Source organism: Gavia stellata, chromosome 3, assembly GCF_030936135.1.
Source record: "Gavia stellata isolate bGavSte3 chromosome 3, bGavSte3.hap2, whole genome shotgun sequence".
Taxonomy (NCBI): Eukaryota; Metazoa; Chordata; class Aves; order Gaviiformes; family Gaviidae; genus Gavia; species Gavia stellata.
The window spans coordinates 68,397,560-69,550,992 of record NC_082596.1 but is presented as its reverse complement, the minus strand read 5'-3'; the positions used below and the strand labels follow the sequence as shown (position 1 = coordinate 69,550,992).

The window sequence follows — 1,153,433 nt, the reverse complement described above, 5'->3', positions numbered from 1 at the left end:
ACAATAAAACACAGAATCTCTCTGAGTACATTTTCCAACTGATTTGCACTTATGCTGTAGTAATTTTCATTAAGTTCTGTTTCTCCTGATTTAGCTTATGAGCATGTCACAAAATACAGTGGGAAAACCCTCAGAAAGGTCCAAAACCACACCAAATTCCTGACCTACAAGTCTGTCAACCTTTCATGAAAAATATATATGTATAGGGTTAGAGTGCTTTCTTCTTTACAAGTCCATTTTGTCTGCTATTTGTCTCCTTATTGTCTTTCACATGGTTACAGATAGTTTGTTTATTTGTTTATGTGCTTTTTTTTTGCCACAAGAATTAGATGTAGGTAATTGATGTGTACCTCTTGTTCTCTGTTTTCTTTTTTTTAAAGAAATGAATCACTCTTGCATTTTCCAGTCTCAAAAATATCTGCTTATTTTTTTGTGATTTCATTTGAAGATTATCAGACTCAAATGAGTTGAAAACATCTGTATTATTTAAGTACTCTCATTTATTCCTCCTTTGTTCTAGATTGACAACTTCTTTTATATTTTTGCAACAATTTTGCTAATAGCAAAAGGTGGCTTATTATTTTAATATCTTATCAAGATCCATAAGCCATTAAAATATTTGACCTTCTGAGGATCATTTGTCAATACCTTTGCCTCTCCATGAAGAAGCTGACCAATGACGTTCTTAGTTTTCCTTTTGCTATACGTATACTTTTTCCTCATTACCGATGCCATTTCTTGTAAGCTGTATCTCATTTTGTGTCTTTACATTTGGGATTTTGTCCCTATGTGTTCACTCTGTGCTTTTAAACTTATTCTTAGTAAGCTAACCTAGTTTTTGCTTCCTGCGCACCTTCTCCGTACATCTGAGATCAATGAAAAACTCACAATTCAGAGAAGTTTCCCATCTGTCCATCTTTCCTTTGGTTAGTTTGTGTTTGTGCTCATAAGAAAAGGCCAGCTATACTTCACATCTTTTTTTACACTCACCTTCAATACTTGCCAACCCTCTGAGTTTATATGTCTTCCTGACAGCCTGATTTTTGTTTTGTTTTGTTTCTGGGTTTTTTTGTTGGTTTTTTTTTTTCCCATGTCATTTTACTTCTTTCCCCTATCAGGTCTTGAATACTGCTGGTTTATGGTTATTTACATTAAGATGGCCTTTCACCTTTACGTTCTTATCCAATGTCTCCATGTTGGCTGGAATCAGTTCTAACCTCTTGTATCGTTTCCCCAACTCTCCCATTCCTTTTGAAATCAAATTCTGTGCTCTGAATGATTTTGCCATCTCTTCACAGAAAGCCTTATCCACCTGAACTTTACATTTTGGAGTGTTGTAGATCCTAATCAGATAGCTCCATTGTTCTCTTCCAGTTCATCTCTACTCAGAGATTTTCAGCAAGCTTCTCTCCCTTTATTTTCTGTCTTGGCAAGCGCATGCATCCTTGATCTTCAAAGCAATACTCCTCCTTCTTTTCATTACCTACCTTTCTTGTACAAGTTATTCCTCTTTTATATTAACATTCCAGTCATAGGAATTATCCTACCATGTCTTTATTATACCAATTAAGTTGTAAACTTGACCATCCAGTAAGAATCTCAGCCCTTCTTTCTTCCCTATATTTCTTGCATTAATATACCTATAGCAGGATGCTTTACAGACTGCCATACTACTTCTGATGTCCTTATATTATCATAATAAGAAGAGTCCTGTGCCCTTTCCCCATTAATAGTGTTTTGTCTGCATTACTGTTTCTTATTGTCACCTGGCTATTGGCATTCTTCAGCTCCCCCTTCTAGTTCTGTTAATCCTCATTTAAAGCCCCTTTCATGACATGGTTTCAAAACTAGGTTTGGAAGACAATAGGTTTTTATGCAAAACAAATTATCAAAGTGATCCATTACTCCAGAAATCATAATTGGATTTTTTTGGGGGGATTATATATTTATTTTGCTGTGAGGTGAATACTCCCAGAGTTCTCTCATCCTGCTTTGTACCAGTTTTTAGAAAGAAATTCTACACTTTTTCTAAGTGTTCAACACTTCAATTTCTTACTGAAGTGCGTCCAGACTGCTTGGACTTTCAGTCTGTGGTTACCCCTCACTTCTTGCTTTTTAATTACGGAGTTAGAGTCTGTTTTGACACCTAACTCTCCACAAGTACCTCAGCATTATTACCAAAGAAGACTGTGTCAAACTGAGGAATTTTTCCTTTCAAAGCTATACAGAGAAACCAAGTTGTCAGTGACACAGCTGCATATGCATATTTAAAGAAAGAATTCTTATGGACGTGTTATACCAATTATATTTGAATTATTATATATTCATTAAATTATTTATCTAATGCATAATGTTGTGTCCATAAAAATATATGTTGAGATAGGCTGTTATATCACACATTTATGCTATAAATCAGTATTACAACTAGCAACTATTTTTAAAAATATTTTTTCATTGCTATTCCTTTGATACCACATTTCCTTTAAATAACCACATAAACAAAAAGCTATAGATTGTTTTGCAAAATAAATAATCATTTACTTGTTGTAAAAATGTCTCTCTACTGTACTAACTTGCCACTTACCTAAAATAATGTATCAGCAATGGTGTATCAAAAAGTACTGTGAAACATGAGTTTAAAAGTAAAGTGGATCACCTGGTTTTAGATTTTTAATAAACTTCTCTTTGTTTCCAGACATAAAATTAAACCAGCTTTCTAAATAGAAGTCTTTGCAGAGATCAACAAGGATAATATATGCTTTATACAGGCACTAGCCATGTGATCATCAATAAAAAAATGATGGAAGAGGAAAACATAGAGTGCAAATAGCAGTGTGTAACTCTGCAGCACCTGTTTTGATTTTGTTTATTCTTTTTGCCTTTGAGTCCAATCAAAGCACTTCTTTTGTCTTTTTGTGTTTAAGATATTAAAGAACCAAATTAAACTTATGGGAAGCTATCATAAACCTTCATGATGAAATATGCTACAGCTACAAAATGCTGTATTTCATAGGGCTTATAAAATTAGCGACCTTTTTGGTAAAGTTAGTGACAGACACAGCTCGAAAACCAAACTTCTGCAGGAAAACCAGAAGGGACATGACAAAGGGCTGGCATAATGCCCAAGATACTGTCTTTTATTGTATTTGATGTCTGTTCAGACATGTTTGACATGTCTGTTTTCACATCTCTTCTCCTTTAATAGCAGCTGTGCTCTGATGAGATATAACACCTTCAATTTCCAGACTTTTTTTTATTCTTCTTCTCACCAAAGTGAAAAAAATTGAGGCAATATAAAAGTAGCCCTCCCATCCACTTGAACTAAGAGTCCAGATTTCACAGTTTTGATGGAAACTTCTGACAAAGTAATTAATGCCAGAGTCAATGGTTATCAAGAATGCTCCCGATTGAAACTTTTATTTACTTTACACTCCTATCTACTTAACCTTCTTTAACCTATCCATCTATCAAGAAACTATACAGCTATGTATAGTGATGAGGCTTTCATCTAATAGAAATTTTGAAGCTCAGGAAAAATGAAATTTATGTAACTTGCATTATGCCGCCATAAAGTTTATAACTCTGTGAATGATGAGACAGGTTTAACTGATAAACTGATTTAAGAATCTGTTGTCACTTAGGAGTGTTAGTGTTTAAGTAAAATATCTGGTCATGCTGTCAAAACTTCCCAAATTGGTTACTTGAACCAATTCCATGTTTCTGTACATAACCCTGCTATACAAACTTCTTTGTATAAAGAAATTAAAAAGGACTTCCTAGTGTTGCTTTCCATGCAGGAAAAAAAGGCTGTAGTAAAGGGAAGAATTTATCAAATTCGAGGAAGTATTGAAAGTCTTGGGTATTTTCCTTCAAGGTGTATGATATTAGGAAAGTTTTGGTTGGCTGGTTGGTTGGTGTGAGAGACTGCCCGCTAAGGATTAAATACTATCAAAATGCAAAATAAAGCCAGTTTACTTCATTTTGCATGGAGCTTTTAAAGCTGTGGTCTAGGGAATGTGTTTTATTAGCTTATAACCACCTGTCACTTCAAACTATACAAACTATTTGCTGGAGAGCAATTAAACTGCAAATTCTCAGAGGATTATTTTAAGAAATAAATTATAAACCACAAGGGAAAGGAAGTTGGTAGAGACAAATATTATTTATATCACAAATCAAACCCACATTATTTACTAATCTTAACACTGAAATTCTCTCAGATTTTACAGTTGTGATCAGATGCAGATATTATTTTGATTCTGAAATTATTTTACTCGGTTCATGAGTTCATTTAAGGACATGCTTTTATGACTTGAAAGAAAGTGTTTATATATTATCAGTTGTTTTTCTTTTCCATTTCTGTTGGCCTTTTACTTTGAAATGAGACAGGTCAAACAGGAAAGCGATGAATAATTCAAAACACCAAAATCAGAAGACAGTGAAAAGCCTAGAAAGGTCTGTTTCAGACAATTCAGGGTATTAGCTGTTTCCTCTCATTTGGTAATTTGCAATTTTTTCCCTGGAAAAAGGCAGAAGCTTGTGTCCCTTCCCATTCTAGGATGACAGTTACGAAAGTGTGACTTGATGAAAAAAAATACTGTGGAGATGTTTGTGCTGACGTTTTCCCATCGAGATTAACAGACAAAGACGAAGAACATTTTACATTAATACAGTAATGTGTAACATTTCCCCTAATATCTCACACAGCTGTTTTACAGGTTTTATTGCTTTAAGCTTACAAAAACAATTTTATCCCTAGATGAATTTTTAGTGTGTTTGTTGATATGCTTAAGTCTTACAGCAAAGCAACCATTCCTAAGTAAATTTAAGACAATAATTTTATTTAAGTAGAAGAATTCCTTAGCTTCTTGGAATTTCATATAGCGTTTGTTGAATAGACATATGAAAAGAAGTAAGCCAAGGCTGAGCCCATCAGCTATGGTGGTAGCACCTCTGTGACAACATATTTAAGAAGGGGGAAAAACAACTGTGCAAACGGCAACCGGAGAAGAGAGGAGTGAGAATCTGTGAGAGAAACAGCCCTGCAGACACCAAGGTCGGTGAAGAAGGAGGGGGAGGAGGTGCTCCAGGCGCTGGAGCAGAGATTCCCCTGCCGCCCCTGGTGAAGCCCACGGTGAGGCAGGCTGTCCTCCTGCAGCCCAGGGAGGTCCATGGTGGAGCAGATATCCTCCTGCAGCCCGTGGAGGACCCCACGCTGGAGCAGGTGGATGCGCCCGAAGGAAGCTGTAACCCCATGGGAAGCCCGTGCTGGTGCAAGCTCCTGGCAGGACCTGTGACCCCATGAAGAGAGGAGTCCACGCTGGAGCAGGTTTGCTAGCAGGACTTGTGACCCCATGGGGGACCCACGCTGGAGCAGTCTGTTCCTGAAGGACTGCACCCCGTGGAAGGGACCCACGCTGGAGCAGCGGAAGAGTGTGAGGAGGAAGGAGCGGCAGAAACGTGTGATGAACTGACTGCAACCCCCATTCCCTGCCCCCCTGCTCTGCTTGTGGGGAGGAGGTAGAGGAAATTGGGAGTGAAGTCAAGCCTGGGAAGAAAGGAGGGGTGGGAGGAAGGTGTTTTTTTAAACTAAAATTTCCCCAAATTGAGTCTCTTTTGCCTGTGACAGTAATGGTGAGTGATCTCCCTGTCCTTATCTCCACCCACGAGCCTTTTGTTATATTTTCTCTCCCCTGTCCAGCTGAGGAAGGGGAGTAATATAGCAGCTTTGGTGGGCACCTGGTGTCCAGCCAGGGTCAACCCACCACAATATGTTTAGCAACTGTAGCCAAAAAAAAAAAGGTGTAACTATGAAAGATCACAAATAACTTGAGGTAATGTTTATAATTGTATTAAGCTTGTAACATTACTATCCAAACACTATGTCATGGTAACAAAACAGATGTTATAATCCCTGTTTAATCAGTTGATATTAGACACCCATTCTTCTAGACAATAATAATAAAATAAAGTGTTCAGGGTTCAATGACAATAAACTTTTATTTCTGACTGAATAAGAAAATGAGATACTAGATTTAAAACTTCCAGTGGTACGACATTCCCTTCAAGGCAGAAGGTAAATAAAAAAAAAAATAATGTCAGCTGCAAGACATTTTTATAGTTTTATAATTTTAAAAGACCTCTTAGGAAGTCAAGTGGACAGAAGAATGTAAGTTTTTCAAAGCTACATGATAATTGCGCTTGATAGCAATAGGCCACTTTGGTTGCATACTGGATAGTGAATAGCATGAAAAACATAGACCCTTTGATTTATATATAGTCAGTATTAATAAAGTCTGGGAATAAGATGATTCAAAAAACATGGGACTGAGCAATGACCAATACACCATCAGCAGTATCTCAGCTCAGGAAGAGCAATGTAATTTGTGTGAACTGCCTGGTAATGCAACTTTAACTATAATTTCAATAATTTCCATGTTACAATTACTCTATGTACATAGGAATTTAGCCAGTTATGTCTGACAGTAAAAACATAAAGTGACTTTTTAGGTTCTATCTGCTCTGGGTACAGGACACTATAAGAAATTTTGTAAACAGAATTTTCACAAAATATTTTGCAACTAGAATTTTCTAATCTGAATGCTGCTATAGCATATACCTTGATTCCTCCCTGTAACTGTAGAGACAGAAAAAAGATAAAAGAAAACCCAGCAGCATATAATTTTGCCATAGTTTTGTGGCTAAAAAATGCATATTTTTATATTCTTGTAACCAATTAAAATAATTAAAAGCGGGCTTGCTTCATGATGATTAGATCCTTAGAGTGCACACGTGTAGGGAGGTATGTTTGTATGTCTAAATGCATATGTACATATATACGTGTGTGTGTGTGAGAATATATTTGCAAAAGAGGAAAATTTCTTTTTCTAATTTCTTAATTATTTTTCTTAATTATATTTCTTAATTATTTTTCTTAATTATCATTTGGAACAGAAATGAAGGCATACGCCAGGATTTTTGAACTATACTGGATCAATCTGGAAATTCTTAGCGGTGTCTGTGTACAGGAAACCCCGTTTCACATGGTGAGCAAAATAAAAAAAAGATAACTGCTAGCTCTGATCAGCTCTGCCACATTTTCCAAAATCCCATGAACCAGAACAGTGGGTTAAAAGGAAGTTGACCTGACACATCCAGGTAGACTGATAAACTGAGCTGAAAACATTTCATCTTGTAGCTGATGTTATATGACATATTGTGAAGCATATATGACATATTGTGAAACATATATGACAAATTGTAATGGCTGCAGGGTAATGGATCACCTGCAAGGGCTCAGCATTTGCTCACTAACTTGCTCGCGGTCTCTCTCCTGCTTTCTGCCACACACGGCAAGTAACTTTCCCTTCACGAGTCTTAGGGCTGCAGGGGAAAATCACGACTTTCACAAGTCATTCAGCACCATCTACAAAGCAAAAGCACTGTGTCTTTATATGTATGCCTTTACAGCAGGACAGGCTGTGCACTCAGAGTCACAGCTGGTCTCCCATAAATTCTCATTTTGGGACAATGTGTGCCTGGCTGGCACTGCTGACCATGCCTCTGAAGAAAGCTGTACCTGCAGCATTGTTACGCCTGAGAAACCATTTCTACTGGTATACTGTCATCAGCTTTCACTCGTTATCATAGAAGAAGATGCATTCCCTAGAAATGAGGGAGTCCTAAAGAAAACTATGTATTCCTAAAATATTGAATTGTTTGATTAGCCTGTGCTACAAGAGCTATACTCAGCTGGGGTTCTAGCTCAAGGCTGAGCAGCTTATACAATTTAGCATGTAAACAGATAATCCAGACAGCAATACAAATAGCACACTCTCTTGTTTCTGGCTCACTGTATCTCAAACTGCCTGCCTTGCAACCTAGCTCCCTTTGGGTGCAAGCTGTTGAGTCTGCCAGAGGAAATGTCTGACACGGGGCACCAGCCACAGAAGAGAAGAACATCATATACATGCAACTCAGAAATACTGGACAGGGTTTACTTAGAGTCCCCTGAACTCTCTGTCATACCTGCTTTAAGTTTAGTGCTAACCTCCATCTCTTATTATACCTAAGAACGTAACTTAAGTGCTGCAGTTTGCTCCATTTCCCTAAAATGGAAAGTACGGGTTTTCTGCACCCAAACTTATAAAATTTAACCCACAATTTATAGCAGCTTAGTTAAAATGGGGTAGCTTAATATGTAAACATGCCAAATAAACTTATTTGGCTTGTCCTACACAGCCATTTTCATATGGTAATATTTTAGAATAACAGATGCATGTGAAATCAAGGCAAGCTAAGACTAAACTCAATAACAGTAACCACACATGAAAGTTTCCCCAGTTTTTCTGAGTTAAGACAGTAAAAATATGTAGAAAAAAATATAGTTTTAAGTTCCTTTAAATGGGCACTCTTCAACAACATCACTAACGTTTTCTGGTTTCCGTTCTTTTAACAACCTGGCTCCAGGTTTGCACGAAAGTTGTCCATGGAAACATTTCTCAGACAAAATGGGTTACAAACTAGGCATTTTCTTTTATCTGTAAAAGTAGTTCCCTAACATATAACCAAAAAATCTGTGAGTATCTCACATAGATGTTCAAACATTTTCCAGGAATATTCTCCATTTTTCCTCCTCCTCACTTACTTTCTAGAACTTGGTTCTAAATAGCTATTGTGTGGATTGTATTTTATCTCTTTATTGTATTTTATTTAATTGTATTATGGTATTTGGATAATTAAAACAAGCATAACTGAAATAAACCAAAAGAAATGGGTCAGGTTTTGGTAACCAGAAGATTAACACAAAAATCTGCAATTATTGGCTGTGGTTTAACATTATGTTGATGCTGATTCACTAGGGCTGGCACTAGAACAACTATTTTACTTTACATTAGTCCTTAGTAGCATGTAGACAGTCCATATCAACTTCTGCAGGATCTGAAATGACAGCGAAGAGGTGAAATGCTTATCTTGGCTAACTGCTAACCACTGACAGTGTCATCACTAGCATCTATGTGTAGCAATCTGACTCAAAGTATTGCATTGTGTTCCAAGGTTTTCCATCCTTTGATTTTGAGAAAGAAAATAGTCACCCTTACTTACACACTATGCTGTTCTCTGTTGCGCGTAAGGTATTAATACTCCTGTCAGACAATATGCAGGATCTGGGGACAGAAAGGGATTCTATTCTGTAGAGCAGTGCTCCAGACTGGCAGTACAGCTTTCTTTTATGGTAGGAAAGCTATTGCTGTGAAAAACAGTGTAAGGATACTCTAAGAAATTTCTATGTCAATTTATTATTGGTTGGTGGAAAGACACGGTTGTAGATGAGATATTTTGTTAAAATACTTACATGTTTTGTCTGCATACAGAATTTCTGATGTCTGCCCTTGGTGTTTCCTTCTTATTCTGTCTTCTTCATATCCTTTCTTTCTTGTTCTAACTTATTTTTCTTCTTCTCAAGTCATCTTCTCCATCACATTTCACTGAATCAGTTTCTCTTTCCTATTAACTGATCAATAATTTTTTTTAGATGGTGATGAAAGGTAATGTAATGGCTGGCTGCCAGGTGCCCATCAAGCAGCTCTCTCACTCTGCCTCCTCAGCAGGACAGGAGGAGAAAATATGATGAAAAACTCGTGCGTTGAGATGAGAACAGGGAGATCACTCACCAATTACCATCACAGGCAAAACAGACTCAACTTAGGGAAGAATAATTTCACTTACTGCCAGTTAGTAACAGAGTAGGATAGTGAGAAATAAGAACAAAACTAAAACCACCTTCACCCCATCCCTCCCATCTTCCCAGGCTCAGCTTCACTCCTCACTGTTCCGGTTCACCCCATCCCTGCCCCAGGTAGTGCAGAATGGATGGGTTACAGGGGTTGTGGTCAGTTCACAACACTTCGTCTCTACTGCTCCTTCCTCCTCACGCTGTTCCTCTGTTCCGATGTGGGGGCTCTCCCACGGGATACAGTCCTTCACAGACTTCTGCAAAGTGGGTCCTTCCCACAGGCTGCAGTTCTTCAAGAACTGCTCCAGCATGGGTCCTTTCCATGGAGTATAGTCCTTCAAGCACAGACTGCTCCTGCATGGGCTCCTCTCCATGGGCCACAGCTCCTGCTAGGAGCCTGCTCCTGCATGGACCCTCCATGGGCTGCAGCTTCCTTCAGGGCTTATTGACCTGCTCTGGTGTGGGGTCCTCCATGGGCTGCAGTGTCGATAACTGCTCTGTCATGGTCCTTTCCACACTGCAGGGGAATCTCTGCTCCGGTACCTGGAGCACCTCCTGTGCCTCCTTCTCTACTGATCTTGTTGTCTGCAGGGCTCTTTCTCTCACATTTTTCTCACTCCTCTCTCTCACAGGTGCTGTGTAGCTTTACCCTTTCTTAAATATGTTATCATCACAGAGGTGCCACCAGCCTTGCTAATTGGTTCAGCTTTGGCCAGTGATGGGTCTGTCTTTGAGCTGGCTGGAACGGACTCTGTCTGACATGGGGGCAGCTCCTGGTGTCTTCTGACAGAAGCCACCCCTGCAGTCCCCAGCTGCCAAAACCTTGCCCCATAAACCCAATACAGATATGCATGGCATACAGGTAAAACAGTACTGAAGGGAAATGGTATTGAGCAATTTTCATTATTTTGCCTACTGACTGTCTCTTTGGCATGTTACTTGCTCTCTGTTTTTGGAGTTTATGTGCTGGAGTGTTCCAGCCAAGGCACCTAAGTTCTTTGAAATCTGCATCTGTCATAATGATTTTGAGTCTGTATGCTCTGGCTAGGCAATGAGGTGCTCAGAATCATTCAAGTAGACTTAGGTCATGTCAACACTATATTAACACATCCTACAGAGCATCCCAGAGAGCTTCAGTACACATTACATGTGGATATCCTAAATATCAGAAAGCAAGACATGTTCCCAAATATAAAACTTCTAGAATAACAAAATCTGATGGTTGGACTTGATGATCTTACAGGTCTTTTCCAACCTTAATGATTCTGTGATTCTATGATTCTGTGAAGCTCTGGATGTGATCTCAGAAAAAATATCTAGATATATCCGGAAGTGGAACTGAACAATAAGAAGGACAATGGTTCATCTAGCTTGGAGATGTCACTGAGGTTAAGTCAGTCTATGCCTTGAGTCAAAACCACTTCCACAAAGAAAAAAAGATGGGTCATTGCCATAGGAGACTCTCTCCTGAGGGGAACAGAAAGCCCAATATGCAGACCAGGCCTACTTCTTAGGGAAGTCCGCTGCCTCCCTGGGGCCCGGATTAAAGATGTGAAGAGAAAGATTTGTACCCTGGTACGGCCCTCAGATTACTATCCATTACTGATTTTTCAGGTAGGCAGTGACGAAGGTGCAACTAGAAGTCCGAGGGCAATCAAGAGAGACTTCAGGGCATTGGGATGACTGGTTAAAGGATCAGGAGCACAAGTAGTGTTCTCCTCTATCCTTCCAGTTACAGGGAATGATGAGGGAAGAAACAAGAAGAGCCATAAGATCAATACCTGTCACCGAGTCTGGTGTCATTGGCAGAATTTTGGGGTTTTTGATCATGGGTCGATTTACATGACACCAGGCCTGGTGGCGACAGATGAGGGACACCTGTCTCGAGTAGGGAAAAGGACCTTTTCACTGGAGTTAGCAAGGCTCATTGAAAGAGCTTTAAACTAGATTTGAAGGGGGAAAGGGATAAAACCAGGCTTGCTAGAGATAAGTCTGGGGGCGGCATGCCAATGTTTGAGGGATGATATGCTAGTGAGGTCCTTCAGTCTGCCGTCCCAGTGGAGGTGAGGGATGGAGAGCCATGCGATGGCAAAGACGTAAGCGCTAGTGATGTGTTAGAAACCACAGAAGCACCTGAGAATGGTCACGTAGGAATTAGGACTTCTCTCCCCAAAAAGGTGGCGGGATCAATAGCCCAACTAAAGTGCATCTATACCAATGCACGCAGTATAGGCAACAAACAGGAGGAGCTGGAAGCCACTGTGCAGCAGGAAAACAATGATATAGTTGCCATCACAGAAACATGGTGGGATGACTCACACAACTGGAGTGCTGCAATGGATGGCTACAAACTCTTCAGAAGGGATAGGCAAGGAAGGAGAGGTGGTGGGGTAGCTCTGTATGTTAGGGAGTGTTTTGACTGTCTAGAGCTTGACAAAGATGATGACAGGGTTGAGTGTTTATGGGTAAGAATTAGAGGGAAGGACAACAAGGCAGATATCATAGTGGGAGTCTGTTATAGACCGCCCAACCAGGGTGAGGAGAGAGATAAAATATTCTATAAGCAGCTGGGAGAACTCTCACAATCCCTAGCCCTTGTTCTCATGAAGGACTTCAACTTACCAGATGTCTGCTGGAAATACGATACAGCAGAGAGGAAACAGTCTTGGAGGTTCCTGGAGTGTGTGAAAGATAACTTCCTGACACAGTTGGTGAGGGAGCCAACTAGGGACACCAAGTTGGGCAGGAGCGTTGATCTGCTTGAGGGTAGGAAGGCTCTACAGAGGGATCTGGACAGGCTGGATCGATGGGCCCAGGCCAACTGGATGAGGTTCAACAAGGCCAAGTGCCGTGTCCTGCACTTGGGTCACAACAACCCCATGCAACACTAGAGGCTTGGGGACGAGTGGCTAGAAAGCTGTCCGGCAGAAAAGGACCTGGGGGTGTTGGTCAACAGCTGGCTGAATATGAGCCAGCAGTGTGCCCAGGTGGCCAAGAAGGCCAACGGCATCCTGGCCTGTATCAGAAACAGTGTGGCCAGCAGGAGTAGGGAGGTGATCGTGGCCCTGTCCTGGGTGCTGGTGAGGCCGTGCCTCGAATACTGTGTTCAGTTTTGGGCCCCTCACTACAAGAAGGACATTGAGGTGCTGGAGTGTGTCCAGAGAAGGGCAACGAAGCTGGTGAGGGGTCTGGAGCACGAGTCTTATGAGGATCGGCTGAGGGAACTGGGTTTGTTCAGTCTGCAGAAAAGGAGGCTCAGGGGAGACCTTATAACTCTCTACAACTACCTGAAAGGAGGTTGTAGAGAGGTGGGTGCTGGTTTCTTCTCCCAAGCAGCAAGTGATAGGAGGAGAGGAAATGGCCTCAAGTTGTGCCAGGGGAGATTTAGATTGGATATTAGGGAAAAACTTCTTCACTGAAAGGGTTATCAAGCACTGGAACAGGCTGCCCATGGATGTGGTGGAGTCACCACTCCTGGAGGTATTTAAAAGGTATAGATATGGCACTTAGGGACATGGTTTAGTGGTGGACTTAGCAGTGTTAGGTTAATGGTTGAACTTGTTGATCTTAAAGGTCCTTTCCAACCTAAATGATTCTATGATTCTAGATAATTGAGATTTATATGAGTAGGGGTGGAAGGTCAAAGCTCATTGGCTTTAATAATAAAAATGCAGAAGAGATAAAAGGCGAATTATTGCAAATAAAAAAGAGAAATCTGCTCTTACACACATAAACTATTTTTAGTAGCCAAATCATGGTATTCAACATTTTACAAAGAAGGAAAGAAGAAGGCGTAAATACTAACAACCTCTGGAATTGATCTCAGGATGACAAGAATTTCTATACATTGAAATTAATAGCATTGCCCATTAGATATATGTTTGCAATCACAATATATATGCTGAAATCAAACGCAGGTAGAAGGCAGGGCCAGAACTCAAAATTCCCTTAATGACAAGTCTTAGCTTACTGTGTTAAATGAGCTGGCTAGATATAGTACTTGTTTGTTTCAATGAAATAGCAAAAGATAGTGACCCTGTGAGAACTCAAAGGAATTTTCCTGTTTTGCAACAGTATAGTTAGTAGTTTTTCCTGAATGGATGAGTTTTTGTCTCAAAACCCAGAGTGGTTTTCCAGAAAGAGGTGTAATTTTGTAAGGAAGACCATGCAATGAAATGAAACGTTTCCTTCTTGTCTTTACTAAGAATTCTGTGCTGACATTTGCAACAGAAATGCAATTGTATCAATGTCAAACACATTAGAAAACAAAGTAGTAGTTAATTTTCTGGAACTACCAGTCATTTTTGGCACCTTTGGCAACTAGAACTGCTGAGAGTTAGGCACATTGGTAACATGAGTAGAAAGAAGAAAGATTAAAAATATCCTTAAGTAGAAAAGAGCTCGATGAGCTGAAAATTCAGACCTCAGAGCCTAAACTTTTTCACATTAAAGACAACAGTAAAAATTCCTTTGTCTTTAACAGTAGCCAAGTGAGGCTTTTATTTTCTGGCCAATCAAAGGGCTTGTTTATCCAAGAAAGTGCTAAAGAAGTGGCAAAAGTACTCATTTCTCACTGAAGTATTACAGGGAGAAAGTTTCAAGGACCAGGGGTAAAATGAATAACCTTTATTGAAAAATTTCTGCCAGTTGGCTAGAGCCCTTCTTACTGCATTTTTCAAGTAAATAATTTAGAGAGAATCTAACGGGAAAATGTGATTTATTACACATAATTTATAGAAAGAAATACTAAAGCAGGAGCAAGAATTGTGCAGGAAAGTTGTAGTTGGTATGGTGAAAGCAGGAGCAATCAGCACACTTTTATCAGAGGGTTATTTGAAATCAGGATTAACACTCTACATATCGCAGTTACACCACATGCACATGACATTTAATATGTACTGTTGGCAGTTAGATAACCTCACAAGTGGTGGTTGAAGAGCCCATCTATGTTTAAGCTTTCTCTCATAGTATGAATTTAAATTGAGATTCCTGCTATATGTGGTTACTCAATCTCTCACTTTCTCAGGGAAAAACTGGATAGCCAGTGCTTTGTAACATGACTATTTTGTCAGATACACCTGATATACTTTCATTTCCCCCCAAAATGAAAACTAAAAATCAACAATAATGTCTCCAGCACCAGTAGGAAGCTGATTCAATAGTCCCCAAGTCCAGCTAAACATGTGTTCTTCATTAATGGAAAAAATCTATGGAGACCTATAAAAATGGTGTTGAAGACCTAGCTCTTCTCACATATCCAACATATGCTTCCTGTAGAAAGGTCAGGTGGCTAAAGATGGAAATTCTTGTTTATGTCATAGCATTTTCCGTGGCACCCATCCTAGAAAATCGCATCTTATTCAGGTTGATATTATTTTCTTCTTAAACAGAGGAAAAGCATATTCTGTAGCAGCTCTACAGCCTAGTCACTGTTTAAAAAACCTTGAAATGTTTTCAAAAGCATGATCAGCGAACACCAGTAGCTCAGCAATATTCTTCCTAAAATTTTAAAACTTTTTTTTTCCTGTAGTTAATAGAGAGTGACCTGTCCAGAAATGTTGATTATAAGCATCTTTGATTGTGACAAAAAAATTAATTAGAAAGACAAATCTGCAGGACAGAATTATTCTTGTTTCACAGTCTAACATAATGAGAGTTGTTTCATGCTGTTTTGTGTGGTTTTGTGGGCATTTTTATTCTTTTTTTTTTTTTTTTTTACTCATGGTCTTTGATTTTTTTTCAAATGCCTCTTTCATTTTTTCTGGCCATGAAGGAGGAGATGGCAAAATACCAGGACAAACATGTCATGTTATCATTAGGCCAAAAATGCTGGGAGGTGTGTGTATAGGTCCATATGAGAAAAGTAAACTGGATACCAAACAGTAGCTAATCTTGTGCCATAGCTAAAAACATTTTTCATTGAATTAAAAAAAAAAAAAAATCACCACAATAAAAATATTGCTATAGTTACAGACAGGGGTAAAAAGCCCAGTGAGCGTACTGCCAGTCTGACCACAGAGAACTAAAAAAAAAAACAAACCAGAAATACTTAAAACTGGTCTCTAGACCATAGGTAACCTAATTAACATTTTCTGTTGTTGTTTTAGATAGCTTAAATCTTTGAGCTTTGTCTTAATTTCATCATGAGATTGCTACCAATTTCCCAGTAGTTAACTTAAAATACATACATATGTGTGTGTATATATATGTGTGTGTGTATACTTTCAGCTTTTATTTATCAGGGAACACTTTAGTTGTTTTATTTACTGGTTAAACCGTGTCATTAACTGTTTTAGTAAAACCTTAATCTAAGGTTAGAATTTTCTCCTGACTTGTATTTCTTCTTATTTTGCTACCCTTATTTATTATTTCTTCTTATTGTAGGTTTAGGCACAAAAGTGTCAATTAGCTGATCGAGTCCCACTAAAATATATCGTGACTTTATGATTCAAAGTATCTAAGGAATTTGTCTGATTTTTCCCTCTACTGGGATTCCACTACACCTGTGAACAACCTTGCTGCTGTAGAACGATGACAAGCATTCCTGATGTGATTTGTTCAAAGCACCACTTTATATTTTAAATAGTAATATATTTTGCTATACTGATCATAGCTGTGAACAAAGCACTACTGTTTAAGATTCACAGAACTGTAGCTGCAATTTACCTTAACTGGCCAAGAAAATCCCCCTGGTTACCTGAATGAATCTTTTCCATTACGATGTGGAGTAAATTACCAACCCCACCCAGGCAAACGGATAGTCAAGTCAGGCTGTCCATACAAAATGCTATGAATATGCAATATTAAAGGAGCTAGGTATGCCACAGGTCAGGTTCTTCCACCTCAGTTAAATGCTGTCAATGAAAGAATAAATTTCAGTAACGGAATTCCTATTTTTTGCCATATACAATGAGTTCTAAATGATTTCTAAGATTGTGGAGGAAATAAAAAAAGAGGAAAATAAAAAAAAAGAGAGGATCTCTTTTTACTGGAAGAGCAGCAAAAAACAGTGTACAGGACTAACAGGGCGGATTTAAAATTATTACCTGCAGTATTAAATATCACTACATAATTACTGCTGGTAAAAAATTGTCTATGGGGGGATAGAAAATGAAATTATGAAAAGAATTAAGTCTCTGAACCCTACTGCTGTCAGAATGTCTTTTTTCAGTGCATATGTAATATGTATCTTCTGGTGGAATTCTTTAGTAGGCATACATGTGACAAGAAAAAGAAGTTTGGATGAAATGCACATACATGCATATGAACACAAGAGATAATATAAATGGTTCTTGAATGTTAAAAATCTGAAAGTTGAACAATACTGCAATTATGTTCAATCCAATAGAACTCCATGTGTCTATTTATTTATGCACAAGCCTGTTTGCAGATATTAGGCCTTACTCTGAAAAGTAATATAACATGTTCTCATTTTCCCTATTTGCCCTATTAAGTGGGAACTTGCATACATATATGCTAAGCTGCAGCATATATATTAGCAATTTTTTAAATTAAATTGTAATTGTTCAGCAATTTTAAATCATTGTGTAAATTTTGATAGACATAGAAAAAAGAGATTCTTAAAAAAAGATCTGAATCTAAAAAATTTAAACAATCTGTTTATTTTCTTCCCCATTAGCTGTGTGCTAGAAATAAATGGCTGCAACATTGACCTGGAAAAGAACCGTATGTTTAAAAAAAAGAAGAATATATCTTTCAGTTTTATTTCCACTCTCTGAGTAATTTGATGTTAAGTGTTTTGAAATGCTAAAACATATGTCCATTTGCAGACTTTCTGATCTGAAATACAGTACTTTCTATACTTCTTTGGGCAGAGGTGTAGAAAGTGATAAGTACAGAGTAATAATACAAGAGCAAAGAGGAAAAAAAAAGCAAGCTATAAACAACAGCCCCAGAGGGGAATACGAGCAAAAACTGTTGGATATTCTTGAGAGCTTTCCAAAAACATGGTGCAAGTTACATTGTGTGGTTTTTTCCAAAATTCTCTTATAATTGCAGTCACCTTTCTTATTTCCTGCTCACTTAAAAAGAAACTTTATAAGCTGGATTATTGCTATTTCGGTTTGTGTTTGGTTTTTAAATGTACAGCATTTTCAGGTTTACAGAGCAGGCATTTGACATATGAAAAGAGTACATGTTTTCTGTATGACATGTTAGAAATATCCACATACAGTAGCAATCTTGGGATTACTAAAGTTAGTTGAAATTTTATTTTGTTTCAGATGACAGCAACACTCATTCTTGTGTATAACATTAAAAAAAATACAAATTAAAACACTTCAAGGTTATTGGGCCATTCAGTAATGTATAGGGAGGTGCAATGAATTCCTTTTATGCCTTCTGCATAAACATGCACTCCAGAGTCATTAACAATGTGAGTGATAGGCTGAAGCTTGCCACAGTTGTTGTGCAGCCAGGATCTTCATTTACAAAAAGAATTTTCCTCCCATGGGTTATTTCAGTGTGGTTGAGTGCATCCGGATGTAAACCAAATACATTGTAATTAATGCACCTACATGATAGCAAGCAAATCTCAAAAGATGTGAATCAGAGATCCAGTTTGAATAGGTGTCTCGTTTCTGATAGTGTTGAAATAATCAGTGTGCAAAAGGAAGTTGCAAGGAGTAACAAGGAAGTTACATCCTTGACCTTCGTTTAAATGGCTGAACTTGGTATGCCCATATAAGCATCCCTGGCCAGATTACCAGCTGGTGTAAATCAAAGTGACTCAGTTGATTTCAAAGGCTTTACATTATCTGGCAGCATCATTGACATAATCCAAAATTGCAGAGTGAGTAAATCTGACACAAAATGTAGTATCAGAATTCAGAGGCTTAGCATGATGCTATGGTCCCTTTAAAAGCAGTGGCCAAACTCCCATTGAAATTAGTAAATATAGGCTTTCAACCTCAATCTTTTAATTAAATAGCTATCATAAGAACTGCCAAGGCCAAACCTGCAGACTCTTTCTATAGCGTTACAATTTAGACTTTCAAAAATATCTTTAGACCTGCTTACACACAGACACAGACACCTACATGAAAGTTTCAGATGCCCAAATAGAGATGTACTGAGCAACTTTTCCCTTGTTAAAAAAAAAAAAAAAAAAAAAAGCCTTGGGGAAAAAAAAAGTGACTTTGTGTTGCTGACAAAATGAAAATCAGTATTTTCTCCTCTGCTTTTTTTCCTGTTCTCCTCTGCAAGCCTGGCTTTGCAGATGAGCCTCATCTTGCCACCAGTTACTTTTCTTTCACTCTCTGAATCAGAGTGATTTAGATTCGTGTTAAAATAGCTTGAAATCTGTCCTGTATCCAAATAAAACTAGGCACACTAAAAACTGGATTTTAAGAAACGAAATAAATTAATTCAGTATGAACTGGACTCATTATCATCCATCTTGATCTGGTTCCCCATTAAGTTAGGCTGAAGGGTCATGAAATGTGTCTGCCATATTGACAAATCGGCATCGCACCATTTTAACTGAAGTCTGTTTTAAAACTCACTGAAACTGATGAAACTCTGAAAAGTCTGAACTGATTGATCCCAAAGAGTTGCATAAAAGCGCCCATGTCTAAGTAGTGTAAAATCTCCATGAGTGACATCTATCTGTTAACTTTAGACAACTACTGTGTAGACTTTCACATCTCAGCTAGTTATCTAGACTCTTTTTGCAGTCAGTAAGAGAGAGGCACTTTGAGGCCGTGACTCATTTGGCTTATTTTAGATGCCTGCCATAGGAGAGGAACTGTGCTTTAGAAGCCTTTCTTTCCCAGCATCAGTTACAAAGGCAATCCATGTAAACAGCTCAAATATAGATGCGTGCTTAGTAGATATCTAAATGTGAGCAGATGAAGATCACCCTCTGAGTATAAATTACGGTGTGATTTTGCTGGTTTTATTATTTTGAGCTATGCTTTAACAGTGTTTATTGCAAACATTCCTTTCTAGGAAATGCTTAGTTTGACAGACATTAACAAAATTAGGCCATATGAGTCCCGGTGGATATATCCAATGTTATCTCTGTCTAGGTGTACCTAAGTAATTTAGAGAACACAGAACATGCATTTATGTAAATGCAGCTGGATAAAAGACACTCTTTTCTTTGCTTTCTGAGATACTTATTTAAATTGAACTTTCTCCTTTACATAGAAATACTTGTACAAGTATTTTATGGTAGTGTCCACATAACTGTGGTTGACAACCACCTTAAAATATATTATAGGGAATGAACAGAAATGCAAAGTATTTTAGAACAATTACTAAATTATACCCTGGTCTTATATCTCAGCCGTGCAAAATGAAACAGGTAAAACCATCTCTAATACAGAGTCAACTGAAAAAAAAAAATGTGTGTAACCTTTGTTGTCCTTTCTCTTTTGTGATTCACATCACAAAACTGCTGCTATCAGGATTCTGAGAGAAAAAAAATCTTCAAAGTTATTCCTACAACTTTTAACCATTACTGTAAAGACAATAAAAGCAATTCAGAACCTGGAAATGTCATGCTTTATTTTTATTCTACAGTACCCTAGCAGCTCAATTAAGACTATATCACATCAGCCTCTTGCCTACTACTCTGTTCAGGTTTATGATCATCTCAGTGGTCAGATCTTAATCAAACAGTGCCAATATTTAAAGGTAGAAATTAAACAGTCCTGGTTTTTTTTTTTTTAATTTTCATTGTGTATTGCGGGTTTCATTATCTGATTCAAATACCATTTGGAAAACTTCCATTTGTTGCTGAAAAGCTCATAAGTGAGATCAAGAAAGAAAGAACTCAGGCAATTGTCCGCATGAATATGGAATTGAGAAGACAACATCATGGCACTAGATTCACTGTGACCCTGGATAATTATAGAAAAGACAGATGAAAGCATTAACCTATGTTCTTCTGAAGAGGTAGTTTTCTCTGTTCTCGAGTTTTCAAATGCTTTGCTTTCCTTTTTCAATGTTAACTATGGTTAAGTGATGGTGTAGGCCCTCTGGAACTGTCACATAATAAGGTAAAAGCTATATTTATTTATTATTTTTTGGTAATTTCTTCAGATCATGTGCAACACATGAATGTGTACAAACAATCGCTCCTTGGTAAAGAATGACACAAATTATAGAAGATTTTCTATAGAAAATAACAACAACAAAATCAGCAAATCATAGATCTAGCCGGATGACTTTACCTGCCTTATTCCAGAAAGATATCTGTACAACACACTACTATTCACACTAGAAGAAAAGGCAAGAAGCATTCTCTTTGTAAATATTACATTGAGAAGGCAGATTTAGTTTTAATTTTGAATGACAAGTCAAGAATGTTGTTTAATGCAAATCCTTTCCAAAAGAGAACATACAACAGGCGCCATTTATTATTCATCATTCACTTTCTGTACTTCATTATATATATCTGCTATAGGGATTTTATGCCATTGTTTGGTCTAAAAAGATGAGAAATATAAATGCACTTTCAAGGATGAACTCAATCTGTATTAAAGAAATGCTATTCATTTGCTTATGGTGGTTTATATTTCTAAAATCACTCCTCATTCTATAACTGTAGAACCTTCCATTTTACTACACTGGAATGCTTCGAATATTTTGTACAGCATTTATGAAAGCACAGCTTGAAACCAGTGATTTAACACCAGTAAGCTACTGAAAGAGGAAAAAATGGTTTTCCTCTTGTTTTCTGGGATTTCTTGTTTTGATTTTATGTTCAATGTTTGTGCAGCTCCTAGCATGATGTGGTCCCGATTTAGGACTGGCACCCTATAATTTTGCAATAATGCAAATAAATTGTCATTGCATCACCATTTGGCAGAGAGAAAATTATTTTTACTTCTCAGAAAAGTAATAAAGCTTGTTACTTTGTAGTAAAAGAAAAAGAAGAATCTCATTCTCAGCATTGCTTTGTGCCCTCAGAATATCTGTGTCTCAAGTATCAAGGCTTGTCATGCATATAAGATCACAGCAAGAGCTTGCACAGGATAAATTCTACTTTAAAAAAAACCAAAAAGCCATCTAGAGGTAATTCTAATTATAGCATTTTGTATTGGAAATGCCAATTTTACTACAATTCCCAGAATACTTCAGGGGCTGGAATGTGTCTGTGTTTGTCTAATAAGCAGAAAACATTAATTTTTTATGGACAAATACTAAGCCTACTTGTTTTTACATTAGAAATATTTGTGGTGCCATATACCAGACTCCATTTGACAGATTTGGAAAGAAAAGCAAAATATTATGAATACACAAAACAAAATAAAAGAAGACAAAGCACAGTCAAAACAGTCACCTATTCTACCTGAATCAGAGATTAGTACAGGAAAAATTGATTGCGGTAAATAAATCAGTTTTAATTCGTCACTCTTTAGTTATATGGGTAGTCTGAACAAGTGAATTAGCATTTCATATGATCCCTTGAAACATTTTTGCATCTAGAAGGCAATAGAAAATGTAGTTCTGAAACAGAGTACATTTATGTGCACCTAATTTTATTTTTGTTAGACAAACATTTGAATATTAATTTTAATATATGTACAGTCTAAGTGGCTGCAGCTCTTTGATAAAGAACTTTTTCCTTTTCTATGCAAGTATTTTTTTTTTCATTCAGTTATTATTAGATCAAAATTTTGAAGGGACTACAAAGCTCGGTTCTGTACAATAACATTGTTTCTACCAAAACCAACTGAAGATTCAAGCAAAAAAACTTAGTCTATGAAAGACAAATGTGAATCTCCAAAGAAAGAATCTTCTTTTTCCAACAAAATGCACTCATTAATAAAATGGAGGGTTGAACAAGGATTTTTTTATTATTATTATTTATCAACCTTTGTCAAGAAATGACAATGTATTCTTTACTGAGGAATTTTGTCAGTGCCAAAAAAAAATACTAGTTGATCTAAAAATCCCTCATATTTTTTTTTGAAACTACATAAATATTTATTTCAGATTATTTTCTTACTTTAAACAGCAGAAGAATGAAAACACTAAAACTTTCCTCTTTGCCCTTTTACCAAATCAAGTGCTTGTATCTGAAGCCAAAATTAACAAGCCCCAACTGGATTTTTTTAGTAATTTTATATTTCATTCATTTAATCCAATATGAGTAAATGTGGCAGAATCTTGTATGAATGATTTACTCTTCTCATTTTGACAGTTTCCATAACTAGTAGAAAACATTAAGGATTTACTAGGAGTTGACAACAAGACCAACAGACCATTTTCAAAATACAACTGGAAGTTCATTAAGAAAAATGTCTATGGGCAGTCAAAGATGATGGGCCAAATATTTAGCAATGATGCATAGCGTGACAAAACCACATCCTTACTTTCCTGGAAAAGCTTGGGGCTCCAGCTTCTCAGAGTATTTTAGACCAGTGCACTTGTTTTTCATCACACAACTTCTACCATGGGGCAAATTGTCCTTAAAAGAAGACTTAGCTGAGTGCCAAACAGATTTTCAGTCTTGACTCCATCTTACCTTCCTGTAATATAAAAAATAAAATTTAGCTCCACACAGTTATAATTTAATGTTCCAATTAATAATTTAACTAAGCTGGAAAGAAAAAAATGGAAATAAAGACGGTTTTCAGCAAATTCAAAGTTTATATGTTACACTGAATTTCAAGACTCACCAGATTTTTGTGGTAGCAATTGGTCTAGTTATAAGGTTATTGATATTCTATAACTTTATTTTATAGATTATTTATGTGTATTTTCAGCTTTTAGAACAAACCATATTTTATTTGTGCTGTAGATTTGGCCAGCTTGGAAAAGAGTTTCCATCTTTTCCACACACTGATTTATGTTTTCCATTTAATTTTTGTGTGTTTACACTAGCTACACCAAAATTCCATTTTTATACAAATTTTATCTAAACTATTCTATGTCTTCACCTACTGGATTGAAAAGCCTGCATAGACATGACAAAATCTCCTTTCACTATCGTACAACAAGGCAAATGTGTTTTTTAAAGAAATCTTTCTTCAACAGGTCTTGCTCACTGTTTTCTTTTAACTAGATGGAATACTAGTAACAACAAAAAGATCTCTTTTTCCTTAAAAAAAAATCAAAATCTAAAATTTTAACTTAATGACAAAATTGCTGAAGGAATGGAAAAGAAATTGTGCTCACAAACACATCCTCTACCACAATTCACTCTACTTAGGGAGGTTTAGATTGGATATTAGGAAAAATTTCTTCACTGAAAGCATTATCAAGCATTGGAACAGGCTGCCCAGGGAAGTGGTGGAGCCACCATCCCTGGAGGTATTCAAAAGATGTGTAGACGTGGTGCTTAAGGACATGGTTTAGTGGATTTGGCAGTGTTAGGTTTAAGGTTGGACTCAATGATATTAAGGGTCTTTTCCAACATAAATGATTCTATGATTCATCACAGTACATGTTGACTAAAGCCATGTATTTCTATAATGATGTATCCCACAAGCCCAATGTCAGAATGGTTTTGAATGCAATGTGTGCTCATGCTATGAAGTTGCTTGTGCTACACAGGAAGGACAGTGTAACAGTGATTGATGATTGACCTTCCATGCTGGACTGCTTAATATTTTTATGAAGTAAGACTTTTGAAGGCCAATGTTTCATTGCTGAAGTCCTGGCCTTTCAAATGTCTCATGGAGTAGCAGGGAAGCTTTATTGTGCCTTACCAACCAGGTATATTCAGCAGTCTGCAGCAACAAAGACGTTTACACTGTATTAATTAATCCAATATAAAATCACAATATAAAATCAGTACTCAAACCACATGCTCTATTGATTAACTTCTACTTTACTTTATTGTTTAATCAGTCACAAAGACTTTAGCCCATCAAGATACAGTCCTGATTCTAGGGGGGATGCAATGGTTTCAGAGAACATAGTGAAGAAATCTGCCCACAGCTTCCCTTTCTTTCTCTTTTTTCTTGTCCTTCCTTCGTATTCCTGTAAAATGTTAATGTGATAATTTCACCAGCACCATTTCCTAATCAGTAAAGAGTATCCTGAGACAGAGCTGCAGAGTTTGTCTGATCTAAACAGTTTGCATAGCCTGAACTCTGCAGTCACACTGGGACTTTGCAATGTTGGGTTTGTTAGTTTATTTTGGCTCTAAGTTGATAATCACTGAATTCTGCTTTCTTGTATTTTACAGGGGTGGGTTTCTGAATAGGACTCACTATGACCCCACTGGAATTTTATATCCTTGCAGTCAAAGAAAAACCTCTGGTTTAAATAGGTGAGCTGTGACTGGTAGAGAGATGCAGATAGAGTTTTAGATCCCTCAGTTCCTACAAATAGGAGCTTTTTTTTTTTTTAATCCGCTTTCCTGAGTAAGAGACCATGTCACGCTGCCTGTTTTGTTTCAGGAATAGATGGGACGCTTTGACCCTTCTATATGAATGGGGAACATGAGAAGAGGAAAAAGTGGCTGGATTAGATTTGGTCTGAATAAATGTTGATCTTTCCTCACCTGCTCTGCACAAGTCTTCACCTCACTGAAACATTTTTATTAAATTTTAATCAAAAGCACAGAAAAGATTGTTGATTGTAGAAATGTCTAACCCTGCTCTAAGCTTCTCTGCTAGGCCAGTTTATAGATGTTAACAGTGCCACACTGACATTGAGTTTAATGTTATTTTGTAGCCTAGGTGTCCTACGAATTGTCACAGAATCCAAAAGGATCAAAAAATTCTGTGGCTACATAAGTGTGACAGAGCAAAGAGCCCAAGCCTTTACGAGATGCTAAAGATTAACTTGTGTTTGGAAGGTTCCCTCTGCATTTGTTGTTCCTGATGCCAGTCTTCTGTGAGATCACAATTTGGTTACGGGAGGAGGGGGGGACTCGTGCTGAGACCCCAGTTTAAGAGTCTGTCAAGTATATATTTGGGGGAGTGTAAGCTTGCATCTCATCCATGAGATCTTTGATCACAAATAGATGGCCTGCCTCTTTTTTGGAAGTCATACACGATCAAAGAAATCTTTTATTTAGAGATGCAAATGCTGCTGTCAAGCCCATAAAATACATACAAATGACAATTTTTTACAGACTTGCATTGTACTTCAAAAGAGAGCTTTTTATTTAAAAGGTCATGACCATTTTGATATCAGTTACTGTTATTTGCGAGCGGAAGGTTCAGCAATCTTTTCTTCGTCTGACTTAAACATCATATGAATATGTGTATTAAAGCAAAGCTGAATCTCTCAGAATGAGGAAATGAATTTTTTAACAGATGTTAAAAAGCTAATAAGTTCACAACTCTTAGCACCCAGTCAGAATACCAGATTTTTATACTACAATAAAAATTTACCAGATTTCTGAAAGTATGTGATCTCTTGAAAAGAAAAATCATAAGAAACTTGGATCAGATGTCTATTATTTGAAAAACTTTACAGTCCACTAAAGAGTGCTTTTGGCAGGGAAGTAGGAAATGAGTTGGAAAGCATTAATAAACTTTCAGGATACTTGAAAACACTAGCTTATGGTACTTGATCTTTTAGTGAACTCTAGATTACTTCCATTTTTTTGAAACCATAAGTAGTGCTTAGAAAGAAAGATAGTTTATCTAAGTAAAAAAACAGAAGGAGGGGAAAGAAAGTTTAGCTTGGACAAAAGCTAGAAAAGACAGAAAAAGCAGTACTTGAAAATTAATATTTTTTGACACTGAGTTTGATTAATACTTCAAGTGTTCCACCGAAAGAAACATAAAATTTCACTAGGATTCCATTTTAATTTCACTTACATGTTACTGAAGTCCATTTTACAATGAATTCATAACAAAATGTCCTTAGTCTGGCACAGTAGCACAAGAAAGGTATGTCAACAAGTTGATAACAAGAAAAAGAGGGTACATAAACTTTGGGGATCAAAGAACTGATTCCAGAACAGCAGTTTGTTCCACTGGCTTGACAGGCATTGATTTGTTCAGGTATTAAGCCAGATCTACTTTGCTCCTCCATAAAAATGTTAAGTGGTTCAAATTCAGTACAAGGCTACATAGAGCCAGGAAACCCCAGTGAAAATACTAGCCTCTGAAAAGCACTGTTCCTGAAAAAGGTAGCAAACTTTGGAGATCAGCCAGAGACGTTTAAAAATTGGGCATTTCCAGAGTTCCTGTTTCTTTTTGCAAAAAGCCTGAAAGCTGTTTACATTTTTTTTTTTTTTTTAAAAAGGACCTAAATAAACTCCCAAAAGTCTCTCTCCTTTTCTTTAACATAAATTTGTCGAGACTCAACTGGTTTTCCCAAAAGCTTTTTCAGAGGATTGGAAAGCATGTTTTATGTGAACTCAAGCACCTTAATTGAAAGGTGTCTATGAGTGTAGCGAAGCCTTAATAATGCTGCGTTTTATCCAGAATGTTAATTAGGTGTTGTGCTAGATGGGTATTAACAAGAAATAAAAGCAAAACAGTTTTAAAGAGTACGTCTATAAATCTCCTACCTTTCAACTTTCCTTCTTGTGATCTTTTTATCTGTTCTTCAGTCACATTAGAATTTTATAGGATTGAGAAGACTTATGTTCATCTTTAAAAACAAAACAAAAATCATTTGCTTGAGAAAAATCTTTCTGGGTGACTATGTATGTCAATAATAAACAAGAATGAGATCAGGACACAGCTTTCTTTCCTTTCGCTAAGTATCCTTAACATAATGCAAATAAGACCATTCTCTGTGACTATATCAAAGCAGCAGCCAAAGCAGATTTGAATAGATAAACTCTGTGCAGTAGAAGTAGTTAGGTATAAATCTTTAAAACACTAAAACAAACCACTTTTGTGTGTATGCTGATGCAATAGATATCAGCCTGCCTAGATAATTAGATGCATATGACTACTTTCTGCACAGAGTAGAAGTTGCTTTAGGTGAACTCAGAAACAACGTTCTGAGTTAGTTCTGCATCAGCGTTTTAAGGGATTTGAAAAAGCGTTCAGAAAATACTGTATCAGAGCTCCTCTGTTTTAAATGAGATGGGAATCCATTCTACTAGAAAGAATGATATGCTGAACTAGTAATTTGCAATATTGGCAACATAGGAAAAGAAAGGAAAGCTGGGTGTAAAAAACTTTAGGAGATGAAGAAAAATGAAGAGATGGAGGTGGTCACCATTCAGTGACCACCTAGAATCTATTGCTTCTTGCTGTGAAGCTAAGGGGAGTCAGAGCAAATGTTGAACATTTTTTTCTACTACTCTTCAAATTCATCCTGATAAGAAGTTTACAGTGACCAGGGAGGTATTTTGGTTAGGGTGTTTTTTTTAAATGACAAGTTTCTTACAGAGGCTTTGAAATTCTGTTTTTGAACTGATATTGGGAAAAAAGGGAGAGTTTTAACCCAAACCCAAGATTGTTAAAATGTCATATATCTGAAAACACAACTGTGGAGTGCAGAACATGCAGTTTTGTGTTTGTTCTCCATGATTATTTATACTGTTATGGCAAACCACTATCACAAAATTCTCAAGAGCTAGCAGTGGTGTGGGATTGTAAACCTAATCATGACTGTCTTATTTTTGACAGAGCAGGGCCCTGCATGTTTAGTACCACTGAAGTCAATGGAGGAGCAGATTCCTAATGGACAAGTTGACGGTGACACATATTATTAGACAAAATGGTGCAAAAATCTTTGGGACAGACAGGCAGGCAGACAGACAATAGGGAGGGACAGAGAGACTGATTTGAGAGCCACTGTTATTGGAAAAAATACCAGTGGTTTAATTTGGATAATGATTATACCTAACATCTCTGCTTGCCATCTTAATAGCATTAGTATAATATTTTCTGTGCCACTATGTGAAAACCTAACTTTCCAAGGCCATGCATTCCTCGGGCATCACTTACCAGAAGGCCAAAAGCATATGAAATTTTAAAAAAAGCCTCCATTTTTTCTTCAGAATGATAACTGAGCCCAGAGGTGACCCTTAGACACAATTGCAGTTATTCAGGTCTAAAAAGCCAGCAAATTCACATGTAACTATATATTCCAGCTTCAACAGTAGGGCAGACTGTCATCTCCCTCATCTGTCAGCACTTGTTCAGGCTAGTAAATGAAGGCTGGTACATACTAGCAATATCTATTTGCTACAGGATATGCAGTCAAGAAAGTCACGAAAAGGAGTTTCAAGCAAGGGCCAAAACCAATCAGTCATTTTCTCCTGTCAGTGATAAGAAAAGCAACATAAAAGAGAGAGGTGCTTGTCCCAAAGGTGCTATCAGTAGCAAACTGTCACCAAATAAGAATAGTTGAAGTCCTAAGGACTGTACTAATTCAATACAAATAAGCCAGGTCCTACTTAGCTTAGCATTTGCTCTTTCTAGGCCTGAGGCAGGAAAACCAGATATCTTATTGTTCAGAGGACAAACTATGTGCAACTTGCTTTGTGTGAAAAAAGAAATGCCCAAATGGTCAGACACTCAGCACCATCTTATCTCCTTGGAGCTGGAGTCCTTGAAAAGCATGCTGTGTCTCATTAAATTAGCAGAAATCTTCCTGCCTTTTTCTTCTCCATGTTGTGGAAGACTCAGTCACAGCCACAGTTCTCCCCATGCTCAGTGTATATTTAATTTTTCACTGGTTTACCTTGAGGCAGTGGAGAGCTGTGCCATCACCCAGGGAGACTGAAGGAGGATGGCAAAGTAGAAGGGGTTCAATGCAGAGGAACTCTGCTCAATACTCAGTCTCTTCCAGCAGTGAAACTGGCTGCTTATTGAAAGCACACCTTTCTATTACCCAGCACCATTAAGTTGAATCCCTCCATAGGGAATTAAAAAGTAACAGTAAAAACCTACTACTCTGACCTGATAGGATTTTATAACAGACTTTTATGATTCAAAAAGACCACAGAAGGTCCAAGACAGTGGAAAATGACGTTAAAAGTCCTCAAAGCGGGAGTGGATCTATAGGGAATGACTGACTAAGGCTCCACTGATGCTGCTCCATCTGACACGTATGATCCCAATCCCATTATATGCTGCTGTACGACTCTTCACATCTAGACTGAAGCTGTATCTGGTTTGGTAAACTGACTGTGCTTTTCCAGCACCATATACAATGCCTGATTCAACTTAATCAGATATGCAAAAAGGAAGAATGCTTTGATAGTTCTTTCCAAGCCTTTATGCATACAGTGTTATCGTCTAATATTTTAGAAACATTTTACATACATAAAATATAAAAAGAAGTCTATTGATTCTATGAGTTTTATTTACAATCTAAATACTAAATCAACACACACTGTTTGTGCTGATGTAATTCTTTCCAGAATAGTCCATTGTTGTGCCACATGGACGATGCCTAAAGAACTATGAGTGAGCTAACAAGGTAATGAAAAAGCATGGAGCCAGATTAGTGCAGCCTACTGGCCATGTTAGTATATTTTGCGTCTCTCTTGGGCAATTCGTCCAAGTCACAGCACTGTGATACTGTGACTCCAGAGCTCTTGCCATGGGGGTAGGTCACACTGTCTTTTAATTGAGCACATTCAGAGCTCTTCCCACAAGACTTACTCATCAGCAGAAGATTAAAAATGAAACTTTTGTCTTTCTACATACAAATATCCACAACCATTTTTTAAAAAGTGTAGAAAATATACCACCCAGAAATTGAAACAATTTTAAATATTTGAGTATTCCCTCCCAGTTCCAAAAAAAATTATCGCTTTCTATGATGATTTTTAATTAGAAATCAGTGAGTGTTCTCATATTATAGTGTCTATCCTAAAGATGTTGCCTACATTGGTAATCTGTATCTGGAAACATGGTTTTATAAAATATATATGGGGGAAGGGTTCTGCAGCTGACCTTAAAAGAGAAGATAAAAACCCCCTTTCTATATATTCAAACTCCCCTTCTTCTAACACTTTTTCTTACACAGTCTTTAGAACATTAAAAAAAAAACCAGCACCAAAAATATTCAAGTGATGCTTTCAGTAGTGGGTGCTCAACTGAACTTCCTTTCTGCTATCACGTTTCCCTGTCAGCATCTTGCACTGATGTCAGTAATTCACCTTAGATTCGACTTGCTTCTCACCCCGCCTTTCTGAATGCTTACACAAAAGATGTTCAGAAAGAGACTGTGTTATAGTTATTTCATTCAACCTAGATGTTTGATTTCCACAGCTCCTTCAGATCCAGCTACCAAAACTTCCACTCTTCAGACAGCTCAGAGAAAGGATGCTTTTACTTGACAGCCTACTGCCACTGCCATCCTGAATATAGATGCTTCCTGTTGTGTTTCCCCTTTCAACCTACAGCACTCAGATGGCTTATAAACTATGGGCCTTTTTGTCTCCCCCAGGCTTTTCCTTCACAGGGAACTTTGTGGTTGACTTGTTGCCCCGCTCTGAGACGCTGGCCACCTGAGTACGGTAAGTCACCCTGAAGAGGGGATGAAGGTTACCGTATAACTGTATTTCTCAGAACCTAGATCCCCTGGTGACAGAAATAAGCATCATCATGAGCATGATGTGCCACAGGTATTGTGCCTCCACATTTTTCTGTGGTATCACTCTTCATTCAAGATAAGCTATAATATATCTAGGGCACTCCAGGTATAGTCTAGAGGAACCACATTAGAAAACAAGACCTGAGGCAGAGTTTTTAAAGACCTTTTTCCCCCTCACTTTCTTTCTGCCAGACAGAAAGAAGCAGGTGGTCAGCCATTTATGACACTGTCAAACCAGCAGACGTCTTCAAGATCTGCACTGCTCTCTGGTGAAGTCATGGAAGATAAAAGCATCCTTTCAAGGTGGTAAATTCTTCAAGGTATTAGACATTTACCAATCACTTCACAGAGTAGACAATTGCCCTTTTAGGGGCTTGTGAGCAAGTGAAGTGAAAGGCCAGACATTGTGATCAATTAGTCACCATTTGCATAGTACAGGCAGACAACCACCTTGAATGAATTTTTTAAGACCTTTAGAAAAACATACCCTTGAATCTATGGCAAAACTGATGTTACTCCAGTAGTAACAGTTCCTATCTAATTTCAAGTCTGATTCTGTCTTCTTTTACTACCAAGAAATAGATGTTATTCTTTTTCTGCTGGAATGAAGATCAATCTACTATTGTGTTTTCACACCTCATGTGGATGAGTCCAGGCTTAGCTCAGGTAATCTCTTAAATTTTCTCTTTGATAAGCTAAATAGACTGCTGGAGTCTTTCAGTAGGAAGAATATTTTCCAGTCTTTAAATTATTTTCATGGCATGACTCAACTCTCTCTCAAGGCTTTCCAGTTTATCAGTGTCCTTCTTCTGTTGTGGATGCAAGCAGTAGGTACAGGGTTGCAGTAGTCAAACTACCAAAATGAAATACTGAGCTAAACTCACCTGCCCACAATTATTTCAAATTCACTGTTTATACATCAAAGAATTGCATGGACTTGTTTTAGCCACTATGTCATGTAAATGATCAGCCTATTATTATCCACCATGACACCTAATTTCTTTTTTGAGATGTTACTCCAGGAACAGATCTTGCCATCCAGTATGAGCTTAGTTCTTTCTTCCTAGATATTTGAGTTTGTATTTCACCATAATAGAAAATATACTACAGACGGTTGTGATCAAGTTACCAACAAACCAGAGCGTTCTGCCTAAGTAAGCTATCCTCTTCATTATTATCAAACCCTCAGTTTTTGTATTTGCAGTCAATACTAGCCATAACATTTCCTTTTCTATGTACTTAATGTAACTCCTAAAGGGGATAGGGAAAGCACTAATCCCTGTAGTACTCCTCCAAAGACACAGGCAGTTAGCGATGAATGCTGGCCAAGTTTCTTAATGAAACTGCCCTGCAGATAAGTGCAAAGACCACATGCACATAACACAGATTGTATTACCTTTACAAATTAAAAAAAAATTGCTACCAAGATGTCATGAACAACTGTGAAAAAAGGTAGTGTGGCCCTGAAAGAAAATCATACAGAGATGAGAATCCACCAATCCAACAACAGCAGCAAATTGGTTCGTGAGTTGAGTGGCACTGTTAATAATGCATAAAATGTTCTTGACAAATATGACTAGAGAAATACTGGGTGCTATGAAGACCAGGGTAGGATATTAAGAAAAGCTGTACCTTCTGCAGTGGGGCAAAAACATGGAAGAAGTGTGTTCAATCACCTGTGAACCAACCAAGGAGAGCTCACACACCTTCACTCATCAATGTCCAGACCAGCACTCAGTATGTTGATTTTTACAAATAAAGTTTATAAACATCTTAGGAAAAAAAAAGTTAATTTTATAAATGTATTTGTGCCCTTTTTAAAATTATTTTTCTGCTAATAAAATCAGTCTAATAAATATTCATTGCTCTCACTTTTTTCTTTCTTTTCACAACTTATTCATTGTTTGGGGGGTTGCCACATTTTTATAGCTGCTTTCACTTATTGTCTAAGCTAGCTTGCTGTTTGCTTTGAGTTTTGACCAGGCTGAATTTTTGCTGATAGCATTTTAGACATCTAGTTAAAAATTATTAAATAGTCTGCAATAATCATTTAGACTTTTCCAACTGACTTCCCTCTCCCAGTTGATTTGTGTCATAATTGTTTTCAGCTTTGTTAAAATGTCCCTTTTAAGCACCGAATGTATATCTCATTGCTATATCTTTTATTCTGTTTGCATACAGCAGTGAAATCAAGTTGTAATCATTTGCACCTAAGAAACCACTAATTTTTACTTCTGTGATCAGGTCCTCTTTATCTGTCAAGATGACGTATAAGACAGAATTCTTCTGTGTAGGATGAGACACTCTCTAAGTTAAGAAATTGTCATCTATAATTTTTAGAAATCCCCAGGACATTTTGGTACTGGCAGCATGAGAAACTGCAGCATATGTCAGGCAGATTGAACTCCTCCCCACCCCTTTCCCTTTCCCTGATAAAACAGTTTTGCTTCTACACATTATAGCTAGGTGCTTGAGGGCAATCCATAGCGTGGAGGAGAAAGAATGTAAAAGGAAAAGAAGAAAGTAGGTAGGTAGATTAATTATGCTGATAAATACTGGACCAGAAAAGGGGATGCTAGAAATGGTGATCCACTCTGTTCCTAGATTTTTTGCCTTGGTGATCTTCCTCCTCTGCTTCCTACTGAACATCCATGGACGTAGCGCACCCTCATTTTGACAGGTGTAGCACACACATTTATTTTTTGCCTCCCAAAGGTGGAAGGAACAACAGACAGTATACCAACACAGAAGCTATTCCAAACCATCAAAGCATCTGTCTCTAAAATGCACATAAATAATACATTTGTTCTGAATGTATATATGTGATACTTTATTATATTGTCACATTGATTCATTATTCAAAATGATTTGCCTTAAGATGATATAATTTAAATTGGATCTGGATGTTTTTCCTCCCCAACAATGAAATTATCAGTAATAAGGAGAAGATGGAGTTTAACTGAATTTTGGAAACTTAAGGCTGAGACTTCATTCCAAACATGTCCATTTTTATTCACAACAGCCTTCCATTTCACTCTCTTTGTTGTCTGTATCATTGCTTTTACCTTTGCCTCTGATATCACTCTACCTTCAAAACTGGATTTCTGAGTATACCATCAAATTAGAGTTCTGGGGGTTTTGGTGGGTTTTGTTTGTTTGTTTGTTTTGCTCAGGTGGTTAAAGAATTATAAAAATAAAATAGGAAAAAATAGCCCAAAATAAAGACAACATGTTAAATACCTAAGGAATTTAAGTTGTCTGGATTGGATAAACTACATCTGTAGCTATTTAAAAATGTGTAGGTGAAGCAGTGGTAATCTCATTAATGAGATCCTGAAAATTTGTGAAGTATTAAAATGATGAAGTATTGAAAGACTGGAAAACTGAAAATAATACTTGGCATTGAATAAGGAGATGAAGAAAATTAAGCAGCCACAACTCCTTAACTTCCGTTCATGGAAATGGGATTCATGGGATATCTGCCAGCTTGAAAGCACCTAGGAAAAGGAATTGGCTAACATGGAGCCGTCAGGAGCAAATTCAGTCAAGCCAACTTAATCTCTTTCTGCAAAAGTGGAACAGACCTCTCAGTCAGAAGAGACAACAGACATCTCATATTTGGGCTTCAATGAGGTTCTTACATTGTGTCTCATGTTCTCATAAATGGCTTAGAAAAATGCAGCAACGGTATAGCTTCAACCTTACTAGGATAAGTAGGTTAATGGCTGGAAAACCAACCCAGCATTGTTATTGATAGTTCCCTATCAAAGTAAATGGTAATAGACCTACATAGTGGCCTATCCTGAGCCTATTAATACTGAATCCTTTCTCCAGAAATGCTGATGATGGAATAGACATCATCTGCTGATAATACCAAACTCAGAGGGACTAGGAATATGTTGGAGAAAAAAGTTGGTAAGTAAATAAACAATAACATATATTTCAGTAAGAACAATGCTGTATACCACTGAAACCAAAACCCACCAATTGACCTCTGGGAGATGGCACACATCTGCACTGCATGCAGTGACTGAAACAGTCCTTCCTTACCTTTACTTGCTACTTTTTTGTGGCTTGCGCTCATGTCATGACACCAACCCGTGTAGAGGAGTAAGAAGGAATTTGTTTCCTTGTATTTCTTCCTGATTTGTTCCTACTTCTACTTGTGTCATCAGGACTCATTTTGGTGATTTATATTCATCTCTAGAAGCAGGAGGGATTATTATCACAATTCTGTGTACATTCCCTGAGAATCACTAAAATAAAATCAAAAATACAAACACACATACAAAACTACGTTGGTCAAGTTTGCATAAAAAGCTTTATTTTTAGGTAAGCCACTTCCTTTTAAATGTTTGATAAGTGTTGCTGCAAGATGACACCTATTTGGTGGCACATACTAAATATACAAAATATATATTACGAGAGTAATATAGCTGTTGACAGTTTATCAAATCCGTTAATTATAAGTAGAAACAGAGAAATTGGGGGATAGGATTTTTTCTAATAATGAGAATCATCATTTGGGATTTATGAATGAACTGTAAGAGTAAAATGATGAAAATGATAGCTGCATTTCATAAATCAAACAGTTCTACAATAATATCTACATAATTTTTGAAATATCAGGAAACCTGTGCCCTGTTGACATATTCCAAGAAAAAATAATATTCATTTCCCTTTCTTTTTATTAAATTTTTAGTTCTTGAACTGTGGACACATATCATTTTACTGTTTATCAAAGGTCGCATGAAATTGTGTATGAAACTAAATGCATTGTACTGGCTCTAAATTTGCAATTAGAATGGTATGTTTAAATTGAAAAATAATATCTGAAGCATACGATTAAATGGAGAAATGATAAACAGGTGAAAACTTGCTAAGAAAATTATTGAATTAGTTTCAAATTGTATATTCCTTGACTATTGCAAAGCACTGTAAGTAAAGTAATTGGGAAGGGGTCAGTAAGTTCTCTATCATGTATACCAATTTGGCATATAGGGAGGGAAATTTCTAAGAAATGAGAAAAATCCAAAGAAAGCAGAAATTTAAAAATTCCATAAAAAGACAAGGTTGTACAACTTTTTCTTCAAGTGAAAGTGTGAAAAAGTATTTAAATAACTAATAAAAAAGTAATAAATCCACGTTACTACTATATTACCACTCCATCACTGTGTAGGAAAGGCCATTAAAGTACTGTTGTTCTGAAAATATAATTTAGAATAGAGAAAATCCTCTAACACTTCAGTTGCAAAAGTATTGCACCAGTAGCTCTTTCTGAGACTTGAGACGTATCTTGCACAGGATGCTTTCCATGTTATATCTGAGACATATGTCCTGACCTCCAAGTCCTTTTTTTGAGGAACTTCGTGACAACTGACAGCAGACCTCTGTTACATTCAACTGCAGGAAGTCTCACCACGAAGGTTTACTGGAAGCAGACTTGACTACAAAAGCAACAAATAATGCTACAGTTCAACATTTTGATTTCAGCTGATCCAAAACAGTTGAGCCTTTTCCACTCTTGATGGCATTTGGAGTAAAATGCATTGCTGAGGAAGGAATGATGTATAAACTTACAAAGAAAACTGGTGTCAGAACTTTGTAATATTATCAGTCTCCCACAGTAGCACTTCATGGTAATTTTGTTCTATATCTGCAGTAGCCTAACCTCTACATCATAACTGATTTTAGTAGCCTTATAATTCAAATGAAAAAAAAAGAAAAGGCAAGAGTTTTGTGCTGTGGTTGACAATGAAGTTACTGTGAAAAAGAAAGAGCTGGATCATGCTTGTTATGCTATTGCTACTTGCCTCAAATCCCTCAGATCTCAATGTTACCAATTTGTTTCTTCTCTAAACTGTGAGAGAGCGGTGTAACACCAGTGTGCATTTTCTAGCGAACTCTTTCAAGAACTTTTCAGACTGCCCATCTCTTCTCTTACACCTTTCCCTTGCATGTTCAATTCCAAATATTTTTCTTGACCTTTTGGCCTGCAGCTTCTTGCCACAAACTTTGCAGAGAAAACCTAGAGCTCTGGCTCCTGTTAACCATAGACATGATGTAATCCTGCCTACATTACTTCACTTTTTTTTTCAGTATATGCATGTATATACATATTCTTTTTAACAAGTCATCTGGGGAAGGATGTGAGACCATTTTGTAAGATTGGACTAGAACGGAATTTAAGGGTCGTTTTTATAAGTGAATGGGTGGCTGCAGTTAACTCCATGTGAGGAACCAGTCCCCAGACATTTGTCTGAATTTCAAATCTTTGGGATACAGTTTTAAATATCTACCTATATGCATATTTATAATATTTAAAAGGATAAAACAACAAAATAAAATGAAAGCTAAGATGGTACAGAAGTACTCAGTGATTGCAAGCACTTCTGGGCTTCCAAATGCATCCATCAAGTACATGGGCACTACAAATCTGCAGGGGTCAGAATGTTTGGAGATTATTAAAGTAACCATTCATTCCAGAAACTAGTCTTGGCTGTCATAAAATCAAGCAACAGGGTTAAAGTTTCAGAAGTCTTTTTAATTTGTGGATTTCAAAGAGAAGTTCCAAACTTTTAAATTACATTCATTTTAACTTTTCAAGCAGGTGATAAGACATAGTAGCAGCTTATTTAGCCAGTTTTTATAGCTATGGTCTTTATTCACTCCTGTTATGCACACAGTTGCGGTACCTGAAGAAGGCAATTGGTTTACCTTATTTCTCAAGCAGCGGAAAGCAAGGTTGAGCAGCCATCATGCAATACAGTTAATACGGCTCTTCTTTGCTTCTAATCCCAATGATGCAAGTGCTGAGAGCATTCATTTGTATAAGCACTCAAGGCATTTTTCTAATGCCTGCACAAGTAATGCTGTAAGAATCCAACTACTGTGCATGTGATATAGCTTACAGATATTCCTTTGTTGCAGAGACATTGACCTTGTACCTCTACATTTAGTCAATGCTCACCCAGACAACAATAATATAATTTCATTAAACACATACACAAATCTTCTGGGTTTTGTGTATCCAGTTGGATTTTTGTTAGTGATAAAAATACAGTAGTTCATTTTTCGTTCTTCAGTATCTCCTTTGTAGTCCAAGGGTCTATCAGGAAGACAATATTCCCTTCAGAGATTTTTTTTTGCCCTCTAGCAAGCCTTTCTGACATTTATAGTGGAGCTACGAGATGCTTTAAATAAGGAGCTCCAATAAGCTTATTACAAAACAATTTTGACTTAAACAAAAATTACTTATGAGAAAATAAATTAATTTTTAAACCTACTCATCTAATATATTTATATATTACAACTGTTGTTGAAATTTCCAGTTGTTGTTAGTAAAAATCTCTACAGTTGTGTATGGAATTAACTTTTTCAAACCTTCATATTAACTATATATTCTGTATAGGAAGTCCTAGCAGCCCTCATTCTATCTTTTATGTAAATTTCCTCACAGACATATTTTCTTTATGATAATTCTCAAGAATGTCTTAGTGAGGATATTACATTTTACAAAAGCTATTTTAACATGAGCCTAGGCAGAAATGATATACTTTATTCAAGCAAATTAAAAGAAGAAAGCAGAAATTTGCAAGTAGTCTTAATTTCACTGCACTTTTAAGTAGGAACCTCAGGAGTAAACAAGTTGTTTCAGTAGAGCTGGCCTAAATTAAAAAGGCTCCATATGCTAATTTTAGAGGTGCTTAAAGTAACCAAACATAATTTCAACAAGTCTGTCATTAGCCCTGATTTGTTTCTCTTGGTTTCAACTGCCGCTATTAATTTCTCAGCCTGTCAGGTTTATATAAAACAAGTTTTGTCATAAGAAAATATATTTTCACCCTCCTTTTTCTCCACATACATGGGCTTGCAGCTGTAAGGACACTTTTTTCCCTTAAATCTTCTGAAGTCTGTTCTAGTATTCATTCAGGGAAATGCCAGCTTCTCTTCTGGAAGCATGTGACAGTTACAGAGTCAAAGCCTATTATTTTTAGTATAAACACTTTGGTTCTAGACCTCTTAACCAACAGTGTTTTAAAAGAAAATAAACTTTTAACAGAGAAATTTATACAGCAATGCTGTCTCTATGTCCGTCCTTATAAGAGTGAAATAAACCTTTCATGCTTTTTTTAAACCCACTCCACTTTCTCTTATCCCCTCAGCTTTCCCTCATTTGTACATATTCCTCATACACATATGGACATATGTATAAATTATTAATATGCTGTAGATTTTCTCTCTCAGCAAGGGTCATGGAGCTGGAATTCTTTTTTATTGTTTAATCTATGGTCCTCATACTATGTTCTCTCAGTTCTAATTGTAATTTGCCTATATATTGAATAGGTAACATGCAACATTATTCCTGAGATTCCTCACAAGGATAAAAACGTTGTGCAAAAACCCCATCCAAAACACCAGGAAGTAACACGTGTCTGGAAGCATGCATAGAATGGACTGTGTTTTGAGAGCACAATTCAGGCTTAATAAGAAGTTCTTTTGCTACTACTCTTTTGAGCATTGTTTCCTGAAATTATCTGTGAAGAGGTTGCTGTGCTGTACTTTACTCCTGTTTAATCATCTACACAACATTTTTTCATATTTACTTTAAATTCTGCAAAATTCATCTTAACCTATCAACAGAAAAAAGAGCTATAAAGGAAGGTGAGAAATTCAGAACCCATATGCTTAATAAAGGAAATACAAAAATACAAGGTAAGATCGTTAAATATGTTCACCTGTTGTCTGAAAAACTCTACTCATCCAATGGAAAAAATATTGTAAAAGATATAATATTACTCAAAGAAATCTATGTTTACAAAATTTAAATAAATAATCAGCATAACACATTCACTTTACAACCTCTTCCATCTGTACCATCAATATATAAACTTGAGATTAAACTCCTTTGTAATACCTGTGTTCACTAAAAGATAAGCACTTCTTAATTTCAAAAGTAAATCCATGTACACATTTTAACATATCTGGATGTAACACAAAATGATTTTCAAGCAACAGCAGTTATAAGTATCATATAAAACTATGTAAACAAAGCTGATGTAAATTGTATAATATTTGACATTTGAAAAAGAGGAATTTTGAAAGACACATTCTAATGATGAATTCATCAAATTGAATAATCCCATCTTTAAGATGTGTCAGTTATTGACTTCATAGTCTTCAAATCATCTTGGTACAGTTCATTTCTATACAATAATCTTAAGAAAAAAATGAGTCAAATTAAAGAAATAATTTCTGTATCTTCAGCCTCCATATGGAATCAATGTTTATCTCTCATAATACATTTAAAAATTTATTTGAATTCTTTTTTAATTGAAGATTTGTTTGGCTCCTAGAAAGAGAAATATAAAGGATGAAAATTTGGTGGATCCCATGTGTGTAATTTGTAAGGCTTAAACCAATACATAAAACATTCAAAAAAATTTGACCTTCACTATATTGATTTCTATCATAACATTCTAAAACTTTTAAAGTATGACCTTTTCATATTCAAAGGTAGAAATATTTTTAAAACTGACAGTGTTAGACATTGCAAAATAAGGTGCTCACCATTGCATAAAAGTGGTACTGCAGAAGTGTATGAGGATAACATTAGCAACTTAATCTTATGTAAAGCATATGCTGGGAATGTGGAAGAAACATACATTTCTCATTGTTAGTTCCTGATACATGGAAATAGTATAGTTGGATACAAGTTCACATAATGATTTTCTGGCTTGTGCCCTGTAGGAGGAAGTATCTTCTACAAGATTCAGGAAAATGGTTAGAGTCATTCTTGAACGTTACCTGATGATCTAATCAAAGTGTAAATCTGTTCTGAAGTACAGAAGTACAAGGGAAACTGTCAAGGTGTGAATGTGTGCACGGGTGCTAAAGAAGGTGAGCTGGTGTATCTGTTTTCTGAAACTTTGCAACAATCTAACGATTACCTTTTCATCAAGAGACCTTTACACTTGGGGTTGAGGAAAGTAATACTCAGACCAGCTGTTAGGAAGCCCATGTTACATGGCTTTAGAATTTCACACTGTCTATGCAAATGGTTGTAAAATTAGGAATGTATTGAAAAGATTTTAATCTCTAGAAAAATCAGAGGACTATGAAATAAAGCATACCAGGCAACCTGGATGTTTACACAGACACTCTGACTATTCAGATTCAGGCCCATAGCCTTTGCTTTCTATCTTAGATAAGTGCTTCCAAGATGGTGTGAAAGAGGAGCTTCACCCAGGACCACAAGCAAAAGAGCGTAACATCCTTTTGCACTAGTTTGGAGTGGGCAGTATGCACACTGGAGAAGAAAGAAAGTCTTGGACAGAGAGGGGGCGTGTATGCATCTGAGTAGAGAGAGCAATGGGGATAAAAAAAGAATCAGTTTTTCTCTGACATGAAAAAATAATAAAAGTTTTAAACTCTGAGGTTCAGGCTGACAAAATACTGAAAGGGTCAGTTTGCCTTAGAGTGAGAGACAGTACTCCGAAGTTACTCCAAAAGGCAGTACTCCAAAGCGACAGTAGCAGGGGAGAGCCTATCATGAGAATGGAGAAGGTATCCTTCCAAAAAGGATCCATTGGTTGGACCCAATAGAGCATTTCTTACATACTTTGGTCTTTAAGAACAGATAAAAGTGATAGAAGGAAACACCCACCTTATAATTCTGATTGTAGTTGCTAAGGAAAGGGGTAGTAATCTTCCTTGAGGACTGAAGGACCAGACATTTTCTTTTTCTTTTCTGTGAGGAACAGCTTGAAAAATCTTCCTTGGCCATTACCTGGTCTTATATATGATACTCATTAGAGAAGAGGTAACAGAGCAATGCACATGAAAGAGTAACAGAGCTGAAGTGAGAACACAATAATCAAATGGGAGGCTAACTTGAAGAACAGGCTCCTTGATGACATATGTGTCTTTAAGAGTCATAATGGCCACAGTGGGGATTAAAGTCCGTGCTGTTAAAACCAAACCGTATACTGCAAAACTCCAGCTCCAAAAACATCAGTGGTAAGCAAGGCTAAGAGGTATTAAACAGCATGAGACACCAACCTGTACTGAACCTCTAAGGAGCAGCAGTTTGCAGGAACTGAGTTTGGTAAAGGAATAAGTCCATCCCCATACGCATGGCTGGAGGGCAAAATACAGTTGCTCTACTTCTGTAAACAATTAATTTAACAAAGAGATGGGTTAGTTTTATGAGTCATAGAATCCTCTCACCATTCATTCATTACTCTAACAAGTGTGTATTAAAACCCAGTTTCCACAAAACAGAACTTTGCATATATTTTGAAAGTCAAAACAACATTTCATTGCTAAGATTGGAATAATTTGATTTGTAGTGACAAAGATTTTATGTCACTTTAGATTTATAAGTGAAACCAGCTGAATTAAATGAAATAAATTTGCAAGCAGAGCAACTTGAAGTAATTACTTCAGTGTGGCTCGGTATGGCCACAGTAGTTCTCCTGAGTGTTGAGTCTTATCAGATCCACGGGGATGGACCCCTGTACATAGACCTTTCAAAGTAAAAGGGCCTCTGGAATCCTCCCAAGCTGCTGACTTCTGGCCTAAAAGCCAAATCTTACACATACCAAAAATGAGCTTAATGTGAGAAAAGATATCCTCATGTGTCTTAGAAGACAAAGGAGAGCATATTTACATTAGGAAACTGGTAGCAAGGGCTGATGAGCACAAATCAGAGGAGCAGATAGATAAACAGCACTTACAAATCCCAATAAATTATGGAAGAGGCAAAGAAGTTTTTTGACAACTCAGATAAGGCATTCAAGCTCTAGCTGGCTATAAATAAGAGCAAACTACAGTTATGATCAATATGGTTTCTCTAAGAAGTTTCAAATGGCAGTTTGACAGTCTGTTTATAAAAAAAAAAAGGGATTGATTACCACTATCACAGAAATCGTTTATATTATGCTCCTTTTTGCTCTTACAGTATTGCTTACATTTAGAAATACATTGAAATTCAGGTTTACTTTAGATATTTAAAGGACAAATCACATGTTAAGGTTTAACTATTATCAAACATTTCACAAATGGGATGCCGTACATACAAATATATTGTAGTCATTTCATGCAACTCTTAACCTCTCTGAAAAATATATGCCCTATGACTGAAAAACCACAAAATTTGGAAAATCAGGTTTCTAAAGCATATTTAGTTACATCAGTTGGAAATATCAAAAATAGGTTTTAAAACACATGCTGAAAACCCACTACCGTAAAGATTTGAGTCTACCTAACTGGTAAGTCTAGACTCATTAAATGTCAAAATACTAACTGTCTCTTATGTTCGGAACACAGAAATGTATATTTTTCATGTCACAGATGCCAGAGGTGAAAAGCAATTCAATTCCAAGCTGGCATGATATTAAAAAGAACTGCTGCAGAAATTTCAGGAACAACAAACCCACTTCAGGCCTAAGGGAAAGCCTGCAGAGAAGTGTCCTTACTAAAATTTAAAAAGAGAGGCTTTGAACTACAACATGGAAACAAATACGGACATTTTCTGTGAGCTCAAGAAAAAGAAAAGAAAGAGAATAGATTATTCCAAAACAGAAATGAGGTCCTGGCACCTCAGCAATAAAAAGCTCACAGGACCAAATATGTTTAGTCTCTTCCCTTCATGTTTAGCTTCAGTTTTGCCTAAGAAAATGTTATCCTTTCAGATCAATAAATCTTCGTAATGGCTTCTGCAGAAGTCAATTTCCACTTTATTCTATACAGTAGGGAACACAGTATGAGAGACTCAAAGATTTATAAAGCATATATTGGGGTTGGGAAGAACTGCAGGTTAAGTGCAGATCTTGCCTCTTGAAACTTCAAAAGGCAGGGAAAGAGGAATCAGGGAAAATGAGGGCCAAAAAGAGACGCTGATCGAAAAGACTAATTTAGGGTTTTCCTTCTTAAACTGAAGGTCAAAAAATCCTAACAGTGGTTCATTAGGAAAAGAGCCTGAAGTGGGTTTAAAGCTGTAATAGTAATCTTATTTTTTTTTCTCTTTTTTTTTTCTTTTTTTTTTTTTTTAATAGGAGTCTTTAAACACTGGCAGTTACAATAGGTTGAAGACCAACAACTAGCTATGTAATGACTTACCAACATGAAATAAGGGCTTCACAGTCTGGCTTCAACTTAAATGCACATGCCTACCTCCTCTGGTTTATCAGGCAGTAGCTAAGAAAATAAACAGCCTTACTAACACCAGCAGAGAAATTCACAATACGGCCAATACAACTGCCAAAATACAGTTTAAAACCAACCATCAAATTCACCAACAGCACAAGACTAGCTGGATGGTATGAGTTCTGACATATAAATCAAGCTCTAATATTATCCACCTCATCCTATACGATGCCTTTATGCAAGATGGAAAATGACACCACAGAACCAAAGGGAAGTATAGTCTTGGGTCACCCTACGTATCGGGAGAATGATGTTGTTGAGAGACGATTAGCTGAAAATAAAATGCTTTGTGGTTATTGAGCAACCATCCATACAATTTTACTGCAGTCTGCCTGACACAGTTCTGGCATAGTTGCACAGTCTGTACAAATGGCATCCTCTCAGACACATTTGGAGCTTACTTCTGGGGCAGACCAGGGACAGTAAGCCATATATATGAAGCTGCATGCTTTGGAGTGAGAAAAGAGTTTAGCTGTGTAAATGGGTGGTGTGCCACCCACACTCTGGATCAGAGACAAGGCGCTGGACATCTTATTTGCAAGTATAGGTGAGCTGTATGACCAAAGGAGTGAGGATAGCATCAGATGGGTCAGCCGGAGTCGCAGCCTGCAGGCTTTAAACTGTATGTACTCTGAAGGAGACCACCTCTCTCCAGAAGACCACATGGAGAGTACCCTCATAAAATTGGCACCTTGGGTATCTGAAGGTAGTTTTGTGGAGGTTTACTGAAAAGACAGTAAGGCAGAACTACACATCTGAAGGCAGAGGCTTAGGTTTGTAACTGGGCTGTTGCAGATTAAAACTAAAATAAATAATGCTAGATAAAATAAATGCTACCCCAGCCCACCTGAATTTAGCTCCTGCACTAAGTCTGAGGGTTAGTGAGGAGGAGGAGTGGTAGAGGTGGGGTCTTTATTTCTGTTTCCGTTGGCCATAATTTCCCACAAGCAGCAACAGAGCTTCTGAAAGGACTGTATAGTGATCTACACAGCCTGCTGGGGTCCTGCATCTCCCCTCTCCCAGCGGTACATCACGTGAACCAGCTCAGAGCTAACAATGCAGGTAGCCTATGGGTTACCTGCCCATAGGAATGGACAGGGAAGATTTTGTTGGTTTCCCAGATAGTATCTGCTTTTGATTGTCCTGATACATTGAAGAGAAAACATGAACTTCTTCCATTAAACATGCTCTAAGACTTTAGGACTCACTGAGCAAGTCTTGTTCATGTGAAGGAACAGTTTCGCACATGAATAGTCCTGGTAAATTACCGGTGAGTATGTTCACATCTGTGCAAGCTTTATTCGTATTATCAAGCTCTTTTAAGCTATATTTGCATAGAGTATTATGAAGAATGTCTTTGAAATTCCCCAAAGGGAATACTTGCACTTTCATTTTCGGTTTGCAGACATGTAAAAGGGAGTGAAAGAAACAGTTTGTTGTGGGAGAAATTATTATTTTACCTTTTTTTTTTACGTCTAAGACCACTTATGTTATTACTTCTTACTAATCCTAAATGCTTATTGCCAAGACAAAATTTTAATTGACATCAGAACTTATCACTGTAATAAGGTATGTATTACCGTAAAGGAACCATGAACCATTATTCCACAGAGCTGTTAACAGGGCTTCCTGATGGCTCTCCAGAATAGTTTTGTGGACCATGCTTTCTGCAAGCAGATTATTTAGGAAAAACTCCAAGTATCATGATGGGCTGTCCAAGGCAGAGGACAGCAAAGAACCTAGAAAAGAGAAAATGTCTTACTCTTAAGAAAGTAAACAGACACTTAGGTCTGGTTTCATTTCTTTCTGTCACAAGTAGCTTAATAACCGTGATCAACTGACTAAACACCACTGGTAAATTAAGGCAAGTATTTTCCTAATTCACAGTGTTTGTGATAGGACTGTGTAAAAAATGTTAGCTAGAAAGAGGAGAGGAGAAGGTGCTTCAAAAACAATACCTCAAGGATTGCTCAACCAATTTTACTCAAAAAGCAAAAGTTTTTCCACCTTTTCTACTAGAAGAGAAGCTTGGAAGACTGCTAGTACCTTTCAGAAAGTTATAAGCATTTGGAAATAACAAGACAAAATAAAATAAAGGTCTAGCGTGCAGTATGAATTCAACTCTTTTTTATTAAAAATGTAGTTACAACGATGATTTTCACCACTCATGAGATATAACAACTTAACACTGAGCAGAGATGCAAGACAGGATATAAGGAAAAACATAAAGTCAGTTTGTTTCAGAAATACTGTCTTACTGTTCTTGTGCCACCATTATAGAAAGTAGACAAAGCCAGAGAACGGATTCAATATAGAAGGACAAGGAAAAGAATAAAGAAAACAAAAGCTATAGAAATCAATAAAGAAGTAGTTGAGAGAGAGATATACAGACACTGAATGATGAAAACATGAATCAATCTTGTATTAGCTTACACATTTAGAAAACTAATAAAATTTTCTAAAGATGTAGATCATGTATGCTCACTTTTACATTCACAGTTGGAAGTGGGACTGCATGTCAATTTAATTGATGTTGTCAAGAAAGGAATATGTACATTTGTAATTTTGTTTAGGACTGTACTGAAGCACACATTTTTTTCTATACTGCGTATAAGCCAACAAGAGCTAAGACCCCTTCTGTGGTATGAATTGAACTGTGCATTATGTTCAGAGCTGAAGGCAGTCTCTTTTTTCAAAAGCTTGCAAGCTATACAAAGACAGATGGAGAAGGATGAAACGTACAAAGTAGAATGATCAATATGATGGTGACTCATGTCAGCTAGCTAGCATATTTTTGGTGGAAGGAAGAGGTATAATGAAAAGGGAATTAGTTAAATGGAACAGACTTAGGCAGACAGAAAATGTGAAAAAGGTAAAGAGGAAGATATGGAGGTGAGGTGAGGAAATTGTCAGACACTGAGTCTGAGTAAGGGAGTAGGCAAACAGGCAAACAATTCAAGCGAAGTTCTAGTCCAAACTGTGGTGTACATTTTGAGTACTTAGGAAATCGATAAAACTCTTACAGTTTCTGGGTGGCTTTTCCTTGATTTTTTTCCCCCGAATATTACAGGGGTGAGGAAGATAGGTCATATGGATGCAATCACCTCCAGTGATGATGTCTTCCTTGTAGAGTGTAACACAGGAGAAAGCATAACGAACAAGCCTCAGCTGGTCCTATTTTCTCCTTCTCTGTGTTCAGTGCTATACAGATAATTTTTAGGCCTTTTCACAATCTGTATAGAAGTAAAAGGATTAAGAACTCTGATCTTCCCTTTCATAGAACCATTTCTAGGAGGAATGCAGGGATGATCATGTGGCTTCCCTGTAGAGCATTAGATCAAAAACTCATAAAGGGCATTGTCATTAGAAAAATACCTTGTAACAGGAAAAGAATAGAGTTGGGGTAAGGAGCAGAAGTAGGTTTCTGGTTTACTTTTTTCTACTTAATACCCCAAAGAGTAAGCAGGAGTATGCTTCACCTTTAAAAGAACTGTAACAAATTACATTCCCCACTCTACCTGAAGGGTTCCCCCAAGGAGGCATCGTATTTGGTTGCAATTCCCCCAGAGGAGTAACACAGGACCCTGTTTGCCTTCTCCATCGTGAGGGTGGTCACAGCAGCACCAGCTCAACTTGTATTTTTCTGTTCTGCTATATTGTTCAATTATGCGAACTGTCTAACCTCATATGTGCTCCATCCTAATTCTGTACTACAAAAGAACACTGAAAATATAAATGAATTGTTCTGTAAATTGTTTTTCTAAAGAGCCTCTGAATTTTATTGAATGCAGAAATATTTAAACCATGCAGTACTTTATCTACCCTTTTCACTCACTTCTTCCACTTTTCCAGCAATGAGAGAAGTAAGCAGTTTTATTTGACTTTAAAAACCACTTAGTTTCTAGAAAGTTAAAACAATGGAAACAAAGTCCACAAGCAATGAAAAGTATACATAAAATGTGTTCCAAAAAGTATTTACTGCTCACTATCGTACTTCCAGAAATAGCATTTGAAATAGAAACCTGAACTATCCCATTTCCCCATAGTTTTAATTCATTAATCATGTAATTTTCCTTCAACTTTGAAAATTAACTTATTTCCTTTCCCACTTGTATTATGATGTCATACCACAAACTAGCTATGACAGAATATCAAAGAAATGAACAGGTCACCTAATTCTGTGATCTTGACAGCAGTGTAAAGAATATTTTCATGAATCCTCTGCTTCTACTTAATATGCAATGGGGATTGTCCGACATTTTGTAAATGCTATCGTCTTGATTTCCAGAGTTCTGTTCAGTGGTAGTAAATCTGTCCCCAAACAATCAACAATACAGCTGTTTTTCCATTTGCATGCATATTCAAATGAAAATGTTTCATCTGGATGGTTTTGTAATCACTTTGCAGAGGGGGTTGTTTTTGTTGGGTTTTTTTGGGTTTTTTTTTTCCCCAAAGATGTATGGCCAGAGAAAAATGAGGCAAGTAACTTAAATCTTTTGACAGTATTTGTGCAAAGCAACCGGTTTTCTTTTGTTGGGCTATTTGAACACCGTCTGCCACACTGAACATCACATGCTTATTCTTCCTTGCTCCACTTTGCAAACCACAATCTGCTTCAAACAGAAAAGTAATATTGAGAAGCCCTATATTTACTCTTCTTGTAATATGGTGTATCAGCAGGAGCAGTTCCATCACTCAGTTGGAGCTCTGCCATTTCCTTGGTTAACATTAGCTGGAGAATCTCTTTTCTCGAGAGGTATAGAATCTGAAAATGACTCTTCAGATATGACCCTGATGTTATAAGACTTCATTGGGGTGAAGTCACCACTGGTTAATTATAAAACATGGATTGAAAAACTTATTTACTTTACAGATGACATGCAGAAATATGCTCCAAGTTTGGAGCATATGCTTCATCATTTCCAAAGAGTTTCAGCAAAACTTTCATTTTATTTCTATTTTCAGCTTACTTAAACAATGATAAAGTCACACACATATTTTCTTTCTTCTTTGGAAAGAATTATTCCACTACCAGAAGCAGGATTTGGAACATCTACTCTCCCAGGAGAAGCATGTTTAGGAAAGTATGATTTTGCCTGGATTCACTGTCTATTGGTGATTGCCAGCACCTGCAATAAACACTGGACAATACGTTTATCTGCTGAATTTAATGAAACCAAATCAATAGAAAATCCAAATTTAGGTTCCATAGTGTCTTAAGTAGAAGTATCCTGCTACCCACACATGGCTTCCCATTCTGGCTGATGCTTTGGGAATGTGAGGCAGGCAAGCTCACAGGTCGATGCTGAAAGGTATGACCCTGCTGGCCCCATATTTTGAAACATGCCAGAAGCCTGTGTACAAATAGCGCTCTTTTCCTCACTTCACAAATTTCAGCAGTTTAACAAGTCCCTGAAGTGAGGCAGAATGCAAAGCCTCATCCAAAGCATCACAAGAAGAAGCTGGAAGCCCTCTGGAGATCTGCAGTCCGCCAGTGCCTCCACTCTGCTGATCTTGTCTAAGCTGTGCTGAGTGAAGGTCAACCTTTCAATTAATGCCTATTCCACCATAGCAAATTGTGCTTTTTTTTTCTGAATTGATATGATATAGGAGACTTTTTTATTATTAATAATTTGAAGGGTCCGTCTTTATTCCCTTATCCAATGGCCTGCTTTAAAGCATTAGTGGAGAATACTAATAGAGCCACTTTCGCATGGGAGAGGCTGGTGGAAGAAAGACTGCCTATAATAAGGTTCAGCATGAGGCATCGGTAATCCCTAGGTACTTTGTGATATTTGATTTGATTTGTGGTCCTTTGCAAAAGAGGCAAAACATGCCTGAACCTGATAAATGTCCCGTAAGAGAAACAAAAATGTCTATTGGCCAGAGAACAAAATTACTTCCAAAGGGATATGTCGCTTTAAGAAGGAATATTTTCCATATCTAACTTATTTCTAATAACAGGATGAGCTAGAGGAAGAGACAGAGAAAGGTCAGATTTAGATGACTCTTCAAACTTCTTCTAGTTAGTCTCTAATAATAGAGTATAATAAAGTTTTATAAAGAACAAAATCTTCCCAGTAAGTAACTTATTAACTATCAGCAGGTTTGGAGTGGTTTAGTTAAAACACTGCTACCTTTATGTTTATCAATCATTTTAATAGACTTCAGAACTTTTTTAAAATTTCTTTTTTTATTATAAATTTTCCTGGGGAGAGTCTATATTTTCATTTATAGGTTGATCGCACCTAAAATTTTGGGATCCTGAACTTGCTTGTTAAATTATTTTTATGAACACAATTGCAGCTAATGCAGCATGTCTTATCATTGCATACTTCAAGGCTCAGACCAATATTGGCAGGGGGTATCTTCAATAAAGACAATAGGTAAAGTTTTTCCCATTCTATTTGTTAAAAGAAAGGGATATTTCTCATCAGCACAAACTTCACTTAGTATCAAACTGTTGCAATGTGCTGATCTTGTTGAAGAAAAAGGGGGGCCAACAATTTGAAAATTCTTAGCATTGCTCCATGGGATTTTTTTGTTCTCCATCCCTTCCTGTTTGGCTTCAAGTACCTTGTAGTTTGCAGATATTAAAACACCACATTCCTGGAGAATAAATACTGATACATCTAGTAGTGTAAATAATTTTTTTTCTTTCCAAGGCAAGCCTTGTCCACAAGCACAAACAATTTGTTTGATTTTTTAATGTCCTTTGCTGATATGGTCTTCAGTGTACTCATCAGATAAGGATTCTAGCTTCTGCCTAAATCAGTTTCCCAATTATTCAGACTTCCATTTAGGAAGCCATTGGCTGTACCCTTCACATCCAAAGGACCTCCCCACTATTTGCAGAAGTTTAAATTTATTGAGCGAAGACGGAACTAGTTGAATAGCAGTGAGGTTGGTACAGTACGACAGAGACATTTCACATAGCATGTGAAGAGGGTCCTGAAAGTAAGAAAACTTTCTGGAGATGACAAATGAAGGAAAAGTCTTGAAAGGCATCTTTATGATTTGCATAACTGGGCTATTTCGACTACCTATTATTCAACCCCTTTTCCGCAAGGAAAATGCTTTAAAGTGGGGAAACATCTAGATGGTTTAAGTGCATGAATGTCATAACACAACTAGTGATGAGGCAGCATATCCTAAAAGAATATCGGACTGAAGAAGCCATGTGCTTCAGAAGTGAGATGTCTAGTGTCCAGTAGAATGCCTGTCTTGCCACCCCTAGGGTAAACCAGTATATTTTCCCCTTTTCATGTTCTAAATCAGTAACAATAGATACTATTAATTATTTTAACTAATGAATGTGTGTCTGTAGGAAAAAGCTAAAAAGGGAAGAAATGCTTGAAAAATGACAACATAAAGACATCTTTCATATCTTGGTGTTACGGCCTGAAGCCTTAAATCACTATGGGAAATGAAATGACACTGCTTGTCCTATGCTCCTGGTGAAAGTGGCTGACCAGAAGGACTTCATCACACACACACACCACACACACACTTATATAAATGCACAGAGAAGACTTGCGCTAATCTTTCTTGTTATCGCCAGCACTGAAAACGCTACTCTTCCTTTTATTCTCTTCAATATATACTGCAAGCAGCTCTGAGCTTTTCTCATTAACCTCTCTTTTCTACACTTATCAGCATCTTTTCCACATTGTTGGGGCCATTTTCCAAACAATTGTTTGAGAGGAGGGGAAAAGCCAAAGCAATAATGGGCTCAGGGTCACAATTGAAACTGCTCCGTATAATAAGCAAACCTGAAACAGTAAACTAAGAAAGAGAGAGGGAAGGAGAAGGAGAGAAAAGAAAATGCTGACTTGGGTCAGGGGTCAGTTCTCTGATCTCATTGTCAGTGCCTCTGCCTTTTGCGTTATGGAATTTGTCTTTCATTACCCTGTCTGCCACTCCTGTCAATACACCCTGAAAAGACTCCTCAATAGGAAATTGTAAAGTTCTGGTTGAGGTAACAGGGGAAACTGCCCGCCGAAGCCGTCTTGCAACTCACCGCCGTTTCCCGGGCCTCCGGTCTGGTGCCGATCTTTCCTCGGCATGGCCCAACAGAGCATCAACAGTGATCGCGAGGGAAGAGGGGTTACGCAGCCCCTCCTGGGCAAAACAACACAGGCAGGGCATCCCTGCTGCTTGAGGTAATGTGTAACTTTAATATGTGAGCCCCTTGGGTGCTACAAAGGTAAACAACGCGGGAACGCCTATTAATAAATAAAAATATAAAAAATTCATTTGTTTCACCAAGAGAAAGAACATAATGTTCCTCTGAACCAAGGGAAGGGTAAAATGAAAGCTCTGAGTGTGTTAACGGAAACTTTACGTGTCATATACCATGAAGATGTCTAAGACTGGTTTATTCCCTCTAACTTGCTTCCTTTAACTGACTGGGGATTTCCATCACAATTAAGAGAGTTATAATCTCCCTGACATTTGTACCTTATCAACCTATACTGAAGGTCTTTCCAATTGAGTAGTCAATTATCATTAGCACTGCTGAATGTCCCAAGGAGGACTTTTATTGGGTACAAATTCATGAATGATTCCAGTGTCCAAAACAAAATATTTGGCCATTAATATCCCATTTGAAATGCAGATTTTCTTTTGTTTTCAGTTTATCCTTCAATTTTAGCTACATTGGATTTAAATAATTCTTTTTTTAATTTAAAGTCTTTTTTTCCAAACTGGTGTAATCTACTCAAACTTGTGATGTAAAACATAAAATTAGTTATATGACTGGCGAACTTATAATATCCTTCACTGGAAACATTCTGTTGAAATAAGGATCACACATCCACTCTTTGTTTCTGAAGTTCTGGCAAACTGTAATTTAAGTTGGGTTTTTTTTTTCCCAAAAAAATGTTATTCAGAGACAATCTTTAGACAACAGTGAATTTCAAGATTTCAGTGTCCTTGCAGGCAGATTCAGATTTCTGAAGCCAAACTTTAGTCTCTGCACAGTTCTACTCATAAATGTACTAGGATATGTCTCTTCTAGCTGCAAATTGTTGCTTAGAAGCAACAATTGTCTAAGTTTACCAAAAGAGCTGTGGTGTGGCTCATTGAATCCAACCTAATGCAACTACCACTTCCTATACAAGTGAAAGCTCACTAAGGAGGATACTCTCACTTCCATAACTCTTTCTGCAAAAATCCCAAAGTCCAAAGCAGTCCAAAGGTTGTTTTCCTAAATGGTTTAGTCTTATCAGCTGAAGAAAGTATTCTGATAACATGCTAGGATTAGTTTCCCTACAGTTCCTGAGTCTAGAGGAGGAAAAGGCAACATTAATAGATTGGTCTACATCAAAATTTGACATGACTATGGGGTGGAGTTGGAATGAGGGAAGGGAAGGGAAGGGAAGGGAAGGGAAGGGAAGGGAAGGGAAGGGAAGGGAAGGGAAGGGAAGGGAAGGGAAGGGAAGGGAAGGGAAGGGAAGGGAAGGGAAGGGAAGGGAAGGGAAGGGAAGGGAAGGGAAGGGAAGGGAAGGGAAGGGAGGGAGGGAGGAAAGAAGGAAGGAAGGAAGGAAGGAAGGAAGGAAGGAAGGAAGGAAGGAAGGAAGGAAGGAAGGAAGGAAGGAAGGAAGGAAGGAAGGAAGGTGCTGATATTTCAGAGAGGACAGCATCCCATAAGAGTAAGAAAATAATTCGTTCTTACTGACCAGCTTAAGAAGATGACATGGTGCCAATTTGCTAACTTTTGAAACGAAGAAGAGGAGACAAAAGATGTTTTGGTGCTCAAACTTGTGATATTGGCATGAGTTATGCTGCCTATTGAAGCTCACAGAATAACACACAGAGATTTCATCACTCTCAGAAGGTCTATGAAGCAAATCGAATCAGTCTCATTCTTGGTGTGTTGTTGAGTTACCCTAAAACCTACCATGGTGGGTTGACCCTGGCTGGATGCCAGGTACCCACCAAAGCCACTCTATCACTCCTCTTCTTAGCTGGACAGGGGAGAGAAAATATAATGAAAGGCTCATCGGTCGAGGTAAGGACAGGGAGATGACTCAAAAATTACCGTCACAGGCAAAAGAGACTTGACTTGGGGAAATTAATTTAATTTATTACTAATCAAATCAGAGTAGGGTGATAAATAAAACCAAATCTTAAAACACTTTCCCCTCACCCCTCCATTCTTCTCGGGGTCAACTTCACTCCCAATTTCTCTATCTCCTCCCCAAAAGCGGAGCAGGGGGATGGGGAATGGGGGTTGCATTCAGTTCATCACACATTGTTTCTGCCACTCCTTCCTCCTCACACTCTTCCCCTGCTCCAGCGTGGGGTCCCTCCCAAAGGAGACAGTCTTCCACAAATAAACTCTTAATAAACTCTTCCAGCACGGGTTCCTTCCAAGGGGTGCAGTCCTTCAGGAGCAGACTGCTCTAGCGTGGGTCCCCCACGGGGTCACAAGTCCTGCCAGCAAACCTGTCCAATGTGGGCTCCTCTCTCCATGAGTCCACAGCTCCTTCCAGGAGCCTGCTCCAGCACTGTCTTCCCACACGATCACAGAATCCTTTGGGGCACATCCACCTGCTTTGGCGTGGTGTCCTCCACGGGGTGCAGTGGATATATGCTCCACTGTTAACCTCCCTGGGCTGCAGGAGGACAGCCTGCCTCACCATGGTCTTCACCACAGGCTGCAGGGGAATTTCTGCTCTGGCACCTGGAGCACCTCCTCCCCCTCCTTCTTCACTGACCTTGGTGTCTGCAGGGCTGTTTCTCTCACATATTCTCACTCCTCTCTCTGTCTGCTGTTGTGCAGCATTTCCTGCCCCCTCCCCCCCTTCTTTAATACGTTATCGCAGAGGTGCTACTACCATCATTGATTGGCTCAGCCTTGGCCAGCGTCCGGTCTGTCTTGGAGATGGTTGGCATTGGCTCTGTTGGACAGAGGGAAAGCTTCTAGCAGCTTCTCACAGAAGCCACCCCTGTAGTCCCCCCTGTTCCCAAAACCTTGCCACGCAAACCCAATACACCCATTTAGGTAGAGGAATTAACAGCTCTCATGGGTCATGGGAAGCTCTCCATGATGGGAAAATTGAGACTGGACTTTTTTCCCCTAAATTTATATGTTCCAGTTCAAAGTGAAATGAATTTTAGCCAGTGCTATAATCCTTGTTTTGCATGAAGTCAGGTTAGATAATCACAATGATTCTTTGTATCCTAACAAATCCCTAAGAGGAAAGGAGGACCTGATCCAATCTGGAATTTTTGAAGTTTGCCTTAGAAAGGAGAGCTCTCAATTCTTATTTGGATCCCTGAAGATCTTCTCTTTGCTCCCCATCTCACATGCATCCAATATGGACAACCAACCGTGTTTCAGAAATGAAGCCTCATAAAATTGTTGTGTACTGCTATCTACTGTACTTACTAAAGTGTAGTTACTGGATACTGCTCATCAGTAGGACAGACTGTCCCACTTTCATAGTCAGCTCAGTATCTGAGGAGGCTTACATAATAAAGCTCTTCAGGGGCACTGATGTAGAAAAAATGCTACCAAGTTTCTGGGTTTATTTGGAGAAAAAGTAAACAGTACAATGCACACACAAGTCCGTCCGTCCCCCGTCCCCCCCCCGTCCCCCGTCCCCCCTGACCAGAGCAAACTAGATTATCTATTATGAAGCAGTACCAAACTCTGATACAAAGGTGAGCTTTGGAATGTGGAGACTTGGCTTTTTCTTTTCCTGAGATCCTCTTATGTGCTTGTATCTATGTAGGAAAGTGTGGTATTGTACCTTAGAAAAAAGCACTTGAGCCATTTATTTGTATCTTAGTGGTAGGTAAAAAGTCTAACTCAACTCAAAAGTCTGTGTCATTTCAGTACACAAAAGTTAATTTCACCCACAGCAATCCCACTAGCCAATTTACCAACAGATGTTGTTTTACAGGGAGATCTATTAAATGAATTTGTCCTTCATTAAGAGACACTATGTTATAAAGTTTCCCCCAATAGCTTTCCAAAGCACACTTGCTCCCAATTTGGTTGAAGTCCAGTCTTTGCTATAAAGTGCAAAATACTTGGCTGCTAACTAAAAATATATAGCAAGAAAGAAACACTTTTTAATTAATATAAAAGAAGTGGTTGTATTATTAACAGTGGTACTGGGAAAAAGTCAGTTTTATTTTTCCTCCTAAATTATTATTATATGTCTCCCACTGCTGGCATTTTCTTTGAAATAATCGTCCTTTTTCCAAAAGGTAATGGATACTTTTACCTTCCATACTCTCCCTTTATGAGCATTTATAAGCCTCACTGCACATACTTTATCCAACAGGTAAGGTTCTACCTTATAAAAAAGCAATTTAGCTTTATAGATTTGGCAATACTGAACACTTGGTTAAATGAAGGGTGCCTCATTTAAGAAACGGCATATCTGAAAGGGCCTGTTATCACAGTTTTAAGTCAGTATAAAAACACCATCCAGTACATGACTTTGATATGGATGGAAACTATTGCTTCTGGCATAGTCTCATATTGGTGGGTGCCTGGAAATCTTTGACTATATGCTTCAATTTAGCTGGAGAAAAGTTGGTGTATATCTTCAGGATGAATTTTTTATTTGAAACTGTGTTCTTTTGTACAGGAAAACATTTGTACAGAAATTTGATACATTATTTGCTCAGGTTTTTAAGATACATTGCCTTCCAAAATAAGGGACTTCAAAGGAAGCATTTCTAGAACAAGATTGAATCATAATGAAATTTTACCATATTAAATGTTACGCTTTCTGTTTTCCAATTTTAATCAATTTAAAAATCAGACATCCCAAAATTGTTTTCATTTGAAAGAAAAACAAGTCAAAAATGGCAGAAATCGGTAATTAAATATTAGGGTTTATAATGTTAATGAGATTAACATATTATAATAACCCCAGGTTATTTTATATTATTTTTAAGTTGGCAGAAAATAAAATCTGCAAATACTAGGCCATTTGAGGGTCACTTTGTCAGCTATGCCCTTGGTCATTTTTTATTAGAACATTAACTGATTGACTTTAAAAGTTAATCTGTTAAACAGAGTAAGAGCATTTTTGCACAGCTTTAACCTTAAAATAAGACTCCTTTATTTTCATTCAGCACACAGCAGTTTGAGGTATCTTGTAAATCTGTATATTTTTTTTTCGGGCAGGGGGGTAATTTAAAAGTAATGTAACTTTATTTTATTTTTCGGGTTGGGTTTTTTTTCAGAATTAGGGTGTGTTTTTCTGGTGTGTTTGTTGCTTTGGTCTGGAACTTCGCCTCTGAGTGATAATTTAATTCGAAAAGGAACAGATGTTCTTAGATCTTCAAGGTAACAATCTCTCCCTGCTTTTGAAATGTTCCCCAGGATATCCAAATACCTTTCAGCTTATTTTTCCTGGTGATCCTTATGCAATAACAAAGTTGGGGAAGTTTCTTACAACTCTATTATTGTATTTTGTAAACAATTTATCTACCACTTCTTTAGAGCTGTTGTCACCCATAATCCTCTCTTGTGTACCATTGACAGAGTGACCTTCATACTCACTGGCTCATCCATCATACAATGAACTTTTCACTCTACACCATGCTCATCCCTTCCTAGTAAGGAAAACCTTTGTCCGCATCCCACTTTGCCATTCACTAGAGATTCTGTACTTGTGCAAATGTGTATCAGAAATGAAAAAGGAGGAAGTGGAAAAAGATCACTAGTTCAGCACCTTTGGAAGTTAGTACAGATGGTTACCTTTAAAGCACATCTATCATTCTCATTTGCAGTGCTTTAGCTGATAAGCCGCCCCCATTTGTGCTCCCCCATTTGACAGAACCTACTTAGTGAATCAGTAACAGTGAAAAACTAATTGCCATTTCAGAAATGCACTTCCCCTGTACTGCAGGATGCTCTGTGCATTTGCCTCACGTGCCTAAATTTAAGTATCCCAATGAAAAGAGTTTGCTTTTTAAATCATAAACAAACTATTTAAATGAACTGTATTAAAGAATGCAGATAAAATGATACTTCCTATCTTTTGTAATTGGCAGTTTGTTTTCAAAGTAGCTACACAAAACATTATTAAGGACAGTGGATTAACCCTGTTCACATATTTATGTACAAGGTCTTGTGTACTCTGGCACTATAATGTTTCTGGCTCCTCCAGAAAACAGGTTAAAACATTCAATATCTGTGCAGTTCTATTTGTATTTAATTCTTATTTTTCTCTGCTTTTATTGATATGACACAACTAAAACCTAATCTCAGGCTTTTAAAATCACCTCTCCAGCCGCTTATTCTATATGGATATAGAACCAGCACCATTTTGAGAGTATCAATGACTATGTGGTGCCCCTGGAATAAAAACCTAAGAAATGTTTAGTCGGCACAATGACACAATGACATAGAATAGGAAGTGGGCTATTGGATTCCTATGACTTGTTATTGTTTTACCATTAGGTTTTTTTATTTTATTTTTCTCAATATTTTCAGAAAAGGTTTAAAATAATATACACTTATTCATCCTTTTAAATTATATATGAGAGAATAAATCACGGAAAGGCCTCAAGCTTAGAAAAGGGGAAGAGAATAATTGAGCTGTATTTAACTATAGCAAGATATAGAGCAAGCTGTATAGCTGGTGTGGAAAACTAAGGATTGGCACTGGTGTGTCACTGACATTGACAGATAATGAGTGTAAGTAGACTTTGTTATGTTTAAAGTTTTTTTGCATTTGCTTCATGAAGATAGAGTTGGACTCCAAACATTTTCTATGTGCTATTCTTTATCACAATTATATGCCAGCAAGTTTGCACTAAAAGTCCTATTTACAAAATATTACAAATTAGCTACTTACCAAGAATTTATCTGCTTTTATAAACAAAAAAAGAAAACAAACAAAAAAACCCCCCCAAACCAAAACAACAAACTTTTTAGACTAAAATCCATGAGTGGAAATCTAATTAGGCTATAAATGCCCTGTGAACAACTTTTTTTTTTTTGCATTTCAATTGAAAGAGTCTTTCTACTTTGCACTCTAGAATTTTGTTGTTTTGCTAATCCCAGAATCATGGACTTGAAGTCTCTCTCAGAGATGTTGACATAACTCAAAAATACAGACTGATGTAACTTGGGTAATTTGCACCAGGAAAAGTGAGTCATTACAACACAGGAGAAAGAAGTATCTTACTCAAAAATCATTCACTTGCTGAGGTTCGGTCAGACCTTACACTCATTCACTGGTATTTTCTCCAGGTTTGTCTCATAGGTGCTAATCTGTGAAATATCCAAACCTTTATTTCTCAGTTGCATAAATTTCATTGCCAGAAAGCTTTTTAGTTTAAAATTTGTGCCTTTTAGTTGTGTCTAAATAGAGGAAATCTATAAGGAAGCAAAATATTTTTGATGTAAACCCTAAGCAACGAGAGTAGCACTAATAAAAATAAGTTGAAGTCAGAGACTGATTTTTAAATTATTTGTTTTTTAAAATGACACTCTGTCCTCTTTGGCTTGCTATATACGGACTTCTTTATATGATTTTGTGATATATGCTTGGGGAGAGCTCTTCTTCCCTCCTTTTATGAGTAAATTATATAACTCATTTTGCTACAAGTTCATAATAAACAATGGCAAAGATTTGCAGAGTGAGCTCCACTAGGTTAAGGAAATTACTTGAGGTAAGCACCTAAAAACTACAAATGCCTTTGAAACACCTCTTTAGACTGTACTTTTTTAGGGTGACCTTCCACTTCAGTGGGATGAAGCCTTTGCTGTCCACAGAACGGAAGTACCTCTTAGTGGCAATGGACCCCAATGCAGAAGATATTCCTCATTTCTACTGATTAGCAAAACAAGGTGCTGTCAAAGTGGGCATGATCTGCCACGCATCAGATAATGAAGAGGAAGCACACAATACCTGTAAGGGACGTAGACTTGTTGCTTCTCTTCAAGATGGCAACCACTTGTACTGGACTAAATGTTCTCTTGCCAAACTTTTGGGACCCTCCTGCCCAGCTCAGAGACTCAATACACACAAGAAATCAATTTGCGCCTCATCAATGTAGCTGTGAAGTTAAAGGTCGGGATTTCCTTCCCAATATGTTAATGCCACAATAAGAAATCACAGAAGTATTGTATATCACCTAAAGACAAAATCTCCTTTGCAGTGTCAACAAAACCATCAGCTACTGAGAACCTTAGCTTCACTGTTGAAATTAGTCTCTTTATAATTAATAGAAGTCAGAGAGGACTTCATCATTGGATTTCCATTCACTTACACAATCTGCATGCAGGGTGAGTAACAGACAAAAATAAAATATTGTAGTATTTCTGAAGGGAATGACTGCAACAGGAGACCAGCTTTAAGCATGAAGGAAAATCTTTTGCAAGTAGAAATCACGGTACCAAACAGGTTCAGCTAATACTGGTTTTGCTGGTTTTCTGCCTTGTCTCTCAATCTTAAATCAGCTGAGCAGCAGCTTTCTTAGTGGGAAAAAACAGGAGTAGGTCAGGCGGAATGACCTCCCTATTTTGTCTCCCAGTGGCCTGCCTCCCATTTACTACACCTTTTGACATCCTTAAGTAGATATCTCTTTAAGTGTTCAGTCAGTAAAACAAACTGAAATGCAGGCAAAGGAAAGGGGGGGATGGGGAAAGAAGTATAGACTGTAGGGCTCAGATTGAACATAAGGCACACGCAACCCATAAATGCTGTATCTTACTTCTTCAGCCACAGATCAAAAATAGTCTATTATTCCATGTACTCAAAAAATACTGATTTACAGTTTACTACTAAACTACCACAGTTTTCAGACTGTGTCTCTGAGTGTCACTTGGGAGAAATAGGCCATATTGTAAAATAAGCTTTGGAGTTGCATTTCACAGACTCTATTCAGATTTGCTAATTCAGCAGCAGTATTTTGAAAGTTATTAAAATTAACTTGACTAATGAACGAAGAGTGAGGAATGTTGGTGTGTACTGTGCTTAATGAATCTATGCAATGCATATATGAGAAATCAATTCATTGAGTAGTTGTGGTGGAACATATGTTAGATGTGTGATAGCAGGATCTATGGTTTGCAGAATATTATTTCAAGACTGTTGTGGAAAAGCTCCAGATGTTCTGCAAAACTTTTAAGAGCTTTTTCCAATTTGTAAATTATACATTTCCCATCTCTTGCCATTATCCATTAATTAACCAGTCTAAATATTATGCTATGAAAAGAAATTCTTAAATAAATATCAGCTGCAACCCATGCACTTTAAATAATCAGGACCATAAATTTCAACATCCTTTACTGGTTGGATGTACCTGTTTTCATCTGTAATCCCTAAAAGAGAAAGCTGAAAGATGTGGTAGGGATTTAATACTGCAAACATTAGTAAAGCACTTTACAAGAAAATTGATTTAAAAGATTCAAATAGGACTATGAGCCAAAAAGCTGGTGAGTTTTTAGTTTTTCAGAATTCTTATTAATTTCTTCTCTGATTGTCACAGTGTTAAATCTGATCTAAAGTTCTTATGTTAATTCATTTCAACATCCATAAAAACTGGAAGTTTCAAGTACACAAAAGTTTTCATGAAAGAGTAAGGATTTTAGGAAGATCAGACTTATATGACTGTAATTGGGTACATATCTTTCTTTCAAGTTTAATTCATTTGAATGACATTTCTTTTTTAAAATTTGAAAAATGAAATTGTCTTTCATTATCTTTTTCTTAATCTCACTGTGCAGCTCCCCACCCTCCATATTTTAAAGCAACTTCCCAAGTAGAAAAACTACTTTTTTCCAGTAATTTGTTATTTATTTAATACAAAACAATTCCTACTCAGAAAAAAATCTCTTGCAAAACAAATTATTAAGCTATTGTTTATATCAGTGAAATGTGTTATTTTCTATTGCTGCACATACTGCCTGGTTTGTGAAAGTCAAATGAGGTATTAGTACTGGGTCAGATGAAAGAAAAAGGAAAGTATTAAGGAATCAATTTTTGTCAGTAAGGTGAGCAAATATGAATGAAATACAGAGATACCTGGCTTCAGATGTGCTAATAGCAAAAGAATTCAGAAAAAGTCAACAAAGTCAATGACATATTTAAGGAAGTAACTAATTCACATCCCAGAGATCTGCTAAAACATGTGTTAGCACATGGCACTGGCCTGTACTGAGAGAAGGCAATGCATATTGTAGACCTGAAGACTCTGTTTCCTTTGAAATTAAATCTCTGGGTAACAATAAATGGGACAAAAGATCCTACCTGGATCTGGTCAAAACATTTTAACAAACTTTAATTTTTCAGAAATATGCTGCTTTGGCAAAGCCAAGCATTTCTGCAATGATATATATATATTTATAAAGCTTTTGATGGGAGGATTCCTGAGTTTCATGGATGTGTGGTTAATCTGGATGTTTTCAAACAATCTTCTTTAGGGAAAACATAGGATTTTTGTTTGCTCTGTGAAACCAAGCAGCTGCATCAGCGTAATGCTGCTCATCTATTAAACCCTTCCAAAAGAAAAGGTATTTCAGCTCAGAATTGACACTGTGATGACACGGCTTCCAAAGTGGGGTTATTCAGGATCCCACATGCAGGCAGAAGTAGTCCAGGACAGCCCCTCAATATGCAAATATTCCTCTAGAAGCTAAGGCATTGCATTCTCACGGTTAGGCAGCCTGACAGCAGTCTTTGACTATATTTTATTCACCAGAAGATTCTTTCTTTTAGATATATCCTTTCTGGAGAAAGGTGGAAGAATGGAGGATTCAGCCCCTGCGTCCCTAAAAACTGTGCATGAAATCCTGAAGTTCTAGAGCATGCTATAGAAACTATTATGACAGGATACATAGCCTAGACGTTGCAGATAAAACCAAAGTATTTAAAATCCTTTTTATTAGGAACCATCTTTCACTTTAGTTGTATTAAAAGACTGGATGTATGTTATGTTCACTTTTAAAACTTTTGATGATGATCTGATCAGAAAAATTTTGATTTTTTTGTCCACATTTGACAAATGAAATTTCTTTGCATATTTAGACAATTCTGTTGCACATTTTAAAAAATGCTCTATTTTCTTTTATGAGTCATTATTTTAAGATCAGTTTACATAAAGGAGACAGCAGTAACATTTTTCTCTTCAGTGGTTAACACATTTCTTAAACTGTGCTTCTGAACTTGGCATTTTCTCTTCAAAATGTGCCATTAATTCCTATTAGGGAGCTACTAGTAAAGAAAATTGCATGTTAACTTTTATCAATCTGTATGAATAAATGTTAACCATTCTCAGTTAAAAGCTCTCCTTTTAGCTCCACTCAAGTGAAAACACCTAAAGCAGTGCACACGTTGGCAAATCATTCAGAAGATTAATGCACTTAGGCCTGTACAAAGAGTCAGAGATGTGTATTAGCATTATAGATTTTAATTTGAAATGATGTCAGTCTTTTCTCAGCTGCATTGTACTGCAAGGACTGCCATCTGCTTATAATAATGAATCTGACAATCCACGTAAATGTGATTTGCTGCTCCTTTTGCCAACATAATGGCCTGGATATTGATCCTAATGGTGGAGCAGTTGCTGCCATTTCATTCAATAGGAGTGGGAGGACAGGGTGCAAGAGTGAAATTTCCAGGACTTCTGCTGGAATGACAGCTCAGAACAGAGCTGTGGGGTTTTCACTGTGAGAGGAGACATGGATATTCCTCATTCTCAGTTTTCTCCTGGGACAAAGCGTAGAACTCGCAACTCCAAAAATGAAACAAACAAAAGTAAAAGTGGGTATTTGTAAGGAAAAGGAGCTCACAACAAGAAAGAGAAAACATAAAAAACTCCCCCTGTACAGCTGTTCATTTTTGCTCCTGTTGTTGACGACAATCGAGATGGTAGTGGTGGGGGAGAAACTGTTGTAACAGTCTCCACATTGTAAGGCAAGTTTGGGGCCTGGCAGTGACTTTTCTCTGCGGTGTGAGAAATGAGATGTCTGAGGTGCAGCGTTCTGTATCTCTGCCTAATTTCTTCATGAGCACTTACAGCCTTGAAGAAAGGCATTCGATGGCAAGCTAAGTGCCATTCAGAAGTCACAGATCTCAGAGGGAAACTTCTCTCCAGCAAATAGTAAATGCAGGATTTCATGCCTGCCATTTTTATCACCGCAGTGCAGAATTGCGGGTGTCCCTCAGGATGGCTTTCCTCCAGGAAATGGAACCTGGTTTCCCGGCAAGTGCTCAGACGCAGAGCTGTCTAGAAGAGAGGCGAAGGGCTATTTCCCTAAGCTACAACAGTTATTATGTCTAAGTTGATTCTAACTCCACTGTTAATGTGATTTGTGCAGGGCCCGACAGTATTACAGTACCTTTATAAGAGGGTGCACGGCTGTTTCCATGACAGCCAGAAGAGGTAGGGATGGAAAATGCCATTTGAGATAGCTCAGAAGTGTTTGATTGGTACAAGACATAAGGTCAGCAGCTTTAAGGGGTAAACTCCCATAACACTCAGGCTGATTTGCTTTAAAAAGTGGAGTTCACAAGTATTGGCATGTTAATTATTAATAGATTTTAACCAAAGTAGTTAAAAGATAAAGATGCTGTTAATTTTACCTCAACCAGTTCCCGGACCAGGCAGTGTGATGTCAGTGACTGAAATACAAATCTCCATGGCTATTTGAAGTGGTTGCTCACACCTACACCCAAATTTTACAGCATACCAAAGAGTGATATATGAAGCAGCTTATATATAAATCCATTCCATAACTGTTCCTTTACTTTGAACATCTTTAACTACTGATTTTTCAAGTTTCATTTCTAACCTTGTAGATGTTTATATTTATAAATGGAACAGACACTGCTCATTTCAAGATAACCCCGACAATCCATCATCTTCATGTCATTTGATCTCCTAGGACTAGAATTTTGAAAAAATGTTCTCAAAAGTGTAAAACTACCTACGAGTAAGAGCTGCAGCGTTCATGTAAAATTTCTGTGTTATTCCATCAACGCTAACCACACAGCTTCCTGATTTAATATAGTACATCCTAGAATACCTTGCATCCTCTGCCTTACTTGAAGGAATAGGTATTTATTGTTTATTTCCCACAAAGCAGTGCAGCAGTGAGCAAAAGCCCAGTAAAAGGCAGAGTACCTACACAAAAAGGGAGGGTATGAAAGAAATAGAAAAAAAAAAAAAATAATCCCAAACACATATTCAAGAAGCTTACATAAACAGCATAAAAATTTACCAAATCAGCACAAAACTTATTCTCCTATGTTTTATCTGATGATTGGTGATAATGAAAAACACCAGTGATACTCAGCTGAGAGTCAGAAAAACCCACCTGCCCTGAAGCAAGTGGTAAAACAGAATTTGGCATAACCATATAAAGGCATTATTCTCAGATACGTATATAAAACTGAGGTGACTTAGTACTAATGACAGGCTCTTGCATGACTGACACAGTACATCTCAAACTGAAACACATCTCAAAATAGGGGAGAAAATTGTTCTCTCACCTTCCTTCCTATTATTCCCCTCCAGTGTTTCTGCAGGTAGCAGCAGACAAGCACCTCTAACACAGACCCTCAGGTCTGACGCCCAGTCCCCTCACATAGCAAACCTTCATTTTTTTATGCTGAAGACCTGCTTTCCCACAGGTGTTCCCCAGTGGGCTCTTCTCAGAGCTGCATTTCCACTGGTTTTCTTTTTCTGAGAGGAAAGGTCAGGTTAAAAAAAAAAGTTAAAATTCATATCACTCCAGAATTTCCCTGTGTGGAAATCATTAGGTAAAACTTGATTGCAATCAGAGTGGATGTCTTTAGAGGATATGGATTGGATCTGGATGCCTTCTACCCTCTTTGGGTAGTACCTGTTAGACATATTTCACTACTGTTGAAGCTACTATCAGCCATCCAGTACAGCTATACTGATGCATATCTTTTAGTTTGATTCAACCTTCTAAACTCCCTTGTCATAGGAAGAAGAGCAAGAATTTTGGTTAGATACAAACCAGTAGGAAGAAAACTTGCATTCCAGTCCCAGTTTATGAGGCTATAGGTGTGTAAGCTGCAGAATCTTATGACTAGCTTGTTTGTATCTCAATAAACCTGGTTTAGTAGGCACACTTTTCTGGGAAAGAGGAAGAACATCAAAACAGAAATAAATATCTTTAAATCTGATGAAATACATATATTACTTTGGACATCTATATAATTTCTTTCAGATTACAGCAAAAATGTTTATATATGCATGTGTATGTATATAAATAAATAAATACTCAATATACATAGCCTATCCATATAGCAGATGTTCATTTATAGCTTGGGCGTATACCTCAAAGTAGATAATCTAACTTCAGGAAAAAGCACTGTGAAAATGGTTAGCATGGTGACAAACATACAATACTTTTTCACATATTGCCAAATCTTCATTTCAGTCCAAAAGGAAATATTATTAGAGAAATAAAAAATGTTCAGCTGGGATTGGATCAAGTTCATCTGTGCAACTACAAAAAGTACAAGTGATGTGCAACTCTTAATACAAAGGTACCCTACCAAATCTCTCCCAGATGACAAGTGAATGCAGATCCACAGCAGCACATTATCCACACTGAGGCAATACCCATAAGCATCCACATTTCTCAAACTGACTGTTTTGGGCAGTATCAGCATCATGGCCTTTTGAATTTTTTTCTGAGAAGTGGAAGAACACCAAGAGACCTAGAATACTATCCTGCAAGTTAAAACAGAAACACAGATTTTCTACCTTACGTGGAGCAGAAGGGTGTCTGGACCTGTGTCAGCTCTGAACTCTGCCAGCAGTCCCCTAAGGGGCCACAACTGAATAGACTTCATTTGTGTGACAAGAAAGGACATTGTTTTGGAGAGAACTTTGAAGGCTTCTGTCCAGGAGAGTTATGGAAACAAATTAGTATATTTTTCAATTGTAACTGGCACTTTTTGTGATACGTCAGTAAATACGTGGTATAGGGTTGTACCTCCCAGAGCATCTCATTCAAACCTTGCCTCTTTTCTTCAGTTTAACAACAGCTCCTTTTTAGTAATCACAGTTAAAAACACTGAGTGGGAAGAGCCCATTTTTGAGTTTATGAGTATAAGCAGCCAAGAAAGTCTTTCTGCAGGAAGAAGAAGAAAAAAAATAATGTTTGTCAATGTTTCTTAATCAGCAGAAAGGGAGCAGATGTCAGCCTGCCGGAATTCAGAATTTAGATGAGCTGTGAGGCCACACTTCTGCTACCCTGCATCTGGTTTGGAAACAAAGAACAACCTGTCTTTGGTTGCTCTCATCTTGTAAGTACAACTACCGCATAGGTAATTAACACTCCGTGATAAGGGCTTAGATTTACATGTCTTCATTTCTACTGACTCTTCCACAGTGTAAGTCTTCTTCCCACTTGTAATTAAAACAAAGGCTATGCAGAGGAGAGGAAACCTGAACTTTTTTCATGTTGAGTTGAAGTGAGGTAAATTTACTTTTTAGGTTCATTTGCTGGAGAACACACCATGGTATATAATATTTTAAATGCATTTTTAAATTTTATTCTTAAGATAGGAAGACTGCTTCTTCCCTTCCTCTCTAAAATGTTTAGAGACTAACTTTCTTTGTGAAGTACATGATAACTAATAGCAGTATTTTTAAGACATTCTTCAAAAACAAGAGGTCTTGGAATGTATTGGTGCCATATAGTGAGAGCAGTATTATTCGTTCGACATTGCATATGAGTTCAGTTGTGCTGCCTATAAAAGGACGAATAGAGATTCACCTCCACAGGAGAATGAAACTTCTCTTGCTCTCTGCTCCCCATTCCATCTACAACAAAGTCCAGGCACAGAAGTCATTCAGCACTGCTGTCTACAGACCCTGCGTTGAATACTGGTCTTCATGGGCAGCAAACAGACGGAGGAGACAGACTCTTGTCCTCCTCCCTAGATTGAACATCACATACGGGCAAGACAACCTGATCCTCTATGATTTCAGCCCATGAACTCGTTCTATGGACCATGGATTTTGGAAAGCTTGTGAAATCCAAAGTTGCAGCAGGAAGGACATATTAAGGCAATATGTGTCCATAAGATAAAGAAAAAAAGATCATAAAACTGGGATTGTTCTTTATTTTAACACCCCTCATTGACTTATTTCCTCTGTGATTTTGGGAAGTGAGCCCAAGTACACAGACATCTTACAATCTTGTAAAGTGCTTCTTAACTCCTAGTAAGGAGACTTTGTTTATATATTTTCACATAAAAATGCTTAGAAAAAGGAAAAAAAATCCTAGTGAGTCAGCTAACCAAAGTTTCCCAGTTGTGTTTTTGTTTTATTTCAGTTTTAGTTTTTCACAGTCCTTTTCTGCTTAACTGTCAAGTGAAAGATAAGGGTGTCATACTGTCTGAATAACAAAAGAAATACAATTTTCCTACACTAAAGTGTACTGGCCTTGTGCCACTGTTAAAATTAATTTTGTCCAATACCAGTTAGCTGCAGCAAACATTTTTATGGCAATAGTTGGCAAAGAGAAGAGAGCTTTCTGAGTTTTTTTGTTGCTCCATTTCTCTGAAACAATGGCAAGAATTGACATTGTCTATTCACTGTAGAAGATAGGCTGTCAAGTAAAGCAAGACAAATGTGATGCCCTGACTGATTATTTCCTTAAATACTAAATCAATGAGCTTATTATCACAGCAATTACATTACTAATGTAAACAGCTGCTATGTGTAGACAACTGGTTAACAATAAGGTAGGCAGAGTGTACATTTTTTTTCTGTTACACAAAAAATTATTTGGCGCATGTTATATTACAAATAACATTTGATCTTCAGTTCATATGTATCAGTTAACTGAATATATGCTGTATCACACAATTTTACATATAGGAGAGATGCACTGTAAAGAAGTAGTCATTTTTCACATAATTAATGTTGAACTTGTGTAATCTTTATTATTACCAACATTAGTGTTCTTATCTATATCAATCTCTAATAAAATTAAGGGATTCTGAAATAAAAAAGCAACACTACCGTTCTGCCCACAAATTAACTCTGCCAATTTAGTCTCAATGCAACTTGTTATGTAGTTTATAATGAAATCAAAGGAAAAAAGCAATATCCTGTACAGTGGCTAAAATTATTTTCACATAGCTCAACTTGAACTTCCAGTCTATTCTCCTATTTCATAAACAGTTATCTCTAAATTTCTAAACCCATCTCAGTTCTGGTCACTGTATATGAGCTTTAGAGACATCTAGTATGCATAAAATAAATCATTACAAATATAGCAGCATTTATAATGCTATGTCTTTATAGTAGAAGGTAGTTCCTTCCTATAAAACAATTCAATCGTCAGCTCTTAGTCCTCCTAAATATAGCTGTGTATTCAGTATATGTATACTATCCAGCCAAAAAAGTAATGGGGAATCAGAGTGAGCTGGTATGTGAGTTCTGTAAGAAAGGACCATTAACCAGTATTTGACCTGATGGCAGGATACTTCTGCACTATACTGTGGTCTTTTAATTTGAAGGAGTCTAGCAGGTACTAATAATGAAGATACGGAGCTAGTTTAGATATAGCAGAGATCATGACAGAAAACAATTTGTCAGAAAACATTGTTTTATCAAGTGTTAAACTTTTCATGGGAATGCTAAACACTTCACAGAGCCCTCATCACAGAGAGTTTTGACTCCACTGAATGCAGACAGTGAGAAACTTCAGAAATATTTTGTTTCCCCAAATTGGATGAAAAACAAATGGCAGATAAAAAATTCCTGCAATTTCTCTTTTCATCACTGTTATTGAGTATATGACAGTGAAAGGAGCAGTCATATTTCTCCCTATTCTCCTATAGAAAGAATTTACACAGAAAGATTCCTGCTCATTATCAGATTAAATTAAAAAACCCAGTTATTTTCTAAGGCATTTTCAAAGCAGCAAGATCTTTTCTGAGCCATTTAGGAAGGGTCTTTAGGAAAACTGCACTGTTTTCATATTCTCTGTGTTCTATAAAAAACTGAGTACTAATTGCAAATAACCAAAAACGTAACATTTCCCCAAAGGTCTAGGTTAAGTAAACTATGAGTTTGAACAGAAAAGAATGAGCCAAAAGTTCCTACTCCCAGTTTTAGCCACAGGACATTTTTTTCTGTGAGCATTGCAAGAGTTTATTTTCATGAGATCTTGTAATGTTCTAACATGTTTGGAAGTAGCTCACTTAAGATATTTGCATTCCACAAATCCATTATATGTATGTACATGTGTACCAACAATCTCAAACTGCATTTTGCTGGTCTGGCGCCTGATTCTGTACCATTGAAGAGAGAAGTACTGTCACTACTGCATCACTGAAAAAAGTGGGTGCAGGATTAACCTCTTACCAACAACACACTTGAAAACCTGTTCACAGGCAGCATATGATTTTTAGTCTTGTCATCAAACTGCCAAAATATATTTTCCCTGGAAAACAGTCAAAACCATTTTTCCTTTGTGGAGCCTGATTTCCATGACAGGTATCAGTCCTAGCTGTCTATGCTCATAGGTATATTTTGTGCTAAGTGTATCATCTCGCATTTTTCATTCAGAAATAAAACTATTTTTGTTAAATTTTTTAAAATGTCTCTGTAAAAAAGCATAGCGATCCAGTGGAAAACATTGATGTGTGAAATTACTGTAAATTACAGACTTGTTATGGCATATGTAAGACAAATAGCCTTAAATTGAGAAATAAGTAAAATGGAAAATGTACTTATTTTTAGTTGTAAAAAAACATGAGGGAAGTTTCAAGTAAAAGACTGTATCAAAGGTTACCCAGAGATCACTCACAATTAAAGAAAAAATAATTTGCAGAAGGTCAAAATTCTTGAGACTTCTCTATGCAATAAATAAATCTTCTACAATATAATTTGCATTTATTGCATGCAGCAGATACATTGCAGTTATATCTATTTTAATATCTGTTAGTTTGGGTACACAGTATTCGTCTCTGCCTTCGGATAATTTCTCTCCCTTCCTCCTGCAAAATTTAATTCTGTCACTTTTGAAATACTAGAACAGAACAGCTCCTTTTTAAAGATAATTGTTGATGAAAAATAATATGTCTTTCTTTAAAACCACAAACTAGGCATATCATTAGTTATGGTTTCTGTTCTTTGTGACTGAATACCTCATTGGCTTTCTATATACTGGTTTCTAATGCTGGGACGCACTGCTGATCCAAAACACATATGAAGAATGTGATAGAGACTTCAGTTCCTCAGTTTGCTCAGAAAATAATAAGTTTGGCTCAGATTAATAGGGAAATATTGTTGCAATATTTAGCTGTCACCTTGTTTTAAAACTAAGTGCAATTTGAAGATAAAATCTTGGGGGGGGGGGTGTCAAACTCATGCTCTCTCTTTTCTGGCATTTTTGAAGTCTTGAGAAAAATGTTCTGGACATGAGTCTTCCATGTAAGGTAAAGAACCATTGTTTTCAAGAAGAAATGTTTGTAATCTCTGGCAGTCATTATTCCAATTTTCCCCATGCATATTTCAGGGTCCATTAATTTATGATATTATTATGGAGGATACTATATGCTGTAGCTTCATAACTTCAATGTTATTACAAGAGCGATATATTTTTCCATAAGAACAAACTGAGACCAAAGGGTTTTGCCATATTCTAGCACATGTGGAATCTCTGTTGCTGTGTTTTCTTAATATATATTCATTTTACTAATTGTATGCAGTAGCATCTTTATAGTAAAAACATTAAAACAAAAAAAACCCTAATCATTTTAAAAACCCATCTTTTTTACACCTCTCAAGAAAAGATGACATTTTACAGACACAGCTGACTGATGTTTTTAAAGAAATGGCAGTATTTATTTAATATGTCTATCAGTGGTTAATAAATAAGATAAAGGGTTTTAGTTTTGTGGTTTTAATTTCTTTTAAAATCATGTATTATTACATTGGATGTAATAAATCAAACGGTTTGCTATCTCATCCACTATCCAAGCGGTTCTATTGATCGGTGATGAATGAGTCCCCAAATTGCCTACTGTGTGCTCTATTCATGCACACTGGAATGCTTGTTTTAGCTACACTTATTGTGAGACTGAAAAAAAAAGAGCAAAGCTGCAGGTGTGGGAAAATTAAGAGGCTTTGCCAAGGAAGGTCAGACCCTTGGATATGCTGAACAGCTCTAAAATACTCTTGGAGATTGACTTAAGGTGTGAGACATCTGCCTTTCATTTTCTTACTGTATCTTAACCCAGACAATTGGAAATCAAAAACTAGAGGTCTTTTTAAAGTTGGATCACATACTGAAGAACAAAAGAAGATCTTAAAGTTGGCTCAGGCAACAGTGGTAAACATACAGAAAGGGGATATTCTTTCCCTCCTTTCATTGTACATATGCTACTCAACGGTGTCTATATAAAAATAAGTAGAAGTCCATTTCCTCATGGCTGGTTTTTTACTTAGTTCTTTCACACTCTTCCAAAGGCTTTCAGCTCATCACTGCTCCTGGCATTGTAACCTCAGTGCAGCACTGAATGCTCTTTGTGCTCAGAGATGACACACCAGGTCCTATAAATGACGCAGAGCTAGGCAGTGTTTAAATCACATTTGCTTAAGTGTGCGCAAAAGCAGACAAATGGCAGAGAAACCTATTTTGAAGCATGGCTTCAAGAGAGCTAAAATATGTCTCACTTTGCCCTAAAGATAAATTCCATTTCAGCTTTTTAAAAGGACAGCGTTTAGAAAATAAAACTGATTAAATAATATTTTCCCTTTGTTTTTCTGTGGTCAGCAAAAACAGGTTTCTACTTTATGCTCACAGTCAGGAAAAATAACAGTTGTTTCCATCAGTGCATATACAGGCAGCAAAAAAATAAAAGGTAGTGTGCTGTCTTTTTTCTAGGCTGTATTTCTTGCAGTTGTTGGAAAAGACAGGTATTCAGAGCCAAATGCTCTAACATGAATTTTAGAATCTGGCCATAAGAATCCTTGTTTTAAAGTGTTGAATCTAAAATAAAAATTCAAAATAAAAATATAGATTAGCTATCTTTTTTTCCAAAAGGGCTGATTTTAATAAAAAGCAGTGATGGCTCATCACTTCTGGAACCTTGGCTGCTAATAGATTCTTAATACAGATTTTAGGAACTGGATCCTATCTCTCACCAGTCTTTTGCTTTCCACTGTTATTTGTCCCTTTAGAATCCTAAGCAACTAGATTTAAACTTGCATTTGCTTTAAGGTAGAATTTCTACACATTATTCCTCTTACTCCAGTGTATTTTGGATATGGAAATGATCCATGCACATTTGTATAGCGCATGGCTGTAGAGAGAACGAGAAAATGGCAGGGAGAGCTTGAAGCACTTGAAAGGAAAAATATAAAAATATAACTATGAAAATTTTTTTTTAAAGAAAACTCATTAAAATAACTTAGAATTTTAGAATAACAATGGCAATAATGAAGCATGGAGGAGCTAAAATCAGGTCATAGTAGTCAAAGTTTTGGATTAATTACAGTTTATCACTATGGGATTTTCCAGACTGTTGTCCATTTGTTTAAACATTTTCTCATGGAGCTAACCATCCCAATAACTCATCCAGTACAATACGCATATACATTTGTTATAAAATAAGCTTAATTAACACTAAATTCCCCTGCACCATCCAGTAGTCCAATATTTTCTGGCAAAAACTACAGGAAAATAATTGAAAAATTTAGGAAAAGAGATTCTGGTTTTCATTTAGGTGGCATTTGCATTTCTAAATCTTTCAAAACACTGCAGTGCTTAGATACTACATTCGGTGATCCACATGTACCACAAATCAGTTTTTACATCACATGTATAGTAACAAAAATAATTCTAATATCATACATTATGTTTAGTGAAATACAGAATGGAAGTCAAAAAACCCTGAGTTTTACATCTGCCACTGCAGTTCTAGCTTTTACATTTGAACATCTCACCCACTGTCTTTGACAGCTTCAGGACAGATTTGACTTCTATGCCTGCCCTCCACCTTTGCTCCAGCAAATGACAAACACAGACAAATAATCAGTAGGTGCTCATGGAGCCAGAGTCACAAACAATGAAAGACACTTAAAAAGAGAGTCATGATACAGTATTTCCTACTGTATTTCAGAATGCAGGTAACACATGTAAGTCCTAGCTCAGGGAACAGTGTTGCCTGACTTTCAAAGTCCAAACTTTGATTTGTCCAAGCCTAGATTACCAGCAAAGCCTCCGCACACTTCCTACAGCTACCAAAAGATGTTCACAGTCAACCTCTTGACCCTCTGATGGCTATTACTCCTAAAGGCAGAACTGACAACATGGAATTTTTACCAGGTTGGCCAATATTATGTGATCCTTGCTTTGCACAACTTGCTTTGAGTCACTGGTTTGCCAAGGTGAAATAATTCTTGTAAATATCTAAGATTCTTAAAAACATAGGTCAGACTTTCTACAGATCAGGTATTTTGGATGACTGCTTTCTGAAGGAGACATTGAATCAGAACCAGCTAAAATTCTTATATTTTTATGTTGTTGAAAAAGTAATTCCACTATGTAACCTTTAACAGTTAAGTTTAACCATGCACAGATGCAGCTGCTACTAAAACAGGGAGCAGAATTCATTCCAGATAGCCATTATGCTAGCTCTTTGAAGGCTATGGAGGAAATGAGCGTAGAGCTTCTAATAAAGCGTTTACAAGCCAATTATGAATTTTGCGCATTTCTAGGCTGGAAAGACTGGCTACTATACTAAGACATTCAAAACAGCTAAACAGTATTACGCGTACATGAAAATAACATGAAATTGCAGCTTTCACCACAGTGTTGTACATTAGTATTTTACATTTAACATGGTAAAGTTGTACATGAAAAGGCATATTCTCCTGTGTTTACCAGGAAGGAATGGTTTTGCCACTCAGAGATGCATTATTTATTTATTGATCAGGAGAAGAGATACCTGAAACTGTGACTTTCTCAAATTATCCATCTTTGCTACCACTGAGTGAGCACCAGACAAATGATACTGTGCTCTCTGAAATCAGCACATAGGATAATTTACTGATAATTCTAAGAGATCTGTGGAAATGATCTTAAATTAACATCGTTGCTCAATGCTCAGAGCACTCTGCAGAGGATTAACTGAAACCTGAAGCAGTGAATGCCAGTCGCAATGTCATGTGCATTCTGTGTACTCATTTCTGTCCCAGACTGCTGAAACACAGAATATTAAGGGCAACAAAAAAAGTCATTACCAAAATGATTTTAGATTTCCATAGCCTTTTTCTCCAGTCAGAACCAGTGAACCTCTGAGCAAGTAACAGCAACACCAGTAAGCAGCCTTGCCTAAAATACGAATGATTCTGCTTTACAGTTTGAGATATCTACATTTTGATTCATATCCACACCGTTCCACACTTTTTACGGAGGTGATGTCCTAACCTGAGACCCAATTTCTGTCACTTAAACAAGACGCAATAGATCGCACATTTCAATTACTAAAAAATGCACAAGGATGGAGTTACGTGCTTTATAAACCTCAAAAACCCATAAACAACACATAAGTAATAAACAATTTCCTTGGTCTTAACACCCTCTATTGCCTTGATTATTTCTCCTTTATTTTTTAAAGACAAAATCAAAATGTTTTGTTGCGTTGATCTTATTTTCATTGTAATTTACTTTCAAGCTGATTTTGAAAGCTGTTTTAAAGTTCTAACTTTAGTGCAAAAGCAGCTACTGCACAATAAAATCCTTGGGAAGAAATGTGATTTATGCAGATGAGTTTGTTAACAAAATTTACACATAAATGAGAACATTTTTTTCCATTCCGGTTGCTATTACAAAGAAACACTGGGAAGTAAATTATCTGTAGAAGAGTACAAGATAAAAAATGTATTAAAAGCTGTAAGAACGAAATTGAAATGTCAAACATAGTTACTTATAAAAAACAGGTGATAGGCTCCTCATAAGCTACCTATTAAAAAGAGTAATCAAAGTGAACTAAAATGACTTTAGTTCTCCCACCAAACTTGTGGCTCAAATTTTCCACAGGTTTATTACCTGTTTGCAGAGTTTCATTCTCTTCTAGGCAGTACGGGCTTTCTGGAAGTTAAGGCTATATATGATAAGACTCTTTATTACCCACATACATAACATATGAATTCTGCTACAGGTTTTCACAAAACCCAGATAAATGCTTCTTGGCACTAAGATTTTATGCATGCCATAACCGTGATGCCCCGTAGCCTGCAGAAGAGGGAGATGTGCTGCAAATATGGGTTTTAAAGCCACAAAAGACCAGGAAGCCAAAACTGGCAGACAAGGTCATTGTGACCAAGGCTGCTCCTGGCTGCAGGACACTTTTTCCTCAGGACCCCCCCTCCCACACCCCCAGCCCATTTCCAGCCCCCAGTCCCACCACCCCTGGTTGCCTTCTGGTGGGGTGGTGACGCCTCCCGCCTGGGACCTGCAGCCCCGGGACAATGGGGCCGGGAGCGTAAAGCATAGCGCTGTGACCGAAGCCTCCTCGCCGGCAGGCCTTTTCAAGCCGATGGGAAGTAGGGCCACTTGAGCCGGACATGGCTGGTTTGTCAGTTCCTGACAACAAACTGTGTTTGGTACGCAGTGCATTCATGGGCAGTGTCATGCTTTTGTCCAGAGCTGTGGCGTCTTTCCCCAGGTCGGCTTCTGGCTTTTGCCGCTGGGCAACTGCGTTGGGAAATCCACCCAAGCAGAAAGGGCCCCCCTGGCTGGTGATTTCTCACATTTAATTACTTGATTTTCCTTTCCTGCAGTCAGGAAGAAAATGGAATTACATCACGCACCATGTAGCCTTGGAAAAGGACCGATTGTTTCTAATAGAGCTGCTGGCGACAGGCACAATACATGCGCTCCTTGTTTCACATCGGATATTAGATCCTCCAAACAAGTCTGAGTGCTCCTGCTCGGAGGATCCTCAATAGGGAACAAAGGGGACCAGGCTTCTCCTGTGTCACTCCCAGCACCCCACAAAAAGGAAATCTTCATTTAGGCACACTTCACCCTTTTTCACTCTTTCCAAGCATCTTCTGAGACTCAGTAAATGGTTCTGAGAGTACTGGTTTTCTACATGGAATTTGTGAGCTGTTATTTTAATCTGCCCGTCAATAATTAGCTAAATGCATACCTCTACCACTTCACTTAACTGCAGACATGCCTGGCTGTAAATTTACAGTCACTAAGAAGTATGCGATGGGCCTGTGATACTTGGCTCTGGGACTGTACAGTAATGACAGTTTATTAAATTAGGTACATTTCCCACAGGCAGACAGATTACGTTACAGATCTTGTGCAGATGCTCCAGTACTGTTAATATTTAAAAAACCCCAACCAATCAAACAAACAAACAAAAAACCCACAAGAATTACCATATTTGATCAGACCAGTGATGTATCTCACTCAGTATTGAGTCTCTAATGGCAGCGTATGGAGGATGGCCAGGGAGAAGTATGGGTACATAGAGTAATACCCCACCAGAATACAGCATATATGTCAAAAAATACATAGCAGTACTTCCCTAGAATACCCTCCCCACTTGCAGTGATTTGTGGCTTAATGATTGTGTGAGCCAAAGTATTTAATTGCCTTGGATGGACTTCTGTCCTATTGATCTTGGCATTACAGGCACGCTCAGGCCTTGTTGCACAAAACATCTAAAAACGCTTTCCCCACACATCTCCCAGTCTCAGGGAAGACGCGTGCCTGAGGATCACCTGGGTACACCTTTCTGCCCAGTACATGTTCGCTCTCATCACTGTCAAAATTGAAGTTCAGTGCCTGTGCTTCTAAACAAGTTTTCAAGGCCTGAGAAGAGGTTATTTCTTCCAGATGCTAAAAAATGAATACATAGTACTAAAACAAGGCTTTCCTCAGCAGTCAGTTTTAAACTAACCCACCTACGGGAAAAATGTAGGCCAAACCTATTTCTGTTAACTGCTGGAGAAGGAGGTCACTATTTTGAGTACCCATGTTAAAACATTTCTCCTCTTCTCCGATCAATATCCATCTCTGTGCGTGAACTGCATGAGATGAGAGTTGTTCTTTCATGCCATGTGTGGACAGGAGACCACAGTGTCACCCTGCATCAAAAAGCAGGACCAGAATGCAATCACAGTCAACAGCAGGGTATGGAGCAACACTTGTTGGCAAGCAGACTTCAAACAGGGAGCATCATCAGGATAGGATATAAGGAAGAGCAGATGGTATCAGCTGATGATACACCTGCAATAAAAATTACTGGACCATCATCACTTCCCAGATGATCCTACAGATGAATTTATCAGAGAACTTCTTATTACTGCCAATGACATTAACACATAAATGTTGTAACATCCCAGTTATTTATTCCAAACAACAACAGGCCTCTAGGATTGACAATGTCTAAAGTAGGTAACGCTGTGCTCCTGTACAAAGAGAGGCAGAAGTCTCTAAGCTTTCACTGAGAACTTTTGGATTCAATATTAATGAACAACGCAGTATGAGTCCATATGGCTGGTGAGGCCTGAGCTGGAATTCACAGGACATCAGTCAGTGTACTGCAGGAGCCACATCTTATATATATTTTAAAATAGAGTTTGTTTTAATGGTATATTAAGCCACTGACGTCAATAATGAAAGAGAAGGGACAGATGTGCCTGAGCAGATCAACTAAGCTTTTTTAATGTTTTTAAATTATTTGTTCTGTTGTAGACCTACATTACCTAACAAAAGAAAAATAGATTTGACTGGTATACTTTCTAATTACTTCTCTTATCTCTTCCCTAACACCTAAAAAGTACTAAAGTTAGTCAGAAGTAGGAGTTTCTCTTTCATAGATGTATTTTGATATGTTTTTTAATGTTTTCATTCTGAACTGGAATGAAACAAGTAATTTTGACATTTCCAAACCAGGGGCTGCTTTCATCACAACAATAAAATATCTAATTTACGAATAATATTTCAAATTTTCAAAATAATAATTCGCTAGAAGAACAGAAAGCAGTAGAAAAAGCACATTAAAAGAGGTTTTACAGGAATTTATGGTGATGTAGGCTTAACAGAAAAGGTACATTTGCCAAAACCAGCTCTTTTGCCTGAAAAAAACCCCAAGAAATTTATTTTCTGGTCAGCTTGTCAGTCAGGAATAGAAGTCCCAACATGTAAAACATACAAGGTTGAACACATAAGATCAAAATCACTGCACTTCAAATTGGACCTCCACTCTGGGCTACCCATAACGCAGTCTTTTTTAGATCCATTCACCAAAAACATACAAAAACCTGATCAGAGTGATTGATTAATGGAGCTGGATGACTGTGCTGTTAATACACAGTCACTCTTGGCAGATGAGGCAAAGTTGGACTGTAGGTATCTATGCTACAAAACTGCGCCACAGCCATGCTCTGTCTAAAACCATGACACAGATAAGGAACCTGGATGAATATAATGTACAAGCAGTAAGTCTAAATCATGTGTTTAACAGTATTAGTGGGCAACCGCCTCTCCTGGTGCAAGTGAACATTCAGTGGTGTGTGTAGTGGCCTGATAACCCATAGTTTTTAAACAGTTTAGGAGATCCACTTCACCGTATCTTAAAGAAGGTGAAGTCTGTTGAATACAGTGGGCAAATCCTGTAAAAAGGAATAATGACTGCCCAGCAAAAGTGATGAAACCACATTAACTGCCTAGGGGAATGGCTGAAGGTGAATAACTCCTGCACAGTGTGGCAGAGCAAAGACTGAAGATCATGTTCTTCCAGAAGGGAGATGATGGGTGCTGGATGAGCTGGAGAGTTCCTTGACATGAGAACTCATTAAAACTTGCCGTAGTTGCTCTCTCTACAAGCCTGTGCAACTCTAAGATACAACTAAGACACAGTTCTATTTATCCTGTGGATGGGCTGTCTGTATCTACTCATAATCCGTTACTGGTATCTCTAGAAAATCCATGATTTTGGCAACTCCTTCAGCTCAAACATTCCCAAACAACCTTCCAGTCATCATATCAGACACAGGGCTAAGTTCATTCCCTAATTACATTTACTTTGTATAATTTAAATTGATCTTTGCGACAGTAGTCTGTAGTGTAATGTGTTAAAATACCATTAATACCCAAAAGTTGTACTAAAGAATCCAGTAGTGAGATTGTCACATACCTGGCAGCATCACCTGAGCCTCAGAAATAAAAAACCAGTTGGTTTTACGTGTGAAAATCTCCCACTATGACCTTAAACACCCCTGAATTATTTTAATATCCATATTGCTAAGTCATGGTTTAGACAACTTTCTCTGCCCCCCTCAAGTAAGTGTTATTTTCACAGTAATGCATGACTTGGAAACAACATCAAAGGGCACAGTATTTTCCTGGGATTTACTGCAAAGGTGAAATTAATATGTTTGAAATCCCACAAGTAAACACAGATACTGGGCGCAACACGTAATGAAGCCCACACATCCCAAACTAACAAAGGTAGCATCAACTCAGTGCTCCAGCTAGATAGAAACTCAAACTATGTTTCCTGGCTACTTGCTTTAGGCAACACTGCTTTCCCATGACCACAGAACTCTGACTGTATTTTGATTCAGCATTCACATGTAAAGAACATTTGTTAATTGCCCATTTTAACACACAGTGAAATGTGTGAGCTCAACACAACTGAAGACTTAAAGCCAGGTTGACACATATCAAGTGGGTGCATTGAAAAGGCAACTTCAAAATTGAGGGATTGTTTTAAGTGGTTTAAACCTATCCTCTAAGCCAACTTTGTTGCTAAAAAGCTGCAGAGGTTTAAAATAAAAATAACACATTCTTAGCCAGTTTGCATTTCCTATTCAAAGAGCTTGTTCATCTTTAATCTTAACTCTTTATCTCCAGAACCTTGAATGGGGGAAAAGGACAGAGACTATACCAGAATCCTTTGCTCTATCAACAGATACATGGGAATTAGAAAATAACCCTCTGCTCACTTGCCAATAGCCTTTGCAAGTCACCTAATTAGATGATTAAGTCATTAAAGGGATATGCGCATCTGAAAAGCCTCTAGTCAGCCTCTGAAATCAGAGGAGATAAAGACAAGACTCTTATTTCTTTTTTCTCTTACACTGAAAAGGTAATTAATCCATTTAACTCTGCCTAGCAGTGCTTTTCTATAGTAAAAAGGAGAAACTGAAGTAGGATAGCTTTTCAGAAACACTCTTTGAAACACCAGAATGACAAATGCCTCTTTCTTTTGCATGCCACATGAAGAGGTTAGGCTTAGCCCCCAGTGGTCAAAATTATTTAGACAACAGATCAGCAGCAGTGTGTGTAATGCTGACTTTGGTATTTGGGATGTTACTACCTGCTAATTTGATTTTTTTGTAGCTCAGTACAAAGTCTCTTTCCAGAGCAGCATCCAAGGCTGGTAAATAAAATTCTGGAGAGAAAACTACTTAGCATCATTCACCACCTCCTATACAAGCTTCACAAAATCAGCCTTGGGTACGTGTCACCTGCAGGATAGAGGATGACTTCCCAACAGTAACAACGATGTGCTGTGATTTCCAGGCCTCTACTGTAAAACTGGAAGTAGCATGTTGGAAATGACAGACACAAACACATCTACTGCCCTAACAACTGAAGAAAGCTACACATTTCAAGCTCCCATGCTCAGAATTGGTACGATTGCCCTCTGTGTAAGGTTTGAGGTTTAATTTCTGTTAATACATTTTGATATTTGCAATGTAACACAACCATAAGAAATTAAGGCAAAATGGGACTGCTAGGTCAGCAGCAAGAAACAGAGCTGAAACAACCCCTTAATCCTTGATGCTGTTGTAGGGTCTCATCAGATCAGAGAGCGCAACCCGTGTTGCAATAGCTCAGTCTCGTCACTTCAATGGTGTGAGAGGATCTGAACCCAGGTGACAGAGGACAGAAGTCTTATGCTCTGCTTTGCAATTCACCTCTCTAGAATTACAATCGGTGAATGAAGTAAATAAAGAAAGAATATTCCTATGAGCTTAAAACAAGACACTTTTTCTCTCTGCTTCACTACTCTAGAATTTTTCCTGGGTCTGGTTACAGAAATCCCAACAACATTATACAGCAAAAGGCCACATCAAACATGGAAAGCATATTATTATAAGTAACTGCCATTATCATTCTAAAATCTGACATCTCTATATCAAAACAATTTCTGGTTTTAAGCCACATTTGGAGTAAAATCTTATGTTCTCACACAGTTTTGTACTTACAGTGCTGTAAGTTAAATTAGAACATTGTATGATTTCCACAACAATTTTTTGAGAGAGTTCAGCATTGATCTATTCCCTGTTATTCTACTGTGTGTAACCCTGGTAGTGATTCAATACTGTATCAAGCACAAGGAAAGACAGAGAAATCATTCTGAAAGGTTTAGTACACATTTTAGCATACATTTTAGTAGTACATCTTGATTGAAGTTTTCAGTGATGTGTAAGAGAGACAAAAGTCCTGTAAGATAGACAACACTTTCCAGGTTTTGTGACCAGGCTATTGCGATATGCCCGCATATATGCACACTTTCTGGGAGGGAGGGTGCAAAAAATGAATCAGAATGTTCATGAAATACTATAGATCCTTAAAAATCCATGAATTGTCAAAGAAGTCCAAATATTTTATTTAACAGTCAATTGGCACATTGATACCAAATAGATATGCTGCCAGAATGTGTTCTTTTAGGCAAAATGATTATCAGTTATCTTTAGTTGACAGCAATTTAATAATAATACCAACATGAATTATTAATTTCTAACAATACTACAAATGCATTGAAAATTTCTTGTCATCCCTTGCCTAGAAGGCAATAAATAAAACTTCCCCCAGATAAGCTGAAATATAGCTCTTAAGCCATTATTTTTCTCTGAAAAATGCAAATGGATGAAACAGCATTAATTTAGCAAATGTTCTTTATTTTATTCATACTTCAATAGTTTGTGGTCATTTAAATCCTTATAGTACCTTTGTTTTTTCCTTGTTTTTTATAGTCTCTATATTTGGTATGCAGCAAAGAAAATACCTACTTCTCACCTCTCATGATTAGACAATAGTTCTTTCTGTCCCACACTAATTAATGGGACTCACTGTTTTTTGGAATAATTTTAATTTCAAATATAAAAAAAGAAGTGGTCAAATGGCAAAGAAATATGTGTCTTGAGAATGTCCTGGCCTAGTAATTTTCCAGTTTCTTAAAAAACTTAACTTGCACAGGAATGGCCAGACTGTGAGTAGGTCAAAAGGCATTGCACGTTATTTTAATGGTAAGGCCCTTAACAGACAAACACTAATCTGTATGCAAGTTCATTGCAGTATAAGAAACTGGAAAAAATAGCAACAGAATCAGTTTTTTAAATACCTAAGCCATTCTTCTGAATTCTAATCTGACATATCAAAATTATTTTCCTTCATTATAGAAAAAGAAAACATATTGTTTCAGATCTCAGTATCTTCCAGCTTTGCAGGGAAGGGCAGCAAAGCTGAAAAACCTAAGGCTACAACCTCAGCCTTAAGCAAAAAAACCCTGCCAGTGTCTTGCTTGAGTGGCCCTTGAGAAATCTGTGAATAACCATTTTTTGCTCTTATTATACACAATATTTCCTTCCTTCCCTATTACAATTTGCATTACACACTTTTGACTGAAGACAATAACAATACCAGGAAAAGAAACACATTTCAAAGGACACCTAGATAGTAACCCCTCAGTGGCTGAAATCCTTCAACAAAGTGTAACTTGCAAAAATGTAACTCGTACCATACCGTAAGGCAAACTAACTCAAGCTATCAGCTGAAGTAAAGATATTTGGTATCCTGCTGAAGATTTCTAGTGGTTAGCATTCCATCTGTACTGAAGAATTATTTTTGTCAGGATACCATAGCATATTTAGTTATTCTAACCTACTGCTGAAACATTCTTAGTTGCAAACATTTCATGAAATGGTATTAGGTGCTAAATATGTACTTTTTCCATAAAGTAAATTAGTCATTAATTGCTAAACAAAATGTAAGGATATGTAATAGAATGAAAGAAAGGAATGTAATGTAAACACAGAAAAAGTTGTAACAACAGTTGTTGCAAAGTAGTTACATAGAAAATAGATGATACACTGTCAGTAATTAAAGGTAGGAATTAGGTCAAGATTAGAAAAACAAGATGACCAGCAGGACAGGAGAGTTCTGGATGGCAGCTAATTCACCAGTGAGGACTTCAGGAAGTAACTAACTTATCTGTGTAAAAGAGACAATTAAAATCCACTTTTAGGGCTGAGGTAAAGACTTAATAAAATACAGTGCATGTATACACATTCAGTGTAAGGCATAAGCATTACAGTGTTAGCATTGAAAAGCTCTGTCATCATAAATTCCCTTCTTTTTATATCTTAGGTCAGCCTACTGTTTCCAAAACCTTCTTAAAGCAATAGCAAGTTTCTATTTCCTTTTTTCTTTCTTCCTTTCTTTTTTTGGCAGCTGCTTCATTCATACCTCCTACACCCTAAGGGCTCCCCCTGTACACAAATTCCCATAATGCAGTCGGGTAGAGAAAAGACTCTATGCAGGAGCTGAAAGAGGATTTTTTTCAGTCAGTCCTATGTTAGGTCTTTAACGTTTGTTGTCTAAAGTTCTTTTGCCAGTGCAAAAACATCAAAATACTGTCAAAACTGTAATCTTCCTGGCTGGCATAGGTCGTGACAGCAAGTTTGATGTAAGTAAGCTTTAAGTATCACAGTCAGAGCTAAACAGCAAAGCTTAACAACACTTTCCAATACAAAAATTATTTACTGCATTTTGTTCCCACATGACCTTTTCCAGACTCAATACTAGACAAGCTCCAGGTCATGCTGTGCAGAAGCTTAAGATGTTAGTACCCCACCGGTCTGTTCTTCCCCAACAACAAAGTCAGCAAAAGGGCAAAGCTGACCGAGTAAGAAGTTTGGCTGCTTAGCATCAGCCCACCGCCACTGGTGATATAAGCCCTGAGATTTCCTGCTGATGCAGCTGAGGTGCAGACACATGTTCCCATTTTGTAGTGGGGGCAGTAACCTCCCAGTTGGAGAAGTCAGCTAGGGACTCAAAACTGCTGCCTATTAATGCATTACAGGGCGTCTTTCAATGCTGTAACAGAAATCCTCAAGTTAACAAAACGGTCTTGCGAAGAAATTTTCAGACTGCATGGCGTCCTACTAAAAAGCATGTCCATTGACTTTTAGTATTATATCATCACTTTGAAGTCAGTTGGATGATTCTCACAAAAGGTCAAATGCACAAACGCGAGACTTGCCCGGATTTATTTTAGGTATTTACGCACTATGAAACAGAGTTACCAAAACCTGCTTTCCAAGACATCATTTTGCTCTTTGGATTGCACAGGATATAATAGTGATAATGAATGGAAAAATACAGGTTGTTTCTAACCCAGGATTTATCCCTGCTCAATTCAACCTTGTTTTGCTCTTCAGACAAAGTGATAACTTGAAGAGAAATGACCAGAGCTTTTTGGAGCACAGTAATGCCATCTCAAACAATCCTCTATCAAACCTTGGCATGCCCCCTCTCCTGTATTCTCTCCTGAATTCAGCAGGAGGCTTCCAATGACAACTGATCTACTAGACTTCCTACTGAACAAGCCAGAGCTTTATATTGGATAAGCCACTTTAAAGGTAGCTGTGAGGAGCCTGCCAGCCATGAGCTGCATGCAGATGAAAGTGAATAATGCAACATGCAGCATGCAGCAATATTCTGCCAGTACTGATTCCATCTACACAACAAATACTCATCATGTGCACATAGACGGCAACCGAATCAATTATAATCTTTCAAGAAGGATAAAAACAAAGACCCATGTTTTCAAAGCAAATGTCACCAAAACAGCTAAAAAAGACAAAAGCCAGATAAAAATATGAATAAAAAAGATCTCTTGATTACTCTTCTCATTCTAAACTGCATGGTGAGGGTTTTTTTTCTCCTGTTTGAAGGGTCACAAAAAAGTCTCAAGTAAAAACCGTGTGTAAGTTTTCATCTTTGAAAGGATCTACTCTTGGTAAGAAAAGAGCTGATAATATTTTAACACATAGGGATCAAACTAGCAGTCCTACTCACTATCAGAAAGTAAAACACATTTGAAGCATGCTATTTTCAAACTTTCTTGCCCTAAAGAATAATGAGCTTTCTAGTGAAGCTAGGGAAAGTAAATACTTACTAATAAAAACACAGAAATGTCAGATGACTCCTTCCTGAGGAAAAATAAAGCACTAGCCCACATTTACTGCTTTTCCCTTATTTCTGAAAGATAAGTTCCTTCGATATATAGTGGCAGTACAGCTTCTACCACTTAAATACATTTGATAATTGAGACGCAGAATACACATACAAAGTATGCATTTAATCTACACTCTCAGGGGAAGAAAGCATCGATACAGAATGCACAATCAAACATCTAAGACCTGCCAAATTAAAACAATGAGATACACATTGAGTCTCACAATCTTTTTATTATGCAGAATATTAAATGGTGCTTCAAACTTCTTATACTGAAGAAAAAATATAAGTTTTATCTTCAAGCTTATATTCTCACTTACCTACATAGATTAAAACAAGCAAGCAGACATATATGCCAAAACGCAATTAAATAATTAACTCACTTCACACGTTCGTTCTACTCATTCCCGGTTCCCAAAGCAGTTTCTGCAGCAGCTGATAGCACCCCCTTTGGCTTGTGGAATGAATTAAGAAGGTGCTTCTTCAGAGGGAACCAAGTCCACATCCAGGTTAGTGGTTATTTGAAAGTCTTGTGCCCCACAGTGGTCATGTCCACCTTAGACCAAAAATTTGTCTTAGCTTTCAGGAAAATGTATTGTAGTCCTGTTTAAATATTGTTAGTTGCTAATTTTATTCAGTGTGGAACTGAACAGAAGTAGTCAAGCTGATGTTTGAATGTACTGTTTATAGGCTGTCAATCAACTCCTCTGCAATTCTAATCTAAATAAAAGACACCAAAAATATAAGTAATGTTATTATGCATTTTTATTAAGGAGACAGGGAAAGTATGAATGTCCTTTTCACAGTTTAAGAAAAAGCTGAACAAATTCTATTTTTACCACTACACCTAGTTATTGATGAAATATTGCATTGCTGTGAGAAAAAAAAAAGGTCAGACAAGTTTGAACTCTTTTCTACCAAACACCACCTCCCTTTACAAAGACAATTTCAAGATGTCCAGATATGTCTAAAATCTCATACCACAAATTGAAATAGTTGTTTTTCTCAGTTTCAGTGAGATTTCTGGAGTCCATCAGGCAGGATATGGCTGTGAATCATAGTCTTACAACGTGAAAAATAAAAAGTAAGTCACAAAGAAGACTAGAGCAGACATGCATTTTGAAAAATGCCTTTCATTATGCCGTTTTCCTCTGATCTTTATTATATTTGCCTACACCTTAACAAAAGCCACAGAAATATGTGAAGTAATATGAATTCATGATGAAGAAAGTGGAGGGAGATGAGTGAATTTAGCTGTTGCTGTTCACAGCTGCAAAGAACAGCAGCCTTTCCTCCCTATTCAGTGCCTCTCTGGAATGGAAAAATCTGTCTCTAATTTTCCATTTACCTTCAGTGGTAGATTAGAAAACATTCCCAAGTGGAATTGTAAATCTTTGACTGCGCTCCTTAAGAAAGCTAAAATTTTTGGTTTCTTTCAAAAATGAGTTATCCAAGTTTATAGTGCAGAGAATTGATTTTGTCACTTTCTAGTATGTGCCTAATCTGAGGTATTTACAGATTGTGTAGCAGGAATTAGCAAATTTCAAAATAATGATGAGCATGAGTTCCTAAATGAATCAAATGCTCAGCTTCATGAAATTACTTTGTAGGCTACAGCTTGCTAGCACTGCCAAAGGCTGCTTCTTTTCTCAAAGGCATCACACTCTCTCATGCACTCCTTTTCCAGCAGAAAATTATAAGATTTGCTTGCACATAAGGAAGGGTCACTGTGCAATTTCCTTTTACTATAATTTGAAATCCCGCAAATATAATTTCTCATCATACTCTAGGGAACATAACAGTTTTGGCAAAGTCCTAAGAAAAGGTAGAGCTGAAAAAGAAAAAAAAACCCAAAACCCACTAATTTCTGCAAAGCGGTTTTCTGTGTTTTCTCCTAAAAAGGCAGTAAGTACCACCAGGCTAGTTTGAGATATTTGATTTCTAATGAAAGAAACAAAGTTGCACAAATAAATACCCTGACAATATTTCGGGTCAGAATGGTTATTTGACATTCTTCACAAACCCACACATTTAATTTTGGAACCATACCTCCTATACATTAAATTTTCTTTGCTTGCCTACTGAAGCTTGAGAATTATATAGTCATTCTAAAGCTCAAGCTATTACTATGCATAGAATTTAATAATACTGATTCATAAGAAGCTTTAGCTTACATTCACAAACTTACAAGGAAGCCTGTTATCTATTTTTTGAATGTTGGTCCTGAAAGACCTAAATACTATGTTTCAACAACACTTTACAAACAATCAGAAGTTATTAATTCTAAATGATTTCCAGGTAATTACTCAACAGCCAGCTAGTTATTCTAGGATAGGATACTGTAGCTCACTATTTTTAGTGAATCACCTTAGTGACTACAACAATCAGGACTTCCCTGGGAGTGAGGGTTATGCTGATCTGGTTACCTACCAGAAACTGCATTTTCAGCAGGGTAAAACTAAGAGAGAAGGTACAACCCAGCAAACATGGCCAAGTATCAAACTGAAGGACAGGGTATCCTGTTTGCATTTCTTGGTTTTCTTAAAGGAATGAGGGAGATCATGTAACAAAGTCAAAGATATTTGTGGATGCATACATGCTGGACATCTTATGTCTTTTGAACACATAGGAAAGCATATGTTTTAGAAAATGCTGGTGCAGCTCACCCTGTTTAAGGCACGCATATGCTACTGTCCGCTATTTTGGCATCTGAAGGCAATGAATGCCTTTTCTCAGGAGCCATCTTAGAATAACTTGTCCAACAATCATGCTGTTGGGCAGCAAGGTCATTTCTGTGTGTTAGGGTTGCAGTACTGTTTCTGGAAAAATCATCTTGCATTTTTCCCCAACATATACTACATACAACACAGAAAAATGTGATCTGTGTCCAGTCGGTGGGGAGGGTGTGTTCTGTGGTATTCCTTCCTGTCCTGGTCTCTTCAGCAGTTAAAGTGGGAACACACTGCAACTCCATTAGTACCTATGTGTGGGTTTCCTCCTAAAAGAATCAGGACAACCAAGAGGATTGCTGTATTGATTGGTCTCAATGCAAAGAAATGCACCTAGAAACTAAATCTGAAAGTATGTCACAGAACAGACTTCTCTCAGATGATAAACACGAGTATCAGGTGAGCACATGGTGAGCTTGCTCACTTTAGGATCCTCTGAATCCATGCCTATTTTGCACACATCCCTAAAGTGGGAATGATGTTGGTTATACGTATGTTTTTGCTTTGCAATGGTGCCCGAGGCATGTGCAATAATTAAATCATCAGTTATACCTGCCAACAGTTGCTTAAGACAGGAGATGAAGCGGACTTCTGGCAAGTAGGTGAGGTAATAACCTTGCCTGTGCATTTGTGAGACCTTTCAGGCAGCACAAGTTTTTCTGTAGTTGCTTTGCATCATTGATTCTTACAGATTTTATGCAAGAAAAACAGTGAGATTTCTAACTATTCCATCCAGAACTATTCCGTTCAGAAACCTCCATCTTTGGAAGAAGACTGAATTGCTAATAACACAGATTAGTTTTATTTGTCCTTTAACTCATGCTTCCTCTAACTCTTCTGACTTTCTTTGTTTGTTGCATGTCCTGCAAGGAATACTAGTTCAGATTATGTCAGGGTTCTCCTTTCTCAATAATTTGTATAGCAGTTTGAGCTGTTTTGTAGACCTTTGGACCTTGTTTACAATATTCAGTCTTTCAAGTAGAACCCAAAACTTTGCAAAAACACGCTTCAGAGCTGTAGTTTAGGACAACATTAAACTACCATAAGCCCGTATGTGAGAACTGAGAGTGAAGCCAACAATAATGACAAAGAGCTTCACAGTAATATGATGCCAATATTTTTCTTGATGCAAACACATATAACCTCTGGATCCTAGAATTATGTTCCATTTCCGTTACTCCTGCTTTACATCTTTGTATGGGACAGTTAGTCAATGGCCTATAAACCATTAAAATGAGGGATAGTCAAACATTCAGGAAATGGATGGCATCTCATGCTATACAGTGAAGGCGACTGATCTTTCTGCAGGGTTTCAGGAGTTCCCAAGTCCTTTTGGACCTAATTTGGACTCTTTCATCGGTGGAGGTACTTTATTAAAATTTTAAACTTCTCCTTCCTTTCTGCAGCCCTTCCTTGTTTCAGATGAATGTGGGGCAGGAGGAGCACTGCCTACAATATTGAAGATGCATTTTCACCCCACCCCACCTCAGACAATGCATCAACACCCTCTGCTTTGTTCTGTTTCTTTCCTAAAAATTCCTGAGATTCTGTGTGCTTTTTTTGGCTGTGGCTGAGCTCTGAACTGACCTTTTTGCAGAAAATATTTTCTCCTGTTGTGTTTCAGGGTGCCAGAGCCCATTTCACCCTGCCCACGAGTGCATCATACAGAGCGCTGCAAAACAGGAGAGTGGGGAAGGGCAATATATACAGGATGGGCGGCTGTTTCATCTCCATGAAGAAGAAGAATAATCAGTATTTCAAAAGCCTTCCCTGAAGGAAGAAACCCTGTCTTTGTTCTCCTGGCTATAGGGAAGAAAACAGTGCTGGTGTACAAGCCATGCCTCACTCGGAGGCCATTCTTCCCCCAAAAGACTCCCTCTGCAATGTGATGTTTCTGACCATGATCAAAATCTCTCCTCACCCACTCCGGTGAAAATGTGGACCCACTCCACCATTTACTTATGGGATGTTGTGGTGTTATGTGACCAGTCGGTTTTAGAAATGCAGGATAAAATACTCAGAGCTTCCTGTGCAACATGTTTTCTTTAGCAGCAGGCAGAGTACAGAAGGATAAAAGATCAGACACAAGAGCCAGGTGATCCCCTGGCTGATGAGGGGGGTTGCGTTGTCACTGCAGGCACTGGCGAGTGACTGAATGCCTGGCATTTCAGAAAGAAGCCTGACTCTTATTCACTTCCTTTGCATTTGAAGGAACTTCACACTATTTGACAGGTCTTAAAACTGTGCGTATCTGCTGCCATGTAAGAAGCTTGCCTCTAATTTAGATAGCTACAGTAGATAAATATTACCTCGGTAGGGTTTACTAGAAGTCTTTCTTAAATCAACAACTATATGTAGTTAGAACTATATGCATGCAGAGCAATTTTAGGCTTTTTGACATCTTCACAAAGCCAGTGGTGGATACCCATTTTCAGACTCTGAGAATGATTACATGATATCTTGGCAGGCCAAGATGACAGTATGCAGCTGGTAAGCTGTTTCTAGCTGTCATAGTAGGTAGTGTTTGAAAAGGAAAAAACAAAGGCTTGCTTTAATGAGGCCTACAGCAGCAGCAAACTGAAGTTATAAACACATTTGCTGCTATTTTGAAATTTTCAGTGAACTTTTTTCTTACTTTACATTCCTTTTTTAAACACATTTTGCTGTCTGCCTTTGTAACTTCAGCCACTGCTGTGTGCCGTCTTGTGTAAAACTTGCTGGGAGACATTTAAGGGTTATTTTTTGTTTGTTTGTTTTTGGGGTGTTCTTTTTTATCTTTATCCCATGTCTCCTTTGAATTTTTCCTTGAAGAAAGAAACTGTTTCCTCTAAATACAACCATTTGGTGAGTGTAAAAGTGTTAATTGGGGCATTTATTTACTCTGCCGAATTAAATTCCACAGTGATTCTACACAGAGCTTCAGCAAATCCAGTATTTTTTCTTCTGAAAGCCTATGCAGGTGGCGTCAGTACTGGATATTCTGTTTACAAATCATTAATGAAGTGATTGTGGCTTTTTTCATTTGCTCACACTTTTGAACTGCTCAGAGCGACACATTCCTAAATAGGGAACACAAGAGTAGAGAGAAACACACAATAGCCTTATTATGGGGGCCACACAAACACTGGTAGTGCTGAGGGTTTATATTAACCCAATCAATTAAAGATGTACGGAAAGAGTTCAGCTAGTAGGGGACTGGGAAAAAACGGTACACAGCAATGAGTTGCTAGGCATGCTAATCTGGACTCCGAAATTTTCGCTTAGTGCTATATCTGAGCTTTCTTCCTGCACAATAAAAGGTCCCTTTCAAAGCTGAGAGTCCTTAGCAGTGCAACCATTGGAAGTCACTGCATTCTCTGAATGAAATAAATGCCTTGCTTTAATTTCTATAAGGCTTGTGTAAATTTCCTTCAGTACTAAACCATTAGAATTCCGAGGGAAAAATGCATATATTAGGCTATACTGTATCCCTATTGTGCACTAAACATCAACTCATGCTACTGATATGGAGTTTAAAAGCTTAAATAAAGTGCGGAGCTCCTGCTGGGCAAACAAGCTGAACTGGCCCAGTGAAGTAACCTTTTTGTTAAGAATTCTCATTTGAATAAACAGCATGGTAGAACTGTTGAATGCAGATGGCTTAAGTGTTTGGGTTCTTCTGGAAGAAAAAATTAGTTTTAGTAGTTTTACTCTTTCGTGAACTAAACCATATTTTATGAAGGACAAGTTCCACAATTTCTCACAGCTTGTATGGTAGGAATATAAAGAGTTAGTAGCTAACTGGCTCATTTTGAAGGCGGAATCAAGGTGAAACAAATACAAAGATTTTATTCTGTAATTCTCCTGTTATATGCTTCTCCATGCAAACACGCATACACACACACATGCATACAGAAAGACGTGGCTCCAAAAGCTATGGAAGATGTCCAAGGAGTAAATGAAAGCTCTGTGCTCAGGTTTTGCATTATTTTTGTGCTCTGCACTCATCTGTGATACTTTTTGAATTGAATGCAATATCACGGGCCTATCAAGAGCTATGAAAGACTTAGCACAGCACATAGTCTGTCTTTGAATAAATGCTTTGCTTCAACTTTTATTTGCATTCCCTATCACTTGCTAGGTAGGTATTTACCTTCCTGTCAGCAGAATGCTGGTCCTGTTTGCCTCCTTCATCTCTGAAAGTGAGCAGGTGGTGGGAAACTCTAATGATCATGCAAAGAGCTCATCGTGCCGTCTCGGATGGAATATAACAACTGAGAGATACAAACATTAATTTGGGAAACCATTTAATGGGATGCCATTGTGCAAATGAAATTGAGAGTTGACTGTGCTCAGCTGTCCAATAGATACCCCATTCTCTGCATCTTTTACAGGAGGTGAATGAGCTGTTGTGTGAAGCATCAACCAGCTATTTCTACAGGCTTTTTCCCCCTATACTGTAAGAGCTGCATTGGTTTTAATTGTTACTGTTGGATATCTATTTTTCTTGAAGAGCTATTTCTCTGATCTGAGATATTCTTGCTTGTGCAAGAAAGCGTTAAAGATGTTGAGATGATTCTTTAGCTCCACAAAGTGACTAATGGGCAAATATGAAAGACCGGGTAGGGGGAAACAATAAAAACATCTGTCAAAAACCTGTCTTTGAAAGGGTCTGCTGAATACAGACAATGTCTTGTATTGAAAAAAAAAAAAAGATGGGGAACAGTCAAAAGTTGCGGAGAAGGAAAATTGTCAAGAGTCAATCAGGTAATCTGATTACATTTATATCAGGAAAGGCTTTCTAATAATTAGCATCTGTAAAACGATGTGTCTGCATGTTGGAAAAGACGAATGGGCACTGTGCACCAAAACTCTTAAGACAGAACTTTCCTTAGCTGTTTTGAAGCCGTTTTGTCCCATAAAGGTGAGGTAAATTTCTACCATGTTGTAAATAGCACTAGTTTTTCTTTAATTGTTATTTTTCTGCTGATCTCATAGCACTTTAAATAGTTCTGTAGGTCTATGTATTTGAACTATATATGAAGTATTTTTTTTCTCTCACTTTTCTACAGAAAAAAAACCATAAGCACTAATTGCAGTTGTTGGACTGCATATACAGAGAAGGAGAAATAGTTACGCCCCTAGCCACATGGAATAGTCTGTAAGCAGGGAAAGATCGCTGAGGTCAGAAGAAAAATTCTGATGAAAAATCTATCTTGATTTTTCTCATGAGAATGTCTGTTCTCCTTCCCAAATATTTTTTATGGTGAATTCTTGGCAATACTTTTCAGCTGAAGGCCACTGTTGAAAGCCACCATGCATAGAGAGCAGAACAATGAATTCCTAACAGTCACCATTACAAGTATATTTTCTAGCAAGAGCAAAAAGGTTATGATATAAATATCCACATACTAATTAATTCCTATTGTAAACTTGGAAGAATAAGTGCATTCAATATGCAATTTTGTTGGACCTTTTCATACTTCTACTTAGAAATAGCAAACCTAACAGGTTATTTATGCAGTTTTATTTGTATTGAGAAGATGTTAATATACCTTGCTATGTAGCTTGTCTCAAGTTCCTAAGGTAAAAACCATCCAAAAACTAAAAAATGAGAAAAAAAAAAGAAAGAGGGATGAATAATTTAATCTACTAAGCTAGCTAGTGTTAGTTAGTTGGAACTCTTCTGCAACATGTCTAAGCAGAAACTTCATGATTATCACACGTAGAACTGTTATAGTTCAAATAAATACAAGTTTACCATCATCAAGCAGAAAAGTAGCTATTCAAGATATTAAAATGGATTGTATTACTGCATGCAAGTTACATTTTTTTGACGAAAACTACATGGGCATGGTGTATTTAAAAAAATGAGTTTCTGGAAAAACTCTTGGCTTTTTCTTTTAGTTTTCCTTTTTTTCCATCTTAGGGTTACAGTTTCCTAACTTTTAAGAGTTATTGTTCTAATATGAAAAATGAAAAAGCAAAACCCCCAAATTAATGGTCCAAACACTTTTTTAGCTAAGAAATTCTTCAAGTTCCGAGTGTGTCATATATGGTACTTTATTACATTCAGAGTTGCTCTGATTTACACCTAAATTTACCATCTCTTTTTTTTGTACAGGGACAAACACCGAACCAAGATTTGAAGATACCTTACAGTGATACTACTCGGTTTACTGCAAAAGCCTTTCTAGATGCTGTCCTGCCTGTCTGTCCTCTCCTGAACTGAAGGCAGCCCCAAGCTCTTTCAGCTCCCAATCTACCTTCATATTGGTATGGCATGCTGTAATTTTACTGGCATACTTCATCCATAAGTCTTTGTTCCCTGCCCCTTTGTATGATTATACATTCTAGTTAAACAGCACAAGACAGGTCTTTGACATCCTGTTTTTTCACCTGTGCCTAGCAGGGAAGCAGAAGTATGCAATTGTTCTCCTCCTCCTCCACATTCAGAACATACATTTTTCAAAATTTTGGCTCATTTTGCATTTGCTTTAAAGGCCATCAGTGACAAAGGTCTACAAAAGGACTGAGGTATTCAGACATTTAAGTGTTGTAGGGCAGAACGTAGACTGTTGAGAGGCACGCTCAGCTTCCTGCTAGCGCTGGAAGCATGTATACCTGCTACTACTTGAATTATGGGAACGTGCACTGGAGCAGGGTTCAAAGCTGAATTCTTTTCCCTCTCAGGTAAAAGTCCTAATCAGTGGGCAGCAGCCTTTCTCATGAATGTTCCCTTACCTGCTGGCCAAGGCACTTGCTTTGGAAGATGCAAATTGAAACTCTCTTAGAGAAAACTTAGATCTCCCAAACAGAAAATACTCTAGTCCCTGAGTTACTGTATGTAGGTTGGTATATGCCTACCTCCATTACAAAGACTAAATCCATTAGATTTGAGCATCCTCTTCAGCATTTTTCTGGGGGTGTGTTGGAGAGCCGGCTAACAAGGCTTAATGTCTGAATGCCATATTTAGACGTTTCATTGGCCTAACACTGGTGTCCAATTCGGAGGTGTTGACTCTATTATACATTAAAAGACATGTAAAAGCAAGGCACCATGATACCTAATAAAGTTTTTTGGATCTATTTTCCCCACCTCAAGTCTGAATCCATTCAAACTAAGAAGCATAATGACTTAAGTCTAATAACATGTTGAGACATTTCAATTCAAAGAAATCGGAGAAATGGCTTAACTAAGGTCAAAGTTTCTGATACTAAGCCTAATTGGGGGAAAAGGATTGGCTATTTAGTACAACACTCATTTTCATAGTCTTTGGTTAAAAACCTAGTGAAAAGGAAGCAGAGTTTGATTTTGAGGCTCAGGATGGGGGTGCTGGCATATTCCTTGTCCTACAAGATGTTTTGATTAGACTGAGCCATCCAGAAGGTCCTACATGAAATGTCCTGGAGCTTTAAAATGCTAGATATCTCCTTTCATGTGAAAATTATGATTCTGCTGTCATCTTTTCCCTTATGTATCTTTTTCCTACTCTTCTTCCTGACCTCTATTTTTTTCTTTCTGCTTTCTAAATATATCCCTCTCTTGTGATACTACCATGACCAAAAGGACACTGAAGTAAGTGGTCCGGCCATGCAAACAGAGAAGGAGGCTTTCAGACGTCAGTGTCTCAAGGAATGAGATACAAAATGCCACTCAGGAGACAAAGGCCATCTTTTGGAAGATTTCCCGTACTGATATATAGCCAGAGAACTGTGTGACAGCAGGACTCAGGCAGAGCAAGCATTGATTCTCTCTGGTAAGAATGATTCAGTTTGTTGCATGTGTCTAGAGGGTTATCAATTCCTTGTTGGTGTGCACAATTCTGTATTTCTAACCACTCAACAACACCAGACTTTTCTAATTCTCTCCCTGTTGCTCTCCTAAACATGGCTGCTACCCCTTTCCACCAGGCTCTTCACTGATACATAATGCTAGAACACGTGATCTAACAGGAACTATGTGCAAAATAGAATAAATTTGGACAACTTCTTCAATGATAATAGATTTTACATAGTCTCTTGGTATAAAAGTGAACTGTATTAATGTGCTACAGAACTTGGGAAAAGTCAAGTATTATTACAATATTTTTATCATTGAAAGAAAGGAAAAAGATTTAATCTTAAAAATATTAACACACAGAAAATGGAAAACTTTCTGAAAATGCTTTATCAGTTATTAATTACTACAAATCACAGCATGCTGCAGTAAAGGTTCACTTACAGATTTCCACGCCAGCTTAACCTGGAATACATTTTGGAAAGCGACACCAAAATAATTGTTAATCAAAGTCATCTGACAAGTGGCCAGAACTGTTACGAGGGGGGTCAGACGTCAAAGTGAAAAATGAAACACTTCACAAATCTGGCACTTTTGCAATTACATCTACAACAAGACTCTCCAGAATAACTGTCCTCTTCTTTCAATCCAGAAAGAGTTTTAACAGGAGAAGGAATGGAGTATCTGATCTTTCCCCAGTCATTACTGTGAAGAGACTTTGCTGTATCATTTGCATTGAGATGCAGCAAGGGCTCACTACAAATCTTTAAACAACGCAAAACTTGGGTTCTATTACAGACTGAAAACTCTAACTTGTTCTTGACACTGTGGACAATTTAGGGAGATCTGTATGATAAAGAAAGAGGATATCATCCTTTCACTTATGAATGAAATGAAACACCTCCTTCATTACTAATGTCAGTCTACCAGCAGGATAACAGAGAATTTGTTGACAAATTAAAGGCAGTTTAGATATAAGCGTGAAAATGTGCAGAGACAAAGAAGACTTATGCCTAATAAAAGTTTTGGTATTATGTGGAAATTCAGGTCAAAATGTAAGTTAAAACGTCCTTGTTTAGATTTCAAATTACCAAAGAAATATTCAAAGCACTGATTTATTGAAAAATAATTAATTACTTTGAGTTGTATTGAAATAATTATTAAAATGTGTTGCAGCACAAAAGCATGTATTTGTTTCCAGTGCAGCAGAGAAATTATGTCTGGGAAACTTCAAAAGTATCTTTCCTTTCTCTGTTTGGTTTCACAACGTGAGGCAGGAGGCTCATTGAACTTTCCCTCAGAAGGAAGAGACCAAAAAAATAAACATGTACAGCTGGAAGGAAGAAGTTCAGGAATGTGATAGAGACATGGAAAATGGCAATTTATATGGACACATGATTTTTTCTTGAATTCTAGCAAAAATTTGCATTAAAAATGGAATTATATCAAAGGATTCTAAGGGCAGATTAAATCAATTAATTAGGTAAATAACACAGACCAAATCCTAAATTAATTTTAATAAGAAACTACTTTTTCTTCTAACAGTCATGTTAATTCATGTGTTGTGATGAAGAGAAAATTCAAGAGGCCCTTGGAATTATTCATCCAAGGAGAAAATGGAAAAAGACACATGAAATTGGATGAAAATCAGTTCATGAAGTATTAAAACCTAAACCAGTCTCCCAACCAACCTGGCAGAAGCCCCATTACTTGACATAGGTGCAGCTCAGTTTCACCAAGTTCTCAGACCTGAGAAGCAAAGCTATCAGACTTTCTGATGTACCTCTCTGCCAGCACAGGGATTTACCTTTAAAAATTACTTCATACATTTGGCCTTGAAACTTCTCAGCCAAAAATGAGGTGGCCTTTAATATATAACTTGCTCTGGCTGACATGTGTTGCCTGGGATGAAATTAAGTTCACTTTCCACCACCTCTTTTCTATTTCTGAAAACTCTATCACTTGTTACCAAGCATCCCATAACTGTGTTTCTAACAAAGATTACACTGATATTTCTGTCCAGCTACATGTCCTGCAGGGCTGTTCTGTGGTCTTCCGATCAGTAAAAATGTAATAACATTTTCACATAGTCAATATTTAATTCTGTAAATGCAACTGGTAGTTGTAATCTAGGTTATTAACCACACAGTGATTTATGATGGAGGGCAGACAGTGGAGGAGTGCAAAGCACTAGGAAGGTCCTCTGGTGACAATAAAAAAGTTATAAATTTCATAGCTCTGCCTGAGAAATGTATTTATATCCTATATTAAGAATAGCTTTTTATAAATTTTAATGATCCATGTTATTAATGGTGCTGTCATCATTACTGCCTGTGCAAGACTGCAGTCTTTTTTTCCCTCGTATACTTTTCCATCAGCTGAAGGTCTTATATTTTTTAAAAAGCTCTTATTAGCAGTTTGCCAAAAAATCTTTAAGAGTTATAAGTCTATCTTTGTTTCATTGGACTGCAAAGACTGCAAGGAATAGTTTGCATAAAGTTTTACGGCCAAGGCAAAGGTTGGGCTAATTGGACAGAAAACAATTGCTTCTCTATCATGTTTACAAAGCCTAAGTCAATACATAGGAATAAAACTAGCACCATATCAAAAAGAGGAATTTATACATGAAAATTGTTCTTAAATAGTGTAGTATACAGTGTTGGGTAACTAGAAGATAGACAGTTATATATCAAAGATCCGGTATAAATATGTATGGTACCATGGACCCCATGTACAGTGAAAGAGACAGCAGTAGTATTTACAACTCCCCACATTTTTACTTGTTTTACATTATTTTAGAATGCTCTGTCACATTTGGCCAAGTTTGAGACGGGAAGGTAGTCTATGGCACTGCCTGGTATTTGAACAAGTTTCTCATTTATCTGATCATCGTACAAGAATATTGGAAATACAAAAAGAAGTTAGGAAATGGATCAAAAGACAAAAGGAAAAGAAAACAGAGCAGAAGTAGCAGCATTTCAGCTCTGAGCCTTTCTCATTAGTCACCTCTAAAAGCAGAAGCAGACTGCTACAGCAGCCACCTGCTTTACCCCTCTCAGGGATGGAGGCAGGTTTTTTAAGACCGTCAGAAGTCAGACAGTAGCCAGCATCCCTCCCACCGTAGGAAGCCAACAGAATAAAAATGGTTCACAAACATCTGATCTGCGCACAACGAAGGAAGGGGTGGAGCTCTGGCAGATGCATTCAGTAGCAAAGAAACACAGCTGTACGGGATTGTGCATGTAAGTCACAAGCATAGGTATTTTTAATCATAAAAATCATAAAAATAAACCATCGCCTTATAGGCTATCAGGCACTCTGATGCTTTGGTGATGGCAGCTGTACAGTTCAGGCAGACATATTAAAGAAGCTATGTGAGTTGGAGCAAGATCCTGTGGTATCATATGCCTGCTGTTTAATTTTAAATTATTCACCAAAAAAGGAACAACGAACACTATCCTTGCAATCTCCAGGCAAAAGTAAGTACCTGCTATTTTACAGGTATTAGTATCAATAAAGATTTTTTCAAGAATGAAAGCAAATTTGCAACACTGAGCCACTATTTTCCACAATTATTCTTCTTTGAAAAGAGCTTATTTATCTTTTTTTTCTCCTTTATTTTGATACCAACTCTGTTTCAAGTTGACACTGTAAAGTGATTTTTCCCCTTGTCTTTTGCTACTTACCTTATTTCTGTGATAGAAAACATGAATGTTGCTTGTTAGCAAAGCCAACATTCCACTGCAAATAGTGCATTTCACATTTCCAGCTCAACGTGAACTGTTTTCTCACCTCAGTACCTATGAGCTATAGCCTAAATACTATTCTTTTCCTATCGTATTTCTGTCTCATGTTGGTTTCAAGTGTTAGATGCTCAGCCTAATTCGAGGTAAGCTCTAAGCAGAAAACGTAAGTGCCAATCAATCCAAATTCAGAGGATGAGTGAGGAGTAAGACACTAGACAAAGTGATTTCAATGAAGACAGAAAGGAAACTTTAAAGACTGGAATGATAAAGCATCACTGGACTGATCTAAATGGCAACAAAGTCCCATTATCCAGAATCCTAGGAGAGTATTAGAGGCTCACACCAAATTTGCTTGTCTAAAAGAGGAATTTTCCATACCATTCCTAATCTGAGAAAAAACATCCTCTCTAATGCTAAAAGAAAACCTAGTCTTCCTGCAGCCTAGTTCTCTTCCTTTCTTAAGCAAACTCTGCTAACTATACCATACTATATTCCTCTAAACTCATAAGGAAATTATTTGAAATACAAATGCATTTGTGCTCACTAGAAATCCCTGTTATAAAATCAGCTATTAAGCCAGAAGAACAAAAGGTGCAATTCACTTTTAATACAAATTTTTCTAGGATTCTTTTTTTTTGACAAATAGTACGTGTGCAATACTTAATATATGCTAATGCTTATCTCAATTTCTGATGATTGTTTATAGTAATGTAATAGGGAAGTTGAATACTATTTTTGGGAGACTGAATAACACTGGTAGTTAATGACTACTATGTCACTTGCAGGATGCCTCAGCTCATAGTATTTGGCTCAGCAAGATTAAGTAGGAGGAAGACTATAAATTACTAAGGAATAAGTCTGTTGGAATGCTTTTCTCAACTAAACTTTTTACAAAAAAGTTTTCCTAAAACTCCAGAACTAGGAAATTCATTGATTCATAAGCAAAGTTAACAGAACTTGGCATCCATCAGTCTGGCTTAGAAAATAACCCCCTATTTTGTTCTTCATGATAAGTCGTTTTCAGAACATAACACTATGCAATGTAAGATTGCTAAATAGTGCTTTTCGGATTCATGAATGAAAAAAGCTTTTATTCAAGGTGATTACAGAGTACTCTGTTGATTTAAGTAGTGGGTATTCAACTTTCCCTTAAATGACTACAAAACAGGAGCTTTTCCCTCCAGCTAACAGCATGATCTCAAAATGTAGATGTACAGTTCCAGGACATCTGCACTTTACTCATAGAGGCTACTAGCTTATTTTATGGAGTAAGCAGGCAAAAGAACCAATATCACAGAGGAAAAGGTGATGTGCTACTGCCACTTATACTGAAGTCAAATAAAGCAAAGCAAGGCAGGAGCAATGATTCAGCAAAGGAAACAGGAACGCATCTTGTTGGGAACAGTTTGTTCCACCTGAGTTTTTGCATTTTAGCTAACTTAAAATATAACAGAAAATGTATTACTGATTGATACACATTTGAAAGCTGAGGGGGGGGAAGAAGCAAACAGAAAAGCACTTTCTCAGTTGTAACATCATATGAAGATATTCTAGAAAGAAAGCATCAGAGTGTGAAAAAAAAAATTGAAATGTCAGGGAACCTCATTGTAATTCTAGAAACCCTCTTTGAAAGCTTCCAGTAGGATTTTTAAAGGTAAGCCTAGACATACTCAGCATCTCAAGGAGAGGCAGGAGGATTCCTATTCAGTAGACCGAGAAAGTGAAGAAGCAAAAAATGTGATCAGCAAAAGCTGGCTTGCTTACTGGGAAGCTGCTGAAAGTGCACAGTGGGAAGCATCAAGGAGAGTGTGACTTGAGCCCATTTAAGAAGGAGTTTTCTGCGAAACAGGTGAGTCTCTGATGCCCAAAGCCATAACCTTTTTTACCCAGCCAGTCCTTTCTCACAAAGCATAGGTGTTGGAGGAGGCTGGTGACCCCCTCTCTTGTAACAGCCTCTTCGTTACAACAGTGGTTCCTAAACTTACTGGTCCACTGCAAACTGTTTCTTGGTGATCACTGCATCCCTTAGCAAACTTGACTTTCAAACACTTCTACAGCCCTGATGCAGAGCCATACTATGGCCTTGTAGCTGGTTAGTGACCAAAGCACCACATCTGGAGGGGCCTATGGCAGAAGACCCACCCAGGCTATAAAAGACTTCAACTGCATAAGAGAATTGAAATCTGCACCTTCCCTCTCCCTGGGCATTACTGTAACCACCAGGTTACACATACTGTGTTCCTGGACAGGGATACTCTGTGTTCCATCTCACACCAATTCCCCTTTTTCCAAAGAATATATGATTTTCTGTCTCTTCTACTGATTCCTCAAAATTACTGTTCATTTGCTTATTCATTTACTTTTGCCTTCTACTAATGGAGTCTGAAACAGTGAGGAATATGACTTTTTGTTGTCTACCCTTGCAGAGGAATGCTCTCTAGCAGCTGTTTTAGGGGGATTACAGCAAAATGATCTATTCAAATCCGGCTCTGGAAGTCTAACTGAATTCTTGCCTTAGCTCTCACCCGTGCAGCCTTCCATATCCTATCCTGTCCTGCCCTCCTGTACCTTTTATGCTCACTTCCCTTCAGTCTCCTTTTCTTTCTTTTTTTCCTTTTATTCCTCCTACTGTTTCCCTATACACTGTAACTATCCTAACAGAAATAGAAACAACAAGGCTCTTCACATTTGTCAAATGACTTGTCTGCTGTGGTTTTCTGTGTAATTCTCTTCCATTTTATCTGCTTTGTCATTCCAGATAAAAATCATTTTTCTGCAAGGAATATGTCTATATTTGTTAAGAAAGCAGTTATACTATTTTGGGTACTGCCACAACCTAAATCATTATCATCATCTTTTTTGAAAGACTTTTACAGATACATATATGTGTGTGTATATATATATACATACATTTTCAAGCCCCAAAGGCCCTTCCTTTATTTATGAGAATGAAAATCTGGGGTGACTTCCAGAAACTACACAAGAAATAGATGAAAAGTGCCAGATCCCACATTGGCAAGTGAAAAAGGATAGCCACAAATCCTCATCCTCCCATTAGAATGACAGAAGAGTTTAAAGACAAAGAAAGTACAACTGGACTGAACTACTTACTCATACACGCTGAGGGCTGGGGTGAACGAGTACTTTTTATTGTTAATGTAATGGTTTGGAGTTTTTGTTTTCTTTTAAATCAGTAACTGGAAAGAATAGTGAAAATGACAAATACAAGAACTAACTGACTGTATTAATGAAAGAAGAAAGATCTGGAAAAGAAAAAGGCAACCTGACCACAAAAACCTTGTGGTGGTCCAGAAGGACCCAGTAGAATCTCTGGTCAATCTCCCTTTGACTTTGGTCGGACCCTTGCAATATTCCAAGCAACAAGAAATGGAAAAGATTTTAAAACAACCAGTGGATAAACAAACACATCAGCTGTGTGCTCCACCTACTATCATCTACATCTTTCTCTGTACTTATTGCTGAAATCCATTTAAGTTCCCATTCTGCAGATATGTGCTTAACATTATGCAACTACTGAGATCCACTGGATTCTGAAATACTGTATTTTTCAATAAACTAAATTACACACAGTAAAAGCAAGATCAGGACTTGCAGCTATAAGCTCTTCACAGCAGAAATCTTAAATAGCGACCCAGCCCCTAAAAATCTGTATTGACTTAAGGAGCAGGACTAGGATAACTCCTTCAAATTTCATTCCTACCATTTGTAAGTCCTACTTCATCCTAAGATGCATTATATAAACAAAATAGCCATGATAAAAAATGGCTTTTGTGAGGTGTTTAGCATCTCTTCTCTAATACCACTCTGCTTGGCTTCCAAGTGCATTTAAGACTTACTGAGAATTTATCTACTGCTTCCACTTTTCTGGTCATATACATGTGACAGCCCTCTTACCGTCCGAGCAGTAGAGTTTGAAGATAGAATGACCACTGCAGAGGTATGACAGACAACCCTCCTTTCTACAGTCACAGACCCAGAAAAATAAGAAAGTAATAGAGCTCACTGACTACTGTCATTTCATTCATCTTGAATGTTCTGCCAGTATTAACCAGTTGCTGTATAGATCTGTGTAGAAATCGATCAACACACTGGCAGTCCTGCAGTCTATCATCCAGTTGATAATGTTATAGTTCAAGTGAAAGGTGTCCCAGGAATTCTTGAGTTTAAATTTAACAGGAGAGTGGGAAAATATTTACAATATATCTAATTGTCTGTTAAATTATATTTAAAAATTTGAAACTAGTCAATACATCAATCCCAGACGTGGCAGTGACTTCATTCAAATCAAGTCAGAGACTGAGAATACACCTGAATTACAGGGCAGATACGTCTGAATTATCTACTGCTTTTTCATGTGTTTTTCTAGTGAAGAGCCCTCATTTTGACTTATTTCAAATAAGAACGAACACTTAGCTTTGTTATAATCATAAAACAAGAACCTTTCATCTTTACGTAATCTGAATTTTCCAGGAAACATAACAGATGTGCAAAACCAGATCTTAACAATTGAGTTGTTTTTTTCTTGACTAATTTTTCTCTCTTTATGATATAAATACACTGTCTTATCATTGAAAAAGACATATGCTGACTTTTTAAAGTCTAATCAACATTTTTTTTATTATTAGTTAGGCAACCTAAAGCCTCATAGAACATGCTTGTTCTTTGGAGGCTTCAGTAGGAAAAGAACTGGGGCTTGATTCTGCAAATCTATAGCCAATGCTACTAGGGCAAGCGCACTCCACAGTTCGTACCACAGTTCTGCAACCTTAATCATCCAAAGGGAGGAAGCCACATTGGTTCAGCAAGGCAACAGTGCCTACCTGCTTCTCAGCTGACACACATTTGGACGCAGCCATGTTGTAAGCCATGGACAACCACAGTGAGAAAACACTGAGATAAGAAACAATTCTAAACAAGCTATTACAAGTCAACCTTGCACTGATCTTAAAGAAACTTTGCAGTAAATAAATGTGGAGTCTGATTCAGCTCTCACAGCAGAGTAAGGTGGGATATAATCTCTCAAATCAGGGGATTTATATGAGTGAAATCAAGTATAAAAGTAAAAAGAATCAGCAATGCAGTGTCTAAAAATAAATGTTTGAGAAATTTTTGAGAATGGGCTGAGAATATACATTCTTTTGCTACACTGAGTACATGAAAAGAACAAACACATACACATACTGTTACATCATTCATTAACACTTGACATCCTTAGAGTTTGTAGCAAACCATGGGATTTGGTGGGACTATTGAGGGTTTGCCTTCTGCTCTTCCTAGAAATGCTCACCCAAACATGATCTCTGGAAACTTCAGTTTGTGTAGGTGTAAAAAAGCTCATGCCCTCAACAACTTATTTCCTCTGAGAGTCCTTCAGCTCCTCATAATTCCTACATGGGAAGAAGCCTGAACACATATCGTGCTTACAGAGCAATTATTCACATTTCATTTCAGACGGTGGGAGTGGAATTTAGGAGGCATGCCTATCTGGAGAAAGGGAGAAAGGGAGTATCAGAAGCCTGGCATGTGAACAGAGCACAATAACCGGGAGAAGCATTGGTTTGGGACTCTTGGCACAGCGTTTCTTCACTGGGTACGGGCTCAGACCTCAGTACAAGGTCAGGCTGTAAGCTAGTATTTGTCAGTAGCCAGTGCCAAATAAAACTGCTTTTTGAAAGAGGTACCATTCTTCGCTTTTACCTTTTTGTTGCCATTGTTGTCGAAAACAGCCTTTTTTAAGCCTCATTTGTGGGCAAACCATCCCTAGTTATATAATTCATATTCACTGCAAAATGAGTCAAACATGGACACATTACTTTTGCCCGTATGATTCAGCTATTTTCAGATCTCAGAGGCAGGTCTACAGTCCCTGCAATGCCAGCAGAGCAATTTTGCAACTCTACTCATGAGCTGCGTTTACAAGTAGAGAGGCATACTCCATATAATGAGCAGAACTGTGGAGGATAATCACCTCTGCCATATGAAGAGATTCTGAACTTATCTTGAAGGCAGAATCCCTTTTTCTAGATTGGCATCTCATTTTTTTTCTGCAATGGGACTTCTGTAGAGTAACAACTCTTACTACCACAGGAGCATAACGGCTTTAGAAAGCCTTGTGCTGGATCAGCTACAACAGGAAAGCTACTAACTGCAAAAGCAGTTCCACTTCAGAGTAGAAGAATCTGAGTAAAATGTAGCTGTGATTTTTTTTCTTTGCACTGACTCTTTTAGACTTTGCTTGTTTCTGCAACTGTTCTATTACAGCAGTTGCAGAACAGAACTGCCTGAATGACACTAGAGTGTGAGCAGCAGGAAGACAACCTATTACAACTGGCAGAAGTAGAGCTCCCAGGTGACTATCCGAATGCTTTATAATATCCACAAAATGAATGAGGCATTTTTTATTACTATTATTTGCACCTAAATTCAAACCAATAGTAAATATGACTATCTCAAATCTACATAATGGGTCCTGCCTATTAATCAACAGATAATTAGAATACTCAATATACTTGTGAGAACATGCTGTGTTGATAATTATGATATTTTCTCCCTGGTATTAGATAACACAAGGAAACAAAAAGGTTTGGAAACCACTGCCTTCCATGTGGTTTATAAGTTCGCATAAAGCTGAGGAAATAATTTAACAGATCTCTGGTACTGCAAGTGTAATTCTTTATCTTTCTTTCCAGTACCGTAACAATGATTTAGTTCATCAACGTATATGAGTAAACAAAGGAGCTCTTACAACATCATTGGTAGGCTACATGTCAGAAATCATCTGATCATGCCTCTGTACTCGGTGCTGGTGAGGCTGCACCTCGAATACTGTGTTCAGTTTTGGGCCCCTCACTACAAGAAGGACATTGAGGTGCTGGAGTGTGTCCAGAGAAGGGCGATGAAGTTGGTGAGGGGTCTGGAGCACAAGTCTGATGAGGAGCGGTTGAGGGAGCTGGGGTTGTTCAGTCTGCAGAAGAGGAGGCTGAGGGGAGACCACATCGCTCTCTACAACTACCTGAAAGGGGATTGCAGAGAGGTGGGTGTTGGTCTCTTCTCCCAAGTGATGAGTGACAGAAAAAGAGGAAATGGCCTCAAGTTGCGCCAGGGGAGGTACAGAGTGGATATTAGGAAAAATTTCTTCACTGAAAGGGTTGTCAAGCACTGGAATAGACTGCCCAGGGAGGTGGTGGAGTCACCCTCCCTGGAGGTATTCAAGGAGCGTGTGGACGTGGCATTGTGGGACGTGGCTTGATGGGCAGGGTGGTGTGTGGTGGTTTGGTTTTTATTTTGGGGGGGTTTTTTTTGTTTGTTTGTTTGTTTGTTTTTGTTTTTGTTTTTTGTAATGGTTGGACTTGATGATCTTACAGGTCTTTTCCAACCTTAGTGATTCTGTGATTCTGTGATCTTTATTGATTAGAAACACTGGGCTAACAGGGAAACTCAGGAAAAAGTGTAATTTTAAAGGCATGTTTAAGCCTTGTAAACATCTCTGAAAAACACCAGTACCTGATTCTGATACTCATACCATATTCTTATTCCCATGTGAAGTCTCAGGCAATTCTCATAAGAATTTAACAAAAGAATATAAAAACTGGTGTACTTGGTCAGACCAGAGGCACAAATTATATCTGGTCTCTCATGGGAATGAGAAATGGATGCCTAAGCACAACAGAATAGTGACTCCACAGTGGTACTTCCCACAAATACCATTCCACCTTTGAACAATTTGCAACATGAGCCTTCTGAGCCAGAGGCAGTATCCTTGTACTTAACAATCTTACTCATTTTCATTCTCTTTTTCACTCTTTTTCATTCACTCATCTGTTCACCTCTTGAATTCTTGTAAATATTTTAGCACTAATAGCATCCTCAGGTTGAAGCTCCTCAAGCTAGATATATGTTGTGACAATAACAGGGACATTTGCACCATTTGTTTTGAAGAGGTCACAGGCCATTTTAAGCTGACAGCCCCTAGATCTTGTATTGGAAGAATAAGAAAATAACTAAACCTTATTCACCTTCTCCAGGGTTTCACAGACATCCATTATATCTTCTATCAAAGCCCCTCCTTTTCTCTGAGCTGAAGAGTCCCACCCAATTAAGCTGTTCCTTATGCAGAGCTATTCCATGTATTTGATCTTTTTTGAAATGAGGTGACAGAAAGAATCTGACAGTTCACAGTGTTCAAGATGTAGGGCATCTACATGTGTATTTACACAATGGTGTAATGTTCTGTGTTTGACATTCTGTTCTCTTTCTGGTAAGCCCTAACATTTGGTTAGGATTCATTGCACTACTGAGCACTGAGCAGACATTTCACAGAACTATGTCTTAAATCCAAAATCTCGTTCTAAAGTGGTAATGGTCATCCCAGAGCTGACGATCGCAGTGTCTGCAATATCAGAACTTCCCACACTGTAAATTTTCCCTGAGAAGTGAGCAAGAGTGATAACATTATCACAAGCCATTCTTTCTACATCACTTAGGCTATTCTGATGGCTTGTGGAAGGTAGATACCCACATTTTTAATTCATTTCTATTATAAGGCATAGCTCATCTTCAGAAATCTGCCCCTGTTACCCTTAATGCATTTTGGAACTGGCTTTGGTTTGTAGAGGTGGTGAGGTGAATAGCACATTATTTAGCATTCCAGTCAATGGTAAAAGAAGTGAATATGGGAGGATGAGATTTGGGCCTCATTCAGAGGAGAGAAGAGTGTGGTAGCGTGTGTGATGAGAAGAGAGTGTATTCTTCTGTGTATTCACTCAGCTGCTACCATCAGTTATGGAGCACTTAAGAACAAGATCTGCTTTTCAAGTAAATAAACCTAGAGAAGAACACATGAGAAAAGCATTATGGACAAATACAGACTGTATGTTGAATCTTAGCCTGAGTTTTCTTATGCTAAAAATTGGTAACTCCAAACAAATTCTACAGCGCTTGGAAATAATTTCTCTGCATTAGCCACTTTTAAAAGAGTAATACTTGTAGGAGAGCATCCAAATAGTAAATAAACTACATTAGTTCTTTGCCAACATTACTGTTTAAAAACTCTGAATTTGGTAGTCCTTATGTACCTCACATACATGGGATGATGTGTATGTGCTGTCTTGTTAAGACACAGGGCAGAAAGTATTTGCCTGTGTTAAATGCATCATTTAACTTTACCAACCTGCACTCAGGACTTTTTCCTGCTATTCTAGCCCTTTGAACAGTTTCAAACCTCTGTTATTTTCTGACAAATGTCTCAGGTGAAAAACGCAAACATCCTCAAAAGATCTCTGAAATAATTACAATAATGACGACAACAACAAGGTAAGATAAAATGGTAAGATTTATCTCAACAATGCTCAGCAGTGGGTTAATATCCCATTTTGCACAGGATGAGAAGAACTTCTGAACAATTCATTGTAAACATTCAAAAACATTTCCAAAACACATCACTGCAATAAAGGGCAGAGTACACAACTGGGTTCAGGTTCATTCATTGTTCAAGAACCAGAGAGGAATGCACTAAGGATATGACTGTATTTTTCTTGGTCCTAGAATAATTATTATAGCTGATAATAACTCTTTATTATAATTGCACCTGAGTAATTATCGAGGCCACAGACACATTGAGCGAGGCATTGTATGAGCACAGAAAAGCTGCCCCTGTTTTAAACAGCTTACAATTAAATTAAAAAAGATGTATGAAAATGACAGGAAGGAATAAAATTCACAAACTGAACAGCAAGATTGCAACAAATGTCAACCCATGACTGCTTTTCTGGGGGGGGGGGGGGGCGGGAGGCTATTAAGCACAGGCATGGCCTATGGAAAGGAAAGAAGAATGGAAACAGCAGAAAAGGTAGGACCAGTAGTGACTGAATGAAGCTGAGGTGAAGGACATAATATAGTCAGAAATAAATTCAGCGAAGGGCAGCGACACCCAGATGAGAACTGTAAAAGGTTTGCTGTGGCTGCGTCCACACACATTGGTCAGGACACCGTAAAGCTGCCCCCTGTGAAAATGTCCTAAGCTGAACTGCTCTCATACTTTCACATCACGGGCTGTTTGGGCATCCCCAGCCTGGCACAGGCACACTGCTCCAAACACAAAGGGCTCTACAGGCTCCTTGGGCTACCCTGTATATGAGAGCCCGTTATGCCTTCTAGCAGAAACAGAAATTAAGGGAAAATGTGAGCAAGGAACTGGGATCTTTGGATAGCAGCCTTGCATAACATCCTTAGTGTCTGTGCCTGCCATATCCTCTGTTCACTACATTGCAGGCTGCCTGCACCCACTCCCATACACATCTCCTTTCTCAAAGGCCAGGCATGCCCCAAAGAAAGGAGCAACAAGTGCTTGTGAGCAGAGGCTGGGGCAAGCGCTCTGTGGGTATTCCTTCAGTTATGTCCATGCAAGGTCAGAAAGGTACTGAGCAACCTGAGACACACTGTTTCAATAATGCCACCCTGCCAAGGCTGCCCTTGAGAAAGTCAGCAAAAAGGGCCCAGCTGGCCCAATCTTCAGCATGCGGTGATGTTTATGGCACAGACAGAGACATTTTTAGTTTGAGCCAAGTGCCAAGTTTGCTTCTGCCTCTTGGCCAGCTTCCTGAAAGACTATTTCTCAGACCAAACTTCTAACCTTGAGAAGCCAAGTCTACAGCAAAAGCATCAGCTTAAACCTAATCCTTCCAGGGCTGTGGGCTTTGCAATATCTGAGAGACACACAGGCTTCACATTGCAGGATTTTGAATCATGTACATCACAGGGATAGTTGTGGAGCCTAAAAAGCCCCACTGCTGTTCAGTTTTTATCTAGTTTGTGACCAGATCAGATACACAGATCCAGTCAGGCCGGTATCTACTGATAGTGGGACAGGAAAACTGTGTATCTGAGCAAGCACCTGAAAACACCCTGTAGGGTAGCTGGCAGCAGGCACCACCGGTTCAGGTGAGCATGCACTAGAAATGTGGATTGGGCCCCAAGCAGAAAGCATTAGATACCTTCATTGACTAAGCAAATTTGAATTGCCCTGGCACCATTAGTCACGATGACCAGCTGTCAGTGTTGGAACAGGAACTCCAGTGGTGCAAACACTTTGTATATGAAACGCAATGATCTTAGGTTGGGAGGAGTGGGGCAGTGGTAGCACTGTTCCTTCCAGAAGCTTTTTGCTTCTCGTGATGTGTGGCTGCAGTCCACTTCTGCTTCAACCAGGTGCATACATCTTTCCAAGAGAGATTGTCCTGGGACATCTTTGTGGTACATCTCCTTCGCTGCAGTTGAGGCCACCGAGTGATACCCACCGAGAGAACTGCCACAAAAAATGTAATCCCAGCTGAATCCAAATTAACTCTCTATTTCTGTGTCTCTCAGACCTCATCTTCAGAATGGGTAATAAAAGACTCAAAGTTATTCTGATCACGTCTCTGATCCATGAAAAAACACACATTGCCTTGCCTGAATATAAACAAGATGAGCTTTTCACACAACAGGTAAAACTACAGCCTCCTGAAAATCAACTGTTGTTTTAACAAGTGATCTTTTAGCAAGCGATTTCATCTTACGTCTCTGTAAGTGTTCTGTCAAGTGGAAAACAAACTCCACTGAAATTCAAGCTTTAGAAAAGGATTGGGGAGGTAGTAGTAGCTTACTGAGAGGATAGCATCATCTTCTCCATTGTCAAAGGCAAGCTTCTTGACCATTTCTGCGTAACTCCAGCCAATGCTTGGATCTTCTTGACGGAAAGCAATGAACTTCAGTTTGAGTGAAAATGAAATATCCTTTGAACTCATTTAGTGCGATAGAAACTTCTACAAATACATCAGACTTTCTCAAGTTATAAACGATGGAGCAGAGGCATTCAGCAGGAAACACCCCATGGTTTATGGAGAGGTGGTTCACCATCGATTGCTGCCTCTGCTTTATAACTGGTAAGGTGGATTTGAAGAAGATGAGAATTAATAGGATGTTTTTCTTAATATAAGAAAGAATTGTGAAAGAAATCCCTGAAAATGCTACAAAGGAGAAGTCTGTAAGACTAATTATTGAGCAGCTAAAGTGCTCTGTAAAAAGGCCTAGAAAATACTTGTAGGAAAAAAGATTTTCAAAACGTAATAGTTCTACATGGCTTATTTCATTACAATAACGTCAATGAGTCTTTTATATGTCTTGATTACCACACAGTCAAGCCTTAAGAAAAATAAAACCATAGACTGTGCTACAATGTAGGTATTATTCTTTTTATTTATTTATTTATTACTTAATTCATAAATTAAAACACAATATTTTTGGCTGTCTTTTTGCCCTATTAAATAAACAAACAGTGCATGGTTTTTTTCTCCAGACAAAAATCATTGCTCTGAATTGTAAAAATTACTTTTGTGCAATATTAGATAAAGTTTGAAATTAAATTTTTTTGACATATCCCTTAATTGTATGTAAAAGATATAATAACAACAACACCACCACCACTGTCTTCAAATGTCTTTTTCCAGTCTTAAAAAAATTCTGTTACTTTTTTAAGTCAAGCTGCAGACTAGGTTTTTGGGGGGGATTTGGGATTTTTTTTTTTCTTTAAGATGTTTAGTCTTAAATGACGCTGAAATTAGCATTACTTATTCAACAAACATGTGTTGTTTTTGTGAAAACTGCAATTCTTGGTATATTTTCTTCACTTATATCAATGATAAACACATGTTATGTGGGTGTGCAGTTTTTTGGTTCATTTGTAAACATGGGTAATAAAATATATCTATTGCAATACCTCTTTGTGTGTTATTCATGTTATTTCTTCTACTGGAGTTTGCTCATTAATCATGGTGACAGCTGATACTTTTTTCACTGACATGAGATATACAGTTGTTAAAAAATTTGTTATAGAGCTTAATATTGTCATTTATGATATGTGCAAAATAGAGAGAACCTTCATGGAAAAACTAATACGACAAATATTGATACCAATGGTAGATATATTTTTTCTCTCACAAAAAGTGGAGTCCTGTTTGAAAGGCACTAAGGTGTTAAATGCAAAGACCACAGACTTTTTAAAATGCATAATGCATGTGTACTCAATTTAAGAAATAATTCACTTATATAATCTCAAAATCATTTAAATGACACTAGATATCTTAAAGAGTATGAAGAAGCACAAGTTCTATTCTAAATAGGATAACATACGCATACAGAAGTGGAATAACTCATTTAACCAAATATGCTATGTCTTAGAAAAAAATAATTGCAACTGAAGTACCAGCTGATGTCTGAAGAAAGGGGTGTGACTGTAAACTGTGATCTGGTAAGGACATGCCATCCTTGTGGAACATGAGTAAAAACCATCTCTGAAGGCAGATAAACTTCAGAGCTCCCCAGCTGGACAGCAGGAAACAACCACAAAGGATAAACTCTCAGATTAACCCACTTTAGATTTCACTTTGACAGGATCCTCCATATTAAATGTATTTTATAACAGCGTTACAAGAAAAGAATGATAAAACATTTGGAGGCAGTGACCTCCTCCAGGGACCTGAGGCTAATGAAAACCAAGAAAAGTTTATGAAAAAACACTCAAGTTTAAAAGAGCAACAGTAAACTGTCAAAGGAAGCCTCAGGGTCAAATTGGGAAAAACCCTAGCTTCTGTATGGGAAAGGGGGAAAACAAAACAGAAGTAGCCTCTTTTCTATTTCAGTTAAGCTCTTGTCACAGGTATACTTGGCCACTCCAGAAAAAATTCAGCCTTCCCAGGCTCCTTCTATGCTAGTGCGACTATGCATTTTGGGTCAGAATCAATTTCCTTGGACACTCATAACTAAATTCAAATTGTCAACACCTCTCCAAATTGTATTTTCTTTATTTTACATACATCTTGAGGTCTTGCTTTATGAGGACTATTAGGAATGCCTGGGAAATTCAGTACCAGTTTATTTTGTACTTTCTGTCTTTGAAAGTGTCACCGTCAAGTTTCGCCTGTTGGAGAAAAGACTATTTTAATGCATCATGAGAGAAAGTGCCTGTCAAAGGAGCCAAGAACCCCACAATACGCAGAAAGCCTCAGAGAAATTATGTGAGTGTGAGCTTTAGTGGTCTGGCAAGTGTATTGTTTAATCATTATCAATTTCCTTTAGTTAAAACAATAGAAAGTTATTAGTCCTTTGTGGATATCACCTTTTGTTTTGGCAAAGAAGATTCATATGCGTAGAGATAGTCTTGACAAGAGGCTCAGGAGAGACATGTATTTCCTATATGTAAAATATATGTTACTGAAGTTGCTAAAAGACTCAGAATAGAATTTTGTCCTTGAATATATATGCCGCTGCTGTTTAATGGGAGGTATGTGCCATATTCCAGTGATCAACCTTGGCATTTGCAGAGAACTCCAGCTAGGAAACCAAATGCTTATTTCATAGATATGCTGCAGTTATTACTGTTGGAGAGATGTAGACAACAGCAGACCATACATGCTCTTTCCATTTTGTTTATTTTAGAAGCATAACTGGTTTATGACTTGCTTGAAGAAGCCCTCTTAATTCTTCCTAGCCTCATCTCCTGTACTAAACTCTCACAGCACCAACTCTTGCACCAAAACCTCTGTGAATATCCAGTCATCTTTTTTCATTCAGGATGATACACTGGCTTTCAGAACACACTCTTACGTTTCTAGGACAAAATTCAGATGTACCGTGTTCCTCAAACATGAAAAAACAGGGAGAAGAATCAAATGTAAAGCTTATGAAAGTCTCTGAAATGTAGTTCTGGATTAATCTTGGGTTTTTTTGTGAAAGTCCAAGGTATTTTTCTATTACTCTAGCCTATTTAATTTGCAATAAAAATTCTGACTGCATTCATCTCTCTTTCTTTCACATTGGTTTAAAACACCTAAAATGAAAGATTTTTTTTTTTTTTTTTTTACCAAATTCCACGGCCCATCAAGTTTAATATATTAATTTGTCATAGGACACAGAATATGAACAGTCATGTGGGAAGAGACTGTAGAGTAGGTACAAGCAATTCATTTTTGAAGGAGAAAGGTTTAATTCCCTGGAGATATTATAGGAAGTATTTTGCAAGTGGAGGCATACTATCACTTAAATCCTCAAGTACTTTTGTCTATTGTCTTCAAAAGTAGAACATGCATTAGCCCATATTAATTCAACCTCGTTGTGACCCACAGTGACATATCACTGTCCTTAATCTTTATAAATGGCTTTTGCACTCTGCACCATCAAAAACTTTCTTTTTGCTGATCAATACAAAGTGTATTTGAAAAGAGCATTATCTGCCTTTGAAAAGGCCTTCTGGACAATCAATGGTCTTCAGAAGCAGATGCTGATCAAGCAAGCATAGGCAACATTGTAGCAAGCTAGTAAATATTGATCTCAATTCAGAAACGGAAATCGCCTTGCAGTTGCAGTGTCTGACTTCATTCAGCCTGTAAGTTTACTAAACGTCTAATTGGCTGACCTGGGAAACACTACGGTGCATCATCGCTGATTAGTGAGCTGGTACGAACAACGTGCCTTAAAAGTTTTATGTGGTCACAGCATATTAGTTTTAAACTAGAGTTAAAACAAATTTGAAAAATGTTTATTTCTGGTGTAAAACCACACCAGTAATACTCACTGTCCACATGATTTCACAGTGAAATGAAGCAAGCAAAAAACAGAAGCTCTGACACTGGTATATTTTGTGAAACTGTACTCCTTAATTAAAAAAATAATAATATCCAAAATAATGTTTAATCATTTTTATGTATCAGGGAACCTCCTGAACTAGGTTGGTTTGACAAAGTTACAGATGCAATTCATTTCTTTGTTTCCCAGGATTTTATGGGTAGAACCTGGCATTTCTGATAGCTGAAACAGCATTTTCTGGTGGGCCTGGATCCAGCCAGTACAACGCCACTAGTGCGGAGAGGAGGAAAGACACAAAGGAACCTCAGCAGATGATCTAAACTTCCATGTAATGCATTACAATAAAACTTGAATTATTCTAGATTTATGATGTTGTTTATAACAGAAATCTTGTTTAGTACTTCCAAATTGTGAGAGTCACATAATTAGCTGTCAGAAAACTGCACTGATCGTCATTCTGTAAAAGATATTTTAGCTTACAGCACTATATAAATCACAGAAAGTGTATGGTCCTATCCTGTGTCACTGAACTCAATAGGACTTAATTAATATCCAGCGGCCTATCTGATCATTCCTTCAGACTATTGTAGGAAAGGTTGTTCCTCACAATCATAAGGCAGAAATAAACTAATTTCAGGTCTAAGATTCAGAAGTAACTACACTAGTAGAAGTGCCACAGATATGCAACCAGCCCTCCTCACTTGTCCAGTCAGCCTGCTCACTCTGGAATAAGAACTAATCCCAAAATCTCAGCAGTCACAGGATGGACCACTTATCTTTGAGCCAGCCACAATGCTAGGCAATAAGTAACAGGTCAATACCATGACACCATAAGCATTTAGTGCCAAAGAGCTATTCTTCATCACGGCTCCTCGCTGGAAGAATGGGATTGGACTGATGGGGTCTATGAACAACACAGATACATTACTCAGAAATTTACTCAGCTGAGTAAAGATGCGAAAGGCGATGGCCATTCCTTTAGCCCAGGGCTAGGAGAATTCAGTGGTCTTCAGCTCTATGCAAATCATCTTTATCAAAAAGGCCCAAACAGACTTTTCACAGAACATGTATCTTCTACTTAACAGGAAAAATAAATTTGAAATGTAAAGACTACCTCCTGTATCACAAAAGTTTATGATAAAATATTTTACTCTTTCTATTATTTTTTAACAGATTTACAGAGATTAGTTTCTAAATAACTGCAAAGACCATTTGGACTCCCAAACGAATAAAGATATATGTCACTACATGGATAAAACTAACTTTAAGATTTTAAATACTTTTTTAGAACATGAGAAAGATTGAAGTAAAATTCACTACATCAAGAATGACTTTGACTCCAGAGTTTAGACCCATCTGAGTTGAAAAATAATAATAATAATAAAATAAAAAGGAAAATCCATATTCTTGAAACCAAGTTCTGAAACAACTTGGAGCTAAATTTTCTAGGCTAAGACTCTAATTTTGCACACACAAATACAGTAATTAGTCATGAAACTGCTCATATACCATAAAGGTCTTACGGTGTGGCATTTGGTCTATATCATGAGGTAAATCAGGGAGCTGTTATATGGTTTTACAGCCACTATACACTTTGGAGGGTGGGGAGAGTAGCTTGGGCTGTCCGGATCGTGGCTGAACAATGGATCTGAAATAGGGTTGTTTCTAGAATGCATGCGGAGAATAAAATATGACAGAACAATATTTCTCACTGGCAGTTTGTGGGCAGTTAAGAAGAGTGCTTGGTTTGGGTTGACAAGCCATATGTGATAAATGGTGCATAGTTTTGTAGGACTGTATTTTCTCAGCAAGAGGTGAAGTCTTTGTCTTATTTTGGAAACGGAGTGGAATGACTTTGTTTTTGCAGAATGGTGGTCCGATGCCAAGGACTATGGGAAGAGTTGCTTGTGAAACTTCACATACACATCACCACCATAATAATGTCAACCACTTTCTAGCATTATTAGCATTATTTTGCAATAACACTCAGAACCCCCATTGGAATGTAGACCACACTGCGGTCTACATTTGTTCCTGTACTGAGCAAACACAGAATGAAATTGGTTTCTTTACCTAGTGGGAAAGGTTATTGTTGTATCTTTACTGCTGACTCAGTATATTAAAAATATATTACCAAAGAAAGGTCCATATAACTGCATTTGCCAACTACATGCTAACATACATGGCTTAATTTATGTCTCCTTTGGCGCTGGTACACGACTTACACAATACACGTGAAGGAACTGTTTCACAATACATGTGAAACAGCTTTTATGCTGTTTACAGTAGGCTACAAAGGCAGAAGCAAGCTGCAAGGGCAAACCTCAGCCAGGGCAATAGTCCTTAGTCCTACTGTTACCGGCACCCACCAAAGGCAATTCTAAGGGAATTACATGCTTGCTAATCATCAACTTTACGACTACACAAATAAAATAATTCAATATTAAATACTTAAATAATAGCCATTAATAAAAAATAGAAAAATTCCTATTGCACATCAACTACTGCTTCTCCCCAAGAGACCCTATCTTTCTAATTAAGCAGCACTATTTAGAAAACCCTTAGTGACCTCGGTGTCATGAACAGGGCTTGCGCTGCACAGATCACAGAACATCTCCACCACATCCCAGGCCTTGGCTGTGCTGGGGTGGAGGCACAGGGCCAGGCTGATAACTCCTTAGTCCTCTGAAATGGAAAGGAACAAGTAACAGCAAAGCGCATCACTGTATAAGAACAACTGAAAGGAAGACTGCATCAAATCCATGTATTGGGGTGGTGTTTAAACCATCAGTCACCAACAACATAACTAAAATAATAAGTAGCATGATAGCACAATGAAAAACTCCCAGACAAAAAAAGCAGTTTACAAAGAAAGGTCATTTTTGGTTTACGCAATGTAATATGCCCATTTTAAGGATAACATTATGTCTGCGAGCTCCTAATTAAGAGTTCTATTTCTTTGGTCCTGGAAAAGGTAAAAAGTGAAGTTCAGCACAGTAAATTTTTGCTTTAAACTGAGCAATGAGAGCTTGATCCCGACAGAACCGACAAAATCCTCTAGGCTTTCACAGCTTGGTGGAAATGGCCAAATCTGCATTCAACTTGTTTTTCACATTTCCATCGTTGTGCAGAATGAAGCCTTGCAGAGCCCAAGGGACATGTGTTTAGCTGCCATTCTGCAGTGCTTGTAGCATTTTAACTTCGACCCTCTGGGAAAAAGCCATATACCTATTACTATGGCTTTGGAGTTTAAATTGTTAGTTGATGTGTCCTGTTTATCAAATCCAAAAAGCAGTTTGTGCTTGAAAAATAGACTCGGCCCTGCAAGCAGAGAGGGGTTTTGGCTGGTGGTTTGTTTTTTTAAATAAAAGCCTAAAGAAGTGGCAGTCACAGGTAAATAATCAAGTATTTGTCCCTCTTGTCTGCCTCTGAGTTATTTTACACTTAAATTGACTCATTGCTGACATTAAGTTTTGCAAGGTATGGTACTCACCTATCTGACCTTCTGTATGAAATATGCTTATGAGAGTAAAAAGGAGACGGGCTGACCCATTCTTCATTCAGTGGGGATTTTGTTTGCATGTTTGGTCAATGTAAAAAAACCAAAACAACAAAACCAACAAAAACCCAATCCCAGAACCCCTTTCCACAGTCTCATATAAATCTCATTATACATAATCAAACAGGAGCAGTGTTTTGCAAGTAGCAAGTCATTTCACTTTCCTCTACATATATATTTAATTTGATATGTTTTTGCAGGCAAGTGCATTTCTGTAGGTTAGGGCAGGTGTGTTGTTGATTTCCATTTATATATATAATCTGCCATCCATTTATTGCGTATGATGTAGAAGAAATAGTACCTGACTTACAGTGCAAAGACAGTCAATATTACTTTTTAAATCTAAAGAAAGGCCTTCATAACTGAAAGGATTAACTTTTTTCAGTTTGTTTAAAACACCTCTTCTTAAAAAGAAGTCTACTGTTATGAATGAGTTTATGATGGCCAGCTAGACTATTATCCAGGGAACAAATGTTTCCTTGTGAGCATGAGACAGCTTGCACAACTTTTATTATGGTATTTCAAATAATGGAAAGTAATAGTAATGCTGCAATAAACTCAAAGAAAACCTTGAGAGGCAAGTCTGTTATGCAGTATCTATTCCCCTCGCTGTGCCTTCACTGGTGCCAAAAGCATGTCACTCAGGTAATTTGTTTTAGACCCTTAACAAGACTTAGAAGCAATTATTATGAAACACTGACACAACAGATCTCACCAACAATTGAAGTTTGACAGCTTGTGAGAAAAGTCTCATGTTTATGTCATTGGAGAGGCGATCCTTGTATGACCTCCTTTTTCACTGCTGTGAGTGATAAACTATCATTTTCCAGTGGTAGTTCACTACAGCTGAAGGCCCAAATGTACTGTACTTGTAAAGGAAATTTTCAGCTGGTTCTCTGAATCAAATAAAGCTGGAAACTCCTTTGGTTCCTTTGACTGATCTAGTTTAGGCTTTATGATAAGCTCTAACTGGGTAGGGAGCTAAAAGCCACAACGTGCACTTTGTAAAGGACTATAGAACAAACATAAACAGAGATATATGTGCAGAGCTAATGCACATGTACTTTCTGATAAAAAATAGCTTCACGTTTGCTTTTCTAAGCAAACTGAAATAACTTGCATGTGAGAGAGGGCAAGAAAGAACATGTTAATATCTATTGCAATATCTTTATTTGCCCTGTTTCAGAGTAGAGCTTGGAGGGATAATTTACTGCTTTACAATCATTCCAGCCTCTGCAAGCACCCAAATCAACTACTCTTAATCCACATTTCAGAGACAAGTGGAAGATGATGTGGTAGGCAGGACTACATACCCATGCTGCAAGAGTTCCTGAAAACCAGCCTGAATCGGTCAGAACTGCCATGGAGCAGTGGAATAGAAATAATCTTCAGGCAGTGAGTTTAAAGCTGCCTGCGCTCCTGCGCTTAGCTTGTACAGCACCAGATGAAGACTGTACTACTTTTTCTTCACTGTTAGGTAGCTTTCCCGCTGAACATTATTTTCTAAAAAAAAAACCCCAGCAAAACTGCAAATCAACACACACACCCCCAAAAGAACCAACCAACCCACAAACTTTGACAGTTTTATTTATATGTGTACTCACATCTTAGTTTCTTGATGGAGGTAGAAGCCATACAGAAGCTGTATCCCTTCCCTGCTGTACAGCTTGCTCCATCTTGTACTTCACGCTGCGCCCATTGTGAGCCTCATGAGAAGTTCTCTTCTACCTACTATTAAGTCACACATTGGCCAAACTACAAGTCTTCCTAAAAGAATACTTTATCTTAAGTTTTTGATCACTTGGTATCTTAAGCATATGCAAGTAGAAGAGTGTACTTTTTTGCTTAATGATTCTAAAAAGAGTAAGACCTACTACACATTTACACTAGGTTACAAAGCGACTTACAGGACTTTAGATTAAAATCTCTTTCTTTTCATTTGTGTTCTGACCCTTCATTTGCATTGCTTGCACAACAGTAGAAAAACTCTAGCCTAAAAAACTGTTCTGCTTCAATTAGTATATTATGCAGCTGATAATTTATCATGGGTGTGACTTCATTGGTGCTTTCACAACAATATTAATCTAACCCACGTTCAGCAGTTTTAAAAATGGCTTCCAATATCAAACAAAAGGATTTTTGTTTACATCCAGATTTTTCTCTGTATTACTGAAGGGGGAACATGGCAGGAAATTCCTTCTTCCTTTCTATTTCCAGAAAGGAGCAAAAGCGAGGTCATCATTAAGAGTAGGTGATATGTTTCTGAATCTTAGATGCTCCAAGCGGCACTTTAGTCTCTCATACCTGCATGCCCTTGTAGCTAACAACAACAATCACATTTAACTTTAACTACTACCACAAGATATCAAAATATGACCAGGGCCAGTTGACACCAGGGCAGCAGTTATAACATGATAGGATTGTCTAGGATTGCAGATTAGAAGATAGTTTAACTGCAATCTACAGAGAAAGCAGCTGTGGTCACATGTAGTACTTTTCAGTAGTACTATAAAAGCATAAATAAATAATAATAATGAATGGCCATATTTTTGTTCTAAATATTAGCTGCAGCTAGTTGCAGAAGGCAGAACCTTAACTTGGACATATATAATCAGAATAGATTATTATATACTAACTGTATAAAAGTTGCAGCTGGTAAATAAGTTTAAGAATCCTGTGATTACAGCATGCATTGACTGCATTTCACCACATCTTTAAAATGTGTTTAACATGAATAAGACTGTGTCTCAGCTGAGAGGCAACCTAACCAATACATCACTCTCGGGTCCTTCTTTGCCGGACCTGTGGCAGAGCCTGACCTGCAGGACAGCCAGCTAGAGCCTGGATTCTAGGAGATGGGATGGAGCAGGGAAGTGAAGGACTTTATGCTTGTTCCAGAAGTGTGTTGGTATCCTCTGATCTTGCTGTGACACCTGAACATTCAGCCATGGAGCTGTCTATAAATCAAATTGTAATTCTGTGAAGCTCATCTCTTGGAACAATATGGTTAGTGTGCTTAATGCAACCATCCTTGTTCACCCTGCAAAACTAAGCACACGGGATACCTATACACCCCACACTCCAGCACAAGTCTCACTAGACTTTGGGCCATCTGCTAACCAGAGAGGCCTGAACTTTTGGAGTTATCTTCTCTTTCTCCTTTTGTTTAAATTTATATGTATGCAAAGCCCTGCTAATTGTATCAGGCAACAACAAACTCAGCTTGAATGAAGATTATCTAATAATCTGGGAAGTAATGGTATGTGCCTCTTGCATCAGAAGTTTCTGAGATAGACATGAAAAAATATGTTTGACAGAACAGCAAGTTGGTGCAAAACACTGCAAAGTAATTTTCACACAAATACATATTGTGGTACTTCAGTGATAGCCTGGCACACTTCAGTGGCATGTTGAAAAAAATAAAACCAGTGTCAGGAATCCAAATACATGGCCCTGCGATTATTTTAGACATTTAAGATATTAACCCGATTTGACCAGCAAATTCCTTGTTTAGTATGTAGCCTTCTGCTAACTTGGGTCTTGGCTCTCTTACTACTATAGTTTATCATCTCAAAGATCTTTAACAGAGGTCCTTCTTCAGTCTCTGAAAAAAGGTGCAAAGCTTCAAACATAGCTGTTGGGATGCCCCCAACAATAATGGAATACAGATCCATAACTGTGTCGCTAAATATGACTGAACATAACGTTCTTTCGGTGCAATTAAGGTGCAACACACCAGTAACTAGGAAGGTAAAGCTCTACAAGTTCATACAGGCATGATTCCTCTACGTTATTGCTTACGTTCCATGACAAATCTTTGATCAGTGCCCCTCCATACATCTGCTCTCCCCTCTCCCATTATTCTTTATTTTATTTCTTGCCATTGAAACAGACTGTGTATCTCAAGGATATGAGGTGTTTAACATCTTCCTCGTTACTACAAAACAAATGCAGGTTTGTGTGAATCACCGTCATTAACAGAAATGAGAGCACTCCTAATCGCAAACAATTACTCAACAAGTGTTGCTCTTTCCTAAGAAACCTATGAAGTGCTCACAGCAGAGCACCAGGCAGCCTTCTGAGACTTCAGTTTCCCATACTAACGGGGACTTCACCATGGAATTTGGTGACTTTTATCCAGTTGTTTTAGATAGGTTGGTACGCACTCATTGAAGTCCCTAGTAAGAATGCCCACAAATGGCAGAACTTGTTAGACTTACCTGCATTCTTATCCCACTCATTGCAGGGTGCAAGTGTTTTGTCTTTTTAAAAAAAAAAAAAAACACAACAAAAAACCAAACTGCCTTCTGGCTCCAAAGATACCTCGCCAGAAGTGATACATATTGACACATCTTAGCCATGCTGCCCTATGGACTGGCAAAGAAAGCATCTTGGTCTTCCAGAGGCATTAGCAGTCACATCTTTTATCACTAATTGAACTTTAAACAGTTTAGGTTTCTGTGCCATTTGCAATTGCCTCCTTGATCCTGGAGGATCACATCTGGAAAACTGCATCATAGTATCACACCTGAAAAACAAAAGCATTGTGTTTTCTATTTTCCTTCCCCCTAAGTATACAAGTCAATACTGCAGACTTTCAACCTCAAGGTTAGAGCAAGAGTTGTGCTCTTCTTGTGCAGCACCTAAACCAGGTGCTGGACACAGCAAAACTTCTGACATTTAGGAGTTAATATAGCTACTGTATGTGTGTGTGCATGCACTAATTATGGATCACAGCATGCACTAGGATGCTAAGGAAGTTCAAAGAGAATATTACATCCCTGACTCCAGCAGATGCACAGCTCTGGGGTACAAGAAAAAAATGTGTGAGCAAATCACACAAGCTTCCTGAGCAGCTAGAAACAAAGCTGGAACCCTGCAGGCTATTGTTGGATTTGTAAAATTGACAATAGCCTCTGCAACTTGTAATTTAGTCTTGTTTTTCCTTACTGTTAAGATTATTGTTTCAGTTTACCAAGCTCATGAAAATGTAAGAAGTAGAGGAGAATGCAGGGATTCTCTGCTGGTATTTATGCTATAAAATATTAACCTGTTGACACCTTGCATTAAAATGGATTAATTTTTAGATAGAGCATAATAGTTCTATCATCTTTATGTAAGCATTATACACTATTCTAAATAAAGTGCCTTGAAAGTGCTCCTTCCATTCTACGTAACTAAACTCAGTTTATACAGTATTTAGAACACATTTAACACACACAACCCTTGTTTGAAGACAACCAGATCAGGCCATAGAGCTGGTGGCTGCGATGTTGCCTTACAGCTGTCTAGGCAGAGCAGGGCAGAATAGTTAAGGTTAGAAATATATAGTAAAGAGCTTTTTCACTCCTCTAATGCAAACCACAGATTTTGAGGCCAAAAGCAATTTGTTGTACCATCCAGTTCATTTTAAAAGAACTTCACAGTCAGTAACAGGGCAGAGAGCTTCATTCCCCGGTTGCAGTGGCATAGAGCTCATTTGTAGGGCATCCATTATCAGCTGAGCAAAACTGACCTCCTGACTAATAACAAGCCTGCCTTTCATCGTGTTTCCACTGTATGCAGCACAATAGCTTGGAGTAACACATCTTCCAGAAAGACATCCAGTCCTGAGCTGAAGACACCATGAAAAGGAAAGCCACCACTTTACCCCAGTAATGTTTCAAGGGCTTCTCAGACCTACTGTGAAGTTGTGCACTCGATTTCTCAGATGACTCTGCTTTGCCTCAGCCTCCAGCCATTGGTTCTAATTATGCCCCTCTCTACTAGATTAAAGAGCCTTTAGTATCCCGCACTATCTCTCCTGACACTACTTTTACAGTAAGATCAAATCACCTCTGACATTCTTAATACGTTAAGCAGAATGATCTTTATATTTGTTGCATTAAAATGCTTCCTTCTGGACCTCAAATAATTGCTGTGGGTCTTCTCTCCAATTTTTGGCATCCTTTAAAATGTGGATATTAAAATTGAGTGCATGGATATACCTACATATTTGTTCATTACTTCCCTGTTATCACATTCAAGAAGCATATTCTCCTTTTTTGCTTCAACTTTACTGTTCAAACTCTGCACTGTCAGGATCAGTTGCTTCTCAGGATGCAACTCTCCATACTATAGCTATACACAGTGCTCCTTGATATGTAATTTTATATGTCCCTCCCAGCTCCCATGAATGCATCTTTTTCACTAATGCATCAAGACTTGACCACCTAGCCCCAGCACTGTTAATCTTTCTGTTAACCCCACCCACATTTTTTCAACTGCAGTTCTATATGTACTTCCAAATCAAAGTCTTGATTATTACTAGATCTGGAGTCTTTCCTAGATACAGCCCACTCAACAATGATCTTCCACTGACATTTTTGGAATTTTGAAATCTGTGTTAAGCTATATCCCCATAACACAAATCAGGAAGGAGCGCTGCCAAAACATGACGTGTCCATACAGTACAGTGCAGCACCAAGCAGAAACCTGGTTATTGTCAATGTCCTGTTGTGGCTCCTGGTCATCACTACCATATACGATACTCTACTGAGTAGCACACATACACTCTTAGTTTGCCCATGTAGCACTTCATTGATGCTACCCCTCCAGTGGATGTTGCTGGCTATTCTCACAGACTTGCAGAACCATTATGATCAGAAAGGACCCCTGGACATCATCTAGCTCAACCCCACTGCACAAAACAGGGTCAACTACAAGAAGCTGCTCAGGATACTGACCAGCTGCATTTTTTAGTATGTCTAAGGACAGAGACTCCAGGGCCTCTCTGGGCAACCTGTTCCAGTGAACAATCATCCTTACAGTATTTTTTTTTCTTCTTTTTTTTAAGTAGAATTTCCTGCGTTTCACTTTGTGCCCAGTGCCTCTCAGCTTTTTAGTGGATAACACTGAGAAAAGTCTGGCTCCATTTTCTTTACTCCCTTCTAACACACATTGTAAGATTAGCCAGTAAGATTTGCCGGACTTCATGCCCATGACCCCAACCCTTCAAGTGCAACAGTTCAGACTGTTTTCCATCCACCTCACTGTCCTTTTATCTAACTGTGATTCATCATTTTGTCAATGAAGAAGTCACAGGTGACAGCATTGAAAGCCTTACTAGAGACAAGATAACAGCCACTACTGTCTGCTCACCCACAAGTTAGTCATCTAATCGTAGTAGACTATTGGGTTGGTCAAGCATGATTTCCCCTTCCTAAAGCCATCCTGACTACTCCCAAGCACCTCTTGTCCTTCATATGTCCAGAAATACTTTCCAGAATTATTTCTGCATCATGTTGCACACAATCAGTGAGGCTGACCGGTCTGTAGCTATCTGGATCCCCTTTCTTGCCATTCTTGAAGATAGGGACAGCATTGGCTTTCTTTCAGTCATCACGAAACTCCCCCAGTCACTATGACCTTTCAAAGATAAGAGTGGCCTCACGATGACATCAGACAGCTCTCTCAGCATTTGTGGGTGCATTCTACTGGGTCTCAGACTTGTTTATGTCCAGTTTATTTAAGTGTACCCTAAGATGAACCCCCACCAAGGGTAACGTTTTCTTTCTCCAGACTTTTCCCAATGGCCTCAGACCTGGGATTCCTGAAGGCTAATTTTACCAGTAAAGGAGTGAAGCAAAGAAGGTGTTAAGTACCTCAATCTTCTCCATGTCCTTTATTACAAAGATCACTGCAGTCTCCTTTTCCTCCTTGATTCACCAACCAATCAAATATAAGGCTTGACTTTAGTAAACCAGACTGTCTAATATGCTAGAAATTAGGGCATAATAAAGAAAAGAAATAATAATTTAAAATTACAAGTATTGTTTTAATTTTGCTGACAGTCTGGAACGTTCTTAAAATATGAGGAAAATTAAAATGGGGAATAACAGAAAAAATAGAGTGGCATTAGGTAAATGAATTGCAGTATTTGGAATGCAGCGTTCTGCATTAGAAATCATCACAAAGCCGTGAGGTGAACAGAGGGGGAGTAGCAGGATTGTTATGCAAACATAACCACTTTTAAAATTAAATATATAATATAAAATAGTGAACAATCTGTATTGCTAGTTTTCGTATTCCTTGTCTTAAACTATTAACACAATTAGACCCTCACAAGGAAGCATGACATATTTGAGTCTTAGAAATGGAAACACTTTTGAATAACCCATACTGAAACTACTGAAATCACAACAGGAATGTCAGAACCACCATATTGATCAGCCAGTTGGTAGAGATTTTTGTTTCCGATCAAGAGCAGTAGCGGGCACTTGGTGGAGAATTAAAAGAGAAAGGCATGAAAGGCTGGACAGTTTCTAGCGTAATTTGACTAATCTTCCTTGAATGTATTCACTCTTCTTTAAATTCTCTGGTTAGAGAGTCTGTAACATCCTTTTTTGTGTATGTGGTTTAAATCTGCTTTCTTATAACTTCTTTGGGTGCCCTCCAAACCTTGTACTGAAATACTGAAAGTTGCTTCTTATTCAACCTTCTCCAAATTACTCACAATTTTATCAATACCTACCATATTCCCTTTTAGTTCCCTCTTTTTGAAGCTGAGGGGAATAGTGTCTTTACTCACACGGAAGTTCATCCATTCCTCTGACCATCCTTGTTCCCCTTCTCTGCTACAGAGACCAAAAATATGGCAAAATTCAAAAGGAAGGAAGACATATGCATGGACAAGATGCACATCCTGATTTGTATTATGTAATCTAAGCAGAATAAAACAAAACATCACACTTTCAGCATGGGTTCAGGTGTATTCCACTTCTTCAATTTTGCCTTCTGTCTTTTTGTCTTTATTAATTTTGCAAATAAATGAGTCCATTTGACTGTATTCCCCAATATCCTGGCATGCGCATACAGTTGTTGGGAGAAGGGCATTGTTTTCTAAGTCCACCTAAAAGGTGCAGCGTCTTGCTCTAATTCACTATTCTCCCATGAAGGCCATGGGGAGGATTACATTTCTTTCTTCCCTATTCCCTCTTTCCTAGCTAATGTCTCCTGTTGTCACACACTGCTGATAGCAGCAGAGAGAGATGAGTAAACCAGATCAAAGAGAAATGTCAGCTCCAATTTTTGTCCATAGCATTATAAAGTACCAAGGAGTTAAACAGAGTCATGCCATTTTTCAGCATTTACATTTCATAGCTGGTACTTCTTTGCCATACATCTTGCATTAAACAGCTTCAGTATAAGTAAAACTCAAATTCCTTACCCTCCATAGCCTCATCGAGTTCAAAAAGGTCTGAAAAGAGGTAGCACAAGGCTGAATTTGTCTTTGTGCTTCAGAACTGACATCCTGGTGAAGCAGCCTGCAGCAGCAGCACACATAGGAAGAATTTCCCTTCCACTGTGGAATGCTATTGCAATTCTTGACTCAGCCTTTGCGTAGATTTGCAGCAGCGATTTCCAGGTTAGATAACTGAATATAATCAGAGAAGGGAGTTTTGTCGTTCCCTATAGCCAAATCTGCATTTAGTGACGGAAAGGCTGTCCTAGTTGCAAAATACTCTGTTAAAAGCAGTATCTATCACCACGGCATTAAAAAATGTTACTTGATATTCACACAGCGAATAACTTCAAAAGGAATAGTAAAGGAAAATGAAAACAACCTCAGCACCTACAGTATTTAATGGCAATGGTACTCAACCTATGGAATTCATTCTTCAGAGGCCTGTATAGAGCTTTTATCACAGGTCTGAGTGAGAAATCATATGACATGCTGGCTCAGTTCTGTTTCTTTTCAGCTACTCTGCAAACTTGTTGATGATATCTTTCACCATTTCCTTCCATTTACGTATGTTAAAAGCTTCTTTTTTCCTTCTTGTAAAAACATACAATCTACCCAATCAATTACTTTGCCCTAAGACACAAATTGCAGAGTGCCTTTGGATTTTCTTAACTGTTTTTGATGAATGCATTAATCTATATTTTTTATTAAAATTGTCACATGCATTTTTGTATTTTTGACTTGTGTGCCTCTCTGATTTTAAATGGCTCTTCGGTTGTTAAAAAGTCAAGTGCCATTGCTCTAAGGGGAATATTTTCATTTCGGTGCACGAAGAGTTATGCACGTCAATCTTTAATCAAGATGAAAAGTCCTCCTAATGCTTTCTGCTCACAAGCTCAATGCATAGTGAAAGAAACTTAAAACAGAATAAAAGTTGCAAATTTCAAAAAAATATATTTTGATATGTTTTCATGTAGCAAATCATTAATAAGTTAATGATTAATATTGAATTATTTTATTCTCTGAAACCAATGTCATTGCTAACATAAGTAGTTCCTAGAGAAAAGCCTCTGTCACCTTGTCAAAAAATAGTTTTATCGTAAGAGGCAACTGCTTTTAATAAGTAAGATTAGAATGTACTTTATGGCAGCTTCTGATGAAAAATTACAAATGAAATTATGCACACAGGAAACAATTCTAACTTCCAGGAAAAAATAACAACAGATGAAATTCTGGGATGTAATAAAAACCACACATTTGAAAGCAGCATTTCTCCCATGCAAAAACAATAAGGAAGCAGAATCTTGATCAAACCAAGACTACAGCTAAATATTCTAATGCAGAACGTTCCATATAACCATCATAGGTAACATGTACATGTAAAAGCCCTAATTCATACTGTAGCAGTCCCATGATTTAAACTGACCGACCTGAGAACGTCATTCTTTTTTTCCATGTTTTGCCTTATGCTCATATCTATAAATGGATCAAATTCCTTACTTACCTAGAAATGGAAGATATTTTCTGTAATGGATTCATAATCAAGAAAAAAAAAAGATTTCAAATTCCAGCGGTGTTGCTTAGTTTTGAAAACCCAAAGAGATTGAGTATGTAGCAATATTTTTTTCTTTCTTATTTGACTGATTTGCTATCTGTTCTCTATACGAATGACCACAGAAAACGCATTTAAAATTTGCTTTCTAGTGTACGAAAATATGCCAGATTAAAATGCATGGGGTTTTTTTGCAAGTACTTATAAGAAGAGAACACAGAAACTTTCTGAAAAAGAAAAATAAAAGAAAAACTGTTGAAGTACAGGGGAAATTTATTTGGACTATTCACCTAGGTTTTGGCCAGATCAGTTTTATGCAGTTCCATTTTCAGTGAGAAAAAAACAGAATAATTAATGCAAAAGTTTCTCGGACCTCTTATAATGTTACAGTAAGATCCCCCTTGTTTTGATAGCAAAAACTATTTTATTCTTTGGAATTCATTTTTCAACAGGAATCTTGGGAAAACCGAAGGCAATACAGATTTGCAGAGATGACTCTTCCAGTGTCATCTGGAAACTAATTTTTGGCAGGTTTTCCAAATTTGTAATTTTGTTCTGGAATAAAGTTACTAGTAACAGTGAGGAGAAATTGACTGGGTTTTTTTTCCTACCCAGGTAGAGTGGGTTGATAAACATTATGAAATTCGCTTACTTCAGAGAAGAAATTACACTTTATAGCATAGCAAACATTAAAGTTAGCACAGTGCAAACAATCTTTTTTAGACTGAAAATATTTAAGAAAATTACTATGATATTCCCTCATAAGAGTATCAGTTTTGTTAAACATGTTGAATCGGTAAAGTCTTCCTTATATAATGTTTCTTAACATTCTTCCTAAACATTTGATATCACATCGTCAAATACAAGTATTGAATTAATTTTCTCCCCTGATGCTTTTGCACTTCTGTGGGAACAAAATGATTTTTTTCAAGTGCCTCGCATTGCTTCCGTTGGCTTTAGTTCCCTCTAAATGTTGCCAACTCTGGCTGTGCAGATTTGGATCCTTCCTTTTGTACCTGTTATTTTCAGGCTTAACCCTAACTTCAGTGTTACAAAATTCAGAGCTATAAATAATCAGTTCATACTTTAACTGCAGAGGAGTTATCCTTGTTAATCCTTTGAGAGCTACATCTTTACGTGCCTGAACATTTCTTCAATACCTTATTTCCTGTTGTCAGGCTGTGATACCCAACACAGAAAACATGCGTGCAAGAACAAGCAATAAATACCAGTTTGCTAAAACTCTCCCCTTCTCTCTCTGGTGGGAAATGCATGTGTCCCGACTGGATGTACATGTGTTTTCCCATGTGAGACTCCCCTCTCTAACAACAAACAATGCATGTTTGTCACTGCCATTGAACTGGCTAATCCAGCCAGACTTATATATCACAAAACAATAGGACTAATTTGAGTGACAATCACTTAAGCAGAGTGGTCTCTTAAGTGGCATACGGAAACACCGCGTTCAAAAGTGAAATGTACTACTGCTTAAAAATAAGTGAATAGTAACGATACTACACACAGCAAAGAAAGAAAGAAAAAAATCCACAAAAGACACATAATTCATAGGCTCCCCCAGATAAAATACTAGCTGAAATTATAATTACAAATAAAATCCTCACCAACGGTGCTTTCTTACTCTAAATATATATATCTTTTCTTTTTTCTGTACGCCTAACACACTGCATTTGTCCTTTCATTACATCTTCTTGGGGAAGAAACTAGTTTGGCATTCCTGTCCAAGGCAGATACCCCTTTCTTACAATCGACCGAAGCAACGCAGCCGATTTGGCACGCCGTACTGCCGGGGGGTGGTGTGTGTGCGAGGCTCACGGGATGAATACAAGCTCGCTCCCTTTTCTGAGATCTCACTTACAGCTCCGGGTTTAAGACCGCAGCTTACACTGTCACAGCCCATGCTGATTTGATCCCCTCTTACAGGGCCGGATTCGGGGACACGCTGGGCTCCGCGCTGGCGGTAAAGGCCTGTTCAACCTGGGGTCTGACCTGCGGAGACAGGCGGACCTGCGGCCTTCAGTGGAGCTCTTGCACCCCCTACAGCCCAACTGCCCGCAGTTCACTGGGAAAGGGGGGAGGAAAAAAATAACATCCCAACAACAATACCAAGAGAAAAAACCAAAACAATACACCCTTTAATGTCATTTCCTCAAATGATTCCTCTCATCCGGATCAAGTATTACGAACTTACACTCTTGTTCTAAATTAATTGCCTGATCGAGCAGTATTCTCGATGAAGAGGAGGACAGGGAGGAAAAACTTCTCCGGCGCGTTGCCCCGAGGCCCGACCGCCGGGGCCGCGCTCCCCCGCCGCGGGGCTGAGGCGGCGGCGCTGCGGCCTGGGCCCGTCGGCCCCGCCAGAACCGCGCGGCCTCAACGGGCAGCGCCGCGGGGCTCCCGCCGCCGGGACGCCGTCCTGAGCGGCAGGGTAGCTCGCAGCTAACCCCGCGCTGACAGGAACCAGGCAATAAATAGGAGAAGGCCGTTTGTAGATTAATTATTTAATAAATAAATAAAAATACTCAGCTTCTAAGCCAATTAAAAAAACCCAAACAAAACAAAACGACTTGTCAGCCTAACGCAGGCCCCGTGTGGAAAAAATACAGGCTGGGAGAGACCTGATCCTTAAACAGGTATCTGAGCACAGCCATGGTCACACAAAGGACAGAGAGGCTGGTAAAAGCAACTGCCTTCTCCCGGTAAATCTAGAATAAAGGCGTGGGGTATGTTGTCTACAGACGTGATGTATTTGCAAAGAAACTGTGAGACCCAGCTCCAGCTCCAGCTCGGGGTAAACTTTCTGTAAACAGACAGTCCGTGAGGTAGCACACACGCACCCCCACACCCCGGGGTACTCCGGGCACTCAGGTCCCTCACCTCAGCCAGATAACCGTGAGAGGTTTGTAATCGGCACTAATGCTAACTAGGGAGCTGGTTTTAAGTCAACTCCAACGTAGCAGCCTCTTTGCAGGCATCCTAAAGCTGTTACATCTAGATAAAAACTTCTTTTGAACCATTTTGTAGTCTCAGTTGCACCGCATAAATCTTATTTAACTCAGTTAGCTGCAGCCAAGTTACTAGAGATTGACAGGGATTAAAATAGAGAGTATTGTACAGAGAAAACATTAAAGTGAAGGAGGCGAAGGGAAGGCCTCCAAATGGAAAGTTCAGTGTGAGGGCCAGCTGCCATTTTTCAGGCAAGTTAGATTACAGGTGTTCAGTATAGTCTTCCTGTTTGCTCTGGTCACCTCGCACCCCTCACCTGAACACTAAAGTCTTTCTACCATTTTCGTTACATGTATATCCATTTATTTATGGGGATACAATTTAGACCAGAATCCTAATTTTATACAGCCAATTAACAAAATTAGTGTCTCTTTTGCAAGCTCAGAACAAATCATTACTCTTGGCTTCTCAAATCTATAGGTTTTCTATCTGCCTGGAAGAAGTCAGGATTTACAGAACATGAAAGGAAACAGAGAAGTTGTCTCCCTTATACTCACTTGTCTCTTGCAGTGGAGTGGCTTTTTGCTTCATGATGATCTAGGAAGACTGAGACCTGGTGAGGCAGCTGTAGGTGAGATCCACCACACTCCCCAAATTGGGTCTGAGTGCTATTGAGCGATAGAAACCAAACAGTGAGCAGAAGCCATCAACATACTCCATCTTCTCCTTACATCACAAAGGCCGGACTTCACATAACAATAGGTGGAGGTTTTTCTGCAGCTAAATGCCTCTATATACTGGGGCTTTAGTTAAAACTAAATACCACCAATCTTCTCATTAAAAAATCCAGGAGTGAGAACATTTCCATCTTTTATCCTTGGCTTACTGGTACACAAAAATGTATGAAGGACTCCTTCCCTCAACAAGGCCACCTCAAGATAACATTTCTTAATTAACACCTTAATTAACACTGAGAGGGTATGGCCTGTAGTTTATTGGATCTATTTAGCTCTCCAAGCAGCTGCATTGCTTTTAATCAGCAGCGATGTTTCTCAGAAAGCAAAACCAACACTTCTGTTCTGAAGATGCTGCAATATGTGTAATCATTTATCTCCCTGTCCAGCAAGGGGAATCCTACGTAAAGGCCTGCTTTATACCTGGGCTTTTTCTCCTCTGTGAATACCTGGAGTTTATGTTTGTCATGACTTGACAGTAAGAAATTAATCTCAACAGCAAAGGCTTGGGAAAGTGAAAAAACTTTACTCAGTTTCACCACCTATCCAAAGATTATAGGGACTTAGGGTAATGTTCACATAGTGATAGGGTCTTTATGTGCCCAGGTGAAGACAAGGTCCCTTCTGTAACCTGATTAAAAAATGAGTGAAATGGCATGTAAATGAATAGCACAACACAGTTTGTGTTTTAACTTTTGGTTGTCTCCAGATTAAATGGAAGGCATAACAATAATGTTTTGATGTTGCCTATATGAGCAAGTTTGTATTACAATTCGGGCTGACCACCACATAGAACAGGGGGCTGCTGCTCAGCTAAGTGACTTCTGCTCTACCTTTGCAAAAGCAGGATTTGCCTCCTTGTTGCTAGCTATGCTAGTTCTTAAATTACAAGTAAAGTAGGATGCTGTTGGTGGGGTGGGCATTTTCAGTAGAACAAATTACAATCTAAGGCTGAAACATAGCTCTTCTGAAATCAACCAATTTCAATGGGAACAGAACTGAACTGTATGCCTGCTGATAATTTAGTGTAATGACAGTCCCTAATTTTCCCAACCACTAGAGCAGTAAGCATGTGCCCTGGTAATTGTCTACTTTTGCAGCCAAAAAATCCCACAAAGTCAGCACAAGATGTGCATATACAGTATGCAAGAGAGTAGCAAACAGGGGAACTTGAGAAGTGCTGAAAACAACAAGAGGCTAAAAACACTAAATGAATTTTAAAAACACTCAACATACTATCCTTTTCTGTGGCTTTCCCCGACAAAGTGGCCAGTACCTCACTGGTGATAAAGCTCTGACAAGTGTTAAAATCTATGCAGTCATTTATGAAAAAAGTTTAATTTATATTTTTATATTATATTCCAGTATCATTCTTCTTTCACTTTGGCTTTTGCCACTTTCGTTCAGTTAGCAACTGTCCTGACCAAATCAGGGTAAATGACAGAAACCAGGTAACGATTTATAAGGTTGGGTTACTAATCCCGTAGGAGTCTTACTTCAGCTGCCGTGCTGAGAAATTACCTCTCAATAGACCCACATCAGAAATACTGAAAATGTGACAGAAAACACCAAGTAAGAGGGCAGAAAAGAACATTTGAAAGGAACGTGTACTGCTAGGATTTCTGGAACTTTAATAGCTTTCCACCTCAATTTTGGCCATCGTGAACTCAAGCTAAGAGAAAAAAATATATCTTTTTAATGAGTTTTACAACATGCAAGTTGCTTTATAACATATTACATAATGATGTAAGTGCCATAAAGAAGGTTGTGTGCTGCTCTGTAAAACGTATTAGATCATCAATATTTCTGGTTTCGTACTGAGGAATTAGAAATAATGATGAAGATTAGGGTTACAAGAATTAAAAAAATCCTTTGAATTGAACCATTCAGCCGTCCCTAGGGAAATACTAAGGAATTTGTAGGCTGAGAAAATAGGTAAGTTTATAGGTTCTCCTTAGGTGAAAGAAGTCATGTTAACATCATAAGTTTTATACAAACTTTCCATATGCTGTCGTACCCTCTCTGCTTACCCCCAGCATTCTTTGCCTCTCACCCTTATTGTGTAGCCCAGTTGGAAACAGATTTATTAAAAATGATCCATCAACTTTTACACAGAAGGAGGTCAAACATCTTTCAGTAGCATGATTCAAAACAGGAACATCCATTTAATCCTCTTGCAAATGACAGGCCAGGAGAGTTTCCATCAGTAAGCACAGAGGCAAGGGAGGTTTGCAAAAGAGCAGTCCTTTCATTTAATGCCATGTTTCCTCAGAGTCATACACACTCTGTCCCACAGCCCACTTCTGCAGATGTTCTGTATTCCTGGAGAGGAATGCAGACACCTTGAGACTCCTTGCTTCCAAAATTTTTTTGTTTTTTTTTTTTCCTTGTACATATAGGTACTTTCAACTTTTGAAATACCTGTAGGACTGCTGTGTACATTAGGCAATCAACAAGCTAGAAAAGACTCTTTACTGAATGAGTCTAGGAAGGAGTCTTGTAGAGTTTTTTGTCTGTTTGATTAGAGGAGTACAGTATTTAGCTGCTTCTGAAAAGCCAACTTGGCACCTAACTGCCCAAATGCAGCTTCAATTCTGGCACTGAGCAAGCTGACATGCTAGCTGTCAATAAGACAAAGATTTCTATTTTTTTTTTTTTAAATGGGACTTAGGTTTTAATGATATTGTGCAAAACCAAGACTGAGTAATTCTAAAATGATTGAAGGTGAAAAGAGGGGTGAATTAGCTGGCTAAATGTAATGACTTCCATCATATAAAACTCAGTGTGTACTAACCACCAATTACCACTGTAGGTGCACAGAAGAAATGCTGTCTGTATCTATGGTCCAAGGTCAGGAACCATGGCAAAGCTATGTTAGAAACTATGCTTACTTTTATAGTTAGAAAGCAATTTCTACCACAAAGATATATGTTCGTTGTGATATAATGAACAGCAGTTTATGAAAGCATGTGAGGTATAACACAGGCTGATAAAATTATGTTTCAGTCTCCATTGTCTTCATTTAAAATAACTAGGATTTCCAAATTCCTAAGCTTTGTTTAGAGTGAGAAAGTAAAACAACATACAATTTTTGAATTACTGATTCATGTGGAAACATGGAAAAAGAGGTCTAAAGCTCTCAGTATCTATCAATGAACAAGTAACTTGATCAGGCCTGGTAAGTTTTCCTGTTTTGATAAGGGGCAAAAGTGGCTTTTTGCCATATTTGAAGCACTTTATGTTGCAAGTCTCTAATTTTGTGATGAAAGATGCAAAGAAACTGGAGTAGGTAGAGAAGTCTGACTGATGCTGTAGAAGCCTAGGCATCTAAAATCATCAAGTGAAAGAAGGCCTAAGAGGTACAGAGAAGAAATAAACATTAAGTTAGGAATCAGAGAAATAAATCTCTTTGCTTTCAGCAGGGAGTGCAGTCTCCAGGCTGGTGTTAAGCACAAGAAGATAAGGCTGCTATGGATGTATTCCTCATACATAAAAATTAAAGGAAGTAGGAGAGTATTGAAATGGCTCTTTAATGTGTAGTTTGATTATAAACTTTGCACCTGGTCTCACAAATTTTCCTTCCATAGGTATTTTGCCTAAATTAAATGCCATATAATAACTACATACTATACAAGCTTTAGTTGCCTCATTTGGGAAGAGTGAAAAATTATATCATTTACAGTTTATTAGAAGAGTGAAAACCAACTGGATCATTAGACACCTCAAGTGATTCTCCAAACAGGACCTGTTCCATACCTGTCTTGCTGCTCCTCAAGTCTCAACAAAATGAAAATATGAATAGGTTCTTAGATCGGAATGATGCTGACATTCAGATACTAAACCTGATGCTGACTTCATTAACATTATCTTAGACTTGTTCATTATTTTTTCTAATGAAAATTAAAATCAAGGTCCCCTAACACACTAATATTTTGTCTTGCTACCAAGTAACTGATAAGCAATGTAGGTCAAGAGCAATGCATTATTAAAGCTGGCTGACATGTCATTTCTCACCTCATGATTGTAACCACTTGTATGGATGTACTCTCAACCACTAAAATCCCAAGGGTATTTATTGATGGTATTGTGTTTGCCATAAAGCTACACTGAAACTTTTGTCAAATCAAGCGATAGGTTGAGCAAGTTTGTGAGTGAGTTGGGAATTTCTTGCTCCTGTGAGCTTATCCATAAGATAATATTAAAACAGTTGCAAGACTTCCTTGTCATTTTTAAGAGAGTTTCACAAATGCCTCATTATCTCCAGATATCTCAAGACTTGATTTTTTAATATACCCTACTAACTATTCAGTACTAGGAAGAGACAGAGATACTTTAGCGTGAGCTGAATTGCTTCCTTGGGTTCCACTGGCTGTGCTGGCTGGACATGGGTTCACTAGGGTAGGAGCTTCAGACACCTGCAGCATAACTAGACACTTTCTTGTGGATTTTCCTTCCTACATTTAGGAATCTTAACCCAGAGCCGAGTCTCACTAGAGGAGTCCCAGGGTAAAGTCAGCATGGCTAAAGCTACATACTGATCTTCTCAGTGTGGAAACTACAGAAAAGCCTCTGAGAACCCAGTCTGACAAATGATATTCATATAGTTCAGACATGATTCATGGAACGGTCCTAGTTAGGGATTCTTTCCTTAAAATACTGCATCGTGCATGGGACATGTTGCATGAAAATAGATTTGGTTCTGTCTTGGGAGAGCCAGGAGATGAAGTGTGACTCTGAGATCAGTGAATCCTTCAAGTTAAATGGCCACTATTCTAGACAAGACGCCTCCCAGTTTGCCAGCTCCTAATGGAACTGAAGCAAGTGCTGAAAGAGGAGACCATTTTTTTCAGAGAATATATCCTGTACCAAAAGAGAAAGGAAATGCAAAGCAGAAAATTCTGACAACAACAGATTTCCAGTAATAGCTTCAATAGCTAATCAATTAAGTAGTACACAGAAAAGGTTTTCTTTTTAGAAAATTGCTTCACCGTCTGTGATGAGATATCATGCTGCAGAGTTTGGATGGTTTCCATTTCAGTAGAAGGGGAACCAATGTTCTCGGAGGCAGGCTGGCTAGACTCATCAGGAGGGCATCCAAAATGCAATATACATACTTGATGCTTTTAAAGGGCCATTTCATGAAGCTGAAAATAATTACAAGACATATCAGGCCAGAGAAAGAAATCAAAGAGAAAAACGTAAATGGCAGTTTGGAACTGTTTAAGAATGTTTTACTAGATGTCCAAAAATCTGCAATTCCGTATCTGACAGAAAAGGCTGTGTGGATTTAAAAAACAGCCTCGTTTCGGGGGGAAGTGAGGGCAGCTATAAAGAAAGGGAATAAAAAATATAATATAGGAATAAGATGAAAGTAAAGGGGAGGAGAAGTAAAGAGCAATGAATATAAACTAGGAACTGTACAGAACTGATAGAGAAGCAAAGAATAAAAGGAAAAAAAAATCAATGACCAAAAGAGCTAAGTACAACACAGAAGAGCTTGTGTGAAAGTAGCTTAGGAATAAAGGGAATCCTAGTAAAGGAACAGAGACATTATCAGATGTTAATGGGAGGTGTGTAAATATTAATACAGCAATGGTCTGTATTGTTAGGAGAAACAGGATGAAGTATTAATCATATCATGATCATGATCACGATCATGATGCATTTTCCATCCCTGCAGTAATGCAAGAGAATACGAAAAGGCCTCTAAGTTGGGCATTTTGAGATCAGTAGCTCTAAATAATTTGCTTCCAGTAATTTGAAAGCATTAACTTTCTGGATTATTATTGTTGCTTTTCAGTAATTCTTAAAATATTGAGGTTTTCCTGAAGGCTAGAATAAAGCCGGTGAGGTACTGATATTTAAACAGGGAAAATGGGATGATGTCAGCAGCTGAAGGCCTGCTGTCATGATAATAACACTGGAAAAAGATGATGGGATGGCTGATAGGAGACTTGATGTATAAAGAATCAAAAGAGAGTAAAAAACCCTACTCTCAGTCAATACGAGTGTACCAGAAATAGATCTTATCAAGCTAACTTAATATATTTTTAATAAGATTACAAATTTGGTTGCTAAAGATAATCAAGTTGATATAGAGTACTGAAATTTCAGTGAGGCATTCCACTTATTACCACACAACACTTTGATTAAGAAATTAGAGCGATACAAAATCAACATGTAATATATTAAATGGATTAAAGACTGGCTAACCAGTAAGTCTAAAAAAGTACTTCTAAGCAGAAATTATCATCAAATTCTTGTACTTCTAAATGGGGTCTGAAAAAATAGTTTTACACTTTATTCTATTTATATCAGTGATCAAGAAGACAACTTTAAATAGTAACCGATAAAATTTGCAGATGGCACAAAAGCAGCAGGTACAGGAGATAATAAAGAAGACAAGTCACTGTTCCAGAACTATCTGGATTGCTTGGTAATATGGGGTCATTTTAATGTAGCCAGTTGTAAAAACCTACATGTACTCACAAAGAGTGAAGGACATATTTACGGGATGGGGGACTGTACTGTATAAAGTAGTGATGATGAAAAGGACTCCTGGGATGAAGGCAAAGTCAATGGGAGATAATCAATTGAACAAGAGGTCCCAGTATGATGCTGTACCAAGATGAACAGAAATTTGATGAGAGAGCGCTCTTTGATCTACCAGACAAAAGTATAATAAGATCAAATGGCTTAGTAAATTCAGAGTGAAAAATAAAACATATTTTCAGTAGTGAAAGTATATAATATCTATGGGCACGGCTTGCTAAGGACTGATTCGCTAACATATGAGGTTTTAAAATTTTGTTTGGTGACTTGCTTTTTATTTTATTAGAATTTTTTTTTTTTTCCTACGTAAGAGAAGAGCCAGATAGGGGTGATTCAGGGGCGGCTTATGTTGCACAAAAGACCATACAAAATCATCTCACTCCATTAGTATTATTTCTGAATTCTACATGCACTTGGCTAATGCCTTCATTATTTAGCAATGGTGAGGCTACTTCACACTTTTAGCAATGGTGAGGCTACTATCATTCAAGTCTGATTTACCTGCATGAGAAGGATTTTGTTCTTGTCAGGTAACTGCAGCTCTGAATAACCATCACGGTTAATCACAAATACTGTATTTTCAGACCTAGGTGGGGATTTGAAGTGTTGTCAGTAGTGCTTCAGGTGGCATTGTTCTAGCAATTAATTGCAGTATAAATTGAAAATAGACAAATACCAGAGTTCATCAAAAACATTATGGCCTCTTTTTTTCCATTTTAAAAGCTTAGCACTAGGACTGGGGGCTTAGTTGGCTTCTTTGATCTGTTTCTTGGGTTCAAGTCTCTCCCTAAGTGCTTGAAAAAATGTGGAGGTCCTAAGTACAAGCCTCACAGTAGACTTTGTCTATTTTAGAGTGCTTTGCTCAGCTTGCAATTCACAAGCCCGTGCTATTTAACAGCAGGAGACAACTCACTATCTTCCCTTCCAGCCAGGAAATCCTGGAGATGTTTGACTGTGATCAGTTTTTCCCAGAAATGGTAGGATCTTTCTACTCTCTCTCCAAGAGTGACTGAGGCCCTGCTTCTTCTTAGTTCCTGGGAAATCACAGTGCCAGCCCTGTATAAAAGACAGCAGCTCAAAATCTTTTAGCAGGGCTTCATCTAAAAATTTGAATCAAGATCCAAATTAAGCTTTTCAAATAAGGAATAAAGTTTTAATCAGCCACAAGTACTTTAAGTGTTATTAAAAATCATGACCTATTTCCCTTACTAAAAACAAGAGGCTGAAAGCATTTCAAAGTCATATTTAAGCCTCCTGCTGACATTGCTATACTGAAATATGATGGGGGCTTTATTATGTTACTTGGCTGTGTGTTAAGGGACATTACTGACATTCTCCACAGTATATAAAATTGAGGAAACAAGTAAAAAATGTTTTGGTTACCTCTCAGACTTGCAAAGAGAAAGTATCAAAAGTGAACAATTTAAAAAGTAAAGTATTTTCTTATTAGAAACAAAATTAAAGTTGTGTTCAATCTGCTGTTTCAGACTGCTATCTCAATATAGGGTGAGGGGAAATTAATTATATTTCTGATATCTGGAATCAATTTAAATAGAAAAAAAATCTAGAAGGAAAGAAGATAAACAATCCTGAAATGTTAGTTAGCAATCAGATGTGACATAAACGCCAAACAAGATTCTGGGGGACTAACCATACCATGCCTTCCTCTAATACAAATGAAAGGTAATCCACAATTATGGGCTCTAATTATTTAATAAAATGTTTATTTGTATTTCTAACTCTTTGGGTGAAATTCAATCCCCTGCAACCACATGAAGCCAGAGTAATTGGGGGGTCTATGCAATGGCTGTGTAAAGGGACTGGTGAGGTGAAATTCATCCTTCCCAAACTGAGGCTCATGACTACTCCGTGCCGCTCCAGTTCCCCAGCCAGCTGCTCTCGTCTGTGCCTTTGCAATGCTTGGTTGGGAAAGGCAGTTGCAATCTCTTCATGCAGTTTATAAGGTTTGGAACTGGTTTTGGTGTCCTGTGAGTGCCATTTATAACTTCTCTTGCCCTTCCTTGACTGAATATCTATCCAGAGAAAAAGGTGCTTCATACTGCACAAGGGAGTTAAAAAATAGTGAAAAAGGAGGACATTTTCCTGATTGCACCACAACAGATGACACTGGTGTGGTAATGGATTGGAACATTCCTGATTTCCAGTTGTCAGACATAGGAGCAGAGACCTTTTACCTTCACTCAAAAATGGAAAGGAAAAGAGACATCTAAACAGTGATATTTTGAACGTGAATTCCTTCTCTGTATGTGTGAAAGACACTGAGTCTTTATTTTAGTATATGTATGTGTAAGTCAGCATTTGTTTTTTATAAATATTTGTGAGAGAGGCAAAAGAGAGAACAAGTTTATATGGGACTCTCTTTTTGTGTGCATGTGTGTGCATGAAATTGCCAAAGTAAAGAAGAGCTGTGGAGATGGGCTGAATGATGAAACTGACAATTTCCATTCACACTCTCATGTAAGAGGAGATTTGAATGGAAATCACATGCTTTTACAAGTAAAGTTTTGGTCCATTTTTCTGTAAAATGTGAAAGAGTTAAGGCAACATTTTGGATGCTTTGGTAAAAGTACTGGCCTAAGAAGTCAACTTGCAAGAGTGAGACTTCCAGGTCAGGTATTATTTCCAGAGTCACTGAGCATTTTCTCTTTGTCTTCAAAAACCCCATACAACAGCATATGAATAATGCTGTAGGACTGAACAATACCTTATTTCAGCCCATGTGGAAGAGCTCTAAATACACACTATCAATGCTTTTGCAAATCTCTGGCAATGATCTATACATTTATATTCTGCAACAAATAAAACACTTCTTTCAGCCCACTAGAAGAAAACATTCAATTAGACAGTTTCTTTTAAAGGAGACTTAAATTTAAAGCTCTTAACATGGATTCCCAAATCTTCAAAAAATCCTTCTCCTTTCTCTATTAGAAGGAGTGAAGGGAAAAAAAAGTGACCGAGTACTTTGAATGAAGACTTTGAGCAGACCCGTCTTAGGGAAAGTTGTTTCTTACTGAAAGCCTTGGTGAGTGTCTAATTACTTCCTTTAGAGCCACTTTGAATTGAACCATAAGATTCCAATGTGTATTGAATTTAAATTCTACTTATGGGCTCTGCTTCCTTTGATACTGCATTTCTAGCAAGGGGAGCTCCTTACACCACATTAATCATAATATATGGAAGAGCTTCTATGTTTGCTTTTGCAGTGCACTAAGTTGTCCCTGAAGATAAAAAAAATCCCCCTTGGAAGAAAAATCTCATTCTAAATGAAGATTTAAATTGAAATTATTGGAGAAGTTAAGAGGAAAAGATATGCCCAGTAAAATTAGAACAAGCATTTAAATGGAAGAGGGTATCTTTAATTATTTTCTTCCTTGGCATGGCAGAAAATCCCATGATATGATAACTAAGGATACTTTGGGGGGTTAAGAGCCCAACAGCAGAAAAGCTAATGGGATTTTTTTTTTCAGATAGAGGTTAAAGTGATGGTACTGTAAGTAGGCTGTCAAACTATCTCAGCTCACCATCTGCTACATATTAATTTACAACAGAGAGATAGGTGAAGTGGGTGTTACTCTTCAGGAACTGTATAAATGTGTAACTTTCTCAATTAGTATTCACCTCAAATGAAGTATAAAATCCCAGGAATCTCAGACCACAAGCCAGGCAGTATTATGTTTAAATGGTAATAGTATATCTATAATATGCAGCTAGAGCTGCAGCGTATTGCCAAGAACAGAGTCCAAAAGGCTAGGCTAAGCCGTTTACCATTAACCTCCTGAGATTTCTTTGTTTTGGATAGGTGTGCAAAATGGAATAGAATAGATGTGTGTTTCCAAAATGTGCTTTTTTTTCCTTTCCTTTTTTTTAGTTCTTTTTTTTTTTCATTTTCTTTCCATGGAAATAAATGTTGCACTTTTAGTTTGTGGGAAACTGTATTTTCTTTAAAAGCATTAATTCCCAGTTTCACCAAAATCTGATCAAGAAAAGGAAACAGCTACTTAAGAAAAACAATCTCTACTTTCTCCCGTTCCTGTGTGAATCATATGCTAGTTAAAGAAAAATAGAGGAGAACTCTTTAATTTTTGTGTGTAGGGACCCAGCAGCTACTCAAAAAAGTGGGAACAGAGTTCTCTTTCTCACTGTAATGGCAACATGGTGCCCTATCCCATCTCCTGGATACGTGTGGGACTTACTTCCTTCGGGCTAATTCCCTGCCTCTCTGAATGAGACTGAAAATCCTTCTCTTGATCTTCAGCATTTGCTGTAGCATGCAAGAAATATCGGTTAATAATTAGCAGTGCTTTAGTGAAAATGCTTATCAGACTTAGGCTAATCATAGCAGACCTAGGCTTGTTTTATATAGAATTCTGAAAGAATGCTTTATCCTGAGTTAGAAGCACGTTTATTTTCCTCATTCATTCGTTGCCCAAAGAATATGGGATTTCCCACCGTACCGGTCTTTTTCATCCCACAACCAGAAGTTTCCCCAGACCTCCTTCTTCCCCTCCCCCCTTGAAGGAAAAATACTAAATTCAGGGAAAAGGAGAGCTGTGCTCTTGCTTTCCTTATGCTGTATCTCCTGTGCAAAGCCAAGGTGGTAATGGCATGTGAGCAGCAGAAGGCACGGGACATGGCTGTGACACTATCTGAAGCAGGGAGTGTGGGGGTACAGCTCTTCTGCAGACAGCAGCTGTAACAGTGCAGTCACCTCGGAGGCAAGTTTCTTTATAACACACAGCCATCTCCAGCTAAATGTCCAGAGCAAAGGTGGTATGCTTAGCCATAATTTAAAGGACCGTGACATGAAGAAAGGGTTATGATGTTTAACTTATAGGCCATCCAAATGTTATAGGCCCAAGCAAGTTCCTATTAGCAATAACTCAAGTCCACCGAGGAGATTTGACATTCAAAACTGATGAGCACTAATCCCTCGAGCCCGCTCCGACCCAGCCACGCTCAGGCCACTTGGTAACCCGAGTGACCCAGGAGTCAAACCATGATAACCCTCTTCAATTTAAAGAGAGGCTTCTCCCCATCTGTCTGAGTTCTGACTCTGCACAATAAATTTCCCAAAGAGCATAAAGAGCCATCTAGTGTATATCAAATCAATATCATTGTGGCTTGCAGCGATATCTGAGGCTACAGTTCACAAAATAAACTAGGCCAGGGGCTGGATTTCTGCCCTTGGCAATCAATCAGACTCACTGGGTCATAGATTTTAGTGTAAATTAACACAGCAGAAACAATCATGCTCCCCAGATGATGATATAATACAGTATTTGCTTTTCTTTTTCCCTCCATTTCATTGCTCATGCTCGGTGGCTAAGCTGTACTGAACAAGAATAATAAAAAGCAATGATTAGAAAGGTGGTGGTAATCATAAAGCAGAACATTAATATTCTCCTGACAAATATATATAAAATGCATGTAGAATATATACACAATATTAAAGGGAAAACGGAGAGGGGAAATAACATTAAGTTGCTGATGTTTCAAATACATTATTTTTGCTTAAGAATTTTAGAAGTTATCTTGTAAATCATTGCAAGTGGTTATCATTTTCTTTCATTACCGGATTTGAATCCAAAGATGCTAAATGCACCATTATTGTCTTCATATACCGTTTCCTGTACATGGTGTCGAGCACACTGACAACTCCTTTCTCCACTTGCGATTTAGGCTTTCCCAACGTTTACCTGAGCATTGCCAGCACTTTTCCCCAGAGGATTTTTAATTTTTTCTCTTTAGTATGTCATTGTTGTAGGAGAAGAGGCATCTATTATTTCATGACACCCACCTTTACGCAAATCTCATCTTTTGAAATTTTCTCTGAATGTGCGACATATGAAAGCCTTGAAGGAATTACTATAATCTCTAATTATTCAATTGTCGTAAGACAGTTTATTGTATTTTCTATCAGAACCTCAGAAAGAAATGTCAATATTTTCAGCATTAGCAGGACATTTTTTGAATTATAAACACCCATCTTGTAATGTTATTTTATCTCATGCATCTTCTCAAAGTATTTTATAGAAAGGAAATGCAATACACATAAAGGAGACTAAGTAGGGTTCTTTAATTTTTGCAAAGCCAGCTGGATGTTTAATTAATGCAACAGACATTTCTGGTAAGCGACCATTTTATTCTTTAAGTATTCAAAGCTTTACATTACTGTTCAGATAGTGTAACTCTGGTCACAATGTATTTATTTGCAAAATATCTAGTTAGATCATACAAACAATATTTAGTCTAGATATAATAAAATACTAATCTGTGTACAAAGGCTACATGGTATGGATTAGAACTGTGTGAGAATAATAACTACCGTGCAGGAGTGGTTTCTGTTGAATAGTCAGAATAATAAGATTTATCAAATAACAGTTATAAGCAGGAATTCATTTCTTAGATTAAATTTATCCCCTATTTTCTGCCAGGGGCATAAAGAAACAGAAGCTTCAAAGGTAGCTCTCTTCTGAGATGATTGAAGGCAAACTATACCTCCTTTAGTGACAAATCTACTCTTCTGTTCTCTGACTAAAGAAAGGAGCTGGATTAAGAGGCTGCGGAAGGGGAGCATCCCTTGTGTGCTCTGGTGTGTCCAACTCAGGAAAGGTCCTAAGTAGTTGCTACAAAGCCAAGATACAGGGCAGAACTGAGGTATCTGCCGCCACAACGATGCCACAGATATTCCCTTTCCTGTGTAGCAGGGAGGCCAGCTGGACTAGCAAAATATAGTCATTGCAGGGCTGCACAGTTTCCCTCCATGATAACTGTGAAGGAACCCCTGTTCTCACTGTCTCCGTTCTCATTTTATTTGGTGGGAAATTCCTATGTGGCTGAGGACTTGTCCATAGAGACAAGAAAGAATTAGTGAAATTTACAGTAATAGCGACCGGCAACTGAATAATTTGTGTAAGGTAAAACAACCTACTCCCCCCAAAAAACCCCTCAAAAGCAGAAAAAATCCAACCCAGGCTATAGACTGAAGAAGCAGATTTTCTTTCTTCATGATATTCCACCCATGAGTAGCTGAGTTACAAACTCTTGCAAATTATTATTTTGGTTTTTAAGTTTAGATTCCTCAGGAAAATTCTGGTTGTGTTCCACTATATCATCTTGTGTGTTCTGACAGCTACTAAATTGCCCATTTTTCTAAAAGCTGGTGTAGGGCAAGATTACCTTGTGATAGCAACCACCTTCTGTGTTTGTTCACAGTAATTCTATGTTTAGCTTAAGTAGTTAAAAATATTTTTTTTAATGTCCAAAATGTAGCAGTTAACTCTGTTGATGCTACACGGAAGTTACTATTACGTATAAACTGCTGATTTTTACCTCTTTTTTAAAAACTTAAGTACTCATATGTAGAGAAATTTAGCTTAAAAGATTCATAGGGATCCACAGTCCATCTCAGAAGGAAGAACATAGAAAATGTCTCAGCAAATTTTATTTGACCCTTTGTGAATCTGTATTATGCTACAGACCTTAATTGTGAAGTGGCAGGGTATTTTTTCATCAGATTGCTTCATTCAGAGCACAGGCTGGATGTGCACAGGAGCAGAATTAAGATCTCACAGAGTACCATAAATCCCACCTCGCCCAACTTGCTCTTTCTGGAGTTTGCCACCTAAGCATCGTTCCTCTGGCCTATTTTCAAGCAGTTTAAAATAATAATTTCTTTGCCTTCATATCTTTCCCTGTATTTTGTCAATATAAAGCAGGTCTTCATTTAATAACGTCTACATGAAACAGCTCTGCATCTTTGGAGTGCTACAATGATAGTAGTCCCTAAATAGGAAGCAAATGCTGTCAATGTGCTGTGCTGTGCAACACAGTAGGCCGTATGAGAGGTCTGCATTACATCATTTGTGGACTTTCCAGGCTTGTAATGTCCTTTCAGTGAACCTGAACTGAGTGTTGAGCTTATAACGAAAACTGAAACCCAGGGAGTTACTTGTGGTTTAGGATTTTTGCACAGCTTCAATATACACATACTGGGAATCATTGCAATAGGCCAAAGATGTGTTTCAGCCACTTGTGAGGTACTAATGTTAATAGGTAAAAAATTTGCTTCCTAACATAAAAATTCTTCATTCCTCCATTTTAGAGTTTTTGTGTGTTGGTTTGTTGTTTTTTTTTTTTTCAATGAACACAGTACACTTGTGCCAGGCATCTGTAATTTTTTTGCAATTCTCCAGTTGTAGAAAGTGGGCATGTATTGCTATGACTATAATTACAGATATTATTCTATGGATGTGTCAATGTATGATTCTCTGTGTGTTTCTCTGTACGCCTATGTATAAAAATAATGAAATATTCACTGGGCTAGAAGAAGAGGGGAAAATGACAAACAAATCCTACAGTCCAATGGTCAGGGTACTCCCCTGGGATGTGGGAGAATCCAGTCACAGTCCCTGCTGACATGAATGTTAATTACGTACTGGAAGTAGAGCATTTCCAGCGGGAGAGATTAAGAGGTACCTATTCACTAGCCTGTGGATTAAGTCACCTTTGTGGGAGATTTGTGTTCGGAGACAATTGGGATTTGATCCAATTCACTCAAAAGGTGAGTGTTCCTAGGCAGTAAAGAGCTCATCTCCATGGTGTGAGAGAGAAACTCTACTCCTGGCCACTGGGTAAGTTTTCACCTTGCACGTGAGATGGGCGGAAGCACACGTTGCTTTTTAAGGTTGTGAGGTCTTGAGCATGAGACTAGCATTACAGCTCAGCTCTACCAAGACAGTGACAGCCCTTTCTATGAAATTCTGGGGTCTTGGGAGTTTCTCTGGTAGAAACAGGCATGTAAGAAATGCAGATACCTCCAACATTAAGAAAGGTGGTGGTGGGATAGCATGCAGTCAGGAAGATAGGAGAATGGGAATGTGAATGTTGTTGAATCTCCTAAAGAAGTAGATGGTTTTTCTGTATTCCCCCACGAATCTGTGGCAACATAGTGTTATTTTTTCCGTTTCATTTCCAATGTACACTTCTGGCCCTGTCTTCTCTGTTTTCCCTGCCACAAGCATTCCATGCCTGACCTTGGAAGTCAGTTGCTTTCAGGGATATTTTCATGGGACTCCCTTTGTGATAATACTGCCTCGAAAGTCATCTTGGTATAAGGCTATTCTTAGCTTTCAGTAGGCCTAAGAGCCATTGCCTTTGCTTGCTCCAGGAAAATCAAATGTCCATCATGAGGGGGCCCAACATCATGAGTCAAATGACAAGTTGGGGGGAAGAGTGTGCCAGGAAGTGATTATTCTTTCTCCCACACAGATGATCAGCAGCTGACATGTATCAAAGTTCTTTCTTTTTACACTCAAGTCAGAAAACTTTCTCTCTTCTAAACTGCTTCTGTACTTTGTGCTTCGTGAGCAATTGTTGCGATCTCACTCGAAGTCCTTCCTACCTGACTTCCAAATACAGCTCTAGAGAAACTATAAATACATCTCATGAAACACCTTGATAAATATGTGCAAATGGCAATCTTTAAAAACAAAAAGGGCATTTATCTTTTTTCTTAAATTTGGCATGCGAAGGAAAACCTCATAAATGCAGACTGAAGAGCTGAATGGGAAACACAATGGAAGTCCTCATTTCTACCCAACTACCCAGATATCTTTCCTCTGTGGATTTATTTTTAAATTCACTTTAGCATTTAAAATATTCAAATGATTAATGGAAAATAGTTTATCCAAATTGTATCTTTTGTTTCCTTCTGATCCTTCTTAAATTGCAAGAGAAAACAGTTACCAGACTGGTTAAAGCCAGGTGGATCTTTAAATCTTGAGAGAAAACCTGGTGCTATCAGATTTTAATCCTATTTTCCAAAATTTAGTTATATTCATATAACTCAGATAATCCTTAGGAAGAAAAACAAATGCTATGTTTCTCACAAGACCCAAACTTCCAATAAATCATTTGGGACTGAGGCAATGAAAGCAATGCCAAACTGGGTCAATTTGAGGGTTGGCCCCCATAGCTAATTTGACAAACAGCACTGAAATTTAACTGGTATTTTTTTCTATGCATGCCATTTTTGTTTGGTGGCTGCAAGGGTTATTAGCATGGCTTGTTTCCTTCATGTTACTGCTTTTCATAAAGTTAACTACTAGAAATGGTGCCAAGAAAGAAAAAAACCCCAATTGGTTCATGATTTAAAGTCATAAAATGATACAGTATTAAAATGGCAACAATCCTGCCCTTACAAAATTGGCTTGTGCAAAACTAGACTAGTTGGTTACAAACTGTATGCAAAATATAAAGCAATAAAGAGCAAGGCATATTTGCCCATTGTTTTACTGAATGTCATAAACAACAACAACTAAAATTCTGGAAAGTAATGCTCTGCTTGTTTTTCTAAGTAACATTAAAAAGCAGCTTAACTTAAATGGTATACCATGAGAAAATCATTTCTAATTATTTTAAGTAATATTTAGATCAATTCATAGTAATCTTATTATCTTTCATGTTTATGTCAGTATTAGATTACTTTCATGTTTGTTTAAGCTCTTTTGCTTTTTAGAATGTCTGTTTCAAAGGCAAATCGAGCATAGTTAAAATAATCAATGTCCTTTGTGGTTTCAGCATATGCAAATAACAACAACAGTTGAAAGGAATCTAGTGCTTTCTTATACAAACTATTAAGCTTTTACTGAAGAAAACCAGAATTATCTAGCTAATTATATCATTCATTATTGCTACCTGCATACAGTCAGTAACTTACAGTCTATTAAAGAAAAGTATAGTGGAGGAGATATGCTGTGAGAAAGAATAGCAGCTGGGCAGACTCAATCCCTGTACAGCATTGCTCAAAAAATGTTCTTTATTTGCTCATGTGAATTACTAGGAGTAAATAAGAGTCTGGTGCTGAAATGACTGGATTTCACCTGGGAAGATCTGCATTCACTTCCTTGCTCTGCCACAGACTTTCTGTATGACCTTCAGCTGATTATGTCATTGTTTTTGAGCTCTGGCCCGGAGCTAAATGGAGCTGAGGTGCTTCCTTCCTCCTCTCCTTTGCCTACAGCTAGACTGTAAGAAACTTGCGGCAGGAATTATATCTGTGCTTTGCGATGTGCTGTTGTAGTGCGTAGCCTCGTAGGGTGCCTGTCTTGGCTGCAGCCACTCTCCCAGGTTGTACAGTGAGTAATGATACTAATCCAACAGGCCGTCTGTACAAGAAAGCACTCATTAGCTTCACTAAGATTTCCACTGGAGCCGTAATTGCAGCGGTGAAGTGCTGACAATTTCTCAGCATGGGTCACCTTCTGAAATGTTTAATGGGAGTGAAAAATACCTGAACTAATTGCTAGTGTCTTATTCTTTGTTGTTTTCTCTTCACTTCCTCCTCTTGTGCTTTGTTCCTGACTGTCATGAAAGGAAAATGAACATTTTGCTAGGACTCTAGAGGCTCAACTGCAACAGAAGAAGCAATGAGTGTAAAGGGGTGGTAACACTCAACAGGGCACTCTCTACTCTCAGTCTTCTCATTATTCGAAGTGGAGAGAGGTGCCAGGGGTACGCTGTGGTTCCTGCCAGTTTATGCATCTAGGATTTTTGCAGGCAGAAGAAACCAAAGCATGGCAGGAGAGGGATGAAATGCATGTCCAAGGCACAGCTGAGCTTTTCCCAGATGCAGGAATACAAAAACACTATTGGGACTGGTCTAAAATTTTTTAAAAGTCAGCCTACAGGTTTTTGCTGCTTCTCCATCTCAAATATAAGCGATGTATGTCCATTACAAGTTACCATACTGTCATAATACCGCATTGCTGTGCACAGAGAGCATCCATGAGATAATGCTTTGCTAGAAAAAATATTAATTGAGCTGCTTGATTTTGAAATGATTTTGTTAATTGGTTTTTGCAGGAAGAAGACACTTCAAATTACTTTCTCCCAAACAGTAGTAGATTGAGTTTTCTTTTCTTAGTAGCCATCATTTTAAACTGCCTTAAAGCGTCAGCTGTCTTTGCATAAATCAGTCTGAAAATTTTTCTACTCTGATAAAAGCGTAGAGCCTTCTTCACAATATCCACAGGTCAGATTTGCTAAAAAAATCAGATTCGCTAAAAAAATCAGATTCCTATTCTTATTACTGGAATACAAAAATAATGTTGGTATATGGCAAATTTTATCAGTTATGTTCAGTGGTGATACTGTTGTAGCATTGTGTTAGCAGACTAATGGATTTTATTTTAGCAAGTTTCTCTCTTGCAGTTTTACATTCTGGGCAGTAGCTCAGACCACAAGACCATTTGGTAGCTGGAGGTAAACACAAGGAGAATATTCAACTCAATGGTTTCTGTATGTTTCAAAGAAGAAGATAACTTTTGAGTTTGTATCCCATTTGCAACATTTTGATGAGCCCTGCTGTAAAATTATTTATAGAGTTCAGTGTTTTCAGAAGTACATTACATGTTGAAAGCTACTGATACGAGTAGGAGTCATTTAACAAATCTTTACAGTCTTCTGTTTCTGATTCTTTCTCTGTTCAAGGGGACTTCCGATTCTTTAGCTCCAGGTCAGCCAGGTGAGTGTGACACTTCCCATCACTATGTAAGGACAGTAGAAAACCTTCACTTCCTTTTAAAAAGGGGTGTTCATGTGTGAAGAAAAATGTTTAGTAGCTGTAGCTGTGTTTAGCTACAGATGTCCAGGTTTGCATCAAAATCACTCTCCTTCAGTATTCATCTGTATTCAGATCCAAGGTTTCAGATCACACACTACTAAAAAAAAGAGGGAGGTTCCTACATGTGCAGAAATTCCCCCTTCTTCTGCAAAGAGCTGTGCAGTAACAGTACAGATACTAGAATCTAACTATTCCAGATGAAGCTCCAGAAGGGTTTTCTCCTCATGAATTTGGAAATGAGTGAATCTGTTCCCTTAATTTCTCACCCACGTCAATATCCCGGCCAGTTTGCAGGAGCAATGGCTGTGGGACTTCAAATTCACAGGCCTCCAAAAATTCTCTTTGCTGAATAACAAGGGGATAAAGAGGCCCAAAGGAAAACATGATGACCTAGGTAGATATCAAAACAAATGAAAATTTGAAACACTTAGCAGAAATAAACTACATGTAAGAATCAACAGGTCCACTTAACTATGAAAATGCAAACTAGAAAATTAAAAAAAAGAGATTTTCAGAAATTGTAAGTTCATCCTTTTTGCTGTAATGGATTGTAGGAAAATTATAGATACCATGAACTACTCTTGAAAGATCATGAGGTGAGACAGAAGAGAAAAAAGTATGTGAAACAACCTGAATAGCAGATTTTTCAATAGCCAGTCAGGCTAGAAACAGGTGGATATTACTACAAATTTCAAAATATGTAAGTCAAAACTGTTTATCATAAAATATTTGTAATATGCCAACAAAGCAATCTGAAAAACAGAAAATACCAATTATTTTGTAACATCCTGCATGCAATTTGAACTTTTTTAGGAAAAAAATGCAATCATACTTAACTTGATATAGATGTTCTAAGGAAGAAAACCTAGAGGGGAAAATATAAACCTACAGGAATCAAAAGGAAACTACATTTATTCTAATAACAAATATTATTTAACTGCAGACTTCAAAGCATACCAAAAGGCAATTACGAAGCAGGGAACAAAGAAAATAAATATTCTGTGATCTGATTGTTCTGTATGATAAAAAGCTGTGTTCTTAAAAGAGGTGCAATGTTAGCAAGCCCAAATTCTCAGAAAACTTGAATCTCTCTTTAAAACTACAGACTGCAACAGTGCATTTGAGTGGCTGAGCTTCAGTGGAACCAAGAATTTATTTCTTGTCCCAAGGAACATCAACCAGCAGTGCCATTCCTTAAAGAAAATTATCAGCAAAAGAACAAAAGTTTTAAGTGTTGCCAATTCTCATAATTTTCTTGCAAATATTGAAGCGTTTATTGTCCCTTTCAAAGTTTATATTCCTGGTGTGAGACTTTTTCCCGAGAATCTCATCTGACAGTTAAAAAAAAAAAACCCAAAATATTTGACATGTCAAAAATTTTTTTCATTCTTTAGAATTTCTTTTTTTTTTACTTCAGTCTCATGAATTCTGAATGCTTGCATTTGGCAATGAGGGAAGACTAAGAATTCTATAAAAGGTTGTTTGAAAAACAGAAGACTGAGAAGCTAGTTAATGGTTAGCATATAATTTAATAATCAGCCTTCATTCCAGACAAGACTAACTAAATGTTATATAATAAAAGAATAAGGGAACACTTGATTTCTTTGAAACACAAATTTTAAACAAGTGCAAGGAAATAATTTTCTACTTTTAAAATTAACTTGTGGGATTCACGGTTGCAGTACATTTTGTCCTAAATAAATACCGTATTTATGTGTATAATTATTATGTATAGTAGTATAAACAGCCAGAAAATCACAATTTCATTAAGAATACTTTCTGGTGTTGCACTAACTACGGTAAAACTAGGAGTGTTAGTCATACTTATATTTAGGAAATAAAATACCTCATTAGTCTCAGAAAGAGTGAATTATTCTATTCTGATAGAATTTTGGAATTATAGGTATTTTTTGATGCATTAAATATTAAAAATTTATCCCAGCTGACTTCAAGTGCCCAGCTGTGTTATTCCTGTCTTCCTTCAATAGTAAAAAAAAAAGATTAGCAGTGTTTCAGGTCATAGCATGTGTTGACTTGTGCTGTGAAGGTGGTTATTCCTCTCCACTGCAGTGGGTCTAGGTTGCTAGCTTAGAAGGTTTAACTAGAGGACCTCTTGAGGTCCCTTCTAACCTAACTTACGCTATGAATTATTCTCTGTTGTTCCTTAGTCATCTTAATTAAGAACCCAAAGGCTTCGTCAACATTAATGGTATACTTCAGCTCCTGAAATTTATCTCCCAATTTCCTCCCCATTCCTGTGCTTTAGTTCACACTGGGACAGATGACCTGCATGAAGCAAAACTGGAAGATGCACCCTGGGAGTGCTGTTATAGAGTATTAGAGTTGGAACAGGGCATTCAGTCTGCGGGACCGCACCAGAGCTAGTCCAAATTAAAACATACGGGCAGTACGTACAATGAGGATATTGGTCCTCAGCACCAACTGCTGTGCTCTGCAGATCCACTCCTATTGGTCTGTGTTACTTGTTCATGTGGATGCAGCTAGGGCTGGCAGTAATGATCCAAGCCTGCAGAATCAGTGTATGAAAGAATCCACAAAATACAGACCCAACATTGTTAGAGTACCATCTGAAAGTGAAACGGATTTACTTCACTAACATTTTAGGACTTCCAGTCTGTTTGCACACAGAACAATGCAAGCAACAAAATAGTCATTTAACAGAGTTCATACAGGACCACAGAAATAATTTGGAACAATTTTGCTACAGAGTTGTACAGTTTTCAAAAGATTAATTTTCCTTTTTTATTTCTTTCTCTTGGAAATGTTACACAGACTCTGTACAGTTCTATATAAATAGTATAAATAGCAAGTATAAATTTGCTTAACCTTCTAAAACAGACTTTATTTATGCAGAGCATAGCTACAATTATTGTGAAAAAAACAAATATTGACAGCATTTGAAATAAAAATGCCTCATATTACCAGCAAGACTAATTGCTTTTCTGATGAATCTCCTATTTTTAAGATGTCCCAATCCACAGAAATAGATTACTAGAAATCATGCATAATGCCAGTAAACATTTGAGATTGCATGCATTCAAGCTTCATCTGAAAAAGTCCATGCTTAGTGTTGCTTTTCAAAAGAAGCACTAGTGCTGAACATCTTACTATTTCACCTCTAAAGTTACTGGACCATGTCACAGTAAGAGCAATCAATATTGGTTAATAGGCCAGATCTGTGTTATTAGTATTCTTTACAACCTTGACATACTTCATTTTATGTACAGATTGCCTATGAAAACTTGGGCTTATATCTTGTCTAGACAATGCCTTACATGGCCATTCAAATTAATAATGTGCCAGAATTATCCTATGCTTAATGCAGCTGTGCTCTGTATTGACTCTGAAAATTAAATTTACTCCATGGTGCCTATTGACAGCTGGGTCTCAAGCATATTTAATGGATTTGAAGGGAGTTTGGGCTATGGCTTATGCCTCCAAGCAAAATGTTGATAGCTAATAATTTTCATTAAAAGTGAGAGTGTTTATCTATAAACGTTGCATTTCTCAGTATATGAAGTCAGCATAAAAAGAAGTTTAAGATCACCTTTCAGTTCACTCAAAGCACCCAGAAGGAATCAAGAGAAAAGAAAAATAACCCGTTTGCTGTCTTTAAATGCAATTCGTTGGCTTATTAACAATGTATTTGCAAATATGTGGTAAGGGAATCCTATTCTAGTGGAGGAAAATAGCTTTAGTTCCAAGAAGGCAGAGACAATACCTCAAGTTGCATCTGAACATAATGAAAAACCTCATACATAATATATTTATTGACAGCCCTGGAAATTGAACTTCTTTATTTATTGACAGCCTACATACAGCATAGGCAGTGCAAGTTTCTTTCATTGCTGAGCCAACATACTTTTTACCTGGACAGAAGAAACTACTTTTTGTGAAGGAAGTAGAATTTATTCACTATATCAAATTGTTCTTGGGATTATCTATGAAATGCCCAAAAAAGGTGTAAGCCAGTACCAATTTTTCTGGTCACTTTTCTACTCCAGAATATGTTCCCAAGAGACACCTAACAGAAGCAAATTTTCCTCACTACTACTAATATGAGACTGATCTCTGCCACTAAGTCTACAAGTAGACAGTTACACATCTAATTACTGGGACGGCTGAAAGCCTCTTAGGTAAATAACCAAATAACTTCCTTTATACAATTAATATCAAAATTGATTCTTTTGGTTCTAGCAGCCATCAGGTAAGCAGGTAAAACTGACATTTTTTTTGCCCCCACCCACCCTCCGTGAGAATTTCTTGCCACATGTCCTTGGTAGAATTACAGTGCAAATGACAGTATCTGCTTCAGATAAGGCATAAAGGCTGCATGACATTTTTTTATTCCTGGTCTCCAATCCTTCTTAAGTCTGAAATGATAACTTTTAAAAAATCAAGTTTGAACATTTCTGCCATTTTTAAGCACAAGAAGAGTGAAAAACATGCCTTCTAACTTTCAAGTGATAATAAACTTTCTTGGACAATATGACAAGGAAAAAATATTAAAGCTGGAAAACTAAAAAATGAAAGGATAGACCTCCATAATGTCAGGCTGCAGGTCTGCAGTACATTTTGCACAAGATTTTTTCCTAAACTTAGGAAACAGGCAGTTTAGGAAGGACTGCATTGGGCTTTAGAAGAAATCAAAACTGGCCTGAAATTCAGATGCAAGTGCCACATGCTGTAGCAGGCTTTGTGAAGTCCATTAGTGTATACCCTGGCAGTTTACCTTGCATGTAGCAAAACTGTTTCTATTTAGGACCTTCCAAAATGTGTTGTGTGCAGTAAAAACCACTGAAAAAAAAATTTTCTTTTTTTGATTGTTTCCTCTCTTCTTCCTGGAGACTCTAACACATTCTATACAAAAGTCTGTGGTAAGATTAAGAAGAAAGTGTACATATTATAGATGCAATATCTATACAGATATATAACAGAGAAATATTATATGTACGCACACACATATATGCATACATAGAGATACCCGTGCACGTAAACATACAGTGTAATACATAACCCAGAGAAATAAAACAGAGAAATGCATTACAAATAGAAAACAAATATGACACCTGGCTCAGCTTCCTAGGAACTGTCAGAAACAACTACAGTCTCTGACTCACATCACAGGCAGCAATGATTAAAAAAAAAAAAGGCAGTAGTAGTTTGATGTGGAAGAATAATTAAAAGATTAATCAAAGTTGCAGGGTATGATGCATATAAAGATTAAGGATGGGCGGTGACATACAGGCCAACACGCTGCTGAACTGCAATTAAAAAGAAAGCAGGACAGCATGATGTTACCAGCTGGCACATCCTCCATAGGAGGGAAACATTGTGTGATATTGCATGGTCTCAGATGAGATATGTGCTGTGAAGCAAATATACAAAGGCTTCACAGATAACCTTAATTTTCACTTTTTCTTCTTTTGGATGGTTCAGGTTACAGTTCAAGCATTTTAGGGATTGATAATATCTTTAATTGGAAATGTTTTTTGTGACAATAAATTGCTAGAAGATTCTTCCTCTTGGACTTTCTACTGAATTCACTTCTGGTGAGAAGAAGGGGTTTGCCTCCTTACAGAAGAAAATTAGGTTGTACACCATAAATCTTTTATATACCCCAAGATTTGAGAGATCTGATTGAATTTAAGAGCTTTTTAAGCTGGAATCCCATGATTGCAGCCCCATTTTCTGATGACACAAGCTGACTACGATTGTCTTTTCTTCTATGGCATTTTTTTCTGCAAGAAACTGCAAGAATAGTGTGCCCGTCTCTGACAACAGTGCTTGGATATGGCTTTTATCGTCTCTGAGTTATTCTGATTGCTGGCGGTCCTGCTATGCATTTTGCCTTTCCAACAATCTGCACAGACCCCAGCTTTATGCAGAAGTCCAAACAGCACAATCCCATACCTCTTTTGTACTGAGAAGCATTATTTATAACCTGAAATGTATGGTTCTTCTTACATTAAACAAATGAAGAAACTATTGAGGTTGGTCTTATTGGAAAAGGAGTGACTTTTAACCCATAAAGACAAAAGTGATTGTCTTTCAATACTCAAGGTGAAACCCTGGTTGGACAATGTATTCCCATTTTGATAAAATGTTGATATTACTAATGGTGCTTCTTGATGCCAAAAGTTTCTTTTCCTGTGACTCTAAGCAAACAAAAGAACAAAGACTGTTTCAGTAACACTGTCAGAACTGTCCAAATTGTTCCATTACGGTTTTTCATTTTTAAGATGAAACCCAGGAAACTCAGCTAGTCTTCACAAATACAAAAGAAAGTCACCATTTTTTCCTTTTTATGCACTTACCTTGTGATGGAGCGATAAAGCAGGACTAGATTCTATAGAACCCACACATTTTAAATGACAGGAACTGGGAGTCATATTTTCGGCTCATGGAAGTAAGCCTGGTTTCTAAATTTTACACAATAGCCATACTATGACACTCTCTGACTTGAAATTTCCATGGCACATATACTTTTAAAGTAGAGACAACTAAGACATTCCTTTTATGCTATTTTGCACTTCCACAGCTACAGAAAACAATAGCTATGAACTTGTAATTAATTTCTATAACACAGATCCTGATAACCTCCACTCATGGGCCATTTTTAATTTTGAAATAAAAGAAACTAAATAAAATAATTTCCTAATAGCTATAATAGATTCTGGTTTGCTAGAATACATAATCTAATGAACTACTGACAGCACTGAAAACTTTACTAATTGTGAGCAGGTTTTTCTTCCCGCTCTCTACTCCCAGCGCACCAGCTTCCTGGACAAACCAGGGTCCCCACCATATAGGAGAAGGTGAAAGAACTGGCGCAGGCTATGGAGCATAAGATGGGTCGTAGAAAATGCATCCGTACCTCCTCTTTGGATGCTGTAATCACTTCTTTATCACCAGACCCCCACTGCACAGCTCCATTTTCTATTTCATTCTTGCCTGTAAAATACAAGTCAGTCACTAAACTGTGAAAAATAGGAAATACATAAATTATATGCATATTTGATATGCAACAGATTTCAATAGTTTGGGGAGGACCTCAAAGGAAGCTGATGCTGTATGTAGCAGCACTTCTGTAAAACAGTGACTAGGACATGTGTTGGTAGCTTGGATTTTCTAACGAAGTGTACTTTTATATCCCTTTAAATCCTCCTAAAAATTAAGTATATTGTTTATAATTTCACCTGCATTACTTCCAATCTCCAGATGGATTTTATTTGCCTAAGAGTTCCCAGGAGGGCTTTGCTATAAAGAAGCCTTGCTGTCAAATTACAGAACTAATCATTTCTTTAAACATACATTTGTAAATAAAATAAAAGATCTATACAATATGTCAGATGTGAAAGGTTAGCCACTGTGCACAATAACAGAATAATTTAAATTTAAATAAGTGACTTTTCCTTAATTAATTAGGAGGTGAACTGGGCCTCTGCTCCTGACAGAGTTAAGGGAGAATACTCACGCTTATGCCAAAAAGCAGATTGTAAAAAAACGTGAGGCTGAAAACTGCTTTCCCTTCACTAACTAAAATTTCTGCAAGCAGGTGAAGGTCTTAGAGTCAGCTCTCGAAGCTGCTTTGTATCACTACATGACAGGAAAGTGGCTATAAAGACTACAGAATAGACACTTACGTGCTTTATTTGACCCTTAGATATGGTTCCCCATCAGGAAGGAGACCCTTCAAAGGTAGCAAGGTGACAAAATCAACAGGATTAAATCTCTAACTACTGGCAAGCATCTAAAGCAAAGTTCAACAACACACTTGAGATCCTTTTTTTTTCAATAGTATCTGTAGTGGCCAGCGCAAGTATTAGATTTAAACCCTAACATTTAAATTGCTACATATAGGAATAAAAGAATTGACAAAAATTCCCATGTGGTATCTATCTTATTTATTTTCCACCCTTAAACTTTTTTGGGAATCGTTATCACGACTGTCGTTTGGAACTACAATCACAGTCCTGTAAATAGGTTCACATGTGACTGGTGATACCTCTACTGACTTCCAGTAAATCCTATAAACTCTTCAGAAAGGCAGAATTACTCATGTGCATAATTATCTGAGGGACAGATAATTATCTAATAGTAATTTCTTTTAGTCTGAAGTTTTAAAGCATTAATTTATAATAGTAACAGTGTATCCCTTTTAGTGGAATATTATTGCAATTGGCCTAATATGTGTTTTTTATCTTTTATCTCCTGAGGCCTGAGGGATGGAGGGAGGGAGGAAGGAGAGGGCAGAAAAACAGTAAACCGGTGACTGCTCTTATCTTTGACATGCTGTGAATAGACAGGATATTAGACTAATACCCACAAAATCACAGATAAATGATTATCTTGTCTTGATTACTACTGCCCTTTAACAGGCCTCTCTTTTTAGCCAAAGACATTAGTTCTAATTTATTTGACACAAATTTCAAGGCCTTCTGCCAAGAGGAGACCGAAAGCTTCATGAAAATGTTCTTAGCATAAATTTGGGACATCACTTGTAAAATAAGTCGATAAAAAGAAAGAAAGGTCTTTCTACTGAAACCGAAGGATCTCCCAAGTTAAAGCAGTTCTGGTTTCTATATTTTACCATGTATTTATAATAAAGACTTAACTCACCTTTGATGTGAACTTCCTAGCAAAAGCTGAGGCTTAGAGACTGTCTGTATTATAAGCACTTAATCATAAAGTACAGGAGAGCACACTTCATACCTTCATATGATTTATTTCCTTACAGAATAACCTTTAGGAACAAGAAGCCTTTCATTTTTTCAGTTGTGTTTCTGTGCTAATTAATTTTCAAGAAGAGTCAACACTTTATTTCAGCTGCCAGGGAAATTATTTGCCTTGCCGTAGGAAAACACATCACTGTATTATGAACCTCACTTGCTATTGGCGATGTTCCTAACAGCCTGGGTTGTCAGTGAATAATGTCAGCGTTTCTCTGTTACGTGTATTTTAGGAAGAATCTTTTTTAACTTTTTGGATCCATTTCTGCTGAGTGATATGTGCCACCACTTTCACAGTTACACAGGTTTAACTTGGAGCAGTTAATTTGGCTTGAGTTTTGTTCGGTTGGTTTTACCTTTTTGGTACTTGTAATGTCGAGTACATAAGAACCAAATGCATTAAAAAGTATGTTCTGCCCTTCTTAATACCACGAGTCCCTGGGTGAGGAGGAAGGTGTGTGCAGGGGGATTCTCCAGTCCAGTGGTGGATTTGCAGTTACTACAGTTATCGTTTTCATCTTCGTTTTGGCTCATTTCTGTTTTCTGTCATTCCTAAGCGTCTTTATGTGTAATGAGGCTATTGTTCAATAACAGGAAGCCATGTTTTCTCTCCTTCTGCCATAGCTTGTTTGGGCCCTAGTACCTGCAGTCCTTCTTATATTCAACCCACACTAAATTTCATCTTAGAATTATGGAATAATTTGTGTTGGAAGAGACCTCAGCTAGTCCAGCCTCCTGCTCCAGGCGGGGCTAACTTCAAGGTTAGATCATATTGATTGGGGTCTTGTCCAGCTGAATTTAACCATCTCCAGTCTCTAGTTTTAGAAAAACAAAAGTGGGAATTCTTCCAAAGACATAGCTTAAAGAGACATAGTGGCTACTTCAAAACAACTAATTCATTACAGTATGATTTCTGCATACATACAGTTCTGAGTAGGACCAAATCAATAATGATAAGCACTGTAATTAATATTATCCGAGTATTTCACAAATACGTGAAATTTACTAAGGGTCTAGAAGGAAAAGAGTGAACATTATTAGTTGAGTAAGAAGTTTCGAGTAGACTACTTGTCATTTGTTTTAGGCCTTCATTCTGAAGAAGCACTCATGAATATTCCCATCAAAGCAGTCTTTTCTCCAGAAATTATAAAATATATTTCTACTCTAACCTTGATTCTGAAAAGACTCAGATGCCTGATTAAATTCAGGGATTGGGAGTAGTTCCACTGAAATAATCCAGCCACTAAAAATCCCTATGAAATTAAATCAAGGAAATCGTTTTGAAAACCTTAAATATAATTTCTACTTTTATTCATGGAAGGTAAAAATGATCTGATTAGAAAATAGCAGAAAAGTAGAGAGAGATATTAATTCTTATTTTCTAAATTGTGTGCAATTTTCTTTACGTAGATTATGACATTTTCATCAGGCTTCTGAAACAAAGACCAAATTTAGGTAGCCGTAAACTTGGTATCATTTTTGCATGGACCCAAATCCTCACTTGCTTACCCATTGTAATTTCCGTTCACCTAATTGGAAGTGAAAACTAACTGAAGAGTTATTTTCAGGAAAAAATCTTTTTAATATTTAACTCAAGTATTTATGAGTAAGAAAGGCAATTTACTACAATTGCTAACAATAATATATTAACGTTGAGACTTGTCATAGTTAACGACTGGAGTTTTCGAAGACAATTGTTTAACAACCTTGTGCAATAGGAAGCAAGAGGGTTTGGAATAATATTATTTATTTGGATTAAATACCACATAAGTGAAATTTGCCTGAAGTAAAATTACACTGAATAGAGAATAGAAGCTGAACTGATTGACTTTAATAAATCTAAAGGTTGAACAATCAAACCTTAACTGAAGAATACAGAGGAAACATTCATCCGGTTCTTTGCTGGAGATTCTTTTTTAGAAATTTGCCAGAATAGTCATAATAAGAGGTGTAATTAAGCAATCAGCCTTTTCAGAGATACATCTGTAATAACCGCCAACAATGAAGTGTCTTATTGTGGATTATACTTCATGTAATTTAAGAAAAACAACTGTAATTGTAGGTAAAGCTTATGGCATCATACTCCATGTTTATACAGGTGTGATGTTATAACTTATCAGACTGAAAGCTTTCTTTAACACAAAAACAGTATAAAAATACCTTACAGGATTGCCAGAAGTAATTGGATGGTTAACAAACAAGTGTATTCACCTGTTCAGAAACAGCTCTGCATGCAATGTCTGTGCTCCATCACTTAAATCAAAGTGCTTTGAGCATGGAGGTGAAGTTAAACCTTTTTGGACTCTTCTGGCTGGTCAGTTTTGTATCATTGACAAATCTGCTGCCACTGAGTCACAAATACGTGCATGGCCCATGCAGCCTACGGTGGGAGCAGCCAGCCCACATTGTCTCCTTTTGTGTCAGTGTTTCTGGACAGGGAGAAGTGTTCCTGTTGAAGGAGCTGATGCTGATTGCACGCAGAGACCCAGCTAGCAGCTGGGAGCAGTAGCAGCCACTGGCATCGCTGGATACACTGAGAGGCTGCCACCAATATCCATTGTCTGGGAACTGCGTGGCTGGGCCAGGCAGAAGAAGGTGGCAGCAGCTCAGGAGGGCTTCCCAAACACTTATAGCTCTCCTCTGTGCTTGTTGGTGGGGCTGGAACTGGTAAGAAGCTGGTTTAGGGTGAAGAGCGCTTGGCCATCATGCAACCACTCAATCACATCCCATTTCCCACCAGCAGACAGCACCCACTTAGTCCATAAGTATTCTCTCCTTCCACATTCAGCTTTGCTGTTTAATGGTACACCTGATATAAAGAATACCTCACTGGCATCCTTCCGTCTTGCTTGTAATTGTGTATACCACTTCTCTCCTTTTTTCATCATGGAAATTCCCTGCTGCCTTTGGGCCATGCTGTGGAGCGGTTTTGAGCTTCCATTCTCACCTACAGTGGAAGAGCTTGGAGACATAAAAGGACATCTAGAAATACAATCTTTACCTATATATACTAGCAGTAAGGGAGCAGAGGACTGTACTTTTGGAGTCTATATTTAAGAGAATCTCATTCACTGGCCAGTGCTGAAGCAACATAGCTTGTTTTTTAGTCTATTGACACACCATCCTTTTTAAAGGTAAAGCAGAGTAATAGTGGCAATTACAGTAACTGCTCTTGCATTGGGAAATTTTAATTTTTGCAGGACCCTGGCCTTGAGATTGTTGGCAATCAGTCAACTGTCCTACAAAGGTAAAATAAGATATCCTAAGAAAAGGTACACTCCCCTTCTCATTTCCAGAAAGAAAATGTGGAGCTCAATACTTGTAATATTTCCAGAAAAAAAAAAAATAAAATACTAAATTAAGCACTCTGACGTTATGCATTCTTGACTTTCAGTGATTAAAAGGTTGGCCATACCTGATCTATGGCACTAAATCCAAATGTGTAAACCCATGAAGTAAACATAAAGATTTTTCTATTATCTTTATTTTATGTGCAAACTTTAGGCCAGATTCTCAGCTGCTGTACTTTAGCTCCTTCTCTCTCAATACAGATTTACTGTTGATACCACTGTAAGACTGTGTCCTTATTTAAAAATGTGTTTTCAGGGTTTTTTTCGTTGCTTTATTTTTTATTTCTAAATGCAGGAAAGAATGGACCAGACTTAGGGGGAGAAAGAGTTGAAGGTCATTCTGATATTTTGTTACTTGTGTCTGAAGCTCTTTTCTTCCATCTTTAAAAATATTTTTTTTAATTTTGTAAATTTCATATCTTAAATATGATATTATAATTAGAAAAAGATTGAGCAAGATAAATAATGCCTATATACTAATACACACAGAGACATAAGTATTTGCAGCCTTCTAGCCTATTGCCTCTTTGCTCTCTGACCACCACTGCACCCAGCTTAGATGATTAATTCTGAGAAGAGGTGCAAGTATGATGGGAAACAACGATACATCTGGTAGCAGTAGGGTTGTGTATTTAAGGGACTCATTTGTTTGTGGTACTGCAGAACTGAACTGGTCAGGGAAAATTGTGAAGGACTGGCTAGATTATTTAGCACTTTTCATTTTAAATTCGTTCTCTATTGATATTTTATCTGGGAGCCCAAATCACAGATTAAGAACCAAATGATCTACAAACACAAAACAAAGCAGCTATTTTTGCCACAAAAGATTTACAAGGCAAATTTAGGTACATTCCCATTGCCAATGCTGAACTGACAGTTAAAACCTCAGTATTAAAGACCAGTTCAATTTTGATCTTCCCAGAATTGTCTTTGTAAACAACATGTGGTACATGGTTAGAGCTGACCAAAAAAAAGGAGATTAAATACATGGCATTGCATCCTTTTTCATATGTTGATTGTTCACTTGCACTTAGTCGGGCAATTAAATCTGACAAAAATCTCTCGCCCCCTCCTGAAAACTCCTAGAGCACCAGCCTGTTGTCATGGATGATCTGAATCTATCCTGTGGTAAGGGTGGCATCAACTCCTAATGTTACAGTGAGACAAAATAGGGATCTAAGATTTCATTAGTTCAGCCTGTTTTTTCCATGTTCTCAACATACTTAAAGGAATTCAAGGAAACTTAGTGGGGCCCTGAATCTAACATGCAGTCTGTATTCCTAAGCTTGGAGAGTCTCTCTTGGTGGGAAAAGGAGGTGAGAAACTGGAAACTACCTACAAAAATGTTAATAAAATTGTGGAAAGAAATAATTTGTTGTGCATATGTTGTTGTATGTTCTTTTAAAATATTTTAATAACAACTAATTGGCCAGTTAAATTAATACGGGTATACGGAGCCAAAAAATTCCAGGCATGTGAAAATAAGCGGTTTAACTATATCGTGCTGAAGTGAAGAAAGAGCAACTTGCTGCACACCATGAACTATGCAAATGCCAACAGTAACAGAGAGTGTGCGTAAATGGAACATGAATAAAGGATCATAAACAGCAATTTAAAAAAAATGCATAGTCTACAGTGTTCTGTTTCAAGATTAGGTTAATTGAATGTGAAATGTTAGTTTAAGGGAAAAAAAGTGATAGATTAAGATTCACAAATCCTAAAGATAAGTGAGTTAAGGAATACTGGCATAACTGTAAAATAAATCTGACCCAAGAGCATGCAGATAATCATAAGCTCCTTTATCTTCTGGACCTTTGGGTTTAGTGCTTTATTTTTTCTTTTACTGTTTGAAAAATAGATTTTAAAGATTTACATGCTTGCCACAGAACAATATCTTAAACATGTCTGGATAAAATTATGACTTAGAGGAATTCAGCCATGATAGGCCTTGTATCGAAAAACCTGCTATAACAAATTTTAATTCATAATTGTTATTGAATAGCAAAGACAGATTTAATTATCTCCATTATTGACCTGTTCTAAGCAAGTACTTTATGTTATAAATCCACACATTATTGCCAAAGAGTAGGCTGAATGCATAAATTCTCTGCCAGTTCTCTCAGCAGGTTCTTTATGCCACAGGAAAACTTCTAAAGGAATAAAATATGTCCAGCTTACTCCATCTCACCTAGCTATAATGCAGACACAGATTTGTCAGGGTTGCAGGCCCACAACAAAATAAAATTACTGTTTGGGGATTCACAAGAGTTAAATAAGTCAAAAACTGAAATATTGTTTCAGCCTGATTAAAAATTCAATGGTGAAAAAGTGGTTTTGATTGGTTGTGGCACTGCATATCAATTACACAGAAATCCTTCAGCAGCTCTGCCATTCAAACCCATCTGTTCCACAATCATCTAAAGGAGTGATGACACTGTGTGAAAACAGGTAAAATGTGGGATTCTTTTTCTTTGCTGGAGAAAAGAAAAGGGGGATATAATAGCAACGATGACCTTGGTACAGGACATTTCCCGGGGAATTGATGACCGCCGTGGACCATCAACTCTCCCAGCTAGTCATTAATCCCCAGGAAATGCCCTGTGTCTGCCTTGTTATTGCTTAATTCAATTATTTGTGGTTGTGGCATTTATTCTGTGAATATTTTATTGCTCAATCTGCTCTCTGCCTTACCTCTGCTCCTCTTAAAAGTCCATCTCACTGGTGCAGACTGGCTCAGCTCAAGAGCACCTCACGTTTACCAGAACAGACTACGGTTTACACATTTCTGTGTGCCTGCTATTTCATTAAGATACGATAGCTAGAATGGAGTAATAAAAAGTGTACTTTTCTATCTATCTTAGGAATTTCATAAATTGCAGTTACCAAACAATGTAGGTGGAATCAGGTTTTACTGGCCATATACATTGCATGTATACAAGCACCATAACAAAAACAATTGATCCTGCTACTTGAAATGTCATCATTATACTGAGAGATTTTTAGGTATGCCAGAACGGTAGGATGATACAATAAAGGTAGGAAATAGGATGATGTGATTGCTTCCTGTTAGTTTGTTTTTTTCTCCTGCCTTGTATCACTCTTGTGCTTATTTCTGGTTCTGAGGATGCAGCATGACAAGCGTTTCACGATCAGCCTTGTTGTTTCCTCCTCAATACTGCACCTCGATGTTTATTCTTCCCCTTATTTCTGGCAGTGGGACTGTTTTGTGGGGAACTAGAAAGATCAGGGAGCTGGATTTTAGAAACCTACAGAAAAAACAAGCCTAGTTTTAACCCCTGCAAACCATTTCACCAACCAACCACACAAATAGTTGTACCAGCACAATGGAGGGACTTGTCTAGAGCCAGGAAGGAGTGGTGAGGAGTAAGGACGGCTTAGCCAGCCTGCCATGGAAAGAAACACTCCTCTAATTACAGTCTGAGAGTTGTATTCTCTTCTACACTAAAGGCCTTCACAGTGCTTTGACTGTTTGAAGGAGCCATTAAACAAGTCTAAATATAATCTATGTTTATGTTACTACTAACATGGAAGAAAGAGGACATTTCTGAAGCAGCTGAAAAACATAGGTATGCAGATGGAAATTACTGGACAACATCTGATCATTCAATCACAACATATGCACGGAGGCCCATGGGATCAGATGGGAGGCATGTGAGAATGTTGAAGGAGTCGGCCAATGTCATCATGAGAACACTGTGCCATCTTTTAAAGCTCATAGCATTCAAGCAAGGTTAATAAGAACTGGGATAAAGTTAACGGGAACCGGAAGAAAGCTGACAAGAACCCCATGAAGTTCAACCACAGCAAGGCCAAAGCCTTGCATCTGGTACAGAGTAACTGCTCACGCCAATACAGACTGGGGACCAACTGTCTGGTAAACAGCTCTGCATAAAAGGATCTGCAGGTCGTGGTGGACAGCAAGTTGAACATGAGTCAGCAGTGCAGCAGCAAGGAAGAAGCAAAGATCAGCTGCATCGTGGGCTGTATTACAAAGATTGCAGCCAGCAAATCTAGAGAATTTATCCTTCCGCACTGTTTGATGCTTGTGGAGACTGCATCTGGAGTGCTTTGTCCAGTTCTGGTCTCCCCAGTACGATAAAAATATTGTCTTTTTTGAGCCGGTCTAGTGGAGGCACGAAAATGGGTTAGATCTGGAGCATGTGACATATGAGGAGAGGGTGAGAAAACTGGGTTTATTCAGTCTGGAGAAGAGAAAGCTAAAGGGAGACCCTATTGCAGTTTGCAACTGCATTGATCAGAGGATGCAGATAAAGGAGCCAGAAGCTTCTCAGAGATGCACCATGACAGTCCAGAGGCCACAGATACAAGCCAAAACATAGGAAATTCTAATTAGATATACAGAAAATTCTATTATTGTGAGGGTGGTCAAATACTGGAGCATTCTGCCCAGAGAGGCTGTGGAGTCTCCGTCCTTGTAGGTGTTCAAGACTCGACAGGATAAGACACTGAGCAACCTTTATCAAATTAGACCAGCTCTGACCAGGGGGTTGGACTATATGACCTCAAGTCATTCCTCTTAACTTATATTATTCTATGAGTCTATGATTCCAAAGCCATATTTGAAACAACATGAGGACAATGTTTCAAGCACAGGTACCTAAATGGTATGGATATAACTATCTAACATCACTGGGGCTAGTGTATCTCTTTCCCTTTGTTCACTAAAAGGCCATCCCCCAGGACCAAATCTTGAATTATAACATTTCCATTAAGTTCTGTATTATCACCAGTTAAAAGTTCATGTTAACACAGTTTAATAGCTTAAAGACAGCTACCCTTGTATAGCTAGTAATTAATCATACTGCCTGTAGTGGATTGGCGTGTTGGCGTGCCACATTCTATAAGTTGGAAAAAGTAGTAACGTTTTATATTTGCATTTCTGCTATACTATTAGCCTTCAGAATCATAAGATTCAAAACAACATTTTTGGAAATGTGATGGGAATTGTTTTTGCTTTCTTCTTGATATCATTGTCACACACAAGAAAATACAGGAGTTATTTGCTAGGAAGTAACATTGCTTTGCATGAAGACTGAGTAGTGTTAGAGCACCTAATTTCCTCAAGATCCTTTGATATAGTGCCTCGCCTGCATTTTTTCCATATTCTATTGTTTTCTTGCTACAGGCAACCCAAGTGATGGTCTCTACCCCTCCCACGCAACCTTTTGCTTTCAGAGGGGTCAGTGAAGTAGCCACAAGTCCCATCAGAAATTTTGTAAACCCTGTGAGGTTTATAGATATAATCCTTATCTTTCTCATAACTTGATGAGGGTTAGGCCCAAGGATGATTGTCTGGCCCATTCCATTTGATGCAACTAGACATACAGACACCACAGGGATGTGTGACTGAGCTCATTCCCCAAAAATCTCGGTTCTGCCCATTAAATATTTTTAATATCTCCATTCTGCTCATTTAATTTCAGTTTTTCATTTCAGTTTTTCATTAATATCACTAAAGAGGCCATGAATCTGAAGTATAGGTTTGGAACTCAGATTTATACTCTGGTCCCAATCTGTAACTGATTTCAATGTGACTTTTTGCAACTCACTATGCATTACTCAGTTCCCTAACTTGAAAAAATAGAAAAAAAATCATTGCTTATCCATTTTTAAGCTATACGCACTCTACTGGTGATTTTTTTCCAGTTTGTGAAATGTTTTTATTCTTTATAGACAACAAGCAGGAAGGATACACGTATGAAGATGCTATTGTCAGAACCAGTTTGTGACTTTGCTTCTCAAAGTGTTCAAAAATAACTGTAAAAGGCATGTGTAAGTCAAGATGAAGTTTTAGACACAGACAGACACATGACTGCCTGTACACACACAAAGGAAATAGTTCCTAAATTCTTAAATGCTGCACTCCTTTGATAGCATAACCATAGTTAATGTTGTGTCAGGGTTTCCACTATAAACCCTCTCTTTTATAACTAGGCAATAAAATTTTACCCCAGGCATGAAGTACCAGGTCTCAGCACAGCAGCTGACATTTTTATATGTACACGTTTTCACACACACACATAAAAAAAAAAAAATCAGTTTAGCTACTTTAACACATGCAAGTATAATTAATATAAAAAAGTTTAAGATACTTTTCAGCTGAACATATATAATGCACATACACACACGCACATACACACACGCACATCCAAACAGCTTCTCCTTGTACTGAAAGGGTACTGGAGAAAGATAATACAGACTTTTCAACTAGAAAACATGCATTCATCACTTATATCTAAAGAAACAATTGTATATGACCAGATAATTGATTGAAAGTTACTTTGTTCAAGGAAATACGAGCCCTCCCACATGGCTCTACCTCCCATGCCACCAGCAGTCCCCTCACCCCCAACATGATACACTTCATTAAACACAGAAGTGCTTTGTTGCATTAGGGGGTTTAAAAGAAGTGGAAAGGTAGGCTCCTTGCACTTCCTATGAGAAATGAACATCGACTTCCTCTGAAGAAAATGTAAATGGATTTGCTTAATTGGACTTGGGGCACTGGAGCAATTAATAATAGATTGTGTCATAGTAAGGGCTTTGTTTATATTTAAAGCAATAAATTACAAGTATTAAGTTTATATTTATTCCAAGTTAAACTCATTTGTAATTGACATGTTACTTAGCCCAAGGCTTTTAAGATCTTTTAGTATAATTAAATTAATAGAGAGTTATAGATCACTGCGTGATAAACAAACAGCATGGACTTTAATATGACAGATATACAGAGAACAGGCCATGTAAGTAGATCATTATTATCGGCTTTACCTTCAGCAAAAATACAACTGAAATAGCAGCAAAAGATTCAGTGCAAACAATGGTAAGTGCAAGAATGGTTTGTAATAAATATTCTTTTCCTTTTCTAACTTGAGGGTTAAAAAACATATTTACCAGTGTGAGGGAATATTAGTCAGTAAAGTAAGCTTTCCTATCCCACCACTCCATCATCATGTTGTTTCTTCCACTCTCACACCAAATTGGATTACATCTTCAAAGAGGTCACACCATGCAAGGAGTTACTAAAACTTTGGACACTTTTGATTTCCAAGTGATCCTTCTAGTCCTTTGGCCCTCCACACGATAAGGTTAAGTGTACTATTCCCAACAGACCCTTGTTGAAACAGTTAATAAAGTCTCTAATAGCTGTCATAGAGACCAGTGATGAAGAACCCACACGTGCCTTGGCAACTTATTTCAACGTCTAATAATCCTGTTTTTTGATATCTAACCAAAAATACTTGGCAAATAGAGCCTGTTCTTACTGTTGACTGTGGCAATGGAGAAAAGACAATTCTGTTTCTCTTCCAGCAGCCTTTTAAGGCCATATGAGTCAAACACTCTCCCTGTTCTTTTCTGTGCTTTACACACATTAAAGAGCAGATTGCTCAGCCTGTCTGCACGGGAGCTGCTTTTGAGATCTCTGACTATTCTCTTTTCTCTCCTGCAGAGTCTCCCACACCTCTGTTGAAATGCTCCATGCAGTACTCCTCCTGAACTCTTACAAATGCTGAGCAGAGCAGAAAGATATACCGTATGTTTATTCATTTTGCTCCTTTTAATCTTCCCAGGACAGCGCTTATCTTTTTCTCAACAGCATGACATTATTAAGTTGTGTTCTACTTGTGATCTACTAATACCTTTAAATCCCTGTCTACTGGCCTGTTGCTCAGCCAGTTTTTCTAGATCCTGAATTTATGTGGCTGATTAGACCTGTCTATCTGCACTGTTTCACTTGTGCCTCTTGAACTGCATTTTGGTTTTCTTCAGACCGTGCTTTCAGTCTGTGAAGATCCTTTTGAACTGAAATCTCATCCATGAGTATATTGCAGTGTGTTCCATCTCAGCACCAACTACAGATTTAATCACAACTCCTTTCCCATCATTCAGGTCATTAATGAAAACACAGAATAGTGCCAGATCCCTGACTGTCATGTGCAGAATCAGACTCAGTGCTTCCTTTCATTTTAGGAGTAGCCCATTAATAAATACTACTTATCAATGATTTTCCTATTGGCTTTACTCTATCCTGAAGTACACTTAATAAGACACTGTTTCCTTATAAGAATACCATGAGATACAGTATCAGAATCAAGATTTTAGTAAGTTTAAGGTCGATATATATATATACATATGACACTTTCTTCTCCTCTGTCCATAATGCATCTTCATCATAGAATAAAATTTACATAGGCTTGACATGATTTGTACTTAAGTAACCCATGTTGACTGCTCCTCATCTCCTTGCTTTTTTGCAGCTGAACAGTTTCATTAGTTATTCCGGTAGGGGTTTTTAAGTTGAACAATCCATAACTCTCTAGGGTTTTTTCCCCCTATTTTTAAAGATATGTACCATGTCTCTTCATTTTCCTATTTTTCATACCACATATGCCCTTGTAAGTCCTCAGAAATAAATGCAACAACCCCAAAAATGGTATTTTGAGTTCTTTAAATATCCTGCGATGAGACGTTTCAGGACCAGTATATTTAAAAACAGTGGTGTTCTCTGACCTATTCCTTCTGTATGCCTTGGCCTTATGGGTTGGTCAAATAACTCTTTTCAGTCCTCTTTCCCCTCTGCTACCATGGACACTTCAGTATTCTCTCAAATTCCCTCTCAAACCCATTAGAAGACCAGAAACTAATGGTCTTCCAAACCTTTCTGCGCTAAGTGGAGCTTATGCTGACAGTTTATAGTGTTGGAATAGCTCTGTTCTTTTGAGATACTTTACCTTTGAAACTATTTATTACTGCCTTCTGGAGATCAAACGGAGACAAAAGAATAATTTGCTAACTTATAAGCTCAGTGTTTGCGTTAAACATTCTCACTGCTCCATGGTAAAGCAAAGAATTCGTGAAGTTTCCTGACGTTGTCTTCCTTCCCAAGAGTTAAAAATGTATGCTATTTGTTCCTCTTGTTCCTCATGGACCTTTCTCCTTTCGAGCTTGTCTTATTTTTTGTAAATGAAAGCTATCTTATTCCACAGTGAGCTAAAATCTATTGCTTGTTCATCAATTCTATTCTTACATACAGATTTGTGTATGTGTAATCATGTAGACATGGATAGATATATATGTGTGTATATTTGTAAATACATAGTTTTACATATACATACATATATTTCCTCACATATATATTTATATAAGTTCTTCTGTTGTCCTGTTTTTCTTTTCTACACTCTCCTTTGTACAGCTTGTCCCGTATTAATAATTCTTTATTGGATCTTTCTACTCTGGATGTCAGTTTAATTGTGCTGCAGTCTGTATTATTTGCTGTGTGATGTGAGTACATCATCATTTTCTGAACTAATCCCAGAGTTGAGAAAGTCCTTCTCTTTTCTGGTACTTGCTGTCCCAAGGAATGATCATTCAAGGAACAGAAAATGACCTTTCTGTGTTGTTGCTCTTTCTGATCATCTAACTGATTCCAAATAACAGAAATCATCTACTATTACTTTTTTATCAATCAGCCTCATTTGTCTGGATCTGTGCACTATGCCTTTTGTATGTTTGGGGTTTTTTTATTCAATAGGTGGCCAATGGTACATTTGTACTTACACAAATCTTTTGTGTGGTCTTCTCTGGTCATAATTTTTAACTCAGACACACTGAAATTTTATCAGTATTATTTATTTTATATATATGTATAATGTCATATATTATATCATAGAGATCTGTGTCTTAAAATGTTATTCCTATTTCATTTAGAACTAGGTATTATAGTACCTCGTTGATTTTTGTCATTGACATTTGTCATTGACTATGGTATATTAAGGTCTTCTGCTCTCAGATGTTATGGCACCCTGAATTTGAAATGTTCTGTATTATAAAACTGACCTTTTATTTGAGGACGTTTGATCAAGAGTTTATAGTGAAAGGCTGTGAATGTGGAGACTACTTTAAATACATAATCACTTTTTGTTTGAATTTCATTGGGGGGGAGAAAGAAAAGTCAAATATGAGTGACAATCTTCTTAATTTGCTGTGAGAAGATGCTAAACAAGCAGGTAAAATCCCTACATGCTCTACCACTAGAAATTAATGGAACAGATTTTTAATGTTTTTATTTAAAATGTAGTTGCAATCATAACATTCTCTTACAAGATTGAGAAAAAAAGACTGGGAAGTAAAGAGAGTTATCCTTGTAGATTTATCAGCTCCACTCATCATGTTGAACATCCATGTGCACTTTTAATTTTCTTATGCATGGTAGCTTTCCTGCACATGAGGGTCTCTAAATATTACCAGCCCAGACAATAAGCACCCCCTTTTGGGATACAGTTATGACATTCCAGCATAGATTGTTGTCACATGAAATAATTTCATATAATAAAATTCACAATGAAATTACAGATGAAATTAGTTACTTCATGTGTGCCATAGACACCAGTGTAAATTAAATAACTTCTGAATAAAAATAAATCTAGCTTTTTAAAAAGGAAAATTTAATAATAGCAAGTTGCCCTTGTCATGTGCTCAGAAACAGAGTGGTTTTTTCCCTTGCTCAATCCCAAAGTTTTTTAATTGCTTTACCTGCCATGTTTAAGTCACTTAGGTTACTGAAATATACTCCAGGCAATCCTTTGCTTTCAGATCAAGAGTTGATAACTGATATGAACATCAGTCTAGAGTTTATTTTCACATCATCACCTCTTTAAAAGACAGCTATTACTGCAAGTACTAATTCCCTAGTATTTAATTTTCCAAACATCTATACTATACCTTGGTTGTTTGGCAAGCTAACCATTCCCATCTCTTTTAGGCAGCTAAATCGTTAGCTTCAACTGGTATCTTTCACGGATACAGGCTTAAAAGCAACCCGTGGCTAATTTGGTACCTAAATATGCATTTAGTGCTTAGTTTTGGTCTCTCAAGTTTGAAAACTGTAATCTAAATTACTTTGCCAACCTCATCCTGTGATAACTGTTATCTTTCAGGCTTACAAGAATTAGACTAGGAAGGAAAAAACGTGTCTCAAATATTGCTGTGTGATAAGTACTGACCTATCTTGACTCTCTAATTGTGACTGGTAACTATGTGAAAATCAGTGTCATAACTGAAAGTAGTTTCTGGGGGAAATCTTGATCCCTTGAAAGATAATGAGAGTTTTGCCCTTTTTATTTGCCCTATTTATTATTTATTTATTATTGTGGATAACAACAGCTCATCCTAACTCTCTGAAATGGTGATATAGGCATAGTTACCTTCTTCAAAAAATGGCCAAGAGCACACACCGTGTCTTCATTCTTACAGTGATCTTGTGTGAAGCCAGGTTTTGACATCACCTGCTAACATGCAGAGCATGAACTAAATTTTTCAAAATGCCATCAAGAATGTCTTCTCTTACTATGTTGGACTAACCTGAGAAATGCCAGATAACTTGCTTTAGGGACCTGTGACTTAAAGAGTTGATCATCATCCTCAGTTCAGCTTGATTCTCACCAAATTATCTATAAAATTTTGATGCAAGCGAAGATGCTGAAATGTTTTGGCTGTGATGTTATACATCACTGTATTTGAACAAAAAGTTTTACATTCATGAAAAATCCCATGTAAAACATTACAGGATTGCAGTAGACCACAAAAGTCAAGTAATAAGCTCTCATTCTTACACTGAAATTGCTATATGCATTTTTCTATTAATATTTTCTCACTGATGTTTTTAATGAAAAGATATTTTTAAAAGCAAGCCGAGAATAAACGAGATGATTTTTCAAAGTGTTGCCAGTATGATTCTGACTCCATCTTGCAGTAATTTAGTTTTCTAAATAATTCCAGTTGATGTACTCTTTGGAGCAAATCCCTGCAGAGAACAATGGGATTGATTGTTTTGTTGACTGCAATTGTTTTATGTGTGGGTTGTTTCTCAAACCTCAGTGTTGGACAGGGAAAGGAGTGGTTCAGAGAAGCCCCTCTAATGAATGGGTAACAGATGACTGCAAACCACAGGTATTAGACCTTTTCAGCCCATGCTCCATAGCTTTAGTGACTCAAAATGTTAAAAAAGAGACAGAAGAAAAGCTGTGAACACATCCTAAAAGCTCAGTGAATTCATTGTCTCAAATTAGGTAATTTGTGGCCAACCTCAGTTTGGATTTTTAACATTTTTGGAAATGTGGTTGATTTTGCAATGCACAAATATCTATACAATCTGATATCATACGTACTTTGACATTTTGCAGAAGATATAACTGGCTATGGGGCTTATCAATAGCAGAGAGTCTCAGGATGTACAATGGTGGTTGCAATATTTACGGGTTTTTAACCATCATTAACCAAGTAGCAAAAATTACTTGATAAAACAATAAAAATCAATTAAAATAAGGAGGAACACATTGAAATAAGAGTCACCTTAAAGACATTTACTCCCATTCACAGCTGTGCTCAACCTACCCCTTTTGCTTGATTTTCATGCAGCATCTCCTGACTGCTGTAACAATTCCTCACATGCTAAAGTCTTTAATTAGATTCATGCAGTTCAGCATGCTTACAGAAGAGCTAATCCAAATATAGGTCTAAGAAATAAGGTATCTTCTCTAGCCAAGTCTTCCCCACACAAAATAAAACATAAAACGTTATAGTCACTGCTACTGGTTGACAATGTTAGTGGAAATAGAATTATATAGCAAAACATCCCTGGGATGCTACCCACATTTTGGTACTTTGTTTGCAACTTAAAATTAGCAAGTTTCCACTGTGAAATCTTAGTTCTTTGGCAAGCATGTATATTTCATTCTGCTAGAGTCAAAGGCAAATCTTAGATTAAAATCTGTGGGATATTTGTCCCATTCTGTGCCTCAGAGTGGAGGCAAGCTAACAGCTAGAAGATCCACACAGTACATTACACTTTACCTGTCTTTCAGACCTTGAAAACCTCATGAGACCAGCAATCCATAAAAATGCCATATCTTATTAGCACACCTGTATGCGCAAAATGACTGACTTTCTTTTTTATGCATTAAATTCAGACAATATTGAAATGAAGTGTCACTTCAAAAATCAAGGTAATTTATTTTGCAAATGTTGAAACAAAATCTGGGACTTTATGTTCTTTTTTTTCCTCTAAAGCTGCAATTTTCATCAAATAAACAATGAGCCCAAAGAAACCTTTCTCAGTATCTAACATCTAACATCTGTGTCAATCACAGAAAACCCTCTTATGGTTCTTTGCGTGGAAGCAAGCATACCCTATCTCCCTCTTAGCTCCAGTGATTAATGAAGTGACTAAAGCGTTCAAACATCTTAAGGAATTTGGACACCTAATCTCCAGTTATTTTAAGTCAACTGATATGTCCATGAGGGAGCTTTCAGTTCCCTACGTGGCCATAACTTACAAATGATCCTTTCCATGTTTTTCTTGATTTCTTTTCCCTGTGAAAACAGAAAGACTAATACTTGGAGAAAACAGCAGGGTTTATAGTGCAGTTTGAAAGACTGCAGCACTACAAGTGTTTCTTTTCTGTTACTGGCTAATAATTGATCATTGGCAGTTTCTGTCCCAGTCTCTATTTGCCCGGCTGCTATTCTCCTGCCCACTTCCCCGGACTCTGAAGTGCACTGTAAAATGTCTGCAGATGGGCTTTACTGTTCATCTAAAGAAGTACCCTAATTTTCTTTACTGCAGATCACACAGTGATTTATTTTTACAGGTCTAGGCTTTGTTTTTCATCTTCTGCATTCTGTTGTTTTTCCCAGTACATCAGTAGTGACCTGCACCTGGACTCATGGTGTTATGATTGCCATTCTCTCTAGTGGACTCGTTTCTCCCATTCCAGAAGGACTATGTCACTGATTAGCTCCATTGATTAGAAGCCCACATGGACTCATGAATTTGCTTCAGTAACACAGGCAGGTCTTTGCTGCATTTTTAAGGTCTATGTATACAAAATATACTAAGGTATCTCTTCACCTCTGTTGATGAGTACCTGTCAAGATGACCAAGCAACACTGAGAGCTTTGTATACCATTTTGCCTTTATGACATACAGGACTTACACATCAGCATTGTTCATGCTGCTCTTGAGTGGCTGTTGAACAGTATATACTAACAGTATATACTATTAGGACAGTAATCAATGTTAGATTCAAATTTCAGAGCAAATGAAGATGACCATCATAATATCCTGTTGGATGTCAATGTGTTGTTATTTCCCTGGGAGTTACAGAGGTTCACAATTATCAGAATAAGCTTGACTTGTGCAGTCACAAGCCAGGGGATGTCATAGAAAATTCACACTTTGCTGTGTATAGCCATATTTTCTTTACTGCATTGCAGCTGTTCTCTTCACTAGGTACCGATTAGAAGTACAATGCCCATGCCACGGACGGTGGGTCCACACCAGCACTTTGGGGAACAGAGCAGCATAAGGAGCAATTCTGCAGGTCTCTGACTGGCAGGAGGACACAGCAGTTGCCTCTTATTTCAGCCACAGTATCACCCCTGCTCAGCTGGTCACCACAGGGGTAAGGTGTTTGGATCCCTGTCTGTCTCTTGCTCCTTCTGAGCTGCCATATGCACTTATATATAGGGATAGCATCCTAATTCTTGACCTCCTTCCTTTTTCTTTCACTTTCCCCTTCCTTCTTTTCTCCTGTACCCTACATCTCCACACAGAGTCTTGCCTTACATGAATATTATGTCATTACCTTAAAATTATTTCCCTTTGGAATGATTATGCTGTTAATTCTTACATCCTATAATTTACAATAAAATAATGCTCTGACTCCTGAATCTTTAAACAAATGGGATATCAGTGCTCTGCTGAGAAGGGCTGTTGGAAGCAGAAATACAGACTCCCCATCCTAAATCTTAATTACAGATTTTATTTGTACAACGAAAAGTAAGATTTCAGTAGTCCTCTGTTTGTTCAGAATATCTTTATACAGGTTTTCACAGCAAATTAATTTGTATAACACAGGAGGATTTTGCTACAGTTGTGACTAGACTAATGTCATTTTGGATAATCTTCATAATGTCTAAAACTTCAATATCTCCCTGAACAGCAGAAGCAGCAGGAAAAAGAGAAACTTCTCTCCCCTGTGTCTTATGGAGTTATTTGCACTGGTCACATTAAGCACTGCAAATAATTTATTTGGTGAAATTAGCCCTTTCTGTTCAAGAGATCGGAAAACAAAACTTTCATGTCTATGGCCTCGTGTTTAGGACACTCTCCCAGAAGGGAAGAACGGGATAAAAAGGTGCAAAGAGAGGTAAAAATGAGAACTGCGCTGTTTGGCAAAGCATTTGACAAAGAATATACTGTAAACAGATGTTACAGTCTGGATCAGTTACATATCAAGTAGATCACAGAGTGAGCATTTGTACTAAGAACTCATTTGATGGCTTAAGGCACACATTCCATTCACTAATTAGATAACGTAACCTTTACCAATTAATTCCATTTTCAGCTGAATTAAATAATAGATGGCAAAAGGAACTTTACCAACATTTTAAAACCACTAGGCTATATTGCAACCGGGTTCTGTAGGAAGGTTTCAGCTGTTTTTTATTTTATTGCTTGCAGCTATCTAGTTGGAGGAACTATCAATGTCATGGTCTATCCTGCTCTGAGCACGAGGTTGGATTATCATCCTCCTGTAGTTGCTTCCAACCTGAATTATCCTATGATACTATGAGCCTGTAGTTGAATATGATTCTCCTGTAGTTATTGTAGAATATACTAATAATATATTTTTATATAAAGATAAATATATATTGTAACAGTTGCTATCCTATATTTATGGTTTTCTGTCTGCTGTTCACAGATTCTGCAGCATTCATTAAAAATAGCTAAGAAAAGTAAGCCTTTAATCACCAGACTTATTTGCCTGTATAAGGGTCCTTATCCATACTGAGAATTTGTTAGAGGCCTGCAACAAGGTTTAAAAATAATGAATTATATCAATCCCGTAGCTTTTAAAAGTAATCTCTGGTAATTACTTGAGGATTTAAATAGCTTGTTAGGATATCAAGATTTTTAGAGACTAGAAATAACCTTCTGCACCCAAACACTGCAGTATCATTTATTTTTAAATACATATAATTGAGGTCCTCATGAGAAGAGCTCTGCCTACTGGGAACTTCTCAGTCCCTCTGAGATTGGTGGCTGAGCAAGACATTTACTGAAAATTAAGTCTAAATCATCCAGCCTTTTTTAGAAATTGTTTTAACATTGGCCTTTCATGCCTATCTATTACTGATTATTTGGTTTAAGCAATTTTTGTCTTTGAGAGGGAACACTGATACTGCAATTTTAGTCAGAGAGTTCCGAGGCACTGCAGTTCTTTTCAAGCCCACAAAGCTAGCTTTTTTTTTTCTTCTTTCCAATCTAAAAAAGCTATTCATCTTTTCCTTTTCTCTTCTGGCCCATCACTTCTGCAGTAACTGCAGCGACTGGGCTGAAGTTAGAAGAATTTAGCTAACAGAGTTCAACAAGTTTATGGTGTTAACAACAGGAAACCACCGCACTAATCTGCAGATTGCCTGCCTTCACATACAGGGCTATTCATGAATTCGTGCTGCTGTTTTCCTGCATTTCAGAACTTCCATTGTTTTATATGGGAGCTTGGAGGCTGGTTTAATTAAAGTGATCTGAATAGAAGTACAGTATGCCAGATGTACATTATAAATATAGAGCAGGTTATGTAATGGTAAACCATCAGGAAATATATGGGAATGGTTTGTGATAACTCATTGTTAACTAAATATAAATCCTAATATATTTAACTGTTTTAAACTTACTACTTTTTTTTTTTTAACTAGCACAAATGAACTTTCTTTGTATTTTTACTTTTCCCTTTTTTTACTACAGCTTTCCCATGGGGAAAGTCTGCTTCAAATTAGTTCATTCTGGTGAACAGGTACTATTCAGTGTGAATAAGGACTGTAGCATTTGAGCTAGATCCACAGCTGGACTAAGGGTATGCTGCTGTAGTTGCTTCTGCCCACAACAGAGGTATCTCAAAGCCATGATTCAGGTGACATCTAATTGGAATAAAGAGAGTAAGTATTTTGTTTCAAAATTTAAAGTCCCAAGGTCTTCAAAGAATATAGGCTTGCTCCAAAATATCTACTTTTCATTATGTTGAGCTGCTCAACTGTATTGTCCCATGGTTCATCAGTGAAGTATTACCTCTCCTAATTTACTTACGTGGCCTGACCCATAAAGCATTTTCAGCATCCTCTTGACAGAAAAGGCAGGGATAGTGAAGTTCTCATTCTTACCTCATTTTATCCCATTCTTCCCTAAACACAACACTGTAGTTCCCTTTTCACTTCCCCTTACTGAAACTCACTGAAACAGGGTGCATGGAAGCCCCCGGTCCCCACATTCAGAGAAAGACTGCTTTTTCATCTCACAGGGGAAAAGCTCTTTGTGCAACCCTGGTTCAGGACATGCAGCACTGGCTTTCACTGGGTTAAAAGGTAGAATGAAGTGTATATTCTTCAACTGCTTGTATACTACCGTATAAACAAACCTCAGCCCAGAGAGTCAGTTACCCGCCTAGTGGATGAGGGGAAGGCTGTTGATGTTGTCTACCTGGACTTCAGCAAAGCCTTTGACACTGTTCCCCACAGTATTCTCCTGGAGAAGCTGGCGGCCCGTGGTTTAGACAGGTACACTCTTCGCTGGGTAAAAAACTGGCTGGATGGCCGAGCCCAGAGAGTTGTAGTGAATGGGGTGAAATCCAGCTGGCGGCCGGTCACAAGCGGAGTCCCCCAGGGCTCAGTTTTGGGACCGGTCTTGTTTAATGTCTTCATTGATGATCTGGATGAGGGGATAGAGTGCTCCCTCAGCAAGTTTGCAGACGACACCAAGTTGGGAGGGAGTGTTGATCTGCTTGAGGGTAGGAAGGCTCTGCAGAGGGATCTGGACAGGCTGGATCGATGGGCTGAGGCCAACCGGATGAAGTTCAATAAGGCCAAGTGCCGGGTTCTACACTTCGGCCACAACAACCCCAGGCAACGCTACAGGCTTGGGGATGAGTGGCTGGAAAGTTCCCCCGCAGAAAAGGACCTGGGGGTGTTGATCGACAGCCGGCTGAATATGAGCCAGCAGTGTGCCCAGGTGGCCAAGAAGGCCAACGGCATCCTGGCTTGTATCAGAAATGGTGTGGCCAGCAGGAGTAGGGAGGTGATCGTGCCCCTGTACTCGGCTCTGGTGAGGCTGCACCTCGAATACTGTGTTCAGTTTTGGGCCCCTCACTACAAGAAGGACATTGAGGTGCTGGAGCGTGTCCAGAGAAGGGCGACGAAGCTGGTGAGGGGTCTGGAACACAAGTCTTATGAGGAGCGGCTGAGGGAACTGGGGTTGTTCAGTCTGGAGAAGAGGAGGCTGAGGGGAGACCTTATCGCTCTCTACAACTACCTGAAAGGGGGTTGCAGAGAGGTGGGTGCTGGTCTCTTCTCCCAAGTGACTAGTGACAGGACTAGAGGAAATGGCCTCAAGTTGCGCCAGGGGAGGTTCAGGCTAGATATTAGGAAAAAGTTCTTTACTGAGAGAGTGGTGAAACACTGGAATAGGCTGCCCAGGGAGGTGGTAGAGTCACCCTCCCTGGAGGTATTCAAGGAGCGTGTGGATGTGGCATTGTGGGATGTAGCTTGATGGACATGGTGCTGTGTGGTGTTGGGTGGGTTGTGGCTTGTTGTTGTTGTTGTGTGGCGTGGGTTTTGTGTGGGTTTTTTTTTTGTGTTTTTTTTTTTTTTTTTTTTTTTTCTCCCTCAGGTTGGACTCGATGATCTTACAGGTCTTTTCCAACCGTACTGATTCTGTGATTCTGTGATACCACGTAAGTCGTGGGTGCAGATACATGTTTCACATATTTACTTTTTTCTTTCAAAGCCCGTGAGCAACTAATGTAATAGTCAACCATTTTCAGATTTTGGACTATGCTAATTCCTAAATTATGATACTTTTTGCATTTCCTCTTAGACTATTTGTTCCACTTGACTAGCAAAGAGGCTTTGAATGTTGAAATAACTTTTTATAAGCTACATTTCGTATCAAAATTGAAATATTTCTGACAAGAAGCATGTTCCTACATATTCATTCAGTGCTTTTCCTGTCTTTTGCCTAATTAACAGTTTCACCTGGTAGACATTTTCAAAGCTGACTGGGCAGGAGGTGTAGAGCACACAAATCCCACTGTTTGCTAATTAATTTCTCTCTTCTTAAGATCACTAATGGAAAGATCAATGGTCATCTAGCACATGTGTTCTATATAACCTGCCAGTGGTTTAACATAATTTGTTGAAAGATTACCCAAACACTATTTGCAAAGAGGTAAAGGTATCAAAAGGTCATTACAAGCAGAATAGTAAAGAACATTACTAATATTTCTCTAAATGTGGAATTTTCTTTCTGAAGAATTTACACTTCACAGCAAATACACATCCTAGACTCCTGCAGAAAGCTCCCTGATTTTAACCTGCCTTTCAAGGAGTTTCTGCATCAGACAGAACATCTGACTAGCCTGGGAGAGTGGAAATGAGACACAATTCTAGCTTCATCACCACAACTTACCCTATGATTCCACTTGTTGAAGTGGGTGAAACTGGAATAAACCGGAGTAATAAATCAGCCTGTCATGTCTGAATTGTCTCTTTAAATCCACAACAGGACTGGATGTGACTCAAAGTATGAACCAATGGGTATGTCTGGGCAGTGATTTTCAAGTTTCAGATGTCTGTGTACATCACCCACACATCTGGTGCTGCTTACTGCAAGAGATTTTGATGAATGATTTTAAATAATTTTCATGAGCTTTGGAAAACCAGCCAGGGCTTCTGAAATTAGGCATAAAATGTTGCATTTATTTACGTATGGTCTTCTAATACTACATATATTCAAATTGCTTAGAAACCTCAAAATATCTTTATGTCCTTTTTCTTTTCTCTGAATGATTTCAATTATAAGGAAAGGAATGTCCCCATCCCATTGACCTATTGTAATAGATACAACGTAAGTTATGTTAAATACTTCTATAAGGCATTGCTGTTCTTTTTGATTCCTCACAAGCACCCAGTAAAAGAGGAGCAAATGATGAATTTGGTATTCACAAAACTATAAATATGCTGTTTTGGATAAACACAGTTTCAGTCATGACTCAAGGCAGCTGGGAGGTGGGTTGGAATAGCTCTGCCAAAACAGGCTGCCACCAGCTGTAGCAGCCAAATTCTAAGGGGTCTTGACGAATGGGGGATGATGGCCAAGCCGGTCAGAGGACAGGCTATTTTAGCACATTTCTTCTGCAGCCTGAAGCCTCTGCCCATGCTGATATGAACCCCTCAGTTGTTATCTGCGCCAGTCTTTCCCAGCTGGATCTCTCTTGGAAAATCTGCAGGTGACACCACTTGCTGCCCACACTCCTGAACTGATTTAGATAACGTGAACAGGTTTAAGTACTGCCACCTCCAGAGGTTGCAGGGATGTACGTGTTGCAGTCACCAGCTGTGGGCTTGCAGTGATTTTTCAGAGCTTTCTGGGAATTCATTGATGCATGCAAACTCTTTGGCAGTTGCATGGTTTAGCCTTGTTTGCTCTTGTAGCTTTAGGTGCCTGGCTCTCAATGCATATGCAGGAAGTTGCAGAGTAGCAACCAGATCATATTTATGAGACAGGGAAAGAACATCACCATGTGGCTATGTATTTGCTATTATTTTGAATATGGTATTCATGTGTAGTAACATGCTGAAAACAAATCAGAGGCTATCACTGTTCTCTGCAACAGGACACATGGGTAGTTCTCAGTATGTGGCTTTTAGGTGCTTTATGGACCTGCAGCTGCCCGGGCAGTGTGTGAAGACAGCAGCTGACTCACACCTGCCAGACTCATTTAAATCTTGGCTTAAATATTCTGTCATTGCAGATTAATCCCTGATTTCCTTCTGGCTGGCCAGAAAGGAAAAAAAAGCAATATTTGGAAACTGGGAGTCATCTTCTAGGTCCTGGAAGTAGACTGTTGTGGTCATGTATGACATGTGAGATTCTGATATGGAAAGCCAGAACAAAGGCAGCTACATCTACAATGACTTTTTTTTAATTTTTTTTTTTAAAGTGGGAACTGTACTAAGCCCTCCTTCTGCAAACAGCAAGAGAAAGCACAGTCCCAGAGCTGCTGAAAACCCATGGTAAGAACAGTCATCAGAGATGGTGGAGACACTTACTCCAATGTGCATTCTCTCTGTTTTAGAGGACAAACGTGAATCTCCATCCTGGGGGAGTATTGTAGGTGGTATTCTCTGCCTCACTGGGACTCTGCCATGTTACATCAGTATTTCAACATTCACTGAGGACAACAGGAAAACTGTTGACTCCACAGCCTTGTAAGTTGGATCACTCAACTGGAATGAGAGAGACTTAGGCATTGAATCCTTGCTTTCCAGATACTCACTGGAGCAGTTCCTGCAGAAGACCCCAAATCTTGGCTACAGCATTTACCTGATAACACATAGGCAAGTCGTTTCTCCTATTATCCCAGTCTACCGGTGGCACAGGGGCCTCCTTTGGTACTTACATACAGTTAAAAAATGAAAAAGGGAGATACATAGCCAAAAGCATTATGTTTCTAGTACCATCAGAGTACTAGTATATCTTCTATTTTGTAATTGTAGATCTTGGTGTTCAAGATACCTCAAGTTTCTGGAGCAATTTACACTTACAGCATTGTTACTAACAGGAGCAAAAAGGAAGAAAAAGGAGGTGGTCATACTCCCAGCACTGTCCCCTATATCCTATGATAGCATCGTCTCATGTCTCACCTACAGCCCCAATATACATTCCTCACAGAGGGAGGGCAGCCTATGAGAGATACCTTGGGGGGATGATTAGCGTTAGGTGTATATATCTGGCATACACATTCTTTGGGGTCCTAAGAAAACTCAGTAAGATCACAGTCCTATCACACATGTCATCATTTGAAATTGGCAGGCACACCACTCCTCTTATAATTAGAAGCTTTGAATGTTAATTTCCCAAATTCCCACATCATCAGGAGGATGAAATTTAATCTCCGTATGTGTCACAGTGGACTGAGCCAGGGATTTGATGTGTTGGGAGAATCCTGGACCTTGTGTATGTTTAGGCAGAAGGAAATGGCAACATTTCAGTGCAACACTGTACTGTGCTTGCCCCTCAGGGGAGGGTTTATATAAAGAGTGTTTCAGTAGCGTAAGGTCATTTTTGAAACTGACAGGGCATTGCTTTCTTTAAGGTCACAGCATCTAGTAAGACCCCATAGATAGCAGCAAGACAGTCTCTAACACTCAGGAACAAAAGATCACTAGAACAAATCAAGTAGATGGTGGCTGGTGGATGCTGCAAAACCTGAGACAGGAAAACAATGAGCTAGTGGGGTATCAAACTGGGTAAAAACCTATAGTCTGAGACAAACTATTGAACTCCCAGTTGTCTGTGTGAAACTGAACATTGCAGGCTTAAGTAGAAGCAAAAATGAGGGAATGACTACAAATGGAGACATTTTTTGACTTCATAATAGGGAACTGCTGTCACATTGAAAAGAAAAAATCCTGAAAAATTTGAGCTCTAATTAACAACTTTTAACAAGCTCTAATAAGGTGAACTTTTTGTAATTTAGCAGGGGAAAAAAAAAGTAGTCATTTTCATGAACTTCCCAGGGGAAAGCCAGTATGGGTATTCAACCTGCACCTTGTCAACTCTCCCTACAGAAATTATCTTTCTTCTTTGGGGAGTGAGCACTCCACAGCAGTAAATGACCATGCTATCTTTTTCCACAGTCCCATATGTGAAATAGCTACATTTTTGCCTATGATTAATAAGTTCAAATAAAGGTTATGTATTTAACTAAACCTCAGCAGCAGAGTTATGAGACACACATTTAATATTTTTTTCATCAGAAGCTACATGCTGTTCTAATTTGCTGATTGCCAAATTATGTCATCCAGCTAAAGAGTTTTTTTGTTGATATTCAGGACTGCAGAGATGTCTTATTTAAATAGCAAGATAGAGAGAAACTATTAACATGAAGGAAAAACAATGATCTAAACTACAAAATATGGTTATCAGACATTGCCAATAAATCCCCCTGTTAAATGAATAAATATGATCTGAGACTACCCATAGCATTCTTATACGCAAGACCACAGCTAAATTAATAAATCTCCTACTGGTATAGATTTACTGCATAAACAGGCAGTAGGCTAGAGAGGTTATACAATCTTCACCTTTTTTCTCTATTTGGGAGAAAAGTGCATGGGAAGAAACTGTTTTTACTTTTTCTTCTCATTTACTCTCCTTTTATTTTCTCTCACACCAATAGATATAACCCAGTCACTTCAAGCTTTTGAAAGGCTTGTCAACTCATGTCATTTGTTCGTACATCTTGCTACCAGCTGTAGAATGGATACAATTAAAATACGAGGGAAGTGATAAAACTTTCCCTATAGAGACTAGAGTGCAGCACAAAGGAATCAACTGAGGGGTTTATGATAATATTTTTTGGCTTATGCTGGCTCTGCAGTCTGCAGGGCTGTGCAGAGCTACTAGAGCAAGATTTGTATGAAGTTATTGAGCCATGGCAGAACCAAGCCTGGTGGGGGTAAGGTGATTGCAGCTCGCCCAGCTGGGTCCTTTCTCACTCCATGCGTAATCTCTAACTACATAGGATATTTCTGGAGGGACTTCAAGTAGGCTTTTCAAGGTTTGTCTTTGTACCGGAAGACAGGAAAAATGTATTTGGGATTCTGATCAGAGCTTGGGAATGGGAAAGAAGGGTTGCTGAAGAGCACCCGGTTGTCACTCTGACAAAACTTAATGAGAGCTGAACTGGCTAGGGAGAATGGAAAATCTTGAAGCTAATATGAAATTTTCAACCTTGAGCCCTTTGGTTTTAACCAAAGAGTACTTTATCTTTCAGGAGTGAGAAAAAGATCTGTAAGAGTACAAACACGGCAACAACAGATTCAATTTTTCACATTTTGGAAAATCTTTGAATTTCTGTCATGTCTGTAAGAATATTTGTGATATGGCCATGATTTCTTTGCTCTAACTCAAAAGACGTAGGACAACAATGCAGGTCCAGAGGAGGGTCACAAAAATGGGGAGAGGGCTGGAAAACCTATGAAGAAAATCTGAGAGAGTTGGGGTTGTTTAGCCTGGAGAAGAGAAGGCTCCAGGAAGCATTTATTGTGGCCTTTGAATATATAAAGGGTGCTTAAAAGAAAGATGGAGAGAGACTTTTTACCAAGGCCTGATAGGACAAGGGGCAATGTTTTTCAACTGAAAGAGTGTAGACTTTGATTGGACATAAGGAAGAATTTTTCTACGATGAGGGTGGTGAGACACTGGAACAGGTTGCCCAGAGAAGTTACGGATAACCTGTTACTGGAAGAGTTCAAGGTCAGGCTGAACGGAGTTTTGAGCAACCTGATCTAATGAAAGATGTCCCTGCCCGTGGCAGGGAGGTTGGACTAGATGATTGAGGGAGGGGCATTTGGCACTTAACAATTCTGGCTATTCAGCATGAAGCCCTAGCTACAAAAATCAAAAAGATAAGCTTTTTGAAATACTATGCTCTGCACTTCCTTATAGCCTGCATGTAAAGTGCTAAGCAATTCAATGTACTGAATTTTTTTAATTACTATCTTTGCTAGGTGTGAAGTTAAGTTGCATTACAAACCATTTTTTTGTGACAGGTCAGTATATCTAAACCCAAATCTCAACTGGAGTTGGGCAACTGAAACTATTTGTAATATTGTCATAGAAACTTCATGGAATAACAACCTGAAAACAAAGTGTAATAGAATTTAAAAGGGTGTTGTCCAAGTATCCTATCATTCCTCAGAATATTTTCAAAAAACCATGCTTACTCCTCTGAACATACCAGGCAGCTTCATACAAAACATTCTGTAAACCTATAGACATTATAAGGAGTTGACCAGTGCTAGAAATATCCAGCTCAGCACCTTCACAAAAGCACGACAGTAAACAACTTAGGCAAAGGCAAAGAGTGAGAGGTATGATTGTTAACTCATATCTTGAATACAAAAACTTCAGCAGGTAGAAACATTAAGAACACAATTCCATATATATATAAAATCTTAAATACTGATTTCATTGTTCATTAAACAGTTTTAATTCTTAAATGCTTTGTCTAGCTTCCCTTGTCAGTCCCTAGGCTCTACTCATTGAATATGAAATCAGGAAAAAGCAGAAAAAATAGACAATACACAAAAGCTTAATTTGGCAATGCATAAAACTATTATAATTTCTATAAAACACTAGAATTATTATACAAACACAGGATTAATGGATTAACTCAGGGCATGTGTGAAAATAATCATGCACTGATCTGTCATTTTCAAAATAAGAGGAAGCTAAATTAGACTATTTTCTAGATAAAATCCTTTCTACATTAAAAAAAAAGATTTGAAAAATGTCATATTATCTAATGGAGTAATGAAATTCATAAAGTTTCAAAGAACTTCCCCATAAATTTAAATAATCCTTGTTCATACTGCTATTTATTTCAAGTGCATTTACACAGGAAGCATCATAAAGAACTAATCCCATGTGATTGCTGTAATAAACATGGCTGAAGCGCACCGTGGGTGAAGATTTTTAATTTTATACAGCAAAACGTTGAAATATTAAGTTCTTTATGTGATGAATGAAAGAGGAAAGCAGAAAAAAATCCAAGATTAATCTCACTTTGCCAACTCATGTTAGCATAAATAAAAATACGAGTGTTGCTAAGGGATTCTGTGCTTGGTGTTATAGAGCAGAAAGAACTTGCTATGACCCATACGTTAATTTACCCTTTTAAACTTCTCTATGTTTTTAATAAAAAATTGCAGATTTCTCTTTTTATACACAGGCACTTTTTAAGAGATAAATGTTGAAACAATTTCACTTGAAACTTGATTGAGACATTTTAAAGGAAAGGAGAGAGGTTTAAACCACTAGGATGGATTAATGTAAATTGATTTGTCCAAGGTTATTTGTTTAGATAATAGAGGTAATAGAAGGAAGGCCCTGGGTCTCACAGAAGTGATGCTCTGAGACGTCCCGTCCTGTCATCATGCTCAAAGCAGGATCACAACAGGGCATACTCTATTTAGGCAGGGAAAATTCAATTAGGATCATTCTGCGGACTCAGGGATCCCAGTGGGGATCAGGATAGGCAATATTCAGATTTCATTGTCTCACAACAATATATGCCAATGAAAGACATTTTTTGCCCTGCCTTGTACTCCCCCTTTTGTTTTCCCAAAGTCTATTAATAGGGCTTTGATATCAGAAAAAATTAGATGCTATTTTTTATGGTATATTTTATTAATTATACTTAAAATAATGAAAACTGGTGATAATTAACTACTATCAGCTGTGAAAAAAAAATTGCCAAACCTATCCAAAATTATAGTTTTGGCACTGCATAATGACTAGAATTAAAAACCATTACCATATGCAGAAATACAAAATAATTAAGGAAGACACATTAAAAAACCCTGCAACAATTAAATAGTTTCTGGGATCAGATATAGTTTTTCCTGTGCTGTACTGTCAACTAGGTATGTATGTCGCCACAGGTCTGAAAGTCATAGAAAAAACTTTGGAACGCTAGGAAATACTTCAAGAAGACTTCGTCATTTTAAATGCAAAATACCAGAGTTGCCAACCCTAAAATTTCAAAATCATGAACAAATGGTCTAAAGTCATGAGATTGACTAAAGCACTGGTTAAATGTGAGACTGTGTTTGATCTATCCTTTTGATTTTTAATGTCCTCTTACCCTCCACACTATGGATGTGTCACAGTTACAGATGTGTCAATTTTCCAAAACATAAATAAGATGGTTCTGGTCCACACAACAAGAGCTGTTATAGCCCGATGACCAACTTCATCCACCTTTCCTGCAATAACAGAATGCTGGTTAATCAGTCATTACTCCTCAGCCACACAAATACCAGTTTCTTACCCATAATTCTTTCCTACCACTGAAGTATTAGTGGAGGAAAGTCTATACTTTTCTTGCAGCAGTTTTTGTCAATTCCTTTCGCACAGGAGCAGCAAAGATATGTATTCAGAGCATCCATCCTTGAGGCAGAACTGAAATTCATGTGAATCCTATTAGCTGTATCGTAGACTTCTGTGGAGACTTAAGACACTATACTGAACACAAGAGATGACAACTAAAAACACAAAGGCAGAGAAGAAAGAGCTTGAAGGACAACGTCCAAAAGCCATAAAATTAATAAAACCTATTTTAAACACATCAGGAGCAGGAAACTTGCCAAAGCACCTGTAGGGCCAGTAAGTAACCAAGGCACAGAAGGAATGTTCAAAGATAAAGTTGTAGTAGGAAAACTCAACAAATGTTTTCCATCTGTTTTCCCTGTGAGGCAGCATAGGAAGGATTCTCCAAAAGACCCTTTCTCTATGCAGAGGGTCTCGCTCATGCTCAGCTGTTGGAAGAATGTGGAACAAAAAGAACGAATGAAAAATTTCCCAGCAGAGTGCATGCTGCAGAGTTCAAGGAACTCAGGTCTGAAGTCTTGCTTCACAGAGCTATTGGAGTCCTTTAAAAGAATAAGGATGATCACTTAAGGATAAGCAAATCTGGCTATGATATAATATAATCTGTCCGGATTTCCAAATGGACTAAAAGATGCCAAAGAAACAAAATGGCTATGGGGCAATGTGAAGATCCTAATCTACATAAGTAATAGGCTAAATAATAGGAATAAGATGGTAATAGGAAGTAGATGGCATAAGAGAAACAACTCTGCACTTTCGTCATATGCATAGCTAGGAAGGTTATAGTTCAGTTATATTAAGACAAATACTGAGATTAATCTCTAATACCCCCTGTCTGCCTCACCATTAACACATCCCGTTGTTTTTTAAAAAGTTGTTGGTCTTACATTCAGCTTGCTTAGCTCCGTTGATTTACCCTTGGGGAGGACTTGAAAAACACACCAACATACATTCTGCTGTGTAATTTAAATGCTGTCAAGCTTTAGGAAGCCACCTTCGCTTTCTGGTAGGAGTTTGCACTTATGATACAGGTAGGAGCCTTTACTATACAGGTTTCATTCCTGGATGTTGGGTCAATATCTAAAAAGAACAGAGATATAGCAGATGGTTAACATTTTCTTTCTGACAGTCTACTGGACCATCTGCCTGCATAGCAGACTTCAGCAGATAAAGAAAACACTTCTTTTCTATTGCATTTTAATTATCTGGGAACTTAGAACTAATCAATATCTTCAGTCTGCAGCTTTCCATCCCTCCATCCATATTTGCTCAATCCACAAGTTGCTACTTACCTGTTTTCCTGTCCTCTGTTCTCATTTTGGAATTTCATTCTAATTTTGTTATAGGTATCTCTTGCTTTAGCAATGCCAGCATTTCCAGTGATTAATGATTATATGCAAAGACTTTAATTTTGGTATTCGGTACACAGCTAACTTCAGATCTTTCATTTCCTTTGAAATATGTGCTGTTTGAATCTCAGGTCAGTCAGCCTATCAGGGCTGGAAGCAAAGATTATCATAGAATCCTAGGCTTACTCTTCATACATTGAAGACATATGCAAAAATACAAAGAGGAATACAGTTGCTTCCAACTGTTGTCAAGGAAAATTGTATGTATATATAGATGCATGTAAATGTATTTGACATGTATCAATGGTCCTATGTGCATAATAGCAATTCCATGTCCTATATAGATATTTGGAACAGGTTTTTATTTGTCTGTGCAAAAAATGGTGGCTTTGAGAGTTCCGCAGATATGAATTTTGTGTGCATAGCAGTGCATCATCCTGATTGCATGGACAAATGTTTGCATCTGCTGAAAGGGGAAGAAACTTGTATGACTGCACAATATGGAGCTCCTAGTGGGTGGATCACTGAAAAAAAAGCAGTTACACAGAAAATCAATGGAAATCATTAGAAATATGCTCATTTCAGTAGGAAGTCAGTAGGAAGAGTGAATGAGATGACTGAAACTATTTAATTCATAGTGAAAAATAATAAAATGGGACAAAATAATGAATAGTTTAAAAGAGACATACAGGGCACCTCTGTGCAGCCTTTTTTATAATACAATAACAAGGAGATATTAAATTATCAGCTGAAGATAATTTTAAGTATGACAAATTTGAAGATGAGAAATGGTATTATATTTCCATGCAATATCATTAACTGATGAAATGCAGCCATGTGTCAGAAGCTTCACAGAATACAAAAACATTTATATGATAAGAGAATAATGATAAAATTATTTAAACCTCCATTTTGACACACAAAAAATCCCAACTGCTAAGTCATTTTGCTTAGTGTGGACATTTCTCTTTTGAACATTTTAAATTGTTCATGCATTGATAAACAAATCCTGTGTTTTTGTATATTTTTCTGAGAAAATTCTGGAGCTCAGCATGCTAGATGGCATAACAAATTAAGTAGGTAGACCTTTTTTCGAATCAGTTGTGGCAGTTCCTGTGTTGCATTGTTTCAGAACTCAGGAAGATGGTCTTGAGAGTTATCTGCAGCATTTTCCAGTTTGTCCCATGATGTCTAGGAGGGACAGCACTTGTTCCTTCATCTTTCCCCTAAGAACATAATTATGTTTGTGAACCCCCAAGTATTTTGTTCCCACACGTTTATGGTTAAAGACTATCACTTGTTAAATTCATAAGACCTGCTTCCAACCTATCCCTGTCAGAGATGTAGGAGATAAAGGTGACAAAGGAAAGAATGAAAACATGTGGGACACCATTGTCATCTGGGTAAAAGGAGGAAACACACTGCCTACTACCTGTGCAGGATCATCTTGCTCAACAACTACAGCATAAGATGGGAATAGATTTATTGGTTTATTTCGGTGAGGGAGCCAATGATGCTTTTTCCCCCCTCCCCATTAATGGTTTTCATAAAGGACAAGGAAAAGAAAGTGTGGTGTTCACCCATTTCTGAAGAATTAGAAATTAGCCAGGGCTGAGGATAAGATAAAGCAGAGTGCACACCTCTATCTACTTGTATGTGTCTTATACAGAAAGGACAATTTCTAGAAACTCTTTGGAAACAGATACCTAATTGCATGACTGCTTTTTACTGTACCAGACAAATCTGGTGACCTAAGTGAGTTTGATTTCCTAGATGGTCCCTCCCAAGCCTATGGATCTTGAGCCTGTGTGTTTCTGAATGTTTGGTCCAAATTCAACGGTCATTTGAGATAGATTGGGGAAAAGTATTCTTCTAAATACATATTTATTTCAGGTGAAGTATAAGAAACTCCTTGGTTCACTGAAGGAAGCTTTGTTTGACAGTACAATTACAACGGTATTATTGCTAGTCTGGTCTATCCAAGTAACGGCTGAGGAAAAATAATCAAGCCAGTGGTGTGTTGTCCTGAGTATTTTCTGTGTTTTGAAGTTGTTTCGCAGCTACATTTACAGTAGCATAGCAAACAGGAAAAGCTCACAATTGATCATAGTAATAATAATTTTTTACTTGATGTCAGACAAACTGAACATGTACATCACTCATCTGGAAAAAAAAAAGAGCCAGAAAGACTAGGCATGACACAAACCAGTAACTTAACTCAATAGCCAGTCAATATTTTCCATCTTACGTCTTAGAAAATGAGTCTGTATGACTGCCTTGCCTGTTTGTACATCTCGCAAACAATTGTCCCTCCCTCTACCATAACTTTTGAACCAACTGGTCAGTATCATTCAAATTCAGCTCAGAGGTTAAGGTCTCAATGGTTAAATTCCTCCAAATTTCATGAAAATAGACAGCCAGATAAAGCAAAGTCAAATATCTAAATTAGTGTCACCACTAAAGAGAAAATTGCACTCTGAACTGAAATGTTTTTTTGACACCACAGAATCTATTTCAGATAGGAATGGAGTATAAAAGCATTATTGTTCACATAAAAAGTTTATCTTGAAAGTCACTTTATATATGATTTTTAATTTTGTCAGTGGTATGAGGTCCATGATGGTTTGCACCTAATTCAGATTTTCATTCTGGATCATTGCTAGAGTGAATATTATAATTTTGTTACATTTTTGCAATGAGACATTTTTTCATCTCCTAGAAAAACCAGTATTGTTCATTTTCTTTATTACAAATACCAGGATATGAAATAGAGAATTAAGACATAATGTAGGCAGCAGGAGCTCTGGGTTCATTTCCTTTGATGAATAAATAATTGGTTATTTGATTAATAAATAATAATATTTTGTTACCATTTTTCTCAAGCACTTCAAAAAACCCCACTCCCTGACATTGTTTTATTGGATATTACCTAATAGCACTCTTCTGGGTTCAGGAAATACTTTTGCCTAAATTTTTCAGCTAAAGAAAATGGGGCACATGGAGATTTAGAAATATATTTTGCTTCCCTGGTAAGTCATAGTTTCTGTGCTGAAAGTTCTTGTGCTTTTTCAGACACTGTGAACAAAAGAGGGAGTGAAGGGAAGGATGCCCAAAATGTGAGTGTTTGGTTTTTTCCAGAAAAGGATTTGTCCAGCCAGAGAAGAGATTAAGTGTGTGATTACTCCATTTTGTGATTGCCATTGAATCATGGCAGCAATTCTACAGATACAAATTTTACTTACAAAGAGTATTTACGCCCTTTGTGCTTTTTTGGCCTGGGTTCCCTTCCCACAGTAACTGAGGCATATGGGATAGTGTGCAGAGGAACAGTGCAGCCTGAAGTATTTCCTCTGAGGTCCCACATGCAACACTGAGTAAGCAACAATAGTAAAGTTCCATCAATGTATAACAGTCTTGCCTTTTGTTTTGTTTTGTTTGTTTTGTTCCTTAGTCATTGGACCACCATGCCTTCCTTTTTTTGTTTTAGCTCCTCATTTTCCTGGCATTATTTTGATAGAGACACCTCTGAAGAGGGATTACCGTATTTTCAGGTCCTTGTCATTTACAAGACCAGCAGAACTTCAAATAATAGATGTTGAAGAGCTACAAAAAATTTAAAGTTTCTTTCTCACTTGACAGAAACTCAGCAGAATCAAGAGCAAACTGCTTAGCACGCCTAATCCTGCCTTATTGCGTGAAGTAAAACCATGAAACTGTTAATGGCTTTGTAAGCATCAGCCACAAGCCAATTGCACCAGTTTATCTGTAAGGATACAAAGAGCATTTCCACCAGATCATTCATCATTCTAACAGAAGGTTTCCTAACTAGTTACTTAGAGGTGCACCTCCAAGGAGAGTCTGGAGATGTCTGCCCACATACCCATGCCTGGGAGAGAGGAACAATTCTCACGTCCATCTAACGTGGTAAATGACAAACAGTTTTCAGAATTTCTGCATTAAGCAGAATTTCAAATCTCAGATACCTTGTCTAAAACAAACAACATTTGCCATTTTCTTGTCACAAACCTGTATGTTCTGTAAGAGGAGATATTCTGCAGCTCATTGTACAACTAATTGAAATGCAGAAAAATAAATGAGAATCTCATATTCTGAAAGGTTTACCCAGGTCTGATAAGGAAGGGCAAGAAAAGCTTAGCTTTCAAATAACTCAGGAGAAGCCAGACAATTAAAAAAACCCAGCACCTGTATTAAAGTTGTTATTCAATTTCCAAACTTACTGGCTCAGAATAAGTAAAACAAAAAAACCCCTCCACAAACACTTATTAGACAAAAGTTCTCCTTGGGTTGATACTTGTAAAATTGGTTCATTAGTGAAAATACTTTGACCACCCATCTTTTTGCCAGAAATGTTATTCTGGGAATATTAGGAAAAGGCCCCAAATTAAAGACAAATATAGTAGCTCTTATTTGTGGAAGGAATCCTTCTGACAGTGTCTTCTATGAAACAGTACCATAAACAACGCAATGTTTTCATGTCCTACTGCTGCTAAAATTTTATAGTACTTCTCACATTATGAACACCTCCAGTTCAAGAGATCTTCCGTAAACAGAAGCTCTGACAATGTCTTGCTCAAAATGATAATTATAGCATGCTACAAATGGCTTTATTAAAATGCATTCAAAAGCTTTTCTGAACATATTGTTTACATTCTTCAACCTTGCTGTGAACCCCAGCACGTTTACATAAATGTCTTACAATCCAGTTGTTGAATAAAACAGAAATTTTACTACGGACTTAAACATGATGAGCACAACTTGTATAGCATAAGCAGCTTACATTTTTATTTAAATTTTCTGTAAAAATTGGCACAAAAAGCAGCAGTGGATTTTGCTATTAGAGAAAGGAAAATAATAAAGACCTTTAAAAGTATTACTGTATTTCTAATACTATATGTACATTTCAAGTTGCAGCAATACCTGGACTAATTTTAAACAAAATATTTCAACTATTGACTGAAATCAACCTCACTGCAATATCATGGAGTTCCGTGAAGGCTGATTTTCTTTGCTTTACTTTTACTATGTATAGTCTAGGGATTCCTTTACTTTTCTGAAGTTTTGGGTACAAGATTAAAAAGAGCATTGTATGCCTCTGTGCGTGTATATATGCTACTATGTGTATGGCCTCATGGTTAAATGTCGGAAAACATGCACAGATTTAGAGTTTTGCATGAGAAGGCGTGCATCAAAAGTGCATTTCCATAAAGCGAAAAGCTTTAATTAAGGATTTTTTTGGTTTATGCTGACGTTTTACAAGCTGCAACAATGAAAGCTCAGTATATGAGGAAATGCAACAAAACTACTAAACCAGAAGTGTGCTAATATAGGGTATATTGTTGCTGCTACTGTTTGCATTCTGTCCAGTGAAAAGATCACTTTAGAATGGTGATGCAATACAATAATATTCTTTAAAGAGTAAATATATTCACCAAGGATATGTTATAACTTTAAACTCAGATTTTGGAATCACTGTGGGCAATAACTATCTGGGAGCAATGTTACTTTGTGTGCAATTCTCAGAAACACTGCTGAATTTGGTCAGTATTTGAGCTAAGAAAAACTGCCACCTGGCTTTTTTAATATTTTCTAGTACATAGGTCAAAAGTGCTGACTGTACAGGACTGAATGGCAATATTAATTAATTTCTTCTTACTATGGAATTTAATTTATATTATAGAGGATCCTTAAGTGATGGTAACTGTACAGAAGGTATTGCTAGCAATTTTTTTTAAGAATATGACTATATATACATACTTTAATATGTATACTACATATACATATTTTAAGAATATACTATATATACAATTAAAAATGTGCTGCAAGTAGACCAGAATTGAAGGGGCTAAAGGGCAGGAGGAAAACACATTCATACCATGCTACTGTGTAGTTTGAATACTTCGCTGATCAAAGAAAAAAATAGAAGAGAGAACACTGCATCATTCCCAATGATGCCAATCATTTACTGGGAGGACCAAAAATTATTTCATTTGGCAAAATTTGTGGGGGACTGAGAAAAACTGGACTTACCAAAATCAAGAAACAACTTACCATAAAAACTGCTTTGCTCAAACAAATAAAATTATGCTCAGTTATTATGATGGAAACTGTCTTTCCAGTCCTAGTAGTTGGTGGTATTTTATAATACTGGTTAAATAGAAAAAATACTTTTTATAAAACTGCTCAATGTGCTAATGCAGAGAAAATGCCAGCAGCAGGAACATCCTTCCTCCTCTTCAGTCCCTTTCTTTTGCATTCAAAGGTGCCTACCAAGATTTTAAAGAGCTGAGACACTAGCAGGTAAACATAGGAAAAGAAATCATTATCATGTGATTACAGAGCAAAAGCTCACATTACTATCAGACAAATTATGCCCATGTATTTGTCTTTCTGCTTTCCTCCTGAGTTCATCAGAGCAACCGCAATACAAGCAAAAAGTAAATCTAATTAATATAAGCAGTCCTTGTTCCTGATACTTTGTTTATCCTCCCGTCTTTCATCCCTATTATGTGCTATGTCATTTTTCTATTTAGGTTAGATGCTGACAGAAGAAGTTTTTCCTTTAGGTTTGCTCAATGTCCAGTAAAAGTTGGGGGAGGGGGCAGGTAAATTTTGATGGGATTCTTTAAAACAAAAATGTTAACAAAGTTGATATCTCTGCTCACAAGAAGAGGGAGAAATCTCCCAAATAAGCAATCCCATTCTTCCATCTATTATTCCAAACCATACTAGTTTCCAAATACAAAACAAAGCCCCTTCATGTTTTTGTGTTAACTCTCTACTTACCACTTGAATTGAATTCTTCTTCTACTTACTACTTGCTTGAATTAATAGGGATATAGTAATATAATATTGGTTACACTGCAGCTGTGATATTGAGAAAGAAACTGAAGAAAAGGTGTGGATGTTGCCTGTAAAAAAAAAAAATAGAAGACTGCACTCTTTTTGGTTTCTTTTACTAGAGAGAAATTTGCAGCTAACCAGAGAACTGCTGGCTCCAAGATTTTTAGCTTCCGTGTCAACTACGGCATCTTCTCAGACTACAGAATAATTTTCTTTGGAACACATTAGTAAACTTTAATGCCCTTTTCTGGGAACTTTTAAAGGTTAGTAATCTCCCAAATCATTGATATTGTTGTTCATTACGCCGGCTCTGAAGAGAATACCTGTTGTTTTAGAACAGTAATCTGCAGTTTTGTTAGAGAATATCTTCCTTTGAAACAGAGCGATGGGATGGAGCCATGCAAACCTCAGCCCAAAAGCATGATTTGTATCCCTCTACAAGCACAAGCTAAGTGTATGCTAACTTGGACCCTCTCAAGGTCATTTATGGTCAGAGATATTATTATGCAATTATGACACCTTTCTGTCTGTTTTAGCAGTTATCAACTATGGCTGAAGAAATGCTCACTATTTCCTATTCACACATAGCCTATCGATTCTTTCTTCCCTATTTAATTTTATTTATCAACTAGCATTAGAAAAGACGATTTAAGTTGTGATATTCTGCTGAAGAATTTGATGTCAGAAGGAACACAGCTCAAAGCTTGACTTTTTACATGTTTGCTTCAGCTTGTAAGTCTCACAGTTTGAAACACTCCCTTTTTCTTCCTGACAGACAAATTGATATGACTTTTACTGTAACATGAATAAGTTTGGTGCCATTTTTGCAAAGTCATGTTTAGAGTATATCCATACTTTTTTAAAAAAAGCACTGCAAGCAGGAGGATGGATATATAATATCTTGAACAAATTAAAAGCATAGAAAGCATAGTTAGAAATATTCTGGCAAAATTTTCACAACCAAGAGAGAAACCTTATATTAGAGGCTTGAGCTATGTCTGTGTGTAAAGACAGAAGTTATGGAGGGGAGAAAAAAATTGCTACACTTTTCCTCGCTTTATTTTTTACAGTTTTGAGTTCTCCAGTTAATAATAATATTGGATTTTCTTTTTCCCTCCTCCCTCCCTGCACTCCCTCCTCCCTTTCATCCCCTTCAACTAGATTCAGGCTGCCTGATCAAAACAAATTACAGGACAGCCTTATAAATTAGTTACAGTAGACTAATGTCTAATGGTGACATGTCTGTTTTGCCATGGTGATGCTCATCCTCCAGAGGTAATGTCACCTAGGTTGTCAGACAAGCAACTGCATTTTCATAAATAATCCATGTGATGCTAATACAGGATGATTTGTGATGCCTTATAAAAAGTTTGGTTGGGTTTGATCGAGTTCCCCTCAAGATGCTGTATAGTTAACACTGTGACCTGATCTGACTTGGTTGACTCTGATTTCGGAAAAGGCTACTCTAAAATACGGGTGTGCAATGTGGAGGCACCATGTTAGCCAGACACAGCTACACTGGTAATACACAGATGACTGTAATATTCTGCATGTATCTCTGGTTAGATCAAAAATTCACAAATGCATTAAAATACCTCTAGAGCTAAAAAAATCTGTCTTATATTTTTCAAGCGTGGATTTACCGGATGAGGAGAGAAAACAAAGGGAGTTGAATCTCTTCCCCCCTGATTACCATGGCCTAATGCAGTTTGCATGCTTCAGTTCACATGACACTGACCTGTCATTCAACTGCACAGCCCTCTCTCACTCCTCCTGCCCAACCCGATCATGGCCAATCCGGCCCCAATTTTACCTTTCAAAAATGCAAATATCTATGCTGGTACTAAACGGCAGCTAAAACTACAGGGAAAAAATGCTTTGTCATTAATCTAATGAGGTTATATACCTTATTTATAGACTATGACCTCCTTTTCAACTAATAAGGGCAAAAGTGCAAACACACAATCATAATATAAATGAGTTCCCTAACTCTGGTTGACAAAGATGAGCCAGACGCTCATTGTAATACTTGAAAATCTCAGGATGTCCCCCCACCAGAAATGTTGAGCTAGAGACCACCACCAACCTACCCGTGTCTCAATGCAACTGGGTTTAGTTCTATTGGTTGATTGGCTACTTCTTGTTAAGGACTTTCCATATGTACTGCCGTTACTTCTCCCCTTTGTTTAATAGGACATGTTTTGCCAATGTCTTGACATACACCCCAGGAAATTACACTGGCTTCACTGTTGTCACTCAGAGCTGGCCAGTCCTGTGAAAACAATGTGGTTCTTGTTTTGAAAAGATTATTAACTATAAGTGTGGTGCTTAGCATTTCTGCAGCACTTTTCAGGGTATGACTGAGGTATGACATGGTTGAATACTTAATGCTATTTGATGTAAAGGAATTAACTAGATCTTTAAAAGCCATTACATATTTTTTGAGGATCAGAGTGTATGTGTGCATGTGATGAGAAAATGGAGACAGTAAGTGAGAGGAGAGAAAGAAAATGTGCCGGAAGATAGAGACCAGAGAACAAAGTGCTCAGCTTAGAAGGAAGAATTTAGTATGGACCATCTTTACCATAAGATGAGAACCAGGAATGCCTTCTCATTTGTCAGATTTCTTGTATTCGCTGTGTTTTTTAAAATGCAGCTTATGGTGCAAACACTCTAACACTCAGATATAGAGTTACTGAAAAAAACCTGCAAGGGCTCTAGCAAATATGGCATCCCCTTCACACTCTGATCAAAGGCAACAACATAATGCCAAAATAAAACAACTCAATACTGAGATCAAGCTATAGAATAACATCCAAGGATGCAAGGATCAGCACAACTCGCTCTTTAGTAAGACCAGAAATAGAGTTTTAATATTGTTGCAATTTGATCTCTTGGACATGCAGTTTTCTGAGTTGACAGCATACCCATGTCCCAGTGCTTTAGTCATGTAATTGCAACTGTTCCCTTAAATCCTTACACTCTGCAGTAAGGTGGCAGTGTAGCATCTGACAGCATTCCTGGAGAAATGGAGACTCTCCAATCATGAGCCCCTTTGGTGAAGTGTTGATGAAATTTGTTCTCTGAAAAAGCCAGGACTTTTTATAGTCCCCAATTTTGCTCCCAGCTGTTCCCCCAAAGCTTTGTGGAAATAAACAAAGCCATCTTGGTAAATAAAAGGACTCCAGTTTTCAAAATTTGGATTCTATCATGCCTCCCCTCTGACATTATTAAGGTGCTCCAAGAGCACTTAGACCTTATAAAGAAATTCACAGGTGAAACCAAAAGAGTTCTTCCTCAAACCTGAAGTGTCACTTCACTTAGACATTATTCACCTTGAAATTAAAGCTATTCGACTACTTGACTCCTGGTGAGTTGTCCCAAAGGATGAATGTAGCTTTGTTAAGCAGCCTGTGCCTCCAGTCATCAGTGCATATCTTCAAATTTCAATTAGGTCTTCTGTTTACACCTATTGTGAAAGAGGTTCAAGATATACAGGTTGCACACGCCAGTTTTCCATGTGACAAGCAGATTCTCTTCCACAGCAGGGCAGAAGGACTATAGAGGAATTTCTTTAAAGCAACACTCCTTGACTTAAGCAACATCTGATACTACCCCTGCTTATTCCTCTAAAGCCATTTATTCTTCTTGCAGGACACACTGACACATCAGAAGAGCAGCTGCTGAAGTTTTTCTTTGCCCTCTGTGGACAACCAATCACACAGGCTCTCGATCTTTTACTTACTGGGTTGCTTCACAGCTGTAGACCTCTGGTCCTCCAAGGAGTTTTGAGATAGCAACTAGAAGGGACTGTGACCGATTTTTTATTAACTGCACTTTCACAATAATGACTCCTCTGTTGAACTCGCAGTTTGGTACAGCCTGTAACAGCTTTTCCAAACACCATTTCCAGCTGGATATTTGTGGTTTAAGATGTTGCAAGAAGCACACTGCCATAGTTCTTTATTCCTAAGAGTTTCATTAATATGAAGACCTTGTGAAACCAAAATTCTAATTTTAATTGCTTGAAGAGAAACTTTATGCACTAATTAAAGACATCTTTAAAACCAGATCTGCTCTCCCTGTTCCAGTACAGATATCTAACTATTATAAAGGAAAACAATAGTCCCATAAATGTCCCATCCTCTGATGTTTTCAGTTGATATCCACGCTTAAAACAGCAACAGTAAAAATGCAGAGCAACCTGGAAAGATCTCACTTCCCACATACAGTGTCAGTACCCGGAGGCACTGTCAGCCCTGACTATCCCTGCCCAGCTTTCCCAGGACCCTCCCTGACTCTGCCCATGGTCCAGGACCCCATTTCAGCCCCATCAGGGCTGTCAGTCCCTACCTGAGCTATGCTATGGTCTCCCAAAAACAAAAGGTCAGTAAACCTGAAGAGAACTGGAGCCCTAGTTAGAAAGGATTTTTGGGGATGCTGGTCGAAATCTCTTAGGGTAGGCTTATGCTCAAGATTTTCCTGGCAGTTATAAACTGCTTAGAACAAGAGACTGGAAGATGAAAGCAAGCAATCACTGTTTCTAAAGCAGAAAAAAAATGTATGCCAACATCTCTAACTGAGCAACATAGGCAGCAGAGCTTCATACATCAGCCATTAAGTTAAGGGCCAACATTAGCTGCTCTTTGCTAGTCACTGATCATTGGCAATGGATTTTCTCCCTTCTCCAATTTTTTTTTTTTTTTTGTAAATCAGATATTAGTCATGCTCCCAAAGAAAGTCTTCAACAGTTCTCCTGGCCCGCCTTAGCACCTGTTAATGACGTGCATATTCACATGTCCCAGTATTAGTTCTACCCTGCTAAATGTATCAGGCCTCTGTTCTTCCCTGACATAACTTGAATACGTACTAGGTAAATACTAAAAACCTACTGATTTCTTTAAAAATTAGTTTCAAAAAAGTCCTTCGTGCCAATTATTGAAGCGTGTAAGAAAGAAGCAAAATAGGTTTTTTCTGCATGGAACTTGTATGGAATATTCACAGACTGAAGCAGATCCTCTCTTTTCCAGGCTTGGATATACTTTGGATGGGATACTGTTTTGCAAGAGCTACTTTTTTCAGGCCTTCTCAGACTGAATTGAATACAAGGGCCCAAGGCACACAAGTTATCCGAGCAGTTCATGTCTTTGGAGGAAGCACAGGACACAATTGAGGTATGGTTTGCTCAGGAAGAGAATACTGGCCATGTTTCAGAGAAAATTCTGCTTCAGTAAATTTTATTTCAGTTGCCAAGTTTAATTCTGTATATGAAATGGCAGCTGATCTACAGCAAGGAACAGAAAGTAGAGATGGTCCAACAAAGAGAGTTGTTTATGACAAAACTGCTCAGTTTTGGGAGGGTTATAAAGAGCACCAGATCAGCTCTTTAGCAGATCAATGCTTCAGGAAACACTGCAGCTAACATTTCTGAATTTTCCCATTCAAATTCCATGATCAGAGACATACATTCCTGAATTTTACTGATATTTTAGGTGTGAAGATGGATGTCTTCCTACTCTAGAAGTGCAACCCCTGTTTACCAGAAGAACTAGATTTTCATCACACTTTTCTAAGTGGTCCTAGAAATTGCCACATTATTTTCTTAATTCTACTCCCTATTCCTCTTTTAATTCTCTCCTTTCATTTCTGTTTCAAAGTCTGCAAGATGGTTTCAGTGAGACAATATCAGTGATCAAACACCTCTCAATGTAAGTGTGGAGTTGCCAGAATTGTGTTCAGTGTGAAGGTAGGTAAGATCCCATATTGTAGTACAAAATACCTCAGGAGTTGTTTGAATATAAAAAAATACTAATCTTTACAGTGATTAAGTGGTAATAAAAGCCAACAAAAAAATCCTGATATTTGCTAAAACAAGGTATTTTCCCAAACATAGAGAATGTTTTCACATTAATATCCAGCAATACCATCTTTAAGATATTTTTAAAACTATCAAGCTATACTACATCTTTTTGTAAGAAATCAAAACTGAAGACCCATACTGTATTCATTATTTACTTCCTGAGAGAAATAAAGCTCATACAGATTTGAAAAGAGTTTGATAAACATAAGGAAAATAGATACTAGTTTTTCTTAAACGACTGCTTAACCAATCAGAATGCATCCCCCGAACATGGGATATGACTGGATAAAATTGCTCCAGGCTTCAGTATTATTGTCATTTGAGAAAGCAAATAGAAACCTATTTTCAGTCAGTTGTGAGCCAGCAGTTGTTTCAATGATGTAACCATATCTTCTATATTCATGAGTGAAGATAACTGCAGAACATTCCTAATCCTTCAGTGAAAAATACAGTATCGCAGTCTCTCTCCCCGTTTTTGTTCATCCCTGCACAAACACAGACGGCTACCCCTCAACTAAAAGAAGTACAGTCAATTGTCTTGTTATGTTCCTTTTGCATTACAGATGCATTAGAGCTCTGCTTAGGCTTCATAATTGAGTTATAGCAGTCATCCACATATTAGATTCTAGGCTGAGCTTCGGCAAGACTGAATAATAGATTGAAAAATACAATTATTGCTTACCTACAGAATTCCTTTGCTTGGGAGGTAAAGCATATATATCAGAAAAGTTGGGGTTTTTTTTCCCCAGGCCTATTCAATAAATGAACGTTACACCAGGATTCTTACACAGAGTATCTTTGAAATGGGTTTTGTATTGATTTTTGTAACTACCCTGTTAGATGACGTTATCCCTTAGTGTGTCATGTTTAGATGGGTCCGCCCGGAGCAGGTCACTGAGGTGATAACTGTCATTTGGAGGGACAGAAAAGCAATCACAGCTTTTTCATTACTTACTGTTTTCCCCCTGCAAGTGTGAGATCATTTGACATATTATGGCTTCTGTGATTTAAGCTGCATTCTGAAATTAAGTGCTAGAATATCAAGCTGTGGGTTTAGAAAAATAAACTTCATGTCAAAGGAACCACATGCCCTGTAGGTCATAACTAAGATCCAGAAGAAGTAAGTCTTCAGAATTTAAAAAACAAAACAAAACCAAACCCAAACACCCCCCCCCCAAAAAAAAAAAAAATCCACCACAAAAGAAATATGTTTTTATAAGAGGCAAAAGGATCCAAAATTGATAAAGTAACTGCAGACTGCACTTCCTATGTAAAAGAAAAACTGAAAAGCAATTTACAACCTGAATCTCTTAATTTTTGATGCTAAAACAAAAAAATTGTGAAAGTATCACCAATTTGTTAAAACATTCAGTAAGCCCATAACAGTTGAACATTAGGGTACAAAAAGAAACCAAAAAGTGTTTTTTACCAGCCTTCAGAAAAACTGCTGCACTTCCCTCAGGCAAAGTCTGCAAAGCTTTTGTGAGTGTGACCAAGTTTCTAGGAAAATCTGAGGTGAGTTTTCAATCAATCCAAACTAATTTTAAAACAAATGTGTATTAATGCATAGTTGCTGACAGAAAATACAGAATATGGTCGTTATTAAGCTGTTTTGATATAGAACAAGGAAACTTGTTATACTTAAGCTGAGCTTTTGCAATTTTTTAAACTTTATCAAATACTAAGCTAAAAAACAGGTTAATTAATTAATAAACTAGTCTCCTGTCCCAGATACATTTTTATATGTAAACTTTTTTGGGTGCATTTTTAAAAACAAGGCACAAATTCTTTCTTCCCCAATTAATCTTGAACACTTACTATGTAAGAACTGTTGATGTATTTTAGGGATGAGCCCTTACATTGTCAGATTTTTCTTTCATTTATTCAGAAGCTTCTTTTTTTGATCAAAATCACGTTTCATTCACAAGTCAGATCATACGTCCCTTACATGAAGCTTATTTTTAAAATTCTCAGTCTGTAATTCTCTGAAAACTCCTAGTACTATAAAATGTCATTATAACAATGTTCATCTATTATATGGTTATTGGGTAGAATGCACAAACAATCCTGGAAGCAAGAACTGGCAAGCAGTATTTCAAAATATCCTACATAAATGCCAGGTTACAGAACTTGCTCTCTCGTCTTCTTTCTCACTCTTCAAACCTTGTGAAGGTTGAAGGTTTTGCCATACCGAGGAACAGTTTCAGCCCAAAGCGATGATAGTAGTCTGGTTGTTCAGGTACCCTCTAAAGAGCAGAACGTCTTGGCCTGAACAGCTTTAGGCTGAGGAATCCAGGCCACCCACACACTGTGCAAAGGTTTTAACCATGAGATCATGTCCTTCTACTATATTTTCAAGGAGCAAGTCTAATCTATTTCTCCAGAAGGAAGCTTAAAATTCACTTTTATGATTCCAGAGAGGATGAGGTTCCCAGATTCTGGAGAGAGACAGGCATATGAGTTTGCTCAAGCATGTCCATCTGGGCTAGTCCTCAGTAGTTCCCTCCTTAGCAGTCAGTTTGGATCTCATGCTGAAAAGCTTAAATTGCCATACCATCTGTGGGGACCACAATTCACTAACTAAAATATTAAATACTATCAGAGAGGGATAAAATTTTCAACAGGTTAAGAGCAAGTTTAGTAAAACAAAAGACTGTCCCCTTACCCGTCCGCTTTCCCCAAAGTAAGCTAAGTAACTAACAAAATAACTCTTTTTTATAAAAATTAGTAGATAACTATCACATTAATCTGTACTGAAGTGGTTATGGATATCTTCTTCTCAAACCCCTAACCCCCCAAATTGATAAAAGTCATAAAATATTGTTGATCTTCATTTACCTTAAAATGTCGCACAATAGATTTGCAGTCTTGCAACTAAAGTTAAAGGTTTTAATAGGTGTCATTTTACTTATAGGTCTTGTAAGTAATGCTTCTTTTTGGTTGCTGTCTCACAGACTTAGAAAAAAACCTAACCTTAAATATAATCTGTTATTTTCAGAATATGCTCAGAAGTACCTTACTTATTTGGTGCTGGTTAAACATAAGTGGACTGTTTAAAATACAAGGTGATCAAGTTACATACTTCTCTTTTTGTTGGATATTTGAATGTTGTTGAAAATTAGCACTATTTAAATAACTGCAGTATACAAAATCAAAAGAATCGATGTTATCTGAATTGAAAAGTAACCATTTGGCAGACCTCAAAACCAAACACATCGAGAAAGACATTGCTCTGATTATTTCTAGTGAATAATACTGGTCACTGTACTCAGTGATTCTATCATTCATAAGAAATAACTGGTCAAGTTTATTGATGACACAGAGATTGGTTGTCTAAAAAATAATGATGAGAATAGGTCGCTTATTCAGAGAAATCCAGATCACATGGCACTACGGGTGTATTCAAGTAACATGCATTTTAATATACATTTCATACATTCAGTATTCAGCCAGAGGCATGTTTTGAGAGAGCTCAAAACCAGGTTTCTGATGGAATACTAGTCACAATATTATTAATTATGAAAACTTTTTCATTTTTTTTCATTAAGAGGACAGTTTAAAATTTAACTATTTAAGATTTAAAAGAACTTTTGCATTTTTCTTTTTAGTATTTGCAGAAAAATATATCACCAGAAAAGATTCAAAAGCAGTTGTTTTCATTTAGTGGGTTTTTTCATCCGTTTTCGTATGCAAAGTCTTCTGGTTTCCTGATGTCATAAAATTCAAATGGCAGGCACACATTTTTCCCTTGGAAACAAATGAAATCATCTTAACATTGATTATTGCAGTCATTCTCTGAGATTCTAGAGGAGTTCTGAGGATCTAAGCTTTTTCAAATGATTCAAATAAGCCTCACTAGAAACATCCACTGTTAATTATAAGGAATTAATAAAAGATGTACACTGTTCTTTTCAGCCATTAATAGGCTTCCTCCAAAGGGAAACTAAGAGAGTATTGTGAAGGAAATTTTATTGTCCCTAGAGAAAGCTATAACTGTGGGTTAACTGTCAATGAACTATGATAATACTATCCTTTTTTCACTGACATTATATTTTGAAAACACAGAATATTAAATCAAGATACTATCAGTTATTCTCCTTTACTTAAATTCAATCCACAAAAGGTAGTGAAAATTGAGTGAAATTGACATTTTTGAACTTCTCAAATCTCTTTCATAATGAAAAATTAGTGTGGGTTTTTTTATTAAGCATACTTTCTTTTCTACCTTACTGGGTCATAGACTTGCCAAAGGACTTTACATTGTATCATCTTAAATATGCATTATTGCCTATCATGTCAACTTTCAGAGATATAATTCCAAAAATGTATTCAAGTTGTTTAAAATCCATGCATATAATTCTGAAAGTGAACCACTATAAGAATCCATTGTAAAAAAAAAATCCATTCAACCACAATGTATTTATAACTTGTCACAGACTATTAATATGCATCATCCCAACAAAGACTTTCTTTGTTCCAAACTGAAAGTGGAAGAACTGAGTGAAGCTGGGAGGATTCTTGATCTACAGGCTTCTGTTGTTCATTCTTAAGCCAGCATGGCTTCATTTTCATGGATATACTTATTTACTTTGTCTTCTTTCAGGAATGTAAAAGGAGTTTAAAGTAGCTTTATCTGGACTGCAAGATTGGGTTAATAAGATTATAACAAATCTTTTCAGTTCTTCAGTCATCTTGCCTTGGGTTTGACTATGTGGTCTGAGGAAGCCTTTGAGCTTCAGCTGAAACAACTTCCACGTTTCTCAAGATGCAAACTTCTTTATTAACTCCAAGCTTCATTAATAGAAGTGCACTTCTAGAGAGCCATTATATATTCACCATAAAATTATTGCAGCTACTTTTCAAGTCTACTCTATCTTCATGACATAACTGACCAGATGACCCCATTATGTCTAACTGGGTTCGAGAAAGAGGCCAGATAGATAGGAAGTATCAGCACAATGTACTCACAGATTTCTAGATGTTCCATACGCTGAGGTGGCACTACGCTTCTCGGAGCCGTGGGCAAAGGTTAAGACATGAATTTCTTCTTCCTCACATCCACACAGTGTCTGTCTTATTACTCAATTTAACCTAGTGTCAACCATGTCCCATTCTTGTCCCATTCCCCGTCAGAAAATGTTATAATTTTTTAACAAAACATGTACCATTTTTCAATATAAACAGATCTTTTTGAAGAAATATCAAATATTTCAAGGAAATTAAGTAGCTTTACATCATGTTCACTGGATACTGACCATGAGACAAACCTACCAAAAAATCTGAAAAGAAAAAAGAATATTATAGAGTCCTCTTTATTTTTCTAAAAATTCTCTATAATACAGTGACACACCATTTCTGTAAGATCTTCTATTAAAACAGTATTTATTTTACTCTCTCTACCCTTTTCTAGACAAGACTTTCCACAGAGGAATTAGGTTGAATGCATGATTTTTTATAATTAAAATGTTACATTTTAGGAAAACAGAAAAAAAAAGATATTCTATAAATAAATGGAATTTAATGAACTTAATAGAAATGGAAGAAATTAAAATGCTGGGAAGTCAGTACCTGTCATTCCAAACATTGATTTACACATCTGCTCTTAGCTTATGTTAGTTTTGTCAATAGTTGTGATCCATAATTCCATTTTCTAAAAAGTGTAACTGTTTGTAAACACAGGATACCAAATTTTTAAAATGGCTGCAGTGGAGAGAAGTATCTGGGGAACTCCAGATCATTAAGTATGTCACCAAACCTGAGTAAACCTGCAGAAACTATTAATAAAGTATAGAAACAATGAACACAAGGGCATGTGATTCACTGGGGAAGAAATCACCTGGTATTCATAGAGAAGCATTGTGCTTGCAGTTTATTAATGATCTCTGTAGGACTGAAGGTGAGTGTGATTTGGTTGGCATAATATATTTGGATTTTTACAAAGTTATCTGTGACATGTCTTGTGGTAGGCTCTAAAAGAAATTAAAATTCCAAGAGGTGACACAAATGCCCATTTGTATATCATGGAACAAAAAATAGGATAAATGGTGATTCTGTAGAGGTAGGTCAACAATGGAGTCTGGTAGGAAGCTGCACTAGCACCTGCAGTGTTCAAAATAAGCTGATGTTACTAAGTTATTCACGGTTCTCAAGTTAGAATAGGTAAATGGAAATGCCTAGTACAGATGTTAACCATTATTAAGGAGAAAATAGAGAATCAAATCAGGTGCCATTCTGGTCCCACAAAGGGTAAAATAGCACTGGAAGAGGTAGAGAGAAGGATGTGTGGCACAGTTTACATATAAAGAACAGTTAAAGCTATAACAACTCTACCATCTGGAAGAAAGATAACAAAGGTCTATAAATAGATTTATGAGAAAGTGATATAAAATCAAGAGTGGCCTGGGTGAACTGAAATCATGAAATAGCATGTTTAAAAGGGGCAATACTGTATCACATAATGAACACAAAAAGCAAAAGCAGAAAATCCTAGATACGTTCATGGAAGAAAAATGAGAAAGATACTGCCTCTGACTCATCGAGTCCACACATTGCTGGCAGCTAGGAAGGTACACAGAGGGAATTATCACTGTATGCTTCCCTAGGCATCTGCTGCTAGTCACCAATGAAGAAAGGAAACTGGGATAAGATGGACTCTTTCATCTGATCCAGCATGGCAGCACTAATGTTTTTATTCAGGAGCCCCTGGCATTACAGAGGCGAAACAATGTCAATTGGCTGATTAGCAGCATCCTGCAACAGGGAAAAGCAGATGCTCTTAAACTAAATTGCTTTATTTGGAATGCATACAGGACTGCAGCAGAAGTTCCCACAGAGATCCTGCAGACTGGCCAAATGCAGTCCTTCTCAGCACAACTCTATGTCCATCTTGGGGGGTAAGGTGGGGATGGAGGGTTATCACATATCTTTTTGATATACCCATTCAAGCTCACTGTAGGAGCACCTATTTTAGAAACAAACCAACCATACAATCCTGGTATTACTTGCTTTTTCTTCTAAATTACTGACACCAAAACCACAAGCTTTTTGAGATCAAGACTGTCTAAAAATTTATACATGTGAGACAGATGAATGTCAATGTCCACCTCTATTACTTTACTGGGTTTATTTTTGTCCTTCATTTATGGTCCTTGTAATTGTAAAACTACTTTGACCCAACAGAAAGAGCCTCTTTTAGAATCAGAGTCAATACAGATCTCCCCTTAGTTAGAAAGAAGAGATTATCAGTCAGGAAGAACTAAAAGGAGACAGAAGGAACCTAACGACTTTAAAAAACTTTTTAACGTAATTTGGATCTCCAGGGCTAGTGCTCTGTAATCATAAGGTTTTGCCCACTGCAAGGCATCATCAGAGATCAAAAGCAAAGTCTTTGGGGTGCTTTGTACACTAATGCTTTTGGATTTCTCTTCAGTGCAACTTAGCTCTGAATTTCTTTGATTTAAGGATAGCTACATTATCACTATAATGTTTTATTACCATTAAATGGTACGTTCACTTTCAGCTGTAATTGAAGTTTTTTCTTGTGTGGTAATATAGGTTCTGGTTATAGGACTTTAGCTAAGAGCCACAGTTTGTAATTCATAGAGCACTTTTGAGATTTGCAAAAATATGCTCAGAAATCAGTTTAAAGAATAATAATGAAGACAATGGAATTAAATTATTAACATTACATATACACTGAATTTCATTTCAAATGACTTTTCATAATGTTGACTTTTTCTAGACATATAAATATGAAGCTCTACAAAAGAGGGAGCTTTTTTTTGTTGTTGTGAGAGAATGAAGGTATTAAAAGAAAATTAGTCACTTACTTACATAAGAAAACTTCAGCAAGTAACCGAGTAGCACTACAGGCAAAACCAGGTATTTGCACAAGGACTGTGCAAAACAGTGAACTCTAATCATCTGCCTCCCTTGCTGCATTTAGGCATAATCAACTAGAAGGGGAAGTGAGACATATTCTGTGGGGGTTATACAAACCACACTATATTGTGAAGATTACCTCTCAGAGCTGAACACAATGGCTGCTGAAGCTCATTATTGTCTTGTTATATATGCCCAGTTTTGCAATAGTCTCCACAAGCCCACACCACAAACCAGAAATCACAAAATCATCACATAGAAAAATGTCTGTGTCCCAGAGACGTTACCATCTGATTGCCAGATCCAAAGAGAACTAAAGCTGAAGAAGTGAAATATAGGTGGATTTAGCAGTCTATTTCCAAAACTGCAATCCTGAAACATTGTTTTTAACTGCAACTAAATACTTCCTGCCAGTGAAGGAGAAGGGCCTGAGGAGTACTGGATCAATCCTATGCATCAACAGCTGTTTGCACAGTTGGTGTTGGCAGCAGGGTTTCTGTTTCTACAAACATGGGACCCCCCTTTGAAGGCCAACAGCTGCTCAGAAGAGATAGGATCCACCTGACTAAGCAAGGCGAAAGTATGTTTGCCAACAGGCTGACCAACTTGGTGAGGAGAGCTTTAAACTAGAAATTACGGGGTAGGAAGACATTCCTCAAGAAACAAGTGAGGTAGTTATGGATGAGGTAGACAAGTCAAGGGCTGGAGGTGATGGGTACAGAAGCAACACAACAGATATCAAAACAAGGCTGAAGTTGAATCACTTCAAGTGGTGGCATGTTATAAAGGAAGTGTCTGTGGAATGGCCTTTTGGGAAAACTCTGTTCTGGGGAATAAGTGTGCTTGGGTGCCTCTGAAATGCACTAGTGCATGCAGCATGGGGAGCAAACAGAAGGAATTAGAAGTCTGTGCAGTTACAGGGCTTTATTGGGATCATGGAGGCATGGTGGGATATCTCACATGACTGGAGTACTGTGATGGATGGATACAGGCTCTTTAGAAAGAATAGGCAGGGAAGGTAAGGAGAGGGTGTTGCACTTTATTTGAGAGAGCAGCTGAAATGCATTGAGCTCTGTCTTGGGATGGATCAGGAGCCAGTCAAAAGCTTATGTTATGGATCAGTAGGCAGACCAACATGGGTGCTGTTGTAGTGGTATCTGCTATAGAGCTCCTTATCAGGAAGGAGTAGATGAAGCCTTCTTCAAACAGCTGGAAGAAGCCTCACATTCGCAAGCCCTGATCCTCATGGATTCAACCTCCCTGATATCTGCTGGAAGGACAAGACAGCAAGGCACAAGATCTAGAAGATTTCTGGAGTGCACTGGAGACAACTCCTAACATAGCTGATTGAGCCGTCAATAAGTAAAGGCACCCTGACCTGATATTTGCAAACAAGGAAGAACTGGTCAGGGAAGTGAAAGCTGCAGGCAGCCTTAACTGCAGTGACCATGAGACGCAGAATTTAGGATCCTGTGAGGAGAGAGCAAGGCAAAAAGCAGGACCATGACCCTGGATTTCAAGAGAACAAACTTTAACTTCTTCAGAGATCTGTTTTGGAGAATCCCATGGGATACAGCCCTGGAGAGAAGATGCGTCCAGGAGAACTGGTTGATATTCAAGGAGGCTCCAAGCTCAGCAGTGGTTCATCTTGACAAGTAGGAAATTAAGCAAAGGCAGTAGGACACCTGCGTGGATAAACAAGAAGCACCTGACGGAACTCAGGCATAAAAAGGAAGAGTACAAGAGGTGGAAGCAGGGGCAGGTGACATAGGAGGAGTATAGAGATGCTGTCTGATCATACAAGGGTGGGGTTAGGAAAGCTGAGGCCAGTCTGGAGTTGAATCTGTCAAGGGATGTGAAGGGCAACAGGAAAGGATTCTATAAGTATGTGAACAGCAAAGGAAAGAGTAATGAAAACAGGGGCCTGCTGCTGAATGGGGCAGGAGAACTGACAACAAATAACATGGAGAAGACTGGGGTACTTAATGCCTTCTTTGCCTCAGTCTTCACTGGTAAGATCAGCCTTCAGGAATCCCAGGCCCCTGAGACCAGAATGAAAATCTGGAGCAAGGAAGACTTACACTTAGTGGATGAGGATCATAGAATAGAATCGCTTAGAATCATAGAATCATTTAGGTTGGAAAAGACCTCTAAGATCGTCAAGTCCAACCATTAGCCTAACACTGCTAAGTCCACCACTAAATCACGTCCCTAAGAGCCTCATCCACACGTCTTTTAAATACCTCCAGGGATGGTGAATCCACCTCCTCCCTGGGCAGCCCGTTCCAGTGCTTGATAACCCTTTCAGTGAAGAAATTTTTCCTAATCTGCAGTCTAAACCTCACCTGGTGCAACTTGAGGCCATTTCCTCTTGTCCTATCGCTTGTCACTTGGGAGAAGAGACCAACAGCCACCTCACCACAACCTCCTTTCAGGTAGTTGTAGAGAGCCATAAGGTCTCCCCTCAGCCTCCTCTTCTCCAGACTGAACAACCCCAGTTCCCTCAGCTGCTCCTCATAAGACTTGTGCTCCAGACCCCTCACCAGCTTCGTCGCCCTTCTCTGGACACGCTCCAGCACCTCAATGTCTTTCTTGTAGTGAAGGGCCCAAAACTGAACACAGGATTCGAGGTGCGGCCTCATCAGTGCCGAGTACAGGGGCACGATCACCTCCCTGCTCCTGCTGGCCACACTGTTTCTGATACAGGCCAGGATGCCGTCGGCCTTCTTGGCCACCTGGGCACACTGCTGGCTCATCTTCAGCCGGCTGTCAATCAACACCCCCAGGTCCTTTTCTGCCAGGCAGCTTTCCAGCCACTCATCCCCAAGCCTGTAGCGTTGCATGGGGTTGTTGTGACCCAAGTATAGAACTCATCACTTGGCCTTGTTGAACCTCATACAGTTGGCCTTGGCCCATCGATGCAGCCTGTCCAAATCCCTCTGCAGAGCCTTCCTACCTTCAAGCGGATCAACACATCTGTCCGACTTGGTGTCGTCTGCAAACTTACTGAGGGTGCACTCAATCCCCTCATCCAGATAATTGGTAAAGATATTAAAGAAAACTGGATCAAGATAGAGAGCACTTAAAAAAACCTGGACATGCATAACTATGGGCCCTGATGGAATGCACCCATGAGTGCTGAGGGAGCTGGCTGATGTCATTGCAAAGCCACTCTCAATTATCTTCAAAAGGTCATGGAAACTGGGAGAGGTTCCTGAAGACTGGAAGAGAGCAAATGTCACTCCTGTCTTCAAGAAGGGCAAGGAAACTACAGGTCACTCAGCTTCACCTTGGTCCTTGGGAAAAGCCCTGCCAGCCTGTCGAGGGAGGTGCTCCTTGCCCTCTGCTCAGCCATCGTGAGGCCACATCTGGAATACTGTGTCCAGTTCTGGACTCCCCAGTACAATATATGGACTTACTGGAGTGAGTTCAGTGAAGGGCCATGAAGATGATTAAGGGACTGGAGCAACTTTCATGAGGAGAGGCTGAAAGAGCTGGGACTATTCATCCTGGAGAACAAAAGTTTCAGGGGAGATCTCATCAAAGTGTATAAATGCCTGAGGGAAGGGTGCAAAGAAGACAGAGCCAGGCTCTTTTCGGTGGTATCCAGCAACAGGACCAGAGGCAATGGGCTCAAACTGAACTTCTGAAACACAGAAGGTGCCATCTGAACATCAGGAAACACTTTTTTACTGTGAGAGTGACCAAGCACTGGCACTGTATTTTGTCACTGCGTTTTCCAATATGAGTGCTTTGTAATTTGAGGGCAAGGATATATTTACAAAGCACCTTTTGGATAGAAAACACTTTCCTTGTGTTTTTTTCACAGTAATGAAGTACTGGTGAAGACTGCCCAGAAAAGTGCACTGAGTCATATACCTCACCCACTTAGAAATATATAGAAAAGCTTCTGAAACATTATTTAAAAATTGTGCCAGCACAATAAGTTACCCATAACTGCTGTTCAGTTCTTTTAGCAGTGCTAAAAAACTGTTGTCATGCTCCATTTTATTCAATGTATGATGGCAGTTTCAAGAAATATACTAATTTTTCCAAATAAATTAGATTACAACCATATTTAATGAAAAAATAAGTCTCTACTGATGTTCCTAAAGCTGACCTATTGAATAAAGTATTGGCAGTGGCTCACATTCTTATCCATAGCGCAGTTTATGAACTGTAAGACAAGAATAAGTTAATCATATCTCTGTTGCCTCAGTAATATGAATTAATCAGGTGTTGAATGGATTGTGGAAATGAATTTATTCTATTGAAATCACATCATATGTTTGTATGGAAAAGACTGAAAGACTACTTTTGAAGCCAAAAAGAAATTAAAGTTTTAATAATAAAATGCACTGTGGCCTCGATCCAACTTAGCACATAAAATAAATAATCACAGCACACTTTTAAACATGGCACCATCAGTGTTGCAGTACTAGCAGTGTCAGCAGTGTCTGGACTAGCTGCTGATATTCTCTTCTTGCATGCTAATTATGTAGAACTACATATGTGCATACATACATGTTTGAACTTGCACATTACACAAACACACATACAGACATGTATATGTAAGCTAAAGTAAAATGGCATAGATGGAACTAATATTAAAAATGGACAGTAAAAAAAAAGCAATTTAAAACAATTTTTCAAGACTATGAAGAATATTTTGGAAGCAGAACTGGTAAAATGGCAAAATAGGAAAGTATAATGAGCCAGTAGATGCACAGTGAACAGAGTTAAAGTCCAGAAGAATTTGGCAAATTGTCTGGTAGCTCAGATTTCTAAATAAGTCAGTTACTTCTGTTATAATCTGCACAGTTTTTGGTTTTCAGTTGTACTGAGGTGTCTATGCAGTATAAATAGCCCCTTTTTTTAAACCAATGTACCTGCTTGATAATACAGCAATGGCATTACATATTTCCTCAGCAGTTTTAACTTAATTACTCATTTATCTGTAATACCTTGTGGTCACTTTTAAATGCTGTTATTTATCTCCAATATTACCTTCAGTATTTCGCTAGTGATATTTGTAGCTACAAAACAAGTAAATAGATGTGGCAGTACAGGATTTATATTTACAATGGTTTTCATTTCACTTGATAAAAAGAAATTGGCCTATAGCATATACTTGTTACAAATACAGAAATACACTTCATTCAGTTTTTATAGTTAACTTTTTAAAATAACAAAAAATAAAACAAACTTTAAATTACTCTTGTATAAATTTTAGTATAAATTACAATATATTGGATTATTCAAAGTGGAGCTTGCAGGGACTCCTGCAAGGGAAGTCACACTCTGACCCTAACGTGAGATTCACACACATGCCTGCCTTCCCCTAACCCCTGTTCCTTTGCTGAAAGACAGCTATACCCAGACATCTGTAATATAGTTCCATTTTTGCTTACACTCACTTCAGAATCCATTTATTAGAGACATCTAAGCCTTTATTTCCAAATTAAGTCATATCAGCTGTATTTATTCAAGTTTGTATGTAGTAATTCAGTATGTATTATTGCTATTAAAATACATAAGTATTCTTTTATTTAGTTGTAGCCTTAGCCTCCTACTTCTACTGCAGTCAATATAAAAATCGTCTTTGACATCCATGGGACCTGCCAGATTAATAAAATGTTTAAACTCCTTCATAAATAGGAACTATTGCTTATTATAATTAACAGATAATTGTTACAACCAAAATACCATTTATGTAGTCTTCACCTCTAAAAACAGACCCACTAACTATAATAAAATAGGGAACAAATGCATATTTTCATTTCTAGGAATATATTGATTATTCATCCATATGCAGTGAAAAGTTTATGCAAACTAAATTGTATTAGGAGTGACCAAGAATCATGTTTTAACTTTCCTATACAACATTTGTCTTACATGATAATATTTCACCCTCCCAACTGAATAACTGAAACTTTGTAGGCAGTAATTAATATAGCCACAACAGCAATCATACATGCATCTACACAAAGAACAGTTGTTCTCTAAACACCAGTATGAAATAAATCTGATTTGCAGAAATGTCAGCATGATCTGACCACTTTACAATCTTGCGAAAAATAACTGTTCAGCTGGCAGGGAGTGGTAGACTAGCCAGTACTCACCCCTGGCCTGAGAGCTGTGACTTTTTCATCCACCTGTGAGAAGTTGTGAACTCCAGACGTGTGTTAAGTATACACTACTTTACACCCACATATAAAATTAATTAAAAATTTGTTTTGAGCAGACAATGGAAGAACATAGTCTTAGTGGATGAGGGAAAGGCTGTGGATGTTGTCTACCTAGAGTTTAGTAAAGCCTTTGACACCATTTCCTACAGCATTCTCCTGGAGAAACTGGCTGCTCATGGCTTGGACGGGCGCAATCTTCGCTGGGAAAACCCTGGCTGGATGGCCGGGCCCAAAGGGTTGTGGTGAACGGAGTTAAATCCAGTTGGCGGCCGGTCACAAGTGCTGTTCCCCAGGGCTCAGTATTAGGGCCAGTCTTATTTAATATCTTTATCAATGATCTGGATGAAGGGATTGAGTGCATCCTCAGTAAGTTTGCAGACGACACCAAGTTGGGCGGGAGTGTTGATCTGCTTGAAGGTAGGAAGGCTCTGCAGAGGCATTTTGACAGGTTGGATCGATGGGCCGAGGCCAATTGTTCAACAAGGCTCAATAAGGTTCAACAAGGCCAAGTGATGAGTTCTATACTTGGGTCACAACAACCCCATGCAACACTACAGGCTTGGGGATGAGTGGCTGGAAAGCTGCCTGGCAGAAAAGGACCTGGGGGTGTTGGTTGACAGCCGGCTGAGTATGAGCCAGCAGTGTGCCCAGGTGGCCAAGAAAGCCAATGGCATCCTGGCTTGCATCAGAAACAGTGCGGCCAGCAGCAGTAGGGAAGTGATCGTGCCACTGTACTCAGCACTGGTGAGGCCACACCCTGGATAATGTGTTCAGTTTTGGGCCCCTCATTACAAGAAAGACACTGAGGTGCTGGAGCGTGTCCAGAGAAGGGCGACGAAGCTGGTGAGGGGTCTGGAGCACAAGTCTTATGAGGAGCAGTTGAGGGAACTGGGGTTGTTTAGTCTGGAGAAGAGGAGGCTGAGGGGAGACCTTATGGCTCTCTACAACTGCCTGAAAGGGGATTGTGGTGAGGTGGCTGTCAGTCTCTTTTCCCAAGTAACAAATGGTGGGAGAAGAGGAAATGGCCTCAAGTTGTGCCAGGAGAAGTTTAGACTGCAGATTAGGAAAAATTTTTTCACTGAAAGTGTTATCAAGCACTGGAACAGGCTGCCCAGGGAGGAGGTGGATTCACCATCCCTGGAGGTATTTAAAAGACGTGTGGATGAGGCTCTTAGGGACGTGATTTAGTGGTGGACTTAGCAGTGTTAGGCTAATGGTTGGACTTGACGATCTTAGAGGTCTTTTCCAACCTAAACGATTCTATGATTCTGTGAAACTGAAACCCTAAGGATGTGTTCATGTATCTCTGTGCTCAAGTATATGCTTTCAGCAGACTATCTTAGCTCAGATATGGTGTTGTGGGAACACTGGAGACTGCAGCTGTCCAGTGTCAAATATTTTTTATAGATTTATTACATTTTTATCAAACACTATGTCTTTCAGTAACATTTAGCTGAAGATTACTTCTAAAACATTCTCTTTCTTCAAAATAGAGTCTCACATATGAGCAAGCAAGTTGATGGGAGTTGTACAGCTTTAAACCAGCTGAGAATCTGGCCCAGAAAGAGTATCCAAAACCACAAGTGCCTCTTCTGATGCACCATTTTCCATAGCTGTCCATAATACTTTATTTTCTACACTGTTATGTCATTATATATAGACACAGGCACAGATGCACCCACAGGAACAACTGTGTGGATAAATTTCTGATGCAGTATCATGTGCCTTTCCTTTTGGTGCAAAGCACTGCTAGGCACAGCTGATTCTGAGATATGTGCTTTCAGGAAGTGTATTGGAATAACTTGAAGAACATTTCTTCTGTTTCTGCTAATAAAGGAAAAGATTCAAGCCACATCTGTAATGCTGTATTTCTGAACAAGGTGTGCTTGTTCTATCAAGGATATGCCAATAATTCAAGGTAATCAGCAGGGTACATTACAGAGGAAACTCTGAACCAACAAGCTGTACAAACAAAATAGCAATCAGAAGATTTAATGCATTTCTGATGTACATTTAAGGCATTGACACTGGGCCACAGATGTACATGTGTTGTGTTTTATCTTGTTGAGATATGGCCTGTGAGAACCTATTATAGCACATCATCACCCACAACTACTGGACCCAGCAAAGGAAAAATTCCATCACACATTACTCCTGCAGATATATTAGAGAAACAAATTGTACTTGGAATTGAAAAGTCACAGGCTTATTCTGTCTTAATAAATTCCTGCCAAAAGGCTAAGTGTAAAACCAGAAATACTTCCCAAATGTTGTTACCATATTATCATCTCTGACATCTCAAGGGCTGCTCAGGGGATCATCTAGATATCATTTCAGAGTTCTCACAATAAATCTGCTTTTTTTATCCTGTGCTTGGTTTTATGTAGCCATTTTGAGTTTGCTGTACTTGAAATTTAACATCCCCTTTACCAAAAGGCAAAGTCTGTTTTACAGCAAGAGTTCTGACACTTTGGTGATCTGATGATACTATACACTTTTCAAAATCGTAGATACACCTTCAAATGTTACTTTAGGTTTTCAAAGACGTAGTCTGAAATCCTGTGATGCATCTGAAGAATCTTAATAGATCTGATTCTGTCCCTGCATTACCATATTTCTATTCTAGATTATGCATTATATTTTGATCATTTTTTGTTCTGTTATCAATACTTGCAGACTCTTGAGTGTTTTCTCTTGCACACACCTTGTATCTCTTCCATAGGTCATTGTAATACATAGCAATATTGTAAAGTTCTCAAATACATCTATTACTTCTGTTATCTTCCCTTATGTTTTTAATTCTCTACCTCTCTTAATAAATACATGAGTTTATAATATACTGGTACGAGGATGACAACATGCTAAATAAAATGCGATAGGAAAGAGCACTTTTTTGAAGTTATTCCAAGAAAAACAGTCTTTCACGTCAAACAGCAAAACCATTTTGTCCCATTTTATTTCTGTTTCCACTAAACAGAGAAAAGAACAGAAAAATGCAGAGGGTGTGCCTATGCCACTGGTTTAATTACTCAGTTTCACTCTGAGCTTCTGTTTCTTTGACAGGCCAGACTTCAGGACTGCCAGATATTTCCTGCGATGGAGCGATGAGGACCTTACCCAGGCAGAACCCAGGCCTGGCTGAAAACTTAAGTAGGCAGATACAGGGATGAGATGGCTTGCTCTGTGGCCCATCCCAGTCTGCCAACAGCTTACAGTCAAAAACACATTCATCCCACCCTCCTCTGCACAGGGCACATACCCTCAGCATCATGCTATTAAAGCAGAAATATGGAGTGATGGAAAGCAGCCCTGTAACTATCTTTGTTCCAATATAAAGATATATTAATTCTGAAAGAAGCTTAAATAAACTGTGTAAGCATCTCAGTCCCAACGAGAAAAAACACTCTAGACCAAAGAGAAGAACCAGCCTTGACGAGTGCTTCTAGCTGTCCCAGACACGAGGCATGGGCTGGCATGGTGAGAAGACAGTGAGATGCTCTCTACGCTTGTCTAGAGGAACCCATTAGGGCGTTCCAAACTGAGGGTTATGAACTGTACAACCCCAAACTAGGAATCAAAAAGTGGCCTCCATTAAGGTGGGAACTGGTATGATCATGTAGCAAAACAGACACATGCTGCAAGTGGCATGAGAGTCCTATGGGTGCAGATGCAAAGGGCTATGAAACAGGTACCAAACGAGATCACTGAGAAGTTACGCAATGCAGATCAGTCAAAATGCTGCTGAAGGAGCTGGTCATGAGCAGCATGGATGTCACTGACCCTCACTCAACGTACCAGGGGAATGCAATGACTGCAGCAAGTCACAAAGGTAATGTGGGGGTAGCCAAACAGCAGAAGCAACCTCTCAGCTGCCTATGCTAAATCTGACGAGAATCATGAAGCAAGAGCTGCAGCTGATGATCTGACACGGTTATAAATTAAATAGATGTGGATTTACTTTAATATAAGAGTTCCTAAACTGTGCAAGCTTATAAGTGAACACTGCTCGGCACCTCCTACTACATGGAAAGCAATCTAAAGCAGGGGAGGGGGACATCGAGTTAAATGTGCCAACTCCTCTCTTTGTTTCAGCAAGAAAATAGTCAACTTCTTCAATCAGAGCCTTCCATCTCCCTGGGTGACATCTAGGAAGCAGTGTTGAGAACAGCACTGGGTATCTGTAAAGATAAATAGGTACATGAGTACTTTTAAGGATATGGGTCTTGGTGTCTCCAGTCTATAAACATAAGCAAAGTCATTCCAGATCAGGTCAGTGTCACACTGAGTCACATATCCCATAAATTATCAGTGCAGCATGGTATGATGGGAAGTGAACTGACCCAGTAAGAAAAAAGCTTTAATTAAATTTAATGTTTAAATACAAAACAAGAGATGATATATCCCTTGTAAGTAAAGTTTTCCCTTACGAAACAGTTGTGGACTTTAATTATCTATGCATGTGCTTACTTTTTTCTGTTTAATATGTCTTCCTCAAATAATTCTGGGTTCTCAGTGGGATCTTAAAACAATTAATCATTTGTTGTGTAATAAAAATTGATGTCTTTTTGTCCAAAAAATACTACCATGTTGGTTTTATATTAGGAAAAAAGGTAAATAGCAATGATCACCCTACTTTTACTCAGTCATGTATCTATTATGATTCTTCTTCTGTGCTTCCTTCCTAAAATATCCCAGCATTTTTTTATATAAATATGTGGACAGTTCTGGATTTACACAGTGACATTCCCTCACAAGTGATGCTACATGACATAACTTTCCCACCAGTCATTCATCTTCATCCTTGTTCATGTCCTCATGTGTTCTTTTGGAGGTGAGGAATTAATAAGCTGCTGTGAGTACTCTGGGTAACGAGGATACCTTATCCAGTATCTTGCTTATTTGGGGGATGTCTTTCCTCCTTTTCTTACTCGTAAGTGTCATTTTTCCAACAGTTAAAGTCGATATAGCTACTGCTGAGCTTTATAGGAGTTCACATATACTGTTTCAAGAGAGCTTCACACCTCCTCCAGTATATGTGCTTAACGTGCCAGCATGCAGTGATCAAAATTTTCTGTCTTTGATTCAGTGTTTTGCAAAATCAGAACAGCAGATTGCTGTTGGCTGTGTACAGGCTCCTCCACACAACACTTTTACATCAGCAATCAACAGGTAGGTTAGCCAACCACAGATCTTGAAATAATCAAGTAGAAACTTGTCATTTCAGCAGTGATGAAAGTCAACAACTGTGGTGTGAGATATGAAAGTGCACTGCAAAGTGTGATGATCTTGTTTTTCTGGCATCCAAATAAGACAAAGAAGACAACTGGGTTTCACAGTTGTGCATCAGTGCCTCGTAGTTTAAAACTCTTTAATGTTACCAGGCTCTGGTAAATGAATGAAAAGAAAATTGATCATTAAATGGTGTGATAAAACATATGAACAAGATCTCCAGATACCAGGAGCTTTCTACATACTTAATGTAGCAGCCTTATAAGCAACAAGCTTACAATGTACACCTGCAGACCCCACTAAATTGTTTAGATTGCACACTTTACTGTAGGTCAGGGCTGTTAATCACCAGAACGCCGCAGGGCAGCCACATACAGCCTTATTTATGGGCAAATCAAGAAACTGAAATACTGAACCGTGCCTGATTAGCTGCACTAATATGCTACTTGTGGCTAATTTCTGAGCTGCTTAATTCGCAGGTGTTTGCCCCAGCCAATAAATCATGCTTTCTACCTCCTCTTTGCACTCATGGACCTGCCATGCATATGTGGAGCCTGTTTAAGTGACAAGCAGGAAATAATTGATGGTGCATTAAATCACTCTAGTGTTTAGTGAACTGGCTCCCCTTTGAAACAAGCCTTGCTACGTTCCCACTCCCAGGCTCATTTCAGATGTTATTGTAACCCAAGCCTTCTGCGCCACTGCTTGCAACCTTTCAGAGGTACAATGTGTACATTTCCTCATTTTTATTTGTTTTACTTGTAGAGCACACTATTTGCATAAGACATAGCTATTAAATTTTCCACAACAGCTAGTCACCAACGCGATGAAGCAGAACAAATTTCTACTGACTGAGAAGTTGGAAGGGAACATACCAGGAGCCTTAGCAGCTCCAGCCCTGCAGTTTCCCTTTAAATATTCTTAAATGAAGCTGTCAGTAAATAGGGGTTCTCACTCATGTTTTGTATTGACCATCACTAACTTGCTCGCTCTGATTTTTTTCCTTCAGATGAGAGAAACGGATCTGAAAGTTGAACTCACGGAAACAATCAACTCCTAACTCACTCTAAGTCAAAACCAGGCAGATTCATGTTCTTTCCTGTACCTTGACACAAAACCACAGAGTAGCTGCACAATTTCCAAACTATAACTGAAAATGCTGTTGAGGGTATACTGGGAGGCCTGAAACTAGAGAAGACCCTAATTTTTTCATCTGTCTTTTGGTTCATCCCATATTAACATGTGGTTACCTGAAGCAATTTTTATTTTGGGGGAATCTCTGGTCTTCAGCTTGCATTGTAGCTGAGATGATAGATCCTCAGGGAATTCTGGATGAGTCACATAAATCTTTTTTATATGGCTTATGGAGAATGCCCTTTGGAGCAAAGGGTAAGAGGCAAGACCTAACCACTTCTCCTACTTTAAGGAGTCTATTACCATTGTCCATGATAAAATTCCTTTGCCATTATTCTGGGGTCTAAGTAAAGTAATCTCTAAGTAAATGATTTCAGCAAATAAGTAAGATTCTATTTTTTGAACATTTTTACTGGCCACTTGGGCCTTATGCTGAGACCAAACAGAAATTGAATTAATGGGTAATGAGGTATTCTGTTTATTAAAATATCACACAAAAAGCTTATTGGTGTCCTGCAAACCACAATGTTACCAATGTTACTTGCTAAAAGTGGGGCTTTCCGGAGATATTTTTTCTGGGGGTACTTAAAAGTGATGATATTAACTTAGCAGAGTGTTGCATTGTTTGAGGTACATTTACCTGACACTGTTTCTCCTGTTGCAGCTACAATCAGCAGAAAAAATTCAGCTCTCCAAAAAGAAGGCAGCTAGTTAAAGATAAATGAAAAGGAACAGCAAAAAGGATAAAATACCTACAAGTGGTACAAACAGTTTTTAAAGAGAATGTATTAGACATTCACAATAACAATGAATCACCCCCACCATCAAAAAATATTTCTCATGTGTTCCACAGGAAACCATATGGCTGAACAGAAAAAGTAAAAGAGGCAATAGCAAATATGAAAGAAAAGGAAATTATCCTCCTTAGTCATATCCAACCAAAGAAGTTTTTAAAAAGCATAAATTGATACAAATTACTTACAAAATAACAGTAAGGCACATAAAAAGAATTTTGGGAATAACTTTCTAAAAGCATAAAAAAAGAAAATAAAAATTAATAACAAATCAAGAAACTGTTGGGTTTTCTTCCAAGCTTGATATGTGATCTATGAAGTGAACAGAAGGTCAAAGTTTATAAGGAGAACTTAAATGCCCTGTAGTAGCCATCAGTGAAGATGGAACACTGAGTTACATGAACATTTAGCCTGACCTAATATGGTAATTTTATGTTCTTATCTTCTGAGGTTATAAAATGAAAGTTTTGCCGTCAGGGTGCTCTCTCTTGCTCTTACCTGCTTTCCTTGAATGCCAAGAAAGGATTTGTTAGCTTCTGGGGAAGCTGTAAAGTCATGTTTTGCCATAAATTTGCAAAAGAGTTGGGTTATGATCTGGATTATGAGACTTTTTTAATACATTTGTAAATTTTAAGGCCAGAAAGAGCCATTATGTTTGCCCAAAGTAATTTCCTTTGCTATCTGGTTATAACATTTTTTCCTGAGTAGTTTCTGAATTGGAAGGAATTATTCTTTTCCATTAAAAAGGAGTTTGTTTAGATTTAGAAACTAGTAACTTAACCTGGAATATATTTTTATAATTTGGCATACTTTTGCGATTTTTTTAGTGGTAATTCAATTATAAAATAAGAACTCTGTTTGAGATATTGTGTTTCAATTTATCTCAAGCACCTTTATTTACAGGAGGTTATTAACACAAATATCTAACGAATAAAGGTAAGTCATAATGTCTGACCTGAAAACTTTAGGGTGAGATTTTCAAACCTCTTCTGTATTAAATTATCATAAGCCATCTAGCTGACCCAGTATGAAGAAACATAAATTTCAGTATAAGGGTTTTCATGCCTACTTTGCTAAGATGCCTACTAGAGAAAAATATAATGCATGCATGTCAATTAATGTAATTTCAATATAACAGACTGCAGTGTTTTTACTCAAAAGAGTTTTTTCCCTAACATGGCTTTTCTTGGAAGTGAATGTTTGGGGTCAGGTTGGGTTTTTTTTAGTTAAAATAGACTATTTATTTGCTTTCTGCATTACCTAAAAATTTCACAACCTTCTTGTTAAATATTTTTAATGTGTTTTCTCGAGGATTAGAAAATGGTTATTGAAAGTAATTATTTAATCAATACCATGGTTTCATGAAAAAAAAAGAAGTAACATTTTCTATGACACGTTCAGTAGATATTTCAGGTAAATAGCACTGTTGAAATGAATTACATTATTTGAATAAAGAAGTACAATAAATTTAAGCTTGATGATATGTCACAAATAAATAATAATATGACTGAAGTGGTGACACAGAGTGAACAAATTTGTACAGAGCTTCGGTTCATCATTTATAAGGTGTTGGAGGAGTTTGAAGGAATAAATTACTTTTTGGTCACCTGACATCCATGGGAAAACTCCAGCTGAATTCAACAGGGACAGGGGAAAAAACACATACACACATTGTCAGTATTTCTAATCTGACTTGATATTTTGAATATTTTAGAATTTTTTGTGCCAATCTAGAGAAATCATCAAGAAGCTTAATGTTCATTGGCTCAGTTCTGTGTCCTTTTTAAAGACCAGGCTCATAAACATGATGAATTGGACACGAAAAAGTTTTCTGAAAACTAACCTTTAAAATTATTTTGTTGTATGTTCTTGTAATTTTTATGATATTTTAATGAAACTTACTCAAATGTTCATTAGAATTTTCACACAAGGCTGAGATCAGGATAATGAAATAATTTCAGTTAATTTTGTTTGCATTTTTCTTTTCTTTTCTTTCGCCACTCATCGTGTTTAATAAAATAGATAAACCTATGCCTCACTCATGTTAACTTCATGCTTAACAGACACACGACAAACTCTGACACAAAGATCATCACTGGGGATTTTCAGACCAATTTGTCACACCTCTACAATAGTCTGGAAATCCAGTCTGAGGTTTCTGCTCTTTCAGAAAAAATATCATAAAATAAAGTGAAATGTACTTTGAAATTTCTTTAGACTGTCTTGATTTTTATGTTTGTTTTCTTTTTACTAACATATTTTCCCTAATTCAAACTTTAGTGAATTCAATAAAGAGATCCCTCAGAACTTTCAAGGGTTGAAAAACAGTCCTGGGCTGTTACAGAAAATCTTACAAGTATAAGCTGAAACTACAACAAGCTCCTATTTTATGACGTCTTGGAGAGGTTTATTAAGATAAGGAGTAACATTGGCTTGTGATCACTATTGGGGTGTACACTAGTAACATTCTGATAGAATTCTCTGGAGTTTCACTACTTTTCTCAATGTGATGTGGTAAGGAGAGAGTTAAGATTGCTTGGGTTACCTTAATTGCTCCTCTCCATATTCATGATGCTCTCAGTATTTTACAAAGTGAAACTACCCCATGTCATTTTCATGCTTTAAATTATTTCTGATTTTTGAGAATAACTCTGAGAATACACTCTAAAGAGCTAGAAATAACCGAAAGATGTTTGCAATTTAACCCCACATTAACAAAGTTTCTTCTTATTATTGAATTTTTTTTTTGTTTGCTTCATTGGCCTTGAATTATTTTCTCAGTCCAAAATCCACTCTGTATTTCATCACATTCTGGATCAACACCAAAGGAATAACATATGACAATTCAAGAAAGGAAAAAGGAAATGTATAATGCAACTTAGTAACACTATGTAATTGTCATATTGCTGAAATGTAAGCATTGCAGAGGGGTATGGGAATGTCAAGAAGTGTGGTTTCTGTATTTAAGAATTAAAGGTGTGCCAGCCTTTACTGTCAGAATACACTTTCAGGAGGCAGCAATGAAAGTTTATATTACAAAGGTCACTCAGAGAAGAAGAATGTCACAAAGTTAAGTACATCCAGGAAAGATCAGATAATAGGGAATATCTTTTTCAAAGCTAAAATGATAGATTGCAAGACTGGTAAAATAGAACACATGGCAGATAGAAAGGGAAATCAAGACAAGAAAAAAAATAAAATAGAAGGGTAATACAATATAAGTGAAGCTGTAGAAATCATAAAAGAAATGCTTGGAAACAAGAGTGAAACTTATTGAATAAAATAAAATTTATTCAGAGCATTCAGATGGCAAGATTCAGAAAAATAACCAGCAGAGTGGCATCTTAGCTGATTGAAAGATGCTTGATGAATAAATTTTAAAAAATTGTCATGTGTTTTCATATAACACCATATGAATAATTTAACAGCAATGCCAAGATTTATGAAAAGAGTATTATCAGTGAAATGTTAATGCCTGAGACAAGAAATTGTGGGGGTTTAGGGTGACAGTGCAATTCTAATTTATAAAAACTTACAGCATTTAACATGGACTTGTAAAGTTGAGACAAGATCTTTCTGGATTTCTACAACATTAACAAAGATGAAGGCTTGATGATATTTGGGAATTCTGTGCTAGTTATCATTTAATACAATCTTTGGCAAACAGAGTATGTATAAAACTGTCAAAGCAATATTTATACAGAATAGCAAGCCTAATTATTTTTCATTTAATATTTTGCTTCCTTTGATGAGCTCATCATAAAGTGATACTTTGTACTGAACAAGAAATTTTATGATGTCATTAAAATGCTACAGACACAATCATTATGTAATGTTAGTCATTTTGCCCTTGGAAAACTTGTAAGGAAGAGCATGTGCAGGCAGATTGCTTGCATGTCTAGCCACAACATGAGCCAGACACAGTGTTTCAGTTTCCTGTGGACGGCATCTGTTGCACCTCGACAAAGAAACCCACCTCTATTCACCATCTTAGACTTTCCTATGACACATAAAAAAGTTGATGAACAAGCATAAAATCTAGAGGATTCCATCACTTTACCTGTGTAGCCCTCATCTGCAGGATTACGACAGTTCCTTGCAGTAATGGGAAACTGTTGGGGAAATCTGAGAGGACACAAATGGTGGGGCACAAAAATATGGACAGTGTCTGTTTTAAAGTTATGATACCATAACCATTTTCCAACTTTATCTGCCTTAGTGTCTCCTACAGGGAGAAGATGCTAGGCTGAATTTCCATGGTTGCAATAGGCTGAATTTCCATGGTTGCAATATGTGTACAACCAAGACAATCAGGCTTTTCAGTTGGACATCTCTTTGAGGTCAGATTGACAGGAGAGCAAGAAAAAGCACAGAGAGAAAAAACATCCATGAATCCATGGATGCAGGATGATCCAGGATGAATCCAGGAATCTTCAGCTAGAAGCAGCATGTATTTAAAATTCTGTTCCTTCTAGATTGGAACCCAAACTATGCTGTGCACTCTGCAAAAACAACTGTGTAGCAGCAGGGATTGGACATGAGTAGGACTTAAAGAGAGTATTTCATGAAGGTCTGTCAGCTCTGAATGGGGTGACATCTCAGGCTGTTAATCTTGCTTGTCCACCTAAGACTTTTTACGGGATCGAGTTTTACCTGAAGATATGTCTTAAGCAAGCTCACTTAACGAAGAAAAGATGAGTTGGGTTTTAATGCTGAAGTTTTGACTTTCTCAATGTATTTTTGCAAGGCATTCTTAAAGAACGCTTTGCATACGCATGCAGACTATTACACAGGTACATTATGATTATAAACCAAAACAAACAGATTCCTTATTTATTTTAATCTCTGCAGTGAGGAACATTGCAACATTCCTGCTTTTATGCTTTTCAGACTGCTGTATATCAGGCATGACTACCAGTAACAGTCGTGGCTATTTTTCTCTTTCTTTTCATTCTTTTTCAGTACATTGTGGTTGATTTTGAAAAACAGCTCCTATTTTGAAACTGCAAACAGTTGAAAACTCAATTAAAAAATGAACGTTTTATTAAAATATTAGACTTACATATTGCAGTGCAGTGGCATATGATATTAAGGGTGGGACTCAGGCTGATTATATAGTTTCTTTACATTCCTGTGGTTTCTTTTCACTAGTGTAGTATAAAAGGTCTCACAAAAACTACAATTAGGCCTCCGGTCTTTTTTCCTCTCTGTCTGTGAGTAGTTCTCTGATTTCAGCAATCATGATTTATTGTCATGATAAAATCTACTGATTCATGAGCCACCAATTTACTCGGCCGTCTGTTCCTACACAAGTCACAGGAAATAGGAAAGGCAGAACCTACATGGTCATCTCATCCTTCCACCTGCCCAGGACCACCTCTACTTTCATCATTCATGACAGACACTTGTTCCAACTCCTTTTGGAAACTCCTATTGATGGAGACCCCACAATCTCCCTGGCAGAACCGTGCACTTGTTACTTTAAGAGAAGGATGGTTTCTTTTGTTTATTTTAATGCAAACACACACATCTTTTGCTGAAAAGGATAAAAGTTTATTCCCATCATATAAAAACCTATAGTTATGTCTCTCTTTCTCTAAGCTAAATAATAACATTTCAATCCACCTTTTCTCATAGGTCACATTTTCTATGTTTCTGATCTTTCTCATTCCTTTACTAATTTGATCTTCCTCTTTCTAAGAGCATGGTATTAACAAACAACATAATACATCACCTGGGGCCATTCCAACACTGAGCAGGGTAGAAGCATTAGGTCACGTGTTTTTCAGGGTATAGACTTGACAGCCCAAGATGGTGGTTGTCTTTTTGCAACACCATTGGGATTGTTGTCTCAGGATGGGGTCCATTACAACCCCCTGGATCCTCGTCTTCAGTTCTTCTGCCTAGTCAGCTTCTATTTGTTCTTGCAACTATTTATTCTTATCTAAGCACAGTGCTCTGCTGATTCGGTATCTTTATCTTTTCGTCAGGAATTTTTTTTTATTCTAATCATATCCACCGATGCACTTCATGCCTCAACTGATATACAGATTCCTTAAGCATCCTCTCAAGAACTTTGCCCAATTCTCTAGTGACAAACTCAAACCAGGACAAATCTCTGTCAAGTCTTATTCACTGCAGTCTTCCATTTTGAGAATATACTACTAATAGCTATAAACTGGGTATGGTTTCCCATCAGTTCCTGTGCTAGTAGCAGTTTAACCTAAACCACATTTGCCAAGCTTTCTTATAAGAACACAGTGCAAAATGTCTTACCAAAAGATGTATACTGTCAATTTCTTCTTTCACCTGTCGTGCAATTGTTTTGATATGATTTGTCCCTCACAACTCCCCAATGGGTGTTTATTCCTCTCTGTTATCCCTTAAGTGTTTGCAAATTCTTTCATTATTAGGTGCATGTTTTTTTCTAGGAATGGAAGTTTCTGTAACTACCTTATATTTCCTACTTCTTCCTCCTTTTATTGTTTATATCTAAAGACCTGCTTTGCCATTTTGTCATTTGTGGAACTTCCACAAGGTCTCAAAGAAAATGGCTTCTGGTCTGCAATTGCTTCAGCTGGATCTGTGAGCATTACAGGGTGAATTTCACCTGGCTCACATGATTTACAGCACCTACAGAACAGCTCTCTCACCTGCTCTTTCTCTCTCTCTGCTCTACTGTAGACAGATTCTTCTTTTTTTTTTTTTTTTCACCCTGACACTGGTCGGTGCTAACTGTGTGATCACAGTCAATCCTTGTAGCATACTGCCTGGTGGTATGCTGCCATACCTTCCAGTAGCCTTTGTGTTACAGCACATCTGTAAATAGTGAAAACATAGAAGAGCAGCAGAGTGAGCTTTTACCAAACTAGCAGAATATGTTCATCTTCTCTAATTGACAAGCATGTTGTTTTACATTATTGTGTCCTAGCTTTGGCCTGATATATTTCTTACAGATAAAGGAAAGCTCTCTCCTTCTCTGTCTCTTTCCATATGTCTGCCTTCTTCCTTTACTTCTTGTTCTCTGTCTGTTATTGGGAGTTACAGATCTTGCATGATCTAATGAGATGAATGTTATAAAGTGAGAATGGGAAGCTCTGTGCTTTCACTGGACTAATCTCTACCCTGGTCTAAGGGGCTTATTTGCAGCTGAAAGTCCTGGCAGTCTAGAAATAAATGCCTCATAAAGAATTACTTAATTTAGTTAATAATGTTTGAATCAAGTCATTCTTCATTTTCCATAAAACTAGAATAGGCTAGAAGTAATTCAATTATTTTTTACAAGTACTAATGAATAAAGTAAATGTGTAATTTCCAATAAATTACATAGTTACTTGTGGTGTGAAAAATTGTGCACTCAAAACAAGTAAAAAATGTGTCACTTTTATTTTTATAGTATGTCCTTTAGAAGAGATATTAAAGCACTGTTTACTTTATCCCATGGTACTCTATAGAAAACCGTAGATTAATTTTCCCTCAGAGAAGCCATATAGTGTTTCAACCCTGAAAGAAAAAAATGCCTTAGAGAGAATGATTCAGGTACCTTGTATAAATTCTTCAGTAATAAGAAATAAGTATTTATGCACTTCATACATAGCCTGTATCTGTTGATGAAACATATTCTTGCCCTGTTAAAGGAAAGATTTGGGGTTTTTCTGTCTGAGTCTTTTTGCCCATCTTTTAATTAAAATGTAAACTCAGGCATAATCCTGCCCTCTCAAACAGTGTTTTTCTGTTCTGAAGCATGTGGTTAGCCTTTCTTTTCTCTGGGCAATGAGTAGGACAGAAGAGTCATGAATGGAAAACAGGAGATGAAGTACCCCTCATGCCATGCATTTCCTTTCCCTCCTGTTTTCCTTCCAAGGCTCAAGAAAATCTTTGTGTGTTCATGGAAATGACAAAGGAATTTATTTCTTATTTTCAAATATAAAAAGAGGCAACTTAGAAGAGTACAGTATTGATAAAAATGTACTTAACCACAAGCTGGGATCCCCCTTGGCATACCTGAGTGCAGCACCATTTATGAGTAATGCATCCACTGATTGTGTTGGTGCACTGGGCGGGGGGGGGCGAGGAGGGAAAAATACAGAGATTCACAAAATACATATCTCAGTAACCATAAATGAAGCAAATCCACTTTAGCTTTGCTGTGACCTCCAGGAATCAGAGCATGAACTGCTTTGATTTATCACAAAATTGGAGCTTGCATCTAGAAATGTAAGTGTGAGATCATTTACTTAAAAGCTGCAGTCATCACCATAATCTTTAAGGAGCCAGATCCTGAGGCAAATTGCTGATGTACTGATGTGCTAAGGCCTAGAAAGCAAGTCAGACTTCCAGGATACTTTACAAATATGCAATATTGACAGGCTGTAAATTGGTTTCTTTGTGCCTGCTGCCTAGCCAAATAACCCTTAAGGAAAGCGTGATAATAGCATAAGTCACCAAATACGTTTCACCAGGCCTCTGTGCAGATGTAACTCTTCAGAATAAAATAAACCAGCTATGCTAGTTTTGAAGACAAGGTACTCTTAGGTGTGAAATAAACCACCACGCAGCACAATACAATCTCTTCTTCTGCGGTAGGCTGTGTCTACAAGACATGACTTCACAGACAGCAGTGCCTCCAGAGCAGGAGCGGGACGAACATGGATTTAGTGAAGAATCTACTGGCCACTAAGACAATCCAGGTAAAGCAGTGCCACACATTCAGATATGCATAGAGGAACAATGATTTGTGAGACCTCCAAGCTCTATATGTTTCTGGGCCATGGAGGTGAACACAATCTTTGCCGGAATTTCTTTAGATGTGATTCCCTTTCGTCAGAGCATTTGTACTTCTGGTAGACAGCAGTAAGACAGTGGCCCTTGTTTCAGCTCCTCTGACCAATGACCCATCACCTTTTTCCAAGTATGCCTCATTACTGCATTCTGTCCTTTACAGCAAAATTACCCAAATAGAGAACTGTTAGTAAAACATTAAATAAGTGTTGAATAAGTATTGACTTCTTACAATGACTCTCTAGTGTCATCCTTTCAGCAATCTAAAGACCAACAAACACAAAGCATGCAATGAACCAGCTTTTACAAAGGAAGCAGGATAACAGAACAATAAAATAAATTTAAAAAAAAAAAAGTTTAGGTCATTTTTCTTCCCAGTAAGCTGATTCAGAACAGAATTTTCAAAACTAAAAAATGTATGATCAGTATGTGAACAGTTATGTACTAAAAGTAGATATAGTAAGTGTTTCTTATTGTTAGAAATGCCTGGAGTACCTTATCTTCTCTAATATGCTAATGACACATGCTGATTTCCAAAACAGTATCCAGTGTAGGCTAACTTCTGGCAGACATGAAAATATTTATATAGATGAACAAAATCATGTGTGGTAATATAGTTGCAAATCTATCTTACAGATGTCATTTCCAGGCATGATAATCTTTTCCTAGCTAGCTTTTATTAATTAGGACCCTAAAAAGCTACAACAAATTACCATCAAGATATTTGAAAGCATTTTAGAAAGGTATTCCTGAATTTTCCAGTCAATATAGAAATGTGGTGATAATTCTGCTATTCATACTGCTTCTGAGATTTGTTTCCACAGCACACACTATACCTAGAATGAACTAAGAAATTATTTTTTCTTCTGAAAAATGTCAGTGCTTTCCAAGTTTCCAGTACATATTTTCTTTTTAATTCATTTTCCTATGGGGAGAGAAAGGGAGCTTCACAGCCATTTTAAATTTATTTTTGCCAAAACGTACAGCAGCGTAAATTAAAATTGAACCACCCCCCTCCCCAAAATTAAAAGAGTGGCTTATATATTCTGCGTATATGGCAAAATATTATAACAAAGACTTAAAAAGGAGTTCAAAAATTCCCAAAACTGAACAAGAAGGAATCTGAACTAGCCAGTAAGAAATGGTGAGAACAGTGATGCACCCAGTTCTGGGCGGAAGGCAGATGAGCCCTGGGTACACAACACGAGGAACCCAGCAATTCCCCTCTGCCAATAAAGCTCTCTGGCCCCATGCTACCAAGTCATACACCCTCTTGTGTTCACTTTCTCTGAACCCAAGGATTTTGCATTCATGACTGCTCTGTTACACAGCTTCAACAAGAAAATAGAGAATCAGTCCTTTCCAGCCAGCCTCATGAAGCCTGGTGGTTATGTTGCATCTCTATGCGACATGAAAACTGTGAGATTGAACCCATTAAGGCTGAGACACTTTTTGGTCCAGCTCAGTCACTTTTTGTTAAAGCTCAATCAAGACAATTAAAACAGCCCTGGTCAATGTAGAAGAAACTCAGGCACCTAAATCAACACACTGAAATCTATTCCTGAAAAGCGTTACTTAATTTCTAAGTGTTGTAGTGTTAAGTAATCTTTTTAGTATTTTTTTCCTGATAACTGTACCCATCCAAAACGTCCACTTTCCAATGACTACATTTTCAAAAGATGTTCCGTAAATGTTGTTTTCTCAGTCCCTCACATTATGTTCATAGAGCATAATATTTTTAGTATGTTATTATTTTTGTTGACTGAAAGTTACAAACACGTAAGTAGCATTTATATTAAGTTTTGTGCAGATATGAATCTTGGTAGGAGAAAGCATGACCAATATCAATGGAACAGTTTTAAACATTAGTCTGATCTTTACACACAGTTAAGCTTAACTTATGAGGGCTTATGAAATCTGACAGGTCTGAATTGGGAAACTGAGCAGAATTTCCTTTAGAATAGGGCCATTTCTTGTGGAAATAGGCTTCTTCTATTCCTGAGTTATTCCTTTTTAATTTGGCTTTCTTTTTTTATGTGAAAGGTTTTGGAAAAAGTCTTTATTTTTCCTTATTATGGAGCTGAAAGACTTTGCAATTATTCCAATTTAAAAACCAGAATGAATGCTTTTTTCACCAAAAGAAGCACATATGACTTTGGCGACTCTACTTGGGAATATAGGCTGGGGACATTTTGTCCAATGCAGTGGTGCCATAATTTCTCAGAATATTTAGAAGATGAGCATTATGTAAAAAGTCAGAAAACTATGATGTTCTATTGGAAATTAAATCAGGACTCCAGCCCATACATGTGCTGTATGGAAGTGGTGTGCGGGAGCAGTTCTCATGTTGAAACTGTCTGTCTAGGATTTGCCCTCCTGCCATCCATATGGGCTCTGAGCACCTCCGAATATGAGAAAGTTACATTTGTGGCCCTTGTACTGCTCAGGGTCATTAGCTGCACAAGAGTAGGAAAAAGAAGCCTCCTAATGCTTCACCAGAAGCAGGAACAGTAGCTTACACTGCTCAGTGCCCACCTCTGTCAATTTGGTGATGCAGATTGTCTGGTGATGGTGATCAAGGAATGGTGCCAGCAGGTCAAGGGAGGTGATCCTTCTGGGGAAGCTGCATCTGGAGTGGTGTGTCCAGGTCTGTCCCCAATACAATAGAGATGGAGCTACTGGAAAGAGTCCAGCAAAGGGCCATGAAGATGATGGGGGGACTAGAATGTCTCTCCTACGAAGAGAGGCTGGAAGATCCTGGGACTGTTCAGCCTGGATAAGAGAAGCTCAGGGGAGATCTCATCAATGTGTATAAATACCTGAGGGGAGGGTACGAAGAAGAAGTACCCAAGCTCTTTTCAGTGGTGCCCAGTGACAGGACGAGAGGCAATGGATGCAAACTGAAAGACAGGAGGTTCTGCCTCTGAGCGTGACCAAGCACTGGCACAGGTTGCCCAGAGAGGTTACAGAGTCTCCGTCCTTGGAGATATTCAAAAGCTGTTTGGACATGGTCCTGGGAAACCTGGTCTAGGTGGCCCTACTTGACCTGGGGGGTTGGACTGGATGACCTCCAGAGGTCCCATCCAACCTCAACTACTCTGTGATACTGTGAAATATGTCCCAAGTCAGAAGTATGGATATGGAATAAAAGCCAAACATTGTATGCACCTCTCCTAGACTCACCCAGGAGGCCATCAGGCTATAACGTGTCAGGTAGAGGCAGCACATCCTTGCTTCCCCCTCCCCTGAAGACTTGTCCTCACAAGGTTATGCACTCACTTAGTGTTCGACAGAGTTCATATTTTTTATGTCCTTAGCAAAGGGACTGTGCGCTCTGAAGATTTCCCTCCATTTCAGAATGACGTCCTTTCCAAATTCTCCATCTCATGAATGTCTCCCATGAATAATTTCTCTTCCTGAAGTCAGCATTGCCCCTGAAGACTGATTCATGGCGAGAGAGTCTTCCTCAAGTTCTGCTTTTCAGTGATTGAAGTCCCATGTTTATGGAAAGAAAAAAATCTTTTGAGAGTCTCAGGGCATTGATATCCTGCATCTCAGCAAATTGCCATGGGGTAGAGCATTCTCGTGTTATCTGTTAATACCAGAAGGTGCAGTCTTATAGATTTTTATGTTAAGATGCAAAACAGTGGCACCTGGTGACTCCAGCTCCTTGAAGAGAAACAGTATTTTTGTATTGAGTCTGTTCCATTCCTGTATTCATCAAGTCACTTTGCTGAGCAAGAACAGATCAGTTAATTTTTTGGCCCAGCTTGCTGCATAGCCATATTAATTGGAATTTTCCATGAAGGATTTATAGGGCACAGTTAAAATGAAATATACTTGCTAACACCTCTGCAGAGGAGTTTATATTAGAAAATAGATGAGGACTAACTGGGTTCCCTTTAGAAAACAAATGTACGTGTATACACTGCACATTGCAAACCAGATAACATACATCGTTCAGGGTATAAATTAGACACAGGGGAAAAAATAAGGAGAAGAGAAGATCAAGAACTTAAATCTGAAAAGCTTCCAGTTGTCTTTTCCAGAAAAATAATAATGCAAAATATTTTTCTACTTGTTTTTTCCCCCAGAAACCAGCTACCTCTCAGCCACCGGGTGGTAAAGTTTCACTCTAAATAAAGCATTGATGGTATGAAAAAACAGCTGCAAAAAAACCAAATGACAGTCAGTTCTGACTGTCAATCTACACATTTAATGAGAAACTCTGCTCGTTTTAATGAATCCTGGTGCTTCAGTCTACCATCACTTTAAGTAGAACCTGCATACACAACTATGTAGTGTCAATTTAGGGCATGCATTATGGCAGTACAATACACCTCTGAAGGGAGAACTTCATTTTCTGAACTATTAACCATATAAGCAATTGTTACTAATTTACTGCGAGAAATGTGTGTGAAAATGTATGTGCACATGATTGGCTCGGTGACACAGCTTGAAAATGTTTAATCAAGGCTGAATAATTCTCTGTCTACAGTAGCAGTTAGAATAAAAACAATCAAAAGAAAAAAAATCATACTATCACTTCACCAATGTGTCAGGGGTGAAAGTCTAATTGGTTTGTAGTTGAAGATAAACTAACTTCACTATGAACTGACTAGTTGAAGTTTGAGGGAGGGGGATTCATTATCTTGGGCTTGACCTTTGATTCCTGAGTCTGATAAAACCTGAAAAGAAGTACCCTGCTTTGGAAAGTGTTTTTCATATACGGGAAAAAAAAAAAGAAGAAAGACAAAACTCCTTGAAAGCTGCTATTTGACATCAGAACTAGGTGGCTGATTACAATGCCTACGTCAGGACCATTCACTCATTGTAAGTATACAGATACAACGTTACCTCTAACAAATGCTTACATTTATGCGTTTATCAGCCAGAAGTGCTAGCACAAACAAAACACTCAGATTATTTTCGGAATCCCTCTAAAAGACTGCCCTTGAAATTCTGCACAGAGTTACTGATTTTAACAACGGTACGTCAATGCTGGCTCGCTCGGAACATCAAACTCACTCTCATCGCAGCCAGCCATGAACAAGCCCAAACCTCTTCCCCTTCACCCCACGTTCCCTGACACAAACCCATCCTCGCACAGCTATAAGGGACTGTTCCTCTCTGCGTGAGGCTGAGAACTGGCTCATGTAAATACAAGCTGGAGAATTTAGGTTGTGTCACGTAGCAAAAACAATGAGTGGAACAAATGAGTCAAGCAGCTCGGAGAGTTGGAAATCTCTAATTACCAGACCCAGTCACAGACAAACACTGGAGGAGTGGCGGACTCTTTGCACCTAGTGCCACTCAGCCAGGGTGACCATAAATTTACGAAAGGTCAAAGAACTTCCCCTGTGTCAGCCTTGCGGTGGGAAGGACGCGGGGCGGTGGCCCGGGCAGGGCTGCCAGGCCTGTGACGCTGCTGCCACCTGCCGATCCCTCACCGTCCTGGGAGCCTCGCTTCCAGGCTGTGCTCCGCTTTTCCAGCCTCCTTCCGTCCGCACTTAACTTCCACTGCTTTTGTTCTCACCACCTGACAGAATTCCCAGTTACTCTTTGAGATTATAACACCTACTTAGGACCTGCTTGGGTCAATTTGGCATCTTGTTCTCTGCTGAGAACCCACTATCCTGCGTGCAACTGCAATACCACTTGCTGGAATGGCAAACATAAATGTTAGACGGCTACTACTTGCCTTTGTTAAATATAGCCTCCTTTTCTATACAGAGCTTTCACTCCTAGCATTTGTATCGCTGAGGACTACAGTACACTCCTTGCCAACATGCCCCTTATTGCTTAGTTACCAGACTGTTGAAAATAGTTTTCTTATCAAAATGCTTCTCCCATAAATACACAAAAACTTCCACGTCAAGCGGTCTTAATGAAAACCCCTGTAATAGCAGTAAGTCTTATTTATATAATTTACACAAAGATATGTGTCTAAATGCATAGAAATGCACACATAAACATACACACAGAGGGCAATAGGATTAACAAAAAGGATTTTAAAGAGAAATATAACCTAACCATATTAAAGAAATATTCTCTTTGTGAATTCCTCCTGCTACTTTTTTTAGATAATTCATCTAGCCCAAGCTAAAAAGTGCGCAAAAAAACCATTGCAACAGCATTCTCATTGCAGGCTACGGACTGTTCTGTATGTTTGGGTATCAGGCAGGACTCAAGCATCAAGGAGAGAAGAGCTGAATCACAGGATGAGCACTTTGGCAACTACTCCTGCTGCCCAGCTGTACAGCAGTGCAAAAAGCAGCCTGGCATCCGCCACAGTACCATCGGCCTCTCAGATTCATTCCAGAACCATGCCTGGACAGCGAGAGGGGCTGCAAGAGCCACTCAATCAGCAAGAAGCCAGAGTACATGGCAAGGACAATCCTTGACAGCACAGACGCAGGGGGACACTTCCCACTGTCTCTCTGGGGCTTTTGAGATAGCCTCCTGACGGGTCTGTGCCCTGCCAAGCTCCCCCTCCCCAGGGACAGCTTTGCAGGGGATTCTGCAATGCCTTGCTCACGCCACTTCCGCACTTGTATAGTCCCATTGCGCAGGTTTGTCCACATCACTTGGGGGTATCTTTGTGAAGAAGGATCTGAAGCAAAGCTCCTTCCAAAGACATGTTTGAGTAGGGCAATCTCCAGCTGAACTCTCAAAATTAACTCACCAGCTAAGCGTGTCCTGTGCGTGCTGCCCCTCCCCAGCACACACACACACAGGCACAGACATACACATACATTTTCAAGTAGCTGTTGAAAAATGTCATAAGGTGTTTTGGAAGGGGTACCTTGACCCTTCTCCCTCAAAACCTTGATTTTGTGTAATTATGTGTGCAAGATTGCTTAGGACAAGATTTCATTTAGCTCTGCTCTCTGCACTTTCCTTCAAATGTGTCTGAATTTTCATTTTCAGATACTCCACACACCATCATCACGTTTGCTTGTGCTGCAATTACAACTAGGCCAGCATTAAGCCACAGCACACTTCCAACTTGCAGCAACTGCAGGAGCTGACCCACATGACCCACATGACCAAGTGAAGGAAAGGCTCCTTCTAGCTGCACAAATGCTTGCATCAACCTATGGACCCTCAAGGAAGCATGTGGTAGTGGCAACAGTACCTGTCCGCAGAGCAAAACCACCAGCTCTCCCATGCAGTCAGCCCAGCACAAGCATAATTCTTGTTTTTTTGTGCCTGATTAAGGACTCTGCACCTGAATTTTAATCATGAGAAAGTTGTGTCCAATACAGAGCAAGAGACAGAGAAAGGGTGCCCTTGGAGGACCTTCTGTAGCAATTATTTGTCCTAAACCCCTAAATTTCTTACATTATGTTTAATCATTATAAGACAGATAGACTAAGGGTAACAATTCCAGCAGTGGACAAGCCCTGATGGTTAGCTAAGGTACCTAAGGGTGTGCATTTTAAAAAAACATTTGCATAATGATGTGGCTGTTTAAAAATTACATAACAGTACAATTAAAATGCCAGAGAACAGCACAGTTGAGCTGTTGCTTAGGTTAGTTGATGTGATCCTCAGTCTCTCTGCCAGCTGCTTTCTTCTCTGAAACTGTTTGCCCACTAGAAATGTAAAGACACACTTTTCCAGTGGCTCTCACAGTTTTCACTTACATATAAAATCTCTGGTGGGCTGCATGCTGTTTTCTCAAAGAAACATTTCATACCTAAAACATACACTAGCATCTTAAGATTCGTTGCCGAAACAATACCAGCATTTAAAGGTTGCCTTTATCTGCTGTTTACGAAGTTGTGGACTAAATATTGTTTACAAACGTATATGTTAACAACAGATGTATGTATAGAGAAGTTTTCTCTTTTTTAAAAAAAGCAAAATACCAATACTCCCAATCCCTTGCTAAGCTTCCAATATATCCTAATAGTTTAATTGGACAATGGGTCTGACTGTTAAAAATCTGTTAACACTGAAGTAGGTTTCTGCACTTCAGCTTCAGCAATACTATATATGATTTAAAATCTGCATTTAAATACCATTCAACTTTGACATCCACAAGTGTTGAAGAGAGTGTTCATATACTTTTCTTACTGAGAAAATTCTTTATTTTCAAATGTTGCAATTGAGCCACTAACAGCTGGCACGAGTCTTACCTGCTTTGACAATCGTGATACCAAATGGAAAGACACAACTTCCCTTGCCTCTGATTTTCAAGATTACAAAGGACTCAGACCAGAAGTCCAGAACTGAATATTTCCTTGTTCAGATAAGACTGATTTGTGAGATCAACTCTGAGTTTAAATTTTATGTCTGGGCCTCATCCCAGTTCAAGGCATAAAGTGGTACTGGGAGGAATGTGATGGGCAATGAAAGCCCACTCTATACTGAATTGTAATGGCATTTCCCATTTTTAAAAATGAAAATGTAAGAATGAAACTTGAAATTCTTGACTGCAAATGACTGTGAGGCACTTATTTTTGATCACTGATATTTGCTAGGAAATCAATTAAAAATTAGAGGAAGATCAAATGTAATCTCCTGTCTGTGCTTCAGAGAATTAAAGATACTGACCACTGAGAAGCCTGCCTAATTTCAAACATGAGGCTTCCTGCTGTCTATTAAAAGTTATGCGAGACCAATGATAAATGGTAATGAACAATAATCTTTCAAGAAGTTGCCAACCAGGAGAATTCTTTAACAAAAACCTGCAAAAACATAACGAATTTTTTGTAAATAAACAATTGTTTTCCAAATGAAAAGTGCTTGATTTCATCCCAATTTCATTTTGCCAAAGAGAACTTTGCTACCATGAATTCTGAGCTGCTGCCAGGTTTATTGTTATGGGAAAGTCCTCATTTATTATTGAAATTCATGTTTTTTCTAGAGAAGTTGCAAACTGAATCAGAAACATCCTTTTACTTTGCCTACCAAATGAATGGAGCTACTCTGATATGCAAGAAACACCTTAAAATGAGCAAATGACAAACTGTCTCCAAGGGGACTTTCTTCAAGCTAAAAAGATAAAGTGGTTTTCACTTGCCAAAAATGCATTGTTGTCTTAAAAAAGCAAATGAATTAAAAAATACATTTTTTTCATTTAGCAACCACTTAGGAAAGGAGAATTCTTCCTCAGCAATAAGAAAATATATTAAAAGTTCAAAAGTAACCTCCCCACTCGAAAAGAAAACCCAGTATGTGTTGCCTGACATGCCTTTAGCTTATTAATGGTGTTAAGCTATTTATTTGCTACTTGCAAATAAAAAACCTAACAAAGGGAAGAAGGTATGTGGAAGTAACCCTTTTTCCCAGTATAACAGACTTGAATTGTCCAAAGAACATCATTTTCAGTAGATCAAATATGAAATAAATAGGCCCAAGGACTTCATTAGCAGATAAGCAGACATTTCACAAGGAATACCTGGCTGCAGGTAGAGAAAAACACAGAAAAAATCATTTGCATTTTTTTAAATCCTGGAAGATAGAAATATTTTATAGCTATATCATAACCACTGCAACATCCCTTTCACACAATAGTTTATAAGAACAGGCTGTTATTCAGTGAGCTGTGAGTAGGTCGTTGTATTTCTTTCACAATGTCAATATGACTCTTTTCTGAAGAAATGTACACCAGTACATCCGTCAGGAATGGATGAGAATTTCAGAGTCAGGCACAGTGCTGCTGCTTCTTCAGGAAGAAAGTTGCAGTGACTTCCCTTCAAAGCCTCACCTGTAGCAGAAGTCAGTGAGAGATGTATCTTGACCGATTGGTAATATCTAGTGTACATAAATGGCACACATTTGTCAGCTGCTTGAGGTTTGTAATTACTCGGCTACTGCATTAGATAGGGAAGGAGAAGACCAGATCAACAATGTTTTTTACATATGAGCATTTCATACTACATTTTATATTGCTTGGGCTGAAAGCCAAGAGAACTTTCTCTGTTTCTTAAAAACAAATCAAAATTCCTTTAATTTTATCCCAAACATTAATACTTGAGAATAAAAGCCAAAGTAGCTGGACAGTTACAGGGATCAGTAGAATGGCATTGTGCCATAGTTCTAAAGAGGAGAAACACAATAAGAAAACTTTTTTAATTTCTGGAAATTAGTCTTAGATGCTATGGGCATAGAATGAACAAGATACAGTCCTCTGACACACACGTATACTACACATACACAGGAGAAGGTTTGCATGCACATTTATCACTCTGAACAAGAGGAAACATTTTATGAAGGGTGTTTGAATGTCTTTTATTCAAACTGAACCATACCGTTCCTATTGAGTAGACAGACTGGAGATATGGCTATTAAAAAAAAATCATTTAAACCAGTTGAAAGTGCAGCACTTAATTGGTCATCTCCAATACATGTAAGATAATACCATATGGGTGATCTATGTAGTGATCAAAATGGGTTTAATATACTTATTACTGGAAACCAGATACAAGTAAGTCAAGAAACTGGATTAATTATGTTGTTTTGCAGGAACAAAATGAGGGGAGAATCAGCTATGATCAAAAGTGTTCTTGTTTTGCAAAATACACTATGATTCTATGCAGTGTTTTAAAGTTTGTTCAATACTATGTAATGTAATGAAATGTTATGTAGCAATACAAGTCTTGCTTCTACTTGAGGTATTGTAAATCACTATTGATTTCAGTGGAGGCAGGATCAGGTTCTTAGAAATCATAACAGGCCAATTGTGAATTCTCTTATACTTACCAAAGATAGCCGACATCTTTGACAGAGATGCAGAAATGGCAGGAAAATCTATTCACGTGCTTTAGACACTGGCTTTTAGCAGCAGAAAAACATATCAAAGAGCACAGCTTTACAAGCATATGCAAGAGCAGCATTATAGATTACTTTCCTGAACAAAGGCTTGCATGATCAGGCCAAATTGCTTGTGAGGCTTTCACCAAGCTTTCAAATTGTACAGAAAAAATGGGGGAAAATGGTGTTAGAAAAGTATTTTTAAACCTGTTGCAGTATACTGACTGGGTTTGAATTAAATTGCAGACGTTCAATGTCCCTGAATTAGTACTTTTTATTAACAGACAAAGAGCACTCCATTAAACTTCTGTTTCGAATGACACTACTTGTCATTAAACGATCAGAGCATGTTTTCTCTTTCTTTTGACCTTGGCAATTAACATATAAACTTTCAAAGCACTACACTCAGACCTCCGAAAAGAAATATGATATAGAACACAATTAGTGACATAAAGATGAAGGAGACAAATAAAGGGTATCTAAATATAAAGAAATTTCCTAGAAACTCTTCCTGAAAATGAGACACTGTTATTAGAGATTAGACAGTTTAAAGTGAAAAGACATCTGACATTTGCATTGATGCTGTAGTAGTGTAGCTCTGACTTACGGTAGGTGTAATTAGAGCACTCACTCTATAGAAGGAAGAAAGACCTGTCACTCTGCAGCAAAGCCCCAAGCAAGGCAGGATAGCTAACAATGTCTTATCCTTAAATTACGCTTCTGATTTGAAAAAATATTTTAAAAAAACAAGGTTTGAGGTGGATTGTGTAGTGTTAGTAACTGAACCTTTCCCCGCTTCTCTGTTAATATTATTACAGCAGGTTATTACATATTTTTGAAGCCCAGAGGACAGCTCAAGATTCATCTGCTTGAGTAAATGCACTGATAGGATTATTTTGGAAAAGCATGATGTAAGCAGACTCTTTTTAATAGAATGAAACCCCTCAAGATACTCATAATTAAATTGATTAATTTGGCTTGTGAAGGTGCACTGTGTCATCTGATTTTGGAGGTAGACAAATATCTGAGAGATAGAATATCAGTGTCTTCTTGTCCCTTCTTTATTTAGGGTTAGCATACTACCAGTTAACATGGGAAGCATCTCGGACAAAAGCTCCTTTTCAGCCGAGCTGATTGAGGAGAGTTGGAAATTTCAGTTTTCTCCAGTCCTGGACAAGAAAGAATTTCCATGCATTGGAAATAGCTTTGAATGTTCTGAAATATATGAAATGCAAACAGTTCAATCCCTGTTCAACCTTGAAGACATTCCCTGCATACCCCACTGTTCTTAAGAAATCCCCTCTTCTACTAACATGAGTTTAGACAAAACAGATGAGGTTGTCACTCCTACATGACCAGGGATAAAGTGGATGATACCTACAATGATGCCTTCCTCTTTTCTTGCAACACTATTGATCTTTTTGTCACCTGTTCCCAGAGATCCACTGGCACTATTTTGTCATTCCAGTGTTTGCTGTGAGACACAGAAGGGACAACTTAATGCTGCTTTCTGAAGTACTAGTAATTTTACAGATTTCAAAATGGAGATTGAGATCAAATGCTGGAGAGTTTTGTGAAGGGTAGCTGACTTCCAGATAATGGCCTCACACCTACTCCTAAAGCAAGCCATGAAGGTTTTCTCTTGTAGCGAACCCTAAATCTCCTCTTCCTCCTCCGCGGAAAACAATACTAAAAATTATTGACTGTTTCAATTTGTAAGGATCCCCTTGGCTACAGCCACAATGGAATAGAATTATTTGGGCTTCCCTTGCCAAATTCATGAAAATCCGTAACTGAAATCTATGCCAGCAAATGAAATATAAGGCACATATGAAAAACAATGAAATATAATAAAAAATCAGAGCAATTTGGCCAGTAATCAATTTACGATTACCATGAAAGAAGGCAAACTGTCTTTTCAAGGAAGGCTTTCTCAATAGCTCTCCTACTTCTGTTGAGTAGGCATTGCATTAAACTTGATCATCATTTGAACTACTTATGAATAATTGATTTAGGAATAATTTCACTGACAAAAATCGCGAAGTTCAATTTGCTACGGTTTGTGGAACATATTTATATCCATTTATAACAATGCTAATCGACAGTAATCCAGACTTTGGAACCCTTAAAAAAATTAATTGAACATTACAAACTCAAATACTGTCGATCAACATAATTTAATGGAGTGTCTTCCATAGATTACCTAACAAAGATCAATCATAATCACAGGACCCTCAACCATTTCTATTCTCCTGTGGTTATTAAAATAGATGGGATTTTCCAGTATGTCTAGAAGATTAATGAATCAGATTTCTGGTAGATCAGAGTGGGATACTAAATTAGGAACATGTAGTTCTCTAGAAGAACCCTCACCAGTAGCCTGTCTCCACATGCAGTTTTTGTCAATGGAGTTCCATTTGGAATATCTTTGTTGATCACAATAACAGAAGCATGTCCCCAGGTTGCAGAATATTTAGCACTTCCAAGATTCCTAGAGGAGAACTGGACCTACAGGGGCACTACAAGATGAAAAAAATAGCCAATGGCAATCCTGAGATGCTATATGTTGTCTTAACGAAATTTTTTTTTTTTATTATTAATAATAATAATAATTTTGTTATTCACAAAATGAATAATAATTGTTGGAATTGATGACTGAATGTAACATCGTTAGACTTTTAATGTGGTATCAGCTATGGCCATGCAGATAGCCGAACAGAAAATGCATGTGCCCTGTAGTCCTAGATAGACTGTCTACTTACATACACCAAGACAGATGAATTACATTTAACTCACTGCAATAGCAAGAGAACAATGAGTTATTACGATGTGCCTGGGTTTCATGCATCTCTACATGAGAGCACACTAAAAATAAGGTATGTTTTCAGCTAATACTGTTTAACTTTTTGTTGGCTTGATGTGTGTGTCTGTGTGTCCCAAAGAAAATTACGTTGCTTTCATAATAAATACATCTTTTACATAAGAGTGCATATGCATTACTCTGTTGGACAGTAGCACACCGAAAATAACAGCTCACATGCAAATCCAGAATAAAAAGATAAGTAGAAGAAAGGTCATCAATACAAGAACTGGTAACAGCACAGTATGTTCTACACAATCAATAGACATAGCCTAGGGTACCTGAGATGACTTGATGTAGGGTACTGAGTCATCTTTTACCTCCTGAGTACAAGAGGTGTAACATTCAGTGATAGCAATATGCTTTTTCCTCATAGACCCTTCACATGACGGTGAAAGTGGCAGCAGGTATAGAGGACCTCTAGCACTAAGCATAAATTTTGACTGCAAAAATATGACTGTTTGCAAAATTCCTTTTCAATCAGAGAAGCAAATCCCCAAAGGGACCTTAATAGAATAATCTGCTTTGTTTCCACTTCTCTATTTCTATCCAGATTGCCTTCCTAGCCAATTTTCCAGGTTTCCTACATGGCTTTATCACAAAAACTGCAGTTACAAAGCATCAGAGAAACTGATGGGTGTATAAAACAGTTGTATTTATTACACGTGTTTATTCAGACATAGGCCTGACACAGCAACATTGCCAAATATTTCGAAAATTACAATGCTCCAAAAGCCCTTCTGCCTTGTAGGACAAGGAAAATGAAATCTCTCCTGGAACAGTCCAATGAGTCCTAAAAGAATCAAAAGCAGAACATTGCTCCTGTCTTCCCTCCACCTGCTTTCAGAAAAGGAGCATAAGGGAAGCTATGGAGCATAAGGGAACTGCTGCAATGAGTATGTACATGTTTTGTTTTCTACATTACCTTGGTAACCCTTTCCCTGCCAGGGAGAGGAGAATACCTTCATGTTTCAGGAGAGGGGTTCAGCATCTAGCAAGAGAGATCTTGATGAGCCAGCTTCACCAAAGCCACACTGCCACAGATTCAGAGTGTTAGATTGGGGGTCAGAGGACAGATGGGGGGTAAGGAGGAAACCTCTACACAGAGTGTGATTGCATCTGGTAGCTCATCCTAGAAAGAGATTTTTCTATTCGATAGATGATTACCAGAAAATAAGCAAATCCCAAGTGAGTTACATGGTGAGAATGTCACCAGATTTCCTGGCTTTGCTATCTCTTAAAATGACCTGAAGAAAGGTGTCATGTTATCTAAGAAAATTAAAGCAAGTATTTGGAGATTATTTAGAAGACATAATCTCCAGAAGACTGAACCAGCACCTTGTAAACCACCTGAACAAAGGTCCATGACTCTCTGCCACCAATGCAAAGAGAGGACTCAAATGCAACTCATACCACTGTGCTTCACCACAGAATTGTAATGGTCACAGTGAGTTGGCTACTCTGTACCTAAGTGGTGAGGAAATTTAAGTGCTGGTGTGGTAGCAGCTGCTCCTCTGCAATGCCAAGTGCGACAGAGAAGTGTTCTGCTTCCCGCTTCCTTGTGTGAGCATGCAGCAGTTGTCATTAGCTGCAGAAGACAAGTAAGCAGTCACACACTCCAAGGACTACCAAGGTTAAACCAATGTGTCAGAGCAGGGTGAGCATTAACTTATGATAAAAAGATATCAAGGAAAAATTGGAATTTTGTTCTTCAGGTCCCTTTTAAGATGTTGGAAATCCTCTTAAGCTGAGGCAATTAATGCTGTTTAGGCCTAATACTGAAGCAGACATAAGATTTAAGAGGATCATCTTGAAAATGACAGATTTATATTGATGGTGTGCACTCTTCCTGTAAGGAGCTTCACCATTTCCTTTGGTGATGCTTGAAATGAACCAGGATCTAGAACCACAACCTCCAGTAAAGAAGTGGCATGAAGCTGTGTAAGTATTTATAGGATATTTTTGTCACATTCTCTACAGACACAAAGAATGCCCACCTTGGCACCTACATATTCCCTTTCCTACTGCATCCTATCTCCATTGTCATGGTCTAGTACAAGGGTCCAATTCGGTAGCACACTGGGGGATGTTGTCCTAGGATACCTCTCAGCTGTGTGTAGGTGGCTATAGGGACAGCACAGCAGTGGGGTTCCCCCCTTGCTGAGACCCTCCGGAGAAGAATCCTGTTGCAAGAAGGAAAATCACAGCAGCTGCTTGAATGTGGCCCAAGCAGAGGGGAGGACAAGCTCACTGGCAGGCAACCATCTCCTCAAGCAAGCCTGCAGATACCATGCAGAGGACACAAGCTCAAATTTTGCAGTGCCTCCCAAAAAGACCATTCTTTACATATGAGACTGAAGAAGCCAAAGAGAGTTGATACACACTGCAGATGACAAGGAAATAAATTTTCTTCAGCCATTTGTGGCTGTTCTTCAAAATACGTGGAAGTATATTTTGCTTCATGGTCACTTGGAGTTTTAATGCTGACATGATATGCAAACTGGTAGGAGTTTCATATTCTCTTTTGAGAGGGGGAAAAAGGTAGATGTGAGCAATTCAAGAAGTTACAAGACTTTTATTCAGGGAGTAATATGCACTGGCATGGAACACCAGGAGAAGACTTGGATTATAGGTTTATCTGTCCCTTTTTATGGGTGACCTTGAAAATGCTTAGAGAAAGCTAGAGAGAAAAGCAATTACATTTTTGAAATTACACACCACTGTTCTCATTCATCTTGATAAGCACTTTTAAGGAATCCAAAAAAGGCTAGAATATTGCTTTTATAAGAGTTATAGAGACCTTGGTTCTGCAGAGTCAGTTTTAAAACAAATTTAGATGTACAACGATGAGTTTTTATTTCCTTTGTGTTGCTAAATTGACCACTTTTAAAAAAACCTGCAGTTCTATACTGGGGCCTTTGGCAAAAAAAAGTGTACAGGATCTTTTTTCCCTTGTTCTGAAAAGATATACAGCAGCTTAGCTTATGTTGTGCAGTCATCCCTACTGTGCCACAAGCATCTGCATTCATCCTTTTCTGTGCATTTATAAGTGTGATTGAAGTGTTGATAGGAAGCTGCATTTATGAAAACAGGATGTTATGCAAACAATAGGCACAAGATCTTAGTTATTCTTATTCCTGCTGGTTAAGCTCCCCTGTGTTCATTTAGGCATGATCTGTCTTCGTGTCTCTTTTACTCTCATTATTATCTTGCCTTACCAATTAGGTAAGGCACTGAACGGCCTGTTATTCCAGCCTAGGAGGGCTGGGGGTCAGAAGGAGTCATGCTTAATGTTAAGTAGCTGTGAAACGTTAAAGTCTGTAAATTCATCAGGACAGTTGGCCTAGCCCACTGCAGGGCAAGGGGTGTAACTACTTTTCTGCTTGAATTACGCACTGGCTTTGAAATGCCAGGATCCATGCTGAGCCCAAAGAACGCTCCCCAAGCGCGTAGCTCCAGCCTCAGCTCTAATAGCAGGAGCAATAGGGGTTATATTTGGAAGATCTTGGCAGTCAGATAGAAAAAAAAACTTCAAAAATCATTCTGCCTCTTTACTGAGGACCCCCTTAGGAGTACTACTGGGAAGAAGTCTGTCGACCTGCCACAGCTAATAGTCGCTCAGCAACCCGGCGTAACCACCACTCCAGAATGAATGTGCTGCAGCTATTCAGTAGTACCACATCTGATGCTTGAAAGGATGGAAAATACGATATGTGACAGCTGCTTATGAGTGATAGTGATAGTGAACAAAAAGCCTAATGCGTACTGGAATCTCCCCGCCCTGTGTACGAAAAAATGAGGAAGGGAATGATGACTTTTCCTAGCACGGCTGCACTCTTCAGCAGGCACCGTCCTGTGTGCCAGATTGGCATCTCCAACAGCTCAACAGCAATTATTCACATGCCACCTCTGAAGCTGTGGTTTGCTACTCACATAATCTCTGCTATATCACATACCAGACTGCTGACTGCACATCAAGAAGTTTTTCACTTGTTGGACAAAAGAATAAAAGACCAACAGGCAGAAAACAGAAAAGGGTCAAATCTGTTAGCCTAGAGTTTGTACAAGGAAACCAAGAGCTTTTGTAACCAACATGCACAAGGTTAAAATCTAAGCAAGGCTAGTTTAGCTTTGGAAAGAATGATTTTCTGACGGACCAAAAAAAATAGCCAGGCTGTGTGGTATGGTGTTTTACCACTGGCTTTGTTGGGAACTCGGTTGTGTATCCTCTTGGCCTGCTTGAAACTTAGCACCCAGCAATATTTAAATAATTTCTGGAATTGTGGGTTATTTCCTGAAATCACATAGTTTCCCAGTTTGACATACAATAAGACATCTCTTTGGCAAAGGCAACTGTGCTTCTGTCTGCTATATGTCTTAGCATCTCAAACTTTTGACTCCAAATCTGAATAGATACTTATACCTCACCTCCACAAATTTCACTCTTCATTGTGTAAGCATAACTTTGATTGGTATTTAGAGAAAAATATTCACTTGTTCTGAGAGGGAAGCACATTTGTTAACTTGGCTGAAAGTTTTTAAAATGTGTCTCAAAACACATGTCGTAAGCTATTCATTGTGGCAAGCTTCTATAGAAAAAATCTTCAGTATAAAATAGTAATGTATTTCTAGCATGCAGAATGACAGAACACCTGCCCAAAAGGATGAAAGACAAGAAGAAATTTCATCAGGAAAGAACCTAATTATTAAAGACATTGTAAAAGCAGAGGTGACTCTGAATTTGGGGTAAAAAGATGATTTTGATTAAAGGGCTAGTTTTTATACAAGAAAGTGCTGCCCTGAGCTGTCAGTAGCTCTTCTTGACCTATTAAAAGTTCCAAGTGAGTATTATTTTGTAGATCTCAATTGGAAAGGCTCCATTAATATTCCCATGTATGAGAATAGTTAATTAATATCTATTTTTATTAGTTATTTTTCACTCAAATAAATATTTTCTGTCATTATGTTCAATTTTTTATACTATAAGACCTTTTTTTAATCTTGGTTTAAGATGCATAAACATCCTTTCAAATGTTTATATACCACCAAGAAATATTTTCAAGGCTATGTCTGTGATTTTATCTTCATGCTAAGAGACTCAAAAGGTTAAGAATTTAATCCACTGCAAGGGAGTTGCTGAATAAATATCTCATTTGTAAGAGTTGGATTAAGACAACACACTAAACCTACTCCATCTAACTACAACACAGTGAATCTTGTCAAGAAGATAAACTCTTCTGTTTATCCTTACTTATGCACAGATCTATGAATAACTCTTATAACCAGCTAGTGATCCTGCTTACATTATCTTGTCTGTAAACATGCTCTGCATGTTGAAACATCTGAAAGGAACATATGGGATTAGGAAAAATCACAGAAGCTGAAAACACGTTTTAACGCAACTATGGGAGAAAAAAATCCTCTGCTCCAGGTGAAAAGCTTTATAGTCTCTCTCATCTCCCTTTATCCTCTGACATTGCCCAGAATTGCCCTACTTTGTCAGAGAGAACCTATGATGAAAAGCTCCTTAGAATGACCCAACTTGAAGGAATGCCTCTCACTTTAATTTCCCTAAGAACAGATAAAACAGTGTATAGGCAGCTACTTTTAAAGTACTGTTTCTCAAAAGGTACACTAGGACTGGTTAGAAAAAAATGTTGTATCTGAGCAAATAAAACACAGGCCCCAAATGGTTTGTGAATTTGTAAACCACTGCTTAAACTTTGAGTTTCAACATTTGCTTTTTAGCCCAGGACATCCCAAGCATCTTACAAATTTTATCAGCTATCCTGTTCCCATTAATGCTACCAGGATTTGGTTGGCAACATCAGTTGGAGAAGTCGTGGGCTGCATGTTTAAGGACAGCATCTAGCATTAGCCTGCAGAGGAACAGCTGTTTAACAATATAAAGAAATGTTGCACAGCAATTTAGGACAACAAATACATGGCCATATTATTCTGTCTTCCTGACATATTCTCCCAATGACCCAACATGGACTTAAGCCAGAATACTACATTTTCTGAAATCTGCAACATCTCAAAACTGCAATCAGCCATGAGTTCTCCTCAAAAAGATTCTGTACTGGGATTTGGAGAGACCCTGTGTCATAGGACAAGCAACATCAATCCAACTTCTCAGGTCCTACAGGCCTCTCTGTTTATCAGGTGGAATGACCATAAAGCTCTTGATATGTACGATGATAGGATTTGACTTCTCTCACACTATGAACATTAGCAACACCTCTGGTTTTGTAACTGAGCTAGAAGACTGTAGTTGTGACACAGAACAGTTGCTAATACCATTATTTTAAAACCTGGGTTTGTTACTGAACCCGTCTGATAGAAGAGGGTAAATGCACTTTACTGAATATTCAGTGCAGTCTGCAGCACCTCAGCCTTACTCAAGGGGTGAGAGGTTTGGCATAGTCATGTAACCTCACCTCAGTGACATGCTCTGCTGATGTGGCATATTTAGAGGCTGAAGGACCTTGAAAAATCTCATAAGAAAAGCAAATAACAGTATAAAGATTAATTTATCCTATGTTGTGAATGAGTACATCATAAATATTTCTTGAAGACCTTTACCTTTCTGCAAACTAGCTGGACCCCCGCCAGAGTCCAGACTGACTGGGGAAGGGACAGAAAGGAGATGCTGACCTTCCTTCAGAGGTCTAGTGGGGTGAAAGCAGCTAGGAAATTGCATTTCTGCTTGTTGCTGCCTCCCCTCTTTGAGCAGAGAAGCCTAATAAGCTGTGCTAATGTTACGGATACACAGCAGGCTTCAGGAAAGCCTAACCCTCAGCACTGGAAGCAACCATGGCCTGCGACGCTACATTTCCTAGATGAACTTACTGCCGCACACAAAGAAAGAGGTGCATCATCTAAGGCTTAGACTCAGCAAAACCTTCTCATCAAAGCTGGAGTGAGCCTGTACTTTGCTATCTTGAGACTGTACTTTTGTCCCACTCAACATCTGCTGACAGGAGGGATTGTAAGATGATGCCCTGCCTCCTCAAGGGTAACAAGAACTTGCAAGCAAGAGGAAAAATGCTTACTTGCAGCTCACGCAAAATTATTTGACTTGTTTGTCATTTAGTGAAAGAGGGGGGTGGTGGCAGAAAGGAAAAATTTGCTCAACAGCAGCATGTTCAGGGGATGTATGTCAGTTTCAATAAGCCTCATGATCCTTGTGGAAAGGTCTCTGATTTTCTGCCTGCTGAATTCCAGGCTTCAAGCTCTTAGACCCCAGGGTTTTAACTTTTCTAGGAAAAACAGCATCTACTCTTGACCAGTTGGTCCCCCACCATGATATTATAGAATCATAGAATCACAGAATTGTTTAGATTGGAAAAGACCTTAAGATCATCAAGTTCAACCATACACCTAACAATGCCATGTCCATCACTAAACCATGTCCCTAAGCGCCTCATCCACAAATCTTTTAAATACATCCAAAGATGGTGACTCCACCACCTCACTGGGCAGACCGTTCCAATGCTTGATAACCCTTTCAGTGAAGAAATTTTTCCCAATACCCAGTCTAAACCTCCCCGTGCAACTTGAGGCCATTTCCTCTTGTCCTGTCACTTGTCACTTGGGAGAAGACACCAACACCCACCTCACCACAACCTCCTTTCAGGTAGTTGTAGAGAGAGATAAGGTCTCCCCTCAGCCTCCTCTTCTCCAGACTGAACAACCCCAGTTCCCTCAGCTGCTCCTCATCAGACTTCTGCTCCAGACCCCTCACCAGCTTCGTCGCCCTTCTCTAGACACGCTCCAGCACCTCAATGTCCTTCTCATAGTGAGGGACCCAAAACTGAACACAGGATTTGAGGTGTGGCCTCACCAGCGCCGAGTACAGGGGCACGATCACCTCCCTACTCCTGCAGGCCACACTGTTTCTGATACAGGCCAGGATGCCATTGGCCTTCTTGGCCACCTGGGCACACTGCTGGCTCATATTCAGCCGGCTGTCAACCAACACCCCCAGGTCCTTTTCTGCAGGGCAGCTTTCCAGCCATTCTTCCCCAAGCCTGTAGCGTTGCCTGGGGTTGTTGTGACCCAAGTGCAGGACCCGGCACTTGGCCTTGTTGAACCTCATACAATTGGCCTCAGCCCATCGATCCAGCCTGTCCAGATCCCTCTGCAGAGCCTTCCTACTCTCAAGCAGATCAACACACCTGTCCGACTTGGTGTCATCTGCAAACTTACTGAGGGTGCACTCAATCCCCTCATCCAGATAATTGGTAAAGATATTAAACAAGACCGGCCCCATTACTGAGCCCTGGGGAACACCACTTCTGACCAGCCGCCACTAAATTTAACTCCATTCACCACAACCCTTTGAACCCAACCATCCAGCCAGGTTTTTACCCAGCGAAGAGTGCGCCAGTCCAAGCCATGAGCAGCCAATTTCTCCAGCAGAATGCTGTGGGAAACAGTGTCGAAGGCTTTACTAAAGTCAAGATAGACTATCCACAGCCATTCCCTTGTCCACTAAGCGGGTCACCTTGTCATAGAAGGAGATCAGGTTAGTCAGTCAGGACCTGCCTTTCATAAACCCATGCTGACTGGGTCTGATCGTATAGTTGTCCTCAACGTGCTGCGTGATGGCAGTCAGGATGATCTGCTCAATAATCTTCCCTGGCACTGAGTTCAGGCTGACAGGGCTGTAGTTCCCCAGATCCTCCTTCCAGCCCTTCTTGAAGATGGGCATCACATTCGCTAACCTTCAGTCAAGTGGGACCCCCCCGGTTAGCCAGGACTGCTGGTAGACGATGGAAAGTGGCTTGGTGAGCACTTCCGCCAGCTCCTTCAGTACCCTTGGGTGGATCCCATCTGGTCCCATAGGCTTGTTGGTGTCTCAGTGGTGTAGCAGGTCACTAATTATTTCCCCTTGGATTGTGGGGGCTCCATTCTGCTCCCCATCCTTATCTTCCAGCTTATCTACCAGACATATTACATGACATTACCCTGGGAACCAGTCAGTAAATCCTAACTCACCATCCAGGCAAAAGAAGATGAGATGTTCCCTTCATAGTAACAGGCCTCAACTACTACTCATAGGCAAGAGTGTCTATTTCCTTAGGTACGTTTACGTTTCTATGAACAAAGTCTGTTGTTCTGGAGAACTCTGCATGTAAGGAGTCAGAAAAAGAGATGTATCCAGCCTGATGTGGTCACACATGGTTAGGTTGTTTAAGACCATAAATATAGGCCAAGGTCCTTCGCTCATATGTTGAACGCTGCTGCTGGCATTTCTGATGAAAACTCTATGTCAAGGCCATACCACAGGGAAGAACATCTGGCATAATCTATCCTTAAAATCCAGTGGTACTATTTCCACTTCATGATGCAATGCAGTTAATGTAGCATGGGACATACCACAGATCAGACTCCTGTACTTAATTTTTTTTCCCTTTGGCTATTGGCAAAGTATTGATGTTGCTGTATCATTATGTTTTCCAAAATACTATTTTTACCAGAAAGAAATACAGTGATGAAATATGTCAGATTAAAATTAATTTTTGAAACCTACCACAGGCTCCCTGGAACTGACAGTGGAAAGAAATTTAATAACATCAGTACAAATTAATATCTTAACAGCACTGTTAAATTACAAGATTTAAAATCCAGTCTTTTCTTGCTTAACTGTCTACTGTAGAAAAAGTGGCAAAGGGGCAAAAAATGCCATGGCCTTGAATTTCTGAGTACTAAGAAAATTATTCCTCTTTGCACCTTTATTGGAGAAACCTGTGCATTCATATATGCAACCTCAGAATCATATGCATATGCAGTGTCTGTTTAATAACTGTTACAGCATTTGCCAACAGTGAAATGCTTTTCCAATTAGTGTATTTCCCATTTAACTTCTTTAGGCTAAGTTATCTCCCAGGAAATTATCTCAGTAAAGCTGTTGTCCTAATATTTCCTCCCCCCACAGTTACATGCTGTGTGGATACACACACACCCCCCCACACACACACACCCTGCATGCGCGCGCACACACACACACACGCTTCATTTCAATACTGTTTTTCTTCTCTAATACTTCGCAGAATGTGATCCCCTCTTGTTATTTAGTTTTATAGTGGAGTAATTTTACTGAAAAGAAGTTACATTTTTATACAAACAACAGTGAAATAAGGTCACGATTTAATAGCAACTGAATGACTAATACCTCTAATTCCAGAAATGGGCATGAGAAAGAAAATTTATTCCATAACCAAGGTGTGTGAAATACTAAACCTAAACTGAAATTTAACCACAGAATTTGGATAGCAAGAGTACCAGTCTGGACAAGGGGAGTATGAGCCCTCTTGTGATGGCTCACTAATTTTGTCCTGGATAGTAAATTTTAGGAAGAAAAGAATAACCTATTATGTGCACTCACTCAGCCTGCAGTCTCTCCTCTGAACCTCTGAAATTCCATAGTAAGACCTAAAACGTACCTTTATTTTATGTATCTTTCTTCCCTAAGAAGTGAGCTGAGAATGTCTGATTAACAACAGAAGTGCTAAATCTCATCTTTTCATTAGAGTTCATTTTCTAACACATATAAGATTAAATGTTTACATTCCTAAATACAACTGCAAATTGAACATTAATGAGACCCAGCAGAACAGTTGCGTGTAGAATTATTAAAAACAAGGATAGAAAGGGAAAGATCAATTCCATGATCTTCAAAAACAGACAGAAGAAGACAGGAGCTAGAGAGAGAATTTAATGCTGCCAGTACTCTCTGATCATTTGGTCAGTTTTTCTTCATACACAAAGAAATATTAGAGGTACAAGAAAGTCATCCAGAAATATCATATGTTTCATTTACCACACTTCTTTTGACACAAAACCTCAGGCCATAACTGAAGCACGAACCGACAGAAGTTTGGCTCTAATGAAAAAGAAAGATTTGGAAACAGATACATAACTGTTACTCATTGCACATAAGCACTGCACAATGCCAAATGCACATGGTATGTTTTTTGTCTCAAGCAGACCACTGCATTTTACATATTGCCAAATTTTGACTATTGAATCACAAAATCAACTACAAAGCAAGATCCACAGATGTTATTTTTTTTTTCCCATTCAATGTCCAGAAACAATTCCAGTAGATATAATTTTGTAAAAATAAGCTAAACTTCCTATGTAAGATGCTGTTTTGGAAAAGAGATAGGATATGGAATAAATTCTTGCAATAGAAAAACATGTAAGTTGCTGCCTGTAGAGCATTGACTTCAAAAAACTGAAAGATGAGTCTACGGTTTTCGTCATGTTTTCTCTTCAAATTTAAAAATATCCAGCTAAGAAGTCCGTAAAAAGTTGGAATTACGCCAGTGAGAAAATATTTCAGATGTGATTCTGTGCACCTTAATAACATACATGGCCAGAAAGTTTCTACCTTTCTAAATGTGTAGAGAACTATTTTCTCTGATAGCTATGAAAATGAAAAAAGTGAACTCTAAATTTTTGTAATTTCACATTTGCACCTAAATTTTAAGGTTTTTTCCTATGAAGACAAAGAATGGAGATTGCAGGTCTCACCAGTTCTCCTCCCTAACCAAATATATTTTGCCATTAGATTTCCTTAGAACCCCATTCAGAGAAAAAATGTTTTTACAGTTTTTTTACAATTTAAAAGTAAAACAAAACAAAAAAAAAACCCCACAGTTCTTGTTGCTAATATGGGCAGTAGCGTCACTCTGCCTTAGATGTTCCATAAGGCACTGCATGATACTAAGTAAGAAATTTAAGCATTGCTTTTGCATTATACAGTTGGATGTATGCAGATTTGTCTGGTAACCAAGCACATTTTATTATTTACATTTTATTTCTATTATACAATGAAAAAGAATGTGTGAACTAGCAAAAAGGACAATAAAAAGATCACTTGGTGTACAAATTGGGACATTCCAGTCAGTTAATTTGCTTTTCTACAGGAAGCATAGCTATCTGAATTTCCATAATGTAAAACTGTTTACTCTTCCACTGAATAGGAATTTCTGAACAAAATATCCCCGTGGCATGGTTTAAGGACAATTACTACAATAAAACACTCATTTTCATAATATAGATGAAATAAACCTATAAATACAGAACACCACCATTTCTCTCATCAGCAGTAGTAAAAGCAGCAAATAGTGGGTTCAGCAAGTGGACCTCAGAGAAGTTTTTACAGTTCTTTGCCAGGATTTTTCATTGTCTGGTCAGAAACATCAGCCACTTCTCTAATAATTTATGAGTAAAGATGTGAACACTGCTTAGTATTCACCGATGCTTTTATAAGTAAAATTATAGCATGGATTTATTCATAAAACAAAGAACACAATCACCCAGGATATGTGTTTGGTTTATTCCCTCAAATAGTTTCACAGGATCAGGAGTATCTCCTCATAAAAAAACTACTACTCTTAATAAAATGGGGGAAAAAATTATACTGGTGATGAAACACACACAGAGTTCATAAAGACGTATCACTACATATGCTGGTAATAACGTCTCAATTTAAAACAATATCATTCCTGAAAGTTGTTTATCATAAATCATTTGTTTCATTTGAGCAGTAGTTATGCGGATTTGTCAGTAGTAGCAGAAGAAAACAAACACATTTTAATATGTGGTCCTAAAACTTACATGTAAGCATGCGCTACCCAAAAACTAGAATCATAGCTAGCAGCGATATGAATGTTATTTTATTTCTAATCCTGTAGAGGGCTATTTTCTCTAATAGTTGCGGAAATGGAAATCAAGTGATGTCTAAAATTAACATACTGTATCTTTCTTCTTCAAAGACCAAGAATTTCAACTGAATAGTTTTGGATAAGTTGTCCAACATATTTTGGGCAATACATAATTGGGACATAAAAAAATAAGCATCCTAAACAGAATACAATAATACATTGGAGAAGACCTTATAAATCAAAATATTGGAGACTTTTTGAGAATTGTAGAAGTAGGATTCATTCCCTTCGACCACAAATTTGGGAATACACATGTTCTGATCTTTCATATGTGTATATGCATGTATTATACTTATTGTCTGGTATTCAGCATGTCTGCATTGGCAAGTAATCCACTTGGCATTGACAAAAGAGCTACGGAGAAGTCTTTTAGAGTGATATCCTGCAACCTCTGACTTCAGGAGAGATAGGATTTTCCCTCATCTTTCCCATCTATTATGAAAATTTTATGTTTCTGTGGATAGAGATGCTACAAATACAACTTAATCTATTTCACGTGTTAATATCTGTCTACATATGCCCATACCTTAAATTTGGGGAATTTTTGTGGCACTGTTCTCATTTAAGGCAGGCCACAATAAAAATTTTCATGTTATCACTCAGAGAAAAATGGGGTAAGAAACTTAGAGCAACATCTGGATGCCCAGCATAATTCTTTTGGATCCCTTCACCTCATCTGTCTTTGATGTCCCCCAAGATATTAAATGCATGTATCTGAACAGCCTCATAATTCTTGCACCAGTCAGAGGAGTCACATAGTGTCCTTCTTTCCCTCTTCCAGTCCTCCTGACAGTTGTTTCTAGTCTGTGTTGTCTGAAAAAGTCTTTCCACAAAGTCTGAAGATGCGATCCAGCTCCAGAGAAGCCTGAAGACCTTCCCTTACAGATCATTCTTATCGTGAGGAAAGAGAGCCTTTCCCCAAAGGAAAGCTGCAGGTTGGAAAAAGAAGTCATGTATGAAATGAGGACTTAAAAAAAAAAAAAATCACATTTGTGAAGAGTTCTGTTATCTGAACAGGACTGCATTTTACCGGTGACCTTCACTCAGAACATCTCCGCTGTGTACCTCCCATCCATGGCAGTGCTTCAGCAGAGTTTTGTGTTGTCCTGACCCAGCAGCCTGCACCTTCCCAAGCCAGCAGTGGTGAATGGAGTCTGATATCTGTGTTCCATTTGTGTGCAAATGCTTCAAAGACATAAAAAATTCCACTGCTTATTTACGAAACACTTCGGAGCTGTGGCAAGGGACAGGTATTGATGCACAGCCAGGGACTTATTAGTTTGAACTGAAGTTCCAGTGCCAGCTGTAAGCCCCTATTTGGAGCAAAACTGAGATGCTCACTGAAAGCAATGACTTGAGAGGGGCCATCTCACTCTGAACTTTAAAACATACCACAATGCTGTTGTTGCTGGCAATCTGAAATGTGTCTGTTATGCTTATTTTCCTAGGCTCACCATCTGCTCTCTAGTGTTGGAAAGTTGGGGGAGGCAGGAAGAACCAAAACTCAGGCAAGGATGCTTTCTTAAAAGATACCTATTCCCTACCTATTCCCAGGTTTCAGATTTTGAAGGTATAACATGCTTCCTTTTGAAGGTATAACATGGGACAACTGCATGCCTCAAGCCCAACTAGTTGCTTCAAAATGTGAAAAAGGTTTCTGAATTTTCCCACAACTTTCACCCTTGCCTAAAACCATTCTGTAACCCTCAATAACCTTCTGCTTTCTTTGTCAAGGCAGCTGCTCCTGAAAGACAACCTTAACCACCTTATGCCAGAGGATGGAGATATATTACTACTTCCAGGCCAAGTCAATCAATTAATTGGTAATAACTACTAGAATTAATAATCCTTGCCTATCTGGCTTCATGACTCAGAAACAAAGCATCAACATCTCTTTCCTGCTGTCACTTCTGGTCATTTTTCCTATATATTTTGCTTAATCTTAGATGGCATTACATCTGAATTTATTTAAAAGTCAGGTTTCATGTTAATTTTCAGTATCTGTGCTTTGCCCTGTACCAGCACAGCATAAGGAAGTAAGGTGCTCTGCTTGCTGGGCTGCATTTTCGTGAGTGGAAAGAGAAAGTGAGAGTGTGTATTAGGATCAGTACAAAACTGGGCAGATATAGTGATGCTATGGCTTCTACCTTTGCATCTGGCAGTAGTCTGAAAGTGTGACCATGGACTCTAACCCGTATTTGAAGTAGGATTAAAATAAGATAGCAAAGGTCACGGTTCCTTGCCAGGAATGCCATATTCACCACCCCAAATGCAAAGACTTGTTTGCATAGGCCATCAGCAGCCACAGTCATAGGCTTGGTAATATTAACATAAATGCTGAGGTGAAATCTGTGAGGGTTTAGGAGAAAGTAAGATTTCTCTGCCTCAAGAACAGAAACATCTGTCAGACAGTTGGAGGAGATACCGGGCCTGTATAGCTTCAGTTTTCCTGTTGTTATCTACTCCTGGTTGTTTATCCAGTTTCTTTGCTACAAGTTTTATCCCAGAATGGAAATGCAAGTACACTGTATCCACAAAAATGGACCAGTTGGTGCCATTTCACAAATATTCTCATCCAAAAGGGTTCTTTTATATGAGTAAACTCTAGACATCTATGTTGAACATAAACCTAGTATGATCAAACTCTACCATCCAGTCCTGACCTTCTCCTTCGTGAGTTTTAATTATTCTTCCAGATATTACTATTTAAAGTAATTATTTCCATGATTTACAGCACTTTACTTCACACTTTCTTTAGTTTCCAAAGCCAGGTCCTAAATAAAGACCAAAAAACACTTCAAACAACTTAATCCTTCCTAGAAAAAGCTGTTAGCATTCAAAGATGACATTACATCAAAAGCAAAGGTTAAACTCCAGAATGCATTCTTTGAATGAAGTAACAAAAGCTCTATTATATCCTTTGATCACTTGAGCTCACCTGTAGGAAATGTTACACCTTTTTATTAAACTGTTGAATTGTCTTTGCTGTACAACCTGGAGACATTCTTGACAGGCTTAAAGTCATTAACACCTCTGAGGAATGCTCAGCAGAGCCTATAATACTCTCTCGTGTCTGTGCATGTTAGTACAGCAACTCTATAGTTTCCTAACATCCCAGGCACTCTTTCCTCTTGATAATTGTGTAACAAATTTATTGAAATGAGTGAAATAATAGCATATTGGCAAAATTCTCCATGACACAGATGTGCACAGTAAAATATTTGATGGTTACAAATAAAAGCCCCTAGCACTAAATTAGCAAGTTTATTGAATTACCACGACACATTTGTAAAATAAATCACCAGTTAATTACTGTATAAAAAAGAAAAAACCCAAACAACTTTGCATTTTTTATTGGTGTCTGGCCAGTACATTTACCTCTGCCTATTACCAACTACTATATACACAGTCAATCTGTCTTCCACTCACATGACATACATTCATATTCTCACACAAATAGACACACACACCATGCACTTTCTCTCTCTCTCTAGAAATACCTAGTTACATATAAATGTATATGTATGCAAGCGTGGCCTATTAAAATAAGATTAAAGATCAACACTGTATTTTTGGTTTTTCCTCTTTTAAAGCTTTTGTTTTACATTTATTTTGTTTTAGAAGTATTGCCAACTAGAAACATGCCTTCTCTTAAAAATAAATAAATAAATAAATAAATAAATAAGTTTATAAGGATTTTCTAGCAATCCAGACTGTTATTTAGTTCTAATATCTTCAGCAATTAACAGCTGAAAGCTATTTTTCCCCAGCTTCTCTGGATCTTTTGTTTCCTTTTATTCCTTCAGTTCTTTTGCAGAGCTCATCTCTTTATGCTTAAACTATTTTTATAAAGACTAGCATTCCTACATAGATGCGTTCTCTCAGACACACAGAGAACTAGGAGTTGATTCTCCTTTTCTTCTCAAGTTGTGCTCTATATATGTTATTTCTTACATGTCACAAAGCTTTTGAATGTTTCTAATACACTTCACACTTCTGGTTCTAAGACATCTTCTGCTGAATAAGCACTCGTATACATGAAAGTTTCCTGCCAGACCATCACTACGAAAACATACAAAAAGAATTCTTACATAGTAATGAACGCTATGAGACAGCTAAGAAACAGCGCAAAAAAACTACCAAATATAAATGATGGTAGATTTTAAAAAGAACATGTGTCCTTTAAAAAAACAAATGCACATGGTCCGTATTGTAGCTGAAGCCCTACACACAAGCTAATGTAATCACCAGAAATTAAGTTTACATCCTTCTTTCATACTTGACCTACCATTTTCTTAGAGAACTTTTGACTTACTCACGCTTCTATTCTTGGCCTGTTTAGAGATAACTATTCAGTGGAGGCTTACAGTGAGCTTCTGGATCTTAATCCTGTTGCCTTGATTAGTCTCTCTAATGATTACACAGTTTGATTGCCTCAGAGGGAGGTGGAGAAGAATGGGGCAGAGGGAAGGGAGCAGTTTGTGTAGTCCCCATTAGCTTCTGATTACAGGAAAAACAAGATAGTGTCACGTTGGCTGAGTTCGGTGGGGAGGAAGGCAACGTGCCTTAGAATAATTCTGTACAATCAAGAGATTAGAAGGATTAAATGTAACCAAACCTTTCCTAAACCAGAAGGATAAGCAATATGTTTTTAAATGGTAAATGCTGGCTAATTTGTTGACTCATTTGTGAGATAGTCTACTAACACAATGAGAACACTAGTAAGAATAAAGCAGCTGCCTATACCTGTTTCCCTGCTGAATCACGTGGAATGGATTTAAGATTGCTGTGCCTATCCGACTTTGTTCACTGAAGATTTATCTCCTTCTCCCACCCTTGACTCAGCTGGGCAATAAAAACTGAGTATTTTCTAAAACTATGAATTTTTCTGTACCTGTGGTTAACCAGAATGAATGAGTAAAAGCTACCTCATTTGGAAGAATTCTTCATTGGCAGTTGAGTAATTTAGAATTTGAATTTTTCATAAAATTTGAAAATGGCTTTCATAACAATTCAGCCAGAAAAAAACCCTATAAATTTCCTTGCTAATTTCCTTTGAAAAATTACACAATGCAAAAATGAGCCTAATAGACTTTTCTTTTTTCTATTTTTGATCCCCTCTTAAGTTAACAATTAATGTTTTCCTTATTTCATTTTATGAAAATAGCTCATTATTTGCAGTGTCATATGGAACCATACACCATATCCAGCCAGCACGGGTTCATGAAAGGCAGGTCCTGCTTGACCAACCTGATCTCCTTCTATGACCAGGTGACCCGCCTAGTGGATGAGGGAAAGGCTGTGGATGTTGTCTACCTGGACTTCAGTAAAGCCTTCGACACTGTTGCCCACAGTATTCTCCTGGAGAAGCTGGCGAAACGTGGCTTAGACAGGAGCACTCTTCGCTGGGTAAAAAACTGGCTGGACGGCCGAGCCCAGAGAGTGGTGGTGAATGGAGTGAAATCCAGTTGGCGGCCGGTCACAAGCAGAGTCCGCCGGGGCTCAGTTTTGGGGCCGGTCTTGTTTAATATATTTATCAATGATCTGGATGAGGGGATTGAGTGCACCCTCAGTAAGTTTGCAGATGACACCAAGTTGGGCGGGATTGTTGATGTGCTCGAGGGTCGGAAGGCTCTGCAGAGGGAACTGGACAGGCTGGATCGATGGGCTGAGGCCAGTTGTATGAGGTTCAACAAGGCCAAGTGCCGGGTCCTGCACTTGGGTCACAACAACCCCATGCAACACTACAGGCTTGGGGATGAGTGGCTGGAAAGCTGCCCCGCAGAAAAGGACCTGGGGGTGTTGGTCGACAGCCAGCTGAATATGAGCCAGCAGTGTGCCCAGGTGGCCAAGAAGGCCAACGGCATCCTGGCTTGTATCAGAAACAGTGTGGCCAGCAGGAGTACGGAGGTGATCGTGCCCCTGTACTCGGCGCTGGTGAGGCCGCACATCGAATACTGTGTTCAGTTTTGGGCCCCTCACTACAAGAAGGACACTGAGGTGCTGGAGCGTGTCTAGAGAAAGGCGACGAAGCTGGTGAGGGGTCTGGAGCAGAAGTCTGATGAGGAGCAGCTGAGGGAACTGGGGTTGTTCAGTCTGGAGAAGAGGAGGCTGAAGGGAGACCTTACGGCTCTCTACGATTACCTGAAAGGGGGTTGCAGAGAGGTGGGTGTTGGTCTCTTCTCCCAGGTGACTAGTGACAGGACAAGAGGAAATGTCCTCAAGTTGCGCCAGGGGAGGTTCAGGCTGGATATTAGGAAAAATTTCTTTACTGAGAGAGTGGTGAAACACTGGAACAGGCTTCCCAGGGAGGTGGTGCAGTCACCATCACTGGAAGTGTTTAAGGAACGTGTAGACGAGGCATTGTGGGACATGGTTTAGTGGGCATGGTGGTGTTGGGTTGATGGTTGGACTTGATGATCTTACAGGTCTTTTCCAACCGTAGTGATTCTGTGATTCTGTGATTCTGTAAAATTCTTCTACTTTAAATGTTTTCATTTTCTGGAAAATAATTTCATCTTTTCTGTAATCATGCTGTTGTCTGATGCAGGAAACAAGCTTCGCTCTGCTCAGAGAAGCCCTTTTCAGTCCTAACAAGAACTCTACTACTGGAAATAATATTTACACCAGTGAAAAAACAGAAACATATCCAGTACTATCCTCCCCCAAAGGCTCATAGAAGGTGATGGCTTAAACTGAGAACAGCAGCTCCTCCAACTGGAAAAAAAAATGTCCCTTCCTTATCAAGCACTTTGAACTGTGCTGCTTACTCACTTTGAAAAGTCATTTGTCCCCACTAATGTCAGCCTGCTCTTCCCTTCCAGTCACAGCATTCAGCAGAGAGGGCTAACTGCAGTGAAGTATGCAAGCTACATAATCCGAAAGGATACGGAAAGCAGTAGTAATTCCCTCCTGTATGTGCAGTAACACCAGAAGAGTGGACGACATGTGGCCTGTCAGTTGCTATTCTCACAACATTAAAATAATGATGTGAAATGACACTCTATAAGGAGTTTATGTAATTGGTTTAAGACTATGTATCATGTCAACAGAAATCAGTGAGGCAATATCTGTAAGGAGAGGAGACCTTTTATGAGGTCAGCCAGTATAGCTAGAAAACACAAACAAATTTCTCAAGTTCTTCATCAGATGAAATACAGGAGCTCTTGGTTTCAAAACATGTTTTAGGCCATGTAACTCCATTTCCAACCAGCTCAAGGATCTAAAAATGAAGGTAACAGCATAGGAAAACTGAAAGTTTACAGCTCGTGTAGACACATGGGCTGAAGCTCGCAACAAATTCAGACACAGCCCGGAAAAAAATTTTTAATTGCTCTTGGTTTCAGATACGTGGCCTTCAGTCATCAGGATGAGTCTCAGATTAGCATTCCCAGATTAGTTTACTTCAAAAGAACTGCAGTTATCATATAATCATAGAATAGTTTGGGTTGGAAGGGACCGTTAAAGGTCATTTAGTCCAACCCCACTGCAATGAGCAGGGACATCTTCAACTAGATCTAGGTTGCTCAGAGACCTGTCCAATCTGACCTTGAATGTTTCCAGGGATGAGGCATCTACCACCTCTCTGGGCAACCTGTTCCAGTGTTTCACCACCCTTGTAGTAAAAAATTTCTTCCTTACGTCCAATCTAAATCTATCCTTTTGCAGTTTAAAGCAATTACCCCTTGTCCTGTTGCAACAGACCCTACTAAAAAGTCTGTCTCCATCTCTCTTATAAGTCCCCTTTAAGTATTGAAAGGCCACAATAAGGTCTCCCTGGAGCCTTCTCTTCTCCAGGCAGAACAACCCCAACTCTCTCAGCCTTTCCTTATGAAGTCAGCACAGCTCCTTACATGGACTTTCCACCAATGCCTAAACTGGAGAGCTGTCAGCGTCAGTCTTTACCCATTAGGAGTCAGAATCTGAGGTTTACTCAACTTGTGATAGAGCATAAGATGAGTGGGGGGAAAAAAGGGGTTTATTGACATTCTCAGGACTGAAGTTTCCAAATACATGCACCCTTCTTTTTGGGAGCTCAGCCTTATTTGGAAAAATAAATGTATAGGCAGTAGCTGAATTAAGGATCTGAAAGATCAGGTTAACACGGATGTTTTAACAAAAGGAATATGGTAATTTCCAAACAGTCACCCCAAAGCTGGATTGTTTTCCAGATCATTTGTTCAGCAACCTTAGTAATCAGTAAAGGAGTTTAGGAATTCTTTTGACACATTGCTCATCACAAGCAGAAACTAGAAAGTCAAAACACTAAAAAAAAAGTTTGTTGCCCTAGGCATGTTTTAGCTTACTGTCAGCTCAGTCTGTTCTAGTGTTTCACTTGTAATAGCTCCCTTGCTGTACTTATGACTAATAACAATAAAATATTAACAAAATAGTTTTGCTTGGTGGTGACTCTAGAGATAGGAATGAAAGCTGTTGTTATGTCCTTTGTTTTGTTTCAAGTCTGACAACTACTTTTGCTCCCATTGCCACTGTATCATTTAGGTGCCGAAAGGATGAGTGACAACAGTAGCACCATATTCCTCACTGGTGTAAGAATAAATAAACCAGGATGTTCTCCTCACCTTAGAGGGCCTGTAGTGTCTCTTCCTCCTCAACTTGAACTCCTCAACACCCTCCAGCTTCCTCTCTGACGTTGCTAGAAGACATAGTGATACTTTTCCTCCTTCAGCTGCCTCACTGCCTGCGTTGAACTCCCTTTCATCTCTTCCAGCTCCTTCTGCACTCATTCTTCCTCCAGCCACAGCCCTTATAGCTGCTGTGATTTACAGAGCCTGCAGAGCGATGCTTTCTTCAAAAGCTAACTCTCTCTCCCTCTGTACTACAGCAATGGATGTGAAGGATTGGCCAATTCTCAGAAGGCACTCCCATAAAATCACCCCAAAATATCTGACAGATATGATGCTGTGTATAGTGAAATGAATTTGTATCATTTTCAGGTTTTTTTGTAAAAGCTTCATGTGGTTCTAGTACTTACAGAATTATAGTCTATTTGTTTCAGCACTAGTGCCTTATGAACTAACAAGGGATCTGTTAAGAACTTTGCAAACATTTCATTCAAACTAAATTCTGTGGTAAAGTGAAGTTTAATTTCTTTAAGTAAACTAAGGTTTATGTTTTTAATCCCTTGGGTGATGTCACATGAATGTACAATTTTAGGGGCAAGCTAGGATGGATTATTAGTATGAGAACAAAGAAATTAAAAAGACAAAATAAAATAAAGCTTGAAACACTCAGGTACTAACCATCGGATAATATTTACGTTCACTTTTACATTTTCTGTGTAGATCGTAGTCTGTCATTCAAACCAAATGCTGCCTTTAAAATCTGTTTTGCAATGTGACAAGATTGGACAAGATTTGTGATCACACAGAGATCCCCGTTTGTCCTAATTCTGTGGTCCTCACATCTTCAAGGTGTTTCAATTTCCATAGTTTGTCCTCTCAGACTTTTGTATTCCAGTGCTTTTTTAATGCTAACACCAGTCAACTCCAGATTGCAATATCCCTTGGCATAATAGTGGTGATATGATTCACATTACCACTGGCAGGTTATCTCCTGATAATTGTATAATTAACTTACTGTGTAATTACCATTGTTTCCAGCAACTTGCTATATGATTCCCACCTTGTTACCACAAAGTAGCACATGTTGGTTTTGACACGGTCAGATCATGTGGTGTTTGAAGGCTTGTGAACTTTATGATGTCTGGAGGGCTTGCAAGCTAGTTTGTCACAGCTGGGAGACTGAAGTGGGAGCTGAGTCAATTTGAGGAGGACCACCATACTTAAATGGATAATGGCAATCTCGCTAACCTCCAAACAAGAATATTTCTGTGAATAAATTATACATTCTCAAAAATAAATGAATTCTAGATACATGGAAGCTTCTATTCAGTTAGGAAAACTTCGACACATCTAGATATGTTAAGCACTGCATATGTCACAGTATGCAGTTTTTTAAATTTTTCTAGGTGTCTCTTTTTTATATACTACAGTCTTCATATTTTTCCACATTGTATGTTATTTGCTCCTGTTTTCAACCCACTTATTTTTTCTTAAGGTTTCTACTCCATTTCTCTAGCCATTTTGTTTCACTCGCTCATTGAGAAGAATTTTCAAACACAGGATTTTCAAGCCAATTCAAGAAAAGTCAAAGGTGGTCTTCTCATCCCACACGCTTCTACAGAAACCAGGAGAAAAAAAGTGTCCCCAGAGCTTCACTACAAACACGGCACCTTTTAAACATCAATCGTTATCAGTGAGATCAGTGTTTTCATTTTTCTTACGCACAGATCGATTGCTCAATTTTGTTCCAGCTCTGTTCAGCTTCGCTAAATACTGAAAGGAAATGGGAACTCCTTTCAGTTCAAACTGACACATTTTCCCAACATCTCTGGATTGTACAGCATTTAATTGCCTATAACGAGATCAAAAATTGACATAAATGCGGATTATGTCTGTAGATCAGTAGCAGAAGCAGAGGTAGGACAGATCTATTGGGCGATCTGGGAGTTAATGAACGTTGTTTTTTATGCTGGCATGTGACATGCCCTTTGCTTCAATTTCTTAGACTGAAGACCAGGGATACCTGTTCTAAGCCAGATGTTTGAACTTCCCTGAGAATGCTGAACTGAGTCTGGATTCAGATGAGACCAAACCCACTTTTTCTATTGAAGACTTCTCCAGCGAGACAAGCCAGAGGGTGATGTTCACTATTGTTTAAATATCTGCCAAACGGCAGAGTTAATATTGGTGGCTTATTCAGGTCATGCTGTTTCTTAACGTTTTTTTTGTATCATGCTCTATGATATTTATGCTAATGGCCAAATGCTTTCAGTGAACCTAATTTCCAGCTTCAGTGAAATAACTTCTACACATCTAATTTAAGAAGTAGAACACTTAATTTAAACAGAATATACATAAAAGGGGTTTTTTCTCTTTTGCCTTATACTGCTATTGTTAAGCCAGAATCAGATATGAAATCTAAGCTTGTTACTGGGGAAAAAATCCATTCACATTCAAAGTTTAATGTTACTCAGCTTTCCATACAATCACTGCAATAGCACTTTATCTGCCTGTTACGAGTGTCCTTGACAGAATGTTCGCAGAGCTAATCATTTACAGAAAAAATCAGAAATGAGGGTCAGAGGATATGTATATATTTGTGTATATATGTACATGTGTGTGTGTGTACATACAAGCATATATACCCTTGGAGTTGATTTTTTTTCCTGCTCTGGACGTTTGCACTTTCTCACTGAAGCCACTGAAGTTACTATAACCTAAGCAGGGAAATCAGGGCTTCTGGATTCAGTTATGGTTTTAAATTCTTACAATTACATAAATTGTTTTGAAATTCTTAAAGTAACAACCGTTGTTGCATACTGATTCACTACCTGTATTAAAGAAAATATTGCTGTCAAATGTAATCCGACTCAGTGTTTATGGTGAAATCATATACCCAAGCAACAAAAACTTTCAGAAAGTTACAACTCCATTCAACTATTTACAGCTGCTGGCCTAATATACATTCTGGTACAACTTCTTTTTTAACCTCTTAATGGAAACTAATACTGCAGATCGGAGTCTAGCTCCTTAAAACTGCAGCTTAGAGGATACCTTTGTAGTGCATTAATCTTTTAACCCCTTGAGGCATACTGAACATCAATTACACAGTGCTGTTGCCCGGAGGTGAGATATGTGAGCTGTAGCTGAAGGCATACTGCAGCAGCGGCATCTCTCACACACAGATCATGAACAATCCATCTTCTTCAGGGTGCGGGGGCAGAACAACTTCAGAAAGACATCAGAGCGTAATATGGTGTTTGAGTGCATTTGCAGCTAAAACTAACTTGTCGTACAAGGAAGAGCTCGCAAATCATCCTGACCTTCCTGACCCCACGCAATCTGCTGCTAAGGAGCACAGGCTATTAAAGAGCCTCGCAAGGTCTACACAAAAGGAGCAAAAATGGACTCATAACTGCCCTGGATTTCTCAGAGCATCCAGCTTAGCAGGAGGATGGAAGGTAAATAACACCACCAACATTTAGAGTTATCATTGGTGTTGCTTAAAGACAAGACAGGTCTGCTCTCAGAAAAAAAAAGGGGAAAATCAGCTCAAAAACATAATAGGAACTCCCTGCTTTTGAGATTTCCCAGCAGTTGCAAATACTAAAGTGAGTTTTTCCTGCATAATGAGGCTCCTGTGGAAACTACAATAACTGTATGCCTCCTCTGTTTGTTCTGCCAGACGCTAAGTTTGTTCTTAAGGTGTTGGCAGATTAAGATAGTAAGAGTCATATTGTTTTAGGCAGTAGAAACCTAAAACATACAGAGTGGTTCTTATGAACCTCAGCTTGCTTAAGGATAGATAGAACTGGTACCATCACCTTTAAGGTCATCCAGTACTTCCTGTTATAGGAATAGCTGCTTATGTCGTGAAAATATGTATACCTTTCACAAGAAGCTACCTGCAATGTCATCAAGGCTTGTCTTGATGCTATGACATGCCACCTCTTTGAAAACTCACCAAAGCAGCCAGTTCAAGAAACCTCTAAAACACTGGATTGTGTTGGATGCGTTGACTGAATAAGGATAACACTGAATAAGGATAACAACATACTGAATAAGGGATGTGTTAGGGTATGATAGATGCATTGCCCAAAGTTTTTCACTGAGGCATCCTGGGGCTGAAGAAAGGGAATAAGTAGCCGGGAACCAACACTCATGTCAGGCTCCAGAACTAAGAGTTTATTATCGGCTTTTTATTGCTCCTCTATTTCTATTAGACAGAATAACATGGAAGTAAAGGAAGTCTGCACCCATCTGTGTTTAATATTGTAACTATCTTGATACCTATTGCATAGCTAATGAACTATCATAATCAGTGCACGTTATTGGGTGATTTCTTTCTTCAGAAAATACTGGGTACGCCTCTTCTTGTTGCAATTTTTTTTCAGGTTGGTATTTACTACCTGCTCAATTCCTTCTGTGAGCAGGCTTACTCTAAAGTCCTTCTTAGCAATTCTTGTTTCATCTGACGTTGCTATCTTCTGTGTTTCAAGAACCTTTCCCATTTTACAGATTTCCTTTGATATAAGTAATGCTCAATGCTGGCTGAATGTGTAAAGGCATACATTTTTCTCTAGTAATCAGATAAAAAAGCTGCTACTGTAAAAGTGCATTATCTCCTTCTGTTTGTTTGCCAGAAGTCTGACTATTGTCTCTGACAGCTTAAGTCAGACAAGGTGTCTGTTCTTGCTCACAGTCATCAGCACCCTTCGCAGGAGGCAGAAGTTTTTAGAAACCAAACTGCATTCCATTGGTTTGTGGGCCTGCCCAGGGTTTCTCAGTAACGTAGGCAAAATTGAATTTGTCATCTTTAAGATAAGGAAAAAGTCACTTACTTGGTTTTCATGCATGGGATGGCAAAACTCATGTTTTATTGCAGCAAAGCAGGTGCTATCTACTTGTGCTTCATCTCTGCTTAAACCTGGCCCCAATTGCCTTTGTTTGCCTGCCATTTCTACTTTTGTCTTCATTTGCAGACTATCAGTATTTTAAGCATTTGAACAAAGGCATGAAATATTTAGACATTTGCTTGAACTGTATAACCAAAGAATAAAATGCGGTAAATAAACACTCACTTTAGTAAAGCATAAACATTGCATAGTTTATAGTTCTTCCTAGATTCAGTTATCTTTTCAGTATGTTGCAGCTGCAGAAGCTTGCTGTGCTTGTAAAGTAACTTCACACAATCACAACCTTTATTCAAGGAGGAGAAAGGCTAGACTGAAGTTGAATATTTTGCATACAAGTAAACAGACTTGAACTTGGCAGCAGCAGTGGTGGCCTTGGTTTAGTTTGTGGAACACTGATTTTAGTAGGACCAGGGTCTCATTCCCTCTTTTTTAGAAAATAATTGAAGGGGTTGGCAGCATCTTCACTAATGGAGCGGTAAGGGAGAGTCTTGGCTCCATTAGATCTTTAACTTCTAGATAGATAAAGCTAATCTAAAACAGCCTTGCTCTATAGTTAATGGATGCAGATAGACATCTCTAGAAGGTGTTTCATCCCACCTAGTTTTGATGTATACCAAGGAAGAACTGCCCTCAGGAGATGCATGTTTTTTCTGTGCTGATTATAGAGAAAATACAAATGACTAGTGCATTTAGATGTCTAGCTTTCAGATAGCTAACTTTACATTAAACAGATACCACTCTGAATAGAAATTTAGAGGTAGATATTTTATAAGGTCTTGTGATCTCACTTCCAAAATGAAAATAAAAATGCAGAATAAACAAGTTATCTATTAAAACTGCTGTATAGATGCATACAAAGAAGGTAATGGGCGTCTCCCAACACCATTAACTTTTCCTTAACATGCTAGATAACCCTTATTTCTTTGGTCAGTCTGAGTACAACATTTCTCTGTTATATTATCTATAAAGCCACACAGCTAGAGTAATATCAATTGCCTTCATATATAGTCACTTACATAGTACCTTCTCTGTGTGGCAGTCAGTCTTACAAACTTTAATGAGTTCAGCTTCCTCGTGAGCAAAATAGTATTATTGTATTTCCTATATAGCTGTTGAAACTACAGCAGCACACGTGGGATAGATTCTAGTGTTTGAGAACTACAAAGTTTCATTTAATGTTCACCCTATGAACGTAAAAATGAAACAAAGACTTTTGAAATCTGCTTTCTGGAGGAAATGGTTCTTGGCAGCAGTGCCAAAATTACAACTGTCTCTCATTTTTGTGCAACCTCTGATTGGCCACTATCATACAACAGAAGATTAAAATCAGACATGCTGAGATGCTTTAAAATCTTGTCAAATGAAGAAATATATTTCTAAGGCAGTTTGGAGGAAAGTTTGCAATTTAATACATGATATTGTCTTTCCCATCATAGTACACTATGCATAGAATGGTGAGTATATATCATAAGACTAGTCGGGAAAAGGTATCACCATTATTTTTAAAATGTTTACTTTTTGAGCACAGTGTTTATTCTGAATTAGACTAAAAATAAAAATTATTCTTGAAATATTTTTTTCAAATATTGTACCTGTACTCATGAGTAAACATAATTTCATTTCAAGTATCAAAAAAACCCTTATAGTAGTATACCATTAGATAAGCATGTATTCTGTACATTATATAATGCCCATGTCTACAAATATCTATATATATACACAGAGAGATTCAGAGGAAAAAGCCAGTAACATTGGACATCATGTTAAAATTTTCAGGAGATTGTTTTTTATTATTTTGACCATTGAGAAACGTTTCTAATAACTTTCTACAGGCATATAACTCACTGGGAGAAGAACATTTCAAAGACTGTTTCGTAAACTTGTGCCTTGAAGTATCACAAGTGCCTTTTATTTTGAAAAAGAAATTTATTCACAATAATATTGGCTAGCCTGGAATGCTTTATTTATTGAATGAAAACATCCATACAAAAGCATTACAGGATTTGCTTCTAAAGTTCCCTTGTAGTCCAGAAGAAGTCCGGGGGCCTCCAGAGATCACTGTCAACTGCTTGGAGCCATCCATCTCAGCAGTAAATTCCCTGGTAGGCCAGCTTCTACCAAAATAATACTGTTGGGTCTGTTTGTAGCATAGTATACCAAGTCCCCATTTCCAAGAAGAAATGTGAACTAGAAGTTGTTTCTGGATAATTTTGTTCATTGTGTCTGCTCCCTCACCTTACTCTGCCCAAAATACCTCTCTCAGGTTCTTCAAGGTGGGGTTTCTCCCCTGCAAGAAGCAGATAGTTCACAGGAGAATGCTTTTTCTCTGAAAGTGACATTTCTTGCCTTCCAGCTTATGAGAGGAGAATGGGTAACACTGGCTGAAGACTCAAGACAAAGAACTCTGAATGTCTGAAGCAGGCAAGGGGTTACAATACAGGGAATTTCTGCCTCTCAAGTTAGCAGTCTGTTGCAGCCACAGGGCTTTTCTTTCTCATCAGATGAGCTTACCTGCCTTAGCACTGCTTTTGGATCTCAGTGCCAGAAATACCTAGAAAAGTATCTACTAATTATCTGATAAATGTGTTTGTTCATGTCTGAAATGCAGCTTATCTAATTGCCAGTGCCCTCCCTATTTTCCTCTAAGGTGTGGGTTTAGTTGAGAATTCTCCCAAAGAGCTTGCTTTTCATGTAAGTAATTATGTGCTTTGCTTGCTTCGAAGGGATATTAGCTCATCTGCCAATGGCAGCAAACAAAAAAAAAATATTCTCAAGGAGATTCAGATCTAAAATAAAGCAGAAGTAAAGAATTTTGGATTTGTGGCTTTAGACTTTATTAAAATTAACATAAAGCTCACAGTGGGGCTTACTAGAAAGTACTAGCAGATCTGTGTTACTGGAAATGCTGTCTTAAGGGCATAAACTTGTAAGGCCAAGTCACTAACCAGCTTCGTACTTGGGAGCAAGGAGATTGAAAAGTTAGTAAAAACAATCAAACAAAGAAGAAAATATTAGCTGTTATTAAGAGGGTAAACTCTTGCAAACTCTTGCAAACTTTGCAAATCCCTTGGCAACCACTTCTACATCTGAAATTCCCACGACTTGCTAGGTCCTACCAACTCAACTTCCAGGACCAGATGCCCCTTTCTTCATGATTTGCAAATCTTCAGGAGATACTATGAACGTACAGGAGGCAGAATATGGTTCAGCTTCTTACTAAGTCTACTGGACTTGGAACAAGAGGAAAAGGATTCAAACCTTTTTGTAGATGTATAAGCATTAACTTAGGCAGAATACGGTTCAGCTTTATTCAATAAAGGAGAAAGCATTAGTCTTGATAATACTGAAATACATGAGATAAATTGTAACAGATACATATTGCATACAAAAGAAAATAATGTTTACATTTATCATTAGAAAAAGCATGTGGATGAAGGAGAATGTTAATACAGTTAGACAGTTATATAGGTTCATTTGATGATGTCCTTCACTAAAGGCTTTTAAAGAATCTAAAATTCAGTGGGACAATATATATCTGTTCACAGAACCAAGAACTGATTAAAAGGCAGGAAACGGTGAGAAGTTTTGACCATTTCAAGTGGTTGTAACTGAAGTCTAACAAAGACCTATGCCATGGAGAGTGTTATGCAATGTAAACATTCTTGAAAGGAGAAGAGGTGATAAAATTTATTGTTGCTCATCAGAGCTGACTGCTAAGAACTCTCTTTATACCTAGAGATAGAATGTCAGATGAACTTCAAGATAGATTAACATAAAAGAAAGCGGGGGAAAGAACTTTCCTTATTCACAGACACAGGGATGTTCTATTGACTTACTGTTACCCCAAGATAAAAAAATATTGAGGATATATTTGGAGCTTTATGAAAATGTCAACTCAGTGGTAAAAAGCAGATTGTGAAGAAAAAAAATGCATAGACTACGACTCTAGTTTGAAAAAGCGATGACTGAAAGGGATATAACAGAGGTCTATAAAACCAAAAGTGGCAGAAGACGATGAACTGAGAACAGTTGTTCATCATTTCTCATCAATACAGGAGTCAGGGGAAAGAACTAAGATTAGTAGATTTCATATTCAGTACAGCAGCAACAACAAAAGAGGTTTCTTCATACAACCCCTGTTGTGTGCCAGAAGACATTGTGGCTGCTAAAATTCACATGGATGCAAGAAATGACCACACCAACCCATGGAAGAAGGCTACCACACACTATTATGGAGCCCATCACTGATGTAATTAGGAAGGCCCTGTGCCATTATTTGTTAGATGATGAAAGAATATACCCAGTAAATAATATCACATTTGCTGTTCTTATGCTGTTCCTTATGCTCTGTCTGTTGTGAACTTACATTGTCAAGTTAGAACAAAATAAGTAAAGCCATAGACTAAAGCAAAATACAGGACTTGAAGGAACCATGTCTGGCTATCAAAGCTTATCAAATCTACGTAAATTACCTCATACAATTTATTGGAAAAGCTGAATAAGTTCTACTTTGAAATGTGTCTGACGGCTAGCCTCCACCACCCTTACAAAATCTTACTCATTCAAAGGTTAAAAACCTCATTTCCAATCTTAATTTGTTCCAAGCAAACTTAAAGGCACTGTTTTTTTAGCTAGCACTGTATCCTAAAAGCTCTTTGTCCCCTCAATGTCAACTGTTGCTCCCTTGCCTTCCCTTCATCCCTAATGAGCAAATAAGCAGATCAATTATACCTCCTTCAGCCTTCATTTTTCTGGTTTTAAAAAATGGAGCTGTTTATAAAATTAAGCCTTTGGACTTGATGAAATTGCCATAATTTTATGTACTTTTTGAAAGCAAGAAATATTTCATTTTGGTGACAGTACCTTTTCTAAGAGCGATGTGCTTCAGCCCTTAATGAACTGTGCAGTATGCAGGTATGGAATCTGACTGAACTAACACTGCTCGGGAACCTGTAAATCTGGACCACCCACATAAGAATATCAGTAAAGCTAGTTTCATCAGGGAAAACCAGGAGATCATATTTGGTTGATTTTGTTGTTGTCTTGGGATTTAATTTTTGGTACCCTAAATGGAAACAAAAGAGAATAAAAGAGAAAATGGAAATATGACAATGAGAGAAATAAAATAATAAAAATAGCATCACAAAAATATTCCCTGAAGTAAAAATTGATTAGTAGCTAGTTAGATAACACAGTGATGAAAAGCAGTTACAAAGATGTGTATAAAATGTAATGTACAAGTAGTGTGAGAGGTTCATTGAAGACCAACATGTTCCTGGAGTCCGAAGATCATAGCGGAGGGGCATATGCATAATACAATAGATACAAAATATGTTTCTACATGCAACACTGGAGATAACTTAGCTTTTAATTTCCTTTTTTCAATGTCTTTATGTCCTGTTCAGCATGTGTGCAATAACTTTTTCAAGGCATGCAAAAATACTTAGGTATTAGTAAGTACTAGCAGTGGGTTCAATGTTCTTCATATATCCATATGCTTATGGTTTAATATTATTTAGCAATGATAGTCTTCCATCTTGAATACCCTTCTGATCCAGCTAGATACTACCTTTTCCGTCAGTAGATATGATACAGCCTCATCTCAGCAAAACACATTGTAATTCAGTATCATTTCACTGAGGAAAAAATTGCAAGATTGGTGGAATTCACAGAAGACAAGCAATGATAGGAGATCAATGCATCAATATTTTTTTTTTTATCATCTCACAATGGGTATCCTCACATATCCAGAAAGAAAAATGGATGAAAAAGAAGTCAAACAAAAGTATGGCAGTGTCCAACACACCTTAAAAACAAGTAAGTAAATCTTTTTCAGTGGACTAGATTCATACCAACTCTCAAATACCCTAATCTGACTATAAATTTACCCTTCCTACACCTTATCACCCTCTATATTATTTTTTCTCTGAATAGACTGCTACTAACATTGTTGGCTGCAAACCCCACCAAAGTATGAAATTCAATTAAATGTCTATTGCTAAGAGTATATTGCAAAGAGCTGCTACTCTTATAGGAATATATTTTCAGCAAGATAGTGGAATTTGATGTGGCTGTCATATTTAGAAGATGTGCAATTTAACCGTGGAAGTAAAGTATTCCTGGCTGATTGGAAATATCTACATCTATGTTATTTTGATATGTTATCTGTATCACAGCAGATGTCTCATAGCAGCTTACTGTATAAGTGCTGTCTTGTGAGAGAGGAGGTCGATACAGAAACACAGGGAGGTGCCAACTCACAGGGGTACAGACCTTCAGTGATAAATCTCAGCACTATAGGAGTCCAGTCATTGCAGTAACTTAGCAGGGTCTTTAAGCTTTTGAAAAAAAGGGGAACAACAAACACCCTAAGCAAAATGGACCACTGCACTGTTACCACTAATAACCTTTGTCCCAGTCGCACGCTCCTTTCCAAAATGAGATAAGGAGAAAGCCAGATGACTTCTGTCTGAAGCAGTATTGAGAAAAGTGTAAGCAGTACTACAACAACTTCTTTGATGCTCAGGCAAACAACTACAGGGAAGTAAGTATGAGGAGCCAATGGCAAGCTGAGGGAGAAACATGTTCAAAGATTCCTGATACTGTTATGAAACAAGCACACTCACCCAAAGTACTTTTTGCTTCAATGTTGGATCTGCAACATAACAAAGACTGCCAAGTAGCCTGAAGGGAACTGCGGTGAAACCTCCCTTCCCTCTTCTCTTCTAACCTACTCCCCTCCCTGCCTCCTTTCTCACTCCACTGCTTTCCCTTCAGCTAATCATCCCTGCAAATGAAACAAAAGAAAATAAGGCCTTTTCTTATTGTGGAGCTGGAATGATCCTCAAATACTATGACCAAGTGGGTGCCCTATCCTTCTTGCCCTTATTTGTCTTATCTTCTGTACTAAGATCATGCCTTCTTTAGGTAGGGAATGATATTCATACCACGGTGTCTAGAACAACCTCAGGTTTGGCTGGCTCCTCTTACCATCTCAAACAACAAACTAACAACTAGAAATGACAACTAACTGTATACTAAATAAAATTGAGAAGCAACATACTTAACTTCTTTCAGCTGAAAAGTTTGTCTTCATTCAGTATAGTCTGGGATGAACAATGAAGTGAAGGTGAAATATCTGGTACCATTCTCCCCTCACTCCTATGTTGTTTACTGTGCACTTAGACTATGTAAGTGAAATGAAGCAAGACCTGTTGCACTTGGCCAGAACTTTTACCGTCTACCCAGAAGAACATCTTAAGAAGACAGTTTTTTATTAAGAAAAAAATGGGATTCAAGAAACATATAAATCCCCAAATTAATCTCACCCCAAGTCCTGTAATAATTGAATATCATGTGACATCCTGCTTTGCTGTCAAAATTCCAGCAGTTTAAGAAAGTGAAAGAATTACCCAAAGGGTAAGCTTTCTTATACATATGAAGTGTCTGCAGATTCTTGTTGATCTTATTTTGTGAGTTGTGAAACAGTACAGAATTCGAGTCAGCAGTACCTGAGCCTTGGTTCAACAGGGGTGACATATTTGACCTGTCTATCAAGGCCTGTTTTTCTTTACTTTAGAAGTTTTTCAGTGTATGCATTCAATATGTCACTTTCTTTGTAATACATCAACTTTGCTGATTATCTGTTACAGACATTCATTAACCGTTTAACAGCTGCAGTAAACAGTCACTGCCATGACATTTTGGGCGGGATTCATTTGTTGGTTTAAATTTAGGACTCTGCATTTAAGAGTCTAGTAGTGAGATGGGCATCTGAGCTTCTGTCAGAGGAGATTACATCTCAGTTCAGTTGTCTAAACATAGGCATCTAGAGTTGTTTGGGTTATCTTAGATATTTATAAGGCAGATATAACACAGGTCCTCTGGAGAACTGAACCTTTCTGGGATGGCAACGAAAACCAAGTTAGGATAACTTAGCTTGTCTACAATGACAGCAGAGGCCTGGTTTTAGGCAACTGAATTAAACCCCAAATCAGTGCAATCAGTGCACTGAAGATCCCTTCAGCAGACATCTACTTTTAGTCAACTGATTTGACTCACTTGATTGTACCGAGGACTCTCGGTACAGGACTCTCCTGTTCTCAGTCCACCCTTGGTGGTGGAGAACCTACCAAATTGTCCCATACAAAACACTTAAATTTTGTGATAAACAGAGACCCAGTGGGTGCAAAGTACAAGATCCCAGTAGGGAATGTTCAGAACAATTCTCTCACTTTCTTAAATCGCTGAAATTTTGAGAGCAAAGCAGGATGTCACATGATACTCAATTATTACAGGGTTTGGAGTAGTTCTTATAGCAACACTGCACAGGCAGAAAAAGGATGAAAAGTTTTGCTGCTTATTAGCTGGAACATAAATTGCTGCATGTATTGAGACTGGTGTCCAGTTCCTTCACATGAAGCATACCTGATGTTCTGACTGACTCTTATCATTCAGATTTTCAAACCACCATAACCAAGCATCACGATGGAAAAGAGAGTGATACTTTGGCTGGCCAACAATGGCCACCTAAGATGCAACTAGATGCCCTAGTTGCAGGTATTTAAAAAATAATAATCTTTTTTAAAAAGTCTTGTGCAGATAAGAATCCAAACTCTATTGACGTCTACTAACTTTTGGGAGCTTCAATACCTTAAGCTACTTTAAAAATCCATGTATAAGAGTGTATCTCCCCTGCAGTTGCAGTGACTACTGAAGAGAGATGCAAGTGAATGTTGCACTAGCTAGCACCAACACCAGAAGCAGTCTAGACACAGCATCCTGAGGTTGTTTGCACCTGATTTTGTGAGTTTCTCAGGCAGGTTTTGAGACTGCAATGCTGAAGGCAACTGAAGTTATGTTACCTAAACTAATTTACTGAGTTGATGGCACAGTTATTTTAACTTATGTATAATACGCTGTTAAATTTCAGTAACAAGTTTCAACTCATAAACCTTAACATTTTAAAATCAGTAAGTACCAGAGTTGCAAGTACAGAGTCAGTTAAATTATTTCATTGTAGCAAAACAAAAAAGATAACTTAGAGTATCCTTGCTTAAGAGTAGTTTGAAGCCAGAGGCTTTTCCCATGGTAGTGATTTATTATGTCACATGACTCTGTCAGCCTCTCAAGATATAAGTTTACATTTGTGAGTTTTAAGTTAAAGAGTTCACTGATTTAACATACAGGTAGACTTAATAACACCTAGAATGTTTTTTATATATCCTCAAAAATGTAAGTTATCACTTTTGTGCTGATTTTAAACTGCTTAATTTCTGGAAGTTATGAACTGCTTTGAACATTAAAGGTACGTAAGTTTTTTATCACTAAATTCAGGAAAACACTTGTTATCAACATGAAGACAATCAGAATCAGGTTCTCAATGAATATTTAATGGATGGATGGCACTAATAGGGTTAGCTGTGAACAAACACTACTTGGGAAAACAGTTTTCAACTAAATTTAATTAGTTTCAGTTAAATGGGTATTCAGGTAAATCATAGTTTCACACTTCTGAATTACTTTCATTACTTTCGTTCAGCCAGTAGCAGGTACAGAGTTTCCATTAGACTTTCCAGTTTGAATGGCAAATTAATAAAGAGCTCAATAAAGCAGCCATGGTTCATTTTGATATGGAATTTAAATATGTTTGCCTTTTTAAAAGAATTTTGAATCTATTTCTTTGATTTATTATTTCTTGTTATATCCTGTCTTGAAATCATTCATTTAGCCATTGTAAACATGAGTATATAACCACTTTATTAGAATTTCTGTTCTGACTAATAATCATCAAGCTCATATTTCACTGCAAAAAATTTGCATTTCTGAGAAACATGCTAAAGGACAAGCAATCCTTAACTGCAGTTGTTTTACTAGCACATGTCTTACCATAATTATTTTGTTGTTTTCAATGCAAGTAAGAAAATTAGGTTACCATTTCATAATTACAATCTCTATTTTCAGAGCAGAATTTGAAGTCTGGTCCCAATCTATTGTACTATACATGGACTGATTTTCAAACACTTTGATAAACTTACCAAGTATACTTATGTGCTTAAATACAAGTTCAGCTCCTTTGAAAGGTTGGACCAAAAGGCTTGATCCTGTACAATGCTGGGCTATATGTGCAATATTTCCATGATATTTTTCTTTTCTGCTGCCTTCAAAGGAAATATTTTCTATCACTGCAAAATACACTTCCATGTTCACACACACAGACAAACACACACACATACATAGTTACCCCTTCTCTTTTTCTGTATTTTCTCCTTCCTTGAAGCCTTCCATGTACGCTCCTTCCCATCCCTTTAGCTCTCTTCTGGTGCTCCCCTCTAAGGAAAAGTTCAAAGACTGGGAGGTTTAGCACTATTTGGATAAGCATGAAATTCTAGTTGCTTATCCCAATTACACAAAACCTCTAAGTCTTTTGAACTTTCCCTTAGAAGGGAGCATGCAAAATTTTATGCTTATCCAGGACACCTGGATTTTCAAACCTGAGCTGGAATTTTATGAGGACGGTCTGTCTCTCTCATGGGGTAGTACACGTACTAGAGCGAACACAGAAATAAGAATAGAAAAACACTGATTTATAATCCTGGATTTACTACAGTTTTTCTGACCATCCTCCTGTCTCCTTTTCTGTAAGATGAAACAAATAAAATTACCTACCCATCACAAGACAGCTGTTGGGACTTTTAATTCATAACCCATTGCATGTGCTTTACTGTACAGAATGAACATGATAATGCTGTTGCCTCTTAATGACTTTCAGCACCAGAAGTTCTAGACTGACCAGTGCAGAAAAAAGAAAAAACATGTAAGGAGTCAAATAAACTTTTTTGCTTATGATCATAGTAGCAAAAACTGTGTTTAAGTTTGTCAGTATTTAGGTTTGCATGTATTTCATATATTCCATTTGGCTCATCATTTAAGTTCTGGCATGATAAAATGACACTCAAATTTCCCTTTATGACTTTGCAGGTTGAATAAAATCTTTGAGATTGTGATTATGCCTTTTCGTCTGAAGCTGTCCTCCTATTCCTCAGCAATAGCATCAATAGACTGGCTGAGCACTTCAGTTTAAGCTTTTTTTCCTATGGTTATCACTGTTGGCAAAAGTATGATTCTGAGAATGGCAGTAGAGAATATTATTGCAATGCAAGAGCAAATGGTCTGAGTATTGCCCCACAAGAACAGAGTGACAGTCATAGCAAGGCATCTGCCATTCTTGTGGTACCTGTAACAGGCATCTTAGCTGAGTTTCTTTCAGTGTCCGTAGTTATGACAGTACCATCAAAAACACTTATGTTTCATACCTGTGGTTCTTGTAAGAGTGCAGCAGACACACAGCAAAATAATGAAAGTGGCTTTATTAACATTAAATGTCATAGCAGTTGACAGCTTCATGTAAATGAGGACCTTACTAGGCAAAAAAAGAAAGAATGCAACTTTTTCTTTAAAGTGAATTCGGGACTAAAATAACAACTGATCCAGGCTGGAACCCAGGAATGCAGTGCCTGTGACACACGCAAGCTTTTCCTCTCTCTGCTTTTTCAGTCAGGAAAGGGTAATTTGTCTATTTTGATATGAGTTGCAGAATTCTTAGCAAAGCCTGCTGCTATTTTACCCTTTCTTCAGCTGCTAGGAAGGGAGGGGGAAGGACAGGGTGGAAGGAGAGCGATGCAGGCTGGACTGAGTGGCGGCACAGAACAGGATCCACCCTCTCTCCCTCTCTGTGGGGAGACCCTTCTCTGGTCCCCACCCTCTCTCCCTCTCTGTCAGAAACACAGCACAGGTTCTTTCAGACCTAAATGGAGCAAGTCAGATAATTCCTCCCCTGTTGTCACAACAGATGTAGCAGGTCCTTCTGATGTGGCTTCCAGCTTTCTCATCTTCTTGCCTTGTCAGAAGTTTGCCGTCATTTAGAGTACACAGTATTTTGAAAGGATTAGGGGATAAAACACAACTCAATCCTTTACAAAAGAGAGACAGAGAAGGGGAAGGGGAAAAGCAAAATGTCAGGTGCTACAGAGCAACTGGACGAGAACAATGTGCAAAAATAAAAATAGCAAATGGATTGAACTCCTGTGGACCAGGGGCAGAAAGAAATGACACATGACAAATACTTATTGCCAGAGCGAAGCAGGAGGAGCAAAATGTAGGTTATGACAATGTATGAAGGCAAAGGATTAGGGAGAACAAGGCAGAGGTCACCCTGCCAAACAGCACTAGTTCTACAATCATTTAATACTGACATGGGAAGCTTCTGCTTTGCTATTAACTGCATATTAACTACAGAAATTTACAGTAATGGCAACAAATGCTGCTTATTATTGTACTAGCAAAGCCTGACAAGTTTCTTTTTCCCTTTCTTGGGCTTTTTTCTTAAACTGCATGTCAGGAAATCCCCTTAAATATTCAGGTTGTCCACACCTCTTCCCCCCACAAAAAATGCCCTTGGGGGGGGTGGGGGGTGGTGCAGATTCTCTTCTATTCTATTTCACAAATTGTGAGCCTGTTCATGAATTTGACACATTTAAAATATTTGTGCTGAGGAATGAATGAATATTCACTGCTTTATTAACAGATACCATTAATATGTCAAACATCTGTTATTTCATTGGGTATTTTGAAAATACTAACAGCACAATGTATGATACATAGTCTCTTATGCAAGTCAGAAGTTGGTTATGATTTGGCACTTATAGTTTCTAACATTAAACACTGAAACACATCATTTAGAGAAAGTGAGATAAAAAATCACATTTTTCATCACTTCAGTATATTTTAATGAGTTTCCTCTCAATTACTGCAGCAAGTAGAAAATGAGAGACAAAGATTTGTAATATTGTTTTTACCAAAGAGATCATTTTACTTGTTTCCCTTTAAATGAATATAAGGACTGTTCACGGCAATGTTTAAAGTCACAAAAAAACCATAATTAATCACAGCTAATCAATTCACAGGAGCTTTCATTTGCAAGAAGTTGATATAAAACCGATTTCATTAGTATCTTCTGCCAAGATGTAGTTAATTTACTTCTAATTTATATTTTCTCCATTTCCTTCTTTTCTTTCTATGTTACAGTACTTTTGTTTAGACGTCAGTGGTTACTGAAGTAAGCCAGTATGCCAGTAATCACTTGCATGCACAGATTCTGGAGTGTGACACACAACAAAACTTTTTCTACTGTAATACTGCCCAACAGCCTTTACTAAAATGTGCATACTGACCAGCCAACCTATTGACTGGCTGTTCATGGGAATGTGAGGCATCTGCAAGTGTGGGTTCCTTGTCCTACAGGAAGAAGTCCCAAATCTTTTGAAATGCCTAGGTCACCTTAAGCACTTCAGAGACCTGAGAAGAACTCCTCTATTACTTTATCCAGTTATCTTAAGAAAAAAAAAAAAAAAAATAGAAAGGTAATTTCCATGGTACTAACAGAATTTATAATAAAAAGGATGAAAGCAAAGAAACAACTTTGCATTAACATGTTCTGAATTTTTAGTACATCTGTAAAGAGCCTATTGTTCTTCAGCTCTTAAAAAGATTTCTCAATTTTAAAACTTATTAACACACTTATTACAATAAAAAGGTATTAAAATACTTATTTTAAAATAACTCCTAACTATCTTACAAGGCATTTTAATGCTTTTTTACTAGAGTTGATAATATTCAGAATCTTACTAGAATTGTTTGTGTGGTACCGGATGTCAGTACCACACATTTACCCATTTTATCACATAAAATCTCTTGCATGCTGCAAGAGATGCTGCACTCTTAAATTTTCCATCTAGTTCTCAAAATTTTCGGTAATGTCACTAACATCTCTCTAGATTGACTTTCAACTCTCTTGCTGATCTGAACAAGGAGCAAATACAAGTAGGTAAGCTCATTCATGCCCTGGTTTAGCTAATCACTAAGCAAATGTCTCTGTTCATTCCTTGCCACTACTAGCTTTCTCCCATCCACTTGTGGACAGGACAAAACAGACACACACCAACCCTGTAAATTAAATTCTTCCTGAAAGAGAAGCAGCAACTATGCAGAACAAACCTGTAAAAAAAAGAGATGGCAATGTAGGCCTAATCCTGAGTCTTGCTGGCATAAAGATTTCTTTCATTCACAGAAATCTGAAACTTGCAGAAAAATGGCATATATGTAAAATGGAAATGTTGTTCTTGTCCATTAGGATGTGCAATAAGGAAGAGATTATGTATTTTTCTTTTTTTTTTTTTTGGATGGAGTTTAGTGGTTACATTTCTCCAGCTTATGTCTAACCATATATTTAGCAAAATTAGCAAACCAGGTCAGCAACCAGATGGCTAAACAAGGTAGGTGCATCGGTCTGGCTATGCAGTAGAGTTTATAAGAGAAGAAGTGCCATTTATCATCTTATGAGTAGCCTGAACTGCAGTAGCAAGATCCTGCAAGAAAATAACTTTTCAGGTACCAGTTATACAAGAACAGTAAGTGCCTCTGCTCAAGGGCATTTCTGACTGATAGAGTACCCACTTAGATTATTACGGCACTGGTTGCCCACACTTCATTCTTATTTGTAAATAAATCTCTGCCCGCATGGTTCGTCTGCTGTCTGGCCACTCCTGAACTCCTAACTGAGGGTAACTTTCTTACACCACTTCCTTTTATTTTCCCTGTCGCAAACTATATCCCGAGGGAATTATTCAGTGAATTCTAACAAGCGGCAGGAAATACTTTGGTGTGCGATGCAGCTTGAAGAAGCAGCTTCTACTAAGGGAAAGATAGGGCAAGAAGATCCTGAAGCACAACCCCCAGAGATACCAGGAAAGCACAGGAGAGCACAAATTCCTGTTAAGCTGCCAAGCAAAACTAATCCATTAGTTTGAAGAATAACAGTATCTTTCATTTCAGATGCCACACAGGACAGCCTCCCCATAGTCACTGGGCTTCAATTTAAAAAAATATTTTAATAAAAATTAATATTCTAGGGAAAGTAACACAGTCAGATAAGTCTTATCTTTAACTTGGTTTACTTTTTATGGGGTTTTTTTTGGTTTTGCTTTTTAAACCCTTTTATTTTTGTTTAATCACTCATCTAATTGACAAAACAAAGAAAAAGTAATTTTTCCCCTCTCCCCATAATGGATGAATCCTGGCTGACAGCAAACACCACTGTAATTCCTAAAAACAGGACTGTAAATTCAGGGATGAGTTCTACTGAAACCAGCCAATTTGCTAATTCCTGAGAGGAACTTGGTGTAATGTGACAATGGCTGCCCTCAAACAAAAGTTTCAAAAGATTTTGTGTTCCTAAATGGCTATTTTGGAAAGGATATTACCTGACTCACAGATTACAGCAGGATGCTGGCAAGCCTTAAGTTCTCTGGGCAGGACTTCAGCAGTCCAGCTAGAACCTTTTCTGTACTCTCAGCATCTACTTGGACACAACACAATCCCGTTTATCCTGGAACATCAGAACCAGCCTAAGTCAGGACCAGTCCAGACAAAAGGGGAGAAAATAGTGAGCTAACTACCCTAAGTGCATGTAGCTCCTTAAATTGCTGTAGTCTGTCCTGAACATGATTTGAATCAAGTATGTGAAGCATGTGGGCAGAAAGTTCACAGTAATCTGCAACTGTACGACACACCACAGATCTGAGAATTAAAGGGGAAAGTCCTAGCATGTGCATCCAAAATATATTCACGTCTATTTAGCTGTTTTATTCTATATTCAGCCTACTTAAAGCTGAAATACCTAGTACATTTAAAAGATGCTATCAGATCACTGTATTAATTAAGAAAAATACAGCAGTTATCGTATAAATGGTTTAAAATAAGAAATACATGATATTATGACAAAAAAGGTAGTGGGAGAAAATGAATGCAACCCAGCAGATATGGACATCTAAGCCTCAAAGCAAAAGCAGATAAACAGATTTTGTATTACTCATAGGAATGTTACAGGTATTCTACCACTCTTACCTATTTTGTGTAACATGAGAATACACAGAGAAAGCTATCATTCATTATAATGGAAATACAGAATCTTAATCCATATAATGAAATTTAATTAAAGACTGGGCAGTAATGCATATAAATAAAGCCCTAATTTTGACCTTCCCTGATCTCTAAGTTGGTCATCACACTTCTTTACCATCTTCAGAATGTGTATTTTTCTCATGAAATTAATAAGGCTAGCCGACTTTCAAAAGAGAAGTTTCAATAACAAAATTTATTCAAATAATAACAATTGTACATAATCTGTATTAGTAATTTTGTTATCCAGGTTAAGTATGCCCCACACTTGTTTTTGGCAGCTTTGGAATAAGAGGTTTACACACCAGCTGAGTTTGGGGGATTGGTTGCTTTTACTTTCCAATGGTTTTTCATTCTTATCCGTGCTGGAAAGGCCAATGATATACAAACAGGAACTACAGCGATGGACTGTTCTCTGCTCAGTAGCTGCAGAAATTTTTAAAAATATTTTTTTGCCATAAGCTACTTACATAGAAAATCTGAGCTATTGGAGAAATTAATCCTTACAATTTGGATCATTTTATATCATATTTTTCATCATTACTGATGTGCCGTTACCACTACCTATCTAAACCATTATGATACACTTTAAACAAACTCAGCTCCTTCAGGCTGAGAATGACAGCCAGTCAGTGCACAGTACATTTCATGATAAGACAAGAAACCTTTGTCAAAGACAGCCAGATTCTACTTTTTACAAAATTAGGTTTATAATGAGGTTGTAATCTTCAAGCAGAGCTGTGCAGGATCTCAGTCTGTGAGGCTTTATCCTAAAACTCGTACTGAGAATTTCAAAACAAATTTGAAAAGTCTGCAGAATTAAAGGTCTATAAACTGGCACACAATGGATAATGTTTAGCATACATCAAATGTACATCAGCAATAAGGACTGCCACTCAAGAAAGAAATTTTGCTGGACGTTGCAGGTTGTCATCTTTAAGACTGCAGTTCTGATGCAGACAGCTCATCTGTTATGCTCCACAAGTCTTCAGTTTGGGGATATCTTAGTAGAGAACTATCCAATTAATTGCTTAAAGCTGTAGTAATGTTATGCATGACAAGCAGTAAAATTGCTCTGATTAGGCAAAAGTGCAGAGTCAGACCTCAGAACAATGCGATTGTATTTCCTTGTGAATACACAGTATAGAAAAACCAAGACAGCTCTTCTCTTTGAGTGGATGTGAAATATGTACTTGATGCTTTCATTAAAAATCAAGTAAATGGCATTTTTATATCATCACAGAGGGCCACCAGACCCCTTTTACTGAAAGAGAAACATCTGTCTTTGAATGGCATGCTTGGAACAACTTCTCTTACTCTTTCCATTGGAACATAAACAAAAATTCTCTCTACTAGAAACACATGAGCAGAAGCAAGCATACTTCAGCTAAGATCACTGCAAATTTATTGCCATTTCTTTCTCTCCTACCACTGAGAATGCTTTCCCTTTTCCTAGGAATGCCTCTGGATATGTTGATAGCGGAGACACAGCACTGTATACTGTGACCACTTCAGGAGAGCACAAATTCCAGTCCAGCTGCAAGAAGGGCATTAAAACTGAAACAAGTGAATAATTAAATATGATAGACAGAGAAAAATGAAATTAAATCAGCAAAATGTCCTACATTAATACAAGAACTCAGAGGAAGATCAGACATTCCATAAGCCAAAAACAACAGACACAAATAAGATGGCTTGTGCTCTAGTTTCACAAGTGACAGATATATGTTCCATCAGCAAGGCAGAGCTCAACCTGGAACTCAAAGAAAAGTTAAAAAAAGAAATTAATATCAGAATGCAAGAGAAATATCATTAATAACTGGTGAACTTTGGAAAGCATCAGGAAAAAATAACGTGCAAGTAACGAAATGTAGCTCCCTGCATTTTGGAAATCTTTTTAGGTAAAGGCCATTGACCTCAGCCATTAAGGCCATGAAAATAGAAAGGAAATTACCTAAATAAGCTGAAAATTCTTAGTTAAAGCAGCAACATCTGGGATTATTGTAATGATTTTTCACAGTCCTAGTAAACCAGTCATTTATTTATGTTATATTTTATAGTTTTATAGGGATACACCAGAGTTTGAAAGGTATGTCAACGTTTGCATGTACACTAAAAATGTACAGTGACATTCTTACATTTTTCTGGACCAAGGTCATATATGTAATAAACATTATATATATAAAACACTGTACGCATCAAGAGTATATAAACAAGAAATATGAAGAACAAGAGAAAAGTGACATGACCTAACATTGAAGTTAGATCTGCTCTGAACAGGAGGTTAGACCAGACAATTTCCAAAGTTCCCTTCCAACTTCAACTATTCTCTGATTCTACAGTGGGTTTTTTTCTATAAACTACAAGCAAACATCTCGCCTTGTGAAGCTCCTTGTGGTTCACCACTGGAGAGCAGCTTTGGGAACCAGTAGCTGAGGGAAGTTGGTGTAACAGAGTCCCACATGATCTTACAATTGTGGGGCTGATGGCAGTAATGATATTCCCAACACCCAGCAGCGGCGCTTGAATGAGTACTGCCTTCTGCCCTACCACAGATTTCTTACATATAATGTTTTACATAATTGTTAGCTCTTGTAATTACTATAGAACCAAAACAGTCAGAAAGGATAAAAAAAAGAGTGGAACTATAAATTGCAGACATGAGGTTAAGTTCTTGAGAAATACAATACAAATGAGACAGATACATAAAAGCTTGTGTGCATGGTATTTGGGCTACAAAACATTTTACAGACACTCTGAAGCAAGTCTTTTTGAAGAAAGATTTTTTCTGGCAAGTGTTGAAAAAAGCAGGAGAAATCAGAGTACAGATAGAAATGATAATGGTCATAGTGCTTGGACGAAGTTCCAAAAATTAAGGATGATAAAGAGAAAGAATGGAAAACAGATCTCAAAAAAATGCCCTTCAGTGTATTTATGTTTGGGTTTCAAATCATGTTTGTTCAGCTACTGGTTTATTATAGAGATAAAGTGCTCAAAATTACACCAGGGTTTTCAAAGAAGTGGTAAAGAGAGCTAAATAGCATGTTGATTCTTGTCTGTGCCATAAACATAGCCACACAACTCCATTCATCCTAAGAGCTATTCCAAGTGAAGTGCTAGGTTCACATCATGTATTTGGCCCATAACTATATCTGAACCCTGTATTGATCATTTTCCTCTTTCCCTGCGATAAGCAACCATTCACACTCCAGGTGGACACAGAAGAGCTGTCAGAAATGGCATGTAGAGATTAGTGGAAATTAGGCACGTATCTTGCTGGAGGCCTGTGTTAGCACCAAAAACATCTCAGAAACTCAGAAGAGGGTTGACAGTGGACCCAGAATAATCCTGACCCTCTGCTGAAGTCACATTAACTACTTTTGGGTTTGCAAGACAGAGGATGAGGTAGCACCAAGACAGCTAGCCTGGGGACAGGCTTCAGGTTATTAAGACAGCTATGGGGTTAGCCAGGAGGGATACAAACTTCGGTGAATTTTCCTGAGGGGAAGGGGGAAAATTGGAGTTAAGACCAACCAAGTAGCCTGCCTGGTAGCAACAGTTATACGATGGCAGCCTTCAGCTAGCCAGAGGCGTCCATGAAAACTGCACAGAATCAGTTCTGAAATCCAACTGTAATGCCTGTTGTAGAAACTAATTCCCCAAAGAAGAGAGCAAAGGAAAAAAATCAAACATAGCAAAATTTTCTGACATTACAAAATGAAGTGCGAGTCTATACCCTATCTCTGTTTCTGATCAGCTCATTTCTGATGACAGCCGAATCCCCAAATATTAGTACCATTAAACATTATTAGATATTGAACCATTGAAGAAATACAGTAGCAGAATAAATAGCAATGCTGTTCTATTTCTTTGAACTAGATTTTTGAAACAAAGTGTGGGTCTTTCTGCTAGTTACACAGGTGTGACAGAGAAGCGGTATGACTGAATAATGAAATAAAATGTTTATCTATTAAATACATTAAACCAGTTAATGTAGATGAATAGTTGCTACTCACTTGCTTTCCAGTAGCATTGGCTTGCAAATTATTTGCAAGAGGATGCTAAATTCTCTCTTTGGTATGAATCCAGCAAAATACTGCCAGATCACACCTGAGAAATGTGGGACTTGGCATGAGATTTGGCACAAAACTTTACAAATGTCAGCTTTCCTGTTATAACATCAGGTCTGTTGTCATAAAAACATCAGTTATGAGTAATTTCTTTTCTTAGTATTACTAGCCAATACAAATAGAGAGGGGATGAAATGTCAGTCATGTGCAGCCATGCACTCAGAACTGGATTTTTGTAACACTTGCCCAGAATAGAAATATGAATTTTGGATTTTTAAACGGTTGCCCACAATTTGGATCAGTACATGTTGTATTTAAAAGTATATCTGCCCTGTACTTAGAATACCTGTTGTTATGAAATAACTGACAATTAGGAGGAAAACAGCAAACAGTATGAGCTAGGTACTCATGTTCAGTCCAGAGTTGCTGGGGTATCACCTTATTTTTTTTTACAGATTCTCTGCCTGAAGGGTACAGATTTTATTTTTTTAGATGAATATTCCTTAAAAATATAAAGCACTAGAGAAAAGTTAGGATGTGAACAAGATAGTCATGGCAATAAATTCATCGGTCTGTGATATTATTTTTACCAGTTTGGCAAGCAATTAGCTGCATGAATGCTTTACTGAATCAGCACACATAAACTAACCTCCTGGCAGGTCCAAGCCTTTAAGTAGTTAATTAGTACCTCATTTCTAATACAGTGCCTAATCTGTGGGAAAGCAGAGAATACCTGCTCCAAGCAAATGCAAGTAAGTCATCTTTTGGAAGATGGCTATAAAATTTGAGAAGCCAGAAAAAACTTTTTGTCTGAAAGGACATCTTACTCCACACAGCCATTCAATAGATCTTAGTCATATCTGTATGTACCAACCTGCCAACACATAAACATTCAGCCCTCTGAGTCACACACTGTACTTGCACTGGGATCTCCTCAGAAATCTCATAGTGATAGCTACAGCAGTTACATCTAAACCTTAAGAAAAAACACTGCTGAAGATCCCAAAATTAAACTTTGCCCATAACACTACCTTTTCTCAAAAAACCCTTTTAATACAAAATTAATTTGAATGTGTAGAACAGTTATCCAGGAAGAAGTACACAGAACAAATCTCAGAGGTAAAATCTTCAGTACGGGACCAGTGTCAAAGTAGGTCAATTTTTAGGACTAACAGCCTTGAAAGTGTGCCTTTAATATGTTGATCTGTTTCTGTAAAGCACATTAAGAAAAGTTTAGCGTGAAAGAGGCTACAAATGTGTTTGATATGATATGGCAATAAGTGTACATTTTGAGCATACTAAAGCTGCCAAAGTACATTTTAAACTGCTTTTCTTTACTAGCTAAGGGCCCAGTTTGATGAAAAAAATCCAGACTTCTGTACACTAGAAGCTGCAGAAAATCGGGTTTTCTGTGACATCTGTAACCCACTGTATATATTTTCAAGGTGGAATCTACATCTTTCTTTGAGAGATAATGACTATTATTTGTCTGTTTGGAACCCTGAGAAACCTTAAATTGAGATCAGGGCTGGATGTTATCCATATAGAGCTGGGCAAAATCACTTGCCTTAAGGATTTAAAAGTCCTGAGTATTTTGTTTTCAAGAATACTGCTGAATCACCTTGCCTGCTGCATTGTACTACTAGTGATTTGCTTCTGATGTCCATTATACACATGTGAATCTATCTGTTTGATGAAAGTTTGGTGCTGCAAGAGATACACAGTTTGCATCATATTTACAGGTATTGCTAAGGAAAGCACACTTGCCAAAGAAAGATTTTTTTCAGTGAGGTCTTACATCCAAAGAGCTCTTACTAGTTTTACTTGTTTTCTGCTTTGAATAAAACAGATGTTAATTCAATGGTTAACACAGATGGAAAGTGTCTAAATAGTACAGGTATTTCAGGATGTGGTTCTCTGTAAAAAGGGTAAAGTTTAAAAGGCAGTCTCAAATTTTATAAAGAACCCTTCCTAAATAAACTTTAGTGGGGAAATTCCAAGCTGCCTTTATTTTTGTAATGTCTTGCACAATCTCTTTCTAAAGTGCTATTATCAATTGCCACTCTTACGAAGCACTTAATGATGCTTTACGATTACATCATACTGGCCTCTTGATTGTTCCCACTGTTGCACACTATTAAAATAAGCTGGAAGTACATTCAGTAGTTTTGTTTTATGGCTTTCCTTTTAAACAAGTTATCCTGTAGTTTTCACCACTTTTGTATCATCTGCAGTAAAGAATATAGTAATCATAGGCTCTGTTTTAATCTCTTTTATTACATTAACTGATGCAATTGAAAAAGCAGACAGGTTTTCAAGCACACAAGCCCTTCTTCAGGTCTGAAATGGAAACAGCCAAACTTTAAGCACATGAGTTATACACATACAAGCCTGTTAAGTGAACACAATTAAATAAATTTATTTGGACAGCACTGCATTCAAACCATTTCCTAGGAACATTCCTGGAGTTGCTTCCAAAATATTTTTAGAAGTGTAAACATTTAAGAAAAAGCATTTAAAAATATGGTAAAGTAATCTACTATTAGGAGATGCTTTGAAAACTAAAATTCCATCACAAAGCAACTACTAAGGTTTAATAAAATGAAGACTGACATTCTACAAAATATCAAAGAATGGAAAGACATAAAATATACATTAACACAAAAATATCTTTTCAAGGAATATATGCACAGCCGCATATAGCTTTGCATATGGCTATGTCCAAGGACTGGCAAGGTGCAGTCACAACAGACTCAGAGGAGCAGGGAAAACTATTTGAATGCACACTACATCCCAGCAACACACCTGCCAAAGCAGAAATATAGCTACTGTTCCTACAACACTGACAGGCAGCCTTGGATGGAGCAGGGAGGAGGGAGCCATAGCCAGGTGTTGTTTAAATAATAATGCCAATGAGATATCTAAAGCTCCTCTACTTCCTTTTTCTTTCCTAGCAGTCACATACTGATAGAGCTAAAGTTTTGTGCAGACATTAATAAATGCGGTACAGAGAGGCTAACTGCTGAGGAACTAGGGAAGGCTCTGGGTCCAGTATCAGGGCAGCCTTGCTCTAGGGACCACACACCTCGTCCTCTTACACAGGAAATTCTGCCTTCAGAGTTTGAAGATAGGAAGGTCAGATTTAGTGCAAGACATGAATGCAACAGTTCTTGTTGGATAAACCTTCTGTACTGAAATCACGTGAATTGGTGTAAAAACCACTTTGTACATTTGGCAGTCAGGAGCCATAAATGAGAATCACTAAGTGCATCTAACCAAATATAGCCAATTAAGTGACAATCACCCGAACTTTAAAAGAACTTTTTTTCTGTTTCTAGGAACCATCTTTTAAGTATTGTGTTAACTTCACCATTCATTTAATACAAAGATAACCCATTCATATAATTTAGGGTAAACAGGGAATAAGTTTCTTACAAAGCAGATCGGAGAGACTGTGTACACATTTGCTATTCGCTATCCCAATCCCATACAAGATATGAGAAATAAATGTGTTTCTTATATAATAGCAAAAAGCGTATCACTCAGCCTGGGCAGACAAAAAAACAATCCCTCCTTCAGGGCACCATGCTGCAGAGTTTCAAGCACAGAAGAAATAGTATAATGTGAAAAGCAAGTTCCTGAGAGGTAGCACTATCTCAGAACCCAATACTGAATATTTGTGCACACAAAAGTACAAATAGGAAAAAAGGAAGAACAGGGAGGTCATGAAAAAACTGAAATAAAAATGAAATTAAAAAAAATCACAGTGAATGACAGCAGCAGCAAAGGAGTGGGATATTCAAGACTAAGGCGCTGAAAGAAATCCTTCCCATTTATAGCCAAATTTATATGAAGACAAAGTATTTAGGATTAGAGAAGGTAAAAGATCAAAAGGCTGAAATTATGTTTGTTTAACTGGGTTTATGAAAGGGTATATTAAGAGGTGAGCTGCACAAACAAATTAAGTTTATGTAGTTTTGACATATCCAACAAAGGGTAATGAAAACCACAACCACCACTAGGAAACAACAGCGGGTAACCAGCTCCTGCAAGGGAGTGGTTCAAGAGATGAGAAAATGATAAAGATCGCTTCATAAAAATATATTGGGAAGACCAAAGCCCTAATGTGTTGCATCTTCTGATACTTCAGATTTCAGCCTTGTCATGGTTTACTATAATCAAAATGCAGGTAACAACATGACACAGAAATGGAAAGCAAGCCTGAGGTTATTTTCACTTGAGACATGGGAGTTGCCACGTAAATTGCTGAGAACAATTTGGCCTCTAGAACTTATCTGGCTTCTTTTCAGTCCAGGAGCTAACAAGACAAATATAATAACTCAGGGTCCTGCCAGGTGTCTAGAAGTACCTGCCTGGAAGTACCTGCTGGAATCAAGGCTGCAAATACTTGGTAACTTCATGTTTTCACATCTCTGCAACTACTTGAACTCCTCTCCCACCGCGTCCTGGTGTTCCCCACACACTCTCCAGGTGATACTTCACTTCTCTGAAAAAAACAAAAATGTTTTCTAAAACCCTTTCAGCCTATCTCCCCAGTTACTGGTCAAGAGTATTGCTGAAGAGATCCAGTGTGTGATAAATTCTACACTTAATCCCACCATTTACATACACTATGGGTTTAACAATACCACAGCATTGGCCAGTAACAGTACAAAACATCATTAATAAAAGCTCACACACATTTTCAACGGCAGATTGATTCAGTTGTGTTGGCAATTCCTAGCATTTTTAGTGATCTCAGACTAGATCAGTCTACCTGTTAAGTGATCTTTTTGCATGGCTTTGCAGCAAACTCTTCCAATTTATTGTTACACACATACATACGCACAAGTATTTTCATGTTCATTTTAGCTGAGATGCAAAATGTTAATTCTGAGTTTCATTCTTTAATTCTGCTATTTCTAAACTTATAACTGCTTAGCTTCCAGACAAAACCATATTCAAAATTATTTTTAGTATGCATAGTATTATCTATAACATTCAGTTCAGATAATACAATTTAAGGAACAGAAGGTGGACTGAATTTAATGAAAAATATGTAGCAAATAAGGCTGCCACTTATACAGCTGATTTGGTACAAAACATTTTTAACTAACTTCATAGCTTTAAATGCATGTGCTGCAATTTTCTTCCATTTTGAATATTATGTAGCTACAATCAAGGCTTAACAAAGTTAGCACTGAACAAAAAATTATGTATGTCCTTACAACATTTTTATAGACTGACAGTAATTTAAGGACTTGTAATTAGCTAAGTTTACGATCTTGCTTTAATTTATGCTTTTTAATGCGATCAGTACAATCTTGGTCTGAGGTGTAAGACCTAAAGTAAGACTTTGGAAAAGCTGCAGATTGTAAGTACAGAAAAGAAAAGGACTAAAACAAAGATTTTCCTTGTCCTTTTCACCAAAATCTAATTTTGGAAATGGTTTGGGATTTTGTCTGGTCCATATCCATTCTCTAGATGTGAATTCCTCTATTGCAAAAGATATTCTTTCAATTTGTGTCGTAACAAAACAAAAGCAGTTAAGTTTTGTCCTTTCTGGTGTTTTTAGCATTTTCACTTCAAGGAAATGCTGCAGGTGTTTTCAGCTGGCACCTCTGCCTAAATCAAGATTCTCCATCCTAAAAAACCCCATATATTCTCAGTGTGAATTTTGCTAATAAGAGACACAAAAGGCCCAGCTTGGTCTGATAAAAATTAGAAGCACAAAGCACAAATAAAAACTAAAAAAAAGTATGGCTACAAAACTATCATATAATATGTATGAGGGATAGCACTTGTAACCTAACCATAAACTAATGTTTATGATCTTTTGAGCAGTTTAACAGCGTACCATCTCTTTGGCTTTTTCTGTTGTTGAACACAATGACATATAAATAGCAGGAATTATGACTGAGCCATGTTTATGCTGCCTTTAAATTTTTCATTCAGCTTTCTGTTTCTACATTTAGTATGTAATAAAATTTTCTACAATCATTCCAAGAGTTCAGCATAACAATGCTTCAGTATTGCTACAGAAAACACTTTTATAAGCAGAGATCATGGAGATGTCTGCAACACTACAGTCCATGTTATCACACAGCCATTAATTATTAAAAATGCCCTCAACACTGTAGCCCTACTTAGAACTTCTGGATATTTCATTAATATGTTCAGTGGAAATAAGAGCAATTACCTTTATTACTTTAATATTAGCATTTGCGACTGATATTTTCCAATAAAAATGCCTGTTTTAGGTTTGGAGAAAGGAGGCTAGAGACGGGGGGGCGGGGGGGGGGGGGGGGGGGGGGGGTGCGTTTACTATTTACTGCATTCACTCCATAAGAGAACACAGCAAATTTCTGATAGGAAAAGCAGCACTTGATGTGAAAATAAAAGAGAAACAAAAAAAGTAAAACGTGAGAATAAGGAAAAGTGTTTCTTTCGGCTTCAAATATGATACAGGAGTTAGCTGCCAGCCGTATGAAATATCTTGTGTTTTAAGATCTCTGTTTCATATTTAGATTGCACAGTATTATGAGATTTTAACTTTCCTCTTGGAAATTACTTACTCTTTCAAAAATGAAATACAACTAAAAATCGTTTTGTATCACAAGAGCTTCTGAGGGCTAAAATTAATCCTGAAATTGCAGTAGAAGATGGAAACAGGCATGGAAGAACTACTAATTGTTGGTGATATAGTTTTACTGCTCAGAAAAACTGCAATAAATCATAGTACAAGTTTTGTTTGACTCTTAAACAATTGGTTTGATTATTTTTTCCTTATCAGATTTCCTATAATTAGAGTCTATATGAGGAAGATCATTAAATAGTAAATGATTTTTGCATCAGCCATATGATCACCTCAGAGATTTAGGAATCTAGTTTAGGCCCCATTTGTGCCAGTAAGAGTTTATTGGCAATGTCAAGAACTCCATGCTGTACATAAGTGGACACGTAGCAGAGGAAACCTAAATCTGAGAAGACATGGTGCCACAGACAGTTTGTGTATGGATCCGATGTCAGATGCTCAAATTCTGCCTTGGGTCATCAAATCTGACATGTCATGGAAAAAAGGAAATTCATAACTTGGTTGATGTAAGGTAATGAGGGAAATTCTAATTTGTATTAAAATTTACACCAATGCAAAATGGTCAGCAGAAAAAAATTGCCTTTTGGATAGCTATGGTTCCACGTCTTGGTATAAAGAAGCTAATTATATAGCATTATCTGCTGAAAAGGAGAATTGACTCTCTAATAGTCTTTGACGTGGCAAAGCTGAAACCAGAACTGACTGATTTGTAGCATCTTGAGACTCTAATCACAAAAACTCTCTTCTAAAATCAGGGCCCAGCTATGACAAACTGTATTGCAGGTAAGTTTCTAAATGAAGCCAAAGGATTGGGTGATTACCCAAAATCATTACACTAGAAATTAACTCTGAAAGGTTAGATTTCTATCTGAACCTTGCATTGAAGGAAGTGGTTAGGGGTAATCTTTGGAAATAAAGCTCATCAGCACCTTCATTCTACCTGATCAAGTTTGCAAATAAGGATGTAGATTTTATATAAATCTGTTCCTTTTGGAAAATTCTCCAGTTGTTCATGCTCTTCATTACAAATTAGAAGAGAAAGTTTTTATGCTGCTCATGATTGCTCTCACTGATTCTGGGGTAGGCTGAAAATGTGCAAAAAGATCTCTCTCAAAAAAAAAAAAAAAAGGAAAACCTTAAAATGTCTGTTTCTCCTGTTTTTTTCACTGAAACACTGGGAAATGCGTACTTTTTTTTGAAATTTTAGGAATTCAGGAAAGAATTGGTCAAATTACAAGTAAAGAATTTTTTATAAAAGTCAGCTTCTCTTTTTAGACAGCATTCTTAAGTTTAAATGAAAGACCCATTACACTCATTGAGTAACATTCCATAATGAAATGTGTCAGGCATGGTTGTAAGGGCAAGATTTTTTACAAAGTGGCTGTAATTTCCAAGTGTACATTTTAGAGCACTGAATATGAGAAAGAGACCTTTTTAAAATTATTTTTTTAAGAGAGCACATGCTTTCATTTTCCATGCAAAGTTTATCAAATGGGTGACCAAATTTAGGGAGTAGAGTCACTGTATTCCTGTCACTAGTACAGTCACTAATAGTATAGCAATAGCAATAGCAATAGTATAATCACTACTAGTAGTACAGAGTTACTAACATTCATAAAGAACAAACTTAAATGTTTTCCACTTCCCTGTAGGACATACCTTGATTGAAACAAATTGTGACCCTACCAAAACCAACTGGGTTGATGTGATATAAATTAGTGTAAAACAGCAATATCATAGTACAGATTTAGTGAGAACTAGGTGTTTACAGAGTCACAAGATTTTTTTTTCTGTTTCCCTTACAAAAAGATTATTAAGGGGCAAAGGAAATATAAAGAAATGTCATGCTGTCTTTTCAATCATAATGGATCAGTTACAACCTATGGTCCTAGCTGGAGCAAGGGGAGCAGTGCTCTAGGCCAAGCCCCCTTCTCTAATTCACTTTTAAGACTTCATACAGCAATGGAGCGCAACTAGAATCACTGCTGTCCCTAAAGCACAAGGGCTGTATGTGTCTTGCAAACAAATTAAGAGTGTGTAGCCCCAATGCATATGTTTATATACAACAATTTTCTACTATTCTATGACCACATGCAAATGGAAAATATGCTGCAATGCTATACTCGCAGAAGAGAACTCCTAAGAGCTCACGCACAGAGTATGCACTTAAAGATTATATCATGGTCTCCTGCAACGTGAAGCTGTAAGGTTTTGAGGTTTAGATGTGGCTGACCACAGATTGACTTTTACATGATCTACTTGTCATCACATATCACACTTAAGAAAAAAAATAAAGTCAGAAGTAGTCTTCTATCTCCTTTTCAAATTTTTAAAAACAAAAATATATTCATGCTATGTGCATGCTGACAGCTGAAACATCAACAGTCAAGAAACAGTAAACAAAGAAAAAGCAGAATATCTGCCAAATAAGTTTGGACCAGCTCTAGGGCTGCTGTATCTTAAATGTATGTCAAAGTGGGTAGGGGAGCCTTGCTTCAAAAAGCAAACAAACAAACAAACAAAAAAGAATCCCCAAACTGCCAAGGCCATTGGTGAAACTCATGGTGCTTTTTAGGTGAAGGTTCAGAAGTGCTCCACTGAACTGGGCTGATCTGGGACCTGACTTTATTGCTCATGTATATGAACCATTGCCCTGGTGAAACTCTTATAGTTACATATTGTTAATTCAATTACCCAGACACAGTGCTTCAGGATAAACAGTGGTAAAGCTATGCCTCAAGTTCGGAAGAGTAACCTGCAAAACTTGCATCTTCTTCCATTCATGAAAGAAGGATCATACCAGAAGACAGAGAAGTCCTTTGTCTCCATCTTCTTTGGGAATTACAATAAGGACATCATCAGACTTTCTAACATCACAACAACCCTAGAAAGTGTGTTTTAACGCAACTTAGAACAGTCTGTTGCTTGCCCTTTCCCAACTGTTTTGTGCTTGCATCTCCCATGCCCCTCACATAAGTCTCTAACTAAGCCATAGGAGCCCAACAAATTATTGTGTTTCCATGACCACAAACTATCTCACATACTCTGTTCAGGACTTCCTTGTTACAGAGTAGTGCAAACTTTACGTTGAAAATAAATAGGTGCCAGAGAACTTGTAGGACCTAACACCCATCTGAATGTTTTGCATCTAGTCTGAGACAGTGGTCTACACTCCCTCAACTAGGGAATGGTAGATTTATCTCAGGTATCTTTGACCCTTTCCTGAAACAAATCACACTCTATCTCCTGATTAAGCTCCTGAAGGAGCTTAATGAACTTAAATTTGACACAGGACTCTAAAATGCATTAGGTAAGTCCCATCCATGCACAGTAGAGCTTCCTTACTCAAATTCTGGATCTTATTCAGTTTCCCAAAGCTGTTACACAGTAGATTTGGTATCCTGAGCATGATGCTCCAGGGCTTCTATGTCAAACACTTTGAGAAGAGAAGAAAGAGGAACAGAAGTAGTTCCTTCATTCATGCCATATATACAAATAAAGACAAGTGGAGATGATCTTATCATTTTAACAAGTGAAAACAAACCTCAACTATGCTAGAGCAACTAAAAAAAACAATCTTTCTTTTGATACAGCAATATGCTTTAGGCCAGTTTTTGAGGGCAAGTTGAAACTTTTGAGACTGTTCTCACTGATGAAAAGTTTTTTAAGATCTTGGGCTCCACTGAGCTAGGAGCTGGACAGACGCTGTCTACTCCACTTCTCAGAAAAGGGAACATAGAGTCTAACCTGAAACGAGATGTAGTTGAGTTACAATTGCGTTTTGCCACCTTTCACCAAACAGAATAAAAACAAAAACTTTTTTTTATATCCTTTTTGGATGCTATAGTTGTTACATCTCTTGTTTTAGTCCTCTTTCACGTTGAAGAGTATGTGCACTGTAAATTTATTTAGTATGTAAGTACACTGTAAATTTATTATTTACTAATGTAATTTTACTATTCAATTACAATTAAAAAGAAATAAAAAAGAAAGATGTCAAACTTAGGGCAAAAGACATTTTAATGAGCTTTTAGCAATTAATCATGAATTGGTATTCATCCTGGAATTGAAAGGAGGAAGACAGGTAGATGGAACTATGTCACCTGTGGATCCAACAGCAATTGTCACACTGTTTTCCTTTCCTTTTTATTTACTTAGAAAGGTTACACTAGAAAGAAAAAAAAATAATATTTGTAGTAAGCAGACCATAAAATTTACCCTCTTTTAATGAGCATCAAAACCACACAATGAAAAGCAATCACATACAAATATATTCAGGAGCAATGGTAAGCTACTAAATGCTGTATTTCAGTGCACTACATGCTAACAAATACAGCATTGCAATAAAGGTGTCTTGTAACAGAAAGATTACCAAGAACTTTTAAGCCTTATATCCACAGTCCTAAGATCTGAAGAGAAAATAAACTAGGCTAATCTTGATTCATGTTGCTTTAATGTATCACTTTCTAATTGAATTAACAACAGTAAGTTTATCTTCTCAGCTTTGTTTCCATTTAAAGTGATAAGTCCCCCATAGTTTTGAAAAATTTATTACCTTGCAGCCTCGGACATCCAGAAAGCCTTGCACAACTCACCAGATCTCCAACGCTAAAAAGCTTTAAAAACCTGGGCCTTCATGCGTCAGATATTCCCAAGCAAGACTGAGAAATAACAAGCCTGGAAATTGTATGTAAAGACAGATCTGCAAGCAAGGGTCACTCAAGGAAGAGTTGGATAGCTGAGTGTTGGGCCTGCATCCCTCTTTATTCACAAAAATCAAGGAAGAAATACAATTTCATAAACAAATAAGCTGGTCGTCACACCACTTTAGAAGGGATTTCTGGAAAAAAAAGTGCCCTCTTCTTTGGGACTTCACTCAGGCTTTAACATTTCTTTATGAATTCTTACCAAACACAGCTGTGAATTTCTACTGGGAAAGCAGACTACCCATTCAGAGCACCTCAGAATGCATGCCAAAGCAAATGCATAAGAAAACACAACTGACAGAGCACAGGCTCTTTGCACATCACTGTAGGTTTTATTTCATCACCTAATTCACCTTTGGTTGGGTTACTGGGGGGGCGGGGAGGAGGGAGAAAAATAAGCTGTCATGGTTACAGGGCTAGCTGCATCCCTCTTCCCTTCCTTGTTTCTCTGAATACACCTTGACCTCTCCAAGGATATAATTCTCTAATCTATTCACTTTGGATGGACCACTGCACAGCATGTGCTTGCCTCCTTGCTCTGCTTGTTCTCTGAGCTGGCTGGACACAAACAAGTCAGATCCAGAAGCTGGATAGCCATTAACAGAGCACTGAGCCTCAGTTCGTAAGCCCCACTGAGAGACTAGTGGCTGCTGGTTCATGGTCACACAGGCAGATACTTCAGCTCCGCCTCAGTCTACAATATCCTGTGCATCAGCTGCTCTTGTACAGCCTGTTAAGCTGATATTGGCACTTATGAAATTTCTGTTCAGAAATCCACGATCAGCAGTAAATACATCAGATAAACCACCTTATTATTTAACAATGTCTTGACATATGAAGAATAAAATTTATATAAAATATTTGAAAACAAGAGCTTACATTCAACCCTACTGTTATTCAAGCCTTTCTATTCTTACAGTGACCAGTACAGCAAGTTACTCCAGGTGCCTCAGACCTGGTTTCTCTACAAAACTTCCCCCATCATAAATTACTGCAGCCTCACTGGTCATCTGATCTCAAGGTCTAAGGTGTACCCTCAGAAATAAGTCTCCGCCTAGGCTAGAGCAGAGCTTGCAGTTCAGTCAGCTCTTTACTGTTGTTGAAGAGTAGCCCAGCTTCAGCAACTGTTTCCCTCAAAGCAAAACAGTTGTTCCCTCAGTCAGTGTCTTTGCTAATGCCAGTGGACAGAGGCAAGGTAAAGACTAAAATGCCCTCCTGAGCTGTCAGCGGACAATCTGACCGACAGGAGATACGGCCATCCTACCTTCCCTTTCATTTTGCTCTTCCTGACAAACTTTCCCATTGAAAGGAAACAAGCATTTGTACACACTGACTGAACCACACAGAGCAGCTGCTCTGTTGCAGCTCTGTCCCTGCACCCCTTGGAGATAAAAGCTGGGACCTCCTCATTTCTCAGCATCAGTTCTTTCCTAACCCATCCCTTACACAGCTAGGGTTTAGGTGAGTCGATACCTAAAACACGGCTCTGTGAGTCCACCTGTCAATAGCATGATTGATGCTAGCAATAGGAATGGATTTTGGTAAGAGAATTGTCCTGCTGTATATTAGAACTCACTTCATATGTAAATTGCATTTATGAGTCTGAGCTCTTTACTGATCAATTATGTTCAAATATTTTAGTGCTCCTGAGGAGCCAGATCTGGTCCGCTGGCTTCAGCCACCGTTCAAACTGACAGTGAGCTGTTGTAGAACAACAAGAAAGTCAGAACAAGCTCACCAAAATAACGCTAAGATAACAAGCTAAACATCAAAGAGACCACCTCATACCTTAAATTAACACTGAAGTTCCATATCCATCAAATTTCACCAGGTGTTGCTTCATGAAGGAGATTTTACTTTAGGGGGGAAAAAAAAATGCCTACAACTGGCCAAGTTTTCTGATGGTCTAAAAAGCCTAAAGAAAAAGGTGAGATGTATTAAAAAATAACAGAAAAAATATCCTAGTGCATTATCACCTATGATCAGCCCACTGTGCATTGCTGATCCAGCTGAATGTTTGAAGCCAACAGCAATGTGATTTGGCCATTACTGAGGTCCTGGAGAGGACGCCTCAGTAGGGGTGGGGTTATCACAGAATAATCACACCCTTGGGTATTGGGTACACAACCACATCTCAAATCTTGTAACACCCCAGAGGTGTGATTATCTGCTGTCATGCTTTAATTCTTAATTAAAACAAGAGCTGCAGCTCAGATAAGATCTGTGAGAGGATTATGGTCATTCTTGGTTAGACAAGGGGGAACGTGTATCTTTGGAATTAAAATTCAGGTGCTTGGCTGAACTCTGCAATGCTGAGCTGCGCTTGAATCCAGCTCGTCTTAGTTTTCCCTTTGATATGATTTAACCAGGAGGCAGCACACACAAAAATCTGCAATCCCCAGGAACCAAACACTGAATAACCCAATAAACTCCACAGAGCTGCCATCATTCAAACATTTTTGCACTTTAATCACTTCTCAGTATTTTAACTTAAATAAAACTGTAAACTTTAAATGTGCTTCTAATGATGCTAAAAGACTGATTCTTGTTACTAAACACTCGTACAAGTCACAGCAGCCATAAAAACACTGGCGGAATGTCTTGACGAAATGTGTACTAAACTACTCAACTTGCAAATCTAAAGATGGCTATATGGCTGGAGGAAAAATGAACATAAAGCACTTCTGTGATTTTTTTAAAAACTTAATTTTATTTTTAACAAATATTAACCCAACTTAAGGTCTCTTTTAAAGGTTACATTTGCATTTACAAAGAACTTTCAAGCAATTTAACTACAATGAATTTTAACAAGGCAGCTTCCTGTCCTCACTGCTTTTACCTATTTTTAAATTTTATGAGACTCTTCTGGCAGAGTTTTGCAGCCATTAAGATGAAAGGCTGGATGCATGCATACTTTAAAAGTGGAGGAGGAGGAAAATGAAGAATAAAAAGAAGAAAGGAAAATAATCAATTTGGTATCAAATTTATTCCAAAGCCGAAAAGTGCATTTTTTTCTGATTGTGAAAGAAGACATGCAGGGAGGTCAAAGGTCAAGCAAAGAGGAGACAGTATTGTGTAGGAACTGTCACGCATCACCACCTATTTTGACATGCACAGGGCCGTTTGTTGTCTGTCGAACATGCAAATTAAGTGCCTGCTGTCATAGCTAGCCGATATCTGAAAGTGGAAAATGAGACCACCTGTAACCAGTGAATGGAGTGATGGACAAGCATTCAGAGCTCGTCATTTCCAACGCCATTCACACCACCTCCGAATTGCATATGACATGTAAAAATCTTTTCTTAATATTCACAACCGGGAAGTTTGGGGAATTATGGAGGCTTCAACTGCTGCATCTAATGGGTTCTCCAAGCAGACAGCTGTGACTGTGAGCTGGCTTGATAATTAGGTGTCCAGGAAGATTTTATGCTATGAATCAGTTAAAAGGGAGAAAAGAAAAAGAAAATAATGGCAAGCAAAACTCGCTGGAATGGAAATCATATTAACCCTTGCATGTCTTCCTCGGCACTTGGCTTTTACAATCCCTGTGAAGCAAGATTCGCAGAAATCAGACACATAATAATTTGTCTTCTGTCTCTGAGCAGCACTGTCTTCCTACTCAGAAAATTGCACTCCAACCTCGTTTGATGCTTTGTTTTCCTGAAGAGAACTTAGAAGCATTAAATCTAAATGTGCCAATCCCTCTTCTATTTGAAAGCAAAGGCAAGGCTTTATTTAAATTTCTAGTTAATATGGTGCATAGGATTTTAAGGAACAGATTCATTGTACTAAAGTCATGTCCTGTCGTGTGCCTGTACATATGAAAATCAAATAGTTGAGCTAGCTTTCTGTAATCCTTTGCATGTTATCCCTACTTTTGTATGCATATCTATCATGTGCATAGGATGCCATAAATACTGCAGGCAGTATAATGCAGAGAAAAAATGTGGTCTTCCTGATTTTTACTTCTGTTTGATAAATAAAGCTGCTCTAAAACAGTTAGAATAGAAGAGTTTAATGTGCCCAGCTGCACAATAAGCTCACAAAACCTGTTATTTTATTCAGGGCCTAACTAATTAATGCCACTGTTAATTCCTAAATAAAAATTTAAGCTCTTCAGTTTGCAACTTTTATGCTGTGATCTGAAAGCCATTCTGGCTGGGTTTTCTTTCAAACATGAACAAGACATGCATATGTACAGCAGGCAGTCAGCATTCAGGAAGGTTATTCAACCTACTGAGGATAAATCAGAATTCAGCTGTGGAATATTGTCCACCAATACTTCCAGGCATAACTAGAGAGTTTGGGGAGCCCATCTGAAGTCCTGCTACACAAAGACTGCAGTCCTGCTCCAGACTCCCAAGGAGTAAAGCCAGGCTCGCAGAACCAGAGGCAGGCAAGTTACTAGTATGATAAACAAGCTTCTCTGAGTCATGCAATAGAAAACCTGTATTTAAAATTGGTTTTAGTTTTTTAAAAACATTACACTTTTTTATTTACATTGTGCCAAGCTGTAAAACATGGTAGCTGTTCCACTGTTGCCCACAACGTGCAATCACTGCTGCTCTCATTTAGGTCTCCAGTGATTCTCTCTTCCCTCCTGTGGCAGGGTTTTTTAGGTTGGACTTGATGATCTTACAGGTCTTTTCCAACCTTAGTGATTCTGTGATTCTGTGATTCTGTGAGAGTTTAGAGAAGCTGCCACAGGACTCTCTCACCCCTCTGACTGGGACAGGGAAGAGAAATCAGAAAAGGAAGGAATGAAAAGGACTGGTGAATAGATACCCAAGGGAAAAGGAGCAGAAGAGACACTGGAGAAAGAAAGATCTTATCTGCACATGTTCAAAAGCCATCCCTATCTCACCTTCTCTTGAATAACATGGCTACCCTGTCTCTACCTCTGTGTTCTTGTCCTGCTTCTTTTAGACCTGCAAATTTTCTTGGAAGCACTACTCCTCTTAAGTTTCCATATGCTCTGTAGAGAAAAAAAAAAAGATAAGCATCTCAAGGAGTCCTGTTTCCCAGCCACAAGCCAGCAAACTCTGTTGGATTGTTTACATATCTAAGACTGTTGGGAAACAAAGTAGGAGACCCTGAATCAGATACCACTCAGACAGTACTGCACTGCTGGGCACAGCTGAGAAGTCTGCAAAGGCATACCTGAACACAGCCCTGAAACACTATCACTCTGTTGCCTTGTTTCTCCCAAACATGTTAGTTTACTGCTGCTGGGCAGACAGAAATGGAAAAGGCAAAAAAAATGGCAAGCTCTCTGTTTCATTCCTTCACACCTGCTCCAGAGAATAAGCTTGTTTCTCTGTGCCTGAAATCAAGATCCACATAGGACTTGAAGACAGGCAGCACGAGGGTGGCGTCTTACTAATCATATTCTAATCTACACAAAATAGAAAATCTAAAACACCAACAGCTAAAACCATCCAGTGTGTGCAATTCCACAGAACAAAGTGCTTGGCAACGAAGTCAGATTAAAATTTTCTTCTTCAAAACACCTTCCAATTACTATCCATGTGCAGCACTCTCACATGCCCTAGCAGTTTCTTTGCAACTGCCAGACTCTCAGTGTGACCATGGTTGAAAATATCCCTTGTCTTTGAGCATATTCCAGCCTTTTTTCTTTTTTAACTCCCTATAAAATGGGAGCAGAACAAGCATAAGCCTCACTGACTGGCTCCTGATATGTCCCTGCAACATTTGTGCTGGCACAAGCAGGAAGGCAGCACGCTGCCATGCAAAACCAGCATCAAGTAGGACTTAAACTGGCTTTGTTGCTGAAAGACTACGTAGCATGGATCTACAACCAGGGCCACACTGTTCATCTGCCTATTAGGAAGCTAGGTGGGAGTCTGAGAAGTTGGCCTCGCTTCTCAGCGTGGCCCTAAGCAGTCAGTTCACCTCCAGCAGCACGGGTACTTCACAGCCCTGATGTCATGACTGCTCTTTAAGGGATACCATAGATAGTCATTAATAACAACAATTCTTTTTATATGTATTTTACTTCATTGCTGTTTTATTAATTAAAGCAAGCTTTGTTTTCTACACAGGAGCTATCAAAATACAACTACAGCCTTCAACATCTGTCAATGTACTTCTCAATATGGCTTCCTCCAAGTTTCAAATAAAAGCTAATAATTTTCAGACATTAAAAATAGGCCATCAGGTAACACAAGGTTTTTAACTCCATTATACAAGAAGTTAGAGAGAGATCAAGGTCTGTCAGAAAGCTCTTATAAGGGTGAGAGGGGAGAAGCGGCCATCATGTGCCTTCAGGTCAAACCAAGGAGGGTCTTACACATCACGGTTGAGCAACATCACTGTGACACTATCAAGTCTCATTCAGGACGGACTTTTTAGACAATGAATACACTGCCTACATTTTAATTTCACTGGAAATGTTTCAAACAGGTCACAAGCTGGCACTAAATGCTTTCCCAGCGCAGGTCTGAGTAGAAGGGATGGGGGGAGTTTTTTTAAAGAGAATTCTAAGTGTTTGTTAACATATTGCAATATCAGAAACCCAAACCAATCATATTTGAAATCTCTGCCTGCAGTATGTCAGGCCACATGTTGCCACTCTTTCCTTGCAGTAAGCAACAGGCCAAGCAGAACACCTGATTTGCCTGTTAACACAGGTAACAACAGCAGAGTATTTGTGGAAGAAAGATCTCATGAACACAATTATGTAAGTCCTCCTACTCACTGTGGCAAATCACACTCCTTTGAGCAGATACAGGAAAATAGTCTATGGGGTAAAGTGTTATACTGGCAGCCTTGTCTGACTTAGACATGCCCAGATCAATATAAGCCACCAAATTCTCATCACTTCTGAAAATTCGTCTACTACTTGCATTCTTTCAATAAATATTTTGTCACCGAATCTGAGACTTGTGTTTCTGCAGATAACTTCTTGTGGAGGTTTTATGTGGTTTTCTTAATTTATTTCATGTGCCTAACTTGAATACTCATCCTGTTGGCAGGAACACAATCCAAGGACTCAGAAGTTATCTTTATTCTGGAGAGACGTACAATATAGGTAGGGCAGACAAATAAGGCCCTTCACTTTTCTATGATGTTTTTGTAGAAATCTGCTTATTCTGCCAAAAGAATCTGTCGCTGAGAAGCAACGTGACTGAAAAAGACACAGTAGATGACAAACTGAATTTTATTGAACTAGTTTCAACCTTAAATAAAGTAAGCCAATGGTTCTTTCTGTATGAATGGAATTTACCCAAATAGAAGACCTGTTTACCATTCAAACGCAAGTCCATTTAACCCTAACACTAAAAGCTACGTATGACTTAAAAGTGGTGTAGACATATTGAATTATCCCTCTTCACAAGGCAAATTTTCACCCTAATTAAGCAAATAAAATAATAAAAATTCTCAAGAGATTGCTAGTAAAATTTCCAGGTTACATTACCTATGTATTATATTGCCATTAATATGTATTTAACCACTACCTGTATTGCGAAAAATTACCTATACAGGAAAAATACTTTGCTTGCTTTGGTACACACAATAATTAAAATATTCAGTTGGGCTTAATATTTAAAAGCAGCACCAGGAAATTTTATCCCTGTATTAATAGGCACATGGTACTTCTTTTTCTGATTATATTCTTCGGTTTCCAAGTTAATATACTGACGCTTTCTACTGAAAGAATTTCCAACAATCAATAGTGCCAGTAAGAAGGAAGTAGAAAAGTACAGACATGCTTGTCCAGTCACTTTCTAGATAAGCTTAATTTCCCATATAATTTTTTAATTGATTGTTTTATACGTATTTTTCCATGTGACTTTATCTCACTATTTTAGAAATAGTCTTACCACTCTTTATAGATTTCTAAAATATATACAAAAGCAAGTGAGAAGAAAACACAGCATGATTATAAAACGTGCTATTGGAGGAAGTAAACAGCAACAACAAAAAAAGTGAGCACTGCGCATTGTGATGAAGTCCTCAAACTGGAGTTTTATGATGGCAGCTTAAAGTTTCTTACATGCCCTTGTGTCGCAGCACTGAATGAGCCAGGGACAGCTGCACCAATTCTACACAATTAGTCAAGGTCAGACAGTGGAAAGGGAGGACACTCACTATTTGTCAAGAGAACAATGGCAGGAGGCTCAGCCTTTCTCTGCCAGGAATGACTGTTCGCTACATGCATTCAATCAGCAGTGAAATTATGCCTGGCCTTTTTTTTTGTAGAGTAGAGAGGGCCAACCTTTCCAGACAATCGAAGTGTAAGAACTAACAAGGCAGAGCAACAGCACAAAAACAAGCTTGTTTTAAGTACTGAAAGCATATGTTCTTGACACAAATTAATGTTTTGACACTTGCAGAGATGAAGGTAATAATTTCTACAAGCTTCAAGTAAAAACACTAAACCCACTTAAAACTATTCCTTTATTACTGATTATTGGGGTTGCAGATTTAAAAAAAAAATCCTGACAAGTTACTGGCAATTATTTTGATTACTATGAGGGGTTTTGGTGTTTTGTGTGGGTTTTTTTCTTTAAACATGTATTTTTCATAAACCTAGAAACATATTCAGAAAGAAAAGACTTAAGTTTTGGACAAAGGCACTTCCCCAACATAGGTAGGCAACCAGAGATGGAAAACAACAAAAACAATCCAAAGCATTTGTCACTAGAAGGAGGGAGAAAAAAGAAAAACAAAACATTTTAAACAATGAGATTTTATTTCAGTGTTTAATTATGTGCGTTTGGAGCTGTATTTTGAGTTTCTTTATGATACAGCACAAATACAGAAAAGGCAAAAAAGTATTTATAAATAACAGATATGAAGTTGTAGTTTTGACGCAGAACTCTCACGGTACTGCACTGGAATAAATGGGTTTAATTCTGTAAATTCCGTCACTTGTATGAACAAGTGTGGGGACGCAGAATGTGCTTAAACTATTATGTGGAGACTATACTGAGATCACCTTTTTAAGAAGTGCACTATAAATTTAGATACTTTTAAAATGATTGATATTGCTGCAAACAGTATTTAAGTAAGTTTATGGCAGTTCTGAATGCTAACATACTTTTAAGTGTTTTATCATATTTGCATTCATCAAAGGCAAACAATTTTTAGATACTTAAGGTGGGAATTCTTACAATTAAGGAGTTTGAAAGCATTACTCTAAGTACGTGTAATTAAAAACATCAAAGAGCAAATATTCTTTTTCTGGACACCATCTGAAAACTAGATCACATTAGCTTTGGAAGAAAGGAATTTCTCCTTCAGGTAATTTTTGCAGCTACTAAGGCTGCACAAGCCACACCTGTAGTTGCACACTACCATAAAAGAGGGAAGGGTGGAAATCCATGAACCATTGTACCAACTTCTTCCTCCCCAGTAAGAAGAGTAAGGCCAATCCCAACCATACCTATCTCTTTCTCCGTTGCTGTCCTGCAGACACATCAGGATGTTTGAAAACAATTTTTTTTTTTAAATGGTCACCATCTGTTTGGTGTTTTTTTCCTCCAAAAATCTTTCCCCCTATGACCTGAAGCTGCATCAGCCCTGCAGTTAAGGAACCATCTGCCCCAGCAGAAAAACTGATTCTGGAAAGATTCAATAAGGGGAGGAAATGAGAGAGATTTTTACCTTGACTTAACTTCACACCCAAAATATCCTACATTCATGATAAATCTCTACTGAATTATACCTGAAAAACAGTTTTTTAATATACTAACTTTAGAACATCCCTTTTCACCTGGAGCAATTTAGAGAAATCCTTTAAACTAACACAAATTTAGTTCTTTGTATATCTAATAAAGACTGAGATTTGACTGTATGAACTGTGCCTATTAATTGAGACAAGGAACTAGTGCACTACCTTCTAAATCCTTAATGGCACTTTGTTATTGCATTGTTTACAAAGCAAGGCATCCTTGACTGGTTTCTTTATCATATTTCCAATGTCAGCTGAATAAATTAGAACAAGAAAATGTCAGACTACAATGTACCTTTTCAAGCCATTTGGCTTAGTGAAGCAGGATAGATTCAGGCAAAATTACCTTTTTTCCAGTCTGGTAGTTTTGCAGGAAGTTAGCGCCTTTTTCTTCACGTTTAGCAGCCCCTTCCCATCCTCTCTTTCTCTAGAAAGAAGCCCTGCGAAGTAAATGAAATTTGCAAATGGAAGTAATCACGGAGGTCACTTTCAAGCTGCTTGCCATACACCTTCTATATAGATAGGTACAGTTACTGCTTCCTGTGATGAGAATTTAAACCTAAATTTTGTTCATTCTAATCTTGCTCTCCCCCAACCCAAAGCAGAAGCTTTGCACCATCATCCCCTCACTGGCTCTTACCTATTTGCTAGAAGGTGAAGACAGGCCCCATGTTTGAAAACAGTGTTGATCAACAGAAAATAGTCATTCTCGTCTAACACTGAACAAGGAAATTTATTAGAAAAAGAAGAAAGACAGAATTTCTTAAGCCATTCCAGTCTTTTCACTAAATCTATCATAAATCAAACAGACCAAAAACCACGCCTGGGAATTACTGGGTCTGAGAAAGAACTTATTCAAATGAATTCATCTAGCTAAAGGCAACTGTTATTTACCTGCATATTTTGAATTTTTCAGTATGAAAAACTAGATATTTCTATTCCATACTGACTTTTCACATATTTGGAAGGCTGAATTTTGAAACCTCAGAGCACATTAGGAAATAATATTTTGTGGCATTATTGAGAGGTTTTTTTCCCATATGTGTCTACTGCCATATCTAGTATCAGTACCTGAATGGTTTGCAAATTTTTGCACACAGCCCAAAACCAGAGAAGTATTGCTTGAAATTTTTATCAAGTATAAACTACGCAAGTGATAGCATTTTACATAAAAGTTTTACCCACAGGGAAAAAAAATAATAAAACCTATACTAATGTTGAGTATCTAGTAACTTACAAGCTATTTTTAAAACAATCATTTAAAGTCACTATATCACATTTTCTCCAAACACCATTAAAATCCAACTAGAAATGTGTAAAATTGGAGAAAAATCTTTTAATATTATTTTTCCTGAACATTGTGGGCTGCAGAATGTTCCAAATATATCTATTCAAATATACATGTTCTTCATAATGAGTAGACAAATGTTTTTACATGATTGCAAAACATGTCTAAAATGCTTTAATTCATTAGCATAGTTTTATGATAGACATGTGTTCTGCTTAAAACTAGATCTAAGTTTGATGGTAGTACAGTTTACCCATATAGTAAATAAGAATATAGAGAAGCTTCAGGTAGTTTATAAAACAGAAGTCACCGATAGTGAATAAATTGCTATAAACAACATTCAGAACAGTATCCAACCTGTCATTTTGACAGTACATTTATGCATTTTACAGGGATTGTCTTCTCTTAAAGAGGTTAATAGAGTCACAACTTATGTATCACCAAAGTTGAACTGATCTATACAGATTGTCAAGAGAAGGGCAGATGGATAGGTAAATTAGAAAATACTGAAATAACTTTCTCACTGCTATAACAAAGACAGAAAAGAGGAAGAACTAGGGCTCTGAGAATCATTAATTCCTTTCTGATATCATTCATTGTGTACTAACTCTAGGTCCCTATGAACCCTGAGAGCCTGAAACAGGAAAGTCAACTATAAAGACCTGAGTATAGAGCAAATTATAAACTGATGTGCGGTTATACTCCAAACACAGTGTTAACTCTTAATGCACATTTCTATGAACCATAAATAACACTGATTGCTGAATTCATTCATTCTAAATGCTATGCTGTACTGAAAGCCTCTGAAATAAAGTTGTTTGAAAGAGGGCAAATTGATCCAATACCAAGGCATTATGGACAGATCAAATAAACCACCTTCATTTAAACCTAATAAATCTATTTCTAGTTTAACAATATTTGTTACTAAGAGAAAGCACTTCTGCAAGCAAAATGCAGTTCACAAAATTTATGTCATAAAACAAATTATCGTTGGAAGAATTAGTGTTCTTTAAACAGGAAAACCACAGCTGAACCAGAATTGAAATAAAAACCTTTTTCTGGCTTTCTAAAATTAAAGGAATCACAATGACAAGTGTGTGCCTGTAGAATCCAGATGTTAAAATCTAAATAGTCTCTGAAATTTGATATGAATCAAGATCAGAAATCCTACTGTGAGCCATCCCAAATAAAGATAGACACAATCATACTCTAAAGCTGAAAATAAACTTACTTTCATAATACAATTCATGAGCATGTATTACTAGACATTAGCAGGAATTTCTGCTACTATAGATCCTATGTTTTGCAGAAACACACTTTGAATAATTTCACTCTTATCTGTTAGTTGCCTGGAATACTTGCAGGAAAAGAAGAACATAAAAGTAGGAGCATCCATCGAAGCATCTAATTTAAAATTCAATAGTTAAAAAAAAAAAAGAATTTTGAATCTGCATTTACTGGTTATTACCTCCAATGTCTGCTAAAACCAATGACAAAGATAAGACCTCAAGTTCTGGATATTTGATAAAGGGCCTTGACTTTCAGAGGACAAGTGCTCACCACTTTCTGAATCATTAAGTAGAAAATTAAGGGCTGTCTTCCTCCATCTTGGCAGAAGCATACCATATGATATAGGTGATGAGTCACTGAGCTGGAATTTCGATGATCAAATATTCACAATGAGATCCTTGAGAATGAGCTACAGACCAAGACCAAGAATTATTCACAGAAGTTATTGGGTGAATAGTTTTGAATAATGAGCACATATGAGAGTCTTTGCATATATAATCTGTGAAGAAAAAAATATCAGTTGTGGAATAAATTATTAATTTTAAATTATGTATCTGGCTCCAAAACCTATTTACTACATTATAGTGAACTGCAAGCCTGACTGTAAACTGACTGCCCTTTGTATTTTCTAAGTGCAAAGTTTTCACAATAGCCACGCACTGCAAGAATAAATGTCTGAATTGAAGTGGTGGTGTGAGTTCGTTGCGGAACACAAAATATATTGCTTCTTTGATCACAGGTCAAACCTAGAATAGTAATGTAAACACACACTGGATGGGCACAGGTGAGAAGTCTTTCATAAATCCAGCAGAAGTGAAAGCTGTCACCAGTTTCTTTTTATGAGCTTGTTTGATGACAATGGCCTGAGGTACCAATTAAAGGGAGTTTCTTTATGACATTATTAGTGCAAAGTGTGTTCAAAGGTGAGCCTATTTGTCATGCCTGATTAGCACCAAGTATGGGAAAAAATTAAAACGGTAACAAACGAAGCAAAATCTGTTTTTAAAAAGATCCAGTCGATTTGATTTGACTTTCAGCTGCTCAACTAGAAATTCGAGTTCCTTCCAGCTTTGTTTTGCTTTTTTTAATTAATGATTCAGAATAGAATTTCTTACCAACCTGCTGGTACCATGGCAAATATAATACCGTAGTGCAGATAATTTTACTGAGTATTTGGGTGGGACGTTTTGATTTACTGAACTCTCTAATCATGTTGTTATTTTGCCCTTTGCTTCTCTCATTCTAAACAACTTGACTGATTCTCCTACTAGCTCATGACTTAAAAAAGAGCATGTAAACCAAAATCATTAGCCATTACACTGAGTGACAACTAGGCTTGCTAAGCGTATTTTCAACAAAATTTCAAAATTCCCTAGAAAAACTCCAAAACTCTTGCAAACTCTTCTGGAGAGAGGATCTAGAACAACATTTTTCATCCCAAAGTCAGGAAACCAGATGAAACTTTGACACTAGATGTCCCATAAGGATAACCTTTTCTTAGAGTGTAATAGTTAGTGGGGCTTTCCCATTTTCCCAGTTCCTTGACTAAAGAAAAGAGGTTTTGTTGGCAACTCCCCAAAATTCCTGATTTCAAAATCTGAGATTGATCCACAGTCAGTGATTTCAATAGTTTTCCATTTTATTTACAATCCATAGAGCTTTCTTCTCATCCTAGTGTGGAATCAAAGCAAAAAGTTACAACCAAATTCAATCATATTTCAGAAAGCTCAAGGGGACAGGATGCATCTGTTGCTTTAAATACTAACCCTGAATTTTTCATTTTTAAGTACAATCTAAAAAAAGTTGTGTTAAAACATCACCATTTACCTAAAAGATCTCTTACAATGATATCTAGAACTTAAACTATGAAACTAACTCCTCTTGCCCTCTGTCCTAGATACAACTCAAGAGAAGCCAAAAAACCCAGCATCCAACATGCATAGCTATCTCCCACCCTCCATGATATTAAAAGCTAACTTTTCATTTAATTATGAATCCTAAATATGAGTCTACATTACAGAATTCTGTAAGGTGAATGGCATTTCTTAGATAGCAATGTTTTACCTGAAAAAAAAATGTACTTGAACCTAGTCCAACATTAAAACAGTGGTTGCATCTAATTCATCTTAAGTAATCAGGAGGATGTAGGTATAGTATATGCAAATCAGGTACCGAAAATCTAGTCTCAATTGGTATGCAATGTATAGTCCCTCACAGATGCGCAGAGCAAGCACACAATGCATGTACTGGGTCCTCAGCTCACTGGCTAAGACCCCCTTTGCAGAGGGAGCCGAACACACTGAGATGTGCTCGACAACATTATGCAACTGCCCATTGCATAGCATTGAAAAGTTTGTTTACCATTTTAACACCCTTCTAAAAATGCAAAAGATGCTACTGCTTTCATTAAAACTACTACAAAAACAGACTTCTGCCACTGAACTGCATTTGCAGCTCATGCCTTTTCACAGATTCTATGGGAAGAAATTATGACATGATCCAAACCAGATTATCAGCCTAGGTCTTTTTCCTTAAAATCTTCTGGAAGTTAAATGTACCTATAAATATATATTCAGTTTGGCTGCCCAAAACTCGAAGTCTTTTAATAAGTTGGGATTCCAGTGTAAGACAAGAGAATTCCATCCAAATCCATTAAAAAAATTCAGAAGCTAAATAAACAAAAGCCCAATGATCAAAAAGAAATGTTTCTCCTTTGACAGAGAAGAAATAAACAATGTTTATTTTAGATTTAACAAGTCTAACCACATTTCTTAACCGTATACCTATGCATCTTCATGGGAACTTTTCCTAGGTTTCTAATGGTCATTAGATGAGTAAACCTGCAACAATTTCTTTCTCTCTTTCCTTACCCTCTCCTTGTCATGAACAAGCTGACCTACTTTAAAAAGTAGCCTCACTTACATTCAATCCATCATTGCTCATCTTTGTCCCTTGTTTATGTTTCCTCTTTACCTTATTTATAATTTGTTCAGTATTATCCATGTGTCTTCCAAATTTCCAATACAGAAGTTAACAACAATCTCCCTTTATATTAAAAACATGAAAGTCAAAAGAAGCTCTGAGAAAAATGTTTTCAGCTTCACCACATTAATTACAAATTACTTTTGGCTCCAGTGTGGTTGTGAGTCTTGGAGCACTTATTAGAATGGGAAAATAAAATACTGAGAAAAACTTTGGGGTTAGGTGGAAACAATGTACAGACAAGAAAAAATTAGTGAGGAATTGTGGGAGGCCTATGAAATACCAAGCAAATGTTGTGGAACTTCACCACTTAATTAGGTCAGGGCATGAATGCGAGATTATGAAAAAAGAGTAATTAAAGCATCTGGTAGAAAGCTATCCCTTCTAATAGAAAGGCCAACCAAAAAGGCGACAAAGTAGTAGGAGGAAATCACATCTAAGCGCTCTTATTATGAATTAACACTAATGGTAAAAAATTCATTCTTTCCTAAAAAGGTTGGGTCAAATCGAGTCACAACAGCCAAAAGGTTTATAGACCCAGAGAAGAAGAGGTGGCAGCAGCAACAGCAAAGTTATTTCTCATTTTCACTCAAAGTCTTCCTCTTATTATTATTTATGGGAGACTGACTACTGTTGACCAGCTACTTCAGATAAAATTAAACTGAGGAAATTAATTTTACATTCTTGGCCTGAAACTGTGGAGTCTGTTGCCATTCGTGCAGGAAGAAGCCAAGCTAGGACCTGCCTCTGGGTTTCACCTGCTCTGCCCTTAGTGCTTGACACTTCTGCTATCCCATTACAGCGTTTTACCCCATAACCAACTCACCAGTGCTCTGACATCAGCATTTTTCTCCACTGACTCAAAAATAGTAGTTTTGGTAAAATATGGGAGTCTGTCGCACCAGCACCAGAGTGTTATTTTTTAGAAATCTTGTTTTACATTTGTATGGTAAAAATTCTTCATTGGAAACATTTATTAAGATATAAATTAAGATCCAAAGACTGTGGAAAGCAGATTGAGACTGCAGTTCTTCTCATAGAAATGCTGGAGTAACTCAGTCAAAAAAAGTCTTCAGAGTTTCAAGGGGATCAATGACATCCAAAGGGGTTGGGCCACATTAAGTGTGCAAATAATGTTAGAAAGAGGTTAGTCTGTTAGGGACTGGGGAATAGTTGGACCTTTCTGCCTAACCTAAATATATGCTCTTTTATTATTTCTCTGTCCAGAAGATGTTCTGAACATTGGTTGTTCCATGCTACATTAAAGCATGAAAACAAGTCTTCTGTTCCAGGGTCAACTACTTGTAGAGCTGGAAAGGATTTTTCTCCCCCTTCACTGTCTGTGTTAAGGTCGGGACAGATTAGAATCATCAGAGACCACCTACTGACCAAGGCAGGGTATTGAGTAGTGTGAAAGAGCATGAGCTGCAGCAAATGCTGAGCATCATTCCCCACATCGGTGTGATATTTCTTGATTAAATAGCAAGCATCACACCGACTGTTAAAGCTGCGCTGAAACGGAATTATCACCATTGTTGTCTGACTTCCAGGACTACACAATACAGAGTAATACTGGGATAATTTGGAGGCATTTTGCTTCATCACTTCCCTAATATCACTGAGGCGTTTGGAAGTGATGATGTCGCAATCAATCCTGTTACTTGCTCAACATGTGTAGGAAGGCACCAGAGAAATCAATATTACAGTAATGTTCCCACTGTGTTGTGGACTGGATACCCAGGGAAAGACGACTGCAGAATGCTGAGTGCATCACTTGCACATTTCCCAGTACACAAAGAAACTTGATTTCAAGCTCAGTAATGTTTCCTGTGCCTCAAGACCTATGCCCATTGCCACCCACATGCAAACATAGAGCAAGAAATAATGCAGACTGCATACTTTAAAAAAAAAAATAATAATGTTCTGCTGAATTGTTACTTACAAGGCATACTGAAGTAATAAGAATTATTATTCCCCTTCTTACACACTTTGTTTAAACACATAAAGGGGCAATCAAATATACCAACGTTACTTAACTATATAACATTTCACTGCCCTAGGAAGTCCGTCTACTCAAGAGTAATTCCCAGACAGCTAGCTCTCCATCCATGATCCCTTCATTTGTGCTTCAGCACTTCAAAAAGCCAAAAGTGCTCTGATTATTTATCTTAACATGCTAAATTCAGGCAGTTGGGAAATAGCCTAAGATAAAACTCCATGCTCCTATCTTGAAATTTAAAAAAAAAAGTTACCACCCAAAATTTACCGCAGCAATGCCTGCTGGCATTACAACACAGAAAAGAACAGTTAATTCTGGGCTTTCTGCTGTTATACTTATTTCTTTCAGGTGTTTTCAGTTCTACAAGGCCTACCTCTTTCTTATCAGTTGCAAAATTATCCCAAAGTTCTGTTGCTTAATGCCTGTTAACATCCACTACGAATCTTCTAGCACTTTTTTGTTTCACCAGACTTTCTGTTTTCCAGGTTTAGATTTACCAGTCTCAAAGACTGAGAGCACATCTTCATGGAGAAATTAAGAGATATAAAACATAAAGGAAGCGTAATAGTACTTTCACTAGTTTGTTTTGGGTTTTTTTTTAATCTAACAGGAAAACTGCTGAATCTATTCTGATCTTACAGGATTATCCAACACATATCAGTTTGAACAGGAAGCCCTTAATGTCCTTTCTGCAATGTTGATAGTCAAGGTGACAAAAGTCTTGCTTGCTTTATTGTGCAGCAGTTGACACTAGTCAATGTATTTATGACTTCTGTTGAACTGTAATTCAAATTTAAGTGTTACCATTATATTGCAAACTCTGTTTGGTATACTAAATCGTACAGGACTATAATTCTCAGATAAAGTGATGTATTTAGAAAAAGAAGTAGTCTTACTGCTGAGAACAGGTGATATGCTCTTAAACATAGTTAAATAAGTTAGAAACCATTTTCAGATCTTGAAAAATATAATTGGCAATCTTATCTCACATAGTGTGGTGAAAGCCCAGAATCATTCGGAGAAACAAAGAACTATTTTACAATAAAACATTAGACTGCATTCTGTCCTTTACAGCACAGGCTTCTAGAGGAAAACACAGAAGTATCCCAACTTTCCATTGCTGCATATACCCCTTTGCTGTTTAAAAGCTGGAACAGTGACTAATATTTTAACAAACAAAATACTTGAGCATTTTCAAGTATATTCAGAAAATAACTCATTGTTTGATCAAAGACATTTTTTACACTGTTACAAATAAAAGTTATCTGTGTGTATGTAAATAAAAACAACAGCGAATGCAGCACAATGGAAGAGCCATTTAACCTGTGAATTGCAAGGTTATTTTTGTAGCTGTGTCCTGTCTAACCAGTGCAGCGGATGATTTATGGTCTCCAACAGAGCTTCATCATCATTGTTCTCACCTTTATTTCCATCATAGTTAATTAAAGGGAAGGTCATTGTCACCTTATGTTTTAAACCTTCTTAACATAATATATCACCCTGGGTATGTTTTAATAAGGGGACCTGTGAAGGAACGCTGTTATAGGAAAAAAAACACTTTACAGCGTAATCCATCCTGTTAACAATTACACCTTAGATTTACACATAATGAAAGTTAATAAGCAGACAGAATGAAGGCTACATCTTGATACTCATTCAAATCTTGATTAATTGGCTGTGTGATCTAATGGAATAAACAGTAGTATGTTTTTCTTGACTTCAGGCGTATGTATGAAGAGTGAGTTTCTAAAGGGAAGATCTTCCCTTGAAATAATTTTAGCATACAAAACACTGCGCCAGTGGGAAAGAAAAAAAAAACAAAAAGCAAAGCACATATTTTAAATATTACCAAAGAAACCTCTTTTGATGTTAGATGTACAAAATAAACCACCGTTAAGTTGAAGATTGGCTCAGACAGATTACAAAATATTCAGACAATGAAGACAATGGTTCTTAATACAGTTTCAGTAGGTATTAGCATTTTTAAAACCCCTGAGAGAAAAATTCAAACTGACTTAGAATTATCTACTAACCAACTCTCTAAAACACACACAGATCTAGGGGAAAAAATAATTTAAATATATATTTAAATATTTACTCCAGAAGATCTCAAAAAATCTTCTATGCTTAATCTTTATTAAATATTTTTAAACTATTATGCTGTTTATACAATCAGCTGAAATATACATGGAAAATAGAGTTCCACAGCACTGCTGTACTCGTTAGCCACAGGCAGTTACAGAAAATCTGAATGCTGAGCACTTTATGGCTTCCCAAGCTTATCTCCATGCTAGAAGAGAAAGCTGATTTTATTATAGTATTAGTGGACTGTAGTATAAGCCCTAGAAGAGACAATATACAAAAGTATGGTCCTTCTCATTTGCATGCGTAGTGCCTCCTGTTCTCATGTTGTAAATACAGTAGCCTTCAACTTGCCTATATGGAGACAACTTGCCTATATGGAGACAACTTGCCTATATGGAGGCAAGCTTTTACCTCAGCCAACTGGCTTGTGCAGGTAAATTATAGACCACAGAACCAATCTGTCTACTGATAGCTAAAAAATGGGATCCGGGGATCAAAGTCCTGTCCATCAGTTTGGCTGGAATCACTAATTTTGTCTTCTTTGCTACACACACCAAAACTTCTCCATCAGTGGAGAAAACAACTGGTCTATATGGGACCAAAACCATACCAATTCAAGACCTCCTCATCCTGCTTGCAGTGCTTCCAGTGCTGTTTCCAGAGATGGAATATGCATGTCTGACACATTAATACATTTTTAGACGTTGGCTCTAAGATTTGTCTTGCGCCTCAGTGGTTTGAGGAGTCAGGAAGCAATTTCACAGTTGCCCTGAAAGAGAAATTTCTATCAACCCCTTCCAATGACTTAGCTGGAGACATCAGGAGAATGGCTAATAAACTGCCACTTGGACAACTTGCTCTTTACACAAGCAATACTTTTGAAAGTATACCTCTCCAGACCACAGAAATATGATATAAATACTCTCTGGAGACAATATAAGTACATTATCCCCTTATTTGTCTTGACTTGTCTTCTGACAGCATTAATGAAAGCCCTAGAGGCCTGAGATCCAGACCTGTAAGAACTTCCATTGAAAAGTCACAGACCAGTTAAAGACAGCATGAAAAAAGTTGTGATATACTCAGCACCATGCTGAAAAAATTGTGGCACCTCAAGACAAACGTATTAGCATACTCATGCAACAACAAAACTCATTCATGCACGTGCAGTATGTTGCTGTGTAATTGTGTGGAATGGTAGATTAAGTAGCTCTGTACACTGTATTCAGTCACCACAGAAGTAGCCTTCATTCTTAATACACTGATCTAAAACTTCTCTTAAACACCAACAATTAATTTTGGCTAAAGCATAAATAATATACTGCAACAATGTTGATCTTTTCAACACATCCTGTGCTTATATCTAGCCAGCACTTCAGGAAATCCAGACTCAGTATTCTGCTATAGAGCAGCCAAAAAGCAAAGCAGGGAAGTGGGCAAGGATGAATACAGGCCTTATGCTTCCTAATAATCTAGCTGTTTGGCTTATTCTGCTGGGAAGTTCTCAGTCATAATCATTAGAGCAGTTTGTTTTGCTTCAGGACAGAAGTATTTCACAAAGCAAAGCCTAAAACCAATGTTATTACTTTAAATATCCAACTAGACAAATGTAGCAGAGGAGACCTTTCTTCATACACATTCATAAAAGGAAGAATCATGGCCACAAAGCATAATCTACACCAGTTTGAACGGTTGGAAACCTGAAAGAACCACCAGATGTTTTAGTTCATGTCCCAGGCCTTGCAATTGTATTCAGTTCTCCTGTGTTATTGTACAAAATGAGATGTTTAGCTAAAGAATATCCTTTGAATAATCAATGTATTTCTTTAGCCCCTCCTGAGATGTGAGACCTCTTAAATTTTGAGGCCTTAACGTTTCTCACTTGATACCACTATTAGCAGTCTCAAACATTCAAATATCATGAGTCAAACAAAAGAAAAAATCATTACCTCGATGCTAAAGTCCCATTTAAAAAAACCTTTATTTCTATTACACATTTGGCAAGTCTTCTGACCTCCCATTAAGGAAGGCATGTGCAAGTTACTGTGCCAACTCTGCCTGACATACAAAGATAAACCTGGCCCCTGCTTTACAAACTCCCGCTGATTAACAGGTAGTATAGAATTTACAAATTCTTATCAAATCTCAACTACTAATAAACTAATTACTAACTGCATGAAGCTTTTCTGCTCTTCATACGCCCATCAAAGATCCATAATTAATACAACCTTCACAGTTCCTACATGGCTTTGCACCCTCCCTGAGAGCAATATACTCGCTCCTCCCACACTTTCAGGGGTTCTCTATTATCTTCTTCCCCTCCCCAGGCTTGGCTTAGCTTTAATGGGAAAGAGAGAAAGGATGACCTATACTTGCTTTTTACAATTGGCCTTCACTACCTGTCCCTTCCATGAAAACTGGGGAACTAGAGGTGTCAGGCAATCAGATGAAGGGCCTTTATGGGCATGGAGGCGGGCGCTTCTCTCCTCTGATGGTGCCTGCAGCAGAAGCCAAAAGTTATGCAACGTGTCAGTTCTGACAGACTTCCTGCAAGGTGAGAGAGGTGTTATGTTAGCAAACACATAGAGTCTTCCTCAGAAGGATGGGCAGTTCTTACACAGCCACATAAATCATTGTCTTCAGCTCATTTGAATGTCACAGAGATGGATTTGTTCTGATGTCGTAAAAAATACGTCTCCTCTACAAGCATCTTTGAACAAGGTTCTCAATGTTTGCTGCCTACACACTTGACAAAATTTTAGTACCTCCACTAATCTGCAATAACTGATCGACCCTGACACTGATTATCCAGTAACAGCTCCAGCCTATCTTCACGATGACTCTTGCATGGTTTCTCAACATGAGATCATGAAAATGAGGGAGATGTCTGGAAAGAGAGACCTTGGAATCCCCTTCATACAGCAAGTGTCCTCTACTCAGGTGAGTGATGCCCTTCGTAGCATCACCTCTCTCTTGGCACCTGGCAATAAGCCTATCTGCGCTAGGAGGCTCTCCTTAGAAAGGAACAAGCAATCCAGAGTGTAGCAATGCAGTGACCTGAGCCATTGGAAGCAGCTGTGGGACAGACAACAGGAGGTTTTCTTAGACCCTGGTATTTCCAAATACCAGGGTATCATCCAAGCCTCCTTGTCCTCAGCCACAAATTAGACAATGACTAAATATTAGGTACCTCAAGGAAGAACTTCAGTTCAGGTGGTCATCATCAGCAAGAATGGGATAAAAAACAAACTGCAAGAGAAAGTAAGTCCTAATGCGACCTAATTTATAAAATGGAGGAAAGCATGAGCTTTTTGGCCTGAGGGACTTGGAGTCTTTACTTGACACTGGTATTTAAAGTGACAGATGATTATCCAGAGATGGAAATAATGTGACATTAAAATATTCCCCAAGACATACAGCACTTGATACCCTAGCTCAAGAAACCTACTCCCAAAAAAAAAAAAAAAAAGGTAATTCAGACTGGCTTGGGAGGCAGCACAGGCAGCCTGGTTAAAGAGTGGTTTAAAAAAAAATGGGAAAAAAAGCTAGTGAAATGACTCTATGTCTATGTCTAAGACCAAGATCTGGTGTTAATGCCTAAACAAAGCGATATAAATATTGGGTAGAAATCAGTAATGGGAGTCACATGGGAACTGTAGTGAATGAACTTTACTTACTGACTGCCTACCTATCCCTGATATGAAAGATCTTATGATCAATACCATATCAGTAGCTGTGTATCAGTCGACAGAGACACAATCTAGTATTATATATACCAATACATTCTCAATCAATATCCAAAAAAGCACGCTCACAACTCACTGATGATGTTTGTAGGTTGTAAACAAAGTTTTACACCCCTAAAAAATATGGCAGTTTTCCTCCTCTATCCCCTCTCCCCCCAGCTACATCTTTTTCTATTTCCTCCCAAGACTTAGGAAATTCACACTGTTCGAAAGCATAGCCAGAGAGTTCTTTACCACAGACAAAATACCACTTGTCAAAAAAACCCCACATTTTCTATATTTTTATAGTTTAAAATATGACAATAATGCGACCTACTAATAGTCTGAGGCTATGTTTACCTGACTTTTTAAATTTCCCTGATTTTTAGGTTTCAGAAATCTAGTTGGTCTCACAGTTGCCTGCCAGTTCAGTATGCCCCTCTCCAATGTGAATGATTTGCTGGAGACAAAAAGTTTAAAATTCTGAAACAAGTTCAAATTTCAGCATTACACAATGGGGTTAGAGAATAGCTAGCAAATAAAAAAAATATGTATTTCAAGCACTGTTTACTATTTATATCATTATAAATCATGTATAGCATCCTGCTGTATTCATATTTTTACAGCATAAATTACGTAGGTGACAAGTTGTGACAGTCACAGAAAATCTGATTTTGTGACATTTTTCCACTTGCTGCCTTTGGTATTAAAAAAATCAGGTTAACATAATTCTGCTTCATATTTATAGTTCCTATAGAATGACATGGAGAAATTTCAGAGTAGGTTAGTCATATTGATATGCATTTGTTTTCCTACATAAGTGAGACTGCTTATACATAAAATCAGTAAATTTACTGTAATCCACATCTCAGCAAGCTAGCACTGTTTATATTAATTTATATAAAAATCCTGTACACTAAGAAATTGCTATAAATATTCTCTTTGGGATTTCTAAATACACCTGCCTCTTTCAAACTATTCCTGTTTCTCTAGTGACTAAAGAGAAAACACGTTAAAAATATAATGGACTATTTCTAGTCCCCTCAAAGCAATTAGCATTGTGACTTACTTTAGTGAGAGTAGGACTACGTAAAACATTTTTGACTGAACAAAATTTACAAATCAGGACTAATCAGTTAACACTTCTCTCTGACTTCCCCTACAAAATATTTTTTAAAAAAATAAGTGCCTGAATGACAGAACTCCAAACACAAGTCAGATATTCCTTTTTCTTAAATCAGAAAAACATATGCTGCCAATACCTCTTGTAAATCTTGTAATAGCAAATACAGACACACAGAACCACAGCATCACAGAATCACTAAGGTTGGAAAAGACCTGTAAGATCATTAAGTCCAACCATCAAACCAACACCACCATGCCCACTAAACCATGTCCCACAATGCCACGTCCACACGTTCCTTGAACACCTCCAGGGATGGTGACTCCACCACCTCCCAGGGCAGCCTGTTCCAATGCTTCACCACTCTCTCAGTAAAGAAATTTTTCCTAATATCCAGCCTGAACCACCCCTGGCGCAAATTGAGGTCATTTCCTCTTTTCCTGTCGCTAGTCACTTGGGAGAAAAGACCAGCACCCACCTCTCTGTAACCCCCTTTCAGGGAATTATAGAGAGCGATGAGGTCTCCCCTCAGCCTCCTCTTCTCCAGACTGAACAACCCCAGTTCCCTCAGCCGCTCCTCATAAGGCTTGTGCTCCAGACCTCTCACCAGCTTCGTTGCCCTTCTCTGGACACGCTCCAGCACCTCAATGTCCTTCTTGTAGTGAGGGGCCCAAAACTGAACACAGTATTTGAGGTGCAGCCTCACCAGCTCTGAGTATAGGGGCACGATCACCTCCCTACTCCTTCTGGCCACACTATTTCTGATACAGGCCAGGATGCCATTACTAAAGAAACAACTGGTTTTTATTACTTACATTATGTCAAGCAACACACCCCGTAGACTTCTTCAAATTACAGCAGGAAGTTATGGAGAAAGTGGTGATGTAGTTGTCTGGCAAATCTGAACGGCTTTCTTGTTCTCAGCACAAAACTGTAAAGAAAACTATTTCAGGGTCTATCAGACTTAGTAAAACAAAAGACAGAACTCAAAAAACCCCATGCCATTCTGTTTGTTTTTGACACTACACTTGTTTAGTACAGATGGTGATTGATCAAAGTTTCCATTATGACACAACTTCCCTGGACATCCTAAAAAGGAAACATGTCAAGCACTTTTTGTTGTAATTCTTTTTTTATTGCTTTATGTTTTTTATTTGATTGGCTGATTTGAGGCTTGTTTTGTTTTGGCTTCGTTTTAGGAGGATTTATGAATATTAGGGCGGTTGGTTTATTTGCTTGCTTTTCCAGTTTTTAATATTACCCTTCCGTATTTAAGCATAATTCATGATACTCTGGAACACAATTCCTATTCCTTTTGCCCTGTGAGAAGAAATAAGGGTTCAGGATTCCATGCTAATAGGTTTTAGGACTGATTGTCCAAAATAGGGTAGAAGAGAGGAACCTAAGACATCCGCTTGCAAAGGATCTGCAGCATGAGGCACAAAAGAAACAAAAAACCCACCAACCATCTCACTAGCAGGAGGTTATAGAATCATTTACTCCATTTCACACAAACATTTCAGATTAAATACGTTGGCCAGATATTAAAAACGATTTTTTTAAATAGCTACCCCACTAAATATAATACACCTTTTTCAGGTGTAATTTTGAGGCTCTTGGGCATTTTTTTTAAAAGCTTAAGTAGCTCCTATAAGATAAATCAGTATTTTGATACACCTGGAATACTGCCTATCTCTAAAGTAGTGGGTTTAGTTTTATAGCAATAAATTTTTTAAACTCATTTACATGCAGCTTTTCCATTTGTAGTTTGTCATAAAGCCATCAGTATGTTTTTCAGGCCTCTGCAATATTTCTTAAATAGGTGTATGAAGAATAAGGTTTCAATATGAAGCAGAGCTATACTAAACCTTACTGATATTCAAATTATGAATATCCTGTCTTGTGCAAGTTCAACTAATTGGCAAATGTTGTCCTAGACTCCAAAAGGCAAAACTCATTGCTTAAGAAACACTGCCAACTTTTTACTAAACAAAACATGTATTTTGTTGTAAAATTTGTGATGTGTTTTTTGCATCTCTTTCATTTTCTTGTGCCAAAGACTACTATAACAGTCCAAGGAAGCTTGCAAATGCACAGGCAAACATGTAACATCGACTCCAATGATGGGAGGCCAAAAGATAGGAGCTCTTTTAAATCCCACTATTCAGCTTTACTGCAGTTTTTTAAATATGCCTTTACAAAGAGTTCTACAAACTTTTTAATCTTTCAAGAGGTTATTTCTGCACTTTCATAACAGGCAATGGTATTTCAGCCCTTCCAGCATGTTTTTCAGAGAATATGATGGAACATATCTTACATCGCACATCACTTGTTCGTGGTGTTTATTAGAAGACAATCCCTGTTGAGAAAGTAAGTACCTTGGAAGAAATGCATTAAGTAAATGCAAACAAAAGTAGTAATGACTATGCAACATGTTAATCTGAAAGAACTACTATCAATATCTCATGTTAATTCTGTCTCAAAGGAGTACCTTCTTATATGACTACCATATGCTTTTATCCTTTAAAAATGCCGACCCTCTCTTGTGCCTATTAGAAGGATTTCTCCCAGGCGTTGTGATCATGTTTCAAACCACTTATACTCTTGGACAGCCAAGGGACTGCATTTGCTGTATCAGAAACCTAATGCTGAATACTCAATACTTCAATGTGTCAAATTTATGTACTAGCATGAATTAAAAAGCACCAGGCAGTGAACTAGCAAAACTTCAAGGAAAACACACAGTACTGTTCTGACTTAATACGTGTATCTCTGTCAAATCGCTATCTTTCATTGGTTCAACGGAAAATTACGTGTCACAAAATCCAAAACATACTACTTTGGCTCCATAAATATTTTTAACTCCATGATGTTTAACTAAGACTTAGGTAAAGATTAGAAATTTATATTTCAATTATGTCAGCTTAGAAAATAGAGTTTGAAAGATTATTTTTTTTTCAACTTGAAATCTATTAGGAATTTATTTTCTAATTCCAGGAGGAAGATAAGCCAAAATGAAACAATAAAACCTCCACAATGATAACTGTCATAGATTTTGAGACACAAAACCTAGCCTAAGTAGTACGCAAGTATGTGAATACCAGTTACTCTCCCCAAATTCTTGCTCTTTTACACACACATCTTATGATTGCAAGTTACACTTTGCATGCACAACGTTTCCTATAGTTTTCGTTTCTCTTTCATTGAGTACTGCGTAGTTGCCCAGCCCAGCCCCAGTCCAAGCACAAAAGGGAAGACTCATACAATGTTTTCTTCTCGTCTTTACTGTGTAACTGGTTAACTCAAGTTCCCGTTCATCTTGGTCGGAGACTCAGAACTTTCAGGCCTGGGATGTGACTTCAGGAATACACATGGCAGAAATAGCCTCTCCCCCACTCCACATGGAGGGCATGAAATCCAAGCAGTCAGCAAGAGTTTTGTCTTCAGGGCCAGGATTTCACACAGCGTGTCCATAGTTGAATGACAGACACAAAGGAACTTGAAAAGTGCTACGCTCTTAAGATAGATGTCACGGCTGACAGTTATGGTATGGAGCTGTCAGCTGGGAGCAACAATACATTTGCTGCCTAAATATTCTTCTCTCTCTCCACCCCAGGGCTGGCACTGCCCAACTTTTCAATAACTGCAGGCCAAGATTTGGCGCCTAAGGAATGATTCATGAAAACCTGTATCTTCAGATAATTCATTCCTTTCCATAGATCACCTCTTCAAGTTTTGTGAGCTCTAGGCTAAAATTACAAGTTTGGAGCATGCTTTGTCAAACTCATGCTGATCAAGGGAACTGACAACATAATTGCTTTATCAAGATGAGTATCTATTTGATGTTCTTTTAAGATTCTGCCCAGCTGGACAGCTAAGCAGAAATTTATGAGGTTTTAGAACAGATGTACCCAGGTTTAGAGCTATGGGGATCCTTTTCTTCCTCCAGATGTACATATACTCATGTACAAGAGTTTCATATTTAGTTTCAACTCTCTCTCTCTCTTTTCCCCGCCCCCACCCCACACACGTTTCTTGAGCTGATAATGCCATGGACTTTCTAATTAATCCACAAAATGCCTAAAATAATATACTATGTTTGCAGCATTGGGAAATGAAAAAAATTAATAGTACTTTAAAATATTTTCAGCCCTACTGTAAATTGTTTCAGAGCATAGTTATCCCCTAAAGCTGCTAGCAAGTTGCCTAACCTATCTTGCCAGTATGCAGAATGCATAGAAAGAAAGCAACAATATATGTTCTTAGGACTAAATACAGACTATTTAAACAAGTATTAGGTAACCTATTGATTTGAAAGGTAAAAACTTTTCACTGTATGGCAATATTATGAAGTTTAGAAGAGCAATTTATTAAGCAAAAAAGTCTGCATCTCAATACTGTACTTTTAATAAAGATATTTGAATAATTTCCTTTATGTAATGATTGCAGTCAGCCCAGATTCAGAGGAAGTTAAACTCACATTGTCATTAATTTTTTATATATGAATTTAAAATACTTTACCAAGAGAATCCCTGGGAGGAACATTTAAAATAATTGCATGTTTACATTAGTTAGTAGCAATTCAGAATTATCATTCTCTAGCACAAGCTCTGAAAGAACTTTTATAAAGTTAGGATGAAAGCTTTAAACCCATCACATGCATAACATTCACTGAAGTTTAATGCGATTAAAGGAAATTATTTAATGTTATATAAATAATCCAGTATTATATATATTTATCCTCTTTAAGATTTTCTTGTGGAGAAACAGCAGAAAGATGATCGCAGTTGGAAGATCTCTAGGAGGAGATGTTTAATGATTGAGCTTTGATTACATCTTGTGTTTGAGATATAAAGGATTAGTCCATTATTAACTAGCATACTATCCAGCAATCAAGGGGAGATAACTACATAAAGAAATCACTGAGTGCAAGATTCAGAGAGACTCTATACAAAACTGTAGCTTATCAAGGTAGACTTCCAGTTAACTAAATACAAATATATTCTGTGATAATACTAAATACTAATAATACTGATAATACTAAACACAAAAAAAATAATAAAATTATTTAAAATCATTATTTCATCATTTAAAATAATTTGCTTAAAGTATTTCATTTAAATGTTGACACTTTAATTCTTCAAATTCTTAAATTCCTTCCCCATGATTTTTTCCAAAAATTAAAGGTAGCTGATTCTGGAAACCTAAGGGTATTTGTTGAAGTATTTTGTATCAATGGGCTAAATTTTAAGCTATTTATGTCTAGAATTCTTTCTAAAGATTTTAGCACTAGAAATATATCTGTGAGTTCAAATATTACTAAGTTCTGAGCAGTGACAAGCTGAGGAAGAGTCATTTGGAAGAAAAGCAGGATTATTCTAAGCCTGACGCCAAATCCTGGCTGGAGTTTTAATTCTGATTTAACAGTACTCTACATCTTGAAAGATATTCTCAAGAGATTTTGGTGGCATCCAAACTGAAACCAGGAAAGGAGCTCTTCCAATCGGGAAGCAAAGAAGCAGGGGTAGATTCAGATTAAGCAATTCAAATCACAAAGTAATCACCAAGCTCTGTCTCCACACAATTCAAAGGAGACTTGTTCACGTTATCTGATTTTTGGTTGTTGGTTTCTTTTTTCTTTTTTTCTTTTATAAAGAGCAATACAACTAATTTACCTTGTTATCTCTTCTCTGCTGCAGCTTTTCTTTACTTCAAATAAAGTAAACTCCCCCTTCCCTTCTATCTTACACTTTTCTCTACGAAGATTCTGCCACTACAGGTGTTTCAGTCTTCCAGAGATGCCTCTTCTCATTACTGGCAAATCTTTTTAGGTGACAAAAGAGGATTTTGCAGCCCAAAAAAAACACATATGAGAACCAGAACCCTACATTCCCTGAACTCCCATGAATAAGAGAAGTAAATCTTCATCCCTGTGCTAAAGGTCAAAGAAAACTCTAATGAAAAAAATTACAATGTGAATAATTATTCCCCATCTCTTACCAACAAAAGATTTTGCTCTGATTTTGAAAACGAGGGAAACAGAAAGGCAAATAAACAATAATTTAATAAAATCCTGTACTTATATGTGGCAATTTCCCATTCAAACTCCTTTCTTTTTTAATATTGTATTAAATAAATTGTCAAGCCATTGTACTATCTGAAACAAAACAACCCACTAGTTCAAATTTGCCTAATTTTCAAACACACTATTACAGTGAATTTAAGTAGAAATGCATGATGTTTAAGCCCAGGCAGAATATGGTGCATTGTAAATGCCTCCTGTTCTACCATGGTAGTTTAATTCCAATAAAACACAAAACTGTTGTATGTATCTATATTCAAACACAAGATAAAATGCATATTTGGATATTCAGCTTTGTTCTTTGACTGCTGTGACAAGCTCTTATTTATTTTTGGTGTATAAACCTTTATGCATGTAAGGAATATATTGATTAATTTGTTTGAGTTTAACTATGATTTCAGAATTAGCCTGAATCAAATATTCTCATTTGACATATCATTTATATACATTTTAGAAGAAAAGCTAAGTATAGAGATCTTACTCACACACATTGTTTTCTCTCCTGCACTAGTATAAATCAAAACAAAAAAAGATTAGATGGCAATACAAAAAAGGTAGGATTTCTATAAGATCCCATCTTGCAGCTATAAATGGAAAAACATATGAACGTGTTCAATGGAGCTGAAGTTTAATATTACTATCCAAATTCCATTTTATCCCACTGTCACTGCCACCAAAGGAGGGGGTTTATGTTGGAGATAATATGATACCGCAGCATAAGCCCTCCTCAGATTTCAAACAGGTCAACTTGTCAAAGCTTTTTAAGGTAGCCAATTACATTAATTTTCCACAGCAGAGAAATACATATTTCATTTCCATCTCCCACTAGAGATGGGGCCCAGGGATTCTGTTTCGAAAGGCTCTTATCACTAAGTAACATTCGTACCCCCAAAGGAACCTTTGGCAGTCACTGGTCCATTGATATAATTGAGCAAGGTATGAGCTGTCTGACACTGCCATGGCATTGCTCAATAGCGCTGTGCACTAAGCACTTGGAACAATGAAGCTTCAGCAGACGGCCGCATTGTCAATAAATTTCAATTACACTAATTGCCAAGAGTTCAATGAGTGCACTTTCAAAGGGGAGGGGGAAGGACGGATGGAAGATTAAAAAAACCCCTATGTCTAGTAGGACTAAAGAATACGATGCAATAAATAAACTGCAGCTTCTAATGGGGGCATTAATGCATTTTTTTAACATGGCTTAACAAGATTTTACAAGCTGTACCAGTTTCAGGGATCCTGTTTTACATTTCTTTGTTACTGTCTTGAAAAAACCTATACAGAGGCTCAATTATGTGGCATTATCTTTTGGGGAAGAATCATTTTCTTAGGTTTTTATGTTGTTCATGTTCTGTTCAGGATGGATAATGTATTCGAAAGCAGAATGCTGTAATGCCAATTACAGGAGCAAATGAGGCTGCTCACTGAACAGGCATATAGCGACCAATGCATCACCTTACTGGAGTGACACAGTCACATATTCAAAATTAATTAGAGCTAGGCAGGAAACTTACATATACACATGTGTATTCACTTCAATCACTATTAATATTAGGCAGACAGCAATGTGCACAGTATTGATATAAGTAATTGATATACTTACCTCTTACCCATAGATCAGATTACTTACTGCAATGTCTGAACTTGGATAAAAATATTGGTGAATATTCCGAGGCAAATGTGGGAACACTTAGCTTGCCTTACATGGGCCAAGACCCCAAACAAAGTATTTCCTGTTATGTTTAGTTCTGGTTTGTTTTTTAATCATAGAATCACTTAGGTTGGAAAAGACCTTTAAGATCGAGTCCAACTGTTAACCAGTGATAAGTCCCCCACTAAACCATGTCCCCAGGCACCACATCTACACTTCTTTTAAATACCTCCAGGGATGGTGACTCAACCACTTCCCTGGGCAGCCTGTTCCAGTGCTTGATAACCCTTTCAGTGAAGAAATGTTTCCTAAACCTCCCCTGGTGTAACTTGAGGCCATTTCCTCTTGTCCTATCACCAGTCACTTGGGAGAAGAGACCAACACCCACCTTGCTAAAACCTCCTTTCAGGTAATTGTAGAGAGTGATGAGGTCTCCCATGAGCCTCCTTTTCAGGCTAAGCAACCCCAGTTCTGTGTAAAAGGGGGCTCAGAGGAAAAGGCACTTTGCTTAGTATATTTTCAAAACTTTATACAAATTCTAAGTAAGTAGTTAAATGTTTAAATTAATAACTATATGATGAAACAGTATGAGAACTTACAGGACTGTTAACAGTTCCCACTTCAGTAGGAACTGTATGTATGAATGAACTAGATAATCATTTGTGTCAGAAGGGACCTAAGGAGGTCTCTAGCTCAACCTTCTCTTCAAAGCAGGGTCAGCTCTGAGGTCAGAACAGGTTACTCAGGATGTTGTGCAGCTGGGTTTTGAAAATGCCAAGGACGGACTTTGCCCAACCTCTCTAAACAACTTGTTCCAATGCTTGACTGTCCTCACGGTGAAAAAGATTTTCCTTACACCTGCTTGGACTCTCTCATGTTTCAACTTAGGCTTGTTGCTTCTTGTCCTCCCACCATGCCTCCCATTCAACTTCCAATGAAAGCCCTTGTTCTAAACACTGTTTAATTGCATAGACAGAGTGCAACAATTCTAACAAACATACAACCCAAAGAGGTACACATGAAAGTGTAGCAATATCAAGAAAAATTTGAAAGTGGGCCTTTCCCAGTCCAGTCTACTGGGTGCACTGGTATTAAAAAAAAATCTCTTAGCTTTAAAAAGCCATACATAAAACTTCAGAAGGTTTTACTGTAGCCCAAAATAGAAATCTCAAAGAACTTTGCAGAAGAGAATGACAGCTTCAAAATCAGTCCAGGAAACAAAACACACTTGTAGTTTAATATTTTTCAAGATTTGTTTCTTTAGTAAGAAACTAGAGAACATAATAAAGTCACTTCAGTTTGATAAAATTAGGTCTTCAACATCTCAGTGCACCACTGAGAGTGGTGACAATAATGACTAAAGCTGTACAGGACTTCATAAGACACCAGAAGAATTTACAGTACACTAGCTCAAGGCACAAAAGTTAGAAACAGTCACTTATCTACACAGGAGATTTTTTAAAATTTAGTTGGGAAACATGAGCAGATGACCTCAGCTTTCTGGGTAAAAAGAACAAATACTTTCAGCAAAAGAGAGGAGGAAATGGTAGAACAAGTGGAAGACTCAATTTCTTGCTCTGCTTGATTATGTTTTTGAATTGATAGAGATCTAAAGATTAACCCTTTTTTTACACCTCAGAGAGACCAGATCAAGATTTGCCTGTGGTCATACAGGAAAACTAAGGAAGGGCTGACAGCAGGACTTAAACCTCCTGGAGGCAATATTACCTAATCACAGTATGCAGAGATTTCTGCTGCTGGCATGCTAAGTAGCACAAGATCAAGAAACACCACATCATCACAGCATAGGAAGGAGGCTCATCACTAATATCACAGTCAGTAACACTACGTATACAGACTAGAGGTGAATGAGATATGGCTGAGGAAGAAGGCCAGAAGTGATGTACTTCTCAGAGAGCATGAGGTTGTGGAGAATCTCCTGGACAACTCTGGAATGGAAGAAATAATCAGTATTTCCACCTTGTAGGGCAAAGCAAGCCTTACACAGCAGAAGTAATAGATGACATTTAAGAGCTATTTCCAGCAATTTGCGAAGATTCTGAAACACCCAAAGAACGATCCCAGATATCACAGTATGTCTAATAAAAAGCTGTTCTCTTTTCAGTTTTGTTTTTTTTTTCAAAAATTACTGCAAAAATAAAAGCACATTTTGATGCATCAGGCTTTTTCCTAACCCAAAGAAACCAAATTTATGAGTACTCACTCTCAGAATCCACTTTCCCATCCATATTCTCCCACTAAATTTCCAATCTGGAAGTAGAATTCAATGTGAAAAACATGAAAATTCTAAGAAGCCTTCTGAAAAATCAGTGCTTTCAAAAAGGAATAAAGACCAAGTGTTTTTCCACCCAAAAAAGGTGAGCAGTGCTGTGTGCTAGCCACCCTGCAGACCTATGGATCAGTCTTATTGCAGTTTGCATTGCTGCTCATTTAAGGCACGGTGCTGTGGCCAAAGGACACGAAGTTTATATCTCATATAGCTCACAAAACAGCTTGTTCAGGCTAAGAATTCTCTGCCAGGCATTTTTGTTAACTCCAGCATTTCCTTAGCAATTTCAAAACTCTAAAAAAAAGTAACAGTTTCAAGAGTTTTGAAGTGAAACATGGCGGACTGTTCAGTTTCAGCAGCATTAGATGCTCTGACCACAGATTATTTTTGTTTACTGATGACAAAATATTAATTCTAACAAAAACAAAAAGCCCTCACATTTAGACTTTAAAAAAAAAAAATTACTGCCAGCTAATAAATAGGTTTTCTGATTTTTTTTTTTACACAAAAATATTATATGCCAAAATTAACCAATCAGCCCAAATATGTCACTATTTATCATGCAGCTCTCCCAAAAAAACACCATAAAAACCTAGAGAGGCAAACTATTCATCCAACTGGACATTTATATTCTGCTAATCAAAGCAAAGGGATTATTCAGAGATTTAAGACCAGGAGTCATCATGATCCTGTATTTCAATTTCCTGCATAAGAGAGGCCATACAATGTCACAGAATCATTTCTTCACCGAGACTAGTAACTTGTGGTTGAACAAAAGCTGTTTTTAATAAGATATCTGACCTTAATTTAAAAATCTAGTGACAAAAATTCCACCTCATTTATTGGTATTTGCTAGTGTTTCATTTTTCTTAAAACTATGTACTTAGTTTCTATTGTTGCCCTTACCCATATGCACTGTACTGTCTACCTTGTGGAATTTGTTAGGATTGTGTCTAATAGTTTTAAAAGACCAGTAGGTATGTATTTATGCAAATCAAAAGAAGAGAGCAACAGAGGTGCTCTGTGCACCTTTGACATGAAAATCTACCCTGAAACAAAATTTCAACATTAATGTGCAAAATAATTTTAATGTCAAATTGCATATGCATTTTCCATTTACCATAGAATGTTTTGTTTATGGGTTACAGGAACATAATGGATCATTCTATACGAAACAGCTACATCACACATGAATTAAATTAACACATATATAACACAACTAATTTTATATTTATTATAATAATTCTGGAAAGCTATCCATCCACTGGAAATTGTTTTTCTAAGATTGAATTTTGTGTACCCTGTGAGGTACTCCACTGGTAAAACAAATTTTCTCTATTCAATACCACATTTATGAATGAGACCTGTGAGACATAACAAGTCAGGAAAAATCTCTCCATTTCACTTCAGAAATGAAGATGCTCCCTAGTGTAAAAGAAGAAAAAAATATTTGCTTGTGAAGTGTAACAAATATTGTTGATTTCATTTTGATCATTTTGGAATATGCTTTCATGTGTCAAAAAATAAGTAACGGTTAATGGTATTTAGACTATCATTCAAAGTATTTATTCAAGAAAAAGAAAACTACTTTCTTTTATAGGAAGGCATGCTTGACACTATTTCATCATAACAGCATAAACAGTGTGGTTTATATCAGAAAATTGTGGTTGTGTGCTTTCTGAGCTTATGGGACAATCAAGTAAACTCATTGAAACAAAATAATTTTAAGCTTAAATCATGACAACCTTGAAATACTAACTTTCCAACTTGAATTTGTTTATTAATATCAGCTTTAATATCCATTTTTTAATCTACTGTGCTGTATTCTTCAAATAACAAAAAATGGAGAACACATTTTCCTCATTCAATCCCACTTTTGTAAGAGACCCATGAGACTTAATGAGGTTTTCAAATGATTCCTGATGTCTGAGAGTAATTTTTTTGCTTCCTTCCACTTACACAATAGAGTACTACTTCCAGGATAACAGGACACAACTATATGCAACTTTCTGCATGACCCTGCAGCATTTTAAGATGCTTTTGTTTTCCACAGACATAAATTAATTTTATAGTATGTACTGCATATCCAGATTGGAATGAAAGTTCTCTTTTAAACTCCTAAATATTTACTTCCTCTCAGAACTTATGTCTTAAAAAAAATCTCATAAGCGTTGTTGAAAACTCTGGGAATCTATGAGAACAGTATCCTGTCCAAGTGTACTAGAGAAGTATGATATATTAAACCTGACAGGATGATGTTCATTAATCTTTGAAATGTAGTTGGGACACTGGTAATTCCAAGAGGCATTACATTAAAATGAAAAGCCCCCTTATGGCAAATGAAGGTGGTTTTTTGTTTCCTGTCATCATCCATTTGTAACTGCCAATAGCCGCTAGTTAAATCAATGCACGTGATAAATATTGCTTGACTGAGGAAATCTAGAGAATCATCATTTCTTAGCACTGGGTATTTATCTTGTTTTCTTATTGCATTTATTTTTCAGCAGTAGTGTACTCTGAAAACCTGCTCATACCATTTGGCTTTTCAGCAATTAACATTGGCCTAAGGGCAAATCGAGAGAGAGATGGTTTCAGACCAAAGCATATACTACAGCTGTTGCTTTACCACTCTTCGTTGAAGAGGAAGAGGTTTGTGGACAGAATTTCATGATTCCTGATGTTTTTATTCAACATCTAACTCTCTCAGCTGTATGGTAACATTTGGAAGAGTGGAACAGAAAAGCTCCATTTCCCATTCAACTCAGGAAAACCAAAATTAAATACTGTATCTACAACATGACTCTAGAAATGGACCTACATCCTGGAAGCAGGTGAAGACCAGATCTAGTCAATGAGTTACTCCTGCCTCATCTTTACACCATTAGAAAATTCAAGAGAAAAAGAGGAAAATATTTCACTGTTTAATGTTTTACCTTTTAGATACAAATCATGTAGTTATGGTTTGTAAAGGAAATGTAGAAAAGTGAGTGGGGGCAAAAGATGTCTATACTTGATACAGTCTTTAAAAACCTCATTTGTTTGTTGGTTTTGCCTATAGTATACAAAATATGAAGTGGAAATTTAAGGCTTATCCATATTTCTTTACGCTAACTGTTTCTGTCTTTTGCTTATAAAAAGACAGTATTTTTCAGAAGTGCCCATTTTCTTTGGTTGTTCCATTATTTTACATGTCTAGCCTGTGATCCATACATTTGGGCAATCCAAGATTAGTGATCCCTAGATTTTAAAAGTACTGGTATGTATTTGTATATTTTTCTTCGGTGGTAAGATTCCCAAACTATTAAAATGTTTCCTTCCGTGACGTGCAAAAACTCTTAGAAGTTGCTAACTTTTCATCAGGGCCAGTGAGAACCTATTTATTTTAACAACAGAAAGCAGCTCTTTCTAGTGATTTATTGATGACATTTATTTGCCAGATAGGCAAAGAAGCAGATAAAGCAGTACTTCAAATGCTGTTCTGAAGCATAGGGTCGGTGGTCTTCTCTGCCAGAAATTTCCTATTTGATCTCCAGCAAGCTAATTTGAACACTAGCTCTTCATCTTTACAATGGGCCAACAGTTCCACCCTGTGATGCAGAAGTAGCGTGTAGATACAGATATTATATAACATGAAGCACACAGCTAGCAGCTTTGAGAGCTCTGAGGATACCAACAATATAACACCTAAACCAGATAATATCTCAAGGGGAAGTTATTTCACAAGTATGGTATTTCGCAAACAAAGAAGTGGAATATGCTTGACAAATTTGCTAACAGTTTTGGTTTATAGTTAGTCATATCCAATGACAAATAACTCTTCCCTCCCAAGACAGAAAATTCATTAAAAATTAATTTTGCCTCATTACCACAAGTAGGTTTTGGTCCATGACTTCCACACCAACTTAGCTGGACATGCTTTTATTTTGAGCTATACTCTTACCTGGGTTTTTATAGCCAGATTTCACTCAGAATTTGTACACGCCCCTGTAATAAAGGCTTGATCCAGCAAAATATTTAATTTATGCATAAGTTGAAGCATGAAAATAATGTCACTGAACTCAGTCCAGCTGGCTACATATTTAACGTTACACCTATGTAAATGCCCTTTGACCAAAGTCACAAGTTTGCAAGGTTGCCCTGTGCATTAATACAGTTACACCACACGATGGAGAAGGCTACTATTTTGAATGAAGAAACAAGAACAAATCTTTCAGCACACATCATATGGTTTTCCTGAAGATGAATGGCAGGGGAAAGAGGGCATGGAGACTATACTGTCTGGCACCACACAAGTATGAAGAGAAAAGCTGCCAGAGGACTGCTCATGCTCTGTGTCCCACCCTGCATGTCACAAACACAATATTAAAGCAGACAACATCGCACACAACGGCCACGAAAAGGGCTATTGAAAAAAATCCTACCACACTTAGAAAGAAGAGAAAGGAAGCACTGATGTATTTTGTCAGAAATAACCAATATCAATAGCACATGTGTATATAAATGCTCCCATTCCGTTTTACATCATCTTTTAATACAATTTGGTGAAGTCTTACACTGTTGCCATCACTGCCATTCAGTGGGCTTTATCATAACAATGGTCATTATCAGGAATGCTATTATTATCTCTGCCATAAAAATAAATCTATAATCTCTGAAGTAAGCTTTAAGATCTGGCTTCAATACAAACAATACAAGCCTACCCCACTCCACTGATCTACCTCAACCTGTGAGAACTGAAGGGCAATTCAGTGCCTCAACGGCCAGTTGTAGTGGCGGTGCCTTTACAAACCTAGCCCTGGCTGACTGGCGTTCCCTATCTTTCTCACATCCTCATTTTGAGTAAGGAATAGCTTGCTCCTATGTTTGACAATATATATTTCACATTTAGGAATTATTCTTCATCACATTATCATAATGTACCATGTCCTAAGGGCAACAGCCCTTTGAGATTCAGGTCTCTTGGCCTCTCCCATTAATACAGGTCTAGTGGCTGTTTTACATGACTGAGGTTTGACTCACAGAAATACAAATAACATAAATTTAGGCCACTGGCTTTTTAATCTCCTTGGCTCCCCAGCAAGGCAGATGACAATATTCTAATCCATTTTCTGTTATAATTAAGGCTCTCATTTAGTTTATGGTTTTATAATTGAAGCACCACACCTCAAGAAAAATCATAAGTCCTTTCCACTTCACAGGCAAATCAGGGAAATTCTGCACATCACAGAAGAGGCCACAGGCAGTAACAGAAAATATATTTATATAGAAGGAGAAGAGACGTGGTTCAGAAAGGTTCACATTTCCAAGGTGATGAAAAGCATGTCCACACAGCACAATTGGGCACATATTAGAGAGCACTAAGCAAGCTCCAAATTTGTTTGTGTCTGGTGCAATAAAAGAAAGCACTGCCCCATAAGCACAGCAGAAGAATTAGCATGCCTCACTGTGCAAGCTGTTTAGTCCTAATGACAGGGTCTGGTCTGCGGCCAACTCATTTGATACCAGCAATGGGTAACCCATGCCATGCCCCATGACATGATTTAAACATGCTCATCACAGCAAAAATAGATCAGGATTTACAACAGAGCTTCCCTTAAACCAACTGTTTCCAAGGAGGTTAAGTCTTCATGTTGACTTTGGAGAGCTGTTTAAATTTGTTGGCTTTCACTGGGAGGATGAAGCCAGCTGAAAAGATGGTTCTCCTTACAGCAAGAAACAGTGAACAAGGGCTCTCAGTTGAGAAAGATGAGAGGTAGAGACAGGCCAAAAAGCTGGACTACTAATCCCATACAGAACAACCTCGGTTTTATTCTGAGTAAGGTATTTTAGTTGTTAACAACACCGGAAGCCTGAAGTGTGTGTTTGTTCTTTCTTCTGTGAGTCATTAATGCTATTCCAAAACAGGAAAACTTCAGTTAGACCATTATCAACCTAAACACAAGTGTGGATTAAAAAGAACACACATGGAGAACATTTTACTTTTAATCAGTCACAGACAGGGCAACATGGGGTCCCAAGAAAGAAGAAAATGATAATACCAGATTTTTTTTTCCCCAAAGTCCAGAATCATCAGGGAAGAGAAACTTAAGGCAGAAACAGCAAAGTGACAAACAGATAATCTGGCACTTACTTCAGGAGCAATGAGGACAGGTCTCAACTGTAAAACAGTAGTTAGGATTGCTGTATGTGCCAAAAATCATCATCCATCAGCATGGGAAAACCAGGCATGGTAACAGCAGTGTGCACAATGAAGTAAGGTTAAAGGACTTCCAGTTCTTTCAGGATTCCCGGAGCTCCTGGACTCCACAAAAGCCAGGATCACAGAGCTGTTGGAAGGTCATACTCAAAACAAGTGTCTGACAAGAGAAGTACTATTGTATTGGCATCTCTGGGGGCATTCTCTGACCTGCATTTTCTCAAGTAGCTGTGCTTTTTCCAAGCTGCTGGTGTATACTTAAAGCTGGTATTTAGTGAAGCAGATGCTATTATAACCGACAGGTGAGCTCACCTCTCTGAGGGAACATGGAGACGCACATCTTTATTAAAATAAGCCAGCCCCTGTTATCACATGATTACTTCACAAGTCAGAACATGGTCCCAGCAAGGAAAATGATGACAGAGTTTGTACTGTAGGCCTCTTCAAACACTAACTTTATAAACTGGGATATGCGCTGCATGAAAGAGTAGCTAATTGCTGTTTACTGTCAGACACACATTTTAACATCTAACGTCCACACACCATATGTCACTTTCTACATCCTCACCCTCCCACATATTTTAAGTTTAAAAGAGCTGTCACTCCTTATCTAACCTTTGGTTCTGGGGAAGTGGTTCCATATTGTTTTCCCTTTGGTTCTCAGTGATATCAGTTTACATATTACTTACACGATCTATAAAAATAATTAAGAAAAGCTGTTGCAAGAAAGTTATTTTGATTTGCTTCCAGAGAAGGAGTTAAAATCAACCTCACTTCAACTACAACACTGTTGACTAGCAGTCAAACAACTACGCTACAAGACAATTATGACTTTGCTGTTAGGGGAACATATTTTTACAAGAATTACATGGGAAATATACTATCTGCCATACAGATGATACAAGAGAGACTGCATATAGCACTGAGAGTGTTCAAGGGGGATACGGTATAACTGTACCTACTGCACAATACCTGTCCACCAAAGCAGCCCATTGTTGAGATGGCTTCAACATTTCTCTACAGAAACAGACTTTAATTTTTTTTTTCTTATATTGCCAGGGCAATAAATGTCTCAACTTTTCAAATGGTAAATTAAACTAACTACCAACAAAGGTTCACACTGAAATTATGTCACAGACAGGAGAAAAAAAAAAGTTCTACATTCTTCTACCCTTCTTTTATCCCCTATTCAAAATAAAATAAAAAATGAGAAATGGGTATTTTTAATCCTTTTTTTATTGTTATGCTGCAACTTCCTAAAACTGCAAGAGGCTCTGAAATTGCAGAACAGTAAAAGGCAAAAAAAGAAAGAGACTGAATCACAGATATTATCAATTTCATTGCAAGAAGAAAGATAAGGATGAGAAAAGAACTTTAGGCCTGCATAATTTTGATGTTGCCATTTCATCAGTGTACAGTGTTTTCCACAAATGGAATAAAAAGGATTCAATAAAAGTTGCTCTATTTTATATCATGTTAAAGGTAAAAATTTTGAAGTTGCTTCTATTTTGGTGAAATTGTTTTGCCATTTTTCAACACAATCTGCTGACATGTTATCTGGCTTCATCAAACACATGAAAGACCTAGGAAGAGAAGAGAGGTTTGAACAGGTTTTCTCAAAAGCAGTCAAGTATTTCCAAAGACTATTTGTATCAAAAATGTAAGTAACACTTACTGTTTAAGCCATAGCAAAAGTGGCTGCAAATCAGTCTGCATAACCCTAAAATCTCACCACCAACTACTGACTGAGTTGAACAGTGTTCAGCTCAATTTTAATAAAGCTTAGAGGTCATACACCCCAGTGAAACAGTTGACAGACAGCAATTTTTGCCAGGTAGACTGATACCTGAATTTACCACTTGGCCAAAATGGACTTAAAAGTGAAGCAAATTCAAATTTTACTAATTTTGCCACTGTAAAACAGTTTCATAGAAGTTGAACTTCCTTCATTCTTTGTAGAAGTTTTACAAAATAATTTGCCAAATTTCACTAGTGCTTTCCAGACAAGTCAGTTAAATATACGAATTAATTCACAAAAAGAATCTGCAAAAGTGCTTATGCAAATTGATAAAAATATGATATGCACATTAATCTGTTTGGTTTAAAGAAAAAGAAGGCAGGCAGCATGTTTATGTTTAAACTAGAAACCATTGTAGCTTTGGGAAGAAGAAAACTAAAAATAAAATCTGACTAAGTCAACCATGTTCAGTACTGAATTACTGAGCCATAAAATCTTAAAGTGGATAGGACAAAAAAGTACACTGAAGACCTGGAAAGTTTAGACGTGGACATGTGCTTCAGAATTCACAGAATGCTAAAGTATCTGTAGATCTTATGTCATTGGGATAAGTAGCTATCTGTCATTCATGAAAAGCCTAATCAGCGCAATTATCTTGTGCATTAGGCCTGATACTTTTAGAATCAATTCACATCACACAGTGGGTGTAAACACTCCAAAGCCTCATGAAATTGAGGGAATAGAAAACTTACCTGGTCAATACTAACTTACTTTGCTGTATGATTGCATAGAAATGTGATGCAATAGATCGTTGCACCGTTGTTTAGCTCTTACATGGAATTTCAAAAATTTCTTACGATTCTGCAGCCAAAATCATGGCTCAGGTCTTACTGACACATGGGCCAAATGAAGCCCTTGAAATACAGGAGTCCTAACATTTAAGTCAAAGACATTAAACATAAAGGTCAATTAAAAAAATGAGGTATTATGGGAAAATACTCTTAAAAAAGGAAGATAGAAAAAGATCACTGGCAAATGAAGTAGCAATAAAAATGATAGAAACATGGGCATAGCCACAAAATTCTGACAGATATATTTTGTAGTCAGAAAAACCCAACTAATCAAATATAAAGATAGATTTTCCACAGGCAAATTTTTAAAATGTTCTTTTGCTGCTGGGTTTTGAAATTGTACTTGTCTTCTTTTAAGACACTGAGAAGAAATTGCAAAACTGGAAGTTATCAAAAGCTAAACTGTTCTAAAGTGCCCGGGCTGGACATAGCTACCACATGTATAATAGAAATATTCTCCCCTACAATTTGTACTCCTAAACTGAAAGAAGAAGCACACATTTCCCTCTCTTGTTCTTTAAGTATTTTGCTCAGTACATCCAAAAAATGAATACAATCAAAACACAGTGCTAGGAAAAAGAAGTCAGGACATAACAGTGAGGACATAATGGTACTGACTATACCACTTCACAATACCTTTCAAAGAATAACTGACAATTAATTCCCCTCGGGAAGCAAATATTACTGTTTTCCATTTTACAGCTGGTGAAACAGGGAAAAAGACTGAGGAACACCCCTCTGGCTGCGTATTATGTTAATGGTTTCCCAGAAGCTGTGCGGTGCCCACTAGCTCACACAACTTCTTCATTGCAATGATTTCAAACGTACATTGTACCATCAGAAACATGAGCCTGACCTAGTACAAAATCATGATGCAAATAAACAGAAGACAAAGCCCATTGTAGTGGAAATAAGACACAAATGCAGGCGATGCACGCTAAGTGTTTTTCAGATGTGAATACAAGACTTGCCATTCTGGCTCAAACTTGTCACCTACGAGGCCTAATACACTGTCTCCAGCAGTAGCCAGCACCAGATGCTTTGGTGAAAGATACAAGAAACCCCCACAGATGCAGGATAATCTGTCTCCCTTGAAGGTCTCATCCTAATCCCTTTAGTTATAGATTCCCTTAAATCCTGATGCATGAGGGGTTTTATCCCTTCAAATACCCTTTTTTAGCATTACTATCATAACTCTGGATATTCTTGTTATCCATATAAATGGCCCTTCCCTCTCTGAAGCTTGCAAAATTCTTGATTTAATCTTCATCCAGAGTCAATGAGTTCCACAGTTTATATAAGCACCTTTTGGTAAGTGCTTCTTTATTCTTAAGAGACAGAGAAAACTGTAGTCTCCTAATCTTTGTTCTCTGCTGCATTACTTTTTTTTTTTGTTTAAAACACATACTTTATCAGTCCCACTCTCATCTGATTCCTCAGGTAAACAATCACTTCAGATAGTTTTATGTCACCACCCTTTCTCTCTACTTTTATCTGGGCCTGTCCAATTCTGCAATATTTTTTTCCAAGATGGACTTTCCATTAATGTCCAATAAATTTTATATAACACCATACTGCTGGCTGATACAAAGACTGTGTATGCAATTACTTTAAATCTTTTCTGTATTTCTTCAGAAAGAATGTACCTCACAATTACGTAGTCTGACTGAGTCCATGTGAAATTCCTTAAAGCTTCCCTGGGCTTGATTAACAAGTAACCTACAAAGAGGCTATCTACCAATAACATGGTGTTGCTGCCTCATTTCTCCTTCTGTTTTCCAGATAACTAATAAATACATTACACAACAACAGACCTAGTACAGAAACTTGTGGCTATTAACCTTTTGCCGTGATGAAAATGGACCATTTGTTCCTGCTTTGTCTCCTGCCTCTCAGCTACTTTTTGATCCATGATACTACATTGCCTCACGGCTACTTGGTTTCTTTTAGGAGAGATATTATCAATCCACAACCTTCAAAAAACCATGCATGACTAGCCATAGAATCACACGATGGCTTAAAAATCATGACATATTAAGACATAATAACAATTCTGTTTCTCCTGGTGTCCGATTTCTGAGCTAGACGGATTCATGATCATGATCATGATCATGAGCTTTAATTCCTGAGCTTCTAGGTTGGTTTTTTTAGAATTTTTTCTTTTTTACAAAAATGTCTCATTCCATTTGCTGACTTCCATAACGAAGAATTTAAAAGAAACAAAATCAGGTAATATGGGGCTTAGGAGAAAACCCCAAGAGCTAGCAATGCTGAGTGGTCTCTCACCTATGACCCTGTCAGAAGCCTTTTGAAAGATATACGTAACATCCCCTCTACTCATCTGCTGACACGTTCAAAGAATTTTATGACATTAGCCATCCGAAACTTGCTTTGCAGAACTACATGATTAGGGCGACGAAGCTGGTGAGGGGTCTGGAACACAAGTCTTATGAGGAGCGGCTGAGGGAGCTGGGGTTGTTTAGCCTGGAGAAGAGGAGGCTGAGGGGAGACCTTATCGCTCTCTACAACTACCTGAAAGGGGGTTGCAGAGAGGTGGGTGCTGGTCTCTTCTCCCAAGTGACTAGTGACAGGACTAGAGGAAATGGCCTCAAGTTGCGCCAGGAGAGGTTCAGGCTGGATATTAGGAAAAAGTTCTTTACTGAGAGAGTGGTGAAACATTGGAACAGGCTGCCCAGGGAGGTGGTAGAGTCACCCTCTCTGGAGGTATTCAAGGAGCGTGTGGATGTGGCATTGTGGGATGTAGCTTGATGGACATGGTGCTGTGTGGTGTTGGGTGGGTTGTGGCTTGTTGTTGTTGTTGTGTGGCGTGGGTTTTGTGGTTTTTCTTTTTGTGGTTTTTTTTTTTTTGGTGGGTTTTTTTTGTTTTGTTTTGTTTTTGTTTTTTTGGTTTTTTTTTTCAGGTTGGACTCGATGATCTTACAGGTCTTTTCCAACCGTACTGATTCTGTGATTCTGTGATTCTGTGAACTCCTTTTTCTATTTCAGTGTTACTCCAGCTAAGTACCTAGTAAGGTTTATCAGCAAGTAGTCCCACAGAGCTCCTCTAGAACATTTTTAAAAGATATGGTCAGCATTTCTACCCTCTTATCATCTGGCCACTTAGCCCATTTTTAACCAAGCTGTTGGTTTTGTTAGAAATTCAGCCGAGTCATACTTAAAACTCCTTCAAAACTCTTGGATATATACCATGTGAGCATGGTGACCTACTTCGTTTGAAATTATCAGTGTTTTACTACATCTTTCAAAAGTATAGGTTGAAAAAACAGCCTGCACTTTTATAGATAAGTGAACCACTGAGACAAAATAAGTGTAAAGAATCAAATATTCTATGTTAAAGGATACATGAATTGTATAGAAAACTTTTTTGAATTAGTTCAATGGTGAACTCCAAGCACAAAGGGGAAAAAAAACAGACGTAATAGAAGGAGAGAAAAAAGACAAAATATTCAGAGCAAGTATCATACCAAGGATTACCTTAGTAACTGCAGAAGTCATACTTATGGCTACTTTTTTTTTTTTTAAGTGGTTCACACATTTAAATTCATTTCTTCTAGCTATTATATCTACCCTTTTGGAGAAAAAGACAGGTTTCATACCGGGATAATATCTTGCTATCAGACCTAGTTGAAACAGGTAGTTTTATAACATAGCTTACAAAAAGTATGCACTCTTTGGAAAAACCCATGTGCATTTACATTTTAAAATGTAAACTGTGAGGGCTTCACTTTTGCTTAATTGCCATTGTCCGACTCCTTTGAGTCCTGTGCACTTGTGGATCTATGAGAGAAGCTTGGAAAACATGCAAGTCCTTCTAAGAAATTGTCAAGTAAGGTTTGAAAAATCTTACAGGATCAGAGGGTACAAAGAACATAATTTGAGACGGTCTGCATAATTCTGTTACCTGCAGCGCCTTAAAGCAGACCAGTAAATAAGTTCTGCACAGATCACTGCAACCAGGAAGACAAACAGATGAAGAAGGCCAGGATTTAAAGGAGGAAAAAATAAAATAAATAAACAAATCCTCTCAGAAGGAGTATATGATGTGGGGAAGGAAACATGTTTCCTTTCCCAAATCACTTATACAAATACTGGCAAGAAGTTGGGAAACATATCTTCTTTTTTCACTTGATAGATAAAAACTTTTTGTGTGACTAAGTACAAAGCTAAAGGTTTGTGTTGTGGTACTGTACTTGTTCTACCATATATTTGACATGCGGGTTCCAGAAACTCAAAGTTTCAGCTTAAGGTATTTGAAAAGTGAGATTTTAAAAACAAGAAAAGCAATTCTATTCTCTTGTGAACTTTGACATGGCAGACCGCACAACTTGTACTTACCAAAGCTCACAAATCAAAAGGAAATTCTGCCACTTCCGACTTCCACACCGATGAAGAACTTCCATGGAACTGGTAATTCCAAGTGCAAAAACTGTGAAGCATAAGAGAGGACACAGGTCAAATCCAGCCATCTTTGTAAATCTCCTGAATTTGTACTGTATATTTTTATGTTGTTATTTTGGGCTGACAAGGTCACCATACAATGCCATACATGATGCTGCTGAACCATTTTGGGAATGAATTGCTTAGTTCTCCTGCATCTGGAAAGCACACCACATGCGAAATATTGGTTTACATATAATTTTAAAGCAAAAGCTGATTTCCAATAAAGCCTGTACTTACTTGCAAGGAGATACGAATTTACTCACAAATACCAGAGAGCACTTATAATTTTCCAAGATTTTTTTTGGCACAATAGTTATATTACAGTGCCATCCACTGACTCTCTCCTGCAAGTACGTGCACTGACACAGCTGCTGTTTTACATTGAGTTGGCTTAATTCCCACTGAAGGGCCAACCATCCCCAGACAGATATATTCCCAATTCATTTCCTCCTGCAATGATAACTGTGAAATTTACCCAGCTCACAAAGGAAGAGAAATAATTTCTCTAATAGCCTTAATGGGTTTTTAGAGACCTTGGCTAGCAGCCAAGAGAGACTTAGACATGGCTTTGCAGGCAGCATGAATACAGAGCCTACTTTCATATGTGTGTGTGCACGTGCGTTGTGTGCATGGTTTTATTGTGAGATACGTTTCAGAGAAAAAAATGTATTAATTGAACCCCATCAACACTGATGCACCCACCAATAGTTTTCCCTCACTGACATCAAGGGATATGAATGAAAACTAATTGTGCTTCAAAGAAAAGGCAAATCACAAGTCTGTTGTAGGATTAGTTTTTTCTGTAATTAAGACTGTTGAAATAAACAGCAAGAGAGCTGTTATGGACTTTTTCATACATACTTTAGTTCCAGTTTCTCTATTGAAATGTGAGACTATCATGTTATTACAAAAGAAGATCAAAGAAATGAATACACTAGAAAAGTCTGAAAAGCTTTCAGAAAACAAAAAAACCCCAAAACATTAATCTTTACTTAAGTAAAATTCCCTGAAATAGTCCCCCAAAGAAAAGTTTTTAATATTTCAGTTACAAAGAGTTCAATAATAAACTCTTAGAATTAGAATTTCATAGTATGGGTCTTACTCATACTCTCCTTCAAACAGAAGAGGAGCATGTAAAGACAGATTTTAGAAGAAATAGCTTTGACAATTCAGGAGCTGCTATAATTACCACAGTAAAATACGTTTGCTCACTTCTTGTTATAATACATGTTCATTGACTGGCATATTACATGCCAGCACAGGAGGATGTGTCCACACACCAGCATAAACACACTGCAGAGATCCTACAGTGCTTTAAAAATCCTATGGAGGAGGATCGGTTTTTGTGACAGCTCCCATACTTAGAAAAGGGTGACTGAGGCATGAAAAGCTTCAAATTAAGAGCAGGTTAGGAAGAAAGGAGCCTGAGGAGTACAAGGGTAGTCCAGCTGGTTAGACTATTTAGTGGCAGTTCTGCACCACGCATGCATACATGTTGTTTCAGACAGTAAGGGGGGGTCGCAAAGTTGTGTATTCTACCATGCCTGTAATGTGTATGCTGTGAACAGAGCTTTAAAAATCCTCCTCTATGGCAGACTGTCACTGCCTGGAGATGGGTTTAAAACATGTTTAGCTGCAAAAGAGTTTTTAAAATTTGATGCACACATGACAGGTAGAAAAAACAGGCCAAACTTAATGCATCTTCCCAAATTATCTGCCATAAATACCTGCCCTGGCCATACAGAAGGGCAGGGAGGAAATTCCTTTGGAGCATTGTAATTTGGAGCACTTCAGCAAGTACATGTCCTTTATGACTTGCCAGCCTCTCAGCCCGCTCCATCTCTTAATCTTTAGCCCCTTTCCCATTCTGCTGGTGACAATCACTCTTTTCAAACACTCTCATGTTTCCTCTTCCTACCTACACTGGCAATAGAGCAACAGTTGTGTTGCCTCCATACTGTGAGCTGGCTGCCTTCTCACATGTGAACTTTGAGCAGCCAGGTGCACAATGAGCCAGGAGCCATCAATCAGACAAGAGCTGTAGACCTTCACAAGCACCAACAAACATAGTGCAACTATTGCTGTTCAGTAGTTGCCAATTGCTTCGTTATATGGCAATATCTACTACTGCTTCTCACTGCTGGCAATTAAAGAACATACCCAAGTAGCTCATCAGTCACAAAGTACTATAGATTTCCACAGTTTGTGATCTTTGTCTTTGGGTACAGCTGGGGAAATCCACATATCTATTATCATTATATCAAAGGGTTTTAGCACACTGATACTGATGCACATATGTTTTCATAATGCCTACATGGAGGTGTTTTAATAAAGGCTATACTCTCTCACTTTATGAAAGATGGAAAAAATTACTCCTAGGAAGATGGGTTCTGGTTAATGTAACAGTAAAACCCCACCTCCTTGGGTTTCAGGTTAGTTCAATGATAGCTGATGGCAGGGTCCAACTATACTGAAAGTCACCTACATAAACAAAAGAAAGTGGTAAGACACAAAGCTATAATATTTAGAAAGAGAAGGGAAAAGGAAATCTTTTTTAACAAAGACAAGGGTCATTAAGACTACATTTGTGCTGCTGAATCCCGAGACACTGCCTTTCAAACTGTTCCTTTTAGTGTTACCAGAATAGACTGGTTTTATTTCAACTAAACTTTGTAACTGCAATCATCTTGATTTTTTTCAGTCCCAAAATATGTGAGTTATTTTTCACAATGGCATTGGAAGCATGGACTAATTTTGTCCTCACAGAAAAGGAACAAAAGTTCAAATTCACCAATTTTGCTTTAAACAAAGATTCTTTCTCAGACCTCTAGTCTCAGCATAGCAGAGATTAAATGACGGTTTAAGCTTGACTCTCTTGAGACAGGTACTTAAAGCTGTTTGAACATTTCTACTTTATCCCTTTTCTAAGAGCTACAGTGCTAAAAAGAATTTGCTTCCTCAAAGACCACTGAAGTCTGATGGAGATAGTATCAAAAATTTGCTGGATTTTAGCACTCATGAAAGTTAGAGACTGAGCATATGCCCTAGAAGCATGCCTTATACATGCATCTCCAGAGGCAAAATTGCCACATGTCCACAGTAATAATTTTTTTGCATTTAATATTGTTTCCAGCACCTGGAATCCCAACTCCTGTTTTCCCTGCTTTTTCCAATATCACAGAATCACAGAATCACTAAGGTTGGAAAAGACCTGTAAGATCATCAAGTCCAACCAAAAAAAAAAAAAAAAAAAAAACCACACCACACAACAACAACAAACCACAACACACCAAAAACTTTTTCCTAATATCTAGCCTGAACCTCCCCTGGCGCAACTTGAGGCCATTTCCTCTAGTCCTGTCACTAGTCACTTGGGTAGTGACATTAATATCCATTAACAGTTAATATCCATTAACATCTTTTGCTACAGCTTCTGCAGCACATGTATATCAACTGGACAACATATTACTGTCATCTTTTAGGGGCCAGGAAGCTCAAAATAACTTTAGAATAGCCATTAAGTGCAGTAGACATCTTACAGTGCCTAGCCTGACAAAACTGTAAAATGAATGGCTGTGACTGGAACATTATATGCTGCATTTTAGGTCCATAACCTTTAATATCACATACCCAATACTGCTCATTGTTCAGAACTAGAGATCCCAGATCCAGCCCTGCCAGATGAAAATCTGGTGCCCACAAGTACATCCAGGCTGTCATTTGAAAGGAGGTCTCCGTTCAATTCCAGATTCACCATCTATCTAGGTAGCAATCCCAGACATGAAGCCCTAGGCAAAGCAGAAGGCCATCCTCTAAAACATGCAGAAACCTATTTCCCTAAGCACTCCCGAAAGCTTTGTATGGTTAATATGCTGCCAGGCATACCTAGGCAAGGTTTTCCTCAGCTGCTTGCAATGCCCAGGAGGTGGACAGAGTGCAGAACACATCATGTTGCAATCACTTCTGTGGCCACTTATCAGAAAAACAGTATAGATTTAAACAACAAAACTTAACCTTAACTTTAACCAAGCAAAATCCCATTCAAACTTCTCTTGAATGTTTTTTTTTTTCTTAGTCTTTTTTTTGTTGTTGATTGTGTGTAAGATCATTACTCTACCATTTAAGCTGTGTTCTGGTTAGGTTTTCTTATCTAAATTCCCCACGTTGCACTGCTGTTTTGGTTCTACTTGGATAAAACACAATAACAATGTGGGTTAATACCTCTTCCAAAGCGATAGTGGAGACACCAAAACCACAAATACATATAGATTCAAATTTATGTTATTGTCTCCAGATCATACAGGCAGGAAAATTTCTCATTTGTCATTTCAATTTCTCAATTACATTCATCCATCTTGTTTACAGACTGTAGTTATACTCTTCCACCTACATGGAAATAGGCACATGCTGACCTGCAGTATCATGTTCTCCAGCGACACTTATTTACAGTCACAGCAATGTTTTTTCTGGCATCATCTTACAGTAAAACTTTAGACCTTCCCTGTTTCAGACCAGTTTCAGAATTATCCAAGTCCTGTATTAGGATCTCTACCTACATTACTTCTCCTTGAAACTAAAATTTCAACATCATTCTTTATCCTGTTTAATTCAATAGGTGATATACAAATGTTTCAAATTTAGAGGAAATCTGACCAAACTAAGCATTCTATGCACATTGTTTTTGCAGCAAGCCCCTGAAAAAGTTATGGCTTAGAAGTATGCCCTAGATTTGTGTTGCATACTCAGACTTTCACTACTATGTGTCAGTGTGTGGGTCAGCTGTGGCTAACAGCCAAATACCCACCCTGATGCTCACTCACAAACCCTCCTCAGTGAGACAGGGGTACAAATTAGGATGAGAAATCTCCCTGTCAAGACAAAGACAGGGAGATTGCTTAGCAACTACTGTTGCGGGCAAAACAGACTCGATTTGGGGAAAATTCTTTTACTTTGTGGCCAATTAAAACAGATTCAGGTAGTGAGAAACAAAGACAAACATTAAACCAACACTTTTCCTCCCTGCTTTCCCATGCCTAGCATGAAGTCCTTCACTACAGACTCCTCTTCCCGCCCCGGAGTGGCGCAGGAGGGATGGCAGGGGCGCGTATGCTCAGGGCACAGCGGTTCCTCTCTGCCTCTCCTTCCCCCTCACACTGTTCCACTGCTCCACCACAGGCTCTCCCCACAGGCTGTAGTCCTTCAGAAACCTGCCTGTGTGGTGTTTTCCATCCCTTCTTACACAGGCGCCACCATCTTGGCTGCAGGGCTCAAGAGTGCCCTGCAGTGGGTCTGTTGGAAGCGGCTGGAGCCGGCTGGAACCGGCTGTGTCTGGCACAGGGCAGCCCCGGCCTCTCCTCACAGAGAGGAGCCAGGCCTGCAGCCCCCCCCCCCCCCCGCCAGAACCTGGGTACCTGCACCCAGTACAGTCAAAAAGATGAGAATTTACACATATTAAGGCCAGAATGAACTAGCAGAAGGCTTATTCTAACACAAAGGTTTTCTCAGATATGCCCTTGCTCCGGCTAGAAGCTTACACTCATCCACAAGACCTCTTCCTCCCCAAGGTAGTCAGTCTTGATTTGAAGACTAAGACTGAGACTGCATCACTCATCAGCTTAGTTCATTTTGCCATTTAAGATGTGTGCCTTGTTTTTCAGCTGAACTTGCCCAGTTTCAGTTACTCGTTCTCATTAGCGAGAGAACAGTATGTAGCACTCCCGGCGCCTCAGTCTCGCCAGCACTACAAACACACTGCTTTGGGCGTCCTGAAGTTCTTCTAACATTCAGTCCCCACCTTCTCAGTATTACTTATACTTTACCAAATCTCTGACAGCAAAACATTGGTCACTATTTTCTCAGCTGTCACCAATTTTATTATTTTTTCACTGGATTTGAACAGCTGAAATAAAGCCTTCTAAGTGAAGGGCTGTCACCTACGTGTTCTCATCTCCCACTTTCCAGGCAGTGTTTGACTCAGTTCAGCAGCCACCTGCTTTTGGGCTTTTGGCCATAGAAGCGCGTTCTTTTTCTCCCACAGAGATTACAGGCCCATGCACTGCAAGAAGTATCATTTTCTGTATACTCATTTATTTAGTTTTTAATTCCTTACCAATGACTTCTCTGATGGGCACTCAGAAGTTGAAATTCAAAAGAAACATCAAAATCCCTCTCTAGAATATTGGCATCTACAGAGCTAGGGAGAAGAAACCCATTAGAGTGTTTACACAGTAGCATCCATTCTCTATTTTGTTTCTTTCAGCAAATATAAAATAAATAGAACTAGATATGGTAAAAGAATCAATAACAGCCTTATATAAGTGAAACAAAAAGAAGACCTAAAAGCTTAGCCAGCATTAAAATAAGCAAGTTGTCCCCTACTAAACAAAGTCCCACAACATCACGTAATCTGGCCCCAAAGCACCCGCAAGAACCGCATGAAGAATTAAAGCCACCTGCAACAGCACCCAATCCAGCACTCAAAGAGAAACCTCCTCCCTACACAAGGATGCCAGGAAGCTCCCACACATTAAAGGTAGGCTTAATATAGCACAAGCTCTAAGGTAACATCTCAGGACTGCTGAATAAAGCAGCTTGAAACTAGAGGTTTGGAAACCTTTACCTACTCTTCCTTGCAGGGATGCCCTTCCCTTTAGCCCTGATTTTCAAGCTAATAACAAACTCCTAACATGCACAAACCTCACAGTACCCTCTGAAGCTCTACAGTATCCTCTTTTGTCACCATCACCTCAAGGCTCAGCTGCATGTCTACCTTCCTTTCATGCAAAGTCCACATTACTGAAATCCACCCCACCTCCAGCCATCCCAACCTGCACCATCCCACAGCCAGGAAGCCTCTCCCAGTTGCACAAGAAGATTACTCTCAAGGAAAGGCACAATCTCCCCTCCATCTATAGTTTTCCTGATCCTGAACGCAATGTGCTGCTCAGCCACAGGCTTGTTAACAAAACAGAGCACACAGTGTGTATTCAGTGAGCAAAATAAATAGTTCAACCATTCATCGCACTGCTTCTCACAGAATTTTAAAATAATAATAGTGAGCAAGTGATGTGATGCCAGACTGAGGTGCATATACGACTAGACAAGCTATATGGGCTGAACATTAAGAAACTGTATTTTATACTTTAGAGGGCCTTAGGTCACCACAGAGGGTAGGGCAGATAACACCTAATATAAAGTGCACTTGAATAAACTTTACATGGGGATTCCACTGATGGAATACCACCAGTCCAATGTTCCATGCTTTAGAAACTCCACCTTGCATTTTTTATTTGTGTGTCATAACATTTGTTTTTCTGTCTCTTTTCTTTTAAATGTGATTGCCCTCGTTCATTCCTTAATTTGCTGGTGCTGTTTTTTGCTTTTTCTTTTTTTTTTTTTTTGTATTTTCACTAAAGTATTCTTTTTCTGGTTCTCAGGTCTTACGTGCTCCAGTACAGAAGTGGTGTCACCCACTCCTGGTGAGCGGTACTATGTATGTCCTCTTCAACTCACTCCACAGATAGAGGAAAGGAAACAGCTTCATATTGAAGGAGGATTCACTTAGTTAGAAGGATTCCTATTTCATAATACAGAGGGCACTAACTAGGAGGATTTACTAGTAAGGTTTAGTTCCTCTACACTGGTAGTCCACAGTGGTATGTAAAAGCACTGTAAAATCAGAACTGAATGTCGTCACCAGGAAACAGAAGCACAGAAGGTTTAAATGACTCTCTCAGTCACAACACAGCAGAATAATCACAAAACCAGTTAAATAATGGTTTTCTAGGACATTTAGATAGACTGAGTCCTGGCTAGCCTGTTCATACTTTGCAGTATGGCCATTGTGTTACGTAGGATACAGCCAAAATGGAGATAAGTAGATTTGAGATTGAGAGGTTTGGCTTTTAGTGTTCCTCACCCCAAATTCTGTCTAAAATGATAGGCATACAGCTGTATGTTTCTGGTGTAGTTCATATAGTAGTTAGCTGGGATGTTGAGCTCTTTATTGTATTACTAAATCACAATATCTCAATTATGTTCTGTTATTATACTGAAATATTATAGTGCTCTTAAGTCCCAAGTGACCACAAGAGACACAAAAATATGCCCCACTGTACATAGCATATGAAAATTAATTGGCCTCCAGATATAGAACTGTATCTGGAGAAAAGTGGAAATGTACTGTAGATAATTAGGTCAGACTTGATGGCCTCCTAAGCCTGCTTTTGACCCATAATATTTCTAACTCATGGGCGCAGTTACAGTAAAACTGTTATACTCCAGAGGGAGTGCAGATTTAAAGGTCTTTGCTCATCATACCATTTGGGATTTTCTCATAGATAGTAAAAAAACAGAGAACAAAATTTGTAGGAATGAGGATTTAAATTATATTTTTATTTTGGCATTGTAACTGAGCCTAACAACATTGTTTTGCAGCTCAGAAGAGATGCTAATATTCATACATTTTCATGGTTAACACAGTATATGCAATGCTGTGGGACTTTGACAAACACTAACACATTTGTGATTCCAGATTTAATTAATTTGTGGAATAAATGTATTTCTCAAATCCCAAACACCTCATTTCACCCCTCTCTTCAACCCACTCACCAGTGCACGTTCATTCAAAGAAATCTGAAGGGTAGAATTCAGTAAGCTGCTGCTGCTTTTTTTTCTGACTTTTTTAATGAGAAAGTATAATAAAGCTCTAATTTGGTTCCATGATTATCTGAAATCTAACACACAGCAAGCCTACTTCCATGAGCAATAAGGACTGTATCTATGTTAGTGTTTTGTTCAACAGAGGAATGCACTTTGAAAGGAAATCTCTCAATCCACCCAAGTTACTGTGTTTTCATTTGTATTGTGTAGCAGTCTCAAAGAGTATCTTTGGATGAAATTAAACTGGAAGATGTTCACTCCCCAGCAGCACACCTAATGCACATCAGATGAAATCGGGCATTCAGACCATGGGATCAGAATAGAACTAGCCAAAAGTAAACCCCATGGAAATGTGTAGAGCAGGGATATTGGATCCTTTAGCCCAGAAGGCTTTTCCTATTACGCTGGACTAATTTAATGGTTAATATTGACATAGCCTGTGAAGGTGTGTCTATAGGCCCAACTTCTGAGGACAGTTCTTCTTGACATGCTTCAGCTTTAACTACATAGATTCGTAAGGCTACAGAAGTAGAGTGTTGTGTATAACAACAGGACAGCCTGGGCAGCTGGAGCACAGCAAGGCATAGATCGTATTTCAGTAAGTACCCTACTTCTGACATGGGGTTTATTATATCTATTTTATATTGTATTTTAAATCCAGTTTCCACAGTTATGTTGGCAAGCTCTGATCGTAGTTCAAATGGACTGTGCAGCATCACAACAACCCCATGCAATGCTACAGGCTTGGGGATGAGTGGCTGGAAAGCTGCCCAGCAGAAAAGGGCCTGGGGGTGTTGGTCGACAGACGGCTGAATATGAGCCGGCAGTGTGCCCAGGTGGCCAAGAAGGCCAATGGCATCCTGGCCTGTGTCAGAAATAGTGCGGCCAGCAGGACTAGGGAGGTGATCATGCCCCTGTACTCGGCGCTGGTGAGGCCACACCTCGAATCCTGTGTTCGGTTTTGGGCCCCTCACTACAAGAAAGGACATTGAATTGCTGGAGAATGTCCAGAGAAGGGCGACGAAGCTGGTGAGGGGTCTGGAGCAGAAGTCTTCTGAGGAGCAGCTGAGGGAACTGGAGTTGTTTAGTCTGCAGAAGAAGAGGCTGAGGGGAGAGCTTATCGCTCTCTGCAATTACCTGAAAGGAGGTTGTGGTGAAGTGGGTGTTGGTCTCTTCTCCCTAGTGACAAGTGGTAGGACAAGAGGAAACAGCCTCAAGTTGTGCCAGGGGAGGTTTAGACTGGATATTAGGAAAAATTTCTTTACTGAGAGAGTGGTGAAACACTGGAACAGGCTGCCCAGGGAGGTGGTGGAGTCACCATCACTGGAGGTGTTCAAGGAATGTGTGGACGTGGCATTATGAGACATGGTTTAGTGGGCATGGTGGTGTTGGGTTGATGGTTGGACTTGATGATCTTACAGGTCTTTTCCAACCTTAGTGATTCTGTGATTCTGTGATCACTTGAACACACCGAGTGCAATCAGTCCCTCTCTAAAGACTGGTCAGGAAAAATCTTCTGTGCAGAGTAGGAAGTGGAACATGAGGAGTCCTAGTATTCTAAAGTAAATAAAAGTACAGTGCCAAATAGTAAGGCAATCACAATCTGAACTGACTTGGAATAATCAACCCTGCTGCTGCTCTGAATGCAACAGTTTACCTAATGTCCCTAAGTATTGTAGTGAATGAAGTTCAAAGCTTTGTGCTCCAGGGCTAAATCATGTAAATCGTATTTTACACCCACCCATGCACCCCCACACCACCCCCGCTTCATTTTCTCAGACTGTACTCATTTACCTGTCAACAAGCCAGTACTAAACCTGGCAGTTCACACCATTTCAGTCCCTCTAAATCTTGTGGTCAGTGGACTGGAGGGATTGTGTCTCTTCCTAATGCCTGCTTTTCACTCATTCTGAATTTAGCAGGTCAGTGCAGCATGTCCTAACTCTTCCACATCTATAACACCTTTTTTTAAGAGCCTGAAGTCAGTCCCATGATTAAGTCTGGATCTAAACAACTAAAGATGCCCTTGTTTTTCAAAAGTCATTAAGGATTCAGTAGCTTCCACTGTCTTCTTGGAGCTGCTGGATAGATAGCAGAAGTCCTGAATCTCCTGGAGGATGTAGCCAGGTTGCCAAGAAAAAGATCAGAGAACAAACGTCTGCTAAGCATTACACTAAATAGCCAAAACAGTCAGATGGTTTATCTCCGGAGTCAGCAGTCCTGCAAACTTAATTTTCAGAAGGTATCAATGGTATGTGAACTACTGCAAAATATTCACCATTTCGTAGTTCACTGTATTAGCAAGAACTACTCAAATAACTGGGTTTCACATGGGTCTTGTGTATCTAAGGTTTCTGTGGCTGCTCAGTTGTAAGACTTCAAAATCTCTAACCTGATAAAAATAGAACTGGTCAGGTAGTCTTTGTCAAATGTATTATTCAAACAGTACTGCTATTATTCATCAAAACCATTCTTCAGCAAATAGCTTTTAGCAGCGTTTGACCAATTCTGTAGCTGGCTGAATATTATTCACTGAATAAATTAATTCATGTATAGTGGCAATATTTGTTGAATAATTTATTTGAGGAATATTTTCTCAAGTATTTGACAAGCTCCATTAAATTCCAATAAAATCTAAGACATCGCCTAATTAAAAATAATTAAAAGTCTGTTTACAAAAATTGGCCTTATTCTTTGGTACGCTGTACACGCTTTATAGCATTTGACTAACTCTCCAGTTCCCAGATAAAGTTTGGGTAACCCAGACAGGAAAGCAGACTCAGACTGCTCAGAGCTTTAAACTCGTATTTTCACTGCTATTTACACATGCCAAGACACATAAAATATATGCTGAAAGAAGCTGTGTACATATCTATACCTGTGTATCTTGCAGACCACAGTTAAGATTTCTGTCCAACTGTGTGATTTACATTTCAGGCCATTAATATAATACATTATATAACTGTTAGGGAAATTATTTTTTATGAATTATCAGCAGGAACCACATTTTGATGTAACACATAAACTTATTCTTTTTACTGTATCAATCTCTTTGTCATTTTTTTCCTATGGAAAACATTTTAACATTGTAGCAAATGTTATGATTTAAATGTACTTTGTGCAGTATGTACACATACAGATGCAAGTATAAATTCATACTCTTGCACACACTCATTGAAAGATGACATTTACGTGCAGCAAATTTTTAGTTAAATTATTATAATAATTATTGTCTCCATATTCCACAGCTAATAGATAGGTGTTAATAAACTGAGTAATAATATTTTTCAGAAGCCTGTGCCTCTTTTTGTCACCAGTCTTTGAGTATGAATCTAGTTCTCCATGTTGCAGTTCTTTCATATATGTTAGTGGTGACCAAACATCAGCCTGGTTCTCTATTGCCTAGTAAAGAAATTAGACTGGATGCAAAGCGTGAGGCTAGTACCTCAGTACCAACGAATTTGTCTTAGGGGAAAACTACGTATATACAGGTGAGATCCATTTATTTACTAGATCAAAATGATTCACCCCTGAAAGAATGGTGAGAAGGCAGCAGAGGGAAGGTGTTCACAAGATCATCCTGTTGGAAGGATTTTAAGTACATGGGATTATCTGTAATGAGATTAACCACTGGGAGATCAAATTCTGAATGGATGCATCAGGGAGGCAAAATGCCCACTAAAACAAAAGAGAAGTAGGAGGTAAAAGCTACAGGATTTAAGATAAAGTCTAGTCCTGAAAGTCCTCTTGTTCAGGCAGCAATAACAGGAAGAAGACTGGTTGGCAAACATTCAAGAGACATGTCAAGTGCACGTCAGTAAAGGTCTCAAGGCAGTGTAAGGAAAAGGTTTTCTAATGAATGGAGCGATGTGGAAATGCGATAAAAGGTGACCACTGATTCTTCTGCATCAACGGGTGGCTGAGAATTCTTATGTGAGCAGCAGGATGGTGCTGCAAACAATCATGATGTGTCTTACGTTTTGTGTGTGGTTACAGGGATCAGCTTAGACAGAATTTTAAATAAGAGCCTAGAATGGAGGGCAATGCTACAAGACATCGTACAAAGATGGATAACATTTATTCTTAAAACCACTCAGAAAATTTCATAGAGAGACATTTGGCAAACTGTTAGTGTTTCTAGTAATTTCTGAACTTCTTTTCACTGGTGCAACGATTATACAAAACAGAAGGTGGTTTTGGGGAGGGAGGTATCAGTATATCATAAAAATGTATGGAAAGGAATTGTCACTAAATCTAAACTTAGGCCAAAATCAAGATGTAAATTTTCCAGAAGTTTCAGTCCAACCCAGTATTTTGGCACTTCTGCTTAACATCAGATGCCACTAGTGGGTAAAGGTATATTTTTGAGGCATAGCCCAAAGCAGAAGTAGAGATTGTACATCCATCCAGAAAGGCAACTGCAGCTTTGCCTCTCAAACCTTAGGCATGCATATCTTTTCCTGCTCTTGAGGCAGAAACTCACGTGGGGCATAGTTTTTCTGTAGCGACTTCTGGCACATCTACTAGAGACACCTGAAAGTTAGTTTTAAAAAAGCCAAGGAAGACATTGCTCAGGAAAATACTCCGTCTATACAAGAACAATCTTCTGTTCACAGATGTATTTACAGTTCCACAAGTTGTAAGATATGGGACTTCTGTTTTAAGTAGAAACAGTTATTAGGAACAACTGGATAGGAAGCCAGGTGTGGCGTGGACCCCTCGCCCTGCCCTGTCTCCATTATCCCTCTCTCACTCTAGTAAGATATGTCAACTCACAGCTGCAGTTTGTAGTGTGCTCCTCTGCTGAAATGTCCTTAGCTATTCTGTATGCCACATGTGGGAGGGGATAGGACAACACTGGCTACCTGAGGAAGCCCCAAACTTGCAGGTAGCCATGAAGATGCAGTACTTCATTGTGGAAGCATGTTTCAGAAGGAGAGAGAAATGAGCATATGGCAAGCATGGGGTTGTGCTGAATGGGATGGCAGACCTGGGAAAACAAGGATTGTATGCTAAGCTGTAAGTCACCAAGGGTATTTAAAAGGCTTCCTCAGGCCTTGCAGAAGTCAAAGACTCTTCACCTGGCAAAGGCAGCACACACTCAAGAAGCAGTAGAATGACCTCTGAGACCTCTGCAACTCAAAGGGATTAAACCACGTACTTCCCATGCCCCTCAAAAGTGTCTTATTAAGAGGCTACAAAGAAGAAAACAACTGCTTTTCCTTGAAAAGTTTGTTTCAAGGAATATTTTAGGGAACACCATTTAGTTTAACATGTTTTTCATCTAGATGTGTGTGTGTCTGTGAGCACACATTCATTTTCTTTTACTTCAGACGTACAATTCAGTATTGTAGGTTTAAATTTTAAATTATACCTGCTTAACATAGTTCTATGCAAATAGGCGCTGTAAATCAATTCGTAAAACTTTTGTCATGTATAAGTGAAATAAAATTTAAATTTAAACAGTTTCTACAGAACCCACATTTATCAGACTTCTGTATTCTTAGCAAGCTTGTTTCCTCAAGGAAATATTATTCTTACTGTTGTATTAGAGTGAACACAAATTCCACAGGTTTTAGGTAATTAAGATACTCAGGATTTGAAGATTGAAATGTTGTTTCCTAACACAACACTTCTGAAGCTGTATGCATGCTCTGCTAAGCATCTCACTATAATATTCCTGACAAACACTCTGTACCCCGTCTTTTTCATTACTGAGCCTTCAAGAATGCTTGACGTTTTTTTCAAAAGGTGACTGGATCAGGTAAGGGTAGTTTTGTTTGCCAAATCAGAAAGTGAAGTCAGATATTTGAGAGCAATTGTATATCATTAAATGGAGACACTTTCCATTTTTCCTGACTTATCTTTTAACATACTTTGAAAAATAAATAATTAGTATTCAGGCACCGGATGTGAATCCATCATTCCCATTTCTTCATCCTCAGAGAACTGAAAAATCTCAGTCTCATTTGACATTCAATATCTACATTTTAATAGCTGGGAAATAAACAAGAATCTTTCAACCTCATAAAGATAATCTTAAGGCAATATAGCTCAATACTTTAATATATTTAAAGTTAGGAAAATTAAATATTTCCAGCAACTAGAAAACTCATTGCTATACTTTGTAATTGAAAACTTCTATTGTTTTCTACGTGATCAAATGATGACTAATCTATCATATCCTTTGTTGCTTTATGCAGTATATGAGCTAAGTAATTAGCTAGAAGCAAATCTCTTTTATTATTTATCATGAAGTCTTTTCCTCCCCAAATTAACAGTAGCGTGGTAGGCACTAAATAATGAAAAATGCCAAATAACATCTAATTCACTTAAACTTACTACATTATCAAATATTTCTAATGTAATTTGATTGCTGTCTAAAAAAAAGCGTGGATTCTTCTTAGGTATTGTTTGAAACATTACATATTTCTATTGTTTTGAAGTATTTGTAGCAACAGAGGAACGTTCACATTTCACCCAAGTTAATTTTTGTTTCCTCATCTGAAAGAGGAACTGGCATTTTATTCACAATTCACAGATTTTTCTCGTTCTTAATCATAACTTTATAGCACTCACTAAACTGTACTCATACATAGATCCTCTGTAGGAGTGACTCTGGTAGCATAAGTCTTATGATTTTCTTAGTAGCAATACTGTTCCAGTAATAGCGTTCTTAACTATACAAAAATTACTTCTATGATTTATGTTTGTATTTTTTTGCATCTGACAGTCTTTCATGAAGAATTAAGCAACTATTTCTCAATCATTGTAAAATTTGTCACGTTTATTACTACGAAAAATACTTTGTACATCTTTCTGGAAAATGCAATATTTCTCCTCAAAAATAATCAAGCAAAAAATAGTTCATATTTTCTGACTATCTCGTACGGAAGTATCTGTAACCCTCAAGTTTTCTTTGTTCAAAGAAGTCTTCTGTTTTGGAAGACAAATACAATGTTACTTTTACATTTACTGTCAAAGTTATGATCCATTCACTTCTTATTTACCAAATCAAAATACCTAAATAATACTTAGGCTCAGCTTCATATCATTATCACACAATGTGTGGTGTATTGAACTAATTGTTCAAAATATTGTGTCCCATAAAACCAATATGATAAATATAAATAAGATAGCCCATGATAAATAAACATAACGCAATCATCTTTAGATACTCAGCATGTTAAATATGCAACAACTGTTCTACAAACACATTTCAAATGTATCTTTCTAAATTTCAATGGTAGTAATATTCATAGTGTCACAATTTTTTTCAACTTGAGATCCTTTTTTAAAAAAGTCAGTGCGAGTATAAAGTATGTAAAGACTATGAGTGTAAAGTACTCCTATTTGGGAAGCCTTGATCTTAGACCAGGTGGGCTGAGAATATAAAGCAGCCTTCAGAGCAGCAGCTCAGTTTGAGTCATTCTGATATCCCTTTGATGGAGTGAATACTAATAATACTTCTCTCTGTTTGTTGTGCTGAGTTTTTTTTTCCTCACTCAGACAAGTGAGGGAAAGCTTTATGCTTCTCTCCTCATATTGCCTCAATAAAGGAGCCCGTATCCAGCCACAGTTCTCTGAAAACTTCAACGGGGCCTTATTGTAAGCTCAGGAAAAGCCAACTTCTTTTCCCAGTTCCACATCACAGCTCAGAAACTCCTCCCTACAACCCCCTCAGCAGCAGCACAGCAGAGTGCAGCTCCACAAAGGCTGCAGATTTCCTTTAATATACAGGCTGGCAAAGTCAAATGAGAATTCAGAAAACTCTAGTAAGGCCCTTGACCCTTAAAGTTGCCATCAGAGGAGCTGGCTTTTCCCCTACTCATAGCACTCACTCAGTCTTCGTAATAAAACACACATTTCACATGGCTGTTAGTAAATATTTCCAAAGTCATCTTCCTTGCACAGCTCTACCCTACTGTCATGCAAGAGAGGGGAAAAGAGATTTAACAAGTACAATATCATGAATCAACTCTGTGATTTGTATTTCAGGTAGTTCAGTGTGCTGTTAGTTCAGTGCTTTTATTTTCCTTTTTTTTTTTAATTTTTGTGATTAGCATAAGGATCCTATATGCTGCTTAAGGTTTCTTTACACTCACTGTTGAAAACATCTTTAATCAACTCCTACACTGTTCTGCAAAGGTTTGATTGACCTTTTCAGCCTTCCTTTTAATTCACATAACAGACAAAATAGAAGAAAAGCCTTTAAAGGAAGGCATTACTTGCTTGACACAGACAAGAAATTAAAGGAATAGAGGGCAGAAAGTACCCATATGCACTTTCTATTCTTATAGAAGCTGTGCCATTGTGCAGGTAGGAAGAAGTCATTCATGCCCTAGTTCATGCCCAACTCTCTGAGTGTGTATAGGTGAGTTTATAACATGCCTACTGGTAAAGATCAAACAGGGGATTTAAGCGCTGTCCATAAAGTTACTGTTTCCTGTCCCATCAGAAGACGATATCTACCTGTGCAGGTGAGAGCAAGTACAAAAGGGCAAGGACAAAAGAAGAAGACCAGGAACATGAGAAACTTTCAGGTCAAACTGAAAAACATCTCCAGTATTAGACAGCTGCTGAGAGAGAAGTCTTTTTCAGACCACAGTTTTTTACCAAGGTGTCCAAGATTTTTTTCCTGATATTTGCCTAAGTACAGGAATTTCAGCTAATTCAAGGCAGGTGTTTTGCAAAAATATTCCTAGCTTCTGCAGGCCTGCTATTACGCTTTAACAGAGGAGGATTGCATCTTTTTGGTTAATGGATCAGTGACTGAATAAACAGCCACTAACAATGGCTTATTTTACCACTAACTAATGTTGTTAATTCTCTCTCCTTTCTGAAAGGCAGTGTTATCCTACTGCCATCTCTCTCTGGCAAGTCATTCACCGTTAAGCTCCTGGTGATCTGTGTGTAATGTCAGCTCTTCAAAATAGTGTAAGGAAGATAGGTTGAATAACTGAAAAGCCACCTGGGTCTAACATTTCATAGCATTGTTAATTGACTTAGTACTAATAAACATCTGCAATCTACTTCGTTATTTCCTTTTCAAAAGGACATATGACTAGAATCCAACTCTAATCCAAACTGAATATAACATTGGTTTCAGCAATAAGATGTTAGGCTGTCTTAATTTTTTACAGTTCCTGCTTAAGAAAACATGCACTATCACAGCATTTACCAAAAAGGATATCTGCATGGATATATAATTAATTTAATAACTAATAGGCATCACGAAGACTCATATTATCACATTACATAACCTATTAGCTCATAAAGAATAGTTTTAATGAACAGAGAATGAATTAAAATGAAAGGTTAAGCAGAAGTAAAAGTAGCTATATGTCTTCTACTATTTGTACTTCTTTTTAAATACCTATTTTTCATTTTGGAGTTTCTCATTCCCTTAGGTACCGCATGAACTTAAAAGCAACCTAGATTCTTCAGAGGATTTTTAGAGTATATGATGGATCAATAATTTGTTGGTTTGTTTATGAAATATGCCAGCTTACTGGGACAGAGTCATTTTTAAGAGGAAAGAAAGATCAATATATATGTGCATAGATTTATGGGTGTTTTTGTTACAATCAAAATAAGTCTTTCTGTTTAAAGAACTATAAAAGGCAAGCTTGGCTTTTCTTTTTCATTGATGCATTGGCTTGAGCAGGCCACTTTAATTCTAAATGCTAAGAAATGTTACTTGTGAATCTTTCATTCTGTCAAAATACTTTTGGAGTTTAATTTAAGTAGAATAAGTTCTAAAAACACAAGAAACAAGCCTACTAAGACTTTTAAAACATTATGACAACTAGAATTTGTCCACTTCTTTAAATATGTGAATTGTTTGCTTAGAGCTATGAATCTTATCCACTGTCTCACTTTTTCTTCCATTGGGTTATATGGATAGAAGTTTCTCAGGAGAAAAAGCAGCACTAGATGGGAGGAACAGAGGGTTTAGATCCTCCAGTTCCCAACTGCATCCCACACACAGGGTCAGAGCTTTTTCCTGGCTCTTGCAGCAGCAATGCAAGTGTGACAGGGAGAAAGACTGAGATGAGGAGATTAAAGTCTCTGACCCCATGGCTGCAGGATACAGTACACAGTGCATGCAGTACTGTCTGTATGGGAGTAGGGAACTTCCTCATCCACATCAGCCTTCAGTTAGCTTTCAATACTCTCAGTGCCATGGTACACTCTAAAATTTAAATATTAAATCTACCTGTCCCCTTCCCTTTTTGCTGCCAAATCTGAAGACACAGAATTCCCTCAGGGTTTCAGTGTGGCTACTACTGTTCTCTATTTTTTTACTACTAGCCATGAATATAGCTACCCATCTCCTGATGGCACACAATACTCTTGCAGCCATTCTTCACACGTTAGCTAGAATTTCAAACTAGTTGCATCTCTGCCTATCTCACCCCTAGGGTTCACTTTGATTATTTTCGTATTCTCAGACTTCATACAAACCATAATGGTTAGACGGTGATATTGTTGTATATACAATATCTAATTTTTACCTAGCAGATACAGCATTTCCCTGGCGTAGAGGTAAGAATAGTCAGTCTTTCCTCTTCCTGGGCAGGCCAGGTGTTTGACCGCACCTCTCACAAGACAATTCTGTAAAATAATCCTAGGAAGGGGGATAGCATCTCCTTCTTAAAAATGCTGAGCAAACCTATATATGCAGCCTAAGGACTAGAACCTGTATCTCCTAGGTAGTCTATTGTAAGGTGATCCTATAAGTGATGTGAGTTTTGACATCTGTCTGCCATGAAATTGTCCAGAATCCTTCAAACCCACACTGGTCACTTAGCAGCTGTTATTTCACATTCACAAATAGGCGTGATGCATGCCCAAACTGAGTTAGGCATGTTTAATCTTCCTATACGTTGCTTCTAGAGGGGACAGATTTGAAATATAAAAACACAGCACTTGATGCAAATCTCACTGTAGTCAGTTGTTCACTGAATCCTAGTCACTGGATAGTTTCTCACCAAACACAACAGAACTGAGATCCAGACTTTTCTTCTGACCATGCATTCTCTTTTGTCACTGCTGGTATGGATGCATTCTTGATTTACTGAAAAAAAAAAATTCAGAACGAACTGGCCACTGCCCCCCTTAGCATATATGTTCCACTCATGAGAAGAAAGTCTGTCGTTTGACTCAGAATAAATACTGTAATCAAAGACACAAATTTTTTTCCCCATTTTACACAGAAAGGATGAAGATGAGAAAGTATTATTACATACACATTATACAATAACAGAAATAAAATATATATTGGAAGAAAATAAACTACTTTATTTACTGGATAGATAACTGTACTAAGTGATAACCTTTTTTGTTTGTTGGAAAACGTCATTGAAGAATGGCATTTAGTACTGATTGTTAAAGAAAAAATATACAATTGCATATTTTCAGTCCTTCATGGAGGTTAATTTTTTTGTCCGTAATTAGTGGAATTCCACAAACTTTGCTTAGAAAACAAGACACCACAAAATTCATTTTTACTGCTTGAGCAACTAAGCTAGTTTATTGCTCTTTCAATTCTTTGTGTGATTTCAGATATCTTCCTTAAAATACACTAGAACAGTCCAGGGTTGTGTGTGGGAAGAGGATAACATGATGCAAGCCACCTACTAAACACAGTTAATTCAACTGTTTGCCAAATTCTGTTTTCTTCCTCAGTGAATACATTCACTTCCACATTTTCTCTTTCTCACATTCCTTCTCCCTGCTATAGCATCCAGAGATATCAAAGGCATCATTAAAGAAACAAAAAAGAGAAATCAAGAAAAAAAGCAAGATCATGTTGTTAAACAAATTCAAATGATCTACTAAATCAAGAAGAAATAGCAAATAAAGTAATAAAAATATTTTTTAAAAGATGCTGTTATTAATATTTTGCTTGTGATGTGTCTCAGATTCAGTTACAGTTGAGAAGTGGAACTGCCTCACCTCTTCAGTAATATGCCAAATGTTTCCAAACTTAGCCATTTAAACAGGGCAATTTATTAGCTTGAATATCTCATTATCCTCAGAATTAAATGTCCAAATTATCTAGGAAATTTATTTTTCATTATTCTAATCTACAATTTTATTACATTATCAACAAAACTGTTGGAAAAACATAAAATAAAGAAAGCTTTCAAGGATTTGCAGAGTTGCCTGTAACTTTATAAAAGTAACCAGAGGAAATTTACCTTTCTTGTCTTGTTCTGATTCTTTGGCTGTCATGGGTGAAATTTTTAGTTGCTGTCCTACTGATTAAAAAAAAAAGGCATCAAACCACAACATTCACTTCTGTCAGGGCTGTCAAAAAGGTGGAGAAAATTACCCAAGAGTTCTGGCTGTTCTTAGAATAAAATGAAGAAAAAAGAACACATTTATTGCCTTCATTTATATTTTCATTTCTTTCAATGTACTTGTCCAATCCAAACATAATTCCTTCTTGGGCTTTTTCTACCACAGTTGGCTTTATTGCCTAATTTTTAAATGAATTCAGTGCAACTTAAGGAGGTTACATGTCACAGATAAATACCCTGGATGTGAGTGACTACATAAGTGGTAGCCAACTTCAATGGATAATTTATATGTATTTATTTTGCTCTACAAAAACATACTACACTAAGTGTTAAATATTACTAATTACTATTTCTATTATGAATTATGTCTCTGTTAACTGTCATAACTACAGTGAGCTAAGCAAAGTATGAAACTGTATAACAGACTTTTTATAAGGGACCTGAAACAATATTCTATTAATACATAATAATTAATATTCATCTCTTTTTTCCTTTACATTTTAATTTGCAAACTCACTCAGAGGTAATTAAAAAATGTCTATATCACCCCAGAAAGTATATATCTAAGATGCTGTGCTAAAGGAAAATACATATCCAAGATGCTGTGCTAAATTTTGTATTTATTTATCCCATAAGACTTTAGATTAATCCTGTTTGTTGAATTTGAGCTGATTGATTACAAAGATACACAGTCAAAGATAAATATGTTAGAACTCAACAATGTCCAGTTAATTGATGAGTCTACTTAAAATTACTAAACTGTTTACATTAGCCTGTATTAGAGATATTATTTTTACATTTATTTTATGCATGACTGTCCAATAATGAAATGCATCTATTCTATCAGTCATTGAACTATTCATCTTTTTTCTCAGTCCCAGTTATTTATAGACAAAAATACTTATTTCAAGAAGCCCATGTGTTCTATAGTATGCCAATAATCTGCTTTTCCAAGTTTCTACAACATGAACAAATAATTCCTAGTAATAATAATATGAATAATCTAATCTAATATAAAACCATAATGCAGGTGCTGGTTTAGGAATTTTGCTATAATATAAAATGCCCAAAGTAATGACGAGGTGTTAACTGTCTTTGAACTTTCAATAGGAAAACTAGAACCTACTTCTTGAAGATGCTCATTTACAGATTTCATTAGGTTTTGTTGAACTGAATAGGAAACTCTTGTTTTTGTTATTTTTCAATTTCCTGGAAAAGGTGTTCCATGACTGAGTAGTTGTTGACTGTGCTTAATGTTAGAATTCCTGAAACAGTAACTAGTTTTGTTAAAACCTTTGGAGATCAGATTACACCTCACCTCCAAGCTCCCAAAGGAATGAAATTTACTACAACTGTGATCCCATTCTTTGTGCATGTTGACAATGTCTTGAAAAAAAAACCATACAGTGATTGAAAAGACCACACAAAACAATTTCAAAATGCTTTAGGCACAAACTATGTGAGTGACAACTACAAATTTAAGTGCTGTAATTCTTTGATTAATATAAAGAAAGTGATTTAGATTATTTTGATAACAGCCTTTAGGGAAAAAATGACACTTAAAGGAATATAAAAATTTGAGGTTTGAATTAGTCAGCTGAGATGTGTTTTTATAAATAACCTGTCACCTATATTTTGGAGGGAGAAGAAAAAAACTGAGTTATTGGCTTTTTACAAAGCAAGCTACCTACTGTATACTCCAGAAGTGGCACTTACATTTTTTCTTACAATATCCAAAATGTCAAGAACTTGAAACATATAATAACCTGTTACAGAGCCAGAGTATAGACATGGTAAGAAAGCAAATTCAGAATTTACTTCTAGTTCACTAAAAAGAACAAAACTGTGCTCATTTCAAAAAATGCTTCTGTACGAAGATTTCTCTTTATTAATAGCAGTTTTGAAGACTGGCTGCACAGGTCAATAATGTATAATCATTTAGTGCCCAGTACACTAACATGAAATAAAATTGCCTGTTTTAAGAAGTGTATTTGAAGCCCAATTCTGCTCAAAGTTTCTACGTATTTGTCATAAAGGAAAACAATTTCACTCACTTAGATGGTCAAATAAAGAATTAGACACCTAACTTTGAAACTTCCTGGTTTACCATTATTAATTTTTCACAAATTAAAATCTGGTTCTTATCAGTGCTTTTAAACACCACCTTTTGCATGACTCAGTATCTCGTCAGGAAGGAGAAGCCCAGATCTGCAAAGAAATCCAACATGCCATTCCTCTCTATTCATAAACCTCTGAAGCAAATTCGTATCCCACATGCTGCCTTTCTTCATTGAGGCTTGGCCCCTAGAATTATTCTGCCATTCACTCTGCTATATCTATGGCCTGATTTTGCGTAGAAAGCTAAAAGGGAAAGGTCCTGAAAAATAGTACATTCCTCCTGTATCACTTGCTTCCCTCTCTGATAATCCAAAAGATCCTTGCTTAGACTAAGTTTCAGATGTTAGACCAATCTGTGCTGACACCAAGTAATGTACACCTTAACAGGAAGTGAGAGACAGCATTTGCTGAAGTTGTCATTCTCTCATTTTTGTAGCTACTTTCACATCTGTTTGATCCTTCAGCTCATTATTCAAGAAAATAATTTGATCTTACCCAAACAAGATATTTTTTTAGTGCATCTTCAGAAAACTCTTTACTGAGAACTGTCAAATACATAATATTTGTATATTACAAGATTTTTAAAGAAACACAAAACTATTTTTTTCAGCTTTCTTGGTGCAAATGAGTACCAATAAATTAGGGAATTTTCAGATGGGCCTAACAAAGAGTTCAGTCAAAAGTCATATCTATTTTGTACCTCATAATTTTTTTGCTTATAGAAACTACAAAGTCAGATAAAAATTTATAGCATGACTCTTTGCTGAGGGGCATAAGAGACAAAGCTCACCTGGGCAAGTGAAACTGCAGATGTCACAGGCCCTTTTAAATGTGAAAAATCACTGAGTTAAACAGGAAGAGGAAGAAGAGTAAATTTACCTGTGTCAAGGCATTATAAAAACATATTTTTCCTCTCTTCATCCTCCCCAGAAGAAAAGACACACATAGCAAGAGCATTCACATAAAGCACATACATATAAAAAACACAAGGCAGAGATTCAGTCAAGTTCCTACTAAAGGAACCAACCTATCGGTAAGCTCAGATCATCATTAATATTCTTGATGACATTTTAGGTGAAAGTGTCACATAAACTCCTATTCACAAGGTTTGCGCATATTTGGGATTGTCCATTGTGAAAAGGATTCTTAGGATCTTAGGAGCATAGGTTCTTTGGATAACTCAGGTTAGAAGGGACTTCAAGAGGTCTCAAGTCCAACCTTCTGTGCTCTCTGCTGAACTTAAGAATAGAATAGAATAGAATAGAATAGAATAGACCAGACCAGACCAGACCAGACCAGACCAGACCAGACCGTCAGTTCTGTTGGAAGGGACCTACAACAATCAACTAGTCCAACTGCAACTTGCTGCAGTTTATTAATGCCTTTCTCCAGATGGGGACTACGAGTGCTGAACAGGTGGAAATAATAATTTTCCTCTAGCTACCAGCTATGTTCCTGTTAATACAGTCCCGGACCTTCTTTTCTGCCAGGACACACTGGTGGCTCATGTCCAGCTTCTGCAGAGCTGTTCCCCAGCAATTCCGTCCCCAGCCTGTATTTTTGCAGAGGTTTTTCCCTTCCTATGCACAGGACATTGCTGAATTTCCAAAGATTCCTGTTGATCCAATCTTTTGGCCTGTCCAGGTGCCTCTGAATGGCAGCCCTGGCCTTGATCACAATTAGTCACTGTTGCCCAGTTTGGTGCCACCTTCAAGCTTGAGAAGCAAGGACTCCATTGCTTTCTCCAGATCATTGATAAATGTGCTTAAAAGGGCAGGTTCCAGAATAAACCACTGCAGCTCTTGTCATTCAACTCCAGGTAGACTATGACCAACTCACCACTGCTCTCTGAGATTGATGATCCGACCAGTCATTAGGGATCTTCCCTGATCTCCATGTCTTTTCAAAGAAGTCATAGAATCACAGAATGGTTAAAGTTGGAAGGGATGTCCAGAGGTCGTCTGGTGCAACCGCACTGCTCAAGCAGGGCCACATAGAGCTAGTTGCCAGGGACCATGTCCAGACAGCTTTTAAATATCTCCAAGGTGTGAGACTCCACAGCCTCTCTGGGCAACCTGTTCCAGTGCTCAGTCACCCTCAAAGTAAAAAAGTGTTTCTTTCAGATGGAACGTCCTGTGTTTCAATTTATGCCCTTTGCCTCTGGTTCTGTCACTGGGCACCACTGGAAAGAGCCTGACTCTTTCTTCTTTGCACCCTCCCTTCAGGTACTTATATACATTGGTAAGATCTCCCCTGAGCCTTCTCTTCTCCAGGCTGAACAGTCCCAGCTCTCTAAGCCTCTCCTTATATGACAGATGTTCCAGTCCCTTAATCATCTTAGTGGCCCTTCACTGGACTATCTCCCATGTGTCCATGTCTGTCTTGTACTGGAGTGCCCAGAACTGAATCCAGCATTCTGGGTGTGGCCTCACCAGTGCTGAATAGAGGGTAAGGATCACCTCCCTCGATCTGCTGGCACACTCCTCATGCAGCCCAGGATACTGTTAGCCTTGTTTTCTGCAAGGGCACATTGCTGGCTCTTGTTCAATGTGGTGTCCACCAGGACCTCCAGGTCTTTTTCTGCAAAGCTGCTTTCCAGCCAACCCCCAGCATATTCTGGTGCATGAGGTTGTACCTCCCCAGGTGCAGGACTTTGCACTTTCCCCTTGTTGAACTTTGTGAGCCCGTTTTTTCAGCCTGTCTGTCTGTCCAGTTCCTCTGGATGGCAGCACAACCCTCTGGCATGTCAGCAACTCTTTCCAGTTTTGTGTCCTCAGAGAACTTGCTGAGGACATACACTCTGCTGCATCATCCAGATCATTAATGAAGATGTTGAACAGGACTGGGCCCAGTATTGACTCCAGCTAGTTACTGGTCCCCAACTAGACTTTGTGCCACTGATGACCACCCTCTGGGCCTGGCCATTCACCCAATTTTCAGTCCACCTCACTGTCTGCCCATCCAGCCCACACTTCATCCAGTTCTCTGTGAGGATCTTGTGGGAGCGAGTGTTGAAAGTCTTCTGAAGATAGAAAGCAGCCTCACAAGAGCACTCGCCACATCTCTCAACAACCTTGGATACAGACCATGGACTTGTAAGGGTCAAGTTTTCTCAATTTACCCCTGCCTCAATCTACATCCACTGCTGGTAGTTCTTCTTGAACCCTTTCACTAAGCACAGAGGCCAAGGACATCTTGTCAGTAAAGACTGAAGCAAACAAGGCACCGGGTGGCTCAGCCTTATCTGTGTATGCTGTTACTAAACCACCCATTCCATTCAGCAATGGGCCGACATTTTCCTTGTTCAGTCTTTTATTACTGATGTCACAACAGAAGTTCTTCTTGTTGCCCTTGATATCTGGCACAGGTGTCAATTCCAGTTGAGGTTTGGCCTCCTAACACTTTCCATGAATCTCTGAGCAGTATTCCTTAAATTCCTTCTTCACAGCCTGTCCCTGCTTGCACCATCTGTGTATACTGCCTGTCTGCAGTGGAGCTCCACCATGAGTTCTCTGCTTAGCTATGTCAGTCTCTTCATAGTTGTGTTTCTAAGCTGAGGTGCCAAATGGGTACAGGAGTTGTTATACTGATGTGTTTACAATAGAATGGCAACCTATAAAAAACTGCATGTATCAGCAAATATATTGGCTGAATATAGATAATGAAAGGGTGATGTACTGCCCCCTTAAAAAAACTCTCAGCAGATCCACACAACCTTAATGAAACCAGAGGTGAGGGAATTGTACTTTAACAAAACATCTAATGAGGTATACATTTAAGATTTAGCCTGTTGAGGAAAATTCTAAGGTCTGCCATTTTTAAAGGCATTTAAGGAACTTGGGCAGTCAGTCCCACAGCAGTGCCAATGGAGCTGGATACCCATGTTCCTTACGCACCTTTGCAAATCCCACACCTAAACTTTGTAGATTAATGATAATGGAAAGGTTTCACCCTCACATGCTTTGAAAGTCAATGATAAAATTTTAAAAATTAACATGCAACCTGACAGGAAGCCAATCCATAGGACAGAGAACAGTACTGGTAAAAGCATAATCACTAGGAATAGGAACACATGGTTGCTGTAGCATTTAAACATGTTGGAGCCGGAAGCAATTTATCTGACAGTGTAACTGATTAAAGAAGTACAATGCTGTTACCTCAAGTTGATCAAGCACACACCAAACTCCAGCATCACTCATATTTCATACAACTCCATCTAGGAGTGGCCGCTGAATAAAAGATGCATTTATTGTGCACCTATTCTATAAACAATTAACATCACTGAATAGGAAACAGGCATAGTGGAATTTGGATCTATCATACTGCTTGAATACTACCTATTCAGGGAGAAAACCAAGTACTCCTCTCAAGGAAATTACTGTTTCAAGCAGACTGAACATGGCACACTAAGAAGATGGGGTGCCCATGGGGATGCATATGTAATATGAATTATATACCTGCATATATATATATATATATATATAGGTTTTGTTCCCTTTTGCTTGAATAAGGATACTAAAACTGTAATGCTGTGTCCAGTCTGTATTTCCTTATGGTCAATAATAAGACTGAAAAAAACCGCTGACAGCTTGCATGCATAAAATACATTCTCAGGTATTTTATAATTACACTAGAAAGCCAAGTTTGAAAGGCACAAACAGGCTAATATTGAGAAGAGTTTTGATTGAATGATCAAATTTTTCCTGCACTGTAAATGAACCTGAAACTATTTCAGTTAAAAACACAGAAGTTTTTCTGATTTATTTCAGGAGAGGAAAGAATTAACATAGGGTTTTTTCCAAATATATATCCATTGCCAGATGATCTGTTGGTTTTGTGCCAAAAGACTACTTGTTGGTAGCTAGAAGTTTAGAACTCTAAAAACCAAAAAATCTTTTCCTGAAACGCTGAAAGAGGCACATAGAAACGGCTAGTAAAGGTCCCGTGAAATAGATCACATAAACTTAAGGTCTGTTGCGAACTCCTTTAATCCACCAAAGTCCTTAAATAAAACGTCATCTATAATGAAGAATTGTGCACGTTTTAAACTCCATGGACAAGAAAAGGTAAATCCACAAAAGAAAACTAAATCAAAAAAAGCCTCTGACATTAGTGACAGGCTTTTTGGAGCAGACACAGTTGCCTCAAATGCAGATTTGGAAGATCTATGGTATCACTTGGAGACAACTCAGGCCTCATCTTTTCCATCCCTCCTTATATCCTTAAAGGATGATCAAATTAAAATTTTTGCCCAGAGATTTTACTGACTTACTGACAGAGTAATTTGGGTCGTCACAGAGTAATTTAGGTATGATGGGGCCATGGGAGGCCACCAAGTCGAACATATGGTTCAAAGCTAGATCAGATTGCCTAGGGCCTTGTCCAATCACATTTTGAAGCTCTCCAAGGATGGGTATTTCACAACCTGTCCAAGCAAACTGTTCCAGTGCATTAATGCAGTAACAGTACTAGAAGAACAGTGCAAGCAATGGGAGGTGTCTGACAGCCACTGAGACATTAAGGATTTCCTCTCCTTCCATCAGTAAGTGATGCAGGCCTCCATGTCCTGCAGGACTGCTTAGATAGAGGGTTCCCAAGAAGTGGGCTACATACAGGAGCAGTGGCACTTTTACAAAGACTGAAGAGTACAAGGCCTTGCAACCGCTTGCAATTCCTGGCCACGCCAGAACCTGAGAAGACTTTATAGATGTGGCCTAGCATGCCCTGGTCTGAAGGGTTAGAATAGTGTCAGTGATACAAAAGAACTGGCTTATGTTGAAACTGCAGGAAACAAGAACAGGGTGGAGAGAAGCTGAAAAGCTGTGATCAGCCCCAGGTTCCCTTCAACTGTTCCAGATGTTACCACATGATGTTGTTGGTAAAAATGGGTGAAATCAAGTTGCTTGCATGCTGGCAACACAAAAAAGTATGTTGTTCTCAATAAATGTATGTTTGACTGAGGTTCTGAACACAGACTGAATGTCAGTCATGAGACTATGATTTTCTGTTTTGGAGGAGAGAGATGACTCCATAGTAGCTGATTGTCTCTTAATAATAATGCAGTTCTTACTCTGTAAGCAGCTCTATGTCTCCAACACATACTTAGCTTTTTCCACATTCTTCCTTTTACTGCCCTTCAATCAGTCCCTAACCAACTTCCTTTTGCTTCTCTTTTTGAATGATTCATCTCCTACTAAAATTAATTGTGGAACTGACAAGATGGGTCCTGCTATGACCAGTTTACTCCAGTTATGCTCTACATTATTTGCAATTTGTCTGTTTAGATTGTCAATTCTGTGTTTGTACAGGGCTTAGCAAAATGGGGATCAATACTTGGCTGACCCTTAATCACTGCAATAATAAATATGATTAATAACAATGTCAGGATTTTTCTTTTTTTTTTTTTTTTCAGTCCAAGAACACTAACACAAACAAATTCATTGAGGAAAGATGAAAACCACAGTGGTTCCCACTACTCTATTCTCTCCATTCCACCTGCTGTTTAAATCCAGACTTACAAAGCCAAATAAACAGTCATTCTGCCTCAAACTTTGCTCACTCTTTTCACTGTATGAAAGATAAGCCACTGCTACTATACAGAGAGAAATAGTTCGTTTAGCCTCCAATATCTGATATCCTTTACTTTCCAAAGTTACCTTTAGATCATTAAAGAATTTTATCAGCTAGACCTTTTGCACTCTGATACCCATCAAGAGGAGACGGGAGGCTCCAGTGTCTGCACGCTGATAAGAAAGTCCTGCTCAGAAAAAATAAATGACCGTCGTCTGTCTTATTTAACACTGGTTATTCCGTTTTTTGAACTATAGCCTGTCTCAGGGTGTGATCAACTAAGATTATTGCTTTTTATGCAAAACAGAATAATTATGCTGTCCTACCACCTTCCCATCCTGTATTTAGCTGGTTACAATCTATTGTACTTGTCATAAAATTACCTTATAAGCATTTGTAGGCAAGAGTATTTATATTACATGTTATACAGAGCCTAGCACTTCTTAATCAGGGCACTTTTATTATAAATACTGCCAATAATTTAAAAGTGGGGAAAATAAAATTCATATTTTTATATTTAAACAATTGTAATTTTTCTATTTGAAAAGGTGCAGGGTGTTCATGAACTGATAAAGGTTCCTTTGAGGTAAAAAGGAATCAAAATCTGATAATCCCCTCCACTTCTGTGAGCAGAGGGGACCCAAATGAGCAGCTTTTGACTGGGGATGGACCTATGGAGATGTCCTGTCTGCAGCTAGGCACAATCATTGCCACAGGAGGCAGTTACTATCACCAGACGCAGTTTCTTGTGCAAATGTTTGTATTAAAATCAGAAGTGTAAGCAATAGCCACTCTATCCGAGACTGAATATATGTGGTAAAAGCAGTTACTTAAGAATAACTGTGTTAGTGCCTCACAGTAATTTTGCCAGAAAGGTTTTTGCATAGGGAAGCGAAAAATGTATCGTTGACATCTGCTTTTTCCCCTCCATAGCTAAATGCATTTTTACCTCTCTTCTCTATAACCTGACATGTTTATGATGTATTCCTAAAAAGACCAACAGCTCACAATTGATGGATAGCAATTTTTCCCATGAAAATTACTGTGACAGGGAGTGATGCAGGCAGAACTTAAGACAGACATCTGTTCTAAATACAGAGGGAGAGTGTGCATGGAGTGCAGCATGGAGAGGCAAGAGTCAGATCATCCTTAGCATCAACTGGAGGAGATGCTGGTTTTTTTAGTGGAGTGGCTGGTTTTACAGCAGCTGAGATCTTTTGAAATCATCCTTCACCAATCAATTCATGCTGAGCTCTGCTAACTCTTGTAATTATGCTGTTTTTCTGTCCTTCCCTCTGGATGGTTTTGCTGACCTTGATTCAGCAGAGGAAGGTGATGAGGAGGAAGACACAGCCATTCAGACAGAGAGCAAAAGCACTCACACTAAAAGATTTACATGGGATATTCAGGCCCACAGGTGAGGTGGCTGAGTCTGACAGATAGCGCATCATGTTCAGAAAAGTCTCAGGCACTGAAAAGCCAGCACCTTCTCCAGCAGGTAATCCTGATGATCTTGCTGTATGTTTAGAATAGGGAAATCAGGGCCTAAGCAGAGTGGTGGCTGGGAGAACTAACAGTTACAAGACTGCTAAAGCTAAGGAACCAGAAGTTCACTGTCTGAGAGAGGAAAGGACTTCTAGGCAAACTGTTTAAATTTTTATTTTGTTTCTGCAAGAATTATCACCTGTAGCAATATCAACTTAACTCAAAAAAGACAATGTTAAACTTTCAAGTCACACAATTTAGTACAAGAATGCTTACACTAAATAAGGGGAATATTTTCTATTTTTGATCACTCTGTATTAAAAAGTAAAAAAAAAATGTTTAAATGCAACAATCTTTCAGAATGCTTATGCCAACAAGAAACAGAAAGAGAAAATAAGCCCATTTTTAAGTGTTGTATAAGGCTGCAGAAAATTCAAATATATCACCTGTCTATAGTAAGATAGGCAATATAAAAAAAAAAAAACAAACACACCTCTCCAAAATTTGATAATACAGATTACTTAATCTAATGCCTCTGTGCAACATATTTAAGCAGATTCTTAAAACATGAAGTAGTCAGGCCAGTTTCATTTGGTTTATTCATGTAATCATATTGTCACACTAAGTATTATTGCATGAAATGGACTGTACTTACAAAGAGGTACCGCGGTGCTGTTGTGACCATGAGAAGCAGCAAGACTGGCTCTGGATATTCTGACCAGGACTGGTAGCATGCTTGCTGCAGAATATCTTCTCACACAGCTTTGTACAGTTAATTATTTCTACTGGTTGCCGTAAAGAAAGGGATGCAGAGTCCTCACCCTGCCTCCACATAATTTTCTCTGTTTTACTGGAAAACTGACTAATACACGGTTAGAGAGAGGAAGACAGCCATACTCCAACTGAATGCAAGGACTGTTATTCCACCTTGCCTTTACAATTGTGGCTTAGTGGCAGATATTTGCCTTAGCCTCCAGCCATGTCTTTACTAAGGTTCTGGGAATACGCTGGCTTCCAGAAAGTCCGTGAGCTAGAAAGCAGGACCCAAGTCCAGTGCATAGAGCAATCAATGCCTTATGCTATCAGTACTCTTTTTTTTAAGCATAAGGTAGAAGATTCCTGACAACACAGTTCCAGTAGACTCAGTCAGTCCAGAGACAGTAAAATATGACCACTGTATCCCTACCATGAATTCCCCAGGTATCCACAGGACTGTGAGTCAAACTGTGCTGCACTTTGGTAAGGGCCAACTCTGCCCAGCTCTGCCAAGCAGAAAAGGCAAAGTGTACAATGACAGTGGCTAGGCAGGGTGGGTATCGTTGCCTGTGAGGGCTTCTCTTTCTCATGTTGTCAACATAAGCTCTAAATTCCGTGATAAATAAAGTGTGAAGGAGAGAGCTGGATATCAAGCCTGAGGAAAGGCAAGTTATAATGATTCCATATTAGCTGTTAAAAAACCTCATTCAAAACACAAGATCCAGGATTTTGCAGCAGTGCAGAGTGTTTCAGGCTTCATAAAGACACATATTCAAGTTTTTAATTAGCACTGTGACAGTTTCGAAACTGCTGTCAATCAATCTTTGGGAAAAAAAACGACTTGTCAAGTTTGCATGCCTAGGGAGAGTTAAATTGAAATTAAAGTGAATTTTAAAAGACGGGAAATAATTAGGGCATCAGGAAAAAGAATCCAGAGAAAAAGAAAGCTGTGAGAGGAAAAGTATGTTGCTAATTATGCTTTTTACTTTTCCTAATTAATCCTCATTCCAGTCCCAGCCCACCTTTAATAAAATTAATGAATAATTACACAGGGAGTGTTATACTGTTCAATATTTGGTTATGCAGATTTGCCACATCATGTGCACACATAAAAGCATGCCCAGATGACCAAGTATGTGCCCATCGGAAATGCAGAAGAACGGTCTATACGATACGAATGAGATTCCCAAACTCATATGTACAGTTTATTAGCATATTCACGCAGCCCAGTTTCAAGTGCCAAAGCAAAGTTGTGTATTCCCTAAAGCCTGCTCGAGAAGATTATAGAGGATGTTCACATAGAACAAAAGGGTATCAGCATCAAACACTTCCATTCTCCAGTTGGTGCAGCTCCCAAGCAAAAGCTGAAATCTGGGAGGATTGCAAACATTAGGTTGTGAAAGAGAATTGTGGGAAAGATATAAAACTACTGTGAAACAGGCACCCAAAACAGTAAGCTAACAGAGACTGCACAAAGCAAAAGCAACAAGGGAGTGAAACACAGAGGAAAACCTGACATTGTGTTCTGAACAGACAGCTGGATGAAGGGAATACACCAGAAACCCTCACTGGAGAAGACAAGAGTTTATTTTGCTAAAGGAGAAATTATAATCATTGTCATAGCTCCTGAAGCTACTACATTCATATAAACACATATATGGGAGTGAGGGGAAGTGCACCTGTGGTTTATAGATAGAAACATACACAAAACATACAAAATGTCCTGTAGAAGTATATACAAAACCCCTTCATCTACAATGTCAGTAAAGAGACAGAGTGTCGTTTGTACTTTTTCAAGCAACCCACCTGTTCATGGTGCATATGTGAAATGTCTGTATTGTTTTAAGGCAAAGATCCTGATGTTATAGTCTTTGCAGAGAGGTCTAAAATATAGAATGAAATTACCTACCTAGTGAATAGGAATGATATTTATAACTGCTGTGGCTGTCCTGAAACATGTTTAATACCCTATGTCTGACTCACTGAGCAAAAGTGGCATCCTTCTGTAACATTTTGTGAACCTGACAATTAAATGGCAAGTAAGACAGAAGAAGGAAAACTCAGTTCCCAGCTGGCAAAGGGGTTCAGTTCTGACCCACTGTCCTACTTCAGAAGCCCTAGCTTTATCATTAAAGGAATACGTGAGGTCGCTCCAAAGTGATAGTTCATAATCCTAATAAAATAAGAAAGCTTTGATAAGGGCAAGTTTTAGCTTATGAGATTTTATACTACAGACACAGAGGAGCTGCTCTTGCATAGCTGCTCCATGCATCCATAGGGTTCTACTTCTGGGAAAAAAGGTGAAGTGCAGTATTCTGGAGAAGTCTATGTGCACTCTGTTCCCTCGTGGCCAAGTCCTCCACTGGGAAGATAATATCCTTCCCAGCTCTTTCCTTCCTTCTCCAGGAAAGCGACAAGAGTTCAGGCTTGCTTAAATGTGAACCTAATTGCTAAATGATGTTGATATAAGCAAGTCGGAGACACAGTCTCTTTCACTCCCTTCATATTTAAAATCTTATTGAGTACAGGAAAATAAATCCGGGACCTCTCCATTGCTCACTAATGCCTCTTAATAATTCTGCAGCTCACCCATAAGATGAATAGGCAAGCTGAATTGTCTCCCATATATTCACTCTTTTTTCTAAGCCAATTTTCTTATCCTTACTTTCACTTTTATTTCCCAAGGTAGAGATGCTGGACCTTCAAACAAGAGACAAAACTGAACAGTTTCCTGCAATGCTCTCACTGAAACCGTAACTGTATTTTATCTCACCTTTTAAACAAGAAGGGTATCATTCCTTTTAATAGGCATCTAAGATATAAATAGCCAATGTCTTCACTCTTTTTTTCTTGAGGATCACATTGAAACAAGGTAACGGCACTAAAACTGTATTTTATGAAAAAGCTGTTTTATTTCCAAAAAAGACAAATGTTACTGGAACTTTTCTCGGCAGAGAAGCTCCACCTGCTTCAGAATGACTGCTGTTAAACATTTCTGCAAGAATATGGTTAGATGCATCAAAACACCTATGTTGAGTTTCACAAACCGCTAATACTTCAAATTGTCAATATAAACAGCTTTCCATGACCCCTACCTGCCTTTATGCATGTACAGTTCTTCTGCTGGCAGATATGTAGTATCTGAAAATGTACTGCAAAATGGAGATAATATCAACTGCTTAACTTAGTCCTGTGCATTAAGGCTATATTTGCTGCTACTTCTAATACATACCCTGTGAGAAGTATGTTTTTAAATTATATCCTTTAGTGTCTACAGTTTTAACAGACATGTCACTGCAAACAAGTACAGACAAATATAGTGACACTTGAGTTCTTCATTAGAACAAATACTGATCTATACAGTTTTTCTTTTGTGTATAGAGAGTAAAGCATCAGATAGCTTCAGAAAGTCAATTAAAAAGAGAGACAGTGCATCTTAATCACAGGGCTTTTCCTATCTATTTTTTCCAGTAGTTACTTAAAACCACTAACTTGAAATCAGTCACATGCTGTCTTCAGAAGTTCACTCAATCAAAGGGCCAAGCTCTGAGTAATCAAAGATCTTAAATCACTGGAGCTCCCAACATCAGCCACAGGAGGATTAAAAATCCAGTAGCCAGAACTCAATTCTTCGATCTAGCGAGCACCAGCGCATTATGAGAAGTCCCTAAAGCCCTAGATCACAGCTCAGCCTTTGCCTACTGTGGAGCTAAGTGGAAACTGTCTTTAATTCCTTAGGAGATCCTATCTTGCCAGATGAAAATAGATATTGGCCTCTGTGTGTAGGATGATTAGAAGAATGGAAGAGGATTAAACAAGATGCAAGAGGAAAGGCTCAGAGTGGCTCATTTACATGGTATTAACGCTGACAGATAGGTGTTAACAGAACAGAGCAACCTAAAGGCAAAACTGTATCTGAATTAAAGCTGTATTTATTTACTCAAGTTATAAAGGGATTAAGTCCTGTTTATTTTACCACATCCAGCACTGTTTTATCTATTAAGCACTTTGATGCTTACTCAATTGTTCTGTGTCATGTATTGCACAGCTGTTTGGGGATGTGTTTATCTTCACTTAAAACAGAAGCTTTTAAATGTTTCAAACATAAAATATAGATGCTAATGGCAAGTTAAACATTCACAGCTGTCTTCTTGTCTCCCAAAATGGAAATATTTTTAAAACAGACAATGGGAAAAGTAAAAAGCACATTTATAAGTACTTTGTAGACTGCTGACAGGAAGAACCAAGTACAGGAGAGTATGTGTCACACATAGACACGTGTGAATGCAAAGACACTTTGTCACTGACATAAAATCATTGTATTCCTATTAATTTCTAATTATTCAAAAAGCTTTAATTAGGCAGAAACATTATTTAGCCATCCAACCCAAACCATTAGTCTTTCTGGGAATCAGTGATTTTTCTCAAAAGCCAGTGTAACATCTCATAAAGTAGCTACCATTTTACTCTGAGTGAAGCCCTGTTAACAGCTGCTCCCAGGTGACCCAGTTCTCAGGGGAGTACAGAAACTTTCCCTGCTCTTCCAGCAACACCAGAAGATCAGTTATTTGTAAGACCCAGTCTCAGTGCTGCTTGACTGCTCTCATAGCCTCACCTCATTTACCATCCCAAGTTTGCACACGATCCTTATTATCTTCTGGGAACTGAAAAGCTAACTGTACCATTTAGCTTGCCCTTCCCTGCTTGTGCTCCAGCAGACCTACTTTCCTTCTCCTCCCTTCTTCTCTTCCGGCTCATTGCAATAATAGCACTTTGCAAATGTTTGTGTCGTAGCCCAAACCTAGCCAACCCATCCTGCATGAAGTATGGTGAGAGTGGTGAGAAGAGAGGAGGTGGGTGAAGACAGACAGAGGCATAGAGAATCTTTCAGAGTTTCATTTTTCAGTCCTACCACTGCTCAGTGCTGTTACGGGTTTGCTTATGTTCATACTCTCCACAAGGAAATCTTTACAAAGCCATCAGGACTCACTCAAGTGCAATCACACTCTTACTAATCTTTTCAGTAACATCAAGAGTTTTGTCTTCCAATGCTACACTTTCTAGTTCCAGCTGGGACAGAACTGAAGTGCTAAAAGGCTGGGGGAATAGGCTTCTGCATGGTTTTTTTTTCAGCAGATAAAAAAGAGCAGGTAAAAGACAATGGAAAATAACTCCTATCCCAAATTGTACAAGAAATAGTAATGTGTTTCTACAATCTGAACACTCAGCTTCCTGCAAAACCACAACTAATAAGACTTGCCATTTTACCCTAGACCCATTATAAGAGTCCTGTTCCAGGTGAAATAGAGGCAAAGTTAAGTACTTGGCAGGAAAAGTTTCCATGTATTGCTGGGAAAGGCTGTGCTTCTTTTGTTACTAAGGCTTCTCACTCTTCTTTGTGGAAGGCTTGTTATTCATCGGAACCTATGGGTGCCAAGGTGACTAGTAAAATCTGTGCAAACATTTCTGAAGCCGAGCCCCATGTCCCAGCAAGGTTATCATCAAATGGGCAAGAAAAACAAACAAGCAAGCAAGCAAACAACTCCCAAAAAACCCCCAACAAACAAGCAAACAAACAAACAGACAAATGGATTGAAGACATAAGTAACAGATTCAATCCTGCCTTGAGAAATCACCCAAGACCCTTCACATCATGTAGGGCAAGTAACCCCCTGTAGGTATAAGGGTCTAGCAGCATGTCTGTAGCTGGATTCACATCTCCATGTTCATCACAATTAGGTCCTCCTTCCAGTCATCTGAGCTGTCCCCAGCTCTCTGAGCATGCTCCTCAACCATCCCAAGCACTTTTTGCAGTAATGTTCTCGACCCTGCCTGCAGTTGAAGCATGACCTACTTACAGTTGATTTTGAAAGATAGTGTGACCCTGACATTGTTGAAGATTTTTTTCTTGGTAGTGCAGTTCCTTGTATTCTCCTACAAGATCAGACTCTGCCATTAATACTTTAGATGTGAATACTGGCCCTGTTACGTCAGGTACACTATTATGCACAAAGGAAACAAGATTGAAGTAAACAAGATTTCCAGGCATTAAATAATAATAAAAGAACCCAGAGACTTTAACTAGCCTTTTTATAGAGCTTCAATGCCTCTTAAAATAAATAGGTCAGTGTTGATAGAAAGACTGGGCTCTGATTTTATCACTCTATATTTTCAGAATGCTTTCCAGCATCCAAGCACAATATGAAGAAAAACCACAGGCCTATCTGTTCGTGCTTCTCTAGCCTTAGTATTGATATTAATGCCAACAAAATTAGTAATTTGACAATTAGTTTTCCACTTACCTGAAAAGACATGAAAGGCAGAAAGAAAGTAGTTTAACTAGATTATAATGTGGCTGTGACAAGTCAGGATCCTGTCATGTTATAGCCTTCCAACTTTAACATTTTCATGTCTGCTTGGCAGGTTATTAAAATAAATGAGGGTGTGTTGGACTGCTGTTGCACTTTTCTCTAATGGGAGTTCAGGAATTTGCAAGCCGCTACCGTAAATTGACCGATCGTGAAGTCTGAAAGAAGTTGGCTAAAGTGGACAATTAGGAGCATTTCTCCACAGCTGAGTGAAATATTCCTTGTTATTTTAATAATTCAGGCACAGGCTAATTTTCGGAGGCTGAGTTTGTCAAGATAATGTGCCTTGTGCTTGTCTGCTTGTCATTTTTAACTCAATCCCACATGTTACAGGTGCAGTCTAGCTTACAAAACAGGCAAATCACTCACAGTGGAATTTGCATATGGAATATAGATATATTGTACTAAGGAAAAACAGTCCAAGGAGTCAACAGATAGCTGTGAGAGGAATGCACATGATGGTAAAAACTTTTCATGTTTGATGGCTACTGTATCCCTCTTTATGCTCATAGAATTAAAGGTGTTATTTGGCAGTATGCACACACAAATATGTATAATATAAAGCATCATGTAGATTTCTTCGTAAAGAGAGATGGTAAGGCCACAGGAATCCCATGTGGCATGCAGATGTTCGCAGTAGACTCAGATACTTTTTTCAACTTAAAACTTCTCAATGTCAAAAAATGTGGAACATGCAGGGAATAGTTACTTCCTTCAATTCAGAGGGTGAAGTCTCCTTTATAAAAGATGAAACAGCTTCTATACACATTATTATACCCAGCTTCTGAAGGCAAAGGCTGTACTACTGACCCAGAATTTTGAAACCTCCACTTCTTTTTTCTCCTTTATGTCGCCTACCAGTGGCTTCTTCTCTGAGAGACAGTGAAAATGGCATTCTCAACATGCATTTTTCTCTCATTTTCTCAAGCTGGATTTCTGGCCTAACCTGAACACATACAGAAGCATGTGTTCAGGGCTAAACTGGTGGAGAAATTAACTTGCTACAAGCTGAATATGAGCCAGCAGTGTGCCCAGGTGGCCAAGAAGGCTAATAGCAACCTGGTTTGTATTAGAAACAGTGTGGCCAGCAGGAGTAGGGAGGTGATCGTGCACCTGTACGCGGCGCTGGTGAGGCCGCACCTCGAATCCTGTGTTCAGTTTTGGGGCCCCTCACTACAAGAAGGACATTGAGGTGCTGGAGTGTGTCCAGAGAAGGGCGACGAAGCTGGTGAGGGGTCTGGAGCACAAGTCTGATGAGGAGCAGCTGAGGGAACTGGGGTTGTTCAGTCTGCAGGAAAGGAGGCTGAGGGCAGACCTTATGGCTCCCTACAATTCCCTGAAAGGAGGTTGCAGAGAGGTGGGTGTTGGTGCCTTTTCCCAAGTAACAAGTGGCAGCACAAGAGGAAATGGCCTCAAGTTGGGCCAGGGGAGGTTTAGATTGGATATTAGGAAAAATTTCTTCACCGAAAGGGTTATCAAGCACTGGAACAGGCTCCCCAGGGAGGTGGTGGAGTCACCATCCCTGAATATATTTAAAATATGTGTAGATGTGGCACCTGGGGACATGATTTAGTGGTGGATTTGGCAGTGTTAGGTTAACAGTTGGACTCGATGATCTTAAAGGTCTTTTCCAACCTAAACAATTCTATGATTCTATGATTCTAAGCTTCCCTTGCAGATTTAAGGCTGAGCAATGAGCCAGGAGAATTCATTCCAAGATAAAACAATTGCAAACCTCCAGTGGATGAAGCATTTCTAGGACAGCTTCTTGAAGGTTAGCTCAGACCTCTAAAATACCAGCCTATAATGAAGACACCAGGAACTATATCATCCCAAGGAACATATTCACACTGCAGCAATCTTGGGGAAGGCACTGTGTACTTTCCCTGACATGCCTTGTTAGCTTCATAACCCCAGAAGCCCATTACGATGACCATCAGGAACATATGATGACACACAGGGAAGAAACACTGTACTCATCAGAGTGCAGTTAGATGTTTACACAGAGGGTAAAGAATTCCAAATTACTTGTGAAGGCTGGACAATAGCTGCCTCTTAGTCTTCTCCACCATGATACACACACACACACACATATGCGTCTATGTATCTGTTTATATGTATATACATGTATATATTAATATATATGTTAATATACGCATGTATCTAATTTAAGGTGTAGGCAAATTCAATTCATTACTGCCATTTCATCAACCAGATTTCTCCCTTGAAGTCATGCAAAAGAGCTCTTTGCTAGAAGACAATGCAACATACCACTGTGAGCTCACAAGTCAAAAAGGTCATGATATCACCTCATCTCTGGTGTTGCTATCACCCCTGTATATTCAAGTAGCAATGGAGCAATACTACCATCTCCTACTATGAAACAAAACTGAAGGCAATTTTATTAACTGCGTTGAGAGATGGAGGATATGGATCCCCAATGGCAACAAAGAAGAGCCCATTAAAATTTGCAGGACCATCAAAGGTCTGGTGGAGAGAGTGCACTTACTCTTAACAGTGATGTGGTATGAATGCTTAAAATAATGCACCATGAGAGTTCCTGTTCTTGGGCCATTCCTAGAGATATTCTAAAACACTGAGAACAATCTGAATTCCAATATTTGCATGCAAACCAGGCTTTCCATGTGTGAACATGAACATTTATCATATATTATTCATTTCTGATTTCATTTTCAAAGTTTCAGTCATTCAGTCAGGGAGCAAACTCAGTCCTAGGCAGCTGAGGTGGTCACTCACTCAGCATGAGGAATGAACAGCAGAGAGTGAACAGCTGAAGCAAACAGTTTAACAATTCACTGTCGAAGACTATTCATATAAAATTGTCCATGTGACAAAGCATATCCATAAACAAGCCACTTGCACTTAGCAGTTTACAAACAGAATTCATGGAATGAATTACGTGTTAGAAATTAGTCTGACCAGCTCTGGTCTTCACACATGAAGATCAAAAGTCTTTATGTCAGACCTAAGACATTGCTAAATAATGAAATAGTGGTATGTACACTACCACTTTCCAAGAACTTAACTTCAGAAGCTTCAGAAAGGGGACCATGACTGCTACATCTGGACTTGAGGGAGGAAAATGTTCTCAAGGAACTTGCTGTCTCTGCAGGGAAAAAATGAGCAGTAAGGATAGCCAGCAAAACTCATCTCTGGTCAAGTAGAGCATGAAGCGTGCAAAGATCAACACTGAATCAGCATCAACACAAATGTCAGACCCCCAGCTTGAGAGGTGCCTTCAACAGGGCATAAACCAAAGCTAACAAAGCACAATACTACTAAGATGGCAAAAGAAATATCTACAGTCTCATCCCTGCAACTATAATTCTATGGCACCTCAAGTTAAAAAATTAAAATCTTTCCCAGGAAAAGCAATAAAATAGGCAGAAGAAACATGTAAGCTGGTGACTTCACTCCTCCTGCAAAAGAATAATGTCTCAACATGTTACTGATGCTTATTTACTCATTTACTCATTTATTTCCCCTTCCTTCCAGCCCAGCAGATTTTAGCAGAAAGCTTCTCTCTGTTGTGTTCCCCAGCCCCCTGGTCCTCTCAGAGGAGAAAGGGGAAGTAGGGGACTGCATTCTTGTTTGTGTGTCAAGCTTATACTGATGCAAATATGTTGCTTTATATAAGGTTGAAGGATCAAGAGGCATGACATCACTTCTGGTAGTATAGATTCCATGCCTTTTCAGGACTAGATAACATATAGTCAATTACCTCTGAAAAACGATTTGAAGATCTTGTCTGCTTGTGGTTCAAAAACCACAGAAAACCTTTTCTTTTTTTAAAAAAAAGGTTTATTTATTAAAAACAGGAACTTGAATCCAATGTGTGTCAACAATATGAATTAAGTACACTGAATATGGAACTTAAAATGTCAAGAACATGACACCTGACATTCTAAAGTTGTAACAAGAGAAAATATGGTGTATGTTTGGTCTTCAAAATACATTTCAGTGGCCAAGGGGAAGAATGGAGTTGCCATTACCAGCAAAAAATTGAGACCAAAAACTAACCATAAACAAATCCACAATATTTAGAGGTTAAAGAACTTATTCACAAATGTTAGTGTTTGCCTAATTGTTTATGTGTCTACCATTGAACAAATCTGAGTTCACACACACTTTGTCTCTTTAAGACTAGAGGGAATATCTTAACACTTTTTTTTGCAGCCATTACTTTACAGAATGAGAGCACACTAGTGTGTATGAATGCGGATATTCCCCATATGTACATGCAGATGTAATATTTTAATGCAGATGCAGTGAAGGCCCTTCTATAAACTTAATCTTTAAATTAACTTAAAATAAATAATCTTAAAAATAATTACATTAAAATATTTGCATGTAGAGCTGATTTTGAAGCAGTATATGTAAACGCTTATGTTCTGTACTCTCAGTTTGGTTAATATCTGCAGTTGTCTTTTGCAGAAGCATACAATTGTTAATGAATGCATTTTATTACAGAGATGTAGATTCAGAATCCTGAATTTTCCAATAGAACAGCAGAGCAACTACATTTCTGTTATCATGCTTTCCTCCTTTTTTTATTCAGCATAATTACTAAACAATCCTATTGTCTGAATCATTTTTGCAGCTTCTCATGATATTTAATAAACAGAGACTGAAACTGGTTGAAACTCTTTCCTAAATGAAAGAAGATATGACACCTCTTTTTAACAGGAAAACTGTAGTTCCTTCAAGGATTCATTTATGAGTATACATAGAGAAAAACGTAAGTCCAAGCCCATTTAATTCTGCATTGTTACACATAATGAAGCCTGAAATATTTCAGAGAGCATAAGCATTTGACGTTTATAGAAACATTTTTATATAAACCGCATAGTATGACTTACCTTGTGTTTGTAACAGAAATGTTAATAATTATCAGCCAGGTTAAATAAGCCTTGATATTTTTACATCTCCTATAGAACTCACAGAATCACTAAGGTTGGAAAAGACCTGTAAGATCATCAAGTCCAACCATCAACCCAACACCATCATGCCCACTAAACCATGTCCCACAATGCCACGTCCACACGTTCCTTGAACACCTCCAGGGATGGTGACTCTACCACCTCCCTGGGCAGCCTGTTCCAGTGCTTCACCACTCTCTCAGTAAAGAAGTTTTTCCTAATATCCAGCCTGAACCTCCCCTGGCGCAACTTGAGGCCATTTCCTCTTTTCCTGTCGCTCGTCACTTGGGAGAAGAGACCAACACCCACCTCTCTGCAACCCCCTTTCAGGTAATTGTAGAGAGCGATAAGGTCTCCCCTCAGCCTCCTCTTCTCCAGGCTAAACAACCGCAGTTCCCTCAGCCGCTCCTCATCAGACTTGTGCTCCAGATCCCTCACCAGCTTCGTCACCCTTCTCTGGACATGCTCCAGCACCTGAATGTCCTTCTTGTAGTGAGGGGCCCAAAACTGAACACAGGATTCGAGGTGTGGCCTCACCAGTGCTGAGTACAGGGGCACGATCACCTCCCTACTCCTGCTGGCCACACTGTTTCTGATACAGGCCAGGATGCTGTTGGCCTTCTTGGCCACCTGGGCACACTGCTGGCTCATATTCAGCCGGCTGTCAATCAACACCCCCAGGTCCTTTTCTGCGGGGCAGCTTTCCAGCCACTTGTCCCCAAGCCTGTAGCGTTGCCTGGGGTTGTTGTGACCAAGGTGCAGGGCCTGGCACTTGGATCTGTTGAACCTCATCCAACCGGCCTCGGCCCATCGATCCAGACTGTCCAGATCCCTCTGCAGAACCTTCCGACCAACCCTCAAGCAGATCAACACACCCACCCAACTTGGTGTCATCTGCGAACTTGCTGAGGGAGCACTCAATCCCCTCATCCGGATCATCAATAAATATGTTAAACAAGACCGGCCCCAAAACTGAGCCCTGGGGGACTCCGCTTGTGACCGGCCGCCAACTGGATTTTGCTCCATTCACCACCACTCTCTGGGCTTGACCGTCCAGCCAGTTTTTTACCCAGCAAAGAGTGTACCTATCTAAGTCATGATTCGCCAGCTTCTCCAGGAGAATACTGTGGGTGACAGTGTCAAAGGCTTTACTAAAGTCCAGATAGACAACTCCAACCTGCCAAGATACACAGGTAGACAAAAGGCATGACAAAAGCTTAATGACTTTTCTAAGTCATTATTTATTATTAAAAATAACAATATCTGACAATATCAGTGTATATTCTTCAAATATATATGGCACTTGAAGCAACATTGTGATAAAAAGGTTATGTTCCTCAATGTTTGAGATTTTATCTGCCTTAGCCCACTGTAAAAATGGTTATCTAGTGCCTAATAAGTAAGCCAGAGGAAAATGTGGAAATACGTTGAAATATATTTTCATATATTTCCCCAAAAACTTCAAGGTGACTGGAACTTGGTTTGGAATTGTCTATTCACTGTTTGAACATAGCAAATAAGACTGGTTATGGCATGGTATATTATACTGTGATATATGTGGATGATAGTATGCAATCATATTATTATACAATTCTATAACTATATAAAATATACATAATATTGTATATTAATATTAAAAAGAACCTTTCTACAAATAACTTTTCTCTTACTGTCCTTTCCCCTTCAGGAAGCTCTTACAGAGAAACCTGCCCTTCACAGAAAAATTACAATGATTGGTTCCAATAACTTGGACAGCTAAGTAAATATTTACACTATCAGAACATACAGTAAAAACTCATTTGCATGGACCTAGGTGACCTCATATGGATTATCAATTTTTGCAATTAGTGTGTAAATAAACAAACAGGATTAAAAAAGGCAAGGATACTGCATCACAGAGTGTACTTTGTTCATTTATTTTGACAAGCACAGTTTTGTTTTAATTGTGAATTAGAATGCTACCAATCATTTTATAGTTAAATTATTATGGGATGTTTGATGAAAAGAATATAGTTTGATAATATATCTGCAAGGATACAACAGGGAGATAAGTTCAAAAGCAAATTTGATCTAATGATATTTGTCTTTTCAAGGGAGTTTTATCTTTTTTTTCCCTTTCATTTCATCAAAAAATTTCATTATATGTTTTACTTTCAATAAACCATAAAATGTTTTTCCAGTTTTCAGTTGCCCAGGCAAAATAATTTTTATTTTTTTTTAATTTCACGCTTCCATATACTTTTTCCTTACTTTACTCTTTTTCCGGTGTTTTCAAGGGTATCAACTTAGTTGTGTAATCTCGGGCAAAGCAGATTCTGCATGCTTTGGCTTACCCACCTAGAAAAACTGTGTTACATGCTGATTGTGCAGAATTAGTATGATGTTTAATCAGTCTTCATAGAAACACTCAACTTCAGAATCCTAGTAGCACGTATGTAGGAAGTACCAACACATTTGATTTCCCATGTTTGCAGCATTCACAGAGTGATAAAAACGGAATGTAGTTCCACTTTTTGAATGTTAAAATTATTAATGAGTCATGCTTTTCACATTTCAGAGGCAGAACATGATAGAATTTCTCCAAGCCAGAGCTGCCATTTTACTAATGCAGCACTGAACATACTGGAAGTGTATTAAGGTATAAATGCAGCTTTATAGAGGTGCTCCTGAGACAGAAAGACTGTCAGAATTTTTTTGGTATGTTCCATTTTATTTTTCTCCAGTGTGTAAAAATGTTAATGCTTAAGAACAGGACTTGCTATATGTCATCAAACTGTCTTTTTAATGTCTCCATGTTCTGAGCTATGTTCCCTATGACCAATTTTGTTATCAGATTCCTAACACAGCAGCTGCTTAAATAACTACTAAAGATTAATTATTACAATTATTTCACAGGCATTCCCAAAACATATCAAATGCCAGATGAACTTTATAGCAAGATAGGGACTGTCGTCACGCTCAACTCCCTAAGCCCCCCATCCATGTGGTGGGAAAAAGTGTTCAGAAATGTTCCTAGTTCGCTGTCTGTGAAAGTCAATGGACAATCGATCAGGCTATACTCTTGCAACTAGAGGTCACGATTAGAAAGTCTGTAACACTGTGCTGCTTCATAGATACGATAGCAATCGGAGTGCAGATGCTTAGTAAGTAAAATAGCATGTTTTTCTCACCATTAATGTTGTTTCTACCTGCTAAAATACATCTCTTTAAATAGGTTTGTTGGTTAGTAATATTTTAAATTAATTTCTTGTGTTGATCATTAAAGAACAGATTGGAAACTGAAGTAGCTGTGCCTAATCGAGTAACTATTACTACCCCAGTAATGGGACATGTGAAGCATTTTATCTGCTTTCTTTGCAGATTGTTAATTTAAATGGATGGCATAGCGATAAACCAGTTAGAGTTAATCAGCTGAACAAAACTGTAGAAAGACAACGTAAGGATCATGTTAATGCTAACTCAGAAAACTACAGCTCTTGTAAAATATAACAATTAATAATTAATAGACTGGATGAGAAACTAACTTCTGAAAAACTGGACATCATTCTAAAGCTACTCATGGGTAAAAGCCCCAGAATTTCTTCAGTATAACGGTCTGAAAAGGTCTCATATTCTAATGAGAAAGACAACTGTAGCAAAGGAAGCGGGTATTTCTCAGCCTCCGTACCTGCACTGAAAGCAACTGCAAGGGCCATGTACAAGGCAGCAGCCCCAAAGGGCTATACTTTGAATTGTAAAAACACAGAAATGTTCTTTATGGGCTTTCAAAATTAATTAAAAATCTCCTTACCACCTACCCAAGGTTTCAGTTGCCCATAGACCCTTAACAAAAAATTGTGCTTTCAAATTATCAGTGCTAAATAGTACTTTTTTGTACATGTTTTCTTAAACATTAATTTTGGGGTTTGGGGGGTTTGGGACTTTCTTTTTTTTATAGCAATATGAAATTAATAGCATAGAGCTTGAAGGACTAGGACCCAGGCCCTATTGTATTTATTAATATAAACTTATCTGTAGTGTGACACCAGTTCCGTCAAGGTTTAAAAACCTCTGGATATCCTACTTCTGTTTAGAACGAGAAGGGCAGTGGAGGGAAGACTCTCTTGTCTCAATATTAACATCTGATTTTGTGAACTCGGAAGACATCACTAAAAATTCAAGGTGTTGGATGGTCATTGTGATCCATTCTTTGGGGACCTTTGCCTATCCATCACAAACTATAACTCCAAGGGCCCTACAGCTATTAGAGACGTCCCCAAACAGCACTTCTACATCAGAATTTATGGGAAACAAATGGAAAAATATCTATTTTTAACAGACAATCTCTTCAGGCTGCACAATTCTTCTTGAGGTCTATTCACCTTGTGACCACCATAGCAATGCCTTGTCCATAACTGTTCAACAAGTCAATGAAAAAATATTAACAAGAAATTTGGTCCCGAATTCTTGCCTCAAATTTGTTCAGTTTGAAACAGCAAGTCTCTTTAAAGCTGGCATATTGTAATCTGATTACTCAGGCCTGTAGAGCACAAAGGATTACAATCTGTAAACATGTTTTCTAGGTTAGCATATGGGTATCTCAAAGGGGACAAATCATTACACAAATACACTGAAATCAGTCAGACTGAACAGCAGTAATGGTCTGCTGATTCTTAACCAGGTTTAATAACAGTTTGGATTTTAGGCTAAATAAAATCACTGTCTGAACATCTTTTACCCTGAACTCAATGGACATGTTGGAGTTCCTATGCAGAGCCACCGACTTCAAATCATGAACAAACCTAGGACTGATAGTTAACACTGCCTCACATGAAATTTGTAATGCCAGGGATAATTTATACAAACCAGACTATGACTTACAGATTCGTAGTTTTGTTGTTCCATAGATCTATACTAGAGAAGAGGATGAAAATATCTTTAACGAAATTATGAACATGACAAATATAGCATCTCTTCAGAATCTATAGGTAACAAGTTAATAGCAGGGGGTTTAGTATTGTATAATACTCTTCTGCTTACGGGAATAGAGAAAGGAAGAAAGCTGGCTTATGTTTTTGCATAAATCTGCAAAGTGGAAGAAGCATCACCTATGTTAAGGTACAGACATGAAAGATATTTACATACAGGTTTTTAAAGGGTGACATATCAAAGACATTTGCAGGAATATGCACTGGTTCACTCAACCTGATAGAATGAGGACTGCAACATTTAAAATCCCTTCTCCTGAGTCTTCTCAAGGTCAGAGAAATGTTTAAAATAAAGTACGAGGTGAGGAAAAATAGAAGAGCAGGTAAGCCAAATGTTGTACTTATCTGCCTTGTCAGCCTCCTTTGAACCAGAAGGCAGAACAGCCATGAACCAGCATAACCTCAGAATGCCACGGAGATGCAGATGTCTTTGAAATGCCTTCTTCTTAAACATCTGTCTGGGCAAACACATCAGCAGGGTTTCTCGTCTCACCAGCCCTTTGCCAGTCTGACACTGATGTAAAAACTGCCATTTCCATGAAAATGCCAGCCCTTATTCAGAAGTGTATCCAAAGTCCCTGTGAACACGGGGAGCTCCATATTCATTATATGCATATTGTTTGTATCATGGAACTGGATTACTTTTTGGTTTTGAGCTGATATGCTTCTTTGCTGAGGTACTGTAAATGTACAAATGTGTTATTTCTCTTTCCCAGGTGGAAACTACTTTCTATTGGCAGTATTTTTAATGATTATCAGCAACAAAGGCAAATACTGGGTGAATCATTATTAAACACAGTAGGCCTGACTTTTATTATGAGTCCTATGGCAGCTTTGTTTTCATTCAGGCATCACTGAAATCTCTCCATTCAAGATTTCTTAAGTTTTTAGAATCATGTCCTCAACCTCTTTAAAAAAAAAAAAAAAACAAAAACAACTTTTCCTTTATTATTCTAATCCTCATAATTTCACAGCAATACTGATCATAAAAGTCCTTCCTCAAAGGCGGAAGCCAGCTGCCACAGCACTCCTAATGCCAGACCAGTGAATAATGGCGCACTCCCCTGATCTCCATCTTACTGTATGGGGATGCGGACAGGCAGCACATTCTGTAAGTCTCCACTATAATGATACTTCAGAAAGTTGCAAGAGGAAGTGGGTCTGTGGTCCCTTCCCTTTCCAACACAGTGGTGGTGGACAAGGCTAGCTGATGAACAAACCACTAGAATCTGCTAAGACCATCTCGGGGTTTATAAAGAAATGGTGGGTTTACTCCCATCCTGGAGAAAGAAGGAAGAGTCTACTGTCACTTCAGTCGGTGGTGAAAAGAACTTAAGAAAACTTGGCTCTTCCAGCCATAACAGCGCTCTAAAATAATGTATCTTTCAATTTCAAATGTTGACATTCTTGTAGAAAACTCCACAACTGCATAAAAAAATATCCTGTCTTCAGATATGAAATAACAATTTCTTATTTCCCTGTTTACATCGTGGCATGTGATCAGTCTAGCTACCTGCATTAATGAGGGTATAGACCCCTTAGCAATAAACAAAGTCTGTAGAGCAAAAGCTCCTTCTCTTTAAGAAGTGATCTATAATAATCAACAGCTGAAGAGCCAGAGAAGATTCATAATGAGTCATGTATAACACTACATGGTATAGGTCACTCCAAGTAAAAGGAAAGTTTAATTTATAAATTTAAAACTCTTCTGGTCCTGTGGTGATGTCCCTTTTCCACTATTCCACAAGTTGCAGAGTGAAAACAACATTCTGATATTTTGACCCCTTGGGTCCTATTCAAGCCCATACAGAAATGTAGCTATTGTTGATGTTGAGATATTTTCTGGCATCAGTGTCTTCTTACAGCTAAGCACCAAATGTTGCCATAATATCTCCCTCTCTCCCCCATGCAGTATTTGACAACACAAAATGCTGCTCATCCAGACATGAAAACCATATATGGATGCAGCCTTCAAACAAGTGCTGAGCACTCCAAATCTTCTTTCAGATCCAGCTGCTAAGCACATCTGTCTGTAAGTACCAAGCTAAAGCTTATATATGCTTTGTCAGCAAGCAGACTTTCTGTTCCAAACTTCCTCAATACCCATATTATTAGTCCACCAAATGCTGAATTATCAGAGGATAAGCAGGAAGCAAAGCTGCTCTCGTTGCTTACTGCAGGGGAGAGGTGGAGAAATAGCAGGAAATCAGAACATTCAACAACCGCACATGTAGGTAGCTTCTCCTCTGAAAAAGATCAAAACAAAAGGAGGAGGAAAGATTAATTCCCTCTCCAGGAATCTGGTTTTCAATTGCCCTAAAGGGAGCATGGTCTACCTCTTCATAATAACATGTCATTCCCAAAACTTAAATACAATTAATTTTCATCAAAGACAGAATACCAGACCACCAAAAAAAAAAAAAAAAAAAAAGTGAGAAGAATAAATTACATGTATTCAAATCTACAGAGCCCGTCAGAAATCATTTGAGAAGAATATTGCCAATCTTTCTGTAATCAAGCCGTATTTGAGAAATTCATCACCATCCCAGACTTCTGCAGGGAGAGGTCCTCACCTCTCCTTCATTGTTCAGTCTCAGCATGGCTGCTGTGCTTCCTCTACCACAAGAACAGATCTGGCAATGATTTCTTAGCTCTGAATCAGTACCTTATCCCTGCCACCTCAGAATACCCCTGCCGCCTTATCTCTCACTGCCTGATGAGAAACTGGCTTCCCTGGTGAGGAATCACTGCCCTGCAACATTTAAGAATCAGTGTGATCTCTAAACAACTCATTTTTGAGAACTTGGAGAGATTGGTAAAGTAGAAAAAGTGAAACATAGTACCTAAAAGGAAGGAAAAGGAAGATGGAGGAAACTACAAAACAGCCTGATTTCAAGAACCTAGAACTACATATTAAGCCGTCAGCATTTAAGCACATAGAAGACAAAGAATTTGCAAACACATCAAGAACCTGTAGTGTCAGTTCAAGCTACTTATCATCCTTGATAGTATAACTGGCATAAAGGAAAGAGAGAAGCAGCAGAAGTGATATACTCATTTTTCTAAAACTTGGTGTTTTCCCTCATGATAGTCTCGTAAGTGATCCAGCAAAGGCAGTGGAGATTAAGTTACAACAGGGTGACCACTCATTTGGTAGAAAATATGCACATTAGGAATATCAGTGTCAGATTGGGAATACATTTCAATTGGAGTAGAACATGAATTTGTCTTTGGCCAAACTATTCAACACATTAATTTAAAACTTGAATGGCAGAGGAAAAAAAATTACCAGTTTGCAGGTGTCACTGATCTGGAAGGCCTCACACCGGAGATAGAAGTGATATTCAAAATGAACCTAATAAGCCAGGAAGACATTCAACAGGCAAATTCAAAGAACTGCAGCCTGAAGAAGTGAAATGTATAATACGGTATAAAGAATAACTGCACAGCTAAAGCAGTAAGGAGTTATTACGGTCCATAAATTGAAAGACTCAGCATTGTGATGTTGCTGCTGTGAAAGGAAAATCTTTTTTAGCATATACTGATAGGACTGTCATATACATGACCCAAGTGATAAAGATCATTCTACTCTGTGTTCAGTCAGGTTTGGCTGGAACACAGTAGCCAGTTCCCGGCACCATACTTGAAGAAAGCAGAGAAATGAGAGAAGTGCTGGGGAGAAGAATGGTGACAGGTTTAGGCAACATGGCCTGTGAAAACAGGTGGAAGGAATTATGTTTGCCCAGCCTTGGAAAAAAAGTACTGAGGAGAATCTCTAAAACTATTTTAAGATTTGTAGTAAAACATAAGATGATCGATACTCTTTTATATTCAGTAAGAGGGACACAAAAAGCAACCAGCTTCAATGGTAGCAGAAGACCTTTCTTCAGCAGGTACCTCCTAATATTTTTGTGCTGTTTATAAGTATTATCTGCAAATTCCTACTCTGGCATAAATTAACATTTTTAGGTGCCTCTTCAGGGGTGCCAGTACAGTTCCAAGGTGAAATAACTGATCCAGCATAATAATACAAAATCCTGGCACATGCATGGGTAATTCTAATAAACTAAACAAATTGCCTTTTGGAATTAATACACCTACAAACAGGTAGAAAATTACAGCAAATTAATACAAATGTTCAGATTGCTGATAGTAATTGCAATGTTTTTAAATGTTAATATCATTTTAGCTAAATTTTGTTAAACAGTTCAATTGCAAATGCATTCTCTAATTGCAGTATCATTATAAAAATTAAGAGAGATGAGGCTTGCAGGTATTCTTATTGATAGAATAAATGGAATTACTTGAGAGTATGCCATCTGTTGAGTAAAAATCATAATGTAAATGTGATCAAAATTGTATTATTAATTAGTTGCAATGCACCAAATACTTCCTTTAAAAAAAGCTTCATATATTTCAAAGTTACACCATTGCAGCAGCGGCATACCCAGCTTCCATCCGGGGATCAACTACATCACTTTATAGTAGATATTTCACCTGACCTTCTAATCTAAAGCTTGTGCTTGCTACTTTACAGTCAGCTTTTCTTCAAGCCAACTTGTCAAACACATGGGTCACATTTTCCAAATGCCAGCGATAATCTGAAGTACGATCACCCAGAATGCTTTATCTTCGGTGGCAAGAGGTGGGGTCATTCTCTTCTGTTAAGAAAACAGAAATAAGTGTTCAACATGACAAGTCTCAGATCTCTGAGACTCAGCTAGCCATGCAAAGCTTGACTTATCAGAACCCACAATTCCCTGTCAGCTTGAATTCCTCTCTCCTTTTGAAGAAAAAACCTACCTGCCAACTTGAACTACTGCACAGGGTCTGGGCTTCCTCAAAAACCTCCTCTAGAAAATGGAGCTCTTCCCTAGGCCTGCCACACTCCTGCAGCAAAGTACTTTGCCCAAGTCTCATGAGAATGGTAAATAGTGGCCTGATGATAGGACTGGTGAGAAAAACAAAAAGCAACTGCAGTACCAGTTATTGTTTTAACTATAAGGAAGCTCCAACACTGCTGAAAGCAATGGCCAAAGATCCAGAACAGGAGTTTAGTTTTCAAATGGCCTAATCCTTTCAACTTTTTAATAAATGTGAGTTCTCCATGGTGTTTAGTTCAAATGTTGGAAATTTAATGTGTTATCTACTGGATAAGACTGTGATTTTCTGAGATAATCTAGGCAGGCAATGGAGAAGATGGTGCTTTTGCCTTTACAACCTGTCTGTCTAACATTAATCTTTACCTAAACTGGCACATACTTGAGGAATTGTGCTGCCTGTGGTAACTGGTATCAAATCATTCAATGTATACAATATATGCAACTGAATCCTTTTAATATTCTACCATAGAGTGTATAATTTGATGGATTAAGTCAGTTTAGTTGATGCTTAAAATAAAGGAACTTGCCAAATTATACTGACTTGGGATGTTATAAGAATGTGTCAGAAATTAAATCTAGAGTTTGGTGATAAATCAGACAGAATATGAGCTGTTGTGTTAATCAACCACTTTAAGATTCCTCCGCCTCCTTGTTTACCAGAGCCTAGAGTAGTTTTGGATACTTTGGTATATTTCTATAAAAAGGCCTTTGCATTATTAACCACATCCCAAGAACAATGGGTGACTGAAAAAAAGGCTCCGAGTTGTGAGATCACAGTTTGTGAAGCAACAATATCTGGAGACAAAACAGTGAACTGAGCAAATGTACTGAAGAAAAAAGGGCAAATGAGGACCTTTCCCTTTGGGTATGAAATATGATAGCATTTGATATAGTAAATAATTCTCATCCTTTTCTCAAGCAAATGCTTTCCAAAAAAACTGAAAAAAAAGTTTTGTAGTTTTTCCTGTTGAGGTTATTCCTTCTAGATCCTGGACTCCAGTTCTTCCCCTCTTCTTCACTAGCGACCCTTATTTTCTTACAAACTTACTGAAATGTTTCCTCTGGTTCTTTTTGCTTAGAAATACATGCAAGATACTTTTATTTCATGAAAATTACAAGCAGGTAAGTATTTAACAATTAATAGTATGTTTTTCATACTAGTAGTGCCAATTATATGCTGTTTAAGCTTATTATCTAATTGCATGCTAGTACTGGCTTCAGAGATGGCATGACATTAAGTCAGACTTGTGCTGCATTCCCCAGCAGTGGAATATTCAATTATTTGTTCTGACTCATGTAATTCCCTGTATTCCAAGCTTGTTAATGTCATTACAGGGCTGAAATAAAGTGATTACTCTAAATGAGTATTTATCCGAAAGGCAATGCAATTCCTGCCCCCTCCAGCTGACAACAGATGATTGCAAGTGTTCTTCTCTACCCCCTCACCTGCACCTCCCCCTCCTTCCCCTGTCAAAGAGGAAACCATAACATTGTGGTGCTCTGTGAAATACTGTCAGATGGCGTAAAATATATATAATAAAATAAAAAGAAGTGCAACCTTCCCCAGCAGAGTTAAAGCTAATGACCACTGCTTCCACTCCCAGTCAGTGATGACAGGTTGAACTAACTGATAATGGCATGCCTGCTGTTGAGCTGGCCACTTACGTTATTTCTCTTGACATGGTTCTGGGGAAGGCCTAATTTTTTTGACATTTGACCATGCAAATTTGAGTCCTGATACATTATTCTGCATTTACATCCTCCCAGTGTTGCTGTTTAAAATGTGCTACAAGCTCCTTGAGCTCAGCTAATAAAGGCCACAGAATGAAAGAAAGTTAAATATGAATGTAAGAGGAGACCTAAATGAAGGGCTAGCTTGTACATCTCAGAGATGACCTTCTGGAAATGAGCAAGTGGAAAATCCTTTTTAAAGCAAATGGTAAGAAGTATAACATTGATTTTTTTTTCTTCAAAATTTTTTTTAAAGATTCTAAAATATTCACAAAAAGGAAAACATTAGGTTTTACATAGACATTTCTTCAGTCAGGCATTCAACTGAGTGTATTTTAAGCCTAGGTTCCATTAATGACTCTTAGTAATACACCTTTCCCAAAGAGCCAGAAATTCATAGTGCTTCATTAAATATAAGGAAAAAATATGGTTTGCTCTCTCTCTCTCTCTTTCTCTTTCTTTTCACTTGCTCCTAAATTTTTCACGTTGTTGAAGTCCAAATGTATTACCTGTGAGCAAACTCAACTTTTTTCCATCTCTTAAAATTAATTTGTATAAATTTACTGCTTATGAACGGCAATAGCTTGACAGCTCTCAGAAAAACACATCTCTTTTTAGCTACAGAGTGGGTGCAGGCTGGACCTGTGGCTCCTCAGCTAAGGCTTTTACATCAAACCTGAATGGGTCATATGCAGGGAGAGGTCAGCATTGCATGGGCTTTTTATACGTCTAGAGTCAGGGAAGTTGTGGCAAAACTTTCATTCCCAGGTTTTTCTCTGTTGCCTTCTCTCTTATCGACTCTGTTTATTACAACAAACCTCTTGGTGCATAAGCCAATATCCACTGAAGTCAATAGAAATTTTTCTGGCTTATGTGCTCTGCTTAACTCTCACATAAGAGCTCCAATAACGAGGTGGCTGCAAGAAGATTCCCCTGCATACAGTCTCCAGTGTCTGGCACGTGGTTAGCACCCGGAATGTATCAGACTTCCCCCAGTCAATCACCCTGGAAAATAATACATTTTATAAAGAGCATAAATCAGTACCTCTAAGCACAAATAAAACAGCAATCTACCATGAGCAAGAAAACCTTGATCAATGTGCAATCTGGGCCTCCAAGTAAGCCATCCACTCTAAAGATACTGTAGCTTGTTCTTTAACAATACTCATTTATACTCTCCTTACTTTCCTTGCAAGTTCCTCTGATTTCACCTGTGCTTGCCAACAACTAAAAACTCTCCAACACAAAATGAGAGACACAAGCTGTGTGATATTGGTATGTTTTAGCTAGAAAACTTGAAGTTGTTAATATTGCACTGTATCTTGTTGCAACGATATTATACTATATCATATCGTTACCAGCTTAGGATATTATGTTGTAAACAAAGCGAAGTAACACCACATAACTGATTCAATTTTCTTTTTATTTCTAATATCTACTGGTATTGAGACTCAGTTTTCAAATTCCTTTTTTGATGCATATATTAAATGTGTATCTTAAATCTAGCTCAGACTGACCAATACTGGGAAAAAACATCAATGATCTTATCACCACTCACTAGCCATGTAAATATGAAGGTACTTCCTCCAGTTTTCAAGTAAGTGTTTCTTTTGCAAGACCAACACCAGTGACAGCTTGATCAGTCATCTTGTAGTCACACGGAGGACAAGGAACATGAATTATTTCCTTACTCTTTCTAAACGGATGGTCCATCCAGAAGACTCAGTCAATTTGCTCACATATCTGATTGTTAATCCTTAGTATTCCTCCTCCTCATCTGATCAACAAGGTATAGCTCAATGAGAAGGAAGCCATTTGCCCTATCTCTTCCCCACTGTGCTCTTCTCCTGCCTCTGTAGTTCACACAGGCAACAGGGAAATGTCTTCCCTTGCCTTGTGGAGAAGCAGGTGACTAGCAGGCAAGTACCAAAACCCACATCAAAAAGAGGAACAGAGCAGTCCAAATAACTGTCTGCATATTCTCATTTTTACCAGAGCATTCCTACTTCTCCTGTGATACCCACTCTTCTTAAAATGTTTCTTCAAGCTACCTGGAATAATCCAGTTTCTCCTGTCCTCCATTTTTTAAGAAACCTAATTAAAAATAGCATGGTAGATTCATAGCACTGTGCTGAGCAGAATTTGCATATCGTTTAACAGAAACAAACCGAAACAGAAACAAACTGGAGTATGCATTCACTGTGCTAGATTGTGTTGTGACTGAAAATCAAGGGAGGATGGAGACTATAGGAGTTTTCCTTCTACTGAAGTAAATGCTAATGACATTTGAACAGCCAATAAACAAACTCAGAAATCAGTTAGATTACTACCAGAAACACCTCCTCTCAAGCAAATCTCAATATCTCTAGTTGGTCAGAACGTGGCAGTAACAGCACCAACACCTTAAAAAATCTTGTAGATTTTTCTTTTGTACTGTCTAAAATATGTTCTCAACCTGCTATAGCATGAATCATCTTGAAAATCCCCCCCCCCCCAAGTGCTGTTTCATCTCACAGCAGCTGAGGCTGCAGGGGAAGCCATATGAAACAGCTGGCTATGCAATATCCTCTCACCAGTTACCTCACTTAAACTATAGAGGATACAATCTAAGGCACGTACTCCAAATCAAATAGCATTTCCCTCTGCAATATTTTAATCCCATGAGGACTGATAACTGAGATACAATTAGAACATCCATGTTGGATACCCATGGTACAATTTTTAAAATGACAGTGTAGGCATGAGAAGTCCCAAGTTTGCTTTGTAATTTCCCTTTGAAAACTCAACAGACACCTGCAACATTTGCTTCGCTAAGAGGAAATCACACTTTGGAACTCTATTTCCCTGGGGGGAAAAGTCATGAACACCCCAGTATTCATCACCAGTCTGTTTTTGTAATCCAGTAACACAATAACCATGAATCCAGTAATACAGAAAATAAAAGTTCTGAGGCAAACAGCCACTGATTTTTCAAAGAAGTGTGGTGCAGACAGTTTTTAAACACTGCAGAGTGTGTTTGTCCGAGGGAAAAAAGATCCAAAGGCACAGTGTCATGAGTGGAAACTGGAAAAGGGAAAAAGGACACTGGCCAAAGCTATAACCACCTTGGAGATCCTGATTCCTCCCCTTTTACTGTTGGAAAAAATTCCACGGAGTGCAAATGCTGCTCAGTACTTACTTAGAAAGGTTGATGTCCAGCAATGTAAGCTCAAGGGTTTCAAGACCTACCCAAGCTGTCTCCATTTCACTACCAACATTTCTCACCTAAGTGCTTCCCAGGGAAATGAAGAACTAAAATAAATGCTAAGATATGACAACAGAATGGGATCCTATGAACCCCTTAGTAGACAGTAAAAACATGTGCATTGTTATTCTGCTTCAAATATATAAGGCCCCTTCTCAAGGTCAGTTTATTACACCTCCCCTATACCAACAAACAAAAAGTTAGAACTTGCAAATCCCTTACAGTTCTAATCTAATTTGTATAACATATAACAGCACTGCATAAATTGCAAGGGCTGAATGTCTTCTCGCAGATTCAATTTAGCCTATTTCTACAACAAATCCCGTCAAATATTAGCAGTTTCCTGTTTATATCTCAGCAGAACCAAATTTTGTAGCCATATTGAATAACAGCTACTTACTACATGATTTGTCACCTTTTTTCAAGTGAAAGTGACTTTATAATGAGTAATACTAATATTGTTCATATTTATGTATTAAATACATGCATATATTCCACTGCCATCTGCAGAATAGAATTATACCACCTGCAATGCTCTCTTTCAAGCCAGGGTAAGTTTTTCAAATATATACAGTAGATTTTGAAGCATTCAACTTCTATCTATGTACTCATATAACTCGAAGTATATATTTCATCCATTCCTGAGTTAGGACCATGTTTTATGAAATCACATTACATCCATTCAGATTTTTATGTTTCAGTTGAAAAGTATTTAGCCAGCAGCTGCATCTTTAAAAGCACATCCTGAATTACTGACCAGTTATTAAAACATCGGTAAAACTCCCAAACTGGGACCTCTAATGATCAGTAGAATTTAAGGGCTATTACAAGGATTTCAAATAAACTCATAAAACTCACAGATAAGTGAGCAGTAAAGCTTAGCTCTCTACTTAGCCAGGTTATCACTGACAAAATCAGAATAACAAGTTCAGTTAATGCCTAAAAAGAGAAAACTGGTCTATGCAGAGGAAGCAGGTAGATCCCTTCCAAAGACCTCTATTTCTCAAAATCCCATCTCTTTACAAGATTAATACAGGATTAATATCAGTGCAGCTGTATTTTTGTCACTTTAGCTAACCACAAATATTCTGCTTCTACATGACATTACCTTAATGCTAGCTAAGTATAACTTGCCACGCTCTGGGGTTATTTGGTCTTGCAATTTTAGCTTGCGTTCATACTTTGTCCCAAGCAATAAATTAAAAAACCCCTACCTGACTAAAATAACTTTTGCCAGAGTCATTTTGATCTTGCCTGTCCCTACTTGCAATTTCTGCTACCTTTGCAGTTTCTGTTATTAATATATATAACCTCGATTAGGCAATAGAGTTACACCACAGGCTTTCTGCTCTATTAGGCCTTGAGCTCTGTTAGACTACAGTCTTTATGCTCAGGTTAAGAAAGTGACCTGTTTTTTCCATTTTTCAGAGAATCTATAAAGTAGCAGTTAGTTAATTTGGAGAGAAGAAGAAGCAGCAACATACAATACCAAACTTGTAACCAGAAGGCATAAAAAATTGTTTAGACCCCAGCCTGAACCAACAGAGAACAAATTAACAGTGAGAAGCTGGGCAGCAAAGACCAGACAAATGACCTGGAAGAGTGAGAATGCATTCCCGACAGGGAGGCTACAGTGACACAAACTGGAAAGTATGTGGCAATACGGAAAAATTAATAAATTCTCTGTGACTCCTGCCCAAAATACACTCACTGGCTGTTCCTTCTAAAAAGAAAAATCTATCTCAAAAATAAGAGAAAGACCACAGGCTACGAGTGACCTGAAACATGGCTCAGCACTGTGGAGGGAAATACCCTCCTGGACTCTCCATCAAAGATTCTGTCCAGTTCTTCCTGCCCTTGTCCTGGGAAGCCTGTGAAGGGCAGCCCTGGCAAGGCCCATACTGCTTGCTACTTGAATCAATATTCATTTACTGCTGCTTGTTTACTCTTACTACCAGCAATAAACACAAACAGGAAGCAGTATGTATCAAAAGCAACATGAAAGGAGAAGGGGAGGCAGACTTGAGTGAGAAGTGGGAAGGAGGAGAAGGTCAAACAGTGAAGCATGTGCTCCAAGTCACTTCAGGCGACTCAACAGTAGCTGCAGTAAAGCATCACCAACAATTCAGACGATCCTGAAGTAGCTCTGCTGTAAAATGACATCCTGATACAGAAGCCATGACTAATTCTTAGCAAACCTAAAAAGCTGCTGATGCCATTTCTGTGTAGGATTTGAACTATTCGACCCCCTAGGAGATGAATCATGGGAGCCTGCAATGTAATGCAGAATGTGCCGCAGCCAGAGAATATTTCAGAGTGTTGTCAAGAAGTAACGGGGTCAAACACAATCTGATCTCAGTACAATCTATTATCAATGGCTATTTCTGTCTTTCCTGAAGTGGCTCTCAGTCACTCTTCTTGTGTGGTGATCTGCTCACCTCCCATGTAGCTGCCATGTGCCTCATCTTCCCAAGATACGATGCCTTGTTCTCCTTGGAGCAGTTTCCACTGCTCCCACAGGAAACAGGAATTTGGACATTTGTCCTAGACTACAGGCCAGAGCAGAGACAGTAGCATGGAATACTTGCCTTGATGCCCAGAACTCAGTCACAAATGACTACGGTGTGCATGCATGGCACACTTTAGATTTACTACTCAGGTGCAGAGGAGTCACCCTGGTCACACAGTGTAAGCTCAGTGAATCCACAGTGTCTCAGGGTTGCTGCATACACAGAGCGTGCATGCATGGTGAGCCTGGCATGACAGGTATGTTGGAGTCATTGCATGTGAACAGCATTGTGTGTGTGTGGGCACATAGCTGGGTGCTAAGCTGCTGGGCAACTGAAGTCCCAGATGCACTACAGCCAGGGTGCGGGGCCATTTGCAGGCTCGCTGTCTGTACATACAACTGACTTGAGGGTACCAGTACAACAGCCCTTTGGAGACAGTGCAAATCTACCTGTGAATTTCAACACATTCCTGACCCAACAGCCCTGCAGCCATAATGGTCATGGAGGTGTACAGAGTAGCAGCTGGCATTGCAGGAAACAACCCAAAGTGACATCCCTAAAAAGAAAAATAGGGATAGAGTACCTGTGAAAGGAAATATCAAATTGCTATCCTCTTTCTCTCAGTTTCATGAAACTGCTTGAATACATGGTGGCTAAATCTCCTTAGTTATGCCAAGGATATCAAGTCTACAGAAATGTTATGTCACTTTTGACCTTGCAGTTGGAAATTACAAAGCAGCAAGCACAATAGAACATAGTTTAGTCATAAATTAGCTGGCCCAAATGAGTTGGTCTATCTACACAAACCAGTGCTATGAGAGAGAGTGTCCTGAAAAAAGTACTTTCCTTACTCCAGCATAGTCCTCCACCTATGCCAGTTGCCTCTTTACAGAACTAATTAGAGCAGAGCACATTAATCCAGACGTTCTGCTTATCTTGCCAGCTGCTCCACTGAGATGCAGAACACAGTTGTGTCTTCTCAGCCAGCCACAAGACAAACGCATGAATGTCTGCTGTGGAAAATTCATTGTTAATACCCATTCTGTAGCTGGCAAGCTCTCATTTGTTACCAGTCTTATGGAGTGACTTCAAAAGATGACGAAAAGGTCCTTGCAAAACTAAGAATCTGGCTGCGCATTTAAATATGACAAACACAAAGGTGGATGTATTAACAAGACCTTTTCATGGAGACAAAAGCAGAACAAGCGTCAGGGAAATGAAGCTGGCATCCAGTCTACCCAGCTGATAGCAGTGACACTAGGTGAGTGAGTTCAGATACTCTACCAGGGCATCCACACGAACCAGGAAAACAAATGTTAGTGAACACAAAAGTTCTCGCTTATGAGTCGCAGCCTCTTCACTAGTGCTTCTGAAGTGCGAAAGTGCACCGTCCTGTTTGGGGGAAAAAATCATGAACTCCTTTTTCATAGAATAGCTGATAGGATATGCTCAGAACTGGCCTCCTTATGTGGTTACTCTTTTGGAAAATGATTATATTCTTAGATAGTGAAAGAGGTATAACTCACTTTGGTTTCCATTTAACTCCTAAGCCCCATTTGAAAGTTGTCCTTCTGTTAATGTCAGTATTGTTTTGTATTGTTTTAGAAGTCAGACTCTGACCATTTCATAACTTTGCTATAGAGATCTTATTTTAAAACTTCTACTTTAGAAGTGGGGAAAATTGGTTATTCTAGGTAATAAAACTGTACAGCACAGCAGCATTTTAAGATATTGAATCCTACACTGAAATTTTGGGTTTGTACCTTTCAAAATCTTTGGATGGCATATAAAATTTGAAAGCATCTATTTACTTTTTTATATTCTCTCCTTGCAATGCTAGTTTTCTGATGGTTTTGTGAGGATTAGGCTGAATCAAATGTAAGGCTTTTTTTTTTTTCTCTTTTCCAAAAAGAGCTGGAATCTTGTCTGTTGCCTCATTTTCAGTAATCTGGAGCTGCTATCAGGCCTTTGATCACACCAAGCCTTCCAGACGAAAAAGTTCTACTTTAAAATTCCCCATGTGTTTAGGGATGTCAATAAAGTTCTTTTAAAGTGTCAGAAGCAATTGCTCTGTTTGTAGTTTTGCTAACACCAATTACAATGGTATTGTCTCCAGTCAGAAGAGGGTATAAAGAAACAACTAAATGAATCCTTCTTATTCCCCTACCCACTCCAGATGGTAAACTACACACAAACACCTAGGCACATAAACGGATGCACATGTGCACACGCATGCCACCCTGCTTCTTTGGAAGGAATACATTAAAGTATTTGCACTTTGGGATAATGAAGGAAACATGTAAATACAGCTTTCTATTCTTTCAAGAAAAGCTTTCAAAATGCATATACTCCACTCCCCCTAAATTATTATAGAAGATGGGTCATAATAGCTGATGTAATAGGCAAGAAGGGAGAATGGAGCACAATTCCCTAAACTCGATAAAATAAGCAATTACTCTTGTTATCTGAATGGCTCTGTCAGTGGAGAAGTTGTCTGTGTCATAACAGAATCTAACAAAGCCTGTTGCCTTTAAGCATCAAAGGCTTTGGCCTTATTATCTTTCGAAGATGTGCATGTATAATAAGTTTTCCCAACAAATGGCGAGGAAGCATCTCTGGCAAAATATAAAATGGTGATAAACTATGTCCAAATGATTAATTCACAGAAATTCTCCATCACACTGCAGCTACATGTGCCCGTCTCTTCTGTTATGCCCTTGGAGATTTTCATACTAAACGTATGTGCATATTTTTCATGGCCACTGATATTTGAATTGCAGCCTGCTCCCATGCAGAACATAAAACACTTCAAACTGCATAATGCTGACTAAATTATAAGTTCTCCAGTGGCCCGAGGTAGCAAGGGCCATAATAATGAGTGTGCTTAAGTGGTTTGTGTAGATTTTTTCCCCTTTAATTTTAATGCCCTGACTTGCTGCTGCCTTTTCTAAAGCTAGGGATTGTCTCATACAATCATAACAACAGGGAAATAGAAACTGCATTATGCTTTGAAAAAATATAGGATGCAAAGCAGAAGCTTCAGTCATCAAGCACAGTGATAGCCAATTCAGCCCTGTCGGTCACATGGAATAGGAAATGCTTTGGTGACTTTGTTCATACTTGTAATCATATTTGGGTGTATAAACACAATTCAGACCACATTTACTGGATACACCAAAAAGCTGCAGTCCTTCCAATCACATTCATATTGCGCATGCAAAAAAATAATAAAATAAAAAAATATACAGCTGAAATCTCATTTAATTAAAATGATAATGAAACCAGGTAAATGAAGCCTGCCAAAATACTGAGAACTTTACTCATGGCTTTACAATAGGTCAAAGTGGACATCTGTATGAGCTGTAATGAACACTTACTGATTTTGCAATGTTTTCAATGTTCTGGTATTGGTTATTTTTCTTGGTTTTACTCAAAAGACAAATGGATGAAAATGCTTACACTGCAGCAATGCTCACTTCCATGGTAATTGGAAAAATGTACACAAACTGTGCTAATATCCACGGATGTTTATAGTCAGGCAGATAAAAAGGGCCTGGGCACATGTTAACTGTTTCCATCAACTTCCCTCACCTCCAAATAGACACCATTTTTAGCCAGCACATTGAGGAGCAAGGAGCTATTGACTTCACAAATCAGTGCAGAGGAAGACAGGCTCCTTGCAAAATCCTTTTCATGTGCCCCTCTTTTGTCCCACAGTGTTTTGGGAAGCTCATTTCTACATTCCCTGCTCTACAGAATTGAGGCAGATGTTTAAACTCACTTCTCACAGGATTCAGACTGACCCCCATCTGCACCTAACCACTTCATCTGCCTACAGTCTTGAGGCCCTCTTTGCAGAGGACTGAGAACTGATGTAGCTCCAGTGCTCCTATGTCAATATGGCTACACAAGTCTTCCTCTGGCACCAGTTTTTGTACCTCCTCTTCATTGTGAAAACACAGACTAAAATTTTTTTGTAAGCAGTAACAAGACTTAAATGGGAGGAGTGAACGCACAGACTTCTGTCTTACCTCCAGATTGCTCCAGAATCCTGGTGTGGAGCTCCTGGGTGAGGGAGAAGTAAGGCTGGCTCTGCTGGCATAGCAGGAAAAGACCTGCAGTGGCTCTGCCGACTGCCTACAACAGGTAAGAACTCCTGATGCAACACCAGGACCTCCCTGGAAGTATCGTCTCTTCCCTCTGGCCTCTCTTACACACCTTGCTTTTTCTGTAACTGAGAGTAATGAATACATCTCTCATTTGGGTGTTTAATTTCCCATTGTTTTGGATACTGTTTGGACATTTTACTTAATTTTACTCACTTTAAGTGAGACAATAAAACTACTGGTTAGTTTTTAGAGAGCACAACCCTATTTGTTGCAGTGTCCTGACCCTATGCAGCTCTTTTCCTCACTTTAATTTTAAACTTTGTGATTCAGATACTGGGTTGTAAATACAGATTAGAATTATTTATTTAATCTGTCTTCATATCTGAAATAAAAGCATGGCATAATTCATGGAGTCACAGCGTGGCTGAGGTTAGAAGGAACCTCTGAAGGTCATCTTGTCCAACCCCCTCCCTGCTCAAGCAGGGCCACCTAAAGCTGGCTGCCCATGACCATGTTAAGATGACTGTTGAACATCTACAAGGATGGAGACTCCACAACCACCTGGCTCAGTCTTCTTTGCACCCTCCCTTCAGATATTCGTACACACTGATGAGATCCCCCCTAAGCCTTCCCTTCTCTAGGCTAAATAGTCCCAGCTCGCCCAGCTTTTCATTATATGAGAGGTGCTCCAGTCCCTTATCATCTTAGTGGTCCTTCTCTGGACTCTCTCCAGTTTTCAGTCCACCTCACTTTCTGCTCAGCCAACCCATATTTCATCAGCTTCTCCATGAGAATCTTATGGGAAGCAGTGTCGAAAACCTCACAGAAGTCGAGGTAGACAATATCCACTGCTTCGCCCTCATCTACCAAGCCAGTCATTTCATTGTTGAAGGTTATCAAGGTAGTCAAGCATGACTTCCCCTGGGTGAATCCATGCTGACTACTCCTGATGACTTTCTTGTCCTTTGTACGCCTGGAAATTCTTTCCAGGATTAGCTGCTCCACCATCTTCAAAGGGATTGCGGTGAGGCTGACTGACCTGTAGTTCCCTTGGTCTTCTTGCCCTTCCTGGAGACAGGAGTGATATTTGCTTTCCTCCAGTCATCAGATACTTCTCCTAGTCGCCATGATCATTCAAAGATTATTGAGAGTGGCCTCACAATGACATCAGTCAGCTCCCTCAGCACTCATGGATGCATCCCATCACAGCCGATGGATTTATGTATGTCCAGTTTGATCAACTATTTTCTAATCTGATCCTCTTCCAGCAAGGGTAAGTCTTCCTTGCTCCAGACTTTCTCCTTGGCCTCTGAGCCCTCAGATTTCTGAAGGTGGGTCTTACTAGTAAAGGCTGAGATTAAGATGGCATTCAGTACCTCAGCCTCTTCCACGCCATGTGTTACCAGGGCCCTTGCCCCATTCAGCAGCAGGCATGCATTTTCCAAAGTTTTCCTTTTGCTATTTATGTACTTTGAGAAGCCTTTCTTGTTACCTTTAACATCACTCCCTAGATTCAATTACAGATGGGTTTCGGTTTTCCTAACAGCATTTCTGCGTGCTCAGACAGTGTCTCTCCTTTTTATGTTTGAGTTTTGCCAGGACCAACTTGTTAATCTATGCAACCCTCCTGGCATTTTTGCCTGAATTCCTGCTCATTGCAATGGACTGCTCTTGAGCTTGAAGGAGGTGATCCTTGAATATCAACCAGCTTTCTTGGGCCACTCCTCCATCCAGGGCCTTATCCCATGGGACTCTACCAACAGATCCCTGAAGAGGCCAAATTCTACTGTCTTGAAGTCCAGGGTTGTGATCTTGCTTTTTGCCTCTTTTCAGGATTCTGAACTCCACCATCTCATGGTCACTGCAGCCAAGGCTGCCTTAAACCTTCATATCCGCAATGAACCTTTCCTTGTTTGTAATGTCCAGCAGAACACCTGTCCTTAATGACTCCTCTATCATTTGGGTTAGGAAGTTGTCCTCAATGCTCTCCAGGAACTTTCAGAATTGCATATGCCCAGCTGTGTCATTCCTCCAGCAGATACCAAGGTGGTTGAAGTTCCTCATGAGGACCATGGCCCGTGAACATGAGGCTACTTCTGTCTACAGAAGGCCCCATCCATTTGTTCTTCCTCTTTAGGCCACTTATAGCATACACCCACTACAATTTCACCCATATTGGTCTGCTCAGTAATTGATACCCATAAGCTCTCAGCTGGCTCATCATCCATCCCTAGGCAGAGCTCTATATATTCCAGCTGTTCTCTCACATAAAGGGCAACTCCACCACCTCGTCTTCCCAGCCTGTATCCCTCCATTGCAGCACTGCAGTCCTGCAAGCAATCCCACTTTGTCTCTGTGATCCCAACATCATAGCCCTTCCACTCCACACAGATCTCTACTTCCTCATGTTTATTCCCCATGCTGCATGCATTAGTGTACACGCACTTCAGAGAGGCACTCCAGGCTGCTGATTTCTCAGTAAAGGCCTGGGTTTTCTCCATAATGGTGTCTGGTAAGCACTTCCTTACTTACGTGCAAATGCTTGAGGTGACCCTGCATAAGCCCTGTTTTGTTGACTTTGTTTACTATCATTTTACCACTGTTAATTTTAAACAAGTTACTGAAAGCCCAGTGAACAGGAAGGTGTTTGGTCTCTGAGCAGTTATTTTGGCCATGAGTATATATGGCTACCCATAAGTAATGACATATATATTTATTAATGATTGTTGTATGGGGTATACCATCGAAAATAGGCATGACTGACTCAGCATACCTGATTTGATTTCAAGGGGCATCAGGCACATTTCATAATCTCCTGAAACCTCTGTCTGCATATTTTGGTACCTTAAACTGTTTGAATGACTGAATTTCCAATCTTTGCAGGCATAGCCACATCATCTATTTGGTTTGGGCACTTTTTCAATGTATAATCTGTTCAATACATTGCCTTTACTGGCAAAATTAAGTCGGGCGTGTATTTTAACATATGAAAAGTCAAACAGGTGTGTTGGTCCATCAATGTGAATTCATGTGACAGAGACTTAAAATGCAAAAACCCTAAAATTATTCTATTCAGATGTGTGAAGACACAAAAAAATAAATGGGCAGTCATCTGGCTTCAATCTGTTTCTTTGTCTCTTTCTCTAGCGTAACTTGTCCCATATATTAAAGAGTTGAAACAGCTACTGTTTGGTACAGTGAAAGTCTTTTGTTCTGAAATGCTTGAGGGCACTCGAAGCCTGCAAGCCCCTGCAGCACAGCAGTCTTCCTGAAGTCAAAGGTGCTTCACTCAGCCCAGGTGGACAGCTAACCTTCAAAGTGGCTTTCTGAGGGAAGTGCCATTTTTGATTTGTATCCTTATTCAGAGACCACTGAGCTGAAGACTCATCTGTGGCTTCAGGCAGATTTTAATTTAAAACTAAAAATACCACTACTACTAAAAGAGAATAGTCAGCTCCGCTGATGGTGTGGCATGTAGCCATCCTACATAACACCTTTCTGAAGCAGGCATTCCAGCTCTTAAAGCTGAATAAAATGTTTTCTTTATCATACTGAACTTTGCTTATCCCCAGAGGTTTTTCAGAGAAGGTGTGTTTTAGGAAACCTCGTTTACAAAACAGTATGTAAAATAGTCAGGTTTCATTACATTTTAATGAGCAGGTAAGCTTTGTTTAGACCTAGCTTCAGAAGTGGAATATTTATACCACCTTCCACAGTAAAACAAGGCATCACTTATCTCTTGGGCATTCACATGTGAATCTTGTCAAGATCTATTGCGAAGTTTTCAAGTGTCATTTTTAGGATGAAAGATTTTTAGAGAAGTATCTCACAAACAAACTTTCAAGAGTTGATTGATGTTTGAGGCATCTTGCTGTGAGTAAGACACTGTAGTTTGTTCAAATTAGTTTACAAGATTTCTCATTTCAGCTCATTAAAAGCACAAATGCTGGATGCTAACTACTTATGGAAGTAAGGTGATTTTTATGTATCCCCTTGGAACACACCCTGTGTTCCCTAGCCCTCTTAGGATTTAATATGTGATGAAAAGTTCAATTTAGAAAAGAGAAGGCTAAATTAACAATAAAAAAGGCTTCCACCCAGTACTTCAAAAGGACATTTATGACACACCTCTAAAGTTCTACCTACACTTTACGTTTTAATTAATTTCTGAGTGAAATACATGCACATTTTTCAATCCCACTGAACTACACAAATTTTGAGCATCTATCTCCACCAGGCCCTCTGGTAAACTAGATCTACCCTTTTCTAAATCCAAACCTAGTGCTCATAATTATGCTTCAGATAAACAGTTATAAAAAACAGAAACACATTTTTCAAGCAAAATGCTGCACAAAATGGTCACTCAAACTGAAAAGCTTATCTAACAAGGCCCTGTTTGTGTAGCTCAGCCTCCTTGTTAAGGAGAAATAAATTCAGCTTTCCTACCAAAACCAGCCCTAATGAAACACTTATCAAGAGCAGCAAACGAGCTGATAACTTGGTAATGTGGCCACCTGTCAGTTAGGCACTAGTCCAATGTTACGACTGATTTCATAGAGGCCACAGAAAAAACATCAGCTTGTAGGAACTTTCAGGTGTAACAGACATGGGATGAATAGATCTGATGTCCCAGAGGGAGCAGGTTGCTTATGCTGCAAAATTTCAGCCTCCCCACCTTGGAACATCATCTCTTTGCAAGCTGAAGTAAACTGTGGACACATGTTCCTTTCCTTAAATTACTCTTGCTTTAATGTTGTTCATGGCATGATTTTAAGACTGCATAAATAAAATACATGCCTGTATGTTAACCGAGCACTGGGCAGAAATATGAGTGTAAACTGGTTCCACTCATGGCTTTAAGTAAATGTAAGCATTGTAAGACTTACTTTCTAGCTTCTGTGTACCACCCAGTAAAACCCTTGGCCTGGGTCTGTGAGGAATTATCCACAGCCAAAAGGAAGCCACAAAAGTTGGGTACTTAAATTAACCCCTTACACATGCCCAAGTAGTTAGGCACCTCACTCTGCTTGGATTTACAGTAATGCCTCCCACACGTTACAATTACCTAATAGCCCTCTAATTTTTATCTAAAAGCCAGTCAAACCACTTCTCTATCCCACATCTTGCCACCAGCTGAACAAACGTACTAGCTATGGTTCTTGTGGTTCAAGAGATACCATTGTCACTATCAGATTCTCCTATTAGCATAATTGAACACTTTCCAGAGCAGTTTGGCCCACCCTAAGGAGACGTTGCTGAAAGACAAAAGGAATAATTGCTGATTACAGAAATATTCTATTATCAGAATTATATACAGCATTTGCTTTTTATGTTGTTTAATTCAGTTTGGAGTCTGCATCGTTCTGACGATGAAGACAGGTCATAGAGCTTTAGTGATGAAAATGAGCACCTTCAATCCCCTTAATTTATAAAGTATTTAAATCTTTGTACTTCTGCAAGGGCTGTCACTTGCATTATTTGTCCTTCTCTCTTTAATGGATAGTTGTAGTTCCCCTACATTGATCTGAAATCTGACACATTCTTGTCTAATTAAGAACATCTAATGGGAAAGTTACTCTTTCCCATCATGCCTGCTACAATAAATCCTTCTAATTATTAATGTATCCGGGCAAGTGACATCTCATTATTTTGGGTGACTTCACAAAACCATTTGACAGGAAGCAATGATGACTCAAACCCGAACCTAAATTTTGAAGAATTTAAGCAGATCAGAGATTTTTCACTACCATAAAAATTTTTGATTCATATGGCTTAAAATAATAGATACCCAACCTGGAGTGTTCAGGTGAGTTGAACTTCTTCCCCCTGCAATGGGGATGCCGACTGCAATGCAGAACAATGCTAGCGTGTTTTAAGACCTATTTGAGAATGTGCCATTCCCATCACATTTCCCTTCCTTGAGCTTTCTGTACCCTATTTCTACAGTAAATATGTATCATAATGACTGGGGCAGAGAATCCACAAGGGCAATGTTAGACAGCACTTAAAATTTGTTTTGCCACTCAGTCACCAGTATTATTTTGTGGGTTCTCCTTTCCTGTACGTAAACAGGGGGAAGCTTAGATCCCTGCGTCTGTTTCAGAGCATTCAGCGAGCTCACACAGCTTCCCATGAAGCTGTCACTGCATCAGTTCACATGCAGCAATTGCGTTAAATGGGAAAGCAACTGCCAGAAATCCTCAGGCGGTGGCATTAAGCAGTTATGTCAGCGCAGGCTGGCTCCTCAGCCACCTTCTCCCAGTAAACCTGGGGACTCTGTTCAGGGTACAGCAAAATAAGACGTTTCAAATGCTTTATGAGACTCTCTCATCATCTGAAGCCAGTACTACAACTGCCAGGGCAGCGGGCGCCAGGCGAGCGCGGCCTCTTCCCCGCACAGGCCTTGGCCGCAGTGACGCTTCACTGGCCTCCTCCGCAGTCCTCAGGGAACAACCCAGGGCCGCAGCCAGTACCAGCTCCCCCCCACTGTATTGTGGAGGCCGAGTGTATTTAAACCGCCCATCGCACTGGAGGTGAGGGCTTCATCCCCACTGGGAACCACTGGGACTCCCCATGGGCCACGGTGCAGCGGCTGACCGAGGCAAGGCGAGGCAGGACGCGTGAGCAGCCGTTAGCTCCACAGCAGTTTGCTGAGAAAAGGGCCACGCCGGCTGCCAGCTATACCCCAGCCCTTACCAGCTACCCCCACCCCGTACCAGCTACCCCCACCCCGTACCAGCTACCCCCACCTCGTACCACCCAGCCCTCAGCTCGGCCGCTTTCTGCTGACGGCCGCCGCGGCGCCAACGCCGAGTCGGCAGCTCCCCCTGGCGGGCGGCCGCCGGCATCGCGCTCCTCCCGGCCTGGCGGGGGTCCGGGCGGTGGGCTGGGGCGTGGAGCGGGGCCCGCGGCCCGCGGCCCGGGGGGGAGCGCCGTGGGGCGGCCCCTGCGCTGAGGGCGCCGCCGGTAATCTCACTTAATCTTTGATCATTATTATCACGGTGCTGCAGTGCGCTCCCTTGGAGCTTTTTCTGAGGGAACGTTGATTTCTGTGGCTGTCAATATCATGAATAATTCAAGGCGTTGTCAAGGCTGAGGTGCCCGTGATAAGGGTATCGAGAGATCAGAGGACACTCAAACTTTTCACAAGTAAAGGGGAAACTCTTAAACTAGATCTTGGATGCGTGGTCTGCCTGTATCAGCTGGCTCTCGCGTAGCAGTTTTCATCCAGAAAAGACCTGAAATGCTTAATGCACCTTCTCCTTTCCTGAAACGCAGCTGGAGGACACGGGGAGCTGGCAGTGGCGCTTTTTTGCTCCACAAAATGTCAAGCTTTCCTTTCATGGAGCTGACATGAGGTGGGGCGGAGCGGACAGCACGCCATTTGGTGGAAGTCTTCCATGGTATCAAGTCATCCATGGAAGTCATCCATGGTATCAAGGGACCTCGGAGGTCTAGTGCTCTAATCCAGCCCCTGCTATGGGCAGGGTCAGCTAAGAGGTAAGAGCAGTCTGTCCAGGACTTCACTCACTCAGGTCTTGAAGCCCTGCAAGACTGGAGACTGCACAGCCCTATGGGAAACCTGTTGCACTGCTTGGCCATCTTCATCGTGAAAAAGGATCACTGATGCACAGTCTTGTTTCAGCCTATGACAGTTGCCTCCTGTCCTCCTACCCTGCACCGCTGAGAAGAGCCTGGCTCCACCTTCTCAGTGACTTCCTCGTGGGTATCAGAAGGCTGCTGAATTCACTAGCTGCGTAGCTATCAGATGGTCCCATGAAGCCCTCTTTTCTCCCTGCTGAACAAGCCTCATTCCCTCAGCCTCTCCTCACAGGGCAAGAGCTCCAGTCCCCAACCATTTTCATGTCCTTTGCTGAACTCACTCCAGTTCATCCATGTCCTTCCTACACTGGGTGTCACAAAACTGGATGCAGTTGGGATCTAACAAATGCTGAGTAGAGGGGGATTGTCACGCCTCTCAGCCTGCTGCTACTGCAGCCTAGGATGTTGTTGGCTTTCTTTGCAGACACTCCATGCTGCTGTCTTATGTCCACCAGGCCCCCCAAGTCCTTTTCCACAGAGCTGCTCCTCCACCACTCTGCCTGTATTGTTACATAGGGTTCTTCCTTCCCAGGTGCAGGACTTGGCATCTGTCCCTGTTGAATTTTGTAAGGTTTCAGCTGGCCCATGCCTACACCCTGTGCAGATCCAACTGGATGACAGCTCTGCCCTTGGGCATATCGACTTGTCCCCCAGTCTGGAGTCACCTGCAAGCTTGAGGAGCAAGCAATGCATCACCTCCTGCAGGTCGTTGATAAAGATGTTAAACAGGACAGGTCCCAGGATAGACCACTGAGGTATTCCACTTCTTACTACTGGCTGCCAGGTAAAGCATGAACCGTTAACTACTGCTATCGGAGCTTGATCATCCAACTAATTTTTTACCTGTCTAGTTGTCCACTCATCCAAACTGTGGTATCTCACCTTGGATATAACCTTGTCTCAGACACAGTGTTAAAAGCCTTGCTAACATCAAGCTGATGTCCTTGCATCCACAGATCTAGACATCTTATAATAGAAGGCAATCAGGTTGGTCAGGCAGTTGGTAAACTCATGCTGAATCTTCCCAATCACCTTCTTGTCCCAGCAATCATCATGAATCTTGGGAAGAAGCATGATCCAAAGTCTGGGGGTGGTGGTGTTACTGTCTGGGCACCAACACACTTGCAAAAGTTTTTATAGTGTTTTTACTTTCTCATTTCAACACCCAGAAAATATTGAGCAGCTCAAAGAGCAGTTTACTACTAATGCCAATGTTAATTCTTCCTGGAGCTTTCTGTTGTCAGTGTTGGTTGCTGCATAACCAGCTAAGGATGAAATATTACTAGCTGTCTATTGCTGAAGGGAAACTCTGGCAGAAAATTGATTTACTCAACATCACACAGCGTGTCTGTTGTCAAGGCAGGATCAGAACTCAGGATGTACGCCCTCCTGGTCACACGCTCATCCCCAAATTCATCACATGACAACTGTTGCCAAGAACATACTCTTCCATTCAAACCCATGAGACTAATACTTACTCCATCCATTGACCTCAGCCTAGGGTTTCATTGAATTATAAATGTACATGTCTAATTTACAAACAAAAAAGCAACACAATGGTGAAGTGAATTATCTGGATTGCAACATGCACTTGGCTCTGATAATAAGCACTTACAGGGAACAAGAGCTCATTGGGGAATGTTAAAAAACCTAGGATGACAGACTGAAAAAAGCAGGTACATGAACATGAAAACAGCAAAGCTGGAAAAAATATTTTTGTTGGAAATGGAAAGAAAAAATTTCTTATTTGGTGTTTTTATGGGAAATTTCTAAATGTGGGTGGTTTTGGTTTGATTTTTAAAAATACAGCTCTCATTCATGTTTTAAAACTTTCTATGCAATTTTTAATTTGGAAATGCAAAAAGCACAGGAAAGTGTCTTTCTCCTCTTTTTCCCTTCCTGAATCATCCTTGTTCCATCTAAGAAATCACCGGTGTGTCTTTGCCAGAAGTCTTCTTAAAGGCACGAAATGGAGAATCTAGGTTTTTCTGTGTCTGTGTGGAAGCACGCTACAAGGAATCCAGTGTAACATGGTGAACCATACATAGAAGATGAAAACAGCATAACATGGATTTCCATCCTATCATCAGCTCTGGCTTCTGTATTTGTTTTTTCTTTGGCTTTTCCTGCCTGTGAGGAAGAAGCAAGTTGCAGCAGAAAGCCAAGAATGCTTTTGTGAAATGGCTGTGTGACCCTTCCTATATTGCACGTTGTCTCCAGGAGAGAAAGGTGTTAGTCCTGCTGTGCTTATGCACAGTTCTCCCAAATTAATTTAAAATATACACATGTACATAATGGCTAACATATGACAGGGCCATTGCTAATTTTCACATAATAAACAGGCTAAATCAGTTGCTTAGTTTTGTTGCTATATCCAGCCAAGCCAGGGTTTTCTGGTGGTTTTCTTTTAGTTTTCTTTTGTCCTCTTTGTCCCCCCATCTCTATGTATGAATTGTTCTTTATGTTGCTTTGATCAAACAGAAAAGAAAGGCAATATAAAACAAGTCATTTATTAACATTTGTAATACTTGTTTTATCAAATAGCTGCTTATCAGATTAGAGAGCAGCATGGCCTTCCAAGGTGTTAAACAATGGCACAGTGATTGCCAACAGGGAGGTGAGCTCCATCAAATTAAAGCGGTATCTAAAGGAACACGACAGGCACATTCTTCAGCTACTTGTCTAAGAACATACCTACAGTCTCCTTGTGTACGCGTCATGCTTGCACAGAAATGATGCAATCCAACGTGATGGGTGGGGTGCCCCATTTTTAGATTATCTGAGCCCAGATTCTGTCACAGTTCCCCACACTTAAATCCAGAGTGGCTTGGATTTGGTGATTAAACCAGTACAAATAGGACAGTATTCGGCTCTTTAGTTCATTACTTATTTACTGGAAGGTACAAAGGGACTTTTCTTTTTTGGTAGAATTTCTCAGCAAGCATATTTGCCACAGGTAGAAAGCCATTATTATGTTTAAGCAGTGCTATCACAAAACCTAGCACATTTAGGAGTTGTTACGGGGCACTGCCTAATCTGAGAACACCATTGTTGTCTAAATCTGAGAAACAAATTGACATATTAATGTTATAAGTCAATATCTTTGTCTGATAATCAAGGTTAACATTTCAGGATACTTCAGAAGGTGCGTCTCTCCTCAGGCAGAGAAAATAAGGAAGAGCTTGGCTGTAAGTAATTATTGCTGTGTGGAAAACAGCACCTGGAGCAATTGGCTTCCTTGAGAGTTGGACCCAGGTCTGCTAGCTGGCTGGCTGAATCATACTAGTAGTCAGCGTGTCTTCACAGTCTGTTATCTGGATAAAACATAGGAAAACACCTGTGGCTACAGTAATAAGAGGCATTCTATTGTTGCGGGATTTGCTATCTGTTTCTAAATCTAATAGCTTGTTTCCTAACTGTGCACTTATTTGAATAAATTTGTTTTATTGTATTCATCAATGTGGTGAGTGCCAAGAAGGATGTTAGGTCAGTCTAGAAAATATAGGGTATTGCGGTCTTCAGTATGTACTAGGTTTTTTCTCAGAATATTCAGAGCCTACCAAAGTCTCAGCATTTTAAAATAGACCTGTACCCACTTTATGTTGCTGCTGCACTTGCTTGAATGCTGATAACACAAGAAAGTGTTGGCAATGGTTAGCTGGAACCTTTTCACTCACTTTGTCCAAGGAAGTGTAAGGAGGACACCAAAGTTGATGCATCACTGTGTAGGCTAAAAAAGCAACACAGCAAGCCCCAAGAATGGGAACCATTAATGCTATCGCTGTGCAACTGAAATGATGGGATGCTTGGAATATAGTTATAGCTGACAATCTACTTCGAAGTTCACTCAAAGAGGATGTCTATAAACCATCAAAGGACTAGCAGAGGTATATGCAGAACACCCACAGTATTGTCTGAGGAGGACATGTATATGACAAAATATCCTTACATGGCATTCCAAGAGATGTTGTATGGTATACATGAGGCCATGGAACCTGATGGGATGCACCCACAAGTACTGAGAGAGCTGTCTGGTGTCATTACAAGACCACTCAATTATCTTTGAAAGGTCATGGTGATTGGGCAAGGTTCCTGATGACTGGAAGAAATCATATGTCATCCCTGTCTTCAAGAAGGGCAAGCAAGAGGATACAGGGAACCAGAATCAATCAGCTTCACCTTGATTGTGGGGAATGTGATGGAGAAAATAATCCTGGAAATCATTTCCAAATATTTTAAGCTTGGGAGTAGTCAGCATGGAGTTACAAAGAGGAATCCCAATCTAGTAAAAATACTATCTGTGCTTCTACCCCTAACTTTTTTCAACTTGTTTTCCTTTTATTACATCTTCCCCTCCTGAGGACAAACTGGCAGCAGGGAGTGACTTGGAAAAAACATGTATGAAGAAAACTGTTGAAAACAATGGAAGTCAGGCCCACAGTGAACAAATCCATTGCACTTTGCTGGCTGCCTTCTGTGCAAAGTGATTTTGTTCCGCAACGCAGCAAAACGGAAATCTCTGCCCCAGCTAATTGCAGGCCACCGACTCTGTGGTGTTAGAAATCGCTTAGGCTTACTAAAAACAAGAACTTACAGCCACATATTAAGTATATGTGAGAACACAGAATATTTTTAGACCATTTATATGAAGGTGTCTTGAATGGGACTGTTTTTCTACATTCACACTTACCCGTTTATCACCTTCAGGAGCCCTGCTCCAGTACAGCGCTAGCCACTCTTCTAACAGCCGTCATATGGCACTCCTCTTAAGACCAGACAGACCTATTTTGAGAGTGCTGCACATACCTACTGATGAGAACTGAGAGCAGTAAGAAGCAACAATTAAAATGGAATAGATGCAATGTTGGGACTATGGCAATCATGCTTCAAAAAATCTATTTGCTTTTCTTTTTATGATTGCGTGTTAACTCCATTAAGTTTTAATGCACACTGGAATGCTGTGAATGACAAGTGGCAAAAATTGCTTTGAAACAATTCTTTGCTGTGACACTTTAAGGAGGACATTGTACTACCAGTTTATTTCAATAATACAAACTTCTGAGAGACTGGAAATTAGGTATTCCAAATGAACTTTAAATATAGCAGAAGTTGTTTCAGGTTTAATGGACAAAGCCTGTTCCCACTAAATGTACCCTTGTACTGCCGAGAGGGCTTTGAAATAAAATAAAATCCAGAAGTGGCAAGTTTGAGGCTATTAGTGTCAGAGTCAGACCAGCCAAGCAATTCTAAACTAAGCTGATCTTTGTATTAAATAAATCTGTTTGCATGAAATTTTATGTTCCCTTTCACTCTGGAAACCAAAGTTGTTCCCTTGAGAAACTATCCAGCTTCTGAGGCAGTTGCTGAAGCACGAGAAATACTACAGATGACTGCTTGAATCATTTCCAGATAATGAAGTATCTTTATTTAAAATCTGATCTTGATTAATGCTCAAATTGCAGAAAAAAAGAAAACTAAATAAAAAGAACCTTATAAAATCTTCTTGCAAAATAACAGTGCTCCTCAGCAAAATAAGACATCTTAGGGTTAACAACTACAGATTAGTCCACTCCATAATTCTAGACTGAATCAGAACAAGGACTGTTTCTTCTAGTGTTTACTTCTTCGGCAAAACCCAGAAGGTATCCCTTTTCATTATAAGGTAAGCCAGCTTTACTAACAAAGATTTTCATTTAAACTAATAAGGAGGACACAGAAAATGAACAGCAAATGGGAAACAGCTTTTCAACCTTGAACGTCTGTGACAAATCTGGACAGGTCAATGAAATGAGCCTCCATCTCTGAATGGTCTCTGTCCAAGTGACTGTTTGCAACAAACAAACTGATCGTAACCTTCAATTAGTGTCATGTCTGGCACCCCTTATGGGTGCTTTGGATGCCCTAGGACATGCAAGTGCCAGTGGATGTCTGGATGACTGAATCAAGGTCCTGGTCTAGGCTGGTCAGATATTGGCTTTTGAGGCCCCAGCAACCACTGTCTACAGCGGAGTTTATACAGCTACCCATGTCAGACCTTACACATAGACACGTAAATGTAGGTGTTGGTCTCAAACTTACCTCCTCTCAGAGCCGTGAAAAGCAGTCACGGTAAGTAACCCATTTTGTTTCTCCACTTACAATGGCAGCTACGTCAGGTGGAAGGAACAGACCACCTTTACAAAGTAAGTGCAGCAGCAGATATGAACAGTTCCCAAACTCTAAAACCGTGTCTTTTTGTTCTTGTGTTAATAAAGCTAACTCTTTAGATAGTAGAACTTGTTGATGCGACAGCCTGAGGAACCCTTTCTGCCTGTTGTGTAAACACAAAGAGCCTACACTGGTGCTCCGGTCGGTCCCCTTTGATAGTGTTGCGCTCCATTTAGAACTCTTTGCTGATCATTCTTTGATGTACTTTGGCTAATATTCCCAAATTTATAGCACTGTTTATCCTCAGTCACTAAGTAGTGTAAGAATTGGTAAATAAATATATCAACTAGAGGAACTAAAGCCTAACTCTTCCCTGATCTTAGACCAACGTTGTTACGGGGCCACACCCTGTGAGTCTTGAATTATTTTCTGCACAGTGAGACAGATTCAGACAGAGGAACAAAGCATGGCCCTACCTTGCCTTATAGCCTTGAGGTTCCTAGTCTTCCGGGCAGTGGTATATATGAATTTAAACTGTCTTAGATTGTAGAAAGAATGCATCTCTCAACCTTGTAAAGTGTTTTTCACACTGAACTATTGTTCAATGTCTTATTGAAAAGGACCTAAAAAAAACCTGAACACCCACCCCCTCAATTTATTGCAGGTGAGTACTTTTTCCAAAGAATAAGGCCCGCATGCTCTGAACAGGAACAGCTGAAGCCTTCTCACCTTCAGGTTTCCCTATTAGCAGGCTTGAGGTGACTCTCTGCAGAGAGTATTGGATGTCTGGATTGCCACCTCCTGCATTAAAAGCACAAAACTGTATGGAGAAATTGCGCTGCCATAGGGCCCATAGGCACTAGGCAGTAGGCAAGATGGTTCTGCTCATTGCAGATCACTTATTCCCAGTTACACTGCCAGGGGTTCCAAGGTGCCACTGCATGTATTTGGCTCAGAAGCAGCAACTGTTTTCTACTTTTAATAAGAAGCTGCAATTATTTCTCTGCTGCATTTTGAAATGTTTTAACCAAAACTGTCCACATGATCTTCAGGAAAGGACAGGGCCATTAGTTTAATACTACATGGTTTGCACCCAACATTTCTGTAGATCTGTCCTGCCATGTCACCTTTAGTAGCAGCTCTTGAAAACTGTGAAAGCAGAAGTTATATATTTTTACCCTAAAGCTGAAATTAATCCTGAAGCACAATTCTGCATAAGGAGTGATTTCCTTAGGCATAAGACATGTCGGAAACATAAAATACCTTGCTATATGTTGATCAGGTTATAAGTTTGTTGACATATGTGCACTGAAAAAGAAAATAGAATAAAAATTGTTTTGCACATGGCTAGACTATGAACACCTGAAATGTTAACAACATGATCACCAAGGACCTCAGGGTACTTAAAAGGCTCTGATTGCCCTAATCAGATCATAACCATCTTTTTTTCTGCCATACCCCCCTGCAACCTCTTCTCTTCCTCCCAGGGATTTAGCTACCTGTGTTCAAGGTCAGCTCTGACACAGCTCAGCTGCTCTGCTGTTTGCTGTCAGCAACCTGGAGCAGTACCTCAGAGGGCCAAACCCATGAAGCCATCACAGAATCAGCTGACACACCTGGAGGCACCTGAGGCACAACAGGGGCATCACCACTTTCACCGGTGCTGTTAACTCTATCACTACACTCACCTCTATCCCTGTTTCTGCTATGCTCCACTAAAACCAGTACAGTGAGGAGGGTGGAGAAATGTAAAATCTTTAGTTCTGTACAGAAGTAATTACTTAAGATCTCTCCTCTGCATTGGAGCTCCAAGATCTTCTTGACTTTACCTGCTTTATTACTCCTGGACTCCCACTGAATTCAGCCAGTGGTAAAGTTACATATTTGTGAGTCTTCAGAAAGATAAATACAGTGTCAGAGGCTTGTGATGACTTGTATTTTAATTGCTCAACAAAAATTTGTATTTACTAAGCATAAAATTATTTCCACTCACAATTACTATAACTAGTCCTTTCAAATTTATCACAAAAATCAAGTTATAAAAATGTATTTTAAGGATCTGCTAGTGTTACTGTTCAAAAAAACCCCAGCCAATATCAGTTACGTGGTTTTATTCTCAAAACAAGCAATCAGCAATATAAAAAATTTTAACACTATTTCTGTTTAAATATTGGTGACAGATTATGCATTTCCTTAAATAAAGTGCTATTTTTACAAACAGGTATTTCCTATTTAACTTTACTGCTGTTCTAACCTCTTAATATTAAACAGATAAAGTGTATTTTGGTTAATGAAGAATGCAGCATTACTTTTCCTCTATATTCCTTCTCATGAAACCATAACATTTTGAGTTTGGACTCCCTTTATCTGTATCCAGTCAATAGAGGCATATTCAGTTTATGTATTTCTCCATGTAGAAGCTCTAGTAGTTCATGGAGGTTTTTCATGCCTTCTTCCATGCTTTTGTTGTTCTTGACTGTGCCCACAAACACCTTGTATGGGTTCTTCATCTATGGACAAGAGCAGAATGAAAACATGAATCTTCTTATATGGTCATTCATTCTTCCTGCTCTTCTGACTTCATTCTTCTCAAATCCAGACCACTGATGCCTTGAACAATTCAACACTTAGGCTGAACTATAAAAGCAATCTCTTTATTATTTTCTTTGATTCTTTGTGGGATTAGAATTTTAAGCACATTACTGCAGAAAGTCCTATACAGGTAGGACTAACTTTTCAAATTTTCATTTGTACACTTCGATTTACTCAGCCAGATGCCAAACTTCACCATAAGAAAAAAAATCTTTTTTTCCAGTAGCTACCTTTTAGGAGAAACAGCTTCTTGTGGTTTTATAGAGCAGCCAGGTGCTGTAAAAGAAAAAAAAAAAAAAAAAAAAAATCTGAAAAACTGCAACCAGCAAGACTCACAGCTTTAAAGAAGACAGAGTAATTCCACAACTACCAGAAACAGGCCCACATTTCCCCAATATCGTTATTATACCAGGCTCCAACAATTTGACCCTGTAATTCATTTTACTCATCTTAAGCCCTCTCCTGTATGGAGGAGGTATGAAAAGTCAAAGTCACATGTGAAAAGGTCATCCACTGCCACAAACCTTTCCAGTATCTCTCTTTTCTCAGTGCACACCTTTCCAGCAAGTGACTACCTGAATCCTGTACGATTTTTATTTGCAAGTCTATATTGGTTTTGCGCCTATTTTTCCTTCTCACTCCACAATCTAAGTTCCTCCTTTGGATAATTTCCATTTGCTATTTTTGACTCTGAATCCAAAAGTATAAAGTAAATATACAAATGACTCCCCACTCTCTTCCATTTTATTCTGTCACATCTTTTAAGATACCTATATATGTATCTGCAGATACATATGTGTAAGTATGTATCAATGTGCAACACGCTATTATACGTAAAGAGAAACAGGAAGACCAAAATTACTGCAAAGAATTACAAATTGAATGGCATCATATTCTTTTTTCATCGCAGAAATAGCTACTCTTTATTTAACTTGTATCTGGAGAATACTCAGTTTGTTGTTTTGATACCTAAATCCTCCCTTTGTTCAGTGCCCCTGCTAGATGTTGGGGTCTTCTCTTTCCTTCCAACCTAAGAGAAGCGTTATGTTTAGGTGGGGGAGAGCAGCTGGATGTCTATACCAAGTGACAAGGCTCATCTTTTTCTTTCGAGCATTTCAATAAACTTGATAATAGAAAGTAAACTAAGCTAACTGCCAGTTAGCTTTATCCCCAACAAATCTTTGTTAATTTTTTTTTTCATAATGAGGTTAAGAAATGCCCCAGGAGAAAAAAGAAGATTGTGTTCTTCACAGTATAAACCTTGGATGCTCTCTTGCTTTTTTCATGTCATTTTTGTAGAAACAGCAAATTCTGTTATAAGCCCCAGACTTGGGCAAGGGAACTCCATGAACTGTTGACATTTTTTTTTCACAGATCTAAAATGTAACACTTCTTTACATATGTATTGTAACTAGTATATGGGATGTTATTTCTACTCTTCTGGAAGAAATAGTTTCAGCTGGTTTGCTCCTTTTTCTTTTTTACATAGAGTTTCATAGAATCCATGTAAACTTTTTTCAGCTTTTCATTTCTGATTTGGCAAGTCTGTGTTCAGATGCAGCTTGCTCTTCTTTGGTGTCATTTCTTTCAATTAACCTGCAGACCACTGCCAAATCGGTTCAACCCCTTAATTATCCACTTGATGACTGCATGAATCTTGACACCACCCCCACCAAAAAAAACCCAAAAAAAACCCCAAAAAAACACCAAAAAACCAAACAAACGAACCCTAAACAATTAGTCCTGGCACTTAGGCATTCAAAAAGTCTGATCTTCTTTTTTACCAGAATCATGTAAGCAAAAAAAGGTCACCTCAAACTACAAACATAAACATTTCCTGAGGTGATATAATTTCTTAAATCCAGTTTCCTCAGAAATCTGGACTTCATGCTGCCACTTGCTGTTTCATCGAGTTGGAGTCCAGACAAAGAAGGTGTGTTTTGTTCCTCAGAGCAGTCATCTTGCCTCATGTCTCCATGGGCTGGTCATCTGCTCTAAATTTAAATGGTGAAGCAGCAAGCTGTAACACAGTTCACTGGGTTATAAAGAAGCAGTATCTTCCTAGTAGTTTCTCTTACCAAGAACGGGTTGATTAGCATGCACTGGCAATTTTCCAAGCCATAATTTTTTTCTCTTGAAAACTACCAAAGTCTCAAAAAACCCCGTAACATTCACTCTTGGAATGAATTAATTTCAGCAGAATTTTCTGAAGGTCACCAATTAATTTCCATTAAAAAAAAAGACACAGAAGCAACACTCTCCATGCAAGTACTGTTTGCCTATTCAGAATAGGGACAAGAACTATGATGCCCCCAAACCTAAAGGCTTACAGGTCCAGTAACCTGTAATTATTTATACTGCAGTTAGGGCAGTCATCTGCCTTATGCAGTTCAGGCAAGGACTGGAATATGGAGCTCCCACAGCCTAACCTGGGGTGGGCAGAAAGCGGTCTCAGCGTCCTTCTGACAGAAAACAAATGTATATCAAAGCCTGTTGTTTTCCGCAAAGCAGAATCATCTCACTTCTAGCTCCAGGGATAACACAGCAACTGATGTACAAGGGAATCTTTCTCAGTACAGTGAGCTTTATTATAATTGAAATAGCTCATCTGCCAAAACCCAACAAACACTGAACAACTTTTCTATGAGTTCTTGTAGCGAGTATCACCGTGAGTTCAGGAGCAATGACCTCAGCAGGCGGTTCTCAACCAGAAGCTAGCTGAGGATACAACAAGCCAGCAATTGATTTTGAACTGCCAAAAAAATATCAAGAAGAAACTGTAGTATCTTCCCTAAACAAGCCTGTTGTGTGAAATTAATTATACCATCAGTCCTCTACTTATGATGGTCTTGCTTTTACTTTTTCTGCCTCTTGTTTTCCTTCTACTGCATTCCTTAGAAGTATAAATGTAGATAATCACTGCAGTTCTCTTTTCGATTCTAGAAACACTCATCTAGATGCTTTTCTATTCCTGTTGCCTGCCATCTCATACCAGGCTTGACGAGCAGCAACAGCTCCTGACTCAGTGGCAGCAGGGGAGGGGCTGAGCCTGGGCAGTGTAGATTGGGGCATTTTGCGGGGAACTGAAGCTAAGTGGGCATTGGAGCTATGGATGGGGAAGGGTGTGGAATCTGTAGACATTCATAGGCTTGGTGATGGTAGTCAGCCTACAGACCTCCCACAATTATAACTTACATTTCCAGAAAGTGAAGATTTAGTTTCTTTTCCCCTGCTTTTTTATTTCCGAGTCTTATGCAGATTGTATTTCATTATCTTTTTTACACCCCTACAGGCTGGAAACTTGATAAAAGCAGAGCTACCCTGGCAGCCACTCCATTTTAGGTACTGAGCTTTTAAAATTACTCAAAATATTGAGGAAATCACAGTGTGAAAACAGTGATACTGACACAGCTGGAAGAGCAGGATGTTTTTACTATCCTGTGTGCTACATCTAGCTTTCTAAAAGGGCAAATCATGAAGTGGCTTTCTTGCTAATGGTGTCCAGACAGGCTCCTAGGAAGAGCTTTAGAGAAACCGGTGGTTGTGGACTGTGCAAAAAGCATAAAAATTTCACATATTACTTTTCAAATGTATCACAGGAGGCAGCCAGTTACAAATGCCATGATGCAAATCAATGATTAGAGCATAATGAGCTACAGAAGTAAGTTCACATCAGAAAAACTAAATGTATTCACCATGGAAAAGCTTGGGAAGGTTCCCATTTCAGAAGCCTTCTTTATGTGGGAGTCCAAGGTATCTTAACCTGAAGTATTGGTAAAAAAGGTTATGAAACAAATACACAAAGCAAATAATAACAAATTGCTAAGCCAGATGTTCTAGAGGAACACAAGGATTAAACAGCTGAACTGCTGAGTATAGAGCACAGGTTCTTGTTTAAATTGCCACATAACTGAGAAGTGAAAAAAATTATGCTAATTTTTTTTAATGGTTCAAGAGGAGATCCAAGGAAACACAGACCAGTGAGATGGCCAGTAGTACCAGGCAGATTAGCATAAACTATAAAAAAGAATCAGAAATTTTGTGGAAAAACAATCAAAAAGGGATTTGAAAAGTCTTGCCTCACCAACCTACTGGAATTCCTTGAAGGTGCCAACAGTCTTGTAGATAAGAGATCCACTTGGTGCCTGGATTTTTAAAAGACATTTCACAAGGTCCAAGGCTGGCTCTTAAGGTAATAAGGAAGCCACAGGGTAAAAAGAAAATTTCTTGGGTGGATAAATAATTGGCTAGGAAGGCAGAGGACAGAAGGTGGAAGTAAACAGTGATTTTTTCCATAATGGAGAGACTCACCACTAGCATTTCATAGGGATCTGCACGAGGACTCAGGATATTCAATATATGATTTCAAAAGGGCACACTGAGTAAAGTGACAAACTTTCCTAAGTTATCCATGTAAATAAAAAGAAAGGCAAATGGAAAACTGGAAAACAGGACTTCATGAGACATCAGTGCCCAGACAGTAAGATGGCAGACAAAATCTGATGAAGATAAATATGAAGTAATATGAAGTAAAGCATATGGAAAAAATGATGTATGAGTGTTTATATAAAATGATAGGCTCTGAGCTCGAACTCAGCAGATGAGCATGGTTATAAGAGATAGTTCCAATTAAGACCAATTCAGTCTTCAGTTATAGCCAAAAAAGCAGAGTCCTAGAAATAACTAGTAAAGTGCAAGAGAACGGAAAATAGAGAACACACTGAAAACCAAACATCACAGTGTCATGTGTAAATCCATGGTATGCCTACATCTTGAATATTGTATGCTAGGCTGGTATCTCCCAAGTCTGAAAGGATATAGTAGAAAAGGAAAAGAGGACAGAAAAACTATGGTATAGGGAATGACTAAGCAGCCTGTAACTCTTCTGTCTGGAAAAAAACATGACTGAGGAAGAGTATCACAGGTATCTGTAAAATCATCAGTGGCATGGAGGCAGTGAAGAGGGAACAATTGTCCATTGTATCTTCTGATCCAGTAGAATGAAGCAAAAGAAGTCAGGACACGGCAAGTTCACAGCAAATGAAAGTAAGCAGCTCTTCACACCAGTATCAAATGAGACCAGATGAAAAAGCTGAACACAACTGTATGGACCTTGGATCTGGCTCGGTACAGCTGCTCTTATGCTCTAAAATATTACACATTCCTGGAAATTACTTCAAGTTCCAGAGGGTCCCACTGCTACTTTTTACAATAAAAAGCAGCTTACCTGGTGCGGAAACTTCTTTTACCTATGTTCTCTTCCTCTTCCTTCTCTGATAAGTGCTTCTGTTGCTGTTTCACAGCCAAATCTGTTTCATGGAGCTCACACACAAAACCCCAAAAGCTAGATCTCTGATGGCAACCTCCTTGCAGCGTCTTGTCAGCTGGTCAGCAGGAGCAACTGTTGCCTCCATTCTTACAAAAGGATGTTGTCCCCAACTCTGTGCCACCATTACCATCTTTTGCTGTCTTCAAGACACTTTTAAGCTCAGTGGTTAGCAAGTTGCTTGGAGAAACATTACTTCTGTATGCTTCTTCAGTTCTTGAGTAATTTCAGTTCATTGCATCACGTTATCAAATGCCAAATAGCAGCTTCTTCTCACCTAGTAGTACCTACAGAAGAGGCTCTTCAAGTCTGGGATGTTATCAAGAGACATCCAGAAGTTCCCACACATGCTGACTAATCTGAGAACAGGAAGCTGCACAATGCATACAGTGACACCTGATAGTGGCTTTCAGCCAACAGACTATACAGAATATAGAAAGTAGCCCACATTGACTAACTACCCCAGCAATGCCCAGTTTTCCCCAAGACAGCAGCAGGACTACAGTTAGCACCTGCTTTCACATATCTAGTAGTATTCAGCTGATTGAGACTGGAACAACTGGGACTTGCTCATTATTAAGGCCTCCTAAAGCATACAATACCTCAAATACTAATTAACATAACCATGAAACAAATGAAATGATTTTGTGAGTGGGTGCAAGCACCAAAATAAGCAACTGAAGGAGAATAAGAAACACTTTAACATGGTGAATTTCTCAAGGCCATTCAATGGCTTTCATGTTCCTCCTAAAACATGGATCCAGAAATACACATGGAAATAGGTTTTGCCCCATTCCTTAACGTTGAGTAACAGATGCGTATCTGCCTTTGGCTCAGGTGGCTGGCAGGACAGAGATTCACAACTTTCATTTCTTAGGGTGACTGTAGTAAATGTACTCATTTGTTACAGGTCAGCAACACCTTTCTGTACATTTTGATTCTAGATAGTACATTTTAAAAGGCAGTTTCTCGAGCAATCGCTAGCAATTAACTCTGGTGGTTGGAATAGATGTATTCCAAAGAAACCGACTATAGACAATCATATAAAAATATTACCTACACAAAATAACTAAATGCATACATACATAAATACATAATTAAAATAGCTATCTAAGCCAGCACATATATATTTAATCTACTTGATGACACTAAAGAAAATTGTCTCCTATAAAGAGTATGCAAAAGTAAATTATGTATCATACAGAAACGCACCTCCCACTGCTGCTATATATATATAAAATTATATACAGTATACTGTATACTATATACTATAGTTTGCTATACTTGCATCCATTTTTTGTGTTTAGTAATGCATAACAAAAATCTTACGCTTATTTCGGATAGTACTGAAGTGTGTATAAAAATCTTACAGATATTTTTACCTTTTTACCTTGAAATTGTCTCCACAGTCTCAGCAAAAGACGCAGACACGCATCAATCATTAACCCAGAATGCAGTTAACTGGCTTGTTTGCCACATTCTGTCTGCTAGCCAGTGTTAATTAAAAGTATCCATACATTTTTCAATTAATTTCAGGTGCTACTTACACTGGGAATGACCTGGAGGTCGTGTGTTACTAACACTACTCTCAAACGAAGAGTGGAAGTTGTGTATAGTTTCTTGTAAAATCTGTCTCTCCCGTCCCTGTAAAAGCACAATAAATTAAAATAAGGTATTCTTAAATTTCTGTTTAAAAAATGAATTTATTAAGAGTGTACAAAAAAATGTGTAAATATGGGTGTCTATGCTCATAGAATCACAGTGTACTGTTAGGAATAATAACAAATCCTTTGCTCACAGATATGTAGAAAACCTTGTCGTAATCTTTTCCTGAAACTACCAGACAGCAATAGAAATATTTTCATGATCTTCTTCATAGCTTTATAGCATGGATCGTCATCCACCTCCCCTAATTTCTAGCTTCATCATTTGCTGCTCTTGATCTTAACTTGGGGAAATTAGATTTTGTTTATCTGAGTTTCCAGTTTCAGAGAGAGAATAGACCTCAGAACTGAAAAAGCAGCTGAGAAGTGTCAGCAGGATAAATTAAAGAGATGCTCCAGTTCATAATCCCTCTGACAAGAACATTGCTTACTGTATGCCATTCTTAGCAAATTTGTTTATGTCAATATAAAATTAAAAGGCAATAAAAGTGTAAGGAATGAGAGAAGTGCTGTTTACCTAATGACAGAGAAATCAAAAACTGTTAGGCAAAACAAAGGAGACCTTTTCTTTTACATTATATTCTAGAGATGGACTATAGTGGACAGATGATTCTTTTTAATTAATATTCAGTAACTGCAATATTGCCAATGTTTATGTTACTGGTAGCTTCTGATGTAATTGCCAATACTCTGTAAAAGAACTGTATAGTCACTGAACTAAGGAAGAGTTAACAAAAGAGAACAGGGAGTACCACAAAGGAAGATATTTTTCACTAATCAAATACATTAAATATTTTGTTTGGAAAACATTCATTTGGCTTTTCTAACTAAAATCTGCAATTGAATTTTGAAATATATGTTGAATTGACAATATAAGCAAACCTTGAATTAATTTACTCAGTAAAGTACTTCAAAATGTACCTTTCCTGCATTCAGTTCAGAAATAGCTGCCAAAATTTGCTGCCTTGATCCATCGGTTTTAATACCCAGCTCTTTCAGATCACCATCAGTAAGTGTAAGGAAGGCTTCCATATCCACCTGCATATGAAAAAAAAAAAAAAAAGGAAAAAAGACAAGACAAATTTACCTAGGCAAAGATTCACTATTACAGGTTAAGAGTGTTTGGGGTTTTTTTTAATTGTATAAACTTACTGTAAATATTGTGCACACAAAACATTTTTAATTAATTACCAGCACCAAATTGTACCCACTTTACCACTCTGTTATCGGGCTTTAAATCTGCTGTTAATAATTTAATTAATTATGATAGTATATTTAAAATACTAATGGATTTTAATTTTTTTTAGACAAGCTCTATTAATACAACGTATATACTCTCCACAAAAATTCCTCTACTTACAGTAGCAGCTAGTTGAATAAGCCTAAGATTTCTCTCTTTTCTTTTACTCCCCCACCCCCCGAGTATTTTTGGAATTTCAGAATATTGTGTGTACTTTTCCAGTGTCTCCTGAGGAAAACATAGGGTTTGTTCATATATCAGTTTTTACTATATCAACACATCCATAAGGCAGTGATAAGAACAAACATCTAAAAGTTTTCATATTGATATAACCTTCACGCACAGAGCAAATTCATTTCTACAAAATGCTCCCTTCCCTATCATGTAAGGGAACAATAGTAAGACCAGTGTATTGTGATGCAGCTAAATAATCTGTGTTCGTGGTGCTGAATCCTGAACTCTGCAGCAATGCCAATTTATTGTATGTTCATTCACTACCCTCTGCCTTTGGTCAAACAAACACACAGCTACTGCTTACATCTGATACTGTCTTAAACATTGTAATGAATTACTTTTACTTATTTTCAGCAATGTTTCCTTTCATTGCATCCTTCAGGCAAGTCACTGTCACAGGCCTCATCTACATGGATGCTTAGGTTCCCCAATTTAATTATCCTGTTGCTTATTCATAGCTGATAAAGAAGAGAAAGCAGCCATCTCAGTGACTCACACCCTGATGTTCTCCATCTGCAAATGAGGTTCCAGCCGTGATTCCAAGGATGATACAGTATGTCCTATAAACTGTTTAGCCACATTGAATACAGACATATACAGAAAAAGCAGAGTGTAAAAACAGAGAGAAAAAAAAAATCTGAAGCACCTATGTATACTAAAATTGTACGTTCAGTGTAAAAAGCACTGATATTTGCAGTATCCTGGAGAATGCCAGGCATACCGCTTGTTCCATATTTCAAGGTCCTCTCTGCAACCAGAAATGGTTGTAAAACTTTCATTTTGAGATTCTGGATCACCATTCTGAAGCAATGTGTGTCGTACCCTACTTTTCCTAAAACAGTAAAAAATAAATATTTTAAAAAAGGCATACCTCTTGTTCCTCAAAAATAGGCTGATATTTCTCAAGGGACAATTTTTTAAGGATGCCTGTCAGCTCATCTGTAATAATAGAAAAGAAAAAGAAAACCAAAAACCTCCCATGAATTAGGAAAGATTTTAGTAATCTCTGCATTGTTAACTGCTGAAAATGTATATTAAAACATATATTCCACACAGTGATATATGATTAAAAAAAATCCAATCACATTTACTCTGCATCAGAAATTAAAATATTGGCTTATTTTGTTCTCACCTACTTCCATATACTGTAATTCTACCTAGTCTTACCTTGCAAGGATAAAATCTTTCTGTTGTATTGCCCCATCTTCCTCATTAAAAGGATCTTAAAAAACCAAACCACTAAGGACAACTTATGTATGCTGTTGTAAGTGTGCTTAGCCCCAGGTGGCTGACCCAGATCATGCAGGTTAGACAGCATGCTCAAGCAGGCAATGAACTGAATGGCTTATTCCATGTCATGATCCAGGAAGGCAAAGTGTAGAGCAAGCAACCACCCAGTTGCTCATTCAAAACACTGATACAACAAGGTTATATCTGAACCTCTTCTTAAGTGCCTGATACCCAGACATCTTGAACACAGATAGCTGAAGTCCAGCTAAAATGAAACCTGGGCAGATTTAAGTTCCATAAGCTTACCTTCCAAGGTTAACAGCACTGGATATTGGGTTTCCTCTCAAAGTCTAAGGAAATTAAGAGTTGGACTACCTAATAGTGACTGTTCCCACACATTTAAAATGTGATTAGCCAGTCAAAAAACATAAGTGCAGTTTTAGAATAACCTGCCATTACCTCTTTTAATTACACACTACCTCTCTCAACTAAGGATTCTGTTTATTTTTATTGTTTTGCTCTCACCAGTGACTAATTTTTTTTTTTCCCCAGAAGTAACAAAGTGGTCAGTTAAACTACTGAGTCAAAGTCAAAATGAAGAACATGAATGATTACATTACACAACCAAACTATATTTAATATTCCCCGTATGAACTCACTTTCACTGTAAAGACAGCACTATTCCATTCCCAAATATACTTTGTTTTTATTTATTTCACTTCTTTGCCTTTTGACTGTCCCTTTTCTTCCATCATCAGTAAAAACGTGAAAGAGATCTCACTCTCCAAGCTCCTCAAAAGACATCATGTATCTTGAGATGGACACACTTTTCTGTGGACCATTCTGGAAGCCTTCTTTACACAGAACAGCCCGCAGAAAACTGAAGTGAAAAATTCTGGTTTAGTCTCATTTTCTGCTAGGGTTTTGGGTTTTTACCTCAAGGTCAATTAATTTGGTATGCTTAACACGATTTGTGAAGGTTGGCATGGTTTCAGGTTAAAAGCTTTAGTACCCTAACTGAGGTTAATCCATGGGAAAAGGTAACCAGCTTTAAAAACATCGCATGAGAACTTCTCCATGCAGTTTGATGAAAAATATCATCTTACAGAAAGCAAATACAAGTTTAATTAGAAGCCCTTAGATATATTATTAACGTTTTCTTCTTTTAGGTTACTAGTTAGTCTTCTCATTTTTCACAACACTGGTGTGCTTAAATTATAGGCTGTGATATGGAAAGCAACTTTCACGGTCTCTGAGCCCAGAGCCCTGCTGTCATAACCAGCTGTAACATCGAACACTTTTCACACACAATGTTTTCAGCTGTAGGCCTTTCATATTTTCTTTGCCTCTTTCCCTCTTCCAGTTCCTGTACTACACATTAAGTTTGAACAAAACCTGAAACCTCTGTTTTACAATTCTTGCATAATGTATTGTTTCTCCTTTGCTTTTTCACTAAGTCTTTCTTTTGCTCTACTCGTATCTTGTCTCCTTACCTACATCCCTGGAGAAAGCGAAGGTTCTCAGAGCTCTTACTACTTCTGTCACATTACTCCTATTTAGCACCTCTTTTGTACTACTCTGTAGTAGTAGGGCAATATTACCTTTCTCCAAGTTTTCAGAGCCTCCTTTTACTCTCACATGGTTTCGTCTTTCATGATTCTCTATATCACTGGTTCTCAGAATAGGGACAAGCTGTTGATGGTCCACCAAGTGGTTTCCTAAAAAGAATCCATGCACACCTCTGAACCATGCTGCCTACTGTTCCTTCACAGTAATATTCAATGCAAATCAATTTTTCAATTCATTTAAGTTTACGTGAAAGAAAAAGAAAAGTTAACATTGCAGACCTTCTGTACTTATTGTTCTGATTACTGCTGGGCCTATGAGCATTTGTACTGTTGCTGCTGAATCAACTCACAGTAAAAGAAGCCCTTGAATTAAAGGACCACTTAACTATGAAAGCTTATAAGCACAATGAACCCAGAAGTACTTAGGCTTACAACCTATCGCTCTGCTACAGAGGAAACTCACTGTATCATGGCACTAGCAGTGCAGTCACAAAGCCCTGATTCTCCAGGTGAGATTGTAACAGCTGATAGCTTGGGGAATTCCCCTTCTTATCCAACAGCAAGTTCTCTTCTCTTTATATATTTCTAAACCAACAACTCTCACGTTATCAAGCCATCACTATAAAATGGCACTAACTAAAATGTAAAAGGATTTTCTCCAGCAGTCAGTACAATATGTTACAGCTAAGCCATGATAAGAGGACAGAAAGCAGGTCAAATATCACCTCTCTTTAGTGTCAAATGGAAGTACAGTGTCAATGGACAAAGTTAGCATAAATGAAAACAAAATCAATATGGACACTTTCAAAAAAACAAAAATAGTACAAAGTGCCTCTTGCAGAAACCAGATAAAAGGTACCCCCATCTCTTATTTAAAAGATTCTGAGTCATGTTATTTTTTTTTTACTTTTTTTTAAGACATTTACAGAAGAAAACAAAGTAATTGATATCCTGTTTCCAATGAAGTAACATGACTTTTTAAAATAAAGTGTTGTAATTTAGACCTAAAAGTTCAACTGAAAAGGCAATAATCTTATTGGAAAAGTAATAACATTATTATCCTTTCTTATGACCTAAAGTTAAAAATAAGGTCAAAATAAGCCTATTTTTGCAATTTAAAAAAATAAATGCAATACAGTTTTTAAAAATCAATTGCATGTAGCTATGACTTGCTATAAATCAAAATTGCATTTCTGTAGTAATGTGCTTCACTGCATTTTTTCCAAAAAAGGTTTCATTTTGAATGTGGAGGAAGTGCATTTTCTACCTTCAGCAAAGGGTGAAAAAACCAGGATTTAAGCCAGAAAGGGGGGAAGGAAGAAGGCCACCTAAGAGTGGCCTACCTACATGCTCTATGCTAGCTTTAAGATGGTACCAATCTCCCTCTAAATTGAAGGGACTGACAGAAATATCCAGTTCTTTCTTTTGGGAGCAAAATAGCCAGTTACTGCAGGAATGACAATCTCGCAGTAAGAAACACCAAAATATTTGTTTGAGAAAGAAAAAAGTTCTCACTCTCATGCAGATACACACTAATCCAGTACAATTACAGCTTTAAACACTTTGGGCTCTTGATGAATGAATGTCCTGCAATTACAGTGACCTACTCACCATCTTCTGTAATAGTACCACTGCTGGAACCATTGCTCTTGACCTGCCTGTGAGAAGAAGAGAGAGAGGACTCTGCGTTGTGAACCTTAGGAGACGGGGAGGGTGATGGGGAAGGTGTAATAGTTGGTGATGTGCTTTTAGACGTAGATGAAGTCCCAGATGGAGGTCTTTTGTTCATCTCCAGTTTTTGCTGTAGTTAATGATACAATAATTTTAGTTAAAAAAAAAAAGTGTGTACCTATATATGACCACGGAATCACAGAATCACTAAGGTTGGAAATGACCTGTAAGATCATCACGTCCAACCGTCAACCAACACCACCATGCCCACTAAACCACGTCCCACAATGCCACGTCCACACGTTCCTTAAACACCTCCAGTGAGGATGACTCCACCACTTCCCTGGGCAGCTTATTCCAGTGACTCACCACTCTCTCAGTAAAGAAATTTTTCCTAATATCCAGCCTGGACCTCCCCTGGCGCAACTTGAAGCCATTTCCTTTTGTCCTGTCGCGAGTCACTTGGGAGAAGAGACCAACACCCACTTCACCACAATCTCCTTTCAGGGAATTGTAGAGAGCGATAAGGTCTCCCCTCAGCCTCCTCTTCTCCAGGCTAAACAACCCCAGCTCTCTCAACCACTCCTCATAAGACTTGTGCTTCAATGTTACTTAAGCTGCATATCATTTCTGCAGAGCATGTAGTCACAACTAGAAGCCTCTGCTTGATTCATATTGAAATAATTGGAGCAATACTGATTTATCCCAGGTGAGAGTCTGTCCCCTCAAATTCATCAAGGAAAATACATTTATTAAGGCTGTAATTTTGGACTAAGAAAATTATTTGTTAGAAAGCAATACTATACAAAAGCACTATAATTATTCTTTTTATAAAAGCTGAAGTTATTTTGACTCTGAAAACAGGCCTTTTTCATTCAGAGATGTAATTAAATAAATAAAGCCTCAATTAAAACTTTTCAAAGTATATCAGATGATAATTTAAAGTAACACTTCATGCTGGATTAACCAGAAATATGTAGCAAAAATAAACTAAGTTTCGAGCGTATTTAAACCCCTTGTTGGACTGGAATGAAAGTTTCCAGTCAACCCTTAAACTTGTTATTACCTAACATGAGTCAAATAATTTCAAACTTATTAAATATTTTGCAAATATTTAATACATTTGGAGGCATGGAAAATAGGAAAATAGACAAATTACAAATGACGAATATGAATATATATGTAAGTATTATCAGTCTTTTCCAAAACAAGTTAATGTACCTTATCTCCTAAATTCCTCAATCTACCCATTACTTCACACATTTCGATGTTTGCATTATATGACCTAAAAAGAAGCCTAGGTGATTTTCTCCTGAATTCAAAATACCTTTTGTCAGTCAAGCTGCTACAAGAAAAACATAAGAAAAGAAGTGTTGGGTTAACAAGACACGAAGGGAGACAAGGCGGTTCCTGCCTCTCTATAATTTCCCTTCTATGCTATGGCATATAGAATGTACTACTACCTCCTTAGCCCTGCATCTGAACTGACTAGAAGTAATGTAGTGTGATACAAATTTGAGAGGTCTCTGAGGAGCATCATGAATTCATTTCAATTTTTTTCCCTTACTCCATTCCCCAACTTGCCTGTAATCTGTTATTAGCCATTTCTGTTTCAGAATGGTCTTCCCTCTCTAGCACTTTGTCTGCATTTATTTAAATTACATCATCCTGTATATTGTTGTTCAGTTTTTCTTCTCCTTTCTTTAAGGCTTGAACAATCCTCCTCTGCCCCCCGCCACGGGTAACTTTTGCAAAATTGATCAGTGTAACATCGCTGCATTTTTACATCAGCTATTTCTAACTTTAGACAGCCTGATCCTAATGGGAGAGCACAAGCATTTCCACAATGGATGTAGATGTTAAATTTTCAGCATTTATGTTGTTGATTACAACAACAAAGTAAGCTGTTAAAGCTTTTGCAGCCAGTGCGGATCCCTACGTGATTGTGTACTCCCAACAGACACTGATGTCCCAAAAATCACCTCAGACGTGTGATACATGAACTTCTATACTGAGATCCACACTGATTACATGTTTTGTTATTGGTGGATAGACTGAAATTCATCTAGACATCTAAGCAAAGAACACTGAAAGAGTTGCTGCCTTTCCAGCACACTGGCATCACTTCTATTTAAAAATCTTTTCAACAGTATGAAGAACTGCCTTCCCAGAAGATGATCTGCAGGGCACTGCACCTCACTACTTCTTTATCCCTTAATGTCTTCCACTATGATTGGGAATAATAGTTAAACTTCTTAGTGGCAGCATTGTTTTAACAACAGGCCCCAAGATCTGCAGCCCAAAGCTCACAGGCACAGGTATTACCTCTTAACAGGTTAACTAATATAACTGGAGAAAAATAAGATTTTTTGGGGCACACAAACAGCTTTTCTGAAATTATTTCCAAGATAAAAACAAGCTGAGAGGAACTGCTGAGAGTTTAATTAGAAATATATTGGTCAAACCACATCTGAAAGAAAAAGCATTTGGTAGCTGTTCGGTAGAGGAGACTTTAAAGAGGGAAGAGGATAATAAAGTGGCTTTGTCTACAGGAAAAATAGACAGATAATTTATAACCCAGGGAGCAGATTACCATGTGCCAAAGAACCAGTATGAGTCCATAGCTTTTGGGGGTCCAGCAGAGCTACAAATTTTAGCTCCCAATCTCATCTTTTAAAAGCAGCCAGTAGTCCCTTCAAAATCAGGACTGAGCGTTCATGGAAACTGTTTTGGCATCGGTAGTTGCACGCTTCTCTTTTTCTGATTTTTGTCCTCCAGAAATTTCAGTTAAATCAACAAACAACTTTGTAACTTCATTTATCATTGATATTTACTGATGAAATATACATATTACTTACATTACTAGCGAATGTAATAATTTTATGCTATGGCCATTTTTTTTTTTCTTTGGGCTAAACTTCAAGAACAATCTCATGAAAAGATGCAAAGAAGACAAAACAAAGCAAAACGAGCTGTTTGGAGATTACACAAGCAAAAAGTTGAGAAATTTTGCTCTTGGTCATGTATTCTAACATTTTCAGAATACCAGACATTAGAACTAAAAACCCAAATTATGTGCTTTCTTTCTCTTGCTCTCTGAAATGTACTGTTTCCCTGCGTGAATAAACCCATACATTTCACAATAGTGTATCCCATCTGTTATGATGCTTTCTAACTTGTCTCTTCCAGATTTTGAAGATTTAAAATCCTAATCCTTAAAAATTTTGTACAAAGCAGTTGTTAACTTCAAAGTACACGCACAAAAACGGGCAGGTCACGAGGGTAAAGCTATTTCAGGAAATTGCTAGGTAAGTCAGCGCAGATAATACGGCCTGCACTCAGGAACAGAACCTGACTTTGGAGACGACAATGTTCATACTGTTTAAAAATAACACCTTGTGGAGCAGACTGGACGCATGTATATTATTGTGGTGGGCAGATTCTGGTACAAATTATCTCACGTTCTGCACTCAGGTTGTGCCTTTGGAGGGAAACTAGCCTCAGAGTAAAGCCCATGAATACTAACATAAAACACTGGACTCAATCAGGGCCATAGAAAGAAATAATGAGAAATCAAAATAACAGTGCAGATCTACCCTAAGATCAAGCATTACATTTACTGTTTTTAAAATAGAGTGAAATTAGTAATAAAGCAAAATCATGTTTTATTATTAGCTCTGATCTTTTGTAGACTTTTAATTAAAAGGAAGGTTTGTGGAGCTGAAAAGTTTTCAGTACTCTTAACGGTTCATTCATCCATTTTAGGCTGTGCAATGTCACGCAGTTACATTTATCAACCATCCATGACTGAGACATGACCTATTAAAATTAGCCAATTTGGAAGTACAAAAATTTACATTTCTTTGTACCTTTACAACATGTCCGTTGCCAACAATTTGAGCACACTGCAAATCAGACAAGGTGGATGAAGGAGTTGACTGGACTGGACTATGCTGTTGGCTCGGTTTCTGTTCAGGCAAGCCTGCTGCTTTTCTTCTTTGGGCTGCAATCTGAGACAAAACATTATCTGCACTGCCACCTAAAAGAAAAATAAAATAAAAACAGAGTCAAGAAAACCATCATTTTAAAATATCTGTCAATTCTCAATTCACCTCCCTCCACCATTCACTTTGTTTTAAAAACTGACTGGATGAAGTAAGAGAGAGAATTGTTAAGGTTTAGATCTGTTCAGCATCTTTCAGGAAAGGGAACAAAAATCAGCCACAGGAGAAGAGAGAAGACAGTCTTCCTACAGACACACAGAGCTGACTTTCATACTCTTTGGATACAGGTTTCATGAGCTGCTTCACTATATTGTCTTTACAGCTGCCAGATACAATGCTTGCAGCTCTGTTTTTATTTGAAAACCGATTTTTATTTTAAACCAAAAGCAAGCAACATGGGTAAGAAAAAGAGACAGCTATAAAAAATATATGTAGCAATGAACAAGTATCTACCTGATCCATCGTGGGTGGACTCAATAAAATCAACATGTTTTTTCTGAGACAGGGGCTGACCTATGAGACTTCTACAACAGATGTGAGGCTTTTGTCCCCTTATATAGGTGTCCAAAGTCTAATCCTGTTCCAACAAAATTTATGCAAGTTTTGCTTATACTGCTTATACAGCAGTAGGAGCCCTCAGAAAGGGTTTAATATCTTCTACTATCATCACAAACACTTATTTGTTAGCTGAATCAGATTCAAATTACTTCATTAAAAATAAAAGCAGCATGGTACCTGATCTGTTATGCAGTTCTCCTCCGTGCCTGTTAATTCCTGCAATGTTATTGGATCCACCAGAAGAATGAGGAGAATGGTTGAAGTTGTTGGAATTTGAAGGAGATGCAGGTCTTCTTGCAAATGCTGGTAATTTGACTGGTCTAGTACCTTTGCTAACAGATGTCTGGAAAACAAAAAGAAAAATAATTTTCATCTTTCTTATTTGAGCAAAACAAAGATCAAACTTTGACTGCTATTTTATGTATCATAAGTTCTGAAACTTCCACTGAAGAACAGAAGGGATATCAGAAATAATCTTATTTTACATATACAAATATATTGAATATTTATTTATATGAATATATTTTTAATATATATTCAACAAAATAAGTCACACCGTAATGAAATCATTATTTCTCCTTATCCTTTGGCCAACACAAAATGAACATATACGATGCACCTGAGATGATATACGCAATAGTACGAGTAGCGTCGGGGGGGGGGGGAATAATAATCACAGGAAACTTCTTTCCTGCAGACTCCTGGTTTTGTCTCTCCCATTTTACAAAACAGCCACCACCTACTTAGCCATCATATCCCCGTTTCTTACTAAGCTGCAACAAGTGACATGAACTTTCTCTCCTCCAGTTGCATTTTCATAGCCCCTTCAATCTAAAACATCTACCTGCACCATTTTATTGACTATTCTTAACTGAGGCACTAAAGATCTAGCTATACACTAGCCAAATCCTCAGCCACATCCTCCTTCAATTCTTTTGCTTTTACACCACTGGCCACTGCCAACCATCTGACATATCGCTCTTGCAGCTCAGCTTTTTCATGCTTCTTATCCTGTTGATCAAATCACTTCTTCCAACTCTGACTTACTAGGTTTCTCTCCTTCTCCCTACTCCCTTAGCAAAACCCTTCCTTCCCCACAGAAGGATCGATGGCTAGTCCTCCCCTACTTCCCCTGCTCCTCACTCTATATATGGGTGCCAATTATCCACTTATGTTATCACAATCATCTTTTTTAGGATGATAAGCAAATGTTTTACCATCCTGTGATCTATCACTTCCCTTCTAATACTCCACCTTACTCCACCTAAATCCCCTCTACTTGTATTAAACTAACTTTCACTTAAAAAAAGGAAGACAGAAAAAATTCCTCCTAAAATATCTTCATTGTCCCATTTCTAGAACTGACATGAAATACAGTTCTGGACTATTAAAATAAACTCTTCTTTACACTTGGCTATTAGATTCTAAAGTCAGGGGAGTAAGCACTTCTCCTTTTTCTCCTACTAACTATGAAAGCAAAGGTTGTTGAGGTTGTTTTGCTTCCTGTCTCAAGACGAATGAGCTATTTTCCTTTTGTTTTGAGTTTTCACTAAAAACACTGTAGAATCAGGCAAAGTCCTTCTATAAAAATTAGAATTTATTCAGACTTTTTCCCTTTTTACCGTACTTGCACTTCAAGGCTGTATGCCTTCAAGCCCACTTGACCACTAATTGCTACAATTTTATCTATTACTAATCTTTCAGAACATTATGTCTGTATATTCATGTCTCACTGGTATTTCTTCCCTCTTCCCCAGTTCCCAAAAATTAAAAAATCTTTTCTTCTGCCCCTAGCCTTCTTCCAAATCAGAGCAGTTTCCGCCACACTCCAATGACTGTACTTACTTTGGCAACTAAAATACATAGGTGGAACCTACAGCCAGTTTAGCACTTTGCAGCAAATTAATTAGGGCTAGACTTTATTTTGGTTAACAGCAAACAAATTGTTTAATTTCACACAAAAGTTTTGTTCCATTTATGTTCTTTCCATAGAGATGTGTATTATTCCTAAACAGCAGAGCTTAAAAGGACAAGCCATTACTGAGACAGTGGGTTTAAAGTAATTTCTAATCAGGAAAACAGTGTGGCTCACCAGTCAGCATGGCCTGGACATAACACAGTACTTTCGTACACGTTTTGTTTGCTTACTATATCAGAGTTCCCACTGCTGTTAAAATCATGCTTGATTGCTCTCTGTGGCCACGCAGTTCTCATCTGTTCAGCTTTGCCATCTTTGCTGATTCGCGTTCGGTCAGAATTCCAAAGCTCAAAACTTGAGGGCGGTAAGAAAGGCGGTATCACTGCTTTCAGTTTATCACTGGGCAGCCTGGTAAATGGAGCACTACTTCGTAACTGAGAGAGAGAAAGAAAGAAGGGGGGGGGGGGGCGGGGGGGGAAGAGCCTCCTCTTAAGAAAGATTACTGGGAGCTGATGATGTAGTTTCAAAACTGTAAGTTAAATTAAAATATGGATACAAATGCATTTTTAAAACAAAATAAAAGGGAAATGAGACACAAAAGTAGTATTTGTGAAGATATACAACACATAGTAACAGAGAGAATCCAATGGACATTCTGGCACCTGTCAGTACGCTCACTCATTTCATACAATAAATATAGTTCATTAAATGGCAGAAACTGAAACTGTTTCTTCCTTCATTGGGCTGAATCTTGGTTCAAATTGATTTTAACAGGAATGTTAACAATTAATTTCCAAAGAAATAACAAGGTAGTCCTCTCTGTATTCCCAAACAGGACCCCTGGAAACAGCGAACAACTGCCTGTTCCTGTTGTATGTGTTCTCCAGAAAGAGAAAAAAACAACACAACTGATTTGGCTCCCTGGAGTTCTGTCAGTCAGTCACATCAAAAGTTACTCAATCTTCTTAAAAAAGAATATAAAGAATAACCAGCCAAATTTAATGACATCTCCAGGGAGTAAGCTGTAGGGGAATTTAAACCTACAGCATAACAAAAGAAGAAATACAGTAACACAGATAAACATCCTGAACTCAGTATTTCATGGTTGCCTGTACTAGTAGTTTCTCACTTTCACATTGTACCATGTTCTATCCATGTTTTCCTCACCACATACTGCTTGTCAGCAACTAATCAACTGTTATATCTTTTTTACTAATTCACTGCTGATCATACAAAGGTATGGGTAACTCTTGAACAAAGTCAGTACTTGTCAACAGCTTCCATACCATACTACTTGTAGTACTTCCTAGTCTAAGAACTACTGATGTAGCCTGTCAGTTCCTGCCTAGTGACTATCAACACATGATAGCTCTATTTCTAATGGTGATTTGGATAAGAGGTAAAAAAAAAAAAAAATTTGGGGAGCTGCATGACCTTCTGAATTGGGCTGAACATACCAAAAACACTGCAACATACCATTGTTGTCAATAATTCATCATCCTTTCCTCCTTTTGCAGTGTTTATACCTGAAAAAATATAGAAATGATGTTTTATTGTTTACACGTTCCTACTGTTGTTCTCAAGGATAGCTTAGTGTTTTCAAATATTCAACAGCTTTACCCTCAGTAAGCACACAAAACCAAAATTTCCAGTGACACTGTCATGTACCTAAACTGAAGTTAATCCAACAGTACAAGGGCATGATCACTCCCTTACTCCTGCTGCCCACACTATTTCTGACACAGGCCAGGATGCCGTTGGCCTTCTTGGCCACCTGGGCACACTGCTGGCTCATATTCAGTCGGCTGTCAACCAGCACCCCCAGGTCCTTTTCTGCGGGTGAGCTTTCCAGCCACTCTTCCCCAAGCCTGTAGCGTTGTGTGGGGTTGTTGTGACCCAAGTGCAGGACCCGGCACTTGGCCTTGTTGAACCACGTGCAATTGGCCTCGGCCCATTGATCCAGCCTGTCCAGATCCCTCTGCAGAGCCTTCCTACCCTCGAGCAGATCAACACGCCCGCCCAACTTGGTGTCATCGAAATGTTATTCATTACATAAATCAGTTTATCAAAGATACTAACAACTTTTGAGTGACCTGTATCTACTGTCCAATTTAATGGTGCTTGCTACAGAACAGTAACGTTGTTATATTAGCATTTTCCTGCTTAAATGATGCTGCACTCAGCGTTCAGCATGATCAACAATCAGGAGCACAAACATCTCTCTTTTTATATACTACAAATACACCACATATCTTTTCAGTTATATTAAGCTAAACAAAAACTAAATCGATAGATTAGCAATAGTATCATTTTGACTATCCCACAAGAGCTCACTCCCCGTAAGACAACTCTTGGCTTTACCACTAGCTTTGTTATTTGTGATCCGAGCTGTAGCAGCATCAGGGTTTCCAAAGGTGTCCATATCACTCTGTGAAACTGCTTTTATGGTGGAATTTAATGATGGTTCAGGCTCATCAGGAAAAGGCACAAACTGATTGAAAGGAAATCCATGGCGCAATGTCTGAGTCAACTTCAGCTTGCGGAATCGATTGGACATCCTGCTCCACCATGACTAGATTGATAAGAAGACACAACAATTTTTAGTTCCAACTAAAAGCAAAAACAAGAGGAAAAGAAATGTACAGTTAAGTAATCCTTACTACAGTGATAAGTCTATCAAGGAGTTTTTGAGATAAACTACAAAAGCAATGTTAAAGTGGTTTGCAATTATCAACAGAATCTTTCACCATAATTTGTATGCATAAGATTCATCTCTTTCCTTATTTTTCATCTGGCAAATACCTTACAATATTTTTCCACTCTATCTGGAAAGGCAAGGTAGATAAAAGTATTAGGGAAATTTGTATAGGAAATTTTTACACCTACATAGCAAATATTTAATCTTCCCATTAACTTCCAATTTCACCATCCATTCTTACACTCTCTGGCATCAATGAATTGGCATATGTATTTTCCACTTTTTAGAGGTGTGCATAGAAGTCTATCCAATCTGCATGAAAGCTGGTCCTTAAGATTTTCAAAATCAGTGGCAAACTGGAAGAGTTCTGATAGTATTCCTGTCAAACTAAAGATCCACAATCCATACAGTGCTGCTATACAGATAACTTAAATTGTGCCAGACTGGAAAGACTATAAACTGAAAAAGAGCAAGGCAAGGAAATATCAGCTGTGAAAACAACACAAACCTTAGGACTACTGCACCTACAACCTTTATCCATACAGGTATTACATATGTGGAGACTGTTACACGAGAGGACCATCTTTGCTCAAAATAAAATTTATCCAAATATTTACAGACTTACACATTTTTACAGGCAGAAAGTGCAAGATGCTTCAAGTATTTAGCAGGACGTTTCTCTAGACTATACGAGACCTATAGGCTATATTAAGAAAACTTATGCAATCTGTATTAAAGATTATGTGGCTTGTGGGTAAATCAGTCAGATTATAAATATATTTTGATTATTTCTTAGTAAAGCTTCTTCTTCCCTTTCTGGAACACTTTAAAAAAAACATCATGAAGTTATGTAAAAGTGACGATACTTCATCAAAGCAGCTTTACATGATATCCAATCCAGATAACACACTTTCCTAGTTTACTCTTTATTCTCAGCCATTCCTTCTCACCACACATATTCCCTTCTCTCCTTGGCATTCAACATTTTTCAACTGCTTACTGATATATGTCTTCCCAACTGTCATGCAGTAGAACTAAGTAATATAAACTGTAAACTTATTCCCTGTAAATCAATCCTTCTAGCAGATGATCATTAAAAAGATCTTAAATCTGCACAGAGCATTAGTAATGGATAGAGTTCTCAGACCTTTGTATCTCTCTGGAGCCGTAACTAATAAAGATTTACATTACTTTCAGCAACAAAGACCTGATGGAAAAAGGCAAGAGAGACAAATAGTTCTGAGAAAGCAATAAAAACCCCAGAGTTCAGCATTTATTCACCTTCCAAAAGGAATTGAAAGGGGAAAAAAAAAATCCATCTAATTTTAACACAGAGTACAATGACCTTACAAAAGAGACTGCTTGCACAATGTGGTTGGTTTGTTACAGGAGCAAGCTAGCTTCTGTGAACAAAAAGATCACTTCTAAATACCTATCATCTTTGTTACTCTTCTTCACAGGGCTTCTGCTTCATTAACATAATGCTCGCACCACAAACTAACCCGAAATGGAGTAAGAACAGCCACTATGCTGCCATATAAAAAACTACTGCTCTCTGGCAAGAAAGGAATGATAATGGAAAGGTTCATCTTGTCCTCTAGTGTTCAGAGTATGGTCATCTGACCTCTGGAGTTTCCAGCCTGCTGCTGCAGAAAGTTGTGGCCTGTCCATATACCCAACTACATCACACATGCTTAAAGAAGCTGGAATAAAGGGCTTTAAACTAGACTGAAGCAGCCAAGTAACAAAAATGTATTTCTGGTTAAAAATACTGTCAAAAGGCTGATATCTAGTAGCAATGGGAGAAGGCAATACTATCAAAGAACAGAAAAACAGTGTTGCCACTTGAGAAATACCTTAGACATTTGTAACAATATTAGGAATGAAAGAATAAGGGGAAGAACCGGAAATCTCTGCCCTCAAACGACTTTAACCTAAAAAAGAAACTGAATGGGATAATTCACACTGCTCTAATACTGACTTTGAGAGTATAACTTGCTGAAGAAGCATAGGCAGGAAGAGAGCAAATAGAATTCTTGTGTATAGAAAAGGCACAACTTTGTTTTCAAGTCCACAAAATGGTGAGAAACAAAGTAGTTAACACTTCCTGTGTGAAAGGGGTAAAGAATGAGAGCATGGTTATCTACTACATAATCAGCAGGTAAAGGAACAAGGGCCTGTATTATGCATAAATTACAAATAAAAGAAACACACAACAAAACAAAAAGTCTACTAGTTAATGACAAAAGTGAACAAACAGAAAAACAGAAAAGGGTTTGTTGTTTTTAAACTTCAAAAGCAGCCTACTTGTAATCAGATATTTTAGTGTGAACACTGTTAACAGGAAGAAGGTAGGAATATATGTGCATTTGCTTAACAGACTAAGAATATTTAAATGAGCTTGCATGAATTAAAACCAGAGAAGACTGATTAAAATTACCCTAGAGGAATTATAGACAACATGACCTCTGAACAAATACGGATTATCTTCAAGATAAGTTAAGAGGATGGAAGAAGTTACCGAAATCAGGCAAAAAGCAAATACATAATCAACCTTACACCAAAAAGGAAAATCTGAAAATTTACTGGCAAAAAAAGCTTAACTTGAAAGGACATAACTGAAAAAACAAATCCCTGCAACATATCCACTCCAATGTCAAAGAAAAAAAAAATAGCCAGGAGTATAAGAACAGTCTACTAAAATTGGAGTACATTTGAATTTTAAAAGCAGATGTAAAATTAAGATCATGATCGAAATTCAGTTCCAAACTTATGAACATGGTACCTTCCACTACTTAATTATGAGATCTATGACTAGACACTGAAATGCTTTTATACAAACTCTTCTTTAGAAGTCTTCCCTTTGCTTTACCATCTGACAGAAAGCAAGCTGAACACAGGCTACATTTCATAAAAACAGGAAGCACTGTCAACAAGGAATTCAGACAGCATACCACACTCCTCCCCGTTACATATTAGATCCAAAGTACTTCTTAGCAATGACTTTCTCTGCTTCATACATTACAGGAAATAACACATTGGGTTTTTATTAAGTGAATTTATTTACCTTTAGACCTCCTTTGTCATCTGGCAACATTGGGACATTTAAGGATTGCCTACTTCTGGAACAAGGCAAAGATGATCTGTTGTTCAGTTTATTCTTGTCTTTGTCTACTTGCATGCATGCTGATGCCAATAACCGTACTAGCTCTGTGTCTAAAAGAAAACAAATGAAGATAATGTTTAGTCTGTTTTGCTTTCCCAAATTATGATCGGAACGCTAACACTTTCCCTACAAATCCCATATAAGTAGTAATTGATCTACCTCTCAAACACAAAGCAGATGAATCCCCAAAACCTTCTTTCTTGGCCTATGTTTCCCACCCCTTCTCCCTACACAGTAGGCTGCAGTCTTACCATCACCTCTCTAAAGGTATTTATCAATATAAATAAGCATGCTATTCAGTCAGAATCAGTCATGTGTGGCCAAGTGAATTGCCTCCTCTTGCACTTCGTAGAGCTTAAGAACAATATTGTAATGCTCTCTTTTCTCACCTGACACAGAAGAGAGTAGAGGAAAATGAATATTCTTTCCTCAAGCGTAGATTGCAGAAACGAAGCTTGAAATTAAATCCCAAAGAGAAAGGAGATGTTGAGCCCGGACAATGAAGGGACTGAAAACACACAGCAAGAAAAAAGGTAGACAAAAAAAGTAAGAAAAAAAGAAAGGAAGAGGAAGAAAAAAGAACAAGTATGAGATGAGGACAGGAAAGAAAAAAATATTCTGTAAATCTGTATTTTATACAGAAGTCAGGAAAGACTTCCAGAAGGGCAGACAGAACTGACCTATATATTCCTCTTGCTGAACAGGTAACAAGACAAACTACTCTGTCCTACAAGAAGTCAGGTATAAGAAAAAAACATTCACTGTATTTTCTAAAACTTCATATTATTAGTGATCTACTTCTGACAAAGGAAAGGTGTCTGCTAGTGACCAAAACCACCATAATGAGTAAATACAGAGAAAACAAACATTAATTCCATCAGCAGTAGTGTTTTTAAGCTTCAGATAAAGTAACCCAGGTAGCAGGCAAGGTTAACAGTAACAAATCATGTAGGCTAAACAAACTACAACAAAAACTGGATGTGTTTCACTGAAGCCTCCCCAAAACATGCTGCCTTTTTCTAAAGCACATAAAAACAACCTGAACCCTGAAGTGTGATTTATTCTCAGCCTTTACAGACCTAGTGGGAGGTTCAGACAGGAATTCACTAGTTTTGTTCTGATTGCACTCTTTGTCCTGTCCCTTTACTGCTGCTTACCGAGTGGAAATTTCTAGCTCTAGCTGATAGCTCTGTGCTAATGACATCACCGAATACCTGGGCCACCACAGTCAAATGCCACTAAACTGGCTCTGGTGATACAAACAGCACATTTTGGAGCATCTTCAAAAACAAAGGCAAGAGGAATGTGCAAGATCTGTTATCCCATAAATGTATACACTCATCTAACCAATTAACTCAAAACCCACCATTTTCAGGCAGCATCCTTTCTTGGTCCAGTCCAGCATGGACCTAAGAGGATACTTCCTAGTAACTTCAATTTATTTTCTAGATTGGAAGGGGTGTTTATGTTGTACATTTCCTCAGTGCTCTTTGAAATAACATACCTGGATCATTCAGCAGCATTATCAGGTCAAAAGCTGTGTATCCATTTTTTGCACGAAGATTGACATCAGCACCTTGATTTAACAAATACTTTACAACGTCTTTGTTTCTTTAGGAGAAGAAAAAAAGGCATTGCTAATGTTAAAAAAAAAAAACACCATAATACTCCATTTTCATCCTTTTACACCATTGCTTTTCAATTAGAGAGCAGAGTTGTACCTTTTCGGTAGCTAACCAAGTCTAAAATCTGTTCACAAGCTATTCAGAAGCTCCCATGATCCCTTTGTCAGTCACTGTTTACTCACTATGAATTACACTAACCGACATGTAAAAAGACAGCCTAAAAAACCTAATTTGAATAGTCAGTTTCTGAAGCTGACCCTTTGGAACTGACTCTGGAATTTGTTGCCAAACAGCTTCCCAATGAAAGGCCATTAATGCCCAGGGCAAAAAAGCAGATGGAAAGACAAAGGTCAGTCCAGCAGCCATCATCTCATCACTAATCATCACTAATATTTCAACACAACTTCATATTGAGAACAGGTAAGAAATTACATATAGGAAAGCCAAACTGGCTGAAGATAATTTATAAACTCCAAACAGTACTTCACTTAATTAGAGATATAAATTACGTAATTGAGAAGGCACATTATCACTTCCTTGAGGTGTTTAAAATGCAAAACCAATCAGCATTAAATGATAACCAACACAAACACCTTCCAACAAAAGCTTATAAAAGCTAGCTGCATAAAAGGAACTCACCATCCCATTCCCATTAGCCCCTCTCCCCTCTCATACACCTAAATAAATAAGCAGGACATGCCTTGTGAGTTAAAAACAATACTGTAATTCAGCCTACAAAATAAGAAAACAGACAAAGCTAGGGAAAACGTATTTAAAACAAAACTCTTGAGCAGAGACTGACCTTGTATAAAACCAAACTCTGACATGTATAAGCAACACAGAACAAAAATGTTCTGAAGTAGCAATAGCTGACTGCAAACTCCAATACTGAAGCTGACAAACAGATCTTAACCTCTCAACTTCAGAGCATTACTTCTTACCATACAGACGAAGTTTTCACTTCTGAACTCACTCCAGATAAAATAAACCTAAAATGGAAGAGGAAGGTTCCTCCTCTCTTCTAACAAAAATTCTGCTTATCCCCACCACAGCTCCTCTCATACTTCCCGTTACTTTTCTTCTCTTCCTTAAAACTGTGTCATACCCCCTTCCTGCTTTGCAGTCCTGCACCTTGAGAGCACACAGAGACACAATCCTTTAGTGCCCCGGCTCACACAGACCTTGCCTGTTCCCTCCTTCAAACCAGAGACCCTCCAAACCACTGTTGCTCCTGAGAAGGGGTCAGCTGAGGCTCTGCGGACGCTAAAGATTTCCAGCTGTTACGAAAATTCACAACTGGCTCATGCCAACCAAGGAGAGAGGCTAGGACGCAAAGTATAGAATTACAAAGGTAAATATTTATTCATGCACATGAGGTGTCCCAGCCAAACTGGGTCACTCTGAATGTGGTTTTACACAGGGTTCTTGTACCCTTCAAGCATTTAGGTACGACACAATTTGACTAATCACTAACACCCACACTACTGATCTCTAATCATAGTAAAACCTTGCAAAGCAACTGTATTTCTGCAGCATTCTTGTTGCTTCTGTATTCATCCAGATGTCCCTGGAGTCAGTCTTGCTATCGTTACTTATCTACAATGCCAGACAATACTGAGAGGGTCTCAAAGATGTGTTAGAGGGCCTATGATGCTGGTGTTATCTTGGTTGACTAGGGGTATCTTTTATCCTTCATGGACAGCTCTAAGCTTCCAAGAAGCCAAGTCCTTACTCCAGGGCTGGGATGTCCTTCTGGTCCTTCCACTGAGCTGGTGTCCTTTAGTTTGCTTTACTTAAGCATGAACAATACCAAAGTCTCCAGTAAAATTCCACTACCTCAAATATTAAGTGCATTAACAAAGTTAATACACTTTCATACTATAAAGACTGATTGGTACAATAGGAACAGGAATTTTCGTAACACAGTCCTCCAGGAAACTGAGAGGGCAGTATCAGAACACACGCAGTACTCAGCTGCACTCTGCATTTCCATAGACAAGAGAAGTGCCTGTGTACCGGCAAGGGGATGTGCCAGCAGCCCTGCACATCACTTTCTGCTGGCTGATTCTACTCCAGCTGTGCACTGGGGTGACTGCTGATAAGCAAAACGGCAGCACAAGAAAAACTGATCTTCAGGCACTTCTGTGAAATGCCTATCGCTACCATCAGTACTGTGTTGGTGGGGAAGCAGAGAATCTCATCTCATGTAGGTCCCAGAAACTACTTCAGAAAATTTTCACAAAGCAATGACAACTTGACCTTCTATTTTCCACTCTGTTGCACTTTCCATAGTCCAATGAGATCTGCTGAATAAAAATAAAAGCTGGAGCAGAGTATCTGCATTTGTACAATTAATGTGAGCATTACCAGGCAGTGAAGTGAATCTTCACCTTCCTGAGGGACTTGTCTACAACAATGGAGAAGAGTTCACCTTCCTAAACTGAATATCCTGTATTCAGACAATGCCAAGTCTATGACAGAGATCACTTGTGAAGTACCAAGCCAATTTCTGGGGTCTGACTCCTAAGTGCCTACCTTCATTTATAACGTAGCTTTAGAGAAAAGGACAATCAGTTCTCCCGTGGGTACATTTCAGAAAACTCAATGAAAACTAAAGGCTGAACAGGGTAACATAAGATTGGGTTTAAGACTGGAAAATCTGCCACATAGAAGGGTGATTGCCTTGAAGTTTCACAATTCGATGTAGGCCTACAACCTTGGCAGGGGGTGATACTATCTTACAAAACACTAAAAAACATCAAAGGATTGAAGTTGGAATCTGTGCTAAAGCTCCCAGTGCCTGCCTGGAGCACCATGTTCCCAGCACTTACTGAGCAAGATTCAAGTTCCCAAATGTGCCACTCATTATGAAATCCAAACTGCATTCAGGTCTGCTCTGAAAAGCTGAGGGCAGTGTAAGAGTCATGGAAAGCTGAGGCCAAAAGTTTCTCAATTTCTTGTAAGGCCCCTCTGCTTCCAGAGTCAGTATCAAAAAGATTTTTTCTATTGAGATGTAAAAAGAAAGAAACTTCTTTACCGCTAGACCCAAAGACAGCATATATCTTACCCGTGGTATGTGGCCTGCATTAGTGCTGTCCAGCCATGAACATTATCCTGTTTGTCAATATCAGCATTTTTCTCAACAAGGAGCTGAACAAGGGGCAGCTGTCCAGTTACAGCCGCAATCATTAATGGAGATGCGCCGTCAACATTGGTAATATTGACCTGACTTGGGTCTTCATCAACAATCTCTTTAACCAGCTGAAAGTTTCCTGTAAAACAGTGACAAATCATAAACTACATGAGCAACAGAGAACTGCTTAGCCACTGAATTCATACGTATTTTGATTTGCTGACATTGGTGTACATTTAGTGGAATTAAAACAGAAAAAATAAAGTACTAGAGCAACTGTAACAGTAAAGCTAAACATTTGTACTGATCTTTGGTCTTTTAGTTTATCAGTACATCTTCCCAGGCTACACAGAATTGTGGCATAGGCACGAGGCACTGTTTTCCCTCATTTTTCCTACCTGTAGACTTACAGTACAATCCCATTATAAGAATAATTTTCTGAAATTTAACAACTAAGCTATAAAGGCTGTATAAACTGCAGTGCATCCCACATGTGAAGACATGAGTAGGGAATATTTCTACTAAATTCTCATAAGATGATGTCGTGCAAGGAAAACTGATGATGCTGAGACACCATGACTTGTCCTTCAGCAGGACGAAGATCCCTGTTGCTTTTCCATAGGCTGAAATCACAGAAAGCAACAATTTTAGAATCAAAGAGAGTGTACAAAGGTACTCTGAAAGGTGGTGGAGGCCATCCCTTGTCTTAAACAGATAGAACAACGCCTTATGTCAAACTGACCCATAAGTTCCTCTTACAAAGGTGGTTCACCGATTCTAAAAACTTCTACTGATACAATTCCACAACCTCCCAAGGAATTAATCTATTCTAGTGCTCAACTTTCTTATAATCAGAAAGGTCTTTTTTTAATTCTGCCTCCAATATTTCAACTCCATCTCCAATGCAAAAATTCCCTTCTCCTTGCTCAAGAGTAATGCATTATTCCTGCCATCTTTCTAGTTCTTTAAAAGTGAACCTAACATTCAAGTTGCCACATAAAGAGGCTGGTAGTCACTAAGTTCTTGTCTAGATTACGAAAAGCCGTAAAAAATATGCTACTGAACATATTTTAACCAGGTTGTGGGTTTTTTTTCTAAATCTTAAAAAAGGTAGGAATAAGCACTTTTTAAAAATGTATGAGGTAGTCAGGGCCATCTTAGGCAGAGAGATTAAGTTCACCCAGCTCCCTTACTTTTTTGATGACATATGGCAGGCAAAAGCAGGGAAGAAGCTAAGAAGAAAAAAAAGATCTCTGTGACCGAATATGTAACACCATAAGAACAGAGGCAAGAAGCAGCACATCATCAACTGCCACGCAAATGGAAAAATTCTCACCTTTAAAAAAACCTTTAGATGGTAAAGTGCTTCATGACATGAGCTACCTTCAGCTAAATCAGACATGAACATTTTCCTTGGAAAGCCAGTCAGAATCTCAGACAACCCCTGCAGGCACTTGAATGCACTCACTGAAACTAACACCCACCCGTGCCACTCAGTTAATTTCTTGGAACGGGAAAGATACGAAAGCACAGAACTACATTTCTTATGCCCTGATTTAGTAAAAGACAGCAGGTGAGTTTTTTAACCCAGATCCACATCACAGACTTTGTTAAACAGAAAGGCTGGAACCTACAGAGACTCCAGAATTTACTTTGAACTCTGACCTGGACACTTCTTAACCTAGTGAGTTGTTTTTTTAACAGTGCCGCCATCCATAGCCAAGTATTTCAGAAAAAAACAAAAGGAGTATGCTGACCAGTATTCATTTGGCTCCCCCCCAAGACTCCTCCTGACCCAGCACTAATGTTTATAAATCTCAAACGAAAAGTCACAGAGGTACAAGAGGGGCAGCTGAACTCTCTAACACATCTGAGGCCTTCCTAGGAAGAGGTTTAGGTAGCTTATGTGTGAAGAGTCAACATTTAAGACAGAGCTCCTGGTACTGCTACCTATCACCTCTTTCTTCACCACTATTATGTCTGCCCATTTCCAGTTCTGGCAGCCTGAAAAGCCATAAAGTTCCTGAGACAGTGACTTACGATAGCTAACTGAAAAGCAACTGCTAAACTGTGGTACTAAACTCAGGATTAGATCTGAACGCTAAGGCCAGGCTTGACCATTTAAAACACACCTCTAACTTTTCAACAGGAATACAGCGACTATAAAACTTGGAAGATAACTGTCGATTTAAAGATGCATTGCTGAAATCCACTTGGACAGCTGTTGAGAAAAAAATGGTATTTTCCTTCACAAAAATCACTCATTTACAAATAATAATTAAAAAAAATAATCTAAAAATCCATCAGAAACTGTGAAAGTTGCTAACTCAGAGCTCTTTTCAGGTTGCAGCTCCCTGTTGAAAGCAAGAAGGTGAACCACACCAAAGGCTTCATGATTATGTTACAGTCAGGAGTGGGTACATGGACAAAAAAGCTGAAATGAGAGGCAGCTGTGCTCAACCCTAAAGCTCACTTATTCTGCATGCGCATATCCCAGTCAGGAGAGGTAGAGCCACCTTTCAGTGCACTGTGACCAGATTTTCTATGCCACAGAAAGCACAGCCCCCGTAAGGATTATTAGGTCCACTGCACACACAAGGCTGTATTACCAATGTTTCTTCATTGTCTGGGGCATCTTAGTCCCAAGTAAATGCCGGTTGACTAGAGAAGAAACAAACCTATTTGGTCTCATGGGACACCTCTCATGACTTCACTGGACATAAGATTTAATATCACATGACAATGACATCTTCCAATATTTAAAAAAAAAAATTAAATAGATACCTCAGGAACTTTAATACCGAGTGACTATTTTTTTTCTGACTGTCTGTATAGCTAGGACTGCTGGCAATAGGCTAAATGTGCTATCATATAGGTGAAAGCACATTTTAAATGTCAAAATACCAACTGTAAGAGCAGTAATCAGATATGGTTCAAGTACTGAATCTCTCTAAACTGTCAAAGAGATTGCAAACAGTGCAGAGTTTTCTGACCTGCAACATTACCAGGAACCTCAGGAGAAAGTGGATAGTCCTGTTTCCCATGCCAAAGCCATCGGATAGCAAGCCTCAAGCCAAACCCATCTTTTCAGCACATTTTCCTATGCTGGAAGATCCAGGAAAATAGAAAACCAGAAAGCAGCTTGCCATCCACCATGAGTGCAACCCATCAGAGCCTGGATCAAATTTGAATCAACAGGATGGCACTGGCTCTTTCTGTTTGCCATGGAACCATTTTACCAGTTGTGTGCTCATGAAAGTCACTCTTGCCCATGAGAGAACATGCAAGATCTGAGACACTTACTCTTTTCTTGAAGCAACTTTAAAGAGCAATTACAATGCTCATACAGAGTAGAGGCCAGCATATTTTTTGCACCAATCAGCACTTTTGTTTTCATACTTCAAGTTTATCGGGAAGGAAAAAAAAATATTAAAGGTATCATGGTCTTGGAATAACTGGAACTACTAAGTCACACCATTTTGGCATGAAGAGCACAACCAGGAGTTCACACAGATTTTCACATATTGGAATGTGAAGAAAAATAAATATAAACTACAGAAATAGATGCATTTTTAAAATGAAAAGAAAAATAAGGAAAAAACCAAAGTCACTTGTACAAGCAGAACCCATCTCGATTTCCCATATTAACAAACAAACATGCTCTGAAGTTACAAGAACCAGACACGGTAGAAGAGTCCTGTCAGTACTTACCCAATTTCAAAGCATGAAAGACATCAGGTTGCCTCTTTTCTGTATCTGGAAGAAATATAAATATTTCTATTAGCAATCATTAAAAAGGCAAAAATTTCTAGTAGATTTTTTATAGCAAAAACTATTAGAAAATTTACATAAAGGTACTATGAAACATATGTTTGGACATACATTAAATAAGAACAAAGAAAGCGCTGATAATCTTTTTATTCCCTTTGGGAAGAATGACTCACCTGTATGGTTCTCTGTGCAGAGTTAAAGCTACAAACTAAAGCACCAGTACAGGCTTTTGCCTTTCAACTTCCATTCTCTATCAGGAAATTGTATTTGGAAACTTCTGTATTTCCTGCCTGGAAGACTAAAATATTAATTAAAGAACCACAGTATGGTTCTGTGGTCTGGTGTAATCCTCTGTACAACAGCAAACACTCAAATACTACAGGATGATTTTGAAAGGTGACTCAAAAGGGAGTTTTACACAATGTCCCGTTTTTATTTCCTTTTCAGTATTGCCAGGTTAAGTTGTGAAGGTCACAAAAATAATAGTGATGATTTAACTACACAGCTTGCTATTTGTGCATTAATAATATCCTTCAGCTCCCAGATCATCATCCCCATAATAAGAACTGTAATTATTACAAATTTTAGTGTTTTGAGTGAAGGAACTTTCCTTCAACATGCCTTCAAAGTGCTTTGAAACTGCTGACACTATGTAAGATGAGGAAAAAATAGTGACATATTTTGCATCTTCCTCTCAAGCCAGAAAAATATATCCTTCTCCATCTTCCAAAGCATTACTGACACTACAGAATCAATGGGGTAAAAAGATTTTAAGTAAAACAAGGAGACGTTAAGATATTTTCCAAGCTCGATTCTGTCATTTTTATGATAACACAGAAAAGGTTAATGTTCATAGCTTGACTCCAAAGGAAGTAATTTGAAAATGCTGAACAAAAGCAATTGCCAGAAAGCCCCCAAAACCATGAGATACTCTTATTTTAAGACTGGGGAAAGAGCGCTGTGGGTCCTACATTTTCTCCTGATTCAGAAACTGATCTTATAGAAGGAACTGTGTATGAGCTCACTATTGGAAAACAGATTTCAAAAGACTAGTTTAGAAAAGGACCGGACTCCATACTTGGCATGTGAAAAGCATGGGAGAGAGGCAGCCTTAGGGAGCAGGAGACAATGAGGAGATGCCAGAAGGAAGGACTGCCGTCCAGGTAAGCCAAAGCAAGGACAGGGACAGAACACAGGCAACACCCAGGCCACTTCAGGTGGTTTTGAATTTGTTACTGAAAACAGCCCTGAGAAGACAGTTGCTTTCTTTTTGGCAGGCAATTCACCCTATCTATGGAAATGGATCAGAAGACAAGTTCCTTTTCTGCTGCCTTCCATATGAGCGAAAGGATCTTTTTTCTTCCCAGGACATAAAAGACTCCAGTGCTAGGAGGAGACTCAAGCCATGGTCAAAAACCAATGCAGAAATTTGTGTGGAAGCTTAAAAATTTTACTCCCAATTAGATACTACCCTTCTGCTGATGGAAACTCCCCCTCAGCAGAGGTGACAGGAACACTTGCCTGTGCAAGTGCACTCTCCTAGCTTAAACAGACTTCTTCAATACTTTAAGTCGTGTGACTACAGAAGACTTTCAAGACTCATCAGGCCAACTCTGCCTGCACATACGTTCAGTATGTGCAAACGCATGAGCAAGATACATAGCGCTGCACTAGTAAATCCCACAGATGTCTGATTCCCTCTGTGTACTGTAATCAACTTATGTCTATTCCTCAGAGACTTGTCAGGAGCAAATGTCTACAGTCAGTCGGTTCTGCCTAGTAGCATGGCTGTATAAAAGCCCCAGCTCCAACTTAACCTATGAGTCAACATCTGACTAAGTTAACACCTTCTCTGAAGCAGAAAGAAATGTCAGATTTTTGTCCTTGCTTCTTAAAGTACAAGGGAAGCTTGACCTGCAGGAATGACACCAAATTTAAACAAAAATTAACAATTTGGGGGATTGTGGACATGTCCACATGGTAGTGTAATACAGACATAATTAGATAAGATTTAAATAAGCCTATTTGGGTATCACAAGTGGCAGAGAGCTTAGAGTGGACTATCCTACCCTACAGGCTTTCTGTCACCATGGCTGGATGGGTGGTAGCACCTGGAAAAGGTTCTTTCTAGGGCTAGGCTCATCCTTAGATTTCATAGCAAGTACTCCAAAGCTGAAAAATGCAGATGCAGCTCTTCCAAACCCTGCTGTTAAACACCTCCCAGCACTGGTCTGCATCATAAAGCACAAATACCTTGACAAGTGTCCCCAAAGAGACACATACAGAATAAGGTCTCAATCTCTGAAATGACTTACTGACATTCGATGTCCAACACAATGTCCAAACCAAACTGTCTGATTTCAGGAACAGATTTAATGCATTTCTGTTAGCACAAAAAAACTTCCGGAGAAGGAAAAAGAAGCAAATCCCCAATACTTTAACAAAACTAACATAAGACATTCATAACACTATTTTATAGAACCAGCTAGAAAGAAAAGCTAATGTGGAAAGATATCTGGGAGAGATATCCACAATAAGTAAAAAAATACTGAAAACTAAACTCATTAACATTTCAAACTGACAGGTGACAGCAAGTAGGTTTAACCTTTATCTTCAATAAAAATAGAAATCCTAGGAAATTACATATTAAAAACTGTCAACGGAATACAAATTTGCTTAGTAATTAAAAAAACCTTGGAAAATTACTGGTAAAGACACGCAATATACTATTCTGACCTTTTGATTGAGTGTGCAGTACTGGATATACTGGTTAAGACTGAAGGAAAAATGTTGTAGTCTAAGTTTACTCACACCTTCCTAAGCCTTCAGATAACCTAGTACAAGATATTACCTCTCTCTACAAAATCCTGGATTTCTTCTATCCTTCCATGCTCATGGCTAAAGCTACATGACCACCACACATTATTTGATTACACTGTCACAAAATGTTTCGCTATCAATTCTCTTATTCAGTGCACGTAACAAATACATTACAGGGCAAAATTAAAAACCATAAAAGCACCATTTCTTAACTTCATTTTACTTGAGATTTGCATTGAAATAATGTTATTTTCATGTAGTTTTGTACATACATGAGCACAGTGTGTGTGCCTCTGTGTGTGTGCACACACACAGAGGCATATTCACATCTGAGGGGAGGAAGTTGCTTATAGATTTTATGAAGTCCTGAAGTTAATTAAGTATTCACCTCTCCTGCAAAGAACAGAAAAGTAGGGGACATGCCAACTTGTTATTCATGTACATTAATACTTGGTTTTCTTAGAATACACAGTCCACTATCAAAGGACTTTGAGGAGGTTTCATATATTCAGAGAGTGCTAGAAGAAACCATTAGGTTAACCTCATCTGGCTTTCTACGTGTCACAGGCCTTGCATGCAACACCCAGTGAAGACAATCCTACGATGAATTTTAGAAAGGCATTTAACCGTGACTGCAACTGTTAGCGATTGCACACCTCTACTAAGTAGCTCCAGGTCTCAGCTTCACCACAAAACATAGCATCTTATTTCCTGTTAAAATTCTTCTAACTTTAAACTCACAGTTTTTTAATTTGGCTGCCATATAGAAAGGCCCTCCAGTTTTGGACTTCCTGTCTTTAACATGGACACTTTATTAATCACACCTCTTAACCACCTCCTCATGAAACTAGACAGAATGAATTTCTTCAGTCTCTTCTTACAAGGCAGGTTTTCTAGATCTTATATCTTTTAGGTTTTCTTTGAGTATGCGATATCCTTTCTTTGATATACTAGTCTGGTTTTGATGTCCCTTCTTTAGGGCCATTTCAAGTAGGCCTTTGTAATTTTCTTCCTAAATGAGCACCTGGATCATGTGTTTTAAAAGCAAAAAAAAATTTAAAACATTAAAACATTTTAAAATGTTTCACATGATTTTTATTGCAGGACAGGAATCTCATCATGCTAATGTGGAGGAAATCTGCTGAAGTCGGGCATTCCTGCCTCACCCGAGGTAGGTGTACTTACTCCAACATTTTCAAAACTGTCTAGTTACAAATTATAAAGAACATCATGTACATACAAAACAACCCCTTCAATTTCTAAATACACAATCTAAAACTTCAAGAAAGTGAAACAAAAAACTAACGCTCCATACCTGCCTGGGGTCTGATCGTTGTGAGCGATTCCAGGTAGTCCTTCATGTCTTTGTGTTTGAAGCCAACAGAGATTTCAAAAGGTGTTTTATGTAATACATTCAGGTGATCAGGATTGGCACCTTTCTCCATGAGCTGCTGTGCCAAGCTCACCTTTCCACTAACAGCTGCCAGCATTAAAGGACTCCAGCCCATAGTCTTCACAGTGTAATTACAATCAGCTCCCCAGTCTAATAACAGATGTACCACTGCCTCATGTCCATGCTGAGCAGCTGCCATTAGTGGAGTTATATCAGGAAGGTCGTCTCTGCTGCTGTTAAGTACACTTGTGCTAAAATGGTCATAATTGTCTACAAAAGCTCCAGATTCCAGCAACAATTTCACCATGCTGACGTGGCCGCCTCTGGAGGCCATTGTTAGGACACTGGCTCCTAACTTATTTTGTGCATTGAGATCAGCACCATTCTCCAGCAAGATGTGAGCCACGCTTAGATGTCCAAACCTTGAGAAAAAAAGATAAGGAGGAGAATTAACACCTTGGATAGCAGAGGCTTCTTAAAGAAAACCGACATACTCTGAACATGGAAAACTTTGTTACCAAATTTGCCTACTATTGACTAATACACTATGTGGGATCATACACGCACCACTGAATGTGACAGTGGTGACCTTACGGGAGGGGAGCAATCAACAGCTAAGGAATGTAAACTAAACCATTCCACATGTACCAGTGACCATGCTCATAACCAGGCACCTATTTAAGAGAATGTTCTAGTCAAAGCAGCAACATGTCAGCCTCATTTTCAACTGCATGACATCAACATGTAACTTCCATAAACCAGAGAGTCACTTTCATCCTCTTAATTCCAGACCTGTATCACATTCAAGAATCAAAGTCAGTTTGTTTGCAGAGATCTTAAGTACCCCATTACTATTGAACAAGTAGAGTAAAAATTTCAAAGAGTTAATGCTAAAGAAGAAAAAAAAAAAAAAAAGACCCTTTTATGAACTGGATAGCCAATCTTTTGTATTTGCACCATCCCTTGCTTTCCAGTTGTGAACCACCAACGAACCCCCACAATGGAAGAAGGCTCAGAGAAGACAGGCATGTGCCCATGAAGCTCAGGGAAGAACAAAGCCAGTGGCCACAGCTGTTGTAAAGTAAGCTGAACTTCTCTCAACACAAAGGGGACCAGAGGGTGGCCTTTGTTTTAGAAAAACAGCTCTGTCAGCAGAGTGGGACAACTGGCTGTGTGAATGGCCTTCCCTAAAACAATCAATAGAAAGTACTATCTTCCTGAGTCCGCCAGACCAGCATGGGGGGAGTGTCTACACTGCTCAGCCCAACACAGAGGACCAAAACTGAGCAACCAACAAAACTGATTTTGAAGAGAGCAAGGGGCTTGAGCTGGCTTCCAGCCACATATTCCTCCCCGGCAACTGGGGACGCCCAGCATCGTGATGGTGAGCACACAGGGACTGGTAACAGGCATGCTGTTCGTCTTGTGGTTCAACTGTGTTGTTGCAGTTGCTATGTTAAGCCTGTGTTAAGATTTCAGGAGATTGCTGTAATACTAGGACAAACTAAAATCCTGTGTAACATCAAATATCTTCCAATAAGGAAACCTGGTATTAAAGCATTAAGCCCTCCTTGTGTGAAATATCTAGAAGAACTTGTCAGAGGACTGAACTCTGACACAAGTTTCACCAGTAACCCAGCTTTGATACAACTTGACTATCAGAGGCTCTGGTAGTTTGTCAGCAAGCAAAAGACAATCATGCAAGCCATACACCCAAACAGCTAGCTAACTGTGAGAAAATGGAAACCATTTACCCTTCCTCAGCTGAGGAATCCCACATTTTAATAAACATAATACATTGATAAGATGTGTACTTTCTGCTCTTTTTGCAGATATCACGCATTACTATATGCTTGTGTAGTGTTTAACACAATCAACTTTGATTCTGAAAGCAGCCTTTGTACATGGCAGCAAAGCAAATGTTAGTTGAGGAAATCCCAAAGAACGCTACTAACCACTAACAGCAGACATGAGACCAAAACTCCCTAGTTTCCTTTCAGAAAGTACATAGTTGCAGAAGGAAGCCTCCAGGGCCTGTCTAGTCCCTAGGTCTATCCTGGTAGCCTTCACTGTGTCACCTTAGCAGAGCCTGCAACCTCTGTACACATGGTTAATTTTATGCATATATGCTATCTCCTGTCCAATTTCAACAGGACTAACCACAGCCAGAAAATTAAACATCTATACAGTTCAAAACCTACATTTGTACAAAAACTGTGTTTCCTTTTTGGTTATCCATTAAAAAGAGAAAAGAAACATGCTCTTCCACTTTATGCTTTCTCCACAGGTTTCAATGATATCTACAGTACTTTTCAAATGGCAGCAAGTTATTTTTTTAAAAGTAAGAGAGTTATAGTGATTTGAGTTTATTGTTTTTAGAGAATGAGCATACGGTTTTCATTAAGGGGAAAAAAAAATTTAAGAATGTTTCTACAACTTTTTTCCCTTTTTTTTTTTTTCAACCTTCATAAAGTAACAAAATTGTTGAACCTTGTCTTCCTTGTTCTTACTGGGAAACCAGCTGTGTGACTCATTCTTTGGGAACTTTCTATGGGCTTTAATTGAAAAAAGAAATGTTGACTTTGAAACAGACTCTTTTCTTCCAAGTAGTCTAATCTGTTAAGAAACAAAAAAACCACCCAAACCCAAAAACCATTTCTCCTCTCAATTAAGCATTCAATTATTATAGGAAAGCACTGCCCTCCAACCTTGCAAAACACGTCTGTAAACCCAAGGGTTACTTGTAAACGTAAAGATAAGCACAAACACCAGCATTAGCAATACAGGGACCTCCCCCATCCCAGCTGTGGGTTACAAGAAGCATGGCATCATTGATGCAGAAAACAATCCAGTTTTGTCATTAAAACCCTCAGCAATGATTTTCCATATCCTCCAGTGAGCCATTTAGGAAAGTATAGAAAAGCCAAGTAAAATGAATTATTTCTGTTTGCTTCAGTATGTTTTATGTCAGAGGTGACCTTTCAACAGATAGGTAAGACACACACACCCCCCAAAAAAATGACCAAAAATGAAGCAACAGTCTGCACATATCTTATTTCCACAGAAGGAAAGAGGGGAGCAGTGTTTTCATGTTCAGGTTACCTCTGACAGCAATTCTGCACTGGCTTTACCCAAGAAAGTGTGCACAGCTTCAATCACCACCTCCTTAATATGGAAAGAGAAAACCTAACACTCCAGTGTAATACTTAACCAAATTTAAACCCGACAACCCCTTCTCACCCACCCGCCGGGGAGGTAACAGGTGACCACTCAGATCTCCCGTGTTAACTACACTACACCAGCGACGACCGACCGCGGCCTACAACATGGCGCCTCCCCGCCCGCCCTCACGCATGCTGACTCCCCTGGAGCCCCCCAGCGCTCCCGGGCACCCTCCCTCAGCCTGGGGAGCGGGATTTTGAGGGCGACGGGGCCGGCGGCAGTCCCGGGGCGGGGAAGGGAGGGCCGCCGAGGCTGTGCGGCTCCGCGGCCCTCCCTTCCCCGCCCCGGGACTGCCGCCGGGGCGGTAGCCGGCCTTGCCTCTGACTAGGCCGGTGCCCCGCGGCGAGACGGGGCGGCGGCCGGAGGCCCGCCCCCCCCCCCGGATCCGCCCCCTACCTGGCTGCCTGCATGAGGGGGCTCCATCCGTAGTGGTTCCTGCTCTGCACCGAGGCTCCCTTCCGCAGCAGGAACCGCACCAGCTGCTCGTGGCCCCCCGCCGCGGCGAACTGCAGACCCGTGTTGCCGGCCTCGTCGGTGCAGTCCACGGGCACGGCGGGGGCCGGTGAGGCGGACGCTTCGCCGCGGGGCTCTGCCGCCGCCGCCTCCTCGGTACCGCAGGAGGAGGGGGCCGCTGGGTCGGCGGTGCCACCGCCGGGCAGCCCCAAGAGGCGCCGGGCGGTCTCGCAGTCGCCCTGCTCGCAGGCGCGGAGGAAGAGCTGGACCTGGGGGGGCACCCCGCACTCCCCCATGGGCAGCGCCGGCGAGCCCCGCGCAGCTCGGCCGCCCGCGACCGCCTCCGCCGCCGGCAGCTGGGCGGCCGCCGGGAAGGCAGTGGGGAGGAGGGGACTCCGCTGGCGGGAGGAGGCCGGCCGAGGGCGGCCGCAGCGCCCCGGCCCCTCTCGCACGGCGGGAGGGGAAGCCGGGCTGGGCCGCACGCCGCGCTCCTCGGAGCCGGCAAGGGACGTCCCCGCCTGGGCCGAAGGCCTCGGCGCCGCTCTCCGCCAGGCCGTCCCCGCTGGCGGTCGCGGCGGTGTCACCCCTCCTCGTCCCCAGCCAGCGCCTGGGTCACTGCGGCTCCTGCCCCCTTCCCCAGGTGTTTTCTGTCATCCACTCGCATCTGGGCTGCAGCCGTTTTCTACAGCCTGTTCCTGCTACCATTACTGACTCCCATACAAAGACGTGTCTCTGCATTACATGTTTTTCTGCCCGGGGTCATCGCAGCAAGCCTTCGCTATGGGGCTTATTTGCTCTCACCCAACACAACCACCCCTTTTTCTTCCTTCACAACGTGACTTCTACAGGCTGGCACGGTCCCCCTCTGTCAGCCCCACTCCACTTAGGTGATACTTCAGCCTTTACTTGCACCTTCCTAACTTTTTCCTTCAGCTCCAAAACAGTCCCTTCCTTCACTGAGATGCAGGATTCACAGTTGAATCATTCTTCAACAAACATATATTTCCCACCCCCTGATAGCGCTGATCAGTTAGTCTTTCAGTTTAAGGAGTTTGAGCATAAAATTTGAATTTCTTGTGGCGTTTCAAATTATCTTCTCTTTAGCTTCAGCCTCCCAGGTAACCTGAAATCTCTTCCAGGTTATATGGACTTACGACAGCTAAAGCGAGGGGAAAAAATAGAGCACCAATGAAATAACTCTTGAACTGCAGTTGACCAGTCACTTAAGAATACTGTGTCGTGTCCCTGTAAGTTTGGGCAGGTCATTATCTATTAAAATCAGTGACTTCAATGGCAGAACATGGCACTTATTACAGTGGTGGGTTTGGGGACAAGAGGACTAGGAAAGGTTATGGGGAGTGTAGTGAAACCACCAAATGCCACTAACATGAAGCCATCCCCTGGTTTTAGGCAGTGGCATGCACATCTTCCAAGTTACATGGCTTTCTGCCTCTGATCCACTTGCAAATCCAAATTGCCAGTTCATCACAGCAAAGGGCCAAACAGGTTACACTTGGAGAAAGACCAGCAAACAAGAGTCCTGGCTGTGTTTATGGCCGCTTAAACCAGTCCTCTGGGAAAGTACTATTCACAGCAAAGAAAATAAAAATTACTTACACCTTTGCAAATTTATCATTACAGAAGGAATAGGACAAATTCCTAGATAGGGTAAATATTTAGTGATGCTTCCTCCATTATAGATACCATGTGTTAACTCATGTAAAACATGTAAAATATTTAAATATGTAACATATGCACTTATGTTAAATAATTTCCTTAAGCATAAAGATGTTTATTGTAGGCATCATCAGAAGCAAGATGCATTGCTAGGTAGACTTTTGGTCTAGCCAGTACAAGCATTCTTACGTTACGATAGTATGAGGAGCTTGCCATTATCAATAAAGCTGGATGGTGCAGTTCACTCTGTGTAAGATTTCAGAGCTTGGAAGAAGGGAATGGCAAGAGTGATTAATGCAATACATTATTCATGATTGAAGAAAACTGTGTCATACTTACCATATCAAAGTGCATGCTTGGATATAGTCAAATTAGCGACAGAATCACCCCAGTTTATCTTTGAGATAAGCTACTGAACATGTTCATCGTACAAATTTATGTTATGTAGCTGCTGATTCTGCTATCAAATTCCACTAATGGTTTGAAATTCCAAAGATATCATTAATGTAATTAGGAACCTAACAGCAAAAGATGCAACTCTTCTTTAAAGAAACTCATAAGTAAGCAATAGGAAGTATTTGCTGGGGTTTACAAAATGGGAGAGGAAATTATTTGTGCTAAATTCTGCTGCTGTCATCTGATGGCCATTACTATCTTCAGTCAGCATCCTAGGCATTTATACAGATGTGATCACTCAGCGATTTCTGTCACTGATAGAGAATCAAAATATCATGAGGCAAGAGAAAAATAATCAGATCTCTGCTGAAATAAGTGCTATAGAGTATTCTTATGGTGATGCAGTACCAAGGTCTCTGGGAAATACAGGACTTGATTTCTTCACCAACGAAAGAACAACCTAAGCCTTTCAAGCTGCTCATTAGGTAAGAGGATGGAGGAAGCTTAGGTTAGATGATAATACAGGAGAAAACAAAACCAAGAGTCTCAAGTGCAGATTGTGCATTAGTTGCTTGGAAGGTTTGTCCAAACTGCATCTGGTTTGTCCAGCCAGCAAAAAATACGTTGCTTTTGACAAGAAATTCCTTCACATCACCAATGTACTAATTTGTATAGGTCAGTGTGGGATTGCTGTGAGGTTAAAATTATTTAAAATGACAGAAAAACCTGATGAATGAAAAAATTACTTTAGACTAAAGGAGACGAGAAAAGTACAAGGAACAGAACAGGCACACCAAAAAAAGCAGAACAGATAAGACAATAGCAAACATGTGAGGCCAACATTTATGAAACTTTTCTAACTGAAGTCTCCACTGCAAATGATATCAAAACACCAGCAGGGAGTTAAATGGGCCTTATTAAATGGGCTTTATTAAAGCTGCTCATAATACAAGGCGACATAAGGGAGATAAACTTAGAGCCATCGTTCTGCAAGAGACAGAACTCATAAATTTGCAAAACAAAGCCTCAGAAACCATTACGGCGTGTAATGTACCTGTGGAGCTAGTAAAGTAAGTATAATATGGCAAATGTGCAGTGATGTAGAACTACAAATTGGCCAGGTAACATGACAAAAAATTCTGTTGCTCTTCTAGCAGTAATAGGATGTAATACATTTGGACATATCCTCATACCATGACACATGCTAAAATTTCTACCTCATATATAATTCACGATCACGTAATATGGAAGACTATAAAATTGCCATCATAATCAAAAGCATCTCAGAAAGGGAAAAATGCAAGTAGTCAAGCAATCTGTTCCAAAGAAATCCAGAAAACTAGAGATAGCTGACTCAGTCATAATCTTCATTATGAAAGTCTGGGGATGACGGTATCTCAAATCCCCAAATACAATGGCATTATTTTCATGGTAATTCAAGGAGTAAAAGGCTTATTTTCTACTGTAAAACCTTACTGATGTGACTCACAAGGAAGTCATACTTATGAGAAAAAGAAAACTGAAAGTTTTAGCGTGTGTTTTGTGTGAAGACTCTTATCTCCATCTTAAAGAAAAACATAGACACACATATTAGACATACCATCAGAGAAAAGCAGATGCTTCTCCAGTATCATTAGACTCACTCATACGTTAACTTTGGTCCTTTCAGGCATAGAAAAAGAAATAACCTTGAAAAATTACTAAAAAAAAGTGGTGGCAAGTGCCTACAGTATAGGATGACTAAGATTAATTCCATCACGTAATATCCCCTTGAGTTCTTGGTTCAGAATTTTAATCATGGCGTATATAACAGGTCTCCACTTTGTCTACTATAGCCAGCTGTTATAACTTTGTGATGAAATTACTTCATTTAAATGTTTCTGAATATGCCATAATTTTGATCAAACTTTCAAAAACTATTTGGAGCTCAGTATTTCAATTCACTGTGTCTGCACAAGAACGTAACGAAAAATCAGTCCGGTTTCCAATATAACAGACCTCGAACAGTCCGTTCAGTAACATGTCACATCATACCATATTCCGTGCACAGAACTGCAGTTTTGTTCCAATAGTTTTTGACAGCTAAGTTTGCTAGCCATGGCTTCCTTTATGTATGATATCTCTTCTACTGCCTGCAGTTCATGCTTGCTATTTAGCTAAAGACAACATTTATATATCAACAATATATACCTATAGCAAGAAAATATCCCAATCGATGCCTTTGGTATGCACATCCTTACTACCTTTAAGCTGTCCTGGCTTGCCTATGTCCTTTCGAACAAGATATTTTGTAAGTTTGTGTATGTGTGTATGTATATATGTAGACATATATATGTACATGCGCGCATACATGTACTACAGAATCTGCAAACTGGTACAGGTTAGGTCTTGCCCAAGTAGCATCCACTGAATGCCGCCTGTTTTTATTGTCTGACAGAAGATCCCTGAAATAGCTAACAGTTTCTATCTCACTCATCAGGTCTGTGTTTTTAATCTATCTTATTTTTAGGACTCCATACCCACTGTTCTTCCTCTCATCTAAATTCCTGATATGCTCTGCCTCAGTACTATGCACCCAGCTTCATTCTTGACCCAAAGCCTACCCTGTAAAACAGGGTCCCCGCTGAAGCACTGAGGACCTCAACACCCACCCTTCAGCGCAGACCTGCAGCTGGGAAAGCGGGGGCTCAGCCCATTTCATGTGTTGCCTGCACTATGCAACTGCCTCAAATAACAGCACTTTCAACACATATTAATAAAAAAAAATTTCTTGGCACTGGTGGAACAATGGGATGAATAATAATGTTTTAAAAATACAGGTGCACTTGTGCTGACGAACGAGAGAAAGAGCAGCCAAGGTGAAAGTTGAGGGAGGCTGTTTCTTTGCAGGGCAATGCTATTTTTACATTGAGTTAAAACAACGGTGAATGATGACCCATAGGTCCGAAGCTACCTCCAGTGGATATGTTTTATAACTTGGCTGAATCTTCTCCTTGAACAAATTTCCTACCTATCTGCAATGTATTTGTACACCATGTTCCTCTGATAATTTTTTTCCTTTTTTTTAGAATACCTAAGCGTTGGCTGTTACTAAAACAAAGAACATTATTTTGAAACACATTATTTGATACTTTCTTTTCTGCTGAAAGTATGAATTTAGGAAGCTATTTGAACTTCAGGTTTATTCAAAATGCAGTCTCTATCAGCTGATACTTCTCCACACCCCATTTCCATTTTATAATTTTGCTTCATTTTGACTGAAAGTACAGATCTAACCAAAAAAAATGAAAAAGAAAACTTTGGATGAGGAAAATTTTAAAGCCTTTGCAAAATTTAATACCTCTACTTTTTTCTGCAATATGTATGTCATCGCTATTAAATAATATATAAATAATATAAATAATAAAAATAAATAATAGATGTGTAAAATAGTTCATCTTAACTTACCGCTTTAAGTTTTCCTTGTCTGTAGACAAATTTGTTCAATAAGCTCATGTATTTTAGGTAAACTAAATATTGCCTGCAATTCAAATGGGTATTTCAGTGAGCAACAGATACACTCTTAATTTCAGCTATTACATTCGCTAGAATGTAAGTTCTTATGGACAATTACATATTGTTGTGTTTAGTCTTCGTCTCTTAGTGCTTTTGAAAGGTTTAGTTAATATTTTGTTTCTTCTTTTTTTTGGTGAAAAAGTAAGATCTCACTTTTTTAAGATAAACTTTTCAAATGTATTAATTATTCCACTGATCTCCTGTTTTAATTTTGACAACAGAGGGCATAATAGGTCTTCCTAGATAAGTAATTATAGGTTTTATATTACTTGTCCAGTTACTCTACTTATTTCTGACTGAATCTCCTGAAGCAACTGAATTTATAGCTCACTAAACATTCTTACTAATATTAAAAAAAACCCAAAAACTCAAAACCAATTGGTTTAACTTCCATTGTTATTAAACCTGAAAAAAAAAAAAAATAGAATTGCTTAAAAGGAACTTCTCCATGAAAACATTGTTACAAGCTTTACGGAGAGCAGGAAACTCATTTGCCTTATTAACTGTAGGGTTTTTTTCTCTGGGGCATATTTTTACACTCAGAGCAGAAGTCTTTATACTTTAAGTATTTCAGCTCAGAAATTTCAGTCTTCCCATCTTAATTAAACCCCACAAACTTTTAAAAAGGTTTAAGAAAAAGTGTTGTTGACTTCACATTCTTTACATCTTGTCCAAACCTATTTGGGAATGCAACTGATTTATTCTTAATGATTTTTGCATTAACACCATTACTGTACTTCCCCTTACTGAATTTCCTCAGATTTATATGCTTGGACATCAGCCCCGGGGAACTACCGTTTACTAGTATTACTTTCAATCCTCACTGCAATGATGTCCACAGGAAGCCTTCCCAGCTACTTTGCTCTAAGGGCATTATTACTACTGCGAGCCGCCTCCCTTACTTTCCCACCAGCTGTAACCTTTCTTGCTGCTGTGTAAGCAAGCTGATGCTCTCCTACCTTTTCTTCAAGCCCTTTCTTCCTTTTTAAAATCTGACTGAGAAGTAGCTATTCTGGTTATCTTCTTCAGCAGTCTTGTCTGATCTTACCCAGTCTGCCACTGATTGCAGCATGCCTCCTGCAGTCCTGTCACATTTTGTTCTGTTTCCCATTTTTTTATCTCAAAACTTCTTTTAGTCATGTGATTATATTCTTGTGTTTCTTCCATATTGCTCTAATACTTAAAATACTTAAATAAAATACTTATTATTCCAATACTTAAGAACCCCTGCAGCAGAACTCTCCTGTTTTCTTTCTCACTGTTCTTAATTAACACTCAGTCCTACGTTTTGCTCTTTACATCTTCCCAATCTCCCCCAATAATTTCTTTTGGGAGATCAGGAAGATCTCCTCCTTTGATTCATTCCGGGAAGTCCTTGTTGGGGTCCTCATGCGTAATATTTCTGTTACCCTATTCTAAGTAATTTGAAACCTTACACAAAGGGAAAAACCCAAGAATACTTGTTCCAGACAACCAGATCTAAACCAGCAGCACATTCCAGAAATGTTGGCTGTATCTTTAGAGTTTACCCCTCCACCAGCCCGAAACTAGAGAATTCCTGCTATGACTTCAATACCAACGACACAAGCTGGGCTTCCTTTATTCAGGAAGGATGGCGAGCAAGGAGACAACACAATCACTGGGCATGCTATTACTAGTGCCACCTAACTCTTCAGACACAAAGCTTGCTAGACACGGCTTCCTTTATATAGAGTGTATATTCTCATGTCCAGCATATTGGTATTTAGTAGTTGTCTACAATGCATATTTACACACACATACTTCACTACTATTATGCTTAACTTATTCCAGCTGGTATGTTATGCTTTGGAACTAGATTTTATGCATATATAATTACCTGTGATAGATAACTGTATAGCTGAATAAGAAATAATGAAATTATATCTATACACACACACTCTCATCTGCAAATCCACCTAAACTGCTTGATTTATGCTGGTTTGCTAGTGTCAGGATGACTCATTATTATTCAGTACCCTTCTGTCCAGAGCAAGGCCTCCACAGTAGTTGACAGCCTCTGTGTTTGTTGTCACATACAGTATTTATTATCATGCAAAATCAGAAACAGCTCATAGCTGTATGCTGTGACCTTGTCTGGTAGTGATGAGGTTTTTCCCGTTCCATAGCATCTGAGGTGTTTTCCTCCACGCCTCAGCAATGCTGGTGAGCACTGCCCAACACCGCTTACCAAGCTGAAGTCCCTCTCTGGAGATGACCGGAGTCCTCCGCGGGGTTGATCTTGACAGGCCTCCAACAGCAGAGGATAGTGCAGTAAACGGTCTCTTTGTAAAATGCATAGAGCAAATGACACCTCAAACCCAGAGTTTCAGCTCCCTGTTGAATGTGAGAGATAAACGGTATCAGTTATGTTACACTTAAGGTTTTTCAAACGCAAAATCACAAATTCTCATGTAATCTCATGGCCGCAGGATTGCAAGTTTAGGCAGATGGAGCTGCATCCTGATAGGGGGTGAATTAAAAAAGCAGTAAGGATATGTTTTTGAGTATGAAGCAAATCAGAAAGTTTCGACTAAATGCCACAGTTGCTTTTTTCCCATAATTCTGTCAAGCTATGAAACGGACTGCCCATTATCTGGATAATAGATTTGGGGGTTTCACTTGTCTTCTGGATTTCTATGAGGCCACGTTGGTTGGCATTGTTTTTCAACCAAGCACGCTGCTTTCTTCAGTGAAAGAGTTTGTCATTAACTCCCATGGCTTCTTGGCCCATGTTCTGTTTACTTCTAAAGCACATGCTGTTCTAGAGTGAGCAGAATGGATGAAGCCTGGTTTCCTACCGACTTGTTTCCTTCAGCCCCAAAGCTCTTCCTAGTCCCTCTGTGGCAAATAACCTCCCTTGCTGTCCTCCTGCAGCCCTGGCTACCTCTGTTAGGAGACAGCAAGCCTTGGGGCCGTCCCCGTGATCTCCAATGGCCAAAGCAGCCTGCTGTGGCCATGCCAGCCCTGTGCCAGCCAAATTTTCCCTTGCTGGGGTTACCCCTGCGTATCTGCCATACAGCTACCAGTGTTCATGAAGGTCCCTCAAGCTTCAGGGTGACCAGACCACCTCTTCCTTGAAGGGTAACAGCAAGTGCGTGAAGGGGACAATGACTTCCTCCCTCCTCCGCAGATCCCAGCAGTGCATGACCCAGCCGCACCGGGCGGGCCCTGCTCCGCTCCCTCCCTGCCCCAGGAACCGTGGGACAAGCGCCCGGGGCTGGGTCAGGACCATTACTGGCTCCACCGCTCGTGTCCCCAGTGAGAGCCCGGAGCAAGCTGCAGGCGTCTGCCTTCCCTGGTGTGTTGGGCCCTTGGGGCCGAGCAGCGTGCTGCCCACCACGAAACCGAGGGGCACCGCTCCCAGGGAGCCTGCTGGGGAGCGGGAGGGGCGCAGCCCCCCTCGCTGACAGGCGGGGAGGTTTCCCTGCCCGGGGGCGCCGGCAGGAGCCGCTCCCCGCCCCGCGGCAGCGCCCGTGCGCGGCTCTTCCGCGCCGCGCCGTGCCGTGCCGTGCCGCGCCCCTCCGGGCTGGCCGGCGGCGGGGCGGGGAGGAGGGAGGAGCCGCCGGCGGAGGAGCCGGGCGGGTTTCCTGGCGGGGGCAGCGCTGGTGGCGGGCGGGTGCCGCGGCGAGGGCAGGTCTGTGAGAACTTCGCCGAGTCCGCCTGGGGCGGAGGCGCGCCCGTGTCCGCGTCCGTGTCCGCGTCCGGGAGAGGCCGCCCGCGGTCCCGCCGCCTGCTCGGCATGGCCGGCCGCCTCGGCCGCGGGTTGTGCTGGGGCAAGCGGGGCCGGGGCTGCCGGGGCGGGGGCGCGCTGCTGGCCCTGGGGCTTCTGGCCGCCGTCGGCTTCCTCGTCTGGCGGCACGGCCCGCCGCCACGCCACGCCGCCCGCCGCGCCCCGCCGCCGCCCGCCGATGCCGAGCTGCTGCGGAAGCCGGTGTACGCGAAGCCGGCCCTGGACCCGGGGGCGCTGGGCGAGCTGGGCCGGGCGGTGCGGCTGGAGCTGAGCCCGGCCGAGAAGCGCCGTCAGGAGGAGAGCGTCCGCCGGCACCAGATCAACATCTACCTGAGCGACCGCATCTCCCTGCACCGCCGCCTGCCCGAGCGCTGGCACCCGCTGTGAGTACCCGCCGCTCCACCTGCCGCTGCCGCCGCGGCCGGGCTGCGGCGCCGAGTGACCCCGAGGGCAGTGGGGACGGGGCTGAGGAGCCGTGCCTGCCCCGGGTGTGGCTCGCTAGAGCGGCTCTTCCAAACAGCAGCGTTTGGTGGCAGCGGTCAGCGCGGGATAATCGCGTCTCGGCTGTAGCTCGCTCAGAAACGCGGAGGCTTTTGAAACTTATTTCCACCCCCCCCCAAATGCTTTCAGATCACAGCGTTTGCTCACTCAAACCTGGCTCCCGCTCCTCCACAGGCAGAAACAAGAGCATGGTGGTGGTGCGGGTGCAATTCCGGAGAGGTCGTTTTCCTCTGGTAGCCCTGGCTGTGTGGTTTCGGCCCCCAAGCAGTGACATGCTGCCGCGTTTCTCCTGCTGCTGTCGCCGGATGGGTCACTGTAGGCAGCAGCATACTCTTCCAGTCACTCCCAGATTTACAAATGTTAGGCTTCCCAGACGTCAGCTTTGCATTACATTCAAATGTCTTATGCCACATAGCGTAATGCGGATTGTTTTAGCATCAGATTTACCAGGAGCGTGCTGCTGTTTGGTGATGTAGAAATGCTCACAGAGATGCGTAACGTTCTTTTAAACCGGGACTTTGCTTGTTCCCAGATACTTAGTTGCTGGGGCAGTTTACCAGATGACGGCATAAGCAATTGTAAACTGAGGATTAGATACTGTTTGATGACATGATTCTAGTTTGTAGGTAACAGTTCAGCGCAGTCGTGAAGTCAGTGCTGCACAGCGGGTCCGACTGCCTGATCAGTGCTGGCCTAATGCAAATACTGAGGTTAGCTGAGTGGTTCACCCCAGCGCGGGCTGTCCTCCGAGGGAGCAGCCAGCTGGTGAGAGGAATGGGTTGGCCAGTTATGGGTAGGTGCCTTCAGCCAAAAGGGTCAGGACAGAGCCGTGGCTGCAGAATCCTCTCCTCTGCTTCACCTGAGCTTGGCTTCGGCCAGTTTATGTCATTGCAACAGGTTTGTATGGTATGGTAGCAAAGAACCGTGGAAAAAGCAAGGCTCTGTCTCTACCATGCGTTCACTTCAGGTCAGTGTGTCCTGTCTGGTAGTTCACTCAATTCTAGTTATAAATGCTGAATCTAAACCATGACTCCTATGATAGCTTTTAAAAAATTGCAATGTGAGTGCAAGGTCTTTTTATCATAAATTTAAGGCTGACAGTAGGCTTGTTTTTCTTATTTATCTTTTATTCTCCCCTTAGAAGCAGTCTAGAGACCATAGGCTAAAAAGGACCATTTTAGTTGCTTTTCTACAGGAAGAATTTAAATCATTTCAATGAATTATTTTGGACTCCTGCCATTTCTCTCAGACAGGATGTTGGAGGAAATGAGAGATCACAGTTGTTGAGCAGGGGACATTATAGCTGTTGGAGGGAGATTCTTGAAATGAAAGTAATATAAGTGGGCAGATGGATTTTGCTACAATGATACATCCTTTTTGATTTGGATATTTGGATGCTGGAATGACAAAATGTATCCAAACCGAAAGGATCACAAAGCGTCAGTGACATAATCTCAGAGCAAATTGCCTTCTGAGGCTGGGGCTGTATTGTACTGTTGTAGTATCTGCTGGCAGGTGCTTCATGCCTTTTCACACAGTTAAATCTAAATTATGGTAGAAACATCACAGAACATCTATTCAACTCACACAGCAAATGTAAAAAAAAAAAACTTCCCCAAAGACAATTTTGAAATGAAGTTGTTAACTACCTCTCAAGAAGGAAGACCATGTAAGAGATCAAAGTAAAAAAAAAAGTGTTGAAAAAGGTATCACCAAGCCTGTAGCAATATAAAATTAATTTCACTTCAGTGTAAGATTAGAGGCTATACAGGTTGAAATGTCAAGTCTAGGAAAAATATGATTTAGCTTCTGTGTTTTAAGGTTGGTAACACTTGACTGCTCATGATCTTTAATGAACATTTGGGTGATGGGTGAGGCTACAATGGTAGGAAATAAGTAGTAATGGTAGACTTCAACTAGGCTTTAGCTGTCCACAAAAATGATGCAAAGGCTAAATTTTGAGATGTGATCAATGAAACAATTTGGGTACCTGGAGACCAGAAGGTGACAAATAACACAAGTTTTTTAGTGGAGTCCCAGAGGAGAACCAGAGAACTGTGTGCTGGCAAGCCTTGGATCTCTTCCAGGCATATTATTTACAAACTGTGGTAAGGAAAAGAATTAGTAACAGATAGGTAGGTGTGACCTATTGAGAAAGAGTCAACTTGGCTTTTGTCAAGGATGACGTGTCTCACAAACCTATTGGAGTTCTTTGAAGGTTGTAATTATATGGATAGGGAAGTGTGTTGTTATTTCCAGAGACTTTTGATGAGTTCTTTAAACAGCTGTGAAATAAGGTGGAAATTCCTTGCCTTTGTAAACAACTGGATAAAAGCTGGTGGGAAGCAGTTGTGGGTTTTTGGTTTTGTTGTTTGGTTTGGGTTTTTTTATAGTGGAGGGTCACTGGTAAAGTTCCACAGAAATCTGTGTTGGACCCAACGCTGTTCAACTTATGGCATGGCTTCCGTAAAGAAGCGACTAACTAATTTACAGCTTTTCAGCCTGAAAGACAGACAGGCTACTGAGAGGGTGCCTCTTGCTGAGCTGCTGCAATACTAGGTCGATGTACTTGTTCCAAAAATTCGTTTACTGTAAAGTATAAGGAATTCCATCTATAGAAAACTTGCATCAAGTATTTATGAGTTATTAACAGATACTATGCTTGGAGACAGTATTCTGGGCTATGGGTTTTTGGTCTATTTCAGCATATTCTTACGTGCGTGGAGGTGAGTCTGGAAATTTTAGATCCCAGGAAAATGGGAGGAGGAAAGAAAGGGAAATAGAGGCAAAATCCCCACCACCTGGCTGCCCCATTGCTCCTTTTAACCTTAATGCCCTCCCACATTCATCAGTGAACCTGCTGTCTGGGTGTGAATTTGTGAAAATCACAAACACGTGAATCTAGTGAAAAACTAGAATTTTGCTAATAAGATTGCTGTCTGAATCAGTAAGCCTTTACTGCAAAATTATGTCTACAAGGGTTGCTTTATCAGAAATGGATGACAAAAAACTTTTCCCACTGCTGTATGTTGTATATCCTGGATCTGTTATCAGACCAGAAATGTGGCAATAGTAATTCGCTAATACCTATATTTGGTAATACTGTGCAGGAAGAGAAGAATAATAGTTTAACTGAGATTCCTCCCCCAAATAATGTGTTGTTTGACAATATTTGAGTATGAATCCTATACAGATGTTGCTTACTTTATAATAAAGTGTCTTCAGCTTTAGGGGTTTCTCCTACTAATACATTCCTGCCAATGTAAATATTCAAAAGACCTTTATTCCGTCTTGTTCTCACAGACCACTGTAACATGAGAACTGATGTTGTTTCTATTGAAACACAGACTTGGAGAACTTGATGACTTCTATCGTTTCCTTTAAACAGTTCCTGCTTCCTTTAGCTGTCTGGGCTTGAGGTCAGCAACTGATAATACTGTGTTTCATCACAAAGAAACTCTTTAGTTTTATTGGTGGCTAGAATTGTGTGTGTATATATATATGTACCTAGATGTACATGCAAACGAATAGATAAATAGTTGTATTTAAGCATACATACAAACAAATTAAATAAACACATAATATATATAAACAAACTATGAAAAATGTTCATTTGGTAAAATCTTATGCATAAGAATGTAAGGAATTTACTAAATGGTGATATAGTTTGTACAAGGCTAGAAGTGAAATATGCCATAGGGTCAGAGAATGACGGAGGTTGGAAGGAACCTCTGGGGTTTCTAGTGCAACCTCCTGCTTGAAGCAGGGCAACCTCAGTGTTAGAGCATGTTGCTAAAGGTCATCCTTGTCCTGTCAAATTTTGAAAGTCTCCAAGGATGGAGATTCAGCAGCCTCTCTGGTCATCTCTTTCAAGGCTACATCACTGCCACAGTGCAATTCCCCCCTCCACCCCCCAATCATAATGTTGTCTAGATGGCCCAGGTTGTCTTCCCATTGTCTGTCCTTCATTTCTTGAGTTTATACACATACGGGAAGCAACAATTATAGCAGGTTTAAAACAAGCAAGCATCCTCCGTCAGACATTGACCTACTGAGGGTCATGTTGGGGCTGATGCCCTGTAAGTGCAGCGGGATGAGCTCTGGGCCATGCATTTTGGCTGCTGCTGCTCTGCCTTCCCACCACGTAACAGCAGGGCTACATCCCGTCTTGCCGGGCTTCTTGTCGTGTGCTTATTTTACAGGACTGCAGGGTTAGCCAGATTACTAATGGGGTCTGTTAAACAGCCTTTTACCGTTTATTACAATGTATAAGAAATAAATTTGCAGTTTTTCTGCTTGGGTTCTTTTAGATTAAGGACTGGTCTCAGGCATTGTTTCTGATTGTAGACATTTTACCTTCTTTTTTTTTTTTTTTTTTCTTTCTGTATTTCTCCCAGTAGGAGTGTATTGCAGATTTATTTCAGGAATGGTTTCTGCAACATCACATCAGCCTTCTTTTGGCCGACTCAGAAGGAACAAGGCAGGGATAGGCACTTTTGTGCTGACTTAGCATTTTATGTTGTCTCTTTCATGGTAGAAGCCTGAATCAGCCTTTGGGCCTCATTTCGCTTGTCCTCACAAGCAAATGGATTTGTAAGTCTTTCCTGTCTTTCCTTACCTGGCAAATGATTTTGAGTAGCCACAAAAGCCCACAAAAGTTTGAATGTGGCCTGCATAATAATTAGCAGCTATAAAGGAAGTTTTAGATATTCATTCTTCAATTCTAGATAATATTCTGTGTTTTGGAGAGAGGGTTTGTTTAAGTGTATGTTTTAATGGATATATTTAAGTAGCTGTGTATATATATTTTAGGTGTCTGTGTATATATGGGTAGATAGATACACACAAATACTTAATTTCCTGGCTCCGTCATTTATGCCTGTAGTATTATTAATTTTTTGGGATGTTTGAGTTTAAAGTAACAATCTTGCACTAAGATTTTTCTGACTTTTCAAAACTGCTTTTTCCATCTCTTCCCAGATTTGAATGTGATTCTTTTATAGTCTCGCTTGTTCCTATGTTTTGTTTTGTTTACTGGCTTGTAAATACCAAATTATGTAGGCTGCTTACCTGGTAGTATCTCACTAGCAAATTCCCAGCATAATCCTCGAGATTAGGTTTTGGTCCCTTCTCTGCTCCAAAAATCACAGCATGTGATTTTGGTGGGCATGCTGCTACTGCTGCCAGGAGTTTTAACCTGACCCTGTTCCAGGAAATGGTGCAGCAGCCGAGTGTTTCCTCCCTAGCACACCGCGACTGCCTGACTTCACCCAGGAGCTTCTCTTTCATCTGTTATCTGAAAGTGAAATATCTGCAGTGACTTTTTTTGCAGTGCGTATCGTAAAAGTGAACTCTTTGGAGAGCTTATCTGCAGCAGCTTGACCACGTCAACGCATCCATTCCCTCTAAACGTGCATCTGATTGCACTCTCTGTGCCCAGGGCTTGCTTTGGTGCAGGTGTTCCCACGCTTTACATTTCATCAGAGTCCAGAAGACGCAATTCTCATCTACTTACAAGCAAATGCTTTGCATAAAACACTTACAGGTGTATTTGCTTTAGTAGTTTCATAACACTATGGTCACTGGTTTGGGATTGGGTTTTTTGTTTTGTTTGTTTTCTGAGCTTTTCTGGAATGGATAATTGGTTACTGGTAACTATATTAATCATAATACCTTTTAGTCATTACTTTACTGTTAGTTGGCAGGATTCCTTGCATTTATAAACAGGCTTTAGACCTGCAAAGCAGTGTGTCTCTGGGCCATCTCATTCCTCCCTTATACAGTTAAGTGGGGGACTAATAAATTTGCAGCATTGTTTTTTGTGTGTTTTTTAAAATAAGCAGGTTTGCATTTTATAGCAGTACAGAATAAAGCAATGCTTCCACAAGCGCTTTGATATTTAGGATATCTTACTGTTTTTGTTTCCTGTCTTCTGTAAAAATGTGTCAGTTTTCTTTGTCATTATGCTTTTGTTTAATAGTCACCTACAGACATTTTCCAGAAGAGCTCACATGATTATTTTTTGACTGTTTTTCTTTACAGCTTCTAATAGAGAGCCTCAGCTTCCTCTGACATCTAGACAAGTGCTTGGTTTCAGTTGATTTCATTTTTAACCTGACAAAGTTCCCAGATCAGTGGTAGTAACCACAAATTATGATTATTTTTTTTTCTTTATTCAAACAGTGCTTTTACTATACATGGTTGTCTGTAAGGACCAGGTGCATCCACGCCCTGCTATTAGTGATGGTTACAATAACTTCTTTCAGTTATTGTATTACTTTGCAAAATATTTTTCTTGCCCTGAATCAAATTACTCACATCAAAGTAAGTTTCTGAATGCAGGTGTAAGAAATCATATGACTCTGTGCAAATGTTAAGTGTATCTAACTACCTTGGAAGAAAATTGCAAACATGGGTAACCATTTGAGCAAAATGAAACAACTGTTTCAAATCAGCAAAATAAAAAATAATTGGTTTTCCCCATGGACACATGCAGAAATACCTTCTCATCTGCACATCCAGAATCTGGGCTAGGTAGGAACTTCTGTTGCCTTTTCATAACAATTTGGAATTTGGAGGATCTATGGATTTCTTAAATTTGTGGATTTTAGGATATAGATTTAGTCCACGCTCATAGGTGGGCTTTCTAGACAATTTTTTCTTAATGTATTTTTAATCTGTCTTAAACAGATTTATTTTTTTTTAAACTTCTTTGCAAATATTTTCTTCTATTTTAGACTTCCCAGCTTTCTTCCTTCCTCCTCACAATGTTTTTATACTAGCTGGTGCAGCCCTTTATTATCTGAAATCATAAAGCAGTGTTTGGCAGTCTGTCTTGTCAAGACCTTATTGTCACTGGGAGAATCATTCTTTAAAACATCAAATAATCTGGAAAACCATTTCACAGTCTAGCTAGCCTCTGTTTTCAAAGACTTAATCATATTATGGTGTCATAGACTGAACCATATCCTGGGGGGCTGTTTCCTAACAAGGTTTGTTCCAGCAGGCACAATTTAGGGAGTGTTTACCTGGGCTGCTGGGCTGAGAGCAGGTGGTGGGGAAGCATGGGCCAGCATCTCTTTAACTAGTGCAGCTTACGTGTTCCAGCCTTGCCCTGAATAATTCGGCTGTTCTGGTGGTTATCAGCACCTTGCTGCTATCTGCTTTGCTAATGGGACCAAGACACACCTTCTGTAAACGTCAGTGCCTTTTTCTGTAATATCCGAACACACGTGAGGTATGTAGGTGTGCAAAACCAGGTGCAGCCTTTCCATGCTCCAATAAGACTGTTTTCAAAAAAAAAAAACTACCCAGAACTGACAGTTGGTTCAAGGTAGTTTTATGTGAGAAAATAAATTAGCATGAAAAGTTGGGTAGTGTTTGGAGGAGATAAGAATAATCTGATTTATCATATCCTTTAATTCCACTGGAAGTGTCGCACTTCTGTATTCCAGGTTTTGATGTAATAGGGCTGTGTCACTTTTGGCTCACACTGGGTTTTATCCATAGGTTGTTTTCCCCCAGGGAGGGGTGAAGGGCTGTTCAAACGCACGTTCAGCCTGGAGTAGGTCGTGCTGCTGAGCTTGGAATGCTCGTGGGTGTACCTGCTGAACCCTAAGCTGCTGCTGGGAGCAGGAGGGAAGGGAGAAGTAGAAAATGGGGGAGAAGAGGACCCCAGCACAGCTGTGTCCTCTGCCATGGCTTTGGGAGGGTGGTAGGAGGAGGTGTTTTCTCTTGCACGAAGATACCTGGCAGACCCCCGAGTTCACAGTGCCGCCTCTGCAGTTTATGGGGTGGGGAGTGGAGGAGGTGAAACTGGATTGAGACGCCCGTGGCTGCTGCTGTTCATCCAGATCAGCTGTATTTAATACAGCCTACAAAACGCGACGTTTGAGCACACCTCTTGCTAGAAGGGCATCTGCTGTTTAATTCAATGTCTTAACTCTGTTCAAATTAGGAAGAGGAAAGGAGGCTGTGTTGTGAACCAGCATGTCCACCATCCACTGTGAGAAACCCAGCAAGCCTGGTTCCTAGCCCACTGCGTGCAACCCAGCCTGGAGCAGGACCCTAACAGTGTTTGCTAGGTGATGCTGTGATGGTGCGTATATGGCAACGTCACGTACCGTAGTCACATAAATCATGTTAAATCAGATCTAAGTGACATGTGCTGGTTTGGACTTCCTGAGAGAAGCTACACAATCTTGTCTGTATTTTCGGGCATTCACACTGAAACTTCAAAAGCAAAACTTATATAGTATACCTTTAGAAAGCATTAAATAATTTATGAGCAGATTGCATTCTTAACAAATCCTCTAAAACTCACAGAACATTTCGTATTTTTTCTTTAAACGTGAGTAACCAGGCATATAGAACATAAAATTTGGAGATGAAGAATGTATTTTCTCTTGCCGTTCCGTTGTTGCAGTTGTGAAAGTTTTACAAAAATATGTCAGCAACCACTCCTAATTAACTCATGGCAGCATGCCCGGTGTGCACACATTCATGTTCTCTCTCCCTGTGTATAGATATGCATCTCTAAGAGAGAAACAGCTCCTTACAATGAAATAAATTGAGTGATTACATTAATTGGCATAAATGTTCTATAAAATAGCCCATTTAATTTTGTTTAGGCATTTCCTGACTGATGTCTCCTCAGTTTCTAATAAATAACCTATTGTAAAACTTGCTAACAGAAGATTTTGTAACGTAGTAGATTCCAAGGTTAAATTAGTAAACTTGTCATCCGTATAGTCTCACTTAGACTGTGACTTGCAAATGCAGTGTAAAAAGGTAAAACCAAAAACCCACAGGAATGTGGATGTATGATGATACACCTTTACATGCTTTGCTTCAGTTTACATTTTGTGGAGTTAGATGTTTGAGTAGGTGCTGTAGTGAAAGATCCACAAAAGATGGTAAGTACATAGTGAACTTATTTTTAAGTTTGTGTTCAGGCACAGCGTTATTCTCTCTCTCTCTCCTCCCATCTAGGAATGTAAAGATTGATGTCTGAATATAACCAGAACTTTTAAAATATAGATGTTTATTTTATTATAAATTGATAAACGCAAGCTCTGTCTTTTGGCATTTCTTGTTTTATACCTGTCTTTTAAGCCTCAGTGATCAAGCAGGAGGATTCCTGGAGCATCCACCCAGCGTGGCAGGGAGTGTCTGAGGGAAACCAAGGACGATGCAGAAGCAGGCTGCTGCTGGAGCAGGGCAGTGTCCCAGCCCACTCCCGGGGAGGTGGTTAGGGGCTGTCCTGGCCATGTTTTCTCTGGGTGCAACTCCGCTGTGCACAAAGGCTTTGCTTGTGCATTTTCTAGTGGGTCTGCAGAGAGCAGGAGCCATCGGAGGGCAGAGGCTGAGATGTCACTCCTTTGCATCACGTTACCTGTTCTTGTTGTTATCCATTATATATTGGTGTTTTTCAGTGAAATCCAAGTGCTATTTCAAATATACCTTTGTTTTGTTGGCTTTAAAAAAGCTGCTCACGTGTGCTGGCAAAGGGTTTTTTCTCAGTGACTGATCCTGATATCTGGTAGCTTTTTCCAAAATCAGCTTGACTAGAGAAACGTGTACTTTTCTGAAGAAAATGAGCCCACTCAACATGCACACATTTTTAACTTGTGTTGAGGTTTTATTTTTAATACATGTAATTATTACCTATATAAATAGTAAAGTTCCTGTGGTTGAATAAGATAATGAGAGTAGTGAAAGAATATGTTGGACTACAAATGACAGTGCTTCTGCATTTATTGTCCATGCTTGGAAATGTCACGCTTACAGGCACGTTTTACAAACCGTTTGGTAGTTATGATAACTAGGTTCAAGCTGATGTATTGGGCAGCCGATAGTAGGGACTATAAGTAGTTCCCTGTCATTTAACTTTAGCCGTAGAAAAGTTAAGCATCTGCTCTGTAGCTAAACCTCTCTAGACAAGGGGGAAGTCTGTTTGTTTGTGCTAGATAAATGTCTTAAGGAAGGTGAGGTGAATCGCCTCTGGATTTGTCTTTATGGACATGCAGGGTCCAGACAATTAGCTCAAAGACAGCACCTAGCTTTAGATGGCTAACGTGAAATGCCATTAACCCTGTCTTAACGTGATCCCCTATATTGGGAAAGGACAGTGTTACACATCTGAGGGTGGCACTAAAGAGCGCCTTAATCAGAAGCCGAAAGCAGCTTGCAGTATAGGCATTATAGATGCACATTCTCAGTATCTGCAAAAACATATTTCTGGACTGCTGTCACCAGTTTGTATCCTCCCTGTCATTTTAATGACATAGTGTAACTGAACACACTTGTTTTTCTGAACAACCCAAAGTAGGAGTGAAATGATTCACTGGAAAGTAGGAGCTTGGATACTCGGGTGACACACAGAGAGTGAAAATACATCCTGAAGTTTGCAAAGGTGAATACAGAAGGTGCACTGCTAAGGTGGTTCTGTTGTAAATAGGAGTTGGGAAATGGAAAAGCTGAGCTACGACCACTAGGCTTTAAGTCAGGTTTCATATTTGTAGTAAGTTTTTTTTGAAGCTGGTATATCTTGTGAAGTGGTAATGTTTAGCGTCCGTATGCATGCCGCTTAATTGTTATTCAACAGCTCTTCTAAGCATTTCCATTTCAGGGATTCAATCTTTCTTTTTTTTTTTTGGTTTTCTTACACTATTATTTTTCCAGGGTTTAAACACTTTAGGTTTGTAATCTCCCCGGTGGGATTATTTTTTAAGACTGAGCAAAAGTCTTTGAAATTTCTTTCAAAACAGAAAGATAAGGAAAATTATGCTTCATTTTATCAACAATATTTGAGACTGCTAGCAGCTGAGATGTTATAGTAATCTAGTAAGGAATATATGTCTTGGAAATAATTTGAGATGAACATGCAAAACGGCGTAGAAGTTGAATAACTTTATTTTTTTCTAATTTTTTAAAAGTAAAAGTTTCAAAATTTTAGTTGGTCTATTTAGTTTCCTCCAAATACACTTAACATACTAAAAAGCTAAGCTTTCAGTCGTGCTCTGTGTATTTCAATATGCAAGGTGAGAGATGGTTTCTTTCTTCGGCGGGTGCTCAGCCTTGTCCTGCCGGCCCGTTGCGGGGAAGCGGGCTGCAGGGGAACCGGGCACCGCTCGGGGCAGCGCGGCCGTGGGGGCCAGCAGCCTGCCCTGCCGCCCGGGCGACTTGCTTCTCTGCACTTGCGTGCTGCCTTCCACCACGCAGCTGGTAAATAAAACGCCCATTTTAGTTTTGGCCTCTTTCTTGGCTTCAGAAACCTGAGAAACGTGTACTGAGGTATGTCCCGTAGGAGGCTGACCTTTTTCTGCGGTGTAGGGTATGCTTATCGAAGGAGGCAGCAATGCAGGGTGAATCACAGTTTGGGGATTGCCTTGCTCTATGCCAAATTATGTTTTCTGTCTCCAGCATGTAATTTTCAGGCAAATCCATTGAAGTCTTTAATCTGTAATTAGGCTTATAAGCTTCTTTAGACCTTTTAGATTTCCTTTTTTAAATAGTGGAATACAACATTATTATTCCGTGAATCTTTCTGACATATTTTCCAGAGAAAGCTTTCCTGGAGGTTTTCTGTTTATTTCTTTTTTCCTTCAGTTTTCTAAAATAAGTAGGTAAAGATCCCATTTCCATCAAGAAATGAACTGAAATTACCTGGTGCAAGTGACTGTGATATATAAGATGAATTTTTTCCTGGCAGTACTGAGTATAAATGTTTTTCAATAGGCTAGAGTAAGTATGTATTTCTAAAATTGGATTCATACAGTAGTTTTTTCTGCATTTAAAAAAAAGTTAATTAAAATGTCACTCCTTTTTCATGTGCTAATACATGAACATTTGGCAAAATAAATCACTGCTGTCACCAGCCAATGGTGTGAGGCAGTTCTCTCTGTGAATGCCCCTGTTTGCCTCAGGACAAGTTACAGCCTGGAGGGACGAGCATTTTTGTACTTCACTGTGTAAGTGTGTGTGTATGTGTACCGACGTATATCTGTATGTGTGTATGCATGCATACACATCATATACAACGAGTGTTGTTGCATAGCATTCCTTTCATGTTTGAGAAGCAGCCTTCTGTGTGCCTCCTCTGCCCAAGTGTTATTTCTCCTCATTGCTTCCTCATTTTCAGGTATTTATTACAAAAGTACAGACTTTTTTTCCTCATAAGAATTTTAGTTTTAGGAATATTCAGAGTCAGACTTTTTTTTCTTTCTGTACCACAGATCTTAATAGATTTTGCCTAGTCTTTAAAGAGACCTGGAAGTCTTTTTTTTAATGCTAAAAGCAGCATTAATTGATCAGTACATATATTCTCAATGTGCTATAGGTAAGCAATTTTCTTCTAATGTCATTGTCTGGGTGTTTTGAGGAATTTAAGTTCCCCTAAATTGACCTAAAGGATTTTGCTGTCACATTTTCTATTGAGCAATTCTGGTTTCCGTCTTCAGCTCCCAACAGCATAGGTTTTGGAGGACTCGCTGCTGTTCTGTTTTGGTAGGAGGGATGTCCTATGGGCTTTGGTATCTCTCATGACCTAGCAGTCTACAGAAGCTGAAGTACGCCCTTCTACCCTGTACAAGCCCCGGTGACTCCAGGCAGTAAGCTGAAGGCGTAAGAAAATTCAAACATCTCTAAAACATTTCTGTTGTTTTTTAACAAAACTGCTCATACAGAATGCTCTAAGAAAAGGGGAGAAATGATAATAAGTACTATAATTGTTTTTAAATTCTTTCTGACCAGAGGAATCTTTAACAATTTACACATTTGGCTCAGCTCTAAGTTTCTTGGCATCCTTGTGTTCATTTAGGGAAATTCATATATATATATATTTATAGGAAGTACATTCTGGAGCTTAATCCAAAGGTTTGCAAACTTCCTGGCTCTCCATAGAGCCAAACTCATGCATTTCTATGTCTGTCTGTGTTTTTTGCAGCTTTCGCTATTATATCTTGGCAGTTCTGTGGTCTTCCCAAATTCTGCTTCAGTGTACATACGTCTCAGTTCTGTTGCTGGTTTTTTTCTCATTATATGTTGCTATTCCTTCACAGTTACATTTTTTACTGTCTAGCACTTGTTTTATTTTCTAAAGCACAAGTTATCAGTAATTTATGCTACTGTTTTTACCGCCCTTAGGTTTTATATTTTTTCTTTCTGTAATCTGAGGCATGTTTTGGCCGTTGCTTGTTCTTCTACTTGAGGTAATATTGTGCTAAGACAGCTACCGCACGTACACCAGCCCAGAATACCTCCTACTGTTTTTCTTTTTAGACGTTTTGGGGGGTTACAGAGTTTTAGTCATAATGCTGCTGCGGAAATGGGACTTCTGGAAGGCCAGCTTCCTGAAAGTGTTTGCATGACTATTCCATGTACCTACAGTTCTTTTAAGATCCTTAATATGTTCTTGCTTACAGTTAGTAAATAGCATACAAAATCTTCATTTGAGAATAGTTTTCTGAAAATTAATAAATGCTTTTGCACTTGTACTAAATGTAATCCCCTCCCTTACAGATGCAGAGAGAAGAAGTATGATTATTACAGCCTGCCGAAAACCTCCGTTGTGATAGCTTTTTATAATGAGGCTTGGTCAACACTTCTGCGAACTGTTCATAGTGTTCTTGAGACATCTCCAGATATACTTTTGGAAGAAATTATCCTTGTAGATGATTACAGTGACAAAGGTAGGAAGAATAATTCTAAATAATGTTGATTGTTGATGAGTTTTTTTGATCAGCCAGTCCGCAGGAGAAAAAGGTACGCTGTTTGGGTAACGTACCATAAAATTGTACAACATAGGCATCTAATTGGAAAATAGTTTTTCTTGTAGTGTGCCAGTGAAAAATTTGACTTCTGGACCAAATTTAGTTTAGAATGGGGAAGCATGTTTGCTGTATTGTAACATGAGTGCTTGCATATATAGATAACCTACGGTCTGGTCAGAGCATTTCAGGTTTCCTACTTTGAGCAAGTTTTGATTTCTCCAAGGTTGTCCTGGCGTCTACTATAGCGAGAGCTACCTGGTTATCTGTTTTCGTTTGAATTATGGGATGCAAAGACAATGCTGACATTTTCCACTACACATGAATTGTGTTAAGAATAAAACTTTTACATGGAAAAAGTTTTACGTAACATTTCAGAAGCACTTAACAATTTGGAAATGAATTACAGAGGTGAATACGAAACATTCAGTTTCCTGAAAGTAACTGTGATTGGTGTCCATCCAAGTTCTGTGCTTTTTCCTTGTCCGTTCCTAACATAGACAGCATAGCGGAATCAGAGTTCAAAATGCCAGTATCTCTAATACACTAGTGAAAAAAGAGCTTTCTGTAGACGTAAACCAATCATTCTAGAACTATAGTCATTCTTTCTTTTTTGTTTGTTTGTTACAGAACATTTAAAGGAGACTTTGGAAGACTACGTGGCTGGCTTACGCAAGGTGCGTCTTATCCGCGCCAACAAGCGAGAGGGGCTGGTTCGAGCCCGGCTGCTGGGGGCATCTGTGGCAAAAGGAGACATCCTGACATTCCTGGACTGCCACTGCGAATGCCACGAGGGCTGGCTGGAGCCGCTGCTGGCAAGGTGAGGTAATGCTCTGGCATGGTTTTCTCTCCTGCTGCAGAAAAAAAGAGTCAGTTTGGCACACTTCTGCGGTGGAAAAAAGGCCCTTGGAAGACGTTTACCAAAGGTTACCGAAGTCTGGTCCCTGAGGCTCTGGGAGTGTTTATTTCCTGGCAGTGGGGTAGCGAATGGAAGTGTCGAAGATCAGGAGGTGGATTTTTGTTTTCTCCCAAGGACCAGGCTGCTCTTTTTCTTCAGAGAAGGGAAAGTTTGTTTTCAGTAAGAGGAATCCTCTCCCAGCTTTGAAATTACCTTGGGAAATGTGGCTACTTCTGTCAGTGTAGGTGGTGGATGAGAAGGTCTGGAAGGATGTGTGCCCTGAGACATCCCCTGTCACAGGGCAATGTACACAAAAGAAGATTGGAAAAGAAGTCAATAAACTCCATCTTCACAGTGCTGAGCTAATCCATCTCTCTACAACTGGAGAGGGATTTCCAAAAGCACGTGCTGTCTTGAGGCGGGCGAGTCTTCCTGGTCCCTAGTGGAACTTGTGTTCTTAACCTCCCCATGTCCATTTGAAATGGTATCTGGAATAATATTTTAATTTTTTTATTTCTTAAAACTGTTGTATTTAACTTGTTTATAAATTTCACACTGGTTATCTTCCAGATAACTGTGGGTTAACTGTGTGAAGAAAGGAAAAGGGGTCAAAATCAAAGAATAAGCATGGTTTTAACGACTGTCCTCTGAAGAAAGTACGTAACTGTGGAGACGTCTGTATTTTCTTCACTTCTTTAGTAAACCACTAGATGGCAATCTTGAGGAAGGATTTGGATAATTTTAAGTGTAATAAATAACCTTCTGTAAAAAGTTAGCCCTGGATGTGTCTTGGATTTTTTCCCTGTGTGCTGCAGATGCAGGCGTACATCTCTGAGGGGATGTTTGAATGGGATATCTCGACTCAAATGTATGGAAGCAATACAACAATGTTAGCATTTTGCAGTGCAAACAGTTGTATTTGTAAGCTGCCTGTGCATTGTACCATCTAGTTAATTCTTAACTTACAGAAAAGGTGATGGCTTTTCACTTACCTGATTCCTTTCATAACTGAAATCACATGCCAGATACCAAATTTTCAATCCTTCCCTTTACGGGAGGAATAAAGCATTTTTACATTTTATTGGGAATTTTTTTTCCTCTGTATACGTATCATTCTCATTGCTTTGTACATAAGCTTTATGCAAGTGAGACAGGAGATAGCAATATTTGTATAAGCCCTTTTGTGCGCTCTACCAAACAGGAGTTCAATGGGAGATCATAAATAAAACAGCTGTGTCATATCTTGCCTCTGGCAACAAGGGACCATTTCATATTTAAGGCAGTCTTTCTCAGCTCAGACAATACTTCTTTAGAACCACTTCTGTCCTCTGCTGCATTTGACCACTACAAGCTGCTCTAATTTCAGAGTCAGAGCCCCTTGGTCAGCCTGTGGGTTTTAAGCTTAATAGTCCCACGAGGAACCGGCTCCCATTGAATGGCGGATACATCAGGTCTCTTCCCTGTTTGGCAATGTAATGTGCTCAGTTTTTCTTCTCCTCCGTAATACCCAAATCAGAGGATGCAAGGCTAAAACAAGTACCAGCATCTTGAAGTCAAACAAGTCAATTTTTCTCTGAACTAACAGGAGATGTCTAATATTAGTGTAGAGAAGATTGCTAAAGAGTGATTTAGAAAAAAAGCCTTAGCTTGAGCTTGTGTGCTTGAAGTTGAGCTCTCCTGGTATTGAGAGGCCTTTCCAGAAGTTGAGGTGAAGGCAGAGGATCCCATGGCCTCATGTAAGGGCAAATGCTTTTGGAAAGGAATCCAGAAAACCCTGTGTGGTACTGCAAAATGGGAGGAAGGAGTTCATCTCCTTGCAGAAGCAGACCTGCAAGAAATGTCATCAGCTCTGATGTATTCTTAGTATGATAAAGATCTTAACTGTCTTTACATCAGCCTTGCTGATAGGTGTGTCATTCTGCAGTACTATCTTGTTTCTCCTTTTTCTCTCCTATGTTGTCAAGGTTTCTGGAGGCCCCCTTCATGTATGTTTCACTGTTGGAGATTTAATTCCTGTTTCCCATGGGGTTTTTTTTGTTTAAGTTCATGGCTTCTTTTTGAGTTACTGTTGTAGTACTCAGTATAACTTTTTGTAGATGATCACAGTTACAAGAACAACCATGAGCTAAGAGCCTAGCTACCTTATTCATCCTTGCAGAATGATAGTCATGCTACTTTCTAAAGATCTTGAATGCAGATACCTGTACAAAACAAAATAGATGTTTTTGTTGAGAATGCGGTGCTGGATGTGGTAGCCAAGCCAGATGCTGAATGTGTTATCTCAAGCCATCTGGCGTACCTCACTTCCACTGTCCAGGAAGATTGATGTTTGCCAGGTGCCTACAGCCGAGTCCATCCTGATGCATCCTCAGCAAGAAATAGGTGGTTATTGTTGTAGCTAACCTTTCCTTGTATTTCAGCATGAGTTGAAAAGGAGCAAAACTTTGCATTTTGATATTTGTAAGCATTCTCTATTCTTGACAGTTGTAGTTTTTGAGAGATGTTTCTAATAGAAGTCACCCTTTTCTTTTAAAATTGTATTAGGATTGCAGAAGAAGAATCAGCTGTTGTCTGCCCTGTTATTGATGTTATTGACTGGAATACATTTGAGTACTTGGGAAATGCTGGTGAGCCACAGATAGGCGGATTTGACTGGAGGCTGGTCTTCACTTGGCATAGTACCCCTGAAAGAGAACAAAAACGGAGGAAGTCCAAGACCGATGTGATCAGGTTAATTTTTATGCATCTTATGAAACTGTGAATGTTACAGGTGCTTTTGACTTCACTTGGAAATGCCAGGTGCTGACAAATATTTGAGAAATGAGCATATTACTGAAAAATACATAGCTTGTTTAGTTCCCCTTTTTTCCAGAATAGCTCCTGCTCACCATGCTCCTGAAAAAATACTGCTCTAAAAGCTGAAATGCCTGTGTAATCTTCCGTATGGAATCCTTACTGCACAAGCAATCTCTGGACTTCTGCAGGCAAACTCCCACAGATCCTTATCAGCACACGGAAAGTTTGTAACTAGCTAATACTAAAGGATGTCCTCTGTGCAAAGCAAAGAGATGCACGTTGTAAAAAATGTATTGTGGTCAATGATGAAAAAGGGAAAAAAATCATCAACAGTAAGAAGGCAAAAGGAGTTTTGAAGACTTTATTGATGCTGTAGTGATAGTGGTGGTTCCTTGCTCTGTTTTCAAAGGTGAACCAGTTTGTCAGTTCTTCATTGGGATGAAATGATACAGCTCTACCCGCTATAGTTTCTATGAAGGGCTAACTCATAGGAGCTCATGCGGATGTCTTCCTTGTGGATTTTAGTTTTGTTTTATTTTAAGACAAATTGCAATCAGTCACTCCACACTATATTTTTAGGAGAGGTAAGGTAAGAGTACAAACAATGCATCTGGAAAATGTACACTGTAGACAAAATCCTGAGGGTCTGCTACACTCAGTTTGGAAGTTGCTGTATTTCAGTAGTGTATTGTAAGAAAAGAAACAGTTGTTTGGCATTTTTAACATCACAATTTTGTTAGTCCTTGCTTTTATTTATATTCTGTTATCTTATGGACTACAACAAATACAGATTTATCTCAGAATTTTCTCAGTCTTTTCTAGGTCATTTATGGTAATAATACCCAGGGCTTCACAAATATTGATGAACTTACTCTCAACTGAGAGAACTTCTTTTTTTTTTAAAATGGGAAAAGTGAAGCAGTAATTTAGTCCTCCTCAGCATAGATTAGTCTGCATCGTCCTGAAAAAAAGTTTCAAAATATAGTAAATTAGTTTAAATACGATACTTTTCTTCTCCATGATAAGAAGAATTGTCTTTGGCATGCCAAGGGGAAAACAATGAGGGATAAAGCTTCATGGTAGCCCGAGGACTCTGAGCTCAGCAAGTGTCTGGAGAAAGCAGCAGTGCTGAGAGTGGTGTCACCGACAGCTGTGTTTGGAAAGATGAGATCTGGAGTGAGACAGAAGAGCTTGACTGGTTATGGAGTTTGGGGTTTTTTTTTCCTTCTGTCTCACCTCATCTCTTTCCATTCTTTGAAAAAACATATGACAGTGTAAGACAGTATTGCTTCAAAAAGATGGCTGGTAAAATTAGTTTTGACAGATTAAGAGTAACTGCACCTAGCATTTGTTGATATTTACCTCATCAGCAATTTAGTAAAATTCATAAAGTGTCAGCTGAATTTAGTTCCAACCAGCATTATGTGCTTGGCACTTCAAAGAGGGTCATTTTCTAAGACTGTAAACAATTAGGAACAATATTGAACAAATACAAGTTTATGTATATATGCACACACTACCCTACTGAAAGTACATCCTTTAAGTGTGCTGTTGCTCTGGGCCTTGTGGTCTTCACTGAGGATCTGGTCTTGACCCCCTTCCCCCCCCCCCCCCCCCCCCCCAAACTTAGTAAAAAATATAAAAAAGTACAGATGGGCAGATCTTCATAGAAAGAAAAAAATCTCTTTAGGGGCTATGTTTACTTAATTCTGCTCAATTGATGTCTGAGAATTTTTCCACTTCGTATTAATGGCTTGAGGAATGTTGTTATTAATTACTAAAGCACAAATATTTGTTTACTTATTACTTAAGTTAAATATATAAGGATACTGCACTTAGAATTTCAGAGCTGACTAATATAATTCTGCCCCAAAAAAGCTTATGTTCTGCTCTGTGAAGGTAAGAGACTTGTCATTTATTGTCGCTCACAAAGACACTGTGATTGCAAAAATTTATGTTAACACAATGTTTATCTTCTCTGATTTCCTTGTTATTTTTATTTTAATACATTTTGGAGCTTGTTTCAGATAGAATTTTTTTACTACAAAATTCAATTCAAATGGCCTGATGATAACTGATCAATGTCTGACTGTTACTTTGTATCCAGAAAAGACTGAGAAAATGGAAAATAAAAATATAACATATTTTTGATCTGTGGTTCATTAATTTATATTTTTCACTTTTCATTCAATTCAGAGTTACTATTCTCTTTTATAGGTCTCCAACCATGGCAGGTGGATTGTTTTCTGTGAGCAAGAAGTATTTTGATTATCTTGGTTCGTATGACACAGGAATGGAAGTCTGGGGAGGAGAAAACCTTGAATTCTCATTTAGGGTAGGTGGCTCAACTGAAAGGGGTTTTTTTGGTTTGTTTGTTTTTCCTGAGAACAAAAACAAGTTTCTTATCTCTTCTTCATGCCCTTTTAGTTAATGAGATAGCTGTAATGTAAGCAAGTATTAAGAAGAGATATTTTGGGAGGTGTTCATATGAATCTCGTTTTCCTTGTTCACATGCTTGAGTATAGTTATATTTTCCTTCAGAGTAGCCATTTTAAAAAATATGTCTTTTGTTTTGAATGCCAGTATAAAATGCAAGTAGTGCTGTGATATCGGCGGATGAAGTTCACATTCTGTGGCTTGAAGAGGATCGTTGGAAAGAAACATTTATAATGCTTTAATGTGACTCTGGAGCTCTCACGGTGGTTGATGGAGTGAGCAGGAGACAGCTGGTGGCAGTTACCAGTGGGGCAGGACAAGCCAGCCCCTGTACTTCTTGAAGGCTTTATTCTGTTTTCCTCCAGGAAAGGCTTGTATAAAGGTTATAAAAGGTGATGGGGAAAATCTCTGGGAACTGTAGAGCTGTACCTGACCAGAGGGTGGACCAGTACTCAGCTGTGAGGCAGACAGATAGCTGGAATGAAAAGGATTTATGGCAGGGGAAGAGAGTTGAAATAGAAGACAGCCCAGACTGACGAGCAAAACAGTCTTGTCCTCCTCAGCTCTGCTGTTACCTGTGCTGCTGATGATTCCCACTGAGCACTGGCTGCCTGTGGATTGCCCCATACCACACTCAGCTTGCTGAAGCAATCCAGTGGTGGTGTAAGAGGTACAGTGCAGGGCTGTTTTTGGCTTGCAGGGAGTTCACAGCTTAGTATCATGGATTTCCCTTGGTTTTTTTGCTCATCATCAAGTAAGTTTTATGGCCATATTTCCATTTCTGTGTGTCACTGGATTGTGGAACAGGAGGGTTGACGTTCTTGTTTTTTACCAGGTGACAGCAGATTTCAGGGATAAATAGTGTTTTAATGTTACCTCCTTTCTCAAGAAAGTGGTTTTGTATCAGCAGACTGTCTCACTTGACGTCTGCCTGTTAACCAGAGAAGCATGGAGTCTTCGTGGCTGCTGTTCCTGCCTCCTGCTGCCTGTAGTGCAGAAATCCTAGCAAAGAGGGCACAAAAATAAGGAAAGAAAAGGATTAGGGAGGATAATAAGCACAAACCTAGAGCTGACATGGTTTCTCTCTGGAGGGAGATTTCTCAGCTGGAATCGCCATTTGATCTGAATTCATGACCACCTCCTTTTTCACATAGGGACAAGTTTCTGGTCTGTAAGTCCAAACACTAGCCTACTTGTCTTGGTCAATAAATTCAGCACGCCTCTGCCTGAGGCTCAAAGCAGCTTACCTGCCTCCATCAGCTCTGTGAGCTTCTGAAGCAGGAGTCTCCCAGTTCTCTCCAGTTCTGGTGTAGCCCATATTGATGTGTATGTTGCAGTGGGGTCTCCTCTTTCCACTGGAAGGGATTTCTTTTCTGTGGAATAATTGCTCAGTCATGGGGTCAGGAGTTATGAAATAGCTCTTGATTAAATTATTTTTATGCCTCCTTTTGAGGGGCTGCTCAGGGAGCCAGAAGTAGCGATAAATTGCCCAAAGAAATGATCATGCTCGTCATCAGTCACAGCCCAAGGTAGGTTAAGCTGGAAAGCAGCCTGGTGGTGGATGCCATTCCCAGCTAACTCTGGCAAGAGAAAATTGGCTTTCTTGCTTACTGAGGGATTGGAAGGGGAGATGACAGTGAGGAAGTCATGCATTTTTGGGTACAGATGCTTGCTGACCGGGGGCTTGCTTTCTCAGCTATGGCACTATTGCAGCAGACAAGTAAGAGAGGCAGGAGACTGTAAGCTTAGCAGCAAGCTACATCAGAGAGCATGACACTGTCTGCCACAAACACGCAGTGTAACAGTATCAAGCATGTTGGATATGCCCATCTCCTGAGGAAGACTGGCTCTTGCAGGCACTTGTTTCTGTCTGCTAGTGCCCATGCAACCAGACAGGGCACCCATGAGGTGGAGAGGATGCTGCTTTTGAAAGCAGTACTTATGTACTCTGCCTCTCAGCAGAAATTTGCACCTCTCCCAAAGCAGCAAGTTTGGAAACAACAGCTGCAGTTGACAGAACTGGACATTATAGGATGTGCTTCAGGTTGTTTGAAATGTCTGCATTCTTCTGTGATCCTGGCTGCCGCAGATTTGGTGGCACCAAAATGGTTGCCCCCTAAGCAGTAAGAGTTGAGAGTAACACCAGCCCAGATGGCAGTGGTTTTCTCCTCTGAGATGGATTGTGGGAGCTTTCTACAAGGACCTTTCTACAGCTCCTTGTAGAAAGCCTCAAGGATAGTCCTCTCTGTGTGCAGTTCTTGGCTCTCTGCTCTCCATGCCTTGCTTTTAGGGAGACTGTGCCCTGCAGGGGCCGAGCAGGCACATGGGTGCACCAGCCCGGGGGCTCAGGGCAGTCCTTCAGCGGCCACAGGCGTGCAGTGTGTCATGCACCGGGCCAAGAGTGGGGACGTGGCTTGCGGCGGGTAAGAGAGGCACTTAAACGAGGAAGCGGAGTGGGAGCTCTGGTGTGGGGCTCCCTGTGGGCTGCTGCTGGATGGAGAGGCTTTCTTCTGGGGGGCTGACAGTTTTGCAGGATGGACTGTGCAACGGCCAGCGAATATGCCTGGGCATGTTAATTTTACTAGTGCAGATTGCCAGTAGGATCTGGGCGTTTGGATCCAAATTGTGCACGGCATGCTTTCCTCTATTTGGTTTCAAGCCCCTGTACTTGTGCTTCCTGTGGTGAGGGTTTTTTTGGAAGAGAGCAGAGCGCTATGATGTTGCTTAACTGTGTTCTTCAGGCTGCCCACAGTGCTGAAGAAGGTCAAGGGGGATAAATCAGTGTTAATTCTGTTGTCTCCGTGGTTTCTAGACATGCCAGACCTGAAAATTAGGAGCAGGGATACTGAAAAACACTGTAAATTAACTCATTGTTCTTCTCGTGTCTGAAAACACCACCCTCTCCCGATAACATGAAAGGACTTGTCCTCAAGCGTTCTCTTTCTCGTACTTTGATTATTCTAAACTGAAAAAATTCTCTGTGGTTTTGAGAGGTGCAACAAGGACAAAGCTTCGTCTAAAAGCATGATGACTAAGAGAGATGGAGGCTGCGTGCTGAATGCAGGATCGAGTCAATGTGCCTTGATTTTGAATTGCTTAATGCTACTTGGCTGGATAAAATTTCACTTGATGGGCACTGAAATTCCTCTTTCTGAGGGACGCAAAACATGCCCTTTCATCTTCACCCTCCTGTACATGGAGCAAGGGGAACCTGGTTGTAGCTTCCTCCCCGCCTCCTCTGCTCTTGGTCCTGCTAGTGGTAGTACAATGCAAGTTTGTTCTGGGGACCACCGCTTGATACACCTGCAGTGTGTTCCTCAACCCACCATCACGGCATGAGAGAAAACCACGCGTGTGCAAAAAGACAAAATTATTCGCTGGTATGTCCTTTCTTCTGTTGGAAATTTCATTGCCCATGAGCCTGGATGACATGCTTCCGATCACCTGGGGTCTTCTCTTTTCTGATCTTTTTTGTATTGTTTCTTTCTGTCCGGATCTGGAAATCTGTCTTGGGATGGGAGCAGCTGGGATGCGTTCATGCAGCTGGGGAGGCCCCTCTGCCCACCCAGCTCCCAGTAGATCATGCATGAGCACTGCACAGGGGTCTCAACCGCAAGCCAGCAAGCAAACTTGCAGCAGAGAGAGGGGCAGGAACAGAGTTATTTTCCACAGTTTGTCTTTGTTCAGGAGGTAGCATCCTTTTTTTATTTTGTATTTCTTCCAGAGATTCCTGAAATGTTAGAATGGAGGTGGTAGAGCTTATAAAGCTTTTCTTACTTAGCGTTCATTGACCTAGCAATTATGTCAGTTGTCCAAAGATCCTGGCAGGGATGGGGATCCCAGGGCAAGATCTGTACTTTTACTGTAGCTTTTCATAATGCCACCATCTGCCTCTGAAAAGAAAAGAAAAAATACCGGTAGTCTGCATGCATCAAGATGAAAGTGAAAGTAAAAATGAATGTCACCTTGCTTTCTTTTTGTCCTGAAGGAAAAAAGTACGCTTTTATAATCACAGAATCACTAAGGTTGGAAAAGACCTCTAAGATCATCAAGTCCAACCATCAACCAACACCACCATGCCCATTAAACCATGTCCCGCAATGCCTCATCCACACATTCCTTGAACACCTCCAGGGAGGGTGACTCCACCACTTCCCTGGGCAGCTTATTCCAGTGTTTCACCACTCTCTCAGTAAAGAAATTTTTCCTAATATCCACCATAAACCTCCCCTGGAGCAACTTGAGGCCATTTTCTCTTGTCCTGTCGCTAGTCACTTGGGAGAAGAGACCAACATCCACCTCTCTGCAACCCCCTTTCAGGTAATGAGCCGCAAGCTACCGAGACCTAGTGGAGAAAGTTATTTTCATGCATGTGAGCATGTAAAATACACATGAAATCTAATGTGCTTCTCTGTTAAAGGAGGTGCGAATAGTTTTAGGGGAGAACCTTCTGCAGAGTCACTTATTTAGCATTTAGTAGTCAACTTCGGTTTCTCTAGGGAATTCCTTGCTTTCTGTCTCTCTTCCTTGCTCTTCATTGGTACCTGATTTTATATAGAGATCGAAATGGTGTTTTCCATTCAAAAAAATAAACAAACCTTTTGAGGAATTGTTTAGCTGAAATATACTTAATTTTTTTGTAACAGGAGGATGAGAAGTTTTGAACTGTTTTTATAAAGGAAGGAGAATTTAATGAGCATTGCTTGGCAACCTACAGTTATTTTTTTAGAGAAATTCAGAATTTTAATTATTGAAAAATCAGCTGTTGTGGAATTCTCTTTTTGTCAGCAATTTAACAGAGATATGGTCAGTCTGTTTTACTCCATTAAACCAGACTTTATTACGGAATAGTAGAAGAATGTGCTTCCTTCTTAACTGTACATTTTTACTTCAGTAGTCTTTATGGTCTATTCCTTATATCTTGTTTAAAAACAGATTGATCAAAACAGTAATGATCAATTAAAAAAATGCTTATATGGAATATAACAAATGTGGAAATTATTAAACTTTAATAAATTTAATGACGCTTAATATTTGCTGACAAACAAATCTTGTGTGATAAATTTCAACTTTAAAAACGTAATCTTGGATATAGAAATAATAATATAAGAAAGCTATTGTTTTGAAACATATCTCAAAAAGGGAGATCTTAAAGTGAAAGTGGGTAGCTGGTTTCTTAGCAGCTTTCAAAATGTCAGTAGTGTAACTTACATGTGAAAATATGCAAATTGTTTAAAAGATCAGTATAGAATTCTCCATTTTTTGTATAATTCCTTTAATCATCTTTCTGTTCACATGACAAATATACTGCTTCCCCAAAAAGCAGCAAAAAAGAAGAAACAAACCTCTCATGACAAGCAAGGAATTAAAATTTTAAATCCAGGAAGTAAATGTTATCCAGTGCTCCCTATAGTTGAATAATGAATTACATATCGCGTTAAGGAAACTGTTTTAAAAGTAAACATATGTATTGGAGCTCTTACAGTTTTGTTACTAAGCACAGTATTGTGCTACTTGTAAAAGTCTGACGTCATTGTCCAAAACAAAATCAATGGAGACAACATTCATTTCTAAATTAAGAAATTTGAGAGAAATCATAAATAACTTAAAGAAAAAAATAAAATCAGCAGTCTGAAGACAACATCCATCTTGTGTATGCTGAAAGCCTTCATCTGTGTTGACTTTGTAGATCCCTAGAAGTCCCAGGGAGAGAGATGGGAAAAGTCTCATCGCTGATCTGTTGTCATTGCTGTTATTTGGTACCTCATAGCTTTCCCTTCTGCTGTGTTAATCAGAATAAAATGTAACTAAAATGTATGTGCTATACAAGAAAGTTGTTAGGGAGCAAACCTCTCTACACCTTAAACATATCTCAGCTATTTTCCCTTGTCCTCCATTTACAAAGGAAGGATGAGCTGCCACCTACACACAGTTGAATACATGAGGAGAATTAGCTCACTGGAGTGCCAGTTCACAAAAAACTTCTACGGAAAGTCTGTTGGAGCCATTGGTGACAGCCTCAAGTTTGTTAAAGTGAAGCACCGTGCCCTACTCCCATCTGACTAAATTTCAGAAACCTTGTTTCAGGGCTCCGTCAGAAACAGGGTGTCTGCCACATTGTGGTCACGCACAGTATTAAATAGGAAATATTTCACTGTGCTTTCCTTTCGTTACATCACACTTGAGATCAGAACAGAAGATGGGAAAGTGGCTGTGTGGATGAGCTGCCAAAAGTCCCTGGCTTTCAAATGAGAAGAGTATAATAACAAAAATTTGCACAAAGTGCTGAGGCAAGTGTATCCACTTGGTGGTCATTTATGGGCTGTATCTCCAGGGCCGTACGTTTCCTGACCTGGGGAGCCAGAGGCAGGAGGATGAGGGCAAGGGCAGAGTGAGTTCTGCCAGTTCCACATTCAGGTTCAAGTACTTTACTTAACAGCAAGTACGAATATTGCTTTAGATAGGGGAGGTTGTTTCACTTAATCTTGGTTGGACCGCCATGAGTTGGTTACAGAAATACTTTGCTTTTTCTTTTCATGCATTGGGTCTGGGGTTCCTTTCCCGGCTTTCCAATGACAAAGTTAGTTATATTTTCATGACCAGGCACCCATGCCTCTCTTCTGAAATGGTGAATATAGACATGGGAACACAACATTCTCCAATGATATGACAAGCTTACCTGTTCTGTCAGGTCAGCTTTCCGGTAGAACATGGGCAAAGATTTCTGGTAAGAAATCACTTACCGGTCATCAGTTTCTTTCCGAGACAGCTATTTGCATGGTTAACTTGGACAAGAAACATGTTCCCCTTCCCCCTTCCCCCTTCCCCCTTCCCCCTTCCCCCTTCCCCCTTCCCCCTTCCCCCTTCCCCCTTCCCCCTTCCCCCTTCCCCCTTCCCCCTTCCCCCTTCCCCCTTCCCCCTTCCCCCTTCCCCCTTCCCCCTTCCCCCTTCCCCCTTCCCCCGTTAGACCACAGTTAGACCTGCAGAAATATTGTGGCCCATTTCTTATCATGGTTTCAGAGAAAGTGAAGCGAAGAAAGGGATAATTGCACACCAGATAAAACCAGAGATGGGGTTATCTCCTTGTTACTCCCAGTGATTTGCTCTGAGTTCACAAGGATGTCATTTTATCCGGCTTATTCATCAAATGAGACACAAAATGTTTGTATGTGTTGCTTATAGTATGCTATGATATTCTTGAGAAGGTACTATCCTTACAAAGGCTTATTGTTATTGTATCCTTCTGCTTGCAAAGAGTCAAATTAATGATGCGCAATGTCAATTCTTTGTTCAGATATGGCAGTGTGGAGGAAGTCTTGAGATCCACCCATGCTCACATGTAGGTCACGTTTTCCCCAAACAAGCTCCGTACTCACGGTCCAAAGCTTTGGCAAACAGTGTGCGTGCAGCTGAAGTGTGGATGGATGAATATAAAGAGCTTTATTACCACCGAAACCCACATGCTCGCCTGGTGAGTTCAAGTCCATTCTTCTTGGAATTCCAGTAGAATTTGTTTTCAGTGAAATAACTATTAATTTAGCTAATATTTAACATTAAGTTCTTTTTATGTTTATTTCTTATTTCTTCTGAAACTTTTTCCCAAACATAGAATAAGTGTATATATAGTTAATTTTTAATACCTTGGAAAAAATCAGAAATTCAGTAAGACTAGAAGCAGGCCACATTTGTGTCAATATTAAATGAATGAATGAATAAATGAAAGAATAAAGTTAAGTAAGGAGGAGCTGTTTAGCCTGAAATGTATGCTTCTATGAAACAGCTAATACAGGGTTCTATCAATAAAGAATTTCAGAAGAGGCACACAATTAACGAATGCTAATTGACAAGGCTCAATGGACAGTAGATCTTTACGTGAACAGCATGGTAATAATCTTTAGCAAAATTGCCTGTCTTTTGATAATTGTAAGATTTTGAACTGATGTAAGGCAAAATGGATTTTTCTGTTTGGTTTACTGCTGCAGAATGTTTGTTTTAAAAAATATACAAAATCAATATTGCAAAGATTAAATTAATTAAAATCAGTCCTGGGAACTCAGATGAAAATTTTCCTAATAAAATGTTTGAAGTATCAATTCTGCCTTTTTTTTTTTTTAAGTTAATATTTTTATTTTTTGTGAGGAATAAAATGCAAGATCATCTGCAAAATTTTTCAGGAGATAAATACTGTGAAAATTGAGTAGGTCAGAACAGTAAAGCAGTGTGCAAATTCATAGCTTGGATATATTTATCATGAGGGGCCTGTAGGCTGGAAGGCAGTAAGACTGAAATATCCTCACAATGTCTAGAAATGACTTATATGAACCTCTGGCACAAAGTCCAAAATTCATGCCTAAAAGAAATAGCTCTCTGCTGCTGCTTGTTTCTGGAGGTGCTTCATGTCCCCAGGCACTTCTCTTTGCACAGAAAGTTTTCTAAGTGCAGGCTTTCTGGTTTTGTGCATGGGGAGAACTGCCTTGCAGTGGGCTACCGGGCTTCCAGCTACCCTGGACCAGAGCTTAGAGACCAGGCAGGGGGACGGGGACCTCCCCACACAATTGAGTGGCCTACCCCAATAGACATGCCGAGGGAAAAAATGCTCTCGAAACCATTACGCTTTTAAGATACGCTGGAGGACACTGGGGAAGCTGAATTTGGTTCGCTTCCACCTCGTGTTCCTTAGAATTGAACTGGGTAATTAGATTATTATAGTCCATGAATTTGTAATAATTGTTTTACTTTAACATCATAAAAGCCATTTAGGTTTTATTATTAGAGTCTGACTTTGAGAGAAGTATGGGTTTTGTGTATCCGAAGATGGGAGCTCACAGGCAGCGCCAGGCTGATTCTGCTTGTCATAGGCAAAGAGAAAACAGCAATAAATGCTGACAGTTTTTCTTGTAAAGTTCTGGGCAGCTGATGTCTGTGATGACAGAACTTTAACTTTAAAGGATATTTGTGTGGTAGTATTCGAAGTTTTGCATATTGGCTTATTGTAACACAGTGGTTGTAAGCTGAGACTCGTGCGGGTTTTTTTTTTTTTGCACAAATCAAAGCTGCCGCCAATGCCCTCTGGTTTCCGTAATACTCTGTGCACCTCTTGTTGCAGCGGTTGAATTCAGTCCCTTTTCGTCATCTAACCCAAATATTCAGTTCCATGGCATAATGGAAAAATGATTGATGCTACGGCTGCAGAATTTGGTTCCATAAAGTTTCTTCAAGATTAATGTTCAGACCTCGAAGCTAATATGTCATGCTGTTTGTTTATTCAAGCAGGCATCTCTGCCTCTGTTTTACATCTGCTTTGTGTTTTCAGTGATATTTCCACAGCTTTGAGAAATGCAAATATATTTTTAGTTTGATGAAAGAGTGTGTCAAGTGATCTGTAAAAATCTGGGGGCTGCAAACAGTAGCTCATGACTGACTGTCTGAAGTCCCTAGTCAATAAAAAAGATAGATTTTTGAAGACAGACATGAAAAGATGTGAACTCTGCTCCATGCTACAGACAGGGAAAAGTCTGCAATGAAAGCTTTTCTCTGGAGGTTTAAGATTTCATACTCCCCAGCCCCCAAAACTATGAAGTTCAAAGGAAACATTAGCAGATATAACAAATTTCATCAGTTAAGTGTAAAACTGTCTGTACAGGTAATTTGCAAATGGATGGTGGAATAATTTAAAATTCTTAAGATTCATTCACTGCTTTTGAGATTTTCAATTATCCAGCTAAAGGAAGTTTTTATTTTCCAATACGCTTTCTCAGTTGCCAGTAATGTGTATGCAAGTTCATTACTTGAGGATTTGGGGAGTTCCCTCTGACATCTTCTTAATCTTCTAGAACTTTTTAAAGTTTTACGTGCACCATTCCAATTCTTTTTTTGTCAACATGTAACAAATGTAAGGATAATGAAATCAAATCCAGCACCCAAACATGGGGATTTTTCCTGGCTAAAAGCCCTACTCATTGCTTTAGCATATGGTTCCTAATAATGTATACAGATAATTTAAAAGAGAGCATATGTTCTGGTTGTTTTTTTTTTTAATAGTTTTTTTCTTTTTTCTTTCAGGAACCATATGGAGATGTGACAGAACGGAGACTCCTTCGAGAGAAGCTGAAATGTAAGGACTTCAAATGGTTCTTGGAGAACGTGTACCCAGAGCTTCACGTACCCGAGGACAGACCGGGCTTCTTTGGAATGGTACGTGGCTGCTGAGAAGGGGCCTCCTCACGGTTGTCTGAGCTCTCCTACTAACTCAGTATGAAGGTATTTTTATGCCAAAATCAGTCTGGGATTTTGGTAGAATTCGGTTAGAATTGGTAGGCTTTAAAATGTGGTTTCTATCAGAATCTTTGTTCTAGGGGATACTGTTTATGAAGGAGTTCGGTGAGGGAGTAGGAGAAGAGGTAATGTTGCCATGAATTACACCTTCCAAGTGACATTTTGGGAGTGTTAAAGGCAGCGAAGGATGACTTTTTTTATTTCTTGAAACATTGTGTAGCAAAAAAAAGAGAGCACTGAAGTGTTTTAGTTTTTAGTTGTCAACTTGAAAATAGAGTGTGCTTTGAAACATGTATTTGCACAGCTTATCTGATGAAAACTATGATGCGCTCATGATGGGAAAGAGAGTTGGCGCTACATGCTCCCAGATCGTACAGGATTCTGTATGTCAAAACCAACATGTTTATTTTTAATCTGGAGGTTACTTAAGACTAACACAGGTTCACAAGCAATTTTCATTGGTTCAATATCAGAATCCTCTTTTTTTTTTTTTAAGAGTCGACAACTTTCTATGCTATTTGCAGCTTACAAATAAATATAAACTATAGCTCCATGCATATCACATTTCTGTAATCTCATTTGGAAGGGATGAAGGCAGAGATGATGCAGCAACTACCTGCTTCCTCGGAAAAATCAGCAGGTATCTGCTGCATGTCTTATTAGGAAGACAAGACTGCACCTTTCTGCCAGGCAAAGATGTATGAAATACCTTCCTCATTACCAATGCCACATTGACTTAGAAGTACTTTTGCTGGTAACTCGATCACTCTGCAGATCTAGCTAAGCTGCATTCCCACACTGCTGCATCGCATCCAGCCCCTATCACAACAGTCTTGTCTTGCTGCCATCTGTGCTTCACTTATTCAGTCTCTGCTGGATCTCCTTCAGTGGAGGAAAGAAACCTGATCACCGTGGGCGTACAGAACATACAGGAACCAAGTCTCCCCACAGTCTTCCCTAATCACTTTGTTACCTGTTGAACAAAAAAGATCCTAATGTGGAAACGCTGTGGTTTCCCATAGGGAGCTGTATTTCCCACAGGGAGCTGTAGGAGCTCCCAGAGGGAGCGCATCAGTTGGCAGCCAAGCCCTTAGGAGCCTCTGAGAGAGCAGCCACCCTCTTCCATTTGTCTTGGAGCTTGCACTTGAGTTGGTATCTCTGTGTGATCGCTGGCGTGAAAGGTAATATCAACGATTATCCAGCACCTTGAACAGACCCTGGTACAACATTGGTTCATTTTTTTGTTGTTTTGTGCTGGATCACTAACTGACAAGGTCAGAGACAGTTGAAGCAGTAAGATATTAGAAGACTTACCTTCCAGGAGCATTTCAGTAACCTTATCCTCCCCTCCACCTCCATCCTTCACCCTCCAAAAGAAAGCCTAGACTGGTGGTGGTGAGAGCACTTCAACCTTCTGGGGAGGGGAAGGGATTTGTGCAGTTTCTTTCACGATTTAACTGCACGTGTCATCCTCAGGAAAGGTGTTGACAATACCTAAAAAAAAAGAATTCTTGTTCAGGGCTGCTTGAGGTATCCACGGTGTAATTTAGGTGTGCTTTATATATCTCTCTACAAACAATTCTTAAATGCTGGCATCTAATTGTGAGCATAATAAGAACACACCTTTTTTTTTTGGCAGGAAGAATTTAAAATGTGATTGAAGTACAGTTGTACTCTAAGAAAGTGACAGTGCAAAAATGACACCTACTGGTTCAACTGATTTGTGGGTATTGAGTCCCATCTGCCAACTTCAGTGAATCATTGATCGTGTTCTTTACTCCTGCCTTAGCCCTGTAGTGCTTTTCTGGTTCACAAAAATAACGTGTTTAAAAGTGTCGGCTTTGTTAACAGCTCGGCTTAGTGTGAGGTTATTTAATTGTTCAAAGAGATTGTAAAGGGATATGGGGATTTCTCCCTCCCTTGAAAATCTTTACACTGAAGCTGAAAAATCTTTCTAAGATTACCCATAGGTCAGCCATATGTTATTGAAATAAATACAACAATTATTAAGCAGCACACAGTGCCATGCACGGACAATTAGACACTTGTGCTAAAATTTTTCTCCTGATACATAGATTAATTTTTCTGTCTGTACTAAGCTTGGTTGTCTAAAACTTAGCTAGCTGCCTAAAACTTTATTTAAAGATACAGAATTGTGAATATTTTTGCCTGAGCTATGTTTGCATTCTTATAAACTGCCTGAGGCCCCAGAAATGAGGGAGATACATCTCCTTACTAGTAAAATTAGTACACTTTATACCAAAATAATATAGCATCAATAAATCTGGAATGCCACAACGCTTATTTCACTCAGTACTCTGAACAAAATCATATTTTGAGAAGGAGTACTATCAATATTATGAGTGTTCTCGTTCATAATTTTTTTTTTTTACTTAAATTAGATTTTTTCCATGAAAGTTCCAGTACTGGAACAGTGGAGTGAAGTTCAGAATGTAAAATTTCAAAAATGAGGGCTACAGACACCATTATGAGATGAAAATTTGGAAAATATTTAAATTGCCGTATGAGTTAGCAGCATTAGACAGAAAGATAACTGCATGGACAGCTTAAAAAATAAATTGCCACAACTTCCAGGGCTATTCCATTTTTGCATAGCATCTTTGTAGGAGCACATTGTAAGTCCCTATTCAGTATTTCAATGAAAGAGCAAAGAAAGTTTGGAGAGGTTAATCCGACTTTTCATCTGAGCTCCCAGTATTGTTTTGTGCAGAGGCGTATTAAAGCAGGGTGAACTAGAAGCTCCTGGAGCTCTGAATGAGAGTGCATTGGATTTCTTCTCAGCTGCCAGGGTAAGGGCATAGGCATGGGCTACCTTATATCTATATATAATATTATATATATATATATATAAAATATAGATATAAGGAAGAAATTTTTTACCATGAGGATGGTAAGGCACTGGAACAGGTGCTTAAGGTCAGGTTGGATGGGGCTTTGAGCAACTTGATCTAATGGAAGATGTCCCTGCCCATGGCAGGGGGGGTTGGACAAGGTGGTCTCGAAAGGTCCCTTCCAGCCCAAACCATTCTGTGGTTGTATGATTCTGTCTCCTTGATTGGCTCAAGCAGCTGCCATTTTTAAGTCATACAGTGCCTTAGGCAGCTGTACAAGCAGCGTGTTTCTGGTCACTGAGCTCCATGCAGCTTTGGAAATTTATGTGGGACATGAACTAAACATTTTGACTTTGATTTTTTTATTTTTTTTCTTTATATGGGAGTGAAGCTGTTAGGCACTTAGTGGGTTAAAATAGTAAGATGTCAGTGTTTCTGGAAAAGTTGATAATCCCTTTTAGGTTCTTGTGTAGAACACTGATGTCCCTCTTTTTCTGATACAGCATCTGATTTGGCCATCCTTGAATATACACTTACCAGTGTGCTGTACTTGTGCTTCAGCAGGTGTGAAATCTTAAAAAGACTTGAACCCCAGGTCTGTGCGCTGTGCAGATTGCCCACCTAGACAGCCCAGACTAGGGCTGCTTACAGATCTCTGCTGCCCTGGGGAGGGATGGTGTGGGCACCACTAGGGACTTTGAGCCATCTTGTGTTTAATATTAGTGCTGTGACATTGTTGTATTGTGCAGATAGGGGAACTGGGCAGTGCTGTGATTGCTTCATGTTGTTGGTGGCTGTGGAAATGCACGGCTGCAAAGCAAGGGAATAGTTGGGGTTCCTCTCCCCTCTAAGGAGTGCTAGGTATAGCTGGCATTCAGGGTGCATATCTGAGGGTAAAGATGATGGTCAGTTGGTGTATTTAACTTTGAACTTGGCATCCAGATTGCTTTTAAAAGACAGTGTTGACACAAAAATCAAGATTTTTCTCTCTCCTTTTCTGTAGGTTTGATCACTCAGCAGTGAGACCATATTATGTTCTGATAGGACAAGTTTTTCTTTGTTCTTCTCAAACAGTTTCTAGCTGATCTTTCTTCCAGCTGAACGTGAAGCAACTAAGCTGGTAGATGTTGGTTCTGACTTTCTAGCCAATGGCTTTTTTCACCACCTATCCTTAAAGGCGTCTGCAACTGACTGAATCAGTTGGGAGATCAAAAACTTGGATTTTTCTATTGCAGCTTCCTTCCACATTTTCCCCCAAGACCATCTTGTCTTCAGTGAATTTCCAAATGCTTAGTGATAATTTTCTTTATATTTAGACCAGATATAACCTTAAAAAAAAAACACAACACAGGAAGAAAGATTTTAAGCATTTAAAACTGAAGAATTTTGTTTTGCTGTGACGTGAAAGAGATCATTTTGTAGATTATCTGAATAACATATGATATATATCGACAGGCTTACAGAAGAAGAGATATTAGCTATGTGGCTTAAGTTATGTAATTAAAAAGATTATTGTGTGTCTGGTGTTACAAGTTCTCAAAGGTATCAGGCTCCAAAACAGCCTCCTCGAGGGTATATCTCTAAAATTGCATTATAATACAATTTGTAGAGCTGCCGCTTGAGATTGAATTGGTACCTAAGGTTATGGCCGACTAGACCTCGAGATCTGATGCCCATCACAGAATATGTACCACTCAGTTGGCTGTACAGCCTCTGAAAGCTTGAGACAGACTTTTTTAAAGAAAGCGGGAGAAATTCAAGTGTTTGATATTAATCTCAGGTGAAGACACCATCACTTGAGACATGTGCTTGTATGTTCTTGAGCGTCCTGGAGAGATCTGGACTTGCTGGGGTGAGCAACTGAATTCCAACAGCAGTGTCTCATCATCGATTCCTTCAAAGGATCCTAGCCATCAATGTTGCATACCCATTTCAGCATTGCACTTAAGGTAACAGAAATCTGAGGGTGTTCACAATCTTTTTTTCCAAAAAGGTTGATATGAAAATGGCATACACTCAGTAAAATCATTCCCTGTGACTGCTCGGGTTACCACTGAGGTAAAAGCTTGTGCTTGGTCTGTACCATGAAGCTGTTGGCTTGCTACAAATTCACGTCTTACTGTGTTCCACAGTATCATCTGCCCATACCACTAATGCATCAGCACCAATGCCACTGTGGCAGAATAAAGAGGATTCTGATCTATTTTGTGGATGAGGAGGAAGGTTGGCTGTGCTCCACTGGCTATATTTATCAACTAATGTAATGAAGTTTTAATGTCAAAAATCTGTTGTTGACCTTTTTTGCTTACAGTTAGATGAAATTGATTTTATCTTAAAAAACAAACAAACAAACAAAAAACTAACCAAAACCTGAGAATTATTTACAGAATGGTATCACTATTGTGTCGTTACATGCAAGTGTCCAGATGTTAGGAAACAGCAGATTTAAATTTCAACAAGCAGTAAGGGTAAGGTCTGAGGTGAATATCTCAGTAGTTGCTGTTTATTACCTGTCCCAGCCTCCAGAGTGGTAACTAAGTGGCATTGTACAATACACCTGCAACGTTTCAATAGGAGACGACATTGTAGAAAGACACAGCCAGTAATCCTGCATGGGCAGAACTTCTTAGAACTGAACTATGTGTTTTAATGGCAAGGTGATCAACATTTTTTCTTACTTCTGTTTCTCTAACGCAGCATTCTGCAAAAGAATTAAGGTAAGTCATGGAGAAAATTTTGTTCTTATTGCATGACTTGTTTATGGTGGATATGGGAACAAAGACAGGTTCAGAAATGAATGGATGATTACTGTTTTGATAGAGCTGTTGCACATGTGTTCTCATTTAACAAGAAAAAATACTACGTTCACAGATTCTCTCCTACTTTTTTCTGCCTTGGAACAGAGGGCAGATTTTTTTTTTTTCCCCCACAAATGGTGCTGCAATCGGATTTTCAAATCTGATTATTTTCAAATCTTTGTCATTTCAGATCAGATCATTTAACAGCTTAGTATGCACTTTTCCTACAAATTAGGTCTTGAATATCTATTAGGCTTCCTGATGAAGTGTGGGTATAAAAGAGCATCTACTGATGTCTGATAAAACAAACTAAAAGAACCAGGTTGAAATATGGACTGTGTATGTTTAGGAGTATGTCTGCATGTATCACAAGCATTTATGCATGAAAGAGAAAAATGAGAGAACATACAAGGTAGCATCCTGGGAGAACAGGTTCAGTTTTAAACCATCTGAAATGAAACTTAAGTTAGTAATCTTTTACACAGCATTTTTGTTGCCTGTATTTGGACATTGCATAATGTGCGTAGGAGAGTTACTGTAGTTCTGGTGGTGCATGGCTTTTTAAAACAGGTTATTTAAAATTCCAAGCCACAAAAGGGAGCACGTGCTCGAGCATGTGTCAGGGGCTGACAGCGAAGAGCGCACTCAGAGGTGTTGGGTTGTCTGGAAGGGCACCATGGAAAAGTGCTTTGCGACGTTTATCTTCCCTTGGAGCCAGTGGTCAGGCAAATTCATACGTTGTTAAACATACTAATGAAACACCCTCTGATCTTGAGGACAGGCGCTAACAACAACTGAAACTGATTTATGTTTTTAGAGATACAATTACCATTTTTGAGTGGCTATGACTAAGTTGACATTTCCTGATGTAGAATGTAGAAACCTGAGAAGCTTATTGTTTGGTTTATGTAGTTTCATGGTAGTGTTAAAAATCATCTGTAAAAGACACTTTTAGTTCCTGGTTTTGTAAGTGTAAATCTTGTCTAGTGTTATGAAGGTAAACAAAATGTCTTCTTTTGACAGCTCAGGGAGGGGTGCAGTGGTCTAGTGCATTCCCATCAAACCAATCAGTGCTTTCTGTAGAAAGGATGCCCAGGGGATTTCTTTTGCCTCTGGTAAACTTGGGCACTAAAACTAAGGATGAATTTTATGATACACCAAATTCACATGTTAGTTTATCCTAAAAATATATACCAAAATTATAAATAATAATAATAAATAATTATAAACATTATACCAAATACATAATGGAAACATGTTCAGAGAGGAATTAAGAGGCAAAGCCTGTAAGGGTAGGGCTTCAGTCCTACATTTATGCATTTGGCTGTGACAGGAGAGCCTCACAGCCTCAGCAGCCCTGCAAGGGGCCCCAAGCCGTGGCGGCTCGGTGGTCCTCCCCAGCGCCCCAATGTATTGCTGTTGCCTTGGGCCGGCAGCCCAGACATGCAGAGTGCCGAGAGCTTGGCTGTTTTTCAGCGGGAGTGGGCACAAAGCAGTGGAAAGAAGACGTCAGGTAGCAATAAAAGTAGAAGTTGGGAAAGCAAAATATATGTAGAATACAAGTATTTAATTTTCCAACTTGTGCAGTTTGCTCTGTGGTGGGTTTGGGTCCTGTGGGGTTTGTCTTGTTTGTTTGGTTTTAGCCTTCTGCAATCTCTTCATGTCTGTTCATTCTCCACATTAAGAACTGAGAATACAATTACGACAACTAGGGAAGAGCAGTGAAATTACACCTTGTTGAAGTAACTCTTCTGAGACTTACTCTGCTTATTGTTTTTGTCTGTGGTATAATTACACTCAGTAATGGGGGGCATTCAGCTTGAAACTATGTTTACAGAACCTGGTTTGCTCTGTGTAATTTTAAATTTGGTTAAGTGACTAATACTAGGAGTCAGTAATTGTTATGGCATTGTTTAACTTATTCCCAGTTCCTTTTGCCTCCTGAATACTTAAATGTAAATCCTTGTTAATTAGCCTGATGTTTTTAAAATCAGGTAACTTAATATTTTAAAATTCAATTTAAATGTTATGCACCTATTGTGTCAGAGATCAGCAACACTAGGATAGAATGTTTAATATCACACCTAGTGTCTCTTTCCAAAGATATATCTTAGCCACTTTCATGACTTCTGGTCTTAAAAACTGTCTGCTTGCTCAACCTCAAGAGGATACTGTAGGCTTTTCAAGAACAAATCCTTCTAACCTCTCCCATTTGACAAACTGAGAAAAGTATGTAGCCTTCTCATAAAAAAAATTGAACAAGTAGATCCTGGGGGGAAAAAAAAGACATGGCAGACTCTTTTTGTTCTGCGTGAGTTGCTGGCTTGTTGGGTTTCAACACAGCTTTTCCTAGTTCCTACGTACTTCATTTGCAAATACATTGGAACACGGTGTCAGTCCTAGGGAAAGCCATCGTTTCTGGCTGCTTCAATGCCCAAAGTCAAGACAGTCCCAACAGTTTTATTTCACATTAGTCAGAGTGATGTTGTCATTGGATCCATTTGATCTATTCCAGTTAACTTGCACCAGCTCTGGGAAATAAACCTCACAGCCCAGCAGGATGGGTGTAAAGTGACTATAGCATATCTTCCTTACTTTAGGTTAATACTTTAAAATATTCTTTTGTTTTGATTAGCTGAAGAATAGAGGAATGGCAAACTTCTGTTTTGATTATAACCCTACAAATGAACATCAAGTAACTGGACACAGGATCATACTGTACCCATGTCATGGCATGGGACAAAATCAGGTAAGAATGATGTTTTATTTTGACTAACACTATGGTTGCAATGTAAAAAAGTATGGTAAAGGCATTGCAGTAGGGCTGAGAGAATACGTTGCCACAGTGAGGTGACCTTAGAGCTCATTTTGATTCTTGCACTGAATGCTTTTAATTTTGATGTATCTTCAGGTCAGATTTCCTTCATTCTGAAGGCGTGTCGACGCAGACCAGGGAACTCATGCATACCTTAATTATGCTTTTCCACAGAGCTCATTAGCAGGGGTTAATAGCACAGCAGTGCAGTTACAGTGCTTATAGACCAGTGTTCACTCATCTCCAGCTGGTCTTGGGCAGACCAGCACATCTCTGAGCTTTTGTCTGTCCATGTCTCCAAAGCCCTTCATAACACTGCAAACCTCACCTAGTTCTGCCTGTGTCTGTCATTATGCCTGTTCCTCTTGGTGCTTGTCTAACTGCACGAGAGGTTTTGGACAGCATCTTCTCCTGTACTCCACTCTACAGAAATGTCCTCCTGGGCTCAGGCTCCAGAATCCTGGAGAGCAGGGATCTTCTCTAACACTTTCATTCTTGCTCTCTTTGTTTTAACTTCTGAAGATGAAAATGCTTGCTGGTGTCTTTCTCCATGCTGATCGAAACTGTGTGCAGCAGTAGTTAGTTATGATACCCATAAAGCTCTCCACGTAATGCCGTGGTAAAAGTGTTGTGGGGCATCGTGTGCCAATCTACAATGGCTGTTCTGCATGGTTTTGAGTGGCCACCTTCTAGAATTGAGGTTTGGTGCTTGATGTGTGGCATGTAACATGTACTTGCCTATCTAGCTTGATTTTTGGCTTCTAACCCACATTAGACTGTATGGCATGCTCCTAGTGGGCAGGGATGGAGAAATATGTAGGGTCTTGATGAGGGTGAGTTCATAACTGTGTGGCAGTCTGGGTGGCTTGAATGTTAGGTTTTGGGGTTTTTTTTGGTTTTTTTTGTTTTTTTTTTTTTTAAGGAAATTAATCCAAACATTCAGTTAGGAAAGGAAAAACAAGCTTGGAAAAGAACCAGAGATGTTGCAGATAAGCAGTGTATCTGTTATCTTTCTGAATTCTGCTTTAAAAGAAAATATAAAAGCTTGAGGAGTGAGAAACAAGTCTGTATTGAGGAGAAAGCTTCTAATATGAATTGCATTTTAAATGAGAAAAGGAAAACAAACAACAATTTGAGCACTGTACTTCAGATCTTAAAAAGAAGTAGATTTGTTTCTGATAGCAAGTTTATTGCCTTAAGTATTAGAACTATTATTTAGTATTATTTATTAGTTTATGTCTGTCTTAACTTTCCTAATGTTTCCATCCTGGACGCCAAGATGCAGGGGAGGGCAGGAGGAGAATCTTGTGTCAGAAAAGCCAAAGGATCTTGGTACTGACAGATGTATGTCAAGCACGCTAAGCCACAGCACACCAACCCATTCTACTCCCTCAGTTCAGCTCCTTGCCCAAGTTAAGCATACTTCTATACACCTCTATAGAAGATAAGTTAATAATCAGATAACCTAGTTAAGCCACTTCCTTATGAGGAAAAGTTGATTGCTTTTGTAGATTAAGAAGTATTCGATGTATGGGATTACATGCTCACATGCAAAAGGTATTTATAGATTTTCTTTTTTTCCTTGTATTACAGATTGCAGAGAGGAGAGGGGTTGAATCTTTTTGTATTTCTCTGAGCAAAATAATTTAAATAAATTTTATCCCTTCCACCAATAAAAAATACAGACATAGGATAAAAGGTGAAAGCAAAAGAGAAGTACAATTCAGAGATTGTCATGAGATGACATTTTTACAGTTATGCTTTGTTTAGCTAGCACTAAAAGATTAACTGAATTTACTGCAAAGATATCACATCACTGGATATTAACACTCTTAATGTTTCTGCTGATGGTGCCATGCATCCATGTACCTGCGATAGCCGGCACCGGACTGAGAGCAGCGATGGTCTCGGAGCTGTGCAATTAGCACTCCCTCTGCCGGCATCCGGGCGGCAGGAGGAAGGAAAAATGGAGAAACTCCCTGACTGTGATATAAACAGATAAAAGAAAATAGGAGGTGACACAAGAGAATTGCAGAGCCTGAGGAGGGAAGGCCAACACAGGAGACAGGCAAAACAGTATTAGTGAAATGGGCAAAAGGCATGGGAGGCCTGACAGGAGCCAGGGAAAGCCAAGGTGGCAGAGGGCAGAAATAGTCTGGGACAGAGGCAGGGCAACAGGCAAGGAGCAGGGCATGTGTGACAGAGGAAGGAGTAGTTGGGAGCTACAGGGAGGGAGCGCGAAACAAGCAGAATCACTGGTGACCCCTGTAGTGGAAAGGGGAGGGGGGCTGAACGTGGGAGCAGAGATACCAGTTGGCAAATGGGGGCATGAGTAGGGCTGACAGTAGTTGCAAGAGAAGAAGTGGACAGCAGGAAGGGCTGCAGGTAGGGGAACAGAGGGAGGCTAAAATAAGACGTTGAAGCACAGGTGAGATGGGAAACAGAAGTCAGGATTGCTGAACTTGCACCTCCTTTTTCTGGCTTACGAATAGCCATGAAACCTACCAGCAGGACATTTCTCTCCATTTCCTTCCCGTCCCCCTGCCCTTTTGGCAGTTGTTCTTAAAAGGTAACAGGCTGCTTCTGGTGGTGTGAATTTCTTAGCTCAGTGGGCAGGTGACAGTGGCAGGACCGAAACAGTCAAATCTCCCACATGTACATCCACCACTGACAGTTGATGGAACCGATGGTGACAAGTTGTATCTCTAGTTGTATCAATGCTAAGGAGAGCAAGGCACTTCAGAGTTTCACAGCTGTTTGCTGACAACAGGCAGCCCTTAACTTCTGTTTTGTCCTTGGAAGGGAATCTGCCATCCTAATCCCAAGCTCTTTTGCCTGCTCTCCTCCAGTCTGCTCTCATCACTCTACTCATTACCTATATACAGCTTTAGCAGCAAACCCTCACTGCAAAGCTTTGCTCCAGTCCCCTGACCGGCAGCACACATCACAGACAGCTCGTTTCTCTACTCTATTTAACACTTTCTTTTCCATGCTGGCTGGCTCCCAGTCTTTCTCTAATGCCCTTGCTCTGTCTTTCCCATCACTTATTCCTCCCACCAATTAACTACCCACACTAGGTCACGTTTTACTCCTTTTCACATGCCTTTCTTCTTTCTTGGCTAGCTCCCATTTTTAATCCTCCAGTCTTCTCCTTCCCATCCCTTCCTCCAGTTGCAGAGTTTGTTCCACCATTCATCGCTTTCTTCCTCAAATAGTACTCCCTGCTGCATATTGACACTGTCTCATGGGATAAAGGAATGAAGCTTTTTCTCCAGAGTACAGCTCAGTAAAGTTATTCTCCAAAAACAGCTTGATAGGATTTAACGTTAATGAAGGTTAACTTGGTCAGCCATGTGTGTCTTAGACTCCAGTAGACCCATCCTCTGGCATGATATGCTAGTGGCAGGTGGCTGTTTATGTAGGGGACAACTGCAAAAGCTCTTTTCACTGGAAGCAATTCTCCACTTAAAGTGACCTCTGAGTATCTGTGTGCACTGTGCCGAGAGGAGAGAGCTCTGTGCTCTCGATTATTTATAAAGTCCAGCACCTGCTCCCATTTTATGTCTTAGTAAGTAAAACCACTCTCAGAAAACTGAGGTCCCTGGTAATTTGTTTCTATTTTTCCTTGAATCCATGGTGTAAGTGAGAGGGTTCCCTTTAGTCCTTTTGAATTGCTTTGTGTAAGCAGTAAGAAAGCTAACTGTGGCTTTTTTAAAATTAGCGTTTTCATTATAGCAAGAAGGTGAGGATACGACTGCGGGTGATAGGAGCTGAGTGTACATGGAAGAGAGGCAGAAAATATGCAAAACACTGGCTACTCGGTGCTTGCACCTCAGGCTGCTGATGTTTTGTGGAGGTGTCTGCCCTGGTAGACAAGAAAGAAAGGCTTTGAAATTCAACACCAATAAAGCCCATTGCCTGCCTTGGTGTGGCTGGGAAGCCATACAGAGGGGACCAATGTGTGATGGCAGGAAGCCGACCTGACATGGTAAGAGGATGGGAAGCCACTGAGTGGCCTTCTTTGTCTGACAGTACCCCCCCCAATATTCCCATCTGCAGCTAATAGATTTGAGGCAAATAGGGAGAGGCAAACAGAGAGCTTAGCAAAGCCCTCAGGTTTTCTGTGAAAGGGATATCAGGTCTGGTAACCTCACTGCTGGTTCTCCCGCCCAGAAGGTACTTGTCAAGTGCAAACTTATTCCTGCGTGCAGAAGAGCAGTACCCAGGCACAGAGAGGGATGAGAGTGTGTTTCAGGGTCTGGTGAGGCAGCCAAAATCTGCCTCCACCCCTTGTACCACAGAGCACTGATGCAGCTGGGGCATATCCCATAGATTGCCCAGAAGTGGTAGGCACTGGGTAAAACACCTCATCAAGTTTCCCAGTAGCACTTAAGGGAATCTACTGATTCTCTGAAGGAAAGAAATGCATTAAGGCTACTAGTTACTGGGCCATGGATCTGTTTGGAAATGCTTCCTTTCTGCCCACAGAACCCACTGGGCAAGGAAAGAGCACTAAAAAACACTTCACCATTTGAGGAGGAAGAGATTTGCCTCATGTATTACTGGAGCTGGAAAAAGCCCAAAGCCTGAAGTATTTATTCCATTTGAAACAGTATAGGGTAAAGAGCTGTGTAATGTTCATGGGGCAAGGAGGCAGGACTGCTTGATTGCTAATACTGTAACCCCAATCCGTAATGTTATCCAGAAATTAACCATTTTACTTGCTCTTTTCCTCCAAAGTCTGATTCAAGTCCTTGAGAAGCCATTCAGGAAAGATGTCAGTAGGAAGGAGCGCTCGGACTTAGTAGCTACTCTTGATGCATCTGGTACAATCAGCAGCTTGCAGGCTTTCACTGATACTGAATACAAATTGCTAAAAAGAGTTATTATATCATATAAATCCACTAATGAGCAAGGCTCTAAATGTGGCCTTGTAAAAGTGGCAGCTGCAAAAAAGTGTCCATCCAGACACAAACGAGCAGGAGTGAAGCTTTTTCTTTATTCACGAGTCATAGGCTTGAAATGGGTACGCTCCCAGCTTGCCGTGGTGCCCAAAGTAGCAGGTTTTCCATGTGCCAATCAGATACTGAACCTCGGAACTAAAGCCTGAAGGCCAGGGAATAGCCCCTGCCTATTGGGGTAAAAAATAATAATAATTTTAAAAAATTGGGCCAATATTATCACATTTGACTTTTGTTGATGATGAGACATTTTTGGCATAAAGCAAATGGCATAAAGGCAGTGCAGCCTACATCATAGAAACAGTTCCTAGCAGTAGGTTACAAGGGGAAATCAGTGTCTCCTGGGTGTTATGTCAGCAGGTGGACTTCAAACTTGAAGATGCTTTCTTGAAACACTCACTTCCCTTTGTGGCTTACCACAAATGAACAATGGCGAATAGGTTAGTTCTGGGGGGGTCACTTGCATCACTGCCCAAAGAAAAGCCATGGAGCTCCACAGGCTGACAGAGCGGACAACGTTGGCCTGTGTGCGGCTTGCAACAGCCACCTTGGCGGAGAACCTCCTGATTGTGATAAAAGGAGGGGCAGAGGAGATTTCATGAAACGACTACCATCAGCGTAGTCTAGATCAGAGCTCTTACATCTCAGAATGGATGACTGCAGACTTTGTAATCACACAGTCCTCTTCACATTAAAACTCCATTTCCAGTTTTTCTTTCAAGGTTAATTAGCCTTACGGTTGCTAAGGATGGTTTTGTGGTAAGTTCAAGTATATACAACATTTCTGAATTGGTACAGCACCTTTCACAAAGCCTTACAGTCTTTTTCTCCAGGGGTGAAACAAAACAACGGAGTATTCCTTCTCTCCCTCGTCCTTTTATTGCTTTCCACTAATGCAGTTATGCTATTGGAAACAAGCAATTTTCCGATGTGTATAAAACTCTCCTCTACCCTACTGAGTATAATGTAAATCAGATCTAAACACACATCCGTGCACTATAGTCATCTAAATTATTTACAAGCATGCTAAATACAAACAACTCTCAAACTCTGCTGCTCTTTAATGAAGTCCAAAATTTGGCAAGTGGCCATGATAAATATAAAAATTATAAGGAAGACTTCAGCCATAGTTGCTACAAAAGCCAAGATGTTTCAGAGCATGTTCAGAACACCTCTGTAGAATATTGTACAACAAGCAAAGCCAGTAAATTGTCTTTAATAACGTTCTGATCATGTTTAAAAGCAGCTGTAGCTGATTTGCTCCAAATAGTATTTTAAAATATGTTATATAATAAAATGCTCATCACCATGCATCCTGAGTACTTTGTAACTGGAAATGAACCTTGACCAAACTGCATTTGAACTAGGCAGTGAGCAACTCCTTAATTAAAAGTAACACTGTTTTGTGACAACTGAATTAAGAAGGCACAATGTCAGGCTATAAACTAGTTTCCATACTATTTTTAAGGGTGATCTAGAAAGTGAAAGTAGAATATTACAGTCAAATTTTGTAATTTTTTTTAATGCTGGAACATCTGTTTTCCAGGGCATTTATTCAGCATTTCATACATTTTAAGTGCTACTGGAGTAAAGCAGTGCTGTGGTGAGATTGATTTTCTGTAAAATAGTAAGCAAATGGCAGCAGTTCAGGCTCCTTGAATATTTTTGGCAGAATTTCTCTCCACAATAGCAACTTTAGTATCTTAGTATATCCTCCTTATAAATACTTTCTTCTGTACATATGAAATGACTATTTTCCTTTGTTTCTTTTCTTGCGTTTGTAGTTCTTCGAGTACACATCCCGTAATGAAATACGTTACAACACCCGACAGCCAGAAGTCTGTGCAGCAGTCGATTCAGGGACTGACTATTTGACAATGTACTTGTGCCAAGAAAATGTCCACAGTATTCCTGAAAACCAGAAGTTCGTTTTCAGAGAGGTAAGTGTACCTGCTTGGTTTTGGGTTTGTTTTTTTGGGAGTTGGAGAATTGGTGGGTTTTTCGGGGGTAGAGAGTGGGTGGGAGGAGAATTGTTGGGTTTTTTTCTTTTTATCTTTCTGCCCACACATCATGCAGGCCACAACATCAGTGTAAATCTCTAGGAGAAATATGCTATCTTGGCTTTTAATATCTGAACATGGAACAGGGTAGCAGCAGCACGCAGGTAAAGAGAATGCCAGTCACAAAGAATAGGAAGATGAGAGGAAGGAGAGCGCCCTTCTTAACCTCAGAGGAGTTAGAAAGGTTGGCAGAGCTCTGTCTTTGCCCTGGCCACATCCAGAGCTTTCCATGTGCTGCTCAGTTCTCTCTCACCTCCTACCCCTACTGTCTTCTCCTGACAACTCAGGTGCCTCCATACCCCTTCCCCAGCCAATCTCGTGGCTGGCCTACTTTTGCTCTCCTTTCATTGACTTGTATTTCCTGGTATTTATACCACCACGTATCCCTGATACTTCACATACCACCATTACTTTACATTCTTCTGTACTTTTGAGCACCTGCTGCTTCTCCTCTGCACACCATCTCTCTTGACCCTCCCCATGAACACCAGAAGGGCTCCCTGAGCTTTTCTGCAATCTAATGTGCAGTTGTGTCATTTGACGCACCATCATGAGCTGCCTGGCGGAAAAGGACCTGGGGGTGTTGGTCAACAGCTGGCTGAATATGAGCCAGCAGTGTGCCCAGGTGGCCAAGAAGGCCAACGGCATCCTGGCCTGTATCAGAAACAGTGTGGCCAGCAGGAGTAGGGAGGTGATCGTGCCCCTGTACTCGGCGCTGGTGAGGCCGCACCTCGAATACTGTGTTGTTCAGTACAAGAAGGACGTTGAGGTGCTGGAGCGTGTCCAGAGAAGGGCGACGAAGCTGGTGAGGGGTCTGGAGCACAAGTCTTATGAGGAGCAGCTGAGGGAACTGGGGTTGTTCAGCCTGGAGAAGAGGAGGCTGAGGGGAGAGCTTATGGCTCCCTACAATTACCTGAAAGGGGGTTGCAGAGAGGTGGGTGTTGGTCTCTTCTCCCAAGTGACAAGTGATAGGACAAGAGGAAATGGCCTCAAGTTGTGCCAGGGGAGGTTCAGACTGGGTATTAGGAAAAATGTCTTTATTGAGAGAGTGGTGAAACACTGGAACAGGCTGCCCAGGGAGGTGGTGGAGTCACCTTCCCTGGAGGTATTTAGAAGACGTGTAGATGTGGTGCTTAGGGACATGGTTTAGTGGTGGACTTGGCAGTGTCAGGTCTATGGTTGGACTTGATAATATTAAGGATGTTTTCCAACCTAAATGATTCTATGATTAAAAAATATCTTCTGCCCTCCTCCTGCCCCTACACAGGACACATCTTACTGGCTGTGGGGACTCAGCAAATCTGTATCTCTCTTCTTCAAGCTTAATGCCTACTCCCAGAGGGGAGAAATGCTGAGAAGTGTGAAGTATATTAATAAACATAACATGTGATCTTAGAAAACCTTGTGTTTAGTAGGTTTTAATCTCTGAAGGAGTTCCTGGATGCCTAAGAGAAAATAAATTTGATGAAAAATGATGGCCTTGGTCAGGTTCTGGAGTGTTATTATTTGGCTAAGGGAAAAGGTCACATAATATATCAAAATGGTGTATTTACATAATGGGTCTGCATAATGCATCTAAACTCTACAGGCTCCATGGCTGACAAATTTCATGCTTAGATACTACCACCGGTGATAGGTGGCAGAGCAAATTCTAAAGAAAAATATGAAAACTACTGTCCATTCACTAAATCTAGTCCAGACTGAAGCTCGCAGTGGTATTACTGAGTAAAACAAAATATTTAAAAGGCTGACTTTATAAATGACGTTTCATTTTTAATGCTGTCTTTCAACAAAATTTTTCAAGGTCATATGCATTAATCCCTAAGATGGCACATGTTGAATGAACCTTGATCACTTCAGGAAATAATTGAGAAAACACAGTTTTGGAATACATCTGTTTCCACTGCATTCCTAACCATGAGCTTTTAAAATAATTATAATTCATAAAGTTTCAGATGCTAAATCTTCATTCTTTCTCCTGATCAGTTTGTGTCTGTGTATGATTTGAACCTACTGCTTTGCTCCGATTCCTCTTCTATTGCATTAAATCAAAATCACCAGTCCCCACTTTTCAAGGCAAGTGATGGGTGAGGTGTCAGTACTGCATTTCTCTTGCTTTGTGCGGAGAAGTGTCAGACACTGGAAAAGCTGTGCTTATGGATGTAGCATAATCAGAGATTTGAACAGCCTACCCAGCAGCCCGGCAAGAATTTAGTTCTTACGGTCACTGAGTCAAAAATGAGTGAGGCAGATACTGATTAGTCCACTCAAAAATTTGAATTATCACAAAGGAAACAGGAAAGTCCTTCAGCAGCTCAGTCTGTCAGCAAGCCCGTGAGCGAGCGAGTGCACACTGCTGGGCATCAGGGGCTGCAGCTCGAGGCGCAATTAGTGCGACGTTCCTGATGACGGAAGAGCAGACTTTCAGAGGAGTCAGGCTTACGCTCAGAAACAGGGTGTTGGCATTTTTCTTTTTAGGCTGTCAGAGGCTTTGGAAATGGTTACCTGTGGGAGAATGTCACCTGGGAAGGAAGGGTCTTGGAGCAGGGCACTTCTCCACTGTTGGACACGCCGCCTTTCTGCGGCTCACTGTCCTAGTTGACAGCGCTCCTGGATTGGCGCAAGTGATGTGAACTGGAGATAAAATATTCCAGGAGACTCCCGTAATAGGAGGGCCTGAGGCCTCAAAATACGTGCTCTGGGGAATCTGATCGTGAAGGCCTGTCAGACCTTACACCTCCAAGGCAGCTGTGCTGCCCTCCAGCAAAGCAAGCTGACTTCACACGCATCTGCAGGCAAGGGGCATGCTAAGATTATTTTGCCTTTTCCACTAAAAATATACCCTGTGAAGAAAGGGGAGAGATTTTTTTGCTAAAAATATATTCAACATCTAAGCTTAAGTAACATTTACATTTTACTTGCAAGATATGCTGTAAGTTGGTGAATTTGGGTAGTGCCTGTACTTGGCTTTGGTTTTCTCTGCCCATACTCTGGTGCACTAACAAAAGGCAATGAAAGTAATGAAGCTAGCACATCCTTTACAGGCACGAATCACTATAAAGCACTGTTAATGAAGTTTAAAAGCAGAGTCTTTTGATAGAGTTTCAGAGATCCTCAAGTTAGACATTTTGGCTTCACTGCATGGCCCCATGAGAAGGATATGTGTCATATTTATTTGTTACATATTTCTTCTGTTACTTTTAAAACACAGTGATATGCCTGTATTTTTTTAAGACCTGAAAAGCAAAAATTGTTTCTGTCTTTTGTAGGACGGTACTTTGTTTCATCTACACACCCAGAAGTGCGTGCAAGCCGAGTCAAATGCTTACAACGGTAACCCAGCACCGTTATTACGACCGTGTACCAACTCGGACTACCAAAAATGGTTCTTCAAAGAAAGAAGTTGATCCAGATGTCATCTAGGATATAGCTGAATATGAAAATGTTCTCTTTCTAGTCAGCCTTTTGAAAATCACATAACTGATATATTTTTATATGGAAAGAACTGTAATAGTTTACAAGCCTTGGATTTTGTTTTCTGGAGCATTAAGAGGCACTAAGCATTGAGAGCTACGTAAAGTTAAGTGCTGTGGTTATATCATGCCACAGAATCTGCTCCTCTTTTCTCTTTATTTGGCAGCTACATAACTGCTTCTGAAGTGTCTTAGGGTCTTTTCACAAGTGACAATATATTTTTTTAATCTACTGTGTGAAAGTAAGGCAGTCAAAATAATTGCACTAATGTTATCTGCCAATAACTTAAAACATTTATTTTTCTAATAAAACATTCTGCAGTTGCGCCTTTTAACAGATAGTAGTTAATAATTCTTCTTGTCTCTTAAATACCAAGAAGGTAAATGTAGGCCAGATTCTGCCCTAAGTGACTACCACAAAACCCTCACTGAAGACTTTGGATTTGCACGTGAAGGCAGAGTAGGTCTGCATGTTTTTGCACAAATAACAATCTAGATGCATACAGATTGCACATGCTTGTCAATACTATACGTTAAATGTTGTGACAATTTTAGATGCTCATGGCACTTGAGTTTCTAATCATGCTTAAGTCTGGGTTTGGAGTAAAATGGGGATTTTCTCATCTTCCTTAAAGAAATAAGGCAACAATATTTAAAGGTGATGCTCTGGGAAAAGCTATTTAGATTCACATGGATCTAGCTATGTGGCTGTGTCCCAGACTGCATAACTTACTTTAACGTTATTTGGATTTTCAACATGCATAAAACTTGCAAGATCAGACCTAGCAATAACTATTTTGACAAATTTCAAAATCACAGTTAGAGAAAATGAATCTAAGAAATTACATCTCTTCTTTAAATTGTACATGTTTAAATGGTTCATGTAAAAATGATTGTATAAACAAAAATGGTTTTGCAACTAATTGATATGATACGCAGCTGATGCTAATACAGAAAGAATTGCCTTTCAGATATAACTTGCATTTTGTCTGGGAACTCCTCTCCTGATAAGTTGTTCATGTCAGCACCTATAGTCCTATTGAAAACATGAGGTTTAATCTGTGCCGGTACGAGATGTTTTCTGCTCTGATGTGTGGGATCTGCTTTACCCAGTCAGACAAGTAGTGTGTATAGCAAAGTATTTGGTCATTGAGCATCATCATTACAACGTTGATTAAAAGGGTTTCAGCTCATAAGGAAAGTTTCTTTCTCTGTCAGCTGGAGGTATGCTTATGTGTGGAAGTATGAAGATTTCAACCTTTTTCCCCCAGAACTCGTTTCATTTAGTTTTGGATTTCTAGTTTTTTATTTCTACCATTATTTGCCTTTGTTCATGTTTTCTATAAAAAATGTACTGCCCTTTCTTTGAGGCCTCATAAGCTCATGTAATTTTGATACATCTATTTATATGATTGAGGGGGGGGGGGTGCGGGTTCCTGTCTGTAGGAGATGCATATGTAGGTTCTTCTAAAGGTCTTTCTAAACCCATGTAGATGGAATGTTTTTGTGAGCACCTTTAAAGTTTTGTCTCTGTGTGGTAGACTGGTGAAACTGATGTTAGAATTAATAAAATATTTTGTGATTCAGTAGAGTGGGAACTGTCTTTACAACTATGGGATTTTTTTTTCTTATGGTCACTGGTTTTCTTTTAATCATTTTGCTGGTCTCTTAGACTCTGATCCCTGCAGCACTTGGGAGAAGACAGCTTTATTTTATGGTCTCTCAAGCTCCCTTTCCTGAACTCAGTAATGCTTCTGTTCACCTGCTAGCAGCAGTGGTGTGCACTTTGTGGAGCCACAAATCAAAACTGGGTGGCTGCATGAGAGAACTGTGAGAGCTCCAGCAACACAGCAAGGTTTTTCTGTTCATTTCTGCTTCGCCTTCTTGACTGTTGATTGAATTACATTAGTAAGTTAATGAGAGCCCAGCTATTACGATTGTAGACAAAACTCTCATTGACCTCCATGGCCGATGAGGTTTTCTTACTTTTGGGACTTCAAGATTTCATCACCAGGTGGTGGTACGCAAGTGAATCTTAATAACTGGAAATTATTTTCCATATGTCTTCCCACTCTGCTCTTGTTTAGAGGGAAGTATTGATGTTTTGGGCTTCTAGTTACATGCAGCTGAGCTGTTTTCTCATATACCAGCAAACCTCCTAGCCTGGGTTGAATATTTGCTAGGCAAACACACTTACCTTGAGTTCAGAAGCAGACGCTGAATGTAGCAACGTCACCAGCTTGCTCCCCCTGTGTTGGCCTTTTAGTCCATCTGCTTACCATTTTCCTCCTTGATATCCTTTTCTTCTTCTCAACTCACTGGAATTGTATTAATGTCTGGCTTCAGGTTTGGAGGGTGAAGGACTCCATCAAGCGTCTGAGTCGCAATGCACATCTTCAAACTTCCTTTTGCGGGAGGTCAGGGCTACTTGCTGGGAAATGGGCTGTGGACTTGGGCTTCTCAGCAAAGAAGGGGCTGGATGCCTCACAGAAATGGAAAACTTGGAGGACTTCATTTGCAAATGGATACTTCATCTGGTTCTGGCCTCCTAGGGCTCTCTTTGAAAAAGAGAGAGAGGAACGCTTTCCACATGGTCCAAATCAAGAACCGGTAGGTCCGCTCTTTCTTAGTATTCATCTTCCTTTTATACATCGAGTTGCATGTTTCTTTTCCCCTTTGCCACTAACCATGTGAAGCACCCATAAAACCAAAACTTGTAACTCAAGCTTACTGATAACCTTAGATTAAAATAATGGGATACTGGCAGCTCAAACTAGGAAATATCAAGGGTCCTTTTTCCATTTTGTACCATCACTGTTCAAAACAGGAAAGGACATTTTTTAAATACAGAGGATAACTTGTTCAGTTGATCTCTAAGAAGGTATTGTCCCAGCGCACAGTATGCCATATAAAATTCTAGGATAGAGATGAAGAAATCTGTCTTCCAAATGGATTTTATTCCTTCCTCGTTGCCTAGCTATGAATACAACCTCTCCCATGTTTACTGCCCTTTTTCAGGCATTATACTGGATCAGCGTGATTCCGTGTTCTCCCCGGTTCCTTCCCTTCCCCTCGTCTGATGTTCCTTGGATGTCCCTAGGTATGGGGCATGTTTGGCATGGTTGAGGCACAAAAGATTAAGCCAGGAGAAGTATTTCATAAAACTAAAGTGCAAAATGTTTTCCCAGTTTTCCATATCATGTGCTGAATACACCTTGTGAGGGGAATAGTAATATGCAAGGCGTCTTTAACCTTTAATAAATTACCTGATGGTATTATCCCTAAAAGGAGAATTTGGGGTTGTTAGTACTAATTGAACTTGCTGATTTTTTGGAATTAAAAAAATCCTGTCATTAAAAAAAATTGTCATTAAAAAAATGCTTATTTCTTAGTCTTTGTATTCCTTTATTAAAAAAAAATTGCAATCCAGGTTGCAGTCTGGTGCCTAATTCTTTATCATGTTTCTTTGAACTCATCAGGTAACTATTTCACCATTTTCTCCTTTTCTTCTTCTACCGTTCTCCTTTCATTTAAGCATTGTGGGTCATTGACATGGGCTAGATCTTACTGGATTTTCACTTCAGCAGAAGACAGTATATGAACCTTCCTTCTAAGAAATAAACCACTAAAACATCTGTACGTGCAGTCTTGACCGAACTGTTATGATGGAGGATTTGAACTTGCACAAACACCCAGGAACAACAGTCATCATTGTATATGCATCAGTCAACATGAATTGGAAGCAGTATTTCTTGCTAGCTCTGCTGAAACAAAAGACTCGAAACTGTTCAATTTTTGTTACATTTGTAGGAAGTGATAAGATTTACTGGAAGGGGATATTCACGTTGGTTGGTGACACTGGGACTGATGGGATTGTGCTCCTATTCCCCGTGTATGAAAACAAGGGCAGTTACACAGTGATACTGCTGGGTTGGTAATTCAAAGTCTGATGTTCTTATGATTTCATTTGGCTCTCTTAAAGCCTTTAGATTGGGAGATTAATCTGAAGTTGAGCTTTGTTCTGATACCCTGATATAAGGACACAGCAATCAAGATGTGTAGAGAGGCTATAGGGTTAGGATCATGCAGTTGTATGTATGTATATGCTTGCAACTGTGGGGTTTTTTGGCAGTGTTTGAGAATGTTGTATAGGCTTGTAACAAAGACAACATTTTGGCTGTGCTAGCAAGTTAGCTGAGGTAGGTGGGAAAGTCCTTGGGAGGGAGGGAAGAGGGGGTTAGCAGATCTCCCCCTGTTCTGTTGAGCTGCTAGCACTTGACTGCAACAGCAATGGCTGGGTTTGAATTAGAGCATTGCAGTGTGCTTCCACGTCCCATTTACAGAGGAAAACAATTATGTATGCATATGCAGTACTAAAATTACTATGCCTAGAACAACAGTTTTCAATCTTTTTTTCAATCCATTACTCACTGACATTTATATGACTAGACGAAGCCTGTTTAGACCAGTCCTAGTCAGCACCCCCAGGAATGACGTGGCTATAGATGACATACTTTTAGAGGCTTCCAGGATTTCCAAAGGGGGTTGGAGACAAAATCAGGGCAGGACCTTCTCAGTGGATTCTAACTCCAAAAGCAAGAAGAAAGAAGATGGAAGATGCAGGAAGTGAGTCACTGGCCCGATAGGTAGCGTGACATGTTTCATGTAGCATCAGACCGTCTCCCAGAGTGGGAGAGGACTTGCAACAGATGCAATTTCTTTCTTGGTGGCAAGGGAAAAATCAGTTTTCTGGGTTTCTTGAACTTACCCATGCTCTGAAGGTATTTAACTTGCAGCTGAAGAAAAAGTGGTGAAAGGAGTCATATCAGTATAGATGCTTAGACCTGAAATTCATGAATTACGTACTCTGGGGTGAGCAAATATAAAGGATATATAAAGAACAAAAATGTTAACTGTACATATGCTGTGAGAAGACTTAGTAATAACTGAGATAAATTGGAAATTATCATTAGCAGGAAGATATTTAACATAACTTTTTACTGAAATATAGTTGAAGGATCCACATGATTGAAATGCTGAAGTGACTGGGTAACGTGCCGGGAAGAAAGTGACATTTAATTTTCAAGCAAAGAGAACAGGATTTACAGTTCTTGTGAACTGATATTTTAGCCAACAAGGAATAGACAGATACAGAGGGTGTCTGGTGTATACCACCAAATAAGAATATAAAGCCTTTTTGCATAACAGATAAAGGATGTGTGCTACTCTAGAGGATTTCATCCTAGGGGATGCAATTTCATGGTACCAAAACATTGTGGGGATTTCTAAGGAAAAAAAAAAAAGCAGTTGCGCAGGCAGCTGTGTCTGACACAGTCTTTAATAAGCAGTTTGGTGCGATTCTCCTTTAGGCCTCCTTCTATTTGAAATGAGCTGTTACCTGGGCATCTGTTACACATAAACAAAGGGTAGTACCTATGAAAGAAGAAATTTCTCAGTGCTGAGAATTGGAAAGAAGCAGGGTTTACGAAATATAACTACATGTATACATCATGTTGAAAACCTACCTGTGTACAACATGAAAGTTTTTGATAGGATTGGAAATGAAATATTTAAATGTGTCAGAAATAAAGTTCTTTGTTAAATCTAAATTTAGTCTCAGTGTGTCTATTACACTATTGTCTTTAATTACATTATTTTCTTGCATTATGTTCCCTGTTTTTTTTACAAAAGATGTGTAAACTGTCTTTTTCATGCCTCACTGAGTATACAGGAAAGATTTTGAGAGGCTTACTTTGCCTAATCCTCATTGTTCAATATATTGCCTTATTTACTTCCCCATAGTAAATCCCTAGACTGAAAAATAAAGGTTATTTTCTTAGCTTTTTTTAATGGAACTTGAATGTTACAGTGTCTCAGTGCTTCCCCAATATTTATTACTCTATCTTCACAGTATGACCGTGAAGGAAGAGCACCCCTGTTTTACTGACAGGGAACGCAATGACAAAAGGATGAAGGTCAGAAGTACCGCATTATTAAATACTGTAATTTGAAGTGTAGCTTTCCTTGGTTTAAATGGTAACCAGCAATACTCCAGACTTCTGCAGTTCAGACGCAGGAGCCGGGATTCCTTTGACCAGAGGTGGTCACCTTCAAACCAGAAATACGCATACAGATGAACTGTCACCCCAGGCTCACATCACAGCAGAATGATGCGCAGAATGATGCATAGAAAGGATCTCCTGCCAAGTGCCCCCAAAATGAGGAAGGTATCATCAGAGACTACCTCTGAAAAGTCTGCCTTAGATTTCGGACAAACAGGGGTAAATCTTGGTTTCCTGGGCCTGCTTTTGGAACTGTTTTTGTACTCCATGGTAAGCGTTAGCTCCATGACGTAGCACTTTGTGTTTCTTTGACCTACCTCCCCAGCGTCTGACTTCCCGGTGCACTGCACGGGCACCACCGGCAGCTGGGCTCTGCCTCCTGCGCGAGAGCAAGCCTCGAGCTTTACACTGAATGGAATTGTGCCATAACTCTTTCTGACCTGTGTTTGGAAAGGAGCAAGGAGGTGCATTTCATTCTTAAAATAACAAAGGGATGTTTGCTGCTACATCAGTAGCAAGGAAGGATGTCTGTCAAGCAGTTGCTAATAATATTCAAGATATTGATTCTGTTGTACCATGTAACTTGGACTCAAGCTTTCTTTCAGAAAGACTGAGTTCTCAAAAACTGGGAATTCACTTTAAGGAAAAAAAAAAGCTTAGAAACCTCATGACATTCCAGAGACAGTGCGAGTACGTGTGTTAATATAGTGCCAATATTGTAAAACGATAACCAAAGTGATCCAAGTAGCTGTAGTCCTGGTAGCCAAGTACTGGGGAAAATCACAGAATGATACAGGACACAGGCAGTGAAGAATGATTTTCTGTGAAAGAGATTTTGACAAACTTGGTATTTATTGCAGATGAGGTTGAGAATGGTGAAACATCATTTAGCATATGAAATTCTGATTAAAAATAGCATTATACAAGATCAATATGGCACCTATTCCTGTTGGCATCCTAGGAAGATCTGTTCCTGGTGTCATGATAATCAATTTTCTGGAGGAAAATGAGTTACTGTTAAGTTTGCAGGTGACAAAGAAACAGCTGGACAGGTCACTTGTATGAACAAAGCACATAGTTTGATTTATCCTAATGCAAGATCAGATGCACAGCAGCAAAGAAGTAGGTCCTGCTTTTAGGCAGAACGGATCCAAAACATGGTGTAGAGTATTCCTTAAAGAGGCAGCCCCACAAGGACAGCAAACAGGCTGGTTTGCCTGTAGAGATTAGCTCTCCCGACCTGCCCGGCCCTCGGCAGTGGCTGGTGCTGAGGGAGGTGCTGAGGCTGCTGCTGGTGGCCCAGTGCTGACTGACAGGTTGCAGAGCCAGAAGGGCCAATGCACACATAAAGCAGAAAAAGGAGAGGTGCCTTGGAAATGCCTCCAAGAACGATTCCTGAGGTGAGGGAAAGTCGGTCTAATTATTTTACAAAAGTAAAATGCAGTGATTAATCTTAGCTCATGTGCATGAGAGAAGATCACTGGTACTGTGTCCCCTCAAGCTGATAAGGGCATGATGAGAACCAGTCGTTGGGAAGCTGGAGTAAGACAAGTTGTCACTGAATGTGAGATACACCTCTTAGCAAATTAATTAATGATTGAAATGATTTATCAAGAGATGTGGTGGACTCTTCATTACTGATGTCTTTAAGTCAACACTGCTGGATGTCATTCCAAGGGAAAGGCTGTAAAGCAGTGAGTGTTACAAGATTACTGGTCGAGCCTTTTCAGCCCAAGGTTGGACCATGATGATCTTCGAATTTATTAATCCACGAAGATGCTTTCCAATTTATTGCACAGATGCCACCGTCACGTATGTGATATAAATTAGATCTGTTAGGTTGATGTTGTAAGGTTGGCTGTGAGTGACTTCAGGAAAATTATGAATATGTATAAAAAGTGAGGTGCCTAAGGCAGGGTTAAGCGAAGCTTTGCGTTTTGCCAGTAACGCCTCCTGCGTAGGATCAACCTGCCTTGAAACACTCAGTGACCTGCGTCACCTCCTGGGTCTTCTCAATAGGCTGCAAATTAAAGCACCGCTCGCCGGGGACTTCGCAAGCTGCAGTCGCGGGTGGGCAGTGCGAATGTGTTCCCCGGGGTGGGGGACACGCTGGGAGCAAGGCAGAAAGCCTTGGCGAGTAGGTGGGATGTGCAGGTAACTAGATGGGACAACAGGCGTGGAAAGGGCTCACCTCCCTCCCCTCAGCCTACTCGCGGAGTTGTGGCAACCCCCGGGGGAACGCAAGAGCCCTGCTGCAGCCTTAATTTTCTGCAGCCACGAGCGGAGCCAGGCTCCAGGAAACCGCCAGTTCTGCGGGGAAAAGAAAACAGTTCAAAAAATCCCGACTTCTGCTCTTGCAAAACGCCCGACTCCTGCGTGCCGCAGAGTTGCCATGGCCCGGGCTGTGCGTGTGCGTGTGCGCGCGGGGCTGGCGGAGGTGCCAAGCCGGAGTGGGAGCGTGTTTGCGTGCCGCGTGTGCGCGGGGGAGGCAGGGCTGTGACGGGGAGTGTGCGCGGAGCCCGCCTGCGCGCCCGCGCAGGGCAGCGCGTGTGAGTGGGTCCGTGTGCGCGCCAGTGTGTGTGTGTGTGAGCGGGTGTGCGCGCGCGTGCCGTGTCGCGCGTGGGGCGACTGCGCCTCCGCACGGGGAGAGCGCGGGCCGCGGCGTGCGGCACCCGCCGCCTGGAGGCAGCCGCGGCACTTGCCGACCCCTCCGTGCCTGCGGACGGGCAGCGGCCACGGAAACACCTCCCCGCGTCCACGCGTCCACCTGCGCTCGCGTTGAGACCGCCACCCGGAGAAGGGGCCCGACCCACGGGCACCGAATGCTGATGCCGTGAGGGAAGCTCGGCCCGGCCCGGCCCCGCCGCCGCACACTTTGCTCTGCCCCCGACCCCGGGCTGCGCATCCCGCTCGGCGGCTCTGCCCGACCCGAAGGACGGGCGCAGGCGGCACCTCCCGCCCGCGGCGGGGGCTGCCCGGGCCGCGGGGCGCCCGCGCCCGCTGCGCTGTCCCGGCTCCCGGGGAATGCGGCACTAGCACCCCCGCCCCGGCTCGGCACCGCTCCCCTCCTCCGCCTCCCCGGCTCTAGGGGGGGCTTTTTCCTCTTCGGCGTTTTCTGCCGGAGCATCCTTTTTTTTTTTCCTTTGGAGGAGGAGGAGGGGGGAAGGAGGGAGGTGTTCCATGAGGGCTGCTCGGGCCCCCCCTCCGCGCCTGAGAGGTGCTGTCCCTCCCTGAGCGGAGAGGGGGGAGAGCAGCCGGGGAGGCAGAGGCAGGTCCCGCTCCCTCGCTCTGCCGCCGGGGAGAGAGGAGGAGGGTGGTGGGGAGCGTGCCTGTGTGTGCGTGGTGGGGGGGTTATTTATTTATTTATTGCTCCTGGTGGTTGCAGCTGGCAGACCTGGGAAGGAGTAGGCGCCATTGCCAGAAGGATTATTGCCAGGGGAGGGAAAGGGGGGGAAGAGAGGAGACCCCAAGGCTCCCGGGGAAGCAGAGAGAGGCGGCTCTTTCCCTCCCGCCTTGGCTTCTGCTGCCGGGGGATGCGCCCGGACTGAGAGGGGCTCGGCTCCCTTCCGCCGCTCTGTCCGTCCCCCCCACCCTCAGTCCTCCTCCTCCTCCTCCCCCCGATCCAGCAGCATGCATCCCTCTCCGCGGAGACCGGCCGCTGCCACCTCCAGCCCTGCCATGCTACTGCTGCTCCTGTGGCTGGGCTGGGCGCCGCCGGGCTGGGGCTGGCCGCGGGGCAGCTCCCGGGGGGCGGCCGGGCTGCCCCCCAACGCCACCACGCCGATCTCCATCATGGGCTTGATGCCGCTCAGCCAGTCCGAGGAGGACCAGAAGAGCAAGATCGGCCGGGGGGTGCTGCCCGCCGTGCAGCTGGCCATGGATCAGATCCGCAACGAGTCGCTGCTCAACCCCTATTTCCTGGACCTGCGGCTCTACGACACGGAGGTAGGGACCGCCGCGGGCCCCGCGCCGCCGGGCGCAGGGGGAGGCGCCGCCGCCCAGTCCCGGGGCGCTGCGGGTGCCGGGGCGCAAGGGCAGCGCGGACGCCCGGGCCGGGGCTGCGGCTGCCGGCGGGGCCGCGCGCGGCGCCTCCGAGCCCGCCCTGCCCGCCCGGCCCCGCAAGCCGCCGGCAGATGTGGAGGGACCGGCGGCGGAGGCAGAGGAAGTGGAGCCGGCGGGCCGTATCCTGCGCTCGCCGTGCATATCCGGAGCGGCCCCCCGGCAGCCGGGGCTCGCCCCGCCGCTCGCCCCGCGGGCGCCCCTGCCCGGCGCGGCGGGGGCTGCTTGCAGCGCGGGGGTGGGCCCGGGCGGGTGCCCGGGTGGCGGGGGTGCCTGGTGGTGGCTGGGATTCGCTGCCCTTGGCACGCACGTACACGGGTGGGAGGAAGGCTGCCTCTGGCTGGCGCTCCCTCGCCCAGCAGAGCTGCGGCCGCATCCCTCTCCCAGCCGCTACCCGTTCAGCAACAGATGCACGCCGGCCACTTCGCTCCCCCTCTCCGCCAACGGGCACACGCTGCCGTCCCGGTTTACCCCACGCGGCGCCGGGACGCGAAGGGCAGCGGCCGCAGCCGCGGCTTGAGGAGGAGGCGGGGCGGCTCTCGCAGGCTTTCGCCGGGTCTCCCTCCCTCTCCTCCGGCTGGCGCGGCGGCAGCGGCTGGGCGCCCGCCCGGGGGTTGCGCGGCGGGTGGCAGCGCGGGCGGCGGCGGGGCGCGGAGCCGCTCCTCGGAAGGAGTTAAATTTGCGGTCCCTCTCCCCGCGGAGCGCCCGGCAGCGCGGCGGGATGCCCGCGAGGTGCCCCGCTGCGGACCGCTGCCCGCGGCCGGCGGGCGGGCTGGGCTGGGCTGGGCTGGGCTGGGCTGGGCCGGGCCGGGCCAGGAGCCCTGCGCGGTGCTGCGCTGGGAAACATCTTTCCTTTACCTGGTAGAGAGGGAGGCAGGGAGCGAGGCAGGGGCTTCGTTAAGTTGGTTCCCACCACCAGCCACCGCATCCGCATTTGATTTTGGTCACAACTTCAGTAGCCGTGTGCTTGCGGAGGGTACGCGCTGATGCAATACCGGGGCGTTCCTGAAGATGGCAGCCGTTTCTTGCGCAATGCTCGCGTCGGGCGCTCTTGTCCAAGACGACCCCCGGGAACGCAGGCGACTACGGAAAATCTTCCCGGCTGTAATTTAAGGAAGCCCCGGTCTTCTCCCCTGTCTTCTCGGTTCTCAGGATCCGGGGGCAGCAAGCAATGACTTGCAAGTACAGCTTCGTGTCGGTGTCTCCGTCCCCAAAATTATTACAAAAGCCTCTCCTTCTAGGGTGGCTGTTTTTTATTGACATACATTTGTCATTGGATTTTTTCGGATACCTCTGAGCAGAAATGCATGGAGGGCAATATTGCTGGAGGTGTAATTTGGGAGAAAGCATGATGCCGTCGTGTTGTGTTGTGTGAACAAGACTGAGCTATTGAAAGGGAATACAGGCAAGATCAGCCTAGAGTAGCTGTTTGTTTCCTTAAAAAAATGAATCTCAGGGAACTCTGCAATCTTAATGAAAAGAATTATGGGGGATTTTCTGAATGACATTACCTGTTTCATAAAGTGAGGTACTTGTTAGAAAAAAATCACAGTTCTCCTAATCCTGTTTTCATTACATTATTCTATTTAAATCCTTCCCTTGGATGGAATTGTTACAAAAACAACACACGCATAGGAAGTAGAGAAGCCTAGGCAGGATCTTCCCTCTTCATACAGTAACATCACAGTCAATAAGGTGCTGCACTTCATTGCAGTCAAAATATTTTGAAGTTCTTAATACAGATTTTGGGTTCTGAACTACGTAGTTAGCATTAAAATACCCAGGAAAAAAAATGCCCTATTTGTCCTGGAATGAGTATCAGTTTCTTAAAAATTGCATTTTTACTGTTTTGTACTCTAGGGACATAAAGAATCAGGGTCATGTTGCCAGCTTGCTGTGTAGTTTTGAATGCTTTTAAGCAATTAATAAATGGATGGTTATGGAATGCTAAGTCAGGCGAATGTATATATTTGGCGTACGGTTGGATCATTATTGCATGCTTAATAGTGACAAGTAAATAACTTAGTGTTCATGAAGAGCACTAGATTGACTGCACCAAAATGGAATAGACTAATGGCTGGAATAGCCTTTAAATACATAATGGCAGTGCAAACTTTTTCACTCGGTTCAGACATTACCTTATTCCTTCGGTGCACTTACAGTAAGCAGAAGGGTAGATGGCTGGCTCATCATGCCCACTTGGTCCTCAGCCTATTTTCTGAGGTCGCTGACAAATAGATATGCCTGAAGGGCCTGGATCCTTATCGTTGCATAATCACAGACCAGGGAGTAGTTCTCCCTCTCAGGGCTTCGCAGGTGGTGCTTGTGACATTGTTGGCTCTTGAAAAGAGAATGTGGAGCCTTGAACGCACGGGATTTTTTAACAGCTCGAGAAATAATTGCAGTATACTTAAATAATGCTTAGGAAATGTATGGCAGTGATTCAAAAACTCATATATTCTCCTTCACGCCTTTCCAAAATCTCCCATTGTTGCAATCTGATGTTTGTGTTGCAATTTAGTGTAATATTTTAACAAAAAGCTCATGAAAAATAATAATGAAAATAAACAAATTGGATTTTTTTTATTATTATGCATTCAGGTAGTTTTCTGTCAGGATTGAACTGAGTATTTTAGTTTGCTTGATATTTCTGATTTGTATAATGGAGCATTATAATGCCTTTACTTTCTGATCAACCATCTGAAGAATTGCAGTGTACCTTCTAAATTAGACTGTTGGTTTTCAGCACTTGAACTCGCTAGCCTTTGAGCACATGAGCAGCAGCCCTAGTGTTTTTCAAAGCATTTAAACTGAATTAAGTACTTAAGTACAATCCATAGTCTATGTCTCAACCAGTTGTAATTGTGTGAATTACGTCTTTGTTACAAAATGTGACCACAGGTTACAGCAAGTATATAAAAATGCAGAGGCTTCTGTCTTGAGTATTTTTGATGGTTAAATGTGTTTGGAGTGTGATCTTGATCCAGTTCGGTGAACTCTGTTTTGCTACCCCATGGGCATGTCTTTATCTATTAGGACATTCCTACGTAGGCTCAGTCAATAAAACAAAGTTCAGGTGTAGGTATTTGCAGAACTGTGGTCTAAGTTAGTGACTTTAATTTGTGCTGTTCATTTCAATGAGAGCGGGAGCAAACTCGAGATGAGACTCTTAGGCAAAATTTCATAATTACTTATTTTAGAAACTAGAGAATTTATAAAGTGATCATCTGTAAAGAGTCTCATCCAAAACCCATTGAAATTAATGGCAATAATTCACTGATTCCAACGGCCCTTGGACCAGGTCCTAGAAGTTAAAGGTGCTTGTTAGTTTATGGCTTTGGATCCATAACTGTGATATACTATTTCTTCTTTTTCTTATCCCTGTGATTGTAACTTTAGGTGGTTGAAAATGCAAAGAAATGTTTTGCAAAATAATGAAGTAAAAAGCTCTACATACACCAGATGTAGTTCACAACTTCATGTAAATCAGGAAAGATGGTTTCTGCCTAAGCACCCTGACACACATCTGTTATAGGAAAAAAGGCAGAATAACCCTAAAATAGAGGAACTAAACATTCTTGTAGACAATATTATCAATTTCAACAGTATTTAATTTGCATCAGGCAAAAACTGACCATGCAGAAACTAGAGGAAGAGGCATAATGGTTGAAGACAAGGGCTTTAATGGAAGTTGGATATCTGCCCTTCTGCATCTGGACATCTTCCCTCAAATATGGCATATATTTTCTGATTTCTTGTGGGAGCAGTGCTGCAAGTGGTGCACAGACAGGCCGAATTTGTTTTGAATCTAAACACGTATAGTCAAGAAAGCTGTGTACGCAAGTTAGAATTCTGTCATATGTTTCTGAAGTTCAAAGTGAGTCTTGACAAACTGAAAAAAAGATCTTCCAGAAGTAAGTGGGGTATATTGTCATGAAGAGGGAAGAATATCCATACTGTGGGGATGAGATTATTTCATTTTCTCTAACTACTACAAATAATTTTTGGTAATTCTGATATAATCTCATCTTTGTGTAATAATACACTCTAATACCTTTAAATAGCAGGTTGGCATAGAAGGGTGAGCTCTGGAAAATGCACAGGATTCCACAAAATCTGAAGGAAAATGTGAACTTGTTGACGTTTAATACATATTTGCCTACTCCTGTGCTGTAATTAAGTAGAAAATGCCTTGCCGAATTTATCTGACAGCAAGTTACAGTCTAGGTATATTATAAATAGACCTTCTCTTTATTTTCTTCTTTTACTAAAAAATTATCCGTGTTTTCAGTAAAAGTATCCTCCCTCAATGTTTAAGTTGTACAGGCAGTGCACCAGTCTGGGTCATTCCTGCCAGCTATTCTAAGTTAACAAAGACACTCAGCCTCCAAATAAAGATGCCTTCTCCAGAAATTCCAGTTATGAATGATGTCAACAAAGTCGACTCATGTCTTGCTCCTGCAAGCTGAAGTAAGAGTCACATTTACTCCTACTAAGGATGGGGAACATATTCTGGAAACAGGAGAGCAGGTTAGTGTCAGTGGTGCAAAATAAGGTGTCTATCCGAGGGCGTGGAGCTCAGTGTTCAATAGCACCTTATGGTCCTCAGAGAGGGACAAAGAGCTACTGGTTGCTATCTGACAAATTCTGCCCTAACAGAATTGAGCAAGGGCACCGCCCCAGAAAGAAATCACACGATGTGTAAGTTAGGCCCTTTGTCTTAGAAGGCATAGGTTCAAGTCACTCTGACAGCAGCTGGATTTGTGAGGGGAAGTATGGTCTACCAAGCCAAGTCGGGACTCTGGGGGTGTGCCCTGACACGCTTGTGAGTGCTCTGAGTACTAAATTGTCTGGAGTCTTATTTTCATTTTTAAAGTGGTCCTCAAAATGGGACAGATAAGGTGTTGCCTTGGTCATCTAAGAGTAACAGTCAGCTGAATACACAGGAGATGTCAGGGTCTAAAAGAGGGTCCAGTTTACAGCACACTGAACAGGCAGACATTTGTTCTTGTATCGTCAGATGAGCTTGTGTCTGGCATATGTTGAAGTAGTTGGGTAATTTCTTACCTTTAAATATTACCAAGTACTTGTGCTGTCTGATATATGCAAAGAGTGTAGCATTAAAATGCAATACGCTACATGTATGGATGACGATCACTGCCTACTCTGCTGGTGACGTTCTGCTTGGAAGGGACATACTTTAAATAGTCAGTGTCCCCTTTGACGTTCACGTAATATGGCTCCATTTGCGACATAAACTCTTTTTGCTTTAGAGTTTTGTAAACTTGGAGGGAATAATCTAAAAGTTAAGTGTTTATGTTAATTCTATGCTGGCTTCTCTGCTGATGCTAAGATGTGGGTGGGGAGAGGAGAGAAATCATGTATTCACTGCACCCACTCTTCTGGGTGCGGATCCCAGACCTGCAGAATGTATATTCTCTAAATATCTCTGCAAAGAGATTCAAGCCAATGTATCATTTTCTGGCATATGTCTTGCAATTTCATGTATAACTTATCCTATGCACACTGCAAAACACACTGTTATGGAATCTTTTGATTCAAATGCCAAACACACTCTGTCAGCAGGGAAAAATTATTTTTTGAATAAATCCAGGAAGGAGTTTCCATTTACATTTGAAGAAAGAGGGGGAAGGCCCCTCTGATATGGTTATCAACCAGAGTGAATTACTCAAGTTTGTGGAAAAGATGGGGTGTAATATCCTAGTGATAACTGTGAAGAAAATATTTGCGTTAGGAAAAGAGAGAGGAAGGAGCTAGAAGAGAGAGATTTAATGATGGCATTCACACAAAAAGTTGTCAATGTAATATTTATATTGTTTCAATTAAATACACGTAACTATTTGGGATGACAACATCAACAGCGTCGCATGTCAAGGCTACAAAACACCATCTCACATTAATCATCTGAGCATGATGATGCATGCGTGTCTCAAGCTTTGTTCTCTGCTTTCAATTTCATTGCTTTATGGATGTTATCATGGCATAAGGTGGAAGAACAATGCATTTGAGCAAACTGCAGAAGCTGGGAGCCAAACAGCTCTTTCATGAAACTCAAGTGGAGGCCATTGCTATTTCAGGAATGGAGATACTTTTCCTTAGGATTGAGCCATTGCATACGGAGGTCTGACTCAGGGAACCAAGTGGTGGAAGTTAACAGAGGAAAACCCTCCGTGATCCATTTTGGCTCAAATAATCTTTGGAGCAGCTGGGGCTAGCAGAGAGGTACATTGAGGCCGGTCACCCCGGGTGTGACTCAGTCCTGTGGAGATGTGTGTTGATACACAGCAGACCCATATATCTCAGGAGCTCTATTTCAGACTGTGGGATTCCAGACTGAGAGGGAACAGTGCACATACATCACATTTTTTTGAATTTGTTTTTGTACTATGAATCCTGGAACTAAATCAGTGACAGAGTCAGGAGCCAGATACACTGTTCTCTGATTTGTGGGTCTATCTGAGCTAGAAATGAGATTTGCAGTGCTTTAGTTGTCCCCTGGGTCCAACATTAATGGACTGGTAGCCTGACTCCTGAAGCAACCTGGTTCAGCCACAGCATCGCACCAACTGAAAGAAGGTAGTGCCCCTAAGAATGGCTGGAGTATATTTTCAGTCATGCTGTGTCTCCCCTTGCCATGCCACTGACACTTGTGGGATGTCTTCTTTGCTAGACAGGGATTCCTCTATTTGCAGATGATTCTGCTGTGGGTAAGGTCTGCTGGATTTGGGAGCTGCTTGATACTGCCTGCTGAGTGGAAATGGGACATACTGCCTGGCAAACACTTTTTTTTTTCAGTTTTTTTTTTTTTTCTAGTAGTGGAATAACCATGTAATCTCATTGCCAAGTCAGTGATTGATGACCAATTTCTGTGCCATTAGTTTTTCATTATCATCGGCCTTTAGTTCTGACAGTTTTATCCATAGTATTTTCCAAATAAGTATTCTCAAACGTGAAAATGAAAGCTAACAAATTAAAGGCAAATATCCACCTTCTCTCTGAAAATAATAGTCACAAAGAATGAAGAGTATAAGGCCTAATTCAACAGTAAATTGCTGTTACTGAGGCTCCTGAGAGATGAAGGCCCAGATAATGGACTAATTGCATTAAAGTGAACATCACGAGTTTGAGGGATAGGATTAGAAAACTTGGGTTTCCTACTATGGCCATGGTACTTCTCTTAAATAATTAATGAGTTCTAAGATCAGAGGACCATTAGGATTATCCAGCTCTTATAATATAGGCCATATATTTCACTTGGGGATTTATGCCTGCTCCACTGTGAACTAGAATATGTACTTTAGAAAGCCCTCCCATCTTGTCTTTGGGATCCCCCAAAATCCTCCTCCCTGGAAAACTTTTCTCTGTGATTTGCTTGAAATCCCTTTAAAAGTCCATTGCTATTTCCAGCTTAAACTCTGCTGACCCTGTAACTGCTGATGCTGTGAGAGCAGCAGCTCTCAGCTTATGCATGTGCCACTCTCCCTGCAATGCCTTCCTGGCTACAGAGCTGGGAAATCACCGACAAGGCGGGCTCTGCAGGGTGACCAAGGCTTTCTGCCTTTTTTATAGCTATCCAGGGGATCCAGCCTTGTATGAAGGGCTCCGATGGATTAGATCCTGCTGGAATCGGATGTCTTCCCTTCTAAAGATTGTCCCAGACCAGAAGCGAAAACCTTGTTAGCTTACTTCTTGGCAAGCTGGGTGTGCTGGATTCATGCGCTCCTTCACTGCGTAGCTGGTTCTGCAGAATATTTTTTGAATTCTTGCCTGAACCCCATTTTCTTCCCTACACCCACCTTTTTTGTAAGAGCATTTTGCCACAATCCCCATTAGAGGAGCTCATCCTGTCTGCCTGGTTAAGTTATTTCCAGAATCTCAGGTTTTTTGATTAAAGGATCACTACCATATATCTTTGTTCAATCTTTTGTTTTCTTAAAGTAGTTATATATTTTAATTTACCGTTTACCTATGGTAGGCCTCAGCTTCTGCTGCAGCTTCACTGAACTACAGAATTATGCAAAGATTCATACACACAATAGGTGTCTAAGTAACCATTTTACATCCAAAAACTCCAGGGAGAAGTGGTAAGAGGCCCCTTTTGGGATGTTAATTAACTTCCTTTCCACTGTTTCCACTGCTTTCATGTGGAACTTAATGTTTTTCTGGCAAAGAACACATACCTTTCTTTACAATTTTTACTCTATATAAAGTGACAGTTTTTGACAGATTAAGACTTAGTGTGGTACAAAATATAAAACGTAACATTTTTCAAGCATTGTGGTTATCAGACATGCACTCTTGTGTATCTTAACAGCATCATATAGAGATACTTTAGTACACACATATAGTATAAAAATATTAAACTCTACATTTCTGTGGGGTCTTTCATATAATTTTAAAGTTCTGTAAAAGCACCTTGGGTTTTGCTTTCCCCTCTCCCCTGTGAATTCGGAGAAGCCTAAGTATTAATAATTTACAGGACGTTGAGCGAGATAGAGAGCCAACTTTCTCTTTTTTTTCCCTTCCACTTTCTCTCTTTCTAAAAATTATAAGCAGGACCAAATTCCATGCTGTTGGTCAGAATCTAATCTGGAGGGATGTGCTACTGGCAGGGAGACTTTATGCAATGTAGTAAAAGAAATTAAATAGCAATAGCTACCACTATGTAGAGAAAGTGATATAAAAAGTTTTGCATTCCAGGTATTTGAAGTTAGCCAAGCTCCCCTCCACTCCTAATTTCTTGCTGTGAAGAATGCTAATGATATCAGCTCCAGATCGCTTCTTTTTTCTTAAAAAAAAGAGTTTCAAGTTAGGTCCCTGAATTGAAGATTTGCTTTCCAAAAGCGCCAACTGATTTGCATTTTCTGTCAACATCAGTGGGAATTGCTGAATGCTCAGCACTTTAGAAAGCCAGCCCACCTATGAGAATGCAACGTGCTTCTAGGATGAGGAGACCTAGAATTGCCACTTTTAATTAAGAACAAAGGCATTCATAGTTACTTGCTTTAAAGTTTCAAATTTCCTGGTGGAATAAAACGTGGATTTTGTTCAGTCTTTGGGATACAGATCCTTTCAGGATCAGTGTCAGTATTATCAAAATTAAATAACCTTCAGAATTAGATTATTGCATTTCAAAGATCTTGTAGTTGAGAAATATGCAGGGTACAGGTATGTTTAAAAACCAGTCATGTAAAAAATAGTCGTTTTTGTAATTTACACATATCTGGAAACGGTATGTTTGACCTTGGCAAAAATAACAGCTTGTACGATGTAAACAAGAAGAGTGACACAGTGGGAGTACTATGTCCCTAGGGCCTTGTTACTCAAGGCAGGTCTATACGGCTGGCACAATTATGTCACTGGTGGGTATCAGGAGGTGTTCTCTCAATGTCAGCAGAAGCCCTTAGTGCAGTTACAGCAGCAAACAGGTCTTCTTAACTGATCTAATAGAGGTTATTTCATTTAAACGGGATAGTTTACTGAAGGGTAAAAAGTGTGTTTTCCTCTTCCAATGAGTTCAAAAGTTTGGTATTATTAGAAATAATTTTTTCATCCATTATAGAGCAAGTTACAGATTAAGCCGCCTCTGAACATTAAACTAGATAGACTGAGCTCTTTTTTTTCCCCATCTTTTTATGTATTCCTGTGGCTTTCTTCTGAATCTTTTACAGTTTGTCATCTTCATTCTCGAAGTGCTGCCACTAGAATTTGATTTATTACTTCAGGAATAATCTTACTGATGCTGTATATACTAGTAATTTTATCTCTTTTCTTCAAGCCTTCTGTTCAGAATGGAGGAAATTAATTTGATCTTTGTGCTTCAAATGCTGGGGAAGAGGGAAAGGAAGCAGAGATGAGATTTTCAGGCTACATATGACGAGTGAGACAAAATTTGTTTTTTTGTGGCAAAAATAAATTTTCATTTACTTTCTTCAGATGAAGCTCGCTCGCTAGCTACAAGCAAATCTGGTCAATCTTGGTAGGGCAGTTGGAAGCAGATAGCTTGGTCATTTGGGTGATGTTGTGGGAGGTAAATAATTTTAGCTGAACAGCCAGCTACTTAAAAAGCTGGGACACATTAGAGCAGATAGTAGTGTCTCAATATTGAAGCAACTCTTGATGTATGTAGAGGCTTGGTCCTGATGTAAGAACAGGACTTGCCATCCAAAATAAATCATAATGGCTTCCAATGCATTACCAAGGTTTCTTAAGATGTGTGAGCGCTCTGTACTCTAATTACACTGAGCGATTAAGCAGCGAGAGCAGAGACACATGGGATAAGAAGGGTGAATGATTACCTACTTCGAAAAAACTAATATTTGAGGCTGGGATTAGAACATCCTATAAATGTTAATGGGTGTTACTCAAGGGGGAGGAAGTTTTGTCTGGGAGGCGTGAGGTGACATATAGGTTAAATATATAGCCAGTCTTTAACACAGTTAATACAGTCTATAGTCAACCTTTTATATGAACTAATAACTCTTTAAGTGATTTATGGTTCAGAAACACTGATCAGGGGATGGAGAATTCAATTTAAAATGTTGTAAAGGCAGAGGATAATGTGGTAAGGAGGACAACACAAAAAAGATTTCTCCTTTCGCCTTTGGAAAGTATTAGCTATAGGCAATACATCTATGCCAGGTGTTTGGTATTTTTCTTTTTTAACTTCTCAGTGTCTGTGCTCCTATGAGGGAGCACAATTTCCTCCTATAGTTTCCCTCTCTGAAAATTACTCAGTTTGTGCAGATCTCACAAAGGAGATGCCAACAGTGAGTCATCTGGTCACCAGCTCTGTCCTAAGGCTTTCAGCTAGCTCTTGCAAAAGCTATAGTGATCATTACCGTGCTGAAGAACAATTATTTACTTTGGTAAAGCCTCCCAAAATAGTGGTGAAGGCAGGGTTTAAAATGAAATGGCCTTCATTTTCTGACACTGAAATCAAGTTTCAAAATTAGTACTATTTCAAATAATTGTGGAAAATCAGCTTCACATTTGAGAAATGCATGTAAGAGGCAGTGAGATGATTTATCAGATTAAGATTTCAAAATTGTTATGTTTTGGTAGTAAATGCTGAGGGTGTTGAGTATACTCAGTTGAAAGGCTCTATCTTCATATGTGTGACGGGGGCATAACAATGTGCTTTTGTAGGTATGAAGCCTCAGAAGATGTTATTCTAAACCTGAAAATTATACCTGTATGATCAATCACATGCATGGCAAACATGGCTAGTTTTTTCATCAGATGAAAACATATCAGCATGTTTTCACACAAGTATTACAGGATTAATTGGCAATAAAAATACTATATAAAAAACAATCATGAAGATGTATAGTTAAATATTTCTGTCAGGAAGCAGATTTTAAGGAAGCAAGTAACATGAGGCTGCACTAGTACATAATCTTGTTTGTTCCTTTGCCAGGCATGGGTTAAATGCAGCAATGCTGAGGAGACCCAAAAGTAGTACAATGAGAAAAAAAGACTGGTCTAGGTTGAAGCCAGTCACGTATCTATAGAATGAGGTGATACTCCGTAAAATGTATGTCCATCCATACGGTGCTGAAAATTATTTCATAGCCTCTGATACACCATTGCTCTCTCATGAATTTAAAGCCATTGGTTGGGCAATGGGGGTTGAATGAGGTGTGGTGGCAAATTTGTTTTTTGAACACAGAAGAGGATATTGGATATTCAAACCACATATTTTTGTTACCTAAATATGAGCCAAAGCTATGACTCATGGAGCCCCATGTTCCCACTTAGTTGGTGAAAAGATTTAGGCATAGGAAGAAGAGCAGTTCAGAGAACCTTAGCTGCTGAGGTTTGGCAGCATGAATGCTTCCTGCTTTCCCCCCCTCCTCTCCCTTAGTGTAGTCAATGCCAAAGTAATGCTGGTAAAGAAGGCTGGTCCAAGGACTATTCACCAACAAAATCCTGTTTAAGCCTCTAAGAAAGGTATTAAATGGGATTTAAGCAACATCTTGGCCTACACTGGCCCTCTGCTCCAGGAGGAGTCTCATCCTGAGTTTAAAAAGTGTTTAAAAAATATATTTTCGATAATTACATTACAGAATCATAAGACAAAGCAATAGAAAATGCCTATTAAATCATTGTGTTAAATTGTTGCTGTACAGGACTGTGCTACCAGAGTGTGCTTCCTACTTAGCATTGTGCCCAGCTAATGTGCTGAATTTCTCAGTCTAGGGAATTCCCATAATAAATTTTGACCTTGCTACATTTGATTTGGGCATAGCCTTATACAGGAACAAAAGCAGTATCTCCTTCCTCACATGAAGGGCTCCGTACAGCCTTGCTGCTTTCTGACTGTAGGCAATGGTGATGAAGAAAAGCAAGGGTTATGCATCAGGTGTTTCACCTTGTGTTTGTGTTCAAGAATGTATGGAGAGGAATAATAATTGGTTGGGCTCTTTTCTTGGCCACCCAGTTGCACAAGTGAGTTGGCAGAAGAGTCGCCGTGGACAGTTAGTCATAAATTGAGCATGTCTCCTGCTCAGGGCTATTCGCTGGGCCCAAGCAGACATTTATTGCTTCTTCATTCAATATTATGTTGCTCTTTTCACACTTGTTTATCTATTTACTTCCATGTCCTCATGTCATGCAATATGTAGATTGTAATTATAAATTAGATTGTTTATAAATAGACTTTCTTTGAAGAATTTCTGTAGAAGCTTTTTAGTTGCACGTCAGTTTTAAAATAATTTATTGACCTGGAACACTGTGTTTTGAAAATTAAAAAAACACCCTTACTTACTGCAGCAAACTAATACCTTGTTTTGAAATGTCAACTGTTCACAAAATGAATTGCCAAGCTCTGAACATATAATTTCAAATTTGATTTATACCAAATCAAACTTCTGTCTATCAGCCCTTCCATTTGTTTTTCTTTCAGATTATTGAGTCATGAAAACCTTTGAGGTTTTGGGTTTCCATCCCAGCTTGGCACAGGGCATTTCTTTTGAAATCTTGAATTTCCACAAGATGGCAAAAGAATTTGCTATTCAGCTGCATGTATAATGACACTGCACTGAAAATCAGAGCTTTTTTCTTCTTGGACAAGCAAGAATCTCCCAGGCCAGATGTTCTTCCCCTCCCTGTCCTTGGGCTTGGCTCTTGCATTTCCCTCCCTTGCCTATGACAGTGTCCCAGTAGGTGTGGGAGGCTTTCTGTGCATGGGTGGGATGGGGATTGCTGGCTGCTTGCATGGAAGGAAGGGATTGCCCAGGTGGCTGCTTACACGAGGGTAGAGTGCATTGCTGGACAGGGAAGATGGTGCTTGCCTGAGGGGTGAGGTAGGCTGCCAGTGCTGGGGGACAGATGTGCAGGTTCTTCTCCGGTGTGGTGGTCCCGTATATATTCCCTTCTCACCCTGGTGAGTTTTGCTTATCCTGCAGCAAAGAAGATTTTCTCCTGCATTACTATTTTCTCCCTATTTCTCTATGCACAGCATCCGTTCCATTCCGTAGCCTGGCATGTTACTTGGAAAACCGCAAATAGTGTGATGAAATTACTTAGCTAGCTACGCCAGTATGTGAAATGCCTGTCAAAAGCTATGTGACTGTATATAGGAGGAACAGGCCTGAATTCTGTATATTTTCAGAACTCGCATTGATTTTATGGGACGCATGGGGTTTCTGAGCAAAGCAGAATCAGACAGAGGATATACAGCTTTGAGCTGATGCAGCTTTTGCACCAGAAGTATATAAAATATTATCAGTACTAAAGACTGCGTATCCTCTGTTTGGTCTGTATGAAGCCAATTAAAAATGTGATATGTGCAAGATAAAACAAACTGAAGCAATCTTCTGACCCAGCGCTGTACAGATTGCTGCAAATACGAGTTCAGTATGCAACCACTTTGATCAATCCCTAGAATATCCATTTTCAAAAGAATCATGCTAGTTTCTTTATTGATTTGTCACCTATGGATGAGTATTTCTGCTACAGAAATGTTTAAAATGACACGTGTTTAAAATTAGACTTGACAGAGCACTTTGCCTAGAGATTATTCTTGTGAAGTATTGATTCACAGCACTGCTGTGAGCTGGATTACTGTCCAAATTGGAAAAGCCAGCCGTAGAGAGGTCTTTATCCTTTAATAACAATTAGCTCCTTTCTTAGAGGAACACAGCTGACTGAAGCAAAGGAAAGCTGCAAAATGTTGGGCAACCAGGGAATCTAAGGCCTGTTCTTCAGGGATGTGGGCTGCAGGGGAAGGGAAGGAAAAAAGAGAAAAGCACCAAGAAAGATGGTTTGCTGGAACTGGAAACTAGACACGCTGGTGCTGTTTGTGTTACTAATAATCAGGTGCTCTGAGGAACTGGATCGTACTCGTCTCCCTCTTCTCGGGCTTTCACCTGCCAGCTGCCTTATTGATCGGAGAAACCTAACGGCAGGCGTGTTGCCCGCTGTCCATTTAGCCTTGAAACATTTATACAAGCATTCATGGATGCTGAAGAACTATGAACTCCAGGTATCATTCCACGACACGCAGGTAAATGGATGTAGGTGTAGAGTTGTGTAACGTTTGAGCCTCTGTGAGCACGCGTTTGAAAGCTTGGACTCAATCCATTCCTGGCGAATCCTGCTCTGCTGAAATACAGCAAAAGTGGCTGTCTGGAAAAGTTTGGGTTGTTAGGTAGATGCCTGACTGTGGTGGTGATCTTGTGCAATCGTGCCCTGCTGGTGCTAGAAGCAGGAATAAAGAGCGTGCAAATTAGGAGGGATGGCAAACACCTATGGCTCTTCAGGTGTTTCTGAGGTACCCAGAAAGTGTTCCCCAAATCCATGGCTTGCTGAGTTGCTCTGTTCTTCTGCCCTGTCTTCTGCATCTTGCTCTTCCTGCTTTCTTTGGTGGCAGCTCTATAGATTGACGCCTTCTATTTCTGCTTCTGCGTGAGCAGGAGAAAGGTCTGTGCTGCGCCATCAGCACAGGGTGTTTGCCTGTGTAAAGCCTTGCTTGCTGCTTCGGGGAAAAATTAAGGGCTGATACAAGAGGTGAGGGTTCTGAGGATCTAGATATTAAGAGTATTGAGATGATATCTGTCATTGTAATACTTTCAAATTTGAGAAAAGCTGTGTTTTTTACTTTTTCTTCTAGAACTGACATATCTCTCTATCTTCTGTGCAGAAATGAAATCAAGACAATTAATTTCTAAGGCCTGTCTTTTAGGCTGGCCAAAACAACTGTGACAAAATTAAGAGGAGGGTCTCACATATCAGGGGGATCTGGGACTGTAAACCTGTTCTTAAGGAGCTTTTCACTGATTTGAACGTCTGCCTCCCGCATTGGAGGCGTGTTGTGGAGCAGATGCCCTCAGACTCATACACACTTACATGCATATGTGCATTCAGGCTCCATATACTGTAGTAAACTGCTTAATATTTTGGAGTTGCAAAGTAGTGCATCTAAACATGTTTGCTTATCTATAAACCTTTAAACATGGACTATACTGTTATGATTAAGTTATTAAAATGTGACATTATTACACCAATAACAGTTGCATTGCATTATACAATGGGAAGAAGGTATTATATGTCTTCTTTTGAGGCTCTAGAAAATTATCCAAGGGAGACATTCTAATATAATTTTAATTGTGCATTTGGTTCATAAGCACTTATGTGTAATTTTTGAAGTGCTTAACATATAACAAACATGATCCCATATGCTATAAAGTTACTTGAGGATAGCTTCCATGTTTAATAATGTAACAAAAATGTATATCAACTGCATATACTCAGTAAGAAAACATCTGTCTTGTAAATTACTTTTAATTCAATTCACTGTTTTATTTATTTGTTTATAAGTTCCTACTGGAAATGTAATTATAGATATGCAGTCCTGAAAAATGTATGCGTCAGTTTCTCATGTAGAAAGATGAAGATGTTCAGTAACATTTCAGCTTAAATAACTGGAACGTGTAGATGTGAGTTTAAGTGGGCAGCAATTAAAACCTACTGGTATTTGCTCAGATTCAGTGCTTTTAGTCCTGTTTCATTTGGGCTGGGGGGGGGGGTGTAGGTGGACGTTTATTTGTTAATTGTGTTTGCATAGTTTCCAATTCTAGGAGCAACTCCAAAATATTTTTCCCCACATAAACGTTCAATAGATTTGAATTGCAAAACTTCAGCTCTGTTGCACTGACCTCTACAATTTGAATTGAAATACTGAAGTAATCTATAATTATCCTTTTGAAACAACCCCTGTAAAAAGACATGTCATGATGACTTGTAAATGATTAACAAAATGTGGGGCATTAAGATTTCGGATTTTTCTTCCTGATTCTGAGAGTAGAGCGCACAGTTTTGAGTTTTAAGTACTAATTACAGACAAGCTACAGAGGTCCTTGGATTTAATAATTTCTCAGGGATAGTATGGATGGAGAGAGCTGATTCTGTTCATTAATGTTGTGAGCCCAGATCTGCCATATGTGACCTTATACAACCTTTCAATTAACTTTAAGTAGAAAATACAGATGCGTGGCTCTTTGGATGTGAGATCTTTCAGGAGTGGGACAGATAATTGACTTTTTAGCATAGTTAACTAGGAAGAGAGAAAAGAAAAGTTGCATCCAAAAATATTTGTGTTGCATTTGCTGAAATAAGAAATGGAAAGAAATCATGTCACTCAATACATGATGTCACACAGGGCTTGAACAGCGTTGTAGCTTCATTTGTGAGCACAGGGGAGCAGGCTTGCACTCCGTCCTGTGCCCCTGGGGTTTTGAATCCACGTCCTCTGCCTCCCATGAGAGAGCACTGCCCTACTGCATGGTAGGGTGTTTTGGGGAGGGTTCTCAGTCTTTTACTTTGCTACTGTTTTATTTCAACTAATTAAGCCGTCACTACTCCAGAAAGCGAATGGTAACTATGAGACAAAGGGAGCACTCTTGCAAGAACTATCTGAGTTCTTTGTATTAAATGAAGCTGTTTCAGCAGAAGCCTTTGGGAAACCTTTCTTCATCAGAGTACTTTATAACCTGGTGGCTTTGGCACTGAGCTGAGAACTGAATGCTTTCTTTGACTGATTTCTTTCAGGTCTCCTATGATTTAACATCTGTTTCCAAATTACCGTGTTGTCAATTCCTTGGAAGTGGGAACCTCTTGAACACTCTTGGTGTGGCACTTCTGTGTAAAAAAATGCTTAAATATTCACTGACAATTAAAAGCAAGCGAGTGAAAATGCTCTTCTGGTTTGGTAGATGGCTGCTTATCCCTCAAACAGTACATCAATGTCTGCAGCGTTTATTTATTTATACTAGAAGGATAGTGTTAACAGGACTGATATGTCGCTCTTTTCCAGCCACCCCAAGCAGGGGCATCTTGGAGAGGGGTGTGAAGTGTTTCCCCTCTCTAACTAAAGTAGGGCTGAACTTGGGTTGTGTGGAGAGCCCTAATCCTTGAAGTGTTGGACAAAGGTTGTGGGAAGGCAGAAAAACTGCTTCTGCAGATTTGTGAATCCAACCATGGAGCAGCTTTTTAGTGTAGTAGGGGAAATTACGCCCTTGAGATTTTTAGCCATGGGGGGTGAGCAGCCAGGTATAATTGAGCTGTCTGCGTATCACTTTATTTCTGTCTTTCACCGTATGGCTGACATCTGGAGGCTCTCCTTCTACGCCATCCTCAGGGTGACCAGGCTGGTGGATTCTTACAGGCTTAGGCAAATCTAAAAATAGTTTTACTGGTGGATAAAGAACAATATTTTGCTCCTTCAAAGTTACTCTTCTGTTCTTACCTAGTTTTCTGTGAGTTAGTAGCCAATACAAGGACTGTGAAGCCAGTGCTTTGATTAGCAATGATGTTAACAGGAAACATTCAGGTGCTGTAACTGGGGCATGGCTTGAGCATACAAATAGACTTAACTCTACCACTGGGATTTTCTGAGTAGTGCTGATTTGCACTCAGGTTGCTTGTTGACACTTGGCTGAGTCTATCCTAATGCATATCATCTCTGACAGATATGATACAACATGTCCCAGTCTGACTTAAAGGCTGGTTGTCTTTTCTTTAGTAATAAACTGGTTCCTTTGTAATGGAATGACACAATAACACGATAGCTGTGTGTCAGCTTATTTACGGCATACCTTTGTGTGCTTATTAAAAAAAACCAACAAACAGCAATGGAACAGTCACTGAAAGTGACATTGATAAGCAAATTATTTCTACAGTGAAAATTTCAAAGTGTGTTTGTTTTCTTATCCTACCTAAATAAGAAAAAAAATTTTGCTTCAGGTTCAAGATGCAGTAAACTGAAGCATTGCACTACATTTTTTGGATTGTACGTGTACAGGAATTTCTGCTTAAAAGCAAGTAAAAAAATAGACATTTTGCAATGGCATTAACATGCAACATCACTTATTAATTAGAGTATTATTTCTTAAACAAGAAAAAATAGCTATTGGTTTTCATGTGTGCAACTCATTGTACATGATCTGTAACTCCATCTTGTACAGTCATGTCTTCTGAGATGCTCTTTGAAACCGTCTGCCAGGACAGGCATAGGAAAAAAAGCATCATGTGATTCATGTTTTGTAAAGACTTCATGTTTTGGAAAACTTTGTAAATTGGTGTCCTAGGAAGTTATTAGAAGACCATGTGTTTGGTAAGTCAGTTCTTGACACCTAACATTCACGTGAGCAAGGTATTGTATTTTGCCTCTTAGACAATACAGTTTCTTAATACAGTGTCATAAGCATGAAAATTGTGAGCCATAAAATACTTGTCAAATGCTAATTTTAGCTTTCCTAAACTGCCATATCACTATCCCTATTATTAGAACTGTCTAACTGAAAACAGGAAGAAAAGGTGTTCTGTTATCTATATTTTTTTCCCAAAAAAGTCTTTATTATGATTCCTGGCAATAGCTCTTTGTTTTCTAAATCATATATTTAAGAAAAAGAATAAGTAGATGAGCCTGGCTAAAGCTTCCTTATAAGCTATTCTTGTGAACTGCCACGAAAGGTATCCAGTTTCAGTTTTATTCCAATGTTTCGCTTTTCAGTGCAGCAGAGGTTCAGAGGTGTACAAAGGGTACGTTAACCCTTTCTAAATGTTATTTGAGCTAATTCTCATATAGCAAAAAGAAACGTAGTCTTTCGTACCTTTTGGCCCCAAAGGACTCAGTCTTTATTCATTGATGTAATTCTTTTTACTCTATCTTCTTAGTATCTCCCTTCATTTATTTCAAGCCTTTGAAGTTGCTCGGTATAATGCACCTTGTAAACATGGATGGTGTATATGCAGACATCTGATGTGAGAAAAATTATTTGGGCTTGGCATTTTTTGTTTTCCTGTTGCTGCTGCCGAGCCATAACGAATTTGAGCAGAGGAGTTGTTGGTGGATCCAGCGAGGGCTGACAGCCCTGGAGAGGGGTTTGCCGCTGTGAAGCCAGGGGTGTTTCCAGGCATGTCCAGGGCCAAATGGCTCTGCTAGGACTGGGCTTCATCTGGCCTTGGTTCGGAGGTCTGGGCTGGGGATATGTCCCTTCAGCTAGTGTGGCAGTGTTTCCTGTACCGTCAAGGAGTAGGCGCTTCTATGTGGAAAAATTCATCTGACCTATTTTAGGTGACTATTTTAAGATAAAAAGAATTGTATCCTAGAGAAAGCTTATTTCTCTCTGTGAAGTATAAAGGGAGTCTCAGCTGGCTAGTATAGATGTAGATGTCTCCTATGTGGAGATCTGTATTGCGTCAGCTAGAGCCTACCCTAGGTGTCTGTGGGAATTTTAATGTAAAAAGCTATAGTAACAATGCGTTTCCATCCCCTCTGGCTTTCAGTGGGATTTCGGCAGGCGGTCCAGAGAACTCATTTCCCACCACCCCCACTTCATCTTTATCAGTTACCAAAAAATCCTTCTTTGGTCTCTCACGTCTAGCTGGAAAACCTGGAAACCAGGTCAGCAAAGCCATATCGTGTGCTGGGAAGCGGGGTGGTGGCAGCACTGTGGCCAGGCGTGAAGACCAGGAAGCTCCTCCGTGCCACCCCCCGGGGCACCCAGGCCACTCCTGACCTGAGCTGATGAAGGGCTTGCTGCTGCCATGTGGCACATGACCGTGGCATGGGTATGCCTCCCCATTTCTAGCTTTTTCATAGGTGAAATTTTGTGATGCTGAGGAAATATATCCTGCTCGCTGGTCTTGCTTTTAACTCTTCTATAAGGAGAGAATTGTGAGAACTATTCATGCAGAGCACAATTTCTTTCAAAATCACAAGGACTGTGAAATCACATTACTATCACCAAGCCTGAATTTCAAAAGCCAAAGGAAAGATAGTTTAGTCTTGACATAATTTTTGAAATTACATGTGCTTATACTTTCCTTTCAAAATTAATTTCAATTGAGATGGTAGAGAGTTTTGAACGATAATACACATTCACATTCAAAAATTAAAAAAGTCAAAATTTAAATTACTGTTTCTATGAAGATTAACCATTTCAGTCAACACAAAATGGATTATTTCCAGGATACTCTTTCATGGAGAAATTAAATGTTTGGGATTTTCTGTTCCTAATAACATGAAAACCCCTTGCAAAATTCTTCACAAAATCACTTGCTCCTGTTCTGCACCTCCCTGCTCATGTCTCCTCGCAAATGTTTTGCTTGTGTGAAATTCTACGCAGATATATATTTTGTAATCTTTATTGTAAAAGTTTCATAAAATGCCTCTTTTCAGGTTCTAAAATGAATCAGATTCTGGAAAATCTGATATCAGAATAATCAGATTCTGGAAAAAATAGTGCATTTAAGTACACTTTGTCTGGGGCATCTTCAGTGCAAGTTTTTATGCTGGTGTGTTGTGTTTGAATGAATCCAAGTCTCTGGTGAATACTATTACTCTTGCAGCAATTTACATGATTTTGATTTGTGACTTGTGCAGTCAGCTTCTAAAGAAATATCACCAGTGATGTCTTCATTCTGCTGTCATTCTCAGACACGTCTTGTAATTTTGTTAGCTTTCACTGTACAGCAGTGATAAAACAATGCAGGGACCTGTTTTGCTTCTGAAGGCAATGAATTAAAAAGCAAGTTTTTAAGTTATGAGTCATTTGCAGCTAGGCTAAAGTGTGGCAGCATCACCAACTGCTCCGAGAATGGTGAACTGCTGGACAACTCATACAGTGTCAGGAGAAGTAAACCAGGGTTTCTTTCAAAGTAAGTAAGAGGTGGTCAGACCACTTGACTGATCTGAGTACTTCCACTGAAAAATTAAACATTTTGGTTTTACATCACAATTAAAGTTTATGAGTTTTTTTGCATAGGCAATCTTTTAAAATTAAAATGTCTTTCACTTTCAGGTACCATCTATCCATTTCAGATACCCACTGATACATTGCCATGAGAAGCATTTTCTTGTTTGACACAGAGGCACAGTAAATATTTTAAACATAAAGAAGGCATCTGGACTAAAAAAGGAATGAAGCACTGTTCTCTAAGGCTGTTCATACTCAGTTCTTCTGGTTATTCTCCAAAACTTCTGTGTCGATCATAGTCAAAGTACTCAGTCTTGCTGTCCATTTTCTCCATCTGTGGCTCTTATCCTCGTTTCCCACTACAGGGGTCTTCTTGCTCGCAGTTAGCATATGCATTGTCTGGGCTCACATCATTACTGCTCCAGAGCTCCTTTCTCCTGCCCATGACTGCTGACTTTGAGCACCCTGTGATTTCTCATCTGCCCACAGTAAGTGGGAGAGGCAGGGATCCAAGAGAGAGGAGTCATCAACAGGAGGCTGATGAAATGTTGTGAAGAGGAAGTAGGCGTTTCACAGAGTTTTAAAAAGAGAAGGAACAGGAAAAGTGTTGCCTCAATATCTTATGAGCAAATTCCAAGCACAGGCATCCTTTAGGAGTGCATGGCTTAGTACCATCTAAACCACAGGAAATTCAAAGACTCAAATGTTGTGAACAGAGTCCTGTATTTGAAGAAGTGGGGTTTGAAGCTGTAGTGAGGGACATTAACTCCAAAGGTATTTAGCAACAGGAAGAAGAGCAGAGAAATGCATTTGTATTCAAATTCTTGTTTCTTGTGGGCTTGTTGTTGCTGAGTGGATCCACTATTGCTGCAGTACTTTATGGAGTGTATTTCATAGATTGCAGGCTGGAATGGAAAAATTCCTGAAAATTATGTTTAATGCATTAAGGAAAATCGTGAGGTTTTTGTGTTTTTTCTCAGTTTTGCGATTAAATTATGTCCAATTAAATATTTGTTCATTTTTACTGTGAAGGTAGGGATGTTGAATTGCATTCACCATTTTGTTCCAATGATGTTCCAATTCCGAACCACCACTAATAGAAATAAGAACTCCTCAATACATAAGAAAACTCACAAGAAGATCTGACAGGTAGCTGGCATTTGTTTATAATATCTATGTGATACCTATTAAATTATTAAAACCTTACTGATACAAGCAATCATGTAGGTACTTGTATTACAATGAGAAGAACACTCTTGATCTGATTCTCCTTTACACAAAGGACTGTTTTATTGAATCCTGACAAGGTAAAGGTACTCTATAAAGGTCTGATCTTTAAGTCTACATAGCCAGAGACCACAACCACTGCCAAAAGAATGAACTTCAGTGTAAATTTCTCTCCACAAAACTTGAAAAACAGTATTAGTCAAGTAAGACATTTAACCTGTGGAATCAGTAGAAATGCAATGATAATATACAAAAGTCAGAGGATTGTTCCGTCTTAAGTTTGGCGTGCTGGTAGCTGCAGTCAAAGTGGTGCTGTAATACAGGCATGCTTTTAAGCCAAGTGAAGTGCCAAGCCTTTATCCTTGGGACTAAGATCTATTTATTAAGAGGTCCTATGGAGAACTTTCTATATGGGAAAACACAGGAGGAACTGGCAGGAATATCGGAAAGCCTCTCCTTTGTAGCACAACCTACATACCAAACAGCAGAGAAAAATGGATGACTGAAAGGCAAAATAAAACATGTAGGCCTTGGAAGGGATACTTGCATGTAGATACTGGTATATCAATAATAGATTTAATACAATAATCTTGGCAATGATGGGCATGGTGGTAGACGTGTTAGTAGGCTGAGTGTGGTATGCTTATAACAAGAACTGCTAGTTCTTCATTTCTCATTTTGGTTGTTACTGCTGTATGTCCTAACTTTGTCAAAACCTACCACTAGATTAATTTGTGAAATACGGTAATCTTGACTTCATTAGCCTGAACTTCCATGGAACACTTATTCTATCCATCAAGTGATTCCTACATCAGGTTCACCAGTCTCCCTCAAAACAGTAATTTATCTTTTTGAAAGATGGGCAATTTTTATTCAGTCTTCCAAGGATGAAGAATTTACTGCATCATTTGCAAAGTTGTACCAATGGGTAATTTCACATTATTTCTGGTTAAACTTTGCTGATTTCATATTTCAGTTACAATATATAATGCTGTATCTGTTAGATTTAAGATCATACTGTCATCTCTGTATAGTTGATTGTGGATCATGTTCATTTCACCACTTTCTATTGGCTGTGATAAACAGACAAAGTGCTTTTATTTTCTTGCTGCAAGGCAGAATTTCCAGGAGTTACATCATTCATTGAATTAGTTTTCTGGAGAGGGAATAGAAGAGTATCACCATTCTCCATTCCCCTACTTGACTCGTACTTCACCCTCACTATATAGAAGCATGGTTCCCATAGCAATTGGCTCTGCTATTCCTACTGATGTGCTGAAGTCCAAAGAACAAGAGGGATACAAATCTGAAAAAAGCCCTATTTATTTTTAAATTGTATATGAAGGTAGAAGTGTCTCTAGAGACTTTGACATGTCCTTGAGTTGTCAACGCATAGGGAGTACTTCCTCTCCCTTCTTGGAATAATGCTAAGATATAGGACGTCTTCATAAAGTATAAGGAGTTTAAACTGTGATTGTTTCAGTCTGAATTTTCTTGATAGACAGAATCACAGTATGACCTTTTCTCCTTGAGAAAAATTTGAAGCCCATCTCCCTGATGACAGAAAAACTCATAAGCATGAGAAACTGAGTATATTTTAAGATTTTACAGTTTCACCTATCAGTGAAAGACTGTTAATCTTTATTAACAGAACATTACATATATAAATATGATGTTGTCTCAGTAGAAATGATATGACAGACATGTTGCCTACTTTGACTTTAAGCTTACCTAAAAAGCATGTATGTGTAAATGTGCGTACCTATGTAGTAGTATAGGAAAAGGTGTGAGATTGTGGCTAGTTCTGAATACAAAATCCAATGTTTTCTTGCTTTGGGTTTCATCTCTCCTGTATGACAGGTCTTATGCTTTATAGACATTTCTTTAAATCTCTGGAAGAGAAATACTTTCAATAAAATTATCTAATTTGAAATGATGGTGTTTCTAAAGCTTCCATTACTTTTTATTTAAACAACTACTTTCTAATACACTTAACTTGTAGGACTTTCTGCCTTGATAGTTATCGAGAATTTCTTTATTTCTTACTTTGATCTAAGTACTGCTAGTTTAGTCTTATAAAGTTCCAGATACTTCCTCTCCCTTCTTAAGACCGGATCCATAACCAGGATCCATATGTATGGATAGGACCCTGCAAAGCTGATCTGAGATAAGTGATGATGGATACAAAGATGATGTCTGATTCGTCACACCTACTTTAGATACGTGTGTCTGAGCTGGTCAGCCTTTATAGTCAAGATATTTAGTTGTCTGCTTTAGGATGAGATGAATCCTGTCCTAGAAGAGGCTGTTTCTTTAGACTGTCTAGAAAACTAACCTAGAATATTTAGCATAACTAAGTTTGGTCAAATGAATCACACTATGTATCTGGGCATATAGATAGGGATTTGTTGTTTGTACTGTTCAGATATGTGACGATCATTAGCTTGTTGACCAACTGCATTGCAATTTGTGCATTTATAGTTTTCTCAGTCTTTCCTATTCATGAACTGATCTTCTTTTAATCCAGGGAATACCTTCAAGCCTGTGTGTGTGGTATTACAGTGCCTGGATACCACCTATGTTTTAACACAAGAGACCATTCATTTAGTGTCTGAGAATTAAACCCACTAGTGGAAATACATCTTTGTACCTGAGGGACTGTTACCTCCCAGCATCTGCCTGTGTTACCTAATACATGTTCTGTTTACCTCCACTGTAGATTTCATGTTTGTCTAGTTTCCTGCTTCCAGTGCTTCTTCTAGCACTGGGTCAGATTTGTTTTGGTTATTGAATATCTAAATTTTGCAGGATGTTTTTGCTAATTAATGATTTTGCAGCTTCCAAAATTTAATCTCTTTTGTTATTTTCTAAACATATTTCTAAACTAAGTTCCTTGCTGTTATTTCCTTGTCTTCATTAGTATTCTCAGTAGCACCCAGTTTAATAGCATCAGCAAATTTCCAGCAAATTAACCAGTTGTTTATTCCTTCCATACAAAAATTAAAATGTTAAACAGGACTGTTCTGACACTGATCTTTTGACAGTCTAATCATAATTGCCTTGCCCATACTTAGCAATTTGTTGTTTATCATCACTGCGGTACTTCAGCCACAGTTCAGACCATCCTGTCACACATATGTAATCATATGTAATTCATTTGGTGAGATAATGTAAAATGATATGCTAAATTTCAAATATTCTAAGTGAGTTCAAGTTTAGTTTTCAATTAAAATTCCCACTCAGTGGGCAGATGCATCAGGAAAGCAAATACATTAAAATGAAATTGCAATGCATAACAAATGAAATGGGAAATAGTGGATACAATATTATAAACAGACATCAGATAAATCAGTGATACATCTATACATGAGCTGTACTCTACTCCATCATAAATATGAATACAGGAGTAATAGAAGGGGTTCAGAGGTGGGTGACAAGGCTGGTCAGAGGCCCGCAGATGCTTCAGTCAGAAGGCATACTTGCACAACTGGCATCTGATTGAATCCCCATGCTGCCTCATTTGAAAGAGGATGTCAATCACATTCCAGGGGACATACTCAACTGAGTTCCCCTAAAAAAACAACCCTACCAAACTTTCTTTTTTCAGCTGTTGCATTTTACTTGGGTTAATTAAATATTCATTGGCCCAGACATCACAAGTAGAACCCCGTGACTGTGATTTCTTGCTTCACTGGAGTATCCACGTAGATTCTCAGTATTGCCTGTCTTATGTCAGTGTTAGTCTGTCCTCTTTTTGTATTGCCCAATGCATAACGCCCAGGTGAATCACACCAGACAGTTCTGTCCTGTATCAGTTCCTCTAATTTGTTTGAACTATAAATAAAACTGCTGCTTCCATTATTATTTCGTGTAAAGGTTGCCCCAGATCATCCTTTCCTTCTTCTGACTCAGGATTGCCCAAACATGGCCTTTTTAGAGCATAAGGAAATGTGGAAAAACTCTGGGTCCTCAAAATGAAGCTGCTGTCTTGGAGACTTTCCATAGAATTCAAGAAAAAAACAGGTAGGAGAGAGCTCTGGAGTGAGTGCTGGCAGTGGTGGGGAAGGTGGTGTGATGAATGGTCAGGAAGCCACTCTAACACTTTCATTTAAAAATAGACTTGCAGTCTCTTGTGTGGTTACAGACTAAAATTTGAAAAGGTAATAGGAATGCATTCAGAAATCAAAAGGCAAATAAGCAATAAAAATTTATTATGATTATGTTCAGTTTCATGATATCTTGGAGCCTGACTCATGACTTTTGAAAATCTGTAATGGATGATACTAGAAAAATATGAAAGAGATTCATAATGTGTAGCAGTCAAGTAAGGAGTATAATATCTGTCAGCCCTTTTGCAGTGGAACTTGAATTCTTGCCTTTTTTTACTGAGCAGAGTAGATGTTTTCTTTATATTGTTCCATTTGACTTTGAAGAAATATACCTTGTTAATAACTTCACACTTATTGTAATGAATGTAGTTTATCTATCTGAAACTTTATGTTGGGTTTCTTCTTTATAGTGGCAAGAGATTGAGTATATATATTTCTTAAGAGGCTTTTTAGTTTACCTCTGGTAACAGCGTGCAGTTCATGTAGGTCTGATTGTGCTAAAGCAGAAATATGAGTTGAAACTATGTGTATAACAGAGCAAGTAATTCATAAACAAAGAATGAAGTTGGTCAGATAAGAGTCCTCAAAATTTCTGAAACCAGAAATGGAGTGTAATAAAACTTTATACTTAAACTTTGCTATAGTGCATGGATTTCATGTGTCAGTAAAAATACAGAGACAGATCCTTAAATAGAAAATCAAATTATAAATACTCTTTTTCAGTTCTAAAACATGTCACTTACAACTTTTCCCTCTAACTAGATATATTCCTCCTAAAGACTGAGAAGACTGGGCAGTTAGCAGTGGTGTCCTTCACAGGTCAGCCAACACTGGAGCTGATTTTGTGTAATGCCTATATTATGGGCCTGGAGGATGGGGTGGAGTGCACCCTTAGCAAGTTTGTTGATGACACCAGATTAGAGGAGTGATTGATGACTGGAGGCAGGGCTTTATACAGAGGGAACTCAACAAGATTGCGTTGAAAGGAACCAATCTGGGGCTCTTGGGTATAAGACATTGACGTAATGACATGAGTCCAGCAGAGGGTTACCAAGATGATTAAGTGGTTTGGAGCACATGACGTACAAAATCTAGTGTAAAATCTGGTTTTGAAATACTATATGTAAGGGAAGGCAAAACAGATAGATGATATTTGGTGAATCACTAGTATGAAGGTAAAATGCAACTACCATACTGAGCTATCATCTCTTCATCTCATGGGTGACTTGTGCCACTCTCATGTCTGCTGGAGGAACAACACAGAAAGGCACAAGCACGCTCAGGATGTTCCTGGAGGGCATTGGTGATAACTTCCTAACAACACAAGTGATCAAGGAGGTCACAAGCTGATGAAGTATGGGCTAGTGAAGTGGACAGTGAGGTGGACTGAAAGCTGTCTGAACTGGCAGGCTCAAAGTATAGTGATCAGTGGCACAAAGCTGAAGATCAGTCACTAGTGGTGTACCCCAGGCATCAATACTAGGGCCAGTATTGCTTAACCTCTTAATTAATGATTAGGATGATGGGGCAGACTGTACCCTCAGCAAGTTTGCAGATGATACCCAACTAGGAGAAATGGCTGACATACCAGGTGGGTGTGCTACAATTCAGAAGGATCTTGATGTGCTGGAGAAATGGGCAGACAGGAAGTTATGAACTTACAAAGTTCAGCAAAGGGAAGTGCAAAGTCTTACCCCCAGGGAGCAATAACACCACACACCAGTACACCTCGGGGCTGATCAGCTGGAAAGCAGCTTTCCAGAAAATGCCTTAGGGGTCCTGGTGGACAGCAAGCTGACCATGAGCCAGCAATGTGCCCTTGAGGCAAAGAAGGCCAACAGCCTCCTGGGCTGGCTGCATTAGGAAGAGTGTTGCCAACAGGTTGAGGGCGGTGATCCTTCTCGTCTACTCAGCATTGGTGAGGCCACATCTGGAGTGTCCGTTCTGGGCACCCCGGTACGACAGAGATATGGTCTTACTGGAGCAAGTCCACCCAAGGGCTACAAAGATTATGAGAATCTCTCATATGAGGAGACACTGAGGGAGCTGGGATTATTTAGCCTGGAGAAGAGAAGGGGTCAAGGGGAAACCTATCAATGTTTATGAAGTCTAATGGGAGGGTGTAAAGAAGAAACATCTAGACTCCTCTCATTCGTGCCCATTGAGAAAACAAGAGGCAATGGGCATAAACTGAAACACAGAAAATTCTGTCTGAAGATAAGAAATTTTTTTTTTTACTGTAAGAGTGGTTGAACACTGGAACAGGCTGCCCAGAGATGTTGTGTAGTCTCCATCCTTGGACATACTCAAAACACAACTGGACACAGTCCTGGACAACTTGCTTTTTCTGACCCTGCTTTGAGCACGGCGGTTGAACTAGATGATCCCTATAGTTCGCTTTCAACTTCATCCACTCTGTGGTTCTGTGATAATGTGATTGCCTAGCAAGATGAGCTAAGTTGAGCCTGACTGGGAAGCATTGAAGGAATTTCAGGAATATCTGGATATCTGAAGTACTGGCAGACTGATAATTTTCCGCTTTGTCCATGGTGAAAATGAATGTGTAATAACTAAGCATGAGGTTACCTAGGTTTACTTCTTAATAGGAAACCTGAAAGATAATTGGAATTGGTAAGGTTTGAATATTTCACTTAACCATGTTAAAGAGTCAAAGTTATGCATGTTACCCACTCCCTTTCCGGCTTAAAATTTGCAGTCTTAGTAACGAGAAATAGTAGAGATTAAAAAACCCCGACACCTGAACAAATGGCAAGACAAGGGAGAAAAGAGCGTAGTGAAATGAATACAAGGAGGGACATAACATTCTTATAATCCATATATATTTGGAACTCTGTAGGAACAATAGAAATGAAAATGGATTGATGTTAATCAGTTATGAGCAAACCTGCACTTTGCCATAAATATTTTGCAAAAGCACAGTGAAGTAAATGCGTGAATTGTTCACTACTCCTGCGCTCTGTATTGCAACAGTCACCTGGTAGATAAACAAGTTCTCTTAATAATGAACAGGTGGATGAAAAGTTCTCCCCAACAAAGCAAACAACCTGAGAAGAGTTCTGTGTTTCACTATGCTGTTAATTCCTCAACCTCACAGAGAAGTCATTTTTTTGCAACTTTTACAAGTCACTGAACATCTTAACATAACTGGAACCAGTCAGCAATTGGGTTCATCTATTATATTAAACCTGACTCAGCATCTTAACATAACTGGAACCAGTCAGCAATTTGGTTCATCTATTACATTAAACCTGACTCAAATATCAATCTATATGTGAGATTAACAGTGGTAGAATCACAATAACTCATCATGAAGCTCCAAATGTCTTTAGGGCGTAATTTTTAGATACATCAGGAAAAAAAAAAAGGAAGAATCTTTATTATTTGAAAACAAGATATTTTATAGGAATAGAAAAAAAAAGAACTTTTCTGGTTATTATGAAAGAGTCTCTAGTCTGGAAGTCAGGCTTGTTTTAAATCTGAAAGAATGGCATTTCAATATAAAAGGAGATGATTATTACGTATTTATTGTTTCTGGCAGTAATAGCAGCAGCCATAGTAGTAGTTGTAGTAGTTGTTGTTGTAGTAGTAGTATATTCTCACACAACATGTAGTCCTGAGGAGAAGCAGCTGTCAAATTGCCCATCATCCTGAATCATCAGACACGTACTGTTCAGTTCCTCTGTACAGGGGACCCCACAATACCAACACGTGTCACTTTGCAAAGAGTGGCTTGGGTGAATACTCTTGTGGGCGTTCTCATAGGCTACAGAAGTCTGCAGAGTTATACAGTGCTTCGCATACGGCACTGGCAGTGCCATCACCTGGTATAATCCAAGGTGGGATCTGACACTCTTCTTATGTGGGGCACTGCAGGATAGGAACTTAGTCATGTGCTTACACAAGTCTGTTAGGAGCCTGTATGGACAGTGTTTGGAGAGTGAAACAGGGGTGTATCAATGAGACACAAAACAAACACAAAATTGTGTGAAGGAAATTCTGCCAGTGTGGCTGGAACCTGAAAACCTGTAGATGTATCCTGTCTGGTGAATGCCTAGTCCAAACAAAGAGTTTGCGGGAACAGTGGCTGCTTTGTTTGTTTACTGAAGACTCCATATATAACAGTTCTGGTAAATGACTTTTGGTGGTATCCTGTAACTTCAAGTTGCTTTTGTAGTAGGACTTCCATAGCTGTTGAAGTTAATTGAGTAGTTTAGAGTAATATATTTTAAATCATTCTGAAAGTCAGAAGCAGGGAAACTTGAGGCCATAACCTGTGAACATTTCTGCTGGAATCTAAAAATGAAAATGCAACATGTTCTTCCTATCTGACATCTGCACAGAAGTTCAGGACACCATCTGTAGATTTGTGTTGATGTTTTTTCCTTGGTGTTAGCTGGAGGATGCAATTAAAATTTAATATGATCTTGATGAATTGCAGAAACAGTCTGGAAAAAATAGATACAATTCAATGCAGATAAGTGCAGAGTTCCAGATTTAACAATAGACAAAGTTAATAAATACTTTCCTTACTTGTCTTTAGTTCTTTGATGCGTGCGACTTAATTTGGTAGTTTTCCTCAGTTTTAGATGAAGGGTTAAATATATCTTTGTTCATTACTGACAAGGGGATGTATATTTTAACAAAAAGATGATTAGAGAGGGTTTGGGACCATCAGTTCTTTCTACACCAGTTGTCACATATTTACATTGGCTGTAACACATCAGCTACCCAGAGAATGCCTAAATCTTCATTAATATATATATTTATTTGATTTTTTTTATATATAGTCAAGATCTCTTACCTTAAATGCATCAAAATCTTATAAGAAGTTATCATCTGATAAGAACAAAGACCTATAACAACATTTACTGAAATCTAAAGTATGCTGGAGAAATGGTCATATGAAGGACTACTATTTTTTTCTTTGCTTATCTCTTTTACAACTCATTTCTGCCACTTTTTCTCAGTTCTTCACTGTTGTACAGCTCGTCACTGAAGATCTGCATTTCTTCCTGTCTTACCATGCATGTATTCACATATTAACATCTGGCAAATTCTGCCAGATGTCACTGAAATTGTTTCTTAGCTTTGGTGCTGGAGATATTATCTCAGCTTCAGATACACAGGAGGTTTGTGATTGCTGTGATGTTCTGTCCTGCTGCTTCTATATTCTCCACGCGCAGGGCGTTCTGTGGGGGAGCTGCCGAAGGAAGGGAAATGCAGGGTTATAAATGTACTTGCTGCATCGTACAGAACAAACAGCCCCACGTTCCCTCTCCTTTTTCATTGTGAAACAGCTAGGAAGAAGATTAAAAACTATGGAACATTCTTTCAACTTTATAGTAAAAGTATAAAATACAGTGCATTTTTATTGTGCTAGGAGTAGTGAAACGTGGAAACCTCTCTAATCAGTTCATTTGTAGATCATTTAAAAAGTATCCACAGCAGGGGGCTATGGTCTTACCTGTTTAGAGGGCGATCGTCTTTTCTGTACCTCCTCCTCTTCTTTTCGCTTCTGGCAGGAACCCCCTGCATTCTCACTCTGCTCACGACTTGACATCCTTGCATTTCACTGTATCTGCTTAATTGCGCTGTCACCTGGTTCTCGCTTTCCTTCTCTATACTTTTGCTTTCACACACAGTGCCATTTCACCTTGCCCTTGTAATTAGTCAAATGATTATCTATAAGGTTTTATATTCTGTGCATAGAAATAATATCAGGTAATTAGCTTGCTACTTAAACAGCCCCACTGCCCTACAACAGCCTGCTGAATCAGTCACTCGAAATATTGCTGGAAACGTTGATTGCTCTACTATTCCTAAATGAAATACAAATTTATGTATTTTATCTTCTCTTGACAATGGTAGTCTTAAATTATACTTTTGAGCATAGTTTATTTTACTGTAGTTTATTTTGGGCAAATGGCTTTCACACATAAATCTCACCATTGCTCCTCAAGCCAGCCTTGCTGGGAGGCATAAACTGGATATTGTAAGGTAGAGTTGTAAATATTAGAAGATAACGACGTCACTGAAATTAGCGGTGGAAGAAAACTGTTTTGCTGCAGTAGGGATCAGGTAGCAATCTCCTAGTTGAGGATATTCTGACAACACATTTTCATGCTTACCACTCAGGAATATGGTTATTCAGATCCTTACAGTTAATCATTTGATAGAAGTAACATGAAGAGGTAGCCTATTCCATGTGTAACAGACTGCAGAATGTTACCCCTTTGCTGCTGATAGAGGATCCAGCATGCCAAAGGAGTGGCTGATCTTTCAAAGAACACAGCTAATTTTTGGCAGCAGGAGGCTGATTCTGGATGATCATGTGTTAGAGTTATACCAGGGACTTAAAAACTACCAGTCAGCCAAATAAGTAAATAAATAAAACAGATGTCATTATGAAATCATCTTCAGGCACTTGACTTTGATTTTATAAAATATCAGGTGGAGAAAAAAAAGCAAAGTCATTGTGAAAAGGCTTACATGTGCCTTGGTGAAGAGAGGAAAATTGAGAAGCAGCATTGTGTGTAATAGCAACAGAAAGTAGAGTTAACATACAGAGTTAATCCTAGGAGCTACTGCACACATTTTACACAGCAGCAGTTCTGCAGGGATTCAGGCAAACAAATGTGGCATCACTGCTTTTGTGGTAAGTTTTCATGCCCCACAGATTTTTCTCAAGAAATTAAAGTAGCAACATTGTTGTTTAGAAAGCTGTGTGATCTTTGACTGCTATAGTAATAAAACATGTAGTCTAGCCTCTCTGCAGATCTGATAAGAAAAAAAAAAGAGAATGGATACTTTGATGTATGCAGCATGGTGTCAGAAAAGACATAAAATATATATACAACCTTAGACTTTGCAACCTTCATTTCAGTCGTCTTAGCAGATTTGGAAGGTAGACAATATGCTTCCTGATTATATTTTTTCAAGTTACCTGATTTATATATATTTAATAGCTCACTACTATCAGAAGGTTATCAAACCTAATGTTGTACTTATGTTTTTCTTGCCTTTGGAGTCATAAATTGGGGATGGAGGAAGGGGAGAGCAAATTAATCCGTCTTTCTGCAATCTGAAAGAATGTTACCTACTGTCTGTAACCTGCGAGGCGAAAACATACCCTCACTAGACAGAATCTGATCTCCGTGTTCTATTGAGCAGATAGATTCATCAAAGTGTTTTCCTTTATTTATTGGGAAAGATGCTAAATATTTCTGATTTAAATCTGTACTCCAAATCTATATGCTGATTCTGATATGCCTAGAATAGGTGTTGTCCATGCAATACATTAGCACAAATCAGACAACATAGCTTGTCAATCACACTGATATGCATGTTAATCACTACTTTCCTAGATTCCTTGTCATCCACAAGAAATGCCTTGATGGCATTGGGACCAGCGGCATCAACACCAGTACAACATCCAAGTCAACATGCTGTCAAAAACCCTTCTCATCTTCCTGCAGCTCTTGCTCCAAACACTCCTTCCCCTTCCCCCCCCACAACAAGATTCTGATGTGAGATCACAGGACAAGACCAGGCATCTGCGCATCAGGTCAAGAGGAGATGTAGGAGAGGCATCAGGTATGAACAACCCTCCTCCGACAAATCCCCCTTTTTATAACTGACATTTTTATATGCCACGTTCATCATAGATGGATTAGCTGCCATGACTGAACAGACACAAAGTATATCTGAACTGTGCCTGAGAGCTGGCCAGCTCCACCAGGAAAGCAACTCCAGGCTACAGATCTTGCACTTCATTACTCTAAGCGGAGGCCAAATGCATGCAGCAGTTAATGTGATGGTACGGAGGGGGTGTTCCTGTCCCACTGGCATGGAGATGAATGGAGACCTTATTGCTACCAGAGACTGATGTGTCACAGTGGGGCACAAGGCGCAGTTGCCTTCTGCTCTACCTCGCAATTGCTTTAAATGCCTTCGTAATCATCTGCTCTGCAGGACTCTTTCACTTTTGTTGACTACTACATTTCCTCGCCTTCTTTCTTTCTCCGAAATAAGCCTTCAAGTCCATCTGTAGGCTGGTGAAAGAACATCAGTTTCATCCGCTGGAAAAAAAATAATCCAGGAGGTGTCACTTGAATATTTTTCCTTATTTAATCAGATACAGTAATACAACAGCATTAACTCAGTGAAGCATAATTTAATAATAACTTACATTCTGTAGTGGTTTTGATCCAGCTGTCTGAAAACACTTTAAAACATTAATACATTAAATTTAACACTGTCCCTCTTGTGAAGTAGGTAGGCATTATAGCCTTAATTTTACAGATGAGAAAACACAGGCGCAGAGAATTTAAATGCTTTGCCCAAGGTCAAATGAGAGATTCCTGCAGGAACTAAGAAACTGGGAAGAGGAAGGAACAGTGTGCTTCCAGTAGCGCTGCAGCAATCTATCCAGCTGCTAGCTTTTTATGGAATAAAATCTGTGCATCAGTGAAATCTACCTACATTAACAAATATATTTGTTTATGTTCATAGGTATAACAAGACACTAATATAAATGACTTCATAATCAACAACATACCTTTAAATTGAGAGAGTGCATCAGAGTGAGGAGTAGACTAAAGATGACATTTTGACCAGCAAGTTTGTTCTTTTTTTTCAGTGTTATACCCTGATCACCTATAGCATTATTATTTTTTCTTGTTTCTTTCATACAATTGTTGGTTTTGAGAAATAAATGCACTAAATAAATGTGTAACCCTTGCAGTGGCTCACACAGCTGAATACAAGTCTGGACTGCTGCCTTTGGAGATGAACACAAACCCAGTTCTTGGGCATTCCTGCAGGGGTGTTAAACAAACCATAGGGAGGTACAAAGCTGAGACAAAAGCTTGATCACAGAAGGCTGTCATGACTTTGGGGGTTTGCACTAAGAAAGAAGAGGGTCTGGAGTACTGTTAGGGGCTGCTTTGCAAGAACAGGGACCTCTGAGACATATCTGCATAGGTCTGTAAATGTTAGCCAGAATAGAGGATGTGTAAATCAATTTTTTTCTTCAAAACTTTCCAGGCTAAGTTTCTCATTAAGTATGCCAGCCAAGGAAGAGCCATGCCATGAGTCTTATGATTTGAAAGAGCCTAAAGAAGGGTTTCACCATGATATTTAGAAGTAGTGCTGATGGGTCTGTGTAGAGATGTTGTTATTCCTAGGTTTCCGAAGAAGGCTGGTAACAACAACATCAGAGGGTGTGGGCTGAGAAGCGATCTGCCCAAGTAGCCAAGTCACAGCAGAGGCAGATTGTCACACAGCAAGAAGGCAGGACATGGACAAAAAATGATGATGCCAGTCTCAGGATAGTAGGTAATAAATGATCCTTGTCTCTATGTTGCCTATTTCTAATCTTACAGTATCCCTTAGCTCTGCCTCCTGCAGCGTATTGGGATGATGCCTTTCTGACTATGGCCACTTGGGCAGATACAGGAATGGGTTTCAAGCCACTATACTCTGTAAACCTAAGTGCTTTTCTTCAGAAGAGTAGGCAAAGTCTCCATGCAAACCAGGTCTTCAATAATGTTTATTTAACAACAACGAGGAATGAAAACAACATTTTCGATTATTTTGATTTTAGTGTATTTTAGTTTTATGTGTGAGAAAGTTACGATAAAAAAATGGCTTATATGATCCACAGAGCTGAAGTCACTTTTCCATTTCTTTAGTGCTATATTCTCCCCATTGCATAGGATAGGGCATGTATGTGTAATCTAACTTCTGTTCTCCCTGGGGCCAGGCAAGTGATGTTCTCCTAAAGAGATTTTCTTTGTGGCTCTGGAAAATGACTTTCTTCTCTTCAGCTGTTCCATCTTGTTACACGGATGCATATATCCTAGAAGCACTTGCAAATTTCTGATTTTCTTCCCCTCTTTTTCCTGTAATCAGTTGCTGCCAGCCACTTTCATAAGTGTATATTATCTTGTTGTCAATTTGCCCAGCTTAATCTATGTAAATACATATAAATGCTTTTATCTCCGCTCTCTTTCCCTTCCCACAATTTCTTCTGAGATTCTCTGCATCTACTCTGATTCGTGTGGCATGCAGCTCTGTTCCTAAGTTTTGAATAGATATATGCACTTATCCTGTACATCTTTGCTGCTACCTGATACCTGCAAATTCCATACATCTTTCAAGCTGTGCCTGTTGCATTGATTTGCTCCTGTAGAGGGGTTTTAGATCTTTTTAGGAATTATGAGAAAAACCCTTTGTCAAGCAGAAAAGTGCTGCTAGATTGATTTTCCCTCATTCTCTGTGAAGAGGAGGACCAGAAAAACACAATACTCAAATAGAAAATGTGGTCTGGCTGCACACGCAGCAAACACAGTTCTTGCTTCCCAGCTGCGAGTAGCGAACTCCCAGCTCCTCAAGCCGAAAGTCAAAGTCTCTGTTTCTGTCCAGAAAAGTCCAAGCTGTGGGCTAGCAGAGGTGGGGGAGGTGGAGAGGAGTAATGATCCCAAGTTAGGACCTAGGGTAAGTTTCTAGTTAGCCTTTACTCTTCTTTTGCATATTTTTTTCATACCTGTTCCCCTTTGTTAGTCTATCATACGATGCTCCACAAATGTCATTTGTCCACAGTCTGTCTCACTGTTCTTAGTTGTGTAAAAACACCTCAGGCCAGGGCCTCCTTCCCTGAACCTTTCTTCCTTCTCAGCCCCAAATCCCTGGCAGAACAGGAGAAACTGGAGACCATCCTTCTCTGTCCATGTAGCTAATGAATACTCTGTCCCAAACAAACCTTATTCAGGGGGTTGCTTTGAGTTCCTGCTCCTGAACAGTACTTCATAGTGTTTTGGACTTAGGGTAGCATATGTCCTCATGGTGTTATTGAGGAATGGACAATGAAAAATGCTGGTTAAAACAAAGCAAAACGAAAACCTGCTGGAGGTTTATGTTTTATGTAGACTGATGACTGATGACACGAGCGTGATTCGTATGCTGTGCTAGTTGATGATGGAGGAACTGGAGCCCCAACCCCAAGGTGGTTTTTTTGGTGTGAAACAGTAAGTTATTTTTTATAGTCTGATCTGCATAGATTGGCTTAATATGTATTGATTTTTCTATACAGATCTACACAACAAAGGACACTTCTCTTCCTCAGGGACTAACTTTACATCACCTTTGAGAGTCCTACATCTCCATAGAAATGGCTTTTATCATGGAAAGTGTTATGAAAATTAAAAATACAGAGGGTTGCCAGATAGCTGCTCAGAAGTTCTGAGTGTTTCCTTACCCATAAGACTGAAGTAATGGGCAGAAAGTAGATATGGCAGCCAGAGGTTTTTGCAGAAACACTTGCAGTATTGCTTTCATGAGCTTTTTTTGTCATTTATAATGTACTTACTGGTACGTTGTCTTCTCACTAATATGTTGATACATCAGAATATATAATAATAGTATGGTGTACACCGTATATAGTGTACTATATTATAGCATTTATTGTAAAATAAAAGAATAGGAATATAAAATAATAGTGTCAGAGATGGTTTCAGACCTTAAAGCATCTTTAAGGAGCTGGTTTAGAGCATTTTTTCTTTCTGGATATACATGAGCTAGTATAGAAAGATGGCTCAAAGGTTGTTATGATTCTATTTTTGACCAAAACTGTTTCCTTTTGTATGCTGTTGTAATGCTGTAATTTGAAGCAGGTGTCCAAAACGTTGTATTTTTAAAGACAGATATTAGAAAGCCAAAACTGGAGTTTATTTACCCCTAAGGGAAAACTCCTACTAATTTCTCAGTCCCTCGGGGGTGAGCTGATGATGGAAGGAGAATGGGAAGGACATGGATAATCACTAGGTTATCAGAAAGGATGTATTGTCCAGACAAAAAACTCTGGAAAATAGAAGGCAAGTCTGACAGTATCAGCAGTGTCCAAAAGTGTCTGCATTGTCATGCCCTCTTAAAAGTTAAAATCTTTCCAGGAGCGCTTTATGCCTACTCCTGCCCTTGGGGGCAGTGGGGTTCTCCTTTGCAGTTTCCTTGTGCAGCTTCCTTCAGGTCTGTTTTGGAGACTGAACCTAGATCTTTTGGCATCAGAAGTATAAGCTCACTGAGTTGCTAGAAGAGCAATTACATCAGCAGGTTGCAGTGCTCGGCTCTTGCACCAGTTCATCTGCCAGCAATAGAAAACTTGTCCATTATCTTTCTGTTTTAGGAATGTCCAGGATGTCTTTTTTGAGAATGTAGGTTTTGATTTTGATCTGAGAATATTTTTTGAGTGGTTTGGTTTGTTTTAAAATTGAAGTGTTTTCAGTCAAGCCCTTTGCCAAATGGAAATCTTTTCCCCAGTTGCTGTCTGCTGTTTTGGGAGCAATTTCAGTGCAAGCGAGGTGTACCATGAGCAGAAATTGTCCTTTCCACAGGGTGCTGCTCAGTAGTTGTTTGCTGGCTGCTGGCTGCATTGCAGAGATCTAAGTCCAGACATAACAGATGATGTGGAACGAGATCTGGTTTTCAACATTTTTCTCATCCTGCTGTTTCAGTTTAATGCAACCTTAATTTTAATATGCGTATAAGAAAGACAAATTCTTTTATAAAGTGGAAATTATGACAAAATTTAGATCAAAGGTTTTGGTAGAAGATGGAAGAGTGGTTTTGGCAGACACTGTAGCATAACGAAACCTCACAGATTCATTATGTCCTATGCCCGGTTCTCAAGGCACAAGTTGTTTAACAATAACAATCCTTGTGCTGATTTTTTAAAAAAATTGATCTGTTAATAATAATTTCATTATATGTTACCAGAATCAGGCATAATTTTGTATTTGCACAGTCTGTTAAAGTCATTGTATCCTTTTACTTTCAAGACGGATGATTTAAAATACAAAGTTTAGTGTGTTTGCTCAGGCAACAAGATATGCAAAATGACATGCAATGTTTGACAATTAAGAGACTACTGTCACAAAATTAAACAATAATCATTACAAAAGCAATAGGAAATGTGATGATCCAAAACATTCTCCTCTTCTTGCAGAAAGACTGATGACCCTGGATAGGAAACCATGTAAAAAGAATCTTTGTATGAAGGAATTTATTCCACATAGCCATATTTTATTTCTCCCCTGACAAGTTCTTTGAAGATGCCTATTCTGATGGCTGTTGAAAATCTATTGAAGATCTGGAAGATAATCAGCATTATTTAAGTAGGCCTTCTTCAAGAAGGAAATCTTAAAGGCGCAGGAGCAGGCAGTCCCCATGTGCCGTAAGAAGAGCCAGCGGGGAAGACGACCTGCCTGGCTGAACAAGGAGCTTCTGCTGCAACTCAGGAAAAAAAGGAGAGTTTATCACCTTTGGAAGAAGGGGCAGGCAACTGAAGAAGAATTCAACGACCTCGTTAGGTCATGCAGAGAGGGAATTAGAAAGGCAAAAGCCCAGCTAGAGCTCAATCTGGCCACGGTCGTAAGGGATAACAAAAAATGTTTTTACAAATACATTAACAACAAAAAGAGAGCCAAGGAGAGTCTCCATCCTTTACTGGATGCGGGAGGGAACATCGTCATGAAGGATGAGGAGAAGGCTGAGGTACTTAATGCCTTCTTTGCCTCAGTCTTTAATAGCCACACCAGGTATCCTCAGGGTATCCAGCTCCCTGAGCTGGAAGACAAGGATGGAGAGCAAAATAAACTCCCCGTGATCCAGGAGGAAGCAGTTAATGACCTGCTATGCCACCTGGACACTCACAAGTCTATGGGGCCTGATGGCATCCACCCAAGGGTGCTGAGGGAGCTGGCGGAGGAGCTTGCCAAGCCACTCTCCATCATTTATCAACAGTCCTGGTTAACGGGGGAGGTCCCGGATGACTGGAGGCTTGCCAATGTGACGCCCATCTACAAGAAGGGCCGGAAGGAGGATCCAGGGAACTACAGGCCTGTCAGCCTGACCTCGGTACCAGGGAAGATTATGGAGAGGTTCATCTTGAGGGCACTCACAGGGCACGTGCAGGATAACGAAGGGATCAGGCCAAGCCAGCACCGGTTCATGAGAGGCAGGTCCTGCTTGACCAACCTGATCTCCTTCTATGACCAGATGACCTGCTTAGTGGATGAGGGAAAGACTGTGGATGTTGTCTGCCTGGACTTCAGTAAAGCCTTTGACACTGTCACCCACAGTATTCTCCTGGAAAAGCTGGCGACTCATGGCTTAGACCGGTGCACTCTTCGCTGGGTAAAAAAATGGCTGGATGGCCGAGCCCAGAGAGTGGTGGTGAATGGAGCAAAATCCATTTGGCGGCCGGTCACAAGCGGAGTCCCCCAGGGCTCAGTTTTGGGTCCAGTCTTGTTTAATAGATTTATCGATGATCTGGATGAGGGGATAGAGTGCACCCTCAGCAAGTTTGCAGACAACACCAAGTTGGGCGGGAGTGTTGATCTGCTCGAGGGTCAGAAGGCTCTGCAGAGGGATCTGGACAGGCTGGATCGATGGGCCGAGGCCAATTGGATGAGGTTCAATAAGGCCAAGTGCAGAGTCCTACACTTGGGTCACAACAACCCCAGGCAACGCTACAGGCTTGGGGAAGGGTGGCTGGAAAGCTGCCCCGCAGAAAAGGACCTGGGGGTGTTGATTGACAGCCGGCTGAATATGAGCCAGCAGTGTGCCCAGGTGGCCAAGAAGGCCAACAGCATCCTGGCCTGTATCAGAAACAGTGTGGCCAGCAGGAGTAGGGAGGTGATCGTGCCCCTGTACTTGGCACTGGTGAGGCCACACCTCAAATCCTGTGTTCAGTTTTGGGCCCCTCACTACAAGAAGGACATTGAGGTGCTGGAGCGTGTCCAGAGAAGGGCAGTGAAGCTGGTGAGGGGTCTGGGGCACAAGTCTTATGAGGAGCAGCTGAGGGAACTGGGGTTGTTCAGTCTGCAGAAGAGGAGGCTGAGGGGTGACCTTATCGCTCTCTACAATTCCCTGAAAGGGGGTTGCAGAGAGGTGGGTGTTGGCCTCTTCTCCCAAGTGACTAGTGACAGGACTAGAGGAAATGGCCTCAAGTTGCACCAGGGGATGTTCAGGCTGGATATTAGGAAAAATGTCTTTACTGAGAGTGTGGTGAGACACTGGAATAAGCTGCCCAGGGAGGTGGTGGAGTCACTCTCACTGTAGGTGTTCAAGGAACGTGTGGACGAGACATTGTGGGACATGGTTTAGTGGGCATGATGGTGTTAGTTGATGGTTGGACTTGATGCTCCTACAGGTCTTTTCCAACCTTAGTGATTCTGTGATTCTGTGATTAACAAACTTTCCTCCTCTGTAGTTTTGTAGGATTGTCAAATGCAATCTTAATTTGACACAGGAGTTGTATGTTTATTAAAAGTGACATTTTCCCATTTTCCTGCAAGCAGTTGGCTCATATGTGCAAAGAAAACTAAGTCAGAGAACAAAGACTGTATGTAATGCCTTAATGCTCCTCGATTGCAATGTTTCTGAATTTTCTTGAAGTGAAGACCTGAAATAGACTCTTCCAATTGCTACCTGTGTGGCAAAAGTTTTTAATTAAAGCATTTACAACATGAACTGCCTGCATAATTCTTGGGCAACTAATTTTCAGAATGAGCACTTCATCTGTGTGTGTATGTGTAGGTATATACATATACACATATGTATACGTATACATGCTTACAAACTTCCCACATGCTTGACAGTATTTTTTTTCCGCAAAGCCATATTTGCTAACCATAGAATGGGTTAAATTTATGCTAGGGCCTATTTCTGTCTTTTATTATTAAGACCAGATGTAATGTATATTAAGCTTGATCATTTTATCCTAGACATTTGCTTTACAAATTTAATTTAATGCAGATAGGCTGTTTTGAGCTACACTACGTAAAGTCTTGTGCATGCATAAGAGGAATTAGTGAGATTAGTGTCTGTGAGCACTCTGCAGGGGATTCAACATACAGCAATAATTTGGGTCACAATGCTATATAAAATCAATGGTAGTAAGAATTTTTAGCATATATTTAAGCAGATACATCATTCCAGCAAGCAAAACTTTTTGGACTTTTGACCCAGCAAGTATCACCTGCAGATCATAAATGTTTGATTAACATGTCCTTCTGGAAAACCGATTCATCTGTCCGGGAAGAGTTTGCCAAAAGTGCATATAGCCAGATTAGCCTCTTACATGGACAGCTAAGTGTAAACAAGGGACTTAATGCTAGCCTGTAGGTCATGCATCAGAGCTAAGAGGTTCAAATACAAGAACCTAATTTCTTTGCCTCTTTCCCAACTAATCTCATTTTGTATGCACATCAGGTGCATGTGTCTAAGGAATATTAGGAGTATTGATAATTAGCTTTTTCTTTGGATATCTTCAAGTGAATAACAGCAAAATTGATCAGAAACTTTAATTTCTTGGTAAAACTGTGAGTAGTGGATAAGCTCTTTGCAGAAACAAGAACTTGCCTCTTTGGTTTTCATACATTCATTTGAAATGCTTTATTTGCTTCGAAAGGATTAATCTTAATAGCTTTAAAAATGAAAGCCTAAAACTAGCAGGAATTGTTGGCTTAGGATCTACAACAGGGAATTAGTGGCTTCCCACTCACCACTAATGAGTGGATTTTTTTTTAAGCTCTGTTTATTTATGAGCACTGTTGAATACAAATTCTTTTTAAGCAAGTTATTTTAGGGAACCTGCTCTGCTTGACTTTAAAAAATATTTAACAACCATATTAACAAAATGCCATTTGCCCAAATGGCAGCATAACTTAATCTCACATTAAAAAAAGTACAGCATGCTTAAAGAACTAAAACTATAGACTTCAGAAAAATTACCTTTAAAAATGAATCTTTTCTTAGCATCAGGTACTTTTTGGGCAACCTAAGATACAAGTACATACTACCATGCACTGTCATTCTGTGTTCAATATACTACATAAACATTGCAGAAAATTCATATTTAAGGTGGTCAGTAAAGTGATTTGCTGATATTGAGAACCGCATGCCTTATGACTATTAGGGGAGAAAAAGATTGCGTTATTTGGGATAGCATAAGTGTTCCTCTGTAAAAGCTTCCTTTAACTCATCAGTGTTGTTCCTTTTTCATGCTGGCAAAAATAAAAGAAATTTGAACAGACTAAAACCAGACTAATAATGGGGTGAATCAGATCCTGTATTTTAATATATGAAGACAGAAGTAAAAAATTTTTTTGTTCTTTGGCTTTTGGGAATTGACCAGTAAGATGTTACTGTAAGGTTTTCTTCCAGATTTCCTATTTTGAATCCACAATGTGTAAGAGAAAACTGTTTAGCCAAGCTTAAGAGATTATTTTTGTTCTTCTACAACCTCAGGTTTTGTTTTAAAATTTTATTTTTCATCACAGTTATGAAATGAAATTTTCTTCTTCCTGTAATGTTTTCATCTTCTCAACTTCATGCTTTTTCCCTCTTCATGTTTTTCTGCTTTTATATTTTCAATTATGATGTTCTTTTCCACCGTTTTTGTTCTTGTGCTGTAACACTGGCACATGCTGTTTCTGATGTGCAGCATGCTATGATGACCATTTCTGGGTAGCTCTGGTCAACGTGGACGCTCCAGGATAATGCAGGAGTCTGAGCCACTGCGTGAGCCACAGGTGAACTGGGTTAAGCCGAACCCCAAGCAGCCCTTTGCCCCTTTTGTGGATGCACTTTGGTGTTGGGCTGGGATTCTTAAATAAGGGCTTGCCTGCATCTTCTTTCTTTACATACCTAACAGTCCTGAAAAACAAATTACTTTTCACCGGGAAGCAGAACTGCACAGCTCTGGCCATCTGCTGCTGCTTAGCAGGGGAGTGATTCCGGTCCTGGAACAGCATACCAGAAAGGTCAACTAGTTTTATTTGCTCAAATTACTCCATTGACAGGTTGACCTGTAATTGTCTTCTTCTGCTGTAACAAATTAAAACTCAGTTACAGTGAGTAACGATGTGCTCCATTATCTGTAAGATGGAGGTGGGATAATTTACTGCATTCCTGTTCTGTGCTAGAATTGCCCATCAGATTAATTTTGGGAAAAAAATTACACTGTGATAAAATGTAGCATTAAGTGGATTGTACTCCAGCTCCTACATCATCCAAGTGGATATCTCATTTTGCATTTCTGAAGTGAAGTATACAATAAAAAAGTGTCCCCATTGGTGTTTTTGCTAAAATATGTATACATATACACACACAGAAGAGCTGATCGTTGTTTGGCACTGGCAAAGATCTATCTTGGGGAGATAATGCTCCAGTTCATTACAGAATAATTAATAATAATAATTATAGAATAATTATATATATAACTTATTAGTTATGTATTCTGTGTTTACTATACAAACATTTTTTTAAAGTTCTAGTTAGTGCATGCTACCAGAAAGTATTGAAAGGCATTGCTGCCTGACAAAGAAGAGAATGTCAAGCTTGTCATTGAAATAATTTAGGCTAAAATTGCAATATTTGAAAAACAAATATATGGAAAGGTATGGAAAAGGAACCATTTACACGCAGCATGCAATTGTGTGAGTATCTGCAAATGTAGCACTGATTTCTTTCCTTGTTTGTCCCTTGGCAGTTTCAGCTGAACTGGTATGCGTCAGACTTCATCATTATGTCTGGCAGCTGCAGTGCAACATGGTTTTAGAACTTTCTGTGATTTCAGCAGCGAAGCACAGCAAGCACTTTACTGGCCAAATAAAAAAAAAAGCCAAAAAACTTGAATCGACATATTTTCTGTATCCATGGTAATGATGCTCAGTAAGGCAGGAAGCCTCCATTACATTGTCATTACTGACAGCTCGCAACAACTTACCCAGTTCTGATTTGCCTGACACAGAGGATCAGCTTCCCCTCCTAGCACCACTTTTTGCCCAGTTTTCTGGGCAAACCTGTGCTTCTCATAGAACAGTCAGCTCCCTCAAGATTTCTTTCATGAATCTCAAATGACATGGTGTTGGAAAGAGATAAAAAAGTACAGAAATTACAAAAAAGTGTCCATCAGGTGTGGATTTGGTTGCCTTCGATCCCTTTAAATGGTGTCCTCGCTGGATGTCCCAAGATGAGCAGATTCTTTCCTTCTTCCCCTCCAAAGCGTGTTTTCACGTGTATTATCAACACTCCTTTAGAGGTACATGAACTACATGTACTCCTTTAGACGACAAGAAAACCCCTGGATAGCCTGGACCCTCAAGTAATTCACAGAGAGGCTAAGTGATCTGGAAAAGAAGCAGCAAGTTCAGGAGGAGTAGGGGAGATGACAGATATTAGCCAGAAAGTGTTGTGAAATATACTTTCTTCAACCTTTGCTACTGCTGGCATGAAGGTTTCCGTTGTGTACTTGTGCTTTGTTTTGTTTCAGGGGGTAGCACATAGGTGATATATGTGAACATGATGGACCTTTTCCCTGCTTCTCCAGGGACAGTGCACATGCTGCTTCTTTTTTCTAGCCTTTTTTATCAATAGCGAATGTATACTAGTTGGGTTTATACTAGTGGGTTGTTTTGTTGTTTTTTTAAAATCTGAATAGCATATAGATGGCAAAGCCACAATACGACTGGAATAAAATATCGTTCGTGTCTCTCACATGCACACCTTTACAAAGAAGAATGAAAATTAAAGCAGCTCAGGGTAGAAAACACAAATGAGAACTGGCTTTAAGTGTGTGAGTAGACCCGTTTATGTAAATCTCTGAATCAGTCTTCAGAGAAAGTACTACCACTGAAAGCTATAAATACGTTTTAATTCTTTCTGAATGAGGATCAATGTGAGGAGGTGCATAACTCCAGTTCCAGTTCAGATCTATTTTATTCCATTTTAATTTTAAACAGAGTTATTAAAGTTAGATAGTGCTCACATTTCAAAGTACATCTTGAGGGTTGGTCAAAGGTAAGGTACATTTATATTTCAGGTGTAACCACCAGTCAAGCTCTATAGCACTTTTTATAGGTTTAAATATTCTCTCAGGTCCCTTCCTACCTTGTGCCATTAGATGAAAATTTCAAACAAAAGCTGAACTAACTACAGCAAAACAGTTAAACTGGCAGATATGTACAGAAAATATTAAAAAATCTCTAAAGCAAAAATACGTCAGGAGATCTTTTCACCAGCTTTCTTCATGTATTTGCAGCTGCTATGTCTACCAAAGATGTTAATTTACTTTCTTACCTAACTGTAATATCTACTACAAAGGCTTGATTTTCTTTAACGAATATCATGTCTGGTTTATATAATTCATTTTGTTCATCTTTCAGCAGCGGTTCCTGGAATACTATCCATTCTTTTTTAGCCTCATCAACCAATAATTCACATAATTGGTTGTGCAAATAGGTATTTTTAGTGTACGTAACTTATAGGTAGGAGTCTGTTTTAAAAGATGATAGTATGGGCTCTGTCCAGTTATGTGTACACCTCATTAGAGTCATAGACATGTTGGTCTGAAGGCACCTCTGGAGGTCATCCACTCTAACTTCCTGCTCCAAGTAGCACTCCTGCCCACACTGCAGCGGGTCAGCCACAGCTTGATTAACCAAACCTCAAAAGCCTCCTGGGTGGAGACTCCACAGCCTCGGTGGGCCACCTGCCCCGGTGCTGCTCTGGTGAAAATGTTATTCCTGATGTCCAGCTGAATTTCCCAGGCTGTAGTTTGTAGGCATTGCCGTTGTTATATCATCTGCCCAGACTGTCATCTTTGTAGCTCCTTTTCAAGTACTGCTATATTGCCACTCACCCTGCTCACCTGCAAACTAAACAAGCCCAGCTTCCTCAACCTCTGCGTGCCGGGCTGTGTGCTCTAGGCTGCTGGCCATCCTGGTAACTGGACTTTTGTTGGAGACCCAAAGCTAGACAGAGTATTCCAGATACAGTGCCACGCAGAAAAGAATAGTATCTTCCCTCTTTTAATCTAATTACATCTAATTACCTTACAGGCTAATTGCATCATGTCACAGTGTTTGAGAAATATTTGAGAAATATAGTAAGATGTTTTCTAATATAATGCTGCTCTTACAAGTTCCACAAAAAATTGGGTATGCTTTCAAGAAGTCTTGCCAGCATAAACAGTACTATGTAGATCTGAGAAATCAATGCATGAATCTTCTTTATCATACTTGTAAAACATGACTTTAAGATTCAAGGCCTATTTTCCTCAAACTTAAGTTGAAGTTCACACTTGATTAAGTTGCAGAAGGAAGGGAACATGGAAGGTGATGGTGGGCTAGTTTCATCTTTGCTTTCTGGCTGTGGACTCACAAGACAAGTATCGACAACATACGCATCTCTTGCATCATTGTTTGCAGGGAGGACAGCCCAGGGGAGGTCTGTGATATATCTCAGTGTGTGCAGAGTGCCTTCCACCTCTTCCAAAAGACATGTTGCTAGTTTCCACAAAGGTATTGAAGATGATATGAGGGATTTGCTTCACTACCACTTTCGACATTCATTTTTAGTTGTCTAATTAAATGGTAATATTATTAAAAATTGTATTTTTAAAGCAGAGATGATTAATTACTCAAAAAATAGTAACTGTGGAACCCATCTTAATTCCATACATTACACATTGTAATTTTTAAGGATATTAAGAAAACAGTAGATGCATCCTATCACAAACTTAGTCTGTAAGTCATATGTAAACTTTTACATATAAATTGTATTTGAGCCAATTCTCTTCTATAACTGCTTCTAACCTCTTGACTTTCTCTGTAGCCCTTTGTCCAGCTTGACATTTACAACAGCTCTCATTTTAATAAAAAAGTGGAAACATATTTCCTATTTTGCTTGCTTTTTCTTTCAATTCAGCTTTAAAGGATATTGTTTTCCTTTAGAAAGGTGTTCGTAGTGAGCAACCAGATCAGAACCGGGGTTTAAATGAAATACAACTTGGCATAAAGAGTCAGGGTCAAATCTGCTTGTAATTAGAAATCAGCTTAGGACTCAGTGACCAAAGCAATTAAAGTTCTTTATGTTGTGATGACAACCAGGGACCTGAAAAGAGGACTTTTTCATATGGTGTAACTTTAGTAACCAAAAAGATGTTCCTATCCCAGAAATCTTGTTCTCTTGGTACATAATGCATGATAACAGTGGCATGCAGCCAATGCGGTAGAAAAGCAAAGGCAATTAGTGTAAAAAAAAAGTTAAACTGATTGACAGGTGCGTAAGGATTTGTAGTTGTCCTGTTGGGACAGATTTAAAGGAAGTATTTGGAAGAGTGTATTTTTTGTGCATAGACCTTTTTCTGTAACATAGTGCATGGAAGTATGAAGATTTTTGTAGGGAAGATGACAAATGGGCATAAAAAGCTGCTGTTGTTGACTTGTTTAATTAACCGCGTATTGAATTATTTGGGGAGCTATGAACTGTAACTGCACTAAAAGGGGGAGGGGGGGAACCCAGTGTTCTATACAGTGAATAAGGTAACACGAGTAGCAGTGAGAACAGCAGCTAGCCATAATAATAAAAAAATAACTAAACAAAAACATTCTTGATGAAAGGGGGGTGGAAGGAGAAATTGTACTTTAGCCCTCTGGTTTCAGAGCAAAATGTAAAAATTTCCATTTTTACAGGGAAAAATCTCCCCCCATACGCACAGAAAACATTATTTTCTAGAAGGCAAAAAACGGATTTTTTTTACATTACTGAAACTGTATTTATCTGACTATGTGACAGAATACTCCAGTCAATCTCATGTCCTACAAAATTCAGCATGACATAAAATCTTACATACGGAAAGAAGTAAGTGCATGGCCAAGGAGAATTAAGAGTTGGTTTAAGAAGAAGAGAAGTCTGAGTTTAGACTCATATTGCGTAGAACAAGCTGTAGGATAAGAAAATCTGGAAAAATGAAGAGGTAAGAGTTGAAGAAGGACAGAGGAAGGGATAAGCTAAGGTTGAATTTCTGGATCAGATGGGTGAGGTGGAGGGGGTCGATAAAGAACAACAACTATCTCAGTTTCGCTGACAGACTGAAAAAGTACTAGGTGAGAAGGGGATGGAATTAAACCTGGCTGGGAGGCATGACTGATGGCATATTTCGTTTAGAGTGCTGGGTGTTTTTTTGGTTTTGTTTAATTTTTTGTCTCATTCCTTTAATTGGAAGGACTTTTTTGGGCAGGACTTCGGTGGAGATGGGAGGCTGCCCCTGTTGGGGCAGGTGAACAGAGGTCAGCCCAGAGGGAGGGTAGCAGCAAGAGGCAGGGAGCCCGCAGAGCAGCAAGAGCATCGAGGAGGCTGGGGGGAGGAGCAGGGACCAGAAAGCCAGTGACAGAAATGACTGAAAAAATTTACTAGAGACAGAAGAGGCTGGGCACAGTTTGCTGCGACTCAGAAAGTCACCGAGCTGGCTTAAGATCAGGCTCTGAAGCAAGGACCTGCCTACATTTGCTGTTGTGAGAATAATAAAATTGAAGCAGACCCAGAAGTTGTCTCTCTTTACGATCTCAATGATTGCAATTGCACAGGTGTGGTAGCCTGGTAAAGTACATGGAGCCCTTTGCCCAGCTCTCCTTCCACCAGAAACCAGAGCAGAAGAGGACTGAGGGGACAGTGCACCCTGGACCCCATCCCACCCTAAAATGACATGGGTTTGATGGCTATGGATGCATCTTACAAGATCATTTACTGCTCTTTCAGTGCTTCTTCATAGAAAAATGTTTTAATGCACATACTAAATCACCCTGAGTTTGGCCATCTAAAATTTTTCTGTTAACAAGATTGAAAGGGGAAGGGAGGAAAGATTGTGCCTAAAAAGTTTTAATTGCAGTCTAATAAGATTCTACTGTTTTTTGGAACTCTTAGTATATTGTCGCCTTCCAGTTGGAAATAGACTAAAGCCAATATCAAGCTACATTTTCCTTGCAATGTATCCTGGCCACTGCCTAACAAAGGTTACTGGCCTGAGCGGGTCTTTGGGTTGGCCCTACGGCTCAGTTCTTATCAAGCTGCTGGTGTGAGGGACAGAGGAACCTTGTTTACCAATGTAGACATGGTTTGTTTTCTGTCGTTCTTCGTTGTTGTTTTGGTTTGGTTCTGGTTCTCCCCCCCCCCAAATCAAAGCAAGTATTTATTTGTAAATGTTTATTTTCTAGGAGTGCAAAACACTACTACCCTGTCTGTTGTTTTCCTCCTTATCGTTTCAGTGTCTTTTTGAAAGTATATGAATATACATATCATGCAAATTAGGGGTTATAAATCAATAAATAATAGTATTTACATTACTGCAGATGCAAATTTTGAGGTCAAGTTCCAACCATTTAAAATAGTTTTATAAGCATCTCTCTTTACCTTGACAAAAATAACTCATTTCTGGAAGCAATGACTGTCATGCAAGCTACTCAACTATATTTTAGACAACTTGTTTTTGCTTTGTGATGCTATTTGCTATATGTGGCTAATCTGTGCAAATGCAACAGGAAAACAATTTGCTTGCTGGTAATCCTATTGTTCAGAAGGCCAGCCCTTGGATGACATCTCTGTAACTCTGCTTGTACAGTGTCTGGATTAAACAGCGATTCCCTTACTAGCAGAAGCAAACATGAAGTGTATGTTACATGGGAAATTAATTCAACTCGCCCGAGCTTCTTACTCCTTGGGGTGGAGCCCTGAAACAAAGAAGAAAAAGTAATTGTACAAACAAAGATCTGGACATCAATTTCCGAGTTAAGAAATTAAAATCTGCCAGAATGCATGAAGGGAGAAAAACAAGTGAGTAATAGTCCGATGTCAGTACTAGAGGCATATCCAGGCCTATGACTTTAATAATGACGAATGTCTGCTGTATATAGAAACATTTATGACTTCATGCTGTAATGAGGGTTGTCCTTTATAAAAAACCTGTATATATTAGGCAAAGGCTTGAAGTGATTCGTGTGAAAATATCATCTGGAGATCAAGCCTGCAGAAATATTACAACAGCAGTGTCTTTGGAAGAAGAAATCAAACCAAATTGATAGCCTGGGGGAAGCAGAAGCTTTAAAATAAGATCATACAATCTTCAGATGGAATCCACAGTATAATACTTTTACAGAAACACAGGTGAATTCGTAGCTACTAATTCACTGATTTTTCACTTCATATTCACTTAACTGAAAATTGTTAAGAAGCTAGCAGTCACACAGGCAAGAGACGCAGTGTTATGTGCTTCCCTTTAGAATGCTTTAACAGTTTACAAAGAAAACAATTATTCTTTTTGCCTTCTGCCTGCCTTTTGGCTGACACACCTAGCTTTGAAGGACATTTTGCATTTTCTCCTAGTGCCCTAGCGGTGCCAATGACATTAGTTTAGTTGTATGAAGCCTCAGGGGGGTGAGATACAGGCACAGATGACACTATTGCGTTTGGCTGAGGAAAGTCTTGATTGTAACCTGATAGCATAATGAACAACAGAAGATGTCAAGTGTTATTACAGTAAATTGGCCTCAGTTTTCTTGTCATGAGTTTGAACATATCTAATCCTCTTTGCAGCACAGCTTCCATCATGACAAGGCAGAAAAAATTGTCAGGACTGCCAAAAACCTGGGCTTTGGGTTTGTTTGGTTTTTTGGGTGTTTTTTTTCCCCCTTCTCCAGATGGAGAGGGATAGGTAAGTGGGAGCATATCAGAATAACAAAGCCTGTAGAAAGAATCAGTAAACTAGAGAAAAACACCAGCAGAAGGCAAAGGCAGCCTTCCAGTACAGCTCATGTCACACCGTATACGGACTATCTTGTTTACAACAAATGAAGCTTTGAAGCCAGCAGCAGCTGAAAATGTGATTGCAAGCATCAAGCCAGTGGTAGCAAATCAAATATTACTATGCAGAGATAGCCGTATTCCTGGGACTTCCAATATTCTTGCTGACCAAGAACGCAACTAGCATCTATAAACAGAGGTAAAACTTGAAGGGCACAAGAAGACGCACATGCAAGACTGGTTTCTAGCAACAAAAAACAAGTGACAGATTCAAATGTGCAGGTGACTGGTTCAGCAGCTACCTAGCAATATGGGTTGAGACAAGGTGACCAAGATAAGGCAATAAAATAATTCCAGACAACTTACTAAGAGAGGTGCAGCCTGAGAACTATTACAAAAGTAACAAAATTAAATCCTACGAAGTGCTGAATAAAGCAAACTGGAAACCTTTTATTTATAACTGAAAAAATTTCATTGTATTCCAGTAAAAGCAATGTGAGAAATAATAAATATGTCCTTTATGAAAGCGATTAATGTAAAGGACAGCAGCCTACTAGCATAAAATAATGCTTTGCTTTTCATTAGTCTGAATGCTTTATGCAACTGTTATTTACAGATTTTTTTACATTTAACTATAAATAAAAAGGTAATTAATAAAGAGATTGGAAATAGAAGGGGCAAAGAGTATGCAGCATCATCTAATTTTATAAGCTTCAAATAGGTACTTGAACTGAAAAGAATTCCTCTGAAAATTTTGCTTTCACGATGTTGCCAGAAGTAAGCCAGATTTTACTACTGTAATTCCTCATTGCATGTGGCCAGAGGCACTAGCCAGCACTTAATGACAGAGGCAAGAGATTTATAGCTGAGACATAAATACAGTGAGTAGCAGCAAGGTTATATATAATGGAAGTGCAAGTCATGTACCTCTACAACCATAATTTTGAAAGAATAAACACTGAACTGTTGTCCTTAGGGAGTGATTTGAATTATTCCTATAGCCTGGTCATGACAATAGTTTACTTACTAAAAGAATTGAGCCTTAGTAAAAATCAAAGCATGACAGTATTTTGAAGGAAATCATGAAATGAAGGACATCACCTGGAATAAAATCGTGGGTGAATGGTGGTCTAAAAACCTCTACAGACTTAATAACCAACTCATATCACTTTTTTTTTTTCTCTCCCCCCCACCTTTTTAGGGAGAGAAGCAGCACAGGAGTTCCCCCAGCAGGCAGCTAATGGGGGAATGACTAGCTTGTTGCTCCTGTGTCTTGAATATGAGCTTCTGGGGCTGCTAAATTCTTGAAGCTCACAACTTTCAGGTGGCCCAAATGCAATTTTTGTGTTGAAGCAAAGCCACGCACCTGTGAGCTGGCACAGATCCTGCTAGGTACAGTGGATCCTAGCTGTTGCAGGCAAGTGGCCAACAGGGCTATCCAAGCTCCTGCTCCATGGCCCACCCCAGTTCAGACCACTGCTACTTTGCAGTGAAATGGGAAGTTGTTCACAGGCAGGAAACAAGAATGATTTCCAAGAGCTTGAATGAACTCTTTGCACCCTTCTTCCTCCTTGAAAGGAAGGGCAAATAGCAGGCGATTCCTTCTCACAGAAAGAGAGACAGCCAAAGTCTCTGCAACGTTGATACACAAGCAGCAGCAGGACTGGCTGCTCCAGGTACTTCTTCACCCCTCAGCCAGGGCTGCCTCAGAGGAAAGACATCTGTAGAGCTTTCCCACTTGTCAAGCTCTGTATTAACTGAATTCAACCTGAGTCTGTAAATAGTTTACTATTTTCTTTAAAAATAAAACAAAAAAAACCCTCCACAAAACAAACAAATATCTTGCCTAGCCTTAGTCACAGCTGAACAGCTGTGAAGAAGCATTTCTGCTAATGCAGTGCCAGTCACGGCAGAGAAACACAGCTTTTCACAGGTGGCTCTCATTTTCTGGGTTGCTGACTTGAGACCTCAGTGTTTGATTTGCAGAAGCACTGAGTACTTGCAGCTGCTGCTGAAGTTAATAGTAGCTGAGCTTTGAACATGGAAGAGGACCATGAAACAAGTCTTCTGAAAAAGCAGTTTTCAGCACTTCCAGTCTGAGCACCTAAAATTAGTAGTAAGTGTGTGGTGGTTTTTTTTTTTTAACCTTTCTTTCTTTCTGGGCCTTGTTTTAATGTTAAAGATGATATAATTTGTTCTTACTGTGGGTATGTTGTGAAGACAAATTTATGAAAGTATATAAAGCATGTAGATGTTGTAGCAATGAACTTACAGAAGAATCACAGAAGAAATTAATTGCTTTCAGTATGAACTCATGTTAAGCTCACAGAAAGGGAATTCAAGTAGACTACAGTAGAGCTTTATGTTGAATCAAGTAGGGCAGGACAAAGAGTAACTACCATTTTCTCTTTCCTCTGTCTCACTTTCAGAATCATGTGAAATGGTGCAAGTGCATACTGGAAACTGTAAGGTCAGGCATGGTCTCTCCATGTTGTGTAACTCACTTCACTTGAATTACTAATCTCTTATTGTGATGTAAATGAGAAGGAAAAGATCTTGAAGGAATGAACTCCTTCACTGCAGTGCAAAGAGAGGTCTCATACTGTCATGGACCGTAACATGGTTTATAAATTCACACTGAATATTATGAGCAATTAGTTCTTATGCAAGAGACCTGCTGTAGTGTTAGGTGAGCATCGCAGTCAAAGCCTTAGCTTCAGAATTCGGTGGTAGCTTATAAATAACAGTACTGTAAGTACATAAAACCTGGCGTAGTGGCTATCCCTAGCTTCTGTGGTTACTGATGTTTTTGATTTATTATCAGGACAGCATAGGGACAGAGATGCATCAAAGAATCATTGATGTGGCAGTCTAATAAGGTCATCTCCTGTGATAGGAGGAGAATCCAACTGTGTGCCTGAACTGCTGGGTTTCTTTTATTTGTTAAAATGTTAGAGGGGAGAGTGACTTGGCAAAGGCTAAGGAATCCTTAAAGTTTTGCACTTTCTTTCTTTCGCATAGCTGTGGCTGATGTAAGAAATGCTGTAGCTGATTCTGATTAGTATCCATGTATCTAATTGCAGTCAGCCTATTTATGATTGTTTGTGCTTAGGATTTTGTGGCAGTTTTGCATTGCAATTAGTTTAGAAGTTGTAAGGTGAGTTTTTTGATGAATCTGCTTGCACTGGTTTAAGATTTCCCCTGGCTGTTGGGAATTACCGTCTTCATTATAGTCAGAAGAATAAGGCCAGTATCTGTGGTTAAGTCTCCCCATTTCTTAACCCATCTTAGACTGAAGTGCTGATGAGAGTGGGTTTCTGGTAAGAAGCTAGACTGTGAACAGGAAGAGCTGAAGTGCAAGCTCACGTCTTGCTCTCTCAGCTCTTTGCTAAGGTTCAGCGAGGAGCAGAGCAACCATGTTTGGTGTTCATACTACTACCCAAGTGTCAGATTTCAATGTTAACTTTTAAAACTCTTGTCCACCCTCTTTTCCCTGCTGAAAATTTTATTACTGCTGTGATACTAGATCGCAGATTGGTGCAGTGACTTTTTTATGTCCATGCGTTATCAATACAAAAGACGTCGTGGGTTTAGTGCTCCTGCTAAACTGAGCATAGATACCTGTTAAAACATGCTGTCTAGAGAATGCTTTCTAAAGCTGAACTATTCATGCTACCGACTAAACAGTTCAATTATCGAACATCGGCAGGATTTTGTAATCTAAGAAGCCAAACTCAGTGTTGTCTAGTACATAAAAGATAAAATAAAAAACTGTGAAAGCATGCATAGATACCTTTAAATCAGTGAAGAAAACTATTTCCAACACTGGCAGTATGACCCTGAAGAGACAATCAGAATTTTTTAATTGGCAGCAAACTGAGTATACTCTAGCAGCTCTCTGCAGAGGCTACCGTAAACCCTGGATAACCATTCTGAGTCATCCAACCACACAGTATTTCAAGAACAGGATTTTGTTTCTCTGAATTTCAGCTTTGAAACAATTCCAACCGTCACCCCATGCAGCAGGATGACCACACCTGAAAACTGGGACAGCATAGTCACAAGAAAGGTTGCATGCTTTCAGTAAAGTGCAAGTGAAGGAGACGTTCTAACTCCTAGTAATAATACTCCCTCAGATGGGAGAATAAATTCTGCCAGTTTTTCTTTTTACTTTGCTAAGCTACAGTCTCTGAAACGAGTCATCATCAATTCATCTGGTTTGACGCAATTCAAATTAAACTAGAGGGTCATCTGCCCTGATCTGATCAGAAGCTACACGGCTTTCTGGTAGTTACAACGGTTCCTCTTCCAGTCATATATTCTAGCTTTCAGTGTTGAGCACAGGAAGCTTTCTACCTTAAATCTGTGATGCAAGCCCATACTTTACTGCCAGCTGGCATGGAGGAGAAGATTATATTCGTACTCCTTTAATTTACCACTTACATACTTGAAGACTCTAACGAATGATTACCAGTTTTCACTTTCCAGGGCAAACTGTCACAACTCCCTTCACCTTTCTTTACAGCCTATACTTTTTAGTCTTCTGCTTGGTCCCATTGCTCACCCAACAGCCAACTGTGGAGGGTCTGGGTATGTCTTTAGTTTCAGCAGCCGCAACTGGACATGCTGGTAAAGACCTTGCTAGTGCCACACAGAGCAAAAGGACTGTTCCGGTTGTCTTATGGACAATACTCTTCCCTCTATATTACAGTATGGTGCTTGCTTTTTTTAATTAAGTATACAATATATCATCAGCTGAAAAGAGATCAGTGCCTGCCCTCGCCCCTTTTTTTTCCTGGCATAGTAATTTATCCTACATCTATAGATCTGAAAATGTAAGATTTTCTTTTGTTCTTGCTGAATTAAGATAGAGGCCCATGATTTTAATGGGAGCCCCTAGAAGGTTAGCCAAACTAAGCTATTCAGTGGGGAGGACTACTTTTTTTTTTCCCCCTGCATAAAACAAACAAAAAAAAGCATTGTTTTTCAATCAGTTGGATGTTGGTTGTGTTAGGCTTATATGTTATTTCTAACCTATTAAAGGTGAAGCGTCAAAAGATCAACTCGGAATATATTTGACTGGAGTCTATAATTCAGGTGAGGACTTAGGAAGGCTCTGTTGTCAGATGGTTTCACAGTGAAACAAATGGCATTCGTAGACCCATAGCTGTAGGAAGTGCACATGGATTTTTGATGTATTTATGGTAATAAGGCAGGGAATAGACAACTTGGTTCTTCCTGAAACTCCGTCATGTCCTTCATAGTGAGAAGACATATCTGTTCATCTGCTATTTAAAACGGTGCATGTGTGTTGGCTATAGGTTTAATTCACACCAGAAATTCTTTGTTATGCTCTTGCAGACTAAATCATCTGTGGCTTTATTTAATTTTGAAACTTGCTATCAAAGTCCTGCCTCTGGGTCCATGCGTACTGTCAGTTTCCCAGCTGAGTGGCATTTGGGATATGGTACTCAAGAAAGAAGTCAACTGGAAGTTCTGACTTTAGGCTGTCAGCACTGAGATCTTAGCAACAAGTATTTTTAGTTCAGACTAGCAATTTATGGAGTACTTCAGAAAACAGTTTGATAACCTGTCTTTCAAAATAACGTATCTTCATTTTTTTTTTAACAGATCTTTTTCTTTTATAGAGTGTGCCTTCATATATGCGGGGTGGCATTGTCCAAAATAACATTACAAATTTCTCACCATTTTGGATTTGTTTTGTCTAGAAGATGAACTAAGATCAGCTATTTGTTGCCATTAAGCAACCACATAATCATAAACAAAGACAGACCCAAAATGCAACAGACTGTGAAGTTTTTTGTGTCTATGACTTTCTTTAGTGATTTTACTGGTGATGATTCTGATGTGTTAAGTGAAGCTCTTAAATTGCTCTCAGTGAACATGTGAAAACCCCTAGTATTCCCAGTAAACTCATTACTACTTATGCAGACAATTATTCTATACATTTGTCTTTATCTTTGCACTAACATTTTTTTGTTAGCCTCTTAGCATTGATAAAGCAATTTATTAGCTACTTATGTGAAGATCATCTCGGTGCAATATCTTCTTCTTTCCAGATTTCCCCACCTTCTAGAAAAGAATTCCTGCATTTAACTGATCATATTGAAACAGTGAAACAGACTTTTCCTTATCACCTGTGTTCTTAACTTATGTAGCATGTGAGAGGTTATCTAAACCCCTGAGCCAGGGCAGAGGAGCCTGAAACAAAATACACGAAGCACTTAGCTAGGAATGGGGGGAGCCTGGCAGTGGCTCAGAGTTCTCTTCACCTAATCTGTTTTAGTAAACTCTACATTGAAATTTCAAGTAGAAAAATACACATGCATCTGCAAAGGTTTTAGAAAGACTCATAGTTATCAGCTATGGATCTCGCAGCCTTAAGGAGAGAGACTGTCTTTGCTGATAACAGGATTTAAGGTGGGGAAGTAGAAATGCTGGCAATTGAGCAACTTTTGTAAAATAATCCAGTAACTCAAGAGTAGAGCTAGGATTTAAAAACTTGGTCTGGAGTATGACAGTTTAGCTCTTAAGTCATGCTGTTGTGCAATGATGTACTTGGAAAACAAACTAGCAGTGGTTCTGAAACAATACCAACTAATAAATGTGATGGAAAAATTTTTGCATAGCTAGTCAGTGTATTGCCCAGAATGAATTACATGTGGAAAGCTGCAAAGACCAAAAAAAAAAAAGTTTAGGGGCATCTTGCAGATGGTAATTTATATAAGGCTAAATTAAGCCTATGCAGTAAACTATGGGTATAATGGAGCTGTATACTTCTCCAAAAGATCCGTAAGAATACATGATATAAACTCATTTCCAGGGGTGACTTCCCAGTTTCTAATGTCCCTGTTTTAGAGACAAGTTACTGTCCTTCCAGTCCTCTAGGCTTGGCGTGACTTGCTGCCTGATGGGTTAGCAAGCAGAACCTGTGCTATAGCCTTGCTGAAGCGGTGCGCTAGGCACAATGGTCTCTCGCTCTGCTCCTTTGTCCAAGCTGAGGTCTAGGGTGTGGGTGAAATCTTGCCCCTTGGTTGCATGTGTTCAGGACGTGCCATGATCCAGCCTATACAGTCCAGATAAGAGTTCAGTACTGCTGTATGAAGTCTAGCAGCTGACTTGCTACCCTACAAACATAGGAGATGTATCTTCCTCCTGAGAAAGTGGAGTAGCTTTTGGAATGAAATATGATGAAAGTCAGGAATAATGCATACCTGTTTGTTCTAAAGAGCAGAAATCTTACCTTAGTTAGACCTAATATGACATGCACAATCAGCAATATTTATAGATAGAAACATGATACAAATGCAAATTTAGACAGGAAACAAAGTACTCAACACTCTTTTCTGCCATCCTAAACCCCTGACTAACCTTTTAATTTAACATTTGTTTAATCATTGAATTAAACAGAGTAAGGAATTTTTTTGCTTAATGGAAATAAGTGAAAGCAGTGAAGTGAAACATTTAAAAATAGCTCAGACAAAAAGCTTTAAATTACATTCTGGAGAACGGTGGAAAAAAGACAAACTAACATAGACTTGTCTCATGCTTGTTCATGTATATGTGAAATTTGTGCAAGGATATATATCAAGCTGAGAATATACACTAACTGGGGATTAAGTAGATAATCTCATGAGGTCCTTCAGTCCTGCAATTCTAAAACCAGGTTAGGTGTGTTCTAGAGTATTATTTCTGTGTTAAAGTTTTTAAATTTATCTATTTAAACATTTCTATTGATTATAAAAGCAACTGAATATAAAATCTATTAAAATTCAGTATTCTGTCATAACTAGAATTTAAGAATTATGGGGATTGGGTGAGATTGGGGGGGGTTATTTTTGTTTTCAATTTGTTCAAGTAGCAGTGGCAATTACTTAATTATCTTTGATTTCCTGTGAGAGATAAAAAGCAAGTGTCTTTCCAGCACATGTGGCTTTCACATAGCATTAAGATGTGATTATTTTTTTTTTCTAGTAGCTGGCCTGTAGACCTAGTAAATTTTTGTTTGATACAATGAAGGTAAGTTGCAAAAGTGAATAGAGAGATAAGCTTTATGGCATATAGAGATGTAGCCTGGATGCCAACCTGATAAGATCTAACCAGATTCTTAGACTAGTTAGAAATGCGTAGGAGAAAAGACCTATATATATACTTTTTCTTTTTACTTTTTTGTATGAAATAACAGCTTTCCCTTGAGACACAGAAGGGAAAAAATGCAATAGGTAATAAATAAATAACTACCTTCTTCTCAGCCTTGTTTTTACGTGGATTGTAGTCAAGTAGCAAGACTCAGGTTGTTCCTGTCCTCTGTAGAAGAGCTACAATGGCCTCAATGCTGCTGGCACCCCAAAGTGCCTGATTACCATCACATCTGGTCTCAGTCAAGAGCCAGTAATAAACTACATTATTCTACTAAAATATTGCATTGTTTTTTTATTATTATTTACAGTGATATAAACTGTAAGATTCACTGAAAGATGCGTTTCTTGCTGCTGCATAAAGCCAAATAGCCTCCAAAAGGGAAAGCAAGAATTTAGACCTTCATTGCGGCAAGGAGTTGCTTGGTAACTGGTCCAGTGCAGGGAATAACATTTAGTGTAGTAAAGAAATACTTGCGTGTCTGTTGGAAGGAAAAATCTCTAAGAGACCGGTCAGACTGTCTCCCACGTCAGGCAGGAATAGCAGTGTTGAGGTGAAAGACAAAACTCCTATATAATGGCTCAAAGGAGAGCTAGGCCATAGGAGCTTGCAGAGGGCATGAGGGAAGGCTATATGCCCTATGATCTGAAATTCTGGTTACCACTCTGTTAGGAGGTAAATCAGGATGAGTAAATCAACAGGAAGAAGTTCTACAAAAGAACACAAAGCTTAGTTTTTGTTGGTTTTGGGGTTTTGTTTGTTTGTTTCTCCAGACATCCCCATCTTCCTTCTTATTTCGTATTGAGCAATGGGCTGACTTGGTTCTAACTGTAGCTTTATAATTTTTCCAAATATAAAATAGATATATCTTCCAAATATAAAAAGCAGACCCTTTTGCTTCTAAATAATTTACATTACAATAATTTACATTTCTATCAGATGTGTGAGATCCAATTATAGAAACATATGCATGCTGCTTCGTACTGAGATTTTTGAAAAATCTGATGACTCCTGTTCCTCTATCTTCTGATTTCTTTAATCTAAATAATTTTAAGAATCTGTTCTAAGCATGCTCTCTTACTTCATTTTTACGTAATTGGAGCATACTTATTGTTATTTAGAGATGTGGGTCCCTTAAAAGAAGTTGTTAAGCAACTTTAAAGCCTACATTCTCAAAATTTCAGGAGAGATCTAGACATGTGAATCACTGACATTTTTTAAAATATTGCTTCAATCCTCTCTTTCATCTTGTAATTTTAAAGGATTAAAGGCTTGACTGTCCTTTTAAGTCACAAGCCTGCATTATCACTGAAAGTAATGGCACTGTATTTCAAGATGCATAAAGCTGTCTATCTTTAGAAGACTTCTGAAAGCATGCTTGTAAACTAGATAGACATAAAGATCATCCTGAGAATTGGGGTGTTTGTGGAGACATGGGCAGCTCCAGGAGTGCTGGTTTGGGGAGCTATGCTATAATTAAAAAAACATTTTTTTCCTTTTTTTTTTTTTCCAACTAACTGTTGCAACTCTTTCAATAGATCCTGCTCTTGGGTGTAATAGCAGGTAAACAGAGAAACTCTAACTCTTTGGGAAGAATGGAAGGGAGGAGATAGGTCTGGGCCTTGCTTGGTCTGAGGTACCACAATAAATACACTTTGATAAAAGATAACAGAAAGAACTGTTGGTTGGCTGAAAGCACTCATTGTTGTCACCTTATTCTGGTGGCAAAAAACACATGTATATCTCAGGTGAAAAGGAACACTCAAATATAGCTTGATTTATTTTTTTTTTCCCCAGAGCTGCTTAGCATATGTACTGAAGTGCCAAAGCAGTATTAATATTTATGTATTTCTCACTAGTTCCTAATGTTGCATGTGATATTACTGAACTATTCTTTCTCATCCTCGCCCTTTGATTCCCAGAATTATTTGTGGTGTTGATGTACGTCTTCTGTATCCAAACCCATCTTTAGTTACAAAATGAGGCAGAGGTCTGCTAAATAAAGAAAAGCATTCATCCAGCCATTTCATTGGCAACAGCTATTCTCAAGCACCCTGCCACAAGGCCTTCCAGTGCAGGGTATCTCACTCTCCATAAATGTCCTCTTACCTGGACTTGCTCGCATAGTGTCCTTAACTTTTACATTTGCCAAGGTTAGCTCTCCTTTCTTAAAGGTAATTCCTCAGATATTCCTTCCTCCTACCGGTCTGTTGTCACTTCCTTTCCCCGACCTCTGTTCTCATCCCATCCTGCTCTGCACCTCACCAGACTTCCAAAACATAGCGTCAGTCCTCCCATACACTGCTTCTCCACAGCCAGCTTTCCAGATAGAGCTCTCAATTGCAGTAAAACAAATTTGGAGAGAAAGCATTTAGGTGCCTTGATTTAGTCTATATCCCAAAAAATCTTTCTGAAACAAATTGTTCCTCCTTTACAGTGGTAGAGAGGTTTTATTGAAGAGTGAGAAATTTTTATATTTCAAATGACAGGTAGAATTTCAAATCACAAACTAAATCCCATTACAAATGTTTCAATTTCAAATCTTCATACTCCTTCTACTGCACTGAGGGAGTCGTAAGCTTGTGTGTTGTCTGCTACAGCTCCGTACAGTACATAAGGGAGCCCAGAAAAGCGCTGTATTATTTCCTACCCACACAGCGGAGTGAACCAAACAAACAGATTAAGAGGAATTGAATATAGCTCAGCATACTCTGAAAGAACGGACAACTTTGGACGCAGAGATGTTGGACAGTAGAGCAGTATGTTCTGATGTGCATTTCGACTTCCGTGTAAGCAACTTCAAAGGCCAAAATAAATCAGTTATGATGTCTGTTTGTGTAGCTTTGATAGCAGAATTAAGAAAGCAGCCAGAGGTTTCCCCAGAACCTACATGGCATCAGTGTTGCATATGGGGTTGTTTTGGTGCAGACCCAAGTGAGGAGCTGTTAGACTGAAAAGCACATGTAATTTGAGCCTGGAACTTTACCCAGTGATCACTTATCCATCCCATAAATTCTGGTTTAACTAGGTTGTATTTCTTACAAAATCAACTGCTGATAATGTTGGACAATCTGTTGTATCCCTAAATTATTTGAATAGGTACATATTAATTTTGCTTTAAGGGTTTGGTTTTTGTGTGGGGATTCTTTTTTCCCCTTCTTTTTTACTTCTGTATACAACATGCAGCCATTAGATTTCATTAAAATCTAGCTGGTAGATTGGTCTCTAAAAATAACAAAATGACTTTGAGAAGATAAATGGAAAGAGATCTTTAAACTTATTAGGCATGACCACCTACTGCAGCCTGTATAGGCTACATTCACTTAATAAGTTTATAGGTTGGATTAGTGAGGATGGTCATAATTATAGTATCTTGTCCACAAAAAGAATGATAAATGTCCTTGCTTCCAGCTACTCTGGACTACCCTGGAAAAAAAACAAACCATAAAAAATGTTGGATAGATAACTTTACAGGCTGTCTAATCTTAAGGACAGTTTCTGGTTTGGAAGTGTTCTTGGAGGAAAGACCGTAACATCTTATGGAGACTCTCATTTTCTTCTTTCTGATCTCTGCCTGCTTAAGAAAGATACACTCTTTCAGGAGCCTACAGAGACTAGTGAGTTTTGGTCAGTGTGAGACTTTAATGTCTTGCAGCTATTTTCCTACCACTATCTTTTTTTGAATGTTGCATTCTTATGAGGCTGGTAAGGAAACACAAAACATCCAGTGTCCTGTGTCTGCCACTGATGGATTCTTTATCTGAATGAAAACACCACTCCATCATACTAGTGCTTTAATTTTTCCTTTGTTTGCCTCCATTTATTTAAACAAAAGGCTATGGAAAAAGCAAATCTTGGCAGAAAGGTTGCAAACCATATATTTTAATATTATTATTTTTTCAATCTTGGTTATCTTTTCTCTATAGCTTATATTAACTTTTCTTGAAGCTGGATAGTTCTGGCTGAGTTAGTCAACTGGTTTCGGGTTGTCTCACTGATTTAGAAGTCTAATAAATTTTAAACTTAAAAATCAGTTATGTTTTGAAGTTGGGATCTGAAATCAACTAACGGCAATTTACTTATGTTCTTAATTCAGAGTGTTGAGCTACTACAGCTAATTTTATTCGTGCTTTGTGTACAATATCAGTGGGATATTGGGTATAATGACGATGGATGTAGCAACTTGAAGGAGGGTTTGGGGATCACTTGATGTGATTCTTGAGCATGTGAGAATATCAAGCAGTAATAGGAACATTTTATAGCTATTCTTAATTGAACATTAAGACCTTTACTCCAAGAATATACTTGACTCAGTTTTATCCATTCAGCGAAGAAGCTGGAAAGCATTCAGAGGAAAAAAAATCAGTAAGAATGATGTGGCGTTTGGAAGAATAACCTTAACGTGAGAGAAAAAGAAAGTATATTTATTTTATTAAAGAGGTGCTTAAGAAATGACTTGATCACAGCCTGGGACAAGATTTGTTGGACACTGTTATGCAGAGTAGAATTGTCTGTAAAAAAAGTAGGTAAGCAACTCCTGCTGTCCAAAACACCAGCTGCCTTCTCTGTGACTGTCTTTAACTTATCGGCAGGTCTTGATTTGATTGGAAACTCCCAACTTTAACAAAATCCTGTAAGAGAATTATTTCATACTGTTGTTTTGATAGGAGTCAGGATTTATAGGCTACAGACAGTATAAGCAGGTAACAGGCATGTAACATTAAACAGTATGTTTCTACCCACCAAAAGATAAAAATAGAATTACAAGTGATTACTGAAATTAAGAAGCATCCTCTGAGATGTCTGTCATCTTAATTGAAGTTCCATTGTGAAGAAATTGGCTATTTACAATAATGTAATTTTTAATACACGGAAAGGGTATGTTCATGTAACAATGTCACAGAAACTTCCTAAAGTTCTGGTAAGGAACCAAAAAACCAAAAATCTGCAAGAACAGCAACCCAAAACTCAACCTCTAGCAAATAAGTTATGTGTAATAAAACATTCAGTTGTTGTTGTTGTTGTTGTTGTCTGGAAAACACTGCAGAAACTTAATTTGATGCTTAATTAATAGATCTTTCTGGTTGTATTCAGTCATCTCAGCCTACTGCAGAGAAAAAAAAATGTTTTTATTTGTTCGCCACAGAGAAACAACACAGCTTCAAGAGTGCTCACTGAATTTCCACCTCGTGTATCGTGAAAAGAATGATTTATAAATTTCTATACCTGAATAAACACAAAGATGGCATCAATAATGCCAAATACCCATGGACAAAACCTTTCATGGTGATTGCTGATTCCTAGTTCAGCAAAAATATGGAATTGAAATTATTATTCCACACTGAATTTTCAAGGCTGGGTCCCAGCCTTGAAATGCTGTATTAGTAAAAACTGCTTTATTAGTAAAAACTGAACAGGTCCATGATGGCTGTAAAACCTGAGCAGATACATTGCAGCCCAAATTATATCGGGGTGTGCGTCTAGAGTTCTCTACTTATGTGGGCAAATTTTTTCTTTGTAATATCTATTATTCCAATTATTTGATTGAAGATAGGGTGTGCTTGTGTAAGATCTGTCACTGATGTGTAGAAGATGGTATCTTTGGGACAGTAAGGCACATCTGTGACAGAAGATCTCAGAAGTAAAACTTAAAAGCTTGTGGAGCCAGTAAGGGGCTACATCTTGAATGAATGTGTGGGAATGGAAATGAATCCTTTTGGGAGAAAAAAGTTCTTTTTTAATAACCCAGAACCACAGTTAAAGAACTAAAATCTGAATTGAAATATATTCTGAATAAACCTAGACAAATGCTCTCCAACCCTTTTTTGTGCGTTTAAGCAAACTATGTAGTTTTTCCCTATTGGAATGAGGTCAGAAAATTTTCAGAAAAATGTCTTCCAAGTATATTCTTATGAGGTGTGGGAGGAAGGAGGGCAGGCAGGCTGCTGCTGCTGCTGCAATCACGTTTTGTTATTACCTGTGGGTGATTTGCCCTGTTCCCCAGCAGCAGGCGCAGGGACGCGGTGGGGGTCTCAGTTTGGGAGCAGCACATGCTTCCTGGCTGCTACGCAGCACCACAGCTGCTACAGCTTGGCTTGGGAGTCTGTGCTGGTGGTGTGAGAAACAGAAATGAAAAAATAATGCAGATGGCTTTTATCTACAGCAATGAAAACATCTTAAGTTTGTCCACTGTTTCCATGGTGACCATGCCATCATATAGTCTCCCTGGGTAACAGGCAGGAGGAAGAGAATGCTGAGAGTTTTGAAATATATAAACCAGCATATTCTTATGAGAAATTGTTTTGCTCAAAAAGCAAATAGATAAGGGTGTTTTGGAGAACTGCATCTGTGCTTGCACAATCTCACAATGACAGTGGCTCTATTGATGGGACTGTCAGCTGTTCAGAAGGCTGTGTATGAGAAGTAAGCCCCTGTCGCATCAGGTGGAATTATTCAGAGGCTTGTGACACCTGGATAAAAGGCTAATCTGCACATTACATCCTTTCTGGTTTTGGGTGTAGTCCATGCATATTCTGAAATTGGGTGACTATGAACCACCTGCACTGGAGGCTTCTCTGCATTTTTTAGTCAATGAATACTCAAAGATACTCATCCTTTTCTCATGCTGATAAATTATTCTGTAATAACGTTCGGTTTAATTTTTTTGTTTCAAACAAATAAAATGAATAGTGTATCTTCTACTGACAGGACTGGACCTGGGTGGCAGGGGAGAGCTGCTTGTGGGCTGGCTTCTGCACTCTGAGCTGGGTAGAAGATCCTTCTGCTGGAAGGGCAGGCTGCACGCTGCACTGCTCTCGGGGCAAGGGTGCAGCTGGGGAAACTCCGGGGGTGCCTGGGAGGGGGCCATGGAGGAGCAGTCCCGCATGGCAAGCAAGGAGCTTTGCCCACAGGGGCAGACCAGCACAGGCTGGACTTGGGGATTTCCACATTGGGGTCCCAAATTGGCTTCAGTCATATCACCATGTGCCCCTGTTGCCTCAATTCCTTGTCAGTCCTGTCTCTTTGTCCCTTTCTTCTTGAAGTTAGGTGCAGGAGGGGTGCGGGGTATGACCGGACCTTATTCCATCGGATTTTCAATTTATTCTTTTTGACTTTGGTTATCCTCTGCCCTGGCTTACCCTTGCAGGTGGCAGCTCAGGTGGTCCAGTTCCTGGGCACAAGGCATTCCTATTCAGCTGGGAGCCCTAGAAGGACGCTCCATGAATATGTGAAAAGCTGGATTTCGTTTACATGAAATTATATTATACATACATAAATATGCAGTCCATATTTATCATATGCAAGACACATGTACTGTATCTGATAGATCCTGTACAGAAATGGTAAATTTTGCCTTTAAAAGACAAACTTCCAGGAAACGCTTCACTTAAGCTTTCTACAAAGGTAAGGCACGCAAGGGTGGACATAGGAATCTACAACTCCAGCAACTCATATGACTACTAAGGACCCAGTGACCACTATTGACTGGGGCTGAAACGGTTTGACCTTCTGTTGTTCTGAAAATCTTGTTTATGGGCAAAGTAAATGCATATAAGTAAGCAAATAAGGATATACTTTATATAAGCAAAGCCAAGCATTTATTCTTAATACAGTTGAAATATTAACAGCCTAGCTATTATTAGTTGTAGAAAATACAAGACTAATAATACCCTTGAGTGTGGGGTATATTCCTGGTTTTGTGGCAAGTCATCTGGTCTAGCAATAATGAAACTCATGTTTTTCAGCCCATCTCTGTGCTCCAGAAAGCTGTGTAGAGCTGTTATCATTAACACTTCACCTGTTATTTAATCTTTCTTTCCTGTCAGCTGCAAACTTTACCAACAGAGATTTTTGCTTTCAGGAATGGGTCTGCTGCCTTGATGACCTTAATCAAAGTAGAGAGGTTTGAGATTTGGCTGTTTGTGTCAAAGCATAACTTGATTGGTGGTGTAGCCAAGGCATTCTCATTACTCAAAACTGTTCTGTTGGAGGGTTGGATCTGCTTGTCTGCGTCCCAGGTACTTTCTGAGGACAGAAGTTGGTAGCTGGGAATCCCAAGAAGATGTTTGCGTATATATGACCTCTTACCTCCCTAGTCCAACCAACAGAAAATCTGAAAATGTAGAATTAAGGTACCATTTAATATCAAGTCATCAGTGCAGAAGGCAGCATAGACTGTGACATATCTAAGGACTTGGGGCATATGTGGGGATAGTAGAAGAGGTGCAAATAATTTTCACAGGTGGAAAGGAAGAGAGATAGATGGTTGCTTGGTCCCCAGGTATTCTTTTGTGGTGCTTAAATTACTACCTGTCTTGTTGTAGAGAATTATGGAAAGGAGAAAAGCTCCTTGCTATGAGTCCACAGCAGGTGAGTGTCTTAATGATGAAAGCCTTGCAGTTGTGATGATTGTCTAGCTTATTTTTGATTGCTCTCTTGGTCCTATCACTCCTTTTTTGACTTACCTTCCTTACTTTAAGTCATCATCCACAAGATTCACATGTGCATGAAAAAGAATATTTGGGACATATGAAGGGTGCAGCTTCCAGCCTTCCTAATGGTCGCCACTTTGGAGTTTATGAGAAAAAAACATCTATGTTATGCCTGGAGTAAATATACTGCCTGGTATCTGCAATCAGTAAATCTCAGGCAGAGCTCAGTTTGTGTTTATCTTGTGTATTTCTGTTGTGATGTTCAGCAGTTTGATAATCTGTCACTAAATGGTCCTGATTCCTTGTTGCTCAATCTCAGTTGATATGCATGTTTTCAAGAAGATCTGGATTTTGGAGCACTTTGGGAATTAAAACTGTAAGGGTAGGAGGAAGAAGAGGAGGAAATACTTTGACCTCCTGTCCAGCACTCTTTACAAATACATTAAATTGGCATGCCATTTCTAAATAACTATTACTCTTTCAGGGTATGATAGCATTTAAGATGATGTTTTCATCATCCTTAAACTTTGTTTGCTTTAAGAGGCTTTGACAATAGAGCTAAGCTAAGAAACTGCTGCCTTTCAATTTTATTTTCCAGAAAATCATGAATTAAGTGTTAAGATATGGTGAAAAACTCTGAGTTTACTTAGTAAATGCCTTGGGAAGAAGCAGCTGTGGCTAATGTGGGTGCTGTCTGGCTACACACAAACTCCACATGTCGACCGCTTGGCAGATAACTGTGCTCATGTTACTGTCTCACCTTACAAGTTAGAGTGCTCTAGTTTGCATCTTCTTGTTACTTGGTCATTAGTTTTCATCCAACTTAAAAATAGACCTTTGGGACTTCAAAAAGGTGAAGGCTTATGAAATGAGAATGATGGATAGGAGGAGAGGATGAATTCCTGGACATGTGGGCTAAAACCAAGCTGAAAACAGCTGGTATGTCTAGGAAGTCACTTAAGAGAGTGAAAAAGCAAAGAGCAAGACATGCTGTTTCTTGCAGCTTTAGAATTCAGTGCCTGGGGATTAAAAAGAAGCTTTTCCTCTTCGTGGTTGCTTGCTATATTTAAGACAAACCCTCCCCACGTGTAATGCATTCAGTCTAGGGCAGAATCGGTGCTAACGCCTCTGTTAGGAACTGATGGATTGATCCTCAGGGCAGGATTCAGACCTTGCTGTTTTTGGGAACAGGATGATCCTTTCTGGATTTCAGTCACAGTCAGCACAAAACCAGAATTTGTAAACAATAACAGAAGCAATGAACAGTATGGAGGAGGGCGAAATAGTACTAAAAGGAAAATCCATCACATTAAAAGGAATATAAAATTTACCACTATTTCAAAGTGAGGGGAAGAGTCACAACAACAGCCTAGGGTAATTCTTGAAAAGAAAGAACCTGTTGAAAACTGTTGATAGGGAAGAACTTAGGAAAAAATGAATATGGAAACAGGTATATTTGTACTGTACGGATCTCAAAGTGTTAACAGAAGTGGTAAAAATGCATTTCTAAAAATACACATTTATTAAGAATGTCAGTGGAGCTGCATGAGTTTTCACCAGGGCTGACTTCCTTTCATGTTTATAAATCTTGCCTGCTTACGTGGTCTCTAAAGCAATTTGAAATTCCTTATTTGCATCTTTATTTCTTAACCTTAACATAGCAATAAAATGGATAACCATCTCCATTTTATTTATCTCATGCTTGATTTTAAATTAAAGGAAAAGAACCAATTCATTAAACTGTAAGCTATGACAACTGCAGGGATTTTTTTAATGAATTTTTCCAGTGAGTGAAACTGTTTCTGTGATTTTTAACTGCAGCTATATTTTGATATGATCATGAAACATTTTAAGGGGTTTCTTTGCTGTATGTGTAAAGAACCAATATCAGATGTATATCAGGTAATTCTGCATTTAAAACAGAACATGAATTTGCTTCTGCAAGAATTGCCATCTCAATACTTCATTAACAAATACTTTTCTGAAGCTGCTTTGTGATAGAGAACTCACGTGTATCATTCCCCAGGATTAAGTGTTAGGGAAAGACCCCCTCCATTTGCAAATCCTTCTGAAATCATTCATTAGCTCACTTTGCAGGAGGAATGTGTGCTGTAGAATGACAGCATATCTATTCAGCCAACCAATCTTGTGATTATAACTGGTATTATAAATGAGATTTTTCTAGAAGTAGACAATTACCAGAAGACAAGATAAGAGAAATATTCCCTCCCTCAATGAGATTTCAGTGTCCATAAGAACACATGTCATGGAAACACTTAAATGACAACTATTGGAAGTGTAAAATGAAATAATTTTAATGTTGCACCTATGTAATTCATCTATATGACCTCCATAAGGAAAACATCCACTAAAAATTCTCAATTAATAATACTGACATTTTGTACAGAAGGGAAGGCTGAGTGATTTGGGTGGTTTTCTTGTTTGCAGTATATTGCGCTTATTCTCTTTGGGAAGAGAGAGAATTGTGCGTAAATCTTCTGTACCTGAATTGTACAAATCACTTAAGTATATAAATTGCTTTTCCAAATAATGGTCACAGTGTTCTAATAAGTGAGGCTTTAAAATTAAACGAATCAGTTTAAACTTTAACATTTCTATAGTATTTCAGTGCTGTATTATAAAAAAAAAAAAATAATTACACTCCAATGTTGTCTTCTCCAGTCTCCAATTCTTCCATTTCATGCCCTTTTCTTGTGTCAGGTATATTATATCAGTTGCCCTGAATCTCTTTGACTTTAGGTTTCAGCTTGATGGGATTCAGAATTATTATTGTTACCATATGTGAAAGTATGACGCTTTTCACATACTGGGCCAGGTATGATCTGCTTGATAATTCTATATACTCTGAAAGATATTTCAGAATGGTTATTTAAAAAGGAAAGTAATTTCCCACCTTCAGGGTTGCAATGAAATGAATGTGCTCTAAACATATTCTGTTCAAAGATGGAATATTCAAGATGGTCAAAACAGAATGTGGAAATAAAAATTATCAGGAGTTTAAGTTCCTAATGTCATTTAATTCCATCTTGATGTAGCTGGAAAAGAAACAGGACTACTCTCTGCACCTTTTATTTTGTGGGATAAATAAGTCAAGCTCATTTAGCCTTCCCCTAAGATAGGCTTTCCATTCCTGTTATTATTTTAGAAGCCTTTGTCTGCATCTGTTGCACTATGAATCAATCATTCTCGAATGTTATAGTTTGAGAGGTTGTCCTTTTTGGGTTACCATCTATGTCTGGAAACATTTTGGTAGATAATTTTTAAAATTACATTTGATGTTTTACCACCTAAATGTGACCAATTGTTAAATTCAAATATTTCTTTCCTCTGTTTCCAACCAATGAGCTCCAAACTTAGTGCGTAGTTCTGCTTTACCCATTTATAATTGTATGTCCAAGCTCTGCTAAATTTTAGTGTTTCATTATGTTATTCCTTAAAGTTTTAATATTTTAGCAAATATTGAGACTACTGAAACAGGTGAAATAAGGCACCTCAATTTGTTAAGGAAACTTACCCATACTTTATATTACATGGTGTGGTAGAAAATCAGTAAGAGCTTCTGCTCCGCTGTTTTTGCCTTGCGCGGGGCTGGTGCTGGTCTGTGTGGCGGAGCCCAGGCAGGAACCTCACCAGTGTCAGCTGAAAGATTAAAGGGTAAAACTCAAAACTGACAAAACAAAACCCCAAACCCACCTTCACCCTCTCTCATTGTGCTCCTTCATGCTTAGGGAAACCCTAAGCTGGAGGAATGTGGCTAAATGTGCGCTGATGAAGGCAAAAAACTATTGTGAAATACTGAAAGAACCTACTATTTCCTTCTGCAGAGCGGACCTGTTAACAGTACTGTTAACTCAAGGAAGAAAGTGTAACTGATATATGAAACTGCTATCCCACCTTCAGAAGCCACTTTTAAAATAAGAAAGTAATGTCCACCTATCTGTGCATGACACAGACCTCCCTATGTCTTGAGTCTCAAGGCACAAGGGGAAACCCTGAAGTCACCTAGAAAGAAAAGCTTTTTCATGTGCCTAAATACAGAGAATATCCCATGTCTATGCCATTGGGTTTCTCTGTAGATTCTTCAGACCAAGCAAATTACTGTTGACCTACATATGCAACATGTGCAGCTATGCTATACAGTCCAGTTGTTAGCTCTGGGCTAGAACAATGTAGTTATGGTGCCTGCTGTAGTCAGAAGTGTGTCTGCATCCTGCTAAGCCCAGTCTGAGCAGGTTTATGTAGTTAGTCTGGGTGCAAGCCAGTGATGCTCTGGGGCAAAAAGCATGAGCTACTGAGCCAGTATGCATAATTCCAGCACAAAGGAAAGGCTGCACAAGATGGACTATTGTTAAGCAAGCTAAATTGATAAAAGCCAACTTGTCCATATGCAGTGCAGCCCTTTGCTGCAGGGCACATGTTTGTTTTCACAGTAGGGGAATCCTGACCATCCATCCCAAAGGAGTTACTTGCATGGGTGGTCTACCCCCCATGGCCAATTTCTTCCTTCAAAACAATGGGAGAATCAAATTGCTTTTTTAAGATCTTTCTTATACAATGTTAGCTTTCCTGAATTCATTTTCTTGCATTCATTTAGGAGGCAAAGGGGAGGAGGAGAAGGGAATAGCAGTTTTCTTCTAGTTGTATAAGAAGCACAGTAGAGTCCTCTGCTTAATTTTGCTTCAACAATAGGAAGGATTAGTTGCAAGAGTCAAGATCCTAAGGTCAGATTTAAACTTTGAAGCATAACTTAATGTATTAACAGGGAAAAATTCACATCTGTCAGTGCAACTATAACCAGGAGACAGTCTAGTCCTAGATCTTAAATATTTGTGTCCAATATCTGCTATCTAATATGTTTAATGTTCTCAGTGACTACCTCAAACAGTACCTCTGCTCTAAGGATATTTGCCCGTGGTAGCATGTCTTCAAGAAACTAGAATTCCCATTATTTGGAACAGAAGCGTGACAGAGGAACAAGAAAACTAGAATGAAAGGCAGATGGAGACAGAAAGAAAGAGCGATATTGGGTGTGTTATGTGTGGAACCAGAGACCTGCAGATTTCGGATGCTGAGTGTAGGAACTGGAAAAGGAGTATGACTTAGAAATGCAAACCTTACATTTCTAAAAATTATTGTTTGGTTTGGTTTCTGGTAATTTGGAAGTTTTCAGGGATTGTGGGGCGTTTTTTTCATAATGTATAGAGCCCTAGTCTACTGACAGTCAGGGTCCTCTTATATATGTCAGTTTGGAGATGCAGAGGTAACAAAAATCTCTAATACCCTCTGAAAATTTGGCTTTAAGACTTAAAGTCTAGCTGCAAGTTCCTCATTTCCACTATGTGAAAGCCCATAGGTTCATTCCTCATTTCAGTTATTTTTAAGATTGCAACAATTTTTTCTGTGTTACAACTGCATAGTTTTACGTATTAACTGAGAGTGACTGCCCTGGATTTTTTTTACATCTATAGTGTTTCCAGTTGTTATAAATGACACCAGTAAGGAATGCTGCATCAGATGTCTAACTTGCTGCAGGAATCAAATGACTCTTAATAGCATGCCAGCATGAGGAAGAAGGTTGTAATTTAGAGACCAAAAAGAGAACTAAGGGGTGTTAATTATCTCATCTCTTTGTACATTTGTCAGTTTTTAACTGGCCACTATAGTTTTAATGTACAAAAGAACTCTGTCTCTTTTCCATTTTGCTACCTAATGCCAATTCATTGCTGCAGCTGTGGCCTTTTGTCATAGTATAACTTCAGAACTGCTTCCTGTGAGTGAACTGAAGACCATTTTTTCAGTTTTGTAAATCAAGATGTTTTAATCCAAATGAGCAATGAGATGATCTTAATCTTATTGAGAAGACAGGTAAAAAAAAATTACATCCTCAACTATAATAAAGCTGTTTAAATGTGTTATCTTGTATAATAACACAGTACAAGGGGAAAATAAAAGGTGAAAATTAATTAAATGATTTTTTCTTTAAAAAAAAATCTGATCATTACTATTTTAAGTGAAAAGTATTCTTTTTGTGACAAGAGACAATAATGGGAGACAACTTCTTTGCCCCGTATTCTGAAGCAACTCTGTGTGATTCTCCTTCAATAAATGTATTTCTTTTAAGTAGATATAGCCCTTTATCCGTTGTTTCAGTACCTAGAAGCTCTGGCTATTCTGTATTTTCATGGTAGGAATACTAATCCAGAGTTACGGGACAGATTTATGCTGGTAGATGACTAGTGTCATAAGTGTATGCTAAAATTTTTTTAGAGTGTAAACTTCATGTTAAAATTGAAAGTAAGCTTCTGCCCCAACACTTTCAAAACAAACTTGAAACATCCTTTAGTCCATACATAAAAGAAAATTGATACTCTTGTGAGCAGAATAATGTGAGAAGTTTGGGGCATTTTTAAGTGAAATAACTAATGTTGGTGTGCATTACTAATAAGCTCATGAGAACTGGGATGAATGTACGGTAATGGAGAAGTGGAAGCTGGGGACTGCAGTGACAGTAAACACAAGTCAGAAGTAACAGACATGACTGAAACATGAACATGTCTTCCAGCTAAAGGGTGCAAAAGTAATGTTTTAGCTCCATTTGGTGGATGTTTGGCATCCAGTTTCCTTGCCACCTGGGTTCACCCAGGTGTACTAGATCTATGCCAACTTCCAACCTCTAGTTTACTGTTATATAAAGTACTTATTATGCACTTAGATATCTTAATATAATTTGGACTTGAACCGATAAGCCTTGACAGTGAAATGTGGTTTCTGTTATAACACAGTCTTATGAGGGTGTTGAAAGCCGAAGCGTGTCAAAACTTGTTCGCCTTCTGTTCTTCGTTGGTTACTGTCCTGCACTGGGGTGTGGATAGATCTAAGCATCGCTACAAACTTAAGGAGATGAGACATGATTGCAACAAACTGCTAAACAGAGCATGGCAAACAAAAGGCTGTTGTGCGTTTCCTACCCCATTTTCCTAACCTTTGCAGTGGTCTAACTCACCTGTCTGACGAACTGAGTTTCACGTTGCTATTTATAAATAGAAATAACTTGTTTGAGTGAGTGAAGGTAATGGCAATGTAGTTAAGAGTTTTGTAAAGGCATCAATTTCAGCAACAAAGTATCTTTTCCTTTTATTAGAAAAAGGGTTATCGCTTGTGTGCAGAGACTGGAGACTTCATTCAGGGATATATTCATGTAGCTGCCTTCAGGTCAGCTGAATAGGCACACAGGGGTCAGTGCATCTGTTCAGTGCTTAAACAAGATCCGAGCAGTGCTCTTAAGAGAAACAGTGGAGTTCATCAATTCTGCTCACTTAAATCTATTTGAGATTATAATTTGACTTCAGCAGTCTCCTAGCATTAACCTACTTTAGCTTCGTTGTGTGGGCCTGGCAGCTCCAGGGCCAAGTGCCTGAGCCATATGTTCGCCCGGCTGGGAGAGGGAGTGGTTGGGTAGGGAGGCCAACGCAACCGTAGGGAAAGGGGCGAGGGGGCATTTGGAAGAAGGAAAATGTTATCTTATCTTCTATTTTACTTAGTAGATGCAAAATACAACTGCAACGCATGTGTTTGAGACAGCCTTTATCACAGGCAGTTCTGGGGCTGAGCCTGGGAGTTTTCCAGTGAAAATGTTATGTATTTCTCCACACAACTCAGAGAACTGCTCTGTGAAGGACTCTGCTGTTGGCAGTGAGGCATGCACAGTCTTAAACACTGTGTTGTTTCTGTCCTTAATTTTAAGGATTAAGGGAGAGATGTCTAGGCCTGTTCAAAAGATTAATGTAGAATTAATGTATGACATATGTATGACACATTAATCAGTACAACTTTAGGTTTAATTTTGTAAAATACTGACCATCAACTTCAGCATATTGTAATACTGCATTCTCATTTTGTACAGCATCCACCATAATCTAACTGGCTTAATGCATTACATTTATAGGATTAAATGACAAATGGAGTGATTTTTCTAGATAAGATTTTTTTTTTTGATGGCAGTAAAGGACAAAATTTTCTTTGAAAAAGATTCTCACGTGGGTAGAGTGGAGTGCAAATAGTCATGCTCATAAACACTTGCCACGTAAATATGGCTAAAAAGGCACAGATTTATTGTGGAAGCTTTGGGAGGGGCAGTTCTTTGCTTCCTTGTTTTATTAGCAACAGCCAGTGTGGTATGTAGTCCTGTGCCATGAGGCAGTTATTTCTGCTATTGCACAATTCTCTTGCTTTCTAGAGAGACAAAGTCTTGATCTACTGCACTAGCAATTTGCGTACAATACTGCCATGGAAGCAGCCTGTTGCATTTTTGAAACATGCAAGCTTAAACACTTTTTAATGGGTACCTCTCTATCTTATATACTGCAGTTTTAATGCAAAGTATCACATAGCCTGATTATTTTAACCTGATGTTATAAATGTAATTGGTTATAAATGTAATTGGAGGGGCATTAAAGCTTAAATTCTGAAGATAATTTTTTTCTTGACCATTAACTTATCTCCTGAGCTACTCAAGAAGTAGAGATTTTTCTAACTAGATCAAGAGAAATAAATGATACTTTTTTTTTAATACCAGGTTACAATATTTAAGATATATTTAATAAGCGTTTGTGATCTAACTGCAAAATAGGCTGAGGAATATTGGCTTCAAGGAAGATGGCAGAGAGCACAGTATTAATGACAGTTATGAAGCATGACCTTTCACTAAATAAAGGTGTTTAGGATGGCTAAAGGGTAGACCAAACTATTGGTGTGGGCTTACTTTGCTGGGATATAAAAGAATTGGTTATGGTTGAAGATTGGTCCCTACAAGCCTAATTCCGGTGAATTCCTTTTATACTGACGCTTTGCTTACGTGCTTTGTGTAAGCGGCAGCACCTGTGTTTTGGAACATGTATCGCCCATGGGTTTTGTATGGAACAGTGCTGTGGTTTTGATTTGCAGCTTTTCTTAACCTGAAGGAAACTAAGCAACAAGGAAAGATGTAAGAAAAACAAAAAGAATGCCCCAACTGAAATGCCTGATTGAAACACAGATGAAATAATGTAATATACTACTAATGTACAAATAAGCCGGTTCTGTGATTGCCCCATGGGTGCTATGCAATAGCAGATAAGAAACCAAGTGATCGGTTGATTCTCTATGGGAGTAAAATTGATTTACATAGTGACAGAAGTGAGGGACAGAGTGTTCTTGAAGAAATTATTCGTTAAGATGTCATCCATATTTAGTATTAGGCTAAAGGAGTATAAAAACAAGTGTAATTTGTTGTTGGGAAAGAATCAGGAGATTCGTTTTTGCTATAGTTTGAGTAAGTTTGAAATTGTGAATTTGGAGCTACTCAGAGAGACGGTGATATTTTTTGTGTTGCTGAGATTTGTTAAATGTGATCTGATATACATGGAAATCGCCATGGTGAAATCTCTGGAGACGTATAAATGTTGTACAGAGGGAAAAGTAGTTAGAATGCATAAGAATTTCTAAACGTCAAGATACATGAGTAAACGTAACCTCCTCATTTGTAGAGTTTGCAATTATTTATATGTATTTGCATATTCAGAAAATACTGTATATGATAGCCATTGAAGCTGTGTAAGTGCTAGGATATCAACCAAGTTGAAATATTGCCAGTTTTACACTGTAATGAGGAAGGAATCTACCTATTACCAAATATTAATATTCTTATGATACAATGCTGGACTACACAAAGATGTAAATCAAATGCATCCAATACTATATACATTTTATTATAAATGTTTTAATGTACAGTTTAGAGGCATTTCCCCCCAAAATAAAGCATGTCCACAGGCAATAGAGACCCTTAGTAAGGAGAACAAGTATGAACACAACCTTTATCAGCTGTTGTCTCTTCCCTCTTCCAAATAAGTTGGCCTTTTAAAATATAAACCAAGTCTAGGTAATCATAAGACATAGCTCAGAGTTTGCTGAGAAAATAATTTTGAACTTTGGCCTCATTTATTTCAATGCCATTCAGATGGCAATACTGGTAAACACTCTTTAAATTTTTCTCATTGCTCAATGAGTGTGTAAGTTTTCCAAATACTCCAACTGCCAGTGCAGCTAAGGGTTGTGAGCACCGGAGAATCAGGGTAATGTTTGACATTGCACAGAATTAAATTTCTGACCTGTGCTACAAGCTGAACCTGGAAAAGACTATTACTCTAGAGGTGAAAGCTCTTGGATTTTACTAACACACTGTCTAAATAAGCACTGTTAAAACCATCAGAATGTTTATTTTCATTATTCAGCACTGGAGTTTCTAATTCAGCTTGATATGTCCACATGAAGTGAGAATCCCAATGGCTGTTCTAACTCTATTTCATCCTACATGCAGGATGTTTTGCACGTCTTTTTACTACAGTTTCTTGCTGCTAGCAAAAGATGTAGATCTGTCTACAGATCACGGGCCATAGCAGCTTCTCAAGGTGATGACTTAGGTAATTTTTTGTTTACTTGGTTAGTTTGTTTTGTTTTTCTTTCTTTGTGTCACAGCACCATGACCTCTCTTCTAAAGTGAAATATCATAGGACTATTTACTGGTTGAACCTTGAGTTTAAAAATACTAGTTTTAAAAAAACTAGTTTTGCCCTAGATCACTGCTTATTTAGGTGTAGCAAGGGTTCTTAGTGACATGGTACCAGGTTCTTTTCATGATTAAAGTAGCTGAACTGTAGATCCTAACATCAAGTATCATGCAATATAAGTCCCTATTTCTTGCTCCTATAATTTCTTTATGTAATGAACCTGACACTTTTCAGGATTTCAGCGTTGTACAGTGCTCAGCTTTGCACATACCTTGGAGATAAATCCCGGATTCGGGGAGAAGAATTCGTGGTAGCTTGGTTTAAGTCTTTTTTTTGTGGCAGATGTGTGGATCAGAATAGAAACTGGACTGTTAGGCTAAGTAGTGTGGAGGAGTATGTGTGGATTGAGAGCAAGAGATGAGGTCAGAGAGCCTTGTTAAATGCTTTTATCTTATGGCACACTAAACAATTTCATGTATATTACTGTTGCACATTTTGAAATCCATTTATTTGTACTTCCTAACTAAGTTCTTGGGAGATGGTGAGGTAACACAGCAACAACTTAGTTTGGATCAATAATCTGTAGGTATAACATACAAAAAGATTATTTTAATAAGGCCAGGGATTGGCCTTTGTGTGGAATTTTTATAATTACAGCAATGTGGTGTAATAATGTGACACTGTGGCTTAGTTTTTTAACTTATTTTCAGTGCTGGCTGAAGAAAGCAAATGTGATAAACTCTGTAAGGAGATTTCAATGGTTCCTGATGCACTCCAGCAGAACAATTTTCATCAGAACAGAAAAAGAGTGCTCTGGTGTCTAAGGGCTGTTCCTCTGCCAAATGAAAACATCCATTTATAGAAAATGGTGCTATTAGGGCTCTTTCCAAATTGAAAAATACAACGGGGGAAAAAAATGTATTATCAGAAAGCTTCAGGCATTGTTGTTGTTTTTCCAGTGATACGCAGGCAAAAAGATTTCAAAATGGAGTATTATAGCAGGGGACAGTCATTCTCCGGAGCCTGGTGTAAGTGCATGGAGCTTTGCAGGTTCTCAAGCCCTGTTAGGAATGGCCAGATCGCCGTGGATGCCAAGGTCTGGTGCCTACTAGTGGGTTTGATTATTTTGCCTGATTTTATGACTAAGTGACATTAAACATTATCTCCCAGGCACAGAGGTACTTCTTAACCGTATCAGCAGTGTTTAACACCTTTGCCTGCTTGAAAGACTCTAACAGTTTTGTATGATATATGTGTTGTTCTCAGGGAAAGCTATGGTTTTATTGACATAAAAATCATAACTATTGTGGGCTAATTTTAACTCTGGCACATGGAGGTGCACTAACCAATCATTGCAGTGGGTTTGCATTTGCTTTTTTTCAGGCCTGAAGTTATCACATTACCCTTGCTCCCGCTAACATTCACCTTGTTTCATTTCTTGTGTTGTAGCGAAACAGATTGCTTTCCCCAAATCATTAATTCAGGATGAAACTTCAACTGAACTCCAAAGTCTTAGGAAATTTAGGGAGATGAATAAATGTATGAAAGCTCCAAAGACAGAATTGCTTGTCTGCCAAGTCACTTGCTTGAGATTAAAAGATGCTGTCATTTAATTGAAATAAATTATTGCTTGAAAATCACCAACCAAAGACTCAATAAAATGACTTCAAGGATTAACAGTCTTTTGAAGATGACAATACACCCCTGAATAAAATCCATATTTATTTTATATGTCAAATTAAATGAGACTATTGAAGAGTTTTTGCACTTTGCCCATACTTCATTTTGTTTCCATGGCCTACTTTTGAACTTACTTAAATTAATGTAGTTAGTCCTCTGAAGATAGTGGAATTACTGTAGCAAATCATTGCTGTAAGGAAGAGGAGGATCAGGCGTGTATGTGTAATATCAAAAGAATTCTTCATGAAACTGCTTTTACAAGGAACTATTGAAAATCCTAACTTAAAAATTAGGCCACAAGACTTTCAGAAATGCTGCCAGAAAAAGAAATCCCTGTTACTGTTGGTAGTGTTAATGGCTACCACCCACTGCCCGTTTGATGTGTATGCAATCATGTGTCTGGTTAAAGTTGTGGGTTTAATCATCTTTTAGTCAAGCTAAATGGAAGCGGAATTAAATATCCTTTTTCACAGTGATACATAGACATGATAGGAAGTTAGCTGAATGCCTAGTAAAGCCAGATTATTAAATTTATATTATTATTATAATTTTTTATTACAACTCTAAGCTGAAGGCGTGTGTTGAAAGGCTATGTGTGTGTGAGCACTCAAACCAAACAACTAGGACAGAAAGAATGGAAAATCAGCAAACAAACAAGTGAAGAGGTGTTGGCCTTAGTAGATGTGAAGACATGCCCTTTGTTATAAAACAGACTGGGGAGGCAGCTTTGCAATTATCATCAAGGGCACGCTCGTAGTGCGGCGAGGCCAGCTATGGGCTTGCTGCTGCAGAAAGGGGGACTTCTTGTGCCTTGCCCATGTGAACCTCCCCCCTGCCTGCTTGCCACTGATTTCAGGTTAAGCCGATTTAACCCATTGACCAGGGGGGAAAAATTCACCTGTGTACTTTTCTGCTTTTTTTTATAGTTTCAGTCTATTCACCGTGGGATTGGATGACTGTCAAAACCAGATTTACTGAGAGTGTGACAGGAGCAGAAGGTCAGGGCCTCTTGCTCTTGTAAGCCGTACCCTCAGCTGTGTTAAGGTCAAGGGTGGAGAAAGTGCACATGGATTGTTGTAACAACTTAACTTTTAGGCTTTTTCTGCTTGCTGTAACTTCATATTTTTCAGTAAGTGCCAAGACTTCTAAATAAGGGCTCAAAAAAGCAGCAAAGGAACTACCTTTACATGAGATGACTTTCACCCTAAAAAAAGCATGTTTCTCCCCACAGATAAGTATGGGCATTTAGACTGTCCTCAGAGGAGATCTCAGTGACCTGACAAACTGTTTCTCATTTGCCGTTTTGAGGACAGGCTCATGGTTGTTTTAATAAAGGTCTTGTGCTTGTGAGAAGAATATTGCTGGACAGGAGACACTGAAGTGGCAGAAGGTAACAGAGGCAGAGAGCAGGAATATAGGTGCCTCTTGCCAGGTGTTCATGTTCTAACCAAAGGCAGAGAAGGTGGCAGCATCGTGTGTTTCCCATGGTGGTGCTCTGTGGTTCTTGCCTAGCCTGGTCAGGCTGTCCCAGCCCCAGTTCACTCCTTGTGCACCTCCAGTGTGTACAGAGGTGGCAGGGTGGTAGCTCTGACAGTGAGATTCAGTCCTTAGGCTGCTCAATCTGCCCTCACAGCATCTTTCTTAGACGGCTAAATGGAGTGATGAGTGACAGTAGTTCACCCTTCTTATTCTCTGTTCATCACTTAGACTTCAAGCATCAGGTTTTGTGTAATTTCCCCTTGCATCCCCCCTTTTTGTTTTACCAGAAAAGATTTTAGCATGGTCTTTGAACAGTAGCAGTAGATTTATTGGTTTGGATGCGTATAATCTTCCCAGTGTTTGTTGACTGTTCATAAACAATGTTGTGCAATAGATTGAAATGGATTTTTTGTTACCTTGAACAATTCAGAGTGCAGGCTCCTGACAAGAGACAGCATCATGTTTAGAAAACAGAAACTTAAAATTTGTAATACAAATCTTTACCTCCTGAACTAAGAATAAGTGGTAGCAGAAGTAAGCTATCTTCTTGTGTGTGTGAGCAGGGATTAACTTTGCCAATGATTAATGACTACCGTTAACTAAAAATGTTAGGAATTGTAGAAACTCATTTTCTACTCTGGGCCCAGAATTATGTTTGTCCTAGTGTTTGCTGATGACAACTTTGGGTATAACAATGAATTAGGATCCTAAACGTAACTTTGTGGAACTTGAATCCACTGTATTAGCAACCAAGGGCTGGATTTTAGCCAACTCAGAGTCTGCATAGAAATAAAATGCATCATGGCCTAATGACAAACTACAGGTCAACATGAGAATCAGAAATGCAACAGTATCCTCTCTCTTGCAGAGAATAATTCAGGCAAAGGAATACATATGCTGCAATTTATCAGGTTGAGTTTTAATGCTGGGCTTACCACGCTCTTGTGCCCATCTGTCTGTACTCCTTACTTGTCCTTTAATTAAAATTTTTACCGATCTTAAGTTTTTAGCTTGTACTACCTGCACGAGGTGGGTGATGGGAAGCTGGTTATTCCTGACATACAAGAAAGTGCTGGTGATTTTCTCTCTCTCTCTGGTCTTATAGTATTTGCTGAACACTGTGGGGGATGGGGAAGAATTGTATGGAAGCTATTACAGCTGCTGTATGCTCCTGTTCTCTGCTGAGGTAATTGCTGACAGTCCTAAAGGTCCTTGTATTACAGTGGCTTTGTACTAGTCTGCTGATGCAAGGGCTTGTATCTCCCTCATTTTTGTCCTAGTCCACTGACTATGAAAAGAGGGAGAAGCAAGAGGAGGCATCTAGCGTGAGATGCTTCTTCTCTTGAAGCTCTTGAATTATTTCTGTGGGTGATTTTTCAGTCAAATCAATACAGGTATGTTACACTCGAGAGTGCGTTAATGTCATGAATATTTGGGACTGACATCTCATTCATGTTTATTGGAAAACAAAAAAAAAGGAAAAGATCATATTGATAGTACTATATAAAGGATAGGGACAGCATGTCCTGTTTTTTAATCTCCTTGTACTAAAAAAAAATTCAAATGCAAATTTCCTTAAAAATACATTTTCCATACTGATACTGCAATGTGTTGGACAATTTCCTTTCTATTTGAATGCCAACGTTTGCTACATCTGAAAAAGCCTAGTGTAAACGACACTGAATAACAGAGCATACAATAATGAGGTAACACACATTATGTTCTCCCAAGTGAAAATGATACTGAATGCTCGGTAAAAAAATTTTGATGTCTGTTAGAAATCCAAATTAGCAATATGGTAGGGCTATCTTATAAAAATATTTCATAAGTTCTCAAAAGTCCATCACAGAAGTGGTTTCTCAGAGCATATTTGTTGTATGTACATCTGCTGCAGTAGCATGCCCAGCCGCTTGTACGTACTTAGATGTGTCAGGTTGTACCCTTTGAAGAGGGATGGCAGTAGTCAATGGGAATGTAGGACAGAAGTGTTGATTTAGACACAGATCTGTGCTCAGGATCAAATATTAGCAGAGCTGGGAGATATGGCTCAGACAGGTTGTAGGATACACAGAAGCATATAGAAGTGGTATAGGCAGACACTTATTTCTGTCACTCTTTAGCAGAAAAGATTATAATTATGCTTATTTTTAATTGTGCTTTATAAGTAATCCTAGCCCTGGGGTATGAAAATGAAGAAAGCATGAATGGGGAAAGATTTTTCAATAGAGTGTGAAGGAGAAGGATTGGGGTAAAAATAATTGGGCTGTCTCAGGGAAGAAGTGGTGCTAGGGCTATGGAGTACTTGAGGAAGAGATGGGAGCTCTACATAACAATACATTTTTGCACACATAACTGTCAACTGACAACACTATTTTTCCACGTCCTAGCTCTATAAAGTAAAGTACTTGCCAGAAAGACACGATCCTGATGCTGAAACACATGAATTACATTTAAGCATTGTTCTCCTGTAGCTGCAGGCTTCTGTGTGTCTCCTGACCAGTAGTAACTCCAGTGTGAAGCACTGTGCACCCTACAGCTGGGGAGTGACGTGATGGGGAGCAAGGGTTTGGTTACACAGGGTGTACCGTATGTTGGCAACTTCTGGGGCTGGTCCCAGTTCAAGGAACAGTCCTGAGACGAGCAATGAATGGATATTAAAAGTGTTTAATCTAAATCAGATCCCACTTTTCTGCTCTGTTTACCAAGATTAACAGATGCCTTCTTTCCAGGAATATAGCCTAGACAATCTGGTGTTTTCTAGGGGAAGTTGTAATTACATTAAGTTTATAAATACCTTAAATGATTGTAGTATTTCAATATTTCATTTAAATGATTACAAGGATATTTACTATCATTGCTTTCACCGAGCTTTTGCAAACTCTGACTTGCAAGGAATTATTCTGGGACCTCAGCAAAAAGTAACACATCCTGTGTTTGTGGACTAAATATTGTCATATTGTATTCTTCCTTACCTGTTTGAAGTTGCTGGGTGAACATGAGATAAGTGTGTTTAAAAAAAAAAAAAAAATTAAAGAACATAAATATCACTTGCTTGACTAAATGATGTTTAAAAAAAGTAAAAGTTTTTAACTAGACAAATTGAAATTCATCTAGTTAGGAAAAATTGCAGCAAAACAGTCTGATGTTAGTACAAAGAAAACAGCAGATGATACCAATTGTCTAACTATCCATAGCAATTTGTAAATAATGCTCTTTATACTAGCAGAGAACAAATCATGAAGGAAATGTAATTTAAAAAAGCAAAACAAAAAACAAGATTTCAAATAAAATCTCACATGAGACCCAGAGATCATGCTGCTGTTCTGTGAAAATTAACAATGCTATTCTTTCTCCAGCATTTTTTATATGTTCTTATTGCTGTCTTAAGTAAATGCTAGCCAAAGTCATCTTCAGCTTTCCCAATGCAAAGTGATTCTTATTGGTAGTGGAAAGCTGTGATACAAGCCTTGAAACCTTGCAGTCTTTAACTGCACAGCTTCATCCCAAAAATGGGGTGAAGACCCTATTTTTTTTCAGAGCTCATGGGTGCTGCTTGAAATTTTGCAGACCTTGTTGCAGCAATGCTGGAATTCCTGCTGCGTTAGCTAGAATTAGTGCTGCATTGGAGGCTGCTGTGACTGGATATGGCATTGTGAGGCTGATTTTTGCCTTTCTTGCTTTGCTTCAGCTCGTGCGGCTACTTGTTATTGAAATATCATAAATTAATTTTGATTGAAAAGGATGTCTGGGGGTCATCTGGTCCAACATCCTGCTCAAAGTAGGGCCCATCCTGAATATATATCAGGTTGCTCAGGACCTTATCCTGTTCAGTGTTGAAAATTTCCACGGATGGAGATTTCCCAGGCTCTGAGTAACCTGTTCCAGTGCTTGATCATTCAGCTTGCCCTTTTTTCCTCTTAAATCTAATCAGAATTTGTCTTGCTGCAACGTGATAATGTGACCTCTTGTTCTTTCATTGGGTATCTATGAGAAGAGTCTGACTCCATCTGTATTCCCCCCGTTAGGGACTAGAAGACTGCAATTAGAAACCCAGGTAGCCTTCTCTTCTTGAGGCTGAAGGAGCCCAGCTTCCTCAGCTGTTCCTCATGCATCATATGCTCCATCACCATTTTGATGGCTCTCCTTGGATGCTCTCGTGTTTGTCAGTATTTCTTTTGTAACTGAAGGCTCAAAAATGAGCACACAACTTGAAATGCAGCTTTAACAATGATGACTAGAAGGCAGTAGTCGCTCCCATCAAACCCCTGGCTGTGCTTTTGCTAACGCAGACCAGTCTGCAGTTGGCACTCACTACTGCATAGGTACACTGCTGACTGATGTTCAACTTCTTGTTCACCAGACTCCTACTTTCCTTTCTCAAAGAGTGCTACTTAGCCTGTCAGTCCCCAGCCTGAACTGTTGCATAGGGCTATTTTTTTCCTACATGAAAGACTTTGGATTTGCCCTGATGAAATTCATGAGGGTGTTGTCAACCCATACCTTTGGCTTGCCAAGGCTCCACTGAAGGGCAGCCCAGCCCTTCGGTGTGCAAACTTAACAATTTGACTTGGCTGAGCTTAGGTAAATGAGTTATGAGCAACGCACTTCAGTTTGCTGTTCCAACAACTTTCCTGAAGGAGAAAGCTGTGTCTTTCAGAGTTCTGGCAAGGTGAAGTCTTGGCCTCTGTCCTTTTCCACTTGGCTCCACAGTTTGTGGGGTTGCCTTGATGTTTCCTTTAGCTCATTCATAGCTTTTGCCTTTTTGTACTTTCTGAGGAGTTCCCAAATCATTACTGCGACTTACTCAATTCCAAGCTAATATTCTCTGCTTTGCTAGCTTATAGAATTAATCAATGACATCAAAGGAGGGTTTTATGTTTGTACATCACCAAACTTTCTTTGGGGATCAATGGCATCAAGGAGTTATTGCATTTAGATTCCAGTCTAAAAAGGGTTAGTCTGACAAGCACTTGCTGGCAGGGGTCGGACTCGGCATAAAAGGAGGGTTAGCTGACTTTGACCTTTGTGTTTAGAGCATTAGCTGGCATTTAGAGCCTTGTGTTTGTGTCTCTCCTCAGCTTGAGGTAATTCAGTCCTGCCACTCAGAAGAGGTATTTTAACTGCCAGGCCCAAGATGGTCTGGACAAGGTATGCTTCTGCTTTTTTGCTAAAGGTGTGCTGAAATTATTTGAGTTACATTAGAAGCATTACTTTGTCTAGATGTTCAGATGGAAAAAAGGTATCTTCTACTCAGGTCCTTGATGCCTGTTTTTGTGGTTTCTATTGAAAGCAAACAAAATCATCCCACACAAAATAAACATTTTTCATTAAGCAGAAGAAATATCTTTTTGAAGGCATTACTCAATCAAATATTTTCTTAAAGTTTGAAGTCCCAGAGTGAGTAATGTTAATAGGAGTGCTTACAGAAACTGAGAGGTTTTAAAATGGGGCTTATTTGCAAATGGCAGGCAATTAAATTATTTATAACCAATTAAAGCTGTGCCAATATCACTTCTGTTTTATTATTTCTAAATAGAAAGCAGTGCTGTTTGCATTCTTTTGCTTTTGATTAAATGGCCTTTAGAATCATAGCATCCTATTTGCTGGACCCTGAGAACTTATAATTAAGAACTTATCCAATATTTACTGAAGATGAGAAAGTACAGGAACTAATGCTGCTAAATGTTTTTTTGAAAAGGCCAAACTAGACTGTTAAATGACATTTCAAGGTGTGTGTGCAAATTCACTAACAGTGATAAACCAAGAATTGCATTAAAAGGCAAATTATTTGTACTCAGTCAGGAGTATGGGGGTGACTAGTTTAAAGTTGCTCATAATACACCTGATTGAGTTAATGCACAGACAAGTTGAAAAACCGCCAAAACAAGACTCTAAAGAGTCTTTTTTAAATTGTCAGGATCTAGTCAAAAGAACTAGTACTTTCTCAGCTGTGAGCTAATCTCTGTTTTCCATACGTTGTGGCATAGAGCAGAAGTACAGAGCACTCAGAAGTTGATTATCAGTAGTCTATGTACCAAGTGTTAAGGACTGAAAAGCCTTCTGTATGTTGATTTGAATGGTAGAATGCAACCTTGAGAAAGAATTTCTTGGAGTAACACTGCAAATAACTCTTGTAGTCTAATTATTCTAAATTTGTTTTCTATTGTGATCCCAATTAATTACATTCTTATTTGTTTCTGATGTTTATGGTTGAACACACTGTTCATAGTTTCTGAATAAAGTAAACTCACAGAAGTGATTACAACACGATGAAGAAAGCAGTGGACAAATTTCCTGTTTTCCTTCCCTCAATAGAGTTTTGTTATCATAGTGAATTTAAAGCATGAGGAGTTCTGAAATCTGGAGGTGTAGTTGTTTTGTCATATCTGCTTCTAACTGATATCTGTTGAAAAATTCTGGTAAGCTGAGCTTAAAGAAGTGAATAAGCTTTTGTGGTTAGGGGAGACATATGACACTTTTTTTTCCCCAACTCAGGCACATGTTTGCATGCTAACACACCATATGCCACCCAAATCCAAGTTAATATTGTGGATTTTATGATTAATATGTATCTTTGCCTGTCTCTATTCTTCCTTGGTGTGGGTGTGAGCCTCCTATCTTCCAACTTACATACTGACTTAAACTACATTTTGAGCACACTGGAAGCTGGTAGTCGCTCAGTCTCCCATCAGTTTGCAGCTAGCAGTGTAAGTAGAAGGCAGTGGGAGAATCTATCCCTGTTTGTTTCACTGGTTTTACTGTTGCTGGGGAATACAGCCTCCACTGCACCTGAGGAAGGGGCTGTTCCATGGTCTCATAAACTGGCACCTGAGACATTATTTATCACCACGTGCTTCTTAGCTCAGCAAGTTGACTTGTGCTTCCAGCTCCATTTGCTGGAGAGATTGATGGGATGGGATTTTTTTTTTTGTTTGTTTGCTTGTTGGTTTATTTAGGATTAGTGTGTAGAAGTCTGCTGGTAAACTGTCATACTCTTGAGGCTGAGATATGGGCTATTGAAAAGAGCATCTCCTTTTGACTACTGCATTGTCATTCACCCTCAAAGCATAGCATTTGAGTTCGTGCTGCAGGAAGATCTGTGGCAACCAGCAATGCTGCTGTTCTCCGTCTGTCCCTGCTCCTGCATTCAAGCACCAACACACACGCACATACAAGTCCCGATTTGCCAAAGTAGAAAGGATGACATGAAATCTTCTCAGCCTCTTCAGTGTGAGGTCAGGTGACTTATATTTCAACAATTATCAATATCAATTGTAATCAAACTTGCCTTACCTGAAGTGCAAACCACTCACATGAACTCTTCTCAGTGGGCTGTGCAAGGGGAGCAGCCAGGTGATGGTTTCTGACCACAGCCGAAGTAGAAAACATTTTTCTTGGTGCTACTGTGCCATCTGGGCTACAGCGCTGGAGTGTATCCGCTCTTGTATTTTCTCAAAACATTGAAATCCTAATACAGGCTTGCTAGTATTCATTCTTGCTACTGGTTTTTAAATAGGTGTTGTGCCTCCCTCCTGCACCAACATTTTCCACCGCTGTCTGGTTTTGTGCAATTTCAGGTAACCAACAGAAAACCTATTTAGGTCTCTTTTTACTGCACCACTAATTTATACCAGAAGACTTAATGACAGTAACGTCTTTCCTCCCCTTGAAGCACTCTGAGTGTTGTATTTAAGTAAGACATTTGAAATCTATTAAGCTATTCAGAGCGCTGGTTCATTTTAAGAAAGGTTTCCCTGGGCAGGGTCATTGTCGATATAATATTTCACCTGGTCAGGACTTGCACATTTTCCTTCAGTTTGTTGCCTAAAAAACCACCAAGAAAATTTTAACTCATTCACACCTTTTCTTTTACATTTATGATGCCATCGTAAGAAATAAAATTGATTCAGAGCTGTACAAAGTACTCCTTTTTCACTTGACAATGTAGTGTCAGCCACGCTTGACAAAATGATTAAAATCATCCTATTAGCATTTTATACCATTTCAACCTGTTAGGATTCTGGGTGACAGTCAGTACTTATTTGGCAAAGGACTGTCAAGATTCTGCTCAGTTCCCTGTGCAATCTTAAAGCAATTTAGCTCTGTTGGAGTACATAGTGTAACAGAAAGCAGGCTGTCTCAAGGAGCTTGATATTTGCATGATTTCTTTCTTTGGTGTTTTTTTTTTTAAATATCTGGGCAAGTTAAGACTGAGCAAGTCTGGAAAATCATGGAGATTTTTAAGGCAGGGAGGTCTTGTAGACAGATGGAAAAACTGATCTGTTTGTCTGTTCAGATACTAAACTAGTCTGAGAATTTTCCACTATGATGATTTAGTAGAATTTAGTCGTTGAGAGTTTAGTAGAGTTTAGTCAAGCCATTTTTAGTAGAGTTTAAACAAGTCAATTTACACAGCCGTGAATTCTACTCATGCATATGAGCTTTGCCTACAGGGTAGCAGTGCCTAGCAGAGCATTATGTGCCAAACTAACAGCAGCAATCAGTGAGGTGCCAAATATCACCACAGTGTGAAGGTAATTGGACAAATGACAGAGGATTTGGTGGTTTGGAACTTCTTCATGGTGCATGTCACTGAAATTTCTGTAGAGTTTGGTTATACACAACCAGCAGGAATTACTAGTGCAGTGAGACATGTCTGAGGGAGTTCACGCTGGGATTTTATTATGAAGAATAGCAGGTATGGAGAAAAAGCAGCCTCTTTTTGGGGTTACAGCTCTTATAGTTCACCTTGGGGGGCAAGCAGGAGAGGAGTTGAAGAAAAAATGAGCTGCTTGTGACTGTGTCACAAGCATATACCACATTTAACAAACTAAATTAGGTACGTAAGGAAGATAATTAGGGTGATCTAATTAGGCTGAGCTGGACAAGCTAGCAGGTTTTAACTTCTAGTATGGATTGTTTGCCATTTCCAGACTTGCACTGAATATATTTGCTTTTAAACATCTGGGAGGTTGATTTGGGGCTGACTGCAGGTTTAATCTGTGTACTCTGTGGGCATTTCACCTGCGTGCAATCCAGCTCTGTTTCACTTTGGTCCACGTGTCCTATTTTTTCTGGAGCATGAGGAGGGAACCCCCAAGGGTTGATACATCAAGGTGAGTAATGCCCTGCTCTTGGCAAGCTTAATTAAGATTCTCTGTAGGTGCTTCAAGGGGGAAGAGTATTGGTCATTCTGCTTGCAGAAATCCCATACTATGCTGTTGAATGTGAGTGTTGAGGATTTATTTGGCAGTCTGCTACCCTGTCTGGATCTTGCAATGGAGTAGCTCTTTGTTAACCAGGTTGCAATTTGCAGCATGGAGGCAATATCTTGCTTGCATAACTTTAAAGCCAGAGAAATTTAGTGTCCATGTGTGGATGTGACAGGACAACACATCAGACAGATCCACCATTCCATGTTTTTGAAATGGTTCCTAATCTATAATAATTAATTTCCTGTAATATAAAACCCAATTGATCAAGGCGAGCCTTTAAGTAGGGAAAACTCAAACGAGTTGGGTAAGTTGTTTAAATAAAAGGCTTAAAGAAATACCTGCAAAAACCCTGCCTGTAGAGTTCATGAAGCTTGAGTCCTTTTTAAACGTATTTCCGTTCCAATATCTCCCTGTACTTCTAGGGCTGCTCCTTTTCTTTCCTTTGCCTCTGAGGCTCAACTTTTCAGTCTGCTTCTTGTTGCAGCTAAGCCTGTGACACCTCAGGTTTGTCTTAGTCTGCTGGTTCCCTTTTGGAGTCTCTCTGCTGCTGTCTGCCTTCCTGCCCCGTTCTGCACTCAGGAAGTGCTTGTGTGGGAAATGGATAGTGCACTGTTGTGGCACAATAATGTCATGCGTGGTGAGACCATTTGTCACAGTGGGTTTGAACCAGGAGCACATTCAGTCTCTCAGGTGCTGCAGACCAATTTGCTGCATTTTTTTTTTTCCGTTTTATTTAAAAACTCCCTCTTTTTCAAAATGTTCCCAGAAACGGTAAGTTGTTTGGATCATGTAGTTCTCCTGTGAATAACAGAGCTTATTGTGACAGTTTGCACGGCATTAAATATGGTGGCCCATGGGGTCAGGAGAAAGTTTTAGTGCTGTAGCCGTTGCAGACATATTCCACCTACTGGAGAAATCCACTGTCGGGCATAACTAAGGCAAGCCCAAGTCACCATTCAAAATTTGGTTTTCAGCCTGGGGGAGGAAAAAGATACTCTTGTCTTTTGGAAAAGGGAGCAAGGGTTCTAACTAATACTTGGATTTTGAGGGTTTCTGGTACCTGCTGACTGTGAAGCACTGTGCCTACTCACTCACTGAATGTCAAGCTATACGGGTAGCGGTTAAAATAAAATTGTATTCTCTCCATACTGTCTCTTTTGCCAGCTATTAAAGGAAAAAAATGTATGCTGTTTACCTGTGCTGATATGCACTTTATCCATTTCCAGCCTAAGACTTCTATAAAATGGTGAATTATTGTAGTCTGGTGCTATGTTAATTTAAGACAAATTAAAACATGCCATGAATTTCATTTTGGCTTTTATGGGCTAACTTAAGTGATAGCTGATCCAAATTATCACACATTATTCCTCCTTAAATAAATCAGCTTAGAGTTTCATTTGCTATAAACAAAGTTCAACTGTTTTACATCACAGAAAGATTTTAATTAAAAATCATAGGCATGTGATGAAGAATATTACACCAGATTTTCTTGACCTTTGGGTCAAGAAATTTATTTTTGCTATTCTTAATTCATTAAGCCCTTTTTAAACTCTTACATTTCCTGTTGTATTTTTCTTCTGACTTGTGTTTGTGTTTCCAAAATTCTTGTTGGGGAATTAAAATAAAATTAAAAAAAAAAAATTTCAAACAGTATTGCTTTAGAAAAAGCCATGCTGGAAGCTACTTGTACCACTTAGCACTCTTCATGAAGAACATTGTCTTCTAAAGGAAAGAGTTTATTCTTATTTTCCAAAAATAGCAGATGCTTTCTGACCTTTTACTAGAATTCAAATATATTCTCAAGAATGCCGCAGACATCCTTGTGATAGCTTAAGAGATCTTCTCACGTTTTCCAGGTAAGCGACTTCCAGAAGCTATACGAACAATTCTGAAGGGCCTCGGAGTCATCTGTGCCTCTTGTCATCCCTGGTGAATGTCTATTTATAAAATTCTGTGGTTGTGCACACTGAGACAAGGCCTCTTACCGTATGACTGAGGCACATATGGGAGACTTCATTTCAACATGATACTCTTAGCCAGAAAACTACTGAAGAGCTCTTTTTCTTCACTCAGAATAATATCTTATTTTAATTTCATTTCAGGAAAGTATCAAGAAATTTTGTTTTTTATTTTTTTTTTTTACCCTTATAAATCAGAGTATTTTTGAGGAGCGAGTAGGTCATGGGAAAGAAAGAATTCATATAGCAGACTTCCCCACAACTGATTCTTGTTGATTGCTGAGGGCCAAGTGATTTTTCAAAATATCATTGCACTCCTATCTTGGTTTCAATTGCAGCTTCTTACTCAGGAGTGGGATGCCAGGCATATTGCTGTTACTTCAAATGTTTTGTGCTAGTACACTTCCATTTTCTTCCATCTACAAGAGCATCCTCATTGTTATTTATAAACTTGGATTTTCTTTGTCTGTATTATCTTCTCTTATTTCAGTCCCTCCTTTTATTTGCTGCAAAGAACATAGCTGCAGTTAAAAGGAGTTTCACCATTTTCAGTATGCCACAATTGTCGGTGTACTGAAAAGAAGCAAGTCAGCAGTTTGGAGATGGTGACCCTTCCCTGCATCAGGTGATTTTTTTTTTTTTTAAATTTTTTTTCCCTTCTCCCAAAATGAGCTTCCAATCTGCCCATTAAAACCAAGTACATAGTTGATAGTGGACACAAGAAAAGGAGAATACTTGTAAAACTCAACTTTTTAAAGGCTGTTTCAGGAAAATTTATTTTACTAAACATAGAATGAAGTATTGTTTTAACTTATTTTTGATTGTTCGTGCAGAAAGTCATATCTCTTGCAGTGCTCATACTCTAGATCTGTAAAAGAAAACTAGATATCGTATTTAAATGTGATCTCACACGTCTTTTCACTTTTGTGACTTCTTCCCTATATTCTAGGAAGCACAGGGAATAGAACGAAAGGAAATCTAACCAAAATATTCTAACAGTGTGACTAGATCTGGTATGATCTATGAAAACATAGGCTATTTATGGTAGTGTAGTAATAAATGGTAATGAATGAAGGGGAGAAAAAGAAAGACGAGACAAGTACAAAATTGAACAATTGACATTAGTGACTGTGTATTGAGCCTGCCAAAATTATCTCCCTTAGCTCTTCATTTTGTACTTGAGCTGCAACTGGCAAGTGCCTTGCAAATCTACTACAGCACATCTTTCTCTCAAAATGAGAGGCAACAAAATAGTAAGTAGTTTGCATCAATAAATTTAAGTGATAATGATCTTGGGACTCAAGTGTCTGAAACAATTAGCACCTTTTGAGGTTACTTAAATGCAAAAACACAACTGATTTCCTAGGGGAATTTTAAAAAGCCTTTTGATGCAAATAAAGAACAGTGATCTTTTCTTCATTTGTTGAATAATTAAAATTAATTCTTTGCTTTGTTAGAAATCATTGAACTTCTTTGGTTAAAAATTGGAAAAGCTGGAGAAAACTAAGCCAGTTTAGTCTCAAGAACAGGACATGTTTTTTGTTTTCTAAACATTTTTGAATATATTATTTTTCCTACACAATTCCTCTGGACTTTTTATGCTTTTCCATAATTCCACTTATTTCCATAAAACAGAGTAACAATGGAGCAGTATAGATTATGTAGGGAGGAAGGAGCTGAACTGAGCAAGGCATTGGTCTCCCTGTTAATACTGAATGTACCAAGATATCTGATAAGTGTTTGAGTCAAAGAAAACAACATAGTACTAAGTCTTAGTTTTGCTTTTTACACTTTTATGCTATAAAATTCTGAGTGTGGATGTCCACATGCATCTTTAAGGATATTTGGAAGAACTTCTAATTCAAGATGACGTGTGTGTGAACTTTCATCTATTTTAATCAATGCCGGTAATTGGAAAACATCTGTAAAACTGTCTTGTGTAACGTTATTGGATTGATGCAGAAGTGAATGAGTTAAATAAAACAGACTATATGTTATGAATGAGCAAATATAGAGTGGCTGTGTTTAAAATCCCTTCTGGCCCATGAATGTTTGAATCAACACCAATTTGATTCTGGTTAGATGATGGGTCCAGCTGCAGAATAATCCAGAACTCAATAACTTACACTGTGGGATCTGACTAATTGCTTATATTGCACAATAGGAACTCTCCAAGGCCCAAATGTTAGCTTTCCATTAGCAATTCAGAATGAGATGTTAATGTTCTGAATTCATGTTCACGAACTTACAGAAGTCCTGGCCAGTGTTACCTGAATTATGAATTTCATCACTGTGCAGCCCTAAAAAAACTTCTGCATTTGATCAGTGGTACAGCCAGAAAAAAGGATATGGTGGAGCCTCTCTGAAATTACTCAGGTGTGGGGTCCTCCATAGTCTACTACAGGCTGGATATCTGCTCCACTGTGGTCCTCCATGGGCTGCAGGGGAATCTGCTCCAGCGCCTGGAGCACCTCCTCCCCTCCTTCTTCACTGACCTTGGTGTCGGCAGGGCTGTTTAGCTTATATTTTTCTCATTCCTCTTTCACAGCTGCTGTGCAGTGTTTTTTACCCTTTTTTACATGTGTTATCACAGAGGTATGACCAGCGTCACTGATGGGCTCAGCTTTGGGCAGCAGCAGGTCTGTTTTGGAGCTGGCTCTGTCAGACATGGGGGCACTTCCTGGTGTCTCCTCACAGAAGCCACCCCTGCAGCCCTCCTGCTACCAAAACCTTGCTACGTAAACCCAATACAGAATCATGAAAGGGAGCGATCTTCATACTGCAAATACGCAAAATGTTTCGTGATGATCCTCTGAACTTCTTTTTGTGTAACAGTTGCAGATCAAAGAAAGGTTTCAACTTCCAAGCCAAATGCAAGTTTACTGTGAAAAGAGGAAGTCAGTTTGATCTCTGCTATTACTGCATATTTAATCATGGTGGAAACTTAGGCAGAGTCAGTTTTGATTGCACAGGATTTATCTATTTGCTACGCTCCAACTCCACTTCATATTGGAGTTCTTAAATTGGAATCTTCCAGTGTAAATGTTTTACTCAAAGACATAGTAATGAGACAGAAAATGTAAGTTGTATAAATAAAAAAAAAAAAAGGAAAAAATGGAGAAAGCATATGTATTCTTCCTATAAGGAGGGATGGGAAATTTTTGTTTATCTTGTGGAATGGACTCAGTTCCCAAATAGTGAACCAAGAAAATGATGTTGAGCAAGAAGCTGAGACTTCACAAGGTGTTTAGACAGCCTCTTAGGAAATGAGGCGACAGAAGAGGGAGTGATCACCCTTGCTTTGGAGTCAGTGACTTAAGAGGCAGGTGGCACCTGAGGCAGAATATAAGCTGTTAAATAGGATGCTAAGCACCAGTACCTTGGTGGTAGCACTCTGTGAACTATTCCTTGTACAGCAGGCAGGATCAGATACAGAAGTTGTTAGGTAAAGTCTCAAAGCGTGTCAAGAGGTGTCAAGGACAGAGGGTTAATTTACTAGGAAATGCTTCACTGAATAGATTAAGTCCTCTTCTGCTGTGTTTACTTCTCCTAAAAGAAAATGAAATCTGATTTCTAGTAGTTAAAATTAAAATATGATAGAGAAATCATATACAGAATACCCCACAGTTTGGGACAAATTAACTTATGTTTTAAGATGCAGAAGTTTGGTGTAGTTGTTGGAGGGGGTTGCTTTTGCTCTTGTTTTTCAAATACAGACCTCAGGAATGGTTATAGTGGTTCACACCACGACTTGGTGCAAGTATTCAGCATTGTCCTGGAAGAGACAATCTGTAGGGCAGAACAGGGTAAGCATTTAATCCTGCTTCCCCACAACACTGTCCTAGCTACTGATGATCTTGTGATTCAGGAGGTTCCTGAGAAAAACGGCCTGTATCAGAAATAGTGTGGCCAGCAGGAGTAAGGAGGAGATTGTGCCCCTGTACTTGGCGCTGGTGAGGCCGCACCTCGAGTACTGTGTTCAGTTTTGGGCCCCTCACTACAAGAAGGACATTGAGGTGCTGGAGTGTGTCCAGAGAAGGGCAACGAAGCTGGTGAGGGGTCTGGAGCACAAGTCTTGTGAGGAGCAGCTGAGGGAACTGGGGTTGTTCAGCCTGGAGAAGAGGAGGCTGAGGGGAGACCTTATCGCTCTCTACAACTACCTGAAAGGGGGTTGCAGAGAGGTGGGTGCTGGTCTCTTCTCCCAAGTGACTAGTGACAGGACTAGAGGAAATGGCCTCAAGTTGCGCCAGGGGAGGTTCAGGCTGGATATTAGGAAAAATTTCTTTACTGAGAGAGTGGTAACACAGTGGAATAGACTGCCCAGGGAGGTGGTGGAGTCACCCTCCCTGGAGGTATTCAAGGAGCGTGTAGATGTGACATTGTGGGACATGGCTTGATGGGCATGGTGCTGTGTGGTGTGGGTGTGGCTTTTTTGTTTTTTTTTTGTTTTGTTTTGTGTGTGGTGGTTTTCGTGTGTGGGTGGTTGTGTGTTTTTTTTTTTTGTATTGGTTGGACTTGATGCTCTTACAGGTATTTTCCAACCTTAGTGATTCTGTGAAAATCAAACAAAAATAATTTTTGATGTTTCTCATCTCTTAGTTCCTTTCACACTGATAGTCTAATGTGGAGTTAGTTCCTGAGTAAGATTTTGCAGAGGGTAGGAATAAGGCTTTGGACCTGTGTTCTCTCTCTTCAAGGAAGCCTCATCAGATATTTATGATCACTTTCTTCTCTTTCCAATGATGTTCAGTGCAGAGTGCTGCTGAAAGCTCTCATACCACTTGAAAAAGTTTGATGTTTCATTATGCAGATGACAGCTGTTGGTTATTCCCTCTTACCATAAAGGATCTGTAACCCCAGTAGTCAGTAGCTCAACAGATGCCAAAATTGTTCCTCAGGTTTACTGTTATTCAGACAAGTAGAGTTGTGCCAGAATATAGCTAACTAAGAAACAGCTGGGCATATCTATCCAACAGCTGGAAATCTAAACATAATCATGCATCTGACAAGTGCATCGGTTCACAATAGTTCTCATTGCTATGTGAATCTAACGAGATCAGTTAAATTACAAGTATCTGCTCTTCTGCTAGTCCTGTAATTACTCAAACCTGTTAATGTTATTTATAGAGTCAGCAAAGCTTTGTGTAGCAGACCCATACAAATTTCTGCTCTCTGTATTAAGGTTTTGCACTGTGTCACACTTATGTCCCTGAGGGTTTGAATAAACACCCTGATACCTCTCTCACTGTCTGCCAGACAGCATTCCTGGCAGCCAACAACCCTCATGAGTCAGTTCTGCTGCTTCTCCTGACCTCAGGGATGTGTGTCCTTCACATGGGACATTCTTTCTCTCAGCTGCAGAGGGCCTTTGGAGAAGGTCTCGCTCATGTATTCAGCTGCTGCGCTGTTTTATCCAGAAAGGTTTCTTGTCCTTGTGCATCCCTTATGCTTCAGGCAGTACATTCTCCCTCTTCATTCAGGTTCCTTTCTCAGTGGAGGGTGATAGTTTTTTATTTGCCAGCGTCTCCTTTGAAGTGGGTTCATGAAGGTTAACACATCAATCCCCAAACTCGTTTGACTCCTCTCCTATGCAGCAGCAGCTCATGTGGCTATTTTTCTTAATTAAAATAAGTGGTTCTGTTGCCTTGGAAATGGAAACTATGCCTTTGTCAGGTGCCACATGTGATATTAATCAGTCTTTGTCGCAGTGAGAGGCAGGACTCTTCAGACCTTTGCTTGGTGATTTGCTGGTATTTCTCCTTGTGAATTGTCCACATAATCTGTATCAAGTCAGTGTGTTAAGGGATACATGTTAATGAAATAATTACATTAAATATGTGGTTAGTATTTATATGTGGCTTATTACTGGCTTTTGGCTGAGACTAAGCACTGCAATTAATGTGTTTGGGGTGAGTATTTCTGAGCCCCTTCCTCTGAAGAAAGTTGTAGCATGTACCAAATCACGTGTATTTGAAATTACAGTCATGGTAAAATGACGTTTCTCCAATGAAAGGTATTGCAACCATCCTCAGTGTTTCAATGTGCAGTCAAGATCAGCAGCACAGCATGGCTGTCTGTTTTCATATGTGAGTCAAAAGTGAGCTGGCTGCAGTTCAGCTCAGCAAAATAGAGATGTTGATGACAATTTAGGTTAGAGAGCAAAACTATCTAGCAAAAGCAGTGTTGGCTCCTTGGGGTGATATTTTTCATCATTTAAGTTTGTGACTTTTTATGAGGGATTCTTTCCCCTTCATTGCTGTTAGTCACGCTCCAATTAATAAGCCAGTCTGCTTCTTGTCTTCCACATGTGGCCAGGACTTTCTAGCCTCTGCTTTTTTAACGCAGATTTTGGTTCTTATGCAGTCTTTTGTTGTACTGTAATTAGATAGCTACATAGCGTTGCTCCTGGACATAGTTGTAGTTACTTGACGACAGCAATTCAAGAACTCATTTAGTTATTATATGGTGGGAATTTCAGTGGTGTCTGTGCTTGTTGTCTTTCAACCAAGTTGCCCACTTCTAGGGTTATGTATGGTAGGGTTTGCTAATAGAAGATCATGAGCAGCAATGGTGGCCTTCTGGGATCTCTGAAAAAGTCATGTCGTTAAAAGGGCTTCGGGAACTCGCTAAGGATACGTTGCCCAGATTAGAGGCAGGAAGAAACCTTTTCTAACTGCTTGTCTGTCTGGCTTGGTAGGGCTATTATTTTTATCTGAATGTTTATTTTTTTAATGCTTGTGACAGGCTGTTCTGTTGCTCGCAGGGAAGAACATTATACACGGTGTATGTTGTGAAATGTGATGATAAACAAATGTGAAAGTCTGCTTTCTCCCATCCTTTCTCATTTTTCCTTTCATTTCTGCCCAGTCATGGCCAGCCACAGTATTAAGTTCTTTTTCTTTATCTCCGAGACATACTTTGGACTATTTTGGCAGTTTTACTCAAGGAGCAGACTCGAATCCTGTAATTATTTGTGGTGGCCTAAAAGAGAGAGAGCTGAGACTGGTCAGGAAGAAAGTATGAAGGTGAAAACATGGTAGGCTTTTATCTGAATCGCATTGAAGAGAAGCCCACAAGTTATTGTACGTACTTTGGATTGATCAGTAATATATCTCAGCAGCGTGAACCCTTCACTTTGGGAGAGATGAATGAAGCTTTCAGCATACCTTCCCAAGAGATTGCTGTGTGATTGAAAAAGTGTTGTTTTCATTCAGTTATCTTTACAAACATGAAAAGATCAAATAAATAAGAAAGAAAAAGCCTTATGATAATAGCAATTCTGGACCTCCCAGCAAATTGACTTACTGGGATCCTTAACTGCATAAGGTTACTTCACAGCAGTGAGAAACAATTTGTAGGCAAATAATAGTTAAAAGATGCATCGGTGTTTTTTGATGTAAGGGTGAATTTTAGTATGAATTTTACTTCTGATAACAGACCATAGGTCTTTATTGTTTAGAATACAGAATTTTATTTCTCCGTAACTTTTTATGTACATAACACTTCACGGGCTACAGCTTCTGACTGTTAATTTACTATCAACATCCTCCTTATTTCAGATATGACTTGTATTCTTCTTAAACTGTTATACATTGAACATGTGACATAATGCAAAAAATTAAATAATCCTATTATCTGGTTTTAAGTTGGTATGAAAACCAGTTCAACAATCTCTGTTGCTGCAGCTTGAAATGGTGAAGTGGATGAGGGCAAAGACTTGGCTAAATGTCAGTTAAGTACAGATACTGAAAGCTCTAGTGTCCTTGGCCGCTTATAAACATAGCTGAGCCTTCTAGTTGTGCTTGGAATAAATTGATCTTTAACTAGGGGATGGAGGAGTGAGACTGGAAGGATGCTGTTTGTTCCAGTAATCACAATTTTAATTCCTCCACAATGTGAGCTTGCCACCAATCCATCAAACTGACAAGGGAGCCTCTGCCATACTGAATGTTTGGTTGGGTTTTTTTCCTGTAATAAGAAGGAAAATGTTTTGCTATATTATGCAGTTTTAAAAAGTCTATGCAGTAAAAATCTGTATCCGTTTGAATAAGTGGGAGCAATAATTCTATTCTTGCAGATAGAATGCAAATAGAATAATTTTTCTTTTAGCATATTAATTCAGTAAGAAGATTAATATAAGCTTGCAAACTTCTTAGTCAAAATCTTTATTATCTCAACAGAATGCAATACAATTACTACTGGGATGCTGATAGTAAATGAACTGTTTTATTGAATTGTCATAATGAAATATTGGAGGCTGGTGTATGATAGTTCTTACAAAGACTGTATTTGAGGAAGACTTTGTAGAGGAGGCAAAAGAGGGCAGAAAATTTTCTTTCAAAAAGAGAGATAAAGAAGCGGCTGTTCATGGAGCAGTGGCAGCTATCATTATAGCCTGTTGGCACTTCTGACTTCCAGTTTGGAATCAAGTTCTTAACTTCAGGTATATGTTTTATTAATACTCTGCTGCAAGCTCAGGAATTAAGCCATGACTACATAAGTTACTATGAATGATAGATAATACTCCATTCAAGGATTGATATTAATATCTTTTGCAATACTGACTAGCATCACCCTTTGTTTCTTTGTTTTCAGTCCTGGTCTCAGTTTATGGTAAAATTCTTTACACGTGAAATAATGCTCAAACTAATTATCAGAGAAGCCCAGAATAAGTCAGGTTGGAAGGGACCTCAGAAGGTCATTTAGCCCAGTCTTCTGCTCAAAGCAGGATGAGCTGTGAGAGCAGACCAGTTAATTATTAACACTTTAAAAGAATATTCTTTTGATATTTTTTTGAAGACTTTGCGTTGTCCTTCTAAATAACACGCTCTCTACTATATATTTTTGCACAGAATACTGAGGTTACTTAGGAGTCTTCATTAGAGACAGAACTTTCTTTACAGAGGCCATGAGCAGTGTCAAACTTTCCTCCATATATGGAAGCCCTGCTGACATCTGGTGTTACATTCTACATTTCGCTTTGAGAAATGGTAGCTCTGAATGTAGAAAAGGTTTCAGTCAACCATTTTTTGTTGGGGCTTTTTCTGTTCTTTGTCAAATGGTGGTATCAAAATTCCGATGTTGCAGCTTTGGCTTGGAAGGAAGACATAAGGAGTTTTGAACAATGTAAGGAGGGGTTTTCCTGTTCTTTTACTGCAGCATGTTCAGGGTCCAGAACAGAGTGCGCCAATTTTTCATGTTTGGATCTTAAGATATTATATATTGTACAATCTTTACATCAGGGTAACCCCTGAATTTTTTCCTGCCCAGTAGTTTATTTCTTAGTTAATTATGTTATTTGTGAATATTGTTGAATATTGTTCAATATTTGTTGAATATTGCCTCTTTTTTTTTCCAGTGTGACAATGCAAAAGGACTCAAAGCCTTCTATGATGCAATAAAATATGGACCTAATCATCTGATGGTTTTTGGTGGCGTATGTGCAACAGTTACTTCTATCATTGCTGAATCTCTAAAGGGATGGAATTTGGTTCAGGTAAGGCATGGAATGGAATGTATTCAAATGCTGACTGTCTTGTATCTCTATCTTTTTTTTTTTTTTTTAATTTAGGAACTCAGTATTTGATGCTTTTCAAGCTTAACATTTGGGTAATTAGTATATCTCAGTTTTGAAGGTCAGTGAAGCTATGTGTAAAGAACAACTCCTTCTATATAGTACTAGATTTTAAGGCTTGGCATTGTGCTCAAAACGCTTGTAAGTCTGGGGCAGCAGTCATGTGTCTCAGTAGATTAATTAAATAAAATGACTTTTGTTTATCTCAAAAAGCAAGCTAAATGAAATAAAGTTCAGTCGTGGTAGGTGAGCAAATCTAGGACTTATCCAAAATTAGAGGAAACAACTCATCAGACCTTAAATTATGGTACACTGGTGTCTTTACTCAGTCTCTACTCAGTCATAATGCAATAATTCCTATTGACTTTAAAAGTGTTGGATGTGCATAAATTCTAAGTCGTAACTGGGTACGTATTTCAGTATTTGACTCACAAAGCACCTTTATTCCCAGCTGTTCTTCTTTCTGACTCTTCTCAAAGGTCAAGTTTGTGGAAAGGTTCCCTCTGCTGAGGAATCAGAATTTATTAATGCTAATCTTTAAAATGCAGATGATAACAGCATGATTTTCTTCATTTCTTCAATTGTCTGTCCAGTGATGATCTTTGGATTGATGGCTGTTCATGCAAGGTAGCCAGCCCGTTTTGCTTTTCAGCTGTGGAAATGCCCTGTCTTCCTACTCAATATTCATATTGCCCAAAGATAAGTTTGTATAACTTTTATTAAAATAAACAAAACATTCTATAGCAAAATAATAATAATATAGAACAATTACCTGAGGTTTCAGTTACAAACAGATTCCTCTTTTCCACCTGGAATACTCACTGAGATTAGTGCAGAATGAACAAATGAGGCATAATTAAGTTTGTGAAGATGATGATGATCAGAGTACAAAAGGGAAAATCTTCAGAGGATAATTAAAGTAGCTTGTTAACTGTGTTTGCAATGCCTGTCATATCAGATCTTTTTTTCCCTTATGCTTCAGGATTTTTTCTGATGTGAAAAACATCAGTTCTACTACAGAAACAAAATAATAGTGTATCTCTGGGGATAACAGAGAAAGCAACAGAAAGCTTGAAACTGTCATTTAACACTCTCTCTTAAAAATTGCCTAGTCCATGGCCTATAATGAAGTATGTGGCTGGAGCTCTGTTTCTTTGGAATTTGTCACATGGAACTTACAGATGATGTAGGATATTTTAGGGAGTTGGATTTCATTGTGCTAAATCCTTTTCATTTGAAGTTGAGTTCTGCCTGCTAAGGTCTGAAAATCAATTTGTTAATGCAGTTGCTCAGTCAATAAGGAAGGCCAATTAGAAAGCTTCTATTTGCTTTTAGATGTCTGAATTTGTCAATATATTTGTTAACTTATGTAATGATATGAAGCATTGCTACCAGACAGCATCTATTTCTTTTGTATTTAACAATTACAGCTGTGACTAAGTCTTAAACGTTATTAATGATATCAGTACATCAAGGGATTCTCTGCTGCTTGGGCTTAGTGTCCTGCAGGCACTAGATAACTCCTCACATGGCATAACTCCACTTCATGTCATGTTTTCATATATTGATTGATTGGATGTTGAAAGAACACATGACAGCAGGGCTGGGAAGTGTGGCGTGGCTTAGTGGATGGTACAGGAAGAATGGAAACAGTCTAAATACAGTTTGTGAAAGTGTTGTGTCATACTCTGACAGCAATATGTGTATCTGCAAATCAGCAGGCATAGCATGCATAAGATAATGGGGAAATGGAGTACAAATCCTTCCACTCCTCTAGATCCACTGTCATAAACATCTTTTGATTAAAAGCATAACTTGAATAGAAGGAATAGATACAAATCTCTAGTTCTTGGAAGTGGAGCAATAATATTCAGCCTGATTAAAATACAAGACTGTTCTCCCTCAAAACTTGAAACTTTACCTCAGGGATTCACAGCAAACTCACGTAAATAGTTATATGAATTTGTGATTGTGATGAAGCCATTTTATATTGTAATCAAGAAGAGGGAAACCAGCTTATAGACAAAAACTAACCCGACATTGTATTACTGAATAGAGGATATGCACTTGGATGTCTGACCCCATTGTTTTTTCCCTGTGCAGGCAGTCACAAAAATAGAGCTCTTAACCCTAGCAGGAATATTTGATTTGATTTACACAGGTGTCATGTGGCTGAGCAAAGTGATGACTGTCTTCCACGCAAGAGAAATACAGGATGATACTGATAGTACTGGGAGGAATAGGAAAGAAAAGAAAGATAACAGAATATAACAACTGAAAAATTACTTTCTTCAGCAAATACGGTATGAGGTTGACTGCCTGCAAAACTTTTCTGAAAGTCTTTTAGCCCTGAATTCCAAGTTTCTGTGTGACTGCTTTTCCTCTGTTTGGGGGAATTTTTCTTTTCTGCCTCTTCCCCATTCTCTCCTGTAAAAAGTCTCCAAAACCATGTAACAAAGTAAAAGGCAAAGAGTACAAATGTGCTGGAAATTATCACATTGCATTTGCTACTCAGACAATATTATAGTAGTGATGAGAGGAGGAAGAAAGAAAGAAATACATTTTTGCAAGACAGCTTCAGTCTCTACTCTCCTTACTGTACGCTGTTAATAATGACAGTGTCTTTTTGACTTCAACTTCACAGGTTAATTCAGTTCACTGATGGCCTGCAACAATGTGAAATAGGGAAGACTATCAGAGCTGGAGAAGAATCTCACTCTGAATGTGACTTGTCTTATTTCTGTACCATATCTAAACAGAGGGTACTTTTCCACCCCCATCTTGACAAATTTTATTTTACTTATGCTCAGCAACAGAATGGGAGATTCTATTCTTAATTGGCTGCCTTCAACTGCTGGCTGATTTAATTATCTCTTACTGTAACAAAACTAATGATTTTTTTTTTTTAATGGAGTGTTTTGTATCTGTGGAAAGAGCAAGTTGTTTTAGTCTGCAAACACTTATGTCATCCTTAAGGACTTTCACTGAGGTATGCTAGGTGGACACAACCTGCAAAATATTTTCTGTACACATATTCTCAATTGGAGAGGTGCAGACACCCATTCCTTATCTTCTCACAGGGAAGCTTTTCATCTGAGTAATCTCTGCTTGTCAGTAGTCCTTACTTTGTTGAGCGGCAGTCTGAGCATGAGCTGGAGGCTGCACTTGCAGCTTTGATCTCCAGTCTGTGGTGTGGAATCCATTGGAACCTTTGGTATTTTGGTTAAAAAGTGCCAATGATATTCTAGTCTGTGCATCTGACAGTGGGTCATAAAGGCATGAAGGTATAATACTGGGCAGTTGCTGTACTATAAGGGGAATATTTCAATGTCAAATTCTTCTAGATTAATCTTATCCCCATTCCCTTTCCAATTAGCAAGTAATGTTAAAAATTTTTTTCCACTTTATCAAAGCCAACATAAAAACCATTTTTGAGAAATAATCTCCTTTACCACTACTTGGTGAGTAGGGGTAGCATCAGCTCCCAGAGGGAAAAGCAGGGCTAGCCCACAATCAAGTACTACGCTGGCAGCGGACCTCTGTCGTATTGGTTGGGCGGCTTGCTTTACCCTTTGACCAGAGTCCATTGTGCTATGCATCCTCCTCTTACTTACTCTTTGAAATATAATGAAGAATATACTCTTTGAAATATAATGAAGAATATACTTACTTATCTGATTAAAATCCTCCCAGCAGGGCTAATTTGAAAGAACACAATGTCACAGTGGAGTCCAGTCAATGAACTAGCAAAACAGAAAGGGTAATAGAATAGCAAAGTTATAGCCATGAACTAGGTATTACTTGGTACCAGTAATAGTCTTGGGATGGTAAGAATGATGACTTTAATTCTCCTGGTATTTTATTAAGGAGTTAAGGATAGGGCCATTGTATGTATTCAAGGCCATTAAACACAGTGAAGAATCATTAACAGGATCTACAATATATTGCAAAAGACCAGTTATATATTTTTATTTTGTACACTGAAGCATTCCTGCTAGTATCCAGGTAGAGCAAACAGAGGAGAAAATTTGCAATTCAATCTTTCTCTTCTATTTCAGGATATCCATCAACTGTTTACCTCTCCATGTGAATTTCTTACAGTGGCAAAGCATCTAATTTGTATAGATTGCTGTTTCTCCTATTTTCCATTGTCATCTTTCACTTTTCCTGATTGCCATATTAACATAAGCACTTAACCAGGGTGAGGATTTTGACTAAATTCATAATCTCTCAATTTGTGAAACTCTCCATTTTGGAGATTTATCTTTTTCTTTCATTGTGCCATTTTCACTCTCTTACAGCCTGCTTCGTTTACAATTTCTTTTAACTTTGGAAATAAGCCTCTGCCAGAAACAAAGTATAAATGTTAGTGCTTCCTTGGAACATCCTCTGTTTCTAAATATTTAATGTAATCTAGTCGTAACTGCTGGCTTCTAGGCAGGTAACTGCTACAAGTGATCCAGTGATTAGATAGTAATGACATTCGAAACAGAGAAACCTTGTTTTGGATTCAGCATACTATGTTGGAAAGTTTTCTAAGAAAATCATAGGTACTCTAATAATGATGTATTACTCTTTCTTTTTTTTTAATTTTTTTTTTTTTGGGGGGGGGGGCGGGGGGGGGGGCGCTGGACTTCCAGCAAATATGTCTCCTCTACTACTATAGGGCAAGTTCACATGTTAGAAAGGGAAAACTCCTTTAGTTCTCTAGCTTAATGTAGAGTATTAAATGGCCTACCCTGAGATTTGTTTTATTATCGCAGAGATCCATAGGCATTCAAGATCCCATCTCTGAATTACCAGAAAGACTGCTGGTGTTAAAGAAAATCAATGGTGTTTCTAGTCCTTGGTTTCCCCCTGAAACAAGGCTGATGTGATTCCATTGTCAGTTCCTCCTAACAATTTCTGACCGTTGGCCAATTGCAACCAAATTTTAACAAAGGATTTTCTGAAGATTATTAGCTGCTATACATTTTTGTGAAAATGAGCTGCTGAGGAGAGGGATCCAGATGAACAAAGCAGAGGCTGCAGCATGAGCACAGAGAACTTGGAGCCAGCCATGACATGTGGTGCTCCTTGTCCAGCTGCTATTAATGGGAAGGGGACTGACTGCGTTGAGAAGAGAGTTATAAAAGCAGTGGAAAGAAAGTTGAGAAAATGCAGGGGAGGGGTGAAGCCCCGAAGGCTATGAAGTAGGAGCTGGGGTGTGTGTTTGTGCATGTGTAGAAGCTTAGGACACATGTATCTATAGGAAACCAGGCTTTATTAGCTGGCTCTGTTACTCATCAAAATTCTTGTTAATACAGAATTTTACAACTATATGCAGGTTATGACCAGTGGTTTTTAACATTTAAGTAATGCAAGTCATCACAGAGGTTTCTATACTGGCCACTGAATCAAATTTCTTCTTGTTAATATCAGAATTTTCTAAATCCTCATCCTTGTTACCTGGAGCTCTGGCATGGGCACACAAACATTTAATAAAAAAAATGCATTGTGGTTTTTTGGATTTTTTTTTTTTTTTTTACATTCCTTGTCACATTTGTTCCAGCACAGTGAGTTTGTGCTACTTTTGCCTTCACTGCACAATTTCCATGTATTATTAGTTTGAGCAATGAAAATGGCATTTAAACTAGTCTTTGGCTAAGAAGATTAGTTCCTTCTATCTATGAGATGCAGGTGGTCCCACTTGAACAGGTCTTTCTCCCACTGGAATATGACCCAGTGCACCACAAAACTAGAGTCTTTGGCTTCTTGGCTCACAATTCATCATCGTAATCTCTTCCCTCCCACCCTCTTTGTTTTCCTATTTTATCTCCTAGGATTGGAGGGATTTTGTAGACTTTCTGTACTTGTGTTGTGCTTTTAATAGGCAAAGTTTGTGAGGGAAAACACCTCTTGAGGTCTTATTATATAATTTGCAAACCTGATGACATTTCTGGTCTTGCTTTCAGGAGTTAGCTGAGCACATAAGGAAGCTTTGCTCACCTCACTGTAGGAATGCCTGGGAGCTCCCAAACAGGAAGAAAACACAGCAGTGCTGACCTTCAGGCAGAATTTCATGTGAAGTTTTTCCTCATTTGAGAGAGGTGAATTTGGATGGAGGCAGACCCCTTTTAGTTCTGCAAATCCTCCCCTTGATACCAGCTGCCAGCAGGAGCTCTACTGTTATTGATGTGGCCCTCCTGAAGCTCTGTGGTTGCTGCTGGGGAAGAAAATGCATGGGGAGTTGAAACAGAGCAGCGGTACCATACCTCCTAATTAGACTGTGTCTCTCTGTGTGTGGACGGATGCGCACATGCACAATGTGGAGCAGACTTAGACTTGGAAAGTTAGTTGTGTATTTACCCTTAAACTTAGAGTAATGAATGTTGCAGTGCACCAGGGGAGACTAGTCTAGGGCAGAAGAATTAATTTAGTGGAGAAAGTTCTTTCACAGTGATAAAAATACTGACCATGATTTCCAGTGCAGTATTTCAGTTGTACCCCAGGGGAGACATTAGCATGACATTGCTGTTCATAGCAAAAATTTGGTCCACAAAGTTTAAATTGAAAATTTCAGAAAATTTCCAGGCTAAGGTATGGTAAGAAATGCACTGCAAGATTTAGTAGGACCTTCCTTTCCTCTCTTTCTGTCTTCTGCTTAAATGTGTGAAACTGATTTATAGTGAGATGAGTTGGCTTAACCTGGCTTTCCATCAGCTTGAAATTGGCTTCTATCCAGTATTCACTTTATTTAAATATGATTAGCTGTTCTTTTTCATCTCATTTGTCTTGTATTTCTACTGTTGGAGAAAACAGGAAGCTACAGTATAGACTCTAGTTTTTGTCTTTGATCTAATGGCAGCAAGTTCAGTTCATCACATAAAGCATGAATAAAGGTATTTTAATGCAGCTCCAGAGTTAGGTCAAAGCTGTTGAAGGCCGAACATGTATATTTATTCTAACAATGACCTGTATGTTCTGACAGAAAAAAAATGGTTTTTTTTAAATTAATTTTTGTTGTTCTTAGCTGCTTTCCATAATCATTCATTCACTTCTGTTTGGTGTTGGATCAATAATATGGAATGAATGAGCAATGGTCTAGGGAACAGACCCAGACTGGAAAGGCAAGGGTGTCACCTTGCCATGCAGTATACTTTGGGTTCAGGAAAACAAGATTAATTCTGAACACATCAGATATTCCCTCTCCTCCATATACTCCTTCCTCGAGTCTGCACGGTCTCTTGAAGAAAAATAAAGTAAATAAAAAAAACCCCAAACCTATTGCATAAAATACAAACATTGATGTTTTTCCAAACATGAAGTTTTGTGTCTTAATGCTAGCTCAATGTATTGTTGAGGTAAGGTGTTTACGATATCCAGCTTAACATATTATCAGAATAAATAATGGCTATGTGTTTGGGTTTGGGTTTTTTTGCCTTTGTAATTTTTATCAAAGTAGTCTGTCTTATTGTTTTTTGGGGTTTTTTTTGGTAGTTTCTGTAACAGATGGTTGAAGTCTTTTTTTGTGTGGCTTTTGCAGCCCCTCAACTACTATAAACCTGCCAGGTAGAGTCTTACTCAGTTAGCACAATGTTTCAGTATTGCGCCTTGCAGCTATTGCTGCCGCTTCCTTCACTGCTACAAAAGATATTCCTTGATGTCCCCTCAGGCTTGATGTCCCCCCTGGTTTATTACTGTTTTGCTGGTTCTCTTTCTGGAGGTGTTTTTGAGAAGTAACGTGTAGCTTTGGTTGCTGTCTTTTCCTTCTCTCCTCCTCCCTGTCCCAGTACGATAGACAGACTTAAGATTTGCTTCCTTGGGAAATCAGTTCTAGTTTGGCATTTTCACTATGCTGGATGAGGAGGACTATGATATACACTGATTTCTTTTTCAGATTTGAGATTCTTTTCATGGCACATTTTCTAGTACCTTGTGTGATCTGTTTTCTGTATGGTCCAATACACTGGACAGTAGTGCCGCTAAATTTCCTTCTAGCCCATAGCTGGTTAGCATGTCCCCTCTTGACTTCCTCTGGGAAATGTCATACAATTTGTGGGGACATACCTGTGTGACACTAACACCCCATTAATGATAATATCTGATTCTATTCGCAGTTCTGCCAGCCCAGAGAATCACCTTTTGATTCTTTAATCCCTTTTCTTTCATTACTCTGTGACCCACAAACCTGGCTTGAAGTCTCCCATTATTAAAAGGGAACATTATTATACTTTCTTGGCATTTGCAGCACTGAATTTTGAGCTCCCTTTTGTGTTTTTCCTTGTGCCTGGCTTTACACAAATCTTGGGTTTATGTTTCTCATTTGAAAGCTAGCTCAGGGAAATCAGATGCTAATTGGTTTCCCATCTGTATATGATTTTTCTGCTTTAAAGTTTATATTGATTGAAAACTATCTTATTTCACTGAAAATATGATAACGTCACTTTTTGGTTGGTTCATGGCAATCATTGTTAATCTACTTCAAAATGTTCAGATTATAGTATTGTATTTCTGTGACAATTGCAACATTTCAAATATTCTAGAAAGTTGGTTTCAAGCTTCTTTTACCACTGATTCCCCAAATACAGTCCTTCTGATTATTCTCACCAAACCTATAATTTCTGTAAAGCTGGAGTTGGTTATTTTGGTATGCTATTTGCCAGTGACTACTTTATTTTGTTCCTGAAAGGTAGAGTTGAGTGTGTTCTGCAAGACCAGCTTGCTGGCCTGTTTCTCAACAGCCACCTTGGAAAGCCCTGGAATTGCTTTCTGTCCAATCCCTTTGACCAGCCTGGCTTGAGTGGCCCTATATGAAGTTTAAAAGCACCCTCTGCCATAGCTGCTGCTGTCTTTGGAACATACAAACCCGGCCACAGTAAGAAGGTAAATGCAACTAAATCAAGGCAAAATTGGTATGATAAAATTTGTTGCTTCATACTATTACTCCCATAATCTTAAATCCACTTCTTCATTTCATCCTCTGACGTTTTTCTTCATGTTACTGTCCTGTGATAGGACAAGGAAAGCTTTCTCATGTGGTAAATTAACCTGCTTTTCACTGAATGCTGTTTTGGCAGCAGTTACTTAATTACTTATTCTGAGGGATAGCATAATTAATACAAATTCACCAACAGCAGCTCCTGGGCATAGATTGAAGAACAAACTCATAAACCAAGCAGTGGCAAAAAGAAAGCACCCTTACATAATTTTGAAATTGAAATAAAATATTTATTGGCCTTTAAAACCAGAAAAAGCTTAATTATGCTCCACTGAAGAATGTTCATATGTTTATAGAAAAGTAAGCTCTGAAGTACAAATCCTCATATAATAGAAGCTTTTCTAAGGGCCTAATTCTCAAGTGCAGTGTAGTGTTCTTGGTATATGGTTCATGTAGTATTACAACCAGTACGGCATCCATCTTAATTCTTGATATCCTCAGTACTCAACACCTCTAGAGCAGTTCCTGGGGACTTGTAGATCTTGATGCATGCTTTCTTCTGGCATCAGTTATGTTTTAACCCAACTGGAGAAAAATAAGACCTATAAAACAAGGGATAGTTATGTTTTAATTGAACTTAAAGTGATTTGAAAACACATTTATGTCCTTTAGCCTTAGTTATCACAGATAGTGAAAGCAGAATCTCAGCATCAGGGAAAACAGATATGATCATCGTAGCTTAAGAGCCTCCAGGCTCTGTTGGAAAAGCACTAACAAATGCAAACAAAATTGCTGCTAAACCAATCTGTAGCTGGAGTCGGTACGTTTCTCCTAGGATTACACTGGGAACAGGAACATATAACAGAGCTCTTAAGCATAGACTTGTCATGAGGCATTTTCTTTACCTTCTCTATCACGTTCAAGGCTCTTAACTATAGGAAGCTTAAATAACTGAGTCTAAACTTACTTTTTTTACTGAAAATTAGTTCCAGAATTGCACCTTTCCATTCTTTCAGAATCTCTTTCTTGGCTATCTGTGTTGTAATTTCTAACCATAGATCCAAATCCAGTTTTACTTTGATTTCTTGTCTTGCCTTGTTTTCATTCATTTTTGAGTGGCTTGAAATTTATGAACTCTGTGTTAAGCTGCAACACATTCTGCTCCTAATTCTCAAAGTAAAGGAAAGCATTGCCCCAGTGAAATGTAGTCCTCATCTTCCCTTATTTTGCAAAAATTAGAAAGTCCATTAGACTTTGTTTTCCAACAGACAGCCTATCACAAGTTGATTAATAAGCTACAGGAAGATTGACAGTACAACCACTATGAGCTTTGTTTGTATTATGCTACAATACTAAGCTAGGAAACTTCTATGTTTATATATAATTAAGCTGCTGTGAGAGCACAATATATATCAGGACATGGATTTGTTATGTTAGTTTGCTTCCTGGAAGTAAAAAGATTAGTGGCATAGCTTCTGAAAGGTTTGTTCAAATCTTTCAATATTCAGACAAAGGAACAAGAAAATATGTGATGGGAGAGTGAAAGTTCTCCAGTTCCGCAGTCTGAAGTACTGCATGAAGTGCTCGGGAGATACAACTTTGTATTCATTATTAAATATTGCCATGTTGATGTAAAGAAAGATTTAATTTGTTCTTTAAAATGGAGCAAGAAAGTCCTTCATCATAACCTTTTTGAAAATAAGAGCTTGTAAAAGAATGATGACAGTCTCAACTTGAAGTAGTATATCTGTAGATATATGTAGTAGAATATCTGTAGTTGCAAGGAAAAGATCAGTTCTGGGAAAGCGGGATAGACTTACAGCATTGAGAATAATGTTGGGTGGGGGTTTTTTGCTATAAAGACATACTCATGCCAAAGAGATTATTTTCCTAATGTCTCGTTTAATTTAAACAATCAATCCAAAGATTTGTTTAGGTAAGCAGATTTTTATTGAATCTTTTTTGAAGGCTCTGAATGCTACTGAGAAAAGCAGAGTGACTGAGCAAGCAATAGAGAAGATCAGTATTGTGTTTAGCTCTTATTAACAAAATGAAAATCAAATAGTAAAGAAAGGTATGGAGACTAAGGTGCTGATTCTCTCAGGTGTGTACCTACATATATATGTATACACACACATCTATATATATATTTAGAATTATCTAAAACTGTCTTCAGTCCTTTTTATGGTTCGGACTGTTGCTGATGAGGCACTTTTATGTTTCAGATAAATGTAGTTGCATTCTCTTACATTGCATCAGGATTAATTCTCATACAGAAATGTGGATGACATGCATAGGTGGGCACTACATAAGCAACCTGCTTTGAAATGTTTTTCCTGTGACTTTTTGCTCTCCAGTTGTCTTTGCCCTTCACCTGTTTTGCATTATTCTGCTTGTTTATGAGAAATTAAAAATTTATCTGATTTGCAAATCTGAAAAAGAAGGAAGGATCAGAACCAACAGCTTACTGTTTATATAAAGATCCTGTATGTTATTTGTGGATATTGAGACAGGAGGTCAGAATTGCAGATTACAGACTGTAATCAGACCAGTCTGGAAGAAATTTGGCTGTAAAGACAGAAGTTTAAGAAACAATTTTTACCTAGCAAATTTCATGCAATCTTTTCAAATCCTTGTGTCTTAGGTATTAAGATTCAGTAATGTTACAGTTGCCAAATCTGATAATGCTTAATGGCATTAACATAAATGTTCACGATGAGTTCTTTGAGTTGTCAGTGTGAAAACTCTTGTGACCAATGTGATTTTTGTCCTTGCTTTTTGGAAGTCTTTCTGACAATGTGATAAACTCCTGTCATTATGCTGGTTTTGGCTTGGGAAGGAGAAGAAAATGCAGAAAATGGTTTCTTGTCTTTTTCCTTTTTTAGAGCAAAGGGCAGAAAGGTGCAACTGTGGCCTTGAGTTTCACTACCTGACACATCCACCTTTTATTAAGCAAGACCTCAAGCTACTGTTTTTGCAACTATAATTATCTTAGAGTCACCTTATGCATAGACTGTACTCAAGGTTACATGAGGCATATCCTCAATTATAACACAAATCTTCCTTCATAACAAATGTGCTTGCACTGGCTTGACTTGTCTCCTATTCACTGTCTGATGGCTTGACCACAGTAAGAGATTTATGATTCCGCTACTTACGTTGCCTTAAAAGAAGGTAGGGTTTTTTTAACTTTAAATCACTAAAACAGAAGACAACAAAACTGAGTAATAATCTTTGTATGAATAATTCTGTGGTTTGCACTTTTTGTTAACATCATTCATAACTTTTCAATTTCCCATTGCCACAAGCAGTGCTAGGAGGACTTAAAGGCAACATGCTGCCAATTAGTCATAGCTTGCAGACTGCTCATTTGAACAGTAGGCATTTATTTTTATGTTCAGAAGTCCACATTTATTAGTGCAGATGAACCAACAGGGTGTAATTTCATAGTTAGTTCAATGGTCTAACTGGTTACGTGAACCAGGAAAATGAAACTTTAAATGTCATTGCCCAATATTCCACTGTTTTACAGACAGATTATAATAGTATTATAATAGCTTTGGAAAGACAGCTTGTGTCTCCAGTGACAAATGAATTCATACAGAATATTACATTCTTAGTGTAGTTGTAAAGGGGAGAGGGCACTGTGCTAATGATTCGTGTTTACTGAGAATAAGTGGATTTGAGAGTGCTACTTTGGAAGTTTTAGCTGCCTGTCCAGAGACTATATAAATCCTACCTGAATGTGTTCCTCAAAAGCTGAATTTATAAGATGTAGGGTCCCAGAAAGCACACCCCACCCTTAAGTGTAACCTCAGCTCCCTAGATGAATAATGAAATGTGGGTCACATGAATTCTACAGAGCTTCAGAATTGGCCATGTATGAAATGTGTTTCAGTAACCCCACTATACGAAGACACCTTGAGGCCCATTCCCAGCATTCGTCTCAAACTTGTTGTCAGACTTTGCACTTGAACCTGCACTGCTTCAGAGTGTAAATGTCTTTTATTCTGCATGTCTTTTCAGTAGTCAACCATCAGACCCTCCATGGCATGCTTGATTCTATCAGGAGGGTTCCAGTCCCAGATGATACTGCTTGTGAGTTTGCCAGTATTTTAGACTGCAATTTATACAGTCATTAAAAAAAAATCAGAAAAGAGATCAAAACAAATGTCACTTTTCTGAATTGTCATCAAGATTATTGTGGCCAATATAATGATTTCTGGTTTTGTACCTCCTTTGCCTTTTGGCATTTGAGAGAGGCAATTCTGTCTTGCCACAAAACATCAAAGGTGCAGTGAACTGTCTCAAATGGTCCTAGCTCAGTGCTTACCCTAGTGAAATTAATGTTTAGGGATTGGAAGTGGTACTATCTTGGCTTCTTATTTGGTGATTACTGACAGAACTAAGCTCTGTGTGAGTACCTGTGTCATTGAAGAGAAGGGATGTTTTTCCACTTCTCTTTGGGTGCTCTAACCAATGTTTATATGGAATAAGAAGCATATCCACCTTTCAAGTTTACCTGAAAACAGAAGAGTGAAAAAGTGTACACATGTTCAGAGCATGCTTTGGTCCCCAAGAGCATGGAGTTACAAAGTCTGCTGCCTACGCCCTGAGGTGGGTGGGATTTCAGATGTGCTTCTCTGCTTGGAATGGCTCATTGCTCTAGCTCTAACGACCTCCATGCCCAGCATGCCTGATGCATTTGAGTCCCATCTTGAGGCACTTAACTCCCTATGTGTGCTGTACAGCGAGCTTGAGAGCCTAACTTCATATTTGATCACTCTGAAAAAGCATTGATGTTCTCAGAGTGTGTGTGTTTGCCAGGTATTTCTGAAACCATGTCTGTCTTTCAACATACTGCAACTGCTTGCTATGTTTAATAACCATCTATAAAATCGCAGTTCTTATTTTAACATCACAATTGGCTGCTGTGGAAGTGGCTGTAATGAACAAAATGAAAAGTTATTAGCCAAATCCTTCTTTTCTGCTCTGCAATCTAATAGTCATCTGGAGAAATCTCTTCAAAGTTGTTATAACAACTTTATGAGCTCAGTACAGAGGAAGTTGTATGCCTCTACTGAGGTTTTAAGTCAGTATTATACATTGAAGACCAACACACTGATTGAAAAAAATCCCCATGGAGATTCTGCCTGATTTTAGGAATGCCTGAATGTACAAGGCAGCTCCCTTTTCATCTCAGATGGCTTCAGGTGCTGGGTATGTATGAATTTGCTTTTGTGCATTGTATCTAGAGACCTGTTTTAGTCAATGCAGGTTGCTGTTGCTTAGCAGCAGAAATAGGCCTTAACAAAATATACTGTTTTTCTTTGAGGTGTTTCCAACGGATAAGGTAGTAAAGGAGATGCTGGTGCTCATGACTGTTAAAATAATACAGTCAGAACACTTACCCAGAAATTTGAAGGCTTACAGTTCTCCCCTAAGACAGTCAAAATCACATCTGAGTGCCATAACCAGTAGGTTACAGAGTCACTGTCCCTCACATGCTTTGTTTTTCTGGTGACACCAACCTTTTAAATACTTTGTTGTGCAGTGGGGCACCACTGACATGAAGTAGGAGAAGACTGCACAGGGTAGTTGGCACCCTGAGCTTAGAATGATTGTAAAGACAGCCCCAGTGCCTCAAGCTGAGGGTGGCACACAATCTGTGCTTGTCCTCCTGGACAAGACTTATACTATTGTACTGCCTCTAAAATATGAGTGCTCCTACACTCTGGCAGTCAGTGTGTCTAGACAAAAATAATGAACTGTAGCCAACTGCTTTGGTAGAACAGGTACCAGTGCTCTCCTTCAGCCTGTGATATGCATGGATGGATGTAGGGATCTGCTACCTTGACTGATGTGCCTGGTCTTTCCAGAGAGAAGGATTTGGCACTTGCCGTTACCCTAAGCGTTCCCGTCAGCTAGCTGTGTCCTATTTGGTATATGGCTTGTTTTTGGCTGGGTTTTTGCACCGCTATCGTCTCCAGTTCATGTCATAAGGAAGCTAAATGTGCGCAGAGTCCAGGGTCCTCTTCTGGGATGCAGCCCCCACAACTTGTCTTCTGCAATATTTAACTTGCGGGTACTGGGATACTTAATTTCATCTATAACTGAGTTTGTATTCAATATGCTACCTGAATTTACCTTGTACAATATAAACACATGGTAAAGACAGAACCAGAAAACAGCTGTTTTATTGGTTATAGCTTAGGGCTCATTTTCAAAGATTATAGATATGTATAGAGGAACAATCTGTCTCCTGTTGTCCCGAAGATATAACTTAAAGAGTATATGACTGATCTTGCCAGCTTTAATTTTTATTAAATGTAGGATGTGACATTTGCTATGTCTGAACTTACGTCCTTGTAGAATATTGTCAATTCAGGATAGGGCACTCAAATTATCTGTCTTACAGGGACAAGTGACTGGAAATTTTTTTATAAAGTAAGGGAAACCTTCAGTTTATCTATAATCTAGTGGATAACTTTCAAAAAGTACTCAAAGGGGAAGAATATTATATAATTTAGGTATTGATTACACTCAATTTTCAGAACTTCAGAGCAAGTGTTTTCTGGAATCACTATAGTGATTCTTCACCACCTCAACACATAGATCATAATGTTCCTTATCTTACCAAAAACTGCAGTGGCTAAGGGTGTCGTCACATCATATATGAAAGTACACTACATGTACCAAAAATTGTAATCTTCTAGCTCTTTTGGTTCTGTACATACTCTAAAAATACAAGCTCTAATATTTCAAAACCTAGACATTAATAAAAATTATTTTAAGTTTGATGTTTTTCTAAGCTTTCTTCAGGCAAATTCAGAGACTATGTATCTCCATATTTTGAAGATACTTATCTCTGTGTGCTGATTCCTAGATCCTATGCATTACTTTAATCATGTATAAATAAGTATTTATGAACCTCCAGAATTTTTTCCATGTCAGTATCTCTATTTTTTCTTTCATCATAAAAAGTATAAAATTCCACACTGTAAAAGTATGATAGAACATGCAGATCAGAGGTAAAAAGATTGAAGTTTTTATTAAAATAGATATAATTGGATGAAATTGAGCAAAATTAAAAACTGATATCTGGCAGGATTTCTAGTTCTGTTGTTTTTATTAGTCTATATAGCTTTCCCTTTGATGAAGGTGTAAATTCTTAATAATTTTCTGCATAAAACAGTTTTGAAAAGGTTCTTTCTTCGGTATCGTGGTTGAAGGTTACAAATGTTATACACTGATGTCTTATGTCTATTTGACCCTAAGTTTAATTTTTCTTTAGAAATATACTTGAAAATATCTGGAGCCATTAAAATGGGAGCTATATTTGCAGTGCGCAAATGAGATCCTGTTTTAAATGTATTCTCTGGTTTTAGCATAAATGTATTTCCTAGTCTGGATACTTTAACATTGGAACAAAAGAAAGTAGATAGGCAAGAAAATTTTCTTTAACACGGGAGTGGTCAAACATTGGAACAGCTTTCCCAGGGGTGGTGTGGCTTGTCCATCCTTGGAGATATTCAGTACCCTGGGCCTAACCGCATTGGGCAGACTGTAACCAGCAGGCTGAGGGAGGTGATCCTTCCCCTCTTCTCGGTCCTGGTGAGAGCACATCTGGAGTGGTGTGTTGGTTTGTCCAGATCTGGGCTTCCTGGTACAAGAGAGACATGGGTACGTAGGTATGAGTCCAATGGAGGCCCGCAAAGGTGATGAATGGATTGGGGCGTCTGCCATATGAAGAGAGGCTGAGAGAGCTGGGACTGTTTAAGCTGGAGAAGAGAAGGCTTGGGGGGTCAATATGTATAAATACCTGATGGGGGGAGTGAAGAAGACAGAGCTGGACTCTTAGTGGTGCCCAGTGAAAGGACAGGAGGAAATGGGCACAAACTGAAATGCAGGAAATTCCATGTCATGGTAGGAGTGACCAAAGCTAGAGAAATTGTGGAAAGTCCATCCCTGGAGATATTCACAAATGTGAAAACAGGGCCTTGAGCAACCTGCTTGAGTAGACCTTGCTTTCAGCAGGGAGGTTGGACTAGACAATGTGCCGAGGTACCTTTCTACCTCAGCTGTTCTGTGATTCTGTGAATGTAGCCCCCAGTCTTCATTTTTATTTTTGTACTGTAGACTAAAAAAAATTGAAGTAATAGCAGCAAAATTACACTGGTAGGCTGAAATCACTACAGGTTCCCTTATCAACTGAAAATGATGAGCAGATTTTATTTTAATCCTGTTTAATTCAGTATGCATTTATTATTACTGTTTTTTCCAAATCCTCCTTCAGGCTTTAAAAGCAGTAACAATGAAACAGAGATCTATAACCTCTGAGTTGAATTGAATATGACTCCATGTGCAAATAAGTATTTCTGAAAAACAAAGATCTTAACACAAATAACATTGGTTTGACCCCCCTTTGAGCAGGAGGTTGGACTATTTGAACTCCTGAGCTCCCTGTTATTCTGTGATCCTGTGATTCTGAAATTGCTGAGCCATGGTAGTTCCTGTTATGTTTAGAACATTAAAGATGGCTTATCTTTTCACACGTTATAATTCTGCCAGTGTTGGCACTATTGGCAATTGCCAGAACATCGAAACTTTTAATTCTGGGTTCATGTTTTTCTAGATGATAGCAGAGTCTTTGCAAGGTGATCTGTTTGCTTGTTTTTCACATACAAATAACTGATTTATTTTATCACAGTACTACAATTTATATTTTTTTTTTTTTTTTCTGTAGGGGAGGTAATGATTTTTGTAGTGATTGTATTGGGGAGAGGGGAATAATCGCTAAGCTAGGGATAATGTCAGTCCTTATACAGAGCTTTTCTGCAGTAATGAATTTTAATTTCTCTAATAGATCATGCATCAGTTTTCATGGATCTGATGGCAGCTTAAAGCAAACCTTTAATCTAGTGCTATTTTCTAGATAACTCCTAAAGTAGTTCCAGCAGAGAACTCCTGCAACAGCAATGGCTTTCAAGAAAGCAAAGTATCTGTTGTGAAGTCACTTTTAGTCCTTTTCTTGAACTGTGGAAATCATAGTGCTTTACCAGCCATTAAGTACAATTCCTATCAAGTATTCAAACTAGTGATTTACACTACAAAGAAGCATGAAGTTAAAATAGGCATTTAGAATTGCTTATTTTACAATCTGCTTTTGGGGCATATGGAAAGTATTTATTTGCCTTCGTTCCGTATGATCATTTCTGGATACAAATGAGGCCTTCTGCGGCTGGATGTGGAGGGTATAACTTCTTGCTGAGTATACTGACAAGAGGACTGAAAAGTTGTCAAAGTAAATGGATTTCAGAAAACTCCCTGTGGCAGCTAGACATTAATACTAACAGGTGTGCAGCATGTAATGTGGGCCTATGTAGGCTTAAAATTATTCTCAAGCAAGGAAAAATCGCTTTCCAGAAACTATGCGCAGTACTGCGCACATACTGCTTCCCAGCTGATAATAAGCAGTTTTCCAAAAACTGCAATAATAGTGTTTATGTTCAGATAAGCAGAACTTACATCATCTCTTTCCATAATGATGTTTGGTGGTTACTGAAGTGTTAACTTTGTTTCTAGAACAATAGCTTTATTGGACCTCTGTTAGTTACCAAACAACCCTAACAATCAAAAAAAAAAAAAAAAGACAGGCAGTAACATTTAGAAGATCTTTCAAAAAATCTTGTCAAGCCCAAAAGCCAAAGAGAGCAGGCAGAAATGTGCAGACATAGTGTAATGCAACAGTGGCTGCTTTCTACCCTGAGCAGAGACTGAATAAATTGTATGGCTTCCTCTTCATTAAAACAAGGATGGAAACTCTGGGCGGGATAGGTTGACTAAGATGGTCAGAAGATCACTGCACTGAAAGTAAAAAAAGAATATATGGAAGAGAGAAAGTGTACCTATTTAATGCAAAATGATATTTCACACAGTTGGTCAAAATATCGATGGTCAAGACATTCTTTACTTGGTTGTACTTGAGTTTCAAATGAGAAGAACTATAATTGCTCATCTATAAACATAAATTCAACCTTATGTATTACTGAATCCTGCTGGAAAGATTGACGTGATTGAAGTGTTAAACTCAACAGTCACAGCCTCTTTAAGAAAGATCAAGTGGGCAAAAGTCAAGAGGGAGCACTCAAAAATAGTATTTCTTGCTGCTGTGTCAGTGACCTCTTGAAAGAAAATTAATATTTAAGGGATTACTGTCAGAGAAATATGAAGCAAGTAATCAGTATAAACTTATTTCCTGATGTTTGCAGAAGACCATCAGATCACACTAGAAAACAAGATGATGAACTAAGGATATAATTATGATATATACAGGGGAAAATAAAGATTTATGATAGAAGGCTTCAGTCCGGATGAAATATGTTAGAAATGTCAAGTTCTTGAACAACAACAACAACAAAAGGACTATTGAATATAGTTTATAACTGTGAATTGTTTAATAATATTACTCCATATCCAGGCATCTACAGGCTGCCCTGATTATAAATACCCAAAGAAACGAAAAACTAACTGACTTACTGTCCGACATTTAATGAAAAAAAAATTAAAAAGGAGAAAGTGAATAATAACTGATGGAAATTGGAAGGTAGGAACATTTGGAAGGTAACAAGGTCCTGAGCAATCTGATGTCATTAGCACTGCTCTGGGCAGAGATTTGTTCTGGGCAACCTCTGGAGGTCCCTTGCCACCTGAATTGTTCTGTGATTCTAGGATGGTAAGAGAAAGGAGAATAGCAGTAAGACACTTTCAACTATATCAGGGACCAAATGAAATCTAACAATGATACTAGTTCATTGTTAGGAGGAAATAGTATTGTCAGTAACAATGTATAAACAGTAGAAGTGTTGATTTAATATTCTTGTACTTTCTGTGTCTGTTTTGGGGGAGCAGATGAGAAAACAAATGCTGTAAGCTTTTCTGTAGTAACCTGTAAGGGTGGTGGTTAGGTATTTTAGAACAAGTTGTTCTTAATAATTTTGTATTTAAGTTTTCTGACAAATTGGTCAAAGAACCTTGTGACTGTTTGTCATGGCTTTGTCATGGATTTTAATGTCTTGGACCAGTGAAAAACTTCAAAAAAAAAAAAAAAAAAAAAAAAAAGGGAAGCTAATACTGCACTAGTAAGTTAAAAGACTATAAAGGATCGTTTGAGGTGATATAGGCTGAAGTGAGTCCTACAAAATGGAACACATGATATGGGTTTTGACTAATGATGAGCAGACAGAGGGAAGAGAAAAATGACCCATATGGATTTATGAAAAATTACCTCCTGCCAAACTTGTCTTGCTTTAGTGAAATTGTAATTTCAGTTGAGAAAATCATTAATAAATTTTTATAACTTGAGTTAGTTTCTAAGTAATTTCTCACAGGGCACTTGCTTTGCAAAGGTTAGGGAATTATAAGTGATGAAAACAAGTTACTAGCATAGAGTGATCCTGATTAGTGGGAGAACAGCATGTCTTAACACATTTCATACTCTGTTCTTCTGGATCATACGCATCTCTTCTGGAAAGCAGTGTTCCTGAAAAGGACTGTAATCTTGGTAGGTAATTAGCTTGTCATCACAGTGTGATGCTGCACTCTACAAAACAGGATTCTTGGATGGATAGGCAGATAAATAGAGGAATTTTTAGAAGTTGTTCTGTGTCCAGTTCCAGTGCCCATGTTAGAAGATATTCATAAATGCCAAAGTTTTCAGAGAACAGCTATGCAAATAGGTAAAATGTGGTAAAAAGTTCTCCTTATAAGGAGAGATTCCAAGAATTCTGTTCAGACCCCCAGACAGATGATGGTGAAGTTTTGTCACCTGAACTGTATAAAAACTTTTGATAACCGCTTCAGACTACAAAGAAAAATATCAAGAATAATTTGAAGTGGAAGCTAGAGAAAATAAGGCTAGAAATAAGGTATATGTTTTTCACAGCAGAGATATTTAGTAGAACAATTTACTGAAAGTTTCATTCAATTTCACCTTACTAGCAAGTCAAGAGCATAAGTTTTTCTAAAGCTATGCTGCAGGTTAAAGATAATGCAATTCAGGGCAGTCCTTTGGCATGTCATGCATATGAGGTCATCCTAGATCCTCCAAATTATTCAGTCCAGCCTTATCTACAAGTCAGCTGAACACAGATGTTTTTACGGGAAAATTGAAGTGTTATCTTTTATAGTATGAAAGTATGGAAAATGGCCTTTAAAAAAAAATCAAAAAACCTTCCTTAGATAATAGAGAAAGCTACTTATTGTCTTAAATGGAGGAAAAAGTATTAGAAGGAAATTATTCATCTGGAAACTGCATGAAGAAAAATTGTAGTGGATATTAACAGTTCATTGTACACAAGATAAAGTAATTGCAAAGAATAAGCATGACTAACTTCTTTGCTCACATCTCTTAATAATTTGGTAGAATTTTTTTGGTCAGAAATCCATGATGAAAAAATTGAATGACTCTGTCCTGATTTTTGAGGACAGTCTAGAGGCAGGCTAATGTCTTTCAGTAAAGAGACAATATTTGGCCTTTTCAGGAAACAGAATATTTTTCATTTTCAGTTGGAAAACATGTTCATGTGAATTTGTTTTCTGGGGAAAGATAGAAAGGAAATAGTGTTCCAAATCACTTTAGTTTGCAGGGAGAGGAAAGAATTATATAAATGTATTTTTTACTTTGCTCGTAAATTAAAACAAATAATCTTATTAAATGTTTGAACACCCATTCCTTAAACCATATAAAAAAGATAGACTCAGTTTTCATCATTAGTAATTTTTTAGCTTTTGTATTGTGAAGAAAAGTTTGTTGCTATGCCCTAAGACATCAGAGATGTAACAGATTCTTTTGCAGCTATGAAGACATGGAAGTACCCTCTCAGGAAAATTGTCCTTGTGCTTTTCAACTGCATCTGGGTCCAGTTGGCTAGGAGTCTAAGGCAATACCTACCTTAGAATTTTAGTTCAGATCTGGAGTCTGGTTTTGAAATAAATCCTCCCATTGTCCCCACTTACCATGCTTTGGTTCTTAGCGTAGGGAGCTGTTGGAGTGCATGACCTGGTTCTTCCTTGTGGAAGCCAAGAGGCACGTGTGCTCCAAGAACACAACTAACTCTTCTTCCTCCAGAAATTGGTGCTTAACACAGGACCAGTTTAGAGCTAATCTGTATGATGTGGTGGGCACTGGGTCCTCAGCACCAACTGTTTTGCTAGGCAAATCAGCTCTTCTTCCTTTGCACTGCTTGCTGATGTTCACACAGCCTGACAGAACTGTAAGCATGCAGCAGATCCTTATCTGCTTTCTGTAGCAGGAGCAGCAGAAACTTCTGGGGAGGAAAGGTTGATGCCTTCTGCTGTTATCTGTGCTTGGTAAATATTGCTCCTGAACAGCTGTTGGGTTTCTCTGTTTTTCGCTTCTGCATCTTCAGAAGTCCGAAGAGTCATCTTGCAACCAAAATCCTGAATATTCACAGGGTTGGGACATGAGACCATATGGGTGCGGCTATCACACAGAGCTTATCCCATCATGTATCTGAGGCCTTCCACACTCTTATTCTGGGCCTTACCAACTTTTTGAAACTGCTGTTTTGTGGAAGTTGAAAATAATTTATTTGTAGAGTCCAAAATCTTCAGGTCAGAAGAAGCAACTATGACATTTAGTTTGACATCCAATTAAAACCCAGGCCAAAATTTTTCATCTAGTGTACATCTTTGTACAGCCTAGTAATTTATGGATAAGAGAGACCATAACTTTATAAAAGACATCCATTTTTGATTTAAAATGTTCCACAGAGAATCTAGCATACCTTAAGTGAGGTGTTCCAGTGATTAATTGCAGTCACTCCTAAAATATTTCCAGTCAGACTTTGCTTAGCTTCATTCTCCAGTCATTCGCCTTTGTGCCTTTGTCTGTTAAAGAGACGCTTGCCACTGAAAAATCTTTTAAAACAGAGATACTTACAAACTAAGACTTTGCTGTCCTTGAGAGAATAGTTCCGTAAAAGTGACATGCATTTTCAAAATCCTTTAAAAGAAAAGAAACCAGAATTTAAAACATCAGTTTGTTTTCAATTCTTTCCAATTACAGGGGAATAACAAGGAAAGGAGAGGTACCTTTTTTGTTCTTTCTATACAATATAGTTTTACTGAGCTTGCAAGAGATGGGGAGAGCTTTTTTAGCAAACCATGTCTGTGAGTTGAAATGAAGAAAGCCTGGAATAGCATTCCTTTTTGTAACCTCACAGTTGTCATCATTTTCAGAGAGGTATAACATGGTTATTTTTTGGGTTTTTTTTAGATCAGTTGTGTCTTAGAAAGTTGTTCCTATTGCAGCTGCTAGTAACTAAAGCTCTTTTTTAGCCCAAATGATAAAATTAGAAAAACCTAATGGGAAGTGTCGAGAAGGTGGAGCCAGGCTTTCCAACCTGAGGTGTGCAACAGTAGGACAAGAGGCAACGGACGTAAGTTGCAACGCAGTTAAATATAAAGAAATTTATTTTATTTTTTTACCAGGAGAATGATCAGAGTCTGGAACAGGGTCTCAGAGAAGTTTTTGAATTTTTATCCATGGCAGTGCTCAAAACTTGACTGTACACACCCCTGAGCTACCTCATCTAGAAGACCCCGCTTAAAGCGGGGAGTTGACCTGGATGATCTGCAGGGGTCCCTTCCACCTTGAATTCTTTGATTCTGTGAAGTAACACCACAAGTGTGGTAACAAGAGTGTTTCAGCCTTTCTCTTATTGAGGGAACGTGACAAGGGCTTCCTCCTTCACCTGGTTGAGGATGTGTGTGAAGCTTGTTGAAAACTGCTGTCTTTTGAGGTTTGGAGACCAACCCCACAAACAAGTGGCTGGACCAATAAAGCTCCATTTCCTTAGGCAAGTAGGCCCAAAACAGGCAGCAGTTCCTCATTTAACCATATCACCTAGGCACCTGCTGCACGTGAAACAATGCGTTATTGAACTGGTAGTCTAAGTTGGCAGCTTTGTTGACATACAACAAAAAAGTATTATAATTAGGTCCACGATTTGAACTACCCATGTTCTGCATTGCTGAATTTCACAACTTGATCTTTTGTCAGACAGTCACATTTGGGTAGATGGTGATGCCTAAAATTAATTCCACTGGTTTTTTGTAATGAGTAAATTGAGGCATGGGGTTTGCATTTATTGAAAATTACACAGAAAGACACTAACAATCAGGAAACGGAACTCATTTTTATTCACTTCCAGTTGTCTCCCAGTTCTCTAGCCATTACAAAATATTGCCTCTATCAGACAAGCCAATGTACAAGCAATGCAAATTAATAGCTAAAAGAAAAATGAATCTCTCATTCTAGCACAGTGCATTGTGTCACAAAATTTAAACAAGTATTATTCTATTACCTAATTCATTCCTTTTAATCAAACAAAGATATGCCTGTCTTTGTAATTTTTCTATAAATATACCATGAAGTCTGGAAATATTTAAATTAGGGAAACCAGGCTGTCAGCATTCGAATTCAAAAATGTCTCTAATACTACGTTCTTTGATATGCATCTGATTAAAAATAAATTTCTTACATAAGGTCCTGATTCAGCAAAGAAATTAATGACTTTCTTAACTTTTAGGCATATAACTGAACCTAGTAGTATTCAGTAAGTACACACGTGTCTTAATTCAAAATTATTGAATGGCAAGAGTCATTGTAATTGTTAGGAACATAACTGCATTTCAGCTCTACTGATCATTAACAATACATCTGGTGGATTGGTTTGTTGGTTTGATTGCTTGTTTTAGCAAGGTCAAATATTTCAGTTGTTATGTACCTATGGTAAACTTATTTTCCTCAAAATTTTTAACTCCTTAGATAACAGCAGTGATCAGATAATCAAGGTATTTGATCAAATATGGTTGCTAAAAACCCGACGCAGTTCAAGTGTTTTAATTCCATGACCTCTTTCTTGTCCTTTGTGCTCTCTGTCCATGTGCAATTATGAATCAGCTAATTATTGCTAAACTCCTCTTTTCCTCTTTTTTCCCCCCAATCTTCTCAAGATTACTGTGACTAAAGTTAAGCCAGTATTTTAATCTAAATTCTCATCTTTGTCCCTTTTGCATTATTGTTATCATCATTAATATCTTTCTTGTACACAGTATTTGCCTATTTGTATGTAGGAAAAAAGCAGTGGTGATTTTTTTATGAAAGAGATGTTTCCGGCTGTGTTTTTTTTTTGTAGTAGTGTCAGTCAAAAAAGATGTCAAAAAAATCATAAGGCTTATCAATTTTTAATATGTTTTCTATATGATGGGGAGCAGTTCTCTTTTCTATTTTTGTGGTTTGATTTTTGTGTGAATTCACTTGGAGCATCATAAAAAGAGAAGTTGAAGGCTGTATGCTGATTATACACAATTACATTTGTGGGGGTGGTGGGGGTGTTGCTTTTTGTTTTTACACAGAATGATTTTCTAGCTCTTTGACTAGGAAATTTTTTTTTTTTGAATGATGATGTCTTTTCATAAATAAACCAGTCAGAGTATGGTAACGCCCATGTGTAGTTTGAGGGTCTTGCAAGCGTTTATGAAGTTTTTCATATAAATAGTTTGAAATGTAGCTGAAGTAACTTGTATTGTGCTGCACAATGGCATCAAATTCTCTGACAGCAATGAAAGAAATTGATATTGTCATGGAATTTAATGGCTGCTACTCAAAATACAGAAGTTGCTAAGTAATACACTTTTTCTTCATTTCTGCCCCTTGCAAAGACACAAACTATGACTCATAGCTGCAAATAATCAACAAATTTTATATTGGATTAATATTTTCAAGAGTTATTTTATGTGCTCTCCAAGCTGTATGGCCACATATCTTAGGCTTTGATCACTGAGATCGCACACAGTCCCTGTCTGAACCTGCTTTTTTCCATGTCTCAGAGAAGAGGCTAAGCTTGAAGCCTGTTAGAACAGCTTTTCTTCATCACTTCCACAAGTCTGTACTACTGCTGTGTTCATTAGGTTGTTTCAAGTCTGTAGTGCAAAGTACAATGTAAGTGCTCTCTTCAACAGAGATTCTTAAGTTGGGTGGCTGAGGATTTTGGCCAATATTTCCAGCTCTTTCTGTTCCCTCTGCAAACGTAACGCTAGTGTTTGCTGCCCATCTTTTTTGAACCATTCATTGTAATCTAGTTAAGGTGCTCAACAGGCAAATCTTCAAGAGACAGCTGCAAATAGGAATGGCTGACTGCTTTCTCTACATGAATTGGGAAGATAAAACATTATCTCTTAGCTTATGCAACTTTTTGGTATATTTATGTTGAAAATGAGAAGGTTTGTCATCAGCAGAGTACTGATGCTCTGGACCAATCTCTTAATAAGAGCAGTGAGACCTGTAATAGCAAGGGACTAGATTCTGACTCGAGAGGTCCTGTCCAGACTACGTTCCTGCCAAATAGTGAAATCGGAAATTACCAAGTCAAAATAAAAATTGAAAGAGGAAGAAGAGAAAAAGCACCATTCAGAGTTGTCATTCTGGCAAATATATGCAGAGCACACATCATTTCATGCTACAAATTTAGTGTCTTCACTGCTATTTACTTTCCTTGTTGCCTGTTGATTTCAGTGTGTGATTACATGAAGGAGAGGAATTTAGGTACCTGCTGAGCTATAGTCCAAAGTTATGGGACTTATTTTTTGATGAAAGAAGACGTTCTGGTGTATCATTCTGTGGCAGAGGATGAATTTTGAAAGGAAATGCTTGTGTTCTTTAAAACAAGAGTACCCCTTTTTCATACTGAAACCCGTGCTAAAAATACATTCTTGAGCATTTTATGCTTTTGGCCGTCTTCATAATGTTAATTTTTGTCTTTTCAAATCTTTTCAAGCCTTTCTACAGCTCTTGATGTCAGTGCCTTTTCCATTCTGTATTATGGTAGGATTTTCAAGTCTGATTTCCCTTGAACTTCACCCATGTATAGGGGGTCTAGAATTATGGGGTCCATAATTTCTTCTTTAATGTAAAAGAAAGGGAGTTTTACTGACATGTAATACAATGGTGTAGAAAGCTTCCTTCTTTGGAATAAATGTGATAAAATAGATTCTAACTTTACATACATTTTGCATATCAAGTGTAAAGACTTGTAAAGACTCAATATCAATGAATTTGAAGTCATTTGAGTAGTCTTGGTAGATGAACTGAACACATGCTTCTATGGTTTTAATAAAGCAAATGCAAAAAAATACAGAAGGAAGCAGATGGGTTTACTTTTAACTCCAGCACAGGTGGAACTACTGAATTATCTGTTGTACCTATGTTGCAGAAACTGTAGGAAGAACAGTTTGAGGACTCAAATATTACATGTATTAGAAGACGTTAAAATTTAAATTTATGAAAATGGTGCTGTAAATGTTTGGGAACATTTTGGCAATTTTTTTCATGTTCTTTCTTCAATCTAGTTTTTCTGAGATCAAATAAAGATTTAGAGAACTTGATTTGTATGCAGGGAGTTAATTTATAATGTTCCTGACCTTCTCTGACTTAGCAGACAGAACATAATTGATCCCTTGCTCAGTTACAAAAATTCAATGTGTGTATGGGGAGACATCATCTTTCTGTGCAAGGGCCAGCTGCAGTTTCCTAAGAGTTCTGGGAGCTTTGCCCTTACTGGAAGTCCTCTGAATGGTATATTCCAGGTGAAGCCCAGGTGTTTGGAGGTTGGTGTGAGAAGTGATGAACTCTTGCCCACCTTACATGCGGAGCTGGGTATGGGGATGTGCTGGTTTTGGCTGGGATAGAGTTAATTTTCTTCATAGTAGCTAGTATGGGGCTGTGTTTTGGATTTGGGCTGAAAACAGTGTTGATAAAGCAGGGATGTTTTAGTTACTGCTGAGCAGTGCTTACACAGAGTCAAGGCCTTTTCTGTTTCTCACACCACCCCACCAGCGAGTAGGCTGGGGGTGCACAAGAAGTTGGGAGGGGACACAGCCGGGACAGCTGACCCCAACTGACCAGAGGGATATTCCATACCATATCATGTCGTGCTCAGCATATAAACTAGGGGAGAAGTTGGCCAGGGGACTGCTGCTTGGGCTGGGCATCGGTCGGAGGGTGGTGAGCAATTGTTTTCATTTGTATCACTTGCCTTTCTTGTTTGTTGTTGTTGCTATTTTCCTTTTCATTACAATTTTTATTATTGTTATCATTTTATTTCATTTCATTTATTAAACTGTTCTTATCTCAACCCATGAGCTTTCTTGCTTTTACTTTTCCTATTCTCTCCCCCATCCCGCTGGGGCAGAGGGGAGTGAGTGAGCAGCTTTGTGGTGCTTAGTTGCTGGCTGGGACTAACCCAGGACAGGGGACTATCAGAGCTCCTCTGGGCCTCACACCCTACGTGTCCACTGTGTTAAACCCGAAGGGACTGTTTGCTGCCATGCCACTGATGGACAGAGATGAAAGTTTGGAATTAAAAGGGATGTTTCTGTTTGCTTGTCTATTCCCAATGCCTTTCTTTCACAACTCCTGTGACAGCAGAGAAGGTGCATTGCTCCTTGTGCTCCCTGTTGACAGAGTTAGGGGCTTTTGAAATCCAAGTTACAGTGGTTGTTCTCTATATTACTTTCTAATGGTTACACATGAAGAAGAAATCTGTCTAGACTGTTAACTGTCTTACAGACAAGGACTTCAGAAACAGTGAATTACATACTCTATAAGGGGATGATTTAAAAGTGTCTCATTTCCTCTGTCAGTTGCCAGTACCTGCCATTAAACAACTGTGTGATAACTATTGCAGGAGACTTAGGCAGGTATTGCTGCCCTTCTTGCAGTGAAAACAGTACACAAAGGGGCTTTTTTAGCAAGCAAAAAGACTAAAAAAGGAAAAGCAACTTGCTAGGAAAACACTAGAAAAGATAATGGATTTACTTTCAAAGACTTTCAAGTGCTTCTTAGTAAGTTGTCTTATGCTATATACCTTTACTGCAAATAAAATCAAGTCGGAAAAGTAATATTAGCTTCCTACCAACTGCTTAGGTACCCAAGCTGTTTTATTGATATTGATCACTTTTACCTTTTATTTGCTTTAGTGGTAGTATATTTAGGATAACCAGAACAATAGTTTTAAGGCTGACAGAAAATCTACTGAAAGTGATATAACTTCTTTCCACTAAGTTTCTGACTAGTGTTTACTTAATTAAATGAAGTTAGTAGACGTGTTTTCCCTAGTGAAAAATCTACTGCCCTTGTAAATAATAAATGCATGATTAAAAACACACACAAATTTCTTACCAAATTTGTTTTGGCACTGTAGACTAAATACATTTTATAGAATGAATTTCTGATAAACAAGCTTTGTCAGCTTCTTACTTATTTAGAGCAGGAGACTTTATCCTTTTTGCGTCAGTTTTGCTTTTTCATGTTAGTTTCGACTGCTTAGATTTTTTTTTTTATTTTTCATGAGAACAAGGCAGCACGTGTTTAAGGTATTTTCATTTTTTGCTTTGTTGATTTTTTTTTTTTTTTTTTTTTTTGCAGAGCAGACTAAAAAATGCATGTGGATTATTAATATGTGTTGTTCTAACCAGAGAAATACTTTGCCTGTTGTGGCATTTGAGTCTTGTCTGAGAAACTGACTGAAAAGGCTCCATATGAATTTTTTTTTTTTCTTTTCCCTTCATGCTTTCAGTATTAGTTTATGGGAATCTAATCTAGTTTCAGTTATTTTACCAGAAATATTCTCACAGTTTGTAAATAGGGATATAGCTCAGGTGATTCTTGACATTAAAGGACCAAGTTACAGAAAGATCTTAGTAAGGAAGGAAATCTCTATTGATGTGTATGTTTGAGAGGTTTCGAGTATTTAGTTTCCATTCTTCTGGTTCAAGAAAGCCAAATACAATACAAGTACTACGGTTCTTACTGTAAGGATATTTAAAAAGTTCTTGGAAAAATTAGATCTCTCTGTACACCCACAAAGTTTAATGTTCATTCACTTTTTTAAATGTTAAAATTATTTGGATTTAAATAAATGGATATGAATCAATATAAATAAAATGATGTTTTTTAATTAGGTAATTCTGATGGCCTTTGTCTAACCCAAGGAATTTAGAATGATTTTAATCACACCTCTTTTCTAAAAAGTACCATGTAAATACTAAATTTAGGTAAACAAAGTCTATAGACTGAGTCGTTTATGCATTTTCCATGTAGGAAAATGTTAATATTGATCATAATTTTTTTCTTTTCTTTTTCTAACAGTAATCCAATTTTTACCTTAATAAAGTACATTTGTCTTTTTTACTTAGCCTATCACTTGAAAACACGGCTATGTCACTCTAATTGAAACCCCTTATTTGTTTTCAGTGCCATAGCTTAATACTTGCAGTAGAAGGTTTCCATTTCTGATATCAAAGGTACCAAAAGATATCCCCTGGACAATCAACACCTTCTTTCTTTACAAACAAGATGAACCCTGCTTTTGCTCTCATTCACTTTAATAATCAGCAAAACTTTGAAGTCAAGAATATTTTTAACTGAATGGCAAGTGAGGAATGTTTCATTTATCCTTGTTTCTCTGCAATACTTAGTTAGGGTTTGCTTTCTGGAATGCCTTTAATTTCACAGTCATAAAAAAAAATTCTTTTTATGTGTCTATCATTCAGTACATCAGTATGATAGAACTGAAATATGCCTGCAACCCCACAGCTTTCCTCACAGTAACATAATACATCTGAAAGATGCCTGCTACTCATTTATGTTAAAATACTTAGCGCAGTTTCTTCTTATGGCTTAATGAACATTTGCCTGTGTTATTAAGCAGTGTTGATTATTCTCTGACTTTTGCCGTCAGCAGTGTCAAAAATAGATTTTTCTAGCAAATGGTATAGAATCCTCTTATTGTGGTACCAATAACGTGGCCCAGTATGCAGGATTTTGCAACAGATGCTGCAAACCCACACCTCCCTTTTTCCCCCCCTCCCAGGGTAAGTAATAGCTTCCTACTTTCTCCTGCACGCCATCTCATCATGGATAACAGAGTGTTCGTTATTACGCAGTTATCTTAACTTGCCCCTACAAGCCAAGTGCATATTATGCCTTCTCTGCTCTTGCAGGTTCCAGACAAGAAGGTATTTTTGTTCAGAAAAGCACATATTGCTTGACTTGATGGCTGGAGCACTGTAGACATTTGTAATTTGTTTTGCACTTAACAAAAGTTAAAATGCCCTTCTGTGTTAGAACTTGGGACTGAACACATCCTCATGAGAAGGCTACTTTCCACCTTTGTACACAGCCTGTGAACCGTCCACTTCCCCTTACCCACCACAGACTTCCCAGTAAAGTGAATAGAAAGTTCTTAAGAAGACGAAATAAATAAAAGTATCTAAATGTACTGCTGGTACATAAAGTAAATGTCTCAGTGAGACTGAATGTCACAAAGAGCTGGAAAGCCAATTTTAGAGCTGCTGTTTATTGTCTTTGTCTCTCTCTTTCCTGGCATTCTTAGCATTTTCTTTCCAGTTCATCCTCTGTTTCTCATTTACTTTTTCCGTCTGTGTTTTATTGCTTTTTGAGAACTCCCAGCTGATCCTCCTGTGCTTCGGTTCCACTTCCTCTCACAACTGCTTTCCAAAACAGGATCATTGAACAGTTAATGCTGGCACTTAAAATGAGTGAACAACCCGATTAGATTAACCGAGGGTAGGGAATTTCACATCTCAGACTTTTATTCTCTGCCAACTCAGGAAGACAAAAGAACATCAAACAGCTCCCAAGTTCTGCCAGGCATAGCAGTGCAATGTATAACTGGGACTATAATGTCCGTGCTGGTGATGATGTCTCTTTTTTCTGCCTTTAGAGGATAAGGACACTTGCTGTTTGCTGGGGTATAATTAAATAGAAGAAAGGAGAGAATTTCACAGGTTCAACCTTTTTAGATTTTGTGTGTGAACAAATAAAGGTAACTATTTAAGCCTTCCTGGGAGTAAAAAAGAGTAACCAGCCCTTCTGATCTGCTTTGCGGATGCTTGCTAATTCATCCATATCTATGGTTAGCTTCCTATGGATCAAGATTCTGCATTTTTGCTCCCGAGTAACACAGGGCAGAGTCACACACACACAGAGCAGAGTCATGGTGCTTGGTTTCAAAGGATGATAAAACGACTTTTCTATTATTTAGCCAGTGTGGCTGATAGAGAAGGAAGGTGACTTTTCCAGCCAAGAAGTGTGGGTTTTCTTTTCTCTTTTTTTTTCTCCCCCCCTTAGCCTTCCTGATCAAGCTTCCTATATTTCTGAAGGGTTTTGCAGCTGTACTGCTTATCCTTAAAGTTGTTTTTTTAAGGCTGTAAGACAAAGTTATTACTGAAGTATTGGTAAAATACATTTACATATATTTACTTACATATACTTATATAAAAACATATTAAAAAATGCATAAAACATGTGTGTATATAAACACCCCCCCCACCCCCACCCCCCACCCTCCCCCCCCCACCCCGAGAAAATGCTGTTGGGACCAAGATTTAAAAAGTGTGTGTTTCAGAGATGAGTCCCACTGCCACAGAACAGAGGCCAACACCATTACCTTTACTGGCTGGCATGTTGATAACTGGGTTTCAGTTCCACTCCTTCCCCTGCCAAGTAATGACAATTTTCAGTGCTAGCCAGCACAGGGGCATACACTCGTCTTCCAGAGGTTTCGCACTGAATGTGATTTGCTCTTTCCATTGCTTCTCATTGGTAGAATAGAGATAAGTTGCCCTGTTGAACTTGGGAAATTAATTCTTACATTTGACTATTTACTGTTCTCTGTATCTTTATTCTTGCCTTTCGCCTCCTTCCTTCAGACCCTTTGTGGTGGGTTGTCCCTGTCTGGATGCCAGGTGCCCACCAAAGCTGCTCTATCACTCCCCTTCCTCAGCTGTGCGGGGGAGGGAAAATAGAATGAAAGGCTCGTGGGTCGAGATAAGGACAGGGAGATCACTCACCATTACTGTCACAGGCAAAACAGACTTGACTTGGGGAAATTAGTTTAATTTATTACCAATCAAAATCAGAGTAGGATAATGAAAAATAAAACCAAATTTTAAAAACATCTTCCCCCCCCCACCCCTCCCTTTTTCCCAGGCTCAACTGCACTTCTGATTTTTCTCTACCTCCTCCCCCAGAACGGCACAGGGGGATGGGGAATGGGGGTTGCTGTCAGTTCATCACATGTTGTTTCTGTGGCTCCCTCCTCCTCACACTCTTCCCCTGCTCCGGCGTGGGGTCCCTCCCATGGGAGACAGTTCTCCACAAGCTTCTCCAACACGTGTCCTTCTCACGGGCTGCAGTTCTTCAGGAACTGCTCCAGCATGGGTCCCTTCCACGGGGTGCAGTCCTTCAGGGAACAGACTGCTCCAGCGTGGGTCCCCCTCAGGGTCACAAGTCCTGCCAGCAAATCTGCTCCAGCGTGGGCTTCTCTCTCCATGGGGACACAGGTCCTGCCAGGAGCTTGCTCCAGCATGGGCTTCCCACAGGGTCACAGCCTCCTTTGGGCATCCACCTGCTCCAGCGTGGGGTCCTTCATGGGCTGCAGGTGGATATCTGCTCCACCGTGGACCTCCCTGGGCTGCAGGAGGACAGCCTGCCTCACCGTGGGCTTCACCACGGGCTGCAGGGGAATCTCTGCTCCAGTGCCTGGAGCACCTCCTCCCCCTCCTTCTTCACCGACCTTGGTGTCTGCAGGGCTGTTTCTCTCACAGATTCTCACTCCTCTCTTTTCTGGCTGCCATTGCGCAGTTGTTTTTTCCCCCTTCTTAAATATGTTGTCACAGAGGTGCTACCACCATCACTGATGGGCTCAGCCTTGGCCAGCGGTGGGTCCATCTTGGAGCCGGCTGGCTTTGGCTCCATCGGACACAGGGGAAGGTTCTAGGAGCTTCTCACAGAAGCCACCCCTGTAGCCCCCCCTGCTACCAAAACCTTGCCACGCAAACCCAATACACCCTCCCTCAGTGAAGGAGATGGCATAAGTTATTTCTGCCTACAGCAGTCCCCCAAAAATGCAAAGTCAGTTTATTGCTTCTTTTTTATTTAGACGTCCTTCATTTGTGCAGCAAGACAGAAGTTCAGAGATAGTGAGGATATACAACCTTAGTGCAAGCTGCTAGTTCAGCAGGTTGCCAAACGCTACTTGATATCTAATGTTGTCTCTCGTTTGCTCAGACCAGTTTGTAAATAATCTCCTCTAGCTTTAACTCTGATTTTGAGTCAAGAAGCTAGTTAGATTTTGACTTGAATGTATTCTCTCTCACTTTAAGCTGCATAAATTTCAGAATCAGTGGTCCTGAAAAAGTGTTTCCCATTGGAATTTTTCAGTTTGCCTAGATATAAAAATATTATTTTTTTTTTACAAGACAGGATGGTATGTTGGTCATTTAAAATTTCCTTTCCTACACCTTTTTAATTTTGTTTTCAAAGGGTGCCATTGAAATGTGTCTGCAATAATGATTTCTTACTGACATAGTATTCCGTTCTTAGGGGTACTTCTGGAAGTTTGCGTCACTTTATAAAACCTAAACAGACCTTAACAGACCTTTACCGTAGAATTCCTATAAAGTGATTTCTAACGGTTAGTTTGTTTTGCCTTTAATAAATTTCAAATTATAAATACATGTCGAACATAAAGACAAATTTCTAGTATTAGTTTCTCTGTAAGAAAATAGTTTCACTTTGCCTTAGTCATTGTTTAATAAAATATGTCACTGGTTAATCATCATGAAAGAAGCCTTCCAACCTGCTGATGATGTTGCATTAACAGATATCTTTGTTAAACTCAAAACATTTAAGTAGAGCTTTGTACCTGGGACAATATTTAATTCCTAAAAGTAAATTGCTCTTGCCAGTCTTTCCACGCACAAGTTTAGCATGTAATGAGGTTATTAAGAAAGGGATGCTGCTAATTTCTAATTATTTTAATTTCTTTCTGTAGTCAGTGCAGAAAGAGAGAGCAAAAGAACTGCCCTCTAGAGAACAAGATCAGCTCCCAAGTTAGGTGTTGCTTTCAAGAAGAGTCTCTCCACTGACTGCAGAAGGCACCTAGAGAAACTGAAATAGCTTGTGTGACTAGCCTGGATTTCTGACTCAGTAGGAAGGCTTAATTATATCAACATGTTGGAAATTTTTCTGTGATATAATTTCACCTTCCATCTGCACAACCTTTTCATCCTTATTTTTTAGCTTTTTAGCTTCTAGTCAAAATACCTTCTCCACAAGTTATCTCAATTAATACGGAAATGTTACTGAAAACTGTTTCTGAATTTGTTTTTGAGAAAAATGTAGAGATTGTTTGCATGGGAGGCAGTAAAACACTACATAGCTTCTTACTGCATGTTGTTCATTTTAAAATGAATTTGCAAAAAGCTTGGCTCTCTTTCTAGCTTGTACACCCAGTTGATAGCATTTAGTTTAAAACAGCTCCTGAAAGTACCACTTAAAATGAAAGCTGTTTGGCACACATGCAGAACACCTATCTTGTAGATCTATGATCAGTATTATTTGATAAAGATCAGCCATCACTTGCCCATAAAACCTGTTTTGTTCTACAATAAGCTAGGTATGATGTGTTCTTAATACAACTAACTAGATTTCATATGCTTGCTTTCACCTGTTTTGTAGAAATAAATATCTGTGTAGTTGTTTATATTATACATTTTAGCTTTCGATCATAGAATTTTTTGTTCTGATTCACTTAAAATGATATGTCTTTTAACTACAAGCCACAGAGTTTTATTCTTCGTACCGTGAAGTTGTGTCAAAAGTTTTCCCTTACTGAAATAAGTGTACTATGATATATATTTTGAATTATTGCTCTATTTGTTTCCCATATCAGAACTTACTCTTTAAAAACATATTGATTTTATACTCTCTCTGTTGAAAAACCTGAGGAAATATGTCTCTGTACTTTCAGCATAATAGCCTTTTTTGTCATCTGTGTGCTGACTCTTTTTAATATTTGTTTCTACTTTGTAGTTGAAAGAGGCTGGAATTTCTGGTTGAAAGTGTGATTTTGCAGAGCTGCCACTTGTTTTGTTTATCTGCAACTGGTAGTTTTTGTTTGCTTACGACTGTACTGTTTCTTCATTCTCTGTCATGCTGCGCTTTTACCTATGGATGTTTCCATTCTTCTCCTACATTTAACAGTTTTATTTTCATGTACCTTTTAAGCGCACGCTTTTCCTGCCAAGTCAAGTTTATTTCCAAAAGTAACCTCGCTATATTCAGATTCAATTTTGTCATAAATAAATTTCATTTCCGGTTAATCCACATTGATGTGATTTAGCTGCATTACTTAGTTGCAAACCATAACTCAGGGGCGTTATGGTGCAGCTGATTTCACATAAATAAAAGTGGATTGTTTCCTGACTATGAATTTACAAATATTATTGAGTGAGTCACTCAGAAATTTCAAACAGGCCATCAGTTTTTGGAGAGCAGTCCAGAGAAACTTATATTTTTGGAGCAAGCAGTTGTGCTGAAATTAAATGGTTTATGAAACTGAAGGAACATTACAGGAGTTTTTGTGTAAGGTTTTTCTGATATGGGGTATTTTTTTAGAAAAACTGGCAATATAATTTCAGGGAGATCAGAATGGATGGACCAAAATTAGCAATTTAAGCATTTTATGAATAAGAAAGTTCACTGTCATTTTGAAACTGTTTTTATTTTCATTCTTTTGTTGTATAGGAATGAAATACAAAAAGTGGAAATTAAAATAAGACTTTTTAGCTAGCCCAGAATAAGATTTTGTGCAGAATTGCAAATTTGTTACCTTGCAGTCATCCAGAATAAGCTAATTTTTTACAATTTGTCCTCCTAATTCTGTCACTCCATATAGTTGTTGTTTTCTGTCAATTTACCGTTCCTGCTGGTATTAAATGGAGACCTGTCATGTTTCTTGGGAGGGGGTAAGAGGATGTCACCTCAGCTATCCTGGAAAAGAATTGGAAGGTAGGAAAATAGCGCCTTTTGTGTTGAAAGATGCAAATGCAAGTTTTCTATGTTGAAGCACTCTATTTCTGTCATCATGTAATCAGCACGCAAGACAAACCAAGATGGTTAAAAAATGGACTTGGTGTCTTGGTGCTAATCACAGTACAGTCAGACTGACAAGTAACATCACTTTGGTCACCTGGCTGGGCAGTTATTCACTGACCTTAACAACTGCAAATAACAAAACTGATTCTATTCTAAAACCCAGACTGTAGCTTATGAAAGTGAAATAATTTTATCTCCAAACTGTTGGTTCAGTAAAGCATATTGAGTTATAGGTATTCTCTTTGGAGGCTTCTTTCATTTTAGGAGATAACTTGGAATTGGGAACTATCATGGTTAGATGGAACTATTAGTCCCTTGATGTACTTCATGAATCTAGAGAAAGGTCTTGCTCATTAGATTTAAGTAATTCATAAAACTCAATGAATCTGAAGATTATTTCCCAGTGTTGCATTGCAGGAGTTGAGACAAGATTTGGTATTTTATTTAGCAGTATCCAAAAGTGGTTGCATGTTTCTGCAGTTTACTGTTACTTTACTAAAGTATCTACAGAATGCTGTGCTGCATGTTTTCAGCTACTTATGTGTGTTTCCTTACAAACTCTCTTCAAGTCTTTCCATTATAATCTCTAAAGTATTGATACGGATCATACTATTAGGAAAATCTCTTTCCATTCCTGAGTTTCATAGTAGTGGTATAAAGGAATCCTTTTCTCTGCTTTTAGCTTGTCCCTAAGGAAATGGAGACGTGCTTCAGTGTTTTTCATCCATTTTTAGGATTTTCATATGAATTAATAGTTTCAGGTCCTCAAGTTAACCATCATACATAACATCAAGCCACTTTATTTTCTTAGGAATTTGTTGAAATTCCCCTTGCTCCCTCAAGACTTTTCAGATGCCTTCCTTTCCCCTTCTTGGGCATGGAATTTACTTTATCCTAGTATCATTGATACTGCACTTTGACCTGCTTTTGCCTGGATGGCTATACTGACCTTCTTCCATTCACAAATCTTTCTGCAACAGACTTTGTTGTTACTCTGGTTTATTTTTAGTTCCACGTTACTTTGGTACATCCGGATCAGATCAAGTTTTTTTTGAGTGCACCTCAGTGGAACATAATTAAGCCCCTATGTGATAAGAATAATTTCAGTACGTACTGTGTCATACATACTACTTGCATCAACAGTTTAATTTTGATATTTTTATAGCTGCCGAGTAATTAATTTTACAATCTCTTCCAGAATATAATATGTTATTCTATTTCTGTGTTTGAATGAAATGCAAACAGAATGAAAATTCACCAAAAAACTCCTAAGGGAATTACTTCAGATTACCTGGGCCAGTTTAGAGTATGTAGGTGCTACTAAATAGTAACCTTCTGTATTGTCCAGGCACTTCTATTGAAGTACACGGTGGGGAGACATGGTTAGACTTCTACAGAAGAGGAGTCTAGTACCTTTGTTGTGCTTATATTTTCAATGATTTAATTTTATAGTGAATAGAGGTGAGGAGGTAGAGGATGTTTAGACTATACATTTGGTCAGACGAAGATTATTCCTTTCATATTAGAGATGTTCTTTTATGTCTCACATAAGATACAGCAAACAGAAGAAAATATACTATGAAATACAAGAACAATATATCAGACATTTGTGTTATCTATAGATAAATTAAAACTGTTGACAGCACTTCCATTTTTTTTTTTTCAGCTGTTTTTGGGGGTTCATTTATAAAGAGCTTTCTGTCCCATTTGGCTGACAAATACTGACATCTGAATCTTGATGCAATCAGCATCTCCTCTTACTAAATCATTCATGAATGTTGCACTACTTTTAGTCTCTTTATTCTGTCAATGACTTTGTGGTAAAAATAGAAATAGAGCTTTTTGATTTCAGTGGTTTGATGCATTCGTAGTTGATGCAGATCATTAGCTTTCTAAATGTATAAATCATGGACCCTAATTTTACAGTCTTCAGGCTTTTAATCTTTTAGTAGTGTTCGCTCTCTTATCTTAAAGGAATAACTTCTTACTTTTTTGTAATCAGTGTTTCTACAATAGTAGATACATACCTACAAAACAGGAGTAGTTAAATTGGAGAGGGTCTCCAAGAAGAAAGAAGGATTATTATCTAAAAACATAAGCAGTGAAAAGAACTAGTATTATTCAACTTAGAGGCAAAAAAAAAAATATAATACATGCTAACGTTAATCGCTATAGGGAACTAAGGAAAACGAGAACTGTCTCCCAAATCCTTAAGTGACCTTCAATTAAGAGAAAATTAATTTGCATTTATAACTAGCTTCAAGATGTATGCTGTGTAAGAGCTACTGAGCTAAAAGTTGGGAAAAATGTGAACCAGAAGAAAATTCATTGCTGCAAGTAAGCCTGCTGTGGCGCATAAATGTTTCTGCAGAACTGGCAAGGGCAGAAAAACACAGGGAATATGGTAGTGCATGCATCTTCATTTAAAAAGAAAAAAAAAAGTGGCTAAAAAGGAAAGAGATTGTATTAGGAACAATGAATCTGTTAGCTTTCCTAACTTGAATCAGGCTGAACAGCTGAAGAAAAAAAGACCTCATTTCTGACATTCAAGATACCCTTTTGGGCATTGAAAAGCTCCATGACAAATATGACACATTTTCTGCCTTGTTTTAGAGAGGTTTGCTGCACTACTGCAGCTTTGTATTGAATCTGTGCAAGAATTGCACCAGTCTTAAAAATTTGCTCTAGGATGTTTTAGCAGGGATTGCCTTAAAGTTACTTGATAAAAATAAGTAGATAAAGACAGCAATAGGTAGATACCTACCAAATCACTTGACAGTGTGACAATAAGTAGGGTTTAGTTTGAGGTCAGTTAGCTTTTACCTATCAAAAGTATTTTGTCTTTTGCCATTGTTAAACCACTTACCATGATTGTTTGTGTGGAAAAGTGAACATGTTTGGTTTCTTTTTTAAAGCTATGTTTAGTGCTAAATGAGTTTAAAATGCAAGTCAAGAAACAAAAATGCTTACATAGCAAGAAAACAGAATTTAGATTAGGTTGCAGGTTTTTGCTCTTGAAGAACAGGCAGCTGCTCCTTAGTGATTTTTCTTTTTATAGAATTGAAAGAGAAGAGATGAGCAAACTCCAATGGAAAAACCTTAATTTGAATGGTATGAGAGTGTCTTTCACAGCAGAGGAAGCAAATTGTTATGTGAACTGTGTTTATTTTGCTCACATTTGTTTGATGAGAACTTGCCCTTCATTTGAAATTCTGTAAAGCATTAATGCAACAACTTACCGCCTACAGAAAGGCTATAATAAGTGACTACTGTCACTTACTTCTGGGTCCAAAGGATCTGATCTACTTAGGGCAATAGAAAGGCTCCACTTGGCTTTGGATTAGGCCTTTGCACAGGAACTGGGAGTGAGAGGCCCATGTTATAGAGTGCTTCTGAAATAAACTTTGATAACCACAAGGATGTGGCTGAAAGATAAGAGTACTGTTGTCTTCTGGAAACTTCTCTCTCCAGTTTTCTTTGCTGTGTTGAGGGGCTGTATCTCACAGCTATAATGATATCTTATGCTATAAGATGATGTACTGGAAAAAAACAACAACAAAGTGCAGTGAAACGCCACAACATTTGCCAAGATTTTGTCTCAGCTGTTTGATGCTGGATTGTATGGGTCTTTTTGTTTTGTTTTCTTTTTCCTGTGGGAGTGTAAAAGCATGGGAGAAGGGGCTTATAAGCAAAGGTCTGTCTTGTTTGACCTTTTTTCTTTTTCCTTTTTTTTTTTTTTAACTTGCACACTTGAAAGGTCAGGTCTCTACATACATACCAGAAGGGTTCATCTGAGAATCTGGAGAACTATTGTCCTTTTCTCACTTTACCTGTTGGGGTTTTTTCCACTTTCATTCTTACCGTCTTCTCCACTATTATTTATGTTTTCATATCTCCTTTACAAACTCATTTGTGTCTCTCACTGGTTTCTTTAGTGTCACATTGTGGGAACCATTCCATGATTTTGATAATTTTTGGCACCCTTTTGCTGCACCTACTTTGTTTCTACCATCTCATTTTTGGAGTATGCAAAAGAGAACTGGGAACAGTCAGTGTTCTAGGCAAGGTGACATCACGGATGTACATACACGGTCATAAGGATGTCCTCTATTTTGTGCTATGGTCATCTTCTAGAAATTCTTAATATTCAGTTAAAATGTTTGTCTACCATTGAACGTTAACATGATGTCTGCAGAGACCTACCTGTCATAACCACATGATGATCAGTGTTTTAGAGCGCAAATTTGTATACACCTAATTAGAGCTGCAGGTTTTGTTTGAATTTACTACATGGATATGTCTTCCCATGCACATATTGATGTACAGATATACTGCACTTAATATGTCCACCTTAAGCTTGCTCATCTGCCTGTAGAACATAAAAATATTTAGGGCACAATTTGATGTCTTAGGTGGACAGAGAAATGTGTAGGGATTATTTATCATTTTCACAAATTTTTGAGAGACCTGAAAACACTGACATGAAAGCATTTTCAATGTAGTTTATGATGTTAGATGAAATGCTGCATTTTTAATTTGTTAGCAGATAAGGTAGCAAAAAACCCCAAATCTGATAGAGAAGAGGTCTACAGCTAAAAGGCAATTACTAGCACAGATATTCTCACCTGTTGCAGTCTTAATTCTGAAGGTGACAGCTGAAAACTATGTGTAACTTTGAATACAAGTGTGAATAACAACTGAGACAGTGAAATGTAACTATTGCATGTTATTATACTATCACCTGTGCAGCTGCGAGGTGTAGACTGAATATTTTGCCATGTTCAATTAGAAGAAGATAAAAGTAGCACTGCAGAACTGAGTCAGTTAAATGAGTATTTAAAACACTACGAATGAAGTAGCAATTGTAAAGTCATCCAACATCCTAGCCGACAAGACATGTTTCAAGACTAGCAAAGCATGATTTTTCTGGACTTAGGTCATCAAATCTGATGGTTTGGATGATATGTTAAGAGAGTGTTTGGCCTGTCAGGCATCTGTATGATTCCTTAACGCTCCTTGAGAAGTGGTAGTCACAGGAAATTCATTGTCCTGGCAAATGGAGCAGCAGAAAACTATCTTTCCACCGTGTTAACCAACACTGTGCCTTTGCATTCATTTTGGTGCCTGCCATACTCTTTATTCTCTTATCCAGTCTTTAACCAGTACTCCAACCAGCATGGGAAAATGCATCTACCATCTCAGTCTGATACATTTTTCATTGCAAATGGTTCTTGTGGGGCTGCAGCACCTTCTGTTTTTAGATATAAGCCATAGAGCGGTGACATAGTCAATTAACTTCTGTTCTAGAAAAGAAATCAGTTACAAAGATGGCTGATCAACCCTTTTATAGTAAGAATTTATTTTATAACAATGTTAAGAGTTTTATCTTTACCCTATAAAGGTAGTCACTAGTCCTATGATTGTTGCTTCTGTGATCAAGCAACCACTGGATTCACAGGAGATTGAGGTTTAAAAGCTCAAAAAGTGAGAATTTAAAAGTTGCTTAGAACTCCAGAATTTTAGCCACATGTCAGATGACTTTTTCTAGATTGCCTATGCTTGACTAAATTGATTTCTAAAGGTTCAGCTGGAGTGAATTAACACTGCCTAAAAGGTCTTTATGAGCAAAGAAATTGATGCATTTCTGTTATCATTTAGACTTGTCTCCTGTGTAACACAAGCTGTTTAATCCAGTAATCCTTATAACACATCTATATAGCTTTTGATTACACAATGTATGTACTTCCCACCTACTGATTTATAAATTGAGACCAATTAACTAACTAGCCTTCTCTTCAGTATGAGCTGGTAAGTTTCTGACATGTTGCTGTAGGGTAGGCATCTAACAACTCCAGTCACTTTTGTGGGAGTCATAGGCTGGAAGAGGCTGGAAGGCACCTCTGTAGATTGTCTAGTCCAACCCCCCTGCTCAAGCAGGGCCACCTAGAGCCGGTTACCTAGGACCATGTCCAGACAGCTTTTGAGTGTCTCCAAGGATGGAGACTCTACAGCCTCTCTGGGTAGCCTGTGCCAGTGCCTGGTCACCCTCATAGTAAAAAAAGTTTTTCCTGATGTTCAGGTGGAATGTCATGTGTTTCTGTTTGTGCGGATTGCCCCTTGTCCTGTCACTGGGCGCCACTGAGAATAGTCTGGCTCCCTCTTTGTTTCTTTCCATCAGGTATTTATACACATTAATAAGTTCCCCCCGGAGCCTGCTCTTCTCCAGGCTGGACAGTCCCAGCTCTCTCAGCCTTTCCTCATAGGAGAGGTGCTCCAGTCCCCTAATTGCCTTTGTTGCCCTTTGCTGGAGTTGTTCCACAAAGTCCATATCTTTCTTGCAGCCCAGTTTCTTCAGAAATGTTAATTTATTTTCACTTTCTTATTTGACATTTAAGTGGCATATTATAATGAGTCCTCTTTCAGATTGCTGTTTCCTTATTGCAAACACAATTCTAGAATCTGTACTAGTTTTACACTGATACTAACTGATGCATAAAGTTTCTACGATTCTGCAAATGCACATCAAGTAAAATGGAAAAGTACTGGTTTTAAAATTGGCTAGTTATGCTTTATGTCAACCACATATACAAGCCACAACAATCCAGACTTGAAACTCAAAGTGTCTTTTATTTGCTGTAAACAACAAAATTGGATGACAGCGTCCAGTTAAAGTCAACTGAAAGAAAACAACACTGTCCTATATAAGACTAGGCAGTAGCGTTTTATTTTGTCAGAGAATACGAGCTTCTTTTACCTAAAGAACTCCTTTCTGAATCCTTCCCACTCTTTAAACTGTGACCTAGAAAACAGCATCCATAACCCCCACCAACAGCACCAACATCAATCCCTGCCCTGCTTCTGATTCCCACTGTTAATGCTTATTTATATTACATAGCTGGGTGTTGCTGCCTGGGTCCAATGCACCCTCTTTCAGCTCTAAGATTTTCTTTTATGTTTAACACTCAATAAAACTTAGTGATTCAAAATATCATTAAAAGCAATCACTGAATAGAATTTTAATTTTTTAAAATATTGTTTGTTTGAAGCATGAGTACAATTTTACATGCTTCAGAGAAGAATAAAGGTAAACCCTAAATATAAATGATGCAACCCCTAAATTTCAGGCCATAATATGTCACCAGTTGGGGTGAATGGAAAAAAAAAAACCTTCATGTATAGTCTGGTTTTTAGATACGGTCCTTTTTCATGCAGCAGACTAGATTTGATGTCTTGGATTTTTAAATGTATTTTGGCTTTTTTAATTTACTTGTCTTACATACTGTTCTAGTTGATGAACATAAAGTGGATGCTGGAAGGAGAATTACATTTAGGAAATCTATGTCATGTTCTCAGGTGGAATGCTGAATAAAATGTAACACATCGAATATAGAAAAGTTATTAATTGCGGGGTAGTTTTTGAACACAGACTATTGAGACTTAAAATGTATCAATATTTAGCTTATGCTATATCCTCACTTTAGAAATTAAATAACATCTTAATTTTGACCTTCAGGACAGAAATTCTCCAGGTGTAGCAATGGAAATTTGAAGTACAGTTCACAGTGAATTTCCTTTTATCAGTGTGGAAAAATTTGAAAGATGCTCTCTTTAAACACTAGTTTGTTACTGTCACTTTCTGAAACTTCCTTCTTTCCGTTAATAGAGTTAGGCTGTCACGTTATTAATATGTCTAGTATTTGCTTTTTATTTACAACCTTGGTGATAGCATCCTAGAGAGTGATTTATTCTGATCAGCTGTCAACAGGATGATACTGTAAGCAGTGTTATAAAATAAAATAGAAACAGGTTTCAGCCACTGTGTTAGCTTAAGAAATAGGTGCACAGTAATGTCTTCTGTTTCAACAAACTAATGACTAGTCTTGTAACTGCTGCAGATCTTACAGTCATTCCAGCCCAACCTCTTCAGCCTGCTCCTTCTGGAAGAAAGGAAACCACTCAGAGGGCTTGGACTCAGAAATCTACTTGAGTGGAAAGTGAATCTACAGAAAAATTATCTTCTCAGAAAATGCCTCAACTTTTCTGAGCATCCCTGAAACATATACAATATGTCTGGAATAGCTGTCAGGTGGAAAGGTCTTAAACTACTTGAGGTTTTGTATCTGAAACCTCTATGGATCCATTATCCATTGAATGTTGTAATACTGATAATAGGTGCTGAATTGTTTAAAAGTCTCCTTAATAGCTAAGCAACTTCATTCTACATCAATAGCCAGTTTTGATGACTCTCTATTTTACAAAAAATATTTTAGCTCAGGGAAAGAAAGACAAAGGTAATTGCAGCATGACTACAGAGGGAGAGATCAGTGCTTTCAAAATCAGCTACCCTTACGCAGAGACGGCTAAAGAAAAAAAAATCTGGATTTACCTAAAGGAAGTATTAAAGACAGAAGTAAAATCAATGAAGCTAAAAATGGCATAATAGTAAATTCACCAGTAGAGTTGAGGAATATTTTGTGACCACTGTTTTTGTCCCCTGAGGTAGGAGAGACAATCCATCTAGAAGACTGTAACTACGTGTTGCATAAAGTTCCCTGTGGATGTTCCCCTGGAGAGCTGCCTGCCGCTTTTTCTTCCAATGCTGTCCTCTCTCCCCACCAGCTGTGTCCTGGCAGCTCATCTTTCTGGTCAATGAGATTTCCCCAATCATGGATTCCAATGAGCCACAGTCGCTGCTCTCTTTCTGTTTTGTTTTTTTGCTGTTGTTGTTTTTTTGGGGTTTTTTATGTCTTGTAAGCTTGACTGTCTTTCTGTTCCTCCTTTTTGGTGCAGGACAAAGAGAGGGTACAAAACGTAATGACTTCCCTCTGCATCTTTCTTAATTCCTTCACCTTTTTTTAAGACACTCCTAGACTTCGTCATCTTGGAGATCCAAAGTCCTCTGAATACTGTGGTTAAGCTAATTCTGGAGCAGGGAATGGCGGAACTACTAGGTGGCTGTGGGTGTCAACATGCAGCTTCCCCCACAAATTATTTCCTATTGAGAGGCAGGCTAAATTACCTCAGTGTCACACCAGGATGGTTTGAGTGCGCTGGGGACCTGAGCTAGAACTGCTGCATGACACTGCACTTTGCTTGTTCAAAATGAATTGACAGTTCTTAGTTCTGTGCTCTTGTGTGTGTTGCCCACACTTAGGGTAATGAGGTGTATCAATCAGGTCATACCTCCTGGTTTTGTGCATCTGAGAGTGGCTATTTTCCACACAAACACCCACATGAAGCAAATTTCAATCTGTGTTAACAACAGTTTCGTGGTATGCAGTATAAATCTGAGTCCTTGCTCAGGTCTATCTTTTTTTCAATCCAATCACATTATATTCCACTATCTCTTTTCATGGTTAATACTTCTTCAAGCACCACAGCAATTCCATATTGGTGTCTTTCTTAAAACTGAAATATACACGTTTCAAAGTCACTAAAATAATACTACAATGCAAAAACGCTAGTAAGGCTTTTATATTTTTTACAGTCTGTGTACTAGCATCTCTTAATTGCTCTAACAGCAAGGAAGGAATTTCATGGAAACTGTAGATTTCTCAATATAAGCTCAAAAATAGTCTGTTTAGACAGAAAACAGGTTTAGCAACCTTTGCAATATATCAGTTTTAGGAGACTTTTGAGTATCTGCAGTGCAACATGGAATAAGACACTTGTGCCATTTATATATATATATATAATGCAAAACAAATGCTGGGAAAAGAGGAGTTCTTTCAGTTCCATAAAGGTAGTTAAAGCAGTATTTTGCCTTTCCTCTTATTTTGGTAGAAAGTATCTAAACATAGAACAATTGTTCCCCTCCCTCACTTCATCTCCCAGAATCTTCCAATAATGAATCTGTTGACCTTCTCAGAGCAGTTGCTTCTTACAAATAATATTTTCATTGCAGTGAAGGAGAATCAAGTAGCAGTTTTGTTTTGGCAAGTCTTGCCTTGAAACTCAAAGACTCTCTCTTTGTCACATGCCATTTGATTTGAAGAAAGTACAAGGTATGCTTTAGGGAAAGTATATTCTGCGAAGTTCACAATTTTCTGAGGTGGTTTTCAGAAAATTTCCTGAGTGTTTTTTAGAAAGCCCTTGTCATTGCACATAGGTATTTCTGAGTCCTTGTGATTCGAAAACACTGAGCTTTGTCACATACTAGAGAATCTCCAGTGTTCACTGAAAATGTTCTTTTTGCAACACATGTACAGTATTTTTTTCCCCTAAAAATAACTAAAATAGCTTACTCAGAATCAGGACGGCAGATATCTTTTTAAGTGCCTATTCCTAGTATTCTTTTCTAAACTTATTAGCTGATTTTATTCTTGAGAGTCTATACTTTACAATGATGTGCAGTTCTTCAGAAAAAAAAGAATGTGAAGCAAGAAATTTCCTTTCATGCTGAATGAAGTATTTTTAAGAATTGCATTTCTCTAAGCTGGTTCAGAAAACAATTCAACTGAAACTAAAAATAATTTGATTTCTGAAGCTGAATTGTTCACCTGGTCCTCCAGTCAGTGTCATTATCACAGAATAATTAAGGTTGGAAAAGACCTGTAAGATCATTAAGTCCAACCATCAGCTAACACCACCATGCCTATAAACATGTCCCACAATGCCATGTCCACACGTTCCTTGAATACCTCCAGAGAGGGTGACTCCACCACTTCCCTGGGCAGCTTATTCCAGTGACTCACCACTCTCTCAGTAAAGAAATTTTTCCTAATATCCAGCCTGAACCTCCCCTGGCACAACTTGAGGCCATTTCCTCTCGTCCTGTCACTAGTCACTTGGGAGAAGAGGCCAACACCCACCTCTCTGCAACCCCCTTTCAGGTAATTGTAGAGAGCGATAAGGTCTCCCCTCAGCCTCCTCTTCTCCAGGCTAAACAACCCCAGTTCCCTCAGCCGCTCCTCAGAAGACTTGTGCTCCAGACCCCTCACCAGCTTCGTCACCCTTCTCTGGACACGCTCCAGCACCTCAGTGTCTGTCTTGTAGTGAGGGGCCCAAAACTGAACACAGTATTCGAGGTGTGGCCTCACCAGTGCCAAGTACAGGGGCACGATCACCTCCCTACTCCTGCTGGCCACACTGTTTCTGATACAGGCCAGGATGCCGTTGGCCTTCTTGGCCACCTGGGCACACTGCTGGCTCATATTCAGCCGGCTGTCAATCAACACCCCCAGGTCCTTTTCTGCAGGGCAGCTTTCCAGCCACTTGTCCCCAAGCCTGTAACATTGCATGGGGTTGTTGTGACCCAAGTGCAGGACCCGGCACTTGGCCTTGTTGAAACTCATACGGTTGGCCTCGGCCCATCGATCCAGCCTGTCCAGATCCCTCTGCAGAGCCTTCCCACCCTCAAGCAGATCAACACTCCCACCCAACTTGGTGTCATCTGCAAACTTGCTGAGGGAGCACTCGATCCCCTCATCCAGATCATCGATAAATATATTAAACAAGACTGGCCCCAAAACTGAGCCCTGGGGGACTCCGCTTGTGACCGGCCGCCAACTGGATTTGACTCCATTCACCACCACTCTCTGGGCTCGTCCAGCCAGTTTTTTACCCAGTGAAGAGTGCACCTGTCTGAGCCACGAGTCGCCAGCTTCTCCAGGAGAATACTGTGGGAGACAGTGTCAAAGGCTTTACTGAAGTCCAGGTAGACAACGTCCACAGCCTTTCCCTCATCCACTGGGCAGGTCACCTGGTCATAGAAGGAGATCAGGTTGGTCAAGCAGGACCTGCCTTTCATGAACTGGTGCTGGCTGGGCCTGATCCCTTGGTTGTCCTGCATGTGCCCTGTGAGCGCCCTCAGGATGAACCTCTCCATAATCTTCCCCGGCACCGAGGTCAGGCTGACAGGCCTGTAGTTCCCCGGATCCTCCTTCTGGCCCTTCTTGTAGATGCGCGTCACCTTGGCAAGCCTCCAGTTGTCCGCGACCTCCCCTGTTAACCAGGACTGTTTCCCTGAGTCTCAGCAAAAGCTCCTTGTTCAGCCAGGCCGGTCATCTTCCCACAAATGTCATGTATTCTCTAAATCAGTTTAAAAAAAGTCCTCTGCATTTTTCCTGTGGTCTTAGGTATGAGTACAGTAGTGTAAAGTACAATATAATATTTGCTTAATCAATGTGCCTATTAAGAGATGACTCATCTGTGGCCTTATAAGTACATACAAAGGAAGATGTTAAGTAAGGCCCTTTAAAATATCATGAAAGTGTCTAGAACGTAAAATTAGCAAATTAAGAATTAGATACAAATGATTAACAGAAACCATAATTAGGCACTGGAGCAGAGTGATGTTTTAAACTCAGTATCACTTGGATTATTTAATCAAGACTTCTCCAGCTCCACTAGAAATTGTTTGAAGTAGGATTTTGTACAGATGATCTGACAAATTCGTAGTATTCTTTTGCTTTAAAATTCCTGTAGTCCATCAGCCAGTCTAAAATGTGATGCACGTTGTTGTATGTTATAAAAAAAGTGTAGTCACGCAATGATGCAGAAATCGAAGTCAGTCTTCTACATGGTCCTCTTGCTCTCAGCTCTTATTTTGCTTGGAAAGCTTGGTAACAGTGAAAAATTGGCAAATACCTTAGGAGGTGGAGAAAAGTTGTTCAAAAAATCTGAAAGTAAACAAGATACAATTCAGTAAAGTTGCAACAGATTGTTCAAATGCTAATATGAATTTATTATCCTTCTTTTTGACACAATAGAGCACAAAGTAAACACACAGTTTGAGATAATTAACAAAAATATTGTTCTTCTTGAAAGTGTATGAATCCTAAATGAAAATTACCTGAAAAGACAATCCAATTTTTTTACAGTAGATCTTATGTTATATACTTCAACGTTATTAAAATACATAACTGATAGAAAACATATGTAAGCACAGAGTTACAGAATGGTTGAAGTTGGAAGGGATGTCTGGAGGTCATCTGATCCAAAATCCCTGCTCAAAGTAGGGCCACCTAGAGCCAGATGCCCAGGACCATGTCCAGACAGCTTCTGAATATCTTCAAGGATGGAGACTCCACAACCTCTCTCTGTAGCCCATGTTAGTGCTCAGTCACCCTCAAAGTAGAAATTATTTCCTTATGTTCAGACAAAAACGTTTTATTTTATTTTAGTTTGTGCCCATTGCCTCTTGTCCTGTCACTGGGCACCACTGAAAAGAGCCTGGCTCTATCCTCTTTGGCCACTCCCTTCGGGTATTTATATACATTGATGAGATTCCCCCTGAGCCTTCTCTTCTCCAGGCTGAACAGCTGTCTCAGCCTCTCCTCATGTGTGAGATGCTCCACTTCCTTAATCATCATGGCCCTTTGTTCAACTCTCTCCAGAGTGTCCATGTCTCTCTTATACTGGGGAGCCCAGAACTCGATCCAGCACTCCAGGTGTGGCCTCACCAGTGCTGAGTAAAGGGGGAAGGATCACCTCCCTCGACCTGACAACATTCCTCATGCAGCCCAGGATACCATCAGCCTTCTTTGCCACAAGGGCACATTGCTGGCTCATGTTATGTTTGTCTTTAATAAACATGGAACTACTGCATAGCTGGTTTGAAATCTTTAGTTATTTATTCCTAAAAATCTAGATATTTTCTGCTGAGACTGAAGTATAGATGCCACCAAGAGGGAACGGCTGCAAGTTGCACCATGAGTAGTTAAGTTTGTAGGAAGTATTTACAAATGATGTAATAGGAAAGTAATGTTTGAGCATGTAGCTATTTGACAGTGTCTGCTCACATATAGTATCTGCACAGAAGGAAATTCAGATAAGTTAATATATTTAATCTTTACTTCGTCTTCTAGCTATATAGTCTTGGTTGCATTGAAATAAAGATTCTGAATTAAGCAGTAAGATCAGCTTAGGAATAGTGATTTTTAAAGTTCTTATCATGATAGATAAGTTTGGCATTTCAAAAATAACACTTGTTTGGCAACAGTGTACAGCGATGTCCTCATCATTTTTCTGTTGACATACCAAAATCTGTTGCATTGTGCAAAACCTGATCATGAATGGCCTTGGAAAACAAGGAGGGGTTATTGTAAAGAAACAGCTTCGGTGGAGGAAGGAAAAGGGGAAAATAAACTCTTTCAAACCAGCTCTTTACCACAGGTGACAAACAGGTTGTCATTAAATCACAAGCATAAGGACTTCTTTCAACTTCTATTTATTAGCTTCCAGACATTTTTCAACCTATCAGCTACTGTTACAAATTAAATGCATAATTAATTATACTGTTCAGTTAAAACCTTGTGCCCAGAAAAGAGATTTCAAGAAATTTTTTTGTGAGTATAAAACACCATTCCTCTGATGCAAATTGCAAAAGTGGGCTCTGAGTGAAAGCTATACTGGAAGAATGAGAGATACCCTTTGCCAAACATAATGTTTATGATTAAAAAGGAGTTAAAAATTGTTGCTGCATAATTAACCAGTATTCAAAAACCTTCTAGGAAAGAAGAAAATGTACATATTGAGGTAGGATAATGTTAGGAAAAAAAATTATTCAGAAAAGGAATAAATAAATCCCCAAAAGCACTTTTTTGGGGTTTTTTTGGGTTTTGTTTTGTTTCAACGAGTCTGAATTTCACAACCTCTAATGACATTTTAAAGTATAGTTTGAATTTACTGCATCATAAGTGACTAGCAACTGGCTGTGCCTTAATGTGCACTAAGAGGCATGAGGTGTGCACCAGCAGCCTGCCTAATGCAACTGTTAGTTACCTATTGATACAGGTTCTTAATTTCCACATAGCCTGGGCATCCAAAACTGCTAAGCATGCCTGCTCCTCTCTTCTGCATAAAAAGAAAAGAGTTGTCCATAATTCTCCCCTTAGCAGACATTAACAATACAGAGGGCACCCACACTAATACATCATTTCACATGTGCAAGTGACTATAATCTGACTGTATCAGTACGTTAATAAAATGCATGGCAGCCCTGTGCATTAACCTTTTCAGGGACATGTAAATCCTACATTAAAAGGATATGATGCAACTGGGATTTTTTTTTTTTTTTAAAAAAAAACCCTTTTAACATAGCAGTTCTATTAAACACTAAAAAATGGTTTGAATATTAAAATGTAGACAAAATCATTGTATTTTGAAAAGATAGACTGGCATGCATTCTGACAAAAAACGGGAAAGACAGTAGCCACAACCATAGTTTTGGTAAGGTAAAGATGTTAAGACAAAAATGATTATCACACCAAGCATTTTGCTATTTCATGCTGTTTGAAATATATTAGTTTAAGTTTACGTTCAGATGCCTCTAAAATTACTGCTCTACACCCAGTTAATAAGATAGTAACTAAGCATTGCAGAGATCGTTACTTGAGGGTCTGAGCTGTTGCAGTAACAACTCACCTTTTTCCTGCACCTTCCCAACCTCTGAGGAGGATCCCATGTAGTTTTTGTTGCTCCTTCTTTCAAGTTCTTATTAAAAGCATTTACTCTAAGAGGAGACAATGTAGATCTGTCCAGCAGTGTGTTAGAGGTGGCAATGTATGCCCTGTGCTCTAACGCTGTGGGAGGAGGTCTACCTTCTGCTTGTGCTACCTGCGGGAAGAGCTGTTGTCCAAATACCACATCCAGCCACTCCTTGCTCAGCTGGGGAGGAGAAGGAGTGTTCTGGCTGGCCTCAGTGAATTAAATGGTTCTTTCTTTATCAAAGGTGGCAATGTATACAGGCAAAGAGGTGTATTTCTCAGGAAAATTATGTCTTAATGGTTTTCTAACCTCTTTTGTTCTCACCACGGAAGCAGAAGCAGCTGCTCCTTTAGTTGCGACTTATCATTAATCTTCAGTCAAGGTCTCTCAGTCTTTCTGAAATTGTCTTGAAATCCAAGGCAGCAAAAAGGCAAGACTCCTGGAGACAGATACTCTGCCTAAGTCCATACATTACATATTTAAATTTTGCAGTCTTGTGTGAAGTTGTTTGTCTGCCATGACTGATTGTTTGTAAATGTAATTTCAGTAGGAATCCATTAGTCCTTTAATCCTGTAGACATAAGCGGATATTTCATTATTTTACTATGAAATCAAGTTTACAAGATCACATTTTGTCCACTTTGTTCTCTAAGTCGTCAGTAACGCCCTTGCTTACGTCATGAAGGATGCACAATATGACTGGAGATTTACAGGAAAACAAGTACACGCTCATTTTTTCTGTAGTCTTTTCAGGGATCTTCACAGGCAGCATAGACTCCATCAGCGCACTGAATATTTAGTCATGACATAGCACAAAGTGCAGGCATATGGTGACCTTCAGTGCTTAGTGTTACTGTACTTTAGTGATCAGGGACTAGTGTTTACAAAGTGTTTGCAGTGTTGGACTCTCTGTGTGTGTTATGTGTATATATCTATACATAATTTCTGCAGACATTTATTTTGCTTCACCAGTAGTTAATGACAACACACAGAAGGATCTGTCTTTGACAAATATTGAAAGCAATATGTGCCCCATATGCATCAAACTTGCAGGCTAAAGCAAAGACTTCAGTGTGACTTTGGCTGTCACTTTTGGCAGAAAAATTTCCCAAATCATAAGATGCCTGAAAGTTAAATATACTGATCCTGTTAGAGAGTTTTATGCCAAAGAATATAAGGTCTTGGGAAATGTGCATGTTGTGAAGTAACATATATTTTGCTGTTAATTGTTGAAAATATCAAGTACTTTGCAGGCATTAAGGAAATAGAATCACAAAAGCCTCCCCCCTAAGAAAAAATGGAGCTTGGGGTTTATGGGCAGTGTACTTCCTCAGCCTTAATTGTCAGACAACATTACTTTTGCCCACTAATTTTAGTGATAATTTATTTAAAAAGCAAACACAAACAAAAAGGTGGATAGGGAAAATAAAAAGACCTATGCTACCCATTGCAGAAACACCAAAAAAGCCCTGACTGTACTTCAATGGAGATTATTTCTTTGTATATGTGTTTATTCATTTTGTATACATTTATACAACTATCATCTTTGGTTTTGCTATTTTTAATTAAAAATCTGGTTGCATTTACTATTGGCCTGACGTGACATAACATCCCATGCAGTCCTGATGGCAACTCGGTAGGCTGCCACAGACGCTGCGGTAGAGCAAATGCCAACTCACGCCTGCAGGCAGATGGGAAAGTAAAACATGCATGTTATTTCCAAACCATTTAAAAAAATAACTTCTCTTACACCATCAGATAAAAACATATTAAAAAAAAAAAAAATCTGTCTTTTTACACATTGAGATAAATTTGTTCTGTAAGACCAATTACATTGGGTAATGTATTTGAACGAATATGCAGCAATTAGGATATTTTGTTGAGTGTATCTGCTGTGACTACCAGTCATATTAAAGCCACGTTTGTAGCAATCTTCCTTATTCTTTTTCTTGCTTAAAAAGAAATTCAGATGTGAAAAACTGGACGCTGAAAGAAATATTTGACATAATCTTTCTTTTTTTTAACCTATTGTATATATTCAGTTAAAGACTAACCAGTTATTGCTCACTAAGTACTTTAAAACTGATGACAGTTAGCATCTGCTCTTAGTGTTGTCCTTGTGCCATGTTTCAGTTGGGATAGACTGACTTTTTCAATGTCGTAAAAACAAAACAAACAAGTGAAAAAAAACCCCAAACCTGCTGTTCTTCTGACCAAGGGGAACGTGCCTTTGCTTTGCTAAGATGCAGAAGTGCCTTCTGTGTAATCAGGTAACTCGTCTGCCATTCCCATAATTTTGGGACTTGTCCATTAAAACAATTTTTCAGACTTTTGTGTTGTCGTTCATCATAAACATGCTTCTTTTGTATATTTTCTGAGTATGGGTAAACATTCAGTTCTTTTAGAAGTACTTTGACTTATCCAGCAATACAGAAAGAAAATCTAGATAACGGAAAATTAGTTGCATGCTGCCAAAAGTTGGAGAAAGGTGTAGAAAATTAAAACCGCTGCCCAAAAATTGTAAACTGTGTATTCAGTGTGGGCTTCCACTGTTGGGGAAAACAAAATATAATTGTTTCTAGAAACTAGCTAGGCTTATAAATCTTGCTTCATATACTGTCAAAATAATTATGCTTAGAAATAGAAGTGATGAAAATATAAATCTTCATACCTCTATCATTTAAATTTTAAGATATAATACTTGTTTGTCTCTCTGCATGTAAATTATGTAACAAGAAAAATTGCAAAAATGTAGGTTAAACTATATATGAAAGTGGAAAAGTAGGAGATTGAGGGGCTTTTTTTGGTTTTCTTCCTCCATTACATCAGGTGTAGAGTGGAATTAGTTGAAATGATTTCTTGTTCAACTTTCTATTAATATTTAATATGTTTGTTTCTATTCATTTAACAGTTTCTTATTTTCATTGTTTTAGTTTCTAAAGTTGCTTCCCAACTCAAAGAATGGGCTTATGGGAGTCTGTATGGGACATTAATTAGGGCATAGGGATAAAACAAAATTTTCAGACTGGGTTAGTGATCATGAACTTTCAGGCATAGACCTGAAAGATAGAGCTGGTCACAGGATTCACTTGGTCATAAAAACCCACAATTTTTCTGCTGTTGGAACACTTTAAATTCTGATTCATTTTGCAAGCCATTGGGACTATCTGTACAGTGGAATATTCGATCTTTAATAAAATTTAATTTTATTTATGTATTTAACCTAATAATCCCAATAGAGAAAAAAATCAGAAATTATTATCTTGTCACCGTGGCAATCCTAGCTGGAAAGGACTTTGAGTTAAAGAAATTCTATCTGTATCATTACTGGCAAAGTTCTTTTACTAATCTGTTTTTAAAGCTTTTCAAAATGATGATTGTGCAACATGCCTTCTCCGATGCTTGGCTAGCAGATTTTTTTTTTTCATCAAATCTAACCCAACTATTTCCTGCTGCAATCTAAACTCATAATGTCTTTCTTTTTGAAAAAGAGGACTCTTACTGTCTTTATGAAAGAAGCCTTTTATATTCTTGAATGCTCCTATCAGATCCACTGTCTATTTTCAGCAAGGTTAAACCCCAATTTTTCCTTAAAGGTGTTGTTTTCTGGACCTCTGGTCATTCCTCGTGCTTGTCTCTGGGCACCTTCTCTTTGGTCCACAGCCTACTTGAAGTCTCATTCCCTAAACTGGAATTTTTTCTGAAAAACCACTAATATCCCACTTTATGTTTGTGCAGGTGATTATTTCTGCCTGCAAATGTGATAGCTTGCCCATATTTCTATTGATTTCCTGATTTATTTTCAAGCTATTTCTTTAAATTGTTGAGAATTTGTTTATTAGTTCTAATTTTGACCTTTAGTTTGCTCACAGCCCATCTTTACCTAGTGCTATATGATGATTTAATAAGTGTTCTGTGTTCATAGGCTATTATTGTTAAAGCAATAATCCCACACTCAGACAAAGATACCAGTGGAGTAGCAGTGGCACAGAAAGAAATAGAAATCTCCAGAAGAATCTCCATCTCCTGATATCTCATGGCTGCACTGAGAAATAAAGTGTAGCCTCATTGTCCCTCCGAGTTAGCTTTGCTTACTGATGAGTGGCCACTGGGATGTTTTCTCTGGTTTGCCAATTTGTCTCACAGGAAAGGCAATTTTGGAATTTGAAGCATTTAAAAATGGGAAGAAAAATGCCAACAAACAGCAAGAAACACACTTGCTTTTGAAGAAACATGGAAGAATGTCCTTGAGTCCAGAAACTAACAAGTTCACGAGCTTTTTCAGCTCTGTTGTTCTGTGTTCAGCTAGTTAGTACAGTTGAACCACCAAGGGCTGTCTGAATTTTGACCCTGTCATTACCTTCCTAAAGGAAAAAACATAATAAAGCCCAAAGAATTAGCTCAGGTCTCTGACCAACGGGAGAAGTGCAAGGGCAAATGTGATAATGGGATAAGCACTCAACCTGTTAAAGCCTGTCCACATCTGAGCATGACATTTGAAGGTTACGTGCTCAGAGGTGAGCAATGAGAATAATTATTAGTCCAGAAAACTTGACCTGCAAAGAAAGGCCAGAAGAACTGAAGTTATTCAAGGAGGGGTGGGAAGGAAGAATGGAGACAAGCTTCAAGCATGAAGGAGGTGACTGCCAGGAGGAAGAGAGCTGTGGCAGGATCTTTTCTCCACTGCAGTGAGAAAGATTCAGCTCAGATTCAGGAACAGCTTTCCAACTTTATTAAGTGTTTGTCAGATTTTCTAAGGAAATGGAGCGGTCTGTCTGCCAGAAGCGCTTAGGTCCCTTCCAGCCCGCTGTAAGATTCTCTCACTTGGCTTCTGTTACACCATCCTCCCGTACCTGACTTCATTCCCTGTCTCGTACCTGCTGTTGCATGTTTAAAGGCTCTTCCTCAGCTTCTTTTTCTTCTGTAGATGCATATGCATAATGATTTTATTTTTTTTTCATCATGGAAAAATACTTTTTAAATGTCTGGTCTCATTTAACAGGAAGTCTGCAATCACTGACTAATGTTCTTCAGAAATTAATTTTTCTGACTATCTCCCAAGCAATTTCTGCTTTGTGTGCTGTACCAAGTTCCCATTCACAAGGAAATACAAACAAATGCTTCTTGGCAAAACAACAGGTTCTTTACTCCATCTTTACTCTTTTACAGCATTTATAAAACCAGCTAGTATTCTCCTTATACTATCCTGGTTCTTGAGTTGTCATTTCATTTCTTCCTCCTGTATCTCATTTAGTGGGTATAGTCCTCTTCCTCCAATGAGTGGAAATTTTCTGCTTCCACCTAGACATATTTTTCAGGTGATGTTATCTGTAGCTTTTACACTGACAGTCAGCACACATGCATCTCTATATGGATCTGTTTTAAGTCTCTTAAGTCAGAATCTCTATGGGTCTTTCTAGTAGTACCTGAGACATAAAATGACAAAAATAAGCTTAAACTTCATTTTAGTGATATTAGAAGTGTTAGCTAACTTTTTTTCAAGCAAGTGGTGTAGTCTATGTTCCTCCTAAACCTCTCTTAGGCACCGAACAGCATTGCAGTGACAAAGACTGAAATCCTTCAGTGGAAGATGTATTAGTGTACGTTCTGCTGAGTATTTATAAAGTTACTGTTTTCCTCAGTCTGCTTAATCAACCCATGAATTCGTGGTGCTAGTTTTAAGATCACAACCAGTTGCTGAGGAAATGCCTGTCACAAACCAAATGGAGAGTTAGTGGCCAAACTTCTTTGCCCTCGGCATAAATAGTCAACTGATAAACTCTCCTGAGGCAACGGGTACCCACTTATAATATCAAAGTTGTTACAACAGTTTTATAGCAGAATGTGAATATTGGGTAATGTCTGCATCTAATGTTGAAAGTAAGAAGGCTTTACGCACCTAAACCAAAAGCTCTACAAGCTGAATTTTCATGGGGTGTCTGCCTACGGTTAGGTGGCATGTCCCTACTTAAAGTTCTGCCAGCACCGACGCTTCTGCTTGTACATGTGCCTGAACTGCTGTAATCTGAGTGGTGTCACACCTGGCTCCTGCTTAAACCTGATTTTTTGCATACATCTCCTGACAGCAGTGACCAGAATTCATGTTGTGAAAGTGTTTGTGCCACATCTGTGTGGTCAGACCTGTTATGAAATGCAGTGGCTTCCACAATTTCTTCCAAGATGTAACAGGAGGAGGAGATTGGGCCAAGAAAGCGATGTATAAATGCCTTGCATGGCTTGCGATGACCTTTTGCTGCATGGTACAAGTAGTGTGCTCTTCCTTGGTGTGGTTTGTGGTCTTGTGATTATGGCGATATCCTGGGTGGTGGGAGAGGAAGATGTGAGCACCTGGAATTAAAGAGGGGCATACGTCCTGGAAATCCTGACTGCTAGGCTTTTACACAGAGGATAGTTGTAATCTTGGCAGAAAGGCAGAGTTTCATACCTGCTTTCCTGCTTGCCCTTTCCCTCTGGCTACTGACAGTTACACAAATGAATGTTCTGAGGCACCTGACTCTTCTCATGTGCTGCCTACTGAAAGCCAAAGGCCATACACATGTTCTGGACCATATACCTGCACAACAGGATTAGGAACTGCTAATCTGAAGGCATCCGTGTCTGATATTCCTGGGTCTCCCAAGTCATGGTAACACTTCTGAGGACACTGCAAACAAGGAGAAGCGGTGAATGGTTCCTGACTGAGGGTCTTCCACTTTGCCATGATTTCCAGCTACTCCAGCAGAGTCTTGAGGACTGTTAGAATTACTTTGAAATGACAATAATTTGTGATTGAATCTGAAAGAGCCACTGACGGATCCAGGATTTGGGGGAGGTGTGAAGAAAGCAGACTCTTTCATCTGCCAACCTTGCAGGATTCAACCTGCTGGTTCGGTGAGCTCACAAATAAGATAACTATCCATGGAGGGATGTTCTTTTAATTTAATTAAGATACCTCTCTGAAATCTAGATAAGTGATTGAAGAAGATAAGGGTTAACTTGCAATGGAATTTCATTACTTAGCCAAGGGAAAAATACCCATTGTTTTTTAAAGACAGCTTTTTTTATTCAAACATAGACACTAGGTTTGTAATTTGGCGACTGCTGGACACTAACTTGTTAATTAGGGCCTTATTCTTAGTAAGTGATTAACAAACTTCGTTGAGTCATCACCCACAAGCTAGTCAGTGGGTACATATCACCAGATCCTCATTCGTACATAAACTCCCTCATTTTCAGCCCCAACTTGTCAGCTGCCACTAGCCCTGCAGGCATGGACTGAACAGAGCTGTCAGCCCTCAAGATTCAATTGCAACACTTGTGATATTTAGCGTTTTACTTAACGCCTCGGTTCCTGCATTGTTGTTGTTATGCAAGAATCTTCATACTCCCTAAAAAAATAAATTATCTTTTTCTTTTTTTTCTCACTAAATGAGTTGGTCAAGCTTGAACTATGAACCTTATAGAATGGAGGGGGGGGAAAAGATAAAGCCACTGTGATTTCTTTTTAATCTTACTTTAATTGAGGAAGGGAACAAGTGCGTTTTTAAATGCTTGATATTGGTACTACTGTAAAAATTACTGAGGGGTTTTTTTCTTGACCTGTTTATCTCCATCAGCAGTGGTAGACATTGTAATAGGTTAACTGCTAAAATGGCTTCTTTTAGACAATACTTCTGTTAATGATAACTACCTGTTTCTTCAATGCCAGTCAAGATTCATCCCAGGTAAACCACTAGGAAGAAGCATTTGGCTATAGCCATGTGGACAGTGTGACCTATCTTCAGTAGACAGTTTCTCTTTGTTTAAGAACCTTTCTGATTTGTAATTGGAAACACTTCAGTGGCATTATGCTGCATCAATGCCATGTCCCACCCCTCCATTTGGGAGGAGGATTAGCTCTGTGATAAAGTTAATCAGTCTCCTCTGTCAGCATAGCTTGATATTTCAGCACTACCCATATACAACTGGTATGCCAGACTCTGGTGTATCTCTCAGTGATTTTTCTCCTGTTGTAATGAAAAAAGATACGTTGTCTCTTCTGAGGCTACCTGGCTCTTGAAGGAGTACTTTTTTAAAATTTCTGTCTTTATAATAGGAGCTAAAATAAAAGTTAGAATGCACGCTTTTTGTTTAGAAGGGTCACTAACAGTATGGTCCCCTCCAGCTAAAGGGACCTCAAGAAAGTATTGACAGCCTTTAAGTTATGTAAACTCACTGGACAGTAGCCCTCTGGTTCTTAAACTGTGATATAATATAAAATTCTCAAAAGCATATTTTACACATGAAATATTATCTGCGGGAGACTTCTACTAACCTTTAAACCTCATAAGCTATTCAGCCATTGTGTTTTTATAATGTGTAGGTCTAGGGTGGTTGTCATTATCTTGAAATGTAACACAAGCCAGTTCTTTCACTGCACTATTCGTATTTCCATTCTGCTGTGTCTGAATGTCTGCATCATTGTACTACGCGAGTGCATTTTTCGTACTTAAAAATAGACTCAATAACCATCTTCCTTCTCTTCCTTTCATTTTACAACTGCAGTAGCAGCTACATTTCCTGTCTCAATAGCACTTACAATTAGGCAAATTTGGGACAGATCTTGCCACTGCATACTAGACAGATTTCTCTTTATCCTTGCTAGGACTTGTGCATCTGAAAGCTAACAGATTATACCCTAATGGCCTGGTTCTTTTCCTGCCCCTGCAAGAAGCACTCCTCTCGTTTTGCACATGGACCATTTGATTTGGTGCCACAAAATGAAATTAATGGATCCTCTAATTGGTCATTTGTAATTAATTAGTTTCAAAAATTATTCATCTTTGTAGTACCTTCTGTTGTCTTCAGTGACTACTGCTCATGATTATACTGCTGAAGGAAATTATTAGCACTCAAATTAGAAAGACATAAAAAGTAAAATAAAAAGATTTTAAAAAACCCAAAATACCTCCAACAGTAAAAATTTTCAGTATTTCTGTAAAATCTCACTATTGCAACTAAATTGAGGGAGAAAATAACTATTTTTTATCAGGTAAAATCAATTAATCTTACCTAGCACCATGATTAAGTGCATATTAACAAAGCTAAATATTCTGTAAATTTCCTTAGAAAAGATAAATATAAGATGAAAGGGCACACCAATCCATTGCTGTATTTATGCCCTGTAATAAATAACAAAAATGGATAAATCAGAATATCCCACAAACCAGAACATTACTTAGGCCATCCCAATAAATTACAGTTCCTTCACAATAACAACGCATATTAGTAAGTTTGCCCAACATACTTCAACATTTCCTGTTATTTCTCCTTCCCTCTGCTCACGCACAGACACACATCTCCTTTAAAACTGTGGGGAATCATAAGCATGCTATATGCAGTTTTACTGCCCTCCTCCTTCTGAAGGATTTAAAAACCTGTACCTATCAACTTCTCACAAAGACCCCCTAAACCATCAGTGTGTTGGCTGTTCAACAGTTTGGGGGAAGTTACATATCCTCTTGTCAAAGCTGACACATTTTGTATTACTGAAGAGAACTTTCTTGCTCAATTCCAGAAGACAGACATGCACTTTTGAAAGGAGCAATACAAATGATAAGGAAGGATTCATTGTGCAAAATCACATATTTTGAAACTAATAACAAAAATTTCTGCTACAGACTTGGGGCTTGAGCCACCTGACTGTAGAGCTCTGGTGTGATGTGTATGCAAAAGGTAGTTCAGTTTTGTCATGGCAGGGGGTCCTTGATAGGAACAGGAAACAATTAGTACCATGGCACCAGACGTTGGTAATACCTCATTAGGTCATTAGAATATTCTGCAAAAATCTGGCCAAAATGTTCACAGAATTTAAACTGGAACAGCCCAAAAGAGGTGAATAAGAGAATGGAAGATGTATCTCGGGGGAAAAGATTAAAAATGTCATAACTTGTTTACTGGAATGATGATTAGAGAGTACATGAATATTTTCCAACTAGCTTTCAGGCGAGCTATCATAGAGGAAAAATAATTCTTTCTGTTGAAAGAGCAAATGTGTGTACAGTGGTCATAAAGTATTTAGATTAGAAGGTTTTAAAGAAGTTTTTAAACATCCAAAGAGTGAAGCTCTGGGACAGCCTACATCAAAGGAGGTGGTGGGGGGAGAGAGATAGGGAATGTTTAATGGCTGTGTGTAGACTGTGTTACTGTGTTTATATAGGGAAAGTGCAAGAAATGATAGAGAGCGTGTGGTGAAACAGCTAGGCTTGGGATGAGTCATTGAATGTCTGACTGGTTGGTAAACCCAGGAGGGCTGAAGAGGTTTTGAGCTCTGTTGGTGATGGTGACTTGGACAATTATTATATGAATATAACATAAATAATTACATTACTTAAGGTTTTCTGCTAAGTGTCATCAAAGACCAGGAAGGATTTCAACCTCTAAGATTAATAACTTGGGTTTTTTCTACTTGTTCATTTATTTGTTTATAGCCTTACTTTTCAGCATTGGAAACTGGCTACAGAAAGAGGCAGAGTGTAGGGCAAGGCATGATGGTATTCCTGTTAGTAGGCAGTTCTTTCACTTGGTGTGTCCTGCTCCTGAGTGCAGGTGGCTGCACTGAGTTCCAAGTGCCAGCAGCTGGAGTGGGGACCGTGACTCACACGGCCCAACATGTCTGCGGTGCCAGAAACTGGGGCAAGCGCGGTATGATTGCTAGCAAACGTCAAGCTAGACTAGCCAGCGAGCAGCGTAAGAGTCCTGGGAGCCAGGTATTGAAGCAGCCAGAAGTCTGGGCCGGACAGCAGAGAGACCAGAGGGTCTGAGAGCTGGCTGCTGGAGCGACCAGGAAGCCAAAACCAGCTTCGAAAGTGACCGTGGGGCCTGGGAGACAGCTGAGAGACCCCTTTGCATGTGTGTGTTTATGCCTGAGGCACCTGGCGACCAGAGGACCCAAGGAAAAGTTACTGGGTAGGCTGAGGGTCTAAGGCCAGTGGCTGGAGAGACCTGTGGCATGCATCTGTGTGCCTGAGCACCAGCAATGGGAGTGGGGCTGTGGGTCTCAGGGGCTCGTGTGTCCAGGTGCCAACAGCTGGGGAAACCTGGGTGTCCAGGGACAGCTGCTGGGCAGACCGAGTGTCTAAGCCCAGCTACTGGAGGGTTCATGTTGTGCATATGTATATGTATTTTCCACAAAAGCACTTTCATCCTGACCAGCCAGAGAGGGAAACAGAATAAGGCCATTGGTGCTGTCTGTGTTTTTGCAAGTGCTGTGTTTTTTGTCTGTGTTCATCTGTGTGACTGGCCATGTGTATATGTGCATGTGCCTGTGTATATGCATATGTATGTATTCCCTATGGGGAATACCTGCTCAGCCTTGCTACTGGCTAGACCTGGGGGAACAGAGCTGTGGCAGCCTCACCTCTGTTGGGCCACCGGATTCAGCAACTCTAACAAAGGTCATTAGGAGTTTCACAGAATAAATTCCCTGTTTCTATGTAGGTCAACGGCATTGGCAGTGTTTCTCATCTTTCTACGGTCTCATTTAGTGGCACGTCATTGCTGTCTCGATGGGCGTTTTGCTACAAGTTTTCAGCTTAATAAAATGTGTAGGGAATATTTTGTGGGTTTGTGTTATTGGAATACATGTTCTCTAGATTTCTTCTTACTACATGGTATCCTGCAATTGCTGAAATGGGATTTAATGATCAAGGTCTAGTTTTATATTGCAGTAGGCAGATTATACTGACTATATACCACCAACCGAAAATAGTTGCTTTTTAAGTCAGTAGTTGTATCACTTGGAGCTTCTGGGTTGATCTTGTGCATAACCTCTGGAAAGAAGCACAAAAGAAATGGTTGACCTCTCCTCCTTTTGGTACTTGTAACAACAACATGTTCTCAGACTCAGCTGCTGTATTGACATATATCAGCAGTAGATGATAAACTCCACTCCCACTGAAGTACAGATAGCGCTTCTGTTCATACACAACAGCATGCCCTTTTTCCTGCAGAAACCCATTGTCGATTTACTTTCAACTTTGTGAACTATTATATGCTCCGATCTTTTTTCCCTGTGCGAGACTAACAAGTTGATTTTTATCCTTTTATTTATTTAGTGAGTTTCATTGTTCCTAAATGTGTAAAGGTTTTCCATTTCTTCTTACTGAATTTCATCCTATTTTTTCCAGAATTTTCCATTTTTTCTCTCATTTACCATTGTTCTGAATTCTACAACTGCATTTCTGTATCTGGGATCCCCTCTGAACTGTTATCTGCAAGTGTAATAGCTTACATGTTATTTCATCATGCGGTCCCTTAAGATAGCAGAACTGGAACAGACTATATGAAACTGGAGCAGACCATATGACATACTACGAAAATTTTGTAGCTAATTTTCTTTTGTAGTTTTCTAGCTCGTTATATATCAACTGAATAGTAGTTCAGCCTGCTTAGGGTAGTTGTTAGCCTGCTTAGAAAATATCATATGATAGTGGCAAAAGCCTTGTTAAAAACAAGATGTGTGGCTTCTCTTGTTTCTCCTTCGGGTACAAAGTTTGTTGTCTGTCAAAAAAGGTGATCTGACTGGTTTAGCATGATTTGTCCTTTATGTTTATGAAGGAGTCAGCAGCGAAAAAGAAACTTGAAAACAGAATCAGTTATGCAGTAAAATTGTGTACTTCATCATCTGTCCAAAATTTAAAAAATCAAAATTACTTTTAGACATGTTTTTTGTAAAACACTTTAATGCATCTCAAAGCATTAATATTAATATCACGTTTAGATGTATAGTATATAAAATGCAAACCAAGCTGAACGAAAGAATTGTAGAAGAAAATGTTTAAACATTTCTAAAATGAAATGAGGAAATGAAAGGTAATACACTTTTTCTATTAAGAAGAGTTGAAATGAAGGATTTCACAGATATTCTTTCATTTAGAGACAAGTTTGTCTTCTGCTAATAAAAAATTTTCAAAAACTCTCCTGTGGAATTTGCAGATATGGTGAATCTTGAAGTTAAGGAAGGATTTGGCAGGTTTTTTCCTGCTCTGTAGTAGAATAATGTTAAAATACACTTCTATATTACAGGATTCAGGGGCTGAATTACAATCTAGCTTTCATATTATGTTGATTTTGAGAATTATTTCACTCTAATATTTCCTTGAACATCTCTTTATTAAGACATGATGGAGCAAATCCACAACTTGTTTATAAGGCATCGAGCATTTTCCTTTTTATTTTTAATTTAGATTAAAAAAAAAAATCTACAGACATTGTCACAAATAATGACAGTGATGTTTGAATTAAAATTTTCTACTCAGACTCTCAGCTGTGTTAAACACTTCTGTCGGTATGCGGAAGCAGAGCCTTTTTCTGTGTTCTCGGCCTCCTGTGTTCTCGGCGGTGTAGCTTTCAATATTTTCACATTGCTCAAAGTCTGTGTGACTTTATTAACACAGTGCTGAGCCTGAGCTAATATACCCTGCTGAGGGACTTAGCTGTGGCACAGAGCTCTGGCAGAATATCTCCTGATATTGTAAGAATTACTTGTTAAACTCTATACATGTTGTTGACATAGCAGCAGCATTTTGAAGCACTGACTAATGCTTCCACAGCTGTAGGTAGTATCAGGCACTTGGTTATTATTGGGAAAGTCGCCAACATATTAGCAATGTTTGTACGCACAGTTACTACAGCCAAAGGTACTCTTTGTTGTTAGGCACCGCTGTTAGAAATATTCTTAAAATGTCTTAAATCTCCCATTACTGTAGCTCCAGCTGACTCTGGAAGCTAATAGCATTGGCAAAAAGCTCCTTAGAAATTATAAGCAACACCCATATGCCAGCATTTGTTGCTAAGTGAAATAAATTGTTACTAGCACCGCCAAGTTGCTGGAACTGCTTGTAACAGCTGTGAACCCCAAAGTAGGTGATTAATGTCAGCTCGAAGAATTGCTGGCTGCCTGACGGGGCTTGTAACACCCAGGAACTCTGAACTGCAGAACTCCTGATGGCTGCAAGCACTGTTGACTTCTAGCAATATATGTGACAGCTGCAAACCCTGAAATACAGGATTCACAGCATCTTCTCTTTTGTCCATCTTTGCTTGGCTCTGGCGAAATCTAGTTACCAAGGTAAAACCTGAGGAATTTCTAAATGGCCATGTAGTTGGTTTTGCTGGTAAATCAGCTGATAAGCTTCATTATATGAAAATATTAAATTCGGTTTTTGTAATTTACAGCTGTCCTTGCATTTTCAAGAAAGAAGGGGGCTGGATTCTCAGTGTGGCCGTACTCTCTATTTATTGCCAGGGGGTGGGGATGGGCTTTTACAGAACCACTTATAAAATTCTTATCCTGGGAGCAGTTCCATGCTATTTCATATCTTGTTATAATTGAAAGCAGCCTGAGGATTAAAGATTTACCTTCCAACTAAGAATTACCAGAGTTGCAGTATTCTGCCAGCAGCTTCCACCTTCTGCTTATTGTCTGTGTGGGGAGCTGCAGTGAGTATAGGAAGACTTAGTAATAAAACATAAACCTTTAAAGATGTCAATCTGTATGCATATAAAAGGTCAGTGCATAGGCCAGTTGTCCCACAGTATTTAATATGTCATGTTGCTGTGTAGGACTTCTAAGGCATGCAAATAATGATAACATCTCTAACATTACCAATGGGATACAGAAAATTACTGATTAATCTAGAATTGTAACAGGCCAAAAAACAGTATTTACCCATGAACATCTACTTTTTCGTTAGTAGAAGGAATATTTCCACTGTCTTTGCCAAAATTGTGTTTACTAGTCCTTGGACTGCTAAGCAACTGTACTCAGATCTTGAAATCCCAACTTTCTCATTAAATACAAGTATTGATAATGAGCACAATGTATTGTTGAGGTAATTAAAACAGTGTCGGTCATGACTTCTTGTGAACTTTTACCAAGCCAGTAGTTTATTCACTCTCTTTTCTAAGCAATAACTATGCAGTATAAAATGAAACGTGAAAGAAACAGGTTCAGAACAAAGAACAGATGGTTCCTCAAGTAAAGCATGGTTAAGCTGTGGATCTCTTTGCTGTGGATTGTTATGCAGGCCAAAAATTACAACTTCAAAAAGTAGTTGAACTAGATAAATTCATGGAAGGAAAAAAACAAAAGGCATGAGGAATATTAAATGCAAAGATACTAGAAAGATCCAAAGAAGTCTGTGAGCCACAAATTTCTGGAGGTTGGGCATTTCCTTTGGGAATGTCTCTAGCAGTGGCTGAGAGCAAATGTCTAGGAAAGAGCAGGCACAGAGGTGAAGGAAACAGCGGTTTATATCTTTGCTTTGACCTGGTGTGGCCATTCCCCTGGTATCTTCTTAAGCTTTTTTGAATCAGAGCGTGGGGCACAGTGGAACCCAGCATAGGTGTTTGCCCTCCTTTGTGAACAACCTGATCAAATAAATTTGAATGAATAAATTTGAATGCTGTGTGGATTTTCCCCATTCATCTCAGACTGTCAGCTCTCAAGATTCATGAAGAGGAGTGAAGTGATAACAAATTTATGTATGATTATCTTAGGTGAAATCTAAAGCTACTCTGTTATCTGCAGTTCTTAGACGAATGGCAGTTTCTGAGTGCAGAAGCAATGAGATAACTGCATTTGTGGGATTTGTGAATTTGCATTTGTGAAATGTATTGGAATTATGTGACTCAAATAACACTGTTTTTGCAACCACAGCCATCTAAATAATGAGACAGTAAGCTGGCTACCTGAGCCTGTAATACTGCACAGTAACTGCATATACAAAAACAATACAAAGGATTGAGGTTGAACACTGTTAGTCTGGATTTAGTGAAGATATTTTCTGTATAACTGTGTATGAATTATAGGGCTAGGGGGCATCATTTGTACAGAATAATGTGTTTGCTCTACTATCAATTTGTTGGCAAAGAGGAAAATAGAGGGATATACTATACGTATTATTCTGCTTTAGAGCTTTAACTCGCAACTGCACCTTAGTGGTTTTTAAAAGTCATCTTTATGACTGTTTTATTTCACTGGTTTTATTTTTCCATTTTAATTTATTTTTATCAAAAATGTTTTGACACGATGACAAGCATGGAATTCAAGTACACATGTAGGCATTTAAAAACATATTCTTTAGTATTTAGACTACAGGAGTTGATACTGGGGCCAATACTGCTTAACATCTCCATTAATGACTTGGATGATGGGGCAGGGCACAACCTCAGCAGATTTGCAGGTGTAACAAAAATAGGAGGATTGATTGGTACACCAGATGGTTGTGCTGCAATTCAGTGGCATGTTCACAGGTTGAAGATCTTGGCCAGCAGGAATCTCCTGAAGCAGAGCAAAAGGAAATGCCAAGTCCTGCCCTTGGGGAGGAAGAAACCCCAGGTACCCATCCATACAGGTACAGGCTGGGGGGGTGTTTGGCTGGAAAGCAGCTTTGCAGTAAAGGCCCTGGGGGTCCTGGTGGAGACCAAGTGGAACATGAGCCAGCAATGTGCCCTTGCGGCATAGGCGGCCAGCAGCACCCAGGTTGCACTAGGGAGGGCGTTGCCACTAGGTCGAGGGAGGTGGGTGAGTCTTCTCCTCTGCTCAGCCCTGGCTAGAGCACATCTGGAGTGGTGTGTCCAGGTCTGGGCTCCCCAGAACAAGAGAGACATGGACATACGAGAGCAAGTCTAGCAAAAGGCCACTGTAATGATGAAGGGATTGGGGCATCTGTCATATGAAGAGAGCCTGAGAGAGCTGGGATCATTTAGCCTGGAGAAGAGAAGGCTCAGGGTAGATCGTACATGTGTATAAATATGTGTATACATGTTATATTGTATAAAATCCTTAGGGTTTTTTTTTTTAATACTTCCATTTTATAAGAATGAAGACAGTGTTTGGCATTATGAACAACTTCATTTCCACAAATCAACAATAGGCTTAGCTTACACACTCGTGACAGGCTGTAGTTATGAATACCAGTTGCGCTCAACAGCCGCGGCTTGCGCGTGCCGCTAGCGCTAGGTATGGACGGAAGCCACAAGGGGCCGAAGTGCCGTGGGGACTGCCTGCCTTGCCTCTGTGCCAGGACACGGGGGCAGGCTGCCTTCTGGTATCCGCTCCTTCCCTGACCGGTAGTCTTTGGCAGCTGTGGGGCAGGGGCTGGAGAGAGGGATCACTGCAGGAGGGAAGTGAGGGGCAGATCAGCTGGGGCAGGCACCACTTTCTCCAGTCCTTTTGTTCTGATCTCACCTTTCTACCCCATCTCTTCTGGGAAGAGCTCCCAATTCCTGCCTCTTCTGAGCAGCTCAAGAGGAGGCAAGTTGAGTTTACGCCAGGGATAGAAGGATGGCTGCTTTCTGCCTTTGTATTGCGGGTCAAGAAAGAGCTAATGTCATGTATTGTATGAGAAAGTGGAGAGGTAGGAAGAAATATGGGGGTGCATGTCTATTCCCAACCTCGTCCCCCCAAAAATTGCAGTGGCCTCTCAGTCTTTGAAAGCTGTTGTGAAACAGTGCTGCACCTTTCCAAAGCAAATACCCAGAAACCCAGAAATACCTGGAAGCTGTAATATTTCTTTTGGAGTCATTGGCCTCCCCCGCTGCCTCCCGACCAGCTCCCTTTCAGTCACCACATTGAATTGAGTCCTGCAGGCTCAGAACTTGAATAAATGCATAGTTTTACTGGCAGTGAGACATAGAGGCTGTCAACATAGGAAAATTATTTATACTGATCTTTATATGTAGCTTATGAGGTCTCAATAACATCATTAAGTAATAGCATCATAATTTCTGAATGATTACATACTCTATGTGAATACAGAAAAAATCCTTTCCATCAGCAATGGGACCATTCCATTTTCATTTTATCAATTTGATCAATTTGTCTACCTGGACTTCAGTAAAGCCTTCGACACTGTCTCCCACAGTATTCTCCTGGAGAAGCTGGCGACTCATGGCTTAGACAGGTGCACTCTTCGCTGGGTAAAAAAATGGCTGGATGGCCGAGCCCAGAGAGTTGTGGTGAATGGAGTGAAATCCAGCTGGCGGCCGGTCACAAGCGGAGTCCCCCAGGGCTCAGTTTTGGGACCGGTCTTGTTTAATATATTTATCAATGGTCTGGATGAGGGGATCGAGTGCTCCCTCAGCAAGTTTGCAGATGACACCAAGTTGGGTGGGAGTGTTGATCTGCTTGAGGGTAGGAAGGCTCTGCAGAGGGATCTGGACAGGCTGGATCAATGGGCCGAGGCCAACTGTATGAGGTTCAACAAGGCCAAGTGCCGGGTCCGGCACTTGGGTCACAACAACCCCATGCAATGCTACAGGCTTGGGGAAGAGTGGCTGGAAAGCTGCCCTGCAGAAAAGGACCTGGGGGTGTTGATTGACAGCCGGCTGAAGATGAGCCAGCAGTGTGCCCAGGTGGCCAAGAAGGCCAACGGCATCCTGGCCTGTATCAGAAATAGTGTGGCCAGCAGGAGTAGGGAAGTGATCGTGCCCCTGTACTTGGCACTGGTGAGGCCGCACCTCGAATCCTGTGTTCAGTTTTGGGCCCCTCACTACAAGAAGGACATTGAGGTGCTGGAGCGTGTCCAGAGAAGGGCGACGAAGCTGGTGAGGGGTCTGGAGCACAAGTCTTCTGAGGAGCGGCTGAGGGAACTGGGGTTGTTCAGTCTGGAGAAGAGGAGGCTGAGGGGAGACCTTATCGCTCTCTACAACTACCTGAAAGGAGGTTGCAGAGAGGTGGGTGTTGGCCTCTTCTCCCAAGTGAGTTGCGACAGGACAAGATGAAATGGCCTCAAGTTGTGCCAGGGGAGGTTCAGGCTGGATATTAGGAAAAATGTCTTTACTGAGAGCGTGGTGAGTCACTGGAATAAGCTGCCCAGGGAGGTGGTGGAGTCACCTTCCCTGAAGGTGTTCAAGGAACATGTGGACGTGGCATTGTGGGACGTGGTTTAGTGGGCATGGTGGTGTTGTTTGATGGTTGGATGTGATGATCTTACAGGTCTTTTCCAACCTTTGTGATTCTGTGAATAACTTCAAAGTAGGCACCACTTTAACACAAAAGGACTTGAAACAACTGCGATTTGAGTGACATCCTGACACCATCAACACAATCTATAGCCAACATAGGGAAGGTGAGTATAATACTTCCATATATTTTTCTTTTTTCTGGACCCACTAATTCAGAACATTTCCAGACCATATGTTTTTGAGGCTGTATTCTGGTTTGTTTTTTCGGTTGTTGCTCGTACTGTCACCAGGGAGACTTCATATCTATGGTGCACTATTTTGTGCAAAGAACAGTGAGAAAGCCATCTACCCATCTGCCTCTCTTCCATCATTAGCTGGCTGTCATAGAGGGATAATTGTGCCTGACTCTCCAAATCAAAAATAGATTGGATTTGGCTGTAGTATCTGTCCAGTATCCTCTTTTCCTCAGTTTTGCCACACTGCTCCTGCAAAGCCATGCGGCTTAGTGTATAAAGGGATGGGTTAAAATTGTAGTCCCTTGCCTTTGATTTAGTCATATAAAATACATTTCCTGTTATATTTCAGCTGTGTTGCACTTGTCTTTTGGTAAATCAGAACATGCAGAAAACTGGCAACAGAGAGCGAGTGCTTAGCCCCATGGCTGTTTGCGAGAGCTCAAGTGTCCTGCAGCACTTGGGATATAGCAGGGGCGTGTAGCTTTGGCCTAATCCAACAACAGGTGGAAGTTCAGCAGCAGAATTCGTTTGGGCCTGTATGTGCCGCAGGTCTGCCTGCAGCCTTAGTAGGCAAAAAAAGCTTAAAAGGAGCGGATGCACATTGGACATTGTTTTGTTTGGCTTTTGCTTGAGGTTTAAGGTAAATGAGCTTGCTGGTCACAGAGGAATGTTATACGGGGATGAAATATATCTTGTTTAATGACACTACATGCTTAATGACACTACAAAAAAATCACTGGATCAAATGGCAAGTCTTATTCAACAAAGTAAACATTTGCCCAGTAAGTTGCTCTGGGCTGTTTATGTAGAATTCGAAATATTATGCTATGAATTATATGATAAGGACAGGGTTCAGACTGTTTTGAGACACCTGACCTGAATCTTCAAGTATTTTTAAGATTGAGAGAAATTACAGTGAAAATTCAGTTACCTTAAACTTTAGCACTATGGTAAGAATTTTTTCAGACAGTGAAGATACAGATCCACTTGAACATTTTGTGGCAACTGTATTTATCTTTGAATAAGATTTTTGAAGAATTCAGGCACCAGCAATTTTACTAACCATTTAGTTTAAACTTTTAAAGAGATCGAATACTGAAATATTCTGAGGGGTTAAGAGGCCGAAGTGTCTTCTAGGTGCCTTACTACTTCTTCATATGCTTAAATATCTATACAGATTGGAAAATTTGTATGGGATTCATTCGACCAAGTACAGTGTAGGTGGCTGCATCTCATACAGTCACTGTAATCTCCCATTGGTGCCTACAGTAGTGAGAAGCAGATGCTTCTAGGGAGTGATTCATCTCACCTTAAGGTTTATCGCAGGCAAGTCAATACAAGTTATGATGTACCAATATAAATCACATCAAACTTGAATCTTTACACTGCTGTAAATATACTGGGAGGTAAAATTCCTCATGTAGACTTAAGGAAAGTCTCAGAAAGCATATGGTTTTTCAGTGGCTGTATACCTCTGAAGTTCCTTAGTTGAACATGTGGACATGTAATCATGCAGCTGGTTAGATTAGCCCAAGTACTTACAAAGCCAGGCTTTCAGCAGATTATAAAGCCAAGATTCCCCCTGTTCACTGCATCTCTCCACTGTGTCTGTCCATGTTTTGGTTTGGTCTGTTCATCTCTTCTTTTCCTACAGTGTGTCTTTCTTTTTCTGTGCTCTGAATAGCACCTCTTCTGTTCTCTCTTGTCATTTGTCCATCTAGCTCATGGTCTCTTTTCCAGTTCTTGCGCTTATTTCCTGTCAGGTTTTCCTCCCTGCTTTTTATCTTCAGAGCCTTGTTTTGGAATGGGTCAAGAGGTTGTATTCAAGCTGGCCTTCTTCTGATCACTCTTTATCTGTACTTTGGGAGGTGCTTTTCTGCTCAGAGTAATCTGAATCTCGCTACAAGGGGAAATTCAGGAGTCCAGGAAGCTGGAGAATAAGCAAACTATTACTATGGTAGAAACAAAAGCTATCAATACCAGTAACTTAGGGATAGTAAGCTGAATGAATCTGATAATCAAATTAAGAAAAGAAAAAAGAGAAGAATGCCCTATTAATTTCTAGGACTTTCTGTGAACTTGCTGCAAAGATACCATATGCACATTAAGAAAAGTACCTTCATTTTTACTGCTGCTCAGTCAAACAGGGATGTGGTCTTACTGTCACTTGTGGTTTACCTTCTCTTTTCTTACTGGATAAGTTATCAAATATACCAGGAGTCTCAATTCTCAGTTCTCTTCAGTAGGTAAGTTTAAAGGGGAAAAAAAATAATGCTGTTCATTTAAATTCAGAGAATTTCTGAATAACCTGCTTGTAAAAAACCCATATAATTGAATATAATTAATCTTTTTTTGTTTTTCACCCAGATGCACAGTACATTAATATAGGTTGTTAGTGCATCTCTTGATACGTATTCTTGATAAAGCTGACATTATTTTAAGTGCAGGAGGTACTTTAAAATTCATAGTGAACGTATGTTAGCATGGACTAAAGTATAATTCCTCAGGAAAAGCTGTCCAGATCACCAATTTAATTTCTGAAATCTTTGCCTGAATATTAATGGCTTATATTTTCTGGTCTGGAATTGCACTGGTCACCTTTGTCAAAGATGCTTTCCATTTGCCCTGCTGTTTGTTCCATCAAGTGTTTGTCCCATCATGAGTTTGTCCCACGCAGTAAAAGTAGTAGACTTGTTCACACTAGGCACAAATATGTCCAAGAACAGTGTTTGAAAAAGACCAAAAGAACTCAGCAATACCCAGAATAACAGAAGGCAAAGTCGGTAAACTGTTAAGACCAAACAGACAATGCCATAAGATATGTGGTTAAAAAAAAAGCCAAAAAAAAGAGCACAAATATGACAACAGTTTGGTCAGAAATGTTGTATAAAAATAAATGGCAATTCAAAAAACATTGGATCACAAATGAGAGTGTTGAGAAGAGGCAAATGATTTTAAAAATTGCAACTTAGTCACTGCACATGAGAAGTGAGTAATAAATAATGAATTATATGAGATTGAATTAGGAAAGATGATATTTAAACCAGCCTTCCAAAACTAATAAGCACTACCAAAGACTAATGCATGTACTGAGTTTTCATATATGAGTTCCTTCTCTCAAATCAATATAAGTCTTGAAATATTTAAAATTAAACAATATTCTTAAGCACTTTCCTGGCTCCATGACAAAGATCAAGCACAAAGATATTCCTTGAATGTGAAAAATGAAGGCTACATGCGGTTTAGTACTACATATGGATGTGGAGTGATTTAGTTCAGTTTTTATCTCACCTAGATGGATGCAAGTTATGGAAAATATTGTAAAAAGAGCAGATTGATAAGGGCTGTTTTCAGGAATAGATGGGATTATAGTGAACAGTTTTATGGAGTAAGTGACAAAAAAGATAACAAGATCTAGAGAAAACGTTCAGCTTTCAGCCTGCAGGAACTAGGATGATGGCAGCATTCTAGGGAAAAATGGTTGAGAGATCTAATTGAAGTGTACGTAATCTTAAATGGTGTAGATAATGTTAATGCTTTCTACCCAGCATGCATTTTAAGACCGGGGGCAAGTACTGTACTTAAAATCAAATGCAGACATAAAGAAACACTTATTAAATTAATAGTAACTGCTGAAGTGACCTGCAAGGCATAGGTATTGAGAAAAACACATTGAAGGTTACTCAGGCAACAATTAACTGATGTCCTGGAGGCACTGGCACCAGGAGGAAATGCTCATGCTTACTTCCACTTCCTCAGTGACATTCGAGATGGGATTTTTGTTTTGTATGTGTACTCGGACCAAGATTATTTGCCATTTTTTATTTTGTAAAAATAGATTACAATGCCTCACAAGTTTTTTTTACAGCCACTCATAGTTATATATTAGAAACCACAGAATACAGATTTAAGTTGACAAATAGTTTTGTGATTTAGATTGCCTGAATATATCTGCATGAACATATCCTAGTTGGATACGTTACTAAAAGGTTTTGTACATATAGCTTTCTATCTAGAGCATCTTGTTAAACTTGTATTGACTGCAGATAAAGGAAACCATAAAGTATGCATGATCTTGGTTATTTCTTAGAGGAGGATCAATGACATATTTGACATTTTAATGCCAGATACATTATAATCATAATTGTGATTGGCATATCCGCTGAAGGTTTGCAGTGGCAATGTAACCCAAGTTGCCCTTGCTGCTGGGCAAGCAGTACTTACTTTGCTGGCAACATCTGTTGGCAAAGGAAGTTCCCTGATTTTTTTAATCCATTTTTATTTCATCATCTCTCCTCCAGCAAGCCCTTGATTTCTGTAGCATAACCCCTCTTTATCTGTTATTAGAGAAGGTGCAGTTCCAAACGAATGATGTTGGACCACTCTCTAAATACTTCTGGTGGGGTGTGACTGAAGCATGCAGCACTGAGATATCAGAAAAGTTATAGAGCTGAAGGAAAAGTCAAATTAACCCAGGCAGAGTGCAGAATTAGTGCTGGGGTATTGCTCCAGGACCTGATAAGGCATCTCTGAGCTGTGCTGCTCCATGTAGAGTAAACAGCTTCTTTATGTATCACTATATTGCATAGTGACGATGTCATCTGTTTTGGTTTGAAAAATCTGGGATTTCTTGCTTAGATTTGAAAACAGAGAATGAAGAAATAAACAAACCACTAATTCATGACTTAGGGCTGTGCAAAAAGTATTTTTGTAAGGATTTCAGTAAATCATGAGTTAACATAGTGTGCTTTTATTTCTTCAGATGCTATACTTCTGGTAAAAGAAATAAAAGATGGAAAGGACAGAATTGGGACTGTGTTAGGGTGTCCACTCCACAGAAGAACTGGGGAATTCTCGTCTTAAATCTCACCAATGGTCCTTCTCCCCATTTCCAACAAGAGTGCAGGGTTGATTTGCTCGCAAGAGCAAGACACCCTACATTGCACAACTGACGTATCTTTGTATTGGGGAAGTTTTCCCCTCCTCTTCATCATTTAGAGGGGGAAAAATAATAAAACAAATATCTTACTTAAAATCCATGTGTTAGCTGGATGAAGTCTGACAAACAATACTAATAGAATGATAATAGTTTTGGGCAGCCAGCCAGGAACATGCTGTTGTGAATACGTCTGGAAAGAATACTTCTTTTTTTTAAATGGATTATGGACATATAGCCTGTTTTATCAAAGGTGAAATATTTTACAAAGCTGTTGGTTTTCCCTAAATTTTGAGGATAATCTGTTATAGACAAGAAACAAGCAAGCTGGTTAGTGAGAGTATGAGCGTAGGAGACTCTGCTTGATCTGGGATAAATAATAATGCTGTGACTGAAGCAGAGCAGGGATTTGAAGCTGAGTTCTGGTATAATCCAGGCCAGTAGCCAAGTGCTAAGCATCTGAGTGTGACAGACAAAGATACACAACCTTCTTTCGCAATGCAGCTCCGTTTATGAAAATGCTCAAAAGATTTTGTCTTTTATTCTGTTTGGAAATGAAACCAAATTTTGCATCAACTTCTGTAAATCTACCATTTAATGTCAATGCTCTGGTCAACCTCTAGCAGTAAGCAGAACACTTTTGTTAGGTATAAATGATTTGTGCCTAATATAGATCTGAAATATTTTCTAGAGAGTAGAAAAAGCAATTCGTGATTGCCAGATTTTTTCCCGTAGTACCTTTATTTTTTTGACATCTGCTTCAAACTGTGATAGACCTTTTCAAATGAATGATCAGAAGAAATATGCAATGAAAAGGGGATAGCCGTTGTTTATTTTCCATTAATAGTGAAAGCATCAAGTTAAGCCTAATGCTGAATTTTGTTTTCTGGATGTGGTAATCCAAAGATGATTCTGCCTCATGTTCAGCTGGCTACCTACTGAAACACTGTATAAATCACGAAGTCTCTATCACCTTGACTGGTTGCAGTTTTACCATTGAATTGAAGGACACTTTCCATAACTCCATAACTTCTTTGGCATGTCTCAGAAGTAAGGTGAATGCATTAGGTTTGTTCAGCAGTATTTATTAGAACTTACGATGGTTCCCATTACTTGGACTTGGATTTGATTTGTAACTTTATTCTGCTCTGAACACTAAGAACTCTTCTATCTTCTGTTCACCTGAAATGTTCTAGGAATTCCTTTAACTTAGTTTTATCTACAAATTCCTTAAATGTAGACTCTGGCTGGTGTGAACAGGTGGATGGAAGTTTTAATCTGCCAGCCCAAGAGGCAGGTGAAACAGTAATGCTAATGTCTAGATTGTTTTCTTCATTTTTTTTAGCAGATCTGCTACAATTTTCAGCTATTATTCATCCTCTCCATTATTTGAAGACAAAAGAAACCCCTCAGCTGGGGATCAATTAAATCACTATTCTTCAGCATAACCCACAGAGTTTATGGGAGTAGCAAATTTTAACACCGAAAGACCAAACTTTATCATCTGGTCTGACCTCTTGCATTCAGGCATCTGCAGTTCCTACCAAGTATTGTTGGGAGTAGGTCAGGCTACCCAAGCGGGAAGCGAACAGGACTGAATGCTTCTTTTTCCATTAGCCTACAGGCACACTTCTTTCAGCTGAAGTACTTCTCATATGGATTTTATTTTATCTAAACCAGTAGCCAGAATTGCTTCCTGAAATGTCTTCAGAGCAGCATCCAGTTGAATATCAATCTTATTGTGATTGGATTAATTCACTGGAATACCATCAGCATGGAGGCAGGTGCCTTCCAACCTTGAGACCAGCTGGAAGTGCTTTTTCTGGAAGCTCCCAGGTGCCAAAAGGCAGTCAGTGGAAGCAATTTCACACACAGAATTAATGAAGGTAACGGCAGATGATATTGGGCAGGAGTATTTGGCAAAACATCTGATTTTAAAAGGAACAGTAACTCTAATCAGATGGGTAATGTGTTACAGATGATGAAAGGGATGTTTGTCCATGAGATCCATTCTTGTACAGTGTGTTTAATACAATGTGTATTTTTATGTTCCCATTTGGATGAGGCATCCTGCCCATTTACCAGCTAGTGAGCCATCATAGATGTTCTCCCAGACTTCTATTTTGCTCTTGCAGCTGTCATAATGAAAGCCCATACAGAGTTAACAGAACATTTTTTAATGATCATTAGTTTTATTTGTTATAGCACTGAAGTTTGTCCAATCCCATGAAATCTTCTGAATGTAAGTATGATGGAGTCTCCAAAGCTTTCATTCAAGTAAATATTTAAGAGTGGTTATGACAGGTAAAGATGTAGCTGATTTACCATCACTGGAAAGGTATAATTTCTTGTTAATATTTTCTTCTTTTGTCCCCCTTCTTTCTTCCTTCAACTTATGTTAGTGCGTCACCTGTACTATTTGTGGATCAGGATTAGAGTATAGCTAGTAGGGAAGATTGCCACTGTGATTCCCAGGTCTGGTTCAGAACCATCTCCTTTACTGTCTGTATATAGACACTCTTGTCACCAGCAGCTGTGCAGGCAAATTGTCAAGAAACATTATAATTGTTACTTGACCTTTATTACTGTGCGTTGCTTTTACCTTCTTTGAAGATCTGTGCAAGGCTTCTGTCAATGAAATTGCTGCACTTAGCTTCTTACGTTGGAATATATTCCAAATATATAGGTGTTTGCGACCATCTTTGCAATGTTATTTCCACATACCTTTTCTCTAAATCATACATCAAAGTTGATTTGATGATACATTTTGTGCATTGGGATGGGAAGGAGCAGCCTAATATATCACTTGTTTTACTTTACATGCTATCACATATTTCTTAAGGTTCTCTCTAATATTCTTTTTGATTATATATAACTATTTTCTTATTCCAAGTATTGTTACTATATTAAAATTTATTTATAACTTGACTAGTGGTAACATCAAGTTCAGTGGTAGTCTGACTGCACAGCTGGGCAAGGTGGCTTGTATAGTAAGGTTACTGTTAATCTTTAAATAGTGAACTAACATTTAACTTAAATCTTTATATATTCTGTGTCTTTTAGTATTTATTACAAAACGTCAATTAACATTCAATTAAAAATGCAATTTAATTGTTACTCTTCAATCTATTCTCTGTCTATGGGATAAGAGTATATTGTTTCACTCGCTATGTGACATCATCTAATGCTGTCTCAAGAGTTGCAGCAGGCAAATCTTTTAACTCTTCATTATTCATTAGTTTCCATTCTGATCCTTCTACCTCCTGGGACCATCAAGTCATCACATGCCCACATCCAAGTATTATTATTGTTGGCACAGACTTGTCAAAGCATTAGAGCTCCTGGCAAGGCACACAAAGGAATGGTGTGTGGTTTCACAAGTACACATTGCCACAAATTACCATCTTCCTGAGTTTCATCCTTGTTATTTTCCTATGACAAGATTCTATACGAGCAATCCTGTACCAAGAGTATTTTCTATGGAGCGTTCTGACATTCTGCCTTCTTTTTGGAAATAATTATTTGCATTTTCCTTTTTTGCAGAAAATATTGCTTCCTATCTAAGCATACATGACATGCAATCTTTAGTTATGATGATAATAAATGATACTACCAATTGATTGAATCAGCATTTTATATCCTGTTTAGCAATGTTAGTTTATCAGCATAATTTAGCTTTCTAGAAAAGGTACAGGAAATACAGATATCTGCCATATATAAAAAACTCTCCATCAAGACTAGTTTTGCAGCAAGAGGGGCAGGTTTAAATTTCTAGGGATCATTAATAAAATATTTGTATAAGCCAAGCCTAGGAAAATTAAGCTAATCTCTCTGGTGCTCAGTAAGCTAATTTTCCCCATTTGCAAACATGAATCAGTTGTTTTAGTGGAAAACATTTTATTAAAGGGAGATTATCCTGTTACCTAAGGTGGTTTTTTTTTTCTTTTTTTTTTCTTTTCCCCCTCCAATGTATAATAATGCATGCATATAGTGGGTAGCTTTGTTTCACAACCTTCTCCTTTGGAGAGGCAAGCGGTGAGAGTGCCACCTCACTCTGAATCTGGGATTGACAAATCCGGATGCTGTGACACCTCCTGCCAGATGTCAGGAGCCTCCGCTGAGCTGCTGGGGAGTTTGTGATAGGAGGTACTTCCAATCCTCTAGCTACTCTGCTCCAATGGCCACTCTTTGCTTTATGAAGGGAGTGTGGTTTCTTGCCCTACTGACTTTATAGACCTACAATAACCTTGCTAAGGGTTTCTATTATTGATTTACTTCAACTAATACAGTCCTCTTAAATATATGGGACTCTTAAACAGACCTGTTGTCTTAGATTAGGGTGACTGCTCACCCTGGGGATAATTCTGTGCTTTTATTTTCACTAGACTTATGTACATTATCACAGTGACAAAATTTAAACATAAATGCTTCCTAGAGATAATAAAACAGCCAAACACCAGAAGACTGCTTGCCATTTCTGGTGGCTTCCCTTCCTTCTGGAGTTCCTGGGACTGCAGAGTGGCTTCAGCCTTCCAGCTTCCAGCCTCTGGACTCCTATATGGAACATATACAAGTTTACAACTTATAGCAAGTTTGCTGACGAAACCAACTGTGTGGTGTGATCAACATGCTGGAGGGAAGGAATGCCATCTAGAGGGACCTTCACAGGCTTGAGAGTTGGGCCTGTGTGAACCTCATGAAGTTCAACAAAGCCAAGTGCAAGGTCCTGGACGGGGGTGGAGGCAATTCCAAGCACAAATACAGGCTGGGCAGAGAATGGATTGAGAACAGCCCTGAGGAGAAAGACTTAGGGGTGTTGGTTGATGAGAAGCTCAACATGAGCCGGAAGTGCATGCTTGCAGCCTAGAAAGCCAACCGTGTCATGGGCTGCATCAAAAGAAGCGTGACCAACAGGTCGAGGGAGGTGATTCTCCCCCTCCACTCCACTCTTGTGAGACCCCACCTGGAGTACTACGTTCAGCTCTTGGGCCCCCAGCATAAGAAGGACGTGGACCTCTTGGAGCAAGTCCAGAGGAGGACGACGAAGATGATCAGAGGGCTGGGGCACCTCTCCCACGAAGACAGTCTGAGAGAGATGGGGTTGTTCAGCCTGGAGAAGAGAAGGCTACGGTGAGAACTTGTAGCAGCCTTTCAGTACCTGAAAGGGGCCTGCAAGAAAGCTGGAGAGTGACTTTTTACAAGCACATGTAGTGATAGAACAAGGGGTAATGGCTTTAAACTGAAAGAAGGTAGATTTAGATGAGATATAAGGAAGAAATTCTTCACTATGAGGGTGGTGAGGCACTGGAACCGGTTGCCCAGAGAAGTTGTGGATGCCTCAACCCTGAAAGTGTTCAAAGCCAGGTTGGATGGGGCTTTGAGCAACCTGGTCTAGTAGAAGGTATCCCTGCCCATGGCAGGGGGTTTGGAACTAGATGATCTCTAAGGTCCCTTCCAACCCAAACCATTCTATGATTCTGTGATTCTATGGTATACATTCTACATATAGTGTTGTTTCCTTTTCTAATTTTGTTTCAGCTCTCTAATATCCATCCTCTCTTACATAACTCCTAGTCTTTCCCATTGACTTCATTAGTGTTGCATCCCATTTTCTTAAATGAATGCTAGAGCTTATCATCTTACCATTACTGCTTCTGTACTGCTTTTTTAAAGGGAATGCACTGTTACTTCCCTAAAATGGGAACATGCTTTAACTTGAAAGCAGTTTAGATTGATGTTCTTGGTTTAACCTACCACACCTCATTTTAGCTTCATATGGAGTTATAGAGTTAGCTTCTACTCCCCTTGTGCAGAATTGTTCCTTTCTGCATTTTGTTTTAACATATTTTTTTCCACCTCACTCTATCTACTATTGCTCACAACCCTTCCATGAAACTATGGATTTTCAAAAAAATTTATGTTTTCCTGTTTCAAAAAATACCATCTTTCTGGAGAAAATTTAATTTATCAAAACATATACCTGACCACAAAAAACTCCTTAGTAAAATCCTTCTGTATATTTTTCAGTTTTTCAGCAAAGTCCACCAATTCAAATTCCTTACCCTGGCCATCTGTCGTACTAGGCTGAAGCACTTCTAATAATAGTTGTATAACATTGTCTCCTCTCCTCTCCATTAGCAAATTCTACTTTCACTCTCAGTGTGAAGCCAAAGAAATTTCCTTGACTTCTGTGGAATAATGTTTGGTTGGGGTTTTTTTAATCTGAAAGTAAAATTTGTCTCACTGGCTTTTTCAATTTTGGGTAGTTTCCAAGGTTGGGGGTTTTTTTGAAGTACAACATCCTACATTTTATGGCCTCAAAACTCTTTATCGTAAAACACTCTTTTTACACCGATAGTGCTATCAGGTCCTTTCTGCGTCATCACACAGCGGGCTGAATATGAGCCAGCAGTGTGCCCAGGTGGCCAAGAAGGCCAACAGCATCCTGGCCTGTATCAGAAATGGTGTGGCCAGTAGGAGTAGGGAGGTGATCGTGCCCCTGTACTCGGCGCTGGTGAGGCCGCACCTCGAATCCTGTGTTCAGTTTTGGGCCCCTCACTACAAGAAGGACATTGAGGTGCTGGAGTGTGTCCAGAGAAGGGCGACGAAGCTGGTGAGGGGTCTGGAGCACAAGTCTTATGAGGAGCGGCTGAGGGAACTGGGGTTGTTCAGTCTGGAGAAGAGGAGGCTGAGGGGAGAACTCATCGCTCTCTACAATTCCCTGAAAGGGGGTTGCAGAGAGGTGGGTGTTGGTCTCTTCTCCCAAGTGACTAGTGACAGGACAAGAGGAAATGGCCTCAAGTTGTGCCAGGGGTGGTTCAGGCTGGATATTAGGAAAAATTTCTTTACTGAGAGAGTGGTGAAGCATTGGAACAGGTTGCCCAGGGAGGTGGTGGAGTCACCATCCCTGGAAGTTTTTAAAAGACATGTGGATGAGGTGCTTAGGGACATGGCTTAGTGGTGGACTTGGCAGTGTTAGGTTAATGGTTGGACTTGATGATCTTAAAGGTCTTTTCCAACCTAAATGATTCTAGGATTCTATGATCATTAATGTTTTGCTGTTTTTCTGTTTCACACCATTTCCTGAATTCTTTTGCTTTGGACCCACCCCAGAACTGTTATTGGTTGCTTCCTTTCTATTCGCAGGGTAAGATAAAGCCATTAGCTCTGTTCCTGCTCTGCTTCACCATTGCTAGCAATGAAGCACAACTGCTCAGCTCACTCTTGAGCCAGCCGCATATTTTTATTTTTAAAAAAGTAAAATCTGCAGTACTACAGATCTGAGTGTAGTCATACTGCAAAATGTCAGGATGACCTACAGAATTACAGTTACACTGGTGTAGTTAACTCTCACTAACTAAATATGATTTCCAGGTACTCCAGTCACAGGCTTGAAATCTGGACTCTGAGGAAGTTGGTGGAAGTTTTGGCACTGACTTCAATGGGGCTGGAACTTCATCTGAAATACTGGCTTGCAATCACCCTTTATGGACCTCTCTAGTTAGCTGTACTTTTGGTCCCACGTGGTCTGTGGTGTATATGACAGGGAGAATGCCACAGTAAGCTAAACATTGTAGAAGTAAATCAACTTCAGGTGATTTACTTGAAAGTCCTTTTACACTGATTCCTTTTGTACCGACTCCTGACCTGAATGATTTCTCGAGTATTAACATTATTGTTTTTCTTTAACGTGTTCAGGCAAAATGCATTCTGATGAAACTCTGCTAACTAGAATCCATTTATATAGTGATCACAGAAGCAATAGGAATAATTTAAAAAGTCAGAAACAGTGCATTTTAGCTGTTAAATAAAGTCTTTCATTTTAGAATTTGAGCAGAGTTAATTGTGATATTAAGTCAGCAAATCTTTTACTGAATTGTGGCTTTTATGAAGAAATAAACATTTGGTTTTTGATACCTTGGTCTACCTGGTTCTTAATTTGTACTGTAGTTAATATTCTTACTCGAATGGTAAATGTTACATTCGTTTCCATTTAAAAGTTTTAAACTCTGTTTCATCTCCGAAATCTTCATCTGAGTCATAGCATGTATGTTTCCCTACATACACTTACTTTAAGTTCAGAAGCTGTTGCTCACAAATTGTATCGAATTGTAAGCAGATATTCTAAAGAAAGATTTCGCAGGGATGACCTGAGAAGTAGCTTCAGTTTTTCTGACAGTATTCAAATGGATATATAGATATGAATTATTTTTTTTCTCTAGGTCTACATACACATATGCACAGAGTCTGTTTGCATATGCACACACACACAAGCACCACACACACAATTATGATGTATCACCTGGTATATGTCCACTGTGTCCTCCGTTTTATAGCAATTTGAAAAAAAAGTTTTTCCTGCCTTTCATCCCTTCTTGATTGTTGGGTTAAATTCATTGCATGTCCCCAAACTCTCATAGGGACTATTTTGTGAAAAGTTAAACACGTTCAATGACTTAACTCTGTGAGAAAGAAGAAAGAAAAAAAAAAAAAGGACTGACATAACTATTTCATGTTATTTGTCCATCTGTCATGAGTGTTTTATTAAGATGGCAAATTGATGCAGAATGAGACCTACCATGGTATACGTGATGCTTGAAAGAAAGGCCTCTGATTATATCCTACATTCCAAGAATTGTTTAAGCATGAAAATTTCCCCTTTTATATTTTAATAAAACCTTTCTTCAAAAAGAAAATTAAGAGGAATGTTCGTTTGTAATTCAGGTGTCATTAGTGTTACACATAAACCTGGATTCATCTCTTCTCACTTTATATGGATGAGAAATCTAAGTTATGGGTATTCTTCATCTTTCTTTAATCAATGAAGAGAGGTAAGGTTTTGCTTCATTGTTTCACAAGGAAATTTGGGCAATTAGCGTACTAATTTAGGCCCTTTGTTTAAGTCACTAAAATGTCAAAGGATGGATCTGAATTGCCTTGCTTATATCACAGATCTTTGCCCTAAAGCCAGCTCACAGCTATAGAGATGCTCGTCATTACTAAGGCTTTTTGTACTTTTAATCAGAAAAATTTACTGTTCAATCTGTGAACCTGAGTTAGGTGAAACTTATCAATGTTGCTTGTCACTACTGTTAGTTCAGCACTGCTCTTTACTTATTATTCTTAATGAACAATCAAATCACATTCGATCCGAAATGATAATAACTTGAAAAGCAAGTCCTTTGCAGTCACCAGACTGCAAGCAGCCAGGCTGCTGAGAGGCATTCCTCTTCATCCGGGATTTCTAAAGTCAAATTTTCTCTCTTTTTCAGTGAGAGATAGAGGTCCTTATTTCCACTTTCATTATGCAGTGGATGCATGATGTTCAGCGTCACAAGGCTAGACAGAAAAGCTGGCTAGGTCTACTGGCAGACCTTCATTCTTTTTCCCTTGAAATCATCTCTTTGCAAACTCACTGCTGATTACCAAATGTTATGAAGTTCTAAGTGACCCAACCAATACGGTTTTGGAAAATCAAGACCATAATAGCACAGTACCTCATAGTGTACTTTTTTCATAAAATGTAAGAAAAGAGCAGTTGGTATATTAAAAATATTTCACCTTAGAATTACATGGCAGTAGAAGGTCTTAAAAAATCTCCTCTAGCTAATGACTGGTGAAGAGAAAGAATCTTCTCTTTTTGAATGGTAGAGTGTAAACTGTCCAGTTATGCGCACTTTAAGTTGCTTGGATTTCAGGGGCTTTAAGAAAATAAACTGTATTCAGGTTTAGGAGGTTATAACAATGCAATATATTCTTTGTGAGTCTAAAATCAGACAGAGAATGAGTTCTTTCTCTGCCAGGCTAAATCTGGATTATATAAACATGACGAAAAATTTTGAGCTGTTATTTCAGATTAAAATTGTCTATTCTGAATTTCAAAAGAGGTTTTCTAGCCCAAATGTACTGAATGCTTGATTGAAGAAAGTGTAAATTTAATACTATAGTTGGAAATACTTATATAGGCTTGAATTCACCTATACTTTCTCTTTATTGATTTTGAAAGAATTAACATAACTGTATTAGGGAGCCTATTTTTCAACAGTCACACCAATTTACATTAAACTGGTACTTTAAAAAACCCTCAACTGCTACGCATGGCTGAAAAAAAAGCTTGAGAAACACATTCCTAACAACCTAAAAAATGCTGGAGGAAATAAGCACAAGTATCTTTGGAACAGGAGCATTTTCAGAAAGTGAATATGCAGGCATTCCCTTCATAACACTGTCTGAAAATCGTTCACAAAAATATAGAATAGAATACACAAAAATATGCTGCCTTTAACTTGGGCAGAAGAATTCAGTGAAGTTTCCTGATTTTTTTTTTTGGTGTTAACAAGTTTCCTCATTTCTCTCATTATAAGCATTCTCAAACCATGTGCCAATTCTGATGTTTTCAGGTGCGTAGAATTAGCCACTGAGTCCCCTTTGATGACACAGATCACAGGGGGCTGCTTCAGTGGAAGGAACTGGGAACTAGGCAAACTTCTGAGCTGCAGTCTTGGCTACCGTAATCATTCCGTCTGTTTCTGGTACATTTTCTATTACCTGAAGATAGGATGAGGTGCTACTAGAGGTTCACTCTCTAACTCAAAGATACATAAGAGTTTGAGAATATCCCCTTGGTCCTTTTATGAAGAGAATGTAGAAGGAATTTCATGGGGAATTCATCACAGAAGTTTACTCCCTTAGAGCTTCTTGCTCTGTGCAATGTCTAAGATGCATGATCTGAAACAGAGTATTTTACACCATTGACTTTGAAGATTTCCTCATTTAATTTTGTAGCATGTGGTTTATAGAACTAAGGTATTTCAAAAACCCCTTTAAAAGTAGATGAGTAAATTGTGCTGGTAGGACTTCCAATCTGTATGATGATGAAAATTCTCTAATGACCACAATGCATGGATTGCATCTTGTTGCACCGAGAAGAGCAAGGTTTTTCTTCCGGATGACTTATGGTGACTTTCATTTTTTTTGATTTTTTTCAGCTTTCATTTGCAGCAACAACACCAGAGTTGGCTGATAAGAAAAAATATCCTTATTTCTTCCGGACAGTGCCATCTGATAATGCAGTGAATCCAGCAATTTTGAAGTTACTCAAATATTATCAGTGGAAGAGAGTAGGAACTTTAACCCAGGATGTACAAAGGTTCTCTGAGGTAAGATTTGCATAATTTTCAGTACACAAAGAGAGCTACTAATATTGGACTTCCAAGGAGCTAGTTCCTCCATTAATAGCAATTAAGTTAAAAGAAACAGACCCACTGTTTCAGTCTTGTTTGGCTTTGTCTTTCTAGGTCACATTTGCTGTACTGAATAAACTTAATTCCTTTCTGGGGCTTATTTGACTGTCTGTAGTAAAAACTACCCATGATTTCCCTTGACTTTTTTTACACCAAGATCACTGCACCCAAGTGCAAAAAAACAATTTTTTTTTTTTTGTAGCAAAAGTTTCTTTATAGTCTTTGACTTGCCAAAGTGTATGATTTTGAAGGAGTCTTGTATGCTGACATTGGCTCACTTAAAAGAGGTAATAAATCTAATTTCATTGTGTTACTTTTGTGCTTTGATTTATTATGAGCATCAGTCTGATCAGTCTGAACATTGAGGGACAAAATCTGGTAAGTCTATGGCTGAAAATACTGGAGGAGCTTAATGAGACAGAAATGACTGAAGCCCCCAGAACTGATAAGATCACATACTATGCACCCTCCAAATCTTGTGAGTTTTACCCTGAGCAACATTTTAGTCACAGAAATTGCAATAAAGTATGGGCCAAGTGCCTTAAGCATGGTTTTAACAATAAAGTAGTTAAAAGAAAACATCCTATAAGTAATTAATCAGAGCAAGACAAGGGAAAGAGTTGGCTCATTAATTTAGAGAGAGGCAAAACTAATAGAGGCATGACAGTTTTGTGGTTTTGTTTTGTTTTTTTTATTCCTCAGCATTCATTAAAAAAAAGGCTGGCTGTGTTCTGAAGACTAAGATAATTAAAACTAGTGAAGGGGGGTAAGAACAGGTTAGACTCTGCTTAGATGAGTCAGATATTTGCCTGGCGCAATTAATTCGCTATGGAGTACTTAAGAAATCTTAGAGTCTTCCCTTACGAGCCTTGAGAATTAAAGGATAAAAAGTGAATTGTAGGGGGAGGGAAGATATCTTTGAGTCTGTCTTAGCAAAAAACACATAAAGACCCAGGGAATTATAGACCAGTCAGGCTACCTTTAATTCCTGGAAAGACACTTGAGCAGATAATCTGTTTGGAATCACCCAGAAGATAAAAAGATGCTAAACAATGGCCAAGATGGATTTGACAAGGATAAATAATGTAAAGCAATCTAATTTCCCTCTATGACAAGATAACAGGTCTCGAGGAGATGGGGTAGGTGATAAGTTTTATGACTCGTAAAAATGTCAAAGGTGTTCCTAAAGAAAAGTAGGGAAACCTGATCTTGAGGAAGATACTGTAAGAGCAGTCTCTAACCAATATTCCTGCCACCAAAGTTAATTGACATCAGATCAGTTGAATATTTGTTTTTAAAACAAATGCTGAAGCAAAAAGTCACCAAAAAGTATGATATGCTTTATCCTTCTCTGGCTTGGAATTATAATTTCAAAGAGTAGTTATCAGTGGTTCACTGTCAAACAAGAAGGATGGGATTCTGTCAAGTGGTTTTCTCTGGAAGGAGATAAGGTTTTCTCTAGATAGTGGGATAGAGAAAATGTTTATTAAATCTGCAGTTGGGATCTACTTGGGAAAACCTGCAAGCACTTTGCAGAGGACAGGATTAGGTTTCAGAATGATCTTGACAAGTAGAGAAAGGTTTTAATATAAATAATATGTAAGTGAAAAAGTGCAAAATGACTATCTAGGCAACAGATCTCCAGCGAAAGATACGGGAAGCACTACAATGAACCACAAACTGGGTGAGGGTCAAGAAGGTCAAACTGCTTGACCTACTGTAGAAAGCAGGCAAACAGCTCTCATTTCTCCACCCCTGTTGTAATGCAATATTGACACGTAAGACACACAGTTAACTTCAACACCACTTAGTGTTCATTAGATGTAAGTTGGAACATCAGGTCTAGTATCGTCTTCAAGAAGGAAGTAGATTAGAGACATCTATAAAAAAGTTCAGTGATCTAGAAACAAGTTTTATGGAAAGATTAAAAGTGGAAAACAGTAGAATAGACTGGATAGGTTGTTGAACCTTCATCATGGAGGGTTTGTTAAGACTAAACAAACATAACATAGGGATTCTTGGTCTTCCATTGGGACAGAGCGATGGACTTCATGTCTGTCAGGGTCACTTAAATGTTAAAATTGCAGCTTTCAAGGGTTTGCTAGAGTGCTGCACTTGAGTTCAAAGTCTTTCTGTTCCTCTTGAAAGGTAAGCAACAACCTTCTGTGTCAGACTGCAGACTCAATTTAGTGTGGTTCATTAAAGCCTTCAGGTAATGAAAGATCCAGTTAAAACTTCCTTGAATTCAGGTGATTTTTATAGAGCATGGTGAGTCCTGAGTCCTTGAAATTATTAGAGCTCCATCCTTCCTTTTTCAGCTCTGTGCAGTTTCTCCCTTCCCTGTGCAGACAGTGAAAGCAAAGGGAAAACTAGAATCACAGAATCACAGAATCACTACCGTTGGAAAAGACCTGTAAGATCATCAAGTCCAACCTGAAAAAAAAAAAAAAACCAAAAACAAACAACCCACGCAAGCCAACCACCACACAACAACAACAAGGCACAACACACCAAAAACCAACCCACCCAACACCACACAGCACCATGTCCATCAAGCTACATCCCACAATGCCACATCCACACGCTCCTTGAATACCTCCAGGGAGGGTGACTCTACCACCTCCCTGGGCAGCCTATTCCAATGTTTCACTACTCTCTCAGTAAAGAAATTTTTCCTAATATCTAGCCTGAACCTCCCCTGGCGCAACTTGAGGCCATTTCCTCTAGTCCTGTCACTAGTCACTTCGGAGAAGAGACCAACACCCACCTCTCTGCAACCCCCCTTCAGGTAGTTGTAGAGAGCGATAAGGTCTCCCCTCAGCCTCCTCTTCTCCAGGCTGAACAACCCCAGCTCCCTCAGCCGCTCCTCATAAGACTTGTGTTCCAGACCCCTCACCAGCTTCGTCGCCCTTCTCTGGACACGCTCCAGCACCTCAATGTCCTTCTTGTAGTGAGGGGCCCAAAACTGAACACAGGATTCGAGGTGCGGCCTCACCAGCGCCGAGTACAGGGGCACGATCACCTCCCTACTCCTGCTGGCCACACTGTTTCTGATACAAGCCAGGATGCCGTTGGCCTTCTTGGCCACCTGGGCACACTGCTGGCTCATATTCAGCCGGCTGTCGATCAACACCCCCAGGTCCTTTTCTGCGGGGCAGCTTTCCAGCCACTAGAGGAAATAACTAATTTGCTGTCTAGGATCAGTGAGGGGTGGGAGCCACCAGCAGCAGAGGGGGAGAACATGCAATGGCTGGGCAGAGCTCAGCCTCACTGCAAGGGAGGAGGGCAGATCCAGAGGTCGAGGCCAGGCTCAGTCAAGGGTGCAGATCATCAGGCAAAAAAGTCTATGGCGATGAGGCAGGTCAGAGGCCAAGCTGGGAAGTTAATCTGCAGGTCAGAGTCTATTGCAGGTCTATTGATTGCTGGGCAGGTCCATGGGAGAGACTGAAGACACAGGACTAAAGGTGCGGGTGGAGGTCCTAGAGGAGGGACCATTAAGACCTGATAGTGACCTCCAGGTGCTGGTGTAAGTCTATACATCCACTGAAATCATAATTTTCCCTCTAAAAGAACATCAGGCAAAACTATCCTTCTAACATTTTTTGAAACTGGCAAAATTGTTGAATAGCATCTAAAACTTATCTCTTTGTTGTAAAATTCCACTGAGTTTAGGATGTGATTCTTCTTTTCGATGCTGAAAATGCATTACAAGCCACTAGACCGGAAGTAATTGAATGTTGTCTCTGTTTACTCTCATATAAAATAAAATAAGCAGAAATAAATTAATGGGGTCTTTAGAGAAGCCTGTGTAGTAACTCAGGTGATTTTACTCTTAGCAGCAAGAGAAAGCAATGCTCTCTCTCATTTTTCCATCTCCTAGAAAGACTATCAGTTTGACAGATATTCTTTTTTTTTTTAATCTAGAACAATTTGCTTATCTATCTTAATTTCCTCCAGTTGTCCTTCCATCTAAACACATGTGGGGGTACATATTGCCTTCTTCTTCATGTTATATAGAGAAGACTTCATACTCGTATAGTTTAGTCAACAGGAACTCTAATTGCATCTCTTCATCTGCCATCTAACTTCTGGGTTTTGGGGCTGATCACTTTTTTCTTTAGCTGGATCACTGTCTCCTGTCTGTTTGTAATTTGTACTATGTTCTTACATCCTGATAATTAAAGCTCACCTAACTTATCCACATTAGCTGCCCCTGAAATTCACAAAGCTCTTTTTTTGTTTACCTTGCCTTGCAATGAAGAAGTTGTCTCAATTGCTTAGATAATCAGTCTTACTCCAATTTATCTCTGAAGGCCAAAATTACAGAGGATCTCTTGCTTCTATTTCAGCTGTTTCCCTTTGGAGCCATTCCTGCAGAGACTTTGTGTTATCACCCATTTCCTTTTACTTGGTGGAAAAACTTCTCTTTTTTTATAAACAAACGTAACATCTTCCTTATCCTTCAGGTCACATAGAGAGACAACAGGTAGGTAGAAAGAATGGAAATGCTTATGGCAGCATGCTTTCAGTTCTTCAGGCACGTGGGCAATATCTGTATATCTGATACTGCTAATGTGGCTTTAGGCTCCCTTTCTTGGCGTTGCTTGGATCCCAAGGATTATGACTTCAAGTGACCTGAATTCTATGGTTGCCAATAGCACAGCTCACTATTAGTATCTTTTGTAAGTTATTCAGGTCTGTTTGTACAATTAGAAATGTCTCTTCCACTGGATTAATGTTTAAATTGTGTAAGTCATCTTGGTATAACGGTAATATACAAACTTCATCAGGTCTTTTACTTAACTAGGGCAAGTTCATACCCATTGTGCTTCCATGTCCTAGATTTTTGTGGATTGCTGCCCTGTTCTCATCCTCTGGGAGAAGATTCTGTTTCAAAAGTTAATAATTCTGTGGCAAAGGTTTATAAATGAGGTTACAAAATATTTTCAGGATTTTCAGCTTTAAGTGTTTGCGATGGTATATTGTCATAGGATAATTTAGGTTGGAAGAGACCTCAGGAGGTTGTCCGGTCCACCCTGCTGGTCAAAGAAAGGCTAGCTTTAATGTTTATCATCCCTGAAGAATTATAGCTGTTGCACACACAGTTGTCAGAAAAGTCCTGGCCCTGTCCTTTTTCCAATTCCCAGGTGAACTGTCAGCTGATTGGAGATTATGCAGCATTTGGTGCCTCTAATTTTGCTGCTGTCTAGAAGTACTTTTTTGGGACTGTATTTTGAATTAGGCAAACCAAGCAGTATTCCTGTGGTTTGTGTTTGCTGTGTTTCATGTTTCGGTGTGAAGAGTCATGAGTACTTAGCTATCAATGAGTCAAAACTATTGGGAGCCACCAGTATTGTAGAAGATATAAAGGCTTCAGAGTGTGACAGTGAAATAGAAAAATGTGTAATCATGTACTGGTTTTCAGGTAATGCTGTATTTGCCAATCAGTAATTGTAGTTTACCTTACTTCAGTGTTTTACTGTTCTTTCCTGCATATTGGTCATTTTATTTATACACATTTTTTGGTTCATAGTATGTTTCAAACTGAAAGTTGGCACTTGATTGCACTAAGAGGGATGCTGGCTTCCTTGTTTTGTGATAAGACATTTCCAGACTGACTTTGGTTGTTTCTTTTTGTTCCCCTCTCATGTTAAAATTCAGTGAAACTGCATTTTAGCTTCACATTTGGTAGAGTATTCATGATATTTCTAGATTTTTTAAAATACCTATTTCCCTCCCACTGAGTATCTTGTCTGGGATTGTTTTTAAAACAAGTTAAATTCTGATCATCTCAGATGACTCTTTGTTTTTTTCTACTTCTTAATAGTCATCTCTTTATGTGATTTCTCTGCTTCTTCCTGGAAATATTGAGAACTCCTAATGTAATTTTATCAGTGTAGGTGGCATTTCAAAAAGACAGAAGAAATGAGAAGTGTGCAGTAAGCTAATGAAATAGATCAACAATATGAAAAATAAAAGATAAAATATTTTCTCTAGTGACTCTATCACAGTCTTCATTGAGTTTAATAACCTAAAAATAATCTTGGTGACAAAAACTAAAGAGAAACATCCCCTGTAAGTGGACAAAATAGTACGTTTTTGGCTGACATGATTAACACTCTTAGGATTTCTTAAAGTTGTGCTGCATTTTGTACAGTGACATCTATTTCAAAAATCAGTGGGTCAGCAGGGTCCATTTTACCTAAATTGAAAGCATTTAGCATCCATTAATGCCAATTCTCATCCCAGGAAATATAATACTGGAAAAAAGAAAATTGTTCCAAAGAAAAGCAGGCAGTAAACAAGCCTTCTGAATGTAGTATAGGTTTATTCCTGTAGAAAAAGCAAGGTAGAAGTCTTATTAATCTAGAAGTTTATTTATTGTAGCCTTGCTCTCTCACTGTGGAGTCTGCAAACTAGGATCTGAGTTAGTGGTCAGTTCTGACAAGAATTCACTGAATAAGCAGATGCAATGAGCGGGATTAGGCAGGGAAAAGAACAGAGATCTCTGGTGAGCTTTCAAATTCCAGCCAGAAAACAAGCTTGAGACACCAGTTTTTGATGGCTGTAGGTATACATTGTGCAGACTTCAAGGTGCAATTCCACTCTTTGACTTCTCAGGCTTGGCTTCTGAGGGAAGACAGAAGAGCAGAGATTTCCACTCTCCATCAGAGTTGCCAAGAGGTTTTAGGGCAGCAAGAAAAATATTACTTTTTCTCCAAGAATGATCTTGGAAGAATCAAATTTACCAGATACCAGCAATGTTTATTCTGGAAGCTCTGAATAGTACTCAATGATTTCATCCTAGAAGGAGCCCTGTACCTTCAACTTTGAGAACAGAAAAGTAGAAAAGAGAGGCAGAAGATGAGAGATGTAAGACACAGAAGGCAGTCAAAGAAAAATATGGGAAAAAAAGCTTGGAGAGAAGAGAATGAGAGCAGGAAAACTGAGACATCATAAATGTCATTGTTTAACTGTAGAACTTTTTCAAGCTATCTCTTCCTACTGCTTCTTATTTTTTTAAGGTATTGTGTCTTCCTCGTGTATTCTCTCCACCTTTTTGTTTGTTTTCTGCATCATTTCATTCTTTCCACAAAGCCTTTCAGATTCCTTTTACTGGTTCATATTTTTGCCCCTAAAGAAAAAAGAAGAGATCTCTGTCTGCTATGTCTTTCCTTTCCTGGTTCCACAGAGGAATTTCTCTCATATCTGTGTGCTCACTTGCTTTTGGGGAAGAAGCAATCTTCTCCTAACATAGATTGTTATCTTTGGGACAAAATAAACAGATAACTTCTGCCCAGTAGTCAATAATATTTATAAAGCCAACTGTAAGTAAAATAAGATGTTAGGCCTTCTTTGGAATACTAATATGAAACTTTTGAAGCAAAATTTGTCATTTCTTTTTCATTGTTACTGGACAGTTATTCACATAGTCTGTTCTCCTTGAGTTTGGAGGATGCTTGAGATGCCTTGATATGGCCTTAAATATTCTTTAATCATTTGTTGAAATATATACTGTATCAAATAAAGAGGGTTTTTTTATTTTTCTTTCAATGGCTTAAAAGAAAACAAGCAAATTTTCACCAAGCTTGGATGTATACCTTGAAAACTGTGAACTACTAATGTAAAAACGCTAGCAAAACAAAGTCTGTATTTAATCCAACGTCACACATTATGAAGAAATGAGGTTTTGTTTGTTTGCTTGTTTTTTTCCTTTACAATGTATTTTAGGTTCCTGATCTCAAGAAGCCCCAGTCTTCTTTTCCCAAAGATAGTTCCAGTGAGTTTGGTAAACAGAAATATGGAGATTCTGTCCTCCTTGTGGTTTCTAAATTATTCTGCAAAGCAGAGGTACAGGCACAGATGTGTCTGTGGTATTCCTTCATATTGCCCTATTCCCAGTTCTTGCCTGATTTCTACAGCAAATTCTTAGGAACAACTTCAAGTTCTCTTGAGCTTGCGAAGAAGAATGAATTCCCATGTTCTGTCTTATAATTATGCTTTCCTATAATTCAAGTTGATACATAAGATCTTCACAGAAAGGCAGCCTCTGAAAGTGACTTCTGCTAATATCACAGGATACTATTCATATAAATGGGAAGCTGTATCTTTGGTGTTTGTAAGTGATTCAAGGGGGAAGAATCACTGCAGTAATTTAAAATGGAAGAGACCAAGACATTTCTTTCAGTAAGAAATTTCAGAATCTGAAAGGAAGATGTTTAGGCATATAAAATACAGGTGGTCACTTGTTGAAATTTTCTGAAGGGCATGCATAAGTGTCTTTTTGGCCTTTTGTGCAAACATCATCCATGCTAGGAAACTTTTATTTCTTATGGCAATAATATTTTATCCAATATTTTCCACTTTTTCTTCTGTTTCCTAATACATTTCTTAAATTTTTTTAGCTTCCAAAAACAAAAAAAAAAAAAAGAAAAGAGGTTAGAACATCACCTGGCAGAGAATTAGAGCTATGCAGTGGTATTATATGGTTGTGTCATCTTGCACTGAAGATTCACACTCCACTATCACCCTAAGAGGCCCCAGGGTTCCCATGAAATTAATAGGTTCTTGTCAAACTTCAGGTGTCTTGAACAAAACCAAATCAAACTTAAGCATTTTTTAGAGAACTGCTCACCATTTCTTCATGTTTAAACATTATATTGTGCATGTATGATGTGTTGATATTTGCAACACAAGATAAAGCAGTGGAATGATTGGTACCTTCTCTACCTCTAATTCCTCATGTCTGAGAAACTCCATATAGTTAAGATTGTCCTAAATATAAATATAAAAATCATCACTTTATCTGAAACCAAGACTAATCCAGACTCAAAGAAAAAAATAAGAAAAAAATTCCCATTTAGATTATAGTGAAAAATTGTTCCAAGACAATGCTTGTTGTAACAGATTTCAGCATTGCACATTGAAATTTTATTGCTTATACCACACCATTGTCCTAGCTCTGTTTTGGGTTTTGCTATGCTTTGGTGCTTGTTTTTTAGAAAATGATAATACAAGGATGAAATATGATTCTAAATAGCGATTTAACTAGCAAGCATTCCCCCCACACAATAGATTTGATTTGGTATCTAATTATCTTCCATTCATCAGGCAATTGCAGGGCTTTTTCAAATTAAAATCAATGGTGCAGTGATAAAATTTAAAAGTGGGCACAGTTGTGCACATGATGTAGATGAGTAGTAGGAAAATGTGATATTGTCCAAATTAGAAGAGAATAAGCTCAGTTCAGTGAAATAACCATTTCTGAAATAATTTATCAAAATTCAGGGTCTTGATTGCTAAGAGGTTAAAATAAAATCCTGGAAAAGTCATGGAATGTTTTTGGAATGATGAACCTTCCCAGAAGTGTATGCAAATTTAACAGAATCCATTCCCTGTGAATGGTAATCTGCAAGCACTGGAGTCAAGAAGATAAAGCAGCTATTAAACTAAGTTAGCGTGTGCATGACTGGGGCCATTCCTTAAGTTTGATTTAAAAAATACGTCTATCTCCTATCACTTTCATTATGAATGATTAAAGCTAGAATTAGCTCAGGATATGAGAGTAACTTTTAAGTGTTCTTGTGTGTTTTATTCAGTGCTATTGTCTGTTCATGGATACATTTATTTACTGGGATTTTTTTTTTTTAAAACTAATCTTTTCCTAAGAACTGTGATTATTTCTGTGTTGTTCTGGTTGTGTCCAACCCAAATTCATACCATCTTTTCTCTGTCTTCATTCTTGCTTTTAGATGGTTTTGTGATGATTCAGGATTCAGTTTCATCAGATTGCAGAACCTCTTGTGCCCTGTGAGGAGAGTGGAACCTTTGCAGGGCAAGAGATACTTTTTCCTTAAGAAAAGGGTTTAAAAAAAGACATAACAATCATCCCTCTTGGACATCAAATCTAGAAATGTAAGAGAACATATGTAATGTCACACAGTCACAATTCTGAGATTTTTTTCACATATTCTCAGTCATCCCCAAAACATGCATCTGTCCTGTCATTAATACAATGCCATTCATCCTCTGATTATCTGTGTTGCACTGGGTATCTTGAGTGAACCGGTGATGTGGACCACTCTATAGCATGTGGCTCAGGCAGGCAGTCTCCCAGAGAAATAACAACGTAAGCTGTTAACATCTGGCCAGTCTTTGTTAATTTGTCTGGAGCAGGCAGATTGATCTGCACATAGGTTGGCTTCCAGTGCAGTTTCATGTTTTACTTTCTCCCTTTAACTGCAGTCTGCTGATGAAAGGGGCAGTCCTCCTCCTCCTGCCCCAAGTTTCTGCCTTCCGTGTTGCACCTGATCTTAGCATTCATTGCACTGTGCCGTGAATCAGCTCATCTGTCCAAAGCTAATCTTCCATTCGCAGGGTGACTCAGGCTCTGCGGTTATAACTTTCCCTGCAGTTCTCAAGTTCTTTGAAAAAGTGGGAACTTAACTTCCATGGAGACTTGCTGGACATCACTCAAAGCGCAGAGTGAAGATTTTGTATGGTGGGAGTGTGAAAGCCAGTATGAAAAATTCTTATTTTTTGGTTTTGAGAAGTTTGTTCACCTCCAAGAGGGAGTGGGGCCTGTAGCGGATCTAGGCATTTCTGGTTGCTTGGAAAGAGTGTTTCCATGATGAATTTCCTTTGTCCTTTGCAAAAATGATGACAATACGATGGAGATGAAACAGGGAGAAGTTGTCAAAGTTACAGTGGGAATTCTAGAGGTTTTGAACACTACTGATGTACTACAGTTAGCATGGTTCTTCTGGGTCCTGGTAAATACTTAGAGGCCAGAGATTATGGGAAGGTCATAGGATTATGATATAGGAAAAGGGGAGCAAGCAGAGAGATAGAATCTTAGCCTAGGGTTGTCCCTCTTGGGAAAATGGTCTATGCACATTCAGCTACTAGGGGGTCACTGGTAGGTGAGACGTGTCCTACATTGTTAAACAGAATATCTTTTATCCAAGTGAGAAAATGTCTGAGAGATGTGACCTGGTAAATTTAATGACATTCCTTATTACCACCTCTTTTCTTAAGAATTTTTATTTGCCACTGGCATATTCTGAGCTTGTTTGCTCCCAGTGACTGGCACTAGGATAATGGTATACATGAAAATTACTTTCTAAACACTTTCACAGCTTAGAAAGTGGTTCCAAATTGTGACTGACAAAAATCAACCTTGTTGCAGATTAGTAGAATAGTTTAAGCTACTGACCTATATCAAAACTTTTAGAAATGCAGGACATGTTTCCTCTTTCCAAATCTTGTGCCTTAGGTCTTGCACCAAAAAAGTTCAAACTTACATCACAAGTCTAATTCCAAGTCCCAGAAAACCATTATTTTCTAAGGCAGTTTAGACATACCTGTGGATTATAGGAGCATTCTGAAACCTAAACTATTACCCTAAAGCACGAGGTATGACTTTAATCTGAGTTAGCTTTATCTGAAGATGTCCAATATCTATTTGAGCTAACTATATGCAGGACATCAGTAATATTTGTAGTGTTTTAGGAGTTCACAGAATTCCAGGATTGTTGAGGTTAGAAGGGACCTCTGGAGGTCATCTGGTCCAAACCTGCTGCTCAAGCAGGGACACCTAGAGCCAGTTGCCCAGGACTCTGTTAAGACAGCCTTTTAGTATCTCCACAGACAGAGATTCCAGAGCCTCCCTGGGGAACCTATGTCAGTGCTTGGTGAGCCTCACATTTAAAAAATATTTTCTGATATTCAGATGGAACTTCCTATGTTTCAGTTTATGCCCATTGCCTCTGGTGCTGTCACGGGGCATCACCGAAAAAAGTCTGGCTCCATTCTCTTTGCCACTCCCTTTAGGTATTTATATATATTGCTGAGATTCCTCCCCCCTGAGCCTTCTCTTCTCCAGGTTGAACAGTCCCAAATCTCTCAGCCTTTCCTCACAGGAAACATACTCCAGTGCCTTAATCACCTTCATGGCCCTTCGCTGAACTCTCTCCACTGTGTCCATGTCTCTTGTATTAAAGAGCCCAGAACTGGACCTGGCACTCGTGTGTGGGCTCACCAGTGTTGGGTAGAGGGGAAGGATCACCTCCCTTGACATGCTGTGTCAACATTCCTCCTCATGCAGCCCAGATACCATTTAGCCTTCTTTGCCACAAGGGGACATAGCTGGTCATGTTCAACTTCGTGTCTACCAGGTCCATTTCTGCCAAGCTGCTTTCCAGCTGGTCAGCTCCCAGCATATATTGGTGCATGGTGTTATTCCTCCCCAGCTCAGGACTTTGCAATTCCCCTTGTTGAACTTCATGAGGGTCCTGTCAGCCCCTTTCCCCAGCCTGTTGAGGTCTCTCTGGATGGCAGCACAACCCTCTGGTGTATCAGGCACTCCTCCCAGTTTTGTCTCATCAGCAACCTTATTAAGGGTACATTCTGCCCTATCCTCCAGATCATTAATGAATATGCTGAACAGAATTGGACCCAGTATTGACCCCTGGGGTACATTGCTAGCTACTAGCCTCCAGCTAGACTTCATGCCACTGATCACCACCCTCTGGGCCCAGCCATTCAGCCAGTTTTCAATTCACCTCACTGTCCGCTTGTCCAGCCCATACTCTATTAGCTTCTCTATGAGAATCTTGTGGGACAATGTCAAACACCTTCCTGAAGTCTAGGTGGACAATATGCTCCATCACTTTCCCAGGGACTGATGTGAGGCTGACTGGCCTGTAGTTCCCTGACATTTCCTTTACTCCAGTCCTCAGACACTTCTCCCAGTCGCCGTCATTGTTCAAAGATTATTGACCCACTACAGTATCGCCCATATTGGTGTGCTCAGTAACTGTTACCCATAAACTCTCAGTTGGTTCATCATCCATCCCTAGGAAGGCCTCCATATAATCCAGCTGTCTTCCCTCAAAGGGCAACTCCACCTCCTCATCTTCCCAGCCTCCTTCCTGAAGAGTCTTTATCCCTCCATTGCAGCACTGCAGTTACATGATCCATCCCACCTCATCTGTGAGCCCAACAAAATCATAGCCCCACAGCTGTACACAGTTATCTAAGTCACTATGTTTATTCTCCATGCTGCATGCATTAGTGCACGGGCACATCAGAGAGTAACCCCAGCGTGCTGATTTCCGAAAAAGGATTTGGGAGATTTCTCCATAATGGTAGCTTGCAGATGCATCCTTGCTTACATGCAGATGCTGGAGGTGATCCTGCTTAAGCTTGTTCTGTTGATTTTGTGATCCCTTTTGGTCCCTTTGCTCATCAACCCTCCCTATCCATTACTTCCTCACAGGACTGCTGCTACCTCTCTCTCCACTGTCATTCCTAGTTTAAAGTGCCTCTTTACCAGGTCAGTCATTCTACTGGCAAAGATACCTTTGCCCCACTTAGGGAGAAGGATCCCATATCTCCCAAGCAAATGTTGATCTGCAAACAGGGTCCCATAGTTGTAGAAACCAAAACCCTGTTGCCAAGACCAGCTCCACAACCAGTTGTGGACATGCATTATCAGTCTCCTCCTCAGAGACTTTCCTCTCACTAGCAGGAGGAAGCAGAACACCACCTGGGCCCCCATGTCCCTGACTATTGCCCCTAGAGCTCTCAAGTCACTTTTGATACTTTCCAGGCAGCATCATTGGTGCCCACATGGAAGAACAGCAGAGGGTTATAGTTAGAGGGTCAGACAAGCTTTGGCAGTCTCTCCACAACATCCTGGATCCAGGTCCTCAGCAAGCAGCAAACCTCTCTAGATGATAGGTCAGGTCCATAGATGGGTGCCTTTATTCTCCACAGCAAGGAGCCACCCACTGCCATTTCTTGCCACTTCTTCCTGGTGGTCTTGCATGGTTTAGGGTCAGTTGACCCAGATACTTTGCCTGAAAGCACATCTGGCTCCTCTTCGACTTTGAGGGTGGTGAATCTCTTTCATAGTTGTAAGTCTTTAGGTGCAGCACGAGCCTTCCTCTTGGTGCCAGAGGTCACCAACTTGGGATGGACACTGCCTCCATCTCCACTGCAGCTTGGAGTCTGGGGCTATTCAAACTGTAGTGTCTCTGAGAAAACCCTGTCTCTCTCTCATCTTCTCTGATCTTGTGCAGCCTGATGATTTTCTCCTCTAACTCTTCTATTTGGTGGCATAGTCCTTCAAAGACAGCACACTTTCTGGCATCAGAGAGGGGCTCCAGGCACTCTGTGCAGGCTGGAACTTGGAGGGCTGCATCCACCATCCAAAGCACCATGTGGGTTGAAGCCTCTACCCTTGCAGGGTCAGCTGCTCAAAACCTGCTGGGAAACTACTGTTTTTTCCACCTCCCCATTCTTCTTCTTTGCACCCTCCTGCACAAGCTGCTGTGCAGTTGGCTGCATCTGGAAGCAGTGCTCTGGGCCTGGCTCCTGAGCACCAGCTGAAAGGGTTCTTGACCCTCTGTAATTAGAAGGCAGCTGCAACAAAGGCTCCAGGCACCTTGGGTCAAGGGCATCTGATCACGCTCATTAGAAATTGCTAGAGTTTCCTTGCACCCACACCCTCATGGCAGCCCTTATCTCATCCTTGCCTGACAGCAGCAGGCACCCTCAAGTTTCTCAGAGGGTTCCCAGGAGTTCCCTGATGATCCTGGACCTTATTCCCAGAGGATCCCAAAGCAAAGCCCAGAGACTGCTGCACAGACTGCTGTGTCTGCATGGGACGCAGGAATAGCAAAGTCTTGAAGGAAAGAATAAACAGGGAGGCAGAGGGCAGGAAAGATATATCACAACACAGTTTTATCAAAGGAAGATTATATCAGAGATGGTAAGACAATTGATTTCTTAGAACTACTAGAGGGGATTTTAATGCTTAGCTGAAATCTAAGTTGGTTGCTACAGTGCCCTGCAGGAGCTGGGTGGAAAAGAGATGGTAGGGTGGGTGCAGGGAGTTCTAAGGCAGTTCAGGAACACAGCCAGAGGGAAAACTGCAGCAAATAATATTGTAAGGATACTTCTCAGGATAGAGAAGTTGACAGTGACCATTTTTTTTTAAAAGGAATAGCCCTGCGACCAGTTGTTTTCAGTGTATTAATTCATTACTTTGGGGAAAACGATGTATAAACTTGTGAAAGTTGTAGATGACACAGGGAATAAAGAAATTCCAATGACAAGAAGAAACAGATCATCATAAAGGATGGTCTGTATGATCTTGTTAACAGGAATCAGAAAATGAAGTGTAGAACTTCACATGTCGTAGACTTTACATGTGGTGAGCTTCCTAGAATTTCCAGGATTTTAATTTAACAGATCTCAGCTGTTACAGGACCCTGAGACATTGGTGATGCATTCAAATTCTCTCCCTTTTAAACTCTCTTGCTTTGGAACATAATAGCAGTAGCCTTTAATATTTTATTACAGATTTAAGTTTTGGTTCTGGAAAGTGTTTTACAGCCTAAAGCAGACTTTCCATGTGTGGATTTTTTTAATCTGTGTATCAACTGTTTGGTTGTCCCAGGCAGTCCCTTTCAGTGATAAGTTCTTGTGGATTTTAGACACACTCCATTCTTAACAAGAATCTCCTTTCCCTGTTCTTTCCTAGGTCTAATCAAACAGAATTGTAACCGTGAGCTACTTCTGCAAGTGAAGATTTTTAGTTTGTTTAATCAGTGTTCTATTACTTTGTGGAGAACTTTATTAAATAAAAATATATTTTTTCTTTTTGTTAGAAAATACAGAATTAATCAAACTCTGATGATTGTTGAAAATGTTATGATAATAATCATACTGTTACAATATTGAAGATACACTTGAAGGTGTTATAAGTTCATTACAAACAATTCTTGCCAAATTAGTCCAGATCAGACAAGCTACTTGGACATTTTATTGGTATTCCCTGGCTGAATGAATGCATGAGTGCTTCCAGCACACCCATTTCTAAACTTTGACTGCAGTCAATACAGTTAAAGAGAACTTGAGACAACCCTTTCTGCAAATGTCAAAAGCTAAATTGCATACATGTTAAACAGGAGTTAAATTCACTAAAAATGTTATTGCAGTGGCTGTCTCAGCTTCATATCTTTGCAATTGCTTTGACACTAGAGGAAGCTTTAAGGAGTCTCATAAAGCTAGGTCTGCAAAAGTGTTTAGGCTTTTTGTCCCTAGCTCCAAGACCTGTGGAGTTTAGTTGTTCTTCCTCCTTACACAACTGACAGAGTAGTGGATAAATTGTTTTTGGACGCATTCCCAAAATTAGAGTCAGAGATGACAGCACAAAGACCAAGGAACTAGCAAAGGTAGCCAAGAGTCAGCACTAGGATTTCAGTGTATGATAAATCCTGCCACTTTCCAGGGAGTTAAAGCCTTCCTCTAGGGCTATAGAGATGTGCTTCTGTACATTGCAGGATTCACATCCCTGGACCCCAGAGTGCTGCCATCTGTACTTCAAAGGCCGAATGGAGGTCAGTCCTTTCTCTCAGAAAGCTACTTCTGCAGATGATGATACTTTTGCTTTAGCTTCCCTTTCAAGAACACTCCAAGGAAGTGGAAATTCTCTTTTCTGTTCCCTTCTCTTTGAATCCTCTGAAAGGAATTCAAACTCACATCAGCCCACCACAGGGACAGAGACCTAATCAGCAGAGTGGCAGACATCTGCATCGTTTTATGGCAGTAACTCCAAGTACCTTTGCTACTGTAATAAACAGGAGTGCAGCCCATTCCAGAAGGGCACGGTGTAGGTGGAAAACAAGGAATGTGTCCAGATACTCTTAAACAGATGCGTAACAAGAAATGCTTATATTTGCTCTGCACTGCTCTGAGGGAGGAAAGTGGGTGGTGAATTCCTGTACTTCATTCTGCAAATTACACATGTACTAAAGGGAGGAGGATTACAGAACAGAATTAGATGGTGTTGTAGAGAATGTTTCACTTACAAAACTTTTTTTAAGGTTCGGCCTGTGTATGGACATTGAGCTGGCAGTTGTTTGGATGACAAGAAATGAGCAGATGTTGGTCTTTCTCCTGCGGAGACTGTTCTAGTCATACCTTAGATATACACAGTTAGTAATGTGGCATGAGCAGAAGTGTTTTTACTGTGCCTTTGTCTGCAGCGTAGAGACAGAGTGGAGATTTGTTCTGACATGTTTTGCATCCCCAATCTAAATAGGGGTTGCTAAGAGAAACTAAAACTGCACCATGAGAGACGATATATGGCATTAGCAGGTCCTAACGGGCAGGCCGAGGCTTCCTTAATAATACTCTGTGATGAAGTGCAACTTGCCAGACAGAACAAACAGGCATCAAGGATTGGGGGAAGCTGTTAAGTCATCTCATTTGCATTCCCTAGGATGCAGTTGCCTTTCTTAATAAGTAAATAAACAAGAGTATGTAGAAAAATACATTACTCAAATTGTATGTGTGGGAAACAGGAGGCTATGGTTTTGCAGTTATCAGGAGCAGTGCTTTGCATGGTGATTTCTGAAACCATGGCTTCCTACAGAAGCAAGAGTCCATCCATAAAACAAACCTCCTATTCAATGTAGAACCATACTCCCCCACAGTTCCTCTTGCCTTCAAGCACAGGATGCAACAAATTGCTTGTTTGCAGTCACAAGAAGGAAGCAGGAATGTTTTGCCCAGACCTTACTTGGCCCACTTTTCCACTTTGCTTTGTGCTAAACTCCTCTGAATCTTGTCATGCCTCTGGTTTGAAAACTTCCCTTCTATGATCCTTCTGCCTGTTGAGGTGGCATGTAGTAGAGGTACGGTCTACTGTATCCTTCATCTATCTAAAGTGATTCTGTATATGAGATGCTAATTTTAAACAGAACGGGTTTGCAGAATCCAGATGTAGCAACTTTATCGATGAAAGTTGATTTTCATTGTAAAGTAATATTCATCATTGCCCAGCTCCATCAAGATGTCTGCATGTCTTTTCAAGATGCCTTCTCTCTCTAAGACTGTAAAACAGCAATTATTATCAGCATTAAAATCACTAGTTGGAAGGTATAAGGGAGGAAAATCTGTTTCAAAATGCTTAGAACAAATTATATAAATCTGCATTTTTACTATAGGGTTTTGCATCCAGTCCTGACAATCACAGTAAGAATTCATAAGAGTTCAGAAACCCCTAGGCCAGCACTGATCCAAATTGCCATGCTCATGCAGTGTGTTGCTTGTGACATTCCCAGCTCTGATATACTTCTTTGGCTATACTGAAAAATTATACTCCTCGCAATACCAGAGATTGTAGGGCTGTCTGCATCACACTGAAATGGTATGCCCTGGAGAAAGGAGAGGAGGGAAATATATGAATTATCTTTTGATTATGATATGCTGCAGTGTAGCCTTCAGCTGTTATTTTGCTTTCCAGTCATTTTCTTCACTTTAGCTTTATTTGTTTAATTTCAGGCTATATGATGTTCTGATGCAAACTAATTTGCCTACAGCCTAGTAAAAATCTCATTTTTTGCCTCTGTCAGATCTAATGATTGCAAAAGTGTTTGCTCTTGCACTGGTGGAACAGACAAGTGCTCTGTGTTACCCTTGTCAGTCTTCTGCAATTGGTCCCAAGGTCTGCCCTCAGACCAGCTTTGCTTCGCTTGTCCAGCTTGCTGAAATGAAAAAAGATGGTATTTGCTATGAAGGTTTCTGTGATGGATTCCATCACTCATGGCTTCATGGATGCTTCTGTTTATATGAATATTAGACACTTTAGGACAAACGCTTGTCAAAGGCAAAAAGCAAGAACTTGTCAATGTCCTTTCACCTGGAAACTAGTTGGTTTTAGCTTTTCTCTTCTCTTGGAATTACTTTTCCTTTTTGCAGCTCAACAAATACAAAACTAAAGAAATTCCCCCACCTTGACTGCCTTGTTTAGCTTAAACTTTGTGTCCTTAAAATGCTTTGATAATATACAGGCAGGATTCCTGTATATCATTGACCAGTACCCTTAGGCAAACTTTTAACTACAAAACTAGGTAAAGAATGATTCTGAATAGGCTTGGTAAAACAGACTTTTTTTTCCATCATTCTTATTAAGAGAAGTAGATTCAGATTTGGTCTTCTTAAATTTCCAGTGTACTAAACGTGCGTGACCCATGTAAAGCTTCTGCTTTGATGGTGAGCTGAGAACATGCCAGCATAATTGACTCCTCAAGGCCAGAATGCACCCTTTGCTCACAAGAATTGCTCTGTATTTGGGATTAATTTTCTGTAATGTTAGCCACCTAAACAGTGGTGTCTAGCCTAAGCTAATCATTTAAGTTACCTTTATAGCCCGTGGGCACCTCTCACCCCAAGTTGAGGTGTCTCAACAGGAAAAAACTGATGATACTGTCCAAATTCCTACTGCTTTCCATTGGCTAACTTAAACTGGGAACCACAGGGGAGGGAAATTATGACCCACAGTCGAGTGAGATAATGGTAGGCAGGGGTCAAAAGTACAGGGTGCATGGTGATGGGAACAAGAGAGACTTCAGGAACATTAAAGCAGGGTGAAGGGACACCTGCCTCAAATGTACACAAATGCATGCAGCCTAGGAAACAAGCAGGAGGAACTTGAGTTGCATGTGCAGTCACTAAACTCCATCACTAATTACTGAGAGACACTGGGAGAATTTACATGGCTGGTCTGCTGCGGTGGATGGGTGCAAGCTCGACAGGATACACAGGCAAAGAATGTGGAGGATTGGCCTGCCCTCTATTGTGAAGGAGCAGCTTGGACACATAGATCTCTTCTACAGGAGGGATGGCAGTCTGGCTGAGCTTGGCGGAACCAGAGGAGAGGCCAGTAGGGGTGACACCGTGGTGTGAGTTTGTTACCACCCAGTCAGGATAAGGAATTGGACAAAGTCGTCTCTAGGCAACTCAAGGGAAATATTTTATACAAATACAGTGTTGTTCCTTGCAGGAAAAACAATATTTAATTCTTTTGATTTCATTCCAACTAAGGAGGAGTCCAGGGAGAAACCACCATAAAGCTGATAATGAAGCAGTCGGGTTCCAAGTACTCAGAACCTGTAGGAGCAGTGCTATAACATGTTTAGGAGTAAGGGGGAAAGTTAAACACCCCATTGTCCTTCAGGAATGGGCAGATAACTCACCAATTCCATAACTTCTGACCACAGCAGGACATGAGTATCGACATTTGATCTGTCTTTTCCAGATGCTAGCCTTTTAGCACTTCCTCTAACCTCCCTTGTCTATAGTCCCTTACCGAAAAATACAGTATAGCATTGCTATGTTGTGACAGCTATTCTCATTGACTGGAGTTTAATGACAGTAATCAAAGTCAACAGATTAGGCAGTTCTGACTGAAATATGGAACATACTGGGATTTGAATACTGTCTCAACATATTTGCATAAGAAAAAAAGGGTTAAATGCAATTAAATGGATTAATTTTTATTTCTTTTGTGGAAACATCACTTCTGCTGAATGAATGTTTAGCAGTCTGTGGTAATTCATGATGAAGTGATTTACATTTACTAGAAATCCAAGTAACCTTAAACAAGGCTCCCAGATCCTTTAATACTATGGTAGAAATTCTATGTCAATTTAAAATAAAAATGTGGACTAGTACTGAAGGCACATACATTTTCAATTATCAGTATGAAAGACCTCTTTCCTGTAAAATTTAATGTAAGAATAAAAGACAGGAAAGGAAAAATAATGCAAGTATTTTCAGGTGTAAATGGTATGGATATTTGCCTTTCAGTCAGCAATGCAAGGAAGGAAAACATTCTCAGCTGTAGCTAGGCCTATCTGCAAACTTTAATCTGTGAAAAAAAGAAAGCTAAATACAATTACTTGATAAGCAAATGCTAAACTATATGGGACCTGAGATTCCAAGTGCGATCCTGAGAACATGTCTGCAATAAAAAGTAAAAGTTCTTACCTGTCTCCAAGACAGAAAGGACATTCAGAAAGGATTTTTTTTATTAAGGCTGAGATTCTGTCAACCTCCGTTACATGGTTTTGATGCAGAACTTTCTGATTAAAGCATTATGCCCTCTATTTTGCAGGAGTTCAGACTGAATGATTGATACATTTCCTTTTGGCATTAAAATCTTGATATTTTTCTTTAAAAAGCCTGTTACACACCAGTCAATCTTAATACAGTATTGTGTAGTATAATGTAAAAATCTTTCCCTGAGCTTTTATTGCTGAGCATGACATCATATGGTATGGAATATCCCTCTGGTCAGTTTGGGTCAACTGTCCCAGCTGTGCCTCCTCCAACATCTTACCTATCCCCAGCCTACTGACTTTTAGAGGGAGGTGGGAGAGAGACAGCATTGGCACTGTGCAAGCACTGTTTAGCAATAGCTAAAACACTGGTGGGTTGTCATGGCTGTTTTAGCCACAAATGCAAAGCTCAGCACCACACAGGCTGCAGTGAAGAAAGTTGACTTCATAACTTCATTCCAGCCAGACCCAGTACATCACGTTACTGCATTGTGCTCAGGTTCCAGCCAGTGAAATGGAGGTCATCAGTGTTTTTCCCCTGTAGATCTTAAACAGTTAAAAAGAACTTGATAGTTTTGTTATCTACGGGTATTTAGTCTCATTTTGTCAACATAGACACTGAGGTGCAAATAAATGAAGAGTATCTTTTGGAGTGGGAGTTAGAGTGGATGTCAGTAAGAAGTTCAAAATATGAAAGCTTGATTACATCTCTAGCATGAAATCATTGTTCCATAGTCAAACCGCAGATATTTTCTTGGTTTGCTAAAGAAAAATGCTACAGAATCTAATTAATATATGTATAAATATGAACTGTGTTCAGTTTTGGGCCCCTCACTCCAAGAAGGACATTGAGGTGCTGGAGCGCATCCAGAGAAGGGCGACAAAGCTGGTGAAGGGTCTGGAGCACAAGTCTTATGAGGAGCGGCTGAGAGAGCTGGCGTAGTTTAGCCTGGAGAAAAGAGACTCAGGCGAGACCCTATTGCTCTCTACAACTACCTGAAAGGGGGTTGCAGAGAGGTGGGTGCTGGTCTCTTCCCCCACGCATCAAGTGATAGGACAAGATTAAATGGCCTCAAGTTGTGCCAGGGGAGGTTTAGACTGGATATTAGTAGAAATTTCTTCACTGAAAGGGTTGTCAGGCGTTGGAACAGGCTGCCCAGGGAGGTGGTGGAGTCACCATCCCTGGAGGTATTTAAAAGACGTGTGGATGGGGTGCTTGGGGACATGGTTTAGTGGTGGACTTGGCAGTGTTAGGTTTACGGTTGGACTTGATGATCTTAAAGGTCTTTTCCAACCTAAACAATTCTAGGATTCTATGATAATCCTGTTGTTTCCCATGTATTCATGCTCAAGAACACCAGAAGGCTGGGAAATTTACTATATTCTTTGTCACTGTCCTAATGGCTAGCAATACACATTAAAAAATGTGGTTTATTTCATCTTTAACTTCCAGTCACTGTATTTTATGTATTTTTGCCTGCTAGATTAAAGAGATTGGAGTTAGAAAATCTCCTTAAGTAGGTAATTTATCATGTACAGGCTGTATCATCATGATTCAGTTCTGTGTTAATCCATCTTAGATCTCATTTACTCTTTTACTGTACAGCCTATTTTCAAATTGCAAATCAATCTTATGGTTTTCCTCTAGATTTTGAGATTTTTTCTTGGCATTGCTTTAGTGGAAAAGTTGGATAGAATTGGCTATTTCTAGTCTTGGGAGAGGAGGGTATAAGGACTCTAGGTAATTTAAGCATATGTCTTTTTTATAAGCATATGTCTTGAAATGTATGTCTTTTTGCAGGTGGGCACAGATTGCCTTCAATCCATACTCCAATCCAGATAGGTGCTGGCAAACTCTGAATTGTGCCCAGCTAGCTGTCAATAGGGCTAAGGATCCCATACAGCAGTGGTCTCCAAATGGGGGGATCTGCACCCCAGGGTGTATGCAAGACAAGCTGTTGGGGTGCAGGAAGAAAATAGTTGAACTTCTATTTATACTTATTTTTATCTAAAAAAATAAAGAATAAATTAAGCTTTACTAATATTTAATATACAGATAGACACTCGTGCATTTAGTCAGTCACTCCATATGTCAGGTGGTCATGTAGGGTTCATGAGGTGCCCTGATGGAAGAGTGGGTACTCCACAACGTGCAGGGGTTGACAGTGGCATCCTCACTCATTCCTTCACTTTCAGCGTATTGCGATGTATTACAATTTACATGTGCCCAGCTGAGTGGATTTATGGATTATATTGTCTAGTTTTTACTAAACAACAAAATGGACAAGTGGCTTAAAAAGATTCCTGCAAAGAAACCGCAGATTGAAGATAATACTGATAAGGCCAGCGCAAGTAAACAAGAAGAAAATGGCAAAGCTGACACTTCTTCTACTAGTATGAGCTCTTCATCACCACATTATGGGCAAAAACAATGACAAGCTAGCCAGATCTGACAAGAAAACATCCAAAAAAAAGCAAAATTATCAAGAAGTCTATTTGAAATATGGATTTATAGCTACTCTTGCTAATGATGAACCTCACCCTAAGCGTATACTGTGCCTTGAGACATTAGTTATTGATAGGATATGAAGCCATCACAATTAGAAAGATATTTAAAAATTAAGCATCCAGAACATGAAGACAAACCCCTACAATTTTTTCAGTGATGTTTAAAGTCACGTGATACTGAGTCCAGTACTTCACATAACTAAACATAATGATAAATGTTTAAAAGCATCTTCTGAGGTTTCTTGCTTAATAGCAAAAGACAAAAAGCTACATACCATTGGGGAACGCCTGTTCTTCCTGCTGTGGTAAAAATGGCTGAAATAATGCATGGAAAAAAATATGGTGACAAACTGAAGTCCATTCCTTTGTCAGCAAATAGTGTTGGAAGATTCAGAGAAGAGTTGAAGAGTTGCTGAAGATTTGAAGAAACAGATACTAGAACAAATCACGCAGTGTTGGAGGTTTGATGCAGCTGGGTGAAAGTACAGATATTTCTAATATGTCTCAGCTTATGGTATTTTTGGGGGATTCTGCTTCAATAATGAAACAGATAAAGAAGTACTTTTTCATGAGCAACTAAAGGAAAAATGTACTGCAGAAGATACATTCTCAACAGTAAATGACTTCTTTAATAAGAGTAATGTTTTATGGAAAAATTGTGTAAGCATAACCACTAATGGAACAGCTGGAATAAAAAATGTGTTCCAGGGTAAGGTTACAGAGCTAGCATCACACGTGAAATTCCTTTGCTGTGTCAGTCATAGGCAAGCTCTTGCAGCAAAGAAGCTGGATCCAAAAGTGCATGAAGAGCTGCAGGGTGCTATTGATGTGGTTAATTTTATTTTAAAAAAGGACCTTTAAATGATTGAATATTTACAATACTCTGTAATGAGATAGGGAGTGACCACAAAAATCTTTTGTACCCCACAGAGTTTCACTAGTTTTCTTATGGTGAAGTGATTAAAAAAGTTGTCAAACTTGAAGATGTTACACATTTTTCTTTTACAAAAAGATAAGTGTTCCAAACTTGATGCCCTTTTCTGTGACGACAAGAAGCTGTCCATAGCAGATATTTAAAAAAAAAATAAACACACTTAATGTGTCCCTTCAACATGAAGGTGACACTTTAACAATGAGTGAGAAAGTCACTGCTTTTCAGAGGAAACTGGTGCTATGGAGAGAGCATTTTGGAAACAGATGTTTGGAAATATTTTGATCATTACATCATATTGTTGTCAAAATTGATGCAAGCCCGTAACCTAATAAAAACTTTCCTATTTGTACACTTAGAAAACACGGAAACTGAATTTCCTAGCCTGTTTAAAAATCTTTACAAGAGTTTTGGTGGGTTTTGAACCCAGTTGTTAAATATATAAAAATGCCATACCTTTTGATTAGTTTGCAAGAACAACTGATTACCATCAGGGAAGATGGGAACTTACTAGGCATAATTCAACAAAATCCTTTGCGAAATTGATGGATGGGACTTAAAAATTAATATCATGGTTTAGTAAGTGTAGCCAGCCCTGTACATCATGTACGTCCTCCATTTACATCTACATATCTTTGCAGCTTTTCAGCTAGCAGCCATTAAAACCAAGTATTGACATAAACTGGACTTAGAACCAGACCTTCAAATTGCTGTATCACTAAGTGTTAAACCAAGAGTTTAAAAAATAAAGAAGGATATTCAATCACATTGCTTTAGTGAGAGCAAAAAGGGGCTTTTTATACCTCTAATAAATAAAATAATTTAAAAAATATTATTTAATCTTTATCTGATCCTTTTTAATTTCTGTTTTTTGTTTATGATTTATAATAAGCATAATATATTAGTACAGTAACAAGAACATGTATATAATTTATAAATAAATAAATATACATACATTGGGGATGCATGCTCAACAATTTTTTACTGATAGGTGTGCATAATCAAAAGAGTTTGGAGACCACTGCCATAGAACCAGAGAATGTTAGATTAGTTCCCTGCTGCATCTCATTGTGGTTACATAGGTTGAAGTTCCTGCTGGTTGCCTAAAAGAATGGGCAGAGCACATTCATACCTGTCTGAAAAATACCTTGGAAATGCCCACAGTATACCAGAAAGTCTAGCACAACACCTTTTGTCGGTCTTATATAATGAGATTATTCCCACCTCTTTACACTATTAATAAATCCAAGAAAATCCATTAACGCTTTTGTCAGAGCCCTAACATGAGAAACTACATTTATGTGTCATGAATTTTACAGAGTTTCACATTAAGGGCTCCACCCTTTACAAGATCCAAGTACCCCTTGAGTCCAGCATAGCTTCTTTGGGTGAAGTTGCTCTGCTTCTGGATATCATTGTTTTCACTAGGATAAACAGCCTTAGTAGAAAGCCCCATTCAATTCCTGTAGGTTCTTTTCACATCACGACTCTGTATGAAGACACCTACATGTCATTTCCCTTTGTAACGCTGAAAGTTTATCTATTAAACTCTATTACACAGAATCACAGGATCACAGAATCACTAAGGTTGGAAAAGACCTGTAAGATCATCAAGTCCAACCATCAAACAACACCACCATGCCCATTAAACCATGTCCCACAACGCCTCGTCCACACATTCCTTGAACACCTCCAGTGATGGTGACTCCACCACCTCCCTGGGCAGCCTGTTCCAGTGTTTCACCACTCTCTCAGTAAAGGCATTTTTCCTAATATCCAGCCTGAACCTCCCCTGGCGCAAGTTGAGGCCATTTCCTCTTGTCCTGTCACTAGTCACTTGGGAGAAGAGACTGACAGCCACCTCTCTGCAACCCCCTTTCAGGTAATTGTAGAGAGCGATGAGGTCTCCCCTCAGCCTCCTCTTCTCCAGGCTAAACAACCCCAGTTCCCTCAGCCGCTCCTCAGAAGACTTGTGCTCCAGACCCCTCACCAGCTTTGTCGCCCTTCTCTGGACACGCTCCAGCACCTCAATGTCCTTCTTGTAGTGAGGGGCCCAAAACTGAACACAGGATTCGAGGTGTGGCCTCACCAGTGCCGAGTACAGGGGCACGATCACTTCCCTACTCCTGCTGGCCACACTGTTTCTGATACAGGCCAGTATGCTGTTGGCCTTCTTGGCCACCTGGGCACACTGCTGGCTCATATTCATCTGGCTGTTGACCAAGACCCCCAGGTCCTTTTCTGCAGGGCAGCTTTCCAGCCACTCATCCCCAAGCCTGTAGCGTTGCATGGGGTTGTTGTGACGCAAGTGCAGGACCCGGCACTTGGCCTTGTTGAACCTCATACGGTTGGCCTCGGCCCATCGATCCAGCCTGTCCAGATCCCTCTGCAGAGCCTTCCGACCCTCAAGCAGATCAACACTCCCACCCAACTTGGTGTCATCTGCAAACTTGCTGAGGAAACACTCAATCCCCTCACCCAGATCATCGATAAAGATATTAAACAAGACCGGCCCCAAAACTGAGCCCTGGGGGACTCCGCTTATGACCGGCCAACAACTGGATTTTTCTCCATTCATCACAACTCTCTGGGCTCGGCCATCCAGCCAGTTTTTTACCCAGCGAAGAGTGCACCTGTCTAATCCACGAGTCGCCAGCTTTTCCAGGAGAATACTGTGGGAGACAGTGATGAAGGCTTTACTAAAGACCAGGTAGACAACATCCACAGCCTTTCCCTCATCCACTAGGTGGGTCACCTGGTCATAGAAGGAGATCAGGTTGGTCAAGCAGTTTGGAGAAACGGTTGGAAACAAGAGATGCACTGCATTATTATTCTCACTTTCTTCATTTCTCTTCTCCTTTAGCACCATACTTAGAAAGATTACATCATATGGTTACCTAGGGAATTGGGGCAGGGAGAGGGGGGAGAGGAAGAGGGAAGGATTGCCCTCCTCCTTTCTCTATTACACCATTTTAGACCCAAATGTCAGTAATAACTTTTGTGTTCCCCTTAATTTGATGTGCTCATATAATGTGGAGGAAAATCTGATTCCATGTCAATGGATTGATATTTAAAACATTTATTCACACAAATTAGTGATGAATGGTCAGTAGAAATGGTGAAATGTCTCCTCTAGAGATACCATGGTGGTTTCTTAAAAGCTCTCATACCACCTACACTTCTGGCATCTTGGAGTGCCCCTAGTTTTATGGAAACAAGATTCTCCAGATATATTTCACCAAAATCTCAGCACTGAAATTAATACAGAGATGAAACTTTAAAGAATTATTCAGATTGCATGAGAAACAATTCTAAATTGAAATATGCCTGCACAGCCTTAACAGAAGTGTTCTGTTAAAAAAAAGAACCTCATCTAAACAAAATGAATGCCTTTCTCCTGACTCCCAATGTAGTACAGCTTCTTCTTGCCAGAATAGGGTTCACTTATATGGGCTACTGGGATTATTCCCTGTGCTTCTAGGTCTCTTTCTTGTTTAAAGGTGGGAGATTAATGTTACTTTTTTTTAAAAAAAAAGCTAAACAGTGTTATCTTTCGGACCAGTTAAAAACATGTAACAAATGGCATAGAATGTATTTAAAACTAATAAATAGATAGAAGTTATTTTTAAGGGGATTGTTTAATTCTGGTGAAGTCAAATGCATGACCCTTGATGACATCACATGTATTCTCTCCTCCCTGAGAGAGCTAAAATGAAGCATTGCTTATGCAGGTACAGAACATTTTTTCATGCCATATTGTTGTTAGTTCTTGTGGGGATACAGAACGGTAAACTCTCATTCCAGGCATTCTGTGAATTCCAGGCACAATCCGTAATGTTAAAATGAAAAGGGCAGCAACAGTAAAAAGTATTAGCACACATGGTCAAGGAGATGATTGCCAGTCCGTAACAAACAGACATAATTTTCACCACCTGAAGTTGCCAACAAGTTTTGCAAAGACACAGAATGAAACTGCTTCCTTAATTTGCAGCGTAAAACTCTTCAAGTAATTCTCAGGTAACCTAGAAGATTTTGTCTTCTGGTTTCCATACTGAATTAGGGACTTAATCTCAGACAGTACTGATAAACCGCTTATACTTTTGTATCGTTTTCCAGTCATGATAAAATTGGCTTTACTTTCTTAAACCAAATAGCTTGTATTAATGTGACCCTGAAGAGTTCCTCTGTGGGAAAAGAGAATGTGAAGCCAGTGAAAAAGATGCCAGCATGATATTATTAACTACATTGCTGTAAGAAAGAGTGCAACCAAAGTAAGGCTGCTTAGGACAATATTCTAAGACATAGCATAATGCCTATTCAGAATCCCATTCAGAATAGCATAAAATAACGTGCAGAATTTACCTATAAAGGACTTGATATAAGATATACCAAGAATTATTTTGATTTTAAAAGCTTCAGGAAGAGATATTAGAAGGAAGAAATTTCAGAACATAGATGTCTGCCAAAGGAGAAGAGAAAGAGCAATTAACAAAGGCATTCAAGAGTTCAAAAAGATATGTACAAGAGCCAGGGGAACATGTCTTTTCTAGAAGGACTTTTCACAGGTAACTGGAGTAGAGCTTCAGCTGACAACTGAAATCTCAGTGGAGGAAGTATGTGACTCAAACTGCGACGCTCAAGTACAGTAAATTATCGCTACCATATGGCATCCTTCTGAGGATTGTGAAGTAAATAAAGTGTGAAATAACAGTCATACACCATTGCGAGAAATGTTGCTGCAAGGTTTACTTCATTATTAAAAAAAAAGTTAATATAGTTTTGGTATTTTCTTCAAATGCGGAGGAACAAGGGGTAATCCCCAAACTCTGAGATAACGTTTTATCATCTAGTAGTCCTAGAAAATAAGATGAAAATGCTCTAATAGAGCCACTACTTTATCTTGGTTTACCTTACTTTAACTTAGATTAAAAGGTGAATGTAATTTAAAGTTAGCATAGCATATTATTATAACTGGATTATTTTAACTAGCATGGGTTAACTGATCAGTTAACAAGCTTGTTTATATAAATTCCTGCTTTCCAAAAGGAATGTGATTTTGTGGCTTCTGCACTTTTTTAAGTTGCTTGTTTTTTTTAACAGAAGTGGTTACTCTCCGACGCCTTCCGCAGAGAACAGTCGTGTCTCTCATGATGAATTTGGGAGAATCAGCAATGTAATAGATGATAGTGCCATTATTAGTTCCTAGGGGGAAGGAGAGTGGGAGAGAAAGGGAGATTAGAAGCAAAAATGGTAGTTTAGTCTGTAACTTGCTTCTCCCTGGTGACAGCAACCACTGTAGCTCACCTTATGCCGGAGACTGCCATCTAAACATCAACTGTTTTTTCTGTTGCAGACTTTTACCAACTTTCTCACTCACTCCTTTAAGCAGCCTTGAACTTCAACTTGCCACTACCTATAAGGGGCAGGAGGACAACTTCTTGGGCTTCCCTGAAAAGCACAATTTGATTTTGTATCAAGTGCATGGCACCTTTTCAAAATACATTTAAGTAGTTGAGTTGATATTGTAAGCCTGGTTGTCTTTTATTAGTCTTGAGTTTGCCAGCTTTATTTTTCATTTTACCCGTTTTCATGAGGCAATGGATGGCATTGTCATGCTAACTAAATGTTAGATATCATTAATTTTGCACGTGATCCAATTCCACTTTGCGTGCCTTTCTGATGTTTTCCAGGATTGCTTCTCCTCTTTTGGGTTTGGAAACAGAACAGTAACATCAAGACATTTCTTCAGGAAGCATTCACAGATAGGTAGGCTCGAGGGAGGTTTCCTACAACGATTAGTAGTTGGCAGATTAATAGTAGGGCAGAATCTGACCACTGCTGTCCTTATCTGGTAGCAGCAGTAGTCAAACGTGGGTTGCCACTGTTCAGCTCCTACATAGCTGCTGCTTCCTTCTATGGGGATAGCTTTCACAGAAATCAGTGCTTCAGTGTTCTTAAGGTTGTTGTCTTTTCCTCAAAGAAGTGATTAACAACTCCTTATTGAACAAGTCAACAAACTCTTGATTTTAATTGGCAGGTGAGATGGAGGAAAAATTGTGTTGAATTTACTCCTAATTTATTTAAAACCTTAATTGGTTTTGTTGGGTGCACTGATGGTCCAAAAAAGAAAAGGGAAGGACGTAGATTGTATTGGTTACTGTTACTTTAGCCAGATCATCATGGTATCTGGATCTTCAGCTCTTGGTTAGGGCAAATCTTCTGTTGAAGTATGCTTTAAGCCTATATGAAGGGCATAGACCCTAATACTTTTGTTTTCTGGACTTTTTTTTTCCTGGGTGCTTGCTCTGGCATAAAAAAATCTTGCATATGAATATACGGCTTTAAGAAACAGAAGTCTGGAGCTGTTGAAAGTGGTTGAACATCTGTTGTCCTATTCTGTTTCTTTATTAAAAATAATTTTTGGTTGTGTATTATCTTGCTGCATATTCTGGTGCTGTCCTGAACAGGAGTTTCATCTTTAGCCAGTAGAATCTGTTTGGTGACTGTCAGAATACTAAGGGTGACCTGGTAAGCAGCTCCAACTTCTTAACAAGTCCATGTTTTTATCTAAGACCCATCTTCAAGGAAGTACAGTAGTCTTAAGTGGAACAGCATATTCCATCATGTGTATGGTTGTTTGGTAGAGTCAAATCATCAAGCACGCATTCTTAAAGCAGTGTTCTGCCTCAAAATTGTCTGTTATGCAACTGATGAAAATACTTTTTAGGGGATTTATTTTTCATACAGTTAAAGGCTGGACCAACTGCATCATACAAAAGTTTTAATTGTAGCATTAAGTTGTCAATACAGGATGTCTTCAGTTATTCATGATTTCATAATGCCTCAGTTCCTCCAGTGCAGGTGAGTGAGTACAAACTCTTGATGCCAATAATTACAGCCAGATTCACACTCCTGCTTTGGAAGGTCTGAGCTGCTGCTGATTTGCTGGGTTCCACAAACAGAGAGGATGTAAAAGGAAATTGTGCTTCAGAAATTTTTGTATAATTATTTTGGTTTTCTGCGTTATAAAAACGAATAAAGCATAGATGGTATCTGTCACAGAAAGCTGATGCTGAAACATTTTGATAGAATGATTAGATCAGTAGTGCTTGCATGTGCAGAAGGTGGGCATTTGGGTTTGTAAATCAGTTGTTTCCTCAGATAATAAGCCTAGTGATCATAGGAATAATATCAGAGAGCATCTGAGTATATAGGATAAGTTAATCAGTATGTTATGCTTCTTACTTTAAAAACTCCAAAAGTTTTTTCAATTATTTTGGAAAATTAAATATTAGTATGAAATTTCAATACATAACACTGTAAGAAATGCATTACTACTTTAGTGTCATGTATCTTCAGTTTAGTTTCTTCTAACTTTAGTTTCCAAATGGATTAAAACTACAGTCATCAGTACAGTGCACTACAGGATTTCAGTCTTAAAAAGACAGAAAAGGCATAATTCAATAGACAAGTGCAAGTGAAAAAAGTTCTTTGAATGTAAATGATACATGGTGGAGAAAAAGAAGAAACTTTATTTTTTTAAATCTCCTGATTACTTGTCTCTGCTCAGTAATATCACTCCAGTTAGCATCTAACTTAGTTCTCTAATGTAGCAGAACCTATTTGGGTGAGAAGAGATAGAAGGTAACTTCTGCATTTTTTCCAATGGGAAGGAGCATGGGGCTGAAGCATGGTTCATATGGTAAATTTTTCATGTCTATTTATATTAGCACTACCATTCATTTTAACATTATCATGTGACGATCTTATACCCCTGAAGTGGTGTCTGTTTTCACCTGGAAGAAAAAATATAGACATACGAAGTTTAAACCACAGGTTTTTTTTAAAAAAGTTCATCTAAACAAAACTGTTTGGAGCAGTGCATTGCCAAGTGGAAAGTAAGTTAATGAAACACTTTATTAAACTGTTCTCAAATTTTAAGCAAACCTGTCCCTCCACTCCTAAAAAGCCTAAAGCCCAAATATCCCAGTGTATTGCAATAAGGACAACTATTCCCATAGTTCAGGCACAGAACAAAATTAAATTTTAGCTTGATATTGCTGACCTTTCCACATTTAGGAAGTCTGAGGAATGTGGATTGCTATTTTGGAGGATTATTGAAATAGTAATAATTTCATATCATCTGTATTCTCACAGGTATGCCTTCTATAATCTCCCCTTCATCAAAATGTCATCCAATTTTTATATTAGGTAAATGTTTCTTTTTTTTTAGTTTCCCACTGAGGCTTGTATTCATAGTTTTTAGTCGATAACAACAAATACTCCTGGATAGAGAGGTTCTCATAAATGTTGACATAGTCTCCTGAGTCTGATGCAATTAAACCATTAATAAATAAATACAGCTTCAGTACAGCAACTGAGTGCATGGTAAAACTTCAAACTTGGCCCAGGTTTTCTGAAAGAAAAAATCCCAGATAGATAAAGACTTCCAAGCTTTTCACAAAACCCATGGTTTGTACAAAACCCCTCTACCAGCCAAGAAGTAGAAGAAGAACCTGTGTGTTCTCCCTCGGTGGTTGGGTAGTCAGATTGAGAAAGGATGCAGGGAAGTAGCCCACTCCTCTGACCTTGTCCTGAGAACATTTTATGAAGGTAAGGGATCTTTGGAGTTTCTAAGTTTCAGTAGATGCTACCAGTACTGGAACACCATTTTGAGACAGGGTTAGATTTTGAGACGTGGGATTCAGCTACAGTTCGGCTGTCTGTAACTGTCTGTATCTGAGAGTCATCTAAGCTCCATTTATAGTTAATGGAGAAAAGAGAGAGGCAATTCCAGGGTGCAATTCATCTCACCTGTTTTAGACATCTATTTATGGATGAGATGACTCATTCCTTAGAAATGTCCGTTTATCCTAACTTTGGCAATATCAGTGTAACACCTTTCCTAGTTAGTGTTGGAATAAGAAATATTATACCCATCATGGATGGAGAGACTGTAAATGTGTAAATGTTACTGTTGCTTTCATTCTGCTTCCTTTTGTAATTCTAAATCGTAGCTCTTTTGGCACTGATAACATTTTCTTAAACAATATTTAATTAACATTCATGTTACTTTGTTTGAATTATCCCTTTTAATGAATTATGCTCAGAATTGTTTTAGTAAATGGGCATTTTCTGAGTAATAAATGTGTTTGAAATGTGTGTGTATGTAAGAATTACTAATGACTACTATACGTTGTCCACCTGTAATAATGTAATTAGATGTTGAGTCCCTAATTTTGGTTCAGTGATCAAACAGTCTATTTGCTACATGAATACTACAGAAGTGTTTTTGAGGGTGGTGTAATAGTGTGTGCTTCAAAAGAAATTCATGATAGTTTTCTAAGCTGTGATTTATTCTTTTTTCTGTGATAGCACGAGACTTTCCATCATGTTCTGTTCTTATTTCCTAATCTAAACCAAATTCACCAATGCAAAGCAGATTTACTATGTAGCTTTTAAAAGATTTTTTATTTAAGTGTTTTTTTGTCTAAACACATACTCTAAAGCTTGTGAAATTTTATTTGTCAGAAGAAGATCCAGATATATTCTATATTTTGCATTCTATGTTCTAATTACACTCCACACATAACAATATGGAGCGCCTTTATTTGTCTACCTCTACATTCCCTCCAAGATAAAGTGTTAAGTATTTCAACATTCCTAGTTACTTGAATGCTTGCACCAACTTTCAGTAGTCCTATTACATTCACTTGCTTTAATAAACAAGCATTTCTAATTTCTTGCTTAATTACTTGTGCTTCTGGCATTGGTTTACAAATTACTAAATAATCTATTCTCAGTATGACCCCTATTGACTTTCATAATACCTGGCATGAAAATTACTGTTGTATAATATTACAAACTCCAGACCCTTTGCTTTTGTTCTGTTATTTCTAAGAGTCAAGTCTGATAAACTTGTAGAAGAGTGGTTGTCCTGTTTATCTGGAAGCCACCAGAACTACATTGCCTTCAGTTTTGTAGAGGGTATCTCAGACTGAAGGAACTGGAGGAATATTTTGTGTATATTTTCTTCTTCAGCTTTGTTCATCAGCACCTCTGAAATCTTCATGTGAACTGCTGTTATTTCTTACAGCATATATCATTAACTTTCAATCCTTGCCTACTATCTTTGGGATCCTTTCTGGCTTTGCAATGTACTATGCATTTTTTTCTATAAAGAATGTACCATGCCTTTTCCCTCCCTGCTGTGCTACTGAGTTGTGTGTTTACTTGTCTTAGCGTCCAGTCTTATTGAAGAGAGTTTGTTTCTTTGGACTGCTCAAAGTCCTGCTGAACCTGTTGTGCAGGTCCTTAGCATGCTTGTAGATTAAGTGGAACTTAATCTGTTCATACTTTGTCATAGTGCAGATCACTGTTTCTTTTTCCCAGCTAAATTTTTATTTCACTCTAATATGCTGGCATCTTCAAATACGTGATAGCAAGTGATCCGTGTCTTGATAAGATGGATTGATTTTATCTTTTTGTTGCAGAGAAATCACCTGCTAACTCGAACAGTTTGTAAGTCACCTTAAAAACCCCTAATAAACATACCCCCTACCACAAGAACCCTAAATTCCTATTAATTCCTTTTACCCACAAGTATTAGGTTTAACATGCTTACGTTTAGCTTCTGTGACCAAAAAACATGAGAAGGAAATTTTTCTACTTTAGAAAATTTTGGGGGAAATTAGAGCATTTTATATGTGACTTTATGAAGGTTTATGTTTAAATAGGTATGGTCTGTGTGGTAGTCATGCATACGCATAGGTTTTATGTGAAGTCATATTTACCATGTTGACATTCCAGGCAGAAAGGAGGAAAATTAGCATTTTTGAACTGGAAGATGTAGTTATATGTATAAAAAATAAAACAATACAATATCCTATTCCTGTTCTATTATTATTAGTATTATTATTATTACTCTACTCCAAAACACTCAGTCTAAAACACTCAGGCCCTTCTTGCAGGCAAGAATTATATTGATTGCATTTGTTTCCAGATTGGATCCATGTGCTAGAGTCCTACCTTAATGAAAAAAATCGTATTTTTCTTGAAAGCCTGTAGTGACATTTTTCCCAAGTAAAAGCCCAGTATTCCAGGGTTCTTTCTTCCCTTCCTCTCACCCTGAAAACCACACACAATATGTGATTTTTTTAAAAAAATCTTATTCCTATTGAACAAAAAAGAAAATCCAATGTGTCTCTGATTTTATTTCTCCTTTATACAATAAGATATATTTACTTTTTAAATTTTTCTGTAAGTGGGACTCTTTCCTAATACGTGAAATAATATTTTACTGTTTCCTTTTGGTTTATCTATGCTTTAATCTTTTGGTTTGTGTTGTGTCTTTGCTCAAAATAAGGTTCTACTTCCTCTTTCATTTTTGTAATCCCAAATGATGTGTGTATCAATGAAAGTATACCTCAATTTTCTCCTATCACTAAGGGCAACGACAAGTATCCATATTTAGTATTACACAGTTTCTCTTCTCCAGATACAGTATTTCTCAAAAGTAAGTTTCACTCAGTGCTTCTAAGCCTCTAAATGCAAGTAATGTGTTTGTTTCATTGGAATTAAAATAGGGATAATTATATTTGCTTGTAATGCTCATATATGGTGAGATCTCTCTATCTTTACCCGTCCCAGAAATCGTAATCTGTCCTTTTCAGTTATTGACGATTAATGTTTTGTCCATGCAATTAGGAAATATTTTTTTCTTATAATTCATGCATTTGGTTTGTACACATATGTTTATATCTTTGTACTGAAACTCCTACAGTACAACATTTTAAAGTACACAGTATAAATCTTGGCAGCAGGAAATCTTAGTAAAAAAATCTGACTGTATAATCCAACTGGTCTGACCAGTTCTCATTCATTAGGAGTCTCTTCTGAGTAACAACTAGTAGGATTAGACTGTCCTGAACAACAAGGATTTAGCTTGCAGTACTTACATGCAGTGAGCCAAAAGGTCATTGGAAATATCTGTTAAAAGCAAAATAGTATGATTAATCTAAAAATTATTAAATTTACTTTGTACCTGGCAGAGGTAGGATTAAATGGGCAAACTGTGCCTTTAAACATATAACCTGCAACCTAGTCTGAACCATCGATCGGTGGAGACCCCTGAATCCAAACTATCGTCATTAGATTGAAAATTCATCAGGGATATTGCCTTTCTTTACTATTTTCCTGGGAAAAAAGCAATAAAATTGGCTTGATAAAAATGAAATATTGTGGTCAAATGGATGCTAGCTATTTACTGTTGGTGGCAGGTGCTTACAGTAATAATCCTACTGAAGTAAGCAATATCTGTTCACCTAAAACAAAATCACTATGTATGCAACTTTTGTGTCCTTGTAAGGTAGGGGATCATTTATATATTGTATGCAGAGAATCATCATATGCAGATCATATAGGAAGTAAAAAACATGCCAACAACAGAAAGTCAGTGTCAGGGCCCTGAGAACACCAAAAGCCCTTTCTGACCCTGACGGGCCCACTGAGGCTTCCCGCCCCGCACCTGCCTACGACCCAGCACCCCGTTTCAGCTCAGCCCAGCGCCATCAGTCCCTGCCCCAGCGATGCTGTGGGAGTGCTGGTCTCTCTCTCTCCCTCACAGCTGTGCCTGGCATGGGCCCTGTTGGTTTGGACCCATTTCCTGGCTTGTCCTCAGACCTGTCTTGTTCATACAGCCATGCCCAGTGATCACGGGACTGTTTGACCCTGGTTATTCTCACCAGACCCAATCCTGTCCCTGACTCATGGATGGACTTCCCAGCTTTACCCTGGACTTGCCTTGTCGCTGTGAACTTGCCTGAGGTCTAGCCTCATGGCTGGAACTGGCTGTTTTCCCCAAGCCTGTCCGGCTCCCCTTGCTGGGGCACTGGCTGGTGAGGTCCCTGGTCCGAGGGCTGTGTTATTGCACTCGTATCACCCTTCTTTAGGGACCAGCCATCCCATGCCGCTCCCCAACATTCGCTTCCTTTCCTTAAACCTAAATCCATCTTTCCTGATACAGGCAACAAGAGTGTTGTAATTTGGTCCTGTCTAGACTCATTGTTTTTTTACAGCCCATTTAGTCATTCTGTCTACTCTCTCAATTTGCTGGAGATTAAAGAAATTAATTTCTTCCTTGGCAATGCAAGTTCTTGGCTCCTCAAAACCCCTGTATTTCTTCCTTCACCGGTGCAGGGTCAGGGACTTGATTGTTTGCCTCTCAAACATCACTGAATTTGATACAACAGCTATGAGGTGGGCGAGTATTGCTGCCATCCACTTCATAGGAAAAAGATACAGCCAGACTTGGTAGCAAACTTTAAAATCTTATTTAGGTCATATGAACTGTATCACAGAGCAGTTCTGGCGGAATGCAGAGTAAAAGACAGTTCTCTTGTGCCCTGTCCATTGCCTCAAGCACAAGGGCCATCTTTTTCTTCCTGCAAATGTGTCCCTTACACATGATATAAACCCTTAATTTTTTGCAGCTTGCTGCTGGGTAAACATATTTGCACCCCAGTAATTTTTGAAGTTGTCCGCACATAAATCTATTAAACATGTAGTATGATGAAGTACTGATTTCATCCAGCTTTGTACGCAGAGCAGTGTAAAAGCACTCATTTTTTTCTGAGTGAAGGACTAGGGTCTCTAAGCAGTGGTTTGTGAAACCTTCCAGATTTATTGGTGATCAGGTCTGGTAAACCCTGTTTTGGGAAAATGAAATGTTGGTGTCTTTGAAGTGCATAAAATTTATATAAACAGACATAGAGCTACAACCGTCATTAAATTGTTAACAAGGGACTAAAACCACATGGAATTATACTACTTCTGTATTGCAAGTCAGTGCAAGATTTACCTAGGAACTGCAGATCCCCAGCAGGGCTTAATGCAGTTTTGTTACAGCTTTCCACAGCAGTTTCTTCCAGTTGAAATTATCCTATTCTACACAATAAAGAAGCAGAAGCACAGTATTTTACAATTTTCTTTACTCAGAATTGGTGGAATGAAACAATTACTTCTGAGCTCTAAAACTGCTGGTACTGCTGGTGATATGCTTTCCAGGACAGCAAGCATCTGCTAAAACAAAACATGCAGCATTTTGTATTCTGAGTTTCACAAATTTAATCCAAAATTGCAATATTTGCTACAGGAACTGGCAGCTCTAGAACTGGAGGTGAGGCTTTGTGAATTCTGACGCTGGACCCAAATCCAAATGAGAAGATTCTGTAGTTAAATTATTTGAAAGAAGTGAAGAACTTCTGTAGGAAGAAAAACACAAGTTTCAATTCTGTAAGATACTTAGAAAGAAAGAAAAGAACCTGAGGATGGTGACAAAAAAGTATGGAAATAGGAAACAAAGACTGGAAAATGTAGTGGAAATATCCCCAGACCAGGAACAAGATGAGATTTGTCATGACATTGAAAGGGAAAAAAACCCATTGTCTTCTAGAAAAACAATGTAAACCTTGTAAATTCTTATAAAGCTCCTAATACCTTCTTGTGATAATGGGAAAGAAACACCTTTCTTTTGGCAAAATCTCCGCAACAGATGCATCTGAAAAGCATCCAATATTTGATTGCGGCAGTGAAGAGAAAATGTTTACAACTTCTCTGGCACCGAATCTAATAAGGTGTGTCTTTTGGGAGGTTAATCAGTAGTTCAATGAAAAGCCTAAGAGCTCTGAAAGTCCCAGAGCAGTGGACTTCTAGCAGATGAGGCAGGGGGGTGTCAAAGAAATTTCTCAGTGGCTGAATTTAAATAAGCATTGCTCAGAAAAAAAAATAATATGCAATTGATTATGTCAATTGCAAAGTTCATGAATAAGTTCTGAAGGGATCACAGCACATCAGTAGACAGTCTCAAGTCTAATCTAATGTCAGCCTTGTGCCCTCCACTGAAGCCTATCTGTAAGTGTTAGTCTATTTTAATAATATTTAATGTGTATTATTTATCATTTTTCTCCTATTAATAATGGTCTAATTGGACTAAACTCTGTTTAGTGGATCAGCTGTTTTCTACTCAGGTCGGCTGAGTAATGTTAATCTAGCCTCTCTGAGATTAACGGAATTACTAGAAATGGCTCCAGAAAAAGCTCAAGAAAAACAAACCTGCAACTAAAAAATTTCTTGTTGTACAGAAGAAGGTAGGACAGTATGGGGTAGAAGCATATGACAAGTTATATGCCTTTGGAAAGTACAGTTCTGTTAGCTAAGGAAAATTTTACTTTTTCTAAGTAACTTATGATAGTTTTAGTGAACTTTTATACTAGGTAGAAGGAATTGGCCATTAGCTAACCTATGATCAAGAGAGGTCTAATTTCTTTTGTTATCACTGATGGTTTGATTCAGAAAAGCAATTTTTCTTTGTATCAAGAAAGACCTGTATTGTACGGAGCAGTTAATGGTGTTGCTGGAGCTAAAATATCAATCATTCATTTTACTAGTATACTAGCAGAAAAAGGAGTCACTAATCAAATCTGATCATTTTTTGTCAGTGAATACATTTTCACAGAATGCACTTAAAAACTGGTTATATCACAAAAGGATGAAGGACATAACTCAAATCTTGGTGGACTGACCATTCTGACTGTTGCTTCTGTAAAATAAAATAATTTTTATTTAAAAAATTACTTATATGTCCACTTGTTTTAATCATTGTAAAAGGTTATAATGTAAAAATATGTCATAGTAGTTTTAAAGCATGGCTAAAAGGGATATGATGAAGCAGAGGCCATAAAAGAAGCAATTAAGGCAGCCAGTGTAGTAATGATCTTCAGCAAATACTTCATTGGTCAACAAAGAAACTTGGCAAAACCAATGTAAAGCGAACAGCAAAAAGATGGACTGCTGTCTGAGGGTCAATTAATGCAAATACTACATTGCAGAAGCCAGATTATGCTTCTTTGTCATGAAGAAATTTGCAAAAGCACGAAGATAGTTTTAACATTCCTCTTTTTTACCAAAAATCTGTGTTGCTATCTAAGAGTTAAGCAGCATAATGAAAAAAATAAATTAGTTGCATGGTAAACATAAAAGCATAAAATACACCCAGCAGAACTACTAACATGCGTAGATTGGGACGATACTCACAAACATATATTAAAGAAAGGCTGAAGATTACTGAAGAGAAGAGTTTCTCTCGAAAGCAAAGCTGCCAGCAGAATTCAGAAGTCTCACCTGCAACCTTTCACGTCTCAGTGCATCCCCTTGCTTTTACTGTATACTTAGGCATGAGTGTGACAGACTTTCAGCCCAGGAAATTTAGCAATAGCTGGGTCTTATTTTTGCATGGATAAAATATCTTCTCTTTGTATAAACTTTATGGTTATTTCAATTCAAATGAAGAAGTTCCTACTCCTGAAGGACAGATTCACAGAATCACTAAGGTTGGAAAAGACCTGTAAGATCATCAAGTCCAACCAAGACAGATACCACTTCCTCTTCTTTACTTGACCATGTCACTGTATATCAAATATTTTCAGATTGTTTTGAATGGACTGTTCATCTGTCTCAAAGGAGGTCAAGGAAAAGGGGAGTTAGGAGGGAGATTTAAAATGCATAGTTCCAGCGACCCATAGAGAGGGTCCTTGGAAAGTATCGACATATGATTTATATATACACTTCTACATTTTCCTGTTCAACATCACATGTATTTCTCTTCCATGTATTGTATTTTCTCTGTTTGCATTTGAGATACCTGTTTTACACTGTGACTTGCTTCTCCTATATCTGATATAACAAACAAATAAAAAAGACAATCAGTGCAATGAATGTGATCATAATTTTATTAAATTAAATTTGGAGTGCCGCTCTCTTCATTTCGGTCTGTAACCACGTTATCTCCAGCTAAAATTATTTTTGCTCATCTATTAGGAATAGTAATGTGAAACTGTTTTTCCAGTCATGTGGCTGGAGGAAAACCAGCAGTGATTAAGACAGAAAACCTTGAAGCAGTTATATGGAAAAACCCCCTTAATCTGTAAACCAGATTTTTTGTGTGTTATCTGGCTTCTTTGTGCTCCTAGGCAGCTCAAAGAGGACAGAGTCTTGCCACTCTAAAAAAACAGGTGAGAAAATTTGTTGATAGAAGGTTGCTTGTGTCACCTTTGAACAAACCATATCACTCACTGTCCCATGCAGAGAGATGCATTCTCTAAGAAAGGGGGAGGGCACGGAGGAGTTCATTAAACTTTACCACTCCCTAACCGACGTAAGCTAAACTCTGCTGATTCATGCTAGGACCAGCTGGCGGTGGTTTCAAATCAGCCCTCAGCACTGAGAATATAGAAGAGTCTCCTTGATAAGTCTTTTCCTTTTATATAGTCTCATACATGACTTTAGCTACAAAGAAAGCTTTTGGTCTTAACAGCACTGGAAATAAACAAGAATTGTCCATCCCCATGATGCAAAGTGGGAGCCCACTGTGAACTTTTTGTCACACGTAGTAAAGCACTTTACGTACTGCACATGTTGATAGTAGATTGCGGTGGTAAAAGAATAGTGTCTTGATCAGATTTTAGGCAAAGTGGAAGAAAAAACCCATGGGTGCATATATTATCGTCAAGATCATTGCTTGTCATTACAGTGATAAATATAGTCCATCTGCTTCCTCCTCACTTCGTCTCAGTTCACTAGTTTGCCTTTTTCTCAACTTCTGACAGGTGAGGAATGATCTGACTGGCGTCCTGTACGGTGAAGACATCGAAATTTCAGATACTGAGAGTTTCTCCAATGATCCTTGTACAAGTGTAAAGAAGCTTAAGGTATGTGCTGTTGTTTGAGGAATAAAGAGAAAGTGATGATTATGTCATGACATTTGATTTAATTTTTTTTCCTATGAAGAAGGCTAATAAAAGAAAATTTGCATAAGAATGATATACTACTACATTTTGTTGCATAGTAAGGTTAACAAATGGCATTTTGAGGGCCTGGTCCTGCTTAAGTCAATGAATGTCCATGCATATAGTAAATATTTTTATAGTTCCTGTTAAGGACACAAAGTAAAGCAAGTTGTTGCTGGCTTAATGTTTGTACCTAAAGCACCAGTCTTAGTGATGTACGTGTGAAAGCTCTTGAGGTTTGGAACCAGAACCCTTTTAAGGTAAATTACCATGTAACAAAAGCATTGACCGTCTTTCTATTAGTTTCATTACACATTTTAGATTGAATTATTTGCTTATAATCATCTGCATTGTTTCGTATGAATCACAGGAAAAAAAAGGAAAAATAAATTTGATAGCACAATAATTTACCATCCTTCTCTTATTATAATGATCTATTAGGTTCCTGGCATCTCATAAAATTAAAACGATATTTTAGCATTACTATGCAGTGCAACCAACAATAAACTAGACATAGGAGATATGAATCTTAAACTGCATATGAACATGAAAAAATGATTGAACAGCAAAGGCAAGCACTTTTAAAAGGTGAAGATGAAATCATTGCTGGCATCAAACATGTATGACAGACAATCAAAGCCACAATCCTGCAAATACTTCAATATGTGTAAAACAGGTTTAAAAAAACCCCTAATAAACTGAATGGTATTAAAAAACTAAAATTAAAGCAAATATCAACCTATATAAGACTAAGACACTACTGAAGCTAACTGGAAAAGGTCAGAAGCATGGTAAACTAAGTGCTTTATTATTCCCACATTCTAGAGATGCAAGCCTGAATGTTAAAAGTATAAATAGGTAAAGATTATGTTTATAGGAAGCCATTTGTGTCTGTCCAGTCTAAGCCAGTTTGCATTTCCTATCTGGGGTTGAAAAAACTCCAGTATGTGTTATCAGTAAAGTCCACATTTTTGACAAGGTCTTTAACCCCTGGCACCAGAAAACTAACAATTCTGAAGGCAGAGCTATTTAAACATGATGTAATAACAAGAAAAAATGCATATAAGCATGTATATTTAGGATGAAGGTTAGAAGAAGCAATGAGATTCTAGCTTTCCTGTATGTCAGCAACATGCTGTTTGTTTTATAGGGAAGACCAGAAGGCTCTATCAAACAATATATTAAAGTTATCTCTTGATTTCTTCTTCAAAACAAATTATTACAACAATAAATAAGCAATTATCTAGGCAATTGCTTATTCTTGACAGGAATATAGGGTTACTTGTCCTTAGGTACATGTCAGGCACAACTTAGCTATCCAATTCTGAAAATGTTCATTCCTTTCTTCAAGATGTAAACCTAATATAGGTAAACTCATATCTGCCTCCTGTACTTGTGATTAAAATAGACATAAAATAACTTTCCTTTTCATAAACACAGTTTAAATCAGAGAAAGGGTTGTTGGAGGAAATGTATTTGTACATCAACTTCAGTGTTTAAAAATTCTAAGTATGCACAGGCAAATTGTATGAGAAATAACATTTCTACTTCCAACTTTCTTGTATCTTGCTGTATTGGGTTTGCGTGGCAGTGCTTTGGTAGCAGGGGGGGCTACAGGGGTGGCTTCTGTGAGAAGCTGCTAGAAGCTTCCCCTATGTCTGATAGAGCCAATGCCAGCCGACTCCAAGACGGATCTGCCACTGGCTAAGGCTGAGCTAATCGGCAACAGTGGTAGCGCCTCTGTGATAACATATTTAAGAAGGGGGGAAAAAAAACCAGGAAGCGGCAGCCGGAGAAGAGAGGAGTGAGAATATGTGAGAGAAACAACTCTGCAGACACCAAGGTCAGTGAAGAAGGAGGTGGAGGAGGTGCTCCAGGCGCCGGAGCAGAGATTCCCCTGCAGCCCCTGGTGAAGACCATGGTGAGGCAGGCTGTCCTCCTGCAGCTCAGGGAGGTCCACAGTGGAGCAGATATCCACCTGCAGCCCGTGGAGGACCCCACGCTGGAGCAGGTGGATGCCTGAAGGAGGCTGTGATCCTGTGGGAAGCCCATGCTGGAGCAGGCTCCTGGCAGGACCTGTGGAGCCGTGGAGAGAGGAGCCCACGCTGGAGCAGGTTTGCTGGCAGGACTTGCGATCCCGCGGGGGACCCACGCTGGAGCAGTCTGTTCCTGAAGGACTGCACCCCGTGGAACGGACCCATGCTGGAGCAGTTCCTGAAGAACTGCAGCCCTTGGGAAGAACCCACGTTGGAGAAGTTCATGGAGAACTGTCTCCTGTGGGAGGGACCCCACGCTGGAGCAGGGGAAGAGTGTGAGGAGGAAGGAGCGGCAGAAACAACGTGTGATGAACTGACCGCAACCCCCATTCCCCGTCCCCCTGTGCCATTCGGGGGGAGAGGTAGAAAATCGGGAGTGAAGTTGAGCCCGGGAAGAAGGGAGGGGTGGGGGGAAGGTGTTGTTTTTTTAAGATTTGGTTTTACTTCTCATTATCCTACTCTGATTTTGATTGGTAATAAATTAAACTAATTTCCCCAAGTCAAGTCTGTTTTGCCCATGATGGTAATTGGTGAGTGATCTCCCTATGTCCTTATCTCGACCTTTGAGCCTTTTCCTCATATTTTCTCTCTCCTGTCCAGCTGAGGAAGGGGAGTGAGTGAGCAGCTGTGTGGTGATTAGTCCGGCTGGGCTTAAACCACGACACTTGCACATAGGACAAAAAATTGCAATATATGAATACCAATTCAATGAAACCGTTTCCGTCTGATTTCCCAAGCACAATAGGTGTTTTGGATAGTGACTGAACATGATCTCTCATTCTAACAGTCAAGTTAATTAAATTTTAAAATTTTGAGCCAGGAACATGTTTGGATGCGGCCTCAATCTACGTGAGTGACATACACACCATCACAGACATCAGCAAGTTTTGCCAACATGTTATGATGGTGGGAGCTGACATCCTCTAGTTCACCTTCACCATCAGTGATTCCACAGCTAACATTAGAGGCTCATATATTGTTCTTCAAATGGACATCCAGGCGTTTAGAAGGCAGAACATGTGGACACCTCTGTTGACAACGTTACCCAGCTTTGAGTAGATTTATTGATAACCTCTTGACTGTCAGATACATGGTAGAGAATATGACAGAGTATCTGAGCTGTTCAATTTAGATATTTCCTGAAGAGCCTGCCAAGACACTGACTTTTCCTGGCAGATGAGATATTGTAGCAATTCTTCTCTGGAAAGCTGTGTAATACAACATTGTGGTGTTATTCATTAGAAATGAGACAGATTAAAATCTGATCACAGAAGGGAAGCTCTGCAGGCTGAAAAAAAATAGCTGCCTATTCCACCATAATGTGCATCACTCAAAAACTCTGAAAAGGTTAAAGAGTGCCTCATAGCTGAGGCTGTTAGAAATGGCAGTGAAGGAGACAAGTTGTTCTTCATCACTCAGTGGAACGTCTTAGATGTTTTGATCCTCACTGTCTTCAGGGCTTATACTACTCAGCTGCCAGTAGTACCAAAGACACTTTATATTTAGTGGATGAATAATATCCTCACATATAAGAAAGAAATGAGGAGAGTCATTTGTTTTTGAGGCTGTGTTATAGTCCTCATTTATAAAACATGTTTTTATGGAGAGTCCACCACAACTGTGGATAAATGAAATGTACCTATTCTTCATTTTCTTGTTTGACCTTTAGTCCGTATGGGAACATATGTATTGCTTACTGAGGGGCAAAGCTTAAATGCTGATATTGCTACTCTAATCTCTGAGAAGAGTAAATATGACAGCTCACCATCCGGCAAATGGTCTAAACATTGGTCTTTTTATATAAGTGTAGTTTTGGGAGTTGCCTTCCTCCTGGGATGTTTTTAACCATCTCATAGAACATCTGCGTAGTTCCATGAATTAAAAACTCGTCAAATATGCATTAGTGCCATGCAAGCAATTTGCAACTCTATGAGAAAGGAAGAGTACTTGACAGTTGCTGGGATCCAGTGGGTGACTTCTTTGATCCCTACAAGAGAATTACACTGTGTTAACTCACATCAGTCCCATAGGGGTTGATGTAAAGGAATAGTATATCCTTGCCAGGAAGTCATACTGGCTGATAGTCAGTTAACAGTGTGACTGAAGGGGGAAAAAAATTATGCCCCAGTAAGTGTCTGATGTATCTCTTTGCATGAGACTATAATGTGGACATATACCCTGACCTGTGAGCACTGAAATGAACACTGATAAATTTCAGTGCAGACCTCACTATCCATCCAGATAAAATCTCTGCAAGGGATTTGAGCTATGTCCAGTTGCATGAATTTGAAGCTTCAGTGTCTTTTATGCAGGACAGAGCCAGCGGACACAAGCCTGCCATCAGATGGATCTAGGCTTATTTACCATCTTAACTGCAATTCTTCATGAAAAAATTTGGGAAAAATGTGGAGGGGGATGCAAAAAGCAGAGTTGGAGAGAAAGAGGCTTACTGTGGAGTGTGTTATTGCACAGAGGAAAAATGTTATGCATGGAAGAGGAAAAGCTATCGTACAGACTTTCCTAAATTAGTTCCTTCTACATGTGTTCTAACGTACAATTCTTTGGTTACATGATTGCATACTAAATTTTCCACTGTTTTTAACTGCAAGCCATAAAACGCCAGGCACTGCATTTCACAGCATTGTATTGATATCTGCATGGTTATAAACAGGAGGAATCTATTATGATTTCCCATATATGACTAACCGACTAGATCTATTATGTTCTTCATGATGCAACTTTATGAAGCTGGACAAAGAAAAAAATATTCAGCCATATAATCACTGTCAGCTTGACCCTGTCATCCCATACTCTCCACTTAACCCAGCAACATCCCTGTCTTATTCTGGATTTTCATCGCAGTCTGAAGTTCCTTGCCTACCCAATGCTATATTCTGCTTCTCTGATTTCTCATCTCCCTCTGAGTACCTTTGTCTAGGTTATTATTCCATTTTCTTCTGGGTTTACTTTCTGAGATCGCAGTTGTCCTAACAGTAATTATTTGTCAAGCTTCCTATTTGCCATACTCTTGAAAAGGCCTAACTCTCCTTCCCAAGCTCCTTGTTCAATACTGCTCTCAAGCCTACTGCTACCTCCCCAGCTGTTTGCTCCATCTTTGCCTAAAAAGTGTAAGTACTACTCACATTCCTTATTGGGTCTGTCTCTCCTTCCCATGTGCCCTTTTTTCTCTCACTCGATCCTACTTCCAGTCACTTTATTTACTGACTTTCAGCATTATCTTCTTCGAACCATCTCTGGCCAATACTGAGCATACTGGACAAATGTTGGGGAAAAATGGGGATTCATATTTCTGTCAGAGAAACCTTCTTTTTCTTAGCATATTGCACACAAAAAGACATGGAAAAGAACATTATTAAGGTTATAACTTAAATCTTTGGGAAAAATCAGAATTGAACTTTCTTTTGCTGTAGTCTTCGATGGCATACTAATTTAAATGGAGGACTCATGACTTATTCTTTAATAGGTGTTAATAGAATGTTTCTTTTGATCATATTCCATCAGTTTGTGGTTGGATACCATCCAAATCTTTTACGGAACACAGACATGTTAATATCCTCCTTACTGCACTGAGTGCTTCAAAACCAGCAATTTATGTGTTAACATGGAAACTCATTAATTTAGGCGAAAGAACATTTGGTAGTGCATCTTGGCTCGATCATACATCCCAAGGATGATAGAACATCAGGGACTGTCAAGTTCTAGAGCCATAGCTGAACTTTGAACTTGGGCTGTGAATCTTTCTAGTTGAGCATCAGGGATTCTCGAGAACTTGGTTCAGATGTGGTTCTCCCACTTTGCAGATTTCCTGCTCTGGCATTGGAAGCTCAGCTCATGCTGGAAGAGGAGATTCCTGCCTGACAGAAAATCCAGCTTCGCTGAAATCCTTAGTCAAATATTGAGACGGTCAGATATTCAGAACTGGGATCTGCTCACAGCTAGACAAATCAGCAAATACACCCATTTGCTTCAGTGCCTGAACAAAAGCAGAGTATGTTTGAAAATAGAATCAACTGCCAATATTAGAAGGGGTGCTCTGCTATGCCTTGTGTGAAAAACATTTTCAAGATGAGTTTCCTGAGTGCCTGTTTCATTGCATAAGGAATTGTAGAACCACATATTCATGTGTCTGAATGTGCAATATTTAGGTCTGAGTGCTATTGCCAAACTAATTGCACAATGATATTAGTGTAAGACAATGCTTGCAGACGGTAAGGTTACTAAAATGGGATAGGATATTTCTGGGGAAAAAAAATAGGATGAACCTTGTAGTGCTTCATAATTAGTCACTGTGGGAAATGTACTCTGGTTTATGGGATAATCAGGTGGAATTAATGTCTTAAGGCATGGTACCACACACCACAGACACTACACCTTCAGTTTGAAGGTCGTCGCATAGCCAGTGAGCCGTGTTGCTGCACATGCACTACAGAGTTACTCTCTACACCCTGCCTACCGTCTCTGGTGCTCTAAAACTATGAGGCTGCACATGTTCTGTTTTTTTAAAATTTGTTCTCATTATATTACAAAATGAAAAGGAATTTATTAAATTTTAAGTTTAATAATTGAGTACTGTGTCATTTATTTTTTAACCAAAATTTGCTACTCTTTTTTCAAATATTAAATATGCATTTTTATGTTCAGAGAGGTCAAGCAATTCAGAGTTTCAAGAGTGGCCAAAAATATTTTTTAAATATGAAAAATAGAAATAATGGATGAGGAGATTTTTTTATGTATAATTCCTAAATCTATTCATTTTCCTTACAAAAACTGTAATACTATTGCTATAATTTCTGTAATTTGTTTGTTTAGTTTCAAGTGACCTTGTAAGATTTGTTTAAAAATAATCTAATCCACTTCAATAAGATTTACATTACTTTATAAGTCTGTGGCTAAATATAAAACCAAAGAGAAGCAGGCTTACTGAAAATGGGCAGGTTCAGAATTTGAAAAGCATATTACGTTCTTTCCAACTTTAACCATGCTAAGAGTGATACTAATTTCATGCATTTAATTACAGAAGTATTCTAGAATCTTTTTGCACTGTCCATCATATTTTCTGCTGAACAGAAAATAAACATTGAAATTATCAACTGAAAATCTTTGATAAATTGATTTAATTAAAACTGAAATGTTTTTTGCCATTGCAATTCACACTGAATCTGTTTCTTTTTTTTTGGAGAGGGAAAGAGCTATTAGTAATTTTAACTAAGTATTTTATAAAAGAAATTAAAAATTAGATTTGCTCAAGCTTTTGCTGAGAATCAGATTTTCTGTGAAATAAAAGGTAATATTAAGTCATAAAAACCTATCTTTTCTGTGTTTCATAGATGTTAGCAGCAATTTTTCACATGAGAAAAAAGTACAGTTCCTGAACAAATATTTTCCTGCATATGCTCCTGAATTTAGGAATATGTTCTTACTATTTTTCTAAGTATGAAAGTAAAATGATCTCCTTTGACTTCAGTCATAGATTCTTAAAGTGTGATCATCTTTCTTTTTAATGTGTGGAGGTGGGGGGGAGGAGGAGAGGAAGGATTGACAAAGTGTTATAGTGACTGTAGACAAGATGTTGTATGAGTAAAACCTTTAAAAATTGCTAAAGCAGGCATAATATCAAGGCATTTTATCTCACTTACAAATCTCCAGTCTCCTAACTTTACAGCATTAGTTCATGTAAACATTGAAAAGCATATATTTTCAGCTGGTTTTAATATGCAAAATTTTAAAAGAAATATTGCAAGGGATCAAAAGAATATTTGATACTTTAGCGTTATTGAATAGTAATATTTGACAAGATAAACATTAAGGTTTTATTTACATTAGTGCTATTACTTAATAATTTTCTTCAAACACCTCAGCTGCTCTCTTTTGCACTATTTCAAGTTCTTGAACTTACAGAAAATGGAATAGTTCTGAATTAATTTTGCTGTCTGTAGCTATAATCTGTGCTAACTCTCTACATGATTTGAATGGCCAACTGAAGTGGTTTCTGGAAAGGCTGTGACTGTATTTAACTGCCACATATTTTATTCAATCTGCAGGGTAATGATGTTCGGATTATCCTTGGCCAGTTTGATGAGGAAATGGCTGTGAAAGTTTTCTGCTGTGTAAGTAAATATATTTAATTGCATATCAGAATAAAGAATGTGTTACATTTGAATAAAAAATACATTTGAGCATAAACATTTCTTCATGGGCTTCAGCTCTGTCAAGTTTTATATCATCAAGAGAGGTTACACACACTTAGCTCCATTTCTGTTTCAATAAAATATTTTGTACGTGACTTCAGTGGAATTTAGGCGTGGACTGCATGGTTAGCTCCTTCTTATTGCTTTCCTGCAGTGGAATTAAATGCCAATCGAGCCTGAGCATTTCTCTTCAGGTCAGATCCAGGGAAATGCTTGTATATGTAGCAGCAGATACAGAGAACTGCAAGATTTTAATCTTGTTCAGGAGTTGTGTTCTAGTGGTAAAGTCTGCACGTTTGTGGTTTTGCAAGCTTTGCTTTGAAAGAATAAGAAATTCAAGCAGTTCCTATACATGCTAACTACGCAACCCTAATAATTTCTGCTACTCAAAATGTTGCTAATTGTACAGTTGTCATTCACTTTTGACTGCTGTACGTTTTACATATTTTACATGAAAGAAAAATTTAGTTTGTAAAAAAAAAAGTTTTTTGAATTAAAAGAAATGTAGCAAGACCAGCATACATGAAATTCCCTATCCTCACCATTTGTTTGTTTGTGTGAATGTGTTGCAAACATGCACAGTGTGATTGTCATCAAAAGTAGCAGGATTAAAATGTGATCTTTATTTGCACCTGATCAAAAAAAGAAATCTCTAACAGGAAGATTTTAATGGCCAAAATTTTGTATTGGTATTGAATTCTTAGTCTAAATAACCAGATTAATTCTGTATGAGCCAAGAACACAACAAATGTAATGGAAAAGCAATAATGATGGCATCTAAATTTCAGAGGGTGTTTTTTAGTGTTCACTTAGAGAGACAGTTACCTATCCAAGCAAAGAAAAGAAAGGCGGAAGTTCAAAATCTGAGTGCTACATGTGCCTCAACTACATGTTGGCTCTAAATCAGCAGCTGTCCCAGTTGCTTGCAAAATTTGGAAAGGAGATTGTAGAGTATATTTGGAAGGAATAAAATCTGTTTGCATCCAAAAGGAAATGAAAAGCATTATTTTCTTTTTCATTCTTTTCATCTCTGTTCGGTCTTTGTATATAGATCTTTTCGTTCCGGCATTTAAATTGGATTGACAGAGATAATCTCCTATTTTTCCATTCTTGGAAGAAAGAATGGTCCTTCTGCAGCCCAGCTCCTCCTCAGATCTCTTGTGGTTGGACTGTGTTTCCCCAGCTGAGGGGTCCCAGTCAGAACTGTCTTCCAACCCAACGTTAGACAAGTGATTGTCCCCGCTTATGCCGCTGCCCTTAGCATCTAGTTGCCTTCTTCTACAATTCTTTCCCAAGTCCATGTGCCTGTGAGGCCACTGAGGAAATCCTAGCAGTCCTCGGAGGGGCAGGTTGTCTTCCTGTCGCACTGCTCTAGTCTGAAGGATTTCAGGTGGGGGATGTCTCTTTCACACAAACGCCCAGTGCAGCTTTCTGCGGCAACAGTTTGGTATGAACATGGGAAGCGTGTATAACTCAGAGAAGTTTAAAGAGTGATAGCTGCTTCTGAAGTGCATTAGTGTCAAAAATAATAAGGTAGATCTTTCTGGAGCCTGGAGAAATCTGAGAGATCATGTATTTAGGCTTGTATAAAAGTATTTATATGAGAGTTTCAGCAGGAGACTGAACGCAGGAGAGGGCAGTTCAAAGTAGGTCATTTATATATTAATGCGCTACAATATGTCAGTAAGCTTGTTATTAGTCATAAAATATATTGTTGACTCATGCACTCCTACAGCTATGTGTCGAAGAGCACAATAATTTAGATATGTCAAGTTTTTTAATCCCCTTCCCCAGGTGTATCTTCAGACAGGTTTCACTTGTGATTCCCTGATATATTTTGCAGGGTGGCTGGTGTCAGCCGGAGAAAGGCTTTGGGCTTGTTAATGGAAGGTGCTATTGTACTAGTGCATGATGGGATTTTTTTTCTGATTGTGGTTCTAACACGAATACTATTTGCTAATTGTTTATGTATGTGGGAAAATCTTTAAAGTCTGGCTCAGTCTGGATTCAACAGTCATATGCTGTGAGGTTGCCTCAGGACATCCATTGGAGTTTATATGCTCATTTTCATTTTGCCTGACTATTTCGTCCCCCTCCGCCCTGAACACACACACACACACACACACACAAAGAAGCAGAGGACATACAGATAAATGGACTAAAAGGTAGTCTAATTCAGTGGCAAACTTTAAAAACATGACAGGACTAATTCAAGTCAAAGTGAATGTTAGCAGTAGTTTCCTACAGTGATTTAAATAAGTTTAGCTATTCATTTAACACTAGTGTCAAAAGCAGTTAGCAATTTTAATTCTATGGGAAATCTTAGCTAGCTTTCTAATATTGTTTTTACCTCAGTGGGATGAATGTGATTTTTTTCATGGAATAGAAATTAGGGTATTTTGCTCAAAATTTAACACTTCAACAATCAGAATGGTCAACTGTGCTGGATAGACATCGTCTTTTTTCATTTGAAATTGGATTAACATGACATTGCATCTTCCCAATGAAAACTGCAGTTCTGCAGAAAATTTTATTTTAAAAAAATTGTTAGTGGGAATTTTTACAACATATTATCTTTAAGCCATGGAGATAATGCAGTACAACCATACACACATCAAGACTGACGCCTGGCTGATACAATTATCTGTCTGCAGACAATTAAAGAAGATTACTATTATGCATAGGTCACTGCATGAGTTTTAGGTGGCTCTTTTAGTAAACATTTAATAATAACTAAAGTCAGGCTTAATCAGCACAGTTGATACAAAAGGACTGTACCCTCTTATCCTTGAGCTGATAGACTTTTACTGCTGAGTCTCTGATTTGGAATTAAAGGCACTATTGATTTTTAATGAGAAAAACATGGAGGTTCATTGCAATTCAGAAGTCTACAGGCATTCTTGTAGGGGTGGGATATAGGATGTGTCCATGCTGATGTGATGGAAACATGATGGAAATTCAATGGGGGTAAGGTTTTGCAGGCCCATTTCCACAAACTGCTAGTAATTGTTTATTACACATAGAAAGATCTCTTACAGAAATTTCTTTGTTGTAAATAAGCATCTCTTTATGGATTCAAACAAGAATGAAAAGTTTAAAAAAAAAAAATTAAAAATTCAGTCTCACAAGGGCAGAAAATGTCCAGGACAGTTTCCTGGCTGCTTGATAGCAATTCTGGACTTTGCAGGCTAGATAGGGCATGCAGGAAAGATTAGGGAAGACATACAACTACTTTACGCTGTTCTGATGGTACAAAGTACTTGTAAACCTTCTTTGCCTTGCTGTTGTGTGCCAACAAATCTTCCTTTGAGAAATTAAAACCAGTAAGAATTGGTCTGTGTGCATTCAAACAGTTCAAGAAAGATCCACTTATTTCAAGGAAATGCATCTTTTAAGCATCAAAATCCTCTCCATTTAACAGAATCAACAGGGAGGAAATGGTGGCAAAAAGCATTATTTTGAAATGTATCTTCTGGAACCCAAACGCTGAAATGCCTGAACACTAACAACTGTGCTGTCACTAGAAAAATGGCTGCATGGTCATGGTGCTCAGCTTTGGACGAGGTGATTTTGTTCCTTCTTTTGCCTCCCCCAGACTACCCTTCAAGCCCTATCATTCCACCAGATCTTGAATGAAGAGCTGCCAGCTCTTAAAGTGTTTGGAGTTTTTTTTAGCCAAATTCTTGCAGGATTGTGTACATTTCAGTGCAATCTTGTTGGGAATTATCCCTTGTTTCCAGGATGGAATTTCTGGGTATTTTGAAACTTTCCATTTTCAGCCCATATCCCAGGACATTTACAGATTATGCAGGAAACAGGCCCAAGTGCTTATACAAACAGAAAATTTCCAACAGCTCCAATTTCAGAATAGTTTACAGCCAATACTTTCTTGCAACATGCAATTCGATACTGTATAGAGCAGGGGAAGCTACAGAAGATTGTCCTTCTCTAAAAGCACTACTGTGTGACAATTTTTGTCCTCAGTGATTTGAGAACTGTCAAATAAAAGACACTATATCACTGAAAGGTCTTGAATGACCTAATTATGTAATGAAACTCTCTTAGATATCAGGAAATATTGCAGGGTGGGATCGCTGTTTTCCTCACAGGTGGACCTGGGATGCAGTGTTGCCGTAGCTGTAACAGGAGTGGAGATGGGCAGGAGGGCTAAAGCAGTTGTGTTTCTGGAAGGGTAGAATTAATGAGCAAGAGGAAGATGGTTTATGTGGATTGTGGAATAAGTAAGACATGAGATGCAAGACACTGGGTTTCAGACAGGAACGCTTTCAAGCATCATTAATACAAATGCATGAAATTTGATTTTGGCTGAACAAAAGCTCCTGCAACCAGGGGCCAAACAAATCTGCTTTGTGCACAATACATTTATGAACTGAATTGGCACCATTATAATAGACTTCACAGATCTAAAGCCCAATTTTAATTTGGGTATTAACGTATTTAGGAGGCTGTCCTATTTCATATTTTTTGCTTTTCATCTTTATTTATCTGATAGGCTTTTGGTATGATCTTTGGGATAATTTTCAAAACAGTTGTGTTCTGAATGACTAATATGTCCTGTCTGCATTCTCACAATATCCTCCTTCTGTAACATTTTCTGTGAAGATGTAGTTTTCCAGTTAAGAGCTCTAAGGTTGCACCATGTATTTCTAAAAATTGGAATTTTTACCTTATGTCTTGTATCTCCAGTATTGCTTTTATAAGAAGCCAAAGAAGCATGAAACCTGCTGTTTTGAAATGGAGTCTGACTCAAATGTCAAAAGAAAAATATCTAGTTACAGGACAGTGAGAGAAACATCTGAGATAAAATTTGCTAATTTTATCCTAGAACACTCTTCACAATGAAATAGAATATCTCTTGTGAATAGATCAGCTTTTAGGCACAACAGCATATGTGCATGACTAATAAAGTATTTCTGTTTCCTCTTATATGTATCTGCTATGTATTGAAAGGAGATGAGATAACCATCATCTCAGTATCTTGGAGTACATTGGGCTGTATTCAGTATTCAAACAATATAGAGTATCACCTGAAGAAATTTCTTGCTTGAAAAGAAGAAATCACTGAGATTTGCTTGCTTTATCAATTTACTGTTGAGTCATGGTCCTCAGAAGAAACTGCTTACTTAACGTCCCTGTGGTCTCCGTTTTAGCACAGTCACATCATTCATATTTGCAACATTGTGATTTAATGGGATCCTGGATTTGAATAAATGGTCTATTGAAAGCAAAACAGGTTTTAGTAAATTCATTTCTTGTGACCTGAATTTTAAAGACAGGAATCTTCAAGAAAAGAATCTTCATTATTAGCAAGTAATTATTCTAAACTGTTCAAAATACTTGTGTATCCTTCAATTACCCCATAATTTCATTAGTAATGGAAAAAACATGAACAGAAACTATTACTTTTATGTTCAATATGTCTATTACAATGTCTATTAGCTTTCCCATTTTTCTTTCTTTGTAGGCTTATGATGAAGAAATGTATGGCAGCAAATATCAGTGGATTATTCCAGGGTGGTATGAAAACCTTTGGTGGGAATCCTGGATTAATTCCTCACAATGTCTCAGCAAAAATCTTCTTGCCGCCATGGAAGGTTATATTGGAGTCGATTTTGAGCCTCTCAGCTCAAAAATGATAAAGACCATATCAGGACGGGTTAGTATTTTTCCTCCAACTATTTTATTATCCATCAGTTGTCTCACCAGTGTCTTGACACAGCAAAGCACCAAGGAGGGGGGTGAAGCTAAAGGGTTCTGCAAAGAGAGCTGGCAGTCATCATGGTTAGTCTCATCTTTCCACTGGTTTGCAATTTTTAAATATTTAGAAATCAATTCCAATTCTCTGCAGGGTAAGGAAACAGTAAAGTCCCTTGCCTCAAATCTGTCCTGTTCCGCCTGTAAGAACATTGCAGTTAAATGTACAGTAAAGCTTGAATTATAGTCTGCAGTATCATGTGCTGTGTCATGTCAAGTTAAATAGTTGAGCACAGAAACAGAAAACTTTTTTGTTTAAACGTAATTCTGCAAATGGCTAATTTCATTGGTGATTTGTGCCTCTCAGAACTAGGGAGTGGGGGGTGGGACTTGTTTTAAATATGCAAATATGTGGTATTTCCATAAAGTACATAACATTTTATCACAGAACAAATTCATGCAAACTCTGGCCAATAAATAAACATGCCTGATTTTGCTGCTTTTCATCTTTCTTTCATCTGTCTTTCATGCCTTGCTGAGTAAGCACGAAAGGCAACTTTACAAAAAGACAAGTCATCATAAGATAGCACACCATGAAGAGCATAGTAAACTTGTAAGACAGAGACAAATTGCCACTCAGATAATTTCATATTAAGCAAATAGTTGCTCAAGTAAAGGTTATTTGATTTGCATTATCCTATAAGGTGTTATCAGACCACTAATTTGCAAGGATACAGACTTACTCTCTGTTCTAGTATTACTGCTCACCAGTATGCTGGTAACTTTGGTTGAACTGAAGCCTTTTATACAAAAGCAAAATACAGCAAGTTGTCCTTCATACACAGAAGCAGAAAAAATGCTTTTCGGTCTCTCTGTCTCCTAGGTCTCCCTCCCAGTTTCACCATCAGTCTTGTAATTCAGGCCGCACATGCTTTTGGAATTTTAGTTTTTATCACCGAATCACAGAATCACAGAATAACTACGGTTGGAAAAGACCTGTAAGATCATCAAGTCCAACCTGAAAAAAAAAAAAAAAAAACAAAAAAAAACCAAAAACAAAAAAAAACCCCACAAACAACCCACGCAAGCCAACCACCACACAACAAGAACAAGGCACAACACACCAAAAACCAACCCACCCAACACCACACAGCACCATGTCCATCAAGCTGCATCCCACAATGCCACATCCACACGCTCCTTGAATACCTCCAGGGAGGGTGACTCTACCACCTCCCTGGGCAGCCTATTCCAATGTTTCACTACTCTCTCGGTAAAGAACTTTTTCCTAATATCTAGCCTGAACCTCCCCTGGCGCAACTTGAGGCCATTTCCTCTAGTCCTGTCACTAGTCACTTGGGAGAAGAGACCAACACCCACCTCTCTGCAACGCCCCTTCAGGTAGTTGTAGAGAGCGATAAGGTCTCCCCTCAGCCTCCTCTTCTCCAGGCTAAACAACCCCAGCTCCCTCAGCCGCTCCTCATAAGACTTGTGTTCCAGACCCCTCACCAGCTTCGTCGCCCTTCTCTGGACACGCTCCAGCACCTCAATGTCCTTCTTGTAGTGAGGGGCCCAAAACTGAACACAGTATTCGAGGTGTGGCCTCACCAGCGCCGAGTACAGAGGCATGATCACCTCCCTGCTCCTGCTGGCCACACCATTTCTGATACAGGCCAGTATGCCGTTGGCCTTCTTGGCCACCTGGGCACACTGCTGGCTCATATTCAGCCAGCTGTCGATCAACACCCCCAGGTCCTTTTCTGCGGGGGAGCTTTCCAGCCACTCGTCCCCAAGCCTGTAGCGTTGCCTGGGGTTGTTGTGGCCAAAGTGCAGAACCCAGCACTTGGCCTTGTTGAACCTCATACAATTGGCCTCGGCCCATCGATCCAGCCTGTCCAGATCCCTCTGCAGAGCCTTCCTACCCTCAAGCAGATCAACACTCCCTCCCAACTTGGTGTCGTCTGTTTTGGTGGCCTTTTCTGTATTAGTCAAGTCTCTAAATCAGAGGGTGCAGTTTGAGGTGTAGGTTTTTACATAAATCTGTAAAATGTAAAGTATTGATGGAAAACTGACGTTTTCCTCCTCTGCAGACTCCACAGCAATATGAAAAGGAATACAATGCTAAGCGTGGTGATGGGCAATCCAGCAAATTTCATGGTTATGCCTATGATGGAATATGGGTGATTGCCAAGACCCTACAGAGGGCAATGAAGTATCTGAATGCCACCAACAAGCACCAAAAAATTGAAGATTTTAACTATACAAATCACAAACTTGGGAAAATTTTTCTGGATGCTATGAATGAAACCAACTTCTTTGGAGTAACGGTAAGTCCTAAACAGATACTTGTGGGGTGGAGGAGGCTTGTGATTTTATGTCAATAGCTGAAGCAAGCATTAAATTTTAAATACTCTTGGAAAAGAAACACACTTGTGTATTTCTTATATCTTCAGAGCTTCCACAGTTCTACTTTGTCTTAAAAATTAATGTTGTTGCCTTGCGACTCCTGCTCATTACCTGTCTTCTGATGCCAAGTGATGACACTCTACAATTGCTCAGTTATCAGATTTATAAGCACGGATGTAATATGAATTAACAACTCAGAGTGGTCTCAAGGGAACCACAAGTGTTGCAAGCTGCAGTGACCTTTTAAGCGACTGTTGTAGCAGTTGAGGAGTAGCTGGAATGTGATCTGAAAATACCTTCTATTTCCCTCATTCATTTATTTTTGGTGATAGGTTATAGTACACTAATGTCTCCAACTCCAGTGCTGTACATCCTAGACATTCTTACAACATACTTCAGTTGCCACTTAAGTTTATTTATAATTTGTATTATTTCACAGTCAAGAACAAAGCATGTTGACTATGACTTAAGAAGAACTGGTCACATATAGTAATAACCTTATTCTGTTTTCAATTGCACCCTTGCAAATTCATAGTAATTTTTTTTTTTTAATTTATTGACATTGCTTCCTGTTTTTAGCAGAGTAAAATGGGCAATAGGAGTGTGGCCCTAAAGCTTCTTAATTATTCAATTGTATTTGAGGCAACATCAGTCAGAAGTCAATGGCACATATGTGTTCAGGAGTGTGCAGAGCCATACTTCTTCACCAAGAGAGGCGAACAAACTCCATTTCAGGGAGCCTGGTCTTCACAGTTTCCTGTAGCAGCAAACAAGGAACCTACTGGAACATGCTTCATTAAGCAGTGTACTTGGCCTGCAACGTGACTAGATAAGGAAATCAGAGTTTTGAAGAAATGTGTATTTTAGCAGTGAACAGAGGCAGTGCCTCCTTGCGCCTCCTTGCACCTCCTTGCAGACAGAGCATGCAGAAAGTTGGCATTATTTCTGCCACTGTGCAGCAGCTTGTCAGAGTCTATCCCCAAGTTAATTTAAATTGTCTTGGATATCAGTTAACCTCAAAACATGTTGAAATAGCAGAACTAAGGTTGTCATACATGTCACAAATTGGTTCAAGGAGGAAATGCCTATGTATAGACATCAACAACGAGTGCAGGCTCAACTTTTTGGTGTCCTTGTTAATTGCTGAAGAAGCCTATGTTTTGTATCACAGCACTATTGAAACTAGTTTAGGATTTCTAAGTAAAAAACAATCATATGGCAAGACAATACTAGAATCTAGTTGCCTGTACAATATGAATTTTGCTTTATTTTTACACTGAATTTGACTGAAGGTTTCAGTAAAGGAATTGTGCAGTTATGGGGTATCCCATTGCATCCATAGTAGGACTGGATCTTTGATAAAACTTACAGGCAGTAGCAGCTATAAACCAGACTCTGCAGGGACTCAGACATCTCTGTCCTGACTTATTCCAAGTACAGTATCTCTCAATGTGGATGAAATCGTATATTGCTATGTAGCTCCTTTTTTTTTTTCTTTCCCCATCTTAGCTTTTTGCCTGCTGTTTAGTCTTGACAGCTGATTATGGCAAAATTGATACATTTCATTAGCACTGCTTAATTGCCCTTCACTGCTTGCTCCCCCCCAAAAAAACCCTAAACCTCTAAAATGAAGAAGGCTCTTTTTTATTAGTTTCAGAGACACCAGCAAAACCGCACATGTGAACTGCATCCCTTTAGGGAGGGAATGAATCAAAGTTTCACCAACCATATTCAGACGTGTTTACTTACTTTATTCCCTAAGGCATAATGGTTTTTAAAGAAATTACTGCATGATTATTCACTGCATTTAGTGCTTGTCTGAAGTGCTTTGTAAAATGTTTCTCTTTAAGATTGGTCTACCAAGTCATCATGACAATGCACAGCCCAAATCTGGTATTTGCAAGGATCATGCTTCTTGTTCCTATAATACATTCACAAAAACATTTTAATCAGAAAGATATGGAAAGAAGACAATCTATAGCAGCTACAACTTCTTAGGACAAACAATACTCAAGTTTTTCCAGACAGTGTGAAGAGGAAGAAGATAGATAGCAGATAGATAGCAGATTTATAGCAGATATCAAAAGTTTTGCATTGAAATGTTCAGGAAGTTGAAGGAATAGATTGATTCTTACCAGAAATATTTTTAAACTTTTTATTCTTCAGTCTAATAAATTCCTGTCATTTGTGACCTAATTTAAAACTTTCACTGGAACATAAGTTTTAGGTCTTGGAGTGCCAAATCTCATTTTAATATTTTTTCCAGGAAAACTATTTTACTATAAAATATTTACAATTTCTTTTTAAAAACTTATTCTAAACAGGAAAAGGTCATTCATTTATTCTAGACTATCCTTGCCAAATATAAAACTAGTTTCTGAAAAAAAAAATAAATAAATAAAAGGAAGGACTAAATCTGATCAAGCTTCGAAAACTCATCCAATAATATAGTAAAATATGTTTTTAATTATTAGGTAAGAGGAGAAGGTAGACAATAAGCTGTAGACAATAATCCAAAAATGCAAGATCTATTAAGAAGAGGCATCTTTCTTTATGCTTTCTCTGAATATGATATCAGAAACACTGTCATGTCACAAATAATAAAACCCTTTACCCAATTTTAATTATTTTTGAAATGATTTATAGTAACCCACAAAAAATATAATCACTGTTGAGTGGTGTTTTATGTGGAATTTTAAAAACAATTTTGAAAAGACTTGCTGGGAGTGAAGTGTGCTGGTTCCTGATTACACAGAATGTCATTCTTTCAGTTTTCTGTTCTTTTTTCTGATTTTTTTTTCTAGGAGACAACATTTAGAAAACAATTTAGGCTATTGCCCAAAGGCTTGGCAGGATTAATCCTCTTTTTGTGCATCAGAAACTCAGAACATAGATGTTACTTATTGTAATTCAACTGTCAGAAATCTATTGGAAAGAAAATTATAGCTATTCCTTAAACATTCCTGAAGGTTCTGCTCTTTTTCTGGATTTTTTCCTCTTAGCAAAATGGATCCTTCTGTTATTTTTCCTTCATGCTTATCTGACTTATAGTCATGTTGATTATGATATAATTCTCTTGTGCATTTTGAATATAGAGCAGGGAAACATATATTTGGTGTTTTATCAGAAAACAGTAATATAGTTATCTGCTACACTTTTTCAGAGGTAAAATGGATACTGTTTTACAGGTACAAAAGAACTTTGTGAGGAGAAATGTGATATGAACAAACAAAAGACCTGCAGGGATGTTCCTACAGTTTTGTTAATCTGACTGTCCTAATTCTGCAGTCGGATCCCCTGATGTTGGCCGTTTTCAAATCGAGTAAGGCATTGTGTGGTTAGAATGGTCCATCTGCAACGACCAGCTTTCAGGACAGGAATCCTTTTGATTTGGGACTAGCTTGGCTTTCATGGTTTACATTTTTTTAATTCCTTGCTTATCAGAGCACTTACTGATTTTTTAATGGGACAGTTATTGAAACAAAAGAATCTCTTAAAGGATTTTGGACAATTTTTTCCACTTTTCTTAATCCAGATAAAGCCAGTTTTTTAAACCGAATGCAACCCTGCCACCCTAATGGTTTATAAACTGCCACATGCCTGTTTCCTTGCTAAATATATCCCTCTTCTCAAATAGTACACATTCTTTCTGATAACCTAAGTGTCAGAAAATGAAAGATAAGAAAAGAAGTACTCACAGAATTTCTTTTGACGCAGTTTAGATGCCTGAGGAGTCCCCTTATATAGTTGGTAGAGCAAATGGAAGTAATTTAGAGTTGGAGAATCTATTGAGGTCTCTGTTGAAGTGTTACTACTTTGAATCAGTACAGAGTGATAAAGCGATGGGAAACAAAATATACCCCTGGAATATCTATATATCTACATATCAATTATACAGTGGTTTATAGCATACTACCTATAATATGCCTATCATGTATGCGTGAAAGACAAAGAGAATTTTCCACAGAGCTAGAATAACTCTCCTAAAGCGAGACTGTTTGCCTAAAGGTTAAAAAAAAAAAAAAAAGAAGAAGAAAAAGTCTAACTTCATTTTGTGTAATACTACCTTAGTATAACTTGGAAGCTTGATAATTAGTGAAGAATTAGTGCTGTCTTTCAGGAGGGCTTCTCAGGATACCGAGTCATATTTAGTGCATACTGAATCAAAATCCATCTAGAAAATGGTAATTTTTCATTTTAGTCATTTTTGCCTTGGTTTTTTCTTTGTAAAGGCTATGGATGGTTACATAGTACCTTACAACTACAAAAATGTTTATATTTGTTAGCAAAAAAAATTTGGTTACATTTCGAAAGATATTACATACCACATTTGTTCTCAGTATGGTAAAAGTCTGTATTGTTTCCATGGGGTAGCCAAGTGGTGGGAAAAAACCAGTGCATGTTGGAGATAATTTTTAATTTATTTTTTATGCAAAGCATGATATTATTCTTGAAAATGCTTGCCTCTAGTTTTCTAATCATTTCACCTTTGTCACTGATGTGCTTGAAGTCCTGTAACTGTTTCAGTAAGGTATTCTGCTGCTTAAGTTTATTGCTATTATCTGTGATTATAAATCAGGCTTCAGAATTGTTAATTTATTTTTCATCCTCATGGTCTTCTATTATTTGTGTGTAATGGAAAAAGAATTACAGTAGAGGAGAGAGAAAATGAAATACAGTGTTGTCTTTCCTTTTATGTCAGCCAGAGACTGTGGCACAGTAGGATAAAATTCCATCACAGTAGCTGCTGCACAATTGAAACCACAGCCATGAAATAGCTTTCAAGTCTGTCCCTGGCATCCTGCATTTGAATGGATCCAGTCATGTTTCATAACTGGAAAAATGCTTATTGAGATGAAGTTCATTTTGTATTTTGATGCTGATTATTTCTGAAGATTGATTTCAGTAGCTTACCTCCACTTTCCAGGCTTCAGTAGTTGCTGTGCTGTAGAGGCATCTCAGAAACATAGGAGGTGTTAGAATCAGAATAGGAACAGGGAGAAAGTATTTATTTCATGTCATCCTGGCGAAATAACATACCCTAAGACTGTTAAATTAAGGAATACGTCAGTCTTTGGCGGAGAATCAGGTGAAATTAGTATGGACTTCAGCAGAATGAACTTATGCTTAATAAGGGGGTCTAACAAACATTTCTGGAGTCACATTGATCAGTGCAGTTAGCTTTTCACAAACAGTTCTGAATTAAGCCTCAAAAGCTATTTATACATGGAGTCAAATTTTCTTTGTTGGCATGGCTGAAGTAGGGCAGATAGTAAAATTATTGAGGGGAGGGCAGAAATTTTAATAAAGTAACTTCTTGTTAATCTCGAATAGTGCTTTAAAAGTACATTTAATTTTATAAAGGGGCGGGGGGGAGGTTTAGTGTGCAGCGGAATACCGAACACTATAAAGATAGGCCTCCCTGAGAAATGCTTTTGAATGTTCCATCAAATTTTATTTGGGTTTAATTTTCAGCATTTAAAAATTTGCATTTGCATCCATAATTGGGTGATTTGAGGGAGTTCAATAAGCTAGTAAAGTGTGTAGTCAGGAATCTATATATAGATATGTATGTATGTCTACACACACATGCATGTGCTCACAGCCCCACCTGACTGTTGGCAGATCTCATTTTTTTCCACACCTGACCCTGTGGGTTACAAGTGTGAACCACTTTGAACTTAATGCCTTGTGTTTCCTTTTGATTTTTCAGAACTTGCTTCCTGTTACAGGGTTTCTTGTGTAGCACAAGAAAGAAAAATACTTGGGGTCTGTCTGTGTGCAAGACCTCCTACATCTCTCTTTGGTGTTCCTGAACCTTGAATCTGAGCTTCGCCCAGTGGAGATAAACATGGTGAAACTCATACTTCCTTACTCCCTCCCGACTTCCAGTGCATTATCCAACTCAGATGAGCAACTGAGAGCAGTACAGCCTTGGTGAAATAATTTGCTCTCTATATGGCCAATTCATTTAGGAGACTCCTCAAAATAGAGAGCTGCTAAAGTAAGCCATCAGCGAGTTTGCATAGAGTCGTGAATAATGTTTGCTCATTAGGAAAATTCAGTGCAAATGTTTTCATCTGCCAGCAATGTAAAAATGCATACAGAAGGAAATCCTAACTTTTTAAAGTGAGAACTGAGGTTAACTGTGACATTTCAAGATTAGCCCTCAAGCTAATCAGCAGTTGATGATTTAATAGATATAGTAGGTGAAAAATAAAAAAGGCTTTAGTCTGAAGTGGTAGAACACTTATTACTGCATCTGTCATTCTAATAGGTGGATATTTGATGACAATAAATGAACAACATACATACATTTACAGAAAAGCTAGTGAAACATTTTCTAAGATCTCTTAGCTTCCTCTGCTCTATATTTAATTTTGTCTGTATCTAGCCAGTGTTTAACATAATAGATAATATGCCCTAAAAGCTGCTTTGTTGCTACTTTGGGTACAAAGAGTGGAAGTCCCTACAAATAATAAAGAAACAAAGCTCTAGTGAAAGTGATTTTGTTGGCTAAGTGGTGGTGCAGGTTTGTGCTTCATCGGGCGGTTCTCCTTCAGGCTTCTGAAGAAACAAAGCACATTTCAGTAGTTCCACCACAGTGTTTTTCCTGAAGTGTGCTTTGTTTTGTAGCTGCCTGCTTCCAATCCACTTTTTTGTTTTGTTTTGTTTTGTTTTCTTTTGTTCTGTTTTTCTTTTCTGTATTCTTTGAAGTTTAATAATGAAAGACTAAAGAAAAAATAAAATTTACCAAATTTGGAAACTCTGTCCTGCTCCAGATCAGCAGTTAAGCTGGAAGAGGGTATCAGTGGTTTTAAAGAGACTTTTCAAAACAGTTTCTTCCTCTGCCAGTTGGTTTTATCTGAGATTGGTATAGAGGGCTATTAAAAAAAAAAAAAGATACTGAAAGAGGGGACAGCCTATACATGCTGGACAACCAACTACAGGTTCTGGTGTTTCTTGCACAAGTAGGAGATTGTTTTTTCCTGGTGGTTAGATGTCCTTTTGTGTTCTATTTAGACAGAAATACTGGGTAGGTAAGGTGTTCCTTTGCCACCCCTCCAGCACATAATAGAAAAAGAAAGAAAAATGTTATGTACCTTCTTTCATTGCAGTGAAGCCCTGTGCCTTGCTTCACCAAGTTCTGTTTGACAAGAGATAGGAAATGTTGTTCAAGTGCTTATTGAAAAAGGGTGATAGGATAAAATCTTACAGACAGTTATGGAGAAGTGATCCTCTTACAGTAAGTGTTTCAATGAAATGTCATCTCTGAAAATTAATACGAAACCTGGAGTAGCTCCATCCACCTATACTGTGGTTTCAAACTATGTCAGTATCTTATGATCAAAGGCAGATGACACATCAGTGTGGATGTCTGGTAATGATCTCACATCAGCAAGAGAATATGCACAACATGTCTCTGTTCTCTATATACAAGTCTGGTGGAAAAGAGTTAAGGATTTGCGATAAATGCTATAAGAACTGTTTTGACAAAGTATCTCCTGCAATTATAATCCAATGTGGTGCAAGGTGTGTGGTGTTCACAATGTTGCAAATTTCTACTTTTCTCTTTGTGAAATTGAGCCATTTCTGTCACTGAAACTGCAGCTGTAACCTCCCAAAGAAGGAGGAGAACATTGCTGTTAAGGGAGGTGCAGAAGGGGAGTGAAGCATGGTGGAGAAGAGAGAGTCTCAGGTGCTTTAATTGCCCTGGGACTTGATGGAGTTCTTGGTAGCTGTGATAGTGCATAATGTGTCAATTAATACAGTAGCCTAGCAAACAACTGTCTTGAGTGCTATGAGTACAGACCACAGGTTAAAATTATTTCAAGCCCCTTTCAAGTATTATTGCCTGTAAAGGAAGACTGCGCCTTCCCCAAGAGAGAAATGTCTTGGGTGCAGAGAAGACAGACAAAGAGTCAGGAGGGTCTGGCATCCGGATGGGGAGGCCCTGGGAGAGGAATTAAATCCATAGCTATGTCCCTACCTGCCACACACCTTTTTTAACAACAATGAGTCTGGAAAAGAAGATGGCAGGTCAGGATGTATTTAGGAGAATATAATGGGAAAGGAAAAGATTTCCTAGAAGGCTTTCATATAATCTGCATCACTGAGCAGCTCTGGGTTTCCAGTCTCTGGTGCCTCTTGTTCTTGTTCTGATCTGTTTAATAGTGCATAGAGTTTAATGAACATCTTCTCACCTGACTGTGCTTTTCTTGAAACTGATTTTACTGTCCTTGTTGAAGAGCAGATCACTAACACATCATATTTATTCCATAAAAATATGTCCAGATACAGACATATATGTATGGGCCATGTGTTTACTAGATGGGCTGTGTAAGTGTTTATGCAATGACATATAGGCAAAAATCTATGAATTATGGACCTTCCAGACTGACAGTGTTTTTCAGCGGTACAGTTATTCCTGCTTTTGTGTCACTGAGAGGAGAAAAAAAAGTGTATGGCAAATTTAGGAATGCTACTGCTTCTATCTGCTATGTCTCCATTTGAAATGACAAGCAAAGACATCTTCCATGGATACATCCAAGACCTCAGCTGCCCAGTGGCTGGGGATGAAACTCATCAAACAGTACAGCCTTCGGTTGTAGCATATTCTTTCGGTATGAACAGCGGTCGGAGCAGCAAGATTAGTTATCCTGCATCAGCCTTAGTCTGCAAACTCGTTCCTCAGACCTTCCTCTGATTTATCCCATTTCCCTCCTAGAAGAGAGCACTGCAGAAGTACCTGAGTTAGCTTCAAGTCTGAGATGTGAATGACTTTCAGTCATGAATCTAGAGTTAAAAAACACTATGATTTTAGAGATAACATATTTTAGAAATTATATAAAAGTGAATTCCTGAGTGCTGGAGGGTATTACAGTTCTTGTTTTATTTTCCATGGGAACAGATGTTAACTCTGCTGCCTTGGGATAGTTCCAGCTCTGGTAATTCCACTCAGTGTACCTAAAACTCACTGAGATTTCAGATGGATAAGGAAGTTTTTATTTACTAGCTTTACACTGGGAGTCTTCTGGGACAATAGATGCCATAAAGATGCAAAATTTTATTATTATTGTTCTCACTTCTTTTATTAGACATTGCATTTTATTATTATTTCACTGTACAGGCAAAGTATAGTAAGATTTTACTGGTTTGAGCCTGTTCCTGTCTAAATCAGTGGAAAATCTCTTTTAACGTGAGCAGGGGGAGGTCCTTACCTAGCAAACTGATTTAATAAATAACTTGTGAATGTAACTCAAAATGTTATTCTAAAATCCTTTTTGCTCACAGAAAATTTAGAAAACAACTCTTCGGAAATGCTTTCTAGAATTAATGAATATATCTTAAGAGTGCTGTAAGTTAGCAATGAATGATTAGACATAAAAGCTTGTTCAAGCACATTTGGAGAATGCCTCTAGATAGTGTACTATGTAGAATTACATGACTCAGTTGTCAAATAACTGTGAGCGATTGAAATAGTGTGGTGGAGTAGCAATTTAAAAAGTAGCATCTACTGATGCCTATAAAAGGCTGCAACTTCTACTGCAGATCATGTAAATCAAAGAAATGATGAATATTTTAGTGATCAGTTGTGCTCATTATATATATTCTTTTGGCACAAAAGTGTAATTCTTAACTGAGTATCAGATATTTGGGAATATGAAATAGTCATATGGAAAAAAGATAAAGGAGAAATCTCAGAGAGTGTACAGATAATATTATGAAGGTTGAAGCAATAGGAAGGCTATTCATAAACCAGTTTGTGACAATCTTAAGAATATGTTTTCTACTATTCTTTGAAGACCTGTTATACTACTCTAAAATCTTCTCAACATCTGTTTTGCTTTAAATGTTGAGAGTTTAACGTATGATTAAAGCACATAAATGATAAACATATTTCTAAATATGCCAAAATTTTAAAGCAGGTTCATTTAGGAAATAAATTATGAACTATAATATTAGTTCTAATCTGCTTTATTTTTATCCTTTACATCACTGATTTGGATACCCTAAGAAAAAAGATAAAAGAAATGCATTTTATGACAATTTTTTGTGTCACATTTACAAAGATATCTTGATTTCGGTTAATTGGACTACTTCTCTCCATTGCTGAATAGCTGCATGGCAAATTTTAATTTATGTTCTGTTTTCATCTATGTTACCCCATCAGTGGGCAATTTTAAAAAGCTTTTAAAAGGACTCTTTTCTGTCTTCAGTGAAAGTGACACACATTGATGTTACAAGAGTTAGAATTTAGCCTGATGGGGAATTTTTGTGTGCACCTAAGAGCAAAATTTTCCCTTGGAGAATATTTTGCAATGTGACATTTTTACTTTCTGGCCAACAAAAAAATTTAAACTTCTAAAACTGTATTGTAATTCTCTGTTCATAATGCAGTACTTTTGAGATTTTGGCTTCACCAATTAACTTTCTGCTGTTGTTAATCTTTATGACAGTTCAAGGCAAAAATATTCGTTAACCTGAATATAGCATTTCACTGAGTGTGAATCCACCTGTAATGTTAAAAATGGTGTTATTAGTGACTTAGCCTGGAGATGCTCTGAGGTTGTCAGGTCTGATGTTCAATGGATTATATTTTCATACATCACTGCTCCTCTTCTCTGGCAGTCATGATTTCTGTGATGAACTAGTTTTCTTCCTTGGAGAGGTGCTCCAGTTGCAAATAGGATTCATGGATCCTGCAAGCATTTTAGTGAAATAGAGGAAAATTAAAGTATTATAATGGCATTTATTGTAGACAAATGCATAGTACATTTTCAAATACTTTTCTAGTATTTTTGGAGTCGGCTTTTAGGACTTCTGTATTTGTCCCCTTCTGCTCTTCTCCCCACCATCTTCTCATAGCAGGTTGTTGCCTCAGCTGCTGGTGTTTGTGAGGATGGTTTTTGAATTATCTAGCCTCTGCTAGAAAAATGTTATGATAGTGTTCTTTTTTAAGATTTCATAACACAACAAAGATCTTGCACTTCAGTAGAGTATAAGGCATGGTAGGACTTCCCCCTTGGAGTTCTTCACATGAAGAAACTTGTGGAAGGTGAGAAGGCAGAAAGTGCAGCAAGGCCTTTGCTGGAGCCCCTTCAGTCTAGGACAACATGCTCTACTTGTGCTGAGTCCCAGCTTCAGAGCTGCCATGGCAAAACAGGCAGCAGCCAAAGGCAGCACTTCTCAAAGTAAAGTAGGCTGCCTTTTTTTTCTTTTTTTTTTTTTTTCCCCCCAATGACCTCATTTGAACAATTTGTGAGTATTTCTGTTCTGTAAGTTTTAGAAAAATAATGCCAGGATTCTGCCTTCTGCATTATCACCCACTTTATATCTGGTCCAAAATGACAGCTGAGGTTGTCAGCGTGTGAACCCAAAACACCGGACAAGAAGCAGGCTGTTCTCTCATTTTGTTATAAACAGTTTTAATCAAATCTAGACCCATCATACTTCACTTGTTGAAGCTCTCTGTGTGGCAATAATTTTCCCAGTTTTGTGGTTTGTAATGACCTCAAATGCACCAAAATGATAACCATGCCTACTAACCACTGTCAGGGATCAGATTGTTCTTTTAGAGCATGGTCTAAAAAGAAGTTCACACATCTCTGTGTTGTTGATACTTTTAACAGTATATTTCTATATATCCAGCCTCCAACATCTAGACAAAACTTGATAAAACCTTATTGTCTCTCCTAACAAGTCTTTCTACCTCTCGTCCAAGAACTTGCTGGACTGCTTTGACAACGTTAGATCTTGTGTATGCGACTAAGATAAGCAAAGCTGTACCCAGCTCTCTCGCTTATGTGTGATCAAGCCTTTTGGTTGAGTGACTCCTCACCCTGAGCATAACCTGCACAGTTTCTGTGTCACGTCCCCATGCAGTATCAGTAAGTGTAATAACAGGTAAATTAGATGAAAACAACCCAGCTCTAACCAAAACAACATAACTTAAATCCAAAGATTGAACTCACAGTTGAACAATATCATAGATCATGTAAATAAAGCTGTCCAGGGCTGATGTTTCCTTGTCACTACAGGGAACACTCTACGTGCTGCATGGTGGCATCTAAAATTCTGAGTGTCATTGTAATACTGACAAACTGAAGAATTTTCCAGAGTAAATCAACACAAATCAAGGGATTATAGAGAATGATTTGAGGAAAGAGCTGGCCACATACTGTATTTCAAAATCAGCAAAAACTACAGTGGTTTTCCATCTGTGATGGTTTGGCATACTTTTTTTGTCAAATCTATTATGAGTAGACATAAATTAGCTATATAGGAGCCAACCCTCTAATTGGAAAACTTTGAAAAACACAGTTATGGATTATTTTATACCTTGTAATTTCTGCCCCTTTTATACCTTGTAAATTGTGCCCCAAAAACTTCTGGTGAAATTCTTCTGCCTGTGCAATTTCAATTCTGCCTCATTCATTCTAGCTGCTGAATTAGACAGCGGTTCAGTTGTGTTTGAGCATGTAAGTGGAGTGATGTTGTGCATAAGCAGTCATCATTATGAGTGCTGCAAAATATACAGAGCTAAAAACCACAGCTAGACACTGCAAAGAATATTGTCCCAGGAGTGAGAGGCAGCAGCAGAGAGCCTGGCAATTTTCCCTCCCTACCTCAGCTACCCTTGGTGAAGGACAGGGTCCTGCTCCACACAGTACCTCTAGTAGGGAATAGCTTGTTGAATCATTTGTGGAGCCTCAGGAATGAAAGTTTTGCCTCACCTGGCTTTCCAGTCCTGCATGCCACTACTCGACTTGCTTTCTGATGCAGTGTGGTGATGGTGCTGCATCTGTCTGGTGACTGTGGGGCTACAGCCTCAGCATGTTCATATTGAGATACTTCGGTTAAAATGTTCTTGAGGAGTTAAAATGTTCTTGAGGAGTTAAAATGTTCTTCAGGAGTTACAAAGAGGAGAAAAAGAGTGATCAGAAATGCACATCTCAGCTGAATGTGAATTCTGTGAGACGGAGGTAAACTTTTGTAGCCTGGAGGCTCTTATTCTGCTGAACTCAGATGTTTGCTGTGTACCAGAGAAGCATGTGAGCATCTCTGAAAGAGGCTGCAATGATATTTTCTAGTTGGAAGTGTTAGACTTTCTTAACTCTGAGTTTTCTAAGATCACAGTCACATCTCAGAAATTTTGTTATTGGTGCTTTTGTTATGAATGACCCTGAAGCTTGGCATTTGAGACCCAAAATATCTATCTTGTAATTTATTTATTTATTTATTTATTTATTTATTTGTTTATTTATTTTTAAATGAAAACCTTTTCCTGGTGTGTGGCTACACAATTTCCTCTCCATTGTGACAGTTTCATTGATATAGAAGCAAGGCAAAAGTTTAAAAAAAGCAATTATGACACCACAAAATTTGATAGGGGATTAAAAATATAAATTGCTTCAGGGAGCAATACATAGATCAGTTAAATTGCATCTAGAAGTAAATCAGTCAAGCTACACATACAGATGAGGAAAAATTGTTTGTTGGTCCCTTTCCTTTGGATGAATGAAAAACAAACCCACACAGCATTAAATCCTGGGTAACATACTGATTGTTGTGAGTTGTGTGTAGACCTCAGCAGCATCACAAAGCCATTGTAAGGACTTTTCCATTGTAAACTCTGAAGTTGTTTATTGATTTGTGAATTTTTGTGTGATTTTAAAGCTACTCATTTTAATGGGATTTATCCTATAGCTTATTCTTTGAATGCAAAGACTGTGGCTCTGCAGAAATCTGGTTGTCTTTGTCTCTAGATGATGTTTTCTGTTAGTTTCCATGTTGATGATGCAGGTTATTTTATAGAGGCCAAAGGACCACATTAGTTTTCTAGAAAAGATGCAATGCTCAGTTTTCAGCCTGATGTTTCTGACCTGTGCATGTTAATGTCAAATTTTCCCTCTTGCAAAAAGTAAGGTGAAAGTTTATGGGAAGAAAGACATCCTTTAGTGGGTATTTCCTAACAGTGCAGTAGAACAAATTAAGCTTTTCCTCTGCTTTAGGTCTGTTTTCCACAGCACAGCTCTTAAGTCCAGAGGGACACAGCAAGGGCCGTTTCCCCACTTTGAGGCAGCCCCTAACCAGTGAGGGAGGGGAGGGAACCTGGTCCAGAGCACTTCTAGCACACATCCCAGCTGCAGGAAAAGCTGTGGCAGAGGGAACAGAAGTCCCTGTAGATGTAGTTCAGAAAACATTTGGATAAGTAAGTGTTAGGGATCATGAATATTAAGCATACTTTCCCTTAAAAGCGAAGAAGTGGCATCTGAGTAATTGGGCTCATAAATTTCTGTAGCTGTTACTGCAAATAGCATATACATGGAAGGAAGAAAGGAGGGAAAATGTTGTAACTACATCACCAATTATTTCTTTTCAGATCTGGTTTTTATATTTGGGCATTTGGGGTTTTTAAGATCTGGGCACCTTCGATTTCTATATTTGTATGGTGCATCAGTGAGTAAATGTCAGCTGTTAAACATGTTCAGGCAAGTAAAGATGCAGCTAAGCACCTAGAATATTGATTTTCTTGTGCAACTTATTATTTAGTATGTATTTAAACATAAGTATTGTATTTCTGATTTAAATAAATCTATACAGTATTTCCACAGGAAAGTGGATGATGCACTTTATGTGTATCCTCATAATCATATTACCTGCCTTACACATTCAGGGGATTTTAGACAAGCATTTTGATGAACTGGTAAATTGGTAAAAGGCTTATGCAATGATGAGTGCTAAAAAAGAGCAGTATTAGAAAAAACTCCATAAAAATTATAAAATAAAGACAGAAGATCCTAACTGTTGCCCATTTACAAATGTCAAACTGCATATTTCTCCGCTGTAAATCCAGGGAGTATGTAATGTGTAAACAAATATTTGAAAAATGTAGAATATTCTTTCTCTACTTCTTAATACAGGTACTTAAAAATATCGGGGGCAGAATAGCTGAATTTCATATTTTATTTCTGAAAAATATTTCCCCTGAGGCTTTCAAACTGTTTATACTGGTCTTTCTCTTAGGCTCTGATTAAGTGAAGTGGCTTAAGACCACACTGAATATTAAGTGTGTGTATTCCAAATGGGCTGGTAAAGGGCTGTATTGAATCAAGTCTTAAAAGAGTAAGTTCGTTCTTTGTTTTGCAAGATAGGTTGTATCCAAGTGAAAGAAGCATTTCTCATATAGAGTTAATGTTTAGTAACCACTCTTCATGAAACTGTGTTACGATATCACAGATGCTAAGAGTAAGAGAGAATAAACTTGTTATACAAAACGTGAGTATTATACAATTTTTAACGCGCATCTCAGTGAAATTAAAGGCATGTCAGACTTAGGTTTTTCAATAAAGGCATGCCACAGCCTGGGGGCTTGTCATGGCTGAAAATCTAGTTTGTGACATGCTTTTCACTTCTCTGAGTGACATGTGAGGCAGTGCTACAACCCAAACTACAATGCTAAAAGAGATGTAACATGTTAGATTTTTGCAGACTGCACGCATTTTGTGATCTGAAGTTATAAATAGGAGTATCAAATGGAGATAATAAAATTACAATAAATAACTTCAGTGTTAGGTTGGCTTTATTCTTGAAGTTCTGCAAACTCTTTTTAAAATACGTAAATCAGGGACTCCTCTCAGTCAGTAACAAAATGCAGCTGTATGTGATGTAATCCCAATACAATACAACCACCTTATTTTCTCTTGTGTCTTTCATACCAACCATATCTCAGACTGCTCTGTAATGCCTGGCAGTACATAGGAGATAGTAGCCAGGGAAGAACCTGCTCCAAATGCCCTGTGAGTCACTAGAATAATCTCATTCAGCAATGGATCTTATACAGGAAAGGGAATAAGTAAAAAATTCTGAAACACAGCAGCTCCCTCATGCTTTAATGAGATTTTAGGAAGTGAAAAGAGGGATGGCTATCTTTCTCTGCCAAAGTAAAATTATTTTCTCCATTTTTGTAAAAGGAATTAACTCATCATGGTAAAATATTTAAGCTTTGTTACAGTCACAAGATTCTGTTATTGCTGTTTCATTTGTCTTTCAGTTATAACAATGAGAAAAGTTACTTGTAATAACCATCTTTTAGGTAAATGCAACTTTAAGTTCACATCCCTTTAGCCTTTGTTAATTGGCAGCCAAAATAAGGCACAGTCTACATTCATAATTCAGACTACACTATTGGTTTGACTTAAAAACTGATTGTAGTTAATCAAATGCACATGGTTTGCTTTGCAGAGCAACAATTCAGATGCTGTGGTCCACAGCCTTGAAGCCCTGCACCCCTAATTTGTTCTTTACCACCATCTCTCTTCCACTCTGAGATGGCACTTTTGCTCTGATTTCTATACTTGCAACAGAATCCTGCTGGTCATGACCAAAGCTTGAAGTCTATATTAAAGACATATTTCTCTCTCCTAGCCTTCTGTGTGCTGTAGATCTAATCTGCTTCTCCTGCTATAGGTCTTCTTTAATTACCTTTGCAGTACCTAAAAGAAAAAGCTTTTTTCTTTGCTGATTGCCTCCTTCAAGTACTTGTGGCAATATCTCTTTTTACTTGTTATTCAACCATTCTATATAGATGGAAAGATCTTAATCCTCCCCAGGAAATTAATCCCTATGTACTTAACTTGATTTAAATTCCTCTACGAATGCATACGTTAAGAAGTGATGTGGCAGTGAGCAGGCCATTGATTTAAATGTCGTGATCTGAGAGGGGAAGTAGTACTTGACAGGGATGATGTTGGCAAAAGCTGCTTTTGTGTTGTGGCTTTCTGAGTTTCCCTTCATTAATTCACATCTTTCTGCAGTGGCAGTGTTTGTAAGTGATAGGAGTTTTCTCGATGTAAGTTATTGCAACACTTACTCCAGGCAGACACTGGCACTTTCGCTTCTTCTCCTCACCATTTTTTCTCGTTGCCTCTAGTTTGCACATTAGTTTGTTTAGCTCTACCTTACTTTATTGTAAACACTGACTACTGTGCTGTCCAGGTTCCTGAAGCCTGCATGTTTTGTTAGCTTAATCTTGTAACTAACTGCAGGAGGGTAGTACTGATACAGGTGGGAACAACTGGCATCCTCCGCTGCCTTCCCCTGTGCAATCTCTTCAGACAGGGTAACAAGGATGCCTTCAATGACAGAGTATGTCCAGTTTGTCTCTCTCTAATATTAATAAAGGCAAGGCAAGGCCTTTGAGTGATTCTGATATTTGCGGTACAGTACTTCTAAAATGTGCAGTAATTAGCATGCATTTGTACTCACTGACTGCAGACATTTAACATTAAAAATACTAAATATTTCTTCACAACTTGGATGTGTCAAAATTCTCCCCACAACTACTGACAATACTGCTGTTGACATTTGTATGTTCCACTCACGTCAGTCTGGGTGAAGTGAAAACGACTTTAAAAAACCCTCCAAACCCAAAAAATTGGTTACTAAGTTATCAAAAAGTAACAGGTGAAACATGGCAGCTTGTTCCTACTAGTTATGTAGGAAAGCTGTACATTGAATGCTACTTTGTGGAAGTTGTTGGCAAGTACTGTTTTTACAACCTATTTGAAAACCAAAACCTGACCTGACCTGATTTCATTGTAGAGCAAAGGTTAAGTATAAGTTTAAAGATGATGTAACTTGCAAACCATCAGTTTTTCAAAGGCCATATGTCCCAATACTGCTAACAAAGGTGAAAATAAGAAAAAATAAAACCTACTTAAAAACCAGCTGGTACTGTTTGCTTCAGCAGAAGGGGTCATAATTCTCTTCAGATTAGCCATCCAGGATATGAAAGAAGAACAGATGATTCATCTTAAAGAAAAGTGTCTCATGTTCTTGTTTCAGGCCTGCTCTTCAGCTCTCCCCCCATTTTGTCCTACTGTTTCCTTTACACTTTCGCGAAATCACAAAGCCACTATGCTGGACAGTAAACGGAGCACTGATGGGAACTGAAGGTCCAAAAAACCTGCTCCCTTGTCACTCAGAAGGTTGTTTCTCAGCGTAGAAGTAGAGTAACCCAGCAGCAGCAATCTTGAGCTGGCATATGTGAATCGCACTGCTGTGAATTAGGCACCATTTCCAACTTTCCCTGAAGGGATAGTCTGTGATAGGCTCTGACAGTTTACTTGTGGTAATGTGAGATGGCTTGTTTTCGAAGGTCAGACACAAGTATCAGCTCGAAGTGTTGTGGAGTGTGTTAGAAGTGTAGCCAGCAGCCAGCAAAAATGTGAATGCATATTCTGATAACAACTGTCTGCATGAACTTTCTTTCTAATGCATGGTATTTTGTGCAGTGTGTCTGCATGAAAAACTTCTCGTGCAATTGTTGCACATTGAAATGAACAGCCAGATTTGACAAAAATTGAAAGTTTTTGCTGGATCTGATGCTTGTTGCAGTTCTGCAGTGGTTGTGGGTGGAGTGGGAAAAGGAGTAGAGAACTAGTCCAAGACTTTAGTTCTGTTGAATGTACCTTGTTTTCAGGAAATCTGCTCTTTATTTCAAACATTGAGCTACAGTATTTTTGTTCGGTTGATTTTTTGTTTACAACATTGGGTAAAAGAGACAATAGGAAAGAGGCAAAATGCCCAAAGAATCGTGAAGAGCTTACTACGACAGCACCCTTAGTTCATTACAGAGTGGGCTAAAGTTGTGGAACAATAACATGTCTCCCCAGTTAGCACTATTCTGAGATACACCAAATTTCATTGACTGCATACAGTGACCAATCTTGATTTAGCTTAATACTCATAGAAACAAAAAGTACAATTTTATTGTAACTAATATCTCTTGGGAAGAAGAGAATCAGGAGCAAGAGGTTTCTAGCATTTGATGTACAGCAATTTTTAAAATAAAACTCCAATAGGAGGTTGTGCATTTGAAGCGTACTTGATTTTCCGACCATGGATTCCTTAGATAAATTTGGCACTAAAAATGGTTCATCTCAAGCTATAATTGGAGGTATTCTTTTAGGAAACTGTTTCTGATAAAGAGAAAATTTTAGAGGAAAACACTGTAATACTAAATTAGCATAATAGTTGCTAGATCATCTTTTATGTGCTGGAATACTAGACTATCATAACATGGAACTTACAATTATTTCATTAAATATAAACAATCAAAATGGATAATATTTAGTCTGCCATTTCCATATTCTTCACCTGTAAGTAATATTCAGTATATTTGTGATGTGTAACATAGTAATTTTTATATACACTTTAACTTACAAATTTTAAAAACGGGAATATTTTATATCCACCTGACCATCATTTTCACTCAGGAGGATAGAAAGGGTTATCATAGTGCTCTACTGCATGTATAAATTAAGCACTGTTGAATAAAGACAGCATCTGGCTTCTGCTGCAACTTCAGTGGGAATATATGGCCCCAAGTAGAATGCATTTTGTTTGGATAAAGAGGTTACAACGGCCCATGGTAGTGTGCATACAAAATAAAAAGTCTCATCTTTCTCAGTGAGAGCAGTTAATAAGAAAGTTTCTCTTGCTTAGATGTGATCTAGAATATTTAGCCCATTATTTTCCATGGGAATATTGCCATGAATAAAATCTCTCTGGAGTGAGTAGTGGCTCGACTTCTAAGACTGAATCTTAAAGAGGTTCAGAGGCTCAGAAAACCTCCAAATTACGGTCTTTATTAGTAATAAGTAGTGCATGTTCTGGGTAAAAATAGTGATCATTTGGACACATTTTGACAAAGAAGAACAGACAAATGCTGTCTTGAGACAGAAATTTGTGTTAATTAGACTTCACTGATGTCAGTAGAAGACTTCAGATATTTTCTATGTTACTGTTGATCAAATACAGATTAGAATGATTGGAGACATGAATTTTCTTCCCAGACATTGCCTTTAAATAGGGTATCGACAGTCTCTTGGGGGTTAGATAGGAAAAGGTTTGCAACTAGGAGCAACTTCATCACTGGATCCACTACTCTCTATGTGCACACCACTGTATAGGGAGCAAAATAAAGTCCAGTCTTTAAAACATAAGAGTATGAACATTGTGTCTCTCTTCAAGAGTATGAACATTGTGTCTTTGTAGGACAGACTGTGTCCACCCTGGGAGATAAATCAGAGAACACTGGAAATTGTTTCTGGCTTCAAGCCATAGAAATTATTGTCAGGGTTTAGTAAGTAAAATTTCTTATCCTGAATACGTTGAGTGAAAAAAGTCACATCCTCGTCAGCAAACATCTCACCTCTTCTATTCCTGTATAGTCACCCAGCCACATTGCAGAGGAAAGACTTCTGATGAGAAAAAAGGATGAGCCTGATAGATAAAGCCCACTCTGTCTCCGGGGGTTACCAGTGCACATTATCTGATGGCTAGTAATAGAAGAGAGAGAAATAGGACTGAAAAACAGTGCTGCGCAAATTCCTCTAGCTTGGGCAGTAACACAGCCCTACAGTACTGCCTGGTACCCAGACCTGCACTGAAACTTCCTAATCATTTCTTACGAGTCCCTGTCCAGAGGATAATTTTTTCTTCTGTTACCAGGAGACACAGCAATATGGCCCTTCCAGGGAAGTTGACTTGGTTTAATGGCTTCAGAAAAACAGTCTGATACAAGAGGTATCTTCCTTATAAGGTTATTCTAAGCTTTTGAAAACAAGATAATTTTTATGCTAGTAAGATTTCCATTATTGCAATGATTGCTTTCTTGTGCATTAATTACGTACACTTTGATCAGTCAGCATTAGTACTGTGCATAAAATAGCTTTACAAATATTTAATAAATGGGTTCATGTTATTACTGTTTTTAAAGATAGTTGTTGCTACAAATTAAGAGATTTCTTTTCCAGCTTAGAATGTGAAGATAAAATATGATCTAATTTGAGAAGCAATTGTTTGTGTTAGCTGTTTTGCAATTATTAATTTATTTTATGAGTGACAGAAAGAGAGTAGAATCTCCTTTTAAGTGCTGTATCCTCATTCTAGCTGGAATTCAACATTGTCAGATCACTGCAATATAGTGAAAAACATCATAAATATTCATTGAATGCCAGTGGCAGAGAAGGAAATACTTTCTTATTCTAATACCACTTTCATCTGAGACAGATGAAATAAAAGTCTTCTCATTAGTTATTTTGGAACATTTAATACTCTATAGGAATGCCATACACTTGGCCAATTAGCATAGAATATTGATGACTAGTATTAAAAAAATCAAGTAACTCGTTTTTAAGGACAGCTGTGAATATAAGGTTTGCCACTATTGTACAGAGTAGTGCAGTCTGTCAAAGTATTAAAAAGAAATTTAGTTCCATTCAATTCAGTGTGTGTTGGCTGAGATAAGGAAAAGGTTACGATACTGGAGATAGCCAGAGAAAATAATGGAATCTGTCATTTGTCTTCCTTCAGGCTGTTTAGACATTACTGCTGTCTTTCGTCATGTACTCCTCTCCAAGAAGCCAAGCGCCTAATGCCGGAATGCTTTAATTACAGAGGTGTCAGCGTGAGCTTCAACAAATTGCGCTTATTTAGAACTTGTAGTGTTGGATCTTTCCTAGGAAAGTGAAGAATACTGCATCTTTAAACAATGGTTTCTTTGTTTTCCAGTGAGTTCTCTTCCATATATAACGCTTTCTAGACCTTGCAGGTCTGATGTCTCAAACAGGGCTGAAGAAAACAGACAAACTGATAAGAATGGTTACTATACTGACATCGACCCAGGAGGCTTTTGAGTATGAGGCAACCTTCACTTTCTCTGGGAACAGGAAAATGGGCAAAGCAAGGGCTGGGCCACTGGACTTGCCTTCAAAGGTCTTACCCTAAAATCAGTTGAGCATCCTCCGCAGAACAGAGTTTCAGGACTTAGTTCAGCATGAGCTGAAGTGCTGCCAGCAGTGGTCCCAGCAGATTTGCACTGGCACTGGCTTGCTTGTTGGAGCACACTGTTGGGGCTCTAACAGCAATTCAGCGCAGCTCAGCATGATGCAGGGGTGTGGGACTGGGATACTGCTGTTGAGACATTAATTTGGGAGAAAGGAAACTTCACTTTGTATTCAAATGAGTGCAGTCCTTTCTGAATAGACGTTAGGGAAATTAGTGTACGTTTGTATATTGTATTCTCTGAAGAGTGCAATTATGAGTCAATCAAAAGTGACCTGTTCTTTTGAGTGATATTCTGCCACCATCAGTCTTCTGGTACACACACAAATATTTTTTTTCAAAATTTAAATATCTGAATATTTCCAGTATTTAAAAAAATGTAGAAAATGTTTTTTACATTTTCAAAAGAAAACATTTTAACATTTTCCTTTCAAATAAAATATTTTTTAAATCTGAAAATTTATTTTAAGCCCTTTTTCCATGTGAGAAAATTCTGTGGGGTTTTTCCTGATTTCCAGCATTTTTTTTGTACTTTTTTAAAAATTTATTCTTCTTCCTTTTTTATGCAACTAAGTAAAAGTAAGGGATATACCGATTTCAAAGTCTCTTAAGTATTAAATAACTGAAGTGTGTTTTTCTGCCAAATTATCAAAGGACAGCCTTAGTCACTTAATGAGTAAGTGACAAGATACAAACTTTCACTACACAACGTAATTAGTAATGCCCATTTGTAGACATCATTTAAACTATGTGTCAGTAAAATGTAGTAAATCAAACCTAAGACTAGAAATTCAGGGTCTCTGTTTGCTGAGGAGGCCCAATACATAGGCAGCTCTACCTCCTGGGCAAGCCTGTCTGAGTGTGTGGGAAATGTAGCAGAGTATATCTGCCTGGTTTTCACATAGTAGTCTGATGCAGGGTCACAAGAAAAATGAGTGAAAAAGGCAGCTAGAATCTAGCTGTAGGAGAGGTGACCCCAGGGTGGACTGAAAGGGCTAGGAGAGGGGACATCAATATCAGCTCTTGAACTTGTATTATTGAATATGTTCATTTATGCCTCACGCTAAAAGTAGGAGTGTTATTGATGCAACTTGTTGATAACATGGATTTGAAAGGCACTTTTAAGACAGAGGACAATTAAAATATCATGTAGGAAGAACCGAAGGATCTTGAGGGTTCCAGTAAGAGACAATGGAGGAAATAAAAGTAAAAAATGCAAGGGTATGCACTGCTTTAGACATAACAGGGGCATTTAAAGATGTCCAAGGTTCATACAGCAGCAGCCCAGAATGGTTTCTCCCTAGTACCATTTTCAGGATGCTGAAATTCAATCCCTGCCTCCGTTCTGGAACATGACATTCCCTATACACTTTGTGCACAAGAGAGGCATTTCAGACTGGGTAGGTAAAAGCCTACCTCCTATATAATATCAATTTTTGTGGTGGAAAGGTAACTCAGCTGTTTTTTTCCCCTCCCTGTGGTGGCTCAGAGAATACCTAGTATGCTGAGAGGAGAACTACTTGTTCTCTACATAAATATCAGCCAAAAAACACAGGGGGAAAAGCTGTTTAGTTCAAATCATACTGTGAGCCTAAGAATGCGTATATGGCTAAAAATAAGAGGAACTTGAACGCTAGAGGAAAACTTAAAAATACCAGAAGATTCAGGTTCCGAAACAGTCTTTTGAAGGGAATGATGGAAGTGAAAAACTTCCCGTGCTGAGTTTTATAACTCCAAGAAAGGGCTTAGATATGAATACAGCCCCTTGCAAATACATTGATGGGTAGTAATTCCCTTCCAGTTCCAAATGTACTAAGTCTGATTCTACCTGTGCTCCTCTTGAAGCTAGAACTGAGAGCAGTATCTTAAACATACATGCAAATTTTTATTTTTTTTTTTTTTTTTTTTGAGCTGAGAAAGGGGATTCATTAGACCAAGCTTGGTAGCCTGGAAATCTGATTGTACTTCCAGACTCAAACTGATCATGTTTTCCTATGTAAATTTACACTCGCCTGGGTGCATCTGAATTAGTCTGCACGATATGGTGTAGATACCACCTTGGGTATGAGAACGTTGGGGGGAAAAAAGAAAGAGCTATTTCATGTCATTAGTTGGACTTTGCACACTGCCTTGAGTTAGAAGAAAAGCAAAAAGAGGACTCACTTTATTAATAACTTGCATTTCTTCTCATTTCTGCAAATTAGCTGGTGTGACTTAAGGGGTGCCAACGAAATATTATCTCTTGCCTTGTTTTCATCTCCCATCATCATGTCCGTAGGGAACCTTGAAGCGATTACAAATAATATCTTTCTTTAAAAAACACATTGTTTCTCTGTTAAGTCAGTGTGTATTCTAGATATGTCTCAAATTTTTAGTATGATATTGATTTTAAATTATTTTTAGGCAGAGAATGTATTTGAAACAGCAAAGTATTTCACAAATGTTTTTAAAAGCATCCATCACAGTGGGAAGACATTTAAATATCAGTAAGCCTTAAATTTAGTGTTCGGAAAATGTAGGAAAAATGATCCCAAAGTAACACCATTACTCTTACCATTGCTTTATGGAGTCTGAAGAGAGCTAGACCTTGGAGCGCTCTGATACCTGCCAGCTGGAAAGCTGTTACGCTGTGCTGTGTAGGATCTAATGGTATATGACACTGATCACTCACAACTCAGAAACTGAACTAAGCCTCTTCCAACGTCTTTGGATCTGACAGTTTTCTGAAGAACATGGAGACTGCTGTCTTTCCTCAGTAAAACTGCTACAAGTATATAAATAGAGAATCTTTAAAGTTTCAAAACTGTGCCAGTTATATCTCACTGATTCTCTGCAGGCTGTTGGCACAGGTTAGAATGGCCTGAAGGATTAAAATGGACAATGAAAGGGGCTGAATTTGATTTATGAAGACTATGTTGGTTAGACCTCCTTCCTGCCACTGTCAAGCCTGTTCAAATCTCCATGCCCAGCAACGCTAATGCTCTTCTCTGCAGCTTTTGGTCAGAATTTGATGCTGATGAAAGCATCACCTGGAGGAATGCAGTACTAAAGAAGTGGAAGAGGATGAAACATGTACTTCATTGTCATCAAACGTAGCTGTTTTCAAGAGTGCTTTCTGATATGGAAAGCAATATAGACAAAAAGTGAAATTCTAAAGAAAAGTAATTCTAAGAGTCCTAGGATTAGAAACAGTTTAGCCTAGGCTTTTTAGTTTTACAGGAATAGCCACCTTGTACATCACAGTAATTCTGACAGTTGTCAAGTAAAGCCAAAACTACAACTGGGCTAAAATAAAAGGCTGTTAGAAGCTTGCTGTAAATTTAGATGAACGAAGAGTATTGTTCTTCCATTACAAAATGGAAAAATGTCCCATTTCAGTGACTGTCACTGGGAAATATGTATTAGAAAGTTAATGTCCTGGACAGTTCCTGTGTGCCTTGAGCTGCCTTAATTGATTCACCAAAGAAAGGTTTAAAATTCTCTAGTCACTAGAAACATTTCATGAATATTAAATAAAAGGGTTTGTGTTCCTGTATAAGAGCTCATACTGAGTAAAGAGGGAAAATAAGTGTTTGTGTTCTAGGCATGGATGGCTGTTCACTAAAAAACCCAGCCTTTTAGCTGCTTCCAAATACTCTTTCCTGATCAGCATCAGCTCACACTTCTGCCTGCAGGGGATTTTTCAGATGTAGAGTAGCCATATAACACTGGGAATGAGTCTCCTATCATAGCCTTTTCTCTAGCCAGCATCAAGAATCATCCAAGAATGACAGGTATTCATACTTAAAAAGAGATTTGTAAAGCTGTCCGGTCTTTGTGCCTTTTTGTATTTTCCCTTCTCATTAAGGCAGTTTTGAATTAAAGTTGCTCGCTTAGAAAGATAATAGTCTTAAGATACTGTGCTTAGCACTTGCACGTGAATAATGCCAGTGTGCTCTACCTTAGATACAAAGACCTTGCTAATAACACAGGCTGCCTGCTCGTTAGAAAGAACATAGTAAACCAAGTACTCTCCTGCTTCCAGCCAATGTGACAGAGCCCGGGCAGAGAGTAGGCAGTGGCTCTTGCAGTCTTTCAGGTCATCATCAGAACAAATGAAATACAGCCTGTGTGGTTGTGCTCTCTGCTGGGATTAATGTAGTTTAAAGAAAATGGAAGAAATTACTTCAGAACATCATCTGAAATTGCAGTGTTGAAGAGCTAGCACTGCTGCTTAATGCGGTGTCCTTAAAAGGCTTTATGCCATCTCTTCTGATTCATTCTTATAAAAGCAGTGGGGAAAAAAAAAACCACAAAACTGGTGGTGGAATATAATGTGCTGTTATGCTGTTTCTACAGATACACAGAGCTGGAAACTGAAATCATGAGGGACTCAACCTCAAAAGAACAATTCTGAACATCACCTCAGCAGTTCATATTTACTTTTTAATACACACTGAAAGGGCTTGAGTTCCTAGTCCCAGTGCTTCAGACTATTTCCACTTCTCTTGCCACCCTGAAAGGCAGGTTGTTTACATCAATGTTTTTACACATGTCTGAAAGAGATTGAGTCAAGAGTAAAGGAACTTTTTTGCTTGTGTTTCAGAGGCCAACCATAGATCAGGAAACTGGCTAAATATTAGTTAGTCAGCACTCAGTTACATATATCACCAGACTTGAAAGCGTTTGTTGCGAACAATTCCTGTGCCTGTCATTTTGTTTCCAAAGTGTTTAGAAAAACTTGCAAAAAAGTTTGTCAAGGATCTATGTTTCATTTTATTTTCTTTCCTGTCATGCTTTTAAACCTAAGACCACTTAATGACGACCATATTTTAGGCAGCCAACAAAGAGCTTACGTGAGCACTGGAAGAGATGGCTCACAGCAGAAAAAGTATCACTGGATAAAAATGATATGGCAAGAAAGAATGGCAAAAAAAAGCATCTAACAGCTTTGCCTTGTGCTAACCGTAAGCCTAGCTGTATGAGTAAAAGCACATTAATAAGTGACAAAGCATAAAGGTTTCTTATTTCTTCACCTGCAATGGCCAGCAAGTGCAACATTCTTCGATGCATGATTTACTGGCTGTTCTTTTTTCCCCACCTTCATCGGCTTATGAATTGCCGGTATCTTGTCAGGAACATTATTCTCTTACACTTGCTTCTGTGTGTAAAACGGAGTGGTCACATGTTAACTAATCATACTTTTGCTTGTTGTGATGAAAAAAAGGCTATGATTGTGCTGTTTCATTTCAGTATAGCTGTGTAAAATTGTGTGTACGCATCTAAATGCTAATCTAATGGAACAGCTTAATCTGGGCTTATCTCATGTCATTGTGCTGGCAACAGCACACTTTTGTGCAAAGACTAGTGATGACAGAGGATGCCGCTGAGATGGAGGGAAGAAATTTCATCCAAAGAAATTCTGTCCATTCCCCATCTGATTCCTGCACTTCCCTGAAAAAAGAGATGAAGTTCTGCCCAAAATATGGTAAAGTTCAGATAGCAAAATATTAGTAAGAAATACAGGCACCCTTCTACACAGGAAGAGCATCTGTGTTTCAGTTATGGATAGCCTTCCTCAGGAAATAAATAAGAAAATTGAAAAAGAGGTTTAGAGAGAGGAGATAGGCAAAAAAAAAAATCCCCTCTCCTATAAAGAGACTGAATGGACAGGAGCTCTTCATTTAGAAGGGAGTTAAGTGGCAGCATGATGAAATCATGATCGTAAGGCTTACAGTACTTTGTACAGTACTCCTAGATTCAGGATGTATGTGAATGACAGGCACATAAAGATGTCATTATACTTGATCACCTTTTCCCAAAATCTGAAACTTATAGTGCTGGTCCTCATTTGCCATTCCTTCCAGGCCAGCTGTGAAATATAACTGTCATTCCTATCATGATATTAGGAGATGTACAGTGTAGCCATTTTTTTGAGAAAACTTGTTTTGGGGAAATGCTTGTAATTCAAGATGGTTCACTCTAAAGGAACCAGGGAATTTATTTTTCTTTTTAATTTCTAGAAACTCTATTACTTATTCTGTAGACCTTTAAGGGAGACGTCTGCCAAAGCAAAGAGCACAACTGGCCAATGCCACAGGCTACTTGTATCAGCTGTTGTTAACAGAAATCTTTTTTACTAAAATTGCTGGATAATTTTGCCTGGAACAGTTTTTGCCCTGAAAAAAAAAGAAAGAAAAAAGAAGTGACTTTTATATGTCTCTTTCCTGTGTTCTTTATTTCCAAATGGCCTCTGATGTGAACCTGTACATCTTCTTGTCCTGTATTTTGTTCATGTTGAAGCAGTTTCTGTAATCTATTTAAAAAATCATTAATGTTTCCTGAACTCTGAGATAAAGCTGATTTTCCACTTACCTTTCTGTCTACAAAGAGTTCACAGAAGAAGCCACATAAGAATATATGAAGTGTCCCATGAGTCAGTAGACTGGTTCACCTCCCAGTCCTCTGTTTCTAAAGAAAACAAATAAATAAGCAAGCCTCACTCAATGCAAATTTCAGAAGTTCACTGCCTGCTGTGCAAAGGAACAACATGAAAAACATCACTGATTTTTCTGTTTTAGACCAATGTCCTAATGGTTTCAATGAGTGCTTCCTAGTTCCAATATTACGGGATTTGGTGAACCTCATTTCTTCATTCTTTTCCATCGGAGTCATGATTACCATATTTTTTTCTTTTTTCTGCACACTACTGTTCCATCAAGTTATCTTCCTTCTTCCCCACTTTCTTTCTCCATAACCCATGTTTTCGTGTTTGGGAAACTTACTTATTTGTGAGTACATTTTTCAAGCATTATTCCTGTGGTGCAGACAGATATTTAATGCTTAGAAGTAAGCATGTTCATTTTTTCCTGATGTTTTATGCCTCCTCTGTCATAGCTAGAACACAACTATCTGTTTAGATGAGAATGGTGGTATGGCTTCATTTAGAAAATGTTAGCCAAGGCCAGATTTTTAGCTGTGCTTCACACCTGCTCTTTGAGCTGCTCTGCTGCTGCTGCTCTCCAGACACCAGTGTTCAGTTACCCAAATCTTTTAGAAAATGTCGTAAGAGAGAAAACAGGCAGGGAAAAAAATCCATTTGGATCATAAAATATTTCAAATTTTAATCTTTGATCTTGAAAATTTTGACAGAAATGCCTTTTCTGAGGATAGTCTCAAGGCTTGAAAAGCAGCAGTCACTGCATCTGCTTTGATCAAATGTTCTAGAAACGTTTTATCCACAGTGGTCTAAGGATATAAAATCATGGATTCAGGAGCATTGTTCATTTTATGGAGCATTTTAATTTTCATCACCCTCTGCCTTCTGCTCTCCTCTCACTGTTCCAAAGGTGACAACTACCTCTTTATGCCACAGGGGCTGACAACTTTACTGCTGTCTCCTGAGTATCCTCTCTTGCAATATGCTTACATCTTCTGAGCTCAGGTCTTTGTCTCCAGCTAATTGCGTGATGTAACTAGGTTGAAACCAGAAGAGTTGTGCACAGGCTACCCTCAGCTGGAAGTTTGGTGTTTTGTTTCAGAAGTGAGGTTAGACTTGTAGAGCTAAATGCTTGTTGGGTTACTCTTAACTATATTGTTTCATAGACGAAATGATACTCCTTTTCTCTATAAACACTGCTGTCTTAGACGTGATGTTTGGAGGGTGGGAGAGGTTATGTATGACAGCATGTAGCTCTTCACTGCCTAGAAGTTGCGGAGCCAAGAGCCACAGAATGCCAGCTGGCTGTTTTGTGTGTGTCAGGGAAGGCATGTCTGTAGCTAAGGAGTCCTGTGTGAGTAAATCGAGCGTGTGTAACATGTGAGTAGCGGGCTGTGTGGATTGCATAATCACACAGAAAGGCTTCTGAAAGGAGCTGGGACTAGTAGAGGGTGTCTCACACCCTCCCTCCTAGCTCTTTCTGCTAGCACCTGCACCCTTCTACGGCTCCTTTGTGCTGGCTCTGCTTCTGGCACTGGAAAGCAATTCAGAAAAAACATCTCCCCCACTTGCCAAAACAATACAAAATAAAACAACAACAACAACAAAAAAATCACTGAATACATTTTGCTGCTATAATAGGCCACTACAGCTCAGGTAGGGGCCTGATGGGTGCTGAGCTACCACCAGGTAGGTGTAGGACTGTGCAGCTAGGAGCAACATGGGAGGGCACAACCTGCCCTTTGGGTGTTAGCAAGCTCTTAGGTTTGCTGTCCTGTGATGCTTTACCCTCCTTGGCTCCTGCTTTTATTGGATTAACTCCAATAAGGACACTACAGGATTAGAAGTACACCTCGATTTCAGCAGATGTCACAGAACTTAAAAGGACAGTTTTAATTATATACTCATTATTCTTTGACAATAATGCGCTGTGTTTTAAATTAAAAATATAAATTCAATTGCCATAGTTATCCCACTGCTTTCCAGGTATTTCTGCATGCATTTATTTAAATGGTTTACTTTATATTAAATATCTAACTCAAGAACCCCAAAAGTGACCGAGTTAATTTTTTTTTGGAAAAATACGAATGGTCACTTTTGGACCAGGTTTGACTGTGTAGGCACAGGCATTTCAGGGAAAGACACTGGGGCTAAAAACTGTTATGTGGGGAGATGACTTGCCTATAGGGGAGAGTAGCCCAGTTTCCTGGACAGTGAAGTGGGACTGAGGCAGAGCCCTGAAATGTATTGGCCTGTTGGAAAAAGCTCGGAGGACACGAGTCCTGTGGCATTTAATTGTCTTGCATTCAACTGCGATGTGTGTGTCAACATAGTCATGATGTCTCCTCTGATGAACGGGTATTTGTGTTATTAATTTAGCTTGAATATATAATTATGATGATTTAAATCAACAACAAGATACCAAGTATAAGCTGAGTATATAATACAAATTTGAATAAATAAAAAATTGTTTGGTGCCATGTGGGGGGAGACTGTTGGAGAAGGAAGCAAGCATGATCTAAAGTAAACCTTTTCTAGGTATAGTACTGAAAATCACAGAAATAAATGCTATTTGTTTATTTATCCGTTTACTATATTTGAGATACTTTTCAGAATAAAATACACAGTAAATGAAATGATGGTCAAGGTGTGGACCTCAACCTCACTGAGAGAACAGTTACGAATCTTCTGAACTCTGGTTTTATTTACTGATGAAGCAAGCTAAAGACATGAATGAAAAAATGTGTTGGCAGTGGATTTCAGTGTATGAGGAATGACATAATTCTAAGTTTGGCATGGGCCTATGTCCAGAGCTGAATAATAATACTGCTAGTGATAATGCAAAGAAACTTTTAATAAATACTAGTCCTCCATAGGTCGAAAAGAGCTTAATGACATGTTCATAATACAGCAAAGTTACTCACTTTTTATCCACCAGGAAAAAAATAAAGTATAATAAAAAGTTGCTTCAAAGTCTAGACAAATGATTAAGTGCTATAAAGATAGGGGGAGTCCCATGTATCTAAAATAAAGTTAACGTTGGCTAATATTTTGTGAGTGCAAATGGATGATTGTTGTGGACTTCTTATTCTGACCACAAATAAAGGGCTGATGGCTTAAGAGAACATCAGTTCAAGAAAAAAGGTCAAGATCGTACATCCAGGGAGGATAGAAACTGTTTTTTAGTAATGAGATGAAATGCAGTTATGCTGTATAACAAAGTACATGTGAGTAGGACAAAAAACAATGTTAGGCTTGTAAAACAGAGCACATAGAACAAGGCAGTACACAGAAGAAACACGGAGATGATGTCCTTCTATGTGGCAATTGTGAGACCGACACTGTTGAAATGTTTGGTCCAGTTCTGGTTGTCATCATTTGAAAAGGACATTAAAGCACTGTCTTTTGGGGGAAAAAAAAGCCAAGCAATTACAGGAAGAACAGCTGGATTCAGAGACTTATCTAAAAGAACCCCAAACAACAACAAAACCACACAAAAAACCCCAACATAAGCCTCTGTATTTCTATTGTTCAATTCACCTAACTTGCAGTGTGCAACTAGTATTGTGTTCCCTTATGGGATGGTTGCACATTTAGGAAAAATGAGCAAGGTACAGTTGTGTAAGGCTGCATTATGAGTTATCACAGAGTCACAGAATCATTAAGGTTGGAAAAGACCTGCAAGATCATCAAGTCCTACCATCAACAATTATGCAGCTGCAATGGATCCCAAATATAGGTTATTGGGAAGCTGTGTGCAGCAGTGGCTGTACATACCAGCAGCAACATCTGGGGTACCACACTGTGCCAGATGGAGATCCTTCAGCTTCTCTTCCACCCTATGTTCACATCACTGACTATTGGACTCCAAGCCACATAATTTCTATTTCCTTCCCATCATCTTTTCAAGGATAATTGCTGATGTGAAGGTGCCTGTCCACAGCTCAAAGTTGGGCAGATCAGTTATAGAATTGGTATTTACTCTAGCATCACTTTTGCAACTAGTGAAGAAAGAAAAAAAAAATATCTGTAGATGGTAGATTGAAGAAAATAAAACAGGTACTAAGGCACCAGTGGGGTTTCCATCAGTCTCCATTGGGATGATCTGTGTGTAATGAAGAGGAAAGATTTGCTGATTAACTATTTTAATGTATAGTAAAATATATTGTTTGGTTTACGTGAAAGTAATTAACTTGTGTAGTTGATTTAAAGGAGAGACATCATATTTTGCATCTCTCGAAGTAAAATTATTATCTGACTAGGAAATATTGTTTGAATCCAAGAGTCATGTTCTGAAGTATTGACAGTATTGACATTACTTCTATTATTTTTCTTTAAAAGAGTACTTCTTATCTGTACAATCACTGGTCCTTTTCCACTAAGTATCTAAACATGCCTATACAATGTCACCAAAACACTATGGAAGGTAAAAGAGGATTTTGTCTGTTGTTATATTAATAGTGATTTCGTAAGATCTAGATTTTATGGTGGGTCACACTGTAAGCTGCAGTCTGTACTGGCACATGTGCTAGAGTATGTGGTGAGGTAAATATAAAGGACAAAGTAGTACTAAGACTTGCTTTTGTAATGTCAGAGCTTAATGTGTGTATTAGGAATATCTATTATTCAAACATCCACTACTTTAAATAAAGAAAAAACACTGTTAGTAATTTATGAATCTCAAGCCTAAAGAAGATAACACTCTAGCTAAATCTTATGGTATGTTACCTTGGTGGCAAAGAAATGACTTGACGTGAGCCATAGAACTCATTAGATTATAACTCACTTCTCATGCCATAAATCAGCACATCATTTCTACACAACACATTTCTGAAACACTGGTTGGCTTATTTCTTAATAGCATTGCCATAAGTTTATAAAATAAAATGCTACATTTTATTATATATTTATTCCACTTTTTTACCCCAAATGTAATTCTCTTATTTTTCATAAAATAGCAGGGAAAGCATAGAGCAACAGGTGACTTTCATTAGTTTCCTTCCTATTCCTGTTTTAAGTTAATATTTGTAAAAGTGAAATGAAGGTATTGCTATTCATACAAATTCTCAGTGTTGATGAGGAGTGCTCCTTTCTGCCACGCTGGCAGAACCAAATACTGTAGCAGGAACACTATGTCTGTGTCTGCTGGGGCTACCTAAAGCCCTGGTAAAAATCTAGGAGTGTTCCCTCACCCAGCACTCAGGAATTTTTGAGTCTTGAAGGGTTTAAGGTACTTGAGACACTGTAGCTACTTGTCACACATTATGAAGCAGCGTGTTCCCCAGGATATGAAGCAACGTGTTCCGAGGAACAAAGAACCAAGTAGTAACTGTAGCTGCGGTTGCAGTTTTGATGCCTGGGTAGCAAATATGTACTGCCATTGTCATGGATTGCACTAGAATTTTCTGCTTTGGGGCTTCTTACCGATATGGTTTTTTATTGATTTTACCTTTGAAAACAGATTTATTCATTAGATTACACCTGGAATAAATAGTGGATTTCTATTTATCAAAATTATTTTTTCCTGTTAGTATCTCTATGTATAACACAGAGACTCTGTAGTCTGTGACCATCACCCAAAACAATGTCAGAAATCATAAAGTAATATTTAGAAATTGTTATTCCTTTTAATAGCGTATTTGACTTTTTAGCATTTTCCAGTAAGCTTTAATGAAAGGGAAACATTGCACCCATTTTTAAAAAGGGTAGAGAAGAGAACCCTGGGAACTACTGACCTGTCAGCCTCACCTCTGTGCCTGGGAAGATCATGGAACAGATCCTTCTAGAAGCCATGCTAAGGCACGTGGAAGACAGTGAGGTGATTCAAAACAGCCAGCATGGCTTCACTGAGGGCAAGTCTTGCCTGACCAACCTAGTGGCCTTCTATGATGAGGTGACTACATCAGTAGACAAGGGAAGAGCTACAGATGTCATCTATCTGGACTTCTGTAAGGCCTTTGACATGGTCCTCCCACAGCATCCTTCTCTCTAAATTGGAGAGGTATGAATTTGATGGATGGACTGTTCAGTGGATGAGGAATTGGTTGGATGGTCACATCCAGAGGGTAGTGGTCAACGGCTCAATGTCCAGATGGAGATGGGTGACAAGTGGTCCCCTTCAGGGGTCTGTACTGAGATCAGTACTGTTTAATATCTTCATCAATGACATAGACAGTGGGATCGAGTGCACTCTCAGCAAGTTTGCAGACAACACCAAGCTGAGTGGTGCGGTTGACACACCTGATGGACAGGATGCCATCCAGAAGGGCCTGGACAAGCTTGAAAAGTGGGCCCATGTGAACTTCATGAGGTTCAACAAGGCCACGTGCAAGGTCCTGCACAAGGGTCGGGGCAAACCCCAGTATCACTACAGGCTGGGGGATGGAGGGATTGAGAGCAGCCCTGCCAAGAGGGACTCAGGGGTACTGGTGGATGAAAAGCTGGACACGAGCCAGCAATGTGCGCTCACAGCCCAGGAAGCCAACGGAATCCTGGGCTGCATAGAAAAAAGCATGGCCAGCAGGTGAGGGAGGTGATTCCGCCCCTCTATTCTGCTCTGATGAGACCCTACCTGGAGTACTGCATCCAGCTCTGGAGTCCTCAGTACAGGAAAGATGTGGACCTGTTGGAGCGGGTCCAGAGGAGGGCCACAAAAATGATCAGAGGGATGGAACACCTCTCCTATGAGAAAAGGCTGAGAGAGTTGGGGTTGTTCAGCCTAGAGAAGAGAAGGCTCCAGGGAGACCTTATTGTGGCCTTTCAGTACTTAAAGGGGACTTGTAAGAAACATGGGAACAAACTTTTTAGTAGGGCCTGTTGCAATAGGACCAGGGGTTTTGAACTAAAGGAGGATAGATTCAGACTAGAGATAAGGAAGAAATATTTTACGATGAGGATGGTGAAACACTGGAACAGATTGCCCAGAGAGGTGGTAGATGCCCCATCCCTGGAAACATTCAAGGTCAGGTTGGACGGGGCTCTGAGCCACCTGATCTAGTTGAAGATGTCCCTGCTCATTGCAGCGGGGGCTAAACTAGATGACCTTTAAAGGTCCCTTCCAACCCAAACTATTTTATGATTCTATGATTCTAAAGTAAAACACTGTGATTGAATATTTTTGCAGGTAACAAGGACACTTTCACACGAGTTGTTCCATAACTCTTTCATCACCAACATCCATATATTTATTTGTCTACTGCTTAGATCATTATAAGCCACAAATCACAGCAAAGGGAAGGTGATAAAAACAAATACTTCTAAACCTATAACTGTTTATATGTTTTTTTAAATCCAAGTTTTTACATTTATTCAGAGCATTCAGACCTGATTTATGTTTTGTTGATAGTTTCAGAACATGTCAACGAGGATGTATGTATTTATCTCTAGTCAGCAGATGCATATGGTGTATGTCTGTCCTGCTGAATGATAAAAATGTGGGTGAGTTTACAAGAAGCAATAATAATATTGCAAACCAGTTGCAGCTGGAATCTAGAAAATTTTGTGAGCTGGTATATTATACTATTAATAATAGATGACAGTCGTAGATGACTGCCATCGTAGATGACAGCAGTGTTTCTTGCTGTACGTTTATCTATAAATAGCACGCTAGTAGACTACAACTTAGAGTCCTATTATCTTGTAATATAAAAATAAGAGGAGGCAGAGTTAAAGTAAAAAGCAGTAAATTTTAAATCAAATTAAAAAGTATTTTTTTCCATACATTGAAAAATTTAACTATAGAAATCTCTGACACAGGTCACAGAACCAAGAATTCAGACTGGATTGATCATAGATATATATTTGCGATAAGTGATACTTGCATAGCATTTTTACAGCTCTTTTCTTCAATATTTTCTACTATTTTTTACTTAAACCAAGTAGCCACTTAAACCAAGTAGTCAAATGCATTACGATTTTGCTCAAATAAATGAAGCGTTATTAAAACCTTCTTCGCCAAACTAAAGGAGATCTGGATGAAGGCTGCTAAGGTGCACACATAAATCTGCTTGCTAATGTTTTATGTTCTCTCCTGGAGCTGTGTTAGCAGCCACTGGATGAGACTTAGCTCAACTGTATTTCAGTAGGAGCAGCTCCTGTGCCCTTCTGTAGCTGTTGCCAGAATCTCTTCCATTACCACTGTTCATTTCTCTTGCTGTCTTTTTGTCACAGATTGGGCCTTTTGTCTTTTAAGGTTTAGCACAAGGTAGCTTACACTTATTGAAGAGTGTAGTCTTCTATTTATCAAAGGGAAATGGTGTTTTGTGGCTTACAGGAAATGTTGGGTGAGTGTTCTGTACTACACATCTGTTCTATGGTTCCTTGCAGGGAGCTGGTTTCAGTAATTCAGATGGTTGCCTTCAGTACATCCCCTTAGTGACCAGAAAGGGTTATCCAAAAAGGGGCTGGCTTGCACAGAGAAATGTATTGTAGCCTTACATATTTATAATTTGGTTTCTCTTACCCTGATGTCTGCTAAAACAAAGATTAATGGAGAGGATAATAATAAACCAAACTGGGGATGCAGTAAAACAGCGATCTATATTGACAGAACTCAGCACTCCACTGCAAGTTCAAAATATTAAAAATACTTCTTAGCATAAATGAATGAAAACCTCTTCTTTCATACTCAATCACGAAAGAGCTGAAGTAAGGAAGAAATTTAACGAGAACTTTTCTTAAGTCAGAGAGATGGGATGAAAGATTGGAATAATTTGCTAGGGCTATGTGAGGAAGTTTCAGCATTACGTGACCATTATTTTGAAGAGTAACAACCTGTAGCACAAGAAAAGGTAGTACTGACTTAAAGGCATTATGTTTAAAAAGAATACTAGGACATGTGTGTTGATGTAGTACAAAACCAAGCGACAAAAGCTACAGATATCCATAATCACTGATATAAGTAGATTATAGAGCCATTTGGAGAACCATGTGATGAATGAAATGGAGAACCATTTTCTTGTATGATCTTTGATAGCTCTTGCATATCCTTGATAAAAACAGTCACACAGTGAAAAATCAATTTTTTGCATACCTCTCATCATCTGAGATTCAGTAAGTTACTGGCTTTATTGTCCCTCCATTTCTATCCATGAAAAGTGGGTGATAACACTGGTCAACTTTCTAAGGCCATTTGAAATCTGTGGAAGAACGCTTTAAGGAAGTGTTACTGAGTTATTTTAACTTTGGTTGAATCTGCTATCGTCAAAGTTTAAACTTTGCTTGGGTAATTTTAATAGTGAATGGAAAATAATTGCAGTGCTAATGAAACTATATTATGAGAGATTTATAAAACTTTTAAAGAATTTATTTATTTTATTTAGGGTCAAGTTGTTTTCAGAAATGGAGAGAGGATGGGAACCATCAAATTTACGCAGTTCCAAGGTAGGTTGCAAACACTTTACTTTTCATTATAGTCATGTATGCAGTTTCAAACCTGTGTATCAGTTGGATTTGTTTCAGGATGTCTTAAATATGAAACATTAGTTTGACAAGAAACTGCTTGGAAGATGCAGCAAGATACACTTATAAAGTTTTGTTACCTGTTTAAAATACTGTGTTTTGAACCCTGCGTGCTCTGAGGTATTCCCAGATATTTCCAAGAATTTTTCTAGAAGAAAATCCACATACTTATAGAAACTACTGATCTATAAAACTGTACTGGTCAGCTAAGCATCCACTCCTTAATACGGTTGTTTCCAAAAACCATATCTGAAGAGAAACTTAGAGAGTTTTTTTGCTGTTAAGCTCTTTCAAGTTTTGTTTGTGCTCTCTGAAGACTCACTTTTGACATTGTGCAACTGCTTGCTAAAAGTTGCTTCAGGAGTCAGTCCCTCAGCGTACAGAGGACACAAACTGCTGACCTCATCCCTTGGAAGCAACAAAGTCCACAGTGCGACTCGCCAAGCCTGCTGCCTTCTCTCAGCCTGACCTGCTCCTGCAGGGAATGGTCTCAGCAGCAGAGACCACAAATGCAGCCGCGGGGATTTGTCGAGGGTCATTTGCACTGGGAAGAGGTGCTTGCTTGGGAGAGTTTTCTGCAGAAACGGTGATTCATGGAAGACATGTCATAGTTGTTTCTACAGTTTATAGAATGCAATTCATGTTTTTGTTCCTAGACTGAGACTGAGATAAAACCGGAGATGATTGCATTTGGATGGTCTCATGAGAGTAGTAGTGAGAAAGCTGGCAAATCCTTTTCAGACAATGGATGATAAAGAAGCTTGCACTCCCTATATCTTCATGAGATAATTTTAAATATAATCCTACTGACCAAGTCACAAAGGCTCATCCTTTGAACAGAAATTGTCTGCTGTATGGGCATTATTATTAATTAACAGCAATGCACTTGAGGGGGATCTGTTCCTCATTCTAATCTACTGAAGCAATCTTCGGGATTGCTCTTGCCTTCACAAACTGTAACTGATGGTATTAACTCATGTTCCCTGAAGCATTTCTACCCGCTAAAACTTTGCAGACGTCATCTCATGATAATATAATTTAGAAATTCTTGCTCCACACTGATGATAAAAATATTGTTTGTTTCCTCTTCTTCCCCCCTTTTTTTTCATAGTAGCAGTGTTTACAGCCACATGAAAGAATCATGAGAAAATATTGTAAGGGGATTTTACAAGACGTGTTTATTAATCAGAAGTCTGAAGGAGCCCTTACGCATTATGCCTAAGGCAGCTGTATGTACCCTGCTAGAGCATCTGGGTGAGGAGGAAGTTTGGCACATTCCCTCTGTGCATTAAGGGTGTGATTTGGGTTCATGGGGAGATGCGACATGCATCTTCTGAACTAATCTGGAGGAGCTATTTTTATAAAGATTTTTATTTCCAACCATTCAAACTAGAGTTTCTTTATAACATTTTTCAATTTCACAGCAGACACTATTTAATACCAATGGTTTTACCATCAATTGAAGTACTGTTTGGTCAGTAAGAACATAGGAGATAGCCGCCCATTTTATAATTCCTTGCAGTTGCATAATGACAATTTCAGAACTGATTTGGGCACACACCATCAACCAAAGGTTTCCAATTAACCTACAGGAAAAAGTTTTTTTATAACCCAGGTATCCTAGGAAGAAATGCAGGAGAAGGGCTGGATTCTCTGTCATGCAAGCAATAGTCTGTCAACACATCTGAAGTCTGGTCTGAAGTTTTGTTCTTACTAATTTTGGAAATGAAAAGAATGTACAAAAAACATACGAGAAATTGAAATAAGGAACAGTATAACAACATAGGTGAAAGTAATCTATCTTTGTTTAACTGCAAATTATATTTTATTAATTTTTTTCTGTTCTTTCATTGGAATTGTTTTTATACAAGGCTTTTATATTCAATACATGTGGCAGAATTGTAGAAATTATTAATTTGTTCAAAAGAAATATTTATTGGTTAGGAAGCTTTCTGAAACATTCACGTCAACTTTTAATAAATCTTAGACTATTGGGGAAGTTCCTAATAATGAAAAGAAGTTAATTAAGTCCAGTACTTAAAATGGTAAATGAGCTTTTCCTTTGTCGTTATAGTTGTTAGGTGCTTGAGACAGATATGCAACTCATTTATTAAAATTTTTTAAATATAATACAAATCATCGTGAGTTCTTGGGAAAAAAGACCACATCAAGATGTCTTGTAAATGCTTTTATGAGATTAATTGTAATTATGAGTATAGCATATATTCAAGGTATTAGCAGCTTATTATCCAAACATAGTAATTGGGAATCATCAGTTTTAGTGTTCTGTATCTCACGAGTCATTTCTTCATCTACACCGTTTTACAGTTTTATTAACAATTTGAATGAAAATGCACAGTTACCACAAATAATTCAATGCAGAAAAATAGAACAGGTAAACAGGTAATCATATATCTGAAGCAGGATTCCTTGTCAAAAAACGCTGTTCCTCATTTGCCAGAGTAGAAAATTAGCTGGGTAGACTCAGGAGCTTAATTTTCTGTTCTTTGCTGGAAACTTTTGTGTTAATGATGCTATCTGCAAACATTTTGGCTATGGAAAAAGTAGACAACCATGTCTTCCAGAGGCGAGAGAAAACCAGCCTGTGAGGGTTCAGAGGGTAACTGCAGTATGCCTGACACCCTGTGATGAAATTTTGAATAGGTGGTTTGATTTTGAAACTAGGTATAGTTTTTCCCAAACTCATGCTAGTCATATCTCTTTTTTCAGCTTCTGTGCAGCCTGTTACTTTTGCAAGTGGTCAAACAGATGGTACCAGAGATAGCTGTGACCAAACTACTTACTGCTTTATAGATCATGAATACCACCCAGCAATGATTTAATGTGCAGCAGAGGACACAAAGCACATATAGCAGCATTTTGTTCCCCTACCTTGCTGGTAGATAAAGAGCAGTCTGTCAGTCTAGCTCAAACATCCAAGTGATGTTTGAAGCTGGCATCTTTCCTAATGAAGCAATTTTTCCACGGGTGTAATTAAAGGACTATTCTCACTGTCAAACACATAGTTGCAGTGGATGGCCAAAATCTTTTGGCTAGTGAGAGCTGAAAGAGGATCCTGGCAACTGTTGTGTGCATATCAAGGAGCAGGGAGGGCAGCAGCAAACCTGAGATTGTAGGTTGCTGTGATACAGGAGGCTGCAAGAACAGATACATGCTTGTCCTTCAGAGTGTTTCGCTTTGCCATATCATTTCCGACAAATCTGACTGGAGCCTAAACGGAACCTTGCTTTCAGTCTTATTCTTATTTCTGTGAGGCATTAGAGAAAACCTAAGAGACTTGTGTGCTGGAATAGGTTAAAAAAGAAAATTAAAGCTAAATTGTAAACAAATACCAGGAAATGTGCATAAATCATGCTTGTAGATCAGAACAAAAGTCTGTGGTAGTGCATATGGAGAAAACTTGAAGAAAGTGGGTGGTCATCTGCTGTGTCTTTTTGGGAAGAATTTAAGAGTTTCAACTCATTTAACCAGATAATAGATATGACGTTTGTGAGTGTTGAAGGCTGATCTGGATATCAAGCAAGAGTGAGAGCGTGGCTTGTAAAGTGTAACACCCTTGGTCTTCTTAGAAAGGGCCTTACTGAATTTCTGCAGTAAAAGCCCCAGATGTTCTTCTCCAAGTTTATTCAACAGAAACAGACAAACAAATAACTACTCTACAGTCAAGAGCAAGGTACACAAGAATCCAGAGCAAGGTACACAAGAATCCAGGATTGCTTTCCTGGAGCCTCAGTTCATCTGCCTAGCTCTGGCTTGTTTGCTGTCCACAACTGATGCAATGAAGGACACATTAGCAATTCTCCAGAATCACCTACAGATACAATAGCTTGTTCTCCAGGGACATCAATCCAGCCCTGGAAAATTTTCCTTCTATTATTCTAAACACAGCCCAGCAGACTCTCAACTACTTTTGGTTCTTGCTTCCATAAGGATTCATATAAATAATGAGACTAATTGCCTTTGAATTTTTTTTTATATTTAACATCTGTCCAGTATATACCCCACAGACCCAATTTGTGGATTTTATTTCTATGATAATGTTGAACAAATGTAATCCAATAAACAGAAATATTTAGTGACAACTCTGAAAACTCAGATTTGAAGTATCTCATGTCATATATCTGGAATCTGTGGTGTCAAATATCCAGTGGATTCAGATTTCTCTGCTTCTGTAGTATATTTACAAAGTGAGAATAGTGTCTCCTTATAAATATCAAGTTTTTTCAGAGATTAAGGAGTACCTTTGCATAGCTGGGTATGAACTTAGAGGAAAAGTAGATGAAGAAATACAGAATTCTGTTGGCTGAGCAGAATTTGAATAGTGAACAATAAATAATCACTAGTGTCATGTAACGGACAAGAAAGATCTAAAACAAACTGCATGCTATTTATCCTTGGCAGCTGGACTCTTCTGGAAAAGATCACTATGTTATTATTGACTATAATTTTGCACACAAAAAAGGGAATTAATTAAGGAGTCAGGAAAGCTTGCTTCTGACACATCCTAACTGGAGTGCTTGACTGCAATCACAAAAATGTGTATTTGATAGACTTCTTGGTGTGCCGTATCCACTCCATTTTATCTGCATGTGAGTAGTGTAGTTAGATTGCAGCCATTCATATCCTAGTGACCACTGTTTTTTTTTAGCTTAGTGATCAATTCATCCTGTTGAATTAAGCCTGTTAAACAGTACCCATGGTGGTTTATAGCTATTTTCCAGCACAACACACACATGAACCACCTCCCGCACCGCCCTGAACCTGCTTTTTCAGCTTCAGGGCAGTTAGTGGTGACTACGTGGAACCTTTAATCGGTCCCTCCCAATTGAAATCCCCCTAAATAATAGTTTTCTACCTGCTGTCAGATGTTTCAATGCCAGTTCATCCTGATAGTCTGAACTGTGGTATACAAAAACCCACTGGTGCTATCTTGTCTTATAGCTTGTCATTTAGAAAGCTGATTCAACAAATATTTTAGGCATTGCATTTCAGTTGCACTACCTCTGCGGAATACCACTTCTCTCTTTTGTTGGCAATGCCATTTTCTTAAGCGATTTGGAATAGGGGTTTACTGATTTACAGTCCCATATCAGTGAAAAGAATAGCCTCCTAATATGAAGAGATATACCAAGTAGAGTCCTGAAAGGATGTGCCTTAAATCTGGAGTCACTGAATATTGACATTGCTGATTAAGAAGATGAACTAAATTTTGTAATTATCAAATGTACAATAGTCTCTGAGGGAGCCAGCAAGCACAAGGGGGACTAGAAAAGGATTCAAAAAGTTATTAACAAATTGAAGAAGTAATCAGGAAAAAACAGAATGCAGTTTATTTAGGTCAAATGCCTGGTGCTACATTGGGAATAAACTGCTGTACAAATACAAAATGGGGAACAATTCACCAGGTCACAGTTATACATAAAAGGAACTAGCGGTTACAGTGGGTCACAGGCTGAACATGAGTAAGCAAAAACATGCAGAGGTAAAAAAAGGAAAATTCTGTATGTATAAATCTTTTCAATCTACCTAGTGCCAAGAGGCTACAGTTAACTCCTGTGTCCAGTGCTGATTTAAGGAAAATGTGTAAAGATGACAGAAGATTAAAAACATACCTCGTTATGAAAAGCAAAAGATCTAGGCCGCTTAGAGAAGAGAAGATGGTTGAAATACATGACAAATTGCCGCTAAAATGTTTGCTTGTCCTGCCCTCCTTGGCTGGCTGAGAAGTAAGGGATTTAAATAGTAGCAGTGGAGATTTAAGCCAAATATTAGGAAAAACTTTCTAATGAAAAGGGTCTTTAAACTCTGGAAGGTGCATAAAATTGCTACCTCTGGAAGTTTTGAAGAACAAGTTAAACAGACCTCTGAAGTGGTGTAGAGGTATTCATTGTGCCTTGAGACAAAGAGATGACTTTTATTATATCTTGAGGTCTCTGCTAGCCCAGCTGTATTTAATCTTGAGTTATCGCTCCTCTGCAGTGTCTGTTACGTGATTCTGACACTCTGTTTACAAGTGCTCATCCACTTTATGCTACTATTACCATTTGTTGTATATCATTGAATTTTTTCTAGTAAGAGACATAGGATAAGCATGAAACCCTAGACTGGTGGTTAGGTTATTTGTAAGGAGGAAGCATAGATTTAGTTGCTCTTCCAACATCAGTTCTATGTTTTGGGTTTTTTTTCCCCATTAAATCCAATGTATTATTTGAATGTAAAATGCTTAAGTAATCTTTGGGGCTTGGATCCCTCATCCAAGTGAGGATCATAACTACTAATTGGTTATAGTGTCAGGACCTCTCACCCTTTGTCTTCTGGTCTATCAGTCTTGATTTTTTTCCTATGTTGTACAAGATTTTTAGCGGGACAAATAGTGAAAGTCATTATCCAGACATATGTATAGCCTATAAATAGAAAAAGGTGAAAATTACAGTTCTCCTCAGGCAGAAAGTGAATTAAAGTTGGGATTTCCCAAGTATATGATGACTCTTCTAACCATTTTTATCTAAATAGGTACTATATGAAAGGGAATCGCTGCACCTCCCCTTCTGCTGATGCGTTTTAAAGAAGTGACTCCCAATCAGTTCTTGACAGAAAGGGGTGACTCCTCGCCCCCAACACACACACAAAGACATACACATTTTAAAAAAAGCACTGATAATTAGGAAATCTATCAAGAGATACCATTTATCTCCTGACAACCCCAAACAGAAAAGTGAAACTTATCCCTTGTCTGTATACCAAGTTGTGGGATTTGGAGTGCAGAGATTTTGGTGTTTCGATAGCTAATGATGTAGCACCTGATAACCTGTTTGGATCTGATCATAACTATTTGTATATCTAGTGCATGAAGAAATGCAGTATTGGGTCAGATAACAAGCTCTGTCCAGCTCAGTATCCGCTTGGTAACGGATACTGAGGAAAGGATATGGCATATGCCAGTTTTGGGTATCTGTAGCAGAACAGGCATATATAGAATTGTTTTTTTCTCTATTTTACACTCTGAGTTCCCAAGGGCACATATTTTAATGACTTTTTGAGCTGGAGGGTGTCTTCGGACCATCAGGTTTAACAGTTGTATGTGGATTTATCCTCTATCAATTTGTCATATCTCTCATGAATCCATTTATACTTTTGGCCTTCAACACACCCAGTGGCAATGAGTTTCACAAAATAATTATGCATGTAACGATTAAAGCCCTTCCATCTGTTTGTTTGTTTGTTTTAAACCAGCTCTCTCACAATTTCATTGGGCATACCCTGCTTCTTGTAATGTGAGAAGCAATGAGTAATTGTGTCTTACTCACTTTCTTCATATCATTCATGTTTTACAGATCTCTCTTATCAATTACTGTCTTTTAGAAATGCGAGTCCTTGTCATCCATTTAGTTTTTTCATCATGTAAAAGCTGCTCTGTAATTCTAATAATCCCCACCTCTTCTGATACTCTTATTCCTTTTTCGCAAGAGCTTAACGAGACCCACATGTGGCAATGAAACATTCACTGCCATACCTCACACTCCTGAATAACCTTTGCGTGTTATTTTGACTGCTTTCCCAATATTCTGTCCCACTACATTCGTCTTCTCTTTGCCTCTTTGGCCACCAGTGAGCACAGCACTGATGTTTTCAAAGAACCAGCCACAGTAAGTCCAACATCTCATCCTGGATGCTATTAATTAATTAGTACCAACAACTACGTATGTATACTTGCTATTATTTTTCTCTTGTATGTTACTCTGTACCTTGCTAGCACTGGACATCGCCTATCATATTATTATCAGTATCTCAGGCACCTTTATACCACTCTTCTGTCAGATGAAAACATAAAGGAGATTATATTTTTATATATGTTTATAGCTGTTTTCCCCTTTTGTTGTCAGATTATTTTGGACATGTTTCCTGTTCAATTTCACTTTTTGTTCCGTACCTACTAGCAGCAGTGTTTTCCCCTGAGCCAGTTATTCCTCTTGTAATCTATTCTATTGGTATTATTTACTAGTAGTTAGAGGGTTTGTTTGTTTGTTTAGTTTTTATAAATAAATATGGAATATTGTATTGAGATTCAGGTACCTAAGTTGTGCATGTATATTGTCAAACTGGAGAAAGGACAGATAAGAGCTACAGAAATTGTTTGGGGTATTAGGGCATTACTTACAAAGAAGGATTAATGGGATTAAGTGTGTGGAGTTGCTAGAGTCACCTCATTTGGAACAAGCCATATTGTGTGGATATAAATTTCAAGGCCAGGGAGAGTGCACTGAAAGGGTACGCTGATTCTGCAGCTGCTGGTTGTTACGACAGCTAATTTTGTTTACCTGAGCTAGCTTTAAACCGGCCAACTGGGGTGCTGCTAGCAGTGTAGCGACAATAACGTGGAACAGACTGTAAGCTGGAAATCTGCCGAGGAGCAAAACAAGCATTTTGGTAGGTAACCTTTCCTTTGGGAGCACAGCTATGGGAGACCACAGCTTTGCAGCTATCAGCACTCAAGCCAGCTAGCTTAAGACTGGCTGGGTTCTTCTGTGCCACCCAAAGCTGCAGTAAGCAGGAGAGAGTCACTGGGAAGAATTGGATTCACTATTTTCCCCCAGGCATGAGAGGCATGCCTGTGTGAGGAGCAGGGAAGACCTATTTATTGCTCTGTTTGTGCCTGTGTTTTATAGAGCAGTTCATCCCCTGAGAGGTGGTTTGGACTGTGCAAATAATTATTACTGGGACAATAACTGGGGCAATAGAAATAGCTGTATTTTTTATAGGATTCCACTTCAGTTCATCCGGCATACTCTGAGGCACAAGTGTTTCATAGGAACTGATAAGTCTCTGTCACTATTTTGTGCAAAAAAGTCTTAGGGGTTGTCTTAAATACCAAGGAGAAGGATTAAGTTTCAAAAGTAAAAGCAAAGAAAAAAAGTTGGAAAGCAACAGAAAATAATTTTACAATGATTAATCTCTACAAAAGTTTGACATGTCCAGCTCCAGAAAGTTAACAGAAATTAGTACTCTGCTAAAGAAATGGCACGTGGGAAGGACCTGAATAAATTGTCAGCTGTCTCCTTCAGAGCTCTCCTACTTTTACTGCAACTTAAAAAATACATCTTTTTTGCAATCGATATTCAGAATCCTACCACTACTAGAGTTGACTCAATCGGATGTTTCATTTCAGGTGGTGTACAATGCTGTCCCACCTTTTCACCACCCAGTCCTCCTCACCTTTTGAAGAGAGGCAGAGTCTCTCGAGGGCTGTGGAGCCTCCCCAGCGTGCTGCTCTTTGAATTGCTGTGTGCTGGCAAGTCTCTCCCCTTGGCATCTAGGAGAGACGCTTTTTTCCTAGAAGGAATTGTAATACAGTTTCTACAGGGGAATAAAAAGACAGAAGACTTACAAGAAATTCATCAGATTCTAGTATATATTATGGGAAAATATTTCATTTGATGTAATTAATAGAGAATGTGGTCTATTGCAATGGCATCATCCCTAACCTGTAGTTCAAAAATTTTCCCAAGAGATACAAACCCATGAAATAGGACAGCTTTAATTCATAATGAATGGAAGAGAAGAACATGAAATTTATCCAGGCTACTAAAAGGACATAGATTTCTTACTTGACATTACAGCATTTGAACAAATAAAACCGGAATATTGTTTAGCAGTACACCATGCAGGCATGTAAAGGTTTCTGTAGTTGTAGGCTAGAGAACCTGAGATAAGGTGATAACACCTGACAGATCTCTAAGTCAATGGAATTTTATAACAAAGATTATTTGACAAAAATTTCCTTTAGACAACAGCTTCTGGGGTGGTAGGCAATATTATCACAGTGTTATGAGAAAACAAAGATGACAGACAGACCTATGTCCTGTGAACATAGGAACACTTTTTAAAAAACAGTAAAGATGGATTTGTTCACTGTGTAGGTGATCAAAGGCAGCTGTGAATCCTGTGCTGCGGAATTCATACAGGACTTGGTATTAAACGTTTGAGAGCACAGGAACAATGTTAATCCAGATATTAGCTCCTTATTAAGGGCACAAAAAGACTAAATTGCTTTTCAAATTTACTAGTTCTTGCATCCTAATCATAGTTCGGTTTTGTTCTGTCATTACAAGTGCTAATTTAATTTCAAGTCAAAGCTGATCATACAGTCATTGTATTGGCACCTTGTTCTCTAAGCAGACATTTTAGTTGCTGTAATAACAACCTGATTCAATACATCATCACTGGACTCCAGTTCAGAAATTAAAGAATTCTGATGCTGTAAACATGGTAATAGAAAATGAGTGTATGTAGTTAATAGCTTTAGGAGGAGAAAAACGTCTTTTGAATTTTATTTCTAAATGTCTGACCTTAAGTAACACTCTACAACAGCACAGGTGTCATTTTCTGGCTTTAATAATGTCATTTAAAATAACTATATTAAATTTGTTATACTTCTGTGATAAGCATGTCTCTGCTTATTTGCAGTGAATCTTGCTGACTTGCTTGAACAGGAATTTATCACCCCCTCTTTCAAAAGAAACGAAGTGGGGATGCCAGTTCAGGAAACAATAGCTTTCCATTTCCTTATTTCCAGTGACAGTATAGACCCTTCATAGTCACATAAGCTGAGTGGGAGCAAGCTCATTTTCCAGAGTTCCCTCTTGCAGACTCTGGCAGTCAAAAAACACCCAAATATTTAGGACTTAGGCAAAACATCTTTAAAACATTTACTATGGACTCTAATGTCCCCTTGCCCCAGGAACAAAAGGACTGAGTCATACTTTTCTTACTTTTGAGTTATTGGTTCAAAAATTGAAACTAGAGGGAGAACATGAGTGTCGACTGTTGAGAAAAATGTCTGCTTACAATTCCATCCATCTTCGTATTTGTTATCTTCAACTGGAGTGCATGTATAGTTTTTTCCTTATGTGATTATGGAGGACAAGGGATGAATTCTTCGTAAGTAAATTATTTCATTAGATAGATCTAGTACATCTACCTGTAAAAAAGTGATTTCACCACGTATGATTTAGCAGTGTTTTAGTTCAAACTACTGCCAGAATGAAAAATGCATTGAATTAATACTGTACGTGTAAGAAACATGGTCAGGCAGAGGAATAGGGAACTGCCATTTGTACACAAAAATAATATTTTATATGATCCCTAACAACTGACACAAAGCTGTTTGATATCTCTATGTGTCCTCACTATATTCCTCCCCTCTTTTTTTAACCTCTATGCCATGGACACATTTTTCCTCCCTGAACTGCTTTCTGCATATCCAATTCAGAGCTATTCAGGCCATGCTTGACCTTGACAGACTGTGCACAGTCTTTGGTGGTTAATCCCTTGTGTAGGAGCGTATATGTATAATAATACATTTCCTTTTATTTTACCAGATTTGGGACTTGCCTGGTCTAGCTTAGGTGGGCTCAGAAACCGCATTTGACATGGGAAGCACTGGCACAGTCTCCCCGACAGTGGCTGTGCCACTGCAAATCATCTTGGGGCTACCAATAAGGGCGAAGGAGGAAAGGAGCAATACCTCACTGAAAGGGTATCCTCTAAAGTGTTCTGGCATAGCTGCACACCATCTTTTGCACTGCGCAGGCTGGATAGCTTGTCCCTAGGAAACATATATTCCCATCTATCATAAAGCCATGGTGGGTCCTTGTCTCAATTAAAACTATGCTGTAGATCCCAAATTAGTCATAGAGTTTCCCTGTTCCGGCCATTTTAAAAGGTCGGGTTTTTATAAGCCTGGTGAGGCAAGTAGCTCCACATTCTGCCCTGAACAGCGTTAAAATGGAGAGCTGAGTACGCCAGGGGAAGCAGATTCCGGTGCTCCTCAACCTGCATATTGGAAAGAACAAGGTGTCTTTCATATAGAGAGACCCAAATCCTTGAGCAATCAATTTTACTCTTTAACAAGACTGCTTGTACCACATAGGTTATAGGATGAAGCCACAGAGAGTTCGGTGGATTGCGGGGATGTTGCACGTTCATAAAAGCTGGCAACTCCAACAGGCTCTTGAATACAAAGCAAGTGCTTCTTGCATTTAGAACAGAAAATAAGGAGAGGCTCCCTGTGCAGAGCAAGGGGAGCTAAGCCCTCCTCTCATTCTGGTCCTTCGAAAGGTCAGTGCAGAAAGTGTTATAACACAAAGTGATTTTAACCTGACTTTGCTAATGTGACATTTGGAGCATGGTTGTGGCAGTCTGATGTGACAGCAGGCGAACATTGTGTTGTGTTAGTAAATGGCAGAGGGCCTGATAAAAAGGAGGAAGTTGTTCACATATTTAGTCTGTGCTTCCCCCCTCAAAAGGGAAAGACTATGAAAAGCCCCTGAAGTGTGAATCACAAAGGTCAGTAAATACATGAAGGGCTTGTTGAAGTCAGAGAAGAGAGCAAAATTTTTGAAAAATCATTCATTAATTTTCACACACAGAAAATGTTAAGTTGGATTTAAGTTTGCAGTTGTATACAGAAGCTATAAATCATCAAAAGCTTTTTAACTGCTCATATCCAGGTTTGATAAATTCAGCTGACAATCATCTAAGTGATAACCTGCAGCCAAATGCTAGATTATTGCCTGTGTGTTACAGGTTCATTTTTCAACACCGTAGGCCTATTTTAATCACTGAAAGCCTTCCAAGACTCAGGCAGCTTTAGGCCAGCTGATGATGTACTATGATGGCCAAAATCACTGGTGCACATAACTCACACTGTGGGCTGGCTCTGGAATTGGTGGAGTTTATGGAAGCATGAGTTCTGGGAAGGACCCTGGGCTCGCAAGTCATAGATACATATACATGTGCCCTATGAATACAGAGTGCCCTACTGATGCCATGGACCAGCAGGTAAGTAGAATATTCCATCCCCGCTCTGGGCTTGAATTGGACTTATGCTTCTATTTCCCTTATTGATCCATGTTTAAATAATCTTTTTTAATCAAAGTTCTATTTCTATTTTTTTTTTAGCCCTCCATGATCTATCTATGTGTATGGAAGAGGCTGACTAAATATAAAAGATAAAATGTTAGGGAGAAAGAGAACTGAATCATAAGACTTATATTTCTAAATCACTCACTTAGGCATTTTGAAAATGCTACCCAAGATGGATTCTCCCCAAATGGAGCAAATCTGAAACCTAACTGTCTTGTAAGATGAAGTAGTCAGAGAAATGCATCTCCCTTGGCTTTGTAACTGAAGACTTGAGCATCTAAGCAGTTTTCCAAGCCTTTCTCCCCTTAGACATTTGTTGTGATTGACAAAGGAGATCTTGCCAGAATAATGGTAATGTTTTCTTGCTATTTTACTGCATTAAAAAAGAAAAATGGTCTAGGTAGAAGCATTGCAAAGTTGCTTAGCTCTGCCTTGTGGAATTTTGTGTTGAGACTTTCCTAGCATGCGATCCTAAAAGGAATCAAAGTTTATCTGAAATGATCTGTCAGGTTCAATTTATTTGCAGTAATTGGCCTGGGGCTCTCCCATTTAGCAAAACCTTGGCTGCTTTTGCATAGGCAGAGAAGTTAGAAGGAAAGGCTCTTTTTGCCGCCTACAGATGCACCCATACAAAACAATTCCGCTAGCATCCCTGGCAGGACTTCGTATCCCATAGGACCATTGACAGACGTACTGGAAGAATAACTTGAGCCTTCACAATCTGCATACGTACCTCCTTGTGCTGGGCAGCAGATGCTAGCAGAAATGCGCACTGTCCCTTTCATGTCAGATTTGAGGAATTACGTGCGGCCTCCTTCCCTCAAACAGTGCTGCCATAGCCAGGCAGGGGGAAGGTGCACTCATCCTAGGGGCTGCTGCCAGCTATGGACTCTTGGCATGCATTAAAATTACGCTTGTTTGAACCCCAGAATTTGCAGTGCTTTTCCTAAACTCCAGATAACTACAAGTTGTGGATGCAAAGGATGGTGAGAGAAGAGGTGATTTCTAGGCCCTAGCAGTATCTGTTGCTTTGTGCTTTCACCAGCTCACTAATACATAAACTAAAAGAACAGGTGTAAAAGTGGCTGGGCAGTATCCTTCGTTACAATATAATTGATTTCATGACTGTGGTGGGTTGACCCTGTCTGGATGCCAGGTGCCCACCAAACCTGTTCTGTGACTCCCCTGCTCGGCTGGACAAGGGAGAGAAAATACAGCAAAAGGCTCACAGGTCAAGATAAGGACAGGGAGAGGTCATTCACTAATTACCGTCACAGGCAAAACAGACTTGACTTGGGAAAATTAGTTTAGTTTATTACCAATCAAATCAGAGTAGGATAATAACAAATAAAACCAAATCTTAAAACACCTTCCCCCCACTGCTCCCTTCTTCCCAGGCTCAGCTGCACTTTTGATTTTCTCTACCTCCTCCCCCAGAACGGCACAGGGGGACAGAGAATGGGGGTTGCCGTCAGTTTATCACATGTTGTTTCCGCGGCTCCCTCCTCCTCACACTCTTCCCCTGCTCCAGCGTGGGGTCCCTCCCATGGGAGACAGTTCTCCACGAACTTCTCCAACACGTGTCCTTCCCATGGGCTACAGTTCTTCACGAACTGCTCCAGCATGGGTCCTTTCCACGGGGTGCAGTCCTTCAGGGAACAGACTGCTCCAGCGTGGGTCCCCCACGGGGTCACAAGTCCTGACAGCAAACTTGTCCAGCGTGGGCTTCTCTCTCTCCACGGGTCCACAGGTCCTGCCAGGACCTTGCTCCAGCATGGGCTTCCCACAGGGTCACAGCCTCCTTTGGGCATCCACCTGCTCCAGTGTGGGGTCCTCCATGGGCTGCAGGTGGATATCTGCTCCAGCATGGACCTCCCTGGGCTGCAGGAGGACAGCCTGCCTCACCGTGGGCTTCACCAGGGGCTGCAGGGTACTGTCTGCTCCAGTGCCTGGAGCACCTCCTCCCCCTCCTTCTTCACTGACCTTGGTGTCTGCAGGGCTGTTTCTCTCACAGATTCTCACTCCTCTCTCCAGCTGCAGTTGCTGTTGCACAGCAACTTTTTCCCCTTCTTAAAAGGGGCGTTATCGCCATCATTGATTGATGGGCTCAGCCTTGGTGGGTCTGTCTTGGAGCCGGCTGGCATTGGCTCCATCTGCCATAGGAGAAGCTTCTAGCATCTTCTCACAGAAGTCACCCCTGTAGCCCCCCTGCTACCAAAACCTTGCCATGCAAACCCAATACAATGACTGTAATTTACACTCATTCAAGCAGTATTCGTTCCAGATGGCATTTACATTCTCATCATTTTTGATAAATTCTGGGTGAATTATTATGCAATGCTTTATTTAAGTCTAGGTGTATTCCATATGCTTGCTTCCCTTTCATCTTCTTGGCTTTGCAACTATTATTAAAAATAAGCAAAAAAAGGGGGAGACGGGAGTAAGGGAGTGAAATATGACATTTGCATGCCATAAATCAAGCACTCAAAAGTCAGCAATTACAGGATCAAAGGTAAAAGCTCGCAAATATTTTTTCTTTCTATTCTTATGTATAAAATGACTAATGCTGAAAAACTTTAGGAATTTAAAAGTTACAAGCAGCTGAGGTAAGCTCATTCAAGGTCCAGATAAAGAAACTGGAATACTCTATGCTGACAGACCCAATTTTAACTAGGTGAAAGATTAGGTCATAGAGTGGCTTTCAGTCACTTTGCATTAAGAAAGTGAAATTCTGTCCCTGTTTTACATTGCTCAGGATGGAGATGGAAACACAGAGTTGAAATGTTTCATAATGTTACTCTAATTCAGTCAAATGGTTTGCCACTGAGCATTTACAAATAGTTTCTTGGCTAATACAGAAACAGGAAGGCTGCACAAGATGGGCAGAAAGGAAATACAGAGTTCTCCATATTTCCCCTGTTAATCCTTTTGTATTCATCTTTGTTGGTATCCTCCCAAAGCAGAGAACTGCTAGAAAACTAGACTTTGAAAACTAGGTTCAGTTCTTCCTTTGGTAAGAATGCTATGTGCTTTAAAATTGGTTAAATTTTGTATAAAAAATAGTGTTGTACATATACTGTTGTCTTAGAGCCAGCACAAACTACATACAGTATACCCTCTCTGTCATGATCATGTATGTATTTTCCAGTCTTTGTAGAGGGCCAGTAGCAATGAGTCCCTGAAACATTGGTAAACTCCTTTGTGCTTTGATAGAATATTCTCCTGTGTATTCCCTTTTCTCAGATGATATGAGTTTGCTGGGAATTGTCCTCATCTGAGATTCGTGAATTGCTGTTCAAGAAATTGCCACTGATTACCTAAACAAAAAGATGTGTGTGCCTCATAAAGGTCTAAAACAGGAGGAAAGCTTCCTGGCTTGTACATATGGTAGGTTTCCCTTCCTATACTACAATTTAGCTGCCATTCTCAAGGATAGGAATTTTGCCTGTAGTCCATAATTATGAGGCTAGATAAAGATGTAAGTGAATATTTAGATTAAATGTCAGCAAAATCATTGGGTAACTATAAGTAACAGTCAGGCAGTAGAACAAGATGCCAGGAAGGTTATGCCATTCACATTTCATTTTTCAGAACAGGCTAGCCTCTTTATCTGCTAAAAATGGTGTTAGATAATTAATCCTGTTGGGGTGGCCAAGGACAAACAAAGCTGAACAATAGTTGTTACTCCTTTTCATCTGGAATGATTCTATAAATTGTGCTGTTCTGTAGAAATCAATAGCTGATAAGTTCAATGGATAAAACCCAATCAACAGATAAAATATAAATGGAGCTGCATCACACTGAGTTGGGTCAAATTGCATTGGAAGTGGGTCAAGCATTTAGGAATCCTTCCCTACTGTTGATTATAATGAGTGCACAAGGTTTTAAAACCAGCTTTCTGGTTTTAATCAGCAGTACCTTATGGTACGATGAATTACTGCTGTGTATATAAATACTTTAATTAAGCAGTGCTTTACAAAGAAGGTGTAGTTGTACCATTGTAAACTCTGAACCTGATCCAGCAAAGTTCTGAGTAGATCTTGAAATGTTAAACTGATTAGACATTCAGGACTTCCAGCATCTTGCACAATCAAATCTATAATCTGACAGACGATGCGAGAGACCTCGTTTTGTACATGGCTTAAATATTCATCCGAGGCTATAGCTGTTTTTAATTTTGAAGGTATTGTTCCACAGACTACTTTGATCTTATTGTATATAATCAAAAACCTGAACCAATATTAATAACAAGTATCCCATTACAGAAAATATGTTCTTGAGACATATGAAATATAAATCCTTATTTCCTTGAAGAAATACAGAGGTATACCAGGCATGTGAAAGTCTGCTGCAATGCGTTCTTACTGGTGTACAAATGCAAAAGGTGTACATAGAATTTAGTGTTTGCAAAAGTGCCTGGACAGTTAATCACATGTAATTTTGAATATTTGGTTTGGTTTGGTTTTGACACATGCACAAAATGACTGTGCTTGCCAGATGAAAATTATCTACGTTTGGATGATAACTTTGTTTTATTCAGTAACTGACTATTATGGAGTTCATTGAAAGATATTTTAATTGTTTTACCTTGCTATATAGGCTTAAGAATGTAGATCCTCAGAGCTGTTCCTCAGATGTTTGCCTGATCTTAAACTCCGTGCATGCCCATATTTACACCAGCATTTGTCTGCTCCGGACTCACACTAAAATATGGCACATCTAAGCACTAGTACCTCAGGACAAACTAGGTGTTTTCTTACATGTATGGGTGGTCTGCAGTTCCAAGAAAGCACTGTGTCAGGCGAGGCTTTGCTCAAGACTTCCCCCTACCTAGCAGGCAGAGCATCCACATGAAAGGTGCGTAATTCAGATTTGGTTCCTTTCTCTGCTTGATGTGGAGCAGGGATTTGCATCAAAAATCCTCTTTATTCTGAAGTTACTGATCTGCTCCTGAGATATATCTGGGGAATCTCTAAGTCTTTTATGCTGGATCTTTTTTGCTATGTATAGATAATTAGATACTCATTTATCACAAAGAAAGCGCAAAACAGGAGTCCAGGAGCTGGGGCATTCACCTAGAATGGGGGAGAGATGAGTTTAGATCCCTCATCCAGATTGTTCAGAGAAGGAACTTAAACTCTTATTTACTGTATCTTGGAGGAGTACTCCTGTGATTGACCTGGGGGGGCTAAGTGGGGTTAACAGGAACTCCTCTTTCTTGTAAAAAAAAAAAAGTATTGGGTTGGTTCTAGGATATATTTGCACTGTTAATTATACCCATATTTGTGTTTGACCTCGGTGCCTAGGTTCTTGATAAGCCACATCACTGAATATCCTGTCCAACACACCTGGAAAGAGAAGTGGAAATTTCTTAACTTGTATTTCAGCAGTCATAGACCTTCTAAGTGCTTCATTTCCAGGAAAAGCTAAACAGTTAGCTTAAGCTAGTTAAAACAGTAGGAAATTTCAAGAAATAGCCTAAGCCCAAACACAGCAGTGCAAGAGCAGTCATCTCTGCCTGAACTCAATTTCTGTTGTTTCCTTGCTCAGCTCTATTTGTACAGGTTTAACTGACAGCAGGATTTTTTGTGTGTGTGCAGGTATTGTTTTCCTTAGTGGCCTTTTTACAAACATTTCATCCAAACATTTGTTCCTTAACTCTTTTCAAAGCTATACTAATACACATGATAAATCTGTATGAAAGAAGGGAATAATTTATTAGATCTATTTTTATTTTCATTCATCTTTCTTTAGACGGCCACCTCAGCAGATGAAATCTGTCTCTTCTCTGATATCCATGAAAAGACAAATATCTTACCCAGATATTTATGTCTGGGCAAGTTGTCTTGGCCCACACTAAAGACACAGGCAATTCCAGAATGAAACTCAATCTTGTCCTTGATTATGTGTCCTCATTAGACCAAGCAAAACACACTCTAAAAGAAGTGCCTGTTTTCCCCAACATCTTGACAGGGAGCTTGGACAAGGTAGTTGAGATAGAGAAGTCTACACCATACTCACTGAAGTTTGGACAGATGAATCCCACCAAATCTCCTAACGAATAAACAGTGTAGTAGGTATGAAAAGGAGGAATTAACTACAGTAATAATAATGAGCTAAACCAAGCACTGTTCAGTTGCCTGTTCTGTATGTTTGAACTCTGCAGTTACAACATATAATAAAGTTTAAATAACCAAGTTCAGACACTTTTATTATTTACTGGCTTTAGATCTCACAAAAATACTTTGCTGCTGTTGAAGAATAAATCAAACAAATATAAACCTGTAAATTTGAGAACTCAGCATCCTTGATGAGAAAGCCCAAACTATATTTTTTAGTCATGCCAATTAAGATTAAATTCATTTTAGAGTCCCCCCCAGCACAGTAATTTGGAGAAGAAAACAAATCCAAAGTCTAGTTCCTCAGAGCAGAACTGGTAGGGATATCACCCTGAATGGCTTATTCTAGCAGGAGAAGGGAAAAAAAAAGGCTTTAACAACCTAACTTACATTGCTGGGTGCATAGATTTTTCTTGTACATGCAAGTCATGGTAAACTCCAAACAGTGACACTACCCATAAACCAGGAAGCTTTCAGCGAGATTGCTAATGCCAGGCTCTGTTGCACTTCTTACTCTCTCCATGACTGAACTCTGAATTGGAAGATCCATCCACAGGTGAAAAGAGCTTTTGTTAAGGTCAGGCTTCAGCCTTTAGACTATCTTTACAGATGGTTGGGAACAATTATTTATTTTGAGAAGTTAAGCATATTAGTTTTGTAATAGATAATGGTGTGGGAAATTATTCTGAATGTATATTTATGATGCCAGAGCTCGGTTGTACCTGGACAGTATAGTTGGGTTAGGGACTCAACAGCCTGCGAAATGGTGAGACTTTCTGCGTGTGGTAGCTTAAGCGTCTTCAGCTAAAGACTGTCTTGTCTGAGCAGTCTTGTGGGATGTATCCTCTCAGGCTGATGAGTTCAGTGTTGGAATGAGCTTTAAGAGCACTTCAGCCACAACAACCCCAGGCAACGCTACAGGCTTGGGGATGAGTGGCTGGAAAGTTCCCCCGCAGAAAAGGACCTGGGGGTGTTGATCGACAGCCGGCTGAATATGAGCCAGCAGTGTGCCCAGGTGGCCAAGAAGGCCAACGGCATCCTGGCTTGTATCAGAAATGGTGTGGCCAGCAGGAGCAGGGAGGTGAGCATGCCTCTGTACTCGGCTCTGGTGAGGCCGCACCTCGAATCCTGTGTTCAGTTTTGGGCCCCTCACTACAAGAAGGACATTGAGGTGCTGGAGTGTGTCCAGAGAAGGGCGACGAAGCTGGTGAGGGGTCTGGAGCACAAGTCTTCTGAGGAGCGGCTGAGGGAGCTGGGGTTGTTTAGCCTGGAGAAGAGGAGGCTGAGGGGAGACCTTATCGCTCTCTACAACTACCTGAAAGGGGGTTGCAGAGAGGTGGGTGCTGGTCTCTTCTCCGAAGTGACTAGTGACAGGAATAGAGGAAATGGCCTCAAGTTGCGCCAGGGGAGGTTCAGGCTGGATATTAGGAAAAAGTTCTTCACTGAGAGAGTAGTGAAACATTGGAACAGGCTGCCCAGGGAGGTGGTAGAGTCACCCTCCCTGGAGGTATTCAAGGAGCGTGTGGATGTGGCATTGTGGGATGTAGCTTGATGGACATGGTGCTGTGTGGTGTTGGGTGGGTTGTGGCTTGTTGTTGTTGTTGTGTGGCGTGGGTTTTGTGGTTTTTTTTTTTTTTTGTGGGTTTTTTTTGGTTTTTTTTGTTTGTTTGTTTGTTTGTTTGTTTGTTTTCAGGTTGGACTCGATGATCTTACAGGTCTTTTCCAACCGTACTGATTCTGTAAGGATTAGTGTCATACCTGGATTTTGGAGGCTTTGTGGGCTCCCTGAAGCACCTCTCAGATCGCTCCTTGTCTTAGACCTGCTGGACAGCTGTGGCTGACTTTGTCCCTTGTGGTGCCTGCTGTTCAGTGCAGTAAGCCAGACAGTTTGGTATCTGCAGCCTAGTGGCCTGAGTACAGATGGAGTTAACTAACTCCTGTCTCTCTCTCGTCAAATTTTTTTACCAGCAGAGAATATTTCGACAATCACAGCTCTGCAGCAAAAAATATTGTGCTGTGTTTGATTATAAATATATAATTTTAAATCTTTCTCTTCTGCAATATTATTTTTTAAATATTTGTGATAATTTTCTAAATTTTGCTAAATGTGGTAATCCTGTTTAATACTGGAGAAAGAGATCAAAGTATTTTAAAAGTTATGTTTTGCACTTTTTGGTTTTGCTTGGCAATCAAATAAAGCTGCAAGATTAATTTATTTTTATTAAGAAAAGAAAAAATATCATTTATACAGTAATGAGAACTGTAAGTTGATTTCATTAATCCACAGTTTATTTCCACCCAAAACCAAATACTTTGAGAAAAATTGTAACTTGATTTGGAAATAGTCCTTTTAAAACCGGCTTTAAAACTCTTTCTTTTACTTGTGATTGCTATAAAAGCGATAGTAATATAATTTTAGAAAATATCATTTGAGCTGGCATGCTCTTAGCAAATATTAGTCGTGATCATTCTGTGCAACTTGATCTTCAAGAGACTTGTTTTCTTTCTGATGTAGAGCTAAGTTAGTCATACACAGATTCCTCTAAGAAAATGTCTCATGCAAGAAGCAGAGAAATTCAAGATTCTTCAAATGGATTTTTCACCAAATTATGTGTATTATTGATTATTAAATTACACTCTGTGCTAGGTCAAGGTATAGAATAAATTATTGTGATTTGTTTTAAGTGAGTAGGAATTAGATAATTAAGAAGCATATTATTGGGTTTCAGATAGCAGGTAATTTTTGTGTTTAAACTCAGTGAAAGCTTTGGACGGGGTGTAAAGAAGGAGGCTTTTATTAAGAAAATAGGAGCAGGAAATTGGACCACTTCAGAACAGACGTACTCAATTTCTCCTACTAAAATCAGTGGGCAGGTTTTCACAAAAACAGTATTAACTATGGAAGGTAACACAGAATGTACAAGCTACATCAGAAGATGGATTTAGCTTTTGTTTTCAGTTGAATGCAGTCATCTTTCAGTAGTATGGCCTTTACAGCAACCTTCTAGGTCTGGAAAGGCCCACTGAAGGAGATAGAAACAGTGCATCTGAGAACATCATGCCCTGGGTTAAAAAAAAAAACCCCAACACATAATGGTTTCATACATTATAAAAAATACAGTGTCAGTTTATATTTTCTGCCTGTTTGTTCATTACTTCATTTTTATAGGCAAAATCAGGAAACTCAATAGGACAGGTCTATAGACAAAAATCACGAACTGAGTAGGTACACTATTCTGGTTGGTAAATTGCTGCTTTTGAACTGGACCTCGTTGAAAGAGACCTGTAACTCTTTGGATCTTTTCTTGAAAAGGTCAAAATGGTAGTGATATGCCCAAAATGGTTGATTGGTGTTGAGGAACATAAATACTCCAAATATGAGAAGATTAAGGATTTGATGGTGGGTAAAAAGGCCTGTAAATAATATTTCTTTTGGGTATATACAAGGTTTATGGATCTACATGGCTGTTTCTCAGGGCTCTGGTCTCTCCGGGGTTAGCTGCTATAACTTTTGGTGATGAAGCATGGTGAGGCGGTCTCCCACTAACTCACTGCACCTCCCACCACTTGCGCCTTCCGGTCACTGGCCTCAGGGCGATCTCCCTACCTGACTGCTGAGTTGTGTCCTGCAGCTGTACATGTATTAACCTGCTCTCTGGTCTCTCTGTCAGTCCTTCTGGTCTCACAAAATGTTTTTCAACCCTATAATCCTGCTGAAACTTAAAAGCAAACAATGAAAAATTATGAAATTTTGGCACCGGCTAAATTTTTTGTTGGCTTTATTAGGGACAGTTGAGGTTTATTGCCATATAAACAGAATATTTTTGGTATATTTGGGGGAGGTTGTCAAAGCAATGAAGAGATTCAATATTTTGAGGATATGAGCATGAACTGGAAAGGATTGTGTTAATGGCTGGTCCAGAAGAGCCCATAAAATTTTTGTGGTAGCTCCACCGTCCCTCCCACATACATGTACAAGAAACACCAGAAAACCTATCATGTGCTATCTTTCAATGAAACAACAGTTTCAAAATCTGCCAGAATGACTGGGGGCATGCTACACAGTAAAGAAATAACTCAAGAGATGCAGCAGGTTAACATGGTCTCAATAGTGGTTGCAGAAATGAGAATCACTTTCACCCTGGTTGCATGAATTGCAACACTGGTATCCTTTACAACTCAGGTACTAAAAGCAGCTGCAGAAACATTCTGTCTCCTGGATTAGGCTATGGAAGTTATAGAATATTTTCCATTTAAGTAAGAAACTTCCATTTCTAGGAATACATCTGCTGCTGCATGCCAGAAATTATTCAGCAGAGCAAGGCAAAGCAAGCTACAGTGTTGGTGCTGTACATGGGAAACAGGGGCACTGCCAAACAGCAGTGCTCTCCTGTGAATGGCGTGATTGAAAAGGAGCCAGCGACTCCTCTTGCAGCAAGGCCAGAGCAGAGGAGGATGCCACACGAGCACTGTTCTGTTCAGCAGCTGTGTTTTCCCCCGTGTTTACACATGCTACTGATGCAATGAGGAATAATGTGGTGTAGTTGAGGGAGAAAGTGGTTTCAGCAGGGTGGGCTTTTGGCACAGGCAAACTCTGTCCTAGCATGTGTTGTGGCTTGCGCACGTGCCATGAGTCCTGGCCCCTTTGTTGTCCCTTCTCTTACCTGGTCCTGGTCCTACCAGGACCAAGACCAGGACATCTCCGTTCCCCCAAGAAAGTCAGGAGGTGCTAGATGCTGAGATGGTAACACTGTTCAGGTGGGGAGGGTATCAGGAATAAGGAATAAGGAAAGGAATTTGGGAGCCCCAGGTTTCCAAATAAGCAAGTGAGGATCCAGGCACTGGTGTCACACAAGAAATGTGACTGCTTCTCTAGGTTGTGTTTCACATGTTTCTGGCTGCAGCATGCTTATGAGTTTTGATCTTAATTGTCTTACATCCCATTGTTCTTGCTTAAATCAAAGTTGCTTAAATCTAGAAACAAGTGATTTGTGTTAGATTTTTTTGTACCTACCCAAAACACAGGAAAGCAAGACAACATTTTTACATCTTATACTGAAAAGCAGTTAGTAAGAGCATTTGACTTGCATTGCTAGCTCCCACTAATCTGTAAAGGCTATTGCATAAGAAGTAATTGTGTACAAGAAGGCGAAAAGAGAAAAACTGTACCTAAGTTTAAGTAGTCTTTTTCTAATACAGTTTTGTACTGAGGTTCTTACCATTTGGGGGGTTAAAGATTTGTGGTCAAACAGGTAAAGTGCTTGCTTTTCATAATTCTGGTAACTATATAAAACATATGACATAGATTATGATTCTGCTCCATTCAATCGTTTTTTTTTCTTTCTGAAACATTCTATAATTTAAATTTCCATTAAATGCTGTAACTAGCGAGGGATCAGTAGCAATTGCTTAGATACATATGCACTGAGATACATACTCACTTCAAGTAAGATTTAAATCCCCTTCTCACAGTTTAATCACTGTGGTTTTGACTTTCAAACTTAATTAAAGTTCATGGGACAACTGGTTTTTGTTGCTAGCTTATAGTAATACTTTGCTAACAGTTTCAGGGGAAAGCTTCTTGAAATCTTTTTTTCTTGAAACTGTTTTTGGCATTTTCTGCTTCCAGAATTCCTCCTGCTCTCATACTCCAAACAAACCTCAGCTTTCTTTAGTAATCATGCATCTGCAATTTTAACAGTATCTCGGGCAAAAGGCAAAACTTTGTGCTAGAACAGGGAGGCAAATATCCCTCACATTTGAAACACTAGAATTTTTCAAGTTTTAATTCCAGTTGTAATGAAAAAATGATGACATTAGTTTTGTACACCAGTTTTCCAGAGTTTTGTGCATCTACACAGGTTATTTAATCTAATCTTTTATGCCCAGCCAATTGTAAAGTCTGTACCATTCTTCACTGTCATACTGCAATACAGTGATACATGAGAAGAAATGCATACTTCTGCTTTTCTAGTTTTAATCAGCTTTTCAAGGATTTTTGCCTTATATTATATTTCATTCCTACAGACATAAATCCTGTCCACTTGTAACACGTTAATGTTCAAACTATAATCATCACTGCTGTATGTTATCAATATTCTGGGCAGAATAGATTCTTTCAAACGATGAGCGTTTTTTGAAACAGCTTTGATTCTGGAAACTCTTAGGTGAGTGTGTTTCATGTTGCCGCAAAAACAAAGCCATGCTTATGCACAAATGCTTGTGTAATCTGGCTGTACTTTGCCAGGCAACTTTATTCTAGAGCTGTCTGTCAGGTGTATTATGTAACTGCTCTATATTAATTATTAAATCCTTTATTATTTAGAGTAATTATAATTTAATGGCTGTAGCTTTCCATGGAAGGTTTTTTTCTCTTAATGCGGGCCTGTTGTCTGTAGCTATTCAAACTCTAGATGAAGAAATGAAAGGAAAAAAAAAAAACAGAATTTAAAATTAAACAGCACAACAATGAAGCATATCATATTTCAGGAAAATTTTGAAGCAATCATTAAATATAAAATCAGGGACTATCACTTCAAAAACCCTCTTTGTATCTTAATCAGTCTTCTAAATGACTTTCTTAGCGCTTAGTAAAATACATGTTGTTCCTAATTAGTACTAAGAGGAGATTACTTTTGGCTCTTTTTCCTCCTTTCTGTTTTTTCCAGTGGATTAGTAATACAAGGAGATTACTAGAAACAGGTTAAAACAGGTAGAGGTTCACTGAAGTAGTGGGAAAATTGAGTTATTTCTCTGGAACTTTGACTTTTAACAAGTTCCAGTTGGAGTGTATTTCGTTCCTCTTGAGTACAAGATCAGCCTACAGGTTAAAAAAAACTCTAACCAAACCAAAATACTTTCCTGAATGAGCTTTCTTTTGCAAATATTATTGGGTTTTTTCCTTGTAAGTTTTAACACAATTAGAATTTAAAAGGAAATATAAATAGTAGTGGTGATAAATTTTGAAGTTTAAGACTGGAATGCATCCTACTAAAATGTACTGGTAGTAACTGGAGGAAGCCAAACAGCTCTATCAACATGAAAAATGTGTATCAGGGTGGGTTAAATTCTGATTTGACTGCTACTATCATCTTACTTTTCAAAACTGTTTTGACATCATCCTGACATACAATTCATATACACTTACATCCAAAGAAAAAGGGTGTCAAATGGAAACTGATAAAAGTGAGAAAGAGCATTGTAGGGGCCTATTGGGCTGGGCTGGTACACAGAACATGTCAAATGCTGGTTTTTGAAAACCCACCGCTTCTTTTGTAGATCACCAGTCCCCAGTGAGTGGGTCCATCTCCTGGATCTGTCTCTTAAAGCCTCTGAGAACTGAGAGGGCATAGTCATTTTTTCTAGCTTCCAATATTTCACACAGAGGTTCCATGTCTTCCAGTGGCTTAGGACATGGGGCTGCACAGCCTCACCACCTACACCCCTCAGCCAGTGCCCCAGGCCTTCAGTTCCTCACACATGTGCTTATGGTCTCACAGCACCCCTCCTCCTGGTGGGTACCCCAACTTTCCAAACTTCTCAGGTAGCCTCTTGGGGGTCAAAAAGACAGGCAAGAAACACAGACGTCAAAGAGGAATTTCCCAGCAGCCACTTCTGCTTGTAAAAACATTGAAAGTAGCACTCTCAAAGATGTTTTTCTCACCCTATGAATCATGCGATTCTTGGGTTTGATGGGCATCCTGAGCTTGTGTAACGTGTCTTGTTTTCACACTCCCTGGTGTGCCGCCCCTAAAAGTAGCAGTTACAAGCCAGTCCTTGATGGGGAGCATACCTCCCTGAGGATAGGGAAATACATTCTGTCATCCCATGTGGCTCTAAGCCCGGAGCCAGGCTTCTGCATGGGGAGCTAATTGTCAGCGGAGGGCTAGAGCTTGAAAGACTCAATGTCTGTGGCTTTCGATGGCTCTTTGAGTGACAGCTTCCTTGTTCATCTCAGCACTGGAACCTGGAAGAGTGATCTAGGGGATTATCACTACTTGGGTGCCGTTATATTCTCCCCTATATCTCGGTGAGGAGTCACTTGCAGATGCAGGTTATTACGCAAGTGGGCTCTTTGTAGCTCTGATTTTTTTCTGGAATGCTTCCTCTGCTTTTCCTGAATAAAGTATCTGGAATAAGCCAGCCTGGCTGAGTCAAAACTGGCTTTTCTGTACAGGAAAAAAACCTCGCAGTTACCATACAAATTACAAGACAGAAAAGAGCATAGAGTTTGCAGCTTTGTATAAATGTGTTCAGCGAAGCCTCAGCTATCTTATTTTGTATCTTGGAACAAGGGCAGTGGGAATTCTACCTTTGGGTTTGACCCTGAATGATGAAGAAGATATTCAAAGCTCTTTATGTGCTACAGTGTTTTCACAGGCCACCTAGAGTAATGGCAAGAGTGGGTATTCAAGGAGATAGTGAGTAGTTCAGATCCAACACTCATAATACGCACAACAGCTGCTGCTCTCATCCCATGTCAGGCATGGTAATTGTGAAACTCCAACCTCTAAATAATGCACTCTGAAAAAGTTTAAGGATGCAGTGCATAAGAAAGAAGCCAGAGCATCTTGTTTGCTGACCTCTCAGCTGAAGCAGACCAGGCACAGCTTGCTGCGAGGCTGCTCAGCATGTGCTGAGCCCTCCCCTCCCAAGGGAGGGGAAGCACAACCCTGACAGATGGCGAGGGAAGGCCCTAATTATATAATCATAGGTATGCATCCAAATGTGCCATAATGGAGCTTTTGTTTTGTTCCTGCTTTATGTGAGGTTACCAGAAAGCAGGCATGCCTTGCTAAGCGGAGGGAAAACAACCTTCTTGTGAGGCACTCAGTCACTTCATCATGTCTATGCAATAGCCGGCATGCTGCTCTGCCTCTCTTCTCTGGCCAAGCACGCATCTTCTCTGGTGGGGGACATTTTTATTTTTGTCACGTTATGCATTTAATTTTGGTCATCGTATAAATTAGGAAGGGCCACCCAACCCTCAGAAGGAGGACTGCATCATGCAGCTTGTTCTGTATGTCTGAGCAGTCCCTGAAAACACGGTGGCAGAGACTTGGCGGCACTGTTCAGGTCAGCTCAAGCTGTTCACAGACTGGGGCTACTGTCAATGGCTGTGCTGTGCGTCACTGCGCTGACAAGAAAAGCCTCTCTGGGAAAGAGGTAACCATCCAAGGTATTCTAAGTAGCTGATTTGGTGGTTTTTTATTTGTCTTCTCAACTGCAAAAAAAATAAGTAATACTCCGCATTGAACTGAATTTAAAATTTCAGTTAGATAAGTAATGTGTTTAGGTAAGTGTAGTGAAACATTTCTTTTGGGCATCCACGAGAAAATCACATTCAATGCTAGAATATTAAACACACCGGAGGAGGAAAAGGTCACCCTGATCTTCTGTCTGATTCAACCAGAGTGTGCAGCTGGGCTGGAGTCAGGGTCATCCAGGTCCCCAGGGCTGTATCTCCTGTCAGGACATCCTCTGATGGTGGTGGCCAGTCACATCTTCTGTCAGGTTTGTAAGGAAAGCTTAAATGCTGAGTCGGCAGATGGAAGCCGGGATTAGGCTACTGTCTTGGGTGTCTTGCATTTTTCAGTTACAGATGAACTTTAACCTGGTGAGTCAGAAAAGACTGACAGCAGTGCTGTTCCCAGTTGTTTCTTCCTTAAATGAAGAATCGCTTGGTGAATTTGACTTAAGTTCATGAGTAACTTTTGGGTTAACTAAAAAACATTCTCTGGTAATTTGATTAAAATCTTTCTTTTGCCAGACTGTCCTGATAGTGCACACTGTGCCTACTCAGGCTCAGTTTGCAGGGCATCAAAGAGATAATAATTGCATTTATCCTCCTTGGATAAGAGATCTGGAAACAGTATTGCTCTGTCACCTTGGGTTTCTTTGGAAGTCTCATGGATTGTCAAAATGGATACGCTGCTGTCCCATGGTTTGCTGCCCCTTATCGTTGAATTAGTGCAGTACTGTGGTATGTCTTGAATTGTGCCTCACAGTCTCTGACATTTCAGCACTCTGAAATCAAGCTCAAGAGGCAACAAAACATGGCCACGGCCTCTCTCACTGGCACCTCCACCTCCTGCATAGGCCTGGCTTCATTTGTCCCTCTCCTGGACAGACGCTGACAGATGGAGTTGCTGCTGGGCCCTGGGCTGCTGCCAGGGGACTTCTCTGCAGATCAGTGCCATCCATGTCCAAACCTGTCACTGCCTGGACAGCCCCTCAAACCCGGGAACCTCCTGGGAGGTCTCCCAGGAAGCCAGCCCCAGCCTGTGTGTCTGCACAGTTTGATTTCCCAGCACACCCACTGTAGAAAATGGACTAATGTATGAGAGTAAAGGTACTTAAAGGCACACAACAATAAATAAAGTTGTGCTATCATTTAGTAACTGAGAAAAATTCCTTCTCATGGTGGCTGTCATTTTATATGTGCAATGCTATTTCTGAGTCAGGAAAAGCACACTGATTTTGGACTCTGCTAGGAAGAGGTGATTCCAAATGATAAGTGAAATAAAAATCAATTTTTGTTTGTAGACTGTATTGCGTTTGCGTGGCAAGGTTTTGATAGAGGGAGGGCTACAGGGGTGGCTTCTGTGAGAAGCTCCTAGAACCTTCCCCTGTGTCCGACGGAGCCAACGCCAGCCGGCTCCAAGATGGACCCACCGCTGGCCAAGGCCAAGCCCATCAGCGACGGTGGTAGCGCCTCTGTGACAACATATTTAAGAAGGGGGAAAAAACAACTGCGCAATGGCAGCCAGAGAAGAGAGTAGTGAGAATCTGTGAGAGAAACAGCCCTGCAGACACGAAGGTCAGTGAAGAAGGAGGGGGAGGAGGTGCTCCAGGCACCGGAGCAGAGATTCCCCTGCAGCCCCTGGTGAAGCCCACGGTGAGGCAGGCTGTCCTCCTGCAGCCCAGGGAGGTCCACGGTGGAGCAGATATCCACCTGCAGCCCATGGAGGACCCCACGCTGGAGCAGGTGGATGCCCAAAGGAGGCTGTGACCCTGTGGGAAGCCCATGCTGGAGCAAGCTCCTGGCAGGACCTGTGTCCCCATGGAGAGAGGAGCCCACGCTGGAGCAGATTTGCTGGCAGGACTTGTGACCCCGTGGGGGACCCACGCTGGAACAGTCTGTTCCCTGAAGGACTGCACCCCGTGGAAGGGACCCATGCTGGAGCAGTTCCTGAAGAACTGCAGCCCGTGGGAAGGACGTGTGTTGGAGAAGCTTGTGGAGAACTGTCTCCCATGGGAGGGACCCCACGCTGGAGCAGGGGAAGAGTGTGAGGAGGAGGGAGCCGCGGAAACAACATGTGATGAACTGACGGCAACCCCCATTCCCTGTCCCCCTGTGCCGTTCTGGGGGAGGAGGTAGAGAAAATCAAAAGTGCAGTTGAGCCTGGGAAAAAGGGAGCAGTGGGGGGAAGGTGTTTTTAAGATTTGGTTTTATTTCTCATTATCCTACTCTGATTTTGATTGGTAATATATTTCCCCAAGTCAAGTCTGTTTTGCCCGTGATGGTAATAGTGAGTGATCTCCCTGTCCTTATCTCAACCCATGAGCCTTTCATTATATTTTCTCTCCCCTGTCCATCTGAGGAAGGGGAATGATAGAACGTCTTTGGTGGGCACCTGGTGTCCAGCCAGGGTCAACCCACCAGATAGACCATGTTATGTTTAGATAAATATTTAAAAACACATGTGTGTTTACACTCTGAAGTACTGTATGGCTTCAAAGAATAATTTACTTTGGCAAATAAACTCAGAATGATGAGGATATTCCTCCTCTGAAACGTTAATCAACTCATAAAAGATGATGAACAACAGAATAGGAAAACCCTTAGCTGGCCTGAGATGTTGCAGTTATTACACGTGTGTGTATCCTAAAATATAATCATACCATACCTATTCTTTGAATATTTGTTTGTGTCTGTTAAATTCCTTAATGGAGTTAAAAGGTAATTCAAATTACTGACATATGTTTCAGTGGTTATACAGTTTGATTATGATTCTCAGTTAAGATTTCATGACAGCAGAATTAAAACCAAAGTGTGATCATATATACAAACTCATTTCAAACTATCAAGGAATTTATTAAATAAAAATCCTAAGAAACAGGAACTTCTTTTTAGATGACTTAATGTAAGCTCTGTACATTTGTTTCATCACACCAGTTATTATACTTCATGGATAATCTGCCTTCATTATTGTTTATTTGTTTATCACTCTTAGTTTCCTGAATGAAAGGTGTAATGATGGCGTTAATAATTCAGATTTTAAGAAGTAATTATTTTAAACTCAAAGTCATTATTTTTTATCTCATTATATAGCTCTTTGATACATAATATATAAATACCTAAGATAAAAAATCCACATGAACTATATTACCAAATTTCTATGCAGATCTAGAACCCAGTCTAAGAAGCAAAATAGGAGACAGATGTAAAATCAGGAAGATAAAAACAAAGGTTAAAAAGAATCAGTAAATTCAATTTTGATAAGCTTTTAAAAATGCAGATGCTTGAAATTTTTATGGAAAAATCTCACTGGGCTATAAAACAACTAGATTTTTTATGACTTCAGGATACTTAATGACATTTTATGTGCTGCTTGCTTACTTGCTTGCTATTTCCTGTTGGATAAATACTATTACTAATGTAGTGAAATAAGCCCAGGGTTAAGACTTCTTAGCTTCTGTCCTGACTCTAAGGCTGACATACACTGTTTGGCCTTTGGCTGGTTTAACCTTTCTGTCTTTCTTTATGGATGAATGAAAGATAGGGCTTGAGAAAGGGCTATGAAGAGTAATTATCACTTGCTATATATACTGCTTTCCTGTATGTTGTGTGCACTGGGATCCTGGATTTCAGAAATATAACACTAGACAAGAACTTCAAATGAAGGAAATAATAGTTATGCAGGAATTAAAGATGAAGGTAATATTTCTTTGAGCAAAACCAATTTTTAACTCCTAATTACAAGTGTAAAAACTGTGGTGATTCAAATCCTTACAAAGGTAAAAATGCTTTTCTTCCTTGATTCTTTCTTTTCTGGCAGCTTCTGCTGAAGAATAATCTTCTATCTGACCTGACATTTTCTTCCTTATTTGAACTGCGATTCTTAATCTCAGCATTTCTGTCTTTAAACAAAGAAATGGTTGCCTACAAGTGGATAGAAATTCATGAAAAAGGCTTTGCTCATTCATTATTTATAAGCTTCTCTTGTGATTTTTTTTTTTAATTGGAAACTTTCAAAGTGTATTGGTTATTGCTGATATGTGATAAAGATAAATGAAAAGCTCCCTGGTCGTGTTTGACAAGGATATCTTATGAAATTTAAGATTACATTAATTTGCTAAGAGTTTCTGCAGGATCCACAACATGAAATGTTTGTTTATTTATTCTGAAGAAAATTAGCTTTCATGACACTTGGTTTAATTCAGTAATGTAAAGACATTTAAAACAGCATTTCTAGCTTTTGGTAGATCGTTATTTTGCAAAACAGCTTTCAAAATGAGTGAGACGAAGGTAAAACAGATTAGAAGAGACTTTGCAGACAATTTGCACACAACTTACTGAAATATGGGAAGTGTTCTTAGACTTGCCATCAGTTTGCAGTCTCCAGCTTAGGTTTTTCACTGCTTGAGTTCCGCCCATCTTCCTTCCTGGGACTTGTTCTCTGAACACCCTTGGTTGCAGGATTGCTGTCACTCAGCATGGCACATTAGCTCTTCAGGAGCCTTTGCAGTAGGTAACAGAGGGAATGAGAAAGAAGAGCTAAGACCTGTCAGTGACAAATGATTGCTAAGTGACTAACAGTTTAAAATGCTAAAGAAAAACATTCACTCTTTAAAAGGGAATGTGACCAGAAACCAAACTGGAGAAAGGCAAGCCTCAGGACACCATAATGTAATGTGTCCGGGCACCCTTCCCCCGGTCTCTGGACTGAACCTGTCAATGAGTTGCCAATAGCTTGTGAATGGTGAACTTTCAGATAAGTTAGATGTGTCTTTGAAAGTGTGAGTATTTGTGCAGTGGCATGATTTTTGATTCATATCTAGGAGATTGCTTTGAAATCTGATGTTAAAATCTTTCCAAATTTAAGTGTCGTTCTCTTCCTAAGGATCTTTAAGCATTTCAGGTTGTGTATGGTCCATGCTCAGTTTCACCTGTTGGCTGCCACTTGGGCATTTTCCAAAATTATTCTGAGATCTCACGAGTAAATATTTCCTATAGCTGTCAGCAGTCCTGTTGGGCCGCGATGCATGGATGAGGAACAATGTGCAAGAGCTAAATGTTTCTGTTGTATGATAAGGTTTAATAATATTTGATCCTGAGATAGGATGCTAAGTGCTGAATATGCAGCAAGATTTTCTAATGTGCTAAGCTTCTAATCACTCCCACTGAATTCCGATGGTTAAGCAAGAGGGGCAGCTGACAAAGAGTGGGAGAAGGGACTGTTAAACTGATGTCAGAGGAAGGTTTTCAGGAGTACAGTGATAATTTCCAAAGTGGAGAAGCAGGAGGAGCTATATAAAAAATGATGAAAAACTTCTCAAGGAGAAGGAGACATGGAGGTGGCACCTTATGCAGGGATTTTTTTCAGGACAAACTAAGACCTAGATATTGTGTATGCTTTCAGCTATAGGTTATGCCTTTTTTCTGCTGCTTCTAAGTTGAGAATAGCCTAAATGTCCTTTAGATGAGAAACCTTAGTGACCCTTAGCTTGTCTGGATAATAGTCCATAGTAAATTTATTAAATTTACTTAAAAATCTACTTTATATTTGTTGGAAAATGAATACTCATCACTTGCATATATTTGTAGATTGTATGGGATTCTAACTTTATAAAGAGCTGCAGACATAACAAGGTATTAGTAGTGTCAAGCTACAGTAAGCTATTTAGAGTTTTGAGGTCCTTAATTTTCCTTTACAGTCATCTGATTTGGGCACCACAGTAATGTTAGGGCAGACCTGTTAATTTGTCTTTGTTCTGGTGGGCTAGACGTAGTGTTTTATATTGCATTTACATTTTAATCAAATAGACAAGTATGAGTTCATGAATGCATCCACATATCAATACACATATTTTTGTAACTGTAGGATACTGTATTATTTCAGAGTGCCCTTACTAATATGAGTATAAATTATACTGTTGATTATACTGGTGTAAGCAATGTTTGTATTGGCTTGACTGCATCACCACTAGGATTGTTTGTACCATTTCAGTCGGACTGACATACTTGAAGGTGCTATAAGCTTTAGATATAGACAAAGTCTTAGTGTCATTAGGAGCAAGCCAGCATTGTGTCCATAGAGGAAAACAAAGAAATCCATCTGTCCCATCTCTTATGCATCACAAGTGCTTTCTCTCTTTCTTAAACATCTCTCAGTAGAAACTATCTTCATGAGGTGTGAATAAGTACATTTATAAAAATGGAGTAGAAATGGAAATTATGACATATAGTGAAAGGAAATGAAACGAAGCATAGTCTCATCTGAAAATTCTCAGTGTAAGTGGTTATCAGTCATACTGGCAATCACAACACTGTTGTGCATTTTGGTAAGTTTGTTTTACTCAGTTGATGTCAGTTACAGGGTTATTTTTGCTTTTATTCAACAAGAACATGTAACTTCCTCATATGCAATTAAAAATCTATTGTATTAACTTTGTGAAATATGGCCCAATTAATAAAATGGTAGTGTGTCAATTTGTCTGGAGTTGCTTAAGGTGAGCTATAAAATTCCATAATAAAACATGTGGAAGAAAACTTTTTAAATCACCTTTAAGAGTAGTGCAGTTCTTTGTTGGCAGAAGATTTTCATCTTGGCCATATCAGTAATCCATTCTGTGACAATTAATTAATGACAAGGATTAGTTGTTTATAATTCTGTTAGGCATAATTTTCCGTGACATGTTTCTGGTCCAGTTTTCTTTGGGTTGGTTAGTTATCATATTTTTCTGTTCCTGTGTGAAAGAACAGCTGCAGATTCAAGTTCTAAAATCACACCACTCCTGTCATGGTCTGGACAAACGTTATCTCACAAAACAAGTATATTTTCCCTCATATTTTTCTTCCTCATTTTAACCTGAGCAGGGGGGGTTCAATACAATCTCTCCATCATGAGTATGAAAAGATCAAGTTAGAAATAATGAAAGCACTACAGAAAGAAGCCAACACTGTATTCTGAGTATTGTGTCAAGCACTTTGTCGGTGTATTTATTTGAAGAAGTTCCACTTCCGTCTGTCCTTTTGTTGTTGAACACACAGAGATTTTGACAGATATGAGCTACATTATACAAACAGTATACTGACTTGAATAATTCAAGATTTCCAAAAGGAACTCGAGGGAATGGCATGTAGAAAAGTAGAGCCTGCAGTCCCATCCTTAGCTACACTGCCTGTGCAAGAGAGCAGAGATCCATACTGCTGCCTCCTTGCTTCCTTTAATTAATATTTGGGGGTGACTTTGTCACTGATCACCACTTGTGCTTGAGGAGATAAAAAACCAACAGCTATAGTTGTACTCAGTATAAAATTGCCCGAAGACTATTTGTGTCTCCCCCTCAGCACTCCTGTAACTATACTATGATATGGATAGTATATCCTTCCTCTCAATAAAAATATGGTTTATTTCCCTTGTAGACTATTTTCCACAACTCTAACTACTTTAAGATATCAAATATCTTCATGGCTTTTCTTGACTTCAATAAACCTTGGCATGCGCTCTATGAACTGTCCTTTCCCATTTATAAGGGACAAGGCACTGATAATGTGGTTCCTAGGTACTAAACACTTTTTTTTTCCATACTCTTGGGTTTCTAAGTCCAAAAGAGTCTCGCTCTTCAGCTCAGTCCGCCATGGAAGTTTGTTTCTCTGAATAGCTCTAGAGAGGTCTGTTCCTACAAGGGCTAGCTCCTGGTACGCAGGCTAGCTAGTTGTAGGCTACCTCATTTACATTGCACTACATTGCAGATACCATCATAGGCACATTCTCAGTGTTACTTCATCTGTAAAGGAAGCCGTGTAAGAATTTAGAAGTGTTGAAAAGGAATGGCATTATATGTCATATGAAGCAATCACAGAAGAAGTTTCGGAATTGCAGTACCTTTATCAGCAGACCACAGATTTATGCTTTCTTTTATATATGCTTCCCCACCTATTATGTGCTTCTCACATCTAATCTAGTCCCAGTAACTGCTCCACACAGAAATGTGTATGGAGCAATTACTCTCTTCTCTTTGTTGTTGATCAGAGCTGTCAGGTTTTAGCCTGTTGCTGTAAAGTTGTGCCTAGACCAACACCAAGGTGCGTGTCCTCCCCATTCTGTATAAGTAGATGCTGTGGACTATCTGGCATCTAATGTGCAAATTGGATGTCAGTATGCATTCTGGTGTTTGTCTCTCTTCTCTCTAGGTTGTGTTTTGATGTTTTAGACCTACAGGTAATAGGTGTCATGCTACAAATACAGATGGAAGTGAATTGGTTCAGTTTTTAGCAGTAACCATTTTAGCTTTTAGATGACTACTGGGAAGAATTTATTGTTTAAGACTGTAAAATATTTATGCATATATCTATATTTCACAGAGAATTTTCAGCCCATGACAGAAAGTATAAACTTATATTCACTCCTAAGAGTATGTAATGCTGTGTGGATGGGCTTTGTGAACCTGTTGCTGAAGACCAGGGTATTATGCTTTTATTCCAAACTAGTCTTAGAGCCCCACAAGTGGATCATGGTCATGCGAAAGGCAAATCAGTTTTCAGAACTGCAAACACCCGCTTTTCATGGGGGTATAGCAAATGCCTAGGTATCCCTGCCAGATTTGCAGCCCAGTCTACAGTTCTGTGTAAACAATTTTAACAATAAAAAGTGTGGTTTATGTAAGGAAAACTTTTGCCTCCTGTGAGCTCTCAGATTAGTATTAATCAGCCTGTAGATTTTACTAAAATGGAGCTAGCTGCTCCATTCAGCAGAGCTGAACAGGCACAATCACTTTGAGTGAGAAAGGAGAAAAGGTTAATGTGGAGCTGTTGGGTGAAATACAGTCTTTTCAAATTTGCCATCTACTTCAAGATCATCAGCTCCCAAAATCAGTGTCACAAATAGGGTCATGATCTCAGAATTTAAATGTAAATTGGGTTGTGCATGTCCAGACATAGAGGCCTGAAAGGAAATTTTTGGCTCTGCTGAGCCAGCTCATTGAAGAAAACTTTAGCCAATGTGCCTGTGGTTTATAAGTCTCTGATCAAAATGTAAAAATTTTAGTGTAAAAGTGGTAATTTAGTAAGTTCCTGCACTTCTAAGCCATACAAAAACCCCAACAGGAATAGCAGAAAGTAATTGATGCTAGATGTCATCAGAAGGGTGGGACAAATGTGTGCTGGAGTTCCAGCTACTGTGGCCAAGGCAGCAGCCAAACAAATGAAGTTCCTATGTCTGCATTACTCTACATTACTCTACTCCATTAGGTACAAGAAGGCCATATATGTGACGATAGTCCCAAAATAGCAGAGAGTAACAGTAAAATTTTAGCTCAAGTTCACATTGACTTTATTTATATAACACAGCATGTTTTGCAGTCAGGGTGCTAATGAGTTGCTAATTCCCAGTCAGAATAAGAAATCAGATTTACAGCATATCTATTAACTAGCCAGTCTACTCCATACTGGATAGAGCCTGCCACTATGACTCTCCTGGGAAATACTTCACAAGCAAGATGTCCTAGTTGTTTAAATGAGAGTGGAACGTGTGATTTAGCCATGTCTGTTCTCCCAGCAAAATGTCCTACATAGTGTGAGCCAGTACGTAAGTGTGTGATCTTTAAGCTGGAGATGTCTATGGCCAGTAACAATTACCTGATTATGTAAATGAGTTCTTAAAAATATTTTGTGCTTCTTTAAAGAATCAGAAAGATTTATTTTAATGATGTTAGCTGTCTGGCATTCTGCTTTAATAATTCATACACTTCGGGCATATTTCTTTTCCTTTTTGACGTACTGTCAAAAAAGGCAAAATCAGTTAAATAATTGAGAAGATGTGAACTGCCATAAACAATCACTCTTGTTTGTTTCTCTGCAGAAAGAAAGGAAGTGAAGGTGGGAGAGTACAATGCTGTGGCTGACACGCTGGAAATTATCAACAACAGCATCAGGTTCCAAGGTAAGAGAGAAAAACTGGAAAGAGGTACAGGAATGACATGGAGAGCTGTATGTAGTTTGTAAGACTGCATGCTGTTAAAGAACTGTTTTAGCATTTTTAATATCAAAAAACTATGGCACTGTATAAAGAGTAAGGGAGCTGAGCTGTGCTTAAAAAAATAGAAGGAGAATTCTGAAAAGAAAATCGCAACGTTTTGATATGGTACAATTGGTTTTTGTTCCAATGATCAGGACAAGTTCAAAATTATATGTGTATACAAATGTTCTTTGATATCTCAACAAGCTGCAGATAGGTCTTCTGTTTTATCTCTACCAACCAATAATGTTCTAATTTCATCCCCATTTCCCACTCCCCCAGTTCATCTCACCTGAAGGATGCTCTCGTGTGCTATGTTTACACCATCAAGAAGGAGGTGGTTGTTTTTCTTTGGGAGGTGTCTGTTAGGCAGTTAGAAAATACGATTTCAAAATACCAAGCCTAGCTTTGAGATGGTGCATGTGAAACAGGGCTAGAGAGGATGTTCAGCCCAGCAGAACTCCCAAGGTCCACAGCAGGCATACAGCCTGTGTTGCTGTATCTTCTTGCAGGTTTTTTTTCCCCAGGCTGCTCTGAAGTTAACATGGGGATTTCCTCTGCCCTCACAGCAGTTGGAGTGTAGGCATGCCATGCTTTTCTGAGCATATTGTCATGGCAGCCAGACGTCAGCTGAAATGAATTTTTAAGGGTCTCTCCTGTTGAATACAGACATATACATTCTTTTTGAAGCTAATAATTAAGATTTAATCTTGAGCTGTGCTATGGTGCAGTTCAGTAATAGAAGGTAAAGTCAGCTTCATGAAACCTGTGTGATTTCCCCTGGGAGTGGTGGATGAGTATCAAGCTGTTGTATCCCATGCTCTATTACACCTGCCTCCAGTGTCCCAAAACCCAAGGTTTGCATGAGCATGATTGGAGTTTTACTGCAGTGATCTAATCCATGACTGCTTGTCCATTTGCCGGAGCTTTCCACCTTTCCTTTTGGTATCCTTCGCTGGAATTAAGAAGAGCACAGCTACATGCACTTCTCACATCTGTCTGGAGAATGAGGCTTTGGAAATTAAGAATACAGAATCTGTCCCAGATGACAAAGTCTGGGACCCAGAAGATTATTTTTGCTGCAGGGAGGAACTGATGATGTAGTTGAATACTGATTTGATACGATTAATTTCCAGAGAATATATACAGAATGAACCAAGTAACAGGAGGCAGGTTTTGTTCATAACTCCGTGCCTTTTTGGACAATAGATGATGGGGGAAAATTCTCTGTTTAGGCTTTTTTCAGGATCAGACTCCTAGTTCTTGTTCTGACTGCATCTGATGCTCCTTCCGCTCATAGCCTGTCTTGGGTTTCTCTTAGTATGCATTATGTGACTCACAGTGAACCTTTTCCATTTACACACCTTAGCTTTTCATTGAGGCAGTCATGTACACGGTGTGGAGGACACCATTGTTACATCTTCCAGGCAGTATAAAAAACTTAGTAACTTTAAGTATTTGAAATGAAGAGTAGTAGATATAGTCCTGTTTAAACCATTGCATAAAATTGCACATAAGAGAACAATAATTTGTAATATTAGAAGCAACAGAATTGAATGGCCATTGCACAAATAAGAAAATACATTTTATAGAATCACTGGTTGTTTATATTTAATAAATACAAATCATCAATACACTGTATTTTTTAGATACAGCAGGGTGGGTTTTTTTCTTTAATATTAGTTCTTTTAATTTGGACACGTGCTTTATTGTATTTTTGATTTGTCACTTGTTGCCTGATTTTGTGAAGTGTCATGTACTGTAAGCGCACACTCTGAGATGGGAAGGGGAAAAGGGGAAAATCTCAGGTACTCTTCTCTAATATCAAATCAGCAAATAGTCCCTTGACTGTCACTTTGTTGTGATCACCTGAAAGGAAATAATTTTGCAGAAATGTTGGGCATAAAGACCGAAGGATAGCAAGTTTCCACTGTCTGAATTGTTTCACCTTAACTGGTATGGATAAAATTCTCTCTACTTGTACAAATCCTTGAATATTCTTCTAGGTGCAAAGCAGAAGAGTGGATGTGAAATTTAGCTATGACAGCTGCTAGTCAGTTATTTACAGCTCTGTGATCAGCGGGTGCACAGAGCTCTGCCTGTGCAGCCGTTTTCTGAAGTGAAGCTGCTCCACCCAGTGTGGTCATCCTCGCAGCCCCACGGAGAGCTGATGTGAAAGGACAGGCTCAGGCACTGTAGGGCACACAAATCCCTTTCTGAAGGAAGACAGTGATGCAAAAGGCCTTTTGCCAATCCCCTGCACCAAGGAAAAATTTAGTAAGCAGGTAAAATGGAGGGTGGGAAGTAGGGAATGCAGAGCTTTATTGCAGTCGTTGGAAAGTAATTCTTCTCATTAAACTGAGAAGCCTTTAATTAGTGGGAGCTGACTGTTGATCAAGCACATGGCTTTAAACATAGTTTTTAAGTTCAGGCATTCAAGTCCACATCTGCAGGAATTTGCAAAATGGGTCTGTCCCTATAAAACTTTTGCTATCATTTTTCCATACTGTTCCATTTTGTAGAGTCCTGAGGGCACCATCAGCCCTGCCTTCCCCCCCCACCCTGTCCCGGGGCTTCCCCACCCTGCCCACAGCCCAGGATGTCATTTCAGCCCCCCACGGCTGTCAATCCCTGCCCCAGTGATGCCACACCAAGGCTGGTCTCCAGCTGTGGTAGGTATCTAGACAGGCGGTTTGAATTTGCCCTGGTAATAATGACAGTACGCAGAGAAACGATGCTCTCTGTTTTCTACTCATTGCTCTGTCACTTGTTTCAGGAAAGCATAACCTCCTGGTAAAATTTACAGTCATAGTATGCATTTTAGTGTTTATTTACATTTTAAAATGAGGATAGTTAGCATATATTTTACGGGGTTCTACATTGGGGTTTTGTTGTGTTTTTTCTTCCAAAGAGGATATTTACCTGCTCCAGAAATACAAACCTTCTTGTCAATCAACGTGACTAACATATGTCTGTCAAAGTCAATGATCTCATCAGCTACTGATGTGGTTCACAGTTGCTAAATCGAGGTATAGTACTTAGGAGAGGCAAATTTTCTTACAGAAATTCTATATCTGGCTGAGCTTTAGCCTTTTTTCTTCTTGTAATTCTAGGACTTGAACCTCCAAAGGACAAAACAATTATACAAGAGGAGCTACGCAAGATCTCCTTGCCTCTCTACAGCATCCTCTCTGCCCTCACGATCTTAGGAATGATAATGGCCAGTGCTTTCTTGTTCTTTAACATCAAAAACAGAAATCAGAAGTAAGACATCCATGTTACTTCTATCACTACTTTTTTCGTATTTAAATGCCATGTTTGTAGAGTCTGTCATCTATGTGTGTATATATATAAGGAAAATGTTAAAACTGTGGAAAGATGATATTTTAGAACTATTTAATTGAAATCAGCGTGTAATATATTCACATTGAAACAGATCATCTACCTGTTAAGACAAGTTCTTTTATACTGTCTGGAAAGTGTAATTTTTGTATTTATGTTTGACTGTCTGCTATTAACATTAACCCTAGCTAATTAAACCATCAGTAAAATAGGAGGTCTTTTTACTAAACATTCAAAAACCTGAAACAATGCGAGACTTTATAAAGCAGCAAATAGTGTGCATGTCTATAGATTTCATGGAGTTCTACAAGAAGGGTTATCTGTTTGCCTGGTTACAAAAAGCTCTTCTTTATTGCTCTAGTAGCCTAGAAGTAATCCTTTCCTCTTTAATGCACTATCACCTTTTGTCCATAGACTAATAAAGATGTCCAGTCCCTACATGAACAACCTTATTATCCTTGGAGGGATGCTTTCTTATGCATCTATTTTTCTTTTTGGTCTTGATGGATCCTTTGTCTCCGAAAAGACATTTGAGACACTTTGCACAGTAAGTAATTCCATATATTCTAGTTTAAGATGGTCTTGCAGAAAGCTCTGCAAGATATGCAAGCAGAAAAGTTCAGTAGTTGGATGTCTCATTCCATTTAATCACTGATTCTCTTAGTTCTTTCCTGAGATATTTTCTGGGACCAAATTCTGAAACATGCATAAAGCTATATTGTTATTATTAGTGAAAGCTTCAGGTGCATTGGGATTTGGCCTCAGACTAAAAGAGTAGATGTGCTTTCTTGTTTTGAAATTATATATATAAAGATCATTTATTGAAGGCTGTGTTTGCAGCATGACAGCTAATAATATCTGTGAAGCTACTATGTTTTCTTTATAGATTCCATATTAATTTATGCTTCATGACTGCTGCTTGTTCAGGTCTTTTTACTGCATCTCCAAAGACTTCTACTACTATTTCCAGGCTAGACGATAAAGTTACACAAGCCTAGATCCATGTAGAATATATTCTAGTTAGATCAAAATAAACAACTCTGAAATATGTCCACCTAGAAGCTTGCTATGTCTTACTTGCCTACTGTAATAAGGATGTTTCTATGGTTTGGATTTGCTACATGAACTCATAGGAGGTTTTGGCTGTTATTGCTTTTTGGCTAGTACTGGAAGCTTATTGCACACTGCAACCAGGCACCGATTCCAACTATGGTAAGTTCTCAGCTTCAGTGTTAGAATAATTTTTGTGACTAATTCCAGCATCGTTTTATAGTAGCTAGGCTTCCATGAAAAATTTTGAATATTGCTTGTCATGACTTATCTCATAGAAATCCTGCTTTGACAACAGACTGGAAAGGTTTAAAATGTGAGCATCAAAGACTCAAATACTTTGTCTTACCATTGCCTACTGTAGTCTTCTACTTTTGTCAGTGCGTCTTTATAAGCATTAGTATTAGATGATGCACTCAACCCTTTAAAATGGAGGCTTCCAAACTAAATTCTGGGAGCGGCTTGACTTACAGAATTCTGCTCTTCAGAGGACATTTCAAAGAAAGGGAAAGAACTTCGCTGCAAGGATATTATTTCCAAAACCAGTTCAACTAGCATTTAAATTTATGAAATATTTTCTCCTCAAAAAATCCTAAGACACTGCATTGTCTATTGCCTGAGAATATTAGACTTACTCAGGAGTTATCCTCACTATGTTTTTGATCCTTCTTCAGGTCTCTAGAAAGATGCAGTTTACAGAACCTTTGTTTAGGAGTCTGAATTTCTGATGTCATCACTGGAGAGAAATAAACTTCCAGAGAATAATTCAAAGCATGAAAGTCGGTTAGCTAAAGCTAGATGGTGCAGATACCTCCCAATATTTCAACTTAAATCCTCCATACTGGCTAAAACCATTATAAAAGTGAAGTATCATGTGACTTGTTCAGTGATACCATTTCAAAACACCCAAGATCTCTCTAGTACATGTCAAGATGCACTAGAACATATAGTGTAGGTGAACATATAGGATTTTCTGGGCAAAGTCTTAGCTTCCTTAGTTGGGCCTGGATACAGCTGTATTTTAGACACCTAAACGTTAGCAGCAAAACAAAGGAGAAGGAGAGAATATCCAGTCTTCCTACACCTAGAGTGCAAATTCTCTATACAGCCAGTGGAAGGAGGTGCCTCAAAGACTTCAAAATCCTGTTGACCTCTCCCAAACTAAGTATACAACTCTATGAATATATAGGGGCTGATAGGAAGTGGGAGAAGCCAGAATCCCTTTTTTATCCAGCAATTATGTCCTTTTTTGAGAGCCAGCTCCTAATGGAGCAGAAGTGTCATTAGGAAACCAGTTGTTGATGTCAGTCCCCATTCTTTTCTCACCCTCTGTGGCAGAAGAATCTAGTGGAAGGAGGTGCAAACTTTAGGTCCCGATGTCTCCTCAGCCTTGTATTCAGAGCTCCTGACTTCATTGCCAGGCTGTAGGTCATTGTATGACTAGCCTACAACCGTCCTCTTGAAGCAGCCAAGCATTGCTGAACAGAAGGAAAGAAAGTGGGAACCAGAAGTACTTATCATCATGGAGCTGTTCTAGGGAACAGGTTTCCATCCAGATTTAGCTATATAAAACTAAATTTAAGTTCTCCTTTAAATGTGAAACAGCTCAGTCTTAACTCTGAAAAATGAACCAACATCCAAAATCCTGTGCCTCTGAGCTAGAACACTTCTGCTATCTGATTTTTCTCTAATTTGCTTCTCAAAATGTAACCATTACTCTCATATTCTAAATGCAACAAAATTTAAGTGAGGGCTGTTTTGTTCTATCTTATCTTACATAGCTCTTCTTTTTTTCCGATTTCTGTCTGTCACAATATGTTAAGTCTGTTTATCTGCCATAGAGGGAAAGATCTGGACGGGCACTAGAGTAAGATAACTACTTTACTCAAGTGATCAATAAAAGAAAGGGGTGGGGGAGAATACTGTGTTCTTAAAGCCGAACTTTGATTAAGAAGTATCGCCACATGCCTTAAGCAGAGATCTATTTTTTTTTAACATAGCTAAATGTTATATCAACAGAGCAGAGTCTGTGAGATTTCTCCCCAGTCTTGGCTTTCCAGGTTTTCAGTCCAGTGCAGAAGTATTTCTGATTGTGCTTTCCTGTACATGGCTACTGATTTATCTTATGAATCCCTCTGTCAGTGACTGGTATTACATTCATAGATGCAATAAACCCTTCAGAAGCAACCTATCAGGAATTTTTTTTCTAACCTCCTGCTCATTAAAACAATTCTTATAAAATTTCCTCCTCCAATTATAGTTTTTTCAATGGGATAGCTTATGCTTCTCTTAGAAATCATCTTTACATGGCCACTGTTCACTGTGGCAATGCACTTTCCTTGTATCTAGAAAACTCTGAAATAATGCTGGGAAATTCATAAATATGGGAGACAAACCCACTTTTCTGTTCAGTAACTCTTCTGTCTCTCCTCCTTTCTCCCCAAAACATCCACTAAGTGCTGGGTACAGCACGTACATTTGGCTCCATGTCACGAACATCCATACTTCCATATGGGCAATATGCTTAGTGGTTTCATAAGGACTCCTTACAGATACTGGTTCTTATAGGATCAGGCCAGTACAAATCTCTCTTGATCATTCATTTCCCTGGAAATGCATGATTTTGATTACCCATTCTAGCCATTTTAGAGATTAGTTTAAAATTCCCATTTTATGCAAGACTGTGGCTTAATCTTTAAAAGAACCAGCTACAATGGAGAGTGATCACAAAAAGCCATTGAGCCAAAAACATGTGGGTATAACAACTACATCTCAGGCACAGAGAAAAGCCATGTCAATGAAGGGAGAGGGTTTTTTGTAGCGAAGTAAAAATTTTGATTCAGCTTTTATAAGCAGATGCAAAACTAAAAAGCTGTCATTAGTGTTATCCCCTCTCTAAGCCAAGTAATCACCCTCTTTGTCTTCTATATTTCAAAAGTGATTAGATCTCACCAGAGTAGCAGTATATACACAATAGCAAGTTTATTTAATTAGATATGTTATATATGGTCTCTGTTTAATTTTCTCGTAATTTTTTGACAACACTTATAGGAGATCCTTAAATATGCCTGAGTCTACTCACAAAATTCAGGAAAAATGGTTTCCAAATTGTAGGTATTACATTCCAAATCTGTTGTGTTTCCTCTATAGCACAGTGTTTGTAGCATTGTTTGGAGGGTGAAGTGCTCTGCAATCTCTGGTCTTTTTGACTTTTCTACAACCTACATCTACATATGGCATATGTTTTACGCTGTAATATTCCAAGGACACTGAAACATGATCCAAAATTACACCAGTAACACCTAAAAATTTCAAAGGATTTCTTTGATAAGTTGTACCATCATTTTCCACTGTGTAAGGCACTGGTTGTAGGAGGATGTGATATATAAAGCAATATGCTGAAACACAGAACAAGTGTTACATGTATTTGAGAGTCAGCAAAGCACTTTAAACATATGGTCAAATAATTTGCTGAATAGGGGTATTATATAAGTCTTTGAAATGATACAGTGTTGACTCTGTGATACAGTGGGTAATTGGTTTCCAAACTAATTCATTTTTATCTTGGTATGCCCATTTTCTATGGAAAAGTAATCAAGTATATTTAAATACATAATAACTTGTGTTTTTATGGTAAGAATTCATAATACCAAATGTAGCATTATTTAGTTCCATGTCAGAATTAGAGATTAGGTGTCATATTGTAAAATTTCAATTACATGGAATTAAAACTATCCAAAGCAGTGAATTCTGAGAAAGTGGTCAGTATATTATAGAACCATTAGATCATGTCTTATTTAATAGCAACTTTATTGGTTGTACAGAAAAAGGAAAAGCAATACAATATTTCATTAAATGCATTGTATGCCAAAATAGAAAGTGCTTCAGATATGTGGGAGAGAGAATGAGAATCTTTGGTTTTAATCTCAAAATTACCATGGTATCATAGCAAAAAAGAAGTTAGAAGTAAGGGTGTGAAACAAGATGTGATGCCAACTGGAAAAAATGCAAGCAAGTGGAAAAATAATTGAAAGCATTCATTATATGGAAGAGAGAGACTCAAAATTAGCAATGCCAGTGACATATCCTATGAATAGAGTTTAAGCTGACATACTAAATAGAGATACTTAAAATAGAGAGAATATTAGATATGATCATAACGTTTAGACTTCTGTAATACGTTCTACTGAGAATTTAATGCTTTGCATTTAAGACGAGTAATGTCTTTGCAAGTTCAAACTGCTATGGGATGAAAGAAAGGTTACTACGGCTGTAAGGAGGATCATAGTTTCCTCTGTTACGCATCTCTCTCAAGTAGGTAAAAAAAATTATATTCATATTCTCTGGATAGAACTGATTGGGTTGGTGCTGAAAAGGGTTGTTTTAAGAACTTCAGGTTGCAGTAAAATGCCCATAGTCTCCACCGAGAAAGATCTGGTGTATTAGGTCAGCTTCTCCTCAGTCCTGCTAGTCCTGATAGGTAGCAGCACTTTCTCTTAGAGAGTGTGCTGCACTGGGTGATTGGAGTGGTAGAGAAGGGGCAAATATCTGTTTGGAATACTCCAATATAGGATGAATGCTGTTCTGGGAGATATCTATTCTGGAGACAGCAATTGTCTTCCAGTCTCTTTTACACTCTGGAGTTTTGCAAAGGTGTTACATCCAAGATAAGAGGATCTAAGTCTTGCAATTTAGAGTCACTAAAATTAAGCATGCTTTATTGTGTTTATCTCATTGAATAGCATAATTGACATGAACTGCCAAAACCAGGCAGATATTCTATGATTGCAGGTTGATCTCACTAAGCTCTGTCAGTGTTTTGCCTTGGATAAAGTAATCAAAGCACAAGAAGGTTTTTGCACACCTGTGTTGTTCAACAGTGCCCTCATCAATCCCAGGTTGTGCTCAGGCTTTCAGATTTCAGTCAGTTGCTCTCAGCCGTGATGCAGGCATTTGGAAACAGGCTTTGTACAGAAAGAAGGAACCAAACAGCGCGGCGGGGTGGAGAGACAGAAAGAGAGAACAGAAAAGTAGAGATACCGCTGATAAAGTCCAGCTACCTAGTGCAGTGTGTGTGACTATCCAGACTTTGTGTTTTTCTCAATCAGATATCCTGAGAACATGTACGTTCATGGCAACAGTAGATGTTGTAGAGCTTATCTTCTCAAAGGTGTACTTTAAAATGTCACCTTTAAATGTATCCAGATTTTCAGAAGAACTTAGGGTTTTTTGGCTAATATTATTCTTAATTACGGATCATGAACACTTCTGACTCTGTGTCTTGTAGCAACGTGAAAGGCAAGTTTTGTTCTTTTTTACTAATTTTTCATAGTCTTATGTCTGCCCTGCTGAGAGAACAACTAGGCAAGGTGGAACTCCATGGTCCACATTGCACCTTTTCTTGGGAAACCCTGAACCTGCGCAAGGTAATGATTGCAGGGTGGTATAAGAGTGGAGAGACATTCTGAAAACCACATCATACAGAGGCCGAGAGACTGCAGTGAGGAGCAGGGAGGAAAAGCCAGGTGTGAGAGGTTATGAAATGTTGTGAGAGGTCATGAAATTGCTACGGATGGGGGCAGGCTGCAGGGTGAGGGGGATGCCGGGCAATTTGCTAAAACCCTGAAAGTCATGGAGCTGGTGGAGAGCTGCTCTGGAAGCAGGGACGTGCTTTTAATGTTAAAGCAGGGAGAAGGAGAAGATGCATGAACCTTCTGTCTATTTATTTATTTCTGCTTTGTCTTCCCTTGTCACTTCGAGTTTTCTCTGTTTAACCATTTTTGGGGGAACTGACTAAAAAGAAAACGTCTGGGCAGTGCCACCTCAAAGCTGTGGCTGTCTTGGTGTACTATGGGCAAGAGCCACTTGGACTAGACCCTGTGCTACCAAATAGCATCTAGCCTTGATATTTGGCTAATAGTTGATGATGTGCTCCTTATTCATACCCTTTATGCTCTTCAGGCATTACCATAGGTTTGGGGTTTTTCCCCCCACTTTGGACTTTATATTTGCCTAATCCTTTTCCTCAAACTGTTTAATTTTGGCCAGGAATTAAAAAAGCAATAGATAGACACTCAGCTCCTACTGAACTGCAAAAGGATTTGGACCTCTATTCCATTTCTTTGTCTCTGGAAACTACAGCCTTTGTTTGTATTTTTAGTCTAGCCTTTTTCATTTTGCGTGTATTCTTTAGTTTATTTCCTACTTAATTGTTTAGCTGTTAATTTTAATCTCCCTTTTCTGTACAATCACTTCCATAATTGTCCTCACTGTCATTCAGTCTGAGTCTGATCTCACTCCTATTTAATTCAAAGGCAATTCTGTTACTGAGTTTAACATGAGCCCGATCAGCTTCTATTTTAGTAAATGACATTTTCTTGGGGGAAAAAAAAGTAGAGACAAAAGTTACAAGGCTGAATAGATCATTGAAACGAAATTATTTCATATGCTGAAGCAAATACACCACAATCTTGCCAGGGATTTATTAAGGTAATATTTTTAGAACATTTTGCCTCTCCTTCAGTAGGACAACAGCCAGGTTTTGAAGTCTGCTTACAGAATCAGGAGCAATTGTAATATCCTTTACACTACCCATGGTTTAATTCTGAAAAATGGTCTGAAATATATTAAGAAATCACTACAGGAGATCTCATAGCATGTGAAGAACCACTGTACTTAATTTATGTGAAAACAGCAGGATTCAATTCTCTACTGTTATTGCCACTTACATTTTACAAGAACTGTGCCGGTGCCACACAAATTCTAAAGAATGAGTTAAAAGTCGTAAACACGTGTCAAAAAATGTTTGATATAAATGAGAAAAGTGTAATTCAAATGGATGAGCTCATTTTTTGGGGCCTGCCTGTGCTGACACTGGGGATTTTGCCATGATTAATAGAAGCAGGATCAAGCCCCAGTGAAAACTTGTTGAGATATCACACTTCTGTTCGTCCTAATTATCCTTTATGTCCCCAGTTTGCCAAGAAAAATAGAAGGTGCTTAATTTTCAACTCATGAGTAGTTCACAGAAATCAACAGAATTGTCTACTTAAAGATAATTGTGGTCTCCAGGGCTAAAGCCACAGCATGGTTTATTCTCACATTTGTCACTTTTAAGTGCCTAAGTCTAATACTAAGATGCCACCAAGCTGCTCAGCTCTAACATTCAGCTGCAGCCTAACCCTGTGGGCACTGCAGCTTCCAACCCAGTACATGTGCAAAACTGGCTGATTATGGATATTCTCAAAATGAATCAGTCTGAATCTCATAAACTAATCTGGAGAGTGTCTGGAGAGTCAAGTCCTATGAAAGAAAGATTTGAAAGTTTTTGTTTAAAAGAAACCATTAAAATTAAGGTCTTGAGATGGTAAAAATGATGCTTTCAAGAATCTGAAATCTGAGTGATTCCTCTGCAGAAACATAATCTAAATATTTTGCTAACAGAAGAAGAAACTGTTAAAGAACCAAGCTGTTTCACTATCCCATTCAAATAACTCTTATTAAAAAAAAAAAGAGTCATCTGGACAGGTGATAAGTAGTTTGTAGCTTTTTATGCAACACATGGAAGTTCTTTGTGCTGATATTTGGTTTTCTTTATTCTTCATTCCGATCTTTAATCCCATCTTCTTGTTGTTTGCTTGATACTGGCAAACTGGATCAGTATAGCAAATTAAAAGCTGCAACACAAAAAAAGACAATGTGTAATATATTCAGTTCAGAAGGTTGCTACATTTTTTTTCTTTCAACTTAACAGAGAAGTAAAATACATCACTTTCTTGATCAACTGCATTTGAAATTTTTATTATTGCTTTCATGAGCTCAATACCTTCCCAGGCATTCCTTGTCAGTTCATGACAGTGTGGTCTTCTGAATGCATATGCAGTTGTGGTCAAATATGGGAAAATAATGGAACTTCTTTAAAAGTGAAACTTTTTACCTTTCATCAATTCAGTTCATTTTCCAAGAGAAACTTCTTTTATAATTTTATATAGAATTGTAACTGTCTTAAAATAAATTATTTAAAATAAATTCAAATAATATTGTTGTTTATCTGAAAGTTAACAGTACCTAAAATAGTGGGTTTGTTTGTAAGCTTCATTCTTAGAGTATATAAACAAGGAGAGACTTTTACTTCTTTGTTCAGGATGTTTCTGATGCTTTCACCACTTACTAATTTCCACTTACTAACTCATTGTTCACAATTAGATGGCTTCTTTTATTAATAATGAGTTGTAATATCAAATAACTTTGTAGGTCTGTTACACAGATGTATAAATAGTAATCACTTCACCATTCACATAACAAGATGATGGGAAAGGTGCAGACAGATTTGTGTGAAGGTATCAAATAGCAGCATTCAAATGTAGGCTAGCCAGCTGAAGCTCAAGGTTGAGGGGACATATGATTCAAATGGAAGTAACTTTATATAAGGCTGTTAAGATACCAGTGCTCATTATATGATGGAAGAGTAGTCTTACTTCAGAAAATTAAAGAGCTTTAGCACCTAATGGATAGGTTTAAAACAGAGGCTTTTTGTTGCAAAAGGAAGTTGAAAAGAAATGTTGCTACAAGATGTAAGGAGCATCTTGTTCATAAATGCAGTGACTCTTTAGCAACATTTGTTTAAACATTAATATTTGACAAAGGTGGACTTCTGTTTGTTTTAAATAAACATTATATCTGTTCCAAGTCTGGAAAATGACCCAGAATGGTCTGTTTCTCTGTGGAGACACTATCAGTATCTGGTCGTTGTCAACTGTGCTGTCCACTAAATAAATGATTTCTAGCTTTTTCAGTTATCACAAGTAATGCACCTGTAAGAGCTTCTATCAAGCAATTCATAAAAAGCACAAATTCCAATCATCGGTGCATACCTAGTATTTCAAAAACAGACCTTAAACCAAAATAGTGTAGGAAGTATAAAGAAAAGAGAACTAGGAAACTGCATTTTAGCATCTGCATAGACATACTTGGTTGTTGTATAACAAACAGTATTATCTCCTTTGACACTGGTGACTTGTCTTTGAATGATAGAAAACAAAACATTTGTAGGAGTTATTCAATTAGTCAAAACATCTTATTCAAAAAAAGAAGTAACCAAGAAATATAAGCAGATAGTTGAAGGTATATCCTAAAATTCAGTGAAGGCATGAGGAATTTTGTAATGACCTAACCTTTTAAGAAAAAGATAAACAGTAGCTATCTTTTACAAATTTTCCTTTTGGAGGAGCATAGGAATGTTTTCAGGTTTTGTGTCTAATTTGGAGTAGGGATTTGAATGCAAGTTTCCTATCTTCTAAGGAGGTGCATTTCCTGCTCATTTGGTGGGTACTGGTGAGAGGGTGATCTTCCTCAGCTTCTTCGGTCGAAATGCATCATTAAAAACTTCCAACAGCAGAGAATTACTGATCGATTGTATAACATCATGGTCATGCTCTCCAATTATTGGTGTTATTTTTACCATGTTCTTTCAAATGAGTGGGATTGGAGGTATAATACATTTAAGAATATAAATGAGCAGATACATGAATTTCAGAGGCTTTTGCTGTTTGTTGAATTTTTCATTTTGCTGGCTGCATTAATGAATTATAGCAGACAAATTCGAGGTCATTTTCTTCAAAATTAAAAATTCATTTTCATCTGAAACTTACCATCTCACTCTTAGCAACAGCGATCTCATTTTGACAAAATCTCCTGGTATGTTTCAGCTCCAATGTTTCCAATATAGCAAATAGTTATATTATTCTAATTTGCACAGTTCAGATCAAGAATACGTAAAACTTTTTGAGCCAAAAAATGCTAGAAATAACTTTTTTCTGAATATCAGGTTAGAAACATATTATGAGCATAATTGAATTTATTACTATTCCCAAGAGGCAATTACTGTTTCAGTGAGAACAAAACAGTCTTATTAGAGACATGAAAATACCATGTATCTGTTTGCCAAATATAACACTAAACTGTACACAAAAGAGCTGAATACTTATTAATAGCAGCAAAAAGATTGAATGCTAAGTATGGCTACCGCAGCTCAATTGATGTGAAGTCACAAAAAGATGTAACTGGCTAATATGAACATGTTGATACAAAACGTATTTTTTAAATCACTCAGAGCTGATCTAACTGTGGTTTTACTGAAGTTATTAGAATAATGTATGATAATAGATAACGAGCAAAGACTGGGAAAAATATTTAAGTTAAAAATAATACTTTGCTGACCTAAATATCTATTCCCCTTTTTTTTTTGGTTACTGGTTTCTTTTGCAATACCACATTCAGGAATGTCACAAAGTGGCAAAAGCCTCATGGTTTGAATCTAATTGCAGTTGGTTTACTGGTTTTATTAATAGCAAGATTAACCAGCAATCAGTGAACTATATATTCAGGGTCAAAATCAGCAATGCATCAGATAAACCACAACAGTAGAGGTTAATAAAATGTTAATATATACATACAAATATCTAAATGGTCTTCTATATGTATATATGTAATCCCAATATTTTCTAATAAACGCACGCGCTGAGTTATATGCAGACACCTCCCGCTACAGGACATCTCCTCCCCACAGGACAGACATCTCCTCCCCACAGGATGCATGGGTTACCAGCACACCCTTTCTTCTGGGGGTGCAGGTTCCCCAAACACACCCATCCTGTAGGAGATGTGGGATCTCTGCCTTTGTCTGTATCTCTGCAACCTGGTAATGCCCACACCAGTGAGACAGCACCCCTTGAGTTCCCACGTGCACACTCAAGGTGTGTGTCTCTGCGCACTGCTGGGGCATATGCCCTCTCAGACAGTTTTGGGTGTCCATTTGCATACACTCCTCTTTGCCAAGACCCAAAGTGCCTGTTCTGTGTGTACTTTTCTCTCACTAAGTCACCATTAATGACCATATGCATCTTCTTTCTTTATTCATTTGTTTTAAGAAACTGTAGTCATTTTATGTCTCTTATTGCTTTATCAGTATTTTTTGAGTGAGCCATATCTTTTTTTTCTTTTCCCCCTTGATACCCAGTATCATGCTTACTATTATGCTTACTAAAAATCAGAATTTCTATTCTACAGAAAATTTGGGGGAAAAAAATTACATTTCAAATATAAAAATGAAAATTCTGAAGATGTTTGGAAAGGCAAAAACTAGATAACATATTTAGAAGTGAAACATTTAGATTATTCCTAATATTGATCTTAGATCCCAAGTTTTGCATCTTACTACAGCACCTAGTTTCACATCTTACTACAGCACCTAGTTTCACATCAGTATGCATGTCCTAAAGTTACAAATTAAAAATTGCAAACTTTTCAGAATTCAGATGTGAAACCAGGCTGGTTTCCAATGTGAAAAATTTCCTTTAGGTTGTCTAAAGATTTTTTTCAAAATCCTTTCTCAGAATGTCCTGGTTTCCACAAGTCGAATTTTTTTAATATCAAAAACCAGCTCTACCAGCCAAGGATGCATGGTCCACAAGGTCAAAAGAAGGCTTGTTCTCCCCTTTTCTAGCTTTGCCTTCGCTGTCTTTAGCCATTGTCTCTCCCCCAGTTTTTCCATCTGCGATGTACAGTGCATTTTATCTTTACTTCTTTGTTTGCATTTCTGCAGTCTGCCTTTTTGACACCCAGCCCAGGTGGAGTTTCTCCTCTAGAGAGGAGATTGTTTCTCCTCTAGGAGGAGATTGTTTCCTCCTCCTTGTGATTTCTCAGGCTCTCAGATTCAGCTATAGGCTTCCAGCTTCCTGCTGTGCCTCTCGCATGGTCTTCCACCTGCTACGCTCTGTAGTCTCCGGTCCCTCTTTGGGGAAGAAAATAGTCTGTTCAGGGCAGACAAGCTTTCAATCAGCCAGACCTCCAGGGTAACGAAAAGAGAAACTTCCAAGGAATTAGAGGGGGCTGTGCAGAGCTTACTACAACTCTGAAAGTCACAGGCTTAGCTGAAACCAAGTCTGAAAGCGAGGACCTACCTACAAGGATGCTATGGGCAGGTGGGGAATTACACAAAAAGCTTTTGAAACGTGTGTTCTGTCCTTCCTGGTCAATGTAAGTTTTTTCTATTAAAAAAGAAGTCATTCTAGTTTTTACTCTAAAGACATCATGTCTTTTTTAGTTTAAAAATGTTTTGGTTTCTCTGGGAAGCTCACTACAAGTAAAATGTCTAGATAGGTCTATATCAAAGCTGTGGCCAGCTCAAGGTCCCATTACTCCATCGTTCTTTTTAAGCCCACCATCTCCTTTTTCTCAGACCCATATTGTGGGTATTATCTTTGATTCAGGTCTTGTCCCCGAGGCCTGGCCATCAAGGCTATGTTCCTGTCTTGCCATTTTCCCCTATATGATAATTTTTAGGTTAGTTTTTCTTATCTTTCCAGAATGCTCAGGGTCTGCATTAAGTGATGCATAACTCACATAGTACAATTTCCTCTTAACTAGTCTGAATAACATCTCTACTTCTCTGTTAATTTCTGTTCAAGATGTTGCTGTTAATATTAGTTCCTTGGGTAGTTTTTATAGTCTCAGTCTCTTGTTTTCCTCCACTAGTTCCTTCCTCTACCTGCATAGAACACAATAAAAGTGAAAAAAAAAAAAAGCACAATATTGTAACTGTGTTATGTTTTTATATATGGAAGAGATTGTTAATTCAGCATCCAGATTTGTTATACTTGGAGAGGGAATGGATGGAGGGAGGAGAAAAAAAGCAAGAAAGCAATGAATGAGACAATTCTGAAATGTCAACATTTCTGTGAAGTTCTTTGAATATTTTTCCTCAAGATCTTGAGAAAAAAATTGGCTGAAATTATGATTTCCACATTGTCTACTGAAAATTAAACTGCTTTGTCTTTTTTTTATATATATATATTTTTAGGTCCGAACGTGGATTCTTACAGTGGGATACACAACTGCATTTGGAGCAATGTTTGCAAAAACATGGAGAGTTCATGCAATTTTCAAAAATGTAAAAATGAAGAAAAAGGTGAGGGGAAGTAAACTCTTTTCTCATTGCTCTGTTAATATAATTTTCTAACTGTTTTGCCACTTTTCCTGGATGGCCATACTTGAGCTGACTCTGTTCATATGTTCAAAGATCCTGAATGGTTTGATATTGGGGTTTTCTTGGTCTCATTTTTAGTCTCTGAGAGTTGGAGTGGAGCAGCAGCCCTTAAGTCTTTTTTATGAGCGGTGGACAGTGGAGATGGCTGTAAACTTTCAAAGTGAATTCATATCCTCACTCTTATTTAACATGTTGTTTCAGCATCCAGAGGTCTCCTTCCGGTAGATTCACAGCTGTTATGAAATGTTTTCTGTATATGTCTGTTTGGGATACAGGTATTACACACAAGTTTCTGATGGGTTCATAGGAGGAAGCAAGAGAGAGTGCTGCTTATACAGCTTTCTACTTCTAATTTTGATTGAAATTGCATAAGCTTACCCTAAGACTGATCAGAATTGAACCACATCAGTCATCTCTGGCATTTTTGGTACAGAACATTTTCTGTAAACACTTAGGCTTAGCTTAGGAGTAGTACAACACTTCGTGTTTGTATTGTTCATTTGATATTTTTCCCATGGAGCTTCTTTTCACACATGAAGTGCTTTTAATCAGATGGTTTTATTTGAAAATGGGAAAACTGGTGAATAGAAATAATTTTGATGGAAAAAACATTAAGAGAAATGTGCATGAAACAGAGAAGAAAATTAATATTATTATAGAGTGAGAAGTAGCGCCAAATGCAGTTCCTATAGGCAGCTGAATAGATTTATTCTAATAAGTGGTAAAGAGTCATTGACACCCAAAATAAGTAGAACAATATTCCAAAACCTTGTCAGATTCCTCTGCTTGTTTCCCTCTGTGTGTGCTCATGGAAGAGCTGTATTATTTTGTTGTTGTTGTTAGAACTATGTTATTGTTTCTACAGTTGCAACATGTAGGGAGTTGCTGTCACCACAAGATACACCTATCCCTAAAAAGGTTTGGGCTTTAGGTAGACAGAGAGAGTTAACTCAGTTTCTGAGAGGATTTATGTCTTAGATTATTAAGGAAGTACGTGCCACAGCTGGAACTGGACCTAGCACTCTGGCACCTTAACAACACAACCACCTAGTCCTTCCGTCTACTATTTGGTCATGTCAGGTTTGCTTAAATATTTGATAATTAAATCCCAAATATCATTCAATGTAAAAAATAGTAAAGACTAAATGACAAATATCTTAAAATCAAGTAAAATTATAAGAAATTTCTGTACCAGAAATGGGATACTGTGGATGGAGGGAAGTGGAGACCACCCTTTCTGCACCTGTGCAAAGGGTCCACTATAATCTATCAGTTTATGCTACCAGAGTCCAGCATATATTTTTCAAGGATCTTACACTTCCTGTATTAAAGATTTTTAATCAAAGCTGAGCCAGTATTTTACCTTCTTGAAAAATGAAATTTTATATTGCAAATATGTTTTCAGCTATATTGCTACAAATCTTTGTAAATTACTGAAGTTACACAAGATACTGCCAGTGTGACACATAAAAGCATTTACTTAATAACCTTTATTAACCTGAGAATTTTACCATTTCTACAATACATATTGTTCCAAATAGGAATGAACAGGTACTTCAGTGGACTGTCATTAAGTGTTTGCTTTATTGGTTTTTAGAAAACATTTCATTTTAGAGCTTCAGGTTGCTATTCCATATTAAATTTCATTGTCTGTTAATTAAACATAATCCTCAAATTCTGTAAACTGCCTGTTCTTCAACAGGCCCATTAACAACTGCAAATTGCAATTGTTTATTCACAGCTGGATGTTAAAAATGGTTTAAGATGAGTTAAAAAGACACTGACCAGTAGAAGGGAGATAAACTTTCAGACACCTGGATGCTGACCGATGAGATGCTTTGCTCTGAGTAATACTGGAAACAGCAAGGCTATTGCGGCATCTTATTCAATATTCTGGAATTAAGTAAAGAATACGTTTTGTTCAGTAAACTTTAAAGAATGGCTCTTCCACAGAATTATCTTGGTTTGCTTTATTTGGATATCCCATTCCAGAACACAAGCATGAATCATAAAAGACAACAGTTTTCTTAATGCAGAACAAATTAGCTACCCATGATAAATGTTTACTAGTCATACATTTTCTGGCCTTGATTTGCCTGGATAGATAAAACTGTTTTTAAGAGTTGATTAAAAAACATGGCATTCTTTACTTATGTCTTGCAAGAAGGACATTTCCATTTTTAGCAGATGTAGTTTACAGACAAAGCACTTTGTATCAATGGAAGCATAGACAATAGAGATTTTCACAAACAATGTCTAAACTGACAAATAAACAAAGGTAGTGCTGCAGGAAAAAGCACATTAATGTTTTTTGGATTAGCTGTGCCATGACAGAGTAGACTGGTGTTTCAATAAGAGGAGTACAAGGTTCCAAAATTATTTAAGTACTGTGGATCCTATTCATCTGTGGTGACTTCAGTTTCCACCTGCATATAAGTATGACAATAAAATCTGACATTTAGATATACCACTTTTGCCCATCATCCTGGATATTTTCATCAGGAAAATTTTCCAAACAGTGAAAAATATTGGTTCATTCATTTCATGGGAGTGGTTATTAAGCTTCCAAAATTTTACTGGACACCTATCTTAATTGTATGACATGGCTTTGGGAAGAGATGAGTGGATTTCTCTCTCCTTATGAGAAAATGTATAGAATGTTAAGTAATAATACACTATAGCTCCATTTTAGTGCAGTGGAGAGTGGAACTAAATTATGTAGGATGTCTTGAATTAGGTGAAGATTTTTGTTAACTTCTGTTTACAAAGATCTCACAATCCTCTTACTTACTTTCTCTTATACATCTAGTCCTTTGTTACTGGAAAAAAACAAAGAATAAAATTCAGACTATACTCCTGCTATCAGGCTGCTAACTGACAAATTTTGCAAGATTCGCAGAGCTCTGTTACCATCTTTGATCTTGCTAAGGCTCAAAGGAAACAAATTAAAAATGTATTACTTTTAGCTGGATCTGAAACAGAGGGGTGCAAGGGAATCAATTTTTGTCAAATGGAAATTACAAAATCAGTAGGGGGAAATATGTTATTTTTGCGTGTTAAAGAGGTTAGTAGAGATAATGGAAAGTAGAATAGAATTAGTATTAAAAATAACTAACACTTATAATTGAAGTACAATTCTGTTTTTGATATGTCTCCGTTCTGTTGGTTTGGGCAGCAGAATATCTTCTGCTCAGTGAGAGGTGGGGACTGCTTTTATGTTTCCTTCGCCAGCAGAGGAGGACTGGCAGTGGATAAGAAGAGAAAGAGGAGAATATAAATGGCAGAAGAGCATGCAGTGTCCTAGGGAAGCTTTAGCTAGCTGAACCGTTTGAAGAAGCCAGCCCTTCTGGTAAAATTTAGAAGGTTGTGAAGCTGTCTTTTTTAATGGGAACTGCATTGTTTTAGGGGGCATTAAAGCAGTCCTGCGTAGTGACTGCTCCTGCACAACTCCAGTATGCCAAATAAAGACCATTAACTTTTGACAAAGACCAGAATAGTAACAAATTCAAAGCAGTGGCTTTTAAAGCCTCCATAAGCTTTATATATTCTGCTCCTACAGAGACGAGTATTTGACCATTTGTAGGTGAATACAATAAAGCATGATGATCTGGATCAGTTGCTTTTTGCAGTTCGTATTTGAAAGTACAATACTTCTCAGTTGATGTTGCTATGATAGGCTTGTTTTACCCATAACATAGTACATTCTAGCTCTGTCTATTCATACTTAATCCTTTAACTGTGACATCAGGGGAGGGATGTTTTATGTTTAATTTTCACTGAAAATATTGTCAATGTACTCAGTTATTACTACCACTGTAGACTTCTGGTGGCATATGTCTTTATGTTGACAATGTTGTTACAAGGTAAATACAGAATATAATTGCACAAGGAGATGTATAACAGCATCTTTTCTTAAGACTTCTGCTGCTATAGTTTTGCCAACATTATTCCTCTCACTGATGATATTTCATAAGCTTTTATCTGTTCTTAAATTTACTATGTGACTGTAGAGTTCTCACAGATGAGAAAGGGTTAAGGAGCTTAACAAGTATTGAGAAAAGATGTTGGTACTATCCCAGGGTTAGAAAGCTACAACCAACCACAACAGAGAAAAATTACTTACCAGTCCAACTTGACTTAGCTAGGCCTGTCAGGCTGCAGGCTGGCAAACTTGTTTTCTTACATTCAGCCTGATAAGTCCTTAAAAGACTTCTGAAGAGAGCTGTGGTCTCCATGCATTGCAAAGACGGCTAGGAGATTGTACAGCATACTTTGTTGACACCAGCATGGGGAAGGGAGGCTGGCACTGCAAGAGAACTGTGGGGCCAAGAAATAGGGAACAGGGAAGAGGCTGAGAATGAGAAATCAGGTTAGCTGCTAATGGCTTCTGAGAAAATGGGAGTGTCTCCAGAAAATAATAATAGGGAAAATCTTGGGATTATAGACTGGGAGAAGGAGTTGAGGAGGGAGACTGAATTTGGATAAGAATTCCCAGAGAGTTCAAATAAGATTGAGAGACAGCAAAGAGTTGAATGGGGCAGGGAGGGCTGTAAGAAGTGATCAAGAAAGCTGAGTATGCTGGAACATAGAGCCTGAGTTCGAGATTCAAGTGGCAAACTCTGAGGGACTAGCTCTGGTTTAAAATTAGATTAAGATTGAAATTTAGAGGGAGGATGACATGCCTGAAAAGTAGGGACATAGACTAGGAAAGGAACATAGGAATGAAAAGGAGTAAGAGGCAAGAAAAAGTTGAAATTAGGACTGGGTGGAATGGTTGCACAGAAGTGTAGGCAGAGCATAAAAACTGAACACAGGATTCTAGGATTTCACTGTTCCTTTTTCTATTACTATATATCTGTAAAACCTACAGGCAAAACATGTGCCTTGTCTTCCTGTTATGCTGTTGTACATCTCAAGATAGCTACTAGTTACTCTTTTAGCTCAAGCTGATGAGGTGCACAAAGACCTAAAGGTTCCTTTTGCTGATGCATGCAGCTCTCTCTATAATTGAATTCTCTTCATTTTCTTTAAAAAAAAAAAGGGCTCATGAAAACGTTAAAAGGTTTATGTTGTGGCTAAAAAGTCAATCATCGAAAACCTACAGCTTGCTAGGATCTCCTCAATGTATATTTGTTCCCCCAGGTGGATTATTAGGACACCAGTGCAGCCTTAGTTTTCTACAGGATGCCAGTGTCATGGAGCAGACACAGTGAGTCTGCTCTGGGCATGCAATAGGACTGTATAATAAAAAAGGCAGTTTTCTGTTGCAGTCTTTTTCATTTAAACTAGAAAAAAATACATAATGAAAAAGGCAGTAGGAGTGGTCTTATATATAAGACAGTTAAGTGCCAACATGAAGAAAAATAATTAATTGCCAGAATTATTTGTTATGCTTTAGAAATCTCTCTGAGCACAGAAAAAGATAGCACTTGTTTTTGAGAAGCAGATTTATTACCTGAATGAAGCAGAGCAGGAAATCTTTTTAGCTTGTTGCCTTCCCACTCCATTTTTTAACATAAATTTGGCCACCCCACCTCCCTAATTCGTATACTTAATGGTCCATAAACTGAGGTACATGGAAGACTGGAAGGAGGAAGAGGCCATCCATGCTCTTTCTGGGGACACATGGATTGCTCTGGGCAGCTGCTGGTCCTCACCCCTCCAGTCGAGGTGGGCAGTGGCTGTCTGTGTGCTCTCACCCCATGGTACCAGCTACAGCGAAGCTGTTACAACCTGCAATTACACGGAGTGTCCCTGGGGAGAAAAAAACAGAGAGAAGAAAGCAGCTGGAGGCCACACGCTTATGAGCTTATGTGCTGCTGCCTTCTCCTCACAACTTGTCTCTGTTTATTGCTATCCCCATTGCTCGTTTGAAAACCTCGGCGAGAAAGTTTATAGGATGAGTGTAATCTCTAGTTATAAACTTTTCTATAGGTTTTTCAAGTCACCTATGGAATTTAAAATTTATTAGAATCTATAATCTTTCTCACTAAAGTGCTAAAGAGATTTTAAAAAATATGCTCATTATCTTAATCATTTAAAAATGGACAAAGCAAAGTTTTCTAGATTATATTGACAGAGGATTTAGGTCAGAATCTCACAGGCCACATCTTATTTACTCACTTAAATGCCTTTGTAGACTTAGTTCTTTCTGTATTAGCGTAAATGTAAATCATATTACCTAATTGTTTATTTCTGTAACTGCTGCTATAAAATATTTTTCCAGGTCAGTTTTCAGACTGTAAATATTTATACTTTTCCAAGATATTTTTTTCAATCTAGCTAGAGCTTTTTGTGTGTATAACAAAAAGCTATATGCTGGATTTCCCCTAGGATACACAAGTATTTCACTAAGTGTATATGAGAGATCATAGGTCTGAAAAGGCGATGTGTCAGGATCCAAAAATTTGCTTTGGGTAACCATACCAACAGTACACCAATCTATTAGGGGCCATCTGCTGAAAATGAACCAGCATATGGATATGCAAAGAAATATTCAGCATTATTGTTCAGTCTTTGAGAGTAGGAAAGAAGACAGCAGTTTGAAATTTGTTCATGTTTGGGATTTTTTTTCATTATGAATATTTACCACTGGACCAAATAATCCATGATACTTACAGTGCAGTGTAAATTATTCAGGTATAGCTTCATGGGTTATTAATATACAGATATAGTACTTCCTAAAGTGATATAAGTGGAAACCAAATTATTTTATTACGTTTTCCCCAAATAGCTATAACTACAAATTTTAAGTCCAAAGCTTTGAAAATAGTCAGTGTAGTCCTAGAATACATATTTAGATGTAAAATAGGCATCCTGTTTTTCGTAAGAGCTGATCAGCCAAAATGCCAGCCAGGGAACAATAGGAATCACATTTCTAAAATTTACATTCATATAAATATGGATCGGGGAGCTAAATCTCAAGCTCCTGTCACAGAAAGAAGTTGAGCTAATGAACTGTACATCTAGGAGAAAAATCTGCTTTTGAAGTAATTTATGTATGTAAATTTCTGCATGGTACAGTTTGATAAGGCTAAATCTCAGTAGTAACAAAAACAATGAAAACTGTGTGAAACGTAACTGTTCATAAGCGGTGCTACAACCATAATTTCTATGTATTATGAGACTAATGGATGACAGAGAAATAAAGAACATGTCGCTATACAGTATGAGGCAATTTATTCCTGAATAGCTTGAAATTGGATTGTAAATGTAATCAAGTGCATTGATGTCCCCAGCTATTTGGTAACAATGTAGTATGCTTTCCCACAGAATTGTTCATTAAAGAAAATATTAAAGTCTAGATTTTTTAATGTTATCTCAAACAAAATCAGAACATTTCTTCCAGACCATTCAAATCCTCTGTGTACTTTTTTCCTAAAGATTGGGATCCCTTTTAGTGCTACAGATGAAAATTCGCATCCGTGGTAGAAGTTCCTCCACACTTACAACCCATACAATCTTGAGCTCAGCAGGTGCATTTCTCTCACAGGTGAATTTGACCTGCTTTGTTGATCAGGTATGCAGCTCAAGGCAGCATACCTAGCCTTTCTTGTAGTAGAGTGCAGAAGTTAACACAATGGTGCTAAAGTCCATTTCTAAGGCTGTTCTCCAAAACATTGTATAGCAAGAATGGTTGGTTCTAACGCTGTCAAGTCTGATTTCATTCATGCCATTTTGGTTTTTAAGACTACAGTGTTTTTCATTTATGTCCTTTCAAGAGAGTTTTGTGAAACTAGCCATCTTATATCACCCTGTGTGCTCCCTAAGGTTAAATTAGCAATGTTAGTAAAACAATCATCTCTCCAATTCTCCAATGCATTGTAGCCATGATTGAGGCTCAGGCTTTCAAAGATGAGGAATTTTATAATTTCTTTAAGCTGTCACTGAATCTCTCCCTTTCTCTAACCCCTGTAAAATTTCTATCTTCTGCTCCCCCTAAGGAGCATCCCCATAGGATGTTCCACCTATCTTTTATATGAGTTGGAAAAGGGGAAAGGTGTTTTCTAAATGGGTAACTTCTCACAGAATCACAGAATCACTAAGGTTGGAAAAGACCTGTAAGATCATCAAGTCCAACCATAAAAAAAAAAAAAAAACCCCACCCACAAACCACAAAAAACACACCACAACCCACACCAAAACAACAGCAAGGCATAGAGTCAACACACCCACATTTGCAATGCAGTTATTGAGAGGGTAAGTCTGCCCAAAGATGCTCTGCAATTATTCTGAGCATGAGCCAACAAAGAAGACGCATTCTAGAAATGTGTGCTTTATCAGGCTAGTGACTGTAGCTATTTAATTCTCAAACCCAAACTTTTTGGGCATACCCAATTGTCCATTATTATCAGTAGTACCATGCACTCTATTATCCTGGAAAGCAGCAAAAATCATAAAGTTCTCAGACTTCAGGGGTCACAGTAGATCCTCACAGAAAACAGATTTACTTTTTAATTTATAAGTAGATATACAAATCTTTCATCAAATTGATCAAAGTACCTTTAAAAGAGTAAAACATCTTAAACTTAGCTTTTCACTGTGAGTGACTTACTGGTCAAAAAAGCTTGCTATAAAAAATATGCTTTTTAAAATGTTAGCATTCACTTATTAAAACTAACGTAATTGCAGTGTGAAAAGTGTTCCCAGTACTAATCATAGAACCTATTATAGGAAATACTCGTAATAGCTGTTGAAAAAACATTGTGGAGTTATTGGGAACAAGTGCATAATGTGTTTTCAATAGTCCTTTTTTCTCATTCCATTACACAATAGAAATTAAGAATGTATTAAGGAATAGTCCTTAATGGCTTTAATAACTCAAAGATAGATATCTCCCCTGGCCCACGTATGGCAAAGTTCACCTATCTACCTCTGCATCATCAACCTCATGGCACCATCCCACCTGTGCTGACCCATTAAATGTAGGGGAGCAAGCCTAAGGCATTTCCCTGTTAATCATACTGTCAGAAATGAAAGGGTAGTTTATGCAATGGAAAGAATATACTGAAGGCAAGTTTAGTAGTAGTTATGGGGTCCCTTTTTCCAGCCTTGCAGACTTTTTCTTTTTTTTTCCCACAAACTCTGTTATTTTTTCTCTTTCCCCTCCAGTTCAGAAGGAGAACTCCTACCAGCATGATTTCTGTATGTACCAGGGAGAGGAACATTGGGTTTCAGATTTCTGAGGGCTTCGATAATTGCTGTCAGTGCTATTCATTTAATGGAATAAGGTCTAGGAAGCTTCACAGAGGGATCCTTTAAAGAGGGTTTCTCTCTACAGATTCTGTCCCAGGAGTCTGAGGAAGGGACAACTGAAAAAAAAAAAGTTACTGAATAGCGTTAAGTGTTTATCCAGCTGGTGCCAGAAGGCAAGGGGCAGATCTGTCAGCTAAACTAGAAAGGGTTGAACTACATAAGAGAAACCAGAATTGCCTTCTTAAAGAGAAAAAATCTAAATTTTCAAGGAAAAAGAAAATATATATTTATCTCGAAACCTATAAATAGATACAAAAATACTGCCAGCCTTGCTATGCTTCTATAAATTCAATGAATAAAAAAAAAAACCCACACCACCAAGATTTAGCTCATAGATCTTCCTTTAACTTTAAAGATATTTTATTCTGACAAAGGGAGGTGAAGTTCCTGGTAACTAAGAAATTAACTCTGAAAAAAAGACAGGAGGAAATGAACTATTCAATCCATGCTGGAAAGCTATTTGTGGAACTCAGAGAGTACAAGGCTAATGTTAAATCCTGGAAAAGAGGGTAAGTCTTCGTATATAAGACTCCTTGCTCTTGGTTAAGAGCAGAGTTCATCTTTAAGGTCTATATAATATACATTTGCAAAGTTGGTTTCTAGTAAAGTAAGAAATAACAAATAGTTTGCCTTAGCCTTAACTACAGAAAGCAAGCCTAATGTTTAATTGCTGTTGTTTGCCAAATTGCCAGGTGACCCCATAAACTGGTTGAGAATAGGGTCCTGCAGGGCACAACGGATGTGCATTAGAAAGCAAATGAAAAAAAGCCCCACAAGAGGTCTGTGAAATAATAACCAAATGGACAGTAGAAGTTGTCATGGCAGGTAGTAGAGCCTGTGATAGTTCTAGAAAATCCCCAAGAGTTTGATGAGCAGAAACTTGATCCCAGGGCTTTAGACAGATATTATATCTCCTGCAATCAGACTGCAAGGTCCATGGAAGATAACGACTTTGATCTTGAACCTGTCTTTATGGTCACAAGTTTTCAGAAAAATTTTGATTTGCTCATACACCGATGTTGCTGAGGAGAAAATGGCCTACCAGTTCCTGTTCCGAGTGAATTTGTTTTGAGGACAGACAGCTTCATATCCAGATATATAGTCCAGACCGGTAGCAACGGCATTTATAACAGTGGGCAGATCTGCCAGGATGAGACAGATTCACCTATCCAATCACAGATGGTAGAAAATATTACTCACAGATGCTGCTGTATGAGAGCTTGGCTTCAGCAAGGAGTCAGGAGCACTCGCAAAAATGGATTTTATTACCTACCGTGCATTTCTCCCAAGGCCGATTTACTGTATGCTAGAGGGGGAATGAAAAAGGGAAAAAGTAAGAATCTTCCTCTGAAAGAAGGAATATGTCCTCTGATATATTTGATTGTAAGGATCCTCAGTTGCTCATGACTTTCTTTTGTCAGACAGAGAAATTGTTGGATTCACAAGATCTGAGTCAAGACTCCTTCAGTGCATCTGGTGTTTCCCAAGGAGTGAATGTACTGAACTTAAGCAGTGCTGGTGGGTGGGAGCGATGGCTGGGGAGAGGGAAAGCTGGGCTTCCTGAGGGTGGAGGGGGGCGGGGATCAGCACGCCTTTCGGAATGGCTGCTACTGATATATACCAGTAGCATTTCTCGGAGTAAATATACGTTAGGACAAATGAAGAAACTCCTAGCCACTGGCAGAAGTACAAAATAATTGAAACTCAACGTCTCCTTCTGAAAAGCTAGTGTTTTGGTGAAGAGTTCTGCTTCTGCGCTGCTGCAATGGTTTTGCCAAGGACAGAGCAGGGCTGTGATGGGTGTGCGAGGCAGTTTCCGGAGCCGGGCTCTCAGCCTGCTCACCCTGCTTGCAGCGCTGGTAGCGCTGTGTTTTACAGAGCTCATTACAGTAGTGCAGATCACTTCCTCAGGTTATCTATGGGCTTTGTTTTGCTTGCCTTCCTCCTGGCTGTCTGGCAGAAGTAAGGGATGAATAATACCTGCTGCCAGTGACAGCTGCTGTTATGCACCTCTTCCCTTCTCTCCAGAAAAGGGCCATTCAACAATGTAACACAGGAAAAAATGCTCCGAGAGGCATCCAAGGAAGGGCTCCACTGTTTGCTGGATTTCTGCTTTTATTTGTTCCAATAATTACCTGCCCAAAAAAAAGGTTTCCAAACTTACATGTGAACTAAAATATGAATATTGACCTGCAGTAGTGCAAGGTCCGGTACAAATAAAAGATGCGCAAGAGCAAGAAAGGGCAGTTAGCAATGTGATCCTGAATAGGAAGTGTAAATATGAGATTTCTTTTGACCCTGTTAGTAAGTGGATTATCAGTATTACTGCTTTTAATAGTATCCTTTCACTCCTTTGCTTCTGGCATTGCTGTACCAGTTTGATTAATATTGTCAGTGTTGGTAAATCTGCATCTAATGCAACCCTACTTTCAATATCAGTATAGCCTGTATAAATTTAGAATACAGTGGGCTGGTTGTCTCATGTTTTACCTCTCCTAGGTAAAATGTTCACTATTTTCATTAGAAAGATAGGGCTTCATGCCTGATGTTTTGGGTGTTTTTTACAAGGAACTTTTATGGTTCAGTAGAGCAGAGGGAAACATTTCTGGCAGATTCTTTTCACATAGCTTTAAGTTTCTCAAATGCATATTTTTATCTCAAGTTAATTGTCTTCACACCCTCATGACGGGGGCTGGGGGGGAAGGGAAGGACACATTTCAGAACACTAACTTCTCCAATCCTAAATTGTACCCAAGATAAGTGGGATGTATTGTCCTTTGAAGGTTTCTGTCTCTGCCCGCTGCTACTGAGAGAGGCTAGACACCTAATGGTTAAACAGCCAACTTCACTAAAATAAACCTCATCAATTAAAAAGAAAGACCAACCAAAATATGCCAATAAAACGAATTACCTAGCCACTTAAATGGAAGAAAAATAAATTTGGCTTGAGGTGTCTAAATATCATCTAAATCCAAATTCTCTTTGGACTTGATTCCCCATGGTTTTCTCTCTTATGTCTCCACTCACACTAGGAGCAGCACTAGGTACATTTCACTCAAGTCCTGTTTAGAGGCACCCAAAGACAGAGAAAAAATACATGGGCTTTTTCTATAGAGGGTAACCTCAGTGATTAACAAAGCCTTTTTCAGCTTTGACTGTAACTTGGTAAATGTATAAAAGGTTAGGCATAGTTATGTTTTCCCAAAGAAGGCAAGGGACCAAGCTGTGTGTGAGAATCTTTGCTTAATATCTGCTTTCCTTTTAGCTTAATGAGGAAACACATTGCAACAGTCTTCCTCCCCCTGCACATGCCACAAGACATCTTTCCCTTGTAAAGTTCTCTTTGCCAAACCATCCAGCAGAAAGCATACCACCACGAAAGCTGCACCTTTCCCCTTCACTTTCCCTCTCCAGGCATGCCTGTGCTATCTCTGATGAGATGGACATACTGTTTTATTACTGCTGCAAACATGAGGAAAGCATCATTTTCTGGTTCTTTATGATGATGGGAGCTACACGGATTTAAATAACTGGTCTCACGAAATGAAAATAATGCATCAAATCCTTTAAGTCATTCTGATTGCTAGCCTTAGTTCTACACTTAGTTTACTCCAAATGATATATAAAAGAAACCAGCATATTAACAAAGAGCTGTGCACAATATTACAGAAACATCTTTCAAAATAAAGAATGTATCTCACTAAATAATACGAAAACCAAACTTTCTGAAGTTCTTCTTACATTATTTCAAATTGTAGGCATTTTTATAATTTCCTTAAGCTTGAAAGGAATTCAATGCAAATACATTATTCTAGGCAGGAATACCAGCCTTGCCTGTATTAAGATTAGCTGACACTTCTGGCTTTGTAATGAGTTTTCAAAATCCTAACAAGTTTATCAAATTGAACTGAAATATTCACAACTTTAGTAAGCTGATCAGCCTTCATATTTTTGAATATTTCATTTGGATTAAACCAACTGTTTCTGAGAACCAAAACAAGGGAACAATATGTGGTTTTGTCCATGTTAAAACAATATGGCAATATCTTTTGAATATTGGATGAGTGTTCATTAGTAATATGTTAATTTAAAAGACATGAACATAGGAACAAGAGGACTGATATAAAGTTAATTGAAGCCTGATATTTGAACATGTTTATGACTTTGCAACTGAAATAATGTACTTGCAGTGTATTTCTTCTCTGTCACTATGTGTATAACAATAGAAATAATATAGGGATTGCATGCAGCTATACAAGACTGTAATACATGGTTTGGATTGTTCTTTTTATTAGCAAATCTAGTTTTCTTTTTTGAACATAAAATTCATGCAAAATTAAAAACACATTTTAAGTTGCATGTGCGTAAAAGCCTCTAACTTTTGTAATATAGAAAAAATCTATCATCCCTTTCTACTCCCTGGGTAACAGAGGCAAATGTTAAACACACACACACACAAAAACCCTCAAAAATGAACTTATCTTTTAAATCCTTGCACGTGTGTTTTCCACATCCAAGAAGGTTATGAAAAAGTGAATACTGTAAATCTTAGGTAAAACTAAATTCCTTCTTAACTCCCCCTGCTCTGCAGTATGTAATGAATGTTTTTCCACATTTGCATACAGAAACACAGTAGTGGCTCTCTAGAATGTATTTTTTTCATTTTCCAGGATTTAACATTAAACCTGGACTTCATTATTAATATTTAAGAGTCCTCCCAGTTTCTCTTTAAAAGTCAGAATGCTAATAAACATGAAACAAACAAAAATAATTTTGTGTCTTCTTGCTTTCACCTTTTGATATTTCTGAAACTTTTCTTCGCTCATTGTTAAAAAACCTTTTTAGTAGCAACCTGTGTTTTTCTCCCTATATAGGAATAAAGCTGTACAGGGATCTAACTATGACTCATGGGAATCTCCTCCCTTTTCTTTTTCTTTTTTTTTTTTTTTGTCTCTCCAGATCATTAAAGACCAGAAGCTACTGGTGATAGTTGGAGGGATGCTACTGATTGACCTTTGCATCTTGATTTGCTGGCAGGTTGTGGATCCTTTGAGAAGGACAGTGGAAAAGTATAACATGGAGGTATGTCCTCAAGCCCAAGTAACACTTATGGTTGCATACCAGTATCTACAGCTTTCTGTAAGACCAAGCTAAAGATGCATTAGGTTATATGAAAGCAGGTCAAGCTGTGTATTTGGGGGGAAGAAGGGTTCTGTTTTTTAAAAGCAAATAGAAATGAAATAACTGCAACCAAAAGAAATGGTTTCTCTACCTTAAGGTGCCATGATTCTGTCACTTGTGAGAGATTTTAGATGAAAGTGTTGTAAACACAAGAGAGTCCTCTGCTAAGACTCTCTATCAGAGTCTGTTGCAATAAATAATAGATTATCAGAACCCATTAGCAGATTTCAGTAAGAGCTTATTCAAGATAAGTGCAGGAGAGGTCACTACTTAGACTGTATTCTTTGTGGAGATGTTCAGGAATTATGTTACCTACTGCTATATTTATTTTCAGTAATAGCGTGTGCATACACATATACTGATTGTTCCTATTTTAATGTCATTCCCAGAAAGATCATGCTAGAGATTTTGATAAGGAGGAGGTAATAACTTAATGCCCCTTCTACAAATTTTCCAGCATTCTGGTAGGTTTCTAGAAGTAGAGCTTTCTGGACAAGCTGACAAGAGGAAACATGGCAGCAACAATGCAGAACTAGGGAAAAAAAATTCTATCATCTGTATGCAGATTAGTAACGTTTGGGAGTTTGTTATCTCCAACATGGAAACTGGTGATATCTGAAAACTAGATTATACGAGGACAATCTAGAAGTGTTATCCTATTCTCCAATGCTTGGCAATCAGTAAGAAAAAGAATGGTAGTTTTCTCTTCTGATGTTAATGTTTGCAAGAAAAGATATGATATTTTATTCCATTGTTTTTACTTTGTTCTTACTTTGCAGTGTAGCTCTGGAATTTTATTAGGAGAAGATTTTACTGTTTATTTGAATATAATTTGTAGAAGATATTTAGAACGATGCCTCCTAAACTGCAAGGGATGCCTTTCAGGAAATCATTTTAGAGTCTGAAAAGATACCTCTCAGTCGTTCCCTAGAGTTTGAACTTTTTTTTGGAAGAGACTCCCCAGTTATTATGGTTGTCAATAAAAAATGGAAAATGTAACTGAAATTTGTCTTGTGGAGACACTTCTGTTTTATGTTTGTAGGGCTTGAAGCAATAGCAGGTTGTCGATAGCCTTGTTTATTTCCTTTTGTTCCAACTTCATTGCAACTGATACTTCAATTATCAGTGTTGTTAACTGTTTTACTGCTCATATAAAACCAAACATAATATGATGAGTAGTCACAAAATCCAATTGAAATAATGCTCATTTCAGTGCTGTGGACAAGTGAGTTAGAAGGACTTTTACTTTTTTCCCTGTTAAGAGGGAAGCCATAATTAAAGATCTTGATATCTGGTCTAAGTAGAATCCCCCAAGTGAAAATTCTGTAGACAGCAGCAGCAACTGTGAAGTTATCAAACCATAAATACCAGCTATTTGAAACATGTTTATTGCAGTTTTAAGTGATCGAAGTTTCCATCTGAACTTATCAGTGTATATTCTTTGTATATTTGTAACTTATGCCACCAAAAACTTAGTGTGCTTGTTCCATGTTCAGTGCTCTGTAGGCCACGGGGCTGCACACCAGTTGCCTGAACTTTGGATCAGAACTGGAGTTCTCTGGGAACTATATAAGCCCATGCAAACTCGCATACACTGAATGTACACATGAGAATGTGTAATATTTTGAACACTCAGCATAGAATTGACTTAAACTTGCTGTTAGAGCTCTTTGCTATTACTCTAAATTGTGCAGAATGTTTTTTTAAGCTAATGGATTTGGGGAGGGAAGGAAATGAAAATATTATGCAAGCAAATTTGGTCATTAAAATACTATGCGTATGTTTTTATCTTATATAAACAGTGAGGTGAACTGCAATTTGCTTTCCTGAAGAAGACATCTTCAGGTCTCAGAAACTCCTCTGTAAAAGCAAACGACAAATCATATTTGCTTTTTTAAAAATTATTTTAATTTGCTTTTTTTAATTTTAGATTTTTTAAATGCATTCTGCAATGGTGAATTCTTTAGTTGAGCTTGCCTGAGCAGGTATTTGAAACGTACTTATCATATAGTAAACACTACTGGAGGCAAGTTTCTGTTTTATTTCAGGAATATTATGTCACATATATACCTTGTCCCACTTGCTTCTATGAAATAATTTTAAAGGGATATTTTGTCTCAGTTAAAGTTGATCCAAGTGATAGAGACTAAACTAAACGTAGGTGCCAAAGTTATGAACACAATCACTCATTCTAGCTAATGAACCATTTGAGTTCTGTTTTAACTATGAATACTCATCAGCTTCCTATGTGAAAGTTGTGCATTTGGCCACTATCAGGTGGTCCTCTGTTAACTGTGTCTTTAGAAACACGTGAATCAAAGTAACCTAGATGAGGAGCCTAAAAACTGACAGTATCCTTTGGTGTTTGGCATTATTCACAAAGCAGTTCATTTGAATACCAACACTAGCAAATTATCAAGCACTTTTTAAAAATCCAGACTCTTTTTCCAGAGTTGTTTGTAAAGTCAAGCTATCCATGTCTTAAAAACTGAGGATGGGCAGTCTACATCTAAAAATACACAGGGAAGTGAAGGCGCTTGTGGTGACTCTCCACCCCTGACAGAAGGGAGAAATCAGATGGGATGTTGGGTCTGTCAGTTTTCAGACTGGTCTCTGGCATCCTGACCCCAGATGTCAGGTTTTCTTATGAAAAGTACATCTATGGCTGCCGTAAGAGACCATGGTAAAAGTTTCAATGGCTGAGCCGTAAAGCATTCAGATCCTCCAACCATCAGTAGAGCAGTTATTTGGTATATGATATATAGACAATCAAACTGTTGGATAATAGTAAACAGGTTTCAGATAACAGCAGGGACCACTTTAAAATTTCCATAGCTGTACGCTGTTCTCCTGGAGAACTGTAAGGTTCCTCCTATGTATACTTCATATAGAGTACTGTAGGCTTGATTCTTACAAAATGCAAAAGCATTTTCTGACACAAAATGCTTCTCAGTTTCAAGCAGCCAGTGTAAAAAATGGGAATTAATCCATAACGTTACCGCTATTCATCTGTTTTGCTTGTTGAATGGGCTATAATATTTCTCCTTTTGCTAATGTTTCAGATCAGTGGAGAGACCAATCACTTTTTTTGTCAGAAGCTTCTTTCTAGGCGGAACTTGGAATTTGCTTTTTTCATCAGAATTCACCTTTTTGATTATAATCAAAATGCTCTGTGGATATGATCTGACCTCATCTAGGTTCCTTCCACCCTAAGTTTCTCCTGGTCATGTGAACTGGAGTGCATCCTCCCTTGCTGTCCTGCCAGCTGGGTTCTTCGTCTCAACAGGCCATAAGGAATTACAGTGCTTCTGTGGCACACCAAGGCTCTACTGCCTTTTTCCAACCATCTGGATTTTGTCCTGATTTCTTAAGAAGGCAATGTTTATGTGCGAGGGTGCCCTGTGTGTTTTTTCCTCCTGCCTAACAAACTTTGTTTGCCAGTTTCAGTCAAACCTGACAGAGCAGATACAGCTCTTAAGGGCACAGCACTGCTACAGATTCAATGGAAACAGCCAGCTGTGTGGAGGAGAGGTTCTGGTAGTGTCTCCCATAAAAGGAGGGTCGCAGAGTGAGTCTAAAGACAAACATTATAAATTACATGCTACGGGGCAGTTTCACACTTAATTAGGCACAGAGAATCCAGCCACAAGACAAAAAATACATGGGACACCAGCTTGTTCTAATTTTAGTTGCTCACCGATACACCTGTGTAGGAATGAAACCGCAGTCTGAAATAGCAAAATCCTTTACAAAGTGGAATCTGTTATCCCTGTGCAATAGCCATATCATAATTCAGTTAGGTACTTGCTACAGTTCAGTAAGTCTGTGTGCAGACATACAGTCACACTCACCTCTCGCTCATAATACAATGGCATAGTAATTCTTTTACCCTAGAGTTTAGCTTGAAAGCCTCTGACTGGCTTGTCTTTTCCCAACACAAATATCTATGACACAGATTGAGTCACTGTGACCATGAAGGTAACCAATGATAATGTTTAATAAATAAGAACTTGTATATTAGGGGAGATGGACTAGATTTTATAGTTCCCAAGGTAAAAAGGTCTTGCGTTAGTGATAGACTCGATAAAAGTAATACTTTGCATACTGAATGCCAATATTTCTTGTGGAATTTTAAAACCTGTTTATCCAGGGCAGCAAACTTTGCATTCCTTGATGTCTTAGCATCAGTTATGTAGTTATCCTCTTACGCAACCATATGATAACATTATCAATATTTAAAAACAGACTTCATTCTGGTATCTGGAATACTAGTATTTAAGGTTTCACACTGAATTGTCCTGGGATGGTAATAAACATGAAATGGAGAAAAAAAAAAACAGAACAAAGTGCCACTTTAGAAGATACAGAAGAGAAAAAGAGATCAATGAGACACATCCTATTTGGGCTTCTAGCATTGATATAGAAATAAAATGTGGAAACTAAGAATGCCCAACTTTATATGAGGACATTGCCATAATAAAAATATCAATAAGCAGGAAAGATTGAGGAGGCCATGCTAGTGGCAGAGTAGTGCTTTATATTAAAGAAAACTTGGAGTAAAATCAGGATTACAAATTAATCATTTCAGTGAGTGAGGCAGAATTCCTATGCATTCCAAGTGTATAACTATGCTGTTGGACGCGTATTAGTAACCAACAAGCCAGAAGGTCAGCTTTCACTGATATGTTGATGGAGTCATAAATATTGCAAGAGTGATGTAAATGGCTATGTAAACTGGACAAATGTGCTGTTCAGACTAACTCATTTAGGATCAGTGACTGCTTCGTAATTCAACAGATTAAAGAACCCACAAAGAGAGAATTAACCCTTGATTTCATTGTGCATAGTATACAGAATCTGTTCCCAAACTTTAATATTTGAAGGACTTTTCTGTAGCTGCAAATAAAATGTTTTAGCTTTGCTAACTCTGAAGAAGCAACAACCAAAAAAGATCAGCAGAGTGCTACTCAGCTTCAGAAAGGTGAACAACATAAAACTGAGGAAGCCTCTTAAAGAGACGCTAAAGAGGACACTGTAGAGAGTTAAATCTTTGCAGGTGGCCTAGAAAGCATTAAGAATATCGTATTGGAGACACAGAGTAAATGCATGCCACACAACAAATAAGACTTGAAAAAGAAGAGACTTAGCAAGATGAAACAGCAGGAAGACATCCTCCAAAAAAACCAAAGTTGTACCCAGATGAGGAAAATAGAAAGGATCATAAAGGCTGGTACGTTAAATGTAGAACACACTAAAGCAGTCTAAAAAATACTTGCAAAAGGAAAAAAAAATAATATTTTTTGCTCAGCAAAATTCTTTGTGGGAGAGCTTTTGGAGATTGCCTATGCTAGAACCCTTCTGTTGAACTCACTGAGGAGTGACTGGAGTTGCTGGCAGGAATAGAGGAACGGATCAGAAATAAATCACTAGAAACAGATTATATTCTCCCAGGCTTTCTAAAGCAATTCAAAGGGGTAATCGTCAAACTACTGACAGCCGTATATAATCATTAGCTCAGAACTGCTTTTCTACCTGAGTGAAAAGTTGCAAATGTCTTGCCATGTTTTCAAGACAGAATGGAAACATCAAACTTGTAAGTTAATGTCTGTAGCAGGCCAGCTTATAAAAATTATAATTGGGAGTGGAATTAGAAATAAATATGCTACACTGAGGAAGAGTTGACATGGCACTTGTGAAGGAACAAATCATTCAAAAACTCAGTGAAGTCCTTTGAAGAAGCCAGCAGGCATGTGAACGGAAGCTGACACAGCCTGCTAGGTCTCCAAAAAGGACTCAACAATTTCTTTCATCAAAGGCTCTCATGGAAATTAAATAGCCGTGGAATAAGAGAGAAGCCCTCAAATTGATGTAAAATTCTTTAGAAAAAAGAAACAGAATTAAGGAATAACTAAAAGTTCATTTTCCAGGAAGGAGGGATGTAGCCTGTAGAGTCCTTCAGGACAAGTACCAGTCTCTGTGCTGGGACTTGAGTTGTTCAGTGGAAGAGGAAGTGAATGTCGAGATGACAAAATTTTAGTGGTTATAGTAAACTATTCCAGATAGTAAAAATGAGGGCTGATTGTGAAGAATTCTGGAGGGACATTGCAAAGCTCAACATAAAGTGAAATGGTCTTTCCTGATTGAAGATGCAGCAGCAAACCTAAAGGTTATTATCTCATTTGCTATGCAAAGTTTTACTGATAGGGAGTTAGATTTGAGATTTTGATTTTAAGTTCAGCCAGAGAAAACCCATAAATAGATTAGGTAAATTCAGCATGTCTTACATCTCTGAATAAAACAGAATAAGCCTGAGTTAAACCAACTAAAACTGCCTAAGTTTTTCATTCAAATAACTATCCCAGAACAAAATCACAATGTTAGCTGACTTGACACAACTCTACGGGTGCCCAAAGATACTGGGTATATTCTCAGTAGATGGATGCAAGTGCAAGGAGACTGGAGGAATAAATGTTGTTCTTGAGTATCTGACTGTCTTTTCTGTGAGACTGCTCCTAATGTAGTACCTGAAGATATGAATATTACAGAGATATTATTTGGACTATAGGTAAATTCAACTAACTATATGATTCTAGAAGTTACTCGAGGTAGTAACGCCAGGCCACTGATGAGTGAAAGTTGTGTGGACATAACTGAGATGTGATGTGAAGAAAACTCAGGAAGGAGTTCATATATTAAGTGTGAAAGGAAGGAATGGTAAAAGCATGTCCAAGGTGAGCGTGATGCTATACCCTAATAGTTAGACTAGCTAACTAAGAGCAAAGGCCACCAAATATAAAACTTTTCTTCATGACAGCATTTTGTCTTGTGAAATTGATTTGCCTGTGTATTTTTAAACAGAAGATACCTGAAAATTGGGATTCAACTGCACAGGTGTAAATTGAGTATAATTTTCATACAAAATTAGATACAAAAATTCATACAAAAATTCATACAAAATTAGATCTACTGCAAGATTAATTGCCTGCATGCTTTTCCAGGGTTCTTTCATATTCTTTAAGATTCTTTTAAAATATGGGGGGTTTGCAATTTTTATGATTTTTTTTCTTTAATACTTGTTTTCAGTCATGACACTGCTGATGTAAGAACTGGAAAATACTCTGGCCCAAAATTATATATGGAGGAGGGTGTGTTGTGTGTGTTTGTACATGCATGAGAAAAATGTGGGAGTAACATAAGTCTGGAATTGGTAAAGATGTCTGGTTCAAATTCACGTGCTCAAGTAGAATTATGCATATTCTTTGCCATTTTGAAACAATCAGATCATGTTATTTTCTCTTTCTGCATATGTGTATATGCACAAACAGATGTGTTTAGGGGGTGTTGTTTACATTGTGCTGTTGGGCTATTCAGTCAACTAACAGCTGGATTAGAGAGAACTTTGTCCTACGCACATTATGAAATGAAGAATATAATTGGCTGAAGTAGTTTCTGGGGGTGTTCAACCTAATGCAGGTCAGAGCTTGTTAGTCAATTTGTTCTCTGAATATCATTACGCCCATCTGTTTCCCCTACTATTTTTTAAATAAATTTAATTTCTTTCCTTCCAATTTGAAATATTACAGACTGTGGGAGCCAAATGTCTCCTGAAATCTGTAGCCTGCTTTCAAACCCTGCCATTGTAGCTCACAGCAGGCGGCCCGCCAGCAGTAGCTGAAACTGAGAACTCTTACTTGCATCTTCTGGGCCCCACCAGTCACTGGCAGCCATTCCAGTGAGGAGGAAAATGAATGGCCATTAGAGTCAACTGTAAACCTTCCGCCAGCCCAGAGGACCTAGAGCAGGTCCAAAGAAAGAGTAAATATTAAAAAGCAAAAGCTGGTTTACTTCTCTTTCTCTTTTGACATCCGTTTCCAAGGAAACAGAACAAAACGTGAGAACTGGGAGCCAGCAGCTGAGATTGACTCAGCTGGTGGCTACTCCTGCTTCTGTTCCCATGGAAACACGTATCAAATTGGCAAAAATAAAGAAATAGGGCAGGGTCAGTTCCAAAATGGCAGGATGAATGGCTGCTGCTTCAGCTACTTAATAAGATGAGGCTTGATGGTATTTATTCCTCTTCAGTAAGCAATTCCAATTTTAGTTCTGGCTCCATTATTCACTTCCCAATAAATGCTACTTCCCAACCACAGGAACATAGGAACCACTGCCGTCAACAATACTTGTAATTCGTCTTGTTCAGCGGCTTGTTTGCAACAACAACTGGCACAAATACTTTCAGAGGTGGATGCTAGAAACATGTAGTGCATATCTGAGAGTTCATCTGTCATGCTTAAATTTTCAGCCATGGTTCATAATGAGTACTGACTTCAAATGTACAGTTGCGTATATCTCATAACCGTTTTATAGGTTCATTATTTGAATGCTTTCATTATTCCCATAAATATCAGTTGTTTTTCACTCTTGCCAACTTTTCACAGCAGTGTAATTGCTAATTAGACACTGTGTGAAGAACGTCCCTTTTCAGTTTTGGAAATGTTGCTTTTCAGTCCCATTGAACATACATCATTTTTCCTTTAAGGAAGAAAAGAACTGAATCTTCCACATCTACTTTTGCAGTACCATTCATTACTATACATCTGTGTGTTTACTATACAACCTTATTTTCCTCTTCTCTTTTCGGTAGACAGTCCTCATCTTATTAAGCTCTTTTTCCTATGACACAGAAACTCTACAGCAACCTTTTTAGTTAGAATGACTAACAATGCATATTTTAGAAGATCTGTGTAATGGTTTTATCTATTATTCACCCTATTCCTTATGTTTAGTGCATTCTTTTTCACTGTTGTACACCATTAAACAAAATTTTGGACTTCACTGTCAAAGTGATTCCCAGATCACTTCCAAGCACTAATTAAGACCCCAAGAAAATGTATAAGTAGTTCCACTGGTTTTAGCTGAAAATGGCTTTACAGTTACTGAAATCAAATTACAATTGTCATCATATGGCCCACTCATCTTAGTTACTCTCCTCACAGATCTTTAGACTCAATTAGCCTCAACATTTTTGTCTGCATATTTTCCTGCTTGTGCTGTTGAGCAACACTGATTTTAGTACGGAATTATGGTTCTTAGAGTGGAAGTATTACTCTGGAATATGGAAGAATGATACTGGGTTTTTTTTAATGTATAATTATTGTTACTTGTGCTGCTGTTATGTAGTCACACTTGTGGCATGTAGCTGCCGCTTTGCAAACACTTTGCTGTAGCTCCTCCAGTTCTGAGGACTCAGCTACCAGAGGTACCCAACAGGACCCATCCTTTCCACTGCATTTGGCAATCCAGACTATAGTTTTCCCTTTGGGATTTCAAGGTATTTCAGTCCTAAGAGAAATAGACTATTGGAGGAAAGGAAATCAGATGGCAGATCTCTAACACCAGTAAAGTCACTATATACGCATGGATTGAAAGCAGCCAGTTACAGCTTTTGGTAACGATACTACTGAGATTGCTGTGCATAGTGTGAGACTGCCAGTAAATGATTCACAACCTAATAACGATTAAAAGCAACAGACATACCATCTATCAGTGATACCTGGCTGGTTCACACAGAAGGCACTATTACAGTTTTGTTCATTCACTGAACAGGCTCAGTATATGATAGATCCAGTGGCACTTTTTCACTTTATACTTCAGATACATAGGGTACATTAATTCAGATTTATTCCTCTGAAGGCTGAAGCCAGAGCCAAAGTTAACATTGATTTTATGCTCCCTTATAAGGCTGCAAACAGCTACAGAGTTGGTGTAGGACAACACTGATGGTTTTTGGCAGTCAGGAACTTGCAAGGGCTTAGAAGCTCATCTCCACACATGCTTTCCTTGTTCTTTCAGAGATAAATCTTTGAGGGATCTCTGGACATATTTTCACTTGAACTGCATATTACGTGTCAAGATTTAGAGGCATTATAATCCAGACAGGAACATTTTCCGCTCTTTTGTCAGTGATTTGAGTTGTTCTAAATATCAGAAGCAAGAAAGACAAGAAAACTCTCCCTCCATCAAATGCCAAAGATTAAGAAAAACTTCCAGAAAACAGACTCCAGGAACTGATTAATCTTCCTCGTTGCATTCTATCCTGGGCATTCAATGTTCAGCCCTTTCTAGCCCTGTAACATCTCTCTGTTGTTTTCTGGAAGCAAACACCATAGTATAGAGAAAGAAAAACGTTAATGCTTATGTCAGGAACAGATGCTGATGCAGATGAAATGAAGCATAATGAATTACTCCAAGAATATGCTGAGATTGCAATAGAGACTCATAAAATCCTTCTACCAGACTTCTCTGAAGATAGCGAATTCTGCGTTAAAATAGCTCTTTAGGATAACAAATTGTCTAATGTAATTAATGCTTCTTTGAGGGAAGAATATTCCCTTGTTCCTTGAAATGTTTAATAGGCTGGTACTGAAAAGACACACCCTGGGTATCCCGATACTCCTTTAAAACCATACCTTTAGTCATCAGCAATCTTATGGGAAGGCAAGCCTCAGCTTATATTGTAAGTGATTATAGTCAGTATCGTTCAGCTGGAATGTCCTGAGTTCTGGCCAAGATATTGTATTGAAACGCGTTAATGGCAGTGATGGGTTAGTCCTGCTGTCAATGGGGAGAGGCAAGCCCTCTAGTCACCTGCCATTAGATCTTTATGCAGTGCTTGACCATGAAGTAATGCTCTCTCATCTAAAAGAGGTGCCTTCGCTTTGCACTAAAACCACTTCAGTGCTTCTCAAACTTAATAGGTACTGAAGTAGTTTTACTTTAGAAGCGAAGTGCCACATGTCTCACTTCTGTTTCTAGCATACACAGGGAGACACTTGGTCAACTAACTAGACAGCATGGACACACACAGGCAATAAGCAGATGGCAGAGTGCTGGAAACTTAACCCATGTAAAACAGACTTTATGCTGGTGGGGAGAGGGCCTGAAGAAGAACTTCCATGCACAAAGCCATCCTCTTTACGTCTATGCTCTACCGGTCATTTCACTTCTGTATTTAGTTCTCCTGGATTCCTCACTGTTGCTAAGCTCTCTTACAGAGCAGCATCCATAAGTGATACTATACCATATTTGTACCCAAACCTTGAAGAGTCTGTCCCACCCTGGTGAAGCAATGCGGTCTTAGTTGTTTATAGCTTATCATATGCTAAATGCCAATACAATATATTCGGACATGAAAATATAGATATTTTGAAAACTATTAAAATAACCTGCTAGTATCAGCTCAGGATATTTACTGCAAGTGCCTTAGGCCATTCTCTGCTTGTGTTTCCCATACAGTAGTAAATCAATACCTTTGGATGCCTATATTTTTATGTATGTAAAGATTGCTTCACTTTAGAGGGTAAAGTTGTTTCTTCTCTGATAAACATACTCTAAAAATTCAAACGTATATTTCATATGTAAGTGAGAACAAGCTTTTTTGGGATCTGCCAAACACTAGAAGGAACTTTTTTACAAAAATTTCAGATTCTCACAAATGTCCTCATTCCTACAAAAGCAAGGATTGTTTCTGAATTAGCTCTCTCCAGCATCAATATCCAGCAGAATGTGTTTATGCATATGTATTTTTATTTTAAAACATCCTGCTGTATATTCTTCTCTCCCTGGAGAAAAAAGAAGAAACACGTAATAGCTGTTAAGCACATTGTTAATGGGACCAATATGCATTAGCAATGCTTCAGTGACATATATATTCTTAAAAGCTATAAAACTGGGGACTGTTTGATTTATAATGGCCTGAATCACCCTAAGGTCTACTTTCCAAACTGTCTTTGTTCTTATACCTCCAGCAGCTGCATCTGTAGTCCAAGAAGCGCATGTCTGCCTTCCATGCTTCTCCACCCTCCTGTAATGCTTTCTCCTGCTTGTGTCCATGAACTCTCATGCTTACTAAATCTTACCTCATGCTCACTTTCACTACCATAATCTGCATTGATAAAACTGACTGTGAAAGGACAGCAAACTTGTGGCTTAGGACAGCACAGTTTTAGATCAGTACCTACGTGTCAGCATCTATTAAAGACTGGCAACGACCTGAACTGCAGGTGGCTGTGGTTTAGGTACCACCAGACTGGTGTTGATATGTTTGTGGACGGACAGTCAGCTCAAGGCTCCCCAGTAAGACCTGATTTAATGGTTTGTGGTAAGGACGGAATACAAATGTTTGCTAACTTAATTGTGTGAAAGTGGTGGAGCGAGTTCCTAGTGGCTGAGGGTGGGATGGGGCCTAAGACAAAGGTCTTGCAGAATTTGGGAAGGGGATAGTGGCCAAAGGTAACTGAGAAGAGTCAGAGATTTGGAGGGGACGGGGGAGGGCTGCGCTTGCTGCTGTCACTGATTGTGTGCCAGAGAGATGTGAAAACAGTGCCTCATACAGGGAGAGATCCACTCCCTACAGCTGTAGCTGCCTGGCAGCCCTCCTTGTCCTTGTTTTTTCTTGTGGTAGTCTATGCAGCATGCATTGTCTCCTCTTTGTATAGGCTAAGCAGGCAGCAAGAGTACTGCACCTCACAGGAGTTGTTCTGTGACCTGTGGCAGCTGCCTACCTGTCCTACCTCACTGTTTATGAAGTCCATGTCTAAGTCCATCCCTGTGTGAGGGCAGTCATCTCACAGCTTGCATAAGTGCTTCTATGTATTCCTAGACATCGTTCTCATACCATGTCCCTGACAGCCCTCAAAATGTAGGAGCAGCACTTACTGCCCTTGAGCCCTCTGGCTTAAAAGCAACGTGCTTTAAAAGACTGTATATTTTTGTCCGTTTTTGTCAAACTACGTTTTTTGTTAGCTTATTTTTGACAATTAAACAGCAGTATTATCTCTGGGCATACATTATATAATGAATACTTAATGTATAATTTTATTTAAAATCTTCTGAATCTTGGTGGAGTAATTAACTTCTGTTACCTGAAAAGAAAGATCTGGTGCAGAAATTTTGTCAACAGTCTCTTCACCAGAAAATGCTGACTTCATTCTTTTGTCACCTTTACTTCTTGCCTTAACTCCAGCAATGTCATGGAACCATTTTTTTGATTTTCAGGTACATTTAAAGAAACTCAGTGTCGTCTTTTAGCTACTTGCCCTTGAAAGCCTGTATTAGCCGTCCTAATTTTTCTCATATCATTTCTTCTCTAATATATATCTTTTTTATATCAACTTCCTTATGTGATTATATTATAAGGGACTCCTGGTTATCTCAGATAACATTTTGGATTTAAGTGCCTTGGTGTACTGATTTCTTTAGTATTGCCTTTTTATTCAACAGTTTCCATTCATTCTGAGATATCTTTATTGCCTTCTCATGCAGTATCTGTGACCCAAGTAAGAAGTTTGGAGATTGGAGAATCTTTCTACACAGTTGATAGTTCCTTTATTACTATTACTGTATCAGGTTAGGAATTACAAGGTTAGAATCCTCATTTTACAGAAATACACTGTTTACATTTTAGAATCATTATGCCTGCTTTTTTCATTAACAAATAAAATGTTGTGTAATTCTTAGTAGTGTAGAAGAATCTCTTCTGATGTGTGCTACAGAATTAGATACTCCAAAAGGCACATATTTCTGAAAAAACAATGATTCTCTAAAATATTACATTCAGTATGTTACATATAGATATACATGTATATGTATGAATGAGTGTGTGTGTTAGTATGTACATATATACATATATATTTAATATCTTGACCGTTGATGTTTCAGTTCTGGTATCTGGTCAGGGGCCACATGTCCAATTAAAGAAGTCCTTTTTTTTCCTATTTACTTTTTCTAAAACTTGATGTACATGTATTTTTCCAAGCGGCACAGAGCAGGGAGTCTCTCTTCCTTTCTGGAAGTCTTGAATGTGTGAGGTCCTAGCTCATGTAAATTTCAGGAATCTCTTATGGAATGGTATAGGACCCAAATATAATTGAAACAACCCGTGGTTCTGATTATGGTAGGCAAAAAGCTGGATATCACCCCTGTTATATATTTCTGTGTGCTGGTTACTTCTCTGCAGAAAAGGAATTCTGGTCTAACAGCTTTGATTAGTCCCCTCTCATTTTGTGGGACTGTTGCAAATAAAAGTGGAACAGAACACCTACATCATAAATTTATAGAGCTAATGATAGAAAGTGATTTACTATGGAATTTTCTATTTGCAATAATACCGTTGAGCTACATAACTTTGTGCAGCAGATGAAAGTGAAATGAAAATTTCTTGCTGCCAACGTGGAGGTGTTCTTCAGCTTTGTTACATAGGTTGAAGGCTCAGATCTTTAATGTTTTCATTGGGGTCTAATCTTACAATAATGCTGTGAGCAGGGTTTTAAAGTAAAGGTTTTTTTATATTCTTCATTTGCATATACTAATATAGAAGAAAGAACAGCCAGTTAAAGCACTGTGGAGACACATTCAGGATGGAAATGTATGTGTGATGGCAGATCAAACAACGTTATAATAAATGGCATTACAAAGGAATTAGGCTGGAGCAAGATGGAAATAATCACTGCAGGGGCAGGAGTGTGATAATTTGGATATTTTTCCTATTTTGCCAGTGTTTGGGGTTTTTTTTAATAAATTCATAAAATTTTAAGTAATCTGAAATTAGAATCATATCAGAAATTATCAAAGTAATTACTTAAGCTGTTCAAATTATGAACTTTGACAAGTCATTTCCACAAGTTACTGTGACACTGATTTCATAAATTGAAATCCCAAGCAAAATTTCTGTTTTCAGTGAAAATTAAACAATAGGTAGAACTGAATGTAAAGAAATGCCAGATGATGGTGAGATCTTGATACAATAGTACATATGTAAGAAAAAGTCATCTTGATGCTCAGTAGGAGTCAGAAAAAACAAGCGTAAGGAATTATAAGAAAAGAAGTAGGGAACAAAACATAAAGCAATATTATGCCAGTATATAAATCCAGAGTGGAGTTATACCTACACTGTGTACAGTCCCAGCACACTTCCCTAGCTTCAGGAGATGGAAAACATACAGGCAGAGTTACTTAGACGATTGAGAAGTGTGGAATAGCCTCCATCCAAGGAACAGGCTGGGATCACTTCTGTCTGGAAGAGAGATGGATGAGAACAGGGAAGTATAAAATCTTCAGTGACTTAGAAAATGCAAATAGAAATGATCACACACAGTCTATTCCAATACAAGAGCTACGGGGCATGAAGTGGAACTGGCAGGTTCAAAAAACATACAACACATAGTGCAGATGGAGAACTTTTCTGCAGAGTGTTGTCCATCCTAAAAGCTTACATGGGATTAACGTAGCAACTGGGCATACTCACGGAAGAAAAATCTATCAAGAGGTGCTAAGTACAAAGTTATGACCTCACTCTCAAGAAATCTTTGATTGACAGATAGTTAGAATATTCTAGAGAGTTGTTTCTATATGCTTGGCCTTTTTCAGATTCTTCCCTAGGGAAGGGATGGTATAGTAGGACTTGAGACATGTATTGGGCTAGATAGGTCTTTGTGAGCAAGTACGCCTGTTGTTATATGCATCAGGTATGCAGAGAGGGAATACCTCTGTAATTTTTTAAATTATCTTTGCATTTAATTTTATTTCATTTTTATTCTTTATAATGTTTTCATGGAATAAAGAGAGGCGTTCTGACAAACTGCAGATAGCACTTCTGAACATTAATGGAATAAGGTTTAGAAAGTAAATCTCAACACCAGGTGTCCTGCATTCTTTTCCAAGTATGATAGCTGTGCTACAATGGGAAAACGTATTCATCTAATATGTCATAAAGAGGAAGACATCTCCACTGTTTACCCATTTTTATTTAATTCATACAACACTGTGACTCCTGAAAAGGAAACTGAAGTTAAGAATTGAAATATAGAATTATAGATTCCTTGAGACTGGGGGGACCTCTGGATATTTTCTAGTCCAATGCCCCTGCTCAAAGCAGGGTCACCTAGAGTAGGTTGTTCAAGACCATGTCCGATCGTGTTTTGAATATTTTCAAAGATGGACTCTCTACAACCTCTCTGGGCAACATGTTGCAGTGTTCAACCACCCTCATCATAAAAAACTTTTTTCGGATGTTTAAATAGCATTTCCTGCATTTCAATTTGTGCCTCTTGTTCTTTCATTGAATACCACTGACAAATGTCTGGCTTCATCTTCTTTACTCCCTCCCATTCTGTTTTTATGCACATGGATAAGATTGTCCTGAGCCGCCTTCTCTTAAGGCAAAACCCCAGCTCTCAGCCTCTCTTCACGTCAGGTGCTCCAATACCTTGAGCATTTTAGTGGTCCCTTCCTGGACTCAATCCAATATGCCCATGTCACTCTTGCACTAGAGATCCCAGGCTTGGACACAGTACTCCAAATATGATCTCACCAGGGCTGAATAGAGAAGAATCACTTCCTTCAACCTGCTGGTGACACTATTCCTAATGCAAGGGACCACTGCTGGTTCATGTGCCACTTGGCCTCTTCTGGCACCCTCAGGGTCTTTTCTGCAAACCTGCTTTCTAGCCAACCACCCAGCCTGTATGGATGGGTATCTGTGGTTCTTCCTCCCCAAGGGCAGGTCTTGGCATTTCTCTTTGCTCAGCTCAGGAGATTCCTGTCAGCCCAGATCTCCAGTCTCTTGACATCCCACTGAATAGCAGCACAACCATCTGGTGTATCAATGCCTCCTCATACTTCTGTATCATCTGCAAACTTGCTGAGGAAGCACTCTGTCCTATCTATCATCCACATCATCAACACGTTAAACAGTATTGGCCACAGTGTTGATCGCTAGGATAAACCACTTCTGACTGGACTCCAGTTGAACATCATGCTGCTGGATATCACAATCCCTTGAGTCTGGAAGTTTAGTCAGTTTACAGTCCCCCTCATGGTCCACTTGTCTAGTTCCTGCTTCATCTGTTTGTCTATGAGAATGTTATGGAAGAGTGTTGAAAGCCTTGCTCAAGTGAAGATAAACAGAGCCAACTGCTCTCCCCTCATCGACCAAGCTAGGCATTTTGTCACAGAAGGCTATCAGGTTGGTCAGGCAGGACTTCCCCTTTATGGGGACTCCCCTTGCTGACTACTTCCAATTGCATTCTTGTCCTTAATGTGTTTGGAAATGGTACCCAGGGGAATTTGCTCTATCACTATCACAGGGATTGAGGTGAGGTTGACTGGCCTGTAGTTCTCTAGATCCTTTTACTTGCCCGTATCAATGGTAACAGTGATCTTTGGGTTTTTGAGTCCTCTGGGACCTCCACCAGTCACCATGATCTTCCAAAGATAATCAAGAGTGGCCTCACAATGACATCAACCAGCTCCCTTAGTTCTCATGGATGCATTCAGTCACGTCCCACAGATTTGTGTATGTCCACTTGGTTTAATGTTCCCTAACGTGATCCTCCTAACCGAGCACAAAACTTCATTGCTCTAGACCTTCCCACTGCTTTCAGGGGCTGTGATTCCTCAGGGTAAATTTTATTGGTAAAGGCTGAGGTGAAGAAGGCATTGGGTACCTCAGCCTTTTCCATGTCCTTTGTCACCAGGTCCCCTGCCCCATTCAGTGGCAGGCCCTCAATTTCCACAATCTCCCTTTTGCTGGTGATGGACCTGTAAAAGTCCTTCATGTTGCCCCTCCTGTCTCTCCCAAGATTTAACTTCAGACGGGCTTTGGCTTCCCCATTCCTGCACATTCAGTATTTCCATATTCCTCGGGTTTCACCTGTTCTGGCTTTCACCTCTTGTACAATTCCTTTTTAGGTCTGAGTGGAGTCAGGAGTTCCTCGTTCATTAGCGCAGGTCTCCTGCTGCTTTGGCTTGATTTCTTCTGCATTGGCATGGGTCACTGTTATGTTTGGAGGAGGTGATCCCTGAAAATCAGCCAGCTCTCCTGGTCTGCTCTTTTCTCCATAACCATCTCCTGTGGGATCCTTCCAAGCAAATTCTTCAAAAGGCCAAAGTCTGCTGTCCTGTAATCCAGGGTTGTTATCATGTATTTTCCTTGTTTCCTCCTTTCAGGATCACAAACTCCAACATCTCATGGTCACAGCAGCCAAGGTTGCCACCAACCTTCTCCTCCTCCACCGCTTCTGCCTTTTTTCTAGGTATCCTGTCCAGAAGAGTGCCTCCTCTCACCATATCATCCATCACCTGAGTCATGAAGTTCTCATCAATGCAATCCACAGATCCCCAGGATCTGTGGTTTCCTGTGTTGTCTTTCTGGCATATATCAGGGCAGTTAAGTCCCCCATGAGAATCAGGATCTGCAAACATGAAGCTTTTTCCCATTGTCTGAGTACGGTCTTATCAACTGCTTTCCGATCAGGTGGTCAGTAGTAAACACTGACCACAACATACACCACTTTTTTCTGCCCTCTGATCTTAACCCGTAAGCTCTGGACTGGCTCATCATCCATCCCAAGGCGGTGGAGCTCAATGTACTCCTGCTGCCATCTCATGTAATGAGCAACTTTCCCTTTTTACCTTCCCAGCCTGTTCCTTCCTATTTATCTGTTGCAGCACTCCGGCCATGGGAGCCTTCCCACCACATCTCTGTGACCCCAATGAGGATGCAGCCCGGCAACTGCACACATACCTCTAATTCCGCCTGTTTGCTCTCCATGCTGCATGCATTCATTGTTGTGTACAGGCACTTCGAAGAGATGCTCCATCATGCTGACTTCCCAGAAAAAGTGTGAATGCTTCCCCCACTGTTCTCTTCACCCCTGTCCTCCTGGCATTTGCATGCATACACTTCATGTGGGCTTCCTTCCCTGCTGTTTTGTTGTTTTAAAGCTCTTTCTTGTCTATCTCACCCTGCCTAGTCTTTCACTGTTCAAGAAAAAATCAGTGAGCTATTGCCTGTTTCTGGTGAAATTGTCAGATACCTGTATTTCTGAAAACTGTTCAGTGCATCACTGAACTTCACTGTGTTTCGTTGACTTACAGAAACAGAAGTACTGTGTGAAAGCAAAATCCTGTCAAGGTTTAGTACAAATATGTACAGTTATTAGACAGAAAACCTAATTTTCACAAACTTTGCTAATAAATTCTGAATAATGTTGTTTTTTTAAATCTGGTCACCTGTGATCAAAAAATGACTTCATAAAGGAACAGGTACATACAAGAAATGTTGGGTTAATCAAAAAAATATATACCCTCTGTTATTAAAGAAGTCTAAAAAAGTACAGCTTGCTTAGTTTTGCAGAATTCATGCCAGGAGGATGTATGTTTACTATCTCTAAATTTCATAGAATATTAAAGACCACGAAGGGACATGAGCTATTCAAACTGTATGTCAGTGCTGATCATGAGTAAACAGAAGCTGGAAGTGTTTCTTAGGCACTAGATTAGTTGAAGTTCTATTGTCTTCTGTCATGGGGGTAATGACTTAAAATTTGAAATTCAGAGTTTAATAAGTATATGAAGGAGTTTATATGACGTGAAGACTGGACCCCTGTTTCTGTGTTTATGAACCGGGCCCCAGATTTTTACAAAGACCTGTGAAAACTGCTTGCATTCCTGTTGTTTTCCAGTTAAAGGCTGGCTAGCTTCATCTGGATTTTGTGGTAGTTTTTCAGCCACAAATGGCTAACACAAGAGAGAGAATACCACAGCTATCACTGCACCTCCTTTAAAATGGTTCATTTGCCTCAGGCTTTAGGATTTAGCTGTAATGAAGATGAAAGATTGATGGCTGACTGCTGACCTACTTTGAGGAAATGAAAGAGCAGGTGGCATGCTGCTGACTAGGAAAGTAAAAGGCTGTACTAAATGCAGAGAAATAAAAGCATGGCTAAATAAAGTCTCTTTTAGATCACAGCTACTTTTGAGTAGCCCAACATAGACTAACTCACATCTGGGAACCTCAAAAACTCTTTTATATATATATGTATGTGTGTGTGTGTGAATATATTTAACCTATTTGAAATAATTATTTTCATTTTACATAAGAAGGATCTATGGCTTACTGTTAGGGCTTTGAATCTATCAAACTGTCACAGACTGTTGTAGAAACTAATAGTAAAAGCTAGACAAGGCAAATTACAAAAAAAATAAGGCTTAAAATGTGACAGACTTTTGTCAATGCTTGCAACAAACTGTTCCCCAAGTTTTGTTTAACCTTTGGTGAAAGAGAGGCATGTTCATCTAAAGTCAGAATTAAGGCACTTCCAACTGTGTGACAGAAGTGTTTAATAGTGACAACCAGTCCTTCAGCAAAGAGCTGCCACCTTTTAATTATTAGCAGTGTACTCAGCTTTGTGTCAGGAGCTTCATACATGAATCATGAGAAGGGGCTGAAGGAAAACATTTTCAGTTGCTTGTTAGCAGTCTTGTGTTTGAAGCAAACTAGTAAGTACATTGACGAATGAACCTAATGTTGACCACCAAATATGGCTGCGACTTCTCACAACTATCAAGTTTATAGAAAATGGCATCATTTTTAAGCTAATTGCTTTCATTACAAAGCAATTATCTTCCATGTTTTGGAGCAGGTAGAGAAGAAAAGAGCCATAGTGCCTGCCTTGAGATCTAATGAGAAATGGACTGAGCTGCAAGACAAGAAGCTGAGTTGTAAGTGAACATCTTGCATTTCCGCACTTCCAACAGCCCTTGTTGTTAACTACAGTGTCATTCTGACATCCTGAAGTGAAAGGAAATTTTATAATTTAAGTAGGTCCCTCTATATTCAGCTTCAGATGGCAACAGGACCCTAGTATGTCGTTTAAAACATCCAATTCTCATTCATTTGCAGAAGAGTTAAAAGTGTGTGCCATTTTTAAATCAAACCTGGCTCTGACTTTCCCTTCAGTAAATTATTATAAAAGTTCAAGAATGTGATAAAAGGCAACTTTGTGGATCTTTAGACTCTTGTTCTTTCACATGGAGAGCTTTTAGTTTAGTCTTTGGGTGCAATTCAGGCATGGGACAGCTATTAGGCTGTCCAGTCTGTAACTATTCCCAAGACCTTTTATTTTTAAGTCTGGGAATAAAATCTGATTTTAGCATCTGACATTCAGCCCATATTCTAAAATAGCTTAGTAACTCATTAGTCACTTTTGTACTATCTTCCTTTATTTTCCTGTTTTGAAAGGAGATACAGCTAGAGGAAGTGGCCACTTATTATTTTGATGTTATTCAAAGCCTTACAGTGATTTAGAGGGATAAAGGGGAAAAACATGTATGTGTGTATCAGGGAAAGTGCAAAGTGTAGGTGCTGAACTTTTTTTTTTACCCTGTAAAACATTCTAGTTAGAAGAAAATTTACATTTGTTTTTTATCTTTGTAGTGGCTGTGGGAGAGTTGCAGGAAATTTTGCCTTTGTATCCAAATAGTAGAAGGCATTACATATGTGTATCCTGTAAAGGACAAAATTTAATTTCATCATTTTTTTCATCAAAAGAAGCTTGTTGTATTAATAATTATGGGTGTGGTTGCCTTAGGGTGTAGGAACTGTGCTATCAAGACTTCCTTTTCTCTGGTTTTGATGTATCTCAGCAGCTGTCTGGTAGCTCTTCATACAAAGCAAGCCTGTTTGGTTGCAGTCCTACATGCCATGACATAGACCCTCTATCATACGTTTGCACCATATTCAGCTCACTAAGAATACAGCCTTAGTGAAGCTCTGCATAAAAGCTCTAGGAAGGACAAAAAAATTAGTTACTTTTATAACAGTAGAGTTAACCCATAAAATAGATTAAAAACTACATATTCATCTTTTAAAAATAATTTAATGTTAGGATGATTCAGAATCTTTTAAACTTTTCTGAATGATAAGGCTGCCTATATACACTAGTGATATGGAAAATCAAGAATCCCTTTTCTATTGAACTTACTTGACCAAAACCATGAGAAACAGGACTAAAGGTGAGGGTGACCTAAGGAAAAAAGATAAGAGGAGCAGAAGACTATCCTTCTTTTGGGTCAGAGTCCCAAAAGCCAACAAAGAGAACAAGGCAAAAATATGTGGCTATCAGTGAAAATTACTGTGCCTGGACATACCTAAGACATCTATAAAGAAAATACCAAGATAATTCTTTTATTGTCTTAGACACAGACTGCAAAGTAGTATCTGAATAGATTTTTTTTTAAAAGCCTATTGAAGTCTAGCCATTAAAATTGGGGGTTTTGGAGTGCGTTTTGGAAGTTAGGACTATTTTAGTGCAGTTAGTAAACATTAATTAAAAAGAAGACTTTTGACTTAAAAGATCTATTCAGAAAATTGCATGGTGAAGTGATGTCAATATTCTTCTTCTGTGTTAGAAATACCCTGCACCTATGTGAAACGGATACTATTTTCCTTTTGTATAAAATCAGAATCCATGGAAATTTACTTTCATTGGTACTGAAAGACTTAAGATGTCTCTATCCCTAGATGTCATTTACATATGAAGTTGAGAGGGTTTAAGTAAAGGTGTATTCTAAAGTGGACATATTTTGTGACATCTCTAAATTGATTTTGACCTGGCTTACAGTCATTTAATTCACAACAGAATTCTTGCCAGTGTACAGTTATTAATGTAAAACCTTTTTCTAATTCTGCAATTTTTTCCACCAGTTTAACTGAATTATTTTTAACTTATTTAAATTAAGCCAGTGATGTTTATTATGTAGGGAAGCCACAAATTTCCAAGCTAGCAAGTTACCTGTCACAAAGACATACTCACTCTAGGTGGACTAAGTTGAAGGATCGAAATCTTGTCTATTAGACATTTGAATACTTGGATTACAGTTTATGACTGGTTTGTTTACAAAGGGATAAAAAGTGTGACTTATGGAGAGCAAGCAAAAATTTAGTTTGTTTTGGGATTCAGTTTTTTCTTGATATTGTCAACTGAATTATTCATCAAAAACAATTTGTGGGATTTATGATAGGAGTGGTCTGTAAAAAAACGTTCAGTAGTGATTTAATTGTTTTTTGCCCACATTTTCTGTCACTACCCTCCTTTTACTTTTTTCTATGTTTGCCTAAGTCTTTCAATGAACAGAACTGTAGCTTTTTCTCTTTGATGTATGTCCCTTTTGATTAGGAGATCATCAATTATTTAGATTGTTCCAAACCTTGCAGCCTAATACTTTGAACATAAGGCTGTAAGTAGAGCATTTTGAAGATAGTGTTTAAAAATAGGTCATGTTTTTCAAGAGACCAGCCAATTCAGTGCTTGAAAATCTGGAAAATGTCCTGATTAACATTCAGTATTTGTTAACCTAATATGGACCTGTTTTTAAAACATTAGCCATCTTATTTTCTCTATTTAGAAAAGTCACCTAGCTTATGCATAACATTTAATGCCAGTTGTATCATCAACAGAATCAATTAAAAACTGAGAACAATGATATTTAAGTGGTTTTGCTGAGGGAAAAGAAGGTATTTTCCTAACTTCCCTTTAACATCTATTTCATACACTTTGGGAACCTTATAAAATTATCAGTGTTGATTTGCTATGATAATTATTTGGTGCATGTTCCTTATTATTATTATTAATAGTAATAATAATATTTTGCATTTCTGAACCACTTTTCATCTCTCGACCTCAGTTCTTTTTGCAAACAACTAATTAGACTTCAAAACACAGTAAGTGGTGTTATACCCACTTTCCTGCAGGGCAGTACTGGAGGGTAAACCATGCTGCCTCTCAGTAGGCAGTCCAGGATGCTTGAGAGGATGAGTAGGAAACCCCATGAATATGCATTGTGAATTAATATGCCATGAGGGAAGTTTTCTTACTTATTCCAACTAATTAGTTCATGGCCTGATAAATGAAAAGGACGGAAACTTCAAACTGTTCCCTGCAACTGCATGCTTAAAAGTTTTCCTCTTATCTTGTCATATGGCAGTGACAGTCATGGCAACAGCAAAGCTTTTCACAGTGGCTTCATATGCCAGAGAGAAGTTCAAACAAAACTAACCGCTTACAGATATTTTTTGATTAAATTGTATTTTCCATCCTAACCTGTTTAAATGGTGACAGTTCTATTTCTTCCAGCTTCACTTCTTTAGTTTTGTTTTTGTTTTTCAAATGAGTGCTGGCCAAGTGCTTTCAGCAATGTAGCTCCTGATACTTGGCTAGTTTCTATGGCTCTGCAAGCACTGTGGTGTTTTAAGGACTGGCTGTTACATACAGGTGTATTAGCAATTTTCACTCCACATAAATCCTGATACAGAACTAGTCATCTCATCAAACCACGCATTCAGTTTAACATCCTCCTTTTTAAATAAGGAGGATAAACTTCTATGATGAAATGACTGGCCTGGTAAATGAGGGGAGAGCAGTCGATATTGTCTACCTTGACTTCAGTAAGGCTTTTGACACTATTTCCCATAAGATCCTTATAGAGAATCTGTTGATGTAGGGGCTGGATGAGCAGGCAGTGAGGTGAATTGAAAACTGGCTGAATGGCTGGGCCCAGAGGGTGGTGATCAGTGGCACAAAATCCAGCTGGAGGCCAGTAGCTAGCGGTGTACCCCAGGGGTCAATACTGGGCCCAGTCCTGTTCAGCATCTTCATTAATGATCCAGAGGATAGGGCAGAGTGTACCCTTAGTAAGGCTGCTGATGAGACAAAACTGGGAGGGGTGGCTGATACACCAGAGACTCGTGCTGCCATCCAGAGGGACCTCGAGAGGCTGGGGAGTTGGGCTGACAGGAACCTCATGCAGATCAACAAGGGGAAGTGCAAAGTCCCGCAGCTGGGGAGGAACAACCCCACACAACAGCACAAGCTGGGGGCTGACCAGCTGGAAAGCAGCTTGGCAGAAAAGGACCTGGGGGTCCTGGTGGACACCAAGTTGAACATGAGCTGGCAATGGCCCCTTGGGGCAAAGAAGGCTGATGGTATCCTAGGCTGCATTAGGCAAAGCACTGCCAGTGGGTGAAGGGAGGTGATCCTTCCCCTCTACTCACCACTGGTGAGGCCATACCTGGAGTGCTGTGTCCAGTTCTGGACTCCCCAGTACAAGAGAGACATGGAGAGACTGAAGAGAGTCTAACAAAGAGCCACAAGGATGAAGAAGGGACTGGAGCATCTCTCCTGTGAGGAAAGGCTGAGAGAGCTGGGACTGACAGGATCTTATCTATGTATATAAATACCTAAAGGGAGAGGGCAAAGAGGACAAAGCCAGGCACTTTTCAGTGGCGCCCAGTGACAGTTTCACTGTGAGGGTGACCGAGCACTGGCACAGGTTGCCCAGGGAGGTTGTGGAGTCTCCATCCTGGAGATATTCAAAAGCTGTCTGGACATGGTCCTGAGCAACCCGCTCTAGGTGTCCCTGCTTGAGCAGGGAGGTTGGAGCAGGTCATCTCCGGAGATCCCTTCCTACCTGAACCATTCTGTGATTCTTTGATTCTGTGAAACAAAAAGGTGAATTTCCTAAGATTCTAGCTCAGGTCTGCTTGGGATTTCCTCTCTGCTACTAATTTTACATTGGTTGCCATGGAACCAAAGGCACAGAAGCAAAAGAAATCAAGTAATGAAGCCTACAAGTAGTTTCTCAAGGGAACAAGGAAGTGAATAACATAAATTGGTAATAAATAAAACAAAAACTATTGCTCACTTCATTGAATGCTTAAGAAAATAACAGAGGTATGTCTTTGAATGTAAAACTGTCTGCATTTGTATTTTGTAAGTTTTTTTAATATCTGTAATTTCTCCTTATTATCTTAGATTTGTTACTAGTATAATCTTTACACAATAAGACAGTTTCATGTTTTCTGAAATCCATTGTGTGCACAGAGGATATTAATAAGACCAGTGAAACTGTCCACCATTTAGGTCTTGTTTTAAGAGCAAATTGAGGCTTAGATGGCTGTCCTACACACAGATGAATTTCACTGTAATTTTTTGCTCATGTTTTAAAAAGAAAGTATTGGCTGTTCACAAATTTTTTTCTTGGAGACTCAGTAGAAGATCATTGTGAAACAAAGTACATCATTAACATGGTCAGCACCAACTGTGAAGTTTATTGTACCTAATGTTTAGTATTTGAAAAAGAAGAGTAGGGTAAAACTACTGATAGAAATTCCTGTCCTTAACACCCAGAGTAGAACATGGCATTTTGTCATCTGCGTCTCATGAAGCAGCTCCTCATAACATACGTTGTAGACTTTTGGTCTCTGTCTTTTTTTATTACCAGTTATACTGATGATTCAGGCCCTGACTCTGCAAGCTATACTGCACAGCCACCGGCATAACTCAGTTGCTGAACTGTGGCTTTTCTGAACACTTTATGTTTGGACTTGATGATCTTACAGGTCTTTTCCAACCTTAGTGATTCTGTGATTCTGTGACTTGCAGTATCCCTTTTACCACCAGATTCTGCATTAAGATACTGAAGATTATTCAGGGAGAAGTGGTGGGTTTTTTCTTTTCCTTTTTTCCTTTTCCTTTTTTTTTGTTTTCCTTTTTTCCTTTTCCTTTTTTTTCTTTCCTTTTCCTTTTCCTGTTCCTTCTCCTTTTTCTTTTTCTTTATTTTTCATTATTTGTATTGCTTCTCTTCAAAGAAAATAAATATTCCCCTGAGACAGTCCAGGTGAAAGAGTACTGCTTTAGGGCTCCTAGGGTGAAATGCAATTACAGAGGGCAAAAACATGAAGGTGTCGTGTTGTAAAGTCAGTAACTACTAGGAAAACTCCAGTTAGAGGCTGTTTATCAAAAATTGTAATGTATTATAAGGAAAAGCATTAGGAAACTGGCAACCAGTCTGAAGTATTTTGTATTATTCTTTTTTTCTAACTAATTTCTTATAAGCAGAAAATCTCAAGAACTCAGAAACTGCTAAGAACCACAGTAACTGGAAATTACATGGATCATCAAATACAGATTATAGACTCTGTGGAAACCAGTCTTCTGCTGATTCGTTATGGACCTACGTGAAATTTGGGTTAAAATAGTTCACTTTATAACACTAGAGAGAGTGAATTATCCCAAAAGAATATCTCCAAGGTCTTCAAGCTACAGAATAGCTGTAACCCCTTATGTGACCTATTTTCTGTGTTTTGGCTGGTACAGCTGAACAGCTGCAGACCGTCTGATTGATCTCCTTCTCTGTTACTTTTGCGGACTTAAGCTGTTCAGTGTGTAGGCATCACCATTTATCAGCTTATCCCTAGGCTGCAGTATTTGCCCCAGGGGTAATTCTGATCAAATAAGGGCTATAGCAGTAAGTGGTATCACCTGCTGAAAGAACAAGCTGTGAGTAATAGCAATGATCAGAGCGTTTTGTTTAGGCAAACTACAAATCCATCTTTTTCTTTTCTTGCTTGTCGTTTTAATGTAACAGATGTCTGTTATCAGGACTTCTTCCCAATATCCAGCAATATTGGAAACACAAAAATACACTTCTGTGTATTTTGACTTTTTAAAATTTTGAAAAGTATTTTGTACATATTCATGTTTTGGCAAGAAAAGTGTATTTTTCTTCCTTTTCATTTAGCATTATGGCAATACCTGTGGCTCTCCTGGCTGGGGCACTAAGATGATTAACACATAAACTTTTGCTAACTTGAAGTATTTCCTGGCCATAAAATATACTGGGTGTTTGGAGGGCATGATTTCTACTTCAAAATTCATCTGATTGTAGATGTATCTGTTGTATTGCTTCCTGTAATGTAGAGCAAGTACAATGGCACCCAGTGCAGGAGCTCAGCCTGGTCAATGCTCTTTCCAGAAGTCCCCAAGCTCTGTGCTGTAGCTCTTCTGAGGCCAAAATAGATTGCTGTCCTGAGAAAATGTGTTTTGAAGTGACTTGTAGAAAACTTTAGTCTTCTTCCACATGTTATTAATACACTACAGATTTTAATTTTCCACTGGGTGGACTTCTTATAAGAAGTCTTGCCTGCTTGTGCTCTTCCCACACTCTTTTTTCATCCACCAGTTCAGCAATTAATTATGCACCCTGGCAACTTCCAGATCAGATGTCTCCTGTGAAGTCTGCTTTCTCCCTCTTTCTCCTGTTTTCCTCCTATACGCCTTCTCCCCAGGCTTGTTGCACAGATAGAAAGAGGACAGGAGGAATGAGCAGAGAGGTGGGATCCAATTTTCCGATAGGGTAACGTGGGGAGAAGCAGCCCTGCTGCCAGTTACCAAAAGTTTGACTCCGTCAGTGTCGCTATAAGTTACATCCGCTCCTGAGTTAGGTTCTCTGCAGTTGTGAACTTTGGTGAGCCAACGTAATGGCTCCTTTAAACTTCTCAGAAAAAGGAATTTGGCCCTTTTGCTTGATTATTTTATTTGACCTTGAAGGAAGGTAGAGTCTGAGACTTCCTTGCCTGAGATCAGGGGTCTTGGATTTTGTTTGCCTCTTTTAGTGGAAAAAAAAACCAATAAAAACCATGTTTTTAAACTGAAGGAACTGTGGATTCTGTGTACCTAAGTCCTGAGGAGGAGTTAGCGTCCAAGCCCTTCTTTACTTTATAACACTTACAGTGTGCATTTCCATCTCAACATACATGTGCTCCTTTTATGTTGCAAATATCTGACAAAATTGTACTAGAAATGTCTTCTATTTCTTGCTTCCCTCCCAGATACAACTTGTCCTAAATGGACTTCTATTCCAAAACAACACAACCACCAGAGTAGGAGTGAGGTGTGTATTCACCATATCTACACAGTCTTTCCAATTGAACCCACGTGAAACAGACGTAAACTCAGAATATGCTCTAAACCATTTTAATGCTTATTTGGGGAGGATTATTTTCCCCTGGATTTGTCAGCCCAGCATTCCTGTTCATCTTGAAACAATGAGATCCTGCAAATTCTGTCAATTTTGCTGCACACAGTTGCATGTCTAATAGTAAAATAAACTCAAGTTATAACCCTGAGTCAGTTCCTGTTAAAACTGATGAAAAAGTATTACAGAAATTAGAGGCTTTGGGCTGATCCAGATAAGTATTTAAATGTTCTTCTTCCCTCCCCCTCATTCCTTGGTTTCATCTACTCTCTCTCTCTCTCTGTATATTTTGCATTTTCTCTTTTCATTCTTTCAGCTGCCTCCTTTCCAGATTACTCCCTTTATTCATTCATTTTTAACCTACTACATCTCTTACCTGACCTTTGGCTATTGAAAGCTTGCATTTACTCCTCCTTCAAGGAAAAATATTTGTCTTTCTCTCCTCTGCTGAAGGCATACCTGTGTTTGGTTAACTAGAGTACTTCCTTTTCTGCTACCTTACCGTCGTATCTAGTGAGGCATGCACTAATTGTGCCCAGCTGAATGTTCCATAATGTGGTTCTACTGCAAAAATGTTAGGGTGACTGCTAGTGGGTTTTTGTAATTATTTCTGCAGTTTTTACGTTGACCATTTTGCTGCAAAACAAGCTGTAAAGCGCACCCCCTGTTTTCTGCCTGAAAAATCTAAATCAAATACAGATCAGATCTTTATCAACTTCTGAAACTATCCTTATTTTCCATTTTTTTTTCACCCAGGAGCCTGCCTTTCATGTCTATGTAGATATAGTTAACAGTTAGGCATATAGATGTGCAGCTACAACTGGGAAGACACTGTCCTTCTCACAAAATTCCAGAATCTTAACAACAAAATGGAAATAAAAAGCTAAGGAAAGGTATTCATCTTTAGAGAGTTAATAAAACACATTCTTAATAGAACTTCATCATAAGTGTTCATGCATGCAAACAATGCTTGTTTGGAGATAATTATTAAAGGGCAGTCTTGCCATAGTTGCACCATTAGAAGTTAAAAGCGTCATATTGGTGTTGGAGCAGACAACGTACATGTTCTTCCAAACTACTCTGCTCAGTACACTGGTTCATTCAGATTTGAACACTAGTACTATCCTTCTCTAAGGCACCTTGCTTAAAAGCTTTTCCAGCCATTGACAGTTGTCTGACCCAATCTTCACTTCCACTTAAACTTTTATATGAGCTTAACACCTTCCCTAGGCCTTTGAGTCACATGTCAGCCTTCAAATATGTCTTCTTGTGCTGAGAAAAATATACAAAATACTTGATCTCCTTCAAACTGAGAACCCCAAAATAAACAGCAGAAAGAAACTTTTCACATGACAACCTGTCTCCTACAGAAAACAGAGCTGTGAAGTGCATAGACAGATGGCTGCTGCAGGCAAAGCATATTCTCAATGTGCGATAAATCAGATTTTTTCGTGAATATTCTTGTAATTTTTTAAAAAAATTGCTGTTATATAAGGATTATTATTAACATTGAACAATGGGCTGTTGATTTCATCCTCCCTGCTGAATGGGAGATCATAATTCACTGGAGACTCCTCACCAGCAAGGCTCTCCTGAAAGGCAGGGAAGACTTGTTTGTGCTCCAAGAAATAACCTGGTTTTGGAGGTGACACCCAGATTATGAATTATAGAGCCAACCACCTTTGACAGTTTTAGCTGCATTCTTTCCATTAACCTATACATGCTTATTATTAGAGTCCAAACAGCTGACATTTAAGGAAAAGCCTATTTATCCTTCTCTGAAATACAGAATTTCTGCTGCTCACTGTTATCAGTTCATCCCAACAATAGTGAGATTTCTGAACCAATGTTATTTTAACGTATGATATTTTATGGTGCTTATCTTTTTCCCTTTACTCAGTTCTCCTCTCTGACTGCTGCATATTTTCCATCCACCAAACTTAACACTGACAGTATCAAACTAGCACATACACTCTCTTTAGTGTGAAATTTTGCACAACTGCACCTAGTAATTTAATAGTTGAGTTGAGAAACATAGAAAATTTGCTTAAATAAATGAAATGTATATTGCGAAAAGCTGAGCTACCTGGATGACTGTGCTCTGCAGCTATGAATGCGAGAAAACCTACATTTTTATTTTCCTATAGAGAGCTTGCTATTCTGTTTGGTCTCCCAAACTTAGAACGTGAATTGTTTTATCCCACACTGCATGCTCAGAAAGTAGGACCCAGTGGACTGTTTTCCCTTCTTATTTTTCTGTTCTTAATAGTTCCCTTGGCACTCTAATATATTTTGAAAGAGCCATGTCTGCTTCTCTAGCCTGGGGGAACTGTCAGACCTGCAACCTGCTGAGTCTCTTTCCTTTAGCCATCCAGGCCAGGTCATAGATTGAAAACCCCCAAACGTTTAGGAAAACTTGACACTGAGGCTTCATCCTGGCAAAGAGGAATCCTGAGCCAGGTCTGAGTGAGAAGCTAGGAAGAAACGGGTCAGAGAAAGTTGTGTAAAGCAGAAGTGCTGTTAAATTCATGGTGGTAAACATAGTTAATGACCGCAATCAAGCAAGGTCAGTGTTTGTCAGCACCGTTCAGTAGCCGGAGACAAAAACCCTTTCACCAAAGACAGTTGCCAGTTGCTGACCTAGGAGTCCAACCTGTGAGGGAAAGGACCTGTCACCTGTGGTTGCAAATGTAGTTGGATTTGTTAATAGTGCTCTCCTTTATTCTTCTGGGATATTCATTTTCTGTCTTCTGCCTTCACGTCATTGTTGCATGAACTAATTAATCATCAAGCATCCACCTGATTTCAGAAGTGGTGTTTCAAGCAGTGCTTGGATTTAGGTTCTAAGTCATGACTTTTCAACTCAGAACGGGCTGTACCAGTCACAAGAAAGTTTGCTACAATATTCAAGCTAGTGTAGGAATCAAAATCATATCCATAATGTTTCACAGAGATAAAAGTCCTATCCTTTAAATACTGCATTGCAACTTTATTGATCTTTTATAATGCAGGGTTTTTTTGTATGAGACGTAGGTAGTAGCATTGTATGCATGTACTAAAATAGAATCTGCCAAACATCATCTTTGTCTTTCTGCCATTAATTCCTTTCCTTAGCTTTTTATTTCTATTTTATTGTTAATATTCTGGAATATTATGAGAAGGACGATGTCTTCCCGGTTGTCGGTGCATATCTGTATGCCTGATTGCGCAAGGAGAAAAGCAGTCAGGAGCACGCAAGTGAGAACTAGGAAGAATATAGACAAAGAAGAGCAGCAATGGTGCTGGTTGATTATAGTAACTGGCAAAGGTGAATGAATGAGACCTACAACTCACAAATTCTTACATTTAGTAAAATATATATGTATTAATATATGGTTTAGGTTTTTTGATAGGCTTAACTCTTAGAAAGCAAGAATAATATTCTGCCCATGGAGCACTCTTCGTAGTGGCATATAATCCTGTATCAGTTTCTGAAGTGCTCTCATAACCAAAATAGTGGTGAGTTTTTGCCATTACTTTATTTTATGGGTTTGCATTCACTTTTTTCTGTTGTGTCTTACTCTGTTTAATGTTATATTATTTGCTCTGCAGCCTTTGAAAGCAGGCTCTAGTGGCCTGTATGTACTCAGCGCAGCTATTATATTTGTCTAATTCACACCTCACATGTAAGATACACCATAGTTTGCACCTCTGCTATTTACAAAAAAACAAAACTACCTTTCATTATTTGTTTGGTATTTCCTTCAGTTCTGTCCTTTCCTGTTTCTCAGTTTCATCTTCCAAGAAGACAAAAGTACTTGGACTCTTTCTGGGGAGCTTTAGCGGTATTTATACTTCGCTTAGAAATCCCTGCCCCTTGGTCTGCAGACACTTTGGTTTCACCAGTTAGTTCCCTTGCACCTAAAATTCTGCATCTGCGTGTACCCCATGTAAGTGGAAGTTCACCACCCATGTTGTACGTCAACCCTTTCTCTACATATATCCCTTTAGGCATTCAGTCTAATGTACATTGTCAGAGCAAGTCTAATATATACAAGTAGAATAAAGTCTGCTGAAAACACAGCAGTGTCAGATGCTTTTGTTAATAAAGTAAAGGAACTGTTCTTGGTTCAGCCACCCTAACTGGGATGTTCCCCATCAGCCTACCTTTTGTACTGTGCTACCTTTTTCTTTCTCTTTGTAGCCCAACATATCCAGGATGGTTTCTGTTAGGACCAACAGCAGTTTCTGCAAGTGGGACTGCAGGTGTGATGGTGGCTCAGCTTCTCAACATCTACAGTTCCCTGTGTCCTCAATAAGACATGTATTATAGAACTGGGGATTACTACAGCTGCACTGTCTGGGTGTCCCAGCCCAAAAAGTTCAGAGTAGACTCTCCACAGATTTTGTCTGAAGCTAGGAAGATGGTTTACTCTACTGGAGAGACTCCTGCGTGTGACTCCCTAGCACAGCTAATCCTCTTCTGGGAGTCCAAAGCTGAAGGAAGGAGGGATTTCAGACACACCTCTCTTGTTAGCTTTTTCCTTGGAGTAGTGTTTGTGGCTCACTGCTCAGCGTGCTGCTGCTTTGAATCGCATTTGGAGAGTGCTGTAGAGAGCACTGGCCGCTAACGTGGGGCTGTGGATTGCACTTCAGAAGCAGATGCCAGCCACTTCAAAGTCAGGCACTGCGATGCCGGGTCTCACGCTGTGCCAGCATCCTTTTGCATAACACACCTTTACATTTTTAATCTGAGACACACAGAAACTAAACACTGAAAGACAGCACTCGACTCTCATCTCTTTCATCTATTGTGCGTTGCAGGAATGCGCTTCACACTAAATGCCTTAGCTCTGTCCATTTGGGCACGCAGCAGGTTGAGGCAGCCCCAGCCAGTCATGGGTTCGGTAATCAGGCAGGCTGGCAGGAGGCAGGACAGGCCTTCTTGGGATGAGCAACTAGGACAAGCCGACGGGCTCCAGGCGTGCCAAACTCCCTGGCCGGACTGTCTTCTCTTCTTGTTGAGTCACAGGGGCACTGCCTGTATTTGTTAACCATCACTTCCCACCTCTGCTCCCTCTCTGTGCTGGGTCTTTCCTTTGTGTGCTGGTGCTCGGAAATATCGAATATGGCAATGCTAACCCCACACAGTGTAAAATACCCTCCAAAGTCATCGTACTTCCAAGACCATTCCACAGCTGGAGACACCTCACTTTTCATAAAGTGTCTGCTTTTAGCAATCTGAGTCTTCCCTTGTTTAGTTTATTTGTAAACAGTTTTTAGATATACTATTAATATAAAGAAATACTTTCTTGAAGTTTATCCCTTTTAAATTCTTGCAGGTGGGAATCTAGGACACACTTGTACTTCATATAATTATGCTAATTATTTTTACTTCTAAATTCAATACTAAAGTCCTATCAGTCTTATGATCATTTCTCCTCTTGTTACACTGCTCCTCCTATTTCGTCAACTGTTCTGGCTCCGAACAGGGAGAGCCATATGCTGATGACCCCATCACGGTTCTTCTAGAAAGTGTGTTGTCCCCATTACAACCAAGTAGAGGGATGAAGATATTGTTAATATTTCACTAAAAACTTTTATCCATTTGGTTCACCCTCTCCACAATTATTCTCTTAATATTATGGGTTTCTGACCTGCAGAATTTTTATTGGCATTGGTATTACAAGTATCCTGAGGATAGTTTTGCCTTTTTATCCCCTTGTATTTCGTGCCCCTAATCATCCTCTGCAGGTACCTTAAGTCTGCTTTCTCTCTCCTTTTGTGGGTATAGTAACACTTCACAATTTTATATCACCTCCAGATTTGGTGTACATACAAATTTTCCTATAATACCATTAGGAAGTACATTAATAATATGATCCATTTTAATTTTCTGTGACAGGCAATACCACATGCTTCAGAAGATGGTGTGAAATCTTCACACACACACAAATCATGCTGTTATGTACCCATACAGAATGTTTATTTCTTTGCCACAGCAGTCTGTGGCTGACTTATGGCTGCATCGTGTCCTGTCATAGGTCCTGTGTCCATTGCCGCTGAACTTGCAAAAGGGACACCTGAAAGTATTTAGTTCCCAGGTCTTATTGAAGACCAGTGACAGTTGTGTTCCCGGTTCCTTTGAAGTCCCAGGATTTTGTCATTTCAGTAACCTCTTTTGGTAGATTTTTCTTCTTACCCACCCCACCACCTCACACACCTGTTTGTGAAATTACACACATCATTATCCGGTTCCATCTGCAGCTGCATACTTCTGCAGAGATTTTAATGTCATTTTGACAGTGTAATATCTGGGTTCTGAATGAGAATAGAAATATTTTCTGGGAAACTTAGTGAAGTTCTCTATTCTCTGCCTGGAACCGTACTGACCACACAGTAACAAAAGTTAAAGGGCACCTCTGAACCATTTCAGCTGTATTTCATCAAAAAAAGTAAATAAAGGTTATTTAAAAGGAGGTTAAGTACCAACAGCTAATTTTTCCTAGGAATGAAAAGCCACAAAGATTAATAGTTTCGGGTCTAAGGGAGTACTAACTGGAGAAAAGCTTAAACATGAAACTGATTTTTGTTAACAGTGACAAAGGGACCATTTTTTTTATCTGACCTACAAATCAGACAAAGACTGCCTGCACCAATAATAACAAATTAAGTCTTCCAAATTCAGCAACTAAATTTTTTAAATGGAATGACAAGTATGTATTTTACTAAAAAAGAACTGTCAGTTTTAGTATAGAGAAGATAAACTTAGGATATTTTGAATATTAACTCTTTCCCATCAAAATAAAATGCAGGGGGTTTGTTATACTTTGAACTATATTATTTTTCAAAGACTAACACTTTCATTTTTAATTTCCATAAGCTTAATATTTTAAATTCTTTTCAAGACAATGAAAAATTGGAGACAATTACAGATTTTAAAATCTTGAGATTATTTATAAACATTCTCTTCATATGGGAAGTGCAATTCATATCTGTGAATGTATTTATTTGTATTAGTATTCTAAACAAAGAATAGTTACAATTATGATTCCAGCTATTTTAAGGTTGAAAATGTATTCCCAGTGCTGACTTGTATTTCTTAAAAAGGCTGAAGTATATACAGAGTGAAGCAGTCGACTGTGAAACAAACTCAGCCATTGAAATAAGTGTGGTAGGAAAATGTTATTCGATTTAACAGGCAAAGATGTTTCCTTACCAGAGAGAGATCTAATAAGACCTTAAAGGATGTGAGGCTAAATTCAGATAATGTTTATATACTGAGGGTAAAATGCCTTTGTGAGCAACAATCTATGGCAATAACAACAATTACTTTGGATGGAAAATGTCAGGATGGAGGTAGCCTCATGGTGCAGTGAAGGGAGGGTGCTTCAGCGCATGGTGTTTCATGCAGACACTGCTGGGCTCACCACTTACCACCCAGCTGATCTGTTGCCTTCTGTATGGCTCACATCCTTTCTCACCAACTAGAAATGCTGTAGTTGTAGACAGGCTTAGGCAGGGGCAGGTTAGTACACACGTAGGCAACCGTGACCTGTAACCAACCACCCTGAGCTGCATGATCAGAATTTTTTAGTAAGATAGTAGTACACAAAATGAGATTGATATACAATTAATCAGATCCTTTCACTTAACAAACTCATCTTTCTTTGGTTTCATGTAGGTTATGGTAGAGATGGCTGAATATGTTTTCTATCAGTTAAAAAAAAAAAACCAAAACACTAAAAGTCTTATAAATTTGAGACACACTACCAAAGTTACTGGCCACCATCACTGTAACACATCACTAGCAACCTAACCTACATGTTTTCTAGTTTTCTCACCAACTGAAACCTATTGTTTTAGTAGCTCTTTTCTTAAAGAATAAAAGGTTAATTATCACCCAGTGTTCTTCACAGAAGTGTTTTATGAATGTTACTGAGTGAGTTCTGACAAAACCAATAAAGGAAGATAATTTATTATTTCCAGAAAGGTGTATTTACAGACAGAGAAGCTTAGTGATTTCTCTCAAACCTTAAAAATTGATCTCTAACACCCTAGTTGCGTAACATAGGATGGGTTATTTTGCTTCAGAGTCCAGCTGCCTATTAGTTACACACTACATATTTCGCTATTGTTCACACAAGTTGTTTTTGGGATCCTGACTGATGCCCAGCTAAAAATGTCACTAACTGGCTAAGGAGGGTACGACTTTAGTGTTTACCTGATATACTGTCTACCCAGAGTTGTATGGATACAGCACTTTTGCCCTGGGTTATCAACCTCTGAAAATGAAGCTCTAAAATGAAACTGATGATGTAGCCTTAGCTATAGGAGAACTCAAAGTCATTTCTATTACAGCACAAAGTTGGGACTCTTTTTTTTTCCTCTGCAGCATTGTGGGATGCTTGGACTGAGTAATTTCTTTGATGTGTAAATGCACCTTAAGAAGGACATTAAATATTTCAAGTAATTGGTATGAACACGAAATCTCTCATTAGTGTCTGCTAGGCAGCTGCAAAGTGCAGATAAGAAAATGCATGTGCTAGTACAAGAAAATATTCCAAAGTTCCTGAGGGAAGCTTTCTGTCTAGAAATGCCCCTCTTCTTTTTGCCCTTCCAGTCCATGTCTATGCAGCCTGTGTCTACTGCAAAAATTCTGGTTAAGTGGAAAAGTAAAGCACTGTGTATGTTAATCTCCTTGCCACAGAGGCTTTTCCTTACAGTGACATGACATCCAGGATCTAGGCTGCAGACCAAAATTATTTGCCCACCTTCTTGCAGAATAGAATTTGAATGGTGCTTATATAAAACACTTTAAGTTGTCACAGGTTTGATTTTGAAATGTGTTTTCAATCACATTCACTGAAGTCCATTCTGAAACTGATGTGACTGTCTAAAATGAAATGACAACAGTAATTAACATTCCACTTCATGGTTAATTAAAATAGATTATATACTAAGGAAACACAAACTTCGTCTCATAGAACTAGTTCATTAGTCTTCTTGAAGCTGCTTGTATGAGGTCTGTTGCTTTCACAAGTTTAAAATCTGTCTGTTAGAGTAATATGGATGTAAAGAGATCATCTGGACTGTTTCTAGGAAAGGAGAAAGTTTACTTCCCCCCACATATTTCTGGCAGTTTCTGGAAAGTATGGATATATAAATTCACCCTTCCTGAGACTGAGCAAGTTATAATTGGGAATTAAGTAAGAACCTTGTAAGGGAACAGAATTTCATAACAGGCTGATTTTCAGCATTCATTGCGGTTACTTACTGACTGCACTGAGGAGAGAAGGGCAGTCAGGTGTATACTGCCAGTATAATCATATTGGGTAATCTATTTTAGCAGGGAGACCAGAGATGAAGGCTGGAAACAGAACTTGAGACCTTCAGAGATCTGGATGTTTTCCAGATACATGACAGGGTAGAGCTGCTCTAGTGAAAATCTGATCTTTTTTCAGCGGTGCTCTGAAAGGGGGGGTAGTATGATGTCCTTTGCAGTGCAGAATCCCAAGGTAATGAGAGCTGCTTTCGCTGTTATCTACAGTTGTGACCTGCATTATGCATTAACGATTAATTCTTTTACAGATTTTTTTTTTAAAATCTGCAGATTTCTCTGAAGATTACCTTCTTTCATATAGATTTAGTACTGATGAAAGTGTACCAGTTGGTAGTTTTGGTGAACGAAGCTTTATGTCTACAGATTGAGATTAAGGCAAATTTTTCTCCTACAGCGGTCTGCAAGCAAAGTAAAACCAGGAGAGAGAAGGAACTTCTTCTGTAGGTAACAGGCATTTCAATCACAATGATTTGTGCAGCTCTGGCCTTCCAGTAAGCATGCAGACCATACTGATGGATAGGGAAGCTGAATCTGACCGCTAACAAGATCACCTCCTGAGTCGTTTAAGCAAGAATGGCTCTAGCATCCTACTGAACTGGGCTGCAATACTGTGCTATTAATACAGAGGAAATGTTCTGTTGCCAATGAGGCCAAAAGAGAAAATGCTAGTTTAGTGTTATTTATAAATAAAGTAAATTTTAAAAGACCACAATTGATATCATCAGGTAATCAAAATCTAGAGCAGTGCTTGAGCTAAGGTACTCCTTAGGTCAATCTTGTTGCATTTATGTGTCTAATATCCTGGGCCATAAATAGTTTTTTCACTTTTGGATCTCTCATATTCTGAACAAATATTTTCCTTTAGTGCTATAAGAAGAACCATAGCACAGTGCCTGTCAAGAAGTACAATCATGTGATGCTGAGATTGTAAATTAGGTATTTGATGCCTGGCTTGTCTTCCTCAATCCAGGAACAAGCAAGCGATAAAAATACCTGTTTGAGCCGTTAGTGCTAACTATCCATTTGTCTCAAGTTGTCTTAAGTACCTAACAAAAGTAAGTTTAACTCAGAACATTTTTTCTCTTCCTGCATTAGTTTGAAATTTTTGCTTCCTTTTCAGACCTGATGACGAGCTCATAAATCCATAGATTTATTTGCTTTTTTCCAGTCAGTCTAACAATCACCTGTAACATCACCTCCTCCTACATAACCTGCTTTTCTTACTTCATTAAAGTACTAGACCTGGAACAACACTAATACTGCCTATCTTTTAGGAAATTTGTTCTGTGCTGCAGTTGAGCAAGGGAAAATATTTGTAGCTGTTTCATTAAAAACCTGGGGTTTATGCTCAGCTCTGCCTAAAATATCCTTATGTAACCTCAAGAGTAAAATGCATGATATGTACTTACTCCTGAACAATAGCACTAAGAGGCCTTGACTGATGCTAAGGAGTTTGACTGTTTAGAAATATTGCCATACGTAAGTGGAAGAGCTGGGATTGCACAGTTTAGTGAATATTCCTCCCAGCTATAAACAGCTTTTGGAAAAGGTATCAAATGCAATTTTAAAAATGCCCAAATACACACAATTCATAACCCTGCTGTCTTGCATTACTGAGTATTTTTGAGCTTTTTAGAGCCTCATTGAACTTTTGTGCCAGTTACTGCAATCTGGGTGGCTTATTTTCAAATGCAATATTAAGGCAAATTCAGAAATACCTATACACAGAGAAAAGATACAAGTTAGCTAACCTTTTGATCTGGCAAACAAAAAGAGCGTGATTTACTGAGTGACAATAAAAATTATCAATGCCCACATTAAGAAGCAAGACAGAACATTTTAAATACATCAGTCATCAGCCATTAGGCCACCCTGATCATGTAGTAAATTCCTCTCTCTTTGCAACCCTCAATTCAAAACTAGATAACTTTCTCCAAAATGTACTCTAGAGCAGATCATTTTCACATACATAACAAAACAGAAGGTTCTTCCTGTGAAGGTATCACTGGATAAAAGATGTTGTCTCATTGATGCGCTAGGGCAGATTATTTAACTCTAACAGTCTCTTTTGGCCTGAAAATATATGGCTTCTGTGCTTTAAGCATCAACATAGCATTCATCAATCCAGTAACAGAATTTACATATATGAGACATACTGATTAATACACAGAATTTGCCTGTTATGTTCATTATTTTGATGAAGCAGTCAAGAGCATACATAACTAAAGTTGGAAATGAATGCCTACATTGGTATGATTTATAGAAAGACAGGGATCTGACAGTTTTCTTTGTTAGACTAAATGTAAGATACTTAGCTTACTCAAGCAAGTCTAAGTGTTTTACTCTGTTTTTCCTCATAGAACAAACATAACTGATATTCCCATAATTGACCTAAAATTATATTGCCTGCTAATAAAATAATTCAGAATTTTATACTGTCCTATATATAACATTTTTCATATTTACTGATTTTGCAGATTATTTCATTGCTAATAAGAGTTCACAGCAATTAATTCATTTCAGTATGTCACCTGTAATTCATTATTGCTCTAAGCTTGTACTGTGATTTGGTTATATTTTCCCTAAAGCACTTTAACCCGAATGACCAGTGTGAAGGAATTGAAGCTGTACTCCAAATATTATCTGACACATCTTAACTTTTGCTTGTTAGCTTTTCAAACTTAGTAGTATTAATTTAGCTGAAGGGTTGGCCTTGGGGTTGGGGAGTTTTCATATTTATTAGGAATTAACCTGAGGATACCATTATAACCTTGCATTTCTGTGTTTATCTGCCAAAAACATTCACTGTGGTGAGACTTCAGTCTCAGAGAATTATTTACTGACTATAGGCAAAAGGTAAGGAACTTGAAATTAGAGTGCTCTGTAGCATTCAAACCGCAAAAGACATAGTGATCCTATTTTGTATTACAGTGAATTAATCTCCTTCTGGTCATATCAGAATATAGAAGTTTCACAGAATCACAGAATCACAGAATCACTAAGGTTGGAAAAGACCTGTAAGATCATCAAGTCCAACCTGGGGGGAAAAAAAAAAAAAAAAACAAAAAAACCAAAAAAAAAAACCACCAACAAAAAACCAAAAAAAAACCCCACAAACAACCCACGCAAGCCAACCACCACACAACAACAACAAGGCACAACACACCAAAAACCAACCCACCCAACACCACACAGCACCATGTCCATCAAGCTACATCCCACAATGCCACATCCACACGCTCCTTGAATACCTCCGGGGAGGGTGACTCTACCACCTCCCTGGGCAGCCTATTCCAATGTTTCACTACTCTCTCAGTAAAGAACTTTTTCCTAATATCTAGCCTGAACCTCCCCTGGCGCAACTTGAGGCCATTTCCTCTAGTCCTGTCACTAGTCACTTGGGAGAAGAGGCCAACACCCACCTCTCTGCAACCCCCCTTCAGGTAGTTGTAGAGAGCGATAAGGTCTCCCCTCAGCCGCCTCTTCTCCAGGCTAAACAACCCCAGCTCCCTCAGCCGCTCCTCATAAGACTTGTGTTCCAGACCCCTCACCAGCTTTGTCGCCCTTCTCTGGACACGCTCCAGCACCTCAATGTCTTTCTTGTAGTGAGGGGCCCAAAACTGAACACAGTATTCGAGGTGCGGCCTCACCAGCGCCGAGTACAGAGGAGAAGGAGTTGTATCTAAGTAAATGGTTTTATTTCTTTCTCAGTTAACTAAAATTCCAGAGGAGCTATCTAAACTGGTTTGCTTCAGGGACCTGGACATATCTCACAGTGCATTAAAGGAAATTCCAGACAGCAGAGGGGAACTGGAGTATGTGGTCCGCTTAATTGCAAATAATAATGATTATCGGCCAGCTCCCCAACTCTATTAATTTAATAAGGCTTTCAGTCCAGTTTCCTTGCCATTTTGTAATCCCTTTCTTTTTCAACTTCCCAATTACATTTATAATTATATTTATTTTTCTTTTTCCTGATACAATCTGTAAATCTGTCACATTGGGAACTTCATGCCATTTCAGGTCTCCAGAAGAAGGATATATCTTGTTTCTAACTAGTTCCAAACCAAGAAAATATTTCAATATGTTGTACACCTTCAGCATATGGGTAGTCACACTGAAGTCAACAGGTGACTCATACTTAAAGAGAAGCATATGGTTAAGTAGTGGCGTTTTTTCCCAGATTTGGAAGTAAAATCATGCTGGAAAAGCTTGAATATAAAAACCTGCTGTTATTACACTGTGTGGAAGAGCAGGGCACCTGACATATTTCCACATTTTCTGTCTGTGTGCCGTGAAGCTATATTTTGTGGGATTTCTTTCTATATATGTGTTTGAGGTTAGAGGAAAAGCTGATGTAGCGTGATCCTATATAACCACAAGTAAATTATGTAGTCTTCACTATGTAACTGGAAGGCTCTATGAACAGTTCTACTAGTGCTTTGCAGAGATAATCTATTTGAGTTCTATGAAGACTGACAGAGTATTATCAGGTTTTGGTACAGTGACCAAGGTTTTGTTGCATAGATACTAAACAAGATTGTGTCCTACCCTGTATTCCAGTTTTATTTCTTTGTACAGCTCTGCAAAGAGTTTCTTTTCAGGTCACAAAAGCACTAGGATTTCAATGTTCATTTCATTCATTAACTTTGAAGGGGCTAGATTTGGATGCACCATTGTTTGCTGCTTCTCTTTCATATACATTCTTTATATGTAATTGTAGCAGATGAATGAGATTGTGTTAGGGTGATCTACTTAGCGTAATCCATTCATGAAATCAGATTTTTTTGTATCTTATATTGCCCATTTGTGTGATGGAAAGCAGAGAGACTTCTGGGAGTAGGGTCAAAATCCAGCTGTGCTCTCTCCATCTTGGATTTTAGCTAACCAGAAGATTTTTGCTTTCTTTGGCATTTGTGTGGAGACAGGTCCGTGTCAACAAGAATACTAGGAATTCCTCTTTTTTTGGTGAGTTTGCTGTTGCTCAGTGCTGTTACCTACTGTATATGCAGTCTTTCTCCTGTTTGAAAGGAGAGACAGGTAGATGCAGAAGAGGATTCTCAGTTCTGGTTCTGAGCAGACCAAAGTGCCCACTGCGCAACCTTTATTCATGAGCTGCAGCACCTGGGAGGAGTCAGTGGTCAGGCACAGCTTAGCACTCCTAGGATAGCTTCCACTTTGGAAGAGCATTGAAATGCCTTTCAGAAGCACCTCAGTAGCCATCAGCTGTGCTTTAGCAGATGGTGTCTGGGCATCTTACTGCCATCAAACTTCCAAGCCTGATATCTACCGGGGCTCTCCAGATCATTAACAGAGCGACAGAATGTCATTTTGGCTGCCACAGTGTGCCACCTAAGTTATTAACCTAAAAGAAAGTCAGCGGTGATTTTAAGTTAATATGTAAGCACTGAATTGCAGCAAGTCCATCATCCATTCTGCCACTTCTGCTACAGTGGCAATAACCTGTGCCAGAGGTAAACAGCTCAGCTTGGTGACCTCTTAAATCTTCACGAATTGCCAGAGACCACAGAGAGACTGTAAATCTGTCATTGACTGCACTGGGAATTTAAATGTCTGACTTAGATACTTTGATACTTAGGTACTTTGAATCACTCTCTCTTTGAAATAACAACAAGAAGAATCAGCCCCTTGTGTCATGTGCATATTGGTATTATCTTTTTGCAGTTCATTGGTTTTGCATGTATTTTGCCCATCACCTCATGGCTTTGCAGTAATCTCTTTTGTAGAAACTCGATTTTTTAAATGAAATATATTAACTTTTTCTCCCATAGCCACAATTTTATTTACAGTCAAAGAATAGTAAGAGATAATTCCTTTGCAGAATCCATGCCAATTAGACCATGCCAGCAAGCCTGGTCTCTCAGGTTTCTTTTCATTCTGCTTAATTTATCATTTCAACCCATTTACCAGGTTTAGATGTGAGGTTTATTGGTCTAGAATCGCCAAGATCAAGCCCTGGAGTTTTTAAAAATACAGGCGTAACAGTGGTTGTGCTTAAATAGGACTTCATTTTTGTAACTGCTTTTTAAGTATATCTGTTTCCAAAACAGACTGTTTTCTCCCCAGATTACAATATTTAAGGGATGTGGAGGAAATATGCACTGAAGTCCAAGTTGGTCGCTGAGGGAGTCATGTGCTTAAATCTCTCAGATTCTTTTGCAGTCTTACCTATACAGTGAAATTCCAGCAAAACAAAGACTTCATAATAGGCTACAAATTATTGTACTGAGGGTGACTATTACATAAATGAAAACTGTGATCTGCCCTTTTAAGAGGTGTTTGCTGAAAAATGATTGATTGTAGTGGATGAATCCTGAGCCCAGCACTCAGGTTCCCTGCAGGAATACGTTGGTTTCATATCCGTACTCTTCAGCATGCCACATCCTGCCATTCGGTTTTTCATGGGTGCTGAAAGTGCTGCCATACATGAAAGTTCATCTAAGCAGAGATGTGTCACTCTCGCTGACTAGTGTGCAGGTCTCGGTTATTGCATCGCCACTTTGCTTCATTCTGATGTTCTGCTGAATGCAACAGAATCAGTACCTACACTTCAGAGTCCAATGGATGTTTTATCACATATGAAAAATTTACTGTTAGAAATGAGTGTAAATCACATCATTTCAAGTGTCAAAGTATCACAACAAAATAAAAATCCTTGATGGTAGATCATACTGTTCCACCGTACGGGATCCCTGGATGGCTATGTAAATGCTGTCATTGTTGTAAAGTGGATGTGGAAAATATTTCATGTACATTGATACATTGACTGACAAAATCTTATCACAAAGCGTTTATTGCAAGACTCCGCCTATCCAAGTTCATACAACAGCTGAGGCTCCTTAGGGGTCATAATTAAAGAACTCTTACCCTGGTAATAAACAAATTTAAAACAAATTACTGATGAAGTGTTGTAATTCGGACAGTAGATATTGTTTCATTCATCTTTTACATCATCTATGTATGGCTTTTCGAAAACAGCTGATTTTACATACACCCTCTCCCAACCTCAGGCGATGTGTGAGGGAGGTGGTAGGCTTCTGTGGGAAGGCTCTGATGGCCATGGCATAAACCCATACAGTAGAATATTTGAAATAATTAAACCTAGCAGATTAAGTTAAGGTCTAAGGAGAACCCAACACTCACCTGCATTCGTTGTTTCCAGTGCAGTCATGTAGACATGCGATTAATTTATCCAAAACTGACACATTACTCTTGCAGCTTTAGAGTCTTGTCTCTAATGTTAGCTCCCTAATATTTTAGCTTAGTTCATTTTGGAATGCCTTAGCTATTCTCAGTATAGTTTACTAATATGGTGTCAGTGTTAAATCATTATTCATTGAGGTAGTCAAACAACTTTGGCACAAAAGAATAAAAGGCAATCTTTTGCTGTGGGTACTAAATGTTTCATGTGTGCAGACCGTGAATGCTGCAGATTACTGTCTATAGTGTTCCTACATGTAATACACTTAAAAACCATGAAAATACTTTCTTTCTATCCCTTAAATATGTAATAAAATCTTGATCTCTATCACTGTTAGCAATAAGGCAGAATATCAGTGAACCTTAGGACTATTAATCTATTCTGATTAAAGAATATAAAAGAAATAAAGTGTTATGGAGGGATATCTTTTACTAGCCAATTTAGTGCTCATCCCTCTTTCTGAGATTGCATGTGGACCAATATACCTAGTAATGTAATTTCTATTTACTTGGATAAATATCAGTCATATATTTCTCTTGACCTTTTAGTCTATTTAAAGCAAAAAGGAAATAGATATTTATTGTTTGCCAGCCCTTTTTTCTGTCTCATTTCACTGCACATGTTCTGGAATCCCATTTTCTAGGCAAGCTGACTGCATTCATTCCATTTGCCATTCTGCCATCTGTGAAGTAATTAACTTTTGACTTATGGAAAAAAAATCAAGAAGAATTACAATCACTTTATTTGTTTCCCAGTACCCCTGAAAGATAAGCAGTAATATTGTTTCTATTTAAGCCAGAGACACACATGAACATCCAAAATCTGGAAGTTACTCACCGCTTCCTTTACAGTAGCCATTTTAATTTTATTGTAGCTAAAATTTTACTTTCATTACTACAAAGACTGCTACAGTGAGTTGTATTTTTGCGTCTGGGTTGAGGGTGGCCCTGAAACTTAATATGGGGAATGGATTAAATAATTTGATACAGACAGACATCCTCCTCTGCCAAACCACAGCACCCCCAGAACCAAGGTTTGCAAAACTGTTTAGAGATTTGCAATGTTTTATGTGTTTTGGGGTAGGAGAGAAAGATATTATCATTTTTGTTTGTAATTTACAGACAGAAGATTTACATTACTATCAATGTTAAAAGAAGATGTTGCTGACCATCCTTACGTGTTTCTAGTTTTCAGTTAAGAAGAAAAACACCTTACAGACCTGTTATAGTGCTGATCACATTAAAAGATCACAAGCTATGTTCTGCTGTGCAAAAGAGCAGACAGCTGGCAAAACATCTATTTACATGCTTTGCCTATACCAATTCACAGACTGATGAACTAGCCTGAAGCACTCAAGTTCATGCTATAGAGAAACCATGTGTAGCTACACATCCAGGATGGTGCACTGATTACTGTTCTTCCCTGCTGTTTTAATCCAGTTGAGTTGACACAGGGTGAATTAACAGATATGGCAGAAGTGCATGTTGCCTTTACCAGTTTTCCCACCCCTAGCCCCAGGTGTTGCCCCTTCCAAACCAGGTGTGGCTGAACCACACATGAAGTTTACTACCCAGAAGATGGAAAAAATTATAGTCTCTGTCAGACTATTTTCTGCAGCAGTTAGGAACTGCTTCAAGTGGGGTTCAACCATCCTTTGGCATGTGTATACAACAGCTTCAGGCATCCTACTGCAATCCTCACAATCCTCACAATTGTGAGTCAGCAATATCAGGATTACAGTCGTTCCTTTAGAGCTGCTAATGTTGCAGAAAACATTTCCTGGCCTTCCTTCCTGGTCATTTCATGGCCTTTTCCCTGCAGTACTTTCTGTGGAAGAGTCTCTTGTATTAGGAACAAGCCTTTCAAATAACTCTGTCTCAAATAACTCTGACTGCCGGTGATATTTCACCTATCAAGTGAGTGAGCTGAAGAGATTGTGTGGGTGATAATTGAGGAAGCACGGTTTCAGGCCAGGGGTGACAGCAATCTTACCTGAAATAAGGTTACAGCATAACAAACTACCCATGAGACAGCTCTCCTGGAGAACTGAAGGCTGTTCTGCCAGCCAAAACTTCGACAGAGCTGAACAAAGACAGGGAAGGACTAAGCCAGAGAACAGATGCACCAATCCACGCTCTGGGTCCATCAGATGGGATTTGAAACTGCTGTGTCTGTCACAGGCCTAGAAAAAGGGTGGCAGAGCCAGTCTCTGCCTTTCTGCATATTGCAGAAAGGAAAGGATTCATCCCAATTAACCATCAAAGCACAGAAGCATCCTAGCTGCTCATCTCTGCAGCCCTTGCATATCATGCAGGTAAACACAGGTAAATTGTTAAATGAAACAGGTTATATATACTTATTTTCTAACGTGTTTTCCATCCCAGATGCTCTGAAAATTGTCCAGCTACATTCGTCTTTTTCTGAGGCAACAGGAAGGCTTTTAATAGAATACAAACAGTACACAATTTTTAGTTTGACTTCAGAATTTAAATGGCTGCTGAACTATGTATTGCCCACAACACTCCAAAGTTTTATTTCCCTTCCAGCGGGCCACAGATTTGGGTCTTGTCAAAAAAATTTAGAAATGCAGACTTGTTTATGTGCATTACCTTACAGCTCCATCTTGTAGTTTCAACTATGCATTCAAAATTATAAATATATGGATATAGATAGTGTTCTTGAGGAATATAGATGGGTGCCCTGGAACTGCTGGAATCAAAAATCTGGCACAGTATTAGCCAGCATAAGCTTTTGTCTCAGTTTTCCCACCTGTGTTGTAAAAGTTATTTATTCATACTCCTGCATAGCCCAAACCAAAGTAAGTTTTTCCAGGGATTTAGTTAATGTTGGCATAGTGCTTTCAGAGGGCGAAGAGCTCATTTCTGTAACATCTGGTGTAAGATGGTCCAATCCCCCCAATTTGTGCAAATCCTTCTGTAGTTTAAGGCCTTTGTAGTATTTTAATGCCTGAAACCATTTAGTACAATCACCAAATTTTAGTAATGCACAGTCCAGTTCTCTTTTTGTATAAATATGTAAAATAAGTATTTCTTATATTAAGTTTGAAGGATATAACCTTTTGACCTTTCACACTGCTGAATGGTGTGAAAATAGCAGAGTTTTCTGCTATTGTGTGCTCTAATCCCATATATGCTACACTCATTGTCACTTTATTGAGTTATCAGCTATACTTTGAACACCCAGGAATGGGATTGACTTTTTGGATAGAGACTACTGGGAGTTGCTGCAGAGGTGTTTCACACAAGAAAAGTACCCTAGGTACAGGTGCATTTGAGGGAGGGCAAAATATGTGAAAGTTTGTGTTTTTTTGTTGTTGTTTTATCTGATAGGCCAGATGTTAAATTTAATCACCTCAAATTGTATCTACCAGTGGTTTACTAACTTATCAACTAGATTCTCAGATGGTTCCCCTGGCTCTGATTTAAATTGCTTCTATCCACAGTTTCCAAGATTGTCTTTTTAGGAGCGGCTTTGCTATCTTTAGAAACAGTTGATGTTTTTAAGAATAACTTGCATAAACAGTAGGTTTAATTGTACTGGATTATGCACAGTGCTTTCTGGATATATGGTAGAACTAGCTCAATATGCAGAATTGCGCAGAAAAAGGAAGGAAACATGTTTTCTAGCTGTTAAATATTAGGGATTGATTTAATCTTCAATATGTAATCAGTTCTTATCAGCCAGCATAGCATGGTTGAAATATATGCGCATTCAGTGTAAAATCCTACATATTCTACCTACTGAAATAGTTGTTACTAGTCTTGAAGGTCTGAATGCCAGACACTAACATCAGTTTCATCTATGCTACCTGTTACCCAATAAACCTTTTGAGTCTTTGGTATTAAATATGAGAATATTGTGTTGTATGTAGCTATCTGTACAGACTTGGGTCCACTTTGTTATTCCAGTCATAAGCCCAAGGCTGCTTAGTTCTTAACCAATGGTACAATGGCAATTAAAATATCATCCCCCCGAATGTCCCTCTCTTGGATTATTATGATAGATAAGGTGATAAGGTACGACACATGAAATACTCTGATACTGCTATAAATTAAAACCTTTATAAATGTCTTCATTTATGTATCTATTTTTATTTCCTTTATGTTCAGCTAAAGTTTTCTTCTCCAACATTGCAGACAAAAGGCTTATACTAAACTTTGGGTGGCCAAAAAAGCAAATGCACAAAAACCAGCCCAAACTTCCAGACCATGTGAGACAAAATTCTCTATGGTCAACAGCCACAAAACAGAATCACAGAATCACTAAGGTTGGAAAAGACCTGTAAGATCATCAAGTCCAACCTAAAAAAAAAAAAAAAAAAAAAAAAAAACCACAACCAAAAACACAAAACAAAACACCCAAAAAAAAAAACCCACAAAAAACCAAAACCACCCACAAACCACAAAACACACCACAACCCACACCAAAACAACCCACCCACACCACACAGCACCATGCCCATCAAGCCACATCCCACAATGCCACATCCACACGCTCCTTGAATACCTCCAGAGAGGGTGACTCTACCACGTCCCTGGGCAGCCTGTTCCAATGTTTCACTACTCTCTCAGTAAAGAACTTTTTCCTAATATCCAGCCTGAACCTCCCCTGGTGCAACCTGAGGCCATTTCCTCTAGTCCTGTCACTAGTCACTTGGGAGAAGAGACCAACACCCACCTCTCTGCAACCCCCTTTCAGGTAATTGTAGAGAGCGATAAGGTCTCCCCTCAGCCTCCTCTTCTCCAGGCTAAACAACCCCAGTTCCCTCAGCCGCTCCTCATAAGACTTGTGCTCCAGACCCCTCACCAGCTTCGTCGCCCTTCTCTGGACACGCTCCAGCACCTCAATGTCCTTCTTGTAGTGAGGGGCCCAAAACTGAACACAGGATTCGAGGTGTGGCCTCACCAGAGCCACTTAACAGAATCAAGGGGAGTTTCAGGGACAGTTCACAGGGAAGAAGTGGTTTTAGCTCAGAAGAATCATATGGCTTACTCTGGGATGGGGCGATATTCCTTTGGGTTCTCCTGTAATCCTGAACCATGCCCTTACCATGAGAGTTGTGTTTTGTCCTTTGCACTGGTACATTTCTTACTAGCCAGAGTTTTGTATTTACTTCATAGATGCAACCAATCCAGCTTAAACCACACGGCTTACCTATTTCAGGAAGGAACAAATGCAATACCTTCTGCATTTCTACTAATTTTGCTATCTCAGATTGTGGTAAAGTTGGTGAGCTTCATCTTGACCTCTTGAAATCCGTTTTCTCAGTAGAAATCACTCACTGTGAAAGTGACATTTTCTTCCGTGTCCAAATGTGTTGACTTTCAGAGTTAGTTAGACTCATTCCTTTACTCAGGGAGCAGCAAGGACCTGGAGACCAGAGCTTGCTCTTGAGTCACCAGAAACTCAGAGGATAACTGTCAGTGACTATTCGGTACACTGTTCATCTTGCTGAGAGAGTGAAGCCTGCCTCTTTGGAAGCTGCAAAATAAATATCCTCTTCAGTACATTCTTTCACATTATTCCTTTCAATCCTTGAATGAAATACCATCTGGTCCTGATGACTTACTGTAATTGCATCTCTAATTGCTCTGTAACTTCCTCCTTAGAGAGTTCAATCTCTGTGAAAGACATATTCTGATTTACCATTAAAATTGCCTTCAGTATAGCAATTCAGTTATCAGGACTCTCCTCTTTCTACATCTCACTGTATCCAGATGGTGTAGAAGGATAATGGCTACCATAAGGTAGGATTTTTCTGGCCTACAGGAGTTCTTCTTTGATTAGAGATGTTTTTCTTGGAAAATATGTTACAGATCAGACAAGTAAAGAAAGGAGATGGATTGGGAATGCCTTAGCATTGAAAATTCTGATATTTATTGTCAGCTCTGTTGCTTACATCTCTCTAGACCCAGGATTAGCATTATCATTGCCAATCACATTGACATTATACCTTTACTATGGAATGATATCTTGCATTTAATGTCTCTGTCCCCGTTCCTTAATGCTTTATTCTGATGTTGCTCAAAGTCACACTGACTTCCCCTACATTTTTAAGAAAACTTCTTGAAGTACTGAAAATAATGAAAAAAGATGTATACACATTTTTCCATCAACGTACATGCATCTTTCTGGCCCTTTAGTTACGGTGTAGTGTATCATGGCTCATAGATACAAGTTGTTGAAACATTCCAGTTAATGACAGATGTCACTGAAAGGTTGAAAGTTCTTTATGACAGCTAAACATCTATTCTTTGATAGACTTCAAGCTCACATTTCAATTAATGGAAGAGATAAAAGAAATCTTTTTTGATCCATGAACCAGTAATGCAGATCCTAACACAAGAGCATCCTCCGAACAGGGCAAGACACAAGACATCTTCTCCTAAGAAAAAGTAGCATGTTTAGCCCTACCTCTTGCTTCCCACATTTTGCAGTTGCCATTTCATCTTCTCCAATGTCTGAAATCATTTGCAAATAGGTTTTGTAAACCAATGCCTCTTAAAGAAATTACATATCTTACATCCATCTCAGAGCTACAGAAGAACTTTCTGTTGCTAGCTGTATCTCTTCCTGCTGCACACACAAGAGAAAATGGGAGGATACCAATGCAGCTCAGTCAGTCTCCCTACATGGATCTTCAGCTCAGGATGGTGACATCAGCCTTGCTCATGCTCATTAGGATCTCAGGATTTTTCTGCAGCTCTTGAGTTCAGCTCCATTCTTGGTTCCATAGGAACAGCCCTGGGATCCTGAGCAGTTTCAGCAAGATTTCAGGTCAATGTCATCAATATGGCCAGCATAAATCCTTGCATCACAATGTGATTATAATTATTATCCCACATGGTTTCGCTTGCAACATTTCACCTGAGGCTCCATCAGAGCTGGCTGCCAGTCCGAAGCAGCATATGGGCATTTATAGTATCACTTCTCTAGCACTGTTTTCACACAGGGGTGGTGAACATACACAGTCTCAGTGTTGTATTTCCCTCCCTTCAAATGTATGGTCTTAACAGATGCCTCAACACATGCAAACAGAAGGCATATGGACTTTCAGTTGTCCACTCTTCCTGAAAAGCTATTGAAACTCAGACAATCCAGCTTGTCTGCAACGATTTCATTCTCCTAAAAAAGAAGTCATACTTCACATCCTGACAGACTGTACTGTGCTTGTTACATTGGCCATATTCACTGTGTAAGGGAGCAACTTTCAACCTTATACATTCCGCATGAAACAACTTGCACCGTGCAGCAGTTACCAGGTGTAAACAACCACCCACCAGACTGTTCTAAACAGTCAACAATCCCCAGGCTGCCAGGTAACATGAAAGGCCTATCCAAGCAGTACAAAAAGGAGAATGAATAATGAGTTGAAAACATACCATTTTGTGCCATAAAAGGCCATGCTCCAGGCCCTCTCCGAGATGCCCTTTGGCATCCTTATAAAAAAAATGTACTACGGGAGTCCAAACCTATTTGCTGTTCAGAAATGACAGTCATTCAAAATGTTTTGTCTATGTGGACCCTATTATCTATTTTTCTTTCTCTCTACACCATCACCTCACTGTGCTTCTAGGGTGACTGAAAGTTGTAGGTGGAATAAAAGCTTCTAATATCTCTGAGATGAGACACTTGAAGCCCTTAGATGTATGCACCAGCCAAAGACTATAAGGGATATGAGAGTATCCCTATGTACGAGGGATACCTAAAGAGAAGTATTTCAGAAAACTGTGGTTATAGTAAATTCAGTGAACATATAAATATGTTAGCTGCTTTGGTTGGTGGGAGGAGGGGTTATATAGAAATAATCTGGATTATCTAATTTCTTTTTGAAGTCCTCTCCCTCTAATGGAGTCTATGTATGTGCAAATCTGAGTGTTATCTTTGCAATTGTTGGTGCCTCTCTTGTTAAGCTATACCACTGCTGCAAAGACACTTATATTGTTGACATTATAATTAGTATAATGGGTTAGCTATTGTATTAGTTAGAAAATCCTTCCCTAACTAGCTGAATATATTTCTATGATTTGTGAGGCCCTTATTTATTCTGGATTTAGGTTTAAAATACTTAGCAAAATTATTCTCAAATCTAAAAGCATTGTTAACTTTATGGTGAATTAATTTGTATTAATAGAGCAAATTTTTTTTTCCAACACAGTGTTTGTCCACTATTCATTCTCCTTTTTGTAAAGTCATCCATGCGGGAAATTCAAACAGTACTCATGTGATTGATAGGTGATGAATAAGAAAGCACAATTTCTTTGTTGTTTTGATAAGTGGCTGGCCATTTGTTTTCAAGTTATTTTTGGTGTGAGGGAAGGTGCTAGCATTTATATGTATTTGTTCAGCAAATGTTGGAATGCAATATTTACATTAAACTGCTCAACACTACGGCAGATTAAAACCTATGAAATTTATAAATAATTCATATTTAATAAAGAGAAGAATACATGCTGGCAGAAATCTAAGGGTTATGCACCCTTTCTTTTAAGATACAGAGACAAAACAGATGATTTGTCTTCAGGCGAGAATAATTGAAATGTCATACAAGATCCATGCACTTTGACCTCTTTTTGCTGAGTAACATACCAGTTGCATGACAGGTGCATTTGAAACATTAAATTTTGATGGAACTGGGAAGTACAACTACAGCTAGATGTGTATGTCAGTAGAAATGAGAGACATGGCTAATCTACCAGGAACAAAAAACTATTCTACCCACTTCAAACAGAGCACCCAATTAGACACTATCACTGGAATGGCGATAGAGTTACAACCAGTTTCTCTGATAGGATGATGAATTCTGTCAGATTTTTACAAGCAAATGACATGGACTCCCTGGACTGGGATTTGAGGAGAAAAGTGGATTTAATCCAGAAGTAACTGACAGCATGAGAGATTGCAAGGGTCAAAGGGGGGAAAGCAGAAAGTGCTTTCTTAGAAAAGTAATTTTTTATTCAATATAACTAAACCAATCTAGATGAGCCTTCCAGAGAGTCAGACCAGATAAAATATTCAGACAGGCTATTTTAATCTGGTCTCCGTCTATTCTGTATAAATCTGTTTCTAATCTGTGTTCCCTTACCCAATATAAATAATATAGGAGTAAGATTGTATAGCTGAGATGAAAATACAAGGCCATAATTCCTTAACGGTCTCAACTCCAGCCTAAAAATTGAATGCCTGAATTCTGAGGCCACTTTCTAAAACTGTTGCTTCTCCTCCATCTTACTGATATCTCCTTTGGTGAAATGGAGGGGAGGCATCCCTTACTGGGTAGAGAAGAGCATTTTCCGGACTTTTGAGGCAAAAAGGGATTTTCCCAGAAATCTCACAATGATATGTTCTGATACTGTCATCACACGGCTAGAGGCAGGGCTTTAACCACACTGTTATTAAATAGAACAATATGGACCATGATATACGATCAATTAGCCAGAGCAGCTCTGCAGAAGGGAATACAGTGGAGATTCTGCACTGAGACGCACATTACCAGCTGACATGATGATATTTTGTTGCACACTAGCAGTATTGGCCTCTTCTGCATCACCTGAAGTCAGTTATCATAGCAAACCAGGCTAAAAAGTTGTTTTTTTCTGAGAGATAACTCCCTTTCAACCCAAAAGGTGCACCATTGCTCTAGCAGTACTTATCTGCAGAAGTTTATTGGTGTAGACATATCCAGAGGTCCTTCCAGGCATTACTTAGTCTTATTTGAATAGGTGCAAGCAGTGGCAACGGCCTCTCGGTGCTGTGATGGAATAAAGTAACAGGAAACCAAAGCTGGGACTCCATCCCTCCACGCCAGCAATCTCTGCAGCCAGAAAGACCAGTTTCTCTCTTTTTCTGATATCTGCATCAGCCAGTGCTAAAGCTACTCTGTTTGATGCTTTCTGAGTCCAAATATCTTGGATTCTTCTGCATAAACATCAGCCCAACCAACTGCACAGACTGAGTTATATTAGGGTTGAGTAAATTTTCTTTTAAGGCTTGAGGCTCTGTGAAGAGAAGTTTGGGCCTACAGAATAATATTACTGATTACCTTCTTTTGTTCTTAGTTTTGCAATGCTGAGCTGATATGCAATATGAAGAAAAAAATGTAGAAGGTCAACAGACAAATTAAAAACTGCAATTAAAGAGAAAAAATCCAAGCACTTTAACTGGGACTTGTGCAGAATTATGTAATTAAATCCAAAACTGCTGAAGACTACTGGGCAGCTGTCACCTAAACCAGTAACACTCAATTTGTTGCTTTAAAATTCTCCAGAATGATAACACACATGATGAGTTGCCTCAGTCTTGGCAGAATGGAGCAAACTCTTACCTTGTTTTACCCCAGTACTTGGAAGGGAAGCATCACTCTTGTTATTAAGCTTGAGCAGCTTAATCCAGACACCATTAGGTCTAACTCACTCTGACAAACTTCGACTTCAAAAAAACCCCCTCTGTGACAGTTTCCCCTTTCTTGTAAAACATAACCTTTTATATAGCACAAGATGATGGTGAGCTTGTTTCCCAAGGACTGGGACACCAGTTTCAATTCCCTCCTTGGCACTGAAGCTCCCAGTTCATCGATCAACATCCTCATCAGCAGGCATTGACTCTTCTTTGTAGCAACGTTTGTCTGTCTCCTGGAAAATTATGTCACTTTGCATTATTGGATTGGAGACACAAACCGTCTTTGTAGATGATTGATCCCTAATCTCAAGGTTACATTTTTGCATTTTGTTCAATGAACAAGGAAGTGGTTCCCCTCTTCCTGATCCGTGTTCTAAGATACCAATTTTTATGTGGAAATGTAAGACCACTTCTTTCATTAGCTTTGTTTTTAGAGAAAAGCTCAGAGGTGTGTTTGATGAGTGGATATTGTGCTGGAGAAAAAAAAGAGGAATCTGGATGATGCAAGTTTGCAGCAAGTTTGCAGACGACACCAAGTTGGGAGGGAGTGTTGATCTGCTCGAGGGTAGGAAGGCTCTGCAGAGGGATCTGGACAGGCTGGATCGATGGGCTGAGGCCAACCGGATGAAGTTCAATAAGGCCAAGTGCCGGGTTCTACACTTTGGCCACAACAACCCCAGGCAACGCTACAGGCTTGGGGATGAGTGGCTGGAAAGCTGCCTGGCAGAAAAGGACCTGGGGGTGTTGATTGACAGCCGGCTGAATATGAGCCAGCAGTGTGCCCAGGTGGCCAAGAAGGCCAATGGCATCCTGGCCTGTATCAGAAATAGTGTGGCCAGCAGGAGCAGGGAGGTGATCGTGCCTCTGTACTCGGCTCTGGTGAGGCCGCACCTCGAATACTGTGTTCAGTTTTGGGCCCCACCCTACAAGAAGGACATTGAGGTGCTGGAGCGTGTCCAGAGAAGGGCGACGAAGCTGGTGAGGGGTCTGGAGCAGAAGTCTTCTGAGGAGCAGCTGAGGGAACTGGGGTTGTTCAGTCTGGAGAAGAGGAGGCTGAGGGGAGACCTTATCGCTCTCTACAACTACCTGAAAGGAGGTTGCAGAGAGGTGGGTGTTGGTCTCTTCTCCCAAGTGACTAGGGACAGGACTAGAGGAAATGGCCTCAAGTTGCGCCAGGGGAGGTTTAGGCTGGATATTAGGAAAAAGTTCTTTACTGAGAGAGTAGTGAAACATTGGAACAGGCTGCCCAGGGACATGGTAGAGTCACCCTCCCTGGAGGTATTCAAGGAGCGTGTGGATGTGGCATTGTGGGACGTGGCTTGATGGGCATGGTGCTGTGTGGTGTTGGGTGGGTTGGTTTTTGGTATGGGTTTTTTTGGTTGTTGTTTTGTTTTGTTTTGTTTTATTTTTTTTTTTTAGGTTGGACTTGATGATCTTACAGGTCTTTTCCAACCTTAGTGATTCTGTGATTCTGTGATGTGCCTAAGAGGCAGGATTTAATGATCCTGCTATCCTGTTGCCTAACTCTAGGCAGCCTTCCACTCAAGATACTAATTGTTCTGGTTCCCACTGGAGGATATCTATCTACGTCCACATAGCTAACCTAGCCACCAAACCTGTGAAGGCAGATGCCTGAAAGATAGCCATCCCTGTCCTTACTTTTGGGATCATCATTTCTGGGATCCAGCCTTGAAAGCGAAATGCTGTTGGGGAGCATCAAATTAACTTTATGAAATGTAGTTTTTTCAATTCTTTCTTATCTATCTAATAAATTGCAACCTTAAAAAAGAGAAAGAGTCTGGCCTAGAGAGTTAAATTTATCATGACATTAATCTGACTATGTTTTTACTCTGCTTGAAGTTTAATTTGATTCTTTCTCTCTAATAAATCTCTTTTTAATTAAGACAGCCCAAAATGAATTATAGGGACTGTTACTGGATGCTCATTGTTGAATGTTTCAGAGATAAATGAAGCTGACTCCTGCCCTCAAGTGAAGCAGAAACAGCATGAGGGCATAAACACTGATGGGCATGAGATTGCAAATGGTAATATGAACTAGAACTATGAGGCTCCTACCAGTAGATCTTGGCTAGTAGACCCTGTATGGGCAGTGAAAAAGCTTGTAATTTCTATAGGGAGTACGTAAGACATACTGTCAGTCCCATTTGGGGGGGGGCTTTTTTTGCAATGGTCATCCATGCAAGTACCACATGCCAGATGTACATAGCATAGCTGGAATAGTATGTACAAATTCATGTATAGATTTGACTGTATTGCATTACAGCTGAGCCAGTGTATTTTAACATTTATCTATTAACAGTCTGGGAATCCCAGTCAAGCACTTTTCCTCTCCTTACAACAAGACTATCAGTGATGCCAAACTATACAAACAGCACTCAGTTCTTCTTTCTAATTTGCATTGGCTTGGAATGGAGTTGTTCAGATATACTTGAAGGCAGAATTGAGTCCATAAAGGCCCCATTCCTGCAAAGTGTGACGTGCATGCAAGCAACTCATCCTACAAAGATTCCCATGGACAGCATTAATTTTATGGCCAGATGTACGGTTTTGTGAAATCAATACCTTTGACAAGAGGGAAGTTTTTTGAACATGAGATGCATGGCTTTTCACAGCCTTTAGAAATGAGTATTCAGTAAAAGTTCCTGTATGTGAATTTCAGAAATTAAAAAAAAGCAGTATTTCTTCTTCATAGAATATGACTAGATATAAGTTCTCCTGGTTTACCAGCAGATTGCCAGATATAAAACAAGACATTTCTTTGACAGTACATGCTTTCGTACTCTAAAACTATATTTTTATTTAAAAGTCTGTTGAGCGTAAAAGGATCAGGAGTCCTTAAAGAGTTTGTTAGACTCTATGAACTGTATAAATGAGAACAAAAGATTTCTATTCCAGTATTGTGCAGCTGGGGCTGTATATTGTAGTATAATTAAAATCAGTTACTGAAATGGTGGTAAGATCACAGTTAGTACCTCTGTGTTAACTTTTTTCCCAAAGGGATGGACACACAGGACTGGGGTTTTAGATGAAGAGTGTACAGATTGTATAAAGCAGTTGCAAATGGTAAAATAATCAGTAGAATTGTAAGAAGATAAAAGCAGCAGCAACTGATTATGTTATAGGTTGATGCCATCCAGTGGTTCAGTAGAACACTGAGGGACAAGTTTTGAGTAGTATCTGGTACAAGATACCATTTACAGATCAGGCTACAGAATTGCTCCTCTTCAGTATTACCATTCTAATTGAACATGATTGTGTTTACTGCTTATCAGTTTATGTATGTTCTATCCTACAGTTACATAATACTCTTCACATATGCTTTGGCCTATATACATATACACAGGTATATATTGTCTTGCATGTGTTGTGTGTCTGTGTGCACATACAGACAATACTAATGTTATATAGCAGAGTTTCCACATGAAAGGGCACACCGCAGAAGAGCACAGTTATTAAAAGAAAAAGCAGCTACTTTTTGCTGAGGTAAATCAGGTTAAAAATGTGTGCTCCAGAAGTGGAGCGATTGTATTTCAAAGCTCTATGCAACAATAAACTTTACATCTTATCAGATGCCTGTAAAGGGGAGACACACTAAATGAGCTGCACGCAATTCTGAATGCTGTTAAAAGTAACCTACCTACACCATCATAACGATATTGCAGTTTATTTATATGGCCTCTATTTGGAAAATAAGGAAATACCAAATGACTTAGTGTAAAATGGGTTTCAGATTGATGCACTGCATTGCCAAGCTGCAGAAAAATTGCCTGTAGATGTTAATTTTATAGTGCTCACTAAGCAGAACTGATATTCTGATTAGTTTCAAATTAGCAAATCAGTGCAAAATTTAAAAAAATTAATTCAAGCTCTGACAAGAAATCTGCTTGCTAGTTTTTTATTATGTACAATACTGATACTCATCCTCCAAAATATTAGTCTCTTTTAACAACTTGAGTTCTTCAGTTTTATGCTAACGAGGTCTTGCTTTAAAAAAGGAATACAATCTTCATTATAACAAAATAGTCCTCAAGAAAAGTACTGGTTGCATGAAAATCCATTGTTAATTATCAAATGAGTAAAGAACCATGGTACAAATAGCAAGGTATTTATGTCAGAGTTAGAAGACTGGATTATGTCCTGAGTTTGTGTTGATTCACAATGAACCTCACACCTGCAAGCAAGTGTGAAAGAAGAATACAAGCCATAATCTGAATTTCCGTATTTGAAGAGTTCCTACGAGGCAGGAGCACTTGTCTTATCTCAGTTACTCTGTAAAGCCTCCACTGACAGTATCTGAACTCTATGCTCCTAATTCAGGCATCTTTATTGCCTTAATTAAGTGGAAATTCTTCATGACCAGGCTGTGGTCTGAAGAGCGGCACCATATTTATGGGGAGATCAGAGACTGTTCCCCCTCCATTCAGAAACACCGACATTATTGCCACTGCCTTATGTGCGCCAGCCCTAGCTTGTTCATCTGGAAGGACTAGAACAGGAGATCCTGTCCAGGGACAGTAGTGAACCGTGGTAATGTTTTCTTCTACAAACATTCAACAAACATTCAAAGAATAATTTTCAGCTCTTTCACCAATTTCACTGCCCAGGCCTCCTGCTCTTCTTCCAATCCCTCTAGCCCCCATCTTCCTCCTTGCCATGGAACATTCAAAGTGTCTTGCTTCCTAAAAGAGCATTCAGCAATGTCTTTTTAAAGCATGGAGAGAAGTGGCAAAGGCATGTAGCATCCAACAGTGCTGCAGGGGACTGTATTCCAAGCAGTTGTTGCTGTCAAAGTTAGCATACTAGGTGGAAGCATTAAAAAATAAAATCAATAACAAAAAATATGGTGTAAAGGTCAGAAAGAAGTAAGAAGTATCAGTACTACTTGTCTCAGAAGGCAATATGTTAATTTTAAAAGCATTTAATTTCAGCTGTCTGCATTGTTGATACCCTCTCCTCAGCATCTTAGAGACAGGAAAAGAGTGAGCTGGAGGAGAGGAGAACATTCCTTCTAATACTGATTGAGTGTGTATTTTTCCAAGGTGCATAGTGATAGCATCAGCACATGGCAAACACACTTTGAAGTACATTAGAGGAATTACTAGATTATATTGTTCTCTGTGGAAATTGCATGAATTTCAAAATTGCAGATTTTGGTGGGAAGGAGTGTGCAGTTATGAAGGAGGAAAAATATTTTCTGTGTGCTCCCTTTTTTTCTTCTGTAAATAGCAGAAGCAGAAAGAGAAAGGAAAGGGCTAAGAAAATGCAAAGTGACTGACAAATGCAGTTATCCCACTTCAATTTTGACAGGAATGCAAAGGGTGTTGAAAATGAACCAGTTTCCTGGCAGTCTGTTTCATAGGAATTCCTATCTGCTAAGCTAACAACAATGATTAAAACAGCAATGGAAACTTTAAATTCAAGTTCCCAAAAAAGCCTTTTGAATACTTAATTCTTGCAGCTTTTCTGTCCTCTTGAGTGCCAAGCAGCACGCAGTTAATGTCATGCAAGCCTTCCCCCAACTTGTGAAGTCCACAGCTTTCAAATACAGACCTAAGGTTTTTGTGCATCTGTTAACAGGGAAGTGCTTTTTCTCATTTAGCCATTATTACTTTTTTCCCTAATCTCAGCCACAGGCAGTTAAATCTTACTTTGATCAACTGTCTTGTCTTTATATCACTTGTCTGAGATCTGAAGACAGAGAAACATGACTGAGGAAATGCTTGTGAACTGGCATTAATGTGATTTAACTCATTTGAGTGAGTTTTGGGTTAAATTTGGCACTTTGTTATCTGTAAGTTTGGATATATACTTTTCATAGATGTTGGGATGGGAAAGCGTGAATACATGGATTCATTGCAATAGTGATAGGTGCCCATGTACGTCTGTGCTCTGACTGTCTAAGTTGTAACACATAATTCTGTGCTCTGCTGCATACTTACATTGGTTATTCCCCACCTTCTCTAACCTTGGTCTTGTCTTTTCCTTGAAATACAAGAATAAGAATATTGGTTGTAACAGCATGCTAAAAGTTAACAAATGGCATGGGTGAGGAGAGTAAAACTGAAGATCTCTCCGGGCAAAATGCTAGCTGCCTGTCACGTCTTCTGCAGAGATTCTGCCTCTCTGGTACCCTCAGAGGATGCAGTACGGAATAATGACTTCAGTAGTGGATTTTGCCATTACAATTTAGATCCTTGTCAGACTATTTAGGGTTTTATTGGTTTCAATTGCCCCTTTCACTTCCATCCAGAAGATCACTGGAGGCCAGTACAGTGGTGGTGAGGGCAGTAGTGTAATGGGCTTAAGTCCTACTCATTGTTCCATGTAACCAGGTTTCAACATCTCAGGTGTCACAAGCAAGCTGAAAAGTGTGTTACAACGACCTTATTTTGGCAAACCCTGCAGGGGAGAGGAAGCAGCATGGGGGGATGGGCTGGTCTCTGTGTTAGAGTGCGGGAGCAGGCTGGCCAACAAAAAGAAGGCCCTGTGTCACAAAAAGGAGTTACTCCTATTTAAAATAGGTTGCTGATATAATTGGAATGATGTTATCTCGGACTTGGCTAACGGCGCAGCACCTGAGTGCTGTGTTCATGCAGGTATTGGATAGTAAGTTCCCCTAGTCCTGCAGCTTCAAACAAGATGAAGCTGTAGGGCTGTGCTCCACAGGAATAATGGTTAAGACCAGACAGTCCACAACATAGCGGTCTAACCTGTCATTCAAAACATCCAGATTTTTTACAGCAACCTTGAAGCGTTTTGTTACTGAAGGGTTTTGTAAGAATAACGCTTGTAAGCGATATTGTCCCGAGGCTGAAGCACTTTATTATTTCTTACAATCCTTTGCTGCACTGTATTGTACTACGAGCTAATTAAAACTGTTGTCCCTCAGAAGTTACAGACTCCTCGCTCTGTGTTTATTTAGTCAGGCTGAACATGAAGAAAAAGCTTGGAGGTAAAAGAAGATCTATAATTGAGATTGCGGTAGATAGATCCCACTGGATTCCTTGTTTAGTCCTGTCAGGCTGCACTGTCCAAACAGTGAGACGCTTTGAATTCCTGAACACTTGTGATGTGCAAAGACAAGTGGCAAAGGAAGGATAAAATATACAATCGGTGGTTTTGTTCTGCTAATCGTTGTTAGGAGTTTGCAGACAAGCCCATGGCAAACTACTTTTGTTTTGCTAACTCTGCTTAAGTGTCATGAAGGAAGATCTTCCTGAGGAGCACTTTGAAGAAGGGGAAGAAAAGGGATTTGTGGCTCAATTCAGAGAAGGAATTCAGACATGTCTCTCTACTGTACAGTCGTCGTTACGTTTTCTTACAGAGTAAAGAAACAGGCTTGGAGCAGGCACGATTGCAATAGTAAAAGAAACAAAAGACAAAACCCAAATACAAAAGCAGAGACAGAGATATGCAAGTTCTTGTTAGAATTTGTCATTTAGCTAAAATGATGTGTAATATTTACATTATAAATTGTTGACTTTGAACTTGGGCATTCAAGAATGCTTTGACTACAGTAGAAATCATCATTGTTATTTGGTAGAATATTGCCAGTGACAAAATATAAATTGTAGAACAGTCATCCTGCCTTCAATAGGCAAAAAGTTACCAAAATAAGTTGTTGAATAATCAGTTTATAAGCCCATAGATAATAAAATAACAGAGTGATGTGAAACAGCCAACATCAATTCATCAAGAATAAATCAAGTCAAATCAATCTGTTTTCCTTTTTGACAGTATAACTGGCCTAGTGGATACAAAGGAAGCAGTGAATGCGATATATTTGGACTTTAATAAGGCTTTTGACACACTACCAGCTACTTTCTCATAAGCAACTCAAGGAAATGTTCTGGATGAAATTGCCATCTCGTGGGTGCACCCACTTGTTGCAGAAATGTACTAAAAAATAGTTATGACAGCTCACTGTCAAATTGGGAAGATGTTTTGCATAATGTGCTTTACAGACTTTTCCTGTGTTTTGTTCTAGTTTCATTAATGAGCAGAAAATGCTCATCAAAAAGTTGTGATTTTTTTTTCCGCTAATAAGAAGGGAAAATTTTGGAGGACAGGATTAAAATTCAGAGGTCATGGTAGTTTGAAGAAGTGGTCTGAAATCAATAAAATTACATTCAGTAATCATAAAAGTGCTACCGTTACTAAGGAAGCATAAAATGCCCAAACAGAAAATTTTTAGTAAGTGTCATAATACCGTACAAAGGGGCAATATGAAACTACAGTTTAATACTGCTGCAAAAAAAAGGAGCAGATGAATTGCAATGTTTGTATGTAAAGCATGTGAGGTAGGAGGTACTTTATTTTATACATGACATTTTAACTAGAGCATTATGCCGGGTGCTTAGATTTCAGGAAAAGGTAAACAAATTGCTAAGAGTCCAGAGAAAAGTCAGAAGACATATGAGAGGTTTAGAAAATGGCTTGTGAGGGAGGTTTGAGAATTCGCTGATTTGTTGTGCCTTCTTTCTTCTAAACTAAGCAAATATGAGAAAGCTTGTCACAAAAAGAACAGTGAAATATTAAGATTATTATAATGACAAGAAATCAGAATTTCCTCCTGTCCACTGAGGATAGGACAAAGGTAGTTAGCTGAATTTACCCAAGAGAGAGTTAAGTTAGATGCTAATAAAAAGTAAGTGTAGGGACAGATTGTGCTGGAACATGCTAAACTGTGCAGCCTCCTTCACTGGAGATTTCCGAGGACATGTTAGATGAATGTGTAATCAAGAGTGAGCTGGGTATACTTCATCCTGTCTCAGAGGTTTCTTTCAGCTTAGCTTTGTGTGATTTCTACTTAGTAATGCAGATGTCTGAAATTAGTACTTAGGTGGATTCTAGAAAATAGCTCTTAGGTGGATTCAGGCAAAAGCATCTCTGCCAACAGACTGGCAGCAAAGCCTGCTGAGGAGACCTTGAAGCTAGGAATGAGGGGGTGAAGGGACATGATGACCCACAGTCCATTGGGGAAGTGGTGGGCTGCATTGGCAAGAAAGTGCGAAGGGTATGGTAGACAAGGCAGAGCTTAAGAATGATGAAGCAGGGTGAAGGAGGCCCACTTCAAGAATATACACACAAACAGGGAAGTGCCAAGAGGACAGCATCACATGGAGAGCTCTCATACTTTCTGAGAAATCAACAGGCCGGAGCACCTCTCTGAAATGCCTTTACACTAATGCATGCGTGTAGCATGAGGCAAAACCAGAAGGAATCAAAAGAATGTGTGCGGTTGCAGGACTATGACCTTGTACAGACGTGGTGGGAAGGCTTCCACAACCAGTGTGCTGCAGTGGATGGACACAGGTTCTTCAGCAAAGACAGCTGAGGAAGGTTGTGGGACTATTCAGCTTTTTGTGAGACTAGCAGGAACTCATGGAGCCTTGCCCTGGGACAGATGATGAGCCAGTCAACAGTTTATGGGTTAGGAGTAGAGGGCAAACCATGTTGTGGCAGATGTCTGCTACAGACTGCCTGATCAGGAAGAAGATGTGGCTGTCTTCAAACAAGGATAAGAAGCCTCACATTCAGAAGCCCTGGTTCTCATGGATGACATAGTATTTGCTGTGTGACAACACAGCATTAAACAAGCAATCCGGGGGATACATGGAATGCATTGATGAGAACTTCCCAGCAGTGGTGACCGGTGATCCAACAATGGCTGACATTCCATTGGACCGGATGTTTGCAGACAAGGAAGAGTTGGAGATATGAACATTGGGGGCAGCCTTGGCTGCAGTGACCATGAGGTGGTGGAGATCCCAATCCTGAGAGAAGAAAAGGCAACAAATAGAAGGAGCACAACTCTGGATTACAGGATAGCAGAATTTGGCCTGTTGAAGGATCTACTTGGAAGGATCCCACAGGAGATTGTCATGGAGAAAAGAGCAGACCAGGAGAGCTGGCTGATTTTCAGGGATCACCTCCTCCAAACATAACAGTGACCCATGCCAATGCAGAAGAAATCAAGCCAAAGCAGCAGGAGACCTGCGCTAATGAACGAGGAACTCCTGACTCCACTCAGACCTAAAAAGGAATTGTACAAGAGGTGAAAGCCGGAACAGGCGAAACCCGAGGAATTTGGAAATACTGAATGTGCAGGAATGGGATTAGGGAAGCCAAAGCCCATCTGAAGTTAAATCTTGGGAGAGACAGGAAGGGCAACATGAAGGACTTTTACAGGTCCATCACCAGCAAAAGGGAGATTATGGAAAATGAGGGCCTGCCACTGAATGGGGCAGGGGACCTGGTGACAAAGGACATGGAAAAGGCTGAGGTACCCAATGCCTTCTTCACCTCAGCCTTTACCAATAAAATTTACCCTGAGGAATCACAGCCCCTGAAAGCAGTGGGAAGGTCTAGAGCAATGAAGTTTTGTGCTCGGTTAGGAGGATCACGTTAGGGAACATTAAACCAAGTGGACATACACAAATCTGTGGGACCTGACTGAATGCATCCATGAGAACTAAGGGAGCTGGTTGATGTCATTGTGAGGCCACTCTTGATTATCTTTGGAAGATCATGGTGACTGGTGGAGGTCCCAGAGGACTGGAAAACCCAAAGATCATTGTTACCATTGATACGGGCAAGTAGAAGGATCTAGGGAACTACAGGCCAGTCAACCTCACCTCAATCCCTATGATAGTGATGGAGCAAATTCCCCTGGGAACCATTTCCAAACACATTGTTGTGTTTTAGGCATTTTCCAAGCCTTTGTAGAAAAATACAAAACATTTTTGTATTTTTAATATAATACACAGAGGTTGCATATCCAAAACATTGAGGCTCTATTCAGTTCAGTCATCTTGCTAGTCAAAGGTCACTTACCCTTTTCTGTCTCATCAACAAGCAGACTATAATTTCTAGCATCTCACAAGTGCTGGTGAAGCTCCACATATTCAGACAGTATCTTCCAAACAGCACACTCCTACTTTGTAGTAGGGATCAGATTTCCAAAAGCAATGCCTGCTTATTCTGAACTCGTTCATTTCTGCATGACCATCCTAATGCCATAGTTGGGCATAATAAAGTGGAACCATCTAAGACTAGTAGATATTTGTGAGAGAGGGTAAAGATGAGATTATCTGGGTGCAGACTGTTTGTACTTGCAGAAGTAATAAATTCATTTTTCAGGGAACAATTTTAATGAAGTTTAATTTGCAGAGTGAGAAAATTAATTGAGAGCATGGGTAATTTTCATCTTTCCATCCAGCACGGAGAGAAAACTAAAGGGATACAGTAAATGTAATCAGAATGACAGGAAAAAGAAACAGTCACTCATAATTGTTCTTGGTGACAGCATAATTTTTTACAAGAATATGATCAGTGGTGTCTGAAAATGACTTTCAATAGCACTGAAAATGTGAACGACATCCGGTCAACTATTTATTATGACCAAAACAGTTACACAATGTCAGACACCTGGAGCAGACAAATCCATATTCCCAAATTTAAATTATTTTAAAAATCAATAATTAAGATACAGAGCACACACACACACAAATTCTGTGTCTATGCATAAGCTGTATGTTATAGTCTTGATGCAAAACAAAAAATTCACCTTTGTGATTCAAGGGGAAGAATTATACAGCTTTGTTAAGTAAGACACTGCTGTGAGACTATTGAGACTGTAGGGAAAAAAACTGTCTTGAAAAAATTAAGATATTTTAACATTTGCATTTGTTCTGAATTAGCATAAAATTAAAATATCTAAATTTTTCATAGAACAAAACCACTTTTTGTAACAATCCTGTTTTCACATTCATGATGATCATGGCTGAGACTGCCTGGTTCATGATTCTAGGGATGGTTCTGCATGGGTTATGGCGTTTGCAGAACTTAGTGCTGTTCTGAAAACTGCTAATTAGCAACTGGCCTAAAGGACTTGTTTGCCAAACTAAGCAAAGTGCAAGAAAACTACAGCCCTTTCCAACACATTTCCTGTGCTAGGAATGGTGGGATACTAGTGTATTTGTGATGATAATGAACTGTCTTGTACCAAAAGAATCCCTAGCTGCAAAATGTGTCTCGTTTTTAAACCTTGCTAGTGGTCGAATTGTGAAAAGTGAAGCAGATCTGATAATCTGGCCCACATGACTCCTTTACAAAGTAGACGTTATCAATGAACACTTGATTTCCTGTATCCTCAAGGAAAATTGCTTTGGAAGAAAAGACTGCTCATGAGTGGTTTTTGATAGCCTCTTTTCAAATGTTTATCTTCCTGGATCAGCAGGCAAGTCTTGTTTGTTAGGAGGGCTCCGCTCTATCTCCTTGTTTGGGATACCAAGGGTAATTCAGGCACATCTGTATCTGGGTTTTCATCATGTTTTGTTCTGCTGTAAATATCAGTTTTATTGACAGATATCAGCCTCTCTGATACTCCTCTGTTGGCTTGGAGATGTGAAATTCCCCAGCTCCATTTTTCATAAGAGCATCTCCCAGAGATAGCATGAATGGCGGCAGGGATTGAAAAAAGCACTTGATAAGTGCTCAAAACCCAGCTTTGTTTATTCTTTGTGGTAATTTGCTCTAACGTTTGCTGCCTAATAGTGCTTACGCTACAAAACAGTGCTTCCTACATGATTAGCCATTCCCACTATTAAAATACTGCATTCTTTGTGTTTGACCTGATTGTAAAAAGAAATTCCACATCAGGCTGCTGCTGGAATTGTTTTACGTGAAAAACACTGGGACTGTGTTTCAGGCACTCCTGAATCTCTAAAAATAAAAATAAAAATAAAATAAGCAGTCACTATCAAGGACAGAAGACAAGTGCAGTGGTGAAAAAGATGCCATTTCTGCACATTCAGGGTATCTGTGTAATTTTTGCTGCATAGCACAATTATCCTGCAAATTGTAATGCTCTCATTGTTAAAAAAAAAAAAAAAAAAAAGTCTTTAACCCCTAAAAACAGCTGTCTGTCTGAGTACAATGTTATGCGCTTCTGCCCTACGGAATTAGCCTTGCAGAAAAATGCCTCAAGGCAAAAAGAGGCAAGTCTGAACTTGACCCACATCCGGAGTTTTTTGTGAAAATGAACCCCATGGACTGTTGAGTTGGTAACGATTAGGATTGCAGAAAGTTTTTTCTTATTCTGTTTTTCCTCATGGCAATGCAAATCAACAAGAAGAGTGAATGCAAAAACCATGTTAGTACATACATATCACAAATTTAAAAGCACTAAAGAAACAGGAAGTGAAGAAATAATATTCTGGCTTCAGAAATAGTACCGGGTAATATTAAAGATGGTTAGGTATCTATCTGTAAGTCCAGCTGGATTTTAGTCATAGAAAATAAGAAAGATCAGCCTACTGCCTTGCAGCTTTCATGATGTTATCATGAACTTCATGCTTTTGAGGGTTTTCTTTGCTTTCTTATCTTCACTTCTGAAAAATTTTGCCTTTATTCAAAATGGTTTCTTTGTCTTATTAATTTCAACAGGATACTTCTCATGATTAACATATCTGTCATGGCCATGCTTCTCTGAAATTAGAAGTGAACTCATTCCTGACATTACACAGTCTGCTCTTCATTGCCTATTTTAAAAAATGTGAGACTGCTGCTTTGTTCATTGTCCCCTTAGTTATCCTTAGAACATATGTAGCCTTCTCATAAAAATTTTAAAAAATATATTTAAACTTTTATTTAAGTATCTATGAAGTCAATACCATATATATTTTACAAATACATAAACTAAGTTTAAATTAGGGACAAACTAGGGACATAAATGAAGTTTTTAAGTACTACATTTTGCTCTGACCCTTGCACCTTAAGGTAGAAGAGAGTATTGGGAGAGAATTCTTGTATTTCTTTAAAAACCTGTCAACTGTAATTCCATAGAGTGGGCTCGGGTGTATGTGTGGAAACACACTTGCTGCTGGCAGAAAGCATTCCTGGGTCGCCCATGCTACCACCATCTGCAACATATGCGCTCTTTGGCAGAGGGATTTCTCTGCATTTCCTAGGAGGCAGGCCCCATCCATCCCTTTGCTGTTGCCATGGCCACATTCTCTCTCTTAGCATCCTTGAGTGGAGAAGAGTGCGATCATGTTTCTTCCCCAGGAGATTGCCTGGGGAATACTTTCCACTTCCTTGTGTGCAACATCGCATGCCAGAATGATGATTCTTGGTGATACACCTGGTAAATGAGACTTTAACCACAGAATTGGGAAAAACAGAACCTGGTCTTCAGCTGCAGGCAGTTTGTACTCCTCATTTTAGCATCAAATTTGGGAGCCTTCTTACTTTAAAAAAAAATTACAAAGATGTATTTATAAATATATACTCTCTCTAAATACATAGTTATTATATAACACATTATACCTAGAAGATAGATTCAGGTTTCCCTGGATTATGAAATCTGGGTTCAAATTTTGAGAAAAACTAGCAGCACCTGTGAGCTGGTTCAGGGATTATCTCCTCACATACTCACCACTTCAGCTTATTTCACAGCAATCCCACAATATCAGTAAATATTCCTATTTTTGTAAGAATAGCTTTGGTTTCTCACTAAATTAATCTCTTTTTGTTAGCTTGCTTTGGTGATAACATTTTACATTACAAGCAGCTGCTCTGTAAAGATTGAAATGAGGACTATGCGATAACCCTACAAAGAAGCAATGCCAAGCTGCAAAGTGCTCTTTCTTTGTATGGGTGCCAACTTTATGAAGAATCAATAGAAAAAGAAAAATTAGGATGAGAAAGAAAACAAACATAACTGTGTCTCCACTGCTGTTGCTCTCAGACAAAGCTTGTTTCTCAATGTTAAAACCTTGTTGTTAAACAGGCAGAGGGGAAAAGATGATGTAATGCTATGAGGTATGAAAAAAAATGAAGAGCTCGCAGTTTAGGATTGTGTCTTCCTGTAAAACGGCGAAGAAGACCAAGGTCATTTGAAGTTAGTGAAACAGGAGCCATTCTGCTGTACCCTTCAGTTAAAGCACGATTTGGGCCCACATAAAGATGATTTTCTCTCATGTGTCCTTTTCAGACTCTAACCCGGTAATGACATCTCAGTTTTGCGTGATGACTTTGATAATCATTGTTATCTCAGGTATGCAGAGGCGGAGAAGAAAACAACATCTTCTAAATGCCTGCCACCATAATAAAGTGACAATATATTTCACAATTAAGGAATGGGAGCCTTATTTCAGAGAAATCATGGAAACAGTTTAAGCAGTCATGGGTAGAGATAGAAAAGATTTCAAGAGAAAGACAAGTTTCAGCCAGCAAGCAAAAACACTGTTTAAAGGTCAGATCTCATGAACCTTTAATTGGGATATTAGTGGTGCACAAGACTTCAGCTGTATTATTTTTTACAGTAGACAGGCATGCAGCAAACTCAGACATACATCCAGTTTGCATATACTGCGGAATATGGAGTTGAGTAAGCAAGGGGTTACAGTCCTTCCAGATCCAGAACAATAATACAAAAATAACAGCCTTAAAATAAACAGGAGAATTGAGTGTGAGGCTTTCACACCATCTCCTAGGCTGAGCATCTGTTCAGCAGCTGAGGTGGATATTTACATTCAAAAGCAAATCTTGGGTAATTTTGGAGATGCACAAGCCCCTTTCTCTTACAAAGAGGGATTTTTCACAATCTGTTATGCTCCAGAGTGGAGAGCCACCTGGTGGGTATTAGCAGCAGGGCTTTGCTGTCTTCACGTACAGAACCCAAAATACTGTTTGCAGTGTTCCTTTGATTATTATTCTTAGGATTTCTGTTTGCAAAATCTTCATGGTCTCCTAATTCTTTATGCTGCTTTTTCTCCGTTTTGTTTTTGTGTTTAGTTTTCTAGGCGCATAATTGTCATTATTCTCTGCCAAACAGTATTCACTAATGAGGCTTCTTGTTACGACAGAGCTGGACAAACTGTTGTAGCAAAAAAAGGGAATCACTTCGAAGTGCAAATTCACTTTCTCTGAAACAACTTACAGATGTAAACCCAGTTCACCAAACAGTTTCAAGTGAAAAAAAAAAGCCAGATGCATGCTTGAGCTAGAGAAGGGGAATTAGTATCTCTCTGCCTGCTGGCTCAGGGGCTCGAGCGCTGTGGCAGACTGGAAGGGACTTGACTCCATTCTGTTAAAATCCACCCTCTGCAAGACTGAAGGCCGGATGTAGGCTGAGGAGGAGGTACCGATAACCAGATCATATGACATTCTAAACAAGGGCTTCCTTACCCTTCCCCATTGAGGTTGTTTCATTATTTATTAAATACTGACATAATTACACAAAAAAATGAGAGCAGTCTGAGACTGATTCTCCAGCCATGTGGCTGGGACATTAGCTGGTTACGCAGTATATGCATCAGTGTTCATATGAGTTACTATCTATTAATACACTTAGTATCTATTAATACAGTGAAAGAACATCAACAAGTGAAATGCAAAGCACACTGCCTATTATAGCAGCAGGGTAAGGCACTTTCTGGGGAGGTAGGAACTGGGAATTCAGATCCCCTCAAGCAGAGGAGACATCTGAGGTTGGAGCTCCTGAGCTGTAAATCCCTGAATGGTTGAATGAACCCATCCTTTCTTCTTGGTTTGGTGAGTCCAGGCTTTCTTTAGCATTGTTCTTTTAACAAATTTCTGAAACAGGATTTTCTCTAAGGGCAAATTAAATGGGCTTTGTTTAACAGAAAATGACTTTTTTTTTAGACACAGTAGGAGAAAAAGTAGGAAAAATCTATATGATCCACATCAAATATGGATGTTTGATTCAAACCTTGTTTGATTCAGCTAAGTTTCAAAAAACTCACAGTCTTAATTCTGAGTGAGATATATTTTATTAAGCACTCATATTCCTACTGACATTTCAAAAAGAGCATTCAGAAAGCACTCCACCTATATTTTGCATCAGAGTTTAAAGAGAGTGTTGGCAATTCAGGCAGTGAATTTTCCAATTTCCAAATTTGTCTTGCAGGCAAACAGAAGTTTCTTTCAGAATTTCAAGCATCCTTTAGCCTGAGAAATATCTGGGAAGTTTTATCTCTTTGCAGGAAACAATGGCAAAAGTAGTTATTCTGTTTTCTATTGTTTTGAATTATCACCTCTATGTCATTAATTAAATAAGCAATGCAGAACAGTTATGAGAGGGTTGAGCGTGCTAGATAGTGTAGCTCTTTTCTTGGAAGAAAGGTTGGAAAACCACTTATTGATATCCTTCTGCAGGGCAATCCACCTTTCTTGCAGTGTTGGGGAGAGCTATTTACCACACCCTTTCCCCATCTCACCTCATCCTGTTCTTTACAGCACAGTTGCATTTGTCTGTGACTGCATAACATGTCCCCTGCTTTCCTGAAGCGTCAGGTGAACTGCATTTCCTCAGATCAATCACATTGCACACGTCTGGCTGCTCTGAGCTTGCTGCTCATTCACCATAAAGACCTAATGTACATCTTCTGCCTGCAGTCCATTTCTTTGTTGGTCTCGGGAGCACGTGGGGGCAGCTGTGGGCTGAACGAGTGTCCTGGCAGGATGCACACAGCCTCAGAAGCACAGGCTAAGCACCCAACTTGTAGAACAAAAGTCATCCCAGAGTTAACATCCAGCCTCTTCAAATTTCTCCGTTTTTAAAATATTGATCATTCAACAGAATTCTTTCATATTTTTGGTCTCCTTTTTCTTTCCTTCGTTTTTAAAAATGCATTCTCAGATTAATGTACTTTATGTCAGAGGCATTTCTAATCTGAATGTCAGAGTAACAGTGACTGTAGTTCCTCTACTTAGTACATGAGCTGCTGTTTTGTCTAGAAGATCTTTCAACAAGACATCTCATCATCTTGGAAAAAAAAATTATAGAGAATTCACCACGCCCTTTCATCGTGTTTCAAATTGTTATATAACCTTGTTGCTAACTATTTTCACTATGAAACAAAAAAAAATGTATTTGCTGGCATAAAATAGATAATTTCTTATGTTGGACATCAACTTCTAAAATCTTTATCTCAGGTAACATATAAACCATGGCAGATGCTTCAGAGTAAACCTTAACTGCTTCATACTTTTCACCTGGTTTGTTACATGCAGTAGCCTTCTATTACAGTTCTGTCTTACAGAATCAGCTGCTCACTGTGAGCATTCAAGTAGAGTTGCTGATTTTCCAAACATGCACATCCACCTGTCAAAGCCATAATTCACATTAAACAGAGATTGTAAAATTAACATTCTAGGTCACATGTGATCTTAAGTCTGATGAAGCAAGAAACTAGGACAGAGCCAGTTCGTGGTCCTGAAATTCCTGCTGTTAAAGACTAAAATGTGCATGATTACAATTTCAAGTGGCATGCCTCTTATATCACTGGTGATTCAAAAAATTGCAGTTTTATTTGGAATACCATTTTTTTGACTTGTAGAGAACTGTACTTTTACAGGAATCAAAGCAAAGCATTACCACATTCTAAACATCCATAAGCTTGTTACTGAAGCAAGTTCAGCAGACGTCCATCAACATGCTAGTGGCTGGCACACTTGACCTGAGAGGGGAGGTTGAGGGAATGGGTCTTGTTCAGCCTCAAGAAGAGGAAGCTTCAGGGTGACTTAACATCAGCCTTCCAATACCTACAAGGACGTTATTGAGAAGATGGGGTGAATTTCTTCTCAGAAGTGTGTAGTGGGAGGATGAGAAATAATGGGCACAAATTGTAACAAGAGGCTTGGACTAGACACAAAGAGAATCTTTTTCATGGCGAGCACAGTCCTGCATTAAAACAGGTTGCCCAGAGAGGTTGGTCTTAAAATGGTCTCTGTCCATTTTAAGATCGGACTGGATGAGTAACCAGGTCTGATTTCATAGCTGACCCTGCTTTGAGCAAGTGGGTTACATCAGAGACAGGTCCCTGAGGTCCCTTTCAACTAGAATTTTCCTGTGAATCTATGATATATTGTTTTAAAAGAAAACTGTCTAGCAGTATGTCAGAAACATACTTAAATGCAATATTGACACAGTATGAGTTACATGAGAAAACCTCTAAGGTTTAGCCGTCTCAAGAGACCTCCAACAATGTCATGCTAAACTGGATTTGTTCTGATAAAGGCGCTTTGTCATGATTATACATAATGATCCCTAAAGCCGCAGGAGAATATTGTTTCCTCTCCTTGTCACAGGCATGGAAATGTCTACAGCAAGGTTGACATTGGGAAGGAATAATTACAGTCATAGGAAGTTCTGACAAGAGGAACTCATGAAGTGAAGTGTCTCATCCTTGTGTAACGCTGGCTATGCACTAGAATGGGTTGCTTCTGCTTCTACCATTCTTTTTTAAAAATTTAACATAAAGAAGCCCAATATTTTTAAGGCTTATATTATGTTTTTGTCAGATTTCTGGAGCTTTTTATGGAGTAATTTGAATTTTATTTAGATGTAAGATTCATGTTAAGTGGAGTTGTTTCTGCTCAGTCTGAAAGGACTCTACAAGACAATTTGCTGTGGCTGTAATAGTTTTCTCTTCTTCCCCAACCAGTAGGGTAAAATCCTACATGAGATGTGCTTACAGATTTCATGTACTGTTGAGTTACATATTTAAAACACAGGTTATTTGTGGCGACTGCAGAACAAGCTCTATATGTAACTTCCCTTTTCGGTATGCTTTAAATACTCAGGACAGGGAAGTTCATTTCAATAAAGTGCTTCCTGAAGGTTTCTTCTTGTTCTGGATGTTGTTTTTGTGAATAAACAGAGACTTGTTTTAAGGTAGTAAATCTATGCTTCTGTCAGTGATGAATTTGGTCCTGGATTTATCATGTCATTAATTTGGCACCTATGAGCAAAAATGATTAAAATCCAAGTTGAAATATTCAATGAAATATAACACTAGCATAGACTCCAGCAAATTGTCAAATGATGGGTTTCTGCAAAGATGCCCATTCTTTTCAGGCATATAAGAAATATTTACCTGACAACCTCGGTATGTGAGCCTTTTCAGGAATAATTGCTTTGAAAATGAAAAGAACAGCCACAAAGTGTGAGTCACTACATCTAGTTGTGAAAAGCAGAAACTAAATATATCCTATATGCTCTAATAGTCATACATGAAGAAGGTAGAAACTTTCAAACACTTTTGTAGGACAAGCCTTCCACTTTCACGTATGAAGCCTAGAGAGAAATGTAATTCTAATAAATAAAATGTGTGGTAGTCAATGAGGATACCTTTGGAGTTCCACTTTTCAAGTACAGCAGAAAGTGAAATGGCCTGCTTTCAAACACCTCTTAGGTGTTTTGAAAGAATACGAGATTACTATTCTTTTCAGACATCACAAGAACAGCAAAGTGTTCCTGTTCTTTATATTTTCTTTAAAGCACTTTGTGCACATATATTATACTGAAATATTCTTTTCTCAAGAAGACCTGAGAAAAAGTATGAAGAGCAGCAAAATTTGAATGTATACAGACTTGAGCAATTGCATACCTTTTCAGAAGAATTTTTTTACCGTATCTATTCCTCTTACCATAAGACACTAAGTGGTGAGTATATCACAAGAAAAGAACTTACATGTAGTATATGAACTGATGATCCAGGCAATCATTACTCTGTTACCAAAAATGCATTGTGGTATTATTTATTACCTTACATTTTAATAATGAAAGTCAGAGGATGGTGCTTTTGTTCTGCTACTTTAGTTCAAAAAGCAGCTAACAGTTCAGAAAAGACTGGCTTCATACATCTATTGGTTAGAAATAAACAGAAAAAAATAAAGATTTGATCTAACAATGAAATGCCTCAAAATCAGTGCGAAGATCACAGTTATTTAACAAGTTTATATAAAAGTTGTCATGAATATTTAGGTAACAAAATTTTCAGCTGACCATGAGTTAATCCAGTTAAATTTAGTAGAGTTGTGAGACACTTTAAATAGACTGAGGAAAGGGCAGCAAAGAGAAACATAATGTAAGAGTTTCCGTTTTGAAGAGCAATTTTATAGCTGATAACAAAGGTAGATGTCTGTGGCACACAGTGATGAAAGTGGAAAATATAGGAAGGCAAGAATAGAGAGATGAAAGAGAAATTTCAAATAACAGGACAACAAAAATCATAAAAGAGTTTAGTTCAGATGCTTTCTAAAAACTCAGAAAAGACATAAGAGCTAATATGACAGCAGTATATAAAATAATTAACGGTGAAAAAGGCCAAACAGTGTATTTACTCTTTCTAATGTGACAGAAGCAAACTGACAGCAGAAGTCTCAATTTTATCAACATGTTTTTAAAAGGTAAAAGGGTGTACTTTGCAGACTATGCATAATTAACCTGTTGAACTCACTTGTGCAAGAAATACAGAAGAAAAAGATGCAGTAGAAAAAAATAATAGAGTCTAACCTTTATACAAGTAATAAAGATTTTACCGCTCCTTCAGAGGAAAACAAAATTCCAGCAGCTTGAGAGAAGGATTTTTTTTTCCCTGGAAATACGGTTAGCTAGCAAGTTTTGTACACTTTGCAAAGCACCTCTGGAAGCAGCTAACTGGGCTATTGGTCTTATCTACAGTGACAGTTCCTTTGTCTTGGCTGTGGTGCAGTGCAGATATATTAATTATCCTAAAAAATGCAAAAACATTGAGAGAAATTATGTCTTTAAGTGCAGATTCACACCTGTCTTTGTGAAAGATGAGCACTACTTCAAAATAGCAACAGTGATAAAGAAGACCTGACTTTTTCTGTATTGTTCTATTTAAAGTCCACTTAAATGAAATGAAATGCTCTTTACTAGCAGCAATAAATCAATTGTTTATGTAAAGGAAGCAACTCTAATACCACAGCAGAAGTTTGTGCTGCTTATATGTTGCCATGACACTTCTGGGTAGGTCATTCCCTCCAACTCCCCAGTTCTCAGACGCCCTTTAGATATCAAAGGGTAAGGTTGAAGCTTCATTTTCTACCAGGTTTGTCCTTGATATTAATTCAATAATTGTCATTTATGCCATGAAAAACTGTTTTGCAGCAGGGTACAGATGGGATCTTATGATGCTCAGTACAAAATACAATCAAAGCTTTTCATACCCAGGGTAGCAGATTGGCATAATGGTCTGATAACTAACTCAGGATTCCAGTTAGGTCCACTGGAGTGTACTTACCGCTTCTGTGACTTTGGACAATCAATTTAATCTTTCACAGTCTTCCACCACTAAAATGGGACAATCATTCTTTTCTTCAAGATATGCTGGAGGTACTCTGCTGTTGGGATTGGGAAAATTTCTAATAAAAGATATATTTATTTTTAAAAAACATCTATTTTAGAGCACCATTTCTTCACTCTATAGGGGGGTTTAAAAAGGTATCATTTTTTTATTACTTTATAATAAGATTAATGGAAAATGTCTTTGTGATAATTCTTGTCATTCTTACGAAATTCCTACCAAAAATACATGGTTTTCCTCCTCTTTTTTGCCAGCCAGCTGAATGACGACACAGATAATTGATCAATTTCATATTCTACCAAATGCAGCTTATCTCTAATCAAGTGTTGTCCATGTATGAGAAGGATTAGAATATTAAAGACTTAAAGTCAGGATTAGCTGTAGAAGCTGTCTTCATCCTCTGGAAACAAATCAAAGGCACTGGCTGTTGATTGAACGAATGATTTCAAAAAGTCAATGTAGATAGTACATATGCATCTTCCTGTCACCATCTTTTCAAAAAGTGACTAGTATATGAATGTATGACAGCATTACTCCCATTTAGAAGAAATTACTTGTTTACTGTGCACAAGCAGGCACTGGAGATAATTTTATTTAAAAAATATGAAGAGATCTGTTGATGGTAGTTCAGACTGTTGATGACCATGCTGCCTCTTTACTTTATTACCTTCTTGGTTATTTGAGTTATACAGTGATTTATCAAGAAACGTCTAATTTACCTTGACTTCTACCACATTTTTAACTTGTTTTTCTCCTTCTTAAAGCCAGCAAAACAGCTGGCAGGATTGATTTCTGTGCCACATGTAATGAAATGTCAGACCAAAAATAGAAGAAGATTAGAGACACTCAATGGCCAGTGATTACTGTATTTCAGTACACCATCTCAAAATTTCTCAACCTCTTTCGTAACCTGCATACCCTGCCATTGGCTAGCCGCCTTCCTTCCCCTATTTCCTTCAACGCTGCTCAGCCACATGGAGAACTGGGTCCATTTTCAAGTACTTGCATGCACCAGTTAATAGAATTCCTGACCCCAAATTAGGTTTTGAAGTGCCTTATTTCTGCATCTCCTATCCTCCAGTTGACAGCTATACATCAAGGTGTAGGGTATACAAGGAGGTGGCTTTTTCTCTCATGCTCTCTCTTCCCACTTTGGGTACAAGGTTTTAAACACTACTATGCTCCAGCAGTTTAGAGTACTCAAGTGGAAGATGCTGGTTCAAGTTTGATGAGATGGAAGAGAGTTTGGAACTCATCTCTCCTCCGTCCTGATAGACGAGTGTTAGTATGGGGGGACGGAAGAGGAAAAGGATGCTTCCCCTTCCTTCCCACAAGCTATGTTTTACACAGGGATAGGTACTGCCTAAGCGTCTTTACCAAATCAGGCCACACAAGTCAGCCAGTGGGGAAACATTTTGTGGTAAGGCTGACCATAAAACAGGCTACAAGTAAATGAATGTCCTGAGGTGCCATGCATGCACCTAGCTGCAGAAATGGAGGTGCCTACTAGAAATGTTTGTGGAGGAAACTGAGATGTCACAGCGACCAGGTGCCTACAGAGATGGCCTGCCCCACAGGTACTTGTGATATTAAAATGATGGACACTCATCCTTGAAACCCAGCACTCCTGTCCCCTTTGTAAATACAGCCTTGAGCGTCTTTGTGACAGTCCCCTCTGCCTTAATTGTTCTGTTGTGTTGTCTTTGGTCCTGGTGAGAATAGTCTCATAAAATGTCCTCCATCTAACACATTTAAAAGAATTGCCTGGTATTTATTTCTGTGTCTGTATACCCATTTGCTCTTCATGTTCTAATGGCTGTGTTTGAATTTTCATGATAGCTATAAATAGGATTTGCATTGTATTCTTATCTATTCTCCTCCAAGGAAATTGCTTTTAATTATTATTTAAGGTTCAACTCTAGTTACTGCTAAAACGAACTTCTGCTTCTAGCTTTAGGACGGAGAGCTGAACTGCAAATAAACATGAACTGAAATAATTAAATCAATTACTACCTTTGATTATTTTACTGTTAATCTTTGTACCCTTTATAGTTTCAGAATAATAGTGTCCAAATTCATTTTAGCTGAAGTAATTTTTTTGGTTGAGATTCATGCCTTCTTCTCAGTACTCAGAGCTAGGTCTTGCTTGAGGCAGTCATTTAATTCGTAAAGAAATTTCTTCTCTAAACTTTATCCCAATGTGACTTTTGACCAGTTTATATATGGATAGCTGAAATAATACATTATTAACAGTTCATTAGCTTCAGTTGCCATTTCTCTCCTTTGATATTGTACGTTCAATAGACTTTTTATGATTGCAGGCCATCATAACCTGCCAACTTTGTGTTTCAGATGGGCTGAATACACATGTAGTTTTGAAGTTAAACATAATAGCTTCTGTTTGGCTTGGTGTCGTGGTTTAAGCCCAGCTGGCAACTAAGCACCACAGAGCTACTTGCTCACTCCCCTCTGCCCCAGCGGGATGGGGGAGAGAATAGGAAAAGTAAAAGCGAGAAAGTTCGTGGGTTGAGATAGATAAGAACAGTTTAATAAATGAAATGAAATAAAATAAAATAATAATAATGATAATAATAATAAAAATTGTAACGAAAAGGAAAATAACAACAACAACAAACAAGAAGGCAAGTGATGCAAATGAAAACAATTGCTCACCACTCTCTGACCGATGCCCAGCCCAAGCAGCGGTCCCCTGGCCAGCTTTCCCCCTAGTTTATATGCTGAGCATGACATCATATGGTATGGAATATCCCTTTGGTCAGTTGGGGTCAGCTGTCCCGGCTGTGTCCCCTACCAACTTCTTGTGCACCCCCAGCCTACTCGCTGGTGGGGTGGTGTGAGGAGCAGAAAAGGCCTTGACTCTGTGTAAGCACTGCTCAGCAGTAACTAAAACATCCCTGCTTTATCAACACTGTTTTCAGAACAAATCCAAAACACAGCCCCATATTAGCTACTATGAAGAAAATTAACTCTATCCCAGCCAAAACCAGCACACTTGGGGAGCTCTGGATGCAGTGGGCAATTATTACCAGGTTTCTGTAGTCTTACCTTTACAGCCTTCTCTCAGATATCTGTATCCCTTTCCCACACGCCATGAGTAAAGGATTGCCTGTTGCTCAGCCTCCCACAGGCTGAGCCGCCCTGGACCATACGGGCGATGTGGCTGCTTCCCTAGCACTTCTCAGGTTTTCTCAGCCTTGTAGCAACCTGGCTGTTTTGTTCTCACCTCCGCCACCAGAAAGGAAGGAAATCATAAACAGAGGCTGTGCCCACAAACACCAGGGATGCAAGGAATTAAATTAATTTTCTACCTGGAAAATGTTCAAAGCTAAGGAATGGATCTCCATTGGACAGGAGAAGATGGACAGTGGCAAGAGAAGCAGAAGATAAGGAGCTGGTGGCAGCAGACACACTGGTTGTGAGTTGTCAGTAGTATTTGTTACATGGTAGTGCATTGTTCGTGGAAGTCCAGCAATAGCCAAAGCGCTGCAGGAGTTATATGTGGAATACAGAGCCAGGACCCCAAATTAATCTAAATTCTTAATTGCCTAGGTGCCCCATAGGCACCTAAGTGCAAATTAACCTTCTCACAACCTCAGTATAGTTGCCACTTCTCCTTGCAGGCTTCTGAAATCCTAGCTCTTACACTTTTCACATGCCCAAGTGCCATTTCTAGGGGAGAACTGCCAAAAACTTGTTTGCTGTTGAGCAGCTGGGCTCCTCCACCTCTGCCAGGGTTCATGGACTGACCACTCCTCCACCTGATCTGCTGTTTCAACTCTTGGAGAACATTGTCTGCATTAGAGGACTCAAAACAGAGATCACAGCAGCAGTAGTCTCTTTAATAACCTCTGTGAATATAGGATGCACATTTATAAATTTTTCTCCTGGCTTTTATCACATTTCTTAGAAAAGTACCTTGGCCCTTCTGTTTACATGATCAGGTGCTAAAAATATCACATTCCTTTAACCAAGTGCTTGGTTTTTATGAATCCCTGTCTGACATTGTTCCTCCTCATTTTTACAAAAAAAAATAAACAGCAGATCTTTAGGTTCTTGCTGTGAACCTCACCCATAGTCCCTCCTCCCAAGGACATTGCAATTTACAACAGATTGGGCATGGAAATCAGAGGAAACGGCTTTGATTTTGAATCTGTTATTGAAATTTCTATCCATAAATTGAGCATAATTTCAATGCTACAGATACATGCTCACTGTAGGTCCCACAACAGTTTAAATGTAATTGTAATGGTAGGCTTTATTTTTGAAGACTTATTTTTTAATTGGAAATGAAATCCTTGCTGCCTGACTGAAAGCTACTCTCATTTATGTAAGTGTATAGCAGCTCCACTCAAGCCACTGGAGTTGTACCAGGGCCGCTGAGAATACTATCGTCTTTAGAACAGTATAAACTTATTAGGATAACTGTTTGATCTTCTAAGTGAATTCAGCAAGCTAAGATCACCCTTCATCTAAAGCAGATAATTACATTACAGTTAAATTAATTGATTTATTTGATGGTTATATCCTGGAGCCTGCCAGGATCCTGGGAGTACCTCTCCCTTTACTGCCTCGCTTGCTTCCTAGGATGAAAGTGATGGGACTGAAAGAAATGTGCAAGTTGCAAATGCAAATGTGCCACCACCCACTTCTCTGTTATTTATTGCTGTTTACATAGCAGCTCAGGTTTGTGTGACATACCAGGCTAGTAAAGTGTCAGGTTGCTGCCTGACAGGATAGGCAGCCTGATTGTTCACCGCCTGGCTTAGGCATTACTGCTTGCACAAAGTGAAGGTAATGTGTGCGTAACGTGATGGCAAGTTTAAATTCTTCATTCACCTACTCTCCATTAGATTTGTGCTTTATGCTGACTCTTCATGGAGGTATACTAGTATAAAAGATGCATGTTGTACCAGCTGTGCTCTTGGAACAGGAATCAAACATGATGAAGTTTTGCTATTGTGACAGCAAAGGGGCAGGAAGAACAGCTTGCAATTGTGGAATCCTTTTCAGAAGTGACATTTAGAAAGGCAAAATGCAGTTGAGAAAGAAGTGAAAATTTGCAAGGAAGATCTTTTTCTTTCCCATACCTCCCCTGTTTTCCTTTATTTGAATATGTGTTTCCTCTTTTACCTGTATTGTATTTTTTATTCCAACTTGAATCTCTGATGTTTTTAAAAGTGGTTTAAGGTCACCGAAAAAGAGGTATGGGCCATCAATTCATTACTGCTAGGTGCACCATACATCATGTCAAGTCCCTTTAATATTGTTCCAGACTTCAGCATACAGACAGTCGTATGTTTGTTTTACCTATCTTCATGTCGTTATGAACACTGGTTGAACATCAGGTTTCTGGTAACCATGTTCATCCTTTAGGCTCTCCTGACAGTAAAGCACCTGTGAAAAGACACAGAGGGAGAGAGAAAGAGAGGAGGAGACACATCTTTGGTCTATTCCAAGAGTGAAGAACATGTCGTTTGGGACTTGGACCTTATTAAACCCCTGCATCTATCAATCAAAAACACTGATTCTGAGCAATCAGGCCTCATTAGCTCCATTTGATGCAGAACTACTTGTTTAAACACATAGTGGGATGGAAGAAGTCATAAAAGTCAATCTGTTTTTTAAAACTCTTGCTTCTGGTAGATGTTATGGTAATTTTCATTGAAAATTGAATTGTAGAAAGTCATATGAATGTGGCTAAACACAACCTGGGAAATTGTTCTGAGAAGAATATATTCTGTATCTTGGGAGAAAAGTAAAACATCCTAAAATCTAGCAGTTGCTATGGAAATGCTTAAATTAGATGTAAAGCATGCATAAATTTTCAGTATACCCAGCACTTTGGGAATTGCGGACATATGTTAGAGGAAAAGCCATATATATGAACACTAAGCAGAAGATAAGACAAGGGATTTTTTTTTCTGCGGATCTGTGTATGGAATATTCCACTGGCATATCTATACTTTATTTTGAGTGCAGACCAAAGCCCAGACTCGAAGACCAAAGTATTTCTATGCAAACTTCAGGACAAGCCAGAAACTTGGGCCTGACCTAATTGTGCCACCAACTATCCTATCTTCACTTGCAGCACTACAGCTTGGCCAGCTTTGGGCAAACAAGCTGAATATGGAGTCATTTCTAGAAAGGCCCTGCACACCACCACAGAAGATGACAGTATGTGGTTGACCCTAGCTGACCTTGTGTGGAACAGAGGGGACAAGATGACTTCCAGAGGTGCCTTCTGACCTCAGCTGTTCCACGGTTCCCTGAAGTTGGAATACGTGAATAGGCTGATATCGTCTTGCCCTTCCAACAGTCTGTCCACTGAGATACAGAAGTTCTTCGGAAGATGTAGATATAAAGTGAAAAAGACAGCAAAGCACACTGGGCTAAATTCCACTCCCTTACCCCCATTCTCTGTGCACTGTGAATTTGATGTAGACTGAGGATTTGAAAGTATGCAGTTTGCATGATACTCCAAAAATTGCCAGTTCCCTCACAAGACACTCTTTTGGCCATAAGAAGGAATCCTTGGGGGCCCTTCTTTTTGCTAGGTGCTCAAACTCTTGGCTGTGTAAGCTCTATGCATTAAGGAGAAGATAGCACACTGTGACTTCTCTCCTGACCATCTTCAGTAAGTGCCAGACTTCTTGCACATGCACAGGCATACCTGTACATACTACAGTGTCACACGTCGCTGGCTGGATGCAACATCTCTAAGGAACTACCAAGAATGACTAGTGTTTTGTATTACGGTAGATCGGAGCTACTGTCACAAATCAGGCTTACCATACAAGATACTATGCTATCACTATTTGACGTAAGTTAAAAAACACAGCTCTAGAGTGAGGTTATAGCTAAAAAAATCCTCCGTGTTTCTGTCTGTGGTGATGCTGTCGTGGCGGATGTCTAATCAGCCTGAAGACTGCAATTTACAGAAACATTCTGAATCTCTACATGCTTGAAAGACAGCTTTTGTAAGGTGGTTTAGTTTTCTGTTTTGATCTTCTTGTTAAATTACAGTTCAGCATTCTAATGCAAATTAAAAGACAAACTCTGAATCTTCAACTAGCAGCATCTTAAATCTCAATTTCCTCTTAAAAAAAAAAAAGGTCCATATCAGGAAATGTTATATGAAACTATAGACACATGTACACACATGTACATTTGATAATGCAAGTTATTCAGTTTAATCTAAGTCTTGACTTATGATATGAAGTGGCTTCCCTTCCCAAGGAACTTTGTGTCTGTCTGCATCAGAGTTTTAATTTGGGAACGCACTTCTGGAATGGTTCTCAGAGTTGAAGACAAGAACTGGTGTCTTTTTCAGTGAAGCTAAATCAGAAGGTTTGTCCCAAAAGTGTGCCTAATGTGTTCCATCCACTGATGGGTATTCAGACCACAGAACTTTGAATAGGTATACCTAACCCAGGACGTGGTACAGATGGTGATTCAAAGTGGCTGCAGTTGTAGCGTTCTCATCAAGCTTGAAAAATGAACAGGCCTAATCCTGACTCCACTAACATGAAAAATAAGATTCCCATTCACTTTGGGAAAGGTATATTATACCTAGAGTAGGCACTCTCCCCGCCTTGGCAGCTGGGTGACAAGAATGAACAACTACAGCAATCGATTTTTAGATACAACTACTGGAGCCAAAGTCATAACATACTCTGAATTGTGCTTATTTGCAGAGCTAGAAAAATACACCCTTTTGCACCCTTTAGAAAAGACACATTAACCCTGCTGGACAGTCACATTAATGGATAGCTTTAATAACATCATAGCTTGTTTGTTTGCTACTGTCCCTACGCACAAAATAAATTCCTCTGCTAACACAGCCTGCACCTGCCTGTCTGTTACAGCTATTTTAAACACTGTTTTGTACAGATGTGACTGTTCATCATTTGTTAATAAGTGGCATGATGATGGGGAAAAAAAAGTGTATTCAGTCATGTCCTTCATCTGTGTATTTATTACTTCTATTTTTATTGTTTCATTTAGATGATGCTGGAATGCTAAGGCCATTCACACGTGCAAATAACCCCACATCATGTTCCGACAGATGCCAGTAAAGATACTGTTATGTCCATATAGGCAGGTGTTTGATCAGGGAATTTCAGGTACATATCTATATTAATTCTCCACCAAGTAAAATATTCTGGCAATAAAATCCAGAAGCAACAAATGGTACCTGGTGGATTTGATTTCAGTCTGTAAGTTATATGCTGTGTCTTCATAACCCATGGCATAGGCAAATTATTTTAACCATACAGTTAAACATTACTGGATTCTTTTGAGACTATTTTGGCAAACATAGAGCCTATTAAAGAGAGAATCAGGAATCATCTTTGTGGAAATATGTTGGGAATAGAAATTAAACTATAACATCTGCCTTATGAGAATATATTTTTAATTAAAAAGAACATATTTACACAGCTAATATAGATCGGAGAGTATTGGAGGAAGCTGTTATTGCTTGTTGTAAGAGAGACTGGTCCTCGGGTTTGATTTGATTCCCATGTGAACAATGCGTATGTCAATGTTTAGACTCATGGTCGCTTGATTCAATCCAAGTTGCATATTGTAACTATTATATTTGGTACAGTACTTGAAAGCAGTGTATTAAAATATACTACATTGTAAATTAAAACCTTTTATTTAGTCATAATTACAGATATAGTAATCAAGATACCACAGACTTTATTTCTTTGGGGAAAAAAGTATTTAAAGAACAATAAGAAGTTAATATTCCTCCATAAAAATTTAAATGCATAGGGCCAGATTATGACAGTTTGCTCATACAACACTAAGGTACCATTTAACATGCAAATTAGGTAATGTGGACTATCTGCTTTTGAAGCACTAGATTCAGATATCTTTATTAATTTTTGGTTATACTGAATTCCACATGTTGCCCTAATTACTACAGTGAGAATTATTTGTGGAGTGTGGTACTATTTAATTGAGGAAGGCTATCACAAACTTTCTGTAAGGAATGGGTTCATGTAATTTTTAACTCTGGTTAAGGTTAAAGTCCATGTTTACCTTATAAAGTTTACTTGCTATAAGTCCAGGTAAAAACAGGAAAACTCTAATATTCTGAAATTTAAGGTAAGAATTTGGGGGTTTTTCCTGAAAATAATAGTACAAGTACTTTGAACGAACTTTACTTTGGTGGTAGTTTAAAAATTTTTCATGAACAATAGATCTTCTAATCTCTAAATTGTATGCAAACAAACCATGCCACTTATTCACTCTACGTAACATGTAATTCTTGGAGTTTTAACAGGTTAGCCAAATCACGGTGTACTCAAATTTTTACATTTGTCCATCCCATTGATATCCTAGCGCTGCTTAGTGGAAGATTAACAAGTCTGTGAATAACTGTCATATGTCTTTCCCTGTATGGGAACACTGGATGGATTTTTTTTTCAAGCTGGTACACACTGTTTTTATTAAGTCAAGATCAAAACAATGCACTTCTATTTTGCCTGGATAGGAGTTCCTGTTCCTAAAATAATAATATTGTTTCTGAGTCCTGTAGAGGTGAATTTCGTAGCCTTCAACCACTTTCTAAGAAAGTGGGTTTTGCATTTCTAACAAATAATTGCTATTGTCTAATTTGTTGTATTGAATACCTGATGTATTCATAAAGTAATGTCAAGGTGATTGTGGGAACATTAGGCCTTGTTGCCACAGAATACACATTTACTTACACAAACACATTTCAAAAAGAGTAATCACTTTTAGAGAAGTTCATCAAATGATAAAATTGATTTGTAATACAGTTAGGATAAAATCCTGCTTTTTAGACAGAAAAATATTGACCAGATTATGGAAAGAGCTATTTTCTGGTTTTTGTTTATTTATGTTAACTGGGGGGCTGTGTATGGGATTGATGCTGAGTCAGCTTGTATCCCACTAGCTGTCACAGACAGTGGCAGAAGGAGATGCTATTTAGGGGGAGCATGTGAACTTGGCCACTGTCTGCTTTAGACCCCTCCTCCATTTCTGCTTAGTTTGGCAGGCAAAAGGGACTATTTTCACCACCATTTCACATCTTCCCCACAGTCTTCTTGAACAAAAATGGTCTGATGCTTCAGTCTTCTTAAGGTTTTAATATTTTCCTTGTTCCATCAGATCGCAGCATTTCTCCCAAGGTTTATTTCTATCCTTGAGGTATTTGTGAGGCTCTTATTTCATCTTCTGATCAATTTACCAAGTGTCTGCTCTGCTGTATAGAGAATCAAGGCATCAAGAGTTGTCACCACTGACACTTTTTCAAGCATCAGATGAGCTGTGAACACAAGCTTCAGCTTCAGTTTCTCATTGGTAAGGAAAGCTTCTTCCAGCAGAGGAGCTAAGATGTCTAACCTTGCCAAGTTGGATCATTTGGCTCTTGCCATAGCTGCTCCAGAGATCCTCAGTGTAGGTTTACTTTGGGGAAGATCAGCTAAGAGCTCTGTAGCAGAACATTCTGCATTTTCCTTAGCTTCTCAAAGCATATCAGCAGAATTGAGATTTCCTTGTGCCATACTGCTGCTGCTTAATCTTACCTGGCTATTCAGGCTGGTCCTGCTCCAGGGAAGTCCTCTAGCACTGCAGCATGCAGTCCAGTGCAAAATGCCAGAAGGTCGCAACTCCTGCCTCTCCTAAATTCTTGTCACATTGCTACCTTAAAGGGCATATGGTGACAGAGTAATAATTGTTCAGGTAGCTCAAGCAGAAGAGGTTTGTCCTGAACTGTGTGACAGGCTGTAGGTGGATACCACAAAGGAGGTGAATGCCAAGTCAGACAAACTTAGCTGACGCCAACCATAACCGTTCAGAAATATGCTGCTTTTCCTGCCCTCGTGCTGACATTGCCTGTCTGCCTGTGCCTATCTCGTCCTCTGCCTGTCTTTCAGGGAGCAGTGAAAAATGGTATGGAAGAGCAAAGGCACTGATCCACTTACTGTTTCTTTTCAATGCCTTGATCTGAAAAATCAAAACTTGGGTATAAATCTAAGCTGTCAGGGGCTGTGCTGAGAAAGAGTTTTTGAGGGCTTTCATGTCAACTCTAGAGGTGCTCTAGAAGAACTACACATGCTCACCTGCTAAAATAAAATTATGTAATAGGCATTCCTAAAAAAATAATGGGAGGAATGATAAAATCCCTAAGTACACCCTATTAAAAAAAAAAAAGATGGATAGATTCAGAGGATGGTGGAAGCACTTTACCTCAGAAATAACCACCTCAATGAATTCTTCAAGGGCAGTGAAGATTACGAGCTTTGGTGACAATACTGGATCTTGAAACAATCCGTTTATACTGACACCTGACACATCTGTACTGGGAAGATGCTTGTAGGCAACATCACCTGTATCTACCAAGACAACTTAAAGTTCACATAACAAGAGAAAAAACGTACAGCTATAGATATACACTGTAGATTTAGTTATAGCAGAAAAAATGAAAATACATCAAAGAATGGTTACAGATCAAGCCTTCCTTTTCTTTAGGTTGAAAATAAGCATTTTGACTCATCCAGATCTTTTAATACAAGAAGTCACTGAAACGTAATCTTATAAATAAGAAAATGTACTACTTTTGTCAAGAAGATGTAGGAATTGCAAAGTAGAGTAGGTTCAGAGTTATCTGCTTGTACTACATATATATCAAACATATGCTTCAAAAGCCAAAAATATCAACTATATGATATGGAGCTTAACAATGTAAAAAACAATTCTATGGAAATATAAAATGGATTTTATGGTTGCTAGGTTTTGTTTCACATTGACTTGCTTTCTTATCAACTGAAAATTCTTCTGTTGTATACCACAGCAAAGGACCTGCAACATTTAAAGTGTGTGGCAGACTTGTGTTAAATGAAATCTGGTCTGACAGATGCTGAAAGAAGATAAATTATTTAAGAAAAATGTCGCATAAAACTTTTACTGAACTGAGAGAATAAAAAAATCCCATGACTACCTGCTTTGCTCTGAATAACGTCAATAGAAGTGGCAAAACTGAAATAGCTATTTGTAGAAGAAAGACTTAATGGAAAAATAAAAAATCTCCGTAACTGCTATTCTTTTTGTGTTTTAGGGGCATGTAACTTTCAAGATAGCTTAGTGCAACTATTATTGGTTCTTATTCGTGTCAGGTATTCCTGAAATCAGGAGAAATACTTGGTGAATAAGATTTCAAGATTATCTGTTTTATTCTCTATAGCTTTTAAACTATCTTAACATCTCTCCATTTAGAATAGAGAAAAGAGAAATTGACAGATTTTATGACGTTTGTGGTTTCATATATACACTTTGGTCTAACTTGACCTTGGGTGTTACGGTGGTATTAATCCTGGATATGGCTCCAGGGCAACCATGATAAGCATAGTGTGCTCCGTTCCACTCTTCAGAATTCAGGAAACATGCTGGTCCAATGGTCCAATGAAAAGCAGTAAGACTTGTTAAAGAAAGATAAAACATGTCCATAGTGAAAAACACTAGGAGCTCAGTATTTAGCTTAGCAAGGACTCCATTAAGAGTTTACTGGGCCAAAATCTGTAAATATCAACATAGGAACAAAATTTCGTAACATAGCCTTTCAATTCATTAGACAAAACACAGTAAGAACTAAGGGAACCTGACACTAAATTCATTTTAGAAATGAGGAGCAAAATGAGGGCAATTTTTCTTTAAGTCAGCAGAATTGACTCAGCAAGAGTTATACAGGTTCATCGTCATGGAATGTTTTTTCTAAAAGAGATGTTTTATTTCAAACTGGAGTTAATGCAATGGAAATCTATATCCTGTGTTTTGCTAAAGGTGAGGCAATTATCAAAATGGTCCCATTTAACTGTAATGCCATTATAACTATGGAATCCTAAGCCTCATTTCAGATTCTTTGTTTAAGGAAGGAAAGGAGTCAATTTAAGATTCCAAGAGTAATTTTAGATTGCTGAGGGCTACATCTTCCACAGCTGAAGCAGGACTCTACTGAAAATGAAGGCATACTTTGTGTACCTTTAGTCACCTGTACTCACCTACAGTCTGTAGGCTTTGCTGGCATAATTATGCCAGTAAAAGTTGTAAAGATGTGTGATTCATTCATTGGTGACATTCTGCTCTAATATAGGATCAGTAATACTATCAAGTGTGAATCTTCAGAAGTAATCTGTCGATGCCATGGATTTACAATCTTATTGCTGATGATATTCCTTAATTTAGCTATTTAGATATTGTTCTCAGAAAACATTGAGTAGCATAAGATTTATATACTTGTAAGAAAAAGGCAGTCTCAGTGAGTTTCCCCATGCAGAATTATTTTGGTAGAAAAGTGCTGAAATGTTCTTGTTGACCTTTGTTAACTAAAGAAAATCTCTTTTTAATTCAAAATGACCTTTCTTTTCAAAATGGAGTTGGGTTATATCAAATAAGGTTAACAGTTTTAAAAGGTCAGAAACAAATTAAATCTTTTGAAATAATAAAAATATGTCTGTTGACATGACCTTTATTTATTTATTCATCCATTCAGTTTTTGGATGATGGTATGTAAAAATGTTTATACCCGAGATATTACTAGTGTTGCAGGTGGGAGAAAAAAATTGAAATCTTCAAAATTCTTATGAGAGACAAATGTTTTCATATATTTCCATATAATAAGATGCACCTTACATTTGGCTGTCAACAAGAAATTAGGGGGTGATTTTAGACAGAGCAATTTTTGTGATGGGGAATTTGAATCACCTAATTCTAGAAAGACTTTGGAGGAGATGTATACACCTCTGCTACAACTATTGTGATGTAGTTATGAGAATATACTTATTAAGCTAGTTTAGCATTTACAAATTAAAGATTTGCTCAAAATTTTTGAAAACAAAGGAAAGATTTCCACTTAATACAACAGTTTCTGAATTATGTCTTAGTGCAGTCATAAAAATAGCAACAAAATCCTCCAGGAATGGGTTGATGGGCCATCATCTAACTATTTTGTAGAGTATAAAAGAATAGGTGAGGAGATGAAAATGTCCTTCGTGTTGAGAAGTAATCCTTTTTATTTGCCACAGGCCAGAAAGTATTCATTTGCCAGTGACCGCATAGGGAGACAGCAGTCTTCACTGATACTTGGCTCTAAAGATGTCATGCAACCCTACTTTATGCTTCTCTCTTCTCCCACACCTCATATGTATGTTTTTAAATCCTCTTAGGAAATGGATTTTTCACTTTTTGCATGAAGACAGTGTCCATTTGTTGTTGTCACAGCAATGCAAATAGGCATAGTAATAAATGTTGTCAGAATCCATAAATCAAAATAATTATAGCACTAAACAGAAAATATAAGATGATTATAGAGGTGAGATTGTTGCCCTCCGTGTCCCAAATAGCTGGGCACAGTTGAAGACCTGAGAGTTTTTCTTGTTGGGAGGAGCAACCGATGATAGATTCTGCTAGCTGTTGGGTGCAAATCTGGCTTATCTATAGGGAAAGTGCTAAATCCTGTTTCTCATAAGTGCGACAGTAAGAACTATAAGTCATATCTTTGCTTACAACTCAAAGCCTACCCTCTAGAAAATTATCTGCAAAAAGAGCTTCTACCTTGGTTCCTGCTGGGGCCACCCTAGCAGTTTGTCTATGGCTGTCCTCTGCATTTTTGCTCTACTGTTCTCCTTTATGCATTTGCCATACTTCCATATTAACGCTGTCTGTTTCCATTACCGTAAGCAAGGAGGTATTGAATTGCTCCAGTCACCAAGAAGAGTGGCTGGCGTGACCTCCAGCATAGCGGGAAATTTAGTTAGGAAAGGAAAAAAAACTAAAATAGACTGCAAGTCCAGTTTGTCAGCCATGATCCTGGGCAGCTTCACAGGAAAGGAGGGGAAAATATTCTTCCTCAGTTTGTGAAGCTGACACCAAGAACTGCATATTTCTGGAAGACTCTGTGCAGCGCAGGAGGGTCTGTGTGGTAACAAATGTCTTCATTCCTCTAACCTGCTTTTCTTATGTATCTTGGCCTTTTGCCTTTCCTTCAAAGAAAAACACATGTTCTATTGCTGAGAATGCTTTATTAAGTCTTTGTAACACTCGTCCCGCTGCCTGCATGCACATACGCTGAAATGTTTAATTATCCAGTTCCTAGATATGTAATTGGGGCAACATTCTCTGAGGAAATAACATGATGTAAAATTTCTGCTGAAGAGATCACTGAGGGCAGAGTGGGAAGCCTTAGTCACGGTTGTTTGAAACACTCCATGATACAAGAGAATTTTGCCTTTTCCCTTTCATTGCTAGCCTGCATTTTTTTGCAGGGAACACAAGGGTTTCTTTACTCAGTCTAATCTATTATTCTGTATTTTACTTTAAAGCAAATAAATAAATGAAACTGCTTGGATTAGGGGATGATAGTAATAAAAATACCAAGAAATCTCTGTGAACCTTTTGGCCCTCAAAAACCAGTTTCATTTAAATAAAAATGAAGCACCACAAGAGCAAAATAAAAATCATTAAGTAAAGTGATGTTACAAATCATGCTGCTGAGAGATTTTCTTTACAGTAATTGTATGGACACATTCACAACACAAGAGCTTACAAATAGTTCTTCTGGCATTTCATCATCTTTCAATTACACTAACTTATAGTATGTATGCTTAGTGCTTTAAGGAATTATTTGTACAAGAGACAGATGGGGAGCTAGAAAGTAGGTTTGTTTTAAAGATATTACAGTGTGACTATCACTGTGACTGTATTAACAGACCGTATTGTTTTGGGGTAGTAAGAATCACAGTACTTATCTCTAACATGTTTTCTTTTATTTTTCTGTCTATCTTTCTTTGCTCCCATCCACTTGTAAAGTTAAACCTGGATTCTATATTTGTAGCAAGTTGAGTGATATAAAATAACTACATTAATATCCTTGAAGCCCCAAAATGTGTTAGTACTTTTTTCCTTGGCTTATATGGTACATTAGGCTCCCCATGATCCAGGAGGAAGCAGTTAACGACCTGCTATGCCACCTGGACACTCATAAGTCTATGGGGCCTGATGGCATCCACCCAAGGGTGCTGAGGGAACTGGCGGAAGAGCTTGCCAAGCCGCTCTCCATCATTTATCAACAGTCCTGGTCAACGGGGGAGGTCCCGGATGACTGGAGGCTTGCCAACGTGACGCCCATCTACAAGAAGGGTCGGAAGGAGGATCCGGGGAACTACAGGCCTGTCAGCCTGACCTCGGTGCCGGGGAAGGTTATGGAGAGGCTCATCTTGAGGGCGCTCACGGGACACGTGCAGGTTACCCAAGGGATCAGGCCAAGCCAGCACGGGTTCATGAAAGGCAGGTCCTGCTTGACCAACCTGATCTCCTTCTATGACCAGGTGACCCGCCTAGTGGATGAGGGGAAGGCTGTTGATGTTGTCTACCTGGACTTCAGCAAAGCCTTTGACACTGTACCCCACAGTATTCTCCTAGAGAAGCTGGCGGCCTGTGGTTTAGACAGGTACACTCTTCGCTGGGTAAAAAACTGGCTGGATGGCCGAGCCCAGAGGGTTGTGGTGAATTGGGTGAAATCCAGCTGGCGGCCGGTCACAAGCGGAGTCCCCCAGGGCTCGGTTTTGGGACCGGTCTTGTTTAATATCTTCATTGATGATCTGGATGAGGGGATAGAGTGCTCCCTCAGCAAGTTTGCAGATGACACCAAGTTGGGAGGGAGTGTTGATCTGCTTGAGGGTAGGAAGGCTCTGCAGAGGGATCTGGACAGGCTGGATCGATGGGCTGAGGCCAACTGGATGAAGTTCAATAAGGCCAAGTGCCGGGTTCTACACTTCGGCCACAACAACCCCAGGCAACGCTACAGGCTTGGGGATGAGTGGCTGGAAAGTTCCCCTGCAGAAAAGGACCTGGGGGTGTTGATCGACACCCGGCTGAATATGAGCCAGCAGTGTGCCCAGGTGGCCAAGAAGGCCAACGGCATCCTGGCTTGCATCAGAAATGGTGTGGCCAGCAGGAGCAGGGAGGTGATCATGCCTCTGTACTCGGCTCTGGTGAGGCCGCACCTCGAATACTGTGTTCAGTTTTGGGCCCCTCACTACAAGAAGGACATTGAGGTGCTGGAGCGTGTCCAGAGAAGGGCGACGAAGCTGGTGAGGGGTCTGGAACACAAGTCTTATGAGGAGCGGCTGAGCGAGCTGGGGTTGTTTAGCCTGGAGAAGAGGAGGCTGAGGGGAGACCTCATCGCTCTCTACAACTACCTGAAAGGGGGTTGCAGAGAGGTGGGTGTTGGTCTCTTCTCCCAAGTGACTAGTGACAGGACTAGAGGAAATGGCCTCAAGTTGCGACAGGGGAGGTTCAGGCTAGACATTAGGAAAAAGTTCTTCACTGAGAGAGTGGTGAAACACTGGAATAGGCTGCCCAGGGAGGTGGTAGAGTCACCCTCCCTGGAGGTATTCAAGGAGCGTGTGGATGTGGCATTGTGGGATGTAGCTTGATGGACATGGTGCTGTGTGGTGTTGGGTGGGTTGTGGCTTGTTATTGTTGTTGTGTGGCGTGGGTTTTGTGGTTGTGTTGTGGTTTTTTTTTTTTTTTTTTTTTTTTTTTTTTGTGGGTTTTTTGATGTTGTGTGTTGTGGGTTTCCCCCCCCCCCCCCCCCCCCCCAGGTTGGACTCGATGATCTTACAGGTCTTTTCCAACCGTACTGATTCTGTGATTCTGTGATTGTTTTTATGTTTTAGAAAACCAAATTGAAAAAGAAGTGACCAGATGAAAAATAGGGATATACATGTTGGCACTCTGACAAATGTCATTTCATTGTGTGATGATATCTAGCTAGCCAACCATTACAGAATTACTGTCCCATGTGTGTGTTAATGCTAAAATGCCACTTGGAATGAAGATTTTTTAGGAGTTACAATGTAAACAGGATTTCTTCTGTTGGAAGAGTTTAATTTTTGAAGTTTTTGTGAAGCCAGATAATGCTTAACTCCAGTCCATTGACTGAGGAGGGGTGGGGAGCTGAATTTCAGTATAACAAGAAAATGAATGAAGCAGAAAATACACTGTAATCACCCTGGATAACCTAAAGATATCCTTTACTTCACACCACAGGGGCAGGGGGTGTGTATTCAGATCTACATGAGAAACCTTGCATCCTGAAACACTTCATACTGCAGCTCTGTGCAAATCCTCCTCTGGAGAACACCACGGAGCCACTCCTGTTTTGGGTTTGGGAAGAAGGGGCTGTCGCATTAAAGGGCAAGGCAATTTGGCAGAAAATAAACCCCCTTGCGTTCCAGCTTGTCCTCAGATATCAGAGGGGCTGGGGGTGGCTAGGCTTAGATTCTGAATGATGCCCAATTCTCTGTGTTACAAGTCCGGTCACATTCGATGTATTGAACTCTCAAGATTACGGATGCACACGTAACACCATGTACTTTCAGTCTAGTCGCGTTCCGTGAACTAGCACGGCCACACTTAAGGGATTTGGTGGCTTTCAATGAGAACTCTCACGGCTAGATTAGTGAATAGTGCAGTTTATTGAAGCAACAGATAGATACACAAGTTCTTTTGGATTGCCGGTGATAAAATTACTGCTTGCAAAGCCCGTGTAAATACCAAGAATATGAGTAATATGCCTGGCTACAAATGCATTAAGTTATAAAGCAACTCTATAGAGATTTCTAAGTCTCCCGGGGAAGCACTCGGTATAACCAAGTGTTCGAATCTTACCCAAAGGCGTCCCTGTGGGGGGCAAGAGAGGCTCAGCCCATCAACTGATCCCAGGTGTCAGAGGTGGTCTGCGATGGTATCTTCCCTGGCATCCCTCCTCCCTTAAGCCATTTTTATATTATTTGTCCTTACAGGTGGAGCTTGAGTGACTCTAGTCTTACATACCTCTATTATAATTGGTGTACAAGTTTCTCGTTCTGCTTTTAAAGGTATAGACTAAGAAAAATCCAGAGCGCAAGCTCAGTGAGGGGTGGTCACACCTTGGAGGTGGGTAGCTTTGGGATGGAGGTGTGTTTTCTGGTATTATAATGAGATTATAATGAGCAAAGTTCACCCAAAGATAGTATTTTATCAAAAAATGACAGACTGTTGGCTCAGGGAGGTAAATACGCAGCTCAGGGTAGTAAATATGCAGCTTGTCAGTTCCATAGTACCTTCCAGTTCCCGTCTTATCACAGAGCCTGGCTGCGGTGTCTTCGCTCCGCTCCACCCTCCATGTAGTTTCTCCCCTGGTGTTGCCAACATCTAAGGTTGCCTAGGGAGCTTCTGTGGGATGGATTCCTTGCATATTCGCCACACTCCACCCTGAAGATTTCTTCAGTGCTGTACCTTTAATATAAATTTAATTCCTAAGTTACCTCCAGCGATTATTCCACAGGAGCATACTGGGCCCAAGGCTGACTTCCATCCCACACAGTTCCCACCTGAGCCTAAGCACTGGGGTTATAGTTTAAAATAATACTGCTATACGGCATTGCTGCGGTACTCATCACCACTGTGGAATCACTGGAAACTTGAAGAACAATCCTTAGCCTCATTCATTAATGTATTTGAAGTGGCTGGAAACTTTTCTGTTACAAACTAAGATAAACTCAAGGTTTCTAAAACTTTCACAAAACACAGAGCCAATTATTTTTTGTTTGTGTCAGTTTGAAATACCAGTAATTTATTTTTATCTGTATAATTAATATAAATAACTACTGTTTTAGAAGCTAGTCACAATCTAAAAATCACACATTTTCATTGTAAATAACTTTGCAGGGGGACATTGTAAAGAACTGCAAAACTGATTTTAAATGTAATTTCAAGTCATTAAATTTATTGACATTTATCCTGTTCCAAATAAAAAAAGCTTCAAATTGAGAAAGTTCTCTTCAACATTTTTTCCAGTAGATTTCTAATTAAAATTTATAATTAGAATTTTAGAAAATCTTAATTCTAATTTCTAATTAGAGATCTACTGTAGAAAACTGCTTCTATCTCAGGAGCAATAAAAACTGGAGTGAGAATTTTTATATTGATCATAGTTATCAGAAGGAAAATGTTTTTTCTAACTCAAAGAAGTGAAGCACAATAGGCTGAATTCCTCTCAAATTTCTTAGGCAGTTTGCTTAGCCTTCACGTGACGACTCCTCCTCATCTACAGAAATGAGGTAACAGCTACCTTTCCAATAGTGCCATGAGCATTAATCCATTGCTCCAGTACAAAGTAAGTAAATCCACAGATTAGGGGCTGAAGCAGTTGTAACTATTTAATGAAATAAAATTTTGTCTTCCACTTCAGAGTATGGAAAAAAAAAAAAAAATAACATTCCTATACTTTTGCTCCTTAAGAGAAGTTTTTCTGTTCAGATGGGAACTGATACAGCATGCTATCTTGCTGCAGTTGTGTATTTATATTCATCAACTGTGAAAGTTTTTACAAATATAAATAACATTATTTAAACAATTTGAAAAAAAAAATCTAAATTCAAGTCTGAAATAATTTTCTCCTTGGGGCCTGCATGAGAGAGCATCAAGTATGCACACTGGATGCAATGGACGTTGTGGTTGCTCAGAACCTCCACTTTACCTTCTCCTGAGGTCAGAAGATTTATGTTTCTCATTTCTCTTGCAGGAGTCATGATGTGGCCAGGTGTAAGGATAGTTATTTTGTTGAAAGCCTGCTTTTATTAACAGAATCCTGCATTCCTATACTGGAAAACAGCTCTTACTATATGAAACAGTACTGTTCTCACCTATTAAAAGTTGATTTTCTGTTTGATGATCATATTGTCCCATGACTCTGAATCAAAGAAAAATACATGAAGAAAAAGTCTTTAAATCAATCACTGTCCTGGATCATTAGACTATTACAGAAATGACCGAATTTCTCAATTAATCTTGAAGAGAAATGAAATTGGTCACTGGACTGCAAGAATCCATTAACAGTTTTGTACTCGGCTGAGCTACTATACAACATACAATGTGATTCATAATGTATCTGGACCCAAGCTCAGATATGAACAAAGACAAACAAGCTTTTAGTCTAGGTAACCTACCAAATTTTTAATTGGAAGACATTCCAAGTGAGCTACCCCAGCTTAATATTGCATTTGCTATTTTGTATTCATGGAAGATATGGCTACACAAAGTAAAAAATACGTGAAACAAAAGGGATCCATTTCCTGGCAAATCTCTTTTTCATATCACAGTTGTTTTTCTCTAAAAATACCCTCAAATTATTAGGGAATTGAAAAGTAGACAGCCTCTGATCCTTCTCTTTCTCTTTTCATCAGTAATTGAGCACCTGGCTACAATACACTGCATGCAAAAACTGTTTAAATCCTTTTGTGGAACACCTTTCCATACGGACATGCAGTTTAGCACAGAGAAGGGCCTGTTACAACGTGCAAGTAAATTTAATTTCTTACAGAATTTCTAGTATAAACTAACTATAATTATCCTTGGGGTAAAAAAAAAGTGAATTAAAAAAGAAGTAAGGATAATCTTCTAATTTAACAAAGTCTGATTTTCAGATAAGGAATCACATTTGGGCTCCATATGTCTGTTAAATATGCCAAATTAAAAATGCCAGACTTGTCTAATTCATGCTGCAGACTAGCAATAGTATACAGTCATTGTGCCAGTTAGATGGAAGCCATTTAACGGAAAGATAAAACAGAGAGTGGGATGGTATATGAAGACCATTTTAACAGTGTGACAGAAGAGTATGATCCTGTATTTTCCTATATTACAGGAACCGCACAGATTATTTTAAACCTAGTAAACAGAAGCTGCAACTGTTTACCTTATGTTTCATATCCATCTTTGGAAAAGACTGAGGCCTAATGTTCTGAATTTCTCGCTGATGAAACTGCAGCTGCAGAAATGGCAAAATGTCGCACTGGAAATCTGCTGCAAAGTTTCTCAGAAAGCTTGCGGAGATTGTCCACCCGTGAGCTGTGTTACACAGCAGCACTACAACTCGGCAAATAAGGATCATCTGCTGTACTGGCAATGGAACCTGAAGAGGTCACGGACTTTTGGATATTGTGCAGTAGCCCAGTCTGTTCTTCACAGGCATTTGCTGGATGAAATGCCTCATGGAACGTAGACGCTTCCTCCTCTTAAGTCCTATGTGGAGCTATAGAGAAGGAATGGCAATAAAGACACAAGATAACTCATTGATACATTAATCTTCATACAAATATCTTCCCACTGTGCGGGTCTTTTCCAAAGGGATTTTGTCTGGTATAATAGCCACTAAGAAATCATAGTTATAGATGAAAAAGGAGACATGGACTGTCTTTATATGGATCAAATAACATCACATGGTTGTGATTTAATCGCAGCCAGCACCTAAGCACCACACAGCCGCTTGCTCGCTTCCCCCCTGCCCCAGCAGGATGGGGGAGAGAATCGGAAAAGTGAGAAAGTTCGTGGGTTGAGATAAGAACAGTTTAATAAATGAAATGAAATAAAATACTACTACAACTACTAATACTACTACTAATAATAATCATAATAAAAATTGTAATGAAAAGGAAAATAATAACAACAACAACAAAATAAAAGCCAAGAAAAACAAGTGATGCAAATGAAAACAATTTTTCACCACCCTCCGACCGATGCCCAGCCTGTCCCCAAGCAGCGGTCCCCCGGCCAGCTTTCCCCCTAGTTTATATGCTGAGCATGACATCATATGGTATGGAATATCCCTTTGGTCAGTTGGGGTCAGCTGTCCCGGCTGTGTCCCCTCCCAACTTCTTGTGCACCCCCAGCCTACTCGCTGGTGGGGTGGGGTGAGGAGCAGAAAAGGCCTTGACTCTGTGTAAGCACTGCTCAGCAGTAACTAAAACATCCCTGCTTTATCAACACTGTTTTCAGCACAAATCCAAAACACAGCCCCATACTAGCTACTACGAAGAAAATTAACTCTATCCCAGCCAAAACCAGCACACATGTCCAGAATGCACAGGTGCCTCAGGGGGATTTGCCCTATCTTCCCACACCTTAGCCTGAGATAAGGAAAGCTGTCCATTACACTGTATACATTTGTATACTCAAGTAGAGCCAGATCTTAAAGGAACTGTGATAATTGTTCCACAAAAACAGCCCTTGCCCTTGAAGCACTGCCTTTCTGCTTCCCTAACATGGGCTATTCTGGAAAGCAGCTTAAATCGAGCCTGGAGTTTTGTATTGCAATCCGTAGATATGTGAAGGAAACAAGAGCGTCATTGCTGCTCAGTTATTTTGAGGAAGTGTAGGAAGGCAGGAGGCACTCAGCAGTCTCTGTCATTGCTCCTGCCCCGGTCTCTCCTGCAAATTTCCTTGCTGGTTCCAGCTGGTTTTAAGCTTCACTCCTCCCTCTGGCAGTACCCTCCTAAGCTATCCCTCACCTGTTACGACCAGGATCTGCCAGCCCACCAGCAGACTGAAGAGCAGAGAAAATGAAAAGGCAACAAAACTACAGAAGTGTCTAATAATTTGAACATGCACAGGGAGGGGATATAAACACTCTGTAGATTTACTGGTTTGGGTTGATTTCTAGACCTAGTAGACCTCATGTAAAACAAGCATTTCACTGGTTATGATACGCAACTCTTGTATGAAGTGAACAGATTAAACTGTTTATGTTCAACTGCTGAAAACACTCCAGAAGTTGATGCCAATGTCAGAAACCTTATTAGGTTTCAGAAGAGGTAGGAAAGCTCTAGCCTAATCACAAGATAGGAGGCCTTCAGACTTTTGAGAATGACATCTGAAGGGCATTTAGATTGTTTTCTATAAAAGGAAAGGGCAAATTTCCAGTACATATATAATTACTGGTAGCATTTATGTTGTCATTCTCTCTAAAGCAGTAACAAAGTGCACAAATGGTGGATGATTAGAGAGGTCAGTGAAGTGCTCCATTCAGCTGTAATTGTAGAGTTTTTAAAAATTCTTTTGACATCAGAAAATATCATACTTTTTTTAACCCAGCTTTTTGCTGTGATTAGTTAATTCATGCAAAATCAGTGAAAAAAACAGAATGGCAAATTAAAAGCAGTGGAACAGGAATGTCATTTTGCAGTAGTGATAAGTAATCACCAAAATCAGTTCACTGTAAAATTACTGCTACCTGCTTAACTCCACATGCACAAATATTCAGCAAAATTTTGTTGAAAATACTATCACCTTGCACATCAGGAAAGTGTTTTGAAAGAAGTGCTGCCTCGTGTACACTTTTGCTGATGCTGCAATCAGTATGCTCTCTTTTCTTGCTCCCCCTAGAGCACTTCACAAGAATTTCTTATCTCAGGTAGAAAATCTGAATACACTGAATAAAATATGTTTTATATAATTAACATATTTTTTAAATTGTCATTGCCTTATAAAATCTGGCAATCTTCCTACTAAGGAAATGATGTGACTTCTTTCTCTTTAATAGGATTTGAAAACAAGCTGTTTTCCATTTTGTCATTTTTCTGCCCAGGTCTCTCAGTTTTGAGTAATGAATGGACATGCTTTTCAATTTTGAAGCAAATTTGCATTGGAGAAGAACCACATAGGGAAAATAAAAAGATAATCTGCCACTGACCAAATAGGAGCTTGCATTTCAGTAATATTCTTTGAAATAAGGAATAATTCCGGTTGCTCATAGTTGGGTAAAAGTGGTGGAATGCTTCAGTCTAAGTGTGAGTGGAGGTTTCAATCCAGAGACAAGGGAAACGAACCACATGACATCGTCCATCTCACCAAGTGGAAGTCTACTTTATTTATAAACTTTCTTGTTTCACAAAAGTATGAAACTGAAATAGAGGGAATACATGGCAGAAAGGACTTAGAGCTGGGGAAATGAAGAGACAGTCCTGTGCTGACTCCCCAGTGTGAAGAAAAAAAAAAAGACATTCTGATGACCACAAGGTTAAATTTTATGTAATTTCCATAATTCCATACCATGAGGGATGAAACTATTGGCATACTGTAACACAAAGATGGAAAAAAATAAACTTTATAGCAGGCTCGGGTGTAGTTTAGAATTTCACAAAAATGGCTCTGTTGTACAGTCCTGTTCACACATCAGTTACACATTCAGAGCTATATTTGAATGATTTGTCATGTGAACTTTACTTCATACTAGTCAAAAATTTTGTTGAACATAGCAGGTTGTAACTTTGACATGAAAGGGTACTTTCCCTTCAGTGCACCTAAATTTTAGGATTGGACTTTTGTCATTGATGAGGCAGAATGAGGTAGTTTAACTGATCCCCAGACAAACATCTGTAGCATCTTAAATGTTGTGATGCCACTTAATGTTTGCAGTCATTTCAATTCTTCAGCTAATGGTTGTTAGCTTGCCAACAGCAACCATTAGAGTGGAGTCATAAGCTCTCTGGGAGAGTTAATTCTGCCTTCTTGGTTTTTATCTTTTTATCTTATTTTATTTTAGGACACCTTTTTTCAAAGATCTTTATTCTCCTGTTCAAGGTTTCTATAGAAGTCCAGGACAAGAAAAGGTTTTAAATGTTAATGTCTTGCCTACTGCGGGATTTGCAAATAAAGCTGTGAAACCTTTGACTGTGCAGACCATAGCACAGGGTTGTTTGGGGTTCTTTTGTCCCCCAATGTCTACCTCCTTGTTTGTTACATTATCTTTTTACAATGTATGAGGTCAGGGGCAATACAAAAACACTGATAGAAGAAACTGAGCTGCGGATTAATGCCGTGACCACTGAAATCCATAGCAAAACTCTTACCAGCATCAGAGGCAGCAAGAATAAGCTTTAGGAAATTATTCAGATATTTCTAAAGTACGTCCACATACAATTCTACATTTCAGTTAGCGAAAATGTGATTTTTCCTTATCTCATACAATAATCATTATATTTCTGCATGAGACATTTTACAGGTTATTCATCAAAAAGGGAAATTGCAAAGCCCACCGGGACAATGAGGTACAGAAAGTTATGTCAAGGTTGATCTTAGTTTAGCTGAAGTTCAGATCCAGTGTTTCAAAGTAGAAAGGAAAAACAGCTTTCAGTATTTCAGTGTATTCGGTAAAGCAAAACAGACTGTTGGTACACACAGCTCAGAATAGCCAACAGGAGGATTCTGTGATACCTAACTAAAACAGGATCTCTTAGAATCACATATGAGAGGTACCTTGTATTATACAGTATACACCATTAAAAAGCAGTTGGACCATAACCTAATATATGTTCTGGTTGTAGACAGCGTAGTAGCTAGTACCCATTTGCTCTTTGTGTCAACTGTTTTTTTCTCCTGTCATAAAAAAAAAAAAAAAAAAGGTGAAGGACGTTGGGGTTGTTCTTGCAGGTTTCTCTGAGTCTTAATTATAACTTCTCTCTCATACAAACAGTCCTGGTAGTCTGCAAGTCCTCTTGATTCTGCACTTTTATACAATCTCCTTTTCAAAATAAATGGAAAGCTATAAAGCTTCCAGAAGTATTAAATTTTGCATAGAAGTTCACTTGCTCTAAAGGACATTTTTTGCAGATTTTTGATGATTTATACTCTCTTCTAAGCTACTGATGCAGTTTCCCTAGTAAATGGTCTTTGATTTAACTCATGGCTATTGATGAAAAAACACCTGAAATATAGCAGTGTTTCATACATTGTTTATCAGCCATTTGCCAGTAACAGAAGAACCTCAGGTGAAAGGAGGGATGACTTTAAGCACATTTATTTTCATGCCTATGCATTCAAACTGTTTGCCTTGTAGAAAAACTAGATGTCCTAAAGTTCATAAATGTGACTGCCATTGTTAAAGATGGAGTGACTTCAGACATTTTCTTTCTGGTTTGCCGTAAAGGTGACCTCACCTGGTGGTCGCTATCATGCAGTTGTTTCCTCAGATCTTTGCTTTTCACTGTATGCCTTTGCAGGTTCATGGGTCTGCGGTCGTCACAAGTCACTTTAAAGTTGTCCACTCTGCATTCTACACATCCTCAACCTACTGAGAATAGATTTAGGTACCTCTGAGGTGTGAATACAAATGAAATCTGAATCCAAATATTTCACCCTTTATTTTTGCAGCCGGACCCTGCAGGCAGAGATATCTCCATCCGACCAATCTTGGAGCACTGTGAAAACACTCACATGACAATTTGGCTTGGGATTGTCTACGCTTATAAAGGGCTGCTGATGGTAAGCATAGCTTGTTCTACACAACGCTGACTTCAAGCTGCTATTTACTGATAGGCATAAACTGAATTATATCTACTTTCCTGATCGCTGGGAGTGACTTAAAACTTCCTTGAATAAATCTTTTATAATTGGACATGTTCTAAAGTTCATTAGGTAGTAATATGTGGATATATGAATACATAAAATAAATACGACACTAATAGCACTTAAGCTGAATACTACAGATACACCGCAAACCAAGAAATTCAATGGTGAAAAGATCACAGAATCACAGAATCATTAAGGTTGGACAAGACCTGTAGGATCATCAAGTCCAACCATCAACCCAACACCACCATGCCCACTAAACCATGTCCCTCAATGCCACATCCACATGTTCCTTGAACACCTCCAGGGATGGTGACTCCACCACCTCCCTGGGCAGCCTGTTCCAGTGTTTCACCACTCTCTCAGTAAAGAAATTTTCCCTAATATCCAGCCTGAACCTCCCCTGGCACAATTTGACGCCATTTCCTCTTGTCTTATCACTTGTCACTTGGGAGAAGAGACCAGCACCCACCTCTCTGCAACCCCCTTTCAGGTAATTGTAGAGAGCGATAAGGTCTCCCCTCAGCCTCCTCTTCTCCAGGCTGAACAACCCCAGTTCCCTCAGCTGCTTCTCATAAGACTTGTGCTCCAGACCCCTCACCAGCTTCGTCGCCCTTCTCTGGACACGCTCCAGCACCTCAATGTCCTTCTTGTAGTGAGGGGCCCAAAACTGAACACAGTATTCGAGGTGCGGCCAAGAGGGATGTATGAAAGAGACAACTTTGTAAATAAAGAAGCCCGATCATCTGAATTTCTTTAGGTTCTTCGAAAAGGTGGGACTACGTTATTCTAGATGTTTGCCTCTGAGCTGCAAATGTCCTTCAGGAACAGTCGCAGGAGAAGCAAGATGAATTTGGAGCCTGAATCAAAATAACCCTTTTGTCACTGAGACCCATATCCACAACAAGATTTAGTTACTAAAATGAACCTCAGGAACCAGGAATCTTGAACCTTGATAGTTTAAAAAAAAAAAACCTGTAAAGGTGTTTCTTAGTGATTAAAAGCTCTTAAGCCTCAAGGATTTAAAAACATCTGATTTTGACAGCACTGACCAGCTGAACACCTATCTTGAGCTGAGCCCCATCTGGATCCTAAACCTAGATAAACATTAGTTTACACTGCCCAAAGGGTTCAATCTGTTCTGTCTATTTGTAGCATGCTTGTTCATCAGAACACCCATGAAGGTCTGGGCCAGCATGGTTGGTGCTGCTGCCCTGGGGGAAGCCAGGCAGAGGGAGCTGCTGGTGCCTGGAGTACTGCTAGGCTGCAGAGTCCTGCTGCTTTTCATGCTGCTTTTTTCAGGCTGAAAGATCTTTAAATACGCAATATGAAATTCAACAGGAAGGGATGAGAGCTTTTTTTTTTTTAATTCTAAACAGTCAGCAGCTTTGTGGTCAGACTGGTCTGCTGGGGAGTGCCTTCAGGCAGAGAAGACAGTACCACCAAGTCTCTCCAGTTCCCAGGTGAGAGCTCTGATCCTGGAGCTACCAACCAAAAGGAAGCCTTCCCACCTTCCTGTTTAAAAAAGAAAAAAATAAAAAAGCAACTTTAGGTGTAGATGCTTATTTTTAGGAGAATGTCCAAGCAGGCTGTGAAACTAAGAGCTGGGACATACTTCATCCCCCCAAAAGGATATGGAATTAGGAGAGATTCCACATCTCAGCATTTCTTTCTGGGCAGCTCTGAGTGGCTCTGGATTCATAGTAACCTCAGCATGTAGCTCAGCATTGAGGGATTTTTGTTTTGAAGGCAAGGCCACCAGAAGTTAGGAGCCGTGACGCTGACCAGCACTGGGGCCACAGTAAGATATAAATGTCCATTGGCATAAAACATCATGCTTAATGCAAAAACATGGCACACCACCCCAAATTGTACCAGTACATTGTATCTGGAGCTTCTTTGCACACCAATGAACTAGTCCAGCTCAAAACGGATTGTTGCGAATAAAAGGGAACAAGGGTTCCTTCAGGCTGTCAAAGCCCCTGTACCGTAGCTGGGCCTGTCTGCAAGTCCCTGTGTGGAGCTGGGAACTCCTGAAATTCCTACTTATACTTTTTTGTTTGATTCTTCCTCATCTGCATAGTGCCAGTTTCTGATTTTGTCTCTTTTTTAAGCCAAATCTTCCTAAACTGGAAAGCATAGCTTTAGAACCTTATTGCTGACAAGGTGTTTAACTTTATTGCAATATTTACATTCTATGTGGTGGTGGTTTTTGTATGTTAGATCATTTATTTCTCTTCAGGGATGAAGTTCTTAAGTTTTCATCCCTTTTCTAGTATATTACTTTATTACTGTTTTGACATATCTGTCAATAAATTCCTGCTCTTTGCTTGGGAGATTATTTTTCACTTTGCATATTTAATTTTGCAAGACTTTTCTTAGATAATTTGCTAAAAGGAACAATATTTTCGATACTTTCGTTATTTCCAATCTCCTTGTATAGACATTTTGAACAGTTCATTTTGTGTTCTCTCAGGTAGAATTTGCCAGTGTTCCTTATACAAGTGCTTAAGACAATTTTCTCTGTGGTTCTGTTTGAAAAGTAAACAAGTAAATGCGTTTGGTTCACTTAGAGTGGTGTAAATGATCAAATCAAATTAAAATTCCTTTAAAAATACTGAAGGATTCAAACAGTGGGGTTTTTTTGCAAAAATAACTTCAATAATGTTTGCAATTAAAAATCTATAATTTGTTATTGAAGAAGGAAAATAACATTATATATTTTACAGAAACCTTCTCAGGTAATTTTCTTTGAAGTTTCTTTCAAGTTTGAGTCATGCTGGACAATAATCAAACTGCATTGGTTCTCACTAGTCCTTTGCCCTAGATTAGTTTGTTGGCATGTATGTTGGACTGTTTTCTACAAGATATGCGGCTCAGTTTGTTTAAGTTTGCAAATGCCATTTGGCATTACTCACTACACTAATTTCAGGCACACAGTGTTTCATACCCACCAGTGAAATATACACTTTTTACTACTCCGGTGCCCTTTTATCACACAGATCGCTATATATGAAAAAGGAAGATACTTTTCTGAATCACTTAAATAATTGCTATAGTGAGTTATATGAGGACAACAGGATTGATGCACTGTATTTCATCACTAAAGATGTTTCTGTACACCACGCATACTTTGCCTTCAGAACAAATACCAGAACGTCTCATGTCACTATATCATTTTATAAAGATTTATCTAACATGAAATTCTGCAGTTTGTAATAATAAAATACTTATCTCTAAATTATCATACTTTATACTAAAGAGCTGGTATTACTAATTACAGTACAATGCAATATTTAAGGTTAAAAGGCTTAATGATATACTCAGGCCAAAATTATTTACGGTGACATCCTGTTGTATCAAAATGAGAATACAAAAAATTGACTTAATCTAAAAAAGTACTTTTCTTTTTTGGCTTGACGTTATAAAGCAATATTGACCATTCTGATGACTTAAATGCACCGATGCAGTGAATAAATCACTCATGGTAGGGCAGGAAAGGGCAGGGAAGGCAAGGCAAGGCAAAATAAGGGAAGGCATTACTCTCCAGCATGCGCAGGTTCCTTCTCTATTGAAGTAAGCAAACATTAAAAGTCAGATTCACGATTCTTCGATTGCCTTTGAAGGGATGTGAGGAAATGCTTACTAACTGCACAAAGGCTTCTCTGTTATTGGATTCTGATTCCTCAGGACTGGTGACCAGAGAATAATAGGACGATGACCATCCTAAATCTTGCCTTTGTCATTGTATTAGTCTTCTTAGTGACCCTAGCCAAGTCCCACCATACATATGGGACTCAGGTTTTTTTCCCATCTCAGGTTCAGCTCCTAAAAGGCTACATACAAGTTCAAGGTCTGTCTGTGTGTACATGATGACCACCAGTTGCAGTATGTCTAGCTTTTTATTTCTGATGATGTAGACATGGTTGAAAAGTACCTTTATTTCATATATTCCAAAGGATGATAGCAATCACAGCATCTTAAACTTGCCAGTGGTGCAACATTAGTGTGTGCACTAACATCTTTCTGAGGGCTATGAATTATTTTTCTGATCTCAGCCACAACAATACCAGATTAAGGATGGACTGGCTTCCTCTAGGGCACTTTGCTTATTAACAGCACAGACTAGACTTGTCTACAGTTTGATTCCCCTCTTCCTGATAGTGCGTTTAAATAACATTAGAGTCAAGGTGTACATAAGTTGGAAATTTCGTGGTGTTGCTGATGTATTATTACAGTTACATATTATTCAGCTACTGAGAAACAGGCTTTCAAGGCGAAGGTATATCTTCAGTTTGGCTGTTGCTCTGCATATCAAATCCTACTTTTACCCTTTAAGTGTTAATTGAGGGATTTTTAAACTATAATTAATATTACTGACCACTTCTGATACACAGTTTTTAACATATGGTCCTAGGCTAACCTTGCTAAGGATTAAAACATCAGTATTTCATGGAGGAGATAGGAAAAACTGATGCATATATATCATGGGACTTGGTAAAGGTCACTAAGAATAAGGAATTCAATTCTTTCTAATGATTCATATTTCAGCATTCTGTTTTGGTCACTATAGTTGACACACTGCACAACACAACTCCATAATTGGTTTATGAAACCAAATAAAGTATTAATTCAACTAAAATTTATCTTTGGGATAATGTTCAATCTCAATTTCAAGTCTGAAAGAATCCCTCTGCTTTCTGAGGCTCTCTAATCACTAAGGTGAATTTGTCTAGCTCTGACTTCCAAAGCTTGAACCTTGGTGGGTCTTGCATATATGTTATCCCTCTTTCTCTAAAATGATCTGATGCCATTATTTATAGGCAAACTACCCTGAGTTAGCCAAATTTCTGTGACTTTTCTAAAAATCTTACTGCTTTATGAAAATGACATCTATTAATCCTTTTCCATTCTCCACCTTTGCTTCCTCTGCATCATTTTCAGCCATGATGTTGTAGTCTCCTTCAAGTCAATGTACAAATATGGGACAGCATTAGGTTAGGAATTTTTTGAAACCTATCCTTTTTTTTAGTAGCTTCTCCTTAATAGTTACACTCTGAGGTCTATCACCTAGATTTCAATTGGTTTAAATTTGTTGTATTGATTTTGTAACATACTATTTTTAAATAACAATACTGTGCAGTATTAAGACAAACACTACTGAGAAACCCAAGCAAGCTGCATAAATGTGATTATTTTTGTTCAGTCTTGCAATCTCATTGAAAAGAATAATAGCATGTTGAATTATATCACTACCTTTTTTTTTTTTGTCATTTATTGCCTGAGTTCATGTATCAGCGATTTCATTAATTTGCTTAGGATAGATATTACTGTAATAGCTCTGTAATCACTGAAGATGTTCCACTTTCTGTAGTCCCATATGGCCTCTTTATATCTTAAGTGGAGCTTTGCCAGCATTGCAATAAATATCAACAATTAAGTCCAGCAGTCCAGACAACTTCTAAATCAATTCCTAAAACTGCAAGTTACCGGATCTCTCTGATTACAACAACGTGTCTTGACAGGGTTTTCAAGAGCTCTCTTACTGCTGGAATAAGCTGCATTTCACTGTTTTGGCAAGACTTGAATGCATTGTTCCATCTCTATATAAATATAGGACAAAAATATTCATTAAGCATATCTTATCATGCATCATTACTATTGAATTTGTCATCTTTCAGGGAATGAATCATTATTAGGATTCCTTTTTCTCCACATATAGTTTTAGAAATTCTTATGAATTCTGTTAATGCTGCTAGCCATTCATTTTCTACTGTATGTTTAACTTCCCTTTCCACTATCTGTATTTTAGAACTTGAATTCATAATCATTATTATGAATTTCCTCGTTTTAAACTTTGTTACATTATGTCTGGTCTTCATCAAATTTTATGGCTTGTTTGTTTTAAATTCCACAACAACCAAAAAAATTTTTAAGGTAAGGAAAGTTTCTTTACATTTATGAAATTTAGGGCAGATCGTTTACAGCACATACCTAAACATCTTTCAGTTGCTGTCTGTAAATATTCTTGTTGCTTCCTCTGCTCCCTTCAACAATAGCTTCCTTTGCTTCGATGGGTAGTCCATAAACATTGCTTTTCCAATGTTTTCATGTACCTGGAAGTAGATTTGCAAAAAGAAGTACCATGGTTTAGAGTTTGGGGTGCAGTCAGTGCTCAGCGGCACAGTCTTGAGTCAGCACTTGGTGCTCTTGCCTTGGCGGTCAGGCAGGGAGAGAGACTTGGCCAGGGTACATTGACCTCAATAGCCTGAAATGTCTCTTCTCTGAACTCCAGAGGAGGTTGGTTGTGTGACAGGCACCAGCAAACAGAGTCCAGGCAGCTGTTAGCGTTCACAGAAACAGAAACTTGGGTGCTAACTGTGTTCAGGCACCTACAGATGATACTGAGGGATGGTCTGACCATCCTTGCTTGATGTGGGATGTAGCTTCTCACTACTGCTTCAGGTGCTTGAGCTGTCTTTGTACATCTAGCCCAGGAGCTGCTTATGAACAGTACAGCTGTAGTGTGTAACCTGGGCTCCTCATTTTTACTGTTTTACTGTATTTACTCAATAGAGACTAGATATTAAGAAAATTTTTTCTGCTCTGAGGGAAGTGAAGCAGTGGAGCAGGTTGCCCAGAGAGGCTGATCAGCCTTCATCCTTGGAAGTTTTCAAGACCAGACTGGATAAAGCTGTGAGCAGCATGGTCTGACCTCACAGCTGAGCCTGCTTTTTGAGCAGGAGGTTGCACTAGATAATTTCTTCAAGTCCCTCCCAACTATCTTACAATACTATATAAAAAAAATTGTCTGTTCTTAATTAATATCTTTATCAAATTAATAAATTTTATATCTAGAAAAATTGAAAAGTCTCCACATTATGTTAAAACTTTCTGAAAATACCTTTGATTTTTAACACATTTACTTACATTTTTCCTAATTCCCTTTCATGATCAAAAAGAGTACTCAGAAGAAGGGACTGCCACCTTCTCAATTACTTTGCACAATTCCAACTCATATTTATGGTGAGTTTAGCACCAATCCAACTGTCCCATATTACAATCATTAGAATCATAGAATTGTCTAGGTTGGAAAAGACCTTTAAGATCATCAATTCCAACTGTTAACCTAACACTGCCAAGTCCACCACTAAACCATGTCTCCAGGCACCTCATCCACATGTCTTTTAAATACTTCCAGGGATGATGACTCAACCACCTCCCTGGCAGCCTATTCCAATGTCTGACAACCCTTTCAGTGGAGAAATTTTTCCTAAAATCCAGCCTAAACCTCCCCTGGCACAACTTGAGTCCATTTCCTCTTGTCCTATCACTTGTCACTTGGGAGAAGAGACCAACACCCACCTCTCTGCAACCCCCTCTCAGGTAGTTGTAGAGAGCAATAAGGTCTCCCCTCAGCCTTCTCTTCTCCAGGCTAAACAACCGCAGCTCTCTCAACCACACCTCATAAGGGTTGTGCTCCAGACCCCTCACCAGCTTCATCGCCCTTCTCTGGACACGTATCTGTTTCTGATACAGGCCAGGATGCCCTTGGCCTTCTTGGCCACCTGGGCACACTGCTGGCTCATATTCAGCCGGCTGTCGACCAACACCCCCAGGTCCTTTTCTGCAGAGGAGCTTTCCAACCACTCTTCCCCAAGCTTGTAGCGTCGCATGGGGTTGTTGTGACCCAAGTGCAGGACCCGGCACTTGGCCTTGTTGAACCGCATACAACTGCCCTCGGCCCATCAATCCAGCCTGTCCAGATTCTTCTGAAGAATCTTCCTACCCTCAAGCAGATCAACACCACCACCCCCATTTGGTGTCATCTGCAAACTTGCTGAGGGAGCACTCAATCCCCTCATCCAGGTCATCGATAAATATATTAAACAAGACCGGCCCCAGTACCGAGCCCTGGGGGACTCTGCTTGTGACCAGCTGCCAGCTGGGTTTAACCCCATTCACCACAACCCTTTTGGCCCGGCCATCCAGCCAGGTTTTTACCCAGTGAAGAGTGCGCCCATCCAAGCCATGAGCAGTCAGTTTCTCCGGGAGAATGCTGTAGGAAACAGTGTCAAAGGCTTTACTAAAGTCCAGGTAGACAACATCCACAGCTTTTCCCTTGTCCACTAAGCAGGTCACCTTGTCATAGAAGGAGATCAGGTTAGTCAGACTGGACCTGCCTTTCATAAATCCATGCTTGACTGGGCCTGATCGCCTGGTTGTCCTGTACGTGCTGCGTAATGGCACTCAAGATGGTCTGCTCCATAACCTTCACCGGCGCCAAGGTCAGGCTGGCAAGCCTGTAGTTCCCCGGATCCTCCTTCCAGCCCTTCTTGAAGATGGGCGTCACATTCACTAACCTCCAGCCTGCTGGGACCCCCCTGGTTAGCCAGGACTGCTGGTAGATGATGGAAAGCGGCTTGGTGAGCACTTCCACCAGCTCCCTCAGTACCCTTGGGTGGATCCCATCCGGTCCCATAGACTTGTGGGTGTCTCAGTGGTGTAGCAGGTTGCTAACTATTTCCCTTGGATTGTGGGGGCTTCATTCTGCTCCTCATCCCTATCTTCCAGCTCAGGGGGCTGCGTACCCAGAGAACAACTGAGAGGAAGATAGTTAAGCTTTGTGGTGGGGGAAGGTAGTTTGGAGTGGTACCAGATATTTATTATATTTTTAATAAAGCATTGACAGTGTTTTAGTATCCAAAACATAAGTTACCATATGGTTTTGTAGGATAAATTTTTCTCTACTATGACCATAAGGCAACTTCAAATATATTAATGAAATATTGCAGATATTGCAATATTCCCTTACATGTCTCTTGACATCAGTTTTTATACAGCAGAAATAGATTTAAATTGTAGCACACACTTGTTTTTATCAGAGATGTTTGATTGTTTTACAGTGCTGTGATTGTCTGTGGTAATCTTATGCCAGAGACAATATAAAGCTATTCCAAATGGATATTCGCTAGTAACCAATTGCGTATATGTTTCAACTTAGTTACTATAATGTGTTTCATGACTAAGCAGCAGTTACATGGAAGAAAGTCAAATACAATCTGAATAGAAAGAAGGGAAAAGATTTTATTAACCTGTTGGTTTGGGAGGCTGGAGTATAAAGTAGAAAATTTTATATGGACGTACGTTACTGTCCATAGCTTTGTGCAGCTGCTTTTCCATCTCCCTCTGGGCAGGACCATGCTAAGTGCCCTGCAGCATAAAGGACTTTGCCAAGACCTTTATGAAAAAAGCCCTTCTGCTGAATAGCTGAATATCATATCTTGCAATTAAAAAAATATTTCGCTATTATCCTAATGCTCAATAGAAATATTAAGCTTCCCTTTAGTACTGTCTATTCAGAGCAGCCGTGTGAAAATGAACTAAATACACAGCCGACTCATATCTGATCAGGGGAGTGAGTGATGGTTTAATGTCAGGTTGTACTGACTGTGAAGGTAGGAGACCTACAGGGGTATATTTTGTCTTTCAGTTTGCTAACCTTACTTGGTGTGCTGACGATTAAAAAAAAATGACTTTTCTATACATCTTCCTGAAACCTGCTCAGTAAGTTTTACAGCCCACTTCTCCAGTGAAAACCCGAAAATCAAAATGATTTTTTTCTTTTTACTTTTGAAAATTCTTATTGAAAAAAATCTGCAGCCATTTCACTGAAATAAAACCGTGCCTATATCTGTGATGATCTGGATTTAATGAATGAACATGAGTAGGGAAACCCACAACTCCAGCTTCACAGTTACTTCAGACCCAGAGCTGTTTACAGGCCAGAGTCCGGACCTGCCTTTGTTTTAAGGGGCAGGAGGAGGAGAAATCTCCCAGTAATCTAGCTAGAAAAAAACATCAACCCAAAACCAAACCAAACCAAAAAAATCCCCAGATGTAAGGTCTTTGAAGTAAAGGGTTGCTTTTTTTCTTTCATACAGCACAGCAGAGCTATGATCCACAACTGAGCTCAGTAACTGCTACTACAGTACGGTAATTAGCTGCAAAGCTGCAGCTTGGTCCAATATATAATCTTTCCAAAACCAAACCCTCTAGTTAATGGCAACCATGACTTCTGACAAGATTGGAGACTTTTCCTCTGATATTTCTCTGCTCTTCTCTGACATCATCAGTATAATTCTCTTTCTTTATCTTTCTTTCCTAATATTGCTCCGTAACCCATGTTCAAAGTATAAGCAGACATGACTTTGAAATTAAACATATAGACCAAATGGTTTAAGGGCAGTACAGGGCAAGAGGCAATATAGGAGGATAAATAATTTCCTGCTTGTCATCTGCCAGTCTATGCAGTCCAATAGCAAATTAGACACTTGATTGTGTTAATATATGTTGTGGATCAGTAAGCAATTGTTACTGTGTTTAGCAGTAACTCTGGTGAACGAGATTTAAAATGAAGTAGCTAGTAGAGTTTTAAAAAAAACAGTGTTAAATGTTTCTAATGCTTCAGCTACAAACACTTTTATTATATTCCCAGCTATCATAATTTAGACAATACAAGATTTTTAAAAATTAAAGATTTCCTGTTATACTCTGTAAACACAAATATTGTATTCTCCATAATCCTGTTATCCCTCTAAGACTTTAATACAGATTTCTCTTAGTGACCAGAATTCTATCTTTAGTTGCAGTGGTATAATCCCATTGTCTTCAGATACTGTTTTCACCAAATTTACACGGTGGTTTTCTCACAGGCTTTTAAGGTGCACTGACAACACAGTCTAAACCCACCGTATCAGCTGCTACAAAGGTAATACTCTAAATCAATGTAGTGTCAAATGGAAGCTGCCTACCCTCAAACAAAAGATGAAACAAACAAATCTTACCTGTACAGCCCATACCTTCAGAGAAAACCCAAACCAACCTTTTATGATACTTTCTACATCAACAAGAAGTGTATTTAGTAGACCAAGATGGGAAAAGGCTTTAAGTCAATGACTAGCAATGTAGGAAGCCTTCCTAGTTGCATTCTCAATGTGTCTCTGGTTGAGATCTCCAAAGGGACTTAAATTAGACCATTAGACTTGACAGTAGACTATTGTGCTCCTTAACTTTTAGATAACAGCTTTCTGTAGGACAATGCATAGCCCTGAGTTATTCAAACTCCTTATGTGATGCACAGGATCGATGAGGAGCCTCAAGATGGGAATTCTAACTGCCAGCAAGGAGCTGCCTAAGCGAGCTGGTATAAAACAGTGGGGACAGATGTGTCCTACCCCTCTCCAAATCTAGCACATCAGCACTGCTAAGAGCTGCCTGCCTCCATCCCAGTGTGTTCATGCACACCTTCTCTAAAGACTGTTTAATCAGAATTCTCATCAGAGATCAGAACTAACATCCCACACAAGTGTCCAAGTAATTAAGACAATCAGTCTCTCATTACATAAAATCTGACAGCTCTGAAAGAAGTTTGAGAGCTCCTTCTCAAGACAGACTCTAGTCTGGGGCTACGGAGCGCATCTCAGGCAAAATGTGGAATTGTGCCATGCTGTCCAAACATGAAGCTATGCAATGGTCATCACCAGCATCATTGTCGTGAACAAAAATGGCTGATGCTGTATTTTGTGTGAAGTCCAAGCCGGTAGATATGTTCTGAGAAGCCTTTACCAACTTGAGCCCTCCAGGAGCAATAGAAGGAGAGACAGCTGCATTGCAAATCCCAGCAGCCCTTAAATATCAAATAGTCCTTAAACTGCACAGCAGCCTCAAGACTTAGGTGTCCCCAGGCATAATAAGAAGCATGATTTGCATAGCTGGGGAAGATTAATATTTAAAGTTTAGGTACCAGGAGTAGAGAGCAGCTGAACTGAGGTACTGAGAGTCCATGCTTTCAACTGGAGCTCGTATGTTTCATATTCAAATGTTGTCAAGGAACCATGGAAATCTGGACCTTTCACTAACAACATCTGCATCCCATTCCTCGACCAAGCTATTTTAGGGATTTTCAGGATTTTTGCAGTCATAAAAGTGTATCTCTCATTTGTGCAGATTGGCTGAGCCTCAGGAAGGGGGAACATGAGAAGGGCAGATGGAGGGAAAGCAAAGTGTCGTGTTCCCTCAGGAAGGCTCTATCTCAGAGGAGAAATCTTCTCAACCCCATGGAGCCCTGCAGGCACTTGTAGCAGGCAAACAAGGAGCAACTCTGTGATCACCACTGTCCTGGGAGCAGGCTGCAGAAAACTCTCAGCTTTTATCCGTGTTTCAGGCTCAAAAATGAGCTGTGACTTTTAGAAAAGGAGAGCTCTTTTCCTGAGGCAATCATTTTACCCAAAATGCCAATAAAAATTAAAAACAATGCTCTCAAATTTATAGTGCATCATTCTGATGAAACCCACTTGCTGCAAGAGCCTCTCCCTTTCTTTAGTTATCACATAAATAAATATCTTCCTTTCATCTGGAACATACTTAACCATTTTCCATGCTGTTCTCAATTATAAATAAGAATGGGACAAACCATAACCCCCACAACACTGTTCAAATGATCTTTTTCCATTATAATTGATATTTTAGATCACTTTATAACTGCCTCAGCTATAAATTCATGCCCATTTTTTGTAATAAGTGCTGGCCTCATTTAAGTATGTTGGCTGTATTCCCAGAATAATGCTTTTGGAAGGGAATCTGTTCATACTGGGAGAAGTGGGGGAGAGTGAGGGATGACCTACAACCCTAAAAATCTCATTAATAATTAATTGTAGCAGGAGAAGATAGAAATCTTCTCCATAGTTAATCAGGGTCTCATCCTCTTAAAAACAAGATACAGACACACACACACAGAAGGATTCCTTCTACCCCTCAAAACAGCTCAGCCCAGACCAGCCTGTTTGCCAGTTCAGGGGCTGACAAAGTGTAAATTTGCAGCACAGCTGAGCTGCGCAGCAGCAAGAGTGCAGGGAATGCAGAACAGGCAACTGCTGAGATGGTGGAGTGTCTGGGAGGAATATGTTTGTATCCTGAATAAAGGTATCACTGGTGTATGACCCCAGTGCAGCCAGGTCAATACAGTGGAAAATTTGCTTCTGCAGAGCCTGTAAAGGAGTCTGTACATTCCCTGCTCCACCTGTGCATAGTGCCAGACCCAAGAGCAGAGGAGGAATGCTGCCTGCACCCTTCCTTATTGGAAGCATCATCTTGGTTACCTGAGGGGCTCTAGAAAATGTGTTAGGGGATGAGCTGCTTCTCTGGCACAAAGCTACCCAGCTCATTAGATGGCTTATCCACCTCAACTGCCCTACCTGAATGGCTCTGAGACCCCTCTCTCCTCCAGGTAGCTGTCTACATTTACCTTGACCCCTCAAGAGCAGCCCCCTCCCATGCTCCTCCTGCAGCAGCCACTACTTTTCTTCCTGCACTTCTTAGGCTGCTGGGAAGGGTAGGGGAAGAGGCAAGGGACCAGGATGAGGCTCTAGTCCTACAAGAGGAGATGGGTAAAACGGAAGAGATAGGCATGCGACAAGCAGGCAAGGGAGTGCCCTGGGCAGGACCATGTCTTGCAGGAGCATGTGGAGGGGCAGGGTGGGAACAGTGCTGAGGAAGACTCGGGAAAGGATTGCAACTGCTGCTGCTGTTGCTGGGAAGGGGCACCCTTGCCTACATATCTTGACTCGGATTGTAGCAGTGATGGCAGCATTGGAAAGTGGGTGAGCAAGAGGCTTGCTTGGACTCGGCAGCACTTCCAGCATGCCACACTCCATGGGCTGAGAGTAGATGCCTAATCCGCCCAAGCCTTCCAGCCAGGTCTGCTCATGAACATGTGGCAGGGGAACATATGTGCTGTAGGCAGGAGAATGAAATAAGCTAGCAGACAAGCTCAGCAATGGGAGGGCAGGGCTGGCAGTTCAGCAGTAAGTCCTGGAGTGAAGTGCCTGGGTGAGTAGGCAGGTGGCTGCAGCCTGATAGTTTCGGTGGGAGTGCAAAGCAGCTGAGTCACAAATGGTTGGGTTTGTTGCCATTGTTAGCTGAGGTAAAAACTAAGTAAATAATGAAGGAAATTTGCAGTTATTAATGTCCAGTTGTTACTACAGTTGAAAGCACATAAGGGCAAAACTGAGTTTGTACAGCAAACATAAATATGTCAGTTCCCAACTTTCTTGTGCTTGATTGGCAACCAACCAGTGTTCTTCTATTCCAGGTTATTTGCCTTTGAAATTTTTAATGTTTTTTCCCACAGGAAAAAAGCAGAAGGTAAATTTTTACTGGGCAACTGCAATTAATCCCCAAATGGCATCATCATAGACCTCTAATTTCCTGGATTACCACATGGGTTGCAGTTGTGTAAAAGAGAAGATTATCTGCATGACATGGCAGTGGACAAATGTGATGGTCTGGGAGGAAGGGTACCAAGGTCAATGGGAGTGCACCTTTTTTCTTTCTCCTTCTAGTCTGTCCCTGCAGTATGATCAGAAAAAGCTAGAAAACACAGAAACCATATCTTTGTCTTGGGTCTTCGTGATGGTTCTTCTCTCCGTCCTTCCCTCCAATAATATCTGCTGTCTGCCGTCCTTCCCAGGGCACCATAGACTCTTACTGGGCTTTGCCTAGACTGTAGGCTGAGTTAACTATTTACAACATCCTGAGTTCATTTATGGTTTTATTGCATTGCCAGAATTTCTCTGAGGAATGCCAGAGAAAGAAAATAATCATTTGCAGCAGTTCATGTTGTAGAAAAATCTAATTAAATTTCAAGGGATGAAGATGGCTTCCTTACACTAAAGACTTTCCCCTGCTGAATTCCAAAAGCGTATTGCAAATAACAAAGGGGCTAAAACTTAAAAATACACCAAAGAAAAAAGCAAACAAAAAATTGCCACAGGAATGCTTTATGCCAGAAATCATTAGACAACTGCAATTGAAAGGCCATTACCAACTCCCACTATAATAAAAGACATTATAATTGCAGTTTGAACAACTAGGGTGACACTTTCTACATTGTATATTTGTCTCCCATGGGACACATCTTGGCACTGCTGTTTATTAATGTAGGTGATAATCACACAATAAATGACTGGATTGATAAGACTATATTGAGCACAGCTGCTGAAAATAGCTTAAAGAGCAACGCACTTTATATCTTTACTGGAATCCTTGAAAACAAACAGGAAGGACTGTCTAAAAATTGCTAAAAGTATACAATAAAGACAGCCATAGCATTTAGAGAAATTTGTTCTCATCATGACTACTTCCAAGTTTCACATTCTTCTTGTGAGAGCAGGAATCTCTCCTAGTGAGCAAAACAAAGCACATAGGTAATTAGATACTAAGTAAAAGGTAGGTGTATAGCTCTGTATTGTAATATCACCTATATTTGTCAAGTTAGAAAACATACCAGTTTTAAATTAATGCTTTTTCTGGATGTCAGCCAATTCCTCTTACAATTATCATCTTTTTTTCTTCTTTTACCATTTCAGTTATTCGGGTGTTTCCTAGCCTGGGAGACACGAAATGTCAGCATTCCTGCTTTGAATGATAGCAAGTACATCGGAATGAGCGTATACAACGTGGGGATAATGTGCATTATTGGTGCTGCTGTTTCATTTCTTACTCGGGACCAACCCAATGTGCAGTTCTGCATCGTTGCTCTAGTCATAATATTCTGCAGCACCATTACTCTCTGCCTTGTGTTTGTACCTAAGGTAGGTGTATTTGTTTAGCATGGGTCTGGATTTTTTCCCTTCTGTTTTGTAATTGTGATTTAATCTGTAAAAGTTCTTTGCCTTTTCAAGTACAGGGGATGTGTGTGAATTCTAAACCAAGCCCATCTATAATCTCTTGTCTCTGGATGCTGAGAGGAAGAACAAAGTTTCATGAGATTTTGGAGAAAGTGGAATATGCAAGGTTACAGGAGTATGAATACATGCGTTTCTAATATCTTTACTATGCCTATATCTTTACTAAATCTGTGACTGGGGAAACAAAGGTTGTTTTCTGTAATTTCAGTGGAATAGTCTCCATTTCCAACTTTTTGGAACTTTTTGGAATGGGTTGTAAGTGCGGATTCAGGAGGGACATGTCTAGTTGTCTACTCTGCCACATTTCTTAGGTACCCTAAGGAAGATAATCAGGACCTCTGCTTCTATACCTACGAAACATTAAGACCTTTTAGTTCACTGGCATGCTGTAAGGTCAGCTATGTTGAAACCTCTAAGGTGTTCAAGTATGGTGGAACAGTAGGCTCTATCAGCACTTCAGAGTAAAACTGTATGTACACTGCAAATGATGACACTGAAGATATATTTATTAACGGGTATATTAATGGACTAAGTGAGGCACAGACGGGGAGGCATATGCTTTCATTTCTTTTTGCTCTTTTGGGATCTGAGGATGTGTTTGCTGTGCATTGTTGAAATAACTGAGAAGACACCCACAGAGGGCTGGAACTTGGTCATTTCGCTTGCAGAGTTAAGCTTTAGACATGAGTATGACAGATCTTGAATGAAGGGAAAAGCGGTTTCTACGTAAGCTTACTTTAGCAAAGGCTCAAGTTCTGGAGAATGTATTTGACATTTTGAAGTAAAATGTATAACTGTATTCATTTTAAGTGACTTGCATAAACCTAGCTTATCACCCCAAATCAGGTGCGTATGCAGCTGGAGAGCTGAAACATTTGCAAGGCAAGAGTCAAGATGTCACTCTTTTCACCACTGGAATCAGTTTTTAGGTTTTTCAAATGAGTAGTGATAAAAATTTTGTGACTCTTTACTGGTCCATGTTCAATCAATGTATTGAGCAAATAATAGTGAATAGGTTCTGGTGCTAAGTGGCATCCCTGGTGGTGGTTCTAACAAGGGAACCAAGAACTGCATGTATAAAAGAAGCAAGCAAACAAATTTATCTCAAAGTGTTCCTTCTGAAAGAAATTAGAGGCACAGACTAGCAATAGAAGCTGACTTCTGATCTGCAAAAAAGCAAAGTAATTTGTTCTCCAGGACCAACTAACCAGGATGTTTTTACAAGTTCTGCAATTCACTTCTCAAATATTAAAAAGGCTGTACAGGCATATATAGTTGTATTTTTATTCTGGATCTTCAGGAAGAATCACAACTTCATTCTCAGTTACGGGAACATTCACAAACACAGCAATGCAGAATACTTCAAAATACTGTAAGATTTAAGTGTGTAAGTTGTATGAAAATGAGTATTAAAACTCTGATGCCAAAAATACCTCCACAGAATGTCAGAACCCTCTTCAAAGAGAAAATATTATTAATGCTGTGACATGCTCTTCTGCCCCTTTGCTTTCATGCTCCTTTGCCCATCCTTCTTTTCTGCTGCCACAGGCTCTGAAATAACTTTTCTGTTTCCTTTTTTAACCCCTTCATCTGCTCTTCTTTTAAACCCCAATTACCCTGCCCTCATTTTTCCTCTCAGTTCTTTCTACTCAAAATACAAACATGAACTGTAGCCTTCTAGCATGAAGTACTTAGTCTCATTCCATGTATTGTCAGGTTTCCAAATGCTTAGCTATTTTTGCATTAAAAATGGTCATTGTATAAGGTACAAAAAAAGAGGTTGAAGCAGGAGCTGGAATGCAGCACTTGCAATGCCCATGTGGGTGCTTTCACAGCTGGAGAGTTCTTCTTGCACTTGTATATTTTGCCCTACATTTCTTCTTGACATGCTGTGCCACAGTTACAGCAAGCACTCTCTCCTGCAACCTGCTCCAGCACAGGTTTCACAATAGCCTGTCTGGACCCCACAGAAGATTAGATCCCACACCACCCACTTTGCACATCTAGGTAAGATGGCAGTGTGAGACAAGCACCAAATCTCTCCCCTTAACAAGTATGTAGTCAATTAGTGCAATTTTGGCAATGTAGGAAGATTGCTGCTGAAATACTGAAGCCTGTGGCTCATCAAGTGCAGGAGATGATAATGACTTGGAAGATTGATTTTTTTCATTTATTAAACTGTGACCAGACAGATGCAAGCAATAACATGGTTTTGGGCCAGGTCAGTACCTCTACTTCTCTGCTATACAGAGTAAACCACATTCTTTTTAACTAATCTTCAGCAGTCTCCTGGGCCAACAGTGCTGGAATTCAATTTTGCCCCACAGCCCTTTTATGAATCTGAATAAGAAACTATTCAACAATGTAGGCAAACCAGGGAACGAAACATGACATTTTTCCCTTACTTCTTGTCAGCTCTGCTAATCTTATTTACTTATAACATGGCAATTACTATACTTCTCCAGTTAAATGTCCACCTCATCCACTGCCATTTCGTTCAGTACCAAATGCCTGGAAAAGCATGAGGAAAATCCAAGAGTAGAGTAAGATAGATCAGGGAAAAAATGTTCATCACTCTCTCCATTTAAAGGTATCCTCAAATACGAATGTTGATATCCATTGCATTGCATCCTTCTTACAGTAACTGTAGACATTCTTGTTATCCAATCAAAAAATAGCCAAACATATGAAAAACTATTATAGATTTCTGGGTTCAAGGATATCTTGTAGAAGTGATCTGCAGAATTCAAACATACATTATGTACACTTTTCCTGTTTGAAGTTAACTGCTATGTCTAATTATCTTTTTAAGGGACAACTTGTCTATAGTATTTTTCAGCATACTCATCACTTCTTTAAAAGAAGCAATCCTAATATGTATTTTCTCTTCATGAAGTAATTTTCCCATGTTTATCAAACGTCTATGTCCTTCTGTTTTTTCTGGTTCACCCCTTTTGAGATAGAACACTGTGCTCACTTCTAGTCAACCACCATTGTTGGCTGCAATGGCATTAACACATTCATTCTGATCCAGTTTCCCGCAGAGCAGCAAAGCAAAATCAGTTCTAGGGGGCCAGGATTAAAACAGTAATTTTCTGTGTTGGTAGCTTTTTTTGTCTATTTGGCATTGACTCTTTGTAGATATTCAGCATTGAGTCTTTGTCAAAATTGAAACTGCACAGATGTGAGGCAGCAAGGCACAAGTTCCACTGACATTATGGCCAGAAAAAAAGAAAAAAGCTCATCTAACCTCATCCCTTGTACAGTGTGAGCCAACAACATTGCCCATGGACTTTTCCATCTAATCCACACCATGTGAATGAATTCATTAGAGCCTTTGTCCTTGTGGCAAAACATCCAGTCTTTAGCTAGAAACTCCCAGATGAAGATGAGTCAGTTGATGGATGGCTATACTTCTATCTTATATTCAGTTTGAACTTAGACCATATCAAATTGCAGAGCTTTTCTCTTGTAACACTTTTGCCTGCTAATTTAAGAAGCCTTGTAATTACCGTTCTTCACCTTTAACTTCATTTTAATGCAGTTTTTGGTCTGGGAGTTAGATACACTAGTCATCACAACCAGCCTAATTAGAATCAAAGAAATGGGGGGAGGAGAGGGAGAGGGCTCTAGGAAGACTGAGCTACAACAGGTTACTCAGGGCCTTGAGCATCTGGGTTTTGATTATCTCCAGGGGTGAATACTCCCCAACCTCTTTGAGCATCTATACCAGTTTTTTATCATGCTCACAGCAGAAAAAGTTTTTTTCTGATGTTTAAATGAAATTTCCTGGTTTTCAGTTTGTGCCTCCCTTCCTTTCATTGGGCACCACTGAGAAGAGCCAGGCTCCATCCTCTTTACTCTCTCCCATCATGTATTTATACACGTGAATAATGTCCCCCCCCCAATCTCTTCCATCTCATGGCTAAACAATCATCAGCCTCTGCTTGTATCATAAAGGCTCCCATCCTTTTTAACATTTTTGTGGCCGTTCACTGGGCTTTCTTCAGTACGCCCATGTCTCTCTTGTACTGGGTAGCCCAAACCTGGACACAACACTCCGGATGTGCTCTCACCAGGGCTGAGTAGAAAGGAAGGATCACCTGCATTGGCTCAGAGTACTGCTGGCTCATGTTCCACTTGGTGTCCACCACCATCCCCGGTGCCTTCACTGAAAAGCTGCTTTCCAGCCAAACACTCCTCAGCTTGTTTGGGTGGGTGTTTGGGGTTTCTTTCTCCCCAAGGGCAAGACTTGGTATTTCCCTTTGCTCAGCTTCGGGAGATTCCTGTTGGCCCAACTCTCCCGTCTCTTGTCTTGAATGGCAATGCAATAATTTGGTGTATCAAACCCTCCTCCTTTTTGAGAATCATCTGCAAACTTGCTGAGGGTGTGCTCTGTCCCACCACCCAGGTTACTAATAAAGATGTTAAACAGTATTGGTCCTAGTGTGAACCCCCGAGGTACAACACTAGTGACTGGCTGACACAATCCTTTGAGCCTGGCAGTTTGACTGTGAGGATGTTATGGGAGACAGAGTTGAAATCTCTGCTTAAGTCAAAAAAAATAACTCTCTTCCCTCACCTACCAGCCCAGACATCTCACTGAAGAAAGCTATCACGTTGGTCAGGCAGAATTGTCCCTTCATAAATCAACGATAACTGCTTCTAATCACCTTCTCGCTCTTAAAATGTTTGGAAATGGTTCCCAGGAGGATTTCCTGCAGCACCTTCCATGGACTGAGATGAAGGTGAGCAAGCAGTATTTCCCCAGATCCTCCTTCTCACCTCTCTTGAACACAGTTGTGGCATTTCCTTTCTCCCAGTCCTCAGGAACCTCTCCCAATCAACATCACCTTCCAAAGGTAATTGAGAGTGGCCTCACAATGACATCATCAGGTTGCATGAACTTGCGTTCAATTTTTTTAGGAGTCTTAGGGGTCTGGGATTTCTAAAGGCAAGTGTTAACCAGTAAAGACTAAGGTGAAGAAGGCATTGTGTACCTCAGCCTTCTCCATCTCCTTTATCACCTGAAAAAGGAAATTTATTGTCTTCAAGCATCATCCCGATCTGCAGACTTGGTTTATAAATACATGCCAGGGCGCAAGTGCTTCAGTGTCCAATCAGTCAGATCTCTCTCTATCTGAAGTTAGGTCCTTGCTTCATGCCACTGCAGCTGCAGAACAGTTTCATACTCTGAAGAACAAAAGGAACCGATTCCGAAATGGGGCTATACCACAAAATCTGTCTGTGCTGTACTTACAAAATGATTGCCCTTTCTCTCTTTTCAGACAACTCAACATCTTTGGATTTATGATGCTATACCTATGCTCTCAGGGCAGGCAGCTCCTTCAGCTTTGCCTGTATACAAATGTATATGTATGCTGCTTGGCAAGTAATCATAAATTCTGTTTTCTCTAAAGTAATCTGAGAAGCTCTCTCCCCCTTGACAAACAGCTAGTAACTTTCTCTCCTCATGTTGAGGTGATATTTTCACGTTGTCACTGAGTGTTAAATCTTACTTCTATTTGCTTAAATTAAGTATGTTTAAGGTTAACCTTTTTTTAAGTGGCTTCTTTAATTTATTTGAACAGATTTGGTTTATTTTGGGTCACTAAAACCTAATTAAGTTTCTGTTATCTCCAGAGTGCAATCTCCGATGAGTTCTTTCTGTTAATACTCCTGCTTCATGCCTCTCTCTGCTTGAGTGTTATTTGTAACAGTAGGAAAGGAGAAATTCCAGATGAAACTGCACTTGGGAAGAGAAGGGCTTGGTGTTTTTTTTTTTTCTTAAAGAAGGAATATATCCTTTGAAAGTATAAAGATATGAATAAAGGAGAAAAATATGTTTGATGAAATATTAAAATAGATTTTAACATAATTAAAATCCAGTTAAATAAATGACGCATAAATAATAAATGTGTTTTTTCTAATTCTTTTGAACACTTCCCTTTGCAAAATCATTTTGGTTCCTCCTATTCTGTAAAGTTATTCAGAAATCATCTCAAGTACTGCACATGGCAAGCAGAGCTCACTTTCCAGAATTTTGTACCTGAAAGTCAGGAAGGAGCTCTTGGTTTGCCTTTCAATATTTTGAGATACAAAAGAAATAGCTGCAAAAATAAAACCAAGGACAGGATTTCTTAAGGCTTTTAAATGTTTCAGCTCATCACACTGAGGACAAATCCAGATGCAGCCACACAGAACAGACGATTTCAGTTCACTCAAAATCAAAAGAAAGAAGATTCAAAAACATCAACATCAGTCACCAGCGTCAATCAGGCCAGCACATCTCGACTAGAAGGACTGCAGTCAGAGAACCACCGCTTGAGAATGAAAATTACAGAGGTATTGTTTATTGTATATACTGCCTAGGCATTTTTTACATATATTTTTTGTTGCAATTCTGTAATCTGCTCAAATGTTGACTACTTTTTAGAGAAAAAGCTAGCTTTCCCCATAGCAAAATACTGAAATAATAGGAAACAGATGATTTATATCAATAGCTAATTAATAGAGCAAATACTTAGCAGGTGTGATAAAATGAAAATGTATCTTAACAAATTAAGATGAAACCTCCCCTATTTATTTGTAACAGGCAAATTACCCTGCTGCTTCACATGGACTTGCTGAGCACCATAGAGCAATAGCTCTAGAAAGACAACCTTTACATGCAAGCGTAACAGAGACCCACAGCCCCAGGGGCATTTAAGACCTATCTTTGTTCCTATTTATGGCTGTTATTTCTCAACCTCTCTGAGAGTTCACTCAAAAACTTGCTAGACAGACTTTTACATCTGCCATGAAACAGAATTACATATTTTCTTAAGGTAGAAAAGACCTTTACGATCATGTAGGCTGACCCTTTTTTCACAAAGGCCGTGAAGCTTCTTCAGTCTCTACCAAGAGAAAGGCTAAGTACATGGAGTGCATGAATTCCATTAGAGCTATAACATGTATATTTTTAATTATGTCCATCCTTGCTCAAGAGACCTCAAATGATGAAAAATCAGCCTTGAAGACAGCCCATTTAGTGAGACAAGATAACCATAACTGATCTATACCTCACAAAAAATTAACCTGTTCTTGCCTAGTTTGTGAAGTATTCTTATACCTTCAAGAAAACGTATTTTATTGCAACCATTACTTCTTCATCCAGATCTTAACTAATGGCAATTGCCTAAGTAACCAAAAGGTGTTTACTCAGACTACCAGACTCCAAAAGCAAAAGTTATCTCTGCCCTGCTAAAGAAATTTAGTTCAACTTTGCCAGGTCCCTTTCATGTAAGAGCCTTGCAACTTTTAATGAAGGCTCAACTGGCTACTGGCTATTTTAGTTTCTTTATCCCACTATATGTTTTTCTACTAAGCCTCCTAACTCACAAGACCTCAGCCTGTGCCTTGCAAGCCTTGCTCTCTACAATTACCTGAAAGGGGGTTGCAGAGAGGTGGGTGTTGGTCTCTTCTCCCAAGTGATGAGCAACGGGACAAGAGGAAATGGCCTCAAGTTGTGGCAGAGGAGGTTTAGGCTGGATAGGAAAAATTTCTTTACTGAGAGAGTGTTGAAACACTGGAATAAGCTGCCCAGGGAAGTGGTGGAGTCACCATCACTGGAGGTGTTCAAGGAACGTGTGGACGAGGCATTGTGGGACATGGCTTAGTGGGCATGGTGGTGTTGGTTGATGGTTGGACTTGATGATCTTACAGGTCTTTTCCAACCTTAGTGATTCTGTGATTCTGTGATTCTGACCATGATCACAGGTAAGGTTGGTCAGGGCAATTGAGCCATATTAGTGCACATAGGGCCCTGCTGATCTTTTTAGACTTTGCTTAAATAGATTAAATCAAATACCAAGAACCAGTAGGTTCAAATAAGAGTTTCATTGTCAAGGGCGTTTGGAGCATGCCCTACCATAGCTAGCGCCTACATCTCTGGCTTATCTACCTTTAGTTGCTATGTCCCAGTTCTATAAGGAAACAATGTAAATCTAAATTCATCACTTTTAAAATTCAGTTAAGTCAGTAGTGAGTGGGACATACTCTGGACACCGCATCCTGGACAACTGTTCACAGAGAGCATCCCAGATCACCTTAAGATGCTTGTATCTGGTTATTTTCTACTGGGTCTGTAGCTGATTTAATACAAGTTAGCCTCTGGGAAGAGCACCCTGTGTTCAGCTCAGTGCTAAAAGCTAGGGGTGCACCAACCCAGCACTGTTGGGTTGCTGTGGCTCTTCCAGTCAGAAAACATCTATGCCTCTCTCCCTCTCCCTCTAGTCTTAAAGGATGCTTTTCGGGAGAGAGAGGACTGGGATTTTTGTTTCTTCCCCCTGCTCTTATTTCCATTTTTTTTTCTCTTGGAAACTTATGCTTGCAGCAGCTGTTTAGTGGTAGCTGTCAGATTACACAGTTTAAGACACAAAAAATATAAAACACGGGGGTCATTTTCAAATCACAAAAGCGTGGAGTGTTCTCAGCTCCAAAACTAAAAACTGTGAGTTGGATTTTCTTCAAAAAGAAAACAGAGACACAAACAGAAAGGTCTAACAGGTGTCTGCCTCTCTAAGAAAGGTAAAAGGAGTAAAAATAATCTTTAGGAAAACACAACATTCACAGTGGAGTTGACTGCAGTCACTCACATGGCTGGACATGCCCCTGATGCCATAGTTCACTTATATTCTCCTGTATGTTCAGTAATTTGATTGACTCAACAAAGTGGTTATAGCTATGTATACCACATTTGTACGCATGAATAATAAATAGTTGAGTTTTCAGACTGGGCTTTCTAATGCCCATTTCTTTCTCATTCAGCAGTACATCTGAACTGCTTAAACTGCCAACTACTAAAGCTTATTCTTCTTGTATGCCCTGTGTGCAATATCACAGCTGAACGCGGTTTGTTACTTGTAGCATGATTTTTAGAGGTAGTGTTGCAGTGCTATAAGAAAATTGTATTTGTCACAGTGTGGCAATTGCATTACCACCTGCCTTCTAGTCTGATTATAGAAAGCTATGCAGTTACTGCAGATACCTGAAGCAACGACTCTTGAATTTTTAGGGATTCATACTCTTTCTGTTTTGCAGCTGGACAAAGACTTGGAAGAGGTCACAATGCAGCTTCAGGACACTCCTGAGAAAACAACATACATTAAGCAGAACCACTATCAGGATCTTAATGACATTCTTAGTATACGGAACTTTACAGACAGCAAAGGTGAGAGTTAGTAAAATCCATTAGTAGCTTAACCCACCAAGATTTTGAATAGCAATCATCTCATTGGATTGGTTCCAGAGCACTTGGATCTTGGTAAGCTACAGCTTTAAATATTTTGCTTGCATTACAGAAAGCATGCAGATTCACATAATAAGCTATATGGTACCCACTGAGTAGTTATTTCTCTGTACATATGGCTTCTATTGTATGCCATATGTGTACAATACATATGGTAAAGTGGGAAACTTTTTTAAAATCATACTTGGGTTCAGACGTCAAGTTTTCTGTGCTGCATGGAGGGAGGAAAGACAGAGTGTTTCAGATCTTGTGAGAGTTAATTGCGCCAGCCTTCAGCCGTAGGAAGCCCGGTTTAATACGTGCTCGTCTGAGTAGGACGTTCAAAACCTGCTTTTGGACACTGCTATCAAGCATGTAGAAGAGAAGCACATAAATATTTCAGTGCTGATTTGGTCTCTAAATGTAGAATTGAAGGCACTCATGTATGAAAATCCTTCCCTAGGAACTGATAGAAAAGGATTTCATGACGACTGTAATATTCCTAAGTTGTTTCTACTCTGTCTTTTGCATTGCTCCCTGAAGAAATATATGCAAAAGAATTGCTTCCATTAAAGCTATTTCACTTTTGGGATGCAATAAGATCTGGTGCATAGTGCAATAAAGCGGAAGCCAGGACACACAGATTCCATTTCTGACTCTAGAATGGATCTACTTTGTGACTTTTGGCGAATGACTTTGTACAGCTGAATATTACTATAGTACATGAAAAACTAGTTGTCCCCTGTTGGGAAGTTGTAGACTTGCATGGTTGTTGCAATGCTGGGCTCAGGTTACCTATTGATGTGACAGCGTAAGCTTGTTGAAGTGGAACAGAAGCTACTCCTGTAAATATAGTTGTTAAGGAATAATTTTACAACAACAGCAACAGTTCATATATGCTTTTAAAGTATATTGAAATTTTGGTTGGATGGGGTTACTTTTTCATGTGCCTTTTGTTTTAGCCTGGGTATACACTCGGTTGTGTAACTTGTAGTGAAAAAAAAGGAAGAGCTCCATAGAATTCCCAGTGTCCTTTTTAAAATTAAAAAACAGAAGAGGGGAAAGGAGGAAAAGGGAAACGTAAATAGCTGCTGGAGGCGTGTGATTATTGGGCTGAGATCAGCAGCAAGAACTAACATCAGTGAGTGGGATGAGGCAGTTTTACCAAGTATTTGAAAGGAACACATAGAATGTTCCACTCATGTCAGATGCTGCAGGAAAATGATAAATCATGAATAATATTTCAAGCACAAAAGATACATTACATTGTTCCAAATGCCCATCTGAGTTTGGGCATGAGAAATAAAAATGATCCTCAAGGGATACACTGGGTATAAATTTAGGACGGGATGCTTCTCACAGAAGGTTGCACTCCATTAGCAGTAGGATGCTGTCAAAGAAATCAAGGAGAAAATATAACCTTTCTGCACTTACTTGTGGCTATATCTACAAAAGACATCAATGCCTAACTGCTGCTTTATGCGCCAGCATCCAAGATTTTTTGTGTTCCTAAGTTTCCCCCAGTACAGTTCCCTAACTTCTACTTTTCTGCTGTGGGGTACATATTTAAAATCACCTGTATGTACTGAGCCTTAATGTGCTGAGTAGCTTGGAACTATGTACTGTTGGGATTTACAGGGTAGATATTCTTCTGCATACTGAAGTTGCTGGACACAGTTTTCTGAATGGACCTACCACATAAAGCTCTGCACAAAAGAGGGGGGAAGGAAAAGAAGGATGTTTTCCCTTGGCCATCTTTATACTGAATAGGTCAGAACGCCCATTCAACTGCGAATGAGGAAGACCTGGATCCCAATTTGCAGCAGGTGTTTGAAGCTTGGTCCCGCACTTGGTGGTGAATGCCCCAAGCATGAGTGTTATGGAGCATCCCGCTCCTGACCCGAGTGACACCAAATATTCATAATTCCAGGCTCTGAGCCACGATGTTCAACAACCCTTGGTAGCCTTTTTCTGTCCCTCCATTTCCATTTCTTCTGCCTCTTGTTTTCTGTCTATCCCTGTTTCCCTCTCCCTTAGCTACATGTCTGATTCTCCTCTGTATTTCCCTCACTGCATCCATTCCCAATAGTCAACCTATGTGCTTAATTTAAATTTGCCATTCCAATCAAAATAACAAGGCTTTGGAGAATTCATGCTGCTGAGTCACTGCTGCTTCTGTGCAGATGCAAACAGACATCATTTAAATGGTACTTAAAAAAATTCTGGTCCTTACGGCTACAGGAAAGCTAACTCTGACTGACATAACTATGCTTTCTGTAGCTATGTATTTCATGTAACTTTCTGTAAATGAAAGTACAGAACCTTGAAATGCTGTGTCCCTGATGGTACTTGAGCGAAGCTTTGGAACTGTAAATAATTTATTAGCATGACCTAGAAGTGACCATGTCTCTCACCTCCACTGTGCAACTGGGGAAGCCAGTCCAATGTTGTTTTTAGGGTGATGACAAGGTTTATGCCTACCTTGGACCTTGTAAAAAATGTGAGCTGAGAGAGAGGGAGTAGGACAATGAAGAGAGATGCTAGAAATAACAGCTGACTTGGAGCTAAAAATCATAGCTGATCATTTGCCGCATTTGCATTGTGGACATGACTGAATCCTATGTCAATCTTCTTTATAAAATACCTTGCTGTTCTGGTGGAGTTCACATAGAGAATGCAATGTTGTGTATCCCCATTGCTATTGCTTACGGAAATTCAGGGCACTGCACTTCAGAGAACAAATAATAACACAGGACTTACTTATGCAATGACTCTCGAACAAGTCCTAATCAAACCTCAGTTCAGTAGTACACTTCAGTAGGCTTCTGAACTGTAAAAATTGTCCAGAGTTAAAATTCCTAACTCCTATAGCTAAGTGCTAAAGGAGGTGATCTGATTCTTCCCTTCCTTCCCCTCCACCCTCATTTACATAAAATATGGATTTAGGATAAAAAAGTTAAATTACTTCAGCCAAAATAGATAGACCCAGCTGCGCACTCCCATAACTGCCTGACCTCAGGCAAAGTTTCATAACTTTGGAGTTCCTGTTTAGTTATGAACAGCAACAGCTCCTGGTGTAGCCCAGGAGCTCTTTGCTGGCATGGGGACTCCTTCTTTATAGCACATTTCAATTCAGTACATCTCATTTAAAGAGAGGTTTTAGCCGAGACACTCATCTCTTGTTCACAAATGTGTGGTGTCCCCGAGACCTCTACAGCAATTGGCTATGTAAGAAAAGCAATTAGGAAATGTGGTTTGTAGTTTATGGTTTGATTGCCTTTTTTTAATGCAGGCTTTTGTCTGCACTGCCAGATAGCTTTGTGTGGTCAAGCAGTTCTCAATGCTCACCATGGACCGAAGCTCTGGGACCTCAAATGGTTTCTCCGGTTGAATTTAAAAGGGCATCCCCTTAACTTCATTTGATACATCCCTCAGATGATTTTGAGTCACTATGTCTGCTAGCAACCTCGGCTCTGCACAGCACAATGTTAGCTTCTCCCCTGGCTTGCTGATTGCAGGATCTGGTCACCTTGCTGGAGAAGCAGAGCTGCATTACAGCCTGGGTTTGAGGCAGGGACGGGCTGTGGGTGAGACCCACGCTTGGCTCGGGTAGCTCCTGTAACTGGCAGAGCCGTTCAGCAAAGAGAGCCAAGCTTGGAGTCACGGCTGAGTTTTCCAGGCTGACATTTGGAAAAAGGAGGACAAATGCCTGTAACTGTGATGCTGTGTAAAGAGGAAGGTAGTGCTGAACAGCTCCAGGGAAGAAATGCCCTGGCACGGGCACAAACCAGAGCTTCCCAAAAGGGCTCCCTGCACCCAGGTAGACGGTGTGCCAGAAACAGGAGAGACTTCGTGAAGGTAGAAGTTATTTCTAATGTGCAAGTTCCTGCAGAGATAAAAGTTACTAAGGAGAAAAATACAGAGGGAAGATACTGTGTGGTTTGGGGAGGTTGGATAATTTTGCTACACTTGGAATCTTACTGTCTTACTCTATTTGACTTCTGTTTGACGTTCTATTACATGAAATTATTTCTACATGAATGGTTCATAGACTGCAAGAGTTTCATATAAAGCCAAGCTCCAAAGAAATCCTGAAGGAGAATTTCCATTTATTTCTACCTTTGCCAGTACATTTCAGAGTAGTGCATTAGGGAAATTAATGAATGACAACCATCCTATGGAAAGTACATAAGAAGCAAGAGACAGCCTTGCAATAGTCCCCACTTATGAACAAACCCTTTTTGCAAGTTCTCTCTCTGCAGGCACCCTTGTTTGCTCAGAAAACCTTTTCTGTTTTGAGCCAGAAAACAGTCTTTACTCATTGCTGTAAATGGACTGGGAGCATTCGTTTGCATGTCAGATATGCCTACATACTGTCAGTTGTCACCCCACTCCAACGTTTCTTAGAGTTAGTTTTTGCCCATGTAAAAGCAGCTCAAAGAAAAACACATTTCAAAGGCATGTTGCTCGTAAATGCAAAGCAAAACAGAATTCAGCTGTAATAGAGGGAGGAAATATTACTTCTATGAAGTTAGTCTGATTCAAGCATTAAGCTTGAGATTGAAACCACAGATTCAAAGGAAAGGCTTTCAGAAATAAGTCCTTTAAAGGAACACTGTTTTAAAGAAAGGATGTAGTTCATTACATCCCTGTATATAGAGATATATAGAGACAGGTATACAAGTTTCTCTGAAGCCTAGCAAATGGATTCCAATCCTGAAATTGGAGCTTGTTTCTATTTCAACAGGGAGACCAAACTACCAGAAGTTCAGTGCCTGTGCTTCCTTGCACAGAAATTAATCTGTACTAAAGGGAGTTTTTTCTGATTTAAAGTAGTATAAATCAGAGGAGATTCTTGCTGGCTTTTCTTTTTAAAAAATCTTCCTTTCAGAACATAACTATTAGAAGTTACAATTTAGACTGCCTGGTGCTGTGCGCTTAGTTCAGGAGAACTAAAAACCTGGCTGGATGGCCGGGCCAAAAGGCTCATGGTGAATGGAGGTAAATCCAGCTGGCGGCCGGTCACAAGTGGTGTTCCCCAGGGCTCGGCACTGGGGCCGATCTTGTTTGATATCTTTATCAGTGATCTGGATGAGGGGATCGAGTGCACCCTCAGCACGTTGGCAGACGACACCAAATGGGGCGGGTGTGTTGATCTGCTTGAGGGTAGGAAGACTCTTCAGAGGGATCTGGACAGGCTGGATTGATGGGCCGAGGCCAACTGTAAGCGGTTCAACAGGGCCAAGTGATGAGTCCTACACTTTGGTCACAACAACCCCATGCAATGCTACAGGCTTGGGGATGTCCCCATGTGCCGTAAGAAGAGCCGGCGGGGAAGACGACTGGCCTGGCTGAACGGGGAGCTTTTGCTGGGACTCAGGAAAAAAAGGAGAGTTTATCACCTTTGGAAGAAGGGGCAGGCAACTGAAGAAGAGTACAAGGATCTCGTTAGGTCATGCAGAGAGGGAATTAGGAAGGCAAAAGCCCAGTTAGAGATCAATCTGGCCACGGTCATAAGGGATAACAAAAAATGTTTTTACAAATACATTAACAACAAAAAGAGAGCCAAGGAGAGTCTCCATCCTTTACTGGATGCGGGAGGGAATATCGTCATGAAGGATGAGGAGAAGGCTGAGGTACTTAATGCCTTCTTTGCCTCAGTCTTTAATAGCCAGACCAGGTATCCTCAGGGTATTCAGCTCCCTGAGCTGAAAGACAAAGATGGAGTGCAAAATAAACTCCCCGTGATCCAGGAGGAAGCAGTTAATGACCTGCTATGCCACCTGGACACTCACAAGTCTATGGGGCCTGATGGCATCCACCCAAGGGTGCTGAGGGAGCTGGCAGAGGAGCTTGCCAAGCCGCTCTCCATCATTTATCAACAGTCCTGGTTAACAGGGGAAGTCCTGGACTACTGGAGGCTTGCCAACGTGACGCCCACCTACAAGAAGGGCTGGAAGGAGGATCCGGGGAACTACAGGCCTGTCAGCCTGACCTCGGTGCCGGGGAAGGTTATGGAGAGGTTCATCTTGAGGGCACTCACGGGGCATGTGCAGAACAACCAAGGGATCAGGCCCAGCCAGCACGGGTTCATGAGAGGCAGGTCCTGCTTGACCAACCTGATCAGTGACAGGTGCACTCTTTGCTGGGTAAAAAACTGGCTGGACTGCCAAGCTCAGAGAGTCGTGGTGAATGGAGCGAAATCCAGTTGGCGGCCGGTCACAAGCAGAGTCCCCCAGGGCTCAGTTTTGGGGCCAGTCTTGTTTAATATATTTATCGATCTGGATGAGGGGATTGAGTGCTCCCTCAGCAAGTTTGCAGACAACATCAAGTTGGGCGGGAGTGTTGATCTGCTGGAGGGTAGGAAGGCTCTTCAGAGGGATCTGGACAGGCTGGATGGATGGGCCGAGGCCAATTGTATGAGGTTCAACAAGGCCAAGTGCAGAGTCCTACACTTGGGTCACAACAACCCCATGCAAAGCTACAAGCTTGGGGATGAGTGGCTGGAAAGCTCCCCTGCAGAAAAGGACCTGGGGGTGTTGATTGACAGCCGGCTGAATATGAGCCAGCAGTGTGCCCAGGTGGCCAAGAAGGCCAACGGCATCCTGGCCTGTATCAGAAATAGTGTGGCCAGCAGGAGTAGGGAGGTGATCGTGCCCCTGTACTCGGCACTGGTGAGGCCACACATCGAATCCTGTGTTCAGTTTTGGGCCCCTCACTACAAGAAGGACATTGAGGTGCTGGAGTGTGTCCAGAGAAGGGCGACAAAGCTGGTGAGGGGTCTGGAGCACAAGTCTTATGAGGAGCGGTTGAGGGAGCTGGGGTTGTTTAGTCTGGAGAAGAGGAGGCTGAGGGGAGACCTTATCGCTCTCTACAACTACCTGAAAGGAGGTTGCAGAGAGGTGGGTATTGGTCTCTTCTCCCAAGTGACAAGTGATAAGACAAGAGGAAATGGCCTCAAGTTGCACCAGGGGAGGTTTAGATTGGATACGGGGAAAAATTTCTTCACTGAAAGGGTTGTCAAGCATTGGAACAGGCTGCCCAGGGAGGTGCTTGAGTCACCATCCCTGGAGGTACTTAAAAGACATGTGGATGAGGCGCCTGGAGACATGGTTTAGTGGTGGACTTGGCAGTGTTAGGTCAACAGTTGGAATTGATGATCTTAAAGGTCTTTTCCAACCTAAATGATTCTATGGTTCTATGAACTTTTTCTGATATATCCAGCAGACGATGTGATAATTTTAATTTTTCCTTTCATTTTACTTTTTTTTCATCCTATTCACATGAAAAGCAGAAACTGGCTAGTCATGTGTCACAGTTCAAACAACAAAACTGTGAAAAATTACAGTAGATATTAAAAGTCTACCTCTATCTTTAAAGTTTCCAGAGTTCTTTAGTAAATCAGCAAGGTTATCTCTACCAGCTCTTATAAGTCATTATTATACCACACTTGCTTCTTTGTGGAGCATAAAATATGCTTTCTAGCAAAGAGAAAACAACAGTGGAATTGAAAGATGTGGGGTGAAGAGCAGTTCTGCCGTCTAGTTGTAAGCCATCGGAGGAATATTGCCACTAAAGCGTAATGATGAAGATGTTCAATAAAGCCGCAGTGTACAAACATCAACAAGACTAGCTTCTAGTTAAAGAAATACAGTTTCTAAAATCTTGGAAGAAATTGCAGCAGCAGCAGTCATCCGGTGCTTTCTGCCTGCAGCTGAACAGGAGTCGTTAAAATGCACGATGCGTTTAAGCCAGCCCAGGTAATTTTGACAGCACCAGGCTGCGGAGTGATTACACGTACAGCAGGTCTGAAGTGAACGTCACCCCTGGCAGAGGGAGAGGCGAGCAGCTGGGAGCAGTGACCTCCTCGCTGAGCCTCTCCGCACCCAGCATAGGCTGTGCTCTTGCATCTCAGACCTTTGTAATTGGAAGCCGTTTCTCTGCTGCAGGTAGGCAAAGGTCTTGAGCTAAAGCCTTCTGGCTCTTGCTGACAACTGGGCAGCGGGTTTTGTTTTCTAATGAACCCATCAGTGAGTGGCATGCAAGGCCCTTGAGATCTCTGTCTTTTTTCCCCGACGGTTTTCTGAATGGAGAGTGCTCAGGCATCACTTATCCAGACTTCTGAGTTCCGGTTTGAGGTCTACGAAGGTGGAAATTACTTAGAAAGTGCTTCTGGCTAATGTAAATTCAATTTTTAAGGTAGTTAGATCATCCCAGTGCAACTTACTCAGTAGCATCTGCAGTGGCAGACATTACCCTGAGAATGAAGGGCATTTTTCAAGTGTCATACTTAATGGATAGAGGAAGAAAAGATCAGAAGTGCTACAAGCAGTGCTACACCTTCCAGGGGAAACTGGGAACTCAAACATTTACTGTTGCCCCTAATTTATTTTCTTTCCGTTGTTCACGTATATGAAATCAATTTCGTCCATCCTTAAGTTTTTTAAGTGCATATGGTAATAGCGTTTTTTCTTTAAGCTCCAGCTGCTGGAAGCATATGACTAAGTGAGAATCTTGCTCTTCATTATTTAAATGAAAGGTAAATGAAAAAAATAAAAGAAAAGAGAAAGATTTTCTAGTTTCCATAGCTGCAGAATAAAAATCTAACAACTCCTCTCCCAAAAGGCTTAACAAATAAGAATTACCCAACTTTTTTGCATTTTGAAAGAAGCAACTTTTTTGTATTTTGAAAGAAGCAAAGGAAAATGAAAAAAATCTCAAGACTGCGGCAGCTTTATGTGGATTTTGTCTGTATTTTATACATATACATTAAAATTTCTATACGGTAACCTTGTATACAGAAATTTATACAATTTATTAACGGAGAGTCATCTGCAAGAGTGGTAGAAAAGGGTCTATTAAGAATAACACACAATGATATATGGGCAGTTGGTGTTGAGGGGTGAGTAGGCAGAGAATATATGCTTTCTGCTCTACTTTAAATTAAATCCCCCACCTTTTTGACAGGGACCACCTCCTTCTCTCCCTCTCTCTCTCTCACAGCACAACTGAAAGCACAAGAAACCCCTTTAGGGGCGTACAGCACAGATTAATATATGAAATCACATACTCCCAAAGCCCAACAGATGCATATTCCAGTCATTTGATGAAGAATTGTATCTTCAGTGGCTTTGTGAAAGGTTAAATTGCTTATCTTGGCCAAAGGAGTTGGAACCCTAAAATAGTTAAATAATAGACCTTTTCCATTCCTAATTACAAGGATTACTCAAATTTTAACTTTGGTCTATATCATAAAGTCAGCAGTTTTCATTGTCAGGTTAGATCAGCTCAGGAATGAACATTGGTTTTAATCATGGAAGTAAAAAGTGTTCTTTTCTACATGTCTGTTTATAGACATCACAAGGCTTTTATGCAAATGTCAAGCTCAATATACACAGAAATGTAATATATGGAAAATAAAAACTGAACTCTTGTGACAGCAAATGCCACACCAGCAAACTTCATGCTGCCCTGCAATGATAGACTTCATAGCTTATCTTAGCCACTGTCAGATTTGACTCTTTGCTGTCGTCCCTTCACATCTAAACCATCACTGAATCCTGTCATGTTTTACTTTTAAGCACTCATCTTGCTACAACTGAATTCCTTAGCTCTCTTTTACTGACATTTTCTTGCCCCAACTGAAGCAGCTTCATGTGTGCTGGTTGTCTCCTTTCTCACCTAGACCCTTCTCTTCCATGCAACAAAAGTGAAAAATCTTCTCTCCTTCTCTTCTGAGCTACAGAGATCCCCATGTCTGCACATTTTTGCATCCTCACCTATTCACTTCTTTCCAGGTTGCTTGTTAGACTTTTCACAGCAGAAAGTGAATGATACAAAATAATGCCAGGGATGAGCGTGCTGAGAGGGCAATTATACATGTTGGAGTTTGCCCTCAAAACATTCCTGTTTCTGCTTCCGGCTTCTTTCCTCACTCTTTGTTTCTGCTCCTTGTTTTGTCCCACCAGTGCTCATCGATAACGTATATATTCTTAGTATGCTGGGACCTGAGCGTTGTTTGGGGCTTCTGTGCATTAGTAGAACAGAAAAGCAGCTTAATCCCTCAATACGCACTGGGTTTTTCATGCTATTTGCATTTTATCTTCACTATTTTTCTGCTTTTCCCCCTCATACCCATTTTTACACTCAAATCCTCCAGTGTCCTTTTCAAGAATTTACCTTCGAGTCCTCTTCCATGCTGCCTTAACGCCTGCAGCAATCACTGTTTCTCTGTGTGTGTGGCAAACAGCTGCCGGTGATGGATTTGGAGCTGCTCTGTAATTATTTATGAAAACTGTGCACTGTCCTCGTTACTCAGATGTTTTCCATGTGACTTTATTTGGCTTAACACAGTAGGAGACTTTGGAAAAGCAGGCAGGAACAGAAAGGATCCCCAGCGAAGACAGCCTTCTTAAAATGGCTGTGTTCACCCGTGTTTCTCGGGGGTCCGATGCCACAGGCTTCAGCACAGCTAGCCAGGGACTCACGAGACTCCTGGGAGAATCAAGTGAAGCTACCTATGGGGAAAATTATGATCTTCTATGTCATCACTATGCAGAAAAGAGAGCGTCAAGAGAAAGCTTAATGAAATCATTAGCTGTCCTTCCTGCAGACAGCCTATGGACCAGTGCAACTGGTATGAAATACATGTCTGTGCTAAGTGGTAGCAGATAGTTAAATGACAGCACTTAATTGCTTATGTGATTGCAAGAGTAGCAAGGTTTTATACATCAATGAGATTATAGTTTTTCTAGGAAAAAACTTAAATCAGAGGGGTTTTTTCATATGAAAATGAAACAATTTTTGAGTGCAAGATAGTATGATGGTGCAGTTACATTAATTTTTTTACACAGCCTAAGACTAGGTGAGAGACCATGATAGGGCTACATAGAGGTGGGCAACAAGGTTTGGCTTGTGGGGTTTTTTTAAAGGTGGGGGGGAAGCAAAAGAAGGACAAAAGAGGTTTTGTCCCTTTTCCGTTTCTTCATGGCAGTGCCTATGAAGGAGCACAGCATCGAAAGCATAAGAGTAACAAAGACTCACAGGGAAACCTGAGACCGTATTGCAGTACAGGCAGAAAGAGTTTACTTTGTGGCATTAAGCACATCTGGGAAATTTTAAAATGAAATTATTTAAAAATGGTCACTTGGTCACAGTAAAGTAAAATTGAATATGTTGTCCATCCAGATGGTGAGAAAGCCATTTTGAAAAATCATCTTGATCAAAATCCACCAGCACAATGGGGCTCATCAGACCCTTCCAGAACAAGCAAAGATCCTATAGAAGACATTAACTCTCCAGAACAGTAAGTATACACCATTACATACTGGTAAGAAAGAGGTACCCCTTGCTCTCTGAGGTATGCATGTGCTTGGGCGCACACACTTTCTACTGTTCTAGCCATAAATTCCATCCTGGACACCAGCTGCCTTGCTGATAAGATGTTAAATTAAATTATTACATTTCACCAAAACCCATATTTCTCTTTCATGCATTTTCATGGGAAGACCTTCACTGTAAACCCTTTCAGCAACCCCCAGCTACAGAGAGAGCCTGGACCATCAGCAACAGAAGATGTGAATGGCAACTCCTGAAGCACCAGTGGGCAGCAATGTTGCACTTTGATGCCTCCCTGCCACCAGCTCACGGTCCCCATCAAATTTAGAGGATATCAGGGGCACTAGATGCTAAGGTGCCCCAAAGGCAAACTAACATACTTCTTTTCTCTTGTCAGAAACATCCATAACATGATGTCTAAAGTTTCTGTGGAGAGTTACAGAACAAGCTGTGCCCAGCCACCAATGTATACTAAGGAGAGAAGAGGATGTACATATGTGCACACTCATCACCATTGTCAAAAGTCCAAGTCCTGCCACCTACCAGCCAGAGGGGTTCATGGTGTACATAGCCATTTTGTTCTCTTTCAATCTTAAGCTAGCTGAGAAATAAAAACAGTCTAAGGGCTTTTCGACGTTGCCATAGCAGCTGGACCTGAGTTTTGGCATAGGAGAGCCTGCACCAAATACTTTCCCTTAGAAACAGTGCTGCGGCTAGAAGGAGGGGATTGCACAACGCACTTGCTAGATTCATGGAGGGTAAAGAGCCTTATGGTATCAGCTTTTCTCTCCAGGAACCTATACAATAAATTCACGTACTACCCTCTACCAGCTCGTCAGGGCCTGCCATGGGCCAGAGCTCAGGGAAGCGCCACGCTCGTTTGTCCCTGGATCAGCTGTTTCCCCACGGCAGCCTAGTTGCATGGGCACCACTTCATCAGGATCTGAGCTAATAGCTGTCAGACTCCCATTTTGTACACAGGCAACTTAAGAGCTTATTTAAAAACAGAATAAATTAAACAAATTACAAGACTGTCATGTGTTATATCAGTGACAGCAAACCTGACTTCAGACAGCAGTTACTGCCTTGCGCTACCTGGTGCAGGAAAACACATGGATTTCTAACTCTGTCCTTGCGCTCAAAAAAAACCCCATTCCAAACCTGCATAGGAGCTAATCAACACACATGCACATGTATGCACCAAAAAAGCCCATGGTAGTTGAAATATCTGGTTATTTCACAAAAGCAGGGCTCTCGCTGAGAAAGCTCTCATGACTTTACGGGGTCAGCAGAGTGCTTTAATGCATAGCTATTAGAGGTCTGTCTTTTTCCAGCACCATTTGTCAGAAATAATGTAGTGTGAATGCAGCCTCATCCGCACGTGGTCCCCTTACATTAAGTGAGCTGCTAAGAAAAACACATACACTCAGAGAATTCGGTTTTCCCAATACAGATTTAATACAGAAAAAAAACGTAAAACATTTGGTGATGACAGAACCTCCTCTAGGCTAGCAGTAACTGATGAGAAGACTGAGACTTCCTGAAGGTCTCAAAGAGCAGGTCAGTACAAATCTGAACAGTCACTGACATTTATGGAAAGCAATTAATGAAGTCCTGCTAAATCAAAACAGTGTCGTTCAGCACTTGTACAGCTGTGACTGTGCCAGGTCCAAGGGTCAATGTCTTCCCTGAGGATGTGTTGGCTGGTTTGGGTACCAGATCCACACCACCCAGGCACTGTGGACCTGCCAGAGAGGAGAAGTGCAGCCGTCTTCAGGACTAGGGTTTTGTGATTCCCTCTCTTTGACAAGAGACTGCCTTTTTCCAATTTGTGCTCTTTAAGAATATCATTCCACATGCATGAGCTTTTTTTCAACTTGTCTGGCAGCACTTCTGGCCTTCCATGGTTATTAAATATATAATTTTTGTCAAAAAAAAAAAAAAGAGCTAAAGACAAGCTGTAGTTTGTGCCTTTTCTTTCTCATTTCACTGCATACATAAGGCATCTGATAGAGAGGTAGTCACACAGTCTGCTGAACCCATTTCTTATTCAGGAACACAAACTTCAAGGAAGTTACTCTGAAAAAGATTTCCTCTTTGACACAAACCTATGAAAGGAGGACGTTAAGATAATAATTTGCCTGCAGAAATGTTAACTCTTGAGTGGTTATAGCAAAAAGAAGCATTCCAGCTTCCTGTTATTGACAGCACTCAGGAGAGCTGACATCTTCCAGTATGAAAGTTCTTGTAGAGTGCAGAAAAGAATTTGATTTGGGATTTTTTCATTCTTTCTTACCACTAGTTCTACATTTGACTAACTGCAAGTGTGTTCCTTTATTCTACAGTTGTGTCCAAAGTGAAGGCACAGCAGGCTCAGTAGCACAGGAAGTTGTTTCAAATTTGTTGATGGGATGATCTTTATATTATCTCAATCAGAATGTGAAAAACATTGTTTTGTGCTTGGCTCAGATTTAGAACCCTGCACCTGAGGAAAATGTAATCTGTATGGCAGCCTTAGAGCTTGAATATAGATGATTCACAGTTCCCTTTGCCTCTTACTCCCTTTCCTGCTGGGCAGGACCAGGTAGGTTATCCATAGTGTCACGTAAAATTTGCCATACCCGGTCAGACCATCAGACACAAGGAGCAAAAAGTGGGTGTTGGATGCTTTCTCTCCTGTTCACATTGGCTACATAGTGTAAATTAACACTTCCTATAGTAGGCAAAGTGCTGGTGCACAGGTTTAAGCCCTGCACTTTGATTTTCCATGGTGCTTATTAGCGTACTCCCTAGCAGAGCTGTATCAGCTTATGCTCGGCTGGCTAATGCTCAGGCACAATCTGGTATTCAGAAACCCTGTTTGGAGGGAACTTAGCTGTGTGGATGGAAGCTGCACCACGCCAGTTCACCCCAAGTCCAGAGAGCAGCCTGAATCAGTTTAGAATAGATATAATTAATAGTTCATTTCCCAGTAGCCCAGGGTGTCTCTCATGCAAAGTCAACTCTTTCCTCCTGGGCAGTCCTGCTTGCTTATCTAAAGATCATATCAGTCAGCTTATCTGCACGATGGCCACAAGAATACATTCAATGGGCTATCCTCCATGACCCTTAAAGACATTCTTCTGTGCACCTTCATTCCTGCATGTTGTCCCATCTCATCAGTGAGCTACACTCCATGAATTAGGTTTTTTCACCATTAAAATTTATACTGTTCTCATTTTAACAGCAACAATATGTAACAGTCTTCCAGATCTCTGAGTAAAGGTGATGATAGATTTCTGCAGGACCCCAGCAAAACCTGCCATTTTGATAGACTATTTCCTATATGTGGTGATTTTTGTAACCTTCAAAGCAGCTAATCACTGTGTAACCCTTATAACAGAAGCCACCTTGATTATTTTTGAGTTAAATCTCTGCTTTTAGCAGCATTTAAAAGACAGTCAAATACCTTGCTGGAACCAGCTATGTCAATTTTAGTAACCAAAAATTCTCATCAAAAAAAGTTGGTTATGACTGGATTATTGCATTACAGCCATACGCCTCAGCATGAACATGCCTCTGTTATTCAGTTTCTTCACTGACAGTGGTTCATATTAGTCTATCATCTAAAATCCTAGTCAAATCTGTTGTTAAAATAAGGTGGATTTAGAATGGAAAATAAGGTGGATTTAGAATGGAAAATAAGGTGGATTTAGAATGGTTAGTTTACTTGCTAGTACATCATCTTGCTTTATTGTAGTCTTTTAGAACTTCTCCAGCTTCCCAGCAGTTGCTAAAAATCAACATTAATGGGCTGAATAATTGGCTGAAATGATCCCTGAATGCTTAGACACAGTTTACACACTCCCACAGATCTTCAGATGTTTGACGGCAGCAGCAGTTTCAGTCCCACCTCTTCCCAATGGATCTCCTCAGTGGTTTTCTATAGCAGAACCAAAATATTTTTCAAATGCTTTTGTCCCCATTGTGCATGCCCATGGGCATTGCATTGTGTTCCTATGTGCACTGACACTGGAAGTCAAGCTTTTACTTGATTTTTTTTATCCCTAATAAATGGCATTTCTGTACAGAGCTGGGGATATATGCCCTGTTCTAACACAGTACCCTAATGAGTGGCTGCTCTGCATGTGGCAGCACCTTTCCTTTCCATCTCCTTCAGCGGTTGTCTATGACTGTGATTCTAAACCCACTAATACTAACCATTCCCTCCCCAACATGCTTGACCATATATATGCTTTGACATAACTATATTGTATGGAGAACTCGAAACAAATTCATAGAATCATAGAATCATAGAATCAATCATAGAATCATAGAATGGTTTGGGTTGGAAGGGACCTTTAAAGGTGATCCAGTCCGACCCCCCGCAATGAGCAGGGACATCTTCAACAAGATCAGGTGGCTCAGAGCCCCGTCCAACCTGACCTTGATTGTTTCCAGGGATGGGGCATCTACCACCTCTCTGGGCAACCTGTGCCAGTGTTTCACCAACCTCATCATAGAAAATGTCTTCCTTATACCTAATCTGAATCTACCCTCCTTTAGTTTAAAACCCCTGGTCCTATTCCTACAGCCCTACTAAAAAGTTTGTTCCCATCTTTCTTACAAGTCGCTTTAAGTACTGAAAGGCCACAATAAGGTCTCCCTGGAGCCTTCTCTTCTCCAGGCTGAACAACCCCAACTCTCTCAGCCCTTCTTCATAGGAGAGGCGTTCCATCCCTCTGATCACTTTTCTGGCCCTCCTCTGGACCCGCTCCAACAGGTCCATGTTGTTCTCGTGCTGAGGACTCCAGAGCTGGATGCAGTACTCCAGGTGGGGTCTCACCAGAGCAGAGTAGAGGGGCAGAATCACTTCCCTCACCTGCTGGCCATGCTTCTTTCTATGCAGCCCAGGATTCGGTTGGCTTCCTGGGCTGTGAGCGCACATTGCTGGCTCGTGTCCAGCTTTTCATCCACCAGTACCCCCAAGTCCTTCTTGGCAGGGCTGCTCTCAATCCCTTCATCCCCCAGCCTGTAGTGATACCAGAGGTTGTCCCAAAAGCATGGACAAAATGTGGCAGGGGTGGGGGAAGGGAAAAACCCCTGATATTGGAGAAAAAAAAAACTACATAGAGATTTACTTTCGCTTAAGGAGAAAACAGCAGTTTTGTTTGTATTTTGTTACTTTTTCTGTTTTGTTTTGGTTTGGTTTTCCCTCTAAGACTTTTGCGTAAACTCTTAATTGTGTGCGAGTCTCCAGGCTACAGTCCTCCTCTCCAGTTCCAGGAACCAAGTTTCCAAGTGAAAGTGAACTTTAAGTACAGTTAAAGCAAAATTTGCCACCCACTGCAGCTACTGTTGGCATAGCCAAATAAACATGCTTTGTCCATGGTATGGCTAACACTTAAATGGGTGAAAAAAAATCCCATTCACTTGATTATGCAACTGGATTCTCTTGGAATAGCTTCAAAAAGCTCTTTAATGAGAAGTCTGTAACAGTTGAACAAAGTAAGCATTTCCACTGGTGGGAAAGTAAGCGCGGGCAATTCTGCGTTTGACCCTGCAACGAGAGACAGAATGGCAATCCGCAGCGCCAGGCTCATAAGGATTCAGCACATGGAAGCAGCGAGCCATGCCACCTCTGCACTCCTTGGGAATGAGGCATGATTTCATTGATAGCAGCAGAAAGAGCTGGGCACAGTAGCAAAATAACAATGAATGGATTTTGTTTAGTCCCAGGAATGCATTGCCAGCACTACAATGATCAACACTGGGGATTAATATCGTATCAACATTTTAAAGGGAGTTGGCGGGGGGAAGAGAAAGAGTTTCCCAGCTAGGCAGACTGTATAAACCGCATCTCTATATAAAAAAGCCTTAGTCTGTAGTGAAGAAATTAAAGAGAAGCAGCATTACATTTCTTTCTGTTTGAATTTGAAAGCTATACTGCTTGGTCCCCAAGCAGTGCAATGGATGCCTTGGTAGCTGTCTCCGCTTCCTAACACAAAGCAAAAAAGAAATGAAATGTCGTTTGAATCAGAAAGGCTGTCCAAAGGCAAGCTTTCAAACACACACTTCTTATAAAGGCCTGTCTATACACAGTCATCATATCAGATAACAGGGAAATATAAAATTCTATTGTACTGATACAATGCTTTGTCTGGGCATTTTTCTCCTGGAATCAAAAAGCTGGTCTTCAGTTCAGCTCTCTCACTTTGACACCTGTCTTCTCTTAAAAAAGCCCCTCCGTGTTTCAAGAGCGAATGTCTCCAAATGCAGAAGCAATCCTGGTACGATAACATCTTAATCACTGAAAACCTCAACTGGATTTTGATTTTATGTAAGATGCCAGTATATCCACAGCATGGGGGTAGCAGCACCCATGTACCATGGCACCATCTTCTCCACAGAGAGGGGTAGTTGGGCTATCTGTGAGCACAGTTTAGTGTCCCTTTAAAAAAACCAAACAAACAAAACAAAATAAATGCCCACCAGTTATGATGATGTCAACCTGCTTGGAAAATTGCATACAGGATGTTGGGTTCCTAAATACTGAATTTTGGTGTAGGTGGTAGGTTAGACTGCTTTTAGAATACCAACTCCTCAGTCCCACAGCACTGGCTGTGGGAACTCGACAGCATTCAGCACCTCAAAAGCACAGACCTAAACTGCAAAGAGGAACTACCTGGAAAAAGCCATCAGTCCTAATTCCCTCCCTCCCTCCATGCACCTGTGTTTGCTTTAGCTGGAGTTGCAAAAATGCCACCCTTAATTCTAACATCCTTTGTGTTAAGTGATGCATGGCTTAACATTCAGCCTGTGACCTCGTGCATGTCTATGCAGTTAGCCAGGGCTCTGCATGCAATAGATCACTTCGCAAGGGGCGGGGGGTTGCTAAGCCATATGCCCTCATTGCAAACTTAAGGTTTTCCCTTTTTCTGATATCAGCAGTCTAACAATTAACCTGAAAGTGCCTTCAGAAGGGATTTCAGAAGGCTGTGGGATGCTGAGAACGCACCCTTAGATTCTTTTGTCATGTCTAGCCTGTCGGAAAAATTCCCCAAGGGGAAATAACACCTCGGTGGCATAACTCAACAGCAGCTAGTGGGATGCTCTTGGCATTAACCCTCTCTATCACAGCAGCAGGCACAGAAAATACCCTTGCAGCAACCTGCAAACATATCAAGCATGTAGTGTATGACATTTTCCTCTTGGCTAACGCTCCTCTCTCTCTCTCTCTCTCACAGCATACAGCGTCGGCTGTCTTTGCAGCTGCCCATTCTTCATCATGCCTATTTGCCATCCATAGGAGGAGTTGACGCTAGCTGTGCCAGTCCGTGCGTAAGCCCCAGTGCCAGTCCTCGGCACAGACACGTGCCGCCCTCCTTCCGAGTAATGGTTTCAGGGCTGTAGGAAAGGGAGATCAGTGCTTCCTGAACTGCTTTTAAGTACTCAATGACTGGACTAAACATCTGACCTAGAACTCTGCTACAAACATACAACATTGGCTCTTACTGCAGAGGAACTACCACTGAGGCCGTCATCACAGGAGTGCCCGTGTAACTCATGTGGGAAGGCAAAGGAGAAGGAGACAAGGAGTTTGATCTGTAGCCTTATTCATGGAGTTTTTATTTCTTCACATAGAAGTCACTGAAAAACGTTTCTTCCCAAATTTCTACTAGCAACAAGGAGGCTGGGAAATACGGATCTTGCAAAAAAGACACTAGGAAAAAAAAAAAAAACCACTCAAATGTCACTGAGCTTTATGTGGCTGCTGAGAACATGCAATTCTATACTGTATCCATGTAAGGAAAATACAATGATTGAGCTATACCATATTTATTGAAATAGATACACTCATTTTTACAGGAGTTGTGTTAAATTGCTGGAAACATTCTGCACTGGTTAGTCTTGCTTGTTTTCATTTCAGGGACGATGTTCGATAGGAAAGAAGGATTCTGAGAAATGATTCCTCGGGTGTCATTGAGACTCTGCAGTGCTGTGAGCAGGGTCACCTCTAACTTACAGCTGTACGTGAAACCCAAGCAGAGGCTGAAGCTCCAGCTCCAGCTCTGACTTGTCACCAGCTGGAGAGCTGCTGGTTGGAAGTGGAGCACTTCACCCTCCTCCAGGGATGATGGTAGTGACTGTTGACCATCTGCAGCTTCATTTTAGCAAAGTTTCTGCACCTATTTCAGAATAAACACCACCAACCATAATGTACTAAACTGTCTGGAAAAGTCCTAGTGCTGATGATTCAAGAAGCTGAGGGACAGATGGGTAGTAAAGTCTTAATGTCACAGGATGGATTGTTTTTCATAGTTTGTTTGAATTATGTCACATAATTACAATAAAATTAATTTAGTGGACTTGGGGGGAGGGGCGGGTTAGGGCACAGCACTTTGCTGCTGCAGGCTAAGCCTGCAGAGCACATAGATGTGAATATACACTATGTTTGCTTTGTACCTGCGTGTGTGACAGTTGTGGCGGATAATAGAGAGGACAAATCAAATTTACCAATAGAATATTTTATCTGAATCCTAAAAGGACTTTGAGAAAACAATGGTTTTTATACTTTAGCTCCATTCCCTGAACTGAAGTAATTAGGAGGAACGACAGGGGCGTATCGTCTGGACCAGCTCTGGAGCCAAACCTTCAGGCACAGGTGAGGCACACACGCAGCTTCTTTTTCCAAGGACCTGGAAATGTGGCATCTCACTGCCAGGGCTGTTTGCTAAGGGTAGGGGGGAAAAAACACATGAAGCACCCACTGGGCTCTCCATTTTCTTTTTGACCAACGCCTGTGCACCTCAGACCAAACCTTTGGAATGACGTTTCTACAAAGGGTTACAAATCAGCAATGACTGAAGCACAGCTGAAGAGGTTCATTAGCTGAGGGACTTAACCGCAGCTTTGACAAGATATAGCATAAATCTCCATTAAAAATAAAACACATTTCATAGTGGCCAAAACCAACATGAATATGTATCTGAATCTTACAATCAGAAGCATCACAAAATATTTCACTTGGCACATACAGTAAGAGAGGTTATGGAAATATCTGTAGCTTTTAGAACAAAACCATGTAAGTATAAACACAGATAAAATAGAACTCATTACTCTGTTTAAGCACTAAACACTGACGTTGTCACTCAATGTGTGTTGACAGTATTCTCTTGCTTTCTTAATATCATCAGGGCCTGGTTTATTTTAAAAGGAATGTTAATTTTTAAAAAGAGAAAATTACAGTATTGTATATAATGTATACACAAAGATCTCTGTAGAAATATTATTCCAACTTAGCAGGAAAAAAAAAATTCAGAAGTATCGGACCATTGGAGGTGAGTGTGTGTGTGTGTGTGTGTGTCTGTAACTTCGTGAATACTGACTGTGTGACGTTTATTAGGTTTAAACCATGCAGTACATTCTTTGTCTCAATGATACTGTAGTTTCTCCCATAACATTTTTTTTACTTTACTGCAGATAACAAGACCAACCAAGTGAATATAGCTATTTAATGTTTCTGTTCTTTTATACTGCAGCAAAAATGTACTGTAAATTTATGAAGAGGCTGTGCCCCAATGGCATTTTCCAATGATGTTAGTGCACAAATGCTTTAAACTAGACTGGAACTGCCAGAATAAAATGTAAATGAAGAATTTCTTGTATAACCTTATACTGCATGAGATCAATTTTTAATAAATTGTTGCAAATCTGTTTTTATGAATAAAATATATAAAACCTAGCTTTTTGGACTCAGTTCCCTCTTCCCGCACAGCAAAACCATTTTTTGTGTGTGTGTATAAACATACGTATGTATAAAAGCCTCCCTGGAGAAGGAGGAATCCTATTACAACACCACATTGTAATAAAAAGTCAAAATGCACATCCTAGTTGTTGAAGCATTCACATCTAGAGAAAATAGATAAGCGATCTTCTGTCCTGAAGTGCAATTCACTGCAGTACTTATGAGTGAAGTCTAGGCCCTTTTTCAAATGGGAAAATAATCAAACATATGCTGAACATTTACATCCAAACCACACTTAATACATGCACTATTCTCTCTTGCACCACAGTGTGTTTGAATTCAGGAGAAAAAGAAAGATGTCACTATTTCACATAAATTATTGAAGTTGAGCCAATCTTCTAGCTCTATAGTAAAATCTCTGCTTCAGCAAATTAGAAGTGTCTGAGAATAATCACGGATTGTTTCGTGAAGGTAAACACTAAACCTCTCGATCCGGTTTCACGCATGTGGTGGGTTTTGTGTCCTAAACCAGATTCTTCTGCATAGCAGAACAGGAGGAGGGTGGGAAGGTAGTGCAACGAGCCAGCTAGAGGAAAGAGCATTTTTAGTTGCTTGCTTTTCAACAGGAGCATCCTCAAGCCAGCACAAAATGACATAAAGCCCAAGATGAGGGAATTCAGAGCCACCACAAATGTGTTTTCTGTAGATTTCTGATGCAGCTTAGGAGTCCCACGAAACACATGCAAAAGAGAAAATAGTGAGGCGTGAACAGCATGGATCGTGGATCTCAATGCAGAATACCAGATGGCAGGAGAAACTCAAACAGATACATCAAAGCTCATTCAAGAAAGGAAAAAAAAGTCTGGAATGACTTTATTTTGAAACCTATATTCAACCAGAAATTGTGGGAGGATGTGAACAACTTAGAGTTGCTCAAGAATAATAGGAAACCGGAACAAAGCAAAACATTGCTTTAAGAGGTCAAGAAAAAAATAAGATGGATATGTCAGGGGAGCAAGTTTACTTGAACTGTTGAGTTTCCACAGTCACAGCAAATACGTTTCCTACAAAATCATAAAATCGGAAGATTACTAATGTTGCAGCACTTCTTTCAAATAATTAATAAAACCGAGGATGGTAAGGGAAGAGCAAGAGAGGCACTTTTTCAATTTTCTCTTTCTTTTAAAAGATGTAACACCTTTTCTTAAAGGTTTATAATCAAATCTTTTCTGGTCTTTTCAGAATTTGTTTGTTCATTACAAATCCTGGTACGGTGTGCCTGTTCTCCCCAAGACTGCATTAGTGTTTCTGTCCCTTTCTGCTCAGGCTTGCTTAGCTACTGGAAGCCAGCCTGGCAAGACCTGTCCCAGCACTTCCACAGCACCCTATGGTTATCGGCAGGGCTTTACTGTGCTTTCATACCACAGCCCAAAGGATGGACTGGTCTGCCCCTTCAGCTAACTGACTCTCCCTGTCACTGACTTGTTTAATAGGGATATTCTTCTAGCTGCCTCAGAAGACTGACAGGTTTATTACAGCGGCTTAAACATCATGATTTTTATCTGAGTTCTGTTCTCGTATTTACTGACTGCCTTTTCCATCTCTTGAGATGGCAAACAGTACTTATGGCCATTACTTTAATATGCATGAGTATTATTCAAGAGTGCACTTTCAAGAGCACTCTGCCTCTTGAGCCAATCAGGATTCTGCCAGTGCACTACTGCGCTTATCACTACTCACTAAACGACATTGCAGGGGAACGATAGAGTGTCTAGGGCTGCACTGGAAGGAGTGGGGAGGAGACAGACGGAGCCCACGTTGGGCTGCTGGCAAGGGCAACCCTGGGTGGCAGTACCATCACGTCAGTGTTGCCACAGACCTCTCTTACCTGCAGATATTTTGAGCTACCAGCTTTGCAAACTGCAACTGGTTTAAACCCCCTCCCCTGGCGATGAGGTGCTGAAGTGGGCCAAATGAAGGGAAAGACTGAAGGGCAGGAAGGAGGAGAAAGGAGGGAGAGGCATCTCCTATCGCTGAGCATGTCTTCCACCACCCTCAAGAAAGTGGCTGCTACTGATGCCATCAGAGCCGAGCATCACACAAGCATTTACACAAATTACTGAAATTTAGAGGCTAAATTCTGTAGAGGTCAAATAGATCTGAGGACAGGAGCAGGACTTGGAAGTCCCAGCTGTAGGTACTAGCAGCAAGCAGCCTCTGGGCTGGCCCACTAGCAGAAGCATAACAGAGTCCTTGAGCTTCAGGAGAAAGGACAGACATCTTCATGCATCGGCCAACAGAGGATTTGACTAGAACTGAGGATTTTTATCTCCTGACAAGATGTTATGCAGCAGGAGCCCTGTACTCACACGTGCTGAGTGCAAATAAAGCCAAGACAAGTATCAACTAAATTTGCAACCTACAGCTATAACCACTTCAGGGACCACGTCTCCCACCTACCTACTACTGCAGGCAGCAGTGTGGGATGCCTGCTTGAGCAGGGGAGCGGCCACTGGTTGCAAACTGCCCCACAGACATGAAGTTGTCCTTTCTGGCAAGTCAGTTTGACTGGAAAATAGTGTGTGTGTTGCAGAAAGCACTGGTGGGACACTGAGCAAGTGCAAACAGCCCAGCATTAATGGCCTGGAAAGTATCATGAGGGCCAAGGCAGAGACATACATGCTACCTCCTGTTCTGGGAATTTGTCAAGCACCTAAGAGCAAAACCCATTCTAGGGACATAAGCACACAAACCATCCCTGACTCAGTAATTCTCCTTGACCCTGGCCCCCTCTGCCACAGTGCAAAACCCTGAGCCTGCACAGCTGAACATCCCATTTGTCCAGGCCTAAGGAAAAAGGAGTATGAAGCAGAAATGAAAGACTGTGGAAAAGAGCAGGCAGGAAATACATGCATGGCTTTGTACTCATAAAGTAAGTGCTCTGCTGCACTGTTATCCCAAGCAGCTCCTACTCTGCCCTGCCTAAGGGTACTCCAGCACTTCCAAACACCAGGGACCCCTCCCAGCGTACAGAGGGATGGAGACATCTGTTCTGCAGGAGGGAGGAAATTCACATCCTCACCAAATAAGCTAGCTGACATAATAATTAGTTCATGTTATTAAGTAGGCTATCAACTGGTGATACAACCCAGCACAAGCCTTGTAAGAAGAAAGTGTTCCTCTCCAGCATATGAACATCTCTCTTCGGGAAACCTTGTCTTCCTTTTTCTTTGGACACCTCTGTACAATACAGCACCAACACAGCTCTTGCTACCTCAGAGAACAAAACTGTTCCTCCAACCTGACAAACACTTCACTTTATTCCCTACTAGAGCTGTGCCCAACAGCTGATACTTCTGAAGCAGAGAGACGCAGACAAAGCAGTAGAGATGAAAGTCATCTCTTGGGCCGTTCAGGAGATAAAGCCAAGTGAGGCACCAGTGCTAGGACCACCCGCCCGCCATGCTCTGAGGGGCACCTGCAGATGTAGGTGCCACTAAAAGACATGCTGCAGAGAAGCAAATTGCTGAGCATAGAACAGCTTCTCCTCAAGAAAGGTAAAGGGAAGTGAAGTCTTAGTTGCTCATCTTAAAGGCAGTCACATTTCCAAAGACATTGACTCTCCCCATGATGACTGGCAGGTGGAGAGAGGGCACATGGGAAAGGACAACAATGGGGGGGCATGGACAGTAGTTTCACACTAGAGCTGCGGGAGGAGGGTGACAAGACAAAGGTTAAAGGCTTTAAGTTAACAATTCCGTAAGCCCCACAACTCATCCTGACTCTCAACACTGGAAAGAAATCCTCCCCAGTTTGGCTTGGCCCATACTTAGGTCACTGGAAAACACTATTTGAGCAAAATAGGAGAAAAGGGGAAAAATACCAAAACAATGAACACACACACACACACACACACACACACACACACACACGAGAAGATGATTTGAGAGTTATAAAGATGCAAATGAACGAGGGTCTTGGCTGCAATTGCTTCTGAGGAAGACACATCAATGTCAGCATCAGATACAAGCACCCCTAGCAAAAGATAGTCACTGTCATCCCACAAAGCTAGCTGTACAAATGAAGCTGTTAAAGTTGTCGGAACCAAAGCCAGCACCATCACTAACTGCCTTGGTGTTGCTAGTAACTAAAATGGGAACAACTTTCCTCCAAATGTTGACCTCAGCTTCTAGTAGGCTCAAAGTTTGAAATCCAAGTCAATACTTAATAGCCTGGGCTGTTTCCAGGTTTTCATTATTACTGGAGGGCTGCAGGAGCACGAGAGTTGCAAATTAGTAATCCTTATGAAAATTTTACAGAAACTGCTTCTTAAACACAGACACGTTTTGTAACTGGACTGCTTTAATCGGAGTGTGGGGAGAGGGCATATTTCACTATTCTCCCTATGTATAAACATTTTACTGTTTTCAAAGGCCTTCACAGAATTTCCCTTTGAGATTATACGCTCTCCAATTTAGAGCTGAGAGTACAGCTGAAAAGCTGCCATACTGCTCTTGTAATAGAGAATATTTCTCTAATAAGCACCCCCATTCCTTGAGGACTTTTCAGTCTTTTCCCTCCCCCCAGCTAATACTCTACTGCTTTGTTTCAGTTTTAAAACCCAAGAATTTGTTTACCTATGAAATAACTGACATTTGAATTTAAATAAGCAATTTATGACAAGAGTGAAGCTCAGCAAAGTGGAAAAAATGCATGATCCGTGTAAACAAATAAGGACAGTACTTGCTACAGTTCAGAACTTTCGGAGGCATTTCACTGGGACAAATGAAAATAATTTCAGAACAAAATCAAGTAAATGTATCCCGGGTTAAATTGGCCATTGAGCTAGAGGACAAAGTCAGCTCTCAGTTATCCTTGAGCAGCTGATTCAGGTTGCCACAGCCTGGGATCAAACCTGACTGCTTCAGCCACTGGGACCTGCTTGCTCACTGCTTATTAAAGCTGCCCTCATCGCCACAAAAACTGGCTTGTAAGATTTTGAAGGTGAATGAATTAACTGTGAAATTCAGACTAGCACATGTCAATTCTCCATAGACTTTTTCTTGCTTTGTGTTAGCCTGCCATTCCTCCCATCCCATTATGTTCTTTGCAATACTGCTATTTGATATAAAATTACTCCTGTTAGGGACAAGTAAAATTGTAACAAGGGTGGAAAGACATATAAAGACATTCATTTAATTGGACTGTGGCCCAGCATTCCAGTATTAGGGGTGGCAAACTGATAAATCCAAAGGCATCTCCCTCCACTGAGGTTATTTTGTCACGGGATGGGAGCAGTTGCATCAGATGTCCATCGCCTCCTCTCAAGAGAAGTTTTCTTCGCGCTTTATTCTAACCTGATCCCAGGGCAGAAAGACTCACTACCCTCCTCTCTGCTTCCAGACTTTAACAAACTCTCCTGGCTGAGTAATTTTAAATATACCAAGAAGGTGAAACCTCTCCTTCGTCCTCCTCGACTCTGCTACTGCACCCTGTGCGCTCGCAGGTAGGCAGAGCGGCCAGGATGTTTGGCAGCCAGACAGACCCTCTCCAAACAATATTCCCCTGCAATGCAAGGTGCAGAAAGGCTGCACTGTTGCACATCTCTCCTTTTCTTTTCTTTTCTTTTCTCTTTTTTTCTTTTCAGCTTCCTTAGCAGCCTAACTCCGTGTGACATTGCCATTGTTCTTTGTGTAGTTGTTACTGATGCTGGAACATCTGATATGTTCAAATCCTTCTGAAAAGGCTGTCAGTCCTTGCTTGAGAAATCATTAGGAGCAAACACTCACTTCAGGCATCCCAAATGTGACAAAAATAGTTTCAAGAATTAAAAGGTGTCTATTTTAATATGGCCTCCTTTTAAACAAGCTCTCTATTTTTTCCCAGTGTACGTCAGCAATTGTCAACCACTCATTGTCTTCTATAAAGAAAAAGTGCGTACCCAGCTCTGTTTCAGACCTCGCAGGCATGCTTGCATTATTTTTTCATACCCCTTATTTTCTGCTTTTTTTTTTCATGGTCATGTTGCTGATTTATTGTTTATTTGTTTTCAAGCACGACAGAAACAAAATGAACTTTCCCATATGGAGAACACCAACCACAGGGCACTCATGTCTGTGCAGTACAAATGCTTGAGTATAAACCGCTTTTCCTCATTCAGCATGCAGAGTGCGTATACTGAGATGTGCGGGTAGAATCTTAGAGCTTCAGTCAGATAAAAGATAATAAAATGAGCTTGGGCCTCATTAACTTACCCTGTTGATGTGAATATTAATGTAGAATAAAATCCAAGCTCCAAAAAAAAAAACCAACAGTCCCAGCCCTTGTCACAAGGAAACTGCAAGCAATAATAAATTCCTTGAATTAATTTAGTTCATCATACTCTAAAACTACAGTAAGACACTACATAAAGGCCTTCTCCACATGGTTTTGAAAGTTTTGTAGCCAAATGCAATTTCAAAAATTAAATCTCTGGTTATGTACTTTGCTTATGGCTTTGATGAATATCCTGCTTCTCTGGCTGCATATACAGAAAGAGTCTAGGAAGGCACTTTTCTTTCTTTCAGAACTTAGTTCAGCTTGGTATGCATAAAAACATTTATGAACATACCAGAATTTAGACAACCTTGCTCAAATTAATTTAATGGGGTATATTCAAAATGATGAAAAGACGTTTCTCATAAATTTCTCTTTCAGAATAATGCTTTCCTTTTACTCATGTTCAGTGCTTTTACTCTGTTCTAAATAGATGTTACATTAACTTCATTATAATTACATTACATTACTAGCACTACACTAGTGATGCAAATAAGGACTCTTCATCTTATTTTTCTCTTGTTCTATTCCTATAGGGGAACAGTGTTTACAGTATACTGTTTGTACTTACATAAGAAAAGCTAAGCTGGAGTGAACAAAGGAGCTGCTTTTTTTTTTTACTTACACTACAAAATTCATGGAAGTGCAAAAACGATTTAACACCATAACAAAGGGAAAGAGATTTATGGAGATCATTATTTCCTCCAAAAGTCCATGCCAGCCTTGAACTGGCCCTTTGGAAAGCATCACCACCTCCCTGGGGTAGGAAGGTCATCACACAAAATGGTCATCAGCGATCCTCATCCCCCATTTAGGTCATCGTTCAGCTTTGTTAATCCCAGCCACCAGCTGCTTATATAAAAAGTACTTTCCTCAGACTCCACTGCCTCACTTGACTCCTATCATGAGATTCCTCTGCTACACCACATGAGACTGCTCTCTTCTTTCCTGACATAGCTGGCACAGTGAGATGTTGAAGTTGGTTTTACCCTCAGACTCCCTATGCTGAATGGACAGGCAGCCTTAGCCAGGGGGATTTTATTCATCATGGAACTTCCCCCACTCTTTGGGATCTGCATATTTCTCCACTTACTTACATGCGATGTTGTAAGCTGCACAGTGTAAACTGTCGTGGTCTAAGATAGGTGCCTCTTCCTGCACCGGTGACAGAGAAATTTCCTATCAGTAGCTTGTATGTCACAGTAAGAGAGCATTATCCCATAAGAAGGGTAGAGTAACCTATCATATGCTTTTCAGGGACATATTTACCTAATTGGCAAAGATTTATTTGGATATTTGTGGTACATTAAGCAACATACTGCTTTGTGCACTGTAGTTTTCTTTATATTTAATATACACATCACTGACTTAGCATACAATGGATGCCGCTTTGCTGATGACAGTCCTCTATCATGTATACCTTCACTTTGGCACTGCTCCTGATGCAATAACTTTGGGCAGAGCTACACTTCCCCAAAGACAGAGCTTTCTGCATAAAAACATCCCACAATCTGCTAACTTGCTTTTGCACCTGTCAGGCAGTCATTTGGCTACCCGTAAATTACAATATTCCTTCTTGCCATACCTAGCATCCTCCTCGTTTTCCTTCAGTCCTGTTTGTGAGAGTTTCTGGCTTCAAACCCTAAGAAGTCTCCTCTGCATTTCTCTAACTATTTACTTTCATCTCTTTGGGTTTCTTCAGTGGCCAAAACTGCTCCTCACAACTGCCAAGCACATCTGGCCACTTAATAGTCTGTTAGACTACTGACTGAGCCCTTCTTTTGCAGGTGAAATGGCATGAATCCCAAGGACAAAACCTGTGTCAAAGATGTAAACCAGTAGATACGTGTTGCTATTGCTAGTGGCAGGCTACATTTCCTGCATTTACTGATGACTCTGCTATCAGGACTTAGTGGGTTGTGTTTTGGGCAGCTCTGAGCTTGGTTTCGCTATGACTGCAGAATCACTAAAAGGTTGGGAACAACCGCTTAACTGGTTCTTTTCTTTAGCTTAAAGCTGCCCCTGCAATGGTAAGGTTTAACTGTATATGGTAAAGGTCTAAGAGAACATAGTGATCGTTGTGTAACTAGCTAGCTCGCCAACAAGAAAGAGTGGCCAAACAGAGACTGTTTAGGAAGATACAAAGATAACCCCCCCAAGCCAACCCAGGACTGGAGGAAGGGAGCCCACTTCCACCGCTGAACTCCTCATGGTGAAGAATTTGGGTCACCAACAGCTCACCATGAACCCTTTCTTCTAAAGGAAATCTGGCACTGTTGACCTTAGGGCCCAGAAGGGCACAGGAAAGATGAGCACAAAAGCCCACAGAAATCTCATGGGGTCTAATGCAACAAAGAAAAAGTGAAATTTCCTTCATCTCAAGTAGTTCAATCGCCTGAAAAAACATGCAACTGCTCCTCTTCTCCCATCCCCCAGCATTACCACCAGAGAGCGAGAGAGCATGGACTTCACCAGCTCATGTGGGATGCAAGGTATTTTCTGTACAAATAAGTCTATATCCTCAGAGTTACATAAACTGAATGATCCCATGGTCCCTGAAATTGTCATTAAAATGGCTGACAACAACGAGAAGTACTTTCCTGCTTCTGCCTCAGCACTCACCATTATTTGCAGTATTTATGCCACTGTAGATTCATCTTAGGTTTACTCTACTGAAACAAGTTCATCTTGTCTATAAGGGAGAGCGCAGACTGTTGCCTTATTATGATCATTTTTTAATCAACACTCTAAACGTGGGCAAGTATCCAGAAATCAAATGGAAAAGAAAAAAGAACTAGGGAATACATGAAGAAGGAAGAAGAATGCTTTCACCCTTCTTCCTCCTTGGGAGAAAACGTTCTTACACTCGCTTTTCAGATCAACCTGACCAACATCTCAAAAACAGTAAAAACAAAAAAAACCCAAATCTATAAATAAAGAAGGTACCAGTGCCAGTGAGTTTTCCACCACTTGCTTACCCCTCCTTCCCTAGTTGTTACGCTGGTCAAACCAGTCACCAGGCAGAAAACATTACTTGCAGAGGGAGAAGACGATTCAATATTGAACCATGGTTATTTCATATGGTTTCCCAGATGGAAAACCATAAAGCAGGGTGAGGGTTTACTGCAAAACAAAACAGAGACTGGAGAAGGGAGAAAACATATGTATGGATGCATGTATTAAAAGCAGGTTTAGAAAATCAGTTAGTCTTCCAGAAAACTATAAGGAAATACAGAGTAAGTTTCCACATTTTTTCCAAGCAAAGCTTTACATCAGAAAATGTCGTCTGGACATATTGACAAGCTGCCTAAGTACAAACACATTGATTTTATACTGTAGAATTAAGCCTTCCTGCTGCCAGTTCGGAACATTGAGGTCCTATATGCAACATTAATATAACCCATATTCATGAGCTGATAAGAAATATTACATAAATATTCTTTTGATTTATCATGTAAGGAATTTTTGACAGGATGTTCTGGGCTTATACATTTTTTATAAATTATTGCTATTTTAGTAAAGCAGAAATGTGGGGAAACAACACCAGCAAGTAGTTACGATTTCCTGTATTTTTACCATGCAACATGCCAAGATTTATAGCTAACTTCATCAATAGCTTTCATTGTCCAGCCTTTATACATTTTCCTTACTCTATTGTTGTTGGTTTTTTAATCATTAACTTCAAATTGACATCCTTGGGCCAATTCATTTTTAATTTAGGAGTGTGAAACAAAAATAGCTTCATGAGTCAAGAATTAAATGAATGAGAAATGAGCATATGGCAAAACCCAAGCCCTTTTAGCTGCTCTTTGAGTATACTATGATTTATAACAGTGAGGTTATATGGTGAAGTTTAGAGTACAAAACTTACTAAATAATGAATACAGTGCTTCCATGTAATTTTGCTGGCAATAACCCTGAGCAATTTTAATTAGCCTCAGCTCCCCTTAACTGCAAGGACAGCTGTGGATGTGCAGCCTTCCTACAAAAGTAGAGTTCTTCAAGTTCTCTTATCTAGATTTAATTTTTTTGCTCTCAAAACTCAGCTTTGCAATTGATTTACCAGAAGCGAGCCTGGATTTATATAATTTCTGTTAGATTATGCAATTAAAGAATCAGCCCCACAATGACAGGCAGGGAATCCCCAACAACCCAGTGAAGGAAACGGAGTACCCAGACACCACTACTGCCGGACCACCAAAGGTCTGTCTCCACCAACACAAAGGAGCACAGACGAGTGATGACAGGCAGCCAAACCCCAACATCCCGATCAGAGAGGACCACCCTGACCTGGCTACTCCCAGGCCCATCACAGGAGGATGCTCAGCCCGCCATCCTGGTAGGAAACACACAGAGATGAGTTTTGGTGGGAGAGGGTCTCCAGATCAACTTACAGACTGAAGGGGGGTTACTGCCTTAAGGGGTGTGGGATTCCTTCGGGGATGCAAGGGAAGAGCATTTGGGGACTGTGCAAGACTTACTACAGGGTGTTTAGAGGAAGGGCCAGAGGCAGGCACAGTGGGATCAGGAACAAGGTGGTTTAGGAGGAATAAGCATGGAAAAAACAGGCAGAAAAGGGGATAAAAGTGACTGATTGTGTGCAAACAGGTTACTGGTCAGTACACTTCTCTGGCCATGCCCTGTGCCTGATCACTGCAGCCTGTCCTGTCTTCTCATTAAACTCCATTTCGGACTAGCTTTCTGTCTGAGGGCTCTTTATTCTGTGCACGTGTGTGCGTAAGGAGGACTAAGTGCCAGCAACTGGATTGGGGACCATGAGTCACAGAACCCCTGTGTCTATGATGCCAGCAACTGGAGAAACTGGCATGCCTGCATGCACGCATGTGTATATTGCTGTGTAATCACTAGCAAACATCAAGCTAGACTAACTGTTGAGCATGGTAAGAGTCCTGGGAGCCAGGTATTGCAGCAGCCAGAAGTCTGGGCCAGACAGCAAAGAGACCAGGGGATCTGAGAACTGGCAGCTGGAGGGGCCAGAAATCCAAAACCAGATACAGGATCTAAGAAACCCGGTGGGATCTAAGGGGTGACTAAGAGATTTGCACGTGTGTGTCTGTGCCTGAGGCACCTGGCGACCAGAGGACCCAAGGAAAAGTTACTGGGTAGGCTGAGGGTCTAAGGCCAGTGGCTGGAGAGACCTGTGGCATGCATCTGTGTGCCTGAGCACCAGCAATGGGAGTGGGGCTGTGGGTCTCAGGGGCTCGTGTGTCCAGGTGCCAGCAGCTGGGGAGACCTGGGTGTCCAGGGACAGCTGCTGGGCAGACTGAGTGTCTAAGCCCAGCTACTGGAGGGGTCTATACTGTGTATGTATATATATTTTCCACTAAAGCACTTTCATCCTGATCAGCCAGAAAGGCAAACAGGATGAGGTCACCGGTGCTGTCTGTGTTTTTGCGAGTGCTGTGTTTTCTGTCCGTGTTGATCTGTGCAGCCAGCCGTGCGTACACATTCCTGGATGCCTGTGGGGCATACCTGCTCAGCCTTGCTGCTGGCTGGAGCAGGGAACACAGCGCTGCAGCAGCCTCCCTCCGTCTGGCTACTTGATCTGGCAGCTCATAACAATTTCCTCCCCAGCTTGCAGCTGAAGGGTGCGAACAGACTCCCACATCATTTCCTCAAGGAAGGGTTAACAGGACATCTTGCTGCTACCGCAGGGTCAGAGTCCCCAGACAGCAGCAACTGCTAGTCCAGCAGGTAGGTCACTCTGCCATTTGTCTGCCCTGGTAGAAGCAGTAAGACTTATGTCTGCTGTTACTATCTGCTCTCTGAAACCTGGTGTTCACCTAGGTCATTGGCCTCAGCTGCAGTCCCCAAAAGGCACGACTTAAGCAGTCAGCCATGTTTTGGTACTCTGTCCTTAACCGCTTAGCTGCTGCCACATGGAGAAGTCACATAATTTATGTTCTTCTGCCCCTTTTCCTCCTCTGCCCCACTAGCTGGCTTCCAGCTTGATTTGTTTTCCCTCGGCTGCTGAAGCCTTCTGGCAAATCACTTCAATGAACTCAAGAGATTGTTATAACACTCAGAGAGCAATGTGCCACTGGGAGCCACTCAGCTCTTCGCTGCCTCTGCCTGCCATGCTGATGGCTGGAGAGCAGACGTCCTAGCTCAGTTGTGAGGCATGGATCCCTTCTTGCTTCCCGGCATCAGAAAAATCTGAGGAGACAGCAGTAAGCAGCAGTAACTTGCCTCAAGACCAGAGACCAGGTGATCAGATGATGACTATGGCTAGATCTGCCCAAAGTTAAACCTGTCCTTACTTGAAGCTCAAGACCTTTCCAGCCCCAACACCTGGTATGAGTTTCTCTAGTGAGTGTGGATAACTCAGCAAACAAACATGTCCCAAAATGCAAGATGGATGGTCTGTTCCCTGCCTGTCCCAATTTTCACTTACTTTAAAGGAGGAAGAAAAGAATAAGGATTTTTTTATTTTGGTATTTTTTGATAAAATCTAATGTGATGTCTGTATTATTACCAGAGGCATGTTATAAGGAGCATAAATCTGACCCCATAGTTCTCATTATCTTCTGTTGTCTGGTAGCAATTTTTCTGGTTTTTTTCCAGTCACTGAGGGACTGAGAAAATTGGACCTATTCCGCTACAGTATACCAATTTGCTTCAAAAAGTTGATATTCTAAGACAGCAGATGCTTGGAGTCTTGCCAAATGGGAGAAGAAAATTGACATAGTTTTTCTGTTGTTATTACAAGAGTACTGTATATTTATAGGTCTATAACATATCCTCACCTCTGTAACAGTCTGTCAGACAGCTGGAAGGTTTCTAAATTCATGAAAATACCAGTTTTAAGTTCTGTCACTACAGATACTCAGAGCGGCCAAATCCAGGGAACAGAGCAGAAGTCTACACCAAAAGGATGAGCCAGATGGGAGGGCTCTGCATGATGGCAGACCCCACCAAGCAGGCTGACTGCACAGCGAAAGCTGAATGAATTACTGAAGTAGTTGTTCCTTAAATATCCATTCATGTTTACTGTGGAATACGTGAGCCCAGATATATCCTACTGTTGTATTTTAAAAGAACCCATACCACAACAGATATAGCAGCATGTATGTTTAATTCCTTCAACAGCTGCTGGTGAAGAGTGCAATGGTTCCAGCTACTTTGTTGGGGATGAGAAACAGCCAGTGAAACTAAGGAAAGAGAAGCACTAAGTGGGAGAGGGACTTAGAGGTCAATTAGTGCCTTGTACCCTTTGTCTTCCAAAACATTTCCCCCCAACTTAACCCACCTTCAAAACAAGAAGTGTTAGCTAGCAGGAGATGCTCAGGTGATGCCTCCACAGCCAACACTTTCCCTGTGTAATTGCAACGCTGCTGGAGCATACGTGCAGGAGGCTGCTTTGGCAGTGCTAGGCACCCTCAAAGCAAGAGGCTGTGTTAGCAGGAAGACAGGCAACCAGGCCTTAGAGTTGTTAACACTGTTCTATTTGATTGTGTCTGTGCTGTTATTTCGCTGGTGACTGTACAGCAGATTGCTTGCGCCTTTAGACAGGTAGTTTTCTGGAGGCAGCAGGCTAGCTTTTGCAAACTTTCAGGGGTCTTCTTTATTTTGAAGCGGATTATTCCCCAATAAAACCATAGACAGAATTAGGAGCAAAGAACAGAACACATACATAGAGAAAGTGACTTACTCGGTACAAGACAAAAGCTAACAGCTATGAGAAAACCGGTTGAAGGGGCTGCCTGCCCAAAACGTATTTAAGGGATTTCAGTTTCCAAAACCACTTCACTCTTAGAGTAGTCTGTAATCAGACATGCAAAACAGAGATATCTAAAAATCACCAATCCAATCATTTCTGAAAACTTAAGGCAGGATGTCTCCCTCTCAAGAAAGGGAGGATGCGCTGTCTCTAGATAGCTTTCTAATTTAGGAAAATAAGTTCTCTTTATACAAAGATGTTGGCAGTCCTACCTAGCTCTTACCAACTCTGTTTAGGCTTTCTAACAAGACACCACACAGGGTCTTTATGGAGTTAAAGAAAGTTTCTAGCTAAATGGCTTACTGACAAAGTTGTCTGCTTTTATACTATACATAAAATAGGTATTTAAAAAGTCATCGAAACCTCTGGGCTCAAAGGTAAAAATACATTAAAAGAAGAAAATGAACATACATATGCTAATGTCAACCATCATCAACCGTTGATGAACCCCACTAAGTCTCACCCGTTAGCCTCTCCTGATCTATCCCACTCTTCTCACCCAGGAAATTTTCCAGCAAAACCCTCAGATGCACAAGTACAGTCCCTGGAGGACAAGCATAAAAGCTATTTCCAAGGGCAAGGTCTTTTCTGTTGAAAATACTGTGTGTCTCAGTTTCCTTCAGCTAAGCTGTGAGATGTGAGCTTTAATGCTTCAGGCAATTGTTGTTGTCACCAAATGACTCAAGAGAAAGTTGGCCTTTAAGATATTTGAGAACTTTAACCACTTCCTGGAGTACTTCAGTCTGCAACAAGAAATGAACTCAAGGTCAATATGTAATGCAGAACATGGGATTAATCACAATTTCACTGATGGGCTCGTTCACACAAGGAAAAACAGCGCATTTGGAAAAACAAGGTAACTAATAACTTTTAGAAAGACTAAAACTCTTGTATTGGGTAGTGATTGGCAAAAATAGGGCTGGTTCAATTCTTAGGGGTCTTCACTAAAAGCTTACACTTAGAAATCTGGAAGTTAAATTGTACTTTCTGGGGACTCAAGAACAAGCTGCATACAGAAGTGGCATTATATAAATGACCTTTAAACAATCAGAAAGGGAGAACAGGGGAGACAACACATCAGTATGGAAAACCTGAATCAATCTTAAAACCCAGAGCATTCACATCTTAGAGGACAGCAGTAACAGCCTTGACCACGTCCTTTTTCAGCCCTGCTCCTGGCTGTATCATACTCTCACTTTAATGCCTAAGAACAAAGAAATCCACGTAAGGGACAAATCAACCTGTTGCACAAAGGAGATACTGCCTTTCCCAGCTAGGTATGGAAGCCTTATCCGAGTTGGTGATCTGACTCCATTGCTAGCTAGGCTTACTTTGGCCACATCTGCTGCTATTATTATGACGCACATGTGCCACAAATCTTGCGCTCCAATTAATTCCGCTGCTCTGGCTTGCTGGGCCACCGCTGACAGCACTACCAGACCATTCCTTAGATGGGTTGTACTATGCTCCTTGTGAAAGCCACAGAGACTCTGAGTGCAAACTCTCTGTTCCTCTTAAAAAAGAAAAGATCCCTCTTAGAAACTTCTTTTCCTGCAGGGAAGCAGGTTGCTGTCACTGACTAAAACAGTAGTGGACCCTAGCCCACCTCCAGGCACACTGGGTACAACCTAGCCTAAAAAGTGACTTGAAGAGGGGACACAGACCTCTGCAGTCTCCTGCCCAAACAGCCCCGAGCCTCCTAGGCAAAGACCCCAGGACAGAGGGGAGAGGTGATAGCCAGAAAGGGTTTGGACTCTGCAAGGAGTGAAAATGGCCAGGTTACTGCTCACTTGTTTAACTTCCCCCCAGCACCTACATAGCCCTCCCAGCTGTGGGAGGACAACTTAACCCACGTTCAGTTTCCCTTCCTCACAAAAAAGAGGCCCCACCAAAGCGGCTTCTCTCACGAGTGCTTCCCACATGGAAACAGGAGGCTACTCACCACTTAATAACACAGATACGTTCTTCTACCCATGTAAAAAAGAAAACTGCTAAGGTCAGCCCTACCAAGCTTCTGACCCACACCCTGCCCCTGCTGACACCTGGTGAAGCTGTACAGACTAGCCAGGTATGGTTTCCATCTTCCCTATCCAGAACCTCCACAGTCTCTCTCCATCTCTTCCCTCATCTCTCTTTGTCTAACAGACAAGGATATTTTATTTTTCTTTCACCACCCCCTTTGCCTGATTGTGGGATTAGACACCAGTTCTCAATCCAAGCCTAAACTGGAAGGGGGCAGGTACATACCAGGTATCTGAATAAATGAAAACACTCACAAGAACATCAGGATTTTGAGTTCTACATCTCAGAAATAATGACTTAACATGGCCTCAGGGTGCCAGCCTGCCACCTGCCTCCCCCAGGAGCTGGTCTCTCAGTGGGGCAGGGCTGGCAGCCCACTGTTTCTGTGGGTGGGGGCTGCCACTGCAGCAGCAAGGCTTCTGCACACCCTTCCCCACCAGTGCGTTCAGCACTGGGAGGGCGGTAACCCCATCTCCATTGCAGCCACCACCAGCTTCCTGTTGTCCTTCATTGTCACCATCACGGTCATTGCCATTGCCTGTCCTTTCCTTCATCCATCATTAAACCGCAGATATGGTAAAGCAAAGGACTCCAAGGATGTTATTACAGTGAAACTTGCTCACGTCTGCAGAGAGTTGACTTGTTGTCCCTGGTTTCTCTGTCCTGCTCCCTAAAAACAGAAGACTTTGACAGATGGAGAAAAATCAGGGTCCTACCCTTGCCATTGCTATCCTCTTCCCATTGCTCCTCCACAAGCAGACAATAGCCCCATCCTCCTCCTCACAAAACAACTGAGGTGGGAAGGGACTTCTGCAGGTCATCTAGTCCAACACGCCTGCTCAAGCAGGGCCATCTAGAGCCAGTTGCCCAGGACCAAGTCCAGATGGCTTTTGAATATCACCAGGGAGGGAGACTCCACAATCTCCCTGGGTCCTCCCGTGCCTGTGTTTGACCACCCTCACCATAAAGAAGATCCTTCTGGTGTATAAATGGAATTTCGCATATTTCAGTTTGTGCCCATTGCCTCTCATCCTTCCACTGGGAAGTAGCATCCTCCCTCCGCAATCCCTCCGGGGATCACGTTGAGTCAAGGCCTCTGCTGTGCCAAGGATAGTTGCTTGAGTCTCTGCAGGGGACCATGTCCTGCAGAGTGACACCTGCACAGGGCCCCCAGCAGACTCTGTTGACTGCCTCTGTCAGCGCCGCTCCCACCTTCCCCCCGCATTTTCAACTTCTCTTAATTAGAAATAAAAAAGCCAGTACACAGCTGCATCCCCTCATCTGTTTCTCCCTTCCCTGGTCTCCTTCCTTGTCCTTTTACCTGGATTATTCCCGCTCAGCGCCTGTCCCTGCTCTGCTACGCCTTCCTCCCCGCACCCTACCACTTGCACCTCTGCACGATCTCTTCTCCTTTACTACCTGCACCCTCACATCAGCCCCACCATCTCTTACCAACTGTTCAGGGCAACTAGAGGTGAAGTTATCCTTACTCCCAGGCAACCCAGGTCCTCACAAGTCTTTAGGAAATCCAAGAGGATTATACTAAGCAGCCCAGCCTTATCCATCTTCAGGGAGCTCTGATACATTTATGGACAGGACTTCGGCACAAAGTCACACAAACATTTCTGCTTGTCGTTTTTACTGACTGTCCACTAATTCTCTTACTTTTATAGTTCCTAATAGTTTTCCCAGCACAAGTGTCAAATTTACCAGCCTACAGTTTCCCCTTTCTCTCCTGGAAACCTTTTTTAAAAAAATGGGTATCATGCTTGTAACATCCTTATAACAGCAAACTGGTTTTAGACAAGAGGTTGCACATTGCTGCATGCAGATCAGCTCTTGCATCCGTACATTCATTTAGAAGAGTCAAGTGAATACCTTCCAGTTCCGGCGATCTGGTAATACTCATTTTGTCTATTCCTTCCATAATCTCTTCTGCAGTCACTTAAGACTGGGCAACTCAGTGTGTGACTTCTATGATGTGCTAATCAAAGATGAACTCTGCTGTCAGAATCCTTTCCCCTGAGAAGTCCACCGTTTTCCAGATGGTGGGAATGGGAGGCAAACACTCTGCTCTCTCACACACCTACTCCCTGCCTACTGAAAATGTATTTTTTTATGCCCACGCTCAGAAGGAAGAAAAAGAAGTGCTGCAATTTCAGTTTACTCATTTTGTTGTGAATTTATGCAACCTGCTTGCTTTCTGCTTCCCCCACCCCAAAGACTCAAGAGCCAAGCGAGATGCTTTCAGCCGCCCCTGGCAGCTGATGCCAGCTGCCGAGGCACGCTGGGGTCCAGTGCCGCATGTCCCTGGTGCCGCGCAGCCCGGACCGACCGGGCTGTGGACTGGTCATACAGTGCAAGTAAGTCCTCTGTACCAAAGAATAAAACTTAGCTGTTACGTAAAATTCTTGTGATTCCATCAGCAGTGCAGAAGATGCCTTTGTTTAGCTCTGATTCCTGCCCTGGAGGATCACACAAATGAGATGTAAATCCAGTCTTATTCCACCAGCAAAGGAGGGTGGATCCTGCCTGGTCTCTGTTTCAGAGAACCAGCTCTCACATGCCTTTACACACTTGCATTTTAGGGTGGGGTGGGTTTTTTTCCTGCCTTCCTCATGTCACTGTAACTTATGTCTCTCTCCTTCCTTAGAGGGCTGTTACGGTTTTGAAAAGGCCTAGCTCCGCTCCGTTGGCTTTGACAGGAGAAAAAGCCTCCCTTCCCGAGCCTCGCGCTTACAGGAAAGGCCATGCAGACTTCTAAAATATGTATCATCCCACTGCCTTTTATTGAGGAGGACTGCTGTGGATTTTATTGAGGAGGACTGCTGTGGATTTCCATTGTTTCATTATACAAAAAATATATAATCAAATATTCCACCAACCAAACTGGCTGTGAAAACGAAATGCTACAAGTGACCCAAATAAAATTTAACCACTGTGTTTCTCTTTCACTCATAGCAAAGGTACAGCCATTGCCAGCTCTGATCCCTGACGACAGATTATAGAAGCAAGATTCCCTGTGTACTTCAGCTGTTTATATATTTTTAAAGAAAAACAAAACAATTAATTTGGTGTAGAGTGATTCAGATATAGGATTCTAATCTGCATTTCTACAGACTTTCAGGAAAACACTTGTTTCAGCCTAAATGGACATAGGTTTGCCACCTGGATGATAATCCTGATGCGATTTCACACTGATTATCAAGGACTTTTACTGTGGCATAGCTGATCGGAGGGGAAGTGGGCTCATAGGTGATTCTATAGCTGTCTAGGTGGCCTATAAAAGCATCTTACTTCCTTACTTCTTTATTTCTAGTAGTAACCAGAATTGTTACATATAATGCAGTAAAACAGATTAAAGAAGTAAGAATATTAAAAAAATGGTTTATGTAGTCTAAGCAGCAAGGTGGTGATGAGACTCCAGAGGAGCCTGCTGATCGATTTTGTTGTTGGAGAGCGAGACAATTTCATTGCCAAGAAGCACTGCTGAGGAGGGGGGAATTGCTAATGGCACAGCAGCTCCACATAGCATCCATACTTCTGCTTACCGTGTGCTTGGGCAACAGTACGGAGAGCAAGTACTACCGGTGTCCCCAAGATCAGCTGATGGTTAAACTCTGTACATCCACAATAACCATCAGTGCCCACCCTCAGGTAAAGGATTTAAATTACATAGAACAAAAATTTTGTCAGAAAAGCCTTGTTTTGAAAAGTAAGGGCTGGGTTTACCAGTCCTGGATGTGATTCACCACCACACTGGTGATTCACTCCTCACCCGCTGGACCAGGAGCCCATATTCAGCTTCGTGCCAACCTACTGCGGTCAGATTCAGGTATTTTAAAGACTCACCTTGAGCTGATTTCTGTCAGCTGCAGTCCCACCACAAGTGGAGGGTTTTAGAGAAGATCACAGCCAGTTCCCCACCAGCCCTTAGCCTCTGCCTCCACCCCACCTTCCCCCCTCGCTCAGAAGTGCCCATCACCAGCCGTCCCTGCAGGGGACAGGTTTCTTTCCCTTTCCCCACACTTCCTTCCCAGGCCAGGATCCAGGACAGTTTCTCCTTTCTCTGAACACAAAGGAAAAAGCAAAGACGACCTCTCCTCAACAGTGTGGAAATGCAGCCGATGCTTTTCACCCTGCATGCCCAGGACTTCAACTTCACATCTAACGTCGGCTACTACGAACTTGCGAGTGTACATCCAATTTGGCTGCTTAGGTCAAATAAAATCCATGTACTTGTTTCATCCTCCAAATGGAAACTTTTTTGTACTTCCCCACAAGAAGCTGAATCTGGGGGTTACAAAACAGTTAGTTAACAGTGTTTCCAGAAACACCCATTCATCTGCTGGTTTTGAAGGACAGCTTAGACACTCATACAGCAGCAGCAATCAGGGTGCATCAACTTTTAAGCCAAAAATAGGACACTCTCCTAGCAGTAAACTTTCTTTGTCACTTAATTTTGCATTTATATTGATTCTTTTTTTTAAACAGTTTGGGTCACTGTTTGCATAAAATGTGTTTTAGAAATGTACGCTATATTGGATTTCAAATGATTTGCTAATGTACTTCCATACCATTTTCTGTTATCTTTGCTGTCTGTCCCACTGTATTAGGAAGGGACTTTAAACAACTACCCTAATTCCAGAACAAATAAGATAGCAGTGCCAAGATGTCTTCCTTCTGTTCACTCCTGCCATTCTCAAAATCACTGAATTGTCCAAATTCATTGTTTTCCAAATGCAATTCTCTTCAAAATCCCGTTTCACAGTTTCCATTGGGTTTCTTAGATGCATGAGTGACTTTCCAGTCAATGTTCAGGCACAGAAAACCATTCAACAAGAACACCTTACACATGTTCTGTACTCCTAATAAACACATTAATTTTCACCTGCCCTCTGGTAACTTTACCCAGTCGATAAACAAGACTTCTTCTCTTTCAAAGCCCACAGCAGCCTCCAGAGCCTCCCCAGGAAAGCAACACCTCCACAGCCACCCTGCAGCCAGGTAACCCAACTCTGCATAGAAATGCGGGATAATTACAGCTTAATTTCAGCAGCAGGTGCAACTCATTAACCCACAGACGCTTGCCATCTCCTGGGGAGCAGAGGCAACTCGACTTTACCCGAGAGAGGGGCCCTGTGGGGAAAGTACTGTGAAAAGCTGAGCCTGGGGAAGATGTTTAAGCCACGCGTTAGATTTTGTTGCAGCTACATCTGTTCTTTTCGCTCTGCGGTCTGTCTCTCCCCATAGCCAGGGATCCTCAGACCTGCTGGTTTCAGCTCGGTACCCGAAGGTTTTCTTCACCTAGGTAGGTGGCAGATGGGCAGGCGTATTGCTGGCCAAACGTGGACGAGTGGTGGCTGGCATCCCAGCAGCCAGACTCCCGAGCACCTGAGCCACAGCTGCCCTTGTGCACATTCTGCATTGCAGCTTTATCCCTTTCCTAATCAGCCTGGTGCTGCATTTAAATGTCTCATGCGCTCCACATACCTCTCATCCATTGGGCACACGCACCCAGCCCTTTCTGGGGTTACCCCACACGTCAAGAACCCTTGTCAGCAAATTACGGTGCGCATGCAGCAAGCCGTGCTGCCATCCTGGGCCAGGTGAACTGCAGCCCCTTTGTTTTCATTAATCTGCTGCCATTAGCACTACTCACCCTGTAACAGGAACTTGACGTTGTTGCATATCTTTTTGCGATCATTCTTAGATTTTAGTTACAAATAAAACCAAGCCAGGCTGGAAAATACACTTTTTCATATGGCTGGGAATTGAATGGAGACTAGCTGCTTAACCAGCAAGAAAGCAATTTTATTCTTTCAGGTGCTTTTTCCTTAGCCTAATTGCTAAGGTCTGTTTTATATTTTAATTAATGTTACTTGGTTTGTTCAGGCAGTTTTAACTTGCTTGTTCATCCCTCTGCAGGCAGGAGGTGTTCTTTGTGAACACAATGAAGTCTGTTTGTAAGACCAACAGTAAGGAAGTCATAATTTTTAAATAAAGCACCTTGTAATCACTTAGAAAATAAAGGTATAAAGTGTTTGAAATTGCAATCAGCTAGTCCCTCTAATGAAGCAGAAACTTGATGGAGGAACAGGGACATTGTCTGAGGGAAACCGAGGAACTCAAGTTTGGTGACACGCTGAAAATTTCTGGTGGATAAAAAGACAACTAAAGCAAAGTTGTGATCTGTATTCAATTCAGCCTACCGGAGGTCTGCATGTGTTATCCTCTACATCTCCTTCCCTCCTTAATTATCTCAGCAGCTTCAGTGGCTCTCAATCTCAGGGTCACCAAAGCCACTTGCTAGTAACCTGCTTGCCAATGACAACAAAAGACTCAGAACTGCCTATTTTGGTTATTGTTTCATTTTCATTCAATTCACAGCCAGCCCATAGTGAGAAGGGCTTCTTAATGGCTGTCTGATGATCTGGAAATTCACACCAGTGAGTGAAAATAGTTGCCCCTCAGAAGGAAGTGCAAGTCCAGAGCTACTGGTCACTTGAGGATGCCCAAACACCAGTGGGAGCTATTTCCTCCTAAGTGCCTGCCCCAGGTGTGCACTTATTCCTCACCCACTTCTCCATCACCCTTAGGTGATACTTCAGCTTCCTCCGGTGAAGCTGTCTGAAAAAATTTGCTGTGCAAAGATCAAAGAGAAGCAACAATTAAAACTGGGTGAGGGCCTTGCTGACGTTTAAAGGAGAACTGCTGGAAGACATTCAGAGAGAGAAATGTAGAGATGATGGGCGTGTCATTTTGCAATACTGGAGCTCTTTCTGATGTGTGATTTCACACGGCCGTAACTGGTGGAAAATTTTCAGAAGACCTTTTCAAAACGAAGTAAGTTTCAGGAATACTCCGAACTTCCTCTGGCACAGTTCAATCAGCCTTGTGGGGGGAGATGAGAAGGGGAAGATTAAAAAAAATAAAGGAACACAGGCCAGTACCCCTCCCTTTGCTTTCTAGCTTTTGGCCCACTTGTCAGGTAATAGCAACGCTAAGACTACTGTTATTGCAAGCAGCCAGTTTTCTCTGGGCCCTCCAGATCTGGTTGGGATGACAGCCTTGCACAACAAAGCTGCAGGAGCCTGTGAAGAAAACACCGTCGGTGCTGAACTGGCAGCTCGGTGCAGGAGGCAGAGCTGGCAGTGATTTAATTTGTCTTCCTCGCAGGGCTGCTTCCTTGCTGCAGCCACCACCGAGGTCCCTGAAAGAAGGGCTGCGAGGGAGAAGTGCATGGGGGAAAGAGGAAAGTTTTGCTAGCTGGCCAGTACCTAACGCTCCTGTTGACATATTCAAGGAAAGAACAAGGTATATTCCTTCAACCACCTCTTCTCTTTCATTTCCTGAAACTTGATCTCAGTGGTTTTTATGTGTGAGAACTACTAGCTACCTAGTAATGCCTTTATGGTATTTAAGGTCTCATCCTTGTGACATAAACACAAGAAGGACATCGATAGTTTCAAGGTGTTAGGGAGAATGAAGCGGTGGGATTGCTGCGTAGAAATGGTAACAATCTCATTCACAAGAACTGGTGATGGCCAGAGAGATGTGTCTTTTAACAAAAAAATGTTGTACCAACAAATATCTGTAACACGACTCCAAAGAGGGTCTCAGAATGGCTTTTAAATAAGAGAGAGTTTAAATGCTGCTGAATGGTCATGCTCCGGCTTTCAGCCTAAGTTTTCTGAAGTTTACTACAGCCTCCAAAGACGGAGTCCATTCTAGCTCAAAAACAGAACTAAGTGAGCATCCATCTGCACTGGGATCAAAGTTTGTTAATATTTTAATGTTTCTAATATGAGGCAGAGTGTATGAAAAGTCTAAGCCTTGGGGACCATCTTGCTTAATTTATGTAGTGAGTCAGTACCAAAAAACAAGGCTGTAGTTCTGCCTTCCTGATGGCAGATTGAATTCTGGCTCTTCTCAGTAGTCCAATATTGATCACTAAAACAAGCTCTTCTTCCCCTTCTACACTTTTAACAAAGAAAATAGAAAATTAGTCTGGTTCAGGACAATAATAAACAGTCATAAAAAGATGTTGGAGCTGACTGTCATTAGCTATACCGCTTTTCAGGCTAATGTAGAAATAAATCAGATCAGCATTTGGCAAACAAAACAGTCATGCTGGCGCTGAAATAATTGCATGCATTGTCAGAAATGCAAGTAAAGGCCCTTCAAACCTTCAGTCTGCTTAAAGTCAAGTCTGGTCTATTTAAAATAGGTGTCTACAGAGCAGACATGATCTAGTGAAAAGCAGCACTGCGAGGCATGAATGGGTAACAGTAATCACAAAAAAGCTGGTGTTAGCAGTGCACTTGTGAAGGACTCCACCGCTGGACAAGCAGTAGCAGGCTGGCTGCCCAACAGCAGGACACACAGGTACATTAGGGAGGGGAGAGACCACTCAGGGCTCTTCTTTGCCCCTCACAATCCCACATACAAATGGGCAAAGAACTGGTTCTCCAGCTCCATGGGCAGAGGTGTTAGGACAGGAATATTCCCAGTGTGAGGGTGATGTAGCACAGATCTCTTCTCTATGTAGGAAAATTTTTTGTCAGCCTTAGCCTGCAAGCCATAGCTCTGCTGTGAGGAGAATGAAGAAGAGTCCAAAGCTCCAGATAGCTTTGGACAACTGTGCCACCCATACACATTTTGGTTCCCCTGCTCTCCCCGCTGCCTCTTTTAATTCCATTTTGCTCAGAGCCAAATGCCAAGGGGAAACCCAGGACAACTCATTTGTGGCCACTCAAATAGTAAGACACTTCATGAGAAGGGCTGTACCTGTCCTCCTGATGACAAACTTGCTGAAAGTCAGAGATGTCTTGGGTGGCATCCCCCCTCTAAGGAAGCCTGTACGGACTACACTGCATTGCAGTAGCTACTGCTTTCTCCTCCCAATACACAATACTGGGCATTAGGGGAAGAGATGTGCAGTGGGCATTTGGATTCAATTCCAGTTTCTGGTCTCCCAAAGCAATGCGTTGTCTCGTCCTGCCCCTCAATGTTTAGTGGGTGCGGTGGAAGTGGAAGTGCTGGGTTTCCACAGTTGGGGTGGGACCTTGTCACTTTCTGAAGTGACTTGAATGTAAGCAAAGGCTATGAGTTTGGCTTGGTGACCAGCCCCAGAACCACCTCATTTGTACAGCTGCTGCTGGCCAAGCTATAAACTGAATTCAGCTACTTTAGGCAAGCTTCAAGCCTCAAAGAAGAAAAAGGGAAAGCAGATTGTTGGTTTTCTATAACTGATGAGGCAACAGACCTCAATATATCAGGCAGTCTTTTAACCTCACAAATAAAGAAGCAAAAATTGTACAGTTCCACGTGTACCAGTATGAGTGGCTTCTACCTCATTATAAAAGACTATATACAGTGGTACAAGTTTTTATCCTAGTTTGAAAAGACAAAGGATCTGATGATTTTGTTACAGCTCTGCTCATCCCATCACAACATGATTCCCCAGAAGGTTTCACTAAGAGTGATACATTATTCTGTTTGTGTCATGAAAGACTATCACATCTCAGAGATGTTGCAACATGACACTGGTTCAGTGTTTGAGAAAGACTTCATAGCAGCTAGACAAGCCAAGGGTTTTAGGAAACAGAATGACACTGTGTAGGGGTCAGCTAATCCTGTGGCAACCTGGAGAGCGCTATTGCCTGATGCTTTTAAAGAAGCACCAATCATTGATCTGGGCCTGCAGTGGATCTCCCAAAATAGCCTGGTGCTGACTATCCTACTGGAAAAGAGAATAGCACAGCCAAAACCCTGCAAGCATCTGGCACCAACATGCCTCCACATGTCGTGAATGCCTGCTAGCAAAGCTTCATATGGCCATTATCCTATGAAAGGTTCATTTGCATATCTGTGCCACTTGGGAAGTGAACATTGTTTATCTTAGCCAACAACTGATGGCAAAAAAGGAGAACGCCTGCCTGGGACATGGTGTGCTTTCTGGAGCCGAGGTGAACTGGTCATCTGCAGACACACTGCCATGAGACAATGTCAAACTGCTCTGAGATTCAAACATGGGAATGGCGTCACAGTCAAAGTCATAACTCTGGTGCCACCCTGTTGACAAAATGTTGTACATGCCTAAAAAAGGGGTTCCACTGGTCATAATGGTGAGTGAGCAGCTGCAGTACAAGGTGGGAAGATGTCTGTAAGAAAAAGACCCCAAAGAAGCATGACCCCAAGCCCCTACAGCCCAGCTGTAGGAAGACTAGGCTTGTCACTACTGCTAGCTGAGGGGATGGTGCAGAATATGAATCTCAGATCCAAAAGCATGTCAACCTCCATATTAACCTCTGAGCCTGCTGCACCAGCAGCACGGTCAAAAGCTACTCCTATCACAGCGTCAGCTACGACCCAGTGACTCAGAGAGCACATATGGCACCTTTAGAAGAAAACAGGGATACAAGAGCTTCTTCAAAAGCATATGTTCACCTTTCTCCCACACCCACGCAGAAGTGCAGGCTCCACACACATCATCGTCATTGCCACAGTAGAATATAGTCTGCTCCCAGGCAGGAAGGGGGAGTTTGCAACCACTGAGCTCTTGGGCAAATCTCAAAACTCTGTGATGTCTTCGTTTGTTGTGGTTCTGCCACACTGAAGCTGTGCTTGGGCTGAAATCAGGCGTTTCTGCCTGTGTCTGGGACACCAGTTCTCACCCTCAGACAAACAGCCATTGGGGAGGAGGGATAGGGACAACTCTGGGCAACATTTTTCTGACATTTGTTTCCTCTTAGAGGCAAATAAAAACCAAACTTTCATTTGCTTCCTCGAGACATGTGGAGACAAGTGAGTACTGCCTTTTTACGTGACTTCTCTTAATGGTTAGTAGACCACATTTTGGTGTCTTATAGATGATGACCAGTCAACCCCAACACTGCCATAACAGAACAAGTCCCTAAGACCAACAGCACCATCTTGCAAGCCCTTCCTTGCTTTGGGCAAACCTCTCTTAGCCACATTATAGTGAGTGAGTTGTGGAGGAGCAAGGAGATGTTTTAAACTTTGTTTTTTAAAAGATCTTCCTGGCTAACAGAGTGCTGCCACAGGAAAAAAAAGTCACTGCACAAGTCACTGCACTGCTCAGTAACTCAGCAGGGGACAATAATTCCCTCCTATGTTATGCAAAAGGACAAGCTGAACGGCTACAGCACTTTCCTCTGGACTTAAAAAATCAATGATTTGTTTGTTTTTAAATCTGTAAAATCCTGTGGAGAATTTTTCCTCTCCGCTAACTTTGTTGGCAAGGTCAACTGGAAAAGGTTTCCGTCATCTGTCACGTCTGTTGGGAGGCCTTCCACACGGTGTGAAAACCCCTCTCCTGACGTGGCTGGAAAGGCTCTCACTGAACCACAGAAGTTACTCCCCAGCCTCCTCTATTTTTACTGAGTCAATAAAGGAAATTCTCACCACCCTGATTGACTGATTCTTTGACAGAGCTGCAAAAATGCAGGAGGCATATCAGCTGCTGAGTAGACTTCCCAAACATATGCTGCCAGTACCTTCAGTCTTGGGTTGCAGCTACCCTGTTATTTTAGTATTACGTTCATCCTTCAGCAGCAAGTGCTAATCATTCCACACCGCGTGGTGATTCTGAGGCCCCTGACACTTGTCACTGCAGAGCAGAACGATATTAGAAAAACCAATTTATGACTTAAATGAGGAAACAATAAAACAGTCCAAAGGCAAGAAGTTGCACTCTGTTACAAATACCCAAAAGACAGCGTTAAATTCACATTGTGGGCCTTAAATGCTTCAAATAAGAGAGTTTTGACTTGTTTCAATACAAAACAAAAAAATTTGCCAGTACTTTAAATAAGCAGTTTGGTTTACTAGGCACTCCCAGACCAATATTAATAAATGAACAGGAGCAAAAAGAGTAATACATACTTCTCTGTTGGTAGAAATATTGTAGTGCTGGGGAAGAGGCAGTAAGGTTGATGAAAGGAAAAGTATAGCTGCCATAAAAGGGACACTTAACTACAGCAGGACTCTTCAGACTGGAAAAGAAATCCATGGGTGGGGAATATGCTAGAGGTTTCTAAAATCAGGAATGACACAGAGACAGAGAAAAGCAACTAATTCTTTTCTTTTCTGGTACAATAAGAAGGAAGCATTAAATGTTCCAAACAAAAAAGGGATGCATCTTCTTATTGTCACAGGGTTAATGTGGGGAATTCTTTCCCACTAATCAATCACTGGGGGAATTACGGGTTTGCATGGATTCAAAAAACAATTACACAAATCCATAGAAGGAAAAAGAAATTCATCAATAGCTAATAGGCACAAGAACATTTCCTCTGGTTTAAGATGTTCCTGAAGCACAAGTCACTGGAGTTTGGGGGAGTTTCACCATGTGACAATATGGTGACAATATGACAACTTCAACAAATAAAGTAAGAAAATTACAGGTTTTTTGTATCTTTTTCAGATGGAGACGTTGGGGTAAGGGAGAATGTATATAACAGACAATAAGACCCTTAGGAGGTGCTCATCATTTTCAGAAGCTGTACAGAGATTTTCCCAACTGCAGGACCAAAACAGATAAAAAAGTGCTTTCAAAATCAGGATTTCATGATGAGAAATGCTTATCACTGAAACACTGCATTTAAACAACTCATAGGAGACCAAATACCTCTCTCTGAATATATTTATACTTTATTTTGAATTTTCAGGTATATATGGCAGGTGCTGGAGATGTGCACTTATCCTTTTTCATACATTGCCACCTGGTGGTCCTAGGCATACGGCAGCAATAAACTCTGATTTTTCAGTAAAATAACCACCATTTAAGCATTTTAAATAACATCCATTTCTTTTCCTCTGAGACAGAAGACAAGTACTTTTTAAATACAGAATGCATAGAGTTGAGTGGCTGTTTGGTTTTACCACCAATACAATAGTTCCTGTGTCTAGTGTAGTCAGCTCTTGATTATCTAAATAAATGGCTGCACTGGCCCCCCCCAGGTCACAGGGAAACGCTTACTATGGATTGCAGCCCTGCTGTGGGCTCTGGACACCCGCTTGGGCTGGGTGTCGTGCTCCCCACACTCAGCCAGAGGGCAGGAGGAGACCAGAGCTTCCAGCCAGAGCCAAACCATCATCTCTTTCTTCTGGCCTTTCCACCTCGCCAGTGGTGGAAACACAGTGTGAGGATATATAACTAGTATGAAAGGGGCTCTTTGGTTCCCAGAAGCAGTACAGCTCGTGGTTGGAGTGACGCCTGAGTTCACGTCTTACGGAGATATCGTAGTACATCGCACAGCAGGTACAGGGAAGGTGTTAAAATCTGCAGCCCACAGTCTCAGGCTTACATTGCCACCACACACAGTCAAGTGCACGCAAAAGAATATAGTAGGAAAGGGACATTATAAGGCTAGTTTAAAGACAAAAGCAGTATAGAATTGGACTTCATAGGGGAGGAAACTGTATAGTAGACTTTAGACTGGTCTATTGTAATGAGACCATGTGTATTGGTCCAGTTTTGGATCCCCCAATACAGGAAAGATGTTGTTAAACTGGAGCAAGTGCAGCAGAGGGCCACCAAGGTGGTGAGGCAGCTGGAGCAGTTGCCCTGTGAGGGGAGGCAGAGTGACGGGGCTGGTTCAGCCTGGGGAAGAGAGGGCTCTGGGGGCACCTGGTAGCAGCCTTCTGATACCTAGGAGGAGGCCGCAAAGAAGATGGAACTCAGCTCTTCACAGTGGTGAGCTGCAGGAAGGTGAGAGAGAGGCCATAAGCTGAAACAAAGAGGTTCAGAGTTCAGAGCTGATATAAGAAGAAACTTTTGCACCATGAAGACAGTCAGCAGTGAAATAGGTTGCTCAGAGAGGCTGCACAATCTCCATCCTTTGAGATTTTTCAAGACCAGACTGGATGAAACCCTGAGCAGCCTGGTCTGATCTTATAGCTGACGCTGCCTGGAGCAGAAGTTTGGACTAGATACTTCCTGAGCTCCCTTCCAATTTTAATAATCCTGTGATCCTATTGCTCTGTGAACCACAGTCTCTTTTTATTTCAGTTAATAAAAGCTCTGTACTAACAATTTTCCATATTACTAACCTATGGCAATGCGCTCTTGAGCAATTAATGGGACCTGCAGAATTTCATGTCCCAGACATAACTCCTGATTTGAGCTATAACAATACTTTTTGCATGATAAAACATACCCAAATTCTTTTTGATGGGTAGAAGAAGTTGAAGCTGTCCTTTGCCTAGTAGTAGTTAACCAAATCCAGCATTTACACCTTTTTATTGGCTTTACCAGACTACATTTCATGTAGCTATAACTATAGGGGTGGTCTACCAGCCTGAATGAATTCTCACCAGCTGTAGAGGGGCTCCCACCCTGACTAATCCCAATGGGCTTAGTGAACTGGAACTGATATTGAAGGCACAGCAACGTTTGCGATACAGAGAGACTGTATGCACACACCAAAGAAGCAGAAGTTTGACCAAAGCACCCATGGTAGATTCCTACATCCCACCTTTAGAGCCTGTGTAGGTTGGACAGATCCACCCTGAAGACCTACGCAGAGCAACCTGCAGGCATCTCAGGTACTTCCCTGCACTGCAGCTTTTTCAGCCTCCCTGGCTGAACCTCTTCTGCAGAGAAAGTGGAATGTGTGGTGCAGCTCGGTGCTCTCTGCAGATGGTGGTGAAGACTTGTAGCATCCAGAGAATCAATAGGCGACTGCCCTGTATAGGACTGCCTGCCATGTCAAAGCAAAGAGCTTAAACAGCAGAAAGCTCCTATGCTCTAAAAATAGTGTCTGTGGAGTACAGACGTTCTCTCCGAGAGGTACATCTTTATATGAAAACTCCTAGGATGGAGACTCTCCAAGATTATGAAATGGAAAGGCAAACATAACGATTGCTTTATCTTGAAAAGCACTAGGAGAGCTTCCCTTGGGGACACTGCAGCCAATTCATTTTTGTAGAGGAGAAAAATTCCCTGCAGTGGCAGGTAGACAACTTATGCTTTAGCAAGGGAGGGAGGGTATGCTGCTCACACATACGCCAGTAATTTGCTATCAGGGAAAAAGGAGGTAATGAGACTGGACAGCCTGTGTAAATACCAAAAGCCCAAAACCCAGCAAAGGAAGAATCAGACACAGAAACATAGAAGGCAGAAGAAAAAATACCAAGAGGATGTTATACCTAATATGTATAAACTCTCTTAGGATCATGTATTAAAAAGCATAGGATTATCTTACAAGAACAATAGGAAGAGAGAAGAGGACGCTGAGAAACTAAGGATTGATTATATGAGGATTTAGGGGCCTGCAAGAATGGAGAAGGGACTAAGAAGGACAAATGCCTTCTTAGAAGAAGAGTGGGTGAGTAAAGAGAGAAAAGGCTTAGAAAAAACCACAAGATCAGGCACCTATGTTTGCATGAGCTCTTGATTCAAGGGGAAATAGCTCCTCTGCAGTAAAAATTCTGGTTGCTGCATCCCTTGCTATTTCAGTTGGGATCAGCTGGAATCTACAGAAGGGTGACACTACCTTAGCATGGCAATTACCTCAGGCATAACACCTCCTCTGCTCTCGTCTGTACAGCAGTAATGTTGGCTGAATCACGCAAACACCAACTACATGGAGCAGCTCTCTTAGAGGACTTCAAGTCCATAGCATGGTTGGTTGGTACAGCTACCCTGGGGTACTGGAGCTAGCCCCATCATTATGGTACAGCATTGGGCTTTGTCATATGACCTACGCTAAATTCCTTCCAGAAAGATCAGAAGATCGTTTTTAGTTTTATCACTGCATTACAGCATAGATGAGTTACCGCAGAAAATTAAATGATGAAAAGTTTGAAACTGCCATCGAACACAAACTACTCGAATACAGTCACCAGAGCTGGTCACACAAGGTAAGAGCAGGAGCTGTGCTTAAGTGTGAGTATCAGGGATGGGCAAAGGGAGCCCATAGCCCTCCAGGCTTTCTACCAGAAAAGGCAGAAGCAGGGCCATGGGAATCTGGTGGTTGGCACAGGCACAAAGGCAGCCCCTGGTTGGGGAAGAGGAGTGTCTGAAGGAAGGTCCCACAACCTTACAAAGATGTGCTGGGACACAGGGCAAAAGTGGGAATGGTTGGAGGGTCAAGAGCTGGGAAAGTCATGGGGTAAACACGCTGTCCTGCCACCTCAGAATGACTGCTGTAGATCCTGATAAAGTACTGCTGGTAAAACAGCAGCAGTAGAGCATTGCTAAACTGTGCTCAACAACTCCCACCTCCAACAGCTTCCTAATGCACTGAAGGCAAATTCTGATTTTTGTACTGTCAGAGATTTTGTCTCATCCTTTGTACAGCTCCAGATGCTCCTTAAAACAGAGCAAGCAATATTTTTGCTGCCCATTTCAGCTATTTTAAAGTTTTCTTATTTGCAACAGCCACTTCTTCTTTAAAGTGAGATCCAAGTCTAAATGAGGACGCAGCTGTTTCCTCCTCTTCCCTCATCTCCGCAATAGCTGCAATCGGCAATGAGACTCAGAGCTTTCTCATCTCTTCCCATTAAATATTTGGGAAAACAGAGATTACTCAGAGTTGCCAAAGTGATGTTTTCAATAGCTGAGAGCTCAATAATTGACTTCCTTGAAATTTTCACCAGCTTCTGGAGTCCCAGCCCACAAGACAGATGACAGCAGAAGAACATACTTTTTGGTTTTTTTAAGGCTTAGCATAATGTGGAACCTCTTCCTTCTTTCCCATTTCATAACTGAAAAATGGGCACAATCGATAGCTCACCGCTGGCAGCAGTGTTTAGAGAGCTTGCCCTGTGGAGCCTAGACAGGTGTTCCTGGGGCTGAAGGTCAGCGTATCTCATTCTCCCAGTTTACACTAACAGCTCATTTTGTCCTCCAGGTCCCAGTGCATTCCACAGCATCCTCGCTACTACAGTCAGTGTTAGCCCACCTTTTCAGTCCAACGCAGACTTCAGGATGCCTATATTTTGGACTGACAGATTTAAAATGGCTTTGGATAATTTCAATAAACATTTGATTTTGGTTATAGATCTCAGATTATAAACAAGACCCAGGCCATTTCTTGCTTTCTTTTTCAGAGATGCCTCTACTGTAAAAGAAGACAATCTTACTCCTTTAAGTCTGACTACATGGAACAGTTTGTTCATATCCTCGGCCATGAGGTCTCCTCAAAACAGCACAGAGCCAGTAAAATACTTTTGAAAGCGTGCATCCAAAATATTGATAGGATGGCTTTACCTCAAATATATCACAAGGTATTAGAATATTCTTTGCAAAACTTTAGTTTATCCCATCAATTTTTTCAACTCCATTCTCAATGGCTGTGTACAATGAGCAGGGAATTTCAGAGCACCATGTCCATTGCCAACAACTCATTTCTTAAAGTATTATTTCAGACTAGTCCAGAGGACTATAGTTTACAACACTTTCTTCTAGTGCATAATGTTTTATGATCAGTAAAAATAATTTTCATTTTCAGTTATTTACTTGACTAGTCTCAAGTCTTTTAAGTTTTGATCTTTAAATAATTCTAGAGCTTCACTTTCAGTAGCAGAAGATGCATGAGGGTTCTTACATGTTCACCAAAAGAAAGGAAAAAGCCTCAGAGAAACTACAAAACTGCATTCTCCTTGTCTTTCCTGTAGCTCTTTAATCTGTAAGTTTAAAGGAGTCTTTAAACAGCTTTGCTCTGTGATAAAAGGACTTTTTTTGTCCACATAAAGATGCCAGAATCGAGATTTCTCCCTGCAGAACACAACACACTCCTTTCTAGTGGTGCGCTTTCCAGATGGTTGTTAATGGGACACCTTGGAGAAGCTAATGGCACCAGCTTATTTACATTGCCTTTGAATCAGGTAGGGGGAGATAAAGCAGCAATATAATTTTACAATGAAAATTTGAGAGGGAATGAACACTATGGTGTGTGGTATTTGAAAGCAGATGCCACTGAGATTCAGACTGGTATAATTACAGGCTTTTCAAATATATTTATGGCTATGGTTGATGCAGAAAGATGCAACAGCTCGTATTTTTAAATGAAAAAAAAAATCTGGAAACTTACTTACCAACTGCAGTGTAGGAAACAATTTGTTTCCTGGAATTGCGATTTTGGGATAAAAGCTGATACCACTATTGTGATATTTTCCAATAGCAACCATATGGACAAAAAACCAAACTGGTTTTAAAGATAGATGTTCTGTGTTGTTTTTCTCTTGGTACCATGCAAGCTTTACATCTATTGGTAAAAACCATCATAAAAAGAGACAATTATAGCATTAATTGCCTAAGGGCAAAATATGAGGTGAGTGCTGGCATTTTGTCACTTCAGTTACATATTTGTAAATTGGATTTAAATTTTTACCCTGGTCAATTTTTACACCAATCTTGTTTCTCAGTTTACACACATGGACACACATCATTGTGTGTTATTTTAATCAACTTGATCATTTCAATCCATGTCTGTCTGAAAAGTAGAGTGTTCAAAGGTAAAAATCCACAGACTTTATAGGCTTGAGATAGAAGAAAAAAATTCTATCAGTGTCTAGACAAGAAGCTGCACCTTGAACTCACACACTGGAGATGAAAATCCACACATAACAGTTGTAAAAAGTAGCTGTTCACAGGAAAACTAAAGAAAACTCACCATCTGCAAAGAGTCCAAACCTGTGGGGAGCAAGGCCTCATTTGCATCAGTGCTTATAGCAACATTTTTATTAATGTACGCTATTATTTATTGGTAAGGTACACGAGCGCATACATCAAACAGCCTATGGTACTTCAGAAAGTAGCACTCGAGGGCTACAGAGGCACTAAGCAGCTTAGCTCTCTAAACCTGCATAGACCCAGTTCTGTACGTTTTGGATGCAAAGATTGGTCAAAAAAACTAGACAGTAAAGTGTAAATAGCACTATGGAGAGCCTCAGTTTAGAAGGGATGATGCATCAGCTTTGTATCCTGATAGATCAGAGGTTTAAAATAAATGCACTGCCCTTGTCCAAACTGATAACAGAAATGAAGACAGACACTCAGAAATATGTAATACTATTAGTCAGAAATTCATGCGGAGGATTAGGCTGCTGTAGACAGGTGCATTTTGACATGTACCATTTGACGCTGGGCTTTCATCACCAGAATAGTGTCCTTATGCCTTACCTTCGGACTGGCAAGAAAGAGCAAAGCTGGGACCATCATGATTCCAGACAGCAAGTTTTTACCTCTGACCATTGGACATGGTCTTGTATCACATTGTTGAGGGAAAACAAATGCAATATTGGAGGCTGTGTTGTGAAAAGTTGAAACTTCCTAAAACTGGAGGTGGCAGGGCTTATTTGATTAGTCTTGAAGATAAATGGGAAGAAATAAGTAACATTACACTTACCTCAACTTTGTTTTTATTGTACAACATCGAACTATCTGCTATAAAGGGGGTGATATGAGCAACTGGCATAGTATAGAGGCTAACTCAATCTTCCAAAATACACCTGAGCACAGTTAGAGTTTTCATTTAAGGGAGGCCATGAAAAATAATCACGTTTGGGGGCAGGGGGGGGAGGGAAGGATGGGTTGGAATGGAAAGAGGCATGGCACTTCACAAGAGAGAACGAGGGAAGTATAGAAGAAAATGCAGAAACAAAAATGGATACATATAGCAGTTAGACATCCTGGTAGGTAAATAGGATTACAGTTAGGTCAGTCAGGTACGTATGACTGAAGCCATAATTAATAATTTATTTTTTTAAATGTATGAAATAGTACATGAATGTATACATTCATTTTAATGAATTAAATAGTCTCTGAGTATATACAAAAGAAAAGCACATGGAAGAAAATAAAAGCAATAGCCCTTCAGTGGACAAAAATAACAGTAGATTCTTTCAAATAAAAACCTAATTAAGACAGGTTTTGGGATTCCAGCAGTATTTAATCAAACCAATAAAACAAGAATAATGAAGTAGAATGAATATAAATCATCTCTGGCAAATGCTTGCTTTTCTCCATTGTTTTAAAACAAAGAAACCAAACAAAAGAGAAAAATTTTCTAGGAACTCATTATAATAATCTTAAAGGGTACTATTTTGCTGTTTAAAGAACTCTGTTCTTCATTAGGCAGCCAATGCTACCCCCAAAATGATCGCTATAATTACACTGATTTTTCTTTGGTATCACACTTATATTGATCCAAATAATTTTCTGATAGTAGTTGAGATAATGAAATCAGTATCTGACTTGTTACCCCGATGCTGATTTACATGATGGTTTGAAACAAGTGGAGTAGATTTACTGAAAAGATAAAGTCATATGTAAAAGTCATGTGCACTAAATGCATAGTAAAGTGATATGTGAACAAGGATTAACATCGTACATATAAAATACTCATCATGTGTCGAGGTGTCTCTTAACAACCTCTAATTTAATTGAAAATAAAGTGTCTATTACAAACATTTAGACTTGGGAGATCAACAGACTAATCTGATGTATTTAAAGTTGGAACAACGAGGTATATTCTCCAATGCGACTGAGTCGCAAAAATCCCAGGGGTAATGGAATGGATTACTAAATCATGTAATAGCTGATGCTCGTTTAATGACAGTCTTTCACAAAATAAAAGAGAGGGACAATAAGACGTTTCACTTTTGCCTATAGGCAAGAGGGGCTGCATAGCAAGACGTACTAGTATTGGAAAGTATTATTCAGTATAATCATCAAATTGCAGGTAAGATACTAAATTACAATTGTGACATAGAATGAATTTCCACTTTTGGCAACTTTTTGAAGCCTCGTGAGTGATAAGTTATGTCCTTTTGCCAGGATACAGTCTATGGTTGTTTAAAAATTCCCAGACAAGTAAAATACATGCGTGCTTTAAGCGTTTGAGTAGTGTAAGGAAAGCATGGGGTACTACAAGTAAAACATACCAAAGCATCTTTATTAAGAAATCAGGTTTTTATTCCCCTCAGTCATTTAAAGAATGACTTTTTTAAAGCTGAAAAACAGAACTGAAAATAAAAAGCTAAAATATAAAAACCTTTAAAACATAAACTATAATTATTTTGAAAAGAGTCTGGCCCACTCTGAAAGAACTGTTCTTTAGATAAAGATGCAACGCAGTAAAAAGTTAAGCACAATTCCAATTATTTCTGCACTACCAGTTTGGGTAGCAAGTCGTTCTGCAACAAAAATAATTTCACTCCTAAAGTTTTACTGATTTCTAGTTAGACTTCGGAATTGGAGACAGACCTGCTGAGGTCTATTATCATTCTATTTAAATTACAAGACAATCAGACAAATAAGTTAACTGGTGCAACTTCTCACCAGAATAGATAAAGAGCACTCAAAAGTCAGGAAAGAGTCCAAAGGCAGTATAAGGAATGGCTGCCACCTTTCAGTTCCCGCCTACTGATATTTGTAAGCTTTTCCAGCCCAAACTGTAGAGGATAGCCCTCAAGCAGAGTACGAGGTGGCTCTTCTATAACAGTCTGCTCAGAAAGGCCTCACAGGTACACAGAGGAGACACCAGAAGGTTGAAGTGGTCTCTGAGTTAGGCTTTAAGCCCTACATGACCAAGAATCGTAAGACCAGCACTCTGCACAGCAGAAGAAAGAGGAATATAGACAGCAAAAACAAACAAGCAGGCCTGTCCAAGCATGCAGACACAAACTACTCCTTCTAAAGTAGGATGGTCTAAGACTTGGACCAGGGCTGTAATATACATTCAGAAGGCAATCAGAGAAAGCTATATATTTAACTCTGGTCTCTGGTTAACTGCACATGCTTAAACACACAGTGTTGGCTCTGGCAGGTCCACTAACAGTTGAATTTAATAGGAATAAGGAGTTCAAAACAATTCCTTACGCCACTTGCAACCCCAAGCCCAGAAGAACCCAAGTACTGGCAGCTTCCCACCCACCCCTGGAGTCACAGTGAACAAAGCTGTCTCATTATCCTTCTCCCACCCTTCAGTTCCAGGATATTCACCAACTAAAACATATAAAATACTTCATTTTCCTGGAACTGCAGAATTAGAAAAATATTTGACATTTCAAACTACCACAAAAGTTGCTTTAATAAGTTAGATATCAGATGTTTCACTTTCCACAGCAGAAAACAGAAAATTCAACAATCAAAAAGGTTAAAGCTGAAATAAAGTGTTGTGAATCTGTTTTGCACAGACAGGCGTGCTGTCTTTGCTAAAAAGCAAATCTGTTGACATTGAATATCTTAACACAGTGATCAGCTCCACAACTTGCAAGCTGCAACCACTCGCTGCTGTTCTGATCGTTATGTCCAGCTCTGCCCGCATGATGTCTCCAACATAAACGTTTCACAGCAAGAGCATGACTTTGGCTGCAACAAAAAGAAATCCATACATAACTGCAAAATGTCAAACACAGTTGGGCATGTGAGTGTAAACATCAACATTTATATAATTAGTACTCTTCTTTTAACACTACCAACTGAGGAAAAACTGACTTGTGACAACCAGCAGGTACTAAGTTCTTAAAGTAAGTAGGGCCATTAACAGTAATGGTATTTTATCCTCTCACTCATCAATAATTTAAACAGCTGTTGATTTCAAGTTTTACCACATTAAGCTGCAGGTCTAGCATCTCAGTTACTGAGATGTGACAGATTTCTGGCTTTTAGCTTGCAATTTCCTGTTACCTGGTGTCTCATTCTAACTCACTTCAAGCACGCACAGGCCAAAAGTCACCATCAACTTTCATTCCTGGTACTACCAATGCCAGTATGTGAAGGAAGAATCTAGGAGAGTGCTCCAAGTGAAACATTCAAAGTCTTTCTACAGAGAGTTTCTCTAGCTGTCACCACAGCAGCACCACATGTACCTAGGCATTCCTTTGGTTTCTGCTAGAAGCTGCTCTTGAAAACCTGCTGTCATCCACTCCAAAATGTTTTGCTCACTTATATAGACAGTGGTTCTTCCCCCCCCACTTCAGTGTTTTCTATCATCTTATTTTATGGCTAAGGGTAATAAAGCTTTTTTTTTTTTTTTTTTAAGTTGGGCCAACAAAGGGTAATACTTCTCAAAGCATTTGCATAGCATGAAGTATTCTGGGGCTTAACAACCCCCCTTGGTTTTTCTTGGGGTTTGTTGTTTTTTTTTTAGTAAATCTAAATAATCAGTATTTTTATTTCCAGGTTTTGCTTAAAGACATCTTTAGACTTTCAGGGATCAGCCTTCTCCTGAAAGGATAACAATTTTTTATATACAAATATACCAGTTTCATATCATTTTATATTATAAGAACAGAATTCCAGCACTACTAGTCTCAATAACATTTCCTTGCTCCTAACTTACTTCAAAAGACATACCTGTTATCCACCTCAACACACGTGGTCCAATCAGCTACTGCTGGCTCTTGCCCACTCTGCTTCCATGTGTACAAAATAATTTTCCCATTCTCTAAGCCTACTGCAACAATATATCTACCAAGAGAACAACTGCATTAGTTCTGAAAGAGATTACAGAAGGCAGCTCAGTGAAGCCGGCTCTAATGCAAGCTAGAAAGAAATAGCAAACACTGTGTTGCACCTTGCCCTTCGAATCAATATTTACTTTATCAAGAAAAAATATCACAATTTAATTCAAAGCTTCTTCATAAAAAATGAGCAAAGCAGAAACATGAAAAATGTATTTGGTTAGGAAAAAATAAGGAGCTTATTACAACATCAGACCAGTCAATATAGTTGGAAGAATGAATGTTTTTCAGGTGCGTTAATGCCCCTCTATGCTCTTTTTTTTTTTTGCTTGTATACTGTTTGGAGAAGTCACCATACACCTGAGAAGAAGGCTAGGACACAAAAAATGAGAGTTAATTCAGTTCAAAGAATGGTCAAAATATTTGACAGGTAGATTTTAGCAGCTGTTTAGCCACAGAAAACTGACTAAAGGGGAAAAAATACTAATTTCAAATTAAACACAAAATGGTGTTACAGAAAAACAGCAATACCTTCCATCAGGAGTAAGCACACGGCTGATACTAACAGCAGTAACAGAATCCCCAGCATCCAGTACTGTTGAACAAGGCTTGACTGAATCAAACATATTCCCTTCAGTAGTCACAGATGAATCGCACTGGCCCCAGATAATGATCTGTAAGAAAGAGAATAATCTAGGAATTTTCACTTTAATCTTTTTGTAAATGCATTTACAAAAACATAAGGAGTAACTTACTTAAAATACTCCCAGGGCAAAGTGGATGACCCCTAAAATAGTAAAAAATGTCTATCTACAAAGATTGAACTTTTTAGATAGTCTGTCTGATTTCATTACAAACACTGACAACTAAAACAGATTCTGTTACGAAAGTTAAAGAAAAACGTAGAGACCCATAAGAGTTACGTGACATATGCTTGTCTTACTGTATGAAAAAAGAAGGGAGGAAGTCCAACTGGCAGACCACAGTCTTGTACATACATATTCAAGCACTTTATTTAGCATATGAAAGTCTCACTGATTTCTGTGCAAATACACACAGTAAGCTTTTTGTGTATTTACAGAATATGGACTCATTAGAACACAGCATTTGCTAATCTAAAATACATTTAAAATAATTCTGGACTCTTAAAATTCCTTTTATATTAATTACCTTTTTGTCCCGACTGCCAGTAATAAAATACTTGCTATCTGGAGTCCAATCACAAGACCAAATGATTCGACTGTGAACAGCTGTATTTTTGTCTGTGTATGCACAGCAATTGAAAACTGGTCCTGGAATAAAACATATAGAGGAAAACCCTTGCTTCAACTACTCTACATATTAGAAGTTACTGTTACTCTTACTTACCCTATGTAACAACTGCAGGAATACTTGGACATTATTCCACTCATCTTTACAGCAACTGGGAATATTTAGCACCACATAAATATTTTTTTCCAACACTTACCACAATGATAACTAGCACCTGTTCAAGACCGTATCAGTCAGCCCTTACAGCACTGAAACAGTAGGAACAGTTTCATGTTTTACACACAAACCTGTTTCAGAAGAATTTCAGCTGAAGTATAAGACCTTCAGGTTCTTTCTATACAGGTTTTCCATAAGAACACTGACTTCAAAAGTTTTAATATAGTGCAATGTCTACCACGTGTACACATCTCCCCAATAATTTCACTACAGTTCCTATTTACCAGTAAAGCCCCAAAGGCTCAAATCATAATGATCTAATTGTAAAGATTAATCAGTTCCTAAAGAGACAGGCTGCCATTTCAATGCGCATATAATCAGGCAATAAATCTGATCAGCAGATCAGTAAATGGGAATGATTTTCCTAAGTAGAAAAGGCTCTCATTTTGGAGCACAAGCTTTGAATAATCACTTCTTAGGATGCCAATACCAGCAGTTTTGCTTTACACTGATAATGATGTACTCTGTAGACAGAAAAGTTATTGATGAACAGATGAAAAGAAGATTTCCTCTACTTCCTATGAGAATTCATACTCCTTATCCTGAAACATTGTGTATCTACTGTGGACAATATGCCAAGCTTTAGAATAGAAGTCTGAATAGAAGAGAAATCTCAAGCCAGGATACAACTGGACACTGTCTGAAGGGGCCAAAACTCACTGCCAAGTCTCTAGGAAAACTCTACAGAGCCCAGTAGTGTTTATGTGCTATTAAGCCAACAGTGCAATGATAAATGTTTTCAGCACAAGCATCTGTTCTAGGAATCCATTAAAGTGTTCAATAGCAATCTCCTCATGATTTTGCAAGGCTCAAAGTCTTAATGAGAAAGTCAACTGAATCTTTACTATCAGGTTTTTTTTCCAGACAGAGACAGCTCTAGTCAAATTAATTAATTGTGTAAGATTATCAGAAAGCCACACCAAAGACAGAGATAAATCCTGTCAAGAGACTCAAAGAGTCATGCCTGGCAAACAGGGACAAGGCAGCTCGACGCAGGACGCGGGTGTAGCAATGAAGCTGCCAGCCTAGCCTGCACAGATCACTGAGATGAAGATTTTCCTTGACAGAAGACCAGTTTGATGTTCAGGAATTACACTCCAGCATGTATACTTGATTTCAGTAAATCTAAAACACACAATCACAAGAAGGCAGGAGGACAAATAGCAGACTTCTTTACATCCATCAATCAAACAGCATTTAAGGCCTGATTATATTCTTCTCCACACTTTAATTCCCTTTCTAGTTTTCCTATACACCATTAATTGCACTTCTTAAAGCCACACGAGCCTACAGTACTATTAATTCTTACATGTTGTAAGGAAAACTGCCATTAAAATATTTTACCAATTTTCTTTCAAATATTTTGAAGCCAAAAAATACTGAACAAACAGCAAAGTCTTCAAATGTGTACTTTTTTTTTATTTTACTTTACATATCTTACCTGACTCTGATGAGTCTTGTTTCCTCCACAATGACCAATTCCTGTCTCTAGAAACAGCTAACAAAAATTTGTCATTAGGAGAAAATGCCAGCTGAGTAACAGTCAGATTGTGAAATGACAAACTCTGCAGTTTCTTCCAAGAAGTAGTGCTCCACAAAATAATTGCTGCATGTTCTTTTTTGGAAGCCTGTATTGATGGAAAAAATATCAGTGAGAAATAATGAAAGCAAATATAAAAGTAACATGTTTCAAACTACTAACATGTTAGAGGGCTTGTTTTAAGGCTTGCAATCAAGTTAGAATTAGCTTTCCTCTGGGAAGTTTCAAGATTGTTTCACTACTTTCTACTAATGCTGACAATCTATCAGTAATAAAATGTTTTACACCTATATTTGTAAGAATTTATCCTAATAATATCTTCAAATGAATCATACATAATTTATGAATAATAGCTTATCTGCATTCACTCTCACCTTTGCAAAGCAACTTTCATCTATACAAAATCTTTCACCTTTAAGTGAAAAAACAGAATTCAGCCCAAACTCAATTCTGACACCTGCTGTATCAGCCCTAGAAATCTGGTGGCACTTTCACTAGATGGTGCTAGACTCTTTTCTTACCTTACATGCTGAGGCAATTACAGTGTTTGAATTATTGCAAGCAACACAAAAAATTTCATATCCATGTCCATATCTGAAATAAATGTGGAAAGATATTTAAAGATATTTAACACATCACAGTCATTTTTGCAGTATGTATTAAGCTTCTTATGTTAATTTAAATCCCTTCACAAAAATGAAAGGCACCTGCCAGGAACTTCTCACCACTGTTTCAGTATTACATCCCAAATAACTCCTAATAACGTTCAGCACTCAATATAAACATCTGCATAAATTCTTTCACATTTAGGAACTGACTACAGAACAATCTCTCCAGCCCATTCCACAGTCCTAAACCATCAGCACTGCAGAAGCTACACTAATGATTAACTAAGCAGACTAAAGCAGCATTTAATGTATTCTTATTTTCTTGTAAAGCAATTTTAACACTACCAATAAAAATCAGAAGCCACATATTTGAAGATCACCAAAACACACCACAAACACCCAGCCAAAGCATGCCTGTTCTGTGAAATACTGAAAAAAGACTTCTGAACTAGAGAACAAGAATCATGTCGAAAAAGGAAGACAACACTGTAAAAAAACCCAAAACTTTTAGCTTCCTCCAGAAAGTCATTTTTAATCAGTCTTTGCATGAGTTCTGCTGGAATTCAAGCTCACATATGTGGACTGGGATTTAACTAACAAGCAGAAATGTCACACAGACTAACATAAATTAAAATCAGTCACAAAACAGACTGGAAGTAGAGTAAAAACGGAGATGCAATCTATAAACAGTGGACAAATATCAGCTGAATACCAGTGGCAGGGGGGTTTCCTTTGATTCCTAGCTCTGAAGAGACGGGCAGTTCTCTTAATAAACTTCTTTGGTCAGCAGTGTTGCAAAGAAGTTCTTACATGGGATTGACGTTCATGGGATTTAACTTGCAGCCAAAACAGCCATCTGTTCAAATGACAAATTACTTTCTGCATCTGTTGAACAGAGTCCAGAAGAGTCGCTGGTGGGCATATCACATAGACAGACTCCCACACTCATGTCTGAAGATTAGGGATGTACTGCCTTTTCATGAGAAGTAACTGTGCCTGGACCTTCACGGGGGAGAGGGACTGGTGGCTGCGCTTAATTGGAATGTTAATTTGCAAATTTGATTGTATCTTATAATGATGAAGGTATTACTGCCCATCTTTCCCTTACTCTGCTGCTAGTAGTTTTATCATAATGCTTACTTTTAAAGCACATTCCTGGAGACTATTGTGTAGTGAAAATCATTGAAAGTCAAGTTCTAAAACTGAAAAGTACTTATTCCTTGAAAAGTATAAATTTCCTGAAGGAAAAAGAACCTGTGAAACAACTTGTGAAACAAGTCCTCAGTTACTTTGGTTTTATCTCTTAAAAGTAGTATTGAAGAGCACTTGACAGAAACATTTGAGCTTCTGCATGCAACTTTGTTCTTACTAAACAGAAGTATTAAAATGTAATCTTTCTCTTTAAATTAAAATAAAACCTAAAATATCATCTTTTGCAAAGTCACATGAGCAGGACTATCATAGTGCTGTCTCCATTAAAGTTAGCAGCAACAGGAGATGCTGTTTACAACAGTATATGAGCCTTGCAAGTATAGAAGCTCCAGTACAACTCCTTCCCTTGCCCCCATGCATGCAATGTGATCCCTTCATTATGTAGCACAACACCAAAAAAAGGTTCACAACTGAGAGAAGCAACTGCATGAATGAATAATGAAGTGACATTTTCAACCACAAGCGATTTTGCCTTAGCAATGTGCAATTCATAGCATTTTTTTATGCACAGATAAACTGACTGGACTTTCAAAGTGTCCAGACAAATGATTACAGTAATTTTCTAGTGTCAAAAAGGATCTCTCAAGACTTCCAGGTGTATTACATAAAATGTAGATAACATATAAACATATATATTTACATCATCACTCAGGCTTTCAACTCAGCCTTCTGCATATAAACTCTCTATGCTAATTTTCCAAGAGGCTAAAGATTAGTGTATTCTCACAGGATTTATCATATTTTTATTTTAAAGTTATTAAATTATGTAAAAAATTCAGCAAGTTCTTCATACTAAGACCTACTCAAATGAACAGTTTTCAAAACCCAACACTAATCTTTCAAAATTTGGTGTCAAGTTAGAGCTGGGAATACATAAATGTCAATGACAAACAAGCTATTTTTAGCAAGTCAGTTCCTCACAGTTTTTCTGCTGCTATGGCAACTTGAAGTCTACATTATGCGATTTCATGTTACCTCTTTCAAGATTATCCTGAGCAAAAATCCTGCAAGTCTATGAATGCTTTACATCTTGTTGCCCTTGCATAAAAGAATCCCTATCATTAGCAGTGTCTCTAAAATAAAAAAAAAATTGCTCAGATAAGTCACCTGAAGACGAACATAAAATGCAGTTATTTTAATGAATGCAGGATATAAAAGCAGATAGGCAGTATTCCTGTAGCAGAATATCAAAGACTAAAGTCTCACTAGACTTTGAGAAATGTCAAAGGCAAATGAAGAAAATTTTGGCCTTGGCTCGTTTTCACTACTTAAAGATCCCTCATCAAACTACTTACGTGAGTGGGTACATTAGCGGCCATAGCATGCTCAGGAGAAGCAGTTAACATAACAGTCAGAAATTACAAAATGTGCAGATATGGTCTAATATCCACCAGCTTCCCTCCTAGAAGCACTTTCAAGTACAAACACAGTAAAAGAGCTTAAAAGCATTCAAAGAAGATTGACTGCCCGGTTGAAGGTAAAAATGAGCTCCCAAACCTCCCACGCGGTCAGATGAAGGCAACCTACAAACTGTTTTCCAAAAGCTTTTTATTTCCTGCCCCCCAACTTTATAAAGGTAGCTGTAATCATCAGCAAAGATTCAACATTCTTCTTGTTCCTTCCTGAGACCACTCTTTCAAGAGATACAGATAAATAAACCCATAAGAGCTCAAGACAATTCATTTCTTTGTGCTATACTTCAAATAACAATACTAAAACTTTGAAGATTGTGGAAGTGTAGCCTAATGTTACCAGGGTCCTTAGGGAACAAATAAGGTGACAACCTTCATTTGCAAATTGTTGTGAATCTCAGAAAAGAAGAAACAAAACACAGCTGAAGAATTCTAAAACCTGCAACCTCAAAACAATTATTGTCATGACCACGTAACACTATTATCTTTGCAATCCAAAATGCACTCTGTCAGCATTCAATACCTGAACTGGGTTTGTAACCGTCTTACTCAACATTCATCGATTTGCTCTGCCACTAGACACATCCTATTTTGGCTGCTGCTTCCATCTATTGGATCTTACAACTTTGTTAGGCTTTAGGGGGAAGCTCCTTCTTCAATGCCTCAGCCTTTACTTCTGTGTAAGAAAGACAAACTTGATCTGCAATTCTGTGCCATGAAGTGGAAAGAAGCAGAAAACTCCTTATGCAGGGAGACCTTAATACAGTACAGGCAAGGTTTTAAGCAGATGTGCTGTGCAGACAGACATAAACAAAGGCTGCAGCATGGAAAGAGAGGCCCATCACATTCCAGAGCACAGATAAGGCTGTGAAAACGTGCCACAGTTCCTTATAGCAGACCAGAAACCCTACTATTCTCTAAACCTTACTATTCTGACAGATGGCTGACTTGGCCACAGTGCTTGTGAAATGGCTGAGTTTAAAGTTTTCAGTGTAATGAGAAAAAAGGACAGGAGAGTTGCTACCCTGGACTTCAGGAAAGCAAGCTTTAACCTATTCAGGGAATTATTTAGTAGAGTACCCTAGGAATCTGCTTTTGATGGCTTAGGAGTCCTTCAGTGCTGGTCAGTCTTTAAGAACCACATTTTAGAAGCACAGGAGCAGGCAATTTCACTGTGTTATAAGTCAAGCAAGCAGGGCAGAAGACCAGCTTGACTGAACAGGGAACTCCTCGTGGAGCTCAAGAGGAAAAAGAAATTGTATGATCTCTGGAAGCAAGGTCAGGCTTTGCAGGAAGATTATAGAGCTGTGGTTTGTATATGCAGGGAGAAGACATTAAAGGCCAAGTTCAGTTAGAGTTGAAACTGGCCAGTGTTGTGTCAGATAACAAGGGCTTTTTTAAGTATGATAAGAGCAAGAGGAGGTCTAAAGGAAACATTGGACCAATACTTGTTGAAGATGGTCAGCTGACTAACAGGGATAAAGAAAAAGCAGAGGCATTCAATGCTTTTTTTGCCTCAGTCTTTAATAATACTCATATACCTTCGGCTGCCTGGTTCCCTGAGTCGGAGGACGACAAGTGTGGGAGCAATGACTTTCCATTTGTGGACACTGAAGTTGTTAGGGACCAGCTGTATCAGCTGAATGTTCACAAGTCCATGGGGCCTGATGGGATTCCTCCTAGAGTACTGGAAGAGCTAGCTGATGTTATGGCAGGGCCTGTCTCAATCATCTACCAAAGGTCTTGGGAGTCTGGGGAGGTTGCTGCTGACTGGAATTTAGCCAGTGTTATTCCAATTTACAAGAAGGGCGTGAGGGAAGACCCAGGAAGCTACAGATCTGCTAGTCTAACCTCAGTTCCTGAAAAAATTATGGAGAAGATTACACTGGGTACTACTGAAAGCCATTTAAAGAATAATGCTATCATCAGGCACAGTCAGCATAGGTTCACAAAGGGAAAGTCCTGTTTAATTTGATATCCTCCTATGATAAGGTCATGTGCCTAGTGGATGAAGGGAAGGCAGTGGATGTAGTTTTTCCAGATTTTAGTAAGGCTTTTGATACTGTCCCTCACAGCATCCTTCTGGGCAAATTGTCCAACTGTGGAACGAGTGGGTTCACGGTGCGCTGGGTGAGGAACTGGCTGAAGGGCAGAGCTCAAAGGGTTGTAGTGCATGGGGCTACATCTAGCTGGCAACTGGTCACCAGCAGTGTTCCTCAGGGTTCAATTCTAGGGCCAGTTCTGTTCAATATATTTATCAATGATCTGGATGCAGGAGTTGAATGTACCATTAGCAAGTTTGCTGATGATACCAAACTGGGAGGTGCTGTTGACTCGCTTGAGGGACCAGAGGCCTTGCAGAGGGATCTAGATAAGATTGGAGTATTGGGCAATGGCTAATGGGATGACATTTAACAAGTCCAAATGCCGGATTCTGCACCTGGGATGGAGTAACGCCAGGCACAAGTGTAAATTGGGAGAGGAGTTGCTGGAGAGCAGCCCTGCAGAAAGAGATCTGGGGATGCGGGTTGACAGCAGACTCAGTACGAGTCAGCAGTGTGCCCTGGCAGCCAAGAGGGCAAACCACATCCTGGGGTGCATCGAACAGAGTATAACCAGCCAGTCAAAAGAGGCGATTATCCCTCTGTATTCAGCACTGGTGAGGCTTCCCTTTGAGTACTATGTGCAGTTCTGGATCCCACAAGTTAAGAAGGGTGTGAAGGCCCTTGAATGCGTCCAGAGGAAGGAAACAAAGCTGGTGAAAGGGCTGGAAGGAATGTCCTATGAGGATCGGCTAAGGACTTTGGGCTTGTCCAGTTTGGAGATTAGGAGGCTGAGAGGTGACTTCATTGCTCTCTACAGCTTCCTGAGGAGGGGAAGAGGAAAGGGAGGTGCTGATCTCTTCTCCCTGGTATCCAGTAATGGGACGCATGGGAATGGTTCAAAGCTGCACCAGGGGAGGTTTAGACTGGATGTTAGGAAGTATTTCTTTACTGAGAGGGAGGTCAAACACTGGAACAGGCTTCCTAGAGAGGCGGTCAATGCCCCAAGCCTGTCAGTGTTTAAAAGGCATTTGCACAATGCCCTTAACAACATGCTTTAACTTTTGGTCAGCCCTGAAATGGTCAGGCAGTTGGACTAGATGATTGTTGTAGCTCCCTTCCAACTGAAATATTCTATTCTGTTCTCTTGGAACAAAGAGGAAAAACAAAAAACAAACAAACAAAAAAAAACCCCAAAACCCAGGGATCAGTGCCCTAAACGAACTTAAAAAGACAAACATCCAAAGGGACGAAAGTCTGATCATTACAAATTCAAAAGAATAGCTTTGTGCTAAAACACATACATATTTCACGGGTACAGAAACAACTAATGAAATAAAGTTTTGTGACATATCAGTTCTAATTGTCATTTTCTGCATTGTTTCCTAATTTTTTATATACATATAATTTATTTATTTTACAAGCAATACACTGCACACAAAGTCAAATCAGGTAGTAAAATAGGAAGAGTTACAAGACCAGACTACATGAATATGTTGCAATAGCTTTCTGGAAATTTTCTAAATTAAATAAAAAAAGAAAAAGAAAACTTACAACTTCTGAATTTCAGGCCACAATGTATTCTGCAGCAAGTGATCCTCTGGGGGAGGTTCTAAAAGACATTCGTACAACATATTCAAATTTGGTACTAAGTAATCTAAAAATCAGCTAAATAATGCTTCAAGTTTATATCTAATGAACCTCATTCTCTATTTCCTACAATAGAAATGAATCTCATACCTGTAAGGATCAAGGGTTGAAAATAAATCTCAGGATACTGATTCGAAATGGTATTAAAGGTTTCTTCATCCTCAGCTGGTTGAACAGCCATATCTCCTATTCAAAGTAAGGACTTCATTAGCTAGAGAGAACATACTTGACAGGAGGGAAAATATGAGCACTTATTATACAAGTAAAACACATCTATTGTTTTTACAATATAAGTAATTGAACTTAGGTTTCTCTGCTTCCAGAGTTACAATAATATGAATATTAGAATCTAGTTATTCTAATGCACATGGGAATGAGAAGAGAAAAAAATAAAAAAAAAATCTAACCTTCATACTAATTCCATTCCAAGACCAACCTCTCTCCATTAGCACAGTCTCTTTTAGAGATTCTTAAAGACTTTGATTTACTTGCAAAAAGCAGTCACCAGGAGTTGAACCCGCGCTTCCCCAATGCTAAACCTTTCCTCCTGTATTTGAAAATGTTTAAGGCAAAAATCTCAGATACAAGTGATGAATTCCCAAATTTACTGTAGACCCCCAAATGAAAAGCCATGCTTGCAGAAATGTATCTACAATTTGCAAACTTCAGCAAAACTGCCAACGGCTCAGCCCTTAGCTCTAGGCAAAAGTACCAAAAATAAGTGAAATTCCTCAGTTAATTTTAAGTTGAAATTCAACTCTATCCTTCACTTTGAAGGCATTATTTAAGAAAAAAAAGTATGGAGTTGTGAAACAGTTACTCTCAGACAGAATCTAAATTCTTGCCAAATGCACATTTCAAATACAGCAGTTTAAAAAAGCAGGTACAGAGACGTTAACAGAACAGAAATACTATCTTCTCATCCATCCTGTCTTCTCTCCCCTTGAAAAAGAAATTAGCAGCATTTACCTAATTTGAGACCACTATCTGATCATCGCTTACCATGAAGATTCCTCTACAGACTAAGCAAGAAGAGAGGTCTGTGGAGCTTTAACCTAAGCCATCAGTGCTGACAGCATTGGATGGACAATGGTGGACAACGCAGGAAAATTTGACAGCTTTTCTACTCATAGTGCTGCTATTGGGTGTACCGCATGAAATCGATGGAAATTAGTTATTCTGTTTGTGACGATACTCTAGGAGACGGAAGTTTTGTTCCCTCTCTCAGTGGAAGGACTCATGAGAAAGCAGAAAAAAGAGTTTTTGCCAAAATATATTTTACAAGTTACTTCAAGTACAACAGAACTACTTTTCTCTCACAGAAGATTTAGGATAATTTAGCTGTATTGCCATTGAAGACCCTGGAGACAAAGCTTATTAAAATGCTTCCTTTTTTAATTCATACCTTCTGATAAAGCTTTCAGCAGAGAAAAAACAGGTCCGACCTAATTTGTAGATTCCAGTGTAAGTGCATTTTTACCACAGACTTTATTAAACACCAGATTACCAGTCCCATCCCCAGTCTCAGGACACTACTCACTTATTTTTGTCATTCTAGACAGGTATTTGTTACTCCTTTTTGGTCCCCCCACAATGCAATCCCCACCACTTCAAGAAATTCATCTGGTGCCTCACTAGCCTTTACTGACAGAACACTAGTTACTGTTGGCTAATTCTTCCCTCCCAAATACTGTCACAAACCATCATTTACCTGGAGAAGGTTTATGGCTATTCTCACTGGAACAGAAAATGTGACTGATCCCCCTCAAAGCAGCATTACTTTTATAAGCCTCTACAAGGGTGCTAACATTTGAGGGAGAGTGTGAAAAGGACTCCAGAATGTAGCTTCGGAGGTCAAGGTATTTTACAGAGAAACCACAGGTAGTCCTGCTTTAACAACTTTGAACCTCGTTTTCACTGTATGGTATTCAATACCAATTTTTTTTTGGCTAAAAGTCATCAGTCTTCTGGGGGAGGGGTGGGTGGGTAGCGAGCATGGAGAAAACAGAGGAACAACAGCTGGTGGAGGAATTTTCGAATATCCTGCCCTGGCTTCTCCCAGACCCATCCCAGGAGAGCAATGAGCCCCAGCACCCGTGTGAAACTCATCAAGATCAGTCAACACGAGAGGCTCTCGGGAGCACTGTGCAGACTGAGTGGGGTTACTTCCAACAGGGGTGCAGGACACAGTATGGAAAGCAGGGAAAGAGCATTTTGGGTTCACACAAGACATTAGGGGATATTTAGGGGAGAAACCAAAGGCAAAGAAAGGGAGGAAAGATTCTCACTTGTGGGGTTTTTTTTTTATTTTTAAGCACCATATTTAGGTGCTACCAGAGAAATAAACACTTTGCACAATTTTAGTTCTAGATTCTAAACTTGCAGTCAAGCTTACAATGTCAGACCTACCAAAAAGACGTAACTAAAACAATAATTTAAAAAAAGTTTCCACATGAAACACCATCACCATTATTCCTCATTAGCCATACCTTCAAAAACAGCTTTATTGGATAATCCCAAAGCTGGCACAGTTGCACCTTCTGGAAGATCAGATGATTGCTGAATTTACAAAAAAAAAAAAGTTTACACACAGATTGTCATGTAGGTTCAGATTTCAAAAGCCACGGTTTAAAGGAATCCCTGTGATAAAGAGTGACTTTCTAGAAAAGTGATGGGGGGCACTTTGAAAAACTCCCAACTTATCCAGAACATACCCTGGACAAAACAAAGACCAGTACACTGCCAGGAAAAAAAAAAAAAAAAAGCTTTTCTAAGGCGTCAGCTCAAGGGTTTTGCTATAAAGCACGCATCTTCACCCCTAATTACAGATTTTCTTCCACAATTTTATTTATTCTAGGATACACGTGATAATTAATCATCTGAGAGCACTGCAGTTTTTAACACAATAGGACTGGAAAATAGTCTGTTCTGAGGTGAAATAATAAAGCAGCATTTTGGAAAAGGGGACAGAGGGCGAGTGCCTGTGCCCACAACTTCAAACACAACCCAGTACGTAGCACAGATGTGGCTGAGTACGCGTCTGTTTAAAGCAGCACAGAGGAAAGACAAAACATCAGATGGAAAATACTTCCATAAACATATGGGGGAAAAAGCCAAAATTTACAAAGGGTAAGTGAATTTGGGGTCCTTTGGGCAGAGATGGAAAAAGACTAGATTTAATAGCTGTAAAACCCCCTTCCTGAGGAGTTCAAAGACAGACTGTTTTACACAATTGGATTAATAATTTAGGTGACAGCTTAAAACACTGTGTTATTTATTTAAATGCTCATAATTTGATGAGAAAAATGTATGACACACACACACACACACCAGTCTAAGGCCTTTAAAACAAAAACGTTTCTTCATTACAACCCAAAGTACAATACAATGCCATGGATTTGAACTGAATATAATCCTATTCAACCCTTTTTGAATATAAAGCTGGCTTTTTTGGTTTTAAGTATTTTTTTGGGAAGGCGTTTGAGCTAAATTAAGAAAAGGCTTACCCACTTGAATGAAAAAAAGCATTCACAGAAAACAGTTTCAATAAAGCTATTTAAGAGTAGCTGTATCATTAGAGCTCGTAAAGCCGCCTTCTTTAAAACAGAGCCCATGTGAAACACTTTGTGATATCGTGGATCAAAAAATAGCTCTCAGAGGAAGAGCTGATAAGGCAAGTCTACATGAAAGTAAAATAATGACATCTGCCAACATTTTAAAAGCACAATGTTATTTGTACAATGTCATTAATACAAATGCTTACAGAGTCTTACAGAATTAAAGCACTAAATAGCTACTTATGTAACTTCTTCCTATCAAAAATGAATAGATTTCTTTCCCAGATATTTCACGTTTTAAATGAAATGGAAAGGCTCATCCACCTCTGAGAAGCTGCACAGAAACACCACTTTTGGGCCAGAAGTGCAAAAAGCATGCAAGGCACTGTACAGAGGCAACTATCCTGAATGAGGTCTGCTCTACAAAACGCAGAGAAAAACAAAATTAGATCTTAAAAAAGCAAATGGGGAGCAATTCTGCAGTCTTATCTTTCCACAGAATAGGAAAGTATACTTATCAACAACTAAAAAGTGAAATGTAAAGGCCTCAAGAAAATTTCCAACGCCAAGAGGAAATAAAGCATGAGCAAGTACATATCTGTAAATATTTATATGTAACAACTAAAAACGGTGCTGAAAGCTTTACCCTATTTCTAAGCATACAATTAAAAAAACCAACACATAACCACACAACAATAATTACATCTAGACAAGACTACTACACCCTTAAATTAGCGAGAAGCACATTCCCAAGCTTTATTGTTTGCTTTGAAATCACCAAGTGTGTGCAGTAGTCTACTTGGTCTGACTTATTTAAAATTTACCCATACTCTTTGCAATCTTCAGAAACTAGGTCTTGTTTAGTTTCGAATACAACCTGTTTTATGACACAACACCATAAAAATACATATGAAACAACACACGTGGAAGCAAGGAAAAACAAGGTTAAGGTTTCAGAACTATTAAAAGAATTTTTATGGAGTTTAGTGCAATCTGACATTTTCTAAAGCATTAATTTTATTTACACAGAAGAGAGCTGTCTTCATTTAGCATTGCTTTAGCACACTTACATAGGAGCACAGCTTCTCCATTGGAATACCAGTGATGTTACTGAAATTCTCTATAAAATTCTTGGGAGCACGAAAAACTCTAAGCACTTTTTCATCTGCTCCTGACACAAACTGAAACCGGCCAATCATTGCCAGACAGCGCATGTCATATCCATGTACTTGAGGCCTTGCAATTTCATGCCAGGTTACCTAAACAAACAGACATGCAGTTAAAACACAATTCTTAACCAGAGAGGCAGCAAGATTTTGAGTTCCAAAAAAGTACTAATACTTTACTTGCTGACTTTGTTAACATAAAGGAAAGTTAATAGCAACCTTCTACTGACATTCATAAAACTCATGTATGCTCACATACACGTTAAATCCTATTTTTTCACCAAATAATTCCTGTAATTAGTAAACTGTGGCCTTGCATAGGTATGTTTTAGGCATTTTCTTACCTTTGTTACTAAAGGGACACCGCACTTCCTGTGACTTCTTTATGCTAGACAGTCAGGAATAGGACTTAAGTTGCTTATGCAAAAGGAGGATTGTACACTACTTACCACTTTCAAAACTGTAGATGTAAGAAAGGTAGTAATAAACTACCTTGCTTCCCTCAGCTGCCTTTCACAAAGCACAGTAGCACTGCTGTCAGCAGGCTACAAGTTCCTACTTCTCCTCTCCTTTAAATACTTGATTTTAGTGAGACCATTTTATAGAAGCTTTGCAAAAAACTGACAAAACCAAAGTAGCTTCTTATAGGAAAAACATCTGGAAAATCCTGATGATTTCAGAAGCGTTTTCATTTCATTTTTTTTTTTTTCTAGTTTCCTGAAATATTCCTATCCATGCTTCAAGTATTAATCCAGGAAAATCAGAATTAACGGCTGACCAGAAATGATATAGAAAAGTTAGTTTTATACTCACACTAAGCAAAAACTATTGGCAAAATAAGATATGAAATCATTTAAATCGCTTTTCTAAAAATCTAATTTATTCTACACATGAAAAAGAAAAATCAATTCTTCAAAAAAAAAAAAAAAAAACCCTTGTTTTCTAGCAAATACACTTCCATGAAAAGATTTTTAGTAAGTGTCATTTGCTATTACTCCTACATGACACTTCAGTTGGAAAAATAAAGTGTGCACTTCTGAATTATAACAGCTAGCAGAATTAGAAATAATTTAATCAATTAGAATTAATTTAGACTAGTTCAGTATTACAATGCCTGGAAAACTGCAGCCAAGACTGAATTTACATTGTACGAGATATTATACAAACATAAAGGAAAGGCATTACGTTGACTGTAAACTGTATATATCACACTAAAAATTCAATTGAGTTTCAAATGTTGAAGCTTCCCATAGAACCTGAATGGGATATTTGAGAGATCCTACAAAACCTCATGTTTTCACAAGAGCTTGATTACTTTCCAAGGAGAAAAAAAAATTCTTAAAAAAACCCCAAAAACAAACAAACAAAAAAACCCCACCAAAAAACCAAACAAGCAAACAGTGCAATGAACCCTTCTTACTCTTTACTACGTGCACCTTTGCATACTTTAGAACACAGCACATAACAGGAATGAAAAAAACCCAAAACCCAAACCTCAAAACAGAAAATGAGAGGGTTGCGTCATGCAATAAGCCTCTTCCAGAAAAATCAGGGTGCAAATTTGCATGACAAATTGAAGCTTATTGTTATCCCTTATTTCTGATATGTGACTCTAGTACAATACCAGAATTGAGATTTTAAAAAGGGATAATTATTTACATTTAACACTTAGTTCTCTTTTTAAAGAGAAAAACCTGAATATTGAGCTTTTCATAGATATCTGAATCATCCATTGTGTCTTGTTAAGACAAACATCAGATGTCATCTGTTGTAATTTTCCAGATGGTAAAGAAATTAACACATTTTAAAAGCCTACATTATTTAAGTTCATGAGCAGCAGAACTAACCACCTGGTTTTGAGGGTTCAGAAGTCCTGAAAAAACCCCTTCAGATGACCCACTTCTATCTCAGCACTCCACCTCACCCCACCAACAGGATACTACAGCTTTCTCTCACACCCCATGCAGCAACAAGTGTTGGCATTTCTTGAATTTACACCTGGTCAAACTAGCCAGGTGGGTGCTCTTTGTCAGAACAGGAAGTACAATAATTCAGTTCACACCAAACTTAGATACAAAGACTGCCATCACTCTGCTAAATCAATTAATTCAAAAGTTTCAGGGACAGCAGGAACACCTGTACAGGTAAATCATACAAAGCTCAGTGCTTCCAGAAAACAGCAGCTTTGATGAGACAGTTGTAATAGCCACCCTTTGCCTCCCACAACTAATAGCGCAGTTTGCACAGGGCCTTACGTGACTTCAATCAGTCTAGTTTCTGACAGTTTCCTGAATGGAACATTAGTACCGTTCTACCAGAAAAAGCTGTACTTGTAGATGCGGAAAATGCATGAGCAAGTAGAAACAGGAACTTCTGCATTCCTAGACAGGGTTTCCCACACCAAATTTTAGACTTATTTTGGAACACACATATTCAGGAATAATTCTTCCTGAAAAGTTGCTTGCACAGGTACCAACTGCACTCATGCAGTTCAGATAATCATTCCAGTAAAACAGTCACAAACAAAAAATCATTCCAGTAAAATAGTCATAAACAAAATAGTGTAAGAAATACAGTGAGAACTCTGCTTAGATTAAGCTTGTGTAAAAAACCACAACCAAAGTAGAGTTTCTTTATGATTACCTGCAGCAGTGCTTAGCCAAGTGTTAAACTAGGGCAATACATGGCTACTAGAATCAGCCATGTATTCCTCCTTCTGAATTACTGCAGAGCCTGGTTTTTAAGATACTGGGAGAACACTAACTGAAGGTAACCCAGAGGTGAAGTCAGGATTAAACAGCAGTCAGGCTATGTCATTGCTAAAACTCTGCCACTAGTATTTTTAAAGCTAAAACAGCACATATTGAATGACCAAACCAAGTACTTACACAAGCAGTTTTGACCAAATCATGGCTTGGGGGAATTTAAGGTTTGAATTATATTCAGGTGACTTGTTCCAAACTCAGGATAGACAAGCCCTCTTCACCAAGCTCATCAAAGCTTTGAAGATCATACCTCTGTCTCTTGTTCTCTTTTCCATGGAGCGAAGAGTCTAGTAGTTTGATCAGAACCAACACTGATGATAAACTCTCCTTCTGGATCCCACTTTACATCCTCTACACAGTTAAAATGTCCTGAAATCACAACTTCTGGAGTCCATTCTTTCTATTAAAAAAGTCACCAAAGCAGCAAGTTTTCAATTGACTGATTGGCATATTCTAACCAAAATAAAAGTATCAACATCCTTATTAAGAAGGAAAAAGACATTTGAAAACAACAAATTATTAGAACTCAGAGTAGCTCAAGAGACACAAATACTGATTTATTGCTCCAAACTAAAAGAAACTTGTGTTATTGGTTCAGCTGCCACTTCTGAACAAAGCACAACCACACAGGAGTTCAGTCTCCTCCACTGACTTCATGGTTCCCACAGGGAAGGAACAGGTTTTAGAGCCTGGGAGATTGCAACCTCCTTCCTGTGCAGAAGTGAGACTCCTACAGAATATTATATTCGGAGGACTATTTCAATCACTAATTTTAAATTGTACTGTTACACTTTTCTGTTAACGACAGAACTTACCTCAGGTGACATAAATGTAACTGTTTTAAGCACTAAAAATAATAAAAACCCAACATACCTTATTAACTGTAGCCTGTTTCCAAAGGTGTAATGCTCCATGAAAAGCATGAGCAACGATCATTGAACCATCTGGACTAAACTGGCAGTCAAAAAATCCAAGAGTATTGCCACCCACTTCACCTACCCGCACCTGAATTAAGGATCAGAAGTGAAATATCCATGAAAATGGCCTTCCATTCGTATAAACTCATCCTAATCTCATGAGATTAAAATTGAGCTATAGGCAAGAGTTCACATTACACACAAAAATACATTTAAAGAATATTTTAAATGCAAAGTTAAGCACTAAAATATCATGGGAATTAAAGCTACATGCCACTTTAATGGAGCCTCCCTTCATAAACATCTCGGAATAGGATCTTGCTCAATCACCCAGAGGAAGAAAACACTATGCTAGATGAGACAAGAACCCAATCTTTCTATGTTTCAGTCCAGTCTGTTGGATGCAACAGTTTCTTGTCATCTGTTGCCTTGCTATTGTTCTGTTGGACAAAATGGAAAAAAGGTCCAAAGGAACAGTGGTTTTCAATTACTTTTTTTTTTCCTTAATTTCCAAGATTCACTACCATATCTCCACTTCCCTCTTTCTCCATGAATCCCTGCAACTTGCTTCACATTCCTTCTGTGGCATATTTTGGCCTATGTTTTGTGCCTCCCTTGTGACTGTACATGCACATATGCATGCATACACACATGCCTCATAGTTACTCTAGTGCTCTTCCAAGTTTTTAATTACATTAAAAGATTATTAAAGTTATATTTTCAAGTTTTATTCAACAGATAAGAACACGATTCCTTTCAAGCTGAACTCTTTAACATATTATTATGTTAAATTATTATACAGCTGCTTTTAAGATCATGATGAAATGTATCTATTCTTCATTCTAAATGGCAGCATGGACTACTATGTCCATTTTATTAGCACTCATTCAAAAAAATACCACTCATAAGGAAGTGACTTTGACATGCCATGATAGAGGCAGAATTCTAGTCTCACCTCTGAGCAGGGGAATGACTTTATGAAGACTTCTTGTTCACCGTAACAAAATAAAAGAGAGAGAAAATGGGATGTTCTCTTTGTGCCCTTCCTCCCTGCAGGCTTCCAGCTCAGGTTTCCCTCCCTCAATGCAAAAAGGATTGTGGCAGTTAAACTGTCTGATCCGAACTACAAGCTGCACATTTGAGGTCTAACCTATGCAAACGGAATGTAAAAAACTTGCAACAAGCTTTACTGTACAACCCATTTTTAGAAGGTTGTAAGTTTAGCCACAACTAAGCAGCACAACTAGGTACAACAAATGACAGCTCTATGGGATCACCCTATTATGAACTAATTTCTACTTCAAGTAGAAAGGCACAAGAACTTTTCAATGGAATAGCGGAAAAATTAAATACACTACTGTAATTCTCTTCTTTCTCCCAAGAGAGGATTAGAACTTTCTTTGTGACAGGAAAGACCATAAACAATGGTTGGCATAACCCATCACAAACAATTTCGGCTGAACTATTGCAATTTGGAAAAGCAGGTCAACTGAAAACAAAGACATCTACCAAAACACTAGATAAATCTAGTTGTACCACTTGCTTATTTAAGATGACCCACATTAGAACAGTGTTCAAAATACTACAGTGAAACATGAGTATCCAGCTAAAATGGAAGAAAAACCTAATGACACAGCCCACGAGCAAGTCACTGAGTAAAACCAGGCTTGTGAATTGCATGTCAGTTGCTCTGTAGTAACTGCTTGGGTGCACACTCCCACAAGGATTAACTACAAATAATTCAGGATGGTTTCTTCCTCTTCTTACCAGAGTATACAGTGTGTGTTACTATGCAGCACCTGACTTGCTATACTATGAGTGACATTTGAGCACAAACTCCCTTTAGAAACTCCCCAATATGGTAATAAGGAATCAAACAAGCAATAAAAATCATACTACATCACAACATTTTTGAAAAATACAGTTTTTCTTGCAACACAGCATCAGAATGCGTATTTTTGCAAGAAAACGCTTTTGCCTTGCTCTCCCAGCATATTATAGAGTCTTTGATCCCTTCAGTACACACACAATGCTGGAAACACAACTTTAATACAGTAGTACTTACTGTGAGAAAGACTGACACTTGCCTGTTCTAGCCAGACTCCAGATTCCTTATCAGGTTCCCAAATGATCACAGTTTTGTCCATTGATGCAGACAATATCCTCATTGGTTGTTGCATGCTGCCATCTACAGTACAAGGAAAACTATTACCCTACAACTTATGAAAATCTTTTCTAAAAGAATTTGGTCATACTGAAATCCAAACACGCTAAGAAAATTGTTCAGCATCAGAGATGTACAATGCAGTACTTAAACGCCACACTTAACAGGCTCTACGTTCTTACCAGGCATTCATTAGGAAGTATTGTATTTTTCAGCCATAATCTCCCAAAGGAAATGCAAAACACGTACATGAGAATAACCATGTTCTACCATTTATTCACTCCAAACTGATATTGAAACAAATGTAATTTGGAGGAAAAGCTAGAACTTCACAGAGGGACTGCATAGCAGTTCTCAGTTCTATTCCTCAAATAAGTTTCTACCAAGAGATTTACAGTTTAAAACAAAATAATCCCTATGCCAGTATTCACTGGGGGTCTTTTGCCAAATTAATTGTTAGATTCACTAGGGACTTCAATAGACTCTAGCACCTTGTAATACATACAGTAGTAAGGAATGGTCCCCAAAATGCTGTGAAATGCTACAGACAACCACCCAGCACAGCCGTAATGGGGAAGAGGGAACTGGTTCATCACCCAATTGGGAATCCCCGTAGGAGGACCACTGAGAAGCTCTTCTTGAAAACAGAGACATTGGTGGGCATCTCATGACAGCACCAGACCTCCTACCTTCTGCATTGAGAATATGTCTCTCAGATCAATCTGCCCCTACTGAAGAAGAAGATCTATTTTGGAGTACCCAAGACTGGGCAGGCCACAGATTGCAAGCAGCTGCACCTATGCAGAAGCATGACGTAAGACACCTGGAAAACTTTATGGTCTAACAGGACAGTTTTTCAGATTGCAGAGCAAGACTTAGATGCTTATGTTTTGCCTAAACCTTGCTTTAACAGGCAAAATCTTTTATTGGGGTCTACAAAAAAAATAATGAAAGAACAGATAACCAAACCAATATTTCTAAAGCAAGTCCTGTGTCTTTCACTACAGGTATTTTGACATTCTAATTGCACTCTACTGTTCCAGTGTTATATATACACCTGCAAAGCTGTGCTTTGTACTGGTGAAATCACCTGCCATCAGTAACTCTAAAACATCTCAGAAAAAAAGGCACTTTTGCCAATACAAATATACATGGGCATTCTGATGGTGCAAGCATATCGCAAACCAAGAATCTCTTTCCCTTATAAGCCAGGCAGACATGCACCAGCAAATCAGTTCTGCAAACAAGGCTGTCAGAATTTAAGGATTTAAAAAGAAAGATAAAGACTAGGGCAAAATGCAATATTAAACTTTAAATAACAGTTTTTTCAGTGAGAGTCTGCATTAATGCCTTAAAGCTAAATGCTAGAGAAAACTAATACTCAAGGAATCCTTGGCATGTTATATTAATGCACAGAAGACTAAAGATTAATCTTCTGAATGTTGCTATTTGATCCTTTCTAGTCCAAGAAAAAGAAAAAAGTGCTCTTGAGTTAATGGTTACCTTCCAAAGAACAGACATCTCAAGTACATGTATCATTAAACAAACTAATTTTTATTCCATGAACAACAAATCAGTTTCGATAAAATAACTGAGCTGTATTGGCTTTATTTTGTTCATTAAAGAAAACACAAATAAAAGACAGCATCATGCAACACACAATGACAGACAGAGCCTGTGCTGTAAGATGTGCTATCGTGGCACATTCAGCCAAAACAACCACTTACTTATAAAACATTATTTGCAGAATTTTCATAGACCTCAGTGACAAGTGAACATGCAAACAAACAAAGATATAACTGTACTCTGTGTATACAACACTTAACATAACTGCTAAGTGTTTGGTATCTGTTTACCTTTGGAAAATGGAGGTTGCCAGTGAACTGCATACACCCAGTTCTCATGACCAGCCAAAACCGACTCCAAAGTAATTGCGTAACTTGTATCAGTACCTACCACAAATCAGAGAAAAGCTCATTTCTTTCTAAAACCCAAGAAACTAGGTAATTTTTTGTATCTTCAGTGAAAAAATCAACTGCTTTCATCATCTACCAATATCTCAATAGCCTAGTGACATTGAACAGGTCCTTGAAAACCTACTTTGCCGCAAGCCCTGAGTACCAGATTGACACTAAGAGGTCAGCCTGTTGCCTCAGAGTGGTATCACAGAATTCCTGCAGAATTCGCAAACAATTTTGAAGCAAACTGTCTCACATTGGCTCTACCCATACTCTTAACTTAAGCATATCTACATCTCCAAATAGCTGTAAATACAAGCACTGAGATACTTCAAACAATGACTCAGTATTTGCAGCAAATAGCATGAGCACTTTTTACACATAACATCATACAAACCTTATTACATTCCTTAAGTTGCCTAATAATTTACCCCACAATGTCAGCATTGCAAGCCTCTGATGCTACAAAAAATTAAAGGTATACTAAACTCAAGGAGAACTGCACAACAGCTTACCTCCCACAGACAAATACATCTCCTGACTGTACTGCATTTAGAATATGTGTAACAATGCATGTTGATATTAAGCTCTCTCACTGCTTTATCATTTTTTGTAACACATCATTAACTTTACATAGTAACGGCTTTAAGCAACAACTCCACTTTTTCTAATAGCTGAATAAAAATAATGCAGTCAAACTGATCCCGGATTCTTCTAATACAAGAAACAAAACAAATTAGATGGTAACCATTTTATCAGCCCCCCTGAAACCACGAACAGACACACAAGTGAGAAGTTGTGCAAGAGAATTTTACAGCTGTTACCTACCTTTGACAGTAAAAACATTCTCTTTCAGTCTTATGGAATCATCTTCAGTTTTTGGCAATTGCTGTGATTTTGTACACACTTTCCAAATTCTTATCAAACAATCCTGAGCACAGCTTGCTAAGAAAAGGTCTTGACCTATTTGGTTAAAAAAAAAAAATTAGAGCCAAGTTTTCATTGCTTTTTCATTGCAACCACTGCCATGACCAACCTACCATCTTTCCAAACATGCATTACAGCATTATCCTAATTTTTCCTATTGTACACAGTATCATAACACTGCTGTTTTATTTCAACAACAACTCAGTCTCCCATTTCAAAGTCTCGACTAGTTTAGAAGACACTGACTATGGGCTGCTTATAAGACATGGTAAATACTCTAGATATGCTTCCCTACTACTTATGGCCTTCGTTCTCGAAATTGACAGCCTCAATACTCCTCAAGAACTCCTTTCCTCCTTTTCTTTCTTCAGGATTGTAGCGTCCTCCAATTCCTTCTATTTTATTTTTGGCATTGCAAGAAACATTTCACTAGCTAACATCTAAATAGGTTCATCTCTTAATCTCCTATTCTTACAAAAAAAAAAGAAAAAAGGAGGGGGGAAGAAGAAAAGTACTATTTCCCCTTTTGAAGAAGCAGCCAACCCTTCCTCATTCAGATACAGACATTTGCATATTGAAAAGGACAAGTTGCTAAAACTCCTATGTGTTTGCATTTAGGTACCAGTCAGGTAAACATACTTGAAGCAAGCAAGACAAAATGAGGGATGCAAACACAAGATATGAGTGTTCTGTATCAATCCTACTGTAGCCATAATTTTAATAACTAAAATATAACTGTAGTATAGGTTCAACAGTTCTTATGTTTTAACAGGACACAAAGTTCTATCTTGATTTTTAATATTTGTACCACCACCTCAGAAAAAAATTCACACCCACAAGAGCTTAGGTGCTACAGTGCATCAAAGCCATCCGCTGGAGGATTAAAATAGTAGTACTGTCATTACACCAGTATTCCACCTTATTCATCTTTCATACTGACCACAGACTGCCCATTCAATGCCTCTTATCCAATCTTCATGGCCTGGGAGTATTAACGTTTTCTGAAACTGAATAAAAATTCCTCTTACATCATAGAAATGCACTTAATTACCACACACATATGAGCAATTAGCTTTGGATTTTCAAGTCTTTTATGTTTACAGCTTCTATTATTTGAAATTGGAAAAATAAACTGCTACTAAGGATTGTAATTTACTGATGGATTCTAAATAGGTCTTTTTGGTTTTGCCACCATTGGGTAAACGTGGCACATTATAGCACTTCTCATATATGAGCATGAAAGAATGACAATTCAACGTGCTTACCTTCAAGAGGCTACAGTCTCTCTGACATAGACGAAAATTTTTTAAGTTAATCAGGCTTATAGTAGTACACAAATAATAACGTAATGCAGGTATGACATGGTAAATAATTTGTATTACGCCTGTGAAGTGGATGCAACTGCAGATGATGTGGAAAATGAATACAGATAAAATCAAGTATAAAAAGAAGTGTAGATGTTTTGAAATTATTTCAATAATTAATTTGTGATATAATACTATTAATAAGAATTACTTATGGGTCCAGAAATATTGCCTATGTTTCTTAAGTTTATTAACTAAGTTTCTAAGGAAGGCATACATCAAGAACTGTATCTGCTAATGGAAACCTCTGCATGAACACAGGCTCAAGAACACAGGAATGCAAACAGTCCAGATTTCCTTTTAAGAACTTTCATTAGTAGTATATTTTCATTCATAACATATATAATATTACCATTTTATTTTGATTTAAGTAAGGTAGAAGTGTTTATTGCTTACTTAGCATTTAAACCATTTCTGTTTTAATTTGCCCAGAAAAAGCCCTACTTCCATGACATTTTTTGATCCCAACTTGATTTAAGATGTCTGAAATAACCTTTACAATTAAAACATTAGTGTAGTTTAGTACAAATAAATAACCATCACATTATTTCTTGCATTATATTCTGCTACATTCCTTATCTAGGCCTAAGAGTTAAGATTAAATGATAGCCTTTGCTGTCAGCACAAGACTGCAACTGATTTTTCTTTCCCTATCTGTAAAAAAAAAAAAAAAAAAAAAAGAGACCAGCAACACAGTAAGAAAGGCTTCAGAGAAGATGGTGAGCAACAGTAACTCACCCAAAGGAAAAATTTGTATGAGTATGAAAAATCAGTATGAAAAAAACATACTCAGAAATCAGTGCCTCTCTCTTTGGACCAAGGTTCCTGATATTCTCCAAAATTACCTTCCTATCAAACAATGATACTCAGCTTCTCCTTGTTCGTCATTTGCAGTCTTAATGTTACAGAATGATCTGTATATAAGATACATGACCAGAATAGCTTAACAGAAACTTCCAACTCAGAAAGTTTTTGTCCTGATTAAGAATGTGTTCTCACAGCCACCTACATCACAGTTGGCTAGTCACTTCTGCACTCACTGGCATTCTGGATGTGGCATTCCAGATAGACGTTTATGTTAAACACCCAACTGGTTATGTGTCAATAAAGGCAGGAACAGCCCAGGAAACGAGATCAAATAGAGACCTAAAGGTTCTTCCGAAGGCTACGTGTTTCCAGCAATACATCAAAAAAATCTTGTTAGCAATTCATCTTTCAGCTAACAGATAAAATACCTATTAATTCATTCATATGATCTTTGACATAATGCTCTGTATTTTACATTCACCAAGGTTAGTTGGTAAATTTATTCCCAACTGAAAGATTGGTTCAGGCTGAACTGTTGCTAACATTCTTGTCTTTTATAGTTCCTTTTATGTTAAACAGTGTGTATATCTCCTGAAATTTGACTTTAATATTAATCTAAATACATACCTAATAATTTTCCTACTTTGAATGTCAAGGTTTGGGTTTTTTTCTTTTTAAATTACCCTCATTTTCTCACATCAAAGAGAACCAATAAGAAAAGTAGAGTAAAACTAATTACTTGGAGGTTATTAATACCACCCCAGGTTTCTAAGTCACTTCCCAAATAGGCTTCTAAGAACGACTTCGCCTTAAGTCAAGCATGCAGTTCTTTTGTGCTATAGAACAAGCATTTTCTCAAAATCTTCAAGATATTGTTTCCCATAAAAATTAAAATTGTCCACTGAAACTGAGCAAGGAGCAGTGTTGCTGTTAATGCCCGCTGCTTGGGTTTTTTGTATTGTTTTTGCTGCTTTCTTTGAAGTCTGTGTCTCTCGGTATCACACATTCAGCTTCTTCAGATGTATTCTGTTCTAAAACTGCATGAATTTAAAGCTTCTTACAGATGCACATGGACATTATTTCTAAACAATTCAGTTAAAGCTTTTATTATTGCCTAGGTTACATTTACAAAAATTTTGATCTGTCTGTCTTCTCATTTTACACATTTTGTTTCCGTAGTCTCAGATTTCTGCTTCTCTATTCCAGTTTTCCCCTTGAATCTAACAAAAGCTCACAGTCCAACTCACCTACCACACAGGCTTTCCCATGCCTCTTAATTAATCTCTGAACATTTTTGCATAGCAGCAATCTGGTCTCTTTTCTTTTAGGCAAAGAATAAAGCTGTTCTGTAGGTAGCAGAACTAATGAAGCCTGGTTGTCTGTGGACATGCCCAGCACACTGCACATCTAAGTCTGCCCACACTTTGGGTACATGTCCTTCAGAACCAGGCTGATAGTATTGTTTGGCAAATGTGGCAGCTGCCATGTACGGTAACAGAGGTCCAAGTCTTCTCAGTTTTTCTCCACTGGACACTAGATGTGATCTCTCCTCTAGCCAGTTGTTAATCTCACAGAATTAGAAAGAGCCCTGTTTTAATCCTCTGGTTTACTTTCTTTCCCTCCATAGGCCTGTAATATCTCAAGCAGGAAGACATATAATGGTTTCTGAAAGACTATTCCCTGGGTACTTTTATAAATCTACCCTCTTTCAAGAACTCAGAAAAGCAAAGATATCATTTTCTCTCTACTGCTTAACACAGTAAGGTATCTCTGGTTAGAGAGTCTTAAAGGATTTGAAGCCTGCCCACTCAATTTCAAAAACATTTATTCATAAAAACTGTTTTGTATTTCAACTGCAAAATTCATGAGTTTACCAAAAGGCAGCCTGAATCTGCTAACTGAAGATGCCTCATCCTCCTTTAGAGTATAACAGTACCCTCCAAGTTTCATTAGATTGTCCTGTTATGAACTTGACATTCTACCTCAGGGTTCATACAGTCTTTTTTAGGATGTTAACTCAAGGAAGAGGTTTCCAAGAATCCAAATTAACAGGAAAGAGCTACAGGCCCCTACCAGTGAGGGAAAGATGCAGAAGTTTAGAGTCTAATCACTCTTCTACACCAAGTCCTACTGAAAAATGACAGGATGACACTAACGCTTCCTTCAAATACCTCTAAAAGTGGAACTATAGAAGCCATAAAAAAAAGTGTCAGCAGATCTGAGAAAACTTGACTAAAGAGGAGAATCTCCCTTTAGCAGCTAAGAAGGAATTTACGTCAAAAGGCTCACAAGGATGTTTTCATTCTGTTAATAGCGGTAATGCACTACGCAGACACTTTTACTCCACATGGAATCAAATTTGGGCACTTCCCTTCAAGGTCTGTACAGTCTACTTAGTTAAAAGAGACGTTCTGGAAGCTTAAGATAGATACGAACCAGAAGTCCCATCTCATTTAAAAAGAGAGAGACTCTGAACCCCAACTCTGCCAGGACAGCTAGTGGAAATACTTCCTAAAATTGAAGGTGTGAAAAATAACATGTGTAAAATAAAATTCCTCACCCCTTGAATGAATAAAGTTTCCCATCTCCAAAAACAGACAGCAGCATAAACTTTCTTATGAAGCTGAGAACTTGTTTATTCCAGTTACCTTCCTTTATCCTGCACAGACTAACTGCATTTAAAAATAGCTAAGAATGCTCTTATACTCAAATGTTTGGTCAACAACTGGCAATAAGTTATGTATCTCTGAACATTTTTGGCAGACAAATTGCATATTATTTGTTAATCTGAACCATACAAGAAAACAAGTTCCAGATTCTGAAGGAGGAAAATCAACTGCACAGTCACCAAGATAAAAGTCTTTCTTCAGCACACTGAGAATCATGAGTGGCATTCTGCCACAGCTAACTCCCAGACAATGTCATTAAATTGATTTAACTCATGAGCTTCGTAGAAAAAGCAAAATAAAAAAGCTAAGGAAGTAACCCTTCTTTCCTGCTTAGTGGTCACGAAATCACTAAACATAGCAGATAAAGGATGAAGTATTTATTTTATTGATGACAAAAAAATAAATCTTACTATTGTATATGGCAGCGTGAGCAGGCAAAATTATCTCTCTCAAAAAGCAAAAAGGAGTAGCTATTCTTCAATTGCTAAGGGGACTGTGGTTGAACAACTTTGGAAGAGTAAGTGGTTCCCAGATGTCAGTTTCAGTGGGGGTTTCTGAATGTTAGGTTCATTGGTGCATTGGTGACAGTGTTTGTGGTTTAACGCTTTTTTTTTTTAAGGGAATGATAGAGAGAAAGAAGTGACATTGACTTTTATTTTGGAAAACAGTCATTCAACACATGCTTTAGAGTCTAACAAAACTTCTGAACAGATGTAAGAGAGGACCAAACCTCTTTCTAGTGCTCCAAAGGAACATTTATCTGTGTGAAAAACTAAAGATTGCCAGCTTCCAAATAATACATGAAAAATCTGCATGCGTTTAGAAGATCAGATACTCCCTCAAATACTTCTTTTGAATGCTTGTGAATGTCAACACAAAGGGCATACTTAGCAACAAACATACAATTCCACTAATAGAAATCATATCAGTTTTATTACACGAATTTATAGACTGAAAGTAACATCATTTCCATAAGAACCATTCAGTGCATGGATACTCATAAAGAAGGACAGTCGTAGCTGTTTTATGTCAGTGAGAACAGAAACACAGGCTATCTTCACACAGGGAAAAAATAAGAAAAACTAGCATTTTTATGTACTAAATCCAACTTCAACATTCTGTATGTGCATTTCATCATTACCTGGAAAAATGTATGAACTATTTGAACGGAGGTAGTTGTATGTGATGGCTATCTAGAGACAGATAGTAGTTACTGCAGAACCTCAGAAAAAAAAAAAAAACAGCAGCACATATAAAAATAAAAAGAAGCAGAAAAAGAATTGAGTAATGTTCTGAGAAAGAGACAAAAACTGTAATTACCTGACCATTCTGCTGTATAAACAAATTTATTTTGCAGTCATCACCACCGCAAGCCAGTACCGGTACTGGAAAGGAAAAAAGAAAAAAAAAAGTCTTCATTACTCAAGTTATAAAATCTAACATTCAAGGAGATGAAAAATTATTTATATAATATAAAAATCAATACAGTATCAATAAATATATTAATACAAACCGACAGGCAAGCATGATACCACTCTGTGTTTTCTAAATTAGACACTTAATACTGTTGGAAATAAACTAGCATCTCCAGAACACAAAACTTAGAAGTTATTTTGGCATGTAAATAATATCCACAAATACTTAAGATGCTAAAAAGTAGTTTCCTTCAAGCTCACATATCTGTAAGAAGTTCAAGTATTAGAGATTTTTAATTATGTTTATTTTATTGATACCAACAGGCATTTGCTTTAAATACATAAGGAGCAAGCAGCAAAACAAAATGACTGAAAATTAGTAAGTCCTAAATCAACTGAAAGAAGTGTACAGATGGAGTTACCATAATTATTATACAGCAAATAAAAAGACAGACTAAAAAAAGGAAGACAGACCGCCACTCACTGTACACAAGGATATGAAAGCAATTAACATTATTATACACCTGCTTAAGTCTTGAATAGTAGTTCACTTCCACAAGCTATCTAGAAAGTGCGCAAAACCCTAAGTTTATTGACTCAAACCAAAGTTATGTCTAAGGGGAAAGCAAGAGAAGTTAGGCAGTGTATTAGTTCATCTCTTCCACAGAAGATGATGGGGAAAACCAGTTAACCCTTACTCTACTCTTTTGGGGTCCTAAGGATGAAGTAGTACTGCTAGGGACTGAAATAGTAAAAGAAAAGGACTTAGAAAAGTATAAAGAAGTTATCAGGGGTAGACATTCTCATTTCTCAAACCTGGGTAGATAACAAAATACTAAGTTTCACTAAAATCAGCCACTTCATTTAAAAAAAAACACTAAATGTAATCCCTTTAAGAGATAATTTTATCTTTATTATGGATAGACGAAAAATTGACTTGAACATGCATAAGTATATGCTCTATGCTAATTTCTTCTTTCTGCCTCTACCAAATTTGTTATCTGCTGCTCCTCTCGCACTTCTAAGTCACATTTCACATTCTTACACCTCCATCACTTGCTGCTTCTCTCCAACCTCTAAGTCACATTTCACCTCCATCTCCTCCTTGCCTTACACAGGGCCAAAAAACCCCTGCTTTGGACAGGAGGTAATGAGCTCTTTTGAAAGAACACCCGGTCTTCCTATCCACAGAAACTGGGCAAGAGTGAGGGGTTTTTTCCACAAAATAAAATACAATGCATGTTCGTGGAGCCGGTATCGTCCTTTCCTGAGAAATACATTTTATGGGCCATTACAGTAATTACATACTTACTCAATGGAATAAAAGTTTGACTAATAAAAACAAGAAGAGAATTATGATCTAGCTGCTGTATCAGACAAATGCAAATGCTTTCACTCAAAAGTTCTATCAAGAAGTATGTAACTGGCAAAAACAGACTAGTATATAGTTTTTCACATAAATGCTCTAGAGTATTAGAATTTGGATCTGATTGAGATAAGGTCCTGCAAAGGAAATAGAAAAAATTAGTTGGAAACTGTAGTCTAATTGCAATGGGGATGGTGTGATCAGCAAAGCTTTTTCAAGTTCACTCGGTCTTTTTTTCCACCTGTTGCAATTCACTTTTGAAGAGACAATTCTTATTTGTCAGAGGCCAGGCTACAGCACCATAATTAACCAGGTGGTAGGAGGAATCACAGTATATGACAACAGAGCTGATCAGCATCTGTAAAATAGTAACTCTTATTCCCAGCATTTTAGAAGCAGAGCTTCTGCAGACATTGCAAGGCAAAAAGCAACCAAATAAACAATACAGTACGAAGCTTTTCTTCAAGACTCATGAAAAAACTGTGAAGAAACTCCTTAACTAAGAGGCTGCCAGTAAAGTGCTTAAGCTAAATTCCAGCTGCAAATGATTGCTCACATTTTTATGAGCAGTCTATTGGCTTTCCCCATTTGACTTCTTCACAAAAAATGGTTCTTTTTTTTTTAAATCATTTCTTTTCAGGGACAATCAGTTAAAATAGTAGGCATCATAAACTTCAACATCTTTTGAAAGTTAAAGCATCCATTACATATGAATCAATTTTCAACGCAAGCTTTAAATTTCTTTGCTTGGTGAAATTAGAGGTTACTATAAATGCTTCTAGTTCAGGAGAGTAGTTTACAACTTTCAGAAAAGTAATTCGGTATTTAATTCCTGACTTAAGAACTGCAGACTGTCCTCAAGAGAAAAGCTTCTTTAAATCTTAATACAATTGCAAACATAGCCTTCATAAAGCTTTTAGAGCAACTCCTAAAGTTATCGTAGATAATTTTTCCCTAAAGCTCATTAAAATTCCAAATTGCCATTATAGATTAATGTTTCTGACAAAATGATCAGCAGTGAGATTTTCAATAATATATTTTAAGCTACTTGATTTAGATTTCAGAATTAACATACTCCTCTGAACAAAAACAGTTCAGTTATATGGACTACTATGTCGGGTTTAGGGAGAAAACACAGAACATGGCTATGCTCCATTAAAAGCCCCTTTATAGATTTCTAGGGGAAACGTTTCTAACGATACATTTATGGTTCAAAATATAAACTGTTTCTTGATAATTTTAGCAGCACAGACCATTCATATTTGAACTGGCATTCACAACATATGATTAGTTTTTTGGTTTTTTTAATTTCCATACAAAACCTACGCAAATAATTTCTCATTTGAAAAAAATTTCAGTTCTTTAGAAAAGTATTCTTTTTCAGGTTATGAGCACTGTGTTGTTTTGGATAACTAATTTGAATTGCGATGGGAAAAGGCCATAATAAAGGATTGTCCTGCTCTGAATGCAACTTTAATCAACACTGGGTTTTGGGGACTCTGCGAGCTTGTCACAGCAAAATAAAATACTTGCTGTTCCACCATTTAAAGAAGCTTTAAGCACTCCATGCAATTTTGGTTTCAGAAGCATTTAGGTTTAATAATGAATAAGATAATCTTCGTTTAAGGTTTTTTCCTAAATGAATGGTCACTTCTCTTACATACAACATGATTTCAATGTTAAATAGATGCACTACTCTGTAGAGTGTTACAGTGAGAATTTCTTACCTCTACAGTATCATAAATGAAGAAATAATCCATTGCTTTGCAATATGAATTTTATACTTATTAAACTGGCACCACAGACACCTCACTTATAACAAAAATTCACACTGGAGGTAATGATTTTAATTTACCCTCAAGACTTTTAACTTCATCTCAACAACCACTTGTTAGTGTATTTACAGGAAAAATAAAGAGAGCAGTTTAAAGTTCTTTAGTGGTGCAGATGCTGCTTTTGATTTCAGACACACTCTGGAAACTGCTATTAGCTTTCCCAAACGGGACAAGGCATCTTGATAGAGCTTTCATATCTCCCAGAATTATCACAAGCCAACAAATAAAATAAGCTTCTCTATTATAACTGCTCTGGAGGCATACAATCAAATAACACATCAGCGTGGAACACATTCAGTGAACAGTTGAAAACTCCAGATACAGTGAGAAAATTTAGTACTTTTTCTCTTGGGAGCCTGGCACTCCTCCATCCAGGTGAAAGGCTCTAATGATCCTTAAACACAAACTTAATTCAACATACATACCTGGCTTGTACTGCACTAGAGGATACGTTTAGTTTTTAAAAAAAGCTTCTACATATTTGCAACAGAAGAATATGTCCGTGGCAGACTACAAAATCTGAACATTTATGTTAATAGAAAACTGTATCAACCTGACTGTTCAGTGTGGTTTAACTTGTTCAGCATCTAAATTTTTTCACATTTAAGACTGCACAGGTGATAAACACTGCTCGTTAATCTTCAATGAAGAAGAGCAATGAAGCTGGTGAAGGGCCTAGAGAGCAAGTCCTATGAGGAGGGGCTGAGGGAACTGTGGTTGCTTAGTCTGGAGAAAAGAAGGCTCAGGGGAGACCTTATCGCTCTCTACAACTACCTGAAAGGAGGTTGCGGAGAGGTGGGTGTCAATCTCTTTTACCAAGTGAAAAGAGATAGGATGAGAGAAAACGGCCTCAAGTTACGCCAGGGGTGGTTTAGATTGGATATTGGGAAAAACTTCTTCACTGAAAGGGTTGTCAAGCATTGGAACAGGCTGCTCAGGGAGGTGGTGGAGTCACCATCCCTGGAGGTATTTAAAAGATTTGTGGATGAGGTGCTTGGAGACATGGTTTAGTGTGGACATGGCAGTGTTAGGTGTACAGTTGGACTTGATCTTAAAGGTCTTTCCCAATCTAAACAGTTCCGTGGTTCTATTTTTTAATTCTTTTCAGCTTTGAACAAAATCTTATCAAGTTATAGTCATTACTGGCTGATTCCATAGAAAACAAAAAATATGGCACAAGGGTCTGGAGTCAGTCCAATGAAAATCTATTTGGGGGACTTCTTAGATTTTACGTTTCCTGCATTGATATTCAATATGTGCAACTGTACTTACCATTGCTGCCAGGCAAGAAGGATAAGCAGACATCCATAACAAATCCATTTCCAAACTGCAGAATTTCAGTGCATTTAGCTGGAAAACAAGAACAGATAGTGTTGATCTCATTCATCATAAGTATTGCAGTTACACTGTCATTTCCTCCTACATTATGTAGTTAAAATTTCCCATTCAATTTTATTTTAAGGAGCTGAAAAACTTCTACTTTTTTCAGGAGCCTAAATAATAATGTTATCTTCTGTGGGGCCACAGAAATTCATCCAAAGTTAGCTGAGTTAGAAGATAAGTCATTATTCTCCACTGAGTATTACAGTTGTACAGCTTCATGGTGGTAATATATCAGAAGCTATAAATATTGCAAATTATATCCTGTAGCAACAGCATTCACTACACAGGAAGCTAAAACCGAATCCATTTGCTGCAAGAGCAGATAGACACATGAGCAAAAACATGCAAACACCCTTGAGATCCTAGAAGCAGTTAAACTGATAAGACATCAAGATCAGAGTAACCAACAGGATGACAGAAAAGCCTCTCTAAAGAAACAGAATTGGTCCTTCCATCACCGGAACCCACAACCTCAAGACAAAAAGGAAAGGACAGAACTTTATGGTGTTCTTTAGGAGCATGACAAATGCCTTCCAGAACACGGGACTGAAGATTGGCAACTTTCTTCTATTCATGTACGCAGGGCAATGGGAAATCCTCAAGTACACCAGATAAGGAAAAAAATAGCTTGAGATATGCAGTCAGTACAGCCCAAGTAGCAAATAACACTGTAAACCTAGATTATCTGCCCTATTTATTTCTTACGTATTTCAAAAAGCTGTTCTTCCATGTGTCCAAGCAAGGGCCTAGTTCACCAGAAGGTCAAGATCCTATTATCCCATACTTCACTGGTTTCAAGTCAGTAGTAAAAACCAGGTGACTAATTTAACCTCACTTTTCTAATGCCAGCACTAATCATTTTCCTAAGTAATTTTACTTCACATACACAGAGAGCTAGTTTGCCCCCACATTACAGGGCAAAATGATGGTTCAGATTATCAGATTCTGAACACATATTAAAAAGAAACAAGTAAATTCAGCCAACACATCATTGATGAAAACCAAAGATAAATCATTTTGTAGAACAAATCTGACCCAAAGCTGTTAAACTAGTATAACCCTCAGCTGTCAAAGAGCAATACAGTGGTTTCATGTACCAAAGTTTGAAGAGAAATCAATGTAGTTGCATTAAAAGATGTTAGTATTTAGCCAAGTACTTCAATGGATAAGCATTCATCATTTTTATTAAGCCAGTATGGTGTCCCTAATGTTAAAAAAAGTTACCTTCTGAACCATGCCGAGACCAGATTCTCACAGTAGAGTCAGAAGCTGCAGAAGCTATTAGGAGATTTGAATCAGGTTCATCTGACTGGTAGACAGCATCCACAGCACAAACAGCATCAGTATGGCCTTTGAGAAGAATGCTTTTCACAAGCTGAGCACATCAGAAAAAGTTATACAAACAAACAAAATTAAATTCCAGTAACTTATCTGAGAGAATTTTTAAAGCCATTTTAAGAAAGAAAAATAATTTAATACTGAAAACAAGTCGTATGGCTGTGATGGCAGAGCATTTGCCAAGCTATGTTTAAGCTACAGCATACTCCAGGAAAACAGAGAGAAGGGATACAGCAGTAATGACTATAACTTGATAAGATTTTGTTCAAAGCTGAAAAGAATTAAAAAAATAGAACCACAGAACTGTTTAGATTGGGAAAGACCTTTAAGATCAAGTCCAACCGTACACCTAACACTGCCATGTCCACACTAAACCATGTTTCCAAGCACCTCATCCAAACAAATTTTAAATACCTCCAGGGATGGTGACTCCACCACCTCCCTGGGCAGCCTGTTCCAATGCTTGATAACCCTTTCAGTGAAGAAGTTTTTCCCAATATCCAATCTAAACCTCCCCTGGCATAACTTGAGGCCATTTTCTCTTGTCCTGTCTCTTTTCACTTGGTAAAAGAGGTCGACACCCACCTCTCTGCAACCTCCTTTCAGGTAGTTGTAGAGAGCGATAAGGTCTCCCCTCAGCCTCCTCTTCTCCAGGCTAAACAACCCCAGTTCCCTCAACCGCTCCTCATAAGACTTGTGCTCCAGATCCCTCACCAGCTTCGTCGCCCTTCTCTGGACACACTCCAGCACCTCAATGTCCTTCTTGTCGTGAGGGGCCCAAAACTGAACACAGGATTCGAGGTGCGGCCTCACCAGTGCTGAGTACAGGGGCACAATCACCTCCCTACTCCTGCTGGCCACACTGTTTCTGATACAGGCCAGGATGCCGTTGGCCTTCTTGGCCACCTGGGCACACTGCTGGCTCATATTCAGCTGGCTGTCGACCAACACCCCCAGGTCCTTTTCTGCAGGGCAGCTTTCAACCACTCGTCCCCAAGCCTGTAGCGTTGCATGGGGTTGTTGTGGCCCAAGTGTAGGACTCGGCACTTGGCCCTGTTGAACCGAGTACAGTTGGCCTCGGCCCATCGATCCAGCTTGTCCAGATCCCTCTGCAGAGCCTTCCTACCCTCGAGTGGATCAACACTCCCGCCCAACTTGGTGTCATCTGCAAACTTACTGAGGGAGCACTCAATCCCCTCATCCAGGTCATCAATAAATATATTAAACAAGACCGGCCCCAGTACCAAGCCCTGGGGACCAGCTGCCAGCTGGATTTACCTCCATTCACCACGAGCCTTTTGGCCCGGCCATCCAGCCAGGTTTTACCCAGTGAAGAGTGCGCCCATCCAAGCCATGAGCAGTCAGTTTCTCCGGGAGAATGCTGTAGGAAACAGTGTCAAAGGCTTTACTAAAGTCCAGGTAGACAACATCCACAGCTTTTCCCTTGTCCACTAAGCAGGTCACCTTGTCATAGAAGGAGATCAGGTTAGTCAGACTGGACCTGCCTTTCATAAACCCATGCTTGACTGGGCCTGATCGCCCGGTTGTCCTGTACGTGCTGCATAATGGCACTCAAGATGGTCTGCTCCATAACCTTCACCGGCGCCAAGGTCAGGCTGGCAAGCCTGTAGTTCCCCGGATCCTCCTTCCAGCCCTTCTTGAAGATGGGCGTCACATTCACTAACCTCCAGCCTGCTGGGACCCCCCCGGTTAGCCAGGACTGCTGGTAGATGATGGAAAGTGGCCTGGTGAGCACTTCTACCAGCTCCCTCAGTACCCTTGGGTGGATCCCATCCGGTCCCATAGACTTGTGGGTGTCTAAGTAGTGCAGCAGGTTGCTAACCATTTCCCCTTGGATTGTGGGGGCTCCATTCTGCTCCCTGTCCCTATCTTCCAGCTCAGGGGGCTGGGTACCCAGAGAACAACTAGCCTTATTATTAAAGACTGAGGCAAAGAAGGCATTAAGTACCTCAGCCTTTTCCTCAACCTTTGTCACTGTGTTTCCCTCTGCATCCAGTAAAGGATGAAGACTCTCTTTACCTCTCCTTTTGTCGCTAATGTATTTATAGAAATATTTTTGTTGTCTTTTACAGCAGTCTACAGGTTAAATTCTAGTTGGGCCCTTCTAATTTTCTCCCTGCAAAACCTCTCATCTTTGAAGTCCTCCTGAGTTGCCTGCCCCTTCTTCCAAATATCATAAACTCTCTTTTTTTTCCTGAGTTCCAGCCAAAGCTCTCTGCTCAGCCAGGCCAGTCTTCTTCCCTGCTGGCTCATCTTCTGGCACATGGGGATGGCCTGCTCCTGTGCCTTTAAGACTTCCTTCTTGAAGAGCGTCCAGCCTTTCCAGACTCCTTTACCCTTCAGGACTGCCCCCCAAGGGACTCTGTCCACCAGGCTCCTAAACAGGCCACAGTCAACCCTCTGGAAGTCCAAGGTAGCAGTTCTGCTCACCCCGCTCCTTACTTCTCTGAGAATCGAAAACTCTCTCATTTCATGATCACTGTGCCCAAGACAGCCGCCCACTGCCACATCCCCCACAAGTCCTTCTTTGTTCACAAACAACAGGTCCAGTGGGGCGCCTTCCCTAGTTCGCTCACTCACCAGCTGTGTCAGGAAGTTCTCTTCCACACACTCCAGGAACGTCCCAGACTGTTTCTGCTCTGCCATATTGTATTTCCAGCAGATATCTGGTAAGTTGAAGACCCTCATGAAAACAAGGGCTAGCAATCATAAGACTTCTCCCAGCTGCTTATAGAATATTTCATCTGTCCCCTCATCCTGGTTGGGTGGTCTCTAACAGACTCTCACCAGGATATCTGTTCCTGTGTACACTATACAAACCTCACCATTCCTTGAGGAAAGCTGTAAATAGTACAGAAGTTAGGAAGAGCAGTTTTCCTTCCTTCTCTTGCCCCTCACCCTAAGGAACATCTCATAAAAGTTTGGAGAACCTTTATGAAGGAGACAGAGCAGAGAACACAATGGAATAAGTAGCAGCTACAGCAGCTGTAGCAACAAAGTTTAGCATGTTCTCGCAAATCAAAACAGCTTTTTACTCCTTAAAAATACCAACATGAAAAACAAAACCTCTAAACTTGGACTTAAGTACCTACTTTCTTAATGAATGAATACAGATGATTCAATTTGTAATCTGCTCCTCATAAACGCAAAGAGGAAAAAGAGAAACTTTTAATTCTGTGACCGGAAGTCATCCAGCATTTATCCAAATTTTTTCATAAACACACTTGACATCTCTTTCCAAAACATAGCCTGGTAGGCCCCAGTAAGAATTTTCGATTGGTCCCACACAGAACTTTGCCTGTTTTTAAGATTTTACACTAGTCTAGAACTGTCATTAAGATGTGCACATTTAGCCACATTCTTTTTCAAAGACTGCCATAAGGCTATGCACCTCATCAGCAGAAGAGGTTAAGAAAGAAATCTGTAAAGTATTTTAAATAAATATGTAAACAGTTACAATGGATCAGGATGAGAAATTATTTGTTTCTGAGAACACTCCCCCATCAAACACACCTGACAACAACTACTCTAGGTGCCCTTTCCGCTAGTATGCATACTCATGCACTTTAAAATGCCAAGTCTAATCAAGTTTGAGATAGCCTATGAAATGGGTTACCTACACAGGTAGGGTTACAAACACACACATTCACAAATCAACACCTAATGTGCAAGATTTTAAAAGTCAGATAAAAAAGATATTCTAATTTGTTATCTAAATGTCAGTTCATTTTGAAGGCTCTTTTACACCATACTCCATCTTTTGCCTTACATTTTTACAGTATGTGCTAATTTATTATTCATCTCCTTAATTTTTTCATTTTCTCTGGCAAAACTCAACTGTTGCACAGATTTTTTTGTTTTGTTTTATTTTATTTTGGAGGTTTTTCTTTGTTTGTTTTTTAAATACCTACCCCAACTTGTGTATCATCCTGGTAAGACTACCTATATACAGATACTACACTGTTACACATATTGACTGGAAATCACTAGAAATGGATATAAAGAAATGAGGAAGAAGAGTACAGGAAATGTCAACTAAAAATAAACCTCATAGTTTGAAGATTTTAAGGCAGCTTCAAGAAAAGTGCTACATGATATCAGAAAGCTGATGACTCAAGAACATACAAACAGCATCTTTTAGACAGGCTAGACAAATCCACCTGATGGCTGTTTAGCTAATTTCTTAATAAAGGCTGATTTGAAAAAGATAAACTACAGAAAAGAAGAAACAATGTTTAAAGTAAAACATAGCATAACAGAGTGCCAACAATTTGAAGGAGATACACAGGGTTCAATAGTCAAGGTAAAATGAAGAGGAATGAAATGAATAAGACACACAGACAAAACAGATAATTAGTGGTATGTGAGAAACTGGGGGGGCGGGGGGGGGCGGAGCTTTAAAAAGAGGTTATTCCTGCTTACCTGATTATTCCACATTACTGTTCCACACCATTCCCAAAGAATGAGTTGTTTATCAGAGCCACCAGAAATTAACTCTGTTTCAGAAGCTAGAAAAACATTTTGGTAAGTTTTGTGAACACTTACTTCATAACAGCAGCCAACAACATAAGCAATTACATTGGTTACTACTCACAAAATATCACACATCAACTGTAAGCAAAGTTTCCATCAAAATAAAGCATGGCTAATACAAGTTGTACTGTGCAAGACAGCTTAAGAGCAAAGGTATTCTCTAAGACAACAGAAAGATAAAAATCACAGGAATATTTATTGTTTTGTATGAATGTGATGAATATATCTTTCCAAAAAGTTTCTCAAATCTCATAGTGTAATTTGATATTTTCTTTTTTTGTTTGGTCTTTTTGGAAGATAGGAAAATAAAACAAGTGAAATCTAACCCAATAGTATTCAAAGCTTCACATGAAAATTTAATTCCCAAGTTCCCTGAAAATAATTTCCTTTAATCAATTTTCAGAACAAAATTTTTTTAATGTAACCAGTTGAAAGGATGGCAGTTTATATCACTATTAAAGAAGAATGTTTTCATCTCAGTACTTCCCCCCTAAAAGAGCAACAAGCACACTACATTAACAGTCTCATCAACAGCCCCATTTCTTTTTGTCAGCAAGTTTCTATAAATGCCCAAGGGCAAGAATACATGCCTTTGAAAAGTCTGTACTAAGCAAGTTTAAAGCCTGGAATTGTTATCAAGCAAAAGCTTCATTTTATCTTAAAGGATTATTTTTTCTGTGATAGGACAAGAGGAAATGGCCTCAAGTTGCACCAGGAGAGGTTTAGACTGGATATTAAGAAAAATTTCTTTACTGAGAGAGTGGTGAAGCATTGGAACAGGCTGCCCAGGGAGATGGTGGAGTTACCATCACCGGAAGTATTCAAAAAATGTGTAGACATGGCACTGTGGGACATAGTTCAGTGGGCATGGTGGTGTTGGGTTGATGGTTGGACTTGATGATCACAGAAACACAGAATCATTAAGGTTGGAAAAGACCTGTAAGACCAATCAAGTCCAACCATCAACTCAACACCACCATGCCCACTAAACCATGTACCACAATGCCACATCTACACATTTTTTGAACCCTTAATGATTCTGTGATATGACCTCTATGCAATTTATGGTTTTACAGTATGAGATTTCTTAAAAGGCACCGCAAATTGACTTACAACGTCAAAACACATAAGACTCCAACCCCTTACTGAAAGCTCGGTGGCAGCACAAGCATCACAGCCGCTAACCTGTCAGAGCCACCGCAGCCCCAGGCAAAACAGCCTCCCGGGCTGCCGTTGGCTGCGGGCCCTGAAGAAGACCGCCCGATCTGATCCCCTCGCTTACGACCAGATCCCCTCGCTTACCGGACAGCTCACCTGAGTTTGGCGGGTCAGATTCCTGCGGAGCCACCTGTTAAAATCCCTACGGGGAAACGGGGCTCAAGGCGAGAGAATGCGCTGGAAGCGCTGCAGCTCCCTATTTCCTTCAGCTTCTCATAGTTCAGACCGCAGCCCCTCTGCTGCCCACCCTCCCGCCTCACCTCCTCAGCGAGAGACAGGGCAGCAGCGCCCGGTGCACCGAGGGGAGGCGGCGCCAGCACCCCGCCACGGCGGAACCCGTCCCCCCCAATCCCGAGGGGACAGGGAGAGGGCGAGAAAAGCCGCGCTACTCACCGCCGTTCCGCCGACGGACCCAGCGCACGCAGTTCACCCTGCCGGCGTGGCCGCGGAGGGCGGTGGCCGCCCGCCTCGCCTGCGGGAGAGCGAGAAGGCACCGAGCGTGAGGCCCCGCTGCCGGCCCCGCTGCCGGCCCCGGCCCCGGCCCGCCCCACACCGCCTCAGCTCACCGCCGGCTTGTAGAGGACAACGTCGTGGCAGCTGCCGAAGGCGAGGAGCCCCTGCCGCCCCCAGGACACAGCCCCACCGCCCGCCCGGTTGGCACAGCAGGCGACATGACAGACTTCCACGGGCGCCGCCATCTTCTTCCCCGCCGCGTGCGTGACCTCGCGCAGCTCCCGTGGCAACGACCCCCGCGAGGCGCACGAGGAGGCGGAGCCTGAGCCGCGAGGGGCGGGGCTGGCTCATGGCCGTTGGGCGGCGGGGTGCAAGGCTGCCGGCGCCTGGGCGCGTCTCAGGCCCGACCCGACCCGACCCGGCCCGGCCCGAGCTGGCCCGGTCCGGGCTGGCCGAGCGGCTCCGGCTTCGTGGCCGTGGGGTCTGAGAGAGTTAGCGTAAGTCTGGACGGCCGTGGAGAGAGCCCGGCTCTTGTGCTTCCACCTCTGGGCTTGGTGTGAGGGAGTCCCGCGGTGCTTTGCCTCCCCAGGAACCAGCTGGACCCGGCCGGGCCTCAGGGGCACCGCACCCCTGCGCCGGCGGTGGAGCTTAAAAAGAAGGCATAAAAATTGAGTGAAACGGAAATTAGTTTTGGGGTTTTTGAGGCGGGCGGAATTTTAATCTTTATTGCACCTTTTGTCAAACACGAAAAAGTTTAAAACCTTTTTGGGATTTCTTTTGTGCGTAGAAGCCGATTCCACATGTGCTAGGAAAGAGCGGAACTGAGTATCAGAGATTGTGTTGTTATTATCCATTTCAGATCTGTTTCCATCACCTGTAAAGCCTCCTGATAATCATTCTTAAGTCACTGAGTTCAGGCTGTGTTTTACATTGCAGTTTAATGTGATGTCCTGGAATAACTGTCATAGAAATGTCATGGGAATTTGCAACAGAGCAATGGCCAGGGCCCCAGAGGAGAGATCTGAGTGTGTTTGAGTACCTCTGTTTTTGAAGACAAAAAATGAGATCGTAGATCAGAGAATTCCATCTGTTACTTTTTTTTTATTGATATATTTATTGTCTTCCCTGCCCAAGAAATTAAAACAAAATCTAGAAAGATAAATAGTGCAGTAGTATTCTAGTTTTACTTGGATTGTCACTGGCCTAAAGAAATGGGATCATTAGAAGCTATTACACTATAGGGGGCTGCTATGAACTGTTCCAGCCATTTGGCTTCACAGACTCGAGGATATTGCCAGTTCCCAGTGGCTACAGATACAACCTGCTATTCCACAGGATGTGTAAGAATCTCAGCATGACCTTCAAGACATCCACTCTGCCTCCAAACGCTCTATGCCACACACGCAGAAAGCCCTGGAGTAGAGGCCAGGCTGAAGTATAAATGTATTACCCCGCGAAAGAAAGTGTGGAATGGGAGAGGAAACAGAAATGTGACTACCTACAGCTGTCCTGTGCTTCCTGCCCACAAATTGCACCTGGGATATCCTGAAATAATCAAAGCTGAACTTAAAAGCTGAAAAGCCTGGGGTGGAGGGAGAAGACAGCTCTACGCAGTTGTGCAAAGAACGGTGGGGCAGGAAGAGAAGCCGCAGAAAGCAAGCAGGCGTCCAAGGGAAGCAGCCTCTGCATAGCACAGGGAACACTTCGGACGCTAAACCACTCCTGCCTGGCTTTTCTCTCCCCGTGTGCCTGCGTGTTCATGAATACTGGCTGTTGGCAGCGCTGTAACCTGACACAAAAATGTTGCAGCTGGGCATGGCTTTTTCCAGTGGGTATGAGAGGAAGGAAGCTGTGCCTGATCACACACAAGATACAGCCAGAAATGTTAGGCTGCTAAGGGAACAAATGACTCCTTGCAGAAAAATGCATAGATCCAGTCATCAAAGCATGCTTTAACTGAGGAGTGCTGTCCGGGAGGATGGCTGCACAGCAGTCAGGTTGCACAACAATCCCCTTCTCAGCATGCCCTGCCAGGGTTAGAATCAAGGCTCCGGCAGGAGGAGGTCAGGCACTGCCAAAAAGTTGAGGCATGTTGTAGGAGTTGAGTTTGTTGCTGTGGGAACGAAGCTGGCTCTCGCTGTGGTTGTGGGCATAGACGTAGGCTTTTCCAAGACGGATTTGGGTGGGGGATTCATCTGTGACAGAAAAAGTTTACTCATCTGATAGATAACGAATTGCTGCTGATGTCCTGTAAACAGGAGGGCCCTGGGTGCTGCTCATGTCAGAGAGATGTGGAGGTGCGCATCATGCCTGAAGGTGCAAGGGCACTGTGATGCCATGCTGCAGGGTTTTGTGGGGCTGGTCCTCACAGCCTTAGGCCACCACCTCGGGGATGGTGCTTTCTCAGGCAACATGAGGGAGCACATTGCAGGGGGCTGCTAGCACCAGGTCTTGCCAGTGATTGCCTCCTTTCTGCCACGAAGGTCTGACAGTGTCACCTCCATGCCACCATGACACCTCCCAACACCAAGAGAACTGAGTGGGATAAATCAACACAGAATATGGACTTGAAAGTACCTTGAGGAATGCTGTAACAGGACCATGGTGGTATGGCCAAAAAGCATGGGAGGCTGGGTCTGTATCTGGACAGATCAGCCTAGACAAGCCCAGCTTCTTACACACTTTCCGTAAGTATTACAGCTGACCAAGTTCTTGTTCACACGGGATGCTGGGCCCTTGGTTTAACCCAGGAAAGACTTTTTGTGTGTTCTGAAGTTAAAGGATCTTCTCTTATGTCTGGAAACTGAAATGTGTGTAGGACAGTCCATGAGACATTTAGAATATCAGATAATTATAGCAGAACCAATATGCCTTTTAGGAACACATGCATTACAAGGAAGTAATGGTGGTGGTGAGTGGTGTTACAAGGATGGAAAAGGACATACTCTGGGCCAGGCACCAACTGCCAGTCTTCATTCATGGCAAGTATCCTCACTGAATTTAAATCTGTCTTTGCTGTTTTCCTTCATCTTCCCAGAAAATAACATGTTCACTTTTCAGAAATATATGTAAAAATAATCTTCCTCTTTTTTCCCCCTTTGGTGTAATTTTTGAGGCACAAGAACAACTCAATTCACTGAACGTCAGAAAAGGTTTTGATGGTGCCTAAGCAGACTTCAGAAGTCACTCCATAGCCTTGATCAGATCTTTTACGTGTCCCAGTTTGGTTCTGCCAATGGAGTTACATCAACAAATTCCCGTAAGGGAGATACTATTCATACTGACAAAAGGCTTCTTTAGCTTAAAATAAATTCACCAGTTAGATATTGGAATAACTTCTGTTATTCTAACAGCAAAATAGTCATTTTGATGGTAAACTCACGTCTACAAGTCAGGTTTTGCAGGCAGAGGTGGCTTAGTGATCTTCATGTGCTCCCTATCAAACTCAGTTATTCCTGCAAGCTTTTGGATAGAGACTGAGAAAATACAACACTAGTCAGAAAATGAGAAATAGTATTTATTTATCTAATTATGTCTAAACAATGACATGAAAATATAATAATGTTGCAAATATGTTTTCACTTCCTGCAGAATGTTTCCAACCTATTATACAGCATATTTAGCCTCATCTGTCTTTTCTGGTTTTATGAGGAAAATACGGTGTTGGATATATATTGCATGTATTGTTAATTGAATGCGTGTTGAGAAGAAATCTGGTCTTTGACAGACTGAATCAAAGGCTTATGCTTTCTTTTATCGAGTGGGGTCTTGTTGGGGTAAATCAGTATGTATTATTAGACACAGGGTATTCTGCATCATACTATGAAATGCAGCGATCATATGTTAGGTTTCATTATACGCAGTTTAATTCTGTAGAAGAATGCTTAAAAGTTGTTAAATTAGCAAAGCCAACTACTCAAAGGTTGGGGGCCTTGTTCTTCTTGTAGTTGTTCAACTTAGCCTGTCTTTATTTGTCTTCATTGTATACATGCCTTATGAAGTAATCATTAATGAAGTTACCTCATACTCAGATTACTGCCTGCTATTTTTACTGTAGGTTGCTTGCCTCCAATAGCAACCTGGATGAATAGTGCCTGGTGAATGAGGCAGCTATTCAGTATTTCAATTTCTCCTCATCATTAGTTGTATCGTGGCCCTAGGCCTAATTTGCTGTGCAGTGTTCTTAGCATAGAATTATCCTTTTCCTAATAGCCTTTTTTTGTGTGTGTGACTTCCGACTGCCACAGTACCTGAATGTCTCAGAAAAATGTATGAATTATATTTTTCATTATAACATCACTGTTAGGCAGAGGGGTATTATTATATTCATTTTCTGGGTGACAATTTCTTCCTAGGACCAGAATTCATAACAAAAGCGCCATAGTTTTTCAATGATGAAGTGCCCAATGTGGAAGACGCAGAGCGGCGTTCAGGAGAGGGGCTAACCACCCACAGCACCCATTGCCTCCAGCTGGGACTGCGAGCATTTAAAACTTTTGGAAATCGGATTCCAGTGCTGGGACACTCCTGACGGCTTCTGCGGGGCCAGGGTTTCACCTAGGGATCAGAGCTGAAGCACTGAGAAAAAGAGGAGTTTAAATTATTTGCCAGCTTCACAGAGGGTACCCGTGCAACAGCTAGGAACACCTCCATTGCCTTAGACATCTCGAGTACAAATCCAGCCTCTCCCTTTTTGCCAGCTGTGGCATCTGCTTCAGAAGGCGTTTCAGTACAGGAGGAACACTAACTCTTGGGTTTGCTGGGATTTCTTTCCCTTGAGCTCACTCCTACCAGTATGCTACCAGAAGGGATGCCCAAGGACAAGTGTCATTCCTAAAGCTACTGACTTGGTCCATTAAAATTCAGCGTCAGACTAGCTTTTAATTGCCACCGATTGATTCTGGAATTGCTGGTCCTACATTCAATAAAAGTTAAGATTTCCAATGTATCTTGAGCATAATGTAAGCCTGTGGCATCCTTTTCAAATACATTTCTCAAGGTAAAAAAAGCAGATATTGTCACTTGAATAGGTGTAATTTGAAATGTTTAGAATACGTTTTCAGAGACAATTTCCCCTTTAATTCATCTCACTGAAGACTGAAAGTTGTGTGATGCTGGTGAAGGAAGTTGAACTGGACAAATCTTAACTATAGCTATTTCCATTTTTCTTGAAGGCTGTGTTTTAAGTATTCTATGAATGGCTTATATTCCCACTGCCTAAATGGATTTCTAATTTTCTGAAGAAAAAATAAACGAATTATTTAGAAATATCATCAAAATTAGCTCTCCAAACAATGACTGTAATTGCTGGCTCAAAGAAATTCCACAGAAAATCTCTCTGATTGTTTTTTTAAAGGAAGACCCTAATGCAAACATGACCTAGAAAATTGCTTGGGGAAAAAAAAAAGAAAAAGGATGAAACAGCTTGTCACATAATCAAACTGATTATGCATTATGTTTTTGAAGCAGAAGCTCTAAAAGGAGACATGATAATGGGCATGCATTCCAGAGGGCGTACACACACACACACACACATAGAAAGAGTACTCAGAAATGTAATCTTGAATAGTTAAAATCATATTTTACACTTAAATGTTGTATTAGCAGCAGCTCTAGCAGTTCTTGTATGACTTGGATAGGGTATTTTTCCACACTATAGAAGAACATCTTGCAAAAGCAGAAAATAAATTCTGTACTATTTTCCTGATACATCTCTTCATGCTCATTTAAAAAAACCCAACATATTGAATTAGTATCAATGGGTGATTTTATTACACACACATATGTATATGCATGCAACCACCTCCACTATACATATATTTATAATGGGTTTGATCTTGAAGCATTGTTGCACAAGTTATACGATATTTAGTAATTTCCAGAGGGATAAGCCTGATCCAGAGCCTTTGGTGGTCAAAAAGATTCCCCGCATTTGATGAGGCTTCGAATCGGGGGTCCATTTACTGACACCACCTTTTTTATCTGTATGGTAATGTCACTCTCTCTGTTGCTTGTCACCATCTCACACACAGTAACTTGGTGAGCACAGGTATGAAAAGTAATAACTTTCTAGCCCGCTGGTCTGGAGCTGTCATGGGTTTCAGTTAGGAGGAAATACAAACAGCACTATAGGTTCGTATGAGAAAATCACCATTCCTGGTGCTAAGTGTGCAAAGACAAATGTCTGCTGAGTCTCAGAACTGCAGGGCAAAGGGGAATATGGCACAGCATATCCAACATTCATTCACACAACAGCCTGCTCGTGTTGGGTAAAACTTTGTTTCCCAGGTAAGGTAACAAAAAACTATCCAATTTCTGTCAAAATACAGTTTACTTTTTAAAATTACTTTCTTTTTTTTTTTTCACGTGAATATTGGGGTATATTGGTGTACAAAGTTTCTGTAGTAGGCAACAATTTATTTGGAGAATTTAATGAACTGCTTTACTACCTGTTACAGATGAAGTTGTAAGAAAGGACTGAGTCTGTCCTGCTGCAGTGGCTACAAAGCGCCCCATACCATTCAAGTCAAAGTTGGCATCATGGGTGACTGGTATTATTTCCCCTCTGTCACCTGCGGTGTCTGTCCAGGCTGTGTCCCTGAGCAGCCACAGGCGACAGAGGGGAAATAATTTTACTCTGAAGCAGGGAAAAAGTGCTTTCTATTTAATGTGGCACAACTTAAATAAGCAGCTGAGAAGCAGACTTCATACCACACCAGCATGTAGAAAACATCGTTAACTTCTTGAAAGGTGTTTCTTACAGAGATATAAATCTGAATAATTGTTGATGGAAAAGAAATTTAAAAGAGAAAAATATTGACTGAACACGAGGAAAAAAAATCCCAATGGTAAATCAGTCAAAGTATACCAGATAGAGGAAACTGCAGTGTACTGAACGGGAACTTTTGATACGTCTTCAGATTTGAGGTAGTTGAGTTCTGCTTTGCACCTAAAGCTGGAGTTCAGCCTCCTCCTTATGCATAATAATTCTAAAAAACATACTCTTTGGACATTGAGTAAATATTTTGATACTTAAAGTAATAAGACATCCATCAATAAATTTCATATGTACATTGTTCTTTTCATCACACAAAATTACTTTATTTATGAGATGACACAGATACTTTTCACATATGAAAATATACAGCTAAAGCAACCAGAAGAACTTTAAAAAGCAAACAGCCACACAAGAGGCCCAAAAATATCAGAAATAATCATTAAACAAAGATATAGATCATTATTTTACCATTCTTGTTTCCTACCTCCCAAATGGAGAAAGCCACCATATGAGATGAAACCTGCCTGGTTTGTCAAAGTAACTGTTGAAGAGGTGAAAAGAAATGTTAAGACCAAGGTTCAAATCACCAACATGACTTAGGAACCCAATTTCTATTCAATTGCCTAAATGCTTCTGAGGATCCGTGCCTACGTCGTCTAGCTTAATCTGTGACATAGCTAATTTGACTCACTGGATGAAATAGAAAAAATTAAAATGAGTTTGCATTGGGAAAACACCATTCAATGGAGAAAATATGAAGGAATGTTTTACAGAAACAGCAAAAGTTGCATCAGTTTAATCATTTGGGCAATCACATACAACGTAACTCAAGTTGGCATTTCCAAGCGCGTCAGTTTTAACTCTCACATGCTAATGCGTTTTCAGGTGAGTTATCTTGTTTCATTTCTCTTCACATTTCCAGTCACAAAAATAACCATTTAAAGAAGTAAAATACTGAAGCAGGGATGTCTAGAGAATGAGGACAAAAGCAGTCTCTGCACTAGTGAGCCTTACAGGACATTCTGCAAATAGCTTTGCATGAAAGAACCAAACAGAAGGGACATATACCGAAAGCCTGCAGTGCGGGCTGAAATTCGCTCCTGAGAAGCAAAATTCTGCACAGTCAGCAGTAATAATACTTAGAGAGTAGATGTTCACCTTTCATGCTGCATTAACTGCCAACAAAACTAAACTTACACAGGGCTAGAGTGAATTTTTACCTCATTTTGAGTGCATGAAAAATTGTCATTTCACCAAGGAATACTGGTTAAGGTAAACTGCAACATTCCTCATAGTCCGTTCCCCAGTTCTCCCATTTATTCCATCCAAAAAGTCCACCATCCATGTACTCAGCAACAGTAAAACTTTTCTTTTGCCTCAGACCATCCTCTACAGGTGAAGAAACCTGCATCCATCCACTCTATTCCAGTTTCTTACTTCAGGCTCTTGAAGTTGCAGTCTCAGGGAAGATCCAGTCCCTCTCTTTCTCATCACCTCTGATGCTGCACAGTCTGCTGACCTCCTCCTGCAGCTCCTTAACTTGGTGATGCAGATCCTCAATGAGCACACATGTCCTACAGGCTAGAAGACCATCTCCTGCTGCCTCACCCTCCATGAGAGGCCCTAGGCATTCCTTACAGCCCAAGACGTGGAGAGCTGCGTCCTTCTGGAGCTCTCTCTGGGTCAAGGCCTCTGGCCCTGCTTGAGCAGGGGAGTTGGACAAGATGACCTCCAGAGGTCCCTTCCAACCTCAACCATTCTGTGACTCTGGTTCTGCTACAGGGAAATTGCTCCACTGTCTGCTGGGGACCATGCCCTGCAGTGCATCACCACCATTGCTGAGGATATGGATGCTGTTCAGAGCAGAGTTGCTGTGTGTCCTTCTGCACAAACTGCTACACAAACTGCCGCATCTATTTGCTGCCTCTGTCACCTCCTTTATGAAATGTTTTCCTGATTTTGTGATTTATCCTTTCTTTCAGTAGCATTTCTTTCGATAGCAGGCGTTGGACCTTCAGAGATCCCATCCATGCTAAACAATGCCTGTGTTCATCTGGTGTGTGTTACTGTAGCTCCACTGATTTTTTTTTTTCTTTTTTATGAGTCTCATAGTTGCTCTAACAGCTGATTGTATTTTCTACAGCCATTGAATTCTGAGTCTGTTCAGCTCTTCTACTCCATCTGGACAAAATGTCCAACACATAGCTAGGCAAGTCCATGATACAGTGGGTGAACAATTGGCTGACGGTTGGGCTCAAAGCGTTATAGTAAATGGGGTTACATCAGGCTGGCGGCCAGTCACCAGTGGGGTTCCCCAGGGCTCAGTTTTAGGGCCAGTGCTCTTCAGTGTTTTTATAAATGAACTGGATACAGGAATCGAGTGACGTTAAGTAAGTTTGCTGATGATACTAAACTAGGAGGAGCTGTGGACTCCCTCAAGGGTAGATAGGCCTTACAGAGAGATCTGGATAGACTAGAGAGCTGGGCAATCACCAACTGTATGAAATTTAACAAGAGCAAGTGCCAGATTCTCCACCTGGGACAGGGTAATCCTGGTTATACGTACAAATAGAGGGACGAGAGGCTGGAGAGCAGCCCCGTGGAAAGAGGCCTGGGGGTTTGGGTTGATGGCAAGTTGAATATGAGTCATCAGTGTGCCCTGGCAGCCAAAAGGGCCAACCGTGTCCTGAGGTGCATCAAGCACAGTATAGCCGGCCGGCTGAGGGAGGGGATTGTCCCACTCTGCACTGCACTGGTGCGGCCCCACCTTGAGTACTGTGTGCAGTTTTGGGTGCCTCAATATAAGGAGGACAACAGACTATTAGAGTGTGTCCAGAGGAGTGCAGCCAAGACGGTGAAAGGTCTCAAGGGTGAGACTTACGAGGAGCAGCTGAGGACACTTGGTTTGTTCAGCTTGGAGAAGAGAAGGCTGAGGGGTGACCTCATCGCACTCCACAAGCTCCTTAAGGGGGGCAGCGAAGTGGGAGGTGCTGATCCCCTCCCTCTGGTGACCAGTGACAGGACACGAGGAAATGGAATGAAGCTGCATCAGGGGAAGTTCAGATTGGATATTAGGAAAAGGTTCTTTACTGAGAGGGTGGTTGGTCACTGGAACAAGCTCCCCAGGGAAGTGGGCACAGCACCAAGCCTGTCAGAGTTCAAGGAGTGTCTGGACGATGTTCTTAGTCATATGGGGTAATTGAGGAGCAGGGAATTGGACTCGATCCTTTTGGGTCCCTTCCAACTTGAGGTATTCTATGATCTTTTCCCTGTTCCTAGTCTGTCCTTACCTTCTACAAACTTTTTTTTCCTTCTCACCTCCTTTTCCCCTCTCCTATTCACTTCCCTGTTGCTCTAACCTCTGCACTGGGTGCCTTGCAGAAGACATTGTATTCAAGGAGCTAGCGATCCTGAACATGCCTGCTCTACTGGGCCTTGTACCTACGGCTTGAGCAGCCCGTTCGTTAGCAGGAGCAGCCGCTGCGTGGGAGCTTGCTGCCCCACACCAGCATGAGCTGCACTGGAGTGTGTTAGGATGGAGATAACCTTCCAGCCTGTCAGGAAAGTGTCTGTTAGCTGGACAGCCCACTCAGATAACCTGTAACTTATAATATGGTTGAGAAAGGTAAATTTTGTGCGGATCAAGGGGTGGAGGGCAGCTCTCCTGCCTGGGAGAGGGCTGCCCTTGGAGCAGCGAGTGACCCCCCTCGCCATTACCCCGAGCAGGTGCAGCAGTGTGCTGGGCTGCTCACCCAGCAGGGCCCTTGGGCTGCTCCAGGCTGCACGGGTCCCCTGGCTGCCAGGTCACCTCAGCCGCATCACGGTCACGGAGCCGCCTGCGGGCAGCTCCCACACCATACCGGCACTTTCGCCTCCTGCGTGACCTTGCCTTTATCTAACCGTGCAGCCAGAAGTTCTCATGCGAATGTCCTTAGGAATAGAGTTGTTTTCTTGTGAGGAAATCCTATAGTAGCTCAAGAAGAGTGTCTCTCCATGGACAGGCTCTGCTCTGCGCAGCATCCCTTGGGAAAATCCATCTAGGCTCCATCCGATGCTGCATGAACGCAGGGTGCCCAGCATCTGAAGGGATGTAAGATGTATTCACTATCTGTATTCCTCTCCTTATCCTATCTTACAAAACCTGCTATTTTATTAAGCCATTTGTTGTCTGGCCTTTCTTGTTGATATCCATAATGAAAACCAGCTACACTGAGCTGCGGAGATGTGTATCATTCCCAGATTATTTGTGGTCAGTACGTGTGCTTGATAAATGCTACCAAGTCACCCAAAAATGTGTATCAAGCAAGCAAGAAAAAGGGGAGCTGCTGAGATGACTTCTACACACCCAGTTTTCTGCTTCTTGTGTAGCACTCTGTGAGAATGGCTTTAAGTTACTCTGTTTTCAATGGCCTTTTGCCTGTTTTTTTTGACTGTCATTAGTAATTACCTGACTTGTACTGGGGGATCTGGGAAAGCCAAGCCGTTTTGGTTCAGCTGTTTACATGAGGCTTGCGACAGATGGCAGAACTTTATTCTTAATGAGAACTTTTTCCACCCCAGGTCTCCAGCGAGAGAGTGCTCCCTAGGCCTGCAGCGAACCCAAGGTCGCTGCGGTAGGACAACCTCAGGTGGGTATCGGGAAAAAGCAGGAGCCCCGGGGTGGTCTGTAACAGTCTGCACATGCCATGAGCTTAAGAGATGGTGCTGTTACCCCTAGCACAGTTCTACCTTTTGAACACAGAGGCATAATAATAAGGATGGCAAAAACAGGATAAACTTTTAGCCCCGAGGAAAAGTGAAAAAGCAGCTGGCACATTCATGTTGGAATCAAAAAAAAATCGTGTTATTTACTTGGACTTTATTACAGCCTGCATCCAACTGCATCAAACATTAGTCCTCTTTATAGAGTTTTTAGTAGATGGAATGACTACCTTAATTATAATAAAACCAACATTCTTACTTTATAATACAGTACAAAACCAACTAAAATATTAGCAGGTAAGCTCTAAAACCATAGAGCCAGCTTCTGGTTGTATTTGAATTATATAATCTGTAATAATTCTGTCACGCTTAGGTATATTTTTCCAGATGTATACCAATGGAATTGTTACCACAACCTTTGCCAAATTCTCCTGATGAAAGGCATGAACGTGAATAAAATATTATGGTGTGAGGGAGTGGTTAGCTTTAGGGTATGTAAGAGTCATCATGATTTTTATCTTGAATGTTTGTCACTTTCTGTATCAAAATTTGTATCTAAAATCTATTTTCTGATCCCCTTTTGAATATGTAACATCCGTTAGGAAGTAAACACAGATTTTCTTGTACTGTATGTTCTAAGAAGAGAATATGTTTTCCTTCTCACTATTTCCATCACATACTGGAAAATTTTATTTTCCTTTATTTACTCAATTCATGATTCAGAGAATTCCTAAAATAGACCTAATCTCTCTCTAGCCATGCAAAGCATTATAGGAGTTGTCCCAGGCTGATATAAATTGTTATACTTCTATTGGAGCAAATCTTTGATTGTTTGCATCTTCTCAGGGTTTGTCTCTGGACTGTGAGACAGAAAGCGGCATTTTATTCTCTGCTTTAGTAAGTGTTCATTATTCCCGGTAAACTATGACATAAATCAATTTTGCTATCTTCGCTATCTTCTTGTAGCCTTATTACATTATAAAAATCCTCTTCTGAATGTTGGAAATTTGATCTGCCTTTTTCAGTGCTGCAGTTTAAAAACAAATGGAATAAATTTCAGGTGGGCGTTCATGAAATTGAAAAAAAGGATCAGAGGCCTCTTGGGCAGTATTTTTCCTTTCTGTTGCGTTTTCGTTTTGCTTTTATGGCATACAAACAGGATCTACCTTCCCTATTTTATCACAGATAATGGCATCCAAATCTTTCCAGATATTAAAAATAGCTCATCTTCATGTATCTTTGTAAAATACCTGGGTTTTTTTCTATTTTCTGCGTCACTATTATTCCACATATTGTTATTTCCATTTGTCCAGAACTATTCCTTTTTTCAAAAGAGATCATTAGATGCAACTTGACAATATGTTGGAAGAAGCTTTAATAAAGAAAGAATGACTAATGGGGGTTTTACTGTTATTTCACTTCCAAGTGAAAACATCAGCCTACATTTTTAAGGAAGTTATTTGTATGAACAGCCTATTGGTTTGTTCAAATAAACAGCGTAGGCTTATCATTTGTCTTTTTGTCCATATTTCACATATTTTCTCATATAGTAGTTCACTTTCTTTCCTTTATTTCCAGTTACTTTATGTCCTCTTTAATTCTTACAAGCATATTATCACATGAATATTTTACTTTTTAGTACGTGGACATCCTTCTGCTTTTAGCTTGTATTTATTTTGGCCTTTCAAAACTTCAGAAATTATTTTTGTGTCTAAGGAACTTAAATGTGTTAACATGCATTTTGTTTTGCTAAGTGATCTGCTTCATTCTGATTATGATTGAATTCTAAATAAGGTCTAGTGGCAAACCAAATATTATACACAGCTACAAAATATATTAACCTACAGAATTGAATAATATGGCAATTGTTTACTATTTATATCTATAATAGCCATAAAAGGAGAATCACATTTTAACTTAAAAGTCCTCTTGAATGTTGGAGCCTGAGATAGTCTGGTTTAGGGTTTACATTTTGTAATTGCTCTGTTGGTTTATGTCTCATTTGACAAGAAGGTATCTGATAAAGTGTCTTTTGAGTTATAGGGCAGGAAGAGTAAAGAAATTTAAAGTTTTCACATCTTTGGAGCATGAAGTTGGGCTCCAAATCAAAGTTCAGCATCACAGAACAGAGGTGACCTACCTTGCAAAGGTGCTAACTCCCAGCTGGTGTGCATGTGAGTTGTTCTCACTCATTGCATTATCCCACCAAAATCCTCATGTCTTGTTCTGTCTGCTCTCTGTTACACATGACATGTCTTCTCTGATCACACATTCCCTCACCTAGTTCTCTTCTCCGAGAAGAGATTTTGACCCCAAACCTCTCTTCTCCTTAAACCCCTTCAACAAAACTCTGTGTATCCTTATAAATAATTTTAAATTCCATACAGAATTTTAGAAGGCAAGACACTGAGTAAAATTTGACCATGACCTATTCTTCATATTCTATTCTCCCATAGCCTCCATTTTTCCCATGGTGTATTATTTCCCCTGCTCCTACCCTATTTAGAGATTTACATTACTATGTATCTAGAGATTCCCCTTTTTGCCTTCTTCACAGACAATAATTTATTCCAGACAACGAAAATTTATATCTGAGCAAATACTTGATTAAGACTTTGCCTATATACAGGGTGTATGGTGGAAGCTGGGTAGCCTTCACCATGGCTTTTATGACAGTACGCTGAGGTTGTAACTTTGCTAATGACAAAAATTAATGCATTTAATCTCCAAAGTAGAAGCTAAGTCCTTTTGCTTTTTTAAATGTAGGGCTGTCAGGAGACCCGGGGACAGTCCTGAGTTTTGTTAGCTATGTAAAAGCAAACCACCCAACAGTGTATGAGATGTTCTAAAAACTTTTCCCAGAGCTGCTTTTGTAACATGTACACAGGCTGTCCTCGGCCTCCCACTGACAGGATGGTCAAAGCCCTATATGGCTAGTTTTCTTAAAACTTGGCAAGTGGATCTCCTTATTTCTTCCCCTTGTTGAAAAGAGCTTCTGCCTGTAGGTTGCTTTTTGCTGTGCTATGAAGGCACACATATTCTCTGCTAATGAAGTACAATGGTAGCCTTACCGATCTTTGCCCCACTCCTTGATTTTCTTCCTTGTCATTTAGCTGAGGCTGATTTTCAAACCTTTTCAATAAATTTTAATGAGGAAGAATTTTTGCATGGATCATCCTCCCTCCCACTCACAGCGATTGTTATGATTTTCTCCTGTTATTCGAGGCAACGATATTTCTAAAGAGACATTACTTATGTGGAAAATTATTACTTGGAAAAAGGTTTCTTCTCCCACTACTATTTCACAGCTTATCAGGTAGGATCAAGCTAAAACAGCTAATCCTATATCCAGTTTGCAGGCTGTAAGCCACATAAAATAATCCTATTTTGAAGTCCAGCAGCAGACATAGGAGGGATTGGATGACTCAGAGGAATAAAAAAGGCTGGGTGAGTATCTGGAAACATTTTCTTGGTCAGTCTGTAAAAGATTAAACAGAGTTTTCCGCAGAAGAAAAAAAAAAAAGAATTTTTATTAGCTTGAAACATTGAAAACAAGGTTGGATGCAATAGCTTATAGAGCAAAAATGTTGTACTAAAGCAGATAATAAGGAAAAGGGCTTAAGAGTCCTTTCTGATGTTTCATCTCTATGGAAGGGTAATTAGGTATGTGCACAATTACAAAGCAGATGGCATGCATGATGATGTTTTCCTCAGTCAGATTTGTTTTTCTGTTCTTCCAATTTGGCTTTAATTAATACTAACACAAATAGGTTTTTTTCTGACTATAAGCAGATATATACTGTATTAAGGTTTTAAATCACGCCTGTGATGCACTTGGATAATTTCTATTAGTATCAGGGAGAATATCACTTTTTCTTTATGTGTGCAGGTGGAGCAAATGGTGCCCGAGTATAGCACCGATAGTCATGCTTTGTTGCATGTGTGAAATTTAGCAAAGGGAATTAACAACTGAAACAAGCGCTCCCACATGAAAGATAATATTAAACAAATCTAGCTTAAAGTCCTGACCTTCCTACCCATAATTCCTGTCACGAGGCTTTGAAGTCTGATACTAAAAAGCCTATGAAGCTTGGAAACAGAAAACAGCATTTCACAGGTATTAGCATGATAATTAGGAGTCTGTTTTACACATCATTTTAATTTGAAAGTAAGTAATCAGAGTTTAGATGACACTTTGCTTAATTATATTGAGTGTTTGACATGAAAGTAAATTAATAGCAAATTGATTTCCACCATCTGCTACTATTAACACTGGAAAAACCAGAAGAACTTCAAACGCCGTATTTTTATCCTTTTTTAATATTATTATCTAAAATAGATGTTGCATCTTTGTAAGAAACAGCACGATGCACTTGATGGAAGAATAAAGCAGCCAAAACAGTTCTCTGGAGACACAGGAGAGACCTTTGGGACTCTGGGAGCAGAAGACAGTTAGTGGGGTGTGTGATTGGGATTGAGC

General features: G+C 39.1%; 4 protein-coding genes across 4 annotated transcripts; 2 read left to right on the top strand and 2 right to left on the bottom strand.

The window, feature by feature from the left end:
* Window positions 1–436,197: 436,197 nt before the first annotated feature.
* On the bottom strand, window positions 436,198–478,696 carry ANKS6 (ankyrin repeat and sterile alpha motif domain containing 6). The gene is made up of 17 exons (XM_059815384.1): window positions 478,344–478,696; window positions 474,648–475,147; window positions 470,453–470,497; window positions 466,676–466,880; window positions 463,488–463,594; window positions 461,885–462,033; window positions 458,481–458,691; window positions 457,596–457,645; window positions 456,350–456,553; window positions 454,379–454,544; window positions 453,509–453,678; window positions 449,580–449,769; window positions 446,042–446,109; window positions 444,618–444,734; window positions 443,580–443,676; window positions 436,937–436,982; window positions 436,198–436,624 (listed from the first exon to the last, which is right to left on the bottom strand). The coding sequence occupies exons 1-17, from the start codon at window positions 478,694–478,696 to the stop codon at window positions 436,621–436,623; spliced, it is 2,682 nt and encodes an 893-aa protein (XP_059671367.1). The 3' UTR covers window positions 436,198–436,620.
* Window positions 478,697–487,788: 9,092 nt separating this feature from the next.
* GALNT12 (polypeptide N-acetylgalactosaminyltransferase 12) lies at window positions 487,789–537,347 on the top strand. The gene is made up of 10 exons (XM_059815493.1): window positions 487,789–488,162; window positions 501,802–501,971; window positions 502,680–502,869; window positions 505,492–505,677; window positions 507,961–508,078; window positions 515,474–515,650; window positions 518,242–518,373; window positions 526,740–526,853; window positions 533,665–533,820; window positions 537,210–537,347. Exons 1-10 carry the CDS (start codon window positions 487,789–487,791, stop codon window positions 537,345–537,347), a joined length of 1,755 nt encoding a protein of 584 aa, XP_059671476.1.
* Window positions 537,348–547,105: 9,758 nt separating this feature from the next.
* Window positions 547,106–1,053,811, top strand: GABBR2 (gamma-aminobutyric acid type B receptor subunit 2). The gene is made up of 19 exons (XM_059815457.1): window positions 547,106–547,420; window positions 650,601–650,738; window positions 738,328–738,498; window positions 780,600–780,701; window positions 788,878–788,943; window positions 794,510–794,701; window positions 796,830–797,066; window positions 834,739–834,799; window positions 873,030–873,110; window positions 876,299–876,449; window positions 876,942–877,074; window positions 890,437–890,544; window positions 904,837–904,959; window positions 1,009,868–1,009,978; window positions 1,025,494–1,025,718; window positions 1,031,977–1,032,159; window positions 1,034,896–1,035,025; window positions 1,046,270–1,046,387; window positions 1,053,646–1,053,811. The coding sequence occupies exons 1-19, from the start codon at window positions 547,106–547,108 to the stop codon at window positions 1,053,809–1,053,811; spliced, it is 2,811 nt and encodes a 936-aa protein (XP_059671440.1).
* Window positions 1,053,812–1,094,149: 40,338 nt separating this feature from the next.
* On the bottom strand, window positions 1,094,150–1,137,719 carry ELP2 (elongator acetyltransferase complex subunit 2). The gene is made up of 22 exons (XM_059836093.1): window positions 1,137,588–1,137,719; window positions 1,137,415–1,137,493; window positions 1,135,693–1,135,778; window positions 1,131,136–1,131,286; window positions 1,129,801–1,129,878; window positions 1,125,233–1,125,297; window positions 1,120,013–1,120,079; window positions 1,118,974–1,119,108; window positions 1,118,044–1,118,139; window positions 1,116,111–1,116,211; window positions 1,113,980–1,114,111; window positions 1,113,357–1,113,506; window positions 1,110,246–1,110,434; window positions 1,108,108–1,108,177; window positions 1,105,709–1,105,804; window positions 1,105,523–1,105,580; window positions 1,099,216–1,099,288; window positions 1,098,596–1,098,782; window positions 1,096,837–1,096,958; window positions 1,096,198–1,096,340; window positions 1,095,560–1,095,673; window positions 1,094,150–1,094,572 (listed from the first exon to the last, which is right to left on the bottom strand). Exons 1-22 carry the CDS (start codon window positions 1,137,717–1,137,719, stop codon window positions 1,094,416–1,094,418), a joined length of 2,481 nt encoding a protein of 826 aa, XP_059692076.1. The 3' UTR covers window positions 1,094,150–1,094,415.
* Between the last annotated feature and the right edge of the window lie 15,714 nt (window positions 1,137,720–1,153,433).

Coding starts and splice junctions, on each gene's coding strand:
- ANKS6 (XM_059815384.1), bottom strand. CDS start 478,696: ATGGGGGAGTGCGGGGTGCCCCCCCAGGTCCAGCTCTTCCTCCGCGCC. Junction 475,148..478,343: donor CCCCTCATGCAGGCAGCCAG/GTAGGGGGCGGA, acceptor TTTTTTCTCAAG/GTTTGGACATCTAAGCGTGG. Junction 453,679..454,378: donor AGAACTGCATAACAGATCAG/GTACCATGCTGC, acceptor TTTTTCTTTTAG/GTGGCAGTGCAGATAATGTT.
- GALNT12 (XM_059815493.1), top strand. CDS start 487,789: ATGGCCGGCCGCCTCGGCCGCGGGTTGTGCTGGGGCAAGCGGGGCCGG. Junction 501,972..502,679: donor AGATGATTACAGTGACAAAG/GTAGGAAGAATA, acceptor TGTTTGTTACAG/AACATTTAAAGGAGACTTTG. Junction 508,079..515,473: donor ACCTTGAATTCTCATTTAGG/GTAGGTGGCTCA, acceptor TTCTTTGTTCAG/ATATGGCAGTGTGGAGGAAG.
- ELP2 (XM_059836093.1), bottom strand. CDS start 1,137,719: ATGGCGGCGCCCGTGGAAGTCTGTCATGTCGCCTGCTGTGCCAACCGG. Junction 1,120,080..1,125,232: donor TTATACAGCAGAATGGTCAG/GTAATTACAGTT, acceptor ATTTTTATTCAG/TTTCAGAAAACGTTAATACT. Junction 1,118,140..1,118,973: donor GAATGTTTTTACTGTCAAAG/GTAGGTAACAGC, acceptor GATTTGTGGTAG/GTACTGATACAAGTTACGCA.
- GABBR2 (XM_059815457.1), top strand. CDS start 547,106: ATGCATCCCTCTCCGCGGAGACCGGCCGCTGCCACCTCCAGCCCTGCC. Junction 547,421..650,600: donor TGCGGCTCTACGACACGGAG/GTAGGGACCGCC, acceptor TTTTTTTTCCAG/TGTGACAATGCAAAAGGACT. Junction 788,944..794,509: donor CTGTGAAAGTTTTCTGCTGT/GTAAGTAAATAT, acceptor CTTTCTTTGTAG/GCTTATGATGAAGAAATGTA.